This window comes from Microcebus murinus, chromosome 12 (genome assembly GCF_040939455.1).
Source record: "Microcebus murinus isolate Inina chromosome 12, M.murinus_Inina_mat1.0, whole genome shotgun sequence".
NCBI lineage: Eukaryota > Metazoa > Chordata > Mammalia > Primates > Cheirogaleidae > Microcebus > Microcebus murinus.
This window is the reverse complement of record NC_134115.1, coordinates 27,127,737-28,281,169: the sequence shown is the minus strand read 5'-3', so window position 1 is coordinate 28,281,169 and position 1,153,433 is coordinate 27,127,737. Positions and strand designations below refer to the sequence as shown.

The 1,153,433-nt window shown below is 39.6% G+C and overlaps 4 protein-coding genes, 1 long non-coding RNA gene, 1 other non-coding gene and 2 pseudogenes across 17 annotated transcripts; 5 read left to right on the top strand and 3 right to left on the bottom strand.

Annotated features, from left to right (window-relative positions):
* Positions 1-53,421: 53,421 nt before the first annotated feature.
* MAMDC2 (MAM domain containing 2) lies at positions 53,422-214,843 on the top strand. Of its 2 annotated transcripts, XM_012736779.2 has the most exons (14): positions 53,438-53,959; positions 54,314-54,427; positions 126,132-126,403; positions 127,663-127,747; positions 129,416-129,553; positions 142,277-142,533; positions 145,612-145,705; positions 152,298-152,441; positions 155,537-155,802; positions 181,187-181,280; positions 183,498-183,650; positions 205,439-205,698; positions 213,591-213,675; positions 213,819-214,843. In XM_012736779.2, exons 1-14 carry the CDS (start codon positions 53,926-53,928, stop codon positions 213,881-213,883), a joined length of 2,061 nt encoding a protein of 686 aa, XP_012592233.1. In that variant the 5' UTR covers positions 53,438-53,925; the 3' UTR covers positions 213,884-214,843. The 2 variants fall into 2 exon arrangements, with proteins under 2 accessions (XP_075864755.1, XP_012592233.1); XM_076008640.1 differs by lacking the exons at positions 213,591-213,675; positions 213,819-214,843 and having other exon boundaries at positions 53,422-53,959; positions 183,498-183,646; positions 205,439-205,657.
* LOC142874273 (etoposide-induced protein 2.4 homolog pseudogene) lies at positions 89,822-95,989 on the top strand (annotated as a pseudogene).
* A 9,203-nt stretch (positions 214,844-224,046) lies between the features above and the next one.
* On the top strand, positions 224,047-224,820 carry LOC105855685 (large ribosomal subunit protein uL30 pseudogene; annotated as a pseudogene).
* A 7,263-nt stretch (positions 224,821-232,083) lies between these two features.
* On the top strand, positions 232,084-330,253 carry SMC5 (structural maintenance of chromosomes 5). 2 transcript variants are annotated; one of them, XM_020289302.2, is made up of 25 exons: positions 232,084-232,397; positions 236,860-237,001; positions 249,884-249,936; positions 260,285-260,447; positions 261,787-261,921; positions 263,584-263,724; positions 265,465-265,626; positions 269,242-269,313; positions 271,544-271,799; positions 280,356-280,510; positions 283,491-283,604; positions 285,923-286,017; positions 286,577-286,709; positions 289,431-289,604; positions 289,706-289,875; positions 294,884-295,007; positions 295,432-295,554; positions 309,837-309,962; positions 312,212-312,256; positions 312,685-312,780; positions 313,243-313,347; positions 313,564-313,683; positions 325,086-325,265; positions 325,349-325,444; positions 327,862-330,253. In XM_020289302.2, exons 1-25 carry the CDS (start codon positions 232,213-232,215, stop codon positions 328,003-328,005), a joined length of 3,309 nt encoding a protein of 1,102 aa, XP_020144891.1. In that variant the 5' UTR covers positions 232,084-232,212; the 3' UTR covers positions 328,006-330,253. The 2 variants fall into 2 exon arrangements, with proteins under 2 accessions (XP_020144891.1, XP_020144892.1); XM_020289303.2 differs by lacking the exon at positions 312,212-312,256.
* Positions 330,254-357,353: 27,100 nt separating this feature from the next.
* Positions 357,354-383,531, bottom strand: KLF9 (KLF transcription factor 9). Its single transcript, XM_012782266.3, has 2 exons — positions 382,751-383,531; positions 357,354-360,822 (listed from the first exon to the last, which is right to left on the bottom strand). Exons 1-2 carry the CDS (start codon positions 383,253-383,255, stop codon positions 360,593-360,595), a joined length of 735 nt encoding a protein of 244 aa, XP_012637720.1. The 5' UTR covers positions 383,256-383,531; the 3' UTR covers positions 357,354-360,592.
* Positions 383,532-384,213: 682 nt separating this feature from the next.
* LOC105880902 (uncharacterized) lies at positions 384,214-399,898 on the top strand. Its single transcript, XR_001158428.3, has 3 exons — positions 384,214-384,304; positions 385,511-385,665; positions 399,234-399,898. It is a non-coding gene; the product is annotated as an uncharacterized LOC105880902 (long non-coding RNA).
* An 85,859-nt stretch (positions 399,899-485,757) lies between these two features.
* Positions 485,758-1,015,088, bottom strand: TRPM3 (transient receptor potential cation channel subfamily M member 3). Of its 10 annotated transcripts, XM_076008638.1 has the most exons (28): positions 1,007,891-1,015,088; positions 770,602-770,681; positions 769,072-769,276; positions 752,754-752,967; positions 749,650-749,774; positions 735,897-736,068; positions 719,885-719,959; positions 698,432-698,606; positions 678,476-678,599; positions 628,554-628,626; positions 597,806-597,906; positions 596,315-596,449; positions 593,615-593,665; positions 584,807-584,842; positions 584,506-584,646; positions 580,931-580,960; positions 579,866-580,155; positions 579,006-579,234; positions 576,473-576,640; positions 570,871-571,011; positions 564,020-564,148; positions 558,529-558,780; positions 551,746-551,920; positions 511,217-511,367; positions 510,885-511,084; positions 507,426-507,558; positions 494,557-494,840; positions 485,758-492,884 (listed from the first exon to the last, which is right to left on the bottom strand). In XM_076008638.1, the coding sequence occupies exons 1-28, from the start codon at positions 1,008,068-1,008,070 to the stop codon at positions 492,862-492,864; spliced, it is 4,092 nt and encodes a 1,363-aa protein (XP_075864753.1). In that variant the 5' UTR covers positions 1,008,071-1,015,088; the 3' UTR covers positions 485,758-492,861. The 10 variants fall into 10 exon arrangements, with proteins under 10 accessions (XP_075864753.1, XP_020144898.2, XP_020144912.1 ...); XM_020289309.2 differs by having other exon boundaries at positions 485,758-494,840; XM_020289323.2 differs by lacking the exon at positions 719,885-719,959.
* LOC142874750 (small nucleolar RNA U13) lies at positions 533,433-533,536 on the bottom strand. The gene has a single exon (XR_012922383.1). It is a non-coding gene; the product is annotated as a small nucleolar RNA U13 (small nucleolar RNA).
* Positions 1,015,089-1,153,433: the final 138,345 nt, after the last annotated feature.

Sequence of the window (1,153,433 nt, the reverse complement as noted above, 5' to 3'; positions counted from 1 at the left end):
GAGTTCTTGCTCTGCTAGTTCACATGAGATCTGGAGATCTGGTTGTATAAAAAAGCATGGCAGCTCCCTCCTCTTGCTCCCATTCTCACTATGTGACACACCTGCTCCCCTTCCTCCTTCTGCCATAAGCAGAAGTTCCCTGGAGCCCTCACCAGAAATAGATGCCAGTGCCATACTTCTTGTACAGTCTGCAGAACCACAAGCCAAAAAAACCCACTGGACACTCTAGCCTGGGCAACAGAGTGAGACCCTGTCTAAAAAAAAAAAAAGCGCTAAAAAAATAAATAAAAAGAAGAATCTTATGGACAAATAATCTGGGTGATTGTCCATATTGTATCCCTCTTTTTTTTTTGTATATTGGGCACTCAATCAGCATACAAAAGGTTAGAATAATTCCTGCTATAAAAATTCTGATTGACTTTGTTTAACACATTTCCTAAATTTATATGACCATGGAACTTTCTGTATATCTTTTAGTAGCAGATTTATAAATTGCCCAGCCTCAGGTGTTTCCTTTATAGCAACACAAATGGACTAAGACAGCATCTGTGTACATGTTCTGCCCCCAAAGAGTGCCCTACTTCTGCTTACAGAAGCAGGACTCTGAGACAAGCATTTAAGTACAAGTAATTTATTTGGGGAGTGATTCCAGGAAATATTCATGAAAGAGGGAGAAAGTAAAACAGGGAAGATAAGGCAGCCAATAAATGATGTGTTGTCAAGCACTTTACCATGGAGTGCAACAAGTTTATTCTCTCTGGTAGCTCTGGGAGGTAGTGTGGAATATGGACCTCTAAGTTACTCTACCAGAGTGGAGAGGGATCTTGGGGGTATTTATCCACCAGCTCCTGCCCATGAGTGGTTAAGGACTACTTATTTTAATTCCCCCAGTATACATGGGCACTTCTGGTCCATGTCCCACATGAGCAGAGCAGGCTCCAGGGGCCATCTCTGTCTTGGGCAAGTCACTCTGCCTTTCCAAGGCTCAGATAACTCATGTAGAAGATGAGGATAATTGTAACACCAACTTCACGGGGCTGTTGTGACTATTAAAGGATACAATGCACGCATAACACTTAGTATAGTCCCTGACACACATTAAATGATTAATACACATGTAGAATTAGTTTTTACTATTATTAATAAAGATAAACTAGACAGAGATGCCACACTGAAGCGGTACTCTATCAAGATAGAGAGACACGGACTGAAATATGTATAAAGCAAAATGGAAGGTGCCAAATGCTAAGAAGTAAAGAACATTCCACAGGAGTGAGAGAAGGAAATGAGAGAAGGAAGGAGAGAGTGAGAAGGGAGCCTGAGTGGGGTTTCATAGAGAGGTAGCGGTTGCCCTGGGGTGGATATGTTAGGGCTGACGTGCAGGTAGCAGAACTAAGTTGCTAATTGTATTTGTATATTTTATTTGTATAATGTGTATTTTTACATTTAATTATATACACTTCATTATATATTAATATGCCACATACATAAATATCTATACTTGACTGACCTGGAACAACATGTATTCATTATTTATTCATCCAATAGACATTTATGGGGTGCCCACCATAGGAGGGTTACTGTTCCAGATGCTAAAAGAAAATAGCAATGCACAAACAAAGTCCAGACCTTCATCAAGCTTATATTCCAGGGAGGGATGTTCACAAATATTAAGAATAAAAAAATATTCAGAAATCGTATGTGCAGTCTGATCCTATTTTTGACATGTATGGATGTAGAAATGTACATATAAAACTGAGATTGTGTATGTATAGTTATGTATAAGGAGAGCTAGAGCAACAGAAATTTGGAGAGATAGATGCAAAAGTATTAACGGTGATTATATTTCAGTGGTGGAATTATATTTTCTCTTTTTCATTTATCTGTATTTTCTAAATCTGGGGGCAATAAACTTGTGCTTTATGCATAATGTTATTAATAAAAAGTTGTGTATAATGTATGCAATCAAGCAACCAAGTGCTACAAGTTAGAACTTAACAGAAATTGCAAAAATCCCTCCCTTGCTTTCCTTATTCCCGTCTCCTAAAACAACAGTCATATCTCTAATGCTCAAGGCCTCTTGATGTTCAAGTCTTTCCCCTTCATCTGCTACCCTCCCCATTGTTTGTGGTCCATAAATCCTTTTATTTGATAAAATAAAATCTCCAGCATGAGGGGACTGCTTTCCCCAAAGAACACTGTGCTCAAAATCTGAAGCTTTGGGCTTTTAGAGGGAAACATACTCTCTAAATGCAAGTGATTACTATTCCCATTTGTTTTATAGGTCGCTTGGGGTGCAGGAGATGTTCGAGTAAAGCTCTCTACAAAGTATAACAGCTCGTGGATTTTATAATGAAAAGCAACGCCCAACAGAAGTTAGCCTCCACTTGGTGGCAAGGGTCTCCCACTAGCAAGAGGGGTTCTGATGTCAAAGTGCAGTGCTCTCTCCCGGCCCCCAAATGCACAGGGGATGGGTCCTGACTCACCAGCCCTCAGCCCCGAGCCCCAGCTGTTGGGTGCGCTGGCAAAGCCACATTCTAGGCTGAGGTTCAGGAAAAGTTTGTTGGTCGTGGCATCACTTCTGGCAAACACAAATACATCTTTTTTTTCCACCGAGGTCCCAGTTTGCTTGGCGTGACCTGGTTTGTCTGGTAAAGCTAGTTCACGGTGCTCCAGCTTTCCGGAGCTGCCTGCCTCTAGCAAATAGGCTGGGTGTGGTGATTTTAATTGGCTCACAGTTGAGAATATGACATGTTCACATTTCTGTTCGTTTGTTTACTCTTCGGTTTCCTGTCCCCATCATTTCTGTCTTTTCTTCTTCATTTGAATGCCGAAAATTTTAACTGCAGTTGTGCAGTCCAAGCATTGATTTCGTAAGTATTTTTTCATCCTGACTGGTCACTTGTGATTATGGACCTTGCTGTCATTTTGAGTAAAAACCAAGCAATTTGCCTATGTAATTTTTTTTTTTTAAGATGAAGGTCCAGTGGTGGTGGGTATAATTTAAGAAATGATTTGCATGGATTTAGGGCAAAAGAGAATGAGTTATTTAAATATTGAAATGAATATGCATAGATACGATTATGCCAATTAAAAAAACCCTCAAAATTTAAAAAAATTGATTTCTCATCAAGAAAGCCATTTATATGATTGTTTCACTTTGTTACTTAAAATTCTTTGAAGTTTTCTATTGCTCTTAGGATGAGGTTCAAGTGCATTAAACTGGCCTATAAGACCTGGCCCCTACCTGTTTGTCACCCACAACCCTCACATTCTAACCACAACGTAATCAATTTCTTTTATTTCCTCTACTCTTTCATCTCTGGATCTTCATATTGTGTTTTCTTCCTGAAACACTCTGCCCACTCCTCTTGGTCTGGGTAACTCCTACTTATTAGTAAGGTCTCAGCTCACAAGAGGCTTCCTCTGAGGAGCCTTCCCAGATCTGCTTAGTCTAGGTTAAGGGCCCGTCTTCTGTATTGTGTTATCACAGCAGGTCACTGACTGCTCACCTCTGTCTCCTCCCCCTAGTCTGTAAAATTGCTCGAAAGAGGAGGGACCATGTCTTTCTGTTATCATTTCATCCCTTGAACCTTGCACAGTGCTTAGCTGGCATATAGTAGGTGCTCAATAAATATTTTTTCCTTTTTTTTAATTTATTTTTTTTTTATTTCAGGATATTGTGAAGGTACAAACATTTTGGTTACATTTTATATCACTGCCTCTCCCTAGTGGGGGTTAGAGGCCTGCCCTTCCCTCGACAATGCACACCGTGTCCTATAGTTGTGAGTTTACCCCCCTCCTGCAAACCCACATCCTAGTGAGATTGGCCTCTATCAAAAAATCTCAATAAATATTATTTAACTGGATGGGTACAATGGAATAATTTGTTGAGATAAGGAATCAGGATTCAAGTGGTTTCATGGGTCCCATTTACTTGGGAGCCTGAATTATCCAATCAATTCAGACGGAACAAATATTATTGAACATTGGTTTGTGCCAGCTGCTTCCACCTACACTATTTCATCTGGTCTTTTCTTTACCTTTCTATTTTACAGCTGAGAACACTCAGGCTCAGTGAGGCTGAACAACTCGATCATGGCAACCCAGAAATAGAAAGAACACTGAGCTTCGAAGACCTAACTTATTGCTCTATCAGGGTGTTGCCTCTTTAAACGTTTGACTGTTACCATGCTCTGTTGTCACAACCTTCCTCTAGGCTAGCCTGTTAGAGCACAGGAACCCTTGAATTGCCTGCATAAAAGGTATAACTGAGAAAGAAATTGAAATAGAGTTTTGGAGGGGAAGAAGGGAGGAACCTCTGGTCTGGGAATCCATCTTTCCTGGGTTTTTGTCTTTCCTGTGTGACACTGGGCAAGTCACTTAGTCTCTCTGGTCCTTAGCTTTCTCATCTACACAGTGAGTGGGAATGATTGGATAATTTTTTAGGGGCTCTACAGCTTTAAATTCAATGATCCTTACAAGCCGGTATAAGGCATCAGAATTGCACAATGATCATTGCCCAGGATATCATTAAGTCTACCTGAGAGATTTCACCTCTCATGGGCTATTCTAAAATTGCATTCTGAAGATAAGAAGTGAAGAGAATAAACACAATTTCATATCATGCTCTTATTTGCTTTTTTGTGCATACACAGGTAACAAAATAATAACCATGAGTCAGGAGGGGAATTGAATGAAAAGAATGAATCACTGGCAATATGCCACTTTTTCATCTGCTGTCATTATCTGTGTTTGAATAAGCCCCAGGGAAAGTTGGTCCTCTTCTGCACACCTTCCCATAATCATAGAACAGACTCCTAATTGACACGTGTTCCGTGAAAATTGTGGTAGCTCTGCCTGTCTTGAAACTGCCTTATGTACTTAGGCAATTAGCAATCAGATTTCACATCTTATTGCTGCACAAGCAAATCTGAAATGTAGAAATGCAAATTGTAGGGAATGAAAATAGATTTTAAGTTGTTTGCATATAAATTGATTTTCATGAACAATTAAAACTTACCATATTTGTAATGACTTTTAGAGGTGCTAAAGTAAATACAATAATTATATTGCCCACATATGAACTTAGTAAAAGAAGAGGAAAATTGTCAATGTAAATAAAGGAGAGAGAGAGAGAGTGAGTGAGCACGATCCAATTTTGGCTTTAATGTAGCTGAAAACAAGAGATACTACAAAGTAAATTATAAAATATATGTAACTTTAAAATCTTAACATTATCATAGAATGTGTACTAGTGAAGACCTTAAAACTCCCTTTATAAGCTGAAGTTGTATAAAAGGCAACAAAAAAGAAATTAAAATTAACAAGATGTTTGTACTTCAGGATTAGTCTGGGTTAAAACAGAGTAGCCATCTCAAAATGACAAAAAGTGAAATAGAAAATGAGGATATTTATTTTTTACTGTTTTCTCTCTTCATGTGAATTTGAAACTACATCAAAATTCAGGAAATTCAATTTTTCCTGCCATCAACTCACTGTGTCAATTTAGCCAAATCACATCAGGTCTCTGGAGAGAATTTTTTCTGTGCATGGAATGAATATTTTATAAAAGGAGTTAAACCTTAGTAACTTTAGGAAAATGCTGGAAATGTCCTACCAGGAATGACGCTACAGAGTGCAGCCATATTCCAAGTTAAATAGATACTACTAGAAGTAGATATCTACTTTTCATGGAAAAAACGATTCCTTCTGTTTCCACATTGGATCAACTTCTTGTATTAAAAAGGGATTTTTGCTATGAAAATGGCTTGATCATTGCCACTGTGGTTTGGGCACAAGAAGACCAAACCTTGCAGAATATAGATACAAAAATTCTTGAGGACTTTAACCTGTGTGGCAAAATGTAGACCATACTCCTTTAATCAAGAGATATATTTCTAGCAGGACTTCTGAAGTATTGAGACATCTCATGGAAAATAAATCTATTTTCTTTTTTTAGGAATGCTGCACATTTTCTGAGAAGTTAATTAAGAACTGCATTGTTTCTTTGTTGACAAAAAAATCAATCATAACATTCTAGAGTTTTATAGCACCTTTCTCCAAAGAATTTAATATACTCAAGTGAGAAATCCTATTTTTCTTGTTCATAAAATTGCTAATTTGATTTGCCTCAGTGACAATGTAAAAACATGTATCACCTATGAACCATAGAGAGTATTTATTTCATCCATTAAACTCAGAAGGAAACAAGGAATGGGGGTGAGTGTCAGTGTTAAATTGTAAAGAGAAACTTCACTTTTGTTTCAAAACAATAATGTAGACTTAGGGAACAGGGTTCATTTTGATTTTGAGCTTTGCTATGGTCTGAATGTTTATGTTCTCCAAAATTCATATATTGAAATCTTAACCCCCTAGGTGATAGTGTTAGGAGGTGGGGCCTTTGGGAGGAGACTAAGTCATGAGGGTAGAGATTAGTGCCTTTATAAAAGAGGCCCCAGAGAGCTGCTTTGTCCCTTTCATCATGTGAGGACACAGTGAGAAGGAGCCATCTATGAACCGGGAAGCGGGTCCCCACCATGAATCTGCCGGTACTTGGACTTCCCAATCTCCAGAACTGTGAAAAATAAATTTCTATTGTTTATAAGCCACCCAGCCTATAGTATTTTCTTATAGCAGCCTGAACAGATAAGACAAGCTTGAACCAGATGTTCAGAGTGAACCAGGTGTTACATAATCAACTCTATGGGACTCCAGCATGAGCTACAAGAGCGAGATGAAACATGATAAGGTAAAGGAAAACTATGATGAGCAATGAGAAGATGATTCAGTTAGGGCAGAAGAAAATGGTGCTCAGCTATGAAGGTTAGAGGAAAGAATGAGATGGAAGGTATATGAGGAATTGTGAATAGCATGAAAGTTACGGTGAGAGATTGCTAATGCATAATCATAAGGCTGGAGTAGAAGGGACATAGTAAATTTGAGGGTGGTAATTATTGGGGGGGGGGTTACACTTGACTTGCTGTCAAACATGCATTCCTGAAAAGTTGTGTGGAAATCTAAATAGTTATTTAAAGGAAATTTATGCCTGTAAGGGAAAGGATACTTTTATAACACGAATACCAATCTCCTAATTTATTTCCTTTAAAATTCAAGATTTATGTCTATGTTGAATTTTCTGAAACCCATAGACAATTGAATCAGGCAGCCGAGAGAGAAATGCAAGTTGCTTTAGTTTTGGGTGTGGCATCAGGAAAAGGACAGAATGTTCCCAACTGAAAGAGGCCCTTGTGATTATCTAATTCAACTCTTCATTCTCCAGAAGAGAAAACTGAAGGGTAAATGCGAAGCTCAAGGTTAAGCAGCGGGTCACAGAGAGTTAACCAAGGGTTGAGTGATTTGTTCTAGGTCCTCAGCTGGCTGGAAAATGAGAGCTAGAACCCAACAGCCTTCCTTCCTACCGAAGGCTCATTCTCTGCGTGTCACTGAGTCTGTTGGTTTACAGAGAGAAAGCAAGCCACAGTGCAGCTGTACACCACTGTTCTGCAGGGCCCTTTCTAGCTTCAAAATTCTGTGACTCTATATCATCACTGAATCTCCTCTTTTTTTAAGACCGTTGCCTAAAAGGATTCATTGTAAGATCAGAAGGCAGCCAAAAGGAGAAGGCTCCCAAATGGCCAGGGAGTATAGTAACATATCTTATAGAGGGAGATAGATAATGTTAAAAGAAGAAATTTATCTCCCAGAAAGCAATAAAGCTTTAAAACTGAGTGTAGAAAAAAGAAAAAAAACAGCAACCCAGTTTCTCTTCAGTTCTTCCACCATCTATCAAATATGACACCTTGAATTGGTCCAAGTTTCACGGATACCAGGAAACCACAAGTGTGGTGTTTTGGAGGATGCCATACATCTCCAAAAACACGTCATTCTGTTCCAGCTTTCTCTTCTTTGCACTCCATTTAACTTAGCTTCTTGTCATTTCTTCTCAGAGATCCCACATGTATCTCTAGTTCTCCAGAAATGAGCCCTTTGTTTTCGAACTCTTGACCTTGAGCGATTCACCCGCCTTGGCCTCCCAGAGTGTTAGGATTACAGGCGTGAGCCACCGCACCCGGCCAAGCCCTTTATTTGTAAACTGCAGAAAATGCATTTTGTAAGAATTGAGGATTAAATATAATTCTCAAGCACCACTTTTTAATTCTCTGCAAAATATCATAGTGCTACCCACAGGTATGTAGCAGCCTTGCATCACCTATATCCTCATTTGATCCCCCTTCTCTCCACCCCTCCCCCACTTGCCTGGCATAAAGATTTCTTGCTAATAATGCTTTGGATCATATGCGTTAGTATGAAGTCTTTAATGTAGCAGAATTTTTAATTGGCTTACTCAAAGAAGAATCGACATGACTATTCTAAAAAAGAGATCCTAAGCTAAATTACCTTTAAAGTAAAAGTCATGCTCTAATGATGACATTATCTGCATTTTAAATTGCATGTAAAATATCAGATAAAGCATTTAAATAGCCACCCTTTTCTGCAATGTGACAAAAGCGATAGAATCAAAGAATGCTAGAGCTGGAAGAGATCTTCGAGTTCTGGGGAAAGTTTTCTTATTTTATAGATGAGAAAACTGAAGCTCATTACAGGCAGATTAGGAGGAGGGCTAGCAGGCACTGCCCCAATTGCCAATCTGTGAAGAGCATTAAAATATCCCAGGGATAAATGGGAAATCAGAGCCACATAACTTTGGTTTCCATACACAGCTCCTTATGACCTTGTGTAAAGTCAACTGAAAGTTGACCGTCCGCTAGTCTGCTAAATTATCTGGAACTAAAAAGTGCATGATGTGTTATGTTAATCAGGAGTAAGTGATTTATTTTAGTATCTGTATTTTAATTTCTTTAGTATGCATCCAAGCACACTAATGTTTAAGTTTACAAAAGAAAAGAGAAGAAGAAGTCCAGAAGAATAAATGACATTTTCTTAGATTTTTAAAAAAATACTGATCCTATTTTGGCCAGTACAAAATACATTGGTAATCAAATTTCTTTCTGAAAGGAAACATTTTAAAATTTAAATTCACTCTATTTCTACAAAATGACAGATGTGAAAGAAATGGTGGTTGACAGAATGCTAAATCATTAGCTTGCCTCAAATACCCACATGTCTTAGCTGTAAGGCTGGTGGCGGGCCCCCTCCCTTCCCTAGTTCAAAAAAGAAAAGGCTCCTGAGGTCAGACCTGCCAAGGACAAAACTGCCAGGCCCCGCTGAGAGGATCCACACCCAGATGTCCACCTGGAGAAGAATGTTTTGGCTCCTGGATTTCACAAATACCTCCAGCCCCTACTTTCCTCAATGACCACCCAAGGTCACAATGGAAAATCCCCAGCTCTTCCCACCAAAAGTTTCTACCCAGGCCCAAAGGATATAAAAGGCCTCAGCCCCTTCAAACGGGCGCGACTTCTGGGGCCCCCCTCTCTTTGGACCCCAGAACCTCGTCCACGAGTGTATAATAAAGCCACGTGGTTTGGCCCCAACTCTCTCCCTCTCTGTCTGTCTTTTCTTCTTCCTGCCGCCAAATAACCTTACATTAGCCAGGCCCTAAGCCCACGAGGAGGGGCTGACTTTATCAAGATCATGGAGCCATTGATATGTTGGTATCCATGGATTTAATTCAGCAATTACTGATGCTGTGCCCATGCTGGAGTGCTGGGGCTACACAAATAAACTAGTGACCCAGTCCCTTCCCCAGGGATCTGACATTCTAACCATGAAAAAGACATGCAGAAATCAACTATACCATAGATTAGCTCTTTCCTGAGATAGCTGGAGGTCCGTGGAGACACAGAAAATGGAAAGCTTGTGATTGCTGGTGCTTGTGATTGCTTGGGGCAGGGTAGTTGTTGTAAAGATAAGTGATGGACCAGCCAGCTCCCCTGTTGGGCTCAAGGACTTATTCCTCTAGCTGCTGAGACAGTCCTCAGCTACCAGACTTCTCCAGGAACTGCCCCATGTCACAAGAGTCTCCCTGGCTAACGTCTCACCCTCTTTCTGGGGCACATCCAATGACTGGTCAAAGTGGAGGTGTCCCAACTCGAGACAGTGCTGAAGGGCTCATTCCTGTTTCCTGCCTCCCAAAGGGATCAGCTGAGGCCATCTGCATCACAGCCTACCTTCTCCCTCTGCCCAGTCCTGCTCCCATCCCTTTCTCTCCATGACCATTGATCCTGCATGCTAATCTCCACCTCAGAGTCTTCTTCCTAGACACAGGGGGATAATTCAATAGTATAAGATGAAGAAATAGGTAAAGTATCATTTCAACAAGCAAGAGCCCACCAGACTTATACTCACCGAAGGGTGGTAAGATGGTCTGAGAAGCTAGGATTCATCACCAATTTATGACCATCCCATCTGAACCTTTCTTTCTTGCACTCTCCATTTAGAACAACTTTTGCTTTTTTTGGTCTTCTTTATGGCAACCTCCAAGCTCATTCTGCCATCCCTACCTGCAGGGGCTTTAGGAGTTTCTCAAGCTCCAGCCTCCAGATGACTTTTCTGTGAGCCTCTAGACCCTTTCTATTCCTGGGGGTCCTCCAGATGATTCCTCTAGCACACTTTGAATGTTCCGATCACTATTTCCTAAAGAGTGGTCCTCAGAAAGCCTGAATCAGATGCTTGCTTAAAATTCAAATAACAGACTGCACTCCAGTCCTACTGATTCAGGGGAGAAGCTGGGGCGGGGACTAGATGGCTGGTGTCTGCATTATAAGGAAGGTTGTCAGGGGGTCCTCATGTCCACTAAAGTTTTAGACCTAGAATCTTTTCCTAGGATTTTATGGGGAAGGTAGTAAAGAGAAACCATGGCGTTTCTGAATTGCCCATTGAATCGATTGTTATATGTAATTTAGAGAGTTCTATAATTCAGTGGCAAAAACGGTGTAGACATTTCTTTATCCTTGCTGTGATGATAGTCTAACTTAAGTTTGTTCTCAGTGGGGAGAATAGAGGCTGTCTACATCTAACTGGGCTTCAGCAATTAGACAACTCTGACTACATTTCTGGATGTTGTTTAGATCTAGGGTAGAGTGTTGTGGGATCATTTATCAGACAAAGTATGGCAGCTGGCTGGTAAAAAGAGGTGGGTGCCTGTCATGAAGTTTTCAAAGGCTTAGTTCCACTTTTCTGTTCAGCTGGAATAAGGGAGGGAGTAGGTATGTATGACTAAGGTATTTTTTTCTTTCATTTTTTATTTAAGAACGTTTAGGGGATACAAAGGGTTTTTTGTTACATGGATGAGTTGCATAGTGGAGAAGTCAAGGCTTTTCATATACCTGTCACCTGAATAGTGTACCAGAATGGCCATTACTAAAAAGTCAAAGGACTGAGTTTTAACTAGAGTGCAACAACCAAGGATTCAGTGCCAATGGGCACTGAAGTTAGTAGTGATTGTTGCAGTTCTTGATAATAATTGGTTTAAAAAATCAACTTAATTGAGATATAAATTAATTAATTAAATTTAATTAAACACTCCTCTTCTAAATGTACAGCTCAATGACTTTTCAACAAATATGAACCAGTTAAGATAAAGACAGTTTCCATCATCTTCCAAATTCTTCAGCCCCCCATTTGTGGTCAACCTCCACCCCACCATTCCTGGTGCGAGGCAACCATCAAACTACTTTCTGTCCCAAAAGATCAGCAGAGACTTTTCTAGAATTTTGTATAAATGGAACCATGCAGAACATGCTCTATATCTGGAGGATATCTTCACTAGATACAAAATTCTTGAAGACAGTTTTTTCTTTCAGCAATTTAAAGATGTTCCACTGTTGTCTTACTTGCACAGTTTCTGGTTATTTCTGTGATAGTTCTTAGCTTTGTTTTTCTCTATGTAATGCGTCTTTTTTCCTCCAGCTTCTCTTAACATCTTCTCTTTCTCTCAATGGTTTTCAGCAACTTGTGTGGTTGTGTTTTTGTATGTATTTATACAGCTTGGAATTCATTGAGCTTCTTGGATCTGTGGATTTATGATTTTCATCAAGTTTCAACATTTTTTGCCATTATATCGTCAAATATTTTTAGTGTCTCAGTGTCTTCATCTATGAGATGGAGCTAACAATAGTGTCTTTTATAAGGTTGTTAAGAAAATGCATATTATTGTCTTAGTACAGTGTTTGATACATAGAATATGCTTCAAAAAAATGTCTGCTTCAGTAGGATCTCATATAATTAATTGTCCCACATTGATCAGGTTTGAGATTGAAAGGGGTTTCTGCTAGTATTAATATTCATACTGGCTACCGACATAGACCAAGACTATTACAAGCAAACCAGCATATGTAGTCACATATGAGAATAAAAACTGACTGGTGTAGCTTCCATTTGTAACTTGGGACACAGCTTTGGTGTAGTGGAAGGTTCCTCCTCTCCCATCTTTCCCCCATTAATGAGTGGGTTTGTCCTTAAATTAGAATGAAGGCATCAGGATTGTAGACCATGACTCCAAACAGCTGTGTGGTACTGAATAACTCTCAGTGAGCCTCAGTTGTTAAAAATTTTAATTACTAGACTTTTTTTTTAAGAACAGTTTTAGGTTTATAGAAATTGAGCAGATAGTATAGATATTCCCACGTGCCCCTTTTCTCCCTCGCTCACAGTTTCCCGTAAATTGTTAATAACATCTTGCATTAGTATGGTATATTTTTATAATTCATGAACCAATATGGATCCAGGATTATTAACTAAAGTCTATAGCTTACATTAGGGTTCATTCTTTGTGTCGTGTATTCTATGGGTTTTGACAAACACGTGATGTCATGGACCCACTATTGTAGTATCATCATACAAAATGGTCTCACTGCCCCAACAATTTCCTGTGCTCCAATTTCCTGTGTCTATAGCTGAGTCATACAGTATTATAACCTCTTCTGATTGGCTTCTTTCACACAGCTATAGGCATTTAAGGTTTCTCCATAGCTTTTTCTGGCTGAGAGCTCATTTCTTCTTATTGCTGAATAATATTCTATTTATTCTAAGAATGCAATCCTTTTTTTTATTCATTCACCTTTGGAAACACATCTTGGTTGCTTCCGATTTTTGGCAATTATGAATAAAGCTGCTACGAACATTCACATGCAGGTTTTCATGTGGACATAAGTTTTCATTTCAGTTGGGAAAATACCAGGGAGCATGATTACTGGGTCATACGGTAAGAGTATGTTTAGTTTTGTAAGAAACTGCCAGACTGCCTTCCAAAGTAACTACCCTTTTACATTCCCACCGGTATTGAATAAAAGTTCCTCTTGCCTCACATTCTTGTCAGCATTTGGTTTTGTCAGTTTTCTGGATTTTAGCCAATCTAATAGGTATATAGCGGTATCACATTGTTGTTTGAATTTGGAATTCCCTAATAACATATGTTGAACATATTTTCACATGCTTACTTACCATGTATATATTTTCTTTGGTGAGGTGTCCAGATATTTTCTCCTTTTTTAATTGGGTTGTTTGCTTTCTTATTGTTGATTTTATGAGTTCTTTTTATATTTTGGATACAAGTCCGTTATTGTGTATGTGTTTACAAATACATCATATATGTGTTTTGCAAAACAAAACAAAACAAACACACAAAAACAGATGTGTGTTTTGCAAACCCAGTCCATGGCTTGTGTTTTTATTCTCTTGGTCTTGAAATATTTTTATATCCACCATCTTTCTGGGAAGCCAATTACATGAGTTTTTAACTCCTTGATATTGTCCACAGATTACTTGAGCTCTGTTCATTTTTTTCAGTCTTTTTTCTCTCTGTACTTCAGTTTAGATAGTTTCAATTGCTCCATCTTGAAGTTTACAAATCTTTTCTTCTGCCCTATCCAATTTGCTGTTAATTTCATCCAGTGAATTTTTCCCCATACATTGAATATTTTTATCTATAGAATTTCTGTATTTCTATTTTTTTGTATTTTCAGTTTCTGATTAGTTTTATGCATTCCCTTATCTATTTGAACATATTTACATAGCTATTTTAATGTCTTTTTCTGCTAATTCCATTACATCTGCCATTTCTGGATCCATTTCTAATGACTGATTTCTTCCTAATTTATGGGTCACATTTTACTACTACTTCTCATGCCTAGTAATTTTTTATTGAATGCTGGACATTTTGAATTTTAGGATATTGAATACTGGATTTTATTTTCTTTCTTTAAAGCGTGTTAGGCTTTGCTCTGGTAGATAGCAATCCTTGCCAATCAGCTTTATCCTTCCAAGGTTTACTTAAAAATCTCTGTTAGGGAAGATCTGGAGTAAACATTAATTTGAGGGTAGTTCATTCATTATTAAGACGTGACCCATCTAAGGTTCTCCTGAATACCCTGAGTACTCTCCACTTTGGCTGATCAGAACTTCAACATCTCCCAGACCCTTGTGAGCTCTGAAAATTGTTCAGTTTATGGTTTCCCAGTCATTCTTTGACTGATGTGGAGGAATTTTACTCTATGAACTCGTGGCTTAGTATTAGCAATGGGCTCAAGAGGAACCCTGATCAAATTTCTACAGCTTTTTCTCTGCCTCATAGATTCCAGCTGCCTTTGCTTCCTTGAACTTCAGTCTCTGTCTCTTCGACTCAGTGATTCTATTGTGCTCTGCTTAGGATTCCCCTCCCTACATTACTTTCCAGAAAGTTACCCAGACAGAAAGCCAGGGAAACCATAAAACTCACCTCATTTGTTTTCTTTTTCTCCAAGAGCACAGTCCTGTGCCGCCTGTTGTTCAAGGTCTAAAACCAGTTATTTAGTATATTTTGTTAAGATTACAAGTGATGGTGGGAGTGTAAGTCTAGTTCCAATTACTTCATCTTGGTTGGAAGCAGAATTTCCAATATCAAAATATTTAAAAATTATGTAATCTTTCCCCAGCTGTGGTTGAGAGCTTATTCTAGCTCTGAGTCAGCCTGTTTGATAAATGGAGAGAGACTCTAGGCAATAAGGGTCTCTCCTCTGGGCTCCACACTCTAGAGGAACACACCAACACACACGCATGCGTGCGCGCGCACACACACACACACACACACACACACACACATGAATTTATTAGGAGCTCGTGGGCAGCAGTGTCTCTGTCAGTTGAGATCTGGTGCTCAGCACTGACTCAGCAGGACTTATAACCCAAAATATTCTGATCAGGCCTCAGGGATTACTCTTTTACATCTCTTGCCCTATGTCCCTGAATCGAAATTTCAGAATGTGACCTCATCCGAATGCCACAAAGGTCTCTGGGTTGTGCCACTGATGACTTCAGAGACAGACACTGCTTTATGGTGCTGAGAGCATTTGAATGACAGAAGCTCATAGTGAGAGAAAAGACAAATTAACTTCTTAAATCCTTTCACTCAGCCTGAATACAATAAATTCTTATCGATCATTTATTTGCCAATAACGCCAAATGTTTATTTTCTTGCTTCTTGTGTTACAATTTGCTGTGTTAGAGACACATCACAAGTTACTATAGTATTTGTAACAGCTTCACATGGCAGCTGAGGAATGCTTGAAAATGTTTTAACAATTAATATTTCTGTTAAATTTGTATCAGTGTAGATGTAGACATAGCATGTGTGAAATATAATACTGATGTTTTATCTCACCAACTAGATAGATATAAATGCCTAGAATTTTGAATAGGCTAAATTTTATTAAAATGAGCAAATTTTACAATTTCTGCATTATTTAAACACTTTTAATTTAAGATTTTGATATTCATGAAGCATAATTTGTATTTTGCTTTCTAATTCTTATAGATAATTTTGAATATTTCAGTAGAAGTAAAATTTCAAAAACATGAAAATAATTTTAATTTTTAACATTTAACTTGAATTTTTGATAAGCTATATTCAAGATGTGTGTCATTTCAATAAATTATATTTTAATATTTTATATCATTGGGAAGGAGTACAAGTTAAAATCATGATAAATGTAGAAAATATAAACATGTAGCTCAGTTAAATAGCTGAAAAGGAAAAATAAGCATCATTACAAAGGTGTATATTTGTCAAGGAGGAGGATAGAATGCATTTTACTTAATTAACTTGATTTGTAACTTTTAAATATTGACACATACAACGTGAGAGGCATCCTTTGTACTCTTGCTCTGGACCCTATGAATATTAGGGGTGAGCCCGGATGAGAGGGATGGAGATGAAATCTTATCAGTTGAGAGAGTCTCACTGAGTGTGTTGTGCTCAGACTGGGCTGCTGAGGTGGGGAGTATAGAAAGACTGATTTGACAATGTTTGACCCTAGAATTGCTGGTTACGGCCCTGGTGTAGGGGTCTGCTTTCCCCAGCCAGGGATCCTGTGGGAGGGGTTGAGAGCAAGTCGGCTCAGCTATGGGGCAGGATTCTAGCCAGGGAGGAACTTAACTGCAAGGAGGGTCACTGAGACAAACATCTGCCCATACAAAAAGGTGGTGAACGTGGTGGTTGTGGTGGGAGGGGAAATAGACAGGAAATGCCTGCCCTACCTCCCCTCTGAAGGTCCCAGTGGCATGGCAGCACCCTTGGATACAAGCTCCTCCCAGTGGCCAGCTGTACCTGACTCCTGGGATGCTTCCTACACTGGCCCAGTCTCTGAGCTGGTAGAACTCACCACTGACTCTTGCTCAATGGGGAAACAGACAAAAAATAATGGGGGATATTTTTTTATCTATCCCATAGGAGTAAGAATAGCATTTGCAGCGAGGGTTTATAAACAGTTTAGTCATAAGCAACTCTCCAGGCATGTCTCCTATGACAAAATTTATGTTCTGTCTGTGATCAGCTTTTCTGGGTTACTTTGGCTGAACGAAGATCGATGGTGTGTTTGTTGTCTTTGTGCCAATGGCCATGCTGGGCACTGGGGACCTTCGGTTGGGAGAGATCAGCTCTCAGAGTTTAATGGACCGTGTCATCTGTGAGAGGAAACTGTGCCTGTGAGAAACAGCCGCTGAAACAAATCAGAGAAATTTAAAGGTGACCACGTGGGGCCATTCATCTGGCTAGCAGATAGCGCATCTTCCTTCCCGAAGTGATCGCCATCCTGAGAAACAGCGTCAGCAAAGCCCAGACTGATGATCGCCTTTCCCAAGGTGAAACGTTAGTGCCAGTTACAGATTAGCCGAAAACCACTTGGATATTCATTTCTGTGCCTCTGGTACCCAGTTCACCGGTTCTCAGCCCTGGCTGCATGTTACAAACACCAGGGAAGCTCTAAAGATATTGCTCCAAACCAATCAAATCAGAATCTCTTAGCCACTGGGTGCTGGCACCTTCCTTTGTGAAGCTTCCCAGGTGGCTGTAATGTGCAGTCAGGGCTGGTGTTTGCTAAGCCAGCTATCAAGCTATCCATTATTACATAGTATTAATAATTGCTTAATAAACCTTCCATAAACTGAACTTGGAGCACATCGCTTTTGCAGATGCCACTTTAATTGAGAGAAAGAAAAGGATGAGGAAAGGGCTACGTCCTTCCAGTGGCGAACTGCAGCACCAGGACATTTTATCTAGAAGTACAGTTTCATGGCTACTAAACAGGTGTGTGGGGTAGGGCATGGTGATGACCTTAGGTTGTTTTTGGAAGCGGCAAGATGGTAGCCTAACACTGTCTCTCTGGCCAGAAGTCCAAGGGCTATGGTGAAAGCATTAGAGTTGTCAAGTTGTACCGCATTGCTGCTTTTTGTAGAATGAATAACCTCTGTTCAGATTTGCTCCTTTGCACATCTGTCTAAGATAGATACAGCTTCTTCTGTTGCCTGTGGGAAAGTGTGGCCCGTGGGCCCCGGCAAAGGGACAAGAATGGCCATTCTCTGTGTATAAAAAATGCATAACTCCAGACCACTCAGTTCTGGGAGCCTTCCATTTGTGCCAAAGTGTGGGTCTGGGTTTAAGGAGGTCCCTACCTCATACATTTTTTAATTTTTCAAGGCCAAAGAACAATCTATGAGTTTGCAAACAAGATAAATATTAAAGCATTGAACTAACATTTCTAATGAGGGCATTAATGAATATATTGAGAGTAAAACTTCTTAATGACTTGCTCTTTTTCCTTTCCCTTCTTCCATGGGAGGGGGAATTAGTGTATACGCATGCACAGATGACTACTTTAGTGGGTATTTTAAATTATAACTGGTTCTTTTTGGGGATTCCTATCTTGATTATTGGCTCTGTATGGCTGAGTTCCAAGAGTGGGCTGAGTTTGGGTTACCAAAAGGAAAGAATATTACACCCAGTGCTGCAATATTTTTCATTGTTACCTTTTACTTTCTAATAACTTGCCTTAAAAAAAAAAAAAGACATGCTTGAACTTTTTTGGGTTGCCTAATAACTTAGATTAGATACATTAAAAAGTAGAAAAGTGAATAGATGGATAGATGGATGAATGACAAAACAATAGCAACCTTTGATACCTGTGACTGCTCCATGATATGTTCTGTGATGCAAAACTGGCCCATCCTAGTCATAGTTTCATTCAGATTTTGTGTATCTAGAAGGAGCTGTTATCTAGCCATGGATAATGAGCCCAACATTGATTTCACTCTATGTAGGGATTTTGCTCCTTTCTGGTCATCAGCCCATGATTTCAGCTATTTCTTATGTCCTTGTATCTGTAATGAATGGTGAGGGTAGACTAAAATGAAATGAAATGTTTAGGGTATCTCACAAGACTAGAAATGACTTTTTAAAAACATATAACTTTATTTTTCATTGTATTACTATTTGCTGCCTTATAACATATAATAAATAATAACAACTTTCTTTAGAAGCTTGCTGCCACTTGTAAGATCAGAAAAATATTACTAAGTCTTGGGAATTTTAGAGTTAGGGAACTGGAGTTATCTAGTCCATTTTATAGATGAGGAAACTGAGGCCCAGAGGGATTGGTTTGTCTTAGACCATGCAACAGCACAAGGACCCAGATGGGACATAACTAGTCAAACTTGGTCAGTAAGCGAAACCTCAAAGGGGGCCCCTCATCATGTGACAGGGTTGACAGAGCCCCCTTTTTTCTACTCTGAATAGAGAAAATCTATTTGTTGAGGCTAAGAGATTTGGGAGGTGGGGTGGGTAGGAATCAGAAAGTGGGGAAAGGGAGGGTGAATGTTTCTCTTGGTTAGGAGCTAGCCTCCTCCAGCTGTAGGTAATAGCATTCCGCCAGCTGTGGGCACTGTCAGCGTTTCCATAGACTAGCGCTCAAGGCTACTGGGAATGGATTGAGATCTAAAGGTAGTTGGTAGCCCCACCCTATCAGTTGTAGAATTGGCTCAGGGTGCCTCAACTGACCCCTTGGCATGACAGCACCACCCTTCTTGCCCTGGTAGCTTCTCCCATGACCTTGGGCTGCACGTGATTCCCACCGCAGTATTCCACTTGCATTGATTTAGTTTTGTAACTGTCTCTGGGACTCAACCCTCAGCCCAGGCATTTTAGGGGGAAAATAAGAGTAAATATGACAGATTAAACACTGATATCACAGCGATGAATGACAATAGCATTCCTCGGCAGTCATATTTTATGGAGTCTGCTGAGTGAATCATTCCAAACCAATTGGAATGTTACTTAGATTGACTTGAATGGGTTTCTATTGACTTGTACACATGCAGATAAACTCAGGGAAGTTAAGTCACTCACACGTGTTTTCAACTAGGAATGTGCTCCTTGCAGAAGGGTTCCTTGAAGTATACTGGAAAGTGAATTTGGGAGTCTGAAGACCTGGGCTGGGGAGGTAGTTATGCCAGTGGGGAGATGCTTTACCTTGCCCAAGTCACTTGCCCTCTTTGGGTCTCATTTTCTCATCTGCATGATGAGACGATAGTGAGACTAGCAAGCCTCTAGCTTTTCTTTACATTATAACAAGTATCTTATGATCCTAATTATTCCTTCTACTCCCTTTCCCCCGTACATGGTTCCCTGATGGCAGTATGTGGAGAAGGGGCCTTGTGAACTGGCCAGTGCTTAGGGACTAAGCACTGGTCTATTTACAACTAGTCCACCAGCTGCAGCATCCTTCACCCAGCTGCTTCCTCTCTGGGACTTGTCACCCACAGCCTCATTGATCATGCTCGTCATTCCTTTTTCCCTTGGAAAAGCCCCTCAATTCTTACAGACTCCAGAGTCTTTCTCCTGAGCCATAACCTCTCCACCCTCTAGCCAGGCAGGGTCTGGTACGAAGTCTCCCCCTTTCTGTGTGAAGCACTTAAGACTAGACCTCAGTCTTAAACTGCATAGACGAAAGAAATGGTCCATTGGAGATCTGTTAATATAGCCCCATGAGACAAGCCGTATTTTTATTTGGTGATTTTCAGATCTGAAGCACAAAAGATAACTTTTAATTTAAAAGTTATAACTTTAAAGTTTAAATAACTTTAAAAGTTATCTTTAACTTAAAAATACTTTTGAGGCTATAGGTTTCATTTCTTGTTCCCCAAAACATCTACCACATATGAATCTGTACTTTTACATGTGTGCTACATAGGATCGGCCATGCTTTCTGTTGATCTTTACCCTTCTATAGTTCTCTGTGCTTTCTTTGTAACAGAAATTAATACATGAACATTCTTTGGTCCTAGAGGAAACATTTTGCCCAGGAAATGAAAGTCTGCTGTTTTCTCTGACAACCTTTATTTTGTGTTTCTTTGGACTAGATTCCTGAGTCATGTAGCCAGTGAAAAAATGCCAAGTTCTTTTATTAAAACCTCACTGGAGTCTGCGAGACAGCAAAGAATTTTAGCATTAGAACACGATTTGACCTAAACGACCTTGAAAATTATAGAATCCAATCCTCTCTCTACAGATAAGGAAACAGGCCCAGAAAGATGAAGTAACTTGTTTGAGGTCACACAGCCTGTGAGAAACACAAAGGGAGGAATAAAAGTCTAGGTCTCCTAATTTTTAGTATTTACATTATAGGAGGAGGTAAGGTGGAGTAAATGGAACAAACATAGTCACCTTTTTGGTGACTTTACGTTCTTATATTTTAAAGTTTTGTTATAAGTTTGATATTGTGACAAAAATTTCCAACATTATAAAATAATCTTGGTACTATTACGTATTGCAAGAATATCTTCTCCGACCAGGGTAGTAAACTTGAATGCTCCAGGGGTCTGGCAGGCCATAGAGGACAAAGCCAACTAAATGGACGCTTCTGGCACACTTATGATATAAGCCTTGCCTGTAGTCCTAGCTCTCCCCCACCCTCTTCCTCCTCCTCTGACACATTCATGCAAAGCACTGGACCAATGGAAACAGGTGGCCAATTTACTCCCCCTAGTGGAAGCTGCAGGTTCTGCTACTGTAGTATGTATCAGCAAGGATTCCTTCTTGTTCCCCCTTTAGTCTCCAGCACAGAACCTGTCATATCACGGGTAGCCAATAAATACATTTTTCAGTGGGTCAGTGTTTAAATATGTATCAACACCAGGAGTTTGAATTCTGTGTGATCATCTGCTTTTGTGAAGATAAACTAGTTCAGATCTGGGGGAAAATCTTTCTAAAATTTACCATGTAGAATGTGCCCATTCTTAAACCATGAGTACCTTGGGAAGGCCATCAGTCACTCACACCTTAGTACGAATTAATCCCACTCGCTTTGCTTTCCTCCTCACCCCGAGTTGAGATCAGTCGCATTCGGAAGGAGGATGAGGTAGAGGAAAAGAAGAGGCGTGTGCCAGGGGGGTGGGGATTGGGGACGTTGGCCTCATTGCACAGGTGGATGACAGGGAGAAAGAAGGGGCTTCAGAAGGCAGAATGAGAAGCAAAGGAGTTGGGGAGAGAAGCAAACAGTGCCCATTCCACCATTTGGTTCTAGGCTGGCAATGCCGGATTCCAGTGTGAAGGAAATGGGGAAAACTTTCAGATGTAGATGACTCATCAGTGAGCTCATTATCAATTCTTTACAAGAAATTGGGCCCTGCATACAGTTTCTTCATCTGAGAATCTTTTCCCCTCTGCAATCTCAATCTCCCCCCACCCAACAAATATATAGGCTAGAAATATATTTCCTCATTTATCACCGGGGCCAGGTTTCTCCAGTTACATCACCATCCTCTCAAGCACGACACGGCCTGCGGTTCATCACACACCATCGGGGCTCCAGGCAACCTGCCCCGCAGATGTCTTTGGTTAGGGGAAATTGGGAGCAGAAGCGCTCCGAATTGCACTTTTCAAAACCTGTTGTGCACTCGTGCCAACAGAATGGGGAAAATTTCCTTCCAAAGCTGCCAGGAAGAGCCTCCAGCTGTCTTCACTGAGCTGAAGTGCACCTGCAGAGGAGGTCGCCTGGGAGGGCGGCTGCCTGGATCCCTCGGGAAACCAAGCCACGCTCAGCGCCATGAACTGGTGTCGTGGACAACTTGGAGTTAAGAAGTTTCAGGGGAAAGGGTGCTGGACTTCACAGCAGATGACCTGAGTTTCGTTTCTAGCGCTGCTCTTTCCTAGCAGGTGGTCTTGGGTAAGCCCCTCAGCCTCCCCGAGCTTTGATCTCGTTTTCTGTAAAGAGAGACTGCAACTCCTGCTCTGCCTCTAAGTTACAGCTGCCATTCCTTTAGCTCCCGCTCTGTGCTGGGCACACTGGAGCATCCATCGTGTGTTCATTCCTCATGACTGCCCTGTGTGTAATTAGATTCCGTTATTAACCTCACCTTAGAGATGGGCAAACCCCAGCTCAGAGTGTTTAAAGGAACGGCCTGAAGCAGCACAGCCAGGAAGGGGCAGCGCTGAGGTTTGGAATGAGGCCTGCTTGCAGAGTTGTTGAACAGACCAAATATTATGTTGCCTGCGGGAGGGCTTGGAAAACTATAATCTAGAGATCGCAAGCTTGAGTGACCTAACAGCACACGATCTTATAGTCAAACAGAGTTTGGCTGTGGGTATTGAACAAGTTATTCACCCTCTCCCAGCCTCATTTTCCTTGTCCGTAAAATGGAGATGATCACAGTGCCCACCTCCTGGGGTTACGGTGGGAATGAAATAAAACTGTGCTTATAAAGCCTTTAGGGCAGTGGCTGGCACCTTAGTTCCACCTAAGAGTTATCTGCTGCTTCTGCTGATGTTAGGAGAATGACTCTAAGGGACTGATTATTAATTGGAGAAAAAAAATTTTGTTCACAGGTTTTTTTGCATCTTATACATGCCATCTTTCCTTCACTTTCTATTCCCATTTAAATGCAAAAGCCAGAAGCAAAGCTGATTACTCACATCAATTTTTAACAAGAACATTTTTTAGTATGAGTAACAAATGTCCTTAAGGCTCTCTGTTCCTCAACCTGAATAAATAAACCCAACCCCCAGTACTTCAATAAATAATAGCGCCTTCTCCAGCATGTCTAGCCCTGCCAGTCTTCCACAAGGGTTCTTGGGAATCCCCTTTCATCCCAGCCTTCTTTTGCTTTTTCCAGGCGTCCTCAAACTACGGCCTGCAGGCCACATGAGGCCCGCCCAGCACATTTATCCGGCTGGCCGGGTGTTTTTGCGGCTGCTGCAGCTGCCTGTCCTGCTTAGCAGCCGACTGGTCCCCAGCCCACAGTGCGCATGTGTGGAATGTGTCCCGCACTCTCCAACGGCCCTCCAACGGTCTGAGGGACAGTGAATTGGTCCTCTGCGTAAAAAGTTTGAGGACCTATACCAAATTTTAATTATCCACTCATGAATTGACGGACACTTGGGTTGTTTCCATGAACTTGCAATAGTGAATTCAATTCTAAGAAATGACAGTGAGCTAGCACCGTTTATGCTATCCTGCATTAAGCTTAAGCCCGTTATCCAAAGTGAGGTGACACAAGATCAAGAAAACGGGCTCCACATTGACTCAACATCAAATTGGTACTGACTGATTAAAACTCTGGTGCTCAAATGGGGATAGTGCCCAGCAGGGTTTGGGGAAGGGGGAGACACACATCTTACGGTTGTGGCGAGCATTGTTGAGGGGGGAGGGAATACCTCTGACTCTTCCTAAGGAAAGGCAAAGATATACAATGTAACCCAAAGGTCCAAAAAAGAAAAAGAAAACAAACTTTTATCTGGTGGTGGGCAGATGGGAGGGGGGAGGAGGGGAAGAATTTACACTTACAAAATAGGTACGATGGGCACCACCTGGGGTTAGGACACGCTTGATATTTTGGTAAGGCTGGGGGCGGGGGGGGGGGAGGAATGGCAGGGGCAATATATGTAACCCTAACAATATTTGTACCCCCATAATATGATAAAACAAAATTAAATTTAAAAAAAAGTTTGAGGACCCCTGTTCCTGTCTGTTTTTGGGCTCTGAAGCGTCCACTCCTCCCCCACCGGCGCTCCTGTGGGTGGGTGTCCATCCTCACCCCCTCCTCACCGGGCTCCAGGGCTCCTTCATCATCTCTGCTTCACAGCACTTCCGGTTTCCACAGTCGCTTTGGTCCCCGGCCCCTGGAGGCCCCGCCCTGCTGTGATTGATGGTGGAGAGAGCTTGGGCTTCACCCCGGCTTGTGTTGCTGCGCCTTCTGCTGCTCCCTGTTTTTAGCTCTTCGTGATTCACACAGGGGCATTTACCAAGCAAAATAGCAATTGAGGCTCAGACCGTGTCTCTCAATGTTAGGCCTCCAGATGTTTCCAGAAACCCAGAAGTTTTAATCATGCAGCTAAATTCCTGTGCACTTGAGTGAATTGTTAACTCTTCCTCATGATGTGGCATCATGGAGCCGCAGCCTGTGACTCACGCAAGCTAAGAGCAGGATCTCTCGGCGCACAGACGTTGGAATTGTCTCCAATGCAAATATACCTTTTCTAACTAAGCAGCCAAAGGTCTTTTCAGGCTAGTGTCGCAACTGGACTGTGTGAAGTTTTCTTCGATATGGAAATTAGGTTTTAGTAATAGGAAAAAGAAGGCGTGGGATTCATCTCTTTCATGCCAACAAAGCTTGCTTTTTCAAATAGCTTTTTCCTCAGTGGCTTCCAAGATATCTGCAAGTCTTCCTTCTACCTACACCTCCCAACTCTCACGGGCAAGTGGAAATTGTGTCATCTACAGAAGAGTTACCCAGACCTGGGATGGAAACCTAGCTCAACCGCTGACGTTCCTGTGTGCCCAGCTAGGGAGTTAACTTCTACAGCTCCTGACAATGGAGGTGATAAGATCTAAAACTTGCTGGTTGAGAGAGTTAAAAGAGTTAATATATGCATAATGTACTAGCACAGAGTAGAACTATATGCGGGTGTTGTGTGTGTGTAGCTATGTGAATGGTGTGCATGGATGGGGTTCAGGACACGCTACCCCAAAATGTGGAACCTCTTGCATTTGAGAAAACAGCAGAAGCAGGAAGGTCACTCTCGCCTTCACCCTGAAGCAGGTCGTAAAAGTTTCATTGCAGAGGTGCCCTCCCTAGACCCACAGGAAAGGAATGTCCTTATCTCTGATGTCACAGGGACACAGAGAAGAATCTGAACAAACAGGCCTTGCTAAGTTCCCCCTAGTGTATTACCATTAGGTAACACCCCCTTGACCAATCATACTTCTCTACAACTATCCATTTCTTCATCAAGTTTAGCATAAAAATATGCAGGTTTCCCCGTTTATTTGGGTGTTCATTTCCTGTGTCACATAAAACTTATATTAAATAAATTGGTATGTTTTTCTCTTCTTAATTTGCCTTTTCTTATAGGGGCCTCAGCCACGAACCTAGTATTGGGTGAGAAATACTTTCCTCCTTGACAGTAACCCTGTGTATATAGGTCTACATAATACTGTCACTTTAGTCCTCATTTTGATGAGCCGTTTCTTATAAATACCATTCTCTGATCACAGTGACTGTTTGGAATTTTATCCTGATCCCAGCAGTAAAACTGGAGTTGTTGAGTTGGAAAAAATTCCCAAAAGTAGCCTCTTGTTCAGACCCTATAGGGTTATCGGGTTAGTTTTGATTGTGTGTGTCTCATAATCTTCCAGTTCTTTCCATTGCCACCATTTGTCTCCTGCAGGCCTCTGTGAGAAGTGGTCCTAGTGGCTGCCCAGTTGGGCTGGCTGGTGTTGCTGCTCCAACTCCCTAGCCTCAGAATTTCCATTGGCCTCTCAACCACTCTCCTTCCAGTATGTCCTTAGCTATTCTGGTACTAGATGGACTGCTTGCTCTAGCAAATACATCTGCATGATTTCTTTTGCAAGAAAAGTTTTATTAAGCTACTTCCCTCGAAAACACACACACAGAAAAACATCCCCGTGGTGTCTGATGGTTGGGAATGTTATGTTGTATTTGTCAATGAGTAAATTCTCTAGAAGTAAATAGCCCTGGTGATACCACTTTATTATTTCATCATCACTTGAGAGTTCTAAAACCATATTATTTTCCTCTCATCCAGGGGGAATTTGAGCCTGTTTCAAAAATGCATGCCATACAAATTAAACAAATATCAAAGGTGTCAGATATAGGTAAGAACTCAAAATAAGAGGAAAGAGTAGCACATTGTTCTGTATAGTTGCTATTGTCAGATAGCCAGTGGCCAAAACAGAAAGGGAAGCTCTCTCAGTTTCAAGAGCTATAGTGTCATTATATAAATGCAAACTAATTTTTCTCAAGACAAGAGGGAATTAGGTGTGACCCTTCCCCAAGGAAAACCATTGCAATAACTCCCAAAGTGCTAGTTCCACCTGAATTTCTGGACAACTCTAAACCCTAGGGATATTTTGTCCATTGACTTGGGCCTAGGGAAAGGTATAACCATTTTTATGTATGCACGGACAGAATAAAACTATAATCACTAATTTTCTATGCATGGGAGTAAGAGTAATGTGAGCATGCCCCTGGCTCTTCCAAGTAGCAGTGTTATGCAATGTGGTGTAATTGAAACAATACTAAATTCCTGGATGTGTGCGGTTTTAGATCATTCAACTGAAAAGGAAAGTTGTACTTATCCTTCAAGGGCCTGCTGAAGTATCTCTATCCTATGAAATTCTGAGGCATTTCAGGAGTCCCCAGCTAACCCCTACCAGAATAGCAGGAACCTTCTATGTCCTCTTCATTGATATGTCTTAATTAAAAGAACACAATGACTAACTTTCATGTCTGCTGCTTAGCTAGACTGTGAGGTTCCCGAGGTGAGGCTGCCATATCCATCATTGAATGTCAGTGCTTTCTCCATGTCTTCTACCATGAACTTTGAGCATACAAAGAGTAAATATGATGTCGTAGGCAGAGTTCTAAGTGCTGTACCTAGTTTTTCTCATTTGGTCCTTCTGAAAGCTATATGAGGTTGTTAGTGTTATTATCCCCATTTTACAGATGGAGAAACCATGGCCCAAAGAGTAGTTGGCCTCTTGACTGGAAGTAAATGGTAGAAGAGAAAATTTAAACTCGTTCTCTCAGGTCCTCTCAACCAATACCCTAGAAGGAAGACTGAATGTTTTCAGGAGGTAGGCCAGTCTTGGGCTTGGGAGTTGCTAACCATGTCAGTAGGTTGTATCACAGGAAAAGAGTCAAATATTGTGATTATTGAGATACTTAAGTTTGAATTTCCTTTTATTATCACAGTCCCAGGAATGAGGCCCCTCTTTGACTTTTGGCCAATAAACATTGTCTTCACAAGCCGTGGGGCATTCCTAGAGACAAGCATGGCAGGGAAGATGGAGCAGCTTTATAGATCTTCATTTCTTAAAGCATGATATCATTTTTAAATTTAGTAATAAAGCTAAACAGGTTTGCGAATGGTACTGCATTAACTTATTGGAAGCTACCAGATAGAAAAATAGAGGCAATAATCTTTGCTTCTGATTTCTCCTAAATGTTTACTCTCTCTCAAAGCAAAGTACTGTTTACAACTCTCCGTTAATTCACTCTAAACTCAGCAGATTCTTAAGTGGCCTGACATCTTTTTATAGTTTTCCAGGGGAAAGAATGAAACAGTTGCACTAATGTTGGTATTTGCTCTAACATTTGGATAAATAAACCTCAGTTTTGAAAGGGAATTATGTTCTTTAGCTATACTTCGCATATTTCTTTACCAAGTGCTTCCCAAATAGGTTGACTACAAATATTTCTACTAATAAGATGGCCTTGAAATATCACCACTGTGATTATAGGCATAAATAGTGAATTTCATTAAGTTGCTTGAATCCATTTTTGATAACATAGTAAATCTCAGAGCAATCATGCGTGGTAAATAGATGAAAATATTTTGCATATAATTAACTTATTCTAATACATCTACTAGCTATCTTAACATTGCAATTCTAACCCAATCTCAGGCTACTTTAAATACATAAAACAATTTAGAAATGTTATAGGGATTTTTCATGAGCCCAAAGAATTAATAAGTTAAAAAAAAACCCAAAACTTCACGACTTTCCAGTTTGATAGCTACATGAGGTGTTTTTTTTTTTTTTTAATTTCAGCTTATTACGGAGGTACAATGTTTAGGTTACATATATTGCCTTTGCCCCACCTGAGTCAGAGCTTCAAGTGGGATGCTGTACATCCCACAAATGGTGCACACCGCACCCATTAGGTGTAAATATACCCATCCCCTCCACCCCCCTCACTGCCTGACACCTGATGAATGTTACTGCTATATGTGCACATAAGTGTTGGTCAGTTAAGTCAGTTAATACCAATTTGTTGGTGAGTACCATGTGGTGCTTCTTTTTCCATTCTTGCGATACTTCACTTAGTAGTATTTTTCAAAATTTTCTCTTTACTTCACTAATATTCACTGTCATTTGGTTATAACCTAGGCTGTTAATACCTGGTACCTAAAATAATATCATATAGCATACGCACAATGAATTTAATTGAATCAAATCCATAATAGTTTGTCCTAAATGATATTACTGTGCTTTGACGGTTCTCGGATGATTATTCATACTGGTATATGTCCTGATGAACTCATAAGTTTTATTTGTGAATGTGCGTTGGCATTGGGGGTGGATAAAGGGGTTTTTCTAAGCTAAGAATATACATGGCCTTGGAGATACACAGTTACACCAACAGTACACAAGAACGCCAGTTTCCTCACCTCTTCACCAAGGTTGTTTGGAAGGGAACAGGCCATTTGTCTTGTAGAATGTTGCATGTTCTGACTTGGTGTGATTGTGTCTTCATGGTGGAGTTTAACTTGTTTCTCCATCACCTGCATTTCCCGTAAACTTGAAGTTAGATTTAAAGACCTGAGTAGATTGAGGTTCATTGTTCTGGGAGCTAGAACAATCCATCAGTGATGCTGTACACGTCATGTTGCCTTGCATCTGGGGTCACATCATGCCACACTGTCCCTCCACTCATAGTTCCTGGTCATGGTGCTGATGGTCAGACCCTCGGATCAGAAGGTCAGATCGGAAGGCACTTTCCTCACTTTATAATTAGAAAATAGTTGATGGGATGCATTTATTTAATTTTAATGGTGGCACATATTTGCATATGTTATTGGCCAAGGAATTAATTTCCTCTGTTGAGGAAGTCACGTTTGTATCTGTGTGTGTTTGGAGCAGTGCTGGGGCACCCGGCACCCCCCAGGGCACACCAGGCAGACTCCCACTTAGCAGGAAGTCGCAGAGAACATTCACACCAAAGGCACCCGGGACAGTTCTGTTGCTTAAATCATTTTAAAGCGTTAAGTATAGCCAAAAGCTTAAGCCAGGGAATTTTGGAGCTAATTTTAGTTTTATTTACTTTTTAAATAGGTAATACATTCATGTGGTTCAAAATTTAAAGCATATTAAGGGCAAAAAAAATAGAGTCTCTCTTTCAGTTATCTATTGCTATGTAACAAACCACCCCAATACATGGCTTAAAACAGTAATGGCATCATTATTTAGCAATGAAGCTGGGGGTGCACAGACCCAGATGGTCAGTTCTTGTTCAGGGTCTCACGCTGTTGCTGTCAGACAGCGGCTGGAGCTGGAGCCATCTCAAATGTGTCATCACTTATATGTCTGGTGCCTGAGCTGGGAGGACTCAAAACAGCTGGGGGCTGGAGTGGCTGGGGCACCTTGGGCATCCCTCTTCTCTCTTTTCCCTCTGTCTCCCACTGTGTGGTTTCTCTACTGGTGGCCCCTTGGTGGCCGGGCTTCTCTACTGGTGGCCCCTTGGTGGCCGGGCTTTTTACATGGCAGCTGATAGCTCCTGGAGTGGTTGTCACCGGGGAGCCTGCAGGCACTGCATGCCCTTTTCAAACACAGCCTCAGACTTCTTGCAGCAGGACTCCTACTCCATTCCATCCATTAGGGTGGGCACAAAGGCCCACCAGGGTTCAAGGAAAGGATCAGAGACTCCACCTCCCAATGGGAGGGGTGCCAAAGAATCTGCAGCTGGGCTTCAAAACCATCACATTCCCCCTCTTTTTCCTTTGCCTTTTCCCAGCTGCCCAGTTTACTTTTCCCAATGCAACCGATGCTAGTTTCTTGTGAGGCATTGAAGAGATCCTCTATAGACAGGATAAACATACATATTCTTCCCGCTTAGCCTAGTGTAGGCAGCGTCCTGTACCTTGATTTTTTTCTTAACAATATTTCATGGAGATTATTCAAATCGATCTGTAAAATGAACCTTCATTTTTTTATTGCCTTTGTAGTATTGCATTATATAGATATACCAGAATGTTTAACATTCCTTTGTTAATGGGTATTTTCAATCTTTTATTCATTTATTTCTTAATTCAATAGATTTAGGGAGTACATGTTTTTGTTTTTGTTTTTGTTTTTGAGACAGAGTCTCACTATGTTGCCCAGGCTAGAGTGCTGTGACATCAGCTTAGCTCGCAGCAACCTCAAACTCCTGGGCTCAAGGGATCCTCCTGCCTTAGCTTCCCAAGTAGCTGGGACTACGGGTGCTCACCACCACACCTGGCTAATTTTTTCTCTTTTTAGTAGGGATGGAGTCTCACTCTTGCTCAGGCTGGTACATGTGGTTTTTAGATACATGAATGAATAGTATAGTGGTGAAGTCGGGGCTTTTAGTGTACACGTCACCCCTATAGTGTACATTGTACCTAATAGGTAATGTTTGATTCCTCACCCTCCTCCTACCATTCCCCCTTCTATGTCTCCAAAGTCCATTTTACCACTGTGTATGATCATGTATACCCATCATTCAGCTCCCATTTATAAGTGAGTACACGCAGTATTTGTCTTTCTGTTCCTAAGATATTTCACTTAGGATATGGACTTCCAGTTCCATCCAAGTTGCTGCAAAAGACATTATTTCATTCTTTTTTATGGCTGAGTAGTGTTTCATGGTGTGTGTGTGTGTGTATATACACACTATGTTTTCTTTATCTACCCATTAGTTGATGGGCACTTAGATTGATTCCATATCTTTGAAATTGTGAATTATATTGCGATAAATATGTGAGTGTTTTTGATATAATGACTTCTTTATCCATCCCCAGTAGTAGGATTACTGGATCAAATGGTAGCTCTACTTTTGGTTCTTTGAGAAATTTCCATACTGTTTTCCATAGAGGTTGCACTAAGTTACATTGCCACCAACTATGTGTAAGTATTCCATTTTCACTACATCTGCACCAACATCTATTGTTTTTTGATTTTTTAATAATGGCCATTCTGACAGGGGTAAGATGGTATCTCACTGTAGTTCTAATTTGGATTTCCCTGATGATTAGTACTATTGAGCATTTTTTCATATGCTTGCTGGCCCTTTGTATATCTTCTTTTGGAAAAATATCTCTTCACGCCTTTTGCCTAATTTTTAATGGAGTTATTTGTCTTTTCTTGCTGATTTGTTAGATTTTGGACATTAGTCCTTTATCAGATATATAGTTTGTGAATATTTTCTCACATTCTGTCAGTTGTGTATTTACTGTGCTGCTTATTTATTTTTCTGTGCAGAAACTTTTTAGTTTCATTATTTCCATTTATTTATTTTTGTTTTTGTTATTTTTGTCTTTGGGGTCTTAGTCATAAATTATTTTCTTGGGTCAATGTCCAGAAGAGTTTTTCCTAAGTTTTCTTCTAGAATTTTTATGGTTTCAGGTCTTACATTTAAGTCTTTAATCCATCTTGAGTTAATTTTTTGTATACAGTAAGAGATAGAAATCCAGTATCATTTTCTGCATGTGGCTAAACAATTTTCCCTTCACCATTTATTTAATAGAGTTTCCTTTTCCTAGTGTATGTTTTTGTCTACTTTGTCAAAGATCAGTTGGTTGTTGGTGGATGGTTTTATTTCTGGGTTTTCTATTCTATTCCATTGATCTATGTGTATACCTTTATGCCAGTACCGTGCAGGTTTGGTCACTACAGTCTTGTAGTATAATTCAAAGTTGGGTAATGTGATACCTCCAGATTTGTTCTTTTTGTTTAGGATTGCTTTGGCTATTCGGCCACTTTTTTTTTTTATTCCATATGAAGTTTAGGATAGTGCTTTCTAATTCTGTAAAAAATGACATTGGTCCACACAATGCTAGTATGAATCTCTTTGAACATACATCATTTTGGATGTGTATAAGTATATTTGTGTTATAAATTCCTGGATATAGAATTACTGAACTAAAATGACGTAAGCATTTTAAAATTTGATAGATATTGCCACATTGATCTCCACAGAGGCTGCAGACATTTTCACTCCTGCTATGTGTGAGAGGACCCACTGCCTCACACCCTCACAAAGCAGAAAGTTCTCAATTGTCCTGATTATTGCTAAGTAAAAATATAGTGTTAAGTCTCTGTAGTTTTAATGTGCATTCTTTTTTATGCATGAGTTTGAGCATTTGTTTTTCTATGATGAGGAATCACTTGGGTTTTTTTCAATTCCTAAGAAAGTTTTGGAGGTCATTTTAATATAAAAACAAATGTTTGAGATGAGTGAAAATGTGAGATATGCCACATTTTAAAATAAACTTAAAGGTCTTTTAATAATCCAAAAAGGCCACTTTTCCTGAATCCTGCAAAAGAATGGTAGGCTGTAAGCATCCAGAGCCTTTGTGATCCTGGAGTTATGATGTCTCTCAAACCCATCCTGAGATTCTCAGGTGGGCATAAATTGCTCTGAGATATTATAATTAATTAGATGTCTACTTCTGTAGTGATATCTACTCTTTATCAGAAAAATTCTTAATTTAAGAAAGGTTTCCTCACAGTCCCTGAAAGTTTAATATAAAGTTATATTAAACTTGCTCTAACATCCAGATTTGAGATGAATAATCAGTCCTTTGGATTTTGTGCACTTTCCTCAGACTTCTTTCTTACATTCCACTTGCTGTCCCCTCCCACTCCCCAGCTAATGTTTTATTTTATAGATTTGTGGGATACATAGAAGTTTAGTCTTGCATGGCGATGTGATGTAATAAGTAACAGAGAATTGCAGCAAAATGGTGTAGGCAAGAGAGAGAACAAATTGATGTGGTTGAAAGGCACCAGTACTAGAGTGAGAAAACCTTCCATTTACTCACCTGGCCATGGGCTAGTCAGTCAACTTTCAGAGAATCAATTTTCTCATGTGGAAATGAGAAAAATACTTACAAAACTAGGTTTGTGGTGAAGATGAGGAGAAAGAATGTACTCAACTTGCATTTATTGAGCACCTGCTATGTCCAGGTGCCTTGATAAACTTGATCTCATTAGTCCTCAGAGAGGTTCACTAACTTTCCAACTTAGTTACAGTATTAGATTCTTAGAACTGCTGTAACAAATTATAGGTGGCCTCAAACAATAGAACTTTATTCTCTCACAGTTCTGGAGGCCAGAAGTCTGACATCAAGATCCTGGCAGGTTGGTTCCTTCTGGAGACTCTGAGGGACCCCCATCCATGCCTTTCTAGAGGCTGCCTGCAATTCTTGACATTCCTTGGGGTGTAGATACATCACTCCAATCTCTGCCTGCATCTTCATGTGGCCTTCTCTGTCTGTGTCTTCTTTTCTGTCTCTCATAAGGACAGGCCCACTCTAAATCTAAGATAATATTATCTTGAGATTCTTAATTTAATTATATCTGCAAAGACTCTGTCTCTAAATAAGACCACACTCACAAGTACATGGGGATTAGAAATTGGACATATCCTTTGGGGGTCACTATTTAACTCTCTATAGTGACCAAGCTGAGAACTGAATCCAAGTTCTTTCTGATTCCAAGTCTAATGCACCTTGGACTCCACCATGCTCTCTCCTTTGTGAGAACACTTTTGCCAGTGCTAAGGACTACATCATGGTTTCTTCTTATTCTGGAATTAAATTGTTTTCTTGTTCTAATTTATACCAGAAAGTAGCTAGGGTACCAAAACACTGAATTTTACTAAAAGTTTCATTTGCTTATAACAGCTTCCCCTGCCTTAATAATTTTTGAATCTCCAGACATGCTTTGGGGGTGGAAAATAATTTTTGAATAGTAAGTTGGGCTATGCATTTGGGAGCTGTTAAGTCATCCAAGCTTATAGCAAAAATAGCTAACATTTATTGGATGTTTATCGTACGTTAGGCTTGCGCTAACTGCTTTGCATGCATCATCTCCTTTCATCTTAGGAGATAGTGACTGTTACCATCTCTCATTTACAGAAGAAACTGAGGTTCAGAGGGGTTAAGGAACTTGTCTCAAGTCACAGAGCTGCCAAGTGGTGCAGCTGAGATTTGAACCCAGGCAGTCTGACACCAAACCCCACACTTCTGAAACTATAGTAGAATAAACTTTACTACTGCTACTCATGACACCTAATCAACACCCCTCTCACCAGACTGGCCTGGAGCCAGTTGTGCTTAATGAAAAAAGACCTGTTAATCATGAAAATTAACCATGTATTTCTAATAGGAACAGACTGGGCATTCAGACGTCTTTTTGTTTTCCTTCATTTCTGGAATGACACACTTGAAAGATATTTGGAACTGTTGAATGAAAAGTACTTGGAACTTAAGCTCGGTTTTTAGGAAAAAGAAAAAAAACAACAACAATCGGGTTATTTCCTTTCTGTCATTGCCATTCCAGTTCCTTTGGTCTGGAGTTTCCCTATGCATGCATTACTCAGAACAGTTACTTTGAATTCGTCAGCATATTATAATGCAATTTTGCTTAAGAAATATAGCATTTCCCCACCACCGCCACAAAGGCTGAATTTGTTTTAGTTTGTCATCAGTGTAAAACAAATTTCCCTTTAACAACGTAACATAATAAAAAGCCACATAACTACAAGAGAGGATGCAGTAAGTTAGACCTAGTCAGCACTGTAATTCTTTCTTTCTAATTAATATTTTTAAATTATCTGTAGCTGAAACTAGAAAGATAAATCATTAATATGACCCTGAAGTCTAAACAAAACTTATTGCTTTAGAGTATATTCATTTATTTTTAATGCTCATGTCAGTTTTTAAAGAATGACTTTGTAAAAATATTTTAACTACTTTAAAACATTAACCACACACAGTCCGCCATTCTATCATCTTAAGTGAAATGCTGAACTAAACTAGAATTGTTCATTGACTTCTCATGCCTGTAATGAAATTCGTTAATGATGGTGTATTTATAGCTGATATGGAAAAGGTCATCTTCTTTTGTATATTGTCCTCGTTTAATTAACTTAAGATCGTTGAGAAGGAATTTAAGCCTAAAAATCCTTCTGGTAGATTTATTATTTTTCTCTTAAAGTAACAATGTTGCTTGTATTTAAAGGATGAAATTAGCTTGCTTCAACTCCTAAGCAGTCTGTAAATCATGCATTTGAGAGGTTCTTGGAACGTGTGCTTGGATTCAGGGTTGCAATTTAATTGCATGAGGATGAGCAAGATTAAGAAACAAAAAACAGAAGTTCTGGCAAGAAAGGGACAGATTGGCCCTCTTGCCCATTCGCTGAGCAGTTACTTCCTCTCCTTAGCATTACACATTAAGTCACCAAGACAACACAGGCAAGGGACATAGGGTGGAGTTGCACTGCAACCGGGAACCAGTGTGTTTAGACTTTTGGAATCCATAACGCAGAAAACTCCAACAGTTGCATATAAAGTTTCTATTTTATTATTTGAATCATTTTGTGTGTACAAAAAGAACATTTGATGATTCTTGCTCAATATATTGTTTTATAGATTTTTCTATAAGTTTCAAAGAAACAAGATGTCTGCCCTGGGTTCCTCTATGCCGTGGATTTACTTGATAGCAGGGAATTCTGTGAATTTCCTGACACCTTGGTGGGGAAGCTATTTTTTCATGGCAGAGCTAGGGAAGCTAAGGAACAGAGAGCTTAAGCAATTTGCTCAAGGTCAATTGGAGATCAGGGAATACTTGGCTCCAAACTTCCTGTGCTAATTATTATTCAGTTGCTCTCTCCTTGATTTATGCCTCTGTTAATAGCTGGTTTTTCTTTAAAGCCGAAGAAAATGAGTCTGAAAGACCTTTTCAAAAGAAAACTAGCTTTTGATATTTTTGTCATCGGTAAGCCCATTCTGCTAGTCTTCATTCCGGATCTTTTAAATCTTTTTTCTCTACTCACCAAAATGGGGAGACTTGAAAGTAGATGAGTGTTATTCAGAGGCTCGGTTTTTCAATATTCTGCACTGACCATGGACTGCAAAGGTGTTACCATGTTATCTAAATTCTCTGGGGTTCAAGTTCCAACATTCAATTCTCATAACACCAGCATAACCTGTCCGTTGCTGAGAAGTGGGTCTCACACAAAGATATAATAGAAGTCATTCTTTATTGCTTTTTTTTCTTCTATCTTACCATCTGGGTAAATACCAAAGTATGGGGGTAATAAAATAAATTAGTCAATTTCCGTTTCATTTTGATTTACAAAACTGCTAATCAATTTTATATTTTTTATTGTGTCATACATATATATATATATGTATTTACCATTGGTCAAAATTTACCATTTTGACCATTTTTAAGTATACGATAAAGTGACATTAAGTATATTTACATTGTGTGCAGCCATCACCACTGTGCACCTCCACGAACTTTTCTTCTTCCCAAATTGAAATTTTGTTTTCCTTTTTCTTTTTTTTTGGAATGGGAATGCCAAATTGCAATTTTGTACCTGCTAAACACTAATTCCCTCCAGCCCTCAGCCCCCGGTAACCACTATTCTACTTTTGTCTCTGTGAATCTGACCATAGGTACTTCATTTAAGTGGAATCATGCCATATCCGTTCATTTGCATCTGACATTTCACTGAGAGTGTTTTCAAGGTTCATCCATTTTGTAGCATGTATCAGAATTTTATTACTTTTTGAGGCTGAAAAATATTTTATTTTATGCATATACCACATGTATTTATTTGGGTTTCTCCAGAAAAACAGAACCAATAGAATATATAGAAAGAGGGAAAAAAAGATTTATTATAAGGAATTGGCTCACACAATTAAGGAGACTGAGAAATTCCACAATCTGTAAGCTGGAGATCCAGGAAAGCTGGTGGTGTAATCCAGTCCAAGTTTGAAGGCCTGAGGACCCGGGAAGCCAATGTTTTAGATTTCAGTCTGGGTCTGAAGGCCTGAGAACCAGAAGCTCTGTGCACATGAAAAGATGAATGTTCTAGCTCCAGCACTAATGCAGGGTGGGCCAAATTCTTCCTTCTTCCACCTTTTTTGTCTTTTCAGGCACTCAATGAGTTGGCTGATGCCTGTCCATACTGGGAAGGGAAAACTGCTCTACTGAGTTTACTAATTCAAATGTTCTTTTCATCTGGGAACACCCTTGCAGACACACCCAGAAGTAATGTTTAGCCAAATATCTGGGTGCCTTGTGATCCAGTCAAGCTGGGAATTAACCGTCACAACACATAGAATTAACCATCACAACACATTCTATGTATCCATTCATCTATTAATGGATGTTTGGGTTGTTTCCATCTTTTGGCTATCAGGAGTAATGCTGCTATGAAAATTGATGTATGAATATCTGTTTGCGTCTCTACTTTCCATTCTTTTGAGTATATACCTAGAAGTGGAATTTCTGGTGCATATGGTAATTCTGTGTTTAAATTTTGAGGAACTGCCATACTGTTTTCCACAGTGGTTACACCATTTTCTGTTCATGCTAGCAATACACAAGGGTTCCAATTTCTCCACATTCTCATGAACTCTTGTTATTTTGTTTGTTTGTTGTTTTATAATAGCCATCCTAATGGGTGTGAAATGATTAATAAACTCTATGTTGAACATTGCCCATCGTGGACATGTGTCACATTAGCAGTGACCCATCATCTTTTGAATGGTTTTTCTAAGCATGGGGGAACTTCCATATTACAAGTTTTGCCTTTGCAATATAGAGCTTAAAGTTCAAATCCCCAGTTCCCTTTTGGTTAGAATAAAATTATGTGACCTAGACTCCACTAATCAGATGCACCCATGTAGATTTAAATTGCTAAGTGATGAACAAAACATGTAAGTTCTTTTCAACATTTCCATCTTGTTGGATGGTGTTGGCATGGAATCTGACTTTTGGGGGCATTAACCATTGCAATAGGTCCAGTGTAGTCAAGTTCCTGGTATCCAGGGTGACAGTGGCATTTTTTTTTCAACAAGCCATTTCTGCAGCATGATTTTGGACATTGTTCCTGGAAATTCAGCTTCAAACCTGTTTCTCCAACCAAAAAATTTCAATGTAGTCTTGTTTAAATTTCCCCATGTCAGCAGCTAGGTTTCTGCTGAGTGCCTTCGAGTGGGGAAAGGGTGTTGTCTTCACATTCACTCTTCCTTCTCTCTTTCTTCTTTAGTCTTGGTTTCTGCAGAACAGGGGCTGGGAGGATGGATGAAAAAAAGAAAGAATGTTCACCTAACTGGTGCTATTGTAGTCCCCTTTCAGATATCATTTCCCTCTGTATTTATGCACATGTCTAAATACTAACTCCTGGTGGTAGACTTCTTAATATATGGAAGTGGTCAGAAAACTGGAATCTGCAAAAGATGTCATTAGAGAAGAGCAAAGAGAGATTCAATAAAGCATGGTTGAAGGTAGTAAATGGACAAAAATCAAACCAGTTTACATTCACACCCCTCTGAGTTCAGGTTGTCTAACATGCTGGTTACTAAAGATACAGCCTTTTGAGGGCCCTATTCCTCTATGGGGGTCTTGGTTCCAGCTCTTCATAACCCCTTGATCCATCTTCTGCCCTGGGACGTCCATTCCACCTTGACCTTTGCCACTGCCCTCACCCAGCTTTGGTCTGTGCTGGAATACCCCACCACTTCCAGCTGCAGGTATTCCTTATTTGATGGGTCACCCTCTTGAGTGGGGTGCTAGCAAGACAGCTCGAGCCTGGCCACTGTGGATCCACAGGAAACGTATGCACCTTTGCCCCACCAGATAGTGTGAGCACAGACTGCTACTCATTTGCATTCTTTCTGTCCTATCATCCCCCCCCCAATTTCTGCACATATAGGTACCTGTACACATAGGTACCAGGCACAGATCAGTAAGTGCATTGTCTAAACAACCTGAACTAAGCAATAAGGTATCAGTAAGACACTCGGGATTTCTGAGGATGATATGTAGAACCCTTTTTACATTGGGGCAATTTGGAAAATGGCAGCTTCCTTTTTCCCTCCCAAGGGGAGAGGAGGGAAAAGCCACAGTACTCTCATCTTTCACCAGCAATGCTCAACTCACAGGATTCTCCTTTTTCTCTCTCATCTTCTCTTACATACCCTGGAGATGGAAGAAAGGGTGGGGCAGAGGCTGGGTGATGATTGGGGATTACCAAGCCCATTTGGCCACTTCTTAATGATCCCTAGAAGAATTGCCTGGCTCTAGTTGGTTTCACTTCTCTTCCAAATCTGGGGCGTTTCATACCACTTTTTATCTCTGGGCGAATGAGTCGTGTGAGTCGTATTCCACTCAGCATTCTATTATAGTACATCTAGTTCCTGGGTATTGGGGACGGGTGGGAAAAGGACATTATTTGCAGTCTCTTTTCAGAATTACATATCTTTGAACATCATCCAAAAGCTATTGCTGTTTCTCCGGTGATTTATTTTATGGATATAATTTTTGTGTCCAGGGGAGTTAACTAGCCCAGCATACAACTATAGTGCTATCTACACATTGATTCCTAATGAATCCTAGATGAGCCCCATCAAATCTTCCCTGGGATTATTGGAACCCCTAGAGAGACTACAGAAGACCAAAGACAAAGATCGATTATATGCAAAGGAACAACTATTAGAGTGTCAACAAACTTCTCAATAGCATCAACAAAGGCCAGTGGGTAATAGAATAATGATTTCCACATTGGAAGCTAGGGATTTGTTTGTTTGTTTGTTTGTTTCCTTCCTTTTGCATCTGCCGTGCACTTGCATACTTCCCAGACCCTCATGCTTTTAACACAGTAATAGTGTAATTTTGCTTAGACCAGTCATCAATATTTACATTATTAGAAGTGTTATTTGCTTTAGAATATATGTGACCCCTTTGCCCTCTGAAAGCTTTTAAGATCTTCCTATTGTCCTTATTCTTCTGTTATTTCACAGTGATATGCCTTGCTATGAATCTATCTTCATCCATTGTTCTCAGAATGTTGTGAGCCTTTTAGTCTGGAAATTCATGCATTTGGATTCAGGAAATTTCCTTAAATTATTTCTATGATTATTTTCTTATTCATTTTCTTTGTTCTCTCCTTCTTAAATCCCCATTATTCAGATATTGTCCTTTCCAGATAGTTTTATAAAATGTTTTATATATAAAAACATAAATATAGGCCAGGCGCTGTGGCTCACGCCTGTAATCCTAGCTCTTGGGAGGCCGAGGCGGGCGGATTGCTCAAGGTCAGGAGTTCAAAACCAGCCTGAGCAAGAGCGAGACCCCGTCTCTACTATAAAAAAAACAGAAAGAAATTAATTGGCCAACTGATATATATATATAAAAAATGAGCCGGACATGGTGGCGCATGCCTGTAGTCCCAGCTACTCGGGAGGCTGAGGCAGAAGGATCACTCGAGCCCAGGAGTTTGAGGTTGCTGTGAGCTAGGCTGACGCCACGGCACTCACTCTAGCCTGGGCAACAAAGTGAGACTCTGTCTCAAAAAATAAAAAAATAAAAAAAAAATAAAAAAAAAACATAAATATATAAAAATAAATTTATATAATATAACATATACAATTTTTTCTCGTATTTTTCTTCTCCTTGCTTTTTGCTCTACTTTCTGGGCGTTTAATTCAATCTGAACTTCCAACCTTTCTATTGCATGTTCCAGTTCTACTATCAGGTTTTAAATTTCTAAGAGCTCTTTTATGTTCTCTGAATGTTCCTTTTTAAATAGCATTCTGACCTTGTTCCTTGCATTCAGTATCATTTCTTATCTCTTTGAAGATATTAATAACAGTTTTATTTTGGAGTTTTCTCTTCCCATCATAGTTTAACCTTCCTCCAAGTTGTTCTTCTCTGTTTGTGGCTTGTGTGCTTGATCTTTATTGTGTGTTAGAGGCGTTCTTCATCTGTGTGGTATAATACTACTGGGAGTCTGGTCATGTTTAATTGTGGCTGAGTGAAAAGCTGATTGGAAGACCTAGTGAGTTTTATTGGAAGGTGGTCTGGCTGGGTCACTTGTTGGGGGAAACTCTGATATCGGTACGTGTAAGATTTTCCTATCGGGCTGGTCAGATCCCCCGCAGGTGGCTCTTCCATTCTTCCAATTCTTCTACCTTGAGAGAAAAGGTATTGTCATCACCATTCTGGAAGCTGAGTAGGTGAACAGGGCTTAAAGCAGGGGTCTCAGCCTTCGGTGTCTACATATTCATTTATTCTCCCTTGTGTCAATGTGGTATTCTTTTTTATTGTGATTATTTTTAATTTTTAGAGAGGAAGGTCTCACTATGTTGCCCAGGCTGGACTTGAACTACTGGACTCAAACACAATGCTCCCGCCTCAACCTTCTGAGCCACTGCACTCAGCTCAGTGTGGTACTGTTGATCTTAACTCAGCCTGTGCCCTTCAAGTCCAGAGGACCTCTGTTTTACCCTTTCCAGGGAGTAAAAATCCATTCTTTTGCTAGGGTGGGGTGATGTCATCCAGCAGCGTGGAGCGTAGAAGGAATCTAGAAAGCTGGTGCTTCTCAAACAGCTTTTCTAATCCTCCTTATTTTAAGCCACCCTCTTCTCTCCCACTTCCAGTATTACCTGATGTCACCATTTCCTGGACTCTTGATAATATTGCAAACAAATAAACAAAACAAAATAAAGCAAAACTGAACCAGCTTCGAATCTGACTTCCTTTGATCTGCTTGTTCAATTTTTATTTATCCATCTTCTTTCTAGCTTCTAAAAGTTTGTTTTTGTCTCCTCTTTATTCTCCATATCCTTAAAGGTTCATACATTTCTAAATAATGTCTATGTATTATAGTTTTCATATGGTTTCTGGAGAAGCAAAATTTGGATGAGTGTGTTCGATCCACCTCTTTACCCGGAATTTTAATCTAGAAGTCTACAACCATTTGAAGTACCTTTTGTGACTGATGTTTTCAAAAGCTAAAAAAAAATTGACCTCTCATAGGTCTTTGCTGAAAAAGTTATGTATTTCAAAAATAAGAAAATTAAACCTTGAAGGAAAGAGTGGAATGCAGTAAGGTACAAGAATTAATAAACCCAGGAACCTGGCCGGGCACAGTGGCTCACGCCTGTAATCCTAGCACTGGGGGAGGCCGAGGCGGGTGGATTGCTCAACATCAGGAGTTCAAGACTGGCCTGAGCAAGAGTGAGACCCTATCTCTACTATAAAAAGAAAGAAATTAATTGGCTAACTAAAAATATATATATATAAAAAATTAGTGGGGCATGGTGGCATGCCTGTAGTCCCAGCTACTGGGGAGGCTGAGGCAGGAGGATCACTTGAGCCCGGGAGATTGAGGTTGCTGTGAGTTTGAGGTTCTGGTGCCATGGCAACAGAAGTGAGACTCTGTCTTAAAAAAAAAAAAAAAAAAAAAAACCTCAGGAACCTGGTGGAGATACAATGACATAGTGACGTCATTGGCCCAGTATGGAAACTTAGGGAAATGCAGAAGGCAGCCTCCTCCTGCAAGGCATTGCCACAGCCAGAGTAAGCCATTTTCTCATTTTGGAGTGGAGCCTGCAGGTGAGGGAACCGAGCATCCCTGGCCCCCACCACCATGGGAGAAATTTTGAGTCCAATGAGTTAAATCTTCAGAAGTCTAATTTGAACTTACTGTGGCTGACTGAATTAATAAAGCTTCCGTATAATTAACTAAATAAAAAATAAGTGTGTATGTAATGTTACAAAATGGGTAATGTAAAAGCAACCTTTTCAGTTTGTGGAGGGTTTATGGGGGCTTCCAGGTGTTCATAAAACAAGATGTCCCACTTATGAGTTTCCTGATTCTCTTTTTCAGAAGACACTTTTATTAGACACAGACAGACTTGCCCCTCAGGCTATAACTAGGGCCCAAGATAATTTCCTTTAGCCCCTAGAAATATAACCTTCTAAGATGCCTCTTCATATATTCCATTCCATGTTGTTTGCTCCACCTCAAGTATCATCAAGTAAAGATTTCTATTTTAATCCTGAGACCATATTTTCCACATGACTATTTTAATGCACTAGTTGTTGGTCCTTATAATGGAATCCTCTCAATAGTTTAAATTTTTCTTCTATTCTGATAGAAGCTACGGTTTACTAATTGTCCAATTCACATTCCAAGTTTCTGCACCTCCCACTCCCAAAGGCAGGACACTATGTGAAAGACTATTTTGATGGCTAGACTATGTTGTCAATTTCAACTACAGGCCTGGACCTGTGAAAAAACTTGGATTGTTAGAAAATTAATAGTTAATATTTATGTAGTACTTAACAGCATGCCAGGCACTCTTTGGAGCACTCTAACAATATAAACTCAGTACTCATGACCATGCTGTGAAGTAGGTCCTATTTTTATTTCCATTTTATGGATGAGGAAACTTTGACACAGACAGATCAAATAATGTGCTATAGGTTCATAGATAGTCAGTGGCAGAGCTACAAGTTGAACCCAGGTAATCTGGCTCCAGAATCCATGGTCTCAATGACAAAATTATGCTCCCACTCCTGATATAACACTTTCCTATTCTCTTTATACAGCCTTTTCCCCCTTCTGTTAACAGTAACAGACTTAATTTTGTTGATGATGAATGGATTAAGTCAGTGTGCTCTTAACCCCAGCTCAGCAGAATCACCTTCCAGAACCTTAAGGAAGTACCGATGGTTTGGTTCTCCCCCAGAAATTATAATCTAGTGAGACCCAACCTTTGTATTACAAAGAAGCAACTCCACAGATGGTTCTGAGTTGTGATTTATGGGATTAGGTCATCGAGGAATCTTGCAAAGTCTGGTGATAGAGTTTCATCATTGTCACCAATTATCTGGGCCTTAGGTACTTGGAAAATCTGAAAGAACCAGTGACATTTAACATCTTTAAACCCCCAGTGTTTTAGCCCTTTGCATCCCAAGCCTCCGGATTGGTTGTGATACTATGACTCAGCTTCTCGGGGCTAATGTGTCCTTGCACACACCCCATGCACCTGTTCAGAGCTGACATTCTCTATCTGTCATCCTCTCAGCTGGCGTCTATTCTGTCTCTCAGTGCCCAGGCCTTTGTTAGGAATATCACTCCATCCCTGTTTGGTTGAGATCAAATCACACAATCTGCAGATCTCCCGTCTAACAGATTAATAATGGCAGAGATTATGAATCAGAAGCTGAGCTGGAGTTTGCCTGATCTCCTTGGAAATGTTTTTGCCTATAGAATGCTTTATTCTTCCTATTTCCATGCCAAAGCGCTCATTCAAAACCTGTAGAGGAGAAAGCATGCCACCTAGGTTTAGCCTAAGTTGCCTACATGTCTCCCCAGGCGCTGGAGTGACTGTGAGCTATAATAAGTCACCTACCAGTGTCCTCTGCCTCATTCTTAACCGCAACAGGTGACACAGAGCCTCTGGTCCTGGAATTTGGGGGGGTGTCCTGGGGTGAACATGTGTGCACATGAACATGAACCAGCTTGCACATCCTGGCACAGCCACTGTGCTGCCCATTATCACTGCAATGAACCCTGAAATGCCAAAGGGGTCGTGGTCTGCAGCAAAGCGGGGCATCACGCTGCTCACCTGCTCTCTTTTTAATACTGTCACAGGCAGTGTTAATGCAGGTCATAGACCTATTTGTGGCCCAGTGCTTTGTAGAGATTTAGGGGACTAGATTTTTCTGGCTTTTCCAATAGCCCAGGCTTTCTCCTGAACGCAGCTGTCCACAAAGCTGGACTGGAACAGACTCAGGAGGCAGGATCCAACCTGTTTCATAATCTCTCTTTCCCTCCAATGTCCAAGGCCTGGTGCCTTCTTCCAGAGGTCAGGTTCTTTCTCTGTAGCCTTCTCTGCCTCTCGTGAAAGTGGACTTCTGAGAGTTTGCCTCTTTCTCCTCCAGTTTGCCAAATGTACCGTTCTGACTCACGAAAGCCTGCTTTTGCTTCCGTTCTGACTGTTGCTCCTCTTCAGATTTGCTCTGTGCTCCCAAAGCACATCTGTGAAGTTCATTCCCATAAATATCCCCCTGGGTGACCTATAATTTAGATTTGGTTCTTTTCTTCTAATCATAGGTTGCAGCTTAGGCAGGCCCTTGCTTGGGCTGCATGTACCAATGAGGATAGGCCATTCTGTAGCATTTCCTTCAGCTAGCATTTATTGAGTAACTACAATTAGCCATGCACAGAGATAGCACAGGAGCAGACACAAAGATAAAACAGATTTGCTCTCCTTTCTTCCCTTGAAATCTCAGCTTCTATTGCAGATAACAGAGACATAGGAGGCCAAGGCAGGCAGATCGTTCAAGCTCAAGAGTTCAAGACCAGCCTGAGCAAGAGTGAGACCCCATGTCTACTACTAAAAATAGAAAGAAATTAGCTGGACGACTAAAAATACATTGAAAAACTTAGCCGGGCATGGTGGCACATGCCTGTAGTTCCAGTTACTTGGGAGGCTGAGTCAGGAGGATCACTGGAGCCCAGGAGTTTGAAGTTGCTGTGAGCTAGAGACACCACAGCACTGTAGCTCTGGCAACAGAGTGAGACTCTGTCTCAAAAAAAAAAAAAAAGAAAAAAATAACAGATATAGACAAAGTCTATTACACAGTAATACAGCATTCCAAGGCATAAATGCTTATGTCTCCCCCAAATTCATTTGCTGAAAGTCTCACTCCTAAAGTGATGGTATTAGGAAGTGGGGCCTTTGGGCAGTGGTTAGGTCATGGGGTGGAGCCCTTGTAAATGGATTAGTGCCTTTATAAAAGAGGTCTGAGAGAGACCCCTTGCCATTTCCGTTATGTGAAGACAGAGCGAGAAGATGACTATGTGGGAGGAAGCAGGCCCTCACAGACACCTAGCCTCCAGAACCATGAAATATAAATTTCTGCTGTTTATAAGCCACCCAGTCTGTGATATGTTGTTATAACAGCTTGGATGGCTTAAGACGCAACATAACACTTGCTGCTGCATAAGAAGTCAGGCATAGAAGAGGGGACATTTGAACTTGGTCTTGAGAAATGAGCAGGAGTATGTTTGCTAGGGCTGCCATAACTAAGTAGCTTACACAGCAGAAACGTATTGTCTCATGGTTCTGGAAGCCAGAAGTCTGAGATCACAGTGTCAGTGGCTTTGGATCTGTTTGTTTTTATTTTATTTTTTTTTTTGAGACAGAGTCTCACTTTGTTGCCCAGGCTAGAGTGAGTGCCCTGGCATCAGCCTAGCTCACAGCAACCTCAATCTCCTGGGCTCGAGGGATCCTACTGCCTCAGCCTCCCAAGTAGCTGGGACTACAGGCATGCACCACCATGCCCGGCTAATTTTTTGTATATATATTTTTAGTTGGTTAATTAATTTCTTTCTATTTTTAGTAGAGACGGGGGTCTCGCTCTTGCTCAGGCTGATTTCGAACTCCTGACCTCGAGCAATCCGCCCGCCTCGGCCTCCCGGAGTGCTAGGATTACGGGCGTGAACCACCGCACCCGGCCTGGATCTGTTTTTTGCTTCTCCTTGAGCTTCCAGCTTTCCTGGCCTCAGCTCTGCCTAAAGGTAGAGTAAGGAGGAAGGGTACCCAAGAGCAGGACATTTCAAAGTGTCCACTCAACTCTTCCCTGTGTCAGATGATGGCACAGAGGTTGAGAGGACCGTGGCAGGAGCTAGAGTTCGGCTCCCATCCCAGCTCTCTGCCCTGAGCATGTCGCTCCAACTCTCTGAGCCTAGTTTCTTCCTCCACGAATTGACCATGCAACTGCCTAGCACATCACAGCCACTCAACAAAACGGGGATAGTATCATCACTGTGGCGAGTCAGCCCAGAAAACTTTGATTAAAAAAAAAAAATCAAAAGGTAGCATTCAAACTATACTGAAGGATGTTTGACTCCCAGCTAGGATCCGGAGTGAGCTGATGGAGGAAAGATTAATGACAGAGAGAAAGCATCCATTTAAGTATCTGTTTCCTTTTAAATGCTTGCTCTAAAAGAACTACCCTCTTTATGGGTTCAGGTCATTTGAGTGTGGCAATTTGAACAGTGGGCTATATATTTTGCAATAAAAGGGATTTGTAAGAACTGGCTACCCTTGGGCCTTGGGCCCTCACGGCACAGGATTCAGATCCGTGGTGGGCACACGATGCCCCTTGCGGATGAGAGGCAGCCAGTGCTGGGCAGTAACCAAGGGACACCACCGGCCTTGGGGCAGAGCCCGCAGACACCTCCTGCTGGAATGCAACAACGGAGGTCACCGGCAGGACAAGCCACAGAGCCTGAAATTATTTTACCAGTTCGTTTCCACCTGATAGCCTGATAGCGGGAAATGAATGGGGGCACATTGAGTGTATGTGTAGAGAGAGAAGGAGACAACATGAAAGAGAGACAGAGCAAAACACTGAGCATAGTGTTGCAGATTGAGTCTCACTTTTGAATAAAATCCTAAAGAAGTCTGTAAAATTCATATAAAGATATGTTTAAAATGTTACCAGAAAACATAAACACTTATAACAGTGGGCCAAAATAAATATAGTAATCCTTATAAGTCAATGTACACATGTAATGTGATTCCAATAAATAAATAAATCAAACATTAAAACAACAACAACAACCACTGGGTGTAGAGTGATAGAGGCAGAAGTGAGCCCAGTCAGAGTGCATCAGAGCAAGAGAGAGAAGGGCAAAGACAAAAATGCAAAGACAATGCTATGGCACAGATTAGCGAAGACCCGGGTATTAAGAGAAGAATAAAAAAAGACATCTATTACTTTTATTCAAAAATATATGTAAGAGAATGAAACAAAGTATAATGATAAAAAGAATACTATTAATATCATTATTAATAGCCTTACATCTGCACAGGTCTTAGAGTATACGAAGTCCTTTCCATGCGCGCAAATACTGGCCAATGTGGAGGCTTCTCATCCTGTCCCTGCCACTTAGGGACATGTGGCCTTGGTTAAAAGTCACTTAGACTTTTCATGCAGTTTTCTCTTCTATAGAATGGGACTGCTCCCGTGTGCCCAGCCACCTCCTCTTGAGGGGGGTGCAGTGGGGCCCCCACTCTCTGTCTCCAGGGTTCTTTCTCAGTGCTGCCAACTCCAGCTCAAGAATTGAATTTAACCTCCCAAAAGGTGTTGTTCTACCCTCACAGGGATTTAAATACAGTGTTTTAATTCCTTGCCAGCATCTGAAAACCAGGAGCTACTACACCAATATCCAGATGTTGGGCTTCTTTTGCAAAATGGGCAGATGGAGCAGAGCTGGTCCCTGTGATGCCCTTTAGTTGGGCTTGCCTGCTCTGGCTCCCCACAGTCCCCATCACTCCCTATTGCCTGCCCCACTCCCGATCGCTTCATTCATTTGCGTGACTTCCCCGGTCCCTGGGCTTTTTATGTTTGCAGCTCTTGTTCTGTCTCATCCACGTATGTCATTGCTTGCGGGCCAGTCACAGAGGCAGAGGGTGTGTCTTGTTCACCCCTGGCTCATAGCAGGTGCTCAGGAGATGTTTGCTGAACTTATCATTAGATGACACTACAGGAGAATGATAAGGAAAGAGAACAAACTTGAGGGAAAAGCGGGCGATCAAGACAGCGGCCACCTTGGCCAGCCTCAGAGCTCGTTGGAGGATGCGATCACACACTGGCCGGTGGCTGGCTTGCTTTCTTCCCGCAGCTGAGCTTGCTGCTTCGAATGCCTCGCCCGGCTCGGAGGGGAGACACCGGCTAGAGAGGGACGGGACGTGGACATCTGTGAGGAGCAGCAGTTTCACCTTCCTCTTAAAAGCAAGAATTTGGAGCTCTCCAGGCTGAAAGTGGCGAAGCAGAGCCCCTAGTGAAGGGTACCAGAGGAGATCAGAGCAGGGGGCGACAAAGAGCAGAGAGGATGTCCCGGCTCCGTGGCATGTGCGGGCACTGACAGAGCAGGGCACTGCGCCTGTGTGTGCTGCAGGCAGCCGGGACGGGCCTGGGTAAAGAGGCTGTGTTCGGGGCATTGTCACGCACAGCCAGAAGAGTTGGGTGTCCAGGATCAAACCCTGGCTGCATGCTGGCTGGACGTGCAACTTTGAGCAGGTTAACTGACTTTCTCTGGGCCTGTTTCCTCTTCTGCAAAATGGGAACACTAAGGATTTTCTCCTTAGAGGGATGGTGCAAGGATGAAATCAGATGATGCTTGTTAAGTGCCTGGCACGTGTTTGCTTAATGCGTAACACTATCTATATTGTCATAGTTTCCTTCAGCTGCCAGAACAAATTGCCACAAACAGGTGGCTTAAAACAACAGAAAGTTATTCTCTCACAGTTCTGGAACCAGAAGTCCAAAATCATGGTGTCTGCAGAGCTACAGTGCTCTGGGCTTCTGGGGAAAAGATCTGCCTCTGCCGGCTTCCGGTGGCTCCAGGCGTTCCTTGGCTGGGAGCTACATCGCTGCAGTCTCTGCCTCCATCTTCACACGCCCTCTCCTACAGGAGTCTGTCCCTTCTCTTCTGTCTCGTATAAGGACACTGGCCATTGATTTAGGACCCACCTGGTAATCCAGGATGACGTTATCTCAAGATACCTAATTTAATTACATCAGCATAGACCTTTTTCCCAAATAAGATCATGTTCACAGGTTCCAGGATGTAGACATATCTTTTGGGGAGGCCACCATTCAACCTAAGTACCAAGTTCTTTGCATAAGCCAGAACTTTACATGCATTATTTGATCATTTGATTGAGCTAAATCTTGGAGGATAGCATTCCAGCTCCCTTGGGGCCTGATCCTGTTTTCTCAAGTGATAAAGGAGGGTGGTGGTGGGCTCCATAATTAGTGAGCAAAAGAAGTGGCTGGACACACATAATTTCTAGATTCCCTGCATTCCCTCCTTGGCCCACTCCCTGTCCCTGATTTAGTCCACAGGACTCAGTCCTTTCTCTGCAAAATGCCTGTGGTGGACACTGATGTGCTGTCCAGATCCCCTTTCAAGGAAGGAGTTGTTGTCCCAGCTGCTGGGCTTATTGTCATCAGCCTGCTGCTGGTGGCCTTTATGGATCCTCCTCAGTAGAGAGAGCTGCCCCCTGGAGATGACTTCCGTCCCAAGGTGGGCAATGTCCAGCGACTGATGGAGGCAGCAGTACAAAGGTCCAGTCATTTCAGCTGGATATGGGACAATTCAGGTGGGCCATTCTAACTCCAGAGTTCCCCATGGGGTTGGAGGAGTCTTCACAGGACTTGCGTCGCAAAGTCACTTCTCCCTCGGCTACATGCTGGCTGGACGTGACTTTAAGCAGGTCAACTCACTCTCTCTGGGCCTGTTTTCTCTTCTGTAAAATGGGAACAACAAGGATTTTATCCTTATAGGGATGTTGCACGGATGAAATGAGATGACACATGTTAAGTGCTTAACACATGTTTGCTTAATGCATAACACTATGTATGTTGTCATGGTTTCCTACAGCTGCCAGAACAAATTTGCACTTCTCCCTCTGCCCACTCTACTTCCTCTCTCTCCCTTCCACGAATGCTGATCTCAAGGGCACCCCTGATGGGCACCCTGACACTAAACCCCAATTCAGAGTCTGCTTCCCAGACACCCCAACCTGTGCCAATGTCTAAGGATCATATGTTCTTGGGATCACACAGCTATAAGCAAAATAGAAAACTTAACTCCAAGTTTATGTTTATGTATAATGATTCTGTTTCCCAGGGATGGCAATAAACCCTGTCATCTTGAAGTTTTAAATCATATTTAAAACATTTTGGAGATCTCTTCAGGGCTTTGAAGTTTTTCATTTTCCTATGACTTGTAACACACAACATGAATCTAAAAGGCGGTTCTAAAACTTTGGAATACTCCTTAGGAACCTGGAGAAAGGAACACCAGTTTGATAGTTGCGGGACACTTCATTAGCTGAAAATAGTGTTTTGAGGTTTCAACTGAATTCATATTTGTCTTTGAATTTTTAATTAAGTAATTTGATGAAATCCACCAGATATTTAGCACCATCTGTGAGCAAGAAGACAAAAAAGAATGTAAGACAAGGGGAGACAGGCTTTTGGAATAAAGCAGATCTGGGTTTGAATCTTGTCTCTCTAGTACTTGGCTGTTGTTGAGCTCTGCACCTCAGTTTCCCAATCTATTAAATGGGGATAATGAACATATCTATCCCCTAGAGTCTTGGGGAGAGTTAAATTATATTATCTATATAAAACACTTATAATAGCAAATACAATAAATGTTCATTATTATTAGCTACTACCTGAGGCAAAACATATAAAATCACACATATACCAAATAACATACACCAAATACATTTTAGATCATTTGAGTCACAGAAAACTCATGAAAATTTGTGCAAACTTTTAAAGAAGGGTCCTGGAAATTTTTTCCTTATTAGAGAGAAAGCTAGTCAGTTTCGAATACTAAAGGTGACATCTGACTGAAGACCTCACTAGGCAGCGAGTCTGTGGCTCTTTGCGGAAGAACATTTTAAGCAGAGGGAACAGCTAGTGCAAAGTTCTGAGAGGACAGCTGGACTGTGTTTGAGGATGAGCTGAGAGGAGTAGGAAGGGCAGTCAAGGTCAGAGAAACTGGCAGGGGTCGGGGGAGAGCAGGTCTTGTAGGACCTGGTAAGTCATTGTGAAGACTTGGGATTTTGCCAGATGACTTGGGAAGTTGTTGGGTCTTGAGCCAAAGAGTGACATGGCACAATTTCTGTATTCAAAGGATACCCTTGACTACTGTGTTAAGAATGGCGTTGGGGTGGGCAAGGCAGAAGAAGGAGGCCACACTTAGGAGGCCACTGCGGTATCCCAAGCTAACAGTGATGGCAGCTTGGATCAGCCATCACCGCGGACATGGAGTATGGTCAGCACCTGCTATTTTTTGAATACTGTACTGGCAGGAATGGGTAATGTCTTGAGAGGATGAGACGAGCTGAGGATGCCTGTGTTTTCTGTCCTGAGCCATTGAAGGACAATCATTCTTTTAACTGAGATGGGGAGGCTGCAGGGGGCCAGTTTTGGGAAAGAATATGGGGCATTCCTGTTGGGACCTATGAAGTGTGACATAGCTCTGAAGCATCCAATTGATGGTCAATTGTTGAGATGCCATTGAGTTCTAAGAGTCTAGCATTAATGAGCAGTCTAGGCTAGAAATATAAATTTCGGAGTTATCAGCCTATATTTGGTATTTAAAATGATGACCCTGGTTGAAATCACTGAGGGAGTGGGTAGAGACAGAAGCAGGAGATTTAAAAGGCAGAACTTGAAGACACTCCAGCGTTAAGGGGTCATAGAGAACAAACAGCAAAGGAGACCAAGGAGGAGCTGCCAGTGAAAGACAAGGAAAGCCAGGAGCTGGAAGCCACGTGAAGACGTGCAAGTAGGGCTTTGATGGATGAACAGGAGTTTGCTAGCGAGGCCAGTGATTCTCAAAGTGTCGTCCCAGACCAGCTGCATCGGTGGCAGCATCTGGAAACTTGTGGGGAGTGTGCAGAGTCTGAGGCCCCGTCCACATCCACTGGATCAGAAACTCTGACCTTGGGGACCCCCAGGGGACTCCGATTCACCCTAACGTTTTAGAATCACTGCCCTCTTCACAAAATCGCCTACACAAAATTATGAAGAAGATAAAGCAAGGGGAGGAGAGGAGGAAGAACTCTTTACTGGAAGAGAATATTGTTGGATGCCCACCTAGTGCTCAAAGCAAACTTGCAGCAAATAAATTCCTCCGGAAGTAACCCCCTGCCCAACACCCCCACCCTCGCCCTCCACATCCCAGTTTAGAGCCCTCTGCCAATCAATCTACCATGGCTCTTTGGAGAGGAGGAATGCCCCGAGTCACCGGACAGAGGGAATGGTGAGCACCAGGCATGCCAGACATTCCAACGGCTAAAAAGAGGGGTGGTATTCCGGGGTGAGCAGTACTGGGCTGAAACTCCTGAGATATAAAGCTCATTCCACCCAACTGTTTCCAAATTTTCCTCTAGGCTGTCCTAGGAGAATTCCATCCTCTTCCATTCTGGGGAGAGAAGTTAAAATTAGGGCCAGCCTGCGATGCTGCCATGCCAGATGCGGGGAGGCTGTCCCCAGAAATAAGCTGGTTCCCACCGCGGATGGGCGGGGCGGGCGCCTCCTGTCCCAACCCAGCCGAGAGGCTCCTGGAAGGCCTGCCCCTTCCAAGTGTCTGCAAGGGGTCTGGTCTCAAGCTTTAAAATCCTGAGAAGGCACTGCGCGCCGGCCTCTCCTCTCCCAGCCAGTCGTGGCCGGCCTTTCAAAAGTGTGCAGTGTCTCCTCCCTGCCCAGCCCGGCCTTGCCCGGGACCAGCTGGCGGCGGTGTGACCGGCGGCTGCAGCTCCGCGCCCCGGCGCTCTGCATTCGGGCGCCTGCAGCGCGCGGCTCGGCTCCGGGAGCCGCTCTGCAAAGTTGGGCAGCTCCAAGCGCACGCTTTGCCTCCCTCCTCAGTCCCCTGGTCCCCGGCGCCCCCCCCCCCCACGCATCCTTTCACCGGGAGCAGCCTGCCCCAGAGGGCTGGCAGCTTGCACCCCTTCCCAGCCTTCCTCCCCGAAGCGCGACCATGCTGTTAAGGGTCGTCCTCCTGGCGGTGCAAGGTAAGGCCTGGACCTGGGGACACCCCCGGGGGGCGCTGTGGCGACTCGCTCCGGCTCCTGCTGGTCCCGGGTGGCCCGCCTGGCTGGGCTGGGCTGGGCCATCCGAGGGTGCCTCGCGGTCCTCCCCGCAGCCCCTAGCCTCCCTCTGCTAGCCAAGGCGAGAGGGGTGGGCTGGGGTCGCGCAGAGTAGGCGCCGGGAGTGCGGGCTTGGGGGGGTGGTAGCGCATCCCCCTCCGGCCCCTCCCGCGCGCCTTCCCCGCGCTTTCACCGGGGCGTCCGCCGGGGTGCCCGAGTTGGTGCAAACGCTCGCGGATGGGAGCCCAAACTGAACTGAAACTCGCTTATTGCCCGCAGCCCTGCAGCTCGCCGGCGCCCTGGACCTGCCTTCTGGGTCCTGTGCCTTCGAAGAGAACACTTGTGGCTTTGACTCCGTGTTTGAGTTTCTGCCGTGGATTTTAAACGAGGAAGGTAAGGTGGCTCCGTGGGGGAGAGCCCGAGGTGCACTTTCGTCCTCGCTGGTTGGGCTTTTCTTCCCCCCAGCATGGGTAATGTTATCTTGGAGTTAATTCCCCGCGGCAGGAAAAGCGTGAGTCACGATCCTCCTCCCAACCCTCCGCTGTGCAGCTGAGGGATGGCCAAGGAAGAGACCCGAGGCCGTCTTTTGTTTACCTGGCCTGTGGGAAGAACCTCTGAGAATTTGCTGCCCACCCCAGTGCTCCTTAATGGGAGAGGGAGAAAGAGAACACCTAGTGATTGTGGCCCACCAGCTGTGTGGCCCTGCGGGTCATCAGCCTTTCTGGTCCTCAGGAGGCAATTGTGAGCTGGGAGAGTTGGATAGCACTAGTTCAGCTTTGCAGAAGTGGTTCCATAACTCTGCAACGGGACCTCAGCGCTAAGACCTCACGTTTGCCTTGTGACTGGCAGTGTTTTTGCTGCATGATTTCATCCTCACTCCTGTTTATACTGCAGCACTGGACAAAAGAGGAAACTGAGTCCACCACAGAATGCCCGAGGTCACTCAGCAGGTGGGCACTGGCCATTGGCTCACTACACCATACTGTTTGGGTTCCAGGGACAAAGTTTAAGTGTGAGGTCTTCTTAACCTTCATTTATATAAAGAGTAAGTGTTTCCCAGTACCCAAGGGCAGGCACTGGCTGTCTTCTCCTTCCCTCTCTCTCTCCCTTGTGTCACCACCATTTAGAAACCCGAAGCCCCAGACCATCTGGTCTGGAAAATAGCCTCCTTTAAAAAACACTGCACCATAAATGAAACCAGCTAAACCTCCCTCCCCACTCAGTTGACCTGGAGAAGGATGGAGCCCCCAGAGCATCTGGTTAGACGCATGAATTTGTCACCATAGCTCACTCTGCCCCCAGGCTTTTGCCTAGAGCTTTGCACACATTAGCTTCTCTGACCCTTACCAGTGGGTAATGTTAGCCCCATTCTACAGAGGGAGAAATCTCAGTCTTAGAATATTCCAATGGCTGGTTCATGTCACAGTGTCACTGAGTGGCCAACTCTGAGCTGTGTAGTTAGAAGAAACAGGAAGGAACTAGTTCAGTGGTAATCTTCATTTATCTCCAATAATTGCCCAGTCTTGCCCACTAAAGTGTACTTAAGGGTAGCTGGGAAGAGGCAATCCCTAATTTATCATCAGAGGGATTCCTACCTTGCTGATGGCTTTAGGAAAGTCTCTTTAGTGTCACCACCCCACTCTTTCCCTGTTCTGGTTGTAGGGGAAGCATTTTGGGAGATGGCCTTGCATATGCCACGATACTGGCTTTGGAGAGCATTATTCTCTAGCACCGTGGTTCTCAAATGTTAGCTGCATTGGAATTACCCGGTGGGAGTGTTAAGATACAGGTTGCCGGGCCCCACCTGCTGAGTGTCTGATTCGGTTGGTCTGAAGTGTGGCCTGAGAATTTCTAGCAAGTTCCTAGAGGCTGCTGCTGCTGCTAGTCTTGGGGGGGGGGGTGTCACATTTTGAGAGCCAGTGACTTCCACAGTGTGTGTTTACACACTAACACACACATACACCCTTCTGTACTGTGAGTCCTCGGCAGGGCCAAGGCTGGGGCGAAGGAGCCACTCGCATGACCCTGAGCGTGAACAGCTCCTGGCTTGCCTCGCTGTAGTGCTGGCCCTGAGAAGAGAAAGCTCGAAGCAGTCCCTGAGCCCCCACCCGCAGCCCTCTGCCAGGATGGGGGCCTCTGGGTCAGTGGGCATGCCACAGCCTGCTGAGCACAACCGCCTCCCGGACCCACAGGAAATGCTCTCTGCTGAGCTGGCACCTCTGCCCAGCATGGCAGTTAAACAGCCCTCCTTCAGGGAAAACAGGAAGATGCTTATAGGAAAAGGTGATTACAGTTTAATAGTATAATGAAGGCACTGTGGCTTTGCTTTTTGCTTTCTTTCTAACAGCCACTGCTTTCTGGCTCAGGATTGGCACCACTGGCTTGGCTAGGGGAAGTCAATTCATTCTCCTCTGAGCTCTCCAGGGTGGAGCAGGCAGGTTAGGCTTCCGTCGTTACAGCTCTGGTTTTTCAAAGGCCAGATCTTGGACCTAACAGTCCACTCCAGACTCCAGGGCAGTGTGCCGGTTGCCATGGTGACCTGCTGAGAAGCCACCACCAAGAATTTCCCCTATAAACCCATTTCTAGGTTGGTAAAAATTAAAGATAATAAAATTATTCCAGGCTGAAATCTGGCAAACTGTTCACAAGCCTCTCTGCGAATTTACTTCATCTTGCTGCAGAAACCCTTTGAAACTGGTCCCATCCACCTCCATGTGTTGGACCCACCAAAGAAAATTGTGGGTTTCAGAGAATTTTGCCCATAAGTGCTAGGAACACAAATGGCACTTCCTATATGTCTTTGGTCAATATGTTAATTCATGGTGGAGAGAAAGACGCTAAAGCCCAGCAAAGGGAGTTAAGTTAGAAACCAATCTGCAAATTAGAATTTCATCATAGAAGGACTAAATCTGGGGGTAGTTGGAAAAGTCATCTTGTCTCTATATATCTCCCCTCCTGCTTGAAATTCTATTTGAGATTCACTCCTTAGGTTTATTTAGAGTTATTAGGTCCCTAAGCATCTCTGATTACAGTTCCAGTGTCCCTCATTAAGGCCACTTTGAAATGTGCTTTGTTTCCTCTGGGCACAGGTCAGGTAAATGTCACCTGGACAGCGTGTTGGCTGAGTTATGTACCACAACGGAGGGCTCCCCCAGGGAAAGGCAGTCACACCGGTACAGGGGGCCACACTCTGCAGTCCAGCTTTGCCTTTCTAGTTTTGCCAGTGGTTGCCCTGCTTGCTTGATTTCCCTCTATATTTTTTTGTAGAATATTTTTATTTTCCTGACATCATGGGATGTGAGATTATATCATACTCAAATTTGAACTCACTTCTATATCTTAGATTTGAATTCAATCCAGGAAAGAAGGGATCTATTTTATCCTATAAAAATCATCTTTATTCATTCATTTTTCCTATAAAAAATCATCTCCATTCACAGTTCAGAGAATCTCGGAGCCCCTTTGACCGATAGTGCTCGGCTGAATCGAGACTGCTGCTTCCATTTTCCTGATGCCAGCTGTGGGGGCAGGAGCCCTTCGGCTGGGGATTCTTGGAGACCATGCGGTTGGGCTCGCATCCGAACAGTCACAATTTAAAAGAGCCATTGAGCGCAATTTGGCTTCACTCTCATTTTGGGGCGTTGTGGCTTAGCACCTTTAACCTGACCCTATGAGGAAGCCATTGGAGGAATTTAGGAAGGAAGGAGGGGAGGTAAAGCCAAATCCAGATACTGTGCCTTAATGAGAAGTTTGGAGCATTAAGCCACCCGGCAGGGGAAGGCAGCTGCGGACCTGCGTCAGGTTAGGAGGAGGTAAAAAGGGAAATTGAAAGCACTTGTTGTAGGGAAGACCAACATTGCTTTTCCACAGTAGGGGCTGGGGTTTGAGAAATTGCCTAATACAGGAAAAGTCTGGATGGTTTTTGTATCTCGGAGCAAGCAATAGTATCCAAGGCAGGCAGGCTTCGGGGTTGGGCGTAACCAAGGGGTGGGTGGGGCGTGGTAGAATGTCCTGAAATCACATTGTGAGTGCACGTGGGTGTCTCTTTCTGATACCCCCTTCCTTCACCCAAACTCGTCCCTTCTCTTTTAAGGACACTCTTGGCTACTTGGCAGTCTGTGTTTCAGTTCTGCACTCAGTCATGTGCCAGTTATTATTAACAGTGATAAATCCCGCCTGGTACTTCTTGAGGCCCAGCTGGAGCCACAAGTCTGGCCAGGATCCCAGGGGAAATTCCTGGGAGAGAAGGGCCAGTCTTCTCCTTCCTGCAGAATATAGCTCCTGTCCTGCCTTTGGGGGGCTGATTCAGCATCCCACCCTCACATCACAAAGTTCATAAGGCAATTCTTGTCTTCGTGGGCTGCTTGGTCCTGCATCGTCTCTGCTGGTTGTTCTCTTGGAGCCCTCTAAGCAGAAGTGCAATCCTCCATTGTGTAGAGACTAGAAACCAGCACAAGTCTGGGAGGTTCCTTGGGTGCCCCTGGGAGAGATGGTTGATGCCAAAAATTTGCCCAAGTTATCCTACAGTATCATGTGCCATTCCCTGGTGCTACCATGGCTACTACTGCTGTCCTATTGAGCATGGCTGTCATGTGCTGTGCCCAAGGACAGTTTTGCTTCTGCCTGGCTCTGCCTGGAAGCCCAGATCCTAGAGCTGGGCCTTAGGGGGTCATCCAGTGCAACCTCCTTGTACACAGAACAAGTCAGGGCAGCCCTGGGGCAGGGCTTCATCTCCTTGGCTCTCCACAGGTTCTTTCCTCCAGCAGTGCTGCCTCTCTGGGAACATCCCTGCCTCCCCTGAGGTCTGGACTCTGCAGCTAGCTTTGCTATGTTGGAAACTCTTCATCAGAGAGCTAATTATATTCCAGACATGTGGAAGAACTCAGATTCCAAAGATGCAGTGCTTTGGGCCTACCAAACGCACGAAACACTACATATTATGCCATACCGTGTAGCATTTATTCACTCTTTCAGATGTGTAGGGATCCTACCTGTCTGCGATCTTCAGCATATAGAAAAGGGCATGGCACATAATGGATGCTTACTAAATATTTGTTGAATGAACAAATTCATTGAATGAAGAAATCCAGTATTAGATCATGAAAATGTTCTTATGCATTTTCCTGCATGCTCCTGGTTCATTCTGCTTATCATAAGCAACAGCTTAAGCCTAGCAGTTAATACAAACTCTGGAGCTGGACAGCTCGGATTAGAACCCAGGCTCTCTCCTTTCAAGCTGTGTGGACTTGGGCAAGTTATTTATCCTTTCTGTGTCTCAGTTTCTTTGGCTATAAAATGGAGATAATAAAAGCACCAATCTCATAAGATTGTTGTGAACATTATATACAATAATACATTTAGGCCGGGCGCTGTGGCTCACGCCTGTAATCCTAGCTCTTGGGAGGCCAAGGCGGGCGGATTGCTCAAGGTCAGGAGTTCGAAACCAGCCTGAGCAAGAGCGAGACCCCGTCTCTACTATAAATAGAAAGAAATTAATTGGCCAACTGATATATATATAAAAAAATTAGCCGGGCATGGTGGCGCATGCCTGTAGTCCCAGCTACTCGGGAGGCTGAGGCAGAAGGATCACTCTAGCCCAGGAGTTTGAGGTTGCTGTGAGCTAGGCTGACGCCACGGCACTCACTCTAGCCTGGGCAACAAAGCGAGACTCTGTCTCAAAAAAAAAAAAATAAAATAAAATAATACATTTAACATGTAGTGAGCACATTATACACGTAACCTGATGTTATTCTTATTCTTAGTGTTACTAGATTTGTATTTTATCAGCATTATAAACATTACAAATAAACATTAATTCTTCTAATTCAGACAGCTTTCCAACACAGCTTCCAGGGAGCTAAGGAGAGTGTAATTATCTTTTGCTTACAGTTTTACCATTAGTTCTTTCCCTGGTTGCTCCCCAACCAGGGAAAGAACCTTCTTTTTCTCATCCTTTGGCTCTAATGTAAGCATGAGTGAACGTCCTCTCACTTTTGTGTGCTTGAACGAGGTGTGGATGTAAAGTAACAAGACTGAGTTTCACACGTAGTATATGCACTCCCAATGGAGTACTTTTTTTTCTTTATAAATTATTAATTATTATTAAATTATAAATTATTGGGTTTTTCCAGGAGTGCTTTGCTTTCTGCCTCATCAGTCTCCCACCCCAGCCTGCTGTTCTCCACTTCTCTGTCCCTTATAGTTAGTACCTCAGCATCAATCAGCTCCATTGTTGGTGGTGCTGGAATTCTTCTAATTCAGACAGCTTTCCAACACAGCTTCTGGGGAGCTAAGGAGAGTGTGATTTTCTTTTTCTTATAGTTTTACCATCTATGAGACCCCCCCCCCCCAGCCAAACTGATCTCTCATCCCCTAAGCTCTTGGGCAGGTCCTTAACCTTTGGTCTCCTTGTCAACCAGTCTGGGTCCTCGAGTTCCCTGGTGTGAGCCCTCCACTTGGGACTTAACCTGCCTGGGTTAGTGCTATCTGTCTGCTGCTCCCTCCTTGACTGACTTTTCTGGATGTGGACTCGGGCTGGCTAACCTCCTTTTATCAAGGCCAACACCCAGTCTGGGTTCCTCCCTACTCACAGTAGACTTGCTGAATGGGAAGTTGCTACCCAGCTTCCAGCCTGATCCCCAACAAGACATCTGGGGATTTTTAGGATGGTTCCCTTCTCATAATTGCAGAAGTCAGACAAGGTCACAATATGTTGGGAGGGAAAAATAATTTCTTGTCATAGGACTTTATGCTTTTGTTGCCATCTTCAACCCTTTTAGCCTACAGTTACCATGTTTTGTGACTTGCATCTTGGGATACAGTGTTCATACAAAGTTCTGGTTCTTAAAATAGCAGAAGCTCTTTTGGTAGGTCACCCCAGCAGCAGTCTTACTTCTCTCTCTTATTAAACAATATGTGGTTTGTAAGAGTGAAATCCATTTAGGTTAATGGAGGTGATGAGCATCTCTATAAGTAGAGCCAGCAGGCAATTGAACTTGCCTTGGGCAGCCTTGCTGGTCAATCCTGCTTTTCCCATCTGACAACTATCCCTGCACTCTCCCTCAATGTTTGTGTTTCCTAATCAACTAAATCATATAAATGTATTTATGCATTCAGGTCTAGGTTGTGTTCAATTCCGGTCTTGGAGTGTTTAATTACCTATTCAGCTACTACCTCTCTGTCTGTCTGAGAAGAAGGTAGTGCTTAACACAGAAGGATAGATTGCTAGTAATAAAGGAGGAAGTGATTTAGGAGTAAGGAACTGTCACATTATATCAGAAGTTTCTGTAATATGAACAACCCCCTGTTTCATCTCGGCAGTGGGTCTCAGTCCTGGCTGGACATTAACAACCACCCAAAAAGTTTTTTTAAAACAGTCATGTCCAGCTCCTACCCCAAGAGATAGCGTTTTATTTGACCAGAAAAGGGGCCAGATTTGGCATTGATTAAAAAAAAAAAAACACATTAACAAACTTACTCCCTAGGTATTCTAATGTGTGTCCATACCTGGGGACTGTGCATTGAGGTGGCTCCAACTCCCCCGGCCCTGCAGATGTAAGAAAGAAGAAATGCCCTCTTGTTAAGCATCCTTTGATGATTAGCAGCTGCCAACAGGATAAAGTGCAAACTGCCTAGCTTGGCATTCAAGGCCCTTCATGATTTGTACCAAACTGTAAATCTACTCATCCCTCCCATTAACCCCTAATATGCTGGTCACTCAACATACACTTTACTTTCTTGCCTCTTATTCTGTGTATACTGTCTCTACACCTATATAATCCTGATATTTTATTCCTCTGTCCCATCCTGGCCTATTTAAATGCTACCCATGCTTTGAGGTCTGGCTCTTTCTTAAAACATTCCACGATTTTCCCAGGTGAAATGAACCTCTCCTTTCTGCCCCCTGCCCATGGCTTTCACCTTCCACTCTGTAAATCTTACTAGCATCTCTCTTTTGGATACTCCACCCCACCACCTCATCAGACTATCACATCTTTGAAATCAGGGATCACATCCTTCCTACAATACCTGACAAACAGAATATGGCATAAACAAACAGTTTGGATTTAATCAATCTCTAAAGCCCTTGTTGAGATTGATTAAAAAACAAAACAAAACAAAAAAGAGAAAACCTTTGACATTTTTTCCTGTAGTGAAAGAGGTTGTGTTTAATAATCCTTCTTACTGTAGGACTTCAAAGACTTTAGAGGCTTATGTTGTAATTTCCAAATAGAGCAGTGAAGCAGTATTACAGCTGGCCTCACCAATACATGGCCTGTTTCACCCCTGACATGCCAATGGGAAAATCGCTCTTGGATTATTTACCCATCACGCTGCCTGAGTCCCTTGATCCTCTGCCATCACAAACAATCACAGTGCAACCTTGAGAGTGGAGCTGCTGCGCCTGAAAAGTATTTTTTTGGCAAAAGATTATCAGACTACTTTGAACTAGTTATTGAGAGCGGGTGTTTCTAAGGCACTGAGGTGTGAGCTGTCAATAGTACCTGCCTTGGTGGTTAAAAGCAGGTAAAGATATCTGTCTGCTCTGGGAAGAAGTTCTTGCATACAGATATAACAGATGGAGAAACCAAAGGATCAGCTTTGCGATTCAGTAAGATCTGCCAGAATATTTGCTTTCTCTACTTTGTGAGAAATTTGTGTGTGTTTTGGGGGATTCTAAGGCTAAAAATAAGATAATAAAACAAAACAAGGGGTGTTCTACTGTAACTTCATAGCTTCGTGAATAAATCATATGTCTTATAGAAAAAGCTACTAAAGAATATTCATACTATGAACAAGCACTTAAGTGCCTACTTGTCGGTAGCTGGAGGACACACACATGAGTGCACGGTCCCTGGAGCACACAGCCATGGCCCTTGCCTTTGGTGACAGTCATAGGCCAATCCAGAAGACAAAAATCTTTAATTATGGCAGAGAGTAAAAGGAGTTGTGTGCTAGTCAGGGATTTTCATTGCAAACAGCATAAGGGGGCTGCTTAAATCAAACAGAAAAGGAGTTTATTGGAAGGGTACCAGTTAGCTCTCAGAATCAGCAGGAAATCACGAGAGCTATATCTGGGCAAGAATAATAAAGAAAATGCAAGGTGAAGGCAAGATCCTTCTGGAAGAACCATTTGTGTGACTCTGCCACTGAGTGTTTGTTACTCCACTGCTGGACCTACCTGTTCAGTAGCTGGGGGTAGGGGGCAAGATTGGCCGTGGGAGGCTAGTTAGGGAGCTCCCCAGGGGCCTCAGTGAGAGATGACAAGGGCCTGAATTAGGGCAGGGGTATTAAGAATAAAAGGGAAGGGGGAAATAAAGCACCATAAAGGGGATTAAATTGGCAGGGCTTGAGGATTGGCAAGTGGGAGTGAAGAGTGAAAGGAGAGTGACTCCGGGACTTCTGGTTTTGGCAGCTGCTCGGTTGATGGTGCCAACAGTTGAGAGCATTTCAAGAGGAACTTCATGTTTAGGGTAGAAGAAGATACATGACAGGTTCTGAGCTGCCTGGGAAACACCCCAAGTGGAGGCTTCCAGCAGGTCTTTGATGCAACAATCTGAAGGCCAGGTATAATCTGGGGAGGACTGTGGCCATGAGAACCTTCAGCATAAAAATCGTGGTTACAATCTTGAGCAGACATGCTATCACCCAAGGAAAAGGTATAAAGTAATAACTTTAGGAGGCCAAGTATGAAGCTTTAAACTCACAATTAAGGCTTCAGCTTAGCAAGGGGGAAGGGACACAAGAGAAACAGAAGGAACCAGGCATGCTTGAGGAGAATTAGGAAAGTGAAGGGCCATAGAAGCCAAAGGAGTTAGGAGTCTCCAAAGTAGGATGTGATCAGCAGAGTCCTGGGCATTAGAGAGGGTGGACACAGTGGACTTGGCCATTGGAATTGACAATTAGGACGTCGTTGGTGCTTCAATGAATGCAGTTTCGGTGGAATGGTGAGGGGAGAACCAGGCTGCCCTGGGTGGAAGAATGAATGGAAAATGTAGATGGTTGATAGAGATTTCTCAGCAAAGATGTTTGGATGTGAGAAGAAAGAGAGTCAAACATACTTGCAAAGAAACTTGAGATGAGAGTTTTTGTTTTTTGGTATGTTTTGTTTTGTCTTAAGAAGGGGAGGCTTTAACTTGTTTATGGTGTGAGTGGAAGGGATCAGCCAAGAAAGAAGATTGAAAAGGTGGTGGAGGGGGGCTTCCTCACTAGCTCTGGATTAGACGCAGTTTCCACTTTGACAATTCAGAAACCTGAAAAACATATGAATTCCTATGGCCCGTGTAATCCAAGAACCCTGCACTGAGTGGCTAAGGGCACTGGAATGTCCACTTTGAAATGTGGGTGATTGTATTTCTGCTGTAAATGCAGAGGAGGTAGGAGATTGGGCTGTGGTAATTACGACGTGTCCTGGAATTTACCCACTAAAAAACACAAACAAACCTTTCTTAAGCTGCAGGAGAATGTTTTAGGTCTCAGGGAACCTGAATGCATAGCATATCCTGTTTCTGTTATAGAAGTAGCTCCCAGGGAGACGTGTGAAGTGAAACTTAATGAAATAATCACACGATAGCTTCCTATGCAGCCGGGGGCTGTGATCTACAGGTAGCATTAAGCAGTGCCTGCCACGCACATTTATTGTCATCTTGTCTAGCCTTTACAACAATGTTGAAGGTGGTCATTATCAGCATTTTATAGATGAGAAAGTGTGAGGCACGGTGAGATCAGGATGACATGCCCACAGCACTGCAGGTAGAGCTCAGGAGAGTGGGCACATCAACCTAAGCCCACTGGCTTCAGCTTCCCCTGGTCCTAGGCTGCCTCCCACGAGTGAGTAGAATGATGCCTTTGTTCTTCCAGATGTCAACACCAAGGAAGACAGGCTTGCAAGGTTTATGCTTCTCTAGACAAAGTGGGAAGCCTCTGCCCACGTCATCAATTTTGATGATATCCCAATGCTAGAACTCCTTCCCTGAGTTCTAGCCCCCGGCTACACCTAGCGTGTCTCCCATGCACTGGCAAGCCTTCAGCCTTTGGAAGGCATCAAGAGACAAGGAGATGTAATTTTTACTTCTTTTTTCCATAACAGATTATAGTTTACTCTTGGAACCATTTGAAGGATTCTCTTCTCATTCCTCAGCATAATCTTGGAAGAGAACTTCAGGAAAAATTTACAGCTTGACCTAAAATACTTTGGCAGTCTTAAGGATTATTCCTAACCTTCAAATTCATCTATTCCTACTGTGAAAGAATTAGAAGAGTGCACGGATAAATGTGTTTTTGCAAGCTGGTTGCCCTTCTGGACAAGCATTTTGGTACTTACTCATTCTATTGCTCTTAACAGAATGGCAATGTTTCTATACAGCTAGGTGATATATAACTTAGCTAGATGCTTAGAGAAATTTCCATTCCTTATTTGAAAAACTTTTGCCTCCCTGCCAGGGAGAGCTGGTGTGTTATTTGGGGCTATGCTTATAATGAGCATGACTTTAATATGCTTTTGTTTCACTCGGAAGCTGCCTCCTTTGCTTAACAATATTTTTTTTTTATTTCGGCATATTATGGGGGTACAGATTTCAAGGTTTCAATAAATGCCTATTTCCCCCCCTCCTCCCAAAAGTCTGAGTCTCCATCATGACCATCCCCTAGATGGTGCACATCTCACTCATTATGTATGTATATACCTGCCCCCCTCCCCCCTCCCACCTGCCCAATACCCTATTACTGTAGTACCTATGTGTCCACTTAGGTGCTACTCAGTTAATACCAGTTTGCTGGAGAATATATCTGGTGCTTGTTTTTCCATTCTTGGGATACTTCACTTAGTAGTATGGGTTCCAGCTCTAACCAGGAAAATATAAGATGTGCTATATTGCCATTGTTTCTTAGAGCTGAATAGTACTCCATGGTATACATATACCACATTTTATTAATCCATTCTTGGATTGATGGGCACTTGGGCTGTTTCCACAGCCTTGCAATTATGAATTGTGCTGCTATAAACATTCGAGTGCAGGTGTCTTTTTTGTAGAGTGTCATTGGATCATTTGGGTAGATGCCCAGCAATGGGATTGCTGGATCAAATGGTAGATTCACTTGTATTGCTTTAAGGTATCTCCATATTGCTTTCCACAGAGGTTGAACTAGTTTGCAGTCCCACCAGCAGTGGAGGAGTGTTCCTCTCTCTCCGCAACCACGCCAGCATTTATTGTTTGGAGATTTTTTGATAAAGGCCATTCTCACTGGGGTTAAGTGATATCTCATTGTGGTTTTGATTTGCATTTCCCTGATGATTAGAGATGTTGAGCATTTCTTCATATGTTTGTTGGCCATTCTTCTGTCTTCTTTAGAAAAATTTCTGTTCAAGTCCTTTGCCCACTTTTTAATGGGGTTATTTGATTTTTTCTTCCTGATTTTCGTGAGTTCTAAGTATATTCTAGTTATCAGTCCCTTATCGGATGCATAGGATGCAAAAATTTTCTCCCATTCTGTAGGTTGTCTGTTTACTTTCATGACTATTTCTTTGGCTGTGCAGAAGCTTTGTAGTTTGATCATGTCCCATTTATTTATTTTTGTTGCTGCTGTGATTGCCTTTGGGGACTTCTTCATAAACTCTTTGCCCAGGCCAATGTCTAGGAGAGTGTTTCCAACTTTTTCCTCTAGAGTTCTAATACTACGCTTATGCTTCGTATGGAACCAAAGAAGACCCCGAATATCAAGAGCAATTCTAGCCAACAAAAACAAAATGGGAGGCATTAATATGCCAGATATCAAACTATACTACAAAGCTGTAGTAATTAAAACAATATGGTATTGGCACAAAAATAGGAATATTGACCAGTGGAACAGATGTGAGAATCCTGATATAAAACCATCCTCATATAGCCATCGAATCTTTGACAAAGCAGAGAAAAACATACGCTGGGGAAAAGAATCCCTCTTCAATAAATGGTGCTGGGAAAACTGGATAGCCACCTGTAGAAGGCTAAAACAGGACCCACACCTTTCACCTCTCACAAAAACCAACTCACGCTGGATAACAGACTTAAACCTAAGGTATGAAACTATTAGAACTCTAGAGGAAAAAGTTGCTTAACAATATTTTATGATTAAGACCATCTCGTCTGAAAATGTAACTTAGGAAGTTTTCTTTTTAAGCATCCACAGATTTCTTCTATTTCTGTGACTTTATTAAAAATGGATAATTGGGTAGATTGGAGAATTTTCTTTTGAAGTATGTTTTGCATACTTAAAAAAAAAAGTAAAGTTTGCACTAGCCAACTTTAAAGTATAAGCTGTATGGAAAGAAACCCTTTGGTTTTCCATTACAAATCCTGAAAATCAGTGACGCATGTCTGAAATTGCACTGTTTATTGTTCCTGAAAATTTTTTCTTTTTTTCACAGATTCTGAAAAAAACTTTAGTACTTTAAAAAACAAAAAGAATCAATACTGAATATTAGCTCTCTTAGAACTCACATTTGGAAAAATGTATAGGAAAAACTGAAAAAAAATAGAATATATCCCAGGTTATATATTAGTGATTCAGATTTCTATCTTTGTTGTCAACATAAAATACTGAACAAATTACCTACACATGGTTCTGTACTGAATACTGTAGAATACAAGAGAAGTGGTGTTGGGAATAATATATCTAAAAGTGCATCGAAAGGTGCATGAGGCACAATTCATCTGTAATCCCAGGTTTTTAGACTATCCTCATTTTTAAAACCCATCAATAATTACTAACGATGTCTTCATTTCCATCGTGTTCAAGTTCGGTCCCAGGGGCCATCTTGCCTGTCAAGTGTGATATTAACCAACTTTGCAGAGAGAATGAGGGTTAACTACTTGTATAACAGCTGAAAGTGGATGGCTCAGTTGCTAAAAAAGTTTTCCCACCCCTCAGGATATTCCTTGAGCCTCTTGTCTCTCCACAAACTCAGCTACTCACAATGAAAATTGCTGGTACATGAAAAGGGTACAAAATGGTTTATATTTTTAATTAACTCCTTTCATTTTTCATTTTGGTTATTAGGAAGCCATTTGTACTTTTGTGACTCTATTCCTGTCATAAAATAAGTTTGGACACATTTATGAGTGATCTCTTGCTGGGCATAATATTAGCCTAGGAGTCTAAGAATTCTTAGAAAATTAATGGGTCTTGGAAAAATAGATAATAGTCACCATCATTCTACCCAAATGTGCAGTGAATCCCAGTCATGCACAAAAGATGCTGGGTTTTAGAATCAAATGATTTAAGAACTTTGCCTTAAAGATGATGCCAAAGGAAAAAGCCCGGAGAGCAAACAACAGGGATTCAGAGTTTCAATCTTCTTTTAGTCTCTTTCTCCAACCCCCAGGTGTGCTGCAGAATGGCCTGCCGTCAAGGTACCCTCAGCTGGGAGCTGAGGTTGAAGCCTGGCATATTTTATTTCAATATTTTGAAAGTGGACACACAGATGATTGTGTTTTACTTTTATCCTTAGATCTCATTTCAGAGTAGCTAAAAACAAACTCAGAGACCAAAGTGGACTGGCAAGCATTCACTGAGCAGTGGGTGAGCATGTTGACATTGAACCTGAAGATTCAACAGGAAAATGAATAATGACGTCATATTATTGAATATTTGTTGGGTAATTATTATATGCCAGATACTATGCTAAGTGCCTTATGTGTGTTATCTCATTGAATTCTTATAATGACCCAGTGAGGAAGATACTCTTCACAGGTGAAGAAATTGGGGTTTAGAGGGTTTTTTAAATATTCCCGAGTTAATTCAGCAAGTAAGTGATGGGGCCTGGATTTTAACCTAGGTGTGTTCAAACACCATATTGTCTCTCTGTTCCCATTCTCCCTTGACATGAGGTCTCAGAGGGTCTTTGTGATAGAAATAATAATGGTTGTTATAATATAGCTAACCCTTATAGAGTGATTTCTCTTGTGTATGTGTTGTTCTCGTGTTTTATAGTATTAACTAATTTAACCCTCCCAAGAGCCCAGTGAGGCAGGGTCCTATTTTAATCCCCATTTTAGGGTTGAGGAAAGCGAGGCAGAGAGAAACCTGAAGATCATCAAGACCCTAGGTAGCAGGGCTATATTTTATAACTGGTTTTCTGGCTCCAGACTGTGTTCTGTGACAGTTATAGCAATTATAATATTCTTCTTTTCTTTTTTTCATTTTCCACTGCACTTTGAGGCAAGAAAACTTTTCTACTTGAGTTCTGATGGGAGTGACTAACAGAACCATGTAAAAGCATTCTTCTCCCAGATTCTCCCATAGACAGGGAGAAATGAATTCTAATTCGAGGAAGTGAATTCTAACTTGAGGAAATTTTAAATCAATCTTTTCCTTTAGAAATGGCACAGGGCCCTGGGACAACAGAAGAATTTTCTGCTTGGTTCCAAGTTCTAAATGGGATTAACTTGGGAACTCCTGTGAGAGTCTCACACTCAAAGGGTCCCCACGACTGCCCTGCATTCTCTGGACACATTCCAGTCCAACTCTGTTCCTCGATAATCTTGATGGTCTTGTTTAGAAAATGAGTCAAGAATCCCTATGCAAGGAAAAATGAAAAATGTAATATTTGTCTGCTTGGGTCATGCAAAAAGGCATTGGAACTCAAATGAGGAGAAAGAAATGTAAGCAGGAAACAACATGTTAGCCCAAGAACAATGAATATCCTTCAGCCTTGGATAAAGTCAGAGGAATGAGACTGGTTTTTCTGTCATTCCACGCAGTAGTGGGCAATGTCTTTTGACCCGTGAGATAGGAACATGCATCTCTCATTTAATTCTTATAATGACCCAATGAGGAAGGTGCTCTTTATGGATGAAGAAACTAGGGTGTAGGTAGATTGTTTTAACATTTCCAAAGTTCATTCCATGGCATATCACGTGTATTTTAGGAAGCGACAGGATCATAAGTGCCCGTGGTCTATTACTCCTTCTTACTGAGCTCATCTCACGTGATCCCCTCCCCTCTCTCCTCTTCCCACTGGCTCTTGGCCCTTTAGGACTTGTTTTTCCAAGCCTGGCAAAAGGCCCTTCCTCATTCATGCAGGCAACCTAGTGCCATTATCACAAAACTGACTTTATGTCCCAATTTCCAAAGCCAGTTTAAGTCTCTTACAAGTGGAAAGAAAGCTTCTACTACTACATTCCATTCTCTCTGGACTCAGTCCTTGAAGAATAGATTTCTTCGTCATTTTTCCAGAGACCCTGCAATGTCTGATGGCTCTATTAGCATCTGTTTGAAGCCAGGGGGTCGAGATCAAAGCTTATGTTCTTGTGAAGCCTGCACTACCACACCCCAAAACCCGGTCCACATGGTCCACGAACTGGAGCTCAGCACACGCTTCATTCACCTACGAATGACACGGGTAAGGGGGTGCAATAGTGCCATTTCCTAGGTATGCCCAGAACCTTTCCCCAAATTGTCACAGGGCATTCTCTTTCTCATCACTGAAGCTTAATCCGAAATGTCACCTCCCCCCTGCACCCCATCTCAAGGCTGACCTTCCTCCCAGTTACTATCACATCCCCTGATTTTATTCCTCTCTCTGGTACATTAGCTCTCTGATTGATATCTTTCTTGGGGATTTAATTATTTGTTTACTGTCTCCCAACCCTGTTAAACCCTAAGCTTTGTGAGAGCGAAGAACCCATCTCACTCGTGTCACCACAGATTCTCCCACGCCTACCACAGTGTTTGGCGCAAGACAGGCACTCGACAGATGTTTGACAAACGGATGAAGGAATCTTAGTCCCTGTGGGGAGGCGGCCTTAGCCACCTACAGAGGCCAATGTGTTGTCAGGATCTGTTCAATGAAATGAAATCCCAGATGAGCTTAAATGTCATAGAGACTTTCTGCAAAGGGATGTGTTTCCCTCAGGGATGAGTCTAGGCAGAAGAAGTGGATAGAAAAGATGGATTTTTCAGTCATGCTTTAGTGCTGCCATTGTGGTGCCACCAACTCTCCCTCTGTCTGCTGGTTTGAGTGAGTGTTCCACTGTGGGAACAGATCGATTTCCCAGAAACAAGGTAGTATTTTCTCCTTTTGACAGATCTAGAAAGTAATTCCTGCAGCAAAGAAGGATATATAACATGTAGAAACTAGATTCTAAGACGCTGCCCAGCCATGAATAAGGAGTGTGTGTGTGTGTGTGTGTGTGTGTGTGTGTGTGTGCGTGCGTGTGTGGGGTTGGGGAGGAGGAGAAAGGCTTAGCTAGTCTGTGTTTTCAGAGTGATTTTTCAGAAAACTGGGAGGGTCCTCCCACTACCAGTTGTGTATGAATTATTCAAACAATTGTCTTAATGCTCTTCTCTTCCCCGATGAAAAAACCAAACTGATACCCCAAATCCATCATGGTAATAAAACTCCAGATCATATGGAAAACACTCCCTCGTCACAGATTTTTCTTTTAGGATCCTAAATGACACAGAACTCAGTGTGGAGCTCTGGAAGCAGTTTGAAAAGAAATCGCCAATTATTGGGTGTGAGTGGCTGGCCCTGTTTCTCACGCACCCTTATGCCAATGCACACAATGCGCTGCATTCCTACGCGTTTCTCTCCATGGAGGCCTGGGGGGATGAGTATCACATCGCAGAGTTATGGGCTATCCCCTAGGCCCACTTACATAGAATCACAGCTACGAATTGCTGCCATTTATCATCGGTCCCCGCATGCTTCGTGCACTTCACCTCGTTTCACCTTACAACCACGGTCTGAGGTGGGTGACATTCCCTCTTGGTCACAGATAAGGAAACAGAAGTCTTTGGTGGTTGAGTGGTCTGCCTGACATCACACAGCTAGCAGTAGCAGGGCTGGGGCAGGAAGGGTTGTCATGGTTTCTGTCCTGCCTTGTCACTCCTGAAACACCATCATGATTTTTGAACCTCTCTTAATGTGCTCACCACTCCTTCATTTGGTAGGCTCTCCTTCAGCACATGCCTTTTCCGTCCTGTTAAGCTATGATTCTAGAAGTTGGCATCCATGTCTCTTCCTTGCCTTAATCCTGGGACTTAGTGAAATGCCCAGCACGTGATAAAGCAGGGTCTAGACTAGGGGCAAGTCAGGCACTCACCATGGGTGGAAAATTTAAGATGCCAAAAACCTCAATAACCAAGATAACTAATATTTTAATGCACAATTACAAAAATTCAAAATTAATGCAAAAAGTTCATGATGAGCAAAATGACAAAATTTTAAATGAAGATAGGCTCCGAACTTGCACTTGGCTTCCTTTGAATTACCCTGGTCCCAGTCCTGTAAGAAGCACTTAGGACTTGTCAAATGAATGGATTGTAGAACCGGTGTTTGGCACACGTGAGCTAAATGTATGGCTGACTACCCAGTGGAATGCTACCATTCAGAACTCATTGATGAATCCGAAAGCCCTTGGACTTTCCTGCTGGCGGTCTGTCCACAGAGACGTTGATACAGCTGTGGTGGTCACTCCCAAGCCTGGACAAACTGCCAGAGTCCAGCTTCCCTACCAGCCTTGGCAGCAGTCTGCCCAGTGGGAGTAGTTTTCTTAGCAAAAGTTTAACTCTAAATAAGAAACTGTCATTGGTTGTCTAGGATTTTGAAGTTCCTACAATCACTTTTTCATTGTGTTATTTTCCCCCTTTTCTGATATTTTTATTGAAAGAAATCAGAGTAGTTGTTTTGGAAGGACAATGATATATATATATATATATATATATATATATATATATATATTAATGTACACACACACATATATCTAATCCATGCCTCCCCCACCATTCCTACCCCTCTGCCACGGCTAGGTGGACAATAGGAGCTCAGTAAATATTTGTGAGTTTGTCAATTGGAGGATTAGTAGAGGATGGACTGTAGGGAAAAAATAGTTTAATTTTGAACATATTAAATTTATATCCAAAGCCACCACTATGCTTTATAGCCAACAAAAAGCTTTAAACCAAACAAAAAGATCAGCAGGTCTAATTTGCTTTCATTTGTGTTAAGCTTGTTTTCCCGAGCTGTTTGCATTGTTTGTATTTGCAACGCTGCTTAGCCAGATTTGGGAATCGGTAAGAGGAACATAGTTGTGTTGTTGTTCACGATAACATTTAATAAAACAAAAAACAGGCTCCATTACAGAATAGATCACCACTTTCAGGGGAACTTTTGTCTCTCTCTAAAGATATGTCTTCTCAAAGTCAACAGAATTAAAATGTAGAAAACGAGTTTCAAGTGCACCAAGCGGTCAGCCTGACTAGAGACTGAAAGTTAGGGAACCGAGGAGCCCTGAGCGCTGTACAAGTAGAGATTGGGCAAGAAAATCTTTCTTCTCGTCCATAAGTGTGGCTGTCTTAACTGGAACACAGGGGTTGTAGCTCTGGACCTAGGCTGTTGAAAAGAAGGAGCAATTTCTATCGGAACAAGTCTTCTACTGCTTAGGTATAATCTACCAATGCAGGCATAATCTAGAAAAAGTTAGCCAATTTTAGCAAGACCAGATTATTCATGATTCAACAAATATCTCCCGAGGCCATTCAGTGTCCCAACCCTCGGGACCTTCTGTTACTCGTGGGAGTCAAGGGGGGGACCATGCCTGAAAGAGACGGGCGAGAGAAAGGAACGAGACCAAGCAAATGGTTGTCAAGGTCTACTTTACTTGGATTCTTTGTAGGTTTTATAAGCATACAGAAACAAGGAAGTAGAAACAGAAAAATAGAGTGGGGTGACGATGAGGCTTGGGTTTGGGGCAATCAGCCCCAACCAGCATCTTATCAGTATCGAAGCTGTTTGTGACTGATTACTCAACCCCAGCCTGGCAGGTGGTCGGGAACAATTGCAGTCAGCACACCCTGGAGCATTCCGCGGTCAGCACGCCATGGAACGCATTCTTTTCGGAGCTATAGCTGGAGGGTGGGGTGCTGTTTTTGTCCTAGGAATTTTCCAGGGCGAGGCCCGTGTGTAGGACAACTCATAGGGGTGTTGAGGGTCTTAGCTTCTAACAATTCGGATGCCAGGTGCTGCAGATTCAACGGTGAACAAATCAACAGTCCGTCTCACACGGAGCATGTGTGGGGAAACTAAGATAAATGACTAAACAAACAACGGTATGATGTGCTGGGTGGTAGAGGTTTCATGGAGAGAAATAGGACAGCGTGGAGCAAGAGAAGACTCTCTAGAGAGTAAACAGTTGACCAGAGTCCTGAATGAGGGAGGGAGTGAGTGTACCACATGATGTATTGGAGGACCAGCAAGGAGGGAGTGGACAAGTGAGAATGAGAGCAGGTCACACAGGTGCCTGGGTGCGAATCTTGTTGGCTTGGTGACAGCCACGGGAAAAGAGTGGACTTTATTCTGGGAGAAATGGGAAGGCTTCCCGGGGGCGGGGCGTGTTGAGCAAGTAATGAGCTGATGTGATTTTTGTTTTGTAAAGCTCACTCTGACTTCTGGGTGGAGGAAGAAGGGTGCTCTAGCCCTGGGAACCCAGAAGACAAGCATAACCCTGCCCTTTTGGAGCTTATAGTTGCGTGGGGAATTTTGGCAATGGGCACATAAAGAAAGATATAAAGTCAGTTCAGGTACATTATGAATAAAATTAAAGAGCATGCTAGGTAGGAGAGCAGAGGGGATGGGACGGCCTGCTTCAGTTCTTGGGTAGGTGAACTCTGGAGAGGTGGCGCTGAGCCGAGAGCAGAATAAGAAAGAAGAGCCAACCGTGCACCAATGAGGGAGGACGCGGCCACGCCAGGTGGCCAGCGAGCAGTGCAGAGGCCCTGAGGTAGAGGTGAGCTGTGTGTGACAGGACAGCAAGAGGGCTAGTGTGGCCTGAGGGAGGCAGGGCCAGACCTTGGAGGGATGTTTAGGTCATGGTCATAACTTTGGGTTTTAATCTGATTGAAATGGGTAGCCATTGGAGGGATTAAGTCTGAATTCTATTTCAAAAGGACCACCCTGTCTGCTTTGTGGAGAATCAGTGTGGAGTGAAGTGGAAACTAGGAAACTGGCCTTTGCATTGCTGTAGGCAAGAAATGAGAGGAGTTTATATTTTGGTAGAGCTTTTGCAGTCAAAGCATTGGGGATATATTCAATATTTTGGAGGTAAGCAACAGGATTTATTCATGCCATGGTTGTTGGAAGTAAGGAAAATCCAGAATGATCTCTAAGTAATTGGCTTGAGCAACTGGGCAGGTGGTAGGACCATTCATGGAGACAAAGAGGACTGGGGGCAGGGCAGATGGGGGAGGGCCATAGTGGACATAGGAAAATCCAAGAGTTCTGATTTGGACACATTACTTTCAAAGCATTTGTTAAAGCTTTAAATGCACATGTTTCATAGTTAATTCAACATGGGCATCTGGAGCTCAGAGATGAAGTCTGAGGGGAAGACATCAAGTTGAGAATTATCAGCCTGCAGATACTTTTGGATGCCCAGGACTGGATGAAATCAGTTAGGGAGATGGTGCAGATAAGGAAGAGAAAGAGGGTATAGGATCAAGCCCTGGGGTTCTCCAAGATTTAGAGTGGAGATGGAGAGAAGGTGCCAGCCAGGTGGTCTGTCTCTCTGGAAAACCTTGGCTGAGAAGGAGTGGCCAGGCAGGAAGAAGGCAAGCCAGGACAGAGGGATGTCTTAAAAACCAAAAGGAGAGAGTGTTTCCAGGGAGAGTGTCCATCTGTTATTGCAGCTGATTAGTAAAATGAAGACAAAGAGAAACCATTCGATTTGGCAACATGAGGGCATTTGGTGATCTTGGGCAAGCACAGTTTGAGGTGAACAGAAAATAGCAGTTTTGAGCAGCTTTTCTTTGGCTGAGGGAGCCAAGCTTTATGACTCCTCCATGAAGCCATTTGTGAATTTCTTTCCCTGTAGCACAGAAAGATATACCTATCCCCTGTTGCTGTCGAACAGACTGAAAATGGTTGCATTCTGTGGCATAGAATTAACCAAAGTTTTTGGTATCCTCTCTTTTGTCCAAAAACAATCCAATGAGTCCAGTTTTTTCACTTGTGCCTATTATTTTTGAAGTGTTTGGAATCATAGAATGGCCAGATGACCTTGGCGATCATGTGTATAATCCCTTTATTTTATGGATGAGGAAACAGAAGCCTGGAAAGATAGAATTATGGAGGGAGGCTAGAATCCTGGATTCTTTCAACTGCATCATACTTGGGTTTTATGATCCGTATAACTCTTCCCTTCACCTGCAAAATGCACCAAATTAAATAAGATTAGAAGCATGGTCCCTAGGTGGCTTGCATTAAAGGTATTCCACCTCCCAAGTTAATTCTGATATGAGACTCTTACCTGTAAAACAGAATCATCTCTATTGGTTAGGTAATTATTTAAGGTACCATAGATGTTGCTATTTATGAAGGTCTGAAAAACAGAGGGAAATGACTGTGTAGTAAGAATGCCCTAGCTGCATAAACATCACTTGGGTTTTCTGTTCATTCTCTTGTCTGGTTTTAATGATATGGGTGGAATTATATTACCTCCCTCCCATGAAGAGGTTGAGCCTCATGCAAAACTTGATTTCTCTGGGCCAAATGGCAGAAGGTACTGACTGTAACTGGTTCGTGCCAAGAACAAGGACACATGCCTTGGCCAAAAAGACTGGCGTCTGGATATACTCATTTCAGTATTTTTGTCTGGAAGCTCATACAGGGCCTGGTTCCCTGACTCAAACAGCACATATCTGTTTTGGCTCACGAAAGGAGTGGGTTTAAACTCTGGTTTAATACTGGCACGGGAGCCAGTTGAGATTGGATGAGTATTTAGGGGGCAAAAGGTTGAAGTCAGTGTGACAAAGTACAGGACAAAGAGGGACACCAGGTCAAACCTGGTGCCAGAGTTTAACAGAAAATGAATGCTGTCTTAGAGCTTCCCCGAGAACAAGTTTTTCTAACTGGGTCTAGGCACTGGTTGGGGTGGGAATAGGAGGGGGCCTTTTATGATCAGAACCCCAGGTTTTCTTGGAATAGATCTTGACTCTATTCCAAAAGTGTTAAGCTAAATGAATTTCAATGTTACTGAATAAGTGAATGAAAAAATATATAAGAAAGATTTTTACTACTATATTTCAGAACTAAGGATTTAAGTAGCCATCTTTTGAAAATAATGTTAATTTGCCTTATGACGTAATATCTTTTCATTCATCACTAGATCTTAAAAGAGAAAACAAGAAGATGATAATAGTATTATTAATAGTTATCACTGGAACCTACTTTGTGCCACACACTTTTTAGGTATTTTAATTATTTAAAATCTGGCCAATAGATTATTAACCTGCAATTAAGTATTGTTATTATTAGTCCCATTTTACAGATAAGAAAATGGAGGCTCACATAATCTGCCTGAAGTTCATGCTTTTAAATACTACATCTGGGAATTATACCCAAGTTGGCTTCATTCCAAAGCCTGTTCTCTTTTCAATGTATCAATGATTAAATGGAAACCACCTGAAAAAATAGAATTTTACTGAAAAAGATCTTCACCGATTTTTGTTGAATTGCAAAGGAATAAACATTATTTTAGAAAACATAAATGTCTGACAGATAAATCAAATGTGCTTCTCACATCACTATTGAAACCTTTAATTGATAAAAATGATGCATGCATATATATATAACAACAGTTTAAAAACAATATAAGGATACATAAATTAAAATTAAAAGACTCCTTTCTTTCTCCCCAAGCCTCAATCCCACTCCCTGTAAGTAATCACTACAACCAATTTCTGTGTAATATCTGCAATTATGTTTGCATTCAGAGGCAAAGAGGTGTGTGTGTTCACGTGTGTGTATATAATCCATCTTTGGGACATAGCTTTCAAAAATAATTTTCTGTTTCCATCCATGCCACTTATGTAGATAAATCCTTCAACTTCCTAAATAGCAAAAATTTTACTACATAATACATCTAAACGGGAGAATTGACTAAGAAGGAAACTGAAGTCCAGGAAAGTCAAATGACTTATATAAGGTCACATAGTCAGTACAGAGGAAGGCCAGCACTCAGCCAGTGAGAAACCTGGTTTGGTACTTTGTCTATATAACCTCATGCTACAAAATGAAACAAAATGAAATCAAGAGAATGCTGAGCTCCTGTAACTCAAGTGGAAACAACATTCCAAGAGCTTAACTGCCATGTGAATTAATATTTAGGCAAATACTTAATCATGTTTCCATCTGTCTATATGAAATATAATCAGAAGAATAAATCAATAAAACTTCCTTCTCTCAAAATCACAGAGGAAACATACTGGAGAAAAGAGTAACAATGATTACAACCTACTTATCCAAAATCCACATCTATCAGCTTTCCAAATCTTGGAGGCAAGTGTGAAATAAAGTCTTATTACTAAAAACTCATCTTTGTCTTTGAAAGGTGTTTTATGGTGAACATTCCAATACATTAGATTTATCTAGATTGATGAGATTTCCTATATATGTTGCACAAAATCTCAGGGATTAAAATCAAATGAGTTCTAGTTTAAGAATCCTAACTTCTGTCTACAAACTAAAGACTTTTGATGACTACTAATCTATCCATATATAAATATTTGGGTGCTTTAAAGTAGTATCAGAGTCTAACTTTAAATTGCTTTGCTTTAGGAGGTAGACGGTACAAAAAGCACATTTCTATTCTCATTGGAAAAATATTGTAATTTTTATCTAAGAGAATAGACTGTGTCTCATGCAAGCAGGAGTCAGAAGTCAGAATAAGGCAGGAAAGCCATGTAGGATCATGGAGTCACATTTTGGTAGAAAACATGTGCACTTTACTCCAATCCCCGGCCTGGCCATTGGGCTGAGATATCGGATGGAGTACACTATGTTTCTACCAAAATGATTTCACAATCTCATCCATTATTTTTGCAAGAATTACCAGAGCTCAGGAGTCTCACATTACATAGCCCTAACAAGCATATTCCCATCAGTTTTCCCCATCCTATTCCTCGTGTGCTTGCAGAAGGTTTGGTAGAGCAAGTTTGTTTATTCAGTCATTTTTCTCAACAGAATCTATTGAATACCTATGACATTTCAGGCAGTAATGTAGGGACTGGAATATAGCAGTGAACAAAACAAAGTTCCTATCCTCGTGGAACTTTATATTCTGGTAAGGGGAGCAGAAAATAAACAAACACATAAACAAGTATATAAGAGATCATGTGTTATAAGAAAGTAAGTCCAGGTAGGAGGATGGTAAGAAGAGGGTAGGGGCGGTCTGGGAAGACCTCTGTCACAGCTGCCCAGAGACCCGAGGGAAATGACAGGACAGCCGCATGGCACTCGGGGCTCTGAGGGTAAAGTGAGGGCAACACCCCTGAGGAACGGGTGTGCTAACGAACATGAAGATCAGCCGAGAAGTCAGTATGTCTGCAACAGAGCGAGTGGGAGCCAGGGAGAGCAGTAGAAAACGAGGCGAGAGGCTGCCGGGCCAGAGAACTCAAGGTCTGATAGGATTTATCTGCATACGTGGGAGTTGGATGATTTTGAGAAGAGAGGGGCCATGGCCTCATTTCCTTTGAAAAGGACGTGCAGGCTGATATGGGGAGTACACTGTGAGTGGGCAAGGGCGGCTAGAGGTTACAGTTCAGACAAGAGACCATGGTGGCTTAGGAAGAGCTGGCTGCAAGGCCGTAGTGTACAGTGGTACAGGTTGTTCACTGCTCAAGGGCATCTGGCTTTTCTCATCAAGCCAGGGGCTGCATCGGTCAGGAGGAAAGATGCCTTTTTCTAATTGGCATTCTGGGTGAGCGCTTTTCTACTATTCATTTGTCTTTTTCTAAATTGCAGGTTGGTGGGTAGCAGAGAGATAAGTGAGAAGTGGTCTTACTAGGCATATATTTGAAGAATAAAACCAATAGGATTTGCCAATGACTTAATGCATAAATGAATGGCTCAATTAATGAACTAATCAATTCAGTCAGTCAATATGTGGTGCCTCTTCATTGCTCCCTGTTGCAGGTGGGTTCCTTGGAAGCAGACCCCAAGGAGATTAGCGAGTTTCTGAGGGAGGGAGTGCTCCTGGAATCAACACCTGAAGTGGGGAAAGGGAGGAAGCAGTGTTGGGTAGAGGGAGAAACTGGGCTGAGATGCAACCTCAGCAAAAGCCTCAGCCTACTTCATGGCTGCTCTGGAGCTGGACTGGCCCTTTGTGTTGTTCAAAGTTGGGGCAAAGGGGGCCGTGCCTTTATGTCCCTGTGACTAGTATCCAGGAAAAAGGATGTGATCTTGGATGTCCCAGGTCTCTTTGTCAGATGCATGTTCCAAAGAGGGCTGACCAGCTGAGGGCTGCCTTCCAGCGGCAGTCCCTACATCTGGCATAATAAGCACTTCAGTCCTGAAGGTGACTGCAGCACAGCATGTCCGCATCCCTTGTCTATGGCATAGATACCATCAGGCTACTCTTTTCTGCTTGCCCAGATTTGTGGGCATATCAATCCAGTAGATTTCCAGGTATCTACTAACAATCCTTCCAAACGAATGTCCAGTGAAACATGTGCCTTAATGTGCCTTACACATTTTAGAAAAAAAGTTGCCCATGTCCCGACCCTCAGAAAGCTCAGAGTGCACAAGGGCAAAACCCGTACATAGAGCAAAAAGTAATAGATTCAGAGCTCTTCAATCTGTCAAAGAACTCAGGTGATTCTATGGGCGAGATTCTGGCTGATGTCGTGTTTATATGTGTTTACTGTCTGAGGATAGAATCTTTCAGTTTGGTGATGCAAGTGGAAAAGTGAAGTGGGAGATGCAGCTCTTTTGGGTAATTTACAAAGATCACTTTGTTTATGAGGAAAGCATCTCTTAGACCTTCTCTGTGGCCCACCAGTGCAGCGTCGCCATGGCAACAGCGCCTGATGGAGGTGCTAGACCGGAGAACCAGAGCTCAACGCTCCACCTTGTGCGGCTCCAGCCCAGGGCTGAATGTGCTGAGCCATGGGGTCTTACTCAAGGCACTTGCCCCACCTAAGTCTTATTTTCAGCATGTGTAAAATGAGGAGAATCCCTGCTCTGTATCCCATAAAGAATGTTGTGTGGCTCCAACGAACTGATTTGAGCGGGTGCAAATGATAGAGCGTGCTACAACTGTGAGCTGTTATAAGACTTACAAAGAGAATTTAGAGCCGGGTTAAGCCTGACAGTTTTGGTGTCTTAAAAATATGAGAGACTATAAAAATAGGGAAAATATTTATTTTAGTTAACTTGCAAAATAGGCAAAGGGCTATTTTATGATTATTCTGAGCATACATACTACTACTTAAAAGGCACGATGATGACTCTGCATGTGGGGCAGCCTGTGTGTAGAGGCACAGCCTGGAGCTGGGGATATCAAGTACAAGAGCACTGATGGAGCACCTCTTCCGTGGGAGCAGGGAGCACGAGGCTGGGTGGGATTCAGTGACGATGGAGGCAGGGATCCTTCCCTCAAAAGAGTAAAAGCCTAGAGAGAACAGAAAGCAATGTCTAAACCCCAGGACAGAATGTGATGTGTGCAATAGGAGAGATACAAGGGTGTCTCAATGTCCAAAGAGTGGAGGAGTTTTGTTAGGGACGGAGGACAGTAGAAAAGATGTCTTACAGAGGTAGAATTTGCAATGTGCTGTGATGGATGGGTGGAATTCTGAAAGTTAGGCAAGGTAAACCAAGTGTAAGGCAAAGGCTCAACGATAGGTAATAGGAACAGTTTATTCCAGTGAAAGAACGATTCAATGTGATTGGAGCAAAGGCCAAAGTGGAAGAATTCTAACTGACACTTATTGAGTGCTTACTGCACACTAAGCAGTGTCCTAAAAACGTTAAGGATATTTTTTTTTTTTGGTAATTATCATAGTGACCCTATGGGATGGATACTATGGCCCCATCATACAGATGAGCAAATTGGGGCACAGAGAGGTAAAGTAAATTGCCCAAAGTCATCCAGCTAGTGAGTGGTCACGGGCAAAAGGTGGAATCATACTGGAGCCATGGAAGGAGACGCAGCCACAGGTCAGGTGACATTACCTAAGGCAGAGAGGGACGGGGAAAATACCCATACTTCTTCCATCCAACTCTCCAAATTCTTCCCTCCAGCACCTCCTGCTGGCTGAGCCCTAGCTAGGAAACACAGCCCCCTGCAGTGTAGAGCCGGGGACAGGGGTGCCAGCACTGGGGCTCTAGCCCTCACCTACTTAGAAGTAATTATGGAGGGGCCAGTGAAACCAGGATGCAGAAGGTGCATTCCAGAGACATCGATAGACACAAAGGATGGGATTTGCTATTGCTTGGAAGGAGTAGAACATGGTGGAAGGATTTGTGTGTAGGTGAGAAAAAGAGAAATAAACTGCAGAAAACCCCAGATTCAGCCTTCGGTTACGAGTCCCCTGAAGAATACCTTCTCTTATTCACAGATTCTCCATCTCACATGGCATTTCGGTTGCGTGCACACCAGCAGTGTTTGTATTCTTCTTGTTCCTGTTTTGTTTTGTTTTTTCTGTTACCATAGTTGTCACTTCACTGGTCATGTTAAAGAGCTGCACAAGTATTATTAGTAATCGTATTTATTATGGCCAAGTGTCTTTTAGGCATTTTACTGATATTAGCACAACTTCCTTGTGCAACTATTACCCATGCCTGCTTTCTTGGCTAATGTATGTGAACGTAAGTCTCAGGATCTTCAATATTCCTGTGGATCGAATAGCCAGGGCTCATCACTGGAAACATTTTATAGATGGTAGGGTCAAAAGGAAACTGTGAACATTCACAGTCCTCAGATACTGTGTTTAGGATGGGATTTTTGACAAGTTTTAAAATCTAAAGCTACTTCGTTCCTTAGTGGCTAGCAGAGGCTACAAATAATCCACAGTTTTGTTTCAAAGAAGAAAATTGAGGTGTCCAATTCCTGAAATGGGGAACTTTTTGAAGATGATCGTGACTGTTTTGCGTTGGCCCTGATCCACGCTGTAGCACCCGGGAGGAAACTGCTTTGCTTTCTGGAACTTCTTGCTCCTGAAGGGTTTACAGGAAAAGTTGGAGAATTTCAGCCAGAGACCTTTGCTCTTTTGGTCTCTCTCTCCTTGTTTCCTAGGACATCATTCTGGTGTCAGCATGGCCTTGACTGAAGAAGAATTTATTCCTCTTGATGTTTTCCCCAGCTAAGAAAAACAGTCTTGATGTGCCTTTTCGCAACCCTGTTGGAGACTTCTCTGATCACCCTTTCTGGCAGAGGTGGTTGCAAAAGGGCTGAGCTGAACTTTGGAAACAGTGTAGGGTGAGCGAGGGCTGGCTGGTGGATCCTATTTTCATTGTGCATTGTTAGAAACTGGCGTGCTATTTGGGAGATCCACCAATACCTAAATCCTTCCTTGGCCAGTTACCCCTCAATTTCTTGAGTTTCCTGAGAAATATTCATGCACAAAACGAGCATGAACCTAGCTGCTCCTTGGGAGGAGAAAAAGCAAGATCTGCTTTCATCTTATGGAAGAGTGGGCCTGGGCCCTTACCACTCCAGGCATATGGAAAGAAAAAGAGAAGACTAAGTCCATATGGGCTTATAGTCTTCAAAAAGCTCTACTGCTAAGAAAAAAAAAAAGAAAAAAAAATATATATGGCCCAGTCAATTTAAGGATTTGCCCTCTTTTTTGGAGAGCAGAGTTTCCTTTACCTTAATCTTAACTCATCCTTTGGAAGAAGTAAGAAATAGGGAAGTTGAGCCATCAGCTCTAAGAAAAAACAACAACAACAGCACAAACTCCACACATTCCCATGTAGTACAAATATCTATAATATTAATATAAGTGTTAAGCAACATTCGGAGACTTGAGTCACTGAAAGTACATGGCTGAGCACATAGTAGGTGTTCAGTAACTTCCTAGCAATTGAATGTTTGATTGATTTGAGAGACAAGAAGATCCTATAATAATATATTTCATCTATGATGTGGTCTTCTGGTCCACAACTTGAGTAGTGAATTATATTCAAACTTTAGACTATTTCTGAACCTTCTTTATAAGTATTTATTTGTCAGAGATCCTTGGCTAATATATTCACTGTTTTATCCCATTTCTTCTTTTCGTATATATATTCTTATAGCAGAATACATTCCTCTGGTATTTCTACACTCAATTATCTTCTCCAGCCTTTTTAAGGTAAATATTCTCAGATTTAAATATATTATATAATGTTGCTAAAAAATATTTCAATAAATAGAGTTGCTATTTGCAAGGCTTTCAAAAAGTCATGACCAAATAAATATTTGAATATCAATGGTCATTTATATTAACCTTTTAACACCAAACATGCAATATCTGAAACTCTATAAACAGGATATAAAAAAATGACCTAATGGAATTTCTTAATAAAGAGTAATTTTTAAAAGGTCAGAAGGAAGTTATTGGTCTACCAGATGAGAGACCTTCTTGGTCCTGGTTTTGATAGAATTAACTTGGATTGTGTTGGGTTAGTAGTGCATGCTTTACCATACACATTGACTGTCTCTTCTTTGTAAAGAAGACCAACTGTGAGATGAAGGAAAACTTGAGAACAGTATTTGATTTACCTAAGATGTCATAGTTTCTTTTCAAGAACCAGAAAATTTTCCAATTGAGAAGGCCATGCTACAGCCCAGGGGTTCCAGAATTAAGAAGTTACTCTATTTTTTTTCCATTCAAGTAGAAAAAATTGACTTAGGAACCAGCATGAATTATAAATCTAGGGTTTTTGGTGAAAATGTTCTTTCTGTGATCTTCACATTTCATAAGATCAGAATGCCTGCTTAGCCAACTTCTCTGACATATGAGCTGAATTGTCATATTCCTTGTTACCTCTACCTCCTAAAACTACTGTGACATTAATGGAGACAGTCAAGATAAAAAGTGTTTTGTGAACCTTAGTGTTCTATACATACATGAGGTATTATTTTTATTCTTACTTATTAATAAGATGAAGCCAAAGAATTTGCATTGTACAGACTTTGGGTGACTTTTCACTTCAGCCCTGGGTGAAAGCATTTTCATTAGGGAGGTTGTGGATGGCGGATGGTATCAAGAGTCTTCTAGAGAGAAAGCAAAGTGACAATATTAAAGAAATGAATAAGTTGAGGGGCAGAGAGAAAGCACCTGGGCTTGGAGAAGATTAGTAATGAACAGGTGAACACAGAAGCTGAAGGAAGGGACCAGAAATGAAATTGATGCTTCCCTTTAATTTACCACAAAGTTCCTGGGACTGCATTACAAAGTGAGCTTATACAATATGAAGGAGGTACACTGGAAGGTTAAATTTAAAAACATAAATGCAAAATGTTTAAAAGAGCCCTCATTTCAACTATTTCAGGAACCACTAGGATTAAAACCTCGTAGAGTTTTTAAAGATTGGCTGCCTGTTAAGCAGATGCTGTCAATATTATGACTGATAATACTAATCTCAGATGTATTTATTGTTAAGAAATTCTCAGCACTTTGGTAATTTTGGGGAGAGTGGAAAATGCTAACCCTCATCTAGTTTGCCTTGTTTTTAATTCTTTTATAAAGAACAACGTATCATTTAGAGATATCTCAAAGAGCTAAAAATAGAAATACCATTCCATCCAGCAATAGCACTATTAGGCATCTACCCAAAAGACATTCTATAATAAAGACATCTGCATGCAAATGTTTATGGCAGCACAATTCACTATTGCAAGGATGTGGAAACAAACCAAGTGCCCGTCAATTCATGAGTAGATTATTAAAATTTGTTGTATGTATACAATAGAATACTACTCAATTATAAGAAACGACAGTGATCTAGCACCTCTTATATTTTCCTGGATTGAGCTTGAGCCTATTCTCCGAAGCGAGGTATCACAAAATTGGAGGAATAGGCTCCACATGTACTTACCATCAAATTGGCACTGACTGATCAACACTATGGTGCTCACACAGTAGTAATATTTTCCAGGGATTAGGGAGTTGTGGGAGGTAAAGGCACAACTAATGGACAGGGTGAGCATTGTAGAGGAGAAGGGCATGCCTCTAATCCTCACTTGGGTAAGGCAAAGACATAAAATGTAACCAAAATGTTTGTACACTCATAATATCCTGAAATAAAAAAAAAAAGAACAATGTATCAAGTTTTCCTGCCCACTGACGCTGTCTCAACATAAAACCCCTTTCAGAGAAATCAGGTTCACAGTGATCACTGGTCCCACCACTATGTGACTTGTCTACTCCAAGCCCAAGTTCTCAAGGAGTGAATTTTTGGTTCTAGCTGAAGCCTGCTTTCCTCCGATAAGTACTCAAGAAGCCACCCTGAATTCTCGTCTGTTTCAAAGTAGAGTATAAATTCTCTTAATTTTAGAATTGTGATACTGTATATACTAGAATAATACTGGTAGCTTCATACTTAGCAAACATTTTCTACATATCAGCCCTAACTCATTTAATCCTTACAATAAATCTAGGAGCTGGATGTTGCTATTATTATTATCCCCACTTTTAGATGAGCAAATTGAGGCATGGTGAAAAAGTTAACTAACTTGCCTAGGTTGTGTTGAGTTGGATTTGAATCTAGGCAGTATAGGTTTTTAACCACTAGACTCTATCGTCTCTCTAAGCTAAATACTTTCCCAAACTTTTGAATCATCAGCAGATTAATATATATATTTGTCTCTGTTGCTGCCAAATTAAAACAGAAAAGGCTGAGATAGAAGATGCACCAAAAATTAAAGTCAAGAAAGGCACATTCTGAGAGTTGAAAACATGTTTTTATTACTTCTATTTGAGATGCAGTAGAGATGTGTGTAAGGGCATGACAGATAGGCTGCGAAAGAGTGAAGCTCTCATTCCAAGCTTAAGTATCTGCAAGTGTGTGCATTCAAAGGGAGAAGGCTTTCAATCTGACAAGCCAAGTTTGTTTTACTTTGTGGAACTTGTACGTCTTGTACCTTAGGAGCAGGGAATATTTGTAATAAAGTGTCCCAGTTGTTTTAAAACAAAAACAAAACTAAGAGCTGGAGTAGGGGCCAATTTATTCCCAAGGGGAGACTCTCCATCCAGGAAACAGAAAATTCTTGGGAGGGGGGGACTGGCTTTATCTTTTCCAGGTTCCAGGATGGCTGTTTCAAATGTCAATATGATCTCTGCAGCTCGGACACCCCCACTTAAGCTACTAAAAGATTCATGAACGCTGGGCTTTGGCCAAAGACACTGAAAAGACTAATTGGAAAAAAACCACTATTCTGAAGTGATTTATTATAGACAGTGTGCTCGCAGCTTTCAAATAATGTGAATTATATACAGGATCTTAGCAACTTTCAAATAGGTATCAAGTGAAAATCGTTTATGGTTCTGATATAAGCCATGAATCTCATCTCACCAAGACAGTACTGGGGATAAAGGTTTTAGAATTTCTCTCCTAGCCTGGCCACAAGCCCCTTCTTTCATTATTCCAGTCTCAGTGGTGGTGTCTTTTCCATGTTGCCCTCTTCTACATCTTACATTGATCTGGCTACTGACTGTTAGTACTTCAACATGTAAACAGCCAAAGAGAGCTCTGTGTACAGTTGCTCAAAGCTCAGTCCTCATAGCTGTGTTTCTTTAACTCTTAGGATGTGGGCCCTTTTGGGAATCTGAAGAGAGCCATGCACGTTCTCCCCAGAAAATTGCTCAGATACATAATAGTTTGTCTATAGTGTCTGAAACTAATCCCTGTACCCCAGGCTAAGCACCCTGACCTTATTAGCTTTAAATAAAAGGATGCTGTTTGGCATCCAGGCTCTTTCTCACTCACACTTTGCCCTCCCTAGTTGTAGCCCTATGCTCATGGTATCAGATAGTGGCCAATTCTCCATGCTATTAAGCGCATTTCCCAAAAGTTGCATGTAAAACTTCCTTCCGCTTATATGCAAGACTGGCTCCACAGGCCTGTGACCACTGCAGTTCAACAGGTAGTTAAACCATCTTGAAATTCTCAATCAATTTATGTTTGAATCTGTGTTTTGTTAAGTGGAGTCCAATGGGACAGTGGGGCACATGCCAGGGGTTTGGAGCCTCAGCTCAGGCAGGGTCCCACCTCCTGCCTCCTGTCACCTCCTCACTGCTGAACCCTCTTCCCTTAACAACCTGGGCCTTCCCAGTCTCCCCTCTCCCTCCCCACCTAGCAATTGCAGCAGCCCACTGTCCTGTGCACATGGGCCCCAGGGGGGTGGGGAGGGTGGTATCGGGCAAGCAGAGCATGGCTCATGACATTGTGTGGCAGGGCATGGCGACAGTGGTCCCTGCCCTGAGCCGCCAGTGCTGTAGCTAGCAAAGCAGGCAACTCAGTGGGAGTGAGAGGCTTCCTACCTGGACGCCTAGCATGTCCCAGTGTGTGGAGGTTGCAACACCCTTGGGCCATTGTCCAGGTGTGTTAGGGCAACAAAACAGTAGGAAGAGGAGATGCCTGACTCGACCTCCCCCCCCCCCCACCGTGGCACCAAAAGCAGGGCTGGCATTTGGCAAGAGGGCAAACCCAGCAGCCCAGGGGCTGTGTTTCACCGAGTCACCAGAGTGAAGGGCTCCATTTGTCCGACGAGTGTCTGTGAGCTTGAGGGAGCAACATAAAACAGCAAATAAAAATCATGATAACAGGTTGAGAGATAGATCCTGGAAGAAATGTAAAAGGTTTATATTTAATACTTCTTGCAGCACCTTTTTTTCCTGCTTTTTCAACAAGGAGCCCTGATTTTCTTTTTGCACTGCACCCCACAAATTATGCAGCCTGTCTTCCTGTGTCTCAGTGGCCAGCCACAGAGGGCTGCAGAGGAGGCTGAGAACTACAGTATTCATTCTGGTGGCTGTGCCCTGTCCAAATTAGGAATTCTGTTATCCAATGGGGACAATGGATATTGGAGTAGATAACTAGCAGTTTCTATCATATAAGAAAATATTTTAAAAATAATCACCAAGCATTATTGAAAGTGTTTACAACTTTTAGCTCATTTAATCCTAGAAGCAATAGAATTATTAGACCCAGTTTCCAGCTAAATCAGTAGCACACCCAGGTGAAGTAACTTGCCCAAGAACACACATCTAGCAAGCAAGGAAGCCACGGCAACTGGATTTCAAAGTCCAGGACCCTAACCCTGCACAGCACCACCTCTGCAGCTCAGCCGGCAAAATTCACCACCTGCGGCTCGGCAGGGATGTTCTAACTCTCCAAATGTCTTATACAAACACTGGTCATAGGATCACCTGTCCCAGAATCGCTACAATTACTTGTTTATAAATGCAGCTTTCTAGGCTGTAAGCCAGACTACTGAATTGAGATATCTAAGGGTGGATCGCAAGAATCTTCATTTTAAACAAATTCCCTCTAGTGATCCTTGCAAAGTTACTCAAAACATTTAGGGTATAATAAACTTCCTGGGATGAGTATTGTGTGGGATGTTGTGAGGAAATAGGCATTCGTATTAATGCTTTGGTGGCCAAGAGAGTTAAAGAGAACAACCCAACAAAGGGGACTTTGGCAAAATCTACCAAGATCACAGATGCATTGGCCCCATAATGCAGCAATCCTGTTGCCAGAAAGCTCTCCTACAAATAGACCCACACGTGTGTGGAGTGATGCAAGTCATACAAGGTTATCCGTGGTGGCAGTATCGACATCAGCAACCCAGGCGTCCAGCAGAGGGGACACGGTTGAGTCCATCCTCACAGTGGCTCGCTGTGCTGCTGTCCAGAAGGAAGAGGGAGATCGCTAAGTATTGGCATGGGGAAATCTCCAGGACGTGTTGGGAATTGAAAAATACAAGGGATAGAACGGTGTGCATAGGGCAGGCAGGCAAAAGAATCCTCTTTCACCAGGAACAATGTGCTCCCCCAAATGCCCTGTGACTTTACAAACCGAGTGTCAGGGCTGGGAGGGTGAGGGTGAGGACAGTCAGCTCTGGCCCCTCTTCGTAAGCCAGGGTTGCTGAAGGCTCCCCGACAGCTGTCTTTAAAATTGATGGAGGTACTTAGGGGCTGTCTTCCCTAGGCTGTGGATCCTGTTCACCGATTCTGTGGCCAAGGAAAACATTTTATTACATCTCTTCGGAGATAGTGAACCTAGCTTTGGAGTGTAGAACACTTCTGAGATTGCATTAACTTTTCATCCTTTGCAATTGGAAAACTTGCTGCTGCCTCAGGCCTGGACTAGATTGTTTGGGGACGAAGTTTTTTTTTCTAAGTGCTTTTGGATGATTGGTGTTCTTCCAGCTCTGCATGGCGCCTCTCGCCTCTTGAATTCGGATCACTCGCTAGTGGAAGGGTGTTTTCTTTGGGGCTTTAGAGAATGCTTACACTCTTGAGTGGAAACACGAGCGAGTTTCAATAATAAATTGTTCTCTAAAAATAGTCCCTTCAGCCTTTCCCACTAAACTAGGTGTCAAGGCTCAGAGTTAGCAGAGCAGTTTGTTAGCACAGAAGCACCATGGAGCGTTCCCTGGGAGATTGTCTTATATGGCTGTGAGATCCTAGGAAGGCTGAATCCTTAGAATTCTTCACGAGTTAAAGGAGAGAAACCTAAGTGCTGGGACAATTTTTTCTCTTTACTTAAAAAAGACTCGGGCCTCAGGAAGCATTATAGATTAGTAGATGATCTGTTAGCACTATAAAAATTCAGTCATCTTCCTGTGTTTGGGGCCTGGATCAATTCATCCTGGGTTCTGTCACGGTTAGTAGTGGCTCCAGAGTGTGAGGTGGGGAGGGCTCGGTGCTGTATTTTCATGGTCCTTTTGTAAGATCAAAGGATGATAAATTGATCATGTCAAAGAATGAAGGAGTAGCTGATGTGTAATAGAGGTGAAACCTTCCTTCATCCCCTCCTCTTGGCGCTTTAACTGCTCTAACTTGGTGGATGATTCCCATCACAAAGGCTCAAGGTCATGTCCAAAGTTAATCTGGACCAGTGACATCTAATAGCACTTCCTGGGGTGATGGAAATATTGTGTACCTGGGCTGTCCAATAGGGTAGCTGCTGGCCCAATAGGGTGGCTACTGAGCAGTCGAAAAGTGGCTGTGTTTGACTGAGGAACTAAATGTTTAATAGTATTTCATTTTAATTAGTGTAAATGTAAATAGCCACATTTAAATGGTTGTCATCTGGACAGCATAGCTCCATGATGCTTGGAATGAGCACCAGGAATTATGATTTCTGAACTCTGTCTTTATGTCAAATTAAGATGATGGTAATGTCATGTCAGTGCTGTATGCATTTCATGTCCATCTTATGGAATAGATTTAAGTGACACTCACTTCTTTGGTTGTTCTGAGAGGTGCAGGTCATCCAGACCTCCTTATTGGGGTCCATAAACCCGAGATGCCAAGCCGTTCTTTGACTATGATTGGTCCATTTGCAAGAAACAAACCAGAGATTCAGTTCTGGAGAGGCAGGCTGGCACAAAAGCACAGCCAAGCAGCAAAAACTGTGAAATCACAACACTACACCAGATATTCACAAGTAAAAAATCTTCCTTTGTGTGCGTGTATTCCTTGAAACTCAGAACCAGCTCATTAATTTCAGAGACTTCACTTTACCCACATAAAACCCAATCTACTCATTTCTGCTTATAATTTTTATCAGGAAATAGACAAGAACTGTGCTATAGTGCACAGTTTGGGGGATGCACAGTTTGGGGGATCATGACACTTAAGGGCTCATTTGTTGTCACAGAACAGTCTTGTGTACTGGATAGACATCCAAGGTGACTTGTCAGAGCAAACACCATTTAATCTGTGCATCTTACTAACCCTAAATCAGCCTGAAAACTCTCTTCTACCCTCTTTCTCCCCTTTACAGTACTCATGTGTTACCTTAGGCCCCTTCAGTGGCATTTTTCAAAGTGTTTTATGCTGATAATTAAGAAACAGTGGAGAGTTGGCAGGGCAAAAATTTTAAATAAAAGACAGTGGGTAGTCAAGCCTTCTGTCATGCAACCTACCATGTCAGGCCAACAAAAATCCTCATCCCAGAACTTCCAGGTGGCTGAACACATGGAGAGTCCCATAGCATGGCCCACCCAGGGAGGGCATGGAAGCTCCTCCCTTCCCCCATACCTCAACCTGTGCATCTCTTCATCTGTATCTTTTATAATAAACTGGTAAACATGGTGAGAGATTTGGGGGCCTTCTGTCTCTTCTGTGTAGCTGAGAGTGTGTGCGGTGAAGACATGGGTGACAGTGTCAAAACCTCTCTCCAGGACCTTGTCAGGGGAACTGAAGACTCCACTTAGAGTATTTCCGCCATCTTAAAGCTAGATGCTCAAATCCTGCAGAAGAGAGAGGAGCAGCGTGGAAAGGCAAGTAGTGTCCTGGCATGAGGGAGAAAGAACCCAGAGTATAGAGTGAAAGCAAGAGAGTGAGTCCCGTATCGTTAGTAGAATTCTCCAGTGCTGCAGCCCGGAATGGTGGAGTATTCTGGTTCAGTCTCCTCTTATTTCATGGAGCGTTTATTCCTGCGCTTCAGTCAGTAACAGCCCAAGTTGTTGGTGATCCCTCTCTATGTGGAGATGTCTAGTCGTGGCTGGAGCTCTTCCTCACGTTAATTTCTGGTGCTTTTCGGGTGATCCCATTTGTGCTTAGCAAAGTTGTGAATGCCATTTGGTCTCGAGATACAGCTGACCTGGCATTTGAAGTAGCAGGGAGGAAACCTCACCCATTCCATGGTCTCAGCAAAATAATTGCTGACATGCTCTTCAACCTTTGGTTACGGGCTCTTTTCCACATCTAGGGAATGTCTGTGAGTCTCTTTCCCACCCATCTTGTTGGTCAGCTGCTCAGCGTCCCGTGTGTCCCTCCTCTGCTCACTACACGATTTCCAACAGCATTGGTTCAACAAGGGGATGGAAATGCACTGGGGGTTGTCAGGCACAGAAGGACCTGCCCTTACTACTTTGGGTCTGGTTTGCCTTTGCCTTCTCTGACAGCAGGGCAGTCCTCGTACATCATCGGTGGCTGCCTCTTCTCTGTCCTCTTTCCTTCATTCATTATCCACGCCAAAGCAGCAAAGCCCCCTGGCAAGGCGTACCTTTTCAGCTGCCTCTTCTCCCTGCGGCATTCTTAAGCAACAGACTCTTCCACGAGACAGTGTAGGGTAGTCTGCCCTGGGCCGCTCGCCCTCTGCAGAGAAGTTCCCCTCATTGTGTCCCTCTCCCGCCAAACGGAAGGTTGCTGCAGGCCACTGAGTCTCCTGCCACCCAGAGGGCACAGGTGGGACTGGAGGGAGGCCGTGGCAGCTCTGTGCCCTGCTCGCCTCCCCCTGCCAGGGAAGGCAGGACCCACACTGCTGAAGCCCTCTGCGTATTCCCTTTTCTATGAGGAACTGCAAGTTGTCTCTGGTGCACGCAAGGCAGAATCCTCTGACGCCAGTGTGTGGATTTTTAACGCAGCCACACGTCTCCCCGTGGCTGATTTCTAGTATGTGCCATCCCCCCTGCTTACCGTGTTTCCCTAAAAATAAGACAGGGTCTTATATTTATTTTTCCTCAAGAAGACACCCGAGGGCTTATTTTCAGGGGATGTGTTATTTTTTTTTTAAGTACGGTACAACAATCTACATTTATTCAAATGTAGTTAAGTCGTCTTCTTCTGGAAGATCATCATAACTCTCCAAAGCCCAAATTCCAGCCTGAATTTCTTGCGACTCTATTTCCTTTAGAACCGTTGGCCCCAATCTCTCATGTCGAGCAACAGAGCTCTCATGGGGCAGATGAGAAGGGCTGCTCGTCTTCTTTACTGCTCCACGACGAAATGCATGGGTTGTGCAGACACGCTGCGTAGCCACACCCATCACTAGGTCTTATTTTCGGGGTAGGGCTTATATTGCACAAATGCTTAGAAATCCTGCTAGGGCTTATTTTATGGGTAGGTCTTATTTTCGGGGAAACACGGTAGACTGCTTTGGATAGACTGCTTTGTTTTTCTCTCTGAGCCATTTACCTTGCCACCTTTCCTTCCTGCCGCCACCACCCTGGGAGGAAGGAATTTTGTAATTCTAGCTGTTGTATTTTGTGGGTTTGATATTTTTGTTGTTTTTCTGTGAAGCACATGCATTGGATGTGGGAGGTCAAGGAGTTTCTCAGTTGCTCCTGGTCACTCCCGTCACTGTCTTGTTTCGTGTAGCTCAGGCTAAGTTTTGGTCCCTCTTGCTCCACTGCAAAAAGGCACAACAGAGCCAGATGGAGAGCTGAGGGGACGGGACAGGACCAAAGACCTCCCGGCCAGATCTGCTGCATTTTGAGGAGGGAGTTTGTTTCTTCCCCTTGAAGGAGAAAAAGCTTTTTTCACTGGTATATTTAAAGTCCCCCAACTGTAGGGAGGGACAAAGTCCGGACAAGTGCCACCGCAACACAATGCTCAGAGAACCTGAATTTTCCAACCTTGAGGGGGTGGGGATTTACTGTTGGCCACTGCCAGGTCTGTCTGGTATTTCAAAGGAATACTGCGAGTTGCAAATAGGAACTGAAGGCGTAAACTTCTTAAACCCATTAAACCTGTGACTAGTTGGTATTTTCCTCCATTTGCAGAGACTAAATATAGTGGTGAGAGATGTCAAAATACTTGCACAGTTTTAAAAAATAGTGTGAAACACCTGACTTTTTAATATGTCACAATTAATGTGAGCTTCCCCCCCAAAAAAGAACAATTCTCATCCCGGGCCTCACACACTCACATCTCGGGACCTAGAGCAGCTCCAGAATTTTTAAGAGAGAGGGCTAGCCCTCCTTTCCTTAGGAATTCTACCTTCTTAGGAAGTGGGCTGGTTGGATGGCCCAGAGCAAATCCAGCCCACTTCAGATGCCCAGCTCCAGTTGGTCCTTTCTCCTGCAGTGCCATCTGGAAATCCCAGTACCTTGATGTCAGCACAGAGGGACCTTCCAGAGCACAGAGGTCTTCCAGAGTCAGTCTGATCTCCAGTGTCCCCTTAGCTGGTGTGCTTTGTGGTCAAGGTGTGGCGCTGGGTTGCCATCTCTTGGCTTCTGATGTACACCCATTGGTAATAAACCTTGCTTTACTTGGCTCATCCTCCCCCAGCCCTGAGATGCCATAGACGGATGACTATGGGCTCACCCACCCTCCATGGTCAGCAGAACTCCTAAAAGGGTGAATCCCACTTGCATAGGCTGTTGTATACAACACATGGATCTGAGATAATTTTGTGATGCTGGGACTTCTAAGCTCTCAAAGGGCTTATTCAAGGAACAAATTCATGACATTACAAGCTGCTCTGAGACTGACATTATTCTCCTCTCCTACTGAGCAAGCCACCCAGCGGAGTGCCATGAGTATAAACAGCCCTAGAAGGGCAGATGTTATTGTCTTGTTGATGAGCACACATGGTCCTTGAGCGTAAAGTGCGGGTGGTCTGTTGGGGGGGCTATGAATCAAAGCCTAGGGGATTTGTTCTCTGGTCAGCCTTTGCGTGTTATTTGTGAGCACTTCACTAATTGCTTCTGAACTGCACATTTAATGGCTACTTCTGGGTTTTTGACAGGAAAATGGCTACTGTTTACTCTCAGATGTCATAATAAATCTGCCTTTTACAAACCAGAGACCCAGCACGGCCAGGTGAATGGCTAAGTTTTAGAGGACCTCCCCGGGATCCATAGCTCACTGTGCAACCTTGCAGAAGTTATTCAACAGGTGTGCTGGCCCCAGCACAAGCAAAATACACCTGCCCTTTATCTGGCTAAGTGGGAGCGTGTGCAGCTGCAGTCGATTAAAACTCAATGAAAGTTTGTGTGCAAACAGAGCTTCTTGGTGGCTAGATGTTATGTAATTACAAGTGTTATTGCCCAATATCATTCTTACTTACTTTGTATATGTTGAAACATCTTACACTCATCATTCATTTTGTAGGGCAGAGAGTATTTCCCCAGTCTCCTGTTTTTGCTTTAATATGCTATTGGCTATTTTTTTTTTTGAAACAGAGTCTTACTCTGTTGCCCATGCTACAGTGCAATGGTGTCAGCCTAGCTCACAGCAACCTCAAACTCCTGGGATCAAGCAGTCTTTCTACCTCAGCCTCCTGAGTAGCTGGGACCACAGGCAAGCGCCACCATGCCCGGCCAATTTTTTCTATACATTTTTAGTTGTTCAGCTAGTTTCTTTCTATTTTTAGTAGAGACAGGGCCTCTTTCTTGCTCAGTCTGGCCTGGAACTGCTGATCTCAAATGATCCTCCTGCCTTGGCCTCCCAGAGTGCTAGGATTACAGGTGTGAGCCACCGCGCCCGGCCCTGCTATCGTCTATTTTAAATGACCAAAACATTCATAGCTTTTATGACAATTCAAGTAATATAGAATATGGGGTATAAATTACTAATTCCTAGTCTTCCTCTTCTTATCCCATCCCTCTTAAGTAACCAATGTAGTGCACTGCATACATCTTTCTACAATTGTTCTATGTATATGGAAACAGAAATTTTTATTTTTAAAGTTTATGTAAACGTAGATATGCTTTTATATGCTGTAGCAACATATGTATATGTATGCATATATATGTATATATACATTCACTCATACACATGACACATATACTATTTACAAGTCAATATAGAGCTACTGCATTCTTTTTTTTTTTTAAAGAGATGAAGTCTTACTATGTTGCCCAGGCTGGACACAAATTACCTTATTCTTTTTAATAGTTGCCTAACAGTTCATGATATGGACCATCTAATCTAGTTAATCATTTTCCTATTGCTGGATATTTTCTTTTTCTTTTTTTTAACCTTAAGACCCTTTATTAAGAAACAAGGAAGAAAAAAGTGCCTTGTTCTGCAGCGATGTAGCTTTCAGGGGTAGTCGGTTGGGTTGCATGAGTATTTGGGAGTATTGTTTGTTTTCTCGGGCAGTTTCCTAGGTTTCCTTGTGTCATTGCCAGTTTGTGTGAGCTGGCGGCCAACAGCTCTTCCTAAACCGTGTCTTGTGGCCAAATGCAAACTGAACATCGAGGAATGGAAAATATTGCAAGGTTTCTAAATGGTCAGGAAGGTTTTCATTCCAAAACAGGTCTAGCTCCTATTTTGTGAAAAATAGCATGGAAACACCTAATCTTTAAAAGTCCTCATAAATATTTGCATTGCACACAAGGAAGGAAAATGTTTTTTACTTGGCCTTAAATGAAGAGAGATTTGGGGTTCCTGGTCTGATTAGGGGCCCTGACTCAAGCATTCTTAGAACATAACACTTCCACAGTAGACCGTTAGCTCACTGAAACAGGCCTCGATGTGTCTTTGTTTTATGCCTGGCAGAGGCACTCAATAAATGTTTGTTGAACCAAATGGATTTACATTGAGACAAAAATTACCTTCTATTTTCTTTGAGAGTGTGGCTGAAGAGGGACTCTCAGATGTTTGTTTGATGCAAAGGAGAAAGTTTGGTGACACAGAGAAGGGGACAGGCAGGCCAGGAGTGTGATCTAATTTGGGAGTAGGAGGAGACCTGGGAAATGAGGTCATGTGGTTTGGTCTAGTGATAGATACAAAGTCAGATCTTGAGGATGTTTATCTTGGATTTGAGAGCAATGGAAAGCCACAGAACCTTTCTGGAGGGGTAGGGAACGACCAAATCAGTGAGTTGAGAACAGGCGTGGGCTTTTCCTGTGTCATTGTGATTGGTGACTGGGGAGGGACTGTCCTCTCCTGCCCCTTGCGTGGGATGAGTTTGTTACACCTTATTTTTTATACCTTCTTCCACCAGGTTTCCGTGCACCAAAGCATGTTCAGAACAATAGCCACAAACCTCCAATGTTTCATATTGTGAGTTTGTCTGTACTACAGTTTTTGTGTGTGTATACACACCATGCATTATTTCCACAGATCAACCAACCCAAACAAAATTGGGAGATAATTTAAAAACCCGTTAAAAAACCATTAAAAACCATGAAACTTCCTTACTAGTCCTCAGTCCTCCTGAGTCTCTTGCTGGCTCCAAGATTTTAACCAGTGTCCCAAAGACTATAAAATCTATGGATAGATTCAGCAAATTGAAGGCCCTGCATTCATCCTATGAGCTAGCCCCAGGCCTGATCCACCAAGAGGAAGAAGTTTCAGGAGAATCATCTTTTTTTTTGGAGGCTCCTTGAGGCCCATATTTCCTCCCAGGAATATCCAAGGAGGCTAACCAATTAAAACTGATTCACCCAGCCGGGCGCTGTGGCTCACGCCTGTAATCCTAGCTCTTGGGAGGCTGAGGCGGGCAGATTGCTCAAGGTCAGGAGTTCAAAACCAGCCTGAGCAAGAGCGAGACCCCGTCTCTACTATAAATAGAAAGAAATTAATTGGCCAACTGATATATATATAAAAAAAAAAATTAGCCGGGCATGGTGATGCATGCCTGTAGTCCCAGCTACTCGGGAGGCTGAGGCAGAAGGATCACTCAAGCCCAGGAGTGTGAGGTTGCTGTGAGCTAGGCTGATGCCACGGCACTCACTCTAGCCTGGACAACAAAGTGAGACTCTGTCTCAAAAAAAAAAAAAAAAAAAAAAAAAAAACTGATTCACCTGATACTTTTACCTATCACCTACTATGCCTGTGCCAGTTGTTCTTACCTGTGATAATCTCATTTCCAGTCAAAATAAAAGATATCTTGGCCGGGCACAGTGGCTCATGCCTGTAATCCTAGCACTCTGAGAGGCCGAGGCAGGAGGATTGCTTAAGCTCAGAAGTTTAAGACCAGACTGAGCCAGAGTGAGACCCCATCTCTACTACAAATTAAAAAATTAGACTGGCATTGTGATATGTGTTTGTCGCTCCCAGCCTCGGGAGGCTGAGGCAGGAGGATTGCTTGAACCCAGGAGTTTGAGGTTGCTGTGAGCTAGGCTGATGCCACGGCACTCTAGCGCAGGCAACAGAGTGAGACTCTGTCTTAAATAAATAAATAAATGATATCTAACCTGAACATACCAGATTTTCACAGCTCTAGTGAGGTCCATGAGATGGATATGGCTTAAACCTATGGGACAAGGAAAATGCAAAGAGAAAGAGCATGTGCTTACAGGACTTTCCATCCTGCCTCTTGATACAGACCATGAAGAGTTAAGATATAAAGAACGTGGAATAATAATAGCTACTTCAAATGATTGTTGGAAAGCTCCAATAAAATGGTGTGGGTAGCAGCTCTATGTAAACTGCAGAAAGCTCTATGAACTATATAGTTGTTAATTGTTCTGGAAAGAAAAATTCACTAGGTAAAATTTTTTCTAAAAAAAAAGGTGTCTTCAAAAGGCAAACTTCAATCTACTGTATGTAGTCTACTGTAATTTTCCCATGGAAGTAAGTCTATAAGTCAGATATTAGAATAGTGGGGCAAAAGTATGAGATCTCTTCTAATGTCATTGTTTTCGTTTTTATGTTTTTACCTCAGTTATTTCTGATTTGGAGTGTGTCTCCTAACCTCTGCAAGGATATAGGAGTATATTTTTTTTCTTTACATACATCCCCTGTCTTTTAATAGAAGAATCCAAAGGAGCAGCTGGGCTTCTTTTTATCTGAAAGGAAAGTCAAGAGCTCTTGCAGCCTTGTGTCTGGAGAGAGAGCCTGCTACAAGCAACTTAGCCCAGGTTTGGGTCTGTATCTGGCAGAATTGCTGTTGGAGGGCTGGTTAGAAAATGGTGCCAACCATGGAAGTTACTTTTCTTTCCAGAGAGGCAATCCCCTGTTCTGTCTGACCTGCAGGCTTAAGAAGCAATTTCCTCTACCTGGTTCACTCTTGGCACATGATGCAATGCCACCTGCAAACCAGAACTTTCTAATAAATGCCTCTTTTCCCCCACCACTACCCAAAAGGAATGTTAAAAATGTAAAAAATAAAATTTTAAGATATAATAGGAATACTTTTCTGTAAAACATTAACTATCAGTGCAATTTCAAAGTCTTAGCTCTTAGCATCTTCTGCTAAAGATTGAATTAGCGTAAATGAAACATAGGACATTTTATTTTGTAAGTAAAATCAGAATACAGCATAGCCAATCTGACCAACTTTTGAAAGCTGTGGAAGTGAGCCTGGCCACTATTGTCTTTTCCCAGGAATAGGAACAATTGTCACATAAGAATGGCTGTTTGTCCACTGTTGCCCTCCCCTCTCTCTTTGTATTTATGTTGTACCATTGGTGGTTTACCAGTACTGTAATAATTCAACATTTTCATTTTACAGTGTCTATGTATGGGATTCTCATTTTAGTTTTACAATGTTATATTTGTTGTGGACTGAATTTTTGGAAAATAGTTCACATTTCAGTTGGCTTTTTAAAGTATCGCTTATTCTATAACCAAAGCAATAAAGGGCTCCATAGTTCTGTGAAAATTCTTTTGCATGGATATAAAAGTCTCCTAAGGCAAAGCAAGTCCTGTCCGATCAATCGCTCGCGACAGTCTCTGCTATTTAAGAGCAGTAATGATCACATGCCAGAGGGAGTTGTAGCTGACAGCGAGGATGGTACTTCGCACTGGAAGAAGCCAGAGAGCTCCAGGTCAGGCCTGGCATTCCATTCCCTTGGCTGCTTTCCTCCTTCCTCGCTTACCTTGGTTTTCTCTTTCTTATACCCCTTGTCACAAGCCAAAGCATGGCCTATCAGTGGCCCAAGGAGAAAAGCAAAATGACTGCCCTGTAGTACCTCAAGTTTGTATTTATTAATGTGGGTTTGATTAGCTATTGTCATCAAGGAGATTCATTAGCCAGACACAATTAAAATGTGAAAGTCACACAGAGCAGCATGTTGCTTCCATCTCAGTAAAGATGGGCATGTTCTGGCCTTGCCACTGATTAGCTGGGAGATATTAGAACAGTCGAGAGAGGGCGTTGGACTCAGTGACTTCTCAAGTCTTTTCTAATGTTACTATGTTGTCATGTCAAAGAGACCATACATAGAAACCCAGCTCAGTATCACCTATATCTCCTTTAATGTATTAGCTCTTTGGCTTCAAACTACCAGTGGAACCTGCTTCCTATTTTCTGGTACTTCTCCATTTATATACCGGAAGGCTGGTTTTCATGAGATTGGGGGGGGGGGGTTCATCACCTCTAAATCTCTCACCCAGGTCTTCCATGTCCCCCAGGTCCAGGAATGACATCCCCACCTCCTAGTTAGTGACCTACTGATGTTGTGCCTTGACCATAGTCTTTCACTTGAAGAGTTGCTACCCACACAGCTCTCACTCAAGGTGACCTGACTTCCGATTGCTAGAAAAGAGTAAATGATGCCCTGAATGTCTGTTTCGTTTGCAAAGGAAACTCCAGGGCCTAGAACAGTACCTATACCAAGTAGATGCTCAACAAATATTATTGGATAAAGTCAGAGCAAGTACCACGTCCTCATGTCCTGGGCTCTACATAGTTACAGTTACACATTGGGCAAGTGGGTGTCCCCAGGGGTCCTCTTCTCTTCTCCCACCCTACCCCTTGCCCAACCTTTGTTTATAAGTTTTTTCTTCTCTTCCTTCTGCCTGATTCCTTTCCTAGGTTAATTCTATATAAATCTGCTAGTGACTTGGTTAATAATCTAAATGTCATATTTTCAATTCTGTGAATACACAATTTGGAATAAGTATGTCTTTTTTTTCAATTATTGTTATGATTCACTGACACCATAAGGCAAATATGGCCAGAGAATTTTGTCTTTGCACTCAAAAGACTTTAGGCTCTATCAGTGAGGAATCAGCTGAAGGCAATTTTTCTCCACTGGTAATAAATAGTACTTGATCAGGGGGGAAAATGTCTGGCAACAGATGTCTGCATGAAGATCAAACGCAGGGATTTTTTGTTTTATCATGGACTTTACTATATCTGCAGTTATAGTAATAGGGAAAATTAAACTTGCTTTAATATAGAATTTCATTACATTTAGTAAATACATAATTTGCTATATCACACTTCCTTTAATCTACAAATATAAGTACCCCAAATGGATAATGAGAAATCAAAGGTGAACATGAACACATTAAAACTGTACTGCAGGGATCCTGTAAGGTCAGTCTTGGGATAAACTTCTGTTCCCAAATTAGGTGGGATAAGACTTTTGGAAAACATTATCTGAAGATAATACTCGCCCCCCCAAATACCATGATCACTAAAGATCCTTTTACCAGGGACATAGACATCATCCCTAGGGCTTTAAGACAGACCCTCCAGTGGAATATTGAAACTGGTTCCCCTATGCTTCCAGGACCAAGTTCATTCCATCAAGGCGCGGTGCCAGTTGGGAAGTCTGGGGCTTAAAGGATGAAATTCTTCATTTCTTAGGGTCTTAGCTTTGTCAAAACACCTCTCGCCCAGGGAGCTATCCAAGGTGCTGTCTGAAACTCCCTGTTATCCGGTAGGTCTGAATCTTTTGTCCCAGTGTTGACATATATTTCTGCCTATCTTGAGCCTCACCCTCCTGACTGTGTCTAATTCTGAAACCATCTGTGTTTCCCAAACTGGATCCTACCAAACCTCTACTTGCTTCCAAATCCTGAGATGTGTTCAGACACATTCGTAACTTGCCCTCAGCTAACCCTTTGCCTGCCTCTTACCTTGACTCTGCCTAGTCTGACTTAACTGTTGCCTCTCCTAAGATTGATCACCCCGTTCCCCATATGGTTTTTGTGTATCTGTAGCACATGTAAGCAAAGTGATAGAAATCAGAAGTTAATAAAAAAGAGAAATTAAGCCTCAAGATATAAATGACTCTTAATTTTTGTATTAATATAAATTGCCTAAGTTATGTACTATTGAAAAAATAGTTTTCTAATGAGAAAACTCCCAGTTATACAGAAACTAGGAGGAAAACTAGAAAAATAGTTTTCATTTTCAGTTTATCTTTCAGCATGTTTTTATAAAGCAAATTAAGTATTCAGCTACTGTTGACAAGATCAATATTATTGTTTACCTGAAATAAAGCAAAGGAAATTGTTTTGACTATAATGATGGACAACTCATTCAAGAAATCGGTGCTAAAATCTATTTTTAAGACATTTTTAAGAGATATGGAACATTTAAAATTTGCATAAGTGTCAGAACTTGCCTTGAAGTTGACACATTTTTAATATAATTATAATAATTTATGTTTCCATAAAATGCCTCTGTGTACTCTCATAAAAATTATTCCTGCATCTGATTTCCACTGCAATATGTGTGTTGTCATATCTATAAGGAAAGCAAATCCGTGTTACTTTAGAATACTGTGGATACCCATCAGGTGTTGTGCAGTTGATTGTGCAACAAGTGCCTTCTGTTTTCTCAGCTTCTTCTACACAGTCTTGAGAAAGAAAAACAAAACTTTCCAGCACACTACCCTCTGTTTGCTAGCTATGAAGAGGTCGCCTGCATTGAACATTGCCGGTGGTGTTTGTATTGGCATTTAAGGCAGAGCTAATGATGAGCTAGAGTCATTCACACTCCTTTTCCCAGCCTCTTGTGTGACCAGTGACCCACATCTCTAAGACAGTTCTCAGGATTGGGGATGCAGAGAATAACCATTAACAATTTTTTATGTCTGCAGAAAGCTATTCATAATAAACCCTCCAGGGACTGAGTTCTTGACCTTGGCTTCTGACCAACTCCTAACGTAGAGCAGAAAATATGAACCAAGCACCGCATTCTTACGGGCCCCAGCTGCGCTTTGATTCACTTTGGACGTCAATATAAACAGAACTGGAAAAGTCAAAATAATCTATTTTAACAGTGGAACCCATTCTTCCAATAAAACCCTATAAGAAAGCCTGGAATATAACGTGGATAAGAGGAGAGCTAGTGCCTTGGAATGGGAGTCTGGACTGGGGACCTCGATCCATTGCATGGGCCACTGCAGGGCTTCATTGTTCTGTCTGAGAACTACTGACTGTCTATTTCCTTTCCTTTCCTTTCCAGATGGGAAACAGGCTTGGAGTGGTTAACTCACTGTTCCAGCCCTCACAGCTAAATAGGCACAAAGTTGAGTCAAGAAATTGGCCTGGCCACCTTTCTGTTCCATTCACCACCTCTGCCTCTCTATTTTTTTCTTTTTTTTTATTTCAGCATATTATAGGGGTACAAATTTTAAGGTTTCAAATAATGCCCTTTCTCCTCCTCCCCCCACAAGTCTGAGTTTCCAGCGTGACCATCCCCCAGATGGTGCACATCTCACTCATTATGTACTGTATACACCCGCCCCCTCCCCCTCCCACCTGCCCAATACCCTATTACTATAGTTCCTATGTGTCCTCTTAGGTGCTGCTCAGTTAATACCAGTTTGCTGGTGAGTATATGTGGTGCTTGTTTTTCCATTCTTGGGATACTTCACTTAGTAGTATGGGTTCCAGCTCTAACCTGAAAAATACGAGATCTGCCTCTCTATTTTCCGTGTTTCCCCGTGGTGGAAACCAGCACATCCTGCACTTACTCAGACTTCTGTATTGACGGGGTTCTTTTTGTCCTCAAGTTAAAAAAAAATGCTCTAATTCAAATTAGCTTAAATTAAAGAAGGACTTTACAACTAATGTAAAAGTTCAGGGATATCTGGTGTCAGGTGCACCTGGGAGCTCACAGGTGACATCCAGTTCAGTCTCCCTCCCTTCATATCACTCAGCTCTGCTTCCGCTGTGCAGGCATCCTTTTCAGGGAACCTTCTTCGTGGACGCCAGCAGATGGAAGCATCCAGCGTTCTTATAGATGATAGTCCTTACAAAAAGAAAATTTCTCTTTCCTAATAATGCTAAGAAAATTCTCATAATTGAGCCCCATTTACCTGAGTTAGTTCATGCACTTATCTCTGCACCAATCCCTGTGGCAAAGGGTTTGAGTGATCTGATGGGTCGAGCCTGGGTCATGGGGCCATCCCTGGAATGGGTGTGGGGAGTTGGGGTCAGCCCCACTCAAATCATGTGGACTGAAAATAAGGAAGGGCAGGTTTCCCAAAGAAAAACCAGGGTAATGAATTGTGGGAGGATTGGTTCTGGGAAAGCAAAAACAACATACATCTGCTGCAACGTCCTTAACTCTTAGTTGGCTTCCAAGGCTGATACTTAGAAACAGGGGAGACGGCTCACTGCAGAGCTGCCTGCGCTGTTGCTCCTTCTATAGTACCCTGAACTCTTCTCCAATCTTCAATTTTATTATTGCTCACTTAGGGATTATTTAGAAATTTCTTGATTTTTTTTTAAAACATAGCCTAAGTTTTTGGAGGCAGTCGGTAGAAATGTCCAGAAGGCTTGATACATTTGAGAATGTTTGGTTGGGAGAGAATAAAACAAGATCAGACAACTTCCAGAAAAGTCTCCAAACAGGATATAGTGCTGACAACTCTAAACCTCCCTGCCCTTCTCCGTCCTGTTTCATTTGCCCCTGGGCTCCTCCAGACAAGCCAAGCAGGGCTCTTAACTGGGTGTTCTCAGGTGTGCACTCTCGGGCATGTTCTGGGAGGAAAGGGCTACCTTTTAAATTTCCTAGGTGAAGAAATAATAACAACAGTGGTAGAAAGGCAAGGTTGCTTCAGGACTTCATGGTGTTAATCCTGTAGTTTTGCAGCAAGATTCTAACTTTGGCTTCAACTAGAGGTATTTTAGGAGGCTGGCTGATGGAAACATGGAACTAGGAGTCTAGATTCTTGTCTCAATTCTGCATCATCTAGTTGACTTTGATCAAGTTTCTTACCCTCTCTGAGCCTTAGTTTCTAAGTCTTGGAAAGGAAAGGTTGAAAATATAATGATAACTAACTTTCATATAAATTAGGAGAGTGTGGCATGCAGACCATGGTGGCTCATGAGATTATTTCGGGTGGTACATGGCCATATTTTTCTATTTTAATAATTATGCATGTATTTTTAAACATACTAGATTGACCGGCACAACAACTCCCACATTTTGTGGATAATATGCTAAAGAACTAGCTAAAATAAATGCTATATTTTTCCAAGATGAGTACAGTTAAAGAAAACCATTAAGTAATATCAGTACCATGGGTGCACAGATATGGCAAAACCACAAAGGTGGCATATGAATGCTAGAATTTGAGGAAACTCTGGTATACCTGACTTCAGTATAAATATTTTGATAAAATAGTGTTACAATGATTTGACAGATGTTAAATTTGAGACCATGCTGTATTGTGAACCTATGCTACCCACTGTGCATAATTCTTATGCATGATATCATTGGATTTTTCACAAATATCCTTGTGAAGTGTATATTTCTAATATTTCTAATTTCTAATTTCTAAACCCATGCTCTTTCCACCAGTCACACTGTAACCCCAGGACTCATGGCTAACAGGCAGGTAAAATCAGGACAGGAGCTTCTGACTCCACATCCTGGGTGTTTTTTCTCTAAAATTCACAGAGCTTCAAATTTCAGAGGTGCCTTCTGATATCCTTCCCAGTCTAGACAGGGCTGGACACACGTACAGGCAGAATTTGAAGCTCCCTACTTTGTCTGATTCTGCAAATACTCCCTACCCCTTATCATATCAATTATTCTAGCTCTAATTTTATACCTATTTGAATTTTTTGCATCTTCAAATTTGCTTTTGTGCTCTATAAGCTGGGGTTGCTATTGAGTTTACACCCTAGTAGGGAGTAGCTAAGAGCTGTCAGAAAAATCTAGGAAATTATAAATAGGCTCAGAGTGAATAAAGAATATGTGGGAAGAAGGGTAGGGGCCATGGGGGAAAAGGAAAAAGTGAAAAAAATGCAGTGGTGAGGAAAGAAGGTTGACTAAAAAGTTGAGAAGATACAAAATACAAACTCAATATGATTTGATAATTTTATTTCAGGCTACCTCTGGGTCCAAATAAATCTTAGGAACTGTTGGTACAATGACTCAATTGTACCTTTCTTATAGGACTCCAGTGATGACTTATAAAGATAAACATTTGGTGATTAGCACATGACTTGGCCCATAAAAAGCCCTCCTGTATATGGTAGCTATTTTATTTATAAGGATAATCATGTGTGTTGTTGAACATGATCCTTTTCCTTAGCTGAATATGTCTTATGTTCATGGAAATATAAGCTATTTTCAAAACTCATTAAGTTCTGCATTTAAAATATCATATATCAAAGGTCAATGATGAACTGGAGGACATCACAACATGTATGACAGATATCAGGTTTATTTCCTTAATACAAAAAAAAAAAACTTCTGTAAATCAACAGTGAAAGAACAGCAACTCAATAGAAAAAAAGATGGGCCAACGATATCACACAAAAGAATTATCAATGGCTTTTAAACGTGTAACAAGATGCTCAGCTTTATTTATAATGAGAGAAATTCAAATTACAATAGCAATGAGATGCTATCTTTTTATCTAGCAAATGAAGAACCATCAAAAAGTTCAGTAACACACACTGGATTGACAAGGGTGGGGAAAATGCTTTCATATATTGCTACTAGACACATAAATTGGTACAACTTCAGGAAGGAAAATTTGGCAACATTTAACAAAAGTATAAATGCACATTCCCTTTAACCCAGCAGTTCCCTTTCTTGGATATTTTCCCATGACTATACTCAGAAATGTGTACTTAGGTATAAGGAGACCTCTTACCACATTGCTTTTAATAGCTAAAGACTGGAGGAAATATTCATTACCAGAGCACCAGTTAATTCATCTGGGGTACATCTATACAATGGAAAGCTACGCAGCAGTTAAAAATGTCACACAGCTTTAGATAGATAGACAATCTCCAGGATATATTAAGAGGAAAAAAAGCATGACACAGAATAGCATATAGTATGTCAACCACCTGTATAAAAATTAAAAGGTTCTATGTAAATCTATGTTTGCATATGGATTAAAACATCTCTCAAAGGCTATCCCAGAAGCAAAGGTAAGAGAGAGGCCCACCTTCATTCTCTTGTCTCTTTGAATTATATGCCAGTCTGTATTGCTTATTTAAAATAATAATAGGCCGGGCGCGGTGGCTCACGCCTGTAATCCTAGCTCTTGGGAGGCCGAGGCGGGCGGATTGCTCAAGGTCAGGAGTTCAAAACCAGCCTGAGCAAGAGCAAGACCCCGTCTCTACTATAAATAGAAAGAAATTAATTGGCCAACTGATATATATATAAAAAATGAGCTGGGCATGGTGGCGCATGCCTGTAGTCTCAACTACTCGGGAGGCTGAGGCAGGAGGATCGCTTAAGCCCAGGAGTTTGAGGTTGCTGTGAGCTAGACTGACGCCACGGCACTCACTCTAGCCTGGACAACAAAGCGAGACTCTGTCTCAAAAAATAAAAATAAAAAAAAAAATAATAATAACTATTGAGTACACATGGAGAGTGTGGGCCTGGAGCCCAGAGAGACATCACCTGTGGCTGAATGCCACCCTTTCCCTTGCTCAGCTGGGCCCACTGCTGTGCTGGAGCCAGGCACAGATTGGCAAGAGTCAGGCATGTGCGGAACCTTCAGGAAGGCCTAATCACAGGACAGTTAGAAAGGAGAGGAAAAAGGCACCACAGGCTCAGCCCATTTAATAATCCAGGAGGGTCCACTATGACCCTCGAATCTAAAATTTTCTTTTCATAGAAAAAGAATTGGCCTGGAACCTAGGGTTGCAGGATGTCCTGTCAAATCTGAATTTCAGACAAAAAACAAATAATTTTTTTTTTAGTATGAGTATGTCCCAGGCAATATTTGGAAAATACTTAGATATTTTTAATTGCTTAATCTAGCAGTCTGAGCGGGATCCAGAACCCAGCTGCTCTTTAGGCAGCGTCCATTCTCTGAGCCAGGCTGTCCTGATCTGTGAAATGAAGGGTGATAACTGTCCGACTCTATCATGGCGTTGCTGTGAGGCTTAAACATGCCCAGTGCCCTGCGCATAGTTACATGCTCTAAAATTGTCCGAAATAAAGACGGTTGCTATCAGTGTTATTGTCATCCAAGCCCTGGTCTCCATGGCAAAAAACTCATTGAACTACTGCCTTGTTTTCTTCCAACTTCACTGTGATTTCTTGTAAGCCTTAGGCACATTGTCACACATCTTGTGACACAACTTGTCATACTTAAGGCGTGTTCCTAAGACATATCAACAAGGACTTCATTTTCAGTGTGTTTGGTTCTTGGGCTTAGATTTATGGCCTTTATTTTAAACCATCTTTACCTTAGGTGAATGACTGGCAGGATATACTGCTTGATTCACTCAGTATATCTTTATTGAACACCTATTATGTGCCAGGCATGGACCGTAAAGGGCTGAGTGAAATAGACCCGAACCCTTTCATCACTGAATGTATGGTCTGGCGGAGGTCCAGCCGTGTTAGAACCAGAGGAGGAAAGTAAACAGATAAGAAGAGTGCCTCTCCAGCCTGGCTTGACTTTAGAGTCACCTGGGGAGGTGTGTAGGCTGCAGGGCAAGCCAGGGCCTCCCTCGGTGGTTCCAGAGTGCAGCCGAGGTTGAGAACTGCTGGATTGGAAGGAGCATAGAGCATGTTGACTCTTGACTTCAATAAAGACTGTTTTGCAAGTGAGGACTTCTCAGCCAACATGAATGTGGTTACTTACATAGCCATGTACAGAAAAATTGGCGTAATAGACTAAACACCCGGCAAACTGGGCAAAACAGATGGAAGGAAGGAGCAGGAGTTGGGTTTGGAGCAGGCTGGGCGTGGTATCCAATGGCCATATTTGAGAAGACTTCAGACTGGCTAAGTCAGGAGTTCCAAGCCCTCCCTGGGTTCAGACAACTAGCTTTAGGGGCCCCTGTAAAAGAGGTTGGCTGAGAGGGAACAGACTTTGCAGGCAAAATGGCCCTGGACAACAAATGACTCCGTAGAACCATTCATCCCACCTGGCGATCACAGCCACTCTTCTTTGTTTTTGTTAATAAATGGACTTCTGTGTTCAATTATGTTTCAGGGAAAAAAAGGTTTTAAAGTCACTTCCTAATCTAGATCAGATGGCTCATTTTGCAGATATTGTGGGGTTTACTGTCATTTAAACTCTTCTTTCTGTTATTATGTTCCCACCATGTAAGTCATATCTTCTCTGTAATGTAACAAAATGAAATGTGTTTACCGCTGCAGCTATATTTTCTTTTAAAGTGGAATATTCTTATTCCTACCTGCTTTTATCTTTTATAATAGGCGTAAAATGCAGACCTTGAAGAAAGTGCAAATAAAAGTAAATATATGTACATCGATATATGTGTGTATTTATATGTATATATATATTCAGAGTTATTTATTTACCTGTATGATGATGAAATTTTCATAGGCACTCCTATTTTCTTCTGGTTTGAATGAAGCTGAAATGCATATAACTCCTTTTGTTTCACAGAATTGCCTTGCATAATGCATGAGAAAAAATATTCAGCTATGCTCTGGCAAGGTAGGGAGTTAGAGTCTCTTGTCTTATGAATGAACACATATTTCAAAGAAGAAAAATACTTTTTTCCCACCAGGTACATTTGGGGAACTCACAGAGTGAATTCAGTTACCCATTGTCCTCTGATGATGTCACCACCATCCACATTTCTTTTTAATAGAGAGACATTTCTATGTTTCTAAGGAATATCTTTTCCACCTGACAAGTAATGTAATGTCAAATGTGTTCTGAGGACTGATCTCTGATAGAACAAACACTATCAAGGTAATGCAGCCATTTCTTATATTTTCATACTTTGTTAAATAGTGTGTAAAGTGAAACTCCTTTTCCAACTATGCCGTGACCTTTCATTGTGGGTTCATCACTTGGTTTTCTGTTGGGGGTTGCTAAGGTAAACTTCTCTTCTAACACTGCCACTTGGGCCAGCAGGGTTTAAAGCTACACCCTTCCCAGACCCTATGACAAAGGGTGGAACAAACATCTGTGGTTGTGGTTTCAAATGTTGGTAGATTGTTTACACTGGAGATTGCCTCCTGGCATTTGCTTTGCTTTTGCCAGGCTTAAAAAGCTTTGTAATCTTTTAAGACTACTTTTGCAGTGTTAGCTTTGATATAAGAATAATTTCCCCGTTGTCAGGGAGAACCAAAATGGCGTTGGAGACGGCTAAGCAATGCTGACCTCATCACTTCTCAATGTATTGCTGATTTCTGCACTTTGGAACTCCTTGAAACTTGAGGCTGATAAAACTATGGCTCCCTTTAATTTAGAAATGTCACACAATGAAAGATTTTCTGAATGCTTCCCACAAACTCTGCATTCCAGAAAGGCAAAAGAATTGTGCATTTCAACAACCCCTTGTGTATCTTGACATAGTGAGAATTTATGTTTCAGAAAATACTAACAGTGGGAGCATATGTGAAAATAATAAGTGTGGTGTGAGTTGCCAATGAATTTACAGCTCTCATTAAATATCAGATTTCCTATAATAACAGTAAATTTAGTAATTAATATGAAATTCAAACTTAATAAGAAATGTCCATAATAAGAGTTTTAATGGGGCTTTATATATAAAATAATAAAACAGCCTATCATCAGGAAAGAGTTTACTCATTTATTTAAAAATATAGAGAGCACCTACTAGAAGGCAAACAGATATGGTATGTACCCTTATATGCTTAAAATCCTTGTGAGGAACACTGACAAGTAATCAGACAAAATGAAAATTAAAATTATACTGCTATCAAAAGAGCACTTGGAAGAGACATCTAACCATATTTGGAGGTGGAGGTTAGCAAAGGCTGCCTTGAAAAAGCAGTATCTAAACAGGACTACCATGTACAGTTGTATGGGTCGTGCACTGCACAGTTGTACAGGATGGCTCTGTTAAGCTAAGACTTTAATGATGTATAGAGTGAGCTAAGAAAGAAGCAAGAGGTAATGGAGTAGAATGTATGAGGGAAGGGAGATGAAGGAGTATCCCAGGTAAAAGAATAGCATGTGGGAAGACTTGAAGCAACAAAGAGTCTGGCACTTTAGCTTAGAGAAACTAAAAGAAATTCTGTGGCTGCCAGGTAGACTGCAAAAAGGGTGTGGTTATATATGACAGTCAAAACACCAGGGCCATATTAACTGAGGACAGTGGGGGTTCCATCAGGTGTTTTAGGCTAGGAAGTGATGTCATGAGGTTGGCATAACAGAAATGACACTTTTTGCTACAGTGTGGAGATCAGATTACAGTAGAGCAAGACTGAAGCAGAAAGACACATCAGGACGCTATTATAACAATCCAGAAAAAAAGCTCGTGTTCTAAACTGGATCCAGGGAAGGAACTTGGTGGGATGGAGGACTTTGAGAGAAAATTTTAAAATTAAATCATCAAGATTGATAGAATTTTGGAAAAAGAGGGAATTAGAGGAATCAATGAAGATGCTGAGATTTCTTGATTTGTCTTTGGATAGTTGGGGATTCCATTCACTCAGATTTGGAACACAAAGGAAGAACAGGACTTGGGAGAACAAGAAGGAGCTTAAGTGTTTAGGGCATGTCCAAGTGGAGATGCCCAGCAGAAAGATATATGGGTCCAGAACTGAATAAAGGATCAGGCCAGGGAGAGAGACTTGAGAATCACCTCTGTATAAATGAAGTTAGAAGGCATAGAGATAGTGAGTTGCTCAGGTAATTTGGACCCCTATAGCAGACAAACTCTAAACAATAATGGTTTAAATTAGGATTTCTTTTTTTCTTGCATAATGGAAAGTACAGAGGCATGAAGTTCAGACTGGTTAGAAGACTGTACAATGTGATCAGGAATCCTGCTCCTTCTATTTTTCCACCCTGCCTACAGCAATGACTTCCATCTTCAGGGTTGCCTGCTAGGATGACCAGCTGGGTCAGTTTGCCCAGGACTACGGAGGTTCCCAGGAAATGGAACTTTAGATTTTAAACCAAAATTACCAGGATAGTTAGGATGGGTTAGTCACCCTGTCACTCCTGGTTTTAAGATGGCCACTGTACCTCCAGCCCGTTGCATGCACACTTCAGGGGAGAAGAAGGTGGGGAAGAGAGGACAAAAGGGACCTACCAGCTGAGTCAACTCCCATCCTTGAGCTTTCTTGAAAGCCCCATCCAACGACTTTCTGCATCTATAACTTGGTCACTGGCTATCCCAGACACAAAGCCGGCACAGCAATGTGGCTAAGTACATTGGCAGTCCTGATCAAACTGGGGTTCTGTAGTGAGGAAGCAGGAGAGAATAGATATCAGGGAGGCAGTCATCAGTTACTGCCATGGGGAGGAAGCCTTATCAGAATAGAAACTAGACCCAGACCCAGCAAAATACAAACACTTAAGGGACAAACAGAGGTAGCGGATACCACGGAGAAGACTGAGGAGTAGCAGGTGGAAGGTAGGAGCAAAACATCAGAGGAGACCTCAAGAAATCCAGAGGAGAAGAACGTTTCAAGATCAAGAAGTTAATGCTGCTCCCATGTGCCTTTATAAAGCCACCTCCAAGGGGAAAAGTGCCACAAGCTTCCTGTGGATATTCCCCCCATTCCCAAAAAGCCAAATACTCCAGATGTGGGGGAAGTTGGTGAGTCACCTAGGAAGGAAGACGCTGGATATGATCTGCCCCACCAGGCCAGACGTTGCCAACTGATAGAGACACTCTATCCAGTGCGTCTGCACTGGGCTTCGCCCTTTCCTTCAATTTCAGTCCTAAGTGGCACTTGAGATAAAACTTTCCGTGCCACTATTGGACATCAAAGTTCCTTCCAGCTTTAACACATTAAAGTTCTCCAGATGTTCTGCAGTTGTAGGCAAAGCTCTGGCTCCATTTGTAAGAGGAGCAAATTCTTATTTATAAATGAATTTAGAAAGGAAGACAGTTTTCCTTTTTCATTTTGGAGATAAGCATTGTATTATAATGACAGATGAGGAATGAGTTTCCTGAGCCAATTGACATTGACCAGGAACACCAGGAACACTGAAAAGTCCATTTCCAGGTCAGGAGGGAGAGCTTACCCTGCCCACCGCCCTGTGTTAGGATAGCACGGAAGCTCGTACGCAGTAATTTTAGACTGCTCTTTTTTAAATGCCGGCTTTCCTCTTTCCTTATACAAAGCTATATTTGAAATGTTCCCCAGTGGGAGAGCCTCTTTGCTGTACTTGGGAAGGTTTCATTCTGGGTGGGATTTCTTACCACTTGGGACCAAAATAGCATGGAAATGGCCAGTCGGTCTTTCTCAATTACAGATCATTTTGCCCATCCCACTTCAGAAGCAGGACCTGCCTGTAAAATTACACTGCAAACCAACCATCCTCAATACAGTGACTTCTGTTCTCTCAAGGTATTATGTTAGAGAAATTTAAAAAAAAAAAAAAGTAAAAAAAAAAATACATTGACTTCTGGCAAGATTTAGATGAAGCTTATACCTCTTCAATCTCATTTATCTTCTCATCCTTGGAAACTAGCCAAAATCCAGGGGTTTCATGCACTTTCATTGAATGAGAATGAGAAGTTTCTTGAATCGGTGTCATTATTAGGGGCCTCATATGGCAAGGAGAAGGGAGAAGAGAAGCCATTTCCATCAAAAACATTACTGAAAAGAAATGGGCTTTGCAAAACTCCATAGAGAGACTCTTTCTAATCCAGCAGGAAGGTTGGAAGCCTGCTGGCCTTGTTTATGTTGGATGGTACGAAGCACCCTGTTGCCTGGCAGCTAGGGGTCCTAATCCTTTGTGGAAATTACCCATTAGATGTGTACATAGTGCCTTCTGTTCGCTGCAAGTTAGTAAATACTTATTAAGACGCGGGCTGAAGCCCTGGATCATGCTCTGTGCATTAGCTGGTAACTAGGGGTCTCTGCACTTCCAGCGTTGCCCCTCTGTGGAGTGGTAGTGTACCCCTTTATCTCTGGGTTTTCCCACTCCCCACCCGTCAGCTGGCTTTACAGGGGATATTTGCTGGGGTCCTCCAAGCCCAACACTGCGGGGTCTCTCTGACAACAGTCACTATCCAAAGTGCAGGTGCAAATATCTTATTTTGTATCCATAGATTCTAAGTTGCATCATTGATTTGTTAACATGCTTTTGGGGGGTTGGGAGGTGCACTACTATAGATCAAGTGTAATGCTCTAACTTTAGAAAACTTGACATGTTTAAAAACTTCTAGATTTGAGGCAATGTGGTGAAAAAGTTAATCTGGTGGTTGTGTTGTCAGTAGGGATAGTATTTGTGGAGAAGCCAGAGTGAGCTTCTATATAGATCCATTCATCCCTTCAGCATTCCAGTATATGGAAAAGGAAGAAAAGTTTGTTTTTCTGCTAGAGGAAGATAATATTATGAAAATATAAATTAATAAAGAAGACAGACAAGGAAATATTTGGAGGCAGTCTGGTGCAGGGGAAAACGCATGGACTTAGTGCCAGACTTTGGTATACTAGCTGTGACCTTAAACTGACTAATTTTTGTGAATTTCTGTTTCCTTATTGGTAAAGTGGCAATTCCTACCTCATGGGATCACTGGACAGGATTAAAAGAGAACAAATGTCAAGAATCTAGTGCCCAGAGCACAACAAAAGTTAGTTTCCTTTGATCTCTGCTTCTTAACAGATGATTTGGGCAAAAGTCTTGAAAGCTATATTCACTTTCATTTGATTAAAATTATGATTTGTATAGTCAGTGATTTATTGAATAAATAACACAAGATAATGGTAAAATTGGAAACTTCAAACAGAAGGTAAGAGTAATTTATGCAAGTCATAGATAGTTATGCTTTTTCTTAGATATTTTCAGTTCAGAACATTTTCTGCCAAAGTAATCAGGAGATTTACAAATAATTATGAACTTGATTGATTGAGAAAAAAATCAAATATTAACAATTCCAAAGATTTAAGAGGTTTTTTTTTTTACATTTGAGGTATGCTGTTTCATTTATCTTCTAATAACAAATCAACTGTTTTTGAGAACTCCATGCCTGTTGCATATTCTATACATATTAAGAAATTTGACTTTTTAATTTTTTAAAGTCTTTGATGTGCAAAGAAAGCAAGACTCCTTCAAAATGTAAGCTGATGGCTTATATATAATTGAGAATGCAGTTCCACAGAGGTATCCTCTCTCTCCGATAGGAATCTGGTTCTTTGCAGTTGGGAAATGGGATGGGACAGACTGGAAGAGGCTGGGTCCTAGCAAAAGATATGCCCATGGCAGTAGAGCAGACTCTAGGGAGAATGGATCCAGCCGCAGATGGCTGGAAGATCTACACAGTAGGCAGAAGTTTGTGTCAGAGGGTAAGGTAAGAGACAGCAGGTAGCACAATAGCAGTTGGTATCAGAGAGGTCCAATATGATGTGACCAGGTGGGCTAACCATCAGAAGAGCATGCTGATTGTATAACTTGAAATAGAAGAGCTAACATGTATTAAGAGCTTGGTACTGTACTAAGTGCCTTACTTCCATTATCTTATTTAATCTTCTTTAAAACACTACAGAGGGCCAGGAGAGGTGACTCATGCCTATCATCTAACACTTTGGGAGGCTGAGATGGGAGGATCACTTTAAGCCAGGAGTTTGAGACCAGGCTGGGCAACACACTGAAACCACATTTCCACAAAAAAGTGTTTTAAAAATTAGCTGGGTGTGGTGGCGCACACCTATAGCCCAGCTACTAGGGAGGCTAAGTAAGGCAGGAGGATTGCTCAGGCCCAGGAGTTGGAGGCTGCAGTGAGCTATGATCATACCACTGCATTCCAGCTTTGGCAACAGAGGGAGACCTGGTCTCTAAAGAAAAAAAAAATGCTGCAAAGTCGATATTTTAGCATCCCCATTTTACCAATGAAGAAAGTGAATTTCAGGTAGTATAATTAAGTTGCCCAAAGTGACATCTTTTCTAAATGCTGTGGCCAGGATTTGAACCCACGTTGGGCTGATGTGATAACCGCACTGGACCACTCCACAGCGCTGGCTTTCACAGGCAGGACCTGACCCAGGGAGGCGACAGTAAGACATTCAGAAAACTAGGTGAAAAGATCCTAGCCTGGGTTCAGGGATTGAACTTCGGCCCTGAAAAGGAAGCTGCCAAAAAGAAGGAGTGTCCTTGTCTGAGATACGCAAGGAGCTAAGAGCTGGACGAAAGAGAAACATAGGCATTGCTGTCAGACCTGGGTCACAAGATTTCAGCCAGAATCATACCAGGAGTAAACATGCTGGGTTCCACTTTAGACTATGATTAATCCTGGGGAAGAGCCAGGGAGGCTCAGCTGAGAGCAGGGGAACTGCTGAGAGTGGGCAGCCAGGAGGGGCCTGGCGCTAAAAAGGACAAAGTTGCAGATGTCAACAGCAAAAGGCCAGTTAAGGTGAAATGCATGAAGACTGTTCTCATATCAGCATTGAAAATGTGCTGCGGATCTGTTACTTGAATGAATATCTGCTCTGATCCATACTGGAAAAAAAGTAAGAAAATATAAATTCCTCACTATCTCTGGAACAACTAAAAGACTCCTTCCCCAATAATGAAAACAGATATAATTAACAATTAACATTACTGTTTACAAAGCATTTTTCTATACAGTCATGCACCCTGTAAGAAGGTTTTGGTCAACAATGGACCACATATAGGACAGTGGTCCTATAAGATTATAAGGAAGCTAAAAAATTCCAATAGCTTAATAAGGTCTTGATGATCCTGACCCTGTGTAGGTCTACGCTAATATGTTTGTGTCTTCATTTTTAACAAAAAAGTTCAAAAAGTAAAAAAAAAAAAATTAAACATTTTAAAAATAGAATAATGCTCATATACTAAGGGTATAAAGAAAGAAAATATTTTTATACAATGCTGTATAATGAGTTTGTGTTTTAAGCTAAGTGTTATTACCAAAGAGTCAAAAAGTTCTGAAAAATTTAAAGGTGTATAAAGTAAAAATGTTACAGTAAGCTAAGGTTAATTTATTATTGAAAAGAAAAATATTTTTTATGAATTTAGTGTACCCTAAGTGTACAGTGTTCATAAAGCCTATGATAGTGTACAGCAATGTCCTAGGCCCTAGACATTCACTCTCCACTCACTCACTGACTCACACGGAGCAACTTCCAGTCCTGCAGGCTCCATTCATGGTAAGTACCCTACACAGGTGTACCATTTTTAATCTTTCATACTTCTTTATTATACCTTTTATGTTTAGATACAAAAACACAATTTGTGTTCCAATTGCCTACAAGATTCAGTACAGTACCATGTCATGCAAGTTTGTGGCCTGGGAACAACAGGCTATACCATATAGCTTAGGTGTGTAGTAGGCTGTACCATCTAGGTTTGTGTAAGTACACTCTACCTCTATGATGTTCACACAGTAAGGAAACCGCCTACTGACCCATTTCTCAGAACGTATCCTTGTTGTAAAGCAACCCGTGACTGTACATCATTTCATCAAATTCTCATAGCAGCCCTATAGATATGAAGTCGTATCTCACTTGAGTCTTACATTTTAAAGTCAGCACGAAAGATGAAAATTGTATACTATCAAAATTGCTTTTGAAATTTCCTTAAATTACTCACAGACTATAGTGTACATGATTTTCAACATATTATAGCATTTTTATGTATAACACAGCCAATTTTCCTTTCTGTGTGGGAATATATACTTTGTTTGAACATTAATGAAATAGATTCCATTCAGTGGATACTCATGTGAAAAATTTATTTCATGTGTGTATGTCTGTATAGCAGTGGCTGGGGTGTTTTTAGTTGGTTTGTTTCTCTCTGAGAACATTGAGTGATTTTCTAAATATTGAATGTATAAGTCGTGGGACCCCACTCTTTTCATTATTTCCATTTTGCAAATAAAAAAACTGATGATGAAGTTAGTATATGCATGATAAGAGTTTTAAACTTAGGTTATACTTTGCGAACTTGAGTGGGGTCCACTGTACCACCCAGTCATCCCAGCATGACCATCACACCTGAACGACAGTGCATTCGCTGTTAGCCAATAGGATTCCATGGATGCCGGTAGTCTTCTGTGATTGGTGCTCTGGGGTGCCCTGGTATTTATCCCATCATGCTATGCCTTGGCTATCAGAAATCATCAATACATTGTGATGTATTGTGCAGATGTGCCCAGCAAGAGAGCATGCTCTCAAGACTCAGTTCTTTATGACTTGCCTTCTCTGAAACAGAAAAGCATTTTCTGTTGTTGTTTTCTGGTGCCTGCATGTGACGAGGAGACGGTCAGCCCCTGGGGCATGTGGGCATGTGGAGTCTGTTCTTTTTGGCAAGATGGTTTAATGATTGTTTTTGATTGCTGGCTTACTTTTTTAAAGAATCTGTTTGGAAGTTTATGGCCCTTTCCTGACCCCTTATAAAGACTTTATTATTTACAATAAATGGCTCATAAATCAGTTTGAATTGCCCAAGCAGCAGTATTTGAAGGGGACCCTTCCCTCTCCTCCTGATATCATGCCTTCAACACTGTGCTTAGTAAATCTCCCCCAGATCCTTGGCCTGAAGATCACAATCCCCACGTGATTTCTGCCTTTCTTTGCTTTTTTTCTTATTTGTTTGTGTTTATTTTAATATCTCTGAAGCATTGTTTTTTATTGTTATTGGTTAAAAAAGATAGGGAGAGAGAGTTTGTCAGCAGGGATGGTGAAGTAAGAACCTCTAAAGATACTTTCTCCATAAAACAAATGAGAAGACTAGAAAATGATAATTATCAACTTTTTAAGAACCCTGGAAATTAACCAAACATTTGCAACATTCAGGAGCTTGTATTAATGTTTAAGAAAAACAACTGAATACTGGTAAGAATAGCTTTGTGGTGTTTTAACCTATCTTATTCTTGTCCTGCTCTTTTAAATTCATCTGGAAATAGAAGGGACCCAAAATAGTCAAAACAATCTTGAAAAAGAAGAATGAGATCGGAGGGCTCATACTTCCCAATTTCAAAACTTACTAGGAAGCTACACTAGGCAAGACTGTATGGTACTGGTGTAAGGATAAACATAGGTCAACGGAATAGAATTGAGAGTCTAGAAATAAACCCTGCATCTATACTCAATTTATTGTCCACAACAGTGACAAGAAAACTCAATGCATAAAAATTAATTTGAAATAGATCAAAGACCTAAATGTAAGAGCTAAAACTAAAAAGCTCTTAGAGAAAAACATAGTTATAAATCATTATGACCTTAAATTAGAGCATGGTTTCTTAGCTATGATATCAAAAACATGTAAAAAAAGAAGAAAAAACAGAAAATTGGACTTCATCAAAATTTAAAAATTTTACACTTCTGAGGACACCATACAGAAAGTGAAAAGACAAACCACAAGAATGGGAGAAAAAATATTTACAAATCATATAGCTGATAAGATCTAGTATCCAGAATACATAAAGCCTCTTACAACTCAACAATAAAAAGACAAATAACCCAATTTTTTAAATGGATGAGAAATTTGAATAGATATGTTTCAAAGGGGATGTACAAGCGGCTAGTAAGCACATGAAAGATACTCTACATCATTAGTTATTAGAGAAATACAAAACCAAAAGCATTATTAAATACCATTTTATGTCTACTAGGAAGGCTATAATAAAAAATAGGGACAATAACAAGTGTTGGTGAGGATGTGGAGAAATTGGAACTCATACATTGCTGATAGAAATCTAAATGGTGCAGCACTTTGGAAAACAGTTTGGCAGTTCCCCAGAAAGTTAAACATAGACTTACCATGTGATCTGACAATTCCACTCCTAGGCATACACTTAAGATGATTGAAACTTAAGTCTACATAAAAACTTGCATACAAATGCTCATAGCAACATTATTTATAATAGCCAAAAAATGTAAACAACCCCAGTGTCCATCAACTGATGAATGAAGAAATAAAATGTAGTATATCCATAAAATGAAATATTATTCAGCTTCAAAAGGAATGAAGTACTGACACATGCTACAACATAGATGAGCCTTGAAAACATTAGCTAAGTGAAAGAAGTCAACCAGAAAGGGACACATATTATATAATTCCATTTATATAAATATCCACAATAGGCAAGTCCATATAGACAGATAGTAGATTAGTGATTTCCAGAGGTTGAGGGAGGGAAGAATGAGGAATGACTGCTAATGGATATGAGGTTTCCTTTGGAGTTCAAGAGGAACTCTCAAAACTATACAGTCATGGAAATTAAACAACTTGCTGCTGCTGAATGGTGTTTGGGTCAACTATGAAATTAAGATGGAAATTTTTAAATTTTCAAAATGAATAATAATAACACAAGCTATTATATCAAAATCTCGGGGATATAGCAAGGTGCTCAGAAGGAAGTTTATAACACTAAACACCTACATGAAGACAAATGATCACAAATTAACAATCTAACGTCACACCTCAAGGAACAAGAAAAATGAGAACAAAGCAAACCCAAACTTAGCAGAAGACTAGAAATGTCAAAGATCAGAGCATAACTAAATGAAATTGAGACAAAAAAAAAATTACAAAGGATCAATGAAACAAAGGGTTGGTTTTTTGAGGAGATAAAATTGGTAGACCACTACTTAGATCAACCAAAAAGAGAAGAGGGAGGATTCAAATAATCTCAATCAGAAATGAAAAAGGAGATATTACAACTGATACCACAGAGTACAAAAAATCATCTGAGACTACTTTTAAAATCCCTATGCATGCACGCTAGAAAATCTAGAGAAAATGGATAAATTCCTGGAAACATACAATCTCTCACGCTTGAATCAGGAAGAAATAGAAATACTGAATAAACCAATAATGACTAGCAACATTAAATCAGTAATAAAAAATCTCCAAGCTAAAAAAAGCCCAGGACCAAATGGATTCACATCTGAATTCTACCAGATTGACAAAAAACTGGTACCAATCCTATTGAAACTATTCCAAAAGATCAAGAAGGAGGTACTCTTCCCTAACTCATTCTATAAAGCCAGTATCATCCTGATACCAAAGACAGGAGAAGACACAACAAAAAACCCTACAGACCTATATTCTTGATGAACACAGATGGAAAAATCTTCAACAAACCAGATCCGAGTACATCAAAAAGATAAGTCACCACAATCAAGTGGGTTTCAACTCAAGGATATAAGGATGGTTCAACAGAGTAAATAGACTATGGGAGAAAATATTCACAAGCTATACATCCAACAGGGGCTAATATGAGCAAATCAGCAGATAATAATCCCATTAGAAAGTGGACCGACAACATGAACATTTTTCAAAAGAAGAGAAACAAATGACCAACAAACATATGAAAAATGGTCAACATCACCAGTCATCAGGGAAATGTATATTAAAACCACAATGAGATACCACCTTACCCCTGTCAGAATGGCCATTAACAAAAAGCCAAAAAACAATAGATACTGGTATCATAGAAGCAGTGAAGAGGGAATGTAATACATTGTTGCTGGGAATGTAAATTAGGACAACCTCTATGGAAAAAATATAGAGATTTCTCAAAGAACTAAAAGTATTTTTACCATTCGATTCAATAATCTCACTACTGGGGATCTACCTAAAGGAAAAGAAGTCATTTTATAAAAAATACACCTGCACTCATATGTTTACCACAACACAATTCACAATTACAAATATAAGGAACCAAGTGCCTATCAACTGATGAATAGATAAAGAAAATGTGATGTGTGTGCATGTGTGTGTGTGTGCACACATGCACACACACCATGGAATACTACTTAGTCATGGAAAAGAATGAAATAATGTCTTTTACAGCAATTTAAATGGAACTGGAGGCCATTAGCCTAAGTGAAGTAACCCAGGAAGAACAGAAAACCAAATATTTCATGTTCTCAATTATAAGTGGAAGCTAAGCAGTGGTATGCATGGTCATACAGAATGACATTATAGACATTGGAGACTCACAAGGGGAAGGGTGGAAGGGGGGTGCAGGATGAAAAATTACCTATTGAGCACAACATAACACTATTCAGGTGATGTTACACTAAAGCCTACTTCTCCACTATACAATTCATCCATGTAACAAAAGAACCATTTGTATTCCACAAATCTATTAAAATTTTAAAAAAAGAAAATTTTCTGGGATTAGATAGTGGTGATGGTGTACAACTTTATGAATATGCAAAAAACCACTGAATTGTATTAAAAGGGTGGATTTTATGGTATGTGAATTATGTCCAAGGTTAACTTCCAAATGACAATCACATTAGGATGAAATAAATGAAATATTCCACGCACAAAACTTCATTAACTCACTCAGTGGTAAGATGACTCCTTTTAATAAAGTAAGAGGAAACAACTCACAAATTTGTTTTAGAATAGCAATTTTATTAGTGACAGGGCAAGGAAAGTCACCATCCTTGATATCAGTATCTTCATCATTCTGTATTTATTTTCTTAAACTTCTTTGAAATATACCATATTCCCTATAGTTCAATTTAGCTATAATATGACCACAAAATATACTCTTATACTGAAGCTACAAGCAAGGAGAATAAATAGTTTCCACTTAAGTGCCAACTCAGATTGACTGGCAGTGGCTACATGCAACACTGTGTTTAGAAGGATTCTGAAGCTATACTCAGGCTAGGCATGAAAAACGTAGTGATTAATTTAGAAAATGTATCTTGAACTTGGCAGTGGTAGTGGAGGTGGGCAGTGATTGGGCTAATTATTGGATCTAGGAAAATGCATTATTCTTCTAAGTGGATGCAAAATCAGCTGGGTAGATAAATCTTTGGATGAACTGAAATGCAGCTAATAGGCACATTCACATGCATAACCTAAAAACGAATTCGAGGTCTGTAATTTAAATGCAAAATACCAATATTTTGAAATAGCTGACATTTATGGCTGAGATGTCAACATCACTCAATAAATAGCACCAACTTTCATCATACAGTATAATATGAAAGTATTTTAAGTAATACATTTTATATAGTGCATGCTCTCAAAGGTTCTTGACAAGAGAACATTAGCATATGCTTATAGTAAAATCTGATCTAGTGAGGCAGAATGTCAAGAGAGGTATTTTTTATGGCATTCACTAAAAAGTCAAAATAATCACTAGCATATGGACGCTGTGAGCCTGCTCCTACACACATTTACTTCGGTTTGAATTAAGTAGAACTGTCTCCTGCCGCATTTCCATGCTCCAGGAGCTGCTCTTTCTTTGGTAGACGAGAAGTGCCTAGAGAATGAGCCCTGTTTCTCTGTCATACGTTACAATGATCAAAGCACGGCCCACACCAGCGGCGTCAGCGTCACCTGGAATTTCCCAGGCATGCAGTTGAACTTCCCAGGCATGTGATCGGTTAGAAACGTGGTGTCACCCCAGGACCTACTGGGTCGGACACTCTAGGGATGAGCCCGGCGATCTGAACAAGCCCTACAGATGACTCTGGGCTCAGGTTTAAGAGCACTGTTTTGGGTTGTTCCCTTCAAGAATGGGAAAAGAAAGAGGGAGGGGAAGAACGGGGGAAACTGAGGAAGTGCCTGGGGAGAACTGGATCTCCTTGCGTGGCAGCTAAGTTGGCATTTGGTGTGAATGGTGATAGGTCGCAGTGCAGACTTTCTTTGTGTCTTTCATCTTTTATTCCCCATGTCCCAGCTCTCTACTCACTCAGAAAAGGTTTGCAGTGCTCACGAGATCTCCCCCAATCTTATCTTCACCCCACCCCACTACCAGCCTGCTTACAGTCCCTTAGCAAAAAGTAAGGAAAGGAGGATGGCACTAATGCATTTCCTCGTGTCACAGTGAAGTAGCACTTGTATTCAGAGTGGGTTGGTGAGCAGGCCCCGACTTCGGACTGTAAAATCCAACAGTTCCCTGGGCTGGGAACGTGTGTGCAGCACTTAGAACAGTGCCGGGGCCTGGGTAGCGAGTGCTGGCTGGACGCAGGAGGTAGTGGTGGTGGTGGCAATTGCCGCGAGGGCCAGATTTCTCCGCAAGGGTCCCTGAGTTGGCACCGAGAAGCGGTTGCTATTTGTACCCAGCGGCAGTTGCTATGTGAAGAAGATTGCCAGCTAGAGATAGATCTCAGTCTTGAAACCCGTCAGCCAGCAAGCGTGGCTCCCTGGAGACAATGTCCTAACTGCGTTCCAAATGCGAGGATGGTCATCGGCTGAGCTGCAGCTGGCCTGTCGCTACTGGCCACGGAGATAAGGATCCGGGCTGGGATGGGAATTTAGGACAACAAGTGTGGGAGGAGGGGCTGAAGAACATTGAGCAAAACAAAGAGGCGTTTGAGGGCCTTTCTAGTAACAGATTAGCTTTGGGGAGCCCAGCGTGCAAGCGGTGGGGTGGGCAGCCCCAGGCTGGAAGATAGCAGGTTAGATGCTGGCCATGAACGTGGGGACGACTGAGCAAGCATTAGAGTCTGCAGGCCAGAAAGGCCCAGGGGTCTCCCACAGACCTGTAGGTGTCCAGATCACTGATAGGACAGCAGGTGGCCAGAGCTAGGTCTAGAAGGCTCCAGTGAGGGCTCTTAGCTTCAGTGCTTCCCTTTTCTTTATAGATATGTTGTTGCACATCCTGGTGCAGCCGACAGAGCACCACTTGTCAATATTGGGAGGATATAGGGGGAGGGGAAGGAAGAGGAGGAGAAAGGGAGGAGGGGATGGAGGAGAAGGAAATGATAATTGTCAGCCCCAGAGTGTCCACGGCCTTCCCTGCCCTATGCTACGTGTTTTGCACATGTTTTTTCTCATTTAGTTATCAGAACTATGAAATCTGGTCATAGAAGAGTCTACGGAAGGGAGTCTTATACTTAAAAAAAAAAAAAAAAAAGCTTACAATGAACTTTGTCTGCCCAGCCCCCAAGATCCAATCTACTGTACACATCTGCCTACTATAGTGATGCAAGTTCAAGGTGGGCTGAATCATTAGCTACGAGGGAGCTATGAAAGGAGTGTGAGCGCGCTGAGTGATGCTCACTTCGGGCGTGGGTGTTGCCTGCTCATGCTGACCCTCTGGATTCTGATGACAAGTTCACTCGCCAAGGGCCAAGGAGGTGAAGGCAGTGTGCTCTGTGGCCGCAGACACTGGGCCCCAGCGTCAGGAGTTAAAGGGAGTGACGGGGACTATGGCAAAGGGTAGACCAAATGCCTCCCTCTGCAGAGGCAGCTCTGCTCAGCTCCAGCCTCTTGTTGGCATGTGGGAAAGTGGCCTTGGTGTGGCCAGACTTTGTAATTTTTTCACAAGAGGCCCGATACCCGGTGTTCAGGCTTCAGTGGGCTGACAAAATGCCTCTGATGTTTCTATCTGCCCACAGATTTACTGGACCCCGGTTGTGTATTTTTCCAAGTTGCAAACAAAAGGTTGACCCCTTGCCTGTGCTCCTTTCTCTTTGCAGGCCACTATGTTTACGTGGACACCTCCTTCGCCAAGCAAGGGGAGAAAGCCGTTCTGCTGAGTTCTGACTTACAGGCGGAGGAGTGGAGCTGTCTCCGCTTGGTCTACCAGATAACCACGTCTTCGGGGTCTCCAGCGGATCCCAGCCGGCTGAACCTCTACATGAGATTTGAAGACGAAAGCTTTGATCGCTTGCTTTGGTCAGCTAAGGAACCTTCGGACAGCTGGCTCATAGCCAGCTTGGATCTGCAAAACAGTTCCAAGAAATTCAAGGTAGATGGGAGCTTAGGAACAACACACAGGGCTTGTTATGTGTGCTTTATGCTGCTATTCTAAGATGTTATGAAAATTTCTGATGCTGAGGTTAGTTATCTCCGGCATTAGAATGCACTGTTTCATAGGAGATGTGGCATAGAAGAATATTAGTAATGTAAATTAACATTTTGTTTATTCCTTCAAAGAGCTTCTTCCCAGATTTCTTTCCCATCTATTTAAATGCGACTTTGATAAGAATCCTAATGGGGCTTAAATCAATCTCTTCAATGGAAATAGATTTTCTGTGGTTTTTAGGGAGTATTCTCATTTCCTATAATTTTGTTTCATCCTTCTGAATTGTGTATGGTGTATGCTTATATTATCTTGTTAATGGTTTCTTCGCTACAAATTTTGGACAAAACATTAACTATAATAAAAGGAAAAATGAAAATACTTTGAAAGAGGAAAGGCACTTTAAGGACATGTTCTGTTTCCTTTTCAAAGAGGGAAGCTGTTCCTTGAGAAGTGCAGCAAAAGAGAAGGTGGAGGATGTAAGGTGACGTTGAGTGTGGGTTGGAGGAAGGAAGTTAGCAGCATGGGACCTGGACACACTTGGCCATGAAGGATGATGTGTATTGAGACCATGTCATTGAGGACACAGTAGAGCCTTTGTGAACACATTCTCCATCCCTAATCCACTTTTCAGTTTCCTATCCCATCCCTCTCCTCCTTTGTGAAGTTTTGAAATATTTTACTCTCCTAGACCCTCTGTCTGCTTGGAGTTCCTCCCGGTCTGGTTGAGGGATGGTGCATCGGGGTCTGAGTTTCCTCTTGTGCTACATCCTCCCAACAGTTATCACACCCTAAGTCTGCTAGCATACTTGTAAAATATAGGGCTAAAACCACACAGACAAAAGCTATTGCTTCCAGAAACAGGACCACGGTGCTACCACAAGCACTGGAGAAGGTGGTGGTTGAGATAGCAATAGAAGAGAAGACTGCTGACTCAGCCTCTTTTGGACATCTGGCTCACCTCAGAGTGCTGAGAATATATGTATGTGTTTATGTACACACACACACATGCACTTGTGCATACACAAGCACATTCTTTTAGTAAAGTCCACAGTGACACTGGTATCCAATAGCAATTAACTGAAAACAACAATCCTGTTTTGCCTTGAATTGCTCAACAGCTCCTGACAAATGGCTGAAATTCTGAACCAAGGAACCATGATGCTTTGAATTCTAACTCTTTGTCTTCCCCTTGTGTTGTGCAGATTTTAATAGAAGGTGTACTAGGACAGGGAAACACAGATAGCATCGCCCTCTTTGAAATCAAGATGACAACTGGCTATTGTATTGGTAAGTGGATTTCATTTTCATTGACTCAGACTGTGAGTCTTTGTCTAAAATCTGCTGTTGCCAGAGAGAATCGAATCAATCCTAAAGATCAAGTATTGTATAGAAGACGCTGTGTCATGCATAGTAGTTGAAATCTCTTGCTATGTTCACTTAAAAGCTGGATACTGTTAGTCTTTAGAGTAGAAAGGCTCATTATAGTTTGCCTGGACTGGGTCAGATTAATGAAAGAAAAGTAGATGCAGCAACTGTAACCTCAGAGTTGCCACCTTAACTTCAACATGTTCTAATAAAAATAATTTCCGGGTTGCTGTAAATTCAGCTTTTTGTAGCATTTGTCAGAAAAGCAGGTGCTGTATTATCTCCTTCCCCCCATTTCTCTCTTGGCACACCCTTGCTGATGTAGAAACACATGGATAATTCTACCAGTGAGGATCCTGGCAGGGAGATAGGCACAGAGGGTATATTCAGCCTGAGTAATTTGAGGAAACCTCATCCTCATTAAAGTGTGAGTATAAAGGAAACCAGCAAGGGACAGTGCTGTGACCCAGGAGTAGTAACAGTGACGATTTATGAGCTGTTACCCTCTTTAGGTCTGAAAGACAAGGGAAGAGGAGGAGGAGGAACCTGGGAACAGTAGCTGTCTGGTGAGGGCTGCTTGACAAGGTTCGCCAACCCAGGGCAACCTGGCTGGGAGAGGGCTGGGGGAATAAACCCCTGAACTCACTTTCCTTCTTCCCTCCATTGGCCAAATCCAACAGGAAGCTGGAAGGCAGGGGAGCCCGTTACCGTCCAGATAGGTCAACCTCTGGAGGCCAGAGGAAGTGGAGGACAAGGTCAATCTGGAGGGGACAGTGGGGGATGACCAGTACAATCCTGCTTCACGATTTAATTGCTTGATTATTGGGGACAATGGAAGCACCAGCTTGTGAGTTTCTTGTTCCCACTAAGAGAGTTTGTTGATGGGGAATGACTTGCCCGTGCAAACATGACAATGACACTAAAGGAGATCTTTATCTTCACTCACTTCTCCACTCAGTAGCTGCAGAAGGGACCCAGAGCCTAGGAAATACTTGCCCTACTTATTTGGACTAAGTTCTTGTTTATAAGAAAAGCAGGGGATTTTAGCATCGAGAAAACATGCCCCTCAGCTCTAGGTGTCTTGTTCATCATAAGGAGAGAAGGGGATGGATGACTGGGCCACCAGGTTCAAGAAAGTGTGGTGGACAAAACTCCTGGTGCTAAGAGCATAACCCTGCTCAGTGCTTTGAAAAAGAGATGACTGATAGAAATGGCCGGCTTGTTCCAAGCACCAGGCACGTGCTTGGCGCTGTGCTGGGAGCTGTCCACACTTACAACAGCCCTAGGCAGTGGGAACATTGTCCCCATTTCACACATGATGAAACAGGGGCTAAGAGAAGTGCTGAGTCATGCTGCAAGCCACATGGCTAGTAAGTGGACTTCGATTCAAAAGGCCGATGATGAATTGGAATCTGGATTCATTACGGGACCTGTCTCTTTTCTTGGCCAATATTGTCCAGGGTCAAAGGTTCCAGTGGGCCAAGGCAGAGAGAAACATCTGAATATCTGAGAGCAAACTTTGCAGTGAGTATGGGGTGCCTAGGTGTGACTGCATGTCCGTGAAGAGTGTTTCTATTTCTCTTCTGCCAGAATGTGACTTTGAAGAAAATCATCTCTGTGGCTACGTGAACCGCTGGAACCCCAACGTGAACTGGTTTGTAGGAGGAGGAAACATTCGGAACTCCCACGCCATTCTCCCACAGGATCACACCTTCAGGAATGAACTGGGTGAGCTAGAGGCAAATGGGGGCCTTTTCCCAGGAGAAATCTTTCTGCCTTCTCCTCCCACCCTGCACTGACCTAACTGTGGCTTCTGTCAACAGGGAAGGGAGGAGGGGGAGGGGGAGGAAGAACCAGGAGGCCGGCAGAAGAGCAGGGAAGAATAAACAGCGAGGTAGAGACAAACTGCAGGTGTGAGCCCTGTGACTTAGGAGAAGGCCACCCAGTTAAAAGGTTTTCCTTTACCCGTGACCTGGTCTTGCTATTTTCACATTTCCATATTGTGCCCTACTTTCTTATCTGTTTGTTGTTTAATATTTCTTATTTCTAAAGACAAGGCTGGAATAATCCCAGGTTACTTATTAGTAAATATAGGTGGAAGGGCAGGAATGAGTCCTTAAGGACTTCCCAAGTGGCAGCAAGGTGAACCAGTGCGGATGGTTAACTGAATTTGGTGTGCAACAGGGCCCCCTAGTGGCCAAGTAGGCTGGTTCTCTGCAAGGAAGACGGGGAGGTGAGATTGCGATTTCAGAGAGAAGTGGGCTTGGAGGAGAAAGTCTCCACAGGAGGAAGACAGGGGCAAGAACTCCATCACTTGTGGGTTATCGCTGTGGGCCCGTCACTGGACCCCGGTAGACTTTGTAAAAGCCTAGGTCTCTCTTCACGATGGCAAGACATTCCAGTCCTCAACTCCAAGGTCTTCTCCAAGTAGTGAGAAGCTTCTGGTGGCTGCTTTCCAACAAGAATAGGAATTTGGGTTCTGCTGTAAATAGTAACATTTTCTCTTTTGCTCCTTTTCCATGTGGACACTGGTGTGATCTACTCAGGCTTAATAAATTGCCAATGCTGACAGCGTATCCCATGCTGGAAGATATGACGACTTTTTGTCCTTCTTTACTTTTTTCCTCATTCACTGTAATTTCTCTTCATCTGAATATTTTTAAGCATCTCTGCAATTTTTTTTCAAAAGTGCCCATCCTGCAGATTATCTTGGCTCTGGGCAGTCTTCATCCTGACTTTGCTGTTCTCTTTGCTTCTACTGTCTCGCCCTTTATGCCCAGAGTCTCAGATTGATCTTCCTGAAGGGGTCAGGCCTGCAGTATAAGCAGGTGGCATGTGGGCTGGTGAGGACTGTGGCAAACCAGACAGCAGAGACCTTGTGCAAAGACCACTCGACCGCAGTGAATGGCTGCCATGTGAGAAGGCAAGCCCAGGTTGCCCCATCTTTTGATGTTTGATGTTTTGAGATAATCAGGAAGGCGTGTGTTTATGTGAAATCAGAGTGTTTAAGTGAAGTTATCCAAATTTTTAAAAGTTGGTGAATATTTTCTAAAATCAATGCACGGGCTAACAAAACATATCTGCAGGTCAGACCAAGCTGACAAACTTCTATTTTGCAGCTTTCATTTTACAGGTTCTCTTCCCACCACCACGCCCCCCCCCAACATGTCCAGGCTTTTTAAAACAAAATGCTCACAAGCGACTACATATAAAAAGATTGGCATCTCTTTTTATTTATTTATTTATTTATTTATTTATTTATTTATTTATTTATTGAGACAGAGTCTCGCTTTGTTGTCCAGGCTAGAGTGAGTGCCATGGCGTCAGCCTAGCTCACAGCAACCTCAAACTCCTGGGCTCAAGCAATCCTCCTGCCTCAGCCTCCCGAGTAGCCGGGACTACAGGCATGCGCCGCCATGCCCGGCTAATTTTTTCTATATATATATTAGTTGGCCAATTAATTTCTATTTATAGTAGAAGATGGGGTCTTGCTCTTGCTCGCTCTTGCTGGTTTTGAACTCTTGACCTGGAGCAATCTGCCCGCCTCGGCCTCCCAGAGTACAAGGATTACAGGCATGAGCCACCGCGCCGGGCTGAGATTGGCATCTCATGGAGCTTGCCTGTTTAAGACAAACCCAACTTTGGATCTAGCACTTACATTCATTTGATCCTGTATTAAGTATGACGGGCGAAATGGCAAGTCCCCTATGGCCTCTTCCCAGCTTCAAGGAACACACATTCAAGAAAAGGAAAGAGATTTCTATCACAAATAGATGTAACAAAAGGTAGTGTGTGTCAAATGCCGTAAGAGTGGTCCCCCTTCTCCACACACACACACAAAAGAGCTGTTCATTCAGAGACAAAAGAGATCACTTGCTGCTCCTAGAAGACATGACAAAAGAAGTAACCTGCATTGAAGCCTGGGTATGATTTTGACAGAGTCAAGAGAAGGCCAGTGCACTGACACAGGGGTGGCAAAGTGAGGGGCAAGTGAGGGAGAGAGGTGGCTGAGAAAGCAGTGTCAGGGCAAATTCTAAAAGGCCTTGAATGCCAGGAAAGAGATTTTACTTTCATTTTATTGACAATGGGAAGCCATTGCAGGTGTTTAAACAGTGGAGAGATATCATCACAGCAAAGCATTTGGATGAACATCATGATGATTATCTCAGCAGAGGGAGGACAAAGAGGTAGAGCAAGAGTACAAAAGAATGCCCCAGAAACCGTTTCTTCAGATACATCTAGAGTCACTTACATGCGATGCTGAGATCAGAAAAAGGAAAAACATTTTTACATATTTCCACTTTTAAATGTAAGGTTTAGCAACTTTGACAATGACAAAAGATTGGCATTTCTCTTTCTGTATCTCATATTATGACCCTAAAGACGCACTGCCCATCTCCACTTGTGGCCATTGCGGGAACCACACTACAAATGAGTGTTCTGTGTAGAGTGAATAACAACCAGCCAACGCAGGGTAGTCCATGAATCTGCATGAGTATTGTAAAAGACAACTGGGTTAACCCAAAACAGTGAAATGTCACCACCTCTTGAGACCTTTGCTTAAATGAGTAAAGCAATTAACAATCTCTTGGGGGGTTTAGAAAAGAAAATCCAGGTGACTTTTCCTTCATGCATGAAAATAGGCTGGTTTTGAGACTGTTTTCTATAGTATCTTAAGAATCTAATGCAAGGAATGGAAAGGATCGTGAAAGGCTGATACCTTAAAATCGCAATATTGCTCCATGTCATCCTCACAGTTACACGGAGATGCAAGTTCAACTATGGAGAAGTGTTAGAGAACTTGTCCCAGATCACTTACAACTTAGTCCCAAAGTCGAATCCTCTGGGTAGCCAATGTCATGATTTAGTGATTACTTATTCAATGCATCATTTTTTGTCCTCAATGATGGCAAGTGTCAGCTGGTGGGGAGACACACATTTCTTGGGAGAGGCAGCAGAACTATGGACTAGTATCAAATCATCTATTTGACTCTGTTACCTGCGCACAATCCATCCTTTAAAGAGTGTAATACCCCTAGCCCTTCCTCACACTCACCTGTAACCATAGAACATTCTCACCATATCTGTGTCAATGAAGGATAGAGGAAGAGCATGAAGCCAGGAGTTGGAATGCTTGTGCGCCTGGCCAGTTACCAGGGGACTGTATCGCCTTGAGCAAACCCTTAACCTATCAAGATTTCCACTGGTCTGTTTGCAAATGAGGAATTTCAATTTGATGATCTCTAAGATGCCTTTGAATTCTAGTAGTTTACCCTTCTCTTTTTGCCTAATGCTATATTATCAGGGTCTCCAGATTAGTCACCCATCGAGATCTATTTCAAAAATAATGAGTCCTCCTGAGTACTTAGGCAAAAGCACAATGCATTTGATATTAGGAAGAAAAAAAATAAAGAAAGACTAACAGGATGAAGAGGGGAGCCAAAGAGGACTGGCTTTTCTAATGTCTTGATCAGAGGGCCGAGAGCTAAGCATAGCAGTGTGGTCATTCCTGAGGAGTGCTAAGGCTTGCTGGGAGGGTGCTGTCACCCCTGCCATAGGCACTTGCCTCTCTCCTCCTCTCCCACTCCTTCTGCCCCTCCCATCTTCCTCTCTCCATTTTCCCATCCTTTCCCTTCTTCCTTGGCTATTCTTAAACACCTCCCAAAGGCAGGCAGCTTGCCCACTGGCTTTGCTTGGTCCCCTGATGTCAATACTGAGAGCTAAAGAAGAAGCTGACCCTGGGGCTGAAGGGGAGAAGTCTAAGGAGAACTTCCACCTGCTTCCAGCAATGCACAGATTTATATAGTCAGTCCGGCCAGAGCCTAAACACTGAATGAGGTTTCTTCATTTAGCATTCACTCATTCATTCATTTATTTATTTAACAAATACATAATAAGCACTTTTTATATATCAGACATTCCTGTACCCTGGTGATATAAAAACAGGCACTGACCTCAAAAGATTACAGGAACCAACTTTTTCCAAAATGCTGTCCCCTAGAATACCAATTTTTGAGTATATTAATCTTTATATGGGGGCAGAAGAGCAATACGTAGTCACATATACTGGGGAAACCTTGGGTTAAAGAAAGCTAAACATATTTATTTCAGAACTTCTCATGTCCTTTAATACTGTTCTGTGTTAATATATTACAGCATTTCTCAAATAATCTGAATACCAAAATGCTACATAAATGTGCACAGTGGTGCATGACTAATAGTGGTATGAAGTAAATGATACGGGACTATAGAAAAATGAAAGATTAACCTCCGTTTTGGGGTAAGGGAAGACTTTCTAGAGGAAGTGATAGCAAAACTGGTATTTGGCAAGATGAATAAAGGAAATATAAATGCTACTTGTGCAAAAGTGCAGAGGTGTGAGAGTGAATGGTTTATTTCATGCTTGGAACATATCTGAGAATGCCAGGGTGTGTGCTGGTGGTAGAGGGGCCCTGGATCCCAGAATACGTTCCTGCTTATGGTTTGCAGGATGCCTGCATGTCTGCACTCCACTCACCTCTCCAACTCTTTTCTGCTATTTCACTCCAACTTCCCTCCAACTTTTGGACTGATGTTTTGCCCATTCGTTAGCCAACAGCCTTCTCATCCCTACTCAACACACACATACACACATGCATGCACACATAACACCCACATGCACACTCCCCATGCCTGGATTCCTATGTCAGTCTTTCCCATATATAGGATGGGGCTACAAAAGGTGAGTTCAAAGATTCTAAAATATCTTATTTGAAAAGCTCTGCCCCTAAGACTCAAAGATTTGAACGGGATCACTCTTGAATGACAACAACAAAAAACTTCAATGCTCTAAAAATGAAAGAGTTGCCTCTCTTATTACATTTGCCTTCTACTGGGTATATTGATCTTCCCTGAGCTCTATCAATTTGGGTGGCAAAGTAAAGATGAAATGGTTCAGACGCCTGCCTGCAGCAGCGGATTTTACTCTCTATGAACTCGCCTCCTATTTATTCGTATACTGGACACAGCTATTGCATTTGCTTATGGGTAAAAACTGGAGAAACAGCAGGGGGAGGGGGAGCCATGTGCCTTCTCAGGAATTTCAGAACTGCAGGGAAGGTTAAGGAAAGTCTTCCCAGGTAGGCGCTCGGCTTTGTGTTGTAGAAAAGAGAACAGCAAATGTAATAATCTGAAAAATAAAATGTGAATATGAGTTTTCCTTCATTTGCTTGTATGGTTGTTTTTTTTTTTTTTTAGCAATTTGCCCCAAACATTGAGTCAAGATTTTCAATGAGCACCATGTCCCCAAATTCTCATCTAATGGCTGCAATAATGCAGTAAGAATTGTGGTGGGACATCTTTGGAATACTGGGGGGAGGAGGGATGTGATTTTATCCTGTTTTTTCTAACTCAATTCTGATTCATCACATATGGGTTTCTTTCCCTGTTTATATTTTATAAAGTGAAACAAAGTCTTTCAGGAGCTAACCTACTGACAACTCCGATCATTACTGTTTTCTACCTACCTTAGCAAAAAGAAGATAATTGCTGGAAAAATAATGAGGGAAATTCATCTCTTTGCTGAGATTTTAAAAATCAAGCCTGTTTATGGTGCCACTCTGGAAGGAGCTGGACCAGGTTTCAAAACCTAAAATCAGGTCAGAATGATTTTATTCCATCAAAGACCATGAGATGGATGGATCCATCTCCATAACTCATGGCACTCTTCTCATTTCAGTCTGGAATGAGCCAAAGTGTCACCTTGACAGCACCTATTCATTCGTTCTCTGCATCCATCCATTTGGTGCATGGCATGAGCACTCAGCAGGGAAGCGTCTTTGTCGATTTTCTTGCCGTTGCTTTTGTGCAAGCTCTGCTGGGTCTCTTTTCCCTGTCCCTGGTTGACTTCCATAGCTTCCCATTTACTTTCAGGTATGAACAAACAGCCCTATTTTCCATTATTAAGTCCAGTCAGGTCACAGCTCCAATGCGTCATCACATTCAGAGCTTCCCGCAGACGAGGCCACAGAGCCACAGTAGAGAGGAAGGTTCGTGCTTTCATATTTCTTCACTTTTCTCTCCCCTCCTCTTCTCCCACTCACTGTGCTCCTTCTGGCTCCTTCAGGGTCGGGAGGCACGATGCAGGATGGAGCAGAAAGGAGAAGGCCAGGGACAAAAAGTTTTACTTGCCCACTGCTGCTTAATCTAGAGTTGATGTCCTTCATGCACAGGTGGCCACATTCTGGCCATTTCTCTCATGGCCAATGGGGAATCCCACTTCACTGTTCCCAGGCAGGGATGACGCAGTCTCTGGCTGACCATCTGTGAATCCCCTTAACTCTTGTAAGTAATGGTTCACCCTGCCAGTCCCTTCCTATTAGAAATACAGCGCTGGCAGGCAGCCCACTTGAGAAGAGTCCTTCCAAGGTAGCCCAGATGCCTTCTGAGTTGCCCACTTAGGTTAAGGAAAAACTCAATGTCTTTGCCCATCGAACTCGAAGTGCAGTTCACGGGCAACAAAATCCTTCCCCTCCACTCTGCCCCCACAGGTCCCTACGGTTGGCTTCTTGCCTTTAGATGTGTACAACAGTGGCCGGCACCAGTCTCTGCACCCCACAAACTCAAGTTACCACAGGTCAAGTTCTCTCGAGAACTTTGGCCACCCTCATCTCAATGCCCAAGGAAACTCCAGAGCCCAGGAATTTCTGTGCATGTGGGAGGGGAAGAGGTTAGACGTCAGTTTCCTTCCTCCATGAGTGGTTCTCTTAAGCCTCCTGTTTTGGATCAAGGGTAAAGGAACGGAGGCAACCCCCCTCCAATCTCTCTGATCCATCTCTAACCTTCTCATATACACAGGCTATAGGGGACAGAGGGACTGAAACTGGTAGAGCTAACTCAGTTGCCAGGTGCTGCCACTTAGCATGTTGATGGTCTAGCACCACTCTTCAGAAAATAGAGTTTCTTGTCCCATGCTGTCTGGAGCTTTGAGGTCTTAGCAGAGACTACAAGAATTCCCACTTAACTTTTATTTATGTTTACATCATGCTTGAAAGCTGCTGAGAAAGACTAGAGTCTGACTCTGTTACAGTAAGAGCCACCCAAACCCCTAGAACTAAAGGCTCATGATGGTAACTGTTGGATTCACGGCGTAGGAAGCAGGCCTGTTAACTTGCTGTCGCTGGGTGCTGTCTCCTCACCATGGCAGCAGACCAGTGGGTATTTCCATGTGGCATATGTTTCTTTAGACCAAATTGTCTGCCTTACCGGGGAGACAGCTTGTCCAGACGAGCAGCAACACTGAGACAGACAATGCGGCTGGAGTACAAATGTGGCCAGCAGGGCCGAGTCCCAGCTGAGTCAGAGGATGCCTTTGGCATCATGGCCAAGCCAGGGGCAATCTTTGGGGAATGCTGGTTAGCCAGACTAGGTTTGAAAATAAACATTCAGGAACTGCCTTCAAAGTTCTTCCTCTAATCCATGGTAAAATGGCTGACTCTCAGGGGCTGCTGGTTGCACATAGAAAGTTTAGCTAATGCAGAGGGCTGCAGCAAGAAAGGAAGGAGAATCCTCTTCAGAAGCAAGTGTGCCTGTATCGTCGCAGCAGGCATTATTATCCCAGAAGGGGCCTGAGTGTTGGCCAGCGTTACTGAGAATTGCGATCTTTCACCTGCATTCAAAATCGGTTTTTTTCCAAGAAAACTCAGGTTCCTTTTGCATGATCCAGACTGAGGCAATAATAGATTGGCTTCCAATCTGTGTATGGCAAAGCAGCATGGATGTCAGAGGAGTGACAATAAGCTCCTCAATGCTTAATCTTATGGGGAACCCACCCCTTCTTTCATTTGCAGTTCAAGTTTAATACTTTAAAATCTCTGTGGCCTGCGGGATCCCCGGTGATTTGGCTCATTATAGGATTCTGTCTACCTAAAGTCCATCCATGCCTAGTTTCATCCTACTCAGATCTTAAAGATCTGACAAAAATTGCTGTTCCCAGAGGTTCTGGAAGCTCTAGAACTCTGGGCCACATAGGAAGGTTGGCCTCATTGAACTAGACAGGAAAATTCTCACAATACCAGAAACTGGACACCATTGCCCAAGAACTCCAGGCTACCTTCTTCATTCTCCTTGGAAATGTACATAAAATGGCACCTGCACCCACCCAACTGTTGGCTCCTCCTCCTCAGAGGAGATTGTCCCCAGGGACACACTCAGCCTGGGTTGGTTGTCATTCCTCCAGCCTGGCCTCCTGGGGCAGACACCTGAATGACGATTTCTGAGTCATTCCTACCCCTTCAACTGCGATGATAAACTTATGATGAGCTACCTTTTGTTTCCCAGTGAGAAAGTTAATGTCAGTGAATATATCCATCTTTGGCAACAAATGCATGATGGAAGGAAAAGGGGGGAGTGAGAGTGTGGTCTGGTCTGGTGGGCCTGTGGGAGACCTAGTGTCAGCAGTCTTGGTCTGATTCCCAGCTGCCTCTCTGACTCACTTTGGGCAGGTCACATTATGTTTGTTGGTTGCTTTTCAGATCAGAAATGTGATTGTGGTTTACTTGGCCTAGCATCTTGGGCATGAGTCGTTAATGAGGTGCTTTGACTGCAAATGTGTGAATTAAAATATTGTCCACACAGCAGGTGAGTAAGCATCCTTCAAAGAAGACTCCCAGATGTCTGTCATCTGCAAGGAAGATGAGTTTAGAAGGAAGCTGGCTGTGGAAGCAGACACTACACTGGGATCAGTTGGGAGAGAGGTTTATTGAGTGGGAGAGGGGGAGAGGGAATGGCTGGGAAGGACTAAGGAGAAAGCAGCCAGAGAAGCTGGGGACAGGGCCGACAAGCTCATTGAACACAGTAGGACAGTGGGGAGCCACAACATGGTTACGGATCCAAGAGAATGTTTCAATTTTATTTATTTTAAAGTCAGAAGAAAAAAATGAGTATAATAAATATAATAATAACAAATCCAGCCTACATTATATTCATCTTTATTCCAATGGAGTCATAAACTAAAATCTGTAATGTTTTACGTGGAGGAAAGGACCACTGCAGCCAGAGTGCCAAGGGCCCACAAACATATCAAATGGCCCTGGCTGAGGGTGGGGGGGAAAACCTTCAGCGCAGGGTGCAAACCTGACCCCTGAGCTAGAGCAGAGGCTGGGCTGAAGGGAGCTGCCAAAGGGCCCCAAGTCAGGCAGAATGGCCCTGCTCTAGGGCCTCTCTCGTGCCTGGTCACTGTCTGGGAGCAGCTCAGACTGGCGTGGCCTCGGTGCAAACCCTCCTGTGGATCCAAAGGCGAGGCAGCTAGAGACTGTCAGTCGATGATGATCCCTGCAGCAGGTTCTCTTGAGGGGCATCTCAGTGGTTCACCTCCATGGCCCATCCCACGATGAGGTGTTGAGGAAATAAAGTATTATCCACACATTACAATATGGAGAATTGTAGCTCGCCTCTACTCAGTTCCCTTTGCAGCATATCTTGCAAGAAGGTTCTATTTCATTGGTAAGACATGTTACCAAGGGCAATAAATATACCAAGGACAATATCATCTCTGCCTTTGATACTCCTGTGAGTTCTTAGTGAATAGAGGCATAGAGGCATGTTACAGAGGCTGAGTGGTCATATGTGTTCTCCGTTACTAGAATGTTCTAGTTGAGGCTGGCTGGCCACCAGGCATGCCTTAGAGGGCGTTTGAGCTTGGGTCAAGAAGAAGTGGCCTTCTTTCCTTCCATATCAGGGGTTCTCTGATTCTGTCCAGTCTGACATTTCTTTTTTTTTTTTCTTTTCTTTTTCTTTTTGAGACAGAGTCTCACTCTGTCACTCAGTCTAGAGTGCCATGGCATCAGCCTAGCTCACAGCAACCTCAAACTCCTGGGCTCAAGCAATCCCTCTGCCTCAACCTCCTGAGTAGCTGGGACTACAGGCATGTGCTATCATGCCCAACTAATTTTTTCTATATATTTTTCATTGTCCAGCTAATTTCTTTCTTTCTTTTTTTTTTCTTTGTAGTAGAGGTGGGGTCTTGCTCTTGCTGAGGCTGGTCTCAAACTCCTGAGCTCAAATGATCCACCCACCTCAGCCTCCCACAGTATTAGGATTACAGGCATGAGCCACCCACTCCCGGTTGATATTTCTGACTCTTCTTTTAAAATGCCTTGCCAGGGGTGGCCAAGGGGTGGCCAAGGGGACCCTATCAGCTATGTCCAGCCTGCAGATATGCTTATTTGATACACACAAAGTTTTAAAAATTATGGTGAGGGGTGTGATGAATTGTTATCCTCCAAAGTGTGTATGTTGAAGTCCTAACCCCAGTACTTCAGAATGTGACCTTATTTGGAAATGGATCATTGCAGATGTAATTAGTTAAGACGAGGTCATGCTAGACTAGGGTAAGTTCTAGTCCAGTATAACTGGTGTCCTTGTATAAAGAGGAACTTTGGACACAGAGAGAGAGAGAAATGCATGCAGGGAGAATGCCCAGTAAAGATGAAGGCAGAGACCTACAAGCCAAGGAACGCAAAGATGGCCAGCAAACCACCAGAAGCCAGGTGTCCTTCCCTCACAGCCCTTTAGAGGAAACAAACCCTAATGACACCTTGATCTTGGACTTCTAGCCTCCAGAACTGTAAGACAACAGATTTCTGTTCTTTGAGCCACCAGTCCATGGTACATTGCTACAGATGCCCTTTCAAATGAACACAGGGATCTGTCATTTAAAAGCTGACGGATGTGCCATGAAAACCTGTAGCACCGGGCTAGATATCAGGACGTGAGCTGGGAGCAGAGCCGCCCTCTTAGGATGGAGAGCACAGCCCGAGCAAGGGTCAGGCTTCTTACCACCAGCTGGTTGTTACTGCATGAGAGTATGGGCCCAGTGCTAGCAGATTTTTTTTTTTTTATTTTTCCAGAGAAGCTTAATTTTTGTTTCTCCTTGCTATAGAAATATGGTTGCAAATGCTGGCGACTAATTTCCCACTGTTTGCTCCCAGACCCCAATCCACTTCACTCATACACTTAATCTGTCCCTCTGAGCCCCTCTGACCACTTGAGTTTGTGATCTCTGTTTATTCACAGTTGCATGGTTTGGCAAGACCATAGAGAATTATGTTTAGTAAGGGGGATTATTCAGAAGTCAGAGTGTTGACCAATTTGCCACCAGGAGACAGTAAGCTTTGATCTGTCCATCTTTCCCCTCTGCCATGTTGAGGTGAAGACTTTTATGAGACTATATTCATGCTTTGAATAACCATGTGTTGAGCCTACCACATAGCAAGCAGTGTGCTAGACACAAAGTGCATGTCCAGGGTGTGAATGTGTATATTCTTCCTAATACTCCACTGCTCTTTTGCCAAGAGGAAAAGGAATCCTTACTAATCAGGAAACATGTAATAAAAACAAAGATATTGAGTTGTAATTGTTCTGAGTTTGTAAATAGAAAGGGCATCGTATTGAAGCTACATTGCATAGCACTTCTTAGTCATTACTTAAATAAGTCCATATAAAATTGCTAGTTATGATAGCTACCCTTTGTACAAAACAGACTATAGGGCAAGCATGGTTCCAGAATGAGCAATGACATTACTCTATTTCATAATCATTGTGTTAGATGATTACAACGTGGCATCCACACGCTAAGCACCTCACATACAGAATGCTGTTTAATACTCATATCAACCCTATGAGGGAAGTATTTAATTCTCACTTTAGAGATCAGGAAATTGAGACCCAGACAAACTCAGAAACTTGCTCAAGTAAGAAACAAAGCAGGATTCAACCTCCATTCTCTTCAGTGCCAAATAAAGGCTCTCCCCATTCTGCTATATGGCTTCTCTGTTTCACGTGGTTTCTCTGAGGGAGGTCAGCCCCTCAGAGCCCTCTAAGATCACACATTCAGCCTTCCAAATCTTAGTCCTGTCTGCAGTGTTGATTGACCTACATGTTCCATTAGCGATTTACAAATTGCCCTCTACTGTGAATTTAAAATCTTAGTTTCGATCAAAAAACACATGGTGACATTTTATATAAATTATAAAGATGTGCGGGACAGTCTCTCTCTGTCCTTTTTAAGAATAGATGATTTGCTTAGTGTGCTCTTACAACTCAGAAAAGGCTTGGGGGAGATGGCTTCTGGGGTAATGATCTGTTTCTTTCCACGGGTGTGTTCAGCTTGTCAAAATTCAAGCACTTTACCGATGGCATATCTGCCTTTCTTTATGTATGTATATTTTATTTCAGTTAAAAGTAAAGAAGAAAGAATGGTCTCATCCTGTATTTAGAAGAGTACGATGAGCCCCAAGGAGCCGCCTCATGGCCACTCAGTGGCCAAACTTCTTTCACCTGTAACCCGTCCGCTTCCTCCCCACCACCCCCACTGGATTCTCTTGAAGTAAATCCCAGAATCGCATCCTTTCATCTGAAACCCCCAAACCCCCCAGCCCGTCTTACGCCGGGTTCTGTCTGTGTGACTTTCAGGCCACTACATGTACGTGGACTCGGTTTACGTCAAGCACTTCCAGGAGGTGGCGCAGCTAATCTCCCCGAGGACCAGGGCCCCCATGTCTGGCTGCCTGTCGTTTTATTACCAGCTTCAGCAGGGCAACGACAATATCTTCTCCCTTTATACTCGGGACGTGGCCGGCCTGTATGAGGAGATCTGGAGAGTGGACAACCCAGGAAATGCCGCCTGGAACCTTGCGGAGGTCGAGTTCAACGCCCCTTACCCGATGGAGGTAGGTGCAGGTGCGCCGTGTCCCAGGTGTGCCCTGGTGGCTGCTCTGCGGGGTGGCACCCAGCACAGGCGAGGAGACCAGGAAGCTCCACGGTCTCAGGTGCAGTCTGTCTTCTTTGCCGTGCCTCAACCTTAACCTTTCCTTTCCCGTCCTCTGCCCCCTCCGCTTCTCTGCCTCCTTCATCACCTACATCTTCTAGCGAGAGTGGTTTTTTTTTGTAAGGACAAATATGGGAAAAGCCAGTCAACCAGCTAGATTTCCTGGGCACACTCTTCTTCTGAACTTTGCACAGTGGTCATGCGGGGTTCAAAGGAGGAGGTCAGAACCCTCTAAGTGAAACTCTTTCTTGAACTCCCACTCCTGAGAGCAATTTTGAAGGTTTCCCTTACTTGAAGGAATAGTCTTTCTAGAAAAAAAGTGACTTATTTCTTTCTTTGCAGTACAAATAATGCCACAAGATCAGAGATAAACTTACTATTATGGCCCTAATTGGAAACAAGCCTTGGTGCCTTAGTTTTAAAAACTTTTTACAGTTACAAATGTTCAAGGCAGAAAAATTGGAAAATTCAGAAAATTCAGAGAAACAAAAGCCAACTTTATAAAGATAAGGACTATTAACATTTTGGTGTTTATCCTTGTAAACCCTTTTCTAAGCACATATATTAATACATAGCTATATCTATGTATGCATTCCAGAGCTTACAAGTACTCTCAGTATTAAAACTATCCGACAAAGTAGATAAAATTATCTCCATATTTATAGATAGGAAAGGAGAAAACAGAGTGTCTAAGTTTGGCATTTTTTTTTTCTGGGTCACACTGGTGAATGCCAAGAACTTAGTAAAGTTCCTAGACTAAAATCTGACCCAAAGCTGAGGACGGTGGCCGGGCTCTGTCTGAGGACCCCAGAGGACCTCTGGAGTCATCGGCTGCAGCGTGGCGGTTGCTAAACGTATAAGATTGCTATAAGGATTTGGAGCTCTAAGTAGAGTGTTAGTTACCATACGTTATTAATATCCTTCACTTTTCACTTTGCGCTTTTTGCAATATCTTCCCCAGTTCCCTTTAAATTGCAAAAGAAGCGGATTATTCCTCTGGACGCTTTTCAGTGGTGCCATCTGCTAGCCTGATGCAGAGCTGCAGAGGACGCTGGGGTTGGGCCTTGGCTTCTGGCGTGTTCTGTCTACCGATGGCGTGCCTGCCTCTCCCTGCACCCCTTCCTACCCCCCAAACGGCCCAGAGAGCGCACAGTGCCTTTTGCAGAATGTGAGCTATTTCCTATCCCAAAGGCGGACCAGGCCTCCAGTTGCTCTTGCAGCCCAGTGGAAAATTTTCTGTGACTTTGGATTACAAGGAGAGAAAGAAATGCATGTATTGTTTCAAAAGTTTTCCTTCTGTCAAAGTCAAATGAGTCCCACATACATACTGGCAGCGTTTTCTTCACCAACTCCTTTCATCCAGCCGTAATCTCCTCGGGCAACATTTATATGAATGAAACTTCACTGAGGTTGTTTTTTTATATCAATACTTGAAAAGTTGCAATTCTGAACACTGTTAAACCTCCATACACAGCCTTTGGGGCCACAAATGTGTGTTTTTCCTCTATTGTTCTGAACCTATTCACTGGTATTATTTGCCTCTCATTGTCAGGAAAAGAAACTTGTCCTGCAGAAATCGGTGAATTCAATGCCACCATATTCTCAAATGAATTTTAGAAAGGAAAACAAATGTTGGAGACTGTCTTTCTGAACGAGAGAGAACATATTGGCGCCAGGCGTGTGATTAGCATGTTATGATCGGAAATATCATTCTCACCCCACCTGCTCAGTATGAACCAAGTTCTGTCATTCACTTTCTGTATCAGCTAGTGCCTTGAGGGCTAAATGTCCATGGACCTGAATTGCTGAGTAACAGCTGCCCCTTCAAACAGGGCTTCCCTTCTTTGTTTCATGTGAGTCTGCACCAATACCAAGCCCAACCTCGTGTGTTTACACTACCCGCCTGGCCCTTGCAGGCATTGTGGCTTCAAACCCTGCTCCCTGCTGTGTCTTCTCGTGTTATCAATTCACACGGAGTGGACTGCATAGCTTGGTGGTTTTCCCAGCACAGGTGAAGGCTGTGCTGACCATACATGATCCATGGCCGCAGGCCGAGGTGGTAGATTGAGCTCAGAGTCATAGTGTCAGGGAAGAGAACAATGCTAAAGAGGTGGAGCTCACTAACCCATGTTCTTTCTAACCATCGGAACATATCTGGACAAGCTGAGATCAGGGCAGTCGTCCCTGAGTGCTGCATCTTTATCCAGGTCCTCACCTAGAGTTCCATGTAGCAAGAAGGACAGGGACTCAGAGGGCCCTAGCTCCCTATGGACGGCAGGGAGAAAACCTGGCCTGCTTTCTTCACTTAGCCTGTTTTTCCTTTGATCGAAGTTCACAATGCTAATGAATTCTGTAGTTCTATCAGAAATGACATAGGCACTTCAGCTGACACTCAAGGAAGAGGGAAATATCCTCCGGTAAAATGCAACTTCAGGGTTTCCGTCCTAGGCCATTTGGGATGCTGTAACAAAATACCATAGACTGAGTGGCTTATAAACAACAGAAATGTATTTCTCACGGTTCTGGAGTCTGGGAAGTTCAAGGTCAAGGTGCCAACAGGTCTGGTGTCTGGTAAGGGCCTGTTTCCTGGTTCATAGATGGTGACCCCTGTGTCCTCAGATGGTGGAAGGGACAAATGAGCTCCCTTGGGCCTCTTTTATAGGACACTAATCCCATTCCCCAAATCTAATCACCTCCCCAAAGGCCCCACCTTCTAATACCATCACCTTGGGGGTTAGAATTTCAACATATGACTTCTGAGGGCACACAAACACGCAGATCATAGCAGTTTCATTCTCCCTAAAAGAGAAGGTTGAGGAGGGTGCTGCCCAAACTCTCATATTTGGAAACATGATTCCCTAAAGTCCTTGTAACTTGGCATCAACTGGTTTGATTGACATGCCATTTTAAATCATGGTTTAGAGCCTAAGCCTAACAGAAAATATGTATACATGTGACAGCATGTCATTTTCCTCCACAGGTTATTTTTGAAGTTGCATTCAATGGACCCAAAGGAGGGTATGTTGCCTTGGATGACATTTCTTTCTCTCCTGTTCACTGCCAGAACCAGACAGGTGAGCACTCTCTTTTCCTTCTTCCTCACGTTTGGAATTTTCCTATCCCAGCAGATTTCCTGGTCAGGACTTGCTTTAATTGCTTTTGATTTCCAGACCTTTCCCCTTATCTCATCCTTAAAAAATTATTTAATTGAGGACAGATTATAGTCGCGGTGGCTCATGCCTGTAATCCAAGCTCTCTGGGAGGCCAAGGCAGGAGGATCACTCAAGGTCAGGAGTTGGAAACTAGCCTGAGCAACAGCGAGACTCTGTATCTACTAAAAGTAGAAAGAAATTAATTGGCCAACTAAAAATATGTAGAAAAAATTAGCCGGGCATGGTGGTGCATGCCTGTAGTCCCAACTACTTGGGAGGCTAAGGCAGGAAGATCACTTGAGCCCAGGAGATTGAGGTTGCTGTGAGCTAGGCTGACGCCATGGCACTCTAGACTGGGTGACAGAGTGAGACTCTGTCTCAGAAAAAAAAAATTATTTAATTGAATAGTCATTTTTCTGGACTATTATTCTTTTTTTCCCCTCACAGAGAGAATCTATCTGTTCTGACACCACAGGCCTGTTGTCATATCTTAGGGAGCTTTCATCTTCCCTACCTGCTAGGAAAAGAAAATTGAATGGTGCCAACTTATTCCCACTGCATCTTTCTCTTTCCAACCCTTTCCAACTTTATGTATCCACGATTTATCAATGTCCTCATGTTTAAAGATGTTAGCATTTGGTAGATATCTCTAGATGTTCTGGCTAAATAGTATGTGCTCTTAATTTAATTACTTTATCTTCCTAAGTGAACCCTCATATTAATTTTATCATGGCAAATTTTGTAATTTCATAAATTTGGTGTTTGGAAAGAGACATTTTTTACTTTCTGGGAAAAATAGATGAGCGAATTGATTGATTCAAAGTGAATTAGAAAACAAATTTTTTATAATAAGAATGAAGATAATATATTAATAATAACCCACATAAATGCAGGTGACCTTAGCATTTACTAAGTTTATTTCCTTGAGGGTCCCAGGGAGACACTGTGGTCACCCCATCTTATTAATGAGCCCCCATTCTGGGTTTTGAAACATAGAAAGAAATTTTTGAACTTGGCCTTTGTGGTCTGACGTTCACTTAAAGTAGAGTTGGTATCTTAATATGCTTTCACATATATTTTACAAGCAAAGGGACTAAAAATGATAATATTTTCTAGTTGAGCTAAACTGTTACACCAAAATTAGGGAGAAATCTGCAAATTTGCTGAAACCAAATATTATTTTTTACTAATTCTAATTTCTAAAGGTAGTAAAATAAATAGAACCAGACTAGATTTACATATTTTAAATGATTTAACCCAAATTAATAATCAAAGATTGAAAGAGTCTCTAAGTCTGACAGAACCCAGAAATCAAAATTGTTTTACTTCTCTAAATTCGTTTTGCTCCCTAATCCTATCAGTTAATATTTCAATTATGTTAATAGTAATTTTACAGCCTTCTTATCATTCGTTTTAGAAAGTTGCTCTTCTCTGTCACTAGGCAGTTACATTGAACTTTTGTATGTCTCAGTTATATATAATATATGGGAGAAAAGGTGTTTATTTGATATCTGCCCTGGGTAGAGGGTGGAGTGGCAAGGCAGCTGGGGGTAAGAGAATCAACTCAGTCACTTTAGAAGTGATGCTTAGAAATGCTCTTTCTTTGAAAAAGATACAGAATTTTTGTGAGGTCTTTCGTACCATACTGGTGGTCTGACTGGAGGGGAAAAGAAAACAAAAGTTCTAGCAAAATAAGGACCATCTGTTAGGAGGGCTGTTGGCCCCTCAGTCTATAAAATACAACCCACATAAAGACCGTTTCTTTGCAGGAACCTCTGCAGATAGGTATTTTTATATATTAGGCTTAGATTAACCAAGGCTCCATATTGCTCTTCAGAACTTCCCGCGATACCGACTTGGCTTTAAAATGGTTTAATTGCATCATCATGGCGTTATGCTGAAGGACCAGGAATTTGGATTCACATCCCTATCTGCCACTAACAAGCTGTGTGGCGTTGGTCATGTTATTTAACCTCTTTAAGACTCTGTTTCCACATCTATAGGGCAAGGATGGAAAAATCTGTCTCATACAATTGTCAGGAAGATCACTGAGTTAATATCTATGAAGGCCACTGCATAGAGTATGACACACAGAAAATGCTTGGTTATGAGACAACATTATGTACTTTATTTTCAAAATACACCCACTCCTTCCCAGGAGAACAGAGGGTCGTATTGCAGCTAAAGGGAGCCAGCAAGGGGCACTGCCTTGATGAATGTGTCAGCTGGTGCCTGCTTTGTGCCTTTCATTGAGTGGCTGCGGGCCAGATTGACTCTTCAGAAGCTGAGCCCTTTAGTTTTCATACTTCATCTTGCATTTCTCAAATAGTTTATGCCCTTCTGTTTCAAAACAGGTGCCAACATTTTTTCTTTATCTCAGTTAGCTCCAGACTTGTTGTCTCTGTTTTTCCCAGCTGGTTCAAGCATTTTCTTCCCTCATCTCCCTAGTAGGCTGAGACAGGAATTATTATGAAGCATATGAAGCACTGTGTTCCCACCATCTGGTTAGGCTTAGAGTTAATCCAGTCTCCCATACTTGAGACCCATTGCATAGTCACAGGTGTTCAACACTCAGTGTCATGTGGTCCCCCAGGATGCTTCCATAGGACAGTGAGACTATCCCCACTTTGAGTTATGGAACTTCCCTTTCCATCCCTTTCTGCCCACATGCTCCCCCTCCACAACCACGTTTGTCCTAATGTCTAGAGTAGGAATAAGCCCTCCTATTGGTCTGTAAATCCTTGAATGCCTAACAGGTGATCCCGTCCACTTTGCCCAACCCCAAACTGAGAGCTCCACTGCTCTGCCACATGCAGGCCCAACCTCCTCTCTGGGCTTGGGTCTACCCCACACCCAGCCCAGGGACTGAGTGGATTCTGACATCCATGGATACATCCCTCACATAGGATCACTCCCTGAATCCCAAAATTGGCCATTCACCAAAAACACACTGCCCAGACCTCTTGTCTACTTGGAAACCCAGGTCCAATTGCTGCCTAGGTTACTGCTGAAATTGCCACAGCCTTCCTCATATTAGATGCTCCCAAGAGTCTCTGCAGCCTCGCCAGTGACCTAGCCTCTGGCTTCATCATGTTCCTCAGTGTGGTGGGTCCCATTCACTCTCTTCCCCAAGCCAGCTATGAGCTATCACAGCCTGCCTTTGGGCTGGCTCATGCTAAAATAAAACTCCCCTGCAATTTTAGCCATCTAGAGAGCAGTCTGCTCCCAGTATCTCCCTTTTTAGCACCACAGGGGCTGATGAGCTTTTTGGATCTGTAGGGCTGATGCTGAGTTTGTCTCCATGAAGCCTATGAACAGGGGAAAGAATGAGAAATGCTCCCAACAATTCTCAAACTGCAACACATTGCATCTAATTAGACTCTCTTCAAAGCCTCTCATTCTTAAAAAGTTCAAATGTCAGAAAACAAGTGATTAAACTTTACATGATGATGCGTTTTGATAACTTGCTTAAAGGGGCTTTAATTCCTTTTTCTTTTTTTTCCTGATAATCAACTGATGCTCAGGGGCTTCCAACTGCTTCTGATTGCTCCCCATGCTTCAGATATGTCATTAACACTCCCCAGTGGCCCAATTCGTGATCACCACTTGACCCACGCTTCTGAAACAAGCTTGAAGCAAAGGCTTAGCATCCACCCCAGCTCCCTGGGAGCTCATTGTTGGTCACACACGAGAGGCCCATCTTCTGCAATCAGATCTTGTCTTGAGGTAGAAGCAGCATTCTAGCTGAAAAAGATTTCGCCTCTGAGTTAGGCTTTTGAGATTTTCTTTTTATCAGACCTTCTCAGGATGCCAGACAAATCCATTTCTAAACCTAGGTATTTAGCGAAAGAATATAATCACATCATCCGAAAAATTATTTCTGCATAACTCAATCTCTCATCGTGGAGAGACATGATCCTTAATTACTGTCAAGTTTTTTTTTAATAGACTTTATTTTCTAGTGCAGTTTTAGGTTCACAGCAAAATTGAGTGGAAAGTACAGAGATTTTACATATTACTCCCCCCCACACACACATCACTGTCACCACAGTCCATAGTTAACATTAAGGTTCTCCTTGGTGTTGTACATTCTATGGATTTGGACAAATGTGTCATGACATGTATCCACCATTAGAGTATCAGACACAATAGTGTCCCTACTCTAAAAATCCTCTGTGCTCTGCCTGTTCATCCTACCCCGGACCCCTGGCAACCACTCATCTTTTTACTGTCCCTGTAGTTGTGCCTTTTCCAAAATGTCATATAGTTGGAATCATACAATATGTAGACTTTTCAAATTGGTGGCCCTCACTTAGTAATGCACATTTAACTTTCCTCCATGTCTTGCCATGGCTTGATAGCTCATTCCTTTTAAATGCTGAATAATATTCCATTGTCTGGATAGACCACAGTTTTTGTATCCATTCACCTACTGAAGGGCATCTTGGCTGCTTTTAACTTTTGGCAATTATGAATAAAACTGTTGTAAACTTCCTAGTTTTAATACCACCTCCCCCCTCTTCCACTCACCTAAATTAGTTAAGATTCTCTTGCAATTGCCCAAGGGTACTGCTTTGAGATTCATTCCTGATGAGTAATTCCGCTGACCTGCTGTTTCCTTCACGCACGCATTTGGGAGTGCCACCCCATTTCCTGAGCCAGATGGCCATCTGTAGATTTTGGACTTTTTATTTGTTTTTTCATTACCAGATATCAGAGGGGTGACTAATACTAGAGACCTTAATGAAGTTTCCTGAGGTCTCCAGTCTCCATAGGAGAATGTCAAAGGACCCTTGTTTGTATGACATTGTATTAATTTTTTCAACAACTTTATCTTCAGGGCTTAAAGATACACCCTGGTGCTGACAGAATCAGGCAGAGCAGATCGTGGGCTAATCCACCGGTTCTTAGCGCCCTAAGAATTTTCTGCGTTTCCTCTTCTGGCTCATCAGGGTTTGCTCCTGGTGCACTTCCTAGGGTGTGTTGCATGAAATACAATCAGGTTCTATTTATACAGGAACATTTTCTTCCTAATCTTTTTTTATAATGTGACGTTAGTAATTTACTTTTTAAAAAACTGTTTGTTTTTATATCATTTCAAACTCAGGCAAAATTTGCAAGAATACTACAAAGAACTCCCATTTACTTTTCTCCCTGATCTGCACATAAACATTTTGCTATGTTTATTTTATCAGTCATTTAAGAGTAGGTTGCAAACATCATGCCCCTTTGCCCCTAAATATTTTAAGGTGTGTTTTATAAGGCCAAACACATTCTCCAATGTAATTAATTGTGGGATAATTATGAAGTTCAGGAAACTCAATACTGATACAATATTATCAACTAACCTGCAGTTCATGCACCAATTTCTCCAATTGCCCCGACAATGTCCTTTATAGATATTTGTTCTTCTGGACCAAGATTGAATCTTGGATCCCTGGTAGCATTTGATTGTCATGCCTCTTTCATCCCTTTTAATCTGGGTCAGTTCCTCAGCCCACTTGAATGTTTTCTTGCTTTGAAAATTGACAGATTGAGACAATAGGGAGTCTATGTCTCCAAACATCTCCCTGTTTCATCAGGTCTCTGCTCCCAGAACTCAAATATTTCTCTAGAGATGATTTTCCAGTTATTCCACCCAGTGCCCTCGCTGGTCCTAGAGTGTTAGATGCATTTGAGTGTCCGCGTGCAGACCGGAATCATACTTGGCTACATGGAAATTGTCCCAAACTGCTACAGTCACATCTCTGGACTCAGCAGGCAATCTGAACAGTGAGATGTACAACTCACATGTTAATAGGATTAAAAAGTTATTCTCAAAAAAAGCAGTCACCTTTTATGTCCCATTTCCTCTGGGCCATCCAGGCTGGCATGATATTTATAAAAACATGGTAAATGATACCAGAACTCAGCAAAGCCAGAACAATAGCAGTACCCACGGCAGAATTGTTGTGACTTTTTGGACTGCATGATTTGTACTGAGTGATGACTTTCATCAAGCAGATCAGCTCCTACTGCTAATATCAATTATAAGTAGACGGCAGCCGAGCTTGTGACACAGAGATTGGGCAACAAAGGAAAATTTATTTCTAAAAAGCACTATTTCTAAAATACATATCTTAGAGAGAATTTATGAGTCCCCTGAAATCCTTTCCTTTTCCCTTTCTTTTAAATTTTGTGTGAATGAATTTTGAACTGTGAAGAAACATGTGAATCAATGCTCACAGTCACGAAAGGAAATTTCTCCTGAAATCTAGTAACCCGTTTTTTGTAGAGAGTGTAAATAGGGCTCTTTTCTCCCCTCCCTTTAGAGAGGAAAAGCACAATTTTCCTGTCATGTTCAAATGTTGCTTTGATGCTAACCTGGCAACGTGCCATTCGGGTAAAAATATTTAGTTGTGTTTTTTCTTTGGTCTTCCCCGGCATAAATGCATATGTATCTGTCAACTGGTTGCCGTAGACTGTCGAGATCTTTGGGTTTGACTGTCGTTAACTTTGGTTCTCCTTTGCTCAGATCTTCCTTTCAGTGCCAAGGAAGCAAGCTGCAATTTTGAGGAAGACCTCTGCAACTTTTACCAAGATAAAGAAGGTCCGGGTTGGACCCGAGTGAAAGTAAAACCAAACATGTATCGGGCCGGAGACCACACCACGGGCTCAGGTAAACCGCAGGCTGGCCATGTGGGGCCCCCTCAGGTAGTCTGCATGCCTCCTTGGCCATTCCTCAACCACACCTACAATGACATCGACTTACAAAAAGTTAAAATAAAAAAGGCAGCTGTGAAGAAGGAAAGACAATAGATAATCTAGTGTTTAACAATTTTTATAAAAATTGGAATTCAATTTCCTGTGCTTGCAAATGTATTTGCCCATTAATTAAATAGCCAAATCTTTGGAAATTCTTTTGCTCTTCACTTTAGATGAAATCCTTTAAAATTACTATCGGATTCCATTTACATGAAATCTTCAGAATAGACAAATCCATAGGGATGGAAAGCAGATTAGCAGTTGCCAGGGGCTGGGGTGGGGGCAATGGGGAGTGTTTAGTGGGGATGGGGTTTCCTTTTGGGCTGATGAAAGTCGTCTGGAACCAGATAGTAGTGATACTTGCACAGCGTTGTGAATGTACGAAATGCCACAGAATTATACACTTTAAAACGGTTAAAATAGGACATTTTAGCTGTATTTTACTATAATAAAAAATCTATTGTTGAGGGAAGTTATTGGAAAATGCAGGGTGGGCACTTGATGGATGTGTCTATAAGAAGCTCTTAGAAACCTGAGCCTCAGCATTCCTTGTATAGGGACTCCCTAGTAATTTAATGACATATTTTGCAGGTCCCCACTCCAGTGGAGACGAATGGAAAGAGCTTGGTTTCAGCGGGTTTAGTGTCTCATTCATTTATTCAACAAGTATTTATATACTGGGCACAGGGGTGAATTTATCATGAAGCTGATGAAGCTTAAGTTCCAGGGCTTCTCGCTCGCACCAACACTGGGAAAGGCTCTGGAAGGGGCCCTCACGATTTTGCACTTGTCATTTTGTGTTCGTTTTTTTTAGAGGTTGCCTCGCTGGTGGGAATACAGGCCCTACAAAACTGATTCTGACCTTTACAGACTAATTGGAAAATCATCTCTCCAGAAACATTTGAGTTCTAGGAACAGTGAGCTGATGAAACAGGGAGCTGTTTAGGGACAGAAACTCACTATACTCTCACTTTATCAATTTTCAAAGCAAGATAATGATTCTAGTATCTTAACTCCTGGGCACTACAATAGTGAGCAAACCTGATGTGAATCCTGTTCTTGCCGGCCAACAATCGTTTCAACAGGCAAGAGGAACATTAGACAAATTTATGCACAAATAAACTTATAATTACAAGTGTGGTAAGTGCTATGAGGAAAGAAATCCTTTCCTCTGCCCTCTTAGGTTCTGTGGCTGGGACTGAGAATCAAACTGGCAGAAGCTAGATTAACAGGGGAAAAACATACAAGTTTTATTTACCATTTTTACACAGGAGCCTTTTAAGGAAAAATGAACACTCAAAGAAGCAGATAGGCCTGAGAGCTTATATACCATTTTTAACAAAGAATGATAAGATTATAGATAAGTGACAAGACAAAGCTTTTAGGGGCAGTACATTGTGGGAAAGTGACTGGGAAATGTATGGGAGAAACTAATAAAAGATAAGGGTTATTTTAGTAGGTTGGTTTGCACAGACCCATTTTGGTGTCAACTCCCAGGCTTCTGTTGTAAGAAGGTTCTTCCCTTCCTGGTATAGGGGGAGGACATCTGGTTCATGGGAAATTTTATGGCTCGCTTTTAGGTAGAAAATAGGAGCCCAGAGATCCCTTCTTAAATTCTCTGTTTCTCAAGTGCCTTTGGCTCAAAATAATCATTATGCCAAAGTGGCATATTTTGGGGTGGCATGTTCTGATCACCTTTAGTGCTATGAAAGAAATGAAGAATGAGCTCTGAGAGAGAATAGAGGGAAGAACCTAGTTTTGGTGGAGGATTCAGAGACAGTTTCTCCAAGGGAAGGTGCAGTTAGCTGAGAGTGTGGGAGTGATCCAGGCAGGGGGAACAGCATCTGCAAAGGTCTCAAGTTTGGGTCTCACCGTGGAGCAGGAAGGTCAGTGTGGCTGTGGCTGCACTGGGGGGAGGGAGGGTGGAGAAGATGGAGGAAAAGGAAGCTGGAAAGGGAGATGGAACATGGGCATGGCGGGTCAGAGTAAGCATTCAGGAGTTTATTATAAAGGAAATGAGAAGCCATTGAAAGGTTTTCAGCAAAGAAGTCCTTTCTTTAAGACCTCTCTTCCTGGTTTGTAGATGGCCACCTTCTTGTGGTGACCTCACATGGCTTATTTGTGTGTGGAGAGAGAGAGAGAGAGAGAGAGAGAGAGAGAGAGAGAGAGAGAGAGAGAGAGAGAGAGAGCGCTCTGGTGTTATCTTTCTTTTCTTATGAGTTAAATAATTGGATAAACTGTGTAGCAAAGACTGATGTGCCCAAAAGAAAATTGACAGGGGAGTGAGCAGAAAAGGGAAAGAAAAAAAAAAATAGGGTGTTATTTTTTTCTTTTCTGCCCAGGCTTTCTAGGATACATGGACCTGTTTTATTAAAAATTGACTATAAGGGTGGTAGGAGAGGGAGTTTCCTGATCTTATTTTTCTTCATGCTATTTAGAAATAAGGGAAGAACACAGATCTTCAGCACCTGAGAGGGACTCTCTGATTAAAAACTTGCTCTTCGGGGGCAAGTTCAACATTTGACCAAGAGAGGAGGTCTGCACATACACACCTACCCCCACAAAGACTCCCAGGCCAGACTCTGATCCCTCTGTCCTCATTGGTCACTGCACAGTTAAGAAGGAAAAATCTGCTCTGGGCTGTCCCTCCACTGTGACCCAGCACTAAATATACAACACAAGCCAGCTGGTAGCCCCAAGATGATTTCATTCTTTTTGTTTCATGAAAAGCATAAATGACTACTGGAATCCGGGCATAGGCAGTAGGAAATCTCCACTGGTTTATAAAGTTTACTTAGCACTGAAGGAGGTTTTATTTACAATAGAGGCACAGAGGTATTTTCTCTCACTGAAATTGCAGACATTGGAAAATGCTTTCCGTCATTTAAAGCCTATGGAAATAGTCTCTGCTGGCAAATGCCACTGCTTTCACCACGTCTTTTCCACCTGCTAACCTGGATTAGATTATTTTTCATTGCGGAGACACTCAATGCTTTGTCTTGTTCACAGGGTATTACTTGCTGGCCAACACAAAGTTCACATCCCAGCCTGGCTACATTGGAAGGCTCTACGGTCCCTCCCTACCAGGAAACTTGCAGTACTGTCTGCGTTTTCATTACGCCATCTATGGGTTTTTAAAAATGAGTGACACCCTCGCAGTTTATATCTTTGAAGAGAACCACGTGGTTCAAGAAAAGATCTGGTCTCTGTTGGAATCTCCAAGGGGTGTTTGGCTGCAAGCTGAAATCACCTTTAAGAAGCCCATGCCTACCAAGGTACAGTAGAACCAGTGCATACTTTGCCAATGTTCTGTTGCTGGACTAGTCTGTGAATTTCTGTTTAGTTACTGTCGTCTGTGGATATATTATTTTCCTCTGCTCGGGCTAATAGCCTCACCCTCACACTCTAACCCCAGCCATATGCAAGTTCATCTTTCAGTTCTCTTCTGTTTTCCAGGTCTCTGAATCATGGCTTTCTGTTTATCTCTTAAGATTCCCTGAGAATAGTACAAAGCCTGGGAGTACATATTAATAAATAGTCTAAATTCAACAGCTGAACTTTAGGTTGAAGCCATAATTCTCTTTCTCTTTCTCTCCCTCTCTCTCTCTCTCACACACACACACACACACACACACACACACGGATGGGAATGCTAGTATTTAAGAAAAGGTGAAATCAGTGAACCTCTAAGCTGAGGCTTTAAGGTCAACAACCTAAGGCTCTAGCATTTAGCACTAGATGAGGAAGCTCATTAAAAAATATAGAGCCAACCCAGCCCCTGCCAGAGAGAATTTACATAAGGGATCCATCAGCAGCTGATTTTGCTAGCAATGAAAATACAAAAAGAGATCTTTATTGCAAGGGGAATGCAAAACGAAAGCTGTAATCTCCCACGCTTAGCAACTAATAAACTTAAGGAAGTTTTACAGATGCAATAAATTCTGTCAGCTACAACCCAGATATGAAACTAGTGTGGGAAAATCCATTTTGTTTCAGCCTGTCAATCAGCAAGTATCTCTTGAGGATCCTTCCTGTGCAAGAAAGGGGCCCAAAGAAAGATAAAAGAGGTGCCTTCCTTCAAACGGATAACTTGCACAATGGAAGTTCAATAAACATTTCTGAATGAACGGATAAATCAATTGATCACATTTATTATCCAGGAATTACTCAAAGTCCAGGCTCCCCAGGGGAAGCTACAAACCTGGCAGAGCTGCAGAACCTGCACAAACATTCTGGACTTCTCTTAGTTAGAACTATCTGGACAGAATGATAGCTGTGTCCATCTATAACTTCCTGCTAAGGAAATTTTGTACACCGTTCCTATCACAATGTTGCTTGGTTACTTTTAATCTATTGGAACACCCACCAGGGCATGATTAAATCTTTACAGTGATTAATCAAAGATGTCTGAAAATCTTTACAAAGTTCTTTTCCATTGCTAGACAGGAATAGCATGGCAGCCTCCTTGACTTATTGATTTCCAAAAAGGTTAAACCAATTTCTAATACCTCCAATAGAGGAGAAGCATGCAAATTTTACCAGGATCTCACAGGCACTGCTTATTATTATTTTTAGGCTAATGAAATAGGTAGTGTTATTAAAGGTTTCCCCTGCCTAATTCCACCATACTGTGTTCACCTGACTAAACAGATATTTGGCTTAGCTCCCTAGGCAAGAGACGAAGCAAATTGGTATTTCTAGTGCCAAGTTTCTACTTGTAGCCTAGGCTCATGCTCTTTAAGCTTATTGCCTGGACAATTACAAATATTTTTTGAGTGAAACTTTCTTTCTACAAATGTCATCCCACACTTGCAGCATTATTAAATTTCCTTCTTAATTCATTAGTCCTGGAGAAGTCTAAGCTTCCCTGCACCTCTTAGGGATCCCAAAGGCTTAATTTGCATTCCCATTACCAATTATCTAGCTCCTGCAAGTAGTTATGGTAATACACACACACAAATACACACACACACACACACACACACACACACATGCACACATACAAGTAGACATGCACCAGTCATACAATCAGGGATGTACAAGAAAGCAATGGAATTTTTGTTATACTCCATACCCTAGTTTGCTGATGTTTAAAAAAAAGGGATGATATAATGAGCATTTTGTTTATTCATTTTGGCTTTTATTTATTCATGTATTCATTTATTCAGCCAGCATTTATTAGGCATATACTCAGTGCAAGGGATATGAAGATTCATGAGGCTCAGATCCTACCCTTGAAGAAGAGATCACAGATGACAGAACACTATAGTGCACATGGCATGTCACTGTCCCTCAGAAGGACTGCACAGAAAGATAGAGGAGTAGTTGTCATAAAAATTAATGGCAAATAGAGCCCCAACTGAGCTGGTGTTTGGAGGGTTCAGAATCAGGCTATGCTGGATTCTAACTCCTGCTCATCACTCCACTCCTCTCCTTCCCATGTCCTCTACTCACAGACAAGTGGCTTGTTAGGAATCTGCCCATTCCTTTACAGTGAATCCCTGCTCGTACCTGACTCCCATGCAGTTGGAAGGAGCCTCCCAGCAGATAAGGATGCCCTGGAGAAGTTGTTCCTTTCTCCTCCGGAGGCTGACTACCTAGCTTCCCAGTGACTGCACAGTCTCCCCTGCCCACTTCCCACAGTTCCACTTAGGGAAAAATGGATCTAGACCCAGTGGGGCCAGGGAAGTCCTTACCGCACTTGGAAGAAAATACTCATGGATTCAGCCCCATTGCGGATGAGTGGACAGTTCAGTTCAACACTTGAAAATTATGGGTACATGGACACATGTCTGAAGGTGGCCCATAGTTCTTGGCAGGTCCCTGCTGAATAGAACCAGCTCCTCAGAAAGTGAGAGAACCATTCGCTGTCCATCACAGAGGCATGCATTAAGTAAGGCAGGAAACTAAGTTCACTCACTTATATAACACATACAGATGGAAATACACATACAAAAAGTATTTAAGACAAGGGATAAAATGCAAAGTCAGAGTTTCCCTTATCACTTCCTACTCCTGAACTCAAACTCTAATTTCACTTCTTGTTTTTCTGATGGTTTTTCTTCCTGATTTTCTGAAAGTTTGCTCTATATTCTAAACATTATATTTCTACGTCCATTTCTTGATTCATTATCCTTAACAGTATTTGCTGACTCCCTGCCATGAAAGATAAGGAATTTAGTTTACCTATACTGTTCCTATTCCTTCTCTTATTCACATTTTTAGTTATTTTCTTATTTTTCATATATTTATTTTTACACTGAGTAATTAGTTATTGAGGCTCTTAGTGATGTTTTGGGAGATTCAAAGCGGTGTTACAGATGCGTAGAGACTCAGCAGCAAAAAGACAAATAGGAAACCAAAGTTAAAATTACAAGACTTTATTCATCAAATGCTTATTTCGTGAAGGACACTACAGTGTTTCCCTGAAAATAAGACAGCGTCTTATATTTATTTTTCTTCAAGAAGACACCCTAGGGCTTATTTTCAGGGGATGTGTTATTTTCCCCTCAAAGCCTCAGTTTGCAGCATGCACAGGATGGCCGGGACATGACAGGGGGAGCTGACCTTGTTGGTGGGGCTGCCCACAACTTCCAGTCACCTGTGGGATAGTAGCTGTCACGATGGGGCAGATGAGAAGGGCTGCTCATCATCTTTACCGCTCCGCGACGAAATGCATGGGTTGTGCAGATACGCTGTGTACCCACACCTATCACTAGGTCTTATTTTCAGGGTATGGCTTATATTGTGCAAATGCTTAGAAATCCTGCTATTTAATGGGTAGGTCTGATTTTCAGGGAAACATGGTATACAAGGTTGAGGATAAAATGATAGAAAAGACAAATCACTAACTCTTGAGTATCTTGGTCTGATGAAGTAGATTGACAAGGAATCTGGCCTCAAGGTGGGCCTGGTTGTGAGCAGAGATGAGTCAAGGGCTCTATTCACATTTGGGTTACTTGGGAATGAGTGCGGGTATGCACCAGGAATGAGGCCTTCAAAGCTACAATTGCTGGCTGGATCTGGTGGCTCACACGTATAATCTCAGCACTTTGGAAGGCCAAGACAGGAGAATTGCTTGAGGTCAGGAGTTTCAGAACAACCTGAGCAACATAGTGAGACTTCATCTCTACAAAAAATACTTTTAGCTAATCTGGAGGCTACGGCAGGAGGATCACTTGAGCCCAGGAGTTTGAGGTTGCATGATGATGCCACTGCACTCTAGCCCAGGTGACAGAGTGAGACTCTGTCTCAGAAAAAAAAAAAAAAAAAAAAAGCAAGAATCGCTGCTGAAACTTTGAAAGACCTCAGTGACAAATTTGGTTCAGCTTGATGATGGAACTTTTAGTGCCAGAATAGAGTCTGGATTTGAGCTGATAATGAGGACCTTTTCCAATTATGAGCAGAGGAAAAGACATTAAGAGACTGAGGACAAATTTTGACACCATGAAATCTATTAAAATACCTTCATTATGAGAATATGGGAAGTCATGTCATCAGTGACATTATTTTTCTTAAAGTTTCTTTTGATGAGAGAATTAAACTTGACAAAGGTAAAAGGCCTAAAGGTTGCCAAATGGGATTCACATCTTTGAGGTCAATCATTTGACATTCAGCGGTCAACTAACATTTCAAAGACTACTACTATGTGCCAGGCACTTTCCAGCACACAATAGGAAACAAAATAAAGGGTCTCTGCTCTCTTGGGACTCAGGAGTCTAGTAGAATTGACTACTATTATATTTATGTGCTATCCTAAGCAGGTAATAATGCATATTAATTACCATTGAGGGTAAAGTAACATTATTCCTATTTACATAAGAAATTAAGAAGTTTGCCTATGGTCTTGAAGCTAGAGACAAAGCCAGAGCTTTTGAATATTATGTTATGCTGCCTATAGCAGACCTGTGGCCTCAGAAATCTACCCGGGCAGATTTAATACCCTAGAACCAAGACATTTGTTAAGGCTATGAAAAAACAGAAAACCATTGACTAATGGCTCCTCTTGAAACAGTGACATGGGGAAGGAGGGCAGGATTTTCAAAGAAGTCTTTGAATAGGTAGTACACATATGAATGAATTTCAAAACTCTATGTCTTTGAGAGTTTGATTATAATGTGTCTTGGTGAAGATATCTTTAATGTATCTGTGGTTCTCTAGGCCTCATGGATCTAGATGTTAATTTCTCTCTTTAGATTTGGGAAGTTTTCTTTAAACCTACATCTTTCTCTGATCTTTGTGAAATACCCAAAATGTGTATATTGGTTCCCTTGACAGCATCCCATAATTCCCATAGGCATTCTTCACTCTTTTTCATTCTGTTTTCTTTTTATTCCTCTGAGTGATTTCAAATGATCTGTATTCAAGTTCAGAGATTCTTTCTTCTTAAGAGTCTATTGTTGAGGGTCTCTGGGGTATTTTATAGTTTAGATATTTTATTCTCTAGTTCTAGAATTTGGTTCTTTTTAATGATTTCTGTCTCTTCGTTAAACTTCTCATTTTGTTCATGTATTGTTTTCCTGATTTCATTTATTCTCTATCTGTATTCTCTTGTAATTCACTGAGCTTTTTTATTAAAATTATTTTGAATTCTTTTTCAGGCAGTCCATAAATCTCCATTTCTTAAGGTTGGATACTGTTGATTTACTGTTTTCCTTTCCTTATAATATTCCTGATTGTTTATGATCCTTGTGGCCATGAGTTGATTTCTGTACATCTGAAGAAGTGGGAACTTATTCTAATCTTTACAGACTGGCTTCAGCAGAGAAAACTCTTCCCCAATCATCTCATCCAGAGATTTTTGGCACACCATACGGTGTGTCCCATGGGCCAGCTACCCTGCAGCAATGGACCTAGAGCTTGTATATTGGGGCCAGCCTGAAGCCAAGATCCACAGGTACTTGGCCTGATGTGGAATCTAAGTCCTCAGATACCAGCCTGGGGTATGAAGCTGTGGAGAACTGCCTGTCACTAGGTTTTACTAAGGTGGGGCTGGTATTGGGGTCCAAAGCAAATCTGGTTTTTAATTCACTTTCCTTTCCCATGCAAAAGATATCTGAGCTGTGCTGCCTGGGGTTAGCAGAGGGAAGATGTGGGTACTGTGAAACTGTCTTTCCTACCCTCTACAATGCATGTTATCTCTATGCTATCCCTTGTAATCTCTCACTTGGTTTCCTTAGCTCTTGTGAATATATTTTTATGTATTGATAATTATCAAATTGATGTTTCTATGCGGCATTGAGCACTGGACCATCTATTCTTCCACCTTGTTGATGTCCTGAATAAACTTCAAAGAAAATACAGTGAAGTTTTCTCTAACTTCTAGTCCCAATACTTTATGTAGGTGTCACACAAGGCTGTCAGACATCTGAAATCCTGACAGAGGCAGGTTTCTCATTCAGGTGAAGGCATCTGAAAACTCCCCGTGCAGACTGTCTGCCTGCCACTATTTCCTGTCTTCACATGGATGAATTATGCCTTATTTTCAAGTTATCCTGGCATTGCACCTTCCCAAAGTTCATAGCTGGCCCCTCTACGAGTGTTTGGAGCTCCACAAGGCATGCCAGCCCAGGCAGATGCCACAGATGAAAGGGCTGTTTTTATTTTGAACTTTTCTCTTGTTTCTCTTTATAACTTTGATATACTTAACCATCATTTGGATCCATAAACTTTCAACAGTACCTCTTGATACCCACTATGTAAGATGAATAAATTTATACCCCTACCCTTCCCTCTACCTCTCGTGCCTGCTCCACTTTCCAAATTCTCACAGATATACAATTACTTTTACATTGCTATGGATTGTAACATTTATATTCCTACAGTTAAGCCTTCTGTGCTTGCGTATGGCTGGATTTCCCAGTGAGGACCCCAGTGGCATTTTGAATAGGACAGTTGTGCCTTTGTGTGGGGCCATCTCTCACATTACCAGATTTTTAACATCTGTGATTATTGTAACAACCAAAAATATTTCCACACATTTCCAAATGGCCCCAGAGGTGCCATCCTATCCTTGGATGAGAACCATTGGCCTATAAGTTGATTCTGAAAATTGAAATTAAAAACCAACCCCACCTGCCATCCATCCATTCTTGTTGCCCTGCAATCTGTCCTCTGTCTGGCAGCGGAGTTATCACGATGCAACCCTCCCCCTCAGGTACCCTTTGGCTTCCTATTGCTGTTAGAGAAAAGGCTCTGTGTGCTCTGATATCAGCCACTTCCCCAGTTTGCCTCTTGCTGTCTCGCTTCTAATCACACCAAACAATCCCTTCCTGGGACATACTATGCTCTCTCTTACCTTGAGTGGTTGCATATTCTGTTGCCTCTCCCTAGACTCCCCTTATTTAAATACCAACTAAATCTCATTCCCCAGAGAATCCTTCTCTGACCCTACCCCCCATCCTTAACCAGCATGGCTAGGTTAGGTCTCCCTGGACATCCTATGCTTCTCCTTCATCATCTTGGAGACAATAAAACACAGCAATTAGGAGCATATACACAGGAGTCCACCTAGTTTTAAATCTTAATTCTACCATTTACTAGCTTTGCAGTCATAGTCCTTGTTTTGTTTTTTGTTTTTCATTTTTTAGAGACAAGGTCTCACTCTGTCTGAGTGCCAGGCTGGAGTGCAGTGGCACAATCATAATTTACTGCAGCCTCAAACTCCTGTATTAAAGCAATCCTCACTCTTCAGCCTCCCAAAGAGCTGGAACTACAGGCATGTGCCACTGTGCTCAGCTAATTTTTTAAGTTTTTTTTGTAGAGACAGGGTCTCATCATGTTGCCCAGGCTGGTCTTGAACTCCTGGCCTCAGCTGATCCTCCCGTTTCATCCTCCCAAGTCACTGAGATTACAGGCATGAGATATAGTCAGTTTTCCTTTTTTTCTTTTTTCTTTTCTTTTTTTAATATAATTTTATTTTATTTTATTTTCTCAAATTCTGTGGGTACAAATATTGTTAGGGTTACATATCTTGCCCTTGCCGCCCCTCCCCACCCCACTCTGCCAGAGCTTCAAGCATGTCCAGTCTTCAAGTGGTGCGCCCTGCACCCACCATGAAAGTGTGTACCCTTCCCCTTCTCCCCCCTTCCACCTGTCCACCTCCCATTAACAAAATTTTTTTTTTAGACATTTTGGTTACAGTGTTTCTTTGCCTCTCCCTAAAAAGGGATAGAGGTAATCCTTTCCCCCCTACAACGCTCATCACATCCTTAAGATGTGGGTCTCCCCCCCCCCCCAGATCCCTGTTGAACACTACAATTATTTGAACACCATAGTTTTAGGCTGTCAGTACCAATTTGATGGCAAGTAGCCCATTTTCCAGGTCTTGTGTCATCTCGCTTTGTATTACAGGCTTAAACTTAATCCAAGATAGCACAAACAGTGCTAGTTCACTATCGTTTCTTAGGATTGAGTAATATTCCACTGTGAGTATATACCACATTTTAGTTATCCATTCATGAATTGAGGGGCACTTGGGTAATTCCATGACTGTGCAATAGTGAATTGTGCTGCTATAAACATTAGTCAGTTTTCTTAATCTCTTTCTTCTTTACTTTTCCAGCTAGAACCAAAAACCTAGCAGAGTACTTGGCACACAGTTGATGTTCAATAACTATCTGTTGACTGTCACATTCTGACTTTGATTAGGGGTTGTTGACCCTAATTAAAATCACCTGGAGAGCTTTAAAACGCTGACTCCCAAGTGGTACCTCAAACCATGGAAAACAGACACTAAGGTGAAGATTGGCATGCGGGAAGTTTGCGAGGGTGTGTTCTTGGGCTCATTACTGAAGGAAGAGAAAGGAAGGAAGCAGAGTTAGGCAGGGGAGCTGCCGGGCTGCAATGCATTCTCAGTGGAGGCAACTCGCCTGCACCCAGCTCTAAAGCTGGAGTGGCCTTTCAGAGTTGTCCTGAACTGAGCAATATTGTCATTATAGTCCCATATTGATCAATCACTAGAAGATGCTGGCTGTCTCAGGAAGAGGTCTTGCCTTGAACAAGGCAGCCCTCTTCAGCCAAGGCATTTCCCAGAGAGGTCTGACAATCTGAGTACTGTCTCCTGACAGCACCTTCAGCAGCTGGGGCATAAGCCCTTCATTCCTAAAGGGTTGGCTGGGCAGCGTATTATAGCATCTACTATACTGATTAGGTCAGAATCTCTTGGCACGGGGGCTGGGGATTAGTATTTTATAAAGTGCACCAAGGGATTGTAACATGCAGCATAGGGAACTATTGCTCTGAATAGCTAACCATGAAAAAGTGGAAAAGGAACAAGCAACAAGAAAGACCACGTGTTTGTCTTGTATTCAGCTCAGCTACACCGAAACCAGCCATGGTAGACCAGCAGGTTTTGTGGTGGCCAGAGGCCCAGGCAAGGGCATATCTACGTAGCCTCCATGCCCAGGTCCTCAACCCTGAAATGCTGAGAGATGTCCCTGTGACCACACAGCTGGGCAGGGACAGAGTTGGATGAGTGGTCTTCGTGCCCTTAGGCAACTTTTCCATCATGAGTGACTCAGAAAGCGAGAGTCAGATCTGCAGTCCTTGTGTGTCCCCTGTAAGCCAGGAAACCTCTGTCAAAGCTTCAGAGATGAAGAGTTTTCCAGAGATATGACACCAACCCCTGCGTGATTGTTTCCCACATGTGGTTTCTGTCCACACAGAGTATGCGTGGCTCTCCAAATATTCTTGCCATTTAGAGAAGAGTTTTATTTAAGTCACAGAGCACCCAAAATAAGCATATGGTGAACACTTGTCAGCTGTTACAGTCTGTCTAGAAGCTTCTATTGGCTGTTCTCTACAGTTTAATAACTCAGTGTTTACTTTAACTGACTCCAAACTGATGACAGCTTGAGAGATTTTTCTGAGCCTATCGGGCTTAGCATACATTTTATAACAGTTCGAATTTTTAATGACTGAGATCCTGAAATGAACTTGCTGGAACTTAGAGGTTCCCAGTTCAACCTGGGTCAGAACAAGGGACAGCTTGGCTGTTTATCAAGTACCTACTTTGTGCCAGGCAGCATATGTTCTCTTGTTCAATTCTCAAACATTATGTTACAGTAACAGACTCCAAATTTACAAGTGAATAAACTGACGTTTTATGAAATTAGAGTAGTTTAATTCTTCCTGGTTCCTTACCACTTTCCCCCAAATTCCACACAAAACCCTTCCGTGACACCGCTAACATTCATCTCAAACATATCCACCTCTCTGTTCACCCCAGCCACACCCTGGTCTCAGCCACCATCGTTTCTCACCCAAACTACTTCAGTATCTTCCTAATGGGTTTCTCTGCTTCCATCCACCTTGTGCTCTCTCCCTGCATGCAGCAGCCAGAAGTGTGAAGCCGAAATTAGATCATGGCATTCCCTTGTGTGAAACTGTTTTATGGCCTTTAGAATAAAGCTCATCCCTTACTGTGGCATTCAAGGCAGGATCTGTCCCCTGCCTACTCTGCTGACTTCATCTCCCTTCGTTCTGCTGTGATCACATAGTCACATAGTTTGCACAGTCACAGGACCCTGCTCTCTCCCGGACGCCTTTCCTTCACCAGGGCCTTGTGCTTGCAGCTGTCTCTGTAGAGGAAGCTCTTTCTGCAGCCATTCCCATGTCAGACTGGTCCTCATGGTTCTGTCCCAGGTCCAGTGCTTCCTCTTGGAAAGGAACTGTCCTGACCACACAGTTAACCATTTCTTTCCCCATCCCCAGATTATTCTCCAATGAATTGCCTAGTACATGACATTTATCTCAAACTGAAATGATCTCGTTTGTTTATTTGCTTACTCATTCTTTATCCTTCTCTCTTCTCTCATGAAAATATAACTTACATGAGGACAGGAACCTTGTCTGTCTTGTTCACCTCTGTATCCACAGCATCTACCACTGTGTCCTGGTGCAAAGCAAAATTCTGTTCAATAAATTTTTTTGGTACCTGTGTGGCCAATGAATGGATAAAAGAATGAATGAGTGGACTTTCTAAGGTTGGTAAGTGGAAGGGCTGGGGTTTGAATCATGGTCTAGCCAGCTCTGAAGGCTGCCCTTTGGTGCAGGGTGTCTTTGGGTGGTCAAGGTCTCTCTCCAGTCTTGGGGAAGGCCTGTTCTTGAGCACCTGGAGAAAGTGAGGCTCCCCTAAGCCTGTCTTGGGGCAAAGGCACCTTCTGGTACTTAATTCTCACAACACTCCTATGAAGGAAGTGAAGTATTTCCTTCTAGAGTCTTTGGCATCTTCAGATGTGCAGTCAGACTAGTCCACAGTCACCCAGGTGTTCTACTAGAAATGAACTAAACTGAGAGCCTGTCGCTGGTATGTCACTGATGTAGGGAAGAACCCCTTTGCCTATGCTTCATGTCCTCACCACCCATTCCTAAAGCCAGCCAAGTGTGATTCATCAGGGCCCGACCCAAAGACAGGACCTGCTTTCATGAACATTACTTTCATCTCTCACTGAGTTGTCGTGTGGGACCAGCGCTGAGCTGAGGGAGGGGCGTCCCAGGCAGAACTATAAAGAAGTCAAGACTTTCAGCCTCTCTCCCCTGATTTCCCTCACTCCTGAGACCTGCGTGCCACCTCCTCCACACCTTCCCAGATGGCCTTCCATTCTGGATCTTTCTTTACCTTTCTTTCCCCTGTTAGCATATGCCCAGGCTGTTTTAAGGACCATGGGTTAATTAGATTAAGAACTTCTTGCTGTCACCCCTAGATAATTTAATTTTTGGCAGAAACTATGATATCAAGTTCTAACTGAGGAATGAAGCAGTGGTAAGTGTTTCCCTTAGAGCATTCTAGCAAAGTAGCCTTAGGGACAGATTCTGTAATGTTGTCATGGCTGCCAACAAGAGGGACTTTGACTGAATACGTGCCAACACTTCATCTGATGGCACAGCTCCCTAGGAAGGAAAGCACTATAGTGCTATTTAACAGATGAGGAAAGCTCAGGCAGAAAATTAAGGATATTGTTCAAAATCACACAGCTATTAAGTGGCAGAGCTGAGAAGTAGATCTAGAAGAAGTAGAAGTTGATCTAGTAGATCTTTTTTTTTTTTTTACTTCGGAATCGATGCTGTTTATGCTTAAATGTCTAAGCCTAAGTATCTCCCTCCCCTGGCTAACCTCAGAAGTGTAGGATCAGGTGAGGAGGGGAGCCCAGTCTTAACTCCCAGGATTTCTTAAAAAGTTTAAGGCTTCATTACTAACCCTCCTTGTTCTATTTTAGAATAACTTTGGCTCCTTGGAAGGGTCAAAGTTCAAAGTGGCTTAACACAAAGGAAAGCTGTGGGTTAGAGAGAAAATACAGCATAATGCTTAAGACACTTGCCTGGGGGTTCTCTGCCACTTATGGATCTATAATTTGGGCTAGTTATATAACCTTCCCGATTCTTACTCTTCTTTCATGTTTGAAATAGGTAGACCAGTAGTATCCCCATATGCCCTTAGTATATGGTGAAGATCAGATGAGATGCACCAGGTGAAGCTGCTAACATAGCACCTGGCACACAGTTAGCATGTATTAAATTTAGTTGAACAGAGAGAAAGAGACTAAAGAATGTTTTTTCTAAGTCCCAATCCTCACAAGGTTTCATAGGCAACATCTCTTTAGTATGTGGATAATTCCATACCTTGATTTTTGCTATAAAGTATTCTTTAAACTAAGAATTAGGTCAGAGTGACATCTTTATTTTAAAAAGACTTTTAAAGCACCTAGTTGTTTATGGAATCAGAAATCACTGGGAAAAATAAATCTCATATTCTTAAAGAAATCCAATTCATAGTATACACTGAAGTATATCTACTTTCTCTATTAAACTTGACAAAAAATACATACATGCATAAAACTTCTATTTTTAGTAAGAAACACATTAATATTTTTTTTCCAATTTATACTTAGCAAAATCAACTCATGAATTGATTGTTAATTATTCAACAAAGTCAAGTACTAGACTTTCTTAAAGAAATGCCTGCTTTTACGCAATCACAACCAGGCAATCAAGAACAGCCTACAGTAATTGTTTTAACATTTAGGAAACATTTTGAAAAGTCATGAATCATGAAATGGTTTTCTGGGTCTGTTTTTCCCCTTTACTAAATAGACAGCATGTAATCAAGAGTTAGCTTGAGACTTTCCTCCACTAACGAAGATAATGAGGAGAGAGAATAATTCACCCCAAAATGGTTTTTCTAAAAGCCAAATGTCAGGAGAGCCTAGAGCATGATTATCAGAAAATGACAATGGAGTACACACATTAGCCTCGATGTGTTCAGATTCACAGCTTAACATTACATTTGGTCACCGTGGCACATATATTAGATGCTGCAATACCTTCGGGCCTGAAGATAGCATTCCCTTTAACAAAGATCTCTCAGTGCTTCGTTAATTAGAAGCACTGGGAGGAAACTCGTTATTGTGTTCATTAAATATTTTTTTTGGAGAAAAATTGTTAAACAGTCCCTAAATGAGAGAATGGCCAGGCATTCTGTTTCATCCGATCAAGCTTAATAATCAGCCTAGCAGTCATTAAAATCTTTATGGTTAAACTCTTCTAAGTCTACACACCTTTACTCTGTTATAGGACTAAAAAACAAATAAACCTCAAAAAGCATTTATGTATTTGGCCAGTTTAAAAATGTGTAAATAAATACATTTTTTACTAAGTATCTTATGTCAGCCCTTCTCGCTTAATGGCCGATGGAGCACAAATTCCTAGAGACATTCCACTGAAAAGGGATTCTGTGGTCAGATAATTCTGCACACTGGATCTCTACTTCTCCACCCACACGTGAAGATTCACAATGCACAGGAACATATTGGAAACCCTTGATAAGGTCTACGTTAAAGAATCCTGTTTTAACCTTGTCAAAGGTGGCAATTCCCTCAAAGCATGTGGCCTGGAGCCCTTGTCTTGTGTGGCTCCTGTCAGCATCATGCTGCTCTCATAGCGCTTAATGCATTGTACTGAAATTGTCTACTACCTGCCTAGCTACTTAAATCAGATGTAAGCTTCTGGAGAACAAAGATCCGTGTCTTATTTATTTTTTATTTCTAATGCCAACATTAAGTTCTGGGACAGAGTGGGTGCTCAATAAATAGTTAAGAAAGAGAACTGAATTGTCAATGAATATGTGTCGATGGCAAGGAAGAACAACGTAATTCCATCAAAGGGAGAAGGAAGAGTTGATGTTTCTGCCTTTGCGTCAGATAAACTGTCATCCCTTACGGCACAGCACCCAAAGCAAGAGTCAATGCCAGAGTCAGGCCAAGCCTTCATTTTCCTGAACTAGGGCTCTCTCATTACACAAATATCATTCCAAAAAGTAAAACACAAATCAATGACATACAAGATTCAAAGAGGAAGGGACATTGGAGATGGTCTTTGAGAGAAGTATCACATTTTTTTCAGGCACCTATAATGATTCCTACAGTAAGATCAATGAGAGTGAAAAATGGATAAAATGGATCAAATGGATCAAATGGATCTGAACATCTGGGAGTGGGGAGTGAGAAAGTCACTAAGAGATGAAATGAGTAAAATTTTCTCCCAGAAGCATGGAGGGGCTAGTGGAGATTAGTCTTATTTTCTCCAGCTGTGCGGAGAAGCCCTGAGGTAAAGATGAAAGCAGCTGCCCCGGGTTCCCCGGGATTAGGAGGACCGGGGGCGGGCAGGAAATGATGGTAGCAAGTGCACTGGTGACCACGAACACAGAATGGAGGCTGGAGAAGCTGTGTTGGAGGGCTGTGTTGCTGCAGGAATCATTTTTCACTATTTGCCCTGGAAGGAATTTCAATTTTGAGTACTTAGAAGAAGAAATACTCTGCTGGAGTGGATATAAGGACACACATGGACCACGTATATGCTGAGTCTGGTTTGAGGCTTTTTATGATGATATTTACTAACACCAAGAGCTGTGATTCTTCCCTTCGAGACAACTTCCCATTTCTACATTGTGCCATTTCCCTATTCCCAGGGACCTATATCAGGTTTTACCAGCCCCCCAATTCCCCAGATCCCTTCCCTGCCCTCCAACACAGCTTCTCCAGCCTCCATTCTGTGTTCGTGGTCATCGGTGCACTTGTTTCCATCATTTCCTCCCCGCCCCCAGTTCTCCCGGCATCTCCACCTTAGCCCTCCTAATCCCTGGGAACCCGGGGCAGCTGCTTTCATCTTTACCTCAGGCTTCTCCGCACAGCTGGAGAAAATAAGACTAATCTCCACTAGCCCCTCCATGCTTCTGGGAGAACCTTTTACTCATCTCATCTCTTAGTGACTTTCTCACTCCCCACCCCCAGATGTTCAGATCCATGTGATCCATTTTTCACTAGCAAGTTTCCAACTTGGCTCTCCCAGCCTCATTCTTAGGATGTGACCTCGTGGGTTCATATCCCAAAAGGACGAAGGCATCCAACACAAGCTCCTTCAGTTCTGTTCCTCTCTGAGTCTTTTCTGCCTCTCTTCATCCCCTGATCAATCTGACAAAGAAAGTGTTATCCTTGCCCTTAGTCAAAAACAACCCGCCCATCTTTGCATTTGGTCTCACCTTCCTGCCTTCTCTGGGACTTTATTTCATAAATTATTCCCTGTCTTGTAAATCTCCAATCTCCATCAGTCCTTTGCACACTGTCAACATGTGTTTGTCTCCTGCGTTTGACACAAATGAACAACAGACTTTTCTTTCATCCCTTTTCCCCATTTAAGCTGCCTCCCTATCGCATTCCTTTAGCCTTCAGACTTCTTGAAAGATGCATCTTCAGTTGTTGTCCTTGCTCCATGGTAGTTTCTTATTCTTCAAATCCTCACCCTTCGCCCTCTGCCTTCCTCTTCCAATGTTCCTTCAGAGTTTATCAAAGGCAAAAGCATTTCTCATTGATCTTGCTGCAGGAGTCTTTATAAGTACCTGAAAAAATGTGATACCTCTCTCAAAGACCATCTTGAATGTCCCCTCTTCTATGAATCTTTTATGTCATTGATTTGTGTTTTACCTGTTGGAACACTATTTGTGTAATGAAAGAGCCCTAGTTTAGGAAAATGAAGGCTTGGCCTGACTCTGGCATTGACTATATAAATCAGCATTTTGTGTCACCTCTCTATGAAATAAGGACATATTTTACAATGACCTCTAGGTGTCTTCCACCTCCTATTATATTTTTAGGCATCTTAAGGGCAGGAACTGTGTTTTAACATTGTGCAACACAGTTCTTGTGGATTTTTTTTTCTATTTCTTTATTTTCTCTTACAAAAGTCTTTTCCTCTTAGAAAAATAAAGCTGAAATTTAAGTCTATGATTCAGATTTCTACTTTTAAAACCTTCCTTTTAATTGTGCCCTTAAATAATGAAAATGTGACTAAATGTAAAATACCTAGTGTTCTGAAATTTTTAAAGGCAATACTTAAGAGTTCACTCAAATAGAAGAACAAGTCTAGAAAGTTTCTGTAGAGATTCATAAATAGGTAGCTATTTAACAGCAAGACACCCTGCTATAAAGAGATTAAGGAACCAGAAAACCAATGTGTGAACAAGATATATGAGAGGAGATGAATTTCCTATCACATTTCATGATATCTGGGAACATTGAGAGAGGATTGCTCCAGGATATGAATGTGCCAGCATTATTAAAGCAGGGAAGCTGAGTGCAAAGTAGAAATAGCAAGATCATTAATTACTGACAAGGTAATCAACACATTATAGCAACTACCCGTTGTGTTAGGGTGGTTCCATACACAAATAAGGAAATTATACTGTCAAGTGGAATAAGTTTTAATGTCAAATTGAATAGAGGGGCTAAGAATGGAAAAGAAGCCTGCTCTTGAGTTTTTCAAGCTAAACTCAGCACCAGCTGTCAGTCCAAGAATTCTATATTACCTTAAGTATGAGTGAGGCAGGGTTCAGATACTCTTGTTTACCTTCTGTTTCATTTCCTTTCAGGTATTTGTTAAGGACTTCTGTATTTCATGTCAACTTATGAGAAAAGTACTGGAAAGACTAATTAACACAACTGGTAGTTGCTAACACATAGCTTACATGAGCATAGTGTTTATGTCAGTGCATTCTTTCCTGAGTAATTAATTTCATGGAATACTGCTGGATTGGCAATTTGTGCTCCCGGCACCAGGGAGATGTCTGAAAAGACAGAATAGACATTTTTTTTCCCTTAGTTTTACTAATAACCTTAATTAGGCAAACATTTATTCCAAGTTTTGTTTATGAACCTGAAAATGCTACGTCTCCTCCACACTCTCAAGTTTCTGTCTTGTGAATATTTCACGGCCTTCCCATAGCTGCATTTTTAGGGAATCTTTACCCGAGCTCTGGATGATGCAATATTATTTATCAATGCTCACATTGAGATTCTCTGGACATTCTCTGGTGTTCTGAGCTCATTATCTACGTGAGTATTTGCTGGTCTCTTTAGCCACCAGCTCCATCCATACAGTTGGAATGGACAGTTCACACATTGATAGAGACTCTCTAATTTCACCAGGGGAAAAGATATCTCACTTCCTTTTGTATGAGTATCCCCAGCTTTTTCTCCCTCTCTTGTATGTCGTTCTGCAGATGTTTTCTGCTCTATCTTTTTAGTACCCACTTCTAGTAGAAGTCTCTCTCCAGCAAGTCCAAAAGCCACTCCCTATGGCGTCTCCCATCACACCACAGATGGGCCACGTGCTTCTATTTTCTGCTTAATGTCAGGTTACGTGTGTATCTACATAATTCTCAAGGACAAATTACCGTTTGTGGCCTTCCGTTTAGTCTCAGTCTTCAAACCAAGATATTTAGTTCTTCCTTTGCCTTATTCTTCAAATAAGGAATGCCTAATAAACAAATCTGAAAGGTAGATGTCAAGCCAGAAAAAAAGTTTGCAACATATATGACAAATTCTTAATACATTTAATAAAAATGTATAAATTTACTCTAATACATCAATAAGCAAAATGTAAACTAAGAAATAGGAAAGTAGATATAGGATATAAACAGGCAAATCAGAAAAAAAGAAACACAACTAGAAAATAAATGCACAACCTCATTTATAATAAAGGAAATCTTAAAAACAATAAAATAACACATATGTCTATCAAATGGATAAAATGAATCAGAAAGAAAGCACCCAAACATGCATACCTTTTGACATAATAATTCTACTTATGGGGATTTATCATAAAGGAATAATCATGGTTATGCACAAACATTTAGCTACTAGTGTTCATCCCAGTAAATGTTTGTAATATTGAGAAATTGGAAACTACCCAATTGTCTAATTTTTAAGGGCTGCTTAAATAAGTTGCGGTATAGTTAAAAGGGGGTCAGAGTTATGTAAACTTTAAAAACTGTAGCTCTTCATCAAGTCAGGGATTTACACCTTGCCTTAGGAATCAATGAAAACCAGAGTAACAATTGTCTCTACGTCTCAGACATGAGTAGGGCAAAGGCCACAGTCCTGTTTCATTAGTAGCAGGGCGATGCTAAAAGTGCCTGCTGTCTTTTTCTGACCCAAGAGCCATTCATCTAGAGCAGAGTGAGCCCTTGAGGGTCAAGAGAAAGACTTAGCTTCTTCCCTTTTTTTTTTGCTGTTTATTGATTGCATTCTGCGTGTCTTCTGGTAGGACTGACATTTTTATATCTCCATCCAAGTGAACCACAGCAATAACTCTGTATTATGATGGCCGTCCTTGGTTATGACAATTAAATTGGTTTTTACATTACATTACGTTGGTCAGCCAAGTGTTTGACCAGGGGAGCTCCCTAAGGGAGGTGAGCCAGAGAGAAACCACATTGTGTGTCCACCTCAGCATTGTTTTTTTCATGCAAAATCACACGGCAGCCTGAAGACCTATAAGAAGCCACCAAATGGCCACCTGCCTTCCAGAGGAGTATATGTTAAAAGCAGGAAGGCATTCACACCTGTTTTCCTTCAGTGATAATAAAAGGTTTATGGGATAATCTTATATAATAATGTCCTCATTGTTATGGTGTCAAATTAGACAGTGTAAAACACTAAAAATGATACCATCTTACCATTGTCTAATGTTCATTTTTTTCAGAGGCTTTTCACATCTATTTTCCACTTGCATCTTCAACATTAATTGTGTGGGGTTAGTCATCTCTGTCCCATGCTGAGAAAAATATGAACTTTGGAGTAAGACAGACTTTGCTCTCAAAATAAATTTAAAAAAGCGAAGCAAGTGAAGATGAGATTGTAGATGTGTAGGGGCGAGAGTGTGGGAGGCAGTTTTGAGGATTCTCTCCTAAGGGCCTGAATTTTCAGTGCAGAGAGAAGAGAGAAGGACATGGCCGAGGTGAGGGAAATGCTACTGTGGAGAAGAGGAGAGGTTATGGCAGGCTCAATTTCAGGCAGCTCTGAAACTCAGCCACAATCTATGTAAGATTCAGGCTCCTGTGTTAGGTTACAGGGAGCTCTCTACACATAAGGCAAAATGAGAGGAAGCTGGTCGTAAACACAGGTGAAAGATATGTTTGGTCCAGTGCTATTAATTGGTGAGTTTCAAGATCATGCCTTTCAGAATCATGTTTTAAAACACTGAAAGCAAAACAGAGAAAAATGAGCAGGGTGGTGTAAGGCAGGATGTTCTATCAGGGATCAGGAAGGAGAACGATGTTTTATGCCTAGGTCTGCAGCTGGCTGCGGTGGGAGTTTGTATAACAGGCTCTCCAGGCCTTTTCTTTTCTAAAATAGGACTGATTCTGAGGTCTCTTCTGGAACCTCCCCTCCCCTCCTCTTCGGCCAAAAGATCCAAAAATAATGCAGATTTCTGAAATCCATGAGTCGAGAGATTTGGATGTTTACCACCCAAATAGCAATGATAAAATTCGGCTGTAGACCTGTATTCTATCGCAGTGTGGCCTCTGCCCCAGACCTGAAGGCTCCTGGGAGCAGAAAGACTTTCACACTAGAAAAAGTTGGAAGCTGTTCAATCTTTGTTGCTTGTCAAAGCCAAAAGTTGAATTAAATCAGACGGGTCTTTAAAAAAAGGAAAAACAGGCCGGGCGTGGTGGCTCACGCCTGTAATCCTAGCACTTTGGGAGGCCGAGGCGGGCGGATTGCTCAAGGTCAGGAGTTCGAAACCAGCCTGAGCGAGACCCCGTCTCTACCAAAAATAGAAATAAATTAATTGACCAACTAAAAATATATATACAAAAAAAATTAGCCGGGCATGGTGGCGCATGCCTGTAGTCCCAGCTACTCGGGAGGCTGAGGCAGTAGGATCGCTGAGCCCCGGAGATTGAGGTTGCTGTGAGCCAGGCTGACGCCACGGCACTCACTCTAGCCTGGGCAACAAAGTGAGACTCTGTCTCAAAAAAAAAAAAAAAAAAAAAAAAGGAAAAACAAAGCAGATGAGTCCTTTAAGAAAAAAAGTGTTGGTCAGCGAAAGACTTATTTAAAAACACATGGTCATTCTGCCTCTTGTGGGATATGCAGACCAAATATAGTATCTGCAGGAGGCACGCTGTTACATTTTAGCAACTATTTCCCAAAACATGTCTAGATTCTAAGAATGCTGAAATCTCACACTCACTTTTCTAGATAAAGCTTCCATCGGTCTATTTTTAGGGATTTGTGAAAATTCCATCCTTTTTACCAAGTATCTCAATATTGGAATTTTTGTTTATTTGGCTTTGTGCTTTTCATATTTTTAAAATTCTATTACAGCTTATTTGTCACACAGTTTAAACGAATGCAATTACATTATATGCTGTATCTTGCAATTATACCAGTAGCATCTTTTAGAAGGGCTCTGGAATTTCATGGACTGAATTATAGTAATTTTGTGAATAACTATTCCACCAACTCTGCAGTTGCCATATCCAAATTTATCTGTGCAAATCATTTTAAAGGATTTTTAACCTCATCAGAAGAAAAGTTAAATTTAACTCAGAATCTAACCATCTGGTAAATTATTGAGGTCCACCACACATAATAAGAACTTAACTAGGTTCATTTTGTGAACATGAGTAACTTATGGTGTTGTTGGCAAAGGATTGAAATGTTTTTATCTGAACATAGAAGGCAATTTCTGGAAGCTATCATTCCCATACTAATTATAGGCCTAAATGGGGATACTCAATTGGTAAAATAGATGGTGGATTAACCCAACAACCTGGCACATTATGTCTATCAAACAAGCCATGGAAACCACTCTAAAAGGCAGTGAAAAAACAATTAATTCAACCAGTGTTCAGCTGTTTAATACAAACAACTCTTTAAAACTTCACAGCAAAGGTTTTATTTTATTATATTCCACAGCTTCCTACAAAGCTTATTTCTTCCTTCCCCTGCAAAATCCTATGTGTTGTATTTGGAAGCTCTTAAACTATGACATCTCAGAGAGTGATCATCAGTAACCCTGATTCTTTTAAACCTAACCTGATTTGGTTTGAGAAAATGATTTTCCTGACATGCCTATTTCTCTACTTTTTCTTTCCTGGCTACTTTAACCAGGAACTTTTCTGGACTTTTACAGGTCAAAGGGGCAATAACATAGCCTTGGAGCTGGGTTTCTATACAGACCCTCTCCTCAGCAACCCCCTTCCCAAAACAAAATGAAACAAAACAAAAAAAACTTTAGAAGAGAATTGAAATTATATATTGCAAGGAAAGTTTGCTGCATGTCATTATGTTATTTCTAGAGAGCAGATCATTGTTTTTCGAAAGGGAGAAAGATGAAAACAAAGAGGAGATTCTATTGCCCTCTTATAATTGCAGTTTTGTGAAGTAGGAAATTGGAATAGTAAATCCCTGATAATCTAGGGGATGGTTATTCAGTTTGAGTATTAGTCCATCTGCCTTGTGTTTCTGTTCCTTCACCTTTTGTTCCCACGACCTGAGGATTTTTCATTGCTTGTTCGAACCAACACCTGATGATATGCAGAAGAAGAGAAAACTAACTCAATCTAGTCCATTTATTAAACACTCTTGTTCTGACTGGGGAGAATAAATGGGTTGAAATCAGCAGTGAATCCAAGGAATGAGGTAACACAGGGGTCCTCAAACTTTTTAAACAGGGGGCCAGTTCACTGTCCCTCAGACTGTTGGAGAGTGCGCACCGTGGGCCCAGGACGAGTCGGCTGCTAAGCAGGACGGGCAGCAATGGCAAAAACACCCGGAGGGCCGGATAAATGTGCTAGGCAGGTGACATGTGGCCCATGGGCTGTAGTTTGAGGACGCCTGACTGCCTAGCACAGACTGTGCATAATAGGAATTTAGTAAGTGGGATTTTATAATCCACTCCACAGTTTTCCATTATTCTTGACCAGTGATTCTCAGCCAGGGAGATTTTGCCGCCCCCTCCCCCCAAAAAAATATCTGGCATGTTTGAAGACATTTTTGATTGTCACAACTTGAGGGTGACGCTGGCATCTAGTGGGTAGAGGTTAGGGTTGCTGTTAAACATCCTACAATGCACAGAGCTGTCCCCTACAACAATTATCTGGCCCAAAATATCTGTAGTGCTGAGGTTGAAATACTCTGTTGTAGATTTAAAAAAAATATACAATGTCTATTTTTAGTGTAACAAAGAATAAGTTAAGTAATATTGTTGATCTTTTCTTGACCATATTTAAAATTGTTTCTTTGCAAATATGTTTATATAGCTCTCCATTCACTGCCTATTAGTGTTTCCAAAGTTAGTCTAGGTAGGTTTCCTCAACAATGAATATTCTCCATCAAAACAAACATGTTATAAAGTATTGCTAGCACCTAAGGACTGGAACCTTTGGTACACTGAAACAGACTGATTTACACAAAGTTAATTTGCCCCAACTTTTAAGTGATTTGCATTAAATCAGGAATACCTGTCTAAGAAATATCATTTTACTTCGTCCCTCTCATCTTCTCTCCTCTTAAATAGATATTAATATAGCTGCCTAAGATTTTTTTTCTAGTCTTTAGAGATTTTTCCACTTGCTTTGAAATACTGCCTAAAATGAAATAAACACTGTTTTTTAAAAGCATCTATAAATAAACAGGAGGTTAATCCCCTCAGGAATGTAGACCATGGCTGATTCCCTTCTTGTCACATTCTTAACTGGACCCAGAGGGAGAGTTCTTAAGAACAAGCCAAGATGTTCGGGTTTTCCTTTGCCCTGTCTCCACTATGCCCCCTCATCAGCCCAGTCACCAACTCTCCTGAAATAACCTCTCCAGCTCACGTGGCCCACAAAATGTAAACTGGTGGCCCCAAAATAGGAGCTGACATTATCGGCATGATTAGTAGCTAGCGGAAAATCCAATGCGTTAAACCAAACAAGCTGATCTTGTGATGTTTGTCTTGTGTGTTGGAGTGCTGGCAGACAACTGCTCCACAAACTAGAGGCTTGAGGCCATAGTTCGAATCCAGTCAGAAGCTAACTGACTTTGGGGGTCTTTATCAGACACAACAACCTGTGGTCTGGCAAGTGCTCTAAGTGTCGAAAAGCAGTAACGTAGGAACAACCTAGTGGCCTTGCTGTTGTCCAAAACATCTTTACCGTTTCATTCAACCCACTGTGGCAGTTCACAAATTGCGTGGGATGTCCATAAGAAGCATCTATTATAGAGGCTACTAAGCTAGACAATGACAATCTAGGAAATAATAATGACCAACTCATTATCCACATTTTAATTATAGATTGCCTGATTTTTTTTAGATACAAATATATTAATAGGAAATAGGAAGAAATTCTGTTTAATACCCATAATTTCATGAATCTAACATAATTGTTATAAATTTGGTAAAATTTTCTGGCTTTTTTAAAAATATATTTTCAGATGTGTTAAATATGATTTTGTTTTACTTTATTTTATTTACCCAGCTTTTTTCACTTAACATTATAAGAGGAATGTATTTTTGTACTACTGAATAATATTCACAAGTTATCAGATCTAGTAATGATGACTTATAGTTTAGGTCATTATTCCATAATTTCTTTATTTCTTCTGTTTTTGAAATTTTGGGTATTTGCTTGCTTTCTTATTTGGTTTAATGGTCACTATAAAATAATGCTATAGTAAACACATGAAGCATGTTAATATACCCCCTCTTTAGAATATGTTACGTGCCAAATGTTGGCGTTTTATGCAGGCAGGGATTTACATAGTGAATCATTTCACTGCCACATACTCATTTTCAAAAGGTACTTTTTTGCTACACTTGTGAAAAATTGACTTTAAAGCTGCCATAAGGAAAGAAAGCCAAGACCTTTTTCTCTGCAGCACAATTAATTCAATAAATTCTGAGACAGATTAATATCTCTTTCCATGTAACAATAAAATTTGCTGCTAATATATAACTGCATTCAGAGCTGCTTTGCAAATGGGGCATACGTTCCCAGGCTCAAACCTTGCAAGTAACATATTTTACATGTTCTCTAGAATTCACAAAGATGAAAACTTAACAGAGGTAAACAAAAAAATGACAACCAAAAAACCCACCCTGTTTTGTTTTGTTCTTTGTAAATGCAGTTATGCATTGTTATAACTCTAAACTCTCCTTTTTATAATTGAAAGTAATATGAGCATAGTGCAAATAAACCTTCACGTGTCTTACAATTAGTAATTATCATGAAGATCTTGGCTTAAGGCATTTTATATTTTGCAAAGCAGTAAGCTGCCACATGATTTTAAAATGTCTTTTTAAATAAATTTGATATTCTAATGATTCAGATCATCAAAGAGCAAAGGACCCCACTGATAACACAAATAAATGTAAGACATACATTCTGCATATTAGAACCTAAAAAAATCAAATGTTCTCACCATTCATTAAGTTGGGTTTAGCTTCTGCTATATCATCTATTGTCTTTGTTTGAAATGAGATTTATAATTGAGGAATTCAACATGGACTGTTTGGGCTTGTGCTACTCAAACAAAACAAGCAAAGCAGGTTTGTAAACTTCAAGTACAGTGAAAATGTAATGTAAATGCTTTTTAAAGTGCTCTTTGTCCATCATATATATGAAAAGTAGCCTTAAAAATTATCCTAATGAGAAGAAATCCAATACTTTTCTCTCTTTCTCTGGCACAATAAATTTAATAATTTATGGTATGAATTTGTTTTTGCTTCACATACAACAATAAAAATGTTTGGACTGATTAAATAATTGTGTTTAGGGCTTTTCTCAGCGATGCCGACTGGGGACATAGATCTTTGTCTTTGGAAATGGGACATAAGTCTCCAGATGGCAAATCACTGGGACTTTGTTCACAATGTGAATGAAGCATGTTGCCAGAAGGTCATTTCCAAAATATCAATAGTGTTTGTGCTGAAAATGCTTGAAAAATGTTGGAAATCCATCAACTCTATATTCTTTGTGGATTATCTGGAGAAAATATTTAAAACTTAATAGGCTTTTCTCTGTCCCCCAGTTAACCTCAGGCTTTTCTCTCCTTTCCTGTGAATTCTTTTTACACAATGCCACTGCTTTCAGCATGACTACCACGATTTATCACTATAAGAATGACTCCACTCAAAGAAATAATATAAGTAATTCCAGGGTCATACATAAATGATAACCATTCTTCATGCCACTGTGTCCTGTTATTTATATGGACAATGAAGAAGTGTTTGTAGCTTGCTTATGCATGTCTGCTGTGCTGAGTAAATCCCAGGTTGTAAGAGTTTCCAATTTTCAGTGAACAGAATTTACAGTTTTATTTTTATGAATTGCAGGTGGTTTTCATGAGCCTATGCAAAAGTTTTTGGGACTGTGGGCTCATAGCCCTGGATGACATTACAGTGCAATTGGGAAGCTGCTGGTCTCCAGGTAAGACAGCAGTCATTTAAGCTCTTTATCTCCCCGGCCTATACTACACTTCCTGTTTCTCTAAGAACCACATACAGGGGCAACCGAGTGCAGTGGCTCACGCCTGTAATCCTAGCACTCTGGGAGGCCGAGATGGGTGGATAGCTCAAAGTCAGGAGTTCAAGACCAGCCTGAGCAAGAGCAAGACCCCATCTCTACTAAAAATAGAAAGAAATTAATTGGCCAACTAAAAATATATATATAAAAATTAGCCGGGCATGGTGGTGCATGCCTATAGTCCCAGCTACTTGGGAGGCTGAGGCAGGAGGACTGCTTGAGCCCAGGAGTTTAAGGTTGCTGTGAGCCAGGCTGACACCAGCACTCTAGCCCGGGCAACACAGTGAGACTCTGTCTCAAAAAAAAAAAAAAAGAACCACATACATGTCATCTGTGCTAGTCTGTCCTTTGCTTTTCTTGACAAAAGTGTCTTCTGCAGGGCTGTGTGGTAAGCTTTGGGATTTAGAAACGGTGACTCAAATGTAATGTATGTCATTGTACATGTGACTTAACCCCTTTATTTTCATTTGTAAGGAGGAATATGTAATATCTACCCAAATATTGAAGATCATACACATACATTATACATTCCCTGGCATAGGATCTGATGCAAAACAGTGCTTTACAAACAAATATCTTCTACTAAAATCATTGCTGTTGTTGTTGTTGTCTTACATGAATGAAGATTGTCAAGCAATAATTGATGAAATTCTTATTTCACAGCTACTAGCTAGGCATATAATTTTAAATGTTTAATAAAATAAATATTTGCTAAGTGAATCAAATGACAGTAGAACAGTAGACCAAGCATTGATGACAGTGACAAAATAAAGCCATGGTAGCTAGCTGTGTGTTGGACATTCTGTCTATTGAGAAAATGGTACATACCTCAACCCAGATCACTCCTCTGTATCTATTAGTTACCATAGATACTAAATCATGAGGTATCCATTTTATTGATGAACAGGCAAATTTTGGTGTCAATCTGGCACTGCATAAGAATCTCCATGTTTACTTAATTAAAAAACAACTTGGTCTTAGTCCTTTGATTTGCCAGACACTAAGGACAACACAGATAAAAAACTCTCTCTACACTCAAGGCATAAAAGAGAGGAGGGTTAGACAGAAAGCCCAGACTTCACCACTATGCAACGTATCTGTGTAATAAATCTGTACATGTACCCCACACAAATCAATTTAAAAAACTTTGAAAAAGAGGGAATGAGGCTTCATTAGCTAGTATGTAAAATAAAAATGAAGTAAAATAATTATCACACAAGAGACATAGAAGATGGGCTATTTATTAGAAAAATTTGCTAAGAATCTAGCTGTAAGGTGGTACAACCAAGGTCAGACAAAGATTAGGAACTAGTGCCATTCTGATAATAACAACGTTATTGTAGGTAGTATTCAAAGACATAAACATTTGATTTTGGAAAGGGAAAATAAGGCTCTAGGTGGCAAAACAAGTTCTAATATTTATTTCACTAATAATTATTGCCAACTTCATGTTTGAAATTTTCACTTTACATACACCATTTCGTTTAATCCTCACAAGCCCATGGAGTAAGTACCATTAATATTCCCACATTAAAGACAAGAATACTGAGGCACAGAGAAGAAGGAAATAAATACTGTGTCATTTGCTCCACACAGCTTTGCTTCAGGAGGTACATTTAGCTTCCTCAAATTCTCCCTTCCTGCGAAGGAACTCTAGAGTTGTCATGAGGATACTCTCCACTCAGCATGGATTTCTGGAGAAATCTCCTGCATTTTATTATTTACTTATTTCCTAATTAATTATTTCCCTATTAATTATTTATTTCCTAACTTTATTATTTGTCTGTATTTTCATAAAGGCACTATACCCCCAATTTTCAGAGCGTTGGAAGCTAATTCACCCAAATAAATTCACAATTTAGAGCAAGTTTCTTTCTCAAAGTATCCCAGTACTTTCAATCCAGATTTCTGATTGTTCTTTGCCAGTGTGGCAGGGCCGATGGTGGAGTGAGCCTCTAGCTGGAGGGAGGAGCTTCGTGCGGGTGGGCGGCCGGTGTGTAGGGGGGCTGCCTCTCCGTTGCGTGGCATATGGCCAGAAAACACTCCTGCGGAGGGGGATGCCAGCAACACACAATCGTTGAAAGTGTCTCAGCAATGGCAACAGCTGCTGTCTCCTTGCAGAGAGCCTTCCACCTACACCTGGAGAGTGTACTTTCGAACAAGACGAATGTGCCTTTACTCAGGAGAAAAGAAACCGGAGCAGCTGGCACAGGAGGAGGGGAGAAACTCCTACTTCCTACACAGGACCAAAGGGAGATCACACTACTGGGGTAGGTGAGTTATGCCACATGGTGCTGTTTCCTAAGGAAACCTCCTTAAAATAGCATCCTGGGATTGTCTGCTGCATTCTGAAATGTGCAAATTTATGTCGCGTCTAGAATGAACTGCACATGGGATTCTACACACAGATGATTCCATATGTGCGTGGAAAATCATTCTTTCTGTTTATTGCATTGCTTCTGCACATGGCTGCAGAGAGGATCTAAAAGGGCTTACAAAGATATGCACGGGAAGATTAATTTAATTAGAAATTGGTTTAAAAGTAAGAGAGAAAAGGATGAAAGTGAAAAAAAAATGTGTCTAAATTGGAGCCAGGGCTGAGGCCTACTATACAAAATGCACTGTCAGGCAGGGGGCGAGGCATACAGGTTTGACTCCAGGCTTTCTAGGAGCCGAAAAAAAGATGGAAAACTCACCTGTGACACATGATCACAGCATCCTTAGTATAAAAACAGAGAGAGCAGCCCACCTGGGGTGTAGGAAGTAGGAGGGTGCATTTTCTGTGGAAAATGTATGAACAGACTGAAAGTTGATCTGCTTCATGTTATGACCATGTGTCAGCAATTGTAAACAATGTCAGTGATAAAATACATCCCATAGAGTGCGCCTTCCTCGCTGACACCCCCATTTCACATTGCATTTGGCATTCCAATTGAATAAAAGCACATTTGGTCCTGACAAGCTAAATTACCCCTGACACTGCACTCATAGAGATGTCTCCTCAAGGATCCTGCTAAGGAAACCACAGTAAATGATATTTACCATGAAGCTGAGTTGCATTGTGCTGTTTCTTATGGCCTACCTCAAGGTAAGCCCGTGGAGCAGCACCATAGAACAATCTACGCAGGATAATCTGTCTGTCAGATTGGTTAAACGTGGTAGGATCTAATCACAAGTAGCTTTATTTTCCCTTTCCATCCCTCTTTTCAAGCATACTCTAAAGATTCTCCCCCTGCCCCACCCCTGTTGAAGTATTAGAGCAATCATATATTCAGGTATGTTACAAAGTACAGTCCAAACCAAAACTTGCGTTTCTCATTCGACCGAACCTTCTTTCTTTCCCTCAGCTGGGGCCTGACTCATTGTTTGGAGATGATAAAGGATGTGCACTTCCTCCCCATGTACACAAAATATATGAAAATCTATGAAAAACACATGCACTAGATATGAAATTGCTCACAATTCTACCCCTATACTTGCATTATTCCTGTTTTATGGGGACACATCAGCTAATTTGGTGTGACTTTCTTTAAGGAAAATGATGTGGTTATGTTTACTTTGTCTTCTTGAAAACTTAGAGGGATGTTTCAGCTGACCAGGGTGAAACTTCAGAGCAAAAATTGAATACAATAGCTTCTTGGTGTGTTCAATATTTATTTTGAGTAAATACTTGACGTATTAAATGAAATTCTCTGGTGTACAACATAGAAAATTCTGATTTTTAATGTAAATTATTTCTAGGGTCTGCCTTCTTCATTCTTTATTTCACCTGCTTCAATACCAATTGTCAAAGATTTCTCAAGACACTTTGCACTTTTCTAACTAAATAAAATCTTGTATTGGTTATATCTTTTTATTTCCATGCACAACAATGCAAATAAGAAAACAAATTTTGCTATGCTGTGCCCAGAGTACCAACAGATATAGCAATGGATTGAGGGTGTCTTGTTTTTGTCCTTAAAATCACTTTAATAGTCGGCCGGGCGCGGTGGCTCACGCCTGTAATCCTAGCTCTCTGGGAGGCCGAGGCGGGTGGATTGCTCGAGGTCGGGAGTTCGAAACCAGCCTGAGCAAGAGCGAGACCCCGTCTCTCCTATAAATAGAAAGAAACTAATTGGCCAACTAATATATATAGAAAAAATTAGCCGGGCATGGTGGCTCATGCCTGTAGTCCCAGCTACTTGGGAGGCTGAGACAGAAGGATCGCTTGAGCCCAGGAGTTTGAGGTTGCTGTGAGCTAGGCTGACGCCACGGCACTCACTCTAGCCTAGGCAACAAAGTGAGACTCCGTCTCAAAAAAAAAAAAAAAAAAAAAAATCACTTTAATAGTTGTTTTACTAGGGAAATATAATAGCTAGTGATCATTTACAGTAGTCTCCCCTTATCCATGGGGAATATGTTCCAAGACCCCCAGCAGATGCCTGAAACCATGGATAGTACTGAACCCTCTATATGCCATGTTTTTTCCTATACATATATACCTATGATAAATTTTAAGTTATAAATTAGGCACAATAAGAGAGTAACAATAATAATTAATAATAAAATAGAGCAATTACAATATACTGTTCACAATAAATACTGTTCACAATATACTGTTCACAATAAAGATCAACAATTTCATGGATAGAAGATTTGCTCTTACAGTAGATCTTAGCAACCTCAGCATATGGTTTTTTCTTTCTTGTTAAGTCACATATTCATACCTTATCACTTAAAGGAAGCACATTACAGCCTCTCTTCAGCACATCTGAATTGTCAGGATTACTACTCTTGCTCTTTGAGGCCATTATTAAGTAAAACAAGGCCTACTTGAACACGAGTGCTGGGATACCGCGACAGTCTATCTATAACTGAGACAGCTACCGAGTGACCAGCATAGACAGCACGGATACTCCGGACAAAGGGGTGACTCATGTCTGGCTGTGGACCGAGCAGGATAGTGCGAGATTTGATCATGCTAATCAGAGTAGCATGCAGTTTAAAACTTATACATTGTTTATTTCTGAATTTTGCGGTTAATATTTCTGGATTGCAGTTGACTGTGAGTAACTGAAACCATAGAAGACAAAACCTCAGATAAGGGAGGACTGCTGTATTGAACATTTACCATGTGCATGCACTGTGCTGGGAGCCTTTACCACACCTATAAAATAAGAGAAAGTTCCCATTTTTCAAAGGAGGAAACTGAAGCTCAGGGAAGTTAAGGGCCGCACAGTAGTGACTGGTAGAATGGGGACTGACTCTCAGGTGTGTCTGGCTCTAATGGCCATATTCTGTCCACACTGCCCCACTGCAGTTTCCCAGTCTACTTGGCACTAAGAGACCACCCATGACCTAGAATGGCTGTGACAGCTTATATGTAAAAAGCACAGTGTTTCACGTAACAGCAAAATCTCACCCCAACACCCTTCACACCAAAGGGAGTAACCTTGCCTTGGAAATAATCTTGCCTTGGAAAGACTATATTTAAACCAGTGAATGGTGTTTTTGAACATTCTTAGAAAGGCATCCAGCAGAAAGCATCTTAATTTCTTCTGAGCTATTCCTCATCTCTTTATAACAGTCTTGTAAGTTTAACTCCAGGGCTGCAGCCCACGAACCTATTGTGTATCCTAAACACCGCAGAAGAGTGGCTTCTTTTGGTCCTGGTCTCTGAAGCTGTGAGCTCTCCGTGCCCGATGTATTGGCCGTTAGATCACAATGTGACAAGGGTTACCGCCTCAGTCTATTTTGTGCTGCTGTAATAGAAGACTGAGGCTGAGTGATTTGTAAAGGACAGAGATTTATTTCCTCACAGTTCTGGAGGCTGGGAAGTGCAGGATTGAGGCGTCGACATCTAGTGAGGGACTTCTTGCTGCATTATCCCATGGTGGAAGGGCAAAGGGAGGGCGAGAGAGAGAGAGAGAGAGAACGAGCAAGATGGGGCCAAACCCACCCTTTAATAAGGAACCCACTCCCATGACAACAGCATTGATCCATTTGTGAGGGTGGTGCTCCCATCACCCAAACACTTCCGATCAGGCCCCGCCTCCCAACACTGCTGCATTTGGGGACCGAGTTTCCAACACATGAACTTTGGGGAACACATTCAAATCATAGCAGTTACCCATTCAAAAATTAATGCATAAGCAAATGAAGGCTCCTTCAAAGCATCCGTTTACTTGTTAAAGCCACCAGTGTCAAGAGCTACATGTATATAAAAATCAAACATCTTAGAACAGGCAGCAATCATAAATGTTATATAGTCTGTGGTCCCTAGTATCTTGATCTATTCCGTATTTCCTGCACTGTGCATCAAAGAATTGCCCCAGAATTACAGTGAGTAAGGCAATAAGGGTTAAGTTTTAGAGATGCTGGAACCACACAGAAAGAAGCAGGTAGCTCTCCTTGGAAGTGCCTTACGTGAAGAGTGTGAGTTTATCAAGAATGGTGGGGAGTGAGGAAGTATTTCAGGATGAGGAAATGGCAGGTGTGAGGTATTGAGCTATTAAGCAGTGTGGCAGCTTTTGAGAACTATAAATGATTATACTTGGCTGGCATGTATGATATTACCAGCCAGGATTTCTAAGAAAGTAGAGTCTAAAACTTAGTCTTTTTTTGTTGTATCCTTATTTTTTTACATTTCTTTACTGGTCTTATTCTTTTAATGGTTACCCTAGTGTTTGTCTTACAATTTATTTCTATATATTTTTAAATCCTAAAATATATTACTGGTTTCGTTTCCTTCTATGTTTATTCACATATTTCTTTATTTCTTTTCTTTTTTTATAGAGACAGAGGTTCACTCTGTCGCTCAGGCTGGAGTGCAGTGATACAACCATAGCTCACTATGACCTCAAACTCCTGGCCTCAAGTGATCCATCTTGGCCTCCCAGAGTGTTGGGATTACAGACTTGAGCCACTAAGCCTGGCTACCAAGCCCAGCCTTTATTCACCTATTTCCCCTTTCCATTAATCTTCATTCCCTTCTGCCTTTCCATATTTATCTCTTGAATTATTATTATTATTATTATTATTGTTTTTGAGACAGAGTCTCACTCTGTTGCGTGGGCTAAAGTGCCGTGGCATCAGCCTAGCTCACAGCAACCTCAAACTCCCGGGCTCAAGTAATCCTCCTGCTTCAGCCTCCTGAGTAGCTGGGACTTCAGACATGCAGCACCATGCCTGGCTAATTTTAATTTCTATATTTTTTTTAGTTGTCCAACTAATTTCTTTCTATTTCTAGTAGAGGTGGGGGTCTCACTCTTGCTCAGGCTGGTCTCAAACTCCTGAGCTCAAATGATCCACCCGCCTCGGCCTCCCAGAATGCTAGGATTACAGGCGTGAGCCACCACGCCCGGCCTATGATTATTATTATTATTATTATTATTACTATTATTATTATTTTGCAGGAAGTATTTTTCTTTTGCTGGAAGTATTTTCTCTTCATCTAGTTTTTTTTTTTTATTTTGTTTGTTTTGTTTTTGGTGCAAGTCAGCTGATGACTAATTTTCTGAGTCTTTGTCTGAGAATGTCTTTATTTTTCCTTTATATTTGAAGGATAGCTTGGCTGTCTATAGAATTCTAAGTTTACAATTCTTTTCTTTTTGACCATTTAAAGATGTCATTCAATTGAATTCTGGCTTCCATCATTTCTATTGAGAAGTCACATAGAAGTCCTTTAGTTGTTCCTTTGAAAGTGTACTATTTTCCTATGGAAGTTTTTAATATTGTCTTCTTACCTTTGATTTTCAGCATTTCAGTATAACATGCATGTGCGTAGTATTCTCTGCAGTTATTCTGCTTGAAGTTCATTAAATTTTCTTTATCTTTGGGTCGAGGTCTTTCATCTGTTTTCAAAACTTCTTGACCTTTATCTTGTCAAATGTTCTCCTACCCATTTTCTCTCCTATCTTTCTGAGACTCCAGTTATATGTACATTAAAAGTCCTCACCATGTACTACTGTATATCCTTTATGCTTTTTAAAAATATTTCCTTTCTTTTTACTCTCAAATCTTCTGTGTGGATATTTTCTGTTGGCTTGTTTTTTAAGTTTATGAATCCTCCTTTCAGCTGTGTCTAGTTTGCTATGAAACCCATTGATTGATATTTTTAATTTCAGTAATTCTATTTTTTAATTCTAGAATTTCCATTTGTTTATTTTTTAATAATAGCTTTATGGAGATAGAATTCACATACCTTACAATTCACTCTTTTAAAGTATATGATTCAGTGGCTTTTAATATACTTACCAAGTTATGCAATGATTACCACTATCTAATTCTAGAACATTTTTGTCACCTCAAAAGAAACCCCATACCCATTAGCGATCATTCCCATTCCCTCTCCCCATCTCTTCCCTCTCTGCCCCCATCCCTAGACATTTACTAATCTACTTTCTGTCTATATGGATAGTACTAAACCCTATATACTCTATGCTTTTCCTATACATATATACCTATGATAAAATTTAGTTTATAAATTAGGCACAATAAGAGATTAACAATAACTAATAATAAAAGAGAACAATTATAACAATATACTGTTCACAATAAATATCAACAATTTCATGGATAGAAGATTTGCTCTTACAGTAGATCTCAGCAACCTCAGCATATGGTTTTTCTTTCCCATCATGTCAAGGACTTACTTATACCTTTTCACCTAAAGGAAGCACTTTTCAGCCTCCCTTTGGCATTTCTGAATTGTCAGGATTACTACTCTTGCTCTTTGGGGCCATTATTAAGTAAAACAAGGCCTACTTGAACATGAGTGCTGGGATACCCCGACAGTCAACAGTCGATCTGATAACAGAGGCAGCTACCAAGGTTCCATATTCCTCCCCCTGTTTTGTTTTTTTGTTTGTTTGTTTGTTTGTTTGTATTTGTTTTGGGGTTTTTTTTGTTTTTTATTTTGTTTTGTTTTTCTTTTTAGATTTCAGTTCCTTGGTGAAATTCTCCATCTTATATCTGTTTTCCTGAACATATAATTAAATGCTTATATTATTAAATTTTTAATCATACTTATTTTACAGTCTTTGTGTGTTAACTCCATGTGTGGGTCACCTGTGGTTCTGTTTCTATTATTTGTTCCCCTACCTCCACCCCTTTTGTTCCTACTTCTTGAAATATCTGGTAAATGTTATTGAATGCTGGACATTATCAATAAAAATTGTAGACCCCTGGTGTGATGGTGTTTTTCTCCAGAGAGGATCCCACCTATTCTCAAACAGACAACTAGCATAGAGCAGGTCACTTCAGTCCAATCAGAACTAAGCTGACTTGAGGTCGTGTTGTAGTTCTGTTTTGATGGTCTGCCTCTGGTTCCCCCCTACACCTAGGGTATATTCTCCAAAAATATGCCTTAGTTTAATTAGGGGCTCTCCTCCTTAATAAGTCCTAAACTTCAATTTTCATCTCTTCAGCTGATGAGATTGCTGAAAACTCCACTTAGTTTTGCATTTGGCTTCTTGGCCTCTTGCTCTCTGCAAGTTAAGAATTTGTCAAATGCTTCAAAAGAAGATTGCCAAGTGATGGGCCCACTATTCTGTACCTTTCTTTTCTTTCAAAGTGTGGCCCTCAAAGCCCTGGCTGCTTTAGTAGCCCTGAAATCGAGTTACTGTCTTCCCAACCCAGTGAGATCTGTGGGCTTCTCTGCCACTTGGCAGCTGTTTTCTGCTTAGCTTCTAAACCGAACAGGCAAGTACCTCAAGATAGAAAGCAGCTTGAAGAATGTTGAACTTATTTCATTGACCTTGTTTTTTTCCTCTAGGATCTTAATCCCTCAAGTCCTTAGGAAGCTCTCAGTTAACTTCAAAATAGGTGTTTGGTTTTGTTTTGTTTTTTATCACCATTTAAAAAAAAATTCATCAGCAGAGCATAGATCTGCTACAAATTACTCAACAGAGCAAGAGGGGTGTTTTTGGCATTTTATGTTTTAGCATCATTTATTTAAGAACATGATTATTATACTAAAACTTTGAAGGCATTTTTTCTTTTCTTCTATACTACAAACCAACCAGTCATAGCGCTTTGAATGAGATCTTTGTGTCTCTAGCTTCTTCTCACAACTGTATTCTTTTGTTGATATTTCTGACCATTCTACCCAAGGTCTTGCTGTATCTGAGGCTTTTATTGCATGGTGTTCTGTTCTTAGGCAGGGGGTAATAGGAGGGGAATATTAAAATTTACATTTATGCTCCCTTTGGCTGTAAACTACCTGACAGACTATGGCATTTTCTACTTCTTTCCCTTTGTAAGTCCCCATCTGGAATAATAAATATTGGGGAAATCTAATGATGCTAAAGAAAAAATTATTCAATGATATTTGTTAAAGCACAACAAGGCAGATTTATTCATGTCCACTGCTGTAGGGATAGGAATCACTGCAATGGAATTTTGCAATAGGGGACAGAGGTTGGGCTCACCTTTGAATACAGTGTGGGCAAGGAGGAATTTATAGTCAAGAAGTTGGGTGAGGATCCAACTTTTCCATCAGTAGATGGAAAATTACTAAGAGGTAACATAAGGGGTAAGAGGGATTGCGGTTAAACCAGCCTAATGGGATTCTTGCTAAATAAAGGCCAGGGTGATCAGACATCACTTGGAGGATGGTGGAGGACAAGGAACCTGGTATTGAGGGTGATCAGATATTGGGGGTAGGGGGTTCTTGCTAAACTGACTTATAAGGGTTCTTGCTAAAACTGGATTTTATAAAGAAGTAAAAAGGCCCAGGAGAAGCTTTGGAAGCCTAACTGAAGTTCAGTCAAGCAAAGAATCTTTGTCAACTATCACAGTACTAAAGTACTGCAATTGTCTTTTTTGTTCACTTATCACAGAAACCACTTTGACAATCACCTAAAGATTGTTTTTAAAGTGATTTCTATAGTAAATCAACATTACTTAGAAGAATGTCATTGAAATTTCCCTTCAACAGAGGATATATTCTCAAATAATAAAAAAAAAAATTGTAGTTGACTGAACAAGTTAACAACCATTCATAGATTTTTCGGTATGCTGGAGGTAGACAGGATCTTATAGATCAGCTAAGACAACATACATATTTTAAATATTAAAACACTGAATGAAACCCATTTAAGGGAGTTTTAATTATTATCTGCTTGGATCCTGGGATAGCAACAAGAAGCTTGCCTGTGATTAGCTGTATAATTTAAACAATAATGAAATTCCATTCAAAAAAGAGATCTCCTATAGCCTGCATTGCTGATTTATTGTATTTAGTCCTAACAACCCTTCTATGTCTTGTTTTCAAATATAAACAATGAAGTGACGCCAGGATACAAAATGGCTGAACTTCCTATCCTATATATTAGTGGAGTAATTAGATTCAAACTCTGAGCCAGCAACACAGTATTTTTCTCCTTGAGGACTACAGGGTATTTGTTTGGTGTCGGCAGTTACAGGAGTTTTTGAATGGATGCAGCACACTCTGGGACTTTCCGAGGATATACCTGTACTTGTAGATTGAATTCTGCCTTTTCACTTCCTATTCTTCTTAAAGCCTGTCAATCTACACTTGGAAGAACACACACAGGGAGAAAAAAACAAGGGGAGAGGCATACAAAGCTGTTTTATGGACAGCTGCAATAGACAGTCAGTCAAGATAGATCCATTAAAGAAAAAAGAGCTTGGAAAACCCACACGATAAATATATAAGTTTATTGTGTGTCTATTAGAATCAATACATCATGATACGTAGCAATTACAAGGGAGCTATAGTTCCCAACTTGCTAACTGGGGATGCAATTAACCTTTATAATGCTAGGGTGTTGCGTGGTGTGGTCTAGTGGAAAGACCGACCAAGAAGCTGCCTTTGCCACTTGCTGCCTGTGTAACCCAGGCGTGGTTGTTACATAACTTCTCTGAGCCTCAGTTTCCTCATATGTAAAATAAAGATAACAATTGATGACCTGCCACTGTCATTTAAATATGTCCCCTTCAAAATTCAGGTGTTGAAACTTAATGGCCTGTGAGATAGGATTAAGAAATGGGGCCCTAAGAGCTGATTAGACAAGGAGGGCTCCTCCCTTGTGAGTGGTATTAAGGCCTTTATGCAGATGTTTCATGCAGCAATCAACTCACTTACCCTTTTGCCTTCTACCATGTGAGGACATAGCATCTCTCCCTCCTGGAGGATGCAGCCCTCACCAGACAAATGAACCTCCCAGCACCTTGATCTTGGACTTACCAGCCTCCAAAACTGTGAGATACAAATATCTGCTCTTTATAAATTACCCAGTCTCAGGCATTCTGTTATAGCAGCACAGACTAAGACATCTGCTAATCTCTTAGGGTGGCTGTGATGATGAACTGAGATTACATTTGTGAAAAGAATTGATAAATATATAAGTGCCACTGAAATGAATGGTATTATTATTTTTACAATTAGTGAATCTTTTACAAATTCTGATATTTATCCTTGGGATACTTTCCTGGACTCATTGTTTTATGTCATTTGTACTTTTATAAAATAGAAAATCATGGCCTATTACTACAAGTAAAATGACTTAGTAGAAATCAGAAGGTTTGATAGAAACCTTAATCCAATGTTTCTCGAAATGCATTACATTTATTAATAGGTAATTCAAGTGGTAAGTAACTACATTAACTTTTTTAAATTTGGTAGTTATACCCATGTATAAGAAAAATGTATAACCAGTCCATCAAAACCATCATTTCACAGACTTATAGCTAGCTGTTTTTATGCTAATATGAAGTTTTCTATTTGAATAAATATATTTAAGTAATAAAAGTCAAATCTATTTAAAGAAAAATATTAAATGAATAATGGTACAGAAAGTGTGTAGATAAGCAAAAAATATCATGAAAGTGCTATTTGTATGAATAAAGTTTGGCGAACACTTGTAGAACAAGTCATTTTAGTAGAATAACAACAAAGACAAAAAAAAAAAATCTAGCCCTGCCACTTTGCTCCTATTCAATAAGATAATAATGGCATCAGTGACAGATGGGTAGTGACTTGCATTGAGGTGGGATGGACTCTGCAGGATTTGACAATCCACTTCCTACCACCATTTACTTGAGTCACCTTATCCTGGCAGGAACAGAAAGTTTCCTGATACAGTAATACCCGCTTAAATGTGATTTCACATTTCCACAGTTTCGGTAATCCACAGTCAACCATGGTCCAAAAATATTCAATGGAAAATTTTGGAAATAAACCATTTGTAAGTTTTCAATTGTACACCATTCTGAATAGCGTGATAAAATCTCCCTTGTGTTCAAGCCACCCTTAGTTTACTTTATAACGGCCACAAAGTGCAAGAGTAAGAGATGCTGGCAATTCGAACATGCGAAAGAGAAGATGTAAAGTGCTTCCTTTAAGTGAAAAGGTTGAAAGTTCTCAACTTGCTAAGGAAAGAAAAGCAACTGTATGCTAAGCTTGCTAAGATCTACAGTAAGAACGAATCTTCCATTCCTGAAATTGTGAAGAAGGAAAAATAAAGTCATGCTAGTTTTGCTATTGCACCTCAAACTACAAAACTTATAGCCACAGTGCATGATCAGTGCTTAGTTGAACTGGAAAAGGCATTTGTGGGTGGAACACATGAACAGAACTGTGTTCTGACTGGTGGCAATGTGTTGCACCAGAAAGCAGTGAGCCTGTACAAAGACTTCAGCAGGGGAGCCCCTGAAATGAGTGAGTGACACTAACCCATTTACTGCAAATAAGGAGTGGTTGCACAGATTCAGGAATAGGTTTGGACTGAAAAATTATAAAAATTACTAGAGGGGTGTGTCTGTGGATAAAGAGGGTTCTGCCACATTTCCAGCAGGATTGAAGAAGTGATTAAAGAGAAATGATACCGTCTAAAGCAAGTTTTCAAGATTTCTGGAAGAAGATGCCCACTAGAACCTACATTTGTAAAAGTGCAAAGGAGGCATCAGGGCATAAAACATGGAAGGACAGATTAACTACAATACTATGTGACAATGCCACAAGGAGTATGATAAAGCCAGGCATAGTATACAGAACGAAGAACCCACTCACAAAAACAAAACAAAAATCACTTGCCAGTGTTCTGGCAGCATACTCAGAAAGTGTGGGTGATGGCCATCCTGTGTATGGAATGATCCCACCAATGCTTCATCCAAGAAGTGAAAAAAAAAGTACTTGGAAGAGGAAGAGTTGGAATTTAAAGTCCTATTAATAATAAACCATGCACTTGGCCATCCTGAATCTGTCTGCTGTGAAAATGAAAACGTTGAGATTGCATTTTTGCCTCCAAATACAACCTCATTGCTTCAGCCCCGCAACCAGGGCCTCATTTGGTTTGTCAAGGCCACACACGCCTGCCTGGTATTTGCTTGCATTCTATCAGCAATCGATGCAGACCCTAATCTGGACACAATGCAGTGCTGGAAATCATTCACTATTGCTCATGCAATAACAGTCATCAAAACTGCAATAGATAAATTAAAACCAGAAACTGCGACCGCCTGCTGGAAGAACTTAGGGAGTGAAGTGAATGATTTTTAAGGCTTCCCGGGGATCAATGGAGAAATTAGGAAAATCATTCACACAGCAGGACAAATTGGTGGAGGATTTGCCAGCATGCTTGATGAAGAAATGGAAGAACATATTGGAAGCTATCAAAAGTACTAACAGGCCGGGCGCGGTGGCTCAAGCCTGTAATCCTAGCACTCTGGGAGGCCAAGGCGGGCGGATTGCTCGAGGTCAGGAGTTCGAAACCAGCCTGAGCAAGAGCGAGATCCCGTCTCTACTATAAATAGAAAGAAATTAATTGGCCAACTAATATATATATATAAAAAAAATTAGCCGGGCATGGTGGTGCATGCCTGTAGTCCCAGCTACTTGGGAGGCTGAGGCAGAAGGATTGCTCGAGCCCAGGAGTTTGAGGTTGCTGTGAGCTAGGCTGACGCCACAGCACTCACTCTAGCCTGGGCAACAAGCGAGACTCTGTCTCAAAAAAAAAAAAAAAAAAAAAAGTACTAACAAATGAGGAATCAGAAGAACTTGCTATCTACAGAGGAAGAGGAAGATGAAGAAACTGAAGCAGAACCAACAATGTAGACATTACTGAGGAAGATGAAGAAACTGAAGCAGAACCAACAATGTAGACATTACTGAAATTTGCTGAACTATTTCAAATTGTACCGACACTAAAGGACAAAATTATGGAATACAATCCTTGAATGAAACGCAGCATTATAGTCACCAGTATGATCACCTCTGCGGCAACACTTTGATGAGTTAAAAAGAGAGCGACAACAACTGCCAATTACGATGTCCTTCCAAAAGCTTTTGAAAAAAAAAAAAATCCTTCAGCTATTTAGGATCGCTAACCAACATCATCTGCTCCTGATATCCAACCATCAACATTGTCATGACTCGAAGATCCAGGATCACCTGAAGCAGATGATCCTGATATAGCTTCAGAAGGTCAGGGGTAGCCTAACGCTACGTCACAGTGCCTATGTCATTCATCTCATTTCGTCTTATCGTGTAGGCATTTTATCATCTCACATCATCACGTGAAGAAGGGTGAGTGCAGTACAATAAGAAATTTTGAGAGAGAGACCACATTTACATACCTTTTATTACAGTTATTGTTATAATTTGTCCTGTTTTATTATTAGCTATTGTTGTTAATCTGTTACTGTGCCTAATTCATAAATTAAACTCAATCATAGGTATGTGTGTATAGGAAAAAACACAGTGTATATAGGGCTCAGTTCTACACATGGTTTTAGGCATCCATTGGGAGTCTTGGAACATATCCCCGACCCAGATAAGGGGGGAGTACAATATCTACAAGATAATAAAGACAAGTCTTAACAAGGTCCCCAAGGTTTTATTGGCCATTGCAATTTTATTAACATTTATACGACATAATGCTGTCAGAATTCTTTGTAAACATTTATTTGAGTTGACCTGGAGTTTATAGAGATTTTGTAGCCAAACGATAGTAAAATAAATAAATCAACTTATAACTATCCAGTTTAGTGAGAAAATGCCTTCAATTCTAACATTTCCTAGCCCACTGAGTCCCCCAATTAATAGATTAAAAGTCATTCAGTCCTCCCTCCCCCATTCTACTACATCCCAGAAAAGCAGCTCTGCACCATTCTTAACGATTTCCAGAGAAAGGATACCATCACTTTCTTTTGTGGTACAGTTCAATGTTCCAATAAATCTTCCTTATTTCTGGCAATTAGATTCTCTTCCAACATGCTGCTAAGTAAAGATAGAAGTCCTCTTCATTTCCAAGAACACCCCCTTCTTGTGTGATTAAAATATCAATAACACTGTAATACATCAAATAATGAAATTTATTTATAAAAATATGTTGTTAGACAAAGGAAAAATCAAAACTATGTATTCAATGTGTTAGTTTCAGTCTATTTCAAGTAGTTATCTTTTAAGAATTTTGGTAATTGCTATTCAGACATGCAACAATGCTACTTAACCAGTTTGTAACCATCTGAGGAATTAGCTCCAGATTATTAAAGTCTCTCCATAGTAAGACCTAGCTCTCTAAAAAAATTTTTTTTTAATTAGCCAGTGTGGTGGTACACACCTGTAGTCCCAGCTACTAGGGAGGCTGAGCCAGATCCCTTGAGTCCAGGAATTGGAGTCTGTAGTGAGCTATGATCACACCACTGCACTCCAGTCTGGGCAATAGAGGAAGACCCCATCATAAAAAAAAAAAAAAAGAAAAAGAAAGAAACTCCAATGTTCTTCAATCTCTCTATAACTTATTTTGTTATGTTACTTTCTGAAATTGTCAGATCCTACTTACACAGAAGGTAAAATATATACAACATAAAATGTTCCATGTTAGTCATTTCTAAGTGTGTAGTTCATGGCATTGAGTGCATTCACATAGTTGTGCAGCCATCACCATCTATCTCCAGAACTTTTTTCATTTCCCCAAACTGAAACTCCATACCCATTAAACAATAATGCCTTATTTATGACAGGCTTTTAGAATGACTTAAAAGTAAAGTAAAGAGCAACTTTAGGGAGACATCTTTAGCAGTTTCCCAAAGTACTTATGTCTTTTTTTCTTGGTTTTTAAGAGTCCTCTTCCAGCTTACTGAACGCAGCTAGCTGTTCATTCCACACAGCTTCTTCACACAGGCACTCGGGCTCCTTCTCTACTCTGTGAAGGAGACCACGGGACTGGAGGAACAGCTGCTGCACAGCTCAGAATCATGGATCTGTTGTGTGTCTGTGTGTCTCCACACATCACAGTTGCTGTGCCCAGAACAGATGGGGCCCTGATCTCCCAGTAGATCCATTGGAGCCCCCGTTTTGAATGTTAAACAATGACCCACAGAGAGAAAGTAATTTGTTTTCTCCAGTTAATAATCCCTTCCCCAGACTGGAATCCTTCATGCACAAGAACATGTGAGCCCGTCTGAAGCTTCAGTGCTGCGGCTTCCTGGCTTCCAGCCAGAGCTTTTGTTTGCAGAGACAGACAGTGCTTGAAGCCGGAATGTGGCAAAACTTGTCAACACACAGGGCTTTTCTCCGCTTTCTAAACACATATGAGGCAGACTGGCTCTCTGTGAACCTCTGATCTTTTCTGGGGAGAGAAAGTGTCATATGCAAGTCAAGAAGGAAAAATATTTGTAATCAAGAGAAATAATTAGTTTGTAGATTAGAGGGGTAAATTCTGACTTGTTGACAAATTTGGTAAAATTACTTTTAGGCATAGATATTGGTCTAGAAAGCTCTTAATCTATCTTGCCGTATAGAATATACATATAGTAGTCTCCTCTTTTCCACAGGTTCTCTTTCTGTGGTTTCAATTACCCTTAGTCAACGACAGCCTAAAAATATTAAATGGAAAATTCCAGAAATAAACAATTCATAAGTTTCAAATTATGCACCATTTTGAATATTGTTATAATGGTTCTATTGTATTATTAGTTATTGTTGTCAATCTCTTACTGTGCCTAATTTATAAATTCAACTTTATAATACATATGTATGTATAGGAACAAACATATATATAGGGTTCAGTACTATTCATGGTTTCAGGCATCCACGGGGGGCAGAGGGGTGTCTTGGAATGCATACCCTGAGGATAAGGGAGGACTACTGTATGTGCTCAAAATACAATCATACCCCGAAAGATATTTGCAAAAGCCAAAATTATTTAAGAAATGTAGACTATTGTCAGTGCCCCAGAAAGGCACTCACATTCCCCTGGATGTTACTCCTGTCTTCCAAAAGCAGCACAATTATAAGTCAAACAACACAGGAGATTTCTTTTCATATTTCATAGTGCTAAACGTAAAACTTTCTAGAACTGGAAACTAATAGCTAATAGTGTCAGCTTGATAACCCGAGCCCCAGAGGTGCATGAACTGAAAGCATAGTAGACTTCAGGAGTCACATCTATGGAGTGGTGTGTGGCCCAAAGAACAGAAGATGGGATGGAGGGCGCTGTGCAGGCCATCCCTGACTTAGTTAGAGCCCCACCCTCTGGGGAAGAGCTTGGCAACCAGCGTCATACGTCACCTTTTCAAGGCTAAATGAATTAGTGCGTTGGACCCATGGAAGATGGAATTGGAACCAATGATCCTGGAGGTGATTAAGAGTTTTGCTTTCTTCCAGGACCTCAGAATAATCCTGGTGGAGGTTCGTATTGTTATCACCAGGAATGCGCAGCTATCATCACTAAACCCAGGACAATTCTTGGGTCATCTCTCACTCGTGATGCATCTGTTGCTTCCTCTCTGTTCTGAAAAGATTTTATATTTCAGGGCCCTTGTAGTCTCTACTTTCCAATTCCCCAGTGATAGCATTTTTCAGAAAAGCCTTTTTTTTTCTCCCCACTTGAGAGTTTTATCTATAGCTAAGGTCCTTTACCTAAGTTTCAAGTGGGCCTTTTGAGAGATCCAAAACCAGGTGCAAAAATTTTTTCTTTGATTTTTTTTCTTGTTGCCTTAAAATAATTATTTTTGGAGGAAATGTTTTTTAAGTTAACTGTATTAAGGTATTATTTTAGTCTTTGGTGTCGCTAACTTCTGTATAGGATAGTATGGTGTATTCCTTTGTCCATAGTTACGTGATATACTATGGTCATTTTCATGGCTTGACCTTATTTTCCGTGGAATTAAATTAAACACACCTCTCTATTAGGATTGTGTATGTCCACATTTGTTTACATTGACCTAGCTTAACACATTAACTGCCAAGTGAGTTGTATTTAACTCACACTAGTTTTGAACCCGGGGCCTAGTGAAACATATGTAACTCACATGTCTCTACGTTGGTAGACATGTGAATTATTTTTCAAGTTGCATATAATTCATGCACAGAAAACAATAAAAAATTAAAAATTTTTCATTAAACTAGAAAGGATCATTTTGTTTTTGAAGTTTTTATTTTCATAAAAGAAACACTGTGGCCCCAAGGAAAATAATTATTTTTCTAGTGTGGCAGTCAATGTGTTAAACTAGAAAATGTTAAAGAAAAGAAAGTGCAATAAAGGTTCCTTTCATTGCTGAATGCACAAAAACTCCAGGGCTTCCTGTGTAGCAATTTTCTTGCCAGTAAAAGAATGAAGGTTATAAAGTCAAAGAATTATCGTATGTGTGCTCATTTTAAAAAAATGCATCAGATGGTGTGGAACTAGTTTGAGAACATTTGCTTCAATAAGATTTTAATTTTATCAAAACTTGTATCTGTTGTAGTTTTGCCTTTGAACATCCTAGTCAAGTGCATATCTCACTGGCAAGAACCTCACACATTTGGAGTGACCTTGGTGGAGCCACGTGCTCTAGAAACAAACTGGTTTGTGCTTAGAGCTGTGGAAGAAAATGCATTCGCTTACCCATTAAACATACATTTATTGAGCATCTACTATATCCCAAGCACTGTTCTAGGTCCCAGGAACATGGCAGTGAACCAAACAAGGAAAAATCTCTGCCTTTGTGAAATCTAGAGGGGTCTAGACAGACAAACATAAAAAATAAGAAATTGACATAGTATGTTAAGAGGTGATTACATGCAATTTGTTATGAAAACATAATAAATGGGGGTGTAGAGAATAAGGAGTGCCAGAGGAGGGGGAATTGCAATTTGAAATGGTATAGTCAGAACAGGTCTAATAGAAAAGGTAACATCTGAGCAAAGACTTAAAGGAGATAAAAGAGTGAGACCTGAGAATATCTGGGGGAAGAGCCAGAATTATAATATAACATGCAAAGGCCCTAAGGTAGCGGCATACCTACCAGATTACAGCAACAACACAGAGGCCAGCACAGCCAAGCAACACAGGATGAATGAGGAGAAAGGTTATAGAAATCACAAAGCTAATAAAATCTATGGGCATACCACTCTAAATGTGCCCAATCTTATCTGATCCCATGAAGCTAAGCAGGGTTTGGCGCTGATTAGTAGTAGGATGGGCGACCAGAGAGGTAAGATAATGGAATGCTGTGGGAGATTCTATAGGGCCCTAAGGCAATTGTAAGGGCTCTGGTTTTTACTCTGCAATGCTGAGACAATGGAAGTTTTAAACAGAGGAATACTAAGACTTTGCTTTTATTTTAGAAGAATTGCTATGGATACAGTATTGGGATTAGATTGCAGGGGACAAGGGTAGAAGCAGACAGACTAACTGGGAAAGCAGACAGACTAACTTGGATTAACGCCGTTGCGTGAATCCAAGTGAAAAATGATAGCAGCTCAGACCAGGGTCATAGTAGTGGAGGTGGTTGGAAGAGAAGTGACTGGATTCTGGATATATTTTTGAATGTAGAGCCAGTGGGAATTCCTGATGACCTGGATGTGGACAGTGAGAGGAGGAGAGCAGTGGCATGTGACTTCCAGGTTTAGGCCTGGACAACTGGACATTTAGTGCACTGCAAGCTGTTAGGAGTTTAGTTCTGAACATGGTCATCATGAGATGTCTATTTGACTAGAGGTGGAGGTGTCCATTAAGCAGTTTGAACAAGTGCAGATGTCAGCAAAGAGGTTGGAAATTTACATTTGAGATATAACAACATATGTGATATTTAAAGGCCTGAAATAAGATGAGATCATCAAGGGAGTGAGAATAGAGAAGTTCAAAAACTGGACCTTGGGGCACTCCAAGGTTAAGGGGTCAGGGAAGAGAGAGTGAACTGGCAAAGGAGTGACCAGTGAGGTGGGAGAAAAAGCAGGAAAATACAGTGTCCTGCCAGCCAAAGTAAGAAAGTAATTCTAGAAGTCAGGGGTCATCTGCTATGTCCCATGCTACTGATGGTACAAAAATGACTAGGACTGGAAACTGACCATTGGCTTTAGTGATGAGGATATCCTTGGTAAGCACTCCAGAACACTGACAATTTTTCTCCCTGTAGTTTAAAGCAGATCATGGGGAAATTGACAGCTATGTCACTTCCTCTAGCACGCCTCTGGACGAAACTATTGCCAAAGAAATGAAAAATTGAAATGGGATGTCAAATATCACATACCAGATCAAAGACACCACCACAATTTCAATTTCCTATGTAAACCAACTAGACTTCTAATTTAAATTTACTTTTGAGCAGGGCTTAAATGTGTGTAGTCTTTAGAGTACCCTAAGGACGTTTTGATTTCTACTTGCTCACTGTATCTGTGGATCCACAGCTAGCAGAGGTTTGTTGGCACTGTGGCTTACCTGCAGGCAACCTGAAGTGACAGACACAGAACACTGCCCTGATTCAGGTTCTCTGGGGTAGCATCATTCCTAAGCATGTGACTAGTTAATGGAGGCCACATCCCATGAGTTGGATAGCCCAGTTTTGCAAGGTGAAAACTTTACAGAGTAAAACACTGGGGGAAGGGTTTGCGCAGTGTATACAATTTAATAAGACCAATGGTGATTTCTCCCACTCCTTCAAAAAGCCTATAGAACTCCTTGGATCTGTGTTTGTGGAAATAGAAAGGAGAGGCATAGATGGGACTTCCAACCAGTTCTTGATGTGATATCTCATATTGCCATATTTTGGGAAATGATTAGAGTTCATTGATTAAACTATAAGGAAAGATACCCTTGAAAACATTTCATTTACATACATTATTTGAGATGTCTTTATTTTTCCCCTCAATTTCTGCATGAAATAATGAAACATGTTACTTTGCAACTATTATTTTTTATATCATATATGTTAAAAAAATCAATATTGCCAAATGTTTTAGTTTGCTTGGGCTCCCATAATAAAATATCATAGACCGGGTGGCTCAAACAATAGAATTTATCTCTCACAGTTCTGGAGGGTGGGGAGCCCAAAATCAAGGTGTCAGCTGTTTTGGTTCCTGGCAAGGACTCCCTTCCTGGTTTGCAAATAGCTACCATCTCACTATGTGCGCACATGGCCTTTCCTCAGTGTGTGCGCATGGAGGGAGAGAACAGATTTCTGTTGGCTCTTCTTATAACGGCATTAATCCCATCATGAGGCCCCCATCCTCATGACCTCGTCTAACTCTAATTACCTCCCAAAGGACCCATTTCAAAATACTATCACATTGGGGTTAGGGTTTCAACATATGAATATTGGGGAACACAAACACCCAGCCCAAACACAAACATAACACCAGAGAAGGCAATGAAATTGCATGCAAACATTTTTTGTGGGTTTTATTTTTCAAATAGAAGAGATCAAAACTTTTAATCAAATGATCCGAGGTTAAGAACTATTGATGTAGAGTTCAGAGCCGTTTTAAAAATGAACCTCAAGTGCACAGAATTATGTTACTGGTGCATTCCTCTAGAAAAGATCTCTTGCATTGCTATTCATGTATACCTTTATTTCAGTGACATGATGGCAATTGTTTAACACCAGCTGGCTCTCTTTGGGGAAGGGGTGCTGATTTCCATACATGTGCTATTTCTGTGGTGAAAATACTTTCCTCATGGCCCATTTCAAGCTTTCCATGTGAAGTCACTTGGAACTGTAAAGGATGCACACAACTGACTCTTGGGAGCCAGTATAAGCTGGCTCTCTCACACAGTTGCCTTATATAAATGCAGACTAATCCTCTTTCTGCCTGAAACTAGCAAATTAAAAAATAATCATAAAATAAAATTAGAAAAGGAAATTGGAAATGCAATTTAAAAATGTTATAAAATATGTTTTCAAGACTAAAAAAAGTGACACGAAAACTTTTAGGAAGTAAGCAGGACAGGAAGTTAATATTTGAATATGTATTACCTGTAGGCATATGTCGTATATCATTTAATTCTCACAATTCTAGAGCACAGGTATTATCAACTGTTATTTTAAAATGTTGAATATAGGTTCAGAGAAGATCATTCATTAGACCAGAATCACGTAGACAACAAATGTTAGAGTCAAGACTTGAATCCAGATCTTCCTGACTATAAAACACATGCTCTTTCCCCTAAACCAATGCCTGGAGGCTTCAGAATATTGTCCATGAATTAGTAACATAAATTCTGATGTGTTAATCACCATATCAGTGGCATAATTCTGGCATATTGATTATCTCCTATCTATTAAACTGAAGTATAAATCATTACATTTTAAAAATCATTTTGATGGTCTCATTTTGGTTTTTTTGTTGCTTTCTTTTTGAGAGAGAGTCTCTCTCTGTTGACCAGGCTAGAGTGCCATGGCATTAACCTAGCTCACAGCAACCTCAAACTCCTGAGCTCAAGTGATCCTTCTGCCTCAGCCTCCTGAGTAGCTGGGACCACAGGCATGCACCACCATGCCCAGCTAATTTTTATATATATATATATTTTTTTTAATTGTCCAATAATTTCTATTTTTTTAGTAGAGACGGGGGTCTTGCTCTTGCTCAGGCTGGTCTCCAACTCCTGAGCTCAAACAATCTGCCTGTCTCAGCCTCCCAGAGTGCTTGGATTACAGGTGTGAGCCATCACGCCTGCTGATGGTTTCGTTTTTGTAGCATATTTATTCTCCTTGGATTATACATACTCTCCAAAATTATAAAAGTCCTTTCTCAGTACTATAGTCAAATCAGCCATGTTTCCAGGAACACTATGAAAGAAGACAATATGATTTGTGTCCTTTTTAACAACACCTGCTCTTGAATTTCTCTCAAGGCTACTACATGTACATTGAGGCCTCCCACATGGTGTATGGACAGAAGGCTCGCCTCCGGTCTGGGCCTCTTCGAGGAGTCTCCGGAAAACACTGCTTGACCTTTTTCTACCACATGTATGGAGCGGGGACTGGTCTGCTGAGTGTTTATTTGAAAAAGGAGGAAGATAGTGAAGAGTCTCTCTTATGGAGAAGAAGAGGTGAACAGAGCATTTCCTGGCTCCGAGCACTGATTGAATACAGCTGTGAGAGGCAACACCAGGTAAGACAAAAGAGATAGGAATCAGGTGATGGAAAACAGGCATACTAAGCTTCTGATTTTCTTGCTACCAAAGAGAATATTTTGTTTTTCTTTGGGGTCATGGATAAAGGGAGGATTAAGAGTAAACATAATTAGTCTATATACCATTAAATCTAAGCAGCAAATGAGAAATTAATCAGAGAGAGAAAGCCTGGGAATTGAGGCATAAAGTGATTTTATTTTGCAATTCAATGATGAAAGTGTATCTATTTTTGTCTTGATGCATTATGGGTGTCAAATACATTTCGATGTATCCTGCAAATCTCCAGAACAAAGTCTCCCTTTCTTCTAAATATGGTATTACCTAATGAGTTGTTGCAGCTGCACCTTTCACTTGTCACTACCCACATGCATGTGAGGGCTTTGGTTTTAAGCCTATATTTAACAGTCAGTGTAAATAGTCCAGACTAAAGGTTTTTTTTGTTTGTTTTTCTTTTAAGCCTCTGCCCCATCACTGCACTGATGCAAAAGAAACTGAGAATCTTGATCCCAATCCTGGGACTCCCCACCCAGGTCCTCCCATGTGGTACAGATGAGACCACCCTAGATGATCTCTATCATAAGCAAATCTGGGCAGCAATAGGCAAGACCCTCTTAAATTCCAGGAGGTGAAGCTGAGCAGCCAATCTAGTCTGGACACCAGTAGCCACCTTCTGACAGCCACTGACTTCACTTACCTACCATGAACCAAAGCTCCAGAAAGCTCTGGGGAGATAAACTTCAGATTCCTAACTTGTTCTTGAAATTGCTGTGTAGAATTCTCAAGCGTGAGCTCCAACTAAAAGCCCAGCTTCCTCCTCATCCTTGCTTCCAGCTGATAAACCTCCTGAACCAGTGCTCTTCAGCTATTACCACTGGCTGCCTGGTCTAAGCCCAAATCTTCCTGGGAAAAGGTATCCAAAACAAGGGCTTTATTTTGCATTATCGTACAACCAAAAATCTAGAGATCTAAATGGGAAGGAATTGCAGCAGCTCAGGTGACCATCGAGGATGCAGCATTGTTAAAAACCGAATGAAAGAAGGCAGATGAGCCACTGTCTGGAAAAAGCTCATTATCTGGCCGGGCGCGGTGGCTCACGCCTGTAATCCTAGCACTCTGGGAGGCCGAGGCGGGCGGATTGCTCAAGGTCAGGAGTTCAAAACCAGCCTGAGCGAGACCCCGTCTCTACCATAAAAATAGAAAGAAATTAATTGGCCAACTAATATATATAATATAAAAATCAGCCGGGCATGGTGGCTCGTGCCTGTAGTCCCAGCTACTCGGGAGGCTGAGGCAGCAGGATCGCTTGAGCCCAGGAGTTTGAGGTTGCTGTGAGCTAGGCTGACGCCACGGCACTCACTCTAGCCTAGGCAAGAAAGCGAGACTCTGTCTCAAAAAAAAAAAAAAAAAAAAAAAAAAAAAAAAAAAAAGCTCATTATCTCAGCATGGATAAACTGTCTAGAAATTTAGTAAAAAAAATAATAGCCCCAGGAATGATTTTAATAGTGATTTAATGTTTCTTTACAAAAGCAAAGTGGACTTTGTTCAGGAACTTACTAATATAATTGATTACTATTCAGAGATAATGAATGAATTTTGTCAGGCTATTAGGGCACCCATATTACTACCTTATTCAAATGGTTCTCAAAGTGTGGTCCAGGTACCAGCAGCATCTGCAATACCTGAAATGCAAATTCACCTGAAATGCAAATTCTCAATCCCTACCTCAGAACTACTGAATCAGAAACTCCAGAGATTTCTGGGACCCCAGAAATCTGTTTTAATAAGCCTTCCAGGTGATTGTGATGCATGCTAAAGATAGAGAATCTATCTTACGCTGGACTACATGAATCTAAATCTTTGGTGGTGGCACCAGAGCATTGATATCTTTTTAAACTCCCAAGTGATGCTGGTGCACAAGGCCTCTAAGCTTTGAGTTCTGGAGATGGCAACTTCTCAGCATCTAAGTCTTGGAGATCAGGCACATGACCTTGCACATACTAGACTTCCTATGTAGCTGGTCATTTGAAGTGTTTTTGAGTATAGAGTAGGGAGGCATCTAGGGGTGTTCAATTTCAAATGGTACAAAATGGTCCTAGAGATTTATGGCTCACAGTCTGGAAAGAAGATTCCAGACTATCCATACCCTTAGCAGGAATTGAAAATATATGAATCTTCTCCTCAGGACTTAGAGATTCCCTTGGGAGTCCTAAACTGGTTCAGCAGGGAGACCAGGCTGAACCAGTTGCTCCAAACCATGCTGGTGTCTAATAAAATGCAAGTATACTTATACACACATAGATCAGCTGCCTTCTATGTGATGGCACTTACAGCTGTGCATAGTTCTCTCAATTGATCTTTTAGCTCCATTTTACAGATGAGGAAAAATAAATATCCAGCTGGTAAGTGGCCAACTGAGAACTCAAACCCAGATCTGCCTAGTTCCAAAGTGTGTATCCCTAAGCCACTGTTCTATGTTGCCTCCCACACAGAAGTTCTGAAATACCTTCAGTTCCCTATAGGTTACAAGCACTGGATGATTTTACAGAAATCTTGGACTCTCTGAGATTGTTTATACATTTTCAAAACGGGGTAATAATTCCTGCCATGCTGACATTGCCAATGTTAGAGGGTCAAATGAGATTATGTATGTGAAAGGGTTTTGTAAACTTTTTTTTTTTTTTTTTTTTGAGACAGAGTCTTGCTTTGTTGCCCAGAATAGAGTGAGTGCCATGGCGTCAGCCCAGCTCACAGCAACCTCAAACTCCTGGGCTCAACCAATCCTCCTGCCTCAGTCTCCCGAGTAGCTGGGACTACAGGCATGCGCCGCCATGCCCGGCTAATTTTTTCTATATATATTAGTTGGCCAATTAATTTCTTTCTATTTATAGTAGAGACAGGGTCTTGCTCTAGCTCAGGCTGGTTTCAAACTCCTGACCTTGAGCAATTCGCCTGCCTCGGCCTCCTAGAGTGCTAGGATTACAGGTGTGAGCCATCGCACCCGGCCGGTTTTGTAAACTTTAAAGTGCCAAAATATAAAGAGATATCACTGTTTCTAAAAATATTTCTCTTCCCAAGTCTCCTCAGTCTCTAATTTGTATCTCCATGGTAGAACTGACACTCTCAATAGCTAAATCAAGCATCCAGACTGAGCTCCTGTAGTTTGAGACCACAATGTCTCATTTTAATAAATATTTATTGATCATTTGCTATTCTAAGTGCTGAGGATACTGCAATGAATATAACATACAAAGTTTTTACTTATTTGGAGTTTACATGCCAGTGGGGGAGAGGTAGAAAATGTAAGTCAGAAATACATAATGCAACATCAGCTGAGAATAGGTGCTATGATGAAGAAAAAGTCAAGTTTAACTCATGGAAGTAGAGAGTGAAATGATAGTAATCAGAAGCTTGATGGGGGTGGGGGGACAATGGAGAGTTGTTGATCAAAGACTACAATGTTTCACATAGGAGAAATACATTTTGAGATCTATTGCACAGCAGGGTGACTATAGTCAATAATAGTGTATTGCCTATTTCAAAATAATTAAAGGAGTAAATTTCAAATGTCTCACCACAAAAAAATTATTAAATAGCTGGCCACAGTGGCTCAGGCCTATAATCCCAGCAACTCCCAAGCTAAAGTGGGAGGATCACTTGAGCCCAGAAGTTCAAGGCTGCAATGAACTATGATCATACCACTGTACTCCGGCCTGGGAGACACAGTAAGACCCCCATTTCTACAAAAAAAAAAAAAAAAAAAAAGAGAGAGAGAGAGAGAGAGAGAGAGGTAAGCAAGGTGATATTAATTAGCTTGATTTAATCATTCCACATTGTATATATATCAAAACATCACATTGTATCCCATAAAGACATGCAATTATGATTTATCAATTTAAAATAATGTTAATTTAAAAAGAAGAAGTGGTGGAGAAGGAAGAAGTCAAGCCAATTGATCAAGTGATGAGGCCAAAGAAATATTGGGATAATCATAAATGGCCGTGGAGGGCATAGTAAAGAGTTAGAAATTTACTCTAAAAGCAATCCGAAGCCATCATACAGCTTTAAGGCAATATGATCCAATGTATGTTTTTAAATTATGACTGTAGCAACTACATAGAAAGCACACTGCAGAGGGCAAGGAGCTACTGGGGGCTACTGCAGCAATACTGGCAAGAGGAGTAGTGGCTTGGGCCATGCAGCAGAGGTGAGGAGGTGTCCTCAGAAACCCACAGGACTTGTGCATAAAATGTGGAGTTTGAAGGAAAGAGAAGAGTCAAGATGGCTCAAAGTTTTTGGCCTGAGCAATTGCTAGAATGAATAAAGATGCCATTTAGTGAGGTGAGGAAGACTTTAGGCAGGGCAGATGTGGAGGAGTGAGGGCAATGTGTGCGGGAAGGATATTAATAGGTTGTTGGTTTTTTTTTTTTTTGGACATGCTAAGTTTTTGATGTTGATTAGAAATCTAAATGAGCAGGTCAAGAGTAGAATATGAGACTGGAGTTAGGGAAGTAAATGCGTACATCATCAGTGGGGGTGGGCAGGTGTAGATGGTTTTTAGAATGCAGTGGTAGTGCTGCTGCTGTTTAAGGATGATTCTACTGGGAAAATATGTGGGTAGCCTCCCAAAGACATTCCATTTGTCAGATTATCCTTGTAAGAGTAATGCATCAAATGGCAATTTTTTTTTTTTTTTTTTGAGACGGAGTCTCACTCTGTTGCCCAGGCTAGAGTGCTGTAGCGTTAGCCTAGCTCACAGCAACCTCAAACTTCTGGGCTCAAGCAATCCTTCTGCCTCAGCCTCCCTAGTAGCTGGGACTACAGGCATGTGCCACCATGCCTGGATAATTTTTTTCTATATAATTTTAGCTGTCCAAGTAATTTATTTCTATTTTTAGTAGAGACAGGGGTCTCGCTCTTGCTCAGGCTGGTCTCGAACACCTGAGCTCAAACGATCCACCCACCTCGGCCTCCCAGAGTGCTAGGATTACAGGCATGAGCCACCGCGCCCAGCCCTAAATGGCAAATTTTTAATCATGCCCCTTCCTAAGGGATTTATTAAAGTGTCGAGCAGAACCTGACTCACTGTCAACCAAAAGCACAATATCATTTTATTTCCTTTGGATTCCCTGATTACCTCTCCTCCTCTACTTTCAGGTGTTTTCTTTTTGGTTTCTTAGATGTTGATGCAATTAAAAAAAGTTTTAGACAAATTCCCAGCTCACTGAAGCATTTACATCAGTCATATGGTTAATTACACCTCTAACATTTTCTAGGAATTCCTATGTGCTTTATACTCAACTCAGACCTAGGCCTCCAAATTTTCTTGTTCATGGAGCCCTTAGTTTCAGTAACTTTTTCCTGGTGCCCCTAGACCAAAAAAAATATCTAACAGTTCCATTTATTAAGTACAGGGGTCCAAACAACTTAATGAGTATTTATGTCCAAACAATTTAGTAGCCATTTGAAAAACAAATATTTAAATTGAAATAAAAGGTAACATTTTTACCTAATTCTTAAATAACCAGAATTGTTTCCTAATGGAATGTGTATACCTGTTGGGCATTGCACAACTTCTCAAACCTTGAAATCAGGTGGGATATGCCATCCTTATTTAATGTTCTGCATTGATTTTTACTTGGTACTTGCTTTTAATTACAGCAGCTATCAAAAAACCCAGCTCTGTGAAGATATGATGTTATCAGAGGAATATAGATCAATCTAATGTTAAAACTTTGAATGATCTTGAACTAGTAGTTCACACAGTGTCTTCTAGATGTTGAGTACTGCTGTGTTTCCCTTGAAATTGCAAACTATCCCACAGCACCCATGTGAATACACTTGGGCACCCTGGGGTGCCTCAGCACACAGTTTGGGAACCAAGGACATACATTATCTTATTTAACCCTACATTTGTTGTGTTTACTCTCTAAATGAACAAGTATTCGTTCAGCAGTTACTAGATTTGGATAGATTTGGTTAGTCCTAAAGTGCAAACTAAGTCAGGTAAATCCTATCATCAATGTAGAAAATGAAGAGATGCTACTATATATCTATAATACAATGGGGAAATCATAATGCTATAAAATGGTCATCACTACAGTATTAAGGAAATTCAGAGGAGAAAGTTACATGAAATCAAGTGTTTGGCCAAGTCACAGCCTATTCAGAGTATAATTCCATCAGGTAATTGTCTATTACATTTTCCATTGCAGACTTGAAGATCAAAAAAAAAGATTTTATTTTTGTTCAGAAAGCTGAAATGTTTATTAACTGCACTCAGATGTCCTCCTATCTAGATATGTTGGGACACTTTTTCCCTCTTCTTGCCATTTATTTGGATTCTTGTTTAGGGTTGTATATTAACCAGGGTTCTCCAGAGAAACAGAGCCAATAGAAGATATAATAGATAGAGAAAGGGTTTATTATGGAAATTGACTCACATGACTATGGAGGCTCAGAAGTCCCACAATATGCTATATGCAAGCTGGAGGACACGAAAAGTTGGTAGCATAGCTCAAGCCAAGTCTCAAGGACTGAGAACTGGGGAAGCTGATGGTGTCGTTATAAGTCTGTGGTTGAAGCCCTAAGAACCTGAGGTGCCACTAGTGCACGTCCTGGAATCTGAAGGCTGAAGAACCTGGAGTTTGAGGTCCCAGGGCAGGAGAAGATGAGTGTTCCAGTTGCAGAAGAGAGCGAATTTGCCTTTCCTCTGCCTTTTTGTCTATCTGGGCCCTCAACCGATTAGATGGTGCCCACCCACAGTGAGTGAGGGTGGATCTTGTTTATGCAGTCCACTGATTCAAACACCAATCTTTGCAGAAACACCCTCCCGGACATACCCAGAAATAATGCTTTACCAGCTATCTGGATATCCCTTAACCCTGTCAAGTTGACTCCTAAAATTAACCATCACACATGTGTCCTTAGAATTTTTATTAATGATATTTTGCCACATGTATGTCATCAAAGCTTTTTTGAGTCATTCATTTCAAGGTAATTTCATAAACTTATTAATTATTCAATTTATAGTCTTTAATTGTGGGGAGGCTTTAAAAGAAATTAGTTTTAGGGCTTTCTTTTTGATTTGAATCATAAATTAATCCAAAGAGGAGTCATCTACTCATAAAATGAATAGAACAAATATATCTTCTGGACAATTTTCATTACCCATGAGCCTCCTTAGAGTATTTAGTAGTTTATTAACCGTTGTTGGGACTGCCTTAGAGTTGGTAATCTATTTTTCCTAGAACCAAAATATTTGATCAGTTATTTTCTTCTCAGAATCTACTGTTATGAAACTGTTTCACTCTTCTCCTTGGGCTCTGTCTTTGATGTCGTGGTATTTAACGTAAGCGAACCATTATCTTTGGTAAATTTAATTATTATGGCTTTCTGTTCATATATGGGTATTATCAGTCATACTATAATGAGTTTTTCTACTTAGTACTGGCATCAAGGATAGATTTGTGGAGAGCCCAAGGAAATTTAAGCTTCTGGGACCCTCATTTTCATGGGCCCTGTGTGTGCTGGGAGATGCTGGGAGTAGAGTGTTCTAGGTGGGGAAGGGAAACCAGATCACCATCAGAAAGCATTTCTCAGTAAGCATTTCTGGGAAGTGGTCTAAAGAAATCTCAGAAAAAAAGGGACCTGAATCTTCAAGACTCCATTAATTTATTGTGAGTTTCTTTAAATTCCAAATAAATATTCTCTTTAATACCTAAACTTGTATTTCTAATTTTGTACCCTTTACTTTAACAGCAACCCCAAGGGCAATCTAAGTTTTCAGATCTCAAGAGCCTGCATCTGCTTTGACCAGCATTGTTTTATCAGGATGACTCTATTTCTAAATTCAAATTTCATTATTTTTCAGATAATTTTTGAAGCCATTCGAGGAATATCAGTAAGAAGTGATACTGCCATTGATGATGTTAAATTTCAGGCAGGACCCTGTGCAGGTAATAATATTTTCCCCAATTATACAAACATGATTGATATGAATTTTACAATTCAATCTCAAACTAGAAGAATGCAAATTAAATATTTTTTTCTATAATAAAAAGTAAAAAAGCTATTATTGTGTATTTTTCTTTTCTGACAGAAATAGAAGATACAACTCAACAATCATCAGGATATTCTGAAGACTTAAATGAAATTGAGTACTAAGAAATGATCCGAATTGGATTAACTAAACAAAAACCATACCTCTCTTCAATCAAAATAAAACAAATGGATACTGGACAGTCTTAACCATTTCATAAGTTATAAAACAACTTCAGAGCACCCTTCTTCATTACTTTTGCAAAAAATACTGACTCAGGGCTTCTTTTTTTTTCTTTTTGCATATGACAACTGTAACTAGAAGTACAGGCTGCTGGTTTTGCATAGATCATTCATCTTAATTTTGGTACCAGTTAAAAATACAGACGTACTACATTGTAGTTATTTTAAAGTATGCAAATAAAAGGCACAATCAAAACGAGATGTGCTCATTTAAATCTGCATTCAGTGAATGTGTTGGGAGAAGAATAGGTGTTGTGGGTTTCCTTTTGAATTTCAAGTATCATAAATATTTTTAAAGTAAATAATATGGGATATCAGTAATATCTGCAGAATGAATGCAGTTTTTCATGGTAACAAGTTAGTCTGGGAAAATGAAGTCTTATTTTTTATGTTTTATTCATAAAAATAGAATATTAATTGTTAATATTTCCACCGTATGTGATAACAAAGGATCTTTCATGAATGTCCCAGGGTAAGTCACTATTAATTAATGCTGTATTACAAGGCAATGCTACCTTCTTTTTCCCCCTTGGAACTACCTTTGAAAGTTACTTTGAGCACATAGATAGAAATTGCACTCATTTTTGTAAAGCAAGCTTGAAAATGTTTATGTACACATACCCAGCAATTTTTATAAACTTGTTAAATAATTTTACTGATTTTTATAATAAATGTTTTAAGGTTTTGAGTAATATGAATTCAAGCAGATATCCTAAATGCTTTTTATTTACTTGTTTAGAAAATTGTATGTATATGTTTGTGTACTCAAACAGCTGTTATGAAATTATAAAATTACCTAATAAAAGGTCATTTGAAAATCTTTTCACTAGCAATTTACTCATTTCTACATTATTTTTCTTTATTAGACTATCTTCACTACGTAACTGCAGATTCTGATTTGAATCTCCACTCTGGCACAACAGAATCTTCTTAAGCCTTTTTATTAGTGATATAAGCACTGCATTCATTGATACAATAATTAATTTTTAGAGAGTGCTTTATTTCATATAAACAATCTCAGTTTTTCCCCAAATTTTATCTCATTAGGATGCAAATTCTATGAGAACAAGGATTCTTGCTGTTTTGTTTACTTTTGTATTCTCAGTACCCAGAAAATATCTGATATATAGTAGGTGCTCAAAAAAAAAGTACTTGTTGCATGAATAAATGAATTTAATCTTCCCAACATCCCCTGACATGGAAGTATTATTAGACCTTTGATAGGTAAGAAAACCAAGTCTCAGAAGAGTGAAGAAATTACTTAAGCTTCTGCAGCTGTTGATTGGAGGCACTTATGAGTCCGGCCTCTCTGACCCCAAAGCCTATAACTCTTAGCTACTTTGTGTGGCCAAAAGTCCATTGTTCTCATGGAGTTGGGAGGTGTTCCTGCCCAAGGGTGTTACAACCCATAAATTAGTCTTTTAAGAGTATTATACCTCTCTGAATGCCACATTACTCAGAAAACAAAAAATACTCAACTATATGAAATAAATATCCTAAGGTTTGTGGAGAGAATAAAATAAAATGTTACAATAAAACACAATTTTGTGAATCAAATCCTTTCTAGTCATGATGATTAATTACTGGTAGTAGAGGAAATCTCTAAACAGAGTTGAAACATTGGGGAAGGAAGATTGCAAGATGATGACCAAGTCATCTGCATATTAGGCCAAGCACCATAATTCCCTCAAAGCATCATTCTTGTCCAGAGCTATAGTTATATTTGCTGAATAAAGGAATGAAGATTGTGCCTCCAGAACCTAACATAACATCTGGTACATAGTAAGGAGTCTATAACACATGGTGAATGAATAAAGTCATTCACCACCTCCTTACTGATGACATAAATCCCAATAGTAATAATGGTAGCTAATGTTTGTTAAATACTATTTTCAGACATCATTCAAAAGCCCATGAAGTAGATACTAGTAATGTTTCCATTATATAAACAGAAAAACTAAATCTGTCCAAGGTCAGTAGATAGTGTAGGGCCTGGGTTTGAACCCAACTCTGTTTCACTGCCAAATTTGTGCTCTAATCCTTATGAGATTGCCCCCTGAACCTGCCAGCTCTCCTACTGACTCCATGCCCAATACTGATTTAAACTCCAGGCAAAGGTTCCAAGTTTCCCTCTTTCAAGAGGATTTATAAGCTACCAAAATTGTCCCTAAGGTTGCTAAACCAGGAATACTATTAATACTTCAGACACCAGCTTTGGGAATTGAAAAAAAAAAAAAAAGGTGTGAGTAGGGTACTGGGTATTGACTTGGGGCAGAAAGGAAGGAAGGAAGAAGGTAATAATTACCAAATTGTAAAGAAACAACCCAAAGTTCATCTAAGAGAAAAGAAGAGGTGGAAAGTGAGCTGATTAACTCTTCCCTTATTTGTGCTCCTTTTGCAGGATTCAGTTGTTTGTTGCTTTTCTTCCCTTTCCAGGTTGCCCTTTATATTTCACTTGGATGAAAACAGGAAGGATCATCAGCACAGTATAGTTTTCTCAGCTTTAGAAATGCCCAAGGGGAAGAAATACCAGCTGATAGATACTGCTTCACAATTAAGCCTAGTGCTTACATTTATTCCAATTCTCAGCAGCACCTAAACACACAACTGCTTTAGATAGAAGTTACTTTCTCAGATTGTCTTCTCTCCTGTAATTTGCTGTCTGGGGTGGAGAATATTTGTGTATAGAAGAGAGTGAAGGAAAAGGTAGTGAAAAAATAGTGTCTCTGCTGCAGGCCCTGGTTTAATATAGAAGAAGAAAAGGTTCAACAAAGATTTCTCGAGAAACCTAGGCTCTAGGCATTGTACCAAGCATGGATGTTACAAAGATGTTCACAGATTAATAAGGAACACAGAGATATAAACCAGTCAGCACAAATCAGAGTGCTAAGTGCAATGTGGTCATATGCCCAGGGTGCTATGGGAAGGCCTTGGAGGGGCACCCACCCCAGAAGGGCAGGGGCAGTCTTCTGGCTGCAGTCTGGGGACAGTAATGAAAACCAGGAGGGACCCTCTAACTCAGTGTCCCAGATATCTTGATGGCTTCTCTCATTCTCTAAGGGCAAAAACCTGTGCTCTTTGATATGTTTCCCTGTGTGATTTAAACAGAACGGGGGGGGGGACCCCTAAGATTTTATAACTGATAATTCTAATGATGCTGCATTTTCAACATGTGGACTGCTATGAAGAGGTAAAACAACACAGTGATTAAGTGGATGGTTTCCAATTCTAGGCTGTTTCAGTTTAAATCCTGGCTCTGCCACTTACAAACTTTGTGACTGAGGTGAGTCACTTACGCCCACGCTGATACCTTTCCCCAGTCTACAAAATGGGGCAAATACTTGTCCCTACTTCCTAGGAGAGCTGTAAAAGTTAAATGGAAATAATACATATAAGCACTTAGAACAGTCTTTGCCACAAAAAAAAAGCCATTCTATTTTATATTATTAAAGCCATTCTAGGTTTCAGTGAAATTTCAGATAAATCCTGGTTATTTTTATATACTCTTTTTTCTACAAAGGAATTGTGAGTTTATAGTGCCATCTTAAGGATAAAGCAACCATATAATCTTGTCATTTTATTGTCTTCTTTTTCTTTATTTACTAGCCGTACGAGGCTTATTTGGACCAGCGGCTGGGCAATGTCATTCCCTGTGTTCTTCTCACTCCAGCCATTGTTGATGGTTCTTTGGGGCTCCCAAGCCTGTGTACATGCCCCCAGCAAAAACGATCACGCTAAACCCAACCCCTTGTTTACTTTCTCAAGAATGGCCACTTATTCAGTTTTGTACCCCCACTGCCTAGCATACTGAACAAATATTTGTGAATTAAATAAACAAATGCCCAATAAAAGCATTTAGTTTAGTGCAAGCATACACGTGTGTTCCAAAACTCACGTGGGCTATAATGGTTCTTTCTGGTCCATTGAAATTTCATTGGTCTTTTTTGTATATTTGTTAGGACCTTACTCTCCCCAGATAATCCCATCCTCTAACATTTCATAAACCAACTTGCATATTATAAAATAGGCAGTGTATTCAAACCCAGATCTTTCTTGCTACTAAAAAATAGCAAGAAAGGGTGAGGGTGGAAGGAATGAAGCAGATACGGAAAGGCATGTGAGATTTTACAATGTATACCTAATAGATATCATGTAAATATATTGCTTATTAAAAATTAAATTTTTTTTTTTTTGAGACAGAGTCTCGCTTTGTTGTCCAGGCTAGAGTGAGTGCCGTGGCGTCAGCCTAGCTCACAGCAACCTCAAACTCCTGGGCTTGAGTGATCCTTCTGCCTCAGCCTCCCGAGTAGCTGGGACTACAGGCATGCGCCACCATGCCCGGCTAATTTTTTATATATATATCAGTTGGCCAATTAATTTCTTTCTATTTATAGTAGAGACAGGGTCTCGCTCTTGCTCAGGCTGGTTTTGAACTCCTGACCTTGAGCAATCCACCCGCCTCAGCCTCCCAAGAGCTAGGATTACAGGCGTGAGCCACAGCGCCCGGCCTAAAAAATTAAATTTTAAAATACAGCGAGAAATATATACTTAAGAACATGAAGTATTCTGTATGGCAAAATGAACATCTGAACCCTCCCCTGACACACACACACACACACATACGTGTGCACACACACGCACACACACACAGAGTAAACCTTTAGAAATGCTTGGTGTAATATGACAAGCTTTGTTGTAAATGAGTAACTAAGCTGGTAAGAAAGGAAGGCAAATGTCCAACCACCCTCCACACCATCCTCCAAGAGTGCTGAAGAGCAGAGATGTAGGAACATAAGCTGACACCATAACTACCAGGAGGGGAGTTGTCAGTCTTGGTAATGTGGAAGCTTAGGCTCTCATACCCATAAAGGGTTCATAAAAAGCCCACCAAAGGTGGGAAAGATAGAACCAAGTCTCCCCAAATAAAGTTAAGACTTTAAGGAGCCACATTATCACTACAAGGGTAAATCAGAAAAAAATAATAATAAAAATCTCGTCTCCAGCACAGGAAAACAACCAGGATGCTTACCTTTCTCCATCTAGACTGTGAAGTGGGCATAAGGATTCTTCTTTGAGAATTCCTAATTATGTTACATAAGTTTGGAGCAAAATATTACCCTGCCAACATGATCTGGAAATCCAAAAGCTCAAAATTTAATGTGAAAATATGTCCCTGGCTAGTGATAGTCTTGGGGCACCTGGTAGAAACTAATATAAACCTTCTTTAAAGGATCATTCACTTCATATAGGCTGCACAGAGTTCCCACATATAAAAGTGCACTAAAGGTCAGGCATGGTGGCTTATACCTGTAATTCTAGCACTCTGGGAGGGTGAGGTGGGAGGATTGCTTGAACTCAGGAGTTCAAGACCAGCTTGAGCAAGAGCGGGACCCCATCCCTACTAAAAATAGAAACATCAGCCCAGCGTGGTGTGCGTACCTGTAATCCCAGCTACTAGGGAGGCTGAGGCAAGAGAATCTCTTGAGCCCAGGAATTTGAGGTTGCTGTGAGCCAGGCTGATGCTGCGGCACTCTAGCCCAGGTGACAGAGTAAGACTCTGTCTCAAAAAAAAAAGAAAAGAAAAGAAAAAAGAAGTGCACTAAAGGACTCACAATCCAAATTTACAAAACATTTAATGAAGCAATCTACTAAGAGCAAAAATCCACTGTAAACAAACAGCAGAATTGGATACATAAGACTTTATAAAATGGAAATTTTTGATAGATACTTTAAAATAAGTATCTTTAAAATGATTAGGAAAAAAACACTGAAAATATAACAAAACCAATACCCTATGAAAAAGCAGGTAGATTTTAAAGGAAACCAAATAAAACTTCTATACATAAAAAATATAGTCATTAAAATTAAAAATTCAGTGGAAAAGGCAAACGACCAATTAGGCATATCTAATAGAAGAGAACTGGTGAACTGGAATATAAAGTAATAAACTAGAGTGCAGCACAGAGAGATAAAGAAATGGAAACTACGAAGAAGAAAGAGAATGAAAGTCCAATGTATTAAAATAAGAGTTCCAGAGAAAGAGAATGGGGAAGAGATAATATTCAAAGGGAGAATATTTGAGACTGTTTCAGACTGCTTATAGATAAAAATGTTCCAAATCATGAATTCCAGTAAATTGTGAGCAATATAAATAAAAATAAATCTATATCTAGACACATCATTATGAAATTATAGAATACTGACAACAAAGAGATTTTAAAGGCAACCAGAATGAACAGACAGATGAACTAGAAAGGAATGAAAATTAAACAAAATCAAACTCATCAATAATGAATGAAGTGAGAAGACAGTGGAATAAAATCTTTAAAATGTTGAGAGAAAATAGTGTCAACTGGGAATTTTCTTATCAACAGTAAGGACAAAATAAAGCCATTTTCGGGTAAACAAGGAAGAAAGTATGTATTTTTCACATATATGTATATATGTGTATATAAGTGTATGACTGTATATAAAAGAAAGTAAAAGTACCACATATCAAAAATTATGGGATATAGCTAAATTAATACATAAAGAGAATTGTATCACTTTAAATAATTAACTTAAAACAGAAAAAGACAGAAAATTATTGACGCAACCATTCAACTCAAAACATTAGGAAAAGAACAGATAAAATCTACTCAAAGTAAAAAGGAAAATATAAGGAATATAAATTCATAAAATAAAAACCAAACATCCAGTAAAGAAAGAGTCTGTACAAGCATCTCGAGAATTAGACTAACAAATTAAAAGGGAAAGATAGTAAGTAAAGAGGACCCCTACCCTGAGGGCCCGTTCTTGTTGTTTTAAACATTCCATGAACCTTTTCAAATTCTGCTGCACGTTTAGAATACCTATTTTCATATCCTGTTCTTTTTTTTCCCCCAATATATATGAAAGGTTTAAATTTTTTTTATTTCAGCATATTATGGGGGTACAAATGTTAAGGTTATGTATATTGCCCTTGCCCCCCCTCCTCCCTCGAATCAGAGTTTCAAGTGTGACCATCCCCCGGGCGGTGCACATCACATTCATTTTGTGTATACACACCCATCTCCTCTGCCCCCTCCCATCTGCCCCGACACCCAGTAAATGTTATTCCTATATGTCCACTTAGGCATTGATCAGTTAATACCAATTTGCTGGTGAGTACATGTGGTGCTTGTTTTTCCATTCTTTATTTACATCTTATATGGGAGTTAGATGGTAGGCTTGAAGGATCAAGAGAGCTGTTTCCAAACCCAGCAAGAGCTGTAGCTATGGGACAAGTGCTGTGTGGCAGAGGCTGGGCCATAGGTAGAGGAACACAGCCACAGTCACAGTGCAGCCATGCTCCGATCTCCTGCTAGGAGCCTGCCACTGGCCGATCAGGAGTCAGAGGGCAAGCAAGCCATCATGTTGCAGATGATGCAGACATTAGGCTCCCGGAGCGCAGAGCAGGTTCAAGAGGGATGAACAAACTATATAGAGGTGCAAGCAGGAAAAACCAGCACGGAATCTTTACTCTTAATGATTTCTCTCATCTTAGCACATTATCTAGAATCTCCAATAGTGAGGACTGTGACATCTTTCTTTTGTTCTTAATGAAAATGAATCTGAAGTATCCCTGTTAATTACGATGTGCACTCTAGGTTTTTGACCCGTAGCATTTATCAAGTTAAGAAACTTCAGTTTTCTAAGAATTTATTACAAATGACATTGAACTTTATTAGATGCTTCTTTGCGTGTGTTGAGATAATTATTTTTCCCTTTAATCCATTAATATGATGAATTATATAGATACATTATATATTTATAGATACATTATACATATGTATTATATATACATTATATATTTTCTCCATCTTTTTTCTCATTTAAAATGTTTTAACTTTTTATGTGAAATATAGCTGTAAAAGTGTACTTAAATGTACACTTGTACATAAATAAAATGCATTTAAATGTACTTAAATGTTGACGAGTAATATAATAATAAAATGAACACTCTTATACCATTGATACAGCGTGAGAAATAGAACAAATTATCAACAACTTAGAAGCACTCTGTGTGCTACTCTCTAATCACATATCTTTTCCTCTTTCAGAGAGGTAACCAATTTCCTAAAATTCATGTTAATCATTTTTTTACTTTTTCTTTTGTAGTCCTAACTCCCATAGGTGCCCCCTAACAACATATTGCTGGTTCTTAAAAATTATACCGATAAAATCACCATATATGTATTCATCTATAATTTGCCCTTTTTGCTCAAAATCATGTTTCTGAGATTTAGTCATGTTGAATTTCTAGCTGTAGTTAATTCATTTTCACTATGGCATGGTATTTCATCAAATGATTATGCTGCAATTTATTGATCTACCCTTCTGTTTACGAATGTTTAAACCATTTCTAGTTTTTGCTATTACAAGCCATGCTACTAAAATATTCTTTTACAGCTACTCAAGTACCCAGGTGAAAGAATTTATTTTGGTTACATATCTAGTGTGTGAATTGCTGGTTTGTAGGATATGTACAATTTACCAAATGATAAAAAACTGTTTCCCAAGTGGCTGCACTAAGCTACACCACCCTTTCCAGTATAGATGAGTGCCAAAGCTTGGTAGCATCCAACTTTTTAATTTTTATCCATACGATCATTGTGAAATTATATTTCATTGAGGTTTTAATTGCATTTCTCTGATTATTAATGAAATTCAGCATCTTTTCATATATCTCATGACCACTCATTATCACCTTGTGCAAGACACCTGTTTATTTTGCCTATTTGCTTATTGAGCTATTTGATTTTTTCTTACAGATTCATAGAAATTCTCTAATATTCCATATACCAATCTTCTGTTTGTTTTAAATGTGGCAAATTTTTTTTAGCTTGTGGCTCTCCACCTCATGCATATTATGGTGAATTTGATAATTAAGGCCTTACTTTTTAATGTATATGAATTAATAAACCTTTTTTGTTTATGGGATATATATATAAAAATACATATTTGTCTTATTTAAGAAATTGTTCTCTATCCTGTGGTTTAAAAAATATTCCCAAATGGTTTCTTCTAAAAACATTAAACTTTTGCCTATTACCTTTAAGGCTTGAGATCTAACAAGTTTGCTGAGCTCTCTATTACTTCTCAGAACAGACTCTACAAATTTATTCGTTTCTGTTACTGATGTAACAAATTATTACAATCTCTGTGGCAAAAAACAGCACATATTTATTATCTTACAGTTCTATAGGCCAGATGTCTGAAAATGAGTTTCATGGGGCTAGAATCAAAGTGTTAGCAGGGCTGTGTTTGTTCTAGAGGGGAGAATTCATTTCTTCCCTTTTCCAGCTTCTATGAGGCTGTCTGAATTCCTTGGTTCATGGTCTCCTTCCAGCTGTGGCATTGTCCTAGTTCACTTAGTGTTGCTATAACAGAATACCTGAGGCTAGGTAATTTATAAAGAAAAGAGGTTTGTTTGGCTCACAATTCTGGTGACTGGAAAGTCCAAGATCAGGCAGCTACATCTGGTGAGGGCCTCATGCTGCTTACACTCATGGCAGAAAGCAGAAGGGGAGCAGGTGTGTGCAGAGATCACGTGGTGAGAGAAGGAGCAGGAGAGAGAAACTGAGGGAACCAGATTTGTTTTAACAACTGGCTGTCTCGAGAACTAATCCATCCCCATGAGAGTGTGGACTCACTCACCCGTGCAAGAAGGCATTAATCCATTCATAAGGGATCTGTCCCATGACTCAAATACTTCCTACCAGGCCCCACCTCTCAACAATGCCACATTGGGGGTCAAACATCAACATGAGTTTTAGCAGGAACAAACCACATCCAAACCATAGCAAGCATCTCTTGTATCTGCTTTCATTGTCACATCTCCTTCTCTCTGACTGTGACCCTCCTGTCTCCCTCTTATAAGGATTCTTGCAATTACTACACTGGGCCCACCTGGATGATCCAGGATAATCATCCCATCTCAAGATCCCTAATTTAGTCATATCTGAAAATTCCCTTTTGCCACATAACGTAGTCAAAGAGTTTCAAGAATTAGAATGTAGCTCTTTTACGGCTGGAACCATGGAGGGCGCAGAAGAGAAGAAAAAGAAGGTTCCTGGTGTGCCAGAAACCCTTAAGAAAAAGCGAAGAAATTTCGAGGAGCTGAAAATCAAACACCTGAGAAAGAAGTTTGCCCAAAAGATTCTTCAAAAGGCAAGGAGGAAGCTTATCTATGAAAAAGCTAAGCATTATCACAAGGAATACAGGCAGATGTACAGAACTGAGATTCGAATGGCTAGGATGGCAAGAAAAGCAGGCAACTTTTATGTACCTGCAGAACCCAAATTGGCATTTGTCATCAGGATCCGTGGTATCAATGGTGTGAGCCCAAAGGTCCAAAAGGTGTTGCAGCTTCTTCGCCTTCCACAGATCTTCAATGGAACCTTTGTTAAGCCAACAAGGCTTCAATTAACATGCTGAGGATTGTAGAACCATATATTGCATGGGGGTACCCAAACCTAAAGTCAGTAAATGAACTAATCTACAAGCGTGGTTATGGCAAAATCAATAAGAAACGAATTGCGTTGACAGATAACGATTTGATTGCTCGATCTCTTGGTAAATATGGCATCATCTGCATGGAGGATCTGATTCATGAGATCTATACTGTTGGGAAACGCTTCAAAGAAGCAAATAATTTCCGGTGGCCCTTCAAGTTATCATTTCCACGGGGTGGAATGAAGAAAAAGACAACCCATTTTGTAGAAGGTGGAGATGCTGGCAACAGGGAGGACCAGATCAATAGGCTTATTAGAAGAATGACCTAAGGTGTCTACCATGATTATTTTTGTAATCTTGTCAGTTAATAAACAGTGACTGCTTTCAAAAAAAAAAAAAAAAAGAATTAGAATGTAGACATCTCTGGTGAAGGGGCATTAGTCTGCCTACCACAATTTTCTTTTGCTATTAGATCTGATTTCTTAATAAGGCCATTTTGGATTTTTTCCTTTTCAACTTTTCTATCTTCTCCATTTTCTTAACTTATTTTGCAGGTGAAAATATCCAATATAGTGCTCAATAAAGGTAGTGATATTGTTATCCTTCACTTGTTCCTGAACTTAAGAGAAAATTTCATCATTGAATTTGAGTTTACTGAAGGTTTCTGAAGTTGCCTTTTATTGGTTAAAGGAAATTTTCTTCAATGCACAGTTTTCTATAATTTTTAACCATAAATTTGTGTTGAAAATTATTGAATGCTTTTCCTGCTTTGATCTTTCTCCTTTAATCTTTTAATGTGATGAATCACATTGATTTGCTTTTCTAGTATTTAATCAACCTTGAATTCCTTCAATAAATTCAATTATATCATGATGTATTTCCTTTTTTGGACATTGCTAGATATTTTTATATATGTTCATGAGTAAGATTAAAAGAAAATTTTCATTTCTTTTCATTTCTTTGTCTGATTTTAGACAAGGTTAGACCTAGAAGAGGAGCTAGAGAGTGTTCCTTCTTTTTCTACACACTGAAAGAGTGAATGGAATTAGAACAGTGGTTCTCAACTGGGGGCAATTGTGCCCCTAAAGGGACATTTGGAAATATCTGGGACATTTTTGGTTGTCAAAACAAGGGAGGTGCTACTGACATCTAATGAGTAGAGGATACTGCTAATGTCCTACAATGCACAGGACAGCTGCCTTCCCTCCCCCAACAAAGAACTCTATCTCCCCCAAAATGTCAACAGTGCTGAGCTTGTGATTTCTTTTTTCTGAATAATCACTATCCTAATTTTGTATTTGTAATTTTGTATGTTTTCAGAGGAAGCTTTAGAATATAGGTTCCAGGCCCCACAGAACCTAGATCTGGCACAAAAAGAAAAGGCACTGCATAGGGGAGGGGGACATGTGCATATGTAAATATATGTGCAGGTGGATGGGTATTAGAAAGAGAAAGGGGAGAGAAAAACAAAGTCAATGCTAGAGAGAGGAAAAAAGAGGTTTTATTCTTACGTAATTTTCAAATAATCACAGTTACGCAGAAATTTGCCACAAGCAACAATATTTACAATACTAAGAACCTGAAGGAGAGTAATAAGTGTGGTATATGGTCTAGCAGTTCTAATTCTTGGTATCTATCCTAAGAAATGCCTATACATGTACATAAGGGCATATGTAGGATGTTCTTTGAAGCACTGTTTGTAAAAATGAAAAACTGGAAGCAATCCATATGTCAAATTGGCAGAGTAATGGATAATGTGAGAGGTAGTCAGACAAAAGCTCCACAGCAGTTACAAGGGAACCAGATTTATATGTATTAACATGAATACATCTCAAAAATATATTTTCAAATATAAATTAAGCTGCATAACTATTCTTACTATATTATTATGTTAATACTTTTATATATGTATGTATATAATATATTGTGTTTATGTAATGCATTCACACACAAAATATTACTATGCATTTTCCTTAGATAAAATGCATGTTTAATATAAAAATGGCCTGAGAGGACATTATACACTCAACAAGTATATAAGAGTAGTTAACCATGGGGGATAAAGGATGCAGGAACAAGATGGAGGTAGAAAAAGTCAAATGCACACTGGTTTTATCTGTGCTGTTCTCATTTTTAAGAGGACAATGTAGTCGTATATTTCATGGGTAATTTTTTAAAAAGCAAACAATAGAAAAAAAAAGACTGGAAGAAACATCGAATTGTCAACAGTGTAAATTCTTGATGGTAGAGATAAGATAAATGGTGGTTGGTTTCTGCATTGTGATTTTTGTATTTTCAAATTTCCTAAAATAATAACAAAAATGCAAATACAATCTTAATTCTAAAAATAAATTTATGGTTACCAAGGAAAGCTGTGGAAGTGAGAACTTAAGACCAACAAATTTCTGGGAGAGTTCAGCAGCATCCCAGGTTATTAGAACAATACTGGGATGAAAGTGTCACTCTAGGAGACTGATACCATAGGTCATTTTATAACTTATGTAGCTGTCTCTAAGTGTTACCACAGTTCTGACAACTACCAACTTTCTTTCCTTTGGGAAGTAATAGGGTGGGAGGGGAAACACTCACTCTCTCCACCCCCCTCCTTCCCCATCCTCCCAGGGCTCTGCTCATGCTCCAGACCTTTCCTGAGCAAGAAGGATTTTCAGTTCAATTTGTAAAGACTTGCAGAAGAGGAGATCACACAGTGCTTTAGCACCTCATTTGTGATTTTTCTGAAACTGAAGGTCAACTCTTCCGGAATAATTTAATACTGTTTTCTCATTTTGTATCCTCGAAGGAGATGAAGGCCCATTTGTCTCTAGGTTTTCTGTCATAACACATCATAAAGAACACCTTGAAACCTTATATTAATTCCTGGTGATTTTTTGAATCTTTCAGTTTGTTTTTGTATTCAAGAAATGGAAATTTTAGAATGGGGCTGGTCTGTTGAGACATTGATCCAATATTTAGAAATGAAACAAGGAAAAGTGCTGGTGTGTGGTAAATGCTGTTAGTATTAGCTATTACTACCAAGTCTGCAGCTATTACTACTACTAATTCCAATGCTAATGCAACTACAGTAAGAAGAAACAGACATTTTGATTATTTTAAACTTTTATATGATGTTGGAAATAAATGTTTAAAAATGAAAAACTTTAGAATTGAGGTATCCTATCCAGCAGAAGCCTACTATATGGGGTTTTAGCTCCCATGTGGGAAGGGCATTGGCTTTCCTCAGAATCCCTAATCCCTTCCTAGATCTTTCTCATCAGTTCTTTTACTGGATTGATTAGAAAGTATGTGGGAGGCCAGGGTGGGGGATGGGATGGGATTTGTCCCTGGGTACCAAGGACTTAGATTTTAGCATCTGGCTTCTTCTTTTCAGGCCATGAGGATTCACTTTGTTACTTTATGAACTTACCAAAAGCAAAAGTAATTTTCCCTTACTTGTGATACAAACCAGAAATGATTGTTCCTGTGAACCTGTGGGGGTTTCTGTCAGAAGAGGAATAGTAAACCGTCCCTGTCAGAGATGATCCCAATGGAGTTCTATTCTGTGCATCTTTCCTCACCTTCTTACTATTGTGGCACCAAAGCAAGGCTTTGAAATGAAGCCAAGAAAGAGAACACAGAGGATGGTTGCTGCAGTCTGAATGTCTGTGTCCCCCTAAAATTTATATGTTGAAGCCTAAGCCCCAATTAGGAGGTAGGGCCTTTGGGAGGTGATTAGGTCATGAGGATGGAGCCCTCATGAATAAGATTAGTGCCATTATAAGAGGCTAAAGAGACCAAGGAACATACAGTGGATTTTAAAATGCTTTATTTAGGGTATGAGTTAATTAATTAGTTTTCATTAGTAATACTAAATGGTTTTTAATGTTTTAACACTGATGTGCAATGAATGAAATATTATTCTGACACCAGTGTTAAACTATCTTATCCAAGACTGTAGTTAACAGATGAAAATAATGTACCATTTGGGTAACACAGTGGAATAACTTCTTTAATAATCCCTTTTCCTGAGGACCTAAACTTTCAATAATTTGGAGAATGTTCTCATAGTTACTATTTTGTGTCCTTCTCTAGTTTTCGTAACTATGGGGATGTTGATGTGGTTATAATAAAGATTACATGGGAGTATAAAAAAAAAACTAAGAGGCTAAAGAGACCAGAGTTCTTCCCTTCCACTATGTGAGGACACAGTGAGAAGGTACTGTCTGTGAGGAAGCAGGCCTCCACCAGACACCAAATCTGCTGATGCCTTGATCTTGAACTTCTCAGCCTCTAAAACTGTGAGAAATTAATTTCTGTTGTTCATAAGCTACTCAGTCTATGATATTTTCTTAGCACAGCCCAAAAAGATTGAGACAATGGTATTCTGATTATAAGGTGAAACATATTTATAAACCTTGACCCTGCCTGTTTCTACTAGTTTTTAATTTGTGTCAGTTTTTAAAGTTCCTGCAGAATTGGAAGGCTGCCACTCAAAATGGCCCTGGTCACTACTGCTTGGTCAGTAGAAAGTCAACTACAATTGTTTTGCCACACCTATTAGCCAGCAAGGAGGGAGTGATGAAGTCAGCTGCTGATAGACTTTAAACCCTGGGAAGTGTTTAGGATTAGCTGTTGTAGCTCACTTGTTCATTAGCATCAGATTCTGATTAATTGATATTCTATTTCCAAAGACCTCTCTCTGCCTTTTTAATGTCACCCCTTTCAAGACAGTTTTCACCAGTGGAATTAAAGAATCCAGATGTAGCAAGATAAATATGTATACTTTTATGGGTACATAAAACTTTTAAAGAATGTTAGAAAGAACTGAGCTAGTACAGTCTGCCAGAGTATCCTTGGTTCATGCTACTTCCAGTCATGTGGAGTACAACAAAAAAGAACTATTGAAATCAATAATGGTACATCTATGTAATAGAATACTACATAGCTACTTAAAACTACATCACAGAGAAATATTTTACAACATGGAAAGTTATTCATAATATGTTAACTGGGGAAAAGAAGGTTAAATAACAATATATATAATACAATTTGTGCAGTATCATCCTTTTTTGGAAAAAAAGGAACATGCCAATACATAACACACACAAGGAAAAAAGATGTCATATGGACACCAAAATTTTAACATTGATTAGTCTGAGGAATTATGACTAAGTTTTCCCTTTGTGTATATATTTTTTGTATGTTTTCCCCAAATTTCTGCACTTAACGTGTTGCCTTTATAATTAGAAGTAAAACCAATATTTCCCTTTTTAAAGGATGGTGTTACAGTATGACTGGCTAGCTGTTTAGAATTCATAGTGTGTCTGCATTTGTGGAGTCATCACAAGTTCAGAAGCTGGCTCATCCTCAGCTTTCAAGTTTAGAATCACAATTTCATTAGTTCACTAAAGACTGATCATGGTATAAAAATGAAAAGACTGGTTCCTTGCCCTCAACTCCCATTACTAATGCCTATATTCTTATTTGTTCATTAGAATAGATTTCCCCCAATGTAATTACTTCTTCAAAGAACTTGACTCTTCTAAGGCTCTCGAAGCAGAGTACCAAATTACATTAAAAAATTATATTAGCAATACAGAAAAGGACAGTATTGTATCCTCTTAAGCACTGAGTTTTTTCATTACTGCCTGCCACTTGAACAGTTTAAAAATTGTTCATTTTAATTTGCATTTTTAGAAAATTTCTAGTAACCATGACAAATTCACATGTTTTTACTTATTCTATTCTCTTTGATTCTAGCTTTTAGGGAGAGCAGATTGCATTTGCATGAGATGAAGAAGCAAGGACCTGGGAAAGGAGCTTTTGGTCTAAACGTCAGGAATCAGGGTTCTACTGCAATGGCTTTCTAAATGGCCTCCCATTTCCATGTATGACTCCCTCTAATTCGTTGTCTACATGGCAACCAAAACGATCATTTTAAAACTCCAATCAGATTGTGTCCCTCTCCTCCTTAAAACCATCCAATGGCTTCCCATTGCTTTAAAAATAAAATTCAGACTCTGCCATGATGGACGAGGCTCTGCTATGCAACCTTGTTCATTACTCTGCTGCCACACTGGCCTTCCCACGTTGTTACCATCTCAGAGCTTTTGTCTTTAGTGTTCCCTTTGCCTAGAAGGCTCTTTTCTCAGATCTTCACACATGTGGCTCCTTCTTGTCCTTCAGGGTTTAGCTCAGACATCACCTCCTCTGACAGGCCTTCTGTGCCTCCCTGCCATCATATGCATTCTGTTTTATTATCTCATTAACACCTGTAACAGTCTGAAATTGCCCTGATCATTTGTTGTGTCGACCTTAAATAATGAGATTCAGAAAATACGATTAAGTATAGAGCTTAATTCCAGCTCAAAGCTCGAGGATAGCCACGTGGAAAACACTGACTCCGAACGAATGGGGGCAGCCTTCCGAAGCGAAGTTAAAGTTTCATTTGCACAGGCAGAAACAGAGAAGTTTCAGCAGGATTACAAATTTTCCATATTTGGTTACAGTTGCTACATTCCAAGGAAGGTTACTTTATTTCTCTGTGAGGAGGGTTGGTGATCTGAGGGAGTCTTATTTCTGGCCCATTTAGTCTTTCTAATTATTTACAAGTGGGGGAAAAAAAAAGGCAGAAATTGCAGCCACATGCCCCTTGACTCAGGCCGCATAACCACATTCCTCTTCAGGCTCAGAATAATTTAAAGTTCCAACGGCTTTAAGTTTGACTTATTTAATTTCACAGCTGGTTCACTTGTTCTTTTCCTGTCTCCCACACTAGAAAGCTCAGAGGGAGGCCACCTTGGCAGGCTCCTAGGCTGCCTAGCCCCAGCTTCTTGTAGGTTAGACATTGGTCCCCGTTGAATGAATGAGTATCTATCTATGCAGGCCTCAGGATGCTTCCTCTTTAGACGGGGCTGACGAGATGCTCGCGAACAGCTTGAGGTGAAACCATCCTTTTAAAGAAGCCAGCCCATTCTAGCTCGGGCATCCAGAAACCTCCCCCGAGGAAGGTTTACCAGGGAATTCGGGAGCGAAGGGGAGGAGAGACAATGCAGATAATCTGTGCAGCAGCGAAGTCTTTTCACAAGTTTGAGGGCGCCTAGCGCGATGCCTTAAGGGAGACAAGGGCACAGAGCCATTTGGAAGGGCTTTTTTTTTTTTCGCTTTTTTTTAAAATTTCATTTGAGACAGGGACCTGACTTGAACCAAAGGGGAAGACGAAAAGCCAAAGACGGGGCAACCACCTGGGAGGTGTCGGAGCAAGTAGGGTCTGACGTCCCCCGCCTCGGTGGTTCTGAGGGCCCCAGGCCCCAGCCGCCACCTCTCGAGACTGAGGCGCGGAAAGTAAGCAGTAAGGTGGCTTTCAAATCACTAAAAGCAACTGACATCTTCTCCTGAGCCTAAAACAAACACAAAAACCCAAAACCAACACCTCTGAAAAAAGGCCAAAGTTACGGAGAAGAAAGTCCCGCGGACGGACGCGCAGATGTCCGCCCCCTCGCCCACCCCCTCCGCCTTACTAGCGTTTCCCGTTTCCCCCCTCAGGCTCGGGACGTTGCCGCAGGACAGGGCGGGGCGGGCGGGACCGCTGACGCCACCGCGCCGGGACTGCGCAGGCGCGGCGCGGGCTCGCGGGCTGTGTCGCGCGCCGGGCAGTTCGCGCGGGAGCCGGGCGCTGGGGCGCCGGGGCCGCGGGTCGGTGGGAACGGAAGCCGCTGTGGGGCGCGGAGGAAGCCAGGATGGCGACTCCGAGCAGGAAGACGTCGGCCGCAGCCCCCCTGGCCTCCAAGAGAGCTCTACCGAGAGACCCTTCGTCGGAGGTCCCGAGCAAGAGGAAGAATTCGGCCCCTCCGCCGCCGCCGCTGCAGTCGTCCGGGCCTTTCGTGGAAGGCTCTATCGTCCGCATCTCGATGGAGAACTTCCTGTGAGTGGCCCGGAGGCCGCGCCGCGGCCGGGGAGGCTGGCGGCCCCGCCAGCCCGGGGGCGCGGGCTGCGTGCGGGGGCGGGTGTGTGGGGAGAGGTGTGCCTGGCTGGTGGGTCTGGCGGTGAATTCGGGCCGCGGTTCCCGTGAGGATTTTTCTCCGTAGGCCCTGGAGATTGACGTGTGTTGGTGTAGTAGGTGTGTGCCTTGGGTGATGTGTTTTGTTTTAAATTTATTACGCCAGCGGTTTTTGAAGGCGTTCTTATAAGCAGGCAGTGCTAGGGGCCAGGTCTCTGCCGGTGGGAGTCTCTGTCCGTGGGGGACCTGGGCTGTAATTCACAAAAGTATTGGCCCTGGGAACTCAGGAGGAGACAACGGTTAATTCGGAGTGTCAGTGATGCTGTCGCAGATTCTTTAAAGAGTAGGCGTTTGCCAGGTGGACAGAGAGCGGTAGATACGATGGCAGAGGTTGTTCAGGATGGGGGTTAGAGTATACAAAAAAAATTACACCTTACTCTCAACTGTTGTGCCTCCCTGCAAGCCTTTTACTCCTCCAAATTCAGCTTTCTTCCCTTGTTTCTCTCTCTGTTCCTCAGACATCTGGCTATCACTTTAGAATGTAGTATGTTTTAACAAAAGTATCTTAGTGCCTTACAGTTCATTTGTTCAAGGTCTTTTATTTTTTAGCTTGTATATAGTGGCATAAAGGTAATAGTACAATACTACCATTTTTTTTCCAAGCACCTATCGTGTGCCAGGTACCGAACTCCATGTTTTCTTTACTGAGTGCTCTCGTTCTTCACGACAATTCTATTTGTCTCCATTGATTAGATAAGCTCAGAATGCTTATTTTGCCTAGGTTTCCGCAACTAATAAGTAGCTGAATTGCTTGTTTGAATCCAGATCAGGAAAGATACATGTAATCAAACGAGGTAGATGCCATAACTACATATATATTAGGATGCCATTAGGGCACAAAGGAAGAAGCGGTTAACTTCATCCACAACGGTGAAAAAGGGCTTTGTAAAGAAAACACGAAAGTCTAAAGGAGGGGAAGAACACTGCAGACAGAAGGAAGTGCCTGAAAGAAACAGTTTGGTATATTGAGAAAATGTCAAGTATTTCAGTATGGCTAGATCCTATGTCCTATGGGATACGTGAATGCTTGGACAAAGGTAGGCGACCATTGAGGTGTCTCTGTATCTACTATGCTAAAGATTTCCAGCTCCATCCTATAGGCAACCAGGATGTGTTTTAAGCAAGGAGTGACATATGACTTATGTTAATATGGAAGCAGTGTGGAGAATGATTTAGAAAGGTGCAAGGTTGGAAACGAGAAGACTTTTATAATATGAAGGCAGGAGATCAGTTTGAATTTGGTAGGAGCCTAAAGGAAAGAGATTTGACTGGATCTGGCTACAGGTTAATTGTGAGGCATGAGGGGAAGGGAGGAGTTCAGCATTTTCCCTAAGTCTGCCTTGGTTAACTAGTCAGGTACTATTCAGAAGAGGGAGCAGTTTGGGGAAAATAATAATGGGCAACTCTTAGATCCTGTGACTTGAAGTTTCCTATGGAACATCAGAGAGAGATGTTCTATAGACAGAATTTATAAGAATCTGGAGCTTAGAGGAAAATGTGAACAGATGAGAGATTTGGGAGTCATGTAGATGACTGTTGAAATTGCAGAACTGGTTCAGATTGCGCAAAAGGAATTTAAATTGAAGGAATAGAAAGCCCTGTACAGAGTCCTGGGGGCATGCCAACACTTCCAGGTGAGCAGAAGAGGAACTCACAGATTGAGAAGGTACTGTTCAGGGAAGTAAGACGAGAACCATGAGAGACTATTTTCAAAGAAGCCAGGGAAGAAGAATGTTTAAAAAATATTGTTTGCAACATTGAAGTGAGATAACAGTACTGAAAAGAGCCCATTGCATTTCGAACATTAGGAAATTTTTGACTCTTTGGTGAAGCAGTGGAAGCAGAAAACTTTGTAGGCCAAGAAGACTGAATGAGGGGTGAGTAAGTAAAGCTTTGATGTAAGGAGGAGAAAGAAAAGGTGGCTGAAAAGTGGAGAGGTAGGTGGGATTTTATTTTAATGATGAGAGGACTTTGAGTTTTAAGCGTGAAGTAGGGAAAGGTAGGTCTAGAGAATTAGCAAGGAAGTAGGAGGAGCAGGCAAATGGCCTGGAAGGGAGTAGTCAGGGAAGGAGTCCTACAAGTGAACCAAGTCAAATAGAGTTGAGAATGGAGGGAGAGATTTCTAAGCTGAAGGAATAGCACAAAGAAAGCCTGGAGAAAGGAGGAAGCAAAAGAGTCAAGAAACTGAAAGAAGTACATTATAGGTAGAATTTAGAGGTCTGAGCAGACAATAGGGAAAGGAAATAAAAAGTAGAAAAAGATGAAGCTAGGGCTAAATTGTGAAAGGTCCTCCCCCCTCCCCACTTTGTTTTTCTTTTTTAACAAGCAACATCAGATTTGCAAGTCTACCATCATGACTTGGTGATTGATTGGATGGTTGGGGGTGATTTGGGTAAAGTCGAAAGAGATGGATCAAAGATGATGCAAAACTAATGCCTAGGTTTCTGATTTAGGAAATGGGATGAATCATATCATTCACTCAGAGACTCCAAGAGTGGTTTTGGCTGGGAAAGATGGTGGGTTTAGCTTTGAATGTGTTAAGTTTAAGGTGATTGTTAATGGGCCATTCAAATAGCGTTATTGAGGTGGTAATTACATGTATTGTCCATCTGGGCTGAGTTTCTGCAGGTAGATGCTATCTGAGGCCATGGAGAATACAGGAGATACTTTGTAAAGTATGTAGAATGAGAAGAGAATGGGCTTTTTACAATAGCTCTTTCAGAACCTGCTTTGAGGAAAGGGAACTCACAGAAAGGTAATTACCAATGTACATTGTAGAGTCAGAAGAATGATTTTAAAATCATGTAGAGGTTTGGTTTTATTTTTGGCAACTTTCCCTATTTATAATTTCTATGTATACTTTTTAGGCTAGGAATTCTTATCCTTTTCCCTGTTGTTTTTACTGTTTTCTTAAATACCAGTTGCATCACTATTTTATGACATTTGTGCAGAGATTTCACAATAGGAACTCAAGCATTAAAAGAATAGGGCTTCATATGTTGAGTCTTTATCTTTCTTAAATAAAGATTAAGAAATTACATGTCAGATAACTTTCCAGATGTCTGAAGTTCCCAAACTGTTTTTTATTTTAACCATAAAAAGGGTTCTTTTAAGGCCCAGCTGTAACAGAACAAAGTATTTGAAAATACAAAGTAGATGCTGTGTTAGATGTGTGGAGTTGGCAAACCTGCCAGAAAATACTTCTCCTTTGCCACCTGTATTTATTTTTATTACCACCTGGCATTTCAAAGTCATTAATTTCTTTAAGTATTAAAGTTGAAATGTGTTTGGTTATTCAGATCTCGCAAACTTAAAAAAAAAAAAAATAAATAAAAAAAAAAAAGAAATGTGTTTGGTTAAATTGTTTATATGTTTGACAGGTTAGTAGCAGGCTAAGCTTTTATTCTTGGGCAATTAGTTGGCAGTTACCTGAGAGCTAACTGAAATGCTATGAGCAAAGGACATTAATTATGGGTCTTAATTCAGGGTATTCAAAGTCAAGTTAGAAGAATTTGTATGTCAGACTTTGTGTCATATTTTGCTGTAACTGTTCCTGGCAACTAAATAAAGATGAGATTTAGATGCTAACAGTGCAGGTAGTTAAGAGTGCTGGACAGCATGCAGCTTTTTAAAATTTTCTTTTTTTAGATACAGGGTCTCCCTCTATGTTGGCCAGGCTGGCCTCCAACTCCCAGGCTCAAGCAATCTTCCCACCTCAACCTACCAAGTAAATGGGACCATAGGCATGTGCCATTATGCCCAGCTTAAAAAATAATTTAAAAAATTAATAAAATGAAATCATTGAGTTGATAGATCTTCAGTTTTCTAATGAAAATAAAAATTTGGTTAGATTATTTCAAATATTAAAATATGAGAAGTAGCCCATTTAAGCATTTTAGTTTAAGAAAAATATAATTGTAAAATTGACAGATTTAAGGTAAGCCATGGCCTCTCCTGTAAAATTTGTTTTAAAATTATTTTATCTGTATAGTAGCTTTCATATAGTCTCCAGTGTATTGTAATTATTAAAAAAGAATATAATATATCAAACTTTGCTTTTTTTGACAGACTTAATTTCGAAAAAAGCATATGGAATCATGTACTTATTTTAAATATTCATCATTTTTTAATTTCTTCCACGGATATATTTTCTCTCTATAAGTTGTTTATTAACAGCCTATAAAAAACATTGAATTTGTAATTTTAGCTGGGTTTTAAAGGAATTAGAGGAAGGTTGTAGATAATGATAAAGCAAGAAAAAGTGCTTTTTGAAAGAAAATATTCTTATTTTCTTATCTCTTAATATTTTCACCTGTTTATAATACAGAACATATGATATTTGTGAAGTTTCTCCTGGGCCTCACTTGAATATGATTATTGGAGCTAATGGAACAGGGAAGTCAAGCATCGTGTGTGCCATTTGCCTTGGATTAGCAGGCAAACCTGCTTTCATGGGACGGGCAGATAAGGTGAGTTAACATAAGTACTTAAGAAAATTCAAAGCTGTCAATTTCTGTATCGCACTTTCTTGGGTATAGCAAACTTGTAGTGCTTGAATATAAGGAATGATTTGGCAAGTAGAGAAGCTGGAAGTGAATTTTTTTCTTGAAGTATTTTGGACTATTCGCCTAGGGAATTTTCCTGACACCTGAAATGCTAGAAATAATGTAATATATCTTTTTTTAAATGCCTTTTTGGGCTTATGGAATGGTGAAGTAAATTTACCAAGGGCAGAAATAACCAGTCATACTTTGTTTACTAATGGGGATATGTTCTGTGAAATCAGCGGTTAGGTGATTTTGTCGTGTGAACATCGTGGAGTGTACTTACACAAACAGATGGTATAGCCTACTATACACCTAGGTTGTATGTTATATAGCCTATTACTCCTATACTACAAACCTGTATAGGATGGTACTATACTGAATACTGTAGGCAGTTGTAACATATGGTAAATATTTGTGTATTTAAACTTATCTAAATATAGAAAAGGTACAGTAAAATACTCTATAAAAAGATAAAAAATGGCACACTTGTTTAGGACACTTACCGTAAGTGAAGCTTATAGGACTGAAGTTGCTCTGGATGAGTGAGTGGGTGGAGTGAATGTGAAAAGACCTAGGACATTACTACGCTATTTTAGACTTTATAAACACTGTACACATAGGCTAAACTAAATTTATAAAAATGTATTTTTCTTTCTCCAATAATAAATTAATCTTAGCTTACTATAACTTTTATTTTATAAACCTTTTTAATTTTTTAAAACTTTTTGACTCTTGTGTTATAGTAACACTTAGCTTGAAACACAAATACATTGTACAGCTGTAAAAAATTTTTTCTTTCTTTATATCTTCATTCTATAAGCTTTTTTCTATTTTCAAAATTTTTTTTTTTTACTTTTTAAACTGTTTTTTTAAAAACACAAAAGACACAAACACACACAGGCCTACACAGGGTTAGGATGTCTTGAAGGTGAGGAAGGAATAGAAGATAAAATCTAAAAGCCAAGCACTGTACATAGCGTAAAAAAAAACATACCAAAGAATGGGACTGTGGGTTATTTACTTATCTTGTTGCTCTAGCTAGAGATGAAAAAAAGTCTTCCAGAAAATTCTTAACCTCAAGCCTTAACACATGTTTAGGGCCAGAATTCACATCGCCTATGAGATCTAAATATCTTAAATTATACAATTTTAGTTTAAAGTGGTTCCAGCTATAATATCTCTGGGCACCTGCTAGAAGAAAATGTAAATCCTTTGAAGGAAAATACCTTTAGTCCAGTCCTTAAAAGAATTCTAACATAAAGTACTAAGAAATTCATGAATCTATACCTAAAAATCACAAAATATGGAAGAAGATGAATCACCTAAAATAAGAGCTAACAAGAACAACAAATGGCACAAACAAACCTACACAGTTTGTAGATATAGAATATAAACTAAGTACAGTTGTCCTTTGGTATCTCAGGGTCCCTTGGTACCTGATTGGTTCCAGAACCTCCCAAGGATATGAAGATCCATGGATGCTCAAGTTTCTTGTATAAAATGGCATCATATTTGCATATAACATACGTACATCCTTCAATATACTTTAAATCATCTGTAGATTACTTACAATACCTCATACAATATAAATGCTTTGGAAATAGTTGTTACACTGTGTTGTTTTTATTTTTTTATTTTCAATACTTGTATTATTTTTTATTGTTTTTTTCTCCCAAATATTTTTGATCTACAATCACAGAACCTGCGAATACAGAGGGCTGACTGTATATGTAATTTGGTTAAGGAAATAAAAGAAAGTTGCAAGTGTAATAGAGAAGTGACAAAAAAGATCAGGTAAATTTGAAAAAGAATCAAATAGAACCTAAAAATGAAAAATGTGTTACTTGAAGAGAGAAATTTAAAGATAAAGCAACAAATAAACACATTTGAGAAGAGAATTTATGTACTAAAAATACTTTAGAAGTTGCCTAAAATGCACTATAAAGAAAGAGAAAAGATATAAGATCAACGTTAAGGGTATGTAAAGGAAGATAATCCAGAATACATCTAATTACAGTTCTATAGAGAGATAATAGGAAGAGGCAAAATTTGAAGAAAGAATGACTAAGAATTTTCCAGAAATGTTGAAAACTTAAATCCTCAGATTCAAGAAACTTAATATATCCCAGGCAGGATAAATGAAAGCAGTCCACAAATAGACACATTATATGTGGTGCATTTCAGAACACCAAATGTAGTAATTCCTTCCTAGAATGGAAGCAGAAAAAAAATAACAAAACCAAGATCCCCTTAAAGGAACTTTGAAAGTATGTAATTTAGGAAGAGGGAAAATGATTCCAGAAGTATAGTCTGAAAAGTAAGAAGTAATGAGCAAAAAAATGGTAAATGTGTAAGGAAATTATTTACTATAAACTTTAGAAAATATTTATAATTGTGAAGTTTAAAAGAAGATAGAACTGAAATATTGGACAATAGAAAGGAAGTGATCAGAGTTAAAAGTACTCTTTGGATTCGTATTGTTGGGAGGAAGTTAATTTATTAACTTGACAGTTTCTTAAATATGCATGTTAAAATTTCTAAACCACTAGAAAATTGAAATAGAATATGTAACTGCCAAACAAGAAAGAGTTAAAGGTAGAATGGGGGTGGAGGGAGTAACCACTACCCAAACAACCCGGTGTTGAGAAAGGTGGAGGAGGAGATAAGAAACAGAAATATAGAAAATGAAATCATTAAAAATCACAAAATAAAATGGTGGTAATATGTACAAATATAATCACAGTAATTATGAATAGTCTAAACTCTTAATAAATGATAAAATGTGTTGGAATGAACAAAGTTCTGTTCTATTTTGTTTCTATTATAATAAACATATAAAAATGAAATGCTATGGAAAAGTTTAGAGAAAAAGGATGAAAAAATACATGCCAGACAAATTTTATGCAAAAGAAAGTAGATGTAGCTGAATTAATAATAGACAAAATAGACTTTAGAGCACAAAGTATTTTTAGAGATAATGATGGTCGTTAAATTTTTTTTTTTTTTTAAGAGACAAGATCTCACTCTTTCAGCCAGGCTGGAATGCAGTGGCACAGTCATAGCTCACTGCAACCTCTAACTCCTGACCTCAAGCAGTTCTTGGCTTTGGCCTCCCAAAGTTCTGGGATTACAGGTGTGAGCCACCATGCCCAGCCATTGGTCATTAAATACTGATGAAAGGTTCAGTTTATCCAGAAGATAGTTCAGTTCTCAGCTTGATATCACATAATAATCCAGCTCCAAAATATATAGGCAAAATCAGCAGAACTCTAACAAGAAACTAACAGATCCATAATCATAGTAGGAGAGCTATCAGTAATCAGTAGATCAATCAGATAAAAAATTAGATTATAGGAGATTTGAACAACCCAGTTAAGCTCGAATTAATGGACATATTATAAACATTGCACCCAACAACTGGAGTGCACACATTCTTTTCAAGCAAAAGTGGAACACTTGTAAAAATTAATCATGTACTGAGTCATGAAGCAAGTATCAAAAAATTTCATGGAATTGATACTACACAGACCATATTCTCTGATCAGGATGCTATTAAGATAGAAATAATAACAAAAAGAAGATATTTAAATTTTCCCATTTGTTCAGAATTAAAAATATACTTCTGTATTATACATAGGCTAAAGAAGAAATCTTAATAGAAATTGGACAATACGAGCAGAAATTAAAATAATGATACAATAGAAACCACAAAAATTGCTCTTCATAAAAAGTAATGAAATCAGTAACTTCTGAGAAGACAAAAGGAGAAAAAAACAAGGAATTTAAAAAGGTAATAGTTAAGGGATATTACATTGTGAACCATATAACCCCCACATCTCAGTGGTTTAACAATACAAAACGTTAATTCTTGTTCTCACTTCTTATCCATTATATAGGTGCCTTGTGGTCATTCAGGGACTTAGGCTAATGGAGGCTTCATTTCAGTACATACTTCCATCATTCCTACCTCAAGGGGAAGACAGCTGGCAGTTAAAATATTTTTTGAAAAGTGACATATATTTTTTTCCCCTCACATTTCATTGGATGAAGTAGGTCCTGTGGCCACACCTTGCTTCAGAGATAATGAGCCAGTGCAATCCTACCAAGGGCTTGAAGGAGTATTAGAATTTTCATGAATTGGCCTAATGGCTACCACAGGGACATGACCAGGATGCAGCAGAGATTTAAAAGATTATAAGAGAATATTACCAACTTTATACTAATAAAGTTTAAATTTTAAGAAAAGTTGATGAATAGATAGGTTTCTACAATTACATAAATTATTGAAACTGACTCAATAATAAGAAAATAATACATTTAGGTAAATCAGCTGTTAAATCTTCTTTCACAAAGAGAACAGATAAAGACAATTATGGATTAGTTCTAACAACAGTAGTTCCTATTTTACAGAGTCTATCAGAGAATAAAACTTCAGTTATCAAAATTAGTCAAAACTAGAATGGAAAGATTACAAAGTCTCATTCATGAATTGAGAAGAAAAATCTCAAAATATATCTTAACTTGCTGAATCTAGTAATACATAAAACATATAATATGTTATGACCTAATTGAATTTATTCAAGAGATTGAACATTAGAAAAAATAAACATGTTTGAAAGGAAAATTGCATGATCATCTCAATAGAGAAAACAATTAAATTCCATAGTAATTTATGATTAAAAACACTTAGCAAATAAGGAATAGAACTTTCTTAATTTCATAGAAGATATCTATGAAAATATGAAGCAAGCTCAGGAACAAGTTGAGGTAACCTACTATCACTACTATTAATATTGTACTGGAAATTGTACATAGAAGAATAAGGTAGACAAAAGATAGAAAAATTGGAGAGAAACAAAATTGTCATTCACAGATTATATGAGTGTCTGCATAAACCCAAAATGAATCTCCAGATAAGCCTAAAGAATTAATATGGATATTTAATAGGATTGTTAGATATAAGATTGTATGACAAAAATCAAGTGCATTTCTGTACACTAACAACGAACAGAAATATGCAATTAAAAATAGATATCATTTAAAGTGGCACAGAAGAGCAAGCTACATAGCAGTGAATTAACAAAAGACATGTAAGACCTACATGCAGAAATTATATTTTATTTTTAAAATATTAAAGATTTGAATAAATGGAGAGGTACTTTATTAATGGACAGCAGACTTATAAAAATGTTATTCACATTGATCTACATATTCAGCATTATTCTAGTCAAAATTCTAATACAGTCTATACAAATTACAACCTGGTTCTAAAATTTAGATGAGTAAGCAGAAGGCCAAGAGTAGCTAAGATACTACTCCTGAAGACATAGAACAAAGTAGGAAAACTTACTTTACCAGATATCAAGACTTAAGATGAAGTTGCAGTAATTAAGACATTGTGGTATTGGTGTAGGAATAGATGTAGACCAATGTGATGAGACAGACAGAATAAAGAGCCCAGATACAATGACATGAGTAATAGAGACTTTATTATAGAACTGGCATTGCAAGAAAAAGATGAATAAATAATAAGACAATTGGTTATCTATGTAGGAAAAATGAAATTGAGTCCTCTGCTCACACTTGAACAAAAATTAATTCAGGTTTATTGAAGATCTAAATGTGATTGACCAAAAAAGATATTAGAAGATATATGATATTAGAAGATACTGATAATATGGCTGGCTGAGCTGGCTCATACCTGTAATCCTAGTACTTTGGGAGGCTGAGGCAGAAGAATTGCTTAAGGCCAGGAATTTGAGACCAGCCTGAGCAATCTAGCAAGACCCCCATCTCTACAAAAAGTAGAAAAATTAGCTGGCCACAATGGTAGACAGTTGTAGTCCCAGCTACTCAGGAGGCTGAGGCCAGAGGATCACTCGAGCTTGGAAGATCAAGGCTGTAAGTGAGCTGTGATTGGACCTCTGTGCTCCAGCCTGGGTGACAAAGAAGGACCCCATATCTAAAAAAAAAAAAAAAAGAAAAGAAAGAAAAATTTCTTAAATGTGAGTGTACACTGAAAGGAAGGTATTGGTGAATTCAACTATAATAAAATTAAGAAGCTTTTGTTCACGAGTACACACGATAAAGAGAAAAGATGAGCTGCAAATTGGGAGAAGATATACACATATAACAAAAGATTGGTATCCAGACTATATGATAAGCAAAGCAGTAACAACTCAGAAGAAAAATAGGCAAAAGACAATGCTCATATGTCTCACAGAGGAGGCAACCCAAAATATGAAAAGGTGCTCAACTTCATTAATTATAAGGAAAATGCAAATTAACCCTAGCACAGCCTCCCTCTCAGACTCACAAAAATTCCCTTTCTGTGCAGAAGCTTTTTAGCTTGATGTGATCCTGTTTGTCCAATTTTGCTTTGATTGCCTGTGCTTTGGGGATATTACTCAAGAAGTCCTTGCTCAGACCAATGTCCTGAAGTGTTTCCCTGATGCTTTCTTTTAGTGGTCTCATGGTTTCAGGTCTTAAAGTCTGTAATCCATTTTGATTTGATTTTTATGTATGACAAGAGATAAGGGTCTAGTTTCATTCTTCTGCATGTAGATACCCAGTTTTCTCAGCACCATTTATTGAAGAGACTACTCTTTCTCCACTGTAAGTTCTTGGTACCTTTGTCAAAGATAAGTTCACTATAGATATATGGATTTATTTGGGGGTTCTCTATTCTCTTCCATTGGTCTATGTGTCTGTTTTTATACCAGTATGATGCTATTTGGTTACTACAGTTCTTTAGTATAATTTGAAGTCAGGTAATGTGATTCCTCCAGTTTTGTTCTTTTTCCTCAGGATGGCTTTGGCTATTCTGGGTCTTTTGTGGTTCCATATAGGATTATTTTTTCCATTTCTGTGAAGAATATCATTGGTATTTTGATGGGGATTGCACTGAATCTATAGATTGCTTTGGGTAGTATGGACATCTTAATGATATTGATTCTTCCAGTCCATCAGCATGGCATATCTTTCAATTTTTCTGTGTCCTCTTCAGTTTCTTTCATCAATGTGTTACAGTTTCCCATTATAGGGATCTTTCATTTTTTGATTAAGTTTATTCCTAGGTATTCTATTTTATTTGTAGCTATTGTAAATGAGATTATGTCTTGGTCTCTTTTTCTGATTATTTACTGTTGGCATATGGAAATGCTAATGATCTTTGTATATTGATTTTATATCCTGCAACTTTACTGAATTTGTTTATCAGTTCCTAATAGTTTTGGGGTAGAGTCTTTAGGTTTCTCTAGATATTAAATAAGATCATATCATCTACAAACAAAGATAATTTGACTTCTTATTTTCCAATTTGGATGCTCTTTATTTCTTTCTCATGTCTGATTGTTCTAGCTCAAACTCTCAGTATCACATTGAGTAACAGTGATGAAGTTTGATACCCTTGTCTTGTTTCAAACCATGGGGGCAAGGTTTTCAGTTTTTCCCCATTCAGTATGATACCAGGTATGGGTCTGCATATATGGCTTTTATCATGTTTAGGTAAGTTCCTTCTATACTCAGTTTTTTTTAGAGTTTTTTTATCATGAAGAGATGTTGAATTTTATCGATTTTTTTTTTTCAGCATCAATTGAAATGATCAAATGGTTTTTGTTCTTTGTTCTCTTGATATGATATATCACATTGATTGATTTGCATATGTTGAACGATGCACCCTGCCCTGGGATGAATTCCATTTGTTCATAATGAATAATCTTTTTAATGTGTTGTTAAATTCAGTTTGCTAGTATTTTATTGAGGATTTTTGCATCTGTGTTCATTAGTGATACTGGCCTATAGTTTTCTTTTTTGTGTTCTTTGTCTGGTTTGGGTATTAGGGTGATACAAGCCTTATAGATTGAGTTTGGGAATATTCCCTCCTCTTTAATTTTTTTTAATGTTAATAGTTTAAGTAGGATTGTTATTAGCTCTTCTTTGAATGCTTGATAGAATTTAGCGGTGAAGCTATCGTGACCTGGGCTTTTCTTTTTCTTTTTCTGAGACAGAGTCTCACTCTGTTGCCCAGGCTAGAGTGCCCTGGCACCAGCCTAGCTAACAGCAACCTCAAACTCCTGGTCTCAAGCAATCCTTCTGCCTCAGCCTCCCGAGTGGCTGGGACTACAGGCATGCGCCACCATGCCTGACTAATTTCTTCTCTATATTTTTAGTTGTCTGGCTAACTTCTTTCTATTTTCTAGTAGAGATGAAGTCTTGCTCTTGCTCAGGCTGGTCTTGAACTCCTGAGCTCAAACGATCCACCGGCCTCAGCCTCCCTGAGTACTAGTATTACAGGCGTGAGCCACTGCGCCTAGTCCTGGGCTTTTCTTTGATAGGAGACTTTTATTGCTTCTGTCCCTGATACTTATTAGTTTATTAGGGTTTTGTATTCTGGTTCAGTCTTGGTAGATTGTATATGTCTAGCAGTTTATCCATTTCTTCCAGGTTTTCTCATTTATTGGCATATCGTAGTCTCAAACAATTCTATGTATTTCGCATTATCAGTTGTAATGTCCCTTTTTCATCTCTGATTTTATCTATTTGGACCTTCTCTCTTTTTTACTTAGTCTAGTAAAAGTGTATCAATTTTCTTTATCTTTTTATAAAAGTAACTTTTTGTTTTGTTGATCTTTTGTATTTTTTGGTTTCAGTTTCATTTATTTCTGTTTTGATCTCTATTCTAGTAATTTGGGGTTTGGTTTGCTTTTGTTTTTCTAGTTCTTTGAGATGCATCATTAGGTTGTTTATTTGAAGCTTTTCTACTTTTTTGATGTAGGCATTTACTGCTATAAATTTTCCTCTTATTAATGCTTTTGCTGTGTCCTATAGATTTCGATATGGCATGTTTTCATTTTCATTTGTTTTGAGGAATTTTTAAATTTCCTTCTTAATCTCTTCATAGATCCACTGGTCATTCAGGAACAGTAATTTCCATGTGTTTGTATATTTTCCAGTGTTCTTCTTATTATTTATTGAGTTTTAGTTTTATTTGAATGAGGTCAGAGAAAGTACTTGATACAATTTCAATTTTAAAAAACAATTTTTAAGACTTGTTTTGTAGCCTGATGTATGGTCTATCTTTGAACATGATTCATGAATTGAGAAGAACCTGTATTCTGCAACTGTTGGATGAAACCTTCTGTAAATATCTATTAAGTCCATTTGGTCTATAGTACAAATTAAGTTCAATTTTTCTGTTTTGATTTTCTGTCTGGATGATCTGTCCGATGCTAAAAGTAGAGTGTTGGGTTCTCCAACGTTTAATGTGTTGGGATCTGTTTCTTTCTTTAGCTGTAGTAATATTTGCTTTTATATATTTGGGTACTCTAGTGTTTAATACATATTACAATTGTTTAGTGTTTAATACATAATGCAATTCTAAATACGTATTTAAAATTGTTATATCCTGTTGCTGAATTGACCCTTTATCATTATATAATGCCCTTCCTTCTCTCTTTTTCTAGTTTTTGTCTTGAAATCTATTTTATCTGATAGAAGTATAGCTACTCCTGCTGTCTTTTGGTTTCCATTTGCGTGAAATATCTCTTCACCTGTCTTCGAGCAAATTCTTCCTTTTGCTGGATCAGTTCTGCTGTTGAGATATTCATGCATTTGTCAGTTTGTCGGTTGAATTTTTTAGCTATACAATTTTTGCTTGTTCTTCTTTTTATAATTTCAGTCTCTTTGTTAAATTTCTCTGACAGGCTTCTGAAATTCTTTCTTTGTGTTTTCTTAAAGTTCACTGAACTTCTTAGGACAGCCATTTTGATTTTTTGTCTGAAAGGCTCATATTTCCATCACTCCAAGATTGGTCACTGGTACCTTATTTAGTTTGTTTCATGAAGTAATGTTTTCCTGGATGTTCTTAATCCTTGTGGATGTTTATCAATGTCTGGCCATTGAAGAGTTCAGTATTTATTTTAATCTTTGCAGTCTTGTTTGAACCTGTTCTTCTTGAAAAGACTTCCAGATATTCAAAGGGAATTGGATGTTGTGATCTAAGTCTTTGGTCACTTACAGCTGTTTTAGCACTCAAGGTGCCTCAAGCACAATTATTCTGTGACTCTTACAGATTTCTAGTATTACTGTCTTGATGGACTTGGGTAAGATATGGGAGAATTCCCTGGATTACCAGGCAAAGTCACTGACTCACTTCCCTCACTCTGCATGCCAGGCTGTTGGAGTTGCAGTAGTGATGTGCACACTCCCTCGTGGCCACTGCAGTTAGGACTGTACCAAATCACACCTGAAGCCAGCCCAGTCTCACCTAATGCCCATGGTGACTGTTGCCTGGCTATCTCTGATGTTTATTCAGAGTCCAAGGGCTGTTTAATCAGCAGGTGGTGAATCCCATCAGGACTGTGTCCTTTCCTTCAGGGGAGCATGTTTCCTTCTGACCCACGGTGGGTCTAGAAATGCTTTCCTAGAACAAAGGCCTGGACTCAGGGGCTTCAGGAGTCTGCTTGGTACTTTATTTTACTGTGGCTGAGCCAGTACCCAGGTTGCAAAACAAGTCTTCTGAACTCTTCCTTTTCCTTTCCCCAAGCAGAAGAAGATTATTCCTGAGCTGCATTGCCTGGAATTGGGAAAGGGGTGACACAGGCACTGGCATGGCTGCTGCTGCTGGTGTCTCACCGGGTCATGTGCACCCCAAGACCACTGACTCCCAGCCAGCACAGTTGCAGGAGTTGCCCAAGGACTGCATGCAACCTTTGCACCACTGCCCTGCCTTTCACATTTATTCCAGGGCTCAGGCAGCTTTTCGTCACCTTGTGGTGGGGCTAGCAGGCTGGTCTAAATATCCCCTCTGTGAGCCCAAGCAGAATTCTTCCCTGTGCTGTGTTCTTCTGTGATGGGGTGGACCTAAGTTCCAATGCAGAGCCCCACAATCAATTCCTATAATCATTGCATCCTCCTCCCCCAGGCACACAGATTCTCTCCTGGCCTGGTGGCAGCACTGCAGGGGGATGGGGGAGGGGTGGTGTAGGCAGTGCAAGAGTGTCTTTTCTGCCTTCTTCTCTGCCTCTTTCCTTGATACAATGTTAAAACCAAGTACTGTGATTGCTCACCTAATTTTTGGTTCTTCTGAAGGGGCTTCCTTGCCTGCATAGGAATTTTGATGTTCATGTTGAATTTGATCTTCATGTGGAGGAACAATCACTGGGGGTTTCTATTTGTCCGTCTTGCTCTGACCCCTCTCTGATGATAGTTTTTTAATTGTCAGATAATTAAATCCCTGTCTCTGTGTAGTGTTTTGTTGGATTGTATTCCAAAGGCTGTATGGTGGGAATGAATTGGGTTTTTTTTACCAACCTTTACGTGTTTTTTTTTTGTCATAAAGAAACACATCTCTTACCCTTGAGTGAGAGTATTTTTTTTTAAATGATGATGTTTATTCGAAGTAATTACCATTAAAAGAATTTGATGACTTGTTGAAAAAGGCAGGTTTCAAAACAAACAGTATACTTGGCATGATTTTTTTTAAGTAGAATTGTATAAATGTATCTCTGCGTATATATATATATAGAGAGAAAGGTGTCTAGAAGAGCATTCCCAAAGAGAGTATTTTTAAGGGAGGCTGTGGAGTGCAGTGTGTTTCCTAGATGACAGATTGAAGTCCTTCGGTTATACACAGATGTATTTAAGGGATGCCCAAGTTTTCAGCAAGAATATTTTAATGTTGTATTTTTGTTTAAATGCTAATATAAAAATTTAACAAAAACATTCTGCACCATCTGTATGGATATTTTATAAGAACTGCCTTCTAATTTTTTTTCTTCTCATTGTTATGAACTATTTTGATTGTTGTAAGCTCATGAGCAGATAGCACTCCTACAAAGAAGTCATTAGTTTCCTAGCTATGAGCAAACAAACAAACAAACAGAGCTTAAGTAACCTGGCTAACATCAAATAACTTGTATATGGCAGAGTTGAGATTTTTCATCTTTTTAGGACTCAGTTTCATCATCTATAAAATGGAAATAATATATATCCTTCATGTAAAGTGCTTAGCACAGCAGCAAATAGTAAATGCTTAATAAATGTTAGCTGTTGTGGTTGTAATTGTCATCGTTGTCATTACCACTATTAAAAAGATTATTATTTGCAAGGTATACTTTCTACCTTTTTTAGTATTTATTATTTATAGCCTGATTTAAGATGGAGTCTGATTTTTTTTTTTTTTTATGGCCAGGGTTTGTAGACTAATAGATATATAGAAACTAGCTTAAATATGTCCATTTTACTATGTAGATTATAATTTGCCCTTTTTTGAAAGATACTTGGTGACAGTTATATCCTAATTAACAACAGGATAGATAATATTATAGTGGTTTTATAATATTTAATCTATGTAACTGTAGAAGTCTTCAATGGTAGTAAGAAGGTTTGGTATAGCACTTTGTGGTCATACTATAGGACCTATTTTCTCATAGACTTTTGCTCTTCTCACTGAGAGTATTCAGTGTAGTCGCTAAGTACACAAGCTCTGGAGCCAGATTTCCTGGCTTCAGACCTGTTTTTTGCCACTTATTGGCTTTGTCATGGGGTTTGTTAAGAGAGTAACTACTTAGCACATGGGAATTCAATAAATTTTAACTAATATTATTGTTATTTGTGGGAAGGAAGAATGGAGGTGTTCAAATCTGGGAAGAATATCTTTTAAAAGCAGTAGGAATGGACATACAAGTAGTAGTTACTGAAAAAAATCTTAATGGACAAATATTATAATAATGACTGTTACAACTCTGATTGTTAACCTGAGAATGTCATCACACACCTCACTTTTTCTTTTTTATGTTTTAGGTTGGGTTTTTTGTGAAGAGAGGATGTTCCAAAGGCATGGTTGAAATTGAATTGTAAGTGTTAAAAGTGCTGTAACCCCCTTTTCCTGTATAATTTCTTATGTTCACATTATCCTGGTGACTCCAGAAAAGAGTATTAATATAGTATTATTACATAAATCTTAGAAATAATATTTAAAGAATGGCTTATCCAGACAGCTAAGCTTTTTTAAAATGCATTTTTTTAAAACTTAAATTGTAAGAATTTTATTCTGGAAAAATTCTCAAGGAAATTTTAAGTTTATCAGAGGTAATAGAATTATTACTATTAAATGTTCATTAATAAGTAGAGATATTTTCCACAAATTTAAAGTACCTGTTGTTTTTGCTGATTTGAAAATAATGCTTGTTTTGAAAAATGAAAATAGTTTAGAAGTGTATGAAGTTGAAAATAAAAGCCTTCTTGCCATAGTTTTTCTAGGAATAACTACTGTTAATTGTTTGGTGAACTTCATGTATGAACAGATACTTGGTACTTCTGTCATCATTTTTTATTTCATGTCTATGATACCATTAATTCATCATGGTATTCTTTAACATTGAGCATGGATATTCTCAACTGACCACTCTTGGCGGCTATTTTTGATGGACCAGAGTTGGTATTTATGATAAAACCAGTTGACCATCCTCAGTGTATATACTTGTAGTCTTTTATACATAAATATATACATTGTTTAGATGATTTTTAGAGACTGTTGTTTTTGGAGTATTTGTGGAAAATTGTGGCATTTTTTGAGGTCAAAAGCTCTTAAAGATTATTTGATTGCCCTGTCATTTTATAGGATATGAGGAAATGATCTTTCACTTAAAAATTATTAGAAAATTTTTATTTATGTAGAGATGAGAAATAAAGAAGTAAAAAGAAAATAAATAAAAAATTATACCCAACTTATTAAAATATAATGATAGAATTTTATTTAAGGATACAAAATCAAAATACAAAATCTAAATAAATGGAGAAGCATAATATGTTCCTAGAAACATAAAGTTAATTTTTTTAACGTGTCAGTCCTTTTCAAGTTAATGAATATATTTAATACAGTTTCAATGAGAGTCTCAACAGGTAAGTTTACAAGTTGATTCTAAAGTTCATCTTGAAGAATAAATGTTCCAGAAAGCCCAAGAAGATTTTGAAAAAGCAGAATTGTAAGATTTTTACTTAACCAGATGTTAAAGTATACTATAAAGCTGTTGATATAATTAGTATGGTATTGGTACAGAAGATGAGAGGATCAGGATAGAGAAACTAGGAGCAGATCTAAATGTGAGAACTTAATTTATTATAAAAGTGACAGTTTGATCAAGTGTGGAGTATTGTAAGAGATAGGAAAAACCAAACTATTTTTGCCGTTCTCAAACTCAGCACTACATAAAACACTTGTGACACCAGATGTGTGGGTTTTTCCCCCACACCTGTTCTGACACTATCTGGCATTACCGCAGAGCCCACAGATTACGGGCTCAGTCCCACATGACTCTCCCCCACTTCAGATGCCGTTTGCCAGTCTCAGGTCATAACCTGTACTTTTGACGAACTAGCTATGAATTGGGGTTCCCAGGAGACCTCTTCCTTCAGATTAAGTATTTGGTAGAGTGGCTCACAAAATGCAAAACACTTAGTTCACCCATTTATTATTAATATAAAGGATACTACAGAGGATACAGATGAATAGTCAAATACAGAGCGAGGTCTGGAAGGGGCCAGAATGCAGGAGCTTCTGTTCTCATGGAGTTGGGGTGTACCACTCTCTCGACACATGGATGTTATCCCCAACCTGGGAGCTCTCCCAACCCTGCGTAGTTCAAGGGATTTTTATGGAGGCTTCATCATGTTATAGGTATGATTGATGGGGATGAGAGCTGGGTGGGGCTGCAAGTTCCAAGCTTCTAAATCAAGGCTTTGTCTTTTTGGTGACCAGCTTCCACGCAGAAACCTACCAAGAGTTGCCTCATTAGAACAAGACATTCCTGTCACCCAGGAAATTCGAAGGGATTAGGAGTTCTGTGCCAGGAACTGGCGGCAGAAACTAAATATGTAATTTTTATTACAGGTCCAATCTCCCTTATCTGAAGTGCTTGAGACCAAAAGTATTTTGGATTTTGGAATGTTTGCATTATACTTACCAGTTCAGCTTCCCTTATCCCAAAATAAGAAATCTGAAATGCTTCAGTGAGCATTTCCTTGGAACATCATCATGTTGGTGTTCAAGAAATTTTGGAATATTTCACAGTTTTGATTTTTATATTAGGGATACTTACCCTGTATATTGCTATCACAAGTGTAAATTACTCCAACTGTGTTGAGATAATTGGCTGTTAATTTTTTTTAAAAAGATAAATTTAGAGCTTTATCTAAAACCCAACACATAAACAAAATTTAAGAGTATTGAAGTCCAGGTGAAAAAATATGTAACTTTGGAAATAGAAAAAATATGGAATGTTTTTTAAATCTTGGGAATGAGATAGGCCTTTCTAAGCAGAACAAAAGTTTCAATAAACATAAAAAATAAGATAGGAAATTTAGGCAGCATAGAAATCCAACTAAAAGTAATGATACCCTAGTTAAAAATAAGTGACAGATAAAACATTTTTAGCACAAAATATATGTTCAACTCTTAAAATTACTAAAATGCCAATTTCTCATGCAAATCAGTAAAAATTATAAACAACCTAATAGAAAAACAAGCAAGGAAATTTAATACAAAAATAAATAAATGGCAAAAAAAGTATAAAATAGAACCTTTTACCTCACTAATTATCAAGAAAGTCAAGATAATGAGGATTTTTTTTCTTTCTGTTTAAAAACATTTAAAGGTAAAATCCAATAATATGAAAATATAAGGAAATGGTAGTCATGCTTTGTTCATGGTAGTGTAATCAGTATATTCTCTTTGGCAATATCTATCAACATTTAGAATACAGATACTCTTTTGCCCATTTATTCTATTTTAACAAATATGTATTATAGAGAATGTTTACTCATTAACACAAAATTAGCTTTCCCTAATTTTCATAGTAAAAAATTATAAACAGCCCAAATATCCATCATTGATGAATGGCTAAACAAAACTTGGCATATCTGTACAATATGACATTATTTAACAATAAAAAGGAATGAAATACTGATACATGCTATGGTATGGGTGAACCTTGAAAACATTGTGCTCAGTAAAAGAAGCCAGACACAAAAAAAGACCACATGTTATATGATTCTATTTATATGAAATGTTCAAAATAGGCAAATCCATAGACACAAAGGATAGATTAGTGGGTACTAGAGTATGAGGGGAAGAGAGAATGTTAGGTGACTGCTTAATGGGTATGGTAAGGTTTTCTTTGGGGGGGGGTGATGAAAATATTCTGGAATTAGTGGTGATGGTTGCATAGCCTTGTGAATGTAATAAAAGCCACTGTTGAACTGTATGACTGAAATGGTTAAAATGGTAAACTTTGTTATGTGTATTTTACCACAATTTAAAAAAATTGAATTATACACTTTAAAATAATAGGTCATATAATATGTGAATTATATCTCATTTTTTAAAAAACAATTGCCAAAGATACTCTGGGTTGGCCTTGGTATCATTGAACAATGGCTTCTCAGATGTTGAAAACTGAAACAGATAAACTAAGCTGACTATATTTATAAAAGACAGAGGGAGTATTAGCATTTAGGTTTTAGAAGTCCAGACGGATGGCTATAGGTCTTAAGAGCTCCTGACTTTGTACTCTCAGTCACCAAGGCCCAATTGTTTTCTTAGTTATCTAAAGAGTTAAACTACTTGCTGCGTAATAGCTACTAGCTCTAATAATCTAATCATTGGCTGCTAACCAGAGCCGTTTTACCAAATCTGTTATGGGGGTGGTTTCCTTTCCCCAAACTCCAAGTGGTTACATTATAGTCACCTGTTCTGCCAGGGTCCATGTGCCCTTGAGAGTACCAGATGTAAAACAGCTCATCTCTAGTTGTTGAAATTATAATTGCTGTTACACAAATATGTTAACTGGTCATGTACTCATTGAGTGGAATGGTGGCTAGAATAATCTCGAGCATACAGTCATTTTTCAAATATTTATTGAGCACCTATATATTGGGGATATAGCACTCTGCCCTCATGGAATTTATATTTAGGGGTATGAGGGGAGACAGATAAATAAGTAAAATATATATCTTGTTAGGTAGTGCTATGTAGAAAAATAAAGCAGGAAAGGAGGATAAGAGTGCCAGAGTGGAGTTTTGTATTTTTTTAAAGAGTGTGATCAGGCAAGTTCACTGAGAAGGTAGCATTTGAACAAAGACCTGAAGAAGAGAAGGTAATAAGTATGGACCTGTTTGGGGAAAGAACATTTCCAGTAGAGGGATCTGCAAATGCCAAGGCCCTGAAGTGGAAACCAGTGTGACTGGATCACATTGAAGGAGGAAAATAGTATAATAAATGATAAGGTGTGAACATATCAGCTCATCGAGCCTATAGCCATAGAAGTATAGAGCCTATAGCCAGTGTAAGGACTTGGCAATTATTTTACATAAAATGTGAAGCCACCAGGTTTTCAGAAGAGGAATGACATTATCTAACTTAAATTTTAAACAGACTATTTGGGTTGCTATATGGAAAATAGACTTTAAGAGAGCAAAGGCAGAAGCAAGAATATCAGTTAAGTGACTAATATAATAGATGTTAGTAGCTTAAGATTCGCTCATGAATTAGATGTTGGGTGTGGGAGAAGGGGAGAGGCATCAAGGAGTACTACAAAGTATGTGGCATGCTTAAGGGTAGAGTTTCTATTAACTGAGATAGAGAAAGCTGCCACAGGACATTTGGAAAGTAAGATCAGAAATTCATTTAGAGTAGACACATTTCATTGAACTAAGATGCCACCACTTGTAAGATGCAGCTTCCAATTAAACTAAACACAGATAGTTTGAAATTTGCATCCTAATTTTAGTAATGTTAAACATAGTAAAGTTTGAGATGCTTAGCAGACATTCAGGTAGAAACGTTGAGTGGACAGTTAGATATATGAACCTGTCATTCAGGGAGAAGTCTGGGCTAAAGATAATATATTTGGGACATTGTCAGTATTATAATGGATGAAATTACCAATGAAGAGATAGATGAAGGAAAGAAGAGGTCTAAGAACTAAACCCTGCTGCAGTGCAGCTTTTAGAGATTGAACATAGGAAAGGAAACAGGGATAGGCTAGTGAGTCAGAATACAGAACCTAGAAACCATTGCTTTGAATGGCTTGAGGAGGAAAAAGTTGTTCATCATCTGTGTTTGATACTGCTGTTAGGTCAAGTATATTGAGGATAAAGAATTCATAATTAAATTTTAGTTTGTCATTGGACTTGATAGGGTTTGGGAGAGGGAGTGCTTTTTAACATTTCTATTGAGTGTTTGGGAAAGGCCTGTGAGATTATTTTTGAGCAGAGAAGTGAGTGATAAAAAAAAGTGCTAATCATAAGAAGATCTGGGAGTATAATATTCTAATCAGACCAGTTAATATAAAAGATGTAAAGTGGAATTAAGTTTTATTATTTCTGAGACATAGAAGAATGGCAGTGTGGTTGGAGTAAAATGAGATATTTGCTGTAGGACTTTAGTTGGTTGGGGATACTCCCTTCTGTTCCTGATTTGGAATGCTTTTAATTATGAATAGCTGATGAACTTCATCAGTATCTATTGAGTTGATCCTGTCATTTAAGTTGTTGAATTAATTTCCTGGTGTTTGCTCAATTTTCCACTCTTAGAATAAACACAATATTGTCGTAATTGTTTTGATGCATTCCTAGATTTGGTTTTCTACTCTTTAGGACTTTTACATCTGTATTTTGTGAAAGATATTTGTGGTTTGAATGATTGGTTAAACTTACTGGCCTTTCTAAGTACTGATTTAATTTTTTTCCCTAAATACTGATTTAAGTTATTTAATAGAAATGGAATTATTTATATTTTCTATTTCTTCTTATATCATTATTTATCCCTTTTAAAGGATTTTCCCATTTTTTCTTAGTTTTAAATTTTATTGACATGAATAATATTCTCTTATGAGTTTATTATATATGTCTATTACATATAATATATATTTATTTGTCATCTGTAGTTGTATTTCCCTCTTTCATTCATGTCCTTTTTTTCTCCTATATTTGAAAAAAACTGATCTGTCCATTTTGTTAGTCTTTTTTAATGAACTATTTTTGCATTGTTGTTTTGTCTTACATCATGTTTTCTATTTCATTAATTTCTATTCTTACCTTTACTGACTCTTTTTTAAACTTTCTTTTAGATTCTTTTCTTTATCTAATTTCTTGAAATGGATGTTTATTGTATTAATTTTCAGTCTTTTGTTTTCCCTAATGTAAATAGTAAAGGTTAAAAATTACCCTCTGCTTCATCTCACAAATTTTGGTATTTTCTTTTTTGTTTCTTTTTTGAAACAGTCTCACTCTGTCACCCTGACTAGAGTGCAGTGGTGTCATCATAGCTCACTGCAACCTCAAACTTGTGGGCTCAAGCTTTCCTCCTGCCTCAGCCTCTGGAGTAGCTGGGACTACAGGCCCGTGCCATCATGCCCAGCTAATTTTTTCTATTTTTTGTAGAGACAGGATCTTGCTCTTGCTCAGGTTGGTCTCGAACTCCTGAACTCAAGCAATCCTCCTGCCTTGGCCTCCCAGAATGCTAGGATTACAGGCATGAGCCACCTCACCCGGCCATATTTTTTTATGTTCATATTTAATTTCAGTTCTGAATATTTTCTTTATGAGAAGTTGATTCTAATTCTAATTAGTGATTTTCTTGTACATATTTTTAGTATTGATTTCTATTTTAACTGTAGAAATATAGAGATGTTTTTATGTTACTGATCCTTTGAAATTTGTTGAGGCTTACTTTTTTTTTTTTTTTCTTTTTGAGACAGAGTCTCACTCTGTTGCTCAGGCTAGAGTGAGTGCGGTGGCGTCAGCCAGGCTCACAGCAACCTCAAACTCCTGGGCTCAAGTGATCCTACTGCCTCAGCCTCCCGAGTAGCTGGGACTACAGGCATGTGCCACCATGCCCGGCTAATTTTTTCTATATAAATTAGTTGGCCAATTGATTTCTTTCTCTTTATAGTAGAGATGGGGTCTCGCTCTTGCTCAGGCTGGTTTTGAACTCCTGACCTCAAGCAATCCGCCCGCCTGGGCCTCCCAGAGTGCTGGGATTACAGGCGTGAACCACCGCACCCGGCCTGAGGCTTACTTTTTATAGTGGGCTTTTATAATTGTTCTTCATTTGGCTGTAAGAATGAGTATTCTGCTGTTGATACCTGCAGTGTTCCTTATTTGTTTGTTAGTTCAAGTTTATTAATGTTAAGTCTTCTGTATTTTTGTTGATTTCAATTGTTAGATTCCTTAATACCTGACAAATGTATTACACTATCCCTCTGTGAAGATTTGTTAGTTACCCTTGACCCTTGTCCTGTCAATTTTTGCTTTATATATTTCCAGGACATCATTAGTTACAGCTAAGTTTCAAATTATTAATCCTCCTGGTGAATTGAACTTCTTATTGTTGGTGTACTAACTTCTATCTTTTGATGTTTTTAACCTTAAAATCGACTTCATTTGCCATTAATGTAGTTAGCAGCTTTTCAAGAAGTATTTTCCTGGCCGGGCGCAGTGGCTCATGCCTGTAATCCTAGCTCTCTGGGAGGCCCAGGCGGGCGGATTGCTCGAGGTCAGGAGTTCGAAACCAGCCTGAGCAAGAGTGAGACCCCGTCTCTACTATAAATAGAAAGAAATTAATTGGCCAACTAATATATATAGAAACAATTAGCCGGGCATGGTGGCACATGCCTGTAGTCCCAGCTACTTGGGAGGCTGAGGCAGAAGGATTGTTTGAGCCCAGGAGTTTGAGGTTGCTGTGAGCTAGGCTGACGCCACGGCACTCACTCTAGCCTAGGCAACAAAGCGAGACACTGTCTCAAAAAAAAAAAAAAGTATTTTCCTGGTTATCTATTCTCATTTATTTATTTCCTATATTTTAAATCTCATATAAACTAGTATAACTGGTATTATTTTTTTCCTGTAGTCTTTTAAATACAGTGTATGGTCCACTTACAAATAATGTAATTACTTATATGTTTGAATTTACTTTTACCATCCTATTTCTCTGCTTTTTATTTTTCCCACTGTTTAGCATTTTCTTTCTTGCTTTTGTTGAGCTTTTGTGTGTTTCATTTTTTCCTTCTCTATTGTCTTGGAAAGTATGCATTCTTCTTTTGCTTTAGTGGTAACTAGAATTTTGAACAAAAATTCTTATTAGAGTCTAATTAATATCTTTATCTTCCTACTGAATAAAGATCTTAGAGTACTTTGTTCTTAATAACTTCTCCAAACTTACATGCTTTTTAAAGTCTCTTATTTTTTAAACTCATAATAAAGATATAATTATTGTTAATATAATATATTAATTATACTTTCAGTGTTTGTTTAGAATGATCCCACATATTTCTGTTTGTCTTGCTTTTCATTTCTTCCTGCATTACTGATCTTCCCTCTGGGATCGCTTTCTTTCTGCCAGAAGGACATTCTCTAACATTTCCTTAAATGAGTGTCTTCTGTTGAAACATTCAGTTTTTATCTGAAAGTGATGATATTTTGCTTTAAATTTTGAAAGATGTGTTTGCTAGATAAAAAGTTCTGTATTGTCACAGATCTTTTCTCAGCATTTTCAAAGTATAATGCTATTGTCTGCTAATGTGAATCTAATCTTAGTTTCCTTGACAGTAATTCTCTTTATCTCAGGGTGCTTTTAAAATCATGTCTTGCTGGTTGTTGTTTTATAGTTTCATATCATGTTGTTTCATTTATTTCCCTTGGTATATATTATTGAGCTTCTTAAATCTATGTTTTCTGAGTTTGGGGAAGTTTTTGTCTGATATCTCTTCAAATATTACCACTGACCCATTCTCCCTCCTGTTCTTCTAGAATTCATTTAGACATATTAGGCTTTCTTACTCAGTTATCCATGTCTCTTTCATTTTTTCATCTTTATGATTCTGCTTTCTGTTGGGTTTGTCCATGATGCTTTGTTTTCTTGTGGGGAGGGTGTGTTCACACTAAACTGCTCCTTTCTCTTTGAACTTTGTGATAAATCTTTGAGGATAAGGTAAATTCCTACAGAGGGAATTATAATTAACTTCTGTCAGAGATCATTGGATAGTTTCATTTCAGGATCAACAATATTAGTGATTCTCAGCTTGTGGTGATAGTGATGAAATATTTCTTAGTTTGTCCTTACACTGAGTATATAGCCCTTGGGTGTGGTTTTTTTATTAGACTCTCCACATTGGATACCTGTGGGCTTTGTCTGTCTTTGTTCTCTACCAGGAGATCAGGAAAATGAACCCTCAGAGTCACCAGATTGGGCAAATGCCCTCAAAGTGAAAGCCAATTTCATTTTTCCATTCTGGGTTCCCACATGCACTAGGATTTGGCCAGAATCTCCTACTTTCCTGATAACTCATAAATTCATTTATGAAGATATATTTTATCTATTATTTTTAGTTGTTGATAGCAGGAAGATCAATAAGGGTACTTTATTAGTCATTCTGCTGAAAATGAAAATTTAAAACTACTTATTTTAAAGCCCTAAAAGCTTACTATGTTTGAAGTGTTGATTACAATATAATCTATATATACAACATTTACAAATTATCATTGTTATTTAGTGATTGGATACCAATAATTTATCTTTCTACCACATGCTGCTGATTCCCAGTGATGAAGATGGATGAATAGATGGCAGGTGTGGAGCAGTAGTACTTCTAAAAGGAAGAAATGAGTAAATACCCTTCTTTCAGATTCTGTATTGCTTAATGTTTCTTTATAGCCGTGTGATGTAATCCCTTCTGAATTCAAAGCGGATGGAGTAGATGGTGAGGAAGCCATGGGCTACCTGGATTGGCTAGTTTTGATTTCTGGAAATGCTGGTACAAAAGGCAATTTTCATTTATACATTTTCTGTGTAGGGAGAGTTTCAAGGTTAAACTGCCATATGCTTTAATATACCAACCCATTTTGAATCCAGTTCCTGTAGTAGTGCTTGGGAATTAGTCTTGGTATTTATTCTAATTTTATTTTAACAGTTTAAATAATTTTGAATGTTGAGTAAGTAGTAGTTGATATGTGGTCAGTTATGGTATTGTTACTAATGAAATGTCAAGATTTCTTTATTGGGAAAAATATCATATCAAAATATCAAAAGGAATAAAAATTATAATCCTGTCTGGTACCTCTGATGCAAGAGAATTATGGAAATTTTATTTCTAAACTAATGTAAGTATTCTGAATATAAATATTTTAAAATTATTTTTTAATTAGGTTCAGGGCTTCTGGAAATCTTATAATCACCCGTGAGATTGATGTGGCAAAAAATCAGTCCTCTTGGTTCATCAACAAAAAATCTACAACCCAGAAAGTAGTGGAAGAGCAAGTTGCAGCCTTAAATATTCAAGTGGGCAATCTTTGCCAGTTTCTACCTCAGGTATGAGAGAAATAAATATAAAGATGGAAAAATTTTATATATAGTTTTTCCTTTTTATACATTGTATGAATATAAATACTTTTCAAGGGATATTATAATGGCTATTATTTAAATCGAATGTAGCACTCCTGTATTTTGTTTTGTTTTTGTTTTGAAAGGGTCTTGCTCTGTCACCCAGGCTGGAGTGCGAAGGCATGATCATAGCTCACTACAACCTTGAACTCCTGGGCTCAAGTGATCCTCCTGCCTCAGCCTCCCAAGTAGCTGGGACTACAGGCGTGCCACCATGCCTGGCTAATTTTTTTTTTTTTTTTTATTTTTATAGAGATGGGGTCTCACTATGTTACCCAGGCTGGTCTTGAACTCCTAGCTTCAAGCGATCCTCCCGCCTTGGCCTCCCAAAGTGCTGGGATTACAGGCGTGAGCCACTACACTCGGCCGTGCATTGTTAATACTTACTAACAGTTCTTTGTAAAAGGTAGCATCTCATCACTTACAGTATGTTATTAATTTGTAGTAATTTAGAAAATTTCAATTAATAAAAGTCTAAATTATAGAGTATTTTGAAAGAAATAAAGTTGTGTTATTTTTAAGTATAGAGAAGTACCTTGTGCTTCCATTGTAGACCCTTAAAATTTTGTTAATAAACAGTTTTTTAATCAATGTATTTGTATAGGTATTTGATGTACTAAAATACTTGTATCTATACAAGTGCCTTTTAAAATCTTAACATTTTAAATTTATTAGAAATAAAAAATCTTGATAATGCATGGTAAATGTTAAAGTCAAATAAATACCTTTTAAATTTGGCTTTCAGTGCTTTCTAGTGACTCAGTTATAGTTTCTTTTCTTCAGAAACATGGTGATTTGATTATGTCCAAATTAAATAAAAATTTTAAATTTTAAAGCTTTTTATATTTATCAGCTAATGTTAAGATTATCTCCAGAAGTAGATGTTTGAAATTGCCTTAAAAAAAAAAATCCTTATAATATTCCAACTGATGTGAGGTAGTGATCATTTCAATCCAGGGGACTATTTTTTCTTTTATTCCTAAACTATTTTTATTATATGTATATAAGCATTTCAACCTGGAAATATTGATGTAGAAATTTTTTAAAGGTTATCATAAAGATGACAGTTTCTACCCTGTTTGTCTCTATGATTTTAAAGAATAATGTATATGTATGTATACATAATATATGGTTTTATGAAGATTTATATCTCAAAAGTTTTTTTAAAAAATAAACTCCATCTTAACAAGTATAACCATTTAGTAAAGTACATTTTGAAGATATTTATAACTGATAGTTGTTGCTGATGTTAATTTTTGTGCTCTAGGACAAAGTTGGAGAATTTGCTAAACTCAGCAAAATTGAACTCCTTGAGGCTACTGAGAAGTCAATTGGTCCTCCAGAAATGCACAGGTATCACTGTGAACTCAAAAACTTCAGGGAGAAAGAAAAGCAACTAGAGGTATTTATAAATAGATAACTCATTTTTTTCTTACTGATTTCTATGTCTCAAAATGTGGGAGGGTGGGTAGTAGTTTTTATTCATTGAATACATTCATATTTGTGATTTTTTTTTTCCACCCAGGATTGTACTGCTAATGTCAAAGTGACAAAAAGTGAGATTGGATTTGATAATGTAAAGTTTGAAAAATTTGACTGTTTCAGCAAATACATTTAATTGAATTTTTAAGGAACTGATAATAGTATTATGAATTTTTTTTTTCTCTTAGGAAGTTACAGTATTATTCTTTCATTCATTCATTATCTATTAAACACCTGCTATATGTGACAGGCACCGTGTAAGGCTTTGGGTAATGTAACAGTTACCATATGGCATTTAATATAGATAGCATTTCTATTGACCCAGTTCTCACATGTACTTTTTCAGTTGTATGAGGGTGGGCTTTGTAAGAGAACTATGCATTTAGTTGTAGTGTTAAATTTGTTATTTTCACCTTTAATAAACAGATAAGCAAAAAAATGTCCTTTTATAGCATATTATTTGTAAAGGTATTTTTATTTCATGCGTCTTTTTCTACATCCCAGCAACCAGAATAAATATAGCAAATTTTCATAATAAGAAATCTTGTGAACAAATGCTTTTTTTTAATGTAACTGTCTATACTTGACAACATATATTTTATTGTAATTGAATGTTACTTTTATTATTATACTTACTCAGAGTGAATGACCAAAATAATTGTTCTGAGCTTTTTTTATTTTATTGAGACAGGGTCTCACTGTATTGCCTTGGCTAGGGTGCAGTGGTGTCATGATAGCTCACTGCAACCTCAAGCTCCTGGATTCAAGCGATCCTCCTGCCTCAGCCTTATGAATAGCTAGCTGGACTATATGTGTACACTACCACACCAGCTAATTTTTCTAATTTTTGTAGGGGCAGAGTCTCACTCTTGCTCAGGCTGGTCTTAAATTGCTGGCCTCAAGCTATCCTCCCACCTCAGCTTCCCAAAATGCTAGGATTACAGGTGTGAGCCACCGCACCTGGACAGTTTGTACTTTTTATAATTATTTTATCCTACTTTGAATACACCTTTGGTCCTTTTATTTTTCCCTACATCCTACAAATCTGAAATACTCACCTATGCTGCCTGCCATCCTCTGGAAAACAGAAAACAAAAAAACAAACATATATTCTACTAGGTTCTGAGTACATCTTTGTACTTGTTAATTTGCAATTTAAAGATTAAATTTTAGCTTTCTTTCATCTTGTTTCTAAGACCTTTAAGTCACAGGTGTTCATAACATATTAATCATGATAATACTACTTTTATTTGCATATCACTTTTACAGCTTTTGTTGAGTTTTCTCCTATATTAAGTGAATTGCTTCTACCCTTGAAGTGGATGGAGCAGATATTTCTCTTATCTTTAGGCAAGAAGAGTCCAGACTCAGAGATGTGGCAGGGCTTCCTCACAGTCACATGACTAATAAATTGTAGACCCTAGACCAGAACTCGGGTATGAATGTTACTTTTACACAGTTCTTAACAATCCCTGTGGAATTTTTGTGAAAATTTGCTAGCATTGTTTATTTTTCATTATTAAAAGATTTGACCTGTTGTCTTTTTCAGTTAAACTAATCATTCAACTAATATTTATTTTAGACCTCATGTAAAGAGAAAACTGAATATCTAGAGAAAATGGTTCAGAGAAATGAAAGATACAAACAAGATGTGGAGAGATTCTATGAACGTAAGCGACACTTAGATTTAATTGAGATGCTTGAAGCAAAAAGACCATGGGTGGTAAGTCTTAATTATTAGAGGCAAAAATAGGTGGTTCTTTAAGTAGCAGAGTAGTTATAAAAACCAATTTCTATGCATTCAGATTAGGTGCTGCTATTTCATTTTTTGCTTTGTATATTATAAAATTTATGTCTCTTGCTTTTTTATGTAGCTGTGTGCTAGTTATTATATAACAAATAATAATTGTCAGTGCTCTTAATTCTTCCAGATTTTGATCCTCATATAGTTCTTTGATTGTTTTTTTTAAATGTTAGTGATCTACAAATGTTCACACATGTAAAAATTAAAGCTTTGAGTATCCTCAGTTAGATCAGTGAGAATTTACTTTATCCTCAGTCAGATCACTGAGAATTTACTTGGAATGTGCCACTTATATCAGCTTCAGCCACAGATGTATCTTAGCTAGAGTTTTCTACTCATATGTAGAATTATGTTTCATAATTTCCCTGAGTTTACTATATTGTAATCTGTGTGATGTACATTTTATTTAAGACCACAGTTTGGGTAAAGATTTAATTCCCACTATGCATTACTTTATAACAGGTGAAACAAAATAGGTAAGAAAGTTTTGTAGTGTTTGTTCCAAAGTTAGAATGGAAATAATTGTTACTAGATTTAAAAAAATTTTTGGCATTCTCACCCTATGCTATTTCATGATTTGATTATTCTTAAACTTTTTAATTTCTTCACCTTTTTTTTTTTTTTTTTTTTTTTTTTTTTTGAGACAGAGTCTCGCTTTGTTGCCCAGGCTAGAGTGAGTGCCGTGGCGTCAGCCTAGCTCACAGCAACCTCAATCTCCTGGGCTCTAGCAATCCTGCTGCCTCAGCCTCCCGAGTAGCTGGGACTACAGGCATGCGCCACCATGCCCGGCTAATTTTATATATATATTAGTTGGCCAATTAATTTCTTTCTATTTATAGTAGAGACGGGGTCTCGCTCTTGCTCAGGCTGGTTTCGAACTCCTGACCTCGAGCAGTCCGCCCGCCTCAGCCTCCCAGAGTGCTAGGATTACAGGCGTGAGCCACCGCGCCCGGCTCTTCACCTTTTTTGATTGCATTTTTCCTATGTCCGTTATTACTACTTCATCCACTTTGTCTTTTGAAATCTTTTGGTTTTCCATTTTTTTCCTAAGATTGATTTCAATCTTTTTTCACTTTTCTTTTTTTTTTAAATTTATTCTTAAATTTACTTGTGTTTCTCTTTTTTTCTTCATCCCATTCATTCATGAGTTGTCTCAGTGTTCCACTTGCTTTTGTTTAGCAGATATTTATTAATTCCTGTGACATGACAAGGATCATTTTCACCTAGGTAGCTACATGCTTTTTGTTTTCCCTTTGACCCATTTTCCATTTGTTTTGTATTTTTTTTTCATTTTTGCCTTTTATAACTGAGTTGCTTATTTATACATCCTTTTATCCCCCTTTATTTGAGAGATTAAAGGCAAATCTCATTTTAATAGCATTAGAATGTAAGTTTCAATGAAACAGAAAAGGATGGAAGTCAGAGTCCAGCCTAGTGATAGAAATCAATGCTCAGTAAATATTAGGACTCTTATTAAATCCTTATATTGGTATTTACTATTTTTGAGGTTGTCTCAGAGGGCAAATTTTATATTAATACACCTGCCAAAGGGATATCAAAACAGTCTTTTCTTAGATTTGATTTCTACTTGTATCTTAATTTCAGCATATATGTTAATTTAGGCTGGTAATTCATTCTATTTCTTGAATTATTTGCAAGGAATATGAAAATGTTCGTCAGGAATATGAAGAAGTAAAACTAGCTCGTGACCGAGTGAAGGAAGAGGTCAGAAAACTTAAAGAAGGGCAGATTCCTATAACTCGTCGAATTGAGGAAATTGAAAGGCAACGTCACAATTTGGAGGCTCGAATCAAAGAAAAGGTACTTTGTGGGTTTGATTTTGGATTGTTTGAATTTTATTTTAGCAAATATAAAAAAATATTTTTCAAGTTTTCCAGGTATTTTCTAGAGTTTACTTGTAGCTTTCATTCCTTAAGTTTTTTAACCAGGAATTCTACCACCACAAGGTTTTCAGAGTCTTGTTACTGTTAGAGGATTGACACTTTACAGAAATTCTAAGATACAAAGAAAGAAAAATGAAATTGTGATTGTTTTAATTACAAGAAGATTCATAGTAGTATTTAGAAACAATGAGTTGCTTTTGTGAATTTATTATTTAATCTGCTTTGTAATTACACACCCTTTTTTTTTTTTTTTTTTTTTGAGACAGAGTCTTGCTTTGTTGCCTAGGCTAGAGTGAGTGCCGTGGCGTCAGCCTAGCTCACAGCAACCTCAAACTCCTGGGCTCAAGCGATCCTTCTGTCTCAGCCTCCCAAGTAGCTGGGACTACAGGCATGTGCCACAATGCCCGGCTAATTTTTTCTATATATATTAGTTGGCCAATTAGTTTCTTTCTATTTATAGTAGAGACGGGGTCTCGCTCTTGCTCAGGCTGGTTTCGAACTCCCAACCTCGAGCAATCCGCCCGCCTCGGCCTCCCAGAGAGCTAGGATTACAGGCGTGAGCCACCGCGCCCGGCCTACACACCCTTTTGAAGGAGGGTAATATAAAAAATATGTTTTATAGAATATTCCCTGTATTTTAAAAGTATAACTTAAAAATTTTTATGGTCATGGCTTTTAATTTGGGGGGGGATTTTGGTGTCAGAGATCATTTTGAAAATGGTTTAAATTCATGCTTCCAGAATAACTCAAAATAAGCAAATCCAAAATTTTCATAGATGCACTGAATCAAGGCATTGACCCTTACTTAAGAACCTCTGGCATAAATTGGTCACTTAGCTCAAGTAAGTAGAGTGCTTTGTAATTAGACCAGTGGAATTAATGCTATATGAAGGTTAATTTTGTGAAATCAGAAAACCATTTTTAATGTGTTTGTATTATATACCCCTGATGTTGGCCATTGTGCTCGAAGATAAGTGTCAGTGTTCATAAAAGGAAGAAAGATTTCAACCTGTAACTGCTATTATAAAAAAAATAGAGTCAAAAGTGATTTCCACTATTGAAAAATCATTTTTTATTTTTAAAATTGTATATAAGTGTGAACATACTACTCCAGGTTTTTCATTACTGATTGAAGATTGCCAATTTGATAAAGGACCATTCAATATACAAGTATGATTAATATAAGTTTTAACTTTTGTTTGTGAAAAAGCAGTTGTGTGGAGCTCTTTTCATTTAAACCCATGATTGTGCTTTCTCTTTTTTGGGGCAGCCTGTAAGAAAAATAATTTCTCAAGCTAGATGGTACCAAACATTTATTTACTATGCATGTTGAACAGTGCTTGCTGAGTGAGAAGGGCCATATCTAGGAATATAAAGTCTGTAACAGAGAAAAAGAGTCAGTGGTTTAGAATTTGCTACTATCGTGTCAGAAAAACTCCACTATGTCTTAATTCTAATATGGATTAAAATGACTTAAAATTATTATGCTCAAGTCCAGAAGATTAAACAGTTTTTCAGAACAGATAAGAATTTTAGGACTTGATTGGATCTGATTTTAAAGAGAATTACTATTGATTATTTTAAATTTTAGAGCAAGAAAGAATTATAGATATTATTCTAGATAAATCCTCCCATTTTATAGTTAAGGATACTGAATCCCGGTGGTAAGTGACTTCCTCAAAGATACAGAACTAATAGTTGGCCATCATTGTTATGTTAATGGAGTTAGTTGTAGTTAGGTTGTGGATTTGTAATTGCTTTTTTTTTTTGGTTCCTGAATTTTCTGTGGAATTACTGTTATAGTGAAAAAAATACACATAATAAATTCCAAATCTCTTAATTAAGGAAACATATTTAAAAACCCTTTGTTTTGCTTGTCTGTTCCTAACAGAAGCCCAGCTATTAAGGCATTGTCAAACATCTAAGAGCCGAATTTGTTTATTTGAAAATCTACATAGCCTAAGATATTTTAGAATATTTTTCCTAAAGAAGTGATCCAGGATTCTGGAAGTGGCACATTATACCAGTCTGGAATTTTTTTTTTTTTAAAGTATTAGCTGTGCAGCAGGAGCAAAATGATTACTTTTGTTTACTATACATGCTATTCTTATTCCTTTGCCCTCTGTTCCAGAAGAAAACTTTTTCCAACACTTACAATTTTTTTTCCCCAAGCATGCCAGGGAGGTGATAAAGTGTTATGGACACGGCATAGGGTTTAGATTCACACAGATCTGTATTTTAAATCCTCACTCTGCCATTTACTAAATGCCTGACCTTTAGCAAGTTATTTAGTCTCACTGAGCTTTACTTTTATTAGTCAAGTGAAGATAGTAATACTAATTTTTATCTTACATGATTAACATTATGAGGACTGTCCGGAAAGTATCCAGCTATGTGATAAGAAAAATAGAGACAACAATGGCTGGATACTTTCCAGACAGCTCTTGTATGATTTAAGCATAAATCGGTATTACTAGTGTCAATAAATTAGTTTTCCTCTACAGGAAGAAACTACTTTTTCCTTAGCTATGGGAATCTACTACAATTTCAGTGATAGTGGGAGGAGGACTCATAGCTAAGATTTATTACAGGGAAAAGATACAAAACAATCAGTAAAGGGAGTATGCACATAGGGCAAAGTCCTGGGGAAATCATGCACAAGCTTCCAAGGGTCCTCTCCTGGTGAAGTCCCATAAAACCTGCTTAATTCCTCCATCATCATATTGTGACAACACCTTGTAAAGGTGATGTCTACTGGGGAAGCACAGTAGAGACTCAGCACTCATTTAAAAATAAACAGAATCCAAGAAGGAAAGCAAGAGTTTAGCCTCACCCACATTGTCTGTACAAACAGGGGCAGTATACCACTCTTAACAGTTAGGAAATGGTACAAACACTCCCAAAATCCACCCAGATAGCAGCCGAGGGCCAACCTTGCAAGCAAGCCTTTCTAAGAGTAATTGTTAGGACTACAGTGTTAATTCTTTTCTGTACAGCCCTATTCTTCACTGTTTGGATTACATATTTTATGTGTTAGTGATGTGTAATATGTGTTAATATGTAGTTTACATGTTTTATTTGTTAATGAAAGATATCAAGGAGGTAACATACTTACTATGATAGGAGAACTCTATATTTGAAATAAGACCTGATTTTGGATGTTACCATTTTTTAGCTATGAGCAGAGGTTACTTGGCCTCTTTGAGGCTTACTTTCTTCATGTGTAGAAAAGCAGTAATATCTCCCCTGACTATCTTGTAGGATGTTTTTTAGGATCAGATAAAAACACCACAGGAAAATAAATGTCAAGAAATAAAGCATACACATGCACTTATTTTTTAATATCAATAGAAATAACCTTTTGTAGATTTATAAATAACTGTTAGTATTTTTGGTGATAATTATGAATTTTGTTGAAATTGTGAAAAATTTTTGTGGGTTAACTCACATAACAATATTGGAATGGACAGGGCCATATAATTGGCTTGCATGAATTTTTAATTAACTTTTCCCCCCTGGTTTAATTTTACAGGCAGCAGATATTAAGGAGACATCTCAAAAATGCAAACAAAAGCAAGATGTCATAGAAAGAAAAGATAAACATGTAAGATTTTTTTTACTGAAATTTTTATTATGTTAATTTGCCCTGACTTTTGTTTTTAGGTTTGGATTATGTGACAAATTCTTGTTTAGGAATTGAATTGTTAAGATCCTCCTCATTCTCTATTTCTTTTCTTTTTTTTTTTTTTCTTTTTTCTTTCTTTCTTTTTTTTTTTTTTTGAGACAGAGTCTCACTTTGTTGCCCACGCTAGAGTGAGTGCTGTGGCATCAGCCTAGCTCACAGCAACCTCAAACTCCTGGGCTCAAGCAATCCTTCTGCCTCAGCCTCCCGAGTAGCTGGGACTACAGGCATGCGCCACCATGCCCGGCTAATTTTTTGTATATATATTAGCTGGTCAATTAATTTCTTTCTATTTTATAATAGAGACGGGGTCTCGCTCTTGCTGAGGCTGGTTTTGAACTCCTGACCTCGAGCAATCCGCCTGCCTTGGCCTCCCAGAGTGCTAGGATTACAGGCGTGAGCCACCGTGCCCGGCTGTCATTCTCTATTTCTTAATCTGTGAGTGAAACTAAGATTTGGAAGTGTAGTAGTTGCACAGAGGACAATTAGGAAAAATTTCTCAAAACTACTCATTTATGCTTTATGATCTTTGAGCTCGAAGGCTCAAGGTTTTTTAATAGAATAATGGTGGATTTAGTTATCTTAATAGCAGAAATTAAATTCTGAGGTATATATTCTGGGTTTTGTTTTTTTTAAACACTGAATAGATCTTTCATTTCAAGAAATCAGTGATGACATTTATGTAGAAAATGCCTGTGTACCTTTATACATGATTGGAATTAATGAAATAAAGCATACTTAAACTACAGAACTTTTCATTTTGATTACATTTTTATTGTTAATTTTTTTTTTTTTTTTTTTTTTTGAGACAGAGTCTCGCTTTGTTGCCCAGGCTAGAGTGAGTGCCGTGGTGTCAGCCTAGCTCACAGCAACCTCAAACTCCTGGGCTCAAGCAATCCTCCTACCTCAGCCTCCCAAGTAGCTGGGACTACAGGCATGCACCACCATGCCCGGCTAATTTTTTTCTATATATATTATTTGGCCAATTAATTTCTTTCTATCTATAGTAGAGACGGGGTCTCGCTCTTGCTCAGGCTGGTTTGGAACTCCTGACCTTGAGCCATCCGCCCGCCTCGGCCTCCCAGAGTGCTAGGATTACAGGCGTGAGCCACCACGCCCGGCCTATTGTTAAATTTTAATGTGTTTTGATGTAATCTTGGTTTATAGCTCTAATTTCTAGAAATGAAGACAGTTAAATTGTAAAACTTTAGCTTATTGCAGGTAATTTTTTGCTAAGGAAAATCCTATTTATTTAAATTTTAGTTCATACTTAACCTAGCAAAGTTTAAAACTTAAGGGAGAGGGACTTTTCTTCTTCCAAAAAGTTGAACTTCAGAAAACATCTGTGTGATGAAACACAGTCAAGGAGATTTCATGATGGAACATGTCTTTGTGTCTGTTTCCTTTGCTATTTCCTCAGGTTTATCTTGTACCCCTGAATTGAATTTTGGCATTCAGAAATCATGTTTATTAATTTCTAAGAACATTTTTTATTATATATTGTTAATTCATAGTATCTTATTGTTTTGATATATATAATATCTTCACAAATCTTTCTGAGAATATAAACTAAAAGTTTTTTGAAGTTTTCTTCTTTTTTCTCTCTTATCTTTTTTTCTTGGTATTTGTTTTTCGTTTTCTTATTTTGGTTTCTTTCTTCCTGGAGTCTTTCCTTATTTATCTGGGGATCTTTGGTTGTTTGTTTATGGTTAAGAGCAGGACATGAAAAGGCTGATTTAAAATTCATTTTCTTGTTTGTCCTTTCATGTTTGCAAGGGTTTATTACTCTTATAATTTTTTTCAAATCATCTTTTTTATTTAAAAAATATCAACCTTATTTTTTAATTGTCTAGTAGTTTCTGCTTTACCTTTTTTAAAAAAAATTTCTGAGTATTACCGGGGTAAAAATGCTTTTGGTTACGTGGATCACTTTTGTAATCCTTGAGTCAGGGTTAAAAGTGTGCCCATCACCCATGTAGTGTGTATTGTATCCATTAGGTAGGGTTTTGCCCATCCTCTCCTCCCCTCTTTCCCCTGCTTCATTTCCATTGAGTTTTACTTCCCTCTATGCACTTTCTAAAATTAGTATATTACTATGAAAGCCTTATATACCAGGAGAACACTCTCAAGTATTAACTTTTTGTTTTATTAGATTGAGGAACTTCAGCAGGCTTTAACAGTAAAGCAAAACGAAGAGCATGACCGACAGAGGAGAATAAGTAATACCCGCAAAATGATAGAGGATTTGCAAAATGAGCTAAAGACGACAGAAAACTGTGAGAATCTTCAGCCCCAGATTGATGCCATTACACATGATCTGAGACGAGTTCAAGATGAAAAGGCATTATGTGAAGGCGAGATAATTGATAAACGAAGAGAGAGGGAGACTCTAGAGAAAGAGAAAAAGAGTAAGTTTTCTTGAAGTTAGGCTAAAATTTTTATCAAATAGAGATATATCTATGTTGATGGGCTTTCTTCGTTTTCTGATAAACATTTAATGACAATGTTTAAGTCTCCTTGCTTAGGAAGCTTAGCTCATGCCTTAATTACCTATACGTTATGCCTTAATTACCTATTTCTTTCATGTACTATGATTTGCCAGCGGCTGGCCGTTGCCTTATGTCACATGGCAGCTGATTTAATTCTCTAAAAGTGCTTAGCTTTATTTTCTTTACAAAGTCACTCACTGTTACTCAGATCAAATTTAAGTTCTTTATTCTAGCCTTCATAACCTTCCATTAGCCTAGTTTCTTGAAACCTGTCTTGAAACCTTTCTTTTTTTTTTTAATTTTTTTTCTTAACTTTATTTAATTTTTTATTCTATTTTTTTATGCTTTATTTCATTTTCTTTTCATTTTATTCTTTTCTCTTTTTTCCTTCACACTTAAAGTAAGTTGGTAAGAAACCTGTCTAGTTTCATATTTGGTTTTCTTTCTTGTAAACTTTGAATAAATCGGTAGCATTATTCCGATAGAGGAGATCTTATATTTTATCTGCTCAGTGTATATGATTAAGATTAGTAAAAAAACATACCTTTTTTTATGTTTATCAAAGAGTTAGATGAGTATGGCTGGAAAAAAAAGAACTAGAGGAGAAGATGGTGCGATCCCTTTTCCACCTACAGATTCACTCAAAAGTAAACACTTTTAACTCTTTCAGCAGTTTTTTCTAATAGTCCTTCCATATATATTTATTTATTTATTTATTTATTTTTATTTCGGCATATTATGGGGGTACAGATTTTAAGGTTTCAATAAATGCGCATTTCCCCCCCTCCCCCCAAAAGTCTGTGTCTCCATCATGACCATCCCCCAGATGGTGCACATCTCACTCATTATGTATATATGTACCCGCCCCCCTCCCCCCTCCCACCTGCCCAATACCCTATTACTGTAGTACCTATGTGTCCACTTAGATGCTACTCAGTTAATACCAGTTTGCTGGAGAATATATCTGGTGCTTGTTTTTCCATTCTTGGGATACTTCACTTAGTAGTATGGATTCCAGCTCTAACCAGGAAAATATAAGATGTGCTATATCACCATTGTTTCTTAGAGCTGAATAGTACTCCATGGTATACATATACCACATTTTATTAATCCATTCTTGGATTGATGGGCACTTGGGCTGTTTCCACAGCCTTGCAATTATGAATTGTGCTGCTATAAACATTCGAGTGCAGGTGTCTTTTTTGTAGAGTGTCACTGGATCATTTGGGTAGATGCCCAGAAATGGGATTGCTGGATCAAATGGTAGATTCACTTATATCGCTTTAAGGTATCTCCATATTGCTTTCCACAGAGGTTGAACTAGTTTGCAGTCCCACCAGCAGTGTAGGAGTGTTCCTCTCTCTCCGCAACCACGCCAGCATTGATTGTTTGGAGATTTTTTGATAAAGGCCATTCTCACTGGGGTTAAGTGATATCTCATTGTGGTTTTGATTTGCATTTCCCTGATGATTAGAGATGTTGAGCATTTTTTCATATGTTTGTTGGCCATTCTTCTGTCTTCTTTAGAAAAATTTCTGTTCAAGTCCTTTGCCCACTTTTTAATGAGGTTATTTGATTTTTTCTTCCTGATTTTCGTGAGTTCTAAGTATATTCTAGTTATCAGTCCCTTATCGGATGCATAGGATGCAAAAATTTTCTCCCATTCTGTAGGTTGTCTGTTTACTTTAATGACTATTTCTTTGGCTGTGCAGAAGCTTTTTAGTTTGATCATGTCCCATTTATTTATTTTTGTTGCTGCTGTGATTGCCTTTGGGGACTTCTTCATAAACTCTTTGCCCAGGCCAATGTCTAGGAGAGTGTTTCCAACTTTTTCCTCTAGAGTTCTAATAGTTTCATACCTTAGGTTTAAGTCTGTTATCCAGCGTGAGTTGGTTTTTGTGAGAGGTGAAAGGTGTGGGTCCTGTTTTAGCCTTCTACAGGTGGCTATCCAGTTTTCCCAGCACCATTTATTGAAGAGGGATTCTTTTCCCCAGCGTAGGTTTTTGTCTGCTTTGTCAAAGATTAGATGGCTATATGAGGATGGTTTTATATCAGGATTCTCACATCTGTTCCACTGGTCAATATTCCTATTTTTATGCCAATACCATATTGTTTTAATTACTACAGCTTTGTAGTATAGTTTGATATCTGGCATATTAATGCCTCCCATTTTGTTTTTGTTGCCCAGAATTGCTCTTGATATTCAGGGCCTTCTTTGGTTCCATACGAAGCGTAAAATTATTTTTTCTATATCTATGAAGAATGCTGATGGGATTTTAATAGGTATTGCATTGAATCTGTAGATCAGTTTGGGTAGTATAGACATTTTGATGATGTTGAGTCTGCCAATCCACGAGCATGGGATGGATTTCCATCTGTTTATATCCTCTGCTATTTCCTTCCTCAGTGTTTCATAGTTCTCCCTGTAGAGGTCTTTTACGTCCTTGGTTAAGTATATTCCTAGGTACTTTAATTTCTTTGTTGCTATTGTGAAGGGAATTGAGTCTTTGATTTGGTTCTCAATTAGATTGTTGTTGGCGTATATGAATGCCTCTGATTTCTGTGTATTCATTTTGTATCCTGAGACTTTGCTAAATTCATTAATCAGTTCCAGGAGTTTCTTGGTTGAATCCTTGGGGTTTTCTAGATACAATATCATATCATCAGCAAACAGTGAAAGTTTGATCTCTTCTGCCCCTATCTGGATACCTTTGATTCCATTTTCCTGTCTGATTGCTGTAGCCAAGACTTCCAGCACTATGTTGAACAGAAGTGGAGATAGTGGGCAGCCTTGTCAGTTTCCAGTTCTAAGTGGGAATGATTTCAATTTTTCCCCATTCAGTATGATGTTGGCTATGGGTTTGTCATATATGGCTTGTATCATTTTTAGGTACGTCCCTTCTATGCCTATTTTCTTAAGTGTTCGTATCATGAAAGGGTGTTGAATTTTGTCAAAAGCTTTTTCTGCATCTATTGAAAGAATCATGTGGTCTTTGTTTTTGCTTCTGTTTATGTGGTGAGTTGCATTTATAGATTTACGAATGTTGAACCATCCCTGCATCCCTGGGATGAAGCCCACTTGGTTGTGGTGGATTATTTTTTTGATAAGTGTCTGGATTCGGTTAGCTAAGATTTTGTTGAAAATTTTTGCATCTATATTCATTAGGGATATTGGTCTATAGTTTTCTTTTTTTGTTGCATCCTTTCCTGGTTTTGGTATCAGAGTAATATTCGCTTCATAAAAGGTGTCGGGGAGGTTTCCGTTCTTCTCGATGTTGTGGAATAGTTTCTGCAAGATAGGTACTAGTTCTTCTTTGTAAGTATGGTAAAATTCAGGTGTGAAGCCATCTGGACCGGGACTTTTCTTTTTAGGGAGATTTTTAATTGCTGTTTCTCTTTCAGCTGTTGAGATTGGTCTGTTCAGGGAATCTATTTCTTCCTGGTTGAGCCTAGGGAGGCTGTGTGTTTCTAGAAATTTGTCCATTTCCTCCACATTTTCTAGTTTGTGTGCATAAAGATTTTTGTAGTATTCATAAATTATATCTTGTATATCTTTGGGATCAGTTGTGATATCTCCTTTTTTATTCCTGATGGAGCTTATTAGAGATTTCTCTTTTCTGCTTTTCGTTAGCTTAGCCAATGGTGTGTCAATTTTGTTTATTTTTTCAAAGAACCAACTTTTTGTTTTATTAATCTCCTGAATAGCTTCCCTGTTTTCAATTTCGTTTAGTTCTGATTTGATCTTGTTGATTTCACTTCTTCTGCTGGGTTTGGGGTTGGTCTGTTCTTCTTTTTCCAGCTCTTTGAGTCGTTTCATTAGATTGTCTATTTGTGATCTTCTTGTCTTTTGGTTATAGGCATTTATGGAGATAAACTTTCCTCTCAGAACTGCTTTAGCTGTGTCCCAGAGGAGTTGATAACTTGTCTCTCCATTGTCGTTTTCTTCATAGAACTTTTTTATTTCCGTCTTGATTTCTTCATTTACGAAGTAATCATTTAGTAGGAGGTTGTTTAATTTCCACGTTTTTGTGTAGAAATGTGAGTTTCTGTTAGGGTTGATTTCTAGTTTTATTCCACTGTAATCTGAGAAGGTACATGGTATGATTTCTATTTTTTTAAATTTCTTGAGATTTTCTTTGTGTCCTAGGATATGGTCAATCTTAGAGAATGTCCCGTGAGCTGATGAGAAGAACGTATATTCAGTGGATTTTGGGTAGAATGTTCTGTAGATGTCTGTCAGACCCAATTGTTTTAGAGTTTTGTTTAAGTCCATTATTTCTTTATTACTTTTCTGTTTGGAGGATCTGTCTCGTGCTGTCAGTGGGGTGTTGAAATCTCCGGCGATTATGGAGTTGCTATTAATCCATTTGCTTAGCTCCAGTAAGGTTTGCTTTATGAATCTGGGTGCACCTAAGTTGGGTGCATATATATTTAAAATTGTTATCTCTTCTTGTTGGACTGTGCCCTTCACCATTATATAATGACCCTCTTTGTCTTTCACTACTTTTGTTGGTTTAAAAACTAAATCGTCTGAAATTAGAACTGCCACACCAGCCTTCTTTTGGCTTCTATTTGCTTGGAATATTGATCTCCACCCTTTTATTTTTAGTCTATATGCATCCTTGCAGGTTAGATGTGTTTCCTGAAGACAGCATAGACTTGGCCTGTATTTTCTTATCCATTCAGCCAGCCTATGTCTCTTGAGTGGAGAGTTTAAGCCATTCACATTTATTGAGAGAACTGATAGGTAAGGTAGATTACTGATCATTCTGTTGGGTTGGATGTTGCTATGATTTCTGTCTTGACCCATTGTAATATCTGGCCTTTAATATCTTTGGGTTTTGGTTATTTTTATATTCGTGGGTTATTATTATGATGTTCCGTGCATAACGCTGTTTTAAGTACTTCTTGTAGGGCTGGTCTTGTCTTGGTGAATTCTCTGAGCCTTTACTTGTCTGAGAATGTTTTTGTTTCTCCTTCATATACGAAGCTTAGTTTTGCAGGGAATAATATTCTAGGCTGGGCATTGTTTTGTTTCAAAAGAGTGAGAATGGGGCCCCAGTCTCTCCTTGCTTGTAAAGTCTCATTAGAGAAGTCTGATGTTATTCGAACTGGCTTTCCCTTGTATGTTACTTGCTTCTTTTGTCTTACAGCTCTTAGAAGGGCCTCTTTAGTTGATACTTTGGTCAGTCTGATGACTGCATGTCGTGACGTCTTCCTGTTTGCGTTGAATCTCCCAGGGGTCCTCTGAGCTTCTTGAACTTGTATCTCAAGATTTTGAGCAAGGCCTGGGAAATTTTCCTCTATTATATCTTCAAACAGCTTGTCCAACCCTTGAGTGTTGTCTTCTTCCCCTTCTTGTAACCCTATGACCCTCACATTAGGTTTCTTCACATAATCCCACAGCTCTTGTAGGCTTTGCTCTTTTCTCTTGTTTCTCTGCTCTATTTCTGTGACTGATTTATTTAATTGGAGGGTGTTATCTTCAAGCTCTGAGATTCTTTCTTCTGTTTGATCTACCCTGTTCTTGAGACTTTCCACTGTATTTTGTAGTTCCTTGAATTGATTCTTCATTTCCAGGAGTTCGGTTACACTTTTCTTCATTGTGTCTATTTCTTTTCCCATATCCTGGAGGCTTTTTGTGGTTTCTTTGTGTTGGTCATTGAGTTGTTGTTGCAGCTGGGTGAGTGTTCTTATGATCCACATACGAAATTCCTCTTCTGTCATATTGGTTGCCTGATTTTGGTTGGTGTCCGTTTCTAGGGGGCTGGTGCTCCTCTTTGGGGGTGTGTTTTCCGTTTGGTTCTTCATATTTCCTGAGTTCTTTCGCTGATTTCTTCCCATGTCGATCAGTTGTTGTTTCTTTCCTTAAGTTATTGTTTGGGTATTCACACACCTTGTTTAGTTTCTGAGGCGTTAGGTGGTGTCTGTGGGTGAAATTGGACCACTCCCTGTATATTGAGTCAGTGGGTGCCGTGGAAAGGCTGTGCAAGATGCGGTCCCTGTCAGTAGGTGGCGTTTCCTTGGAGGAACAGGCTATACTGGTGATTTTGAGTCCTGTTAACAGCTCTTGTTCTGGGCGGAGCTGGGTTGGGTAAGCCTGCCCTCAGGCCGTTAGCAGGGGTCAAAGTTCTGTTCTCTGCTTCCAGGGAAAGCTGTGGTGGGGGGGGGGGCTGGAATGGTCCAGCTCAGCCAGAAAGTCTGTGTGTGGGGGTGGGGCTGTCTGAGACCAGCAGTCTGGAGCAGGCCTCGCTTCTTTCCACCCTCCCCAACTCCGCAGCTACTCCTGGGCCTCTGCCAGCAGGCCAGACCACAAGCCACCAGGCCTCCCCAGACTGTGATGCCGGCGGGGAGGTTCCCTGCACACGAACGCCACCTGGGTTGGGCGCACGGCCTCCTCCTGGGAGGAGGGTTGCCCTCTAGGACGCCGATCCGTCCCTGGAGGCACACAGCCCTCAGTAGGCTGTTCACGTATAACCCTTCTGTGCCCCGGGCAATGCTAGCCCTCGGTGCAGGGGATCTGGTCTGCAGGTCCAACCTCTGGGTCCCAGAGTTCAAACTGTATCCCCACCAGGGAGAGGATTTCCGGTCCCAATTCACCCACAGGGAGCCCAAGCTGGATCTATGTCTCTCAGCCTCTGAGTCGGCACCGTTCTCCTGGGAACACGGTGCCAGCAGCACCTGGGAGGGCGGGCGGGTAGGGAGCTCACAGTCTGAGTTCCCCTGAGTCAGGTGTAGGGTCCCAAACGGGAAGGTCCCGTTCCCTGGAGGTGCCTCTGGCTGGTGGCTGTATTGTCTCTCTGGGCAGCCGGGGGTAGGGTTGGCGGAGGGGAGGAGGAGGCAAAATGGCGCCTGCTGCGCGGCTCGGGTCTGTGCACACGGAGGTGCCTGGAGGAAGTTGGGAACCTGGCGCCACGTCTCCTACAGGCTCACCGTTGGCTGGAGGCTGCAGTCTCTGGACTGGTGTCCGCAGGCCTCTCCACCCGCTGGGGAGCCCACCAGCAGTCCCGAATGCAGGGGAGGGGAAACAACAAATCCACCTACCCTTGCCGCTTGTCTCTGGGCTGCTCAGGTGGTCTCAGCCTCCAGTTCTCCTCCGCAGCCTCTTCCCGTGGAGTCTCCCGGGGTCTCAAGTACCCCTCCTTCCGGCCCTTGTCCGCTGTATGCTCGTCTTCTTGCTTCTTTCCTCTAATTTCTGCGAGAATCTGTCTTTTTTGCAGAGACACTCTGTCTGGCGGTGTTATTCGTCCGCCATCTTGCTCCGCCCCCCCACCCCATATACATTTATTATATTCTTGTTTTACTATTGCTTGATAATCAATTTTAGACATTACATTTTCATATTTAGTTACTCTAGATGTTGATTTTACCTCATAACACACTCCTCCAATCCTCAAATGGGATTATTAATGATAATGATTTTTAATATAATATACCTTTTTTTGGTCATTTAACATTGCCAATATTGCTTGAATGCACTCTTTGTAAGCTCAAATACTAGTACTCCTTTCTGTCCTTGCTTTTTACTTTCCTCCCTTCTCACATTCTAAATTCTTTCAGCTGTACTCTGGTTTTGATATTTTGAATGCTGAAAACATTTGTATTTATTGAGAACTGTAATCAAGTTTTATGTGCTCTATTTATGGGTTAATTCTAGAAGTTTAGAAATACTAAGTATTGTTAATTACAACAGTTAAACTTGTTCATAGTCAAGCCAAGTAGTACATTAAGATTAAATTTCCTATCATTGATAGCTTTTTAAAAGGTTTCAATTTATCTTTTTTTAAAAAAAAAAACACTATTTCCTTTATATAATAATTTCTCTAAATTAAGGAGAAAAAAACAAAGGTAACTTATCAGGTATTCTCTTGAGTTCTGTAGCTTTCTACTTCCATCTAATCTGATTATTCTCAAGGCCTCTTGCATGGTTGTCATCTGTGATTTCTCTCATGTTTTTTCTGTATTATAAACCTATTCATGAATTCCACGTCTTTCTTTTTCTTACATTATGCCCTTATTTTGTTAGAGTATGTCTTTGGGTAACCTCCTAGAAAGAGATATCCGGGAATTAGATATCTAATGAGAAATATCAGGTCTTTGTACCCTGAATATAAATATCTTTATTTTATTATCCCCTTTTCTTATTTTTTTTGTATGTATAATTCTGGGTTGAAAATCTTTTCTCTCTCAAAGTTTTGAAGAACTATTGCCATTGTCTTGTGATAGGAAATCTAGTGTTTTTCTCTTTTTTATAGGTAACCTGTTTTTTGTTTTTGATGGTTTCAAGATCATGTTTTATCCCAGGTGTTTGGAAATTTTTGAATGATTTGTCCAGGTCAAGTTTTTTCCACTATGAGGAGTACTTGCTAAGTGGTATTTATAACCTTTAGATCTAGGATATTCTTTTATATTAATAATAAATTATTTCATTAATTAATGTTTTCAGAGAAATAATACTTTGTTTTCCAATTTCAGGTGTGGATGATCATATTGTACGTTTTGACAATCTGATGAATCAAAAGGAAGATAAACTGAGACAGAGATACCGTGACACATATGATGCTGTTTTATGGCTGAGAAATAACAGAGACAAATTTAAGCGAAGAGTTTGTGAGCCCATAATGCTCACGGTAAAAAATTTTGTTCATCTTGGTAGCATCTGTTAGTTTTATTATTGTAATCATTGTAGATTTTTGTTTTAAGAATTTTTAGTCCTGTTAACATCTGGGTTTTCCATTATCAGACTTGCGGCATCTGACATACTGCAGAATCCCTCCCTACATGAGCTTTTTAAAGTGCCCTTAATCAGTGAGGGTAATAACTGTCATAAAACTTGTGAACTTTTTTCTAGAAAGAGGTATGGGAAACTAACAACTTACTGACAAAGGATCATGTAGAAAATTAGCTTGGTTAGCTGGTTCCTTCTGGCACTTGCTATTCTTAGGTTATAGCAGGCATTAGATTAAAACCTGCTGAAGAGATAGAAAGCTGCTGTAAATAAATTTGTTAATAAGGAACACATGACAAGATAGGCAAGAAAATCGCTTGCTACAGAAAAGGGCATTCTGAGGATTTTGAGAATGAAGCCAATAGTTCATTGACATCAGAAAGTGTTTGATAGTTCTTATTGTTGATTGTGGATCATCAAGAATAGGTGAAGCTATATTTAGTAAATCTTTTAATGAAATGTAGCCAAGGATTTACTAGGATGATTGCCATCTAAACTATTTAAAATAAGCTTGGCCATGTAAAGAGATTAAAAAATGAAAAACAACATCTTTAATAAAGATATTTTAGATATATATATATATAACATAAACTTAAAACTTACTCCAAAAATGACTTAAGGATTATTTTACTAGATAATTTTTTTCTTTAGAAAAGAACTCACTATAGATCCTTGCAGGATTCATGAAAAGTTTTATTTTCTCTAACTCATGATTGTTATACTTTATTAAAAATCATTTCATATAGTTTTTCATCTTTTATTATATCTTACATTATATTAGCAAAATATGCATAATATATTCTCTTCTTGTTTGGGTATGTATTATTAGAAAGATGAGGATTTCCATTTTGGATGAAGACATTGTTTTGATTAATCTGATAAGGATTAAAAGAAAATATCAGTAAAAATATCATGACTTTTAGTATAAGGTATAATGCAAGTATAATTGTTAACAGATTTTTATTAAAATGCCAGTCTCTTCAGTACTTTATTAGATTTGTCATCCTCTTATCATTTGATTTTCTAATAGTAGCCTGTCACTGAGTTTAGATTACTAGCTGGCATGTATTTCTACTTTATTAATACATTTGAGTCTTTGAGATAAAGAAGTATACTGTGCTTTTTTACTTTTCCTAAAATAACCTTTCACCTTTCCTACCACCTCCCTCCATCCATATCCCCTACATACTTACCTCACCCTTTAGAGTCTAATTGCAATGCTACCACTTTCATAGATGAGGTGGCAATATACAGACTTCAAATTTTAGTCATATATCTTGTCAATTAGCAATCTATTACCATGATTTATAGAAAAATTTCATTTAAAAAATTGTGTAACAGGAGGCTGCCATCAACTACCAGATTATCTTGGAGTCCTATGTCTTCTATATCTGCCTATCTGTGTCTCACTACTTTAACAGTGAAGTTGTGACTGTTAAGTTCTTTGAATCTTTGAAGAACTTTGGCAAATATTTTCTTCATCAATCTCAGGAGGAGAGGGAGCATCCTAAGAAAGCAGAAGCTGAGGAAGAACCAACAGAGTGACTAAATCTTCCTTCAGGATATCAGGAAACCTCTAAATTATAAATGCCATAGAGTATGCTTACCCTTGGAAAAAAATTACATCAATCAGTCACAACTAGAACCACACAAACTGACCAGTGCTCAAATACAGTAATACCAAAAAAATTATGAAACAGTAGACACTAAATATAGTATAGGATAATGGTGTTTTTGTGGTTTAGTTTTTTTATTTTTTATTTGCTTATGTATCTGTTTTCTTACTTTTCTACACTGATTGATAGCCTATAATTTAAAGTAGAGAGTAGTGTTGGCCAACATTTATATGATAAGCACTGTACTGTTTTTTTTTATTGTATTATCTCTTCTAATCCACATGAGGTATATACTGTTTTACTATATCCATTTTACAGATATAACTAAAACTTCTGAGATTTAAGTAGTGCTTGAGCAAGATTATACATAGGATTTGAAAGAACAGCTGTCTGACCCTAGAGCTCTACCTCTTAACTAGCATGCTTTATAATATATTATAGTACATAAATACCTCCCTTCTCATTATTTTTTCAAGAAAGCTGATTTCCATCTGCTGGAAGTAATTGATCTCTCCTCCAAAATGCCATAGATAGCACTTTTTATATACCTCTGTTAATGGGAACTTTAATCATGCTCTACTTTTCAACATACTTATTAATCTGCAATAAATAATGGATTGTATTCTCCTTGAAACAGTTTTTTTTCTAACCTAATTTAATATCTTTCATAGCATTGAACCTTACCTGAGAAGTGACTAATTAGTTAATAGTTTTAAAATAAGTCAGTAAGTTTTTATACTCTGGTGGTATAAACCTGAAGTTTCTCTTGAAGGTACTAACAGTTATAATTAAGATATAGCAAGTTTTTTTTTCTATTAGTTTTATAAAGTTTTATTCAATTCTTTGTGTTTTTTCTGCCTATCAGTTATTTCCATGTATAGTGTGAAGTTCTCTTGAAAATTAAGAAGAAAAATATTAAAAGTTTTGGGGAAGATGAAAGATGTTTATATTAAGTCTCAATCTGAGACTTTGAAATGAGTTGACCAGAAAGACATTTGTTATTTCTTAAATAGCATCAAAATTAATATGCATCAGATATTATTCACATCTTGGCTTTTGTTTAATTATGTACTGTGTTGGTTGTTTCTGTGTAATAAAATAGATTAGATTTTTTTAAATGACTCTTTGATACCAAATTGTTCTTTTGTCTTCCCTTTTCTCAAGGATTAAAATTTAATCTAATTTTTAAAAATCTAAGTTAAATATTAATGTATTTTAATAATCAGTTTGGATTTCATGAAAAAACTTGTTTTTCTTTTTGTTCAGATCAATATGAAAGATAATAAAAATGCCAAATACATTGAAAATCATATTCCATCAAATGACTTGAGAGCCTTTGTGTTTGAAAGTCAAGAAGATATGGAGGTTTTCCTCAAAGAGGCAAGTACTAACCAACATAACACATTGATTCACTTGAGCCATGTCTTTCAGTGCTTGAATTTTTAACTTCACTAGAGCAAAAGGTGATCACTAATTTTACTACCACTAATTTTTTACTACCACTAATTATTGCCACTCATTTTAACTCTTGTATAAAATCACTCAATTTTGTTAATTTTTTTCCTATCTATGCCATATAAGGCAATGAATTTGTTTTATAAAGGGAAAGCAGCGGATAATATTCTGTCTGTACCATCTTTTGAAATTATCATTTGAAATTAATATGAAGAATAATTGTCATGTTTTAAGAGAAACAAACAATGATAGACTTTTGGTCTTGAACATCCTTTTTTGGAAATGTATTGGAATGAACTTAGTTTTTCTTTGAAAGAGAAATCAATATGTTTTTGCTTATTAATAAAGAAAACTTCTTTAAAAAGAATAAGAATCCTGTATCTGGCTGTACAAAAACACCACTGACCAAGAATTTAAGCCACTGAAAGACAGCATGGCTTAGCAGTTAAGGACATATACTCTAGCTGTGTTGGAAGGATTTGCATTCTGGCCTCTTAGGAAAATTGCCAAAATGTTTTTTGCCTCAGTTTTCTCATCTGTAAAATGGGGGGTGATGGTGGTAATATTATCTATTTCAAAAGACAGTTGTATTTAAGTCAGTTAATAAAATATAAAAGTGTAACAGCAATGCATATTAGCTGTTATTATAATGTAATATACCCTCCCAAGGCGAGCCAGCCCTTGATAGGTGAACTAATGAGTTCATATATTCCTTCAGGGCAAAACCCTGCAAACTCCTGTTTCTGTCTTTAACATAGCAATATTGGGCGGTACAATAAAATAATGATCTTATGGGCCACATCTCATTAATTCTGCCATCTTATTTCCTCAACATTCTAGTTTTTCCATTCATCTTGTTTCAAATTTGGCACATTGAGTTTCTAAGGAATTTTTTCAGTTCATTTAAGTTGTTTATGTTTCCTCAACATTCTAGTTTTTCCATTCATCTTGTTTCAGATTTGGTACATTGAGTTTCTAAGGAATTTTTTCAGTTCGCTTAAGTTGTTTATGTTTTTGGCATGAAGTTTTTCATAATATTTTGTTTTCAATGTTTCCAGGATCTTTTTACCACCAAGCCCATCAAGGAATTTTGCATTTCAGATACTGCATATTTTAGCTCTAGAATTTCCATGTAATTTTCTTTCATTATTTCTTTTTGTCTGCTGAAGTTCTCTTCATTCATTATAACCATAGTTTTCTTGAATATATATATAAAATGTATATATATCATATATGTAAAAAATAGCTGCTTCAAAGTTATCTGCTAATTCTAACATCTGGGTCCTTGTGGGGTCAGTTACTCTGCTGCTTTTTCTCTTGTTTGTGATGACATTTTATTCTTCTTATGCATAGTAGTTTTTTATTGTATACTCGGATTGTGGATGATACATTGTAGAGACTGGATTCAGTTATTTTATTCTAAAGAGACTAGTAGGCAGTTAACTTAGTTGGACTCAACCTCCAAACTCTGTCTCCCAAGCAGTGGACAACAGCTAAAATCTCCATTCAGCCTTGCTTATTGCTTTCCTCCAGCCCTCTGAGTTTTTCCATGCATTCATAGTTCAGTGGGCAGCCAGGGATTAAGATGAGAGTTTAAAGGCAGATTTTGAGGCTTCTCACTTTGCAGCACTCTTCTTCCAAGAACTTACCCTCTCTCTTTACAACCATTCTAGTCACCCCAAACTCCATCCTGTGATTCCTCCAGCTAGAAAAGCTGCAGCTTTCTACCTGAATTTCATCCCCACTACTCATGTTCCAGATTGGGAAATGCTCACAAGCCACATGAATACAAATCTCTCCTGGTACTAGTCTTATCTTTCAAATGTCAGCTCCTTTCCAACTTCTATCTGCTTTTTATCCGTCTCCAGTGCCTTAAAGTAATTGTTTTTTTAAATTTTGACCCAATTGTTTTTTAAATTTTATAATCTTTTAGCATGATACCAGATAATCTGCCAGTAATGGAAGCATAACTATCCCCCTTCTATATTAGTTTGAAGCAAATCTCATACATTTTGTTTCATCTTAATATTTCAGTATGTGTCTTTTTAAAAAATGGACTCTTTTTGTAAAAATACATAAGTATAGTTTCATTTTCACAGTAAAATTTTCTTCTAGTAAAATCAAATATCCAATGTTTAAATTTCTGATCCATCTTGTGATACTAGTAGGAATGTGGTAACTTTAAAAATCATTCCAGTTAACAATATATAATTAAAATAACATTTTCTTTTCCCTGTATTCAGGTTCGTGACAATAAAAAATTAAGAGTAAATGCTGTTATTGCTCCCAAGATTTCATATGCAGACAAAGCACCTTCAAGATCTCTGAATGAACTAAAGTGAGTCTGGAAAATACTACTAGGATTAATTTGAGTATTGAGTAATTATAACATATATTATCTCTTTGTCACATAATCGTGTTTGTTATAGGCTTTATTATTTCCTTTTAGGATCTCTGCTTAAGTCCAAAATAAGGAAAAATTTAGGCCCAGCAACAGACCATGATATAGTTAGCGTGTGATGAAGATGATATTTCAAATCATTAGAACAATATTGGACTATTTAATAAAAGATACTAAAATGGTTATTTATTAGGAAAGTGATAAATCATCACTTAATACTGCAAAAATAATTTTGCATTATTTTTGCAAAAAAATGTAAAAATTGCAGTTATAAAACAATTGTAAGATGTTCTCTAGATATAAAAACAATAAAAGCTTAAATTTTTTTCTGGCAAGTAAATAGTAATATTTTAGTGATTTTAAAATGTAAAAAAAAAGACTTTTCCTATATTATCATTGTTGAAATAATTTATGTTTCGTTTATTGACAACTTATCTACTCTCAGATTTTTTTGAAAGGTGTTTTTAAAAAATCTAATCACCACTTTTCCTTTCAGACAATATGGATTTTTCTCGTATTTGAGAGAATTATTTGATGCACCTGATCCTGTAATGAGTTACCTTTGCTGTCAGTATCATATTCATGAAGTTCCTGTAGGAACTGAAAGGACCAGAGAAAGAATTGAACGAGTAAGAAATTATTGAATTATTACCCAAAATGTAGTTTTGTTAAAACTTTTTAGCTAAAAGCAAGCAAAAAGTGTCAGAAATTTGAATAAGTGTACCATTCTGTTGTTTTTAACCATGCAGAAATTATCTTTGTGTTTACTATTTTTGATATGATGACGTGAAGCAGTGACAGTTGTCTAATGCTTTGACAGGAATGATGTAGAGTTAATTAAAATAAATAAATACTTTAAACCTTTAGGGTAATTGAATAAAGTTAAAACCTAGAAAGAGACACCAGATACACTTACCTGATTCTTCCTTACTTGATAAACCTATGTTCAAACATTATATTATATTATATTTTATTAATAGTTTAGTCATTTAAATTCTTGTGTTCAAGATTATCTTTCAGACAAATTACACTTTAGAATGGTAAACTGGGATTATACTTTTTTGGATATTTTGGAATATTTTTGGAAAGCCTTCTCCTCTTAAAGCTTCTACTTAAGATTTTCTCATAATAATAATAATCACCCCTCATAGGAACTTATTTGTTTGGCTAGTATGTAGAGCCACAGAAACTCTTAGTTCCTACATTCTGCTAATACTGTTTGGAATTTTTTTTCTTACAAATAATCTCCATTACTCCAAACCATATATGCTTTTATCACAGGCAAAAGCAGAGAAGAAATTACTCCTAGAACAGGTTTTTCCAAAATACCAAGTTGCTGTGTTAATACTGTTTATGAGCATCTGTGAACCAATTACAGGCTTAAATGCTATTTATAATATTTAATATAAATAGAAAATATGTTTTAAATTCTTAACAACCAGTGTACAAGTATTCCTAAGATAATTCATTTGGGGGCTCTCTATACCTCATTAACAGAAAAAAGAAATGAAGGCATATTACCAACTCATTTTGTGGAAACATGTTACTCATAGTAAGTTTCCTGTGTCATTGATTAGAAATGACTTCCTATTATGGTAATCATTTGGGGAAACCAAAAATAGAACTCTCATTGTAGGTGTACCTTTCTTGTGCCTTAATTCACTGAGCTTTAGAAAAGAGGACAAGACCATATGTACAGACCAAACCAATTTTTGTCATAACTTCAGGGATAGGTAGGGCTATCTCTGAAAGTAAGGGGAGTAGGAATTTTTTTACTAATGCAGAAGACAACAGAAAGTTTGATAAGGCCTTTTATAGCTTCACTTTGGGACAAAAAGGAGCAGTTACTTTATTTGGAAAATGCATTTACCTTTTGATCTGTGCTTCAAGTTGAATTATTTTTATGTACTTTTACTTTTAACATTTTGTTTAAGTCACCTAGGAAGCTTTAACACTGCTATTTGTACTAGAGAAATAGATTTGGAATTCATCTAATTTACATTAAAAGTGAAATTAATTTCCTTCTCCTTTATTTTCTTTTTCAGGTATTTTTCATTAACCTTAATCTCTGTTTTATATAAATGATAAATGATTTTTAAAATTCTTGAACACATTAAATGTTTCTTCTACCATATTGTTACAATGCCCAACTCTAAGTATTCTGATAAAGCCCCTGGCATTATCTTGGCCATCTTTTAGAATATACAGACTTGTTGAGGAAATTTACTACGTTTATATCCTCAATTCTTCTGTTTATTTCATGTCTGGATAATGGCATTAATGGCTATGTTTCTTTTTTAGAATAAAAATATATTCTTTAGTGTGTGTTTTGCTTTATTATCAAGTCTTAAAATTTTAGGTTCCCTAACAGTGATTATACCCTATTGATGGAATTGTTCTCTCATTAATATCTAAGACTCCCCTTTGGTTAAATCATCTGCTGACCTTAGCTTGAGATGTCCTTTTTGCCGCAAGTGTCCTTCCCTCACTATCTCTGTCAGTTCAAATCCAGTTTAAAACTCATTTTTATGAGTTACATAGTCTAGTTGGGTAGACTAACTTCATCCAGTCTATCCCTTTATTCCAAATTATTCAGGATTTAGGATGCCTGTTTATACTCTGTTTACTAAATATAATTAAACATGTCTTATATCTTCACTTAGACTATAAACTTCTGGAGGGAAAGAAAAAAGCCACATGAGTAGTAGTTATAAACCTTTAAAGATTAGAGAAAAATGGCATTATAGCATCCTATTCTTTGTAAATATACAGAAAATATATCCAATAATAATAATATGGTATTTGGAATGTATTTTAGTTTATGACAGCTGTGTTTTGAGAGAAAAGATCTCAAAAAACAAAAATATAAAATAATATTTTGAAATCCATGAACAATGATTCACTTGAGTATTCTCTTAAATATACAGGAACTAAATATAAGATTATTTATCTTTAAACACTATAACTGAAGGGAAGGGAAAGCAACTGACTTACTTGAAGTAATGCAGTTCAATTTTTGGGATACCTGGCTCTTGTGATATCTCTTCTTTAGATATAACAAAGCTCCAAAAGTATATTGGGAAGATTGTATAGTGAAGTGTAACTGACTTTGCTAGGTGTTTCAGTTTTCTCCTAATTCTCTCTTCCTTGGTGGTGGTTTACAAACTATTGACCTGAAATGTCAAATCGGCCACCTTTTTTGAGATGTTGTTGGATAGGTGAAAAAAATGAAAATGTATCTAGTATATTTTGATCTTCCAAGTTTCACTTGGTCTGTATTTTTAATTCTTTAGTCTTTTAAAATGCATAATTATTAGTAGATGTGTGCTAATACTTGTTTTACATTATAGGTAATACAAGAAACCCGATTAAAACAAATTTATACAGCAGAAGAGAAGTATGTGGTGAAAACGTCTTTTTATTCAAACAAAGTTATTTCTAGTAACACATCTCTAAAAGTCGCCCAGTTTCTCACAGTCACTGTGGATCTAGAGCAAAGAAGACACTTAGAAGAACAGCTAAAGGTTAGTTAATTAGATTTGAATGTTAGAAAAGAACATTAACTGGATTTCTAATACTTTAGAACTGTTTTTAAAATATGTTGACAATTTTGACCATTTCATAGGAAATTAACAGAAAATTGCACGCAGTGGAATCAGGGTTGATTGCCTTACGTGAGACAAGCAGACATCTGGAATACAAAGACAATGAACTTAGACAAAAGAAGAAGGAGCTTCTTGAAAGAAAAACCAAGAAAAGACAACTGGAACAAAAAATTAGTTCCAAACTAGGAAGGTATCTTTTCGCCTGTTTGCGGGGATGGGGGCAGAGGAGCATAAAGTGCTGTGTGGGAGATTATTAATTATACCCTGTACTGACAACACAGTTCCCACAAGCATGCTTTGGTAGTAATTTTTCTCTAAAGCTTTGCTTTTACTACCCAAAACACAATTTTAGTCTACAGGGCAAAGGGAGATGAATCCTAAGTGTTGTGTGAATTTGTCTGTTCCCTGATCAGCTGTTCCAGTCTCTCGAGCCTCTTACATGCTTAAAAATTAATAAAGACCCTGAAGTTTGTTAATATGGATTGTATCTATTAATACTTACCATACCAGAAATTGAAACTGGAAATGTATAAAATATTTATCAATTCATTTAAAAATAACAAACCCATCATATGGTAACATAAAAATTTACTAAAAATAGCCATGTGTGGTAGTCTGTGCCTGCATTCTCAACTACTGAGGAGGCTGAAGCAGGGGGATCACTGGAGCCAAGAAGTTCAAGGCTGTAGGCGGCTATGATTGTGCCTATAAATTGTCACTGCACTGCAGCCTGGGCAACATAGTAGGATCCCATCTCTTTAAAAATGTATTAAAAATAACTAGTTTGCAAAAAAAATAAATTTAATGTGAAGAGTGGTATTGTTTGACATTTTTGCAAATTTCTTTAGTTGAATTTAATAGATTTTTCCTATCTACTTCTGTATTTAGTCTCTTGTGAGAGGTTTTGGTTGAGCATGAAGATAATCTGCCTTCATATCGATATGTAGTTGGTGGCCAAGGTGGGAGGATAGCTTGAGCTCAGGAGTTCGAGACCAGCCTGAGCAAGAGAGTGAGACGCCGTCTCTACAAAAAATAGAAAGATTAGCTGGGTATGGTGGTGCACGCCTGTAGTCCCAACTACTCAGGAGACTGAGACAGGAGGATTGCTTGAGCCTGGGAGTTTGAGGTTGCAGCGAGCTATGATGATGCCGCTGTATTCTAGCCAGGGCAACATAATAAGACTATGTCTTAAAAAAAAAAGAGAGATAAGTAATTGGAAAAGAGAAGAGTGTTTTAATAGATATTTAAGATAATTGTGAATATTCTTCTTTAATACTATATCAAAACTTGCCAACATGTAAAAAGTTCACTTGGAATACGGAATCTGAAATCCTGTCAGTGAACTTGCGTATCTTGTTACGTTAAAATCCGTTGTACTTTAGGTAGCTTTTTTACCCATGATTTTGTTACATCATGCATTGGTCATTTGGAAATATTGGTTCACCAAATTACATAGATCTTTTAAATGTTGATACATTTTATTACATAATATGAAAATATTCAGGAAAAATGGATGTTACATCTGTACATGTACAGATTTTTTTCTTATAATTATTCCTTAAAGAATACTGTATAACAACTATTTACACAGCATTTATATTGTATTAGGTTTTTTTTTTTGGGGGGGGGGAGACAGAGTCTCACTCTGTTGCCCAGCCTCGCTCACAGCAACCTCAGACTCCTGAGCTCAAGCAATCCTACTGCCTCAGCCTCCCAAGTAACTGGGACTACAGGCATGTGCCACCATGCCTGGCTAATTTTTTCTATATATTTTTAGTCCAGCTAATTTCTATTTGTTTAGTAGAGATGGATCTCGCTCTTGCTCAGGCTGGTCTCGAACTCCCGACCTCGAGCGATCCTCCTGCCTCGGCCTCCCAGAGTTTTAGGATTACAGGCGTGAGCCACTGCGCTTGGCCCTGTATTAAGTGTTATAAATAATCTAGAAGTGATTGAAAGTATATGGGAGGATGTGCATAGGTTATGTGCAAATACTATACCATTTTATATAAGGGACTTGAGCATCCATGGATTTTGTTATCCCTGGGGGTCCTGGAACCAATCTCCCATGGATACCAAACGATGACTATACTATGTACTTCCTATTTCATCACATAAAATATTAAAAAGGCTGGCCGGGTGTGGTGGCTCATGCCTGTAATCCTAGCACTCTGGGAGGCTGAGGCAGAGGGATCACTTGAGGTCAGGAGTTTGAAATCAGCCTGAACAAGAGCAAGACCCCGTCTCTACTAACAATAGAAAGAAATTAGCTGGGCAACTAAAAATATATGGAAAAAATTAGCCGGGCATGGTGGCGCGTGCCTGTAGTCCCAGCTACCTGGGAGGCTGAGGCAGGAAGATTGCTTGAGCCCAGGAGTTTGAGGTTGCTGTGAGCTAGGCTCACACCACAGCATTCACTCTAGCCTGGGCAACAAAGTGAGACTCTCTCAAAAAATAAAAATAAATAAAAATAAAAAATAAAAAGGCATATACTCAGGATATTAAGATTTAATAAAATTTATAATTTTGACTGCTTCAGGGACATTGTTAAGTGAATTGGTATTTTTAAAAATTTCAGTGCATAGTAGTGAAGAATATAATGACTAGTATACTTTGGTGCTTCTACCTTGATTTATTCTGAAGCATTAGCATTTTTTGCTAACCATTGCATTTATACCACCAGTGCAAATGTTCATATGGTGAGGAAGGCAAATGAAAATAGTTTTTATCTCATAGACCCCCTGAAATGGTTTTGGGGATCCCCAGGGGTCTATAGACCATATTTCAAGAATTGCTACCCAAAGGCCAGGCGTGGTAGCTCAGGCCTATTATACCAGCACTTCGAGAGGCCAAAACAGGAGGATTGTTTGGGGCCAGGAGTTCAAGACCAGCCTGAGCAAATAGTGAGACTCCATGTCTACAAAAAATAAAATAGTAAAAACTCTCCAGGCATGGCGATGTGTGCCTATAATCCCAGCTACTCAGGAAGCTGAGGCAGGAGAATCACTTGAGCCCAGGAGTTTGAGATTACAGGGAGTTATGATCATGCTGCTGTACTCCAGCCTAAGGTACAGAGCAAGTCCCTGTCTCTCCAAAAAAAAGAGGTGGGAGGTGGGAGGGGAAAGAACCACTGCCCTAGATGAATATCCAATACAATATGTCCATTGAGTTCAGAATGCCAGGAGAGCGGAAGGAAAGGTATAGGAAGAAAATTATCAAACTAGGCTGTTTTCTCACCAGTTCTGAGAGATAGTAATAGGGAGGTAAGAGGTTATGCTGCTTTTCACAGAGTAGATTGAGTGCCTGAGGGTTTATCTCAGTTGCAGTCTCCCTTCTTGCAATTAGGATTATGTCCGCTTGGTCTTAATGGTCACATATTCCACAGAATTTTATACAAAATGTGAATATTATCAAAAGTCTTTTCTAAAAGGAAAACTAGCTTCCTGTCAGTACCCAGGCAACCATTCTCAGAACTGATTATAACTTTGTTTTAAATTTAGATATTTTGTAGAAACTGGAATATATAAGATAGGATAAAAGCTTAGGATGTCAAGTCTAGGGGAAAGGAACATGGTTTCCAGTTTCAAGGTTTTTTCCATATCCTACCAGTGACACAGCCCAGACCTTTCTTTTGTTATTGCTATTTTAACTCTTACCTGTAGAATAAAGATACAGAGATTGGTAACATGATCAATCTTTAGTAATAAATAATAGCTCATTGCCTTGAGTAAGATATAAGTTTACCTTGACCTATATAGTATGTACTCCTAAACACATTCATAAATGGAGTCATATTTGAAATGCATTAGAAAAATTTGTTCATTTTTGTTCATCTTTTTTTAACATAAACAATTGCCTGTCAAGTTTTATTTTAAAAATCAATAATGTACCTTGGGTGCTTAAAGCAAGATCTGTTTAATCTAGTTTCCTAGAATTTCTCCAACTTTAAACCATTTTTTCAGCTAGAGCCCTTTACTTCATTGCTATCTTCGATCATCTACAAAATACTTAAACTTTACTTTGCAACTACCGCGTTAGACCCATTGTCTAAAACTAAACCTTCTCTTCTTAAAGTAATACTGATTTTTGCAGTGAAATGACTTTTCATACTCATTACCATCCCACTATCTCATACCTGCGTTTATTCACTTTGGACTACTGCGGTGGTGACTTGGTTGGTTAGTGGTTTCTCCCTGACTCGTCCTCTCTCCATTCAGTTCATCCAGAAGACTTGCAAAACTTATCTCCTTATCATGTTCTGTCCTCATTCAAGAGTATTTGTTGTGGCTTCCTACCATTACTACACAAAATTTAATTAAACACTGCTCTCCTTTAGACTAGCTTTTATGATTATATAAAATGTTGTTTCACTCTACCCTTTCCAGCTTAACCTCCCTCCTTTCCCCAACATACTCTTCCTTGAACCGTACAGGCCACTCTCTACATCTACTGAACTTGTTCATTCTTATTTATTATTGCTTTCATCCTTTGTTCTTTCTCCCTGGAGGCAATATGGAATAGTGGAAAGAACATGGACTTTGATGTCAATAGCATCTTACCACTTAATATCTGTGATCTTAGGTAACTTAATTGAACTTCTCTGAGCCTTAGTTTTGCCATCTTTGAAATAGCATGGTATTAACTTTTAGGATTGTTGTGTTGTCTTTTCATTTTGTTTTTTACCTATTAATCAACTGTCCTCTCAAGTTTCTTAAAGGAAAGGACTGTTTTTTATAAGCAATATTAATAACAACAGTAATAGCATATTAATTGATCAGTTGTGGGCCAGGTACTATACTAAATGTGTTACATGTATTACTTTTTTTAATCCTCACCACATCCATATGGGGGAGATATTTATTATCTTCGTTTTACAGGTGAGGAAACTGAAAAGCTCAGACAAGTAACTTGTCCAGTTATACTGCTTATTAGTGAGTGGCAAAGGTGAAGTTCAAAGCCATCTTTCTGACTCCAAATTCTACATCATTAGCACTAGCATTACTATATTATTCTGGGCACATGATATATCTCAAGAAATACTTTTTATCCTGAAAAATTGCACTAAATGATTGTTTAAGCTAGGAGCTAGTAGTTTATCTGTAAAGCATTGCTAATTATGTCTCAGAAAACTGTAGGAGACCTAAGGATTTTGGCTCATTGAGTTTAACTCTATTTTTTATGTCATTATGTGTGTCATACAGTTTAAAGCTGATGGAACAGGATACTTGCAACCTTGAAGAGGAAGAGCGAAAAGCGAGTACCAAAATCAAAGAAATAAATATCCAAAAAGCAAAACTTGTTACCGAATTAACAAGCCTAATCAAGGTAAAGCCTTTTCTTAATTTTAGTCATTTTTTTAAAATAGCAGGTAAACAAGGCAAGATAGTAAAATCTTTAGAGGGCTTTATTGGAGGAAAGATTTTTGATTAAGGTTTTTCACACATGCCTTATATAAGCAAGAGATTTTATCAGCTTGCTCAATTGCTTGACATTTTCTTTATAGGTAATAAATAGCTTAAAATTTAACTGTTCATTAAGCTAAATTATTTTATTCCAGATGACCAATAAATACATAGGAAAACACCTTTTAAAAAATTCTATTGCAAGAACTATATGGGAGGTGTCGGTCACAATAGAAAAATTATTTTTTCATGGCTTATAATTTTGTTTAAAAAAATTAAACTATTTTTCTTAGTTCTAAAACATAAGTGACATTAAAAACTAAACTATTAGAGATTTTTGTTCCTAGATTTGTACTACTTTGCATATACAAAAAGTAGATTTAATTCTTCAAAATACTACAGTAATCTCTGAGAAGAACAAATTAGAATCAGATTACATGGCTGCATCTTCACAACTACGTGTCACAGAGGTAAGACTTTTGCCTTTATTTTTTATTTTGGGTTCTAGCCTCAGACCAGTTTGAAAATATACATTATGTATCATCATTTGCAATATATAGTTTGTTGTTGTGTACTATTTAATTTACAAATTTAATGCATCTTGCTAATGAGCAAGCAGTACTTTTAAGAGTGCCTGCATAACTTCAGTAATTTAATCTTTTGTTAATACATGACTGTGAAAGGATAAAGATGGAAATAATGGGTGGAGGAAAGGAAATGTGATATACCACATTAACTTAAAACCCAAAGGAGAACTGGCAACAAGGCAGTAGTGGCATGGTGTTCGAATCTCCAGAATCCTATCTCAAAAATAGAAGAGCAACTAGGATAATGTAGCAACAAACCCATGGATAACATATACACCAAAACTAAGTTTCAAGGTATCCTTATTTGTGTACTTCAGTACTATTCTGATGCTAACCATCTGTAGTTAGTGTCAGACTGTACAACGTAAGAGCACAGTTTCCAAGAATACTGCCTTTCCTTTGGATACCAACTGCAAGTTCAGTAGTCTTCAGGCCACCTGTACTTCTGACTACAAATTCAGGGGTTCCCATGATCTTCTCAGGTTTAATAATTCGCTGGGCTGACTCAGAATTCAGGAAAACACTATATTTATGATGATAGTATTATTTAAAAGGTTACAAAGCAGGACTAGCTTACAAAGCAGGACTAGCCAAATGAAGAGACACACAGGACAAGCTCTTGGTGAGTGGGGATGTTGATCATGGAGTTTTTATACTCTTTTCCTGTGGAATCAGGGTGCATCACCCTCCTGACACATCTGTATGTTCACCAATCAGGAATCTCCACCAAGCTTCAGTACTCAGTGTTCTTATTGAGGTTTCATTACTTACGTATGATTGATTGAATCATTCCTCGTGTGGTTGAACTTGATCTCCAGTTCTCCTCTCTGGAGTTTGGGAAGTTGGGGTATTACCATGTGGTTCAAAGATCTAATCATACAGTTGGTATTTCTGGCATTTTCTACCCCCATCCTGAATCGTATCCTTAGCATAAATTCATGGATGATCCAAGGGGCTCATGACTAACAAAAACCCTCCTGTCATTCAATTCCAAGGGCTTTAGAGGAACTGGCAACAAAGACCAAATTCTTTATCATACAACACCCATGAACTCCAAAGTACAAATGGGTGAGATAAATCAGCAGCAGCATCAAGAATAGTGTGGTATCAAGGGTAGCAAGGGAAGGCTCAGAGAACCCAAAAGTCAAGTTGCCAACAGGTACTCATCTCTAAAGGGAGGAAGGCCCCATTAGGTGCAGAGAAAGCGCAGCAGATCAGTTTGAGAGCGGCTGAAACTGAGAACAACCTTATAGAATCCAGATAGGTCAGCTAGTGTTGGGGTGATCTAGCCCTGAACTCTCAGACTAAGTGAAACTCCTTCACAGAACAAAACTTACTAAGGAGAATTAGAGCTATATGATAGTTAAAGGAGATAGTAAAATATATACTATATAGTTATAAGTCTGACAGTGTAGCTAAAACAAAATTCTCTGAAAATGGAAGAGGGGAAACAATATAAGTAATGTAGGATATATTTATTGATTGTCCTATAGGTATTGCCAGGAAATAAAAAGAATATCACTTCAGGATATTACCTGGAAAAAGAATATCACTTCAGGTATTACCACGAAATAAAAAGAATATCACTTCAGATTGAAGGCCTTCAATCTGAGAGATTGAGAGGAGAAAAATGTGGGAGAATTTCAATATTATTTATAGTGAGGAACTAATAGACAGTATCCCTCCAAAAAGTTATTAAGGAGATGAGGACATTATATGTAGTATTATGTAAAGATAACCTTTAGAATAAAAATAGAAGCCTTCCTAAATACCAAAAAGATATATAAAGACAAGAGGTGGATGGTGCAATAAAACAGATCCCATAATTAAAAACTAGGTATTTTATTTATAAATATGAGACTTATAAATAAATATGACATAGAATAATGGTAGAACTCAAAGGCTAAACATCAATCATATTACCAAATGTAAATGGGTATAATTCTATTAAATGGGTATAAGTCTATTAAAGAATTTGTGGAAGTAATTCTAACACTTGCAGAATTTGAGAGAGACATCTAAAAAAAAGATTCAGAAAAGTTTAAAATAAAAGGATGATAGGTACAAGGGATTTGGGGGATGATAGAAATGTAAAATTGGACTGTGGTAATGATTACGCAGCTCTGTAAATTTACTAACAAGCATTGAAATGCACACTTAAAAAGAATAAATTTTAAAGTATATAAATTATACCTCATGAAAGCTGATAAATAAATAGATGGGCAGAGATAGACCAGGCAAATGGAAATATAAAAGAAAGCTTGACTATCTCCATGTCGGGCTATAGAGTGATACCTAATATACATTGTTAGGTGGGAAAAGGAAGGGGAGAAAAGTATGTATACTGTGTTACCATTTTACAAGAAAGGATCACGGGAAGGGATGACTATCTGCTTATTTTAAAATTATAGTGATAAACTAGAATTTTTTTTTTTTTAAATTGTTCATGGGAGTGGGAAAAGACAAGGTTAAAAGCTACGCTCATCTAAACAGATCTTATTTTTTTCCTGCTGGTTCCTGGAACCATCTGCCAACAAAACAAAATAAACACATTGCTACACTAAAAAAAAACTTTTCCTGGGGCCACAGTGTTTTATTAAAACAAAATGATCCTTTCTAATTTGCTATTTTTTTATGATTTTCTGTACATGAGTTATATGCAGCACAATCCACGTTTTTAGAATTAAATTGTCAATATTATAACAATAAGAACATCAACAAATAAGATTTTCAAGAACTAACTATAGGGTTTTGCTTCATGAGGCCCCAGGCTCAGAACTAGCCTGAATTAAATACAACTTACATGGCAATCAATGTATTAACTTTTTTTTAAAAGACAACCTTAGCAAAACCAAAAGGAAAAAAATACATCTGACTGTTTTGAGTTAACAGTATGGCCTCACAGAGAAAAATTATTGAAATGACTTTAAAACAGTAATTTGATTCTAAAGACAAAGTGTATTGTAAAAAAAAACTTTACTATTTTCAGTAATCATAGTGTAAATAGTATTTGTAATGTTATTTCCAAAATACAAGGTAAAGCAAATAAGTAATTATGTTAATGGCATTAATATTTTCATCATAAGAGAAAAGAAATCCAAATATAAAACAAAGAAGATAATAAAAACCTTGAAGTTTTCATTTGAATTGTGAATATCAGAATGAACTTTATTTTCTTTAAAAAAGAAAACATTTCCTAGCTCTGTCTCCCTAGATTATGGCCTCAATACTATTTTCTGCTAAAAAGGCCCATTGGAGAAATGGCTGATTTCAGGTCCATGGAAAGAAATGTGTATATAACCTCTATCATCTTGTCATACCAGAGAGCGAAGAAATTATCAGAGATGACTTTGTTATTAACAAGACTCAGGAACCTACATGAAGAATCTCCTCCTAGCCATAGATTAAGCGATGATAGATGGAAGCACATCAAATATACCTAAATCTATAAATTTATAATGATAATAAAATAAAATAATATTGGCTACTTTGGAGAATATTAGGGTACCAGCTCATTATTTTGAAAAATGGTATCTATAAAGAAAGAATTTCTCATTTATCCTGCCTTTCCTATGTGAACTCTTATTTAAGATAAATAAATGATGAGGGAAAGTTTCTCTTTACAGAAGTAATTTAGCTAATAAAGAAGTAATTATGTCCTTTAGAATATCACCACTTTGCAGCTGCTAATGAATCAATATAGCACATTAGCTGTTACATCACAAAAAGGCAGCCCGATATTCATGTGTACCTGATAAAAAGACACACCCACCACCTGTGGAATAATCTTGTGAAAAAATCAAATTTCAATCTGAGTAAGTCTTAAGAACATGATATCTCAACCTCAGCATTATTGACATTTTGAATTAGGTAATTTTTTTTAGTGGGAGGCTATCCTGTGCATTGTAGAATGTTTAGCAGCATCGTTGGCCTCTACTTGTTAGATGCCAATAGTGCGCGCTCGCACACACACACCCACCCACACACACACACACACACACACACCCAGTTGTTACAACCAAAAGTTTCTCCAGACGTTGCATGCCAGATGTACGCTGGAGAGCAAAATGCCCGAGTTGAGAAGCACTGCTCTAAAACTACCGGTTTACAGTAAATACAGGAAAGTAAGAAATATACTAAATGACACCCAGGAATGCAGTCAGCAAAATCTAGGACAAATGTAAGAAACTCTATAGGAAAAATAATTACTTCAGTACTGTCCAATAGAAATATAATGCAAACTATATATGTAATTGCAAACTTTATAGTGACCAAATTTTAAAAAGTAAAAAGAAATAGGTCAAATTAATTTTAATAATACATTTAACTCCAAAACATTATTTCAACTTGTAATTAATATTGAAAAAATTATTGAGCTATTTTATATCTCCTTTTCATACTAAGTCTTCAAAATACCTTATTTTACACTTAAGACATATCTGAAGTCAGATGGTAAATTTTCATCAGAAATACTTGATCGGTATTTTGATTTTATAAAACTGATAGTTGAAAAAATAGGTTCACATACCCAAGTTGTTACAAGTATTTTCCAGTAGCTTGAGCAAGTATCAATTTTTAATTTAAATTCAAATTCCAAATTCAGTTTCTCAGTCACTAGCCACATGTTAAGTGTTTTATGTCCACATGTGACTAGTGCCTATTGTATTGGACAGTGCAGTTTCTTAATTAAATTTCAAGGAAAAAAATGGAAGAAATCTCTAAGTTAGAAGGGACTTAAGAAACATAGTAACCAGGCCGGGCGAGATGGCTCATACCTATAATCCTAGCACTCTGGGAGGCCTAGGTAGGAGGATTGCTTGAGCTCAGGAGTTCGAGACTAGCCTGAGCAAAAGCGAGACCCTGTCTCTCCTATAAATAGAAAGAAATTAGCCAAACAACTAAAAATAGAAAAAATTAGCCCTGCACGGTGGCACGTGCCTGTAGTCTCAGCTACCCAGGAGGGAGGCTGAGGCAAGAAGATCACTTGAGCCCAGGAGTTTGAGGTTGCTGTGAGCTAGCCTGACTCCATGGCACTCTAGCCTGGGCATCAGAGTGAGACTCTGTCTCAAATAAAAGAAACATAGTAATCAAATATGATGTGTAGATTTTATTTTGATCCTGATTTGAACAAAGCAACTGTAAAAAAAAAATTTAGCATAAATAGATTTGAATATTTGCTCAATCTTTGCTATTATTAGAATTTATTGATATTTTTAGGTTTGATAGTAGTTTATGGTTATGGATTTCTTTAAGTCTTTTTCTTTTAGGGATACATTGTTGTAATATATCTGAAGGAAACAATATGCTGTCTGGAATGGCTTCAAAATAATCCAGAGAGGGGGCCATGTAGGGAGGGAGTGTAGTGGGACAGTATTGGTTATGAGTTGAGAATTGTTGAAGCTGGGTAATAGGTATGTGAAGGTTTATTGTACTGTTCTCTCTACTTTTGTATATGTTTGAAATTTTCCATAATAAAAAGCAAAGCTTCCATTCTTGGCCATGATAAAATAACAGGGACCATGTTTACCTTCTCATTTTAAACCACTAAAAGATGTGATAACATATATGAAATAGTGGTTTTTTTCAGACATTGAACACCAGGTGGCACAGGACAGGGCTCCCTGAAAGAAGAGGGGAAAAAACAAGGTGAGCCCTATGATTGCTTCATCTTACTGCTTGGAGAGAGTCTTAAAGACACAAAACTATCAAAGGTCACTCAAGAAGAAATAGATAACTAGAATAGCCCTATCTTTACTTTAAAAATTGAATTTGTAGTTAAAAACATTTCCACAAAGAAAACTTCAGTTTTCACTGGTGAATTCTACCCAGGATTTAAAGAATTAATACCAGTTCTATCCTAAGAAGAAGTTCTATCCTTTCAGAAGTTGAAGAAGAGGGAATACTTCTTGACTCATTGCACGAGGCAGCATTACCAGGTATCAAAACCAAAGACAAGAAAATCTCTCATGAACATAGATGCAAAAATTCTTAATAAAATACTAGCAGATCAAATCCAACAATGTATAAAAAGGATAATAATCCTAACCAAATAAATTTTATCTCAGATATACAATATTGGTTTAATGTTTAGAAATTCATCAATATAGATCATATTAACAGTAAAAAGAAAAACTAGATCATCTCAGTACATATAGAAAAAAACATTTGACAAAAAAGACAGCATCCTTTCATGATAAAAAAACTTTCTGCAACTAGGAATTGAAGGAAACTTCAATAACCCAATAAAGGACATCTATCTGAAACCAACAACTCATATCATGTTCAATGGTGAAAGACTGTAAACTTTCCCCTTATATTGGGAACAAGGAAAATGCCCACTCCTGCCACTTCTATTCCACATTGTACTTGAGGTTCTAGCTTGTGCAAAAAGGCAAGAAAATGAAATAAAAGGTATGCAGACTGAAAAAGAAGAAGAAACCTGTCTATTTCAGATAAATGATCATCTCTGTGGAAAATATTAAGGAATCTGCAAAAATGCTACTAGAACTATCAGTGAAAATGTAGCAAGATGGCAGGATATAAGTTCAATATATAGAAAGTAATTGTGGCCCCATCTAATGAACAGTTGGAAATGGAAATTTAAAAACAATACTAATTATGATAGCATCAAAAATGAAATACTTAGGAATATATTTGCAAGACCTATGTGCTGAAAATTATAAAATTTTTATGAGAGAAACTTTGCTGAGAGAAATTAGGTGCACTGATTATGTTCATGGATTGAAGATTTAGGATTTGTTAAAATGTCAATTCTTCTCTATATCTATAGGTTCAATAAAATTCCCAGCAGAGTTCCTAGTAAAAATTGACTTATCCTAAAATGTAATGGGCTTAGAAAACAAAAACAACTTTTAAAAAGATGTTGCAGGATTCACACTAATTTTAAGGCTTTTTATAAAGTTACAACAATCAAGGCGATGTATACAAATAGATATACATGTGGTTGGTTGGTTGTAAAGTCCCTTTGAGTTAAAAAGAGTTTTTGCATTTTTTAAAGAGCTGGTTAAAAACACAAAAATAAATGACAGTTTATATGGCCCTCAAAGATGAAAATATTTACTTACTAGCCTTTCATAGAAAAGTTTTCTGACCTCTAATGGATACTATGAAAAGAACTCTTACAACTATTAATACAAAGAAGATTAACAACCCAGTGAAAAAAAGTGGGCAAAAGATTTTGACATACTGAAGAAAGAATATGGATAGTAAATAAGCACATGAAAAGATGCCCAACTTTATTGGTAGAGAAGTTTGAATTAAAGCCATAATGAACTATCACTATTGACCCACTAGAATGACTAAAATTTTAAAAGACTCACCATACCAAAGTGCTAGTGAGGATTTGGAGCTGGAACTCTCATACACTGCTGGTGGGAATTTAAAGTATATAACCACTTTGGAAAATCATTTAGGAGTTTAAGTGCTAAACGTATACCTGCCATGCTATCTAGTCATTTCTCTTCGAATATTTACCCATGAGAAAAGAAGATATATGTCTGTGAAAGACCGATACACAAATGTGTAACAGCTTTGTTTGTAACAGCTAAAAATGAAATAAATGCCCAGCAACAGCTGAATTGTTAAGTAAGCGGTAGTATATCCATCCACACAGTGAAATATTACTCTGTCACAAAAAGAAATGAATTACTGATATACAACGTGAATGAATCTCAGTTATGCTGAGTGAAAGAAACATTATATACTATAATGTTTCAGGAAAGATTATATAGTATATATATAATTCCATTTATATAAAATTCTACAATATGCAGAGTGCCTGGTGACAGAAAGCAAGTCAGTAGTTGCCTGGGAAGGGTACAGTGGGGGTAGATTACAGGGAAGCACAAAGCTTTTGAGGTTGATCAATATATTTATTATCTTGCTGTTGATGGTTTTACTGGTGTATGTATGTGTCAAAGCTCATCAAGCTGTACACAAGTAAAACTAGGCTTTTATCATTTGTTTCACTGAAGTATTTTTTCCATTATTTTTAATTATGAAATTTTAAGCATATACAGGAGTATGAAGAGTAACATAATATCCATGTGTTTGCTACCCCTGTTTAACAAATGTTAATGCATTACCATGTTTGTTGCAGATTTTTAAACATCTTTGTGTATTCAAAGTCCCCTTGTACCCTTCCCCATCCTTTCTTCTACTTCCTCAGGGAGTCTACTGCTCTCTGGCACTGTCATGTACATGATTCACTGTACACTTCAGAAACATATCTGTTGCATAAAAGTGAGCTATATAGTGGTATCTTTTTGTGGAAAGCATCCTCAAAGAATAGGTTTTAGGAAATATATACATAGGACTGCACAGATGAATGGGAAGGTTAAATCAGAGTAGAGTAGCAGCTTTATTATTCTTAAGCCAGCTTCTTCAAACCCTCTAGCTTCCTAAAAAAGCTTATAGCTAGAAGAAACTGGGAAAAAAACAATTTTGCTAGCAGATAAGCAATGAGGAGCATTGCAGGCACAAACACACGTAGCCAAACAGAGCTGAAGGTTAGGTTTAATATGCTAGAATTGGTTAGCTCACTCTGAGCAAAAGACAGAAGTGTGGAAGGCAAGAAACCTCTCCCACCCCTGAAAAAAAGGAAAGAAAAAGGCAGAAGGAATAGCAATAGTCATTCTAAATAGGTAGAAGTGATCCAGCAAAAAGAAACCAAAGATAGGACCCAAATGGGAGTGGGGAGTGGAGGAGCTGGATGTGGAACTAGCTACCAGAGGAGAACTTCATCAGTGCTTATTTCATGGGCATGGGGGGGGGGTGTCATCTCCTCATCTGTTCTATTGGTAAATAATTGTAGTGCCCATGCTGAAGTTACTTCATTGATTGAGCTTATGAACATAGTTGTTCAGTATAGGAGATAATGCTATAGAAGAGGTTTCATGAAGAAGGTGACCCATTATGCAGATACTATATGGAGCTTTACTATATTTGGCTTTTAAATAGCCAGAGTTGGCTGGGTGCGATGGCTCACGCCTGTAAAATCCTAGCACTTTGAGAGGCTGAGGCGGGTGGATTGTTTGAGCTCAGGAGTTTGAGACCAGCCTGAGCAAGAGCAAGACCCCGTCTCTACTAAAAATGGAAAGAAATTAACTGGACAACTAAAAATATATAGGGAAAAAATTAGCCAGGCATGGTGGTACATGCCTGTAGTCCCAGCTACTTGGGAGGCTGAGGCAGGAGGATTGCTTGAGCCCAGGAGTTTGAGGATGCAGTGAGCTAGGCCAACGCCACGGCACTCTAGCCCAGGCAACAGAGTAAGACTCTGTTTCAATAAATAGATAGATAGATAGCCAGCCAGCCAAAGTCACATAATACAATATTTGATCCTGGTACCTCAAGTTTTATTAGTGTTAATGAGAACTTAGGAAAATGATATGTTTGTGTTATATTTATAGAAGTACAAAATCAGTGACTTTGGAATAAGTGCTCTGCTAAACTTTAACCTACTCTAGACATAGTGAGAGATACTCTTCCAACAGCCTTAGTTCAGATAGATATACTGAGATTCCTGCAAACTGACAGTGGTGTTCTCTCTGATCCATTTTGTTAGTAGTAGCAGAAGTATTTTGAGTAGAACTGACTGCTGTGTTTCAGGAGAGTAGGAATGTTTCCTAGGAAGGGGTTTTGTTTTCAATCTTTCAATTACTAATTGATTTTTTTTACAATAACAGCCATATTATACTGCCCAGAGAAATAATCTCTGATTAACTGCTTATCCCTCTAGATTTTGTTACTTGGAAATAATGCCCACTTAGTTCTCAGCTTCTTACTAACTTGATCTATATCTGAGCTAAAATATATCCTAACAAATTAAAAGTTACAATTCCTGTAGTTGAATGCTCATCATTGTTATCCAGAAAGCAAAAATAACCAAAATATTTTACTTTAATTTATAATGAAAATAATAGTCATGTATTATTTTGATCATTTTTAATAATGCATACTTTCTCAACTCATTTGCATAATTTTAAAGTTAGTTGGAGAAACTTTACTTAGCACATTTTAATTCTCTTTAGTCCTTGTTCCTTTCTTTACATGCTCTTTGCCCAATTCAGCCATTACCACATTCATAATTCACCTCTTTCTAACTTCCGTGGCCACTACCAAGTCTAGGCCCTAAGTCCTGGTAAGTGTGGCCTCACTTCTTACCAATTTTGTATTCATGTAACTGCCAGAGAAATTTGTCTCATTTTTTATATTCCACTGCTTAAAATTCTATAATTTTATAATATTATGCATGATGTGAAGCTTTACAAAAATCTCTAACATCTATTCTCAATTTGCAGTCTTTTTTTTACCTTGGTTGGCTGTCCCAGTATAGTTTTCTTAAAATTACTTGTTATTACCTCTTTTTCTTTCCCATATTGTTCTCTCACTTTTGTCAGTCTGAGTTCATTGCGACTTTTGAAACCAGAACACCCCTCCTTGACGTGCGCCTGCACACGCACACACGCATCCCTTAACAAGTTTTTCCACACTAATCTTACTTGTTATTACCCCTGCCTATTTTGGATTTCCTTAGCGATATTTTAGAACACTGTTTCCCTTGTTCATTTGTTGATCTGAAAATTATTTCTAATGCTTTTTATTTATAATTGTTTTACCAACCCTTTTTAAGGTCTTTTATTTATTCTGTTGCATACTTAATATTTGTTGCTGACCATAGTCATTAGCCACACATTTTAGAGTCACTAATGATGAGCAAAAGAAGAATATATACTAGAGTAGGTGGATGGTAGTTCTCTTTCCTTGCTCTTTTTTGTTTTCATGGTTGTTGCCATTTACCTACACACATTCTTTTCTGTTGTTCTTGCTATCCAGCTTCCTTTGAACCAAAGAGGAATCTTTTTTGTTCCCCATTTGTCCATTTCAATACATGGCAGGTTTTGTCTTTTACCCTGATCATGAAAATAAGTTCACAAAAGAAGGTTGACATAAAATTTGAGTAGGGATTTTATTCATGAGGGAACTTAAGAGTAACTAACCACCACGGAGTTTGGAAGGCAAATAGGGCAACAGGGTTCCAGACCTATAAAACATCCCCCAGAGAAAGGCAAATGATTGGAAGCCTCTATTTGGTAATATCATTAACTGCCAGACTATTTTTAGGACTAGTAAGCTGACAATGTGTGAATCCAAATATAGAGGTGGACAGACAACATATTCCTATTATTTTGGTTTTTACCATGGGAAGGTTTTCCAACCAAGCTTAATTGTTATGTGCAGCCATAGATATGATACCTGCTTAAATTGCAGGGATGTTGTGATATTCAGTTTAGTAATATATAGCAGGATGCCTGATGTGCTGCCTAGCATGAAACCAGTGTTTCCTTTAAAAGTATAGATTTACATCAGAATTAATATTAGTTATAAGAATTGAAAGTTGTTTGTTTATCCTAATACAAAATTTAAGAGTTCAGTGTTTTTCATCTTACCTTCTCTCCTCTGTCTACCTGCTTACCACTCTCCCACAAAAAACTGAATTTCAGAGGAGATATTTTTTACTTAAATGAGAGATATGTAGGAAAAAAGGAATAATTTTTTTTTTTTTTTTTTTGAGACAGAGTCTCGCTTTGTTGCCCATGCTAGAGTGAGTGCCGTGGCATCAGCCTAACTCATAGCAACCTCAATCTTCTGGACTCAAGCAATCCTACTGCTTCAGCCTCCCGAGTAGCTGGGACTACAGGCATGCGCCACCATGCCTGGCTAATTTTTTCTATATATATTAGTTGGCCAATTAATTTCTTTCTATTTATAGTAGAAACAGGGTCTCGCTCTTGCTCAGGCTGGTTTTGAACTCCGGACCTGGAGCAATCCTCCCGCCTTGGCCTCCCAGAGTGCTAGGATTACAGGCATGAGCCAACGTGCCCGGCCAGGAATAATTTTTGAAGGAAAAAAAGAAAAATAATGTTTATATTCTTATGTATTCTGACTGGTAACTAAAAAAATGGTTAACATTTGAATTTGAAAACAGTTAAATTGGAATGAAATTTCATGCTTATATTTGTATTGAGGGACAATTGAGGAAGAAATGTGTTAATTTAAAGCTAATATTTTAGTAAAGGTTGATGCTATCCAGAACTTAATTTCATTCACACAGAAAATGGTTTTCATTTTGTTTGACTCTTATTTTATTGAGCTGTTAAATAGAATGCATACTGTTTTAATAAGAAATTCTGTAAATAATTTTTATTTCTTCCACAAGAGGGCCTTCTTAGAAAAGCTTTTGCTTGTTTAATGTCAACGTATTTCTGTACAACTTCCATGACAACCAAACTTTCTCAGAAAGAATTTCAGAGAAAAGATAATACTTATTAATTTTTTCCAGAATATATACCTACAAAGTAATCTTTTCTGTCATGTTAGAGGGGATATTTTGTAAATCTTCCTCCTTTCTCCTCTTATGTCTTAAACAGATGGAGTATTTTCTGTTCTCTATTAACTGTTAAAGGTTAGACTCTAAGCAGAAATGTAAATAAAGCTAGTGAAGCTAGCCTGACTCTACATTATCTTAGATAATTTGTGTATTATCCTCTCCCCACCCCAACCAAAAAAGCTCAGTAAGAAAAATTGCAGTTAAAATAAAAAAGCAGGTGCTTTGTGAAGAGATATGTCACAAATGTGTATGTATGAAAAGAAATATTTTCTCAGATAAAGTTTTTATTAGGCATATGCCACCAAACAGAAACCATTGAATGAGATTTTGTCCATCTTAAGTATGGAGCTTCAAATAATCAACTCAGTGATATTTCTTGGACATAATGTTCTAATACTTCATTTTAGCAAAGTCTAGAGGAACAGGAAACAGGAATAGAAGAAATTAGCAGTGTTTAGTTTCTTTCCAGCTGTCCCTTATTTTGCATTTGCCTCAGTACAATGGCCCTTACAGAGCAGAATAGTAGTGACTGGGAGTCTGTAATATTTTCTTTTATTTCTCTCAGGCTGTAGAAACTGAGGAATTCATTCAAAGAAACCATAGTACTAAGTGATTAGTATAAAGGTTAGCTTGTACTTTTAGTTTGGTCCAGTGTATATTCTTTTACTTTTCATAACTTTGTCTTGATTTACTTTATTTGCTATCAAATTTTTATGCATAAAAATCACCTGAGGACCTCATTAATAATACAAATGCCCACGTCTTGGCCCCAGAGACAGTAATCAAGTAGACCTGGGCTGTGGCTAGGGCATTAATCCCCCACCCCCAGGTGTTTTTTGTGCAGACCAAAGTTTGAGGTTTAAGGGAAAGAGATAAAACTAGACCAATTTAATTTTTCAGAAACCTGCTCACCTGCTAGTTCCATAAGCTTGGACATGTTTCTTAATATCTCTGAGTCACATCTGAAAAAAAGAGATAACATATTTCTTTAAGATTGTAATAGGGATGAGATTGATTAACATATGGGATAGTGGTTATAACAATGCTTGGCCTATAGAAGATATTCATTACACATGAAACTTGCAATTTGGTCCTTGTCCACCTTGCCAACCCTGATCTTTTACACCTTTACAAATTTCTCTCTTCCAACCATATTAGATACTTGTTCCCTAAATGGGTCTTTGAAGCTTCTGTGCTTTTCATAGTCACCTGTCCTTAGAATGTCTTCTATTGCTGCTTCATTAGTAGTTTCTTATCCTTTAAGACTGTTCAGTTATCATAGCTTCTATGACCACTCGGGCCTTCCTGTGTCCCCTTTCCTCACGCACATACTCTGTCCAGTTTGCTTCCACTGAGAGGCATCATGCTGTAAGGAAAAGAGCACATGTTCTATAAACAGACATGGATCTAAGTCATGACAGCTTCTAACTAAATGTGTGAGCTTGGACAGTTCCTTTCTGTCTTTTTCTTATGTGCATTAAATGGGGATAATATTACTGTACAGTGTTGTGAGAAATAAAGGGAATAATGTGTAAGTTTAAGTTCAAATTTAACTTTTACCATAAAAGCAGTTATGATTTGAGATATGGTTTTAGATGATAATCATAATCTTCTGATTAATTTTATTGAGTAATTTATTTATTAAATTGAGTAATTTATTTACTGAGTAATTTATTTTATACAATCCAGTAGTTTAATAAAACAGCCCTCTAACAGTAATATTTAAATTTTCAATATATTTTTCTTATAATAGCAACATTTCATTGAGTTGGATGAAAATAGACAGAGATTGCTGCAGAAATGCAAGGAACTTATGAAGAGAGCTAGGCAAGTATGTAACCTGGGTGCAGAGCAGACTGTTCCTCAAGAATATCAGACAGTAAGTATAAAAAGTATATAATTTATAGTTACCATATTTAACACATTATTTTTAAGCTTAGAGGATCTTAGGCATTGTAACAGGCAATGAAAAACGTGATGTGCCATAAAAAATGTGGAAATCTTTTCCCATTTTTAAACTGAATGTATATATATTAAATAATTTTGTTTAACAGATATTCTCTACTGTATTCAAATTTGGGCACCAGTCCTATGGTTTAGTGCGAAAATTCTTAAAACATGGGTATCACTATGCAAAATTATTAGTACTGTAACATTTGTTCTTCTAATAAAAGTAGGCTTTTTCCCCTGAAACTACCTTTAAAGAGGTACAGTTAGAAATATGGGGTATAGTTTTTCCTGGAAACACTGTACCAGTAATTGGTATATAAAAAACAATAAAAGTGGGTATTTAGAAAAAGAAAGGCAAAATGGAAATGTTTTCCTGGAAATTGGGTCTTGAATTAGGGTTTAATGGGAGACAAATCTTTAGGGCTTACATCTGCTGGTAAGGAAAGGACAAAAGAGCCTTTTCCTTATTTCCATTATGTTTTATATGCTAACACACCAGTTAGTTAAATTATGAGATGCTGCTCTTTAGTCTACATTCTGCCATTAATAATGTATCCCTGTGACCCTAGGCTCTAGCTGATAAGTCGGGATGATCCCTTGTCTACGTAGATGCCTATTCAGAGTAATGCCAAAATAAAATTAGGAAATGAATTTTAAAATACATATTTGTATGCCTGTTTTGATTCTTAATTTCAAATGTTATTTCAATAGACAGTAAAATATCTAGTAAAGATAAAAACAGAAAGCAACACGGTTCTATCTTTGATAAATCATACTGTTTTTGAAAGAAACAAAATTAGAAGATAATTAATATATTCATTAAAAATGTATTGATTACCTGCTACATATCAGGCATTGAACGAAACAGACATACTTCATTCTCTACTAAAACTTATATTCTAGTCTGGAGGATGGGGCAGACAAAAACACAAAAAGAGAATAGATAATGTCAAATAGTGAGAGATGCTAAGAAGAAAAATAAAACAAGGTGAAGGAATAAAGTGACATGGATGGGAATTGTCAGGAAAGCCTTTTTTGAGAAGATACTACTTTAGATAAGTCCTGAATGAAGAGAAATCAGTCAAGTGAAGAAGTGAGAAAAAAGTATTCCAGACAGAGAAAACAGCTCAGATGAGCCCCTGAGACAGCAGTATATTTGGCATGTTTATAAATAAACATGAATAAAAAGATAAAAAGTCTCAGTAGGGCTAAAAATTGTAATCTAAACAGAGAGGAAGGCAGAAGCCAAGATTATTTGGGGCATTATAGACCATACAAGGAGTTTGGTTTATACTGTTTTTGAGATGGAATCCACTAGAGAATTTAACAGAAAAGTGATATTGCTAACTTCAGCTTATAAAAGGGCACCCTAATTTCTATATGGAGAATAAAGTAGGGATACAAGGTTGGAAGTAAGGAGACCATTTAGGTTTGAACTAGGCAAGAGGTTATAGTGGCATGGATTAGATCTGAAGAGAGAAGGAAAGAGAAGTTGACACATTTGAGATATCTTGAATGATAGAGCCAGCAGAACTTGCTGATGGATTTGACATAAAGGGTAAAAGAGAGAATCCCTGAATTTTTCACCTGAACAAATGGTGATGTCATTTACTGAGATAGAGAAGATTAAAGGAGAAACTGATTTGCTTAAAGTGTTGGAGAAGGTGAATGAAATGAAAATTCTATTTCACCATCTTAAAGTTAAGAAGCCTATTAGAGTGAAGTGAAGATAATCAAGTAGGTGTTGGGCACATGTGCTCAAAGCTCAGTGGACAAGGCAGAAGATCAGCAAATGTACATACTGAATATCTAAAGGTCTGTAGAAGTTGAACTGCTTTCTAAAAGGTTAAAAAAATAAGATTGAGATATTAGATTAGTGTCATGTGTCAAGATCTTTTTTCAGGGTTTCAAGATTAGTTTTGTACCTTGTAGTACATATATGGACTTAGCAGGTTATGCTAGGTACAACAATGTACTGCTTGCCTCCCCTCATAGGAAAGCATCTGTTCTAATTTGTCTCCATGGAATGGACTGAGAAGATAGTACTGTGGTGAAATTCTGCCAAAGTAATTGGATTCTTAGGATGCTTTTGTAGTTCTTCATAAGTACAGTATAAAGTTCTAACTTCTTGCTCTCTTTCAATGCCCCACATATTCTGGACCCATTCTACCAATTCAGCAAGTACCCACCATTCCAAATGGACACAACTCCTCACCCCCCATGGTATGCAGTGCTCATTCTTTTTTCCCAAGCTCCTATCTTCCCTCTGCCTTGATTTTTTTTCTAGCTATTTGCTTTAAGACCCAGAGATGAACTCTAGGCCTTTGAATTCTCTTAACTCTCCTGTAGCATGAACTGATAACTTCTTTCTCTAAATTCTATAGTCTATGTGATATATACTGCTTATTTTAATACTCAACATCAATACATTGCTGTAAGGTATTATCCAGTGTATACATTTTGTTTTCTTTTAGAATAAAATATAAGCTTTTTGAAGGCAAAGGACCCTGTTAATAATTCCTTTGTATCCTTGTGTGCTAGCATGCTGTTGAACAGAGAGTAGATACTTATTCAGCAGATTATTTTCCTTTTAACTATTTGAATGAATGGTTTTCATTGTATCTATAGTGATGGACAATTTTTTTCCTTAGGCTTTCCAAGATCTTCCAAACACATTGGATGAAATTGATGCTTTATTAACTGAAGAAAGATCAAGAGCTTCCTGCTTCACAGGACTGAATCCTACAGTATGCCTCTTTCTCTCTTCCCATTCTGCAACCACCACTGCTACTACCCTCCCCATACACACACGTGTGTGCATGCATGCGTGCACACACACACAGAGTTCCCTCCAGTACTTGCCTCCCACTCTGTACTAGAGCTCTTGGTAATAATAAGCTAGACAGCAGGAACAATGTGCTTTAAATGCCAGATTCTGAATCTATTAGAATTTTAAATAGATTCTTCCTAAGGAACACAGTGTTCTGTGCCTTTTCTTTATAAAAAGAATAGTTGAGCTAACCTGAAATACTGCATGTCTATTTTTCAACGATAAAAAATGCCATTTTCAGTATGTAGTTAGAACATAAATTAGTTGCATACAAACAATGCAACACAATTGACATTTTCAGCTAATGTTTTAATATATGTCAATTTTATATTTTATCCTTTTGTAGATTTATCTTAAAGAGATATTTTTTCCCTGCCAGGTTGTTGAGGAATACACAAAAAGAGAAGAAGAAATAGAGCAGTTAACTGAAGAACTAAAAGGAAAGAAAGTTGAACTAGATAAATATAGGGAAAACATTTCACAGGTAATTTTTTAATTTTTATGTTTTCTTTTTATCATGTGTTTATTATTAATGAAACCAGAACATAGAATAATGCAAAATAAGATGACATACTACTGAGAGAAGTGTGTTTCCATGATCAGGTTGATACTGATATAAAATTTGTTTTATGTAAAGTTTTGTGCCAGAACATAATCATACTGCTTTTAAATTGTGTTTTTGTATTGTCTTTATTTATAGGTAAAAGAAAGGTGGCTTAATCCTTTAAAAGAGCTAGTAGAAAAAATTAATGAAAAATTCAGCAATTTTTTTAGTTCCATGCAGTGTGCTGGTGAAGTTGATCTCCATACAGAAAATGAGGTAAAATTGCATTTGAAATATATTTCTATGAAAGTAATTTTAATTGTGTGCTAAAAATACATGTAAATTACTTATTAACTTCAGAGTTATACCTGTGAGAATTTTGTTTACTAAAAAATTTTCCAAAGAAAGGAGAAGACAACCTATGGGATTCCATAAGGGTCAATTCCCCCCCACCCCACCCCTATTGTCAAGTTTCAAAAATTTATTTTTGAAATTTTTTTTTTACTTTGATTTACCAATGCTTTTTTTTTTTTCTTTCAAAATATTAATTAAGGGGGTACAGTGTTTTGTTATAGATAACTTGTATAATTCTTAAGTCAGGGCCTTTGGTGTGCTCATCAGAATAGTGTTCATTATACCCAACAGGTAAGTTTTTATCCCACACCCCGCTGCACACACTGCCCCCTTCTTGGTTTGTCATGTCCTTTTTATCGGTTTGTTCTGGGTGTACTCATCTATTAGCTTCTACTTATTAGTGAGAACATATAGTATTTTGTTTTTATTCCTGAGATACTTCATTTAGGATAGTGGTCTCCAGTTCCATCCAGATTACTGCAGACGACAGTATTTCATTACTTTTTATGGCTAAGTAGTAAGTACCTAAGTACTCCATGGTGGGGGAAGGGGGGCTTGTGTGTGTATATATATATCACATTTTCTTTATCCACTCGTGAATCGATGGACACTTAGATTGATTCCACATCTTTGCGATTGTGAATTGTGCTGAAATAAACATTCAAGTGCAGGTGTCTTTTTTGATAAAACGACTTCATTTCCTTTGGGTAGATACTTAGCAGGGGCATTGCTGGATGGAGTGGTAGGTCTGCATTTATTTCATTGAAGAATCTCCATACTATTTTCCATAGAACTGTGTATAACCATTCCTGTCTCTCTGCATCCACACAAGCATCTGTTGGTTTTGAACTTTGTAATAATGACCATTCTGATTGGGGTAGGTAGTACCTCAGTATAGTTGTAATTTGCATTTCCCTGATGATTAGTGATATTGAGCATTTTTTCATATGTTTCCAGGCCATTTGTCTGTCTTTCAAAAAACTTATGGTTCGTGTCTTTTGCCTGATTTTTGATGGGCTGTTTGTTTTTTCCTTGCTAATTCATTCGAGTTCTTTATGGAGTCTGGATATTAATCCCTTGTTGGATGTATAGTTTGTGAATATTTTCTCCCATTCTGTAGGTTATCTGTTCACTCTGTTGATTATTTCATTTGCTGTGCAGAGGCTTTTTAATGTAATTAAATCCCATTTATTTAATATTGTTGATGCTGTATTTGCCTTTGGGATCTTAGTCATAAATTCTTTGCCTATGCAAAGAATTTTTGGTTTCGTGCCTTACATTTAAGTTTTTAATCTATCTTGAATTAATTTTTGTATATGGTGAGAGATGGTCCTGTTTTCATTATTCTGCATATGGCTATCCAATTTTCTCAGCACCATTTATTTAATAGGGGGATTCCTTTCTTCAATGTGTATTGTTGTCTGTTTTGTCAAAGGTCTGTTAGTTGTAGGTAGATGATAGTTTTATTTCTGGGTTCTCTATTCTCTTTCATTGGTCTATGTCTCTACTTTTATACGAATACCATGCTGTTTTGGTTACTAAAGCCTTGTAGTATAATTCAAAGTCAGGTAATGTGATGCTTCCAGATTTGTTCTTTTTGCTTAAGATTGCTTTGGCTGTTGAAGCTTTTTTTTTTATTCCAAGTGAAGTTTAGGATTATTTTTTCTAGATCCATGAAATATGAAGTTGGTATTTTGATGGGGATTGCTTTAAATCTGTAAATCAATTTGGGCAGTATGAACATTTTAACAGCATTGGTTCTATCATTTCATGATGGGGATTTTTATTGATTTCCTTGTGTCATCTGCAGTTTCTTTCATTAGTGTTCTTTGATTCTCCTTATAGAGATTTTCACCTCCTTGGTTAAGTATATTCCTAGGTATGTATTTTCTTTGTAGCTATTGTAAATGGTATTGAGTCCTTGATTTGACTCTCTGCTTGGCTGTTATTAGTATATTGCAATGCTACTGATTTATGTACATTGATTTTTTAACCTAAGACTTCTGCTGAATTTATCAATTCCAAGAGTCTTTTGGGTTTTCTAGATAAAAGATCATATCAGCAAATAGGGATAGTTTGACCCCCTTTTTCCCTGCTGATATGGATGCCCTTTCTTTCTTTCTCTTGCCTGATTGCTCTGGCTAGGACTTCCAGTCCTATGTTTAATACAAGTGGTGCTAGTGGGCACCTTTGTCTTGTTCTGGTTCTTAAGGGAAATGCCTTCAACTTTTCCCCATTCAGTGTGATGTTAGCTGTGGGTTAGTTATTTACAGCTTTTATAATTTTGAGTTATGATCCTTCTACACCTAGTTTGTTGAGGGTTTTTATCATGAAGGATGCTGGATTTTATTGAGTGCTTTTTCTGCATCTATTGAGATGATTATATGGTCTTTGTTTTACTTCTATTTATGTGATGAATCATATTTATTGATTTACATATGTTAAACCATCTTTGCATCCCTGGGATGAAACCCACTTGATCATGGTGAATTATCTTTTTGATGTGCTGTTAAATTCAGTTTGTTAGTATTTTGTTGAGGATTTTTGCATGTGTGTTCATAATAGATATTGGTCTGCAGATTTATTTTTTTTGTTATGTCCTTTCCTGGCTTTGGTATCAGGATAATTCTGGCATTATAGAATGAGTTAGAAAGGATTCCTTCCTTCTCCATGTTATAGAGTAGTTTCTGTGGGATAGATACAGTTCTTCTTTGTATGTCTGGTAGAATTGGGCTATAAATTTGTCTGGTCCAGAGCTTTTGTTTTGTGGGAGATTTTTTATTACTGCTTCAGTCTCATTGTTCATTATTGGTCTGTTCAGGATTTGTATTTCTTTCTGATTCATGTTTGAGAGATTGTGTGTTTCCAAGAATTCATCCATTTCCTCTAGGTTTTCTAGTTTATTTAAGTAGAGGTTTTCGTAGTATTCACAAATGATACTTTGTATTTCCATGCTGTCAGTTGTTCCTTTTTCATTTTTGATTAGGGTTATTTGAGTCCTTTCTCTTATATTTCTGGTTAATCTTGCTAGCAGTCTATTACTTTTGTTTTATCTTTTCAAAGAACCAACTTTTTGTGTTAGGGATCCTTTGTGGGACTTTTTTTTTGAGTTTTTTGGTTTTTTGTTTGTGTCCATTTTGTTTAATTCTACTCTAAGCTTTGTTATTTCTTTTCCTCTGCTGGCTTTGAGTTTGGTTTGTTCTTTTTCTTTTGCCTTGAGATGTGACATAAGGTTGTTAATTTGTGATCTTTCTGTCTTTGGGCACTTAAAACTATGAACTTTCCCCTTAGGTCTGTTTTTGCTGTATTCTATAGACTTTGAAAGCTTGTGTTCCCCTTGTCATTGAGGTCAATAAATCTTTTGATTTCCATTTTAATTTCATCATTGACCCAAGGATCATGAATCATTCAGCAGCAGGTTGTTTAATTTCCTTGACTTAGTGTAGATTTGAGTGTCTTTGGAAATTGATTTTTAGTTTTATTCTACTGTGGTCTGAGAAGATACATGGTCTGATTTCAATTTCTTTTTTTAATTTGCTAAGACTTATTTTGTGGCCTAAGAAGTGATTAGTTCTGGAAAATGTCCCATGTGCTGATGAGAAAAATGTATATTCAGTAGTTTGGGGGTAGAATGTTCTGTAAATGTCTATTATGTCCATTTGTTCTAGAGTCCTGTTTAAATCCAATATTTCTTTATTCATTTTCTGCCTCAGAGATCTGTCCAGTTCTGTCAGTGGAGTGTTAAAGTCCCTAATAGTTAAGATGCTACTCTTTATTTCTTTGCTTAGATCTGGAAGAATTTGCTTTATGAAACAGGGAGGTGTCCTGTGTTAGGTACATATATTTTTAGGATTATTGTTTTCTTTTTGAATTGTTCCTTTACCTTTATATAAAGAACGTCTTTGTCTCTTTTTTTTAAACCATTGTTGATTTAAAGTCTATTTATTTGATATGAGAATGGTTATACTTGCTTGCTTTTGGTTTCTATTTGCATGAAATATTTTTTTTCATACCATTACTTTGAGTCTGTGTGAGTCCTTGTAGTTGTGTTTTTCATTCATTCATGTAGTCTGTGTCTTTTAAGTGGGGCATTCAGACTGTTCACAGTGAGTGTATTGATATGTGGGATGCCTGTTCAACATGTTGGATCATACCTTATTGCTTTATTTTCCCTCTTATGCTATTGTTTTATAAGAGCTATGGGCTATAACTTTTGGGTGCTTTTACACTGGTTGGTATCTATTGTGCTATTGCATGTATAATGTACTTTTGAGCATTTCCTGTAGGGTAGGTCTGGTATTGACACATTCCTTTAGTATTTGCTTATCTGGTAAAGACTTTATTACTCCTTCATTTATGAATCTTAGTTTAGCAGGATACAAAATTCTTGGCTGCCAGTTATACTGTTTTAGGAGACTAAAGATAGGACCCCATTTCTTTTTGGCTTGTAAGGTTTCTCTTGAGAAATCTGCTGTTAGTCTGATAGGTTTTTCTTTGTAAAGTTACTTGATGTTTTCACCTCATGGTTCATAGGAGTCCCTCCTTTGTGTTGACTTTACCTGGTCTGATGACTTGACTGTATGCCTTGGTGATGCCATTTTTGCAGTGAATCTCCCAGCTGTTCATTGAGTTTTTTGTGTCCAGATGTCTAAATCTCTAGCAAGACCCGGGGAAGTTTTCCTCAATTATTCCCTCCAGTAGGTTTTTCAAAGCCTTTGGGGTTTTCTTTTTCATCCTCAGGGATGCCTGTGATTCTCATATTTGGCCATTTTACATAATCCCATATTTTTCATAGGCTTTTGTTCATTCTTCTTGATTCTTTGTTCTTTAATTTTGACTGAGTTAATTCTAAAGAGTTGTCTTTAAGGTCTGAAATTCTTTCTTCTGCATGGCCTAGTCTATTCTTAAAACTTTCTGCTGTGTTTTCTATTTCTTGAATTTTTCACTTCCAGAAGTTTTGTTTTTTAATATATGTATCTCTTTAGTAAATTTTTCATTCATTTCTGAATTGTCTTCCTTTGTCTTCCTTGTTTCTTTGAGTTAGTATTCTATTTTCTCTTGGATCTCATTTGGCTTCCTTACAATGCATATTTAGAATTCTTTATCTGTCATTTCAGTATTTTCATTTTGGTTGGGATCCATTATTAGAGAGCTAGTATGCTCCTTTGAGGGTGTTCTTTCACTCTGTTTTTTCATACTTCCAGAGTTCTTGCACTGATTCCTTCTCATCTGAACCAACTATCACTTCCTGTTTTTCAATTTTCTTTTGTTTTTTTTCCTCCTTACTCTTAAGGGTGAGTCTGTAGCATATGTTGGGTAAGGACCTTTGGCTTTGCTTTTGGGTGTTTTGATGAGGTGTCTAGGTTCTGGATGGGTACCTTGGTTTATAGGTATCCTTAGTGTGGTGGTTTTCTTAGTTGCTATAATAGTTATCTATAGCTGTATCAAAGCTATAGCAGTGGTGAGCTATGTGTGTGGGCCGATTCCCTGTGTCTTATTGACAGGGGAACATGGAGGTTTTTGAAACCTATTCTCTTTCCCCAGCCCTGTGGTGTCCTTAACAGTGTGAATCATATTGGGCCACCCAGTTTAATCTCTGAGACAGTAGGTGGTGCTTGTGATAAGAGTCAGACATGCCCTGTATGATGGAATCAGTAAATGCTATAATGGGCTGGACAAGTTGTCCTCCCTGCCAGAAAGAGACAGCCTCAGTGGTGTTTTTTGGGCCATGTGACCAGCTCTAGTTGATCAGGAGAAGGACTCAAATGCCCCAAGTGGTGTGCGGGGCCCTGAAGTTCCTAGGGGACTTCTTATTTTCCACGACAGCAGAGGTGGGTGGAGGAGCAAGGCTGAGTGGGGCTGGTTCAGGTGAGTCTGCGTTCAGGCTCCACAAAGGCAGGCACAAGATATGTCTCTGCCAGGCCGAGGGTCGGCTCCCAAGCTGCTGAACAAAGCCACCAGGGAGGGGCTAAAGCAGCTCCACCAAACCAGAAAGTCTTCTTTTTGGGGTAGAGCCATCTGGGATTCACAGTCTGGCTGTTGGAAGAGAGGTTTCACTCTTCTCCCTCTTCCCTGGCCCAGCAAATATCCTTCCAACATCTGGCCACAGGCAGCTGCCCAAACTAGCTGAGCTCACCAGCAGTGGTGCCACAGACTGGGAGCTTCCCTGCCCACAATCTTGCCTCAGACTGAAAACGTGGCTTTCCTGTTCAGGGAGGGCTGCTCCAGCTCCGTGAGTGCACTGCAGCTCAGACCCACACTGCACTCTCCTTTTAGTTCTGCCAACATGGGCTCCCTAGCCTGCCAAGATTAGTTCACAAATCTCCCTTCCATGTCCCTGAGCAACAAATTGAGTCCTAGGGGTATGGGATCCAGCCTGCAGGCCTGTTCCCTTGTCCTCCAGGGTCAATCCCTGACCAAGCTAGGGAGAAGCATGGTGGTCCTGAGTTCTGTTAAGCGTTAAGAAGATTTAATGTCCCCCCCACTTCAGGGCATGCCCTGCTGTGCTGGAGCAGCCAGGCAAGCAACACTGGAGAGGGCCAGCTGACAGGGAGCCCACAGTTCATTCACCCCTTGGTCCGCTGCTGCTCTTTACGAGTTAAGGCATGAGCCCCACTCTCTGTGGAAGCCTCTGAGTGGTGGGCATGCCACCAGAGGGGAAGCAGCTGCTCCTGAGAGCCCTAGCTCAATCCTCCCTTGGGGCACCCATGCCAACTCACGTGGGAACTGCCACTCAGCAGCAGTGGGCAAGGGAGGGAAGAGGAGGAGAAAAGTCTGAATAGAGGAGGGCTAGCACTCTGGTCCCCTTTGTCTCTTTCCCCAGAAGGCAGCCCACTTGGAGTGTCCAAGCTCTGGGATCACAGTTTTCCCAAGACCCACCCGCTCCTTATGGCCACCGCAGTCTGGGCAAGAGTTGGGAAATGTTTGTGTGGGGTCCAGTGACACAAAAGCTGAAGGGCTAAAGCTCCCTGGGGGAGGACAAAGGTACATAATGGGTGGAGAAGCAGTATGGCACCTGTCACCTCGGCTTGGGTCTGTGGTGAGGGGAAACTATCCCAAGGGGGCTGGCAGCCCGGTCCTTTGTTCTCAGGAAGCTCCCAGTTCACTGGAGGCAGCAGCTTTCAGGCTCACAAGGGTAGAAAAGCTCTCCAGCTGCTTGAGAGCCTGCAGTCTGCCAGAGATGTGAGGGGAAGAAAAACAAAACCTCCACCTACCCTTTCCAAGGGACTCCAAGTTTCTCAGGGGTTGATCTGTGCTGAAATCTTGCTCCTTGTTCTGTTCCATAACTTCTTCCCTGTGGAACCTTTGATAGGTTCTGGCACGTTTCCTCAGAATTACAACTGAACTATGTTTTTTTCCATCTGAAAATTTTCCTTCTTTCTGAGATAATCTGGCAACTGATGTCTCTAGTCAGCCATCCTGCCCCATCCCTCCAAAAATTTATTTCAGGGTCACTTTTTTTTTTTTTTTGGTGATGTTTCAGATAAGTAACTAATACCTTACTAACTCTTTCTATCCAAGCTGAGTGATGGTTATTCAGCTGTGTTGAATAAATGCACTGATTTGTAAATCTACCACAACCAAAGTTAGAAGAGTCATAAACAAATAGCAAATGTAATTGAAATGTACTATATATATCAATGATTTCTTTTTGATTAAGAATTTAAGAGTTCGTGAGAGTGAAAATATAGGGAAATTGCCACTAATTTCTCTCTCTCTTTTTTGTTTTGAGACAGGATCTCACTCTTTTGCCCAGGCTAGAGTACAATGGCATCATCATAGCTCACTGTAACCTCAAACTCCTGGGCTCAAGGGATCCTCTTGCCTCAGCCTTCTAAGTAGCTGGGACTACAGGCATGTGCCACCATGCCCGGTTAATTTTAGTCTTTATTTTTTTGTAGAGGTGGGGTCTCACAGTATTGCCCAGGTTGATCTCAACATCCTGGCCTCAAGCAATCCTCCTCCCTTGTCCTCCCAAAGTGCTGAGGTTATAGATGTGAGCTACCATACCTGGTCTAATTTCTTAGGCTGTAAATTTGCACATTGCAATTTGGGGTAAAATTAATTTTCCATTAAGAAACATGTAAAGAGATAAAGTGGGATTTGCTTAAAAATAATTGAGAAAGGGGAGCAGATAGGATTGATTATAGGTGAAGCAAGATTGGCCATTTATTGATCATAGTTGAGACTAGTTGATAGTACATTGAACTAATTTTAGTGTTCTCTGTAATTTTGTATATGTTAAAAATTTTGGAAAATAAAATTTTTTAATAAGCAACCCAATAATTTTGCATTTTAGCATGCACGCAGTTTTGAATATATGTTACATAAATATAAAGCATGATTGCACCATTTTCTCTCCTCTTGGGAGTTTTGCCCCATGACTCCTTCATTTGCTTGGTGTGAAGCATAAGTGTGGAACATCATTTCACTTTTAAGTTCTAGGTCTAAAGCCCTATCACAGTAATTGTCATCTACATGGTCTTTGTGCTTGTTAGAATTAAGGGACTTAGAAGTAATTTAAAATGTTCAAAAAAAAAAAAAAAGAATTAAGGGACGTAGTATAGTAACAATAATAATTTCTATTATGTTTCCTTTATCCCAGACACTGTGCCGTGCCCTCTTAAGTTTATCTTGTTTAATTCTTTTTTTTTTTTTTTTTTTTTTTTTTGAGACAGAGTCTCGCTTTGTTGCCTAGGCTAGAGTGAGTGCCGTGGCGTTAGCCTAGCTCACAGCAACCTCAAACTCCTGGGCTCAAGCAATCCTTCTGCCTCAGCCTCCCAAGTAGCTGGGACTACAGGCATGCGCCACCATGCCTGGCTCATTTTTCTATATATATTAGTTAGCCAATTAATTTCTTTCTATTTATAGTAGAGACGGGGTCTTGCTCTTGCTCAGGCTGGTTTCGAACTCCTGACCTCGAGCAATCCGCCCGCCTCGGCCTCCCAGAGAGCTAGGATTACAGGCGTGAGCCACCGCGCCCGGCCTATCTTGTTTAATTCTTAACAACCGTTATATGAAGCAGGCAGTTTTATTGCCCCCATTTTATAAGTAAATAAACTAAAACTTAAGGTAAGTTTTCTGAAAATTACATAGCTGCCAGTTGGCAAAGCAAAGAATCAAACTCCAAACCTGATCCTGGAACCTAAGCTCTCAAATAAATTTGATTACTGGAAGCTTCATCAGACTCAAAGTAGCTATGATGTCTTTATCAAACACCTTAACCAGATAAGACATAAATACAGTCAAGTAAGCATTGCCATGGCAAAGCCTATGGAACTTGACTTCTCATAGAAATCCCATTCTTTAATCTAGATCCTGTTGCATGGTACTGTAATTTTATCATATGCTATCTCTTCTGGGTAGCTCTTCTGTGTTTTGAATGATAACTGTACTACCGTAGAGAAGATTCTCCTTAACCTGTGCGTATAATTCTGTCTAGCCTTGGGCTCCTGGGAAATGGGCATTTTATCTCTTCTCAGCCTCCCTTTTGGAATGCTTGTATTCTCTCCTCCCCAGTCATGGTTCTGAAACTGCCTTCTTTAGCCAGAACCTTCTAGAAGCTAGAATGGGGCAGAAAGAACAAAGAATGGGGTGTCAGAGCCAAAAATAAAACTCTAGTAATCAAAGCTAGTATAGTTAAGAAATGACATAGTTAATAAAATTATTGTGGCCAGGTGTGGTGGCACATGCCTGTAATCCCAGTTACTCAGGAGACTGAGATGGAAGGATCACTTGAGCCCTGGAGTTCTAGACCAGCCTGGGCAACTTAGTGAGACCTTCTCCAAAAACAATTTTTGTTTTTTTTAATTTAGCCAGACATGATGGCATGTGCCTGTAGTCCTAGCTACTTGGGAGGCTAAGGTGGGAGGACCACTTGAGCCAGGAAGTTCTGGGCTGCAGTGTACATTGCTGATTGGGCATTCACACTAACTTACGGCATCAATATGGTGACCTGCTGGGAGCCGGGGATCACCAGGTTGTCTAAGGAAGGGTCAACGGCCGAGGTCAGAAATGGAGCAGGTCCAGACTCCCATGCTGATCAGTAGTGGGATTGTGCCTGTTAATAGACACTGCACTCCAGCCTGGGCAACATAGCAAGACCCCATCTTTATAAATTTTTTAAAAAAGAAGAAATGTATATTGTGAGTACATGTCAAAATGATATTTTGGATATACTGGATTAAATTAAAATCTATTACTAACACATTAACTGCCATGTGAGTTGTATTTAATGCTAGTTTTGAGCCCAGGGCCTCATGAAGCATATGTAACTCACATGCTGTGTGAGCTGTTTTTCAAGTGGCATATAAGTCATGCACAGAAAACAATAAAAAATAACAAATTTTTCTTTAAATTAGGATTGTTTTATTTTCAAAGTTTTTATTCTATTTTTGTAATAAAACACCATGGCCTCAAGGAAAATTTTTTTTCTAGTGTGGCAGTCAGTGTATTAAAATTAATTTCAGCTATTTCTTTTCACTTCTTTTTAATGTCACTACTAGAAAATTTAAAATTACCTGTGTGGCTTGTATTATATCTTTCTCTTGGCCACCACCTTAAAGCTCTATGCATTAAATAACCTTTAATTAGTAAGTTATATATCTCATTTTTAAGGTAAATCTGAACCTGACTGACCTAGAAATGACATTGGAAAGAGTAGTAAATAAACCTTAGAGCAGCCTCAGTTTTGGCAAAATTTACAAAACACTGAATGCACTCATTACAACAAATATTTATTGAATACCTATAATGTGCCAGGCTTTTTGCTGAGTAGTGTGTGTGACTTAGTAATTTTTCAAAGTATGCATATAGTTTCTGCCTATTTTTTTCCTTCTTAACCAACTGAAGAAGTGGGAAGGATTCATGGCTGCAGTGGCATGCACAGCTTCTTCTCTAGAAAATGGCATGATACTCCATTGTGTTCTAATTATTTTAATTATTTTCACTTATAGTTTGAAAACCTAGCACTTGGAACTAAAATAGTGTCTTTTCATGACAGGACTCCTCACCTACTTGTAAAGAATAATACAGAGTAGGAAAAAGTTAATGTAATATGAGTATTTCCCTTGTCTGAATAGATCCTTGGAGTTGAAGATCCTTAAACCTTTTAGATAACTGTTTGCCTAATATTCATTATTTTGCTTTTTTTTTAATTCGTCATCTCATGGTTGGTTGTCAGTGTACATGCTTTACTTTTAAGCTAGTATCACTAAATTTCAAGTTTTTTATTCGTATTTAGTTAATCAAGTCTGTTTCCAAATGTAGAATGAAATTATCAGAAGAAAATGTCATCTTTCATCAACTTTTTAAATATTTTACAGGAAGATTATGATAAATACGGAATTCGAATTAGAGTCAAATTTCGCAGTAGTACTCAGCTGCATGAATTAACTCCTCATCATCAAAGTGGAGGTGAAAGAAGTGTTTCTACCATGTTATACTTGATGGCACTTCAGGAGCTTAATAGATGTCCATTCAGAGTTGTTGATGAAATTAATCAGGTATAGTGATTACTCTTTTACTTGCGTCTTATTATATTCTGTAATAGATATAAACAATAGTCATTATTATTGTCACTGTTTAGGGAATGGACCCAATCAATGAACGGAGAGTGTTTGAAATGGTTGTAAATACTGCCTGTAAAGAAAACACATCTCAGTACTTCTTCATTACACCAAAGGTAGGTAATACTCAGAAGTCCCCTGTGGCTTAATCATATAGTAGATTTTGGTCTAGTATGTAAGTATGAACAGGAATACTCGCTAAAAGGAACCTAAAAAGATAATAGTAATATTTACATTAGTAAAAGGGACAAGTTCCAGTGACATACTTAATCAGAAACCTCATGACCAAAGGAAACAACGTAGAAGGCATATCATGTTCTAGAACCAAAACTTCCTTCCTGCTTTTGGCACTCATTCCTCTTCTAAAAAAGTTACTCTTTTAGCACTAAAAGATGACTGGGGAATGCAAACCCTAGAACTCTGGCCCTCTCCTTTTTCCAAGAAAGGCCTCTCTTGTTATATACTACCCTTCTCTTTTTACCACTACCACTGCCCTGGCTGAAAGGAAATTATAAGCTTACCAGCATCTTCTACTCATAGATTAGCTTTGATAAAAACAGAATTAAATTTATAGAGAATTTGCCATAATCTAGAACTATTGCAATGGGAAATTTTCTTTTCTTAAATCTAGTGCTATGTGTAAATTATATTAGATCATTAAATATGAAATGTCTGATTTTGAATTAAAAGTTTAGTTTATCATATCTCAAACAAAAAGCAGTACCATTAAAGTATGTGCCTAAAATATTGACACAGTTTTGCCATCTTAACAGTAGCTTGTTTATACCAGCAGCGAAGAAGCCTGGAGAACAAGTGGCATTGAAATCGCAAAAGGTGTTTTCCACAACTTGTTGAGGATTAAATATTTTTCCTGGCAAGAAGTGGTCCAAAGCCTGAAAAAAGTGGTAGTCAGTTGGTGCCATGTCTGGTGAATATGGTAGATGACAGAGAGTTTCCAAGTCCGGCCTCTGTAGTTTGAACAGAGTTGTTTATGAGACATGTGGTTGAATATTGTCTTGCAAGAGGCTTGGCCTGTCTCTATTGACCAATCTAGATTGCTTAGTCACAAGCATCCTCATCATTTCATCCAGTTGGTTGTAGTAGACATCTACTGTAATCAGTTGACCAGGTTTTATAAGTTGTAGTGGATACCACCAGTGCTGGACCACCAGACACCATTAGTTTTTTTTTGATGAATATTGAGATTTGGACTGTGTTTCAGCACTTCATCTTTATCCAGCCATTGTGCCCAATGCTTGTGATTGTCAAAAAGTATCCATTTTTCATCACACGGTATAATACAGTGTAGAAATGGTTCACCTTTTTGTCACGACAGCAAAGATAGACAAGCTTCAAGATGATTTCTCTGCTGACACTTGTTTAATTCATGCAGAACCCACCTATCCAGCTTCTTTACCTTGCTGATTTGTTTCAAATGGTCCAATATTGTTGAAATAGTAACATCAAACCTTGCTGCTCATTAACACATAGGTTGAGATGGATTCACTTCTACTACAACTTTCAGCTCATCATTATCCACCTGGTCTCAGGTCACCTACGTGGCTCATTTTCAAGATTAAAGTCACCAGAACAGAACTTTTCAAATCATTGACACGTACTGTGCATTCATTAGCCACATCCTTCTGAAATACTTCATTGATACTTTGAGCTTTCTTTGCTGCAATGGTCCCATGATGGAACTCATATTCAAAAATAACTCGAATTTTTGACTTATCCATGGTTCCATAAAAATTGCTTTAAAAATAAATTTGAAAGATAATCACAAGCCAAACCATGCGCTTAAAAGACAAAAGGATGTACTTCACAATAAAAATAAAACAAGAAAGGTCAAAGTGAAATGTCAGAGATGGTGACTGTCAAACCTAGTACTTAAGGAAATTGAACATTTCATACATAATAACCTAAAAAAATGAACATACTCAAAAAAATATGTTTTAATGTGATCAGATTTTTCCCCTTTTTCAATTATTCATGACAATGTTGGAGAGCCTGTTCTACATTAATATGTTTATTAAATCGTATCATCTGCCTTCTTTTTTTAGAAAATACTAAATAAGAAATAGCCACATGTGTTAATATCCTATTGCTTACCCAAAACTGTGGCCTATAAACCAAACCCTCCTGTTAACATACTTTTCAGGCTACCAGTCTGTCACAGTACCTGACCACAGAAGTTGCCTGAGAAGTGTTTGTGGATAAAATGTGAATGTACCCTAGGAAAATTATGGAGTACATACTCTTCTGCAGGGTCTTCCTAGGAAGTTGTATAATTCCAATTGTCCTGTGAAAATAGAGGGCTCCTAGACATTTTAATTATTTCTTAGGCCAGGATTCAAGTATGCTAATTTAGGTAAGTCTGACAAGGTTATACGGAGGTGTTTCAGACCTTCATACAAGTTTTATTTATATTATAAATAAAATAATATATTTAACTATACACACATAAGGTTGGAAAACTGTGCTTCTCAATTTATAACATTATGTGACAGTTTGTCTGTTTTAATACTTACAGCTCCTACAAAATCTTCCTTATTCTGAAAAGATGACGGTATTGTTTGTGTACAATGGTCCTCATATGCTGGAACCAAACAGATGGAATTTAAAGGCTTTCCAAAGGCGGCGGCGCCGTATTACATTCACTCAACCTTCTCAATAAAAAGTAAAGAGAGGAAACTTTGGAATTTCTCTGTTAAATTCTGTTTATAAGTATGACTCAACTGAATAAAATTAGGAGATTCATTAAAACTGAAAAATCGGTTATTTTTGGAAACCTGCTTTTAAATACAAATAAGTTGGTGAAATGGAGACCATAATGACTTCTTTCTCTGGAACATCATCTCGTAATAAAAGTTCAGTCTTCTTCATTCTTGGTTGAACGTGAGTCCTTAGCACTCTGACCGTGGGTCCTTGGATTCCCATGTTAAAGGTACTTACTATTTGCAAATCAAAGGTACAGTGGGGGAGGTATCAATTACAGGTTTACTTGACATGGTAGCTTTAATTGCAAAGTAACTAATTACTTTTAGAGCCTAAAGATAACTCTAGAGCTTCAGTCCTAGTTTTCTCCCAGTGTTATATTTAATTTTTAAAAATTGATATGGAAATATCCAGCCTAATGTATAGTAATAATTTATGACAAATGTATTCATTTCTTCCTATTAAAAAAGATTACCCTATCTCCACTAGGAAATGGAATTTTATGGGCCTTTAAAAAAAGTTTTATGAAACTTGATGATATAATTATATTGGTATTTCAAAGGCATAAAAAGCACTGGGGTTCAAAAATGGTAGCAGGACTTCTTTGAAATGCCACAAGGTGGCCATTAGATGATGCAAAATGCAACCAAGAGATTGACAGAGAATAAAATCAGGTGACAGGGGTTTTTAAAGAATAACCTTGTAAAGTGTGCGGGAGGGTGTTTTTTGTTTTTGTTTTTTAATTTAAAGTCAATTGTATTTTACATCTTAAATTTCTAGAAGCATTTTTATAATTATTTTTAGTAAGATTTTTCTTAAGATTTCATATACTGGTTTCTACAATTTATATTTGAAATTTTTCAGTGTTATGTAAAGAGTGAGGGGAAAGCATTGATTACTTTAAAAGCATAATGTTTTTAGAACTTAGCTTATAGGTCCTTCCTTATGGTGTTGATCTACCCATTATCTTAGAAAATCTAGTTTAAATTGTTTTCTTTCAGCTTGAAAGAATTAAATGAGAAAACCATTTGTTTATCTCTGGGTTACACTAATTAACAGAGCCAAACAAATTCTATTCTTTTAAAAAATAAATCTTGTAAGAAAATGGACTAGTCCAAGGACATGTCTTTGAACAGTGGATTGGAACTATGCCAGTAGTAACAAAGTTATTTTTTTGACTTGCTTGCCTGAATAAATTGAAGAATTCTATTCAGTATGGGTTTTGTATATTAAGTAGCCATTGAAATTTATATTCTTATTAGGTCAGAAAATAATGAACCGTAAGTTTATGTCCTCTCACATGGACATTTTCTCTTTAAAAAGGTATTTTTTCTTTATAAAAATTTTAAAAGAAAGATCCTTCCCCTCTTAAACTAAGTCTAATGCATGAAGTATGAAAATTATTTTAAAATAACATTTTTACTAGTATGAACAATGTTTTCATGTAAACATTGAAAAACTTGGTAACATTATTAAGCGGGTGTTACCAAATGTTTTTGTTGTTAAATACTTTGTTTCCCACCAAAATATCTTTACTAATATGTGCTTGGTGTGATCCATTTTTGTCTAAGTTAGTACCAGTCATCTAATTTCTGCAAAATGAATATCAATGTGAAAAAGAAGTGTGATGATTAAGCATGTTTGAAAATGGTCAGTTACATTTCAGTTTACATATGCCAACAATTATTCCATACCTTGTTTATAAGCATTTATGTTTTTCTACTGGATAAAGTTAATATTAGGTTTTACATTGAATTTTGAGCTATGAAGGATAAATTATGTACCATTTAACATATGAAGAATAGTAAGTCTAGCACAGTATAGTCTCAGCCACTTAAAACTTCATATATTTTCTGCAAAAGTTGATTTTTAATTACATACAAATTGTAAAATCTTCAAGTAATAGCCTGATTTGATGAATAAATATTTAAAACCTTAAGGCAACAAGTGTTTTTAATGGCTAAGTCCTCACTGATTTGCCTAAGAAAAGTCTCTGTTAAAAGGTTTCCCATATTCAAAGTAAAAGATTTCTTGCTGCTTTCTAATTGTCTTTTGGACATAAGCCTGTTTTCTTTGGAGTACAAATCTTCAGTATGTGAAAAATGTAATTTCTTCCTGCTATTGTGTGTGTGCGTATGTGTGTAATTGGAAAAAAAACTTTGTGGGAAATGCCACTTTGTTGGTAATAAATACATATTTTCATATTCTTTTGGTGTATGTTATTTTAAATGAGAACTATTTTTTTATACTTAGAACCTTCCTAAGAGTCATTTTGGTTTTTAGATTTACTAAAAAAACAAGTCTAATAAGTGCCAAACATTTACAAAATAGTGTTCAGCAGTCTGTTAGTGTTCAAAAGGATAGAAATTTAGTTCCTTGTCTGCCTGCAATGAAATTACAATCTAATAGAAGCAGTGAACACACATGAAATAGGCTTTAACCAGGCAGGCATGGTGGCTCACGCCTATAATCCTAGCACTCTGGGAGGCCAAGGCGGGAGGATTGCTTGAGCTCAGAAGTTTGGGACCAGCATGAGCCACAGCAAGAACCCATATCTACTAAAAATAGAAAATAGTAGCTGGGCTTCATGGTGTTTGCCTGTAGTACTAGCTACTCGGGAGGCTCAGGCAGGAGGATCGTTTGAGCCCAGGAGTTTGAGGTTACAGTGAGCTATGGTGACGTCACTGCACTCTAGCCTGGATGACAGAGTGAGACTCTGTCTCAAAAAAAGGTTTAAACCATCTGAAGAAACCAAGTTACAAAGCAAGTATATTTTTTAGATTGAAGCACTAAGTTTGCTAAAAACATGCCCAATAGCCAATTTTGTCTTATTTCTCACATTAAACTATGTGAAGTAATTTTTTCAAAATGTATTTTTGAGTCAGACAGACTTTATCACTTGGTTACAGACAAGTTAGTTAACTCAGTTTCATCATTGGTGAAGGGAGGATAATTAATGCCTAATTCACAGAATTGTTGAGAGGATCAAATGAGATCAGGGGCCTATTAGGGCACCTGGCATCATAGTAGATGCTTTGTAAATGTCTACATCTCTTCTCACTTTAAATCTTGACAGATACACTGTGTATTTTATACATCCAGGTCTGAGAATTCTAAGTAAAGTTAATGTAGAGATTTATATTCTTTTTTATTTATTAAATAATGTCAGTTCCTAAGTGTGTAGCTACCTACAGACTTTGTGTGAGCATTGGGCAGTACAGATAGTTATTTTCATAAATCTTGTTACCTTCATGACATTTGAATATAAGTTAGTCAAGTGACTTGCCCTAAAGATATTTATACCAGTCCATTTTATAATTTTATAGTCATATTTTGGAAAATGTATAATTAGTAGAACTTGCATATTTGGGAGGTTTGACTATTTTGACAATTTGGGCTTGTTTTTTATTCCCAGTGGGAAACTTGGATGTGAGGGGTTTTATTTATTTTTTAATGTTGCAATGTAACTACTAATATTTACTTGTTGCTCCAAACTGAGTTATTGGCAATTGGCTGGAAGATTTAGATATTTTCAAAAAAGCCAGCTTTGTTAATTCCAAAGAGAAAGAACAGGGCTGCTCTGGCTAGCTTCACTCTGAGCTGTGCTGAGAGAACTTGGTGAGGCTGAGGGCAACCTAAAAACAGCTATCTCTAGACCAGCCTTCATCAGAGAAGCTGCAACGTAGGTTGGCTATTTTTATGCAGGTCAGAAACATCTGAAAGATGTCTCCTTCCACAAATAGTACCTTACCTGTCTGACCACCCTTTAGTTAGTAAACTTCCATTTCATTTTTGCTTCTCAGGAGCATGCTTACCCACTCTTGGCATTCAGTCCCATGTGTTTAGAGTGAAGGTTGAGGGGACAGGGCTGCCAAAAGGGTCACTTAACCATTGCTGCCAAAGTTTCAATAAAGAGTGGGTTGAAAGAAATAATTCAGTGTAAGAAAAGATTAGGGGAAAGCTGCCCAGTGATGTTGTGATAGAATGATAAATTCTATATTCTTTCATATTATTTAAAATCTTAATTTAGTGCCAGTGATCTCTGTGACATGTTGCATTCTTTACCTTCACAGATTAGATGTAGACTTAGGAGGGACCTTCCAAGTGGTTTCTTGTATTCACAGTCATAAAACATGAAATTGAATTGATTAAGGATAGAACTGATAAACCTAGATGTAAGTTATTTTGTAAATATTAAAAGATGCTGTAAGAATTTGTTTTTCTAGTATATTTTGATATGTATTATTATACAGAATTCTGTGCTGTTGATGGAGAAACAGTAACTTAGCAATGTTATGACTTTTCAAGTTCTTAGTATTGATAAGTGGCAGAATGTTACTGAAAAACCAGGTCTGATTTTTTTCCCCTGAATCCATCCTCCCTTGCTATTAAGCTACCTTGTCTTTTTGAGTTACGTAGTTCCTTATGGATATGATATAGCTTCTCCAATGTGCCCCTAAATTAGGGTACAGATTTCTTCTGCTATAATGAAAACCCAAATATAACTTACACAAGATAGAAGTTTATTCTTAACAGAGCATGAGCAATCTGGGACTGATATGCCAACTCCTCACTCAAGTTAGGCTTTGTTGCTCTGTCATCCTCGGGAACCTGTGGCTTCCTTCTCATGGTCCAAGATGGCTACTTCAGCTCTTGCCAACATGTATGTATCCAAACCATGAAGGGAGAAGGAGACAAGGAAGGACATGATGACTTCTTTTCAAAGTATGATTGGGGAAGAGGCACATATTACTTCTGCTCTTATCTAGAACTTGGTCACATAGCTATAAGAGAGGCTTGAATATGTCATCTTTAGCTACATGGCTATGTGCCTACCTAAATTCTAGCCACCCTGTTACTTGATAAGGAGAGGACAAATATTGAGGGACAATCAATGTCTGCCACAAGCCCCAAGAAATGACTGATTTTGCTATGGCCTACTGATGATATTTTCAGAGAAAATACTTAATAGGTTTTCCATCACACTTAGTCTCCCCACTCTACCCCCATCTAAAGTGGCACCCTTGAACCACTCTGCTATTCTCTTACTATGTTTTCTTCATAGCCTTTATCACTTCTTATGATGATTATTTTGTTTATTGTTTGTCTTCTGCACTGAAATATAAGCCCTTTGAAGACAGAGACTGTTGTATTGATGCCTTCCCAGAGCCTAGAAAAATACTTAGCACATAGTAAACATTCAATAACTGTAGCATGAAAGAATGCTCATTCTCTCAGCCCTGACAGTGATTTGAACATAATCCGTTGTTCATTTAATCCTATTTACCTGTTCTGTAAGCAAAACACTACATTATGTAGTTTAAGGCATGAAAAGTATGGCCTGCATATAATTTCATTCTCAAGAAAATCTACAAGTGCTATAAAGTGGATCACAAAAACAAGAGGCAAATTTATGGTAAGTGACCTAGGTTGAACATCATTGGAATTGAGGGGTTGAGATCAACCTGGGACCTGGAAGCCTTCATGAAGTTGCAGAATTTGGGTATTGACAGTGGGCCCTCAGAAAGAGGGAACAGAATGTGGAGGCAGACTATCATAGGGTGTTTTGTAGGAAGTGGGAAGGTGTTCATATGGTTAAAAATACACATCCAGTTGATCAAGGACAATTTGGTCGTGGTTTTGTTAGTAAAAGACTAATGAAGTTGAATGTGGCTGAGAGCTATTTTCCCACAACCTTGTTAACAGATTACAATGAAAGTAAGTCTTAGGTCAAATTCTGCCATTCGTAGAGACATTTGTTAAACATATTACAAGCAAGCACAAAACTGTTCATATTACTTGTTTTGTAAGCATGTTTAAGTTCTAGCTTTTTGGTGATTTAATCACACTTTGCATGAAAGTTTCACTTGTATCAGATGTGATACTCCAGAAGCACACTATCCTTTAAATGAACGTGAAACAACCAGAAATCCTTAGATCCAATAGATCTCTTAGGGGTTCAAGCTTTGGAAACCCTACGGACCCAGTTCATGAAATAATGACTGTTTCTGAACATGTTAGCCAATTTAATATATATCTTGAATATCTCTAATTTCTCAGAAGCCATTTTGAACATTCATCATGCTTATTAAAAGCCATCAATTTAATAAAAACCCATTTCTCACATTCACTGTGCTAATTAACAAAGTTTCTGTGTGATATTAATGAATAAACGGATAGTAGCAGCACTTGAGATAGCCACTATTCTAGTATGGGCTTTCTGTGAACTGATGAGGGCAACTGACTACGCTAGTGATTTAACCTAGCATATTATTATATGCTGTTTATGCTGGAATATTTAAAAGAAATTATAATAATGGCTAAAGGGAGTAGTAAACACTTAGGAAGGTAGAGTGGGACTAGATAATGAAGGATAAGGTACAAAATTTCCTCTTAGCTTTATAGTTTTTGCTTTTGTTTTTTAAGTAGAAGAGCAGCACAGCTAGAACTTTAATTCAGGAAGATTCATTTGACCATCAGATCTGGGGGAGAGGGGAGGGGTGTGTGAGAAAGAAACTGAAAGCAAGTAGATGAATAATAAAGCCTGAATTGTTGCTGTGCTAAGAGGCCCAGAAGTGGAGGAAAAGTATAAGATCTATTTATATGTCAAATATATAAAAATATTGATTCTGCCTATCATTTGTATAATGGTTGGTCTTTGATATACCTTGTTTTATTTTTATAAGAGCTTTAGAAAATAGATACTCTTTCCATTGAGGAAGACAGTTCAGAGAGATTAAATTGACTTGTCCAAAGTCACAGACCTAGTAAATACTGGGGTTGGGACTTAGCTAAGCAGTGTCCTACACTGAACAGAGCATAGGGAATGGCAAAAATCAAGAAGTTGGCAAGCTTATGGTGAAAGATACACATGCATTGTGGGTGACTATAAAATTGATACATCTGTAGTGACAGAGTAAAAACTCTGTTTTTTGTTGATTTTTACAATTTGTGTTTAAAAAGAAAAATTATACAAACACATACACAGCTAGATTTTCTGTCTCTTCAAAGATATCAAGAAACTAAGAGTAGTTGCTTCTGGGAAAAGGAACTAGGTATCTAAAGAATAAGGTAGGAAGATTTATTTTCCACCATATGTGCCTTTTTGTATCTTTTGAATGATGTTCTTTATATTACCTATTCTTAAAATCTTTTTTTTTTTTTTAAGAAAAAAGCATGGGCTTTGGATTCAAAGAGAATTTGATTCTACTCTTTAGTTAAGTGACCATGGCCAAATTATTTTCTCATTTAATGTGACCACATTATAGAGCATATGGAGGTCTAGGAATCATCTCTTCTTTACTGTCAAATGCATCCATCCTGGCTAATATCATATCCCACCCTGAGAAAAAAGAAGCAACACTGTTACTACTTTAAATGCCATAGCTCTTGGGAATTTGTTTGTATTAAAACAATGTAGGTTATCTTGCCTATGCAGTTCCCTAATGCCATTTACTGAATGCAGGTTACATTGTTACTCCTGACTGTGCATCATCCAGTGACTTCCAATGACTCTGTCAAAGATTGTTAGCATGCTTCATCGATGAGGAGGATAAATGCAAGTCTTATTCAGAGTATGTGGGAAGATATGAACCCTAATTCATTTTCTAGTCATGTTAAATTTACCATTTGGAATTTTATAACATAAATGTAGAGCAACATATTTTCCAAAAGTGCCTTCTCTTGAGCTCTTTAAGCCATAATCATTGTTGACCACACCCCTGCTTTCCACATACTGCTAGGAGAGAGAAGACTGAGCCAGGAGCCCATGGGTGAAGTAAGAATAGCAACCTGGTTCACACAAGAAATGTCTGTCCCTTGTTTGCATGACCTAAGACCAGCCTGGGAGGGCATGATGTCGCCACATCCATTGGAGGCAAGATAGGACATCAATTGAAAGAGCCCATTAGCATTATAGAGCAAAAGACTCAAAAATCCTCAGAGGAGGTAGCCAAGGGGCCCCCAGAGGATTGCCTGACATGGAACACAGAGCCTGTGAAGGAGCAGAGAGCTGAGCCACAGGGCCCAGGGCAAGGCCCTAGATTGAACTGGACTGTTCATACTGGCAGTATTAAGCAGAAGAGAAATGAGCATCTCTATTAAGCCACTTTATTGTTTGGTCTCTGTTACAGTAAGTAGTACAACCTTGTTGTGATTAATATGCTCCCATATATTGGTAATTACAAATCTTTCTCATTTTCATAACTCTGATAAATAAAAAATGGTATTTTATTTTTACTTTATTGTTAACTTTGTATTGAAGTTGAGCCTACATTTATGTTTCTTGATTATTTGTATTTCTTCTTGGAATTGCTTACTAATGTTCTGTGCCCATTATTTTCTACTAAGGACTTTTTCATGTTGAATTTTAGGGTGTATGTATGATATCCCCTATAAAACGGCACTGTATCAAACACTAAAAGAAGTATATATGGGCCCACCCTATCCTTGATGAAGGAGACACAATAGGCCCTCCATATCTGCAGGCTCCACATCCACAGATTTAACCAACTGCAGTTGAAAGTATTTGGAATAAATAAGTAATAACAATACAAGCCAGGCATAGTGGCTCATGCTTGTAATCCTGGCACTTTGGGAGGCTAAGGTAGGAGGATCGCTTGAGGTCAGGAGTTTTGAGACCAGCCTAGCCAACATAGTGAGACCTTGTCTCTACAAAAAAAATTTTTAAAAATTAGCTGGATGTGGCAGCGCATGCCAATAGTCCTAGCTATTCAAGGTTGCTGTGAATAGCTTCTAGCTGGGGCAACAGAGCAAGAACCTCATCTAAATTTAATAAAAAATAATAATACGAAAATACAAATAAAAAATACAGCATAACAGCTATTTACATACCATTTACACTTTTTTAGGTATTATAAGTAATATAGAAATGATTTAAAGTATACAGGAGGATGTGAATGGGTTATATACACATATGAAGCCATTCTATATCAGGGACAAGAGCACCCGTGAATCTTGGTATCCATGGGGTCCTGGAACCAATCTCCCAAAGATACCAAAGGATGACTGTGTATACATACGCATTTTATATATATTTATACATATAGAGAATATATGTATATGTACATATACTGTATAGCTGTTAAGTTGTAAATATAAGTTGTAAATATCTGTGTCTATATATATTTTGACTTTGTTTATAGTTTTTTGTGTTTATTTTGGTTTTTTAAATTTTTGTTCTAGTCATATTTGTCCATTATATCATTTTCAGAAAGTTTTCTAACTTTCAGATGGTATGAATAACTTACTCAATTTTCTTAAGTATTCTTATAGTTTTGTTTTTACATTTAAATCTTTGTTTTGTCTGTAATTGATTTGGATGTAAGAAGGAGGCAGGGATCAGGCTTCCCCCACTCACTGCACCACCCCCAGAAAACAAGCAGTTGTGCCTATACCATATGTTGAATAATTCATCATTTCTCCACTGGTTTGAAATTCCATCGTGATCATATACTAAAACCCAATTTGTATTGGGTTACATTAGTTTATTACCACATCATTTTAATTACTATTGCTTCAGAGTACCTATTCTTACCTTGAGGTTTTCTTTGTCATATAATATGCTCTAATTTTGTGGTGGTCAATCCTGACCAAACATTAGAATCACCTAGGAAACTTTAAAAACTACCGTAGCCATGTTGGTGCAATGGCTCACACCTGTACTCCTAGCACTTCTGGAGCCACTGTGCCTGGCCTTTATTTTGCTATTTCTAATGTGCTTTTTATTTCTATAATCTCCCCTTTTTTTGGCTTAAATTTTACCAATTTTCTTTTTCATCTCTGTCACCCCCTTTAATCTTATACTATTTTTTCTTTAAGAACATAACTATGTTTTGTCTTAAATGTTCTATTTTCTGCAGTAATTTTTCTTTCAAAAATATTTTTTCTGACACTTGATGGGTTTTTTTTTTTTTTGCTTTTTACTCTCTTTTTATATTTTTATTTTACACATTATTACTCTCGCTGCATTACTTTTGTTATAGGATGTTTTATTTCCTGCTTATACTTTATATTTAAATAGAGTCAGATGTACCGTACTCATATTATTTGCCTGCAAATATTGTGAGTTCTCAACTCTCTTTACCCAGGTACTCTGTAGATGATACATAGAACTTAAGTTGAAGTCTTCTTGGTGATGCAGAGGCCCTGTTTGGTTGTTTTATAGGTATTTAGAGAGAGTTGACAGTGAGTAGAAGCAGCTGCCACTTTCAAGTAAGTTGTTTTTGAAAATATCCCTTCTACTTCACTAGTCATTTTCAGTGTGGAAACATCCCCATTTTTTCCTCTAGCCCAGCCACACCCACAGTCTTTGTCACTTCAAAGTAAGGATTTTTAGTGACATCCTTCTGAAATGGTTTGAACTGTGCACCCTGTACTGATTAGAGGAAATGAGTGCTGTTGTTAAGCTTCCTCCTTCAGGTTGGTCCAAATGTCATTGTATCTGGTTTTCATATACTTGAGTAAGGCCACAGTTATTTTCTAGTTTTATTATTAAGGGAGTTTCCTTCTGTTTTTGATTCTCTTTGTTCATATTAGTGGGTTTCAGAAAATAAACGAATTACAGAAGTGTGCCCTCAACTCTATCTTTCTGGAAGCCCCCTTATAGTATTACTTATGTTTATATTTTAAGCATGTTTGTAATCAGTTCACATAATTCGTGATGTTGTCTTTTGTGGTATATGTCCAAATTACTTAATCTTTCTGAGCCTTTTTTTTCCTCGTCACCCAAATGTGGATAATAATACTGCTTTGAAGATTGATTAAGACTAAATAAGGACTTCAGAAGTAGAAACTTGACATTTGAAAAAAAGAGGAAAATAAAAAAAAATTAAAAGAATTAAAAAGAAAAAAATTTAAAAAAAGACTAAATAAGAATGCATCTCTAGGCCGGGCGCGGTGGCTCACGCTTGTAATCCTAGCACTCTGGGAGGCCGAGGCGGGCGGATTGCTCAAGGTCAGGAGTTCAAAACCAGCCTGAGCAAGACCCCGTCTCTACTGTAAAAATAGAAAGAAATTAATTGGCCAACTAATATATATATATAAAAAATTAGCCGGGCATGGTGGCTCGTGCCTGTAGTCCCAGCAACTCAGGAGGCTGAGGCAGTAGGATTGCTTGAGCCCAGGAGTTTGAGGTTGCTGTGAGCTAGGCTGATGCCACGGCACTCACACTAGCCTAGGCAAGAAAGCGAGACTCTGTCTCAAAAAAAAAAAAAAAAAAAAAAAGAATGCATCTCTAAAGTACCTAAATTACATTACCCACATAGGGTTTGTTAATTGTTGGTTTCTCTTCCCTTCTAACTCCAAGTTCAGTGGTTTCCACAGCTGTGAGGCTGTAAAATACCAGATCTGCATCATTGAGCTCTAAGCAAGTTGTTATCTAAACTTAAATATGACCATCAGAACCAGCTACATAATTTTCAGGGCCCAGTGAAAAATGAAAATACAAAGCCCTTTGTTCAAAATTATTAATAATTTCAAGACAGTGACCACAAGAGCAATAAACCCAGCGCAGGCCCTTCTGAGCATGGGCCTTGTGTGGCTGCATGGTCGCAAATCCGTGATAGCAATGATAAATCATCATTATTGCTCTTGGAACTAAAGAAGGAAGTTGAGAGTAACCCAAAGGCGTTATATTATACAGAATATTGTTTGTTGTTAGTAGTTCCTGGGAGTCATCACAAGACCGTTTTGATAGAAACAAAAAACCATATCCAAATATCCTCTAGAAAATATCCTCTCCTTTAAAATCCAAAATGACTCATTTGTCATCATTGTAGAGGGAGAACAGTTTCTCAGCTGATTATAACCCATACTTGTTGTGAAGTTATAGCCAAAGTCTAGTCTTATAAATCGTTGCTTTCTGACTATGTAAACCAGGGTAGTAGAATGCCCAGCTCTGTGATTGAATTACCACTGTGTCTTCTGATGAAGATTAGACCTATTTCTTTTTGCCTTTTTCATTCCAACATGGAAATATAAATTATTCTATATAAGGCTGGATCCAGTTTACAAAAATAGGCCAGAAGCCTTTGGATCCCAGGGAACCCAAGTGGAGAGGTTGTGTTCATCATCTGCCCTCCTGCCTCCTCGGCTGTAGGCTCCAAATGGATAAAAGCTCTTCATGGAGAGGCTGTGTTACCGTGGAGTACAGTATCTGCCAGACTTGAGTATGAGGCGAACACAGTAGAGGAAAATAAAGAGAGGGCTGAGTTATGCTTCAGTGAGCATCAAAAAAGGCAGATGAACCAGTCAAAGGACAGAACTGGACCCAAAAGATTTCTTCAGTTCTCTTGGACTTCACTACTTGACTGCTCTTTGCATTAATCTAGAATCATGGTACCCAATTACTGTTTTCGTGTTGTGATATTCTCTTCACGTTCTCTTCCTTGCTCCTCAATGCCAAACATGTCGCATTTCAGAAACAAAACGTTCAGAAATTTAAAGTGAGAATATTGTAGCAATCTGAGAGATGCATGGAATATCATAAACTGTTGAAAAGCTGGGATTTGTATTGGTTGCTAGAGGCATAATAAATTTTGCGTTTACACCCAAAGAATAATGCCATGCTCTGAGACTTCTAACATAGTCATTTGAAGTGAAGAGACAATAAATACATAAATATATAAATGCTCACAAAAACAACAAAAAAGTGCCAGTGAAATGACTCTGTTAAGTGAAGCTGTTTGGATGAATGCCTTCTTTCCATTTATTGTACATCTCCCTCTCTCTGTCTCTTTAAAAAAAAAAAAAAAGTTAAATGATTATGGCCATAAAACTGTCTTAGTTAGAACTTTATCAGTAAGCATTTGAAGGATACCTCATATCAAATATTATCTTATTGATAAAGTACTTTTTATTTTGCCAAATCAATTTCATGTCTCTTTCTTACAGGTTTTCATTATAAAAGCAATCTTCATGTTACACACTCACATACAATTTTTCCCATCCCATAGCCAGGAAATTTTCCACAAACACTGCTTAATTTTTTAACACAATATACATATGACTATTATTTTCCCATCATTTGTTTTTTTTTTTTCTTTTTATTCTCAAATGTTTTGACTCCTACACATTTGTAGACTTCCACATTTTTATTCTTTCTTAGACTCATTCTTCTTTTCTCTCACTGTAGAAATAATATGCATTAATGAGTAACAAAGAAAAGAAGCTTGGTAAGGTTTTGGTGCCAGGCAGACTTTTGCTTAGATATTGACTTCAATGCCTACTTTGGACCAGTGACAAGCTGTGTTTCTATTTCAGTGTCCATAAAGTGGGAATAGTAACAATATTTGCCTTGCAGGGTTGTTGTGAGGGATTAAATGAGATAACGTTTGCTCCAAAAAGAACAGCACCCCACCCCTCCCTTTTTTGTTAAGTAGTCTCAAATTCTTTTTATATTAATATATTAATCCAATGTTGGATGACATGCCAGGCCTGGTGCACACTAAGTTATATATGCTATTTAATTTAATCATCATGACAACTGTGTTAAGTCCTGGCATTATCCCTATTTGGCAAGAAAATATCTGAGGCTTACAGAAGCTAAGTTGCTTACTTACTCAAAGGCACACAATCAGTAAATGGCAGATGAGATTTGAACCCTTGCTACCTTGATTCAGAGCCTGAGCCCTGGGGTACTGACTCCTTCTTGTTGAATTTCTCTGTCTGACCTCCATATCCTTCTCTTAGGTGGATCAAATTTTTTTCTTGTTCTTTTTAAAGCATATTTCCTACTTTTGACTTTATATTGGACTTATCACCTTAAATATTTTTGCCAACAAAATAGATACGAATAAAAATTTAATACTAATAGGAAGTCTTCTTTTTGTACAAAACATTTCCCATGAGCTCCCATCTTTGTCTTACAACTTTTAATCCTGTAGCTACTTTCTGGCCTTTTAGCAACCTTGCCCATAAGTCCCTTGACTCCTTAAATGATCTTTGAGGTTGCCTAGCATTTTAAATCCATTCTGTAATCTTCCTCATGCCTTTTCACACTTTACCTGTGTCTGTTAGGTTTATTTTTCTCTGTGGTGCAGTATTCCCTCTTTACCAGTCTTAGAATATAGGGCAGTGGAGTTCTGAATTTTCTCTCCAATTTCTATCTTCTTCACATGGGAATGGAATAATGCAACATGGTTTTGCATTGATTGGGTCCTGCGTAATAGAGTCTGACTCCAGTTTTTGATGTTTGACTTTGGATGTCTTTTAAGCCTCACCCCTCCCTCTTCCCCCTGTGCCCTATATCTGGACAAGCTGATAGAAAGCTGAGTCCTCCCTCCCTGGGCACCAGCAGGGATCGAATCTCCGTGCTCTCTCAAGCCATTTTAGACAAACTCAGGCAGCCTGCCATGCTGTCCTCAGAAAACTCACTGTGTAAATAACAGATTTTGTTCTATCTTCTTGGTGTACGTGTGTGGCATCATCTTGACATCTGAACCAAATTTGGGGTGGAGGGTCCATCCTATTCCTGCGAGTATCCACAATAGCCAGCATTGCCCTTGTTCTTCCAACAGTGTCTGCCTTCGAGTGTGCTGCCCTCTGATGTATGGTACCCAGCAATTGCTCAACCTGCCTCACTGCTTTTCTAATGCTGACCTCCACATTTCTCTTTAGCTCAGTACGTTTCCCAATTTTTCATTTTCCTCCTTGTTTTCTTAGTATAGACTAGAAATTCTAACCAGCCCATCCTTTATTTGCACTTCTTTGTTTTTTAATTTTTTTTTTAAGAGGGAAGAACTCACTGTCACCCAGGCTAACATGCAGGGGCGTCACCATAGATAGCTTGCTGCAGCCTCAAACTCAGAGGCTCAAGCGATCCTCATGCCTCAGCCCCCCAAAGTGCTGGGATTACAGGCGTGAGCCACCACACCCAGCCTATTTGTACTTCTTTAATATTATTAATATTATGATAGTTCCTCCTTTCTTCTGTCTTTCTTCCTTCTTTCCCATTTTGGGTTGACTCTTGGTCCCGTTTCTATGGTGTACTCTTAATTCGACAAACATTATCAAACACACATTCCATACAGAGAGATTTGATAGGAAATGAATATTTCCAGTCATGATTTTGCAACTTTCCAGCAATGACTCTTCTGCCTTAACAAACACTGCTCATCTACTTAAAGTGATGGTTGCAAATACTGCCTATAATTATCGAGATTCTACATTTTAAAGGTAATGCATTTTCAATTGAAAAGGTAATACATGCATGTGATTAAAATATTCAAACACTATACACAGGTAGACAAGGAAGTTTCTATTTTGTCTCAGAACCCCACCCCACCCCTTCCCAAAGGCAATCACTTTATCACTTTACTAGGTAAACTTCAGGAGATTTGCAAAGCAAAAATTTTATATACACATATGTAATACATATAGTATAATTTAAACACACACACAAATATATTTTAAATTATACTTTTATATATACAGGCAGTCCTGGGTTACAGATGACCCAACTTACAGCTTCCCATACTTATAAATGGGCTCTAAAGTCTCCCCATTGGGATAATTTATAATTACATGATTAAATTAAAAATTGAGGAAGTAGTTTCTTCTGAGCAAACCTACGTGGCATAAGCGGTTTGTTGGTACAGCATCTGCACCCTAGCGCTAGTCTCATAGACAGATAAGGGAAGCAGCTGATAGAAACACCAGAACACAAAGAATCAGATGGAGGCCGGGCGCGGTGGCTCACGCCTGTAATCCTAGCACTCTGGGAGGCCAAGGCGGGCAGATCGCTTGAGCTTAGGAGTTCGAAACCAGCCTGAGCAAGAACGAGACCCCGTCTCTACTAAAAATACAAAGAAATTAATTGACCAACTAAAAATATATACAAAAAATTAGCCGGGCATGGTGGTGCATGCCTGTAGTCCCAGCTACTCGGGAGGCTGAGGCAGAAGGATTGCTTGAGCACAGGAGATTGAGGTTGCTGTGAGCTAGGCTGACACCACAGCACTCACTCTAGCCTAGGCAACAAAGTGAGACTCTGTCTCAAAAAAAAAAAAAAAAAAATGGAGAGCCAAGAAAGTTTGCGATGAAAGAATTAGCTGAAGCCTCCTGTCTCCATGAAGCAGGATTTGTTAAGCTTGAGGAGCAAGATCCCAACACTGAGTGGTTTACAAAGGTTTGCTGTGCAGTTAGTGAGAACATCAGCTGCTACAAGGCCATTTATGATGAAAAAAAAAAAAAAAAGGCTGTGCAAACAACCATAGATGCCTTTTTCAAGAAACTGACTTCAGGGGTGAGCTCCCCTCCTCCAGCAACAGAATCAAATCGATTCTCCGGCACCCACTCCATCCTCTTTAGCATCATCTCCATTGTCACCTTCCGATGAACGTTAGCCTGCCTTCTTGCCCCCAAAATGCTCTTTCCAGTAAGCAAGACATGGATACAACATTAGGTAAGTGCAAATCTTTAACATACTTTAAAAAAATTTCTCCTATCTCCTTTCTAAATTTTTTGTATGAGTTTGTTGTTATGTTCTGTTTGTTTGAATTAAAAGAAAGAGCACAACAGTTAGTGTAGCATGATTACAGTATAGGGGTGTTATTATTATTATAGTATTATGCTGTTATTATTACCACATATGAGCCATTATAGTATTACTATTATTATTATCACCATATATGAGCTGTTCATCAGGGCATTACATACAAATCAGACCTAAAGACGTTCTTAGGAATGTATCTCGTTCATAACCCAGGAGCAGTACTTATGTACAAACTTTTTTAAAAGCCTCACAAATAGAAATACACTATACTAATGTAAGCATGAGAATCAGAGACGTTGCTTGCCTTAATTTCTGTGTCCCCAGTGCTTATAACAGTATCTGGCATTTCAAAGGTGCTCACTAAATAGTTGTTGAATGAATGAATAGTGCTGTTCACAAAATACATCTTGGAAATCGTTCCATATCATACATATATTCTATTTCAGTCTTTTTATTTTTTATTTTTTTATTTTATTTTTTTTTTTGAGACAGAGTCTCGCTTTGTTGCCCAGGCTAGAGTGAGTGCCATGGCGTCAGCCTAGCTCACAGCAACCTCAAACTCCTGGGCTCAAGCAATCCTCCTGCCTCAGCCTCCCAAGTAGCTGGGACTACAGGCATGCACCACCATGCCCGGCTAATTTTTTCTGTATATTTTTAGTTGGCCAATTAATTTGTTTCTATTTATAGTAGAGACGGGGTCTCGCTCTTGCTCAGGCTGGTTTCGATCTCCTGACCTTGAGCAATCCGCCCACCTCGGCCTCCCAGAGTGCTAGGATTACAGGTGTGAGCCACTGCGCCTGGCCTCAGTCTTTTTAACAGCAAATTTTATTTCCTATTTGTGATTTTCATAATTTAACTGAAAATAATTTAATTATTTCATAATTTCAAATTTTAAATTTTATAATTTGTCCTTATAATGGACAAATCTAGGTAATTTTCATTCTTTTCTCTATAAAAAATTAATGAGAAATAACCTAGGCAATGCTTTCATACTCTGATATTTACAAAAAATTTTGTTGGTTTTTTTCAGGAGTATGCTATAAAAATTGATCATCCTATTGATGATTTGGGGTTTTTCTTTTTGAAGAAAACCTATTAAAGCTGTCTAAACATAAGAGAAGTGCCTGTAATCTCAGCTACTCAGGAGGCTGAAGCAAGAAGATCGCTTGAGGCCAGAAGTTTGAGACCAGCCTGGGCAGGATAATGAAACACTGTCTCTTAAAGAGATAAATAAATAAATATATGTAAGAGAAATATCCAGAAGAAAATATAAGTCTTTATAAATAAACAATGTAGCATCTCTGACTGGGAAAAAAATTTTTGAGTAACTTAGAGAACAAAGCCGCTGATTTTTTTAAAAAATTAAATAATTTATAGATTTCTGGGTGTGAACAGATGTAATCGAAATGGGAATTAATTGTAGAATACATTGATTTTTTTTCTGATCAATTTGCTCTTAGGCAATTCAGTTGAAAACAGAGATTAAAATTTTAAACTATGAAATATTGTTTAGTTAGCAGAGTAGTTATAATTTTTTTAAGGCTCTTGCTCAGGCTGGTCTTGAACTCTTGAGCTCAAGCAATCCTCTCACCTTGGCCTCCCAGCGTGCTAGGATTACAGGCATGAGCCACCTCTCCAGGCCAAATAATTTAAAATAACTCAAATATATTAAGGGAAATAAAATAGTCTGGGGGGAATAAATTCATTAAAATAGCTACCTAAGTTCCTCGCCTCACATTTCATTCTTAAAAAATGGTCAAAAATGACTACTGGTCAATAAAACACTGCAATACTTTTTGACTTATAATAGATAAATTCTACAATAAAAAATGTGTAATTAGAAATTTGGAATAATCATTTTATTATTTTCTTATTTGGCCAAACATTTTTTCACCAACTTTGTGGTAGAAACTTATACCAGATTTGTGGCAGAATTCTTGGTTGAAAGTTATTGAGGCCCAACTTAAACTAGCTTAGGCAAAAATGGAAATTCACTTATAAAGGTAACTGGGAAGTCCAGCAATGAAGCTGGGATTCAGGCACAGCAGTATCAGGGTTACAAGTACTGTCTCCAGGCTCACTCTGATTCCATAACTGAGTTCTTCTTCCCTGTGTATGCTTCCTTTTTTCTCTCTGGCACACAGTTTCTTTCATGTAGCTAGACAAAATGGCCTTTTGCAGTTCCAGACTTACACAGTCCAACTCAGCAAATGTAGCAGACAAAAGCACTTCTCTTTCCCAACATTGACTGAGCCAATCTGAATATCTGGGGAGAGACAGTGTATGGAGCCCCCAAAGTAAGGGGAGTGGGCAAGCTACAATGAGATAAGTAAAACCATCAAGAAACTAAAAGCCTAGTGGAAAAGAAAGACAAAAGCAAACAAATTGTTATAATTTTATAATGCTGTTGACTGGAGTCCAGAAAAATGAGCGGCAACTGTGTGTTTTAAAAACTGATTAATTGCGGGTATATACATATATAATGAGTGAGATGTGCACCATCTGGGGGATGGTCATGCTGGAGACTCAGACTTGTGGGGGGAGGGGGGGAATGGGCATTTATTGAAACCTTAAAATCTGTACCCCCATAATATGCCGAAATAAAAAAAAATAAAAAAATAACCTGATTAATTGGGCCAGGTGCGGTGGCTCACGCCTGTAATCCTAGCACTCTGGGAGGCCGAGGCGGGAGGATCACCCAAGGTCAGGAGTTCAAAGCCAGCCTGAGCAAGAGTAAGACCCTGTCTCTACTAAAAATAGAAAGAAATTAATTGGTCAACTAATATATATAGAAAAAATTAGCTGGGCATGGTGGCATATGCCTGTAGTCCCAGCTACTCGGGAGGCTGAGGCAGGAGGATTGCTTTAGCCCAGGAGTTTGAGGTTGCTGTGAACTAGGCTGATGCCACGGCACTCACTCTAGTCTGGGCAACAAAGTGAGACTCTGTCTCAGGAAAAAAAAAAAAAACAACCAACTGATTAATTGATTTAGCCATTCCATAATGCATACATATTTTAAAACATCATGTTGTACACCATTAACATATACAATTTTACTTGCCTATTAAAAATAAATAATAAGCAAAAAAAAGAGAGAGAGAGAGATTCATCACATGATAGAAGGGGCAAAATAAATAAATAAATCAATGATTTTAAAAAGATTCAGTCTCCCCTAATTAACATCAATGTTTCATAGGCTGAGTAAATGCATGGAATCTTTTGACCTTTATACTTCATTTCTCTTAAGTGTAACATTTTCTTGTGAAAAGCTCTGCAATTTACTGTCTCCTACTCCCACCTCGCTCTGTCCCCTAATCTCCAGAACATGAGAAGCTTATTCCAGCTTTTTACGATGAGCAACATTATCTAGTTAGTATAGTTCCCCCAAATGTGTTGAGTTTATTTTTCCTTGTGTTCCTGTGCGCATTACCATCAAGATTGCGATTGTACTGGGGCAGGGTGGGGCTGCGGGTGGCCAAAGCACCACAGTTTCAAAAGTCAAAATTCAGGCAGTCTCATTCCACAATGCCTTTTGGAGTACATATAAAATCTCAGATGTTTACATTGGAGGATGCTTTAAAAGTAAATATTTATTCCTACTGCATAACGAACCAAAGGAAAAAAAAATAAAAAACAAAAAGTAAATATTTAAATGTTGAGACATCCCACCATGGGATTCCAAAGAGAAACGAATAACAGACGATAAATTGCAATAATAAAAATAAATACAGCTAAAACACACATAAAAGTTGATTCATTTAGGTAGATTCCTTGGAGGCCAATCGGTATTTCAATGGGCAGTGATAACAGAGAATGATTTTTTAGGACACCCTAAGCTGATTACTGACACAGAAACATAGACGGTGAATGTAGGCCTTTTAAAAGTTACTTTGATTTCTATAGAAAAATAAAACATATTTTTATAGCCATTATCCAAGGCACTTAAGGACAATAGATTGCACATCCATGGTGATCTCAAGTGAGGAAGATGGAGAAATGATTCATTTAAAAATGCACTTATCCATGGTTTCCTTAAAAATAGGGAGGGCAGCTGGAATCTTGGACAGCATAAACACGATACAGTGAAATTACTAAGTGCATTCTAGAAAATAAAAAAAAAAAGCTTGAAGAAGCTATAAACAATTTAGTACTTTCTCTATGGGGAGAGTCCTGTCTATTTTAGAATGGTTCTGGTTTGTCAGATGTGTATTTAAATATGCAAAAGAGTAAAGAGTCTGGCTCCTGGCAGGGGTATAAAAATCCGTGGGAGCAGTTAGGGAAAAGACTCCCACGGAGGTGAGGCTCCCAGACTGGAGGGACTGAGGGTGAGTTAGTAAGGATTGGAGTCCTGCTGCTTTAGGAAAGCAGGCAGATTCTGCAACATTGCATACTAGTTTGCAGCTAGTAGAAATGCAGAGAAGATAGACGACCCTAAGGCTTTGCCTAGGATTCACAGAAAGCAAGTGCCCTCTCTGATCGCTCTGACACTGGGTAAACAAGGTTGTTTAGAGCTGGCATCAGGAGAAAACCTGCTTGCTCTGAGTCCCCAGCGGGAGTGGTTTTTCTGCCTGAGACAGCCTGAAAGCAACTTTAAGGTCTGTCACTCTCATTAAATAGAATGAGCAGAATCAAGTTCGGTTTAGCGGTGATTATCATCGTGCAAACATAATAGGGAGGTGCTGCTTGTACGTCCCAGGCTCTGGCCCTTTATATCCTGTTCTCACGTGTACCGCTTTGTTTAGCGTTAGTTGCATTTAATAAAGATTTTTATTTTTGTAGAGAAAGCATTACAAAATGGATTGTGTGCTGCATCTGCCCTCTAATTACATAAGCTCAGTGTAAACCTGATCTATGCATCAAATCCGGCTGGCTTGCTGAGGGTCTCCACCAAAATACTCACTGCCATAGAGGGAAGGAGAAAAAAAAAAAAAAACAATCTTTGTACAGAGGCTCTACCCAAGGGACTTGCTGTCCCTGTTCCTGGGGTTGCCTTTTGCAGTATTAAACAGAGTACTAGCCATTAGTGTCTGGACAGCTTACCTACCTACAGATAAATGAGAAGGTGAAAATGGTCAGACTTCGCGGGACTCCTCAAGTTACACGAGAATCACAGGGTCTTTAAAGTAGCATCTTCTCAGATATTATTTATAAATCATTAAATAATAAGGAAATGACAAGTGTTCTGAACCAGTGTTAATAATAAGGAATGACAAGTGTTCTAGAATACTGCTGATGAAATATCAATTAGAACTTATAACAAGAACAAATCCGAAATGATAATTATTGTAAAATGGAGATGTACAATATAAAGACTTGACCCTAAAAGCTAATCTTGCCCAGTGACCTGGTGTCTCCCAACCAACAGGCAGGCAGATAACCTAGAAAGGCACATGCAACCTTACATGTACCGAGATTTGTGAACCCCAACCTATGACAGACTTCATCAGGGTTGCAGAAAAGTGATGGAAATGGAGATTTCAAAAATTAAGGCTTCAAAACACACTTATTTAGTTTAATTTTAAAAAATGCAATGAGCAACACCTTTCTTATTTTTAAACTGACTTTCAGGATATACTTATCTAAGAAATAAATAGGCTAGAGCTGAGGTTGATACATTTTTTTTTTTCTGTAAAGGACCAGATAGTAATTATTTTAGGCTTTGAGGGCCATACACTCCCTGTTGTGACTACTCACCTGCCTTTGTAGTGTGACCCCAATCATAGGTAATATGTAAACATATAAGAGTAGTTGCATTCTAATAAAACCTTATTTATAAGCACTGAAATTTGAATTTCACATAATCTTCAAGTTTGGTAGATCACTCTTCTTTTTATTTCTTTAACCATTTAAAAGTGTAAAAACCGGCTAGATGTGGTGGTTCACACCTATAATCCCAGCACTTTAGGATACCAAGGTGGGAGGATCTCTTGAGCCCAGGAGTTTCAGGCTTCAATGAGCCATGATTGGGCCACTGCACTCCAGCCTGGGTGACAGAGCAAGACCCTGCCTCTAAATAAATAAATAAACAAAAATAAAAAGGTAAAAAAAACATTTTTGTTTGGGCCTACAAAAAATAGGCTGTGAGCTAGATTTGACCTGGGTGGTAGTTTGCAGACATGAACCCCCTCATTTCCATAAACAAAGGCTGATGTAAGAAAACAGGACCCACCCAAGAGAGAGAGAAACGGTTGTAAGTCTTAATACTAATTGAGAATTGAGGACTGTATTCACTCTGGGAGTGAGAGATGAAAAGAACAAATAATCATTGAAAACCTAGCACTATACCAGGAACTCTGCTAGGGTTAACACAGCTTCCTGATTTCCTCTTCACAACAATGCTATGGAATATTACATACACATACAGTTTTCTTTTCATAGATGGGGAAACTGGGACTCAGAGAAATGAAATAACCTACCTAGAGCTGGTACCCAGCTAGGATTTAAGCATAGGTCAGTCTTTTCAGAAAACCCTAAATGTGGTATCTTGACCTTAGAAGAACTGAGTTCATAGTGAAAGCCAGGAGGAGGAAGAGTTACACTCAATTCTTGCACTTGAATTGAAATTCAAGAAGCAAGTGCTTCAACCCCGAGGTGAACAGAGGCTACGTGAACGAGAGAACAGATGAGAGATGGCAAGAATTCGCCTCTCTGCCAGGTCAGCAGCCACAGAGGTCTCCCCCAGTCCACCCAAACTGACTTTAGGATGTTCTCCCCCACCCCGGTCTGGTTGGTTTATCCATTGGTAGGACAGACAGCCCAGAAGTGAAGCATTAACAAACCTAATTTAATTAAGGCCAAGCCAAGTAGCATGTTAACCCTCATGCAAGCATACAAGAACTAGGGGTATTGTGTTGCTGTTCTAAGAGAAGGCATGTAGAATGACTTCTGTTTATTTTTCTTTTTTGTTTAACTCAAAAACAGAGTGGCATAAATTGACTTCTAGACAGTTCCTTTTTTTTCCCTCGCTTTTTTTTTTTTACAAATTTAATATATATTCACTTTGTAGAAATTTTAACACAATATAGATAGGAATATAATTTAAAAGTATCTATATTCTTATGTATCAAGGTAATCACAGTTAACATTCTTAGTGTAATGTCATTTAAATCCTTCTAGCCTTTTTTTCTAAGCACATATACATGTTTTAAAGTGGAAGTATGCTGTGCATATCATTTTTTATACAAATGTGTTATGAACATATTTCTATGTCATTTCCCAATGTCTGATTTGCAAAATGTCCCTAAAAGCAAACCAAAAAAGGCAAAATTGTTTCTGCAATTCTGCACACTGTATCGGCTCTTCAGATAATAATGATGCATATTAGATCATACACAAAGACTCTATAAAGAAATTCAGTAGAGAAACTGGGTTCACCTTGTCAGAGTCTCTCAAATTTATCTAATCAGGATCCTCTAATAATATAACATTTGGAAAATTAATAGTCTATGGTATATCCTTGGTGAAAAGCTGTTCTACATCATTTGTGATGAATGCATACTATACCATTATTATTTAAACAATCAGAGTTAAATATTGAGATTGTTGTCAGATTTTCACTATTTTAAAAAATACTATTATGTATATTTTTGCAGTTAAATATTTGCAAACATTTATGATAATTCCTTGGGTATGCCATTGTTTTGTCAAGTATATGAACATTTTTATAGGTTTTTAATCCTACTGGCCCAATTGTACCCTAGAAAAGTTGTGCCAATTTGTATTCCCACTAGCAATATGCCCTTCTCTCCCAATTCCTTTTTTTTAAGAGACAGCATCTCTCTCTGCTGCACAGGCTAGAGTGTGGTGGCCCAATCATAGCTCACTGTAACCTTGACCTCCTGGGCTCAAGCAATCCTCCTGCCTCAGTCTCCTGAGTAGTTGGACTACAGGCATATGCTACCAAGCCCAGCCAGTTTTATTTCTATTTATAGAGACAGGGTCTCACTATGTTGCTCAGGCTGGTCTTGAACTCCTGGACTCAACAGCTCCTCCCACCTTGGCCTCCCAAAATGCTGGTATTACAGGCATGAACCATCACACCTGGTCTCCCCAAATTCTTGACAAAAATGAGTGCTTTATGTTTTTCAGTTTTTGCCAATTGCATAGGCAAATAACTATATGTATTTCTTTGACAGCATGGCAAACATTTAAAAAGATGTTTATTGGCTGTTTTTATTTCTTATTTTATAAAGTGTCAATTTATATAATTTGCCAGATTTTTCTAAATGTGTTCATTTTTCATATCAACTTGTAAGTTATATATTAACGAGTTATATATAATAAGTTAATCCTCTTGATGTGCATTTTTCCATATCCATATCCATACTCTATAACTTTGTTTTGGCTGATTTTTCATCTGTAATAGTTCCACATTTTTTAATAGTTTCTACCTTTAGTTTTGTGCATTTGAATCCTTCCCCAAATCGTGATTTATGAATCTTCATCTGTATTTTCTTTAAGTGATTTTATCATTTTACTTACAATCTTTGGTATATAGTATGATATGATTTGAATTTTTCCTAGATAATCTTTTGGCTAAACAAAATTTATTGGATAATGTATCCATTCCCCACTGATTTGTGATGCCATTCCTATACAATATATTAAATTCTTATACATTCTTATGCCTTCAAAATAGACTGTAATTCTTGATAGGGCAAATACCCCTATATTATTTTTTCTTTGTAAAATATTCCTAGCTATTCTTGTAAATCAGGGTTAAACTAGCTTCCTACAATGAATCAAGATGTTCCACCACTTCCTTTTTTTTTTTTTCCTTTTTTTGGGGGTGTGTGTGGGGGCAAGGTCTTGTTCTGTCACCCAGGTTAGACTGTAATGGTGTCATCACAGCTCACAGCAACCTCAAACTCTCCGGCTCAAGTGATCCTCTTGCCTCAGCCTCCTGAGCAGCTCCTGGGATTATAGGCACATGCCATCACACCTGGCTAATTTTTCCATTTTTTTATAGAGATGGGGTCTTGGTCTCACTCAGGCTGGTCTCAAACTCCTGGCCTCAAACAATCCTCCCACCTCTGCCTCCCACAGTGGTGAGATTATAGATGTGAGCCACTGTGCCCAATACATTCCATCATTTTCTATGGTCTACATTCTAATAGTCTGAATTAAAGGAAATATTGGTTCCTTTAAGGTTTGAAATATTCTGCCTATAAAATTATATGAGTGCCTAAGTTTTCTGATATTTGTCAACTTTTTAAAAAATGTATAGTTTTTTAATCTATACAACTGTTCCACCCATCAAAATTGTTCTCCTAGAAGAGCCATTTTTATCAAGATGTCCAAAATTATTAGCTGATTATAGTTATATCTTTTTTTTTCTGTTGTAATGTGTATTTAGATTTTCTCTTTTTCTGGTTTGCCTTTGTCAAAATGTGTCTATTTTATTGGTCTTTTCAAAGATCCACTTACTGGATTTATATGTCAATCCCATTTTATTCTTTCATTTTTTTCCTAAATATTATTCATTTTGAGGCTTCTTGAATTGATTGCTTGGTTTACTTTTATTTTTTTATAGATGATAGATTAACAAAGCATATGAAACTCTAAATTTTCTGTTTCTAAGTAGGACTTAGGGAATATTTTGGATAGATATATGCTTTTCTCTATTTTATTATCTTAAACTCTGATTATAATTTGTATGTTCTCTTTGATTTAAAAATTATTTTAAGACAGTATTTTAATTCCTAGTATTTTTAGTTTGTAAAAGTTATCCTTTTATTATTAATTGCTCACCAGGAATGTGGTCTACAATATGTCATTTACCATTGTATTATATTCTATGTGTTTGTACAGCTTCCATGATATTTAAAAAGAATGTATATATTATTAAAATCCCCTTTCTTTTTTGGGTTTAGACTGATTTTCATCAAATTCTCCTGCTATTTTTTGCATTTTGCTTTATATATTTTGATGGAAGTTTACTAGGCATTGTTATAACTTCATATAAAATAAAAAGTAATCCACTCTTTGACCCAGTTATATTTTCCTTAAATTCTATTTTTTTCTGATATCAATGACTACTCCTGAATTATTTTATTTTTGTTGGGCTTGGCCTTGTTTTATCTTTCCCAACCACTGTGTTTAAGCATTGCCATTTCATTTTAGGTGAGTCTCCATTACATGCACACGTACACGCCTCACCCCCAAACACACATACGTGATTGTTTTTGATCCCAATTCAGAAACTAACTTTTAATAAGAAAGTTTAAGTGACAAGTGGATTCTATTTTCCTTCTTATTTTGTCTTTGTTTTTCTTGTTTTACTTTTCTTTTTCTCTTTTGTTGTGTATTGATCAAGTCTGGTTTTGTTTTCATTTTCTGCAAACTATGCAAGACTTGACTATACTTCCTATTTATAATTTTTCACCTCCCAATTACTTCTCCCCCTACCCAACCAGATGTCAGTTTCCACCATTGTAATTAAATGGCCCTAATGAGTCACCAAAGACCTCAGATTCCTAAATCCAGGGGATGCTTTTCAGCACTGGTCTTACTATTCTCCTTAGGGCCACTCCACACAATGCACAACCCCATCCCACCCCTTACCCCACCATTCTGTGATTTTCTGGGTTATGTTTGTTTGTTTGTCTTGTTGTTTACTGAGCCACCTTTCTGCCTCCTCATCCTCCTCCCCCTCTTCGGTTCTAGGCTCTAACCGATTCTCTATGTTCTTTCCCCAGGTGATCTGATCCACTTCCCTGGCTTCAATTACTATCATCTATGACTATGACCTCCAAAATCTCCAGTCCCGATCACTTCTTTGAACTCTAACATACACAATCTCACTCTCGACATGTGCAGGTGATATCTAACAGACACTTCAACCTCGACACGTCCCGGGAAGACCCCACACCAGCCCTCTCCTCCTCCCTTTTCTCCCATCCCCCACATTGCACTCCAGCCACCTGCTACTCAGGCCATAAACCCGAGGGTCATTAGTGAGCTTTTTAGTCCTTGACCCCTCACATCCCAACATCACCAAGTCCAAATGATTCTGCCTTTGACATATTTCTTAGAACTATTGACTTCTTTCCACCTCCACCGCTGACCACCTGGTCTAAAAGACCATCATCTCTTGCCTAGACAGATACAACAGTCCCCTCACTAGTCTCCCAGCTTCCACTTTTTTTTTTTTTTTTTTGAGACAAGGGTCTTGCTCTGTCACCTGGGCTAAAGTGTAGTGGTGTCATCGTAGTTCACTGCAACCTCAAACTCCTGGGCTCAGGCGATCCTCCTGTCTTAGCTTCCTGAGTAGCTAGGACTATAGGCATGCACCACCCCATCCGGCTAACTTTTCTGGTTTTTGTACAAATGGAGTCTGGCTCTTGCTCAGGCTGGTCTCAAACTTGTGGGCTCAAGCGATCCTCCTGCCTTGGCCCCCCAAGGTGCTAGGATTACAGGTGTGAGCCACCACACGTGGCCTCAGTTTCCACTCTTGCCCTTCTAAATTCCGTTTTCCACCCACCCTTGCTGAACTATACATCGGATGATAGCGCTCTTCCACTTTAAAACTTTCAACAGATTCCCCTTGCCCTTAGAATCAAAATGAAGCACCATGTTACCACCTACAATAGAAGTCCCTTGTGATCTGGGCCCTGCCAACCACCCCTCTCTCCCCTCCCTTCCCATCCTCTGTTTACATTCCAGCCACCCCAGCCTTCCCTGCAGTTCCTTCAAAACACTGGTCACTTTCCTACCAAACTCCTTCCACACTCCCTCCATGGCTTTGTGAGGCTGGCTCCCTGCCATCAGGTTTCAGCTTAACTGTTTAGGCCCCTCTGGGAGACCCTCTCTGACCACTCTCGGTCTCTAGTAACCTCTCCCCACCCCCCAGGTCACTGTCAAATCACCCTATGTTATTGTCACCATCATGCTCATCACTCTGAGATTATGTGGATAATTTGTTATTATGTGTTTTCCTCCACTAACATATAAACTCCTTGAACACAGGGACCCGGTCTGTTTTTCACTTTTGTGTCCACAAGGACAGCAGTGCGTGGCACTAACAGGTGTGTGCAACAAAATGGATCAAATGAACATCACAGTCCAGTAAGTCCCTGGGCTGCTCTGATGTAGGCACAGAAAGACAGGGTTGAATTCAGCAGATCCAGATTTAAATACTGTCTACGCCACTTATTAGATGTGCATCTTGGCCAGTTATCTGGTCCTAAACTTCCTCATCTGAAATATGTGGATAACAACAATTCTACTGTACAGAGCTGCTGTAAGGACTAAATGAGAAAAACCTAAACACTTGGCACTGTGACTAGTATACAATAAAAACTTAATAAATAATAGCTAGTATATATGTACATAAAGTACACACACACATGCTCACTTTGGTGCTCAACTTTGCTTGGCAAAATGTTTCTATTGTGCCTTTGAAACCCCAACTTGTGTGCTTTTATCAATATCATATCCTGAGAGCACAATCTGAACCTCTAACAATCACGAACCAGTTCCTAGTACACCCCTGCACAGTTGCATAGTTATGAGCTCCAAAAACCTCTTTAAGTGAGGTGCCTCAAAATATAAATATTCGCCTCCAGCATAATACAGTAATTCAAGGGACCTCTGCTCCACTGCTTCCTCAGAGGTGGTCTGTTAATAGTAAATACACACAAACCTGTACAAATATTGCCTGTGTTGAAAGGTACAGGGTAAAAATCATCTTTGCACTCATTCTAAAATGCCATGAGCACAGGTTAAAGTAGTAACTTTCATTATGGTGAAATGTACCCCTTTTATAACACATAATAGCTGGAACAATTCAATCTTTTATCATTTATTATTTTTATTTGGACAACATATATACATATGTACAAAATACCTACTGTCAGAATCCTCTTTTATAATTTCATTTGATTTACAAAAACGGGACAGCAAAATAACTTAGGTCACTAATACTGTACAAAAATAAAACTGATTAAACAGTTGTAAAGATCAGTATCTTACAGTGTTACAGATCATTCATCTGTTGTGAAAGAACATCTCAATCTATCCAGAGTGATGAGTACTGTGCTAAATCTATCTGCAAACTGACAAACTAATCGGTTTCTGTAATTATAACTACCAAATAGAATTCTCAAAAGAAGCATGATGTAGAGCTAGACCTTAAAGCCAGGGCATCATTCCACAATGGTGAAGGGCTTTCTTCTTCCCTAACCAAGGAGAGGAGATATCTTAACTCTAAAACTATTAAATTTTCCAAAATATGACAACTACTTACAATATTAGATAAAACAACTTTTCTTTCTTTTTAAACACCTGCAATAGTCTTTCAAAAATTCAGTTTGGTTAAAAAAGTAAACAAAAATTACTATCCTGCATTTGGATTTTCATAAGTTAAATCCATGGTCTTTTTAATATAAAAAGTAATTGTTTCATAGTTTTAGTGTTCAATGAACTCTAGTAGTCCTAGTTGAACCATATCTTGATAGAGTAAATCAATTAGAATGCTGGTTCCTGTTTTGTGACATTTTAAAACAGGACTTATCACAAAGAATAAAAAGCCTTGAGTTTATACGTTACATTGCTATAACATATAAGAGAATATCAAATGTGTGTTTGTCAACAACTTGAAAAGGCAAGTAGCAACTTTTTTGGGAAGTAAATTGTGCATTTTTTTTTTTCTTAAACAAGTTGCTGCATTTATATCCATCTAAGTGCTTGACGAAAGCCACATATAGATTTACTCCTGAAACTACAAAGATTGTCTTGACTGACTTTGCTTTGTTTTCCTTCGTTTCTTTCTGCGAGGGAAGGATGAGTCTTTCCAAGTTAGAAAGTTGCTAGGCAACCCAAACTCCTCACTCACTAAAAGGCAGCGTGCAGAGTATCACAAGCAGAACCATTCCATGAGCTCAGGAAGAAACAGGCAGCCTAACCTATTTCGTATGGAAGAACAGATGTCCTTAAAACTTATTTTGGACACAGAAATTAAAATTTGGTTTAAAATAAGTGTTTCAAAAATCTGAAACAGAGGTAGAAAGTGTTCTTTATTTTTCCTGACATGTTTTCTCGTGAGAAAACACTTTCCTTTTTATCCCATGGACTGCTCCCAGTCCCTAATGTTAAAAGCAGTTCTCTTGATAGAACTATTAATACAACTACGTCGGTTAAACGAAAAAAAACACCGTGCTAGTGATGGCTGTTGTCTTGGAAGTCGGAGTCAGCCGTGACCCGCGCCCGCTGCAGGAGCCCACACTCGCTCTGATTTGGAAATCGAGCATGTGTCAGGTGAAATAGGTAGGCACCCTATGTTTACACAACACATTTGAGAGCACATAGATAAACCAGAGTGCACCATAGCTCCCTGTTTTAAATATCAGATAAAATCGTCAGAAAGCGTAATTACTTCTGAAGAAAAAAAAAAATGTAAACATTTCCCCCATGATCACTGCTGACTCCCCTCATTTTGAGGTTTTTTTTTCTTTTTTTTTTTTTTCTTAACTATGAAAACTCAGTTCAGTTTCCTGGCCACTTAAAGGCCAAAATGAAGTTTTCAGATAAATGGCATATTATGGATGTAGTGGTTTCAGCCATTATAGACACCGAGATACAAGATACATAGTGGTGAGGATATTGATGTAAAAGGTACAGTGATGTGATTTCATTCATAGTATTCCAGAGTTCTCCAAAAGGGGTTATTTTGCGGAGTCCCCTCTGAAGTCATCGTGGTATTTTCCCTTGGCACTCACTACTTAAAGGGGTCTGTTTTTCTTTTCCTATTTCAGCTCCCTCTCCTTCGACATAACTTTTGCCCTTGGTAGTGGGAGTTTTGAAGGAACATGGGAGGGAGACCCACAAACCCTTTCCCCCCCCCAAAAAATAGGTGTTTCCAGATTTAGTTACTGTTATGCATCCATTCAAATAAAACCTAACAGAGTCAAAAAGTCCTCTCCCTTAGTGGCATTATGGTACAATACACGATGACGCTAACTAAAAGGATAGGAAAATTTGGAAAAGTTAATAGAGTTAAAATTCCATTGGTTCTTTTTATTATTTTTATTATTGTTATTTTAAAACACTACCCTCCTTCTCCTTCAGCATCTGTTGTGTAGATTCTGCCCTCACATCTCTGCCGTGATGTCTTAGGGAAACGTGGATATTGTAAAACAAGCAGATTATAATGTGGTGCCAGACAGAGTGTCTGCTTCTATCCTCAAAAGCATGTATTTAACTTATTCATCCTCTGCATTAGAAAATAAAAGTGCAGCTTATGTTCAACAAGGACAATTCATACAAAGCAAGTTTTAAAAGTTCTGTACTTAGTGTAACCTTCAAAGGTTTGTCTTGATTAGTATAAATTCAGACTCTGCTTACCCATTGACTATAAGTAACTTTTTTTTTGTTTTGTTTTTAAGTCTTTAGATGACAGATCATGCTGGAGTAGATGTGCTCTTGCTTGCATAAAGACAGCTGTGCTATGGCGTTTTTTTTGTTTTTTTTTTATCTCAAAAGTTAACGTGATTCAAGAGAGTGGTTTTGCTAAACAAACAGAAGCACACTCGTCATTACATTAAAAGGTAAGAAAACAATTCCGAGAGACAGCAAGCAGAAAGGGCCTAGAATCACTGCGTGAGGCCACAGGCTAACTCACCCAGTCAGACATATGTACACCAGTGTTGGATCTTTAAAATTCTACCCAGTCTTGGCCTTTTCCCTCTCCCCCCACCCCCCACCCACCCCTGGAAGAAAAAAAAAAAAAAAAAAAAAGGAGGAACAAAAAAAAAAAATAACCCAAAAGCATTTGCCTTCCCTCCAATAGTCAGAGACGGGTTCAGAGAATTGCCTCTGTAAGGGGACCAAGTGTGGACTTTGATCTTAGGCTACAATGTGCTTTTTAAAAAACAAGGCAGGGAGAGGAAAATCAGAATATTGACCAAAGAGCAGTGACTTCCTGTGCTGTCAGCATGCCTCTTCTGGGGCTTGGTTTCCATGTGTCCGTCTGGTTCCTGGGAGTGGTTTTTGTCCTTTCGGGGTCCATCCCTCCCTGGCTTCTGTGGGGAGCACCTCACAAAGGGTTGGCCAGCGCCTTTTTCGATCGCTTGATCATGCTGGGGTGGAACTCGGTGTGACGCCGGGCGTGCTTTGTGAGGTGGTCGCTCCTCATGAAGCGCTTCTCGCAGAGCGGGCAGCGGAACTGCTTTTCCCCCGTGTGGGTCCGGTAGTGGCGGGTCAGCTCGTCTGAGCGGGAGAACTTTTTAAGGCAGTCTGGCCACGTGCAGGGGAAGGGCCGTTCACCTAAGAGAAGGGAATGGAGACAGGATACAGTTTCAAGAAGACAGAAGAAAATTCTCGAGGCTGGTCAGGGTCAACCATCCCTATGACTCAAGGGATCAGTCCCTTGAATACGACCGTCATGGGCAGCACTGTGTCCTCCACCCCAAAAACCCATGTCTTGAAGCCCTAACTCCCCAGCACCTTAGAATATGACTGTATTCAGAGGTAAGGCCTTCAAAGAGGTCATGAAGGCTAAATGAGGTCATTAGGGTGGGCCTTGATCCAGTGACTGGTGTCCTTTTAAGAAGAGGAGATTACAACACAGACATGTGAAGATTAGGAAAGATGGTGTGGCCATCTCTAAGCCAAGGAGCCAAGGAGAGAGGCCTCAGGACAAAACCAACCCTCCCCACACCTTCATCTTGGACTTCTAGCCTCCAGAACACAGATTCCTGTTGTCTAAGCCGCCCAGGCTGTGGTTCTTTGCTACGGCAGCCCGAGCAGACTAACATGATGAGGAAATTGCTAAGAATCATCTTCTCTAAGCAAATGAGCTTGCTATTTTGTACCCCAGGGATCTCTTGGAAATTACTTTTTCTGGTTTTATTCTACACAGCTGACGGTTTCATGAATTCTCTCAGGAGTCCAAAGGCTGAGCCCTCTGCTAAAATTCCTGGCATCAGAGAGCTGGAACCAGCGTCCGGTCCAGCCAACCTCCCACCTGGAGCAGGTAGCGAGTGCTGGGGCATCTGTTGGCAAAAGTGTCCAGAGACAGGAGTCCCACCCCCGACAGGACAGCCTGATTGTCCTTGAGAGCCTCTGTCACAAACACTTCTTTACTGATGTGAAATCTGCCTTCCTGCAAAAGCCACATTTTAAGTCATATTGTCTTAACCCTAAAAATAAGTTTGTTCCCTCTGCCACATACTAAACCTTTAAATATCTGCAGACAGCTATCATGTCTTTCTCGAATTCTCTCTTCCCCAGACTAAACAATTCCAGTTTCTTCCATATTCCTCATGAAAGAAGAACTCACATGATAAAATAACAACGTACATGCAGGCACAGAGCTAAGAGTTTCCCGTACCCTTCTCACTGGATTCTTACAGAACACCCCACAAGGAAGCCCCATTTTACAGATGAGATAACAGAGGCCTGGAAGATCAGGTTATTTGCTCAGGGTCACACAACTGGAAAGGGAAAGCAGAGCCATGAATGGACCAGTCTACCCGACTCCCAGCCCCGTGAGGACTTGACAGCTTCCATGTCCTCTTCGTTCTGACTGCCTTCCTTGGATTCATGCTATTGTCTCTGTGTCCCACTTAAAATGCAGCTAAGCCCTGCCTGCCAGATGTGATCGAGCCAGCAAAGAGACCCTCCTGCTGCTCCCCTGGCCCCCAAGGTGATGTCGGGGTAGGGCCCGTGTCCACACTGGGGAGGGCTCACAAGCAGAAAAGTTCTTCAGCTGTTTGGGATGAGAACCCTTCTTGCTCCTCTTCTAAGTGGCGGCCACCACCCAGCTCCCAAGAACCGCCCACCTGCCTACTCTTCACATCTTTCCAATCATAGCCGAAAGCAGCTGTTCGTAGACACAGGACACACAGACCCCTGATGTCCACGGAACTCTCCAGACACTCCTTTGGTAGGTGTAAGAAGTGAATATTTTCTCACTCTTGTCCTGGCCTTCCGGGGACCCAGGGAGAAATTGCAGAGGTTGGGAGCTGTCCAGCACCGTACATCTGAATCGCCCAAAATTACTCGTTCTATTTCCCTCAGCTTCTCTTAACCTGTGCTGAAGGGATGTAGAAATGATGATAAAAACAAAACAAAGCCAAACAACTCTATCACTTTCTCCATAATCAATACATGACAAAGGTTTTATTTGCTGTTCTCTAAGCAGAGCCCTAGTCATAACGCCTTGTACAACCTACTTGTTCTTGCGGGAAATCCAATGTGGGCAAAGCAAACCTGTAGCAGCTGATTTTCTATGTGCAGGTCTAGGTAAAAATTCTCACTGAGCTCTGGGTTGAAAAGCTATGGCAGCAAAAGTCAATAGCAAGCCGGGCATGGTGGCTCATGCCAGTAATCCCAACACTTGGGAGGCTGAGGTGGGAGGATCGCTTGAGCCCAGTAGTTTGAGGCTGCAGTGGACTATGACTGGGCGACTGTACTCCAGCCTGGGTAACAGAGTGAGACTGTCTTAAAAAAGAAAAAAAGGCAATAGCAAACCAGTGAATACTGGGCCCTACCCAAGGTGGATGAGAGATTGGGGTTGCTGATGCATTTAGACACACTTGGAGGGAGGAAAAAAAGGAACCCCCCCCAAAAAAAAAACTCTACAAAGTCATGGAAGGTGAAAACTATACTTTTGCCATTTCTATTGTATAAATAGCATTTTCCCCCACTTCATCACAACCCAACAAGGCTAAGCTCTTGGGACAAGGATAATGTCACGTATGACTTTTGTCCTACTCATGCTGCCACGCATTTGGTAAATGCCCAAACGTTAAATACAGACCTCCCCACCGTCCCCTCAACACACAGAGTCTATTCATCCTCCAAGTCACTCGTATTGACCAAAACCTGCTCAGAAGTTACTGGGTTACTGGAGAAGACTTCTGGGCTACTCCAGAATTAGATTGCAGCCACGTCCACTCTAACTCCAATGAAGTGGCTATGGGGGGAATGTTCTTCTAAACCTATTATATTAAAAATATAATAATGAGGGGTCAGAACTCAAGTGATAAGTTGCAAAAAAAAAACCCCAAACCAAATCAAAAAGCCTCTCTGCTCTCTTCTTTTTGGAGCCCTCTCTCCACTGCTTTGACTTAGAGGTAAGGAAAACAATGAAAGAGAAAGGCTCGATGCCTGATAGGACAAAAACTCATCAGAAGTGGTTTTCTTGGAGGAGTGCTAATACTGTTCAGCCTGCTTGCTGGCATGTGTTACTCATTTCTTTCAAGTGAGTCGCTTGAAGAGGGGGTTCAATTAGTTGGAGGGATCTGTACCCACTGTGGGAAAAACGGACCAGAAGACGGCTCTGCTGTGGTCTAGAACTGGAAAGGAATGAGGTGCTTGCTCCCTCCGTGCTAGGAAGTTGGCTTTATAGAACTGAAAGTCAATGGAAAATCGTCACGAAGCCTGAATCAGCCGCAGGAACAGGCGAGCCGTTTTTATGCTTGCGACTCACATATATTTCAAGTGTAACCAGAGTCCACTCCGGCTGAATTCACTTTCAATCCGGCTCATAGCTACACTCCTGACTGCTCCTCTTGACGATCATGTTGTGATTGTTCTCACCACTCCCAATCCAGATGCTGCCATTGACCTCGCCGCCTCCCCCCTGAGGTGTTTCACAGAGAGAGGAGAGGGAGACCCGCCGAGCCCAAAGACCACCGAGAGCGACCGCAGCCTCTGTTGGACTCATAGAACTCGTACAATCAAGCTTACAGTTTCTAGGCATTTAAAAGGATCTGCTTGGAAGCGTGTTGCCGGGGCACTGGCCCCAGGATCATTTTGATGTATCTGAGATCCTTTGGAAAAACATTAGGAATTTTGGTCAAACATCTAGATCGGGGGGTGGGGGGGGCGGTTAGCAAAATACAGCCCACTGGCCAAATCTGGCCTGCCATGAGCTAAGAATGGCTTATACCGTTCTTATAGTTGGTTTTTACCAAATGGTTGGAAAAAAAAAATCAAAAGAAGAATATTTCATGACAGGAGAAAGTAATATGGAATTTCAATTTCCATGTCCACATCACAAGTTTTATTGGAAACAGCTACGCTCGTTGGTTTATGTATCATCTGCGGCTGTTGCTTTTCCACGAATGCAGCAGCATTGAGCACCTGCCGACAGAGACTGTGCGGCCTGCAAAGCTGACAATATTTAGTATGTGGCCCTTTACAAAAAGTGGGCTGATCCCTGATCTCAATCAGACGATCTGAACTTCTGCCTGGTGTACACCAGATTTTGTTTATTCAAATGTCTTCCAGAGCCAGACATGTTTAAAAAATAAATAAATAAACAGGTGTATGAGATCACAGGTCACAGTAGGATCCGTGCTTCCCTCACTTAGAGACATTCAAATTCAACACTATATATAAAACACAGGCTGGCCAACAGTGTGTACGCAGGCTGGATGCTGCTTGGGGACCTACAATCCGCAGCCCTTTGAAAAATCTTGCACCACTTTAGCACAGTGGAGAGTGTGCACGCCACCCACTGTAGGACACAGTCCTGCATGTTAATGATGGACACCTAGTAAGGTACCATTTAGAAAATGATATGTGTTTTTCACCTAAGAACCTATGGAATGGGGACATCACATGTAGAGAGGAACAGAATTTAAGGCTGAATGGGACCAGAGATGATTTGCAGAGGAGGAAGACAGGCCTTTCATCTCACAACCAGAGGGAAACTGAGTCAGGCCCTCTCAGCTCAGTGCTGAGGTCCAAAGGAGAAATGGTCAGCCTTCTTTACACCAGATGAATCACACCACAGTGTGATTCTCTATTAGAGAATCCTTAAGCTTGTCTTTAGCATTAACGAGTTACCATCCTCCTGGGGGGAAAAAAAACAACAGACTTGTACCAGTGCTTTATTTCTAGCCTTCCCAGGAAAACACACCCAGAGGCAGTGACACAATAAACTTGCTTTACTGGAGCAGAGCTGTTAACAGCACAAGCTTCTCATTATTTATAGGCCACTCCCCGCCCCTTTCAGCAACCAGCTAAGCACCTCTCACCGACTGACTCAGTTCAGAGCATAAAATAAACTTGATCAAAAGAGCTACTGAACACTCCACAAAATGTGTAAAGGACTTTCTCTGCAGACACAGAGGAGGCCTCCAGAATTCTCCTGGGCCTTCTGGTGGGTGCAAGAGCAGTGGCCTGGGGACTGCTGGCTAAGTACTGGAACAAAAAGATGCTCTTCGCTTTTGAGAGGGAGCTTCTGTCTGCCTGTGATTAGCTGATGATGCGAAGTGAAGCTTATTCTTCTTGGTGAAGTCCCGAAATGAATGCAGGTGAGTTCCCCTAAGAGAAGACAGAGGCCAGGGCCCCTGGCAAGTGCAGGGTTTGCTCCCTGTATGTGGCCAACCCTCCCATGGCTCCCCTGAGCTCAGATGAGCTGCCACCAAGGTCCTGCCTGGGGCCAGGGAGGCCCAGCCTCTGAATACCACCTTCTTCCTTTCTGGTTTTTCTCACCTTCCTTTTCCCAAGTCCAGGGAAAGGCCTAAAAAGGTCTAACCTTAATGGAGGCAGGAAGGTCAAAAATACAAAAATCAAAACCTTCCATTGCTTCTAGCAAAAGTAAACCAATCTGGTAAAAAAAAACAAAAAAAAACAAAAAACAAATCTAAGGGATGTAGGCTTCCTTTTCAGAACAGAACTCTAGAAGTGTCAATTAAGAATCACAGCTTCTTGTAGATGTACAACACCAAGGCTTCTTCTGGAGGGAAAATAGTTTTTTTGATCGCGGAAAAGCAACTAGGATTCCACAGATAAAAAGATAATTTGATATTTAAAAAAATCATATTGATATTTCCCATTTTAATGGGCCACTACACACATGCAGACACATACACATTTTGACTTGATGGATGCAAAATGCTATTTGGTAAAATTCAATATCCAGCCCTAATAAAAGCTTTTAGGAAAATAGGAGAACAATTACTTAACAGGATAAAAAATGTAGATCTGAAACCGTTCCCCAGCAAAGTCAATAGTAAATTAAAGGTAGCATTCCTACTAAAGTCAAGCCCAAACCATAAATGGACACCCACACCCATCATTACAATTTAACATTGATCGGGAAAAGCTAGGGAATGCAATCAGATAACAAGGTAAGAAGTAAATGGTGAGAGGGAAGAAGTTTATGAAATAAAAATTATATGCAGTTGATACAATCTTCTATTTGGAAAGTCCAAGATAAATAACTGAAAAATCTAACATAAATTAAAAATGTATGCATACATATAAATATACAAAAGAGCGATGGTTTTCTTAGACACTGATCATAAGCAGTCGGGATAAGCCTAACAATGAAAGTTCAGGACCTTCATGAACAAAGCCATAAAACCTTGATGTAAAAGAAAATAAATAGATGCTTCTCATGCTCTTAGATTATAAGACTCAATGGTGTGAATACAGCAATTCTGTATAAACTAATCTATGAAAGCAACACACACCAAAAGGAGTTCTTTTTCTTGAACTTGACAAAATTATTTCTAAAGCTCATTTGAAAGAATAAACATGCTCAACTTGCCAGGGAAATTCTGTGAAAGAACAAATAAGTGCACACTTGCAATACCAGTTATTAAAATATATTACTAAAGCTGTAATAATGAAAATAGTGAAATACCACCATAGGAAAAGACAAACCAGTGGAACAGAGTAGAGTCTGAAAATAAACCTAAGAATCTATGGGGATTTGGTATATGGTAAATGAAGAATTTCAAATCAGTGAAGCAAAAAAGGTTTGATTCAATAATTGGCATAGATATCAGGTAAAAAAAAATTAAATCTGGATCCCAACCTTACACTTTTCACTCAAATAAATTCCAAGTGGGCTATAAAAGCAAATATAAAAATAAAATCATAAAGATAAAAGAAAATATAGGTGAATGTTTTATAATCCTGAAATGGAGTGAGACTTTCTAAACATGAAACCAAGACCAAAAATCCTACTTGGAGGACAGTTTTGAATACATAAAAATGTTAAACTTCTGGATGGCAAAAATATATATATAAGTAAAAAAATTTAAGAACCAAAACAATGAACCAATGAAAGAAATTGCAGCATAAGACAAAAGGTTAAAATCTATACTATTAAAAGGACTTGCAAATATTAATTAAAAAGCCCAATTTAATAAGAGTAAACTAGACTGCAAATAAACAATTTATAAAATAAAAAAGATTAATGACCAAGAAATAAATATGGAAATGTATTCAATCTCACAAGTAATCAAAACATGCCAATGAAAACACCAAAAAGATACCTGTGAGGCTGGTGAAAATGTTAAAAAGTCTGGAGGCATGAAGGAACAGGCCCTGTGCCACACTGTTGGGACTTATAATTAACCCAGGGCCATCTGGCAATATTCTTCTGGAAATTAGTTTTGGTAACAACTAATTTGGTAATAATCAGATAGGGACATGAAAATATACAAGGTTACTAGCATTGCTTATGAGAGCTAAAAGTTGGTAACAGCTAAAATGTCCAACAATAAAGAGCTAGAGGCCGGGCGCTGTGGCTCACGCCTGTAATCCTAGCTCTTGGGAGGCCGAGGCGGGCGGATTGCTCAAGGTCAGGAGTTCAAAACCAGCCTGAGCAAGAGCGAGACCCCGTCTCTACTATAAATAGAAAGAAATTAATTGGCCAACTGATATATATATGTAAAAAAATTAGCCGGGCATGGTGGCGCATGCCTGTAGTCCCAGCTACTCGGGAGGCTGAGGCAGAAGGATCACTCAAGCCCAGGAGTTTGAGGTTGCTGTGAGCTAGGCTGACGCCACGGCACTCACTCTAGCCTGGGCAACAAAGTGAGACTCTGTCTCAAAAAAAAAAAAAAAAAAAAAAAACAAACAAAGAGCTAGTGTAACACACCGTAGCAGATCCATACAGTGGAATACTATGCAGCTGTCAAAAAGGCACCAGATTGTTATACAATGAAATGGAAAGGTGTTAGCTATACACTGCAAAGTGAAAAGGGCAGTGTATGACTACACGTCGAGAGAAAAGAATCTTAGAGGAATATATACAAAATATGAACAGTGGTTATTTACTGGGGAAAAGAGTAACTTCTACCCCTTCCTGTAATTTTCCCCTGTATCTTGTGATTTTTTTAAACAGGGAGTATAAACTTCTTTTATAATGAGAAAAATTCAGAAAACGTTATTTCAATATTTAAGTCTTACTGAAAACAATGATAAATTTGAGTTTAAATTGCTCCACAAATGGGTTGATCAAGAATATATTCCACGGGGGCGGGGTTGGTGGCTGGGGTGTGATTTACTTTCTATGGAGAAATTACTGGGACACTCCAAGTGTCCAAGACCAAAGAAAGGAGAAGATTCATTCTGTTTCCTTCTCAAAAAAAAAAAAAACTGTTAGAAAGTCAGAAACTTTCTGACCATGCTACATCTGTTGTCTCACTCCACCCCTACCTCCTCCTCTCTTTTTTCCATATGTGACAGGGAAGTGGCTCTTACAAGGACAGACAGGAACCTTCCCTCAGAGGAGGAATTACACACACAGGAACAGCAGACCAGAGTGTCCTCGATAGCAAGCAGGTGAGGCGTCAGATCATGAAGAGGTAGGTCCACAGACCAGAGAGCAATAAAGCACTCCTCGTGGACCAGGCTGGGGGGGCGTGCGTCCACACAGACCTGCCCACACCCCAGGCCTCGAGCAATCCATTGTCCGTGACCATCTGGCCTCTCTCCCCACTGGAAAGCAATGCTGACTTGCAGGTACAAAATGGGAGCAGTTGCTTTTTTTCCATTTTCCATTACCGTCGCATGCAGAACCACCAATACACACGACAGAAGAGGTGTGGGGGCCACTTCTGGGTACAGAGAATTCCACATTTCCCTGCATGAAGTTCCCTGTTAATTTCAATTAACACTGAACTCAAAAATCAAGAAACCAAAAGCCTCCTGTTTGCCAGAAATATTGCTTCCCATGTAGATGTTTTGAATGAATAAAAATGCTTGATAGGCTTTGAAAGAATAATCCTGCTTGAATGCCATCCCATCGCATTACCATTTGCTCCTGACCTCTCACTGACTCCTCCTTATGATTTGGATTCCTTTGCTATGTTATTTCTTGATACAGAGAGACACAGTAGAGCTTAGGTGTGAGAATGTACTTCCTGGGCCCTGTGTTTAGCTGTGGGAAGCAGCTTGTCCGATACTTTAGGTTCTAGAATGGGAAGCGGGTATGTGTCTGTAACATCCGTACACAGCGCTTCCTCATTTAAGCCTGTCGGTGTCCAAGATGCGAGCTTCTGTCTGAATTTTGCTCACACATCCCCAATCTCCGCTGATCTGTGAGATAGCTCGTGCAGTCCCAGCAGACCTCAAACAAAAGGCGGCGGACAACAGATTCTTAACTCCTTAGATCTTCAACTCAGCGCGAGCTATGTATGTCTCAATGCCTCAGTTATATGGCCCCCATCTCAGAAGCTCTGCAAAGAGAGCAGAGGCAAAATCTGGACTCTAAACATACATTTTTAACACAATGAAAGTCTGCTTCTTGGTATAGTTGGATAAAAGATCACATTTAAGTCGGAGGCACATAATTTAGATTTGGATGAGATCTGGGCAAGCCTCTAAAGGCCCCGGGGGGTGAAGTGACCTCCTCACACTCACACAGCTTAGTCCCTGCAAGACCAGGCCCAGCTTGGTTCATTCTCAGATTAGCAATACTCCCGCAGGCCCAGACTGTGCTGCTTCCGCCCAGTTATTTGCGGGAAAGATAAATAATAAATAAATATCTACTAGGCAGTAAACATTGGATAGGAAATAAAGGCATAATGGCAAAGCTATCCTGACAATACAAACTCTTTGAATTTTTTGCATTTTTGATGATTTTCATGACCATTGAATTCAAATCTGTCATGTTTCAAAATGAAGCCAACTCACAAGGGCAGATGACTTGCCCAAGGATACCCTGCACAGGACTGTGTGATCAGATTAAAACTGGTTTTCAAATCGCTCTTCTGTTTTGTGCACAAAATGAGATTAGACATGAAAGAAAAGCCCAGGCCCAACTGAAAGTAGAGAGAACCTGTCCCTGTGTGTGTTTCTAATTCTCTGACTCCCAGGCCCTTTCTTCTGGATGCATTGCCTCGGGGAAGTCTGACAGTTTAAGACAAGGAAGTTGCTACTGAGCTTTAATTTTCAAAATAGTATTTAAAAAATCCAAATTATGGCTGGGCGTGGTGGCTCACGCCTGTAATCCTAGTACTAAGGGAGGCCGAGGCGGGAGGATCGCTCAAGGTCAGGAGTTCAAAACCAGCCTGAGCAAGAGCAAAACCTTGTCTTTACTAAAAATAGAAAGTAATTGACCAACTAAAAATACATACAAAAGATTAGCTGGGCATGGTGGCACCTGCCTGTAGTCCCAACTACTCGGGAGGCTGAGGCAGGAGGATCACCTGAGCCCAGGAGTTTGAGGTTGCTGTGAGCTAGGCAGACGCCATGGCACTCTAGCCAGGGCAACAGAATGAGACTCTGTCTCAAGAAAAAAAAAAAAAAAAGTAAATCCTTAAACTTAAACTCTTTTGATTTGCCAGAGTTTCCCACCCAGAAATGAGGGGTACAAAAAGAGATTTGGAGGGGCTGTGTTTACAGGACAGACACGGAGGTCTCTAAGAAATGCCAAGAGCTCTTTACTCTCCTTGTAGAGACAGGCTTAGGAAGTCCCCAGGGGTAGCCACTGCTGCCAGGCTTGCCCAAGGCATGACAAGAGCCTGTGTGACCCCTATGGATGTCTCCACACATGCCATGGCACCTGAGGGTGGGTAGCCATGGCTGACAGGGGTTTCACTGCCTGCACCCCTCCAAATGCAGGTGGGGAAAAGGATCGTGTGTTCCTGAGCCCCGAACCATACTGTTAGAATGCCACTGGAAGACTGGGTCACAGTGTGAAGACATAACACCCAGAGCCACTTGCAAAAGACGTCTTCAGCAGAGGATATCAGCATGTGAGGACAGTGACACAAGCAAGTGTATGACATCCCAAAGGATGCATGCCACATGGATAGTCCTCCTGTGATGCCAGGAAAACAATAGGTGAGCCCCTTGGATACCAAACAATAGATCACTCCCAGGAGAAAAGGCAAAAGACCCCAAATCAGAGCAAGAACCCTGATTTTGCAAACATTTACCCAACAGAGAATAAAATGTAATACACTAGTGACTGAGCCCCTAAATTGCCAAGATAAAATGTTCCCCCAATAGCAGAAATGGAGAGACTGATGCCTGATTAGGAAACACCTACGGTACCTGCCAGCTAGGTTGTGGCACTCGTAAGAATTTGTAGTGACTGGTAGTGCTATTCCAGCAAGTGTTTCTAGCATTTTCCGTCTGGGATCAACCTCAGCATATTGCTGGTACCAGAGTAAGGCTTGTGACGACCATAAATCCTACTCACACATGTCACATGAGCCACCACCAAAAAGTTTCTCAAGCTTTAACCCCTCTACTCCGGGGATGGAGCGAGCCACTAACTCACATGGGTTGCTATTTGTCACCAAAGACCACAAAGAACTGCAGGTCAGAGCTGTGCAACCTTCACAAAATAGCCCCTCACAACTCCCCCCTGAGATCTCAGAGGAGGAATGCAGCCCCCTCCTCGGGCGGACATTCCTGGGTACTGTTTCAAAATTTGGGAGCAAGCAGCACTTTGAGAAGAAATGCCTCTGGCCAGGGGAGTCAGCTCAGGCTCTTTCATGCTGGGAACCCCTGGCTCAGTGGGAGAATGTTCACTGGATGAGCATTAAAACATTAATGGTATAAAACTTCTGTAGAATTATGGTGGCACAGAGATTTAAGTCACTATAAAAGTGTTTTTGTAAGTTATTTTTAACCTCTACTTTTTGTCTCTTATGATTTATTATAGTGTTTTTGTTGGGCATTGTGCACACTGAATAGACTCCTGAATCTCAATGAGAATTGCTATATAAAAGCTCATCTCTGTATAGACTAGTCCTTTATCTATTAGCACACAGGGTAATAAATGCTCGTGTAAACATGATTCATTTCCCTGGGCATTAAAATGGACAGAATGGAATTAAGACCAAGTGAATGGCTTTCAAGATCACACTGTTGCTGTTATACTTGTTCCATGTAAGGCTTCTAGATCATCTAAATGGAAGGGCCTGTGGGTAGGTGCCTGAGCACATGTTAACACATGTCGAAAGAATCTGTTTTCTGCAAAGCTCCTTCTGTATCTTCACGTTGGCCTGTCTTTTAGGTTGAACTCCAGAGACAGTTTAGAGCCCTTTCTTGTCAAGGGGAAGGAAGATATGGAGAAAAAATATTGTCATACTGCTTTATCCCTTGTTTTGTCAAATTCTGCTCTTTGGAATATCCTGTCTGTAGTTCTAAATGGGCTGAAAAAGCGAATAGGTGTTGGTTTTGCCTTTCTAGAATTTATTCTCTTTGGGGTAATAAATAGCCCACCCTGAGTCTCCTTTTGGCAACCACCCCTTCCCTACTCTGAGTCTATGTAATTCCAGAGCGGTCACCCCATGCCCCCAGACCCAGTCATACTACGGTGATTCATTTCAAGGACGGGAACACAATTGGAGCTCAGTCATGGAGCTTAAAGCCTGAGACTTTTGCTGGAATCATCAGGAATGAGAAACTGTCTTTCCATGGGGCTTGAAGGGGCAGGATGTGAGTCTGGAATCACTAGCAGCCACCTCACCACCATTCATAAAGCCCACCCATGACTGAGGCCAACAAGAAAGACAGACAGCAAAGCTGAGCCGCAGAGAGGCAGACACTGACTACCAGCATCCAGACATAACCCAAACTAGAGCTACCCCTGGGTGTGTTTGCAACTTGAACCAATAAAGTGCTATATTTTATTAAGCCTGCCCAAGTTTGGATTCTGTTGCTTGCAACCAAGAGTCCTGACTAATATAAATAGCTATGGTTCCCCAACCGGGTTCTTTTTCAATTGGAAGGAAACAGCTTTGGGATAACTCTGGAAAATACAGGGTAAGTGTGGGCAGAGTCCAAGATTTCTGCTGACACTACTCATGAAGGTTCACGAAAACCAACCACAAGCTAGAGTTAGAACAACACAAGAGTAGACAGCTAAACACCAGTGGCTTTGCGGCCAAATCCAAGAGAGCTTTGTAAAACACAAGGTCTCTTCTCACTGGCAGAAACCCCAGGGGTCTGGGTCAACAACCATTCATGCACAACGTCAGGTACCTAGAACCAGACTAGGAAAATTCCAGTGTAACCTTGGACTAGGTTAACTAATTCCAATTCTGATTGCTCCTATTAAAAGAGGATAACAGTACCTTTCTAGCTCATAGGATTGCTGTGAGTTTAAATGTGAGAATGCATGTAAACCATTTAACCTGGAACCTGGCATATAATAAATGATGTTATCCTTATTGTTACTATTACTGACAAAATCCATAGTGCCTGCTGTCAGCATTTAGTACAGCTTTTTGCATGTCACAGTCACTCAATAAATAATTTAAATGAATGAGAAATGCTGGATAAATCCAGAATTCTAAACAAAAATTCTAGGAATCTCAAGGGCTTCTAGGCCACACATAAAAAATTATTTTTAATTATGATAATACTCAGTATATGGGGACATGATGCTAAATGTTTTAAATACCTCATCTGAATTAAACCTCATAACTTCATGAATATATAATGACTGAGCTCCATTTTACAGATGAGAAAACTGAGGCTCAGAGACGTTATGTATCGCCTGAGTTTTCATATTTAGAGACTGGAGGAGGGAGGATTCAAAGCCACGTCTGAGAGACCTGAAAGCTTGTGCTCTGACTGCCCTCTACCTTCTGAGTCTGTATTGAGGGTAAAGGTCTCTCCTGGAGGCCCCTCACATTCAAATTCCTTAGAGTGGACTGGTTTCCTTGTCACAGAGTCAATAAGTGGGTCAGGCCTTATTCTTCTTTTCTGACTGTCTTATCAAAGCTGACTCCCCAGAAGGGAAAAATGGTGAAAGCTTTTCTCCTTCCTCTATGTCTTTGAGCCAAGATGGTCTATAAGATTCCTTCCAGTTCTAAAATGTCCATAACTTCCAAGTGGGACTTTGTGGTTTTTGTCTATTGTCTACCCAACTGGTTCCCACTTTGGTTCAAGTCAGGTCTTTCGGGAGACACTCCCTTTGGCAAAGATGAAGGCTCAGCTTGGAAAACTGTTGAAACTTCACTGAATACAAAACACTGCTGCCTGCATTTCAAATCCTTGTCATTAATTTTGTATGGCTTAAACTCCAGTCTCTTTATTTTAATCTATTTAAATAAATGTCCTCACTAAAAAAAAAAAAAAAAAAAAAAAAAAAAAGGGCTCAACCTAGCCAGTCAGGGATGGATTCGTTTCTCCTGTTCAAATTTGTGATCGTTCTCAATTTCATGTAAAAAATAAATAAATTCAAGGGTCCAGGGGCTCTGGGCTTAGGTGGTGAGTTAACTGGTTCTCGGAGGTCTAGAACCTTTAGATCTCAGGTCCAGATTCTCAATTCTCAGGATTCCAAAGCCAACCCTACCATGATGAACTGAGATCTAGGGGGAAGCCTGCAGGCACAGCACCATAAACAGGTGTTAGACACAAGTGGAAAAGAATGTCTTGGAATGTCCCATGTAGAAAAAAGATGCATCTCACTCTCTCAGTGGGGATTGAACTCTTATGAATAATAATGTTAGTCCTATTATTTGCTGAGGGGACTGCTTGAGGCCGGGGATAAGACAAATGTTTACTCTTGGCCTTAATGCACCAAAAAGGTATTAAAGTTTCAGGAGGATTCCAGGAAGGGAGGAGTAGGAAATCTCCCAGCAGCTCTGCCTTGGGCTGTTTCAGAGTGCACACAGCTCCCATAAAAAGGGCAGAGGCTACACCGGCCAACTCCACCTCTGCCCTTTTGCCTGGTTAATTCCACGAAGCATCTCTTTAAACCAAGGTGTAAAAAAAAAAAAAAGTTAACCACAGACTGACATCCTCGGGAGAGCATGGGGAGAAAGAATCCAAATGAAAGAACTAGAAAGAATTCAAAATGAAGGGCAAAACCCCTGAACACCCACACAGCCAAACTTCAAGGCAAGGGCTTTAACATTTTCTGCTGAAAAACCATCCAGACTGCCTGGTACTCTCATGGGCTGCTGAGGAAACTGAGGCTCTGGGAAATTAAACAATGTTCCCAGAGTCACATGCTAGTCAAGGCAGAGAGAGAGGCAGCTTTGAACTCTGGTGATCGCTTCCAAACTCTCCAAGCCCCCTAAAATGTTTAAATGGAACAATCCCCCCATTTCTCTGGGAGGGTGGGCATGTGCATCTTTACAGACAAAATGATGGATGTGATGACCTCTCAAGGTCACTTCCAACCTCCAAGTTCTATTCTTTTGGTACTAACAACGGCTGCCACCAAGTGCTCTGGGTAAGGCCTAGGCCTGTGACTAACGTCCAACAAAAAGTGGGGCGGAGAGAGCGCCAGGATTGCTCAAAGACCACTGAAAGAGGATCTCATTTCTTTCCCTTTTTAACCATCTGTGGGGTGTTTTTTCTTCTTCCTTTTGCCCCTCCTTTTTGCGTGTGTTGCATGGAAACAGAAAGTGTCTTTGTACCAATTACTAGGCACTAATTTACGCTCTTCAGTGGGCGCTGGGCTTGCTGGAGAAACATTAGGAAAGGCGGGAGGGTCGGATGTGGGGGAGGACTCTAGCAGTAGAGGGAGGCATGGAGTGCCGCAAGCTTTTCCTCCAAGCCTGAGAACAGCCCAGGGGAGAGAGAGAGGAAAGAAAAACAAAAAACCCAGAAGATTTGGAAGTCAAGACTAGCAAACATGACAAAGCTGGATTTTTTTTTTAAAAAAAATCAAGAATGGTAATGATCATAAAGCATTCATAAATTAAATCTATCAAGGCCCCAATCAGAGCATGTCAGATTGTTTTAGGGGCTTCTGAAAGAGTGAAGACTGAGAAATCATCCGCCCACTTTTCTTCTCAATGAAAAGTATTAAGGAAAACCATTGTCAGCCACTTTCCCAATATGTCATATGATGTTTCTCCCTGGGAAGTTCAATCTGGGAATTTCCCACAGATGTTGCAGAATGACTAGTACTTGGGATAAGCGTCAACAATAGAGACAGGAATGCACATCTGACCCGTATGTTTAGAATCCAAGAATTCATTTCCCCCCCAGGTTACATCTTTGTGTCTGAAGGTAACAGGGTGTCACCATTCAAAAAGCACCAGATTTACTCTGGTACCTCCCTCCCCACCAGGGCCCCACTCACACCCCTCCCCTCCCTGTTCTCGCCACCCACAGAATATTGAGAGGAAAATCAAGGGAAACAATGCGTGCACTCTGTAATTTGACTCCACTTGTATTTTCTGTTGTGAAACAGTAACCCTGCCAACAGCAGCAGCCTCTCTGAGGCAAGCCCACTTTGTGTTTGCTAGGGCAGAGAGATGGAGGATGATGAAGGACAAGCAGGAAATGAGGGAGGAACAGCCGCTGGTCCTTCCTACTCGGGGACTAGGAATAAAAACCACAGGGTCCTGACAGCCTCTACCCCAGGGTGAGACTTCAGCAGTGACCTGGGGCCTGGGAGCTGTCTGGGCCATCTTTCCCTGGATTCAAAGGCCATTTTAGCCTCTTGTCTGAAACTCAGTAGCCCTTAGAAACCTATAGCCTATAGAAACCTCTATAGCTAGAAACTACATGCATGTGGCCCTTAGCTCTCTTCTAGAATGTAGATTATCATCTTTCCCTAACAGGATACTGACACCCTTTCTAGACATTCTTACCTGGGGTGTGTGTGGGGGGAGGGGCAAGTGATACCACCCCCCCAAGGGGCAAAAACTGGCTCTTTAGTGGGTGAAAAAAGCCTTAGCTATTAAAATGGTTTGTGGCCTTCTAACGGGGCATAGTCCATAACAGCTCTACAGTGCATCTGTGGCATTAAAATGCCATGGGAGGACAATTATTTTAAAAATGTCTAAAGTCTCCTTAGAGTAGAAATAATGAGAATAAGATAGAAAAAGTTACCTGTGCAAGTTGTGGATAGATCTTGGATGAAGCATGCCAGGTTAGGAAATACCATTCCATATCACTTTCAGGGACCCTCTGGAAAGAATGGGCAGAGAGACTGTGTCCTTACGGATCAAGGCACAGGGCTTCCATTCCACTCATGAAGAGAAGAGAAAGTGGCAAGGACTGGGCAGGGGTTACCAAATGGGCTGCCCAGAGAGCTAAGGCCTCTCAGTGTAGGGCCTGCGGCCAAAGGCCTTGCTCTGTCCCCGAAGCCCTGCCTCCCAGGTGATGAGTCCCTCTCACACCTTTGATGACACTAGACTCTTTTTAACCAAACAGTTGACTCCAAAGCCTTTTGCAGTAATTAAAGGAGAAGAGCGCAAGAGGCACAGGGCAACCTGGCACCTGTATAAGCAAAATCTTCTGCCTTGAGTTAGAGTTGGCCAGTGATGGACATTCCTAGAGAAGCCAAAAAGCCCGTTTCCCATATTGGAGGAGACCTTCCATCAGATATGCTAAGGATCCCAAGGAAATGTTCAAAGAGGACAAGGAGAAACAGAAGCAGCCACTTGGGGGGTTTGATAGCTCTGGATTTGATATAAGCTTCCTTTTGTTCTGCAATTAGTTTTTTTTTTTTGAGACAGAGTCTCACTTTGTTGCCCAGGCTAGAATGAGTGCCATGGCGTCAGCCTAGCTCACAGCAACCTCAAACTCCTGGGCTCAAACGATCCTCCTGCCTCAGCCTCCTGAGTAGCTGGGACTACAGGCATGCGCCTCCATGCCCGGCTAATTTTTTCTGTATATAGTAGTTGGCCAATTAATTTCTTTCTATTTATAGTAGAGATGGGGTCTTGCTCTTGCTAAGGCTGGTTTCCAACTCCTGACCTCAAGCAATCCTCCCGCCTCGGCCTCCCAAAGTGCTAGGATTACAGGCGAGATGCAACTGGTTTTTAAAATTTTTTTCCACAGGCTGGGCACGGTGGCTCATGCCTCTAATCCTAGCACTCTGGGAGGCGGAGGAGGGAGGACTGCTTGAGCTCAGGAGTTCAAGACTAGCCTGAGCAAGAGCGAGACCGTCTCTACTATAAATAGAAAGAAATTAGCCAAAATAACTAAAAATAGAAAAAAATTAGCTGGGCATGGTGGCGCATGCCTGTAGTTCCAGCTACCCGGGAGGGTGAGGCAGGAGGATTGCTTGAGCCCAGGAGTTTGAGGTTGCTGTGAGCTAGGCTGACGCCATGGCACTCTAACTCAGGAAAGAGCGTGAGACTCTCAAAAATAAAATAAAAATTTTCCCCAGAAATGGGGCATTATACTTGGGATTTGGGAGCTTCCTGATTTTCAGAATCCTATATCCAGTGTACCATGCTGTCATACCCAGCATGACTCCATATCAGCCTGTTCTGACCCATCAGAACCAATTCTGGGCTGGAATTAGGACGTGGTTGTTTCCTTCCCCAAAGGATATACTCCCCTTACCCCACACCTATAATCTGCCTATACTATATGTGCAGGGTGTCCACAAAGTCAGGAGATACAGGATAAACTTTTATTTTTTTTGAGACAGAGTCTTGCTCTGTTGCCTAGGTTAGAGTGCAATGGTGTGATCCTAGCTCACTACAGCCTCAAACTCCTGGACTCAAGCAATCTTCCTGCCTCAGCCTCCCAAGTAGCTGGAACCACAGGCACGTGTCACCGTGCCTGGCTAATTAAAAATAAATTTGTTTGCAGAGATGAGGTCTTGCTATGTTGCCCAGGGTGGCCTCAAACTCCCAGCCTCAAGTGATCCTCCCACGTTGGCCTCCCAAAGTGCTGGGATTACAGGCGTTAGGCACCATGCCTGGCCAAGATAAACTTCTTACATGTTAATTACATTTTCAAATAATATGCCCAATATATTTTCATGTGAAGTACTCTAATAAGATTTAATTGTTATTCTGAAGCAGCACGATAAATACACGAACTATCCAAAAAGTCTGGAAATGGAAAAGATTTGTAGTATCTTTTTTTTTTTCCCTTAGGATTAACCATGGATCTACAGCTTAAACTTTAGAGGTACATTACCTGAAATGATATCTGGTCTGGAGCTTAAGAAAAACAAATTGAACATATCATTAGAAAATGGAAACTAACATACTGCTTAAAAACAAGTTTATCCTCGGTTTCCTGATTTTACGGACACCCTATATATTACACACAATCTATAGGATCTAGCATTCTCAAGGGCATACTGTATGTGGAACCCTATTAGGTGCTTTACATATGTTATCTTGGCATATGAATCTGAGTTGAGGATAGTATCCCTATTTTACAGGATTAAGAAACTGAGGCTCCAGGAGTTTGAGGTTGCTGTGAGCTAGGCTGACGCCTCGGCACTCACTCTAACCTGGGCAACAAAGCGAGACTGTCTCAAAAAAAAGAAAAGAAAAGAAAAGAAACTGAGGCTCAAAGTAGAGGTTGAAAACTTAAATGCCAACAGAGACCACTTAAGCTATTAAAATAAGGGACACTTCTCCATATAATGAATGATTGGTGCAAGCCAATTGTTGCTAGGCAGGAATTTAGGCCCAGTATTGCCAGATCTTTTGATTTTTCCAGAGAAGCCAGAAATCTGGATTCATGCCGAAATTGTCTGATTTTTAGATGTTGGTAACTAATTAAATTTTTATAAACCCTGTGTTAGCCAAGCCAAACAAATCTGCAAAGCAAATTCAATCACATTGCAAACTCTGAATTAAAGTAACTTGCGTACAGTCTCAAACTAGAATACAGTGGGGCAAATCAGAACCAAGCTCAGTGGCCCTCAACTGTGTTTCTCCTCTTAGGACACAGCAGAAGTAGCTGCATTGAATTCAATGTCAATTCGTTTAACAGATTCAACTTCTAAAGCTAGTCTAGAAGATAGTCTATCCAAGAGGCAGCTGTATGAGGCTCTATTAGGAAGTGAGCACGCAAGAGGGATTTGAGGGAATGTTAGAGCTGCAATGAGCAAGGGGGTGTGGCAGCGATTTTAGCTCTTCAAATCTTCACAGAATGCAGACACTCCAAATGCCACCTCTGTCCACCTTCTGGATTTAACGTCAGCAGAAAGAAAATCAGGAAGCTCCTTCCCCCACTTCCAAGTGAATCTAACTTGAAGCTATATTTGAAATTGCCAAACACATGAGACCTCTGACAAGTCTCTTATTTAGAGTCTCCTTACATCCCTTCTCCGGCAGGAGTATGCTTCTGACAGTATTAACAGAGGCTGAGATTTTGGTTCAGCCATGCACTAGGATTACAGAGACACCCCCCCCCCACAAACATAGACACCTGCAATCACCACATCACTAGTGTCAAAAGACTGACTGCAGTATTTAAAACTGGATGAACATCTCACTTCGTTTTCTACTCTTGACTGTGCAAAAGGTTCTCCTGAAACAGCTGAGCCGAATGCCTTGCCTTATGGAGAATTAAAGAGCAGCACGCATGCACGCACACATAAGCAGCCATTTCTATAAATGCCTGAGAAAAGCACTCAGCCGAATGGCCCAGAATGCTGGAAATCCTGTTCCTCAGTCCAGACTCAGGTGGCTCCCAGAGGCACTGCAGGCCTCCCCAGCTGCACCACCGGGCAGCTCCCTGAAGGAGAAAATGCCTTTGCTCAAGGTGGCAGTGGGTGTCGATGAGAACAACTGAACTCCGGGAACATGGCTGACACAGCCAGGCCCGCCCAACAGCTGTTGGTGAGTAACACCCTCCAGTTAATATACCCCTACTTCACCCCCAGAACCCGATAAAGGTCACATCCTCCAATGCAGGCACACGCCTTTCAACAGCCTCACAGACACAAACTTTCAAATGTGCTGTTTGGTGGCAACCCAGATGAGGACTCCAAACAGAACCTGATTTTGCATTAATACGGAGGAAATCGTTTCATCCCAGTGCCAGCAGCCACCTCCACACGCACCAGTTTCCAAAGGAAATAAAATAGGAGAGGCAGTTACGTGGCCTTTCTCTTAAAATGCAAGGCAAAACAAAACCAAAAATTCCCAACCATTTTTAAAACCACCAGCCCAGGGCCTCATCTTAAAAGTATCAGACTATTACACCAAAAAACTACAATACTTTTCCAACTAATTCCAGCAGCACCCTCTTTAAAACACGGTGTCATAACACAGAGAGAAAGGGCTTAAGTGAGAGGGCCAAGCCCCAAGCCACCTTTTCAGAATCGCATTTGTAAAAGAACCTTTCTGAAGATGATTAGACAATATGTCCAAATGTGAATGCTTTCCAACTTTTTCTGTGCATATTAAACAGAAGCGACATAACTGGCTGACCAAGGTCCCTGGAAGCCTCCGAAGCCCATTTCATAAGAAAGATGTCTTCTAGCCACATTCACTAGTCCAGCCCTGCCTCCTGTCCTCCCAAGGAGGGACTCTTCCCCTAGACCTCCAGAACCGCCCAACATTCATCTCTGAGCCTTGACCTCGGGCAAGGACCACACCTCCCTGCTAATCGCCTGATTCAGGGGTGGAGGGTGAGAGACCTTAGTCACATGGCAAAAAAAAAAAAAAAAAAAAAAAATCAGCTCTGAAATCTAGCTCTTTGGGAAGGCTAACCAGTCGTGAAGTTAGCCCACCACTACTTACTCAAACTCCCCTGCTGCCTGAAGCAGTGTTATTTTAAACCTCTCAGGGGACTCTTGGCCAAATTTAAAACCACCTTGGCAAGCCCTGAAAAGTAGCAGACATCCAGCTAAATGAGTCCTTAGTCATCCCTAAAAGGCTCGAAGTAAAGTGCGCCGCTTCCCCCCTAGGTTGCAGCCACTTCTCTGCAACCCGACGAGGGAATTAAATAAAAGATACGCCATCTGACTCCCCCAGCCAGCGTCTTCCCAGGTGGGGTGGCCCCACCGCCGCCGGGTGCGGGAGTCCCGGGGGCGGGGCGGGACGGGGAGGGGCGGGCCCCGCTCCCCGCGAGCCACGCACAGCTCTGGCTCTGCTCGCCGGTTTAGGGCTCTCCGCGGCTCTGGGGACAATTAAGCAGAGTGAGCTTCCCGCTTCTGCAGAGTTAAATTATTTAAAGAGTTAAACCGCATCTCGTCCAAAACGTTTGCACCCTTTCGGCGGAGCGCGGGGTCCCTAACGCCCAGGAAGGCTGCCCGGCCAAAGGTTAACTAACCCCAGAGCTCGGGGGAGAGGGCGACGCCGCTAACCTGTATGCACTCTGTAATGGGCTTTAAGATGGGAGGATTTTCCATAGACTTTCCCACAGCCACTGTAGGGGCACTTGTGCCTCTTTTCGGAGGCGTGTTTCCCCTTCGCAGCCACTCCAGGGTGGAGGAGGGAGAGCGGGCTGGGCGCGCTGCCAGGATCCTGTCTCTCCTCCGGGCTGTGGGAAGGACTCGACCCAGATTCGGTGGTCACGTCGCTGTCGGATCCCATATCCTCATCCGGACTCTCCAGACTGTCGCTGCACACCGAGGGGGTCTGGATGGGTCGGTACTTGTTCAGGTCCAACAAGCTCTTGGCGATGGTGACCAGCGTGCAGTAATCCTTCCAGGTGTCCCCCGGGTCACCGTGCTCCTTGGTCACCTCGCGCTCAGGTAGTCGCAGCCGCTCGGCGTCCGGAGCGCCCCCATGCTCCGGCACCGCAGCGCGGTTCGAAATGGAAACCAGACACTGGGCGGCCACGAAGTCCATGTAGGCGGCCGCGGACATGGTGCGGGCGACAGCAGCCCCGGCGGCGCGGCCAAACTTGGCGGTGGCTCCGGCGGCTCGGCGAGCTAGCCCTGCCCCGGCCTCGGACGACGAGCGCGGCGCGGCGCGGCGCGGCGGCCAAGGGGGCGGGGGCGCGGGGCGCTTCCTACTCGCGGGAGCGCCGAGGCGACCTCAGCCCCTCATCTTTACGTAACCGGCAGCGCCTCCGCACGCAGCATCCACGGCCCCGGGCTCCGCCGCGCCGCCGCCGCTCGCCGCCGCCCCTGCCCCGCGCCGGCCGCGATCCCCCGACGGGCGCGCCGGCCCCTCCGCGCCGGCTCCCTTGGAAAGACGCCACACGTGGCGGCCGCAAGTTTATTCGACTGAAAACGCCCCCGAGGCGCTGGCTGAGGAAACTGCAGGAGAGGAACACGCCCTCGGCCGCCTCTCTCGTCGAGCCGCAGCGCTAGGACGTTCACCCAAGCACCCCGACGCGGGTGGCTCGGGCCGCGCCGCGCGCCGCCTCTAGGACGCACTTTCCCCCGAGTCCGCGCACGGCTTCCGAGCCCCAGCTCCGGCCGGCCCGCGCCGTTCCGGCATTCTCTCGCTCAGTAACAATTTCGCAGAATCCCATCACGTCACAAACCAAACCCCCTGCAATTGGCCAGCGGGGAGGGTGATTCAACTCTGTTTACTTTCTCCCCCTGCCAGTCAGCACGGCCCTTCGGTGGAGAGGTGCGTCCAGGAGCGAGGCGAGCGGCCAATCCGACTGTTCCGTCTCGCTGCCTCGTGCTACCCCCACGGCCCCGGGCGCGGGCAGTTAAAAGGGTAACCGCGCGGAGGCAGGGCAGGGGCCGCCGCTCCTCTTCGCGAGCGCCTCTCCGTCCCCCCCAGCCGGCCGGGGCCCCCCGCTCACGTCCCGGCTCGAGGGGCGTTGGGACACATCTCCCTAGTCAGTTGCGCTCGTTCCTCTGACGGAAAAGAACTTCAGCCTTGGTTTTCCAGCTCGCAAACAGTTAAGTGACTTCCTGCAAACGCTACAGTCCCAGCAACCAGCCTTCCAATCAAAAGTAAGTCGGTTGATGTCACTGGCATCGGCTCGGCCAATCAGAAGGGCGTTCCGAAAGCAAGCTCTCGACACTTGCGAACGCAAAGAGCTGTGTAGTGAAACTGGACACATCTTTGTATTTTGTGTTGCTGGTAGTAAAATCGAGATATGGATGGGGGGACAGGGGTGATGAATAAATGCAGTGTGAATTTATAATTTTGTAGAAAGCCCTCAATATGTCAGGACAAGTTGTCCAAAAATAAACACAGATGAGAAAGCATCAATTCGTTTTGCTGTTGGTGTTGTTTTTGGATGCAGCATACTTTGAGAGCAGACGTTTAAAAATTCCTCCATCCAATACATTAACTGTGACCAATTCATCTTCATTAAAAATTCAGATCTAAGGAAAGTTCTGGTTTTAAAGTATAGTCTTTGTACTGTCCCCTATTCTTACGTTGAAGCACCCCATCTTTGCTTTTGTCATGCCTCTTAATTCCTCTGCTTCCCTGCTGCAATGTAGCCTCAGTAACTTATTTTAGTTTTGTTTTGAAGCTGTTTTAATCCGCCTTCAGATGAATGGAAACAAAAACTGTTCATTTGTATGACTTCTGAAAAACCCCACCATTCTTAGCTTGTTTTCTTTCCAGAGCATGGTTGTTAGGGAACATTTTTCTTCCCTCACTTTACAAATGTGGAGACTGAGACACAGAGAAGTGACAGATAATGACAGGACTCAATAGAAACCACAAATCTCCTGATGTCTAGCTCTTTGTAATTTATAACAACTGGACCCTTTGGTTTTGTGAAATATTAACTATGCTAAACAGATTCTTAAGAGCTGGAACCAGCCAGGGATCCTTAATTGAATATTGTGGCATTACTTGATCAACAATTAGTATGGGTCTTGGAGTCTGATTAACTCAGTTTGTCTCTCCCTCTGAATGAATGATGGGGTTGTTTTCCATCTGGTAGCTGAGGAAAGAATCTAGGGCTAGTGTCTCTTGCAGGAAGCATACTGTCAGCAGGATTAATTAAAAATACATTCACTTTCCTGAGTGTGAGGGATACCTGCTTCTATGTGATTCAGTGAGAGCCAACCCTGACTCCCACTGGCTGTTTAACCTTTAAGAGAAAGTGACACCAGGTTCCTGTTTTCCAAGGGAGGGGGCCCAAATTAACTCTCCCTATTTGAAGTCTAAGGTAATTTATTTTTACTTTACTTTTAAAGGATATAGGGAAGATCTTGCTGTAGGTGACTGCATGGGGAAGAAAGAATATCATCACCATTAGCATCATTATCTCTGCCCTCTTTTGTGGAGGGCTTACTCTGTGCCAGGCCCTATACTTAACACCCTGCAAGCATCTTTACAACATGCCTGTAAGGTAAGTATATCATAGCATGTAAAAAATGAAGCCATCTTGGAGTTCTTGCAGTCTAATCCCCTTAATTTTAGAAAAGAATTCACTGAAGCCCAAGGGAGTTTGCCTACTTCATGATTTTTCTGGGACAAATTCTGTCCCCAAGGATACATGATCACTTAGAAATTGCACCTTTGCTTGCCTCTTGAAGGTCCAGCACAAATACTAGTGGGATCTCTCCAGGATGCCTATGATCATGGCCTGTACAGCCTCTCACACTTGCATTTTAACTGGCATTGCAAGAGTAAAACAGACTACTCAGGGCTGGGCATCTATAGATAGCCCTAGGGTTAACATCAGGATTGTTTCAGAAAAGAAGAAAAGTCTGTATCTTTCCTTGAAGATTATGTAATCCAGGAATTTGAATACATCAATCACCTTAGGTTTTTAAAATGTATAAACTTTTCCTTCCCTTACTCCTTGCCCTTTTTTTCCCTTTAATTTCACTTTGATTGGACTGGACATAAACCCTGAACTCTTCCAATTCATTTCAGAATTGTAAAAGAAAGTAATAAGAAAAAAACAGATTTCATCCACATGAATTTCTCTTATACATTTACAAACATAACTGCTGCTCGAGTTAATTTAGAATATCTTTTGGAATGGTACAATGTTCTCTCCTTTTCCACTTATTCATTCTCCAGATATTCATGTTCCTGGCAAAGAGCCAGGCACGAGGGAATGCAGAAATGAAAAGGGAGTCTGTCCTCCATGCTATGGAGTCTGGCCTATATGCTAAAAATCAAATGTATATAGAAAAACATATATCATGACACAATAATAATTCCTACATCAGGATTTTTTTTCTTGTATTTTCAACAATGAAATCTTGCTGTGTTGGGACACGTATTATAATAGTTTTATGATTTAAAAATCCCAGCTTACACTGTTTTGCCAGCATGTGGTTGTATCAATTATATTTTGGCAAAATAAATTATCCCAAATTAATATGAATCATTCCTAATTAAAATAATTTACCACTGAAGTATATATTATGCCACATAAATATAAGAGGCCTATTTCCCCCAGGTTAGTCTTTGTAAATACACATTTTGAATCCATACAAACCAACTGGAAGGAGCAATGAAAATGTAGACAACCGTGCTTCTAGTTTATGTGTTTTCTGCTCTAAATTCTACCCAAAAGCCTTTGCTTTATTATCCAAGTTCTCAAAACAATGGCTTATGGGCCTGTAGTTAGAACAGATAAACCTTGTATTCTGTGTAGCCTAAACTGAACACTGGTATCACGATCTCCTCTGGTAAGACTAGTTAGTGCCTACCCTGAGCTGTTTCCTACAGCAGGTTGTAGGCCAGGGTGGGGAACTGGCCTCTGGGTCTGAGATGAGCTATGTGACCTCAGGCAACCTCTGAGAGCTATTTCCTTATCTGCAAATAGATGGGATTAGATTAATATGTCTCCATAGTCTCCAAACTCCAAACACTAAAAGGATCTAAAAAAAAAAAAAAATCCAAGAGAAAAAACGGGGGCAAGACTTGGGTTTTTTACATACCACCTCACTGCCCTTTTATGGCATTGACGGTCAGAATACCTTAAACCAATACTTAATGGGATAGTAGGCACAAATATAAATTTGTTCCAAATCTCTTCTTCCTTAATTTCATGGTCTCGCTTTTTCTTTCTTCAAGCTGGTTTGTGGGAAGTGGCCTGTAGGCTCAAAGCATCTATTCTTTTTCCAAGGTAAATGTTCCACCCTAGCCCGAAATATGGTGTTTGCTGGCGAAGGCAGCGCAGAGTCCGAGGCTCCTCCCCGGGAGATGTTTATTCGGACTGAGCCCCAGGCAGGGCTTCCCCACCACCTTGCCGGGTGCAGCTGATCACCTGGCGCTCAGTTTAAAATACAGATTGCCGGGTGGCGTCCCTGCCCAAGGCCCAGGGAAGTTCAGGCTAAAATCACAGTCTGTAGGTACTGGGATCTGCCAGTTCTGGCTTTTCTCACTCTTTCCTGCTGGGAGGCGTGGACCGTGCGGGGCAGAACTGCCAGCCTCCAGGCGGGAAGGAAGGAGGAGAACAGATGGCCCGCTGGGGGTAGGCGATCACGTGTCGGACCTCGTTCTGGGCTGCATCCAGCCCTCCCCCTTTCAGGGCCCGGGCCCTCCGGGTTCAGCGACCCCATCTAGGCACAGGGGACACATTCGGTGGAAATCCGTGTTCGTTTTAATGACAGCAGGGGAATTAGGGGAGGTGGCAAGCGTGAGGAAGGGAGAAGCGGAGCTAAAGGGATCGGGCTTCCAACAATGGCGTTGTTCCTGGATTTGAAATGCAAGCAGGTGAAGCCAGCGCTGGAGGAACGCCCCGAGGCCATCATGGCAGTTAGCACCCAGGGGCTGGAGGGGAGGGGAGCTCAGGAAGGCGCGAAAACTTGCCCGACGCCCTACTTTGCTCCCGCCCCACTTAGCAGCCTTCCGCAGAACTCCAGCCCTCTCCTTAGCAGAGCAGAAAGGCCACCCGTTCATGCATATGCAGGAGGATAAGTTTAGCTCGCAGCCCCCCGCGCTCGGAGCGGCCCCGCGCGGCGCTCGGTGAATCACCCGCGCCCGGGGGCGGGCGCTCGGCCCCGGCCGCAGACTGGCGGGCGACTCAGCCACTCGCGGGCCGCGCGCGCGGGCCTGGCATCGCCCTTTTAAAAAGTCTTCCGCAGGCGGCCGCCGCCGCAGCAGCAGCCTGAGGAGGCGAGTTCATCTGAGGACAGTCCCAGTTCTCAGAAATCCCTTCCCTGCTGGAACATCCAGCTCCCTTTACTGCAGTTGAACAAACTGCCCTAGATTGGGGGATGCGGAACCCGCCCCAAACTCGTGCAAGGAGCTCCGGGCGCCCGCGCCCACGTGAGCTAACCTTGAAATTAGCCCCCGCTCCCCGGCGGGAGGGGGCGGCGGGGCGGGGGCCGGCTGTTAGCCCCGCACGGCCCCAGCCCTCGGTGCGCGCCCTCCGCGCGCACGCACCGCCCCCACAACTCTGTTTCACAACTCCAGCGGCGTTGCATTTTTTTTTTTTTAATTTCCCGGGTAAGATGGGTGTGGGGCGTGTGTGTTGAGGAGAGAGGACAGGCCACCTTCCACCCCCACGCCCGCGAGTAAGAGAAAAACCTGCCCTGCGGTCCCCCTGGGAACACTGCGGAGTAGGGTGTCGAGATGACATCAGCTTCTAAACATAGTCAGCACCGCACCCCAACTCTGAGCGCCGCGAGCAGGGCACGCGGGTGGGGAGACGGTGGGGGAGGCGGGTGCCGCTGTCCCCAGGCGGGGCGGGGCGGGGCGGGGCGGGCGGGCCGGCCGGGCTGTGCTGGAGGAGATGACTTTGCAGGAATTGTGCTCTCCTAGTTTGCAGGCTGCGATGGCCCGGCCACCGGGTTAGGAAACATTCCTGCCATTCCGCAATCCCCTACCCCAGGAGAGATACACAGACGCACACACGCACGCTTGGATCGAATGTGACTTTATGTGTAGATCAACCCATCCCCGGCGTAGCGCCCAGGTCCGGTCCGGTCCTGGGAGCACCCGCGCCCTCCAGCCCCGCGCCGGCCTCCCGGCTAAGGGTCGGTGCGGCCCTCCCGGTGAGTCAGATGGGCAGTGTTTCCTGTGCTTGTTGTGGAACAGTTTGTCCTTTTTACTCCCCCCGCCCCGCGCCCCGTCTCCACCCCCTTGGTAAATATAGCGCTCACGTTTCATCATCTCTTTGTCCAACGAGTGCCAGACACCCCGGCCCGCGGCCCCCGCCGCCTCCCTCCTCCTCCCGGCTCGCGGTTACCTCGCATAACCCCGCGCGGGCAGGCGCCGGGCTGCAGCCTACCCGCGGCCCGCGCCGGCCCTGCACCCCCGCGCCTCGCCGCAGTGCCCTCCCGCCCCTCTCGCGGCCCCCCCGCCGCCTGCAAGCCCCCTGCGGTCGTGCCTGCGTGCCCTTGTCCCACCCCTCTACCCGGTGTCAGGGGAACGGGGCAGACGTGTGTGCAGGTGTGGGAGGTGGACACCCCTTTTCCCCTGGCCTAGGCCCACCCCGCGCTGGATCTTCCACCTCCCCAGCCTCCCCCGTCCCAAGTTCCAAGGTTGCCCTCTGTTCCCCTCCCGAGCGCAGGTGACAAGCTGCTGAGACAGTGTCTGATTCACCGACAGCTGAACCAGCTACTCGTGCTTGGGGGAGGGCGCCCGGTGAGCCGTCTCCCTCCCACCTTCCCCCCGCCCCCTACCCGGGAGGGGAGTGGGCTGGAGGGTCGGGAAAGGCAAGGTGGATGACAGCCGAGAAGTGCGTGCTCGCTCTTCCCCCTCTCTCTCCTCCTCCCAGTTTCATTTCCACACATACAGCCACCCACCGGGGACCGGAGGCGGCTAGTGTTCTCTCTACGCGGGGAACTGGCTCTCTCTGTGGTCTCGTGTTTACTTCCCTCCTCCTCTTCCCGGTCCCTCCTCCCCGCCCCCACCGCCCTGCGCGGAGAGCTGGGAAACCTGCAGCTAAACACTGCAGTCATGGGACTTCCCTGGACCCGAGCTGTGCCCCGGGTTTGCCCTGTCCTGTCCTGCCCTCCGTTGCCCTGTGTCCACTTGGGGCACTTTGTTCTGGAAGGGTTCTTGGGGCTCCCCACTCAGGAATGTGGAAGAGGTGACAGCCTCCCTCGCTCCTCTTCCTCTCCTCCCTGCTCCCCTCTGCCAGATACCTTCCTGTGGGGGCCCTGCCTGGCTGCCTCGTTGGCCAGGATTCTGGGCCACCCTCAGGAGTGGCCACCTGTCCAGGGAGGACCGGTGAGGCAGCTGACAGTGTGTAAGAACTCCGCATCCAGGATGCTGCAGAGCTGGCTGGTTTGTCACCACAGACTGTCCTGTTCACGGCAGGGTGCCCCAAGTTCCCTGCTGACCAAGGTTTTCAGGCAACCCCCCCAAAACCTGCTCCCAGGGACACACCCTCTCCTTATGGAGTCTGGCACAAGCTTCCCTTTCAAAGGCTGCTTCCCAGCAGGGAGGAATGCGCCTCCCAGCCTAAGTAAGCTGAAGGAACAAAGGACTCCTAGGAGGCCTTCAGGGTTCCGGGGCTGGGTGCCGCCTGCCTGAAGTTCACCCCATTTAAAACTCACCTCTTCACCACCACCCTCTGCTCCACTGCCATGGTTACCAGCTCCCTGTCCTTCAGCAGCACAATGTTGCACAGAGGCACAAACAAACAAGGGAATTTTAAATGTTCTTTTAAATACCCAAAACACTGCCTTGGTATTTTGGTAGCACAGAAAGAGGGAATAAAAGTCCGGCCTGTTCCCTGGTTTCCTTCTGACCCCTCGACCCTGAAAAAAATCCCTTACCCTGGATAGCCTCTCAGCTGCCGAAAGAGGGCAGGAAGCTTATTGAGATACTAGAGGGCAGAATTCAGGACAAACCTTTGGCAGGAGAATTATCCCCCCAGTTAGACTCTTTTTTTGTTTCCTCTCCCCTTCATCGGGTGACCCCCGCCTCCCAGCTGCTTGGAAGTACCTGCCATCAGACTATACCACCCCTCCCTGCAGCTGTCATCTGCAGGCTCTCATGCACTCCCCCTCATTCCCAGAAGATTCTAGCACTTGACTCACAGTCCCCCCCCCACCCCATTCCAATTAACATTTTTTGATGCATTTAGCATCTCAGTAGATTAATGACCTATCTGAAACCCTAGTACCTGCAGTGCAACCATTTTTCTCCACCCTACTGTCATGTGGGTACCCTAGACCTTTTCATCACCAAATAAAAGCACCACCTCTGAACTCTTCAAGCATCCTACTTCCTGAACACCTTTCTCTTCCAGCTTATTTGCTCTAATAACCACATTTGAACAATTCTTTGACCCTATTTTGACCTCCAGTCTACTTTTGCACTGTTTGTCATTGTCCTTTTATTCTTACATCTCTCCTACCCAGCTGAGATTTCATAGTCTGTCGCTCTATCATTTCTTTAAATACACCCTTCATTCTCTAGTTCCTGGGACCATCTGGCAAAACTCTGATTCTGTCCAGCTTAATATGCTGGCCCAAAATGACAGGGCTTACTGTCGTCACTCTAAATTTATGACCATAAATCTCAAGTGGACTTTCAACACTGTCCTTCTGCATTTTTCCCTAGTCAGTTTACTTTCCCACACTCAGAAATGACTGTATTACACCTTCTCTCCCCAAATTTCCAACACCCCTCCCCTTCCTCACTCTAAGCTGAGAAGCTTGCTGCTTACTTCACAGAGAAAATGAAAGCAATTTGACAAGAACTACCTCATTCCCCTACCCCCCCACACACCATATCTTCCATCCCAGCTGCCTTTCCACCCAGACTCTGCCTTCCTGTCATGTCACCTGGAAATACTGTCCCTGCTCCTATTTAAGGAAAATCCTTCCACTTGGCACCAGGGTCCATTCCCCTGTAGACTATTTGATTGCTCCTAAAATTACCCTGCCCCCATCTGCTGCTCAACAATGGTCCCTCTCTTCTAGATCATTCCCTTCAGTTGATCATGTTTATCAAACACGGCGTCCTCTCTGCTATCTCTGTGTGTATACTTGTGCATGTGTGTACCCCTTGTGCCCAGATTCTCCTGCAGTATTACTCTAGTTGCCATTTTTCCTTGTCTGAAAACATCTCAAAGTTGTCTGCACTCACTGTCACCCATCTCCCTTGCCACCTTCAGTTCTCCTGGCTTTCTTAAAATTGGGTTGCCCTAGAACCCTGTCCTAGGTTCTCTTCCACATCTACACTCACTCTCTTGGTGATTTCGTGCGGCCTCAAGGCTTTAATACCTTCTATATGCCAGTGAATCCCCATTTTTATCTTCAGTCCATACCTCTCTCTTGAACTTCACACTTGATCATCCAACTATCTAGTCATCATCTGCACTAGAATATATAATGGACATCTCAGACTTAAGATATTAAAACTGAACTGCTGATCATTCCCTTCCAAAATGACTTTATCCACAGTCTTTCTCATGTTAGATAAAGACATTTTTGTGCTTTTCATTGCTCAGGCCAGAAGCCATGAGTTATTGTTGATCCTTCTCTTTAATTTCTACTCCACAGCTAATTAATCCATGAGGAATTCCTGTTGGTTGTAGTTTCCAAACATCCCCGTAGCCTGGCCCTTCTCATCACCTTCACTGCCGTGCTGTGCCTCCTTCATCTCTTGCCTTGATAACTGCAGGAGCCGTCTAGCTGCTGTCTCGGCTTCCACCCTTGACCTTGCTTCTCTTCTCAACATAACTGCTAAGAGCTAAGTGCTCTTCTTAAAATACATGTCAGGTCACTGCACTCCTCTGCTGAAAACACAGCAGTGATTCCCATCTTACTCAGAGGAACTGCTGAAGTCCTCACAATGGAGACAAACCCCTCCACCACGCAGCCCAAAGGGAGACTTCCTGATCTCGCCTCCTGCACCTGATTCCTCGCTCCCCACCAGTCACACTACCCACCTTGCCCATGTGGGAGCTAACCAGCTGCACTCCTGCCCTATAAGCATTTTCAATGGCTCTTCCTTGTACCTGGAACACTCTTTTCCAAGATCTCAGCATGGCCTCCCTCCCCCACTTTCTCTAAGCCTTTGCTCAATGTCTGCTTCTGAAAGAGGTCTGCCCTGGCTGTCCTATTTGTAGTTGCAACTCCTGAAGTTTCCCCAACTCCTCTTTCCCTGTTCTACATTTTCTTTTTCCATAACATTAGATTCCAACATATTATATAGTTCACTTATTTATCATATTTGTTGTTGATTGTCGGTCTCCCCCTTCTAGAATAAAAGCTGTTGTTCACTGATGTATTCTTAGTGCCTTGAACAGTGCCTGGCAGTTAATAAACTCTCAGTAGATTTTCTCAAATGTTGTAAATAGGAGATAAACAGCTGTAATTTTTTTGACCCCTTACTCTTTGCTGAGCACCCCCAAATACACTTTGTGTGGTCTTGGCACTCTTGGTTTATTCATAAGGAAATTAAAGTACTGAGAGGGTAAGTGACAAATCCAAGCTCATGCAATGGCAAAGTTAGAGTTTGAGCTCAGGCAGGCCTCTCCAGCCAGAGCTTGTGTTTGCAAGCATGCCATTACACCGCCCCTGCAAATGAACAGGCTGCAAGGCCAAAAGTGAGTTCTTTCTGCTGTGGCTGCAGTCAGCTTATGGAGAAGCACATTGTGGCATCTCCGAGTGTCACCTGCGTATGTATGTGGGAGCAGCTCGGGTCACACAGTGAACCTCCCCGGCTCTAGACACTGGTGCGAAGAAAGGAGGAGGGTGGTGGTGACGGACGTGGAGTGTATTTGGCTGGCCCTAGAGGATTTTGGCTACTTACAAAGATGCTGAGCATACTTGTATAGTAGAGGCAGCATGGTGCAGTAGGAAAAGCTCCCGATGACAAGGGCTGCAGACATCTGTGATAGTAGGATGGCGTTCTTTTAGTCCTTCCACGCTGCTATTCTTAGCATCAACTGCATCCTCCTTCTTTCTGTCTTTCCACTTTGTAATTCTCAGCCTCAATTTCATCCTAGGGCTAGGTTCCTCTCCGGATTGAAAATGCCTGCCCAGGGCGATTGGTGCTATCTGCTTCTTTGTTCATATCCATCAAGACAAAGAGCAAGATGCCCATGTCAGCCCAGTTGGACTAACTTAGGCCGCATCTCCCGATCAGTAACAGTAGCCGGGGGATACTTTGTGAAGATTGGCTTGGAGTTCTAGTGGTACTCCTTAGGGGGCTTTGAAAAATGTATGAGGAAGTTTTTGTCGTCACAGCGCTTAGGAAAGTGACTGGCCTAGGTGGGCTGGGGATTGTGTGGCATGTAGAGATGCTTAACCTCGTGCAGTGTTCAGGACAGTCCCACAAAATGAGGAATTGTTCTGCTGAAAATGCCATTAGCGCCCTATTGAGAAGTATTAGGAGTGGTTGGATTGTCTGTCTGGATCTGGCAGTAGATCTCCTTCCCCTAAGTCACATGGGGAAGGTATGGCAGCTCGGATTTTGGTAGGATGACTTCTTCCCACCCATCCTCTGCAGCCTGCTCTATCCTGCTTTATTTACTCTCTCTTTTCTCTAGACTTAGGCATCATCACCAAGATGATGCCTGAGTCTAGTCTTCAATGGTACTGGGAACTTGTGGTCCATTTCTCCTTCTAGTCTGCCAGCAGTCTAGAGAATGAAAGGATTTATTCTTTTGAGATTTAATCTGGAAAATACTGTACACATGTAAGCCATGATGTATTCTCACCGGGAAGGCAATGTAGTATACTAAGTACACAGCCTGGGCTCAAGCTGCCTGGACTCTAGCAATCCAGTTCTGCTATTCATTAGTTCTAGGAAGTTGGGCAAATTACTTAACCTCTTTTAAAGTTTCTTCATCTGAAAGGGGGTAAAAATAGTTTAAAAATACAGTGCTGTGAGTATAAAATGAGATAAGTCATATAAAATTCATGGTAGAGTGGCTGGAATTTAATAAGTACTGCCTTGATTGCAATTGTCCTGGAAACCAAGCTAAAGACAAGGACTTGGGGGCAAGTGGGTTATTTGGGAGGTGATCCCAGGAATCAGGAGTGAGGGAGAAGGAAGAGTGACACAGGAAAGGAAGAAAAGCCAATATTTGGGAGCATTATTGAGATCCCTGCTGTAGAAATGCCTCTTAGAATCATCCATCCCCAGACTGGGAGGCAGAAGGACTCGTCCACCAGCACTAGATCATCATTGGTGAAGGGTTGCCCAAGGAGTATTAGTCCCTGTACTTGTGGGCTCCCTCACCTTTGGAGAAGTCCCTGGGCAGAAAGTACACACTGGATGGAGTCAGCCAGGAATCTGCACTCTTACAGAAATGTTTAATGCAGCTGTGGTTGAAATTAGAGGTGTGTCAGAGCATGTAAAATGAAGGCATGAAAAACATCTGTTACAAGTGCTGGATACATTTTAGCTACTGTTATTTTGATTATTAGATCATTTAATCCCATACTTCTCATGTACTGTGCATAAGAATCACCTGGGGGTCTTGTTAAAATGCAAGTTTTGATTCAGTAGGTTTGGGGTAGACCAGAGTTCTACATTTTAACAAGCTCCCATGTGATGCTAATACTAATGGTCATCAGACCACAATTTTAGCAAAGATTTATTTAATTAATGCACATTTATCAAATGCCTCCTATGTATCTCGGTTACTTTGGTAAATACTAGTGATAAATGTTGTGGTAGGCTCAATAATAGCTTCCCAAAGATATCCACATCCCAGTCCCCAATATGTGAATACGTTACCTTACATCATAAAAGGAACATTTCAGATATGACTATAAGTAAGCATCTTGAGATGGAAAGATTATTTGGGTTTATTAGAGTAGAATTGATGTAATCACAAGGATCTTGTAAGGAGGCAGGAGGCTGGAGAGAGAGAGAAGATGCCACACTGCTAGCTTTGCAATGGAGGAGGGGCCATGAGACAAGGAATGTAGGCAGCCCCCATACTCTTAAAAGGCAAAGAAGTATTCTGCCCCAGAGCCTGCAGAAGAAAGGCAGCCCCACAGACACATTTTAGACTTCTGGCTTCCAGGACTGTAAGGCAATACATTTATGTGATTTGTTTTTATTTTTAATTATTAGGGGCACTTAATAGCTGTGTATCTTTATAGGGTACATGTGACGTTTTGATACAGGCATATAATGTGAATTAATCGAATCAGGGTAATTGGGGTATCCGTCACGTCAGGCATTTATCATTTCTTTGTGTTAGGAACATTCCAATTCCACTCTTTTAGTTATTTTAAAGTATACCCTAACTTCTTGTTGATTCTAGTCACTTTGTTGTGCTATCAAATATTGTTCATTATATCTAATTATCTAATCATATTTCTACACCCATTACCCATTCCCACTTTATCCCTGCTCCTTGCTACCCTTTGTAGCCTCGGGTAACCACCGTTCTATCTCTGTGTTCATATGATCAATTGTTTTTAATATTCAGCTGCCTCATATGAATGAGAACATTCGAGATTTGTTGTCCTGTTGTCCTGTGCTTGGCTTATTTCACTTAACATGATGTTCTCTACTTCCATCCATGTTGCTGCAATTGGCAGGATTTCATTCTTTTTTATGGCTATACAATACTTCATTGTGTAGATGTACTACAATTTCTTTTCTTTTTTTTTTTTTTTTTTTGAGACAGAGTCTCACTTTGTTGCCCAGGCTAGAGTGAGTGCCATGGCATCAGTCTAGCTCACAGCAACCTCAATCTCCTGGGCTCAAGCGATCCTCCTGCCTCAGCCTTCCGAGTAGCTGGGACTACAGGCATGCACCACTATGCCCGGCTAATTTTTTCTATATATATTAGTAGTTGGCCAATTAATTTGTTTCTATTTATAGTGGAGACGGGGGTCTCGCTCTTGCTCAGGCTGGTTTCGAACTCCTTACCTGGAGCAATCCGCCAGCCTCGGCCTCCCAGAGTGCTAGGATTACAGGCGTGAGCCACCACGCCTGGCCTATTTCTTTACCCATTTATTTGTTGATGGACACGTAGGTTGATTCCATATCGTGGCTATTGTGAATAGTGCTGTGATAAATATGGCAATACAGATATCTTCTTGATATGCTGATTTCCCCTCATTTGGATATATATCCAGCAGTGAGATTGCTGGATCAAATGTTAGTTCTATTTTTAGTTTTTTGGAGAAACTCCATACTGTTCTCCATAGTGGTTGCACTAATTTACATTCCCACCAACAATATATGAGAGTTCCCCTTTCTCCACTTCCTCACCAGCATTCATTGTTGTCTGTCTTTTTGATAAAAGCCATTTTAACTGGTGTGAGATGATGTCTCGTTGTAGTGTTTTTTTTTTCCATCCAGTAATCCAAAGCCAGCAGAGCTCATTGTAGTTTTGATTTGCATTTCTCTGATGACTAATGATGTTGAGCATTATTCATATACCTCTTGGCCATTTGTATGTCTTCTTTTGAGAAATGTCTATTCAGATCATTTGCCCATTTTTAAAACTGGATTTTTTTCTACTTTTGAGTTGTTTGAGTTCCTTATATATTCTAGTTATTACTCTCTTTTCAGATAGTTTGTAAATATTTTCTCCCATTCTGTAGGTTGTCTCTTTACTCTGTTGATTGTTTCCTTTGCTGTATAGAAGCTATTTAGGTTGATGTGATCCCATTTTTCTATTTTTACTTTTGTTGCCTATGCTTTTGAGGTCTTACCCAAAAAGTCTTTGCCCATACCAGTGTCTTGAAGTGTTTTCCCAATGTTTTCTTCTAGAGGTTTCATAGTTTCAGGTCTTACATTTAAGTCTTTAATCCATTTTGATTTTATTTTTGTATATGGCAAGAGATAAAGGTCTAGTTTCATTTTTCTGCATGCGGATATCTAGTTTTCCCACCACCATTTATTGAAGAGACTGTCCGTTCCCCACTGAATGTTCTTGGCACTTTTGTCAAAAATCAGTTGGCTGTAAATATGTGGATTTATTTCTGGGTTCTCTGTTCTGTTTCACTGGTCCATGTGTTTGTTTTTGTGCTGTTTTGATTACTATAGCTTAAAGGCAGGTAGTGGGATGGCTCTAGATTTTTTTTTTTTTTTGCTTAGGATTGCTTTGGCTATTTGGAGTCTTCTGTATTCCATATGAATTTTAAGATTGTTTTTTCTATTTCTGTGAAGAATTTTTTATTGGTATTTTCATAGGGATTGCACATTCTTAAAAAATAAAATTAAAATTAGGCTTTTTTTTTAAATCTCTTTTTTAACTAACAATTTTCTATGAATGTTTTCTACATTATTTTACTTTCTTCTATCTTATTATTTAAAAATTAATTTATCTTTTAGATAAGCAAACATTCACATGGCTCAAAATTTGAAATGGGTAAAAGGTAAAAGGTACTTTTGAAAAGGGTAAAAGGTAAAATTTGAAACGGGTAAAAGGTAAAAAGGAAGATTTTCTTCCCAGCCTTCTCTCTCAGCTATCAAGACACTTTTCCCACAAGCAACCAAATATTAATTTTTTGTAAATACTTCCCAAGACAAAGCCCACTTGTTCATGATTTATTTTCCTTTTTATACATTGTTTGATTCTATTTACTGTAATAATATTTTGTTAAGGATTTTTATGTTACGTTCATGAGAGACACTGGTCTGTGATTTTTTTTTTCTTGTAAAGTCCTTGCCATGCATTGATGTGAGATACCACTTTCATCATATACTAAATTCTCATATATATTTGGGTCCATTTCTGGATTTTATATTATATTCTTTTCCATCGATACCTGTCTTTCCTATCTCATTATTATGAATAGATACATTGTTGAATATTTAGGAATTACGTTGCTTCCAGTGCCCTGCTCTTCCACACAATGCTGTAATAAATGGAATTTTGGCTATATCTTTTCCCCCTTCATGAGTATTTCCTTAGTAAAAATCCTTCAAAGTTGAAAAGCTGGATCAATGGATAAACCTTATTTTAAGGATTTAGTTCAGGGGTCCTCAAACTATAGCCCAAGGGCCACATGTTTTGGGAGACTTCACCGGAAACAGAGAAGGGTAAATGACTTCTTCCTTCCTGCCTTCTAGGTGGCCCCTCCCACCAGTGCCTCTCCTGGCTGAACCTGACCGGAAGCAAGGTGTCAGAGAGTCTGGAAGAGACTGTTGGGGCCCATCTACCTATGATGCCGAGCAGCAGGCTGGCTTTGTGGGCATTCTCTCTGTACAGTCACACAGGGCCCCATCCTTAGAAGAGCCCGGCGCTTGGTTTGATGTTCTGCTGTCACTGTCAAGAAATTCTGAATCCTTTTTGAACAAGGAGTCTTGTGCTTTTATTTTGCTCCGCAAATGATGTAGCTGGTTCTGTAGAGCAGAGCATGGAAAGGCAGGGATGGAACTAAGAGCAAATAGAGCAATCCCAGGGTTGCTCTCCACCAATTTGAACTACTCAGCAATGTAAGAAGTTGCCCTGGAAACCATAAATTAGTCATGGTGCTGATAGACAAGCTCCTAAGATTTCCCCTAAGCAGCCACTAACAGTTCCAAAAGCAAGAATGGGGAAGTCAACGAACTGGTTCTCTGATCTCCCAATTGAGAGAGGCAGGTTATAAACTGTAATGCCCCTACTTCACTGCTTTAAAGAGGGAGCAGATCTGCCTGGGAGTATGTCAAGTATCATAAAACCAAAATACTCCTGCTTTGTCTTTGTACCTGGTGGTATTTAAATATCCGTCATTAAAGTTATCTTTCATTGTGCTTCCTTCTGTATCTTGTTGGTATGGAGACCTGTTGGGTCACTCAGCAGCTCTTGGGGTTTTATGAGGTTCAGCAGGTCGATTTCCAGGTTCCAGCTCCTGGACATGCTCCTGGAGGTGGACACCAGTCCCCATGCTGGCTCTGAGTAACCCAGCAGCCCCAAGGGAAGGCTTTACGATTCTAGGGGGGTGGTTAAGTTCTAGCAAGATCCAGAGAGTGGTCAGGTCATGGAAGCAGGTGGGGAGGTGATGTGGGGAGGAAGCAGAGGAACCCCACAGGGAACTGGGAACTAGTGCCCCAGCCCTTTAAGAACCAAGAAGAGCCCACACTGGGGGATGGCACTTTCAGATATACCTCCTCCATACCTGCTGCAGTTATCTAAAATATACTTCTTAATAATCCATTTCTTTGAGTTAAAGACAATTTTCTACAATTACTTGCAAAGGAAGCAACTCATTCATTCATGCATTCTTCAACAGATTGCCCCCCTCCCCCCATACCAGCGTTGGGCTCTGCACTGGGGCCGTAATGGTGAGCAGGACACACACAGCCCCTGCCTTCCCAGGTCCTGCCGTCTAAAAAAGGAGGAAAATAACCAATTGCATACAGCGTGATTAGTGCTGTGACAGGAGAATTAAAGGGTGCTGGGAAGAAAACATAACACAGTGTCAGAACATCAAGGAGTGGCTGGGGCCCATGCTGAGTAGGAGGTAGCCAAGCAAGAATGGGAAATGGGCAGGACATGGATGTTCCAGGAAGAGGGAATAACAAGTGCAAAGTTCCTGGTGTAAGAGATGGTGCCCCATGAAAGGATGGAAAGAAGGAAGGCACATGAAGGCAGCAGAGGAGCCCAGGAGTGCTGGAAGGAAGGCACAGGGCAAATCTTAAAGGGCCTTGAATATCCACATTCATGACCTTGATCCAAGGACAATGGGAGGTCTTTTGTCGGGAAAGAGACATAAGATTTATATTTTAGGGCTGGGCGCGGTGGCTCACACCTATAATCCTAGCACTCTGGGAGGCGGGCGGATTGCTCAAGGTCAGGAGTTCGAAACCAGCCTGAGCAAGAGTGAGATTCCCATCTCCACTTAAAAAATAGAAAGAAATCAATTGGCCAACTAAAAATATATAGAAAAAATTAGCCAGGCATGGTGGCACATGCCTGTAGTCCCAGCTACTTGGGAGGCTGAGGCAGGATTGCTTGAGCCCAGGATTTTGAGGTTGCTATGAGCTAGGCTGATGCCACAGCACTCTAGCCAAGGCAACAAAGTGAGACTCTGTCTCAAAAAAAAAAAAAGATTTATATTTTAGAAGTACGACTCTCAAAGGTGGTATTTCTAAAATGAATTGAAGGGAACCGAGGAAGGGAGATAAGAGTCCCGGGCAGAGATGGAAGTAGCTTGGGGCAGGAGAGTGGTAACGGGATGGAGAGAAGTAGTCAGATTCCAGATAAATTTAGGAAGAAAAATTGACAAGTGTTGGAAATCAGATTTGGTGAGTAATGGCAAGGGAGAGGATGAGGATGTCTCCTGGTTTGTTGACTTGGACAACTGTGGAAATCACCAATTTGTAGGCGAGAATGAAGAATTGAGTTTTGGATGAGTTGAGTTTGAGGTCTTTGTGGGACAATCAAGTGGAGTTGCCTAGGAGACAGTTGGCTAATTATTGACCACTAATGCCTCACATTATATTACTTTGTTACAGATTAGCAGTCTAGTTAATTTGCAAAATCCTAAAGGAATAAGATACAAATTCTTTTGTTTTGCTGAAGGAGAGATTATCTCCCCCTACCCCAAATCCACATATCCACTTAAAGTTCATCCTCTTTCTGATTGCACAAAACTTTTCTCCCTGCATCTTTTAGTATGGCATTACTTTCTAAGTTGTCTGTCTACCCATCAGTTTCTCTTATTAGATTATGAGCTCCAAGCAGGATCTGCGTTCAATTTGTCTTTGGATCTCCATTGCCTCATAGGGTGCCCTGAACATAGTATACCCATTTCCCACAAAATGACTTTAATTTGTTTCTTAAAATTCTGCTACTAAGTCAAAAGCTGTTACATGAAAATAAAAATAATTCTATTTATTTTAATGGAAAACATTATGCTGTATCCCACCCCAAGATACCAAACAATTTTCACAGATAGAAAAATATATCATAGACTGTCAAGAATCTATCAAAAAAAAAAAAAAAAAGAGGCCGGGCGCTGTGGCTCACGCCTGTAATCCTAGCTCTTGGGAGGCCGAGGCGGGCGGATTGCTCAAGGTCAGGAGTTCAAAACCAGCCTGAGCAAGAGCGAGACCCCGTCTCTACTATAAATAGAAAGAAATTAATTGGCCGACTGATATATATATAAAAAAATTAGCCGGGCATGGTGGCGCATGCCTGTAGTCCCAGCTACTCAGGAGGCTGAGGCAGAAGGATCACTCAAGCCCAGGAGTTTGAGGTTGCTGTGAGCTAGGCTGACGCCACGGCACTCACTCTAGCCTGGACAACAAAGTGAGACTCTGTCTCAAAAAAAAAAAAAAAAAAAAGGAAAATATATCAATTGAACAATAAAAAAAGAATTTAAGTAATAAACAACAGTTTGAAAGTTAAATATAGTTTATACATAAAAGATAACATTATAGGTTTGCTGTACTCAGTCTTTTTTCTTCTTTCTTTTTCAATTTCTCAACCTTTTGGTGACTTTTGCACTCATGCTGAACTAAAAATAAAATTATAGCACAGAAAAATACCTCTAGGGCAACATAAAAGCTAAACATGTGAGTGCTTTGAAATACATGGAAACAGTGCACGTGCACAGCAGATCAAAGGTCCATGGATGATACTGCCTCTTGGTCCTCTCATTTGGCGTATGTACATAAAACAAAATGTCTTGGGTTTAACCCAACATGGCTCACAATTTAAATTTGTTCCAAATAATATTCCCCACAATAAACTGTTGTGCCAAGGAAAATGGTGAGTGGGTCTTAGCTTAAAATCCCAAGGAAGAAATATTTCTTCTTGTTCATTACTTATTTAGTGAGTTTTTGAGTGAAAAGCTTGTTGCACTCAAAAAAAAAAAAAAAAAAGAAAGAAAGAAAGAAAAGAAAGAAACAAAGAACAAAAGATCACAAATAAAGTGGCATCACTTTTCTAGAGCTGTTATGGTGAAAGTTGCTAACATGGAAGAGAGAATATAAAGGAAAGATGAATGACTGACTAGGTGAAGGAATGAATGATCAGTAGGGCCCTCTGTCAGTAGGAGCCCTTGTTATATGAGAGAGGACTGAGAGCTCTGGAAAACATACAATGGTGGAAGAGATGGTAGAACACCAAAAGAGAAGCCTGGTGCACACAACAGAGTATGGGAGCATTCTAGCTACCCTTTATTAATCATTCAGTAATGCCAGGTGTTGTGATAAGATTAGCTCATTTGAGACTTCCTTCTCCTGCTTTGCCATTTTGCAGAAGGCTATATACTGTTTCTACTCTTCAACCACCTTTTTCAGTGGCACGATTCCAATACACATACATCAAGTGTTTTCTGGGACAGTCTTAATGTCAAAGACTGTTGCACTTTTCCCATCATGGGTTTCATGCTTTCCATTTGGAGGTATGGTGATCACGGGAAGGCTACAAAGACTTGGGACAGGGCAAATACTTTTTTTTAGTGTGAATGAAAGGAAAGGAAGGGAACAATTTTCTGTTGGTATGCTTTTGGGTAGAATATTAAACTATGAGGGTGTACTTCCTGCTTTGCTCAGTTTTTCAGATAATGTAAAAATGTTTGGGGTGAAGACCACTAAACTCTAGTCTTTAAACAGAATATCACAACCACTGACTTCTACCTTGGGACCTGACACCCTTGGTTATGAAGTAGGGAAATAGAAACTGAACCCAGTGAATGAGCAGGGAATGGACATTTTCATTCCACGTTTTAGTCGTGCTTTTCCTTCACTTGTGATGATTCCTCTCTAACTTTTCCACCAAAATATCTTAATAGTCCAGAAGAATGAACTTTGGAGATTCTAAGTGAAGGACTCAAAGATAGCAATTTCTTCTCATTTCTTTGAAGACTGGTATTTTGTTATAAAAGCTCACATAAATTTAGTATTAGTGCTCTGTATCTGCATTTGTTTTAATGTAAAAATAATTTTTTTCACCCAAATTTAATGGTAAAATCATCCCCCCAGGAAGACTTGGTGTGTGGTAGTTATTTGCTGGCTTTCCATGTAGCTCCCCTATGCCCCATCACTGCCACGTTACAACAAACTCCTAGTTTGGGTTACACGTCCTTATGAGTTCAAAGGTAAATCAATCTCTGAAGCTTTGCTTTAACATTTTAAACATGTGTTTACTTCCCAACAGTTCTCTCCCACTTTCTTTAACCAGAAACCTCAGGGAAGGGTGATTCTACCAGACAAAGGGATCATTAAGTATTGGGTCACCTGGGGTCAGCTCTGTGATGGTCACTGGCCACTACTACTTCCAATGGCCAGGCACATAATTAGTGGCAACATTGAACAAAATGTCCTTAGGGATGGCATGTGGGCCAACGTCGAACATTGCAGCCCTACAAAACACAGATTTTGAATCAACATCTGGCATGTCCCTGCCCCATCCTTGAATGTTAAATTTTTCCACGTAGACAAAGACTTTTGCATCTTGAGGCCTGGCTTAGTAATTAGCAGGAGAATTCTGTCGAGGCCACATTATAAGTTTATGCTCCAATCACTATCTTTGCTTCAATGATACCAATGATAAACAAAATATAAAATGAGAAAACAGAACGACATAGCTGTACTCAAAAATAAGATAAAAATTTCACAATAAGAAATGGGGCAGAAAGATAAATCATGAGTAGGGCTGAAGCAGGAGGTCTGTCGGGCCTTGGGTCCAAAATGAGGCAGAAGCACCTAAGAAATCAACTCTTGCTTGAAATGGGACCTCAGTGCCCACTGAGGCAGAGGATCAAAACCAGGTTCATTGCTTAAAACCAGGCTCTGGGGAGGGCCACTCTTTGCTCCTCCACATCTTTGAGGGGAGAGTGTAAAAAGAAATGAGACTGACCACTTCCTAGGCTACATAAAGCAGAATAGTTGAGGAGAAGGAAAAGGCAGACAGACCCTCTTGGCCGGAATCTAAACCAAGCCACCTAGTGTAATATCACAGATATTATCCTAGGACATCTGTCCTGAGCTGTCAGTTATAAAATCCAGTTGTAATTTGGTGATCCTGCAGGTCTAGGTTGAGGTAATTGCAAGATTGTTAGACCAAGAATGCTGAGGAGAGAGACAGAGAGCAACAAAAACTCCCATGCAAGATGAGCTTGCAAACCAAAAATTTGAACATATGAGGAAAACAAAAACTAAAAAGGAGTAAACACAATCAATAGTGGGGAGATTAATTCATTCCAGATGAAATAAATATAGTAAAGCAATCTGAAAATGACCTTTAAATAAGTATGTTTAAAATACTTAAATGGATAAAGGAAGCCTTAAATCTTTTTTAAAAAGTATGAAACAGAAGTAAGTATGAAACAAGAAAAATTAGATAAGAAACTAGAACAGCTGGTTATGATAAAGAATCAGTTTAAAACCCTGGAAATAAAACAAATACAGTTCTTGGGGAAAAAACTCAATAGTTTGATAAACGTTTTTTAAAAAAATTTTTTATAGAGATAAGATCTTGCTATATTGTCCAGAATGGTCTTGAACTGACCTCAAACGATCTTCCCACCTCAGCCTCCTAAAGTGCAGGGATTACAGACAAGAGCCACACTGCACCCACCCTGGTTGACCAGATATGATTGAAGAGACAATCAGTGGACTAAAAGATAGTTTTGTGTAATTCTTCCAGAATGCAGCAGAGTGAGATTAAAAAAAAAAAGTAAAACATACCAAATTAAAGTTATGAGCCATAGAATAGACTGAGAGGATCCAACATACATATAGTAGGATTTCTAGAATTTAATAGTGGGAAAGCCAGAGAAGCAATAGTTGAAAATATAATGACTGATATTACAGATTTGCAGAAAGATATGAATCTTTAGTTGAAAATATATACAGTGTGAAAATGAAGTAAGGATAAAATAGGATATATTCGTACATATAAAGATTAAGAAAGCTTACCATCCACAGACCCTAGTTGAAGGATGACCTTCAGAAAAAGCAAGTTTAAGGCAAAGTGGAATGAGAAACATGTAATAAGTAATACTGAGCACTAACATATTCATAATATAGTGGAAGATTTTAACAGTTATCTCTTAGAATCAGATAGATTGTGCAGATAAAAGTAAAAGTATACTCTGCACTGAACAAATAAGATTCTATATTCTTTTCAGGTACACATTGAAATTAAATAAAAAAGATTGTTATAGATCACAAAAGAACTCTGAACTTTTAAATAATCATATAGACTATGTTTTCTAATTGTGATACATTTATATCAGACATTAGTAATATTAAGAAAAATATTTTAAACTCCAAATGTTTGGAAACTAAAAAGACAGAAAACCTAACTTCAATAATTCTTATGCTAAAGAGGATGTCACAATCGAAATTATAGACTATTTAGAATTGAATAGCAATAAAAGCACTGGAGCATCAAAACTTGTGGAATACAGCTAATATAAAACTTAAGATGAAATTTATAGCACTCGATGCATTTATTAGATATCAAGAAAGTGAAAACAAAATAGTTAAGTACTGTACTTGAGAAGGTAAAAGGAGAATAAAAGGGTAAATCTAAAAGACGTAGAAGAAAATAGTAATGATAAAATTAAAATGAAATAAAATAGAAAACTAAGAAATAATAGAGAGTCCCAGCAAAGCAAAAGCTGATTTTTTTGAAAAGTTTAATAAAACTATCAAATTTCTGGCAACATTAACCCAGAGATCAAAGAGAAAAGCATAAATAAATAATATTAAGATCATTACTACAGATAGTTACAGATGTAAAAAATGCACAAGTGATGAATGTGAACCAGTTTATGATGCTAAAATTAAAAACTTTGACAGAATGGGCAATAGTCTAGAAAAATAAAACACACCAAAAGTCAATTAAGAATAATTATCAGTAACTATTTAAGACAGTGCCTTGGTAATTAAAAAAAAAATCATCACTTTATTGACACTTGACCTGGATAATTTTATAGGCCAGTTTTGCTAAATCTTAAGAAATAGATAATTTATTTTGTACAAACTGTTCACAGAACCACAAAATACAGAAAACTAATTCACTTCATAAGCCAAGAAAAGTCTTTTTAAACCTAATCTCAGAAATGACATACTACGACTTCTGCCACATTATCAATAGAAGTGAGTCACGGGGTCCACCCCACACTAGTGGGTTGGAGGGATTACAGAAAGGTGTGGAGATCAGGAGGCAGGGATTATTGGGGGTGTATCAGAGGCTAGCTACCAACAATCCACATAGAGGAGAAAAAGTACATAATTATTCTAATAGAGGAAGAGAAAACATTAGGTAGAATTTAAAATTTATTCATAAGAAAAGACTTAAATTAGGAATAGAAGTAAAAAAGTTTTACACTAATACATAGTTTCCAAAAACCTATAAAAAACATGACACTTAATGGTGAAATTCTAGAAGCTTTTTCATTAAGTCAGAAACAAGACAAAAATGGCCCTTTTACCACTACTAATCAAGATTGTAGAAGAAATTCTACCTAATGCAGTAAGACAAGGAAAACAAACAAAATGTATAGGATTGGGAGGAAAGAGGTAAAATCTTCAACATTGCAAATGATAGAATTTTCTAAATGGAAAAATCCAAGCACACAAACAATTAAGGACTAGTAATAGTTCAGAATAGTAGAAGGTACACTTTCAACAGACTTACCAAAATCAAAACTTTTGCTATAAATGATTAACAATTCATTAGAATATGTAATTGCTATGGTTTTGATGTGGTTTCTCCCTGCCAAAACTCAGGTTGGAATTTGATTCCCAGTGTGCCAGTATTGGGAGATGGGGCCTAGTGGGAGGTGTTTGGGTCATGGATGTGGATACCTCATAGATAGATTAAAGCCATCTTTCTGGACTGGATTAGTTACCAGAGAGCCAGAGCAAGAGCAGGTGGTTTCCTTTCATTTTGGTCTTTGCACATGCCCATTTCTTCTCCCAGTCTCCACCATGAGTCAAAGCAGCATGAGACCCTCACCAGGTGGGCTACCCAATCCTAGACTTCCCAGCCTCCAGAATCATTAGCCAAATAAATAATTGTTCTTTATATATTGCCCACCTGCATGTTTTTTGTTATAGCAACACAAAATAGACTAAGACAGCAATTTGAAAAGATCCCATTCAAAATATCAAGCAAATATTGTTGGGTACCTAATTATTAAAATATGTGCAAGACTGTTTTGGAAAAATGTATAAAACATTTCAAGTATCCTAAAGAAAGAGCTGAATAAAAGAAGAGATAAACTGGTTTTGTAGACAGAATGATTCACTATTTTAAAGATGCAAATTAGTCTAAATTAATCCATTCTAAATAAAATCCCTGAGATAGCTTTGGACAGTGTCAACTTAGCTATGCAGGAACTTTGTTACCCAGATGTCCCTTTATTGAATGGTCATGGTTAGGGTGAGCCATAAGAAAAAATTGTGCAGGGAGTACAAGGTGGAAGTGAGACAATAGCCATTTTTTTATGCTCTGAAGGTCGGAATCTCTTGCAGCCAGCCTCTGTTGCAGCTCATGCAATAGCAGCTGGACCAGCGGTGTAGCAGCTCTGTGATGAAGGGGGCCAGTGTGTCCTGCCGGTCAGCCGTATCACCGAGGTTGGAGGAACTGAGAGATAGACATGGGCTTGCCCTTGTGGGTTCCTAATCATTCCTGCTGTTTACCATTCACCTTCTTTCCCTACTGCTGGCCCTGCTGACTTCGGGTCTGACACCAGACTCAGAATCAACAGCCTTGCATAAGATGCTTAACTACCTCCCACAATTGTATGAGGTCCTAGCGCTATAATAAATCCTCTATTCTATGTCGCTCACAGTGGCTCTGTGCTTCTGATAAACCCCTAACTAATGCAATCCCAAACAGGCATTTCATAGACATTTGCAAGCTAATCCAAAAATTAATGTGGAATATGAAGAGGCCAAGAATAAACCAAAAGAATTCTGAAAAAAATAGAAGAAAAGGGGAGGAGACGGGAAGAGATTTGCCCTGGCAGATATCAAGACTCATTATACAGCTATTTAATCAAAAACAGTATGACACTTGAGAAGGGATAAAGCAAAAAGACTTATAGAAAACAATAGAGAACCCAAAAAGACACCCAAACTTACATGAAAGCATGATATATAATAGAAGAGGCATTACAAATCAGCAGGGAAAATGATGGGCTATTCAATAAATGTGGTTGTGGCAACAGGATATCTACTATATGAATAAAAATTAAATTATATGTCTATAGTCTATCATATTTAAAAATACATTCTAGAATAATTAAAGCTCTAAATATGAAAAGCAAAACTCTAAAATGAATTATAGGAGAATATCATTCAGGGTAGGGAAGAATTTCTATATAAAACACAAAAACTACAACCATAAAGGAAAAGTTGATACATTTGACTATATTAAAAAAAACAAAAACAAAAACAAAATTTTTGCATGATAAAAGACACCCAAAACAGAGTTAAAATACAAATTACATTTGGGAGAATACCGTGCGTTTATACACAACCAACAAAGAACACAAAGAACTCCCACAAATAATTGAGAAACAACCTACTGACCAAAAAAAGGAAAAACAGGAAAAGATTACAAAGAGGATATTCCCAGAAGAGCCTGATCTGAAGAGGAAAAAATGTGCAAAGATGGTCAGTCTTACCAGTAATCATGAAAATGCAAATTAAAATAAAAATGTTAGCCATGTGCTGTGGCTCATGCCTATAATTACAGCAGTTCAGGAAGCTGAGGTGGAAGGACAGCTTCAGACCAGGAATTTGAGACCAGTTGGGCAACATAGCAAGACTCCATCTCTAAAAAAATGAAAAAAAATTAGATGGATGGCAGTGCTCGCCTGTAGTCCCAGCTACTCAAGAGGCTGAGGCTGGTGGATCGTGGGAGCTCAGGACTTTTAGGTTACAATGAGCTATGATTATGCCACTGCATTCCAGCTGGGTGACAGAGTGAGACTCTGTCCCCCACCACCACAGAAAAAGAGAAAGAGATGCTATCTTACACACATCAGATTAATGACAATTAAAAGTCAACAATGTTAGTGAGAATGTGGGAAAAAAGCAAACTTCACGCATTGCTGGGGAGCAGATATTGGGAGAGCCATTATGGGGACAGTTTGGTAATATCCGTGGAAGTTGAAGATATATATACCCTATCACCAGGAATATACCCTAGAGAGACTCTCACAAGGATTTCATTACAGTGTTGTAACAGCAAAAAATGAAAACCGAAAGTCTGTCAAAAGAAGAATGAATAAATAACTCGTGGGCTAGTCAGATAAAGGGAGAGCATAAAACAATTAAATGAGTGAGTTAGATCTACATGTAGCAATATGGATGAATCTCAAAAACAGAATGTTTGAATTTAAAAAAGAAAGTTTCAGGATCATATGTACTACCTTTCATGCAAATTTAAAAAAACACCTCCAAACAGGCTGGTCTGGAGATACTGAGTTATCTCCATTGATTGTTCCCTGTCAGGTACAGATAGAACTGCTTGTTCTCCTCTTTCCCCCTTCTCACTACTGCACTTGACTAGTACTAAAAAAAAAAAAGAAAAAAAATCCAAACAATGGCAAATATTGTTCATGGATACATATAGGTAGTAAAAATTTTAAATGGATTTTAAAGGATAAACACCAATTTCATGATTGCAGTTACTTCTCAGGAAACAGGATCAGGGAAGGGCCAGATAAGGTTCAAATGTAGCGTTAACATTTAGAATAAAGATGCAAAGCTGATCTGGCAACATATCATTTATTACATCTGCAAGGTGGAAACTCTGGTTCATGTTGTACTTTTCTGTAGGTTGACATTTTTTCACAATTAAAAAAGTAAGAGAAAAACAAATACTAGTGGTGCTATGAACAGAATGTTTGTGTCTACCCCCTCCACTGTCCACATATTAAAACCCTAATCCCCAATGTGATGATATTTGGAGGTAAGGCCTCTGGGAGGTGATTTGGTCATGACGGTGGAGGCCTCACAAATGGGATTAGTGCCCTTATAAGAAGAGACAAGAGACAGCTATCTCTCTCAGCTATGGGAAGATATGGCTATCTGCACACCAGGAACAGAATCAGCCAGTGCCTTGATCTTGAACCTCCAGACTCCAGAACGGTGAGCAATAAACTTCGATTGCCTAACACATTAACTGCCATGTGAGCTGTATTTAACTCATGCTAGTTTTGAGTCTGGGGCCTCACGAAGCATATGTAACTCACATGTCTCTTTACCTTGAGCCATGTGAATTATTGTCCAAGTTACATATAACTCACTCATGGAAAATAAGGAAAAATACAAATTTTTCATTAAATTAGAAGGAATGGTTTCATTTTTGAAGTTTTAATTCTATTTTCGTAATAAAACACCATGGCCCCAAGGAAACAAAATTTTTTTCCTAGTGTGGCAATGAGTTAACTACACAGTCTATGTCATTGGTTATAGCAGCCGAAGCTAAGCGGGAACTTGTGGCTTCCCCCAGCCTCAACTTCCTCCCAGAGACTCTGAGGCTCTCCAGGAAGCACAGGCACGTGGGCTGGTTTTACCACTCTGAGAAACTTGCTCTGCACGCCAGTCCCAGAAGACTTTCATTTGGGGTGCATACAGTAGGTTGGGCAGAATTGGGATCCCCTCAAGTTTCCAGTCCACTCGGTGGGAGGGAACTCATTTCTTTGACCCACTGGGAATTCTCTGTCCTCCCCCAAGACTGAGGTGGGACAGGCTTTGGCCCCGCGCTCCCTGTGGACTTGGAAACCGGAATGTCAGGTACCTCCTGCACAGCCACACTGCCATGTGATTTCAGTCTATCCGGTTTGCCTGACCTCACTTGGGCCTGGGCTGCCGCAGCTTCCTTGTCCCAGTGCTGCCTTGGTGCAGCCAGCACATGGGACAACATGACTTTCCTCTTTTTTGCAGTCAACAAACCCATCACCCCTTAGCACTATTCTTGCTGCCTCAACTCAGAACAATCTGGAACTGAGAACTCTTTCTTTCATTTACCATCTATCTTTAAAGTCAGTACATTATTCCTTTTTCCCTTTTCCTCTTTTCCCCTTTTCTGCTTTTTCTTTTTCTTTTTGAGACTGGGTCTCACTCTGTTGCTCAGATTGGAGTGCAGTGGTGCAATCATAGCTCACTACCACCTCAAACTCCTGGGCTCAAGTGATCCTCCTGCCTGAGCCTCCCAAGTAGCTGGGACAATAGGTGCGGTATAGCACACCTGGCTAATTTTATTAATTTTTTTTTTTTTTTGTAGAGACAAGGTCTTGCTATGTTGCCCAGGCTGGTCTCAAACTCCTGGCCTCAAGTGATCCTCCTGCCTCAGCCTCCCAATGTGTTGCGTTTACAAGCATGAGCCACTGTGCTCAACCTCCATTCTCTATTTTTGCATTTGCTTCTCTGGTTTCTGCACATGAGTTTGTTCAACTTGTGTGTCCACTTCTTCCTCTGGTCTGTCCTAGTGTTCCATTTTTTCTGATGTTTCTCTTTTCCCCTTATATTGCTCTCTCTCCCCCACTGCATGTGTGTGAAAAAATCGGTGAGAGCTTCCCATCCTGAAGACTTATGGGGAAACCATAGGGAACTCTGAGTATGAGCATAACATGGGTGGAGGTGGAAGAACATAATCCATTGCAAAACAATCTTAGCAGTACAGGATCTGCAATCCCAGGAGATGGTAGCCATTGAAATCCCACACATCTCAGTGGAATTTTATTCAAGGCTTTCTTGAGCTCTCAGTGTTATCTAAGGCATTCCACTGAACAGAACTGTTTCCCACTAGCTCATAGATTAGTGGGAGTTGGGACAAGATGGTGTAAGAGTTAGTTGACATAGAGGTTTTCTCAGGGGTCTGTGATGATTCCAGGAACATTCTTTGGGTCACTAAGCAAGGTTCTTCAGCCAGATCTTCAGCTTCCAGGCCCTAGAGTCCAATGTTTGCAGCTAAAAAAGTTTATGACTTTTCCCATGGAGGCACCCTCCTTATTCCAAAGTCTATAAATTGGGTTTCGGGTTTGCTGGAGACTAAGAGAATCTAGTGACCTGACAAAGTTGTATCTTGGTGTTAGGCTGATTCTAATAAATTATAAATTAAAGTAGCCACACTGAGTGAAGTTACCCACCCAGCCCAAGTTATATGAACAGGGGTTTAAGATATCAGTGCTCTCATATTTCATATGACCATGCTGGATCTAAATGGAAATTTTATTCAATGTGGCCACTTAAGAGGGAATATCATGTCTGAGTTATTTTAAAAAGGCAGTTCTGTCTTCCCATAAAACTTTTATCCTTTCGGGGTTTTATAAGCATCCCTGTCGCCTGAAATGGAGGCAGGCATTATCACTGTCATGTCATGGATGGAGAGATGGTGCACAGACATTAATCGACTTTCACCTTGCAGGGCAATGGCTGAGTCATTCAGGGTCACAGTTCTCCTTTTGCAGCTTATTCCACAGGACAGCATCAGCTCGTGGTATTTGAGTTAAAACTCCTGGGCTCTATTGCTGATGGAGGCAGTCCTGGTGACCTTGAGCAACTTTCACATTCTCTCTGAATGCCTGTTTCCTTAGGTTTGGATAGCAAAACTTATCCTTTTTATTTTTTTTTAAATCAGGAATGATGGAATGCCAGTGAATCAGAGATGAGGGATTCCATGTTATATCGGAGCACAGAATCTGTAGGGCAGAAAGAAGGCAGCTGGCCTAGTGATCCTGAAATTTTGCCTTACAGGGGAATTAGTGAAGGAATTTAAAAAAAAATTACAGATTCTTGAGCCCATCCTGGATCTACTGAAATGGAAAATACCAATCTGAGGACCAGGATTCTGTATTTTTAAAAATCATTCCAGGCCAGGCACAGTGGCTCACGTCTGTAATCTTTGTACTCAGGAAGGCCAAGGCGGGAGGATGGTTTGAGCTCAGGAGTTTGAGACCAGCCTTGGCAAAAATGAGACCCTGGCCGGGCGCGGTGGCTCAAGCCTGTAATCCTAGCACTCTGGGAGGCCGAGGCGGGCAGATTACTCGAGGTCAGGAGTTCGAAACCAGCCTGAGCAAGAGCAAGACCCCGTCTCTACTATAAATAGAAAGAAATTAATTGGCCAACTAATATATATATATAAAAAAAATTAGCCGGGCATGGTGGTACATGCCTATAGTCCCAGCTACTCGGGAGGCTGAGGCAGAAGGATTGCTTGAGCCCAGGAGTTTGAGATTGCTGTGAGCTAGGCTGACGCCACGGCACTCACTCTAGCCCAGGCAACAAGCGAGACTCTGTCTCAAAAAAAAAAAAAAAAAAAAAAAAAAAATGAGACCCTGTCTCTAATAAAATTGGAAAGAAATCAGTTGGTAACTAAAATAGAAAAAATTAGCCGGGTGTGATGGTGCATGCCTGTAGTCCCAGTCAGACAGGAGGCTGAAGCAGAAGGATTGCTTGAGCCCAGCAGTCTGAGGTTGCTGTGAGCTAGGTTAATGCCATGGCACTCTAGCCCAGGCAACAGAGAGAGAAACTCTGTCTCAAAAAAAAAAAAAAAAAAAAAAGTCATTCCAGCTGGTGTAGTGCAGGTTTAGAAGCCATGGCTTCAGTGGAATGACTCCAAGTGGGAGAGGGGACATCTGGATGTGCAGTTTAAATAAATAGGCCACAGGGCCAGAAATACAACCCCCTTAAAGACAATGGACTGGGCAGGAGTGTTGGGAAACCCTGGACTTGTTTTTGCCAGTAGGTCCTTGAGTTTAAGTCTGGAAGCTGGAAAGAGTCTTGCATGGAGCAAGTGCTCAATGTCAACCAGCTTGTGATCTTGGGCAAACCACCCTCCCTGTCTGGGCCTCAGTTTCCTCATATATTAAATGAAGGTGCAGACTTGTTGATCTCTAAGTTGTTCTGTGACACTTGACATGTACCAAACATCCTTTTCTATGTGAGCATACCATAAGTCAAAAGGCTGCTCATTATCTTAATTTTCTACAGTGCTTTCTATGACTCAGTGCTTGTCCCACTGGACCTTCAGTCCCAGGCCACCTCGAGCATCATAAATGCTGGGCCCATCATAAATACCGTGCCCAGCTCTATGTGCGATGGCCCATAGAACTCAAACCATTCCAAGATGATCCTCTGCATTTCAGGCTGGAAAAGCAACCTCCAACAAGGTGAGGTTTGGAAGAAAAAGTGGTTTGGTTTGGAGGGAGTTAAGTATCCTATAAGACATCTCTGCTGTGGGTGAGGGTAATTCTATCTGCTGTCTGCGGCTTCAGAAAGTGGCAAAAGATGGCTCCAGCAACTGGCAAAGAGAAAACATTTTCCAGTTACCATGCTCACCTTGCTCCTGAGTCATGGCCACTGCTGGCAGAAGCATGTAATCTTATAGTTCCTGGCACCTGTGTTGGTTGCTCAGGTCCAAGCCAAGAGAGGAGACTAAGCAAAGAAAGGCTGCATCTGCAGCCTCACTTCTGTAGGCCAGAAATGACCAAGTGTGCACCATGACTGGACGGGAACCAAAAGGGAACAGTTTAGGTAAGAGAGCCCAAGGCCAAGGAGCCAAGTAATAATAGATTTTATTGGTTTTGTTGTTGTTGTTGTTGTTGGAGTTGATTAAATTCAACGGAGGAAACATTTATTGAGCACCCAATATGCATCAGGAAATATATAAGGTTGGCCCGGCGCCGTGGCTCACACCTGTAATCCTAGCACTCTGGGAGGCTGAGGCGGGCAGATCGTTTGAGCTCAGGAGTTCGAGACCAGCCTGAGCAAGAGTGAGACCCCATCTCTACTAAAAAAAAGAAAGAAATTATCTGGACAACTTAAAATATATAGAAAAAATTAGCCGGGCATGGTGGCACATGCCTGTAGTCCCAGCTACTTGGAAGGTTGAGGCAGGAGGATCACCTGAGCCCAGGAATTTGAAGTTGCTGTGAGCTAGGCTGATGCCACGGCACTCTAGCTCAGGCAACAGAGTGAGACTTTGTCTCAAAAATAAAATAAAATAAAATAAAATAAAATAAAATAAAATAAAATATGTATGTCTTTATGAATTCATAGAGAAAAAGGCATAGTCCCTTTCTTTACAAGTTGATCACCTAGCAGGGAAGTTCTCCATTAAAACAGACAAAACATATCCATTCTATATTGGTGGTGACAGATAGCAAGGAAAGGAGCTTCCTGCAGGTAAAGCAGATGAAGTGATGTTTGATGTGGGCTTGGCCACAGAGAAGGGAGTGGATGGGCCTTCTAGGCAGAGAAGACAAAATTAGCAAAGGCAAGAAGGTGCAGAAAAGCATGGTGTGTTCAGGAACAAGAAGGCAGGTTGGAGATGTGAGGGTGACGGGTGCGCTCAGGAGAGTGGAGGGTGGCAGGGTAAGGAACTGGGCTTACTAGTGTGTGTGCTGGGCAGAGGTGGGGATAGACAGTGGGCTCTTATTAAACAGTCACATTTGTGCTTTGGAAATACTGTCCTGGAAGCAGTGTGAAGGCCAAGCGGGCAGGGAGAACAGGTCTGGGACACATATTAGGAGATCAAGGAAGAAAGGCAGTGGCCAAAGGCTGGGTGGGTCCTATTTTGTTCTGAGTCACAGAATGGCTTTGATGGCATCTGGAGTGGGCAGTGCATGCAAGGAAACCACAAAGGATCATTCCCGGTTGTCTGGTTCAGATGAGCTCCAGAGATACCACTTTCCTCTCTTTCCTTTCTTCTCCCAAGTATGCCTTAGTTGGGGTGAGGTGGAATACGGTTATTTGCTTTTATAATGCTCATGTGAGATAAGTCTGACGCAGATGGTCTAGCAACATACTTTAAGAAACAGTGAGATGGTCAGGTGGGGTGGCTCCCGCCTGTGATCCTAGCACTCTGGGAGGGCGAGGCAGGAGGATTGCTTGAGCTCAGGAGTTTGAGACCAGCCTGTGCAAGAGTGAGACTCCATCTCTACTAAAAATAGAAAACTTAGCTGAGCATCGTGGCACACACCTGTAGTCCCAGCCTCCTTCCTGGGAGGCTGAGGCAGGAGCATGGCTTGAGCCCAGGAGTTTGAGGTTGCAGTCAGCTATGATGGTGCCATTTTACTGCGGTGACAGAGCAAGAATCCGTCTCAAAAAAAAAAAAAAAAAGAGTGTGTTCTTAGAAGCCCCATAAGAAATACTTAAAAATAAACGTTTGCAATATAAATGTATTTATTGTTCACTAAACTGTACACTTAAAAATGGTAATGATGGTAAATTATATATATTGTATATATAATTAACCACAATAAAAGATAAATACAAACATTAAAAACTGTTCTATTAAAAAAAAGAAGAAGAACATCACCCTAAATGTAGTATATATGCTTTTAATAACTGCTGTATTAAGACACAGATGAGAGGGGAAATGCATATTATGATTTATCAAGCACAAAGAATGATGTGCTTCTTCCATTTTGATCTACATATCTACTTTTTTAACCATTAAAAGCAAATATAAATCTGAAAAAAATAAACTTTTGCAAAACTTGTTTAGGAACTGTGTATTATTTAGGGACTGGCTATTAACCTTGGAGGGAATATATATATATATAATTGTGAAATACCAGTTCAGAAACAGGGAACATTGCCAGCACCCCAGGAATCCCCTTTTATGGGCCCTGTTGGCCACTACCCTCTTGTCCTGTCCCCTGCTGACCCCACCCCCACTAGCCTGTTGAAAAAAATTTGCAAATGAATAAGAAATAAAAGCACATCTTCCTCTATTTTTCCCTTTCCAACTTAGTGTACTTTTTCTTCACCTTCCCAGTCTGGTCAAGTTTTTCGGCACCCTGAAGCAGTCTTTAGTTCAATATATACAGTAGTAACAAAATTGTAATCTGGGCTGTCTTTAGCTTGAATTGTGTCTATATAAGCTAAGCTATGGTGGCTTATCAATTAATCACCTCTGTAACTTTTTGCAGCTTACACAGCTGGGAGCTTACAAAAAGTCCATTTATCTTAAGAGAAGTATTTGGCTTTGTGTAAACAGTGGTGAGTACACCCTGAACCATTTAATGGGAGGGAAGAGTAAAAAAAAGGATGAATTGTTGAGCCTGGAATCTTAACATTGACTTATTTAGGTTCTTGGCCTCTTTAGAAGCTTAAAGAGCTATTTAGTGGTCTTCTTCCTAAAGCTACGGGTTTTTTTTAACAGGCTGCTAGAATCGCTGACTCCAGCCCCCTCTGATAGATACATTCAACACTTTCATTCATGGAAGAAGGGAGTTGTGTAGAGAGAGGGTCTGCTTAGACCAGAGTGGATGACCCAGATGTTAGATGCGGTAGAGGGAACCACACGGGAGAGTTTGGTTGGACAACAGAGCAGGCGTTAAGGAGATTTGGAAAGATGGGAAAATTGGCAAGAAGGCAGCAGCCTCCCACCTCTGCCATCCTGAAGGCAGCTGGGACCCACCTCTCCAAGTTCATGTCAAGGTTTACGAGGGTCAGTGTGTTTGTGCTGGCATTTTCGCAAATGGCTCTGCTGTTGTTTTTATTCCAGCTGTTGCTCCAGGGCCTTTCTGGCAGTCCGGACTTCCAGGCCAGCTCGGAATCCCTTGTTAATTGACTCAAGTCATGAAAAGGTGCCATCGAGGCTGCTTTGAACTCTTGCCTATTCCAAAGCTGGACAAATCTCAGGCATGCACAGTAGGAACAGCAGTAATGAGACTCACACCTCCGAGTTTACAGCGCAGGATTTTGCCCGTTCAGGTGGTAAGTGCAGGGAGGAGGTGCAAGCCCAGGGGAACCAGGTTTGAAGAGTAAATAGACCTTGAGAATGTGCTTCCTCCTGGGTCCTAAGCGAGGAAGCCAGGTTGGGAGGAGGGTTCACAGCATTCCCGTCAAAGCCCTGCTGTTAAGAGCATCATGATGACCCAAATAAATTCACAGATATCTGTTACTCCCTGTGTTTTCACTTCACACCAACTGTCCGCAGATGCGACTCAGCTTGGGAGAAACTTGCCAAGAGGTCTCAGTGAGATTTTGCCTGTGAAGCTATTAGTTTTACCCCACTTCATAGAGAGAGGAATATGAAAACAACCTCACGGAGGTCTAGGGAGAAGGGCCACCGCAGTCATCAGGATGTAACTGCTGTGTGTTGCTTTTGAAACACTTTCCTATCTCCTATTTAAAAGCTATGGCAAAGGCTTCGTCAATGGAGCAAAATATTTATTTGACTTTTGCGAAACATCCTCAGATAGTAGAGTTGTTAAAAAGTGTTACAGCAACTGTTGTGTGAAATTGACTCCTGTCTCCTCCAGTAGGAGGTATAATTAGACTGTCTTTCATTGATAAATTTTAACATTTTGAAATGAATCTACGGGCAAGCATACCTCTTAAAGTTGTGTCTTAAAGAAGAGGGTCCAGTACGTTGTTGTTTGTTTGGCAAGAGAGATGAGTCACTAGTAGAAATCAGAAAACAGCGTGTTCACAGGGCTTGGAAAGATTGTCTCAAAATGTAACCCTGGTGCAGGGCGTGGTGGGGGGGGAGTGGTGCCAGATGGAGGCAGAAGCCATAAATTAAAACAGATTTAAGAGTCATATCAACTAAATGCAAGCATAGACCTTATTTGCATCCTGATTTGAACAAATCACTATAAAACAAACAAACAAACAAACAAACAAACAAACTGTGAGACCATTAGGGAAATAAGAACACTGCCTAGATATTTGATGACATTAAAGGATTTTTTTTTTCAATTTAGGTATTGTGGTTATGTTTTTTAAAAAAGTTATCCTTTAGAAATACATTTTATAGGTGAAGTATTTACAGATGAAATGACATGATGTCTGAAATTTGTTTCCAAATAACCCAAAGGGTGAGGGTTAAGTGTATGGGGAGTAGGGTGGGATGGAGGAGAGGGAGGTTAAGAGATGAAATAAAATTGGCCTTGAGCCTGATGCTTGTTGAAGATGGGTGGTGGATACGAGAGTGACGAGTTCATTATGTTATTCTCTCTACTTCTCTATGTCGAAAATTTCCATCACGCAAAGTTAAAAAGGAAAGACCTCCATGGGCTAGTACCTCTGACAGCTTTCTTTGGTAGGGGAGGGAAAAGGTACTAAGGATTTCCTCTCAAGTTGGGTATGCAATTTTTACCTTTATTAAATTTGTAATCAGAGAAATCTCATTGGGCTCTTTCTAACCTGATGATTCTTTGATTATATGATTCTGTGAAACTGTGGTCAATTGATATACTGCTCACAATAATCATCAGCACTAGTTCCACATTGGGGCTGGAGCGAGGCAGGAAAGGAAGGGATGATTTCCTGAGCTTTTACTTCTACAAAAGCAGAGATGTGGTCAGAATAGTTGTAATGGGGTGGGGAGCTGCTGGACAATAGGATGTTATGCTTCCGGGCACTTATATTAACGTGGGTGGGAGGGTAGTTATGATTTGTATGGCAAAGCTTGTTTTAAAGAAACTCTAATTTCAAAAATAGTTCATGTCTTCTAATCTATCACAACTGTATTATCATAGTTAGTTATGCATGCTGTGTAACTAATTACCCACAAACAAACATTTATTACAGTCTCTAGGGATCAATCTGGGTGTGGTTTTGCAGGGTGGTTCTGGCTAAAGAGTCTTGCAAGGTTGCCATCAAGGTGTTGTCTGGGGCCGTAGTCATCTGAAAGCTCGACTGAGGGAGGGCCTGCTTCCAAGTTCATTCACGTGGCTACAGGCAAATCTGCTTCCAAGTCCACACGTGTGGGTCTCGCCACAGGGCTGCCTCATGACATGGCGGCTGGCTTCCCCGGAGCAAGTGAGCTCAGAGAGAGCATGAGGGGAAGCATCCCATGGAAGCCACACTCTTTTTATAACATAATCTTGGAAGTGACAACTCATCTCTTCTGCTGTATTACGTTGTGTAGAAGTGAGTCATTAGATCTAGCTAGGGTGACCAACTCATCCTCATTTTTCCAAGACTTTCCTGCTTTTACCTCTGAAAGTTTCATATTTGGGGACCTCCCTCAGGCCTTCCTGGGTACACCAGGACGGTTGGTCAGCCTCAATCCAGTCTATACTCGAAGGCAAGGAGTTACACAAAAGCATGAATACCAAGAAGTGGGGATTGTTAGGGGCCACCTTGGAGGCTGCCTACCACAACCGTCTTTCTAAGATTTTGTTTTCTTCATTCTTGAAAAAGAAGCCCTGGAAGCCATTTCGTGGTTCATAGATACGCCTCTGTTTTTTAATGGTATGATAAATCATGTTAAAGTGAATCAAATAAATTAATAAATCATTTATCAATGATATTTATTTATTATTTATATATTATATATTTATTTATATGTATGATATTGATAGTATTTATCAATTATTTAATTAATAATTAAATAAATACATAAACCAACTTTAGAAACAATTCCCTGAGGCGCGGGGGAGGGATTGAGATTTATTACATACATGTATTTTTTTTTCTATGTGGTCATTATTTCAAAGCAGATATTAATATTGGTATATCAGTTCTATCTTTTATTTTGATTTCTAGAATTCCTGGCCAGATTTATGACCTATATCCCTTAAACCAAAAGCTGTATTATACTGTAGATGACTTAGAATCCACAAAAGGGTAAAATGAAGTAACAAGAAAAACAGCTCAAGATTTTTGCTTATTTTCAGACATATTTTGGTGCTTTGTGTTTAACATGACAGTATTTCTACTGTACATATAATATTGAATCCTACTTTTCCCCATTGATATTATTAACATTTTTTATCTTATTACAAATTCTTCATTGATGTGTGCTTTTTTTTTATGGCTACATATTTTTTTCAAGTAAGAGGATGTACCATGATTTTCTTTATATTTCTCCTGTGGCTGGGTATTTTAATTATTTTGAATTTTAGAATATATGTAAAAATTTTAAACCCAGATTTTGATTCTGACTCAGAAAGTACAAATATTCATTCATTCATTCACTTATTCATTCAAGCAATGAATATTTCTAATGCAATCTAACCTGAGCTGTGCACTATGTCCAGCGCTGAGGACATAGAAGGGAGACAGAAGGACTTGTTTACTTTTTGAACTTCATGTAACTTAGAGGCTATTGGATCAGTAAAACAAAGTGTCATTTCTTTCATCCACCACTGTGGGCTTTGTGCTCTGTTAGTGCCTTCTACTTATGGCTATCTGACCTCTGACACCTCTTGAAAATTATCTGTTTATATACAAGCTTCTTCCACTATACTATGAGCTCCTTGAGGGCAAGGATCATGTCTTTGTTCACTCTTGAAGAAAATAAAGTCAGTATTGATGGCTTGCACTGTGCTAGGCCCTCTGCTATGTCCTGGTGGAGAAAGCTGAGATGATCTCTGCTTTCTTGGAGCTTCCAGTCTGGTGGGGAGACACAGAGCTTAGACAAGAAAACACACAAACAGGGTTACAAATTGTGGTAAGTGTCATGAAGGAGATAAAGGGTGAGGATAACATGAAAACCCAGTTAAGATGAGTTATGAAGGAAGGCCTGTCTGAGGAAGGGCATTTGAGCTGGGACTTGGAGGAAGAGGGCCAGGCATGCATGTGAGGTTATGCCTGGACCTGGAGCTGAGGGTGATCCAGGCCAAGGGGACAGAGTGTGCAAAGGCCCTGAGGTAGCAAAGGGATTAGAATATTCAAGGAACTGAAAGGGGGCAATGTGATGCCAGTGGTGTGGGGAAGGAGAGCATGATGGGAGGTGAAAACTGAGAGGTATGTAGGAGAATTATGTGGGAATTTCTAGGAAAAATTAAGGATTTTGAATTTTATCCTAAAGGCAGTGGTATGCCATAGTAAGGATTGCAGGCAAGGATGAGACATTGCCTTAGTCTGGTTTTTTCCAGAAGAATACTAAGTCAAAGTAGTCTCTTTGGAGGTGATATAGGAAGCGTCAGTAGAGGAGTGGGGGATTGAGGCAGTGAAGGATGTGTGATAAATCAAGTTATCACTGTGGACAACCAAAGCTTAGTCCCTCTGGGAGCTCTGGGAGCCAGTATAGACTGTGCCCCTTAAGTTATCCCACTTGAGGAGTAAGAGAACTGGGGTATTTACATACCCAATCCTGTCAGGCATTGTTTGAGGTCTGCTGGGGGACAAGGGGCACAAGCAGGCATTTCTAGCCTGCTTCAAGGGTGGCCAAAGCAGCTTCAAGACCAGAGAAAACCTTCTGGCAAAGAAATACGGGTTGTGGCATTTGGAAGTCCGGTTAGTGAGCACTGAAGTGGTAAGGGTGAGGGTGTGTACATATGGCAGGTAGACATGCTGCAAACACGATCCACTTTAGGAGCTAATAGTTCACTTTCGTTCTTTCAGTGAATAAACCAGCAGATCAGAATGAAAATGGGAGACCAATTCAGAGACAATCTCAGTGGTGCATTTGGGAGGTGACAGAGACCTAGACAAGGCGGTGGCAGATGAAGATGAACAGAAGAGGTGGACTTCAGATTCCTACTGGACACCATATGAATACCTTGGTGACAGTTTGAATGTGGGGTGTGAGGTAAAAGGGAATTTCAAGAGTTATTTCTGGCTTGAGTACCCAGGTGGGCCGTGGTGCCATTTACTGAAATCGGATTACTGGGAGAGGGATGGGTTTCAGTCATGTATTATAAGTGACATCAGTTGGCACAGTCGTGTGGCTTTCTCCTGCAGTGCTGAGCTGGCACAGAGGAGAGGGGTGTTAGGTTTCATTCACAAGTGAAGGTTTGCCAAAGTGTGCAACAGGGGAGAGAGGGAGTGGGAGTTGAAGGCATTGCAAAGGAGTGATTAGCATCATGTTTGACTAGGAACTCTAAATTCATAGATAGGAAAACGAAGGTGGAATGAGCCATTGGTCAGAGACAAGATGGTGGGACATGAGCTGGAAGAATAGGAGAGTGTGGTCTTACTCACTTTGGTAGCCATAGCTACTGGCACATAGTAAAAGCTCAATTAATTTTTGTAATTAAACTGGGGTAATTATTATTATTATTTTTTTAAGAAACAGGATCTCTCTCTACTGCCAAGGTTGGCCTCGAATTCCGGGGCTAATGTGGTCCTCCCACCTCGGCCTCACAAGTAGGTGGGTCTACAGGCACGCACCACTGCTCCCAGCTTAACTGAGATAATTATGGAGCTGGAGGTGGGTTTAGAGGGATTGAGTTGCACATTTCTCCACTTCTCTGTTTCTTGGGTTCAGCAGTGTTTTGGAACGAGTTCATTCTATTTCTCTATTCAATTTCTTCCCCTTAAGAGGTCAGCACACAAGAACTTCTCTGCTTCCGGTCTCTGGTGGCGAGTAAACAAGATAGTGTCTGCAGAAGTCACTCTGTGCTCATGGTAAGTTGGATGGACTGTGGACTGATAGCTGGATATTTCATCCATCCATCCATCCATCCATCCATCCATCCATCCATCCATCCATTCAATAAGCCCTCACTGAGCACCTACTATGTGCCTACCCTTAGGTTTTTGAGGTTTTGATATAACAAAAATGAATGGGTGAGTAGATGGCCAAAAAAGTTTTGCTTATTAGGGAGCTGCAAATAGTCCCTGAGCTTCTGAACATGAACTTTTTGCTCTCCGCCCTTTATACACAGTTATATTGAGACTAAAGGAGGGGAAAAAAGCCTTTATTCTTTTGCCTGCTGTGTTGTTTTAAAATTTTGTCAAAATGTAAAATGCTCTGAAGAAGCCCAGGCAGAAAGAAATCTTTCTATGGTGTCTAAAAATGTACAGATCCATCTCTCTTAGAGCCAGGGTAGGGTCAGCAGTCATGCCCCCATAAAGGGCAGGATGCAGACTCTCACCCTTTTCACGTTTTTAAAGCCACTGCATTTTATTTTATTTTATTTTATTTTTTTGAGACAGAGTCTCACTCTGTTGCCTGGGCTAGAGTGCCTCGGCATCAGCCTAGCTCACAGCAACCTCAAACTCCTGGGCTCAAGCGATCCTCCTGCCTCAGCCTCCCCAGTAGCTGGGACTACAGGCATGCGCCACCATGCCTGGCTAATTTTTTCTAATTTTGGTAGAGATGGGGTCTTGCTCTTGCTCAGGCTGGTCTCAAACTCCTAAGCTCAAATGATCCTCCTGCTTCGGCCTCTCAGAGTGCTAGGATTACAGGCGTGAGCCACCGCACTCGGCCTATATTTTATTTTTTAGAATGGTTTTGCCTACTTAAGGATGCACACACCAACACTTCTTCAGAATTTGTGCAGTCTTCCATGAGAGACATGTCATTTTAGTTATCGAATCAGCCCGTTTATTTTGTTTTCCTAAACTGTCTTCCACCCCCAGGCAATCTGTGAAGTAGGAATCTCTCCTCAAAGCAAAGGGAATCAGGCTTTTCTCCTAGGTGGTTCAATATCAGTCCTTTCACTGTTGCATTTGGCAGGCTGGAGGGGCAAGTCTCAGGTGTTTCCTGAGCACCTGGCACAAGGGGGTGCATGATAGATGCTCAGCAGGTTCCTGCTTGACTCACAGATTCATGTAAATCTCATTAGAGTTAGGGAGTGTGCCTTGTGTCCCCAGCACCTAGGACATGGCCTTCTACTTCGTAGGCGCTCAACGAATGAAGATTACTGGGGAAAGTTGAGCTTTGTAAATCCAAAAGTGTACTCTAGCGTTGGCTCATTTGATTCCTCTGAGGGAAAACCAAAGTTTTTTCTCTCTACTTACACTCAACAGAGGATACTTCTATAACGGATGGTGGTTTCTTCAAGCACCAAGCAATTCTCCAGCAGAGCCCAGGTGGATGTCTTCTAATTCAGTTCAATCCTGACACTATCTACCTGGAGATAACATCATGTCCCACACATTAAGGGCTCAGCCCCAGAGCCCCCATTTCAGATGCCAGTCCCAAGTTGTCATTTATAGTAATGACCAACTGACTATAAATCGCAGTTCTTACTACCCCTCCAAGTGTCTGATTATTTTGCTAGGATGGCGCACAAAACTCAAGAAAAAAATGCTTATCGGTTTATCATAAAGGATATCACAACGGTTACAGACAAAAAGACGGAAGGGACACATAGGGCAAGGTATGTGGGAAGGGGCGTGGTGGAGCTTCCATGCCCTCTTGGGGTGCCACCCTCCTGGCACCTCCACTGTGCTCAGCGATCCCAAAGCTCATCAGATCTTACTGTGCAAGAGTTTTGTAGAACTTCATCTCCAGCTCCCCCTCCCACCCTTCCCAGAGGTCAGTGGGCGGAGCTGAAGGTTCCAACCCGCCAATCAGCTGGTCCCTCTGGGAACAGCCCCATCCTGGAGCTATCTGGGAGCCCCACCCTAAGTCACAAATTAGCATAAACTCAGGTGTGTCCCAAAGTGGGTTATTAAGAACAGCTAACGACACTCCCATCTCTCAGGAAAGGTTTTAGGAGCTCTGTGACAGGAACCAAGGACAAATATATTTCATAGTATACCACAATTCCCCTCTAGCTCTGAACAGTGAGCGATGTGGGACATGACCATGATTTAGGATACTTTTGCCTGTGACCTGCACCCCTTTTGGGGAGACGAGGAAGAGCTTAGGAGGCAGCCATCCTTCACCAACACACCAGTCCGATGTGCCCCTCCTTCTTCATCTTCTTCTACCGTGTGGAAAGTGCCGCTTCCCCCAAGGCCTTGGAGTAAAAACCCTGGGTTTAGTCATGGCTCCTTCCCCTCACGCGAGAGCAGTGCCAAGACCGGAAGTCCAGAGGGGCGTGCACAGAGTGAGCACAGGAAGTGGGAGCGCTGTCTGCGGGAGGAGTAGGGAGCCTAGGGAGGAAGGGCGTCCTTTCCCACAGCCACTGGGAGAGCCTCCACCGTCGCACTCAGCGTGGTTTGTGACTTGACTCACGTTGGGGGAATGCTTGCTCGCCACTCGCGACATTCCCTTCTTGGGGAAGGCCTTCCATTACAGCGACATTGCTGGCCTTTCCGTCCCCTTCGACTCACCCATCCCGGGGGAAAATGGGTGACTTCAGAGAACGCCGAGTTTGGAGAGGGGGGTTTGCCTCAGTTTCTCCCTCTCTTGGGCCTGAGCTGCCAGCAGAGCGCCCCCATTTCGCTCCTCCGAGTCTGTGTCTCTCCACTGGCGGCCTCAGGCGGGCAGGCGTGAGTGCAGCGCGCCCTGCCTCCCGGGCCCGGGCTTCGGAAAGCTCCTCCTCGCCGCCCATCTAAGATCCATCTTCCCACCCAGTCTTTATGAGTAGTGAGGATGGAGTTGTCGTCCTCGTCTGCCTGACGCCTGCGGCTCTCTCCGTTGGTTCCAGACTTGAGTGGAAAAAGGGACTCCCTCAGAGCCCAACAGCTGGGGTCTAGAGCTTGGGTAGGGGGTCGGTCTGGCCGAAAGGGCGAGGGACAAGCAGATGGCGATTCCCTGGCTCTGCTCTTACCCGGTTGCACTGAAGAAATGCCATTTGCTTTCTTCTCGTGCCTGCGTCCAGGGCCGCCACAGTGCCCCCTACAGCGGCAGCTCCCTTCCCTCCCTGAGGTCGCTGCAGGCCTTTCCCCAGCGTCCTCGGCCTGCTGACACCATGGGTCAGAGAGGGGACTTTGGGAACAGAGCAGGAAGCGCAGGCAGAAGCACTGAGCAGCAGCCCTCCAGGCAGCACCCAGTGCTGTCCTTTAATGTAGCCCTACTCTTCTGCAACCAAGCGGGTGCTCTGCACACTCACGTCTTAATTAGGATGCAATCATCCGGTGGAGCGTTTTGGTTCTCCATGCAAATAAAACTTTTCATCAGCCAAACCCAGTAACTGACCAGGCGTGTGTGTGTGTGTGTGTGTGTGTGTGTGTATATAAAATATACATATGTTAGGCAAGGAGAAGAGTCGCCAAAAAGAATTAAAAAAATAAAATATACGTATGCATACACACATATGTGTATGTATATAGATGTTACTTATACATACACACATATCTATACAACATACATGCTATATACATATATATGATAATGCTAAATGTATAATATATAAGATATACAATGCGATATACACACACATAAGATTTAACGCTACAGATGGACACATATATGCACAAAGAAGTGTGCGTATGTATGTATACTCACCGCATACAATAGAACAACTTTCCCCCAACAGACTTTAAAATTCAATGTCAATCTCAATACTTGAAGAAACCAGAAAAAAAATTCAATTTCAAAAGAGACAAGGAAAGGACTTTTTTTCATATTTCTACTGTCCTCAAGGTTAGTTCTTTGAATTATGCCTCTCTTCAGCTAGAGATTTAATTTCCTTGGAAAGAGCGTATATGGAGAGAAGCAAGAAGTTAAGGACCAGGGTCCTTTTTCTGACTCTCATACTAGTCATATGGCCTGGAGCACCACCCTCCTTCTTCCTCTGCCTGAGTGTCACTGAACATTAAGTAGGGGTGGAGGATGTGCTGTGTTGGTTCCTCTTAGTTCCTGTAGATGTGCACTCTGATCAAAATGCACTATATGTATACACACACACACACAAACACACACACGCAGACACACACACACACACATATATATGTATATATATAGAGAGAGAATATACACTCTGCACTTGACACTCTGTTGGGTGCTGTGAGAAACACAGTAGTGGACAAGCCATGGGTCCTTCTCAACTCCTTGACATCTCTGGCAAAAGCAGTCAGCTGTAGGCTCAGGAGAGAGGAGAGACTGCTCCCTAAGAGTGGGGCAGGTAAAGTGCTATGGAATTTTGATAAACTAGAACTGATCTCTGAACCTTTCTATTTAAGTCACCAAGCATATACCAGACAAATTTCTTCAGAGATTTTCTTATCTTGCGCATCTCACGAAAGGCAAAAAGGCACAATAAAATTTATTGGCTATACTGGCACCTATTATTTACAACACACTGTGCTTGACTTGTGGTCAGGCCGTGAAGTATTTAGAGAAGCTTTTGTGATCATCATAACTGTGTGCTAGAAAGATCTGACTTGAGGTTTCTTCAGTTGTGTTTCTTGAGTATTTACCTTAGATTTTTGTTTTCTTTTTCTTTTTTTTTTTTTCCAATTCCTACTCAGGTGAGCTCCTCTTCCCCCAAAACCAGTCGAATGGTTTAATCTAACAGGCCTGTCATTCTCTTACCAGAGACACAGCACTTTGGAAAGCTTGAGTTGTCTAAGAGTCCCTTCAATGTCTACACATGGCACTGGAACAGAAGGGAAGTGACTTCCACACAAGGCCCTAAAGTTAGAAAGACTGTTCTTCAAGTGGAAAGTGCCAAGGGAACAGCTGGATGCTCTGCCCGACTGTTGCCAGCAGTGGATGAACATTCCCAAAGGAGAAGGCAAGATGGCTCTAGGTCCTTGGTGCACATATTAGCCTCTGAGCAATAGTTGTTACTACTATTATTATTAATAATTAAAATGACTTATTTAGTGTTCATGCCAAATCTCCAAGGTAGGAATTATTATGACCTGCAATTTACCAAGGAAGGGACATGCAATTTGACTAAGGTTATATTCCTAGTAAAATGCAGAGCCAGGATTCAAACCAGACTCCAGAGTTCTTTCCCTTTTGTGGAATGAATGATTTAATGAATGAATGACTGGTGATATTGCTGCAGTGGGCACAAGCTGAACTTTCACCAGGAGTTGACCTAGTTGTCGATGTTCTGAAATTTTTATGCATACCCCAAGTATTGGCATGATTTGTTGTCTAAATTCAAGGTAAGTTATGTGACAGGTATAGGCCATAGGAATCCTTTAAATTCATGAGATCAGCCAGGTTGTGGCTCATGCCTATAATCCCAGCGCTTTGGGAGGCCAGGAGTTCAACACCAGTCTGGGCAACATAGTGAGTCCCTGTATCTATAAAAAAAAATGAAAAAAATTAGCTGGGTATGGTGGCACATGCCTACCAGTCCCAGCTACTCTGGAAGCTGAGTCAGGAGCCCAGCAGTTCAAGGATGCAGTGAGCTATGATTGAGCCACTGCACTCCAACCTGGGGGATAGAGCGAGAACCTGTCTCAAAAAAAAAAAAAAAAAAAAAAAGGCAAAAAATTCATGAGGTCACTTCTTAACTGGGCATTTTAATGAAAGAAGTAGGTACCATCAACGAATTAACAAATGTTTGGTCCTTGAATATTGATTTTTCAATTCAAGGGCTGACAATTTGTAGTAACACAGAGTGAACTTAAACTCTGTGTTTTCCCCTCACTCACTGTGGAGTAAATGGGCCAAAAGGTGAGCACCCAGCAGGCCATGGAAAGAAAGGAAGGGTTGAGGTGAACCAGATCTTGGAAGCCAGTGTTTGAATGATGAGGAGTAACTTAGGGTTATTGTTCAGAATTCCCTTGTTCTTCTTCTTCCTCTTGTTCTGGCTGCTTTAACATCCCAGTGTATCTTTCTTATTCCTGTGTCTGATAACTACGCAGCTGAAATTTACATCACCATTAAGGACTTACAGATGGTACTGTGAGATGTGAGAAGGTATTAGTATCATCACTGACAGAGGCTCTGAGAGTCTAGGCCTCCAAACCTGGCCTTGACTCCAAACTCAGTGTCCTGCTAGAAGCACAGGGAGTTAAGGTAACAAGGAGCATCTCTACCCTCACTTGGAGGCTGTCACCTGCCTTGGAGGGCAGTTCCTAAAGCCTTAGATCTTCCAGACTGTTCCACAGCCACTTGGCAATCAGCTCACAAGAGTTTGCGTTGAAACACAGTGATTTCTGTGTTAGATACTTACTTTTTGGTATTTCCTGCTGGAGTTCTGCTTGGGTGGAGTTCCTGTTGGAAGCGCCAGAGTTTTCCTGTTTGTGCAGTTGATTTTCAAAACCTTAAATAAACTCTGTTATGTGTTCAGAAGAATAACAACTCAACTACTATTTATTAAGCACCTACTATGGGCCTGGCACTGTTCTCAGCAGCTGGGGAGACAACAGTGACCTCAGCAGACCCTGCTCTCAGTCTGGGGCAGGACACAGATTAGTAAACAAGCATTTGCCTTCCACGTGGTAAGTGCCACGAAGGACAAAGTACGGGGTGTTGGGGACAGGAGGTGGGGTGCAAATAGCGGGCAGCGAACCCAAGCTCGGGAGTGGCAGGGCTTGAAGGGGGTGGGGTGGGTGCGGTAAGCCAGGAGAGATTTCCAAACTTCACGCTTGATATAAAAAACTCATTTTTGTGGAATCTGTTCTCAATTATCTACAAGTGGATTATTCCAGTAATTTGCAAGAAACTTTTTTCAAGCCTTTTTTGCAATGGCTGGAGCATCTCAACTCTATTTACACTGCATGTTATGCGGAAGCATCAGCAGGCAGAGCCTGCTTAAGGAAGGTTTGGGACTGGGCGGATCGTTGCATTTCCTGCCTGAAATAGGGAGAAGGGAGCAGTGGAGTCAGACAGAGTGATGTGCCTCCCAGCTCCCAGCAATGCAGATCTTTATGGGGAACTTCATTATTTCATCTGAAGTGTATTTTTGGGATGTCAAGCAGGCCCCTCTCTGTTCAAATTCCATAAGGCAACAAAACACATTCCAGAGCCACCAGCTGTAAGTGACTTGTGGATTATTCTCTGTTTAGATTCTCCTTGCTATTGTTCCCATCCATGATAAAGACCAACTTCTTGCCAAAAGAAAAAATAGGGCGCGGGGATAGGGAATGTTACAAAGGCTTCTGTGTGTCTGGCCAGGTGGAGTTTCCTATGATTAGACTTGGATCTACTTTCAATCTCTTGGTCAGGCAATAAAATGCCTATTTATTTCATTTTAAAATCAACTTTATTGAGGTATACTTTACATACAATAAGCACACCCATTTTAAGTATACAGTTCTAAGAGTTTTGACAAATGTGGACACCATTGCAAATACCTGCACAATGAAGACACGAACATTTTCAACTTCCAAAAGTTCCCTTATGCCTTTTACAGTTGTCCCCCAAACCTTCGGCCTCAGGCAACTACAGATCTGCTTTCTGTCACCACAGTTTAATTTTGCCTGTTCTAGAATTTCTAATACATGGAATCATACCATGTGCCTTCTTTTGTGTCTAGCTTTTTTGCTCAGAATAATATTTTTTTTGAGATCCATCCTTCTTGTTGTATCGTAGTTCATTCCTTTTTATTTAAAATGTTGATTTTTGAAGGAGCAAACAATTGTTCCATTGCTCAGCAAGACAAGCAGATCCAGGAACTCCCTGTGGTCTGAAAATTCTATCAACCTGCCCAGGAAATGAAGGCCTGAGAATTTCATCAGGTTAGTGCAGATCACATTGAAGAAGCAGCCGAGCACATGAATTTCTGAGCTCCGGGAGCCCAGGAGGACAGGCAGAGATGAAGGGCTGGTGAATGATGGAATATATTACAGAGGATGACAGGGCTATTTGTTCAGTTCTGTTATGAGCTCAGCAAAATGTGACAATCCTGGGAAATATAAATATATATTGCTATATTTATATGTGTGTTTGGCTCTGGAGGCCCGGTGGGGAGTGGTGGGTGGAAGAGTGGGTTTCCTGAAGGATTTGGCAGAGATAACTGGGCAAAGCAGCATCTGTCCCAGGCCACGTCGATGCACAGCTGATAAATAAAAATTACAATGAGAGTTAATATTATCCAGCACTTACTATGCGCCATGTGCTGTGCTCTGTTTCTTACGTGCATTGTTTCCTTTAACCTGTACCTGTGCCCCATGTCGCCACACCTCACTGCTTTGGCCACATCCATCCCCTTGCATATTCCTGCACACCCTGCGACCTTATACTATGCTCCCAGCAGCCAGAACTGAGACTGAGACTGTGTTGGAGGATGGTCCTTGAGCTACTGGAACCACTTTGCTTCTCAACCCAAAGAGCAGAAGTGCCTGGGACTTTACCTGTGACTAACAGATGCAGGGGACAGATGCTCCCAGCTCCCTGTGTGACCTCACTTGTCTCCCATGTCTCCCACATGCTTCTCCATGGGACTTTGCTTGATCTTAACCCTGCTTGGCCTCCCTTCTTCCCATCCCAGCCCCACTCCCCACCATCTCTACCAGCTTTCCCAGTTTTCTTTGGGGACATTTCTTTATAAATCACCTTCCCTTGAGTCCTCATCTCAGGGTCTGCCTCTGGGGACCCCACACTTAGACAAGGCACTGTTAGTACAGTCATTTATGAAGGAGGAAACTGAAGCTCTTCCACACATCTCACACACAGACACACACACACACACTCACACACACACTCACACACCTACCTAAGTCCTGCTCATCCTTCAGATGAACTTTCTCAGGCAGCCTTCCCTGACCCCTCAGGGTAGGTCAGGCTCCCTGCTTATGTTCTTGAAATCATCCTTGGTCACCCTTATCTTGGTACTAAGTTTACAATGATCTGTGTGATTATTTCACCAATGACCATCTATCCTACTAGGCTGCTGGCTCCAGGAAGCCAGGGGCCATGTCTCTATTGCTCTTAGCTGTGTCTCTAGCGGCCTGGCATAGTTTCCAAAACATAGTAATTTAGTAATTTCTCAGCAAATATTTGCTGAATGAATGAATGAATGATTTGAAGTTGCTTCAGTTTTTTCGCAGGTGTTCACTGGACTCCTGGATAGATACTTTCCAGCCACCGCTGAGAAATGGGCCAGAAATGCATAATGTCTCACTTCCTAGAGTGACCCGAGGTCACCTGCCCACTGCCATTTTTCTTTTTAGGGAAAAGCAGTGACCAGGGCAAGGTGACAGTATTTTGCTCTCAGGGACCAAGATTTGCTGTCAACTAAAGCTGATTCTAGAGGTAGGTCTTGAAAGCTGTGTAGAATTTGAACAGATGATTAGAAGGAAATCTGAATAATATTGTAATGAAATACTATGTTGTTTAGATACACACACATTCTGAATTAAATACACATTCTTGGATCGCTGTATTTCTCAACAAAAGTACATTTAGTCCCAGGTTATCATTAGGAAGCTGATAAGTATCTATTTCCTTCTATTTCTGCCTTGGTAATTCCCCAGCTATATAAAATTTACAAACTGCTTTGGAAGCATTTGCAGAGAAAGGTGCCAGAGCAACGTATGAGATTATTGAAATAAATGCTGATTGAGAGATTTCCCAGGTGGATAGTTAAAACAGACACGAGCACACACATACACTCACACCCCACACTCGGGATACTTTTGGCTCTGATCAGTGGAGATAAATTTTTCCACCTGACAGTTGACCGTAAATCAATAAGTATGTTTTAATAGTCACCAGATTTCTGTTCCTGTTTACTGCTGCCTCAGGCGATCTTTCACCTGCTGGAACACAGGACCTGGAGGATCTTGGCCCATTCTCGCCACTGCCCACGGAGACGTGGTGCTTAGCAGCGAGGTAAATATTGGCATATTATATGTGAGAGGTGAATATAAAATAAGTCAGGACATCCTTAGGCTAATAGGAAATCAGGAATTTCCCAGATTTTTCACAAATCAAAACAAAAGATTTTTTGTAATAGTGAAAAAGCTGGAAAGTATTTGAGGGTCAGTAAATGCTAAATGAATAATTTTTAAGGTGAATACCTGCTGTTATTTCCACAAATACTGGTTATTGGGTTAGATTCTTGAATGTGCCCTTCCTGACTTTACCCCTGAATCCTGTCTATCAGAGTTTACTTGGAGTTGCCTGAACAAGCCAGACTGTTCTCCTCAGAATCTTAGGGTGTGCTGTTCTTGGTGCCTGGACTGAAATGCATTCCATTCATCCAAGTGGGCTGGGGACATTGTCTGATCTTTCAGCACCTGGTACCGGGATCCTCTTTTATCTCCTTAATGAAGCTTTTCTTGACTAACTCTCCCAGTCCCAGAATGAGCCACTTTATCCTGTACAAATTTGATTGCACATATCTGTTTAACAAAACATGACTAGGCTCTCTTGGGAAGTCCCCGTTCACACCCTGTACCCACTCTGAGGCCATAATCAACACTTCATTGCAACCCACTTGTCCCCTTGTGACCTCTCAAGCCACCTCCCAAAGCATTTCAGTAATGTAGATTTTACTGAAATGCTCACAAGGGAGAGAAGTGGAGGGCTCGCACTGAGCACCATATGGCCAAACTTCATAAAAATCCCCATTACAAGTCTCCATTCATTCCAAAAGCCTTTCTCCCATTGCCAGCTGCCTTGTCTCCCAGATCTCCAAGCCTCCACTCTCCTCCAGCTGCACTGGCTCCAGCCTCCTCCCACCGAATTCCTCACCACCACCCCAATCCCATCTGGCAATTTAGTCAGCTCAACCCTTTCTCCTTCATAATCTTTCATCCTTAAAGCTTTAGGTTCTATTCATCAAAGGATATCTTTGAGATCAATCCATCTTAAAAGGCAAGGGTGGCTGGGTGTGGTGGTGCACACCTGTAATCCCAGCTACTCTGGAGGCCCAGCCAGGAGGATGGTACAAGCCTAGACCAGTCTGGGCAACATAGCAAGACTCTGTCACACACATACAAAAAAAAAACAACAAAAGGCAAGAGTAATTTGTAACAACACATTTGTTCTTCTGCTAGAGTCTGGAGCAACCTGAGGGTAAGAATCAAGGCTCAAACATCTTTGCATCTCCAATGCAAAATATTTAAAATATTTATGAAATGAAGGAAGAAATAAATGAAAGAATGTAGCCACTGATTACAATCCCTCAAATCATGATTTTCTCCTGTTTGAAGATTTTCTATACCTTCTCAACTAATGTCTTGGCCAACTGTCATTTCTCCTTAACTCTGGTATTCTGCCCAACTATGATGGGCCTGCTTCCTCACAAGCCCACGGTGCATATTCTTGCCTTCAGGTGTTCATTCAGGTTGTCTCTCTAGACCGGGAATAATGTATGTCATTCATGAGGGTGATTGGGGGTGGGTTACTATCACTCTATTGAAAGTCAAGGTGGATGTAACTGGTTTGGTCTTGTAGGTCTGGCCAAGTCCTACCCAGTCTTCAAGGCTCAGAGTAGGTCTTTACTTCCCCAGGATACCTCAGTTAGGTCTCCAGCCAGGTGTGGTTCTCTCATATTTGAATCCTTAGGACATAAGCCTTGAAACCATCCGCTCAGAGAGCACGCAATCATTCGTCCTTTCACTGTTGTAGAAATGTGGGGTACGAGGCTTTGAGGTCGTTCTTCTTCCCAGACTGTAGTCACTATTAGGGTTATTCACCAATATTTTCCCACTTCCAGACTTGTGGTAGGTTTGTATATAATTTGGCATCGTGTGGCTGATTTGCTTTGGCCAATGAAATATGAGCAGAATGGCATGAGCCCTTTTGGAAGAGAAGTTTTCAGAGGAAGACGTGTTAAAAGCTGGTGAGTGATCGATCACACTTTCTTTTCCCTGACATGGTGACTGGCTATGCTTGAGGTATCTGGCAGATTACATGTTAGCCTGAGTGCTCGAGTGAGGACCCAGCTGATTCACAATGGGCACGTGGTGTGAGCAGGAAATAAATCTTTGCTGTGTTAAGTCATTAAGAGTCAGAGGTTGTTTGTTACTGCACCATAGCCTACCCTATCCAGACAGAACGTATGTTCCCTGGGCAGCATGCATGCTTAACTTCCTTTCTATTTCCTATGGAACAGCACAAGGCCTTGTGGATGTTCAGTAACTATTGCTGATTGATTATAGATACTGAGATAGTGTATATGAGACTGGAGAGTGGGACTTGGTATCAGACCCTCAACTTGGGACTTCAGTCTCTGAAAAAAATCAAAATAAATGTACAAGATGATTCCAATTGCATTCTAATAAGACTCTTGTATACAAGGAGGCAGAATAGTGTAATGAAAGGAACCTGGATTTTCAAACTGGCTAGACCTGGGTTCAAGTGTCAACTGTGCCAGGTATGTGGCTACATGACCTTGGGCAAGCTCTTTGAGTCTTGATTTCCTTTCTACAACAGGGATGATATAACCACCTACCCCATTGAATTATCGTGGGGATTAAATGAGAACATAATGAATAGTCAACAAATGTCACTCTCTTAGGTCTCTCCTCCCATCAGGTGTGTTTGGGTTAGTGCAAACTCTTGCTTAATTCTCTGGGAACTCCTTCCCTTCATTTACTCCCTTTGAGATCTTGGCTACTTGCCGAGTCACTGGATTCATTTAGCTTTGTCCATCTCAGATCATTAAGGTTTTGCTTTTCCTGCCCCATGCATGCTCTAGCTTGAGAAATTCCATCTGCAACTGACTAAAGTTGGCACTAGCCCTTGGCAAAGGACTCCAATTGGGGGGACAGTGTTTTTGAGACAGGTTCTCGGCTGCCAAAATTTTAAGCAGTACCCTCAGCCAGGGGGGTATAGTCAGGGAAGTGAAGGGAGGTGATCTCCACAGGGAAGAATTTAAGATGTCCAGGTGACCAGTTCCAAGAAAGCCCCACTTTGGCCTGGGTCCTGGCTCTAATGGCAGGTGACTCCTCAGTTGAACTCTGGGATCCTGTTGGTAATGGTAGCAGGGAAGGCTGTGAATGATCTTCAGTGGCTAACTTTTTGGGCCACAGGTTGGGTCATGGCATGGTGGTCCAAGGGTTTGTGTTTTATCGGACTTCTGGCCCAGGGAGCTTTGTGTTTATAGGATGTATTGTCCCTGAGTCCTTGAGGCCAGCTCCCTCTTCCCTCCCCCCTGTAGCAGCAGCTGTGATGTGGCATGTCCAACCACCCCAAAGGTGCTTGTGTAACTTGTTTTTCAAAGTCTTGGCAGGAGCTCTGGTCCTGAAGTGACAAAGGGTGTTTACATTCTGGAAGAGCAGTCCTGAGAAGTGTCTGGCATCAGGGCTGTTCTCAACCAGTCCCTCCTCCCCAGCACTCCCAGCAGCTTCTTTTTCTCTGGGATGGCTTGTCACAGCCACACAAAGGGAGTCCTGGCCTAGGAGAATGGAGCAGGAGCATGAGAGCAGGTAGGCTGCGAGGAAGCATTTGTCAACCGTCCAGGATTTGCTGCCCTCCCTGGAGAGCTTCCCCAGGACAAGGCTGCTCTTGCCCCAGTGCCTCGTGCTGTGCCTGGCACAGAGCACGGTGCTGGGAGCAGGTGCTCAGCACACATTCACCAAGTAAATAAATTGTGAAAATACTCGGGCAAGAAAACATTTCGGAGGACATATGGTGGAAATTCGTAAGTGACACCCTGGTCAACAGCTTTCTCTGAATGGTACTTACATTAATAATAACAGTGGCTACTATTTATTAAACAAGTCTAGTCTCTGCCAAGCTAGTCTCTGCCAAGCTAAGGCATATATTATTTCTGTAAATCCTCCAATAGTCAATCATTTTCCAAGAGGTAGCCTCCCCACGGTTAATAGCTGAGAGCCCAGAGATCCAAGGGCACAAAATCTGGGAGACTTGCCTGAAGTCACACGGGCAGCAAACCAGGATTCAAAGCACCTTGTGCTCCAGCTCCTGATTTTCCAGGTTCTATCTCTTCTCGCTGCCCCTCCCCCGCTGGTCTCTGCCCCCTGCAGCAGCGGCAGCAGCAGGAAAGGGCAACCTTTGCAGGAGGCTGAGTCGCACTTGCACTTGAGCCCCCCTGCTGAGGGCCCTTGCGCATTCTTTTTGTCATTTCTTCCTCCTGCAGATAGGCTTGCACTCAACGCAGAAAGAGCAGAGGGAAGCAGCCTGGGTCCAGATGTCTGCTTTGTCATACTTAAAAGCACCCAACTGGTGTTCAGGCCCTTCCATCCCTCATTCTAGCAACTCTCCCCTCCCCATGCCCCACCACGTGTCCCCACGAATACAATTTTCCTCTTTCTTTCCTTCCTCTTCTGACTGGCTTCAAGGCCAGATTTTCACTTCGCTGGGGAAACCTTGCTGTCGGTATTATTCTATGGACAGGCCCTGGCACAAAATAAGCACTCGACAAATATGTGTGGAATCACCCCAGCAGCACGCTACATTCTAGATAAAGAAAGAGAAGGCTTTGGGTCCACAAGGCAACAGAAAAGCTGGGCGTGGGGGCAACAGCCAAGTGGATTCTCTGTCCCCCTCCTTCCTCTTTCCCTGTCTCCCCTCCCTTAGCCCGGGCAGGCCAGCGGCCGCACTTAGTGTTATTGCTGCTGTCATCTGATTACAGTAACATCCAAACAGATTGGAAAGCTCCAATCAATGCCAGCGCCGAAGTGCACACGCAGGGGGACAGTTTCCTTGGAAATGTTTCAGCTGTAATTACTCTCCAAAGAGAAAAAGCCAAACAACTTCCTTGACCCTCTGGGGAGAAGAAGTAACAATGGAACTGCCAGGGACAGAAAGTCATTTCTGCCGGGGCCGTGGGCGTGCGCGTGTCCCCTCCGTGCAGAGGTGGCCTTTGACGGCCCGTGTGTCCGACCGCCCGCCCGGGCTGCGGGCTGGCAGCGCGGTGCCTGCTGCTGCCGCTGTGGCGGCTGAGATCACGCTGTTGATCTTGTTTTACAGAGAGCCGCCCGGCCTGCGGTGCCGAGTACAGAATGTTCTCTTCTGTGAACTGAGCTTGAACTCTCCCAGCCCACTGTGTTTGAGGAACCACACAGACACAGAGCGAAAAGGCAGGGGAGATAACCCCCAAACCGTTGACATCGGTTGTGTTCTCTCCCAAGTTGGCCCAGACCGTTTGTTTTTTTGTGTGTGTGCACTGCTCGAAATTAAAAATCCTAAGCATTGCACTTCTTGGAAGAACAAAATGCCTGTTGGTGTCCTTTTTTCTAACACAGGACTTGGCATCAACTTTGGAAATTAACAAGTCTGTCACTGTCTCTGTTCAATTTCTTTTTTTTTTTTTTTCTTCCCCTCTGAGGCATTCAAGGAACAACAACAATAGAAGCTATTTCCCTATAAAGGAAAGATAAGGCCCCCAGTGTCTGTGACTTGTCTCCCAGTTTTTCGGGCTATCACAGTATTACAAATAGTGTTCCTCAGTTTGCTGTTATGACGGGAGAGAGATTGATAGTGAGGGCTTAGAGTCATTGGCCTCCACATAAATAACCAACGAGAGAAGCTGCTAAGCTGCTGCTAACACTTGGTAAAGTGGTTTGAAATTTCTCTTCGAAAAACGATCTTCACCTATCAAAAAAAAAAACAAAAAAAAACTAAATTCAAAAACTAAGCTGGACATGGTGGCATGCACCTGTAGTCCCAGCTACTTGGGAAGATTGCTTGATCCTAGGAATTTGAGGTTGTAGTGAGTTGCGATTGAGCCATTGTACTCCAGCCTGGGTGACAATGAGACCTGTCTCAAAAAAAAAAAAAAATCTTCACCTTGTCTCCAGTTGAGTCTTCAGTTTGGGGACACTGATAAATGGCTTAGTTTGGGGACACTGATAAATGGCTTAGGGGCAGCTGAGAGGATCTGGGGGTGAGACCTTTATAGAATAGACAGTGCAGTGCAGAGCAGTGGTTTCTCAATTTATTATTATTATTTTTAATAGCAGTGGATTCCTTTTCTTGTACTAAAATTTACTAAAAACTCACTGGTGAAGCAGGAATAACACAACTTTGAGCTGTGGATTTGAAGTGTGAGGCGTAGGTTCCAGTCTCCTTCTACTTAAGGGAGCTCATATAATATGGGTTAAGTCACGTCTTTTGAGACTTAATTGGTGAAATGGGTACAGGCTTGTCTTGTGTGCTTACAGTCATTTGTCAGAGTCAGATGTTATGCCACTGTACCAGTGAAAGAGATTCTTCTCTTGGATTTGCAGTTCTACTACCTACCTGACAGTTTAGGGCTGCTGTCTTGTAGATTTTGCTCCCTGCTGGCAACACGGAGATCTCTATAAGAGTGTCTTTACTTCTGGGTTGGTTTCAGTTCCCAGAGATTCCCCTGTGCCTTCTTTTTTTTTTTTTTTTTTTTTTTTTTTTGAGACAGAGTCTCACTTTGTTGCTCAGGCTAGAGTGAGTGCCGTGGCGTCAGCCTGGCTCACAGCAACCTCACACTCCTGGGCTCAGCAATCCTACTGCCTCAGCCTCCCAAGTAGCTGGGACTACAGGCATGCGCCACCATGCCCGGCTAATTTTTTGTATATATATATTTTTAGTTGACCAATTAATTTCTTTCTATTTTTGGTAGAGACGGGGTCTCGCTCAGGCTGGTTTCGAACTCCTGACCTTGAGCAATCCGCCCGTCTCGGCCTCCCAAAGTGCTAGGATTACAGGCGTGAGCCACCGCACCCGGCCTGTGACTTCTTTTTTTAAAAGCCACCTATCAACATGCCATTAGAATATTGGTTAAATAGTTTATTCGTTCTATAAACGTCCATTGAAAGTTTGCTATGTTAAAGTTAGTGGCTGGGAACTAGGGGTTGTTGATGAGTGAGATATATTCCCTGCCTTTAAAGAGTTTATTGTCTGGTGGGAGAGGCAGACATGCACATAGGTGTATACAATAAGATATACATATGTAATATTTACAGTACAGAAGAGGGTCGATACATGCCGAGCAGAGGTACACATAAACTGTGAAGGGAGAGCACTGCAGGATCAAGACAAGGTAGGAAGTTGAGGCAAGAGTAGGCTAGACAGTTAAAGAAAGGCATCATTAAAATAAATGGTCTTTGTAGTGAATAGAGTTGCATAGTATATTTGGGTGATAAAAAGTAGTTGTTGTGGCTGAGTGGTTGGTGTTAGAATATGCAGGAAGAAGCCAAAAAAAAAAAAATAGATTGAGCCTAGATCAGAGACAGCTGCCTCCTCCTGTTGCGCCCACTGTTAACCTTTCTTGCTGAGTTTGCATGAACCCTCAGGATCCTTCTCAACACAGTTCTCCAAGAAGCTACCACTGATCACTTGGCATTGGCACTTGAGATAGAATCATTTTGTCATTCCTGGCTTAGGTCTTAAATCCCATGCTTACGTACTTTTATTTTAGTTAGTTGTTCTTGGGGAGTTATTGCGTGTTTTTAAGATGAGAATGGTGTGAGTGAATGGCATGATTGGACCTGTGTTTTGGTAAGGATGCTGACGGCCATGGGAAGGATCCATGGGAAAGACGAGAGACTGGACACAGGGAGACCAGGAGGAAGACGACAGAAACCATCTAGAATAATGAGTGTAAGGAAAAAGCAGGCTGGGGTGGTAGAAATGATATGAGCTGGCAGTGATGGAGAGAGAAAGAGACTTGGCCATGCTGACTTTCTTATTGGTGATTGAGAGTAGAGGGGGACCAAGAGAAGGAACACAGGGTTCTTAACCTTTCTTTTTGTTCTGGGAAGGAAGTAAGTAGAGTTTCAGACAGGTTGAATCTGAGGCGTGTACGTGACATCCACAGAGAGCGTTCCAGCCATCGTTTGGAAATACATATCTGGAGTTAAAAGCCAAAGAGGTAGTTCAAGATTCAGCCACACAGAGTGACCAGCGAAGGCCTTGGGAGTGACTGCCATTGCCTAGGGCGAGAGCCATGCAGGGTATTTACAGGCCTAGAGTAAGAGGGCCCGGTCGGATCTTGATAGGTTCCGATGTTTAATGAATACCAGAGGAAGGAAATCTGAGAAACAACATAAATTCCTAACACGATGGGGTGTCATGAGTTAAATCTAGTCCTCCACTCCTATGTCTCATTCTTCTTTAATACAGAATAATGACTCTCCTGGATGTGACCTGCTGCTGTTTGTCTGAGAATTAAAGAAAATAGGTAGTTTCCTCCTGCACATCCTTGCAGCAGGAGTTTCTCAAACTCTTCTGATAGCTACCATGACAGTGAGAAATACATTTTATATTGGGATCCAGGAGGGATATGTGTATATAACTGTGTAACTAAAACAAATGCTTCATGAAACAGTATCAACCTGTATCTTCTGTCATTAATGCTGATATTTTCTATTCTATTCTATTTCATTAAAAAAAAAAAAAAAATTGCTGGCCGGGCGCGGTGGCTCACGCCTGTAATCCTAGCTCTCTGGGAGGCCGAGGCGGGCAGATTGCTCGAGGTCAGGAGTTCGAAACCAGCCTGAGCAAGAACGAGACCCCGTCTCTACTATAAAATAGAAAGAAATTAATTGGCCAACTAATATATATACAAAAAATTAGCCGGGCATGGTGGCGAATGCCTGTAGTCCCAGCTACTCGGGAGGCTGAGGCAGGAGGATTGCTTGAGCCAGGAGTTTGAGGTTGCTATGAGCTAGGCTGACGCCATGGCACTCACTCTAGCCTGGGCAACAAAGCGAGACTCTGTCTCAAAAAAAAAAAAAAAAAAACAAAAAAACAAAACAAAACAAAAAAAATTGCTAGGCTGGGCATGGTGGCTCAAGCCTATAATCCTAGCACTCTGGGAGGCCGAGGTGGGCGCATCCTTTGAGCTCAGGAGTTTGAGACCAGCCTGACTAAAAGCAAGACACTCTCTCTACTAAAGCAATAGAAAGAAATTAGCTGGGCAACTAAATAATATATATACAAAAAAAAAAAAAAAATTAGCCGGGCATGGTGGCACATGCCTGTAGTCCCAGCTACTCTGGAGGCTGAGGCAGGAGGATCCCTTAAGCTCAGGAGTTTGAGGTTGCTGTGAGCTAGGAGCTGAAGCCACAGCACTCTAGCTGGGGCAACATGGTGAGACTCTGTCTCAAAGAAAAAAAATGCTACGTGGGTCCCACGAAGTTGGTATCACAACTACTAATGTGTTTCAAACCTGCACTTTGGAAGACATTAGGTTAAGGGATTTGGGTTTCTGGAAATCCATTCTCCCTCTAGTGGTCAGTGCCTTTCAGGAGCTCCTAGAGCTTGTAGTCTCAGCTGAGCAGCCAAGATCAGTGGAGAGAAGAGCTTAACCCCATCTCCAAAGGCCTCTCCTGGTGTGTAGGAATTTTTAGCTTTGGGAGGAAGTCTAGGTGAGTCCTACAGCACGGTTGCTTGTGATTTTCCCAGATACAAATAATAATAATAGTAATAGACATTTATTGAGTCAGGCACATTATATACATTATTAACGCAATTAATTTCCATAATAAGCCTCTGAGGGAAGTTCAATTATTACCTCCACTTTACAGAGAAGAAATACTTGCCCGTGATCACACAGCCAGTGTATGGTGAAGCCGAGGTTCAGTCAGTCAGTTTGCAGAATCCAGGTGCTAATGCTACTTGGAAAACATTTTTAAGAGTTGAACTGGTGAGCTGTATCTCCAGTAGACCTTCTCCCAGTGGAGCCTGGGTTAAAGTTTCTTGGCTATAATAAAATACCCGACATGATTTCCGAGAGTAGAGGCAGGAAACGCAGGGAAGAGAAAGAGGCATGGGGAGGGCGGAGGCATGGGGAGGGCGGATGCATGGGGAGGGCGGATGCATGGGCTCCTGAGGCTGGGCTGGAAAAGGCTGTTCTGCAGAGTAGTGTCCAGCCCCTGTCACCTTCACCTGGCAACGGCTTCTGGCTAACTCTCTGCTTCCATCCTTACCCCTTTCCGTCCACCCGCTCCATATCTCCACCTCACTTATCTTTTCAAAGCAGCATGTCATCATCACTCTCTTGCTTCCTGCTGACACTGCAGGCCCATCCTGTCCCAAACTGAACTCTTCCCTCTCCCTTCCAGGCCATCTCCCCCTTCTCACCCCAGTCTTGTGTCTACAGGACACAGTCCTAGCTCCTCAGATGGCCATTCCAGTCTCTCAGTTGGTCTCACCCTACCTTCCCCACTCCTCTCCTACTATTTCACCATATGAAGCTCTGCCTGGCAAGTTTTCTCTCTGTTCCTGGATGCCTGGGACTTGTCTGACCTCAGTGCCCATGTTGTGCCCTGTCTGGAATTCACCCTCCTCCTTCCCCTGCCCCGCACCTGCTCATCCTTCAAGATCCAGTTAAGGTCTTGCTTCTTCCCTATGGTATCCCCTGATCTCTTCCTTGATTTTTGCATCTTTGCTTTTATATTAGCCATTGAGTAATTCACCAAATACTATAGAATATTTAAAGGATTCATACTCTATGTCCTGAATCATAGCCACTCATTCATTCATTCATTTTACAACTGTTTATTGAATTGTCTATTAGGTTTCAGACACACACGAAATTCAATGACGATGAGGATCAGAATAGATGTCATAACTCCAGGAGACACGAACAGGGTCAGCACAGTTGTTTCTGACACCTATTTCCATTCACCTTCTAGAAAAATACCCCAATTTTCTTTTGTGCACTCACCCAAGTCTTAGTCCACGTGATTTGAGTAGGGCTGATCTCCTCTTCTCGAATGAGAAGTGGGCATGGACAGAGGCCTGGCTGGTGAGAGGACTGTTCTCCTGGTCACAGATGTCGGTTCAGTGCTGGGGATAGGACTGCAGCTAGGCCAGTGAATTAGCCCCAGGTTCTTGCTAGAACTATCTGGGGCTGCCAAGCTGGTGGAATGTGAGCCTGGAGCTTCCGGCAATTATTATCACCACCACTTGGAGAGGGCCTGTCTGAAAAGGGAGCCGACATGGAAGAAATCAGAATTGAGGGATGGAAAGCAACTGATTCTGGGTAACATCTTTTGAGCACTTAGATCCAGCTATACCTTGAAACTCATGAATTCCCTTTTGGTTTAGGTCAATTTCCGTTGAGTGTCTATAACCCACAACTAAAAGACTTCTATCACATCGCATCCTTCATGTGCCAGGACTACCTGCAAGTCAATAACAGCTCAAAAAAACGCCCTTCTGGCATCTGGCCTGAAACTGTCACCTGACCCCAACTAGCTTAGATTGATGCCCTCAACTCAGGTCGGGTTGAGGGTCAAGATCCAAGTGAATCTGAAGCCCGGATATATAAAGAGTAGTTGGTTAATGGATGCAAACATATACTTAGATAGAAGGAGTAAGTTATAGTGTTCAAAAGCACAGCAGGGCAGTAGGGTGACGATAATTAAAAACATAACAATAATTTATGTGTATGTCAAAATAGCTAGAAGAGAAGATTTGAAGTGTTCTCAATACAAAGAACTGATAATATTTGAGGGGACAGATATCCTAAATGCCCTGATTTGTTCATTACACATTGTATGTGTGTATCAAAATATCACATGTACCCCATAAATATGTATAATCATTATGTATCAATAAAAATAATTTAAGAAAAGATTAAAGTGAGTCAACAGGTTTGGCATGGCTCTGGGCACAGATGAGCACTGTCTTTTTCCCTTGCATTGAATCCTTTCCACAGGGCCTGGCCTGGTGCTGATATCCTCCAAGTGTTCAGGATGCTTTGCATCTCGGCTTGCAAAGAGATAGGACCTCACATTGAGCGAGTTTTATGGTGATGTGCTTATAAGCCCATAGTGGGCTTATAAACTGTCAGTGGTGGTGATTATGTGACAACGGAGAAAGGAGAACTTACTGTAGTCTTCATTTTAGTAATGCCTGTGCATGGGTGGTGGCTGCTGAGTGTGTATTTTATCTGTTCTCTGATGAATTCTTGTAAATCAATCCATCAGTCAATTGGCATATATTTAATAAGCACCAGCTAGAAATTAGAGACCAAACCTTTTTAGTCATCTTGCATAGCCCCCGAGCCTAATTTTTGGTAATTAATAATGCTTTGCAGACCTCAAGTTATTTAGAGAGATGATTGAGTAGAGAGAGAACAAATGCTTGGTTCCTAATATAGTACTCATCTTCACCCCTGGTTCAAGGAATAACCACATATTCCTAAGCCAGTGGTAAGAACATTTTCTTTTCCTCCAGCATGTAGCCTCAGATTCTTGGAATATTGTCAGTTCCAAAAGTCATAGGTTGGGGAACATTTTAAAACGCTGTTAACAGAACAGGTTATGCCTTGAACTAAAGCACTGCCTCACCTTAAATGTCCCTTGGCTGCCCGAGATGACTTCCTGTGCCTGCATTTAGTCTCTGGCTCAGGCCACATGTAGACATAGCTTTGGAGCAGCCCCAAGTTGGAGCTCGTCCAGCTGAAGGTGTCCCTCTTGCTTAAGTGCTTCTGCCTGGTGAATATTTGAAACATTTCAGGTGCCCCCTTTGGCCCCTTTTTAGTTAAATCTTTCTGTGGAAAAATCATAATAAAATAATTTCGGTGACCTTCTGCTAAGGAGCCCTATAAACAGCTCTGGCTAGAGGCGCTTCCAGCAGTAAGACTAGCCGCTGGCCACGTGTGAGAAGAGTAGGTAATGGCCGTCTTACAGAAGGGAATGATTTAATTAGAACCTCTTAGAAGTAAGACTTCCCATTCTGGCTAGTTCCTGCTACTAAAGCTCTGAATCCTTTTTTGAGACAGAACAACACTTCTCCCCTATATAGCTCAGGAATCATTAGACCTTAAGGATCCAGGCAACAATTGTATTTTTCCTACAGTCAGGAGTAGAGAAATGTTGCACTCACCTCCCTTTTTCCACTGGGTTGAGGAGCCATTGGTTAGGAAGATTCTGAGGCAGTATTCTCAGTCTTGGGAGCACACTAGAGTAACCTGTGGGGTTAAGATCCTCACGCATTCTGTGTGTGTAACCAAATATCACAGGTACCCCATAAACACATATATATATTATGTATCAATAAAAAATTTTAAAAATAAATTAAAAAAAAAACCCCAAAATTATTGATGACTGGTGTTCACCTCTAGCGATTCTGAATTATGTGGTCTGGTGTGTAACCTGGCATCAGTATTTCAAAATCTTCTTAGTGATTTATAACATGCTATAGTTGTATGATCTAATCACATCAAAAAAAAATAGAAAAACTGAATCCAGCCTCTGTTTAACATCATTGTTTAATAAACTTTGTATATGCTGCAGAATAGGACTTCATAATAAAGAAATTTGGAGAAATCCTTTGCTTGTGTTTGATTGTAACTGGGGAGAGTAGAAGTCTTTCCCCTGCCTGCTCTGCAGGGCTGCTGTGATCTGCAGCAGTGGTCGGGATGTGGGGACGGGGAGAGCTTTGGAGACCAGGATTTGCAACCTCACATGTCTGCGAGGGGGTCAGGCAAGTGCTGGAGGAGACGGGCAGGACAACAGGACAACAAGCAGTAGGGCCTGGAGTCATAGGTCAAGGAGGTAGCAGTGACCCAGCTCTGGCTGATTGTTGCCAAATGAATCTGGACCCAGTGTTGCCAGACTTTACTTTCTTTTCTCTTCTGTGTTTTCTTTTCTTTCTCTTCTCTCCTTCTTTCCCCTTCTCTCTGTTCTCTTTCTTTTCTTCCTTTATTTTTTTGTTAGGAGAGGCACACATTAGGATTTGTATTCAGAATCGCTCAATAGTAAGAACTCTGAATGCTTAAAAGCATATTTGGGGATTAGATCTACAGACCATCATTTTATTAACTCTAAAGTTGGGTAGAAGTGGGAATCTATTTAAAATCAAGATTTTTTAATTTTTTTTTTTTTTAGTAAACCAGTCTATTTCCACAACTTATTTTTATCAATGTTTTATGGATTGACTGTCCCTTGTGGCTGCTTTGCTGGGGGAAGTAGACTCTCTGTCCTTGGAAGCACCGGAGATCGTGGCAGTCTATTCTTCTAGAGTTTCCTGAGCTTCAGGGAGTTAACATAACAGGTGGGGAAGATGTCCTGGGAAAAAGTCCTGAGCTTGAAGGAACATTACCTGCTCTACTATGTATTTTTGAGTTGGCAAAACGTCTTTTTAAATTTTAATTTTATTCCTGTAATCCTGGCACTCTGGGAGTCCGAGGTGGGAGGATCGCTTGAGGTCCGGAGTTTGAGACCAGCCTGAGCAAGAGCGAGAGCCTGTCTCTACTAAAAATAGAAAAATTAGCTGGTCATTGTGGCATGTGCCTGTAGTACCAGCTACTTGGGAGACTGAGGCAGGAGGATCTCCTGAGCCCAGGAGTTTGAGGTTGCAGTGATCTATGAAGACTCCACTGCATTCTCCGTGGGGCAAGAGAGTGATACTCTGTCTCAAAAAATAGATAAATAAACTTTATTTAATATAATTAATAAAAATAAATTAATAAAATCAATAAATTAATAAAAATAAACAAATGGATTTTATTTAATTTTATTACTTTTATTTTTTGATACAGAGTCTCATTCTGTTGCCCAGGCTGGTGTGCAATGGTATCATCATAGCTCACTGTAGCCTTGAACTCCTGGGCTCAAGCGATCCTCCTGTCTCGGCCTCCTGAGTAGCAAGGACTATAGGTACAAGCCACCACTTCTGGCTAATTTTTTGATTTTCATTTTTATTTATTGTAGAGATTGTGTCTTGCTATGCTGTCCAGGCTGGGGTCTTGAACTTCTGGGCTCAAGCAATCCTCCTGCCTCAGCCTCCCAAAGTGCTGGGATTCCAGGCACGAGCCACCACGCCTGGCCTTGAGTCTGGCAAAACTTCTGAACCAAGCTGGAAAGCAAGCTTCAGCATCCATGGGATCTGTCTGAAGCCAGGACAGAGGAGGGAGTAGCATGGAGGCATACACCTGCTGACAGAGTTCCTGGCAAGTATGGTCCTGCTTATGTATAGCCAGGGTTGTCAAAGAAGGCACATGGGAGAGTGTTTAAGGTGAGAGGTAGCAGGGCAATTGAGAGGAGTCTGGAAATTGTCATGGGAGAAGGAGGTGCTGAATGTCAGCTTGGACTAAAGACTGCTTCGTCCTCAAGCTCTTAGAAGCTGCTAAGCTTTGATATCAAATTTTGGCTGTAGAAACAGAAGATATACCTGCTATGCTGCTTGCTCATATATTTTTTTTTTGACTTCAGCATATGCCAAAGTAGTAGCACAAATATCAGAGAGAAAGGAGAAAGCTGTTGTTTGGACACAAATGTCCTTAATAAAGGCCAGGAGTGATAAGGGAAGCTATTAAAGCACACAGGATGCTAAATTGATTTATGTTGAACGCTGTCGCACCATGTTAAGTTTGTTTTCCCACACTTTCTTGGAAAGTCTTTTTAGTTCCTTCCTGTCGTCATTGCACAAAATAGCTTATACTGCCCTCTCAAATGTAAAGAACAGCAGAATTCCTCAAACAAAAAACAAAACAAAACAGAAAAATCAAAAGATTGCAATTTCTTCAAACTGAAGACATTACAGTATTTTTTTTTTGTATTTTTTTTGAGACAGAGTCTTGCTCTGTTCCCTGGGCTAGAGTGCCTTGGCATCAGCCTGGCTCAGAGCAACCTAAGACTCCTGGGCTCAAATGATCCTCCTGCCTCAGCCTCCAGAGTAGGTGGGACTGACTATAGGTGTGAGCCACCAATCCAGGCTAATTTTTTAAAATTTTTAGTTGCCCAGCTAATTTCTTTTTATTTTTAGTAGAGACAGGGTCTCATCCTTGCTGAGGCTGGTCTTGAATTCCTGAGCTCAAGCTACCCTCCTGCCTTGGCCTCCCAGTGTGCTAGGATTATAGGCGTGAGCCACCACGCCTGGTCTTAAGACATCACAGCATCTTAATATCTAAAAATATAGGAAACAGAAAAGAGAACTGTGGTAAATCCCTTTGTAAAGCAAATGTATGTAGTCCCATCTAAGTTTACGTGTTTTATGGGTCTGATTTTTGGATTTTCCTAAACACACCTTTGTCCTATCAAAACCTCTCCCCCAAAATGAAGCAAGTATGAAATGTATGAACATGAGCGATTACCACCATCACTAATTTTCCCTACCATGCCACCTCCTTGGCATTCCTCTTTTGGGTTAGGAGTTAACACAGTCATAGCATATTAGAGTAGGAAGGGAGTGTGGATTGATTGATTCTGCCCTCTTCAATTTGCAGATAAGAAGTTACAGGGATATGCTCAGGTTCACATGGTTAAGTAGTGGTTATAATGACATTTTTTTTTTTTTTTTTTTTTTGGAGAGACTGGAGGTCTTGCTATTTTGCTGAGGCTGGGCTTGAACTCCTGGCTTCAAGCAATCCTCCCTTGCCAGCCTCCCAAACTGCTGGCCTTACAGGCATGAGCCACCACGCCCAGCCTCGGATGACATTCATGATCTTACCCAACATCTAGTCTCTACTTCTTCCTCCTCAATAGAATACCAGTTTGGGGCTCCGTCCCTACCCATTATGACTCAGGAGCAGCTGACACCATTTCCAGCTCCAGGGTGGATCCTGATTAGTGTAAGCCAATCAACACATGTCATTCTCCTGGCAACTGCTGTTGATCCAATGGTGACCTAAGATGGCCCAGTCAGACTGTAGGGGAGGACTTATTTCCCACACTTGAAGGAGAAGATTCTCTTTCCCTCTTGCATATAACTTCTACATTACCATTGGGAACCACCTTTTCACTGTCGGGGGGCTATCTGATGCAGGTGTCCAGGCACAATTAGAACACAGCTCAATTTCTACTAAGTGTAATTCTTATTACACCACACAATTGCCTTACAATGTCCAGCAGGCCAGGCATCCACTGGGCATCTGGGCAAAGGGAACTTTTTTTTTTTTGAGACAGAGTCTCACTTTGTTGCCCAGGCTAGAGTGAGTGCCATGGCGTCAGCCTAGCTCACAGCAACCTCAAACTCCTGGGCTCAAGCAATCCTACTGCCTCAGCCTCCCGAGTAGCTGGAACTACATGCGCCACCATGCCCGGCTAATTTTTTCTATGTATATTAGTTGGCCAATTAATTTCTTTCTATTTATAGTAGAGACTAGGGTCTCCCTCTTGCTCAGGCTGGTTTCGAACTCCTGATCTCAAGCAATCCACCCGCCTCGGTCTCCCAGAGTGCTAGGATTACAGGTGTGAGCCACCTTGCCCAGCCGGGAACTTTTTAAAAAAAATTTTTCCAGGCTACTGAGTAGAGTTGGTGGTTAGAGATGGAATGGTCCTGAGGCAATTTCTGTGGCTCAGTTTTTGTTGATTCAACCTTATGCTGCTCGCCCCCGGTGCTGTGAATGGCACTGCCTGCATCTGCACATGGCTAATGAGATACAAGAGGAAGAAACTACCTGAACCAGCCAAGTGACAGGTGATGCAATCATAGTTGCCTAGTGACGCCTTTAGTTGTAAGTGACAGAAGATACAGTTCGAGCCTAAATAATAAAAGAACTACATTGGGTCAAGTAAATACTAAGTACTTGGGTATGTGACTCAATCCAGAGGTTCAAATGATGTCGCCAGGGTGCTGCCTCTTGGCCTCCCTTGCATCACATTGGCTTTCTCATATTCCACATGAGGGCAAGCTGGCAGCCGATAACTCCAGACTAAGCTTCCATGATCAAGATCAATGGAAAAGAGGTAGAAGTGGCCTCCCTCCCATCTCAGATGCTGCAAACGTCTCCTTGCCCCTCCTTGGCTCTGGTTAGATCACATGCTCATTCCTGAAGCAGCCACCAAAGCAGCTCCGAGTTGCCTGTCCCTCCCAGGGCTGAAGACTGTAGACTGAGATTGGCAGCAGGTCCCAGGGGAAAATCACTGCTCTGTTACCCAGGAGACAGGCAAACAGGTGCCGGCTGTCCAACTCGATACCTGGAAGCTTTTCTAAATGTGTAGATTCTTTTTTGATTTATATTGTGCAAAGAGCAGAGAATCTGAAATCAGAAAACTAAGGTTTCAGTCCCGACTCTTTGAGTCCCAGCTCCACGATTGTTACACGTGAAAGGACACCTTTACCCAGTTTGAACCTGGTGTTGCTCTGAGGCTTGAATGAGATCCTGGATAGGAAAGTACTTTTTAAAGCAGTAAGGGCTAAAAAAAAAAAAAAAAAAATGAGGGACTGTTATTGTTATTAGTATTATTACTATTATCATCTTTTCTGAATTTCTCCCGCTCCTGCTGGGACTGTGGTGCAAGGTTCTTTCTGGCAAGACAAGAAGAGTAAGTGCATCATTAGCAACTAGAAAGTCTCTGGGCGGGGTTGCTGTAAGCATAGATAACATCTTTGTTAGAATCAGAAATAGACCGCTCCTTCTACCTCTGGGCAGTGCAGTCCCTAGAGAACTTGGCTTGACAAGTGGATAACATCTTTGTGCAAAGAAAAAAAAAAAAACCTTTTCTTCTAGGCAGACACACCTGCACGCTAGGTTGCACAGCATGGGGAATGGAATACATGCTGGATTTCAACGGTCGCTACCCCTTAGCAGAGAGGGGTGCAGTTTGAGGGGAGAGCGGGAGGTCTATGCAGTGCACAACCTGCACAGCTGTACTCTGGGCCCTGACTTTGGCGATGAATCATTGAGCAGGTTGAACTGTGGAAGAAGGCTTACTCCTCATTTTCCTGGCAAAGTCCAGCTAACCCTCTAAGCCTGCCCACTGCTTTCCCGTTTTCTGAACTGTTTCAATTCGTGCTGATTGCAGCGGCCTGTGCTGTCTTTCTTAGTTAACTACCCACCAGGGAGCCGGATTCTGCTAGCTTTCTCAGATGCTCACCTGCACGCCATTCCAACAGCAAGGAAGAGAGTCTTCCTTTTTAACTATCCTGAGGAGTGATTTTGCAGAGGGTGGCTCACCCTTCAAAAACAAACGCGGTTTGCATTGGTTGCCTACAGTTGGCTGTTGTTGGAAAGTCAAATGCCGATTTCTCCAGAATGCACAGGAAGAAGGGATGAAAAACACAGGCAGCTTCACCTAGACTGACCACCACTGTTTGCTATTCTAAATCCTCCTGGCAACAGTAGCTCCGGAAAGAAATTATTTGAACTTGATCCAGCCAGCCTTCAGGGAGCCAGAGCTGTGATACAGTAGCCTTTATGTTACTACCACTGAAAGTCTTCCTTTTCTTAAAAGATTATCCTGCTCTTTTTTTTTTTTTTTTTGTGAAAGATGGATAGTTAGTGTCAACAGCCACTTGCAGCGTTGCGTTAGGACTGAGTTGCCCCTTGCACTTTGTCCTTGGAATCTTTTGGATCACCTGAGATGCATAGTTCTGACAGAAACTTTCCAACACAATTTTAGCCAGGATTAAATTTTAGCCGGGTCACAATGACCTCAGTGGTGTGGCTGAGGTGAACCGGGTCTTACTTTAAAGCAGGCTTTGGTCTCTTTTACTGAGAAAGCCCTTCTGCTAGACACTGTTACTGTCATCGGATACGTTTTCTGTTTTACACACAAACAATTCTGCCTTAGCTTCTGTTTCTTCACTGTCTACTTGTTTTTACTTCCTCCAAGTTGGTGAGTTTTTCTGTTTGTCGTCTTCCCCCCACAGATCATTCTCCGCCCTTCTCTGGGCCCCTTGCCCTTGAGTTTCTGGTTTGTTCTCCCAGTGGGAGGCACAGCGGGAGATCACAAGGCGAGAGGGCGGGGAGATGAGGCGTTTGCTGCCTCTGACCCTCCATCTCGGCCTCAGGAAGGGTCTGGCAGAGGCCATGTCCCCCCACCGCACCACGCCTGGTGGAGGGCCTCCTCTGTGGCTCTAGAGTCGCCGCACCCTCTCCTGCCCCTTCAGGCACAGAGATGGAAACAGCCTGATGGTGGATATCAGGGTGCGCCATTATCTCTTGTTGGTCCTCTTTGTCCCCGTCTATACCCTGTATCAGGGGTCCTCAAACTTTTTAAACAAGGGGCCAGTTCACTGTCCCTCAGACCCTTGGAGGCCACTGGAGAGTGCGGTCGCACATTCCACGCATGCGCACTGTGGGCCCGGGACAAGTTGGCTGCTAAGTAGGACAGGCAGCAGTGGCAAGAACACCTGGTGGGCAGGATAAATGTCCTCGGCGGGTGGGCTGCATGTGGCCCGAGGGCCGTAGTTTGAGGACTCCTGCCCTATATGATCCTTTTATTATATTCTGTACAGTTCAAGCCTTTTGAGTGTCCATCCGTTTCCTGCCAGGATGCTAACCTATGCGGTGTTCTTCCTCACCGCACTGCTGAAATAGCTCCCTGGAGGGTCATCGGACACGTCCAAGACGGGTACCCAAGAAAACTTCCCAGCCCTTTTTCTCCTTAGTCACTTGTGCTCAGATTACTTCTTCCTCTGTGTCCTCACCTTTCCCTGTGTCCTCCTCCTTTCCTTCTCGCCCATTCTCTGACAAGAGCTATTTTTTTTTCTTTTTTTTTATATATAAAACTGAACTGTAATGACAAGAGCTATTATACTTACTAGCGCTCCTCTTGTTTCCACTCTATCCCGCCCTATCTGGAACATCACCCATAAACAAAAATAATCTTCCTAAAACACCCGCAACCAGTTTACAGAGCAGTCTTGGCTTGGGAGAGGTAGGTTCTGGATAGTGTCCATTTGCACCTCTTGATAAACTCTCTGCTCTTCCCCCGTGCTCTGAGCCTGGGAGATAGACCTTCCTGGGTGCATCAAAGGGCTCCTGCCCTCTAGCTACCTGCTGGGTTCAGCCAGTTAGGAAGCACCGGCTGGAGGCTGGCGGGGAGGAGAAGATGAGGTTAGATGTTACCCACACCAACGGGTAGATGGGTTGGCAGTGGCCACATTTCTCTTCCATAGACCATGGGCCTTCCCGGTGGCCACAGCTACTTTCTTGCTTTCCCTACTGCTGCTAGACCTGCTGGCTCCCCTTAACTTACCCACCACTTTGTAAATAGCCATGCGCCGTCTGCTTCCTGCTGGCATCCTGACTGGGGATCCGATCCCCGTGTCCAGACAAGATCTGTGGATGCTCACTTTCCTATCATGTAGGGAGCTCCCATTGCTTTCTGGTCATTCCTATTATTACCACTTAGTCCAGTTGTGTTGAAAATTTAATCTCTCACCTGACTTAATTCCCCTTTCCTCCTCTCCGCTCAACGATAGGGCCCCGAGCAGGCGTGCATGGTGCACTCTCCCATTCCCTGCTCCCTCTGCCAGTGTCTTTTGTGCACTGGGGGAGGGAGGAGAAGGGAAAGGGACACATCTCTGTTTTCATAGCTAGTTACTGACATAGTTTTTTCTAATTAGTTTTTGCTAATGTCTTTGGCCAACAGTGAGGGCACATCAAGACTGTCTAGGAGGCAACGTTTCAAATGCTGATTCTTCTAGGACGCGTTAGGTGATGCTGCGGTAACAAATTTGGATATCTTAGAGCAACAAGTGATTGCTTCTCTTTCATGCTACCTGACCACTGCAGACCAGCAGAAGCTCTGCTTACCACATCACTCACAGACTCAGCCTCATGGGGCAGCCACCATATCCAAAGAGGGAACGAGAGCTCCCCAAACATCTTGCACCAGGACTTAAATGTTGGTGCCCAAGTGACTTGTACTTGCATTTCATTGGCTAGAACTAGTCACATGGCCCCACTCACCCAGAAATGGACCAGGAAGTACAATGCTATGATGTGCCATGTGCCCAGAGGGGTGCTCTGGAAATATTTGGGAACAGTGCTTCTGTCTAACCCAGGGCACATGTGTGACCTCTTCAGAAAGCCAACATGGTCTAGTGCTCTGGCAAGAGATCTCTATCACTGCCAGAAGACCCTGTCCCACCCCTTACATTACTGGAAGTCCATCCTTCCATCCATCTTGCTGCTGGATCTCCATTCCCATGAGCAGCCCTTGAGCAGGAACTGACCTGGGGCTCAGCTACTTTTTATTTTACTTTTTTTATTTTTTTGAGGCAGTCTCACTCTGTTGCCCAGGCTAGAGTGCCGTGGCATCAGCCTAGCTCATAGCAACCTCAAACTCCTGGGCTCAAGCAATCCTTCTGCCTCAGCCTCCCAAGTAGCTGGGACTACAGGCATGCGCCACCATGCCCAGCTAATTTTTTTTCTACGTATTAGTTGTCCAGCTAATCTTTTCTATTTTTAGTAGAGATGGGGTCTCGCTCTTGCCCAGGCTGGTCTCAAACTCCTGAGCTCAAATGGTCTGCCCGCCTTGGCCTCCTATTGTGCTAGGATTACAGGTGTGAGCCGCCGTGCCCGGTCTATTTATTGTTTTTAAGAAAATTATTGTGGTCAAATACACATAACATGATATTTGCTAATTTGATCATTTTAAAGTGTACAACTCAGTGGCATTTAGGGCAATCATGGTGTTGTGCGACCATCACCATTATCTGGATCCAGATCATTTTCATCACCCTAAAAGGAAACTCCATACCCATTAAGCACTTACTCTCCATCCTTCCCCTCCTTTCAGCCCCTGGCAACCACTAATCTGCTGTCTGTCTCTATGAATTGACCTGTTGTGTACATTTTTTTTTATATGGGGTCGAGCTCTGTCGCCCTGGCTAGAATGCAGTGGCATTATCATAGTTCACAGCAACCTCAAACTCCTGGGCTTAAGCTGTTTGCTTGCTTCAGCCTCCCAAGTGCCTGGGACTATAGGCACATGCCACAATGCCCAGGTAATTTTTCTATTTTTAGTAGAGATGGGGTCTTGCCCTTTTTCAGGCTGGTCTCCAACTCCTGAGCTCAACCGATCCTCATGTCTTGGCCTCCCAGAGTGCTAGGCCTGAATTTATTTTTTATTTTTTTAGAGACAGGGTCTTTGCTCTGTCACCCAGGCTGGAGTACAGTGGTATAATTGCAGCCCACTGCAGCCTTGAACACTTGGACTCAAGAAATCCTCAGCCTCCCAGAGTGCTGGGATCACAGGCATGCGCCACTGCATCCACCCCTGTTCTGTACATTTCATAGAAACAGAATCACATAATATGTGGCCTTTTGTGTCTTTAAACCCAGCTACTTTTCAAGGTGTCCTTGTGGCCTGTGGGAAGTGACACAATATTGTACCAAATGGTGGCAGCGTAGGTGCTCCCCAGGTGCCTTCTCTCTCCACCTGCTGTCCTCCTATTTCCTTTTTCCTGGCTCGGAAGGAGATCAGCGCCCTGCTGCCTAAGCAGGGACTGGATTGCCTGCCTCCTCTTTCAAGTTCCTGCCTCTCCAAGGGTGCAGCTCTTGGAGTCCCTGCGCAGCACAGAGGAGGAAAAGCCACTGCACTCCCCGGGTCCATCTCCCCCGGCTGCCGGCTCCCTCTCCAGCAGCTCAAATAGCTTGAGGTGGTGGCATTTTAGTGGGACCCCAGTCAATAAGCCCCAGGGGTACGTGGCATTGGCAGCACTTGCCCTCCCCGAGTTCTTGTTTTTTTTTTTTTAAGGCAAGCACAAAAATGAGGTTTATTGAGGAGAGATGGAAGGGATTATAGGGCAAGAGCAAGATGTAGGTTTACGGAGCTTGATAGGTATGCCACAGATGACAACCGGACCCATTATCTTGCCAAGGGAGAGCCAAAGGAAGGATAGGCTCAAAAGGCGCATGCCTGTGTTCTGTAGAGGCTGGTTTTTTCCACCTTGGCAAGTGCCTATTAAGCTGCAACAAGAAAGGTCCTTTGATATTTTCTTACACATCATTTTGATAATGTTCCTCTCCTGCTTAACAACTTTCCATGTCTCTCTATTATGAATGGGATAAATTCTAAACTCTCCTTTTGGCATTCAAGGCCCTCTATAAAAAACTAGCTTTATTTTGAGCTTTTTAGGTTTTTCTCTTACCACCCCGAGCACAAACTCTCTGTTCCTTTCAGGCTGGCCTGCACACGCGCTGCCCCTGAAGTGGCCTTGCTCAATTTTGGTTGGGGTTCTTTTCTCATCCACCTGGAGCACCCCTTCTCTCTTCCCACCTCTCCTCCCAGCCTCCCCTGCCCTGGGAACTCTGCAGCCTGGGCCTGTGCCCACTAGGCCAGCGGTCCCCAACCTTTTTGGCACCAGGGACCGGTTTCATGGAAGACAATTTTTCCACTAATGGGAAGCAGGAGCAGGGAGGTGGAGCTCTGCAGCCCGGTCCCTAACACACTGCAGACCGGTACCAGTCCGTGGCCTGGGGGGTGGGGACTGCAACACTGGGCAGCCCCATATGGGGGGCGACCTCCTACATGTCAGTGCTCTATGCTAAGGCAGGGTGAGTTGTCGAATGACCCACTGATTGCAGCCGGCACGAAGGTTCACTGTCACCCCTCACCCCATCTGTCCTCAGTAGGCAATGCTGGCAGAGCCGGGCAGGAGCGGGCTTAGCCTACAGAATCCAAATCTTTTGCTGATGGGTGATGGGGTGTTAGGAACGTGTTTAGAAAGGGACTCTGGATATCTCAGTCATCTGCCAGGGGTGCCTGCCTGGCTCGTGCTGGGGTTGGGGACCTGGAAGAGACAGGCACGACTTGTCTGCTAGAGGTTCTTTCAGGCTGACCCAGAAGTACAATCTGTCGTCGCTGTGTTTTCTGTTGTCACTGTGTTTGGGTGGAGGGATGAGAAAAAAGGCAGGTGGGGGGCGGGGAACAGGAAAGGCAGATTGGGGAGGGAAGATGAGATAGAAATAAAAAGAAAAAGGCAAGTCAATGAGAGGAGGAGGAAGGGGAGGAGAGGAATTTGGGGGCCCCAAACCTTGGGTGGGAAGAAGCAGGCTTCTAGCTGCCTTTCTAAAGGGAGGACACCCTGCTGGGTGGCTTCCACTATGTCTGTGCTTTTGCTCCACCCCCAGGCTGGATACATAGCACACATACCCCTCCTATGTTGCCTGCCTCAATGGATCAAAAAGCAGCCCCAGGCCTGAGTATGTTTTTCCTTGGTAATCTCATCTCTGTGCTGTGCCTGCCTTTGTTTTTGAGTTTCTGGTTTAGTTTGTTTCAGTGGGAGGGGCTGACTTGCTCCTGGAGGACTTATCCCCAGCCCTGGAGACAGTGGACAGGGACAGAGCCAGTGCCACACCCAGTGCTGACCTCTCTCAGGGGTCAGCATCCTTTGTACCAGGAGCTCCCCTTGGCCACGCGGGCACCTGGAAGTGGGCATGTCTCCTTTTAAGACCCCCCAGGAAGGCCTCCCTGAATCAGGCCAGCCCGGCAGCATTCTGTGCCAAGGCATCCTGACTTGGCAAGTTCTTTGTTCCCCTAAAAGTGAAGGCAGAGGCTACAGGCACGAGGCGTTGTCGGGAGAAGTGGAGACATTTGTGCTTGCGCAAGGCCTGTGGCTTGGCTTGCTTTCAGGAGAGGGGGCCCGCTGTCCTCGTGTCTGCACGCATCCCATTCGCGAGCACGTCTCACCTGAGCGACGGCAGCCCATTTCCAAGAAGGATCCTTGCCTCCAAACTCTCCCCTTCGATCCGTTCTGTCTGCAGCTGCTGGATTAATTTGGTTAAAGGCCCTCTCTTACCCTGTCATTCCTCCACTTAAAAACCATCAGCGCTTCCTACTGCCCACGGAATAAATAACTGATTTATGTAATCAAAGTTGCTGTGCTTACTCCAGAAGATACACACCCCACGGACTCTCCCCGCCTTTGCTGAAGGCAGGCCTGCGAGCTGGGCAGAAGGGAGGGATGGCATCTGGGGACCCTAGAGCCTGCCCCGTCCCATTCCAGTTCCAGAGGGTGCCACTTGGGGTGCCGCTCCTGGAATGATTCCGTCTCTTAGCACGCTGTGCACTCAGGGTTCCCACCTTGTCGGCTTTCTAACAAGCCCTCTCACAATATTGACTTACATGATCTGGAAAAGGGAGGTTCCAGAAGAATCTCCAAGTTTGCTGGTAGCAGTAAGCCAGTGTCAGCATGGTGTTGGCCCACATGTCATCGCCTCTCTCCTCTCGTACCACGGTGAATGTCACTAAGTCATTTTTGCCCACTGAGCCCAGCTGAGGCCTCAGGAAAACCTTTTCAACACCACTCCAGGCAGCCACTACCAATCGATGCAGTTTGGTCCAGTGAGATGAAATCTATCTGTCACTCCTACACCCGACCTTTCAGGGAGTGAAACGTTAAACCCTGTCAAGATTGGACACGAGATGTGGATGGGCCATTAAAGTGGACCTAAATCATATTTCGAGATTTCCTCCTCATTTCCTTCTACCCTCGGCCTGTCTCTGAATCCAGGCTTAGGACACTCGGCTTTTTTTTTTTTACTTAGTGAATGAATGACTCAGCAAAAGGGCAGAGAGAAAGCTAAGAGTCTAAACAGACTTTTGAAATTGCTGGTAGAGCTGGTAATTTGAGAAAAAAAGAAAAGCTTTTGAGGTTCAAAAGCTTAAGTTTTGGAGTTTCAAAAGCTTGGCTCCTAAGGGGATTCAGGGCATGGAGAATATATGATGAGCAGAACAAAGAACAAAACAGGCAAACAGGGAATAGCTGCCCTGGAGCGGAAGCTGGAGGCGGAGGGGGTAAAATGTTGGTCTCTGTGCATAGCCTGTCCCGGGGCCAGGTGTGGTGACGAATAATGGAGCCCTGGGTAGGTTTGGGAAACTGAGGGCAGAGGGGGCCTGACAGCGGTGTGGATGAAGTACAGATGGAGTGTGGACACGAAGAAGAACCAGGACAACGTGGCAGAAGACCTGCCTGGAGGTGACACAGGGGACCTGGTGCCCCCTTCCCCTGGACATCTACGGGGATCCTGAATTTACTGAGATTAAATTTCTGCCATTGAGCAGAATGGGAGCTGCAAAGAGAACGTCCATGTAATCCCCCAAAGTAAAGAAAGTTACATATGAGACACACTGCAGCTGACAGTTGTATGCATGACCCACAGAAAGCCATCGCCCCAGCTGTAATTATGAGGTGACATTTTTTAGCTCTTTATTGTGGCTTGGGAGCCATACTGGTGGTTTTCCCTTAGGAAGCATCCAGCTCATTGCGAGGGGCCCTTGTCTCTGGAATTCTGGGTGTAGACTTGGCCATTGCCCTTTTAACCATTTCGGTACGAGCGGCGACTATAGTCGACAGCCACAGATGAACGCGTGTAGCGACTTTAGCTGACAGCCGTGATATGACTTTTCTAATTTTTCATTTATCAAAATAAAATTGTGAACATTTAAAAATAACATAATGAAAACATATATGTGTATGTTACCTATTCTGGTTTACATGACAAGTAAAGCTGCCTGTGAAGTAAAACAAGCTTTCAGTGCTTTCAAGCTATCTTCATCGCACAAGAGCAAAACGGATCCGTCGTCAACGCACAGCACAAACTACCGTGCAGACTGTGAGTGCCGGCTGTGGGCAAGGTTTCGCGGCCGGTAAGTGCCGTGCTGAAGTGGTTAAAAAGGACCTGCTGCCTCTGGAGAAATTTCAGAGCAGCACTGAGAGAAGCAGGGACGCTGGCCGGGAGGTGCTGACGCACAGTAGGGCCGCGAGAGTGTGCCTGTGGTCGAGCATGCACAAAGCAGGCAAGGGATTTAGTCCAACTTGGCAAGGTTGAGGGCCGGGCCCTGTGGATTGTTGGTGAAGTCCTGGAGCTCTGCAAATATGTAAACTAGGCCCCTGCTGAATGGGGTTGGAGGCAAGAAAAGATATTAATATACCTCTGGGACTGTTAACCCTCTAGGAACATGTAGGCTGGAAATATAAATATTTTAAAGGAGGGGTTACTTTAGGGTTTCTTAACTCTGAGATTGTTGGCTTTTGGGGTCAGATAATTCTTGGTTGTGGGGTGCTGTCTTGAGCATTGTCAGATGGCTTCTCCCCAGTGGATGATGCTAGCATCTCATCCCCTGCCCTGACCCCAGTCGTGATAACGAAATATGTATTCAGGCAGTGTCGTGAGTTTCCTGAGGGTCAGAAATCACCCCCACTTGAGAACCACTGGGTTAATATAATGTTCCCAAAGGACGGGTCACAGAATAAGGTCATGCAAATTGAAAGTAAAGTCTGTAGTCAAATAAGTCTGGAAATGGTGAATTAAAACAAGCTAAACAGAGCATTTTAGTTTTAGGACTTCTCAGGTCTATAATATGCCAGTGCTATGGACTGAATATTTGTGTCCCTTCAAAATTCCTATGTTGAAATTCTAATCCCCTAACCAGTGGTATTAGGAGGTAGGGGCCTTCGGAAGGTGATTAGGGCATGAGGGCAGAGCCCTCACAATTGGGATTAGTGCCCTTATAAAAGATGCCACAAAGAGCTGATTTGTTCCTTCCACCATGTGAGCATGAATCAAAAAGACAGTTGACTGCGAATCAGAAAGCTAGTCCTCACCAGACACCTAATCTGCCGGTGCCTTGCTCTTGGACTTCTTAGCCTGCAGAACTGTGAGAAATAATTTCTGTTGCTTACAAGCCTGTGCAGTCTATGGTATTTTGTTATATCAGCCCGAAGGGACTAAAACAGCCAATGTACACTTTAAATCCTTAAGAGAGAACATATGGGATTAGCATGCATTGAATATACTTGGGGCATTGCTACATTAGATACATTCACAGACTGTAAAACATTAGGGTTAATAATAATGAACATGTCATTTGTACTTTACAGATGGAATGTCTGCCAAATAGACTTGTTTTTTCCTTATTACAATTCTCCAAGGTACGGATAATTATTCCCTCTTATAGATGAGAGAACCAGGACTCAGAGAATTAAAAAATTTGCCCATGGCCACATAGCCAGCCGATGGGGGGATTGGGACTTGAACTGGTTTTAAATTCTCAGTTCCATGTTCTTTATAGGGTTCTGTGCTGCCCGTTGGGCATAGCTCTAAGAATTTGAAATTGATGTTGTGCCAGAATCAAAGTATATCCTCATTCTGGGTGATACGAACTCTTTAATATTTAGAAGTCTCTGGAGAGACGTCAGCTGGGTCCACATTTACATGGTCAAATAGAAGGCTTGATGGTAAAATATTGACTGTCTTTAGTCAATATTTTGACTAAAGATACCTTGACTATCTTTAGTCAAGGTTTAATTTTGAAGTAAACTTTTTGTCTCCTTTCTAAAAAAAAAAAAAAAGAATTATATAACTGTATTGCTTTATTTTTTTCCTTGGTTGCCAGGAAGCTCAGATCCAAAATTTCCATCCTGTCTGACAGTTTTGTGCCCCTTTCCTTTGGTTCTATTGTTTATTGTCTGTGATTTTTTTTTTAATGTGCTCCTTCTACCATGTGATATTGTCTGTAGTTTTATAGGATTTGTATATTGCCTCAAACTCTTGGTAGATAAAAGGGATGTATTAATACATATAATTAATAAATAGAAACTTTCCAAAATAGTCACCTCTTAAAAGCAAAAACACAACACCACCATCACAATGCTGAAAAACGGTTCCATCTGGTTTTATTTCCTAATCACGTTGGAGTGTTCATGTCTGGGTGGCAGCCAGGGGTTCAGGGGTTCTACTTAGGTGAAAGACAAGTAGCCAACTATATGGAATAATTTATTATTTTTTAATTAAATCAAACTGATATTCCTATAGTGCATAGGGTTTACAAAGCCCTTGCCTAAATATTATCTTGGTCTTGTCAACATCCTTCTCTGAGTGCTGGAGAGCAGGTATTTCTGATTAACTATTTTCATTTGACTGCTGATGAGTAAATCCAGGCTCAAATATTTTGAGTGACTGATTTTTTCTTTCTAATGTTACTGGCACTGACTAGCTCGTGAAAAGTTCAGAAATAGATCTGAGTCTTTTTCCTCTGGATGTGATGTTGGACACGAGTTGGGTGGCAAACCGTGGTACATGGATTGATGGGTCCTGTCCCTGCCACTCCAGGGTTCAAGAGGTGGCAGAGGCAGCCCTAATTGGTACCAGCTCTCTGTTCCCATTGAGCCTAGCCGTAGCAAGAGTCAACACAGTGCCTCAGACATACGGCCCCAATGACATGACAAAAGATATTGCAGGACCAGATATATATATTTTTTTATTCCATTAAACTAAAAAATTCTTAAATTGTATGACTGTACTAGATTAGAAACCTGAGATTGTTGAACATGATGAATCTTGTCTGTAGCATCTGCGTGGCAATTTAAAAAGTAGCAGATGGGTCATTTGGGGATAATCTTCTTTCTCAAAATTCATTCTAGCTGGGCATGGTGGTGTGTTGTGCCTATAGTCCCAACTACTTGGAAGGCTGAGGCAGGAAGATCACTTGAGCCCAGGAGTTTGAGGCTGTAGTGTGCTATTATTGCACCTGCGAATAGCCACTGCACGTTAGCCTTGGCAATGTATCGAGATCCTGTCTCCAAAAAAAAAAATTAATTCCAGTTTGCATTGCACTTTAATTTAATTTAAATTTATTTATTTATTTTTGACAGGGTCTTGCTCTGTTGCCTGGGCTAGAGTGCAGTAGTGTCATCATAGCTCACTGCAACCTCAAACTCCTGGGCTGGAGAGATCCTTCTGTCTCAGCCTAGTCCAAGTAGCTGAGACTATAGGGACATACCCATGCCTGGCTAATTTTTCTGTTTTTTGTAGAGACAGGGTCTCACTCTAGCTCAGGCTGGTCTTAAACTTTTGGCCTTAAGCCATCCTCTCGCCTCATCCTCCCAAAGTGTTGGGATTACAGGCATGAGCCAGTGTGCCCATCCTGTACTAACTTTTAAATCAGCCGTTACTAATAGACACTAAAAACAGAACACACAAAAGATCAAGTTGAGCAAATAATACACCTTTGAAAAAAATCTTGTTGCTTTAGCTATACTACACTAAATTCATTTCTTAGCTGATATTTCGAGTCCTGCACTCATAGTTAGTAAATGAAAATCTTGCTCTAGAGCCCAGATTTTAACATGGATCAAGACTATAAGATCTTAGATATAACTATTTGGGAAAAGAGAAAAATGTCTCCTTTTAGCTTAGAGAATGGCTCAAGCAGAGCCTAGCTTTCTGCCTTCACAGACACCATGATCTCAGGATTTTTTTTTAAATCATTACTTTTTCCAAAGTTTTGCCTTTTCTCTGGCTTGAAGTATAAATTAAGAGCAATTAAAATCAATGTCCTGCTCTCTGCATAATATTGTTTATCATAAATTTGCTTCCTTTGATGTTTGGTTGTAGATGATACAAGAACTCCCTCTATCAACACTGATGTATAAGATGGTGAAATCACAGCTTAGTATGTTTTGTCTAAAGATTGTTATTTTAGGCTACGCTCCCATTCTTTTTGATCCCATTTCTTAATTTCATGTGAATGTGCTAGAAAATGGCCAAATGATAAATGAATTCTTGGACTATTGATTGACAGTCATGTTTCCAATCTCTCTTTTCCAAGTTTAAGGGATTTTTGAGTATTGCATGATAAAGCCACAAATGGAACTAAATTATGCTGAGCAAAAATAAATTCTTTTACAAGAATTTCCCAGGAGTTTTGATATTTTTGACTCTGCTCACTAAATATGGAAAAGATTGAGACACTATGAAGCAGGGGAGCTGTTCTGCCTTTTTTAGACCTTCTTGTAAGAAATTGTTTCATCCTTTTAATGCTATGTGAACAATATATTAGAGATCCCTTCCCTGTTGAAAAGTCACAGCTCTCTGAATGATAACAGTTTTGGGAGATGTTCTCTAAGCTTCCATTTTTATATAAAAAATAAAGCTCTGTGAATTATAATTTGTATTTTATAGTGGTCTGAATGTTTTCCAACATATGGAAATGATGGAAATGGACATTCCACAGCATCTTTCTTCTTGAAGGAGTCAAAATCCCTTTAGACTTAATTTTCTCCTTAGTCCCATTGAATACAGGTTCACAGGATTATCCAAATCCAGTACCATGTCAGTGGAACTCTGGTGGAAAGGACTTGTGTACAAAGGCTAGGGAGAAAATTTAGTACTACCTTACAAATGTGTAGGATGCTTTTTTATGAAGGAATAGATACGATCAGGAACTTCATTTAATGGGGTTCATTTTAAGGATACAGTGGTAGAAGGTAAGAAGAGGTGGAACAATTTGAGCAGTTAGACGGCTCAGCTTCGGTGAAAATGACTGCATTGTTCAATGGTGTTTAGTATTCCTTAAGGCTTTCATAGTTTGACAGCAAGTTGTATTGATCCAAGAACAATTTGGTAACCTGTAATACTACTGACTGTTCCACGAATCACCCTGGTACTATGCAACATGATTCTCTACCCCTTGTGATACATGCAAATTGGTGCAAATTGGTAGTTAGACCTAGAGGTTTGATCAGATTTTTTTTTTTTTTTTTTTGCTGAGACTTCTGAGTTGGTGTGTTGTCTGTCCAGTTGTTTCTCTCTTAGGGTTGAAAGCAGAAATTCACTGTCTAGATACATTAATACATGTGAGTTGCAAAATGATGGCATTCTAATTTTATCATGTTTTATTTGCTGGAATACAGCTATAAAGAGCAACTTTCCCATGTAAACTATTTGGTTGCCTTGACATACAGTCCCTTTGGAAAGCCCAAATAAACGCTTCCATTTTTTCTTCTGTTTATTACTTTTCAAGTTGGTTCTCTCATGAGTTAGTTAGCAAAAGTAACCAATGATGGTGTCTAAAAAAATCACCATGAACATACAGATAGAAATATGTGATTTTAATTTACTGCAGTTTTTAACCTTTATTGATGGCCAAACTCTCCCATCTTTGAGTCATGGGTTGGTTCCTAAGTCTTTGGTATGATCCTAGTAATCTTTAGTAGCTTCCTTGTTTTCAGGTGTGACAAGATGTTCTATGCTCATTGTGTACATTTTTGGTTTCAGACTTGGAATCAGCCATCTCTCCAAGGAGATTCACTTCTTTATAATGAAAAATGGTATTTAGAAATCATGATTAGGATGCCAGAAGAGTTCATTGATACTAGGTTGGTCATTGTTTCTAAGATTTTTTAGGAAACAGAGCTAGGAAATTTTTATTTGCTTTTAAAAGATGAAATATACCAGGTATTCAAGGTAAAATTTCTAATTCAAATTCAGTTCTATGAGGTTTTTATTTAAGTTTATCAGTTTTACATCTTTATTTCCTCATGTTGAAAATTGGAATTGTCAACAATACAACTACTAAATTTCTTTAGTTCACAACGCATACATCACAGTCTCAGAATAACAATATTGATACCACAACCAATAATATAATTACCAAATATAGCTTTTTTACAGTTATATAACTGTAAAAAATATATACACATATATATTTTATATGTATAAAAATATATAAAAAATATATATGTATATATATTTTAGATATGAGATCTTGCTATGTTGCCCCAGCTGGTCTCAAATCTTGGCCTCAAGTGATCTTCCCGTCTTGGTCTCCTAAAGTGCTGGGATTATAGATGTGAGCCACTGCACCTGGCCCTACAGTTCTATATTTAAAAAGATACGAAACAGTTCATCTCTGTGTGGTTATACCACCAACTAGACACATGATTAGGTTTATTTGCTTTATTTTGCTACTGACTTTTAGGGTTCTTTTGTGTTAAATTAACTTGGTATGGTTATGCGAACTATTAAGTATTTCCAAAATTGAATCTATAAAACAAGGCATATTGAAAGAAGTCTAGCTCTTTTCCTATTCCATCTACCTATTTCTTTTTCTATATATAAGTACTTTAAAACATTATGGTTTACTATTCCATTTTAAAAATATAAGCAAACGTACATATCTACACATATCCCTCTCCTTAGATAAATGATAGCATATCATATACACTTTTTTCCCTCCTGTTTTTTTGTACTTAGTGATCTATCTTGAAGATCACTCCTTAGTAGCATATAGAGATATTCCTCCTTCCTAAAAGTGCATATTTTCCACTGTGTTCATGTTAGGATCATACAGAGAGAAAAACAAGACTCATTTAGAAGGATCTCTCACACACTATTGGTGGATGTGTCTATTGTTGCAACCACTTTGAGGGGAAATTTGGCAAAATCTCAAAAAAATAAAAGTATGTACTTGCTACAACTCAACAAGAGTTTCTAAAGAAACTCTTAATGTTGAAGGCATATGACTATTATAAATAATGTCTTATGCCTTCAACATTAAGAGTTTCTTTAGAAGCTCCTGAATGTTCATCAAAAGAAGAATGGATAAATTCAACTGTGGTACATTTTAATGATGAAATACTATACAGCAATTAAAATAACGAATTAGATAAATATATAGCAACATAGATTTTAAAATCATTAAATTAAGAACAGGTTGTATAATGAATATGGGAACATATTATTCATGTAAAATAAACACTTATAAAACATTGCTGTATATTGTTTATGGTTACATAAATAGATAGCAATGGTATTAAAAACTGAATAGGATGGCTATCCACTGAAGGTCTTCTATGAGCTCACTCTCTGGAGCAATGCTTTGTAAATTCAAGTGCTTTTATAGTGTTCTTTTCCCTGTCTCTCTACTCACTGTTCTGCCTTGCCTTTTGGTTTTCTTTTGGGATTGATTGATTGATTTCTATCCATTCTGACTCACCCTTATCAAGGGGTACCAAGAAATAAGCATTGAACATGATTGGCAGCTGTGCACCCTTGAGACACAGAGCGGAGGCAGCCATGGTGGCTGAGGCAAGAGAGAAATAGTTGAAGGAAGGTAGCATTATTTGATTTCTGCAAACGTCCAGAAGGAAGACTATTGTGTAAACATGTCAGATCTGTTAAAAGCACACGAAATCAACTCCTGAAATGGAGAAATAGTCATGGTTATATGCGTCCCGTGACAGGGTAATGTGCAAATTTCCATCACATAAAAACAAAGAAAAGTTGAGGCCTTGGCAATACAGGGCAAAACAACCACAGTGTTTTGGGTTGAGAGACATAGTTCTGTACTATGAGAAATGAGATTTTGGGCTAAAGGATACAAACTGGTAGCCCATGGACATTTTTGGGAAAATTTTTTGTTGAATTTTTACTGTAAGTATGTATCATTAAAAATATGTAAACATTTAAATATTGGGAGATCTCACATTTTAAAAATCCAGATTTCTGGGTTCTCTTGACGAATCAGAAGCTTTGGCAACGGTGCCCCTGTGCAGCCTGGTAACAGTCACCTGGAGGTGCTGCCCCCTTGAGATGGAGTTTGCTGTCCTGCTATCCACAGTTTCCACCTGATAGTGTACCTGCCTGCCCATCAGGTTGAGAATGCCTAGTTTAGGGCAGCAGATGATGGCATTTGTATTTCTTGCCTCTAACAGTCTTTCCTTTCAATCGTGTGTCTCCAACTACACTCAAATCAAATGTCAGAAGACTTACTAGTCAGAGCTGCTTGGGCCCTACATCCTCCCTCAGGTCTTTGTTTTATTTGACGGTTGGGTAGGGTAGTATGATTCAGTTAAAATTATGGTCAGAAGTTCCTGGAAACCCTGCTGCCTCAGTGGCAGGAATATGTCCTCAGTGCTTGTTCTTGGTCCTCCACGACCAGGAAAGATGGCTAAGTAGGAACAGCAGAGCGTATCACTTAGCCAAAATTCATTTTTATAATTCTGAATGCAGACCACACTCTATTATTCATAACATCCACAGCAATAATTCCCCAAGAAGGAAGTCTAATTAAGAATTTCTGCTCATTAGCTAGTGAGGAAATAGACTGGGAAGAGTCCCAGATCCCACCAATGCCTACGGTGTGGGGAGGGTGTGGGAGGGTGAGGACTGCCCAGGTGATCTCTGTCAGGTATGAATAGGGCACTCAATCAAAAGGACTCATTTATGCGGGGCAGCCTCTCGGAAGTCTTCCTCTTCAATGCTGTAGGCAGAGGAGGGTTGGTGAGGAATGAAAGGCTCCCATGCAAAAGGATATTTCTGGACTAAGTGGAACACATGAAGTCACAGCTAGAATTTTTCCATCAAGTGGGCGCATGCATGATGTGAACCAAGGGTGCTGGGAAAGGGTGACCCAAGGGACACCTCACCACCGTCAAAGGTTTTTGAAATTCCCTTTCCATCTCTGCTTCCGAGCCTGCCTGATATCCCATCGTTAGTCATTCCTTTGTATCCCTAAGCATTATCTCTTTTTACATAAATATCTTTGGGAAGAGCTTTATGAAAGCTTTTTAAAAAACATTTACTGTGTGTGCCGGGCTCTTCCTTATGCATGACTTCATGCCCAAGGTCAGTCACCAGGATTGGAGCTCCTCTAGCTCCAAGTTCATTGCTCTATAGCAACGGCTTTCAATGTATGATCCTGGGACACTGCAGGGGCAGGAGTGTGTGTGTGTGTGTGTGTGTCCCAGAGACCCTTTCAGTGTGTCCCTGAGGTGAGAACTATTTGCAGAGTAACACTAAAACGGTATTTTCCTTTTTCATTCTAACTCTGTACAGAAGAGTTTTCCAGTGGCTACACGACATGTGATATCACAACAGAGCAGATGCAGAAGCAGATCTGAGAATCCAGCTGTCTTATATATATATATATATTTTTTTTTTTTTTTTTTGAGACAGAGTCTCGCTTTGTTGTCCAGGCTAGAGTGAGTGCCGTGGCGTCAGCCTAGCTCACAGCAACCTCAAACTCCTGGGCTCAAGCGATCCTTCTGCCTCAGCCTCCCGAGTAGCTGGGACTACAGGCATGTGCCACCATGCCCGGCTAATTTTTTATATATATATCAGTTGGCCAATTAATTTCTTTCTATTTATAGTAGAGACGGGGTCTCACTCTTGCTCAGGCTGGTTTTGAACTCCTGACCTTGAGCAATCCGCCCGCCTCAGCCTCCCAGAGAGCTAGGATTACAGGCGTGAGCCACCGCGCCCGGCCGCCAGCTGTCTTATATTAAGCCAGACACTAATGAGGTTGCAAACATATAAAACAATGCTCTTCTTCTCATTTACTTTTTGTTTGTTTGGTTTGGAGCTTCTTTAGGGTTCTCGATAATTTTGGAGAGCGTAAAACATCCTGAGACCAAAGTGTTCTGGGGTGCAGCTAGCTGTGCTGCTTAGCCATCTTCATCTGAGTGTCAACTGAATTCTGTTTTTGCTGAGAGAGCTGGTGAAGAGAGACTCTGGGTCTGGGAGCAGAATGGGGAGAAAGGTGGTCTCTGCCCGGGGAGAATGCAGACTTGGGACATGAGAAGGTAGCACGAAGATCCTCAGGAGAAGGAGAGGGGAGTCCGTGAAGCACCAGCAGCAAGACTTTCTCCTTGCCCAGGACCGGTAATTGGACACAGTTGGCTATTATGGTGTAGTGTCAGGAACCAAGACCATGATTGAGAAGACTCACTTTAGCGAAACCACTTAGAAGTGGTGTGACCTGGGCAAATTGCTCACCCTTGCTGGGCTTGACTAAAAGATTGGGCTAAGTCAGGATTTTTAACCCAATATTGTGATAAATAATTGACAATACATATAGCAGTAAAGATAAAATAATAGATAAGATGGCAAAGTTTGGAAATATTTACTTAATAAAAAAAATTAAGGTGCATTTAGCATTGTCTCCTATCCTAATGCCACTCTGGCTACTTGAGTTTGATGTGCTTTCTTGACCGGGAGTCCCGCTAGCACAGAGTGAGTCACTGCGGCCGAAAAGAGAGGTAAAGAGCCACTGGAAGAAGATGACTTTGTAAGGTTTTGTTCCCAGCTCAAAATCTCTAGTGGTTTCAAACAGCGTTTGGTTCCCAGCCTGTTGACACGTGCCCTCAAATAACAGAGAGACCTACTTAGAAGGAAGGGTCAAGAGTTATCAGACTTTCCAGCCACATAGTCCTGGGATTATTTCTCAACTCTGCCACCTGATGTTTGTGTGTCCTTGAGCACGAGATACAATCTCTCTGTGAAAAAGGGGATAACAGCGCCCACCTCACAGGGCTGCTGTAGCTGTTTAAGGTGAAAACATGTGTTAAACTAGCTGGCTCCTAGCCAACACTGGAGAAACCGTGGTTGCCTTCTCTTTTCTCAGAGTGGGCCCGTAGAGAACTGAAAGACGTGTGTAAAAGGCTTGTCTTTTTGTGGGTGTCTCGGGATGAATGGGAGGACTGCCTCACAGGGGTGAGGTGCGAGCGCTTAGATGCTCAACAGAAGGGAAGGCAGTCTGGCAATTCTTTAGTCTGCGGCTGAGTAGGTCTGGAGAAGCCATTTTGGTGGCCTGTTCCTGACTGTATCCTCACTCATCTCTGCTCCCCTGACTCCCACTTCCTGGGAGACATGAGGGATGAGCCACAGCCAGCAAAGAGTTTGTTCCCCATTTATCATCTTCTGGCTTGTTTAGTGGAGTCATTTGCTTTCCAACAGGTGAGTCGGATGAGATGGATTACGTGTTGTCAAAACGGTAACTAATGAGATGTTGTGGTCATTTCTTTGTGATGCAGAAGTGGGACATAGTTAAGCATTTCAACTTAGCTTAACAGCAAGCTCAGGAGATAGACATTCATGATTCCCAGTCTGCCTTCCCCTACCTCTCTTACTTATTAAACTTAAAATTACCACAAAAGTACCTTATTTAGGTTGATTTTGTTTTACTATTTTCTTGGCATAAAAGTATTTGGAGAAGATAAAGTAAAAACTAACTAAAATCAAACATTCCTTTACAACACTCTGTATAAAAAAATATGGTACACAGAGATATGAGAAGAATTGTTGGGATTTGCTGGTTAAATCCTCTAAATGAGCTCCAATTGAAGAAGAGCCCAGAGTTTAAAGAATTACAGAATCTCAAGCCCAGGCTTGGCATATATTCTGAGAGGCAAAGGAGTGAAAAAAAGCATGGGTTTTGGAGTTCAAGAGATCTGGGTTTGAATTTGGGGTCCAGTCCATACTAGTTGTGTGACCTTGGAAATACCTTTTATCCATGCTAAGCCTTAGTTTCCTCCTTAAGTGAGAGATAATAATGCCTACCCTTGCAGAACTGTTTTGAAATCAGACATAACAGATGTAAAGTGTCTTGCAGTTACAGATACAAAATAAATGATAGTTCTGATGATGATAATGATGTCTGTAGTCTGTGCAGATAAATTCAGTATGTCTAGTTTAATCAGAGCTATTTACTCTGTAGAGTTGTCTCAAAATACTGCTAGGTATACCTACCACATGCTTTTGACTTCTGTCTTCTAGTCTAGTTTAACATTATCAGATTTTTGGAGAAGTAAACAAATTAATTGAATGGCTTAACATATATAGTCATAAGCTGCACAAATGACCTTATGAAGAAAGTACATTAATGTATATTAATAGATATAAAAATATGTGAACATATGCACATTGTGTAAGCATAAGATCAATTGCAGGTAGCTTATGATGGAGAGTATATAGGAAGGGCCACCAGAGAGTCAATCTGTGCATGTAATTTTCTCTGTCTAGAGGTACCAGCAATAACTTTGGATCACTGAAGGTAGCACCTGTAGAAGGGGCTGGGGTAAGGATACCTTAGAATCACATGAGGAGACACTCTTGGAAGGGCACATAATCTTGAAGCATGGCTTCCTTTAGAAGGGTACGTGGGGTCACTGCTACCTAAGTTAGGTCACCTTTTCTCCAATCTCCAGTAGCAATTTCTAGCTTCCACTCTGAATGTTTTCTGTTTTCATTGGGAATAGATTTTTTAAAAGAAACACAAAAGGCCTCAATCATAAAATGAAAGTTAAGAATATATATTTATGAAAAGATAAGAGCATTTAAAAAGTCAAGCCATAAAGAGAGAGAAGACAATGGTAATTCATATAAATGGCGAAGGGCTCATATCTGGGTTATATGAAAATACCTCCTACAAACCAGTAAGTAAAAAGACAACTCAGTAGAAACGCAGAAGAGAGGAACAAGCAATTCAAATGTGGAGGAAGTCTGAGTGGTCAAAAAACAAGAAAATATGCTAATGAGTAATTTGAAAAATGGGCTTTAAAACACAATGAAATACATTATACACTCTTTACAAAGTCTAATATTAAATAGACTGACCAGGCTGAGCATGGTGGTTCATGCTTGTAATCCTAGCTCTTTGGGAGGTCAAGGTGGGAGGATTGCTTGAGCCCAGGAATTTGAGACCAGCCTGGGCAACATAGCCAGACCCTATCTCTACAAAATAAGGAAAAAGAAAATTATCTAGGCAGCTAGGCTTCATGGTACACACTTGTAGTTTTAGCTACTCAGGAGGCTGAGGCAGGAGGAGAATTGCTTGAGCCCAGGAGTTTGACGCTGCTGTACTCTATCTATCTAGCCTGGATGGTAGAGTGAAACCCTGTCTCAAAAAAAAAAAAAAAATGATTGACCATAACAACTGACAACATGAAGTGACATAAACTGTCACACAGCATGGGAGGGAATATAATTTGGTAAACCATACTAGAAAATTTTGCTTAATCCACTAAAGTTGAAGATAGACTTACCCTACTACCCAGAGATTCCAATCAGAAGTATAGACCCAGCAGAATGTCCATTATTATTTTTAATAGCCTCAACTGGAAACAACCCAAATGTCCAAGTGAACTGTGGTATAATGATGCATGGATACCCTACATATCCATGAAAATTATCCCACTATAGTTACTTTAAAAAACATCGATGAAATTCACACCCATAGTATTGAGCAAAAAGAAAAAAAAAAAAGCTCAATGTTATTCCAATTACATAAGGAGAGGAGGCTCAATTAGGTTTCAGGTTTTCGGGGATGCATATATAAGCAGGAAAGGCCTGAAGGAAAGAAAGGAGGTGATCGCGTAGACGGGGCAGCCTGCTGGAGCCCAGCTGTGCTGTGTTAGGACAGCTGACTGCGGCATCTCAACCCGAATCTCTGATGGTGGCTTGGAATGAGCCACAGTCATAATATTTATGCAAATCAGCAGAAGCTGCAATCTGAGGTTTTGTTTCCCCCTAGAGAAAGAGTTGTTAAACGCTTACCAACATACCAGTACCTGAAAGTCATGATAAATAATAGTTGCCTTTAGCCAAGGGGATAGTTACTGAAGACAGGCACATTTGGGTCTTCTCAGATGCTGGAACTCACTGGGCTTATTAGCCAGAGCTTTAGTTACGTAGATTTCCCCCAACGTGTTACATATCACAATAATCAGTTTTTTTTTTCCAAAGACTTAAAGTGAATGCGATAAGTCAAGAAAAATAAATAAATTAAAAAAGAAGTGTGTGCGGGGGAAAAGGGAGTATCATCAGACACTCTACTTGGTTGTAAGGGAAAACCTACCTGCCTGCCTGCCTCCTGGTGTGGTTCTTTGGGAAAAGACTGGAGTCAGTTTCATCCTGGGGTCCATGATGTGGAAGATGCGGGAACTCATCATGGATTAGCACTCCTCGGGGTAGGCTAATGGGCCCAGTAAGTCAACAAGTATGTGAATCAGAGAAGTGAACTAGGAATATGGGAGAGGGGCATTCCCAGCTCCACTTGGCACTGATGGGCTGGGGTTGGCCTCCTTTGTGGGTCACAGCAGCGTGTTCAGGGATCTGAATCGCGGTGGCATCATCTCAAGGAGGACCAGAACCGTTAGGGCTGTGTAGGGACAGCCTTTGACAGCAATGCTGAGTGACAACAAGAAGCAAAGGCAGTGGCGACTGCTCAAACCTAACGCTCACCTCACTCGTATGTGAACGTAGAACTGACCCTTTTAAATTAAATCCACAAGGGAAGGGGGTGCATTTTGCAATCCCCGGTGTAATAATTGTTTCAGTCAAGGGTTGTATCAATGGATATGAAAATCATTAGGTGCAAAGTTCTTGGGGGAAACAGTATATTCATGTGACCTAAGTATCACCCCGTAGATTACTTATGAATTGTAAAAAGTAAAATGTAACTTTACATCGGAGAGATCCTGTGGTCTTCACCTTAAACAAGTAGTCAAACTTAGCATCCCACATTAGTAATGGAAACACCTGCCTCCTGCTTACAGCGTTATGGTTCATACAGCTGTCAGACTGATTTCTTCTGCAGACAGATGTTCCAAAATAACTGTATGTGCTTTCTACATTGACAGCCTGGATATATCTTCTGGTGTGATACAAAAATATGTAAGATACTTGTGAAGTATTTTTGCCAAATATGTTTAACCTGAGTCTGATAAAGGCTTTAGACCACAATTTCAGTTTATAGGGAAGACAGGGAGCAGAGGTGCATGAAAAAGACTAGGAAATAATCACACAAATAATCACACAAATCACACAGAATGTAGACATTCAATAAGATGGTCGGCCTGGACTCTTTAAAAAATCACTGTTGGCTGGGTGTTGGTGGCTCACACCTATAAGCCCAGCATTTTGGGAGACCAAAGCAAGAGGATTGCCTGAGGCCAGGAGTTTGAGACCAGACTGGACAACAACATAGTGAGACCCTGTCTCTATAAGATATTTTAAAAAAAAGAGTCAATGTCATGAAAAGTAAAGTGTGTGCCAGGGGGTTGCTCTATACTAAAAAGTTAAAGAACTGTGTCAGCCAAATGTGATGTTGTGGAAAACGTAAAATAGTACATTTGGAAACAATTGTGGAAAATTGAATATGGACCAAACATTAGATGACTTTAAGAATTATTGTTAATTTTCTTATGCATAATAATGGTATTGTGATTATGGGGGTGAATTTCATTATTCTTAAGAGACAAATTTTATTTTATTTAATTAATTAATTAATTTTTTGGAGACAGAGTCTTGTTTTGTTGCCCAGGCTAGAGTGAGTGCCGTGGCATCAGCCTAGCTCACAGCAACCTCAAATTCCTGGGCTCAAGTAATCCTGCTGCCTCAGCCTCCCGAGTAGCTGGGACTACAGGCATGCGCCACCATGCCAGGCTAATTTTTTCTATATATATTAGGTGGCCAATTAATTTCTTTCTATTTATAGTAGAGACGGGGTCTTGCTCTTGCTCAGGCTGGTTTTGAACTCCTGACCTCGGGCAATCCGCCTGCCTCGGCCTCCCAGAGTGCTAGGATTACAGGCATGAGCCACTGGCACCTGGCCAAGAGACAAGTTTTAAAGTGTATAGAAGTGGAGTGCTTCAATTATTGCAATTTATACTCTTGTATAGTTTGGGAAAACAAAATTATATATACAGAGAGAGTGAGAAAGCAAATAGAGCAAAATGTCAATAATTGTTGAGTACAGATTGAGTACAGGCATTCGTTTTTCTGTTCTTTCAATGTTTCTGTATGTGTGAAAATTCCCTAATTAAGAAAGAGGGAACAGGGAGACTCAAGAAGAGATAGTTGACTTCTAGCTAACAGGACACAAGGATTCCAAGAATTCACTGGAAAAACTAAGAGATGTGACAATAGTTGTAGTGTGAGTTTGTGGAACAGCAGCTCATGATTCAAAAATAGCGAATGAAGCCTGTTCATTTAGCCTATCCAGTGTGACAGAGAGTCATGTGTCAATTCTATAATGTCATGATGAGAAAGGCCACTTGCTATAATAAGTGTGGCTTTCTCATCAACAGACAGACCTTCACGAGGTGGAGGCAGGGAGTCTGAACTCGAGACAAAGTGAGATAACTGACAAGACTCTTGGTTGATCTTGGTTCATTTGCAGGCAGAGCTTACCATTGGAGGGCTGTAGAATCTGGTTTTCCAGAGACTTGGAAATGTGCACACGCTGTTCACATTGTCTTTGTGGGGAATAATTTGACTTGCTTAATTTAGGATCTTACTGTCGCGACCTCAGTGCATTTGTTCAACAGCTGTGGAGGAGGACAGGTGAGTGCCTGCTGCTTACATCATGGTTCATACAGCTGTCAGCCTGATTTCCTCCACAGACAGTGGTTCCAAAATGACTGCTTGTACTTTCTATTTTGACAGCCTGCATGGAGGGCTTTAGAAGTGGAGGGACAATTGATTCTTAACCTGGGGTTCATAGATTCTTTCCTTGGCAACTGTGGAAAAGTTTCACAGATTCCATGAACCCCTTTAAGCACTCTTCCAAATAAATTTTATTATTTTATTTAATTTTAATTTTTTTTTTTTTTTTTTTGAGACAGAGTCTAACTCTGTTGCCCAGGCTAGAGTGCCGTGGCATTAGATTAGCTCACAGCAACCTCAAACTCCTGGGCTCAAGCAATCCTTCTGCCTCAGCCTCCCTAGTAGCTGGGACTACAGGCATGCACCACCATGCCTGGCTAATTTTTTTCTATATATTTTTAGCTGTCCAAGTAATTTATTTCTATTTTTAGTGGAGACAGGGTCTCGCTCTTGCTCAGGCTGGTTTCGAACTCCTGACCTCGAACGATCCTCCTGCCTCGGCCTCCCAGAGTGCTAGGATTATAGGCGTGAGCCACCATGCCTGGCCTATTTTAATTTTTTAAATCAACAAAGGAGGTAGAGTCTTCCAAATAAATTTTAGTCCTTTCTTTCCCCCCCCTAGGAAGTGTTTCTAGCTTTTAGCCGATTCCATAAGTGGTTACAATGAGAAAAAATTTAGGAGGCACTGATCTGGTCCAACCTCTAAGCCTCATTTAACAGACAGAGAAACTGAGAGAACAAATTAGGAAAAAAATCAGTTATTAAAATTTTCGGAATATCCGTGTATTTTATAGAACTGACCTGGTTTTCTGCCACTGCAGACTGAGCTAATGGCCCAGTAAAATTGGCTGAATGAAATAGAGCCACTAGGGAGCTTTTGCTGTCAGCATAGAAACCCCAAATAGCAGAGACAAGTCTGGTTGAAATCCCTAAGAAGGGAAACAAATTTAGGAGCAGTCCCTGCAGTCTTTAAAAGCCAGCGACATGGGTGAGACAAGTTGGGTTCTTTTGCCTGGATTACATTTGAGCTCTGAGAAAAAATAAAAAATTATTAAGAAATACCTATGCCAACAAATTCCATCCTTCCACCCACTCTCCTCCACACCTAGCCCTTCCACCCACTGTTTCAAAAAACAAAACAATAAAAAATGGATCCCTTGGCAGAACTGACACAAAAGAGATAGTGAGATAGCTCAGTTTATTTTTTCTGAAACAGAGAAAGCACTCTATTTGATGAAGCATGGCTGTACTTACCAAATAAGATAAGACAGGACAGAGTCTTTAAATTAAACATTGAGGCCTGGGCACAATGGCTCATGTCTATAATACCAGCACCTTGAGAGGCTGAGGAGGGGACAGGATCGTTTGAGACTAGGAGTTTGAGACCAGCCTGAACAACATAGTGAGACCTTGTCTCTACAAAAAATAAAGGAAAGAAATTAGCTAGGCATGGTGGCTTGTATCTGTGTGTGTGTATGTATATATATATATATATATATATATATATATATGTGTGTGTGTGTGTGTGTATATGTGTGTGTGTGTGTGTATGTGTGTGTATGTGTGTGTGTGTGTGTATATATATATATATATATATATATATATATATATATATGTATATATTAGTTTTCCAGCTAATTTCTTTCTGTTCTTTTTGGTAGAGACGGGGTTTTGCTCTTGCTCAGGCTGGTCTTGAACTCCTGAGCTCAAATGATCCTCCCATCTCGGCCTTCCAGAGTGCTAGGATTACAGGTGTGAGGCTCACACCTGGCCAGTTGGATTTTATATATACCTGTTGCTACTAGATTGGGAACTTCCTAAAGGCATGTTTAAACACATGACAGTAAAGAAAAATACCCTGGTGGACAAAGCATTTGTGGCCATGATCCCCAAATACTTTTCAGTCCAGATCCAATTTCGGGTAAAGAGTCCCATGTATTTTCCACCTCAACCTCGTGTCTACCTGCCACTGTTTGGGCAAAGAGCCATCATTCACTTGTTCACGCATTCAATTCACCACTTGTGTGCTTCATAATTCATTTATGTGTCCATTCATCCATTGGCCCATTCAGTAAATATTTATTGGGTTACAATTGCAGTATATAATTGCACCCCCACCAGATTATTTCTGGGACCCATATTTGAGACTAGAGATTTCATGGTTATCTTCAACTCTTCCCTTTCCGTTGGTTTGTGTCTACTCTCACCCTATTGGTTCTGCCTCATTGATTCTTCCTGCACCTGCTCCATGGCCCTATTACCCCACGGACAAGTCTCTTCTATTTCCTATTTTGGCTTTGAGGGGAAAAAGACACAAACCATTTTTCCTCTGCTCTCACACCACCAAAACAATCAACACGGAAGACTTCTGTGACCAAATGTGTGTTTTCTTTTCCCCCCACACCCACCCAAGCAGACAATAAATTCTGCCTGAACACCAGCTGAGTGTCCTCTTATCCAATTCAGTTCTGACACTATATATCTGCAGATGGTGTCAGATCACATAGGCTGAGGGCTCAGTCCCACAAGACTGTCCCTCACTGCTGATGCCAATCAAAAGCCCCAGGTTGTTTTCCCCATGCTTCACACTAACTGGCTATAAATTGGGGTTCCCACAGCTGCCTCCTTGGGTCCCACTGATTTGTTAGAGTGACTCACAGAACTCAGGGAAACACTTTACTTACATTTACTGGTTTATTATATTACAAAGGATACAGATGAAGAGATGCATAGCACAAGGTATGGGAAGGGGCACAGAGCTTCCATGTCTTCCATGGGGGCACCAGCCACCAGGAACTTCCATGTGTTCAGTTACCTGGAAGCTCTCTGAACCATGTTCTTTTGGATTTTTATGGGAGCTTCATTACATAGGCATGCTTGACTAAATCATTGGCCACTAGTGATCCACTTACCTTCCCACTTCCCTCCCCAGAGTTCACGGTGAAGGTGGGGTGGGCTGGAAGCGCTAACCCTCTAATCCTGCCTTGGTTTTCCAGTGACCAGCCCCCATCCTGAAGTTACCTAGGGGCTTCCAGCCATCAATCAATTTATTAGCATACAAAAGACATCACTTTGGAGATCCTAAGGGCTTTAGTAGTTGTAGTCAAGATCAAATACATGTTTTACAATATTATAGGCTTCCTCCATCATTTCTCCTTTCAGGTCATCGTCAGCTCTCACCAAGATCAAATTTTCTTTTTTTTTTTTTTTTTACAGCCATGGGATAGGATGCACAAGATCAAATTTTCTGGACTCATCTCTTTCCACTTATGACACATGCTCCAGCCTCAATGAATCATTCACCTGTTTTCCAGCACTCTGCTGTTCTATCTTCATGCCATCGTGACATTTCTTGGTCATGCTACACTTCTTTTCCTGGAATCCTCCCCATCTCTTTCTTTTGTGCCTCTTGAAATTCCACGCATTCTTCAAGGCCAAGATATTTGAGCTCAAGTATCACCTCTTCTGAGAAGCCCTTTCAAATTTTCCTTCAACTCTGCTTTTCAGTTGTTGCAAATTTGAATGTACATCATTAAAAGCACCCTCTGTATGCTAGAGCTGTAGTCCCTAACTCCCAGGCTGCAGATGTGTACTGGTCCCTGACCTGTTAGGAAATGGGCCTCACAGCAGGAGGTGAGTGGCAGTGGGCAAATGAAGCTTCATAGATATTTACAGCCTCTCCCGTCCTCACTCGAAGCACCACATAAGCTCCACCTCCTGCGGCATTAGATTGTCAAAGGAGCGCGGACCCTACTGTAAACCGCACATGCGAGGGATCTAGGTTGCACACTCCTTATGAGAATCTAATGCCTGATGACCTGAGATGGAGCTGAGGTGGTGATGCTAGTGCTGGTGCTTGGGAAAGTCTGATTTGTATGGTGACATATGTGTTCCTACTAGATTGGGAGTTCGTTGAGGGCAGGAACTCTCTATTCATTCATTTCTTCATTCACTTGATGTGCAAGCACCAAGTTAGGGACCAGGAACTGTGCCAAAGTGCTCACAGTCTGGCTAGGGCGATAAACAGGCACGCTTACCAGTATCGTGTAGAGTGTCGGTTGCTAGGATAGATGCAAGGCTTCATGCCTGGTCAAGAAAGGAGGGTTCATTGTGGTGGGTTAGAGACATCTTCGCAGAGGCAGAGATGGTTGAGTTGTGACTTGAAGGATACATTGCCTAATTTTATTAATTCTAAGTACACCTTTTTTTTTTTCCCACATCCTGAAGCCCGAATGTATTTTATTTTTTGGTTAACGTATACATTTAATGTGACAATGTTTCTCTCCCACCCCAGATTCGGTATTAATTGGCAGTGTGTCTTACAGTCTGTGTCAGGATATGGTACATTGACTCTTATGGTTGCACAGAATAGAAAACTTGATTTTTTTTGAAGGTTGGTGGTGGTGGTGGGGGAGGAGTGTATTAATTCCCTATGGCTGCTATAATAAATCACCACAAATTTATTCTCTTACAATTCTAGAAAACAGAAATTCAATATGAGTCTTACGGAGCTAAAATCAAGATGTCAGTAGGCCTGGTTCCTCCTAATGACTCTAGGGAAGGAGTCTGTTCCTTCTCTTTTTCAGCTTCTAGAAGCCTCCTGCATGCTTTGGCTCATGGCCCCATCCTCCATCTTTAAAATGTATTGCTTCAATCTCTGTTCTGTTGTCACATAGCCTGTTCTATGGCTCTGACTCCTCCTGCCTCCCTCTTAATAAGGCTACCTGTGATTACATTAGACCCACCAGGATGATCCAGAATAATCTGCCCATCTCCAGATTCTTAATTTAATCACATCTGCAAACTCCCTTTGCCATATAAGGTAACATTTATAGGTTCTGAGGATTAGGGCATAGACATCTTTGGGGGCCATTACTCAGCCTGTCACAGGGGGAATTCATTTTAAGGATACTAATAGGTCTTTAGATCCCAAAGATCCACGTCCCAGGAAGAGTCTAGAATCTCTGTTTCCTATATCTGCTCCTACTTCTGCGTCTATATATTTTTTTCTTTCATTCTTTGCAGACTGAGTCCCTTTACAACTCAGCCAGCATATTGAAACATGATTGCTGACAATTCCTGAATCTATAAGTTATGGTTTCATTATCTAGAGATTTCCCCCTCTCTCTCATCTCTGTTCCAAATTCCCAAGAAAAAATTCTGATTGGTGCTGTTGGGTCAATGCCTCCTCTGCCAAGCATGTAGCCAAAGGTGTAGCTGTAGCCAGAGGGTAGAGCTCTTCCACACTGTACAAAATGACTGCCACCAAGCAGGCATTCAATGGATGTGCATACACTAAAAAATAGTCCTCTCTGAAGGATGACAGTTGCTCACTAGGAAATGAGTAAGAGGGTGGCATTTCAGATAGAATGTACTAGCACTTAGTCAAGTATTTTTCAAATAGTAGGTATCCAAGAAATATTTCTTGAATTGAATTGAGTTGGGAAATTTCTTCAAAGTGTCTTCTCATCCATGAAGTCTTATCACCTTGTGCCTGGAATTCTGCAGCCAGTTCCACTGCACCAACCCCCTCCTCTGCCACGTCTCTGTTACATCCCACATTTTTGCCAAGAATTCTTTAGTCACTTTCTTCTTAGCACAGCATAAAGTCTGAAGGCTTACCTTGCATTGATGCATAAAATAATGAACCCCCTTTTCCATCTCTGGCACAGGAGAATAACAATGCCAATCTCATAAGTGTGTTGAAAAGATCAAGCAAATATAAGGGATTTTTATACTTTCTGGAAAAAATCTCTAGTGTGAGCTCTCTTCTCTGGTCAGATTGGTTTCCTACTATTGCCCAAGCATTTGTCTCAGTTATTCTTGTGGTCACACCTGGGACCTTGGCTGGAAATGCCTGACTCTACCTCCCGCCTTCTTAGTCCTGCCTACTCCTTTGGGCCTTTCCAGGCTACAAATATTCATTCTTTCCTATCAATTCTAAGAGCATTTCTAGTCTGTTCTACACAGAGTCTCAGAGTGATTATATAGTCCAGTTTGCTACCCAAATGTGAGGAGCCATCCATACATTCCCTTCCCGAGGGCCATTTTGCTTCTACTTGAATAGTTTAAGTGTTGATGAGCTAAACTTAGGCTGCTCAACCCCATTTTTTCAACAGCTCTAATTAAATAACTAAAACATGCAATTATCTTTTTAGTCATGACTGTCTTGCTTTTTTAATAAAATTTCCAGTTCTTCTAGAGGAACAAAGTAGCTGTTCAAAAGGCGTTGATTATATTTATGCCTAAAATTATAATTCCATGACATTAATAGTTAAACCATTGCTACCATTTTTATTTTCTTTTATTCCAGTTTTACCATATCTTGGAGAAGATGCCTTGCCACTACAAGGCTTATGATTATTGTCACAATACCTACAACAGGTTTCTGAACAGAAAGAAAGCAAAGAAAACTTTTCTGGTTGATGTTTAGGGATACCTGAACCAACTTTACTTAGGTCACTTTAGGTTAGTCTTGCACAGCATTTGAATTTTTTGGAAAAAAAAGTTCTATTGCAAAACTTTTACTCCCTTTTGTGATATCCCTTAGTCTTTTTACTATTCATATAGTACATCCATGTCTATATGCCTGGTTTAGTTTTTGCAAAAATGGGGATTAGAACATGCTATTTGTCTGAATGTTGGAGTCCCTCCAATATTCATATATTGGGCACTAATACCACATGTGATAGTGTTGAGAAGTAGTGCCTTTGGGAAGTGATTAGGTCAGGAGGGCAGAGGCCTTAGGATGGGATTGGTGGCCTTATACAAGAAACTCAGGGGAGTTCCCTTCCCCCTTCTGCCATGTGAGGACATAGCACCAAGGCGCCATCTATGAAGCAGTGGGCGAGTCCTTACCTGACACCAAATCTGCTGGTGTCTTGATCTTGATCGAACTGTTCAGCCTCCAAAACTGTGAGCAATACATTTGCAATGTTTATAAATTACCCAGTCTAAGATATTTTGTTATAGCAGCCTGGATGGACTAAAATAGACCATATATGCTGCTCTGTATTTTCTTTTTTTTAAATTTATTTTTACTTTTATTTTTTTAGAGACAAGGTCTCGCTCTGTTGCCCAGTCTGAAGTATAGTGGTGCAATCATGGCTCACTGCAGTCACCAACTCCTGAGCTCTAATGATCCTCCTGTCTCAGCCTCCCAAGTATCTATCTAGGACTACAGGTGTGTGCCACAATGCCCAGATAATTTTTTTATTTATATTTTTTGTAGACACAGGGTCTTGCTATGTTGCCCAGACTGGTCTTGAACTCCTGGCCTCAAGTGATCCTCCCCATCTCTCCTCCCAAAGTGTGTATTTCCTTTTAAGAAGATCTGATAGGCTGAGCATGGTGGCTTACACCTGTAATCCTAGCACTCTGGGTGGCCTAGGTGGGAGGATTGCTTGAGCCCAAGAATCGGAGATCAACCTGAGCAAGAGCAAGACCCTGTCTCTACTAAAAATAGGAAAAATTAGCTGGGTGTGGTGGTGCGTGCCTGTAGTCACAGCTACTGGGGAGACTGAGGCAGGTGGATCACTTGAGCCCAGAAGTCCGAGGTTGCTGTGAGCTAGGCTGACACCACAGCACTCTAGCCCAGGCGACAGAGTGAGATTCTGTCTCAAAAAAAAAAAAAAAAAAAAAGACTTAATAATATACCAATGACATCTTTTCATGTCAAAACACAAAGATTTAATTATTTTTTGTTTTTACATTTATTATTTTTTTATTAAACATATGATGAAGACACGTTATATGTGTTTCACTATAATATTTCCATACTTCTATCGCATTCAACATGAAATTATTTTTAATGGCTTCATGGTGTGTTACAACTGATTTTGTTTATTTCTCCTATTGATCAACACATATATTGTTTCCAACTGATTCTTGAATTCTGATTCCTTTACCTTGAAAGATATTACAATGATAAAAGACCACTACACCCCTGCTCATATATTCACCTATTGTTACAGGTTGAATTTTGTCCCCCACCCCGTGCATATAGGGGCCTTTCGGGTAATGTTAATGGGTGAAGGGAACCAGATATAAGAGACAGCAGGGAGTGGCGAGGACTGTGGTGTATTGCAGAATGCTTGCTCCTTCTAAGTGGGTACTCGAGAGGTTGTGATTCAGTGGATTATTGTCATGTGGAAATTACAGGTCTCATATAACCAGATCTTTAGGTTGTTTAAAAGAGGCCAGGAATCTGGAATTAGATGTGAAATCTACCAATTTTTAAATGTTTCAAATTAAAAAAAATTTTTTGTGTGCTGGCCAATAATACTCCTTCTCTGCTGGCTAGATATGGCCCATAGGCTGCCAGTTTGTAACCTCTGCTCTACCAAAACAGGTAATTTTGGATCCCTAGGTAGTTATCTCTATGTACACCAAATGTTCTCAGCATGGGTGGTGGAGATGGGATGGCAGCAAAGAAATGCACAAGGAAGTCCAAGTCATGTTTTAAACTACTGAGTTTTTTTTTTTTATTGCAAAACATTTGTTACAGAAATTTCAGAAAGTTTTCCCATGGTATCTGCCAACTTCTGCTTTGAATTATCTATCTAAACAAACAAGCTCAAAGTGCATTGTGAATCCAATAATAGACCTTTAAAAAAGAACAATTCCTCTAAGGATTTATATATATTTATAGTGTTGATAGATATGCAAACCGCTGTCTATCCATACACAAAGAAGGAAAAGATGTATATAGAGTTAGCAAACCCAATTTCAAAATCATTGTATTTGTAGGAATTCATTTAAAAAGGCTATGTGAATAATTTCCCCCATTATAAACTATAGTTAGAATGTTTACAAATGAGAGTCTAAGTCCTATATTATGAACCGGCTATGAGTACAGTATACTGCAGGTATACTGTTTTGCACAGCGGTAGCAGCAATATAAACTCAGGTCAGATGCTGTAGTGACGGGTAGCAGGTAAGTCTTCATACCATGCTATGGCACTCTTTTGAAACTCCCTCACAAAGATCCTGCGTTTGGGTCTGGAATGATGTGCTAACAAATATAACATGCAGATATCACTCAGAAGAACAAGAGTAACCCCGAATAGGGTGAGTTCCTTTCCTCCCCCAGTTCTCAGTGTATTTTGTGAGTACACTAAGTCGCCATCAAGAATCTGATCCTGGCTGGCTCAAAGTCAGAGGTCCCAAACTGTGGCCTTGGGGACTGACTAGTGCTGGCAGCACGTTTGTTTGGCTAGCACGGTGTTTGGAAATCTGAATTTAAATGTCTCTGTGGTGGTCCATATATTCTCTCATGCCCTACAAACCCTACTTCTTCTGTTGGCTTTCTCTGGTCCAATTCACACATTTTGTGTTCTGGATCCGGCCCCTCCATGTATTTGAGTTTGCAGCTCCTCAATCTAGGTGCAGATGGCTGGTTCTGATGATGTGTGGGAAGATGTGAGGGACTCTTTTCGGGATACAGATGGGCAAAGGATTGGATGAGGCGGATACAAACACCAGCCAAGTTCGGAGCAGGGGATAGAGTCAAGAGCAGGGTAAGTTAGTGGGAAGATTGGGGCTGGGAGAAAGTCTGAATATTTTGGCTTTTCCCAAGTAGCTGCTGTTTCAGCTTATTGTGCTAGGCCCACAAAGTATTGAGGTAATTATGGGAGCAAGGGTCTGTTGGTCTGGCAAAAAAAAAGCAGCTACTATTGGACTAAGAGAAAAGAAGAAAGTAGAGGAAATAAGAAAGCCACAGGTCCAGGCATGAGGCTGACTTTTTCTCTGTGTCCCTTCGTCCTGAGCAGCCTGCCTCCTCCAGGGGAGGGCCTGGGTCATGATTGGCATTGGCGCTCTCCAGAAAGCCTGTGGAATTCTAGCCACACACGTGTCTTTTCACTTTCCAGCATACAACATTGTGCAAACGCGCAATGGCCTGCAGGTTTAATTAAGGTGGCTGGTAGACCAGGTAAATTGGGGAAGGGAAAATTCACCTTACTCTTACTGCCATCTAGATTATCTGGTCACTGAAATCCTCTCTCAGATGACACACAGAAAAGGTCACATCTTGTTTTCATTAGCAGTGATAAGTGCAAGGAAATCATGAGAGAAAAGGTAACACCACTACCTTCTGAAATGAATTAAAGAAAAGAAAAAAAAAATCTTGTTTTTCTCAAGTCAGAACCAACTCTTCCTCTGGTTGACTCCAATCTGAGAAGCAGAATGTTTGACTTGTACGAAGAAGAGAAAGCTTAGGTTAGTGCAGGATGAGAGAAAAGTTTTCTCTCCTCATTTCAGGAGCAGTAATTTACAAGACTGCAAATCGGCTCTTCTCTTTTCTAGATGTTGAATGGCTTCTAATGATGAAATGGTGATTTCTTTAAAGACTAAACTCTACAGAGTCACGCTGTGCTCAATTAGACACCCAATCACCCGCCTCCCACCGCTGGGCCAGGCTCACCCCCAAGGTGAGAAAGCCACAAGACAAGCAGGGAGGTGTCCTGTTGTATCATTGGACCACTCATTCACAGTGACACGTGCACTTCTGCACTCTCACCAATGGACTTCGCACTCTCATCTCTGGTTTAGCAATTTGCACCCAGTAGCCCTAAGTAATCAGAAATGTGTCTTGCATATATCACAGATGCACCACACCTAGACCTTGGCAAACCCAAGCGGTGCTGGCTCGCCACCTCTGGGTCCCACAGCTATACAAACTTCGGTTAATACTTCATTTCATATTGTTTGTTCAGAGCTTAAAAAAGAAAGATTTAAAAAAACCCTTGGTTATTTTTTTGTTTTTAATTTAAAAAAACTTGAACATAATCCCCAGTATAAGAAGCCCAACCTTTTGAGTGAGTTCCTAACTGGTTTAAGCGTCACAGCAGGCAATAGTAAAGTATTAAGTGCCTTAGAAAAGTCAAAAGAAATGCATAAAGCAGTGCATGCATTTTGTTGACACAAAATTAAGCCTGGGTTTGGAGAGGGATTACTTCATTTCAGTCACATCGTTATTGTTAAAGGATAGTGAGTTATTATATAATGCAATATCTAGGCCAAGTATATAACCACCTACACACTAGCATCACTTAATCTAGAAACGACATAGTGTTACTGAATGAACATATTTATAAAATACTGTACACTGCTTCCACATTAGGTCGGCAGATGTAAACAAACAGCTAATTCCATTGGAGTTTAAAATATTATTTTAAGTTCATTTGTCATATAGTCTTTTGCATAACATGCCAGTTTCATCTTTCACTAAATCACAACTTGCCTACCACAGCTCGCGGGACTCATTGGGGGATATACATCAGCTTATACAAATATTTTACAGTGGTCTACAGGAATGTGAAAAGCATAAGCAGATCAGGAACAAAAATGCCCATTTCACAAGGATGCTCAATAACGTGGAATTGGGAACATAATTAATCCTTGCAACATGTGCTTCTTTATTGAATGTTACAGATTTATAAACGATTATAAAGCTGTCCTGTAACGTTCATTAATACAACCACATGCTACAACTATGCTGGGTTAAACACGGGTTACATATATGTTTACATGTGTTTTATAATACAGCATTGCCCAACATATGGAATGGCATAGCCTATAGATATAGCATGATGGATGACTGGATAATATTGATTATCTTTAAAGAAATTAAACAGCCCAAACATTCAGGAAGATTAGACTGTACAGCCTCAGAAAGTAAAAAAAAAAATGTACTATCCAGTTATCTACCATAATATTACCTATAGAAACCATATTTTAGAATACATTTGAAACATTCAGAAGAAACACATTTTGTGTTTTTACAAGTACATTTTTCCCATTTGATTATTCTTATATATATATTTTAAAAGGGGAACTTTCAAAGTGCTAAATAATATACTAGACCTGGAAGCTTAGACTTTAGAAAAAATCCAGTTCTGTAAAGTGCTGCATTCTGACTGCTAATACACCTTTTGGCTTGCAGAAATAACACAAACTAGCCATGACAATTGTCCCCAAGCTTTCCAGCTCCTCGTTCAAATCTAGCAAGGAGGGAGTCTCTCTAACTATAAATATAAAGTATTAGTTAATCAGGAGACCGCCATGGTCATTTTCATAAAACATCCTTAATTTTTTTCAAAAGGAACAAGCAATTTAGAACAAATCATTACATATGGTAGTATATAAAAATGGCACCTTTGAAGCAGATGATTAAACCGAAGCTATTAGTTCCTTGACTCTCTATGACTTTATTTACAGTCCTCAATAACTTGCAGATCATGAGCTGCTTAATTCACAGAGACAGGTAATTAACATCCCGTCCGTCAGGGACGTGGTGGGATCAATGGGCTGGGCATGAGCTGACTGAACAAGGCCACAGAATCAATGCCACATCAGTGCGCAGACAGCCCGGAAATGGAAAGAAATGGGTTGAAAAATAACACGCATGTATGTACACAGGAAAGAAATGGCTCATGGACGTTACACAGTTTGTGTCTAATTTGGCTATATGTTTCACACACATCACAAAAGACGTCAGAGCTTAGTCTGCACGCACGAAAAGAGAACCAGGTGATCACAAGATCAGGACTGATACGTATTTAGTTTCTCGGGTCCTGTTCCTTTCTCTCCAAAATCACGACGAATGGAAACACTCGTGTTGGTAATTTCTTTTCTCACTTCCGATCTGGTCCAGAATGAGGCCCTGGAGGTGCTTGATGTCAAAGAATAATGGTTTCACCTCCTTCCTGGATCCCTCTATAGGCTCTCTCAGAGAGCCTTAGGCTTTGTGAGTGTGCTTGCTATTAAAATCATCAAAACGTTAGGATGTATGTACATGGAACTAGCAACACCTAATCTAAGAAACGAAAATGACGAAATCTTGGTTCAAACTCTGGTGCTGAGACTTGACCTTCCTGAGAATCACAGAGAAATGGTCTCAAAATGTAAAGTGCCTATTACAATCGTATTGATTATTAACAAACATGGTTCTTTTCCCTCTTTATCAATCAATATGGAGCCACGGGCTCATGAACCCTTTAAAGTTATATTGCAACTTCGTGTGTATGTACATTTTTTTCCCCCTAGGGAGAGGGCCTGGAGTTTTCATCAGATCCTCACAGGGGTTCATGATCAGGGAAGTTTAAGGACAAATGATTTATTCTTAGATCGATGTGTGTGCACCGAGAGGAAAACAGCCAGTGTGGGGTCCAATGAAATCTTAAACGTTTTTAGAACAATTATAAATGAGGGGGTCTGAAGTTTTATTACCAATTCACCTAAATACCAAGGAGTGAAAAAGGAATTGCTTAATTCTTTACATATGTAACCTCATCACCATCACCTTTTCTATACCTGAAAACTTGTTAAGGTTTTTTTTATTGTTCATTTGTTTGCTCTTGTTTTTATATTTAAAGGCTAGAGGTGTTGTCCCTATATCTACTTGATCTCACAAAATGAAATAAAAATTGATGTTTTCAACTATAACTAAATAAAAGAACCAGGTAGTATCTTGGGTCAGGAATATTATGTAATTTTCCTTAAAGGCTTTATTTTCTTTTAATCTTCAGTGATCCAAGCAGGAATTTGATTTAGAGTCAAGATTTCTTTACCTTACTTCAAATCCAGATTCTGATCTAGAAACCCATGTCTATATTCCAGAGTCTATAATACTAACTGGTATAGAATTGCATGTCTATTCAGATTTGTACTTGGTGTAAAAGCTTTACGTGGGAAAACCCAGAATAAATGGGTTGTCCTGATTTCAGACAAAATGTGGCAGAGGGCAGGTAGTGTGAGTTGTTTGGACAACTCTAATTTGGTACGAGGAAAATTTAAGGTTATAGGAATTTTTTCAAAATTATAATTTCAACGTTTGGTCTAATAGTTTAATGAACTCTTTCAAAGGAACTTCTTGGATATTAAAAAATCTTGGTTATACTTCAAGGTGATAGAAAAGTCCAAGCCTCTTAAGAAAGCTCTATATGTCTGTTCATATATTATATATAAACATGTGTCTCTGTGTAAATGCATATATATGTCTATAGGCGGCTTATAGTATAGAACTCTCTATATGGTTTATTTGCTTTCTATTTTGGTTTACCATATCTTTTTTAATAGCTCTGTCTATAAGAAAAATATTCATGGTATGCCTGCAACTGATGGCTTTGGGTGGATACCAAACTTCCAGTCAATTCTAAGGTTATTTATAGCTTTGAAACTTCCTTAAAAAGTACTTTGGAACATTTCCATAGAAAAGATACCAGCCCTTGAAAAACTCCAATTAAATTTATGCTGAGCTCAGATTAGATGGCAAAACTCTAGGTATGAAAATATCCACATATATACCATATATTCATATACAAAATGGTCATGTGATGGGTAGTGTGAAAATTGGCAGTTACATCTTGGAGGTGTTCAGAGGACACGGTGGACTCATGCAAATGAGGAAGGCTAGACAGCGGCATAACACATGATATGAATGGTGAGACTATAACACTATCCCACGTGGCAATTTTAGGTTAGTTCTGCTCACTGTTTTTTTTTTTTTCCCGGAAGTTCAATATTACATATTCAGGGAGTGAATTCATTGATGACAGGTACGGTATGAAATAAATTAAAAAATAGAAAATTATTTAATTACATTCATCCTGAGCTTGCTCGACTATATTTGCTCCGTACATAATAAATCACTTGACTTTTGTTTTTAACATCAACTCTTCTTTCATTCTGATTGCAATACAAAAAAAGGCATTTCTGTTCCCTTATTTTCTTCCAAAAAGATAAACAGTTGTGGCACCAGAAGTGAATAGATAAGAGACAGGTGAACTATGACTGTTACCTTGTTTTTTCTTTATAATGATCAATTACAGAGGTGTTGGCATGAGAAGGATGTGGGACGTTAGGTAGAACTGCTTGCTGCCGGCTTATACTGAATAAAAAGGATGCTCTTCATCAGTCACCAGTGATGAGCCAATGTGAAAAGAAAACAGAATGGAAGTTTAGAATATCTCATTTTGTATGCTGGCCATTTTATTTTATTTTGCAATTTAGCCCTGCATTCTAAGACTCTTGATAATGGTCAGAAATCAACAGATGCCTCCTGGCATGGAGAGTTCTTGAAGCCCCTTGGTTCCCCAGCTCTCATGGCTTTTTGCAGGGACTGGTGACACTCTTTCAGCTCTAACCCTTCTTCTTCCCCTCGTTCCCCCTCCCTACCCAGCAAGTGTGAACATGCCTTAAATCCCCTGTTTTTGGCACTGGGTCAGATCAAATGCTTTCTTGATCTGTGGCCCAGAAGTCACCTTTGAGTTAACACCTCCCAAAGCATTGCTCGTTTTTGCTCAGCTAGGAATAAAGCAGATAGGATTAAAGGAAAGGGGGAAAAGGTGGAGTGGGGGAGAATTTTAGGGCTGGATTCTTGAGCCTCCTGCAACAGACGTTAAGGAAGGTTTAGTTGTGCTTGCTTTCAAAGCTTTGGAAAGCCGACATTCTGGACAGTCTCCTCATGGACAGGCTGTCCCCTCGGCCCTCCGGCTTGGAGGGCTTACTCCTCTGGAAAGGATTGCGCAGGCTTGCCGTGTTCCGCTGCCTGTCGAGTTTGTCACTGATGGAAAAGCTCTTCCTGGTGTGTGCATATGGCGCGCTTGGCTCCTCTGCCGAGTAGCTGTTGGCGCGCTCTATCTTGGGAACCGTGATGTTGTTGGACAGGGTTCTGTCTGAGTTATCACCCTCTTGGGAGGAGAGTGCGACGGTGGCTCTCCGGCCTCTGGCCTCGTTCTCCTCGCTGTCAGAGCCGGGGTGACTCAGTTCCGCTTCTCGCTCAGGATGGCAGCAAGATAAGTCCTCCGCTTTGTCCCCAAGACCTCCAGGGAAAATGGCTCTGTCTGCAATAGCTTGAGGGGCGTTGACACACCTTGTGTCAATACAGTCCGTAATACTTGTGTATTCTGCCGTTTTCATAGGCACCCCGAAGTTGGCGTAATAGCTCCTCGAAGGAGAAAACATAAAGCTGTGGGATTTCACGATGGGGGCCTCTTCCAGAAGAAAGGGCGTGGTGGCCAGGTAGCGGCTGCTTTTGGAACGCTCAATGGTGTGGTACGTTGGAGGGTCTGAGTCCCAGGGGTTTTGGCACTCGGGGAGGTGGGTATAGTCTGAAGAAAAAGACCTAGTGTCCATAGTGGTGACGTCCTCGAAGTCAATGCTCCGGCTTGGAGGTCTGTCTGTGGGTGCAAGAGTTGCATAGGCGCTGCTTGAAGGGGCTGTGGAAGGTACTGGAGCTGAGAAGCTTGGTTCACCCAGCCCAAGGATGTTCATGGAGTTGTCCAGAGGGTCTATATCACAGTGGAGCTCATCCATGGCAGAGACGTAGATGTCGATACACGACGATGGTCTTCTGGAATCAGGAACAATGGCCAAGGTGTTTGCAGGGGCTGCAGGAGCTTTGGATTCTTTTGCTACAGAGTGGGAACTAGTAGCCCGGTGTAGGCTCAGGGACCTTTCTTTAAAAATACTTTCCAACTTTTCTATACCACCTTTGTCTTTCACATTGACCGAATAGAAAGAATGGCTTCGCATACGGGGCATTAAGGTTGGAGAAGTTGGGGACATGGTCTCCTCACCTGCAGGGTCTATACTCTCTTGGAGCTTGAAGGTGTTCCCCTCCTGGCTGTTGAAGCTGCTCTGGCGGACGATGTAGGCTGCATCTGTGCAGTCTGAGGAGGTCCTCGAGCGGATCTTGTTGGACTCGGCCCGCTCCAGACCTGTCAGGCGCTCTAGGGCCGTGGCCATGCGCCCGATGAGGTCCTCTAGCTGCGCCAGCCGGATGTCCACCGTCTGGAGTGAAGCCTTCATGGAGTGCTCTCTCTCGTTGACTTCCTCCAGCCGCATGGACATGTTCTCCACCCTGTGCGAGGAAGAGAGAAGGAGAGTCACGTGGGCCCGGGTCCTCTGCCAGGGTTTAGAGAGCAAGAATCAGGTATAGAGGGGGGATCAGAGCCATGCCTGGGCTTGAAGCCTTCAATGCTGTCCTCCCACAGGGAAACCGAGGGGTCAGAGGTCATCAAGGGGCTAGGCGGGGAGGGAATGGCACTGACACAGTCACTGAGAATCACAGAATCCAAATCTTTTTGAGCTGGGAGAGGCTTTAGAGATTGCCTGTCCCAGTGGTTTTTAGCTGCCAATCTCCCTTTCCCTCAATGAAATGTAATGCTCAATGCTCGTAACTGAGCCCCACAATGGAGCAGTTCTTACTGCAGTGGCGTGGGGCCAAGTCCCACCCCTGTCCCACTCCTGTGGCCTGGTTGTGACTCTGGGCAGGATTTAATGACCTTAGCAAGTATTCAGGTGTTGGTTTATCAGGGTCACCCACAAAAGGAGAATGTTGCATTTTGAAGGTTTTACGCATCAGTTTTGCAATAGACTTCTAGAATGTAGCTATTTTTATTGCAGCATACATGTAAGTTTTATATTCCATGGATGGAAATTATTTTTATTTTGCATTGACACAATGATCTTTGTTGTTATTCATGATCACCTTTTGAGAATTTAGTGTCTCCAAAGGAATTAAGATGGCCCTATGACTGAGGCATTCAAGGTTGATCTAATTTAACCCAATCCTTTCATTAATAAAGGGACAGCAAAAATCAAGAAATGTAACCAAGATTACATAAAGTAATTTGTGGTAAACTCTGGGGTATCTGTCAGTAAGTAAACCATCCTACTCCTCTCTCTGTCCCTCCTTCTCAGGGTAGCTGATCACGGATGCCTATATTACAGTTACTTCTAGATGTCTCCACCCTCCCCACTGGGCGTGGTCCCTCTCATATTTCTGTTCCCATCTCCGAGCTGCCAGCGCAACACCTGCCAGGTGTCAGTAAATGTTCACTGAGTCAGTGACAGTTATGAACTTGATTTCAGTTGTCACCCAGTCTGCCTGGCCACTTATTGACAAAGATGGAGGCCACCTATTAAAAATAAAACTGTACCTTATATTTTACCTGCTCAAATTATTAATCACTGGAAAAGGGCAAACCAAAGCCAAGTCACAGGTTGAGCTCAAACTTTCACTTTTAAATGCCCAAAGGTAATTCTTTTGGCTACTCTAAAGGAGACCCAGTCACAACTTTTATGGGGAGGAATAAAGATTTTTTTTTTCCAATCCTCCCAATATGCAAAGTAAATCACTTGACTGCTGACCCTAAAAATGCACGTGAGGCTGGTAGACCCCGGCTACAGAATATGCTGTACAAGGAATGAGGGAATTAGAGCAGGTGTCCTCGAGCCTGCAGTGATGGTGCTGGTGTGACAGGAACACCTCTGTTAGGGAGGAGTATATACGCTTCTGTGCCAGAAGGAGGTATAGTGTAAGAGGCTGTGGAGTTCCTCTCTTAGGAACCTGTAGGCTTTTTTTTTTTTTTTTGAGACAGAGTCTCACTTTGTTGCCCAGGCTAGAGTGAGTGCTGTGGCGTCAGCCTAGCTCACAGCAACCTCAAACTCCTGGCTGGGCTCAAGCAATCCTCCTGCCTTGGCCTCCCGAGTAGCTGGGACTACAGGTATGTGCCATCATGCCCGGCTAATTTTTTCTATATATTTTTAGTTGGCCAATGAATTTCTTTCTATTTTTAGTAGAGATGGGGTCTCGCTCTTGCTCAGGCCGGTTTTGAACTCCTGACCGAGGCTAGCGATCCACCTGCCCTGGCTTCCAAGTGTGCTAGGATTATAGGCGTGAGCCACCACGCCCAGCCTTCTGTAGGCTTTTTAAAAAAATCTCACCGGGGCATGGGGTGTGATTTCCCTGCTTTGGGGCACATTTCTGCCTCTCTTGGCAACCTCCCACCTGCTCCATCCTCCAGCTTCCCCTGACTCAGCCTATGTCCCTAGACTGGTCTCAAGAGCCCTGCATCTGAGACATTTTCTCTTTTGCTCCCTCTGGCTATCCCATGACAAACCCAGTGCCTGTCAGGAGCCCAGCCCACACTGCCAACCATGCCCCAGTGTATTCCTAAAAGACTTGAACATTGAGCTATTCTGTATCTGGCAAACCCAATGCCATTTGCTCAGCTAATTCAGGAGGAAAATACAACTTCTTCCTCTTTCACTTCGTTTTATCATATAAGCACAGCCCAAGAAACAAATTATTTACAATAACAAGTTTGTGTCTCTTAGAGATTTGCAATTACCTTTTACCATTTAGTCTATGGAGTTTGATTTTGCAGGAACTGCAATTTCATTTTTGCAATGCAGTGAGCTTTTTCTGTTTTTTTTTTTTTTTTTTGAGACAGAGCCTCACTCTGTTGCCCTAGCTAGAGTGCCGTGGTGTCAGCCTAGCTCACAGCAACCTCAAACTCCTAGGCTCAAGCAATCCTCCTGCCTCAGCCTCCCGAGTAGCTGTGACTACAGGCACGTGCCACCATGCCCGGCTAATGTTTTCTATACATATATATTAGTTGGCCAATTAATTTTTTTCTATTTTTAGTAGAGACACGGTCTTGCTCTTGCTCAGGCTGGTTTCGAACTCCTGACCTTGAGTGATACTCCCGCCTCGGCCTCCCAGAGTGCTAGGATTACAGGTGTGAGCCACCGCCGAGCTTTGTTAAATGGATAAAATGCCTGTTCATGAAAGCGAGGAGGAGGATAGACCATACATTTCTGTAACACAAGACTTTTTGTGTAATGTACTTTAGGTACTGGATCTCACTAGCTTTTTATTGGTGGAAGAGTAACAAAAGGTGGGATAGCTTTATTCTTCCTTCTTCTTTACTTTCTGGTGCCCAGTATACATAAGTTTGGTATTCAACAGAGATATAGTTGCTTTTTTGACATACTTGCAAGTGGTCACAGGTCTGAGCGCTGTGAAATAGCTCTCCACCACGGCCTGTGCTGGGGGGGCCTCGCTCCCCACATGCCACCCCCCTTCAGCCCCAGGGGAGCGCCTGTAGTCCCAGCTACTTGGGAAGGTGAGGTAGGAGGATCACTTGAGCCCAGGAGTTTGAGGCTGTCCTGGGCTATGATTGTGCCCGTGAATAGCCATTGCACTCCAGCCTGGGTGACATTATGAGGCCCTGTGGCTTAAAAAAAAGAAGAAGAAGAAGAAGAGTCAGGACCTGGTTGTCTGCTCCTAGGCAATAAACAGGACACAGAGACTGAGAAGACCAAGGAAGATGAAAGAAGACAGGGGAGGTAGAGGAGGAAAAGGCTCTCTGGGGAAAGAGAGAAGGTGTCGGGGGAAGCCCCAAGTAGCACAGCCCCAGGGAACAGAACTAGGGGAGGGGAGTCTGCTAGAACAGGTCCGAGGAAGTATTCTTAACCAAATTGTAACTCTCCTGTGGGTTCTGGGATGGATTGGAAGGTAAGACTTGACTAAGACAATAATGGACTATTTTATTCATTTTCTTCCAGAATTGTTATGTTGAACTAACTGTCTAACTGTATCATCATTTTAGACATGGGCCTAACTGATGGGAATTTGATGTAGGGGGTTACAAAAGAATAAAAAGTCCTAGATTCAAATTTACATACATTTCCCCCATACAAGGATGCTTCCTTTAATCTTTAAACACGTGTCCCTGAGAAGCTCAGTGTAAATAGGCACGCATCGTAGATAACAGGCCTCAGGGGCAGATGGAGAGTTTGGGGTCAGGATTGTAGTCACGGGGAGCTGACTCTGATCAAATAACTCAGGAGACAACGTGGGGATGTGGATGATAAGAATTTATGGATGGATAGGAATTCTCAAGGAGATAGATACCGAAAGTGCCTCAGGAAGAAAAAGAGGCACTGTGGAAAGGAAGACATTCCATGGGAGGAACTCTCCATTTAACTTTCTCTCTTTCACATCTCCAGACCCCGAGTGGCTTGTTTCAGAAAAAACTCAGGAGGAAGCGATCACAACAGAAACACGATGGGGTTCCGGGAAGCTGTGAGTTGGCCAAAGAAAGGGGCTTCCATAGGTTGGTGCAAAAACCCCAGCGACAGACAGACTCAGCTACAACTAAACTCTTTGGCCAGCGAGATGAAGAAAAGAGCATTCGAAAGAAGAAGAAGAAAAAAAAAGGTTGGCAGGCCATGTCTGTAAATTTCCTACATTCCCTGAGTGCTAGTAGTGGGGTGCTTGCAGGATGAAGGGAAGGGCAATCCCGTGTTGCATGGCTCAACCCTGGGGCTCTTGTTGGGAGAAAAGGTCACCCAGGTTTCAAAGGAAGGCAATGATGCAGAACAGCTAAAGCCGACTCTTGCTTGTCCACAGGCTGATATCTAATTTGTGAATTATTAAGTCCTTTAGAGTCACCAGCCGTTCCTGTTGGGTTAATTATCCTTCTCACTAACTCTGAGAAGAAAAAGGGAAAAAAACTTTAAACTCAACTCAATGGAGAGACCAAAGATCAGCTCTGGGGAAAGATATGGTGGGAAGTGGGGAAGCTCACATTTTTTGGCTTATACGGCTTTTTAAAATTATTATTATTTATGAATTTTCTCTATCCTAAGTTATTGCTCTCTGTCACTGTTAAGAATACTTACAAGTTAGGTATACTATTAATAGTCATGTTTTATCACCTCTTGGATTTAGATGAAATGAAAAGGGCAAAAAGCCCACTGGCTTGGGAAAGAATGTTAGATTAAAAGATGACACCAGAAATAATGCTAAATCCTAGTTTGCTTAAATTGTAGAAAATTCAAACCGCAACTTCTCCTGACAAGTGGAGCCTGACAGGTGGGTGATGGTGAGGATGATCTGGATGCTTTAATTAAGAGTCTGAGAAGCAAATGCCTCTGGGCAGGCAGATCAAGAATGCAGGTAAAGCAGGCAGGGTGTCAGCTGGCCCTGGCAGAGGCTCACTCTGTGGCAGTAGAGAGCATGCCCAGTCCAGAAACATATTTGGGATTAATTTTAACAATCACTGTGAATCCCACAAAACGGCCCTCTTTGGACAGATGCTGCCCACGAGCCACCAGCCTTCGAATTCTGCTTTCAATAGGTTAAAAGAACCATAAAAGAAGTTCCAACTATGACCACCAGAAAATGTAGGTAACTCTTAAGAACTCATGGGAAATAAAAAGAAATGGCAGAAAAACTGGAGATAGGAAAAGCTCTTTCTGATATTTATAATTCCTGGATTCTAGAAATTGTGTAAATTTGACATAAATTCTGGGCAGCATTATAAAATGGCTTAGTGGTAGGTAATTAAACAGATGATATTTTTTGAGTACTTTAAAAAGATAAGATTAGTTAGCAGGAGACTGTATGAAACCAATATTAATCTTGCCACTTTTTTCCTAATCTAGACTGACAGGTTAACATAGAGGTACATTATTTGTGATGAAATGTATTGTGGAAGTAGCAAGGAGACTGGCACTCTGGGCTGCCTGAAAGAGGTGATACCTGGTTGGCTGATGAACCAGAGGAGAGGTGGCAGAACAATGGGCTGATGTCATCATGAAAGGTATATTTTGGAGTTGTACAATGGGCCTCTGTCTTGGCTCACATGATCTGTGCTCATGAGCATTTTGGTGAACTATGTTAAAGACATAGTAGATATTCAATAGATGGTGCTGGGAAAATTGCAGAAGAATGAAACTGGATCCCTATCTCTCACTATATACAAAAACTGACTCAAGATGGATTAAAGACTTAAATGTAAGACCTGAAATCATAAGAATTCTAGAAGAAAACGTAGGAAAAACCCTTCTGGACATTTGCCTAGGCAAAGAATTTATGACTATGACCCCAAAAGCAAATATAGCAACAACAAAAATAAATAAATAAGACTATTAAACTAAAATATTTCTTCACAGTAAAAGAAATAATCAACAGAGTAAATAGACAACCTACAGAATGGGAGAAAATATCCACAAACTATACATCTGACAAAGGAGTAATATCCAGAATCTATAAAGAACTCACACAACTCAGCAAAAATAAAACAAATAAACGCATCAAAAAGTGGGCAAAAGGCATGAACAGATTTTTTTTTTGAAAGAAGATAGACAAATGGCCAAAAAGCATATGAAAATATGCTCAACATCACTAATCAGCAGAGAAAGGTAAATCAAAACCACAATGAGATACCACCTTACCCCTCTCAGAATGGCCATCACTAAAAAGTCAAAAAACAATAGATGTTGTTGTGGATGTGGTGAAAAGGGAACTCCTATACACTGTTGGTCAGAATTTAGTACAACCTGTATGGAAAACAGTATGGAGATTCCTCAAAGAACTAAAAGTAGGGCTACTATTGGATTCAGCAATTACAGTACTAGGTATCTACCCAAAGAAAAAGAAGTCATTTTGCAAAAAGAACATCTGCACCCAAATGTTTATCACAGCACAATTCACAATTGCAAAGATATGGAATTAACCTAAGTGCCCATTATCTGAGGAGTGGATAAAGAAAATGTGGTATATATGTACACATCATGGAATACTATTCAGCCAGAAAAAGGAATGAAATAATGTCATTTGCAGCAACTTGGATGGGACTGGAGAATGTTATCCTAAGTGAATCATCTCAGAAATGGAAAAGCAAATACTGCATGTTCTCACCTACAAGTGGGAGCTAAACAAGGGGTATATATGGTCATGAAGTGGTGTTATGGACATTGAAAATTAAGAAGACGGGAGGCATAAAAATCTACCTGTTGGGTACAATGTACACTATTCTGGTGATGGCTACACCAAGAGCCCTGACTTCACTTTTTTTGGGCAATTTATCCAAGTAACAAAAAACACTTGTACCCCCTAAATCTATTGAAATAAAAAATATTAAAAAAGAAAAAAAGATATAGTTGAGTATGACTATCAAACAATAGCTTAAAATGAATGAGATAAAAAATTAATACACTAAATGATAAAAATGAGGATTCCAAAATCCTTGAGGTGTGGAAACAATGAGCTGAAGGGGGAAAAAATTTAAGAAAAATTTCATAGCAATGAATGTTAAGTCCTGATTTTAGGTTAAAACAAATTCTTTCACAAGAAGAGGTTTGAAAGCATTCGAATCAGCTCGTGTGAAAAAGCCCTGGTTTTTGTTCATTGCAAGCTCACTCTGAACCGAAGACTTGACTTGGTTGCTAAGAATTGTAATGCCATCTTAGGGCACATAAAATGTGTAGATCCAATAACCATAATTTATCAAAAGCATAATATCTCATGTATATAGCTCAATAACTTTTAATAATCTACAGTTAGGTGTTAATACTCCATTTCACAGATGGGGACCCAGGTGTAGAGTAGTTAAGTAAGTTGCTTGAGGTCATGCAGCTAGTTACTGCAGAATTAGTATTAAAATTTCATTGTACTGTGTTATACACATTATATTTTCCATTATACTGTGTTCTTTCCCTTATACTATGGAAGGGACCACTTGTCCTTCTGTACACATACTAGCCTGGTACATAGTAGTGCTCAAAAAAGAAAATGAATGAATAAAGGAATTAAATGTAGGCTCTAATTACAACACAGTGAATTGAGTTTAATGTAGGCACCACATTCGAAGGGTGATGCTGACAATTTAAAGTGCATCCTGAGAAAGTGAGCAGGGTAGTGGACAATCTGCTGGAAAGCACGTTAAGCAGTTAAAGGATCTTGGGATATTTGGTTTGGAAAAGACACAGCACAGTGGGAGAGATGATGGTGATCTTCTCATATGTGAAGTATTTTCTCAGAAAATAATTTAGTGTTTTTTTGTATTCATTCCTAAGACTGGTATCCTAGGCAGTTTTCTCCTCTTTTCTAGGAGGTGCTCAAACTGAAGCTGGGTAGGTAGATGGTGCATTCTTTCAAAGCAGAGCCTATCCCCTCCTCCTAACCCAGGCCCTGTTCATACCAGTTGCTCAGGACATATTCTTAAGTCACCATTGGTCAGGTGTGCAGAGGAAACAACTGCTTTGGGTACAAACAATCTGTACTCAATGACCTCTAGAACCTTTTCCAAATTTAAGATGCCAAGATTTTATAGGCTCCACAGTGAATAATTCTGCACCATCCTCTCCCAGCTTTAGATTTTAAGCTTGTCCCATGGCTTCCATCAGCGGTTTTCAAAGTATGGTCCCTGGACCAGCAGGGGCAGCATCTGTATCAGCGTCACCTGAAATTGTGTTAGAAATGCAAACTTTTCAGGCCCCAACCAGGACCAAGTGAATCAGAAACTCTGGGGATAAGAAGGGCGGTGCCCGGCAACCTGTGTTGTAGCAAGGCCTCCAGATGATTTTGAGACCTGCTAAAGTTTGAGAACCACTGGATTAGATATTTCTGCTCAGCTGCCTGGGATGTATATGGGAACTCAATCCCCCTGCATGTTCCCTGAGGACTGAGCCTTGCCTTGTGGGTCCTTGGCGTGTGGCGTATCACCTGCACACGGTGAAAGTTAGGCATTCAGATATTGAAACAGAACCGAACTTATAAAAGGACAATATGAACAGAATTTGATGGAACAGACTCAAGAATTAGTTATCTTCAGCCAAGAGTCCAAATATCCTCAGGAAAAAAAATCTAGTTGCCAATGTCTTCATATGATGTGATGAGACATACATGTGTATATGCATAATCAACATAGTGTATGTGCAACTATATTAAAAATCCATTTATTTCTATCTAAATCACTTAGAAAGAGAGTATTACTCACAAAAATTGGGGATTAAAAGGGCAGTGACAATTTGTATAATAGGCAGCAACATGCTGTAGAATTTTGTAAACAAGATGTACTTAGCAAATTTTTTAACTCCTACTAGCTTTTGTTAACCTCCTATTTTTTTACATACCTTGAAATGAAAAAAAATTCATGTAGTCATTCTTGATTTTAGAAACATCTCAGAAAGAAAGAAAGAATGAGTACATGAACACAAAATACGTGATAATTTGCTTACAGTGTATAGTAAGAAAGTCATCAGTCATTTCACATTTTGTTCTGGGGATTATTTTTGGTTGTCCATCCCCCCAGTTTCAAAATTAAATAGTGTTTTATCAGCATCTTTAAAAAAATACCATAAATTTTCATCCATTTTCTTAATAGATGAGAAGTTTGGTTATTTTAGTATTCTAATCATTAGTTAGATATTGGCCCAAATAAACTGGAGGGCATTGGTTACTCTCCCTGCTTATTATATTCTGGAATTGTATTGCTTTAGATGAATCAAGGTCATTGCTCTATGAAAAATTGCTAAGACAGGGATTTTTCAGAATCAACTTCTTATGAGGTGTTAATGGTCCCCTGAATATTGTATTTAGCTCTTTACATACCATTTCAGTGCAAAAGTGTGATTTAATAATGATCTAGGCTGGGTGTGGTGGCTCACGTCTGTAATCCTAGCACTCTGGAAGGCCAAGGCTGGAGGATTGCTCAAGGTTAGGAGTTCGAAATCAGCCTGAGCAAGAGCGAGACCCTGTCTCTAAAAATAGAAAGAAATTAACTGGCTAACTAAAAATATATAGAAAAAATTAGCTGGACATGGTGGTACATGCCTGTAGTCCCAGCTACTTGGGAGGCTGAGGCAGGATGATTGCTTGAACCCAGGAGTTTGAAGTTGCTGTGAGCTAGGCTGATGCCACGTCACTCCAGGCCGGGCAACAGAGTGAGACTCAAAATAATAATAATAATAATAATAATAATAATAATAATAATCTGTTTCAATTGATAGATTATGGAAGTGTCTTTGTACTTCTGAGAAGATTCATGCAGATATAATTTGTATAAATAACCTGAATTTTAAAGGCAGTGGCAGGACGAGTATGGAGCTCACCCTGTAAAGCTACCCCTTTCCCAAGTCTTTTAGCAGATCAAAGAGCCAGCTCTTAATGTTGCTGGTTTCAAATCTTTGTATTGTGGTTGTTTATTTTTATTTATTTATTTATTTTTTTGAGACAGAGTCTCACTTTGTTGCTCAGGCTAGAGTTGCTCAGGCTAGAGTGAGTGCTGTGGCGTCAGCCTAGCTCACAGCAACCTCAAACTCCTGGGCTCAAGCAGTTCTCTTGCCTCAGCCTCCCGAGTAGCTGGAACTACAGGCATGCGCCACCATGCCTGGCTAATTTTTTCTATATATATATTAGTTGGCCAATTAATTTCTTTCTATTTATAGTAGAGACGGGGTCTTGCTCTTGCTCAGGCTGGTTTCGAACTTCTGACCTTGAGCAATCCGCCCACCTCGGCCTCCCAGAGTGCTAGGATTACAGGCATGAGCCACTGCACCCAGCCTGTATTATGGTTGTTTAAAATGAGGGTACAATTATATAATATTTTGTGTACTATATGGAATATTCATGGTTAACTTAGGTATATTCAAAAATACGTCCCTATCCAAATGTGTGTATATATATACATGCACATGAGTATGTATCTCTAACCCTATCTCTCTATAGCTATCGATTTATCTATCTCGATTGAATATAAATGGGTGCTTTCATCTGCTACTCAGAAAGGGCATGTCCTAGCAGATGTGTGAGATGGGTAGATGGGTCCACTCTTCCCTTGGTTGATCTCTGTTCTTTGATGCACCCCATGGCGTGTCTGTTGTGATGCGTACAATTCCAGTGTTGGGGGATGTTACTTTTTGCTATACTTACAAGTGCAATCCCCATCCCCCCCAAAAAAACCCAACAACAACAACACCTCAGAACAAACACAGACCGAAGCAACATAAGCAGGAGGAGGCCTGGGCTTAGGTTTACTTCCCTGGCACCTGCACTTGGTCATTGGGTCAACTTGGTCCTCCAGGCCCCCGTTAGTTGAGAAGGTCAGTCTAATGCCCAGGACACAGGGAGGGTGGCTCTACACTGTGTTCTGGATTTCTGGGAATGGCTTACCTGGGTCACCCTCTCTGAGGGTGAGAGTCTGTAACCACCCAGAGAAGAACAGGGCCTTGAGGAAGGAGGGGTCTTGAAGGGTTTGCAGGCATGGGGTCAGGGGCTCAGGTGGAGGTGCTAGATAGTTCCTTTATTTCTCTCCAGAAGGCACTGGTGAAATGGTCACAGAATGTTCCCATGTGCCAGTGTCTGCACCTCCTCATTCTAGTTCCCCAGGGGGGCAAAACCTTCCTTACATAATAACACTCCTTCCTCCTTACCTTTCTTTCTTCCCAGGACTATGGCTTTTCTGAATTTAAAAAGAGTTTCAAAGGCCTGTAGACATATGCTCTAGAAATATGTCTGAGCAATGGGTAATGTGTCCACATGGCATAATTTTCTGGGAACCACATGGCGAAATGTCCATTGATAAATAGCTTTTTCAAGGCCTCAGAATGAGAGAAATCTTTGGATTTCCAGTTCCTTCCTCTGTTTGCCGGAAAATTGCTTTACATTATATCATCATAAAATGCCCTATTCTGCAGTGACAGATGTGTATAAAATCTGGGCATGGCTTTAAACTTTATTAATATTGGCTGGATACCTATGGATACAATCACTCAATGGCCTATGTATATGCCTATTTATCTACACTGCATTCTTTCAAGAAATAAAGGGCCAGGGACCAAAAAAAGTGTCATTTATGTAATTTCTACACAGTTACTAGAGAATGTCTGCAGTGGATAAGCAGACAAAACATCATTCCACAAAAACTAGAGGTGACTGACTTGAATCTTAGAAGTCTGAGTCATATCGACTAAAGCTATCAGTATGCTATACCTTTCTACACTATTTATTATTTGCTGCTGCCATCTGTATATTGCAAATGCTTAAAATTTAAAGGTACACCAATGTTTTTGTAATATTCTGGGTGTCCTTCAGAACAGTGGTTTCCAAATGCCTAGTTTCGAATATAATAGCCTGGGATGAAGTGTTTCTTAGTCAAGGTATTGAATAAGAAATAAGAAAATGTAAGTACATTTGCATAAAGCTAGAGTTATTAAATTTAAATAATTCTTTTCTCTTTATTTGGAGATTTTTTTTTTATAGCCCTACTGGCTAAACTACCATGGTCAGTAAGATCTAAAATTATATAACCACTGGGTAGGAAAATCCACTTTTATTTCTTTGCTTTCATCTGTTCTATAAAAAGAAAAAAAACCAAAACAATTCTTGGGGATGGGGAAGCTCCAATCATTATTCTAACTAATTCAAAAGTTTCTATCCATCCTTTGTTGGGAAGGTGTTGAACACCTGTGTAAGCCAGGCAGTACGACTGTTCTGTTCCTCTGCAGGGGACACTCAAAGATCTACACAAAATATAAACCTGTTGCTAGAGTTGGGCTGAGTCTCTCTTTGTGTCTGGGTCAGAACTTTACAATTTCTGGTCTGAGTCTGCAACCCCAGTCCTGTCCTGGACTCAGCAGTCTTTACGGTCCGAGATGGCAACTGCCGGCTAGAAACATCTAGGACATGCAAGTTTGGAATTTGGTCTGTAGACACTTTTGGCAATGTCCTGTTCTCTCCTAAGCTCCATAATCTCTTGGGTGATAAAAACAAACACAAAAGATCTCTGTTCTGTAACTGTGAACAAATTCAGTTGGTGAAGCATGCCTTGGCATAAAACATCTGGAGGGGCATGAAAAGGTCACACACCTTTCTGAGGTCACCCGTATCCTCTCGTCATTGGAGGAGTTGAATCGATCATCTTTTTCTCTAAAATATTCTTCTATGCACTGCTCTTCGAAATCATGTACTTTCTTAAGCTCATCATCGGTGATGAAGAGTTCTGCAGAAAAAAAAAAAGAAGAGCCATGAGGGAGAGAAGTAAAGGCTATGGCATCTGATTTGTGGGCTGCACCACACCTAACACAAATCAAGGTTGGGAAAAGTGGCCTGGATTCCTTACTAAGTTTCAAACGAGATCCAAATCTGATCAGGCAACTTGTATTACTGTCTTCTTTCTGAACGCTAGATTCAGCATGGGTTTCTGAAGTTCACTGGAGTATATACTTGGTTTACTGCAAGGGCTGGTTCGAATTAGGCAAGTTGTAAGACCAAGAACATAGCTAAATCAAGGGAAGGGAAGCTACTCAGAGTGTGGAATTTTCTTAAAAGCTCAAAAATGTCTGGGCTGGAGTGTGGCAGACATTGTTGATTGGCCTTACTAAAAACCCTTTTGCAACCCCCTTCTCCTTTTCCCCCTTCCTACTACTGAGCCCTGAAAAGCCAAACACACATTTCCAGTCTCCCTTGGAGCTAGCAGCAACCATGGGACACAGTCTGGGTTAAGAAACAAGAAAAGTCTGCTGCAGGGAGGGGTGGTGTGTTAGGAAGAGTTTTTGCCTTTCTGATAAAATACAGAGATGTGGTTGCTTCTTTTTACCTTTACATTTTTTCACCTTCCCCTCTTTTTCTTGCTTTGAACATAAATGTGATGACTGGAGGTGCAGCAGTTATTTTGTGACCATGAAACAAGACTGTACAATAAGGAATAGCTAAGCTTTAAAATAGAAGGACTCTAGGTCTTTGACTTCAGTGAGGCATTGCTGAGCTCTGGGCTATCATTTCTTCACTTTTGTTATATGAGAAAAATAAAACCTTATTTATTTGTGTTATTATTAGCCTGGTTTTCTGTTAATAGATGGTAAACTAATTCATAACTGATACAGCAGTAGAAAGAGCCCAGTTGAAAGTTGGATCTTTAAATGGTTTATAAATCAGGGTTAGGGTGAGAGAGCTGCTTCACGAAATCATAAATGGGACAGGTCCCTCTTTTAATTCTATACCCTTGAGATGCCATAGGGATTGTCCCAAATGTTTGGAGCTGTGGATTTTAGACCCTCAGGGATTTAGTTTCCTGAGACTGCTCTTGCTTGTTTTGAGACTTTGGTCTGAGTTTGCCTGGGGCATGGAAGACAGGAATGTAAAATCAGGTGAGAGAAAAGAAAATTATAGAAGTCAGACCACTCTTCTCCAATGTGGCAGGCTTCCTGAGGTGGGGAACAGCATTACCACTGGGGACTCTTGAGATTCAGTCATGAAATTACACAGAGCATTAACTTGGAGGGAAGAGAGTGAAGAAAGGCAGTTTATAGAGGCCCCCGAAGCACAGAATCCTTCCTGCTACTGCTATATTTGAGACCAAAAGGAGTATATTTGATACTTACTCTGCTGGCACCTTAATTAGTGCCTCATTTAACTTCTTTGGCTATATGTAATGCTTTTTTTTTTTTTTAAATAATATACTATTTTAAATAACTCCATCAACATGTCAAATTTCGCAATAAAAATTAAATTTTGCATTTCAAAGTGCTTTTATCTGAGGTTCTGCCAGAACTTGGCAGTGCCCTGGCTCTTCTTCCAATTAAGGCTACAGATAGATAGTGAAAAGTTCACTTTCCCCGATTAATTAATACAGCGCAGGGCCCTTGTCTCTGCCTTTCACTCTTTCTGACCCAGCTCCAGCTCTGCAATATTTTCCTGAGAAAGCTGACACTTTGTTCCTGCCTTCCACAGGGCCAGAGATCTGGCAATGCTTTTGTTGTTACTGCTGGTGATAACAACAAGAAAACCACGAACTAGAACTCTACAGAGTGGGCTCCCCGCTGGCCTGGTGTCTGGTTTGCTCGGGTTCTCGTGCCTTCTGCGAGGGCGTGGGCACCGGTGCAGACGTGGATCTCTGGACCACCCCACTCTCTGCGATGTATTTCCAGATACTCCCGTCCTAAGCTCTCTGGATAAGTGAGCTAAACGAGTCATGCTTTATTGTAAATTCCTTTGGGGTCTGGAGTTAACCCTCAGCACTGTATCCCCTGCAGGGCATCACTCAGTGTAGTGTCCCCCTGCCCCGACTAGGCAGCCCATGCTCCTCCACATGGGCCAACCTTCCAAGTTGAGAAGCTCAGGGTTTATCTCAAAGCTCATCCTGCCCCCCACCCCAAGCTTTCTATTTGCCTAAATTTGTGTTTCATATGGAAACAGTGAATTTTGGAACTTCCAGCTGTCTCCAACTCTCCAATTTTAATGTCTAAAAACAAGCTGGGCATTGCTACGGTGGGGGGGGGGGGTTAAGAGCTGCAAACTTCAAGAAACAGTTGACTAAATGGGTTTGGTTTCAAACGTTAGGTGTACTAGTGATCACATGGAGGGAGGTAGATTCCTGGGCCACCATTTCAGAGGCTTGGTGAATTTAATGTAGGTGGTTTATTTGACATGTTTTGAGAAACTACAGTAGCTTGCTGGTGTGGGGCTGGGTTCCCATTGGTTTCCATTGCTGGTTCCCTAGGGGCATTTAGGAATCTGCAGGAGCTATTGGTATTTAATGTGTGGAAGTTGGATTTGTTAAATCTCCTGCCATGTGTGAGACAACCCTACACAGCGAGGAACTGTTCTACCCCAATGCCAGCAGAACCTCATTTTGGAAACCCTGGGCTAGAAGGTGGATGGTGGAGGGTCTTCTGTTTTGTCCTTTGAATAATGGAAAGCAGGGCTGGTTTCCCCATGAGGCCACACAGGCACAACTCCTAAGGCATGGGAAAATGTTTAAAAGACCTGAAAAAATGATAGATCCAGAAATGATAATGGAAAATCAACTTAGTCACCTACAACTCAACGCATGCAACAATGTTTGAGTTATGCATCGGGTATCCCAAAAGGAAAAAGTTTGTAAAACTTTGTAATGAATATTTTGTAAATAAAGGTACATTTAGCTACAATTTCCCATTTTCCCTATGTATGGCAACTTTTGGGACACCCTGTATGGCACAGCATTGGGTACACATTAATATGGTTGATATATTTTGGGGGCCTCTGAAAAGTAAGACACTTAGAACCTATGAAGGTGCTAAAACAGCCCCGCTAGAGACTGGCTTTATCTTCCTAAGAGAGATGAGGCTAGGAATGCTCGGTTTCAGGCTCTGTTGTCTTTTCCCCAACACTGTTTCTCACGCAGGCAGACCCTGCCACCTCCCAACCCTACATCTTCAGAGCCACGTGCACTCTGCAGGAGGCAGGAGGGACTCGGTGGGCATGTCATCCTCTCCTGCGTGACTGCCTAGAGGAAGGGGTAGGGCTTTCCGATTTGCAGGGGCCGGGCTGTCGCCCGAAGCTTACTCAGGCCGTAGTCCCTTTCGTCGGGGTCGCTCTCGTGTTTCCTCCACCGGCAGCACAGGTGCTGGAAGATCATGGTCATGTGGCTGAAGATGATGAGCGGCGGGGGCAGGACCGGCCTTTCATGGAAGGTCATGATGAGCTGATACCTCTGGAACTTCCACACTTGGTTGGATATCGATTTCACCTCGAAGAACGTGTTGCTGAAGTAGAGACCAGGGAGAGCATCAAGTGAGGACACCCACTGTTTCCTGAAGCATCAACGCCCACCCCTCCCTTTACCCCCAGCCTCTCCATCCGTCCAACCCACTCGCTCCGAAGAAGGGTCCACTCACTTGAAGACGGCGATGAGGAGGTTGACGAGCAGGATGTTAGCCACCAAGAGGTAGCAGGCCATGATGGCGGGCACGATCCACGCTCCTGTCTTGCAGGGGGGCAGCTGGATGATCTTGCCATCCTCCCGGGTCTCATTCTGTCCACAGGGGGCTGCAGGAAGCAACACAGGCACGCAATGAGAAACCGTGGCTAGTCGCTTTGGGGAAAAAAAGAAAAGACCGATTTGAATGAGGGTTTTAGATGGAAGAAAAATACAGCCATCTCCAAACAAACAGAAAAAAAGTTCTAAAGAAGCCAAGATTGAAAAATGAAAGCTTCATGAATATACCTCAAGGGGCCAGAGGGGCCTGGGTTCTGCCTGTCTCTCCATGGTGTCACCCGACTGGAAGAGGTGGTGGGGCTGCCTGCTCACCCGCCCTGTCCCCTGGCCCCTACACTGGGTGAGGGGCGCTCGGTGTCCTTCGGAAGCCTGGTGAGGGCTTTCCTGGCAGCGCCCAAGTGGCAGAGAGGCTCACCACCCCACAAGTTACTTTCAAAATGTGCTGTGGAGGCCGACAGCTGTAAGAGCAGCGCATGGCAGGGCTATTGATTGGGAATTAACACCAGGGCAGCTGTTAATTGCTGCAAGAAACAACCTGGGAGCTCCGAGCTAACGATTTGCTGTCTCAGTGCAGAAGGAACAACACGGGGCAGCGCCTCGGGAAGCATTTAGAGGGCTTGTCGCTCCGTGGGCCTGATGGATGGGATTTCACCAGGAGGGCAATGGGGGGTGATGGAGCGGGACCACGGAGCCTGCAGCCACCCGCTTCCCGCCAGCAGCATTTCCATTCCAGAAATGTGCAAAATCCAACTGCAGTGGATAAAATGGGCAAACGGGGGAAAGAAGTCTGGAGGTGGGGGTGAGGAGCAGGGCGATGTGTGGGACTCGGGGAGCGTGAGTAATGTGCTAATGAGGGCTGCTTGGAGTTTCCGGGTAAATGCAGGGGGAAAAACCCTTGCCAAAGCTTCTCAGCACTGCGCAGACAGTGTGGCCCCAGCAGCCAGGTGTGCCCTGAGGTGCCAAGCGGAGGTGGGGGAGCCACCCTTCTCCAGTCCCCCATGTTGGCTTTAGAACAGGGTCCTTTGTGTCTACCTGTCACAGGAGGTGGTGGGGAGTGGCGAGGAGCGCCAAGAGGTGTCAGCAGTTGTCGCAGGCTGCTTTTGATGATCTGCCAGGAAGGTTTGAAAAGTTGACCCAGAATCTACTCAGCTGGAGTACCTGGCAAGGGGAGTCCATTCCCTGCCCACGAGCTGGGTTTCCGTTGCTAGGCTGCACGCTCCACAGCGGTTCTCAGCCCCGGCTGCCCAGGAGGATCACCTGGGGAGCTTTAAAAAAATCCCAATGCCCAGCTCGGCTCCAGACAAATGAATCAGAGTCTCTGAGGGTGCCCCAGGCACTGGCATTTCTTTTAAAACTTCTCAGGTAATCCTCAGTTGCCATGAAGGTGGAGCCCACTGAGCTAGAGTTAGGCTGGAAAAATTATGTAATTTTTGACATGCATCTGCAGTCTATGAGGGTTTTAATAATATCGGGACACCAAGCCCCTGTTTTTATGGCTAGGAAAAGATGGCCAAAGCGCTTCCTTTGGTTCTGACTGCAAGATGACCTGATGTGGGAATCAGGTGTCTTTGAGGAGCAGGGATCTTTTTTATTATTGGTAGTTGTGGCACTAAAACCCAAGGTAGCACTTTAAGAGGTCCTGGTCATTTCCTTCCTTGGAAGGAACACCCAGTGATGGAGGCCCCTGACTCTGAGGGTGGCTGACCCAGTGCCATGTCTTGCCACTTCCCATCTCTTTCTGAGCACAAACCGGACTGAGTTCCTTGCAGTTCCTAGAAATGCCATGTTCTCTCTTACTTCCTGATTTTGAACCATTCTTCTTTTGCTTCCAAAAGATCCCTCTGATACCTTGCTCCCCCCTGCATGTGTTGCCTGAGTAGGTGAATCCTGGCTTTGTGATTTCTAACCCCTTCCAGCCAAGACTGTGGTAGATATCTTCCTTACAATCCCAGAGCACCTCTGCTTGCCCCTTTGGGGGTCTCTCGCACTATATTGCCATTGCTGATCTACTCATCTGCATCCCATACAAGATTCCTCAGTGGGGAAATTGCTCTTCAGGATTTGCCATAACCTGGCTCAGTACGCACACATTGCGCCTCCCCGTGCACCCATACATGGCTAATGTTGAATAGATACAGGAGGTTATGGGGACACAGTCTTGCTGTTGAACCCTAACAGACATTTCCCACATCTGCACAGGCATGATAGCCCTAGCTCAGAGGGGTCGTCATCTCCTTCCTTAGGTCCTTTCCAGAAATTCTGCCCTTGGCTCAACCAGACCTCAGGGTCTGTGCTACCCGCTTGGCTGCAGTCCTCCTGGAAGCATTGCTGTGCTTTCCTCTCGTCTGCGAAGCTTCCCCACCTACTCCACCCCTTTCTTTCTGGCCTGACTATCTGGGGGGCTGGTCACTCCTCTGGTCTGCCCTTTCCTCTGGCTTCTGCTCAGATCTCTATGGGGAAGCCAACAGAAGCAGCAGACATAACTGCTCGGGGTAAATTACAAAGCTTATACAATTTCTACAAATGTGGTCCCTGATCTGCATTTCTCGACTCCCTTCTGAGAAAATGTAAAATAAACTTGTGAGAGGCAGAACTCATCCATCTTGCCCTTTCTGATCCCATATTGAGTGAGGGCCATGCAGACACTTCCTCCATTTTGGCCCCTATTCCCAGCAGAGAGAGGAAACCAGGAAGAATAGTAGGTGCTTGCTGGTTTCAAGTGGTCCATGCCCACGTGCATGGACTTTCACAGTGTGCTGTCACCATATCGCTGGGTCTCTGCTCAGTTCCTCCAAGGCCCCCACTAGCTGAAGAGTTGGACCAGCTTAATACCTTTATTGAAGATTTGATTTGATGTTGGCAGAATTGCCGCTGGGAACCACCTGCCAATTTTGGGGATATTAATTTATTCCAGCTTTCTCCACCTTTTAGTCATCCTGCCTTTATAAAGGTAGTATTAATTCAGTGGTTAGGAACATGCTTTATAATCAGGCAGACCTGGATTCAAACCCTGACCCTACCATTTTCAAATGATCTGACTTCAGCTTTGTTTGTGAACTTCAGCTTCCTCATCTGTAAAATGGGGTTAGTGATCCTATATACCATGGGCCTGTCAAGTTCATTACATGAGCGAATGCAGGTAGAGCATATAGTTCAGTATCTAGCACCCAGCACTCAATTAGCATTAGCTGATGTCATTGTTAGTATTGTTATTTTCATAATTAATAGACTTGAAGCTTCTCAGGGTTAGGGACTATGTCTTATTCCCCTTTGTTTTGGAGTCACTAAGCATAGCACTTATTCTACAAACATTTATTGAGTGGTTACAATATGTTGAGTACAGGGCATATTGGGAATCCGAGACGTGTCCTTTTGTTAAGGAACTCACAATTCAGGAGTGGGGACAGAAAGGGAACAGAACATTGCATTGTTGTGTGACGTGAGTTGGGAAGGGGTTCTGAGGAAGCACTGCTGTTTGAACTGCTGCAGTCTCTCCAGCCTGGCCACACAACAGCCGAGTGGTCAGGACTAGCCTGAGGAACATCATCCAGGTTCTAGAGCAACAAGTACAGTATGAATAAATTAGATAATCCCTGAGACAGAGATAACGGCAATAAAAGTGAATCCTTAAGAAACAGCCTTCATTTGGTAGTATCAGCAAAGAAGCAGTGAACATTATATGCAGCAGCTAGTGCAAAACATTGCTCTATAGTGGCTGTTAATGGCATCCTTGTTCTGGGTAGTTATTTGCACTAGAAAGTGCTATGACTCAAACTTACAGATGTCTACCTTTGATGAAGATGACCTGGTGCCTTAAAGCCCTGACAAGCAGCAGATTTGAGGATGGGGACAGACTTATCTGGATTACCATATGACACCAGTATCTGGGGGCTCATGTTCCCACGGAAATGCCCCAGGGACAGGCACCCAAGATGGCACATGGATGGATGTTTAGAGGCATGTGGGCTGGTGGTTTGTACTATGCCTTCTCCTTCCCTGCCTTTGGGACCGGACATTTGGGTGGTTTTTCTCCCAGCCTTCTTGCAAGAGGTGTGAGGTCTGTCCGGAAAGTATCCAGCCATGCAACCATTCTCATCATGTCAACAATGGCTGGATACTTTCTGGACAGACCTCATAAATGCATAGTCACTACCACCTCATACCAAGTGGTATGTTGTCATCTTTCTCTTTACCAGTGACAGTCAGTGCAGAGTCCCTCTAGTGGATATTGGCTGGTTCCACCTGCCTCGTATTTATTTCCCCATCCTGGTTTTCCTTTGTGAAACCACCCCTCTTCCATTCTTAGTCCACGAAGGTTGGGTCAAATGAACTCCAATTCCATATCTAAGAGAAGATTGATCAGTGTGTTTTATCCCAACCGCAGTGATTGGCTTAGGGATAGATGCGTGAGCTAAGCCTGACCAATCGGGGTCATTGAGCACCAGTCTTGGGATGTTTGCTGGAACTAATACCGGTATAGAAGAGAAGCTCTCAAATTAGTGGTATGTGCCTGTAATCCCAGCTACTTGACAGGCTGAGGCATGAGGATCACTTGAGCCCAGGAGTTTGAGGTTGCAGTGAGCTATGATGATGCCACTGCACTATGGCCTGGGCAACAGACCAAGACCCTGCCTCAAAAAAAAAAAAAAAAAAAAAAAAAAAAAAAAAAAAAGAAGAGAGAGAGAGAGAGAGAAACTCTATTTTTACAATGCAATGTAAGGTTGCCAAGTGGAGAGGGCCGACCCAAGACTGACTCGATCACAGAGAAGAGAAGAGAAATTTGCTTCCTGAACCAGCCATGCCTAAAACCAGTCCTCTTCAGTTATAGTATACAAACCATAAAACTCCTTTTTACCTTAAGTTAATTTGAGTTGTGTTTCTGTCCCTTGCAATTAGTCCTGACTAATACAGTCACACCCCCACCCCCCTACCTCTAGCCCCTGTCCACAGGCCAGTAATAACAGACGTTCATGTTTTGGGTACCTCACTCCTGAGAGACTGCATTTGGAGTCTTGGAATAGCATAGAACAATTGGAAGGAGGAACCTGCGACGTTTAATGTGACCTGAAACCAAGGTCGAAGGAGTGCCAGAGTTTCAGGAGCCAGAGGACACTGTTGCTCCCCTTCTTCCCCATATATCATAAAATCACTGAAGAGCTCTATACTGATACAGCTCAGTTTTGTCCAACTGGGGTCTCTGACTCAGAAACAATTGCTTCAGATTTGACCTATTGCCTAATCAGTAGGGTACATACAGTTGGGAAACTTTGGTCAGGCATCCAGACACAGCCAGCTATCCCTAAAGTAAAGAAAACTCATTCTAGAAGCTAGTCAAAGATAGATTAAGCCATGGGAGCCTCAAGGTGGGGTGCAGGTACAGAGTGGGAGCCCTACATTTATGCTGTTGCAGCCAAATTAGAAAGGATCAAACATTTGGAGGTTCAGATTCTCTGTGCTTTATTGATGGGGGTCACAGTGACACATTGCAGGAAGCTGGAAGTACTGTTTCTGCTAATTATGCATTCAGAAGTAGAAATGGATGATTGGGCTCTGGAACAAACTGACAGGCTGTGCAGGCACAATCTGGCCAGATGACGTGGATGATGGTAAGAAAGCCCTCCCTGTACACGTTGTGCAGGTTTTGGAGTGCAGCCTTCCCAGGGTTGAAATTTGTTTCATAAATAATCTTTCATAATAACAATAGCATAATAAACAGCATCCTTTACTAGAGTATAAGCCTCATGAAGCAGGATTTTTGTCTCTTTTGTTCACTAAACAAAACAGTCTCCAGAACATGCCTGGCACATAGTAGGTGCTCAATAAATATTTGCTTCATGGATGCAGGCAGGAGCTCCCTGCCCTATACACTGTCAGGCATTTCTGTGAGAGTTACACCTGCTCCATTTTACCAGGTCAAGGTCTATGTTCTTGTTGACTTCAAGACCTCATCAAGTGCCACTACAACTTGCCAACATAGGATGCCCCTGTGACAGAAAATACTCACAGAGGGAAAAATTAGACTTTGTTCGTTTTTGCTTTTTGGCAATTGCCAAGGTTAAAGCAATATGCCTGGTCTTTGGCAAAGGCGTAAGACATAGACAATCTCCCTCTGGGTGCTGCCGTGTGAATCTCCATGGAAAACCAGCCACAACACCCCACCTTGCATCCGTGCCAGACACTGCCTGTTAATGCTGATATTTTTTCCCTTTTTGAGCCAAGAAGTGACATCAGAATCTTTCTGACCAGGGACTGTCCTGAGAGCACTGTGGTATCTCTTAAATACACCCTGGGCCCCAGGACCCTGCCCACTGCCTATACTAATAGAGACACTAAAAATGGTGCTTCTCCAGAAAATCGTGGATCCTAGTTTTTCCTTTATCTGGGATCATCCAAAGTGAAGAAGAGTGGAGATTTGGATTAAACAGCCGAGGAACGCATGTTAAGTGCTGACCTTCATGCTGGGCACTTTGCCGTCATATTTGAGCTTCCCACCAAGTCCGTAAGAAATGTATTGTCTTTGTTTCACGATTGAAGAGACATGCACCGAGGGGAGGAACGCCTTACCCAACATCACACAGCTACTAAGGGATAGTACCAGAATCATTCCATTTGTCCAAAAAATACTGAGTTCTCGCTACATGCCAGTGGCAATTGGCATTGGAGATGCAATTATGAATGAAGCAGAAACAGCACTGCCCTCTCTCTGACCTGCCAGCCTGTGTGCCTTCCCCTCTATCTCACATGGCCTTGCCAGTGTAACGACACGAGTGACCCCCGACTACATACTTCAGTGCAAATCCCTGTGCTAGGAGCTTTGCTTTATATCACTTATTATTTCAATCTTTACAATATCTTGACATGATAGGTATTGTTATCCCCACTTCACAGATGAAGAGCTGAGGGCCCTAGTATCTCTGTATCTAGTATAGTATCAGAAGGCCCTAGTATCTCTGTCACTACGTCAGAGGCGGGAAGGACAGAATCAGGATGTCACACAAGCCTGCTGAACCGCTAAGTCCCTTTTCTCTGCACCCCTGAAGAAAGAGCCAACACGGGGTTGAGAGGAACCTCTCAATTATGGACACATGTAGGAACAGTTCGCGAGACACCTGATTTTTTTCTTGTTCCCATCAACACAAACGACTTGGCCAGAGCGGTTCTGAAGAAGTAAACACGTGTATGGAACACTTTAAAGTTCAGAGTGTGAAGAAAGAAATTAGGTTCATGTAACAGGTATTAGGTGCGGGGACCTCTGCCCCAAAGAACGAGATGCTTGCCCTTTCCATTGCGTCCTACGATACGCTGAGAAAAGAAATGTCTATTTACTTAATGTGCACAGCACTTTGTTTTCGAGAAGTTTAGAATGAACACCAGCCGATGTTTGATACAATCAGCGTCACCCTTAGAAATATGACGAACAAGTATTTTTCTTGAAGATGGCCCCTGGTCTGTCTGAAGAAATGTCTCAAAAGCTTATTCAAAAACCACAGGCAATGGAATAAAGATCTTAGTTGAATAGCTGACAACATTTATCCTATTTTTTTTTTTTTTTTAAGGAGAGGATTTTCAACTAAAAATCCATCTTGAAAAGATAATGAGACAAAGAGGATTTCTCCACCTCCTTTTGATAATCCAGACAGGTTGCCACGGAGGATTTAGACTGTCATGGGCACAGCCACTGTGGCTTACTTCGAGGGGGAATTCCATTTAGATAACTCTGCTCTTTGGCCTTTTCCTGATGCAATGACGCTTTCCTTGGCAAGACAACTGGGGATGCCTCCTACAGAGGCTACAGATGGCTACATCTTTCTAGAAGTTTCTTTAGCTGAGGGTTGTAGATTGTGGCGAATCCGGGCAGAAGTTTTCTCTGTGAAAGCATGAGGCCTTCTCTATTTCTTTCTGTAGGTGACTACTGATGTCCCCTAGTAATGGACAGGAAGAGCAGAGGTAACTGAAAACCAGGCAAGCACCATGCACCAGCTCCCTCCTTTACTTCTTTCCTTTGCCTAATGCAAATGCTGGGTACGATGCTAGCTGGTAGTGACACAGCACAAGGGCAGCCACTAGAAATTGGTAGGAGGCCTTGGTTCCTCCATCTGTGGATCATGGCAGCTGCCATATTGATGTTCCCTGCAGTGCAACACACACACACACAGCTCAGGAAGTCCAGGACGAGTTTAGGATGCAGAAACAGGGCATTACGTAACATTGAACTAGGTAGTAAGAAAATAATGACCTTGTCAAGCCTCTTTCAATCTTCCTGTCTCCGTCAGGGAAAAAGGGTCAGTTTGCACATACTGTCTCTTTGACACTTTCTTCATATTTTCTCAACTCCCTTTTTAGGAAAGTAAGGGCAGGCTGAAGGTTCAAGCACCGGCTGGTATTTCATACTAATATAGTGTTTTCATTCTGTTTATTTTATGGTTATCTCCTTTTTATGTCAAATGATACTGATTTGCAACTTATGGCCATAATATAAATTTTTTTAATAAACTGAGTTTTTAAAAAATGAGAGTCAATTTTAGATCTCTGGCAGCCTAAGCAATAATTTTAAAAAATAAAAGAAAAAGAAAATGATTTAATTTAAAAAAAAATTTTTTTTAAATGAGTCAATTTAACTGAAAATATTAAAGAATAGAACAGAGGTAACAAAACAGTGAATGGGGGTATGTGACTGACTAAAGGTTGGGAAATGCTGGATTAGATGATCTCTAAACTCCACCTATTCCTGATATTCCAAGAAGAGGATCAAAAGACTTGAATAATCCTCAAAGCGAATCATCTATCCCAGGAACTAACTGTAGGCCATTTGTAGAAGCCTTTCTCTTTCCACACCTGCAAGAGAAGCAAGCAAATAACTCGGCCCCACTGCATGAAACAGAACCCAGACATAACAACCTGGGGAGCAGAGGAGACCAAGGATGTAGCCTCTAACTCTTCAGGGCTACCTTAGCTTGTGGCCCACGCACTGTATACATGGAGTTTCAGCTTTGAGCTATTCAGAACACACTGTTAGGCTGAATGTCTCATTTTTAAATCCAGTTAATTAGAAAGCAGTATGTCACAAGCCTGCTGTATGTTGGCAGGGTGCGGTGGGGTGGTGTGGTGTGTTCTAGAACAGAAGGAGAGAGAATTTGATTCCCTCTGTTACCTTGGTTCTCTGTTCTTGTTACCCTAGATATCTAGTTTTACCTTGAGACAAAATTGTCATTTATTTGAAGAGGGCTCCTAAATTCCAATCTTGGTAGTTCATTATTTTGTATCAGGAGTTAGTATCAGAAAGATTTTGTGCAAAATCTTGCTGGGGAAGAATATATATCTATCCTGTCTGTTGTACATGTCAGTGAGTTTGTTGCCATGATGCAGCAGATCGACTGCATTAATAGCCACAATTTCTCTCCCCTCCCTGTATCCAAGCTCCTTTGCTGTGTAATTTTAGAGTTTCTCTCACTTAACAAGTGGGATCTATTTCCTTGACTCTTCATTCTGAGTTTGGCCATGTGGGTTGCTTTGGGCAATGGGATGTTAGCAAATGTGACCCATACAGAACTTTGGAAAAACCCTTGAGTGTCTCTGTTTCTGCTTTTCCACCTCGGCCGTCACCGTGCGAGACATGCCTGGGCTAGCCTGCTGGGGCCACGAAACACATGCACCCTCGGCTCCCAGTTGCTTGTGTTGTCTGAGAGGAGGCTGTCGTGGAACAGCTGATGGCCAGTTGACCCCTGGCATGGGATCGAGCCCAGCCAAGGCCAGAAGAACCACCCAGACAACCCACAGCCCTGTGAGCTCAGTACATGCTTATAGCTTTAAGCCACTGCGTTCTGGAGTGGTTTGTCCTACAGCAGGATTGTGTCAGTAGATGCCTCATACCCATGCTCCGTTCCCCTCACTCTCACAGCTGGACGAGAGGCAGCCCTACGTCCTTCTGGTGGACAAAGCCCTTTTTTGTCATTTCTTGACCTCCCCTTCCACCCAACTGGGGCCACAGCTGATGGGAGCAGATCCCATCATTGCCCGAGGAGGAGTGAGTTCATTGAATGACTCTGTCTTTAGTGATAAAACTAAAGTGCAGAGTCTTTAGTTAGATGATGGCAGGTACTTGATTTAAAGATCATATAAAGCCAGACCACAGTGCTCATATAAAGATAAAGGAAGCTGTCTGGGGGGGGGGGGGAGGGAGAGCTGGCAAGAGAGGACAAGAGAGAGACGATTGCTTGGCCGAGGCTGGAGTGTGAGCTAGAGAGGAAAGCAGGTGAGCATGGCTGAGCCTGGAGATTCTGACTTCCCAAAACCACTTCCGGTTTCGTTCCCAGTCAGCTCACGTCATGCTTTGTTTTCTGTCTTTGAATGCCTCTGCGGTTTCCTTTTGGATGCTTACAGTCTTTCTCTAACCTCATCTGAGTGGCTTTGTTTTCTTGCAATCAACATTCTTCTCTAGTGAGTACACTGTTATTAACACCTTAGAAAGAGCTTCTTTGCCGAGTGGTTTCATCAGAGGGGGCAGAGACCCAGAGCTCTGGGAATGCTGGGGGCGGGGGCGGGGGTGCCGAGAAGGGAGGAGGCGGCTCAGGGAAGGCTTGAGAGGTTGGGAATAAAAACTGTTTAACTCACAAGTTTATTGTGGGTTTGCCTCCTCATCTTCATTACACATTCCTTTTGATATCTGCCTAAACTGAATAGGATGAGATGAGCTATTTTCTTCTTCAAACCACAAACAACAAAGAAATTTGCAGAGAAAATGTCAAATAAATCATGTACTCTTCCAGATTTTTGTGCTGCTGTCCACCTCCTTGGAATTCTTGACTGTGGTGTTCTCATCACAGCTCCTCAAGTGACAACAATGCACCTGTCAGAGCTGGGAGGGCAGGAGGAGGTGGCCCTTCTGTCACAAGTGGCACAAACTCAATTCCATTCTCATTGTCTTGACGGAGGAAGATTTTCCCTGTGGCCCACCTTAGTCACCTTAGCCTCATGCTACACACTAAGGAATATGCCTGTTGTTTCTGTTTAAGATGGGATTTATGATTTTTCAGAAACCCATGCATAGCTAAGGTATTCAGGGTATTTGCAGAGGGAAGAGCCAGGGGGGCTGTCTAATAAAAAGAAACCAGCAATCTCACATCAGGGCTCTCTGTGCCTGGAAGGATCAGTTCAGCGAGCCAGACTGCTTATCTATGTGTGGACAAACACCAAGGGACACAAAGCTATACCACCTCCCAATCATTAATCCATAACTCCCATTGGATTGTACCCAAGGGGTTACACGGCTTCTACAGAAACCATGAATGTGGCCCCTAACATTCAGGAACGCAAATATAAGCAAACACAAGTTCCCACTGACATGATTCCAAATCCCCTTGTAGGTGACAATGCAAGAAACCCATTTGTGCTCGCCGCTCACATGCCGAGCTCTGATCTATCTTATCTGCGGACGCTTCCCTCTCTGTGCCCCTCTTCCCTCACTGCCCTGCAGATCCCAAGCTCTGTTCTCCCGGCCCACTCTTCTCTGTTTACTGTTAAAACTCTTCTCCGTTTACTGTTAAAACTCGAGCTTTTCTCACTTCGACTGATGCTCCTCCAGCAGCAAAGAATCCAGATAATATGCAGTGCATGTTCTGCCTGGAACCTAAGAGGCTGTCAGCCTTAGTGTTGTGAATATGAGTCCACCTGTATGCTGAATATGAACACCGCTATTATGGTGACATAGTTGGGTGACAGTACACCCTGTACAGTGGACTAACAATTTTTTCTTTCCCAGACCAACTGTGACATCCGTCAATGAAAATAAAACAAATAAACATTTTCATCTTGACAGATTTATCTGTTAAAAAATAATAAACTCAGATGCCAATCAGGTGGAGAAGTGGGGTGGGGGGGCGCAGAAAGAGGGAAAGGATGGGAAGGGCACTTGGCTGTTCACCATGGCTTGAATATTTTAAATAATTACATGCTCGTACGTTTCCTGTTTTGGTAGCTACCTGCAACTGATCCGTCTTGTTATTTCTTGAAGTCACTAGACACAGACACTAACCTTGGATAGGTTCAGTTTGAGACTGGATCTGGCATTTTGCCATCTATGTGCTATTGGTTAAGTCCACTGATGGGTCTTGAGTCCCAGTGTCCTTACCTCTAAGCCTGATGTAACAATGGTAACAGAAACGATGTTCCTAGTGACGCTGATATATGCCCAGCTCCCCCCATGGCTCAGGCAGCAAGTATTTATGGAGCCCCTGCCACGTGCCGGGCGCTGTTCTAAGTGCTCAGGACACAGCAGTGGGCAAAGCATCAGAGCTCCCTGCCCTTAGACGGTGGACGCTGGGGAAGGGATGGTGGCGATGACGGCGGCATAAGATGACAGCGTACTAAATAAATAAGATAAGGGAGCTGTCAGGAAGTGATAAGTGCCATGGGAGCAAATAAAGAGTAGAGCACAGGGTAAGAAGGATCAGGGGCAGGCAGGGGGGTGCTGGAGGTCGCACTGAGAAGGCAAGAGGTGGACAAAGATTCCAGTCTCAGATGAGGGAGTTGGCCAAGAGGCTCTCTGGGGAAAGGGTGCTCTAGGCAGTAGGCCCCGCCGGGGCAGAGGCCCAGAGGCGGAAGGGTGCCTGTTGTGTCCTGTGAACGCCAGCAGGTCCCCTCTGAAGCAATACCAGGGAGGGGTTGGAGAGGAAAAGGCACGGAGGAGTGGGCAGGGAGAGCTTGGGAAGGACCTCGGAGCAGCCGATCAGGCTCTGCAGAGATAAGCTTACACCCATAAGGCATTATTATTTCTTGTAATCCTTTACTGGGTTTATTAAAGAAATGGAGTAATTCCTCTTCGTTCAGTCCTGCCTGGTGGTTTCTCATGTACTAAGAAAGCCCTTGCTTCATTACTTCTATTTTTCCCGATAGATCGGCAATGCCCTTAAATAGAATGGGGCACAGCCCCTGTCCCCAGGTGGGAGAACTGAAGGCAGCTGACTCTTGGTCCCGTGCAGACTCCTTTTCATGTCCCTGTCCCCCGAGGAAATGGAGTGCTAATGACAGTGGGTGCCCAAGCGCAGGTTTTCTTTCAATCCCGCCCCCGCACACCGCTGTCCTGCCTTTATTGGCCACACGACAGTCTGCTGAGGGAAAGCTGATTTCTAATCTGATTTGAGCAAAATCAACTTTTACAGGTAGATGAAAACCTCACAGTATGAGGCTTGGGAGAGGGAGCCAGCTTCTTATCCATGACATCAGAGCGCAAGCCCAGCTTTTCTCACTGCAGCTAAACTCCTTAGCGGTGGCTGCTCAGCACGAACAGTTCACTGCACCTGCTGTGTCCAGGAACAATAAGCTTAGGTGCAGGCCAAATCCTCCATTCCTTAAGCACCTTAACCTTTTTCAAGGCAGGAAACCCAACCCCAAGCCATAGCCAGCAGTTAGTCTGAGTGTTTTCTGGGCACTTCTACTCAACAGTGTGCGTATTCATCATAGAGTACGTGAAGTGAAAGGATAGATTTAAATTCTCATTTGCCTTCTTCATAAAGACAGGAAGGTTGCTACTTTTTTTTTTTTTAAGTAAAATACATGGCTTGCAGAAAATCTGAATTTTTCTTTTTGGTCTGGACACACACACACACACACACACACACACACATACACACACACAGATCAACTCAGTTGATCATATTTATTAGAATATTTGAAAATAAGATGGCTTCCCTTTGTCATTGCACAAATACTCCAGAGTACAAACTGGTGACATGTGAAAACTGACCTACATTTTTCTTTTTAAAATATGGCTGTCACATTTTTAATAAGCTAATGCTTCATGTAGTGCCACTCTGAACAATGCTGTGAGTGGCATTTCCTTTGGCCAAGCCGGTCTGAATAGACCTGTGGGAAAATCCTAAAATGAAACCGCAAGCAGTATAAAAATTGGCTAGTTTCTGAGTCCTGCATAGAAAGAAAACAAGTTGGGCCTTTTCACTGATATCCCTTGCCTAATTGTGAAACAAAAGCTGTTTGCTTGGCTCTGATAGATCAGTATTCGTGCAAACTTGGGGAGCAAGCTTGGGGAGATTATAAAAGAATATTCTGTCTTCTATGTCTTGTGTAATTAGTAAACGTGGGACAGCCAATGTGCAGGCTCTGTGCTACACTCTCAAGGTCATGCAAATACATGCAAGAACACACATACTAGACACGTGCGCGCGCACACACACACACACAGGAAAGAGAGCGAACAGAGAGAAGAGCAAAGAGCTAAAAGAAAGTGATGGGGTCAGGTCCATTTTTAAGTTAACTAACAAGACACAGGGGAGTAACCTCACGCATGCATTGCACATGTGAACTGACTACAATCAAATCTATGGGTAAGACGCAGTTCTACTTAAGGCGTCCAGTGGAATGAGAGCATTAATTGTCCACTGGGGCCACAATAGGACATGCCAGCATGCACAAACATGAGGAAGATGGCCAGGTTTTTCTCTTTCAAAGAACAGGGTTGATGTGGATCTGATGAGAGAAATTCTGAGGTCAAGCACAGCAAGTATTTATAATTATCTAGAAAACACTTTTGGTTATAACCACCCTAGAGATGGACACATCAGTTTTGATGCCAGGTGCTTTCACAGATGTAATATCTCATTGGATCATCATAACAACAAACACATTTTAGAATGAGTATTAAGGTTCTAGAGGCTGCTCTTTAAGACAAAATGGCATAAATCCTACAGAAAACACTTTAGAGTTTCTGACCCATTCATTTTGCTTTTCAAAAATTTTGTTTCAGGAACACATATTAAACACTTGGTATATTCTAGGGGCATTATTTTGCATACTTTGTAAATTTCAACTCATAAAAAATATGAGGTGGGTACTATAATGTCCATTTTACAGATGAGTAAACTGAGGCACAAACAGGCAAGTACCTTGCCCAAGGATACACAGCTAGTCAGAGGCAGAGCCTGGATTATCATGGTGAGGAGTTTGAGGTTATTTTAAAGGCAGAAAGTTTATTTATTTATTTATGTATGTATTTATTTAGATGTGAAGTCTTGCTCTGTTGCCCAGGCTGGAGTGTGCAGTATACGATCATAGCTCACTACAACCTCAAATTCCTGGGCTCAAGCAATTCTCTTGCCTCAGCCTTCCCAGTAGTTAGAACTATAAGCATGTGCCAATACACCTGGTTGATTTTACATTTTTTTGTAGAGTTGAGTCTCACCTCCCAAAGTGCTGGGATCACAAACATGAGCCATAGCACTCAGCTGGCATAAGGGTTTGGATGTCCAGATCCCTGCATTTAGACTTTCTTTATGTTCTATTCTTTTGTTTGGGTCAGTCATTCTCAAATAGTGATGTTTATAAGTAATACTCTTTCCATATTTTATTTTTTAATATTTTTTGAGACAGAGTTTCACTTTGTTGCCCAGGCTAGAGTGCAGTGGCATCAGCCTAGCTCACAGCAACCTCAAACTCCTGGGCTCGAGCGATCCTTCTGCCTCAGCCTCCCTGGTAGCTGGGACTACAGGCATGTGCCACCATGCCCGGCTAATTTTTTATATATATATCAGTTGGCCAATTAATTTCTTTCTATTTATAGTAGAGATGGGGTCTTGCTCTTGCTCAGGCTGGTTTCGAACTCCTAATCTTGAGCGATCCACATGCCTCGGCCACCCAGAGTGCTAGGATTATAGGTGTGAGCCACTGCGCTGGCCTCTTTCCATGTTTTAAAGGCTTTTGAGGGTGAGTTTGACCGTAAGTGATTTTGGCCAACATGCTTACTTTGGGAATACCTGTATGTTGACAATATAGTCTATTTAAATGGAAAACTTATCACCACGAACATAATGAAAGAAACTAAAAAACCCAGTCTTCATTTTAACTATTGTCCAATAATTCCTTTGGAAATGAGTAAAGTGATACTCTTTGGAAGGGGCATAAACAATTTCAGGCTGGGAAGTACCATTTATAGTGTGTTGGACAAGGTGATTCATGCCATAGCCTCAAAGCTCAGTATAAGTCCTCTTCAGGTCTTGTTTGTCCGGAGTCTGTTTTTAATCCATGGAAACGGAGACCTTTCCATTTCACTAGACAGTGTACATGGGCCCAAGAGTAAGCAGCCTGCTTAATCATAGCTATTTGCACATACCCTGGCCGGCAGTGTCATTTAGCATAGTAGGGTTGGGTTTGCAGTAGGATCCCTGTTAAGAAGAGGTTAAGGACAAGCATAAAATAAAGCTTATACAAGCAATGAACAAAACAAAATCTTGTTTTGCTGTGTGTCACAAAGAATGGCCTATTATTTCATGTTACTAGGTGATTGAAAGAACCAGTTATATCAACGGTTGCCATGGATATGCACTGCTCCAACTGGTCCCAGATTATAACAGGAACCAGACGTTGAGTTTAGGAATATCAAGCAAAGGGATTTGGCTTTATCAATTGGTAGAATCTATGTGTCAGCATCTGAGATCAATCAAGATGTTCCCATGTGTCCAGTTCAGACTTAGTAAAAAAAAAATGGATGTTCACAATCATGTTTATGGCTTTCAAAATCCAAGAGAAGATGGATTTGCTGTCATAGAATTCTAATAACAACAGCAGGTATACAGGGCCAGGTGGGCAGAGCAGTGCCAATATTATCTTCACTGCAGGATTCTTTTCATGTAATTGATTAATTGATGTATTTTTGCTTCTGCTTTGTTTAGGTCTATCTCTAGTCTAAGGTATGTTTCCATGGAACTGACCCAGAATGTTGGTGCACGAGCAATTTATTTGCTCTATTTTGAGATGTAAAGAGATAAATTTAAGGTTACTTCCATCTTTGTGTGCCTATGTTAGTCTGAAATACTTTGTGCTCAAGAGTGGAGTTACTTTAGACTCTGGGACTCTGTATTTTTGTAGAATCTTCTTGTTGGGCAATCCATAGCTAGTCTAGCTTAAGATATTGTACACATGTAAAAATAATGGAATTGCATTTTTAAATTTATAATTCAGATTTATTAATACTTGGTACTTTAGTAAAATTTGGGTTCTTTTTATTAGATGATATTTTTAAAAGTAGATTTGCTGAGAGAGCAACAGTCACTATTTTTTTCTCTCTACCTAAGAGAATCTTGGGCTAAATTAAGTAGATTGAATATTGGGCCATTATGACATGACCCCTTAACTACCGGAGAAAACAGATCCAGGTACTGAATGTCCATTGAATGGTCAGCAAATCATTTGAGAGTAGGGAAAAACTATTTTAATTGTAAATAAAATACAATACTGATTCCAAATATCTCCAGGACGGGAACACTTGAAATACCTTTGATAGCCTATCTTCCAATCTTTCCCATTCCTTTTCTTTCCTTTTACTTTATTGTCTTTCTTTCTCTCTTTCATTTCCTTGCTCATTTTTTTTTTATTTTTTCACCCTTATTTTTGAAGCGATTATGAAGTAAATGTTCTATTCCACCTGAATAACAGTATCAGTCATTTTCGACTGGCCAGAAAATGTCTCCCCCATGTGTCCTACCAAATGGAAAGCCCAGAGCGTCTGTTTGAAGGTTTGGCAGAAAAGTCTCTCCTCTCCAGACTGTTGGTCTCCAGCAAAAGCTTGTCTCAGCCCACATTCTGCCAGACCTATCAACACACAAGAGACAGAGAACACGGGTCCCAGGCTCTGGAACCAGTGGAGGTAGGTTCAAACCTCAGCTCTGCCATTTATAGTAGCTCTGTAAGCCTTAGTCTTTCCAAGTATAAATTAGGTGATAATCACACGGCCACTTTAAGAGTGCTGCTATGAAGATAAATGAATTGTTGATGATATACGTAAGGCTTTAGCACGGTGCCTGCCGTGCAGGGAGCACTCAGTAAGTCCTGGACATTTCTGTGGGAGGCCCCATAGCTTAAAGGCTCAGACCCCAGGCTTCTGAGCCAGCTGCCAGGGTTCAGAGTCCAGCTCTGCCTCTCAAATAACTGTGTACCTTAGGCAAGTTTCTGATCAGGTTAAATATGAACTATATGAACTTTCCGAGAATAGACCACTGTTGACTTACAAAAATGGCAATTTCAGAGGGTTCCATATAATGCATAGGTCATATTCTTTCTCTGTGCTTCAGTTTCCTTACCCATTAAACGCAGGGCAATAATCCTATCTGATTGGATTATTGTGGGGATTAAATGAGTTAGCAGCCGTAAAACATACAGGACAGTGCTTGATATGTAGAAAGTGCTATTTAGCTATTTGCTATTGTTATTTTTATTACCCTCACATCTCATCGCTGCCTGACAAACTTTTCCCAAGAATAGCTTGTTTATTAATCCCTTTTTGCTTCTGTCAATCAGCCTTTCTGTGTTGCCTGCAATGTCCCTCTGCTCCTCATAGCCTGGCTCAGCTCTTCTGATTGGCCGCCCACTCTGTGTCCGCCACATCCCTTGGCATTTGTGTGCTCCCTGGGGACCTGACGCCTTGGGTTAGCTGGCAGCAGTTGTGTGTTGTCCTTGTCTTCTTTGTATATTGACCCTGGAGCCTGAGAGCTCAGGAAAGATACAACATTTCTTTCACCTTCATTGTCTTTTCATGTGATAGTGATTTTATATCTTTAGAAAAATTTCTTAAGTTATGTTCAAAGGTGGGATTCCTACTGTTTTCCCATGCTTTTTTTTTTTTAAACCAGACTTTAAGAAAACTTAAATAATTTTAGATAGAAAAGTTGCAGAGATAGTACAGAGAATGCCTTCTGTTCTGTATAACCCTTACTTAGCCAGTGTCAATGTCAAAGCCTTCATGACAATTGTACATTTGCCAAAACAAAGAATTTACATTTGGCCGGGCGCGGTGGCTCACGCCTGTAATCCTAGTACTCTGGGAGGCCGAGGCGGGCAGATCGTTTGAGCTCAGGAGTTCGAGACCAGCCTGAGCAAGATTGAGACCTCATCTCTACTAAAAAAATAGAAAGAAATTATCTGGACAACTTAAAATATATAGAAAAAATTAGCCGGGCATGGTGGGGCATGCCTGTAGTCCCAGCTACTTGGGAGGCTGAGGCAGGAGGATTGCCTGAGCCCAGGAGTTTGAGGTTGCTGTGAGCTCGGCTGATGCCATGGCATTCTAGCCTGGGCCACAGAGTGAGACTCTGTCAAATAAAAAAAAAAAAGAAGAATTTACATTTGTGCATTACTATTCTTACGTGACTATTAACTAAACTCCAGACTAGCTTAAAATTTCATTAGTTTTCCACTAAAATCCTTCCTGTCTTCCCAGATCCCACACTGCATTTTATTATCATGTCTCCTTAGTCTCCTCTGGTTTGTGACAATGTCTCAGGCTCCCCTTGTTTTTTATGACATTGATGGTCTTGAGGAGTACTGGTCAGATATTTTGCAGAATGTCACTCATTTTGAGTTAGTTTGATTATTTTTTTTTCTTCTTGTGATTAGACTGGGATAATGGGTTTTGGGGAAGAACATCACAAAGTTGAAATGCCTTTCTCATTGTGTCATAGCAGCCTGTAAATTATACCAAGATGACTCCTCACTGGTAATATTAGTCTTGATAACTTTCTGCATTATTTAACAAATAGAAAATTTTGCACAGAATTCTCATATGTTAAAGTTACCAAGAGACTATCCAAAGATAATAAGTAGCTAGATTCCTAAAATTGCAGCACTTGGAAGCATTAAACAGGCTTGTTCAGTTGTTTTCAATCTTATCAGACCCAACACATCTTTCTCATAATAAATATTTTCTACTGCCTCCTTCCCTCTTCTGAAATGAAATTTGTAGATGGTATAATTTACCTGTACACATAATCACAGAAAAAAATCAATATGATGTCCTAGTTTTAATATACAGGAGAAATAAAAGGAATATGATTTATAATAAAATATCTATTTCAATATACAGAATCTCAGGCACGACTATTCCACAAGCCCTAGTGAAGTGGTCAGATGCCTACACTTAAATGAAGAGTTCCCATGGATAAGACAGACACAAATGCAGTAGGACACAAGGCTCCAATACAAGGAGGAGCATTGTCATTGGTGAGTTGATTTTCTGAGATGGCAAACAACCCGTGGGAAAGCCCCAAAGCAAACAAAATACCTTCTCCCTCAATTTTCATGGTGGTTTCATCCCTGGAAAAATTCACGGCTTATTAAAAACATGCAAAAATATTGTGCATCTTAAAAGTAAAGTGGAGTTAGGCTCAGATAATTATAACCAGGTTTTTCACCTACATGAATCTCTGCTGGGACTCTGTAAAGCTGTGTGGACGGAGAACAGCGCTTCACTGTGGGAGTGTCCCCTGCACTGCAGGACACACACAACGACTTGGGCCCTGGCGACTCAATGCCAGTGGCGCCCCACCCCCAGTCAGGGAGGGCAAGCAAAAACACCCCTCGAATTTCCAAGATAAAATTTCCCAAATCAGGAGGCCGTGCTGTGCCCCAGTTAAGACTACCACTGGTATAACTTAAATCTAATCACTTTATCTCATAGCCAGAAGCTGGGCTCAGGCCCATGTTCGCCATTAGGGCGAACTGAACTGCCAGCTCCTAATCTACAGTATCTGGTGTGTGTCGAACCCTCAAAAGTCCCTACTGGTAACCCTTGGATTGATGCTGAAATGTAGGTAAAACCATGCGATTCATGTCACATGCACACATTTACACAAGCACGCACACACACGCACCATCACCACCACCAACACAACCACCAACTCAATTCCTGCACAAAATCCTTCCCAGGCTTCCCATGGAATGTAGGAGATCATTTAAATCCTTTCAAGGCCTTGCGCACCCTGGCCCTCATCTGCCTCTCCAGCTTTATTCCATACCATTTTCTCCCTCGCACATTATGCGTCCACCCTGCTGGTCTTCACTCAGTTACTGGCAGGAGGAATTACCCTCCCTACTGCCTCAGGGCCTTGGCACGGACTGTTTTCCCTCCCTGAGCTATTCTCTTACCTTTTGCCTGGCAAACTCCTGCTTATTCTGCATTGCTTGGCTTAAAAGTCACTTGCTTAGAGAGCCTGTCTCTGAGTCCCCAGTATGTCTCTCCTTGCTAGATGTTCTCGTAGCACTCTGTATTTCTTGATCACACACTCATCAGAGCTTATGATTAAGTATTTGGATGTGTGATTCTAGGTTTGATATCCGATGCCTCCACTACGCTGTGAGCTCCCAAGGAGCCAGGAGCTTCGTCAGTTATACTCATCACTAAACCCCCTGTACACAGCAATGGTGCCTGCACAGAGTAGGTTCCAAATATTTGCTGAATCCATGAATGGATGAATGATTGGGTTAGCTGCCCGGAATGACTTTCAGGCTGGCTGGAAGGCTGACACAGTGGGGGAAACACAGTAATGACTTTTCATAAGGAGCAGCAGCATAATACCTCGCTTCTATTTTGCTATGGAGAGAGAGAAGCATGCTATTTGAGACTGCTTGTTTTGGCTTAGTTGTTTCAATGGTCTTGGCTTTGAACTATGGAGTAGGGGCACCTAGAAGGCACCTCACTATGTGGACTCGTGAAGGCTCCTGCATCTCTCTGGAGCTGGCTTCCCTGCTGGAATGGTCTGGAAGAAACAATAGCATTGCAAATTTCAATTTTACTGGGCTCAACCCTACAGATGCCTCCACTTCATCCTTCCACTGTTACCACCAATATCACCTGATCTCTGAGTAGCCCTTGACATTGTGCCTTTTGTTTCACTCTTTCCCAAACTTTGGTCTATTGGGTATCACTTTCATTAATTTGGCACATCTGCATATCACCAGGGCTGTTATATTTATTAATGTTTTGCTTTGAATACATCACAACCTGACAATAATGCAGATTTTAGCTTCATCACAAATAATAATATGCATGATCTCCTGTATTTCTTGGGCTTATCATACTCATTCGGGAAGGAATTGCTCTTTTTCTTAGCAGTGTTCCTGCGTGGGAGGCGCACCAAGGCAGACCTCCTTACTGTCCCCAATCTGTTAAGAATACTGAAGAACAGAGAGTACCAGCAACTTCCACAAGGTCACTCGGGTAACAGAGATGACAGAACTGGGATTCGGTGCCTGACTCTTGGCTCTGTCGTGGGCTGTCCCTGTCACACTAACTCAAACCATTCTTTGTTTTGTTTTTTGTTTTCCTTTTTATTCCACGTCAGACAGGAAATGTGCTGACGTGGTAACAAGGCCTGGGGGAGGCACATCTCACGCAGACATGCGAAATCCCAATCACCACGCTTATGAACTACAAAAGAATCTCAAACCATTTTTAACTGAGTTCTCTACCCACACCAGGCACGCCACAACTATGAACTGCTATTGGATTAGCGATGCCTTCCAAAAGCAAACTCTTCTGCAAGATTTTTTCCCCCTGAGTATGTTATATGCTGTGCAGTGCTGCTGACATCTTGGGGCTAACACTTTTTAGCTGCCTCTTCCCAATTTGTAATTTTCTGACCCACCAATGGGCCATATCTCATCTGCAAATGCTACATTCTTGTTTGCATTACCAAGATGCTCACAGTTTTTGTGATGGATGCCATTTCGACGTACTTGTAGAGACAGATGAATCTCCTCCTGGGAGGTACGGTGTATTTTTCATGCTATAGTGTCTAATTCATCCATGCTGGGTGCTTCTGAGACTATCCAAGGTGTCACTATCTCAATGCCATAAAAACCTCCTGGGGGGCCGCTGGAAGGCTCCAGCAGTGGAGCCAACTCCCTTCCTGGTACTGGAAACTGCTGGCTTCCGGGTGGTTCTCTACCCTCCCTCTACCCTACTACGGTGGTGTGCTCTTTCCTTAATAGTTGCAGAGTTGCTAATTCTGTCCTTAAATCCAGTCCTAATTTAAAATTAAACCACATATTTGAACATATGACATGTTATACCAACTTTAGCTGCTGTAGATCTTAAATACCAGACACACTGGCATTCTTTTTGATCCTAGTCAAACACTTCTAGATCATTCTTACCACGAGGCTTTTGCCCTTGCTGTTCTCTCTGTCTGGAATGCTCTTTCCCCAGCTCTTGTCACACCTGTTTTCATTTTTTAACTCAATGTTAAACATTTTTTCAACTCAATGTTATCTCCTCAAGGCCTTTCATTGACCATAAAATTGTACCCTTAACTCCTCATTCCGTGAACTCCCTATTCTACTAGTCTGATTTATTTTCTTCATGGAAGTTTTTACCACCCCAAAATGTATTGTTTATTTATTTACTTATTGTCTATCTCCTTCCTGCGCCCACCCCCTGCACCCCCAGTAGACGGTAACCACTGTGAATGGAATGCCAAGGCATTTCTTGTTATGGCCTTCTCACTAGAGACCAGTGGGGCACTTGATAAGGGGTTGCTGAGTAAATAAATGCATGATATGGTCCAGGTACCTCAGGGAGGTGCAGAGAAGAGAGCAAGTCTCTGGAGTCAGATGGAAGCAGCCCTCTGTTATACAACCCAGGAATTAAGAGCACGGGCCCAGGAGTTAGATGGCCTGGGTTCTAGTGCAGCCTCTGCTGCTTTGTGGCTGTGTGCTGCTGTGAGCAAGTTCTTTCGCCTCTGCTCTTTATGTACATCAACAGCAAATTGGAACTGATGAGTCACAGTGTGTCATGTGCCTGGCCTGGTGCCAGCCACTGTAATAGGATCTTAACAAATGTTAATTGACTTCTTTTTCCTAGAAATGTCAGAAGAAACTCAAGAAACCCAAGATGAGGCCTTTGTAACACACTAGATAATGGAGAACTCGGGCCTCCCTATATTCAATACGAGGTGCTTAAGTACAACTGCTGTACGTTTTGCAAAAAGCAGTGACATTTCCAGCACTTGGCTACCTTCTGTAGACTCCTGATAGGGTTTATAATCTTAAATCCACTGAAAATAATCCAGTCTTTTAGCGCCTGACCTGTTTGATAGAGGTGTCCCCCGCCCTGTATATTCAATTACTTGCTGTAGAGAATAGAACCGCATGCACCATATACAGTTCCTTCGGTGGCTGAACATTATGTTCCTCAGGTGGCCTCAGTGACTTTGAAGTACTTGTCAGCAACTGGCTTTCCTGTAACAGTACTGTAACCATTCAGTTCACAGTGACATTTTACTTCTGAAGTCCTTGTTCAGAATATTAAAAAGGGCATGCAACAGACTTCATCCCTTTGCCTCAGGGACTGGGATTTTGCAAAGCTAGCCAACGGTCTACTCAGGGGAGACATACTGGCTCCAGTGAATGTTTAAAAACCGTTTTGAAATTTGGCCCAGTGGCATTAAGTTGGTCAGTAAATATAACTATTGAGTCTGTTTCACTCCAATTGATGAGCTGGATTGACTGGACCGATTCACTAGGATGTCTGAAATCACTCCCACCACTTTCTTTGTCAATGAATGATGATGCTTTTCTATAAAAAAAAAAAAAAAATAAAGAAAGAAAGAAAAAAAAAAGGAAAAAGAAAAGTCTATACAAACTTGGAAGGGAAGTTTTGTAGTTTGCTAGATTCCACTTGGATCAGCAAAATACTTGTGAATTCCGAATGGATGAGGGCCTCTGGGTCCTTCTCATTCTTCACAGTAATGACAGCTGGATTTATTCTATCAAAACTGTGCCCAAGAGCATGTGACAGGACCTATTGGTATTTGCCACATTGACCATTCAGATGCCATCACTGCACGATGCCCTAACTTGGTCTTTGGTCCGAAGAGAGAGTGAGCAGAGCAGAGGGAGGTGCTGGGGGACTTGGACAGGGATGCTAAATGGGGACGTGTGGCCACTCTGTGTGCCTGGATTTAGTTTGTGAGGAGTTGAAGCCTTTTCTTGTCTGTCCTTTACGACTTTTTACATGTTGAGGCCACTGCATCGTGACATTTTTCTTTGAGAAGCAACAATAAGGAGTTGAATTTTGAATTCCGATGGGCCAGGTTTCCTCGCTCTCCGCGCACTGACACTTAGGGTTGGCGATGTCACTGTTTGCAGAGGCTGTCCTGTGTCTCCACCACGAGATGCCATTAGCATCCCCTGAGCTGTGGCAACCAAAATACTTCCTAGCGATGTCAAATGTCTCCTTGCTGGGTAGAAGTTGGGGATGAGCCCCTAGGTGAGAGCCAGTGAGGGAGACCTTAATTGCAAGAGATTATTTTGTGGTCACAAGAAAGCCTCTTTGAGAACACTCCAGCTTCTCTTGTCTGTCCTGGGGGCATTTCAGACCCTTGAATTTCCTACAGAATAGCATTTTGATGTGGATGAGCCAACGATAAAAATGGAAAAGGTAAGAGAAGGTGGGACATGGATGTGTTAACGCCTCTCCTCTGTCTTCCTTTCTCTCCTCTGCACCTCTGTGAGTCTTCCAGAAAGGGGGAGACGGCACGTAGAGGAGGGGAAACCTGGCTGCAGTCAGGAAGCTGTGTGTTGTAGATCGAACCAAGGGAGCCTGGGGCCTCTGGAACTTCAAGTCATCCTGATATTTAAGTCCAGGCATCAGAGCTTATTGCAGGCAGCGTAGAAGGTGGTGTTTGGAGGCCAGCTGGCCATCTGCCAGGACCCTTGGCAAAAGTGCAATGTAGGCAAAGTCGTTTCTGCCACCACGTCTATTTCTCAAGCCTCCCCACTCGCTGTCTCCCTTTCCCTGCCCTCCAGACACTCGGTGGCCTCCTGTGGCCTCCGGCTGCTCAAAGTCCACTCCCCCAGCCTGCGCCACCAGCTTCCACAGTACCTGTGCACAGGTCAAAGCTCCTTCCTTGGGTGCTGATTTCAGCTATTTGGGGGGTTGAGAGGAAAGATTATAATATTTCACTAAGGGGAGAAGAGTCAGCAGGTTTAACCTGTTCAGGGGATGTTTTGACTCTTAAAAGTGAAGCTTGCTACTCCTCTTCTATAAAACATTTTGGAACAAAAGGCTTTTCTATGGCTTATGTGGTTTCCCTGAAATGAGCATCACACTGCATATTTTCCAGCCACAGTTTCTGCAGTCCTCGGTCACACTCGTGAATTCCATAAACTAGAGCCTTCGCTGAGAAAGGGGCTCCACATGAGGTGAGCTGTGAATTTCCCATAAGAAAAGATCCAAATCCCTTAGCCTGGCGTATAAAGCCCTTTGTGAGAATCTGCCTTTCAAACCTCTTCTCCATTCATCCACTCAAATAATGGTGGAAAAGATGGGCACAGACCCTGACCCCAACCCGCTGACAGTGCATATAGTCCAGTGGGGGGTTGCACATAAGAAATCAGACAAAGACAATATGGTGACACATGTCACATGTTAACCTGGGATAGGTATGGAAGGCTCAGGAGTACCTTGTACGTGAAACTAACCTGGAGGCTCACTCCTGGCTGGCCCAGGGAGGAAGTCTCACGTGTGTGGTCTATTTGGCCTCACGTGCCCACACCGGGCGTGTTTTATCACGCCTTTCAGGCTCTGAACGTAACAGTCTCTGTTTAGAATGCCCTCTCATTATCTATCTGAAAACCTCTTAATACCCTTTATGATCCGGCTTACCTGTTACCTCCAGGAGACTTTCTATGACCACACTTTGCCCTCCCTCACTTTTCTCTGCTTTGCCCCGTACCCCCTGCCCTACCGCCAAATTAAAGTGTGTTCCTTCCTTTGAGCTAAGTCCTTTATACATCACCTCTATGGAGATATGCATCACACTGATTTGTCACGATGTGTTTACTCATCAGTCTTCTCCAGTAACTTTCTGCAAAGCCCAGGCAATAAAGTATGTGTCTTTTTAACCCCAGCTCCTAGCACAGTGCCTGGCACACAGAAGTGCTTGGCAAATGTCATCGAATGAATGAACCCATTCAAACTGGAATCTAGAAAATGTGATAGCACGATGTCTCCTTTATTCCTTTTTGTGTTAGGTTGTGAGATATATCATATATACAGAAGAGTTCATGAGACCTATATGTCTAGTGTAAAATGAAAACCTATGTAACCACAGCCTGAGTCAAGAAATAGTCTCCTCTATTCTTAACTCATCAGTGGATGTCATGTCCTTGAATTGAGTTCATCACTAAGATGAGGACTCAACATTCTTCATCTGACCTGAAGTTATTGGGGTCTTCTTCCAAGCAAGCAGTCATCTTGAACCTTAGGCCTGACATTCTGGATGCCAAATATTTGGCCAAACGCCAAGCAATTCAGTCGAACATCAGTTGGCAGACATGGTCTGAAATCTAGCTGCAGGAAGCTATTCGCTCTACTGGACAGTATCTTGCAGAACATCTTCAGCACCTTCCTTCCTCCTACATATTGAGGTTGCAGGCTTATTTGGACTCTGTCACGTAGTAGGAAAAACAATTAATGTGTGAGCTTTGCTGGGATTATCCATGTAATACTCATAGTTAACCTGTGTGGAGACCAGTCTATTTGTTGGTTGCTGTTAATACAGATCAGTTAAAGTCTTGCCAGGATATTCAGAAGGGGTGTACTGTAGTCTGCTCTGCTTTGAGTGGAAATCAACCATCTGTCTCGTTGCATTTGGTCAGAACACTGTGCCTTTGGAAAGGCTGTGGTTACAGGATGCATGGCAACCACCTCCAGCGTGGTACGGCTCGGAGCTGGCAGGGCTCTCTGCATGGGCTTTATCTATCGCCACTACCGGGCTCACACAGCTCTCCTTGCCTTCCTCTGCTGTCCTTAACAACCAAGGGCGGGTGGCCAGCCTGCCTGCCTGCCCTCCTTCCTTCCTTCTTTTCTACCCTTCCCCTTCCTTTTTCCTTCTCTCCCACGTTTCCTCCTTCTCTTCCTTCTGGCTGCCTAATCGCTACACATATACTAGAATAATGACTTGTTTGATGGATATTTCTTGAACCCCGCTGTAATTTTCTTCTTGAATACAAATTAAGCCCATTTCAAGAACTTATCAACTCCAGGATCCTGTCTGATTTCACTTCTCTCTCTTCCTCCTCCTCCCACCTCGTGCATGTATGTGTATCATGAATCTATAATCACTCCATTTAATCGAATCCAAATTTTAAACTCCCTTTATAAAAAACTTAACTCCTTTTCATCATTTTCACTGACATTTCAGACACTTTGGTTTTCCTAGTTTTTTAATATGCAGTTCCTGAAGTCTTTTTGTTTGTTTGATTGATTGTTTAAAGCGGATAACATCATTCTCTATCCTTTGCTTCCAGGAGTTTAATTCATTTTATGAGCACCTACACTGCGCCAGACACAGTTTGAGACGCTGGGGAGACAGCAGTGAACACAGGTAGATGTATGTGGTCCCTGTTCTCATGGAGTTGGCATTCTAAATCAATTTTATATTCTAAAACTGAGCTGTCCAATACAGTAGCCACTAGAGACATGCAGCTATTTAAATTAAAATCTCAATTAGTTAAAATGAGACAAAATTAAAAATTCAGTTTTTCATTCACACCGGCCACATCTCAAGCACTCAGTAGCCACATGTGACTAACAGTTATAGTACAGGACAACGTAGATCTGGACCAGTTCCATCACAGTAGATTCTATTGTACAAGGCTGTTCTGGAGTAATTTGCCAGACCTACCACCATTCTGGGAGTTTAAGAAACTCCTGTAACCATACTGCGAGATGATTATGATGAGATCAGGTCATAATTACTTCATATATAATCATCCCTTTGAAACATGTAAATTATGTCTAGCGGGCTTAGAGCCTATCGATTTATTTTTATTTGGAGCATCCTGTTTTTACTTATGAGATGGTTAAATTAGTGTGGTGGGATAACATTTTAAAATACTCACTCATCTTCCCTTCCTGTCTTTTAAGCAGGTACTGGCTCTATCCACCATCCCAGGGGAAGGAAGGTCGTAGGGCAGAACACAAGTTCTGAGTCTCTCTGGCTGTTTTTGTGGTCCAAGTGTCCAAGCTTTCAGGGGTTCCTGAGTATTTGTAGAAGGGGCAATAGACAGGAGGATCTGGGGACTAGATAAAAATGTCTTGGCAGAAGCAGGGCTGGAGGAGAAAAGAGAGTCTGGACACATATGTGAGGGTGTGTGGCAATCATGCCAGCTTGCACATGCGCTGTGGGCTCGGGCTGCGTGGTGTTCCTGGAAGTTCTGCTGGCGGGAGCCGGGTCCCAGAGAGAGACAGTGTCCAGGATTTGGGACTGTGGTGACGTCTCCTCCACTGGATCTGAGGGGTCACACTGACTGGCATAATGGATATTTCAGCAGTAAACAGATGATTCACCAACCATGTCCTGCCCTTCCCCCAATCTTAATCTACCCTTAAGGAAGATAGAAAGGGTGTGTCTGAGATGGAGATTTTCCCCCAGCTCAGGGGGATGAGTGCCCAAAATGGAAATAAATGGAATTATAATAAAAAATAAAGTTGATTTTCTAGCAACCTCTGTATTTTTGTGGTCTGTGAGCCATACCCATTTCACAAGCAGCGTGGTTTCATTCTATATATGACAACTCAACCACAGACATCATCTTTTCCTTGGCTCTATTTTATTTATGTCTACATTATTCTATCAGCATAATAACATTTTTCCTGGGAAGTAGTGCACCAAGCAGTCTCTTCCTATATATTTGGAGAAAACTTCAAATAGTTTGGAAATTGATTCCATCCTGGAGCTCTGGTTTCACACGTTCCTCAACTGAACTCAGTGGGAAGGAAGCCAATGCAATTTCATGACTGGATGATTTAGACCAGGGCTAAGAGAACTAGAGTCCATGGGCCACGTCTGGCCTGCCTCCTGCTTTTGTAAATAAAGTTTTATTGAAACACAACCACACCCATTAGTTTACTTGTTGTCTATGGCTGTTTTTTTTTTTATTTTTTTTATTTTTTTTATTTTTTTTTTATAATTTTTTTTTTTTGAGACAGAGTCTCGCTTTCTTGCCTAGGCCAGAGTGAGTGCCGTGGCGTCAGCCTAGCTCACAGCAACCTCAAACTCCTGGGCTCAAGCAATCCTCCTGCCTCAGCCTCCCGAGTAGCTGGGACTACAGGCACGAGCCACCATGCCCGGCTGATTTTTATATTATATATATTAGTTGGCCAATTAATTTCTTTCTATTTTTATGGTAGAGACGGGGTCTCGCTCAGGCTGGTTTTGAACTCCTGACCTTGAGCAATCCGCCCGCCTCGGCCTCCCAGAGTGCTAGGATTACAGGCGTGAGCCACCGCGCCCGGCCTATGGCTGTTTTTGTGGTACAATGGGAACACTACATGGCTACAACAGAGCCTTGCAGTACCATCTCACCCTTTATAGAAAAAGTTTACTCATACCTGGCCTAGATTATAAACTTCTTAAAGACAAGGATGGTGGCTAAACATCTTTCTATTTCCTTTCAGGTCCTGCTCCATGCAGAGCAGAGATTTGAGAAATGTGGTGTAATAAAAGATCCTAAGGCTGGAACGAACTTTTGAGCTTCAAGGGTGACTCCTTTCAGTGATGCTTAGGAACATAATGCCTTGAGTTATAGCCATTAACCTCAAGTATTAAAGAAGTACAAGGGGCAGTGAAATCTCCAGCAGCTGGAATAAGAGAGAGAATCTTATCTCCTCATCTCGCTAATATAGATGACTAGATCAGCCATCTGCTGTATATATAATTGGGGGCTCCCCATGGCTTCCTGCTCTGCACTACAAGGAAGGGTCTTGAGCAGGGGTCCTCAAACTTTTTAAATAAGGGGCCAGTTCACTGTCCCTCAGACTGTTGGAGAGTGCCCACTGTGGGCCCGGGACGAGTTGGCTACTAAGCAGGACAGGCAGCAGTTGCAAAAACACCCGGAGGGCCGGATAACTGTGCTAAACAGACTGCATGTAGCCCGCGGGCCATAGTTTGAGGATGCCCGGTCTTGAGCCTCCATTACAAATGGTGTCAGTTTGGATCTAAGGAGACATGGAGCTTGAGTGCTTATCTCAGGCTGGTTTCTTCCAGAAGTGACCCTAAGCAAAAGCTTCAAGTGAAAGTGATTAGTTAAGGAAGAGCTCCAAAGAGAAACTGGATAGTATAAGCAGAGGAAGCTAATAGGAAAGAGAAAAAAGCCAAGAAAGGTGCAATTTCAGTTGAAGTCTTAAGCCTTAGCCTGATCCCACGGGGATTTCCAGACTATGAATCACACATCACATTTAGGAAGGTATTTTGCAGTCCTGAAGGTAGTAGTTTTTTCCATTTAAATGGGAGCCAAGGGAACAAGGCTTTTATACTCCTCCATATCCTTCCCTTCCCAACAGGTAGTGACAGAGGACAAAACACCTTGGACAGACAAAAAAAAAAAAAGCCCCCAAAACAGTAAGCTCTCTGGGTGGTGAAGAGGCTCCAATAGCTCAAGAGCAATGATCAGAAGTCCACGGTGGGAGTCCCAGCATTTAATCACACAGAAACTGGAGGTGAGTAAAAGGGGGATGGGAAGGTATCTGGGCAGAGAACTAATGGTATCTGCCACAGCATCAGACTGGAGTCTGCTCCACCAGTGTTTATTACATGTCATTTGACATTATATGCCATTTTGAATTATCCATGTCATTTCCATAAAATGGGTCCTCTATTGCATGGAAACTTCTTCTTCCTCTTTTTCCTCATCCTCTTACATTTCTTTCAAAAGTAAATTATTTTCGGGGGGGCAGGGACAAAAAGCCAACTACTTTGTTTGGGGGTGGGGGTGGGTCTCCTTTTTTATGATTGAAAACATAAAAAATTCAAAATTCTCTTTGAGACTCTATTATTTCTCCTATAACATCTCTTTGGAGGAAATATATGCCAGAGGTTCTCTGCCCACTCTGTAGAAGGGTATTTCTTTTATTTGACATAAGTCTACCACTTTCATACTTCAAGGGATTGCTGGCTGAAATATACTCAGATTTGGGACTCACGTCATGCTCACTGTATCCACAGAGAAATTCACTTTCAGGCACATTCAGTTTTATCTTTCTGAAGTAAAGAGCCCTAATCTTTCTGATTTGTCCTCGATTTGCAGCTTTGTATTTATTCCTTGATTGGCTTGGTTGCTCTTTGTTGGCTCAATGTATTTATGTCTTCCTTGGGGCACAGTGACCAAAATTGTACCTACTGTCCCAGGCACACCCCAGACACACCCAGCTTTGGATTAGGTAAAGATAGCTGCTTGTATTTTGTTTTTAATACTATTCTAGATGACATTTAACATCATTTTGGGTTGAGTTTCACATCATGCCGGTGTCTCTAGTTTTCAACCTTTTCTTACCTTTCCTTACCCATAGCCAATTGCATTACAGTATAGAGTATTACTGTTTCTTGATGACCAATTTTATCCTATTTTATTTTAAAATTATTAATTTAATAATTTAAATAAGTTTTATTTAAACTTTTATTTTTAAATGTTATTTCATCATGTTCTTAGTAAACCTTATCTGCTATTTTTCTACTGGCACACAACATAAATTTTTTCTAAAACCCTTCACTGTGGGCTTAGTAGCACTACCATAGATAGATTCTTCTCTAAATCTTGTGGCCTCCCATTTTTAGATCACTTTTGCACATGCTGAAGAGGACAAGTTTCAACATAGTTTTAAGGAAACTCTATTGATCTGTCTCTATGCAAAGGAACAAACTTTTTAATAACTTTTCTCCCCAGTAATAAGTTAACCCCTGATAGGTGACAAAAGAGTCCTAAGAACTAGATAAGATGTCAACTTTTCTCCTCCAAGCACACATTTTTGGGAAGTGGTCTGAAGCTTTATTGAGAAGGTTTAAAGGATTTTAAATATATCACATCTACTGATGCTTTATTTTCCACAGGATTACCTAGGACTGACTTAGGGTATTCATGGTAAGGTAGAGAAAGCATGGGTTTTGGAGTCATACAAACATCAGGTGAACTAAAAGCACTCTGTTAAAGGCTGAGTTACAACAGAGGCTGAAAATGGTCAAGATGGGCCAAGCCCTAAGTTTAGTTAGAAGCAAGGTATTAGCAAGTGTCGAACAGGTTCAAAAAATGGAATATTTGGAGGTAATATCAAGAATTCATTTTTGTGAAAGGTGATGAATGGTGCTTCTCTGGCATCACCGGCCACTGCTAGTTTCAAAACAGACAGCCTCCTTCGAGAAGGAGACTTCTCCAGCCATCTGGGGAGGTTCCTTTTCAGGATTTGGTTACTCTTCTCCATTACACGAAGTCTCCAGTTCCATCCTTTTAGGGCTTGGTATCATTAGCCTCATCTGACCTCTTATACTACTAGGGTTCTAGACTCTTGGTGCCTCAAGGCTGTGGCCAAGATACTCCTACATACTTCTCCCCACTGTCATCCTTCACTCCTGCAATGCGAGCTCCTCCAGCCACCCACCCTCCCCTGTGCTACTGTCCTCACAGGAGGATAGGCTTTCTGCCCCCTGAATTGTCTCATCCGTGTTCCCTTTTTCTCCCTTTTCCCTGAACCTTCTGGAACCCCCTTATCAAACACAAACTCCTCCGTTTTCTCACACTTTTAGGAGCCCATTTCCCCATTTTCTTGCCTTAATTTAAACCTGCTTTGCAGCAAGATACCATTTCTTTGTAACCTTCTCCAGTGGAAGATGAAAGTCTCTTACATCCACCCCGGAAGTAATGTCTACCTTCTCACTGATGCTCCTGGCCTTTTCTGAACCACTGTTTTTAATTCTTGTGCAAAAGGTCCTCTCTCCTTTGAGTTTCAGGTCATCCTGATCAAAGTCTTACTGTTCACACCTTCTCCTTTTATTGTTAGAAAAAACTTCAACATCTATTGACAAACACAGAAGAATCTAGCTTCACGATGCTTGACCTCCATTCTAGCATATTCTAGAACTTACTCTCATAGCTATACCAGACCTTATCATTATTCTAAATTGCTGCATCTCTTAATGCCAGTTCACCATTCTCTCACCGCAATATCTTATCACCACAACTATCCGGGTCTTTAGTTAATGCATTTTCTGCTCAGGCTAGAAATCTAGTCCCTGTATTATTCTTACTGATATTATAAGTTTACTTTCTTCTCCCTCCTTCTTAGATCTCATAATGTGTGATTTTAAGAACCCTTGCAAGCATCTCTAAAAGCCCTAGTCCTCTTTCTCATTGCCATACAGACACAGCAAAGCCTCAATCTTGGATTAATCCAACTGTTTGTCTTTCCTCATACGTTATCTGGGCTGCTGAGTCATGACTGGGAAAACACACAGCCTAATTATGCAAATAAGGGGCCGTAGGCAATCCTGTGATGTATACCAAGTCAGTGACATCTCTCATTTTCCCTAGTGGTGATTACAAGACATCACTCTTCTTCTCAAAGCTCTGCTTCATGGACACTTTCTCTGCCCCTCCTCCACTGCTGATACACATAACAACACTTCTCTCCCTCTTCCCCAGTAAATGCTTTGCCTTGCTGCTTATTTACTCTTAAATCACTGTACCTGGTTTGTGCATTCACCACTGAAATAAAAATTCTCTGACAAAAGACACCAGTGACTTCCTAAAGGACTAATTGAATGGACTCTTATAAATGTTCACTTAGTTAGACTTTTCCCTTGCATTTGAAACTGTTGACCATTCCAGTCTCAGTATTCTACTCTGGCCTTCTCTTCTCTCTTTACCTTGTACATCCTGGCAAGCTCACCCATCATGGCTTTAACTGGTAGTTATATATGTGATCTCTAAATCTATAGCTCCTGTCGAGCTCTTGCTACTGAGCTCCAGAATTCTAGCTACAAAAGAGCCTTCTTCCTGGTTTTCCTGGAGTCCCCATGGAAACGGCAAAATCAGCTTAACCCAAAATGAACAAATCCTCCCTCTTTCCCTCTACAATTCTCCTCCTAGGTTCTCTAGCTCACCCTTTAGACTCAGCCAGAAATTTTGGCATGATCTCCAGCTCCTCTCTTTTAAATCCTCATCCACTTTCCCCACTGTCACCCTCTGTACCATCTGATTTCTTTCCAGGTCCTTTAGATTTGACCTTTCTAAAATCGCACACTGCCTGTCTGCTCATCCTAGCTGCTACTGCATTAGCAATGACCTCTCTCCTCCCACCTCAACCCTTCTTATGGACACTCCATACTTTTTCCCAGGAGCTCTGATTAAAACGTGTATCTGGGCCGGGCGCTGTGGCTCACGCCTGTAATCCTAGCTCTTGGGAGGCCGAGGCGGGCGGATTGCTCAAGGTCAGGAGTTCAAAACCAGCCTGAGCAAGAGCGAGACCCCGTCTCTACTATTAAAAAAAAAAATAAATAAATAAATAAAACGTGTATCTGGTCATGGTATCACCTTGAGCATGGAGTAGAAGTCCTCCACCATCTGTACCCAGGTTCCTCTCTTCAGACCTGTCTGTTCTACTTCCTGCCTCTTGCCTCTAACTCTACAGTTAGCTATACTCAACTACCTGCTGCTCCTGGAAATTTTCATACTAATTCTCAGTTTGGAATGCCATTCTTCTCTCTTCACACCTCTTGCTTCCATCTGCCTAGCAAACATCTGCTGATATTTCAGGGCTTGGCTCAACTCTCCCTTTCTTTGCAAGGCCTCATCCATTGTACTCCTGCCTCACCCCAGGTAGAACTCACTACCTTCTTCTTTGGGTTCCATCTCTACACATACATTGTCAATGTCAGTTTGCCTCTCCTACACTGTAAGCTCTTTGAAAACAATGTCTCTGTCATGGGCATCTCTGTGCCTCAGTTTCCATCTCAGAAAAACAACAAAATACACATCCGCTGAATGAAGCAAGAAAGAATTCAAAATGAAGTCCAGCCTGTGAGAAATGCTAAATAAATGTCATGACAGTGGCACAAATGTTGATCACAACATCATACCACATGGACGCAAAGGCATCTGCACATAGCTCTGTTATTCCCAACTCCATTAAGCCTCAGTTTGCATTAGTAAACAAGTCAGGTGGGTATTCTCCATGATGCGAGCTGACTTTTAGGGACAGAAAATGGGGATGGCGCCTCTTATTGGCTTGCTTCCTTAGCAATTTGTGAAAACAAAACCCGACTAAACAATTCCCCCTTTCCCAAAAGTTGGCACCGGCTCAAGTTTTTCTTTTCCGGAGTACTTTGGTCAGGCAGCACTCCCTGTGCTGTATAGCTGGTAGGCATTCGTGTGCTCTGAATCTATTAGGGAAGGTCAGTCCAGAATACTAAACAGATGCACAGGCCTGAGTTTTGGGAACTGGGGTCTAACGAGTGAAATGCATAACAAACAATAGCCATCTTCTCTGTGCATGCTGGTCTAAAGAGTGCGTGCTGAAATAAGCAGGCATATTCCAGAGACTGGCTCCTTACGCTGGCCTGACTGCCACACCTGAAGGGAGGAACAATTAATTCGAGGCAGAAAAGTAATTCAGGAGACTATTTTTGCTTCACATGCATATACTTGCTTCCTGACAAACACACCACTTTAAATCCAGTCAATATCACAGAGACAACATGGACACAAAAGAGCCAGGATTTTTTTTCCCACACCAAACCTTTGTGCTATATATATACATAAATAAATAAATGAAGCAAAAACAAAACAAAAAACCCCTCTTAGCCCAGACTACCTATTAATTCCAGATGGAAAAGCCCTGGGCAATAAGAAAAAAAAAAAGAAAACCTGACCCATGTACTAAGTAGATTGGATAGTTAATTTGGAGTGACTGGAAGAGCCAGATAATACTAAGTTGTCACGGTAGAAAGTAAGTTTTGGACATTCTGCTTTCACATTACTATCCAAACTTGTAAAAATACTCAGAGAGGCAGAAAGAAGAGCTAAATTTAGACCCTTATTTAATGCATTCAAGAGTATGATTCATTTTCCCCCTGCCCTGGTGCAGCCTGGGGAGTCTGAATATACACCAGGCAACACATGGATGCCCTGTAAATAAATGAAATTGCATTCATTCAGGGGCCAGAGAAAGTCAGAGACACCCCATTTTCTCTGCCAACAAAGGTGCACTTCTTAGGCACCTCACACACACACCAGGACGTAGAACCAGATTTCTAAGCTGGCAAGAGGCCACCTCATTTTAGTTTTGCTCAGCCTTGGCATGAACACTGCTGGGCTGGAAATGTATTATGTGGCTCTTCTCCTCTCAGTGGCTTTTCCCCCTCAAGCTCCCGTGGGACCCTGACCAGCTCTCAGAAGCCATACAACATGGAGCACCCGAATGAGACTGCCCAAAAGGATGACATCATTTGGTAGCAATGCATTTAACAGCCTGGAGCCCAAGTCACTTCATGGCAGCCCTTAGGTGGGTCTTACAGAGCTAGTATTATAGATAACAAACTCCTGAAGACACGTTTTGGCTATTTGAAAACACAAAACCAAACCAAAAGAAGCCAACCAAACAAGAACAGCAAGTTCAATTCTCAGGAATGACATCAGGGTGGCTGGTAGGCAAAGTTTCCAGGGTAGAGCAGAAAGCATCACTGTCCCTTCCCCCCAATCCCAATTTCATCATCTTCTGCTGCCAATCACGTTCTTGCCTCGGCTTCCAACCCCAAGGCAAATATTCTAGCTTCCACAGGTAATTTAGATTAAGGCTGAACTATCATTTGTGTCAGTCCAACACAGCTTAGAGGTGAAAAGCATCCAAGTTATTTTGTGATTTCACAGTGATTCCACTTTTTTCCTTTTGATTTTAGTTTTTAAGCACATTTGGAAAGTAACCTTACCGGGCTCATTCTAGTGTCTTAGGCTTTATTGATCTTACTGATCTTCGGTCTCTGTGCTTAGGACAAAGGACAGGAAGAAAGATGGAACGTATATAAAACATCTGTAGTTGGGTAACATCGCCTCCCAGAAGTGAGGGCATTAAAGCTGTCCTCCCTTCTGAGCTGTAAGATTGACGTTAATAACCCACTCCGAGCGCCCTATTGTGCATTCACATACATCCATCCCAATCAAGAAAGAGATTATTTCCCCAAACATGAAATGAGTTCAGCGATTTTGGAGTAAAAAACAAAAAGGGTCGGAGATGGAGCGCGTGCATTACGTTAGAAATGAGTTGCGCTGAGAAAGTGTTTGAATGAGCAGCGCTTGGGAAGGTCAGTGTGGGCCACATGGACAGGATGGGACTGGCGGGCCCCGCACGGGGCTGTGGGCCCAGGCAGTTGTGAGCAATCCGATCAGCCTGAATACATGCTGCACAAACCAACCTGGTCACGGCACAGGAAAGAGGCAAGACATCATAGGGCAGCAGAAATGATCTGTACCTTTCTCAAAGGGCTTGAAACTTGGGTCTTCAGGGCATTTCTGAACCATCAGGTAGGGCAGTGGCCCGATCCTCACTGGGCCCAGCCAGTGCCATAACTTGAATATCAAATCATTGAGAGGGCAGGGGTGTTCAATGGCACTGGCCAAATGGAATGACAGATGTGGGGGCAGCCTTCTATGCCCATTTGAGAAAGGACAAATACTCATTAGCACTCTACACAGAAAACTGGCTGATTTAGCTTAGAACAGTGGCTACCACTGCAGCCAATTTCAGAATATCGAAAAGGAAGGTAAGTGGTTGGGGAAAGGGCACCGGGAAGGTTGCGTCTATCCAAGGCTGGGTCAGTTATATACTGGGACTTGGAGTAGAAATTTATTCTCACACACGTAGAGCACCACAGATCTAATTAACAATGTGGGGAATCTATTTCCATATTTCATTCACACAATACACCTCTCTTCCATCTCCAGGGGGTTTTCAAGTTCTAAACTACAATCAGCCCTTCTTTTAAAATAACAATAATAAATCCTCTTGTTCAGCCAGATGGTGGTGTTTGTTGCACTAGGCTGGGTTCGTAGTACAACATCAATAAATGGCCACTTGTAGAGGGACAGACAGAATCCCACTTAATGAAGCACAGCTACACCTCCCTCCTTCTCCCATCCCCAAATGTTGCATTGTCAAAACACCCATGGGGACTTCATCTCATTTTGGGGAAGAAAGGAAAACTAGAAAAGGCAAAACAATGTAACTAAGTGTCAAAACAATTTCTTGGGGGGGGGTGGGACAGCACATGGACTCTCTGAGGAGAATGATCACAGGTAGGCTTTTCAGGTGTTGTTTTGCCTCTGGGGACTGTTTGAAAGGACGCTCTCAAGAGGACTTCCCTGAGTCCCTGCAGAGCTGTCTTGGGGAAGGCTGCACATTGTTAACCAAAGACATCACAACCGGGAGACAGAGTTAAAATTCTTTCTCAGTGAGTTGGCTAAGTCTCATGAAACAAATATTTTGTTCCAATTAGGTGTTCCAAAACGTCTTGCTTGCCTGAGATAACGCATTTTGAGAAGGAAAGGGTATTTGTTCAAAATCCATCATGGAAGAAAAGACTATGTACTGGTGTGTTCTGCTGCCAGTGTGTACACATGCTCTTCCTAGACTCGGAGGACTCAGAGTCTTGGGTGCCTTGTCCTTCTCTTCTTGGTCTCAGTCCCACCTGGGGTGGGAGGGGCTGGGGGTGGCGAAGCTGCCAGTCTAGTCTCTGCTCCTGTTCTTTGTGGCTATTTACCTGGTTATGTAACCCTAATCCAGGCCCACAGTCCGGGGCTCAGATGGCTGGCCTGTCAGCGAAAAAAATGTCTCAAAAATGTTAATTCAACAATGTTGGAGGGATGTTATTTCCAGAGATAAACTCCTCAGGGAAAACGAGCAGGAGTTGCTGCTGCTGGGATTCAACTCCTCCACACTGGAAGATGTTTCTTTAAAGATGCTTTCTTCCCCCCTAAATTTCCCAATGTCTGGTGCGTCCTGACATTTGGTCCAAATAAAATCCTGGAACAGACTCCTAGGATATAACTATCTTCAAACTCCATGCAAGAGGAGTTTTTATTACAGAGAATCAGCATCTATTAGGGCATGAAACACTGGGGGCCTGCTGGCGCTCACTCCCCACATGGAATCACTGCATAATATAGATATTATTTTTTTTTCTGGCATGTATAGCAAGCAACTCAGTTTGTGACCTAAGGCATTTTCCATACTTCCAGGCAGTGAATACTGGCTTCTTATGAGTCTCAATGGCACATAATTTAAGACAGTGGGAAAGGGAGTTAGAGAATAGTTTCCAGTGCAAGGAAAACACCATGCAGATGTTTGCCCTTACTCTTGAATTCTGATGGCAAAATTGAGAATTGTTTATTTGTTCCAAAGTCAAACTCGAGAAATTTATTTTCTAAAGGCTGGTGGTTGGTGGAGGGGGCGAACAGTGACATACCCTGATACTGAAATATTCAACACATGGCCCTGGGACTTCGAATCACAAAAGAATTTAGATCTTTTTAAATGGTTCATTTTTTTGATCCAATTTGGCATGCCAGATGTTGATTTGTATCACAGAACACTATGTACCTAAAGAAACACCCGAGGACTGCTTTGCTAAAATTGTATATTCACCTTCTGTAATTGTTGTTTTTAGTTTTTTGTGTTTTTTTCCTCCAAAATAGGAAGCTAGGAATTGGTCCTCTATCTTGAGCCATTTATTGAGAACAAACAAATGAACTCAGAAAAGACACAACCCAATTGAATTTAAATACCTGACTTTGGTGTATGAGAATCATAAACTTGCTTACGGTCTATCTGGTCTGCAAACACTTCCCCATAAATCATCCAATAGGGCATATAGAAGATGTTCTTGGCCAGTTTCCATGATGGCTCCTCGTTGGGAAAAAGGATGGCTTGCCTGGCGACCCCAAAGCTCATCAGCACCACCAGCATAATGATGACAAAGTACATCATGTCTATCATCTGGAAGGGTGGGGAAGCAGAGAGAGAAACAGAAGAAAACCTGTATGAGTGAGTGTACTTATGAACGCCAACATTGATGGAAACCTTTGGAGGAGATCCACTTTCTGCTAATAAGGGATGTTTAGACAGGGAGTCATGTCCAAATAAGAGGACGCTTAAGTCTACTGAAGCCAACGTCCACAAAATCTTATCAGTAACTAAAAAAAATATATTTTTTTTAAACAAGTGCATGCACAATGGAGCCTCTTCATTTTCTTTGCTGTCTGTGGGACCTAGTCCATTCTAGGTATGGGAGTCCTATAACACAGAGGCTTGGAGAACCCAGTACTAACTTTTTCTATGCTCCTGGGGGAGGCAAAGTGCCCTCTTTGGGTCTCTTTCTTCTTAGTGAAATTGGAATTGGGATAGTTGAACTATTCCAAGAATGACTGCAATGTTGTAGTTCTGGAAGGCTAATGAAAAGTTGGAAAGCTCAAGAAAATAACTGCTTGTAAACAAAGCTAGGACAAACCAAATATCCATCACATTCTGTCTTATTCCTGTAGCCCCACCCCACCCCATGATGTTCTACCATCAACCAGTCTCTCAGAGAAGTGCTCTTTCTCCTGCAGGGTCTCCTATTGGCTATGGAGGGTGTTTTTCTGGGCATTAGTGACATGTAGCCTAATGACCCATACCTGTACCTGCTGCTGAAATGATGGATTTACATCTTGACATGTTTATAAGATCCTCCAGGCTGCACTCTAATACAATGTTATCTCTTCTTCCTCTTTATTCCTTTCTTCCTTGTTTGTTTCCATGATATATATTATTTGGGATCTGTTTCTCATATGCCAAATTGCCCTCCTTTTATCATCCAAAATAGATGAGGATGCAGTACCTATTGATTTTTGCCTGGCCAGAACCTATTACCTCTCTCTTTTAGAAACAGTTTCTACCTATTTTGGCCACAAGGTAGGTGTGTTTCCCAGGCTAGGTTAATCATGGTTCTCTGCCTCCTGGCAGGAGAGATGGGGAGGTAGGCAGATGACACAAGACAGGCCAACCAGTGTCCTGTTTTCTTTTGGTTTTTATTTAAGCTGGGAGAGAGAAGTTTTCTTTTCCTCTCTTTAATGATAAAAATTCAGGTTGTCTGAGGCTGAGTCCTCCACTATTGAAACTGCTCAGAGTAAATGAAGCAGATATGCAAGACAAAGAGAGCAAATCCTGACAGTGGTTGGTTCCCTGCTTGGAGCAGGCCCCAAGTCCAGTTCCATCAGGCCTTCCTACAAGTCAGTACATCCCCCTAGGCTTAAGCTAGTTGGAGACTGGTTTCTATCTTGCATCAAAATATCTACTACAAAAGACTTTCTCTTGGATGTCACACTTCCTGAAGGGATGTCCATCCACAAGGAAAGTCGCGTTAATTTTACCAATGACAATGAAGACTTCAAATTAACTTTAACATTTTATTTTAAAAGAGGACATTATATGGTTCTTGTTATTGGTATTCAAACGTTATAGTCTTCCTGTATGCCTTAGGGCACTGGGGGTCTCAATATACTTTAGGCCAATTAATCAAGTTTTAAGGCAACTTTAACATTCATCACAGAAGTACTATATGACTTTGAAACTAAATAGAAATATCTCAAAATTTGACATTCATTCATATTTTTAAACTGTCCTTAAAATTATATGCTAGTTAATTAGTTATTCCTTCCACAGTTTAGTGGTCTCAGAACTCCCTTAAAGTGAGCAAGCCAGCTGTGTCGAAACAGTTTTATAGAAAATGTGGGTCTCTTTCTCATCCTCTTTCTTTCTTTTTTATTTTGTAAAATTCTTTCTTCATTAATTTACAAAAAGTTCTAACAATGAGAAAGCACACACGGGCCCTTCATTTTATGTTTATTTACATTGATTGAAAGATGGATGGGGAGAGGAAAGTGTGTACTCATGAGATTTGGAAGCTGGTTTGACCTAAGGAAACTCAGCCAGCAAATAGAGAAACTATTCTAATTAAATTTCTCGGGATTGTTTTTGTTCAGATTGATCATGATATCAATGCAAAGGGTCAAAACAATCAAAGAGAAGAAACATTCTTCCCAAACACTCAGCTTCATATATTCCAAAGAGGTCTCAGTTTTTATACAAATACCGAAATATAATAGAGTGGAATACAGAAACAGAGCATTATTAGTGAGAACTGGGGCTGGCTTCCTCTGTTTTTAAAGCTAAATTGTCCAGTTGGTTTACTATTAAGAGAGCTGATTGTGTTCTATTTTGTAAATATCTTTCAGTTGTGTTCTAGACAGGAAAGTATATACTGCAGTGGTTAGGCATGTGTTCTCAGGGGTCAGACGACATGGCTTTTTATCTTGATTTTGCTAGTAAAAATAGCTACATGGTAAAAAAAAAAAAAAAACCACACACGCACAAAAAGTAAAAATAATTACAAAAAATAAAATAACAGCTTTCCTGACCATTTAAAAAAAAAAAAAGGCAAAGAAAGATAGCTAAGTGGCCTTGGGAGAGTTCTTAATCTTGTTTGTTATTTGTAAAATGGGGATAATAATCACAATAATAATGCATATTATCTTTGTAAGGATTAAATGAGATAACATGTGAAACACTTAACATGGCAAGTTCTCAGTCAATGCTGACATATCATTATTGGAATTGGGAGGAAATCAGGCTGTAGAGTCAGATAGACAGAAGTTTGAATCCTGTCATTGTCTCTTGCTTTGTCTCTTATTCGCTTGTTCATTCAATTGTTAAATGAGGACCCTAAGACCTATTTCATGGGGGCCATAATGATGGTGACATGTCTGACATGGTATCTAGCACACAGCAAGTGATAGCTGTTAGTAGTATTCTTATCATTCTGCACTAAACAGGTGAGCTCAGTACCAGGCTGAGAGAATTCCGTTAAGAAGTGGAACATGAAGGAAAGGGATCAGGATTTCATTAAGTGATCCTGGACCTACGGATCAATTGGAATCACACTGTCGAAGCAGGTTTTCCACGCTGGGGCATGTGTTGTGTTGGTTTCTTATGCAACGCAAAGGCTCACAGCACCGGCTTCAAAATGGACTCCCCATCACTGTGTGCTGGGGAATCTTATCAGCTATCTGTCCCTAGACTACAGGGCAGTGAGTTACTTGGCTGTTTACTTCTGAACAGGGACTCCCTAATGTTGAGAGGCTTTCAGTATAAACACATCTGGGCACATTTTGTTAAGCTTCCAGCCTGGCAGTCCATCTGGCTCCCTGATAAATTCTATAGGCATATTTTATCTACCTTCTGGATCAGTGACTCAATTATTGAGCTAATTATCTTAAAAGCCTCATGAAAGAGAAGCAAAGTCCCCAAATATGCTCATTTTCTACTTCTTCTTGACTGACAAATGAAGTCATTCATAAGTTAAAAGGCAGAGAAAATGCAGTACTTCCGTTTTGCTCACTCCTTAGTAAGGTTTCATTCTAGTCAAAACCGGGGATAATTATGCCATTATTAACATGATAGACGTGGATTTTAAAATAATCTTGCTGCCTTCGTGTGACGTTAGTTATTTCAGGTATATAAATGTCACCCAGACTTTAATAAGTTATATATTTGGTTTGTTTGGGGTCTTTTCAGATTTTACTTGTTAAAATAGAATAAGGTAACAGTCAGAAAAACAACCAATCAGGTTATGCAATCACCTAACGTAGTGGTTCTCAATAGAGGGCCATTTTTCCCCCCACGGGACATGTGGCAATGTTTGGAGACTTTTTTGTTGTCATAACTGTGTGTGTGTATGCGTGTGCACGCTCACCGACATGCCTGATACTGACAGCTAGTGGGCAGAGGCCAGGGATACTGCTAAACATCCTATTATGCACAGAACAGCCCCTAAAACAAAGAATTATCCAGCCCACAATAGCAATCAATAGTGTCAAGGTGGAGAAAACTTGGCCTAATTTTATAGCTGTTATAGTTCTTCGCTTTCACCGAGTCCATTGGAGAAAATACATTTGAGAATCTCATGTAAGCTTGTCCTCTTTGTCCAGAAAATTTCATACACCCACACATTTTTATATATAAATTGGGGGGAGGGTCCACAGATTCTATCTTCTAAGCCTCATCCATAGACTCTAAATAGAGGCTTTCTGTTTTTAGTTGTAGCAATTTTCACCACAATCTCAAATTTATTGTTAAAGTACAAAGAAGATGATATAACAGGCAGTATAATAGAGAAAGATACGCATTTTTTTTTCCATTGTCAAAATTTTGCAGGAATTGGAGATTTTTGGAGTAGGAAAAAATGTGTATCTTACTCTATAACTCACTGGAAATCAAACAGGTGGGAGAGAGACGGAGGGGATGGGTAAATTCACACCTAACGGGTACCATGCACGCTATCTGGGTGATGGGCACACTTATAACTTTGACTCAAACTGTACAAAAGCAATTTATGTAACCAAAACATTTGTATTCCCATAATACTCTGAAATTCAATTCAATTTTTTAAAAAATCTCTAATTGAACTGAGGTTCAGTTTTGGGTAAGTATCTTAAGCTTGTGAATTCAAGTTTTTCCTCTTTAGAATGGGTTTGGTGACATTTGCCCTAAACTATGCTGTTGTTATAAATATCAAACTTTTGTGCAAAAGGGTTAGGAATACAGCAAAATAACTATGTTCATCAATTTTTTCTTTTTTCATTGTACTTTAAAAAATATAATATGAACATAATGATAACAGATACAACTTATCAACTACCGAACAATGAGCCAGACACTGTTGGTCATTTTAACATGTATTATTTCTACTCATTACAACAATCCTACAAGATATGCATTTATTATTCATTACTACCTTGGAAATGAGAAAACTGAGTCTCAAAGAGTTTAAATAAATTGCTCAAGGTCTCATACCATTCATTTTAAATTCAAATTCTTCCTCTCTTTGCATGAGTTTGTCAGTGCTTTTGTAGGAAGAGTCTTGGTTATTTAAGTTCATTTCAGTAGAATGATACATACACACAGATGTTTAATAAATAATGGGTTAGCAATGATATATGTAGTAAAGTGAGTGATAATGATAAGGAATATCTATTGACTAATTGTTGATTTCAATAGCTCGTACAATGGAAGCAAAGTGAAGGTTATTAGCAAAGAGGTTTTTCAGTAAGGTGTTTGCCACAGTAGGATGGATGTACTCAGCTTTCCCACATATGTCTTGTAAAGGTGAAGTAGGGGGCACATTTGTGAACCTGGGGGAATGGATAAAAAGTATCCAGTTCTGACTTCAGTCTCTGCTTCTTAATCTAGTGAGTTACGAGAGGGAGCTGATTTATTGCTGCACTCCCAGATCCACACGATGCTGCCCTAGTCTTTATGGAAAACATCTAGAAGCCGGTGTGTGCTCAGGGAGTATCAGAACAAGCCCCCAGCAAACGGGAAGCATACCAGCTTACCACTTAGGATTCTTTTTCAAGGAATTAGATAAGTAGGAGCATTATTCTGGAACCTCGTTCTTAACAGACATCATTTTCCAGTAGTGCAAGGAAACACATGATGTGTGATAGAATTTAATATTCAATTCAAACTCAACCAAAGTCAGCTCCACTCAGCTCAGCTCAAATAAACTGTTTGCCTTCCCTTTGTGGAGGGAAAGACATTTTTCTAGCACTTCGTTTAAAAACACAGGATCTTTAAAAAATTTTAAAGGTCTGTTAAAAATTTGTAGGGGAGACCCCATTGGTCTTCCAAGACCTATCTAAAACATAACTTTCATGTGAACCTGACCTATATTCTCTTTTCTGTGCCCCTGTTGTTCTTTATACACGTCTACTATAGCATTCTTACACGGTATGGCAACTACCGTGTTTCCCTGAAAATAAGACAGGGTCTTATATTTATTCCTCAAGAAGACACCCTAGGGCTTATTTTCAGGGGATGTGTTATTTTTTTAAGTATGGTACAACAATCTACATTTATTCAAATATAGTTAAGTCGTCTTCTTCTGGAACATCATCCTAACTCTCCAAACCCCAAATTCCATCCTGAATTTCTTGTGACTCTATTTCCTTTAGAACCATTGTCCCCAGTCTCTCATGTTGAGCAATAGAGTTCTCGAAGGGCTGCTTGCCTTCTTTACCGCTCCTCAAAGAAATGCATGGGTTGTGCAGATACGCTGCGTAGCCACGCCCATCACTAGGTCTTATTTTCAGGGTAGGGCTTATATTGCACAAATGCTTAGAAATCCTGCTAGGGCTTATTTTAGGGGTCTTATTTTCAGGGAAACATGTTACTTCTCTTTCTCTTTCTCTGTCTTTCAACTTCAATCTCACGGAAAGAACGTCTTTGTACACCCAACTCCTAGTCCAGTAAGGAAGCCTGGCACAAAATAGATGATCTTTCTATTTTTTTCAGTAAGTGAGTGCAGGTGAACGATGATTACATTCTCCAGTTTTGTAAATAGATGTAGTCAAATGGCCAAATGATCAAAAGGAACTTGGAAAATAAAACGCCCCTAGGGCCATCTCATTCAGCCCTTGATGGCAAGCCCGCATGAATTTTTCCTCTCTTCCTATTATCACCACTTCTCCTCTGAGAACATACAACAAGGAATCAGAAGCCCTGCTTACCATTTTCCCAATCATCATTACATACGGGCCCAAATACTTGTTCACGCCGAAGATGTCCAGCAGGCGGATGTACCAATAAATGATGTTCACGCAGTAGATGACCCTCCCGTCACTCCTGAAGGGCTGGTCTTGGAGGCGAAGGATCATGCCGACAGAGAACAGAAGGATGGCTATGAGATCCGTGACGTTCCAGTACTCTTGCAGCCACACCTTCACTTTCTGCAGCAGTTTTCCTGGCTCTGACATCAGAATCTACAAGGCAGGAAGGGGAGTGGGGTTAGGTCTGGTTTCTGTCTACATTTTCAGCCCAGTTGGAAAGTGCTTGGTCTGTTAGCTGACATAAGTCTCTTGCTTTGTCTACCCGTGTCTACTTTCATGCTATGAAATGTCCCACAGCGCTAAGCTTAGGCAATCCAGATGCAAATATTACAGAGACGGATATAAGGAATCATTTTGATTCTTTGAGTTGTCTTAAAATTTTAAGACATACATTAGGGTTTTGCTGTAAAATTATTGAATCCCAGTGGGCTGCAAATCTTCTCCAAAGTCTTGTTCCCTCTCAGTAAACAGTGCCACTCACTGTGTTGAGTTACTCAGACCACCCGCCGGGGAAGATGCTTTCATTCCTCTCTTTTACACCCCCATCCTCTGCGTCAATGAGTCCTATCGCCTCTATTTCTAAATGCAACCTAACCAACCACTTCTCACCCCGCCCCACTGCTGCCTCCCTATTCTAAGCTCCATCACATCTCACAGATGATCGCAGAAGCCTTCTAACTGGTGTCCCTGTGCCGTTATTGTCCCCCCAGCCTCCACTGTCATCCTATTCTCTGGGCAGCACACGGAACGATCTTTAAAAACCTAAGCCATGATCTGGATGGTGATTATACAGTTGTATGAACAGGTAAAAACTCATCAAGCTGTACCTTTAGGAGCTGTTCATTTTGTTACAGGTAAATTATATGTCTATTAAAAAAAAAAAAGGAGAGACTTGAGGGACAAATGAACAATACCAGAAACTAAAGGAAATTATGATAATTGCATATTTAAACTTTCTGATGGCTTACATTACAAACAGAGAAAAACCTGAGTCCCAGCTACTCGGGAGGCTGAGGAAGGAGGATCACTTGAGCCCAGGAGTTCAAGGCTACTGTGAGCTATGAGTGCATCACTGCACTTCAGCCTGGGCAACAAAGCAAGACCCCATCTCTAAAACAAACAAACAAACAAACAAACAAACAAGCAAACAAAAAACCAAAAATAGAAACAGAGAAAACTCCAAACTCCTTATGGAGGCCTCATTTCACATCTCACCATAATCTCCCTCATTCTCTACCCTGCTGCCACAGTCACTTGCTCTTAAGCATAACAAGTTTATTCTATGCTCAGGACATCTGCACTTGTTCCTTCTGTTGGGAACTTTCTTCTCCCAGATTTATATTTGACTTCTTTTCATCCTCAAGGTCTCTGATCAAATAAGCTGCAGTCACCTCCATGTCACCAGGTCACTCTCTAATACATTACTACCCTGTTTAACTTTTTGATGTCTTTATCACTGTATGAAAATATCTTTGTATGCATGTATATGTATATGTGTAGGAGTATGTGTGCCCACCTATCCATCCATCCATCCTTCTCTCTTCCCTGGATTGTAAACTCCAAGGGAAGACCCTTTGTACATCATAGACACTCAATACACATTTGTCAACTGTCTGAGTGTTGCATAGGCACCTGACAGCAATTCTCTACCAGGAGTCCTCAAAATACAGCCCGAGGGCCACATACGGGCCACCTAGCTCATTTATCTGGCCCTCCAGGTGTTTTTGCTGCCACTGCCTGTCCTGCTTAGCAGCCGACTCGTCCGGGGCCCACAGTGCACACTCTTCAACTGTCTGAGGGACAGTGAACTGGCCCCCTGTTTAAAAAGTTTGAGGACCCCTGCATCTTGCATATCCTAATTGCTGGGTGAGACTCTCAATTTGCCTTTGAGGGGCTGCCATGCCTGGGCCTACGCAATACGCAGCTCGACAGCAGGAATGGCACCCATCCTGCACCACAGTCTGCTCCAGGGTGTGAGGAGCCAGGGAACCCGGTTTTGTGCAGCTGTGCACCAGGGCCACCTACCTGCATCGCCTGTGTTTGCCCCTGAAGTTTCCATCTCTTCGAACATGAGCACCCTTTCCCTCACTCAGGACTCCTTCTCAAAGGAGGGGAGAGAACAGATTGGGGACAGGTCTATTTGCAACTGTTTGTTTGAACCCTTATTTTCACTATAATGGTTTACCTTGGTCTGACATGCTCAGGAAGGCAAGTTTTAGTAAGTCAGGGCTGGGGCTTCAAAGGATGAGCAAGACACCAGGAGCCACTGGGTAGCTTTACTTTTCATCCTCTGTGATGTCCCCATCCCAAGCCCTAGCCAAGAGTTTCTTAAACTTTAGTGTGCACCAGCGTCACCTGGAGTTTGTCCAGGCTGCAGCCCCGGAATTTCTGCTCCAGCAGGCCTGGGGGGTGGGGGCTGCAGGATTTATGTTTGGATTTATGTTTTGATCAGGGTCCCAGGTCATGCTGGAGGCCACAGTTTGAGAACCACTGTCCTACCCACCAGCAACTCCTGCAGTTGCTGTCGTCCTGATGGTTTCTCACCCCCAGCTCCATGTTAACTGAGCAAAAATCTAAGTGTGTGTATTGGGGGGCTCGGGATACGGACAATGCCTTAGAGCTTTGCTAACCCTTTGCTCACATTTTCCTAGCACTGCTAAACGTACAGGTTGGTAGTATAATTTTTAAATAGTGAAAAAAAGTTTTTTCTGAAGTCCCAACATGAACAAAAGCGATGCAAGCAGAGCAGTCTGGGGTGAAGCAGAGGGGAGAGTCCAGGTTTCCCCCACCTGGCACCCTTCCTCTCCGGAGCCAGCCCTTAGGCGCCTGGCTTATAACCCAGGACCTTGAGCAGCGTCGCAGGGAGCGGAAAGAGCTGCGAGTGTGGACATGGACCCTTCGCTGTCCTTTCTAGCCGTGGGACACAGAAAATTGCTTAATCCCTCTGAGTCTTACTTCCCAGACGTGTAAGGAGGGGATGCCATCGCAGCAGCCGCGGACTTCAGAGCTGGGGGAGGCGGATGCAGATGAGGTCGTGTCTGCTGACGCATTGTAAACAGTGCGTGCTATTAAGGGATTAGCGCTGTGCGCTTTGGTGACTCGGGGCAGAAGTATGCAGAGCTGGGAATGGGGGCAGCAGGGAAACCACAAAGCCCTCCTGGTGTGTCGCCGGGAAGGCACGGAAGCACGCAGACTTTTCCACGTTTCCAGGATCTTGCGTCCGAGCCCGTGCGCTGACGCGGCCTGGGGGGGCCTCGGCCCTGGGTAGCCGAGTGTCCCTTTAGTGAGTGCAGGGCGGGGGCGCGGGGGGGCAGGGAGCCACCTCGCTGGGCCACAGAGGGAAAGGCCAGACCCGAAGGTGGTCACCTCCTCACTCCCCACTGCTACCTTGGAAGCAAGGACGGCAAGCACCTCTGCGTCCTGAGAACCTAGCAGCGGGTACACTAGGCCCACTTTATAAAGGACAGGATTAAAAAAAAATAATAGTAACAACATGAAGTGTCTCGCCCTGTTCCAACCGGTTGTCTACGCTGCTGTCTTCCTGTCCATGGTGTCTTTTCTTCTTGACCCGTGCTGTGGCCGGCTGACCCCCCGCTGACCTGCCCGCCCTGCTACCCTGCGCCGCCGCCTCAGGAGAAACCCGGGCCTGGAGGCTCCTGGCCGCCCGCCTGCCTGGCGGCCCCTGCCAGAACAGTCCGCGGAGTACAGACCGCTCCCTGTCTCCTCCCGCCTCGTCCCTGGAGAGACTCCAGCCTCCCTGCTGCAGTCTTTCCCTGCTCTGCTCATCATGGGGAGGGAATACGCATCTGGGCGTTAAGTCACAACAACTCCAGCTGGCACCGAGCGCCCGGCCGCAGGGCCCCGCGATAGCAGGCCTCATAGAGCTGCACAGAGACCAGAGCAGCGTATTGCTGCTTCTCAGTTTACAAGTGGGAAATCCACAGCACGGGTCAAGAAGAAAAGGCACTCACTGTGCACGGGAAGCCCACGGTGTAGACAACTAGCTGGAACCAGGCAAAGCATGTCATGTTTTGGGTTTTTTTTTTTTTTTTTTTTGATCCTGTTTTTTATAAAGTGGGCCTAGTATACCACTCCTAAGTTCTCGGGATGGGGAGATGCTTGTTAGAATGAAAATATTCCCCAGATAGTTTAAAAACTCAAGAGAAGGGATCAAAATATAGGTTATGTATATATATATTTATTTATATATTTAATAGAGACCCTGTCTTAAAACAAAATAAAAACAAAACAAAAAGCCAAAACAAAGATTTTTCCCTATTCCAATACAGTTGCATCAAATAGCTACTGCATCTTTTCTCTGCAGGAAAACATTCTAGAGCCGAAACCCTTGCCAGGATTTAAGCTGTCTTAGTAACAAAGGCGAATTTGTAGCACGTTTGTGGATCTGTGGGAATCGTTTTCTTTGGTGCCCAGTATATTTTCCCACCCACTGTACTACAGCAAGTAGGGTTGTTCCTGAGCTCTTAAAGGTAGAGTGGACTTGACCTGGAGCATTTCTTCCAGAAAGGGCCTGTCCTGCTGACCGCAGTTCCAGGGAAAATGCAGAGGAATGCACTGTCTCCTAAGCCTGCCTTCCCCAGTGGTTTTCTCTAGTGAAATAGGAGTTTGTGGAGAGCTTTGAGCAGGGTTGCAGCGCCCTCTTGTGGACTTTCACCTGATCACATTTATTCTAATGGCTCTTTGAATCTGGTGGGCCCCCTGAGGTTAGCTGGGATTGCCACTAAATCCTTTGGGGGTGGTGTTCTGATGGCTCCTTGCAGGCCACACGGAGGGGGCAGAAAATAGGGACTCTGAAACCTCAACCTGAAGGACAAGCACCGCGTCCGGTTCACCTTGGTGACACCTAGGGCTGCTGGAGTGGCTGGTGCCCGGCAGGTGCATGCTAAATGTTGAGAAGGAAGAAACCATGGAATAAATGACATAAATGAATGAAAGTGGAGTTGCTCCTGGAGCTGCTGAAACGCATCTGGAGATTCACAGGCAGGCTGTGTCCAAAGAGAGCCAGCGTAAGGGATCGAAATGGGAGTTAAAATTGGCAAAATTTAGAAAGCCCTGTTTGTGGGGCCGAGTACAGAGAAGTGTAAACGGCATCAAAGACAACTGAAGGGTTTCTTGGGGGGGGGCAGCAAAAGCTCCATTGGCAGAAAATAGAATAAAAATCCTAAGCACTCGTGGGGTGACAGCCCCGTGGACACCACACTGCGAATCCTCCCCAGGTTCGTCAAAGGAGGAAAGCAGCAGCCCCGTGGCAGCATGGGACAAAACAGTTTCTGGCTTAATTTGGATCCCAGGTGACCCCCCCGGCCCCCCCATCCACAAACAGAAGGAACCATTGTCTTTCTCCTGTGTTTCCTTTTACGAAAGCAATTACCTCTCTCATCTTTTCTATTCCCAGCGTGAAAATGTAGGAGATGACGATCCATTCCTGGGTGGAAGGCCAGCGTTCCATCTTCACGAGCACGATGTAGTTGAAGAGCATGAGGTACCCGATGTAGGCCAGCTGTGAGGAGACACAGACAGAGCTCTGGCTGCAGAGGCGCCCCGGACCCTGGCCTCGGGCAAGGCCACCGCCCGGCAGCAGCACAGAACGAGGTCAGCTAGCGGGACACAGAATCCACGACAAAATGAACCCACAAGCTCCAAACCACCCAAAGGATTGGAAAAGACTGTACTATTTGCGATATTAAATTCTTGCAATTACTTGCAAGAAGTAAGATTGAATATGCAATCTTTCCTTTGACCCTTCCATGTGTGTCTGGCATCCTGGTAATTTGTTCATGCCTGTGTGGCATGATGCGTCATTTTGTTTTGTAGTTAATTGCCCGGTTTTTTTGAGTCTTTCTGGCTAAAAGGGGAACCTCATCTGTCAGGGGCTGCTCTTGCTCATGCGTGGACCGTAGGTTCTTAAACTAGGACAGCACAGTGGATTTCTGCCTCATGAATGCCAGGCAGAATAAATGTCTGTGAGAAGGAGAGGAAGACACGTGTAATAATACCCGTACATTGGTCAGAGCAACATAAAAATAGCCCATGCTTTTTATCCTGAGGCCCCACTTTAGTTCTCTTCTGAGTTAATGTCATCTTTCCCCCTCCTACCTTAAAGTGCTTGGCATGTCAGTGCCCTGGGAGGGTGTTACCTGGTTTTCACTGCGCCACCTCCCTGCCCTAGCCAAGTCGCAGTATTTCTTTCTGGCTTATGCTTCTTTGAAACAAAACAAGGGAAGACAATGCAATTTATAGGAAGGAATGAGTCTTTGTGGCCTGTTGTGATCGGAGTGGGGTTTAATCGTCATGTGGCTCTAGCACATTGAGGCTGAGTCCTGATGTGAGCGGCGAATTGCGGGATGTCCGGAAACACTCCTCGGGGTTCAGGTTTGGGGACTGTCATGGAGGACTCAACTGTGTCAAGGTGAGAGGAGTGTAGGAAAACTGGTGAGGCTCTTGCCTGAGAGGCTGAGGAGCCTGCAGAGAAAGTCACCCTGAGGGAAAAGGGCAGAGAAGCTAAACCTTCCCTAGGCAACGCTTCGAGTGGAATAAGGCACTTATTGGCCTTAGGGGCCGGGAGTTGTAACTCAGAGTGAGTTTATTCAAATTTTCTGCACCCTTCAGAGTGGTATTGCAAAGAATAGGACACTGTGTGGGTGACAAGATTGAGGTCTTGAGAGTTCTGGAGGTATTGTGTGACTTTGGAGCCATGGGGACAGCTTAGAAGGTGGTGGAAGCTGCAGCTGGCTGGGGATACACAGCCACTGATACTGGAGAAAAATGCTGCTTTCTCTACTAACAGGGTTCCTTCCCTCCCTCCCTTTCTTCCCTCCCTCCCTTCCTTCCCTCCCTTCCTCCTTCCTCCCTTCCTCCCTCCCTTCCTCCTCCCTCCCTCCCCCCTGCCTCCCTTCCTCTCTTCCTCACTTTCTCCCCTCCCCCTCCCTCCCTCCCTCCCTCCCTCCCTCCCTCCCTCCCTCCCTCCCTTCCTTCCTTCCTTCCTTCCTTCCTTCCTTCCTTCCTTCCTTCCTTCCTTCCTTCCTTCCTTCCTTCCTTCCTTCCCTCCTTCTTTCCTTCCTTCCTGTTCTTTTTCTTTTCCCTTTTTGTTTTTGTAAGAGAATAAATGGATTCTTAATAGGAGTCAGAGGTATTTCTAAGACCCTATGACATTGTCACATTTGCAGACACAGCTGTTGCATATAATTTCCTCATCTCTTAAAGGATGAGAATATGTGGGAACTAAATGAGATCACGTGTGAAAGCGGGGCTCGCTCTCCATCCAAGCTCTTCTCCCCCCCAGCACTGTCACTGTAATCGTGCCCAGTTCCTCCCCTTCCCTATCTTCAGAATCATTAGCAACTCCTGAAAACCTCTCATGAAAGAGTTTAGTTAAAATCATGTAGGACACTGTTTAAAAATCAGCTCAAAATGGAACTTGGTTCATATGGTTCTGTTTGTCATTATAATATACTGGCATTCATTCTGTAGTTCCTGAATACAGAATGCAAAAAAAAAAAAAAAAAGGACTTTGCATTTAACAAAATGCAAAAGAAGGACTTCAATGATTAAAACTCTAAAATATACTCTCAGCTTCCTTCTGACTTGAAATCCTCCGCTCACTCTGGTTGCTTCCTTTTCTTTGTTGGAACAACTTCCATTGTTTCTAGGTGAAATGAATCCTGTTAACTGCCCTGGTTTTTCTCATTTTACCCAATTCACTGCAAAACATTCCAAAGCATTATCTTCTCTTGTCACAGGTAGGCCCAGTGACACACACACAATTCTTCTAGAACCTCTGCGTTTCAGTACTCAAGTAACTCCTCTCACTCGCACCTGTCCTCTGAACACAGACCTAACGTGTTTGGTGGGGGGAAGGTAGGTACAGATTTTAATCCTGGCTCACACACTTCCCAGCTGTATCATCTTTGCAAGTCATTTAACTTGCCTGGGCCTCCATTCTGTCAAATGGAGGCCATTGCTACTTACCTTCTAGAGCCCTTTGGAAGGACTGAGGATCCATCTATCTGTCTCTCAACACATCGTAGAGGCCCCAAGGAATGGTGAATATTCACCTCTTTTTTCAAGATGCTTCTGCTGTTCCTCTTATCTCAGCCCTTGCTTCCCTTCAATCCCCTGTGAACTATTCTCTCTCTCTTTTTTTAATTGTCTCCTCTTTTTTTTTCTTTTTAAAATTGTCCTCATTATTGTTTATGCTTCCTCCACTTTCATCCTTTTTAGCTCCTGCCCATTCCTTAAATCACGGTTACTCTATAATGAACTTTTCCCATACTTAAGCTACCATATAATATTTTGGGATAACTCCCTAAATATAGACTTCTGAAAATAGGGTCTTAAACATGTTTAGATGGCACAACACAGCACTGGCTGCTGCACTGGAAGCAACCTATCTCAGAACTCACCAACATTCATGCCGCCTTGATCATCTTAACACGGCATGCTGTAATGCTGTAATTGTGTGTGTGTGTGTGTGTATTCTGTAAGTTTTAACAACCTGTGTGCAGAATGTCAAAGATTTTGAACAAAAATATAATCTTATGATTCTTATTTGTCAGTGGTAGTCCTATCAAAATTTGTATTCTATTTGCTTATATATATATATATATTTTTTTTCCTTACATTTTCCATTAAGCAAGATGCATGCTTCCTAAGCCATCAACCACAAACACCAAAGCCTGCTGCAGTTTGCTGTGGATCCGTGGTGGGGTTTTTCCTGGGCCTCACTTTTTCCTGGGCCTTTTCTAATGTCTCTAGAGAGCAGACGGGGCACCTGGCCTTGCAGAGGAAAGAGTTTGTCACTGCTAGAGAAACGCCAGGTGCATGCCTTATCCTCTGACCTGCGGCCACTTTGCACCTTGAACTTGAATCTTCTCCAGCTGGACACACGAACAGGGTCTGGGAGCCAGCTGGATCCCTGCCTTCTTTTCTCTTGGAACAGAAGAGGGCCCAACCTGCTCCTCGGGAAACTTGCTAAGATGGAGAAGCGAGGTTATATGGAAATGAGCGGTGCCCGACCTTTCAGAACCCTGGCAGAGTAGAAGGGGACACTTCTGGAAATCAGAGTGAGAAACACTCTTCCAGAGAAGAACACAACCCAAAGCAAACGGGCCCTTCAATCTGAAAACGAATTTTATTGGTAAGCATCCCTGGCGATTGGAAAGGCTGGCGTACCTCGTCTCCAGTTCACTTCCTTGAAGCCTGGGCTTTGTCAGAACATAAGTATGGATTTCTGGGAATCGTTGTGTAAACACAACTGGATACATCTGGGGGATCCACTCAGAAGAGAGTTGGACACATAGGCCCGCACCCCTCAACGAGGCAGCTTCCCAAAGTGCTGCAAATGATGCAAACAAAGCAGTGTACCCCAAGCTTCTTTTACTTTTTTGAGACAGTGTCTCACTTTGTTGCCCAGGCTAGAGTGAGTGCCGTGGCGTCAGCCTAGCTCACAGCAACCTCACACTCCTGGGCTCAAGCAATCCTTCTGCCTCAGCCTCCCGAGTGGCTGGGACTACAGGCATGTGCCACTATGCCCGGCTAATTTTTTCTATATATATGTTAGTTAGCCAATGAATCTCTTTCTATTTATAGTAGAGACGGGGTCTCGCTCATGCTCAGGCTGGTTTTGAACTCCTGACCACGAGCAATCCGCCCGCCTTGGCCTCCCAGAGTGCTAGGATTACAGGTGTGGGCCACCGCGCTCAGCCCCAAGCTTCTTTGATCATTGGATTTGCTCAGGAGGCTTGTTAAACACACAGCCTCTCAAACTCCTTCCTGAAGATTTGACTTACCTGGATCTATGATGGGGCCAGGAATTTGCATTCCCAACAAAACTTTCAGAAATACTGATACTATTACTTCTGTTTTCTTTTCTGCTCTCAGGAGTCTGCAAACGGCCAGATAGTTACCTTTTAAGGTTTTGTGGATCCAGCCATCTCTATGGCTACAAATCAACTCTACTGTGGTTAGCACAAAAGCAGCCGGACTATGGGTAAGTACAAGAGTTGGGCCGTGTTCCAATAAAACTTTATTTATGGACACGGAAATTTTGAATTTCATATAATTTTCGTGTGTCATGAAATATTCTTTTAAAAACTTTAGTTCAACCCTTTAAAATCCCAGGCCTTAGGCTGGATTCGGCCTGAGGGCTGTCATTTGCCAAGCCCTGAACTGGGTTGAAGCAGTTGAGGCAGCACAGGGTCAGAGGGAGGGCAGACCTGGCTGTAGAATGGCAGTAAAAATATCATCTTGGTAACATTTGCCTTTAGGATAATGGGGTGTACTTATATAGCACCTAGCACATTGCCTCGAATGTAGTAGGCGCTCAATAAATGACATTATTATGGTTGAGTGGATGGATGAACACAACACTGATTACCTATTGCTGTGCAACATGACTAGCCTAGGACAAATGACGGTTACAGTGACACTGTGCTTACATGTCCAGGCACTGTTCTAAGTGCTTTATACATTTTAACACATTTACTGTTTACTAAATCCTACAAAATAGGCACTATTATTATCCCCATCTTCAGGAAACTGTGGACAGCATGGGAAAGTATCTTGCTTGAGGGCACACGGCCCTAAGAGGCACAGATGGGATTTCCACCCAGTCTGTTGGATTTCAAAGTCCATGCTTGTCACCACTAAGCTGTTTTCCGCAAGGTTAAAAATAATATAGATCTGTATAAAATATATAAATAGGAATGATTTCTGCATGCCTCCGTTATTTTTTGGGGGGGAGAGGAGGAGAATTTTTCTGTCTTTTTAATATGGATACATTTGGATTTTTACTTTACTTAAAAAATTCTAATACTTTTATTTTCATAATATCCCATCCTCTTTTAAGACCATACTTTACGGTAGTAGTTTTCAACTGGTGGCAATTTGATCCCACCGGGGGACATCTGGCAATGTCTGGAGACATTCTGGTTGTCGTACTTGGGGGATGGAGGATGCTCCTGTGTAGAGCCAGGGGTGCTGCTGAACATGCTATGTGGGGGGGGACAGCCCCCCCCAATGAAGAATTATCCTGCCCCAAATACCAACAGTGCTGAGGTAGAGAAACTCTGCTTCAAAGCCCAGGCTCAGTGTTAGCACACAGGACGACACGAAGAGCACCTCGCCTGGTCATTTGAGTCATCTTGGGCTCAGACTCAGATGATCCTGTTGCTGACTCAAATGACTGCTGTGCAGCTGGTTGTGGCAAAGGCTAAAAATACAGATGCACTATCCTTCATCTGGCCCCGTGCCGCTGAGGCTGGAGAGAATCGCAGATGACCTGAGCTGGGAGCTCACCTTAAACTTAACATAGCAGTGAAAAGTAGAAGTGGAAAACCAACAGTGCAGCCATTTTCACCCCACCCGGAGGCCATTGCAGGGACAGCCCATTGTTTAGTAGGCAGGAAATGTTTGTAGGGTGTGCATCCCAAATAATATTTGCTTGTAGGTTTTATTGAGTAGTTTTTTGCTGCTATGGTTTATATGTTAATTGTGTCAGAGCAGCCTGAACAACATAGCAAGACCCTGTCTCTACAGAAAATAAAATATAAAAAGTTAGCCGGGCATGGTGGTGCATGCCTGTAGTCCCAGCTACCAGGGAGGCTGAGCCAGGAAGATACCTTGAACCCAGGAGTTTAAGGTTGCAGGGAGCTATGATAGGGCCCCTGCATTGTAGCCCAGGTGACAGAGTGAGACCTTACTCTGTCAAAAAAAAAAAAAAAAAAAAATTGTGTCAGAGCAAGAAAGGTTGTTTGATGACACCACCAGATTGGGAGCAGTTACACACACATGCTACCCTTCCTTAGTGGTGTTACTTCTATACTGTCTTTAGCCCTTACCCACCAAAAGTCCCCCTAAACCTGGGATTGGCATCTAAAACAGAGGCACTCATCCATCGAGGACAAGGAAGTGTTTTGAAAAAGGACATCTACTGTCCTGCTAACTAGACTCATATTCATTTCACCTCTATTTCTGTTAGTTCTCTTTTGCCATTTCCTCTATTTCATGAGAGGTGGAGAAATGTAGCCCATGGAAGCTTCCTAACCTAGCTTCCTAACTCCACACATCTTGCAAAGCTATTGAAAAAGCAAGATCTCAGAGCCTTCGTTCCTGCTTGTGGGCACTCATGTTATGACTTGCAGAGAAAACCACACTGGCGCATGAGAAATGGATGTGGGCTCCTGGTGGCCATCCTTTAGGAAGGGGAAAAGGAAAGATGCTTACAGTGTAGAACCAGAACTTCACGATGGGTGCATTGTAGAATTCATAGATTTTTCTGCCCAGGGGGATTAATCGATGCCTGCTCTGAGCTTCCTCTTCATCCTTCTTCCTGGAGGACTCTCCATTGTTTCGTCCCAGCATTGCCTACGGTGGAAGAGAATTGAAACCATCACAGCAGGGCTCTGGAGGGTGCACAGTTCAATGTGCTCATTCTACAGATCAGGAAAGGATGCCCATAGAACCTAAGAAACCAAGGCCCCAGAGATTTAGAGGTTGTGCCCGCCGTAAGTGTGCATTTGCATTATACGTATAATCTGTGTTTACCCTTTGTCTGAGATGGAAGATCTTGAGAATATTTCTTTCTCTTTTTTTCTTTTATTTTGAGACAGAGTCTCGCTGTGTTGCCCAGCTACAGTACAGTGGCATCATCATTGCTCACTGCAACCTCCAACTCCTGGGCTCAGGCAACACTCCTGCCTCAGCCTCCCTAGTAGCTGGGACTACAGGCATGCGCTACCATGCCCGGCTAATTTTTCTATTTTTACCTAAGGCGGGTCTCCCTCTTGCTTAGGCTTGTCTCCAACTCCTGAGCTCAAGCGAACCTCACGGCTCAGCCTCCCAGAGTGCTAGGATTACAGGCGTGAGCCACCGTGCCTGGCAGAGGATATTTCTTTTTTTTTTTTTTTTGAGACAGAGTCTCACTTTGTTGCCCAGGCTAGAGTGAGTGCCGTGGCGTTAGCCTAGCTCACAGCAACCTCAAACTCCTGGGCTCGAGCGATCCTTCTGCCTCAGCCTCCCGAGTAGCTGGGACTACAGGCATGCGCCACCATGCCCGGCTAATTTTTTATATATATATCAGTTGGCCAATTAATTTCTTTCTATTTATAGTAGAGACGGGGTCTTGCTCTTGCTCAGGCTGGTTTTGAACTCCTGACCTTGAGCAATCTGCCCGTCTCGGCCTCCCAAGAGCTAGGATTACAGGCGTGAGCCACCGCGCCCGGCCGATATTTCTTGACTATTCTCTTCTCCTCCATCCTGAGACCTCTGGAAGGTGCGGGTGATAGAAGACACCAGAGTTCCAAGGGGAAGACAGAGTGCAGCCTGGAAAGACTGGGCTTCAGCAATCTGTCCCTCTCCACCCCCTCTCTCCGTCCCTATCATGAAATAGGCTAGATATGGATTCAAATTCTGTCTCCATCCATGCTAAACGACTCTTAAGTCAAAGGTTAATTGAACCAGAATACCTAAGTTACCCAAGGGTTGTGAGTATTGAAGAGGTGAATTATCTGTAGTGCCTGGAGCTTAGTTAGGTTAAGGAGATCCTCTAATTCTTAGGCACATGCTCTTAGGCTCCCAGATTTCAAACCCTGTAAAACCTGAATTATTGCTGGTGTCAGTTTCTTGGTGACTCCTGGGCACACTACCTTCCCCTGCAACCAGGTGAGACTAGGAGAAGGACCCCAGGCAGGCCTGACCCAGAGAAGTCCTCATCTCCAAGCTGTTGGAGATTTTCTTGAGAATAGTAGCAGTGATCACAATAATGATTTAACATCTCAAAAAAGGCAGGACTTGAAAAAAAGGCAGACACCTGCCTATCTGGGTAGCAAGTGACAGGATGCCTCGAAGATAGCTGAAGACCTTGGTGGAGAAGTGTTCCAGCCTTGTGTCACTCAGATGGGAGACTTGAGTCCAAACTTGGACACTTAGAAACGGTGGCACCATGCACAAAGTTTAAACCTCTTTGAGTCTTAGATTTTTTAACTGTAAAAATGGGGTAATAAAGCACCTGAAATAGGACTGGCCCGCAAATCAATTAGCATCTGACACTTAATAAGTGCTCAGTAAATATTAGCTAGTCATTAAAGCAAACTGAGACGTTGGATACTCTTGACTGAAATTATCTAGTTGAGGCCTCTTGCTAGGAAAAAAGTTCTGTTACAATCTGTAACAGCATAATTCCTTGGCTTTAATTTTTCAATATTGTTCTAAGACAAGATTAGTTCTGCAGAGTTGGGAGATTTTTATTAAATGTGAGAAGAGGGTAAAACTTTGTAACTTCTCAGGACTATGGAAGTCCTGATAAATGGAGACATGTATCTGGCAATGTGAACGAAACAAAAACAACCACTTGTTTGCCTCTGTTATTCAGATATATTCCAACATGAGTGCATTTGTAAAAGGCTTGTCTTTCGTGGGTTTGAATAAAGCATTTTTGTTATTTCACTGATTGCAGCCTAAGCAGCTTAACTTGAGATTTTGCTGACAAGGATTTGGGACAAGACAGAGTACTGGGAATATGAGTTTAAAGTTGAGAGATCTAATTATAGGGACAATTTGTTTGCTTTGAAGTTGAGAATAAAGATAACCACTAGATGATTCTGGTTTCAAATCAATTATTGAAAATATACAAATATTAGTTTCAACAGCTGCTTGGATCATTGCCTCTAATAACCACATTACTCAAAAACATAACAATTACAACTGATTTCCTTGTAACTAGTAGGGTTTCTGGAGAAGGTAACATCCATGCCTTTGTGGACCTCTGGCTAGCAAAGTGTGTTGAGTTAATGGGTAGGTAAGATTTCACACTAACGCCTATCTAAGTGTCTATTTTGATCAGTGAGCTGAGTCAACCTTCATGACAGATATAGCACACTAGACAGCAGTAAAGTTCTATAAATATTGGTTGTTGACCTCAAGAAACTTTGAGGTTACATGATATTTGCCCTTCTAAAATTTATATAACATTATTATCCTGCTTCTGTTCTGTTTATTTACATGCTTGGCAAATACAGTGCCATTTGGTGACACAATGAGATGAGAGTAAAGACAGCTTTTTAGGCATTTTGGAGAGTGGCATCTTGTGAGTATTGAAGAAGTGAATTATCTGAAGTGCCTGGAGCTTAGTTTGGTTAAGGAGATCCTCTAATTCTTAGGCACATGCTCTTAGTCATTCTTAGCCACTGGGAACAGTGGCTTTCCCAACAGAGCTATAGCCATGTCCTCGGTCTGCGGACCTGTTGGAACTTTATTAGGCAAAGTGCTAGGTGGAGACATTTATCTGGCAAGTCAAGCAAAAAAAAAAAACAACCACCACTACCACCTGTTTGCTTTTATAATTCAGATATATTCCAACATGAATGCATTTGTAAAAGGCATGTCTTTCATGGGTTTGAATAGAGCATTTTTGATATTTTATTAATTCCAGCCTAAGCAGCTTAACTTGTGGTTTTGCTGATTTCTTTTCCCTGTCTTCAAACATTTCCTTTGACATTCCTTAAAGCAGAATTTAACAGGGTTGAATACAGATGAAACCACACAGTATGATTTGAGACTCTTTGCTGGCTGGACACAGATATCAAAGCTGAGAAAGAACTTTGAGGTGAACTAAGCTACCAATGGGTACAAAATGGAGTGAACTGAGGTTGATATTTTTGTGTACAATTTTGGAAGAGCCAAAGGAGAATGTCCCATTCTAAGAGAGGATATATTAGTTTAACACAGAGGCTCAAATATCAGTCCTGTGCACTCTCTAATTCTGTCCACGGTGAGCCCACTGACCAGTGCCCAAGCAGTGACAGAATTTGCCATTGAAGTCAAAGGGGGCTCCACTGGATTTAAAGACAACTGCTGTACACTCTGGAGTTTGCCAGCCCACACGTCCCTTCCTTCCTTTCCCTTTCTCCCTACCATTTCTGCCTGTGGACAACAAGCTTAGGCAGTAATGCTACTGCAGTGCCTTCTACTTGGGTTCTCAATAAATACTACCAGGGTCTATTCTCTCCTAAGCAGACTTTGTTCTTTGTCTAGAGATGCATCTTATTGTGGCTTCTTGAAGGATCAGGTCCTCAAAGCTCTGGGCTGAGCAGGCAAAGCCACCTCCCTTTGCTTTCTTTCTTGAAACCCAACCAGAGAGAATGCTGATTCAGCCTCTGGCTGTCTTTCTAGGTTGTCTGCCCAAGTCAAGGCTCTGCCACACTTGACTTAGGAGTCCTGTCTATCACTCTTGGATTCTTTTTGCTACATGGTGGACCAAACCAGCTGAGAGTATGGAGAAATTCACTCTCTCCCTTAACCTATTGGCCAAAAGTGTGGCCGATGGTGTCCGTATGCTTGGGTTCTAATCCCAGCTTTGCAACCTATTAGCTGGGTAAACTTGGGCAATTTAACCTCTCTGAAGCCCAACTTCCTCATCTGTAAAATGGGTATAATAATAGTGCCTACTGTGTGGGACTGTTGTGAGGATTCCATGAGTAAGTGTATGTAAATGGCTTAGCACTGTTATAACAATATTAAAGAACATTTATCAGTGTTTATGGTGTGGCATTTGCCAACCTAAATAGTTTACCTGCACACTTTTTAAACCACAACTACCTGTGAGGTAGACAATGTTATTATTCTTATGTTAGAGGTTATAAAATTGTGCCCACTGGTGGGGGGAGGGGCAGGATTCTGGCTCTAGACCACACACTCTGCAGAAATATTCAATAAAGATTGGGTATTACTACTACCAATGATTCTGCTAATGATTAAAATATCCTCTCCTACCCAGAGCCAAAATTAGGGTGAGATTGTTAGGGAAGACAGTCATCTGATCCTGTCACAGAGGTGAGCAGACTCCTCTACAGATTTTTATAAGGATCCTGAAACCGAAACAAAAGTTGGCTTTTGATTCAGTGAGTCAGGGATTGGGCTGCAAATAGATCTTTAGGAAGGGCCTACTGGAAAGAAATATTGTTTATCTGGAGGAAAAACAATTCATGCAGTGGTCCCAGTAGGATAATAATGCAAAAGGCCTTTTGTCACCTGAGCAAAATCATTTTTGTTTTATTTCCCTTATAGCTTCTTCTGGATCACTACAGGCAATGGTCATTGGGAGGGTGGTGGTGGTGGTGAAGGGGTGAAGCCTATCAAGAATGTCCTTATGGAGTTGTCGCTTGATGGCTCCCAAGCTATGAAGCCTTGCATGTCCCTTTAATGGCTAGTGATATTTTTAGCCTTTGGAAAGGTGCCAGCGGCAGTCACGCTGCTCAGGCGGGAGTTGTGGGAAGCTGTCCCATGCCCAGCTGCCCCCTTCTTTCTGCAGAACAAAGCATCCATGCTCTATAATTATACCAGGAAGAGCTAATAAAAGCTTTCCGTACAAACCTCAAAATTCAATTAGTGCTGTAATTGTGAGCCTGACCCTGAAGACAGACACAGACCCAGCCTCTGATCAGCCGAACAGTCCCAGCTCGGGGAAGCCGGCTGCTCCCAAATCATGGATTCCCTCTCCTTTGTGTGCTAAGACAGACACAGCACCCGGCTGTTCGGAATGCTTTGCTTGTTTGGAAAATTTAGGGTGTCCTGCTTTTGAATTTTATTGGTTTGTCCTGCACCAAGTGGCTGGCGGAAAGATGTCACATACAGTTGGATCCTATAATCATGTTATTTACACAGAAAGAACACACATTTATTATACCCTGGTCTCGATACCTAAATGAAAGCACCCCATGATTAAACACGGGGGGAGGCTAGGGAACAGCTGTCTGACTTCAAGCATGTCAGCGGGACCGGTGGATTAGGGATTCTCCCCACGGACAGTGACTGCCGAGTGTTTTCTTACTGTCAGTTCCATGTCCTCTTCGTCTTTTTCCTTCGTGGGCTTCTCTGGTTCTTCTGGCTCCTTCTCTTGGAGATGGATTTCCTGGGCCTGAGTCATATAGGGCATGTCGTCTTTGTTCTTGAACTCCAAGCTGAGAATTGAAGGAGGAAGTAGAATTCCCAGAATTACCTAAAGTAATAATAATGATAATAATAATAATCACATTTAAAGGATTAAGATTAGGGTGGTTGCTTAGAATCAGAGGGCGTGTGTTCAAGTGTTAGCGTGTGTGCACATGTGCACGTGGGTGTTGTATGCCCGGGGGGGGGGGTGTCCTGCACATTTGAATAACTGAACACATTAATGCTAAGAGGGTCACTTTGTCCCTTCTGGGAAATCATTTTGCACAGTAGCTCACTTTCATTTTTGAAGGAAAAAAAGCATTTTACCCAACTACATCTTACCCAATTAACACTCACTTTGCATGGGGGAAACTGAGGAAAAAAAGAGACTCTATTCGAGCCAAAAGTGGTAGAGAATCCGGATTCCAATTTTGCCATTAGACAACCCTTGATTTTGATTGTGAAATCAATTCATACATACATCCATTGGTATTTATTTGCTAATGTTTCAAGTGGAATTGATTATGCATTATCTGATTATCTCCGTAAAAGATGTTGTTATAAGTTGATCCTGAGTACATGGTAGTAAAGCATTTTGTTTATTTCAGAGCAATCTCCACTATACAACAGAAACACAGGTACACATCCCAGCAGGCTCTGTGTGCAGCAAGAGGCTGCCCTTGGCCAAGTGCCCCAGGAGGGGCCAGCGCCATATGGCAATGTCATTCTCCACTGTGGGGAGCGAGTGAACTTCCGAATGATGATACTGACATCTGACTTGGGTTCCCCAAGTCTTCTCCCACCACTGCTCTCAACCCCAACACGACTCCGGGGCACAAGGCTTCCGAAGATGAACCTCCTTGAAGAAACTGCTCCGAGGTGAGGGGCTAAGACAGATCGCGAAGGGTCAGTAAAAATGATCTCCAAGTAGTGAGGCAGGGACAGCCGGTGCTCGACTGACCACAGGGACTCAAGAGCAGTTCAGGGGAGAGGGACAGCGATGACCCTGAATTCTGGGTGCCTGGCAGGCCTGGGGAGGCTCAGGTTGCGTGCTGGCAGCCTTCAGGGGACATTACACCGTCTCAGAGCTGAGCGCCAGCTTGGCTCCCTGTCTGAGGCTAGGCTCCGCGGTCACTAGCAGTGTGGCTGTAGGACATCCACGACCCGCTGCACAGAGCCCTTCTGTGACCCTGGGCCAAGAGACCATGGGAAGAGTGGTGTGGGGGAAGGGGCACTGGTCCAGTAAAATGGTGGCCACCAGGGTGGGAAGAGGGGCGGGGGAGGGGAAGAAATGGGAGATATAGGTCAAAGGGCACAAAGTTGCAGATATGTAGGATGAATAAGTACAATAGAGATGTATAACTATACAGTACTATGGGTATAATATTGTATACTGGAAATTTACCAGGAGCATAGATTTTAGGTGCTATTACCACACACACACAAAAAAAGGGTAACTATGCAAGATGACAGATATGTTAATTTGCTTGACTACAGGAACCATTTCACTGTATATGTCAAAACCTCATGGACACCTTAAATATATACAGTCAAAAAATGAAAAGAAACTGGTATCACAAAAACTAAAACAAAAAACAAACAAAACCCCCCCACATTCTTTCAATCTTTCACTTTCTATTTTTGTCTTTCTTTTGCTTCTTTCAGTTTAATGATATCTTTGAAAAACATTGAAAAAAAAGCCACTAAAAAAGCAAAAGCTGCACTCCATCCTACTTCTCTTAAAAACAGTAAAGTCCCTGACATTATCCTTTCAATGTCAGAAGTAACCTCTACACACAATTTACTATGTGTCCTTCCTGTTTTTTTAAAAAAATTAATTTATACAGACATAGCAATACATACACACACTGGATAAAAATGGACTCAGGTTATATAGACTGGTCTGCAACTTGTTTTTCCTCATTGAAGAATAGATCAGGATTTTCTAGCAATGTCTTTGCATATAAATCTGTTTCATTTTTATTTCAGTTTAAAAACTAGCTCAAGCACATCTGGTAAGAGCCAATGTCTCTGAGACATGATGCTGAAGAGGGTTGGGGGTTCACACCCAGGCACACCCAGAAGTGACAGGTTGCCTAGGTGGGGACTTCTGTGCAGCTGGCTGTGCCCATACGAATGGCTCTCCCTATGGCACCCGTGTGTTACCACCACCTTTGGATCTTCTGAAATATATTAATGTCTAGGCGCCCTCCTTGGGGATTTTGGTTCAGGACTTGGGGGACGTCCTAGCCTCTGCATGGAAAGCAAAACAAAACAGAACAACGCTCTGCAGGAGATTTGATCCACAGTCCAGGTTTAGAACCACCCTCCTAACACAAGAGGATACCTAATCCCACCGCGGATTTGGCTTGGGAAACTTGAACCAACCCTCTGCCCCGAATAGCCCAGAGGGCCTTCTTGGGCGCGCTGACCTTGAGGCCTGAGTTCTTGCGCATGCGCAGCCGGCCCATCCACATGTCGGTGAGCAGCATCTGGCTGCACGTGTGCGCGATGAAGTCGCGGTGCTTGGCCGCCACCGCGAGCTGCAGGCATGTGGCGTTGCTCCAGTTCTTCAGCTCGTAAGTCAGCAGTTTCATGGCCAGCTGCTCGTCCTGCTTGTAGGACTGGTCCAAGAGCTCCACAGCCAGCTGGCCAAAGTCCCTGAAAGACAGAATGGGCGGAGGAGTCCTTCAGACCAGCTTGGAGGCATATGACAAAAGTGGGGACCCGTTGGCCAGCCACAAAAAGTGGCTGCTGTGTGGGGTAGTTGTTTCATATGACATCTAGTCTGCTCATACATTCATCCAGCTAACACCCATTGGGCATCACTGTGCATCAGATACCATGTTTCAAACTGGGGGTAAAAGTCAAACAAGGCATGATCGCCACACTCAAGGCCTCAGACTCAAGGGATATAGATGGGGGAGGCAGACCAATCAATCAATAATGCGAGTGCAGTATGTCTTCTTAATTGCGACAAACCTCAGTTCAAATTCCAGCCTTGCCAACCACAAATGTGCCATCTTGGACAAGCTGCTTAAATTCTCTGAGCCTCATTTTCCTCAGAAATGCAAAATAACAGGGCCTCCCTATTGGGATAGTTGAGAAGATGAAATAAAAATTTCTGTGTATCCGTATGTACACGGTGCATAATGCTCATGCCCACCTCTGTGTACACCACTGGGGTGATACTGTCTCCTCTTAAAGGTTTGGGTGGTTCAGCCCCTCCAGTGTTTGAAGCCCACCTTCCCCTCTCTCCCCCGAGACCACCCCATTTGCTGGGCTGGCCAACCTGGAGTTGTGATTCAGCTCCTGGGAAATGTCGTCGACCATGTCGTTCTCAGAGGCCTCGTGAGCCATGGCTTTGCAGAGCTTACAGGCCACCAAGGCCTTGGCCATGGCCTCCTCGCCATGCTGCCAGAAAAACAGGGCCATCTTCTGCCGCTTCATGAGGACAGCCCACACCATCAGCTCGTGGAAAGGGAAGGGGAAGTGGTTGATCTCAGGGTCATCCAGGTCAATGTCCACCTCCTCTTCACGCTTCTTGGTTGTCTTTCTTCCTCGCCGCAAGGGAATGTCATCCTGTAATTTCCGGGAAAACATGCAGGCTGAGTTAGAAATGAATCAGCTCCTTTCCCTAAGTAGCTGTTGTATGTCTTCTACTGGCCCAGCTCTGGGATCAATACTGGAATGAACTGGGCCAGCTTCTGTCCTAAAAGAACTCACATGCTCATCCCTGCCTAGCTTTAAAGCAAGTTATAATAATAAATTCATAAACACAGTCTTATGGGAATATGGCATTGCTATACTCTAATTAAAAAGTTATTTTTTAGTGGACTATTTTCTTTACATTTATCCTTTCTTTTTCTTCTACAGGTAGGTTTGTTTGTATCTCCTGATGGACAGGACTACTCTTTTTGCTGAAAGGACAGGGCATCCTACACTTTTATTTGCATATATGACAATAACCACAGGAACATAAGATAGGAATCATAGTCTATCTTGAGCTTCTGCACACCTGTTAGACACAGTTGTGAAGTAGCTCTGGTCCGTTGCCATTTGCACACACCTATGAATAGATTTCTCTCACTGCAATTTATGTGCTTCCTCAGTCTTCAAGTTAGTATTTCAAATAAGATTTGTTTTTTTGTTCGAAAAGCTGACATAACCTCATGGTGGAATTTTCAAAGCTACTGTGAGATGCCCCCATGACACCTGAAAATTTTTAATTTTTTCATTCTAAAACCATATACTAAGTTAGCCCTACCACTGAAATGAACTTATAGACATAAGTTTTTTTAAGATGTGAAATAAAGGGAATAAATAATTGACACTAATAATTTGAGCAAACACTTACTTCCATTCCCAGCAGTTTCAAGGCTTTGGGCTGTTAAAAAAAAATGTTATGAACAAGGTTAGATCTTTCTTTCATAGAGGTAAGAAAAGAGTCCTACTGTATCTTAAACAGGTACTGTAAGAACTCTATTGTACCATATAGCACTTATTTTTATTTTGCTAAATAAAACACCACAAGAAGAAAACCTATTTATAGAAGTCCTAAGAGAATTATGTATTTAGTGATTTTGGTGAATCACAGAAAATTGGGAAACTGGAGAGGCATAGTGAGATGGCCCGAGGGTAGAGCCTGCAGGTTTAGAATGTCTTTTGTGGATCAAGATTTCTTTCACCTTCCTGTAACCATCCTGCTTGGCTGCCACCTGCAGAGCACTGCCCCCTCTCCACATTCATGTGTTGAAATTCTAACCCCCAAGGTTATGGTATTAGGAGGTAGATCTTTTGGGAGGTGATTAGGTCAAGAGGGGAGAGCCCTCATGAATGGGATGGGCCCCTATCAGATGCTGAATCTGCTGGCCCCTGGATCTTACACTCCTCAGACTCCAGAACTGTGAGAAATAAATTTCGGTTGTTATAAGCAACACAGTTCATGGTATTTTGTTATAGCAGCTGCACAGATTAAGAGAGATGAGCAATGAAACATCCAATCCAACAAATTAAGTCACATATTTCTGAAACTCCTGGAAAACCTGTGTTTCCTAGAGACTTGGGATATAAGTCAGAAATGTATGTTTGGATGCTTCCTGCTGGCCATCTCCCCGTGCTGCCGGACAGTGGGGCAAGGGTGAGTGGGGCCAGAGGGCATGTGCTGATGGTAGCAGAAGGCTCTCAGGCATGGAAAGTGTCAGCGCACAAGGTGTCATCATCAGCCATGCTGGGAATGTGCAAAACTGGCACAGACAGAGACAGAGAGAGAAGGCAACTCAGCAGATTACAAACCCTGATTTATATTTAACAAGGGAGATCAAAATTACATCTCAAGGGTCAGGAATACCAATTTTAAGCTTTTAAGCATTACAGAGTGCCATCTTGAAAGTTCTTTGAGTAAATGATAAGGTTATAGCATTCATAGTTCCTCCAAATTTTATTTGACTATTCAAGTTGGAACAGCTTGAACCTGGTCTTTCTCCCTTTCTTTTCCTTTCACCTTCTAAAGTGACCACCAGGCTAAAAATCTGTGTTATATTTTTCTTCTTCATACAGTTTTGTTTGTTTTCAAAGTTCTCTACCAGTCCTACAAAATACCTTCATAATCAGAAGAAAGCTTTGTTAAAAATAAAAATCATGCCCACTACCAGCTAGAGCAGCAGTTCTCAGAATGTGGTCCATGGATTGTGAGGCTCCCTGAAACACTTTCAGAGAGTGTGTGAAGTCAAAGCTATTTGCATAATAATACGAAGATGATATTGGGTTTTGACACTGTTAACATTTGCACTGATGGTGAATAAAAACTGCTGGGTGTCTTCTTAGCAAGAATAAAGGCAGTGGTACCAAACTTTACCAATTGTCATTAGATCCCACTGTTATGCACTTGCAGAAAAACAAAACAAAAATTTCACTTAAGAATGTCCTTGCTGAGCCCTAAAAATGATTAACCTTATTAAATCTCTCCCCTTGACTATGTGTCCTTTTGCTGTTCTGTGGGATGAAATGGGAAGCATGCTCTGAAAGTATTTCTGCTGCACACTGACCTATGTATGATGGGCTCTCCTGGGGAAATGCACTTCTATGATTGTTTGGATCGAATTATAGCCATCTTTTTTTTTTAATATATATAAGATATCATTTTTACTTGCAGGAATGGCTGGCAGACATACTCTGGTTCTTTAGACTTGGACATTTGGCAGACATTTTTGGAATGACCCAAGTGAGATTATTATTTCAAGAAAAACAACTGACAGGATCTGTTGCCAGTGAAAAAATTCACACTTTCAAAAAAAAAAAAAAAATTGGAATTTTGGAAAACTTGCATTTCTCCCTCACCATGACCTTGACAATTTTTCAGTATGTAAAGACTTTTCTGATGAGATTAGAGATAATATTAATGAATGCGATTTTTTGGAAATTATATAATGAAATGTGTCAATATTTGGAAGATCTGTATAACTCAACAAACCGATATTTTCCAATGACCAATCTATGATAAGATCCATAAACTATGCAAGAAAGACCAGTGGATTTTATTTCATTTTACTATTTTAATTTTATTTTTCTAAAGGCAGGATCTTACTATGTTGCCCAGGCTGGAGTGCAGTGGCTATTCACAGGCACTCTACTTTTTTTTTTTTTTTGAGACAGTCTCACTTTATTGCCCAGGCTAGAGTGAGTGCCATGGCGTCAGTGTAGCTCACAGCAACCTCAAACTCCTGGGCTCAAGCAATCCTGCTGCCTCAGCCTCCCGAGTAGCTGGGACTACAGGTGTGCACCACCATGCCCGGCTAATTTTTTCTCTATATATTAGTTGGCCAATTAATTTCTTTCTATTTATAGTAGAGACGGGGTCTCGCTCTTGCTCAAGCTGTTTCAAACTCCTGACCTCGAGCAATCCGCCCGCCTCGGCCTTCCAGAGTGCTAGGATTACAGGCACTCTAATAAGCACACTAAGGCCTGGAACTCCTGGCCTCAAGCCATCCTTCTGCCTCAGTCTGCTGAGTGGCTGGGAACCACTCCCAGATAAACCAGTGGATTTTAATGTGATAAGAGTCTGAAATTCACTTACATGGTGTTAGATTTCACATTGCAACTCATTTTTAAGAAACTGTTACTTGTTAAATTTTTGTGTAGTACAAAAAATATATCTGTAATTGTATGTAAAGATTGCTAAAATACTCCTTCCTTTTTCTGATATATGTATAATATTTGTCACATATTTGTGTGAGGTCAGATTTTCTTCATATACTTCAAAACATCTTGTAATAGACTGCCCAATTAGGAGAATCTAGCTGTCTTCTATCAAGCCAGACATTACAGAAACTTGTAAAAAAAAAAAAGTGAAACAACACTACTCTTATCATTAATTTTTTGTTTTTGAAAATATAGTTTTCATAAACATGTTATTTATTTTCACATTTAATGGGATTCTTATGGTTACCTTAAAATGAATAAATATTTTTAGAATCTCAATTTAAATTTCTTACATGGTAAACACTGATAGAATTCTCAGAGATAAACACTCTTTGGGTTTCTCAACAATTTTTAAAGGTATAAATAGATTCCCAAGACCCAAAACCTGGAAAACTGCTGAGTTTAATAATCTTAACAATACGATTAATTTGAATTTCATTAATACTCTCTGATTATTTAAGCTCACTCTCAGTGCAATTTTCTGATTTGAATCGGACCTAGTGAAAAAAAACAAAGAAACCCACCAAAAACAGTTTCCTCTTTTCCCCATACACTCTGTTTTTGTTTTTCTAATTAAAAAAAAAAATTTTTTTTTTAACAGATTTGACGGAAGAGGCAAGAAGAGGAGGGGAGGGTATCTATGTCCTTCTCAACTGGTCTCCCTCTCGCAGACAAAGAAACCGCACCCCCAGCCCCCCTAGGGAGCGCCCAGGAATTTGCAGCAAGCCTCACCCTCTTGGGGCCGAAGAGGTTGTGGTAGAGCGTCCGGAAGCGCTTGCGCGTGTAGTTGCAGCGATAAGCCCCGCCCATCAGGTACTCGATCACCAGGCCGATGTCAATCAAGCTGATCCTGTAGTCTGGGGGCAGGTTGCCCTATCCGGGAAGAATGAAACAAACAAACAAACAAATCCAAAAGACAACGCGGTTTACTAGGGGTTCTATTTCATGTGTTCTGTAACTATTTTAGAGAAAAAAAAAATGATGAAAAAAAAGAAACATATGAATGTATTATTATGCTGGTTAATTAATTCACCTTAAAATAGATCCAACCGAAACCTGGATATTCTCGCTTGGAAAGAAGACATAAGTTAAATAAGAAGGTGCAGTAATCGTCGGCAATAACAGAAAATCAAAATACTTATTCAAGTCTTCAGCTGGGGAGAAAAAAACACCAGTGTAGCAGAAAGAAACACAGAGCTAGACATAACAAATGCTGTCACTCCCCGCCACTAGAAACTAGGGTCCCCAGATGTTCCCCGAGCCCCCTTTTCTGCTTCTGACTCAGTCCTGTTGCTGTTCTCTTGACAGTCATTTAGTTCTTCCCGCTCACTAACGGAAGACTCTTTCAGAAGATGAGTGTTATTACCAGGGCCTGCATCAGCTGGGACCTGCTTAGGGCTCAAGTCTCCTTTAATGCAAATCCTCCATTAATAATTTTTTAAAAATGGAACCTTTTTCCTAAAAAAAAAAAAAAAAAAAAAAAGAGCAGTACCTAGGGAGGGGATTTTGGGTGTGAGGATGAAGTGGTATATGAACATCCCCTGTGTTTAAAGACAGGTGGGAGAGGAGCAGAAGAAGACTTTTGTCAATAGAAAATTCATTTTTTCTAGAATTAAGGAGATGTTTCATTTATTTCTTCCAAAGAGGATAGTGTTTCTTAAAGACCTATAGTTATGGCATATCTTTTAGCTGCTTGCCACATATAGATGCAAAAACAATAAAGTTTTTATTATTATTTACTCATTACTTCTTTCTACTTCAAAAAGGAGCTCTGAAAGTTTTGCTCTATGAGGTCGAGGAAGAATCAGTTCCGTTTGTGGGAACTTCTGACTATGCAGTGAATTCCAAAGGGAACGATTAATCAACTCTCCTGGTCTGGTTTAGTTCCTTCTTGCAGGAGAGTGCTCTATACCATGAATGACTGGGGCGTCACACTGTGTAGGAAGCCTGGTGTCCTTAGATATATTTTGGAGAGGCATGAGGGACTTCACCCAGTTTTGTCCCTAATGGAGGACCCACTCAGGATGCTGTGTGAGATTTCTGCCACTCCACAGAAGAGACTCATAATCTATAGTGGCGGTTTTCCAATTTTGGTGGCATCAGAATCACTTGGGGAACTTGGTGACAGTACCAAGGCCTGGACCTTGTCGTACCTATTCCCATGTATCAGTCTCTATGTTCTTTATTAGCTCCTCCAGGTGGTTCGGGTGTACACCCACAGTCTGTCAGACCGCTTGTCTGCTAAATAAGGTTCTGGTGGCAATGGTTAAGTTACATAGCAGAACTGGGACATATATAGTGTAAAAAGATCATCACTGTCAGTTGGAAATTAAGTTCTTTTGCTAACCTGAGGGTAGGTTTTCAGTTATCCTTACTCAGCTCTTCTGCGGTCAGCCAAATCCATTGAAAAGTATTGAGGTTTGGGGTTAGAGGCAGCCTACCGTATTCTATCATTAAACCGATTGCTTTATATTTTTCTTAATTGTTTTTGTTTCTCTTTATATTCTCAGTGCCTTTTGTAGGGCCATGGGTATGGTAGGCATTCAGAATGTTTTTGTTGAAAATGTGAACCAATAAAACAGTGAAATTAATTGACTTCATTGGGAGTTAGTATTATATTCTCAATAACAAACTAGTCACTATCTATTAGTCGCCCCTGGTTGGCACAGCCTGAGCTCACTGTGGAAATTCAACTTGAAATACATGTTTTGCGGTATGTGGAATTCAGATGTTCTCAGTGGGGTAAAGGGAGGAAAAGCAATTGAAGCACTAGCCTCAAGCATGTGAGATTCCACTGCTGCTCTTTAGACTTCCTTGCTGTCCTTAGAATTAACTCCTACCCTAACCTGTGGGGTTCCACCTCTCCCTTGGCTTGGGGTGCATGGCAGGCTCAGGGGTCTAATTTGAGCCAGCCAGGCACAATGGGACTGTGTGAAGGGTACCACAGATGAGGTGGGAACACTTTGAGACACAGAACCCCTCCCCTCTTTGACCTGAGCCCAACCCTACCCAATCTGACATCCTGATTGTTCCTTTTGTCCCTTCACAAAAATGATCTCTACCCTCCTCAGTCAACATTTGAAAATATCCTTTGTTGAAGATCTTTCTTTCATTCTTTTTGAGACAGGGTCTTGCTCTATCACCCAGGATGGAGTGCAGTGGCCAGATCATGGATCATTATAATCTCAAACTCTAGGGCTCAAGCCATCTTTCCACCTTAGCCTCCTGAGTAAACCACTAGCTATTTTCTAAATTTTTTTCGTACAGACAGTGGGTTTCCCTATATTGCCTAGGTTGGTCTTGAGCTCCTAGCTTCAAGCAATCCTCCCACCTTGGCTTCCCAAAGCACTGGGACTACAGGTGTGAGCCACTGCACCCCTGCAGGTTCCTTTGCCAATCTAACTGAATCAGCAAGTTAAGCTTCCCTGAGGCTATAGAGACAGACCAATTGTCTGACTTCTTTATGCAAAAGCTGGCATAAAATATTTAAAAAGGGAGCTCAGGCAAAGTTTTAAGATAGTAACTTTTCATGTATTGCCATTTCCAAAAAAATTAAACTGAGTTTAAAAATAGTACCCATGCAACTACTTTTCTCCATTATTTTGGGGCAGGTTAACAAGGCCACAGTTTCTGTGTCCTCCGGCTCTACTGGATTGGTAGGCAAGGCTGTTATTTAATGAGAAGAGCCCAAGAGACTGGACTGGCCTGGGTTGACCTCAAGTCATAGATGTCTGGATCTCGTAAGGATGACCTCCAGAGCGTGCTCAGCCCTCTGTGTTATTTTCCTGGGCATGCTGAGGCAGGCAGGAAGAAGAGCACCAGCTTCTAGTCAGCTGCCCTGAGCTTCTGTCTGTCCTACACGGATCAGCCATGTCCCTCAGGGCCACACTTTTCTTTCCAGTGAAAGGAGGTTGAACTCCATGGCCTTTATGGTCTATAATGCTCATATACCAGGCTTCAGAAAAATCCCTGAAAGATTGATTGTGATGCTATGGAAAGGCAATCAGAGCAAGTCTATGAATTTGTGCCTATTTTAATCTTGTAAGAATAAAATTTAAAATGTGCGTAATAGTGAACCTAATGCCTATGCATTTTGTTTTGAGAAACTTAGGGATGAGCATCAGTTTGAATTCTAAGAACAAGACATCAATATTGCCTGAAGACCAGTATAAAATGGCAATATTTATGCTTTTGAGGTGTCTTTAGGAGTGGGAATCGTCAAGAAAGTAATAATAGCAGTAAAATTCAAAATAAAAATTGAAGGGGCAAATAAAACATGTTTAGCAAGTGCTTTATTCATAAAGGACTTTTAGGGGTATCTACTGCAAAAGAAGGCTCTGGAATCTCATATAAAGCTTTATTATTTCAGAATGACTTATGTATGGTTGGGTCTGAAGCAGGAGGAAGGTTTTGGTGACCATTTGGGTGCTACAGAACTTTGAGCCAAGGCCTGCCAGGAAGTGGGCTGCGTTCTGTGTGACCACAAAGGGCTCACCCAACGGAAGCCAGTGAGAATTCCTCCCTCACCAGCGTTTACTTGCCTGCTCTGCTTTATATATCTGTGTAATCAGGCCATATAAATGAATCCAGGGTAAACTGAAGGATTGGAGGATAAGGAGAGAGTCAGAGGCTCTTGCTGAAGCAATATCTGGAGGAGGGAATGTTTAACAAGTAATGTGTTTGAACTCAGCCTGCAAGGCCGATTGTGTCTGTTTCTCTGCAGGAACTTTTGAGTGCAGAGAAGTTAAGGAAAATTAGTTTTATTTCTTACTAGGAAGGATGGAAAGCTTTGGGGAAAGAAGAAATAGTTTTTTCCATACAATGAATAAAATTGGGTATAATTTAGACCTCTTGGAATAACTGTCCTGGGTGGGCTCTGGAGGGGATGGCAGCCTCGGTGCATGGGCCAGTGCTGGGCCAGTGGCCTTGACCTCTGCCCGTGACCTGCAGATGTCACAGATGGTGCATTTGCATTGCTTCTCCTAGGATGGGCATTGCTGGGCAGAGGGGACCTTACAGATACTCATGTAGAGAATAGCCAGTGACGTGACCCCACAGTGGAAACAGCGCTGGGCTATACTGTGGTTCTGGCTCTGCCCCATGTGACCCTGGACAGATCATTTCCTTTCTCTGGACCTCAGTTTATGCTCTGAAAATAGGCGGTTTGGACAGAGTAACTTCCAAAGTCTTACTGATTTCTAAAGGTCCAATTGGATGACCAGTAACTGGCAGGCTGCTCTTATTTTTATACTGCCAGACTGCTGGCCAAAGACCCCATCTAGAGCTTCCGAGGTTCATGTAGCTTCCAGTTATCCCCTGGAGTTCGGTTAGTGGGACCAGTTCTCAGAGATGAGGGATGGTAAAGGAATAGATGGGGATGGGGTTGTTGTGCTCATTGCATCCTCCTCCTCTGGGAAAAGCAGAGAAGGTGAACAGGACCTCACATACCAACAGGTAATGTTCACAAACCTTCTGGAGGAGTCTTCCTTTGCTTGGGCCCTTTTCAAATTGGAAGTCAAAACGGTACTGGAGAGATACTCATTCTGCCCGCTGTTTCTGTTACAGTTCCTCCCACCCCTCCCCAGCCCACCCCTCAATGACTTTGGTAATTAGTAAAACCTGAACTAGTATTTCCCTTTTCATGCCTTAACAACACATGGTAGGCCACATGATTCAAATAATTTGCTAGAAAGACTTGGATCTATGGGAAGATACAATTTGACAACTTGAAAATGTCTCCTTTTTTTTTCATGCTATGAACTACTAATCTGAAGCTAAGGTTTAATCGTGCCATGCTTTTTGATTCTTTTAATTAAAAGAATAGTTTAAATTCACTTATTAGATCTGCTCTTCCAAATGAACTCTGTTTTTCAGATGTCAGTTCATGATATCACTATTGGATTTCAACTATTTAGGAATATTTGTTTTTTTCTTGGAAACTTACAACAAGCCTTCAAAACAAGATTGTTTCCTTCTGACATAGGCAAGGTGTCAAATGATTGCTGGCTATTAGGTTTCCCAAGAGAGAGAGTGAAAAATAGAGGACCCCAGGGGCAGCTTTTTTCACTAAGGGAGAGTGGCCTGCAGGTGCTATGAGTAATCACCAGGTGGGGGCTTCATCTGGTGAAAGCTCAGGGGAAAAGAGGGCCTCATCCCAGAGTTTGGCCCATTAGCATGGTAATAGACCAGGCAACCAATCTTTTAAAAAATAAGAATGCTTTTTGCAAATTTGCATGAATTTAGCAGATGGGATTATGAAAATGTCCTTTTCTTAGCCAAAGTGTGTCTGAAATGCCCTTTTTTTTTCTTTTTTGCATTCTGCAAAGCTCTGGATCTTAAGTCCCATATAAATGAAATTTAAATTATCATCATTTCACCACTACTTCTGTATAATACTCAAATATCCTCCTTTGGTTAGGGGGTGGAGAGTATAGATAATCTGAGGTATTAGCACATTTAATTTAAGAAAGAAAAAACTACTACTTTAGAACATACAGAGGCACAAGTTGAGCAGACAGCTACTAAAATGGCAGGTTATATTTCACAGAAAAGCAGACAGACTTGAGCCACTTTGGTTTAATATAAGAGCATTGGTACATTCAATGGATTTATGCATGAAAATATGTCCAGGAACTGGGTTGGCTTATATCAATTTAAATCTCTGATTGATGCTGAATAGCCACTCTTTTACCTCGTTGCTCTTAGATTGTTCCCTTGATATTAATAATTTGAGATTTTGAAAGTGGCTTGGGAGCAATTCTCCACATTCAGTTCTGTTGGTCTCAAAAAAGAGTTGAACTTGGAGATGTCATGCTGGTTGACTTACGATGGTCTGATAAATTCCTAAATGCATTCTTTGGATTCTTAAGAGTTATTTGCATTTCATTATACAGACATATTATCAAACACTATATTTAAGGTCTAGGACTGTGTTCCTAACTCATGAACAGCATTTTGTATCAGGGTTTATAAGTCACTGGTTAATTTTTGTCATAGATGAAATGTACATATACACATATATTTTTCCCACTATGATTATAGAAAAGAAAGCACATGTTAATTATTATTATGTTCCTTAATTTTGAAAATTGCTTAAACTTCCCAAGATTTTCTGAGCATTTTAGCCCTAGTTTTTGTAGTCTTTAGTATCTTATTTTCCTAAATTCCTGGAATCATCTGAGAAAGTTGTGCGCCAATGACAATTTCTCCCTTATGCACTTAAAAAAATATAACAGAAGACTTCATTTTCAGCTCCCATCATTCATGTAACATAAAATGTAGACACTTGCGCTCCTTTGACTACCATTGTTATTCTCTCTCTCTCTCTCCAACAGTCAGACCCTCACCTTGACCATGGAAATACATGGAATCTGCATTTCTTGCTCCTACTTCTCCCCAGGGGAAGAAACTAAACATTGGTTCTCTGCTTTTCCCTGTCTTATTGGCAGTCTCTTTTCTCAGGTAAAAGGATAAATCATTCCTAGGCTAGTTCAGTACTATGCTTGGTGATTTATTATCATTTTTCCAGTTACTAAATTGGAGAGTAAGTACATACTCATATAATTATTTTCTTCCTTCAATATTTGGATCATACTTACAAGAAAAAAAATAAAGCTGTTCTTCATTAATCCTTCTCCCTCCCAAATTCTTACCATCCTATTTTTTCTTGTTAGTCTATATTATTTTTGATGTACATCTTTAGCTAAGAAGCTAAGAAAACCCCTACCCTAAGGACACTTTACATGCCTTCCAATAATACAAGTGATGTGAGCAAATGCAAGAGGCAGCCCAAGAGATTTCCAAAAAGAGAAAATAATATTGCAAAGCAGAGTCCTATGGGGAAAAGAGTGTAATAAGAGGGATTTTGATTACTTATGCTCAGCAAAATCTAACTGCAAAAATCCCATTGAAAATCCAGCAAGACATTATTGCTGGGAGACTAAGTGGTGGGTTGGATGAATGACTTTGTTTAAAGATTTGGATTGGCTGATAGCTGGGGTTGATGGACAAAGGCATAGCTATTTCTTCAGAAAGCCTCACAATTCCTTTAGGGACACATATTGGCTTAAGGTGAGGGGGATAGTACCTTATTTGATATTTTAGAGAAACTCAAATCATTTTGAACATGAGTAACATGTTCAAATGATTCATGTTCAATGATTATTGAACATGAGTAACAAATATCTTGGCAAAGATATTTGAAGAATACACATTGGATGTGTCTACGGCTAACCTTCTGAGTTTAGCCTCCAGGCAATTTTAAGCCAGGATGAATTCAACAAAACTGGAAGACCTGAAGGGAAGAGAAATGAGTTTGTGGAGGGCAGATCTAGTACTATGGCTTGGGAGGGGTAGACCAGTGAAAGACATGGTCTTAGTAAAATGGTTGTTGAATTGGGAGTACAGACTGCACAGTGCCTGTTTCCCTTGCTTTGAAAGAACTATAGGTGTCACTTACAGATGAAAAATCCTTCATTAGGGCTGTGTGGAGATGGGAGGAAAATTGCAAGGGCCAAAGGAGGGAGATTTTGGGGGCTTTTTTGTTTTTATTTTTATATCCTTTATTCATTCTTAGCAAAAGTCCAGCAGGTTAATAGGTACATTATTAGCAGCCCCAGGGCCTTTGCTTGGCCTTTTGAAGGAAAAATAAAAACACAGCTAGCCACAGGACACCTAAAGGTGAATTCTAGCCAATGACTGCCTATGAGATGAAAAAATTATGCTCTATTTTTGACCTCACTTTGTAGATTTCACTTTGTGAGTATGTTCTGTGGATTTTGGTGAAGAATTGCTACAAATAGGCGATAGTGGTATATATGTGCATGTGAGTGCAGGCACATACTTATGGGGTAGAGTAAATGCCATCATTTATTTTATCCTTTGGTGTTAAAACATCACTTTTTGGGATGGATTGAAGAGTTCGGAACCCAAGCTACCTCTGAAGGAGATTATATGGGGCAAAGGAACAATCACTTGGCTAAGATTGAACATAATCTCTCTGTGCCTCATTCTTCTCATCTTTAAATGGGAATAATACTATGTAATGATAATAAACTAATTCGACTTCATAGAATTATTGTGGGGATTAAATGAGTTAAGATGCATCTAAAGCTTCTATCAATGCTATGCATGCACCTCGTCATCACTAACTCATAGCTATTATTTTATTATTATTAATCAAAGAAACTGAGCTCTAATCCTAGCTCCTCACTAACCACCTAATATAGTTCTCACTTCCTTGTATTTCAGCCTCCTCATCTGCAAAGGAGAATAATTCTACCTGATCCATCCCTACCAGTTTTTTTCCCCCACATTAGATGAGATGATGAGTGTGAAAAAATATTGTGGAAAAAATAGAGTGTTAGAAAAGTGGAATGCATGTATGTGTTTTAGTTCTCTGTTTTCTGAAACTTTGGGAGCTATGCTTACTACACTCTACGTAATGCTAGATGTGACCTTGTATCAAGAGCTAGCAAATGGAGATACCTTTTATGGTCAGCCAGGCAGCATGGAAACCAGCTCCCCAAGCAGTGAGGGGCATATGGAAAAATACAGGTAATGGCATAAATCCACCAGGCACGGAGGAAAGCCTAGGGTTCCACGACCCAAAAGCATTATGTCCAACGAAAGCGTCTAAAACCACGGCGACCGGAGATAGCACCACAGCTGCATCATAAGCGGAGGTGTCAGAGTTAAAAGACACACGCACACACTGTTCTGAAATGACGGGCGTCTGGCAGGGACAGGAATACTCTGGCAGCTCATGCAAAACAGAAGCATTTTCTAATCACAGGAAGCAATGAAGACGTGGCCTCTGACCTGCGGTCGAGAGGGTTCTTACCTTTTTGACATCCCTGACCAAGTGGTACAATGTGTTTGAGGGCCCATGTCTCTGAAAACAATAGAGAAGAATCAAACGGTTTTGCTAGTCAGGGGCTCTAACTGGCAAGGCAAGAAGGATCTGGAAGGAAGGGTTCTGGCTGGAGGAGGGCAGATCATTAAGATGGACCTTGTTCTAGTTGCTCAGTTGTACCTGTCTTTTCTAAACGCACACACCGGCGGATTTTGGGATTGTGTTTCTCCAAGAAAATGCATTTGCGGTTCTAGGTTTAAACTTTGCAAGGGAGGTTGTCAATCTTGTTGACAGCTGGGCCCAAACATGCCTACCCGAGCTAGTTTTGCAGTGGGGGGAAACAAAGGGGCCCATTTACTGCATTGGAGATACACTTTGGCACTTTGCCATTGCTACTTGTTTGTTACCCATAATGAATGAGCAATTGTCTAAAAAGGGCTGGCCAACATTTTCTATGAAAAGGCCGGATACTAAATATTTTAGACTTTGTGGGTCAGACAGTCTTTATTGAAACTGTTCAACCCTGTTGTTGTCATGTGAAAGCAGCCATAGGTGATCTGTAAACAAATGAGCTTGGCTATGACTCAACATAACTTTGTTTATGGGCATAGAAAGTCAAATTCCATACAATTTTAATATGTCATAGAATATTATTCTTATTTTCATTGTTGCAACCATTAAAATATGTGAAAATAACAAAAAAAAGCAAACATTCTTAGCTTGTAGGCTATACAGAAACAGGCAGTGGGCTGGATTTGGGTGACAGTTTGCTGAAACTTGATTTGAAGAAAAAGCCACAGGCTGTTTGGGAAAAAAGAGAGACTTGGAGAAAAGATGTATGCTTGCTTGAGGGAGGAATAAAGTGAAATAAGTTGCCATTCTATCGTCTTTCAGGGATAGGAATGCTAGACAAACCTCGCTCTGCTGCTGACAAGCTCTGAATATGGGCAAGCTGCATAACTGTGACTCAGTTTTCATCATCTCTAAAATGGGAATAATGATACCACTTTATCTGATGGGGTGGTTGTGGCTGTTAGATGATACAATGTTTATAAATCTATTAAAACAGTACTTAGCACTCAATAATGTTAGGTATTATTATTATTACATATGATATATAAAACATATAATAATATATAATATTACTGAGGCCACTCACTGTCCTGTAACCCTTGTCTACAGAGTATTTCAAGTGCCACCACCAGTTGATTGGAGTGATGAAATCTACCAGCCTTTCTCAGTCTAGAACTTTCCTACTTCTTTCCTTTCTTTTCAAATCTTTGGAATTTTGGAAGAAATCACTCTACTCCCTTGATTCTCTAATTGATGTGCCACTCGACTCTGCCTTATTTTATTTTTAAATGAAAACCCTATTATTCTTACTGAAGGTCTCAATATGCTGAACCAAGAAAAAACTGCAGAGAAAACAGAAACCTGGAGCCACTCTGATAACCTGTTTTCTACTTCCTGCAGTGGGAATGAGCTAGAGCCAGGGTGGCACCATCTAAAACTTGCACTGTCTGGGGACAGGTAATAAGCTCCATCCCAGTTTGTGCTGTGCATGGTGGGACAGGCATTGTGGCAAATGGGAAAAATCACCTCTGAGACAGGAGTCTATGTTCAGTATTGGCTTTTTTCTTAGGATTTTTTTGACCTTGAACAAACTAACTCACCTTGGCCTCTCCTATGGTTTGCATGTTTGTGTCCCCTACAAAAAAGTCACATTGAAACTTAATCTTCAATGCAATCGTGCTAAGAGGTGGGGCCTTTAAGAGGTGGGGCCCTTTTGTCCTTCCATCCCTTCTGCTACGTGAGGACACAGCATTTGTCCCCTCTGGCAGATGCAAATACAAGGTTTCATTTTGGAAGCAAAAGGCAGCCTTTACCAGACACTGAACCTGCTGGTACATTGATCTTAGACTTCCCAGCCTCCAGAACTGTGAGAAATAAATTTTGGTTGTCTGTAAATTTGCCAGACTCAGATATTTTGTCATGGTAGCACAAATGGACTAAGACAGCCTCAATTTGTCTGTTAAATGAGGAAAACAATGTCTGCTCTTCAAACTTCATTGGATTTTAGTGTCAGCTCAGAGCCAATTCGCTTAACTTATTGAATCCTCTCAGCAACTTCATAAACAGTAGTTTCACCTATGATTACTTGTTGGTATCCCTTATAAGTACATTAGCGAATCATTACAAAACTAAAAAGAAAAAAGTTTTTGAGTGATTCCAAACAAGAAGATATTTTATATTTTATTCCATTATTGTGGAAAAAGGATAAACTTCATAGCTGTGAGGGTAACAAAATGGTGCAGGGTACTTAATTGGCCTTTTTGATGCTTGGACTTAAATCAATCCTCCTCTGCTAATTGCCTCAAACACCCTCTGGGTTTACAGAATAAACCATGTTCTAATTTCCAGAGCCTTTGTGGTTTTATGTAAGAATATGAGGACAGTACCCTTAAGTTTTCACATAACTTTTTGCCTTAGATGCTGACAACTGAGCAGCTAAAACAAGCGGAATCTTGGTGACTTGGTGTTTGTCGTCTACGTACGTCTAAGGGAGTATTTGTGAAGAATGATCCATGCATTTGGAAGGGATCAGGGAAGACACTCACAGGCATGTGGGGGCAGGAGAAGGCAAAACAAAAAACAGAGAAAATAAAAAGTGCCTTAGTTTGGCCCTACCGTATTGTACAATTCCTCTAGTCTGGAGATGGTGAGAAAACGGTGCATGCTTACTCCATTTTCTATGAGTAATTTCACAAAATCCACTCTGTCCAGAACTAAGGCATCCAACATGGCTTGCTCCAGAGACCCCACCTGCAAATCAAGTTACTGAGTTAGTCTGCCCTGGGGTCTTGGGATGCAGTTCTTTGGCATTCACCTGAACAGCTTAGGAAGGGATGCCTTTGACATCTGGTAAGCCTTCAGCACGTCCAAGAACATGCTAGCAAGACTGTTCACAGCTCTGCTTTTGGGACAGCCACAGCCTTTCCTGTATTTTGGGGCCTGTCTTTGCAAATAGAAGTGAAAGATTTCTAGTTCCAAAAGCTATTTCTTCCCTGGGTCTCTTTCTTATACTAGATCCTGAGAAAGTGCAAGGGTTTAGAAGGTTTTCCCCTCAAAATTCTCTGACCAAACTTCTGCAACACCAGGGAATTTGCTGTCTTCATTTTCAGCATGCTTAGGCTCTGAATGAGACCCTTGGCTGACTTGAGAAGAGGGATCTAAGTTGATGCTGGGTCTCTGTGCGGACGTGGGCAAGAGCACGCGACAAGATGGTGTCACTTAACTAAGAAAAGAACAGCCTACTTTCTGGAATTGCCACCGGCTAGGATTTCTGTTTAATTCCTTTCACAAAAACTTCATAGTGTCTAGACTCTGACAAATTTTTCCATGCTAACAATCCACTCGCACTAAATGAAGACAGGTGCTCAATGCCAAGCTCTGTGGGAAAAGAAGGGTTAAAAAAGACCTGCCCATGTGTGGTGTGATTCCAGGCACAGAAATCAAATTTCAGGCTGCCTCCTGTGGATGCGTGCATACACCGCCCACTGGCTGATTCCCCAAGTTTTTGTTTTTTCTAGGGGCAATTGAGGGAAACGAACCCAGAACAGTTATATAAAGCATTGGTTCCCTTGTGTTGTTCTTTGCGAACAGGGAGGACCTGTGCTCAGCCACCAGGACATATGGCACTTGCAGAGGGAAGCCTGCTAATTCTGCATCCTGAGGTGCGACACAGCCATAAACCAGCAGGGGGTGCCACCACTTGGGCAGCGAACGCTTCCTTTTGTCCCCGTTTTAAAGACAATCAGAAACAAACCGCAAATTCCACTCCTTCCTTAATTTTAATCAATACAACTTGGCCTTTTTTTTTTTCAGATGTATTAAAAAGAAACAGCATCATTTGCAACTGAAAATTGCTATTAAGGGCCCCACTCATAGAGATGGAAATGTTCGCAATGTTTGGAGCTGTGATTAGTTGTAACTTCCACTAGGTGGCAGTGTTTTCCTAACGATGAGAAAGGGAGCCCAGGTGAGGGGCCGTGCTGCAAAGAAACATTTTCCATCCTAAAGAAAAGGTAGTAGTTTCCCCTGAGCCAATCTCAGATGCTTCTTAAACAAATACCCTTGCCCAAGCCAGAGGGCTTTCAGGGGTGACAACGTATACTCTACCGGCCACTGTTGCCCATAAATAAAGATCTGGCTGCGAGCGATGTCGACTCTGTTCCAGGCTAAAGCTAGGCTCAGTTGGTCTGGGGCCGAGGCATTGGCTCCTGTGTGCAGACAAATGGGAGACAAGAACGGAAGAGAGAAAACAATGGTCAGTTATTATACCCAGAAGACTCACTCCATCACTCTGCCCCTGACCTCCTCTTCCTGCAGAGCGGACTCGGCTAGACAGGAGAGTCTCTCAGACTTGGCACTATTGACATTTTGGGGCAAGATAATTGTCTTGGGGGCTCTCCTGTACATTTTAGATAATAATTACTATTATTACTATGTTTTAGAATTTTTTAAAAAGAAGATCTTTGAAACCCCATGCTTTTTTAATACATGATTGTACATATTTATGGGGTGCATGTGATATTTTGACACACTCATACAAGTACATTGTAGATTATTACTAGGGTACCTGGACTCAACCCAGTAGATGCCAGTAGCCCCTGCCACCCCCATCCTCGTGGACATGACAATTAAAAATGTCTCCAGACATTGCCAAATGCCCCCAGGATGAAGGGAGGCGAAATCAGCCTGTTGAGAACCACTGCTCTACAGCCTGGTTGGTTCAGGTGGGGTCCACAGGGCAGCAGCGCCCCCTGGGCACCTGTTAGAAATGCAGACCTCAGGCCCCGTCCTGGACCTGCTAAACCAGAGTCTGTATTTTAACAAGCTAGATCCCAGTTGATCTGTGCACACTAACGTTCGAGAAGCACTGCTGTATAAGGCAGCCTGCTTCTGCTGGCCGATCGATGTTGTCAAGGCATCATTCAAATCGCGTTTTGCATGGGCGTGGTGCTGTCATCAACTAGTGGGCCAACTGGTCCCTCTACTACAAAAGAGCTCAGAAGATCTCTGAAGAAAAAGGCAGGCAAGTGGCTTAGCTTTGCTTTGATTTGTGAGTAGAAACCATTGGAACGATCTCCCGGTTTCCCATTATTCTCCAGCCTGTCTCTAGATCTGTGCTGTTCGCATGTGGGTATTTAAATTAACATTAAATCAAATTATAACTTGAATTCCTCAGTCACACTAGCTGCATTTCAAGTGCTCAGTCGTCACATGTGGCTAGTGGCTGTCGAAGTGGAGAGCAGAGATAGAGCACATCTCCATCATCGCGGGAAGTTCTGCCGGGACAGAGCTGGTCTAGATGCAAGCGTCCTGTCCGTAGATGCCACCTTCCAGGTGGCTGGACGTGAAGCTGAACGTGGAGGCAGCACAGTGGGTCGGGAGAACACTGGGTGACAGTCAGGGGATCTGAGTCTGCCACTTTGTGACTGTGTCAGACTTGGAATCCTCTACGCCACTGTTTTATTGTCTGTGAAATGGGGACACCAAGATTATCCCATTTGCATGGCCGAAGTGTTGTGAGACTGCGATGAGATCATATGAGTGAATTCACACATAAATAGGTTTTTCACAATTCGCCAACACCCTTTGTGCACGGAGGAAGAGACAATTTTGCCAAACATAATGGACGTGCCACCAGCAGGGGAGAAGGGCAGAGAGACAGCACTCTTCCTTGCACAGAGTTTCTCAGCACCTAACTTGCCAAAGTACCGGGCACTTCCGGTGTTGTCTTATGCAATGTCCCAAATAGTCCGGGGCATTGGGTCTTACTGTCTCCCTCGGACAGATGAAGAGACCTGAGAGGTTGGAGTGAACACAGGTCAAACAGCTCCTAACAGAAGATAGAAGGGAACAAGTGTTCTTCATGGCAGAGGGGAGATGCAGCCCCAGTGAGCCCCTCCCTCCTTCCATCGCTGCTGCTCCTGATGTTCGGGAAGGAAGGAGGGATAGCAAACACGTCCAGCAGCAGAGGAGGCCGGGGGCGATGTGGTGGGGGCAGGGTTCCTGGTGATTAAGCGGTATCAGTGACTCAAACTTTCATGCATGTTGGAATCCCCTGGGGAGCACTGCTCAGGTGCTCCCCATACTAATGAAATCATCCTGCTTGGGCTGGGATCCAGGCACCGGCAATTTTAAAGCTCTCCAGGTGTTTCCAGTGTGCAGCTGGGAGCCACTGCGCTGTATACCTCCTTTCCCGCTTACCTTCGCCTCTTCCCTCTGGGCTCTGAGGTACCGACATTAAGAATCAGGCACAGCGTTCGCTAGATGAGCACTTCTCAAATTTGAGCATGCGTAAGTATAACCTGGGGAACTTTTAAAAGCACACATTCTTGGCTTCTAACTCCAGATGTTCTGAGTCAGCAGCTCTGGGGTGGGGCCTGAGGCTCCGCAGTTCCAACGAGCTCCCGGGTGAGGCGGCCGCTGCAGATCTGGGACCACGCTTTGAATGACAAGGCCTTAGAGAGCTGTGGTGCGGTGTTCCCTTCACAGGGCGAAGAGCATTTCTGATTCTGGTGTCTACACCGGAATCAACGGGTTCAGTACTAACCACATACTTGGGGTCAATTGATGAGTGTTTGGAATGATGAATTTTAATTCAGTTTTCACAGGGAATTTTCCATTAAGAAAATTATTATCTCCCCAGATAACAATAGGGACTGTACACTCGCACCAGGGTAACTGGCATACACAGTGATAAATAGAAATGTGTCACAATGGACTGTCATCAATTTGGAGAGAAAAAGAGGTGAAGGCTCCTGGAAATGGCACCTGGAAAGGTAGCACTTTAGACTTTCTTCTGCTGCTTTAGCAGGTCCATTGCACGGGCACTGACTTGCTGGAATGGTTTAATCACTCCCTTTGCCATTTGTGTGTCACAAATATGTATGTCACCCAAGTCAATAACAGCAGCGCGCACCTGAACGGGAACACATAGCAGGAAGCAGGCGCTGAGGGCAAGGCGAGCTGCAGGCCGGGATGTAATTAGCGAAGTGTCAAGTGAAAGCACGAAGCCAATGAGTCTTGACTTTTCAGAAATTGAAAATACATCACTCAGAATGGCCCTGAGCGACAGTTTGGATCAGTGGCTCTCAACCAGGGTGACAAACCGTCTTGGTTTTCCTAGTACAGTGGTGGTTTCAGCACTGAAATTCCTGCATTCTGGAAGATGCCTCAATCCCGAATAAACCCAGGTAGCTGGTCACACTATTCTGCACTGTGGTTGTGCAATGGAATTGCCTAAAGAGCTTTAGTTATACTCATGCCTGGGACGCACCCCCAGAGATTCTGGTTCAATTGGTCTTGGGTGTTGAAGTTTTTATTTATTTATTATTATTATTTTTTTTTTTTTTGAGACAGAGTCTCACTTTGTTGCCCAGGCTAGAACGAGTGCCGTGGCGTCAGCCTAGCTCACAGCAACCTCAAGCTCCTGGGCTCAAGAGATCCTACTGCCTCAGCCTCCCAAGTAGCTGGGACTACAGGCATGCGCCACCATGCCCAGCTAATTTTTTCCTATATATATTAGTTGGCCAATTAATTTCTTTCTATTTATAGTAGAGACAGGGGTCTCACTCTTGCTCAGGCTGGTTTCGAACTCCTGACCTTGAGCGATCCGCCCACCTCGGCCTCTCAGAGTGCTAGGATTACAAGCGTGAGCCACCGCGCCCGGCCATGGGGCATTGCAGTTTTTAAAAGGTCCCCAGGTTATTCTTTTTTTTTTTTTTTTTTTGAGAGTATTCAGAAACAGGAACCCCAGGTTATTCTAATGTGAATGTAAGAGTAAAAACTTCTAGCATAGATAACATATGTTCATTCATTTATTTATGCATTCCAAGATATTGATTTCAATGCCTTCTTCTATGGCAAGCACTACACCAGTATGAAGACCTGGATGAATAAGTCAGAATCCTTTGTCCTGAGAGCTTACAGCCTAGAGGAAGAGAGAGGCCTGTAATCAAATCTACCACCTCATACAATAATTCATCTGATCAACAGATGTTATATTTGAGATTCACAGGGCCGCAGGACAGAGAGACATAGTCACCGAGGCTGTAATTATCAAAAAGAGTTTTATTGTCTACCTCGAGCTAGGGTCTGAGCCCCCAGAGTGCCAGCGCAGTGGCCTCTTCTCTGGGCAGGGACCCTCCTTCGTGTGTTAGCCCCCTTTTTATAACTCAGTTGTTTACACACTGGTCATGCACCTGCCCCTACAGTGATTCTTACTTCATCCTACCCCTGATAGGCTCTAACCTGTTCTGGGTCCTAGCTGAGAGACTCCGGTTTCCCTGTTCTTTGCCTTTTTCCTCTGCATCCCATTATGTACTCATAATGCCTTGCGGTTAGCAAACAAGCAGTAAACAGAAGCTGGAATGTGTCCATTGTCCTTATAGCCCGGTATCTTACACAGATATGAATACCTTCTGTTCCAGGAACTGTTTTGGCATTGAATATCCAATGGTGAACAAGTTAGCGAGGGGCACCCTCTTTACAGAGCTTATATTCTACTGGTGGTGGGTGGGGCAGCGCTCAGAAAATAAACAAATGAACTAATAAGCAGTGTCTTTTCAGACTGTGTAAGTGCTATGAAGGGGCAGTGCTACCCCCAGGGTGTGTGGGACCTGAGTTTATACTAACAAATCAATGTGGCGGCACCATTCTGGCTGCCCAATCTTGCGTGTTCCTGTGACAGAAGTATTGTCCTAGCCAGCTGGAGCCATCTGCTGGCCAGACTGCCCTCCTGAAGTGAGGGCTGGACATGGAGTCATTGGGTAAGCTCAGAGGTACAAGTGTGAAAGTTCTTTGGGACATCCTGGCTGATTCCATGTGGGAAGAGGAGGGTTGGAAAATGCCCTGAAAGTATTGAAATGGATCTGGAGTCCATGCAGGTCCTGTTTTTGGCTTGGGGGCCGTTGTCCTTCAAAGCAGCAGTCTAGAAGTGGTAAGGATAGTGACCAGGGTGGGGGAGGACTGCTCTGTTAGAATAAGGAGACAGGAGGCCTTCCTGGGGGTAACATTTGAACTGAGACCTAAGCGATGAGAAAAAGCCAATATGTGAAGAACTGTGGGAAGAGCATTCCAGGAAGAGGAAACGTCAAGTTGCAAAGACCCTGATGTGGACATGAATACAAGTTGGTGTAAGACATACATATTATAGTTTTATTATTTTCTCTTTCTGCAGGACGACAGGGAAGGTTTAAGTGCATAAATAATAACCACACGGGTTTTAAGGGATTAATTAGTTCAGTAGACAAATGAGATGCAGAAATGTATTCTGGCAAAGGGAAAAGTTGTATGCAAGGATTGAGGGAGTGAAATAGTGCAGTGTATTTGAGAAATTCATGGGAAGACCTTGGACCTATATGCTTGTGGTGCAGTGTGGGTTAGAAGCAGAGAGAGGTGAAGCTAACATGGAAGGATTTATAAACGATGTGGAAGAGTCTCCTCTTTATCCTGAGGGCACAGGAAACTGCTTGTCTTTGAAACAATGCAGTCAGATTTGTGTCTTAGAAAAATCCCGTTGGCAGCCCGTGTGTAGGATGTATTGGAGGCACGTTGCACTGGGGTGAGGAAGAGTACTTAGGAAAGTTTTGCAATATTCTAGGAAAGGGATAACGAGGACCTGAAAGAGAAGCTGGCATAAAGGGATATTTAGAAAGCAAAATTGATAGCTTCGGGTGATATATTTGAAGTCAGGAGCAAAGCAGAAAGAGAAGTCAAAAGTAAACTCCTCATCTCTAGCTTGGAAGCCCGAGTATTATATAAGAACCAACTGAGATTGGCAATGGAAGATAAAAATAAGCTTTTTTTTTTGAGCAGCAAATTTTTATTCCTGAATGTATTGGGCTTGATGTGTCAATCCAGAGGCCATTGGTATTGAGGTCTGGAGCACAGAACAGTCAGAGTTGAGGATAGAGATTTGGGAAACGTTAGCATGAAGGTGACAAGAAGAAGAGGGCAAAGAACGGACAATTGAATAAAATGAATATTTAAAAGGGATGAAAATAAAACAAATCATTAGAAAGGGACCACCAAAAACAGTCAAAGAGATAGGAAGAGAACCTAGAGGTCATGGTCCCTTAAACTATGGGAAGAGAGATTTTCAAGAAGGAGGGAGTGATTAGTAGAGCAAAGGCTGCCAAAAAGCCTCACCTTTCTAGTGAAGGCCCCTCTTTCTGGTTCATAGATGGCGCCATCTTGCTGTGTCTTCACATGGTCGAAGGGGCAAGAGGTGTAACTTGGACTTCTTGTATAAGGGCACTGATCCCATTCACGAGGGCTGTCCCCATGACCTAATCATGCCCCAAAGGCCCCATCTCCTACTATATCACCTTAGGGGCTAAGATCTCAACATAGCAGCAGAGAGAGGTGAAGCTAACTTGGAAGGATTTGTAAATGATGTGGAAGAGTCTCAATATATAAATTTTGGGGTGACACAAACATTTGGACCATAGCAAGGTGTTCAATAAATATTTGTTGAATAGATAATCAAACCTAGAAGTATGGTTTGCATCTAGCGATTAAGAAGTCTTGGATGATATTAGTGTGTGTACCTTTAGTAGACTATGGGATTAGAAGCATGTCTGCAACCTCTTCCTTCAAGTAAAGTGTGGGTGGGATGGGATAAAGGGAAAGGTATGGCAAGTATATAGTCACTAAATCACAAAGATCCGAGTGGTAAGTGCCATAGATGCTGTAACAATAGGAAGTCCAGAGCATCTCCTGTGACTGAAATCAAGGCAGCTCAAAGGAGGAAGTAGAATTTGGCCAGAGTAGGGAAGGAATGTGGAGACTTGCACAAGTGGAGTTTGTAGTAGGCTAAACGATGGAACCCTGAAGATTCCCAACCTTTTATGGCAAAGGGACTTTGCTGTGTGATTAAGTTAAGGAATTTGCGATGGACAGTTTATCCTGGATTATCCAGTGGGCCCAGTGAAACGTGATCACAAAGATCCTTATGAGAAGGAGGAGGCCATCAAAGCAGTAGCAGATGTGACAGTGAAAGCAAGAGGTCGGATTGATGCAAGGAAGGAGCCACGAGCCAAGGGATGGAGGCAGCATCTGGCAGCTGACAAAGGCAAGGGAATGATTCTCCCCGAAGCCTCCAAGAGGAAGACAACCCTGCCCACACCTTGGTTGTAAACTTCTGATCCCTGGAACTATAAGAGTATAAACTTTCATTGTTCTAAGCCACTGAATTTGTGGTAATTTGTCACAGCAGCAAGAGGAAACTAATATAGAGCTATTAAAAATACTACTGTAGGCAGACAGACCAGGAAAAAGAGGGAGATAGAAATGAGAAAGCAAGTATTTCTTTTACAATTTGGCTGTGGGGTAGAGCAGAACTCTCAAAGTTTAATGTGCATGTGATCCACCTGATCTTGTTTCAACGGTCGTTCTCACTCAGCTGGTCTGGGGTGGTGCCCCTAATTCTGTTTCTTTAGACAGCATTCATTAGTTTTCTAATGACACAGCTACATAAAAACCTCTAGATTTTCCTCTGACCCTGGCTTCCCTCCCTGCACCTCTTTTCTGATTGCCTACTGGAAAACTCCCTTGGGTGTCACTAGGTACCTCACATTCAATCAAATTAACTGTCTTAAAAGACAAATAATAAAAATAAAAACAAATGAATTGTTTTTCCTCCAAAAAAGGGAACAATTATTTCTACCTGATTTCCCCATTCCTGTTCATGTAGCCACTATCTCTTCACTTATCCAGGCTCAAAGCCTCCATCAGATTCTTCCTCCCTTTGTTCAAAGAAGCTCTTGCTAATTCTGAGCATTTTTTCCACCACAGTATCTGTCATGTCTATCCCTTCTTTTCCTTCCTTGCTTAGCACCATCAGACCATTGCAATAAATCAAATCAAAACTGTCATAATAATTAGTATATATGCCCTTCCTCCCTTTCCTCTCTTCAACACTCAATTTTAGATTATAAGATTATTATGTTGTTAGTGTTTTTCTTTGTGCCATTAAATACTATATTTCTATGACTAGTGCTTAAATTGCCAGTCATAAATTATAATCTTGATTATAGAAAATGAAAAGTGCAATAATGAGGCATTATGCTTCATTATAATATTTGTACATTTTATTTTCTATCTTTCTTTCCTCATCCTCTCACATTTTTTTTAAAATAATTTTTATGTTATGTGGCAAGTAACAATTACATTTATTTCTGTTAGTCAAATTTCTATTTTTGTTTTATCTTAGTTCTATTAGATTCTAGTATCAATGGTCATAATTAGGGTTTTTTTTTTTTCCAACAGAGTGTAGTACCTAAGCATTTCTTGGTTGGTAGGTTGATTGTTCTCTACTAGGTTTTTCAAGAAGAATGTATGGGAATAATATTGCCAAAGTTCTAGAATGTTTCAAACTGTTTTTCAGTAGTCTTTATATTTGAATGATTTTATATTGGTTCAATATAATTGCTCTATTGTCTCCTGGCATTTAATGTTATTTTATAAAGACCCAAGGCCAGCTTTATTTTCCCTGTCATAAGAGACTTGATCATTTTGTCAAAGTATTCTTTATTTTTCTTTCAAGTCTAGTAACTTTATTAGGATATATCTGGCATTGACGATTTTGGATCATTGATGATTTCCTGGCATAAGATGGCTCTTTCCATATCTAGGTCAAGTTTAAATTTTTTAAAAATGAAAACATTCCTAAATTATATTTTTTAATTATGTAATTATATTTTATAATATTTGCTCTGATCCATTATTTTGGTTTTCTTCTTTGCAGACACCAGTTATGCTTATGTTGGATCTCTGTTTTCTATCATATAATTTCTCCTTAATTCTAATTAACTGATTATCTCAATTTCATTTCATTTTTTTTTATATTTCTATTTTCTGTGTCCTGAACCGAGTTTTCCACACTGTTTGATCTTGGATCATTTCTCATTTCATCTGCAATTCTGTGATGATCTTATTTTTTTCACCTGTATGTCATTCCTGAGTGCTGCTCACATTTTATCTCCTCTTGCTGCCTCATCTGCTCTTACCTGAATTTTAGTATTCCAACTTTGAAGTATTTCTTCATAGACGAACACTTCACTAAGATTTAACAATTTAAAATTTTATGTTATAATATTTATTCATAATGTTCATCTGTTTCCTATAAACATTTTAATAAAGAGTATTCTTCTGTTAATACATTTGGCTCTTTTGTTATTTTTTTCTTACAGCATCTCTGTATGTAGTCTATGCTAATCCCTTTTCATTATTTATCATTTAATGAGTGTTCCAGCCTAGTTATTATCACAACTGGAAGGCTTTCTTCTAAGCTACTACAAAGTCAAACTCCCTCCTGCAAGCAAGGCTTATCTGCATACTTCAGTACGTAACCCACCTCCTCTATTTCTATGTACTAAGCAGGGCCAGGAGGGACCCCTGCCACCATCTGACTCACTCTTGTTCTTGCACACACTGTTCTGAACAATGGAGAAAACTTTGCATCTTAGGGTGTTATTCACATCCGGGCATGACATTTTTGATGGTGCTTTCTGAGGACTGCCACTGCTGACTCCTCTCTCCTCAGCTTGCACCCCTTCCTCCCACACAGTTCCTGCATATACAAATATTTGGAATTTACCTCCTACTTTCACCAAAAAATGCAGTTTACTTTTCTTTATTCCCCCCTCCCTTTTCCCTATTAGTTCTCAAAGCTCTGTAGGATAAGAAGAAAAGGATGGTGAGTTTATATAGTTATGCCTATATTGGCAGTCCTGAAGGATTTTGGAAGCAGAAGAGTGTCTTGATCAGAGCTTTGCATTGGGTATAGTCCTCTGATTGAAGTGTGGAAGATAGATAGGATACAAAGCAGGGAAATCCCTGAAGAGGCCATTGCAATAAATCAAATCAAAACTCCTGAAGGTCTGATGGTGCTAAGCAAGGAAGGAAAAGAAGGGATAGACATGACAGATACTGTGGTGGCAAAAAATGCTCAGAATTAGCAAGAGCTTCCTTGAACAAAGGGAGGAAGAATCTGATGGAGGCTTTGAGCCTGGATAAGTGAAGAGGTAGTGGCTACATGAACAGGAATGAGTAAATCAGGTAGAAATAATTGTTCCTTTTTTTTGGAGGAAAAACAATTCATTTGTTTTTATTTTTATTATTTGTTTTTTAAGACAGTTAATTTGATTGAATGTGAGGTACCTAGTGAGTTTTCCAGTAGGCAATCAGAAAAGGGGTGCAGGGAGGGAAGCCAGGGTCAGAGGAAAATCTAGAAGTTTTTATGTAGATGTGTCATTTGAAGTCAGGGTACTACATATGTTTGGCAGAAGGCAAAAGCAAGACAAAAGAAGGTCTAATGAAGGAGACAAAAGAGTTGTCAGAAAGGCAGAATACTCAGTATCTCTGACACCAAGAAAGGTAAAAATAAATATAACTATCATCACACAGTGAGAGCCAAGGACATGCTAGGCACGTTACATGTATTACCTCATTTAATGCTCACGAAAAATATATACAGGGTATCTTTACCCCCACTTTGCTGATTGGAAAATAGGCTCTGAGAGGTGAAGTAACTCATAGCACCAGGCTTAAAACTGAGGTCTTGTCTTAAAGTAGGAAAGAGTTGCAGTAAGAAGTAGATAAAGTCAATACTGTCAAAGTTGCTGAGAGGTTCATGAAAGTGGTCATTGAGATTAGAAGACCATTTAGAGTCTTCAGGAGTCGGGAAAACTGTGAGTAAACTGGGTGGGGTAGAATATAGATGGTAAGAGTTTGCAGAGTGAGTGAATGAGTCAAGAATTTAGGGTGGGAGGAGATGAGGAAGGTTGTTGGAAGGCAGACAAAGACTATCTTTCAGAGTTTGATAGTTAAGAGGAGAAAAGTTAGACGCTACCTTGAGAGGCTTGAAAGAGAAGAGCCAGGATCTTCCTAGTTGACAGCAGCTGAAGGTATTTGTTGTAGCAGAAAGGAAAAGAAAAAGAAACACTGGAAAGGGGGCAGTAAAACGAATGTAAAAAGCAAGAACAAGTCTATGATGGGCCGGACCCTAGAGTAGGGAGGCCAGGAAGCAGTTAGTTTTAGCCCAGAAGGGAGGTCTTCAGAGGGAGGAGGAAAAGCAAGGAGAGTGAGTGAGAAATTAATATTCACCAGTAGAAAAGGATGCTAGGAAGGGAGCTTGGCTGAACCTGAATATTGTAGGTGACAAGAGAAGGTGCCATCTGCTGAGGGTGACAGAGACCAGTGACTTGGAGGGAATGGAGGAATCTGGGGAATTGTTAGAGGATAAGGCTTAAAGAATGAGGAGGTTGCAAGCTAGAGTTAGGTCCCGCTTGAGAAAACACATCAGAAAGGTGTCATGGCACCACTGCATACGTGTTGCAGAAAATAGGTATTTGAGGACTTGAGCATCAGTGTTTGGGGGAACTTTTTAAAAAAAACACCTTGAAGCTTGCTAAATGCTTCAATGAGTTGTAAATGGAGGCTGTGGACCCACTTTAGGAGAGTTGCTAAAGAAAAAGGTCAGGCATGTCATCTAACTCGGATAGGTTAAGTCTGGTCCCGCTTGAAGGTGAGAATGGGGGAGGGGAAGGACTTGTCAGCCTTGAAGTTTTCATTGTCATGCCACGATTCTGTGATATGTAGAATATATAGAATAATGCCACCCATCCTAGAACAAGCATTTCTTCTTGTTGGGGTCTTTGGACTTTTTTTGTTTGTTTGTTTCATGTAAAGAAACCTGTCTGGATTAAATGTTCTTCCTACAGATTCATTTCCATTAATTTACTTTATTTATAGATGTTGCAATTAAATATGATAGAGCCTAAGGCAGTTAAAATCCATCCTTTTATTAAAAGACATCAGATTCTCTACCTATATGAAGATCACCAAGGTGGAAGGAAACTAGTCCCATCACATGACCTGGGTTGCTAGGAGACACTGCCTGCCCTGGGTGAGCCTCTCTTAGGAATGTGGCAGCTACTTGGAAGCAAACCATATTAAAGGCCTGAAACATACACATAAAAAAGTAGATGAGGTCTGTGTATAATTTATTCTTTGTTCTATTTTCTTCCCCTGAATGATAACTATCTTCCCTTGGTAAAAATAACTTTAGTTGAATCCCCAGAGAAAGTTAAAAGGAATCAGGAAAATTTGAATTAATGTTAGCTGAAGAAATTCCTATTTGGCTTATAGGAGACAAACAAAACAGTCAGCTTAGTGAAATGAACCTCTCTGTGGGAAGACAAGGTTTTCTTTCTTGGTTTATCTTTAATAAATGAAAAAGATAATAACTAACATTTCTTTCACGATTGGCTTGTGCCAGGCACTGTTTCTAAGTGTTAATGAGTTGAATTCTCACAACAGCCTAGAAGGTGCCATTATCCCCATTTTATGTATGAGGAAACCAAGACATAAAAAGTTGTCCAAATTCAAGTAGCTAGGAAGGCCCGGAGATGAGATTCAAACCCAGGCAGTCTAGTTTCAGAGCTGAAATTCTTGATGTCTTCATTTTACTGCCTTTGGCATTAGGAAAGGGGACATCTTGTCAGAATTTTGGGAAGACAGCTGGATTCCCAGAGAGGCTCATTTCCTTGGCACATTTCATCCAACTCCAGTTCTTTCCCAGCCTTTATTGCAGGCACTGGGGAAACAGGGTTGGTTGGACCAGTCTCCATCCTCAGGGGAAAAAAAAGTGTATACACACACACACACATATATATGTATGTCCAGAGAGAGATGGAGGGAGGGAGGGAGAGAGAGAGAGAAAGAGAAACAGGGAGGAGCTTTTTTTCCCCTCCTGAGTTCTACTTTGGGTTCTATTAGTGAATCTCTCTTTTGGATAGAGTACTTTCAAGACTACCTAAACGTCTATCCCAGTTTCAGAAGTGACTCAAAATGAATTTGGTGTTCTTCATTTCCTCTGGAAGAGCAAATACAGATTCTAAATTGGACTTCACCCACACATGCCAGCCCCATTGGCCCCAATCACTCCAAATCTTTTTTTTTTTTTTTTTTTTTTGAGACAGAGTCTCGCTTTGTTGTCCAGGCTAGAGTGAGTGCCGTGGTGTCAGCCTAGCTCACAGCAACCTCAATCTCCTGGGCTCAAGCGATCCTCCTGCCTCAGCCTCCGAGTAGCTGGGACTACAGGCATGCGCCACCATGCCCGGCTAATTTTTTATATATATATCAGTTGGCCAATTAATTTCTTTCTATTTATAGTAGAGATGGGGTCTCGCTCTTGTTCAGGCTGGTTTTGAACTCCTGACCTTGAGCAATCCGCCCGCCTTGGCCTCCCAAGAGCTAGGATTACAGGCGTGAGCCACAGCGCCCGGCCCACTCCAAATCTTGATTGAAACCCCTCCCTGATAATCATATATAAAACAGTCATGCTGTAAAAATGAATACCTACAAAACAGGTGATATTTATTTTATAATCGCCTACTTAGGTGATACTTATTTTATAAAGAGATTCTCTCTTTCACAAAGGTATTTGAATTTGTATGAGCATGTAAAGATGATGCTGTTCAAAAGACACAGTTTACAAATACACTTGAAGGAAGTTATTGATTAGATAAAAATGATGTTTACCCATAAGGGCAGAATGAACCCCGTTTGGATGTTGTTATATCCTGTTTATTTGGAGGTTCTGGCTTTCAGTATTAATAAGATTTTTTAAAAGTAAATTCTAAAAAATTTACTTTTTTAGTAAATTAATTCTTCTAAATTCTTCTAAAAAATTAATGGGAGTACTATTTATTTTGTAATTCTCCAGGCTATTTATTAGATATAATAGGCTTGGATTTGTATGTGGACTGCTAAAGGCATTCTGAGCTGTAGCAGTGCATTTCAAATGCTACCTCTGAAACAGTATGTCCCTTTTCAGGAGTCTCATTTGAGACTTTTTAGTATTTTGTTTACACTTTATATTGTGGTCCATACTTCTACCATATTTTCAGATTGTTTTACAGATCTTTAAGGACTTTACAGCACTTAAAATAATGCCCGTACCCAGTAGATGTGCAAGGTTGTAGGCCAATTATCCCTGATGTTAGGACCAATCACACTGGCTTCTTGGAGAACTAAAGAGATATCAGCCAAAAGGCAGCTGCCTAATTCAGTTCTGATCTGATTCGTGTCAGGTTACCCTTGACTGGAAAGCAGGAGAGTATAAATATAGGCCACAACAACTTCTTTGGGGAAAGGAGGAAGTGCACTGATTTTGTTTATTACCAGTGGGGGCTTGGGGAAGTTACTTAACCTCTCCAAAGCTTCATGTTAAAACATGTCTAAAACAATGTCGGCTGAGCGCGGTGGCTCACGTCCGTAATCCTAGCACTCTGGGAGGCCAAGGTGGGTGGATTGTTTGAGGTCAGGAGTTCAAAACCAGCCTGAGCAAGAGCAAGACCCCGTCTCTACTATAAATAGAAAGAAATTAATTAGCCAACTAATATATATAGAAACAACAACAACAACAACAAAAAACCCCCCAAAAAACCCCAATGTCAATAATATCTCCCTGGCCGGGCGTGGTGGCTCATGCTTATAATCCTAGCATTCTGGGAGGCCAAGGCGTGTGGATTGTTTGGGCTCAGGAGTTCGAGACCAGCCTGAGCAAGAGCAAGACCCTGTCTCTACTAAAAATAGAAGAAATTAGCTGGACAACTAAAAATATATAGAAAAAATTAGCCAGGCATGGTGGCGCATGCCTATATATAGTCCCAGCTACTCAGGAGGCTGAGGCAGTAGGATTGCTTGAGCCCCGGACATTTGAGGTTGCTGTGAGCTAGGCTGATGTCATGGCACTCTACCCGGGGCAACACAGTGAGACTCTGTCTCAAAAAAAAAAAAAAATCTTCCTGAAAAAAATCACTTCGAAGATCAAATAGGATAATAAATAGGAAAAGATGCTTTATTTAAAAAAATTAAAGTACTGTGCATTTATTTTTACTGTCTTACAAATGCCTGACAATAAATTTATCAGGTTAATAATCATAATTTAATACATTTATCAGGTTAATAATGCCATTGCCATGCAGACACTTGTGAACGGAGAATAGTTACCAGCTAGATTATTATTTCTGTTCTACTGTGGTCGATGTGAATGACTAGGTGTCATTGAATTTTCATAGAAAGATGCTTACTGTATAGGGAAGCAGTGATTTTCAGAATTAAGTACAGATAGTCTCTAAATCACCCAGGGCACACACACAAATAAGAATTGCTGATGAGTATTAGGAGTGGTTCTCTGACAGAGTTTAGGGAGTCAATCAAATGCTACCTTCTATTGAGGCTTTCTCTGCAGACACTCCCCTGGGTGAGTTGAAACTTGCAGGGGCTAAGACATAAACAAGATGAAGTAAATCTGTTACAATGCAAGTGTCTGAATTTAGATACAGAGGCTATGTTCCGATTGCAAGAATGTAATTATTTTGTAGGAACTTCATTCCAGAGGATTGGTTGTGTATTTTTGCCTGGGCAAAATATACAAAATTTTGCACCTGTTCTGACTGGTCAGGGCTGGCTGGTGGCTCCCCAGGGATGATCAAAAGCCACTTCTCCTCTCAGGATTGCTCCCTACCCAGAGTGAGAGCTGGACTCTTCCCCCCTGGGTTCCTTCCCTTCCTTGCCACTGGATCTAGGGACGGCAGTAGGTGGTAATTAAGCTTTGCTTGGTTTTTCCTTTTATTTATCGAGTTTGCATTTTCTGTGTAAGGTCTCACCCACGTTGAAGAAATGTTCCTGGTTTCATTTTCAGAGCTAGGGTATTAGACTTTTACTGACCAAAGCTATATAAACACCTCACAAAGTCAGCTATTTAAATAGGTACCCTGTGTCTCTGGGGAGGTTTGCCAGGAGTTTCTGCAGTAAATATTGCCACTATTTCCTCATGTCCTAACAACATATGCAAGCAGAAAGGACGGATGAAATTACATGGCTTATGATTAATAACATTGTAAAGTACCATGCTGTTTCCTTCTTTTTTCCAATCTACCTAAATGGATGTGTTTTCTTTATGGTACCCTTTCTACAATTAAATAAGCCAATACTTCACAAGTCTCCCATTGACACGTTAACAAAGAACTTTACAAAAGCGTTCCTGTTTCATGTTCAGTATGCAAAGCTGAGAAACATGTTATTAATGTAAGATTGAGGGATTAAAAGAGAAAAACATTCTATGGGGTTATTCTGCTTACTTGTGATACGACAAAAAGAAGTTCATTTACATAGCAGGGTAAGTAAAATATCTGCATCTTTTATGTTGTTATTATTTTTTTTTTTTAGCAGGATTCCATAGAAACCTATGACCTGGAGTTCTGAGGAATTATTACATTGATGATTTCCTACCTTCTGTTCTCTTTTTTTTTTTGTATGTTTATTCTTTCTGTCTCTTTTTATACTTTCTAGAGGAACTTTTCAATTTTATCTTTTAAATATTTCAGTAATTTTTCTCTTTAGTGCTATTCTATTTTTAATTCCCAATAACTCTTTTTAGTTCTTAAATGAACTAGATGTTTTATAGGATTCTGTTCTTTTTTATTTTTTATTAGTTTTTAAAAATTTTATTATTATTTTATTTTTATTTTTATTTATTTTTTTTTTTTGAGACAGAGTCTCGCTTTGTTGCCCAGGCTAGAGTGAGTGCCGTGGCATCAGCCTAGCTCACAGCAACCTCAAACTCCTGGGCTCAAGCAATCCTTCTGCCTCAGCCTCCCGAGTAGCTGGGACTACAGGCATGCGCCACCACGCCCGGCTAATTATATATATATATATTAGTTGGCCAATTAATTTCTTTCTATTTATAGTAGAGACGGGGTCTTGCTCTTGCTCAGGCTGGTTTTGAACTCCTGACCTTGAGCAATCTGCCCGCCTCGGCCTCCCAGAGTGCTAGGATTACAGGCTTGAGCCACCGCGCCCGGCCTAAAAATTTTATTATTTATTTACTTTTGAGACAGCATCTTGCTCTTATCACCTGGTTTAGAGTGCAGTGGCATCCTCATAGCTCACTGAAGCCTCAAACTCCTGGGCTCAAGCAATCCTCTTGCTTCAGCCTCCCAAGCAGTTGGAACTACAGGAGGTCGCCACTGCATCCTGCTAATTCTTCTATTTTTAGTAGAGACGAGGGTCTCACTTTTGCTCAGGCTGGTCTTGAACTCCTGAGCTCAAGTGATCCTGTTGCCTTGGCCTCCCAGAGTGCTAGGATTACAGGCATGAGCCACTGCACATGGCCTGTTTTTTCTTTAATGGTTGAAATATTTTCTTTGATTTCTCTGAAGCTACTCATAATAGTTTGGTAGAGTTTTCTTCCCCACTACCAAAGGCTGGGATATTTAGTCTTCCAGTATGTAAGAAGAGAAATCAGTTTGGTGAGCACAAAATATAGTTTCTGCCACAATGCTTTTAGTAAAGAACTCTTACTTTCGTTTTATAGGGGTTTGGAGAATAATAGTAGATTATTGTGTTCAGTGGGCTCTATTATCTGAGTCTGTACTTCTTCCTATACCAAGAAAAGTTTAGTCATCATGGACTGTAGCAAACATGTCAAAAATGGGGGCAAGTCCTTAATAGTCAGTCAGGGCCATAGATGCAGAGAAAGTGTATTTCTCTGTATTTTTTTTTTTTTTTTTTTTTTTTTGAGACAGAGTCTCGCTTTGTTGCCCAGGCTAGAGTGAGTGCCGTGGCGTCAGCCTAGCTCACAGCAACCTCAAACTCCTGGGCTCGAGTGATCCTTCTGCCTCAGCCTCCCGGGTAGCTGGGACTACAGGCATGCGCCACCATGCCCGGCTAATTTTTTATATATATATCAGTTGGCCAATTAATTTCTTTCTATTTATAGTAGAGACGGGGTCTCACTCTTGCTCAGGCTGGTTTTGAACTCCTGACCTTGAGCAATCCGCCCGCCTCGGCCTCCCAAGAGTTAGGATTACAGGCGTGAGCCACAGCGCCCGGCCTTCTCTGTATTTCTCAGAATACAGAGAAAGTGTTCTGGACTCAGACAACCCAGGTTCAGGTTCAGACTCCATCAACTTCTAGCTGTGTGACCTTGGCCAGGTTACTTAGCCTCTCTGTGCCTCTGTTTCCTCATCTATAAAATAGATGATACTGATAGTACCTGCCCCATTATGGTACTGTAAGGATTAAATTAGGTAATACTCACAAAACATAGTGAGTTCTATATTAGTTGTGATTGTTTTTGTGTTAGTTTTACTATTGTAACTGCCATTATTTTTATTATTAATATAAGCTACTCATTTCAGAATTGTGCTGTTGCCAATCTGCATGATTATGTAATTCCGACTAGGCAATGGGTCATTTAATGAAAGAAGCTGATTCATTACTTCCAAGCAAGTCAATAAGGAAAAAGTGTGCCTCCATAGCCCTGCTGGGCAATCAGTGGTGATGAGTTCTTCACAGGCTGAGAGTTGCTCAGAAGCTTTGGGTTCACAATTAGTTTGATGTATAGTTCACTAAGCGCAGAGAGCGCTGTTTCCGTGCCAGTTCTGAGCTTGGGCAAGTCACAGAGTGGGAGAATGTTTAGCTTCTGTGTAACTAGGGGCCAGGGATGACCACTTCTGTCATCAGAAATGGCTGCCTGGTGTAGGGGAAGAATAATGGACCTGGATATCTGTAGACCTGGGTTCTAGCTCTTCCTCCAAACACCAGCAGAGGCCTCTCCATTTCCTAGATCTTTGTGGTTCTAACCAGCTTCAAAATTCCACAGTGAGACAATCTCAAGGATATAGTCATAACCTTGAACATCTGCTAGGAGTAGCCTGTCCAAGACCTCGGACTTGGAGGCCCTGCTGTTCTTGGTCCTTGCAAGCACTTGAGTCTACCTGTCGCACCTTTTCTGCGGGTGGTTATGGCCCCAGAGCAAAGAACAGGGTACTCTCATCTTCTCAGGAGAGAGACATGAACCCAGGCCCCACTCTCTCACTTACCACCTACATGGAAGGAGCTGATGAAATCACTCTCTCCTATGAATTGGCACCAGAACTCTGCTTGGGAAGGGCACCGTCTTTGTTTGCAAAAATACCTTGCAAAGGTGCTTAGGGTAGAAGAACCTTGAGGGCAGGGGCCAAAGTACCAGAGAACAGGAATGAACTGCTCTGTCTGAAAGGAGGAGAGGAGTTTGTTTCACATTTAAAGGGCAGCAAATCATGGGAAGAGCGGTGGGGGTGGTGTGGCCGTGAGATAGCACAACGCTGGGGAAGTCATGGGTGAGACATCGATGAAAAGTCCCCTGTGTGAAGTAGCTGCAGGGTGTCCACACTGGAGTTGCCTGCTGTTCTGTTAGACATTTGCATTATTAACAAATAAAACTCTTTTCTATCCTTCTCTACATTTAATAAAGAAAGGAAGAAAGAAAGAAAGAAAGAAAGAAAGAAAGAAAGAAAGAAAGAAAGAAAGAAAGAAAGAAAGAAAAATTTACTATGTGTATTAAATGATTTGTATACAAATATTTTGGTTTTTCTTTCTGAAACTGTAAGAGGGCTAAGTTTTACATTTTGGTTTCTGTGATGAGCAAAAGAAATGACACATATGGGCTCAGGGACCTGAAGGCAAGGGCGATCAAGAGAATCTGAGTGTTCCGGGAACTTGTGGACATCCCAATGTGGGTGTAGGATCTACATTTCTGTGGGTCATTGACTGAAGAGGTTGGAGCTCACCTGAATGACATTTCAAGGAGTGAGGAGGCCCCGGCTTGCGTCTGGGTTGTTTGTACAACTTTGGCTAGTGGTTGATTGGATCTGGATCCAAATTCACTTCTATTAATCAGTGGTATTTATTGAATTTCTACCATTTGTCAGATGTTTTGCTGGTTGCTGGGATACAAAGGTAAAGAAGACATAACACTTTCCCTTCAAAAACTTCCCAGTTGGAAGGTAGGGTTTGTAACCAGGGTGATCATGCCTCCTACTTTGCTGGGCCATTCTTGGTTTATTCCAGGTGTTCTGGCATAATTATTAATACTGCCTGCTTTCATGCCAAGAAAGTGCCAGTTTGGAGATAAATTATCTGGTAACCATTCCACAGAGCTGTTGTGAAAATTAGATGATAAAACTTATTTTTACGTTAAAAAATGCTTTATGAATTGTAAAGCATTCTACAAACAAAAGGGATTAAAGAGATTTAAATTCTTTTATTGCATTCTTCTGTTAGAGACAAACAAAAGTGTCTGACATTGCTATCCACTTTGGTCTCTGTTATTGGTCTGAGATCTATTTGGATTTGCATGAGAATAAACTTGCCAGAAAATTAATTTCATTTTAAGGCAGCTTAGCATGTGCTCAACCATTTTCTAGATTAAACTCCTTTCTGTGGTCTGCTTTTGAACCTCACATATATGTTAGAGCTTTTCTGTCTTTCTTTTTTCTTTTTAATTCAAATTTATGGGTCCTTTCAAATTTAACATTTTATAATTCTGATGAGTTTTGGACATGGCCTAGTGGCGTAGGAATTTCTAAAACCTGTTTTAGAAGGGAAAGGGTATGAGACTATTATGTGTTAAGTATTTACTATAAAGAAGGCAGAGTGTCTGCCCTTAAAGAGCTTCTGTTATAACCATGTCATGTGTCCCTTAAGTCACCCTACATGAGAGAGGATTCCCCTTCCACAGAGAAGAGACTTGAGGCACACAGAGGTTAAATAATTTGGTTAACTGGCCACAGCCAGTTAAGAATTACGATTTAAGCACATATCTAATCTGATCCCAAAGCCTGTCGTTCATTCATTCATAAGTTCATCATGTATGTATTGAGTTCTGACTATGCGCCAGGCACTGTGTACATGTGCATATTGTGACGAAAAAACCGGATGAGGTCCCTCTTATCTGGTTTGACATCATCGTCATTATCAGTCAGGCCGCCATTTATGAAATAGATTTTTCCAGGTGCTTTAAGTACTTTACTCCCATTATTGACTAAAATTGTTATGACTATGTATTATTATTTCTATATTATAGATTAGGAGACTGAGGCTCAGTGAAATCAGTCAGTTTGTCCAACCAGGGAGAAGAGACGCTTTGAACATGGCCACCATCCCCCTGTGATGAGGCCGTCTGGCTGTGTGGCCTCACTGGGGTGAGCAAGTACCATGCTGAGGGGCTGGGGTGGTAGTGGCTGCTGGGGTGGGAGAGACCAGGTGGGGAAAGCCTAGGATGATTTGACTTTTATAAATTTTTAAATAAGAAACAGAGTTTGGTCTTAAGAAAAAAGTGGAACAGTGGAAAGCAATATGGAGATACCTCAAAGCGATACAAGTAGATCTACCATTTGATCCAGCAATTCCACTACTGGGCATCTACCCAAAAGATCAAAAGTCACTTTATGAAAAAGACACATGTACTTGAATGTTTATAGCAGCACAATTCATAATTGCTGAGCTGTGGAAACAACCCAAGTGCCCATCAATTCATAAGTGGGTTAATAAAATGTGGTATATGTATACCATGGAATACTACTCAGCTTTAAGAAACAATGGTGATATAGCACCTCTTGTATATTCCTGGATACAGCTGGAACCCATTCTACTAAGTGAAGTATCTCAAGAATGGAAAACCCAGCACCACATGTACTCACCAGCAAATTGGTATTAATGGATCAACACCTAAGTGGACATATAGGAGTAACATTTATCGGGTGTCAGGAGGGCGGGAGGGGGGAGGAAAGGATGGATATATATATATATATAACCACAACGAGTAAGATGTGCAACGTTTGGGGGATGGACACGCTTGAAGCTCTTACTCGAGGAGGGAGGGGGGCATGGGCAATATATGTAACCTTAACACTTGTACCCCCATAATATGCTAAAATAAAAAAGTGGAACAAAAAATGTAATCTCCTTTAAAATTTTTGCAGAAATAATTATGTAAGGATCCATAAAACTGGAAAAGGTAATAGTGATTATAATAATAAATAACCATTACGTAGTAAATAATGGTAATTAGTGATATGTTTAGGTCTGCCTGGTGTAAACTTTGAGTATGACGTGGGTGAATGTCTGACCCCTGATCAGTAGTCATTTGCCCTAGTTCCTGCTTCTGGCCTATGGAATGAAGAATTTATTCCTGGAACATGGATTTTTGAGAAGCTTGCATGTGAGGCAAATCTGACACACTTTGACCCTCATTACTTCTTTCAGTACAACCATAGAAATGTGTATTTCTCTTAGTTGCTTCTGGTCTGACGAGCATCGTTTCTTTCCCCCCTTTTCTGCCTGTAGAGCCTCTGTTTTTGTTGGGAACCCATCACTCTGACATGGATGGAACTGACTGCATCTCTCATTTCATAGTTACAGAGATTCTTCCACGTCCCTCCCCGCAGTGGTAGATTCAGGAATGGGCACTGATCCAAGGCGAGCAAACCCAAGTCTTCCCTGAGACCTTGCTGTTGTCATTACCAGGAAAGATAGTTCTTTTTAATTGGGGTTTTCTCAACTGGTTAAACATGAGCCTAATACTGCTGATGGTTGCTTTGCCCAACCCATATACAGATAATGTCAGGAGACGGAGGACGGAGCCTGATGACATCATTTGAGCCCTGGATCCGACTTGCCTGGATTCAGTTTACCCTTCGACTTTCTGGTCATGTGCACCTACAAACCCATTTTATTTATTTTACATTGAGCTTGTTTAAATTGCATTTCTGTCACCTGTGCCTTACAAAAATTCCCAGTTGCAGCAATACTCCACTGATGGTCTAAAATTTGAAAAATAAAACAAGTGTCAGATCACACTTATTTTTGTCACTACATTAGGTAAAACTGTGGGCATCCTAGTTTCCACACTAAAATATTAGGTGTTTTTTCCCCCCCATGTCTCCCCTAAGTTCTGGGGAATTCACGGTGGTATTCTTGTCTTTGAATAGTTGTTAGTTGTACTTTTGTGGGGAGAGTGATGCCGGATGATCTTCTATTCCACAATCTTGCTGATGTCACTCTCCCTATTAAAATACTGTGTGTGCAACTCAGGTCATCTGCCAGCAGAGGGCAACTGGTCAGTGCTTTAGGGGAGAGGACATACAGATCTTTTTATTACTCCAGACGTTCCTCTGGAGCCACGGGTGCAGATGCCTGACACCTCTATGGCAACGAGAAGCCAGGGAATCTTGGATCCCCCAAGGCCTTATAAAGAACATTCAATAGAAGTGAAGAGACCTGAATTTCAGCTTTGGCTCTACCACTGATTTGCCAAATAATCTTTAACATCTTTTAGACTCTTGCCTAGTCTGTAAAATGCTTGGGGGTGGCAAGGCGGAAGTGAGTATCATAGATTCTAGGTGGCTTTGGGATGACGTAGTAACAAGGGGTAGGTGGCAGACATGGGTTTTGGGGGATGCATGCTTGGACTCCAACTTCTGATGACTGATTTGCTCTGTGACATCTAAGTTAATAACTTGAGTAAAGGGGTAAAATGGACCACCAAATAAACAACTGCATTTGGGGAGGCCCGATCAACCATTCAAAGGATACAAAGAAGACAAAAGGGGCCTGAAGCAGAGAAAGGCTTAATAAATGCTTCCGGAAAGACTCTACATTTGAAACCTTACCTGGTAAGGTTTGTCCCTAACTGGAATACTTCACTATTTGCCTACAGTTTACCTCACAGAGTAAGGTCCCCGGGTCCCTTCATGCCTAAGATAGATGGAAAATGTCACATATTTTGATTTTTGTAGGTCTCTTTAGGACAAAATTCCATTGACTTCCCCTTATATATTATTTAAGATGTATGATAACTTTGTATCTCTTGTAAATGACAAAGATGTCAACAAGGACCTCTCATATTTTTGCCTTATTAAGGATATTGAAACAATACCAGGTTAAGAAAACAACAACATTAAAAAGAAAGCATGTGATATATCAAACTGCCTACTCACAGGAAAGAGAGGCTGCAAAGATTGTACATATAATTAGAAATAAGTTTTTATTTTCAAAGCAAGGCATAATAAATTCCCATAAAACCCATTAATGAATCATCAGAGTTTAAGCAAGGCAGCTTCTCAGAAAACACTCTAGGATGAGTTAATTGCTTATGAGATCTATCTGATGCATAGAATTAATTGGACATAAACTATGTCAGAACATATGCCAAAAGTTTTGTTTTACTAGGGGTTGATTAAGTTATTTTTAAAAATAAGATGAGTTATGTAGCAAAACCAATTGCCTATTGATGTCAGAGCTAGTTTGTGATAATAACTCTCTATTTTCTAGTTAACAGAGCTGGGGGACATGCATTCAAAAGTAGTTTCAAAACTTCAAAATATATTATTTTTTTTTAAAAAAGATTTTATCTACCTTTATTTGGCATTCAGTTTCCCCCCCCTAAAGTTACAATTTTAAAGAAAGATGACTCTGAACATGATGATTTTCATTGTTTTGTGTTATCTAATCTAATCAACAGTATGCTTTCTTAAAACTTTTCTAGTGTCATATAGAACGTATTGGCTATTCTTTTTGCATTTCAAGTTTTATTTCAAACTTTCTGTCTACACTTTGAACAAATTTACAAATGCATATCTTAGAAGTTGTCTCTTTGTAAGTATCTAGAAGTAAGTAATTAATTAATTATTGATAGCATTAATTATGTCTGAGGAACAGAAACACATAAAATGATAGGAGCTAGATAATTCTTTATGAAATAATTGTAAAAGTCCATAGGGGAAATTTGATTCCATATAATTTTTTTTCTTAGTTCCACATTCATTTATCTCTTGCTTTGATTCCCCAGTGGTATTTATAGTCATTTCTTAGATCAACAGTGATAAGCTATTATTCATACCTATATGATTTATGCAGATACTTTATATAGATATTGCCTGTGCCTGTCAAGTCCTTTGAATATATATGTACTTGACCTTTACAATGAATTCCATAAATTGCTATCTCCTTTCATGTCTTTTTAACATGAAAGAATTGTGGGGGTTTTTGATTCTAATATGTCTCCCGCTCAGATTCATAATATATGATAACATGGCTTTCCTATTTTTTCTTAACTTTTTTTTTTTAAAGACTGAAGTCCTTACTTTATTCAGATTTTCTTAGTTTTTAACCTAATACCCCCTGCCCCATAACCTTTTTTTTTTTTTTTTCTGCTCCAGGATCCTGTTCAGGAAACCACATTACATTTAGTCATCGTGTCTCCTTAGGCTCCTCTAGGCTGTGACAGTTTCTCAGACTTCCCTTGTTTTTGATGCCCTTCATAGTTTTGAGAAGGAGCATATTGTTTTTGAGCTCTCTTTTAGCTCTCTTAAGATGCTTTCCAGAAAATGAAGTAAGCAATAAAGGTTACTTTCTCCTCGTGCACTGGATGGACTCCAATGAAGATTAAACGCAAAGGAAAAGAATTTCTCAATTACGGTGGATGCAAACAATTGGGGGTCATTTTATTCACAGCGAGAGGGTCCAGGGACCACCTATAATAACTTCATTTGCTGTGAGTGGATGTTTTCTGGCTTTATGGAGCTTGGAGCAAGAGGTCGGTGCTGTGGTGTGCATGATGCAGATAGGATGAGGCTCCTGAGAAAGCAGGTTTGTAAGCACCAAACGGTTTATTAAAATAAATCTGGGGTCTTTTCCAGTGGAAGTCTTCCTTGGCTGCTATGATTAACCACTTCGGTACGGCGCCCACCGGCCACGAAACCTTGCACACAACCCGCACTCATAAGTTTGTGCTGTGCATTGACGACGAGTCCGTTTTGCTCTCGTGTGATGAGGAAAGCTTGAAAGCACGTTTTACTTTACAGGCAGCTTTACTTGTAATGTAAATCAGAATAGGTAACACAGACATATATGTTTTCGTTACGTTATTTTTAAATGTTCATGATTTTATTTTAATATATGAAAAATTAGAAAAGTCATATCACGGCTGTCGGCTAAAGTCACCGTGCTCGTTCATCTCTGGCTGTTGACTGTAGTCGACGCTCGTACCGAAGTGGTTAAGGCAGGGCTGGCTGAGAGCTGGAGGCGGATAGAAGGAATCGGGAACTTCCCTAGATTCTTGAATTACTCTTCCCACAGGCCCTCTTGAGGTGTCTGAGGTCTAGAAGAATTGATGGTGTTGGGGCTCAGAAAATGATACCCCAAACTGAAGGCCTCAGAAGCAAAGTTTCTTTCTGGCTTCTCCTGCCCTCCGGCCTCTTGTGCCTCACTCTTTCCCAAGGAAAGCCAGGGAAACTGGAATCTCTCTTCCCCAAAGGGGCATCATAGAAACCAGAACCCCTTTTCCCCAAAGCCAGCCATAAAACCTAAAAATATGACTCTAACCTTCCTTCTCTCCTTCCCCCACCTTTTTGTTTAACAGCTGGTCATAAAGAAGCTAAGACTCTCATTCTAGAGGGCCCTTACCTCACACCCAGAAGGAAGGAATGCTACACAGAGAGGCCAAGAAGAATCTTAACAAACAGGCCTCTCCGAGTTTCCCCACGGAGCCTATCAGCATTAATTAGATCAGACATTTTTTTGTCCAATCATATTTCTACACAGCTGTCCATGTGTCATTGAAGCTAAGCATAAAAACGGATAGTTTTCCCTGCATCTTTGGATCTTCATTCTGAAGGCTCCAGTGTCAGGGAAAACTACGATCAAGTACATTTGTTATGCTTTTCTCTTGAACCTGTCTTTGTTACAGGGGTGTTGGCTGTGACCCTTATGATGGGGAGGAAAGGGATCACCCCCTTTCTGCCCCTGCATTGGTGACAGATCTCCTCTGAGTAGGGTAGCCTGCTTTAGCGAATAAAGATACAGGGTTCCCAGTTTAGTTTAAATTTCAGGCAAATAATGAGCAAATTTTTTTTTTTTGTATATGTTATATTTGGGATATACTTATGCTAAAAAATTATTTGGTCTGTGTCTGAAACTTCCAGAAATAACTGGACATCCCGTATTTGGGGCTTCCGGGTTGTGTGTGGCAGGGGCGGGAGAGGGCTGATGGAGGAGGAGGATGCATAGTCTCTGGTGTCAGACCCCCACCCTCGTCAAGCAGTCACCTTAGTGTGAGGGACAAATATGACATTGATTATTCTCCAATGCCACCCCAGGTCACCATTTGAAGGAACTATGGGTCTTTTACATCTCTGAAACAACATTCTTTTTTTTGAGACAGTCTCAGTCTGTTGCCCGGGCTAGAGTGCCGTGGCATCAGCCTAGCTCACAGCAACCTCAAACTCCTGGGCTCAAGCCTCCTGCCGCAGTTTCCCAAGTAGCTGGGACCACAGACATGCCCGGCTAATATTTTCTATATGTTTTTAGTTGTCCAGCAAATTTCTTTGTATTTTTAGTAGAGACGGGGTCCCACTCTTGCTCAGGCTGGTCTTGACTCCTGACTTCAAGTGATCCTCCTGCCTTGGCCTCCCAGCGTGTCAGGATTACAGGCGTGAGCCACTGTGCCCAGCCTGAAACAACATTCTTTTTGTCTCCTTTCTTTCTTCAGTTCTGAACAGACGCTTAATAAGTCTGTCTCATATAAACAGTATCCTCTAATGCATAATATGAGGCTCCCAAAGAAGATCAAAGCCAATGGAATTAGAAGCAAGGAGCAGAAAAGATGCATTTTTCTCACAGCCTCCTGATTTCCTGCCTTTGGCCTTTGGATGTATGGACCAGTGGGTAGCTCTCTCCTCCTCCTGGCCTCTGGTTTTTCTCAGACATTTCTCAGATTTCTCGGAATAAAAAATGAACTGTACAAAGATTCTCCATGCATTAGATAATTGAAAACTAAATATAATTATAAAACTTAAATATTAAGCCATGTTACGTGCACAAGCATAATTTTAAAAAAACACATAGGGAGAATAATTTAACACATTGCAGAGTTTGAAACTGATATAAGTATGCTCTTGGCCTCCAAAGAAGTCAGCAAATGCATTATGCTTGATACCCTTCACATATCAACTGGGTCAACATTTGAGAACATTTAAAAGCCTTCACAAAATAGAATCGACACATTATAATCTTTTAATGGCATAAATTCCCATTAGCATCAATTGCTGCATAAATATAATATTCATTATAGTGATTAGAAATGTTAATTTCTTAGAGCAATCATGATTTTCTTTAATCTTCTATGGCAGTGTTTTTTAAACTGCAGGTTATGACCCATCAGTGGATTGTGAAATCAATTTAGTGGGATACAATCAGCATTAAAAAGAACAGAATAGATTAGAATAGAAAATATCCAATTTCATCACATATTGTCAATGTAAATATTATTTAATGTACTTCATATGTATTTCACGTGGGGTGTCATGCTCAAAAAAGTTGGAAAACAACTATTCTATAATAACAACAAATAAATTCTGAGACGGATTCAAAGAGGAAACACAATTTAAAGTCTCACAAATTGGTGAAAGAGGAAGAAAATATTTTCAACAGAAGATATTATGATGAACAATATATTTTTCCCAACAATTGAATCACCTGTCCATTTGCCATGAGTTTCACCAGAGTCATAAAAGTGGTGTTTCATTTCTTATTATCAATGAGACAGAGACACCTGAGTGTTGTACCTAAGTGAGGACTATGCAGTCAGACCGTTCCTACCATTTACTGGCCAACTTATCTCAGGCACGTTACTGAATTGCTTTGTACCTTAAGTTCTTCATCTATAAAATGGGGCTTGTAAAAACTGAACAATTTTTTTAACAATTGAACTATTGCAAAGAACAAACAAATTTATACATGGAATGCATGCTATTTGGCACATAGCAAGTCCTTAATAAATGTTAGTTACCAACATAATTACTTTTTAAAATCTTTATATAAGAAGAGCAACTATCATAGAGTTACTTGCCTCAAATTTTTATTTTTGTCTCTGATGAGGGGAGAGTGGAGCCCATAGTAGGCTTTGTGGTTCAGCCCATGCATAGTCCTGGTCCCAAATGCGAACAGTGTTTGTATTTTTTTTGTTCACGGGAAGGAAATGCTTTACAGAAGAGGTTCTCAACCTGGGGCACATGATACACTTCATGGGATTGTGAACCTCTTGAAAAGCAATGAGGATTTTTCTTTTCTATTTTTTTTTTTTTAGACAGAGTCTCACTGTGTTGCCCGGGCTAGAGTGCCATGACATCAGCCTAGCTCACAGTAACCTCAAACAATCCTGGGCTCAAGGGATCCTTCTGCCTCAGCCTCCTGAGTAGCTGGGACTACAGGCATGCGCCACTATGCCCAGCTAATTTTTTCTATATAGTTTTAGTTGGCCAATTAATTTCTTTCTATTTATAGTAGAGATGGGTCTCACTCTTGCTCAGGCTGGTCTCAAACTCCTCACCTTGAGCTATCCGCCCACCTCGGCCTCCCAGAATGCTAGGATTACAGGTGTGAGCCACCCCGCCTGGCTGTAATGAGGATTTTGAATGAACGTGCACATATGTATTTGGGGAGTGGGTGGAGAGGACAGACGACTACTATTGTCAAAGGGTGGTATAGTGAATGTGGTATAGTGAAAAGTTAGACATACTTGGACTTACATCCAGGTTTACTACCTAGCACTGTAACCTCTACCAAGTTACCACCTCTTGTAGCTCCACTTACCCCATCCATAAAATAGAGGTTAAAAATAGCTCCTACACTACATAGTTGTTGCAGTAATCAATGTTTACAGTATTTGCAAAGAGCTTAGCACAGTGGCTGCCACATCATGAGGCCTGAAGAAAATATTAATAGTGGAGGAAGAGTATGCAGACTAGAAAATAGAATGAAAGAGTTAACTATTCTGAATTTTAATTTTGGAATACTGAATCTGTCCCTGAATCACTGAAAAATCATTAATCTCTTCATTTACTAAAAAAGATGATGGTATTCTATCAGTGCTAAGCTTGTGCAAAATGCTGAGGATGTAGTCATGAACAAGATACATTCTTTGCCCTCATAGAGTTTATAATCTAGGGAGACGACACACAGGTAGTGACCAACCAGGTGCTAACACTGCAGCAGACAGACTATGGGGCCAAGGGACAACGTAAGAGATGTTTGTAACCCAGAACCACATTCAGTGAGATTTGTGGATTTGTTTTGTTTTATACTTCCATTTGAATTTTAGTGCTGCAGGGCAACTTCCTCTTGTTTATTTGAATACTGAAAATTGTTAGTTGAGTGTAATATACTCATTAGGGCACATTAAAGATGGGATTTGATCTGTGGAACCTACAGGAAACTGCTGTTGGATATGGCTCCAAGGATGAGACATGTAGTGAGACACCTTTGTAATACTGGGACTGGAGAATAGGAAAACACTCACCTTATAAATCAAAATCCTACAACTCAGAGTATTTCCATTTTATTTTTCACTCCCAGGAAGCTGAAAGTTAAATTTAATGCTCAACTATAACAAAGACTACTGTCTTTATATATATATATATTTTTTGATTTATTTATATATATAAATATATATATTTTTTGGTATATATATATATATATATTTTTTTTTTTTTTTTGGTTTATTTCTTTCTCCCTTCCTCTCTATGGTGTTTGATTTTCCATTTTTAATGTACTGTTTGTGTGAGTGTGTATATACACATATATACACATACACACACACACACACACACATATGCCATGTCAAATGGTTTTTGAAAGTAGATAGGATAATAATTTTATTAAATAACCTCAGGTAATCTTGTGCTTTACATATTATGTCAGCCTTTTTCTTTATATATGTTTATAATTCAGTGGAACATGAATTGTAGTATATTTAAATCTTGTAAAAGTCACAGTATAAAAGATCTATTCTAGGAGAATTTAATAGCAGTAACAGTGTCTTAGAGGCAAGGTACCTTATGTTATCAGTAACTTAATGTGCCATAGTATCATTTGGGATTATATCCACTATTAAAAGACATACATTGCTGTGTTAATCCATTTAAATTCTTTTTGCATTCTCTGGACAGAGAAACTCTTTTACCTTTGAGTAAAGCTGTCAGGATAGCTAAATCAATGTCTTGGTGTCCTTCTGATCCCATCCGAAATACCGTAATCTGCAATTTGAGACAAGGTGACCATTAGCAATGCATTTTTCCCCTGAAAGAAGTTAAGTCAATGAGACCACATCTGAACAGAGACCATGTTACTATCTATAAAGTAGATTCCTAACCACAAGGCAAGCACATAGAACAAGAATCTAATGAGAAGGCTCTGTAATTCTTTAAGAGGAAGATACTTCATTAACTTCCAAACAGAGACCTCTTATTATTGCATTGGTCATGATTATAATAATATAATCCCCACTATGGTCTGAATAACTGTGTCCCCCAGAAATTCATATGTTGAAACTGAAGGACCAATGTGATGGCTTTAGGAGGTGGGGCCTTTGAGAGATGATTAGGTCATGATTAGTGATCATTATAAAATTAGTGCCATTATAAAAGAGGCCTCAGAGACCTGATTTTTCCCTTTTCCCATGTGAGGACATAGCTAGAAGCTGCTCTTTATGGACCCTAAACATAAATATATTAGCCCAGGAATCTGTGGAGCCTTGATCTTGGATGTCCCAGCCTCCAGGACTGTGAGAAATAAATTTCTGTTGTTTGTAAGCCACCCAGTTTCTGATATTTTGTTATAGCAGTCTGAATGGACTAAGACAGCCTTCTCCCCAATGAAAAAAAATAAAACTATGATTTTGGGGCCTTTCTATGTGTCAAGCATAGTGATGTATATTTTCAAATACGTTACCTTCCACTCTTGCTAATCTTATGTAAATACACAAAATAAATATATGAATATACATAAAGATAGATATATATAAGTATGTAATCAACTCACCATTGATTTGAACATTTAGATTATAGACAGATGGAGAAATTAATAAGACTAAGCTATCCAGGTCCAGAAGTCCTACATAGCACAGTACAGCTGCTCATAGACCCATGTAATAGAGCAGAAGATAACTTCAACCAAAGCAAATGGGTAAAAGTACATGGTAGTGTTGGCAGAGTACGGCTGACTGTGTATTTTCATTGAAAAGCGTGATTGTCACAAAGTCCGTGGATTGACTGATACAGATAGAGGGTGGCTGACAAAATGACATTTTAATATACAGACAACATAACTATGTGGCGCCTCAGGCATAAATTTCAACTTCTGGGATAGTAACAACTAATGGTAGAGAAAAAGGCGGAGGAAAAAGTCCCAAATAATGCTTAAAAATAACAAAGATTTTATTTTCCAAGTCAGAGGAAGCTTTGTAGGGAAGCCAACATGTTGTTTGATTATCCATCCTGAGTTACTATTGCACTTAACTGTTTCATGTGTCAGGTTTCTCCATCTGTAAAATGGAATCATAATAGTGCTTGTCTATTTTGAACTACATAGGAAGTAGTCATAATAGGATTTCCTAATATATAATTCTAAGTTTTGTCACTATGGTGGAGAGAAAAGAGCACAAAGAATCATAGGCTGTTAAACTATTAGTTGCCTGAGAAATCCTCTAGTGTCTCTCATAGAGATAATGTAACTTGTTTAAGGTCACACACTGAGCTATAAGGACAGTTGTGATTGGAATTCAATAGCTCTCACCTTTTTGTCTGTGCCTTAAATATTGGGAAAAGAAATGATGTGGCAGGGAAGATAAAACAAGCACCTGACTTGTGAGCTACCTGACTCTGTTGTACTTGTTTATGTCCCAAGGTCAGAGCCTAGAATGAGTAGTGTTAAGGCAGATGTTGCAAGTTGAAACACCTCCATAGACATTTGAACTCAAAAAGTTAAAAAATATAGAGAGACAAACAAAATGCATCTATGCACTATGTTTGGGTCATGGGCCACAGTTGTGATCTCTGGTAAGGATTGTAAGGAGGGGGTGTGTTCCAACTCAAATTTGCACAGAAATCTGCTTCAGTTTAACAATGGGTTTGGCCAAGGTGCCTTGTGGACATTGTCCCAAACCACTATTGATACTCCTAGAGACTCCTTTGGGAGTTGAGAGGCAGCTATTTAATACTCTGAACTCAGGAAGGGATGCCTGAATTGAGAAGAAAATTTGGGATCCACTGGAGAAAGAACCAGGAGGCTAAGGTGGAACTCTGGCTAACTCTTTAAGTTATTAGAACTCTTTAAGCCAAGGCTGGTTTTGGTCTGAAAGGTATTACCATGTATCTTGTAGTTAGCTGGTAGCAAGCTGAGGAGAATCAGGATAACATCTGAGCTCATTGTTTAAGAGAATTAAGAAATTAGGCATCAAATGGAGTTCTTTAAACATCTGACCTACTTGTTCTGCTGATGCCTAAATTTCACTGCGTAATTAGAGATAACATTTCAGATGGAAATTCTTCTGAGGCAGCAAATAGACACATTAAATTTACCCTGAAATACAAGATTATCAGGCTTCTCTAGCAACAGATTAAGATTTGAGGTTGGTGAAAGAAAGATAGATAAATGTAGAGTTTCTGAAGGATTTCTGGGGAAAGGTCTATGAACATATGTACTGTTGTTTGTCAAGGAACTTGCAATGTTATGGCACAACAAGGCTTTAAAGTTTTTCTGGAAAGCTGATGTGGGAGCAATGGTTGCCCATCTGTTCATGCCCAGTCCTGATATGCTTGGGTTGAAGAACCCAAGGACCTGGGGGTGAAACTGCGAGGGAGAAGGGTGTCTTAAAAAGAGGAAAAGGGAGCACCAAAGGGAGACTGGAGGCTCCATAAAAAAAAGTTATTTTATAATTTTGCCTTGGCTGACCTGAGATATTACATCTTCATCATGACTCAAAAACTTTGTTATTTGAAATTAAAATGCTTAAAAATATTAATTGCATAATTTATATCCCTGCTTCAGAATTAAAGAAGTCAAACAAGAAAAACCAGTCTTCATCTCCTACCAAAGCCCCTGTGTTGGCAAAGATGCAAAAAAATCAGGTGATATTAAATGTTCTTGGTTGGGCAATGAATCAAAATAGTAGCTTTGGAGTATGATATGTAGGTAAAAATTCCTTGGTTTGTGCAGCATTTTGTAAACATGGTACTTTGAAAAGAGTGTGCATTCTCTATTTGCTAGATACAGAGTTCAATATATATAAAATAGTTTAGACTTACTATTTTTAAATTCAAATCCTCTGTGCATTTACTTATTTCTTATCTGTCTTCTTTGTTGACTTCTGAGGGCATGTTAAAATCTCTTATTATGATTATACACTTCATAATTATCCCTTGAAAATAAACAGTCTTTGAAAACAAAGTATGTTTTGAAGCTTTTTATAAATGTGTAAATATTCATGATAATCTATGTTCTTTGTGGATTACACTTCTTATCAACATATGATATCATCCCTTCCTATTTAATGCTGTTGCTTTGTATTATATTTTGTTTTATAATATTATAATTGCCACATATACTTTTGAGGGATTAGGATTTGTCTGGTATATTATTCCATCTGGTTATTTGTCACTTTTCTGTGTCATTGCATTTGAGGTATGTATTAATATCTTGTAAACAGCAAGGCTAGATTTTTCTCCTAAAACCAATTATCTCTCTTAATTACAGGAAAAACTCTAGATACACTTAATATGATTTCTGATTTTTTTTGTCTTATTTCTCCCAAATTATTTTATGTTTTCTATTTTCTCGACTTTATCATTTCTCTTCCACACTATTTCTTGCCTTTAAAAATATGATATATTTGAACAGGTAATATAAACACAAATGGTGAAAATTAAGTGTATCACTCCTGTCCTCAGTATTCTGGTTCTCCTCAACAAAGCAAACCAGTATTTCCAGTTTTAGAGATGTTCTATACACATACAAACAGGTTTCCATTTCACATAAGTGGCAGCAAGCTTTATGTACTTTTCTACGCTTTGCTTTTTCCACTTGACAGTTTATCCTGGAGACCATTCCATTCAACCACAGGGAGATGGGTACCATTATTTGTTGCCTGCATAATGTTTCATTATATGCATGTACCATGATTTATTTAACCAGCCTTCTGCTAATGAACATTTGGATCATTCTCCATCTTTTGCCGAACACAGTTGCAGTGAATATCTGTGTATGCACATGGGTGAGTATGTCTGTTGCCTAAAATTTGTAGATATGGAATTTCTGGGCCTAGTTATTCTAAGGGGAGTCCTTTAATTCATTACTTTTAGTTTGCTCCCAGGACCCTCTCCTGTTCCCTGCCTTGGTTTATTTTGATCCTGAATGGTAACCGGAATAACTTTTAACTTCATAGTACATACTTTTCTCCTATAATAATTTGAACACTCTAGTTTCTATACCTGCTTGAAAATTTCATAAATCACTCAAAATTTCTTGTTTCCTAATATGGTATCCTTTTCCCTCTCTCTTCAAGCTGAACACAGAGATCTGTTTAGGAAATACATATGTTTGTCATTTTGTCTTTTTTGTGTCATTTGAACATGAGTGGCAGGAAGGGAAATAGGCACATATGCTCACTCTAGCAATCTCACCAATGTAAGTTTTAATAGAAAAAGTTTTGGATCAGATAGACGTTACTCATATAACTATTTCACAGGTGATTGAGTAAGGCCTGATTTTTTGTTTACTATAAAATTGGTATTTTTAACATGTACCCAAAAAGTAACTCTCAGAATTGTTTGACATAGTTGGTGATCTTGTGGAAGCATGGTGGAATACGGGGAGATTAAAGTGTTTTTTGAGACCCAAAAGAATAAGCATCAAAACATTTTGTTAAAAAAGTACTTTCCCCCAAAATTCATTTTGATAGCTTATGTTTTCTGCTCTCTTGTGGAGAAATTACCTTATCGTAGATGGGATTTTGATTCTCATGTTGAAGGGTAGCAAAATCTTTCAAAATGACACAGTCCCCCTATTTTCTGCCCCTCTGACCTGCCTGCCAATCAGCTTCTCTGCTTGTGTTCTTGCTCTCGTTGTGCACCCCTAAAAGTCAGGAATCTGGGCATCACACTTGTCATCCTCACCTCACCCTGCATGGAATTGATTCATTGAACACATTTATTGAGTATCTCTTCTGTGCCAGGCACTGTTAAGTTGCTGGGAATACAGTAGTGAACTAAAACTGACAAAAAAAATCCCTGCTTCCATGGAACCTACATTCCAGAAAGGGAAGACAGAGGGAAAGTAAGTAAAATATATTATGTGCCAGATTGTGAAAAGTTCTCTACAGCATGATTTCTTCCTCCTGTTTACTTCTTTCTTTCTATCCTCACTTTCACAGCCTTTGTTCAGCATCTTAACAATTGCAGTAGCTTCTTTACCGGTCTTCCAAACTCTGGTCCTGTCCCTCCCCACTTCCATTCTAGTCTCAATGCAGCTATTCAAGCAATCTTCCATGCCGGATCATATCACCCTCCTTGTTATAATTTTTTAGTGGCCATCCCTATGAAATAAAGCTAAATATTCTTAGCAGGGCTTCCAATGTCACACTCCCAGCTCTTTCTTCAGTTTTATCTCTTGCTGACTGCATTCTTGCTGTCACCACCACACACACCATACCACCACACCACCACACCACCACAGTCACGACCTGATGTCCCAGTTGTGCTGAGAGCATCTTGCTGCTTTCAGGGCCCCTAATGTTGTTTCTGGCCTTTCTGCCTTTGTTCATTCAGTTCCTTCTTCCTGAAATACACTTCCCCCTGCTTGGTGAACAGACTACAGGCTTTTTGCTTGATACGTGCCATTTAAGAAGCCTTCCATATAATTAAGATCAAACCTTTACTTTCTCTTTGTGCCTCTGTTATTCTCTACGGCTTTCTAGGATATTGCTTTCAACCCCTTCTTTTCTTGCATTTGCACATGTCTCTTTGCATTATAGAGAAGTTTATTTGCAGGCAGGAGTCCTAGTCCTTGCTCAGCAAGCATTTGTTGAGTGGATGAATTATTACCAAATGGTTGTGTTTGGGAGACTGGTTTGAAGAAAATAAAAATTAAAAAATAGAATATTTCACACAAGAATGAAAACATAGCTAAAGCAAATGGGTGTATTAGTCCATAGACCAAGAGTTTGTCATAAGTGCTAAGAGTCAATTTTAACGCAAGACACATGGCACTATATTATCATTCAGGAATTAAACATTTAGTCAAGCATTATGTGATAGAAAGTGGGCTGCCTGAGTTTTAGACATTATATGTTGAGACTTATTATGAATGTGACAGTTTTGAGATATAGGCAGCCCCAATTAACCCAAAAGTAACATTTTCACCAAAATGTTTAAACTTTGGTTCCATGTAGATTATGCCATACTATAGAGAAAGACTCAAAGTAGGAATATATTACAGAAAAATGAAACAGAAATGTGGAAATAAGGGACTTCCAGTTTTGCAATGGTGGCAAAAAAGCAAGCTGGCTCCATTCCCTCCCTCTGCCTCCCCACAGAAAACCAAAACCAAACATGCACTGCCTAGATTTCATGGGCAACAATCCAGAACTCAAATATGAGGATGAGACAGATTCTGGGGCCAGAGAGAAGTGAAAAAACTCTGAGCAGATGACAGGAGAACTGGACTTCCACATCTGTGATGCCCTCCTCTTCATTCTGTATCAAGCACACAGAAAATCTTCCCCCAACTCATGGTTTCTACACTGGAAAAAGTGAGATTGAGGAGGTCAACCAGCTTTCCTACCATCTTGGGTTCCCTGGCGGGAGACTTGTCCTTGCCTTAACCCATAGGAAGCATCATGAATGCTTGCAAGTAGAAAAGTGCCTGAGGACAGGCAGAGACAACAATCATCCCCTAGATTTGGAAACCCTGTTCGATAACTCAGCCAAAGGAGACACAAAATCAGAGTGGCTATTCAGCAGCACCACACTGTAGGAGGTATGCTCCACAGGTCCCTTGGGCACAAATCGCTAGCCAGTCTCTCCATACTGCTGAGATAATCACTTTGGGACCTCCCCCAATCATGACAGGCTGTGCTCTGCTTATTTACTAGAGCTGAGGCAAACCTGGGCTTAAGGCATCACCTAGGGCTGAAAAGGAGGCAGTGACCTAGAGATAAAGATTTGCTAAGCAAATGTATCCAATAAAAAACAAAGCAAGCTGGACAGAGAAAACTGGAATAAATAACCAATCCTTTAATGCACAGACATAGGCATATATACCCACAAGAAACAAAAGCAAAAAGGGAACCATGACTTCCCCAAAAGGACAAAGCAAAAATCCAATAACTGGCCCCAACAAGACAATGATTTGTGAGCTCTCTGACCAAGAATTTAAAGTAGCAGTTTTAAGAAAAAGCTCAGTGATCTCCAAGATAACACAAAAACACAATTCAGAAATTTATCAAGGAAATTTAACAAAGTGATTGAAATAACAATAAAAACCAAACAGAAATCTTGGAACTGAGAAATACATCTGCTGAACTGAAGAATTCATTAGAGGCTCTCAGCAGCAGAATGAATCAAGAGAAGAAAAAAAATCAGTGAACTTGAAAACTGGTGATGTGAAAATATACAGTCTGATGAGAAAAAAGAAAAAAGAATGAAAAGGAATAAAGACCACCTAAAAGACATATAAAATTACCTCAAAAGACTAAATCTAAGAATTACTGGTGTTCAAGAGGGAGTTGAGCAAGAGGAAGGAGGAGAAAGCTTATTTAAAGAAATAATAAGAGAAAAATTTCAAAACTTGAGAAAGATATAAATATCTAGGTGTCACAAGGTCTGAGACCACCAAACAGATTCAACTCAAATAAGGCTATGTCAAGGCACACAATAATCAAACTCACAAAGGTCAAGGACAAAGAGAAGATCCTAAAAGTAGCAAGAGAGAAGAAGCATATAACATATAAAGGAGCTCATATAAAGGGAAAGGTATACTTCAATAACAGTAGGGGACTTTAACAACCCAATCTCAGTAAAAACCAGATCATCCAGACAGAAAATCAACAAAGAAACAATGGAGTTAAACTACACACTAGACTTACTAGGTCTAACCAACATTTACAGAACATTCACTCAATTGCTGCAGAATACACATTTTTTTCATCAGCACATAGAACATTCTTCAGAATAGACCATACTTTAGGCCAAAAACAAGTAGGGAACACATTCCAAAAAAAAAAAAAAAAAAGTCATATCAAGTATCTTTTCTGATCACAATGGAATAAAACTGGAAATTAAAAACAAGAAGAACCTCAGAAACTTCACAAATACATGGAAATTAAACAACATGCTCCTGAATGACCAATAAGTCAATGAAAAAATTAAGAAGAAAATTTGAAAAATTCTTGAAATGAATGAAAATGAAAATACAACATACCAAAAATCTATGGGATATGGCAAAAGCAACACTAAGAAGGAAATTTATAGCAATAAATACCAATATCAAAAAAGTAAAAAGACTTCAAATAAACAACCTAATGATGCATCTTGAGAAACTAGAAAAGCCAGAATAAACAAACCCATAATTAGTAAAAGGAAAGAAATAATAAAGATCAGAGAAAAAATAAATGAAATTGAGAACAAAAAACAATACAAAAGATCAATGAAATAAAAAGGTCTTTTTTGAAAAGAAACAAAATCAACGAACCTTACTAGTCTGGGCAAAGATTTCTTGTACAAGACCTCAAAACAAAAATAGAGAAATAAGATTACATCAACCTTGTGCAATGTTTGGGGGATGGTCATGCTTGAGGCTCCGACTCGAGGGGGCAGGTGAGGCATGGGCAACATAGGTAAGCTTAACACATGTACCCCCATAATATGCTAAAATAAAAGAAAAAAGATTACATCGAGCTATAAAGCTCTTGCACAGCAAAGGAAACAATCAACAAAATGAAGAGACAAGCCATATGTGAAAATATATACAAATCATCCATCTGACATGGAATTAATAGGTAGAACATATAAGGAGCTCAAACAACTCAATAGCGAAAACCCGAATAATGTGATTTAAAACTGGGCAAAAGATTTGGACAGATAATTCTCAAAAAAAAAAAAAAGACATACATATGGCCAACAGGTATATAAAAAATGCTCAACATCACTAATCATCAGAGAAATACAAATCAAAACCATAGTGAAATATCATCTCACCCCAGTTAAAATGGCTTATATCAAATAGACAGGCAATAACAGAAGCTGGCAAGCAGTGTGGAGAAAGGGGAACTCTCATATACTGCTGGTGTGAATATAAATTAGTACAGCCATTATGGAGAACAGTATGGAGGTTCCTCAAAAAACTAAAAATAGAACTACCATATGACCTAGCAATTCCACTACTGGGTATATATCCAAAAGAAAGAAAATCAATGTATTGAAGCAATATCTGCACTCTCACATTTTTGGTAGCACTATTCGCCATAGCCAAAATATGGAATCAACCTAAGGGCCCATCAATAGATGGGTAGATAAAGAAAATTTGGTATATATACACAATGTATTATTTAGCCATACAAAGAATGAAATCCTTCCACTTTCAGCACCATGGATGGTAGTGGAGGCCATTATGTTAAGTGAAATAAGCCAAGCACAGAAAGACAAATATTGCATGGTCTTATTCATATGGGGAAGCTAAAAAAAGTGGATCTCAAAAAAAAAGAAAAAAAAAAAAGAAATAGAAAAAAAAAAGTGGATCTCATGAAGATAGAGAGTAGACTGGTGGCTACCACAGGCTGGGAAGGGTAGGTAAGAAGGAGGGATGAAGGGGAAAAAACAATATAAATATAGTTATTACCACTTAACTGTACACTTAAAAATGGTAAAGATTTTAAATTTTATATGTATATTTTACTTCAACAAAAAGTTTTTTAAAAAAGAAATGCAGAAATAATTTGGGGAAAGTAATTTTATGTTTGAAGACAGTTTAGCTCAGTTTCTGGGAAACAAATAAGTATACTCGCTACCTAAATAACAAAACAGAGTATATGTGCTTGAATTAATCATGGACTTTCTGTTTCTTAAACCCAGCAGGTCTTACCGTTAAACAAGATGAGGGTACGAGAAAATATATTGGGAAAATTAAACTGACTCACTGTCAATGTATCTATTAATTAGCTTAATTTGTGATTTATATTTATGTCACAGTGAGCAATGAATCTGTGAAAATAGACAAGGAGATTGAAAAGAGCTTTAGAAAATGAAAACAACCATGATATTGGACTGAAAAACATCTATAAGTTGCAAGGACACTTTAGCTCTATCTATCAAAAATAAAAAGAAACACTCCACAATCATTTCATGCTGTGTTAGATATGTAAGAGATGCTATTTGAGTCTGACAAATGGTGTGTAACATGCCTGAGCATTTTAGAAAAATACCATAGCTACACAATAGGTAATCAACAAAGAAAGTTCTTATGATGTTCTAAGAATTTGTAAAACCTACCTACGATAATGTTAACAGGCTTAAGGACAATAAAAATGCTACCTCTGGAACTTTCATTAAAAGAGACACCCATGAAATGTTTTCTATTTGCCTATTTAATTTCTTAATAGAATTTGGCAATGTGTTTCCTGAGGATAGGAGCAGGAGGAGAGGGAGAGAATTAGACCCAATAAGTAATTCAATCACTACAATGCAATGACTTTTAAAAATCACCAGTTTAAGATAATATTTCCCTGATGAATCATTAATATTCAAAATAGTTTGAAGTAATTGAGTGATTAATAGAAAATGCAAAAGTTCATCTTCATCAAGATATGGAATGATTCAAGATCCTTGATAGGGATCCAAACAGGAATCCCAATTGGAGATAAAAGGCCTTAAGCAGATACTAGCTTTAGTTTTCTCTTTCGCATAATCAAAGTTGACTTGGTGCAGGGAAGAGAACAATGCACCTTGATAAAAAGAATACTTTGCACCTAAAACATGTTCATATTTTATTTTCAGTTTTTGGGAAAATAAACTTTCTTTGGTTGACAAAATTCTTAAAGTTAACATTTTGCCAAAGGGACTGACTTCTAGAAATGGATGTGCTGATTTATATGAAGGAGCGAAGGAAATCAGAGAAAATCAAAGGAATTTCAAATACACCTGAACATTAGCAACAAAAGATTAGTGGAGAGTGAGATGCAAAATTTTTATTAGAAAATTAATATCAAATAAGTTCAATTACTTTCACTGAGTTCCATATAAACTATAGACTTTCCATGGAGTATTTTTGAACAAGTTTCACAGTTTTATGTTGAAGTGGGCAACTAAAAAGTGATGCTGGGGAGATAGAAATTCGGTGAAATTAATATAACTCCAGTATGTCCTATAGGCTTTCATGTATGAATTTATAGATTAGATAAAATAGGTGATAATTTGAATTTCAAAAGGCTATTTTATCATACAATGGATTTCCCAGTTTATTTTAAAGGTGTATTCCATTAATACACAATTTGATTTTAGTAGCAGATTGTTTTATAGATCAAGTCATGCTCACATCACCACTCAACTCCACACTCTCTCCAGAGACTGTCATGGATGAACAACTGGCAATTAACAAAGAGTGCCGGGTTTTGCTTTTGACTCTAATCTTTGACTCCTTTTCCCCTTTTTTCTCCCACCATAATTTAAGAACACTAGAGTTTATTTCTCTAGAAATGCAATTCAGAGGCCAAATGTCCATTGGTTCCCACACAGAAAAAAATTTTTTTCTTATTATAATAGTAATATATTCTTGTCATTAAAAATTATAGAAAGTTTAGAAAAATTTTAATGAAAAATAATATCCCAAACCTCAAGTCCTACTCAGAGACACTACTGATGATATTTTGGTATATATCCTTCAAGGTTCTCTATCTTTTTCTTTAATTTTTTCCCCCCATAGGCGCAGTCTGTGTGTGGAGAGGAGGGGGCTCATTTGTGAAATACTAGTTTGTAGTCTTATTTTCTTTTCTATTAACATTAGAACCAAGCACCTTCCTGTATTCTTGGAAACTCTTCAAAAGCATAATTTTTAATGGTTGCAGAATATTTTGTCCAATAGCATGTTATATATAGTTCACTTAGTCAATATCCCCATTGTTGGACACTTACATTGTTTCTACATGTTTGATATAAATAACAGTGTGATGAACATCTTTATGTATGAATTCTGTTCTGTATTTAGCATTCGGCTCTTGGGATGATTCCCAGAAGTCTTTTGTCACAATTTGCCTCACAGCTAGAAACGAGTATTTTAGCACATAAAAGTGAGTTAAAGGAAGCTTGTGTTGTCCTTGAACCAGATTTGCTGTGATGGCACTCCACCCCCACTAATGAAAGTCCTAGGGAAAGCTGACTGCTCCAAAACGGCACAGGAAAACACAGACACGTGTATGTTGAGAACGCAGCCTTCACACGTGGAGGCGGAGGAGCTAGTTGCGGGATCCACTCTCGGCCCTCTATTGGCACTACCACCAGGCACCAGGACGAGTTTAAGCGCTTGCTTCTTGGAGAAGGGATCTTGAAAAAACAGACTGACCACATCACTTTCTGCCAGTCTCACTTTCCTGATTTTTCCTTTAGCCTTTTCAATGCTGCACAGGTCCCAGGGCTGTGCTGGCTTGTATAAGTTGAGGGTGCAAATGGAACCTTTCAGTCGTAATGAGGTTTGGGGACTTTTTTGGTAAAGCACATACATCATAAGGAAATTTTTAGATGTGGGTCAGTAACTCTACCAAGGCTCGCTGGACCTGTGATTGACATATCCTTTGTCATTGAAAGAGCACTTTATGATTCTAAGTTGACATATAGGGAGGCCAGGAAAAAGCAACCTGTTGATTTTGTGATGAGGGCAAAAAATGGGAACAGGCTAAAACTCCTCATCCACTAATTTTGTGGGGAGATTTCACTGGGGCTTTCTCGGGGACTGGAACCTGGTGACAACCCATCATCTACCATCTCTTGCTTTCACTTCTTTTCCTGACAGTTGGTGTTGCCTCTTTCATTTGTTACATAACTGTGCAAGGTACCTCACTGGATGCCAATGTGACAGGGTGCCACAGGTCCAGCAATAATATTTCCAGAAGCTTCTTTATATATTTCATGGCCCTGGCTAGCAGAATCAAGAATATTTGCCTCCTACCATCATGTCAGGCAACCAGATGGTTGAAAGTTTAATTTGACTTAAGATAATATTTTTCATCTTGGGAAGGACATTACTAGGTTCATATGCATCCTTTCATATATTTTAAAAAATAAATAGACATCCTTCTCAGGAGAAACACCCAGAACCACTGACAATTCTTTTGGGCCAATAATACCATATGGGCTTCTTATCGAATTGTAAAAATTTTTGGCTTTTATTGGGTAGTTTTATTTTTTCATCATTATAGGGAGAAACCACATTTTTATTGACTTGCCTGTCATTTTTATCAGGACATCACCTACTTTGGCAGCCCAGGCACTTCTTTGAGAAACTATCACCATGGGAGAGGTTGTCAGGAAGCCATCATAAAGTGCTACAGACAGAGAAGTTGCTCACCTCCTGACTCAAGCTGGTCTGGTTCCCCTAGTGACAATCTTATTGACACTTTCCAAAGCTGGCAGACCAGGCACATTTGGTTTACCTCTCCGGGAACCTGCCCACCAGGCAGGTGGTCACACCACCTGTTACTGGGCCGATCTCGGGCAATTGGGCAGCTTGGAGTCGGAGCAAGTGAAAGAAACCTTTGAGGGTAAGGAGAATAACTATTTGAATTTCCTTATCACCTTAGGAAAAAATACATTTTACCTCTTTTTACCTTCCTGCTCAACTATGAAGAGCACCAGAGGCAAATATCTTGAAGGCAGGGCATATAAGCTCACTGAGGACAGGGCATCTGCCTTCTTCCAGGCTGGCTTTCTGCACCTTGCCTGGTGGAGCAGTAGAAGCTGCTTAAATAACACTCCCTTTGGAGCCTGGGGGTGATTCTGCTACGGGGGTCAGGGGAAACTTTTTGGAAGAAAACACCCATTTCAGTCCTGACACTGCCTTCAGCTTCCTGGGTTTTCTTTGCAAGGCTGACAGGAGGAGGTCAGTTTAGCATGGAGGATGTCCCATGTTGAAAGGATAGTGTCCTAATCACCTCAATTCTCTGTATCTTGGTTTTACTGTCTGCAAAAAAACATATAAGTTTGACTAGGTGGTCATTGGGTCTCTTTTTAGCTTTAAAGGCCACAGATTTTCTTCCTTCATGCTCAGAATGGCAGAACATCAGCATTAGGCATCTAATCGTTCTGGCCTCCTACCTGATATGTTAGTTCCTCAACAGCATCATAAGAAGGGACCTTGATTTTTGTGGATGGCATCATATGAAAACCTTATTTCCATTTGTTGTCTTAAGTATTTTGTTCATTAGATTAGGACAAATTACCACTTAAAACGTATTCCCTTTTTATGGTGCTAGACCATGGCGCCATAATCTCTATTACTGATGTGAAGCCTCCTATATACCCAGCTCTTATGCCTGTGAAATTGATTAAGTTATGCAAGACAACCCTTCCCCTATTCAGGAAAACCTGCCACAGGTTTATAATCCCGCCAGCGCCCACGGCCCAGGGCAACACTCAAACCCCTTACTGTAAGTTCTTCTCTTCCACAGCCCCCATGCCCCTCCTAACAGAAACACACATTTTAAGCTCTGGCTTGGAGAGGACAGACTGTATACAGAGCATTGGCTTTGAAATCAAATAGACTCGGAAGCGAATCATGCCATTTATTAGATGTGTAACTTTAGGCCATCTACCTGTCTGAGCTTTGGTTTCTTCCTTTGTGAAATAAGGATAACTCTTGGTCTCAGCATTGTTGCAAAGCTTTGTGTGAGAGCATCTTTTTAGATCACACAGCACAGTTTCCAGTGTCTAGCATGGGCTCAGTCATTGTTCACTCCCTTTCTGTTTGCTGTCCTTGGCAAATGTCCTGGGCATGTTTTCTCCCACTGTGGTGGCTTTGTCCTGTCTGTTCTCTCTGCTGGTTTGTCTATTTTCCTACAGTTCTGGCTGGCTATGTGCTCCTTATTCTCTGAGGCACGGTTCAAGTGCCATCTCCTGCATGCTCATCCTGGTTCTAACCATTCTTTGCCTGGGTTAGGTGCCTGGCCTCTGTGCCTTCTCTGAACTATGTGAATATACCTCTATCACAGCATAAACAACGCCAACATTGGTGACAATAATGTTGCTAATGGTCATTTAGTGTATACTTACAATGTGCCCCAAATACTGTGTCAGCACTTTGCAAACATGACAATCCCACAAAAATCTTTTTCCCAGTTATTGTTATTATTCCCATTTCATAGCTGATGACCTTGAGGCCAGAGAGCTTAGATACCTCACGGAAACCACACAGTTAGGAAAGCCTGCGGTGCATTTGAGCCCATACGACCTGGCTCGAGGGCCTGTTATCCTATTCTTGTCTGCATCCCTTACTAGCCTCTGATCTCTTGGGGGGCTAGGGCACCTCCTGCATTTCCACATCCCCGTTGCACAGTAGTGTGGTTGGCACGTCGTGGGTGCTCAATGAATGTTTGTGGAATGAATCCTCCATTCTCAGTCCAAATCTGGACAGCACTTTTCAGATAGGTAATGTATTTGGTACTTGAACAGTCCCGATTAGGTTCAGGTAGGGCAGGGCAGGAGTCTCAGTTGCCCAATGTCTGAATTCTGGTGCCTGTGCATCTCTCGGTTATTTTCCATCCAGAGACTAGTCAGGTTTGCTCCTAATATCCACCCCTAGGGTTATTAGCAAACACAGGACAGACTCAGTGCTGTCTTGGGGCAGTCACCTCCCAAAGGGTTAGGACTCACTTTGCTTGCAGCTTTTCAGGCTAATCACAAGCAAAACATATATTGCCATTTGGTTAAGAACATCCCCATGTGGTCATAAGAGCCAGCAGTAAAATAAATTCCTAGCCTGAGAGAGGAGAGGGAAAGAATAGCTTCTGGGCTGTTTGGTGGATGTGTGCACAAACCCGCTTTTGAAGAACATGCTGGACCAATGGCAGGACATTCTAGAGTTTGTGCCTGACCCAAGATAATCCTAAATTTTGTTTGAGTTAATGTACTTGAAAGCATTTGTAAACAAAGATGCATGATTACATTTTAAATCTGATGCTTATTGTCTTAAACAATGGCAAATAAAGGAGAAAAATCACAAAGACCATTTCCTAGAAATCAAATCCACCCAGACCCTCCCCTGCCTTACAGTTGGCATGGCTGCCAGAGGCTTCTCTTTTGTCCTTGCTCCTGTGTGCCTGGCCCTCCGTCCCACGGGCAGAGAAAATCCCTTGTTTATGTACACAATGCCAAGCCTGGAGATGCTGCCTTTTTTCCCTTTCTTTTTGCAGTTTTCGATTTCAATTTGTGCTCTCTCCATGGCTTTTTTCTAGGGCCACTAGAGAAGAATAAGAAACAAGCAGCGTCCTTTGTCATATGACAAGAATGGAAATACAAAAGGAAACAAAAAGCAGCCCTGGTAGGTTTGCCCCATAAATCGGCTTGACAAAATAAAACTAAAACTGGTAGGAGAATACAAGTCTTCACAAGAAACTGCATTTTCTGACCTGACAATGGAAGAACATGACATTGTTAAATGGCAAAAGGGACTATTCTTCTAGGGCCTACAGACTGTCATATTATCCTAACCTACAATGAACCTTATTTTGAAAAGTTTTCTATTCTTTCAAGCTCAGATGGAATTGATTCAAAGAAAGAACAGTTCAGTTTATCAGCTCTGTTGTTTCTCTCTAAACCCAGGTAATCCCTCTCTCTTCCTTGGGCCAATACAGACGCACATAGCCCTGTACTCTACCACTGAATAGTTGAGTTTATTCTCATTGTTGCCCATTGCACAAGTCATAATTGCTGACTTCTCCAGGGTCAAAACTCTTTTGCATAAAAATTACAGGCTAAGATTTTAGGATTATTAACTTTTTATTGAGAATGACTGTTTAGGAGTGACAGGTTTTCTCCCCAGAGGAACCAACTTTTGTCTCTGTCTCTTCTAGGTTTGCCTTTACTGTTCCATGTCACAGGGAAGAAGTTAAGTGGACCTCTCTGGCAACTTGTTAGGAAGTTTCAAGAAGAATATTTGTCAGTATAACTATCATTATCAATAGTTAATATCAGTAACGGTACAGGGTCCTTCAGCAAATTCTGTTGGCTTCTCTCCAGAACTTGACCACTGGTCACCATCCCCAGGTCTAAGCCACCATCCTCTCTCCTAGATTACTACAGTAGCCCCAGTAAGCAGCTGGCTAGCTCCTATCCTTGACTCTTCTTCAAGTCTGATTCTCCGCAAAACAGCGGAGTTCTGAAGCAGGCAGCGTCTGGAGTCAGGCTGCTGGTGTGGGAGGCTCTGTTCTTCCTCTTAGCAGCTCTACTTGCCCTTGGGTAAGTTCTTTTTCCATCTCAAAACCTCTATTTCTTCATCTGGAAATGGGAGCAATAATAGTTCCCATTCTAATTGTTTTCTGTTGAAAGTTGTGAGTTAATGCACATTAAGTACTTGGCTTAGCCCCAACACGTGTGCTAGCATTATTATCGTTACTGAATAACAGGGTAAAAGGGGGTGAGTTTTGATTTGACACAAAGTCTGCAGCAAGATGCACAAAGAGAAAGTATAGAACTTATATATAGAAAACATACGGCGCTAGGAGCAACACTCATTGGTTCAAAGAGCTTCGGTGATCACAGAAAGACTAGGAGTTGAGTACTTGAAAGGGAAGAGGGAAGCGATGTAGTTCGTTTTGTTTCTTTCTCACCATTAAAACCCTTCTAAATGACAAGTGGTCCCTGTAAGTGTCCCTGTGTATTCAGCAGTGGCCAAACACACGGCCTCTACTCTTAAGCAGCCTGAAAACTGATTTGGGGGAGAAATAGAGATTCAAATATCGTTGAAATCAGGAAGCTGTGACAAAAGTCACAGTCAAATTCTAGCTAAAAAATAATCTAAGGTCTAAGGAGATAAAAGTCATTTGTGGCTGGGGTGACATAGAAGAAGACTTCATGGAGAAGACCAAGGTTGGCTCTGGACTTTGGGGACTGTGTCAGAATTTCCATCAGGAAGCTGGTGGTGGGGAAGAGCAGGATGAAGAAAACGATAAGAGAAAATAAGAGAAAAGTGAACACTAAAAAAAATTATGTGCAAATACTCGTTTGCTGGAGGGTTGCGTAAAGGAAGAGCGACTTACAAAGTAAGGCAAGAAAGTAAGGCTGGGACAAGCTGTAGATGACCGTCCACGTTAAGGAATTTGGACATGATCCATCACATGCCAGGCCTTGTGCCAAGCACTTTACATGTGTTACCTTGTTAATCTTCACATCAACTCCATGAGGCCCAGAGATTGGGTTATTAAACAGTTACCTAAGATCAATGGCAGAGTCAAGGTCTGATCTTGGCTTGGTCTGACCAGTGACTCTCTAGGCTATCTTGCTAAAGTCACATGCTGCTAGTGGCAACTTAATCTTGGAGTGGGGATTGGAGGTGGGGCCCAGCTTCAAGCTGTTGCACTAGGCTTGGGATGAGATGATAAGGGCCCGGATTATGGGCTGGTGTGTGATGGACAGGCAGGTGCTGTGTGAGGGCCTGCAAGAAGAATCACAAGGGGGGTTGACTTACAAGGTTGAAAGGCAGGGAGGAACCAAAAAGGATGCCAAGTTCTTGGGCCACAGTGCTGGAAGCGTGGGGTTGCTCTCAGAAACAGGGAAGCCCGGATGATTTGGGGAGAAGTGAGGAGTTTATCTAGAATTTCCATCCTATTTGACTCAAAGGTTGAGTGTAAAGGACCCTCGAAGATAACAGGGTGACTCAGGCAGTGCTCTACCCTGCAGTGGAACCAAAATGAGTAGAGTCATTACTGCCCACATGTCCTAGAAATCTTGCTTTTGCACTGGTGATCAAAAAGAATGTGCTCTTTGTTAAAATGTCTTTGAATAAGAGCTTACGCTGCAGCCTGGGGGAGATTCTTTTTTTTATTTCAATAGGTTTAAGGGGTACAAAGGTTTTTTTGTTACATGGATTAATTGTATAATGCTGAAGTCAGGGCTTTCAGTGTACCCACTATTAGAATAGTGTACATCGTATCCAATAGGTAGATATTTATCCCTCACCCCTTCACACCCGCCCCTCCTCTTAGTTTTCATGTCCGTTATGCCACTTTATGACCATATATATCCCTAGTATAGCTTCCACTTATAAGTGAGAACATGTGGCATTTGTTTTTCCATTCCTGAGATACTTCACTTAGGATAATGATCTCCAGTTCCATCCTGGTTGCTGTGAAAGATATTATTTCATTCCTTTTTATGGCTGACTAGTACTCCATAATATACATGTGCCACATTTTCTTTATCTACTCCTCAGTTGATCCCATATCTTTGCAATTGTGTATTTTGCTGCGATAAACATTTAGGTGCTGGTGTCTTTTTTTTGTAAAATGACTTTTTTTTTCTTTGCGGTAGATACCCAGCAGTGGGATTGCTGGATTGAATGGTAGGTCTACTTTTAGTTCTTTGAGGAATCTCCATACTGTTTTCCATAGAGGTTATACCAGTGTACATTGCCACCAATGGTGTATAAGCGCTTTTTCTCATGCATTCGTACCAACATCTATTGTTTTTGACTTTTTAATAATAACCATTCTGATAGAGGTGAGGTGGTATCTGCCTGGGGTTTTGATATCATGTATGATTAGTGATGTTAAGCATACTTTCATATGTTTCTTGGCCATTTGTCTATCTTCTTTTGAAAAAACTCTATTTATGTATTTCACCCACTTTTTGATGGGGTTATTTTATTCTTACTGATTTGTTTGAGTTCATTGTGGATTCTGGATATTAGCCTTTTGTCAGATGTATAGTTTTGTGAATATTTTCTCTCATTATCTAGGTTGTCTATTTACTGTGTTGATTATTTCCTTTTCTGTGCAGGAACTTTTTAGTTTAATTAAGTCCCATTTACTTATATTTGTTGTTACAGTATTTGCTTTTGGGGTCTCAAGTTACAAAACTAACGTAGACAAATCAGTAACATTTCTATATAGTAATAACAGTTAAGCTAAAGGTCAAATTAAGAACTCAATACCATGTGCAGTAGCTGTAAAGAAAATAAAATACCTAGGGATATACTTAAAGAAGGAGGTGAAATATCTCTGTAAGGAGAATTACAAAACACTGATGAGAGAAATCACATATGACACAAACAAATGGAAAAACCTCCCACACTCACGGATTGGAAGAATCAACATTGTTAAAATGTCCATACTGCCCAAAGTGATTTAAAGATTCAATGCAATTCCCATCAAAATCCCAATGTAATTTTTCAAAGATCTAGAAAAAGCAATCCTAAAAGCAAACCAAAAAAGATTCCGAATAGTCAAGCAATCCTAAGCAAAAAAGAGCAAATTTAGAGGCATCACATTACTTGACTCCAAATTGTACTACAAGGCTGTAGTAACCAAAGCATGGTACTGGTACAAAGGTAGACATATAGACCAATGGAACAGAATAGAGAAGCCAGAAATAAAGCCATCTACTTACAACCAACTGATCTTTGATAAAACAGACAAAAACAGACACTGCAGAAAGGATGTCCTAGTCCATAAATGGTGCTGAGAAAATTGGTTAGCCACATGCAGAAGAATGAAACTGGATCCCTCTCTCTCACAATATATAAAATTTAACTCAAGATGAATGAAAGACTGAAACCCTAAAACTTCTAGGAAAAAATAAAGGGAAAACTCTTCTGGCTATTGGCTTAGGGTAAAGAATTTATGAATAAGATCCCAAAAGCAGCCTGGGGGAAATTCTGAAAAGTGAGGAAAGGGACAGATTCGACAAAACTCTGAGTCTGTCAACAGCTTTTTAGATTATAAGTGCCGCCAAGCCATGTGTGTGCAGAGAAGATGAAGAAAACAGAACCTGTCTCCTAATCGCCCACTTTGGAGAGCAAAACCCAAGGGAAGTTTTACACACATCCATTTCCATATCCCAGCAATAAAGAGACCTGTGGGGGTGCACACATGTATGTGCTTACAGTGGTTTCATGAGTCACATGACTGGGTAATGTTAAACATGCTAAATATACTGAACATTGTTCCAGAAAGCAACTCTGCTACAATCTTCATGTGGTCCTCTCAGATGGCAGGTTTTCATTTCAACCAGCGATGCCTTTCCCACCAAGAACCCTCAGGAAAATGTCCAACTCATTTCCCACTTCAGTGAAATGCTGGCATTTTTTGTCCACATTTCCCCACCGTAGTGATTGTAGTTATACAATGATGCCTATTTTATTTAGAGATATTAAAGAATAAAGTGTTCCATGGAAGTAAATTTTCTAGTTAAGTATGGATTATCCCTTCATGCCAAATAAAAACAAGTTAATCCTCTGGGATGGAAACTTTTCTTAAATGGAATAGACACATCTGTCTTCTTAGATAACATTAAATAGAATGAAAACCCATTATTTTCTCTTGGCGTGACTTAGTGATGTTCTTTCTCACTGACTGTTGGAGACAGGAGGCTATCTGGGCCTGTTCAGAGACTGCTCACATTGAGAGTTCACGTATCTAACTGCTCTTGCAACTCTCATTTATTGCACCTCCACGATTTCTAGCTGTAGTAGGCAGGACGATCAGACCAAAAGTGAGCAGGGAATTCCCTCACTGGTTTCTGGGGCATTTAGTGCCTATAACTATGTGGGATTTAGTGTATGGATTGTCTGATATGGATGTCAGGCTTTAAATTTATTTATTTATTTTTTATTTCCTGGTTCTTATATGTATTCTGGGTAATTACAGAGTTCTGTGTAAGGAAGGGACCATTAGATAAATTCGGTATTGCCATATCCTTAGCAGGAAAATTTTCTAATTAATTTTATTTGAACTCTTTCTGCTCAGCTCTTCTAGGGAGTTAAGGAGTGAACATATATAAACTCTTAAGGAGAACGGTTGTAAGTGAAATAAATATATCTGCCTAAGGCAGGAATAGAAGTGAGCTATTAACAATAATAATAGCAGCTGTGGTGTGCCAGCACTCCACTAAGCACTGTATATGTAAAAACCTCACCTACTCTTCCCAACCACCCTCAGTATTATCATTCTTATTTTCCAGTAGAGATAACAGAGAGACTTAAAAAGGGAGAGTAACTATTGAAAGTGACATACTGGAATTCCCATACTGTGCACACAAACACCATGTGGTTGCAGGCCTCCCCCCTCATTGGGACTCTATGGAGGGACAGGAGAATGAATGGGAGCCTCGAGGAGGTCAGAGGTCATGTTCCATATTCTATGTTGCTAGTCACTGCTTTCAAGCAATGAAGAACCTGTTCCTCTACTCAATGGACTTTTGGGGAAAAAAAAGCTCACTAGCTATGGGAAGAAAAGAATCTTGACCATTAGTCATTCTTCTCTTTGCTCTCTGAAGTACAGAATTCAATCTTTTCTTATTTCCTGGAAAACCATCACTTTATAGGAAAGAGTAAGAGGAATCTTGATTATAAAGAAAGAGATAGGGTTACTCTCTATTGTCTTTTTTTTTTTTTTTTTTTTTTTTTTTTTGAGACAGAGCCTCGCTCTGTTGCCCAGGCTAGAGTGCAATGGTGTCATCATAGCTCACTGCAGCCTCAAACTCCTGGGCTCAAGCAATCCTTCTGCCTCAGCCTCCTGAGTAGCTGGGATTACAGGTGTGCACCATCACACCTAGCTAATTTTTTTCTATTTTTAGTAGAGATGGGGTGTCTCGCTCTTGCTCGGGCTTGTCTGGAACTCCTGAGCTCAAGCAGTCCTCCTGCCTCAGTCTCCCACAGTGCTAGGAATATACGCATGAGCCACTGCACCTGGCCTACTCTACAGTCTTGAACTTCTTCTCTACTGCTTTGGCAAGAGCACCAACTGACTGGTCAAATGATCCAAATGCATTTTATCATTGATGGTCAGCTCCTTTAAACATTGCTCTTTAAATAGGGAATCCTCTAGATGCCCACAAGTAAAACATGAAATAAAGCAAGCTGCTAAGGAAAGTCAAATTCTAAAATATTGGCATGTTAAAATGGCATGAAAAGGTATATATTTTTAGCTAGCAATTATAAATCTTCTGAATTTAATTGGGGTAACAGTTGCACAAGGTAGAATATAATTATTTTCTGTCCAGCACCTGTCTTTGAGTCTGTCACTTTGCTATTCATTTGTGGACATCAGTGAGAGACGTTTCCTTCCTTGTTAACCTCTTATCAGTCCATTGCAGGAAAACACCTCTTAGCTTGAAAGTTCTGTACGGATAGATGCATGGGAACATTCAAGAACTTCTCAAATGCTTAGTCCCTGTCTCATAGAAAACCTGCCTTTCATTTGGTTATGCATTCAGCCTCTGCTTCTCTCTTCTCCCTCATTTCTTTCCTCCCTTTCAAAAATATAACTGGAGCCTTTAAAGTGCTAGGCACTTATGAAGACCTGGGGAGATCCTATGTGTGTGTTTGTGTGTGTGCACATGGACGCACATGTATGTACGCTGGGCCTGCCTTTAGTATCACTTGTGCCCTTTATCTCACATTTTGAGTAATTGGGTAGATATTGGGTAGATAACATTTAATCAGCCATTTTTTACTAAACTTTAAGGACATGGTGATTCTTTGTTTCTAAACAATAGGATCTAGAGGTAGGTGAATCTCAATCAAAGTTTATAACCTCAAAAATTTCATCATTAGAGCAATTTTATTATCTCAAAGAGTAAATATAATTTTGGGGCTATGAGTAAAATGTGTCTAATAATAGAGACTTTCTTTTTTGGCCATAGATGTCTAAAATAAGAAACAATGGAATACATTAGTAGCTAAATGAAACTGAATTTAGTAGTGAGAGAAATTACAAAATTATGTACTACTCAGTGGGACCCTGAAATTCTGAAGGAAAAGAAAATTAGTGGGTTTATACCAGGTCGAGTGGACAATTCTAACTCTTTGAAAAGAAACCAGGTTTTATTTTTATTCACTTTTTAAAAGAGAAAAACCTAGTTTTTATTAGGCCGTAGAGTCTATTGGAGAAAATGACACCTTCAGTAGCTCTTCATAATTAGGGTGTCAATCAGAAAGAGTAGCTAGGCCGGGCGCTGTGGCTCACGCCTGTAATCCTAGCTCTTGGGAGGCCGAGGCGGGCGGATTGCTCAAGGTCAGGAGTTCAAAACCAGCCTGAGCAAGAGTGAGACCCCGTCTCTACTATAAATACAAAGAAATTAATTGGCCAACTGATATATATATAAAAAAATTAGCCGGGCATGGTGGCGCATGCCTGTAGTCCCAGCTACCCGGGAGGCTGAGGCAGAAGGATCGCTCGAGCCCAGGAGTTTGAGGTTGCTGTGAGCTAGGCTGACGCCACGGCACTCACTCTAGCCTGGGCAACAAAGTGAGACTCTGTCTCAAAAAAAAAAAAAAAAAAAAAAAAAAAAAAAAAAAAAAGAAAGAGTAGCTAAGGCCAAGTTCAAGCCACACATGGATATCATAACTCCATGGGCTTAAGGCTCGAGAGAAGTAAAGCAGTCCCAAAAATAAACTGGGAAACTGGAATAATTTTTTTTTTCCCAAAAAGAGAAATAAGTGAATGATCAGTCCTATAATTATTTAAGACATTAACTTGTCAAGTAGCTCATCATCTGTTTAAAAAATGCCACCCAAAACCTAACCACCATGCTCCCAGGAGCTGATAACAAAGACAACCTACAGCCACCAGTATCTCTCATGCTACGAGGGAGGGGAAGATTCAGGAATATTTTCCAGGTTACTTGTTTTTTTAACCTGTCGGCCTAGTTCAATTCCTCCAAGAATTCCCAGATGTGACAGGCAGTCAACAGCTTTGCTGGGCATGACAGGTTTCATTTCAAGGAGTCCAGTTTGTAATTTCAAGTAGACTGACTGCTGCCACAGGCCCAATCAACTCCAAGTTTCAATTACTTTTCAAGCCCTGCTTCGTTGAATACACTCAGCAATCACAAAACTACCCAGGCCAACACGGCGCAGACTGGGAAAGAACTCACCCGGCACTTACAGGAAAAGCATATGTTAGCAGTTTTCTGAAATGATAGTTTTAAATTTATTTTTGTATAGTGACTGATCCTATACTTTTTGATATGGACTTAGAAAAAAGACATTTCTAGGCCGGGCGTGGTGGCTCACGCCTGTAATCCTAGCACTCTGGGAGGCTGAGGCAGGCGGATTGCTCGAGGTCAGGAGTTCAAGACCAGCCTGAGCAAGAGTGAGACCCGTCTCTACTATAAATAGAAAGAAATTAATTGGCCAACTAATATATATAGGAAAAAAAATTAGCCGAGCATGGTGGCACATGCCTGTAGTTCCAGTTACTCGGGAGGCTGAGGCAGGAGGATCGCTTGAGCCCAGGAGTTTGAGGTTGCTGTGAGCTAAGCTGATGCCATGGCACTCACTCTAGCCTGGGCAACAAAGCGAGACTCTGTCAAAAAAAAAAAAAAAAAAAGAAAGAAAGAAAGAAAGAAAGAAAGAAAGAAGAAAGAAAGAAAGAAAGAAAGAAAGAAAGAAAGAAAGAAAGAAAGAAAGAAAGAAAGAAAGAAAGAAAGAAAGAGAGAGAGAAAGAAAGAAGACATTTCTGGAACTGGTATGAAATCCAGGGAAGAGCTGGTCATGTACTTATGCTGCCTTAAGAGAGAATATTGGATGCTCCTTCTCTCACTCTGACTCCAAATTTTTATTGGACTTTAGCTACAGTTTCAAAAATGATTAGGCTTTAAAATGTTACAAATGTTTGACTTGGTATCAAATAGATAGAATTTTAAAAATTTCATTCTCATTTCACATTCATACACACCCATACTCAAATACACACATTACATACACACATTAGACACACATACACTGACTATACAAATGGAATTTTCCAAAATGGTCCCTGTTTCAAATATTTTGTCCAATTGTTAGCTCATGTCCAATGCCATTTAACCTAGATTTTAGCTTCCAAAATATGGTTACTGGACCCAGATGAGCCACTATTTTGACTATAAGAATGAAATTCAGATTTTGATTCAATAGATATTTTTTTTAACATCTTGTTCAGATGCAGGATTGATGTTCCAATTCAGTATCTTGTGAAAGCAGAGGACTTTTATTATGTGAAATGTGGCATATTTTCCCCTGATTTTCCTTGCTAACACATAATGGACTTAATGCAACACTCTTGAATGAAGTAGTAAATAAATAGAACCTTTTAGAAAAATGGATTTTCATAAAAATAAAAAAAATTATATGTTGAAATGCATGTTTTCACATATAATATAAATAAATAATTATTCATTACTATATACTATAATTTCATTATAATATAATATGTTATATATTATAATATAAATAACATCATAGATAATATAATACTATATAATCCTCAAAAGTTGTGAGAAAAGTAAATTAACATATGTAAAACAGTCAGAGAAGATCCTGGAATATTCTTGGAGAAACTGGACTAGCTTGACAGATGGGCTCAAAAAGTAACCTGGATAAGGAAAGTGTTCAGTAAGTGCTTTGCAATTATTGTTATTACTTAAAGTCCCAGTTTCCTCATCTGTAAACTGAAGGGGTAGATTTAATCTTGGTGATCTCTATGGTTTCTTTCCTTTGGTGGTGCTCTGTTGCTTGTCCTTTAACTTTCTATGGGGTGACCAACATCACAGACGAGTTAGGTTAACACTTGCTATAAATGAAAAGAGCTGATAGTCGCAAATAGAAGCATAAGAATAACTGTTTTGTCTTGCTGCATGCAAATAACTTCCCTGTGTTTGCTTTTTTATGATGCCAGAAGGATGAAATGGAAATAAGTAGGTAATTTCTCCAGGGGACTTAAAAACTTGGGGCTAAGTTTGAATGCTTTGAGATCCAGAAGGAGAGAAACCCTGCTCATCCTTAACAGGGAGAGAAACAGCTTGTCAATTGGTTGCTTTAGCTCCCTGGAGGCTCATTCTGATATGGTAATTTTATGTTATAAATCTGGGAGAATGTTTGGACAGGCTGAGGGCCAATTGTTCTAACAACTGCTACTGTAAATCCTTCATTCCCCAAATAGTTGCTTGCTTTCTCGAATATCTTCCTGTGCAGAGTAAATGCTAGTCACTGGGGCTATAAACTGCTTAAAATTAGGCTTTGGGCTAGAGACTCTATCCTTTCCTGAAACAGAATTTTTTTTTTTTTTATATTTCCCAGTATTTTGGGTCCACCAAAATCCAAGGACTACATTTCCCATTCCCAAATGGATAGAAAAAGTATTTTAAAGTTTTTAAAAATATTTAAATACTGGTGAGCAGCAAAGCAGTCAAGAGGATACAGTTTTTCTAGGCACCAAACAGTTCAGACAAGAAAAAGATGCTTACTATATTCATCAATAGTGTGATTTTAATGGCATTTTACAAAATGAACCACTTCTCATCAGCCATGGATTTATTGGTAACACTGCTTGCAAAACAATTCAAAAGGAAAAGAAAGACAAAAAGAGAAATAGAGCTTGCATGAGAGAGAGAATGAAAGGAGATTCCCCTTGGTAATTCTAATTGGTTTCTAACATTGTCCTTGACATAGCTTTTGTTGCATGAAAAGAATACACTGTACAGTGACCCAAGACCTCTTCAATAATAGTTCACTGTTTTGTTAGTCAACAGCTGGTATGTAAGCAACTTTGCTGGTTGTATTATACCCAGGAAATAGGAGACTTACAATGGGACCTTTTACCAGGGCCAGCATCATAACCACATTAACAGAGAATGCAAATTCAAACAGAGGTGGGACTGGCAGGAGTTCATCAGTGAAAGGTTGCATTCATCACAGATGTCAAGTGCAGGCTGGGTCTTCATATTTCTTTTTGTCATGCAATTACTTCTTATCCCTTGTTTCCTTCACATGGATTATGTATTTGAGGGACACAAAGCCTCTGTAGTAGGCTTTGAGCAAGGTCAAACTCCCTAATGCCTAAGAAAGAGTCCATGATACTCACCAACTCAGGAAATTGCCCAGTAAAATTTTTGGACATTAAATTAACTGTATTATATGAAATTCATGAGTAGGAAGGGTAAGTAGTAAGGGTCATCTCAGCATTATAATATTCAACAATTACCTCCATTCAAATGCTACAATATTAGGCGGTCTTTAGTAGATGTTCATAAACAGCATTCACATTCAATTTTAATGGTTAGGAAGGGCTTTGTTAGGCAGATGTGGGATTGGCATGCTAATAAATCCAAAGTTTTTTCAAGTGTTCTCTATAGGGTCATAGCATTACTGCCAGGATGATCCCGAAGTTTATACTTGCCAAGGCAAATCCCTTGCAAAGAAGCTTTGAGTAGAAATGGAAGAAAATGATGCTAATAGCACAGAGTTGGGTACCTTTATAATTTGACACCTGCTCTTTTCTAAAATCATGGCTAGAAGTATTTAGACGCTATTGGTACTTCTTCCCTATTCTAAAACTCAGCCTCATGTTTTCAGTGGAGTGGGAGATCTCACTCTATGAAATAGCCTTAAAAAACTATTTATGAATCACATGAAAAAATGCAAATATTTTATTGCTAAATGAAAGCTCTCACTAAAGTATATATAACATGATTACAACCGTGTTTAAAATAAAACAATCCTAAAAACTTGTGTATATATATATATATATATATATATATATATATATTTGATCTTTAGCCAAAAGGCCAAGAAGTGATGAAAACATATATATATATATATATAATGCCTTAGAAGAAGGTTCAACAAATGTCATTGGTGCTTTTGGCCTGTGGATATTTTCCTTCTTTTTATAATTTTGATAGTTTTAACATTTTCTGCAATAAACATATTTTTAATCAGCATATATTACTTTCACAATGAAAAAAATGAACTGGATCAGAGCTATACTCAATTTCAAGATGACTGTTCACTGAGAAATGTGAAATTAATTTGAAATATGAAGGAAAACTCTTACTATGTAAATGAATCACTGAATTCAAGAAAGGCAGTGCCAGATGGGACCTAGAATTCAACTAGACTGCATTCTGTCTAATCAGATCACTTGAAGGTGAGCTATCTGGGCTGGGGAGCTGAAGTCTGTCCTCACGCTAGGAGAGGGAAGTGGAAAGAGCACACGCTTTTTATTCAAACAAGTCTTGATTTAGATTTTGATGCTGTTCCTTAACTCTCTGTGCCTTTTGGGCAAATGACTTAACCTCTCTAAGCTTTAGAGAAGACAGATGGCAAAGATTCCTATTTCTTAAAATGATTTTTTGATTTAAATGAGAGAGTATCAAATAGGTACCCAATAAATGCAGCTTTTTTTTTTAGCATTATTGTTATTATTACTTGAGTCTCTTTGATTCCTCAGTAGCCCACAGGCCAGAAGTATTTTGATGCCATTTCTTTTTAGTTTTGAAGAGAAGAAAGATAACTACTGAAGTCTCTGTCTTTTTTTTTTTTTTTCAATTGTGACAAGCACACTTAACATGAGATCTATCTACTCTTTCAAGAGATTTTAAGTGTGCAATACAAGTAATGTTAACTATAGGCACCATGTTGTACGGTGGATCTCTAGAACTTATGCATCTTGCTTAACTGAAACTTTTTACCTGTTGACTATGGACTCTGCATTTGCCCTCCTCCACAGCCCCGGCAACCACCACTCTACTCTCTGCTTCTACGGATTTGACTATTTTAGATCCCTCAGAGTCCTATCTCTTCCGATATCGGATAGGGTAAGTAGTTAAGCACATGGTATATTTTTTATGGACAAGAGTTTTGATGTCGTCTCTTCATCTCTATTCTCTTCCAGTTCCTTCCCTTTTGCTTTTCTGCTATTGCAAAATCCCTCAAAATCATTTTCTATCCTCACTGTCTTCACTTTCTTCAGTCTCATTCTCTCCTGCATGGGCTCTATTCAGTCTTTTCTCTGACCTGCACTGCCCAAGGTCAACAATGAGCTCCATCTTGCTAAATCTGATGGCAAATTTTTAACACTTATAGTGCTTGCTATACTAACACAAGACCGGCCAGGCGCGGTGGCTCAAGCCTGTAGTCCTAGCTCTCTGGGAGGCCAAGGCGGGTGGATTGCTCCAGGTCAGGAGTTCAAAACCAGCCTGAGCAAGAGCGAGACCCCGTCTCTACTATAAATAGAAAGAAATTAATTGGCCAACTAAAAATATATACAAAAAATTAGCCGGGCACAGTGGCACATGCCTGCGGTCCCACCTACTCGGGAGGCTGAGGCAAGAGGATCGCTTGAGCCCAGGAGTTTAAGGTTGCTGTGAGCTAGGCTGACGCCATGGCACTCACTCTAGCCTGGGCAACAAATCGAGACTCTGTCTAAAACAAAAACAAAAACAAAAACAAAACAAAAAACACAAGACCACTCCCTCCTCCTGGAAGTTCTTTCTTCACTTGGCTTACAGGACATCACACTTTCCTGGTTTTCCTTCCATCTCACTGGCTGTTTCTTCTCAGTTCTTTGCTGGGCCCTCCTTCTCTTCCTGATGTTGCAGTGCCTGGGGTTTCAGCCCGGGTTCTCCTCCCCATCTGCATTCCCCTCTCTGTTCCATGGTGGGAACGCAATCTACATGCTAGATTCATATCACTAATTCATATCTACCACTTTAATTGCTCCCTGAAGTCCAGGTTCATAAATCCAACTGCCTCCTTGCTATGACCACTTGGCTGTCCAATAGGCATCTAAAAATGGTCATGTCTAAAATGAAATTGTTGTTTTCACTGCCTCGAAGACCAACCCCTTCCCCATTCTTCCCCATCTTCTTCTATAGTAACTTCATTCTTCCAATTGCTCTAGAAGTAACCCTAGACTTATCTCTTTCCCTCGTACCCTTCATCCAATCCATCAGCAAGCCCTGCTGCCTTTACCTGCCAATGCTGTTCCCCATCCAAACTTCTCCCCATCTCTCACTCCAATACTTGCACCACCACCTTTTGCCTGGATTGCTTGGTAGGTTCTGAAATGATCTCCTGGCTTCCATAGATGACAGGGCCAGAATGATCCTTTAAAAACCTAAATTAGATCACGTTACTACCCTGCTCAAAACCATTTAATGGTTTCCCACTCAGAAATGTAAACTCCTGGCCATGTTCTGTCAATCCTGTACTCTCTGGCCCCAGCCTGCTTCTCCAACATCATCTCCTATCACCTCTTCCCTTACTTCCTTTTCTCCAACCACTTCAGCCTTTTGACTATATCTCTGACCCTACAGGCATGCACTTGCCTCAGGGCCTTTGCACCTACTCTTTCTTCTTACTGGAGTGTTCTGCCTCAGGTCTTCGGCAGCTGGCTCTCTCACCTCACTAAGTTCTCCTCTTAAGTGCCCCATTTTCATGGGGGCCTTCTCCAATTCTCATTTGCATACACTCACTAACTCTGGGCCAGGCACTGTTCTAGGTGCTGGGGGGGTGGGGATGGCAGTGAGCAAAAACCCCTTCCCCAAGCAGTTTATGCCACCTCATCCTATCTTATCCCACCTCATTGCTCTCTACTTATCCTGCTTTTTAGTTTATTTTCATTGTACACAACACTACCTGGTACTTTTCCATATATTTATTTTCTTATTTCTTTACTATCTCTTCGCTATGAGAATGTGGGCTGAATGAGGACAGGTCCTGTTGTAGCCCTACCCCCTAGAGTAGTGCTTGGCAAGTGGCAGGCACTCTGTAAATGTCCCTGCAGTGAATGACTGCCAGAGTAGTTTGGTGAACAGAAGACTGTTGCAGGCAATAGGCAGGGACTTTATCTTGCTATGTATGACTTAAAAGGGGACCATAACAGGAACAGAAATAAATGTTCCAAGCTAAAGCCTACCTCATGGATGCCACCAGCAGTACTTGAATCCATCCCGGACTTCCGCTCTGTGTTTTATGATCTGTTGCATCGTGTGATGGTTTGGCTTTCAGAAGAGATACGGTCCCTACTTGGATTTTTCCGCAGTGAGCTTTGGTTGCATATGCCCGTGTTTATTTGTGTACAATATGTGCTGTGCCGTGCATCTGCTCTGCTTCCCGCCCCTCCGTGTGCCTGTGCCCACGAGGCGTCTGAGACTTTGGAAGGTTATAAGGTAATTTGGTAAATCCTCCTCTCTGAGCCCTCTGGCTTATCCTATCTGGGCTGAGAAAGCTATCAAGTGTTGCTAAACTGGCGGAGAGACAAAATCAACCCACACAAGGAGATAAAACAGCTGCAGGAGGGATGGAGAGCTTCCGAGGACCAATGGCAGAGGAAGACAAAGAGGCTATGGCTCATAGATGGCAGATGGTTGAGGTCTGGTTAGAAATTGGGTTGTCCAGAAACATTTTGTCTTAGCCAAAGCTGGAACGTTGGCATTTGGAGCTGATCAGTCCTGGCAGTCGCCAGGTCTATCTGTGTCAGGATTGGGGTTCTCTCCTCCATCATTCTGTCCTCGTGTTTTTTTTTCCAAATGAAAGTTGCACGTTGGTCCTTGTGAGCCCTGAGTTTTGGGAATGCTGGTGGGAGTGTTATCTGGGCATGGCACCTTTCCTCCCGGGCTCTTAGCCAGTGCAGAGGCATTTGTCTGATGATGCGGGGCTGGGTACGGTATGCCATAGCCTGCTGCAGCGAGGTGCTGGAAACACAGGTATAGAAAGAGGAGATTTCTGGGAGAGCCATGGAAAAGAAGCTAGCCAGCCAAAGCGACTCTGAAAAGACCTTAGGATTTCCAGAAAGTGGTATCTCCGATGGGGATAATTTCCCTGTGTTTTCTCCAGTGAACGTGCATGTTTTTGGCAATGTGAAATGGGGTGTGGGGAGGAGAAATGAACAAATAAAAGGAGAAGAAAGATACATGAAAAGCATGATCTATTCACTTTTTCAGAAAGATTATCCATCCTCCTTAGAGATCATCACAAAGTAAAAAGAGCAAAATCTTTGGGATTAGATGCATTTGTGCTTAAATCTTGGCTGTTTGAGTTATGGTGTTGGCTTAGGCCAGAAACCTAATTGCTCAAGCCTTATTTTCTTAATCTGTAAAATCAAAGAATTAATAGCCATGTATGTAGGATTGTTTTGAGTCTTAAATGAGGTATCTGCAAAGTGCCTGGCATAAGGCCTGAAATAGAGTCCTTTGTAAATGGTAGAAATGCCTCTATACCGGCTAAGAGCTCCAGGGGGGAAAGGTGCCATGCCCAGATAACACACCCACCAGCATCACAAAAACTCAGGGCTCACAAGGACCAATGTACAACTTTTGTTTGGAAAAAAAAATGATGTCAGAATGATGTCTCTTGTTATGGAATGGCTCGTCTTTGGTGTGTACAGAGCCCGTGGTGTGGTGGGAAACCCAAACAGGCACTCTCACTACTTGTTATTTCATGGCCAACTGCTTGGGGAAGGATGTGATCACAATACTGAAAATGTGTCATTTGGAGTCAATTTCACTTAATTATGTGCTCTCTCTGCTCCAGGCCCCACCAGGCCTGCTCTCCATGTAAAATGATGCTTCTTTTGGTGGTATCCTTGAAAAATGAGGGGTTTCATATAAGTGAACTTTTAATTTTTTTCCAGAGTAATTAAGCCTTTTTCTTTGTGATGACTTATGGTAGGACTTCTCTAGGCCCGAAGGCACAGTAGGAAACAGAACGTATAAGTGGTAATGTTGCCTATGTATGAATTTCCTTGTATCAGAAGGCCCTACCTGGGGAACTTTTAACATCTTTCACGCCCAGACCAATCACATCAGAATGTCTGGGGGTGGGATCCAGGCATCAGTAGTTTTTAAAGCTCCCCTGGTGATTCTACTCTGGAGCCAAGACTAAGAACCACTGCTGCATGGTTTCCTAACACCCCAGACCTCTGGATGTGTCTGTGTTTTTATGAATTAAAGGAAAAGAAGAAGAAGACTGCAGCCACAAGGCTGCTGCTTTGGCCCACAGGGATGGGGCAAATGAAATGTTAGCCAAAGGCAGGTACGGGATTATGGGAATGAACGTGAGAGGCTGCCTCAGGATCCAGGCACGAGCATCAGCCACCAAAGGTGACAGCCACGGGCCTATAACACACAGTGGAATTGTGCAGGAGAATAAAGAAAATACAAAGATAGAAAAGGCCAGATGAAAAGACAAAAATAAGGAAAATACTGTTTAATCTAAAGAAGATTAGCAGGTAAATCATTTAAATGGAAAAGATGGCTGAGTAAAGATAAAGGATAGAGAGGTAATAGTAGCAGCATTAATCTTTAGCAATGTGTGTTTGCCCTCCCTGATTAGGTTAATTTTCTCACGTCAAGGTTTGCATTCAACGAAGGCAGACAATAAATTGGGAGAATGATATATTGAACACCATGTGTTCGACATCAGGCCAATAGCCCTGGCTGAGGCCTTGGAATTTGATGAATGTATTCATTTACTGAGCATCACCTCTAACAAGCAGCAGCATAAATACTGACATAGAAGGCAGTGTGGGTGAATGAGTTCAAATGATAGGGTGTATTTTATACACATTGATTAGCAAGGAAGACGAAGCAGAAACAACCAGCCCACGCACACAGAAAGCTTCTCTCTAGCTCCTTCCTGTCTGTTTGCCTCTCAACCCTCCACTCCCTCAAAGCACTATGGGTCAGAAACACAACAAAACTTACAGGTTTGAGCAAATGCAGAATCAGAAGTCGAGAAAGGGAATAAGCTGGGAAATACCTGTCTATTTTTGATCAGTGATTTAAAAACCGTAATCTTGTGACCTTTAGTCAAATGAGTGTTACTGGGGAGGGTTAGAGAACTAAAATAAATTTAAAACAGAGATAGGGTGGCTCAGAATCTTTTATGTTCAGCATTCATTTTTCTCCTTGCCATTTCCCACCACGAAGATGGCTGCAGGAAGCAGAGTTTGGATCTGAATATGAGAGTTGACATCTGGAGATTTCTAAGAAAACTCAACAATCTATTTGCCATCCGCACCCCTTCCCTAACCCTTCCCACCTGTATTTCCTCCTTCATTTTGTCATACTGCCTTGAACCTCAATCAATAATTCCTCTGGATCAGTGTGTGACCTCTGTTGAAAGCAGTTACAGAAGTCAAAGAGTTGTCAGTCCCACAGACATGAATGTGAACTCAATGATATCACTGGCTCTACATTCCCAGGGGAGTTCCTTTGGAGTGAGGAAATGGAATTGTAGGAGGCGGGAGATGGGTAATTCTGGAGGAGGAAGGTGGGGAAGTTCTATTCAGGTGTCTGTAGGGGATTTTTGCGGGGGGAGGCACTGGGAGCAATGCTGCAGAGCAGGGAGCAAGTAATAAAAACAAACACTACCCATTAAAATTTTTTGTCTGGGTCAATCTTGTCCCAAGGAAGGGGGTGGCAAGCTCTTTCTTCTTTCCTGCTGCATTTTTTTTTGGTTTCTTGTTCCCAGTGTCTTAATAGCAAATGATTACTTACATTGTTTTATGAGAAAATGAATTCTGATTTGTAAATAGATCCTTGGATCAGAGCCCACTTCAAAGGTGATGACTTCCTGAAATGCACAATTGACTGTTCGGTATGGAAGCGATTTCCTTTACAAAAGCAGTTGATGAGCAATGTGGAGGTTCACACGCTTAAAAATTGCTCAGAGAATGTTAAATTTTTATCCTGATGTGGCATCTCTGAGGACTATGAGGAGTTTAAGGCAACATTAATGTTTCTGTGATTCTAACTTAGTTGCTGCCCTGGAGAGGATCCTAATGCAGTGATTCTTAACTCTTTGGAGTTCTTGATACCTTGAGGAGTCTGAGATTTGTATGCATTCTTCCCATGATAAGCAAACACACTCAAAATCTTACATATATTTTCAGAGGATTCATAGAGCTCCCTAAAGACTTTGAGTTGTTCATGGACTGTAGGCTTAGAACTTTTGCTTTACTGACTGCAGGCAAAACACTGGCCCATATTTAAGAGAAAAATTCCTATTTGGGAGTAGGCTGTGGGGTAGGGGTAGAGAACCTATCCTGACACTTGTAGGGCCTACTACATTTAATATACAAAGGAAAATTCAAGGGCTTGCATATCTGCTATATGATGCAAATAAAGATGTTCTGCTCTTGCATACCTAGGAAATTCATCAAAGATCTACAAGGCTGTAAAGATTAGTCAGTGGATACTCCTAATGGAGGATTTAGGAAACACCTCTTAATTCTCATTCGTTCTTACCACATTTATTGAACAGTAACTATGTGGAAAGGCATTGTGATAAATGTTACAATGGAACACACAGATGTATAAGGCCTGGCCTTTTTCTTTAAGTTGCATACCATTTTGTAGAAGGCATAAACTTTGTATCCTAATAATATAAGGCTCAAGAAAGCATGGTCTGGAACTTATTCTGCTTAGTTTCAAATCCATACTTGTCCTTCTCAGCTGTGTAACCCTGGGGACATTGCCGTGCCTTGGTTTCCTCATCTATAAAATACACGGAATACTCAGGGTGACGATATAATTTATAGATAGCCCAGATCAGGATGCTTTTGAAAGTGGAAGGGGTGCAATTAATAATCATGGTGGGCTGCAAGCATAAACTAAACTATCACAGGCAAATGAGGCACATGGTCATCCCAGTATGGAAAGATTATTGCAAGGCTTAGATGAGGCAATGCATGACACATTATCATATCGTGTCTGGCCTGGGTGGATGTTATCTGCTGTGATTACTATTATGGGTGCTCATAGGAGAAAACGTGGCATTTGAATTAAGAAGAAGGAGGATGATTATTTCTTAAAATTCAACATTTGGTATGTTTCCTTTATAAGCTATTGGCTCAAACTAGTGAAAGAAAACAATAAAATTACAACTACTTCTGCAAAACAGCCCTTTCGTGCCCAGGTGCCATGTGTCTCTGTCCTGGTCCTGCCTTCCTGTGCAGTCCAGTCCCAGCCCTTGAACCGCCCACCGAAAGTTTTCTGGGTCTCCTCATGTTAATCTCCAACCCAACATATTTGACTCAAGCCTGTACTGACTTTCCTTTGTTTTTAAAGTTCTAGTGCTTTTTTTATTTTTTTGAAATGAATACATTTCTGAAAAGTTAGGACATATTACTTATTCCTTAAAACCACATTTTTAATGAGACAGGGAAATCATTATATATATATTAAGTGAAAAAGTCCTGAATATAGAAATATGTGTAAACAATTACCTCAATTCTGTAAAAATTATGCATAGGAAAAATGGAAAATGTGCCAAAATTATAACAGTGGTTTTTTAAGTTTCTCATATATTCCTTTATTTATTTTCTATGTTTCTACAATTAACATATTTTATTTTTATTTTTTAATTGACACATTCTACATATTTATGGAGTGTGTAGTGATGTTTCAATATATATAATGTATAGTGATCAGCTCAGGAAAATAGTATGGCGATTTCTCAAAAAACGAAAAATAGAATTAACATTCAATCTTGCAATCCCACTACTGGTTATTTACCCAAAGGAACAAAAAAGTCAGTGTATCAAAAGGATACCTGCACTTGCATGTTTATTGCAACACTATTCACAATTGCAAAGATATGGAATCAACCTAAATTTCAATGAATGAATGAACAGATAAAGAAAATGTGCTATATATACACAATGGAACACTATTCCACCATAAAAAAGAATGAAATAATATCATTTGCAGCAACATGGATGGAACTGGAGATCATTATCTTAAGTAAAATAAACCAGGCACAAAAAGACAAATATCGCATGTTCTTTCTTATCTGTGGGAGTTAAAAAACTTGAGAGTGTAAAGACAGATAACGGAGTAAGAAGGGTGAGTCAGGGGGTAGGGGAAGGATGAAGAAACTGGGTCAAAGGGTACAAACATACAGTAAGATAGAAGGAATAAATTCAATATTTGATAGCATAGTAGGGTGACTATACTTAAAAAAAGGTATTGTACTTGGGTGATGGACTCCCTAAATTCCCTGACTTGATCACTATGCATTTTATACATGTGACAAAATTTCACACACCTCATAAATTTGTACAAATGAAAAAATAGATCTCTCCTTATTCCTTCCTTAAAATTTTTTTATAATTAGAAAATCATGCAATGGTTATTATTATTAACATTATTAGTTTGAGGAAGCCCAGTGGTTGTATCCTAGCTTTGCTGCTTGAAGCTGTGTAGACAAATCTCTCAGCATTATTGAGTCTGAGGTCACCATGAATAACATACACATAACAACAGCTGTCCCACCTACCGTGAGAGGTTGTTTTGATGATAAAATCTGTGCAATAATAAACATGAAGGGGCTTTCTCAGTTGTAGTCAATCCACACAGGTATTAATCTTCCTAAATCAGGTTCCATTTCTGTGTTTCTCTGTATTGCTCAGAGGAACCATGATTCTCTACCATTATCTTTCTTTAGCCACCACACTCAATCAATCCTCAATTCCCTTGAAATTCCCTATTTATTCTGTGGGCTTCTGAGCAGAAACCGTGAAAGAGGCAGCTTTTACTCTGGGTCTGGAGGATGGATAGACATAGGGGGTTACAGAGGGAGGACATTTTGACACAACGAACACTGTGAGAAAAGTCACAGAGGTGGGTTATTCTTGGATTCTTTGAATACTAGATTTGGTTAGACTAGAGTACAAAAGACAGGAGAGGCAGTACTCATGGTCCTATTGAGCTCATTTGCCCATTGGTGTTAAACAGGGGAGACACTGGCTTGCTGCTTTCCCACCATCTGAGAGGTCACATATATGTTTCCTTGTGACCATACTCTCTGTTCATTAAAGTGAGGAAGAAGGGAAGATGGAACTGAAGATGGAATGGCAGGTCACTGAAGCCAAAGTATGCCTCATTGACAATTTTAACTAAGACTGGAGAAAATACAAGGGAAAGAGGAGACATCTGGGCTTAAATACGAATCAGTCCCTGTAGTTACGATAGAATAACTGTGATTACAGTTTACAATTACTGAGTGCTGCCTAGGAGCCATAAGCTGTGCCAACATTCTTTACACAAGCTAATACTTAACTCCCAGCAACCCAGGATGGGCGGGGTGGGGGTGCTGCTGACAGTTCTCAGGAATGTCTTCTGTATGGTGCTGAGACCCTGATCTGACAGATAACACTAACCCTGGCATTAAGCACCTATTTTTCTAAGCAAGAAACATCTTGGACTTTGTGATCCTTTCCCAGATATTGGATGTCTATCTGCGAAAAGAGATGAAACTTCTTTATTTAGAAATCACGCTGGCTTCATTTTTATAAATCTGTGAAAAGATAGGTAGAGAGTTGGTCCTCAGTTTCCTAAATGTGGTAGGAGAGTTGTGATTGGATGGAAGCATAGCCTTCATCCTATTGTATGCCCTCATAAAAATAATAAATCTCCCTGCATTGGCTGGTAGTGGAGCTGGGCCTCCAGAGAGTCATCAGCAAGGCACAGACAATAGCTCTCTTGTCTTCTGCAGTGTTTAAGGGACATTCATAAGCTTTGGAGCCTGGAACCCTTATACGGAAGACAGGAAGCCATGTAATATCTGGATACTACTTGGTCTTGCATTTGGTAGGGGACACAGGGCATGTGAAACCCTCAGACTAGTCTTAATCTTTTGGCATATTGATATTTGTCTCACTGGGGTGAAACAAAAATCAAAACATGGTCCAGACCAGAAAGGAGGAAGCTCCAAGTATGGCAGATCCTTGCACACATAGGGATTATTACCACTCTCTTTTAAAGCTGAGGATCCTGGGGTGTAATGCAAGCTAAGCCACTTGAGTGATGAAGCCAGAATTGGGATCTGGGGGTGCCTGCTTCTAGAGCTTGCCCCTCACAATCACCACGTTAGCTTGCCTCCTTGGGTCCTGCAACTTTAGTGGATGGGTCTGAATCAAATCTAAGTCCATAAATCAAATCTGTAATTCCCTAAGGGGATGTGTCACTGTGCTAGTAGAGATGTTAGGTAGATAGCTAGGATCTCCAGCTCTTCTAGGGACAAGTGTGCCCTGCTTTGGTGCTGGGTCCAGCAATTGCCCCACTTGGGAAGAAGGATAAGGGTGGGCACTCAGTTTTGGTGCTGCCCCACCCTTAATCCTGTCCCAAGTAACTGCTATACTTGGGGAAGGAGAGAATGCTTTACCAATCTGGGAATTGCACAGCCTAAGCATAATAGGATTTGGAAAGTGACCTAGAGTAACCTAAGGCTAATTATTATGTCATTAGCTTAAATCTACGTTGTGGTTCATCACCGCACCCCCACCCCAGGTAGGGCTTTTAGAGAAGGAGCTCACATAGGCAGATACAACCTTGAGAACACCTGCTAATCATTTGATAACATCCCAAAGCTGCTGAAAGCCCCTCCCCAGAATAGGCCAATAAAAAACAACAACTCGAGAATTCCTAGAGAGGGAATCAGTTAGTCAGTAAGTCAGTAAGTCAGTGAGTCAGTGAGTCAGTCTGTCTCTCTCTCCACTCACAGAGACAGACCTGTTTCATTTTATAATATAAAGCTACTCTCGTGAAATTGTTTCCTCCTTGTGATCACTCCATCACACTGGCCCTGCTTGTGATTTTTTCAAAGCAAGGAGCCAAAGAACTAGGATAACACTCCACCAAGAGGCTGGACCTGACACTCTGATGTGTCTGGTCCTTCTTATGCCAAGAGCACACTGAGAACCGAGAACAGACTGCTACCCTGACAGAAATTTTAATAAAATTTATAGAAACTGAATATTCATCATATCACTAATATATAGTCATCTGGATTCATTAATTCACTTTCTTATCTATTAAACAAAGATTTATTGAACGTCTTCTGGGTACACACTATGGTACTAAGCACAACTAGGCATGAGTAAGTGCAAAGAAAACATAGAATAATGAAACAGACAGATTCTGCTCTTAAAAGCATACATAAAGTTAGAGATGTACATAAATTTCTTAAAGTATTATTGACAAACACCACAACAAAGTTACAAATAAAGAAATTAAGTGGATTCCAGCTGTGTGTGTGTACGCCCACATGCATATATGTGCATGTGTTTGGTAGTTGGATATGACTAAATAGAGTGCTCTAAGCTTGAACAAAAATGTAGGGAAATAAAAAATTTAAAAATAACTGTAAGAAGATCAGTTTGGTTAGTGTGAAGGGTTCATAAAAAAGCAATGGAATTTAAAACTGGAACTAGAGGCAAAACATTATACTTTACATTCAAAGGAATGATGTGATTGACTCTAGCTTCAGTAAGAAATATCAGGCATTACTGCAGCAAGGAGCCAGCAAACCACTGCCTGTGGGTCAAATTTGGTTCATGGTCTATTTTTCTATAACCAGTTAACTGAAAGTGGTTTTTATATCTTAAAGTATTGTTTAAAAATAAGTAAGCAAATGAAGAAACAAAAGTATTTGACAGAGAATACATGTGGTATGCAAAACCTAAAATATTTACTATTCGCCTCTTTACAGAAAAGTGTGCTAAGCCTTGCAGTATACAGGATGAATTGTTGGGAAGGGGATAGAATATTGTACTAGGGGAACCAAGTTCATAGGAAATAGCAATAGTCTAGGCAAGGAAGAATGAGGGTGTGAGCAAGAGTGTGGAATTTGGAAATGCAAGAGCTTGGAGGATGGCAAGGCTAGGTATTTGTGCATTTGGGAGTTGTCTCAATTAAAATGGTAATGGAAGTCATAATAGTGAACAAAAGGGAAAAGAACCAAGAATTGATCTTTGATAAACACTTATGTATAGAGTGGGGAGAACGAAGAGAAACTAACAATGGAAATAGAAAATGAATTACAAGACAAGTGACAAAGAAAGTGACAAAGATTTCAAAAATTGAGAGAGTCTGACATGGACTCCATGGGAAGGCAACTTTAAGAAGGAAGAGGAGGTTGACAGTGTCAGATGCTACAGAGAAATTATTGAAAAGGATACAGAAGTGATGACCTAATTAATATCTTTGCTAATGTCCATTAGCACATTTTGTATGTTCTTGGCTTTTCTTTACTTTAAGGTGTCCTATCTATATGAGAATGTGATGATAATGGGGTTATATGGTTTTAGCTGCTAGAGTATAACAGTGAAGTTTAAGTTTAGCTTCTTAAGTTGTATGTCCATTATGTTTCAAACAAAGGTAGACACCAAGTTCCCTCTCACTGCCCCCAAATTACCTCTTCTCCATGTCTTCTGGTAGATGTATATATGATTGCTATGTATGGTCTGGATATTTGTGTCCCCGTCAAATTCATATCTTGAATCTTAATCACCAAGGTGGTGGTATTAGAAGGTGGGGCCTTTGAGGGGTGACTAGGTTATGAGGGCTCTGCCCTGATGAATGGGATTAGTGCCCTTAGAAAAGAGGCTTGAGGGAGCTTGCTTGCCCCTCCACCAGATGAAGATGCACCAAGAAGGTGCCATCTATGAGGAAGTGTCACCAGACACCGAATCTACCATAGCCTTGATCTTGGACTTCCCAGCCTCCAGAACTGTGAGCAATTAATGCCTGTTGTTTATAAGCCACTCAATATGGCATTTTATTATAGCAGCCTGAACAGACTAAGGCAATGGTCGTTGAAACTTCTTGACTGATGATGTTTAAGGAAAAATCAATTTATTTTAATTCCTATGCATCCTGAATTGATGAACTGAATAAACAGACTTACTACTCTAGTAGCAATATTTGCTTCTTGATTTTAGAATCATTACTGCCAATGAGAACCAGCTGTAAAAAAGTAAGTAGGAAGCTCATGTTATCTTACCATAAAAGCTATGAAGTACATTACAAAAGCTTCCGAGAAATAGTCAGGAGATTAAGATGTTAAGTTAATTTTACCACACAAATTATGATTAGAAAGCAATTTCTTTCTTTTTGCGTTCATGCCATGAATGCTCCAATAAACAATGTATAACAGAAAATAAGCCATTGGATTGCTCCCTTATTTTGGAAACTACAAGGTGGGGTTAAGAAATTATAAATAACACCTTAGTTATTAAGATTGTTGAAGTAATTTGCCAAACACCATATAATAATAGGGTAGGAAAATGCCAGTGTTCTAGGTTCTGAGGTAAGAAGAATAAAATTCAGATTATTCCTTATATTTTATAACCAACTGTTACTAAATGAAGTGATCATGGAGAAGGCAACAAATTAGGACAAAATTGCTGGTGTTTAATTTTTATCTTCTAACATAATTAAATATGAGCTCACATTTCACCTTTATGGGAAAAGAAGTCTGGCATATGAATATTTCATTTGTGTAAGAGAAGCATAGTGGATAAAGTCCATTTGACCCAGATGTAGATTTAATGGTGGTTATTGAAATCTCATCCTCTTTCTCTCTTTCTCTCTCTCCCTATATCCATCTCTCCCTTTCCCCTCTTTCTCCCTTCTCTTTTTCTCACCAGCCACTGCAGGTATCTCATTTAAAACGATTACCATTTAATCCAGGTTATGATAACCACTAATCCAACAGTGGTTACACACATAATAACTCATGCCAGGGACCCCGGGGGAGCCATGATGTGTAACAGCTTCCACCAGTGAGCAGTGTAGACGTAGGCCACAAGGGAACCTGAAAGATTATACCATGCACTTTTCTACTGAAAATCATAGGAAGCAATTGTGAGATGTCACAGTTGGATGTTTGCAGTCGCATATGATTTAAGCAAGTAGAAATGGCAGCAGAGAGAATGGTTTTCCTGGTGAAGGGAACTATGGGAGTTTGGAAAGCCTGGCTTATTTGGCTGGGGAACAGGGTGGTAGAGGGAGGTAATGGAGATTGTGAGGACGAAATTCCACACCATGTTTAGACTGTGGGGGCCTCAAAATCCACAACAAATACTATGGACTTTAGTCAGTAGCAAAAGGAAGTCCCTGAAACCATCTGAGCAAGAGTTACAAAATCAGAAGGGGGCCTCGAGAAGACCAAGCCTGGAGCAGTGCGTAGAGTAGGAGAACAAGGTTTCCCTCTCAAGACCAGGTAGGAACCCATCGCAGTGACCCTGGGATGAGAAACAAGGATCTGAACCAGGATGGGAGTGCCGAAATCAAGGTGGAGGAGGCAAGTGTGAACGATACCGCCAAAAGAAAATCCGAGTAACTGGGCAATGATTGGTTGGTTGGAGTGCAGTGAGAAAAAGAGAAGAGCTGAAGCTTTTGAGATTGAGGAAATGAAACAAGAGTTGGAAGGGGAAGCCTTGTGGAGGTGAAGGTTTGGGGGCACTTGAGGATATTGGAGAGGTTGATTTTGTTCCTGGACAGGTTAAACTTGAAGTAACAATGGGACAACCAGGTGAGACATCCAACTCTAAGTTGCAATTATGGTTGTGGAGATTGGGAGAGAAAGGTTAGGGCCAGGCATAGAGTTTTGTGAATTATTGTTGAAGCCAATAGATGTATATTATTACCAAGAAAAAAAGAGTATTATAGTGAAATACTTAAATGAGACTCAGCAGTTGAGACTATCTTATTGAATGAATGAATGAAAAAGTTGAAAAAAGTTATTCAGGGTAAACAGTATAAAATACATGCAAAGAGACTAAACTTACCATTTAAAAAACAGAGCTTCTAATATGACGTTAAAAACAAAAGCTTTATACCATTTTCAAGAAACTAACGTAACACACAGGATACAGTAAAGTTGAAAATAGAAAATAGAAAAAGTATAGAAATTTTCTATAGTGGGAAATTATGAACTAAAAGAAGCTGGTGTGAGTGTATTATGATCAGACAAACTGAAATATAAGGAAAAGGCATTGTCAGAAATAAATAAGGTCACTGAATAATGATAGAAAAATAACTCGCCAGGCATGGTGGCTCATGCCTGTAATCCCAACACTTTGGAAGGCCACAGTAGGAGGATTGCTTGAGGCCAGGAGTTCAAGACCAACCTGAGCAACATGGTGAGATTCTGTCTCTACAAAAAATAGAAAAACTAGCTGGGTCTTAGGGTGCATGCCTATGGTCCCAGCTACTCAGGAGGCTGAGGCAGGAGGATCACTTGAACCCAGTAGTTGGAGGCTACAGTGAGCTATGATGATGCCACTGCACTCTAGCCCAGGCAACAGAACAAGACCTTGTCTCAAAAAAAAAAAAAAAATTCTGAGCCTAATAACACAATCTCAAAATACATAAAGCAAAAATTTGACAAAATTTCATGGAGAAATTAATACGATCCCCAATGGTAGGAGATTTTAAATTACTTCTCTAAAAATATGACACAAATGAAAAAAGGACCAAGAATAAAGCTTTAGGTAATGTTTGCATTTATGGACAAAGTCAATAAGAAGGGCAAGGAAAAGAGGAAGAGAAACAGAAAAGTTGAAGGACTAGCAGAAAAACGCAGTGTCACTGAAGCTTTAGGAAGGTGGAAAAGATGAAAGTAGAGCCCACTGCAGAGGGAGTAAGGAAGAGGGTTACTGTTCAAGAAATGTACATTTTCTAGGGCAAGATCACAGAGGAAGTGCAAAGTGATGAGAGGTGTTCTTTAAGTCTAGAGACTGATCTTAGAGGAGAAGAGGGGTGCTACTTCCTCTGCTACCAGATAGAAGAAAAAAAGCATTGACCAAGATACAGTCACATGGGGGTAGAGGGGAAGAAGGTGGGGGAGCTTAAATAAGTTTTCTGTTGAGCATGAGGAGATTGAATCTCTAAGTTCAATGTAATTTCAATCGACATCCCAACAGAGTATGTGTGTGTGTGTGTGTGTGTGTGTGTGTGTGCGTGTGTGCAATTTGACAAGCCCGACTTTAACATTTATAAATAAGAGCAAAGGGCTAAAGCAGTTGGCAATCCTGGACAATAACAAGGAGTGTGACTTGCCCTGTCATACATCAGGGTTTACTGTAAAGCTATTATGTGCCAATTAGAAAAGTAGGGCACTGGGGCAGGACTAGACAAGTAGAGAAGGCAGAAAGACTCATGCATGTGTGGGGAGTTGACTGAGGACAGAGCTGGCATGATGCAACATAAGGATGCACCATTCAGTAAGTGGTGCAAGGTCAGTTAGGCAAACATATGGATTCCTAGTTCATACCATATACAAAAAAAAATCAATTTTTGGGTTACAGATTTAATGTGACAGGTTTGAAACCAAATACATTTTAGAAGAAAATATAGAAGAATATCTTTTTGACAGTTGGATAGGGAAGGGTTTATTAAACAAGAGGCAAGAAGAACAAAACATTGAAAAGGCTGACAAACTTTAACTACAGACATGTACTGCATAACAATGTTTTGTTCCACAGTTCACTGCATATATAATGGTGGTCCCATGAGATTATAACACTGCCTTTTTTCTGTACCTTTTCTATGTTTAGATACACAAATACTGTGGTGTTCCAATTTCCTACAGTATTCAGTACAGTAACATGTTCTAAAGGTTTGTAGCCTAGGAGCAATAGGCTATACCACATAGCCTAGGTGTGCACTAGGCTGTACCACCTGGGTTTGTGTAAATACACTCTATAATGTTTTCACAACAATGAAATCACCCAACCACTCAATTCTCAGAATGTATTCCTGTCCTTAAGCCATGCCTGACTGCACATTACATTTGAGAATTTCTGTTTATCAAAGGACGCCATTAATATAGTGAAGAAACAAGCCCCAAACTGAGAAAAGATATCTAATAACACACGCAGCAACCGAGGATTAGCATTTAAAATGTTAATCTATAAAAAGAATAAGGGGAAGTGGATGTGGTTTGAAACTTGAAAAGCATATGAAAGGTTTAGAGCGAGGATTGCAGGGAATGGGATGGCTATCCACCAGAGACGAGTACAGGGATTGCTCAGCATTATCGAAAGCCTAGTTGAATTAGAACCACATGACTCAGTTCTGGGAATGATACAGAGAAGCATTCGGTACATAGAATAGAGGAGTAAACAGGTAAGCAAACTCAGATGTGGGGGGAGTGGAAATACATAGCACGGACTCTCAAGAAGGCACAGGGAAAAGAAAACTACAGTTTTAAACATCTTTCCATGTAGATTACCTGAAGCGTCTGATCTCAGGCTAGTGAGTTACAGGGAAGCCCGGCATCCAAGTTCAGGTTCAGTGCGAATGAAGTGATGGGAGCAGGGGAGAGCGGGCAGCTGTGTTTGGAGCAGGGAGTGAATTTAAATGTCTTAGATTTTGGAGCAGCATCAGCTTTGAGTGGAGACATGACTCCCAGGTGTGACCGGGAAGTGATAGAAAGATGAATCGCACAGGACGCTGAGAGGCCCAGCAGCTGGCAGGGGAGGACAGTGAACTAGAGGAGTCACCAGTGTGGAAGTGGGAGGTGGTGAGGAAGGAGCAGGCCTGGTGGTGTCACCCACCACGACTTGTTCGGGACACACATACCGTGGGGCTTACAATGCTGAGTCTGCCCCTCCCCCTTCACTCTAGGGTATCAAGGGCCAATGGATTGCCCCAGCATGGGGTTGCCATGGTGATGGGACAACCCTTGGCAGGAGCTCAGAGGGCCAACAGGAGCTCTGGGAGGCAACGGGAGAGAAGGGGGTGGCACTACTCTCTGGAACGAAAAGGTTCTGTGGTTTCTACACACATGGTCAGCCTTATCGTGGGTCCTCTTTTCAGGACCCAGGGTCCTCTTTTCCTTGATGTTCCTTATGCACAGATCCCTCTACAGAAGGACGAGTGTGGAGGGGCGCTAAGTCCTGATCCCTTACATCTGCTTCCAAATTAACATGCTGTGGACAGTTTTTATCTCTTTAATTTTAATTTTTTTTTTAGTGTGAAACCATTGATGTGAACTTAGCTCATGGGTTGGATTTTACGGGGACATATCTTCTCAGAGGGTGCAAAACAGGTTTTGCGCAAGCAGAGAAATGAGTGAATTTCTTCAAGCACTACATGAAATGTGTAGAAAGCATGGCAGTATCTCTGTATGGTGACATGAGGGACTGAGCCACCTACCAGGACACCATGCAGGGCCCATATTTTCCACGAGGCCACACCACCCAGAGGCCCAGGTTTCACAAGCTATTAATCAATATGCATCCACAGTGCAGGTCTCTATTCTGTAAGCTCATTAGGTGCTTGGATGAAAAATATATCTCATCAGCTCTAGAACCAAATCCCTTAGCTGAACTTGGCAGTGGTTTGATTGGGCTCATAATATTATGCACCATATAGTTTGTAAAGGGAATAAAAAAACTTTGAAGGATATAAAAGAGGAACTCCACTGTGCAATGCTTTCTTGTTTTGTGTGCTGCCTGATGCGTGAGTAATATTCTACAGCAAGGCAGTCCTAGCTCGGCTCTTCCTAGCTGTGTGCCACCTCCTCATCTCTCCTACTCTCAGTGCCGGCCCCTGCCCTGCAAATGGAGAAAAGCAATACCTGCCTCACGTCTGCCTCATTTGTAGGGCATCTAGTACTCTCTGTGCTCATAAACAGTCCCTCCGAAATGAAAACTATTGCAATTATATTGTAATTATAATTTTAAAAATTTCTCATTTGTTTTAGCTCAGATGTGGAGATAAGATAATGTACTGCTTGTTAAGAACACAGTTCCTTAACCTGGAGCCCAGAATACCTCACATTGCTTATAATGCATAACTTGCATTGCTATGCAGTTGACTTTTTCAGCAGGGGCCATGATTCAATGACATGATGATTAGGCCGAATCCCACAGAGCAGTTCCATGAAATGCTCAGAGGAATTCATTCAGCTTCATTTGGTTTTATGACTTCCAGCTGGTTCTTTGAATTTTGCTCCTCGCTGCCTTTCTAGGAAATTGGTAGCACTGTGGAAATGTATAGCTCTGGTAAGGTTTCTCAGGCAGCATTGGAAAACCATCAGCACGCAGAAGAAAAACTCCACTGTCACATGTGGAAGATCAGAGTTTCAGCACCTCCTTGGGTGGAGAAGCACGTGAGCTGTAAGGCCATGAGCTAACCACATCCAAGATTGGGGGATATCACACACGGGTGGCACTTTCAGGGTTGGGAGAGGCTTTCCTGAGACGACAGCAGTCGTGACTGTGTGCCCCATGTGCTTGCTGGCTTCTTGATTTGGGGTGGCCAGACTGCGTCCCTCATCTCCACTCCTCTCATCCCAAACTTGGAAGCTGCTGGAAGGCTTCCCACAGAGGCTGTGTGGATGCCTTCCAGAAATGAGTCTTGTCTACTCTAACCAGTTCCTCCTCTTTTTCTAAATGTTTTGACATCCCTGTGAGCAGCTGGGCTCACCTGATCTTTGAGAACATTCTCTCTTGGCCTGATGAGAACTTACCCCGAGTGGAAGATTCACTACGTTGACTTCAAGGAGACAATCTCAAAGTAAAAATATTTCCCACAGAGATTAAACATCACTAGTTTTGAGTCCTAGTTCCTCATTTATTAGGCAAGTGAGTCTGAGTTTCCTCATCTGTACAGTGAGGATAATAATTATGCCACTTTTATCAGGACAGCTGCAAAGATCACACAATATGTATAAAGGTTTTGCTCCCTGCCTGGCATATCACAAGTGCTTGTTAAATGTTAGCTCCTGTAATTTCTGTTCACCTTAACAGAGGGTTTCTGATTATACCACATTTGTAAGACATTTTGCTCTGATGGAAGCAATGCTTTAGTAGCAACTAAAGAACATGTCAGACACTACAGACCTTTCCAGCATTCCTTGAGTACATTTCTCCCTTTTCTGCCTGCACACATGATCAGATTTGCCTGGAACCTGTGTCACTAAAGACATTCTACACAAAGCACATCAGTGATTCATTTCTCATAAGTGAAATGAAACCCCAAATCTAAGAGGATCAGCTGAAGCATTTTCCAGGAGGAAACCTATTTCTTCTCTTCAACTCATTTGGTTGGTGCAGTCAGAGCATTTGGACGAGCTCCAAAAGGAAATGATGCTAAAACCCTGCTGCACACACTTCATTAAATCTAGAGCAGAAAAAGAGCTCCTGTCTTAGTTATTTAGAGGAGGAAATTTCGGGAGCCAATGGAGCCTGAGGAGGGTTCGAAGCTTAGCCAGAAAGAGAAAATGGTGTGTGATTCATGAAAATGTTTGGGAATGTGGAGAGGACCCGGCCACGCATGAGGAATTACGTACCAATTCCTTCTTCTTCATGCACTCCATGAGAATGATGAACAGATGCTGAGCTTGGGTTCGAGTGTATGTGAAAGTCTTTTGGATAGTCACCAATAGCTGGTCCCTCAAAGATTCATTTATGAGTCTGCAATTAAAAACAATGAAAAACCAGGTCAATTAACTTCTATTTAGTACATATGTCTGAGAAATATTATAGAACCCAAGAAAGCATTATGAGGGTTTACTTTAGATTGCAGTTACTTCTTCCCCAATTTTTCTTACAATGGTTATTTCAAATGTGATAATTTAAATTGCTATGCTTTTATAAATTAAACTGCTGTGTTATTACAAATAAATCCGTTTTCATGTCTAACCTAATAAAATAGTAAGATTGATTTAGTTCTTTTTTCTCTCTCTTTCTTTTTCTCATATAACATGTGTCTAATGCTCTCTTCTTCAAGTTCTTTTATAAAGATGTCTTCAATTAGTCAACTGCATCTTGGTAAGAATTTATCATATTATTTTCCTAAGGGAGATTGAGATTGCAATACCATCTCTAATGGTGAAAATAAACATTGTATCTCATTAGTGGATTTTCCAACATCAGCAAGCAGATAGGAGTTATGTTTCCTCTAAAATCATTTCATGTAGATGGTAGCCTGTTTGGCCTAGGATTCAGTTCATCATTTTTATGTCAAGCTTTTGCTCTGTTACAGCAAAAAACAGTCTGAATAAGGTGGTATCATATTGGCTATCTTATTAAAAGATAGTTTTTATACTATAGAAGAATGAATGAAAACAGGGGAGGTACATCATATCCAATCAATGCTCAATTATGTCTTGACTATATATTAATCACAACTAATTTTAACTTCTCTCTCACTAGCCTGTTGAGAAGGTGGCTCCTTCTCTCTACCAGCTATCAAATAGCAGGGAAGGAAAAGTCATTTTATTAACAACAGAGACTACTCAATATAAAGATGATAAAACTGCTCAAAGGATCAGTAGCTAAGTTACCATATTTTTCCTAGTATTTTACTCTTTACAAATTGCTTTCATCACTGAAGTATCAGCAACTCCCAGATAAAATAGAAAAATAAATTATTTTGTCACTTGCTGCTTACAGGAACCCTACAGACAAGAGATTTATCCTACTTCGTAGGCAGGACATTTTAGCCAGAAAGAACCAAATTCTTAAGCCCATGCAGCAAATACATGGCAGAGCCAGAACCAGAACCCAGTTCTTCTGACTTCTGGTCCAGTGCTCTTTATACTATACCATGGTGATGCTTTTTACACCAAGTGCACCATACCACTGCCTCTCACCATCACTGTGGCTACTTGAGCAAGCAGTTGTGAAATTTTTATCAACATGAAAGCAAGACAAATGTTATTGCTTAAAAAAGGGCAAGATGGGAGGTTTAAGAATGTCTTCATATCAGTGGTCTTCTATGCCCTGGGTTGTGTGAGGTTCCCCTGAATGCATTAGATTGGACATTATGGTATCCCTACTTTGAGGACATGGCATTCCCCATGACAGAACTATACCAAGGATCCTCCGAGGTCACTCAGCAGGGAGGAGGATTGGGTCACCCTGTCCTCTGTCCCATTCTATGAGGAAGACCTATATCAAGAATATACACATTTAGAAAAAGAGGATGATCCAAATGAGGTTGGAAAAAAAAATACCAGGTCCTCTCTCAAAATTAAGTTGTTCCAGATGACTTTGTGGCCTTAACTATGGATCAGCCTGAAACTATTCATTCATTCAAAAAATGCATAGTGAATATCTACTTACTGCCAGACTTTGGGATATGCCAGGGATTTATGGGATAGATGAGATATATACACTCCCAGCCTTCAATGAGCTATGCGCCAGTGGAGTAGAAAGGCATAAATGAGCAATTCACCTGTGATTGTCAGCAAAGAAGTAGAGAAGTTTGTGACAGATGAACCTAATCTAATCTAGGAGTTTCAGGGAAAATTCCTCTGAGGAAGTTTTATCTGAGACTTGAATGAATGAGCATTGGCAGGTTGGGCATGGGGTGGGGCTGGGTAAGAGCATTCCACAGACAAAACGGCACAGACAGGCCTAGTTTGGAGAAAATAAATGGTCAGTATGGCTGGAACACAGAGAGCAAATTAAAGAGTGGAACAAGATGAGGCTGCAGAGGGGTGAGCAGGGAAAAGGTCATGGTGGACTCTGGAGGTCATGGTAGAGATTTTGGGTTTATCCTTCAGGCAATGAGAGGCCATTGAAGGATTTAAGCAGAGAGTGACATGATAACGTTTGTGTTGCCAGTTAATTTTCTTGAAGAGTGAAGACATGAGCATTCATACCTGGGCATGTGTCTACTTGACAGGTAACCCAAGTGGATGGGTCTGGAGAGTTCTGCAATATCAAGAGTACGTGAATGTTGTACATGATTATCAGCAGCAGGGATTCTCCTGATTAGTCATTTGATAGATCCAATCATTCATCTGCAGGTGTTCAATTTGATAACAACTCAAAATTTGTTTTCCATGGCCAACCATCTGTAATGAAATCCCAGTTCCCTGAGATCATTATCTATTTGAGGGATCTGTCTGTCACTTGTAGCCAGTCTGTCACTTTGTAAAAATTGAGGATTGATGTGCTGTGTAGCTGATTGTGGCTTTCAGTGGTTAGGAGAGCTGAAAGACATTTAACAATCCTTTACTTTTGAGCACAATTTCACAACTGACTGAAGTGAGGTGTTGGCTAAATCATTTTAGCCAAAGAACAACAAGAACTGTAGAATGCTAGAAGTAGAATTCTCTGGGTTGGTGTTTTCCAAAGTGTGGGGTGCCTATCACTGATGGAACAGAGATGATTTTAGGTGGAACAAAGGTCATTTGGTCCTTCCAAAGGGTTAGGTTACACTCATTAAACATTAAATAACTGCTATTCTTTGTTCAGTTCTTTTCCCATCTTTTGATTGCATCAAGAAAAAAATCTCATTTTTGGTGCTTCTCTGCCTTTAACAGTTCCTCAACATTTGCAGATCTCTCCTTTTAACAAAGAAATAATAGCAGATATTAGGTCTCGTGCCTTTGGCAGAAGGAGTTTAATAACATTTTAAATAAAATCCCACATAACATTTGGTGTGTCTGTAGCACGTCGTGGTTTACCATGCACAATGGGCCACAAGATAATCTCATAACAATCTGTGAGGCAAGCAGGTATTAATTCTATTTTGCAGAAGAGAAAACAGTGGCCTAAGGAGGTTAAATGATTCATGACAAGTCACATGGATGGATGATCTCCATGTTTGAGTTGAGCCTATCGACTTCAGTTTGTCCCATGCTGTTGCTTTTCCTTTTTCTAATCATCTGCATTGGAGGTAAAAATCCAAGCTCATTTGTCACAGAAAAATGCTTTTCCTTTTTGTATATATAGAGAACATCAGAAGGAAATTAGATAGGTTTAGAGAGGATAAGGGAAAACTGGTAAACGAAGACGAAGGCAAAGTGCATTTAGTAGTTTGCTTATAATTTTTCACAAGTATTTGCTCTGCTAAACTAGATATTTTCTATTTGGTACAAAGGCTTACTCTGTCTTCTCCAAGAACCCTTTCTTATTTTGTGACCATGTTCCTTAGGATATTGGAAAGCCTATTCTCTTGAAATTACTGTTTTCCCCATTTTTTTTTTTTTCTGCAGGACATTGGAGTGATTTAAAAATTTTGACTATGATATTTAATCATCAGAAAAATTAGAGATATGCTCATTTTACATTTCTTTTATGGCACTAGAATATTGATAGAAAGTTCCTTGACATCAAAACATGGACATGGTATTATGTGACATTTTAGTTTTGGAATTGAGTCTTTGATAAAGTGGTCCTATTTCTGGAAACTGTTAATTTATGGCTCCATATGGGCCATGTTATTTTTGGCACACCTCAAATTAGAGGGCTTTGTGATAGGAAGCAGAGTCACTGAAGTGAGGGAAATCTCTACTACGGCATTTGTGTCTCTATTTAAATGCTGTACTTATGATCTGGAGCTTTGTGGATGAGTCACTGAGCAATTTAAAATAGGTCAATGTTTATCCAGTGCTCAAGGTAACCAACAAAAAAGGCCCCACAGTTTGCTATTAATATTCTGTTCAAATGCTAGCAAAACAACCCACACATACGAATACTTTTCTCAGAATGAATTTAATTACCTGCAATATTAGAATTTTGTTCCTAGATTTAAAAATTAGAAAATGCATTTAGAATTCAATGGGGCTCTAAGGGCCATTCTTAGGTTAATGGCTTTCATGAAGAGGAGCCCTTCCTGTGACCCTCCTAGATGCTATTAGTTTATTCAGACACAATATGAGAAAATTTCACTTATATAAGAAAATTGTTAATAATACCACAATTTGGTACTTAAAAGACATCATTTCCTACAGAATATCTAATTCTCTAAAGAAGAATGAAATTTGGTCATTTGCTTGAAGCCAAAGCAAATTGCTAAATGTTCTATTAGGGGCATATAAAGGTACATGTCTTGCCTGAAGTCACAGAGAATGGAATTTATTCTTTTTTTTTTTTTTTCATACAAGTCATCACTTTATCCCAAATGTCATGACTCTGGAGCTTACAAATAACAGCATGGTTCTTCCCAGAGAGGCAGGACAGCATTGTTAGTAAAGCATGATGACCACCAGGGCCAGGCTGTCTGGATTTAAGCTGTTGGCTGTGCAATCTTGTGCAAGTTTAGTCTTTATGTTGTATTTTACATATATATAAAATAGGAATTATGGTAGTACTTATGTCATAGACTTGTGAATGAGTTAAGCATTATAAAGGCTTAGAAATGTGCCTGACAAACAGCAAGTCCTACGCGAGCATATGCTATTATTCAAACATGGTCCTACAATACTTTTTAGGAAAGAGGCATGGATATATTCCTTCTCGTTAAGTAGCGCGAACAGTGGTTGGGGCCTCTACATACAATACAGAGCTCTCTCCTGGGGCTAACAGTGCTCTGCACACCTGGTGAACCTCATGGTACAAGGCTGGAAAAGTAACTTTCCCACTTTGGAGAGCTTAGAGACCACCAGTCCTTTCTATAAATGTTTGGACAATGGAGATACGTAGCAGATTTAGGGGGCTGAATTATAGTGGAGTCTTGTAAATATTTCGTGCAGACATCTACTTGTTTTTTTCACTCATTCAACAAACAATATTGATGCCTACTTCTGTGTGCCAGGCACTGTGCTAGGGATAGACAGATGAATAATATTCAGTTCTAGTCTCAAGAAACTTATAGGGTTTATGCCATATATTCTATAATCTATTAACAGATAACACATCCCAAAACATAGTTATGTAAAACAGCATTTATTTGTTGTCATGATGATTTTGTGGGTCGGGAATTCAGGCAGGCACAGTGGAGACAACTTGTCTCTGTTCCATGATGTCTGAATGGCCTCATCTGGAATGGCTAGAATGGCCAAAGAAGGCCACCATGGCTCGACGGGGTCCATATGTCTAGGGCCTCAGTTATGTTCCGTGCGGCACCTTTTGGGGCTAGAATGTCCAAAATGGCTTTCTTACTCCAAAGTCTGGTACCTGGCTGGGATGGCTCAAAATGCTGAGGGTTGGCTCACATTGCTATCTTCTGGGTGGGTATAGGGTAGATGGATTTCTTATATGGAACCTGACTTCTCCTAAAGTGAGGATTTCAAGAGAGAATGTTCAAAAGAGGCTCAGGCAGAAATGCAAGGCTTCTTATAACAGCCTCAGAAGTCCTACAATGTCATTTCCTTGCATTTGATTAATCAGGCAAGTTACTAAGAGCAGCCTAGATCAGAAGGAAGGAAAGAATAGACTCCGTGTTTTGATGAGAGGAAGGCGTGAATATACAGAGAAAGAATATATTGATGGTGACCATCTTGGAGACAAGCACCTCCACCAAATGATTCTGTTCAGATGTGACATTGTAAAGCAGTGATCTTTCTCACAGCTCAGTGATAAACAGTCTTAACTGCCTTACTTTGAATTCTCTCTTTTAACAGATGATTATGGAAAACACCATTTTCCTTAGAAGTAGTAATCTAACCACTCATAAATATTTTCAAAATATTGTTACTGATTTGTGCATAGGACCTACAAATATTTTCTCCTTTTGATCCAGTTGCCTATTTACATTTATTTAGCACCTACTATGTACCAGGTATTTCATTTAGGCCTTGGCACCTGGCCAGAGCCTGTTTTCCATGGACACCATCATCATATCTTGTCCCTGTTAAATGCTATATATAAGGGACATCGTCAGTAAAACATGTGCCTGCATGAGTCAGCCTTTAAGGTCCTGGTTAAGTCACCACCAAAAACAGGTTTTGTTTTTTTTTCTTGGTTCCTTAATTTCACTTTGGGGTCCATTTGGAGAAATGAAGCAACAGCAGGACCTGGTGGCTTTGGCAACTCCTGCTAGAAACTAGATAGCACAGAAATTCCTAAAATACTGTTCCAGTTTATCTCATTCTCTATCTACTTTGGATTGGGTCCTCATACTATCTTACTCAGGTGGTACCAACAGATGGGTTATTGGTTTCTTCTCTACTCTTCTCCAGTCCATTTCCCATGGTGTTGATTGAATGGTTCTTCTACAAAGCATCTTTCTTAAACCACTGCAGTAGCTTCCTATCACTAGCAAGATAACACTTCAAATTGCATATGGCCTTTAAGGTTTCTCCATGGTCTCTCTCTCCAGCCAGGCTTGTCTCCTGCCATACATTACCCAAGAATACTATATCTCCTGAGTCTGCCAGACTCTTGCATGCCTCTGTGCCCTTGAACTCGCTGTATATACCACTCGGAATACTCTTTACTCTTGAACTCATCACTCAAAATGCATCATTTAAAACTCAGCTCAAATTCTACCACCTATGTGAAAGTCTCTGATTACCACTCCCTTAGGGCACTGAAAGCACTTGATATGTATTCCTGTAATTATTATATTGCATGGAAATGACTTGTTTACATGTTTGCCTTCTTTCAGTAGATTATAAACTTTTTGAAGGAGTGATTGCTTCTTTTTTTTTTTTTAGACAGAGTCTCACTCTGTTGCCTGCGCTAGAGTGCTGTTGCATCAGCCTAGCTCACAGTAACATCACACTCCTGGGCTCAAGCAATCCTCCTGCCTCAGCCTCCTGAGTAGCTGGGACTACAGGCATCTGCCACCATGCCCAGCTAATTTTTTTCTATATATTTTTAGTTGTTTGTCTAATTTGTTTCTATTTTTAGTAGAGACGGGGCCTTGCTCTTGTTCAGGCTGGTTTCGAACTCCTGACCTTGAACGATCCTCCTGCTTCGGCCTCCCACCCTGCTAGGATTACAGGCCTGAGCTACCTCGCCTAGCCAGTGATTGCTTCTTTATTCTGCCTGTATCTTAAGTTCTAGAAGAGTGCTTGGTTCACTGTTAACTCGAAAAGAATGTGTGCGGATTGATTGATTGATGAGTAGCTGTCTGTTTTGTGGTGAGTAACCAGGTGGTCTTCCCCATGCCTCTTTGTCCTCATAGTGGGATGGACTTCGAGCCTATTTGGGAGAATGAGAAAACTGGCATAGGGATTTACCCTCAAATAATTTTACTTTCTTGATCCTTTTAATTAGATTCATCCTAAGAAATATTCTTGGTCTCTGACTATCTTTTTTCAAATCACAAGGGTGTTGGTGTTTAGAAATGAACTGGCCACCAACACAAAAGAGTGTATTTGATTCTATTTCTGGGCACTGCTTTATCTGCTCCGTATCCCCTCCCCCCTACTTGCTCTGTAGCTCTTGTCAGTAGTTTCTTACTCACTTGTGTCCTCCCACCCCCACCCCATCATGCTTAGGACAATGTATGGAAGTGCTCAATAACTTTGAAAACTTTAAAAATACGAATTTCAATGATATCAAGATAATTTCTCTCACATAAATCTTGGTGTTTTTGACAACTGGAAGTAATTATATCACATAAAAATCAACACAATATACATCTACATTTTTTAAAACTAATTCCATGACAAACATGGAAGGAATGAGTTCAGTTTCAAAATCTACTTTACAAGATAGAATGATATAATCAAGGCACTATAATAATATGGTGCCTTGGCTGGAATATAACTCCTTTATTTACTAGTGAGGGACCTGAGACAGGTTATTTAATGTCTTTAAGCCTTCATCTCCTCATCTGTTAAATGGAGGTAAACATGTTTTTTAAGGTTGATAAATTTGGGAAAAAAGAGATTGTGTATGGGAAGCACCTGGCACTGTTCCTGACACAGAGCAGTGTTGAATAATCCCTTCCTTCCCCCACTCTCGATTTTCTCACTTTTTTTCCTTTCCTTTTTCCTTTTTTTTTTTTTCTTTTTTCACAAAACCCATTTCATGCCAGACCACATTTTTCCACTTTAGAATCCTGAGCTAGCTATGGTAAAACAGAAGGCACAGATACACAAAGAAGAGGAAACAGAAGGGGGATTTAAGAGTGATAAGAAAGGTGCTTACTACTTACTAGAAGATAAGTTTTGAGCTGTGCATTTTACATATGGCATTTCATTAGCCGGATTAACCTAAGAAAATCCTCAGTAGGCTGTGAAGTCTTTGGATGCATGGACTGTGCATTATACTAATTAGGTATTCTCTTCATCCCTTCCCTCAGTGCTAAGCAAGGTGCTGAGGATGTAAGGCTTTCCCACCACTCCTTATCTTGATCCCCCTTACAGTATGTGCTTTCCTCCACAGCATACACCTTCTAAAATATTATACAATGTATGTATGTATTATGTTTATTATTTACTGTCTATATAACCCTGATAAAATATAAGGTCCACTGAGACAGGGACTTTTGTCTATTTTTTTATTGGTGTGTTTTCATCAGTGCCTAGAATAGTGCCTAGAATATAGTAGGTGTCCAAAAAATATTTGTTGAATGACTGAATGCATAATACTAGTTGGAGGAAAAATATAACTAAAATATTTAGAGAAAAAATGTCAACTAACATTGGAAATTCATCAGACACTCAAGGCTTCATTCAAGTTGGGTGGAAACCAATTGCAGAGATGCTAGAGCCGTGCTATCCAATATGGCGGCCATTACCCACATGTGGCTATTTAAATTCAAATTAATTACAATGAAATAAAATTTAAAATTCAGTTCCTTAGTCACACTAGCCACAATTCAAGTGCCTGGTGACTGTCTGATTGGACAGCACAGAACATTTCCATCAACACAGAAGGTTCTGCAGAGCAGTGCTGCTCCTACGGCAGGCAGAGCTGTCAAACTCTCCATCTCAGGGACAAGCAGGGCGTTTAGGTGAAAAATCCTGAACAGTGTTGGCTGTGTCTCTAATTTCTCTCCTTTTCTTTGCCTTTGGCTATGGATGTGCGCAGGAGTAGAAAGTGAAGTGTTGCCAGTAGATACAGGGACTTCCACGTGGTTAAGTAGACTCTCTCGGCTGCCAACATAGTAAGGAAAGCACATCCTCTGAGTTTGTTCCAAGTGCAATCCCTCCAGTGAATATTGCCCTAGCCAGGCAAGAGGAATAAGTCAAAAATTTTTATTGTTTTAGGGTCCCGTATAAAAGACAGACTCAGAGCTGGACCGAGATGTGTGGACTCTTTGAGCAGGCTACAATACTGGCACTCCTTCAACTAACACACTTTACAAGTTGGTCTAGCATTTATTCAGAAGAGAAGCTAACCAGCATGTGAGAAAAGAGAGATGATGGAATCTGGGTGTAGCTTCCTCTGTTGTCCAGAAAAACTCAGCTCTGGGGCAAGCAAAAATAAACCTCTTGCAGTTCCCGGATCCCATATTCCTAGAAAGCAACATGGTGGAGCTGCTAAGGGCATCAGTTGCAGCCCCAATCAGCCTGGGCAGACCACTGTCTAGCTGGGAGATGTTTAACAAATCACCGTACCTTTCTGTCCTCAATTTCCTCACTTATATAAGGGCGTTAATAATGTAATGGAGTTTATGAAATAAAATGTTTAGAACAGGCTGTTGCATGTAGAAGCTTTAAAAAAATAGTAATTTCAAAATTTCAGGCATATTGTTGGGGAGAGGGTCAGCAGGATGGAGAGAGAAGAGGGGTAAGTCTAAATTTTCTTTCCAAGTAATTTATCAAAGGATTCCTTTTAACCCTATATTCCACTCTAGGGGATGTTGGGGGCAAATATAATTTTCTCAGTTTTTGCTAGATATTCTGTGATGGATTTGTTCTAGGTGGTTTATTTGTTTTAAATTATTTCTTATGAATTATATCCATAGGCAGTTATTCAGTTAGCTTATCCCTTAGCCCAAATCCAAACAGTGTTTTACAATAAAGAGTTCCTTGTCCTTCATCTCCTATGCATTATGCCTGTGTCGAAAGGCTCATATCATCAGGTAACTTCAACATGCATATGCTTCACTGTGTTGACAAAAGATTGACTATTTCCTTTGTTCTGAGTATCTTTCAGTCAGCTAGGTTTCTTATTTTCCCTCACTGGTTTCATGATTCATTGCATGACTGTATGAATGCCTGAAAATCTTATAGGTATGAGGGTATCTGTAAGATTTTGGCTTTATTTCAGTAGATATTCTTGGCATATTGACTGTAAATTCTTTTCTTTGCCTCAGCAAACATTGTTAATCTATCACCGTACTCTTTTCTCTGAGCCCAGATGTGGCTTCAGAATTGTGTTCAAGACATCATTTCAGGAAGCCACTACCAAATGATTAGGGTTTACAATTAAAATGAAACTATAGTTGATCCTTGAACAACCCAGGTTTGTACTACTCGGATCCATTTATATTCTGATTTTCCTGAGCCTCTGCCATCCCTGAGACAGCAAGGCCAACCCCTCCTCTTCCTCAGCCTACTCAATGTAAAGATGAAGATGAAGACATTTATGATGATCCACTTCCACTTAATAAATAGTAAATATATTTTTTCTTCCTTATGGGTTTCTTAATAGCATTTTCTTTTCTCTAGCTTACCTTATTATAATAATATAGCATATGATACATATAACGTACAAAATATGTACTAATTGACTATCATATTGGTAAGGCTTCTGGTCAACAGCTGCTTATTAGCAGTTAAGTTTTGAGGGAGTCAACAGTTATATGTAGGTTTTCAACTACACGGGGAGTTGGCACCCCTAACTCCCATGTTATTCAAGGGTCAACTGTATTTGTCATCTCTGCACTAGAGATAACAAAATCTCAAAAATACTATCAAATGGTAAAAACCAAGGAGATCATAAGGTTAAACAACTCCAAATTTTAGGTTTGTTTCCAAGACACTGAACCATGGCTTCCATGGATTTAGAGAAATGGATTCTTTACTGCTTACTCAAGATTTTTAGAGGTTTATGCTCATGGATGGACATTTGCTTTGCATTGAATATCCCCAGAAAACATAATAAACATGTATATCCACTCTAAAACAGCTTAGAACAAGTAAAAAAAGACTTTATTGAAACTGGAGACTTCTCTGGGCAACAATAGACTTGAGTTAATCTTGAAATCCTACTTTAATGCATTTTTTAGTTTCTTTGGTTGAAGAAGCTTTTATATCAGGTGGTCACTGCTATATATAATTTTCATAAATCCTGTGTTCCATGATCAACATCTGAGAATTGCATGGGGAATCTGGGGGAAATCCATTAAGAACATCCCAAACATTATTTATTATTAATGATACCATTGGGTGAGATGTTAATCCATTATATTCCTAGCAGCTATAGATTTTAATGTCAGCCACGTTGATTCAGAATTCATTTCCTCTAAAGGAGAGGGATTAAATACCAAGACATTTTATTATCTGCACCTTACTTGGAGAAGTCTGTGGCTTTTAAAGCCCTCACATCTTTTCATGAGAGAGAGGCAAGATTGTAGAACTTCAGAGAAAAATATACTAAAATTAGGTGGGTAAGAGATGTACTTGTACATCTCATGGTAAGGGAGACAACATGATGTGCTTAAGGAACAGGGGTAAGCACAGTTCAGTTGGGTTGTAGGGTGAATAGAAAATTCACTGGGCGAGGGAGGGTTTTAGAGAGAAGCTGGGGCCAGAATTCAGAGGGTCTTGAGTTCAAGCAAAGGAATGTTGACTTGACCTGTAGATTAGGGGTCTTCAATTGGGTTTTATAAAGAAGCTTCTGGAATTTTGAGGAGGAGCTCCAGAACTGCCTCAGAGCTGCCTTTGTAGGAGTAGCCAGGCAAAGAGAAGGAGGCTCTAGGAAAGTATTTCTCAAAGTAGGGTCCCTCAGCCAACAGCATCTGCATCTCCTGGATACTTCTTTGACATGCAAATGATCTGACCTCAGATTTATTGAATTAGAAAATTTAGGAGCGAAGCCGGCAATTGTGTTTTGTTATTGTTTCCTCTTATTTTTTAAAATTTATATTTAATTGATGAATAAAAATTATATTTATGGTGTACAGCATGATGTTTTGATATGTGTATACATCATGGAATGGCTAAATCAAGCTAATTAACATATATATTAACTTATGCACTTATCATTTTTTTGTGGTGAGAACACTTAAAATCTACTGTCTTAGCAATTTTCAAGTATACAATATATTGTTATTAATTATAGTCCCCAGGATGTATTAATACAACAGATCTCTTAAACTTACTCCTCCTGTGCAGCAGTTTGCTTTAGCAAGCCCTCTGAGTGATTCTGATGCAAGGTCAAGTTTAAGAACCGTTGCTCTAGAAGTACCCCAAGGGTAGAAGTACCCCAGCCTCGACAGAGGAAACCTGTGTCTTGTGTGTGTTTTTCTACCTGAGATTTCATCTGAAAAAGAGTTCAGGAGCTTAAAAAAGTGGAAATCAATCAAGGAAAGTGGTAGGTGGGGACTGTTTAATGGTTGTCCATTTCAGTTGTAAAGTCAAAGAGGTAGCACCCTGTTGATGCTGAACTTTCATTGTTGGCCCTAAGGATCTTGCCTCCCCTACAGCTGAGAGAATCTCCATTCACAACCAAAGAGCACCATTTCACTTTTAAATGCCTTTGCTTTTCTCATTCTCTTTTATTTCTCTTTCTAAATTGGTCATATATTTTGAAATAGTCAGAAAACAATTTGCAAAAGAAGTAAGGAAATAAGTGAACTGAATGCTTTTAAGAAATCCATGTAAATAAAAATACTAACAGATTAAGTCTGTCAGTCCTGTCAAAATGAGTATTTTTATGGCATAGCTTGCTTTTCAGAGAAGAATTTTCAAATCTGACAGATGTTTGGAGGCAAGCGCAGCTGTGGTAAAGAAATAAATGAGGTGACTGATGCTCAATACACTTCTCAAGTCAACTGGATTTCAAAGACGAAATTTGGCAGAGGGTGCCAAGTGCTTGTGGCAACAGTACAGTGACATACGAGGAGAACATACGTGAAGCACAGAAACTAGAGAAACTATTTTTGAAAGAATCAGGGAAGTATAAAGAGAAAACTAATTTTTATAAATTTTAAAACAGAGTTTCTGAAAGTGTGGTCCATGGATGACTCCCATTGGAATCTCCTGCGGTTTTGGTTATAAATAGTTTCTTGGGTCCCACCCCAGACACAGTGAAATCAGGGTAATTGGAGGTCTTTGTCTCCCAGAGCTCTCCAGGAAATATTCAGGCACGTTGAAGTTTGATAACCACATGCTCATTTAGAATTTTTTTTTTGTAAAACAACTAGCCAAGAGGAATGTAATTAATAGATACCTTTGAAATCTTCCCTTGGTGTTGATGGGCTTTCTGAAAGTTGAGGATGATGGGTCTTTAAAAAAGGATTTCTCTATCATAGTTGATGACTCAGCTATGTTTTTCCTGATGTTTGCTATTCATGTTCAAGGGCAGTCTTTCCCAAAGAGCTTGGAGTTGAGCAATTCTAATGCAAATTTAATCAATGTGGGGGACTGATGGGCCAAATTAGATCAATGAAACTTCTCCCCTCCATAGTACTTTCTTCTCTAAAGTCTAGATAATTTTTTTAAGTCAATGCCTCTTTCTTTCATATTGACACAATATTCAGATCAAATAGCAAACTGTAAGACAAAAATATGTATTTCATTTTGCACTTTCCTAAACAAATGGAGCTACTCTAGCACTGTGGAGCTTGAATACAGTGACACAGGAAGCTATATATCTATATTTTTATATATTCCACAAAGGCAAAAATTGTAGTAATTCTCTCTACATGAAACTTTCTCCATTCACTCCAACCTATGCCCCTTTCTGCCTTCTCAGAACTCAGTGACTAACATCTAGTCGAAAATTATGTTATTATACTAGTTCAAATGTGATTATATGCATGTCTCTCGAAGAAAGTTATACTTCTTTTTATATACCCATGGTGTCTAAAACAAGCATTCAGAAAATACCTAGTGATTGATTGACTTGAAAAGTCATGTTATCAGTTCTATCTTTAAGTTTTCACTTAAATTTAAACATATATATATATATACACACACACAGACAGACATAATTACAGGCACTAATATATACTTAATTACCGGTAATTAAATCAACCTTATTAGATTAAATTAATTTGATCAACTAATTTTATTAAATTGAATTAGAATATATATAAATTTAACTTAATAACACACACACACACAACACCACCATGCTATCTCAATGAATTTGTCCTATTTATCAATTTCCTTCAATCCTATTCAGATTGATTCTTTTTTTCTAAGTTGAGTTACATGAGAGGGGATCAAATATTATTTTTTTGTTAGTCATGTAGGCTGTCCCTCAGTTTGGATCCAGTTTTTGATGGAAAGGGTTAAGGGGAGAAATAGATTTATAATATTGTCATTTTGTGGGTAATTAATATATACTGTTCCATCAAAAGGGTTCTCCTGAGGAATGCCCCACTCTCTGTGCTCCTGTGACACTTCGTGCCTTTATCAAAGCACACGTGACCCTCGAGTTATCTGTATTAGTGTCTATGTTTTAATCTCCACTATAAAGTCCGTGACAGCTAGGGTCATGTTTTATTTATCTTCTGTTTCATGCATACAGTAGGTACTCAGTAAACATTAACTTGGAAAAGTTTACAAAAATGACACTTTTTATAAACAAAGCTGCCAGTATTCTTTGTCCATAGAAGATGTTCCCAGGGTTTCTTACTTCCTTTCTGAGAAAGTTACAAAAAAAAAATCAAGTTTTGACACGATTTCTTATAGGAAATCTTAGGCAAGAGACAAGGTAAGATGGAATTAACAAAAACTATAATGGACACTAGAAGTCAGCATGCTTGACGTGTTTCCTTCTTTTTCACTTGACATTCCAACTATGCCTAAATCATGCTGGAACACAAATCATCGAGATCAATTACTTTCTTACAGCAGATCTCATAGAGACAAATGATAAGGCTTTGACATCCTTCAGCTTTAGATGGAAATTTCTAGAGCAGCAGGAAAAAACATTAGTGACCATTGCACAGAATGATATGACAACATGAAACTTGGAGAATACAGACAACACTTGGGTTTCTAAAATGTCTACTTTTTTAGGGACTTTTCCCTTTCTTTGGTCATTTTGATGTGTATTTGCAGGAAACAAACTTTTGCCCCATCTATGCTAGTAATACATAGTTAGATAATTTGATGCCATATAACATATTTTTCCTTTTTCCTCTCCAGTTGATATTCTATTTATGCCTTTGCCTCTGCTAATCTAAAAATGTAAGGACTTTTATTAAGTTTCCTTTAAACAGGAAAGTCAACTTTTTATTGGAATGTATTATCTATTCTCCTGCTACCAAGAGCAAGTCATTGTTCATTTATTCTTCACAATATCTAATACAAATTCCACTGGCACAAAAGACTGTGACCTGTCTCTTGGTGTTTGCCTCATTGGTAATTTTCCAAAAGTAATGAACAGAAAACTAAAAAACTTTAAGGCTTTCTGCTAACTAGCAAGTTCTGCTTCTTGTCCTAGGGTGGCTAAAAATGGTAAATCCAGATGATTATTTCTGGGACAAAGATACCAAAATAATGTTAGCATTGATAACAAAATTTAGATGAATATGGGCATGCATTCAAATGCCTTTTCCACACTGACATTTTTCATGGGTGAAGTACTTGCTCACTGACTGATAAATGAGGGGCTAGACAACATTTCTCTGCAATCTGACATACAGGTTAACAATTAGCTGGCAAAGTAATCTCTGATTTCAGGAGCCTAATGCTTGAAAGGTGTTCTCAACTATGGGTATTGTTGTTCATCTTAGACACAGCAAAAAGTATAATCCTCCTATTTAATCACTTAAGTAATTCAATCTACTGCTATTTGGGTAGTATTAATCTCTTTATGTTTATAGTGGTTAGTCATTCAGAAATAAATTCAGAAATAAAATTTGAAAATATTTCTAAAGCAATGAAATTAATTAGGGAAAATGACTAGTGACTCATTTTAAACTACAACAGAGAAAATCCATTATGACAATAAAGAAAAAATGGAGTTTGATCATTTCTTTCAGGTAGTATATGCCACAGTGCAGAGATGGAGAGAAAAAGACCAAAATTATAATTTAATTGCAATTGTTTCTTAGTTTTTCCAAACCCATTTGCACTGTGATAGATACAGTCTGTCTTTTTCTATATCATACTCTACATCATCTACAAAAGCTAATCATTTTTGACAATTATAATTTGCTTCCAAAGTGATTCTCTTTCGAATTCACATTCTTAGAAGAGAATTCAGACAAAATATAAAGTTTACAAAGGTTAAAATATCAGATGTAAATTTTTTTACCCCTTTAAGAGTATAAAATGAAAAGCTATATAGCTGAGCATATGTATTTATAGTCCAAGGACCTGTATTCTTTATGAACCTACAAATGAAGTTAAAAAAAATTTTTTAATCATGTTTAAGCTACTAGAGTAATTGAAAAGACACCGATTCAGCCCTGAAATAAAGGTTTCATGAACAGGGTGTATATGCCCCCTATATTCAATTTTATATGTACAATGAACACACTTAATAGGTTTATTTATATGAACATAAAGTTATGGATTTACATTTATTTGTAGTGAGACATGTCCAACTCTGTTGGACTTTGTTGGAAATCAAAGAAGAAATCCTTCCTGATGAATAAAGCCTGGGTGGGCCAATCCTTTTTTTTTTTTTTTTTTTTAACATAAAGAAAGCACACTACTGCAAAATGATGTTCTTTGGAAATGATTTTTTAAATTGGCTGCACATGTGTGGCTAGACAATTTCTTATCAAGCCAAATAAATATGATTAATTCTTGCAGCTATTCAGATGGCACACAGAAATGTTCTGACTTTATTCTATCATGATAAATTTATAATCACTTTCCTGGAGAAAGAGTACGCTTTCATCATAACATACATATGTATGTGTATGTGTGCGTGTGTGTGTGTGTGTGTGTATAAAATACAAAGCTTCTCTTTAGACTTCTATTTTCTTCCATTTCTAAATGTTTCTTAAATTTTTATTTTTCTGGAGACAGAGTCTCCCTCTGTCACCCAGGATAGAGTGCAGTGGAATCAGCCTAGCTCACAGCAACCTCAAACTCCTGGGCTTAAGCGATACTACTGTCTCAGCCTCCCGAGTAGCTGGGACTACGGACGCGGGCCACCATGCTCACCTAATTTTTTCTATTTTTAGTAGAGACAAGGTCTCACTCTTGGTCAGCCTGGTGTTTCTTAAAATGTTAAAAGTTTTAATTTTAAAAATTCCCATGATATAAAATTATACTTAATTCTTCATCTCCTCACTAGTTGTTTGCATAACTTCATATTCCATGATAATGAGCCACGGTTCATAGTTTGTATAGATCCCATATAGATTATGCTTTTGCATATTCAGACCATTAAAATAATTAGAACTAAAACTGCCAATTAAAGTTAAGAGGTTATGGCATTTTTGACTCAGTTTGGAGGCTGGGGTATAATTGTCTGGGTAGGGGAAGGAAAAGAATCTATGTGACATAGGGTTGATCAGCTTGGACATTGGTTTACAACCAAGAATGCTTTGGTTTTACCTTTTTGGAATATACAGAATTATAAAATTAAATTATAATGTAAAGAGGAATCTGAAGGTAACTTAAGTGCACTTAGATATTTAAAGACAGTGTCATGGAAGTACTATATAAGAAACACTAAAAACACATACCACAGAACATATTTTAGTGAATTTTTCAAGGTAGATAATCCAAGATCATGATAAACAATAGGCACTAAGTCCTGACTTCCATTATATATAGAATTAGAAAACCTGAAATACTGAGCTAAGTAGCCTACTTTTTCCATGAGTTTCTGAAATAGAAACATGCAGTCTGCAGGCAAGTGCTCTGCCACTGAGCTATACACCCAAAACACACATTCTGAATGCAAATTTCTATCTACTTTGTAGGATTACAATAAAATAATTTGCAAACACCAGGAAGCAAGAAATAAGCTAAAAGCTTTATAAATTCTTTGGTTTATTTCTGAAAAATGAACAAATTGCTATATTTAAAGAAATGAGAACTATGGCTAAATTTTTAATAAAAACTAAACACAGGGATCTTGAACTCTGGTTGGTAGTAGATATGGAGTACTTTGGAAAAATGTTCTCTTTTTAGATCCTTAGCTATAAAAGGATCAATATGTATTATCAAAGAAGAAAATAATAGTAATTTAATTAAATTGGCCAGTGACCAAACTCCAACTTTGAACTTATAAAAATTCACATTTTGAGGGGAGAGTATCGAAGCTTTAACTAGCTCTAAAATCACTGTCAAGGTCTGTATCTCAAAGGCTGGATGCCCAATGCCTTTCATTATTCCTCATTTCACATACCTACGTCCATCTACTAACCAGGTAAATGTGTTATTTTAATGGCTCACCTAGAGTGCCGAGCTACTGGCAAAGACAAGGATGAGGATGGAAGATAAGAAAGGGTATTGAACTGCCATGGGGACTGTCTTTCTTAAGGCAGGACAGGTAAGAGAGAGGTGGAAGGGTAAGTGTCCTGCAGTAGGTGAGCTCACCTGTCATTTTTATTATTATAACACTTCTCTACTTATTAGAGCTTCTTGAGGTTGGCGATTAATTTTATGTGATTCTTTTTTACATCTCAGTGTTTGGCATAGCATGGCACCCAGTAGACACTTACTAGTATATTTATAACAAGCATGAATAAAAGACCCCCATCTCCTTTGGGAGTTTTTTTCCCACCACTGATTGTATGTGTTAGGAGAACTGATTGGGTTAAGAAGTTCCTTATTTCAAACTTCAATGGTTCCCTTGAGTTGTGCTCCTTACACTCACACCTTGGGATGAATTACTTTGATCCAACAATCTGTTAGAGTGCCTGGATTGCACTATTCCCTGAGTGGGAAGTCAGGTTGGAGGGAGAGCTATGATGGGGCATCTTCCCCAGAGTTGGGGGCTTTGGATGATTGAAAGTAGCATTAGGAGGCTGATAGCTGAAGGGAAGTGCATGAGGGGTTCAAGAGGAGTTTTCAGAGGACCAGAGATTTTACTTCCCAAGCCCATCTAGAAGGACCTGAAGGCACAGTCCACCACGTGTCTGTACAGTAGCTCAGCAATGTTGGTATTTGGAGGCCAAGCCTGGAAGTTGCACATCCCAGCTTCTATGTACTATGTGGTCCAGATTAGCTGTGACCCATGTGTGACAGCTCAATTCCTGCTTCTCCTTATTGGGAGGAATGAAGAGAAGAGAAGGAAGACCGTGTACTACGACCTCCTTGCTTCCCTTCATCCTCTTTATGTCAGGGTGGTCTTGCACGGTTTTCATGTAATTTCCTACTACATAGGACATTTAGAATAGGTTCCTTTGTTCTCCACCACCCTCCATGACAGATGTCTTTGACACAACTTGCTCATAGCTGGTGCTGATGTGAGGTCTTGCTTGAGCTACTAAACACACAGGTAACTAATACCCTCTCATCCAAGCTTTGAACACAGGCTTTGCACCAAGGATCTACCATGGGTCCTGGCAAATTACCTACCCGCCTTCTTCTGAATATTTATGCCCAAATGCCAGGATGTCGGACGCTCGTCCACTGCCATCACAGACAACAACCGGCACGGGAGGGGTGTCTCGGAGGTATTCCAACACGATCGAGATCACATTGGGTCCTCCTTCCACAATGAGCGCCACCACCGGAACGCCTTGACCGATTCCTGCATTAAAAAAGGAAAAGAAAAGGAAAAAAAGAGAAAAGAACACAAAGCCAGCAAACCAAAGAAACAAAAAGAGAAACAAAAAGCACAAACTAAAATTACTGAGCACGGGGGGAGGTAACAGCATATGACGGGATAAAATACTGAGCAAAACTTTACGGAAAGCCCTCTAGCAGAATTTGCCCACCAGTCTGACTTTGCTCTCTCCCCACAACGCCCAGGGTGCTGGGGTCAGGGAAGGCCATGCCTTCCATACTTCTTTCATGGGGACGTTAGGGTGAGGAGGGAGAGAAAGGAATTGGACAACAGCTAAAACACTGCCCCAGCAGCCAAAAGACTGGAAGCCAAACGTAACCTGAAGCAAGTCTCTTATTTATCTAATGGTTCAGTTTCCTGTATGAAAAGTGAGAAGTTAAAAAAAAAATGCCGCCACCCTGAAATTATCACAGTGGCAAGAAAAATGCCTAAATGGCTCTTTTTATTAAAGACTATCAAAATCAGCTGGGGGCATATTTTAACTTGTTGAAGCAACTGCTGGCTGAATTATGGGCTTATTTTTGACTATAGATGATCAACTTGATTGTTGACTCTCACCAGCACAATAGGCTTGATCAATTACCCAGGAGCCCTGGCATCCACTACCTGTCATTACTGTATCCTTCACTGCTGAGCAGGGTGTTAGGCTCGTGGTGGGTGTCCAGTAAACCTTTATTGAATTCAGTTGAATTAAGGGGTTTCACAGATCTTTCTTAAAGTATTTAAGCTATTTATGCTGAACCATAAGACACTGCTGTTTTGAGGTAAAATTTGCTCTAATATTAGCAGTGTATGTATGGTTCAACCTAACATTAAAGACAAGGATTAAAATCAAGTGTCCCTGAGAAGCATGATAAGAAGAAATTAAATTCATTATCAAGGGACCTTCCAAGCATCCCTGTTCATTGAATAACTTCCTTTTGTTCAATTTTGTATCACACTGCATTTCCTCTCCCTACCTCCTCAGAATGGTTAAGGAATCAAGCAGTACTATAAAGATGAACCGGTCTTAGAGGGTACACAAAGCAGTTATCTTAAAAAGGAAAGAATCAAAATTCCACGCCATTTCTGTAAATATGAACCAAAAAAAAAAAAAAAAACCCACTCTTGGACATCCAAATTCTCCCCTTTAAACCTTTTGTTATGGTTTTTGTTTTACATCGAGAAACTACTTCCCAGTGACAAATAATGGTTTAGGATTTGGTTTCTTGCTCTATTAGTAAGAGATATTTCTGCCTTAGGTGACCTGTTTTACTTCTAATGTATAAATACCTCAGTCTCCTAAGGCCCTATCTCTTCTAAGTCAGTGTTTCTCATTGTTGATTTTCATCTTAAAGGAATGGTTCAAAATGCCAGTTACACAAAAAGGATGCCATTTTAAATCTGCACTTAAGAAATGTAAAAGAAAATGATGATTATTGATCAAGGCAATAAGCCAGGATTTCTTTTTGTTCCCCAGAGGGAACGGGAAGAGAGAAGTGACCTGAGACCCCATTAGTTTTCAGTGGATGGGGAGGTTTTGAGAATAATTTCTTCAAATCTGGGGAAAAAGAAATGAAAGGCCTTGCTATTCTGCTTTGACCCAGGAGTCCTTGGTTACTCAGACAATAGGTGACTTTAAAGCTCTGTTTGGGTGTCTACAAAGAGAGACAGAGACGCTTTCCCCATTGCTGCTCATTATGAAGATTAAGCAAATTCCTACTGAAAGGCACTTGAAAGAGTAAGGGTTAACTTGCAATATTAATATAGCATACCTCTTTTGGAGGAGAATTTGCTGTCATAAAAAATTTCCACCCCATAGGGATTTGTATTTTAATATGCCTTGGAAAAGATAGCCTCTTCTCCCCTGGTTAAAGGTTATTTTATGAAGAACTTCACAAAGTACTATGCTACTTAATTTTCCCATTTGCTTTGCTTTAGCACGCGTTCCTATAATTACTGACTTTATATTAAGGAACAATCCTCTCTATACATGCAGTTTTAAATCAAATGATATATTTAGACTCATTCCAGGATTAAGAGATCCTAGAATTTACCAAATTCTGACTCTTGAGCATGGATTCCATTAGTGGGATCTTTACTCCAACTCGCAGACTCCTAGTGTGATGCACTCAGTGTTCTCATGGAGGGAGAAGCCCTAGAATGGACCTACTAGAATGCCAGTGATCTAGGGTCTGCAGGACAGCAGGCACGATGGCCGAAAACCTCCTCTCCCTTTGAGCGCACACCCAGGTGAAAGGATCAATTCTCAAAGGCTGTTGTTTGAGAGTTGAGTGTGTGTATATAGTATATATACACACATATATACATATTTAGTCAAATTCAGTGCTAAAAATTAGATGGAGCAAAGTATTACCTTTTACATAAATATTAACTATATCTTTGCCTCCAAATTATCTCCTATTTCCTTCAGTGATATACGTGGAAATTTGTTTCATGGATGATAAAAGCCTTTGTAGCCTAAAAGTAAAGTATTTTTGAGTTTCTTAGTTATGAGAGGTAGAGAATCAGTCTATGCCTAAAAATATCATGCTTAGGGTAAATTACACTTGTCAAGATATGGTAACATTAAGCCTTTCTGTCAGGTAACACACATGGACACACACACACACACACACACACATTGCCTTTGTTTCTGGGAAAAGAAAATCACATCAAATAATTAGTAAGGACCTAAAGCACTGGCTCATAGCTTATTTTCTTGAGGTAAGTATCTTAGAATCCTTTTGTGAATTTGACGAAAGCTAGTGGCTCTTTCTGCAGAAAAGTAAATGTATGGATGGATATGAACAATGTTTCTGTGTAATTTCAAGAGGTTCAGGAATCCCTGAAGCCTGTCCTACCTACGCATAAGTCTATGAATACCTTGTTAATAGACCCTTACGAAGCCCCACCCTAAAGTAAGCCCATTGATGTGTCTGTGAAGAACATCAGAATGTGTCATTTTTTGAAGTTCACTGAGGTCTCTGAGAAAAGTTCTAGTATGGGTTTTCAAACAAAATTCTATGCTGGGGGGAAATATAAAACATGATTACTGCCCACTTACATTGATTGGCTAAACCTGCCGAGTGAAACACGGCCTATGGCCATCTCCCTTCTTCCCTCTAGTCTTCTCTCTCTTTCTTAATTTTCTTTATATTTTTCTGTTCACACTTTCTTTTCTAAATTACATTTTGGACATAGGATATTAAAAAAAACTCTAGAAAAATTCACAGACTTACAAATCAGACTTGAGGGACATTAGCAATTACTGTAGTGATGGGGAGAGAGCAGTCAAGTTATTTACTCCATTTGAATAGGCACCAATTTACCGCTTACCAAGAAATAATGGCTGAAGTTTGCACAATACCATAGCTTTTTACAAATAATTTCAGAATTAGATTCTTGATGCCCTTAACTCTTTAGTGCATCTCTTCTATGGTCTGGAAAGTGTGAGATGGATTTGTGAAAACTATGTGAAGTCCTAGTTATGAAAACTATGCTAGTCCTTATCAGTTGTGCCTAACTGACAACATTCAAAACGATTTTTCTTCCTTAATATGTTTAAGGTGTTACTTACAATTAGGAACATTCCCAGTTGTGAATACATGAATATTCAACTGTGGAAATGTTATTTATAAAAAGAGAATATTTGAGTATACTATATTTTTGCAAAAGGCAATGTGATTAGAAATCTTCGAGCTATTTATGAACAGAGTGAGCCCAGGAAAATGTCTAGGGACAACATATGAAAAAATGCATCTCATTTCAACTAGAATGTCTCTTAGGTCTTTGATGAAAACAGATGTTTTAGATATTACCTTCCTGTTTTGAAGGTAGGATACATTATCTATTCAAGACAACATAACTATAGCTGGAATATATCTGACCTTACTTGGAAATATGCAATAAACTCAGGTATCTTTTAGTGAATCTTTGTGATGTACCCAATTGGTGAATGCCAAACCCAATGCAAACCCATCCCATGGGCCATTGTAACTACACTTTTTTTTGCCACTACAATTCTGTACCTAAATTGATGCTTAGGAAAGCATTTGAAAATATGAAGTACCACACAAACTATTATTAAGCAGTCAAAATAAAACCACATGCAACCAGATATTTCACTTCTAGAGACTTGTGGTTCTCTAGTGGGGAAAAAATTTCTTGAAAGATGGCTGGGATTTTTTCCCTGAAGTTGGGACTCCTCAAAGCATATATTTCCAACCCACTTTGGCACTAGGCATGAGTAAAAATAACATGAATTTCTTCAATGTCTTTTTCTGTTATTACCAGTTTCTATGGCAACTCCCTTATTGATATTTACCTTAATGGACCCCTCTCCATATACAATCTTTACATATTTAAAGCTAACATCAATATTCCAGAATAAACATGTTTATATATTTTATCTTGGCATGTGAAATTTTAGCAAATTTGGCTGGAAACATGGGGATGTCAAGATACTGAAAATACAGAGTTTGGATTAATGGGAATGTCTTCTTTAGTGATAAAAAATTGAAAACTGATGGTGCGTAGCATTTCTTATGCTAGGGACCAAGAATATTTACCTATTGAATTAATATGGCAAACCTTATATTTTTTGTTTCTAATACTGTTGAACTAATCTGTTTTGTGCATTATCAATGCTCCAGGCATTTTCATAGGAATCCTTTGCTAGTCCTTACCAGCTGGCTTTTATTTTGGGCATTGCCTTCTTGCTTTGCTTTTCTGTCTAGCAATCAGAGGCCAAAGGACAGAAGTGGGCCAGTGGATCTAATGGGAAATCTTGTAAACTCACTAAAGAGGTTACTTCGTGGGTACTGAAAACATCCATCATGTCCTTCCTGTCCACACTCCCCCAGCAGAGAACTGACCCACCCACGGCAGAGAAGGGGCAACCTTTCTGGGCTTTCTTCAGAGCTGGTTGGACTAGAGGTGAATACCAGACCTGCAGTGGGCCAGATTTTCCCTCCTAGAATTGGAGTAGACATCCTGAGCCCCGGCTGAGTAACTGGGAGGTGGCTTTGAGGGCATGTGCATTTGGGAGGTGAAGCCTCTGTTAGTGGGAACTGCATACACAAAAAGTCCATATGCAGGAAGAAAACAAGGGAGCAGCAGGTACCATGGAGAAGAAAGATTGCCATGTGGACTGAGCAAAAGAAGAGGGAAAGAAGGTTGTGTGTGTGTGTGTGTGTGTGTGAGAGAGAGAGAGAGAGAGAGAGAGAGAGAGAGAGAGAGAGAGAGAGAGAAAGAGAAAGAGAAAGAAAAAGAGAAAGAGAGAAAAGAATGAAAGAAGTGGGATGTGTGTGTGTATGTTTATGTGTAAGAATATGAGAGACAAGGAGAGAGAAAAAGGGAATGAGAGAGAGAATAAAAGAAAGAAAATAAAAGAAAGGGAAGAGGGAGGGGAGAGATAGATAGATAGATAGATAGATAGATATAGATAGATAGATAGATAGATAGATAGATAGATAGATAGACACACTAATATAGCCTAGATTATTGGAGACTTTTCAATTCCAGTTACAGTTACTTGGCCATAGTTCCTGTAGAGAGTCTTCTATAGGCTAGGGGTAGGCAAACTTTTTCTATAAAGAGGGCAAAATAGTAAATATTTTAGGAATTGCAGGTCAAAGGGCAAAATGGAGACTATTGTGCTTATTGTACTTATATAATAAAAAAAGAAAAAAATTCTACAATATGTTCAGGGATGACTTTCAAAATACAGATGAATACTTTTTTTTTGTAAGATGGGTCTACTAATAATGAATTTTTGAATTTCATTTAGTTTTCTTATGTCACAAAATAGTATTATTCTTTTTATTTTCAAACATTTAAAAATGTAAAAATATACAGTCAGCCCTCTGTGTCCATGGGTCATACGTCTGTGGATTCAATCAACCATGGTTAAAAAATATTTTTTAAAAAGCATTTGTACTAAACATGTACAGACTTTTTTTCCTGTCATTATTCCCTAAACAATACAGTGTAACTATTTATCTAACATTTACATTGTATTAGGTACTATAAGTAATCGAGGGATGATTTAAAGGATGTAGGAGGATGTGTGTAGGCTATATGCAAATACCATTTCATATGAGGGACTTGAGCATCTGCAGATTTTGGTACCCATGGGAGGTCTTGAAACCAATCCCCCATGGATACCAAGGGATGACTGTATTTTGGTATTTTACATAGTAACTAACACACAGGGTACATATGTGATTCATAGGGCTGTTCTGAGTAATAAATGAGTTATTATATATAAAGCGCTTAGAACAGAATCTGGCATGTAACACGCACTTTATGGTTAAACAAACACAAATAGAAACATGCTTCTTTATATTTATTAAGCCTATAAAAGTTTCTATTTTAAATATATAAATGATTCTTGAAGATGAAAGAAAAATGAATGAATTTTATATGTTTAAACCAAAAGGATGCTCTGACAAACAAATAATTTGGAATATGCTTTTCCAAAGTTTGACTACTCTCTTGCAGACCAATAATATGTTGAGAAAGCCAAATGCTTTTATCTTGTATACAAAAGTCTAAAACTTTCTGCTTTGGGTAGGTGACCTTTTATATCACTCCCCAAATGCCTTCTACCAGGGGCTTCTACTCCCTGCTTCAATCAGCTTGTTAAGTCTTTTGAGTGGGTTGGAAAGAGATGTAAATGCCAAATAACCAAACCCATAATCCAACTCCAAGTGTATTATGTGCTTATAAACTAACTTAGCTTTTGACTTAATCAATGGGAACAGTTATTCTCCTATGGCCAGATGGCTCTGATTGAAATATTCTGCTAATAATGCCAATGTATTGTCAGGACATCCAAGAAGCATTCCTGTGAATAATTTCAATAGAAAGGAGCTGGCCAATCCCATGGGCTATAAGGCAAGTATTACTTTCATAAAAGGAAAAAGCAGCATTATTTTCTTTGGAGCCATTGTTTGCAGGCTGAATGTTTTAATGTAATTGATCTAAGTCTACAGTCCCAAACAAAGCTATAGTCTTAGTTGCTGCTCTGTTCAAAATCCACATCAAAAGGCAGACCTTGCCTTCTCAAATATAAGGTAATCAGAGTGGTTCTAACTCATTTTACTTTATAATCCTTTGCCCACATTCCCCTGCAAATGTGCCAGGATCTAAGTCCAAAGCTCATATATGCTCCTTGGCGTGGCAAAATTAGCATGGAGAAAAGCAGTCAGGAGAATTATGGAGTGAAAAAACACAGAAAGACCTAGCCCATCATTCAGGGAAGAGCTGGACAGAAGTGACCAGTAGGAGTGAGAGAGAGCTTGCAGGTGGTATGTATATTAATTTGCCTTTCCCAAATCATAAAAAAAAATTTTTTCTTTGCATCTGTTGAGGGAGACAGCAATTACTTCTCCCTGCCCCAAATGCAAAAAGTTCTGTTTTCTTTTTATAGAATGCTCTTTTAGATGTTTTCTATACACATCCTTCAGTTCCGAGGTTCAAAGACATGTCTTCCTCAGGCTCCTCCCTTTCGACCTCACTAGGCAAAATGAACCATTCTCACCGTGTGCCCACATGCCATTTACTTTTTTTTAAAAAGGTAAAGCCAATGAATATTCTTTATAAATTTGTCAATCACCTATGATAGTATAAAAAATTCTCCTAGTAGCTTACATATCTCTTTTGAAGTTTTATCTCTTTAATTACATATCTGGGCATCTCTTTTCTCTATTAGGTAGGTTTATCTTTGTATTCCCAGCATAGCACACAATGTTCTACATGTAGTAGTTGCTCATGAAAATTTGGGTACAAAAGGAAGGCAGGAAGGCAGGATACTGAATTATCATCAAGTATAATTTGATCTCTCCTAGGTTAGATGACAATGTAATTATTTCCAGATACATTTTTAAGGTTTTATGAACACAAGTAATTTTCCCTCAGTCAACTGACCAGAGACCCAGGGTACTCAGCTGTGATTTGAATTCTCATGAAATCAGGAATTATGCCAAATGCCAGGATCTGTGCTCATTGCCTTTCCTGTGGACTACTGAAATTGCTTCCTGATTTCCTGCCTCCACAATGGTCTTCACTTAACTGATAGTTATCACTCACAGATGCAGTTTTCTGTAAACGTACAGTGGCTTCCCATTGTTTTTAGAAAGGAGCCTGATCCTTTCATGTGATAGACAAAGCCCCCCTTGCTCTCCACCAACTTTCACCTGCATCCTCTTCTCCCCACAGAGCTCCCTCTTCGCCCTGATCCTGGTATCCTTAGACTATCTTCACCATCTGCCATGTAGGATTATTTTTGCCCTTTCCCTGAGCCATTCTAACTTTCAGATAGGAGTATTTTCCCTAGACTTGTTTTTAAGATGAGGAATTTTTCCTAGGCACAACCTTAGGTTTCTCTGCCTCTTTACTCACTTGGCCCCTCAGTAAATTTGAAAAAAACAAAGAAGCATACAAACAATTGCGTTTGCTCAGCTCAGCCTGGCTCTGCTTCCTTTTGGCATCTTGCTGCCTGCAGAGAACATAAAATCTCTCAGCTCCTCCAGGGACCCTGCCCCTGAAGATGCATGGTGAGGTGAGGAGGTGAAGGCTCACTGTGGGATTCTGCCTAATTTGGGGTGTCACTAAGCCCATTGGCCAATGGATCTAAAACCACATCTGCTCACTTGTCTCCCATAAGCAATAAAAATGATATTTGGGGTTCCACCAAATAGTTCTTTTATTTCTCAGATTGGTCAGAACTTGGATGAAGAAGAAGGGTGTTATTTATTTTAGCCCCTTAGAGACTCCAACTCAATCTTCAAAGTCTAGTTCAAATGTTACCAGTTCCTGAGCCCTTCCTAACTCCCTCAGGCAGTATTAATTATTCATTCCTTTATGGTTCCATTGTTCTTTTTTTAAAACAAGAATGTCTTTTGGCAGTTATTTTATTCTGTTTGCTTTAATGAAAGTGTCATCCACTAAATTGTAAGCTGCTCCTTCTGACAGGTTCCCCTGCACTCTTAGGTGACATTCTGGTTCCACAGTGCCTCACACTCAGAAGGTAGTTCAATAAATGCTTGTGAAATAAAACTAAAATAAAATGTGCAATGCTTACGATCCATACCTTGGAACTGGTGCAGCTGAAGGGATGGGAACAAATGGGTAATTATAAAGTGACTAACTGTCATACCTCAACACTGTTGATGGACCCTGCTAACAGTGGAGATGACAGCCACTTGAGTGTCCTCATGGCATGAGCCACTGGGCTTTAGCAGTGGTCAGAGACCTAGAGAAGGACATGCCCAGTGACCTGAGTGGGTGCTGTCCATCTGGATTATGTCGGAAAGAGCCCGAATGCTTAGGGACTCGAATGGTCAATTTCCGTTCAGCCATCCTGGACTTTTAAATTAAAGCTTTGCTATTTCTCAGAATTGAACCCAGCTAGAGCGGCAAAGTATCTCAGCCACCAGGGAGAAACACAGAAGCAAAAGTTTACATTCTTCCCTTGCCGGAAGGATGTCCGTGAAGCTATTAGTTCCTCCAGGTGAAATGAATAGAAACTATATGATTGACACGCTTGAAGCTGTGCCGCTGGTGGGGCAAAAGTAATATATGTAACCTAAACATTTGTACCCCTGTAATATGCTGAAATAAAAAAATAAATAAGCTATATGATTGAAATGGAGACCTAATTCTGTTCCTACTGATCCGATTGGTATGTTTTAGCAGCTAACAGTGCTATAGGCTAGGGATGATCTTCATTCACTTCTAAGGTTATTAAAATAACTGACTGTCATTATCACATATGAAATAAAGAAAAGGCATTGATTATTTTAGCTCTAGTAATGGTATTTAATCCAATTTGTGATCCACAGGTGGGAAAAGTGATGCGTGGTTTTTATTTGATTACCTGGACATCTTTTCTGAAAGATAACTTGTCAAGTTTAATCTGATCAAATCTTTACTGTGACTAAATCCTCAGTAAAAAAATATGGGTGACAATGTTGTGGGGAACCTTCTTTCCTCTGGTTTCATGTTTCCATGTGGAGGGAGCTCTGTTAGAGTGACACAGCTAGCCTCTTGTCCTTCCTTTACTCCTCACTGCATATAGAATTGAATAACCTGATTGGTGGTGACTATTGTTTGCTTCATGATTGGATAGTATAAAGTAAAAAATAAAATCCTAAGCCCTCTGCCAACTAAACAGCCCCCCTTTTGGCCCAGGGGACTCCAGAAAAACCTTAAAAATGAGTATCCAGCTGTGACAGAAAGGGAAGTCAGGTACACATCTTTATGCCCATTCCCTTTTGGAGTCTAGACACTACAACTGACCAGCATTAAGGTTAAAGCAGAGAGTATAAGACTGGCAAAACAGACTGTGGCAGTGAGACACTAAATTACAAACAGGATCTAAGGCTATGCAAGGCAGAGGTTAAGTCAGATCTATAAGCTATCAATTTGCTTAACAGATAGATCACTGGAGTTTGAGTCTTATTAATATATCGTGTTTTGCTCTGTGATCAGCAGATTTCCGTATCTAAACTTAAAACATTGCTTTCCACTGATTCTAAGCCTTTAGACAAAGCTTTATTTCTTTAACCAATTACAAATCAAGAATCTCTGATTTAACTTTAACCTGTAAGCTGATTTAACTTTAACCTGTAAGCTCCCACTTTGAGATGTCCTGCCTTTTCAGACCAAACCAACATGTACTTTCCATATACTGAGTTGTGATTTTACCTGCAATTCCTGCCTCCCTAAAACGTATACAACCAAACTGTATACGTTACAGGTTACTGTATACAACCAAACTGTAACCCAGTCACGTTGGGCACACGTTCTCAGGAACTCTTGAGATTGTGTAGCTCTGGGCTGCAGTCACTCATATTTGGCTTTGGAGAAACCTTTTTACTTTATTTTATGGAGATTGTGGTTTATTTTTTATGTTAATAATAGAGCTAATCTATTAAAAGTCCTTTAGTATGGGGCATTTAGTTTCTTTCTTTTTTCTTTTCCTCCAGGGACCAATGCCAGTCAGTGATCTTGGTAAAGGTGTTGGTTGTAGACACAAATTTCTTCTCTGGTGGAGTGTCTAGAAGCTGAAGAGGGCAGGGAAACTCACTAAGTCATTATCTTCAACAACTTCATCATTAATAAAAATGATATTTTGATCTCCATCTGTCTGACTCTGGTGACAAGCTCTCAGTCAATTTGAATGCTGTCCTGTCCAGAGTGAGCTGAAATTTACTAACTCCCACCCCCAAGCTCCGACACCATGAATGGCAATGCCGTCGTTTCTGCTTCTGGCACTCACTTTGCAGCAGCATCTAACACACTTTAGCCTTTGGCACAACTTTAAGAACATGAACTTATTTTTTAAGTGCAAATATGGCTTTCTCTGAAAGGCAATTTTTTCTTGATGTCCTTATAGCTTCTTAAAAGGAAAGGATGATTACAACTTGTTTAAAAAGCTAATTATAAACAGAACTAAAATGAAGTTGCTTATGAATTTCTGGGTTGTAGTGAATGACAATGTAGTGGAATCCACCCGGCCAGTTGACTGCAGGCAGTTTCTTTCTCCCTAAGGGGAAGTCGTAGTTGCTGGGCACATAACAGGTGTCCAGCACTTGGCCAGGTGGGTCGCATATCTTACTCAATGTGCTCAACAACCCTATGACAGAGATACAGTTGGCCCTGAACAACATGAGTTTGAACTGCACGGGTGCACTTGTATGTGCATTTTCTTCTGGCTGTGCCATCTCTCAGATGGCAAAACCGACTCCTCCTGTTTCTCAGCCTACTCAATGTGAAAACAATGAGGATGAAGACCTTTATGGTGATCCACTTCCACTTAGTGAACAGTAAACATATTTTTTTTTCTTATGACTTTCTTAATAACATTTTCTTTTTTCCAGCTTACTTTATTGTAAGAATACCTTATATAATATATATAATGTACATATGTACATTATATATAACATTGTACATAACACATATATACAATGTATATATGTGTTAATCGAATATTCATGTTATCAGTAAGGCTTCCCGTCAATAGCAGGCTATTATAGATAAGTTTTGAAGGATTCAAAAGTTATTTGCAGATTTTTGACTAACCCCCTAACTTCAGCATTGTTCAAGAGTCAACTGTATTATTGTCCCCATTTTACAGTTAAGGAAACAGGCATTTTACAGTAAACTGTAAAATTCATACAACTAATAAACGTCTGAATTGGATTTCAGACCTGTTAAGAAATCTAAAGTCTGTATTCTTTGTTCTCTACTGAGTTGTCTTTCACTAAGGGGACCACATAATTTATCATACAATCAGGACACATTTACAAGTGAAAGATCATTGTTAACAATTACTCTGGAATGCCAGATATAAACTAGAGCTATTTAATCCTGAACAAACCAGTATTATGGTAACTCTACCTCATTCATATCTTAGCATCTCAAACTGGTGTCTAGTAGCTTTTAAACATAGATGCCAATCTCAGACATTTAAAAAGGAGCCCAGGTTTGTTTGTTGTTCCTTTGTTGCTTCTCTTCCTGGCTGAAAAAGGCCAGGACTCACTGTTGCCTCTTCCAGTTTCCTGGTTCAGATTTCTTTCTACATCTAAACCACAGCTGCTCATTATCGGGGAAATTTCTTTCTCTAGATACATGAGGCAATGAAACTCCAGGAAAGGATTAGATCATTAAGCAAAGGAAAACAGCAACAATATAGCAGCACCTGCATAAATCCAACAAAGGGAAAAAAATCAATTAAAATTTTTTCTCATGTTCTAGCATACCTTTGATGGTGCTGAAAATAAATCCCTTCTACTTTTCTCTCTTATAAATAAGTGCTCCATTACATTCGATCATGTAAACACATCCAGAAATGTGATGATGAGGAATCAGTAGACAGTTATGGCCCAGAGGCATGAAATGGGTACTTTGGGTCGTTAATCACTGGGTATTTAACCAGTTATCCTACTTGGGCATGTCTATGTGAAACAGCTACTTGGCCTCTTTCCATTGCTGACATCAAGAATCTATTTGACTACAATAATAAGTGCTAATACCATTATTCCAGAAAGTGGGCTATCTTAATGTTATAAATAAGAAAGTGGAACCTTAAGGACTGCTCTTAAAACCCTAGATCTAATGTCCAAAAACTAGTTTGTCCATTGCACATTATCACAAGAAAGGGGGTGTAAAAATCCCCATTTCAAGTTATAAGAACTTCTTACCAGTGTTTGCTCTAGAAGAATGGCTCTCAATGTTAATATGCATCAGAATCACTAGGAGAAGCTTTTAAAACACACACACACTCTTGGGCCCCACCCCCAGAGCTTCTGATCAGCAAGTCTAGCAGGAGACCTGAGAATCTACATTTCAAAGGAGTTCCCAGAGGCCAAGGCGGGCGGATTGCTCAAGGTCAGGAGTTCAAAACCAGCCTGAGCAAGAGCGAGACCCTGTCTCTACTATAAATAGAAAGAAATTAATTGGCCAACTGATATATATATATAAAATTAACCGGGCAAGGTGGTGCATGCCTGTAGTCCCAGCTACTCGGGAGGCTGAGGCAGAAGGATGGCTTGAGCCTAGGAGATTGAGGTTGCTGTCAGCTAGGCTGACGCCACGGCACTCACTCTAGCCTGAACAACAAAGCGAGACTCTGTCTCAAAAAAAAAAAAAAAAAAAGGAGTTCCCAGATGGCGCTTTCTTGCTGGTCCCAGGACTACACTTTGAGAACCAAAGTCCTAGGCTAAAGCTGAAGGAAAAGGGGATGAAACAAAGGGAAATTTAAGATATGCCCCCCTAGAGCAGATTAATGCAAACGTGCATGGAATGAGACTGAAACACCCATGAACAATATTTTTCCAGAAGTCGATTTTAAAGTCTAAACCAGGCATCAGCAAACTTTTTCTATAAAAGAGCAGATAGTAAATATTTTCTGCTTTGTTGGCTAGATGGACTCAGTTGCATCTGCTCGGTTCTGGGATTAGAGCACGAAAACAGCCAGAGATGCTACATAAAGGAAGAGTGTGGATCCACTGCAATAAAGCTTTATTTACAAAAACAGATGATGCTCTGGATTTGGCCCACAGGCCATAGTTTGTTGACCCCTGAGTCTAACTAATTTGGTTAAAATGATTCATATGAAACAACATCTGTCAGTTTGTTAAACCTGAGTGCATCTGTGATCAATGAGAAACTAATCAAGTTGGAAACCTGTGTAAGCCAAGCATTGACACCTGTTTTAGTTGTTATAATGGCACCCTCATTAGAGAGGCAAAGCTTGGGAGATACACACTCTTTTAAATTCAGCCCCTAAAAATAGCTATTTGGGTCTATTTAAACACAAACTTCACCCATTTCCATAGGAGTTTCACTAGTGAAAATCACCTACCTATATATTTAGTACATTTACTATTTGGCGCTTTGCCTAAATTTAAGTAAAGAATACCTTTTCTGTGTAGCAGGATAATTTATTGAGTTATTAATTAATTTAGATTTTATTTTCCATTTTTCTTTCCTTCTCTTCATTTCAAAAAGGCCAGTTGGGTGTCTATTCTCAGGGGACATTTGTGTTGCTGGCCAAAGCTACTAGAAAACAGAAATTGGCTGGAGGTAAGCTCTCTGGATGGCTTTTGTAAAAAACAACAACAACAACAACAAAAAAAAACCTAAGTTCACTAATGTCCTGAAGGGGAAGAAGAAAATGGCAAGTGTCTTTGATGGTGGAGAAGTGAGGACAGATGAGATACGGAAGAAATCATCCAAGCCTAGGACAAGGAAAAGAAGGAACTCGCCTACTCAATGTGAAAACGATGAGGATGAAGACATTTAGGATTATCCACTTCTACTTAGTGAACAGTAAACATATTTTTTCTTTCTTATGACTTTCTTAATAACATTTGCTTTTCTCTAGCTTACGTTATTATAAGAGTATGTTATATGAGATATATATATATGTATAAAATGTACAAAATATGTGTTAATCAACTATTCATGTTATTAGTAAGTCTTCCTTGGTGGTCAGTTCCCAGGTCTCTTCTGACTCGGTTGTCAGTTGCATTCGACACACTGAGCCATGTCTTGGACATATCCTTCACCCGTCTTCAGACTGTGCCCGAGGAAACCAGAACATTTCACTCCAAAATATGCCTCTTTGACATAAGTATTTTTAAGCTTGAGGCCATTGGGAAGCAGCGGTTCCAGAAAGGGCCATGTGAGCTGCCTTTTCTTACCTGTGGTGGCCCTAAAAATTCCTGTGAGAAGGTGCCGGGGAGCTTCTGTCTTTCCTCCAGTTTGCCTAAAGCAGACCAGAGAACTGCAACGACAAAAGGTCTTTCTACCCTCATCCTTTGACTCTTTCCCACCTGAAGATAAGATACAAATTCTCTCTGAACAGACCTTTATCAGCTCAGAAAGGAGCCAGAGGCCTCCAGGAGCAGACTTTACTCCCAGTAAATTTACCTTCCTACATTTCCCTGCCTTTAGAGGCTAGGACTGCTTTCAGCTTTGTCCTTCCTGTCCCTTCTCTAACTGTCCTGTTCTTTGTTGGGTATTCTATGTAAGCAGACACCTAGACCACTGCTTTTGAGCACTTTCCCCCATGGGATGGGCAGTGCATGCTTGTTTTTCTCTTGTTAATCTGCCTTTCCTTACAGAGCCTTGTCCCAAGCACAAACTTCTAAGGGTTAAAGGACATTCCGTTTTCTTCTCTCCTTTAGTTCTGTCTCCTGGTTTCCCTCTTACCTAACCACCTGCTCCTTCCTCATCTCCTTTGCTGGTTCCTTCATCCAACACTAGGACTGTCCCAAGACTCAGTTCTTGGTTCCTTTTTCTCCTTGTTTTCCCACCACTCTCTGTGAAATTTCAGCCTAATATCCCCTTTCTGCCACCTCTGCTTTGGTTCTCTCCTTAGCGCTTCTCACTATCCAATGCACTCTATATCTTAGTTGTTTGTCGTATTTTCTATAGCTGCCCCTCCAATTGTAAGCTCCACAAGGGTGGGCATTACCTCAGGCACCCCGTCTGAGGGGCTGCTGCGCAGTGCACCATGGGATGCCGGACCGTAGGCTGCGGAACCTCGCGGCCAGGGATGCCAGCCGCAGCCGAGGCCCCACTGGCTGTGCTTGGTGTGGGAGCACCAGAGCCGCCCACCTTGGAGAGGTCCGGCATGCTTGGGCAATTACTGTTATCAGTCATAACTTTGCCTGACAAACGTTAAGAGGCCCTTTCCCAATTTCCCAGGTACTTTGTGAACATGAGAGAATTAGTGTGAGCATGAAGGAGAAAAGAGGGAAAGAAAGGAGGAGGGAGGGAGACACACACCTAGTAAAGATTTAAGATTGAATTTACCAAAAACTAAATGGAAGGGGGCTTGGAACTGGATTTATTTGAATAAAGGGGAAATTTTTTTATTCTGTGACATTTCCTACTTACCTATGTTTATGAGCAATAATTCATGCTCACTACAGTACTTATTACTTGAGTAATGAAAACAAAGTAACCAACAGAAGCAAAACCAATCCTGCCCCATGCATGCCTCCGCAAAAACCAGAATCTAAATATGGAAATAAGAAGGTGAAGTGAACTTTCTACTCCTCTTCAAACTCTTCGCATGGGCACATCATGTTTAATTGCTGCTCGCTTCACAATCTCTCCCAGGATTTCATAATAAATTCTAATGTGCACCAGAGTCAGCGCGCACTTCCTCTGTTCTCCCCCTGGGTGGAAGAAATGCTGCTAATGAGGAAGGCTCAGCTCAGATTTGTGTGATGACCAGAAAAGCTGCCTCTTCAGTCTTCTTCCTCTCTGTTTTAGCAAAGGCGTACCTGTTTTTTCGCCCTGCCTCGTTCCAGCAGGAATCGCCCACAGAAGCCCATGTGGACCCAGAGATGCCAACGTTCCTTATCCAGCAAAAGCCGTTGATTTCTCTGCCTGTGATTTAGGACTCGAATGTTCGCCTGCTGGGTTGCGGCACATGAAACTCCTTATGTAGCTTAGGAAACCTGGCCTCCAACATAGAACAGGGGCAGCCTGCTCAGTGTGGAGGGCTGCTTATTTGTTTCAGCCTTGGGTGCCCGCCCCGCTCCCCACAAAAAAGAAAAAGAAAAGAAAAAAAGAAGAAAAAACCACCACCTGTTTCCTTATTGGGCCATTAATAGGGCATAACATCTCTATTTTCTTCATTTGTCTCAAGGGTTAATAATCTTGAACTGAGGGTTCAAGGTTAAAAAATTTTATTCTGTTAAAACCTATGATAACTTTATTAGTGACAATCTGGGAGCGCTATCTACAGTCATTTCTCAAGACTATATGGATTATACTTCCCTTTTACATCCATTAGTTTCAATGGCTTGAAATAATCCAAATAATATTTTTCAGGGATAGACAAATTACTATAAATCCTAGGAAGGGACTTTGAAGGGTCCTATGATAAATTCCCCGGCCTTAAAATGGTTATCTTAAGCAAATTAAAACCTCAGCTCACTTTTCTTTAAAAGAGAATGAGATACCTTATCTTCTCTAAATAGATCTCCCCATAAAATTGTTGATTATGGCAGAAAAGTGCTCATTCAGCACAAGTTTTCCCATTTATTTTATGTGTATCTAACTTTCTAAAGTTAGCGATGCATTTCTACTGAATGGATTGATCCTAATCTAGACTGAAAAGCAGCCCTGGGCAATTATCACTTTGAATAAGTAGGAGAAAATCAATAGTTATTTCTTTCTTCATGTAAATGGAAATACGGAAGCCATGGTGGCCTTGGCTGCTACAAAATACATATTCTTAGACTCTCTAAATTCATAAGATGGAAATGATTTAACAATCATGATGCAACATGTCAAATTTCCCAGACTAAATGCTTTCCTGCCCATGGGTAGGAAGTGTACATGATGGTCTTTGCTTGTTCATGCTTGTATTTATTTATCCTTCCTGAGGCTTCCTATGCCATTATTGTTTCATTATTTGTCCTTCCTTTAATATATAATCCCTTCTGTTACATCTTTATGTCAGGCTAGAAACCAGAGCTAAAAATAAGGCCAGGGAAACCAAATATTGATATTTACAGTAACAATTTATTGAGCACCTACTTGCATGTGCCAGGCACTGTGCTAGGATTTCAGGATGACAAACATGAATGAGACGCAGGCTCTACCCTGTAGGAGCTGACAAGCTACAGATGATGGGGAACAGGCAGGCAGATGCACAGATCATTACTCTACCGAAAGAAGCGGTGCCCTGGCAGAGGTTTATACAGAGTGCTCTGAGGATGTGGAGGAGACGAGTTGGGGGGGGGGGATCCTATGGATGGAGGTTCCCATAACATTTCAGAGAGGAGAAGGTTTTTGATCTGAGACTTAGAATGAGTGTAGGTTTGGGCCAGATAGATAGGGTGATGGAGAAGACAAAGTTTCAGCTAATGTCAAAAAAGAACAAAAACACATCTGAGATGAGGATATGTCATTTAAAGGAAATTGCAAGTAATTTGGAATGGGTGGGACATAAGGTTCACCTGGAGTTATGGTAGGAGAAGAAGCTAGAAAAATAACAGTGGAAAAATATGGAAGCTCTTTCAGTTAGCAATGAAACAAGGGAAACTGGGTCCCATCAAGAAAGCCTATGTTACGGTGAGAGGAACCTATCATATCTGACCAGCCACAGTGAACTTTGCTAACAATGAGATGACAAAACATCAGTCAAACACTTGCAACCCAAATTTTTCTAATCCGAAAAGAGATCTCAAAAGTACTTTTCTGCCCGTGAAAATGTCTAAGGGATCTTAGAATGGCAGGCAACACTCCTGTTCAGAACTACTTATTTACAAGAACTGTCCCAGTCCCTGAGCAAGTAATTCCAATGTGGAGAAGTCTCTTTGCCGGAAAATAGAAATCTCCTAGCCTGAATAGGAAAATGGGTCAGATAAACAAGACAGGCAAACACCAAGAAATCAGTTTCACTAAAATTTGTTCTGCTCCCTGAAGTTATTCTTTCGACTTCATTATTATCTTGATTGACAAAGTGACTTTTCATTAACAAGCGTGAAAAACGTTTCAGTTACACAGCCAACTTGTGTCTAGTCATTTCCTAAAACGAAGAGAAGGTAGGGTATGTATAGATTGTAATGTTTCCTTTGCACAAATTATTCTTTAGAGGGAAGACTCTAAAAGGCATGGAAAACTTTGGACAACATGTTTAGTTGAGAATATCTGAAAAATGGCAAGTTATTACAGTCTAAAGTGAACTGATCATGCATTTGGAATTTGTATTTTGGAAGGCCTTTCCCTTGATTGGTTGGGGCAGTAGAAGGTCTGCACGATTGGGCTGAACAGATTAGAGCATCCACAGAAGGCAGTAGGATGTTCCTGATACACAGCTGTGTGCTGCCTAATGACATTTTAGGTCAACGACAGACTGCAAATATGATGATGGTCCCATAAGATTATAATAGAGCTGAAAAATTCTTATTGCCTCGTGACATCTTGGGGATCCTGACCCTGTGTAAGCCTAGCCTACTTAGTGTGTTCGTGTCTTAGTTTTTAACAAAAAAATTTGAAAAGTAAAAAAAATAAAGAAATTTAAAAATGGAAAAAAGCTTGTAGAATAGGGACATAAGGAAAATATCAATGTGTATTTTATTCTAAGTATCATTACAGAAGAGTAAAAAAAATTTTTAAAAGCTTACTTAGTAGTTATAATAAGCAAAGGTTAATTTATTCTTGAAGGATTTTTAAAAATAATTCAGGGTAAGCCTAAGTGCACAGTGTTTACAAAGTCTTCACTAGTGTACAGTAGTGTCCTAGGACCTAGGCCTTCACATTCACTCACCACTCACTCACCCTGAGCAACTTCCAGTCCTGTAAGCTCCATTCATGCTAAGTGCTCTATGCAAGTGTACCATTTTTTATCCTTTATACCATATTTTTACTGTATCTTTTCTATATTTAGGTATGTTTGGATATACAAATACTTACCATAGTGTTACAATTGTCTACAGTATTTAGTACCGTAACATGCTGTACAGGTGTATAACCTAGGAGCAATAGGTTATATCATAAAGCCTAGTGTGCAATAGGCTACATAATCTAGGTTTGAGTAAATACACTCTATTATGTTCTCACAGTGACAAAATCGCCTATCAACACATTTCTCACAATATATCTCCATTGTTAAGCAATGCATGACTGCACATGTAACCTGGGCAGAGGAAGCTTAACTTCCTTTTCAAGCCACATGGTTTGAACACAGGTCTATTCGATCTTCCCACCTCCAGAGCTCCCTAGATGAAGTTCTACTATGACATTTGACATACAGAGTTTTTATCTCTCTTGGGGGACAATTATGGGCCCTGTGATGGAAAATTTCGTGGCATGGTTATCCCAATGCATTTGATGATGGTGCAATGATCAAAAAAGATGCCAGTGATGACAATTGAACGTCCCTTTGCCTTCCCAGCCTCCTTCATATATTCTCAGGCATAGGATGACAAAGGGAAGTCCACGAGTCACATGAAGGAAGACTGTAGCCATGGATACACGGTCAGGAGCTCCTCTACCTGCCCCCACCTCACCCTGCACTCCATCACCCTGTCCTATTTCCTCCTGATATTGCCCCTCCACCATCTCACCACTAGCCACCATCCTCTTTCCAAAGTCCTGCTTGATGACTCATTCCAACCGAACCAACACTCAACTTGTGTCTGGCACAGAGCTGGTGCTCAAATAATTGTCAAATGAAATAATGACCCCCAAGCTCTCCAGGGTAACAAAATTTTGGGGAAACTTCTTTTTGAATGAGATAATGCTTCCAAGTGTGGGATGGAAGGAGAAAGGGTTTTGGAATCAGATCAGTCAAAGTTTGCACCCTGCTGTCCCATTAACTGGATTTAAGACAAGGACTCAACCTCTTGGAGCTGCCATTTCATCAACTATAAAAGAGGAAGATAATAATCCCCAATTTGAAAGGTTTATGGGAGTATCTAAAAAGATAGTATATATGAAAATGCTCAGTATAGTGCTTGGAACCTAAATAAATGCTTATTTCATTCTAGTAGTGCCCTAGTAGTGATGCCAAACTGTCCTAGGTGGTCTCTTCAGGATGACAAATCATAAGGAGTAACTCATCTCTGATGTGGTTGAATGTCTTAGAAGAGAGAGAGAGATAAACAGCAGCTATAGGGAGTGACATTGTTAGGAATTTTTAGAGGAAATGAAGGCTTCTGTGGTTAATTTTCTTGATTGGAGTTTAAGAGGAAATTCAAGTTGTCCATTAATTATATACTTACCAATTGGGTCTAATTGGCAACTACCCCAAAATGAATAAAACAAGCGGGAGTCAAGAGAGAAAAACGGCAGGCCTCCTGTCAAAAAATAAAATCTTTGAAATTTCTACAACCCAATGGTTGGATACACATTATATTAAAGCAGACGGATTAGCCAATTCATATAAATTTATACATGTGACAGCAACCCAAGTTGCACACTCAGACTTATGCAGAGCACCACACAGCCTTTCTGTACTGCCTATATCTTGTCTCATCTTTTCTTCAATTAAACAGGTCCTTAAAATCAACATCCGCTTTGCTGGAGGACGTATTCTTCATTACTCTTTTTCAGCCTAGATAGCTGCTGTGGTGGTAAAAGGTTAAATGAGTTAATTCCTAAGTCTTTGTACAGATGCTTAGCATTTAGCACATTCTCTGGACATGTTAGTTATTGTTTTGTTAATTATAATGATAATTAGGAATGCTTCGATTCCGTGACAGGGCAGGAACTGGATTCTTTCCTCCTTTAAAAACATTTTTCTGATTTCTGGAGAAATAAGTGTTCTATTCTCAAGTGATCAGCTCATTTTGACTTAGAAGAACTGTCCTTTCAGAGGCTGATCTACTTCATTTCTTTTCTTTTGAAAGAGGAATTGAAACGAATATCAAAGTGTCACTCAACATACCTATTATTATTTACTGGACCGATTCCCATATTCTCCTCTCTTCTCTTTCTTTCATTGGCCAAGATATAGACAAATGTACCTCTATATCTGTGACTATCTATCTATCTACAAAAAAAAGTCACCAAAGCCATTTAAGTATAATTGGTAGGTTTCCCACCAATTTTGCTATTCTATCCAAAACTGGGAGATGAATTCAATGGCAATGTCATGTTTCTGGGGTTGCTAACTCACTAAACAAGTTAGCCTTTGGCCAGGTGGCTCAGGCAGCATCTCATTTCACATGTAGGCCTCACAGGAGAATCCCATGTGCATGAGTAGCTCTTCTCTGAGCCCAGTTTATCCCTTCCCTAGAAACAGCATTTAGGGAGAACCCCAGATCCTCAAGTTAGGTGTTTTGACCCTAACTTCTTAGGATTAAGCTAGACTTCTAGCAACCTCAACTTGTGGCAATTGTTGGGAGGCAAGTTCTTGGCAGGGGGCAGCTGGTTGCTGAGGGGTGCGGCAGGGCCTCCCCCACTTTTCATGGAGCCTCACGTGGTCATTTCTCAGTGCCCACAACCTGGCAAATCTGCATTCTCATAAGAATGTACTCACTGGGGAAGACAAAGCAATATCCCTCAAAGCACAGTATGTAAGGGTTGGTTCCTTTGGATTCTCAATAGTTTGTAAAATAACAAACCAAGAGTGACTACTGTACATTTTCCAGAAAGTTCCTAGTTGGTATGTTTCTGGGAACATAAATTGAGCTTTCAAGCACACACCCAAGGTTGTTCTACTGCTGTGTATGGCAATTAGACCACTGGCTAAATACTATCAGCAAAGCTTCACATACACAACAACAATACAAACCCTCCTGGAAATTTAGCACAAGCATTTGTTGATGGAACCAAGCACAAAATTGGCTTAGCTATGTCTCTCCTGCACAGTGAATAGCACACTGGTAATTTCAGTTTGTTTTCCCCCCTGTTATCCAACCCTAATGAACAAAAATTTTGAATGACACTTTAGTGAAGATCAACTAGGGTAATATTAGTGGCATGGTTAATAATGGAAATGTCTGGATAGCAGGTGTGTATTGATTATGTCCCCAATTGTCTAAGTATTTCCTTAATTACCCTTCAGGACACAATAGAGAAAACGGTCTTAAGAGGGATAAACGAGAACATAAAGGGCTAAGGGTTTTGTACTGCAATAAGGTTGATGCCCTAAGTACCCTGCTTCTGTTTGTTGCTCAGATGCATGGAGAGCTTATTCTTATTTGAGTTCTAGGGTGTTGTACCCAACAGAGTAAGAAAAGTAGCTCCCAAACTAAAGTAGAGTCACAATGCTGAGCAAAGAATAGGAGACTAGGAGTTTGGAGTTCAGGTTCAGGTAAAAGCTCTGCCAAGTTAATTCATGTGATGAATCTAGGCAAAACACATGACATTTTCCCAGTTGGTTTTCCTATCTACAAAACAAAAGCAGTGAACTAGATGATGCTCCCTGTCTGGATTCCTGTTGCACGTTGTATCACTAAAGGGCATTTAACACTTGCTGCTTTATAATGCAGCTCTTTGCATAGAGAGCAGATGTAGAACACAGTGGTGCAGGAGTGGGATCAGATGCAGACTTCTTGGGTCTGCCACTTATGAGCAGTCTGACTTTGAGCCTATTACTTGAACTTTTGGGGCCTCAGTTTTCTTATTGGCAGATGGGAATAATAATGGTACCCACTTCAGGGTATTGTAAGGATAAAATCAGTTATTTCTTGTGGATTATTTAGAACAGTGCTCAACAAACACTAGTTATTGCTGACTTATTTGTAAGACTAAGTTCTTTAAGTAAACAACTATGCTTTATTTATCTTGCCACCCCTACCGTGCTTTGTATATTATAGACACACAAGCAGATATGATAGAGCAAGAGGCTAATAGAAGTACTGTCAAAGGAAAATATAACAGAGAGAACAGACACAATTTATTTTAAATGACAGATATTTGAGTTCTCATTTTTGTCACATTTGGAAAAGCTGAAGAAATTTGACATGCATTTTGCCTTCATATGAAGCATCATAAAAGCATCGTGGTGTAGAAAGTATAGAGGAGCCACTTTTCCCACAGTGAGCCTATGGGCGATATTCCAGGTGAAACAGCCATTGAATGAGCTGCACTGTAATGGGGAGTGGGGCACCGGAGAAGGGAGCTGGACTTTGGGGTGCCCAGGAGCATGTCGAAGAGGAAATGAACCATTCCAGCTCTACTAGACTGTACTCATGGTGGGGCTATAGATGTAAGACACTTTCAGTATACCCATTCTGATAGGATATCTGGTTGTGGCTAGGGATTGGGAATCCATTTAGGCTTTTTGTCATTCACCAAGTTTAAAGAGAGAAGATACCTTTGGTTCAGATTTCAGTCATTATCAAATGTGAGCATTAAATCTGTTATGTTGGTCTCAAAAGGTTATATACATCCTTTCTATGTGATTTGAAAATGTTACTTTGTATAATGTGTCCTTAACCAGCCTTTCTTCCATTAGGCTTTTCCTGAGTTGAGTCTTCCCTTCTGTTTTAGGAGTGAGGATTGCCAGAAGAATGGGCGAGCAAGAGAAAAGAAGGTATGTCAAACATAGCTGTGCTGGCTCCTCACGCACAGATTAACTCCCATGCCACATGAATGGCTGACTACTAGGGTTCCTGTTTCCTTCCTTCCTTCCTTCCTTCCTTCCTTCCTTCCTTCCTTCCTTCCTTCCTTCCTTCCTTCCTTCCTTCCTTCCTTCCTTCCTTCCTTCCTCCCTCCCTCCCTCCCTCCCTCCTTCCCTCCCTCCCTTCCTTCCTTCCATCCATCAAAGCAATATCTTCTTATTGCAAAAAACACTTAGCAGTTTTTGAAGGTTCAAAGTGAAAAGTGTCACTTCCTATATTCCCTCCCTCACCTCGAGTCTCTTAGAAACTGTCACTAATAATTGTTCACCTGTGTCTCTTCAGCTATTTTATAAACATATATATATGTGTAATTTTTAAGAAACATAAATGTGATTATACTAAACATACAGTTGCATTATTGTGGAACTTCTGAATTAAAAAAAGAAAAGAAATACTCTTGAATATCTTTCCATGTGAGTCCAACAGAGCTATTTGCATTACTTATAATGCTTTCACAGTATTTCACTGCATGTCTACATATAATTTGTTTAATGAGTTGCTTACTGAAGAATCTTTAGGTTATTTCCACTTTATTACCATAAGCAATATTGTAGTAAATATGTGTAGAATGAATTCCTACAAGTAAAATTACAAGGGTAAAGCATATGTACATTTAATATTTAATAGGGGTAGCCAAATTATCTTACAAATAAGATTGCCCTATTTATACAGCCACCAAAAATGTATAAGTGTATATTTCCATATATATTTTTTGACATTAAATATATTTAACCTTTAGTTTTTGCCAATTTGGTAAGTTTAAAATATTTCATTATCTTAATTTTCATTTTCTTAAATCTGAAAGAAGTTGATCATTTGTATTTTCTTCTCTATGATCTTCCTATTGATATATTTTTCCCAGTTTCCTGTAAGGCTTTCCACATTTTTCTTTTTGATTTATATATACTCTTTATATATTATGGAAATTAGCCCTTTGTCATAGCAGCAAATATTTTCTTTGCATTGCCATTTGTCTTTTGAATTTGTTCATTGTATTTTCTAAAGGGGTATTTAAACATTTAATTTATTTTCCACTGAAAGCTAGCTTGTATGAATAGAAAAATCACAGTATCTATGAGTTTGTTATTATAAATCAATGAAAGAAAAAGATACTAAGGCAAAAATAGAGCAAAGAAATTGCTTTACATATAGAGTATCCAGAGAGGAAAGGTAAGGTTTATTTTCCAAGTTCTTGCTTGTGGTTTCATTAAATCTGTACAGCAATAGATACTCCTAGGTTTTGTTCACTTACTAAGGTAGAAGGGAAATCTTAACTGTCTGTAGATCTACCATCTAGGTTTGACTGAATAATGCAAGCTAAAACAAAAGAAAAACTAACTAAAGTTGGACCACGTGTATCTCAACCTCTAAAACAAAATGACCCAATACACTATTTATTGAGGAAGTCTAGTAATTATCTTTTTGTATTTGTCATCAGCAATTACACACAATTATATATTTACTGGCATTCTGAAGGCTTCAAGAGCTCTTCAGCACCAACTGTAACTTGCCGAATCATTAGTTATCACTTAGGAGTTATTGAGGTATAAGAATGCAAATTGAGTAATTGGTATAAGAAAGTTTTAAATTCCTCACATAATTTTCTGCTCATCAGAGTCAACAGAGTCAAAGGGTTGGCTGCTCTTATCCTCTAAGAAAGGAGAATAAGAGTAGCCCGCCTTTTCTTTTCTTCTAGGAGAGCCAAGGCCCAGTTATAACCTTTTCTTTCCAGGATGGATGGGATTGGCCAACAACCTCCATTCTACTGCCCATTGCCAAGATTACAGTAATGTGTAGGCCACATAAAAGTTATTTTCCAGGATTGATCTTTGAAGCATTAACATCAAGAGAATAGTGTCATAGAAACACAGAATCTGTTCTTCTATTTATTTTTAATATTTTGGGACTTAAAATGTTACCGAATGATGTGTAAGAAAGTATGCGGTAAAGGATCCATGAAGGAATGCTCATGAATTGTGCATGCCAGTGCATATATAATTGTTTTGAGCCTTAGGGGATCTGTTTGGGTTAGTTAACTTAAAAGGTTAATAAAACCAAGATGATCTAAAATAATCTATATCATTTTAGACAGCTTGTCTCAACTGGATTTCCGGAGCTAGTGCAAAGCTCATCAGCCATATATCACTAAAGCTCACAGGTGAAGAGTGGAAGGGCCAGATATGAATCGCTGAATCGCAGCTGCAGGAGCTATTTATGGGCAGGGTTCTCCAATGAGCACATTCAGCATACAGGAATATCTTATTTATGAATGGCAGATACATTTTATCTCATGTGCCAACTCCACCCAATTCTTAATGACCACCTGGAATGCTATGTTGAAAAGGTGTGGCAAAAACTATTAGTCCCCTCCCCCCAATACCTAGTCTTCCCTTCATTCATAGTAATAGTATTTAGCTAGCTATGTGTTTGCCTAGGATAAAGACTGTGTTTTCTAATCCCCTTTTAGCCAAATGTTAACATGTGACAAAATACTGACACATAGGATGCAAGCCAAAGTGGTGTGTGTGACTTCCTCCTCGTGCCTTTAAAGGGAAGGGTTATGCCTTCTCTTGTTCTTTTTTCCTGACTGCTTCTGGCTGGAATGTAGAAATGACGGTGAGCTTCCACGGACCATGCAAGCAAGAACAGCAGAGCGAAAGAAAGGAGGAGTCTGAGCCCTCACAACTGTGAGCCTACCACGTCAGATCTGAACTCACCTTCGGAATAACATAGGAATAGGGGATAAAGCCCTTTCTCATTTAAGTATCTGTTATTCTGAGTCATTGTTACTGAGGCAGGACTTGTGTCCTAAGGTCAAAAGGTTCTGAGCTGCATGAAAGCTCAGTAGGAAAAGTGTCTTGCTAGGTTGGCAATGTTGGCCTTGGGCAAGGGACCCAAAGACCTGTTGCCACCTCTGATCTCTTATTATATGAATATATAATACAAGTTACTCTAAAATGGAAAACTCTCTAGAAGAAAACTTTCATTAGTATCATACCCCCCTTTTATCATCTTCTCCTCTCTCTCTTTCTCTGTGTTACTGCTGACCAACCCAAGGTTGGTCTCTTTGTATTTGGTAAAAATGCAAAGAAATGAGACTGGCTGAACAACCATAATAAGAATAAAAATAAATGATGTATGTAGTATTTATGATATATTGTTTATTTATATATAAATGACTATAGTCTTTAAAGAGAGGTTCTCAGGAAACTAGATATTTATTTCAGTGATGCTGCCGTTGCTAAAACATTTTTGGAATTTTTTGAAACTGTTATATTTCTTATAATAACTTGACTGGGTCAAATCACTTAAAGTCTTTATCAAACATTTATTATACACAACATAAATGTCAGTGTGGGCGTCAGAGACATTGGTAAATTTGTTGAGGCTGCCAGCAGTGCTCTTTAGATAATCTCTGTCAAATTTCCATGATAAGTTGGCTTCATAATTTAACAGTGCAACACTAATGCATATAAGGGATTTACTATGGTCCACAGAAGTGAAAGCCATACACCAGAAATGGAATGTGAATTTTTGAAAAGCACTGCTTCATGAATTTACTCATTCACTCAAGATTTATCTTACTACCCTGCCCCTTATTTCCAAAATACTTCTCAGTAATTTATAGATTAAAAATTAGAGTTCTCTTTACATTTGATTTTGAACTCTTTATTCTGCTAGAACCTTGAATTATTAAACGACCCCCCAGGCAATGCCTTTTAGGCTCTCCCGGGCCCATGGGCAAAGCAACCCCGTTTCTGAGCCCTTGTTTCTACCCCCAAGTCAGCTAATAACTGTGGACTGTAGGACTTCTCTGAGCATCAGGGACTCTGACAGGAAAGCTCCCAGCACTGAGCACATTTCTGGAGTCACTGAGCCTGAAATACATAAAGCAGCGGAGCTGAGAGTGGGTGCTGTCGGATTGGAAATTCCGATCTGATTTACTTCTTGAGTTAGTTCTGCCTGTTAAGCAGGCCGGTTTGTCTCTTCAAATGAAGAACAGCTTCCTTACAGCCATTATGGCAGAAAGGTCGATTCATGTCCATTTACAGTTTTCAAACATGCTGAGAGCTCTAATACAGACAATGACTTTGGTCCTTACCCAGGAGGGAACAGGTTTAGGATTCAGCACAAATGAAGTTAGCTGTGAGGAAGAACTCTCCAACAGCAAGTGATATTAAGATCTAAAGGAGGTACCGGGGCTGACACCCAGCCTTCACTGTGGATTTAGGGCCCCAAAGTCTTCACAGGTTGTTAAATATGTATTTTGAATCTCACTGCCATTCACTAGTGATGTTTTTTCTACCTATGTCTTTAAACTTGGATGGACTGTCTTGGAAAAGTGTGATCTTGACAAATGAAGAGTGTGTTATTGGAATGATTTAGTTTAAAAAAAAAAAAGAAAGAAAACTCAAAAGAACATTCTCAGAGTACCTTGGAGATACTATTGGTGCTTGGGCCAGGCAACGATTCACGAGAAACTGTCCTGCATATCGCAGGATGTTAGCATTCCTGCTCCCTCTCCCATGCCATTAATAAGCACCAGAAATTGTGACAACCCCAAATTCCCTCTCACATTTTTAAATGACTCTTCAAGGAGGCAGTGTCACAGTAGCTGAAAACTCCTCCGGAATTATCACCAAAAATGATGGTGAAGGAAACAGGATATAAATGATGCAGTCATGAGTACTTACTTCTGATTATGGAAATATCACATGCAACAACATGCTTTAATTTGGTGGGTGTCACCTCACAGACATGAGGCTTTTAAAGCAAAATCTCCTGTAACCAGTTGGATTTGACCCTCTTTGACTCACCTGTGCACTTGCATGTTCGTGGTGTTCCTATATCATGCAACTCAGTGGAAAGGGGAAATATTTATTTCTCACTAGAAAGCACAGCTTATTAGGGATGACATTCTGTCCTACTGGGAGACGTTATTATCATTGTTGTTATTTTATGTGAGTAAGCACACTATCATACATAGATAGGTGTGTTGGCTTAGGAACTTCATATTTTTTCCAGACACTTCTAAATACCAATATCCTCAAATACTAGATTTGATTATATTTTATGAATTCTGCAATCATTTCTGCTACTTGTTTACTTAGAAATGCCAAGCCCGTTTTAATCTGCTGCCTTAGAGAAAAGTGCTCCAGGTGGCTTCGTGAGATGAGGCCATGTTCAAATGTCAGACGTTACTCTTGGGCAAGGAAAGAGCAAAGCATCACATTCTCTTAAAAGCAAACCTTGAAAATAGCAAAAGCACTGGTTACGGAAATCTAAAAGTACCCAGACATCCCTATCAATGAATATTGCAAAATTGGTATCTCTATAACGTCTGCCATGGAGAAATAATCCCATAGATTGGATTTAGTCTGACATAGATTTCACTTTCAAGTAGGGAGATAATAAGGTCAGAAAATTTTAGTCTCATAATGAAATTTCCTACACCCAAGTCTGATGTTCACAACATAATTAGATGTGCAATCCAAATACAACTTCCATATAGCCAAATCTCAAATAACATTCAAATACAAAAGAATAAAGCCTTAATCAAATGGAGCTCAAAAATAAATAGATTACTGTCCTCTCCCTCTTCTTTTTGAATAAAATGGAAAATTACAAGAGGAAAATCTGATATTGGCCCAAATCTAAGTTTTTAAGATATAGTCTGGGCCAATTCACATTCGGCCTGAGTTCCAGTGCCCCCCACAATCCTAATTGGCATTTATGATTACTCGGATACACGGATGCCTCTTGAATCTCTAAAGAAAGCTGGGATTTTCTCTATTATAGACTGTTTACTAAGGCAGGAGGGACAACTGTGGTTTAAAATATATTATAAACAGTATAGAAAAAATAAAAGGGTTTTCTAGTGATTGTTGCAGTGACCAAGAAATTAAGTCAATTGCTCTTTAACAAGCAAGATGAATAGAGGCTTGATGACATGTGGCAAAATATAATTTTAAGCCTTTCTTTTCCCTGACCTCTTTCTGTAACTAAAAGGTGTACGTGGCTTCTCTTTAACAAGGAAAGGCAGGTCCTGATTTGTGATAAAGATATTTGGATGAACGCCATGGTCTCTGATGGGCTTTGAGGGGAAGGTCTGAATCTCAGGTGGGAACCTACTGCAGTGAGGCTATGTAGACGCGGTACACGGTTTCCCACGGGGAGACCACCATGCCTCGGAGGAGGCAAGAAGGGAACCAAAGTTTCTGAACTTCCACGTTCCAGAATCCTTTCATTTAATCACAACACTGAGGAATTATTATCCCTGGTCCACAAGTGCAGAAACAAAGTCTGAGAGAAATACAATAACTTGCCTAAGGTCACAGAGCCATGATGACGTGAACTCCCAGGTCTACCTGCCACTGTCAGCTTGTACCACTGGCAACAGGCACAGACTTCCTCTTCTCCCAAAAGTTATATTCTTCCCTTCAAACCCTTAAAAAGGAAATCACAATTTCTGGGGACTTTTCTAATTTCATTTCCAAGAATTGCAATGTTACATGTGTTTTACATAGATTTTGGCTAGCTGAGAGTAGAACTTGTGACTAGAAAAGATGATTATCAGATGTTTGAGATAAATGTTAGCATGCAATATTGTATTTCTTAATTTTTATTTTTTGAAAGAATTGTTGAAAAATTCTTGAATCAATATATGCCATGATGTTGCTATGGAGTTAAGGAGATATTTTTAAAATCTAGCCTAGGTATGGCCAACAGTTTTTTAAAAAAATAATTATGAATGAAATGATATGCTGTCTTGATCTTCTTCATAATTTTCCAAGGGAGAAAGTAGATGGTTATATGGATAGAGGAAATAAGATCGATCATGGGCTGATAAATGGGTGATAGTTACAGGGTAGTTGTAATAATATTCTCTCTTATATTTGTTTGAAATTTTTTACTCATAAAAATGTTTGTAAAATATATGCTTAGGATTTTAAATTCTCATCAGGATACATAGATACTACTTTCTGGAATAGTGCCTTGGTACTCATTCTTTCAGCTAACACAAGATTATTGAACAGCTGTTCAAACTATATATACTCAAACTATGAATATATTTCTAGCAGTATGCTAAGTTGACTTAACTTATGTGAATATGTGAACAGCAATAAGATAAATATTAAAAATTATTTATTATGGACCTTTGTTTACTTAAACACTTCAAAGGTGTGGGTCATTTTTGATATTTCACTTAGCCATCTCTCTGCATCTCGGTGTGATCTTTTAGATTAATGATTTTATGTTCTTTTAAATGCCAGACGTAACATTTCTTTCATCCATAGACATGAATAGTACTCTAGGGACATGGTATATAGAGAACAGCTTAGGCCTCCCTCCCTCACCACTCTCTCCCTCTTTCTTACTTGCCAGGCAGAATCCCAAATTGATGCCTATTCTACCACTGCAGCAGAAGATGGCTGAAACGAACCCAACACGGTGCTGATGATTTACTCTAAGTTTGTGACCACAAATATCAAGTGCGCTGCAAGGCCACCCCACATTTTCCTAGTCTGTTTACTCTCTTTTTTTTTTTTGAGACAGAGTCTTGCTTTGTTGTCCAGGCTAGAGTGAGTGCCGTGGCGTCAGCCTAGCTCACAGCAACCTCAAACTCCTGGGCTCGAGTGATCCTTCTGCCTCAGCCTCCCAAGTAGCTGGGACTACAGGCATGCGCCACCATGCCCGGCTAATTTTTTTATATATATATCAGTTGGCCAATTAATTTCTTTCTATTTATAGTAGAGACGGGGTCTCGCTCTTGCTCAGGCTGGTTTTGAACTCCTGACCTTGAGCAATCCGCCCGCCTCGGCCTCCCAAGAGCTAGGATTACAGGCGTGAGCCACAGCGCCCGGCCTTGTTTACTCTCTTAGTCTCTAAACTGAATGTAGTTCTTTTCTGTCTCTAAATCTCCAATACCACCTTGTCTTTCACACTCTCAGCCAATGGCCTCCTATATTATTTTATTTAGATATAGAGGCTATCTATAAAGAACCATCTGATCTTCCCACCAGACAATGTTCTATCCTACTCATATCCGTGTCCACATACTCTGCCTTCCCTCCTGTTCTTCATTTGTGCATGGAATTTCGCCCCTTCCATCTTCTCAAGGACTTTGTTCAAATTCCTTAGAGATTGGTCCCCAATCCCCCTTACTTTTCTATCAAAGCTTACTCGGTGGGTGCTGTCATCTAGTGTCATTGTTTTAAGGATACATTGGTGTCTCTAAGGATGACTATGCAGCATCCTTGATGTATCTGTTCCCTCCCCTGAATGCTCAATTCATTACCAACCCTTCTTGGGCTCTATCTTCAAAATATATCATAGGAAAAATATTGCATAATACCATTTATATGAGGTACCTAGAATAGGCAGATGCGTAATGACAGAAAGCAGAATAGTGGTTACCAGGAGCTGGGGTAGGGACTGAAAGGGAGGTGGTTATTTAATGGGTACAGAGTATCAGTTTGGGATGATGAAAAAGTTCCGGAGATGGATGATGGTTATGGTTGCACAACAACACGAATGTCCTTAATGCCACCAAAGTGTACACTTAAAAATAGTTAAAATGGTAAATTTTAGGTTAGGTATATTTTACTGCAACTTGTTTTTACTAGCTCTACTGCTGCCATCCTTACTCAAACCATTGTCACCTCTTACCTGTATTATTGCTGTTGCCTCCTGAAAGCATCTCCTTGCTTTTAATCCTGTCCCTAACCTCAGTCTAATCTCTACACACAACAGCAGAGTGATGTCTTAAAGCATAAGAAAGATCTAAGCTAACTATTTATTTGCTAAAGGAGTGATGAGAATTGTTCCTTGCATATTAAGTTTGGGGTTTAGAAAATTGCAGACGGGAGAGCATTGTGAAGCAGGTAACGGATCATGTCCGGAAAGGCTTCCCTTTTATCATGGAAGCTCATCAATAAGCGATGAAAATGCTTCAGTCCTGACTGTTGGCAGCAGGGATGCATGGGGGTAGGGGGTTGGGCGGGCTGCAATGAAATGTCTAAAGCCAGAGTGTGGAGAAGAAGGTCAAACTCAAACACTGGTGCTTGTCATGTTATCAGTGATCACTGTCATGTTGATGAGAACAGGATTTATGGGCCCTCTGAGCAGTATTCACTTAATATTTAAGGGGAGTATTTTTCAGACTCGTATGCCATTTATGGAAGGAAACAGGCTTGTTGATAGGTTGCTACAGTACCAAGGTCACCTGTAGGTGATGAGGAAAGGGGATGGCATTTCAGTGAGGAAAGCACTGAGTACGTTCAGACATCCTTGGGACCATCCCGAGCTTAAGAGGTGGTAGACAGTGTTATTGTGCTATAGTGTCTCATTTTTGGGAAATTGAGTTCCATACTTGTAATTTAGATTTCCTAAACTTTTGAAGCAGGAAATTAAGAAGTAAATGGAATTTTTAGGATGAACTTATAGAATAAAATTTTATTTTTAGAAAGAAGAATCACATAGTTTCTGGATTAGAAAGTAGATTTGCTGTTCTAAAATATTGCCTGGGGATGGCATGAAAAGTTTGTATTCGTACTCTTGCTATTTCACGTGATGGCCAGGTCAACTCTTTACCTGTCCTTCTCAGCTCTGTTCTGGGGGCCTCTGTGTTCTCAGTGGGCACTTTGCTTTGCTGCTAACTGATCAGAGACCTTGAGGTCCTGCTCTATGTACTTCAAAGAGCCTGGGTCACTTTTTACCCTCTGAGGAGCTTGCTGCTCCCTCCCTGCTTTGGAGGTGAACGTAGTTAGAAGGAGGTGAGCTAATGACTTATGAGTCACTCACTTGAAGGGCAAGACACGATCTAAGTTTGCCTGGGCCCAGGAGGCCCGAGGACATGGGACTTTCAGTGCTGAATCTGAGAAAGGCCCAGGCAAACTGGTACAAGTTGGTTACTCAACAAACACTATTAAGTCCAGGGGTGAAACTGGAGCTAACTCCTGACATCATCCACTACAGCTCACAGGCAAATTCCTAACCCTGTTCCTCTTAACTTCCTGTGACCCCAGGGATCTCCCTTCCCATTTAATTATATTCACTGAACGGGAGTCTGTGAGTTTCTATGAAACCACAAATACAGTCCTCAAAATAAGTTCTCTGGGAGCCGGGTCCATGCCTCTCCTTTACTTTGTACCCTAGATCCCTACTTTGTCCCCACTTGTCAATGTGCCCCTGTGCTGCTACCTGCTTTGATAAGCTAGCACGGGGCTGATGTCTCCATGAATAGGATGTGATGTGTCCCTGGTGATCTACCCAACGACTAGCATTTGGTGGTGGCTCCTCCAGCTTCACTGACCTCCTGACCATCTGTGGTGGCCTGCTTTTCAGCTCCACACAGCTGGGCTCTGCTCCCTGGGCCTGCCCTGCATGGCCACCCACATATATAGCACCTCTGCGAGCTTAGGAGAAAGGCACCTCTCCAGGCACATAAATTACAAAAGGACACTCCCTCTGGTATAACCAATTAGAAGAAGGTACCATTTTCTCTGGGCAGCCAGGAAAGCACAAAGCTTGACTAACAGAACCCTGGCTGGGTTTTAACCCCAGCTCCCAACCCCTTTGCTGTGTGCATAACTTACATAACCACACATCCAGCTCTGCTCTCACACTACCGACTAGCCAGCTCAGCTGCCAGGCCAGGGACAATGCCATGCTTTGCCCATCTAGGCAGATTCTGTCTCACTACCATAGAGTACTGAACTTGACCGTGAATTTATTCCTGGTCTCCCTTCTCCCAATTCCTTCAGCTTCCAGCTTACTCCTATTTAAGCTCTCATTTTTAACCTGATGGTATAACAAAAACAACGCTGTAGCCTATAAAAAAACCTAAGTAGATAACAATGATTACATAACATCTTCCTTCTCCATCAACTATTGTAATGAAATTCAGTTTTAATAGTTACAGAAAACCCTACCACCCATTGATAAAAGTGCTTTGTTACATTTGATCTCTGCTGGTCTCTGGATCAGTTTTCTAGTCTTTTCTACTCTTTATTTTTATCCCCCAGAAGATGTTCACCAAGGGACAATGCTGTGTTTCTTCTTTCCAAAGACAGATGGGAAGGGAGGTTCCTAATACAATTTTTATTTCAAACCAAGGCCAACATTTATTATCCCAGACTTCACTGTGAAAAAATATGAAAGTACGAAAATTGACTGCTTAAACAGTAATAGTCTTTAAAAGGTGGAACCGGCCGGGCGCTGTGGCTCACGCCTGTAATCCTAGCTCTTGGGAGGCCGAGGCGGGCGGATTGCTCAAGGTCAGGAGTTCAAAACCAGCCTGAGCAAGAGCGAGACCCCGTCTCTACTATAAATAGAAAGAATTTAATTGGCCAACTGATATATATATAAAAAATTAGCCGGGCATGGTGGCGCATGCCTGTAGTCCCAGCTACTCGGGAGGCTGAGGCAGAAGGATCACTCAAGCCCAGGAGTTTGAGGTTGCTGTGAGCTAGGCTGACGCCACGGCACTCACTCTAGCCTGGACAACAAAGTGAGACTCTGTCTCAAAAAAAAAAAAAAAAAAAAGGTGGAACCACAAAAGAGGGTATAGGATGAGAAGGTGTGGTCTGATAGGTCTCACATACCAGTTCTGGGATGAAGTGTCTATAGCAAGGAAGACCCATTTGGGGTAGTTGCAGAGAAAAGTTCAGAGAAGAGAAAAGGGATTTGGACAAGTTGAATCACATTACACTGAACTTTTGAAAAGTAATCTAGCCAAAGAGTATCTTTTGTTCTCTGGAATGGCAGGCTTTGGAATTTCAATTAATTAGATCAAAGTTTCCCTGATGGGATATGTAATTACTACAAAGTTCGAGTTTGCTATGAAGCCTCACCTGTTACTTTATGAAAACAAATGACTTTTGTTTTGTAGGGAAAGACAGTAGATTGTTTTCATACCTCAATCACATTTAAATGCAAGCTACTTAGTGATCTGGGGAGCATTACTGTTTTTATGATGCTACCTTTTCACAGTTAAAACAAATGTTTACGCACCATGGAGCACATACGTACTTAAGAGGTGATGTTAGTGTAACCATTTGATATGTACTCCGTGGTTTGCATGCATATACACATATATCTAAACACACATGTATCTAGAGGCAATGAATGAAGACATATATAAAATTAAGAGACAGAATTAAAATTTCATCAAGATAATTTTACATGATGCTTTAGCTTAGAGAATGTTCAGTTCCCTTGAAATGCCTTCCTATAGCCAGAGATATACTAAGATCAAAATTTGATTTTTTTTTTCTTTTTTTTGGCCACCAAAAAGAAAAGTTTAGTAAATAAAAACAATTTTTCTTGGGTGCCTTTCCTCCTTAGAGTACCATATAAAAGAAGTAGGAAAAGTTTAGAAAGAAAGTTTATCTGCCTTCACAAACCTCAGATGGGATTGAATTTTTTACCCATGATAGATGAGCTTGCATTCACTAATTGGGTAATCAGTTCCTACACTTCCACTTGTCCACCTCTGGATGTCTTCCTCTCATTCTAACCACTAGCCCAGTAGAAATAATGGCCCGTGTTTAAAACTTGCTCAAGTTTTTATGATATTGCTGCATGGTGTACTTAAAGTTATTCACTTTAGACATACTTCCCATGAGGCATGACAGTGGGAACAGCAGCCCAGCCTACTTACTTGTGTTTATCTTCTGGAGTGAAATATGCTTTTCCAGTTGTCTCCGGAGTTTCACCTCTGCCCCATATTTTCCAGTGGTCCCATTGTCGGCCAGAATGAAATGGGAATGCATGCTGTTGAGAACCGTGAGCTTGCTCATGGGATTGGACATGGTCTGGTATGGCCGGACAACCTGCAAGGTATCAAAAGGAAGAGGCAGAAGTCAGAGAAAAGAGAATAAGATATGAAAAGGAGACTCAGACAGAGGAAAGAGAGAAAGAACATGATTTTTTTGGTACAGTGCAAGTGTAGTCTACATCCTCTTCCTAGTATTGCTTTGGGATAGAAGCAAGATTTATGGTAAAAGTTTCATTTGAAGCAAGACTATGATTAAAGGAGTATTTATTTATTCAGAAAATAGAGTTCGTGCTTTCATTGTACTCAAAAACTGGCATACCAATGATTGTTTCACACTGAAGTTAATCTTTTATTTGCTAATTAACCCCAAATAATTTTTAAATCTAGTTATTTTGTTTCTTTCCTTTCTCTACCATGTTTATACTGTAATAGGCACAGCAGAACACTCATGATTCTAGAGAACAGTGCAGGTAATGTGATCTTTTCTCTCAAACCCATTCAGTAATCTGAAGGTCCATTATTCAAAATCAACATTGTTCTTATTAGATATCTTATTTAAATGGAAATCTTGATTGTAAAATAATCATCTCATGAGACAAATATGAATCAGGCCGAAAATGTTCACCTCTTATTCTACCTTTTTTGTTGTGTAATTCATGGTGAATTACACTACCTAAAATAGAACAATTGCAGTGTGGTTTTTCAGAGTTTTGGTATAAAAAGAAAAGCAATACCTATTGTGAGCTAGTTGCTTTATACACATTATCTATATTCTTTGCAAGAATCCTACAGAGTTTATGGTGTAATGTTCATTTTATAGATGAAGAAACTGAGAAATGTAGAGGTAAAGTAAATTTTCCAAGAGTTTACTACACACAACCAGAATTGACACCCAGGTCTGGCTGATTCCCAAATGTATGTTTAGTTCCCTTTCTCACACTGCTTAGACCCAGAAACATAAGATGATGTGTTGGAAATCTATTCCTAAAATATTCAGTAGGAACTTCACTGAAGACTATGAAAAGGGAACATTCAGTAGGCTCATTGTTGTATGGTCTCAGTATAGCTATCACTGTACTGAATCATCAAAATTGACAGGACAGAAATGCTACTGGGTTTTTATTTCTGTGCCATTGCGCAGTGTGTACATTAATTATAGAGTTGAGATGCTCTTGTTCTTTTTCAGTTATGTAATAACTCACTATGAAAAGCTGTGGTAAGATTGAATAGTTTGTTAAAGGAATTACAAAGTGATTTAGTAAGGGCATTCTTCAATAGTTAAGATCTCATATAAGTCATTTTTTAGACTTTGATGCTGATTCAAAACTCTGACATTGCTATGTGCCTGGCAAATAAAACGTGCTCAATAAATAGTGAATGAATGAATAGGCATATTTGAGATAGACATGCTTTTGTTCAAAACTGAAAAAAAAAAATCCTCTTTTCTGAATTGTCAGGGAATTGACCTAATTAAATTATAAAATGTGTCTATAATTCTGAGCTTTTGAAATAGTCTTCAGTCCCATTAATATGTGCCCCATTTGTTAATGTGGCATTACTATGACGTTAATTCATAGCTTTATTTTAGTTGGCTCTTATTGATAAAGGAAGCCCATAACTTTTTTGATTATTGCCTCTAGTAATCGCATGGAACAGTCATCAATTACTCCTTTGTCTAGATAAGTGGATGAGATTCCCCTAAAATACAGAGACAGTAGTTTGCTAACCCCATACTGAGTTCTCTATCACTGGTTTCTTGTGGTTGAATTTCCCATTTTGTTGCTACTCATTTTTGATCATAAAACATTCATTCTACAGCAGAGTGCAAGTTAATAAATATTAATGCTTTATTGAAAAAGGCCTAGCAGAAAGACTTTCTCCTATTCTTAAAGTGCTTCTGCATTGTGATTTTGGACAAAAGAAAACACTTTAGTTACTGTTCTCTCTTTTTTAATGGCAGTTCCCACAAGACTCCACGTGAAGGAGGAGGAAGACCGAAAGCAGTCTGTGAAAGGCAGAGAACAGCAGATTTTTCTAGAGGATAAAAAGTGTGTGTGATGGTGAACCCCAGACATTTGTGCTGGCTAAGACACGAGTACATGTTTTTTAATTCCTAGGAACCTACCTAAAGACTACCAGTGAAAGTGAAATTTTTAAACAAATAAAGGAATGAAAAGGATTCTGGGCCAAGCTGATGTATTCTCAACAATCTGTGAATAAAAGAAGATCGTTAAATCATCTTTGTTCTATATACAGTATCTGTTTCCTCCATGACTGAATTCCAAGGACATTGGTGCTTCCGTCTTCTGACTTTGACCTTCTTTTCTTGTGAAACATAGCTCAGCCGCTCTTTGGGAACACTGCACATCTGAGTCAGTCGTGGCAGGGAGGTCAAATTTACAGTATGATTCATGAATTTTAATTTCTTCACCTCAATGATCCTCATTTCTTTCGATTGTATGTGAAGTCAAGTTAAAGGTGGTCGTATATTGGCAGAGAGTTTGTCTACTGAATAATAGGGGATATAACCCTGAAAAATAGATAAAATATCCCATTTTATTTTTCAGTTATTATTGGAGGAAGATGTGCTGAACACTGGGACAATGCTGAACACGTGAATCTTAGAAACTTGCTTGAATCCCAGTTCTTTTAATGGCTGTGTGAATCTCTCAGTTTTTTAATCTGTAAAAGGCAAATGATAAAACCGCTTACCTAATGGGGATTAGTTGGGATTATATGTGCAAAGTACCTGGCACCATGCCTGGCTTCTAGTAGGCACTTTATAAATATTAATATTAATTCCTTCTCTAGCTCTGTGCTATTTTTACCAACTCCAAGCTTATTTTCCAGTTGTTAACTAGTGATCAAAATGAAATGATAATGAGAAAAATCAGTGACTTTTGTTTTACTCAAGAGATTTAAATCAATGTAAGTAAAGATAAAAAATCAGCAATCTGTTGGCCAAATATACAAAGTGTTTTTTCTTTGCCATGTCCTCCAAAGCATCTAAGAGGGTTATGGTCTGGAACTATTTGTGGATTAACTGCAAAGTTAGAAATAACTCCCCAAATACTTCAGAGGAATGCAATTTGGTCTAACTTGCCTGCAAAATCCATTTAGTATTCTCCATCACAAATACACCAGCATTCTATTTTTGTTTGAATTATATTTGCATATCTACAAAAGATTTGCTGATCTTCCTGTTATGTTTCCCAAATAGAAAAAAATAATGTCTTCCTATAACATGAATACAGATGAATTTTTTCCTTTCTTTGAAGAAATTTTGGAGGTAATGCAACAATTTTCATTGCTAAGAGCTCATAAAAAGAGGGCAACTTTTTTGGAAGAGTTTCTGTGTGTGTGTGTGTGTGTGTGTGTGTGTGTGTGTGTATGGGGGGGATGAGTAAGAACAGGTGTGATGTATTCACAATTTGTAGGTATATTGGATTACTGTAGCATGTTTCTCAGACAGGGTTTCCTGAGAAAATTAAGTCCTAATGCCCCTAGAGCATCCATTGCATGTAATAGATCACTTTCTCTCCTAAGAATATAGGACAGTCACTCAAATAATTTTCTATGTTTTGTAGTTCAGATAAGGAACCTGAGTTGAGAAAGGGTGAATGATGTCTGAAAGGCCTTTATCAGGTGAGTTTTCATGATTTGTAAATATAGTAGTATCTATACTTAGAAGAGAAATTTGCTTAGAAATTCTAGGCTCTTAGTACTCTTTGATTATCATGGGTCAGAACACCTCTAAGTAATGACATTGTGCCTCTCTTTCTTGTTCCTAAAGAGTAAATGAGAGAATTCTTCATTTAGTAATCCATTGTACACCACTTAGTACTGGCTGACCAACAAAATTCTGGTTCTAAGGCCTCTGTATCCCTAGACTTTGAAACACAGAGGCCCTACAAAGTGAAGTCAGGGCTATTTAAAGGGTTAATGGAGGTAAAGCCCCTTTTATATAAGGCATTAGTAGGACATCACCATTGCAAGGGAAGGGATTGACTCAGAGACACTGAATTATGGAAAACTGAACATCCTTCATGCGCTGGTGCCAGGGGGTTGTTTGCATTTATGCTTCCTGGGTGGGCTTAGCTCAGTGATTAGGAAGCAGATCTAAGACACCTGCTTGAATTTTCCTAGCTATTTTCATGCATGTTCTGGGCTCACCCAGGAGTACTAAGCAGGAAGTCAGGAGATGGGGAGGGGAGGCTGTAGTTCTAGTTCCTCTAGTTACTAATTCGTGACCTTGGGCAAGTTTCTGAATTCATTCTTTTACTCACTCATTAAAAACCTCTTGAGGAAATACAGTATGCGGTAAATATCGGGTTGGATTGAGGAGATAAGTAATTGCACATCTAGGTAATATCTCACAATAAATGTTCAAAATATATTCATTGAAAGAAACTTTTTGGACAATAGTTTTCTCATCCATAAAATAGATGACTGTAATTTCTGATGGCTTCCTACCACTAAAATTAAGCATGGACAGCTTGTGTTAAAAAGCACATTTGCTCTTTTTAAGTTCCTGCATTACAATGACTTTCCATGTGCTTCCATGTGTGCTAGCTACAAAAAAAAAAAAAAGTACTACTCTGTTATCCCAGGTCTCTTCGATTTTATGGTGATTTCTACAATGAAAAGCCAGGTTGGTCATTTAGCACTCCTTTTCTGAACAGAATTGGACTAAATCAGGTTTCTATGCCATTAATCACAGGCCTTCTGCAATACCACTACCTAATGAGTTGTACATCAACATGCCTCAGGCAAGTAGCCCAAAGAGTTATTTTTTTCTCTCCGAATAGCACCGTGATTTTAATTTAGGCTGGAAGAAAATTAGCATTTATTGACCACTTATTGCATGCTAGGCATTGTGATAGACAGTTTCCCATGGATTAATCCATTTCATGCTTATTTTGTAGGAGGAGCCATAGGGGCTCAGAAAGGTGAGGTGTCTTGGCTATTTGCCCCACCAACCACATTCTTTCCTCTAAACCACATGTAGATCTTAAATTCCTTCACGGGCCAGGGGACATTTAGAGGGAAGACAGAGGACCTAGTCTGATTTTAAATTTACAGAGGATATTATGGTTGGTTTTGCTGTTGGACATTTTTTGCCGGTGGCTCAGCTGGGCATTAAAATCCTTCTGACAGCCAATCAGATTATTTGCAGAGGAGTCATCTAGAACTGTATGTATGCAGAGGTCAGGGAAGGCACCAGCGGGCAGCCAAATGGGGTTGTGCTTTGGGGAAAGAGAAACAACAGGAATGGCGAGGTTCTCTGAGGATCAGGCATCTGTTTCTGAGAGGGAAAAGGGATACCACTGAGAAGAGGGAAGCAACCTCTGTGTCTGAGATAAAGGAACATGGGGACAGAGAGAATGGAATGAAGAAAAGAAAAGCTCTGTGTGTCTTCATAATCATACAGAGGCCTGAGCCAGCAGGGGTGCTGGCTGGTTATTTCCTATTCAGGCAGCTCAGCTGTAAGTGTGGGTACAAAGCAGGCTCATGTGGAAACCCAGAGGCCGCCTCTCAGCTCCGCAATTCAAACAAGAAACCAGCAAACCCAGGTATCCATTTCCAAAGAGCGCCCAGATACTTTAGCTGTGGGACTCCCACTAAAATCCACGGGAGACACCGTTACATCTTTCCACAGCACTTGGAAAACATGTCCCTCAGTTTGTGCACGGCAGAGAGCAGCACAGTCCTTATTTCATACTTGCCACTTGCATGGACTCACTCCCTGTGCCCCGTCCTGAGTGGAACCCTGGCCCATTCAGCTCCGAGCCCCACTGACAGTGGAAAGAGGCTCTTGAGTTCTGAAAACAGGCTACTCTTCCTCTAGAAATTACCATGTAGCGATGTCCAGAAATTCTTTGAAACTCTTCCCTTAGTCTAAGTTGGATTCAGTGACTCACTTCTAAGTGATAGAATAAATCAGAAGTGCTGGTAGATGACTTCTAAAACTAGGTCATAACATAGGTTCCTCTTAGTGCTCTCTCAGATCTCTTACTCGGGGTGGGGGTGGGGGGAGCTGGCATGTTGTGAAGACAATCAAGCAGCCCTATGAAGAGGTCCACACTGTGAGGAACTCCTACCAACAACTGTGCGTGAGGCATCTCAGAGGAGGGTACTGTATCCCCATTCGGTCCTTCAGATGATGCTGCCCTCACTGCCATCTTGATTGTAACCTTGAGGAAGACCCCAAGCCAGAACCACCCAGATAAGCCACTCACACATCCCTGACCTCAGAAATCGTGTGAGATAATCAATGTTTGTTGTTTAAGTCATTAAGTTTGAGGTAACTGTTTTTTACATAGCAATAGATAACTATCACAATGGTGTATTATTATCTTCTTTCCTCTTTAAGGCCTCCTTTCTCTTTTATTTGGGACAGGTCAATGCATCATAATTTCATGGTCCCCAGTCTCCTTACCCTGCCCTGCCTGAGTTTTCTTTGCTGCCTGTCATTCCTTCCCCAGGCTCTAATCAGTTCCAGTTTCTGTTCCATTGTGGTGGCGACTAACTCTCCTCACACCTGAACACCATCCCTTCTCCCTTTGGCATGTGATCTGACCCCTGCCCCTACACACTAGCCAGTCGGGTGACCCTAAGAAAGTTATTTATCCTCCGTGTCTCAGTATCTTCATATGTAGATAATAATAATAATATTATTATTCATATGTAGAGAATAATAATAATTACAATCACCTCAGTAACTATTGGAAGGATTAAGTGAGAGATATAACTCACAGAACAATGAAGAGTGAACCCAAATAAATGAGAGCTGTTATTATTATAAAGAAGCAGTCTTGTTAATAGATAAGGATATGGTCTTTGGAGCTAGGTGGCCAAGTTTAAATCCCAGTAACATCCTCTACTCGTCATGGAACATTGGGCGGGTTACTTAATCTCTTAGTGTTTAGTTTTTAAAATGGGGAGGATAATAGTAAAACTAGAAAAATGACAATCTATGAGTGCTATTGTGAGAATTTAATGAGTTTGCCTATGCAAAAGTGCTTAGAAGGATGCTGACATTAGTAAGATATACAAACGTGTTGATATTGTTGTTGGTTATTGATATTGTTATTGATATTATTGTTATTGTTATTATTTTAGTGATAAACAATAAACTTCCAGGATAAAGCTCCTTCAACATCCTGACACCAACCCTCTGCATGTGTATTCTTTCCTCTTCTCTTTCAGTTACAAATGTACCTGGGGTCAACCTCGTCTTCTTGGCTCTGGACTCATCACCTCACAGCCCTTCCAGGACTTATGTCATCAGTGGCCTCCTTTTTATCACCATGTCCCTCTCTACCATCAACACATCAACAAACTCAAGAGACTCCTCATCTTAAAGAAAAAAAAAATGCCTCAAATGATGGCTCCCTTTGGCTACCCTTATCTCCTCTCTCCATCACAACCAAATCTCTAAAAATTTTATCTCTGCTTCTCCACGTCTCCTCCCTCCTCATCTTACAGAAACACGCATGCTTCCTTGTCATTGTTCTGACACAGCTCTGATCAATAGTGTGATGATGTCCATCTTGATAGGATGGATGGATGGTTCTAGGTCATTGCCTTTCTTAGCCTCTCAATAGTCCTTGGCATTACTCTTCTCAGTCCTTCTGAAGAACACCCTTCCCTTGGCTTTCCTGCCTCCCTCTGGCTTTGCTCCTACTCCTCAGACGTTTCTTTGGTCTCCTTTGCAGGCTGCTTGTCCTCTGCTCGTCCACTAAAGGTTGGGGATCATCAGGAACAGGTGTAGGACCTTCTTTTTCTCACTCTGCATACTCTCCTGTGGTGATTCCATCCACCGTGAGGGCTTGAATTGCCATCTATATGAGGTACCTTCCACATTTACGTGCACGGCCAGATCTTGCTTCTAAGCTTCTACCTTACTCACTGACCTAATATACTCACTGGCCTGCCAGACATTTTTCATGCAGATATCTCAAAAGAAATTCAAAGTCAACATTCCCAAATCCAAACTCATCATTGTCTTCGCCAAAACCGCATTCCCCATGTAAGTGAATGTAACTGCTGCCACGGCAATTAGCCTGGAACAAGAGTGTGGTCTAGGCTCAGCAGGCGTTGGCTCTCTCCTGCATAACCATGACAGATTTGGGAAGGTCTCCTTGTCTCTGGCCTTTTTCTCTTACACCTCCAGATACATCTAATCTAATCTAATCATAAAAATCCAATAAATCCCATGCCAGTGCCACTATTGGGAAGTTTTCTGAGCTTACAATATGAAGTCATCTTTGGCTTGACTCAGAAATAAGTGACAAATGTATTTACTTGATAACTACATCCAAATTAGCAATCAGTCATGTTATTGAACTTGATGTTTCTTGGCTTGAAACATAAAGAGGGAATCAAAAGAGCACTTCCCAATTAAACATAAGGACTCTTAAAGGTTATGAAAGTTGAAGAAATAAATCTATAGTTTAGAGAAAGTCAAAGATATCACCGAATGTGAAAATAATTTAATAACCACATAAGATGATGTGTTGAAAATCTACCCAAACACAATTTCCATCCTCAAGTTAAAATGAAAAGTGCTTTTTCTTGGGATTGTGTCTGGGTGCTTACATTGGTATGTGTCTTGTTAGTCTAGATTTCGGAAAAGACAAATGATAAAGGCTTTAGAAACTGTTCAATTACCTGACACAAATCTGATCAGATTGTTTTCTAAAGTAGGAGATCTAAATTTAAAATGTGTCCCATGAAAGTTATATTTCATTGGAAGTTCTTTCTTGACTTTACACTGTTGATACTTTCATAATCATTTATCCAGGTCAAGATTATCTAGGGACAAAGAAAAGGGCTCTGACCATTTATTGAGTCTATTTTTGAGTCCAATTTACAGATGTAAGATATTTGCCAATATCTCAACCCATAATAAAAACATAATATTGTTGAATATTTTCTTATATCTTACTTGACATACTAATATTTGAGAGAATAGGCTTTGGAGACAGTTGGATCTTGGGTCTCTTTCTTGTTCAGTTTACTCAACTATAAAAGGGGTGTAATAACACCGTATAAGGCTAATATGTGTAAACATACAGCATACTCAAATAAGAGTTCAATAAATTATAATTATTATTATTATTATGCTCATAGAAGTTGCATGAAGGCAGAGCAAGTGTTTTTATATCCAGCGATGAAGAAACCTAATTTCATCGACTTTGAGGGGCATGTCAGTGTGTCATATTTATACAAACTATTACAATAGGGGTCAATTAAGAAACAAAATAAACAATTCTATCTCTGTTTTAGGGGGAGCTTTTAATTAAATTGGTGCAATGTACTGAATATTTATACATGCTCCCCCCAAATTCATATGTTGAAACCCTAACCTCCCAGGTGACAGTGTTAGGAGGTAGCACTTTTGGGAGGTGATTAGGTCATGAGGGTGGAGCCCTCATAAATGGGATTAGTATGCTTATGAAAGGAATCCCAGAAGGATCCCTTGCCCTTTCTGCCATGTAAGGACAGAGCAAGAAGGTGCTGTCTAGCCCCCAGAACTGTGAAAATTAAATTTCTGTGGTTTATAAGCCCTGTAGTCTGTGGTGTTTTGTTATGGCGGCCTGAACAAGTGGAGATGTTGAGGAAGAAGACAGTTGTGGGAGAATTACAATAGGGGACAGGAGATTATGGGTGAAGTTAATCAAGGAAGACATCTTGGTAGAAGCAAGCCTTGAGCTAAATTTGATCGAAGTGTAGGACTATGGATAGTAATAGAGGTAAAGGACCATAGAGAAAATATGGAGAAATCACACAGGTGGTGTTAACCTTAATAACTAAAACAGTATATGATTTCAAGTCTAAGTGGCAGAAAAAAAAATTACCATGTCAATATTCATAGCATTATTCCTTACCAAAGTCTGTTGTTTTGATTTATTAATTGAGAAAAGAGGGTTTGGTTAAACAGAGTGGAAAATATTTAAATGTAAAGCATCAGGGCTAGTTCTAATACTCAGCGGGATAGATAATACATCTGCCAAAGGCTTTAGAGAAAGGCCTGTTCCCATTCCACCTGCTTTGCCTCCACACCCAACAGGCTGATACCTCAGCATACGCCTCCCTTCTTGAGTTGCCACATAAGAAAATAATTTTACATCCAGATGCTTAGTTTAAAAATGGCCCCACTATTGTCACAATAGTATAATGTAACTTGGGAATATGATGTTGTGATATGAAGGTGAAGGGAAATGAAGTTGTGATAAGTTGTGAACTAGGTAAGATTATTATTTCTGTAATGTTTATTTTCCTTAGAGCCTGGGTTTCATCATTTTATATCTATCTTCATCAATCGTTACTGAGCCCCTAGTAAGTGTGAGGTTCTGAGAATCCAAAGATATGTGTTCTGCCCTCAAGTAACTTGAAGTCCAGCTATGAGATAATATTCAAAGGGAGGAGAATGCCTAAGAATAACAAGAAGCAGATCTGAGGGCAAGTAAGTTCTCTTTTTAATGTTTAGGACTAGTATTCTCCTCTCTAGGGCCATGCTAAAGGGATTAAGATGAATAGCAATTGCTATAGCTACTAATTTTATCAATAAATAAAAGAATTCTAGTAGTACTTGAATGTAAAGCTTCTAAAAGTGCTCATTCAAGAGCCAACTCCAAAGAAATAAAATAATTTATATTTTCCGTCAGCTAGGAAATAAACCTACTGTGACAAAAATCAGGCATAAGAAATGGAGCCTTTCTTATATCCTTGTATTTATATTTATTTCAAATACATTTCCTAGATTTCTTTTGACATTTGTTTTGTATCTCTTCAAGATTATTCTGGAGTACAAACATAGACTTGACCAAGAATTCAACTATTCTGTTTTTTCAAATAATTGCATTTTGATAGAATTCTGAAGTGGTAAAGATTTTTAATAATACATTTGTTTTTTTTCTCTCCTACCTGATAAATGATGCTAAAAGGTTTCTTTTTTGATGTTTATTATACATGAGTTTGATTATACAAAATGAAAGAGAAAAGATTGAAGGTAGAACATTAAGCTAGCTATGAAAATTGTTGCCGCTACATTAAGAAACTCACGAGATGATAATTCTAATTTGATGATTTAGGGGAATTTTTGCCAGTAACCACCAACATGTTATTTAAATACCTCTTTTTATGGCAACCTAGCATCATGTAACTTTATAACTATCACATTAGAAGAGGGAACACATATAAAAACTTACCTCAAATGGCATCATAAATCCTATAATACCTAAAACAGTACTTTCGCTCCAAATAATTTATAACTTGCAAAACAAACTTTTACACACAAGAACCTGAGAAATCCTATTCTAGTTCCCCAAATTTGGGAGAAGAAAGTACCTGAATAGTCAAAAGTCAACAGATCTTGGCCAAAGATTTACTGAAAAACTAAAATACAACTGTTTTTTTCTGTGCTCTCTACAACCTGCCACGTTCATTTCCTTTTTGTGATGGTCTCTCTGATGGCTCACCTGGTTCTTTGTGAGCCAGGGTTTGCCTTTATTAGACCCCCAGGAACAAGGATGATGAATGCACACATTTACTGAACTGCCCTCTGTGCTAGGATTTAATTGGGAAGTCAGAAAATGTCACTAAGACCCATGGGCATGCAAGAACTTCCATTGGCATACAACTGGGAAGAAATAAATAGGAGAAAGAAAAGGAGAGGAAAAAAAGAAAGAGCATGAATTCAAACAAAAAGTTGGAACTGGAGGAAAAGAATCATCATTCTTTCAATTCAGCAAAGTAAGTGAATATAACAGAAGCCTGTCTTTCTGCAATCATATAAGATGTACAAATGAACAAACAAAATAACACAAAAGGCCAGCATTCTTTGCAAATGCTTACACACCTAAGGTAATTATTTGGTTACTCTTATCTTGATTAAAGAAATTATCAACTATCATTAATTCATAGATCATCTGACTGAGAAGGTTCCAAAACAGCCTCCCTCCTCTAAATTAAGTAATAACAATTCAGGTTTACAACAGAGATCCTGAAGCTGTGAACATTTCAAAAGGACTTCTGAATCATCATAACGTTTTAAATAATTAACTTAATGTGTTAATAAAATACACTATTAAATGATTTTTAGGTGTTGCAGGCATTTTAGCATATTCTAATTCTTTAAGAAATATTAATATATTTGTTCTCATTCAAAATTAACTTGAAAGCCAATTTGGAATCTAAGGCAAGTATTACCCCAAGTATATTCTGTGAAAGACTAGTAGTCTCAGATACTTTGAAAAAATTAGAAACACTTACTTTCCCAGTCAGGTCTGCCTACATAATAACACTTTAGAACTTGCTGCTTAGACATTCAATTTGTGTGTAATATAAAACAGCCAGTAAATTTTGATTAAGAGAATATTACACCAATAAAACTTTTATTTCATTCCTTACCCTATATAGTCAAGATAAATTAGTGTTTCTACCTGTAATTTGGTATCATTGATGTGGACACTTCTTATCACTTAAACTGGGATTTAAAGTGTTTGTCTACTGCGTGCGTTTCATGACATTTTTTTTAAATCCAAAGTATTTTGTATTGTATTTTTAAAAACTGCATCTATTGTGTTAGATTGAAATAAGATGGTTACATTGTATTTCATCATAATAGAAGTAGTTTAAAACCAGTTAATTCTTAGCCTTTTCTTTCTTTCTTTTCTTTCTTTCTTTCTTTCTTTCTTTCTTTCTTTCTTTCTTTCTTTCTTTCTTTCTTTCTTTCTTTCTTTCTTTCTTTCTTTTGACTTTTTGGCTCAGAGAGGAAGAAACTTGAAAAAACTACTTAACACATTGGATAAAATTTTGAGAAATGTTATATAGAAGAAAAAGTCTGATGGTTAATAGGAGAGAAAAAGTCTTTAAGGGAAGTTGGTAATAACCTGTTTTTGTTTTTTTTGTTTGTTTGTTTTTTAAAGAGAGACCCCTGTAAGAACAGAAATGAGATGATGCCTCAGATAAAATAGGATCAAGTTCTCTTGGTTTCTGGCAAAGTTGTTGATTGATTGACTATGTGGCTATGTACATCAGGGCAGGAAATAGAGTCTAGCACTTTGCTAACTTTGGCCAAGGGCTTTTGAGGAGCTCAAGAGTGGGAAATAAAGAACTCAACTGTGCCCACTCCTCACCCAAGCATTTAGCAGAAGAAAGGCCTACCAGGGAAGCCAAGATTGTGAATGGGAAGAATCCCTCTCTGCAGCTCTCCTGAGCTAGGCGAACAGTAAATAAAGCAACTGGAGCCCTGGGGTGAGGAGAGGCCTTATTGAGTTAATGTTGCCATGTATTATATGGTATCAATCAATCTTAATATAACCATATCAAGAGTGCAAGTGCAGGATTTGATGGGTGAAGAAAGAACTATGTGATTCAAGAAGAGAGGAAGTGATTGGTAAGTTTTACTTTGAATCTTTCTCGATCTAAAAATTGACATGGAGCTTGCATAGACAAATTTGGGAAAATAAGTAGTTTCCCAATAAACCATTCCTAACATAAGTTTCATTTTGGGAGGTAGGAACTAAAAGAGCATCGTAATATGTGCATTTTGAATGCTACTTTTATTCTGCTCTTCCAATAACCCACGTAGGAGAAGTCATGGAAAGGGATAGCTCCCAGGACTTACATCTCTTCCAATCAGGTCCTCCTGGTTTTCCACAATTCCCCAGGGGGCAATACCTATGGTGCATATCTTCCCCCGAGACTTGGATGCGTGGTCCTTCAAGGCATCTCCAACATGACGAATAACACCTAAGAAGAAAGAGAGAAGGATTAATTTTATCTTTTAAAACAAGTACCTTTCCATAGTTCTAAAAGAAATCGTGATAACTATTTCTCCCAAGGTTAAATAAATTGAACATAAAATTTTGACACATTTCTATACAGACTACATATATTTAGGAGAGAATGCAAACCTGTGGCGATAATGCCAGATGCATTTGCCAGACTTGTATATGAATATGCATTGCATATTCTGATTTATATGAAAAAATAAAAAGCATTCAATGTCTATAAAAAAACCCAAATACAATTCTTTAGAGAATATTTTTCTTATATAATAAGTATAATGATTCATTAGTATAAGAACCAATACCTTGACTGTATCATGTAAAAAGCACCACATATAATATTAAATTTACACCATAGTTTGTGTATCAGTTAGGGTCATTCAAATAATCCAGTTACTTAGCTCAGATCTTGTTAATCTTTTTTTCATCTTCCTATTTATGGACACATAATGTGAAAACCTACTGATAAAGAAAATATTGGCCTATTCTGTGGATAATTTATGTTAAAAATATATAGCTGTCCCTTTTAATCTTCACCTTTCTAATTGTTTTCCTCTTCTGTCAATACGGCTTTCCCCATCATAGTTAAAAGTGAGAAAATTCAGTTTACAAGATGGTAGGCAACCTACTTCTTACCTTTCTATAGGCCATTTAAAAAAGATACAATTTCTAATCTCTAACCTTCTTCTTAAATGGTCATTTTTATAGGAGACTTAAAAGATATTTGCTAAGAAAAGATGTTTCTGCTTATCAAAATTCCACCCTGTTTCTCAAGGAAAAATTCATACCCAGTGCCATCTCTTATATGAATATTGAGTTGGATTTGATTTTTTTCTCCATTTGAACATGTTACAGTTTGCATATTTTGCATAGCTCAATGTGTCACCTAACATATTCTGCAGTGATTCATCTGCATGTGAAGATGTCTCTTCTATAGTAAAACTCCTTAAGGGGAGGATCGGAGGGTCAGTATCTGCCTCATTTTCCTGTGTCTTCAGGGGCTATCCCAGAGAAAAAGCTCAGACACCATGCTCTGAACTAACCAACCACACAAAACACACCAGGCAATGTAATCATAGGAACAGACATACATATTTAAATAACTCAGTTCTGAAATATTCATAACATCCAACAGAAAGAACCTCCTTTTAAAAAATCAAATAACAAAATAGTGTAAATAGCCACTAATTCATGTTGAGCTATGCTAGGAATGCTGGGAAGAATATCATTTTCACTTATTAGCTTATCCATGAATCTTCTAAGTGAGAGTCCTGGTAAAAACAAAAAACAACAAACAAACAAAAAACACCTAAATAACATAAAAACAAAACCCTGAGAGAGTAAAGCTGTGAAAATTATGTTAGATTGATTCCTGTTGATATACAGAACTCTTCTGAGGGCCAGCCCTGGGCAAGAAGTTGAACTTCATGGTATGTCCCTCTATCTGCACAATTCTATCATTATCTCTTACCTAACCTCAGCGTCCTATCATAAGAACCTCACTTTGAATACTCATGACTGAACACTAAGCCTGGAGTGAGGCAAAGGTGAACTCTCTGGTTTACAGTATTTAGGCTATACTATACTTCCCTCTTTTGATATTGAACTCATTTCCTAAAAGAAGGAAAAATAATAATCAATGTTTCAAGTTCCGAGAAATAGAAGACTGGTAAGAATTTCTTTTGAACCCATAGACTCTTTTCAGCTGGTCTCTATATGACAGGAAAGCAAAAGACAATAATCACAGGCAAGTGATGCCCACTTAGCTGAGAGTAAAGCATGGAGCCCAATACTTGAACAGTGATTGAAAGAAAATTGCTCTGTAGATATTTGATTACTACCGGACAAACAGTAAAGAGCTGAGAGGCCATTCTAAGATCATGTCAGTTTACAGACTGAGTCAGGATTTCACCTAACAATGTTGAGCACGACTAGTCTGCAGACTTCACTGCTGAAAGGTGCCTATGTAGACGTGTGTTGAATGTTCACCAATTCTAGGCATTTAGAATTCTCAGTGCAGGTCTTACTTAAACATCACCCTGACTATGAACAAGAAAATAAACCACATTGAGATCACATGTTATTTAGAACTAGTTGGTGCAGAATTATGTTCAGAATATCCCACTAACTCCAGTATGTCTACATGTAGAGACTTCGAGCCCTATAACAAGTTTGCCTTAACATTACTTTTACACAACATTACTTTTACACATCCAATTGGCACTTTGAACTAAGGCTGGGGAAATATGGCAAAAATATTTACAGGCATGCCTTACATTATCTGTTGCACATTAATAATATTCTGCAGATAAGCACTTAAGTCTAAGTGAGTTTGTAGGAATTGATTTGACACTATGCCTATATCACAATACAGAAACTCATTTAGCAGATAAGAAAAACTCTTTGGAATTCAAAGTGATGTGTGTCTTCTATTAGTGCAGAAATGATGCAATTAAATATTTTAGATAATAAATACATAATACCCCAGACTTTGCCATCACAGTTTATGTCCCAGATGGAAACAGCATTTTACAAAAATTAAAGCTATTTGGCACCAAACTTGAAATTGCCTAAAGAACAGAGGCAGGGCTTCCAATTTAAAGCAACAGTCATATCTTAAAGAATTATTGAATGTTTATATGGTAACTTGGGCTACTGAAAATATCTTATAAAATTTTATTAGTTATGTTTGCAAATTCTGTGTAGTTAACTATTTAATATCCCTACCTGTTTCTTCTGTGTAAGTAATTCTTCTTGGTTGAGAGATAACTGCACAATTATCATTTAGGTAAAGGATGGAGAGAGAACCAGCCATCGTGGACAGACATGGGTAGCAGATGAGGTGGAAAAATATAAATACATTTAACCTTTGCAGAAAATTATCTTAGGCACAATGTTCTCATGGCCTTATGTTGCCTTTCTGTGTCCTATTTCCAGTTACCTGTGTTTACCCCTCCAGTGAATATCCATGCTCCAGTTGTCATGGCTGCTTTGATGAGCCCTTTCCCAAAGACTTGCTTGAGTTTTGGCTGGAGTTCAAAGTTCTGCAGGCCCCCGTGGACAGAGATGAGAAGCTTGGGAAGCTCCAATTGCCATTCCTTGGTCATCAGGTGTAGGAGGAGATCAGGTTTTGTATCAAAAGATACTCGCACATACTAGAAGAAGAAAGGCCATGTATTAGAGAAATGAGGCAGGGCTGGCTGAGCCTGGTTGTCTTTACTGATTGCAGTTCTATGTGTAGTTACTTGACAAAAATGTCTCATATAAAATCAGATTTTTTTTTAAAAGGGGTGATCATTTGCTTCACCAAAAGAGCCTTTATGAGACAAAGGCATTCACCATTTTTAAAGGCTTTCTTGAAATTGTGACAATTCACTTTAAAATTATTTGATTTTCTAAAATGTGGTACAAGCATAACTTTTCCCAGATAGAGTTCTTTGCTCAAAGGAAATCATATTTATATTTTACCACTCTTTACATTTGTGTAAGAGTTTAAATGTTTCTAATATTCTTAATATCCCCTTTTATCAACTGGATGCAGACATAATTGTTTCTGTGACCCTATTATTTTGAGAGGATTTGAAAAATTCTACAACTCTATATAATGTAAGGACAATTTTAAAATAGGTAACAGTGAATTATATTTATTCATATCTTAATAACTGCATACCAAATATTTTCTTTTATCTCTTTTTAAAAAGACAAGCGGCAAAAGGCAGGGCCAAAATTCTTGTAGCATAGTTGAAAAATTGAAGTGTATAGTAGTCAGCAAAGTGTTACCAGATGCAACTGGAAATTAAGTTATGATATGCCTATATAAGTGAAATACTATAAATACATACAATAATAAGCATTTATATAACCATATACGTAGATACTCATTTAGGTCTCTATATAAATTCTTCAATTTCAAGTTGGAAACAACTAAAATACTGGACAAATATAGCAATCCTTTTGAAATAGGTTGCTGAGCTGATATCAAAAGAGGGAATATTCAGATTTCTAAACAAAGTAGAAGCTTAGAAGTTCAGGAGGCAACATCTGAGGGTCTCTCATAAATCCTGGAAGACCTCAAGCATCTGATTTAATGGCTTTATGCAGCATGGGGAAGCTTAATAAGGGATCCCACATAAAGGTGGGATACTTCTAAGGGTGCCACCCTGAAGCGTAAGGAAGAGAAATAAGTAAGTCTGATGTACAGTAAGGAAATTTGCCTACCTCAACCTTGGCTCTGGGTGGATGGGGAAAACAATTCCCCTCTGATTATTTTTAAACACAAGCAGGCCCTCAGATAAGTTTTGGTTCACATTTACGCCATCAGTGTGGTTTGAGAAATGCCAAGCAGAATGTTTAATGTAAAATGATCCTGGCTGGGTAATGGCTCCGGATAACTGGCAGAAGCCAATGTAAATCCTCTGTGGAAGAAGGTGTCACCAATTCAGATCTAAAATAATGTCCATGGGGAAATAATCATTGCATAGTAAAAAAATAAAATAAAATAAAACAACAAATTACATAAGGAAATAAAGCAGCATGAATGAGAACAAACAGAAACAATAGGCAGCAGAATAAGATCCTCAAAGATACTGAAATGATCAGTTACAGAATATAAAATGGCTATGTTTAATATGTTAAAACAGCATAAATGAGATGATTGAATATACGAGTCAGGAACAAGAAACTATAAGGAATGACAGTACACATTTGAAAAAGAACCAAACAGAATTTCTAGAAATTAAAATGTAACAATTTAAACAAAAATTACAAGGATAAAGTAGACTAAAAGAGCAGACACACTGACAATAAATCCAGAAGATAAACAAAATGTAACCTAGAAAAACCAAGGAGTTAAAAACATAAAAGAAAGATGCAGAATCTTAGAGGAGATAATCGGAATTCTAGATATAAATAAAAGAGATAATGGGAAAAAGGCCATCTTTGAAGTGATATTGGCCAAATATTTCTCAGAATTATTGAAAGATACCAATTCTCAGATCCTGGAAATTCGATAAATCCCAAGCAGGATAAATAAAAAGAAACCCTGCTCACCAGCACATTATAGATAACACCAAAGGGGGAAAACCCCTCCAAAGTAACTAGAAAACAAGACAGTGATTAGATTGAAGCAAGAGTGAATGCCAGAAACAGGATCTTCAATATGTCAGGAGAAATTATCTGTCAGTCTAGAATTCTATATTCACCAAAAATATCTTTCAAAAATGAAAGCAAATTATAGACATTTTCAGACTGCCAAAACTGAGAGGGTTTACCTCTAGCAGATTTCACTGAAGGAAGATTTAAAGTATTTATATAGCAGGCAGAACTTACAAGACCCAAAAGGGATGATCTGGGATATAAGGTAAGATAGAAAACTAAGATATTAGTAAATACATGGAAAATCTAGAAAAGCATTGGTTGTATAATCCAAAATGATAACAATAACATCTAATTTATTGTAGAAAGTGATAGAATTAAAACACTGGACAATACAGCATATAAATTGGACAGTTCCATTCAAAATTATAGCATTTTTAAGTCTATATGTTGTGTGTGAAACAAAAGAAAGGTATTGATTAACTCTGGAATTCGTAAGTATTAATTTTGAAGTAGCATAACCACAGAAGGAATGACTTGCACATAATCATACAAAAATGATTCTGCATGTATAAATAAATAACATTATCCAGGAGATGACAATTTATTGCAATATTTTTGGGTCTGGCAGACCCCATTGTTGCAAAGCCTCAAAAATTTTTTGTCTAGTCTTTTGTTAAAATATATCTGCAACATATTTAGCTGAAACATGAGGCAAGAAAACAAATAAAACATGAAAGCAGCTTAATCAAATAAACTGCATAATCAAAAGACTTCCAAGAGCTAAAGTTTCCTATATGCATATACCAGGAACTCAAAGTGTTGGAATGCAATACAACAGGTTCTATATTGATTTATCCTGCAAACAATGGTTCCAGAATGGAAAGAGTAAATGTTGACAGTTTTAGCTAAGTGCATTATTGATAATTCTATTGATAATAGAATTTAACTAGCTTTTACAGTATGAAAAATGGCATATTTTGTGCACAAACTCTCATGCAGAAGGCAAGAATTTTCAGATATCTATCAACAGAAATTCTCAACAATGAGTATTTCTGTGCCATGCAAGGAGCCTTGGGTCTGGAGAGAGAATATGATAGTATTGGAGGCAAACACCGTGTTTCTCAAATAAAAGCTTGTTTTTTTTTTTTACTCTTCATTGAGTGGCTCTTTGTAAGACGAATATCTAGATAAACAAAGCTATAAGACAAAGGAATAAATAAAGAAAAAAATAATTAATTAATTAAAGGGGTAATAGAAAACGTTTGGAGGTGATGGATAGATACATTTATGGCCTTGATTGTGGCGATGATTTCACAGGTGTGTACTTAACGCCGAATTTATCAAGTTGCATAGGTCAATTATGAATAGCTTTTGTAAGTCAATCAAACCTCAATAAAGTGATTCAAGAAGAAGATGAAAAGAATAAGATTTTTTCTGTGCACACACTACTACTTGAGTAGTGTAGTTTAGCTACTTGAGTAGTTAAAATTTGGGTGCTCTGCTGAATTTAATTTATATCATTTGACTCATTCAAGAAAGGGATATTTAATGAAATAAAGTAGAACTGGGACTCACAGGTTTCCAAACTGTACAAAGCAGGATACTTAGTGTGAGAAATGTTAAGAAATTGCAAGTCAAGTTACTGTTCTCTTACTCACCAACTTTAATGCATCACTTAAAAAACCCTAATTAATAAGGACCTATATCTTCTAAGGTGAGCTATAAATTACACTTTTCTTAAATATAGGAAAGCATCTAAAGTATAAATTATTTGCCCCTTGCAAGACTACAGAGCAATTTTTACCATTTCTGAAGGATTGTATAGAGGTAGTTTCAATGATTAGAGAATGCAAATGTAGAACAGTATAATATTTTGAAAAAGAAGAAAAGTAGTGATGATTGTGGCTTCTGGAACCTCCAAATCCCCCAATTAGCATCCCCATCTGTACATCTCATTTAGCTGGGTAAATAATGTGTGAGATTCAGAGCCATGGTTAGTACCTGGAACAGACATGCAAACATTATTAACTCACATAGTGTGAAGGGAGATTACAATTCATACTAAATGACTACAGATACTGTGTAATAATTCCAGCAGGCTTAACTAGCTAAGTGACATATTACAGACTTCAATTATTCATACTAATTGATATTAATAATAATAATGTAAATGCATTTTTAGAAATAATCCTCCTTTGATAAATAATTTACTTTGGGGCTTCTAAAGGTATGCCTATAACGTGAAGTAAGTGAACAAAGGGGGTTTATTTATTGGTCATGTGAGCAGTTCACTTGAAAATGACTAACAGATTACTGAATACGTGGAAATTCCTTTTGCAGTAGCCCACCTTCTGAAAAGCCATGTTCATTATCAAAGCATGCTTAGTATTCAACTAATAAGTGATCCAGGGAGTGAATGAATGAATGACCTCTGAGATCCAATGAGCCCAGCTTCCTGACTCACAGATGAAGAAAGGGAGGCACTCAGTGTCTGGCCCTGGTAGGGTCCTACTGCTCGTGGGCTCATTTCACATATTTCTCTCTGCTCGCAATTCCTTAACTCTACTGAGAAAAAAACCCCAAAACAACAAAAACAAAATAACCAAAAACCTTGTGTATCCACTGTGCTCCAGGCACGTACACACCATGTGCTTTACACACACCATTTCATGTATTCCTCCCAATGGCAAGGAGCTTGGCACCATCCATGTTTTACTGATGGGAACAGAAAGGCTCCCTCATGTTCTCAAGTTCACTCAGCTAGCAAGGGTGATGGTGACGACAGTATTCATACCCTAGGTCTGTCTGACTCCACAGCCCTGTCTCTGGACCTCAGAGATGTAAAAGCCTCTCTCCTTGTGTACTTCGTCTTTTCTTCCTTCACCTCTGACTAGTCAGTCTCCAAGTCCTAATGATCCAACTTCTCAAAATGGTGCTTTCAATCAGCCCCTTCCCTATGTCCCTTCAGTTGTTGTCATGTCAAGGATACACTCTCCTTCCTAAAATGTCAGTTTGAATTGCCATAATGGCCTTCTACTAACTTCTGTATAGAAGCCAATAGGCAGACTCCTTTCTCCAATCCCTTATTGATCATATTATTTCTCAACTCAAATCCTTCCATCAGATGTGAACTCCCCATGATGGTCATCAGGCTCTCCTACAATTTGGCATTAGCTGACCCACTCACAGGTTTTTCCCCACATCACTCTGCATTTGGCCAGTGCTTCCCCAAGTCCTAGATAACCCAGTCTCTCCCCTTTCATCTACAGAAATCATGCTTGTCTTTCAAAAGTTCTTGTTTCATCTGACATGACTTCTTAGAAGTTATATTGCTGATGCAATATAACTCTTCATCAAGCCCAGGATGGTAGTTTTTTTTCTGATTGTTTCTCCCACAGGTCAGTACAATCTCCCCATGTTGCAAAATCTTCAAGGGGAGGGACTGTGGTTGACTTGACCACGTCTTTTGGTAAGCCTTCAGCACCGGCTATGAAGTAGTTACAATCTTGGAAATAAAAGGGAGCTTAGAGATATCTCAGCAATCACAGGACTCTAGAGATCACCTAATTCCATTCTTGGGCTTTATAGAAGAGGACACAGAGACCCAGGTAAGGCGAGTGAAATATAATAATATTTTGTGATTTGAAATGTCTCAAAATATTAATATGACAAGTGACTCATCCCGCAGTGAAACTACTCATTCCCCAAAGTGATAAATACATGTATAATGGACTGAGGTGATACGCTGACACCTGACCTGCTGTGTGTGGCCAGGCACCTGAGACCCAGCGGGCAAGTGAAGCCAAAAGGTGGCCGAGGTAATGACTATGGACACTCCTGTGGAGGGCCTTCACCAGAGCAAAGAAGTTGACCGTGGCCAAGACACATGCAGAAGTTCCGCCCACGAGAACTGACGCCTCCTTCCCGTTGGCAGCCTGCCAGTTCATCACCAGTTCATCAGGCTGCGTGCTGGTCTCCTGAGCTACTCCTGTGGGTCTGACCCCTCTCTCTTACTTCTGCCTGGGTATGTTGAATATATGCGCATGACTATTGGTGTGTGGAAGCCTTGCGATAAACCATAAATTCAAAAGCATTTACTTTGCCACTGGGTCATTGTGAAACCTCCTGCCCCTGCAGTTGGAGTTAGCACAACTAGGCTGATTTGAACCTGGCACGATAGTGTGGGACTGGGATCTCAGAGCTAGTTATCCAATAATTATTTAATCCAGAAAGCTATATTGGTAAAATTCCTGTTAGCTCTGGAAGCTCTAGATTGCGCTGTGCTTCTCAAACTTGAATGTGCACAGAACTCATCTGGGGACCTTGTCAAAAAATGCAGGTTCTAATCCAATAGGTCTTAGGTGGGGCTTGAGGTTCTGCATTTCTAAGGAGCTTCCCAGGGACCACATGAGCAGAGAGAATTGTAACTCTTCCCCAGACCAAACATCCCAAGTGGTGTGTCTTGTGTTTGCTACTGAGTCAAAGGAAGAATGATCCATATTTTACATGAAAATCGAAAGGAAGATTGAGGAAATAATGGAAGAATTACCCAGGCCCTATAAATGTCAAAGTGCGGCAATTGACAAGCTACTCAAGGTATCTCCTATAACTCACCCCTTTTGATCAGGACTAATTAGTACAGAAAGGAACGTTTGATTACCTATAGGCCACATCTAATTACCCAGAAGCTGGCAAATAACACAAACATGGGTGGCTCTGGTCCCTGGATGTCGCCCATTATTTGTGATTTATTGTGTTCTTCTCTTAGAGAATAAAAGGCAAGATAAAGTATTTAAATGAATCCATATGCTACTTTTTTCTTTTTTGGTTGTTATTGTTCAGCAACTTAAATAAATGGTTTTGGAGATAAGAGAATAATTACCAAGGGATAAAGCAACACTTTGAGATTATCTGAAGAATTCAATTTTAAAGTATATTTTATACCCATAAAAATCAGGCGGTTTTAGTAAGCTCTTCAGGTACTTTAATACAGCAGTTAACTCATGTGCTGAATCAGCAACTCCACACTCATAAATGGTTGTGCCCAGAGCAATTAATAAATTCCTGCTAAGCAAGACCATGTGATTGCACATTAGGAGCTACTTTGGTTGTCAAAATAAGCAATTTTGACTGTCACTTGTGACTCTATTAATTGCTAAGGGATCACCTTACAAATAACAACTCTTCCTAACAGGCATACTAAATTTTGTCACGTAGGCATGACTCTGATGTAGTGCTTTTATTTAGAGATTTTCCAGCCATGTGCAGCATCACACTCTAGCATCAGATAGTGGCGTTGTAAGCCATTTGGCCAATTTGAGCAGCTTCTCTTGTCACATGGGGGTGATCCAGACCACCCCATAGGACACTGTAGAATATACCAGCTATGGCAGAAAAAACAATAAATGCAAATTGGATGAAGGTTACATTCACATTTTATATGACTCCTGTGTACAATGGTCCAAGTAAATTGCCTTTAGCTCTTTAAGTGGTATGCTTTTCAAAATAGCCCTTTGTTTCTGAATTCGGAGTATCTGGGGAGTGACTAGTGTAGGTGTTTTTCATTATAAAAGTACCTGCCTTGGGCTACCTAATCCTTTCTTCACCCATAGGCCTTTAGTTCCCCAATTTATCATTTCAAGAGATAAATTGAGTTCAAATAAGTCACCTATGCCTGGAATTATCTACTTTCTTCCCTTTCTATCATTAGAGCCTGTGCTTGGCAGCAGGAAGCCCCTGGGATGTGCTAATGACATTTGGATTAGCATCTTAAGAATGTTCTGTATAAAACAGAGACTAGCTCTCATTGAAACTGTACTATTTGATCTATCCTTAGCTGCTTTGCAGGCCAATGCATCAGCATGGTTTTCATGAGAAAACGTACTTTGAGTTCCAAACAACAAACTTAGAAATGAAATTCTGTGAGACTAATAATAGCAAATAGATTTTCTTTCATTAGAATGGCAGAGGGCTTCAGTAACTAAAACTCTGGCATTTTCGCTCTGCCTAGTGTCAAAGGTCTTTCTGCTTAACAGGTGACTTACTGCATTTTTTACTAAAGCCAAGCTTACTGCTTCATTGTTAGAAATGTTGCTGCTCACCTATCAAAGCAGAATTCAACTGTATTATGGCCTCACTCTGCACTAAACTTGGAGCTCACAGAGGAGTCACAAGCCAGGCAGTATCCTTTCCTCTTTACCAAACCCCCAGTGGGCAAAGGCTGGAGGGTGAACAGCCATTACTACTTGGAACAGATGGGGGCTGTTTCATTGAGAAAAAAAAATAATCTTCCTGAGGCATTCTGAACTTGAATTTTTCTAGAGCAATTTAGCTTTGTTAATTCATCAGCCATCTCTTTAGCCCTAAATTTTAAACCCTGTAATTTTATCCAGCTTTTTTAAACCAAAATATCTTCATGAAAATGTTTTAATGAAAATGTAAAAGAACTGCAGAACAATAAATATGGCTATACTCTTGGAAATGGTAAAGGACAAGTCCTCTTCCTTATACTGCAAAGCCATCTTTAATTCTTGGAAATGGTCACTTGGTATTTGCTAAGTAGTGTTCTAAGTAATGGAACTACCATTGCTAAATCTACTTTAAAGGTAATTTTAATGCCTTTCTCCAAAGCCTATAGTGGGAAATTTGTCTCATTTTCCTTTTTGTTGAGAAAATGGTGACAAGCACCATTTCATTTTCTAGTTCTTTATAGCCACATTTAAAATGAGCACTTGTAATTAAAGCAGTGGCCAAGAAGAATATGTCACATCAGACTGCTAAGACAATTTTGCTTATATCAGCTTTTTAAGCCTATGAAACCTTTTGTTTTGCAGTGAGAGTTTAATGCTTATGATGATTTGATAGATATGAAATCTCTCCAGAAAGAAAATATTTGGAATTACATTCACTGTTATTAAATTCCTAGTTTGATGACCCACAAAACTTTGGAAGCAAAAATGCTATTGTAGTTTACTCTGCATTGTTTTTGCAATTTCTCAAGGTTAGATATCAGGTACTCACAGGGGATGCTGACAAGCCAAAACTGGAGGTTTAGAAATAATATAAAACTTCAGTGAACATATGAACAGGTCGTAGGGTTTACTTTATGAATTTTTTACCAGAATTATTTAGCATAAAATATTCTAAAGGCAAAGAAATGGGATAGTTTCTTGGAAGAGAATTGGTTCTTCCTTCTTTAGAAATCTATGATTAGGATCAGAAATATAAGTGATAAATTTCAGTTTTATTTTCAGTTTCAGAAAGGCCTTCCAAAGATACTGCCAATTCAGTGGTCTTGAGAATTCAAGGTGAAAACTGGAAACCAAGGGAGCAATTACAAAACCTCCCAAAAACCTTATGTGCATATGTAAAGCCGTTTGGTTAGCTTTAGTTTCCTGATCAGCTATTTTGGTTTGCGATTGGGATTCACTTAATTTCCTATTTGGTGTGCAGTCAGTCAATGAGGATTCTCAGATCAAATCTGCATAATGCAAAGATAGACAATTTTTAAAATTTCAAATTCAATCCCAGAGCATTATAAGAGTATAAGGCTAGATGCCATGCTGCTGACAGCCTGCCTCTCCCTGCCTGGTGTCCCCACTTAGCTTCTGCCACCACCCCTGGCCCCACACCCACAGTGCTCCGAGAATAAGGCTTTCATCCTGGCAGACTCAATAGTTAGAGCTTTAAGTGCAAAAATGAGGGCTAGGAGTAATTATGTAAATCATATGAAAACTATAATAAGACACTCAACCTGATCTAATAAGCAGAGTAAATAGCAAGGGAAAACTGGAAGAGAATTATGTGAGTGACTTGAGAGGTTTAAATACGAGTCCTTAATTATGTTATACTTACCTGGCCTACAAGTCAGCTTAGCGTTAATTGGAAGAGATGATTAGTAAGCAAATAAGTTTCTGTCTATAATCAAGCCCAGTACTGCTTCCAGTTCTAAATAATCTACGACCTCAGCCCCAGATAAAGAAGTGTCTTTGAGAAATAACACAGTGTCTTCTGATGGGGCCATCTTATTGTTGCTCTTTAAGGTGGTTCTGAAAAGTTACCTGGATTCTATTCTAGTAAAATAACACCTAAAGCAGAGTTTTAGTATCTTAGTAGCTTCTTCCTTTGACCCTCTGTTCTGACAGTTAGGGGGCATCTGATTGAACTTGCCAAATCCTCTGATAGTCCAAAAGTGGCTTTTTGGGGCTTGCAATTTGGTAGGATGTGGCTTGGTACTGAGAAGGAAGTCAGAACCCTTTGTTTACTGTCAGCTTTGAATGTCTTTTTCCTGTATCACCATCTTTCTTTGTCAAGTCCTGGTTTCATTGTTATTTCACTGGCTTGTTAAGTCTGGGAATTGAGAACCCAAAACACCACAAAGTACTCAGAAGAGTCAGAAAATGGTTCTATTAAGCTAAGATAGACGTTTACAAAGACCTCTTCTTTCTCGCAACTTTAGAGTTTAACCTCATCAAACAATAGTGATTTTATAATTCTACTATAAAGTTTTCAAAACCCCTATAAAAGAGCTAGAAATGTAGTAGTAATGATCTTCCTTTCAATTATCTACACATATATTTCCCAAGAAAACATCTACTATAGCCTGCACTGGGCATCCACGATAGAGAAGAAATCGAGCTAAGAGAGAGTCCTGAGAAGACAGGGGTTCAAGAACTGTGTTGGTTCTGTAACCTAAAAATTTGTACCCCCATAATATGCAGAAATTATAAAAAAAAAAGAAGGAAATAAAAATCAGGCCCACAAACAAGTCCTATGACATTAGAATATGAATAAAGATTATCAGTAACTTAAGTAAACTGTTAAAAAAAAACTATGTTGTTAAATAATTGTGTGACTCAGGGAAAATAATTTAACTTCTCTGGGCTCCAGTTGCCTCATCTATAAAATAGGTACACGGATTGGGATTGATCAGTGATTTTTAAGCCTGGCTGAACAGTACAATAACCTGGGTAACTTTCGAGAAATTTCCGATGCTGGGGTTCTATCTCAGACTAATGAGATAGAACGAGACCCTCATTAATGGTAACGAGACCCTCATTAATGGTAACAAGACCCTCTGGAAGTGAGTCTTGGAGTCGGGTGCGCCAGTCCAAAGGTTTCCAAGCTAAGAACAACTGCATCTGGTCCCTCAAGTGCTTTCAGTGGCTAAAGTTCTGTGACATATTCCTGTACCGACCACGTGGTAGAAGAGAAACACAGTGTTCCGAGCAGAGACATACATGGCGCTTATGTGGCCAACAACATTTTAATAATGACTGTCGTGTCGTTTTTCTCCAACTATATCCTCTCCCAAAACTCCTGCAGACTGCCTCACATTACATCCAGACCACACTGGCATTTTGAAGATACAAGGGCTTTATCTTAGTCTGCTTTGAAGGAAAGAAAACGAATGCTACATGTTATTTTTTAAAAAATTGATAGAAGCCAATTTGCCACGAGAGTTTTTTTGGCCACTTTGCTAAAAAATGATTTAAACTTTCAAGAATTCTTGTCCCAAGCAGAGGCCCAAAGGTGTATTAAGTTTGGCCTGGCTGACAAACCTTGGTGAATGATTAACCACTCCTTCCCTGTGGAAAGGCTGGGACTATTTAACAGACTGGTTGCTGACTTTCCCTCATCCCAAATGCCTGATGGTTTGTTTGAGAAGACGAGAGGTAAAGAAGGCCCAGGCGAGCACAAAACGACACCCTGCCTGGTAAAATGAGACCGCCGCGACCCATGGACAACTCCACCCCTTTGTCTAGACAGGAGACACAGAATCATTCAAGGGCAAGTTTTCAAAGTAGACGAAATGCTCATTTGTTTCTGGATAAATAGCTGGGACTTCCACTTGTTCGATATTTGGCTGTAATAAAAGGAAAAATGGTTCTCATTTGCCTGTTTAGACTCGGAAAGAAAGGCTTGCCCTCCTCGTGGTGACTGGTCTGAGACCAGCTGAAGCAGCCTTATCCTCTGAGACCCAACCTCAGAGCCGGCTTCATGGGTGTGTGACTTGTGAGGAGCCACACTACTCCGAAGGCCAGTGCCTGGGGTTCATTGCTGCGCACTTGCTGTCTTAACATTCTTCAGATATTTATCCTTGAACTTGGTAAAGGAAGTCTTATGGGACAGTGGAGCACGTGGAAGGGGCGGAACCTCGGCTCACATGTAGTTCCCAGTCCCGCTTCCTTGCTGGCTCCCCAGGACGGCCAGGGCCAGGGTCGGGCACCTGGCCTGCAGCATTTCAGGGCCAAGAAGGAAGCAGCTATCTCCGCCTTGGGTGTGTTTCATGGGCAACCTAGCAGGAAGTTCAGCCCCCTCAGATGCTGAGCACCTTAGAATGGAGGTGATAATCCTTTGATGGGGGTTAGGCCACCCATCCACTGAGAGTTGGGGCTGCCAGCCGTGGGAAAGGGGAATTGATTTTCCTGTCCCTGCCAGGGGTCCTACATTCTCATTTTGCACTGGGCTCCACAAAGTTTGTAGTCGACATTACCTAAGCTGATCACCAACAAACAGCTCTGGGTTCCATAGAGCCTTCTTGGGCCTGAGGGCAGCTGTCAACATTCAGTAGCCATATGTGTCCCTGTCTGGAGCAGAGTGAAAGATCCATCTGCCTCTTAGGGTCTTTCCCTCCACTGTAAAATAGCATAATATACATATAGCAGGTATTTGCTGTGTGACATGGTATAAATTACTTCACTTTTCTGGGCCTCAATATGTTGCTCTGTCATGTAAGAATAATGCTACTACTATCACAAACATAAAATGAGATAATGCCAGTAAGTACTTGCCATAGTGTCAGGGACATAGTAGATGTTCGGTGAATTTTAGTTGCTATTATTATTGTGATTATCATTTGCTACAGATTCTGAAAGCAATTGCAAAAGTATTTTGATTAATACTTTGAGGGACACACATTCTAATAAATTCATTTGAGGTTTCAGTCTCTAGTGTCCTTAGTGTCTTGCAAATTCACAAGACATTTTCGAGATGAGAGCGGAAAGAAGTTCAGATAGAGAAAAATTATATAATGAGAAGGGATGTTGGCCTTGCCCACCATAATGGCACACCCTGAGCAGCTGTTTAACTGTCGAGGTGTACACAGGTAACAGTACCTCACTTTCTGTTTTAGCGGAATGAATAGGTGCAGGAGGTTGACTCATGGGGAAGTCAAAGTATATGATGTGATTCACAGACCACCTGTCTCCAGCAGTGATGGGCTGGTGTTCTCAGCACCATCCTTCTGTGAGTGACTGTCACCAATGCCATTGTTCAATAAAACAGAGCAGTAGCTTGCTAACTTAACGCAGCCTGGTACTCCTGTGGAAATATTCTAATGTGCCGTTGGACTCCCAGGAAGTGAAGAAAAAAGCTGTTTCACTGCTCCATCTCTATTATTTTCATAAGTAGTTATTATTTTCATAAATATCTTGAGCACTGGCTTCCTACCAGGTGCTTTTTATTTTCTCTCTAATCTTTATAAATATCAAATAAAGCAACTATGCCTGCTTTCTAGATAAGAAAATTTGAAGCTTAGCCAAGTTAAATGGTTTAACCAAGACTTTCTAGTTAGATATTGAGAGAGTCAGGGTTTAGATCCAGTTGTGTCTGACATCAAGATTATGCATTCTCTTTTAATTGATCACAAAGCCTCTCTCTTAGCTATAGCAAGTTAACTCTTAGTAGAAGTAATAACAATAGCAAACACTTATTTAGCTTTAACAGGTGCTGTTCTAAGTGCTTAACATATATTGACTTATTTAATCCTTGAGACAGTTCTATGCAGTAGGAGTTACTTTGCCCATTTTACTAGGGAAGAAACTGAGGCTCTGGGAAGCTAAGCAAGCTTGACAAAATCACACAGCCAGTAAGTGACAGAGCCAGGCTATAAATAAAATGTGATGTGGCTTTAGATTCTGTGGTCAACCAGTAGGCTAAGGGGTCAGAGCTTCTGGAATTATTTAAAAGTGTTAACTGAAAAAGTTTAATTTGACTTTCTAAAATAATATACCAAGACATATACATACAAATGAGTGTCTTTCAAGGTACTAGCCAAAATGTTTTTGCAATTTCTTTCACAGCCAGAAGCAAATAGTAATAATGATAGTAATATAAATAGCAGCTAAATTAATTTTACATTTATTATGTGCCCAGTACTCTGCCATATTTTTTAAATATGTCATCTCATTTAATGTTTATGATAGTAGTATCAACACTCTATAGGACAGAATACATTATGAAACTCAGAAAATTTAAGTAACTTTCTCCATGTCACAGCATTTATACCATGGCTAAACGTGAACTATCTGAATCCATAATTCATACTCTTCACTACTAAACTAATGCTTCATTTTAAAAGATATTTTCAATGATGGAAAACTTTATCATTAGAGAATAGACTGGACTTGTAAAAACCAGCAGAAGTTATTTGTGGCTAAGCTCTAAGTTTTGTGAATTTCAGGTGCTTGAGATTAATTTTCCATTAAAACTATCATTTAAGGAAAATATAGACCGATTTTCTCTTGTGATCTATAAATTATCTGAAATCAGTCCCCCAAAGACAGACCAATGCACGTTTGGACAATGGCAGCATCGTGGTAATTAGTCTTTCAAGGTAATGACTTTGGAGAGATGTTCTTACTTACAAGCTTATTCATGCTCTGTATTTGACACTAAGTATTAACAGTGAAAGTGAGAACCATGTGCTTATCATGTGCCTACGGGGCTTATGGCTGCATGCTTGCAGACACTATTTAAACATCGGGGGAGGCACTGAGGGTACCACTCTGTCATTCCTATTGCCAGGAAGTTTTTTCCTCGTTGGCAACACTTTTCTTATAGGGACAATTTGCATGACTTTTAATGCATAGTTCCAGAGAATCTAATTGTATGGGCTTCAATCCCATACTGTGAATAGTGACTGTGTGAGTTGGGGACACTTATTGAACTTGTGTAGGCAAACAGACCCCCTAAGTGAGTGAGGAACTTGACAAATCTCCATTTCCTTTGGTTCTATACAGGCCAAGATTAACTAATCCATTCTTTGTTTTTCTAAGACTTGTTGTAGATTGCAAATAGCATTTTCCCCCTAAATATAGCTCAAAATTGCTTTTAACTTGATATATATCTCAAAATTAATTTACTTAAGAGCTATGAGAATAACTCAGTCAGCCATTCTTGGTAAAGGAATTACTGCAGTAGGGAAGAGGGGTAAGAGGAGAGAGGAAGAAGGGAGGAGAGAGGTGAGAAAAGAGAAGAGAGAGGTGGCTTTAGTGCACATTTTTAGACTGCAACTTGTGAGAGATGACTCCCCTTGTATTTTGCAGTATGCTTCTCTAAGCAAAATTTCCTCTCCAAACTCAGAAAGAAAACTCCATGGCATGCATAAGAAACAGCCACCTCCTACTGCTCCGCCCTTAGCTAACTCACTCTTTTCTAACAGTTACAAGCAAGTTTGTTGGACTACAGCATTTCTAGAACATCCAAAACACATGCTATACTTTTCTCCTGGCAAAATCTGCCAGCCAAATAGGTAACAGTCCACGACGAAAGTTGAAATTTGGAAGTGACAACAATTAGAAGTAAAACTTGTATATTTCCTAAAACTCACTTTCTTCCCCCAAAATACTTTTCATATAAAACCCTTCTATTGAGAACACAGCTGCTTGGAGAAAAAGCACTCAATTTGGATGGCAAGACCTCTCTTAGAACAGGGAAGAAAATAGGCAGAGATGATCATTTCTACCTTGAAATGAGAGAAATGCCAGTTACTATAGAGCAAACATGAAAACCTAAAGGTAACATATTTTTCACCAAAGGAAAAATGAAAGGACTTAGGAAAATATGTCATAATGATTGAGACTCAGAAAATAACAAAATAAACAGTGGGTAACTATAGAAAGCTATTTCTTTTATAAGTAATAATAATATTCACTGTGTCTGATATCATACTAACTATTTAAGAAATTATAGGAGGAAAAAATTCCCTGTTTTATAGAAGAAGAGCTGAGACCCACAGGAGCAAGGTACTCAGAGTAGTGCACCCCATATCAAAGTGGCAGAGCTGAGATTAGGCCCCAAGACCAAATCCTGGGCTCTTCACCACTCCTTTGTAGGACTTGCAAGAGCATCTGGGAATGGCCGGATGGCTTTCTGATTACCATGGCTTTGTTGGAATGGCCACCTCCTTGGAACTCAATGGTCCCAAAAGCATCTGTCGGGCTGAGTTGAGTGTGTTTGCTGATGGACCACTTCTCGGACTGGATGTCATTTCTGGAGAGGCGACTTTCATTTTTCTCATTCTGAAGCACAGAGATACTGGGAGTGAGGCCAACATGCTGGCCTATCAGACGCCCACAGCAGCACCTGTAACAGAAGAGGCAAAAGTGAACTCCTGGTATTAGCCACAGCTGGAATTGAAGACAACCTGCTGGAGAAATCTATAGAAATCTGAGCCATTTCAGTCAACTCTTAGGTGAAATTCCCTCATGTGGCTGTTTAACAGGCAAATGGTAAACTCAGCCTCTCTGTGACATATGTATCCTTCCTTTTCTCCTCCCTCCCCATTTTCCTTTAGCCGTCTAAGCTGGGACATGCATCCTGCCCTTCCCCACCCACTCCTTTTGCACCTGGCATGTTGTTCAGGATTGGATACCTGCAAACAAAAGGTCTCTGGATTTTTCTACTTCTTACTCCTCCTGTCTATCAAATATTGCACAAAGGACACTGAAGAGCTTCAAGGGAAGAACTTTAACATGCACATTTAAATGAGGAATCTCACTTATATGTGAGTCACCACCAAACTTGTCTCTTCCCAATTGACATTTGCTGTCAAACATCCAATTCTGAGAATAAAAATCTGCAGGCTTAAGGGTTCTTGAAGAAACAATGAAAAAAAATATTCACAAGATATGAAAACTCAAACTTTGCTCCTTCTATCATGAAAATGTCCTTCATACATTACTACTACCACTATTATGACTGTTAGTAATAATAGTTATAATATACAGCTACAATTTATTAAACACTAACAATTTGGCATCCATTTTATGGATGAAATATTGTGATTTTTATTGAAGGTTAGGTAATTTGCTCAAGGTTACACAGCTAGTTTCAAAAGCTCTATAGTTTGTATGTTAAACTGCTTCATTAAATTGCCTGTTCATAAAGGCAATGCCAGACATACATATACAACTATATCATAAATGCTTCCCATCTTATATCTTGTTGATCTTCAGGAAGGTAAAGAATGAACTAGAAATGTGCTTGAATGGGCATCTTAAAGTCTATAGTCTAGTTAATAATCTGCTAGAGGTCTTTTATTTAAAATTCTCTTTTTGCCTACAGAGGATGTTGGTACAAATTAAGCATTTGGATGAAATGCTTAGAAGAGTAAACCAGCGACCATAACAAAAAAATATAACACACCATTATATACGGTGATTAATTCCTTCTGCAATGGTGTATGTGCTATGGGCTCTTAGACTAAGCCTTAACTGTAGGCATGGCATACATATTACATACTGTGTATATATAAGATTACTTCAAAGATGCTCAGCAACAATAAAAAAAAGATCTTTAATTTGAGTGTTTCAAGTTAAAGTGTTTCCCTCGCAACAGGACTTACTCTTGCAGTTTATTCCTATAATCACTGCTTCATGTTCTCAATACATTAGAGACAGCAAGATTACCTATGGGGGTCTTTGGTGCTGGGTATGATGTGAACACATTCTCTTTTATAAAATGCTCTTTCTATCCAGGATTTCTGAGCCTGAAAAAAAAAATAAAAGAGGAAAGGTGAACATACCTCTAAATGTTTTTGATTAGAAAGCAAAATTTCATAATCATATAATGACCTAGTATATCATAAACTGAATTGAAATTGTGATTATTTCACACATAAACACTGCATATAATGAAATTGATTATTCCCAGAATCTGCTGATTAGGTTATTTAACATTCTAATATTGAAAGTTAAAGGAAATGACCATAATAAAAAAAAATGTCAGTGATGGAATCATACACAAATTCATAATGATTTTTGAAGGACAGAAAGACAATGCTATTTGCAGAGAAAATAAATTTGGAAGGATAGAATAGTATGTTTATAACCTTAGAGAAAGCAAATATTCAGTAGTGGGAAGAAATACATCTAAATAAGTACAAGGTTTCATGGTTGACACGTCCATTCGATTTTCCTTGTAGAAGGAAAGAAAAATTGCAGGAGAATTGCGTAACTCAAAAGCCCTAATATATCACCATGATTTTTCTAAAATCCAAATTAGCAGTGCTCAGGTACAGAGGGAAAAGAAGGAAATGGAAACATAAGGAAGATAAATGTCTTTTTCATAGTCCAAAATTTCACAGGTAATGTCTTTAGAAGGAAGAAAGATAGCACATTTTTTTCTGTTTGCATCTCGCATGCCTTTAAGCAAAGCATATACAACTCCCTAGAATGGGCATTGCTGGGACTATCCTCCCAGAAGCGCCGCCACTGAGATTAGATTCCCACACGGACAAAGGATGTTCCAGCAAACTGTTTGCTCATTGTTCCAAAGCAGTGTCCATCTTGCACCCCTCGCCCCTTCCTTTACCACACCTGAAATAGCGGAGGAGTCTCCCATGAAATCCAATAAACTGCTCAAAAGATTCCTTCTCTGAACACTTGAGATGGAAATTGCTAGAGCAACCTGTAATGTTATTTCTATGTGGTATCATCTCTGTAAGCCAGCATCAGTACTAAATTTGTATTCTCAAAATCTACGTAGGGCTACAGCACAGTGGAACTGTTTCTTTGGTCTGTCCCGATGGCCGGTGTTAACTGTTACAAGCCCCCATTTGTTGGCCATAAGTGGTCTTGACTCTGCCAATGACTCAAATATCTACAAAAGCTGTGCTCAGCTCCCTCATCTCTTCCCTCCCTCCTCTCTCACAATGGATGTCTATGCAAGTGTTTGGCCCTGAAGGTCGCAGTTGTTTAACAGTCATGGCAATGCACGTATCACAGGTAGCACCATGAGGGATGGTCGAGGGGCACCCTGTTTCAGTTGTGGTCGCAATCGGGTCCATAATTTCTGAATGTTCATGGATTGTCCCCAAGAAAAGGAGCACTCAGTCTGCCTTGGAGATCCTCAGGTCCAAGTGGGTCTCTGCATTTCATACCACAAAGGTAACATTTGCAGTTTTATTTGTCATGAAAAAAAAAATCCCAACGTCTATTCGCAAAGATTTTTCTTTTCAAACCTAGAAAAAACTAGTGGCTATATCTTTGCAACAGAAATGAGCTTAGCAGCATAGATAACCAATCTTTATCTTTGTAAAAATCCTGTAAGCTAAACTATTCATAGGCTGTGATTTTCTCTAGACACTGAATACTTTCATTGATAATATCTCTTGGCAGAAAGACGGCAAAATGTTCCTCACTGGACATCTGAAACCAACTTTTCCTACACCTTGGGGAGTGAAAAAGGGAGAATGTGCTTTTCTTTCTGTGTCCCAGTTTGGCCAGTATTCAGAAAGATCTTTTGAGGGAGCACCTGGGAATTTTAGGGAGCGCTGACCCATACTCCCTGAGAGAAAGCGGGAAACACTGTATCATGGATACAGTATGAGGTTTGCAGTTAGAAAAAGTGGTGTGAATGGTACTCTGTGGCTTGCAGAAAGTCACATCACTTCTTGGATCCTCAGTTTTCCTCATCTCTAAAATGGGCACAGCAGTAGTACCTAACACATAGTGTTGTTATTGTTTTGGCAGCTCCACACTTACACTCCAAGAAGAGGGACCCTTCCTGCGTCGATTCTGGTACTAAAAGTTTGGATGAACAGTCAGACGAGGGAACTATGAAATTGATGTAGCAAACCTGAACTAAACTGATCTTCCTTTGTGTTGGAGATAACAGGTGCCCAGAAGGCCTGGTTGGCCACTCACAAGGAATATAGAAAAGTTGTTTAATTTCTCTGAACCTCTTCTCTCACATGTGGATAATCATAGTTACTTTGAAGAGTTGTTGTGATGATCACACCAGACCATTCAGATAAAGTACCTGGCCCATAGCAGGAGCTCAGCAGGTGACAACAATGGTTAACATTGAGTAAGGGCACACCCTGTGCTTGGAGTTGTGCCATACGTGTATTAGCTGCATGCATCCTCGTAGGAACTCTGTGGGGGAAGCACTGTTATTGTATCCATTTTATGATGGATAAATGAAGAAATGAAGGCAGAGAGATGCAGCAAGTAAGTTTTAAAGCCAAGGTTGGAAGTTGAGCGGTCTGACACCAGAGTGCACACTCTTAACGACTCTGCTAAACTGCCCCTCCACGTTAGGTGTTATTGATATGAAATACTTTTGGTAAGCTCAATGCTATCCGAGCATGCCTGTGAACACCTTGGCATTTGGACAGAGTTGGACTTGTCTTAGAACTAGTTCACACTTGCATCTTTCTCCTCATTCATTCCCCATTTCCAGTCCTCAATCGTGCATTAATGAACACTCTGTCATCGGTTCTTCCTCTCTCCCTGGGGTAAAGGATGAGGCTGGGACCTCAGGAAGACATCAGACTAGGACAAAGAATTAAAGCCATTTTGATGGCTACAGCAAAGAAATGTAATCACAGGACTCCTAATTTTAGGAGTCATGGGAGGCCATGACAAATGGATTAAACTTTTCAAGGACACCTTCCTTATTTATCTTGCTCATGGATCCCAGCGTCCACTTGGAAGGCCCTGGAAGTTTTAGTCAAATGGTGTATGGTAAGAATTACTACACATGGATTGCCAACTTGTTTGTTAGCCTTTAAATATAAAGTAATTTGACTTGTGTACAGTTAGGCAACTTAATTACCTTCTCAAAGGGGAAAAGCTACCTCATTGTTAGCAAAAAGATTGAGGATCCAGTTTCTATTTCTTCTTATTAGCAGATTAACCATTTCCCTTGCTAAGGCACAGGAAATTGGGAGGGGAAAAAAAAAGAGAAACATAACATTAAAAAATCTTTCCATCAGTTATAATTAAATTGGATTCCTTTTTTGAGAAGGAAAGTATAATATATAATAGAAAGAATGCACGTATAGCATGTGAATTAGGAATTCTACGAAATAGCATGTGTAATTTTACTATGCTCTGTTGTGGTCTTTGCTTTAGTGTGCTTTTATTGAGATCTTTAATCTGTGGGAACAGATAATAGATTTTTTAAATTACCTTCTTCGAGAGGACATATCTGATGCATAATCATGGTTTAACTTGTTCCCTTACCTGATTTCCTTTTCTTTTGTTCAAAGACTTTGAACTACTCTGCATGAAGTGTTATACTTTGCTTCAACATCCAACCAAGTGAGTCCAGAATGGTTATCCTCATTATTAGAAGGCATGAAATAGTTTTGACATGCTGTGTTTCTAGCTGACCCTTTCATTCTCTCCAAATACAAAACTTTAACAGACACTGTGTCCTCAAATCTTTTCTTTTAAAATATGCTTAGAAAGTCTCATGTACTCTTAGAAAAGACAGCTTCTACAGCTCCTAGAAAATCACTTTTGCATGTTCTTTTCTAAAGGTAGAATAACCACGATGGAGTTTGTGAAGAACTGCTTTCTTTCCTGTCTGTCTGCATTATCGGTCAAGTGTGATGTGTAATAGGGAAATGTTTTTCAAAGGCTAATAATTAAAAGACATCATATTCAAAACAAAAATGAGGACACTCACATTGAACAAAGTATAATGATTACCCTTGAGGAATAAAGCAACCACTAATTTTGAAAGTTAAATATACAGTCAATAAAAGATGAAAATGATAGAAACAAAAAAAATCTATAAATAATGCTTTAAAAAGAAAAACAAGTCAATTCATTTAAACAGATTTCAACTCTTTTTTTACAAAGTTTCTGCCACCAATGCTAGTCCCCAAACTACTTTGAACCTTCTTACTATGCAGTCCCCACCAGCTACAGAATCAAGAACTTCTCTAGGTAGGAAGGGTTTACAAGTACATACACAGAGCGTGTGTTAAACCTGTCTCCGAAAAGCCTTGGAAAGTGCTACTGCAATCCCCTCTTTAGCAGGGCAAGTTAACAGAAGGAGAACAAACCAGACTAGTAATCGCAAGGTTAGAAAACAGAGTCCACTAACTTTACAGGAACAAATTACAAGAAACATTTCACCATGCTTCTCATTGCCACACTCTCTTGCTTCAAACGTATACCCTGTCTTCATCAGAACAAAACACCAAAGACCCAAAGGTACTGAATGCATATGTTCATTTTGCCCTTTCCCCCAACACCTCGGTTGGTGTTGGTCTTTGGTCTTTCTCTGGGCCCCCAGATCCAACAATGAGAAGTCGAACAAGAGAAAAGTTAGCTGAAATCATTTTACCTGACCACTGACTCTGGGTGCTGGCAAAGGCAGTCCCGGGAGCAGCTCCTGTTGCTTTCATTTTGCTGCGGCTGGGCTGGCCATCCCGTTAATAATGCTCTTATGACCGCCCACTGGAAAAAAAGTCACTTGCCAGGCTCTTCCCCCAAGAGACGTTTCAAGTAAGCAATGAACTTGGGCAGATTAGCCCCTTGGAATGTGCTGCTTCGGGATTAGCCTCACTAAGAATCCCATGGACATTCCCTCCCAGCCCTCAAACACTGCTTGATTTGAACATCTAATCTGACGCCAGAAGAAAAACAAATCCCCGGAGAGATCGGATTTAACTGGCACAAGTCCTAACAGGCTCCCCCCTCCCTTTTTCTCTTTCCATTTTCAGAGAGAAAGCTTGTGAAAGTGTGATAAGGTGTTCTGAGTTCTGAAAGTTCAACTTTCGAAAGCAAATCCTTCTAAAGTAACAGTGTATTAATGCTCTGAGTGGTTTGAGCACACAAGCGGCATTGTTCCACTGTCCCCAAAGAATGGAATGATAGCATTTCTTTAAAGAGGAACTGCTAAAAACTCGGAGTGTCTCAAAAGAATATTTTGGTCTCTGAACATGAGCCCAAGAAGAATAAAGCTGGAGTTTGCCAGGGACCTTCCATGATTTCTAAAATATCAGTAATAAAACTTGCCTGATCTAACTTCTCATCCTTGACAATTGCAAATGTATGATTAGAAACCTACATTCCCTGCTTTTTTTTTAATTACAGAAAGATGAGCTGTGACCACTATAGCACATGGATGCAGATTGAAAGTAGTATGTTTATCCAGGGTGGCCCAACTGAGAGATTCAGCTGGTATTCAGTCATGGGAAAGACTCTTTCAAACACCATCCAGGAGTGAATTTTTTAGATAATAGTTGTTCTTAACAAAATCGGTGAACAAACTGAGAAAGAAAATGGCTCAAATTTCAACAAGGGAAAAATACTTTAAAAAAAATGAATATATGAGCACTTCATCTCCAAAGGATTTATATTGTCCCACAGACAGAAGTTAGAGCTAAGAAGTGATATTCTTCCTTACAGCGAGTCTTGTGGACTGAAAATCTGTGAGGGCCACGGGGCTTGGATTTTTATTTTTTCATAACCTTCTGTCAAAGTGCCTAGCATGTGTCACGTGGACCCTCATAGTGGAAACTGAACTAGTTATTTCAGGCTCAAATTAGGTCGTGAGCCACCTCTTTGCCTTTCTGCTCCTTCCAGGATTGATCTCCTTCAAACTCCCAGGTTTTCTTTGCTCTCATTTACCAAGGTTTCCCCGGAGACAAGGGACGAACTACCTAGTCACTTTCAACTGAGGAAACATTACCATAAGCAACCCCCAAATGTGACGTCAGACTGAGCTTGCGCAGTAAACATGCAATGGAGGGAGACTCTTTGCCTGTCTTTGTGAGCTGGCTGCAGAACGTGTGCTATACATAACACACGTGCCCTTCCTTCTGTGCATCTTTAACACTCCTAACCATGTATTCCAAAGGGATCATCAGAAATGTAAGCCCACAAAGATGTTCGCAGCAGCATTATTTATAATACCTAAAAATTGGAAACAAATGAAAAGTGCATCAATAGGAGACTAAATAAACTGTTTAGTGCCATTTTGTGATCTCAATCAGGTTTCAGAAGACTACTTAGTCACACAGAGAAATAAACATTTTCATGTTGTTATATGAAACAAAGCAAGCCACAAAACAGTTAAGTGCAGAAAAAATTCAAATTTTAAATAGATCCAGAGATGATAGGGAGGAAATATACTAAGGTGGTAACTGTGGCTAATTTTTATTTTGTTCCTTTTGCTTTTCCATATTTTCCAGGGTTTTCTACTGTAACCGTATATTTGTAGTCAGAAAAAACTTTTTTCCAACTGTCAAGCTCTACCTTATGATACTAGGAGGTGATCAGGAACCAGAAGTTTAGGAAGTGATTAAGGAAGGAGAATTCAGTGAAAAGACAGAGGGCTCAGTGGAAAAGATTTGGAAAAGAAAGTTTTATAATGTGCGGGGTGAGTTTTCTGGAGAGGGAGGAGGGGGGCAGGGAGAGAAGAGCTAGGAAGCAAACACCTAAAAGACACACCGAGCTAGGAGGCTGTAGCGTGTCCTGAGACTAAACTAATTGGTTGTAGATAATCTTCCCAATGCACAATACATTTTAAAAATCCGGTTCTCTCAACTTCCTTCTTCACTAGATACTACTCCAACCCTTCATCTGAATTACTTTAAATCTTGAGTTCAATTACATACATACTGAGTCTTTAGATATTGCCCATGTATTATTTTTACCCGATTCTTTCTAGTCTTATTTGTGTTTTCTTTTTGTTTTTGCTTATTTTTCCATTCTAAAGAGAAATGAATACTCAGTAGGGAATAGAATATGAGGCACCCTCCATGAACGTTACACCAAGGACAAAAATATTGCTACCAGAACCCTGGGTATTTTGTTTAAGTGAAAACGGAAGCCCAAGGTGAAGTCAATGCAGCAATTTTTTCATAGGAGGTTGCAGATGATCTTCAGGACTCTTTGATTTAAGACAGTAATTAGCTCCAAAGAGACTTGTAGCTCTGGGCCACACTGTCCATGTGGATCTTTTTAAAATCTTGTGCATCACCCAACAGTGCAACTCCCTCCCGACAGGGAACATTACTAGTCTGTTTCAGATGTAGTTTAGAGAGAGTATAATTTGAATACTAATAAGAGGAAACCATAACTGTGGTTGTTTTCACTCCTATTTTAATGCAACGGCAGATACCTTATTCTCTTAATTCATCATTAAAGAATAATTACAGCTGAAAAGAATATACTAAAATGTTTCTATTGATATACAACTTAATTTTTAAAAAGTAAAATCAATTTTTTTTTACCAGTAGAAACCAGACTTTTGGCAAGCAAATGTATATTTCATTATTATAAAGATGTCCAAAGCATTTTTTTCTGTGATGTCCACATTTGATAACAATAACAATAACAAGAAGGGGCATGATATAAAGTAGGGGTTGGCAAACATTTTCTGCAAAGGGCCAGATGGAGACTATTTTAGGCTCTTTGTGGTCCATACAGTCTCTGCATTGATACTCAACTCTGCCATAAACAACGTGTAAACAAACGAGCATGGCTGTATTTTAATAAAAGAGGTGGTAAGCCGGAATTGGTGTGTGCTGGTCAATCCCTCATATAGAAAAAAGAGATGTGAATGATGGGATGTCAAGGGACTGGGTGATAATGGTCTTAAAATACAGCCTTTCATGGTATCGCCATGAACATGTCTTTGCTCTTCCTCAAGCATTTAGGGCAAGTTCTCCTTTAGGGGCCTTTGATCCCATTGTTCTTGGATCTAGACAGCTCCATACTCAGCTACCCCACAACTCACTCCAACACATCTGGACTACTCAGATGTCTTTCTAGACCATGCAATCTAAAGGTGCTGTATATCATTCTTTATTCCTTTATTTCCTTCTATTTTCCTCATAGCCCTTCACCTTCCCTGGCATTATGCCATGTCTTTTTTTATTTTATTTCAGCATATTATGGGGGTACAAATGTTAAGGTTACGTTTATTGGCCATGCCATGTTTTTGTGTGCTTTGTTTGTTTGTGTCTCCCACAAGCATGCAAGTTCCCGAGGACAGTGATTTTGTTCTGTTACAGATGTTGTCCCAGGACCTAGAACTGTGACACATGGCAGGCACACAGAGGACTCAGGCAAATCATCTGATCTCCCTGCACATCAGTTCTTCACCTGGAAAATGATGGCATCTGGTCAACTAGTGTTTCCCAAAAGGGGGGGGTTTAGGGTGGAAACCAGATGGGCATTTTTCTTTTAATAGTTGGGTTTATATTAACATATAATGGACAAGGGCTAGATAAACCTGCAATTTAACAAATACTATTGCTCGAGGACATAATTTTTCCTTTCTGGAGTTGTGAAAAAATGAGCCCCTCAATATTTAACAGATTTGAGTAAAAATGATTTGTAGATAAGAGAAGATCATGATGGTGTCACAAAAGTGACTGAAGGTTGGGAAACACAGGACCAGTCCCTCTTAAATGTCTCTTGGGGTTGTTGCTTTTATTCTAGTGCATGAAAATGAATGTATTGTGTTCTCTAATATTTAGAGTGGCCACTGACCTATAAACTTAAACAATGCTAGAGGACCATGACAAAGCCAGCTGCCTCCAGAGCACACTGCCATCAGCATGTTTTTTCTAAAACAATCAATTGTGCCATCTCCTGATCTATACCCTTCGGTGTCTCCACCCTCTGATCCCCAGCATGGTCAGCTCAGCATTTAAAGCCTTCAGGACCTGATTCTGGAAGTATCTTTATTCAAATCTCTTCATTTCTCTACGAACCTTCACACACTTATGCTCCAGCAAACCAAATTATTGATTGTTCCCTTAATGGACCATGTCGTTCTACACTTGTCAACCTTCAAATATGTTGTCCCTTCATCTGGAACACTAAGTTCTTCCTCTGCACTTTGGTGCATGCCTCTCTGTTGTTCCAAACCCTGCATAAAGCATTGTGTTCTTTGAGGGGCTTGGCTGACCTCTCATTATATTCATATTTCAATATTTCTAATCATACATTGCCACTTTCCATGGCAAATGTACAAAACTCTACATCTACAGAATTATGGTATAACTAGTGTTCTGTAGCCTCGCCAAGGACACTCCCCTTCTTCCTTCTTCTATTTTTAACATTGCTTCTAGGGGAATATCAATTCCTCCTGCCTAAAATTCACCCTTAGGTGAATAATATTTCTGTGGACTGAAATTGTTTGTACTACAATTTATTTTATAGCCTCTTAAACTTAAATTATATATACCTTAACATAAAGTTAAATTTTATTTTTATCACCTGGTTGGGAAAAGATTCTATAAATTATGCTTTACAATTATAAATGAAACTTATCTTTGATCAATAGGTCATGCTGTGTAAATTATACTTAAATACATTCAGAATTTTTATGTAGAATTCTACATAGACATTTTCATAAATAATTTAAAAATATGTCTTTGTGTTTCTTTGGAAATTTATTTCTTCCTTATGACATAATTAATCATCACTTGGCAATAATACATTATGTTTATAAAGTATTCTACAGTTCACAGAATGCTTTTTTATATAGAATTTTGTGCAATCTTCATGATAACTCTGTAAAGTAGATAATAATAAATTTCGAGTATACAAATAAGAAACTGGGGCTTATACAGGTTGAACATCATGCCAAAGTTATACATCAACCTTAGTCTTAGCCTGATGAACCCAAAGTTCTTTTGCTTCCATTAGGATATCAAGAGCCCTGCATCCCTTGTACTCTGGTTTTAGGAGTGCTGAATGATGTTTCTTCTTTGTGGTAGAATAAGTGCATGTTAGTCATTCTATTCTTAATAAAAATATACACACTTCATCAAGTTTAAAAGACTATGAGGAAAAACTGAAATAAGGATGTAGGTTTTTATTTCAAAAGTGTGCTATTTTATGGTCAGGCATTAGCCATCTGTTTCAGTACAATAGCTGTGTCTACACACAGTGACTTAAAAACTTAAAAGTCACACAAACACACTTAGAGACTTTACTGCCTTTGTCAGCCAAAAACATAACAGTAGTGTTGGCCCTATGAAACTGGTATACTTCTTAAAAGAATAAGAATAGGATAAATTTTACTTGAAGATGGAGGAAATGAAAGAAAAGATGATGACCAAAAAATACTATAAGATTGAGGCTTCATGTTGTCCTCATGAGCCACAAGTTTCATAGAAACAGTGCCACTGTGATAATGTCAGTGAACAGAGGCTTTTCTATATTCATGGAGGCCATGCTCGTGGAAAATAGAACTTTGTTTTCTGTAAAGTAAATTCAGAGCTAGAGCAACATGATGATGTCATCCTTTAAGTCCTCGATTCTGTTTACCTTCCACAACTCATTCTGACCTTGTTAGGAGCCAAAGAAATCTGCTGAGTCATAAAATTGGCACAATTTTGTTATGTAGAAATGTGGAATTTATGTGACAGGCAATGTTGTGGATTCACAGGCTGATTTTAATGCTGTTTACCTCTTTTTCCCTGGAAGGACAAAGATGCTGAGAAAAGCAGAAGGTGAGAATGGATAAATAGCTGCAATAGTACTTGTAGTAGAGTTGTCACATCTGGACTAACTACAAAGAAATCATAGTCTCTCTCAGCCTCTCTCTCTCTAGATATATTTTTAATTTTTATTATTTTTATTTTCTTTGTCATCATTCCTAACTATCTTAAGGTATTCTGGGTAAAAATACTGATTTATTTTATTCAATAGGTGATTTCAATTCCAAGGTCAAATTCTTTATTCTCACCAGGTACAGACTGAAATTGAGGATTTTATTTCTGAAATCCTGATTTTCTTTATCCATTGAAAGCAGTAGGAAGGCAGAACCTGGTGGAAGCACGACTGAGGAGTCTAAAGGTATATATCCTAGCCATGAGTTGTTGACAACTAGGCGTGTGACCCTAGAGAAGTGACTTAATCTTAGTGATCTTCAAGGTCAGCCCCAGTCCCGACAGTCAGGGTTCTGGGCATCAGAACCACATAGCTTTGTTGTCAGTCCCTCATTGCTGTGTACAAAGTTAGGCACAGAAGCTTTTTGAAAATAAGAGATTTTTAAATTTAAATTTTTGCAAATTCATAGAACTATTATTCTTTTGATAACTAAACAAACAAAAATGTACAGCACAAAGTTTTGTGTCTATTAAACACAAAGTTTTGTGTCTACTAAGCACAAAGTACATAAGGAGATTTGAATTAGTAAATAATCCCTGAAAGAATTCTCACCAGACTCCAGTCATTTTTAAGAATGCCCCTGGTTGAGCAATTCTGCACATGTGCAAAATTCTATTTCAATAAGACTTCAAATATTAAGACATTATTACAATTCATTATTAGCAACTCGGCATTTCCAGCTCTACCACTGAGAGAGTTTTCAAGAGCAGAACTTGGTATTCACTTGCCTTCATCCCCTACCAAATGATAAATCAAATCTTGATCAGCATTCAAGTCAGAATATGCAGAGACTCCCTATGATTTGTAAATTGGTTTTTTTTTTTTTAACTAATCATCAAGAATTATTTAACTGGAGGGACTGAAAACAAATCAATCCCATTTGTATCATCAGAAGTAACTTACAAGCAGACAGCCCCAACAATATAAATATAACACTATTCCTATTACTCTTTGGAAATGAAAAATTATTAGGTATTAAGTTAATGCAGCATAAATGCATTTCTGTCTGATAATCATATTTCTCTGTCAAGTTACTAGATTGTTAGGTAGAAAATAAAGCCACCCGAATAAATGCAGCCTCTGGTTATATTGCTCTAATATTACAGTTTTAAGGTTGTTCAAGGTTATTAGGCTTAGCTTCAAAATATTGTCAATGTCTTTCCCTACAACTCACTACCAAAGCCTGTTTCATATTGATTCATTCTTACCTTAGTATGTTAATTTAAAATATCTCTGGAAGATTTTAGGTCCTAGAAGGTACTAATACATATATTAACTTTCTCTAAATACATTAACTTAAATTTAATGTATATAGAAATGAATATAAATTCAAAAGTAAGTGTGAAGAATTTTAGTAGGATCACTATACATTATGTATATCACATCACTGTATACCTCATAAATATGTATGATTATGCATCAATTAAAAATCTTTTAAAGCGTAAAAATTAAAAAAAATTTCAATATAAAAATATTTGATGCAAAAATGAATTTCTGGTAGCAAGATTATTCTGAGAGAAGCCATGCTAATTTTTAAAAGAATACTGTTCTCGTTTCTTAACTTGGCTCCCCAAATCCATTCTTTGACCAGCAACAAGTTACCTTTTTTCCCCCCTTTAATTAATAGACTTTATTTTTTAGAGCAGTTTTAGATTTACAAAAATTGAATAGAAAGTACAGTCTCATATACTCCTTCCCTCCATCCCTCCCCACAATTTCCCTTATTATTTAACATCTTGCCTTAGTGTGGTATAATTGTTACAATTATTGTTACACTGATATATTATTAATATTATTAACTAAAAATTCATAATTTACATTAAGATTCACTCTTTGTATACTACAGTTCTATAAGTTTTGCCAAGTACATACTGTCAGCTATCCATCATTGCCATACAGAATAGTTTTACTAATTATCTTTTAAAATGATGAATTAGCTCATGGCATTCCATTTCCCCAACCACAAAAATCATTCAGTGATTTCCTATTACTTCTAGAACAGAATCCAGATTCCATCATGGGTCTCAGAGTCCTTTCATAGTTACATCCCAGCTCCCATCTCCAAAACTCTCTCTCTGTCAAGTTGACCCAACTCACTACCTCCAGCCCCACCAAACTTCTTTCAGATCCTCAACTGCTCCAAATAAAAAGATAGAAGAGTAAAAAATGTCATGTTATAAGTTAATTTTTAATTTGAAAGCTATTTGTTGAAGCAAATAATAGTCATAACCTAGGGTGGGGGGTAGAGGGGATTCATAGGCAACTTGATATTTCAGATGTAAATTTTTCTAAGTAGCAATATCAGAACACCTCTTTCCCAGGAACTGAAAGTTCCCTCCACATTTATTTTATTTGATAATGTGATTTATCCTAAAGATTCCTATTTTACACACAAGGGATGAGTGTGATATTATTTTGGAAGTAAGTTAATTATAAAATCATTAATCACTGAGAAATCATGGGATATTTCTCCATAATTTCCATAAGGACCAAGTATCCTTATTTGTCTGTCAATTTAAACCTCAAACCCTAAGTTTGCAAGATCTCTTAGGTTCCTTCAATATTTAGTAGATAATTAAATTCTTCCTAGAAAATGATACTTTGTTTCTACCTGGTGATATAACTGCCAAAGAAAAATGATAACGCACATACACACACACACACACACACACACACACACACACACACACACATGCACCCATGACATTCCTGACTCTAGGTTCTGTCTAAACTAGAACACTATTTGTGACTCTTAAAACTGTCTCCATTGATGAAGGCATATGATAGAATACTGGTTGACCCCCTAAATAACATATTTCTTTTGTATGAACAATTATTCCTTTTCCCTTTTATTTTTTTTCTTTGAGTACCACATGGAACACTGCTGTGTACATTATTGTTAAATACTGACTCTGCTTGAGGCCATCATAGATTAAGAACAACGATGAAATATGGGACTCATATTCACCCACATACATGTATGTGCCTTATCTTACTTCAGATCCCAATGTTAATTGTTTGAAAGTGAATTATTATGAAAATGGGCATGCATTTTTACAAATGTACAAATCTAATATCTCACAGGAGAACACCAGGTAGAGGAAACACTTCACTGTGCTTCCAGTTCTAATGCAGAATTCTTTAAACAATCATTATGAATGAAAAGGCAAACAGAAGCTTAGCTGTGGAGTTGCTAATTGTAAATCATTAAGGTTGATCAACCTGGAGCTCCAACCTTAGTCATTACATGGAGAATTTGAAAATGAGCAATCAGAGCTGTATTCACTTATTTTTTAATTAATCCACTCACGCATTTAAAAAATATCTGTTGAAAACCAAACTGTGCAAAGCTCTTTCAGTTTCCAAGGAGACACAAATGTTTACAAAGTCCTCTTCTCTGCTTTTAAGTTTATGCTGAATTCTAGAACAATATTTCTCAAATGATTTGTGGTAAACAATCTTTTTTGTTGTTGTTGTTGTTTTTAATTTTCAATCCGTTACAAACTGGTAATTTTGTAAAATGCCATAAAGTGATCAAGCACTTGGATTCTGTGGCAATGGAAAATTGCTGTATAAGTTTCTAAATGGTTATTCTTAATTTTTATACTCTTGTCATTCACAAATGGTTTGTGGGCCAGTACCAGTTCATGAACCACAAGGTGCTAATCAGTGTATAGTGCACGGTACGGCAGCATCAGCAGTGTCTGGGAACTTGCTAGAAATGTAGATTCTGAGGCCCCACCCCAGACCAGCTGAATCTGCCCTGCATTTTATAAGATCCCTAGATGATTTCTTTACATCGAAGTTGGAAAAACACTGTTCTGGAGGGAAATCAACCAGATGCAGTAAAGGCTACAATAATATTTAATAATTATAGCCGTTGCAATATGCCCTGCATTGGCCTACTTATTTTCATGTATTAACTAATTTGGACTTCATCACAAACTTGTGAAGTAGTGCTTTTATTATGCTCATGTCGCAGGTAAGGACACTGAAGCCTTAGAGGTTAAGCTACTGGTTCAATATCACAGAGCTTAAAAGCAGAACACATTGGATGTAGTGACACAGAGAAGTAGAGACACAGGCCAGGGGTGCTCAGAAGAAGGAAGACCCGTTTTGGCCAGAAGAGGTATTTGAGTTGGGCCTGGGACATAGTTGGTTCTCTTAACATAGAGTGATTTTTGTTGCATTTCATTGAATTCAATAACTTTTGTCTTGCCCTATTTCCATAACTTCGGGGAGGTGTTTTCAATTTAATTACCTGTTCTCGTACTTTCTGCTTTTTAAGATTTAGCTTAAATTTTTCCTTTCTCACCCTGTTTTTCCTAAATCTTTACAATGAAAAGTGTTTGTTGCCTACCCTGAGCTTCCAAGCACTTTGTTCTTTCTCCCACCCATTAACACTTTCTATCCCAATTAATAGTATGCAGTTATCCTATATCCTCCTGCTATCCTCTAAGCTCATTTAGGGCAGGGACCATATTTATTATTTTTAGCCTTCTCCCCTAACGCAAGTGCCTGGCATCTGGTAAAACCCCAATAAGCATTCATTAAAAAAATGGGTAGTATTGTACAGTTATCAAGAAAACAGATCATTCAACTGTGGATGGAGCATTCTTTAAGATGTTCATGAATGGAACACCTTGCTCCATTAGAATATTTTCCTAATATGATCTGCATCTGTGAAACTGTCAAGCCTTAAAATACTGGGCAAAATGCAACTGTCAGTGTTAAAGTATTGCCACTCAACTGAGAGATTACATTGAATCATATGTGCAATGCATGCTCCATGTGCACACACACAGACATGTGCTTTTTATTTTAGAATCTGGTAGACACACTCCAAGTTTTGAATTTATAAATTCTATATTACAGTAATGTGCTCTAAAACACATAAAAATGTATTAAATCTCTGCTCTTCCTTCTGTGGGCATTATAGCCTATTAACTCGTTTGAACGATAATGGGATCCACACTATCATTCTCGAATGTCTTCAGATTACTATTTCATGGTCTAAGAAAAAAATCTTAGGGAAGCTGTGGATTTTCAAATGCTATTTTTGGGATATACAAAATCTTTTCTTAATATCAGTGGATGTCATTTAAAGTCAGCCATTTGTTAAATAGTATAATTGCTCATCAATTATGTTTTCTCACTGAATTTAAATCACATGTTATACCTTCCCTTTGCTCAAGATTTCCCAAGCCTTAGAAAATACAGGTTGATGCAGAGTATCTAAAAAATAAGTTAAGCCAACACAATTCAAGATAACAGAGACGATTGGATTTTATCGCCTAGATAGCTCTTAAATGATGGTCCTTGTTAGCTTTTGTCTTATCCAAAGAGAAAATTCTGCATTTTCTACATCAAAACAATAAAAATTGTGCCAACAGAAAACTAAATGGGTTGATTTCAGTTGGCATTTGCATGAGTGTATAGTCGCATGCACCTTGGACAGGTTTAAATGATTAATTAGTCCATAAATTTGAGGATGAAATCCTGAAATGCTTTGTTCAGCTTAATTTTATGGCTCCCTGTCTGTGTGTTCTTAGATGCACATCTGAACTGCTCTGCTCTTTAGCTAACATTTAAGACCTCATTGGTGAGTTCCTCATGACATTGTTACTATCAACTTGGGCTTTTGTGTCACGTATCAATACAAGTAATGTGGAGAATATCTATGAGATATTCTCAATCACTCAATTAGTGGTTCTGTTCTTTCAATCCTCTCTTCCCTGGACTTGAATAGAGCAGAGAGATGAAGTGGTAGCCTGCTTGTGTTCTCAACTGTGTATGCCTGGGGACAAATTGTTCCATTGTCTCAGTTTCTTCTTTTGTCAACAAAAAATGCTGCCCATCTCTGGTTACCTCACAAGGGACTGTGGTCAGCATTGACGAATATGATGACAACCCTGCATTCTTTTCTTTAATGACCTACAAGTGTTTTTAATCTGTTTTTTTTAATTTATTGATACATATTAGATGTACATATTTTCTGGGCACATGTGATAATCTGATACATTCATCTAATCAAGTCTAACCCTGGATTCTTTAAGAGTGTCATATGAGGACTCATTAGCATAAGGGAACTGGCTTGACATATAGAGTCGAAAACATTCTTCTAAGCTTTCTTTTCATCATAATAGGTGGTTGAATTTATTTAAGCAGTTTTAAATTAAATTCTTGCATGACTTATACCTAAATGTCAATTTTCTTCAGATTACAAAAGCACTATATGAATTAATGTGCCCTCCCTCCCCCTCAAAAAAACCTATTAGGAATTTTCCGAGATGTAAGTAACATGGAATTTGATTACACAGTGCATTCTGGGGCTCAGCCACAGCAGGCTGTAGGTACCAGGCAGACCGATTATGACTTAGGCATTGTTTCAATGTGATTTTGCAAAGGATTTCATTTAATGCAGATTAGTAAGTTTATTAAGCTGTTGATAATTGAAGCCTCTTAGGTTTGGTAAGTACCATCCAGTGAGGTAGATTAGTGGGGTTTAATTTGTTGCTCTCAAATAGCAAATGAAGAGTTAGCAGAATAATTACATCTCTTCTGTGGGCTAATAAAAGGCGACATTGCAATGGTGCTTTTGGCCATTTCTGCATTATTCTTTAGAGTACTGCCTTTAGAAATTTCCCATCTCTCTCAAGTGATACCAAAACCTGCGGACTTTTCTACTGTTTCCTGAGATCTTTCTGTCTACTCCCTTGTCCAGATTATAACTAACTACATTGAGGGTGGAAATTGTATCTCTCATGTGATTCCTAAACAATTAGTACAGTATCTGGCATATAGAGGCACTCAGTATGTTTGCTTAGCAGATGAAGGACTTATCTTAAATAGTCATAAAGTATGCTGTGAAAATAACATTATCACCAAGTTTGAAAGTTCTAGGGAGTTGTTCTTAGAGAATAAGGTAGCTGTGTCAGTCCAAAGACTTAAGAGTGAACATATTAAACAGATTGTATCAATGAGTAAATGATGATTTATCTCTTCGATCCTTGGCCACACAGAATGCTCAGTCCAAGCCAGTGGACTAAACACATCAACTTAGTCTCTTGGCATGACGCAATGGTCACTTTAGCTAATTTGGTTACATATCTTTGGTGTTATTGCAAGATAAAGAGCCCTTATTCTCCTGGAAATCCTAAGTCTGCCATATTTCTAGCAGAGTTACAAATCAGACAGTGAAAAATGCTATACTGGGAAGAGCTGATATAAATAATGTCTCTGAATAGGAAATGTCAAAGCTATTTGGCATGGCTGGAAATGAATTTCTAAAGCTATATTGGTTCTCTTTCCTTTCCATCCCTGGATGTTAGAACACCAATACAACTGCAGGTCTGGAGGCTTAGGCCTCAGATAAGGTCACTGGTTTCTACTTGCTCAACTGGCTATTTGGGTGCCTTATTTTTTCAGAATGACACTCAAACTTCAAACTTACTAAGAAGTTTTGAGTATTTTAAAACACATTGCTTGCTTCCTGAAAGTTAGTTTTAAACTTAATCCCACTCCTGGTGTCTCCTCGCTTTATACTGTTGATCATATGAGCTCTACATTAAATTATTGATATGGTTATCACTTAAAGAGTCCACCAAATGACTTTGAAAGTATGCTTGGGGGCAAGTTGTAACAACTATTCTCAGTGACTTCACAATACCATAAAGAACAAAAGATAAAGAAGGTTGACTCCTGCATTTCAGGGGGTGATGATTTTGTTTGCAACTGGGCACCACTGAAACCATGGATCACATTTCCTAAGACAATATGCTGGACATATGTGTTTCCTATAACATACTAATAATAATGAGATAGTATCAAACGTTAAAATGATATATATGTAAGAGTGCTAAAGCCAGGAGTTATACCAATGTTCTTCCTAGAGATCTGTTGGTGCCTGTCTGACCACGTGTGGCCATTTTTATTATGATACCACACCCACGCCCATGCCCATGGTCATAGCTGAATAGACTAGTGGACCGGTGGTGGTGCCTGACTCAGGAGCAAAAATTCCACATGTTGGCCACTATCTTTGACCTTTGTACTCCCCCCAAAGAGCTGATCAATTATATTCCTTTCCTTGGAAATCTGAACTTAGAAAACAATGAACCAGGAAGCATGGGGAAACTAATGTAGAGAGGTCCTGAAGTAGAGAAAGTTTTAAATAGGCAACAATGTTTAGATATTAACAGAATCCGAGAGAGAAAAACACATGCATTGTCAGAGTACTTTACAGCAACTGTGCAGTTAAAAGCAACGATCTGTGTATATGAGAGAAATCAAGTGGCCTATGAAAGACAGAGCTGGAGAGAATAGTTTCCGATGCTTTTCCCATTCCAATTCTAGTCCATTTCCAGGCTCACAACAATTTCCCCTCCCCTAAAGTTACTTGAGTGATTCTCATCAACATAGGTAGGTAAACTCATATGAGCCAAAGACATCAGAAAATTTATTTCCTCACAATTCACAGATTCAGTTCTCAAGTGCAGCATCTCATTTATCCACCTGAGCCCTATGGTAGAAGAAACTGACATTCAAAGAGGAGATGTGATTTGCTCAAGGTCACACCACTGGCAAATAGCAAAGTTAGTACTTAAAGCAAGCTCTTCTTGCCCAAAAGCCTGTGCACTCCAATCACATTACACTTACTCCTCCTCTGCGTAGAAGACAAGTTCTGTTGGCTCCTAAGATAAGGTATTTTCATCTCTGGAAAGGGTCTAAATTTGCAGGACAAGTACAGAGAGGCTGGAACATTCTGTGTATATCAGGGGCAAGAGCCTAGGATATTTTTGCATTTGGAAATGACTGCAATTTTAGCCCTGACATCCATGGGTCTTGGATGTCCCAGTGTTTTACCGAATGTAAAGAAACTTGATTTTCAGCATTTGGGTAGCTGTTTTCTGGGCTGTATTTAAAAACATATATTAGGGATCTCGACAAATGTAGGGACATGTATTTACACTGAGATTTATTTCCTTTAGGTCTCCTTCCTTTGCCATTCTATAATGCAGGGCTTCCTAGGGAGTCTGTCTGTGTTAGCGTGTGGTTTATGAGAATCCCTTGCAGGGATAGCGCCCAAAGGCAAACTCTTCAAGTTGCTTTTTTACGACTTATCTTGTATGTCCTTTCTGTATTACAAAAATTGTGCCAATTCATTGAGGGCCTTTTGGGAATCACAAAGGCCCTCAATGGGGCCTTTACACACAAAGAAGAAAATAAATATCACCTCTAGCCCCTGACTCCCACTCAGAGAGAACTCTGATAACATGTTGGCATCTCTAAGGCCAATGTCTGATTTCTCCCTGGGATGCAGTGACCTGGTGAAAGCATGCAGAACTGAATTAACCATTCATCTGAGAATGTGCTGACCAGGCAAGTGGGGGCAAAACTGGCGATGGTCCCAGCATGGGGCGAAGCATGCATGTGGCATGTGGCAAAGGTACTCCTTATTATAGGAGAGACATTGCCTTTTATATAAATACCCCAAATAGTTCCTACATACAGATGGCATAACTCTGCCTTTGGTTTTTGCAACATCCTAAATGTGTTTGGTTTATGTCCCTACTTCACAGAGCTGGGACGTGTATCCTTCTAATATAAGAGATTAAAAATAAATTAATCCTAGAGATAATTATAAGCAGCCCAACATATTAGAAAACAAGTTTAGGAATCAATGACTTGTGGCAAAACTCCTGCTAAAAATCATTCCAGATATTTGTGAAAAATGCACATTATGGTCCCTTGCTCAAAGATTCGGAATACGTAGGGCAAGGTGAGTCTCCAGCTTCCCAACTTTTAAATAACAACCAGAAATAATTCCATGAGCTACTCTCTGAGCCACACTGCTACCATTGCCTCTTCTTTAGAGTTTCTCAGAGTAGGCCTACTTATGTCTACTTGCAACATGCAAATCCACTGCTGCCGTTTCATTGAGGTCCTCCTCATTTCACTCCAACTCTGCCTGCAGTTTTCTAATAGGCCTCTGTGCCTCACTCTCCTCGCCCCATTCCATCCTTCATGGTGCCATAAGAAAGATCTTCTTAAACCAGAGGTTTCTCAACTTCGGTTCTATTGACATTTGGGTATCATTGACTATTGAATAATTCTTTGTTGTGGGTATTTGTCCTGTGCCTTGTAGAATGTTTAGCAATATCTCTGGCCCGAACCCACTAGATACCAGTCACATCCCTTCCCCCATTTGTGACGACCAAAATTGTCTCTGGTCATTGCCAAATGTCCCTTGGGAGCAAAATCTCCCCTGGTTAAAAACCACTGTTTTTAAACCTTAGGGAAGATTGAGCTAGTCTCTCACTCCATTGTCCAATGTTTTACCATGGCATTCAAATATCTGTGTGATTTGCCTCCAAATCATATTTTGTGGCATGTCTACTATTAAACTTCTCAATGACCCTTACTTTTCACCAAACTAGGTCATTCCTCCAACCAGCCACCAGCATTGATACCTCTATGCATTTGCTTCTGCTTTTGCTCAGGCCTGAGTATCCTTCTTCTCTCACTTACTTTCCCAGGAAAACCTCAGCTAGCCTTCAAAACTTAGCTCAAAATCCATCTTCTCCAAAGTTTTCCTTGACTTTTCTAATTATCTCAACTCCTTTGAGATAATTCCTGTGTGTACTGTGTGTTTACTTCCACCTCTACCTTGAGTTTATTCATTTATACTTGTTTTGCAACCAATTTTTTCCCCATCTCTTTCTCCCTTTTTTTTTCATTTTAGCGTATTATGGGGGTACAAGTGTTAAGGTTACGTACATTGCCCATGCCCTTCTCGCCCCTCTTTCTCCCTTTATAGCAAGGTACCTGGCGTTATTTCTGCCCAAGTTTCTGGCACTTAGCATAGGAACAGCAGAAGCTGCCCTTAATAGTATCTGTGCAAATGAATAAAAATTTGGCATTGAGAGCATAACACAGACAGTCAGAGAGTAAACATTTTTTTTAAATCCATATGTTGTCAGCGAATCATGAAGAATAATAAAAATAAAATTAAATGTGTATACTATAGACTTACAGCATTACACTTATAGTCAGGATATTAACTACCAACATTTTAGAAAATTGTATTTGCATTAGGCATTAAGTCCCTAGGTAGAGTTAAGCTAAAATCAGTAACAAGCGACTATTTACCAGCAGCCCAAATTAAACAAAATTATCCTCAAAACAAACCCATGAGCCATGTCCACTTCAGTGGTTTTCCTTTAATAGATATAAATTATACCTCCAGTTATCTTTGAAAAGCACTGATTCAGTAGGTACTACATGTGAGCATCTTTGGTGGAATTGTTACAAATGGAACTTCCAAGGAGTTCTAAGTTTTAGGAATTACTCTATTATTGCCTTAATAATTGCAGTAATTTAAAGAAATTAACTTGTCTCCATTTTCCCCCCATTGCCTGCGCCCTTACTTTATGTTGTATAACAAATGCATACAGTGCATCTTCACCTTCCAATTTCAATTCCAGGTCTGTAGCACTTATTTCTGCCACCTCTGCTACCCTAGACTCAGAAGAAAGAGATGAAGTCAAGGGTTTGAGGGTGAAGTGAGGACTGCTGAGGAGGAAATGGTGGTGGTGATGGAAGTCCTTTGGAAGTGGCTCTTTTTATTTTATAAGGAGTCAACATTTATAACTGATAATTGGGAGAAAATGAAACCAAAACAAACATTGAGTTGGAAGGAGGGCATTCTTCAACATTGAAATCTGTAACAGAATTCTGCCTAGAGTTTACCAATATTAACTACCTAACCCCTATGTCATTTAGCTTTCTTTAAACAGGTCACCTGTGTCTAGCTGGTTACACTACTACTTAGAAAGGGGGCTGAGGATTTGAGTTCTAGTGATTTAGTTTGGTTCCAGGTTTTATGAAGTTCAAACATGTCATATTTACGTGTAGTCTCTTCCTAACTTCAGTGCTCATGTTACAGAAGGAAAACCCAAGATTATTTACTTAAATTTTGAAAATATCTTTGAAGAGCTAATTGTTCATTGCTAAAATGATTCCTCACCATATCGTTACGATCTAAGGTGCTAATGAAACTTAGTAGGAAGTAATATGCACAATGTAAACACAAAAATGCTTTTATCTTCTTCTTTTTAAAAAGCTTATTGGAAAATATATGTGATGTAAACACAATTGGCAAACATAAGCAAACTTTTATGCTATGATATTTATGCTTTCTTTTTATGAATTATAACAAGAGACTTTCCCTGGATATCTGGAATTATAAGAATAGACCTCTGGCAGGCAACTATAAGTTTCTTATTCCAGTAGTTATAATTCTTCTCATTTATATTACAGTTGATGGAATGGGGCAGCCCATACAAATCTATTTTCTCAGTATCTAGGTATCTGTGGTTTTGAACATATGTTTTTTAAGTATCAACCCATTTCTTCTTTACCACCAAGGAATGGTTTGCTCTTTTTCACCCATGTACATAAACACATATTCTCATAAGCATGAAGGCTTTAATTTGGGCAGAAGCAGAGATATTTTAATCACCTATAAAGTACTGTGTATCTTTCCCATAACCATCATATGATGAAAAATAATGTCAACAATTGTGCAACTGCAGTATGACAAGTGTGAATGCCCTAATTGGTCAATTGGACCAGAATGATGAGTTGTTGTTTTTATTTTAAACCAATGTCACTTCTAATCTATTACCACGGTAATGAACAGCCAAGCAGCCTATTTCCCACGGATATCTTCAAAGCTCTACAGATTGCCATTTGAACCATTCTTTAATTGCATCTGGCACAGATTGTAGCATGCACCATAGAACCAAGAAGGCGTATTAACTAGATTTGGCTATCCCCAAGTCACTATAATGATGAGGCTTTATATGACTAAAGGGGGTTTAGCTTTAGTCTTTACTATGAACCATTATCACCACCCAGCACATAGTAGGTGCATGAAAACTGGAATTTTTATGGCACTATGTTCATTTTTTAAAATTTCTTATTGGGTTAATGAGAAGAGTATTTTTTGCTCTTGTTTTTATTTTGGGGTGTGTGTGTGTCTAGAAGTGAGTATATGTTTTATCCAACCTTGTATGTAAAATTTTCTGGATAATTAAGATAAAATTGGAGATTAACAGACAGTATATATTCTCCAAGATTTTTATCAGAAAAATCTTTTCTATTGGGGGGATTTTACCCTTTAATTTATTTTGGCATTGACAGGTTTTGCTTTCAACTTTTGCTTGTTTTACCTCCATAGTTAGTGTATACTGCATACCATTTTTAAAAATTTCAGTGGTAATTGGAAGGATGGCTGTATCATACCCTCTTTCTGAGCCAATGACTAACTGTTCCCTTGTGGCTACTTGGGCTCAGCAGAGACACTAACTTGACTCCTGGGCTTGGGATGAGAAGGGGTGGTGGTTCCCCTCAGCTTGACCTATGCCAAAGTTAAGATGTGATCATATCCAGTTTGGAATGAGAAGGGTCCTGATTCAGTGGCACTTCTGATCGACCACGGAAGACTGAACATATGCATTTATCCTGGTTCCTCTCAAATATTCTCCTAAAATAACAGTAAAAGAACAACAACAAAAAGGCATGATCTACAAAGATGAGAGCATGGAGGAGGCGATAGGAATACATGAGGGACATCAACAACATTTTTGGAAAGTTCAAAGTGAAGCAATGAGTGGGAATGAGTATGGCCAAGTGGAGAATGTCCAGCGCTTGTAGACCATAAGGGTTGAATAGGCCACCAATAAACAGGCTGGCTCAATCTGCCGAGGCTCAGACAGGCTTAGGAATAGAGGCAGCAGGTATATTTGAAGGCTGGAGAAAATGGATGGGGTCATAGGGTCAAGCCCAGATGAAACAATTGGTTAAAAGTCTTTAAAGGGATCAGTACAATTTCCCCTTTCACTGCACACAGCCAGAAAACTGCCTTTCTCCCACCCAGAGGGAAGACCAGAAATTTATTATTTTGCGAAGTTGAACCTTAGATTGGGTCCAGAGGCACAGCTGAAAGTAGGCAGAGGGCACCAGAGTGAAAACAAAAAGATGAAATAAAAGTCTCCACCTTGACTAGTGAGGTCCCCAGCCTCCTCACCTCTTTCAGCTGCCAGACCATGGGCAGTTTGGCCGAACATCCTCCTCACAACCCCCTGCCCACCTCTACCCGCCCCTGCACCTCTGCACACACACCTTCAGGCAGGACACCTGAGGACATTTCTTTGGAAATATTGAATAACACCAAGCAGAGACCTACTGATCTTGACTTTCAGGGCTCTCCTGACAAAATGCTGGGTATTCAGAGAAAAAGACCCCTAGTTAATAAATCCCACCTGAGGACAAAGAAGTTCCAATTTGCATTTTAGTGCTTTACTTTTTAGTAACAGCCAATGGTCACCAGGACTTGAGAAGAGCCTTTACTGTGAAAGACAGAAACCATGAAAATCAACAATAAAATAGTGCAGGGAAGTAGGGGGATAGTATATTCAGTAGCTTCAGAGAGCTAAAGAAGACCCAAGCATGGAAGAAGACAGAGCATAGCAAAGGGCATTTCAAAAACAAGAAGGGGGTATTAGAAAGTTAAGAGATATGACAGGCAAAACAAAACAAAACAAAAATGAAAATAGAAACAACAACAGCAACAACAACAACAAAAAACCCTAAAGAGAAAGTACTGAAAGATAAAAATGAAGCTATTAATATCTCTTGGAAAATAGAACAAAGAGGAAATAAGAGAAAAAAATACATGAAAATTAAAGAACCAATAGTAAAGGTTTGCAGAAAAAGAGAACAGAGAACACCAAGAGAAATTATCAAAAAATAAGAAAAATTTTCAGAATTGCAGAACATAAATCTCCAAATTGAAGGGACCACTGAGGGCTCAATGCAATGGATGAAGACAGAACTATATCAGAGTGTAAAACTGTAGAGTTTCCAAAGACAGAGACGAAGAAAAGATTCTACAGCCTTCCAGATAGGGCAAAATAGATTTTGTAAAAAAGATCGAGTTAGTGAAATCTAGAAAGGAATGAAGATATTTTAAAATTATGAGGGAAAGATTTTTAATCAAGAATGAGAACAGAATAAATAAATTTTAAGACCTAAAATACCTCAACATGTAACCTTGTATGCACCAGTGCATAAAAAGCTATTGGAAAATATGTTCCACAAACACAAGAAAACATGGTATCTAAGGCAAAGGGAACCAAGCACAGGACAGAGGTAGAGGGAATTTATACAAGTATGGGAAACCAAAGTGTCAGATGACAAGACAGCTCAGCAGCAGAGCTGGGGACAACCATTCCAGGCTGAAGCAAGGCAGAGGGAAAAACTGGATCCAGACACATTTTATGGAGCTGCTGAGGCTATGGGAAAACCCGGCTAGAGATAGAAAGAAAGCCACACACATGAAGACAGCAAAAGCAACAAACACGCACCAATAGCCTAAAATATTGTTCAGGAAAAGAGATTTAACAGTCACATTATTGGGCTCAACGGTCAAAAAAAATGTGCATAGTGATAAAAAAATGACAACAGTGAGTAATGATTGAAAAAATTTGCTAACTCTATATTGGGAGTAAGTAGAAAGAGGAAATATGTATTGGGGAAGGAGAATAAAATAGCTAAATCCCATTTTTCACAGTAAAAATATCTAATATGAAAAAAAGCTTTAAAGTAAATGATAAGCATGCTGTTTACAAACATAGAGCTCAGTGCCAGGAAAAGATGCTAAAAGAGTTGAAAGCGCATCAGAAGCAGGAATGTGGGGTGAGGAGAGGTGGGCAAGGCACTCTGTTTTTGGTATTAAAGGCCTTGTAGTACTATTTGACTTTTTATGTTATTCAATAAAACTATGTAATAAGAATTAAATTAACAATACTGAAATTTGAGTATGAAGCTGGATCATTAATTATTGTTCCAGCTCCTCCTGGGTAGTTATATAAAATGGACATGTATTATGTACCATGAGGCATACTGTGTTAGGAGGTTTCTTATGCACCATCTCATTTAATCCTAATGACAACCATATGAGGCAGGATTTTTTGTCCCCACATTCCAGATAAGAGAACTCAAGCTCAGAGATCTGAAGCTTTGTCCAGGGTCACAGCACTAGCAAAGCAAGACCTGACCGTAAGCCTTTCTCACCCTAAGTCTCATGTTCTTACCATATTCCAAAGTTTCATTTCATTGTATAAGAAAGTTTGATTTCAAAACATAGGGACCATCATGTCTGTCCTAGCACTCCTATAGATCCATAACAAGGTGGACACCTAGATGATAACTTTAATCCTTAGGTGGGGCAGTGGGGAGGGATTTACAAGGAAAAAGAAGAAAAAAAAATGGAAATCAAGATCTGAGAAGATTTTTTATTCTCAGAATGAATTACCCACAAAATTTCAACATCTTGGAAGATCATATATGAAAATTAATTATTCATGAAGTTAGAGAATTTACTTTTTTTAGCCACAAAGGTATTATACACTCCCAAAAGTGGAATGAATTAACAATATTTAATATCTTTCAGAGAAAGAAGCCTTTCTTGTAGTCAGAACATGAAAGTAGGCATCTGTGAATTAGTGGAAATACCTAGAAATAAGGTAATTCCCCTAGATCAGCATTTCACTGCCTGTTTACATTCACAGGGTCAGACCCTGAATTTTGAGATTACATATAAAGTCAATTTCTGGCATTTGATTATTTCCTGGGGAATAATTTTAGCTGACTATTGCTAAGCCTGTGCCACTTTCTATTTTTTAAAGAATTTTCTTGAAAGGATAACTCTGGGGCAACTCAATTCAATTTTGGTTATTTCAATCTTTCATGGTTTTGGAATAAAAACAAAATCTCAAATTAATACATTGTTCCTTCTCCTTTAGACTCAAACTTCATAATTGTCTGTTTGACGTCAAAAAAATTAACAAATTTATCATGTTTATGGGTGGTAAAGACCAGTTCTAAGGGAATCTATATTTCTGCAAATGGGTTAAGAGTTTTCAATTAAAGAGTCTATTCTTATTCTCAATACTGGAATGTAACTGGTTAAAATCAGTAATTGTTATTCCAACCATAGTGCAGGGTGCAATAGAAAAATCACTTGAACAATAACAAAATATGGATACTATAGGATTTTTGTTTGGTTGTTATTTACCTTCATGTGTCTAGGAAAGTCACTTAATTTCTATGTGACCAGATATACCCACAAATAAAATTGAGAAATTACCACCCACTCTAACTTTACAAGGTTGTTATGAAGAATATGCTACAACATGAGATAACACTTTAAGTAAGCATAAAGCACCATAATCTACAACATATTCTGAAAAAGAGGCAACATTGATGATCTATTTCCACAAAGGAGAGTCTTGTGCACCGGATTGCTATTATAATAACTAGGTGCAGAGATATTGTCTAAGATAGCAGTAATGCATTTGCTGATGAAACTACTCCACACAGATCCTCCAAAATTGGAAGAGCTGCATAACCATGCTAGGGAGGTTGGCTTGGTGAAATCACATGGACCAAGCCAACGGCTTGGGTTAGGGAACTGGCTTTGTCACAAGGAACCTTGGGCGATTCGTTTAAATACTCTTAGCCCAAGTTTTGTCATCCATAAAAAGGAAGCCCTGTTTGCTTTTCAGGGTTTTCATTAGGTTCAAGTGAATAAAGAATATAAATGGCTAGTGCATAGCTAGTGTAAAGCTCTTTTATAAATGATAAAGCACTAGAGAAATGTAAGTTATAATGATATTACCACTAATAGAAATAATAGTATAACATTAAAAATATCAAAATGTCCCATGATGACTACCAAGGGCTTATGGTATACCACATATATTTTTAGTAGCATCCTGATGACTTTGGGATTGAAAGTATATCCCCTAGACCTGGAAAATTTATTTATTGGAAAAGCAAAACTGTAATTCATGGAACCAGAGTCACATTGCCATGGAAGCAAATCACCCCCCTCTGTAAATCCCACACGTGGCCAGATTAAAGTGCTAATGGTAATTAAAGATTGACACAGAGTGAATAAGATTAATATTAGAAAAGGATTACATCAAAAAAGATTTACATCAAAGGATTCTTTCTCTTTTCTCCCATAGAAGGCCTGGGACACAAAAGGAGTCTTATGCAAAACATTCTAAGCCTCTCAGTTATTTTAGAAGAAGCTGAAAAATATGACGAGGTAAGCACAAATGTATTCTACTGGAAAATACCAAACGTTTTAATATGCTTAAGGTTTTATTCCACATATAGGAAACGGCACTTATATTGGAGAACAAATTGGGCAATGGATGTCTAGAAACTTGGAAAAGTGTTTGGAATGTTGCCAGAGGAAAGCAAGCATAATACAATGAAAAGATGCCCATACACAATCCCAGCAAGTTTCAACACAACATGTGCTCCTTATCCAGTTACAAGTTTTCTTTATGGTGTTATGTACAAGTGCAGTGGCTACATAGCTATGAAATGAACATATGTAACATTTCATAATAAATAAAAAGGAACATTTTTAGTGGGGTTGCCCAGTGATGCTACCAGTTAGGAGGAAAGTTGGGCTTAGGACCCAGCAGAGGTTTGCTCTGGGCTATGGGGTCAATGGATATGCGGACCGTGGGACATCTTTTGGGCTTCCTGGGACTACATTACTCTGGTTTGCTATATTCAGCATTTGTATCTCATAGAAAATCTCTTTAAAAATAAAGATCCATGCATTTGGTAGGTACAAAGGCCAGGGATATTTTTCATTCATTCATCTAGTCAACAAACATTCCTTGAGTATCTATTATTTGTTGGGCACTGCTTCAAGGCACTTGTGAGCACATTATTGACTAAGAGATTATTGAACGTAAGGATGAAATATTAATAAAAGGTTACGTGCACTTGAGAATTCTATAATGAATAGAAAATTCAGTAGTGGGCCTCTCCAGGGCTCAGATCTGTACCTGTTTGGGTGTCCTACAAAATTGTCATAATATTTTCATCATTTATATAGCACTTGAGAGATTGCTACATAAGTGTTAGTAGTACCACAATAGTACTATTTCTTACAATAGACCTTCTTAAGGATCTGTGTCTACAAGAAGCTGCCATTCTTTAGTACTTCACTGATTCCAATAGGCCCCACTATAGTGACAGGCCCTGCTGCTAAGTTTTTGAATACAAAATGAGAAAAAGAGCACAGGTTTTGCGGTCAGGTAACATTGGTTTGAGTGCTGACTGTCCTAGGTGTTTGCACCCCGACTTGGGAAGATCCCTTATCTTTTTAGAGCCTCTATTTCTTTATCAGCCCAAGGAAGATAAATAACAGTTCTTATCTCCCAGGTGAACATCAAATGAGATATTTTACATGAAGGCACTTTGCAGTGGGCCAAGCACTGTATACATGTTAGTAGCAGTATGACAATTCTATATGCCAATCCAAACAGATCTGGATCTGGGATTTGAAGAGACCCAATGCTGCATTTCCTGTTCTTTACACAATTCTCATGCTCACACAACTCTTGTATTTTATTCTTTAGTTTAATGTTTGTTAGCTTTTCAGAAAGTTCTTTAAATTTTTAATATTTTCTATAACTGGACAGGACTCCCTGGGACTCCATTCTGAACAGGCACATTTATCTGCAAAATCACTTACACTCCATTATGTACTGACTTCTGGAGGGATGTGGTAATTGCCCAGGCTATTTGAGATAAAACTACATAATTAGTATCCAGATGAAATCTCTAATTTTTCTTTTCCTTCACATCTGATATTTTAATTAGAAATAGGTAATACAAAGAACCAATCAATTACAGATGACCTGTGATATACTCCCATGCCCTATGATAAGATAAATGGATTATGGAAAAGTTCCAGTACTTATAAGCAAACAGAATTCCATTATACAATTACCTGCTTCATATTGTATAAAAACACCATTTTCAATGAATTTGCCGCATCATAGACTATGTGGGGGAAAGGTGCATTGAGGACATATTTTACAGGTAGAGAAGAGAAGGACCTCAGGAAGTTATATGATCTTTATAACCTACAAAAAAGAGACAGAGCACAGACTAGCCGTCATAGCAACTCAGAAACTCCAGAGTTAATCTCATAAGGGACACACCTGGAAGAGACAGCAAATTTGACTAGAAATGGGAAAAGTCTTAGATAACCCTAAATTAGGAAGAAGGAAGAGTGATTAACCAAAGGTGACTTCAATGAAATCTCATCACATAGGGAAAATATCCCCTGTTACAAAATACATTAGTAGTCAAATGGCCCAGACAATAGGTGGCCTAAAGGATCTAAAAAAGAACTAAAAATATAGAATTGATGGGTCACAAGAAAGATCCCTAGAGATTAGGAATACTTTTAGGAAGAAACATAAGATGAAGGCCAATCCCTAGAAAAAGAAATAGAAACAAGAGCAGTAACATTCATAAAAATATTTTTTTTTGGTACAGGATATTGTTAATGTTTTTGCTATATACTCTATCTACACAGGGGCAGGACAGCTAAATAATTTTGGAGATGTTCACTTTTGACTGCCTGTGAAGCCTTTCTGGAGTCGGTTCTATAGCATGGTTGGTTCTATAGTCTCGTGTGAAGTGGTGCTTTAATCTTACAGACTTACTTAGTTAAATCAATCACTGAAAGGTTAAAACACTGGAAAGTATATTGGGATCTGGATGACTTTTCTACCTCAGCTACACATATTGATTACAGCAAGTAGATAACTGCCACATCTTCAATTTCTTTTATGAGATAGAGTCACAGAAAATAAAGAACCAGATGCTGCTGGAAGACAAAAGAATTCAAAAGTGAATGTGCATGAATTATTATACAAAGAAAAGTGCAAATCGATTTGTGAACAGACAAGAGACAATGAATACTTTCAGTAACACAAGAAACAAAAAATATGGAGCTATTTAATCACGACTGATGTTCATTGTGCAGTTAAGATATTTTAACATTTATTAATAAAAGCCCAACACATTTATTGTACATCACTCTTGAATTGAATTAGGCAGATTTTAATTAAAAGATTACAACTAACAAATAACAATGGTGAGATTTGTAGGGACTAATGCTTAACCCGGGAGATTTATGCCTTATTAAAATGAATTCCTCTAGTTTACAATAGTTTTCTATGTGTCAAAGCAGCATAAAGAACAGCCTAACATCACAGAGCATTTTGGAGTTAAGAAGACCGTATGATTATTATTTTTTTTGATATGTAATAGTTGTATACATTTATAGGGTACATGTGGTATTTTGATACATCTATACAATGTGTAATCATCAATTCAAGGTAATTGGGATATCTGTCATCTCAAACATTTATCATTTCTTTGTATTGGGAACATTTCAAATCTATTTTAGCTATTTTAAATTTACAATAAATTCTTGTTAACTGTAGTCACCCTACTCTGCTATTGAATGCTAGAATTTATTCCTTCTAACTGTATTTTTGTACCCATGAATCAACGTTGCTTTCTCCTCTCTCCCCCTTTCCCTTTCCAGCCTCTGGTAACCACTATGCTACTCACTACCTTCATGACATCAGCTTTTTATTATTCAATCATAAAAAGAAAAAAAGAAGAAAGAAATCTTGTTGTTTGCAGCAACATGGCTGGAACTGGAGGACAGTTCAGTAAAATAAGCCAGGCACAGAAAGATAGATATTGTATATTCTCACTCATATGATCAGTCTTTTTGATAGGTGAGAAAACCGAAGTGCATAATGGATAATGAGTATCAGGGTTGGAACTAGACCCTGATTTCCAGACAACTCCATTTGCCAATCCCTGGTTTTAAGAGCTCCATAAAGTGTAGGCTGAGTTTTTGAAGAGAAAATTGTTTTCTCGTAAGCGAATTTCTAGAAAAATGATACAATCTGTAGTAGATGTCTCCAACTGGGAGAAGGAACTGATTGCATCTAGTGGGAGGAAGAAACAGTATGCCAATGGCTTGAAAGATTAAAGAAATAATGACTTCAATGTTATGCTGATAACCTGAGGAAAATCATCTTTACTGCTGTGCACAAGGTCATTAACAGTGTTTGTAGTGAAGTTCAAGGAGGGTCAGACTGGTATAGCAAGACTCCAGTTGTGTAGGCAGTTGTCATTAAACAACAGATAATTTACAGCTCAAGAAAAAAATAAAGCATTAACTCCAATTTCTGGAGCTTGCCCAGCTCTGGGGAGCCCCTACCTTGACTAAGATCTCTGACAAATGCTACAGACAGAGTGACTCATTAGAAAAATCTTTATGTTGGTATTTCAGGAATCTAAATTCTCACTAAGGAACTCACAATAAGTTTAAAAGTAAATGTTGTGAAAAAGTTACTTGGTTTTCCTCTACTTCAACCAGTTTGAAAGCAGTCTGAAGATAGCAGCAGTTGCTGATAAAACATGGACTGACGAGTTTCTTGAATTTGAATTATTACTGGAAATGACAGTGGTTCAAATGGCAACCGTTTGGGGAAACCTTTGCCCAGCTGGCAAGTTGGTTACTAATATGAAGCTTGGACAACAGAAATAATGTACTATTAATTAGAAATCATCAGTGAAAGGAACTGAAGCCAACGCCAGCGCCTGCGTAAAGTGTTCAGAGAATCTGAAATTTATGTTGCTAGAGAGAGAAAGAAGCAGGACATGAAAGGCTGGAGGTATCTTTGGAATTGAAATGGAAAAATGTTAATAGGGCAAACCAAAATTTAAAGTGGGAAAAAAACATTTCACTTTAGAGAATAACACGGTTGCAAACTCCCATCCCTGATTGCAAACCTGTCACTACATTTTGTTGTAGCCTTAAATGATAACTTGTCATTCCTAGAGATGATCTTACAGTTACTGTTTATTTTATTGAAACAGGATCTTTCTAGTAAATCTGCTCATATCCTTCAGCTGCTCCATATGGCCTAAGAATTTGTGTCCAAACTTTTTATGGCATCCTGAATGCTTTTCCACCTCTTTACCTATCTCCCTCTCCATCCCTCCTTCACACCCCACACTTGAGCTGAAGAACCACTTGTCAGTCTCCAAACGACTCATATTGGTCTATGTTCATGGTTTTTCTTTTTTTTTGTTGTTGTTGTTGTTTTTTTGGTGCTGTTCTCTGTGCCTAAACTTTTTGTCCCTTCCTTTGGTCCCTTATGAATCGACTGTCTTGCAAAACTCAACTGAATCATCATCTCATCTATGAAGCTTTTTCTAACCTACACCTCGGGGAGAATTGACCACCCATTTTTTTGTGCTCCTGTGCACCCCATAGATGCTTAGATCATAGTAACGATCCTACATTATGGCATTTGCTTCTGGGTTAGGAACTGCTCTGTTTTATCACTGTAAATACAGTTCTTAGCATTGTGCTCACATAGAGAAGTGAATTTTTGGAGAATGAACCAATAAATGGATCAATCAACCAATCATGGGATAAATGTATACTTTGAGACTGGTCTTAAATTATAACTGCAGCGTTATCCTTGCTTTAACATATCTGTAAAGAATATAAGAGCAAGCACTGCATAAACTCTCATTACCTTTTTCTTGCTTGGACAGAAGAAACATTTAAGAGAATCTCAGGGTTGAAAGGGCCCTTTAAAATAAATTCATTGAAAAAGAAAAATCAAGTTCTAAGCATGGGACTCATAACTTTGATGACGTAGATACAAATCAACTTATTAGAGGCCAAGAAATAAATCTCTAGAAAACTCAAGCTAACAAGGTACAAACAGAGGTCATGGTATAAAGACTTTTACAGAAATGAAGGAAGTTAATAAAAAAGAAATATAATAATGAAATTTGGAATTCAAGGCACAAGCAAGGAATAACAAGAGAAAATAAATAGACTAGAGCATTAGAGAAATATATTATTAAAATTAACAGATAATCAAATAATTAAATACTTTAGCTCAAAAGGCATATTCTGTAAGCTATAGCACCAAACTGGGAAGTGTTTACAAACTTCTTTTAATAAGAATTTTCCCACTATAAGACGCTGATTCATTGGATCAATCCTTTCACATACACTCTTCTTACTTTTGTCCTAGCCAAAGTTACTATACAACCTGACTATAGGGAAAGACTTCAGATTCTGCTTCAAATCAGGGTGATGGTCCAGCCCAATCTTTGGTTTCAGGTTCATAAGACTGATAATGAGATGAGAAGGGTCCCTCACCTAGGCAGGCAGTTACGACATTATTATAAGAGCAATATTTTACTTCTGGGCCAAAGACACTATGGAAGACATAATGTCTTTGAGGTTCATAAAGAGCTTTCAAAACTCCTTTCTGTGAGATCCCCAGTGGGATGGAGAGGGCAACATTTTCCCCCTATTTGTTTTCAACAGAAATCAATGATTAGCTTTCCTTAACACTATCCTTTGCTTCAGTGTCCATTATATACTTCCTTGTTCCAGGAGGAATAGGATAGCCTAAAATGAAAGTGGCATGAAAAAAGAAAGAAAAATAAGGGTGGAGAACTAAAATATGGCCAGGAATTAGGTAAAAATGCATGCAATAATGACCCACACAATTGTTATTGGGTGTGGCAATGATAATGTGAATTAGCACCGGACATCCTTGATCATTGAGTTCACTAGGGCACAGTAGATTAATGATCCTTTAAATATTTCCAGATAATATAGGGCCAGTGCTTGGACAGAAAGCTCCTTTAAGGCAGATTTAAATACTGCCAATAGAAAGGTAGCACATTCTAAGGGCACATTTCTAATCCACTGTTTTATCTTGTGTGAGTAAAATTATTAAGATGTAACATTCAACTTCCTTTTTATTTTAACAGAGTAGGTTTAATGTGACAGTTGTTAGCAACATGATACACTTTGTGTTCATGATGGCAAAACATTTTATGAAATTTGAAATTTACCATGGGAAAAATACACTCAGGAGTTTTATATCCGGAAATACATTCTTTTAAAAATAAATCACAAATAAAATTTAATCATTCAAAAATCAAAAATCCAGTTTTTTATAATGAAAGAGATGCAGCAATATGTGAATTGATATGAATGATCATTTGACTTTGAAAATTTAAAGCATTTGAAGCATTAAAGTTTCAATGTTACCTAGTGGTACAAAAGAATAGAAAGACAGGTCTGGTTTATTTCCAAGTTATTAATGATTGATGAATGACCCCAGAGTATGTCTAATGATATGAGAGTGCATGACAGCACACATGCAAACAAGCTTTGTATACTTCAGCCAGCTGATGAGGTTCATTGTCATCATTAGGCTTCTATTACATGTCACATATTGTGCTTGTTGCTGCAATTAGGGTAAGATGACATGGGCAGACACCTGTAGCTACACAAGGCAAGCTTTATGAACTGACATTCTCGTTCTTTGGTGGTTGGGGGTAAGGTCATATAGAATGTGAGGGTCAATACTGAATGTCTAGTCAGTAACACACAGCAATTTTAGTATACTGTAATTCTCCTTTCTCAAACCTGCTTCTCTCTAACACGTCTGGCTGATAAGGAACCAATTTACCCTACCTGCAAGGAAATGACATCTAGCAAGGGCAGTATCTGAGAAGTTCAAGTTGCAAATAGTATAATCTTGCAAGGTCAGTCGTGGTTCCAGCTCCAGTAGGGGCATGCACCTTTGTTTGTTCACCCTCCATATTCAGCAAAGCCATGGTTATGCTTGACCTTGTTGTACTCCAGATGGGATGCCTCATTTCCTTTTTGCCTGACATAGTATATATTAAATAAATGCTGATGACTGAATGGGAACTGGTTAAGTTTATTTTATTACTCTGAAGGCAACTTATTTTCATCTGGAGGATAAGGAAGCAACATAGACTTTGGGTTTTGCACAAGAGACATAAGTTTATTGCATTTGTATGTCACAAGTTAGAGTCAGTTCAGTTTTCCTTTGAATCTTTCACCTCTTGTTTGAATAAGAATCATATCAACTGCTTTTCCCTCCCCCCTTCGTCTAGAGAAGCTACAGTGAACAAAACACAGGCCATTCATTCATTGATGCCATTCTTATGGGCATATTCTATGCCAGGTTCTGCAGTTGGTACTGGAGATCCCTTATGAATAAGTCACAGTTCCTGGCATTGGATACATCCTTGATGAATGAATGGATGGATGAATGAATGAATGACCTGTGTGACTCACACATAGTAATATTTCAGGGAAAGAGAAAGTTATCGGCTTGAATCTCATTAGAATAAGTCACAGAATCTATTGAAAGAGCTCACAGTGTTGTCATAAATAGCAGAGCAGATGACCCTTGCACCTGCCTCCAGTTCACAGTCTGGTGCAGGGGTTGCCACAGGTACATAAGGTTCCATAATACAAGGCAGCAGGTGTTTTCCTGTAAATGCAAAAGAGGAGCTGAAGCGGATGGGGGGTGTAAAGATGTTATCCACTAAGCTGGCAAGGGAAAAATGACAGCCGGAACCCTTTCCCAGGAAGGAATTCAGAAACCAAATCCAGTACAAAGGAAAGATGACCCCGTGTTGGTTTGTACCTTACTGTCCTTTCCTGTGTTGAAACGTTAACATTTTCAGATATAATGGGTCTTTTTTTCCAATTCACTCAGCGCAGACAATGTGCTAGAGGCCTGGACAAAGTTGGCCCATCAGCAGGGCTTTGCACTTAAAACAAAGATCTGTGCTTTCCTGGCTGTTTAAATGAGAGTTGGGACATTAATACCCAGAGAAATGACTGACACATTTGGTTGTGGGGATTAGCACCATTGTATGGAAATGCCACGTTGGCACCCCTACTCTCACATTCTAGACCTCTTACAGGGTGAATGGAACTTCCAGCCACCTCCCTAAAAAGAAATTTCCCTTAAAGTAGTACTGCCTAGAAAGTGTTTTGGGGGTACTATTAAAAAAAGTCTGGTAAAAAGAAAGGAATTACAATCAGGAATCGACATACTTTTTTCTCAACATGGGAACTAAAAAGGAAGAAATGTAGTTGTTTTTTTTTTTTGAGTTTATTTACCATAAAGGAATGTAAAAGCAAAATGCTGAATATGAAATATTAAATAGAGTAATTCAAGTTAAACAGTATCTATAGTATGTTATTTAATTTTATTAGCTAGACCCAATAGACAATAAGGCAGGGGTTTAGTTTAGTGTAGTTTTTAGCTGTATTGCTTGTGTATAGCAGGGTTCCTCACAGACAAGAGAGATGCACAATGAACGAATTTATTTAAATGTTCAGTTAACAATCCATTGTGTGTATTCAAGAATACAAAGGAGAAAATCTTGTTTTCTCTGAAATGTAGAATTGTATAGGATTTGAAGCTGTCAGGTATTTTCTTTTTTTGAAATTATCATAATTAATAAAAATTAAAAGATATCTCACCATTCTGGCAAAACCTGACTACCCCAAGAGCAGCCCCAAACCATGGTAGCATTTGTTAATTGAATACTTGCCTGAGAAGGAAGGACTAAGAAAGTCTTCTGAGAAGTTACTTATTGCTAATCAAAGAAGCTCAACTCAGGTGCTCATTCTGGGTCCAGTTTCTCTAATTCTCTACGTATACCAACAAGTATATTAATGTGGTTCTCAAGAGCCCAGCACATTAGACACAGCTTGGGGAAGAGTGTGAAGGAGGAGGAGAGATAAGAAGCAGGGACCTCGGAGGCAGATAAGAAGTAGGAAGTAAATTCAGGAAGCAGAGCATGCTGGGATCAATGCATATTAATGAGCTTTGAACAACCCGACTTTCAGCCAACATACAGTCCCTGATGGCCGCAAAATGACACAGAGTCCTCAAGAGCTGAATTGTGTTTGGTGTATTCGGTTTAAGAAGACAGTAATCACTTAGAATATTCTCCTCTCCAAGGTGTTGAAATGAAGATTTGCTCATTTAAAGACATTTTAAAAGAGGATTTAAAGGACAGTCTCTTCACCGAACAATGGTTTCTTTTGATATTAACAAAATCTGAAAGAAGCTTTTCTAAAAATTTTGTTTATATTCCAGAGCTTAAATTTTCTTTATGGCTGGGGAAGCTTTCCTTATAATGACCCCTGTATCCCATAATATCTGCTTTATTCATAGTGCTGTTTAATGAAGTAGGTAAGCAAAAACTCAGCTGTGTTGGCAGGTTTCAAGACCTCCTAGAGAGATGCCAGTAATCCTGAAAGCCACCTCAAGTGCATCAATGTAATTATCCATTTTTTCCACTTTAATTTCTAAGCCTACAAATGTAACATGAGTCATATTCTAGAGATTTCCCAAATCTATGCCTTTTATAATACTATTCCTGTAAGATGGTGCTTAAAAGCATTCTGAAGTTAAGTATGTTTGAGATTACAGCACATTGTAATCTTCTGGAAATACCCAATACACATTAACATATAAAAGACCACAAGTGTGGCAGTAAAGAAAGCTGATTAATTTTGTTTAAACATTCCCTGAACTAATTTAATTAAAAGTCTGTCTACCCCTTGTTTAGAGACCAGCAGCAACTGTTAACATCTTGCAGAAATACCAAAGTGCCTATGTTAGAATTTTCGCAAACCAACTGAGAGTAATAGCCTCTGTTTAGTTGTAATTATACCATTATAGTAGTTTCTCTCAGTAAAGTGTGTTTAATGACTCTGAAGAGTAACATACCACTGTATAGACAGGCAACAAGATTTATAGCCATGAGAAGAAACAACATTACAGAAATACCTGGAAATTAAAAATGCAGTCAATAACCTTTTGCCATCTCTATAGCTAATAAATATGGTCGGGAGATGATCAATACAAACACATAACCATCTTCCATTTCTAGGACCTGGAAGAAATGGTAAGAAAACAATAAGGAATTCATTTCTTGTTTGAGAATCCTTTGACTTCTCTGTTCTCAAAGAACAGCAGCTGACAACAAGACAAGACAAAATAAAATTTTGAATTTGTTCTTCCTTGACAACTTAATACATTTTGTTTTGCTGAATTTTTATTTCTGTAATAATATTTAGGAAGAAAAATTTTGTGAAATATCAAGGATTTCAGGTATTAGCAGCCAGGAAGTTTAGAGTTTACATCTGTTACAGAAAAGAAATGGAGAGATATGAAAGAAGAAAATTTTAAAATGAGGATAACACATAGGTTTAATTTTCAGCAATAAGCCCATGAGAGAGGTGCCAGCTGAAAAGATCCTTTACTCTGTCTGGGCTCTGAGATAGATGGCCGAAATCCAAGGCAGAGAGGGCTGCTGACATCTGGCAGGTTAAATTAGTGCCATTCCTTTGTTGTCTAGACCTGATTGGTAGTTACATGGGTGTGTGCACTTTGTGTCAATTTATTGAGCAATATTCTTGCGATTTATGTACTTTTCTATTTGTTGTATTTTAAGTTTATGAAAAATAAAAGGAATAAAACGGTAAACATATAAGATAAATAGAAAGATATGCTATCGAAGCTGAATCTTTGATTATTGTGTTATCACTTTCTATACTCTTCAGCCTGTAAAAATCAAAGTTCTACTACCACATGCAACTGAAATTGTCAAGCTATGAATAACAGTTACCAAATGATAGCTAAGAGCACTTACTATGGGTCTGGTACTTCTCTAAGCAGTTTGCATGTAGTTACAATTTTTATCCTGCTAGAAGCCCCAGGAGGTAATTACTATTATTGTCTGAGCTCTTTACCATTACTCAGCACTGCCAAATGCAATGGATGGCTTTCAGCCCTAATCTGTGCTTGACTTCGGGGCAACATTAAAAGTGAAGACAATCCTCCTCCTTGAAGTTCTCATACCTTGACTTCTATTACACTAGCTCTTTGTTAAAATATGTTTCAGGAATAGTAATCTTATTGGATGTTAATGAAGTTTAAAAAGTGTTTTTTGGCTCAACATTTTAGGAAATCCCTAGATTATATAACTTAAACAATTCTCATTAATAGGGAACTTTTCAGATGGGGGATAGTCAAGAAAAAAATATAATGTACAGCATTTCTCAAACTTACTAGACCAATGAACTCCACTGAGAGAATCAAATCATAGGAATAATGTCCTATGGATCACACTTTGGGAAGGGTTTTATTAATACATCAATCATTCCTGGCTGTTCCTTCTTGGTCTCCATTGGAAAGGCCTGTTTTGTTGACCACCTATTAAACACTGGTGTTTCCCGAGGCTTCATTTAGGTACTCTTGTCATTTATCTCATTGTATACTCCTTTCTTGGGAAACTTCATATAAAATCATGCCTCAACTACCATCTAAAGCTTGGTGACATCAAAATGAACTTACATCTTGCTTCTGAATTCTCTAGCTATATTTTCAACCCTCTACTAGTTGACTCCAATTTAGATGCTTCAAAGGCATCTTTAATTTCATATGTCCAAACAAGAACTCATGGGATTCTCCTAAAACCTGCCTCATCCACATGCTCTAACAGTGAACATCATTGTCATGGGTCTACTAGTGATTATACCAGATACCTGCATGTCAGTAGTCTCCTCTCTGTCCCTCACCTTCCCACTCACTGTCTAAAGTCACCTAATCCTGTTGATTCTAGTTTCTAAATATGTCTTGATTCTGTTCTCTCCTCTTAGTTCCCATGGCCAACAAGTTTGTTTTAGTTCATGTCTCCATGTCTTCTTGTTGTATTATAGCAACGCCCTCCTAATAAGCCTCATTATATCCTGTCACGTCTTGCCCTCATTTGCTTCCCTAGGATTTATGTAAACCTCCTTCATACCATTGTCCTTCTCTCCTTCTGGCCATTGGCTCAACCTCACCTGGCTGGGCAGTGGCTCAGTATCCAGGACTGGAGATGGCTTCTGCCTTAGGCAACAGGATGATGCCTAACCAAGGAGAAGAGTAAGTGTGGGGTCAGAAAGATCAAAGTGGGTTCCTTCATGACTGTCTCAATCAGTGACTGATATCGAGGCCAGTTTTGTGGCCAGTATAGGCAGGAAAAGTCAAAGAAACAAAAGAGGGGGAAAACAAACATTTAGAAGGATTAATGTAATCTTCTCTGAGAATCATTATATTGATTTTTGGTGTTTCAGACACTTTGTAATTCTCACTTAGTGGTTTTTTTTTTTTTTTTTTGCCCCGCTCAAAGATATGAAGTTAAGAATATTTTCTAGACGTTAGACAATTTCTCAAGTTAAAATTGGAAAACAAAACAAACTTTTCATGAATCAAATATTATGTTGGGAAAAAAAGCCATTTTAACACTGATAAAAAATTAAAACAAGCTCTCCTAAGATGTTCTGGGTAGTTGCCTCACAGGCTTGATAAAGTCAGGTAAACTGAACCAGTTAAAACAAAGTGGGATTTCTTAGTTTAGCTTAGGTTAGCTTCTCAGATAGTGTAGAGAGTAGGTAAGAAGAATGAGGATAGAGTAGAATGGCCCTGTGAATAAATGGAAAAACATGTTTGGGTGGCTTGCCTTAAAATCAATAAACGCGTTTAGAAAGCACAGCTCAGTGAGAGAAGTGGCCTGTGGGAAGCCAAAACAAATGTGGACATTGCTCCCAGCAAGTGTTTGAGGAAACAGACTTCGAGAGAAAGCCTGGAAAAAACAACGAGTGATGGGAGGGAGAAGCAAACTAAAATATATTGGAAACCAGTGCTGTGGCAGGCACAGGGCATGGTATTTTAAATTTGCCTCTCTCTCTCCCCCCACCCCAGTTACAATGTTATTAAGATACAATTGATCACACACATTTGAAATGTATAATTTGGTGAGTCTTAATGTATATATATATATAAAAGCATGAAATCATCACTACAGTTATGATAATGTACATTTATTTATATCATTCCCTAAAGTTTTTTTCTCCTACTTTGCAATCCATCCTTTCCAAGGAAACCACTTGGATACATAGGTATCCAACCTATGAGATGGATTATTGAAAAATGAAATCTAACCTATAAATGTAGAATAGAGCCTGTATGTATCCTCTCTAGTGGTGAAATTGCCACAGTCAATTCTACCCAAAATGGTAGAAACAGCATTTTTTTTTTCTTTTCCAAATTTGTTGATGAGTCGTCTTCTACAGTATCGGATTGTGTTTTCCAGAGCTCTATTCCTCTGACATGATTCAGAGGGATGAACTCTGAATTCCACCTGTACATAGGAGGATCTCAATGGTCTTACTCAGTTTACCCAGAAATGATTTACTTCATTCTCGCAATCTCTAGGGATCAAAAGTCAGTGCTCTGATCAGTGTAGTGTGTGTAGTGACCTTGTTTGAATTGTATTGGCCAGGATCATTGTTACCTGCATTTCATACTTTTCACATTACTACCACAATTGAGAGTGCTTTAGAGAGAGATATTAAGCAGAAAAAGGTCATTAAGTTCGCATACATTTGTTTACAATGTCCAAGTTCAAAGCTAGTAGAGGGAAAACAGATGCTGCTAAAATTTGCAGGATTTTTCTATAGCAGGGAAAGACAAAAATGATCTATAATGATTTAAATGAATGAATAAGCTTAGTGTTACCAAGTGCTAATTGTTCTAGGGGAGATTGGTGATGTCTAGTACTGCCAGCATAAAGGCAGCAGGCTGTGCTAGACCAATTAAGTTCTTTTAGTATTAAAACTAAATATTTTAGTCTCTGTAATACTCTGAGCAACTCATTTGTCTTTCTCTGTAAATTCTCCCAAGAGTAAAACATTGACTTGTTAATCAGTCTTGAAAACATTCAAATTGTTAAGCATAGAGGTTCACGTTTTCTTCGATGTCAGGGCTACAGACCACACCTAGGACACCAAGATGTTCTATTGGTCATGGGAAGACCAGGTCAAAAATGACCAGGTGCCATCTTGCAAACAGATATCCCTCAGTACACACTGAGTTCTCTGGCATCATGACCATGGACTTACCAGCCTCCAGAACCGTGGGAAATAAATTGTTTATAAATTACCCATTCCAAGGCATTTTGTTCTAGCAGCAGGGACAGATGAAGACATATCATAATCTGTATCCCTTAGTCATCGGAAGCATAAGGAGAAATAAAGTGATATGTCAAAATAATCTCCCTGTAGTAAGGGATGCAGAAGCAGAACAGAAATGCGTAGTGGGATTTCAAAAGGGCATGGGTTAAGAGTAATTACTATTAAAACATGACAATGCTCTTAAAAGTCTATAATAATGATTTAAAATATTTCTTTGTAACATTCAAACATTTAGACTCTCAGGAAAGGAAGTGTCATTAGAATGAATATATTACTTTAATGATTTCTAGTCTTATAGGAAATGGTCTATCTACAACAACATCAGTATTTCAAGATACACGGGCTTGCTTTTGTTTTGAAATCTTCATGGCATTGTGTTGGGATTGATCATCCATCCAGTCATGGATTTCAGTGGCTGTCACTTGCTGTTCTCTAGGAGTTAGATATGGACGAGTCTGTGATTCTTCCTTCTCGTATAGATTTCCTTCCTTCCCTCATCCCCCAGAGCCAAATGGAAACACGTTATTTTCAAAACAAAGAGTAGGGCATAGCACCTCTTGTATTTTCCTGGATAGAGCTGGAACCCATTCTACTAAGTGAAGTACCTCAAGAATGGAAAAACAAGCACCACATGTACTCACCAGCAAATTGGTATTAATGGATCAACACCTAAGTGGACATATAGGAAAAAAATTTATCCGGGGGGAGGAGGGGATGGGTATATACAAACATAATGAGTGAGATGTGCAACGTTTGGAGGATAGTCACGCTTGAAGCTCTGACTCAAGCGGGGAGGGGGGCATGGGCAATATACGTAACCTAAACATTTGTACCTCCATAATATGCTGAAATAAAAAAATTATTTAAAAAAGGAGTAGTGCAGTAAAACCATTTGTCTTGAGCTAATAGAGGGGAGCACTGGGTTGTGCATCTTTCAGATGCAAAATGCAGCCATCTGGGGTGATGCTCAGAGAGGAGCACTCACCGGACAAAGAGAAAATGAAATGTTTGAACATAGAAGTAAGCTTTGGGAGTGAAGAGTATTCATTTTGGAGTTTTGAGTCAAAAAATAAATTTCCTGGATCCCTATATAAAAATAATGGGGACATATATGTAATGCCAGGGTAGCATTTTTACAGGAAGATGATGTTCGCATGGTTTTCATATGAAGCAGGTAGGTCTTGGTTTTCCCAAAGGAACATAGCATGTTCTACATGTATTAGAGATTCAACACACAATCCATTCATTCACTTTATTCCTCTCTATTGCCATTGCTACTGATCAAGTGTGAGGTCTCAGTATTTCTTTTTGGGGCAGTAACAATAGTCCAATGGAGGTTTCTGTAACCTCCCTCTCTGTTTCTCCCCTTTCTAATTCATTCTATCCCCTGTCCTGCTGAAAAAATAGTTATCGCTCTCAGTGAAAAATCCTTTGATAGCTGCTCATTTGCTAAGAAGCAGAGTCCACACTGCCCAGCATGGAAATCAAAGCTCTCTGTCGTCTGGCCAGAATCTCCTTGTCCAGCACTGACTTTGCACTTCTCATGTTCAGGCACCTGATGCTGCAGTCAAACCAAGCCCTGTTCTAGAAATGTGCCCTGCCTCAGCAAGCAGCTGTGCCAATGGGGATATTCTGCCCCAGCCTGGAAGGGTCCCCCTCTCAACCCCAACCTCTTAATGTATGTTTGTTAGCTTCTGGAAGTTTAGCTCAAATATATTTTCATCGTTTTCTTCAGCCAGAATTAATCTTGCACCCTATGTACTCCCATGATATCCTGTTGATTGTTTATTATAGTCTATCTTATCTTTTATTTATGTATGTCCATGATTGATATTTGTGAAGGGCTAACTTGGTGTTTATCTGTCCATGAACCAAAGCAGGTATTCTTATGTAAATGGGGTCAAAAGCAGGGACTGGGCCCTGCTGGGGTTTTACTAAGTTGGCCTTCAAGAATATAGTTAGCTTTCTCTTAGTTCAAGGGGAAACCAAGGTGTAGAAGCCTAACATAACAGATAAAGACATTTACTGTGGATAATTAATCATCCCAAGTCCAGCTTTTTGTGATTATTCCAAAAGGGTAAGGACCATATGCCTTTTCTATTACTTCATCCCTACTACTTGATACGTAGTAGAAATTCAATAAAGCATTTTTGGAATAAAAGACTTTCTTCTGCAGTTGTGTAATCAACTTCTTGAAGGCAACAACTGTGCCCTGCTCATATCCATTCTCCTCACCATGCCTGTGGGCCCTGCACATGGGAGGTGTCTGATAAACTTTTGTTTCATCACTTAGCGAGGGGTTGGTAACTTGAAAAGTTTATTAGGTTTCTGCTGTGGTGATAAAATAGAAATAGTAGAAGCAATGATATGTGGTAATAAAATAGACACAGAAGAAATTGTGGAAAATGAGAGAGCATTTTAATTTCACATTTTAAAGTCTCCTCTACCAAACTTCTAGCCAGAACTCTTTCACATGGTGCTAAAATAACTGATTTTGGTCTCTATATATTTTCCTAAAACTACATACTCTATATTATTAAAAAATGATGGAATGTACCATCAAAAAAAATCCTTGAAGATTAAGAGAAAAACACATGAAACTTCATCAAAGAAGAAATGGTGCTTCCCTACACAGGTTGTTCAGTTCTCTCCCTTCCAGTTTCACCACAGTTCTCATTTTTACTTCTGTTTTCCACAGTGCCTCTAAATGAAATTTTATAATCTGCTTCTCTGTTCTGTACTGCCTTTAGATGACACGGTAACAGAACATTAAAACCGAGTACTTTCTGCCTCAGCTTTGCTGAGGCCTAAAAGCTGAACTGTAACGAATTGCTGACTCCCTCCACATTGTATAGCCAAATGCTAGCTCATCCATGTCAGCCTCACAAAGAGGAAAGCCCCGAACTGGTGCTGTCAGCATTAGCCAGGGCTTCCACTCCCACACCCTTGAATAATCCAGGAGACAGGATGTTTTGGGAGAAGGTGTTGAGGTGCTATGACATTTCTCCACCGGGGAGAGGAGGTTACGTCTCCCTGAGTGATGTTTTAGACCCAAGTGGGTTTCTAAGTGGCCCATTTAGAGAGTTTGCTATGTATTTCTCAGAGGGAAGTTTGCACAGAGAGTGACAGCACATCTACAACTAGCAGATCAAAGATCCATGTCTTTGTCCTGCTTGCACACACACTCTTTCTTTCTTTCTCTCTCTCTGGTTCTTTTCTCTTGCCCACTCTGATGAAGCAAGCTGCCATGTTGTGAGTTGCCATATGGAGGAGCCCACGTGGCAGGGAACTGAGAGTGGCCCCTTCCCAACCATCATTAAAGAACAGAATCCTGCCATTAACCCCATGAATGAGTTTAGAAGAGGATCTTTTTCCAATAGAGCTTTAAAATGAGTTGGCAGCCCCAGCTAACACTTGATTGCGTCTTCTAAGAGACACTGACCCAGAGGATCCTGCTAAGTCATAAACAGATTTCTGAACCCCAGAAGCTGAGAGATAATAAATGTTTTAAATAATCCAGTTTTGGGGAATTAATTTCACAGCCATAGATAACAACTACACCTGGAGACCAACTGTGGACCCCATGAATGGGAGTTAGTCTGAGGATATCTTAAAAGGGCTTTCCTGGCAGAAGAACAGCTGGAGTGGTAGGTGAAAGCTCGTTAAGACAAGGATGGCCACTGGAAGGACAAGGTTTCAAAGAAGGAGTCAGAGGAGGAAAGACATTGCCCAAATCAAAGCACTTGGAGAAGGTCTTGGGCAGTAGAGGTGGAGAGTAGGTAAGAGACTCTCTGAGGAAACAGCAAAAGTATCCCATGAATGAAAAAGTCTGTACAGTCCATGCATTATACCCACCGTATTCATACCCAATTACAACCTTACCAGCCATGCAATTCCCTGGCTTCCTGGGCTGGATCTTAAAGAGCTTGGACATAGCAGCTCAGGTGCCAGAGAACAGAGCAAGATAGGAAGGAAGGAATAACTCACCATGCCCTTTCTTGTCACAGGTTTTCAGTGGGCCCGGGCTAAGTCGGGGGGATAAATAGTCCCTCTGAATGAGCTTATAGTTTTATTATTTGACTAGATAAGACGGGAATTATTTGATTATTTTCTCAAAGTAGACCCTTAACTGCTTGAAAGTGACCACAGGCCTTTTTATTATCTTGGAATGACTGGAGAAGACACGGATCCCGCCTGACTTTGCCCATGGTGGGGACTTGCAGAAGCAAATTCGAAGTGAGGTATTTCAACCTTAGCACTGTTGACATTTTGGGCTGGAAAAGTCTTCGTTGTGTGCATGTATGGGGGTATCCTGTGCATTGGCGGATCTTTAATAGCATCCCTGGTTTCTATGCATTAGATACTACTAGCATCTCCCTCCCCCCAGCTCTCACAACCAAAATATCTCTAGAAATTGCCAAATGTTCCCTGGGGTGGGGCAATTGCTCTTGGCTGAGAACTACCAGTTCAAAGAAAAATAGTAAAAAAAAAAAAAAAAAATATTTCTTTGCTTATATTTTACTAAGCCAGACTAAATCAATAAGCTGGTTGCAGGAATCAAATGGAGAACTTTAAGAACTACTCTCTGGCTCTCCAGGGTCTTGTCTGAAGGAAATCGGGAAGTTTGACACCTGGCAAGAATAACTCATAGGAGATACAAATCTATGCACATATGGAACAACAATTTTCTGACTTACGACCTTTTGGAACTTAAGCATCTTCCCCTTTGTACTAACTGTATTCCTTTTTGATTATTTCTTGGCCAAAGAAATTTAATTATGAATAAATACAATCTCCCGAAATCCTGTCCTCAACCATATGCATATACACCCCTATGTTCTGTCATTAAAATTTGACTTGGACAATCAAATATTTTAGGCATCGAAAAGAAGTCCAATTGTCATGCTGATGGCATATTCTGTAAATTTCCTAAATATTATTGAATTGTATACTTAAAATGAACTAATTTAATGTTACATAAATTAAATCTGCATAAAGCTATTAAAAATGGAGTTTAAATGGCAGAAAGTCAGCCTTGACATTTCATACCTCTGCAGGTCTTCTGCCATTATTTTTTCTGCTATCATTGGAAGATGCATAATACTTTCCTTTGATTATCAATATCCTGCTTAATCGTTTCTTTCAGAATTTATTACAGTTCCTTTAACTTAGGTTGTGGCTAAACCCTCACACACTCGTACTCCACTGGTGAGAAAATTTCATTTTGAAAAATTGGAGAGGGAAAGGGCTCACTCATTTTTATTTGATTTTAGTTATTGTAGTGCAGCTAAGTGGTCTCGGGTCCATTTCCTCTCCATATATTGAGCTCGGATCTCAAAAGAGGTTATTTTTCAAAAGTGGACTTCGCAGGTAACCAGCATGTTATATAGAACATAATATTTGGGGCCTGAGGAAAGAGAATAGAACTCTGTAAACATGTTCCACAAAAGTTCATCTGCTATGAGCTCATCTGAAACAGTGCTATTGATCCACCTATCAAAATAATGGCCACTGAGAGAAAAAGCGATTGATCTTTCTGACTTTGGCTTTTCTATTGGGCCTATTATAAAATATAGTTCCTATCCAGGGACAATGAAGTGGAACCCATAAGTTGCTTGGTTTATACCTTTTTAAAAACAATTTGGATAAACTAGTTAATTTTAAAAATGCCTGGAAAACCCGAAGATAAATATTACTTAAGATAACTATGTGTTTTCATTTTCATGGCATTTTATGCTTTTAATACACATTTACATTTACCATTGCAATTATGCAGGTTTTGTTCCACTTCAAGATGATGGGAAGGATATAGAGAAGATAAAATTCATCAGGATTGTATCAGGAAAACATAGACAGGATTACAGCATTTGCTTCCTAGCCTGCCTCCTCCATGGTTTCTTAAAATGCATTTAATTTTTTTACAATGAATTAATTCATATTAATTGCAGAAAAATATGAAGAATGCAGAAAGTACAAAGAAGGAAAAAAAGTCACCCGTCTCTTTGGCCAAGTAATGGCTATAAAGAAACGTCGTTAGCGCAAAGGGAAAAGTGCTTAGATTCCTAACGATCATATGCCAGAAAATCTTTGTATCTCCCAAGAATTTGCTTGCTAGATATCAAATCTGCTTCCCCAAAACTTCCTTCAGGCAAGACCCTGGTGAGCCAGTGAGTTATTCTCAAAGTTCTCCATTGGAGAATCAGTTTATTGACCCAGCTTGGTTTAGTAACGTAGAAGTACACATACACACACACACACACACACATACACAATTTATATATATATTTTTACTACTTTCCTTTAAGCCAGTGGTTCTGAACTGAGGGCGATTTCATCTTCTCCCCTTCAGGTCATTTAATAATGTCTGGAGACATTTTTGGTTGTCATGTCCGGGTGTTGGGAAACTGTACTACTGGCATTCAGTGGCTCGAGGCTGCTAAACATCACCCAGTGCACGGGCAAACCTCCAGATACATAACAGAGAATTATATGGCCCCCAAATACTGATTGTGCTGACAGTGTTAACAGACATAACTGCTGCTAGCATTTTGTTGTGTATCCATCAATATCCTTTTCCCTTCCTTGATTTCTCTTTCCTTCCAAAATTATAATCACACTGCTCATCTGCTTTCATAGCCTATTTTTTAACATTCAATTATATTGTGAATATTTCCCCAGATAGTTATTCTTCAAAACTTGACATTTACTACAGTGCTATAGTCTACCAGGTGAGTTATTTGATCCTTACTGAGCATCATCAGTTCCATTTCCAGTATTTCAACATCATAAATAATGTTGATATGAACATTCTTGACCATGAATCTATTTTCATTCCTCTAATGATGTCTTTGGATGGCTTCCTAGAAGTACAATTACTGAGTCAAACTAAATGAATGTTTTGAAAGCTCTTCTTTTTGTTGCCAAATTACTTTCCCGATTAACAGTTTCTCTGGTAGTGTATTAGAGGACTCATCAGGCTGGCTTTGTTTCTACCACAGCTTGCTGAGTTAAAATTTGACACAGTTACAGTAATACTTATACCTGTTGGCTCTAATATGATTTCCTAAGTACTTTAACAGCCGTTCTCTCAGCTGACTAGTAGGAGGCGGGAAGTTCAGGCACTATACCTCACACTTTGCCATTTATATAAGGAACATTCTTATTTTAAAGAAGTGATTTTTTTTATAAGATGACACAGATTTCAAGAAAGAGGAGAAGAAGGAATAGACGACAATGGCAACCACTAAACCAGGACCAGAATCCAACTTTCATTTTATGGTCTTTCCATTGAACCACATGGCCTCATTATCATTGAAATAACATAATTGCCATTTTTTTTTTTTTTTTTTGTAACATGAATCACATGAACATGGAAGGATACGCATGGCCTCGCCTGAGCCAGCCAGCCAAGAGTTTTGGCCTTCAGATTCTCCAAGACTTGGCTAATATGCACGTCCCTACATGTCCCTTTCCAGCAGATGGTGCTGTTTTTCCAACATTGAAATTTGCTACACAGCAAATGATAAACTTTTGATTGATTTGAGCAGGGGTTGCTTAAGGGTGTTCAATGAAGTCTACTTTGCACATTGGTATTATTGAAATTGCTCACAGACCCAAAATAAAATCTGAGAATGAGACAGCATACCTCTAACATAAAACCAGCCTTTGCTCAGTGTTGATGAAAACAATGTGTTTTTGAGAGTACCGAGAGCAAATAAATGATGAATCACCACCTTACAGCAGTGATGTATTAAACTAGATTTTTTTTCCTAGAGACATAGCAGCTAATGTTTTTGAGAGGTGGTGGGAGTCAGAGGTGGGTCTTAAACAAGATAGTTATCAAAGATGATGAGTCATGATGCAGTTCCTATATTGCCTCTCTGGTAGATATCATGGAACACATGTTGGTGGAATATGGATTAGATGGCTAGGGTAACAGCAGTGACTCATTTTCCGAAATAATTTAATGTTAAGGATGGAAGACGAAGCACAATAACTCTTTTTATCCCTCCCAGTGGAGATAAATTTCTCACCCTCAGTACAGGTTAGATGTCCGTCCCCTCAAACACAATTAGGACTTGGGTGAGAATAGCTTCTTTTCTGGGTTAAGACAATGTTTACAATGAGGAAACAAGGCCAATCCAAGTTTTCTGAAAACGGTGTCAGCCCCAGTGAGGACTCAGTTTCAGTAAGGTACATTGTGGTCCATTCATGAGTAGGAAAGAAAAAGTTCTGCTTGGAAAAATAAAAAACAGACAGCCACTTTTAAAATCGATCCACAATCTGCATATCTCAAACAATTGTCACTAATCCACATAGAAGAGTCATCTGTGTTTCAACTAGATCATAAATGAAACATAGGCTGCTGGTAAAGAGATTGATGATATTGGAAATTAGATGACCTACAGTGGTTTACTTTCCAAATTTGTAATTTGATAACAAATGGAAATAAATTACAAATCTTGGCTTGGGGGGTTTGTATGATCTTCAGAGTAAGATGTCCCTAAGACCAAAGTTAGACAAAGTGGCATTTGTAAAACAATTCAGGTCCAGCCTAAACTAATATATTTATATAGTTATAAGAATTTATTTGTAAAAATTTGTGCTTATGTAACTCAGAGATACCAATGCATGAACCCCTTTGTAAAATCACATGAGTACATGTGAAGTCATAGACTTACAAAAAAATGAAAAGTAGGCTTTTCCAAAAGGAAATGTTGGATATTTGAAAAAGATGCAGATAGATAACCAAGGCTTAACTATTTCTTTAGATCTTAAAACATCTCAGAAAAGATTATAATTTCACAAATTTTTCTTCACATAGTACTGCTACAAAAAACATAGAGGCACTTTCTAACTCAACTCACATTCCAGTCTGGGCCTTCAATAATAGGAGTTAACAAACAGAACCATTTCTCTTTAATCCATAGTTTTTAAGCAGCTTTTGAAATTTTTTATAATTACGTAGTCTTCTGCTTATATGTTCCATCTGATGGTCTTGGCTGTTTTGCTTCTAAACATGTTATAACTGGTGGGCAATCTCAGTCTTAAGTGTGCTTAAGGAAGACATTTTAAAAACTAAATTTTCAAAGGTGTCAGCAACCTTACAGATTTGAGATTATAAATATCCACACTGCAGAACATATCAGCTACATTTTCCAATCAGAGAGGACCCATGTTGACAACTCTCCCCATGGCAGGTGTTGGATTTAATCGGAAAATTTCCACCTTAAAGGCTGAGTGCTAACCTGAAAATGAACCACATCTAGTGAAATTCCATTTCAAATAACATGAGAATTTATTCTAGAAGCCTTCATGACTGTCATAGTTGAAGGGCTCAGCCTTATTTATCAAGGTTTTATACTGTATTTTATTATCAACATATTAAAATATTTTCCTGTATGTCATCACTTTGTACCTGAATTTATTGTACTCTGGTTCTCTTTTCATGGGCAGCTTATGGGGCTAGAGAGAAGTTATCTCATATGGAAGCTTGAGAGAGTATGTCTCCTTATATTTTTATGGAAATTCAAATTACTTTCATACTATCATGCTCTGCACATCAGAGGTGAAATACAGTAAGCCATGGATAAGACACAATTGAATGCTACTTGAATGATACTTGTAAATACTACCCACAAAGCAACTGTCAGTTACAAATGAAGTTTCAGGAAATTCACAGCATAAGAAAAGGTAAAGGAAGTTCAATGTCACTAGCAAAGACTTAAAGACATCCAAATCTTCCAATTTAATGTTATAAATTAGAAAAATATATTATTTTTATAATATTTCTCACACAGAGAGAAAAAAATACATGTTCTATACATTTTTTAGATTGTCACTTTCCAGCAGTTGGTATTCTTTGATATTTGCAAGGACTTTCCAAATACTTTTTTTGGGTATTCTTCCTGCAAGTATGTCTCAAGGGGAAGGCACAATTGCCACGGGTCTCTCTTTATCCTTTTAGATATTGTTCATTCCCCCCTACATTTAGGCTGCTTCCTGTCAATTTTTAGCTCCAGTGCAGCTTTCTCACTTCCCACCAGTTCAGTTTCTCATAACACCTATCGGCAATCTTTATTTTTTATTAAGAGCTTTCCTGAGACATGTCTTATTTCCAAGACGATGAATACGCTGCTTGGAAGCATAGAGGATATTTTGTAGACTTTACTTCTTTCTGAGTTCCTGTGACTTCTAACTGTCCCCACCTTTGCAGGCTGCAGGCCGGTCGTGGGGCAAAATGGCAAGAGCATACGCTTAGGGTTAGGGAGAGAGATATGGGATCAAATGCCATTTCTGTGATGTATGAGCTATGTGACATTGGGTGGGAGCTTTTAATATCTTGGATCCTCAAGTTCCTCACCTGGGAAATGCAGACAACGCTATCTAGCTTATATACTGTAGGGTTACAGGCTATAAAAGTCTATTAGAGACACTTCGACTTGTCTTAACAGACCATGTCCCTTCACACCTTTATAAAAACTGCCTTCTCTCTGCAGAGTGATCCTAGGGACAGTCAAATTTTATGCAGATGATCTTGAGCCTCTGGCTACAGTGACAGATGAATGTAGAAACCTGGTCCCAAGAGAACCTATCTAGAGATTGAGTACAACCAATTATGGTGTCTTTCTTGAAAATTTAATATAAAAGACACACACAATATAGTTGAGACAATATGGAGCACCAGAACTCCTGTGACATTGACTGTCAGCGTGGGATTGCCTCTCCGTTGACTTCACTGTGGCTGGCAGCTGAACATTTTCAACTGGATTCAAAGGAAACCTCAGAACATATCTGAGCCACTGATGGCATGCAGGAGTGGAAATCAGGAGGCCCTGAGAAACTGATCTGCAGCAAGGTGTGGGAGAACAAAGCAGATGTGTGGACAGAAGACAGAATGGGCTCACGCAGTCTCATGAGAGACCTGGCTGCACTTTGCTCCTTGCACTTGGTTGTCTGAGAGGTTGCTGTGACAATCAGCCACTTCCCACAGAATCTAGTTTGAATGGGTTTCTGTAGCTTATGACTAAACTGGCACTATGAAAGGCCCTTCTTTCCTGTTCTGACACAGTGCAAAGTTCGACGTGTGATGAGAATCACTGCGATTCCCAGTCAGCCAGCCAACCATGGCTTCCTCCGCTGCCCGGGGAAGACCCAGAACATATTCAAGGGACAACGGAGTCTACATTCTCATGGTTTTTCTAGCCATCCTCACAAATGGTGGAAAGCAGCCTCTTGGTTTATTTAGTTGCTGGCTAATTTCCAACAGTCTTTAAACATTTGCCTTCTTTTTTTTGCTTCATCTCTTATATATAACTTTTCCTTGTATTTTTTTCATGTCTCTGGGGCCTATACCACATAATTAGTTGTGTTTTCCAAAGCCACAGGTTCTGGACAGTCCTTGAGCATGGTGATATCGGAAATCACACGTCCCACTGGGTCCTGGTTGAGCCCCTCTCTTCATGGCCAACATGGACACCTGGAAAATCTTCCTTAGCATGGTCAGGGAAAAATGGCTTCTCTCACACTTCTGGCACAAGACTCTGGTCTCAACCAAGAGTTCACTAGGTGTTTGAATGTATTTAAAGAGCCTTTTTTTTTTTAAAGGACACTTTACTTGTCCTCCTTCTCCCCCTTGCCTTTCTTCCTGTTATAGAATTAGAATTAGGCATCAAAATTTCAGCTCTTCAGCCTGTCTGTTAAAAGAGAGAGAAATTGGAGAATCTTATGTATCAACCACTGGATGTACGTAACATGATTGGTTGTTCACAACAATTTTTAGGATATAGATATTTTTATTCCCATTTTACCTATGCAGCAACCGAGGTTCAGAGAATGAAAAAAGAGAAAGCACAAATCCAACACGTAGTGAGTTGGGATGCCCTGTCTTGGGCTTCCCACTCTTTCACTTTCTACGCCCATCTGTGTGGGGTTGATGAGAGAAATGAAGAGCTCCACAGGAGACAGCGGAGGGAGGGGGTCAGGTGGGAAAAAAACAGTTTAGGAGTTAGAAATAGAGTCACATTTGTAAAGTGGCCAGCATGATGCCTCACCCCGAGAGCATGTAGTAAATGGTGGCTATTTCTGTATTTTTATTTGTCTTAAGATTATAGTTTGAAAAGTTGTCTATCTTGTCATTTAATGGAGATTATATAATGTTCTATGTGAACGACTTTTGGTAAGATTCAGCAGTACTATAAAAATTGTTTCCCTGGTGAATTTTTTACTTCCTTTCATCATCTTTCATTATCTTTTTCTTAAAATTGGCTTTTGATCATAAAAAAATGTAATATGCATTATTGACCTACTTTATTTTACTTATATAAAATATTAACATTTAAGCCACAGTATTTTAATACTTGAGCCTCTAATAAATAAAATGTTAAGGATAAAGCAGAGCACTACATCAACACATTGTTGTTTTTTGTTTTGTTTTTTTAAGAGACTGGGTCTTGCTATGTTGCTCAGCCTGGGCTGCAACTCCCGGTCTCCAGAGATGTTCCCGCTGAAGCTTCCCAAGTGGCTAGGACTATAGGCAAGTGCCACTGCACCCAGCTTGCATAGTCTCAGTGTCACATCAGGAGGTATTATGGCATGAGATATAGGGTTATCAAGGAGCAATGAATGTCTTGAAATATGATTGCATGGCTGTTTTCTTGTAATGAAATATGATTCAAATTCAATTTATCTTCAATATCCAAAGTGATGTTCTTAAGTACTTTTGGCAAAGGCAAGAATATTGTTTACTTTAAATGTCCATTAAACACAAGACAAAACCTTGCCAGCATATTTAAGTTGCAATGTGGGGCTTGAGAGAACAGGAGAAGCAGGGCAAAGGAAAGTAACCGAGGGATACCAAATGCAATCATAAAGGCTGACAAAATGCAGACAAATCAGAACATGCAAGCTCCAATAACTGTAGCCTCCAAACTCTGGATTAGTTAAAAGAGCATAATATTTCCTTTCTTCCAAAGAGTGATTTTTTTTTGTTTTGTTTTGAAAGTAAGAGGATTTTTCCTATCTCTTATGAGTTATATAAGGATAGCAGTAAGTAATGCAACTTTGGGTAGACAATGTTCAGACTCTGTACACATTTATGTTTGGTAGTGTTTCTGAAATAATGGTAATTATCCTTATAGTAAATTCACTTACATGCATATGTAAGTAATACATTTTGAGAATAATTTGGAATGTATAATTTGCATTTAGAGAAAATATAAGAGTGAATTTGAAAACTTCTATTTTCTGAGTGCATTTGAGAACCAAGAATAAAAATTGCAAAGGCTATGCAGTTTCAAGAGAAGCATATTCGGAATACATATCAAGGAAAATACCTCCAAAATTAAGAAATAAGAATGGCTTCATAAATGTGAGCTCTTGATGGTTTAAATTGATTAAAGACAGAACCCAAAAAATATTCAAAGATGTACACCCACCAGCTTCCAAATAATAACAATAAAATGAAGTTTGAAGAACACATTTCATTTCAAGAAGTAAAAGGTAGGATTGATCACCCATTTCAATCTTTTTGTTTTTTGCACTATAATTCTTTTGTAGCATAGAAGAATGATCAGGAAAAAAATGGAAAAATGAGCTCTCTGGAGAAAGATGGTATTTTATAAGAATGACAAACCTTTTAATATTTTACCCATGCTTCTTTGATTGGTGCAAAACTTTACAAACATCAAAGTTTGTAATCAATCTCAAAATTTGCCTATCACAGATGTTTGGGTGTTTCTAGAGTAATGAGCACATACTCAAACATCCTGCTTGGTATATAAACTCTTTTTCTAAACTCAGTCCCTGAAGTTAAGGAAGTCACATAGCTTCATTCCCCCAGACTATGTTGCTTTACCAACATGTTGAATGCTAAAGAATTTTCTCTTGGCTGTCCAAATATATATTTTTCAAATTATTTTCATGAGCATACCAACATACTTAAAATGCACAGGATAGCATCACTGTGTGCTGAGTCCCAGGTAGGCTCAGGAATAACAAAGAAGGGGACAGAGGAGAAGTCTACAGTATGGAAAGATAATGGGAGGACTTGGCAGCAAAAGCATAATATTTTATGATTATAAGGTTAGGCTTGGGAAAAACTGAGAGCATTTCAGGTTTGCTTTAGATGCCTCTCTACCCCTATTTTATCATTACATTATTGCCAACCTTTCTATTGAATCTACTGTGTTTTCTTTGGACTCACGATGGCAGTAAGGAGAGGGACTGAGGAAGAGGGGATGCCTGTGCCTGCTCTAATTCCCTCCTGTCCACCTGCTTGCCTGCTTGTCTGCCTACCTGCATGCCTCCCTCAAGTTTCTATTGAGCATTTCTGTGTTCTAGGCATTGTACTAGTTGCTGGAAATACAATGATGAGCAAAACCAGCCACATTTCCTGTTTGCATGGGGCTTAAAGACTCATGATGGAGACAAACATTATGTATTATCTAATAAATATTCATACTTTTGAATGTGTAATAAAAGCCTGGGGTAAAATTCTTTGAATAAAGGGAATAAGGCTTCAGAGAGTTCAAACAATGCCTCCAGACCTAGACTATCTCAGACTATCTCAGAAGAGTTATACAAGAGGGGAAGTAAGAGATTGACAGATTGAGGGGAAGAGCATGTGCAGAGGTCCTGTAGCAGGTGGAAGCAAGATCCTGAAAGAGGCCAAGTTGACTTGACAGAGGTAGAAAGCCAGAAATGCCAACCATTGTTAATGTCTGGGATCTCCATTCTGATGGAACTATGGAATATCTCTGAAGGTTTTATTTTTGTTTTTTGGTAGAAGAACATGGAGGTGTCATACTATGGCTGCTGAGTAGAACATCCTGGACAAAACTATGGTGAATGTAAGAAGGCCATTTAAAAGATTATTGTTATGCTTTAGGCGAGAGGCACTTTGGCTAAGGTTGGTGGCAGGAATAAACAGTGAGAAGTGGGTGGATTTGAGATGTATTTCAGAAGTGAGATCTATAAAATTTGGTGATGTATTGATATATGAGGTACAAAACAGAGGATGGATTCAAAAAGGACTCTGATTCTGGTTTCCACATCAAAATGAATGATGACACCGTCCAATGAGACAGATAAAATTCGAAGAGGTCAAGATTTAGTTGAGAATATCATGCATTCATTCTGGGCTTGCTAAGTTTGAGGTCCCTTTGAGATATTAAGGTGGAGATATCTAGTAGACATTTGTATGACAAGTGTATAATATGGACCTAGAAAATGGGTCCAGGGTGGCGATAGAAAGTTTGGAAATCATTGGTTTATAAATAAGAACTAAATTGGCTAATATAAGTAAAATTGCCTAGGGAGAGAGTGAAGGGTAAGAGAAGACAGTCTGACTGAGATGTAAGGAACTCTAACATTTAAGGATTAGCCTTCAAAAGTGTTTAGGTGGCCAGAGAAGTAGGAAGAATATAGGAAATAGAAGCCAAAAAAAAAAAAGCGAGAATTCCAAAAATGTGAGGGCTGAGAATAAGCAACAAGTTCCATGACATGGAGATTTGGACAAAGAGCTGTCTGTGGAGTGGATGGGAAATATATATTACACATGCATAGTACCTGAAATACATTAAGTATAACTTGTAAAATTATTACGATGGCAAATTTGGGTGAGTTAACTACTCTTTCTAAATTAACATTTTACTCAACTCCTCATCTTAAAAATGTGAATTTTAGAATTCCTACTGGGCTTATTGAAAAAATTAAACAGGACCATGTATGCAAAATACCTACTACAATTACATTTCCTTTTCCCTTAGAATAAAAGTTGAATCTCTTTGTTTCTGCTGCTTGTGTGTGTTTTCAATGAGAAGGTGTGCCGTTGGGGCACAGCTAGGGGAAATTTAACAGCGGAAAATGTCAAATTTTGCTCTCGGGACCTGTGATTTGATGAATTGTGCCTTGGAATGACCAGAAAAAAACAAGACCAAAAAAGATTAAATGACTGGGTATTCCTGTTCTGTTATAGAATCTGTAGGTGAGGCATTTGTAGTCCAGAAGGCCTTTTTCCATGGCAGCAAATGAAGTGGAAATTCCTACAAAACCCTTCATGGTGGAATTCCAACCTTCTCAGCCTCATCTTCCATCACTTCCCTGTGCCTTACTTTGCAACTATACCATGACCCCCACCTTCTCTTGCTGTGCTCACCCACCGAGGGCTTCTCTTTTCACCTCATGCAATATAGGCACCCAGTGGAGGTAGGCTTTTCTCTGAAGACTTCCCCATTTCTCTGGGCAGTTTTTTTGTTTGTTTCTTCTCTAGGCTTACAGCTCTCTGAAATTTTAAGCATACCTCCAATGTAACACACACTGGGTTGTGTTTAATTAGTATGTTCATCAGCTTTCTTCCCCCACCAGACTTTAAGCACCTCAGGGTCAAAGGACTCAACTTGATTTGGGAACCATGTCAGTATCTACCTATCACGGTGTTTAGTAAGTGGTGTTGTTGGATGAAGTAAAGAATGAATGCTGGGGATATTTTACATAACGAAGCTGGCTTGCATAATTACCTAACATGTTAATCTGTTTGAAAATAATACCATCTAAACAGGAAGCTGGTCACACATTATGGATTGCCTGCAAATATACCTAACTTTTAGCCTATACATATAAAAATTATATTCTATTATCTATTACCTTTTGGCGTTATTACCTATTACCTTGCTCCCTTCACTCAATGATGTGTGCCCTATATTTGTCTGGGTCACTGGGTACCAGGAATTCTGACAAATTAGCCATATTTAAGAATTAGTCTGATTCCAAGAATAGGTAAGCACTTAAATATGTTTTCTGGATAAGACTTAAACATAATCTTGTTAATTTTTGTGAGCCTTTTAAAAAGAAGTGACAGATTTTCCCCAAAACATGATCAATGCTCCATATCATAATATCCTTTGGTATGCTGTTCTCTAAAATCAGTTCCCAATTCTCAAATTTGCTGTAGTGTGCTTTAAAGCTGCAAGGCTTAGGAAGAGGAGTATTAGTAGTCTAGTTACTGACAGAACAAAGAGGCCCGTGAATATGGTGCATTTATACACTTTTTCTTCCTTCAAACACTTTCTGATAATGCCAAAGACCACTGGCATTGCCTTTGCAATGGGATTAACTTTGGCTGCAAAACACAGGCAAGAGAGCCTTCTTAGGGATGATTGCTCCATGAAAGTCGCTTTCTAATTTGCAGTCCTCAGCTTCCAAGGTTTTGAAACTTGATTGCATGGCATAAATGTACTGTAAGTTCAATAAATTCAGTAAATGAATAAGCAAATAGATGATTAAGTGTACCAGTCTTTAGATATGAAAAATAGTATTGCTTTGCCTTGATTTCATTTTCAAAGATTTCTAAAACAAAACAAAACAAGAACTTCTTTCAACTCCATTCATTAAATTCTCTATGAAGACCTGGCAGCCACAGAATTTTCCTTTAAGGGGGGAATTATTTCCATCCTCTGCAAAACTTTGGTTAATGATGGAGTTCTGTACTCTACAGCTTTTGACAGAATATTTCATTATTAACTCTTTGGAATCAGAGAAGAAAATTCAGGTTGAATGGGTAGAAATGGAAAACTTCAGCCAGAAGGCAATTGATTTGTTCAGAGACCACTAGTGAATTAGCAGAGGAGTGGACATCAGAACTGATAAAGATTTCATCACTACCAGTTTGCTGGATGTTTGGGATAATGGCTCAGATAAACTGAAATCTACAATCTTTATCCCTCAGGTGTTCCAAAGGCTTTTATTTCACACCAGCCTCCTATGCCTAGAATTCTCTTGACCCAGGAAACAGATTTTTGTGATAATTCAATGGAACATACTCGCTTTGCCCAAGAGGAGAGCTGTACCTATAGGTGAAGTAAACTAAAATCAAACTGATTTGAATACAGCTTTTAGCTCAGCTGACTCCAAGGTTTGGCATCAAAGAAGAAATTCAAATAACATTTATCTGCTATAACTTATGTCTGTCAAGATCTTCCAGACTCTCAGCCCCTCACACCATACAAAAGATACATGACTTATTACCCATTTTCAATCTCAGCTAGCTCAAAAGCCTTCCAAAGCAAACTCAGCCTACTGTATAAATTATCTTAGACTTTTGTTCAACATTAACACAAAGAGGAAATGTGCCATGAGCTGAAAATAGTTTTAAAGGAATTAATATCCTTGTTTTGTTACACATTTTGACACAACTTCACCACATGGTAATAATGGATAAGATAACCTTTTATCATATACGTACATTTCAAAATGAAATAAGTTTTTAAATGTAGCTAGCTTAAAAGTAGATAGGCAGGTAGCATAGAAACAGGCACTGAGTTTGGAATTAGATTTAGGTTCTATTCTAGTCTCTAGCTTCCTTTCACAGCTGGGCACAAACTAGCATCTTTGGGCAAATATTTCATTTATCCATCTGTTAGTATACCATCCATTAGTGAGAAGATTTATTTATGATTCTAAAAGCAATGCTTTCGGAATCTAAATTGTTAGTTGCTACACTGGAAACCAGTAAATGCAACAGTTTTTTAGAACATTTAATTTCATTCTTGTTAAAATAACTTTATAAGATATTACAGATAAGAGTGTCCCAAATTACTGAGCCAATACAAATTTTCCTATGGACAAAAGAAAAAACATTTTAATTGACTGCTATTCTTGAGTTAAAATACATTAAAGATATTAATAAATAGCATATATTTAATTGACCCTTTGTGTAGAAACCTTACCAGAAAAGCAGCTTCAAAATGTGGCTAACTGAAATTGTGGCCCTCACGAAGCAGAGAAATGGATGTTGACTGGGTAGACCGTGAACTTCTCTTCCAAAGTTCCTGGGATAGGAGAGCTCTAGCAATTATATCCATGATCCTGCAGAAATCAGCTGAGACCATGACTAGATTCTCAGACTAAGAGCTAGCATTTTGTAGGGGAGAGGGAGGGAACATAGTTTCTGAAGAACACTTCGTAATTTAATAAAATTCTGAATTTTGACTTCTGTTTTTATTTCTGAAAACTCATTCTCTAATTTGCTGCTGCTCATCTCCTATTACAGTGTGTCAGTACAGTCTGCCCAATAGGTAAGCAGAAGTTGGAGGACCATTTTCAGGACTTCTAAATTTGCTGGGATGTCGAATAGGCTACGGGTCTGTATCACTGTCATGATGCAAAGGAGTGCTATGCCCTCAGGGCTGGGGCAGAAGGAGCTAGAGTGTTCAGTAATTTTGTCCTGAGTTTTGGGTTGTTGGATGAAGTTCCTTCAAGTGCCAGACATCTGTATAGGTTCCAAAGAACAAGTTCAAACCATGTGGAAACCATGTCATCTCTACTTCCTATGGCCATATTCCCATCTCAGTTCCCTGAGTCCCGAGCCTGCGCTCTTTATGGTCACCAGTGACTCACTGTTGCCAACTCCACTGGTGACTTTATGGTTGTCACCTTCTCGGAGCCCTTTGCATATCTGCCAATGCTGAGCCCACCTTCCTTCTTGATGCTTTCTTTCTATTTGGTGAACATGTCTATTTAATCCCGGTTTGTTTGTTTGTTTGTTTGTTTGTTTTCCTATCTCTCTGCTGATTCTTTCTCAGCTTTCTTTGCATATTTCTTGTCCTGTAAACATTCTTTGAATGGCCATATCCATTTTCAGCCCCTTCTCAGCACAAAATGTTACCAATTATTACTACACATTTTTCCCTCCCTCTACCAAGGTGTCTCAGCAGTTGAAACTGTATCATTAGACATTCATTTCTTTACAGTTCACTTTATCTAATGCAATGTCCTGTGCAAGGGATACCTTACTAAAATACTAATGTTCTGAAATAGATCTGCTTTTCAGAGCCACTGTCCTTTGTATTTTTTATTTTATTTTATTTTTTTATTTTCTCCCCTCCCCTGAGGGGAGTTTCCAAGCAACTCCCCTGAGTTTCCAAGCAACTAGGGAAGGAGGGGAGGACAGCACTGAATGAGTATCAAGGAACACCAAGAATGAGCATTGTTTCTTTCACAGTTTCCCTTAAGGTTGTTTCTTTTCACCAAAATTCTTACCAAAGTTATTGTCTTTATTTATGACAGAACTTTCCAAAGTACGCAAGAGGTTCTACCCACTATTGCTGCTCATTACCTGACAGTTTCTGAAACTTCTGTCAGGTGTCGAGAGTACTTCCTCCCTTTTCTCATATATGTTAATTATTCAACAGGATTAATGACTTATCACTTTGATTGCAGCAGTAGGGCCGGTATTAGTCAGCCTGGCTGCCTAGAGCAATACAGGATCTGAATAGCAACAGAGAGATTTTTTTTTTTTTTTTTTTTTGAGACAGAGCTTCTAGAAAAGGTTTCTTGAGATAAATCAACAAATCCCTAATTGGGTTACAGTGATCAGATGTACCCACAAGGGTTGATTTTGCAAGTGAAAGATTGAAAAGAGAAATTTCCTAAGATAAATCCAATTAAAATTTATGTTGAGAGATAGAACAGGAAATCTAAAGGAGAGACAGCTCAATCCTTTGAATTGCGTGCTGAATTATGAAATAGGGTTGTTACAGTCTTTTCCAAGCATCTTTATTCACTCATTCTCTGGCCCTGGGGAAGTCAGTCTCTTCTACTCAGAATACTCATATATGGGTGAAATTAATTAATCCTGTTAATGACACAAGATGTTGCTTCTTGAGGTTTGAGGATGGCATGGAAATAAATTGCTTAAAGTCCTTTGGAATTCCACTTGATGAGATAGATTCTCCATAATTACAGTAAGCTACTTGCCAGCTAAAGTTAAGAAGCTAACGTGAGAAATCCAGATGATGTTTCCATATTTAAAAGAAACAACTCTGACTCGTGAGCCTAGGGTTCCTACAGGTACTGGAGCCCTGTCTGGAGTTTTTGATACTGTTTCCTGGGCAGTCATGGCCAGAAGTTATGTGCCAGCCTTTTGCTTAAAGCACATAACATGTTAGATTATTTAGTCTCATTAAAATCTTTTAAAGTAGGTACAATTATTATCTCCAATTTATAGAGGACAAAACTTAGACACAAAAAGGTAAAGCATTTTGTCTAAGTTCACTAAGCTACAAAGTGGCAAGGCTGGGATTTGAGTTTATGTTCTTCAACATCTGAAAGTTAGCAAAGATTTCATTGGAATATAATGACAGCATGAACAAAAAGTAACAGGGGAGACGAGAAAGTGGCTCAATATTAATCCCTTGCTCTTGCTGGTTCATCGATTCAAATATTTCCTGAGCATCTACTATGTGCTAAGTGCTATGCTAGGTGATGGGGTGTTCCTTGCCCTTATGGAGCTTAGTATGGTGGGGAAATAGACAAAAAGGAAGTGACCATAGAACTATATAAGTATATAATGGTGGACAATATAAATGATGTGAAAGAAATAATCATGAAGCAGATTAAATACCTAGCCACAGACGTGTTTTTATAAGGTGGTGAGGAAAGGTTTCTCTGAGGCCATGTCATTGGAGCTAACACTGAAGGATGAGGAGTCAGCAATGGGAAGTTTGGGGTCTTGGGTGGAGAGTGGAGGGAAGGAGCAGGTTTTATGCTGAAGGAGCAACTGGAGGAGAGGCTTAAAGAGAGAAAGAACCTGTTCATATTTGAATAACTGAAGCAAAGCCAGAATGGTTGTGTTTTAATGAGGGACAAAACTGGCTTTCTTTTTAAATATCATTGCAGCTAAAGTATTTACTTAAGATTCCTCTTTAAAATGAAGAACATTTTATGCTTTCTAATAGTTTGCATACAAAGAATGTAAGAATGGGATTTGAAAATCACTGTGTAGTGTGGAGGGAAATTGGAAGGGGTATCAGTGCGTTATCTGCCCTGGGCTGGGGGTGTTCCCACGGCTGGTAGATTTTGTTTGGCATAGGCTTATGTAGAAAGGCTAAGGACATTCTATTAAAGGTGGCAAACTTTCAGCTTTCTATTGACACTGCAAAAGACGCACAGGGGTGAGATCATACCAAATGAGCATCTGGATCAGATTTTGTTTTCCTGAATCTCAGGTACCTTCAGAGAGCTCACTGGACTCAGGAGAACAGACATAATTAAACTGTGCGGCTTGACTCCTCGCTTCAGCAAGTAGTTTCCATCCTCAAATCTGCTACTTGAAAGAAACAATGAACCTATCTCTATCTGTTCCAAAAAGAACCAAACAAAGGCCCTTGGGTATGTTACATTTTGCTCTAAACCTGTAGGTTTTTTTTTCCTCTAAAATCTTACTACATACTCTTTTCAACTTCTTTTTGGATGCCATTTGATTTTTTATCTGTAAGACAAATGGATCACACAGTTCAAGTTAGCAAGAACTAGCAGGAACAATGGGCTACTCTTCAACTGAGATATTTTGCAGAAGCAGAGCTTTAAAAAAGAAAAAAAAAGTAGAGCTTTCTTCTCAAAAGCTTACTCCAGGACCATTTTCTCTAATATTCTTTTTAGAGCTAACCTTGGGGCTCTCAAACAAACTGTTACATATAAACACACACATACACATGCACACACACAATTTAATTATTCATTCACATGCAACAAGGAGTCTCGGACAAAGGAGAGACTGATAAATATACACTAAGCCAAAATGCATGCAGGCTAAGAAAGGAAGCAAGAGCAAAGAATGGCAAGATTCAGAACAAAGAGAAGAATATTTTGACCATCAAAAAACCATAATGGCACATGGCACGAGTTATTTACAAATCAACTCTGGCCCTTGATAAATCAGAACTTTGTTTGGGGTTTTCACTGTGTGGGCCTTCTTTTCTTCCTTATCAGTCAGTGGTCATACTCACACTGGTTTTTCCATCTTCTTCAGTGATGAAGATGAGTCCTGTGTAGCCTGTGCTTTTCATGCCTTTTACGTCCCTGAGCATGGCAGGGCACCTTCAGAGACAAAGACTTTGGGATCAGATTAGGTTGAATTCTGGCTCCATAATTTATTAGCATTGTGCTTTCAGCAAGATATTAGCCTCCGTATATCATCTGTCATATGGATGGTTTTGATCAGCATTCTCAAATCTTGGTGGAGAGCTAATAAAGAGCACAAAGGACAAACTCATGGAATGAGGACAGACCTGTATATTTTCACCAAGTTCCCCAGGTGATTCTGATACCCACCACATTTTGGAAACCACTGGTTTTGAAGATTAAAGATGACCTTATGGAACAAGTTGCCTGGCCATCAATAAATGTTCCCTAACTGGGAAATGGAGAGGGGCTTTGTCTTTGGCATCCAAGACCTGAATTCCTGTATAGATTCCACTGCTTACTAACTGTGGCAGTTTAGCTAAGTCATTTAATTTGTATGCCCCATGGTGTCCCAATTTGTTAAATAAGGATAATAATAATGTCTACATCTCGGGGTCATGGGTTTAATGGATAAGGTGACTCACAGAGGTGACTGATGGGCATTGGCTGAAGTTGAATCCCTTGCTACGTTTGGATTTGTGTTACTTACACAGAACCTTCTAAACCCAGAACTGTGAATTTGACTCCATGAAAACTCTTTTAAGGCTTTTCTGATAGCTTACATATTTCTTGAACATAGGAATTGAATGTATGACTGCCATTGCATTTACCCATGGCACTCATAAAAATTTTGATACAAAATTTTTGATTTTGTATCAAATTTTGATACAAAATTCTTTGATTTCATAGCATATAGTTCCTTATGCCAAGGGTCCTCAAACTTTTTAAACAGGGGCCAGTTCACTGTCCCTCAGACTGTTGGAGGGCCATTGGAGAGTACGGCACACATTCCACACATGTGCACTGTGGGCCCGGGACGAGTCGGCTGCTAAGCAGGACAGGCAGCGGTGGCAAAAACACCCAGCGGGCCGGATAAATGTCCTCAGTGGGCCTCATGTGGCCCGTGGGCTGTAGCTTGAGGACACCTGCTGTATGCTATCACTTTTAAGCCCTCCACCCAGTTTCTCACATTCATTCAATAACCTGTGTTGACTTTTCCTAAAGGACTGAGGAAATACTTTGCTGTACTGGGCTAGAAATAATTTTTATGAACAAGATGCACATGCTCTTAACTTATGACCAATATTACAGCAAACCTCAAACATAGGTCACAGTTGCTAAACTATGCTTCCAAGTTTAGCCATTCTCTTACTTTTTAAAACTCAATAAAAAAAATCCATCTTGCTAAAAGATTTTGTATAGACCTCAAAGTCTTCCAACTATCTGATCCTGTATAGCAATTTTATTATGTATTAGTCATTATGATGATGGGTTTAAAATAATTTCTTGCAACAAGAAGATTCCATAGGGTTATACAAGTAACAGAGAAGCAAGTTCAGTCTGGCTCTGGTCTCACTGGCAGCACAAAGAAGGAAGTAGTTGTAGGGCTGGAGGTGGATGAATGAAAACCAGAGAAGAGAAAAGGAGCAGCAGCCTCCTTAATGACCACCCTGCTTGAACAATCCCGCCTCCAGTAAGCAAAAAGAAAGCCACAAGCTTAACTCAGAAACAGCCTTGGAGCAAGGCATGAGTGTCTCTTGTTTTCCTTTATTTTGTGCCCTGGCTTCTGAGTGGGTTAAACTGCTTCAGACCACAGAGCCCACATCCTTCTCTTTCATTTCCACATCCCCAATTTTCTCTTATTTTCTCATTCCTTTCCTTTCTGTCTTGTCGCTGCCCCCTTTTCTCTGATCTCTCTTTTCCTCAAATGAATAAGGTCGTGAATGAAGAGTTATTTTACATTCTCCCTTTAAAGATTTCCTCTTTCCTACTCAAAAAACCCCCCTCTAGCCTTAATGGGCAAAGTGTGGACTATAATATCATTTGACGTCAATTCAGATCCTCCATGCTGACAGCTTACACCGGCAGGAGAGACTTGATTAAGGGACACTTAGTAGAAAAATACATAATTGAACCACATATTTCCCTTCAGTCTTTCCAAGATTTCCTGATTAAAATGGCCAGAAGGACGACATTTATACCATGACTTTAAATTTTAACAGTGATCTCTTGTGGCTTGCAAGGAGATGTTTATGCTCATTTATGTTCTGAAGGTTTTATCTTCTCTCATTGCAAAGAGACAGATTACTCTGCTCGCAGGGAAAAAAACCCACATAAAAGCCTCAATAAAACTAGGTGAGTGATCAGAGATCAATGTAAGTTTGTTCGTGCTTTACATTAAACAAGGCATCACCTGAAGCAAGTGCTCTTATTCTTTGGGCCACATTCAATTTGTTTTTGCCTTTAAAGTTATCATGCTTAATTAAAAAGTCCCTCTGGGGGTGGAGCCTGGGCGTAGGTATGTTTTTAAAGCTCCCCAGCTGATTCTAATGGACAGCCAACATGGAGAAATGCTGTTTGTGAGGAAGGGAGAAGACACAGGAGATTCCACCTTGAATTTCTCAGGACAAAGTAGAGCTCTGTCCCTGCCTTCCCCGTCTCTTTCTATCTTGTCTTATTACACTTTTCATAACACCAACTACCTTTATATATTTTTGTGTGTTATTTCTGTACAGCCAGTCTCTTCTCTTGGGAATGTAAGCTCTAGTGAAGCCAGATAAGTATTTAGTATAGGGTTTTTGGTCTATTATATATGGCAAATAAATGAATTTAAACCTGTTAAACATCAGCTTTCTCATCTGTACAATCAGCAAAATATACTACTACCTACCTTGCTAGATTCTGGTGATGCTTCAATGAAATCATGTCCAGGTAAAGTAGTGGATAAGGTGAAATCATAGGAAATATTATCCTTATTATTATAAGACATTATCTGACCCAAAATGTTTCCCCCAATAGTTCATGGCTTGAAATTGCCAACAATAAATTATCTTATTTGTTTTTTTTTTTTTTTTTGAGACAGAGTCTTACTCTGTTGCCCCAGCTAGAGTGCCATGGTGGCAACTCACAGCAAGCTCAAACTCCTGGGCTCAAGCGATCCTCCTGCCTAAGCCTCCCAAGTAACTGGGACTACAGGCATGCACCACCATGCTCTGCTAATTTTTCTATGTATTTTTAGTTGTCCAGATAATTTCTTTCTATTTTTAGTAGAGACGGGGTCTCGCTCTTGCTCAGGCTGGTCTTGAACTCCTGAGCTCAAACGATCCTCCCAGAGTGCTAGGATTACAGGCGTGAGCCATGGCTCCCGGCTGCCTTATTTGGTTTTCAGCTGACTATTTTTAAAATGTAAATTGCTTACCTTAGTAGAATAATATTAATTAGATGAGTTCTTATTACTTAGCAACCTTAACATATAGAACAAGTTAATTTTGAATAAAATCCAAAATGTAAGGAAGTTCTGTACTATCCATGCAGGGCAGCCCCAGTTAATAGGAAGAATTGGCTGGAGGTGGAGCAAGGGAGGAGAACAGAAATTTGGCAGCATGTTGAGGACACTGGGTCTCAATGAGACCCGAAAAGGGAGAATAAAATAGAGTATGTGAATGACAAATTTTGTTGAGCCTGAACAAGGGAGATCTAAGGTCAGCTTTGGTCAGAAAAGTGAAGCAGTCATGCTTTTACTCCAGTGTACCCCAGCATTTCTGGCCCCAGGGTCCAGTTTCATGGAAGACAATTTTTGCACGGACTGGGGGGTGGGGGAGGCAGAGCTCGGCAGTGATGTGAGCGATGGGGAGTGGCCGTAAATCTGTAAATATAGATGAAGCTTCGGTTGCTAGCCTGCTGCTCACCTCCTGTGCAGTCCTGTTCTTAACAGGGCCTGGGGGTCAAGGACCTCAATTTTAGTCAACGATAGTTAAGTATCTTATGGATGGGCTAAAAAGATCAATTATATCTTTTGATCCTATGGCGATTCATGATGTATTATTACTGGGACTTTATAAAAGGGGAAATGGTCAAAAATGTTCAGTTTCTAAGGAGGCGGCAGCACAGTACAGTGGTTAAGGACACTGAATCCTTACACAGGCTGAGTTAGAAACCCAGCTCCAACCTGTACCAGCTATGGGATCTGGGGGAATTTACTTACATCTCTATCAGTTTCCTTCTCTGTATAATGGGAATAATTATGTTAGGGTTGCTATGATGATTAAATGCATTAATATGTATAAAGCACTCAGAATATTGGTACAGAGTGGGCACTGTATAATCATACATAGGATATATACAGCTAGTGGGAACCAGTATTTTTAAAAGCTTTTAAAATGTATATATATCTTGATGAATTGTCACACACTGAACATATTCATGTAACCAGCATCCAGAGTATGAAACAAAATATTACCAGCACCCAAAAGCTACCCTCATCCTTGCTTCCAGTTATATAACCTCCCCACCCCCACCCTAAGTGAACAACTAAGACATAGAATAGTCTTGCCTGTTTTTGTACTTTGTGTAAAGGAGATGGATCCTATAACGTGTAACCTTTTATGTTTGGCCTCTTCAACTCCACATCATATTTATGAGATTCATTTATGTTGCTGTGTGCAGATAAAAATCATTCACTCTTACTGCTGTGTGGTATTCCACTTGCAAATGTCTACAATTTGTATATCCATCCTATTGTTGATATACATTTGAATAATTCCTAGATTTAAGCTATTACAAATAGTACTGCTATAAACATTCTACTAATACTTTTGGTGAACATGTGTACATATTTCATTTGGTATAAACCTATGAGTGGAATTTCTGGCTCATGATATATGAATGTAATCAGCTTTAGAATAGACTATAAAACTGAAAGTGGTTATACAACAAATACTCCCGTCAGTGGTGAGTGAGAATTCTACTACTTTGTTTCATTGTAGATATTGTGGTAGGTGCAGTGGCATCTCATTGTGGTTTTACTTTGCATTTCTTTGATGACTAATGAAACTGAGCACCTGTTTAATGGGTATTTGGATATCTTTTATGAAGTAACACCAAGATTTGAACTTGGGGTTTTCAAGGTCAAAAGCCTGTGCTCTCTTAATAGCTCCACTTTTTGTGTTGTTTTTTAATAACAGTCTTTCCCTGAAGCTTTTCAGAGAAATATAAGTTTTAATTTAGAAACCTAGGGTATTGACTATTTTTATTTTGTATTCCCCTTTTTTCTTTTGAAATTTAGAGAGAATTATCCTCTGGTAATAGAGGAGAGAAAGGGGTTTTTCCATAAAACATGTTCTTGCTCTTCCTTTTGTTGCTATTCAAAGTGGAATTAAAAAATTATCTCAGCTCTGCAGGTCAGCTCAGAGCTCAGCAGAGAGGGAAAGGGAAGACAATAACGGAAGCTGACCTACTTCTGGAGGCTCCTGGCACCATTTTTAGTGACTGCAAGGTGCTTTCAAGAGCCAGGTATGTGCGGGCGGCAGGAGGGTGCATGGGAGGAGGGAAGGTTGGGTGTACATGTGAGAATAGTGACAATAAGAAAGCCTATGGGTATTCTGTAATGAAATTCATGACTGTAGCTTTGAGTTTTAAGTTTTACTTTGACAGTTAATACATGCATAGTTATACCTAAGTTTCTTGCATTCCTTCAAATCTTTCTGCAGGGAAACTAATAAGTAGAGAAAAGTTACTATTATAAGATTTATCATTTGTTAAACACCTCAGGTGTTCCTGCTTTTCTTCACATTCATGAGAGTGCACAGGAATACCACCTGATTCCTTAACCTAATTTGATTTTCTAAACACTATCCTGAGTATTATCCAAGATTCAGCTTCTACATTTTTATGCTCACCCTCAAAAGCCGTTATTTGGCCTTTCAGATAGAACACTAAACTGTTCTTCATTTTCATAAAAACGTTCTAGCTCATAAATATATTTTCTTGGCGTATGTTCAAATCACACAGTTTTTCTTCTCCTGGACTTGAAAGAAACTTCTTTCTCAAGCACTCCTTCCCAAATATAAATTATTTAAAATAATTATTTATTTTTAGCTTGGGGAAGTTGGGTGGGGAGGTACATTCGGAGTCACCTGTGTCAATTCGAACATTGCTGAGAACAAAATATACTTTAATAGCTCCAACTGTATCCGTTCAGCCCTATTCTGACCTTTCCTTGTCTTTCAGTCTAATGAAACACTAATCTTGAAAAACAAAGAGCCCTTTGATGACTGTAATCCATTTTTTGTAGGGTGACATGCCCTCTGGCTTGGGGGATATCTATAAAGAATTGAATCTGTTACCAGCAGACTTGGCTGTAGGTTAAAGATCTACTGACAACTGGAGAGACTGTCTTCAAAAGCATAGCTGGGCCGGGCGTGGTGGCTCACGCCTGTAATCCTAGCACTCTGGGAGGCTGAGGCGGGCAGATTGCTCGAGGTCAGGAGTTCGAAACCAGCCTGAGCAAGAGCGAGACCCCGTCTCTACTATAAATAGAAAGAAATTAATTGGCCAACTAATATATATATAAAATTAGCCAGGCATGGTGGCGCATGCCTGTAGTCCCAGCTACTCGGGAGGCTGAGGCAGCAGGATTGCTTGAGCCCAGGAGTTTGAGGTTGTTGTGAGCTAGGCTGACGCCACGGCACTCACTCTAGCCTGAGCAACAAGCGAGACTCTGTCTCAAAAAAAAAGCATAGCTGGAGTCACTGAAGACTATTAAACAAACATCACCCTCATTAGGCATTTAGAAGCAGCAAACATAGTTTCCGGTGTTGGAGCAGTTGGTATTCCAGCCACTAGCCATGCTGGCGTGGAACCTCTCTCACTGGCAAGCCTCAAAGGTAGTCCCCTGCTTTGTAGGAACTCAGAACATGGCATTGGACCTGGACTCACTTTGGACCTGGATTTGTCTGAACTACTTAAACCATTTGTCTATTGCCAAGACTAGTAATTGATGCAGAAAGACGCTGGATTTTTACTGCAAAGGTTTCATCATATTGTATCCTTTCTACAGACAGGCCTGCTATTTAGCTGATTCTGGCATTTTTCTTGACATTGTGTTTTCAGGGAGAGAAAGTCAATGCCTTCATCTTACTTTCTCATGACATCTCCTTGACTCAGCAATTATACTTAAATTTAATTTGTTCATTCAATTAGTATTAATATTTAAATACCTATTATAGGCTGTGCATGGAAATATCTCTGGGCAAATAATTGGTGTTCTAGAAAATAGACATAATCCGTATATTTCTGGAGCTCAGAGGACACTGGGAGTTAGGGAGGTGAGGAAATAAAGAGGTAGACTATCAGATATATGTTTTATTCAAACTATCGTGCTTTGAAGGAAATGAATTTCATCAATGACATTGAATAACAAAAGTGGGTATTTAGGTAAATCGTATGGTCTGGGAACAGCTTTCTGAGGAGGCGCTATTTAAACTCAGACTGGAAGGATGAGTAGAGTCAGCTATGGGAATAGATGGAGGAAGAATATTCTAGGAATGGGCTTGGGGAGTGCATAGAACTGACAAGAGGCAAATGTAGAGGGAGCATGGCATCCAAAGGGAGGAGAAAAACAAGTTGAAAATGAGGATTTATCGTGACAAGATAACTGGGCATTCGTGCAAACATGATTGCACAAAGCTATTCATCATAGCATTATTTATCGTACTATAAAACTGGAAACAGCCTAAATGTCTAATAATATAGGCATTGTTAAATAAATTAAGATTTATGCTTATACTTTAAAATTGGGCATCCATTGCAAATAAGATTAAAGACGGATGATAGCGTCATCTATGCTTTTGAATGTAGATTCTGGAGCAAAACTGCTCAGGTTCAAACAGAGGAGGTTTGGCCACTTAGCAGCTGTGTGGTCACAGGCAAGTTATATAACCTCTTTGTGCTTTAGTTTTTTTATCTGTAAAATGAAGATAATAACAATCCAAGATAAGCCTGTTTTGAAATTTATACAAAAAAAGTGTCTTTTGCATATTATTATTGTTGTCATCATTATCCAGATGATGAGACAGAGAAAGCTGACCACCGTGAATTCTAAAAAGTAGGTTACACAATTATCAAACAGTATGTCTAACATATGCTTTTTAAACAATGCCTTTGCATAAAAAAGGTAGAATGTAATAGAGAATATTAACTGTGGTTATCTCTGCATGATGATTTTAATTTTCTTCTTCATCTTTATATCTTGCTTATATTGTACTTTTATAATTAGCCTCTATTACTTTTATAATCAGATAAAATAATAGAACTAATTCCCTTTTATGGAAATACATTGTGTGATATGCTTCTCCCATTTCCAAAGTCTTCCAGTACAGTGATTTCAGAAGCCTAGGTTACAGGAACTATGAATGAAGTGGTAGCAGTATGGTCATCTCTTTTACCACATGCGCCCTTCATTCAATATCTAAAAAGCGTTTTCTAATGTGCTCAGCCCCATACTGGGCACTGGGGCTACAAATATGATTTCTCCTTTTCCACAGCTTTCAATCTAGCTGAGATAATATATAAGTAATTGGTGTATAAAGTCCTACAATGTCAAAAGAGTGATCTAATATGTGTGAAAGCCTTCATGGAGGAGGTGACTCATCAGGTGAGTTTTGAAAAAAACTTGGTTGAGACAAATGAAGTGGCTTGGCTTGGGTGGTGTAGGATTCTAAGCAGATACAGCTGTGTTTGGACAGCGTGGAGGCAGGACACATGGCATGGCAAGTATGAAGAACCACAGAACTTTCATACGGCTGCACCTTTGGGTAAAGAGAAGTGAGATTGAAGAGATTGGCAGGGGCAAGATCCTGGAGGGAATTCTCCCTATTCCAGGGAGTTTGTATGTACTCCTTTTCTTTTCTTTTTTTTCATTCCATACTATCTTACATCCCACCTGGCCCCTGGGCTCTGTCCTCGGCTTCCCTACAATATATATTCTCTTTCTCTCTCTCTTTATTGAGACAGAGTCTTGCTGTGTTGCCCAGGCTGGAGTGCAGTGGTGCCATCATAGCTCACTGCAGCCTTGAACTTACTGGGCTCAAGTGATCCTCTTGCCTCAGCCTCCCAAGTAGCTAGGACTACAGGCATGTACCACCAGGCCTGGCTAATTTTTTAATTTTTTTGTAGAGATGGGTCTTCCCATATTGTTCAGGCTGGTCTCGAACTCCTAGCCTCAATCAGTCCTCCCACCTTGGCCTCTCGAAGTGCTGGGATTACAGGAGTGAGCCACTGCACCTGGCCTGGGCCTGTATGTAATCTTAAATGCAATGAAGAATTTTAAAGAAATATGATAGGATGAGGATCAGATGTGCGTTCACATCTGATGAGTGAGTTATTAAATACAATGAAGCAGGTTTCAGGAAGAAACTCAACATTGTTTCATTTCTAGTGGTAAAAATCTGAGACATGGGAGTCACTTCCTGGACAAGCTAGATCTGCATTTCTTTCCCATGCCTAAGCTACAAGCTTGGAAGCTCCCGAATGCCAATTTGGTATCACAGTCTGGAAGAATGCCAATGCAATTCATTTTGGCATGACTCATGAGATGCTCATACCTTGTTTACTAAGATTTGGGGGGAAATGATCTGTAGGCTTCCTGCACAGTCATGATATTTCCCTCAAATCGAGATGGCACAATCTGTATAGTATTGCAATTTCTAGCAAAATCTTCTCAAGCTACCTTGTTTAAACAGCTTAGAAAATATTTAAGGAGAGAAAGGACCTTCTTTTAAAGTAACACCACAGTACAGATGCATTTAAACTCACAACAGAACATGACTTGTGGCCTCCAAAAACCTTTTTCAGAAATCTCTATTTGTTCTTAATAAAGAGCTGTGGCAAGCTCACGATGATGTTATTTTTCAAGTGGCTATAGTGCGTTTTGACTTTAACCATTGAAAGTACATGGACAAACCTCCACAATGTTTTCATGGAGTAGGGTGATATGCTAGTTGTATCACAGAAGGGAAAATAGGTGGTCGAGAACAAACGAAAATTGAAAAAACCTATTTATTACATGTATTTAATGGGAATTTTTGTCAATCTTTAGAAAATGCATCCCTATTGAGGAACAGTATTCTTTGATTTGAGGCTCTGGGAGTGGGGTTCACTCCATAGTGAATGGGCAGACAGGTTCTGAGGCTAATGGGATTAACCAAAATGAAGGGAAGGGGAGAAAGCCAACATCGTGACCTATGAACTCATTGAAATTAAGAATCCAATTAAAGCTCTTTAAATCTTATCCAACTTCTCCAGCTTGCATCGAGGCCTCTCTTCTTATAGTACATCTACCTCGCTGTTTTCTTTAATTTGTTTTTCAATTTATTTAGCCTTCAAGGTTTCCTAATCTTTTATAGGAGAATATTCTGAATTTAATCAACTTAGCTTGTGGGAAACAATTGATAGTTTTTGCATTTCAGCATTCATCCTTGGGAGATGCTTTAATAAATAATTATGTTTGAATGAGTGGATATATAGAAATGTCAAGAAATAATGAAGATAAATATCTTAAATATTTTTCAGTTCAACATAAGTAACTCTAAATTTGTAAACCATGTGACCAAGGTAATTAAAAAAATAGGATAGTGACAGCATTCTGCTATCCCACAAGTAATCAAATTATGGATTAGAGAAGTTTAGTATAAATTCATATTTAAAATATGAATTAAGCATGTAAAAGGTCAAGGAAAACATAGGTATAACATTAAGAGATAAACTAAATCTTTTAACAATTATAGCATTCTATTCAATTTTATTCTATTATATTGCTAGCTCTTCCTCACTCACCATACTCCGTAAATCAGGTATACTATACAACTATGATTCTTTCATAATTTGAGAAACAAGGTAGAACTTAAGTATTGTTGCTTACATAACCCAGGGGGAGTAAAGCTCATTGCTAATATTAATATCTCTGTTATAGTCTGTACTTGAGTCTCTATTAGTAGCTTCCAGGGAAATTCAGATCTTGCAGAGCTAAAGGAATGCCTTAACTAGCAAACATTCAAACAAGGAAGCCGTAATTTATATCACTGCATTTCAGCTCTCTAGAATTTCTGAGAACTGAAATCAGTTGAACAGAGCTTCATGGTAAACCTCAAGGCTGAATTTGGGCTGAAAATGGCTGCTCTGGGGCATACCAAAATGTAGACGAAATTGGTTTGGGGAAGACCAAGGTCAGGATGCTCCCTGGGATCCATAATCCAAAAAGCCTTGATTCTATCTCTAAAAACAAATGCAGGCCGCCCGCGGTGGCTCACACCTGTAATCCTAGCACTCTTGGAGGCTGAGGCGGGCGGATCGCTCAAGGTCAGGAGTTCGAAACCAGCCTGAGCAAGAGGGAGACCCCATCTCTACTAAAAAAATAGAAAGAAATTAATTGGCCAACTAAAAATATATAGAAAAAATTAGCCGGGCATGGTGGCACATCCCTGTAGTCCCAGCTACTCGGGAGGCTGAGGCAGGAGGATTGCTTGAGCCCAGGAGTTTGAGCTTGCTGTGAGCTAGGCATGACTACATGGCACTCTAGCCCAGGCAACAGAGGGACACTCTGTCTCAAAAAAAAAAAAAAAAGTGCAATGCCCTAATTTGAAAAGCATCATTTTTCTGACCATAAATGAGCACAAATTTCTTCCTTAGAAGATCTGTTCACTGTCTTTCAACTAAGACTCTAATATTTGATGAACCCATGGCACTAATGAAAGCATATTTTTCTTTAGCAGCAAATTTTTATTGCTCATTTTACAGCCTGAATCCACAGCCTGGGAATGGTCTTGCTACTACAGCTGCAATTATGTTGAATTCTTAAATGGCATGTTTTAGGGCATGCTTTTATATGTGGAATTCATAATACAGCTCTTACTAGTGGCTTTGGTAATGGCCAAAAAGACCCTTGCTAGTGAGATGTTGCAGAAATTAAATGAGCAATTTCTAATAATTGTTCATATTACATAAGCAGAAGACTCTTGATATTGGGCTAAAAATAATATAGAAAGTACACAATTTATGTAGCTCGTTTCAGGCATGATGATTTGTTTTGCATCATCAAAATTTGATGTAGACCATGTGGGGTGGCATGATTATAATCCTAGCACTCTAGAAGGCCAAGGCAGGAGGATTGCTTGAGCTCTAGAGACTGAGACCAGCCTGAGTAAGAGCAAGACCCCCATCTCTACTAAACATAGGAAAATTAGGTGGGCATTGTGACATGCCCCTATAGTCCTAGCTACTTGGGAGACTGAGGCAGGACGATTGCTTGAGTCCAGGAGTTTGAGGTTGCTGTGAGCTACGATCATGCCACTGCACTCTACCCAGGGTAACCGAGCAAAGCTCTGTTTCAAAAAAAAAAAGAAAAAGAAAAGAAAAGACAGAGAAAAACAAACAAAGAAACAACAAAACAAAACTCAATGTAGCAGCCTTTCTGATAGGCGCCAGGAATTTGGAGATCAATAAGACATGGCCAATTTTTGGAGGAGCTTAAGGTCTAGTCTTCTGAAAGTTAAGTAAAAATTCATCTAGAAGGTTGAATAAAAGGATGAGAGAAAGCATGAAAGATGGAGAGTTAGCCTGGAGGGTTAGCAGCTGAGCATGAGTGCTGGAGGAAAGGAGAAGAGTTCATGGGGACTGTAGTGATAAAAGCCTGTGGAGGATCACTGGGACATGAGTCTGGGCAGGCAATTAGGAACTAGTTGCTAAAAAGTCTAATAAAGCCATGGGAAAGATTTGGGATTTAATCCAGAACATAAGGGAGAGCCACTAAAGGAATATTTAAGCAGGGAAGTGACAAAATTGAATTTGACTCATCAAAGAAATGGTAAAACATTCAAACCATTTTTCTGCAACTATGCCAAATGCTGAGGAAATGGTTTCTTTACTGACCCAAATAACATAGAAATGGTCTCAGAAAGTAAGCATTTCTTTTCTGGTTAGAAATTAGAAAGGCCTATTGATGAAAATTGGATGGTGATGTATGCTGGTGGACCCAACAAACTTCATGCTTCATGGCTACTCAGTGGAATTTCTATGGCACAAGTCAAAGACAAGGTCCAGGACATATCCCAAATCTTCTTATTTCTTTTCCCATAGTGGAGAGTTTTGCCCGAGAATGATTCATGAAATGCTCAACCAGTATCAAAGTGCTTTCGATTTTCAAGTGCATTTGAGGCTTTGATGATAAGAGTTGTGTTAGCATTTAGGATTGGGGATTGTGTGCATAAATGTCCTTTCAGAGTGAAACCTAGTTCAGAATGAACCGATCAGCCCAAGGGTGGATTATTTTGACTAACAGTTTTTTTCTTTTTGGAGATTTCCAACAAGCAAAAAAAAAAAAAGTTAAAGTTAGGACATAACATCATTTCCTGAGAAGTAGGTGACATTGTCAAGCATTTTAAAAGGTTTTATCACATACATACACTTTTCAGAAACCAAGAAATATATTTTTTGAGATTCTTGATTATAAGTTAAAATTCTTTGAAATTATTTTGTAGACCATAAAGATGGTATTATTCATTACTCGGTGAGATTGCTACGGAATTTGGTTAAGAACCCAAGAATCCGGCCCATAAACTGTCCATCCCTTCCCACCAGATGCCAAAGGAAATGTATGTACAAATAACCCCCAAACTCCAGTGCAGAACTCTCCAGTGAGCTGGGAGGGGCTCCGTGTAAAACTACTATGGCCTAAACAAGGTAGTCTGGAAAGGTCGAGAGCCAAGGCAGGCTGAGGGTGCCATTCTGCCCTTGTACCTCTTAGCCAAGCCCAAATCTCAGACCTCACCACACCACTACAAAATCTGTGATCTGGAGCCAGCCACTGAGAACTCAAAGAGGCAGACGGAGGAAACATTTTCTGTAATCCCTATTGCAGACTTGGTTAAGGGAAACTTCGGTAGGTCTTCTTAAGCTGAGGCATCAGGAACATCCCTGAAGAAACTACATCCCCAAAGGAAATATGGAGAGAAGCTCAAGCTTTCCTCAGGAACAAACAGGGCTCCTCCACTCTGGTCACATGGGCACAAAGGTCAGATACGAGTAGAGGGAAGTCAAAGAGGAGAGAGAACTAGCTACTTCTCTCTAGTGTACTATAAGAACATCCCCATAGATCAGTGGTCACCAACCTTTTTGGCTCCAAGAACCGGTTTCATGGAAGACAATTTTTCCACAGATGGGGAGGGGGGTAGGTGGAGCTCAGATGGTGATGTGCAGCCTGGTTCCTAACAGGCCATGGACCAGTACTGGGGTGGCGCCCAGGAGTTGGGGACCACAGACAATGGTCCTTCACTCCTCCTTCTTGCTCAGGACAGAGGAACAGTCTCTCCATTACTGCTCCAGCCCAGTGGCTGGTAAAATATCCTTCAGCAGGTCCACCAGGCCTTTTTGGTGGCAGAGTGAAATACTTTGATCCTGACTCAACTGATTAAGTGTGTAGAGATATCTGAGAAGGAACTTCTCAGATGAGAAGTTGAGAAGGAACTTCCCAACTTCCTTCTACTATTGCACCCCCTCAAATTCCAGCCACATCCTATTTCTTTGTCTCTAAGTCTCATTTTCATACTATTAACAGGAGCAATTTGGGGGCATAGCTCATATATTTGATGTGTACCTTTTAGGTTGCTTAATTTTTTCCTTTGAAAAGCTCTTATAAAATTAATGGCACCACCTCTCATCGTTGGAGTGTTAGCATTGTCATAGTGTGACATATGAGAGTATAAGAATAAAGTCTGGTTTCACACTTTCCAAAAACTCTGATTTAATATTTGAAATCTGTTGTTATAACTTTAGTCTTTTCATGCAAGTGTTATTATGGAAATTGCTTCGAAGAGCAATACGGCGCCAACTTGTCTGCTGTCAACTGCACGTCACTGCCCGTCCTTGGGGAGAAGCCTGGGCCCCACATTCCCTGGGAGCCCTTGCCAGCTAGGCAGCAGTAGGAACTGTGCCAAGGGGAGTCGCCTGCAGGAGATCTGGATTGCAGGAGAGGAGCAGCCTCCAGCAGCAGCCAGGTGAACAGTGACAGATGCCTCCTAAGGTTTTGCCAGGGGCTTTCTAGGTGAGCATCTGTGAGTCACTTAACTTGGGTGTTGCAGGCAATTAAGATTGTTCTGATTGTTCCCTGCACTTCCAAAGTTCCTGAAAACCGGCAGCATTTCTGCCCCCCCACCTTTGTTTCTACAGCCCTTCCAACAGTTATATCAGCCTCTAATTGCATGCATTAGTCTTTTATGCTAGAAGTGCTTTGAGTGACTAGAAACAAGTGGCAATCACTTTCTTTTTCCTATATGACACCGCTTTGCCTATAGCTGACAAGGTCTTAAACAGCTAAGGGGTCCTCTTTTTGGAGTCTGTTTCTGTGTTAAAGAAGAGGTTACAGGAAGACTGAACACTATTCTTTGACCTTATTTAGTGGCCCTTGTCACATCCAATTATTTTTATTTTCATGTATACTTCACGTTCCTGTCTTTAGATATTCTCCCCTACCCCACATGACTGCATAACAGTAACATCAGTAGAAGTTAACATGTTTTGGCCAGGTGCGGTGGCTCACGCCTGTATCCTAACACTCTGGGAGGCCAAGGTGGGAGGATCACTTGAGCCTAGGAGTTCGAGACCAGCTTGAGCAAGAGTGAGATCCCATCTCTACTAAAAATATTAATAGAAAACTTGGCCAGGCATGGTGGCGCATGCCTATATTCCCAGCTACTTGGGAGGCTCAGGCAAGAGGATCACTTGAGCCCAGTAGTTTGAGGTTGCAGTGAGCTACAATGATGCCACTGTATTCTAGCCTGGGCAGCAGAAAGAGACCCTGTCTCAAAAAAGAAAGAAGTTAAAATGTCTCCAGTTCTTAGTACTTTAAAATTCTTGTTTATATATATATTATCTCACTTGATCTTCACAGCAATTTTATAACTGAAGTGGAATTGCATCATTGTTTTCTATTTTATAGGTAGAGAATTTGAGACCCAAATAGTTAAGTGATTTATTCAAAGTCACGGAAAATCAAGGAAGGTGCTAGGAGTAGAACTCAAAATTTTTGACCACTATTTTAGTTGTCTGATTGTATTCTATTACCTCTCCCAGTAAGATGACAACTCTTTGCATATAACTTTCTTGACCTGGAAAAATTACCTATCATATAAGTGCCCTGAACTCTAGGTTATCATTTCTCTTTTCCTGTTGAATAGAATCCAAGTCTTTGTCAATGTTTGGCACTTCACTCTTCAAATTAATATAATAAACTCAATGGTAACTGCAAGATCATTGAGGGCAGCTCTGTGATGTTATTTGGCACCTAATAAACTTGATATGCTGAAAAGTATAATAATAATGAGAATGACAAGATATCATTATCTCTGACAACCTTTCAGTGGCCAGTACCAACCAGTCAGTGATCTAATATCTATCGCATGAGTTTTCATATCAGAGGAACTCCCAAGATTCTAACTGGACTATTTGGCAATGTTACCCAGTTGAGGATCACAGGGACTTAAATGTTTGTTTACTCAAAGATAAGGTTTTCGGAATAAGAATTGAAAAATTGGGCAATGGTGGAGTAACAGACCACAGGCTATACTTACTATATGCATAAATAAATGGAGAACTCAGTTCTTAGGATTAATCTTTTTTAAAAAAAATCATACAAATAAATATAGCTAAGCCCTTACCAGGAGAAATATACATTTTTCACTTCAGAAAGCACTGGCTTCTATTAATTAACTCAAAATTTTCACCCAAGGATGGTAACTTTTAAATAGAAAATAATAAGGTAAAACACATAATCTACAATAACTCAGCAAGGCAAACAGAATAGGCATAGCAAGCTCTTAAAGCAAAGATAAGGATGTTGAAAATCTATTAAGAACTTACTGTTGACTAAACTAGGAATCTGTGGATATATGTGCATGTATCTATATGCATAACATACCTAAATAAATGAAAGTTGTAATGGTTTACTTCTTACATTGAAACAATTCTTCTAAATTTTGGCATTTTATTTTTAAAGCAAATGCTTTTTCATTAGACTTGTGTATAATTGGTGAACTTTAGGCCTATTAAGCACTTATGAAGCACCGACTGTGTGTAACCCACTGCTCCAGGCATTATTACTATGGTGGTGAGGGTTGTGCTTTGGGGTCAAAGGACTGAATTGCAACTTGAGCTTTGCCACTTAGTGGTTGTGAAACAATAACAGATCTGGATAATTTCTTGCAAATCCCTAGTTTTCACACCTATACCTCATATTTTGTTTCGAAGACGACATCAAATAAAATAGGTATATCAATTATTTAGCAGAATAAGTAAATACTCATTCCTTTCAGTTTTTCTAAAGTTTCACAATAATTCAAGTATTTGGCCCAAACTTCTCAAACACAGCAGCTGCCCTGCTCCCCTTCCTCCAGCTTCTTCAAACTTCATCTGCTCTGTGGTGTCTACTATAGATAATCAGGCAGAACCTTCCACCGTTAGGAAACAGACTTTCCTCTATTATACTGTGAACGTCCTGTTCTAGTTCTTTAATGTTCTTTCCAAGCTTTGGCCTACATAAAAGGAGTTGTTATGTAGAAAAGACGGTGCTTTGCTTTCAGAACCCACTTCCCTGAAGGTTTTCTCTCTGGGTACAAAAGGAAGAGAGTTTACCAACTAGGAAATCAGGACTAGCATGTATGATAACTAGACATGGAGCCTTGCAACTTCCAGATAAGCACAGAGAGGAACATGGGGTGGCAAGAGATAGATGACCTAAGGTCACCCTCCTCCTGGGGGCTCTCTCTGACTACCACTGTGGCTACTATGTGACATCAGTGACCCCAGGGCAGTGGCCCCCTTTGTATCCTACACCCCAAGCATAGGAAGCAGGTCCAAAAAGGGTAGGCTACTCTTGCTGGTGTGGTTTGTTTGGTTGGTTCTGCTCTGTATAGATACATGTACATGAATTCACTAGAGATCCCATCCTCTGAGGATGATGACGGTAGTAATAATAATAACATGCTCATACAAATTTTTAAGTACAAATGTCTTCTTATTATATTGTATGGTAACTATTTGCATATATATATAATGTTTCTCTCAGTCTAGTGTATCCCTAATGCCTAATACCTTGAGTCTTAATGGCTGCTTATTAAAATTTAGTGCAATAATATAACAATAAAGGTGATAATAATAATAAACACAGCCTTTGACATGTCCTCTTTGGACCTCCAACATTCTAAAGTCTGAGGACTGGGTGATGGCTGAAGGGCAAGATGTTCTCGAATGAAAGAAATGAGAAGTATCACTTTTTTTTTTAAAGGAAAAAGAACCGAGTAAGAAAGAAAGGCATGTTTGTTCCACAGTCAAGGAACACATTCTCTTTAAAAAGCAACCCTCTGCCAAGTATTTGGCTTCTGTTTGTTGTTGTTTTAAGGTAAACACAATTAAGAAAGAAAATAGCAACTCGTTAAAAGCACAGCTGAATATTTATGTTTTCCCTCTGAGACTTCTGGGCTTATTTCTGAGGATCTTTCTTCGCGACTGAACATCATAACTGTTAAACACCACCGAAATAACTCTACTGCACCATTCTGCCTTGGAAAGTGGGGAAAGTTTTTGTTTCATAACATCCATCCGTTTTAGATTGTGCTCTAATTCCTCAAAGTCTGAACACCAACATTATAATTTTCTCTTCCGTTTCTGAAAACACACACTTTTGTGTTCTGAAAAATTCCATGTTATTAAGTTTTACCAGGCAGTAGGGGTCGAGCTAACTGATCCCATTTTAATTGCTTTACCCTAGATAAGTAACTGTACTGATGATAGAACCCCCAATTGAGTTAATAACCATTTGGGCCTATACTTTTCTGAACTCTTTGAATTTGTTTTGTCAAAGAGGCAACTTCAGCTCTTGCCTGTATGTGAATGAAAACCTCCCTCACAATCTCCTGGTTCATTGCAAGTCTGCTAATTCATTTGATTATTTTTTTTTCTAGTTTCGCACCTGTGCGGAGCCAGAGCGACAGCTAATTCCAATGAAGTAAATGTTTGAATCAAAACTCACTGTGTATGACAACTCATTTCAAATTGCAGACTATATGATGGAAAAAGGAAAGCAACAGAGAAGAGAGTTAATGGATGGCATTAATCTCAGCTCTGCTATGAACACCATTCAGGCTTCCCTGTTATTAATCAAATCATTCCTCCTTGCTGTCCCCATGTGATCTGTGGTTCAATCCAAGAAGCTAGATGCCAAAAAATGCATAAAATTTGATTCCATATGTATAAAATTTTTAAAAAGAGGGTGCAACACAGAATTGTAATGTTAGAAGTCAAGAGAGTAGCAACTCGGGAGAGGATAGAGGTCAAGAGATTGCAGGGAGCCCACAAAGAGATTTTTTGGGGGGGTTAATAATGGTCCATGTCTTAGCATGGGTGGTGGCTACACAGATTTGTTCTGGTGATAATCCACTGAGCTATACGTTGACACTTTGGCATTTTTTGTATGTGTGCTGTATTTTGACTAAAATGTTTACAAAATGAGACTTGGAAGCGTTAAATAACCTATGTTCACATTGGAAAGCTCCAACAGAGGAAGCATCATATTCATGTTTCTCAGACTGGACACCAAAATCTATAGTCTTCACCAAACTCTGCTGCCTTTAAAGTGGGTGAATTAAAAAAAAAATGAGTCCTCTGCATTAGTAGTAGCCCAAGCTTTGGTCTAGAAAACTTCTGTCTGGGGTCAGAAAGAAATGTTTGAAAACAAGATTTTTAAAAATTAAAACTAATGAAGACCAATTATGAAGTCCCCCCTTATCCAAGGTTTCTCTTTGCACACTTTCAGTGATCCATGGTAGAGTACAATAAGATATTTTGAGAGAGAGAGAAGGAGAGAGAGCTCATGTGTACACACACACATAACTTTTATCAGAGTATATTGTTATAATTGTTCTATTTATTATTAGTTATTGTTATTAATCTCTTATTGTACCTAATTTATAAATTAAACAGATGCTATCACCTTTTTATTTTCTCCCTGCAAAATGTGTTTTCCCTGGTGGTGTCTTATTTTGGTTAGGGAGTTTTCTAATATTAATTTTAAATTTCATACTGCTTTCTTGGCAAATCAGTGAACACAAATCAATTTAATGAGTAATTTCTCAAAGGAAAAGAGTAATTTCTCAAAGGAAAAGTGAAATTTCACCTGGAACTGCTATTCTGAAGTAGTACAACCTGCATGGGTATTTATCGTCATTAATTTTTATTCTTATTTATCCTAATTATGATTGGATACATTTTTCTACTTGTTTATTGTCTGTCTTTCCTACTAGATCATAAACTGTAGGAGAGCGGGGACCAAGCGGTCCCCAAGCGGGGACCATACACATTTCTCAGTGTATACCCAATGCCTAACACATAGGATAAGCTCAAAAAAGAGCTTTTGAGTGAATGAATGAATGCTTAAGTTAATGAGTTAATTAAGTGGCAGAAGTGTGTGCTAAAGTTAAGGCAACAATCTCATTATCATTGATATATTTTCCTTGTGGTTTCCAGGTGACTAGTCTGGACAACAAACATTCACTGAGCAGTAACTAATTTCCAGGCCCTGCGGCCGGGGCCAAGAAGAATCTACAAACCCCTGCATCAAGAACTCACAGAAAAATTTCCAGTTGTATTCTGAGCTGATGTGAATTATTATAAATAACAAGTTTCAATCACAGCCTCAGGTATGACTCCTGTCCTTGGCTAATAATTTTCATAAATAACAATTTATGTTTGAGTAATGGATATTTTACTTAACCACAGGGTTTCAAATAAATCACCTTTTGCTCTTCAAAGATTCTGTTTAGGTGTCTAGTTCCATTTTAGTAATCATGAGACTTTCCAAAAGTCTAACCTTCTCTGACTCTTTTGTGTTATATGAAGCCATAACAATTTGCCTCGATCTGTATTTCTCTGCCTCATTTTAATTCTGTTTCTATAATATAATGAGCACCACATTTAGCTTGTGGTTGTTTTGAATTTTTTGTAGTAAACTAGTATCTGGCAGAGTCTGTTTGTATCTGTACCCTGCTGTTGCTATTCCTATTACTGCCTGTTCTCTAACTCACTCATTCTCCCCCAACTATTATGGCTTATAGCTTCTCCCACCATAGCTACAGTGTTGCCTTCTCAAATTATCCTTTATTTTTTTGAAATTCACAGTAAATGTGGCTCGTAGGCACTTTCCATTAGCACATGTAATATTTCCATTGGTGCATTAGTCAGAAGGCCTTTAAAGGAAGCCTCACTTGTGAGGGAGGCACCAAACATATTACTGGCATTTTATTTCTTTTATTATCATTTTTTTTAAACCATAACCAAAGCTTCTAATACTGGCACTTTAAACTGAGTCAATATTGTACTTTGATTTTACAACTTCAAAACACAGAGCCCCAGTAATAAATAAGGTGCAAAATTTCAATTAGGAATGTTTCATTTCATCACTTTTTATTAAAAAATGATTTTTAAATACAAATTCACAGATTTCAATGTAGCCAAGGAATATTAAAAATTGAGAACAATCAAGAAATCACACAGAGAAAAGAGTCATTAGTTTTACAGTATTTTAAAAAGAAGATATATGAGAAATTTAAATGTAAATCCATGTCCAAGTTTAGAAAACTTAATATATGTTTTGAGTAAATGAAATGTTTGTAATTGTGAACTGGGAATTGGATCACAAAGCAAACAAGATGAAGCAAAACAAAGAAAGAAATGAAGCAGTTTCTCCCGCCCCTTGTGAAATTCTCCTGGAACTTCTGGAACCCTAAGGAGGAAATGCTGTCTTTCCTTTTAAAACTGTGGTTTTCTCACAAATTTCACTTTAATGCTATTCAATATTGTCAAATGTGGAACATTTTAATTCTGCATAATTCCAGTTTCTTAGAGACGACTACAACGACGTCCCAGTTCCTTGGGGACAGTCAGTGCTGAGACAGATCAGAGAACAGAGGAGTGGGCAGGAGGGGAGGGAAGGTTGGGAAGATTTTGTGAAAGAGAGAAATCTTGACCAGGGTTTGAGTGGGCTGAATTTGGATGGCAAGACATAAACTCTAAATATATTTTTATATTTTTTAAAAATCCAAGTTGGAAAAGCCCATGAGTAGAGCGAAAGATAAAGTTAGATATATTTTCTGATCCAAAGAAATTTTATGTTTACTTTGTGAACTTACAATATAGTTGCACAAAATAACATGAGTCATTATGCCACTTTATGCAAGTACGCACAGAATGTTCATGTATAGTAGCATTTCTCAGATGGTGTTCCACGGAATCTGCAAGAAGTTAGTAGAAGACTATGAGTAAAGGGTTATGTGATCAAAATATTTGGGAACCCCCCAAGTAAAACAGGGTTCAACAATTTCTTTTTAGCCTTACATACTTTTTAACATCATTATGATGTGAATGTGCATTGAGAAACTCTAAGATGGTGGTCTCTGTAGGGTTTTGCAAATTTATTTTATCATAAAACAAATTCCTTGGGACATTTCAAATATCTAGCTGTCCTTCTAATGCACTATGGATAAAACTGATTCATGCTATCTCATGTGAACTCCACGTAAATTAAGCTGGTGTTATTATCCCCATTCTATAGATGAGAACAATGAGACAGATAAGTTAAGTCCTCTGGAACCCTACTCAAGTCTCATCTCTCTTGTGGACTTTCTCCAGTCCATCCAGGTCCTGGGTCCTTGGTTTTTCATTGTAATAATGGTAGCATTTACTCTTCCTCCCCTTTTGTACATGACATTGCATTGCTAATCATCTCCCCTAAATAGCCTGTCTTCTCTCTGCACTGACGTGATCTTTACGAGCTGAAACTGTGTGTTTCACCTTGCACCTTGCTTCTCCCATAGAGACGTATGATAGGTATTCAATATGCTTATGTTGATGGATCAAGAGCTTATTTCTTTATAGAAAGCAAAAATACTTAAAGAACGATAACTGTGAGTCCACATCTGTCCCTACAATAGGCAAGGCTGTGTACTGGTCTTCCCTTTCATTTCAACAGTGAATAGGTATTAAAGATTCTCCTGGACTAGGGTATGTCAAATTGTGATTGTTACATGCTCAGACGATTCCTTCCTTCCTTTACCATGCAGTCAGTGTGATTTCTTGGTTCACATCTGGCCCTGAAGTCTTAGTTCCATCAGGTTGTATAAATGTCATAGGCTCTTTTATGTTGTGATTCAGGTCTATTTCAGTTGCATATTGCCCGTTGGATTGCTCCAGATCACTCTGACTCTTAAAAGTGGTCCAGATCACCAGTGTAGCAAATATCAAATAGCAAACACCAGCTGTGAAACTGTTGTGTTGATTTCAGAGCAAAGGGGTGGAAAGTTAACATTGTTGAGTGCTTGTTATCTGTTAGGGACTGTGAGAAGTTCTCTGTGTATATTTTCTCATTTGATCCTTATAACAATTATATGAAGTAGACAGTATCATTTCATTTTATGAAGAAGAAAATGGGGTCTCAAAGTGTTTAACTTCTTAGGCTTTATAGTGAAATGGATGAAATCATGGATTCTGCAGATAGACCATTATGCTGAAATCTCCTTCTACCTCTTATAAATTGAGTGACATACCTTTTGTGTGCCTCAGTTTCCTCATCTGTAAATAGCTTAATAGTCCTACATACCTGAAGGATTGTTGTGAAGATTAAATGACTACTTTAAATATAAGAAATTATATATGTGTGTGTGTGTGTGTGTGTGTGTGTGTGTGTTGGAATAGTGCTTGATACATAGTGAATAACTATTATTACTACTACTATCATTACTACTCTAAGGTCATACAGTTAGTACCTGGCAAAGCTCAGAATTGAAGCCAGGTCTGTGGGGCTCTATACTGCACAGCAAAATCAACATTCACATGGACCATGACAAAACCAGGGTACCAATTAAAACGGCATCCTGAGCAGCAGAAAGAGCAAGAGCTTTACTATCAAACAGAGCTGCATCTGAAGCCCAGTGGAACACATTATTAACTGTACAACTTGGGTAAATTAGCTAACCTCTCTAAACCTCAATTTCCTTGTCAATTATGTGGGAATGTTAGAATCTGTATTTCAAGGCCATTATGAATTTTAGAGCTAATGTATGTAAAATACCCCCACCAGAGTGACTCAAAACACAACAGTGACCTTCATAATGAAAACAAATGATGCCTATTAGGGTCATATGGAGTAGGAGGTTGGGTTAGATACCTCATTTCCTGAATCTAAATCCTGAGCATTTTCTACTCCACCAAAGCTGCACCAGAATCCCTTTAAAGTGGTTCAAAAACAAAAGGCAAATTAAGCCTAATTCCTCAATTAAGTCTATAAAGGCTGGCAGTCACTCCTTCTAGATCCTGGCACTCATTTAATTGTCATTGAAGCTATTCCAAGGAGAGAGTTGGTATAGTGACGGGGCCTTTTGCGTGGAATAGCTATTTTCCCAGCAATATTTTGGTCTACTCTGTTCTTTCCTGCTACTCTCCTCTCTGTGGCAATTGCTTTTTATTTTTTTAACTTCACATTATTGTCCTGAGTAGTATTTGCACAATCATTTTATGTTCGAATTAGATTCACTGCAATAAACTGTAAGAGACTAAAGTTAAAAAGAAAGTTTGAAGGAAATGAGGATAAAGTGAATGTTTCTAAGCAGCAAAACTTGTGTGTGTGGCAAATCTTTGACCTGATATTACCATGTTTCCCCGAAAATAAGACAAGGTCTTATATTTATTTTTCGTCAAGAAGACACCCTAGGGCTTGTTTTCAGGGGATGTGTTATTTTTCCCTCAAAGCCTCAGCTTGCAGCAGGCACAGGATGGCTGGGACCTGACAGGGGGAGCTGACCTTGTTGGTGGGGCTGCCCGCACCTTCTGGTCACCTCTGGGATAATAGTTGTCACCATGGGGCAGATGAGAAGCGCTTCTCATCTTCTTTATCGCCCTGCGAGGAAATGCGTGAGTTGTGCACACACGCGGCATAGCCACGCCCATCACTAGGTCTTATTTTGGGGGTAGGGCTTTATATTGCGCAAATGCTTAGAAATCCTGCTAGGGCTTATTTTATGGGTAGGTCTTATTTTCGGGGAAACATGGTACATACCAGTTGCAAAGGAGATTGGCACTGGGGGAATATCATCCTCATCCTCATCCTCACTAATCTTTCTGAGATGTACCCCAAAAGAGAATATTGTAAGAACAGTTTATCATCTACAAATCTTGTATTTGAAAGAGCCAGGTCCCTGACATGACACTCAGAATTTAAAAATGAAAAAAACAAAACGGAAAATAGAACGTTTTTTTCCTAACTCAACCAAACCCGACCTAAAATGATATAAAGCTATTATACATTTAGAGCTTTTATCCCACTTAGTGTTGTGTTTGATGCTGTGTTTGATTATGAAAAGCTGCCTCAGATTCTATATGATATTAAACGATAGATGGCATGTCTCCTGCATCACTTTTCTAAAATCTAAAAAATACCAAATCATAAAGTGCTGGGTCTAAGGATTTTGGGATCTATATAATCTTAACAACCACATAAAATTGTATATTTAAAAGTTGGTTTCTTTCTCCCTTCCACTGAGTAATCTCTGCACACCTGCTCCCAACCCCCATATCCGGCTGACTTATAAGACATTTTCTGCTTCCTCAACTGTGGCAGCATATTGAAATAGCTGAAACTCATCATCAGAAGTGATTTCTGTCTCCCTTTTTTATGCCTTTTGTTTATTCCTGTGGTGATCCTTGTTTTGCCACTACTGGGGTACCTAGGCTATCTCTTCCCTGCTAGAACCACTCTTCACCCACTACCCTATCAAAACCTGCTTGGAATAATGGTGTGAAAAAAAAGCCATCAGAATTCCTATCAGGGAGGAAACCAGATTTTGGGGGGAAAATGCATTGTTGTGGAGAATAAAGTGGGAAGCCCTAAGGGTATGAGTGTCAGCAGGAACTCAGGAAAGAAAATGAGAAACTTAATCTGTGCTACAAGAGAAAATGAGATAAATTTGTGTTTTGCTTTTCAAGAGGGCCTGGAGGGAAGAATGGGGGGGGGGGAGGCAGAGAGAGAAGGACCCAGCAGAGAATAAGAACAATTTAAGAAATGGATTATATTGGTGAAAATTACAGTGGAATATCTGGTGGCCAAAAGAATACTAAAGGTCAGAGAAGTCTAGAAATTGGTTTTAAGCTATTTGTTTTGATTATGATGTGACTGACTACTAAAATTTTAGTAAAGTCTACTCTCTCCCAGCTGTTTTATGGAAGAAGAGTTTGGGTGCATGTGTGTGTATCTGTGTGTGTAGAAAGTGCTTGGTTTCCCTGTGTGTCAATGTGAGAACAGAACCATGTACAGATGTAGAAACCCAAAGGTAGAGGTGACCATAAAGGTATCTGTGTCACAGCATATGAAATAAAATTAACTCAAAAAGGATTAAGGATCTAAGTGTAAGAGCTACCACTATAAAACTCTTAGGAAAAAAACATAGAAGTCTTTTGACCTTGGATTAAGCAATGGTTTTTTAGATACCTACAGAATGAGAAAAGAATATTTGCACATCAAGCATTCGATAAGAAACTTGTATCCATAATATATGAAGAACTGTCAGAACTCAATAATAAAAAGCCAACCCTACTAAAAAGTTGGAAAAGGATTTGGATAGATATTTCTCCAAAGAAGATACACAAATGACCAATAAGCACATGAAATGATGCTCAACATCATCAGTCATAGGGAAATGCAAATCTAAGCCACAATGAGATATCACTTCATACCCACTAGGATGGCTATAATGAAAAAGGCAGACAACAACAATTGATGGCAAAGATGTGGAAAAATTGGAACCATCATACATTGTTGGTGGGAATGTAAATGGTACAGCTGCTTTGGAGAACAGTCTAGCAGTTCTTCAAAATGTTAAACAGTGTTATCATATCACCTGGCAATTCTTTTCCTAGGTATATATCCAAAAGCATTGAAAACATGCATTCATGTATACTTGTACATAGATATTCACAGCATCATTATTCATAATAAAAAACGGAAATAATCCAAATGTCTATCATTTGATGTGATATACCCTACAAAGGAATATTATCCAGCTATAAAAAAAATGAAGTTATGATTCATGCTACAATATGGATGGATCTTGAAAACATTATGCTGAGTGAAAGAGGCCATATACAAAAAGCCCCTTAGTGTATGATTACATTTATATGAAATATTCAGAATAGGCAAATCTGTAGAGACAGAGGTAGATTAGTATTTGCCAGGGGCTGGGTTGAGAAAAAATGGGGAGAGACTGCTGATTGGTAAGGAGTATTTGTTTGGGAGAATGAAAATGTTCTAGAATTAGATAGGGGTGATGAATGCACAACTCTGGGAATATACTAAAATCCACTACATTGTACACTTTAAAAACCTTCTGGTATGTGAATGATATCTCAACAAAGCTGTTCTTTTATTTAAAGAAAATAGCATAGGTACTGCAGAAATTTTTTAGGATCTCGAATGAGGTTTTGGACTTGAATCAGTGCAGATTTTTTTTTTAACATCTCAGGGGTCAAAGAGATCCCAGGCTGATAATACTTGTAAGGTTTCATTCAGTAAGCATTATTCAGCTGGGTGCCCAGTTTGACCCCCCAATATTAATTATTTTCTGGGGAAGCTAGGATATCTGCAGGATCAGAAGCATGGACTGAGGTTACACATGACTTCTGCCTTGTTACATCCTGATTTTGGAAACTAATCCCTATCTAATATGCAACCATAGTGTTAATACTTTGTTATTCAGATATAATATTTATATAATGCCTTTGACTTTTAAAGCATTGTGACATTTATGTTCTCAATAACTGTTATTTCCAATATAAAGATGAAATGGCTGGGGCCAAATAAAATTTTAAATGCCATAGATAGAAGAAATCCTGGAATGTGGGTCTGCTGAATTGGAGTCTAGTCCTGTTTAACTCTTAACCATGTACAACCATTTAAATCACTGACTTTCTTATCCCACTAATGACAGGTTGTGGGTGGTTAATATTAGCAGGGCTGTCTTTTTCTCAATCTTAATTTTCATACTGACAAGGCCATGCTTATTCTCCTTACTTTAGCTGAGTTACCCCAATTATAAGAAGGTCTCCTTCATTTGTGACTGAATTTAATTTCTAGTAAAAGTGATTTATGCAAGTATACTCATTCTTTTTTTTTTATTTCAGCATATTATGGGGGTACAGATTTTAAGGTTTCAATAAATGCCCATTTCCCCCTGCACCCCACAAGTCTGAGTCTCCAGCATGACCATCCCCCAGATGGTGCACATCTCACTCATTATATATGTATATACCCGCCCCCCTCCCACCTGCCCAATACCCTATTACTGTAGTACCTATGTGACCACTTAGGTGCTGTTCAGTTAATACTCATTCTTATGTAGGACTCCTATTGATTTGTATTTATATGAGATTGTAAACCTTATCAACTATACCTACATAGGAAAGTAGTGACTGTTAGGCTACTAATATCCTACACATCGTGAGACACTTATATTTTCTAAGCTTATCTAGGTCATTCTCATTAAACTCAAATTTATATCATCTTAAGATAAATAAAAAGATGACACTCATGGGAGTTGATTGTTAGCATCTCTTTCCAACTCCACATGGTTGACATCATGATATAGCACCAAATTAGGTATGGTGGAAGTATTTATACAATAGAAATTGGCAAATGTTACAAATCATGGTCTTCATCACCTCCCCTGACTTGGTTATTAAACATCACCCATTTGGCTATTAAGCATTTACCAGCACACCACTGGATGCAAATTATTATTCAATGGAAAGAAAAAAAAAATTCAGACTAAAGTCATTGGAAAGAGGACAACTAATTGTAACAAAGATTACACTGAATACAACATTTAAAATAAAGTTCTGTATATCACATAGCATAGAATTGGTCAGTTTCAAAGATATGATAAAATTCTTCACTAATGGACAGAAACGTTTATAAAGCAATTGATGCCTCAAAGGACAATCTTCCCAATAAAATAAATGAGTAGCTCTTTATAAAATGCCCACACCCAGTAATTGCAGTATATGTATACACTAAATAAATAAAAAAGAATGATACTTACAAATGTTATTAATTACCTACTAACTAAAGAAACCAGCAGGCTAATCTTTAAAAGTAATTCAGTCATTATAATGTGAAATTCTTTCTTTTTGTGTAGCATGATAAATTTACTGAAACATTTTCACATGCATTATTTGTTTTTGATTGCTACAATAGTTTCCAGATATAAGTGAGGAAGATTTTTTGTTTGTTTTTAAACAGGGGAGAAATACAAAATTCAGAGAAGCTTAAGTAATTTACAGAAAGACAAAAATCAAAATCGACTGCAGTTCCACAAGAATGACAGAACATCAGTTTCTTTGGGAAGATAAAGATAACGTCAGTGAAGGAATTGTTAGGTGGAGACATTGTATCATATCATGTTACTACTATCTCTTCAAATTGTGTTTTTAAGAGTAAGAAATAAAGACATTAGTTTAGGATTCTTGAAAGAAAATACTTTTTGGAATCAAATAGGCCGGAGTTAAATTCCAAGTCTGTCATCTATTAGCTGTGCAAGCTTGGGCATGTCACCTAAATTCTCTAAGCCCAGGGTCCTCATCTGTAAGAATGTGAATAACACGGTCCTTAAATGGCTGCTGTGAGAATTCAATCTGATAGTTTACCTAAAGCACAGTGCCTAAAATACATATTTTAATTCCTCTTCTTTTTATCCCTCCTCTCCCAACCATGATCTCCATTCCCAGCCTGAGACAGAATTCGTGGATAATTTCATTTAATTATTTCCAGCACATATTTTCAGTGCCATTATTTAGTGAGAAAGAGTCTCCTCCCAGTGTAGGGAAGACTGTCCATGGTGACATTCCCCGGATGATAACAGGAACAAGGTCACAGATATTCTGTCGTCGCTGGTGCAGAACAACTCAGCCTGAGACAAGGATCAAGGAGGAGCAAGGTGAGTTGGCATTATCTTGCGAGCTCAAACCTCAGGACATGAAGGATCTGTCCATTGTGAAAGAAAAAAAACAAGAGGGAAGCTGAATTCTCCTACCAGATGGTCACCTAGCTACTGATTTTTACTTGATCCAACAACATCCACACATGCAAAGAGAGTGTTCTCTTGACACCAGGGTACTAGACAGAATGTTTAAAGTATGTGCTGAAATCAAGAGATTCAAAAGAATCCTAGCCCATCTAAGATATCACACAGCTAGACAGCAGAGGTGCTCTCAAAAGGTGGAGCCCAGCCACAGACACCTGAATCCACTGAGAATCTTTGGACCCCAGCTGGTTCCCGGAGATTTTCACCAACACTACAATTTGAGAACATCTTAAAAAGAAGCTCATTTCTTTGAAAGTGTTTATGTCTTTAAAATTGCAGAGTAGTAAAGTGGTTAAGGGCATGAATCTGAAAGCCAGGCTGCCTTCATTTAATGCCTGGCTGCTCACGTTAGTAGCTGTGCAACCTCTCTCTGCCTTAGTGGCCTCAGCTGTAAAAATGTGCAAAATAGAAGTCCCTAAATACTCCAGTCTTACTGGATTAACTGAGATAATGCACCACTAATCTGGCATCTAGTGAATGTTTCATAAATAATAGTTATTAATAATAGAGTCCTTGCCTGATAATGAAGGAACCAGGTGCTGCTACTGTTGGACAGTGGACAAGTCCTGGAATGATCCATTCGAGTCTCCATTCATTGCCTCATTTGTGAATCACCACAAGGTGCTTCTCCTCTAATTCTGGGGATTTCTTTTTTTTTTTTTTTGTAGAAGAGAAAGTCACAGCAGAACTTTATGAAGGTCAAAAATATTTATATGTGATGTAAAGACTTTAAAATGTGTTTTTGCTGTGTGTTGTGGGGGGAGGAGTGTCTCAGTCTGAATTATGTTTTACTCACACCACTTCTGACGCCGAATGGGTGGGATTTCTCCCACACCAACTAATTCTCCAGCTCTCTGGACACCAACTGGATGGTTGTATAATTCATTCCAGTTCTGACACTAACTATGTGGAGCTAGCACAGACCCACAGGTTCAGGGCTCAGTCCCACACCACCACCCCTGTTTCAGATGCCAACTGCAAGGCTTGCTCAGCTGCATCTCTGAGTGACCAACTACAAAGTTGGGGGTTCCCACAACCCTTTCCTTAAGTTCCATAATTTGCTGAAATAAATCACAGAACTCAGGAAAGCACCTTACTTCATATTACTGGTTTATTATAAGGGATACAACTCAGGAACAGCCTGATGGAAGAGATGAACAGGACGAGGTATTTGGGAAGGGGCTCAGAGCCTCCATGCCACTCTCCCAGCACTTCTTTGTGTCCACCAACCCAGAAGCTCTCTGAACCCCATTGTTAAGACCTTTTATGGGGATTCCATTCTGTAGACATGATTGGTTAAATTATTGGCTATTGATGATTAATTTAATCTCTAGCCCCTCCCCCCTCCCTGAAAGTAAGGGGTTGAGGTTGAAATTCCCAACCATCTAATCATGCCTTGGTCTTCCTGGCAACCAGCCCCCCATCCCAAAGCTATCTAGGGGTCCACCAACAGTGCCTTCATTAGAACAAAAGATGCTCTTGTTGTCCAGGAGATTCCGAGGGTTTTAGAAGCTCTGTGTCAGGAACCAGGGACAAAGACCAACTATATCTATTTCTTATAATCACAGTCAGCCACTGCTAGCTAGAGTGCAGCTATGACTAATCTGCACATATGAAATAAAAAATGTCTCGGATGCTTCTCAGGGCTACTGCCTGCTTACATATTTATGTCTAGTGAGCAAAGCAAATGCAGTTCAGCCCCTGCCTACTCCACTCTCCTTTAATATATTTTAAGTGTATTTGACTCTTTTCCAGTTAGCCAACATTACTCAGAAAAGCCCTTAGGGTTTTCCCCTCTTCAAAACTTGTGTTCTTTCCCTTCCAGCAACAATCCTAATTATTTTAGTGCATCTACAACAGAGATGCTTTTAGTACTTGGGAGATATCAGCCAATGAAGTTATTTCCAATGACTCTGTTTGCAACATAAATTCCTGAAACACTGCTTCCATGAGCAAATGTACTGCAGCTCCTGTCATGGGGTAGGACATTGCACCCAGTGTTAATTTGCCATCAGCATAATTTAAATTGTTTCGTAAAACACAAATGGCATGAAATGGAAATGCTTTTGTTTTGGTGGCAAAGGGCTCTGTTTTATGGAGGGAAATTTGTCCCATGGCTACATGCTCATGGGTGCCCTGCCAGTCTCTTCCACACAAAACTTCGAGGTTGGACACCACCTATATTACAGGCAAATGAACACAATCGTTTCAAAATGTCACACTGATACCTTTACCACAAATGCTAGAGAGAAGCCTGCTCAAAAGAGAGTTGATTTTTTTCCCCAGGGAAGAAAGAAAATCAGAAAATTGTTATTGCCCTAAAAGATATCTTGAAAGGAGTCATCTCAAAGGAATACTTTTCTAGAGAAGAAAAGGATTTCCAACGAATACAACTCTTTCTAGGGTTAGGTTGTGTACTGCTTCTTTATAACTGTGTATACAAGGTCCACTTGGGCCAAAATGATTTGTCTTTTCCAGCCGATGCCTTTTGATCGGTTCTCCTTATCTCTTGTTACACCTCCCCATTTGGCATTCTATTGTCCCTTAATACCTACAGACTTGGGGAGACATGGGAGGTAATTTCATTTATTATCAAATATTTATTATTTGCTTGTATATGTCCCAGATTTTTCTGTTCATGCTGAATACAAAGATGAATATAATGTACTGTTAGATTTCTAACTTTTTCAGTTATTCCACTGCATGCTGAGGCATCTCTATGAAACATGTACTATTAAGGAAAATCACAGCCTTTTGTCTAAAGAATTGTCCCAGGTCTCTTTTACATCTAACTTAATTGCACAATGAGGGAAACGAGGCTGTGCCCACATGTGGGATTCTCCACCTCCTTTACTTTTGATGTCTAAATAATTCCAACACTTCAGTCTCAGCTGCCTTTTTTGAGAAGCTTTCTCTCACCTCTCACAATGTATCTGAACTCCTGATCTTCCCTCTAAACCTGTTCTGTTTAGAGCTGCCTTCATCACCATTGAGGGCCACTCCACTTTTCCCTTCCTTGGGCCAAAAACCTTTAAGTGGTTCCTGACTTTTCTCTTTCCCTTATATCTCACCTCCAGTCTCTCAGGAAATCTTGCTTGTCTCCACCTTCCAATTGCATCTAGAATCCGATCACTGCTCCCCACCTCTCTGCTACCTTCCTGGCCCATATGACCATCTTGTGCCCAGATTATGACAGTGGCTTCCTATAAGGTCTTCCTCCTACTACCTTTGCCCTTCTAGTCAGAGCAATTTTGTTGAAGATGTAAAGTTAGATCATGCCATTCCTCTTCCCAAATGCCTGTAAGAGATCACTACCATGGCATTCAGAGTCAAAGTCAAAGTCCTTACCAAGACTGGGGTCAGCCCCTTTACCTCTCCAGTCTCATTTCCAAGTACTCCCCCATCATTCATTCCACTCTGTCAGGCCAGCAGCCTCTTTGCTGGCCCTGAACATGCCACATATGTTCCAACCTAAAGGCATTTGCACTTGCGTTTGCCATCCCTCTGAGCATTTATCTAGAATGCTCTTCCCCTTGATATACCCATGGCTAATTCCTTCTTTTCCTTTAAGTCTTTGCTTAAAAGTCACTTTCTCCCTGAGGTGTACCCTGACCCCCTGTCTCAAATTGCAGCCTTCCTCTCTTTCTCATCCATGCCAGCATACCCAATCCTCCTCACCTGCTCTATTTTCCCTTTCCCCGTGGCATTTATCACTTTCTTACACACTCCATGATTTGTTTCTTGTGCCTTTTGTTTAATATCTGATGCCCCATGGGTTGCACCATGTCACCAGTTCTTTTATTGAATTGTGAGCAGAAGCGAAATGTGTCCCTTCCAGTTTATATCATTTAATTGCTGATATAAGGCACCCGAGGTCTTTCTTCTCCTCTGTCAGAACATCAGCAATGTTAGTAGGTGGTGACTTTGGTCTATGAGTGGCTCTAATGAGCAGGACTCTTCCATTTCCTACTTTATCAAACTGTAATAGACAGAAAGCATGAACAGGATATAAGCCTTTGTTGTCTTAAGCCACTGAGATTTGGGGGCTATTTGAAAGCCCAGCATAACCTCACCTACTCTGATTGACATATAGAAGATGGAGAGTTACTTGCCCAATGTCACAATGCTGGGAAGTCTAAGTATTCCTCTATCACACATATTTCTGAAAATGTGTTGGAAATACAATGGTCTGAAAGTCAGAGTGTTTGCATGCTTTAAATTGAGGTCCATTCTGAAGGAATTAAAGCATTCATAAGACCCTACGTGTGTCCTGCACAGATGCTGCCTTCTTCAGAATCAGGCAGCTAGCCAACACGTGAAGAGGTTGACAGACCTCTAGGTTCAGATGGAAGTGACAGTCAGCAGGAATATCAGTTATCCTCAGAGGATGATTAGGTCCATCCAGGCATTTTCCTTTTTCACTGGAGAGGAAACCACACCAAACTATTAATAATTCCTAGTGAATCTCCTAACAAGCTGCCTTCGGAGCTGGACTGATTAGCCCAATGGTTCTCAAACTCTAGCGTATATCAGAATCACCTGGAGGGCTTGTTAAACTACACCTTCTGGGCCCCACCGCCAGTTGGTATGGGGTAGACCTGTGAATATTTATTTCCTACATGTTCCCAAATGATTCTGATGCTGCCGGTCCAAAGACTATAGTTTTAGAGCCATTGGATTTAACAATAAGTAGACCAAGTATCATTCCCTTCAAAGAAAAAAAAATGATATTTATAGTAGAGATTTCTTTGCAAGAGTCTGATATTTCCAAAAGACTATCAGATTAGTCATTATGGAAGAAGAATTCCTAATATCTCTTTCATGGTTTGGGGTTGGGGGAATCCTATATCCTATTTTTCCAGGACATTCCTGGTTCATGTCTGTCATCCTGACCTATGTCAATAGCTCCTTCTTTTGTTCTCACAAGCGTCCGGGTTTGGATGATATATTATATGGCCATTCCACTTAGACTTGTTTATGTTTTCACTCCTATATGAGAAATGATTACATAATAGTTTCAGCATTTAGGGTCTTATAGGTCTTAGGACTTCAAAAGTCTTACTCCTGCCCTGGTTGCAGCTTTGAAGAGGACAAGGCATAGAGGAGGATCAGTGGCCCTTGTTCCCGATCTCAAGGCCCCTGGTTTTCGTGGAAGTGAGGGGTAGGTAGAGGTAGGCATAGAAATGGGAAGAGTGAGGGTTGAACCTGGGCTCCCCCATCCTCCCCTAACTGGTCAGCACCCTGCAAGATTTGGGTATCGGCCATGCTCGGTTGTTAGATGCAGCACAAAATCCGGTACCAAAAAGGCTCTTGGGGTGCTGATGTATAATGTTGGAAAACACTGGTTGTAAGAAGACTGAAGATCTCAATCTGGTAACCCCTTATAGTGGGCACAGAACCAGAACTAATCTTCCTGACCATGGGGGCTGTTGCCATCTTATTCCCCAAGCTGGCCCTGAAGCCATACAGAGGGCACCTACATGTTTTTTTTTCCAACCTTGCTAATAATACTCCTTTCTGAGGTCCATGTGGCTAGTTTGTAGTATCTGATGGTTAAAGAAGGTAAGTCTGTAGGGACATAAGTATTCCCCACATGAGAAAGCCCAACAGGGCAGTGGTCCCCAACCTTTTTGGCACTAGAGACCAATTTCGCGGAAGACAATTTTTCCACAGACCAGGGGTAGGGAGGGTGGGGTGTCCCGGTTAGGGGCTGTGTGGTGTGGAGCTCAGGTGGTGATGCACATCCCATTTCCTAACAGGCCACAGACTGGTACCCAGCTATAGCCAGGGGGTTGGGGACTGCAGATAGGGGAAGGCTGTCTTTCTGAGCCAGGGAGAAGGATTCTTTGATGTAAAATGGGGAATGTGGGTGTGCTATCCCAGGGTGGAGGATGAGCCAGTTTCCTTCACCCCCTTTTTAACAGCATCTAATTACGTCCAGACTTCTAGAGTATCACATGAATTAAGGTAGCGGGAAAGGTGCTTTTTCTGCTAGGCTGTTGTATACTACCTGCTTCTTAACTGCAGGTATCCTTACTAGATACAATTTATCTGATGATTCTACACCCAAAAGTGCACACAGTTGGCTACAGCTTTAGTATAACAGAAATGCTAGACAGTGCCGAAGATCCATGCTTAATCGGCATAACCTTTCAACTCTTCAAGTTATTGGATAACTTTACCCCAATCTTGTCTTGAGTAATCCAGAGTTTTGCTACATCTGGATCCCTGGTTTCAGGTAATGGAAGTTTAGGGGAGGAAGAGGGGAACAGAAGGGGAGAGCCAACTGGGTGGATAAAAGCAAAATAGGCAGAAGCCATTTGTCACCTTAAAATTAAAAGCAGCAGCAGAATTTATTGGTATTTAGTAGGCACTTGGTTTGCATAAATATTGTGCTCCTTGGTGTAAATAAAGTGAGTTACACCGACAATCCTTGCCTTGTGGGAACTGTACTCTAACATGGGTGACCTAAATTCAACCAACACTTTTCAAAACTGCTACCAACCACTACCCACACAAACTGTTGTAGTCTGCTCAGGCTCTCGTAATACAATACTGTAGACTGGGTGGCTTAAACAACAGAAATTTATTTTCTCACAGTTCTGGAAGTTGAATAGTCCAAGATCAAGGTTCTGGCAGGGTTTGGTTTCTGGTAAGGGCTTTTTCCCGTGGCTTGTGGATGGGCCACCTTCTGGCTGTGTCTTCACATGGTGGGGAAGGGGCAGGGGAGGGCCACATTGACTATCAGATCAGGACCCCACCTTTATGACCTCATTAGCCTTAATAACTTCTCGAAGACCTTACCTCCAGGTACAGTTACATTGGAGGTTAGGGCTTCAACATATGAATTTTGGAAGGAACAGTTCAGTCTGTAGCACGTGCACGCACACACACTCACACACAGGTGTGCACACACACACAGAGTACACTAAGCCAAGAGCTAATGCTGTGGTGACAGCCCTGGTTATGAAATATTTATGCTGAGGATAACCTGTGTGAGTCAGGCGTGGTGGTGTGCGCTGGGAGGCATGCCAACAGTCTGCTAGGAGGAGGAGGAGAAATCAGCATCATCTCTTTTCATTTAGCCAGGAAAAGCTTTCTGCAGGAACTGGGCTCTAGAGATCTTTGCAGGGCAAAAAAGAGAGATTTGAGTGACAGCAGAGAGAATGGGGAGAGCAGAGGGAGCAGCAGCAAGAGACCGTCAGAGTTGGAGTGAGAGAGAGATGAAGGAGGCAGGGCGGGAGAGTTCATATTCCCTGTGCTTTTCTAAGGTGATTTTAGAAAGTGGTTTTCTCTTGTGTTCCTGATATGGAGAGCTGATCGATGCCAGCTGTGTGTAGGTGTTCATTTTCCTTACTCCTCCTGCTCGCTTCTAGCGGCTGCTCCTGGGGGTTTCGAGGCATCTGCTCTTTGTTCTTATTCTGCTGCAGTTTCTGTCCAATCTGACTGATTTACTCATCCCTGTGCAAATCGTTTCCATCTCCTTTACTGCCCACCCCCAATGCATTTGTTCAGTAGCATCTTGGCCCCTGCCAACACATACTACCTTCAACTGATTTACCTTGGACTTCTCTCCAAAAGGCGGACAGAGATGGTTAAAAATCAACTAAGCTATGTTTTTGTAGTTTTTAAAATTTTTTTATTTCGGCATATTATAGGGGTACAAATGTTTAGGTTACAAATATTGCCTTGCCCCACCCAAGTCAGAGCTTCAAGTGTGTCCATCCACCAGACAGTGCGCACTGCACCCATTAAGTGTGTATATACCCATCCTCTACTCCCCCCTCCCATCTGCTTGACACCCGATGAATGTTATTGCTATATGTGCACTTAAGTGTTGATCGGTTAATGCCAATTTGATGGTGAGTTACATGTGGTGCTTGTGGTTCCACTTTTGGGATACTTCACTTAGTAGAATGGGTTCCAGTTCTATCCAAGATAACACAAGAGGTGCTAGATCATCATAGTTTTTGTAGCTGAGTATAACTCCATGGTATACATATACTACATTTTATTAATCCACTTATGTATTGATGGGCACTTGGTTTGTTTCCACATCTTTGCAGTTGTGAATTGTGCTGCTATAAACATTCTAGTGCAGATGTCTTTTTTACAGAATGTTTTTTGCTCTTTTGGGCAGATGCCCAGTAATGGGATTGCTGGATCAAATGGTAGTTCTACTTGTAGCTCTTTGAAGTATCTCCATATTGCTTTCCACAGAGATTGTACTGGTTTGCAGTCCCACCAGCAGTATAGGAGTGTTCCTCTGTCTCCACATCCATGCCAACATTTATTGTTTTGGGGGTTTTTTGATAATGGCCATATTCACTGGAGACAGGTGATATCTCATTGTGGTTTTGATTTGCATTTCCCTGACGATTAGAGATGTTGAGCATTTTTTCATATGTTTGTTGACCATTAGTTTACTTCTTTTGAAAAGTTTCTGTTCATGTCCTTTGGTCATTTTTTGATAGGGTATGGAACCAGAGAAGACCCCATATAGCAATAGTGATCTTAAGCAAAAAGAACAAATTGGGAGGCATCAAAGTCTGACATTTACCAGACATCAAGCCATATTACAAATCTATAGTAACTAAAACAGCAGGTTACTGGATGTTACTTGCACAAAAACAGAGACATAAACCAATGGAACAGAGAAACCAGATATAAAACCATACTCAAATAGCCATCTAATCTTTGACAAAGCTGACAAAAACATGCCCTGGGGAAAAGAATCCCTATTCAATAAATGATGCTGGGAAAACTGGATAGCCACATGTAGAAGACTGAAACAGGATCTGCACCTTTCACCTCTCACAAAAATCAACTCAAGGTGGGTAACAGACTTAAACCTAAGGCATGAACTGTAAGAATTCTAGAAGAAAATGTTAGAAAAACTCTTATAGACATTGGCCTAGGTGAAGAATTTATAAAGACAACTTCAAAGGCAATCACAGCAACAACAAAAATAAATATATGGGATCTGATCAAATTAAAAAGCTTCTTCACCGCCCAGGAAATTATCATGAGAGCAAAGATACTACCTACAGAATAGGAGAAACTATTCGCATGTTACACATCCAATAAAAGGCTGATAATTAGAATCTATATAGGAAAGTCAGCAAGTAAATTAAACTATTTTTTAAAAGGTGGAAACCCGATCCTTGTGTTTTGTGTTATTTTTACTTGAGCTTCCAAGCTAAATGTTGTTTTGCCGTAGATATAGGCATACTGCCATAGACTCTGCTCTCACTTTTCCGTCCTCTCCTAGGTTTTAGGACCCAGAAAGTGCATTATATTTATTTATTTATTTTGAGAAATTAAAAGCAATTTCAAATAACATGCATGTGAGTATACATATACTCATGCACACAGATACACAAGAATGTGTTTTCTTCTGACTGGGAGGCTGGAGACACCTGAGAGTGGTTGATCCCCAATTAGCATGAGCTTTGATGAACTTAGAGTCTGTAGCAATTCTCTGTTCCTCCGTCCCCACAGACCTGCTCCCTTCTATTGGGAGAGATGACAATGTGATTTGGTCCAGAGCTTCAGAAGGCTTGATTTTAGAGCCATAATATATGAAAACTGTATTGTTTACTTCTTCTGCAGTTTTATAGTGCAGAATAGCTTGAAAATGGGAGAGTAAAAGCACCATTAGAGCTATCCCTTTGATTTAGGCCACGACCTCCAGAAAGTTTCCTAATAAATTATGAATACGATGTCTGGGAGTACATGATTAACCCATTAGCAGAGATTATTTTATTTCCCCAGTTGGAAAGGAGACAGAAGATGTGTCATCTAGGAGAGGCTGAGTGTCGAGCAAGGTCTGAGCATAAAGGGAGACAGGGGAAGATAGAGTTGGATAGCCCTGAAGATCACTTTTGATAGTCCTGATATCACAGTGTTGCCTGAGAAGGTCTTGGATTCTAGTCCTGCTCCCTTACTTCCTGGCAGAGGCTCCTTCAAGCAAGTCGCCCAGCCTCTATGCATCTTGCTTTCCTTGACTGTAATATGGGGATGAAAATGGTACCCTGATTACATGGGTATTGGGAGGATGAAATGAGGTAATGTAGGCAAACATTTGGCACAGAGTCTGGTTCACTGTAAGTACTCAATTAATGCTAATAATTATTATCATGCAGGGATAATAACACCTTTTCCCTCATTACATTTTGAAGCTCATACTTCTAAGACACTCATGATGCAACTTTCAAGATAGCAGTAGAAAAACATAGATGCATACTAATCTTAGAAAATAGTATCTTTATAGTGTCCCCAAACAAATTGGACTCCATTCAATAAAGCACTAAAATTGTTACTAGGAGGTTTATAAAATGTTCCCGAACAGATGTCTTGATATACTGGTGTAACTCAAGCAAGCGTTGCAATGCTTGCTGCTCTTTCTCTATCCTTGGAGGCCTGGGCCTATTTCTGCCTAACTCTCACCATACTTTGGCCCTGGGTTATACCCTGCCCATCCACTCTCCACAAACAATTTCACCTCATCACGAATGTTTTCTTTTCCCCCTCTGTCTCAGGTGAATTATTTCTCCAAGGCAGTTACGATGTACAACCTCACATTCTTGGGTCAATTTACTGATCTCTTATTATAATAAATTCAAGATTATAGACCTCACAATGGGCCTTCAATTCTGGTAGTCTTTCAACACTTCCCTGGTACACAAACTCTCCTAATTTCCATAGTGACCATTTGAAACATTTCCAGTCTTACTTCATATCATTCAGAAAACCAACGGCTTCCAGAGGAACCCTCTTGAAAATGATAAATCTACTGACCTAGTTAATACTCCTCTCCTATTAGATGGAAAGAGCTGTCTCTTCCATTTAAGCTTTAGGTCCCTCCCTTCCAGTTTCCTCAAAAACCTGAGATGTGGTTACTCACTTTCCCATGTAATCAACCAGTCCTTTCAAATGGATCCTTTCAGTCAACATTTAAACATGTGCACACCTTAGTCATCTCTTAATAAGACTCTCTTGTCCTCACCTCCTACTCTGTCTCCCAGCATGTTTTCATACCCCCTCTTCAGAGCCAAACTTGTTGAAAGTTCTGTAAATTTTATGTCTTCCTTTTCCTCATCGCTTTCCCTGCTCAACCTCCATGAGCCTGGAACGCACGCCATCACAGTAGCCTGGGTTTAGGTCGCCACTGACCTCCACATTGCTGGACCCACTGAACTCTCCTCTGGCTCAGACACTGTGGATCACTGCCTCCCTCTGCAGCCTCTCCTCCCTTTGACATGCCCGACCCTACTGCTCTAGTGTTTCTCCTAGCCCCTACATGTCTTCAGGCTGATGCTGCTCTGCGGAGCCATGAAATGTAGGAGTTCCTCCAGGATCAGTTCTAATACCTCGTAACTACTCACTTTGTACTCTCCCCAGGCAACTCCATCCACATTTCACAGCTTTGACTCTTCAGACCCATGTATCTAAGTGCCTACTTGATATGTGTACTGGAACACCTCAAAGGCAACAAACTCATCCTAGCCAAGATCCATTTTTCTCTCATTCCAGTATATTCTCTGTAACTACCAGATACTACTGTGGAAATAAACATAGACCACACAAACAAGAATAAGCAAAGGCTATTAAATTGGCACTTACTAAAGAAAGGGAGTCAACCACTATTGCTTACGTTTGGCAGAGACTGCAGACAGAGGAACGAGAAAGCTTTATAGTTAAAAAAAAAAGAGAGAGAGAGAAAGGCTTCAGGCATACCTGATTGGGGTTGTTGGCATGGGGAAGCTATAGACAGGCTAACTAAAAGAGGGTGTCCTATGTTATTGGTTAGGGGTATATATTTGGCTTTTTCTCATTGGTCCCATGTTGGACATGGGGGGAAAAATTAGAGAAGCTTCCAGTTATTAATCAAATCATGGCTGTTTGGGGCCTGTTGTTACAACGTTATTGTTTGGCTTCCTGGAGTGGGTGCTAGAGAGTAGTTTGACTTCTTAGACTGGTTACTATGCGTAACAGGTTGGCTTCCTGGCCTGGTTACTGCAGATGATTGGTCAGAGTTCTGCTTTTATATATAGTCCGGCTATTGTTCATTTGTATATTCAGTCTCTCACCTCCATCAGTTCAGGTGTGTAAGCCAGAAAGTAAGGAGGCAATATAGCACGCTAATAAGTATGTGAGTTCCGGAATCCCAGTGCTGATTTAACAGGTCCACCACATATTTTCTGTGTAACTTTAAATGAGCTACTTAAATTTTGTTTCAACTTTGGTTTACTTGCAATAAACTTGAGGAGAATGAGAGATTTACCTGAGGCAGATACAGTCACTGCCCCTTACACTACTTACACTTCCTTTTTGAGAGTGTTAAAAGCACTACCAGTTTGAAAGGTCTTTCTGCCAATAGCATCAAATTTAAATTAACAAAGTGTCCTACCATTTGAGGCCTTGTACTGTTAGAATAATGGAATTTTTTCCTTAAATTTGTATAAACACACACACACACATATATGTATATATATATATATATATGTATATATATATATACATATATATATATATATATATATATATAGAGAGAGAGAGAGAGAGAGAGAGAGAGAAATAAAAGAAAGGCAGGAGATTCAGCTGAAAAAACAAGGAGGCCCTTGGCATCTTCTAAGCACTCTTCTTAATCATTCTCTGCTTGACAAAGTTTAAAGGAAGTCTTCCCATACCAGTGAAGATACAATTTTATAGTAGTTCTAACTGGACCCATTAAAATCTAAGCTATTGGGATTAGGAGGGAAAATGGGCCAGTGACTAGAAGACAGGTATTCTCGAGGATTATGTATAACAGGGGAGGAAGTTATGTGAGAACAGAAGAAGAAACTGGAGTGATAAGGTCTGGAGACAAGGAATGCTGGCCCACGCTGAAGGTAGCAGGAGCAAGGAACAGGGTCTCCTCTGGAGCCTCCAGAAGGAACCAGCTTTGCTGACACCTTGATTTTAGCCACTTAAGACTCCTTTTGGATTTCTGACTTCCAGAATTGGAAGAGAACAAATTTTTGTTAAGTGATTAAGTTTGTGGTAATTTGTCACAGCAGCAACAGAAAACTATCGTGCCATTCACATCTTGTTTCCCTCACAGATGAGTCAGTCAGAGATTCCTGAATCTCTGTCTCAAATTCTAGCTTTCTGCTGTTGGGTTCTTTATCTCAAATTAAGCACACTTTAAGATGCAGATGTAAACAATACCCAGCAGATGGCATGGAGTAGCAAAGAAACAGAATGGAAAAAAGAAAGAAAAAGTAAAAGGACACAAGCTCACAAAGAAAGCCTGGTTATGCCACTAATATCTATAGGGGTTAGGGACCACTGGACTGCAGCACAGGCTGTTGGAGCCAATATCAGACATCCCCTAGGCTAAATATGTCAAGGGTAATCCTGAGACCTAGTGTTGATAAATTTAAGGAGACCTCATCTGAAGGATGTCTGGGAAAGAATTTTTTTCTTAAAGAGAGATGGTTAAAGAGAAGACTTTTTCTTCCCTCTCTTCCTGCTAGGTATGTTTGATGTGATCGTATGCTGTATGGAACTACTGCAGCTATTTTGAGACCATGAGGAAGAAGTCAAGAGAATTCTAGAGAAGGCAATCCAGTGCTCTGGCAGCACTGAGACTCCAAACCAGCCCTGGGGAGGCACATTTTCAAACTTCTTGTATATAACAATGAAGGCAATGAAATCTCTGTATTGACCAAGACATTTTTAATTAGGAATTTATTCTATTACTTGTAGCCAAAAGCAGTATAATTAAACACCACTTTTTAAAAAAAATAAAATGTGTCTTCTAAATCCATCTAAAGTTGTGGTTCCCAACCCTTGGGCTGTGGCCTGGTACCAGTCAGTGGCCTGTTAGGAACTGGGCCACACAGCAGGAGGTGAGCGGTGGGCAGGTAAATGAAGCTTCACCTGTATTTACAGCTGCTCTCCATCACTTACCTCACTGTCTGAGTTCTGCCTCCTGTCAGATCAGTGGCGGCATTAGAGTCTCATGGGAGCACGAACCCTACTGTAACCAGCGTGTGCGTATGTGAGCAATCTAGGTTGTGCACTCCTTATAAGAATCTAATGCCCGATGATCTGAGTTGGAGCTGAGGCAGTGATACTAGCACTGGGGAGTGGCTGCAAAATCATCCCCAAACCAGCCCTCCTCCCCCTCAGTTCATGGAAAAAGTATTGTCTTTCATGAAACCGATGCCTTGTGCCAAAAAGGTTGAGGACCACTGATAAAGTACTTGTTGCCAGTTTCAGCTCAACAGACAAGTGTTTTTTGAGAAGTGACTTTGCAAAACTCTGTGCTGGGCCCTTTTAGGAAGTATAAAAGTGGACTAGTTATAATCCTGTACTCAAGGAATTTGTAGTCTAACAAAGAGAAACATACTATATTTATAATATGGCAGAAAGAGTATAATAAATCTTAAAAAAAAAAAAAAAACTCAAAGAGCCATGCATTTGGAGAAAGAATGAGCCACTGAAACAGGTACACTGAATATCCAGGTATACCAATGGCAGTATGAGGGAGAGAATTTAGAACAATAATAAAGCCGATACCAGTTCAGTCTGCTTTTTATTATTATTAGACTCTGGCAATTCTAAACAATGACAGTGATAAGATACTCTTCCCTGAATAAAAAAAGCATAAAAGCATACACACATTAGTTTTTGTGTTCTACAAACAATGAAAACTCTTTGGGAATAGAACCTATGAAAACAAGATCAAAAAGGTTCATTCTGTCATTCTTATCATTCTGAGAATATAGTAATACATATAATGTGTTATCTTGTGATCTGTTGACTGAAATTTTCCATTAATTAGTACTTTCTGCAGATCAATAGAGCAAAGATTAATATGTTGGATTCTGGAATACCTTTGGAGTTTTCACAAATTTTAACACTATAGTAAAATACTCATATATTTAAAAGTATATTAAACTCTTATTTTATGGACAATTGATAAATCATGCATGTTATATAAATAATTAAACATTCCAACCATAATATAGAACAGTGGTTCAAAAGTGCCAGATCTGACATTAGTGCACTCCATACAAATTTTTCATCATTTGATGGAGAAATGAGAGAAATGACATAAAAAATAATCTGTTATTCTAATTTGGGGGGTGTTTAAATATCTGTTTTCAAAGTACACATAAGGTAGCTTATGTGTACCACTGAGATTCTTTGGAATTTCTGGTAAAGATTGCTATTGAGCAAGATTTCTTAAATAGAGATTCCCAGATCATGACTTACTGAATCAGAATAATTTTGGAGGATAGCCTAAAAGTTAATATGTTTAACAAATGCTACACCAATACATATATACATCCTCATGTTTGAGAACCACTGGTATGGAGCAAAGTACACAGGCTTTGAATCCAGCTTTACGTTTGAAATCTTGCTTTGTTGTTTCTTAACTATGTGACCTAAGATATCTTACTTAAAGTCTCTCAGCCTTCAATGTCTCGCCTGCAAAATAGAAGGGCTGTTAGGAGCATGGAAATACTAATCAATGTGAAGTTTCTAATAGCAACTACTCCAGAATAGAAACTCAAGACAATTAGTTCTCAACCATCCCCCTTTCCCTGAATATGCTGGTTAAGCACACCCTGTATACCTGTCATATGTATATTTTGGCAGGCAGAATTTTAACATGGTCCCCTAAGATTCCAGACCACTGATTATTCTATTAAACACAAATCTAGGTACTGTTGTGAAGAAATTTTGCCTACGTCATTAAAGTCCTAAGTCGGTTGATTTTAAGATAGGAAGATTATTCTGGTGGGCCTGGCCTAATCATGTGAACCCCGTAGAAACAGTTTTTTCTTGCTGGTTGCACAAGAGGAGGGCAGAGAGATACACTCGGGCAAGCCTGGAAGAAAGCCAACATCCATGTTGTGAACTGTCCCTGGGGGCTCCATGGCAACGACCTGAGAGTGGCCTCTAGTTGCTGAGATCAATCTCTGACACCCAGCAATACAAAGGGACTTCATTTCTGTAACTACACACAAATGAATACTGTGTAGCATTCATTGAATAGAGCTTAGAGAGAGATCTTTCCCTAGTTGAGCCTCCAGTTGAGTATGCAGCTGGCTGAATCTTTTTTTTTTTTTTTTTGAGACAGAGTCTGGCTCTTTTTCCTGGGCTAGAGTGCCATGGCGTCTGCCTAGCTCTCAACAACCTCACACTCCTGGGCTCAAGCAATCCTCGTGCCTCAGCCTCCTGAGTAGCTGGGACTACAAGCATACACCACCATGCCCAGCTAATTTTTTCTATATATTTTTAGTTTTCCAGTTAATTTCTTTCCATTTTTAGTAGAGATGGGGTCTCACTCTTGCTTAGGCTGGTCTCGAACTCCTGACCGCAAGCAATCCTCCTGCCTTGGCCTCCCAGAGTGCTAGGATTACAGGCGTGAGCCACCGTGCCCCGCCCTGGCTGACATCTTGATTTCAATTCTGCAATACCCTGAGTCACGTTGTGCCAGACTTCTGACCACAGAACCGTGAGTTAATAAATGGGCATTATTTTAAGTAATTTAAGTTTTAAATAACAAATTATCTAAGTTTGTGATAATTTGTTATGTGGCAATAGGACACATATACCATATATATATATATATATATATATGATATGTTTATACTTTTAAAAGGTAATATTATTTTTAAAAATTCTCTTCTTGCCGTTTTCACAACACACCTAAGCTTATATCTATAACAAAAATAAGAAGTGACAGTACTTGTCTTCCAAGGGACGAATGGAAGGAAAAATAGCACATCCACTATTTTGACAATCACCAAGGACCACAGAAATGCATGCCTCTTTCACTCCATCTCCTTTAGTTTGTAATAAATGCTCTACAGTGAAACAGCCTTCCCATCTTGCCCACAGGCTTAGCTGAAAATCTAGAAGAAACAGCGAGTGAACTTTTAACTTGGCAAAACAGCAGTCCCCCAAGGTTTAAACTGTGAAGAGCTTTCTCTCTTCTTACTGTTGTTGACTTTTCATTTTTTAGTCCTTTTATATGGTTTGGGGTGGAGAGCGAAGCAGGGTAAGGATGTTGGCACTTTCTGCCCTTCTGACTTGAACCAAGATCAAGATTTTCTTTGAAAAAGGAACAGCAAGCTTTATATGTTGTTTGAAATACATCCCGATTGTTGTGGACTATTTAGGAACTTGGACATTCACCTAAACTTTATCTTCTAATGTATTTCAAATAAAAATAAATCATATCTCTAGGCTCAATGAAGTTAAATCTTTTTTAAATTTTTTTATTTCAGCGTATTACAGGGGTACAAATATTTAGGTTCCATATATTGCCATTGTCCCACCCAAGTCAGAGCATCCATCCCTGACAGTGTGCACCATACCTGTTAGGTGTCTATATACCCAGGCCCTCCTCCCCCTCCCATCTGCCCAACATCTGATGAATGTCATTGCTGTATGTGCACCTAAGTGTTAATTAGTTAATACCAATTTGATGGTGAGTTACATGTGGTGCTTGTGTTTTCATTCTTGCGGTACTTCACTTAGTAGAATGGGCTCCAGCTCTATCCAGGATAGTACAAGCGGTGCTATATCACCATTGTTTTTTGTGGCTGAGTAGAACTCCATGGTATACATATACTACATTTTATTAATCTACTCATGTATTAATGGGCACTTGGCTTGTTTCTACATCGTTGCAATTGTGCTGCTATAAACATTCTTGTGCAGATGTCTTTTTTGTAGACTGACTTTTGTTCTTTTGGGTAGATGCCCAGTAATGGGATTGCTGGATCAAATGGTAGTTCACTTGTAGATTTTAGAGGTATCACCATATTTCTTTCCACAGAGGTTGTACTAGTTTGCAGTCCCACCAGCAGTGTAGGTGTGTTCCTATCTCTCCACATCCACGCCAACATTTATTGTTTGGGGACTTTTTTATAATGGCCATTCTCACTGGAGATAAGTAATATCTCATTGTGGTTTCGGTTTGCATTTCCCTGATGAGATGTTAAGCATTTTTTTATATGTTTGTTGGCCATTAGTCTATCTTCTTTTGAAAAGTTTCTAGGCTCAATGAAGTTAAATCTAATAGAAGCATGATGATCTCTTTTTATAACTTAAAGCAAATATGTATAGGAATCTTTATTTGTGTGGAAGCATGTAAACATTTTCCAGCAAAAGCAATAACAATACTTAACATTTGTTGAGCACTTACTTCTATGGCAGACCCCGTTGTGGGCGCTGTATGTGTATTAATATGTTTAACTGTCATAACATTTCTCTGGAAAAGGTACCATAAGTTCTATTTATGTCTTTTGTACAATGAAGGAACTAGAGAGTATTTAAATAACTTGCTCCAAATCACATAGCTAATAAGCGAAAGAGTTCAGAACCCAGAAATTCTGGTTTTCAAGTTGTGTTTTATTCTATTCTAAGATGAGATGCATTATTTCTCTGAGTCCAAAAATCTGCTGCATGCAAAATGCAGTGTTCAGCAGATGCAGGACCCTCATGTCCAAGAATGTTGTCTCTGCTACAAGAAAGAAATGCAGGGGCATGAAACAACAAAACACCTAAAGACTAGTCACTGAGTCCAAACATTACCCTGTCCAAGTATTCCCTCTCCCTCACCACTGCTATTGGCAATAAAATTGAAGAACGAGAGAGCCCACTTTACAACTTCTGCCTAGAGCCTCGAAAATTCAATAAGGGACCATAAAACAGACAGTACAGTTTAAGAGTTTATAGCAAGATAGAAGCTTTCAGTTCAAGTTATGAGATAAATAGGTCTTGAAAGGTGATTCCCTGGATCCCTGTTCCTTTATAATATGTGCTTGGATCCAAAACACCCTGTGCTTTAAATGTTTGTGTTGAAATGGAAGAAGGCAAAATTCACTCCTCTCAGTCCTGGGCTATTTGTTTCTGCCACTGATGTCATGATTTTAAACAATGTGCACGTGTGTGTGTGTGTGTGTGCGCGTGCACACACACGTGGGCACATGGTTAAAAAATAATAATAAAGGCATAAAATGGACAAAAGGGATTTTTTTCCCCCTGGCAGAACAGATTTTAGAACTGCTCAGTTTTCTTCTTGCCATGTTCCAAATGAGCTTTGAAACTATAACGGCACAACTGGATCTCTCCTGACATACTGTGTTTCTGAAGCTTGCACATCTCAAAGTTCTAGAAATTAAGTTATATTTTAATTAAAGTTAAGGGAGTACCTATTTATAGGACACTGCAATGAATCCTTTCTAATACCAATGAGTATTCTTTGAAAGACCTATTCTGGGAGCTAATATTTGCTACGTTGGGCTTATAGGAAATGCTCCCTTACAGCCTCCTCGTCTCTCACCTGAACCACGGCGTTATCTTTCTAACTGCTTCCTTGATCTTCAGCCTCACAACACCCACCACTATTCTTCCCCATCCCCAACTTCATTCTCCATATTGCCTAGCGGAGGGGCTCTTAATCTAGATCCACAAGTAGAAATCAGTGGTCCATAAACTTGAATGAAAAAAGTTTACTTCTATCATGAACGGACACAACAAACCTCAGCATTAGTAGCAGTAACTGTGACCTTGTCACCAAACAAAATCACAGATGTTTTCATTTTTTATTACATTTGTAGCAAATATTCCCAAATATCATTTATATTCACCACCATTCAAGATTACCATAGTTATTAGGCCTGCTACTAGATCTTATTATTTAATGTATTCTACTATTTGATCCAGCAATCCCATTACTGGGCATCTACCCAAAAGAACAAAAGATACTCTATAAAAAAGACATCTGCACTTGAGTGTTTATAGCAGCACAATGCACAATTGCAAAGATGTGGAAACAAGCCAAGTGCCCATCAATACATGAGTGGATTAATAAAATGTGGTATATGTATACCGTGGAGTACTATTCAGCTATAAGAAACAATGGTGATATAGCACCTCTTGTATTTTCGTGGATAGAGCTGGAACCCATTCTACTAAGTGAATTATCCCAAGAATGGAAAAATAAGCATTACATGTACTCACCAGCAAATTGGTATTAACTGATCAACACCTAAGTGGACATATAGGAATAACATTTATCAGGTGTCGGGCAGATGGGAGGGGGGACGAGGGGACGGGTATATACATACATAATGAGTGTGATGTAGGAGTGCGATATAGACATGCTTGAAACTCTGACTCTGGGGGGAAGGCAACACATGTAACCTAAACATTTGTACCCCCATAATATGCTGAAATAAGAAAAGAAGAAGCACATATGTTGCTGAATCATACACTTTTTTTCTGAATCTGATAACCGGGTGTCAATGTAACTGGTCTCCTTCAAAATTGTATGTGTCTATTTTTTAAAAATCCTGAAGAGGGATCCATAGGCTTTCCCAGACTGCTTAAGAGGTCCTTGGCACACACACACACAAAATAAGAACCCCTGCTTTAGAAGGACCTTTCTAAAATAAAATTCTCATTATGCTACTCCCTTAACTTGAACTTCCTCAGTGGCTCCAAGTCACCCTCCCATTAGCATCCAAATCCTCTGTGGCCCATAGAAGGCTTTCTGTGATCTCCCTGTCTCCCTGGACTGCCTCATCCTTGTACTTGGCATTCCATCTGTTTCATGTTCTGGATACCCAGAGCCATCTCAGCTTTCTGCTGTTCTGGGCTCATTGTTCTCTCTGATAAAAATGTCTTTTCTTGATTTACTGCTGGTAACTCCTACTCATCCTTTGAGACCTACTGAAGGTCACATCCCTGGGAAACCCTGTCTGACATATTGATTCTCTGTCTTTTACAGACTCAGGACAATCATTCATTTCTTTGCCCCACTCCTGTACACTGTGTCTGGGCACAGTGCATCATGGTTTTTATTTATAAGTCTCTTTCTCTTAGGGGTTGTGAGTCTGGGAGCCCCTTGTACCATCTGTGCTACAATGGTGCCCAGCACACTGTGGACCTTTTGTGCATATGGGCTCGGCTATAGTCCACAAGTGTTACATAAAGAAGAAAATTTTGAGTTGACCCAAAAGCTGGTTTTGTAGTCAGTGTAAGATTCCCAATTGTGTAGGAAGTAGGGCTAATTTGCTTTGCTGACAGCTTCTTTGTGAAGCAGGGCTTCTACATTCCAAATATCAGTGCTGACTTCTGATCCCTCTGGATAGATTAATTTACATCTTCAGAGCGATCCTCAGCAGAGCCATTGTAAGTCAACAGCTTATGTTTTTGTGATATCTCCAAGTGGTGTCTACTTCTGAAAAATTATCCTCCCCTTTATACATGCTATTTGCTCATCATTCATTCAGCAAATATTTCTGAGAGTCTACTATGTGCCAGGAGCTGTCTGGGGACTCAAAAGTGAATGAACCCTGTCCCTGCTCTTGTGAAACTTACCATGTAGAGTGGCACTGTCCAATAGAACTTTCTATGATGATGGAAATGATCTATATCTGCATTGTCCAATACAGTAGCTGCTAGCCGTATGTGGGTATTGAGCATTTGAAACGTGACTAGTATGTCAGAGAAACTGAATTTTTAATTTTATCTAATTCTAATTAGTTCAATTTAAACAGCCATGTGTCAATAGTGGATACCATATTGACAATGTGGATCTCGAGGTTGTGTGTTAGAACTGAGTAAGCGAATAAACATGTGAATTAATAAATAAGGAAACAACCAAGCAAATAAAGAAGAAAAACCTCAGATATTTACAAATGCCAATGCAAAGAGTTAAGCACACTGATATAGAGTCAGTGAGGTTTCAGAGAATATTCCTTTGAGGAAGTGATAATTGAGCTGAGACTTGAATATCAAGAAAGATCCTGCTATGGGAAGAAATAAGGGTAGGAGAGTTCGAGGCAAAGGGAACATAAACAAGTACAAGCCCACAAAAGAATTATGTACCAGGCTTATCTGAGGGATGGAAAGGCCAGTATACCTGGAGTGCAGTAGATAAGGGGTTGTAACAGGACATGCAGGCAGAGGAGAGCTGGTGCTCTATTGCAGGGCTCTATAAACCAATGTAAGGAGTTCACATTTTTTCCAAGTGCAATGGGAAGTCGTTTGAGGGTTTTGAACAAGGGGATAGCATGATTTTATCTATATTTAACAAAGCTCATGCTGATGACTGTGTGAATATTGGATTGCAGAGTGGAAACCAGAGTCCAGTAAGCACCAATACAGTAGGAGTCCAGGTGTGAGGTGATGGCAGTTCTGTGTTAGGGTCATGGTAATAGAAGTGGGTGGAATTGATAATATATTATAGAGGTAAAGTCAACAAAATCTGCTAATGAACTGATTGGGTGGGGGTAAGAAGAGAGAGAGGAGTTATGAACAACTTGTGGATTTGGGGCCTCAGCATTGGATGATCATACCATGTAGAAAGATGATGATTGGAGGAGGAGCAGGATTGGGGTGTAAAACCAAGAGTTCTGTTTTGGATATGCCAAGCGTAAAACACCTATGCGACATGCAAATGGAGATGTCAATTCTGGAGTTCTGAAGAAAGGTCAGTATGGGGAAGGTGGACTTGAGAGTTACCAGTGTAGAGATGGTCTTTGAAGCCAAGAGACTGGATGACATTCCCTGTAGAATGAGCACAGGCAGAAGGAAGAAAGGGGCTCCAGGAGGCTGAAGATGCTGACCAGTGCCAGCATGGGGTAGTTATTCTCTTCAGATTAAAGCCACTCTCTCCTTTGGGCAAAATGGACAAATTCCAAGAACCCAACCATCAAAGACCCAATGATGTGCACATCATAGAGGCGTATTCTGACTGTTGCACCAACCAAATGGGTATAGTCAGGGAGAGAGAAAAACAACCATTATTAATTGCCACTACATTCACCCACAAACCCTGGGAGATTAGTGATAGCGTCTCTACTTCACATGATTGGAATGCAAATAAATAGTCATACAGATGTGACAGTTAAAATCCTAACTTCATTCTTACTGGCTGTGTCACCTGGACAAGGTACTTAATCTCGAACTGCATTGATAAAATAAGGTTGTAAAGAGAAGTAAAACAATGCATAAAATCCTAATGCTTAATGCATAAGAAATGCCCCAAATGCATTAGCTATTGATACAAAAGAGCTTGGCCAGTGTTAGTAATTCCATTTACAATGTGACAGGCCTAGGAAATTTACCCAGGTGTTTGTATCTCCAAAGCCTGGGATCTTTCCACCACTCTATGACTCCTGGGCTTCAAAACTATCTAACTTTGGCTCTATTCCTTATTTCTCTTGTATGCTTCTTCTCTGAAGCTCCTTACAAATAAGTTTTAAATTTAATTCATTTTTTAAAAATTGGAAGTGGATCTACATTGCTTCCTGAAGTTGGCTGCGCCTTCTGCTCTCTGGCAGGCAAGTGCCTGTGTTTACATGTTTCCTTTTAAACATATGCCCAGAGGAATTTCTCCCCTTCATTATTTTCCCCTTTTCTCCTCCCAGCCCACCTTCCTCTCCAGGGGAACCTCACCAGCTTACTCAGCACCTAGGGCTCCCAGGCAAGACAAAAAGCACTGCTCTTTTTGCAACCTGCCGTTACACACGTGCATCAGCTAAATTCCTGCTGACTCTGCTTTTGCTGTGTGTTCTATTTAATAAACCTCCAGCCACTTTGGATGTTAGAAACGAAGAATTGACAGACAATTTATTTATCCCTGCTGATCAATTGGAAACATGGAGGCAGCTCGGTGTGGTCATCTCTAAAACTCTTTTCCTTGTTTCCCATAGAGCAAGTTTTCCATCTTTGTTTTGTATGTGCACAGGTCGTTCACTGTATCCGTGGGGATACTCCTAATAAACCACAATCACCAAGGCACATAGGCAACTTTTGCAAAAATCAGATCATGTTGGTTTCCACTATTCCTGCTCTCTCCTGTGTGTGTGTACCTGTGTGTGTGTGTGTGTGTAATCTCATCAGCATTTTCTTGCTGTACACTCGGCTGAAAATTAGTCAACAAGTCTTTATTGTACAACACTTTTTTTTTAAGAAGTCAGCTTTTCCTAAGGTTCTAGAAGATCTAATTAACTCTCTTTGAACTGTCCTCATCTGGGTTACCTAAAGGGCTTTATTTAAGAATACATTTAAATCAGCAGTTCAGTACATTTTCTCTAGATCAGGGGAGATGAAATGTGGACAAGAGATGCATTATTTGCTACTTTTAACTCTTATCTTTCCTAAAAGTGTGCATGTTAGGTGATTAGTTTTTAATAAGAAAAATTCTCATCAATTTAATCTCCAAATCCTACACACTGAATCCATTTTTTTAACTGCCTTACGTTTTGGCATTTGTTGTCCCTGCACATCTAGTGTCCTTGTAACAATTAGGGAACATATCTATCTGGAAGGATTTTTTGATATTTTTCTCCCATTAGGCTGTGGCAAAATCTAGTAAAGAAGAGGGAGATGTTGCTCACTTCCCATTTATCATGATAGAACAAGAGGCATTTGTTCTAATTAGCTATGTCAGAAGTTCTTAGCATCTTTCTACATGTGTGGGCAAGATAACAAATAAACTCAGCATGCCAGGCTCTTATAAACTAATTGCTCAAAATAAAGCCCTGCAAAACCCAGTAACTGCCTGCCCCTATACATGTGGACTCATACACATGCATATTTACTTAATCCTTGACTTATTTACTTAACTATCCTGTCTTGGTGTCCTACCTTTGGTCCCTTATTGCCATTTCTAACAATTTCAGGAAGAAATTTTAATCTTGTCACTTTCCTCTCTTTAATTCCCTGGAGTCATAGTTCTATGTGTCTCTTTATACTGTAATACCAAACGCATTTTTGAATTGGTTTAGGTTTATTTTTCCCTGTGGACTGAGAACTGCTTAAGGGAATTACTGTCTTATTCACTTTTGTAATCACAAAAGCTACTGTTCATATATTGCAGTTACTACATTGTTAAATCAACGAGAGGTCTCTCTTAACCTCTTCGTGCCAATGTGAATGTGAATGACTGATAATAACATCTCCTCCGAAAAAATGAACACATATTTATGGAACCAAAAATTTCCATATTATTTTAAGGAGTTAAGTACTTTTGATCTTCAGACAGGAGCTCACCTTGCTCAGTCTTTCTAGAGGGCGAAGGCATTGGTGGCGAAATGCATAAAGAAATGCTCTCTACTTGTTCTCTTGCTCTATAACCACACCAAAGGACTTGGTACCTCTATGTCCACTGCCAGCAAATCCCAGTAGTCAAACCAAATGAAGGAGACACACAGGAGTATTTTTGTGTTGTTGGTTCATGAAGGATTAAGTAAACTAGGATCATAAATGTACAGAGGGTTCCACTTCACACTTAAATCCCATAGCCATGGCACTTAGATTATATCCAAGGCCAAGAGTCAAGAACTGGCAAAATCATAATGTTCAATCACACTGATTTCTCACCTTTAAGTCAGCTCACTGGGTTATTTCAATTATACTGAACAGTCTCCAGTTTGATAGTTTATTTTAATTTTTTTTTTCTTTTCACTTTGAACAGTAGTAGCTTCAGGTTTTCTTTTGTTGGGTTGCTAACTATCTGGTTAAACTGCTCCTAAAGCTTTAACATTTACGATCTAGGATTTCAAAGTAACTAGAGATGTGGATTAAAATTTCTTCTGATGTTTTCAGCGCTATGAACAGGTGGATCTGGGGAATGCTTTTTGGATCTCAGGAGTTTGGGGAAGGTTTGCCATTCCTTTTCATAAGTGAGAGCAAACTTCTAATCAAACATGAATATATTCTTAACATGAATATTCTTGTATGACTCCTATTTCTCCTGTGGATAGCGTTAGGGCTTGTTTGGCTGCCAGTGTAAGTATATTATCTTCAATGCTCTATGGAGTGTGGTTCATTGTTTGCATCTTGATAAGGACTAGAGAGACAACATGCTTTCCAATGACACAGCTAAAACTGATTTATAACTTCAGCTAGGTATTCCTTTTTAAAAATCCCTCTCTCCCTGTTCCTGTTGTCACATTTTAATACTAAATAGCCTTAAGGTTTTCCTTGATTTCCCTCCACATTTCAAAATCTGACTTTTCCACATTCTTTCCTGGGCCTTTCATTTCTACTTTTTTTTTTTTTTTTCAATCTAGTAAATCAAAGTAGAGGCACACCAAAACCCTTTCTCCTTCCCCTAATAAGGGAGATTGGCATGTTTAGGGGCATCTGGGACTAGACATCACCTAATTGATGTCTAGTCCCAGATGATTTTCACAGGACACACCCTGTCGTTAATTTGACCTGTTCCTCAGGGTGCAAGGTTCCTGGGTATCACTGTTAATTATAATTCACTGTGGATTCCTACTAGAAATTTCATCATTTTATGCATTTCTTGAGTGAGCCATTCTACCCTTCCTGATCTGCTTGAGTGCCTACCTCCTCTGAATGGACAGTAATAGACAGAGTTTCATTATTCCTCTGATGCCCACTTTCATAGCACCCAAGAAGATCACTCTAAGCCTCACAATAGAAAGTCCCACTTCCCACACAGCACACGGCCCACGCGGTAACAAGAAATACCTTGTCCATATGCTGTCAAGCCTGTTCCTATTGTTCTTGGGTTATGGTTGTTGCTAAAAAATTTCTGGTTTTAATTTTATTCTTTATTTATATACATCATCTATAATACTTTAATTGTATTTCTTATTTTTTCCTTACCTGATGTAACCTCTTTTATTAAATTTTTTTTGATATCACTATCACTATGTTTTAAGTAAACATTTTGTGTTTTAGAGGAATTTCATGTTCACAGCAAAATTGAGAGGGAGGTCCAGAGATTTCCCACGTATGCCCTGCCCCTACACATGCAATAGAACATCCCCCACCAGAGAAGTGCATCTGTTACAATTGATGAACCTACATTGCATATCGCTATCACCCAGGGTCCACAGTTTGTGTTGTGTTCACTTTTGGTATTGTACATTCCATGGGTTTAGACAAACTTAGAATGATGTGTATCAACCATTGTAGTATCATATACAGTAGTTTTGCTGCCCTAAAAATCCTCTTTGCTCCATCTACTCATCTGCCCTCCCATCCCAACTTTTTAGTTATTTTTTAGTCCCTTCTTCCTCTTCTGCTTGTTCCTCCTCTCCCTCCTGCTGTTTACATCATTCCCAGGAGAAGGATACATTATCTACTCTTGAAACTCAGATAACAGCCCTGCGAAATGCACAATTTCACTATTGTGTTTTGGAAGTACCAGAACTGCATTTACATTTATTTTACAATAATGGTCTCTACGTCCTCTTTCAAGTTTTGCGTTCTCTCCTCTTAGCCCCTGCAAGTCCACACAGTGCACTCATCATTTTCATACTTTCCACAATTTTTGTTGCATCCGTGCTACATCCATGTGAGGCGCTGTGGGGGAGGCTAGACAAATTTACCAGGCATGGTTCTAGCAAATCCCCTACTTTTGCCTAACTGACGAGCACGCCTCCTTTAAGATCCTCGATCCCTTTCTGTTTTACCAAAAGACAAGTTTTCTATTTCTCTTCAATTCCAGGTGCTTTTCAGGGAAAGGAGCATACTGAGATGAAAGCTTCCAGCAAAGATGAGTCAGAGTATCTGGCCTGTCCCCCACAGGGCCTCACTAGAAAGAAAGAATTATGAAGGCATTGATCTAGTAACATGCTGCCCATCCCACCGGAAGTAGTTTGCAGGTGTGCTTTCAACCGAATTGATTTTTCCAGTCTGGTGATTGAGAGGAGTCTTTGGACGTCCAAGTTTTCTCGTTAGCTCATGCTAGAATTCAACATTCTACTTAGAATTTACCAGGACAGGGCACAGTTGTTTCTGGATCTGAAAGGGATCCAAAATAACAAGCAGAAGTAGTGTAGTATTACCCTGGATGAATCCAGAGGAGGGAAACAAAGAAACCTTCACAACTTTTCACATACGAAAGGGTAAAGAGTTCAGCAGGTAACATCAGGGGAAATAAAAGACTGGCAACTCCAATGTAATTATTTCTCTGTAGTGATGCTCCTTGAGAACGTTTGGCTACCATGCATAGTATCATGGACTCGGCATACTTTAATTGCTGGCTATTTTCAGCAAGGTGGCATTTTAAGTTTTTGTTCCCTAACTGCAGACGGGATAAATACAGCATTTGACTCATATGTTGATCCAGGATTATTTTTATTCTCCAGCACCTTTCAATGTCACGCCAGAAAAAGGTGCAACTCATTCTGGGCAGTCCTCCTACAGACCATCTGAAATATCCACACAGGGATCATTCCTATGGCTTTTAGGAGCATCCGAAACAAGCCACAGTGTGGTTCAGCAGGAGTCACTTGGGGGGGGGAATGTGTTCTTTTACTGTGCCTTCAGCATTCAGGCTGTTTTAAAAGTCAGAGCCCTCTGCAAAGGGAGGGACAATGCTAAGCCTTTAGTTTCATATATTGCGACAGCCCAGTGTTTTTCGGATCTCACTTATCCCAAGAAAGCTGTCAGGGATGGCCCCTGCAGAGACATCTGACCCAAATTATGACTTCTTTCAGGGAAGGGAAACCCCTTTAGGACAAACAGGAAGCGATCTCTCAGCATAATGTATTCCCATTGGGAACAAGTAAACAGTTTACTTTTCAGTTCAAAGCAGTGAATTCAAGACACATAAGTTGGTTTTGGCTCAATGTGACCCTAAAATCAAGTCAAATAGAATGAGTTTACAATTCAGAGCCTTAAGATTCTGTTTGGCTGAACACTGAGTTTGAACTGTTGAATTCCACCTCATTTTAGTTATTATTGTTTCTTTAGCCATTTCCAAAGTACTGCTAAGTTTTGGAAATAAAATAAAGTGCTAAATTGGTTTTTAGGTCCATGATCAGGCTTCCCTGGTGCAAAATAATCCCCTGAGGTATGGTGTTAAATGAAAAATAAATTTTCAAGTGTATATAAACAAGAGAAAGACATTTTTCTTAATCTTGTTGGAATCTAGAGAAATTTAGATTTTCTGTTTTAATTTATTTGCCTTTTCTCTGGCAGTTAATAATCAAACTTTTCTATTTAACAGTTTAATCATCTTTAGAGCTGATTAAACACTGTTTGCTAGTTAAATAACATAATTGTCTGCCAACATAAAAGAGGAGTGATCTTCCCCTTTACTTCATTAACCAAGCAAGACCCTTCACATACTTAACAAGCTGCTGACAATAAAATGTACATCTGCTATTTAATCCGTAGGGTTGACACACTCTGAAAAATGAAATGGGATTTTCTAATTGTTTCATTAGAATGCATAGAATAAAAATCTTCACAGAATTGAGATATATTGCAACCCACTCCATCTTCCAATCTATTAGTCCTGCCATTCCTGTAGAAAGAACTGAGTTGAGCCTGACAAGTTTTGTTCCAATAAACATAATGCCAGCTAGAGAACCAAAACATCTTTTTTTTTTTTTAATTAGAAGGTCTCAACAAATTAAATGCAGAATATAAAATGATAGCGTGGCCTACTAGATGTCCTCAGTATTACCTAATTGTCTCCCATTCTAGTAGGTGAAAGTTTGGTGCAGAACTTATTTGAGTGGTGGTTGATGGATGGGAGATTGAGTGAATTCTGATTATTAATGGTTTTGGGACCCAAGGCTAGAACTTAAAGTCCAGCCTGGAGTAGGCTGTATGGTCTGAGAACCCTTGGGTCTGTGGAACAATAAGCCCCATGTGGGGTTATGTCTATAACCAATTCAGTAGTCATTGTGCATTCTAATTCAATTTATAAACCCGGGAATAACTAACAAATATACAGATGTAAAAAGAGACACACACATATGTCATTTTCCCCACAGGTCTTTACATGTTTGTCCTTTCTATTAAGGTCATTTAAAAAATTTTAATGTGTCCCAGCAAACTTAAGACTTCTGGTAGCTCATAGTTCTAGTACCAGAAGTCACAGTGTTCCTACTGAACTAAAAGCATCCTGCACAAGCATGCTGTATTAACACCTTGGTACCACACACAGTCCATTAAGGCGTAAGCCAGGAACAACTGAGGCATTGTAAAAAATAAAACCAAACACTCTCTTTTCTTTTTCTCTTATAAAAACAGTAAATCCCTAGCCTTGAAAAATGAGCCTTCCTGATGTCGAATCCAAAGAAAAAGTCATTTTGACTGAAGAAAGATGGTATTGTTGATTCACCTGTGTCTAGGCAGTGATTTTGATTTCTAACCCAAAAGGGAGCATGAAACACATATGGCAGCTATTGTGTGGTGATAGCAACTTGGACCTTAGTCACTTCAGTTTTACTTTTCTTGCTTAGTTGGCGGGAGGCGTATGTGAAAGAGATAGGGGCTACACAAAGTACTTTTGTATAGCCCCAAAGAAAAAAGGAATTGGTTTGGGGATGGTCGGAATGTCACAGACCAGGTATTGGGTCTTGGGTGCCCCCTTGTGGTTGATGTGCCACTACAGATGGAGGTGTAGTACACTGAGCCAGTAAGTAAATGATAAATTTCCTGCCTACCTCTCTAGCCTTGTTTCTTGCTATTCATCTTTTCCCTTTCTGTGTTCTGGCCATACTGGCCTCCTTTTAGTTCTCAAATATGCCATGTTCCTTTTTTGGTTTTGTTATTTCGTATGCTCCCATGTCTTGAGAATACTCTCTCATCTACCCTGTTTGCCTGGTTAACTCTTACTCATCTTTCAGAGTTCATCTTTGACATCACTTCATTCTGGAAGCGTTCCCTGACTCCAGGTACTAGGTCACTGTTATGTAATGTATGCCATATGCAATCATCAGTTGCTAGAAATGCTTCTCTAGATTGAAACTGGAGCCAGTGGTTTTAGCTTTTGAAACTTGAAAAGGACGCCAGTCTCCAGGAAACCATCTAATACAATTGACCACCTTTCTTTTTAATGAGAGTTCTCAGAATAAATGAAAGACCAGCTTTTTAGATACAAAACACAAGAACATTGACGTTGTTCTTAAAACTTCATCCAGCGTATTGATTATTATTCTTCTTTGACTCTTTTTCTTTCTATTATATATATCTATTCTCTAGTAAACTCATGAGATTCATTTTTTTCCTATCACATCTGTAGTATAACAGGCATTCCATGAACATCTATGTGGTTAGGATGATCAATTTATTACTTTTTAATACTATTAAAATATAAACCTAAATTCTGATGAATTATAAAATAAATAAAAGGCATAGCCCTAATTAAAATTATCTTTTATCTTGGATATTCCATTTGTCCCCTAACTTTTTATATTAATAATTTCAATCTCAAAAAAAATTGAATAGTAACATGAGAACCTGTGTACCTTTAGTTAGATCCTTTATCTACATATATTTCTTATTTCCTGAACTATTTGAATGCAAATTATAGGTATTATGATACTTCATTCCTAAATATTTAAACATATACCTTTTAAGAATAGGAACATTGTCCTATAAAAACACAATACTAACATCACAATTAAGAAATATAACATTGATAAATATGATCTAATATTCAGTCCATATTCATGTTTTCCCTAAAGGTCTTTAATAATTGTTGCTGTTATCATTTGGTTCAGAACCCAGTTGAGGACTCCTTACTGCATTTGGTTGGCAAGTCTCTATAAATCTATAGCAAGTCCATTGCCTTTTATATTTCTCTTGTTCTGCTCATTCATTACATTGACAACTTAAAGAGTTTTGGGGTCAAGTATCTTCTGTAGCTTCCACGGTTTTCCACAATCTGATTTGTCTTATTGTTATTCCAAGACTAGATTCAGTTTGAACATTTTGACTCTTTTGAGACTTGCTTTTCTTTACTTAACAGTATATACTGAAATAACTTCATAGCAATTCAAAGATATTTTCCTCATTCTTTATGTGCCTTTGTGCTCATAGTACATTAGTGCAAATTTCATTGAAACATTCTCTATGATTGGGAGTTTGGGTTGTTTCCAGTATTTTGTTATTACAAATAATGGTGCAATAAATAATTCTGTGCATGTGTTATTTGGTATTTGTTGAGATGTATTTCCAGGACAAGTAACTAAAATTGGGACTGTTGTGTCAAAGAGCAAATTAATATGTATTTTATTAGATATTGATAAACCCACCTCTACAGGGTGGAACTATTGTGCATTTCCACCAGCAATGTAAGAGAGTGGCTCTTTCTCCACAGCCTTGCTACCAGAATGTGTTGCCCATCTTTTTAATTTTTAACACTCTGATATATGAGAAATATATCTTAGTGTAGTTTAATTGACATTATACTTATCAATAAAATTTGATGTCTTTTTTTAAGGTCAGCAAGATGGTAGAATAGAAGACCCTGACATCACTGTCCCCACAAAAGTACAACAAAAATTATTCAAAGAAAAGAATACCACCATGTATTCATCAGAACTCAAAGGAGAAGGAGAAAAACGCTTGGGTCCAAAAAATTGAGAGAAGCTGCAGCCTGTAATAGGAATGGCCATTTTAGATATAGTATCCCTTACCCAAGCCAGCATAACATCATTCATAGAGAATTTCCCTAGATTCATGGTTTCCAAGATGGGAGGAAAGAATTGGAGATGAATGTTTGATTTTCTCATCAATCTGGAATCTTCAGGAGACGGCTACTCTGGTCCTGTGTCAGAGGAACCACTGGGGAGTGCTAAGAGGGCTGAATCACCTGGGGTCAACTGGGGACAAAATGTGTAGGCACTTTTAGCAGCAAATGGCATGCAGGGTGGCTTCTCTGTGCTCTAATCAGTGGAGATATCATGTTGAGGAGATATCATGATATCATGTCGAGGAGACTGCACAGTGCCATAGTACTGTGGGGCATGGCAGGGGACATAAACTGCTAAATGACCCAAATCTCTGACCAGATTTCCCACAAAGCCCAAGTGCTCACTGGAACCTTCCGTGACCTGGAAACAACTAAAATTTGGTGATTAAGTTGTGGCACTCACATCCTACCCAGACTGGGAAACAATGGCAGGGCAGCAATTTAGTTTTGGTGCAGCATTTAAATTCCAATGTTCATTATAAGTCTTCCTCAGACTAGGAAGCTGGAGCAGAATAGCATTAATCTCCGATAATAAGTGGCAAAGGTCTAACACTACCAAAGAACACCTGTACACCCACAAATGCTTAAAGAGGTGGAGGTCTCCTCAAATGTGCAGGCATCAATATAAAATTGCAAGGATTGTGAAAACTCTAGGAAATATGATACCATCAGAAGAAATCAACAAAGTTCCAGTAGTAAAACCAGAAGAATTTAAAGACATATGAACTGTCTGGCAAAGAATTTAGAATAATCCTCTTAAAGAAGTTCAGGGAATTACAAGAAAATATGGATAGAAAACTAAATGAAATTTGAAAAATAATCCAGAAAAAAAGATATTTTACAAAGAAGTTTAAACAATTAAAAAATAGAAATCCTAGAAATGAAAGTTATAATAACTGAACTGAAAAACTCATAGAAAGCTTTAACAACAGACTTGATCAAACACAGGAAGGAATAAGAAAGTTTGAAACCAGAACACAAGAAATTACCCAATCAAAGGAGCAAAAAGAAAAATGAATAAAAAAGAGTAAGAAGGCCTACAAGAATTATGAGACAGCATCAAGTGAATCAACCTCCACATAATAGAAGTTCCCAAAGGAGACAAGAGAGAAAAATGCCTAGAAAGCATATTTAAGGAAATGATGGCTGAAAATTTCCCAAATCTGGATAAAGGGAACAGCATTCAGGTATAGGAAGCTCAGAGGTCACCAATCAAATTCAACCCAAACAGGAATTTTTAAAAATACATCATAATCAAATTATCAAAAATCAAATAAAAAAATAAAAAAGAATACTCAAAGAGCAGTGAGATAAAAGAAACATATTATATACAATGGAGCCTCAACAAGGGTTTCAACAAATTTCTCAGCGGAAACCCAATAAGCCAAGAGAGAGTGAAATGATATATTCAAATTGCTGAAAGAAAAAACAAATCTGTTAGCCAAGAACACTTAACCCAGTAAAGCGGTTCCTCAAACATGAAGGAGAGATAATTTCCCAGACAGACAAAAGCTGAGGAAATTCATCAATACCAGATCTGTCTCACCAAAAAATGCTAAAGAAAGTTCTTCAGTCTGATGCAAAAAAAGTGCAACAAGAAAATGTCTTAAAGTATAAACTCATTGGTATTAGAAAAGTGAAAATACAGGCAAGGTCAGAGTACTCTAATACTATAATTGTGGTATGTAAACCACTTGTATCTTAAGTATGTAGACTAAAATACAAAATTATTAAAGACAGTAATAACTACAACAGTTGGTTAAAAGATAGGCAATATAAAAAATGTAAATTGAAACATCAAAAAGTCAGTGTGTGGGGAAATAATTTAAAAATGTAGAGTTTGTTTTTGTTATATTTCTTTTCTTTGTGACCAAAGTTAAGTTGTTATTAGCTTAAATTAACCTGCTATAACTGTGAGATGTATGCTTCATGGTAACCCCAAAGCAAAAACCTACAATAGATATACTAAAAATAACCAACACAAAATCAAAACATACTACTAGAGAAAAACACATAACTACAAAGGAAAACAAAAAGAGAGGAAAAAAAGAAGAAAGGATCTACAAAACAACTAGGAACCAAGAAACAAATGGCAGTAGCAAACCCTTACCTATCAATAATAATCTTGAATGTAAATGGACTAAATTCTTCAATTAAAAGGCAAAGAGTGGCTGAATGGATTTTTTACAAAAGATCAAGCTATATGCTATCAAGAAGAAACTCACTTCACCCATAAAGACAATCACAGACTGAAAGAGAAGGGATGGAAAAAAATATTTCATGCAAATGGAAACCAAAAACTAGCAGAAGTAGCTACACTTGTATAAGATGAAATAGGCTTTAAGTCAAGAACAATAAAAAACAACAACAACAACAACAAAACCCAGAGGGACAAGCACTGTGGCTCACACCTGTAATTCTGGCACTTTGGGAGGCCGAGGTGGGAGGATTGCTTGGGGCTAGGAGTTCCAGACCAGCTTAAGCAAGAGGGAGACCACATCGCTACCAAAAAGTAGAAAAATTAGCTGGGTGTGGTGGTTCACACCTGTAGTCCCAGCTACTTGTAAGGCTGAGGAAGGAGGATCACTTAAGCCTAAGAGTTTGAGGTTGCAGTGAGCTGTGATGGTGCCATTGCACTCTAGCCTGGGCAATAGAGAGAGAACTTGTCTGAAAAAAAAAGACAGAGGGAAACCATTATATATGATAAAGGTGTCAATACAGCAAGGGAATACACAATTGTAAATAAATATGCACCTAATACCAGGGCACCAAAATGTATAAAGCAAGCAAATATTAATAGAACTAAAGGGAAAGATTGACAATAATACAGTAACAGTAGGGGACTTCAACATTCTGCTTTCAGCAACAGATAGATCATCCAGACAGAAAAGCAACAAAGAAACATCAACATTAAACTGTACTGCAGAGCAAATGGACCTAACAGACATCTATAGAACATTCCAGCCAATGCTGGAGGATACACATTTTTCTCAACAACATATGGAACACTCTCCAGGATAGACCATATGTTAGGTCACGAGTATTAACAAACTTAAAAAAATCAAAATTATATTAAGAATATTTTCTGACCAAAATGAAATAAAACTAGAAATGAATAACAGAAGGAATGTTTAAACTGTACAAACCCATGAAAATTAAACAACATGCTCTTGAGCAATGAATGGGTTAATAAAGATAAAACCAAAATTTAAAAATTCTTTGAGACAAACTAAAATGGACACAGCAGACCAAAACCTATGGGAAGCAGAAGCAGTTCTAAGAAAGCGGTGTTGATCAGTTAATACTAATTTGATTGTGAAGATGTGGAAACAACCCAAGTGCTCATCAATACATGAGCAGATTAATAAAATGTGGTGTATGTATACCATGGAGTTCTACTCAGCCACAAAAATCAGTGGTGATATAGCACCTCTTGTATTATCCTGGATAGAGCTAGAACCCATTCTACTAAGAGAAGTATCCCAAGAATGGAAAAACAAGCACCACATGTCCTCACCATCAAATTGGTATTAACTGATCAACACTTAAGTGCACACATAGTAATAACATTCATCGGGTGTCAGGCAGGTGTAAGGGGGGCGGGAGGGATGGGTATATTCACACCTAATGGGTGCGGTATGCACTGTCTGGGGGATGGACATGCTTGAAGCTCTGACTCGGGTGGGGCAAAGGCAATATATGTTACCTAAACATTTGTACCCCCATAATATGCTGAAATAAAAAAAGATACATCTTTCTTGAAATTAATATAATAAGTGGGAAAAATATCACCAAGGATATAGAAAATAACTAACAGACTTAAATACTGATATATATATATATATATATATATACATATATAGAACTCTACACCCAACAGCTGTTGAACATACATTCTTTGCCAAAAATTTTCACATTCTGGGCCATAAATTAAGTCTAAACAGATTTTAAAAAATTAAATCATGTAAAATTTTTCTGATCACAGTGTAATTAGCAGGTTTCAATAACCAAAAGATAGCTGGAAAATCCCCTGATGTTTGAAAGCTAAGGCATGTATTTCTGAATAACCCATGGTTCAAATATAAAATCAAAATAGAAATTAGAAAATGTTTTCAGAACAAATTATAATGAAAATATGATATAATTTGAAGGATATATATAAAGCTGTACTTAAAGAGAAAATTTATAGCTTTGGCTGAATATATCAGAAAAGATGAAATTCCTGGAAATCAATGCTCCAAGCGTCTATCTCTAGAAGCTGGAAAAAAAAAAAAAAGTAAATGAAAATAAAGAAGCATAGAGGAAATAATGAAAATAAGACCAGAGATTAATGAGATAAGAAAACAAATAAAGTCGAACCAAAAAGCCAAAAGGTAGTTTTTAGAAAAGACTAATGAAACTGATGAAATCTTAGCAGAAGTGATTAAAAAGAGAGAGAAGGCCCAAAACACCAATATTATAAATGCAAAATTGATTATCACTATATAGCCAGCAAACATTAAACATTAAAAAAAAAAGATTTTGTAATTGCTTGTATACCAATGAACTTGAAAATTCAGATGCAAAGGGCAAATCCTTAAAAAAACAAACAAACCTAAACACACAAAAAAATAGCAAGATATGAAAATTTTATATCTTTTTATAAATTAAAGCCATAATTTAAAACAGTAAAGAAAACTCCAGGCCTAGATAAAATTTCTTGCACATACTTAAGGAAAATTTAATACCAATCTTAACCATATACTTCTGGAGGACAGAAAGAGAGAACATTTACCAAGTCATTATGAGGCCAACAAAACCTTCATACTGAATACTGACAAGAACTTTATGAGCAAGATAATTTATAAGCAAATGTCTCAAAATCTTAGATAAAATATCCCACACAAAATGTAAGTAAATTTAAGTAAATCAAACTCAGTGATATATAAAAAGAATAGCATATTATAACTAAGATTTATTTCAGGAATGTAAAGACGGTTTGACATTCAAAGTTCTACTAAGTCACTACATTAACTAAAATAAAAAGATGGGGATGATAATATTCACATGATAATGTAAAAAATGCATATAAAGAACCAGGAATAAATGAGAATTTCTTTTAAATGATAAAGTTTGTCTATAAAGCAAACAAATACACAGACCCTACAGCTAGTATTATTCTTAATAATACTTAATGAATATGCATAGTCTTAAGAGTCAATATTGAAAGCTTTCCTCTGGGAACCTGAAACAAGACGGATGTGCCTGTTATCACCATTTGTGTTCAACATTTTATTGGAGATCCTAGTTATTGCAATCAAGTAAGAAAATAGAATAAAAAAAATAAATATTCTAAATAAATAAAGGAACACAGAAAGTTGTCAGATGGCTAAAAATACAAAAGAATTATAGCAAATGCAAAAGAATCTACAAATAAACTATTAGAACTAATAACTAATTTATTAAGGTCATTATCTAAAAGGTCTATACACAAAAATCAATTTATTTCTATATATCATCAACAGTTACTAAATAAAATTTTTAAAAGTTCCTGTTTGCATCAAAATTCTTCATATATCTAGTAATAATTCTAACAAAAAGCATGCAAGTACCCAAAAAATTACAAAGATACTGAAAGAAAGTTTATAAAGAATTAAAGGATTGGGAATATATACCAGATTCATGGATTGAAAGATTGCTATTATCAAGATGTCCAATTTATGCAAATCTATCTATAGATTCAATTCAGTCTGAATCTCAGTCCCAGGAGGATTTTTATAAATTGGCCATCTGATCCTAGAACTTAAATGGAAATTTAAAGGACCAAGAATAGCCAAAACAATTATAAACTGGAAGGCTTACACAAGCATATTTTAAGTTTTCATATAAAACTAGAATGTGTGCTCATGCAAGGATAGACAAATAGAATAACACAACAAAAGAGAGGGTGTAGAAACAGAACCACACATGTATGGATACTTTCTTTGTGACTGAGGTTTCACTGCAAAACTTTGGGGAAGGGCTAGTCTTTTTTTTTTTTTTTTTTTTTTGAGACAGAGTCTCACTTTGTTGCCCAGGCTAGAGTGAGTGCCGTGGCGTCAGCCTAGCTCACAGCAACCTCAAACTCCTGGGCTCAAGCAATTCTCCTGCCTCAGCCTCCCGAGTAGCTGGGACTACAGGCATGCGCCACCATGCCCGGCTAATTTTTTCTATATATATTAGTTGGCCAATTAATTTCTTTTTATTTATAGTAGAGACGAGGTCTTGCTCTTGCTCAGGCTGGTTTCGAACTCCTGACCTCGAGCAATCCGCCCGCCTCGGCCTCCTAGAGTGCTAGGATTACAGGCGTGAGTCACTGCGCCCGGCCAGGGCTAGTCTTTTTTTTTTTTTTTTTTTTTTTTTTTTTGAGACAGAGTCTCGCTTTGTTGCCCAGGCTAGTGTGAGTGCCGTGGCGTCAGCCTAGCTCACAGCAACCTCAAACTCCTGGGCTCGAGCGATCCTTCTGTCTCAGCCTCCCGAGTAGCTGGGACTACAGGCATGCGCCACCATGCCCGGCTAATTTTTTATATATATATCAGTTGGCCAATTAGTTTCTTTCTATTTATAGTAGAGACGGGGTCTCGCTCTTGCTCAGGCTGGTTTTGAACTCCTGACCTTGAGCAATCCGCCCGCCTCGGCCTCCCAGAGAGCTAGGATTACAGGCGTGAGCCACCGCGCCTGGCCAGGGCTAGTCTTTTAAAGAAATTGAACCAAACTGGTTGGATACTCATATATGAAAAATGTGTTTGACTCCTACTTCATACTATACATGATAATTAAGTTCAGGGAGACTTTCAATCTAAATGTGAAAGGCAAAACAGTTAAGCTTCTAGATGAAAATGTTAGACAGTGTTTCTATAGCATTGGGATAGGCAAATACATTTTAAATGTAGAACAAAACCACTAACCAAAAAATAAAAGAATGATATATAGTGCAACATTAAGAATTTCTGCTCATCTAATTTTAAGAAAATGAAAACAAAACTCATAGAATGGGATAATTTATTTGTAATACACATAAACAGAAATGGGTTTACATCCAGAATATACAAAGATCTAGGTGAAAAACATATAAAAATGTATTCAACCTTGCTAGTCATCAGGAAAATGCAAATTAAAACTACAAGATAATAACATCTATTCACCAAACTGGCTAATGTGAAAATAGTTGTCAAACCAAGTGTAGGTGGGTTAGTTGATAAAGCAGAATTATACATGTTGGTGAGACTATAAAAGAGCAAAACTTAGGAATACTGTTCAACAGCATTCATTAAACTTGAAAATACTTACATTCTGTAACACACTAATTGCACTCCTAGCATAGGCCCAATGGAAAATTTATATGTGTGTATTCAAATAGAGGTATAAGAATGTTTATAGGAACATAGTCACAATAATAAAACTAGGGGGGGAAATCCAAAAGTCTATCAGAGCTGGAATAAACACATAATACAAAAGGGTACCTTACAACAGTAACAATAAAAGAATTATCGATGAATGTGACTGCATGAATGTCTCTCACAAACCTGATGTTAGTCAAAAGAAGCCAAAAGACTAATATTGTATTTCTCAATTTACATAAATGTCAAAATCAGATAAAACAAATGTATAGAGTTTGAAGTCAGAATAATGGCTACCTGTGGGGAAGGATAAGTAGAGATTAAGGCAGTGCATGCAAAATTTTGGCAGGTGTTGTTAATGTTCCATTTATTGTGAACATTTATCAAGCTATACAGTTATAATCTGTGATTTTTATGTTTGCATATGCTTCAATAAGAAAGTTTATTCCAAAAAGATTGACAATTTACAACTCAAGGAATAAGAAGTGCATATTTCAAGTGTGAAGTAATCTAAAATGTGACATAATTTTGAGCAATTGGTGGGAATAATCTATTTCAACTCGGTATTACGAACATTTGCATTGGAATAGTCCAGGTGTTGTTATTTGGCACACTAATGTGTAATTAAATATTTTCAATTTTAAAAATCTAGTAATGTCTACTAATTTTCAACTTATCAAAACAAACTATAAACAAATAAGAAAACTATCATTACGAAACAGAATGTAAATGTTGAAAAGTTTGACAGAGTGTAAGACAAAATATTTGAGGCGAAAGAGTTGGGGGAGGAGTATGTCATCGTACAAAGTAGAGAGTCAGTGATGAAGGTTCCAGTATGTCTTTTGAAGTTGCACAGATGACCAGCAAATAAAAACTGAAAATAGTAGTTTAACTACAAGGGAAGGAAGGAAGAAAAAAGAATGGGGATGGATTGATTTAAGTGAGCAAAAAGCCTATATATCATAGCAGAAAATAAATGCATAACATCCAAAGTTGATAAACCAAGAGGTAGCAATATAAGTATATTATTTAGAGATAAAGAGGCAACAACCAAAAAATAAACCCTAAAATGCAAACAGGTGACAAGTTTTGTTTCCAGAAGTTGGAATGAAGATCATGACTGGAGCAGGAGCTATGGCTTTTCATTATTTTCATTCATTTTCAACAGGTGAATTGTTAAAGCACTGTGGAACACTACTCAGCAATAAAAAAAAAAAAAAATCTGATACAGGCAACAACATGCAACTCCCGGAAAAGTCTCCGGGAAATAATGCTGAGTGAAAAAAGCCAATCTGGAAGGATTACATTCTGTGTGACTCCATTTATATTAAACATTTGGAAAGACAAAATTTTAGAAATGGAGAATAGATTAATGGCTGCCAGGAGTTAGGGGCACGGATGGGGAGGTGCAGGTGGGAGAAGGGGTGGTTATACAAAGGGCATCGCAAAGGATTCTCATAGTGATGGAATTCTTCTGTATCTTGACTACGGTGTGAATACATGAACATACTCATGTGATACACACCCATCCACACACAAATGAGTACTAGTAAAAACTTGGGAAATCTGAATAAGGATGGTGGATGGGTACAATGTCAATATCCTGGTTGTGATATTATATTAATACTATGGTTTTGCAAGAGGCTATCATTGGGGGAAACTAAGTAAAGGATACCTGGGATCTCTTTGTATCATTTCTTACAACTGTATGTAAATTTAGAATTAGCTTAAAATAAAAATGATTAGATAAATAAAATAAACAGAAAAAAATACTTTTATCCTTCAAAAGTAGAGGAAAAAAAGAAAAAAAGGAAAAGAAAAAAATACTTCCTTAATAAACTCAAAGAAAGAATATATACATGTGTATGTGTACATATATATGCATATGTGTACACACATACACACACACATTGGGACAGAGAAGCAAAGTGTCAAGAACAGAGTCATTATCAGGTTCTGGAAAAGAAGGAATAAGGTAGACACAGTAATGTCAGAGAGGTAGAAGTATTGGATAGACAAGCAGAGATTTAAATGAGATGGAAAGCTTCTGCTTAACGAGGGATGACAAATCAAAGAAGGTATATAGTGGTGCCTTCTTGAGCAGAACACATCATTACTCAGTACATGCAGTAGAGTGTAATTGTTATGAGTGTGAGCTCTAAAATTGACTTCCTAAGATTCAATATCAACTCTGTCCATTATTAGCATAACAATGACTGTGGGCAAGTTACTGAAACTTCTCTATGCCTCAAGTTCCTCATAATATATGAGTCACATACAGTTGTTATGAAGACTAAGTAAATTGATGTATATAAAATGCTTAGAAAAGTGTGTGGCATTCAGTCAGGCTTAGCTAACTGTATTATCTCACAGCAGGGCATTGATCATAGATGACAGCATAAGCTATAATTTTCTACTCTTTCCTTATTATTTATTGCATTTTGTTGCTTTAGGACTATCTGAACTTATTCCACAGTATCTAGGGGACCTGATGTGCCTGCATCTCTGATATCTAAAGCCATTCAAATATAGGTCAAAGCAGCACAGAATTGTGTAGGTGACAGCTTACCCACCCAGGTACACACAACAACGTCGCTTGGAGAGAGAAACTAGTTCATCAATACATCTCACTGAAACCTGTCTCCCTTTTTCTGGCTTTGATTTCCAACATATCTTTGTAATGTGAGTCCGGCACAAGTTAGAGATAATTCCGTAGTTTCTTCAACTTCTTGGAAATGTGTTTATTCCTTACCAAAGCACTAATGCACCTTAGGCAATGCACACTCATTCTCCAAATAGAAGCTGTAATAATCATTTCCCAGCCCCCTTAATTTTTTTTTTATTTTGCAACCCTCTTTCCTGATGAAGACAGACAGTGATGATGCGGACCGGTGCTGTCAGCTCTAAATCCCCTACAGATAGACTTGTTCTGCTTGTCAGAGTGGTGCAGAAGGAGCTGTTGAAGTAGCCCTGAAGTCCGCATAATGACAGCCTTGAGAATTCCACTGTGGGAGAGCCCGAGCTTCACTGGCAAGGGATACATGATTCATGGAAAAGAAATAAATATTTCTCAAACTTACGGGTGTGAGATATATGAGCCTCATATTTTGTGATGAACCGTAATGTGACCTCTCCTAGGGAAAATACCATTTTGGCACCTTTTTTCTTTAATAAGGACGAGCAGTGACTTAGCAGCAACCACCGTTGACACAGTGTACACAATGTGCAGCCCATAGAAACAAAGAGCTAGGTGGGAGAAGCACCAGAATCCAGTTCGTTGTGTGGCTCCTGTCAAGGCCACTGAAGGACATTTTGTCAAAGGCAGTGGTTGTCCTCTTTGGACAGTACCTTTGGGAGTTTAGGTATGTAGGTTTACCATTTTTACTTTCTCTTAATGAAATCCCCTTAGGAGACCACCAGCCATACACTTATCTCTCCTGAGCCCCCCCCTTTTTTTGTTGTTTATATTGACAAATGTCACCTTTGGAGATCATCAGTTCCATATGGTTATTATTTGTGGTGTATGGTGATTCTACCATTTATTTTTACTTAATTTCTTATATTGAACCCATTTTAAAAGAAGTTCTATGTCCCAGAATTTAATTATTTATTTATTTATTGAGACAAGAGTCTCACTTTGTTGCCCGGGCTAGAGTGCCAGGGCATCAGCCTAGCTCACAGCAACCTCAAACTCCTGGGCTCAAGCAATCCCTCTGTCTCAGCCTCCCGAGTAGCTGGGACTACAGGCATGCACCACCATGCCCGGCTAATTTTTTCTGTCCAATTTCTAGCTGTCCAATGAACAGCTAAATTTTTAGCTGTCCAATTAACTTCTTTCTATTTTTGGTAGAGACGGGGTCTTGCTCTTGCTAAGGCTGGTCTCGAATTCCAGAATTTGATTAATAGATCTGTATCCATCTTTACATACTCTTCAGAGTTGTATAGGGGTTGGGATTTTTCAGTCCTCTCCTTTTTATATCAAGGCTTGCATCTGTCTCCTGATCATTTTAGTCACCACTCACTGAACTTCCTCCATATTCTTCATTCTTTTTATGGAAGAACAGAAACCACAAATATACTTCTGACATGGTCTTATAATGATTGGGTATATAATCAGAACAGGATTTTAAGCTTTTTCTTTTTGGGACTTTTCCTGAATATAATCAGGTCTGCAAGGGTGGGGATGGGTGAATTTTTGGCTGCAGAACCCTACACTTTGGGAAACAGCCAATAATGGCTCCTATACTCAAAGTCCTATTTCTAAAATCATTTTTTGAAAAATTACTATCTTTCCTTATGAAAGCTCATCTGCCATGTCTTATTAGGTCTTTTTGAAATGATCTGCATCAATCTGGCAACTCATCCCCAAGATGAGATAAGCATCATCTATAAACCAAACAGATTGCATACTTTCTCATCTAGATCATTTGGGCTCACTCTTGTTTACTGTTCTCTATCCATTTTTAATCTTTCCCTTCTGTTTGTTTTGAAGTTTATTTTCTATTCAGTTCTTCTGAGTTCTTACAGTCATTTTTTTAAACAAAGTATACAAACTAGTAAGAAGATTTTTTTTTAAATCTTAGTATCAAGAGAGACTGGCTCTGAATGGTACATCTATACAATGGAATATTATGTAGCCATTAAGATAATGTATAAAAATATTTAATGATAAAGCAGGATTTTTCCAGTATATTGTTAACAGAAAAAAGCAGATTATAAAACCTTATGCATATTATTATTCCCTTCCCTCCCCTCCCCTCCCTTCCCCTCCCCTCCCTTCCCCTCCCCTCCCTTCCCCTCCCCTTCTTTCCCCTCACCTTCCCTTCCCTTTCCTTTCTTCCTTTCTTTTTTTTTTTTGACACAGTCTCACTCTGTTGTCCTATCTAGAGTACACTGGAGTCATCAAAGCTCACTGCAGCCTCAAACTTCTGGGCTCAAGCAATCTTCCTGCCTCAGTCTTCTGAGTATCTAGGACCCGGGTTCACATGCCACCATGCCCAGCTAATTTCTTTATCTTTTGTAGAGAGGGGGCCTCAATATGTTGCTCTGGCTGGTCTCCAACTCCTGGCCTCAAGCAATCCTCATGTCTTGGCCTCCACAGTGTTAGGATGCCAAGTGTGAGCCACTGTGGCCTGGCCCATTTTTTAAAATATAGTATAATTAAGTGCCTAATAACAAGACTGGAAAAATATATATCAACTAATTACTAGTTACAGTATTTCTGAATGGGAAATATAGCCAATATCTAGAAGTCAAAGAAAAATAGGTTGAAATTAGTATGGCATAAAGTATGCATTTTTAAATAATGTGCCTTAAATATAAAAATCTATTGGATTAGATCTTAAAGGTTATTTACTTTTATTCATAGAAAGTCATTAATGTTTACATCTGTGACATCATTAATGTTATATTTTGGTATATTATCCTAATCTTTGGGAGACTCAAATAAATAGATGGATGGTAATCTTATTTTAAAGGCAGCTTTTATGCATAAAATAAACTATATCTGTTTATAAAGGAAACCAATTATATTGAAATACAGTTGCTGAACTATGAAAACCAGAAATTGGTGATAGAATAAAATATTCAAGCCTTTATTAATACATTAAATACCAATATCTAGCAGTAGGTCTAATAATTGCCATAAATTCAAAGTAGAGATGAATATAAATGATATTTTAAGATACCTATAACAACTATAGGGTGATATAAAAACACTTGTGAATTTTATTAGTGATGAAGTCATAGATATTGCTAATACTATTGTGGTTTGTGGTCTACGTTTATAATCAAAGAAACTGCTAAATTTCAGGTAGAAGCTAGTGAATATAGGATGTATTTTTTTTTCCTATCCAAATTCATAGACTTTCTGAATTCAATCCTTGGACTCTTGGGTATCTGATGATTTCAGATAAAGAACTCCTGACCTATAATAAGATCAAAGTTCTTACATCAAGAGAGATAAAAAGATAAAATACTATATAGAAATCAACTTAACAACAGCAATTGTTTAATATGCTCTGTGCATGCATAGATTTGTAATGCCAAAGTTGAACAAAATTCAGCATAGGGTATACTGCATCTTGAAAGATGACCAAAATATAAAATGACACCAAATTAAGATGTAAATATTTTCTCCTTAAAATGTTCAAGATTTATTCACTCCAAATTTAAATACTATGTGAAGATATGATAAAGAAAGAGAAATATCATGAGAAAATTTCAATGATCTAAGCTTATGATAGAAAGAAGAAAATCAATAGGAATTTCAATACACTGTGTTCTTGAGAACAGTCCTTCTGGCATTATAAAATGTGAATCAAAATATATAATGATGTATGATGAAATACTTTCAGCAAGAAACCATATTAAGTCATTCTAGTCCTCATATATTAATAGAAATGGGTTCAAGTGCCAGTATTATAGATATTAATAACAATAATCAGATAACTAGAATTCAGGAAAGAATATTTAGCAGGAAAATTATAGTTGAATTAGGGCAATGACATTTTCTTGGTGGGTTATTTGAGTCATGTACCAGGGTATAGACTGACCACTTAGCTAAAAGGAACTACACCAGGTGTCCAAGTACCTAAAATGATATATTGAGGATTTCTATAAAGACAAGAATGTCAGATTCACATTCTCTTTCCGTTGACTCACATATCTATAAATAAAGTATAAGATGTCTAAGCATACACAAACAAATGTTAATAAGTGTATACTGTGGTTATCTTAGGCTCAAGGCTCAAGTGATATATTTAATTTCTTATTTTTGATTACATTTTCTAAAGTTTGTTCAATGACCATATGCTACTTTTATAGTGGGGCATGTTTAAATTATTTAAAAATAATTTGCTATTGTTTTGCTTTTAGAGATGACAAGACATCTTATTTGGTAAGATGAGTTCTATTTTTCTTTTATGACAGAATCCTAAATTTTAAAGAAGCTTTAAGGTTGCTAAAATGACATTCAGGTTTTCCTTGACTAATCAGGCTAAATGACATTTTAAGAACATAAAACATTATTTTATAAGACAAGATTATCCATTTTGGAATTTAGTGTAGCAAGGCTAGCTTGGACATAATAAATACATGCATTAATTTGTAATAGCAAATTCAAGAATTTAATACCCAGGATGTAGTCAATGCTATTTGGCAGTTTTACCTGGGCTACAAAGACAGACTGAATTTAAAGCTTCCTCCTTTTTTCTGTCTCTCTCTTTTTTTGCAAAAAGCTTTATTTCCATTCGGTCCAATCCTTGGGAGAGGCATCCAGGGTGATTAAAAAGCTGCCCAATGGCTGGAGGGAGAGTCTCAGGCAGAAGCCTAGATACTTTGAGAGGGACCCCTTGGAGGTTGCCATCCGGCAGAATCCTCATCTGCTAGTGGGTGACCCTTTGGGAGAGATGTTCGCCAGGCCCACGCTGGGCCCACCATCCTGGGGAGGTTGGTCATGTGGCCTCCTCATCTTCTTGATGAGTTTCACCTCCTCATCTAGGAAGTGGCTCTCCAGGAAGTCAGAGAGATGGAGGTCTGTTTGGACAGAACCCAGGCCACGAAGATCCAAAACGGCCTGGTTCAGGCTCTTCTCCAGGGCCATGGCACCTTCCATTGCATCCAGGGTTTCACCCCACTCATCTTGAGATGGCTTCTGCCACGCTTGTTTTGCATCTTCAAGACACTCTTGGAGCCTTCACTCCTCTCCTCAGCTAATTCATAAAGAAGTGGTCCACACTTTCCAGAGCCACATCATGGAGGTAGAAATAGAAGCCCAGAGAGAGAGGTCGGTGTAGGAAGCAGGTGCAAATTGACCAGGCGGTTGGCAACTGCCTCCATCTTGGTGGGATAATTCTAGGAGATCATGGTTGGTCGGCAGTAAGGAGCTAACCACAAAAATGGTGTTGGCTGGTCCCAGAAGCGGGAGATGGCTGAGAAAATGGTCTTGTAGGTTGCAAGTTGGAGAATATTGGAGGGCGGTCCAAGGCTGGTGGACAGGGAATCCCAAGTCTGTTCCATGCAAACTCTGCTGAGGCAAGAGACAGATCCACCGGACTGTTGAATGTGCTGCCCAGAGCTTTTCATTTTAATTCTTGCATTTATTATGCTGATATTGACATGAAACATTTGAAAAGAAATTACATAGGCAAAGAGTATCTATTGGTCACCCGTAAAATTATGTGAGTCAGATGTCGATTGTTGAACTCATGGGATTTAGGAGCTGATTTCAAAATCTCTGTATATTTTAGCCTTTCCTAGATTATATCTTGGGCTCCTGTTGCTCCTCACTGCTTCATACTGAGCAATTAAACTGCTGCAAACACATTAAGTCATATGGTCTCATTAGATGTCTGAAAATTTAACAAAACATTTTAACATTATAATTCTCACTTTACAGATAAAAATAAAAAACCAAGACAGCTAACAAGAATGGGAAAGATGTTCATTTATTCTTTCAACTCACACATATACATTAAATGCCAAGCAAATTATTAGGTGCTAGAAATAGAAAGATGAGCAAGACCAACATGGTTTCTGCTCTTTCAGAGCTTAAAACCAGATTGCCATAGTAGTTAGGAAAACAGAATTATTTATGGCTAGCCTGATTTGAGTTTGAATATTGGTTCTACCTCTTATTTCTCTCTGAGCTTTCTAAGCTTCAACTTCTTCATTTTTTCAAAATAGGATAATGATAACTCTTTTGTCAAGTCACTATCAAGAATGGATGCAATGTAGATGAAATACCTGGCATGGTATTCACACATAGTGGGCAGTTAAGAAAGCCAGATACCTGGCATAAAGTAGATACTTAAGAAAACATGCCCACTATTATTATTTTTGTGTTTGTTGTGTTTGTGCCAATTTATATTGCACTAGAGCTACAGAATTCTCCATTTCTGAGATTATGGGAGATTTATACATTGCCTTTTCACATGTAAAGATCTCAACTTCAGGGTCAAGGCTGGAGCCATTGGGCTAATCCCTGCCTAAATGTGTTTGGCCACTAATTATTTCACAAAATATATTTCATAAACCACAATTTGAAAATCATTAAAATTTGACACTTCCTACTTTTTGACCTAGAGGGAAGATAGTGGGACCCATCCTCCATGTATTTACCAATCTCTGGTTATATTTATAAATATCAGGTTGTAAAACCTCCATCAAGCTCAATGTATTACTAAAATACAGGCTGAATGGTGCAGAAGTGAAACAAGCTAATAGGACAAGAGAAAGAAGAGGAAAGATCGCAGAAGTGAAGGACAGGATAAGAAGATAGTCATTCTAAGTCTACATACATGTAATAACATTTTATTAATAGAGATGATATAAGAGTACATGTGATGAAAAGATCTAGAGTCCTAGAAAAAATGATTTCCTGTGTCCAATTAATCTCAAGCCCAAAAATGTAGGCATTTTTTTCCTACCAAACACTGAGGACATGTGTATGTTTGTTTGAAATCTGCTTTACAGCAGTTTTTCAATGATGATCCTTATTATTACTTTTAGCATTTTGCCAGCAGATTTTGAAGTAACAAGGTAATTCATTTCTTTATAAGAAAAGACATGTTAGATTACTTAGTCATTGAGTTTGCATTATTAAATTCCATCAGGAATAAATGTACATCTAAGTTTTTAATTGGCTTCAATAAAGGCTTAATTGGGTAGATTTTGGAGTGTATTTTTTGATTAGAGATAGGCAATTTCTGGTATGTCAGAATATTGCATTTTGGTATGTTATTTTGTATAGTACTATGCATATCATTATGGGTTCTCAATAAATATTCATTAACTGAATTTCCAGAATCTGCAAAGTAGTAACCTTCATTCCTGTTAGATGCTTTTTATATATTTTAATTAAATGTCACCTTTGTTTTTGAATTATACTCTATTATTTCCTGGACTCCATTTAGCTGCTTACCTATTCATCATAGTTCCATTTACCTTGATTAAAACTCCTTGCTTTACTTAATGCTAATTATTGATTATAAGCAAAGTTAAACAATCAGATCCCATTTCCATATTACTCTTCTGGCACCTATCTTATAGTTCATTGACAAGTTGTCTCACCATCTTAAGCAGGCTGAGAAACATAGGAAATAAAGAGAAGGAGTCCTAAACCATTGGAAGCCAAAAAGCCAGAATGAGATGAAAGATGCCAGTTGTATTGAGAACAAGGTCCCTGGGACACAGTTATCTTTAATATATACAAGCCAGTACAGTAAGTCTTCACTTCATGTCATAGATAGGTTCTTGGAAACTACAACTTAAAGCAAAATAACATGTAATGAAATCAATTTTACCATAGGTTAATTGACACAAACAAGAGTTAAGTTCCTATTGCTTATATATTTCTGGTCACAAAAACATCACTAAACTTCTAAATAAAGATCCAAAACACTTCTAATATTAAGCATTTAAATAAATATGAACTATATATACATTAAGAAAGATTAACAGAAGCAGAGTTATTTACCCAAGTTTTGGTGAATCAGTGAGTGATGATGGTCATCGTGGTAGTAGGTTAAATCAAGAAATAAATGTTTGCTACCTAAGTGGACATATAGGAATAACATTTATGGGGCATAGGGCAGATGGGAGGGGGGAGGAGGGGATGTATATATACATCCATAATGAGTGCAATGCTCACCATCTGGGGGATGGACATGCTTGAAGCTCTGACTCTGGGGAGGGGGAGAAGGGGGAAAAGGCAACATATGTAACCTAAACATTTCTACCCCCATAATATGCTGAAATAAAAAAAAAAGAAAGAAATATTTGCAAAGCCAAAATTGTCAAGAACACTTCTTACCTCCATGCAGTTCAAAAATAAAACAAAAACCAATATTGCTGAGTGTTTTAGACTTGCATAGTTTATTGTGTGTATTTTTATGATTATCATATACTTGATGAGTTTTTACTTGGTAACAATTTATATTCATTCATTTATTCATTTTCCAACCCACTTATTGCAGATCAGGGTGGTGGGTGGCCAGTGACTATCCCAGCAGCTCAGGGCACAAGGTGGGAAGTGAGCCTGGCTAAGGCCCTTTCTATAACAAGGCACACTCACACTCACACTGTGAAAATATTTCAAATTGAAGTCTTTGGAATTTAAAATTATTTTGAGCCTTGAAGGAAATGTGATTGTGAGACCTGAGTCGCATAGCAAGCTGCTGCAACTTTTGCTTCTCTGATTATAGATTAACCCTCTTTCTTATTTTTCTTGCCCTGTAAAATGTTGAGAAAGAGTAAATGGCACTGGAGATAAGACCCCCTTCCCTCTTAGTTACTGACCCTTTGTTGCAGATAAACTTCCTTCCTTTTTCTTGTACCTGACCCAGACCAGATGGTAAAAGATCCTGTGACTATCGAATTGCTCAAAATGGAATGTTAAATATACTTTTTCTCAAAAAGAACAAGCTGTAACCAATCAAATTGGCATAAGTCATAAAACAGCACTGTGTAGAAAATGTTGCAATTCTGATAAATTTCTTTGCTTCTGCCTATATAAGTGAAGCCTTAGCTTCCCCACTTCAGGGCACTGACCCCATTCCTTTGGAGTTTGTGTTACCTGCGTGGCTATCCTCACCTTTGTGCTTGAATAAATTCTTTTAAAAAATGAGATTCAGATCCTTTCAATTATTTCAGGTTGATGACACCCACACTCACTCACATTAGGACCATTTAGACACATCAATTTACCTAACATGCACATCTTTGGGATATGAGAGAAACCATAGCACCCAGAGAACACCCTCACAGACGTAGGGAGAATGGTGCAAACTCCACGTAGACAGTGGTTCCAGTGGGGAATTGATTATTTTTTTCTCATAATGAAACAACATGGAAAAAAACAACATTATTTGAAGACCTGCTGTACCAATGAAGCTGCGACCTCTGGTTGTCATGATGACCATGCCCCAAATCTGCTTGGAATAGTAGAGAGACAGACAGCAACCAACTTGGTCAGGTAAGTCTGGGTCATTGGCAAAATGATAGAAGGATTGGAGGGGAGGTTTATGTTTATAGGTAACATTTATCAACTGAATGGGCTTCACTGAATTGAGCTTATTCCCAAGAGGAAGTAAATCTCATTGTTCTACTGAGTTGGCTGCAATGCAAGACAAACAGAGGTGAATATTTCACACATACAAGCTTAGATAATTTTATACTGGGTTTGGGTCACCTCTTTCCAACTCTGTGCTCAGTAACATTACCTTGGTAGCTCAAAATCAGTCATAGTGGGAGCAATTACATCATAGAAATCAATAATACTACAAATTAGGGGTTTTTACTGTTCTTACTATTTTTTTCAGACAACTGTTATGGGTTGCTGGACATTTAGCAGCATATCACTCAGTGTGGGTCTGTATATGTGTGTGCATGTATACATTCCAGAAATGTGATTTCTGGAAAATGAATTACAAATAACTTCAAATCTTATTCTATCTTACTCACACATTGAAAAAATGGTCAAGATACATAATATAGCTGCTACAAAATCTCTTACTACTGTTTCCTCAATCTTATTCTTTATTTACAGTGGTAGTTGGTCAGAGTAGATTAATCCCAATCTGTTGGCAATTCCAGCCCAATTTTTTCCTTTAGTAGGCCAAACCCTTTGTTGTAGCTAATCAGCATTATTCCAAAAGCTTTCCCCCTTAAGTTCATTGCTTTTTCTTGGTCAGTAAAATGTTGGTTAACAATCATTCAGCTAACTGTACTTATCAAGTAACCAGCAATTTATAGAGTTCAGATTGTTCAAGAAGAGGAATATAAGACTACCAAGAAGACCAAAGAAGGTAAACATTGCAATCCTCCCAGAAAGTCATCTAATATAATAACTAGAAGATATTTTTAGAGACTTAACATATCTTAAGAAAAGGCACAAGAAGACATAAAATTATTCATTCATATGTTATATAAAAACATAATATAAAAATTTACTCATTCATCAAACTTTTATCAGGGACCTGCAATAATTAGGATCTTTCTAAGAAAAATCTCACGGTAACTACCTTTGAAGAGCTTATCATCTAGTGAGGGTCATAAAATATGTGGTAGCATTTATTAAATAGAGACAAGTGGAAGATGCTATATAAATCTATTCTAATTAAATTTTTGTATATCATATTAAAACTCAACTTGGTGATGCAAACATAGACTTTTCTTTATTTATAATTTTAGGATTTTTTTTCAATTTTAGTAAGAAACAAAACAAAAATTACCAACAACCTTATCTTTATTGTCTGGAAATGGAAGATTTCATGTTGGAATTTTAAAGTCTCTATTTTCTAAGCACTTAAGAGATTTCCCCCATTGTCATATTACATTTATAGAATTTTGGACATTAATTTATTAACTCTCAGTTGATTAGAAGAGTCAACTAAATATTAATATAAAACCTTATTCACGAACAAAACCAACAACCTGGAGTATAACTGTAATTGCTCCTTATCCAGATGACAGAAAGTAATTTCAGTGACAGCTCTACTTAATTAGGATGCATGAAGCAAGGAACTCCAGGTCACCTATGTCCGTAAATTGTGACTCTTCAATTTCTTGAGAAAGCACTTGTGTCACAGACACATGGACATGGTTTTTAGTAAGTCCATATAAGCTCAGTGCAACCAAATTTCACTTACTTGTGGATATATTATCTACACTGTCTTCTAGTTTTTCCACAGATCCCAGTTCATTTAATATTTATTTTCACTTGCTTGGCATTATCTAAAAAGTTTATAGTGAAAAAGCTTCACCACCCATTTGTTGGCACAATATTTTTGAAGAAATAGGTAAATACATGAAGGTACTCCCTCAATTTAATGTGCATGAAGAGAACTCTTCAAAAGAGAAACATTTGCCCCCCTGCCCAGATTAAGGGAAGTTTTGAAACAAGGATAAGTTTGCATTAGTCTGAAGAAAAGTAGCTATCTACCATCATGAGGCAATTTGCAAGACAGAGTTGTGCAAAATGACAGCATGGGAAACTGGACCACTCTTTTGTACCTTGGGGATGTCACTAGGTGGTTCAATGGGAGTTGCAGACCAATGGACAACACACTCAAATCTGAGTCAAAAAACCCGTTTCAAACATAAACACAAATTGGTAGTTTTAAAATTATGAAACATTCAGGACAACCTACTACAAGGTGATTATAAGCATTTATTAAACATCTGTGATGAGAGGAAGCTATGATTGAGACAAGATGGATGAGACACAGTTACCACACTCAAACAGCTCAGGGCCAAGAACAGTAGTGACAATAGAAGTTATTGAATAACACAAAGTGATAACATGGCCTCCCATATAAAATGTATACTATGCTATGTAGAAACTCTATATTTATTTCTTTTCCTTCTAAGGTTATTGATTGAGAATTAATCCAGTATTGATTTATTCTTATTATGATTATTTCCATCTTAGGACATGGAGGAGAGTTTCAACATTTGGATACCTAGATGTGTAAGGCTAATCTACTTTAACCAATTAGTAGATACCCCCACACACACTTCAAAATAAGTCTGGGTACCCTGAGAAATACCACATTTAATGTTTGAATATATAACACAAATCCCATGTTTTGAATGGATTTAAGTTTACTGGGTATAATCCAAGAGTTTCCTAAAACTCAATGGGTTTATGCGTGCTCCTTGAATATTTGTATGTAAATATGTGATATGTGTGCATGTAATGTATGGCTTCCGATGGGAGAGGCTCATACAAACATATGTAAAGTATGTGTGTATACAAAAAAGAGGTCTCAGTCCAATCTCTTGCCCATCTACTCAGCACAATTGTTCCAAAATGGAATTACAAGACTGCATTTCTTGCTTACTCCAGTCTTAGTCATTGTAGCTGACTGTGTGGTTCACTTCACTTCTTGGCCAACAGCCTACAGAACACTGGTATGAAGCAGCAGACACACGCAGAAGCCACTCCGTGAAATGTATCACACCAGATGTAATCAGAAATGCACCAGAGCCCAGGAGCTGTATAATACAAGCCAGTCCACCATTCTTTCCTCCTGTCGACTCACAGTTCTATCAAGTGTGGATGCCACAGGAGAGTCCTAATCAAGAGAAACCTGGATAACAACATCAGTCCTTCTAGAAAATGACATTTATGTACTCAAAGAAATGGCGCAGCCTATCACTCCTGCTGCTAAGGCTTTTTTATATGCTTTTATTGTCTTCTTCAGCCAGAATATAGAAGTGCTTGCTGATTACAAGGGAACAGAGGTCTAAGAATTGATTGTAATGATCCTGCAGCATTTTCAACAGTCTTAGTTTAGTTGAGGTAAAAGCTGGAGTGACAGAGTAAAAAGTGTTTTCAAACAGATTTGCATCGTTTAAGGCCATGGGTTGTTTTGCACTTTGGGGAGCTGGAGGACCAGCGGAGAAGAGCATATTAGGCATTTGAGAACACTTATCCACTCATGGTTACAGATCCAAAGAATGATAGAATTTGAAGAGATATGAGATGCCTCTTGTCTTCAAGTTCAAACCTTAATTCTACTGATAAGAAAACACAGCTCCAGAGAGGGAAACTAATTTATTCAAGGCCATAGAACAGGTAAATGCAAAGGCTAAAATCATTTCTACTGGCCTTAGGTCCAATAATATTTTTCATTACCATGCGCTTGCTATATAACCTGGCTGAGAGTTTTTCATTCCTTTTTCCCCCTCCCTTCCTTTCTCCCTCTCTCCATCCCTCTCCTCTTCTCTCTCTTTCTGCCTAACAATATCTCTCCTTAATTCCCTTCATCTCCTTCTCTCTCTCCTTGTCTTCTTTCCTTTCTCCTTTCATTTTCTGCTTTCTCCTTCATCTACCTATTCATATATTTAAACAATTATTTATTGAGCATTTATTATGTGCCAAGTATAGTGTTATGGATGGGGGATTCAGATGGGTCCCTGGCCTCAGGGAGCTTATAGTCTAATGGGGCACATGGGCATATTTATACTGAACCCTGAGGATGAGTAGGAAATAGGCTGTTACAGGACGGGGGAACAGGAATAACATTCCAGGTAGAGGAAATAGTATGTGCTGATGTCCCATGGCAGAAAGCTGCTCAGGCAGCAATAAGACTAGAACAGTCCATTAGAGAGATCTTGGCAGAACCGATACGCCATGTGTAAAACAGTATTATCATTTGATCCTGTCTTCGCTGCCATAGCCCCAATCCTCAACCCTAAATTCCCTCTAAAATATTTTTACCCCTGTAAAATCTTTAAACTTTGTATTAATAAAGAAGAAAGAACCATTTTGAAGTAAACTTAAAAAAAATAGAGGAAAATATATCATGTGTCTGGGCTAAGATGTGGACCCCATAACCGTGCCTGTTGATCTCCTTCTTACCCACAGTTCCTTGCAACCTCCTGAAAGCCAGCAAGGTCAGCATGGTGTATGGATTGCAGACTCTGAAATCAGACAAACCGTGGAACTTAATCATCACTCTATACTTTCTGGTGCTTCAGTTCTGAGCACATCTTCCAGCGTTTAAGCTTCAGCTTACTCACGTGCAGAATCAGAATTCAAAACTACTATCTAGAAGGTTCCAAAGAGCATATGTAAAGAGCCCATAAAGGTGCCCAGCACATTTAGTACTCAACAAACACTCAATAAGTGGGTAGAAAGGTATATGACATTGTAAAAGTAAAAGTTTTTAAGTCATACTCTCAGTAGATGCTCTTTAATAGTAGCACTGGATTTACAGAAATTTAAAATCTATACTCTCTACTTAGATCTGCCAGGGATGAAAAAAATGTACATTTTCATGTCAAATGTCAAAATGCCCTATGTGGCCACAGAAGTAGGGGAGGTTAATGAGCCCCTTGGGCCATGGACATCGTCAACCCAACCTCAAGATGATTATTCTCACTAAGGCAGACAAACAAAAGCAGCTTCCATCTCTTAGCTTTAATGGATGGAGCAGTGTTTACTTTCAAAGGCTGAAACTGCAATGAAGAGCACTTAACTCTTCCCTGTCTCAGTTTTGTCTTCTGTAAACGGGAATAACACTTCACATTACAGTAATTATAATCTTTATCATACCCTCTATCACTATTATAATGCATTGTTATACACTGCAATTATTTTATTATGCCCCATGTCTGGGACATAGTAAGTGCTCAGTAGATGTTATTCTTTTGAATGCATGCAGTGTGACGTTCATATTCTATAACGCAGGTTTGAAATGATAATTCTTGATAATTTGATTATAAGAGCAATAATAAAAACAGTGACTAAGCTTATTTCTTTGTTTAATACATCTCATAGGTGTTATGAAAATTGATTTTTTTTTTTGCCATAGTTTTCAAATAAGAGGAAAAGAGAGTAAGAGTCCCTATGCAGGGAAGAGAAAGTCTACGGCTCTTTCAGACAAAGCTTTAAAGGCTCTAAGGCTACTTTCAATCTTATACTAACAAGTTTATTGCTTGAGTAAAATCAAAAACAAAATTTCTCAGGTCTATAATCAGAAAGAATTCCTGGTGGCTAGAGCTGGAATTCTTCATAAAAATAGTTTATTGCTAAGCACATAATATTTCTCAATATGGTTTAAAAGTAAACATTAGTGGACGAAGCTTTGTCTGTAACAGAAGTTTTGAAATGCTTGCTGTTCATCAACCTGATATTGCTTTCCATACCTTCTCAGCAGTGTTTTCCCCACAACGTTAACAGTCACAGCTGGGTGTTAGAGATATGTTTTCACGCTGTATATAAAACATTTTACTTTCAGGATGGCATTTTGTAAACTACAGTAACTCACTTTCCGAATACGCTCATTTTTAAAAATTGCCTTTGACTTGGAATTTTAAAAAATCATCATTTGGCAACCGTCATGGTTATAATTGATTCAGAAAGAAACATCAATGGATGTTAAAACAAGTGGTAATAAACTTTGATTAGTAACAAGATATTTACATAGCTGCAAAACGAAGCAGAGGAAAATAGAGGAGAAACCTAGCAGGCACCACCTCAAGCTGGTGATGGAAATTGATACCACCAGACATGAGAAACGGACAAGAGGTACCTCCGGGTATGATGCTCTAGGAAGCACACAATGCAACTTCTGGGACAAAAATGCAAAACCTGAATATTATCATGAGAAGATATCAGGTAGTGAGAGAGCTGCCAAAATAACTATCCTATACTCTTTAAAAGTATCAAGGTCATGAAAGACAAGAGAAGACTGAGGCCCTTTCCCAGACTGAGGGAAACTGAAGAGACACAGCAACTGGAAGCGACATGGGACCCAGGATTTTCTTTTGCTATAAAGACATTGTGGGACAACTAGCAAAATCTGAATAATGTATTAAGTTTAGATAATATTGTATTTGTGTTAGTTTTCTCAATTTGATCATTGTACCATGTTAGGAAAGACCTTGTTTTGGAAAAACACATTGAAGTATTTAAGGGTAGAGACTGTCTGAAACTTACTCTTAAACAGCACAGAAGGAATTGTGTGTTTGTATGAGTGTGTGGAGAGAAAGAGAGAGGAAGGAAGGGAAAGTGGGGGAAAGGAGGAGAGAAAGAGAGAGCAACAGATAGACAGTTAAACAAGTGTTTTGCCTTTAAACCACAATAACCCTCTCTGATGTGACAGGTTTCCTTCTGATATTTTGTTTGTTATTGGGTTTGACTATGAACAGGTTGGTGGAGAGGTACAGCATATCAGTGATGGTGGAGGAGTCTACTTATGCCTAATATATATGCACAAGTATGTTCTTCTGCCTAACTCCATGTGATGGTTTCTCGACAATGTCCAAATCATTGCATTGCAAAAGACTGTTACTATCCACCTCAACCCAGCTCAGAGATGAGACCAGATTCAGGTACTAGCTATTCACAAAGTCAGTGGCCTTATGTTGGATGGGAGTCAATTGCTACTGACTTTGATATCTATACTCCCAGGCAGTCTTTATTTTTCCAGTTTATTCTTTGACCTGGATCTTCCCCTCTCCACTGTTTTAAGTCCCACCCTATTTGATCAACCCAAAATGTAGCCAATCTAAAATTCCCTCTATATTCAAAACAGAACACTTTCCCCTACACAGGTCAATCTCCCCTTTGTCCCCAAATCATACTCATTGCTGCCTCAATAACTTCTCTTACATCTCCCTCTATGTAAAATATAAATAATTAAAATAACAATATTAATAGCACCTACTTATTACTCAATATCAATTTTATGAAAGGTATTGTCCCAGATACTAATACACACACACAGAGAATCTAATTTAATACTTTCATCTTCTATGGGATAGACATTATTATTCCCATTATTATTAGAGCTCAGGAAAGTGAGGACCAAAAATTTAGACAGGGTAAGTATAATAGTTCATATCTGTAATCCTAACACTTTGGGAAGCCGAAGCAGGAGGATTGCTTGTGGCCAGGAGTTCAAGACCAGCCTGGGCAACACAGTGAGATCTCATCTCTACAAAAAATTAGCCAGGTGTGGTGGTGCGTATATGTAGTCCTGGCTACTCCAGAGACTGAGGTGGAAGGGAGGATCTTTTGGGTCCAGGGAATTAAAGGCTGCAGTGAGCTATGATGAAGCTACTGCTCTCTAGCCTGGGCCCACAGGGTGAGATTGTCTCCAAAAAAAAAAAAAAAAAAAAAGAAAAAGAAAAAAGTTTAGATAATTTTTTACTTATCTAGCTTTGTTCTTCTATACCCTTTCCCTAAAGTATGTACCTTAGAATATTAAAGTTGTTATTTGAAAAAAGTCAAGGAAGGAGGCAATGGTCAAATACGTTTGGGAAATCCTGCATTTAATGAACTTAATTAATCAGCTTAGACTCTACTGTGCTAACTTGTGTTGCTATTCGTCAATGTTCATGAATTATGCGGCATTCCCTGCTTAGTGTGTACCATGCCATTCAACGGCCAGTTGGAAAAAGTTATTTGTTGCTATTTTATTTAATTTTGTCTTGTCATCCAAATAGGTGGTATTCACATAAAGAATAGGATGTGCCTTATATTTCAGTTTCCTGCACATGTTAAACACATAGTAGGTGTTCAATAACTATTCCATGATAACTGGCAGGGACATGCTAAGCTCTCTGCACCATCTTTATTCTTCTTATAATATGCCTTAGTAGTTCTCCTTGAATTTTCATTCCTTCAATTTTCTGTATTCAAGCTGGTATTTACATGTAAACGAAGTGACCTTTGGGTGCCCAGAAGCTGACTTCTAATCACTGATAGAAGCTTCAGCTTTCTGACAGCCTTTGATTACATTTCTGTAACTCTTCATTCTCTTCTTACCCAGGTGAGAGTCAATTTTTCAAAGAGCAGAGTCCTTCAAAGGTTTTGAATAAGAAAGGAAAAATTTAATTTAAATAAGCATTACCTACCTGGCAGTTGGGAAAAATGAAAGGGCCATAAACAGTTCATCAGGAAGTACCACAGTGTGTTAAATTATAGGTAATAAAATCATAGTGTCACGAAGAAAACCACTACAGAGACTTTGAAATGACTTTTCTAAACTGCAAGAGTTGCGTTAATTCCTATTTCCTAGGATTACACAAGAGCATGACTGCATCTGAAGGAAAGCAAGTACATGCTTTTTGCCAAGCCCTTGCAGTTTTATAAGAAACACTGAAATTTTGATATCTTTGCAAAACAGATCTTGAGCTTTTAAGCACATAAATGTAAGAATGCACACATTGCCGCATTTTCAAGGCTAAAATGATGTCTGACATATTTTCCCCTGATTTCTTAGTACCAATACTCTTTGCAAAGAGCTTCAAACCTTGCTATATCCCAACTTTGGTAGGTGAGGGTTGACAGCCACATAGCTAGTATATTCTGGATATGAGGTGGAATTTCAGTGTAGTTTCTGCAGAGAAAAGGTGGAGGAGTTTTGAACGGTTGTTTACAATTAAAGCTATATTTGAGAAGTCTTGGCTGCCAGAGCAAATATTAGGTTGGTGCAAAAGTAATTGTGGTTTTAGCATTGTTGAAATTTGCTGTTTGATATTGGAATGCATTCTTAAATAAATGTGGTTATGTTATACATCATTTTAATGCACATTCCTCACTTTTGTTTTTTTGCTAATGACTTCTTACTTTCTGTTTATTTTATGTTTATTTTAGACTCTGGAAATGATGTTAGACAAAAAGCAAATTCGAGCGATTTTGTTACTCAAGTTCAAAAGGGGTGGTAAAGCAGCAGAGACAACTCACAACATCAACAACGCATTTGGCCCAGGAACTGCTAACCAATGTACAAGGCAGTGGTGCTTCAAGAAGTTTTGCAAAGGAGATGAGAGCTTTGGAGGTGAGGAGCGCAGTGCTCAGTCGTCAGAAGTTGACAATGACCAATTGAGAGCAATCACTGAAGATGATTCTCTTAGAACTACATAAGAAGTTGCCTAAGAACTCAAGGTAGAGCATTCTATGGTCATTTGGCATTTGAAGCTAACCAAAAATCAAAACAATTGTCGTTTTGAAGTGTCATCTTCTCTTCTCGTACACAACAACAAATCATTTCTCGATTTGGATTGTGATGTGCGATGAAAAGTGGATTTTATACGACAACTGACAACCAGTGACCCAGCTCAGTGGTTGGACCAAGAAGCACCAAAGCACCTCCCAGTGCCAAAGTTGCACCAAAAAAGTCATGGTCACTGTTTGGTAGTCTGCTGCTGGTGTGATCCACTACAGCTTTCTGAATCCCTGGGAAACCATTCCATCTGAGAAGTATGCTCAGCTCGATGAGATGTACCGAAAACTGCAACTGCTACTGCCAGCACTGGTCAACAGAGGGGCCCAATTCTTCTCCACAACAAGGCCCGACTGCACATAGCACAACCAACACTTCAGAAGGTGAACGAATTGGGCCACAAAGTTCTGCTTCGTCCGCCATGTTCACCTGACCTCTCGCCAACCGACTACCACTTCTTCGACAACTTTTTGCAGGGAAAATGCTTCCACAATCAGCAGGATGCAGAAAATAACTTCCAAGAGTTTATGAAATCCAGAAGCATGGATTGTTTACACTACAAGAATAAATAAACTTATTTATCATTGGCAGCGATGTGTTGATTGTAATGGTTCCTATTTTGATTAATAAAGATGTGTTTGAGCCTAGTTCTAATGATTTAAAATTCAAGGTCCGAAACTACGATTACTTTTGCACCAACCTAATAGAAAGAAATGGCAATTGGTTACCTTCAATGTACCCATAATATGTGAGTACCTATTAATAATATATATAAGATCCAGTGCTGGTTTCTATATGAAGGAAAACTAGTCCCCAGAACTGCAGCCTTTTCCCATTCTTCTCATTGACAAATAAATATTTTGAGCTTGCCTCCATTTGCTGCATAGACTTCCTGAGTATCACATACTCCTGTATCCTCTTGCATTATATTACAATTGAAGTTGTTTTCAAACTGTGGTCCTTGACTAGCCTTATCAGCATCAGCTGGGAATCTGTTAGAAATGGAAATTTTCTGGCCTCTCTGCAGATCTATGAAGTCAGAATCTGGAGGTGAGAGGATGGGACCCACCAGTGATCTGCGTTTTAACAGGCCCTCTGAGGAATTCGAATACACACTACAGTCCAAGCACCATTGCCCTCTTGGAATCACTCTCTCGAAGTTCCATTATCACCTCTGATTCACCAAATCTAAGGATCTTTCCTCAGACCCGAACCTCCACTGTCTCTGTATCACGTCACATCACTCTTTGAGATTTTTCTCCTCCCTTATTTTCTGTGGCTTTGTACTGCCCTGACACATTCTCTTTTTATCTCACATTATTTCTTCATCTCTTTCACTGACTTGTTTCCCATTATCTGGAGTTTTCCATGATGAAATCTCACCTCCTTTCACTTTGTACTTCGTCTCACAAGGATCTGATGCATCTCTATGATCTCTATTATTAATTTTAGTCACAGGACTTTTAAGATTTTGTTTGTCTCAGCTCTCTATTAATCTCCAAGTTTACATTTCCAGCTGCTTGCACTGAAATGCCATCTCTATGTTCTGTGGCCTCTTCAAAGGAATTCATCAAAACCCAAACACCCAGTCCTCACCACCCCCAAAGCAGCTGCTCCTGTTTCTCTCACCAGACTCTCAGACAAGAAAACTCAAAAGACTCAGGATCATCTCTGTGTTTTATTCACTCCATGACTGACGACTTGCCAAGTCTCATTGAGTCTGTTTATAGCCTTTGCATTTCCACCAATTTTCTGGTAGGCCCAGCTTCCAGTCATTTTTAGTTTTTTCTAGTAATTACTGCTAAATTAATTTTCTTAACGTCTTATTCCAATGTTTTTACCATATCATTAGGATGACATTCAATGATTCTCTGATACCTGCCTCCACCTGCCACATAAGGTCCTCATTCATTAACTTGACATTCATGATTATCTATTATATAACTCCCAACTTCCTTCCCAGGCTTAGCTGACACTGCCCCCTATTATATTCTTGTCAATCCAGGAGATTCTCTATTGAAAAGTCTCTGGAATTTATTAATATTCTTGATATTCCTATAATTTTATGGTTGTTGTTTTTTTTTTTTTTTTTTTGAGACAGAGTCTTGCTTTGTTGCCCAGGCTAGAGTGAGTGCCATGGCGTCAGCCTAGCTCACAGCAACCTCACACTCCTGGGCTCAAGCAATCCTGCTGCCTCAGCCTCCCAAGTAGCTGGGACTACAGGCATGCGCCACCATGCCCAGCTAATTTTTTCTATATATATTAGTTGGCCAATTAATTTCTTTCTATTTATAGTAGAGACAGGGTCTCACTCTTGCTTAGGCTGGTTTTGAACTCCTGACCTTGAGCAATCCGCCCGCCTCAGCCTCCCAGAGTGCTAGGATTACAGGCGTGAGCCACCGCGCCTGGCCTTAATTTTATGTTTTATGCTTTGTTTGACTCAACCTGGAATACCAGCTCAATCCTCCTCCATGTCACTTTCTTAGGTTGTCCTCACCTGGACATTATCTTTTCCATATGTGCACCTCCTTTATACCTTGTTATGGCGGGTGACACATCTGTAAGTTATTATAGTAATGTGTAAAATGGCTTCTCTTTTTGGCTAGATTGTAAACTCCTGCAAGACAGATACTGAGCTGACCGCTAAGTTTTTCTTTCTCACCTAAGCACCCAGCATGCAATTTGTCATAGCATAGATACTTAACAGGTATTTGTGTGTTGAATAAATTCTGCCTGCAGGTTGCTTGTGAGATGATTGATGGGTCTCATTACAGAAGCAGCCAATGAGAAGGAGTAGGGGGAGGGACAGATGGGGCATAAAGGATGCAGACAAGAGATTTTTCACTTAGAGAAAGAAAGTCTAGAGTTTTTCTAAAGGGGACAATTAGGAAAGTAATGTGGGTTTGTTTTCAATTGTGAAGAGTTCTAAGTACTGGTTAAGGGACTCTTATGGAAGACTACCCCATGGGCTGCTTCTTACAGAGTTAGTGTACTATGAAACATTAGTTCTGAGAAAAATGAATAGATGCTAGCCCATAAAATTGGGGGTTCTATGGCCAAATAATTTGGGAAGATCTGTCAAAGATGAATAGGATTATTTATTGTGACACCTCCTAGACCTTTCCATTTGCTAATATGTGGCTTTCCAGGAAAGTCTATGGCCAGTGGTATTTCCTATAGTTCTATGACCACTAAACTCTTTCATTACAAGCATTCTGTAGGAACAGCATTTCTGAGGAACTCAGGCAGGGACACACTGGATGAATAACTCTTTGCAACTCAGTATTTTGTGAGCTTTGAAATAAGAAATTAAAGGCAATTTTAATATTCAGTACCTCCTTAGATGTGGAAGAAATAAAGCTCATAATAGCAAGCTCATAATAGCAAGCTCATAATTGTCAAGGAAAACTTCTATTTCAAGTAGCCAAATATTATCTTTTCCACAGTCTCCTCTCCCAAGAGGATTTCCCAAATTATCAGTTATTTGGTGCCTGTTTTCAGATTTATCTTCCACCACCAATCACCCTCCTTCCCTACTCTCACTAAATGAGACACTTTTTTTTCTGGAGGAATCTTCTTAGCAATTCAAGGAAGATGGAATAAAAAAAAGGAAATTAACTACACACACAACCCTTAGGCTCTTATAGTTTAAAATGGATTTAGCATGATTTGAAAGTGTTGCTGTATTTGTGTGGGAGTACAGAATAAAAGACTGATTCGGAAGGGAATGGAGTCAATATTTTACCTGGTCTTTGGTATTCCATAGTTGTGGCCCATTATTTTTCTAAATGCCATGAGGTTTTACTTAAGAAATGGTCAAAATAATAATTTAAAGTAATATAAAAACCAAATACTACGTATACCAGTCCTAGAGTTTCACACATATGCCAAAATAGTCTTACCCTTATAATCCTTAAGAACTTGCCTTTTTGAGATATCTTGAAGGCAAAATACAAGCTGCTTCTGCAATATTTTATGAACATGAATTGCTCAGGACTATTAGGGAAAGAAGAGGGGGGTGTGTGCCTCTGTGTGTGTGTGTGGGTGTCTGTGTGTATATGTAAAATTTACTTAATGACATGTTTCTCCGGTAGATGAAGAGGTTCCCAGATTAATTAGAGAAAGCACTTCACATGTGAATATCCTCCCGGCCAAATTGGAATCAAGACCACTAGAGATTAGAAGGAATTACTATACTCTAATTATGTAGGTATATAAATGTAGTCTTTAATCTTTTATAGATCTTTAATTTTTTCATATTATGCCGAGTTGTATTGGTTTTCTTCCAACCACTTAAATCCTCTAGCCTGAACTGACCATCAGGTGAGAAAATTTAAATAATTTTTTTCCTGAAATTCTTATGAAGTATTTTACTTGAATATCCCAGAATCAGAATCCATTGTTAAGAATCTGGGCATGTCACAAATAGGGTTGGAAGGAACTCAATCAATAGGTTGGTTTTGCATTCATGGGGATTAAAATCTGGCTGAAGGGAGGCTGTTGACAGCCCCTGCAATTCAGGCCATCCTCTAGATAAGGTGAACGCGTTGCTTATTTTATTATGCCCTAGAGAAGACATGACCAGATCTACTTGGTCACCACATGCAAGAGCTCATTCCTTCATGATCGGTGAAAGGTAGCCATGGCTAAAAACCTACAAGTTGATATCTATGCAGTTGCCACAGAAAATCATTGCTTTCAAGATGCAAGCCTACTGGCTGCATCCCATGATAAAAAAAAAAAAAGAAGAAGAAAGAAGGAAAGAAAAAAAAGAAAAAGTGTGGTAAGAGCAGAATCTTTGATTCTTTCATTCATCAATGATTTACCAATTCTTCCTGGAGTGCCTGACACATTTTAGATGCTTAATAACTAGCTGTTGAATAAATGAACAAATGCAAGAATGAATGTTACATTTTCTACTCTGGTCATATCATGATTCTACTTTGTATGTTTAATTTAGTATGTTATCGACACTTGTTAAAAGCAGGGAGTATGTATTTTCATCACCCCCATTGCCCACACAGCCTACATTGGTGTTCTAGGGTGGCTAAAACTACCTTTTAACTTTTTAAGAGTACTTAGGTATTTGATTACCTACCTCATTTTATGACCAAGAACTAGGTAAATGCTCTAGTCTACACCGTCCAGTCAGTAAACCTTCCCTTAGATACAGGCTAACTGGCCTCAAATCCTTAGGTCTTTGTAAGCACTTCAGTCACTGGCCACCCATGAATTGTCCCCATCCATCTTCCTCAAGCAAGCCTGCTGGGTGGGATGCGCATTCAACAACACTGCAGTTCTCAGTTCCCATCTAAATCAGAATTCCCAACTGGTTCCGTTTCCCCTCTAGGCACTTTGTTTATTGCTTCGCCAGGGGGTCAAACCTTGTCCAGCTCACCGCATTTGATCCCACTGTGATCAAAGTGATTTTGAATCTACCGTGTTTGTTGTGTGGGCTAGAATGTGAGCCTTTCACTGGAAAGGAGATGAAAAATCGCAGACAATCACAATCAAACCTAGAAACCACTGGTGACTGACAAGCACTGTCCAATTTTTGAGACTGCCTCAGACAGCAACAACCTCACTTGGATGCTGATGTGAGAGGAATGTCACTATGGATTTCTGTGAGGTATTAAATAAGCAAAGTTACCGAAATCACTCACTCCTAATGTAAAGGGGACACATGATTTTTTTTTTATCGGGAGCTTGAGCTATGGCTCCCTTCTGGACCACATTAGCCATGATGAGATGAAAGTGGATGGAGATCATTCATTCCTTTCAAACTCACATTCTTAAATGCCATCTTATAAAATAGCTTTAACATAATCTTTCTCTCCCAGGGGGATATGACAAATGAGTCCTCCCCAGAGCAGGCTGGGGAACCTTTCCTTCTTCAGTACATCTTTGCTGCACTATCACTTTTGGTATCATTCTTGCCCAAGAGTAGACAAGGCATTATAGTGACTCTATCTCACTTACCTTTATTATCACGAGACACACCCCGACTCCACCACTCCAGGGCCGCCCTGACGTGGCTTAGCAATATGATCCTCCTCCATCCACACAGCTCCTGTCTCCCACCCAGTGACAGCCATGTCAGCCAAAACACTCAGAGTCAGGTTCATAGAGTTAAATGCTCATCTCTCAGGGTGTAGGAAAAAGTCCCCAAAATATATGCTATGCATATATACTCCAAAATATATAGTATGCATACTAACATATGGCATATGGTAGATACACTCTCCAAAACATATATTGTATTAACACTGCTCTGACATCAAGCAAATTTGAAAAGTGAGTTTTAGGTCCTGAAACATTATTTTATAATTGTAAATAAACCAAATTAGCCAAGTTTCTTCTGAGAAGAAAAGGGAAAGGATGGCCCCCCAGTTGTTCATACCAGTAAGGAGGTATGTGTGTTGCCTGGGTTTGGGGGAGGAAGAGAAGAAGTGGCCAGAAGAGAAGGTCTTTGGGAGCAATTGACATTTAGCCATCTCTACCTTGCCTGGTTGTTAGGGTTCCAGGGGTAGAGGGGAGATGACTGGGCTGGGCGCTGGGTCTCTTCTTTTTTTCTTTCTTTCTTTATTATTATTTTTTTATTTCAGATTATTGTGGGGGTACAAATGTTTAGGTTGCACATATTGCCCTTGTCACCCCCACCCCTCCCCCGAGTAAGGTCTCCTCTTTAACCTCCAAAATCTTTTTAAAGTCTGTTTTAATTATTGGCTTTCCATAGTAAGATTTTCTTTGAACAAAGTATTGTGCTATAAAGAATCTACTAGGATGGTAGTCTCAGCCTGTACTATTTAGCAGCTTGCATTCATTCACTGTGTTTTTTGAGCACCTCTTTTAGGACTCCAAAATGTGTTTAAGTACTTTTCAGCTTAGTGAATTTAGTAATTTCATTACTATAATGCACTAAATCACATTAATTATCTCATTTCAACATTGCCGTGAGGTCAATACATCATTGCCCTCCATTTTAAAGATAAGGAAGATGAGATTCACAGAGGTAGCCATGGACCCAAAGATATGCGGGTTGTCAGTTACAGAGCTGACACATGAGCACGTGGGTTCCTATCTCAAGCCCAGTGGTCTTCCCCCATACCACACTGCCTCACCCACACAAGGGGCTGCAGGCTACACTGTGCAAAAGACAGAAAGAGAAAATGGGGGGCTAGACAGTCATATTACACATTTCAAATGTGCTCTGAATATTCAGGCCTATATATTATTTGGCTGTTTCTCTTTTCTCTCCCCACAGTTTATTGCAGAACATAGTTTGGGCGTTCATTTCAGTCTCATCATCTAGTGGAATATGAGGGAAAATTAACTACCATTAACTACCATTTAATTTCATTCCAGTTAGTGTTCAAGTCTGGCATGCCCTACCTACTCTGTACTACATCTCTTGATCAAATATACACCTGCCATCAGAATAGCCAGGTCAGAAGGAGAAGGAAGCTGGCCAGGGTGAAGAAAGGGCAAAAGCAGCACTAGGTTATCACTGGTGGTTGGTTCTGTAGGAGGGAGACAGAAAATATAGGGCACAAATTGGCTTCATGTTAAGAAGATCATTGTATGTATTTATCTTCATTTCACACTAGCAGAATCTGAAGTTCAGGTAAGTTAAGGAATTTGGCCAAGGTCACACAGCTAGTTAATAGCAGATCAAAGATTCATACCCTAGTGTCTCCAAAAGAGTTTTTCATTTGCTTGCTTAATGATATAAACCTGGAGTGGTTTAATATCCCTTTACCAAAGCACAGAATGTACATTAAACTAAAACGTTATGTGACATTAAATATTCATGAAATTCAAGAAAAAATAATAAAATTAAAAAGAAGTTGATAAGAAGTTATAGCCACTCCACTTTGTATGATATATAAGAATGTTTATTTTTTCACTTAGAGTTCAATTTGCTACTGATATTTCCTTTTTTTTTTTTCCAGCATGTTACTGAGGTACAAATGTTTTGGTTACATAAATTGCTTTTGTATCATTTGGGTCAAAATTACAAGTGTGCCCATCACCCAGATTGTGTGCATTGCACCTATTATGTGAATTTACCCATCCCTTTCTCCCTCCTCCCATCTGCTTGATTTCCAATGAATATTATTTCCATACGTGCACATAAGCATTGACCGATTAGTTTCGATTTAATGTGAGTACATGTGGTGTTTGTTTTTCCATTCTTGTGATACTTCCCTTAGAAGAATGGGCTCCAGTTCCATACAGGTTAATACAAGAGGTGTTAGTTCACCATTTTTTATGGCTGAGTAGTACTCCATGGTATACACATACCACATTTTATTAATCCACTCATGTATTCATGGGCACTTGCATTGTTTCCACATCTTTGCAATTGTGAATTGGGCTGCTATAAACATTCAAGTGTAGGTGTCTTTTTTACAGAATGTCTTTTATTTTTTTCCTTTGGGTAAATACCCAGTAGGGGGATTGCTGGATCAAACAGTAGTTCTACTTTTAGTTCTTTGAGGTATCTCCATACTGCTTTCCATAGAGGTTGTACTAGTTTGCACTCTTACCAGCAGTGTATGAGGGTTCCTATCTCTCTGCAAACACACCAGCAATTGTTGTTTTGGGAGTGATTCAAAATAGTTTTTAAAGATGCAGTTAAAATTAAGCTACAGTAAAGAGATATGAGCTTATGAAGCCAAATAAAGCAAAATAAATTTCTTGTACTTGGAACCCACACATGTCCCAGAGTAAATACGTGTCAAAGCATATTATAAAAAGCCTGGGCCCTGATTGAATTCTAGAGCTTGGTGAAAAGAGTCTGCGAGACAGCTTTATCTTGAATGCCCACAGGGAAATGTCGGATAGCAGTTGGATTTAGGGTACCAATTCTCATTAGCTGGCTGTAGCTTCCTGAATTGCTATGTTGAGAAAGTGCTCTGAGACCTGACCTATTTCAGTAGTAAAGAGTGCCGTGTTCGCTGATCTATGTTTGTAAGGGGCACGGGACAGGAAGTGATGGCATGAGTGCTGCTCATTTCGTGATCTTTATCTATTGAAATGAGAAAATAACTTGTACTCATTGCAAATTCTTTACAGTAATTTTTAACAATGGGAGTCATCCTAAGAGCTTGTTGCCGCTTCCCTTCACTAGCTGGACCAAAGACCATGTTCAAAAATCTCCACAGCTCTAGGCATGTAGGAGTTTGCTGCAAATGGCCCAGTTGCTATTATTCACTATCTTTAGTACACAAGCAAAGCTCACCTCAATTTCACCAGATAAAGTGAACCTCCCCTAAGTCAAGGAACAGAATCTGTGAGAGAAAATTAATTATTCCTCTTATTGACTGAAATGGCCACCAGAAGCTATATTTTCATGGGAAATAAAATATTATACTACTATTACAGAAAATATAATAACGAAAAATACTTCTATAACTACCCAAAGTGGATCTCAGTAACTCTTTTGGTACTAAGGGTGCATATGGAGTTTCATAACTAGTAAAGAGATATATTTCTTTTTTAGAACCATGCTATTAAAAAAAAGTGAGCAGAGATAGAAGAAAGAATTTGTCTCCCAAGCTAGTCTTGCAATTAATGACCTGGAAGGGACCTCAGGATCGTGTATTTCATCTCCCTGCTGAAGAAGAGCATGGCTGAAGCCTGAGCTAGGCTGACCTGTGCAGATGACAGTGCCCTGCCAGGCTTTCCATGCTAACTCACCTTGCCTCATTATCCTCACCTGTACAGCGCTAGCCACATTGCCCAACACCTTTTAAGTGCCTCTTATGTGATTCCAGCTTCATGTGGATTTTGAAAGGAAAATATCCCAGAAGTGAAAATATTTAGCATTAAACAGAGTTTGTGGTCGTGAGAAGCTAAAGTCTTCTCCCAAGGTCACCCAGAAAAGCCGTCACAGAGGATGAGTGTCAACCTGCTCGTCGTGTATGAGACACAAGGTAATGAAAGAGGTACAGAAGCCCCCTAAAATTCCACTGTCCAATTTTGAAAATCGTATGTTATTTTTCAGCTCTGTTGGAGGTTAGAGAAGTTTTCTGAAAATTTAAAACATATTTTAAAATTTCTATTTAAAGATTAAATTGCCTGTCAGTGACATAGATTTGGCAACAGAAGCTTCTTTCTGGTCCCTGGTCTGCCTCCTCAGACTCCTTGGCCAGCACACTCTCAGCAGGTATGAGCCAGAACAGCCTATGCAATGGCTGAGATTTCTCCAGCCAGTACTCTAAGGGCTAGAAGTACAAAAATCATTACTACTTATTATTAATCAACTATCACAAAACAGGGTGAGGCTCCTTCAGACACTGGAGTGCAAAAGTCTCTGGCCAAACAGGTGTTTCAAGGTACAAAAGAACCTGCGAGTTCTGAAGTATTGGAGCTTAAAGCGGAAGGAGCTTTAAGTGGTAGAGTTAGGCTTTTAATTCAGTTAGACTGTGCAGGACTAAGTCCTGTGCTATCCACCATTGACACATGTGTGCCTTTAGCATAGTATGTGGCACATGAGAAATGGTTGCTAGGATTGGGGCAGAAAGATGACTTTTCAGCCTCTTCACATTAGAGAGGAGGAACTTGGTCCAGAGAGGTGAAGTAGCTTACCCAAGAAGACCTGGCAAGTTGTATACATGCTAAGTAAAAAAAATGGTCCCAGGGAGCCTGATTTTGTTGACTGGCTTGAGATGTTTCCCACATGCCAGGTTCTGCATCTTTGGTTATCATTCAGGATGCCTGCTGTGAAACTCTGTTCCCCTTGCAGGAGGCCACACATCAGCAATGTTCCATCAGAGGTATGAACTCATAAGGTTCATAGAATTTGTTTATTCTGCCCTTGAGGCAGACTCCTGAGGTAGATACGAAGTGAAATAAAATTTAATTTAGCTCAGCTTTTGTTTATGTAAGTCCATCCAGTAGCAGTAGGTGCCACTTTGCTTTTTACTTTCATTTTCTGGATTATCTGAAATCGTCTGTTTCACCTATTCAGACATCAAACATTTATTGAATGCCTACTAAGGGCTAAAACTATGCTAGATCTTATGAGTAGTAAAAAATATATAATTGGCATCTCCATCGTTCCAATAACAAAGAAGCTCACAATTGCACTAGAGGAGATGCCTCAGATGAACCACAGAGGACTGACGGGTAGATCTGAAGAGGAGAGATTGGGAAGGTGACTTTTTTCAAAAAGGTGACTTTTTGAACCCAGCTTCATCACTGCTATTTTGATGATCTTGGGAAGCCCCGAAACCCCTCAGTCCCCATTTCCAGTCTATAAACCAGAGATAATCACAGTATGCATGTAAAGCCCTCTGCACAATGCCTGGTCCCCAGACAGCACTCAATAAATGTTAGCTATGTTTGTATCTTAAGCAGCCAGTTCAGAGTAGATTTGGAGATTCTGGTTCATTTGAAACAAGTGAAGAGGAAAGACCTTATTAATTTATGTTAAGGCCAGAGCTTAGGTTGTATTTAAACCATCTGGGAGGCAGCTTGCTGACTGAATATTTGTGATTTCAGGTGGTGGTTTGAACAGTTACATTTTAAGAAACTTAATCAGGCCAGTGAGATGAATTGGATAGGAGAGACAATGAAGTCAGGGAGACTGGTTATAAAAATAATAATCTGGGCAAGAGTTAGTGGAAACTAAAGGCTAGTCAGTGCAATAGACTGCAGAAAGAGTAAAGAGGCAGTCTGAAGATAATTAGACACCACTGGAGACAGAGAATAAAATGGAGAAAATTACAGGTGTCCTCGAGATTTCAAAGAGTGCCTGGCAAAGTAGAGAATTCAGGATGAGTAATAATCAAGAGGGCAAAGAGACGGTGTCCAGCTTCTTAGTTTTCAGCACATATTTTTACAGCTAGGGCTTGTGAGTGGCTGGAAAATGTTCAATATATACCATTTCTTATATTCAATGGAAATATTTTCCAAGAAGAGAAGCTTCAGCTCTCAAATACATGCATGTCTGGGCAATGTCACTTACTGCCTTTTGCTTCTTGGTCTGACACCAATTATAGCATCTCCAGCCTCACTGCATGCCCTCTTAAAGGAATTGATGATGTATGTAGGTAGATGTCATAAGAGTTGAGATCTTCATGTCAATTCCTTAAAGATAATATCACATGTGCTAGGGCTGCTTGAGTTCAATGTTGATGTGTTCTTCTGAGTTCAAAAATGAATGCTGACCTGAATCAATGATTTGGGAGTCAACCAAAGTAGTTTCCACTTTTGACAGAGAATATGGGTTGAAAGGGACTATCCCTTCTTCTTTATTGCTTCCCCAACCCAAAACCTGGAAATCCAGCCTCTTTCCCATATATTCTGTATACAAATAACCTTACAGTTTTACCTATCATGTATGCAGCACCTGCTATAGGCCAGGCATTGTGCAAAGCATTTTAGAGCCATTATCTCCTCTTATTCTCTTCTAAGCAGCCCCATCAGGTAATTATCATCATCCCAGCTTACACACAAATAGCCTGAGACCTAGGGCAAGCTTGTCCAAGGCCATACCAGTACCTGATGGCAGAGCATGATTCAAAACAAGTTTGAAGGAGTATTAAAGTAACATCTTTGAGGGTGGAACTGGGACTACAAAAACTGAGGAAGAATATATTATATTCTAGTGTTTACAAAGCACTCATTAGCTGTGAATAGAAATTAACACACTAATCACAGTGTGCTGCCTCTCATTCTAATCTGTTCATAATACGTTCAAAGGAAATCTAATTCTATTAATTTTGAAACTTCAGAGAGAAATGATTATTTGGCTCTGATCCTTAGGATTCATTGCAAAGATATGAATAATTAGAGACTCTTTATGAAGATGAAGATGAGGCTTCTGCTCTAGTCAGCCGGTCAATTCTTCCTTTGTGATTTCTTCGTTTCCAGGAGTGGTTAATATGCTGAGTTGTATCTACCGAAATTCACATGTTGAAGTCTTAACTCCTTCCCACACCACAGAATGTGACTGTATTTGGAGACATGGTCTTACAAAAGTAATGAGGTTCAAATTAAGTCTTTAGAGTGGGCCCCAAGCCAATATGACTGGTATCCTTATAAAAAGAATAAATTTGGATGCAGACAGAAATAGAGGGAAGACTATCTGGACACATAGGGAAAAGATCATCATCTACAAGCCAACGTGAGAGACCTCAGAAGAAACCAACCTTGTTGACACCTTGATCTCAGAATTTTAGCCTCCAGAACCACGAGAAAATAAATGTTTGCAGTTTAGACCAGCCGGTCGGTGACACTCTGTTATGGCAGCCCTAGCAAACTAATACAGCATGCTTGGACTCACGCACACTCTAGGACTCGGTTTGCCTCCTGAGGAAAAGCATGTCAAGGCATTGACTAAGATGGAAAAAACAGTGAGAAGACATGCTTTGGAAGCTCCTGAAGGTTAGTGATAAGCATGGGTTTTCTCTTTTAGATTTCAACTAAACAGAGGAAAGCATCAAAGACTCCATTTGTAGCATTGCTTTCATTTTGTTAAGTCTCCAGACACCCATGCAATCTGCTCATGACACCCTTGCCACAGAGTTAGGTTTTCATGCCCTTTTGGGTGTTTCTCTAATTGACTACATCCTGTGGTCATTTTCTCCCTTTCCTCTAAAGGACCAGGGGGCAGTCCTTCCTCTCTGCACATTTAAATGATACTCTCATGATCCTTTATGGACCATTGAGTCTACTTTTGCATAGCGTCTAGTCTGAGCTTGTCTTGGTTGTGGTCTTCGCATTCTGCTTTTGTATTTGAAGCTAGTGTCAGACAATGAAGTGCTCTCAACAGGGTTAACTAGACTGCTGCTTAGTTACATTGATGCAGCTTCATGGATTTAAACAGTTTTTTGTTTTTATTTCTTGATGCTAGATCTCTACCCTTCATTCTGTTCTTTTTTTTTTTCCAAGTTAAGTCTAGAGATGTACATTCTCATCATTTTTATAAGTGTGACATTTTCTTCTAACAGATCTAAAGCACTAAAAGCAATAATTTCTATTTAGGCACTTTATATTGTTAGCTTTAATCCTCAGTCTATCTTAAAGGTTAAGTATAATCATTTCCCTTTCATAGATGAGAAAGGTAAGACCTTAAGGAGCCCATAATGACAATGAAATTTGAACTGAGTTCTGATGGTGAAGCACAGGATTTTCCCATTGTGTTTTCCAATTTTAGTCATTCTCATTCACTGTCCCAACTTTTACCATATCTTTATACTGTCTTTATTATTATGTATTAAAATTTCATTTCAAATAGACTCATAGTTTTACCTTTACGTTGTCTTAAGCAATATGTAATTATGTTTGATGCAATAATTATACATTTAAAATATGCAATACAATGAAAACAGCTTTATATCACATTTTATAAGAATATGCATTAAAATAAATAAACATACAAGTCTAGAGTAAAAATGACTATCCAGGGACCATCTAATATTATTTTGGGTGTCACCAATGTCAATTCAACAGCAGAATGAACCCAGGGCATAGCCCAACACAAACCTTGATGTTTTCCCAAATAATACCAGATACGTGCTTCAAGCAAGTTGTGCAGCCACCTGGCAATAGCTCGAAATCTATAGCTTTGACTAGTGGATATCACAGTGTCCTACTATTTTGCAGTGGCCTGCTCCATTCTCTTGTTTTCTCCTGCTGGTACTTCAGGCCCTCTGTACTGCTCAGGCCCTCTTGATATTAATATGGGAATTAGAAAACCAAACTGGGCAAAGGCTACCCAGCTGCACAGATGCAGGAGTGCTGGTCCTGGAGGCTAATCAAGTGGATGCCGTACCTGGTGAGGTGAGCCTTTTGACGGAGACAGAGGACAGATTTCAGAAATGGAGAGTAGGACACAGCTGGTCCACCTGATGACTCCTGTGCCAGTTTCCAAAAATATCTCCCTCCCTGCCTGTCTGTGGAGTCGGAAGTTCTGCTGCAATAAATGCATTCCTAGGGAATGTTTTTCAAATTTCTAGAGTTGCATTAGACTGTAAATAATCCATAGGAGACATAACACCCTAAGTCATGTTAAATTAACTTAAATTTGGGTTGAGGCTGCCTTCATACCTTGAGTCCTTATGTAGAAAACTACAACATAGTAACTTAGTATATAAACAAACCAAAGCCTCATTTAGGAGTTTAACAAACAGCCAAGTGTCAGGCGATCACAGGCAGCCAGCCCACCACCATGTCCGAATAAGACAGACGCCCAGCTGTGGCCAATCAGGTGACTTCTCCACTTGGCCTCTATGTCCGGACTGTAGAAGCTTCCTGCTCACACTGCCGGGTGGAGCTCTCTGCACCTCCACCCGTTCAGGGTATTGCTTCATTCACAAATCATTCTTTGCTCAAATAAACTCTATAAATTTAATTTGTCTAAAGTTTTTTCTTTTACCAGTCACCATTAGTTAGTACTATGCTAGTGGCTCTAGGTGGCACTTAGGGACCTTTGAAGAGAAGGGCTGGAGGGGAAAAGCTATGTTTTAAGGCTACTGAAAACAAAGAAGGAATGTGTCAAAGACAACAGTCTCCTCTCCCTCCAGGCTTCTCAAGAGCATCCGTCCCTTTTCCCACCCTCCCTCCAATCTGGAGTTTTCCCTTGTTGCCAGGCACCCTTCCGCCTGGGCTTCTCTAGCAGGTTCCAGGCCCCCTGCTTAAGAGGGTAGTATATATGCTCAATTCATGTAAGTTGGTGTGGTCTGGCTATTTTTAAAAAGTTAGTAAAACCTCAGCCATATTCATACTAAAGTAGTTTCCAGATCAAAGGAGCTAACAGTCTACCTGGGTTGGATCCTGGTCAGAGCAAATGTTTCATGTTTAGTTCTGAACACCATAATGACAGTGCCTGTGACAGTTAATATTATGTCAGCTTGGCTGAGCCATAGAACCCAGTTATTTAAACCATGTTAATTTTGCACTTGCTATGTAGGTATTTTGCAAATTTTAATTATAGATTAACATCTATAATTAATTGACTTTAAGTAAAGGAGTTTACCCTTGATAATGTGGGTGGGCCTTAGCCGATCAAGAGAAGGCCTTAAGAACAAAACTGAGAAGAAACTCTGCCCCAAGGCTGCAGCATCAACTCCTGCTCGAGTTCCCAGCCTGTCAACCTGCTCCACACATTCTTGACATGCCAACCCCATATAAGCCAATCCCTTGCAATAAATAATGTGATTCAATCCTTTCCAATAAATCTCTTATGCATCACACACACACACACACACACACACACACACACACACACCCAGTTGGTTGTGTATCTCTGATGAAATCTGACTGACACACTGCCCAACTGGAGCAACCAAGACCATGAGGGGTCTGGGAACCAGGAGGGTTTGGAAACTATGGTATGTGAGGAGGAGTTGAAGGTGTTACAGATACTTAGTCTGGAGGAGGGAGGTCTAAGTGTGACCTGATAGCCGTCTTCATATATTTGAAGGTCAGAAATGTAGAAAAGAAATCAGACTTGTTCTGTGTTGCCCAAGAAAAGAGGATGGTGGGCCAAGGTTAGAAGTTATAGAGGCAGATGTGGCATGAGTGAAAACAAGAGCTTGCTAACTATTCAAGCTGAATCCCCTTTCTCTTGAAGCCAAGAGCTCCCTGGAACCAGAATTGTGCTATGTGAAGGGAAGTCAAAAAAGGGACTTCCTGATAGGGTGGGAAGAAAGACAGTGTAGCCTCGAAGCTGTGATCCAGGTTGACAGTTCCAAGACCACAGCTATCATTAACTGAGCTTTTCCTATGTGCCAGGCACTGTGTGCATCCTTCCAACTCCTGAGATGAGAGTTAGTATCCTCACTTCACAGAGAGGGACAATAAGGCTCTTGGAAGTTCAGTAACTGGTCCAACATCATTCAGTAAATAGAAACACTTGGTTTCAAATCCAGGCCTATCTGACTCCCAGTGCTGCCCTGTAACTATTGGGGGGCAACTATATGCAGAAACACTCTACTTACCATGTAATAGTAAGATTCAATATTACAAGCATGAGCACCAATTGTTGTCTCTCTTTGGTCCTTAGCATATGCATCCTAATCATATGTTTTCTTGTCTGTTTTCAGTCCAATGTGGTAAATTCATTAGGAACAGGGCAAGACCTTAATTGCCAAAGCATTGAAAGTGCAAGAAATGTATTCTTTCATTAAACAAATACTGGTTGACCACAGGCACTAATTATCTAGGAATGCAGCTGCTAACAAGAGAGGCATGGTCTTTGCCTCAGTAAGAAACTTACACTGAGCCATGAGGACAAATATTAAATTGAAATGTATTAATACGTATTTAATTACAGTTGTCATCAATGCTGAGAATGAGTACTCTGAGAGAGAGTAACAAGTGGATGCTTATTTCCTCTGGAGGATCAGGGAAGACAACCCTCAGAAGTGATTGCCAGACTCAGAGCTGAAAGACACACAGTACTCAGTCAGGTGCAGTGCAGCAGGTCCCTGAAATCAGAGGCCACCTGCAGCACTGAAGGGACTGATGGGAGGCCAACGTGCCTGACTTAATATGAACAAAGAGGGCAATGGCACACGATATGGCTGGAGGGGTGGGCAGAGGCCACTTGCTGCAAGACCACTGAAAATATGTACTCTTTTAAGTGAATAAATGAATGAATAAAGAATAGAAATAACTTGGCAGCTTGGGACATCCTAATCACATAGCCCTCAAACACAGTTGCACATGGGACTGGGTCAGTGTGGAAGAGTCAACATAGCATGCCCAAGACTGCTATACCCAGAAAGTCCTGTGTGCAAGGTTGACCCTTGGCTGGCACGGGAAACTTGGACATTGGGAAGGTTCCCACCACTTCCAGAACACATCACCATGGCTCACTGTGCCTAACCTGTTTGTGAAAACAATATGGTTTATGCTGAGCACCTACGTTCCTTTTGAGAGTTTGGAACTTCAGTGTGTGCTGGGCAGAAAGTGACTATGTGACCAATCACCAATAAAAATTGGGGTACTGAGTCTCCAGCGAGCTTCCCTGATAAGACAACATTCCACACATGTTGTCACTACTCGTTGCTGGAGGAATGAAGCACAGGCTGCAGGACTCCATGGGGAGGACTTTTAGCAGCCTGGGCTTGGTTTCCTTGGACTTCACCACATGCATCTTTTCCCTTTGCTGATTTTGCTTTGTATCTTTTCTTTGTAATAAATCTTAGCCATGAATATGACTATGTGAGTCTTGTGGGTCCTCCTAGTGAGTGAATCATCGAACCTGGGGGAGAGGGGTTTTGGGGACCCCCAACACAGGTCATGTGACCCTGCTGACCTAAAATCCCATAGGGACTGTGGAACCAAATCTTTCCCTTTGACCACAAAAGAACTTAGAAAGGTGGGTCAGAATGGCCTTGCTATTCCTAGAGAACTCTAGCCAGCGCAGTTTCTATACTATTGCCCTAGGGTCTAGAAATGTCTGCAGTGAGCCACAGATGGGTAATAAAAATTTAAAGACATACAGCGACTTTCAATGAAGATTCATAATAAATATTCAACAACCAGCTGCAATCCCCAATGCCACTGCCCTGGATTTGCTAGGAACATGCCATCTTACCTTCAAGAGTTCAGAAAGCCAATTTTTTAGTGCTCTAGAGTTTTAAACTATCTGCCCTTTATTAAAATTCAGGATGTGCTTATGAGTCTAATAAGATGTTCTTAAGGGCATTTCAGTTTTATGTCTTTGTATTAAACTAACCAGTGTGATGGTCTAAATGTCCTCTTTTATATGCCTTCAATTTATTATTCAAGACCAAGAAAAATTAGTCTTATCTTTGCACTTTATATTCTGCTAATTGCAAGAACATCAATACAAACAAAGCATAAAATCACACAAAAGCAAATTTTATGTTTTATATGCCAACTTCACTACAGCCAGTGAAGCAATCCTTAAAACTGCTAATTTTGTTCATTGAATACTTTTCTGTGAGTAAATAGAAATTCAATATATTTACTGTCATGAATTTAATGCATTCCTCAAAGTTTATGTGTTAGAAACTGAATCCTCAATGCCACAGTGTTGGGAGGTGAGATTTTTAAGAGGTGATTAGGTCATGAGGGCTCTGCCCTCAGGAATGAATTAATGCCATTACTGCAGAACTAGATTAGTTATCTCAGGTGTGAGTTCCTGATAAAAGGATAAATCCAATCCTCCTCCCCTCCCATCTCACCCTCTATTGCCCTCCACCCTTTGCGATAGACGAGGTAGCAAGAGGGCCCTCACCAGATATGGGCTGCTTGACCTTGGACTTCCAGCCTCTAGAACTGCAAGAAATAAATTCCTTTTCTTTATAAATTACCCAGTCTGTGGTATTCTGTGATAGCAACACAAAATGGACTAAGATACTCTTACATTCTCAAGAGAGAAAAACGGCAATGAAATATTGATGAGACAAGCGCTGGCATGGAAGGCAAATCTTGCTTTTTGAAGTAACAACCAAACAACACTACAGTGTTTTCTGTCTATAGAATCCAGTCATCCTGGTTACATTATCAAAGCAGGTCTAAATTCCTGTCACAGCACTCACCTTCGTCCCATGAGCTGCCACTTGGGAAAACCACAAAGCCCTCAAACCTGGTGTCTCTGAGGAGCTCACCATGTTATTCCTAAGGAAGTGCTCCTTGATGAGGATTACTAAAATGTCTCCTCCTTTTGCTGAATACAATTAGAATTCTTTTATGAAATCAATAAATATTTACTGGGCAGCGACTTTATTCAAGGCATAAGCTGCATGCTGAGAGTGCCATAGTCCTTGACGTTTAGAAACTGTCAGGCCTAGGTGTGTAGTCACATGTTGCAATACAATGAAACGACAGGACTATGTTGTTAAGTAACAAATGCAAATTAATATTACAAGGTCAGAAAAGGCAGAACCCTCTGTCGACTGTACACGTCTTCACAGGAGGGATTTATACTGAAATATGAAGATTGGTGGGGATTCGATGGTCAGAGGTGGGAAAGCACATCTGACGGTGTTGAGAATGAGCATAAATGAACATTCAGGAGACACTGAGTAGACTAAGATGGCTGAGGGAAGGGTGGGTTTAGGGAAATAATGAATGATAAGGTTGGAAAGGTAGACTGAGGATAGCCTAGGATGCAGTGTAAGAAGATTGGCGTTACTCTTGCTGATGGTGAAACAACACCACCAGTGTCTGCAGAGCAGGGGACTTTTGCTTTCAAGGCAACATTTCTGGAGAGGGAGGTATAGGAAGAAAGGTGTGGAAGAGGCCAAAAGTCATTGAAATAGAGATCTGAGAAGCATCTGCTACTAAAAGGAATCTACAGCATGCTTATTGAGATAAGTCAAATTATATTGGGAATATAGGAAAGGGAAAGATAAAAAATGTGCATGAAAGACAACATGTGGGAACACCCAATAAGCATCAGAAATTCTTAAGCTATGGAGTTCTCATAAAAGAAGTTCTTAAAAAATTAGTTTTGCTACTATACTTTGATCAAGTGCTGAGCTTCTAATTCATAGGCCTCCTCATAATTGTAATAAAGTAATTATTAGTGTACTTATTGGTTTATTGTTATTCTCTTCTTAGCCTACAAATGCTTGCAGTCTGGGATTATGTCTTAAGTGCCTGGGGTAGGTCATGACACAGTGCAATTATTCAAAAAGTTAGAATTAATATGTAGCCATCTTAGGAGGCATAATAGGAGAAGTTAGTTTTAAACACAGTAAATTAGAGGTGAATGTCAAGCAAGAGTTACTTATTTATAACACACTTTACTGTAGTTATGTGATGGAGCATGTAAGAAATTGGTATAACCAGGTTTCATGATATTTCATGAGTAAAATTAATCCAAATCCCTGTATAATTAACTATAGCCATAAAATTGAAGTTTTTGTAGAAGGTGATAGTCACTTAAGAATCTCAAAGCTAATGGATGAAGAAAACATTTTCAAGTAGGACTGTCAAATGAAGATAACTCTTCATGCTAAATTACTGAAATGTCTCTAACTGGTTTAAAGTTCTTTCAGCATATATTTCTGTTAAAACTTGTTCCCTCTTAAAATTGAAATCATTATGCATAAAAGAACAAAATTATTCCTTCTTAAATAACATTTTCAAGAGTGAATCAATGAATTAGCATCCTGAACACTGGAAGATTTAAGGAACCATCTGTGCTGTTACTGATTGGCTTAATGTGGTCACATCACAATCATAGAATTCTGTGGCTCAGTCACTCATCCTACATTTCCAAACAATGGGGCCAAAACATGTTTTAAATATTTTGAGAACATATTAAGTAAACTCATTAAAAACATCTATTGGTGTTCATAGCACAATATTATTTATCTAACAACATTCATTTAATCATTTCAATTAATTAAAACAATTGCGGAACACAGGAGATTAAAAAAAATAACCAAAATTTGTATCACTTTTCAGTGCACTGAAACTCATGCATTTTATTCACAAGAAAAAACTCCAATCTTCATAAAGAGCCTAATTTGTAACATTTGCTTATCACTCTAAGTCTACAATAGGAGCAAAGCAACACAATATGCATGACTTTGGGCATTTCTAGAGACTGGTACACTGGAAAAACAAGCAATGACATATGGAAGTGGGATACTAGGAGAAGAGATCAAAAATCCGACAAAATCCAACAAACTGAACCAGCACAGCCATCTGGAACCTAAGTGTAGAGGAAAACTGCTATCTATGCATCAATACTTCTCAAGAATAATCAATCGTACACATAAGGGTGACCCATAGCCATCTATGGTGCTTTGTTTCAAAAGGGACAGAAATGTATCACACATGAGAAATGCTCCTACTCATTATTTTGACGTTAGAGAGAATAAACTTAAACACCTTACAGTTATAAATTCAGTCTTCTGAAAAAAAATTCACTAAATGCTTTATATCTTGATGATAATAGTATCTAAACAAGCCTTGACTTATTGACCTTTATTATTAAAACATTGGCAAACTTACCTATGTCATATTTTGACACGAGAAATGCTAAGAAGTTTCCTGAGAAACTTAGAGGTCTGGTCTGATGTTCATACCAAGAGATAAAATCGTAAGGAATGGATTTTGTGCAGACTTTCCAAGAAATTACTCACTAACTTGAGACTTGAAATTATAAAAACAGCATGACACAGGCCTTCCCAGTCATAAATAGTAGATTCTAAAATTGTTTGTAAATGGGGTCTTTGCAGATGGGGTACAGTCTTTAAATTGTGCTAATACTTTTTTATGACAGCATAGATGGCCTTCGGTGCAGAGTGGAGTTAGGTTTCACGACGCTGTCTCATTAACAGCGCTGAGTTTTGGCCTACCGAGACGTATACTGAAAAATCATTGTTGACTAGCAATGGAGGCTGTTGAATGTTAAATTACTCTTTTCTTTTCTCCTGCAGAAATCATGGCTGAACACAATACATTCTTTAGACCACCCTTTTCTATTTGGTCTATTCCAAAGGTTTTCCAAGTGCCTCTTTTGGCTGCTGTTTCTTCGTTTCATCTAAGTTCACCACAGTGTCCACTCTTTGTTCACTTCTCTGTACTTCGAATTTAATGCCTATAATCTGCCCATTCATAGCCCATACCAGTTCATCATTTTCCTGTTCCACAGATAAAGGCTCGCAGAAAATCTGTTTCTTTCCGTTGATTTCAGGGGTCAGTGCACTGGTGCCGTATTTCAACCCATGAAAGCATTAGAGAAGTTCTGTCAGCCCTTGAAACTCCCACTTGTAAAAAAACCACTCTAAAGATAGACAAGACTATACCCCAGAGGTCTGAAACCTGACAGTGAATGTCTACAGAGGTTCAATGGCTTCAGACCAAAAAGGAGGCAATGAAGTTCTGGGTTTCCTGCACTGTGTACCTCATTTTAAAATAACATTTATCTTTGTTTTGACTACCAAAGTAGTGGATATACTTTGTAGGAAATTTAGAAAAAAGGAAAGCATCAAACAAAAATTAAATTCCGCTATTGTGTGACCCAGAGATAACCACTAGAATCTACTATCTAGTCTTATCATTGAAATCATGTCAATGTTGTTTCCTCATGTGAGGACTCATGCGGAAATGCAGAAGTTAGCAGCAGGGGTTGGGAAGAGCCAAGGTTACCTTCACCCATGTGTTCCTAAAACTTAGATCTGTAAAAGCTTTGTCATTCTCCTCCTTGACATTAGTCATTAGTCCATAGAAAGAAATGGCATAGCATAGCAAAGAAGAATATGGGTTGTGGAGCCAGACTGCTGGAATTTGAATCCTGGCATACAATCTCCTTGTACTTTGTTATGAGGATAAAGACAACACTAATAACAACAATAATAATAATACCACTTAATTCATGAGATGATTATAAAAATCAAATGAGTTAATATATAAAGCACTTATAATAGTGGCTATTACAAATTAAGTGCTCAGTTAATATTTCCTATTTTGAAGATCACAGGTTCTGTCAACTGCATGTTCATTGCCAAGAGCTCTTACTGGGCCACCTTCATGTTATTATTTTTAAAGTCCTTGGAGATATCGATGACCAGATATTAAGATCCCCATGTTTTGGTTCTATCAGTGCCAGTAATTACTGTGTAATCTTGATAAGTCATTAGATCATTGCTTCATCATTGGTAAAATCAGGTTGCTATGCCATGTTTGGTGATTCTTAATGGTTTTGAGGAGATGAGAAACTCTTCAGACATAGCACTTTGTTCATGATTTCAGGGCTTCACTGGCCCCTCAGAGCTCTTGTAGGGCCCCCAGGTTAAGAATCCCCATGTTACATGATCTCTGATGGTTCTTCTAGCTCTGATTTTTCTATGGTGCTCAGTTTCATGGAAATGGTCCCATTCTTATGATTCGTGACCTGGCTATTCAGGAAGTTCAGGAAACAACTCTTCTTCATGGAAGATTTCCCTGCTTTCCATCTTATTGGAGACTGAGTTTCCTAATTAAATTTCTTGCACATACTTTCAATTCTTGGTGCACTCAGGATTTGGGAATCCAACAGCACTTATTTATATGCTAATTTGCTACAGAGATCTGTACTCTTTCTCAATCCCAAAGGAACAAGAGGTATTCAGCCTAATGCTCTGACGCATCCCCTGGAGTCTAAAGCAGCCTGTACACAGCCAGGATGCAAAGTGCCCTGAAAACAAAGCCTGGCCCAGAGTACACTTAACCAGGTGGCAATGGGATCAGGAAGGCTGCTGACTACCAAGCATGATGTCTGACACAATACTATGTGCCTCTAGGGACTATCTACAGCTGTGTGTCTTATGGTGCAGCCCAGGAATTACTGCCCCCCAAATCATCTGGGTGTACATTAAAAATGAAGATGGCCAAAGTGCACATATAGTAATAACATCCATCGGGCGTCAGGCAGGTGGGGGGGGGAAGGGGATGGATATACACACACCTAATGTGTGTGGTGTGCACTGTCTAGGGGATGGACAGCTTGAAGCTCTGACACAGGTGGGATAAGGGCAATACAGGTAACCTAAACATTTGTACCCCGCATAATATGCTAAAAGAAAAAAGAAAAAAAAATGAAGATGGCCAAATAGGACCTCTATGTTACATTCTATGTGAATGACCATATGCCATTCACATGTGAATGGACTTGGGCGATCTGGTATTACGGCGTTGCGATGACTCATCCCAAACATACTGATGAGAATGTTTGAGAGCGGAACCTAGCAATCTGCATTTTCAAAGGCATCAAATGAGTCTCATGTATTGTGAAATTTAGAACCTCTAGCATATAAAAAACTTACTTGTGCACACATGGAGAAAGGAGATGCTATTAAGAATATCCAAAATTTAAGAACTTATACCATTACTTCCATTATAGTGGTAAAATATGAGCCAGTCTACAAGACCCCAGAAGACAGAGATTACCATGGAAGCACTGTAGAAGTTCCCAGAGCTTTGGTTTTTCTCTACAAATTCAGGATAATAATGCCTATCTTATAGGGTAGCTGAGGATTTAATTCAACAGTACACTTTAGACTGGTTAAATAATTTTGCCACATTTGCACAAGAAAAAAATATGCAGCTCTATAAAAGAATGAGGAAGCTGTCTGTGTACTCATATCAAAAGCTCTCCAGGGTATATTATGTAAGAAAAACAAAGTGGGTAGCAGTATATATATTATATACTACCTGTTATATAAGAAAGGTAAGGTGATAAGAATATGTATTTGTGCTTGCATGTAAGTGCAAAAAAATGCTTTAAAAAATGGTTACTATAGAGTGGCATGGGGAGGAGAGACAGGATGGGTAGAAACTGTGTGAATCAAATTTTTTTAAAGACACTTTAGTCCCTTCCCCTAACACCAATCTATTCTAAGCAAAGAAAAATGGATCAAAAGCCACCAGCCTAATAATTTAATGTGCTAAATTATCGTTCTTTTGCCACGTTTTGATTTTAACGAGTGTTGACCATGAAATTATTATATATCACTCTAAGGGTTGCCAAAACTCTCATCACCCAAGTCAGCTTACAGATCAAGGGGGAAATATCTGGGCGAAGAGTCTTTATCGAAATGTGTCAGTAATTTGTTTCTGAAATGGGAGAAGAAAATATCCTTGATCAGCAGAAAACAAAATCGAAGAAGCCTGTAACCTAGGGATGAACTTTTCCATGCGGCAGGATTTTTGCATCGATTGTTGTACAGTCTGTCTACCCGCATCGGGTCATGAATGATGCATGGTACCACAAGAAATTCAGCTATACAGCTATGTGCTGCTGACTGAACAGCACTGTTTGAGAGCAGAGAAACATGTCTTTGCTTTGCTTTTAGCTTTACACCAGCTTGTGGAACAAATCCATTGCAATTTCTATAAGCTTTGTTCTCTAAATTCTCTTGGGCCAGATTTCTTATCAGATGCATTTTCTTTTTTTTTTTCTTTTTCTTTTTTTTTTTTTTAATATCAAAACACCACAAAACCGGAGCAAAAAATTTTGGAAAAACAACATTTGCAAAACTCTGGGTTGCTGAATATTCACTGTTAACTGATACCCATGCAAATAACAACAAATTTACTTTTCTTTAAATGATGAAGTTTAGAAAATAAAAAGGATAAAAAGAGATATTCAACTTCTGAAATTATCTTTTTAGTGTAGTGATTTATTTTTTATTTATTTATTTATTTTTTGAGACAGAGTCTCGCTTTGTTGCACAGGCTAGAGTGAGTGCTGTAGCATCAGCCTAGCTCACAGCAACCTCAAACTCCTGGGCTCAAGCAATCCTCCTGCCTCAGCCTCCCGAGTAGCTGGGACTACAGGCATGCGCCACCATGCCCGGCTAATTTTTTTTTCTATATGTATTAGTTGGCCAATTAATTTCTTTCTATATTTATAGTAGAGACGGGATCTCACTCTTGCTCAGGCTGGTTTCGAACTCCTGACCTCAAGCAACCCGCCCGCCCCGGCCTCCCAGAGTGCTAGGATTACAGGTGTGAGCCACCGCGCCCGGCCCATGATTTATTTTTTACAATGTGAATATAAATCTTTGTCTCAATAGCTAGTATGAGCAGAAATTTAATTTTTCTCATCATATCTGAAGCATTCTCCATCCTGGAGACTTTTCTAACTCAACTAATGGTCTTGAAATATACGGACTGTTGGACAGTATATGCCAAGACCATAACTGTTGCCTTAAAGGATTTTCGCAAGCCCTGAACTGTTATTCAAAAGAGAAATAAACTGCTCTCTTCTTTCAGCCATTGTATTTTGGGTCTTTGATTATAAAAGTATGCAGCCTCTGCAAAGCAAAGGAAATAATCAACAGAGTGAATAGACAACCTATGGTATGGGAGTGGATATTCTCAAATTACACATCTGACGAAAGACTGATATCCAAAATCTGCAAAGAACTCAGACAAATCAGCAAGAAAATAACAACCCCATCAAACAGTGAGCAAAAGGCATGGACAGAAGTTTGTCAAAAGAAGACAGACAAATGGCCAAGAAACATATGAAAAAATGCTCAACGTCCCTAATCATCAGGGAAATACAAATTAAAACCACAGTGAGATACCGTTGGAGGGACTGCAAATTAGTACAACCTCTATGGAAAACAGTATGGAGATTCCGCAAAGAAATAAATGTATAGCTACCATTCGATCCAGCAATCCCACTACTGGGTATCTCCCCAGAAGAAAAGAAGTCATTTTATCAAAAAGACACCTGTACTCGAATGTTTATTGCAGAACAATTCACAATTGCAAAGATGTGCCATCAATCTAAGTGCCCTTCAATTCATGAGTGGATAAAGAAAATGTGATATACATATATATATATATATATATAAATAAATATATATATATAATGGAGTACTACTCGGCCATAAAAAAGAATGAAATAATGTCACTTGCAGCAACTTGGATGGAACTGGAGTGAAGTTTCCCAGAAATGGAAAATCATGTTCTCATAAGTGAGAACAAATAGATGGTTATACATGGGCACAAAGTGATAAAAAGGACATGAGAAACTAAGAAGGATTGGAAGGGCTGTGGGATAAAAATTTACCTATTGGGTATAATGAACACTATTCTGGTGATGGGCACACAGAAAGCCCTGAGTTAAGCATTATATAAGATATCACGTAACAAAAACACTTGTACTCCCTTAATTAATATTTTGAAATTTTAAAAAGTATAGCTTGTACCTTAACTAATAAAGATTTCTTGCTATAAGAGAGTGTTTTAAGAAATTAGCTTAGCTGTGAACAATCAAGAATGGAGAGGGCCCCAAAGAGTAAAGGATGAGAGACTGTTAGAAGGCTATAGCCACGAGACTACAATCTTGACCATGAAATGAATAATATTAAACTATCCAGCAAAACTTCTCTTTGGAAATATACAACATGGAATTGTAACTCAGACCCTACTACATCCATTGTTATAGATTCCTAATTAAGCAAGAGTGAATGAATGCATTGTAGCTCTATCTTCATCCATAAACTTTGCAGTAGAGCGATTGGAGAGATATAGAACAGGAAGAGAGGGGACTGTAGTCCACTTTAGTGCCATATAAAGCTAGGCTAGAATCCAACTCTTTCACTTACTAACTAAAGGGTGCTGGGAGGTTCATTTAACTCCCCTGAACCTGGAATGTAAGTAGAGATACTAACACCTGCCTGTGGCATGAGGGTGCAGGTAGAGCTTCTAGAACAGGACCTGGTTCATACAGAGGGAATCCACAAATTTCACGTGTATGTATCTTTCCTCTACTCCTTCGAGGAGCCATCACAGATGTCTTAGTGCTAGGAAAGTACAAATGAAGGAGGTCAGAGAAAAGATTAGAAAATGAAATTCATAATTTTTTTTTTTGGTACGGATCTCTTGATTAGGTATTAGGTGGTAGAATGAGCAGGCCTAGACCTGTAATGAAGTTTCAGAGAGGAGCTAATTGAGACTAAAGTCATAGAACACATACCCATCTGATTTCTTCATAAAGGGAGACTCAAACATCTCAGATCTAGTTGCCAGCAGTCTATGCCCTCACTGATGGCACTTCTACATGTGTGAGATTTCTCTACTTGCTATTACAGCTGATCAGTATCAGAACCACATTTTGGTATCAGGGTGGTTATCAAGTCAATTTTTTAAAAAGTTAAGATAGTTACATCGATTGTTATTTCTACAAAGCATTTTCTCTTAGATTTGCCTATTTATATTTCCCTCTGAGCATGTCTGCTCATCCATCTCTTTATTAAATAATATTTATTGAGCACTTAACATGTGCCAGGCCCACTTCTAAAGCATTTAATATGTACAGTATTACTTTATTTAATCCCCACAATAACCCAGGAGACCGGCGCCATCATTTCCCCTTTCTATAGGCGAGGAAAAATGAATGACAGATGGATTCAGTTGTTGGTCCAAGATCACACAGGTCTTGAGCTTCAGAATTGAAAGTTGGACCCAGCAGTTTGACTCCAGAGCCTATACAGTTATAGAGACCCTTCAAGGACCCAAAACACTTTGTAAAACTAAAACAATGCACAGTATGATGCATGGAAACAAGAAAACAAAACAAAACTATGAACAGAAGACTAAAAGAGGGAAAGTCAAGTAATAAGGATGAGGAAGAAGGGGCTGGAGGGGAGGTGAGACTTAACAGAGGAAAATACAGGTTTCATGCAAAATCCTGAATTTGAGCCAAAATCTTAACTTTTGGACTTCTTGGCAGTCAAGACAAAAAGGAAAATAGGGTATGTGACCTGATTCTTACTATATAGCAGAAGGAAGACAACAGGTCTTCAGAGAAAAACATTGTATCTTTCTCAACCCTTCATTTAATTTCCCAGTTCTGAGCTTGAAAAAGTCTAGGAGTCTCATCAGTGATTAGCTTCTGACACTATCTAATTGCTTTAATTTTGCTGGCCAGAGATATAGCTTCAGCCACTGCTCATGTTCCAAATTATCCATTGGTATTTTCTTAAATTATTTAAAGCAATCTGTAATGTTTTTCCCTGTTCCACCCCACAGATTATCAATGAACAATAAACTTATTTGGTTAGAAAATGTTATTTTTTGTGTTGCATAATATTACAGCACAGACCATTGCTTTTTAAACTGCAAGCTTATATATGGAAGGAACTCCATGATGCACAAATTAAATATTATTTAATAAAAAATAAACCAGAAAAATATTGCTGAGATCATTCTGAAAAAAGAATGTTGAATTTTACAGTTGTACAAAGGCATTTATGATCATTTTGATTTTATTTCCCTAGGTAGCTATAAAAAAACTAGAAAAAGCACTAATCTAAGGAAAAGAATATGCTTCTACCCTACAAAATTGTTCTAATTTAAACTTTCATTGCTGGACCATTTTTTTCTATGTAAAGAATATATCTTTTCATCCTATTTAATTGGAGCTTTTAGATAGTAATAAATAACTTCAAGAGCTATAACATGCTTTTTTCTTCATCTAACAGAAACCAAGAGCACCATGATTATTGTTAACAACATTACTCAACAGCCTGCAATTACTTCTATTTTAGTAGCTACCAGAACAGGTAAGGTGTATATGGTTAGGTCTTACTTAAATTATTGTCCAAATATTGTACAATATTTTTCTTTGCATGAGGCAAGCAGTCTGTGCAGAAGTTTCTTGCAGTGTCTTTTACTCTGGTATGTGAATAAGCCAGTCACTAGGGAAAAAATTCCCAGGTGTAGATATATATTTATTCTTGTTTATATAATACTTATTCTGTACTTTAAAGGAGAAAAGAATATAACTTGTAGGCCCTTCACCACCAGATTTTGAGGAGTTGAGAGTTTAGGTATTTTTTGGCTATGTTATGTCAGTGGGCAACATGGGCAGTAGACTCCAATGTCCCTGTGTCCACATTCTGCTTCCCTCCTTAGCAAGGTACTTAACACCATTCTGCTTCAGTTGCTTCATATCTAAAATGACAGTAATAGAAGTTTCTACCTCACAGGATTTTTATAGGATTAAAAAAGAAGATACCTGTAGAGTACTTAGAACCATGCACAGTCATGGTGGATTAGTACACAGTGAATTTTTAATAATCACTGTTGTTGTCAATATTACCAAAAAGGTAGAGACCTGGCAATTCTGGATGGAAACAGAATTCATGGCTAGGTCATTGTGGTCATTTAAGGATAATCGTTACCAGGAAAAGACTAACTTGACCTTATTTAATGCAGGAAAAAATATTTTATCATAAACAGTGGGAGTGAAGAGTTTGAATGGGAGTTTATCCAAGAATAAAGAAATCTGAATTATAAAAATAACTTATTTTGTATTATATGTCAAGAAATTAAATTATTAATATAATTGCATCTATGTGCTGATTCTTAGAATTAGCCTATTGTTTTTAAGAACAATGACTCTACTGCATTGGTTTTGTTTTCTGGTTTTGTTTTTGTTTTTGCTGGGTGGAACCAAAATTATGTGATACTTGGTAGCGCCATTATTAAGATGGCCATTTTGGCAAAAGTATCTATCCATTTTTGCAAAGGTTTCTCTTAACGTGTATTAATATTTTCATAATCAAATAATGTATCTTTGGAAAACCTATCCTTAGATTTCTTTTCTTCTTCAATTCTTGACTCAGCTAACAACCAGATCATCATCTGTTTATGACTTTGCGTAAGATTCCAGCCTTTCACCAACATTGCCTTCAATGAAATTCCACCTATTGAAGGATTTTCAACTTCACTCTGAAATTCATTTGCCTTGAATTTTGTTCAGTGTTTAAATAGACAAGATGTCAAGTGGAGAGGGCTGTTCCAGTGAGTAGTAATATTAGAAGTAGTCAGTTCATTTGTGAATATTTGCAAGTATCTTTGCCTCTCTATGCAACCTCATTCCCATAGGGATTTGGATAATTGCTCAGAAAACCACCTCTCCATCTCCTGTAGCTATTTGGTAGATTTAATTTAAATACACATCTGTTGTGCCTTTAAAAACCTATAAAAATTTGCACATCATGAGTCAAGCTTTTCTTCACAAAGCTATCAAATTAGTGGCTTGTGGGTCACAAATAAACCAGAAATAACAGATATCTGGGCCATTTATCTAGATTTTGAACAAAGGCAAATATTAAAACAAAATGATTTTTTTCCAATTTAGGGAAAACTGTAACTCTATTAGTATAAGTTGTCTTTTGGGGAGCATTTTTTAAATTTCAAAATATTAAGGAGTACAAACATTTTTGTTACATGGATACCTTGCATGAGGCCAAGGCAGGGCTTTTAGTGTACTATTATCAGAATAGTGTTCACTGCACCCAATAGATAAGTTTTTATCACACTCCCCTCTCAGATGACCCCCTTCTTGGTTTTCAATGTCCTTTACCTCTGTTTGTGACCATGTATACCCATTGCTTAGCTCCCAATTATTAGTGAGAACATGTGGTGTTTTTCCATTCCTGAGATACTTCACTTGAGTTAATGGTTTCCAGTTCCATCGAAGTTGCTGCAAAAGACATTATTTCATTCCTTTTTATATCTGAGTAGTACTCCATGGGGTGTGTGTGTGTGTGTGTGTGTGTGTGTGTGTGTGTGTGTGTGTGTGTCACATTTTCTTTATCCACCCACGAATTGAAGGGCACTTAGGTTGATTCCATATCTTTGCAATTGTGAATTGTGCTGCAATAAGCATTTGAGGGCAGCTGCGTTTTTGATAAAATGACTTCTTTTCTTTTGGGGAGATACCCAATAGTGGGATTGCTAGATCGAATGGTAGCTCTACATTTATTTCTTTGCAGAATCTCCATACTGTTTTCCATAGAGGTTGTACTAATTTGCAGTCCCACCGACAGTATATAAGTGTTCCTTTCTCTCTGCATCCATGCCAGCATCTATTGTTTTTTGACTTTTTACTAATGGCCATTCTGACAAGGGTAAGCTGGTTATCTCACTGTGGTTTTAATTTGTATTTCCCTGATGATTAGTGGTGTTGAGCATTTTTTTATATGCTTCTTGGCCATTTGTCTATCTATTTTTGACAAACTTCTGTTCATATCTTTTGCCCACTTTTTAATGGGGTTGTTTTATTTATTTTTTTCTTGCTGATTTGTTTGAGTTCTTTGTAGATCCTGGATATTAGCTCTTTGTTGAATGTATAGTATGCAAATATTTTCTCCCATTCTATAAGTTGTCTACTTATCCTTTTGGCTATTTCCTTTGCTGTGCAGAAGCTTTTAAATTAAATTAAGTCTCATTTATTTATTTTTGTTGTTGCTGTATTTGTTTTGGGGGTTTTAGTAAGAAATTCTCCTGGGCCAATGTCTAGAAGAGTTTTTCCTACATTTTCTTCTAGAATGTTTATGGTTTCATGCCTTATATTTAAGTCTTTTATCCATCTTAAATTAATTTTTATGTATGGCAAGAGATAGGGGTCCTTTTCATTCTTCTGCATGTGACTCTCCAGGTCTCTCAGCACCATTTATCGAATAGGGTTCCTTTCTCCAGTGTATGTTGTTGTCTGCATTGTTGAAGATCAGTTGGTTGTAGGTAGATGGTTTTATTTCTGGGTTCTCTATTCTGTTCCATTGATCTATGTCTCTACTTTTATACCAATACCATGCTGTTTTGGTTTCTATAGCCTAATAGTATAATTTGAAGTCAGGTAATGTGATGCCTCTAGATTTGTTCTTTTTGCTTAAGATTGCTTTGGCAATGGCCGGGCACAGTGGCTCACGTCTGTAATCCTAGCACTCTGGGAGACTGAGGTGGGCAGATTGCTTGAAGTCAGGAGTTCAAAACCAGCCTGAGCAAGAGTGAGACAATGTCTCTACTATAAATAGAAAGAAATTAATTGGCCAACTAATATATATACAAAAATTTAGCCAGGCATGGTGGTGCATGCCTGTAGTCCCAGCTACTCGGGAGGCTGAGGCAGGAGGATTGCTTGAGCCCAGAAGTTTGAGGTTGCTGTGAGCTAGGCTGACACTACAGCACTCACTCTAGCCTGGGCAACAAAGCAAGACTCTGTCTAAAAAAAAAAAAAAGATTGCTTTGGCAATTTGAGCTCTTTTTTGGTTCCAAATGAAGCTTAGAATTATTTTTTTCTAGATCTGTGAAATATTTTGGTATTTTGATGGGGATAGTGTTATATCTGTAAATCACTTTGGGCAACATGGACATTTTAACGATGTTGATTCTATCAATCCATGAGTATGGGGTGTTTTTCCATTTGTTTGTGCCATCTATGATTTCTTTCATCAGTGTTTTGTCAATCTCCTGGTAGAGATCTTTCACCTCCTTGGTTAAGTATATTCCTAGATCTTGGCAGCTACTGTAAATGGTATTGAGTCCTTGATTTGACTCTCAGCCTGATTGTTATTAGTATATAGAAACGCAACTGACTTGCGTACATTGATTTTGTAAACTGAGACTTTGCTGAGTTTATTTATCAATTCTAGGAGTCTTTTCTAGTAGGACCTTGATGAACAGAAATATGGTATGCTATTTTCAGTTATGATGCTCATGTCAATGGAGAGCATTAACTGCATATTAATTAGCAACAAGTTGTCCCTGTACATGAAATACAAACAGAACAGAGATGAAAATCATTGTCACGGTAAAAAGGATAAAACTTTAGCCCCAGTCTTCTTTTCGTTTTCGTTGTTTAATTGAGATATAACTTATATACAATAAAGTGCCAACTGTATGTTTATGAGAAAGAAAATACTGAACATAAAAAATGATTGGAATGTGGGGGAAACAAAAAGATAGATAGTGGTTTACTGGAACTGACTCATGCCAGCTCACGAGAGCTGATGGTTCGGTTTTCAAAGCTGATTGTCTATTAAACTGCCATCAGCTTGAAATCAGTCATAGAAGATTATACATACCATGAAATTGGAAAATGTTACCAATCAGAGATTTTGTTTTTTTCCAGAGCTGGAAGTTAAACATTTGCTAGGACATCGACTAAATCTTACAATAAAAAGAATGGGCTAATTTGCTGCTGGATGAAGCAGCCATCCTTAGAGAGAAACAATTTCCTCTGCTCTCCAATTCCGGGATTGAGTGGAGAGTTCTCTATAGTAGCCATCATCCGGGAAAGAGAAGGATGCTACACACACAGGAAAAAGCCCTTGTGAGTCACTGATGACAAGAGTTCTGTTGCTCTTAGCATTCTTCACTTCTTAGCATGATGAACAACACATTCTCTCTCTCCATCTCAACACTTTTTGACAATACTATGTCTTTCCCTACACCAGAAATCAAGAGGAGAAGGGGAGCTGAGTTGAAAACCTGGAGAGAGGCTATTGTTACTTCTTCAACCCCATGCAAAACTAGACAGTGTTCTCAATACTGCAGCTTTTGAGCTTTAGAAAAATACCAATGAATGAGGCCCATCCCGGAACAAGTGATTATATCTGTGGTACAGTGCAATGACAATCACTCTGTAAGATTGTTGCACAGAGCAAAGACTAGAGTCTAAACTAAAGGCATCGGGGAGGGACCTACCTTGTTTACCATCCTGCTCCTAAGAACAGAGGCTCCAGGTCACATACTTTTCCAAAAACAAGAGAATGAATTTCCCTGAAATTCAAATAAGCATTTTCTACATTATAAATACTTGGCCTAAACATGTATTTCTTACACCATGAACAGGTATTCAACCCAAGGCTATAGGGTCCTTTCTTGTAGTGGTTCTCAATCCTGGCTTTGCATCAGAATCACCTAGATAGCTTCATACTCCTGGACAGAAAAATACAGGTTCCTGGAATCCACCCCTAACTTCCTGAATCAACTCTCCTGTATTAGTGCCCAGGAATCTACAATTCCAAAATTTCCAAATGACATGGAAGTATTTCCAAGTTTGGAAACTAGTGGTTTAAAGCAAGCATTACCAAAGCTCACCCTCCCTTCCAAAGACTAGTGACAGGGTTGGGGACAAACATTATTACCTGTTGGTCAGTTGCAGAACTGTCTGACTCTAAGCTTCATCATTACTCATTAGACATTTCTCAATTCCATGTCAGGTCACCTCTTTCTCACATAGATATACACACCCTAAGTGAACTTACTTTTCTTTCTACTCTACCTTTTTCTTTTCACCTCAGGAAAACCTTTTTCTTTTCACCTCAGGAAAACCTCTCCCTCTGACCCATTTCCATGAAGTACAAAAGAAAGGCAGTATGAGGACAAAAAGTAGAAATGGTAGAGTGGTTGACTGCTAGTGCATCTTCAGAGAACCAGTCAGTACCCTTAGAATCTCCAAAGATCTTTTCATCTTCCTCTAACTAAACCAGGTATTTTTCAAGTGCAGGCTTTGATGGTGAGCTACTTATTCAAATTTAAATGTATTGTTTTTATCTTTTGCTTAATTATCTGTTTTTACCACAACATTGCCTCCTTCTTTCTCTACAGAAGCACAGCTTTCATTATGGGTAAATATGTTTTTATGCGATGCTTTAGGAATCAAAACAATTTATGGTAAAGTTTTTGTGGAGAAAAATACTCCTAACTCAAAATGTACTTAACCAAGTTTTAGAATTCAACCCACAGTTAATAGGGAATGGCTTGTATATCACTTTGTCCTGAATCCTACATAAATTTTATAGACTAAAGCAGAAAGATGTTTGAGGTACAAAATGTACTATAAACACAAGTTCCTCTCTATCAACATCACACCTAATTGAAAGCTTCTCATCTGTGCTCCTGTAACACCTGTTTTTACCCATACTCTGCCTGTACTAGTGAACTGTGGAGCCCTTGAGGATAGAGACAAGCATGCAGCCATGTTCACCTATGCACACCTGCCTCCTCGCCTCATCCATCTTACACTGCTCTGCACACAATAGGTACTATATAAGTGTTTGATAAACTGAATTAAAAGACTTATTATTTCTAGATTCCATTTAAATTACTGTTTCCTTTTACTTTCAATATGTTGTAACATATTAATTCATTGCATCATCATTTGTTTTGCTTTTTGTCTTTCGTTTATATTTCCACACAGTTTTATAAATGCTAGCCAAACACACAAGCTCCTTGGAGTGTGGCTGGGATATACTGATACAAATTTTAAATGCAGATATCTTTTGAGCTGGTAACTTCACCTCTAGAAAATCATCTTATACATGTATGTGCACATGTGGGCAAAAACATACTCAGGAGGTTATTTTTATTTTTGTTTTTTTGTAGATTATTTTTTTGCAATATTATATGCAAAAGAGCATAGATAAATTGCAAAAATCTAGAAGCCATCTTCTTTGGGTGGAGTGTTACATAAATTAATGAACATTTTTGAAATGAAAATTTATAGAGATGATAAAAAATGAGACATATCTATTTGTGCTGGTATGGAACTATCTCTTACATATAATTTTATGTGGAAAGAAAAGCAAGATGCAGAATAATATGTAAAATATCTCTCCATATGTATAAGCACACACTTTTGTTTACATATACTAAATTTCTAGAATGATGCAAAAAAAATTTTATCAGTAATGCCTCTCAAGAGGGAAATTTAGAATTATTAGTGATGAGATATTAATATTAAATATCAATAATATGAATATTATTATTAAAATAAAAGTATTTTTCATGGAATACTTTCTTGTACTCTTTAAAATTTTTGCCATAGCCTATATTAGTTCTTCAATTAATAATGTGAAACAAATTTGGAACTCACTAGAATTAAAAACAAAGAGTTTTAAACAATTAAAGACAATTTAGTCTTGTATGCACAGATGATGGTATAACATTTTGATAAATAAGGATTTGCAACATTTAAGAGATAAACAAAAGCATCTTCCCCTAATCATCTTGCTTCTTTAAATAGTATCATGAGAGTACGTCTGCCAGCAGGGCCTAATAGGGGAGCCCATTATGAAATTTAGCCCATGAGTCAGAATTTCAACTAAAATATTTTCCAATATCATTTCAATCTACAGCATAATAAATGCAGGAAGAAATCCAGAGCAAGCACCTAAGCTGATACAAAGTAAACAGGGAAGTTACTTCTGATGGTCATAGCTTGCTTTCCCTCTGGGCCTGGATGCAACTTCAGAATTTTTCTGAAGGAACTCACTGCTGGTTGAATAGAATAAGAATCAATTTTTCCATATTGGACCTAAACTCTGTACCTTCCCACCTGCCTTGAACTCCTGGAAAGAGGGGGGAGGAGACACCACTATGCTTGGGTGAGAGTCCTGTTTGCACAGTCTGAACAACTCGATGGAGAGGAGATCTGTGACAGTGTCCACCAGAGTCAGTGGCTGGAACTTGGGTAAACCACTAGAGTAATGCACAAGATGGAAAAGAAGTGCTCCCTGGGGGAACAAAAGGATATCTGCTTGGTCTATGGGCCAAACTGGCAAATTGCAATTTGGATTGGATTAGCATTCTGCAGTATTCCTTCAGGTCAGCTTCTGTCCCAAGAAACGTGTGCCAATCTTTAAGGAAAGGTGTGCTATATAATAAAGTCCAGGCCAAATGAAAACTGCATCTCTGGAGGTGTGTGTGCATCTCTGAAAGGCTGCACATTCAGAGCAGTAGCCTTTGGCGATAAGCTGGAGAATAAATAGTTCTTTACTCATAATGCATGTGAGTCTTCCCATTGGAATGTAGTTCTTGCTTATGCAAATTGCATCCATCTGCTCCCCTCTAGCTAGCTTAGTAGTCCATGCATTGCTCAGTGAGTCCACTGGATAGGCTCACTAAGTGGTGCAAGTCTTCCATCTAGGGTTGGGATTGGGTTGGAAAGGCTAGCATGTCCTATAATGGACTTTCCACACTGCCCACATTATCCCCAGTGGTCTCTGGTCACCTTGGGAGAGTTCACTAGACATAAAGAGATTCCTTCCTCTCTAGGATTCCCAGTTTAGTCATTGGAGTGAGACAAGAACACAACACCTTAAAGGATGCCAGTACCCTCATAGTGGCAGGATCCAGGGATAACTTCAAGAGGCTTTGGCTATACTTTCCATCAGCTCCCCCACCCCCAAGTCAAATCAAATAAATACGTACAAAAGGCCAGTTTCGTGAGCGTGCCACTAGTGCAGTTGCAAAGACCCCCATACTCAGAAAAGAGAGTCTTTTCTTGGGGTTGAATACTGTGCAGCTGCCATCTTGAAATTCTTAGTAATTTTATTTTGGGGTGTGTATTCCATAAGTGAGGTATGATAAGAAGATGGGGTAAATGCCAGGGCCTTGGAGCCTAGGCTCAATGGTAATCCCATCTCTTACTGCTTCCCTGAGATAAGTTCTTGGTCATCCCCAAGCCTAAATCCACCTAGCAATTGCCTTCTGCCCAGCTCCCTCTTTCCCTCCCTCCCTCCAATGGACCTAGGCGGATTCACCTAGTGAGTCTCCCCATGCTCAAACAAGAGCAACATTAAATACCAAATATAAAACATGATGATGGGTTGAAAGAGACATTGTAGAAAAAGGAACATTTTTTTTGCATTTGGAATATTTGTGCTTTTGAAAAATTTCAGAATCTTATGTGGGTACAAATGTTTTGGTTTTATGAAATGCTTTTGTACAGACTGACTCAAAGTTATAAATGTGTCCATCACCCATACAGTGTGCATTGTACCCATTAGGTGTGAACTCACCCATTCTCTGCTCCCTACAACCACCAGTTTGATTTATGTTGAATTTTACTGTTATATATACACATGAGTGTTGATCTATTAGTTCCGATTTAGTAATGAATTCATGTGGTTTTGTTTTTCCATTCTTATGATACTTCACTTAAAAAGATGGTCTCCAGTTCCATCCAGGTTGTTACAAAAAGCATTAGTTCACCATTTCTTTTTATGCCTGAGTAATACTCCATGGTATACACATGCCATATTTGATTAATCTACTCATGTATAGATGAGCACTTGGGTTGTTTCCACATCTTTGCAATTGTATATTGTGCTGCAATAAATACTCTAGTGAAACCCTTTTTTTAATAATATGTCTTTTTTTCCTTTGGGCAAATACCCAGTGGTGGGATTGCTGGATGAAATGGTAGGTCTACTTTCAGTTCTTTTCAGGTATCTCCATACTAATTTCCATAGAGGTTGCACTAATATGCAGTCTCACCAACAGTGTATAGGTGGTCCTTTCTCTCCACGTCCATGCTACCATCTGTTGTTTGGGACTTTTTGATAAAAGCCATTCTCACTGGAGTTAGATGATATCTCATGGTTTTGATTTGCATTTCTCTGATGATTACAGATGATAAGTATTTTTTCATGTGCTTATTGGCCATTAGTTTATCTTCTTTTGAAAAGCTTCTGTTCATGTATTTTGCCAACTTTTTAATGGGGCTGTTTAATGTTTTCTTGCTGATTTGCTGAGTTCTTTGTAGAGCCTACTTGTTAGCCATTTATCAAATATATAGCATGCAAACATTTTCTCCCATTCTGTAGATTGTCTATTTCCTCTGTTGATTGTCTCCTTGTCTGTGCAGAAGTTTTAAATTTAATTAGGTCCCATTTATTTATTTTTGTTGTTGCTGTGATTGCCCTTAGGGCCTTATTAATAAATTCTTTGCCAAGGCCGGTATATATAAGAGTTTTTCCAATCTTTTCTTCTAGAATTCTTATAGTTTCATGCTTTAGGTTTAAGTCTGTTATCCATCATGAATTAATTTTTGTGAGTGGTAAGAGGTGTTTCAGTCTTCTACATGTGACTATCCAATTTTCCCAACACCATTTATTGAACAGGGATTCTTTTCCCCAGTGTATGTTTTTGTCTGCTTTGTCAAAGATCAGATGGCAATATGAGGATGGTTTTGTATCTGGGTTCTCTGTTCTGACCAATTAGTCTAGGTCTCTGTTCTTGTGTCAATACAATTCTGTTTTGGTTACTATAGCACTGTAGTATATCTTGAAATCTGATAGAGTGATGCCTCCTGGTTTGTTCAACATATGCAAATCCATAAATATGATTCACCCCATAAATAGAAGCAGAAACAAAGATTATATGATCCTCTCAATAGATGCAGAAGAAGCATTTGACAAAATTCAGTACCCTTTTATGCAAGAACTCTTTAAAAAATAGGCACAGATGGAACATACCTCAAAATTATATAAGCCATACATAACAAACTCACAGCCAATGTCATACTGAATGGGGAGTAATTGAAAGCATTCCTGCTTAGATCTGGAACCAAAAAAGATTGCCCACTATTACTACTTTCTGTTCAACATATTGCTGGAAGTCCTAGCCAGAGCAATCAGCCAAGAGAAAGAAATCAAGGGTATCTAAATGGAAGAAGAGGTCAAACTATTGTTCTTTGCTGTCGATATGATCTTATATCTAAGAAACTCCAAAGACTCTGCCAAAAGATTTCTGGAATTGTTAAATAAATTCAGCAAACTCTCAGGCTACAAAATCAATGTACACAAATCAGTAGCATTCCTATACACCAACAACAGCCAAGCTGAGAATCAAATCAAAAACTCAATACCTTTCACAATAGCAATAAAGAAAATAAAATACTTAGGGATATATTTAACCAAGGAGGTGAAAGACCTCTACAAGCAGAACTGTGAAACATTGAGGAAGGAAATCACAGAGGATGTAAACAAATGTAAAAACATACCATGTTCATGGATCAGTAAAATCCACATTGTTAAAATGTCTGTATTACCCAAAGTGATTTATAGATTCATTGCCGTCCCCATTAAGGTAATAATGTCATTTTTTCACAGATATAGAAAAAATAATTCTATGCTTTGTATGAAACCAGAAAGACCCTACATAGACAAAGCAACCCTAATCAGAATGGAATAAGTTTTTCCTGCTTTTTAAATAAGAGGTCCTTCATTTTTATCTTGCACTAGGCCTGGCAAATTATATAGCTGGTCTTATATGTACACAGTAAACATGAAAGTCCCTAAAATCCCTCCTCCCACTGGATGGCTAGTACTAAACCCTTCTATATATACATTCTGGAGTCAACTCTGCGCCTGACAGTACCAAAAAGCAGAAAAAAGTGAGGGGAAAGAATGGAAATACAGGCTTGTCCAAGACAGGACTACCCTTCCCAGCTCTGACCTTGCCAAGTCCAGGACACCCTCACTTATCTCAGCTTTCTGGACATAACACTAAGCTGATCTTTATCAAACCAAAATTTACTCTGTCTCTAATAGCATAAAGAGGAACAAAGGCTATAATATATTTAAAAACTCCCTGGAAAGATAGGATAATAGTCATACAGAATGGTAAGTAATAGCAAACATGTGAGGTAATCTATGGGAGTAATTAGGAAGGTGGGCTCTCAAAGAAGACTGCCTGGATTCCACTCCTGGCTCATCTCTCACTAGCTATGTGGCATTGCACAAGGTGACCTCTGTTTTTCACTGGGCTCATCTTTAAAAATGGGATAATAAGAGCAGCTCCCTTGGTAATTGTTGAGAGGATTAAATGCTTAGGATGGTGCCTAGTACATAAAAATGCTTAACCAATGTTAGACATAAGAGTTCAAAGAAGGGAAATTTTTGAGAGACTTAGGATGGTCAAAGAAAGATTAGGGAGATGCCAAGACAAGAGTCCTTTATGAAATTTTGTGAATTTAATTTTGGTAGAATATTGATATAAAAATGCTCTATGTCATCATTTGAACATATACACACAAATACACACATAAAATAAGGAGCTCTTAGAAATAAGAGACTTAGTTTAACTATAATACATGCTTTGTGCACTATTTCTGAAATGATTAAATACCAATGATAGCATTGGTTTTTTCCCAATCTCACAGAGTCTTGTCTTAGTATAAAGTACTCCTAATGAAAGTATACAAACATCTGTCTTACATTCTGGCTTTTTCCTTAGCTACACTGCCACACAAATTCATTGGCGTTGCAATTTAGGATGATTCCAAATAAGATAAAAGCCCCATCTGCCTACCCACCAATCTTTTAATTTTTACTAGCAGAACTATATGTCCTTGTACAGATGTAACAACCTCAATTGAATTTTTTAAAGAAATACATATTGGAATGAATGCAGAAAAAGAATCTTTGTGGCTATGAATGTTTACATGTAGCAGGCAGAGTTTGTAAAACACCAATTTAGTTACCTGTGTGTTCAGTTACCAGTTAAATACTCTCAACTGACCCAGTTCCAATCTCAAAGATCATGGAAATGTATCAAATGTATTAAGGGCATTTTCCTTGGTGTTTACTGATAATCACTTGTTTGCTTTGTATTTAATTATTAGTGGTCATTCCCAAGAATATATGCACAGATGGCCAAATAGCTGATGTTGAAAATAAACAAAAGCTGGGAAACCATTCTAATGATGCCAATTTTCCTGACACCCATGGAATGTTACCTTCTTAACAAGACTGTAATTTTACTGTTCTGCAATGTTTGTCAGGTAATACCTACTAATATAAGGAGTAAAGAAAGGATGTCCATAAAGTAAATTATAGCTGTGCACTAATTTCATTCTAGATAAATAAAGGGAATCTATGTTTTGTATTGACATAAGTCACAGACACTGTAAATGATAGTTCCCAAGGCACCTTAACTTCTTAGAACTTCCATTATCTCCTGTGTTTAAAAAAAAATAAGTGAACTAGATACTCTATAAAATGCCTTCCAGTTCCAACAGATTATGATTCTATCATTAGTGGATTAAATGATCTCACACCACCTGATCTCCTGTCAAATCAAGGTTGTTATTGGGGTTAAAGTGATCTATTTTAGGAAAAAGAAAAGAAATGATTAATAATGTAACCAGTGATAGTGGCTTTACCAGGAACAGAACAGTGCCTCCATAGTGGTGGAGGCAAGAAGAATCATATAAAAACACAATAGGTACTAAACTTTACTTCAATTCTAAGAGACTGTAGGATAGTAAGAAGGAATTGAACAGGCAGGAATAGAACAGGTAAAATATTAGAAGATAATTTTTAAAAGTCTTTACATGGAGATTTAATATGGAGACTTCTAGCTTGCCCCAAATAGGGAGGTCTTCCAAATATCTCTATGTGCATGTTCCAAGGAACAGCTTTCATTTAAATGATACAATATAATAGGTAATGCATTCCATAGAATCCACTGAGCACTCAAAGAGGTATGAGTCTGAGAGTCCAAGTGAATTTCCTAGAATATATGGGGATTGAAATGGCAGAGTGATTGCATGAGATGGAAATAATTTCATAAAATGTAATCATTGCCAATTAGATGATGATAATTCTCATTTATTGAGTGCCTAGCACGGATTAGGAACTACACTGGATCATTTACATACATCAACTCATGGAATCTTACAACATCATAGTGGGAAAATTTAATATCTGAAACAAATGTTCAGAAAGGCAAGTTTCTTGTCCAAGGTTATAGGGTTGGCAAATGGGGAATTGAAACCCATGTCTGACTGATCCAAATCCACAGCTCTTTCATATCCTCCATCCTGCCTCTCTCTGCATTTTATGGATGAGCCAATCTAAAGAGCCACTTATTCTAAAACTGCAAACTCCACAATGCTCTTACTGAACACTGAAATGTTTTGTATGGAAAGAAAAGCATGAAGAAAAAGAGGTGAATGTAGTTTTTATTTTGTTTTTTTTTTTTTTTTTTTTTTTTTTAGAGACAGAGTCTCACTCTGTTGCCCAAGCTAGAGTGCAGTGGCACAATTACAGCTCACTGCAGCCTTGAACTCCTTGGCTCAGTGATCGTCCACCTCAGCCTCCAGAGTAGCTAGGACTATAGTCATTATCCATTGAGACCAGTTATTCCTTATTTTTGATGACTATTACTTTATATATTAATTATTTTGTTGTAATTAGTAGGCATGTACATTGAACAACATTTGTTTATAACCAATGTTCCATACAATTCCCCAACATGTATTACTACACACACACACATTATATTTATATAGTATGTGTATATATGTATGTATATATAAAAAGAGATATAATATGTAACCAATTTTTTCTTCCAAGTGGTAGTGAAATATATTAAAATCAATAAATTGCCTGGCATAGGATATCCAGACAATACTTCGGAAGAATTATCCTAGCACTGAAATCTTGAAGTGAAGTGATATGGACCAAGTCTATGGAGGAGACAGGAATTCAATAGAGAAAGGAGATATCTGAAGGAAGGAAAGAAAGCAAACCAGTCTTTGATTCTGAGGACGTACCGTGTTGTGCTAGTTACTTTCTGAATATCTCCTTTGATACTCATGGCAACCTTGAGAAATAGGCTTGCTGACTGTAGTTGAACAGATATTCGGTCCAACAGTCACATATAGTGTACACTAATTTTAACAATGATTCACACAGTATATTATAAAATAAAAACTGCTCTAGGAATCTGTGATTGTACATGGTGTCACATAGGCAATTAAGAATGACTTAGCAATAGCCTGAAGTGATGTTGGCCATGAATGAGCAAAAGTTCTGTGACACCTACTTTTTGGTTTTAAAAAAATGAGATTCGTTCTAATTTTTTCCCCTCTTTTCAGAAACCTTAAAACTGAGGGGTAAATCTGTATAATCACAATGGACGCATAACACAAATGTTAGATGTTTATTGCCAACCAGTTGATCATGCCCTTATTTTTATTTAGACTAAATATCTAACTTAAAAAAATCAAAGTGACAAAGACCTGGGAGTCATTATGCATATCCTATCAGGAGAAGTGGGGGCTTCAGGATGGTGGAGAGTAAAGTCTTCTTTTTCTAATAGGTCTGGTTTCCTGTTGTAGCTCATTGCAGCTCAAACTTTCCATGCAAATCAGTAATTCCCATCCCCTTATAGAAACGAAAATGGTGGTTCTGCCTAAAAAAAAAAAAAAAATCCTACTTACCACTTTACTACTCATAGGAAAAGAGATGGGAAATATGATGAATATCTTTCAAGATTATACTAATTTAATATTATAGGCAAGGTTAGCAGTAGTTAAAATGAAGAAGGCACCATTTCATGCATTTGCACTGCCCTGAGAATGAGTGCCTCCTGAAATTTACACCCTAGGCACTTCACATGCCTTTCCAAGTTCCAGCCCTCATTCAAAAAGATAAAGATTATGTCTGAGCACTTCATTTCCTTATGAAACTACCAAATATCCTGCTACTTATGATCCCAATGTCTATTGACTCTGAAGTCTCTGATTCTTAAAAACCTTTGAGCATCATGGGTTGTCTTTTCCTTGCCTCAAAAACTTTCATATCTCTCTGGTACCTGAAAAATTAAAGCCAGATACTTAGGCCTCACCAAGAACTTTTGACCCAAATCTTACTTTCCAGCATTATCTCATACTTTATTACTATGCCTGCATCTCATCTGTGCCATGGAATAGTCTTTAACCTTGCTGCTTCCAGCCTGTGTCCAAGATGGGATTTCCTCTTATAAATTTCCTTCTTTTTATTGCTTATACTGTATAATGCTTATATAGTATAATTCAAAGCTCAATTCAAATCCCACTTTCTAGAAAAGGACTTTTCAGATCACAACAATTTTTTTAAAGTTTTTGTTTTGTCACTGCCTTTTGTTTATGACAATGAGAGAGCACAAACCTTACTTTGCCTTTTATATTTAATATAAAAATGTTATTTCCATTTATATCTATTCTATAACTGTCCTTTGGACTCCTGGAAGAAAGAATCTATTTTATTTGTCTTGGTATCCTTGATACCTAGCAGTGAAATTATACATGGTGTGCCCTCAATATATTTATACCTCACTGTGTGACTGGGTACATTATTTATTAATATAAAGTGTATTTGGATTAATAAGCTTTTGAGGAAAGAGAGAGGATAAGTGCAAGCTCATTTCCTTCTTTCAATCAGCAAAGTAGATTTTAAACACAGGCTGTTGCATGCTTAGGCCAACTCTACTGGGTATAAAGACTACGAAAACACTTATAACTAATAAATGACTTCAGCATCAGTACACAGTATTTTGAAAATTACAATCTGTATGAGTACAAAGCAAATAAGTATTAGAAGCTCAAATATTTGAAAGGCTCAGGAGGATTCCTTCCTTCTCAATGTTATGAAATAATTTCTACAGTATGGGTAGCAATTCTTCTATGTAGGTCTGATAAAATTTGGCTATGAAACTATCTGGAATCCTCCCCAACTCATTCTTTGAATTCAGTATCACTTTAATACCAAAGCCAGGAAAGGACACAATAAAAAAAGAAAACTATAGACCAATATACTTTATGAATATATGTGCAAAAATCCTCAATTAAATTCTAGCAAACTGAATTCAGCAGCACATCAAAAAAATAATCCACCACAACAAAGTGGGCTTCATCCCAGGGATACAAGGATGATTCAACATACATATGATACAACATACATATGTTTATGTACATAAACATATATAAATCATAAATATGATTCACCAAATAAACAGAAGTAAAAACAAAGAACGTATGATCATCTCCATAGATGCATAAAAAGCATTTGACAAAATTCACCTTTTATGATAAACCGTCTTAACAAAATAGGCATAGATGGAACCTACCTCAATATTATAAAAGTCATAGATGACAAACCCACAGCCAAAATCATACTGAATGGGGATAAATTGAAAGCATTTCAATTCAGAACTGGAACAAGATAAGGATTCCCACTGTTACCGCTTCTATTCAACATAGTGCTGGTAGTCCTAACCAGAGCAATCAGACAAGAAAAGGAAATTAACAGTAGCCAAATAGGGAAAGAGAAGGTCAAACTATCTCTTTTTGCTGATGATATGATCTTATATCTAGAAAACCCTAAAGATTCCACCGATAGACTCCTGGAATTTATAAATAAATTCAACAAAGTCTCAGACTACAAAATCAACCTATGCAAATCAGTAGCATTCTTATACACCAACAACAGTAAAGGTGATAATCAAATAAAAGACTCAATACCTTTCACAATAGCTACAAAGAAAAAAAATATCCAGGACTCTACAAAGAGAACTATGAAGCACTGAGGAAGGAAATTGCAGATAATGTAAACAAATGGAAAAACATATCATGCTCATGGATCAGAAGAATCAACACTATTAAAATGTTTATACTACTCAAAGTGATTTATAGATTCAATGAAATCCCCATCAAAATATCAAAGTTATTTTTGCAGATACAAGAAAAATAATTCTGTGCTTCATATGGAACCATAAAAGAGCCTGGATAGCCAAAGGAACCATAAGCAAAAGGAACAAATCTGGAGGCATCACTTCACCAGACTTTAAGCTATACTACAAGGCTAAGTAACCAAAGCAGCATGGTACTGGCACAAAAACAGAGCCATAGACCAATAGAACAGGATTCAGAACCCAAATATGAAACCTTTCACATATTGCCATCTGATCCTGGACAAAGTAGACAGCAATATACATTGGGGAAAAGAATCCCTATTCAATAAATGTTGCTGGGAAAATTGGATCGCCGCATGCAGAAGATTGAAACAGGATCAATATCTCCCGTCACTCACAAAAATTAATTCAAGATGAATAACAGACTTAAATCCAAAACGTGAAACCATAAGAATTCTAGAAGAAAATGTTGGAAAAACTCTTCTGGATATCAGCCTTGGCAAAGAATTTATCAAGAAGACCCCAAGGGCAATTACAGCAACAGCAAAAATAAATAAATGAGACTTGAAAAAATTAAAAAGCTTCTGCACAGATAAAGAAACAATCAACAGAGCAAATAGACAACCTATAGAATGGGAGAAAATATTTGCATACTATCCATTTGATAAAGGGCTAATAACCAGAATCTACAAAGAACTCAAGTGAATCAGCAAGAAAAAAATCAAATAACCCCATGAAAAAGTGGTAAAAAGACATAAACAGAAGCTTTTCAAAAGGAGATAGGTTAATGGCCAATAAACATATGAGAAATACTCAATGTCACTAATCATCAGATAAATGCAAATCAAAACCACAATGAGATATCACCTAACCCCAGTGAGAATGGCTTTTATTAAAAAGTCCTAAAACAACAGATGCTGGTGTGGACACAGAGAGAAAGGAACACTTATACATTTGGTGAGACTGCAAATTAGTGCAACCTCTATGGAAATAGTATGGAAAGTCCTCAAAGATCTAAAAGTAGACCAACCATTTGATCCAGCAATCCCACCATTGGGTATTTACCCAGAGGAAAAAAAGTCATTTTATCAAAAGGACACTTGTGCTAGAATGTTTATTGCAGCATAATTCACAATTGCAAAGATGTGGAATCAACCCAAGTGTTCATCAATTCATGAGTGGATTGAGAAAATGCATTATATGTACACTCTAGAGTACTACTCAGCCATAAAAAGAATTAATATCTTTCACAATAATCTGGCTGGATCTTAAGACCATTCTTCTAAGTGAAGTAACTCAAGAATGGAAAAACAAACACCACATGTACTCACTATTAAATTGAAACTAACAGATCAGCACTCGCATGCACAGATGGAAATAAAACTCAACACAAATCATTCAGGTGGCAGGGAAAAGGAGGAGATGGTGAAATCATACCTCATAGGCACAGTGTACACTGTCTGGGTGTGGGAACGCTTATAACTTTGACTCAAGCAGTACAAAAGCAACCCATGTAATCAAAACATTTGTATCCCTGTAATATTCTGAAATAAATAAAAAATTAGATTAAATTAAAAAAAGAAAAGCTCAAAAAATGTGGACATGATGTTCTTTGGATTCAAATATTGACAAAGAGAAACTACATCTATGGGTCATTCATCAGCCTCAATCCTTAGATTGTTATTCATTAATAAAGTGTTTATTATGTGTCTCAACTGTGCTATATATTAGGCTAGGTGCTAGAAATAAAAAGAAGACAATAAATCTATTTTTTCATGAGTTCTTGTCAACAATGAGTTACAGTAACACATGTCAGGTTACAGTGATTCAGTAGCCAGCTGTGGAAGAAGAAACACTTGAGACAAGCACTGGGAGAGTGAAGTCTTTATAAATTCATGTTACACAGAGGACAGACCATTTGGTTATACCAGACAAAAAAAGTGGACACTGCTTAAACAGATTTTCAAGTTTGAGTGGGACTTCCAGATGGCAAGGGAGGAACTGCATTCTATGAAGTGGGAACAGCATGGAGAAATATACAAAAGTCTGAATCAGCTTGATACAACCTCATATTGATATAAAATACCTTTGAGAAGCAAAATAATCTATAGATATAATCTAATGATTGTTTTATACAAAATAAACTACTTGGTTACCAAACTGTTTCCAGATACATCAATACTGCTTCTCTCTGGCTCTAGACTCAACCTAAGTAACATTACTTAATTTTAGAAAATCCAAAATTGTCTGTGCTAACCAAGAAGCCAGCCAACATTTCTACGTATAAGCAACAGAATTTCAAAAGCATAATGGGGTTCTTCATTCTTAACTAGCCCAAAGTAACATAATTAGTATGTGGATATAGGCAAGGTCATTTTCAGCTCTAATATTTTATAACACTACTTCACCCAATTTTCCTTTGTTTGAAAGATTCTTCATGTTCCATTGATTCTGGAAGTCACTCCATTCAAACTTTTAATTCACACTTGGATATTGAGATCAGATGATATATATATATATATATAAGCAGAGGGGGAAAGAGAGTGGAAAACAGATCATAGAAACTTGAGGTTGTGGGAGAGAGGAGACAGTTTCTAGTAGATTGTTCTTCTTCTTCTCCAGTTCATTCTCTCTGAAAATAGTCATGGCACTATCTTAGTTGCTCTTCAGGGAAAAAGGAAACCTCAAACAGCCAGCCTAATTTGTAAATCACATATATGCATTATACACACACACACGTATGGTTGAGTGTATTATATTATATATACACATATACTTGCTTATATGCATATAGTCTGTAAATCACCATAATAGAAAATGATGTTTTCAAAAGTGCTTTATAAACTCTAAAGTTACCATATAAGGATACAGACTACATGATATAAAATATATATATATACAATATCTATTTTTCTTTAAATAGTATTTCTATCTCCCTATAGCTTATATAGATAGTCTAGCTAAGGAGAGATAAAAAAAAAAGTAATAGACTGTGTCTATATTATCTCCATCTTCTTTTATATCACCTGACAGTATTTCTCTGAGCTAGAGACATGTAGATACTTCAGAGCCATTAATTCATTTAGACTTTTTTATGTATGCTTGTTTTATTCGTAATTTGTAATGTTCTGGGATACCAAAAGTAATTCTAATGTTGGTTAAATTTAACAAAAATTTTTAACCTCATCTTAAAACGGTTTCATAAGGAAATGAAATGCTCAGACTTGATCCTCCATCCCCTTTGCCTCACTGCTTTTGTACTGGCCAAGGCAAATATGAATCTTTTTGTGTCCGGTGCATAAAGTGATATTTGAATAATATCTCAGTCAATTTTGCATTGCTATCAAGGAACAAGTGAGACTAGAAAGAGGTTTATTTGGCTCAGAGTTCTGCAGGCTGTACAAGAAGCACTGCTCCAGCATCTGCTTCTGGGGAGAGCCTCAGAATGCTCCTGCTCACGTTAGAAGGCAATGGGGAGCAAGACATAGCATGGGGAGAGGAAGGAAGGAAGGGAGGATGCCCAGCTCTTTTAACAATCAGATCTTGTGGTAACAAATACAGCAAGAACTCACTCACTACTATGAGGACAGTATCAAGCCATTTATGAGGGATCTGCCCCCATGAGCCAAACACCTCCTATCAGGTCCCACTTCCAAAATTGGTGATCAAATTTCAAAATGAGATTTTGAAGACAAATACCCAAACCATATAAAAAACGATGATGTGAAAAAATACAAAATAGTCACAAAATCATTCTATACAGATCATAGAACCTTAGCATGAAATGGGATCTTGGAAATCGTGTAATACTCCACTTTATGCAAGAGTTAACCCCCATAACCATGGTATTCCATTCTCTGTTGAAGATGCCCAGAAACAGGAGGAGCTCAGTGTCTCACCAGGTAGGTATTCGTGGCAAGTGTCCTGAGTGTTCTGGTGCTCATATTTTTGAGATGTCTTCAAATAACTTACAGGCTTGTGTCAGAGATAAGAGCTCTCCATTAATAAAGGACAGCATTGGGCAGTGGTGGGGAGTATCTCAGTGCTCTGGGAGTTACTGGAAGGAGATACCTGGTATGATAGTGAAGAAAATCAAGCAGAGCCTCATGGAGTAAGAGGCATTTCAAGTTTTCAAAGACAGGTTGAATTTAGACATGTAAAGAGAGCAGAGAAGGATTGGCAAATGCCAAAGAACAATGGCTAGGAAGGTTTTCCTTAACTGCAAATCATCTCACATAAAACATCCAGCAGCCATTCTCCCAGGACAAATATAAGTCCAATATCCACAAGCTGGTTCTCACAAATAGGCGAAGTCATCGTGTCCCTTTTCCTTGAGATAAATCTTCTCATCCAACAACTTCTACACCCATCACCATTTGGCCATCCTCCACACCATGCCCTCATGTATAACAAAGTTGCCCCTAAAATGCACTTCCCATACCTGCACTGCTCTTACTGTTTGCCTTGACCAGTACAAAAGCAGTGAGACAAATGCTTTTCTTGCTTTGGGTTATTTCTGTTGATGGAGGAAGTATAGTAAAAAGATGAAGTGAGAGAAACCCCGTAACTTAGCAACATTGTCTACCTGAAGCTAAACAAATCCTGGGTTTTTCCAATTACAGGACCCAATAAATTTCTTCTGTGCTTTAAATTGGTTGGGATTGAATTTGCAGTTGTTTTCAGTTTGTGAAGAGCCATAGCTGATACAAATGAAGTCACCAGTTACATGTATTGCTGAAGACAATTGAGGATATAAACCCTAGAAAAGACTAGTTTCTAAGGATCATCTAGTATTCAAAAGCTCAAGGAAAGAGGGAGTTATGGCTACTGTGAATGGTAAGGGTATATATGAGAATTTTGTCTGGATGCTCCAAATTTAAAATACCATAATAACCTTGGTTTCTTGCTATCCAAGCACAAGTATTATTTATTATATTATCTATATTATATATGTATCTGTTTCCCTAGATCATCAATCACATCAATCTGTAGATAAAGATGCATTCATGTCAGTTTAGTATCTTTCATTCTGGTGGGTGGTGAGTCTCTTTGTGGGGTCATATCTTACTTATTTATAAGCTTTGAGCCCAGAATCTGACATAGGTACTCGGTAAATGCTAAAATGAAACAAATCATCACACTAATACGAAAAGTAATTTCCTAGGTACACTGGTTATTTATTTATTTACTTATTTATGCAAATAAGAATCTGTTTCTTTTGTCTGAATATTGTATAAAGAGAAGGAAAGCAGGGCTGTCCATGGCTGTGAAAAGCACCCCCTAATCCCAGGGCTCTATTCATATAGAATCATTACGTTATGAATGGTGCCCTCTAGAACTGTACAGTAGAGCAACCTGAACAAAGTTTTTAAACTATTAAAAAGAAAACAACACTGATCATCTATTTTCATGGTGAGTATGAGAAGGCATGGATTTACTGAAATGTAAGCATGATTTCTTACAAATTTGTTTCTTCAAATTTGTTTTTGTTTAATAAGAAAAAGACTAGCTCAGTTTGCCAAGTATAGGTTTTTCTTCTTTCCCTTAATACTTTATAAGTTATAACATGTACTCAATTTGAAATTTCAGGACCTGATGAGGAAGGTATTTACCAATGATATCAATTAGATTTCTTAGGATGGTTAAAAATATCAAAGACCAAATATATCAGGTATTTCTTTCTACTGTTTCTAAATTTCTGAATCTTTAAGACCAAGATGGCAGCATTCATTTGAAGTGACAAAATTGAAGTCCTCTACTTCTGGTTTTTATCAATGTAGATCTTACATTAAACGTTGTGATACCTTTATGAATGGTACAACATAGACATTCATTTGTCTTAAAAATATTTGGTTGCCTCCATTTGCCAACCATGGTGCTAGGTGGCAGAGATGCAAGAATGAACCAAATAGACAAGGTCCTTCCTCTTGTAGAAATTATTTCTGACAGGTATTTAGGACTGGAAAATCGAATATCCTGCCAGTCCTGCATATTCTTATATTATTAGCTTGACTGCTTCTCCATTTTTTTTTTCTATTTCCATGTTCTGAGCTTTGTTTTAGAGAATCCCTATTATTCCATGAGAGATAGAAGAGCTTAGCCAGATGAATGTAAGAGGAGGAAATCAGTGGTTAAGGGCACAGACCAGGTTCAAACCTTAGCTCTACTATTCACCAATAGTGTAGCATCTCACTCTCTAAGCTTGGTTTTCTTGTAGGTAGAAAGGGCAATCGTATGTCATAGGACTATTGGAAGCATTGAATGCATTCAACGTACGAAAGGTATGTGAAGTGCATGCCTGGCACAGAGTGACTACTCTGTGATATGTTAGACATTATTATAAGGGTAGGTACTAAAAATCAAACTTCGCCTCTGGTTTAATCACTTACATCATTAAAGAAAAAAATCCATCCTCAGAATAAAATATAGACATTGAACTTGGCAAAATAACCTTGATCTCACGGGAAATAGTCAGAGTTTACAGCAAGGGACAGAAAAAAAAGACAGCCATAAAGCTTTCCATAATAGTTTTGGAAGCACACAGCTCTGGGAAGGTCTTAGGGCCTCTCAGCACACTCCATCCAAAACAACTACTTTGTATTCAGAAGAGGAAACATATCATCCCCGCAGATGACTATCTATAAAATGGACTGTAATCCAAGCCCTGGGAAATGCCTCGGTTTTTATCTTGAGTAGGGCTCAAAGGACATATAACAGTTTCCCTTCTTGCTGCTTGGACTTCTGAGTTTCTGATTACATTTGGCTGTTAAAATTCATGTGAACAAAAACTCTCCTGTTTTCACTAACAAAAGATTTGCTTATGAAATGAGTACAAAAGGGGTGAAACTGACTCCATTGTCATGTATAAGAGATGAAACCGATTTCCAGATTCCCTTCATTTTCTTCTCTCATGAAAGAACATGGGATTGAGGGGTAAGGTGGGGCAGGGAGAGAGACCCATTTATCTAAGCTCTTGGACAGTTTCTTATGAAATCGTAACCATGAGGCTCAAGCAGGTAGAAGACGAAATTACCTCTTCCAACCCCAAATTTGGGAATTTTCCATGTAAGTGCATTATCTTCTAGTAATTCTGGAAATTTTTTCCATTTCTCACCCAGATAGCTACCAGAGATATGGAGTGGACACCTAAAATTTTCATCAGAGTAATTCTCATGGAATTACAATTTTGCTTTTCCATGATCAGATAGATCAATTATAAAAATTGAAATGGGTTTGTGGTTTTCTTTTCTGGAGACCCCCATGGTGAAGGGTTAAACAAAGGTATTTATTCAAGCAGGACAACTTTCTAAAATTAGCGTTCTTATTTCTGGAGGACCAAATTTGATTTGATGTTAAGTGAAGTTAACGTTTCAAAAATAAGTTCATTTGATCCCATTTAAAAATAGACCAGTGATAAAAAAAAATATAAATTCAGAGCAATGTTGCAAATGCTATGTTTCTACCCCAAATCAAAAGAGCATAGAATGTGGTTCCCTCTTATTGCAACTGATTTTTACATCTAGTTGCCTTTCTCTTTCTTTAACTACTAGAAATTATTGAAACTAACCTGCTGAAGGAAGGTAATCATGTCCATGGTTAAATTTTTAATTGAAAGTCATTAGGAGAATGAGAGTCAGGAAGCCTGAACATGAAAACCACATACTTCATTGCCTCTGAGTGCTATGGAACTCTTCCAGAGGTTGAGAGGGAAAATGAAACCCAGTAGGTGAGAAGCTTATAGGATCTCCTAGTGATTGTGAGAGCCCCATCCTCTGTGTGTGAGTGCAGGTACACACACACACACACATGCACACACATTATACATGTGCACATAGACTCAATTAAATAAAATGGTGCAGGAGGTATAAGAACCCAGGATGGCAGTGGTGGATTTTATTTACCTGGGGTGCTGCAATCATTACGTGTAAACAAACAGTCTTTCAAAATTAAACATTAACTTGCAGATGAGCTGGTGGTCAACTCAGTTTGTATTTCTACAATTTCTGTGAGTGAATGGGAAGATAATATCCAGCCCTATTTGAGAGAACGTAAAAATTCAGAATTCAAACATAATCACATTTTGCCGCTAGAACAGTTGCTACAGTCTGTCTGGTCAGACCACAGCAGTCATTTCATTGATCACATAGATCATTCTGGCACAAAATAGCTGGCGCTTCAGAGAAGAAGGTAGGGGGAGAAACCGATTCCTGTGACCTATTTGGCCAGTGCCCAGGCAACACTAGCAATTTCCTGTGTCCTTTCTGACTCTGGCAGCTTTCATGTTTTGTTTTTTTTTTTTTTTTGTCAAAAAGACTCAAGAATGGGTTGCTTTACAATGTTTGTTTGTTCCTTTCTATAAAAATATTCTATGCTCACTGAACAACAACAACAACAAAAAAAAAACACTCAGAAAATGGAGAATATCTGTAATTCTGTCTTGTAGTACTAATCATTAACACTTTGGGATATGCATATGCTATTATCTACATATGTTAGCAGTATGTTTACTTTATAGGTTTTGATGGTGTTTATTTACACTTAATATTTTACATTTAAAATGTACTTATGTGTGATTTTTTGTTGTTTTTAGTTTAGGGGTTCTTACAAACTTCTCTGAAGCTTAAAACTTACCAACACAGAAATTTCTAATGCTTCCAACTCTGTATTCTCCTTCTCACTGGCATCACTGAATTTCTCCTAGAACCAAGTATACACCCCACAGGAAAAAAAAATATGTCCCACTATTCAAACTTATATGTCTCTGCATTTGGAGGCCTAAAAATAGCTGTGAATGGCAGTCCAAGCATCCAACAGTGCCATATAGAAGGGAAATTATTATCTTACCATCATAGGTGACAAAATAACCAATGAATGGTTTTGAAAGACACTGCCAACAGATGAAATATTTCCAGTTCATCTAAATCAATAAATGTTGGGGCCAAGGGGGACACTGGATGTAACTAGCAGCTGCCAAATATCACAGATGGCACAAAGCTGGAGACATGCGGAAAGGACGGGATCTATGATTAAATCTGTCCAGCAAGGGAAAGATGCAGATAGGAAAGCTCCTAAAACCACCCAGGACTCTCAACTGCATCTTGCCATAAAGAAGAGAAGAAGCAATGCAAAAACCCACCCAGTATCAGCATCTGGACTCTTTGATATATGATACATGTGACCAGAGAGTCTCACTGTGTCACAGTGGCTCTGTAGTCAACACCGGTACATACATGCGCCAACATGTTACTTATCTCCTGTGAGCCCCTTTATTAGGGCCGTGGATGATTTTCGATGTCCTCGCTCTACTGACACAACTCCCAAATGAAAGTGATGAAAAGAAAATAAAAGCAACAACTGAAAACAAGCAGTAAAAATCTTCTATTCTCGGTGTAAACCTAGTGCCACCTCAACATTAATTTATTTCGGGTATAGCAATCGAGGAAGCCCATTTTTACATTATTAGTTAAGCCAGAGACCTAACTTAAAAGGAGAGGAATATATATCTATATATGGATATAACTGGAGCATAATTCTCTGTCTATAACCTCAATGAGAAGATTACCAACCCTCCTCAAGTGTTGTCCAAAGATTTCGTGGAGTCTCCTGGCAATTTCAGTGGCCAATGAAACCTATGACAGCATTTCTCAAGGGTCACGACCATTCAGGGACTGATACTCGTGCCTCCCTGGGGATCTGCACTTCCTTCTTTCCCAGGGCCATCAGCATGGTGCTGGCGCTGGTTCTGGTGCTGGTGCTGGTGCCAGCGCCAGGCTGAGCTGCTCAGGTGAGGAAGAGGTGCTTGTTCCCCACTCCTCAAGCCTCATACCATGACACTGAAGCCAAAGCAGCATTAGCTGACCTGTTAGTCCATTTGGGGCTGCTACGACAAAATGCTGTAACGTGGGTGGCTTACAAACAAGAGAAATGGAGGCTCACAGCTCTGGAGGCTGGGAAGGCCATGGCCAAGGCACTGGCAGATTAGGCATCTGGGGAGGGCCACCTTCTCAGTCCTCCATGGTGCCGTCTCACTGCCTTTGCATGGCGGAAGGAGCAGGCAGCTCTCTGGGGCCTCTTTTATATAAGGGCACTAATCTCACTCCCAAGGGCTCTGTCCTCATGACCTAATCACCTCTGCAAAGGTCCCACCTTCTAATACCATCACTTTAGGGGTTAGAATGTCAACATATCAAGTTGAGGGGGACACAAACATTCAGACCACAGCATTTGGTACTTTCAATATCTCAGATATTTTATAGGAAAAGAGCTCCTTCACCTCTCCCTACTATATTTAGCTCATGGTCCCTGCCTCCTTGAAGTGCACAGGGTGAGTACAATATTATATACCATATTGCCCCTTCTCTCTGTTATGAGGCCTTTTTAATGGTCCGATGGCTTTTTTGTGATTTTCCCTGTAGATGAGTTTTTTTCCCCAAGAAGCCTGAGGCAAGCCCACTATCCCAGCCATCCACACACCAGGATAGAAAATGCAATTTAGGCTCAACCTCAGATCCATGCTACATTTGTGATATGATTCTGAGCTCCCTTTTATTCATTCAAAGTTAAGCTCTTAATGTGTGTTACTTTATAACAACCCTACAAAGAGTTGTTTACAGATGAGGAAACTAAGGTCCAAAGAGACAAAATAATTTACCCAAAGTTACCAATTATTGAGATGAGATTTGAATATGCAATCTGATCCCAATGTCAATGACATCCTGCCTCCCTATTGATGCATGCTGATTGTTTCATGTGTCTGACAGTGTGATGTAGTCTCTCCCATTATTTTTATACTGGAAGACGTTGCATATGCCTTTATTCTAGAAGTTTTAAGTGACATAGAAAGGCTTCAGATCTTGTTGGCCACACCACCTCAAGGAATAGATAGATTTCTGTTTCATTGTGTTTTATAAAAGTTAATTCTTTTCTGATTTTTTATTTCTAATTTTCATATCCCAAATTTTAACTCCTTTGATTAATGAATCACTTAATAAACAAATATTCAAATGACTAGTTGTTCAGATGATAACCTGGGGGAAATTTTGTTAGTCACTGAGGGAGATTCAAAGATACCAAGTCATAGCCTTCACTTGCAATGAGTATATAATCCACATAGCTATAGGAACATAAGTGCGAGAAGACAAGAAACTATCAGCAAACTAAGAGTAAAGGATACTCAAACCTCCAGCCTCACTCCTTCCTTCACTATCAGGGAGTGACAGCCTCTGGAGTCAGAGTCTCTAAGTTTAAATCCTAGCTCAGCCACAGTAGTTCCCTGAGTCTAATTAACTCTAAGAATAAGTCTAGTTCCCTTAACTATAAATGATAAGAATATTAACCCCCACTTACCTCATGGCTATATATGAAATAATATAAGTAAAGTATAATATAAGTAAAGTATATATAAGTAAATATAAGTAAAATATAAGTAAAGTATATAACAAACTACTTGGTATACGAAGATCATTTCCTAAATCTTAAGAACAATTATCTTAGATGATTAAAAGAGGCTCTAACTTCCCTTTCTTCCTTACCAAAATCTTTGTACCTTTAGCTGTTCTTACTTTTCTCTTCAAAGATGAAGTGTCTTTCTCTGTCCATTGACTTATTCAACAGATATTTATCTTGTGCCCACCATTAGACTTCTCCTTTCCAAGAGAAAACCCTCACACATAGTAAATGTTCAATAAATGGTAGCTATTATTATTTGATATTGAATGGATGAAATGAGTTTAGAATCACAACATAAATGTAGCCTGGATCTTAAGTGTAGCCTATGTTACATTTTCTATCCTGGCATGAGGAATAGCTCATTCTTTCCTCTTCCCAAATCATGCTTGAATTTTAAATCTCCCTTTCTCTACTTGCTTTTTCTTATGTGCCTAAAACCTAAACATACCTTTCCTCTAGACTATGCAACCCGCTGAAGCACACCTGCCACATTTTCTCTCCTTCACTGCTTACTCTCTTGAAATTCTACTTCCTGCTTACTCCTTTACTCATGCATTCAGGAAACAAATGAGCGTTTGTGATTTCAGTATAGGTGTTATGGAATGAACTACAAATAACACATAATCCCTGCTCTTGAGATGGTTGTGGGAGTTTTTTTTCCCTTGAACACCCATTATACTTCCACAATCAGTTACCCTGGATCAACCAAATCACTTCACCTGAGTCTTCTGTTAGTCCTCACTGATTTCCTCCTTCTGTGGCACTAATATAGAAAAATCCGCTGAAGCAGTCTAAGATAATTATTAAGACTGTTTCTAATGACAGAAGGAAAGGCTGGCTTCTATGTGTACATGCAATTGAAGACAGGGCTAGGAGAGAAAAGTGGGGAGTACAGGTAGGGTCAAATGAGTAATTCCCAAGGGATTAATTCAAACTCGGTTAAGGAACTCTAAAAATTGGCAAACAGCTATGTTGTCAAAGCTATATCATATCATAAAACACATATTTCATTGAAAGCAATTTGCACAGGAAACATAATTAACTTCTTCATGGTAATAAACACCCAAGACATCACTTTCCATGAGGAAGGGAATGCTATAAATGCGCTCTTTGTAGGCCTTCTGACCCAGTTAAGTGGCTAGTTTAATATTCAAAGGCAGATGTGTCCTCTTCACTTTAGAAAGTTTGATGTTTGAAGACAATTTAGGTCATTGGCTCCTGTGACAGCATTTCCCCTGTGAGAAAGCTACATTTAAGCATCCATTTCTTGTATTATTGATAACAAAACTGGTAAAGGCCGGTGAAGCCCGACAGCTTTCTCTCTGGGACGTTCAGAAGCAGCAAGTAAATCAAAACTCTATTCCAGCTTTCCCTTTAGGGAAATATGTCTATGCTCCGAACACCAAATCTGTGAGCGTGGAGTTCCAGCATGAATTTTCATTTTTAAATATATATATCAAGCATCCTTTCCATACCAAAGCAAAATCAGAAATGACATTACAGATACACTAATTTTTGGATGGAAACATAACTGCTTTTACCTTGGTAGTAAATGAAACGTGTTCTTTCAAAGGCAAAGCAAACCAAGCCCCCCTTTATGCTTCTAATTCCCATGGCAGTAAGTTTCCTGAAGTGCCATTGTTTCTAGCTCACTTGAGATGTCTGAGATCTGGGAATGAATTTTTATTTATCATTGTGTTTCTAGTGCCTAGTTCAGACTCTGCCACACGGCTCATTCCTGTAAATATTTGTTGAACACATTTTCCCATAAGCACATTTCGGAATGTTCTTAAAAATGTCAAGTCCAAACTACTGAGCACTGAATGTGAGACCCTTCCCATTTCCTGTCCTGGCTTCTGCCACTCTGCCACTTTTTCCTCAAGCCTCCTTTGCTCAGCCACTACTCAGACTGCTCAGCTCGTTCACACCACAGGCATCTGCACCTACTCCTCCCTCCACATAGAATGGCTTTTTTCTCCTCTTTCTTTGAAATACTAATCATCTTTTAAGATTCGCCCAACTCAAATATAGTAATCACTTATATAGTAACTTTTTTCCTCAAGCAAACTTTAGCTGTTTTTACACACTGCTTTCTTATAATACCTGGTGCATTCTTCTATTATATTTTTATTAGAACACATTAGGATTAATTATTCATGTTGATTTCTACTATCAGTTGGTCAGATCCTATAATACAAAGATCATGTCATTTTCATCTTTGTATTACTAATAGAACACATCAAGCATGGAACATGGGAGATGCTCAAAAATATTTATTGAATGAAATTGATTTCTACTTCTGAGAAATCCAATACATATGCTTTGCTCTTTCCTGATAAACCATATTTATCCCCCTCAATATTTGTGTTTTAACAGAATTTGGAGGTATAGTAAAAAAAAATAATTAATAAAAGAAGTTGCTTCTTAGTTTTAAGTAAAAACATTGTTACCTCCAATCCTCTTTGGCATCAGATGAGTGTAAATAAATAAAGTGGATAATAGCTTTGGCCATTGAAAAATCCCCATCCCTAATAAATCATGTGCTGAATTACTGTGCCTAAAATTTTCTTAAACTCTTGTATTATTTTTCTCCATCGAATCCTGATTGTGACCAAAGTAAACACCCCTCTTACATTTTCTTATTGATAAAAATGAAAGTTATTAAAAATAAAAAGGAAAAAGTGAAAGAAGAACCTTAGAACAAAGTGATGAATGTCTATTCTCTTATTATCTGAATATCTGTAAAAACTAGTCTTTCAACCTGCTGAGGTCAAAATATGACTATTTATTTGAGAAGCCTGCCAAATAAAGTCTGAGATTTTAGAAGCTAAAGTTAGGGAAAAAAAATTATCAAATACTGGCACAGTAATCTGTGTCAGTGTGATATTTAAAATGTATTTATAAGATAATTAAAAAATATCTTGCTGACTACAGAGAGTGGGAACATACATGGTAGAATAAAGACCCAGAAAGTCTTCAAAAGCCCTCTAAGTGGTCTAAGTATAACTGGTTAAGGAAGTCATTGTGATGGGGGTGGGGAGGTAGAGTATCATCCCAAAGATTATCTTTTCTTCACTTAGCTCCATGAAGGGTAATCACAATTACAAGTTTTTATTTCCAGCATGCAGCATGGCATCTCACGCATAGCATGCACCTTGGAAGTTTGGTGGAAGGCATAAATTCATCAGTCAATTAATGGCAGACTATGCCCTCTTTCTTGAAATATGGACACTTTCTACCAAAACCAAGCTCCATGAAATAACTAACTACAGCTGAGAATAATCAGATTTAGCAACTCTGCAAGGGTGACCATTACTACTAATACAGACACATCCCTTGTGGCACAGCCAACATTTTGTGAAATTTCATGATGCTAACTTCAGATGGATAAATTTATAGCCTGCTATAGGCTTGTTTTCCTTAAAATACACAAGCAAACTTGCTTTTATTTACAATTTATAGCATTATGGTTCAGAACAGCTAAAACATTTTGAATGCTTCTCATGTTCCAGGCACTATTCTCAGAACTTTTTTGTGTATTAACTCATTTATTTCTCCCAAACACAGTACAAATTAATATTATTGCTATCCCTACTTCATTTAACCTTTTTCAATCACAAATTTCTCATGTGAAAACTGGAGATAATAAGACCTCATTAATGAAGATTAAATGACAAAGTATAAATCACATATCTTGGTTTCCAGCCACAAAGGTAACTCAATAAAAGTTCATTTTCTTCCTCTCTCTCCTCAACTTTATCCATAAATTTGTTTTGTTATTGTTATTATTTTTAAAAATATATTTGCATGTGAAATGTAATATCACACTACTTACTAGGGAAATGCAAATTATAAATACAATGAGATACAAAATGGCTCATTTTTTTTAGAAAAAAAGACAATGCCAATATTGGTAACAATGTGCAGCAACTGAAACTCTAACATGTTATGTTAAAAGGAGTATAAAATGTTATGATCATTTTGGAAAACTCTTTGGTAGTATCTACTAAGGTCAAATGTATGCCTACCCTATAACCCGGCAGTTCCATTCCTAGATATATGCTAAGACAAATGAGTACTTTGTTTAAAAGAATATTCATATCTGTTTTATTCATAAGAGCCCAAAATGGGAAATAACCCAAACGTCCATTAATGGGAAAAAAGATAAACCAGTTTTGGTATAGTCATACAATATATACACAGAATGATAGACCAAAAAAATGGATGCATCTCAGAAATATTATGTTGAGTGGAAGAAGTCAAACAGAAGAGTACATACTGTATGATTCAACTTATGCAAAATTCTAGATCAGTCAAAACTAATATAGACTATGTCTCGTATACTTCTATGTGGTCAGTCAGGTGTAGTCAGAAGAGGAGAGGCTCAGGAAGACAAAGTTTATTATTCTCCCAGGTCCCAGAGACAGGAAGCGTGGTATGCCATGCAGGGTCACATGAGAAAGACACGTGGTGATGAGGAGTCAGGAGACAGGAGCAAGGGGAGAGTCTAGACCAGGGGTCCTCAAACTTTTTAAACAGGGGGCCAGTTCTCTGTCCCTCAGACCATTGGAGAGTGTGCACTGTGGGCCTGGGACAAGTTGGCTGCTAAGCAGGACAAGCAGCGGCGGCAGAAACACCGGCAAGCCAGATAAATGTCCACGGCAGGCAGCATGTGGCCCGCGGGCCATAGTTTGAGGACGCCTGGTAGACCATAGCCCTTATCGGGGTTTCCTCAAGAAAGGCAAAGCAGGACAGGGTCATTATATTAGGGTGGGTTACTTTGAATAATTTCACTGAGCTCTATGCTACAGGGATGGTCGTTAGTTGCCCAATCGATATCTAGTCATGGGATAATTAATGCAAAGGAATACTGTCTCCCCGGGTGTGAGGGCCAGAGAGAGCAGGTGGCTCTGGACTGTTAGCTTGTATATCAAAGCAATGCTCCTGGCTGAGTCCTTGGTGTCTCTAAGAATTGGCTATCCCTGAGAGGGGCAGTCTGTTCCCCGCTGTGAAAACATCATAATATAGGCCGGGCGCTGTGGCTCACGCCTGTAATACTAGCACTCCTAGCACTCTGGGAGGCTGAGGCGGGTGCATTGCTCAAGGTCAGGAGTTCGAGACCAGCCTGAGCAAGAGGGAGACCCCGTCTCTACTATAAATAGAAAGAAATTAATTCTTCCATGAAGTGGGAAGTGTGAAACAAAAAAAAGAAAAAATGTAAAAGAAAGAAATTAATTGGCCAACTAATATATATAGAAAAAATTAGCTGGGCATGCATGCTTGTAGTCCCAGCTACTTGGGAGGCTGAGGCAGGAGGATTGCTTGAGCCCAGGAGTTTGAGGTTGCTGTGAGCTAGGCTGACGCCGCAGCACTCACTCTAGCCTGGGCAACAAAGCTGAGACTCTGTCTCAAAAAAAAAAAAAAAAAAAAGTCATAATATAGAGAACACTGTATGTGTACACATACACACACAATATAGTGATAGAAGTCTGGTGGTGGTTACCTTGGGTGGTCATGGTGGTTGTGGTATTAGCTGGGGAAGGTCACCAGGGAACTCTCTAGGGTGATGTAAATGAATATGTCTTGATGCTAGTGGTGGTCACATAGGTAATTTCATTTATAAAAAATTGTTGAGCTTATAGTTAAAAATCCATAAAGTTTACTGTATGTAGCTTAAACCTCAATTCAAGAAAGATTTCTTGATGTTGTTTCACTGTTCACTTAAGCAGAGTACCTGTTAGAGGCTTTTACAGGATGGTGGAGGATGATCACCTTAGAGAAGTCAGTTTACATCGAAAGAATCTTGAAGTCTGGGGTTTCATCTGCTTGTTCATTAGGAACACATCTGAATATTCCTATTCCTTGTGCTCAGTGACACACCATTACTGACAACTGCAAAGGAAGCTCATTTTCCCCTTTGCCTAACATTTTATAGCTGTCCAGGGCAAAAGAAAAACATTCTTGAGACAGTTCGTGTTTACTATAATTCTCTTAAGGCCTTTATCACCCTGGATGAGGACATTGCAAAATGTATAAAACACAATGTTTCTCCATGGTGAGGCACTTTGCAAAGTTGTTTGGATATGGAAAATGAGTTTGCCGGGGGGCACCCCCCCTAAAAAAAAAAGGAAAGAAAGAAAAGTGAATATCCCTCCTACAGTGTCATGCTCTTAATAGATCTAGATCATACTGAGGCTGCCGCACAGTTCCTACATTTAGTGACTAATGAATTTGGGTTCGCCTCTGCATTTGGGCAGCTGGGGGCAGCGGAGCTATCTACGGAGCTGTTTGGAGGCAGAGGGTGAGGAGGTGGCAACACTGCACTTCAACTTGAGCACCCTAAATGAGGCAGACTGTTAAACGAGTACGAACTGTGCACCAGAGCAATACAAACATACAAATACACCCGCCCCCCACAGAAACAGCCCCTGCATTTCATGCCACTCTCTTCAGCTCACTCCTCCCACCACATTCCCCTACACTCTCTATATTTCAATTCCCCTCAAGGGAGTTCCCACCGGGAGCTATAATCTCTAGAATACCTCCTTGCCTTTCTTTGTACACGACACAACACTCTATCCAGAATATTCTTTCTACCCCATCTTCTCATCAGTGTCTCCTTCAATACTCAGTTCAGGACTGACCTTATCTAGGAAACTTGGCCCACCCTCCCAGCCGGTCTCTGGTGCCCCTCATCTGTGCTCACAAATATCAGAACATACATCAAGCCATATCGCCATTTCCAACTTCCTTGCCTGTCACTCCAGCTCCATTATTAGCTTCTTTTGATCAAAGGTATACTATTTTTCATCTTTGAATTGCTAATATCTAGCACAGTTTCTGACGCATAGCAATAGGTGATTGTAGGATCAATTAAGTCTGTGAAGGATACATAAAAATTGGGGCAGAAATGCTAATTTTATATTCCTGTTTTGATATATGAATTGCCATTCACTTAAAGACAAAAACAGTGCTCATTTAACTGTATTAAATTTGGATGAACTTTTGCCCTTCAAAAGAACTTCTATGAAAACAAGAATATTCTGATTCAAACATTACATTACTAATTTCCCATACTGAACTCCTTTAAATATGGTTAATTTTTAAAAATCATAAAAATTTTCTTACCCATATTCAGTTTACTATCACATTATTTTTAAACAATGTGCTATTTTGCTTTCTTTTTTCAGGGATATACATTTGGGAATGGTGCAATTTCAGCCACCCAGAGGAATTAGCAAAGCCCATTAAGAGCTTAGTGGGACCTTTCAGCAGTGCTGAAACCATGAATAATGGAAGTGAGTAAAGGAGGCATTTAAGGGGACATTGGAACCCAATGTCCTCTCAGGGTGGGATTCTGAAAGCATTTCTTCATAGTTTCAATGTGTTCCTCCCATGGAGGAGAGTCTACTACTTTTCCCAGGCTCTTCAATCCTCTTGATCACACGTAGTGTCTCTACGATACACCTAAAAGCAAGTTCTGTAGTTGGAGTCCATTTCCTACTGTTCTATATTAGCAAAAGGTATAGGATAATTGTTTATCTTCACTTGCAGAATGGAATCGTAGTTTTGGATTCCTTGCAGTGCCTTCTGGTTCTGGGTGGATTGCAGAACCATTAAGCTATTTGTTATGTGTACAGGGAATTCACGCTAATTAAGTTAATGAAGCACTGTGCCTATGTTCTTGCTAAGAGAATGTGCTCTTGCCCACATGACCTGCTAGGTGAATGGGATCTAGAAGGCCATTTTAATACCTGGTGATTCAATTTCCTTGACCAGAGCTAAGTAAATAAGGGTGGACATCTTACCAAACCAGGGTTAATGAGATTTCTTAGGAGAAGGGAAATGTAAGGGATGCAACTGCAAGATTATAAATAACTGGGCTCTACACCAGTGTTAACAGAATACAATGTAACAGGGGAAGCTGGTCTACAGAGAAAAGTATAGAGTAGATGGGCCAAAAGAAGCAGAAATGAGACTCTAGGGCCCCACAGCAGAGAATTTTGGGTTTGTCTGGCTACACGTCCATCCATTTATTGTATAATCTAGAGATTAATTTTAGAGGAAAATTTTTATTTAAGTTAGCATGAGTTGATTACCAATGACCCATCTGATGGTTAATTTCATAAGTCAAGTTATCTGGGCCATGGTGCCCCAATATTTGGTCAAACATTCTAGATGTTTCTGTGAGGGTTTTGCTTTGGATGAAGTTTACATTTAAATCAGCAGACTTTCAGTAAAGTTGATCGCTTGCCATAAATGTGGGTGGGCCTCATCTAATCAGTTGATGGCATGACTAGAACCAAAGGCTGACCTCCCCTAAGGAAGAAGGAATTTTCCAGCAGACTGCCTTCAGACTTCATTTGCAACATCAGCTCTTCCAGGTTCTTCAGACTTGAGCTGCAACTCTTTCCTAAGTCTCCAACCTGTTGGCGTCCCTATCGGTTTTTGGAGTTATCAAGTCTCCTCAACTGCATAAGCCAATTCCTTAAAATAAATCTCTTTCAATATGCACATATATCCTATTGATTTTGTTTTCTAGAGAACCCTAACTCATACAACTACGGTAAACTCCAAAGTGAAAGCAGCTGTACATAACATGCATTATCTAAGTCCAAATTATTACGAGAGACATCTTGAATTCTGTTACTTTACATTGTATCATTTATGTTTTATTACACTGAAAGGAAAGTAATGCATATTTACTGAATACTGACTATAGTCTATGCCAACACCAGACATAGTAATTTCTGAATAATATAAAGCAGCATTTTTAATATTTCAAATCATAACTAAGACTCAGAGAAGTTTTGAATCTTGTCAATGATCATTTTGAAAATATACCTTTAATTCTTTTTGCAGTCAAGTATCCAAACAGAATATACCTGTTTCTATTATCAAAGCATGAGATAACTCTATATAGCTGGGTCTCAGATGAAAAGAGAGAGAGAGTATTGGAGGCAGATCCAAGATGCAGAGGAGTGCAGGGAAGGCATTCTGAGTTTGAATTCAGAAAAGGCCTCTTATCTGTGGCTTAACCTATTGGGGCCACAACTTTTTCAGTTAAAAATAAAAGTAACTGTACCTACCACACTTATTCACAGGATTGCTATGAAGTTCATTTCATTTGATGTAAAGCAAAGTACCCTTTAAATTGAAAAGGACTTTTCAAATGTTAAGTTTTTAATATTTCACTTTCAGTCCCTGTACATTTCAATATATTTTATGAATAATGACATCTTTTTAAGAAGTGAGACTACATTCAATTTTTTAGAGAGACAGAACAAGTATTCTCCTACCCATCATAAGATAGCAGGCCCAGCCCATACTCTCTACAAGGAACATATGACATCATTAAAATTAACAATTGATTTACTTTCAGCTTCCTTCAGATATTGAAGCAGTTTTCAGATAAAGTGGGGCACACAATAGCTTTTCCATCATTCCTATGTAAATTCAAGAATGTTAGAATGTAAATTCAAGAATGTTAAGGTCCCCTGGAAGGGACCTTAGCAATCTTCTCAGGGTTAGCAAAATGTGGTTCACAGGCCAAGTACCACTTTGCCCTCTGTCATGTACAACTGTTTAGCTAAAAATAGTTTTTAAATTTAAAATGGTTGAAAACAATGAAACTAAGAATATTTTATGACATGACAATCATATGAAATTCAAATTTCAGTGTTCTAAATAGGTTTTATTAGAACACAGCTATTCTTATGTGTTATGTATTGACTATGACTGCTTCCATGCTACCATATAATGCATATTAACCATTGCAATAGGGACTGCATGACCCAGAAAGCATAAAATATTTATGATCTGCCCTTTTATAGAAAAAGTTTGCCTACTCTGATCTGACTTAATCCTCTCATTTTGCAAATAAGAAAACTGAAACATTGAAAGATAAAATTATTTATTCTAGGTAACTCAAATGGGATATTAATTGATGCAGAATTAAGTAAGGGCTAAAATCTAGTTTTTCTACTCATCTGAGCATGCTGAAATTAATGATTAGCTTTAGTTATATTCACCTTTAAAGTATATAGCCTCCTTGTACAAATTACCGGAGTCATCTCAAAATCTTTGGTTGGTCATGTAAGCTAATGTCATACCAAAAAATCCATCTTGATTAAGTTAAATATTTCCTTCATTTATTCATTGAAATGAATTTTATATTGATTTTTCTTAAGCAGTTCTAAGTAGAAGCTATTGTAGAACAAAATGGTAAAAATTAAATATTTCACTTGATACCATCAATCAGACTAAAAAATATGCTCTACTTTTAATTCACAAAGCAACATATATGGAACATTCAAACACTTTCAGGCAAATTAGCCACATTTAACTTTCTTATAAGAGATGATTGACAATAAGATGAGAAAATAATTCTTTAGTCTTTCTATGTTTAGTGAATAGAGCTCGACCAGCTAATTTCCCAAATGTAAGCTAAATTTCAATATTTTGTAAAATGAAAAAGAACATGTCTAAAATTAAAGCATTCCTTTCATATCTCTGGTAAGTATGTCTTGGGATTCCAGCAAAATCAATTACCTATTTACCCTTTAAAATATCTATCTTCAAGGGAGATGTTTAAAGCAGTGGTTGTCAACTGGGGGTGATTTTGCTTCCACTCCAAAGGATATTTGGCAATGTCTGGAGACATTTTTGGTTGTCACAATGAGAGATGGGTGAGTGCTCCTGGTGTCTGGTGGATAGAAACCAAAGATATTCCTAAATGTGTTATGATGCACAGGACACACAGCCCTTACAACAGAGATTTATCTAGACCCAAATGTCAGTAGTGCTGAGGATGAGAAACCCTGTTTTGATGGAATTTCATTAGGCTAGCCAAAAGCATTCGACAACTCTGTAAATTAATCTGCCAGACCTTAAATATTCTAGCCATCATTTAGATGTGGACTAGCAATTCAGAGCAAATATTTCTTATGGAAGCCTCATTCTTTGTAAAATTTTCTTCTAGCAAGGAGATGGATAATCACAGATATGATGTCAACAAATAATTATTTACCCTCTTTCCAGCCACATGTATTATTGACCTTAACCAACAAGCAGTAGGATAATTTTCTAATGATTCGTCCACAAGAAAGTCATTTTGACTTTGATCTGTTTATTTCCCTGTAGGAACCTGATAAACTAAGAATTCTATGTGACTTTGATCCATTAGTAAAATAATCGAATGCTAACAGAAAATAAATCCTAAGTCACATTTACCTTTAAATAGAAACACCGAAACATGTCAATCGGATGGTGTCTACATAGTGAACTCTAGAAATTTGCCAAAGGTAAATTTAAACAATAAAACAAGGATGGCCCAAACAAGTTTAACAATGTAGTTTTTCTTCTAATGGTATTTTCTCTATTTCACAGTGTAACCTAGCCAACAATATTATTAAAGAAAATATATTAAAGACTATTAGATCACCAAATTAAGAAATACCTTTTCTCCAACACAATCAGTAGGTGAAGTAATTTTCATCTCTTTCTCTTTCAGTGAATATTATCAAAGCAGACATTTAGTTCTACCTACTTAGTTTCTTCCTTGAGTATATATTTTATTCTGTATCACTTTCACTGAGTACTAATTATTGGTTCAACTCCCTAATTAATCCTCCAATTTGGGGAACATATGAAGGGAATCACCTCAAACTTAAGGTATTCTTTAATTATACAAGAATGCCAAGACCCTGTAATACCATTTGTTTCTAAGTAGCAACTTCACAACACTGAATCAAGAGCATAATTACTCATTTCTCCAACGTTTACCTATACAAGTATAATCCATTTAGCACCAGGATATCCTAGGCTCTCTGTTATATGCTGCATACACCAAAGTGAATAAGATATGATTCCTAACTACAGAAAGGTCTTCAAAATGAGTTGGAAGAGCTAATAATACCACAATATGCTAAAAGCAAAGATAGAAATACTCACTGATTTTTATGGACATGCAGAAGAAAAGAGCCTCAGATGGCTTTGAGGATTCAGGGACATTTTTCCTGAACTCATCCTACTCACCTGAGCTGAGTATGAAAAGACAGGCAGGAGTTAGATAGGAGAAGGTGTGATTCATGTTCTCCAGGAAGTGGAAATCATTTGTGCAAAAAGCCCAGCCATAAGGAATTCCACAATTTGAGGAAGAGAAAAATGGGCTTTGAAGGCAGAGAAGTAGTCAGAGGCAGGACATTGACAGTCTCATTCCATGCCCAAGAGCTTAGATTTTATTCCGCAGAAGACGGGAACCACGGATGAATGTAGAACGCGCAGCATCCTGGCCTTACTTGCATTTTAAATGGACCATTCTGGTGGCTGTGGGAAGGATTGATTTGAAGTAGACAAGACTGGAGGCAGCTGTAGTATTTTGGGCCCAAGAAAAAGAGAGACTGATTTTGGGAACTAGGAATAGACAGAAGGGGGTGGATCAAAGATATATTTATGAGCAAATCTGGCACTGATTGGCTAATTATGTAAGAATGAGAGAAAACAAGGCAAAAGGCAAAAACCCAGGTTTTCCAGTTTGGGCAATTTGGTGAATGGGTAATTCTAGCAGTTGGAAGAAAGTTTAAAGGAAAAGGAGCAGATTTGAGGGGAGATTGCTTAGGCCATATGATTAAAGCAGAAGTTAGACTTAGGATTTTTTTTTCTTTGTCTCAAAGTTTTTCTGCCTCTGACCATGAAAGTGTATAGTCTCCTAAAGTAAACAAAAATGAGGTTCATATGCCATCTTGTAGTCTAGGATACTACCTTCAGACTACACACTTCTGGCATCTAAATTAGATTTCCTGCATAATCCCTTAAGAAACAATTGTAAAAGTCATTCAATGCTCTGAGAGCATGACAACTTTCAAGATGAGGATACATTATGAGCCTATATAAATTTATAGAGAGATGCTAGGTGCTCAATTTTTAACAATAAAAATCAGATACTGAAGTGTGGTCATGCCAGAGGCAAAACTTTAATGCACCAATTCACTTTACTAAAGTGTCACACGTTAGAAGGGGAGATTCTCAAATGTTGCTGGGTATAAGAGTCATCTGAGTTGTTTGTTAAATTTAGATTTGCAAGGTCCTCCCAAGGGTTTAACTTAGTAGCTCTGGGTCAAATCCCCAGAATCTAATTCTATCACAAGCAGCCTTGGACTACATTTTGAGAAACACTCCTCCAAAGGCTCGTTGTGTTGGGTAAATCTCCCTTCGTGTAAGGCAATTCAATATATAAAAAGGTGCTATTAATGGATTTATACACAATAAGTTCCTTCCTTCCTTCTTTTCTTCTTTCTCACTGATCTATCTATCTATCTATGTATTATTTGGGGGAAAAGAAACACAACTGATCAATGCTATCCCTAAACTGCAATTCCTATGCATGTGCCTCTGAAAATGAAGTAGAGCAGAGACAATTGGTTGGGACAGAATTCCTAAAGGCTGGTCAACACAAATTTTATGTGTGATGAGTGTCCCCCTCCTAGAGATTTTGTTAGACCCTACCCATCCCACCCCAGCAGTTGTAGTGCTGTATCTTTGCCATATACTCAAGAGCTGAGAAAACTTTGTCCACTCTGTTCTTCCATATCTAATATTTAATACTAAACATCAATTTTTGAAATTTAAAAGTATAAAAGTAAAAATATGCTTTTCCAAATGAAAGCCCTAGATGTTCTTTTCTTCCTCCTCTCTGTCCAGACTCTCTGGTGAGTTTCTGAAGGCTGCAGGGTGGAGGGGATGTGGGGAGGGTGGCATCATGCCCATGAATTATAGCTGCTTCAGCCGTAATTCCAAGTGAACTGGCCACGTCCACTTGGTGTTATCACATGCCACTGGAATCTAAGGGACAAGTGCCTGAGTGACCACTGCAATCCCAAGGGCCATGCTAGGGGAACACAGGGGCTTATGCATGATATTCCAGAACCTTAACCATGGATACTACATTTATTTGGAAGCTCTAGTTCACCACCATTTCCCCATATAAGCTCAATGGAGTAAAAAAGCTCTGAAATTTGACATAGGACTGAAAAATTTCATGATGTAAATTACACAGAATGATCATATCAATAAACAGAAAATAAAGAGAATAGGGAGAAACATTTCTTCAGATTATATTTTTATATCCTCTACAACCCAAAGCCAGGCAGCTGAACTCAATTTACTGCTCTCTGTAAATGATCTTTCCTGATTGAATTTTGAAAACCTGTGAACTGTTTACTTAAAACCTTTTGCTCCCACTGTCGACTCACACAAAATCTGTTCTGCCCAGATGCCGGTGTAACAGAGGCCACTGCATCCAGTTTCCCTCCAGCTCTTCTCAATATGGGGTCCTTCCAAGAGCTCTGGGCATCAGAATGGCTGGCAGAGCTTGTGAAAATGCAAATTCTTGGGGCCACCGCCCACCTCCTGGATCAACAACTCCAGGAAGGGGGCTGCAATTCTTGCTTTTCTCACAAGCTTCCGGAGTGCTTCCTAAGCATTCTCATGTATCAGCTCATTCATTTGTTGGTTCAATAAACATTTATTGAATGTGTTTTGTTGGTCACAGTCTTTAAAACTTTTTTTCATGCTAGGTAATGGAAAGGGAGAAAAAAGTATGATCTAGCTGTCTGAAAATTGGCTTTGAGGCAGTTGAGTTTACAACAACAGATGAGTAGAGAGAGGGAAGGAAGAGAAGCCACTGCTGGGGAGGTCGTGTCCTCTCTCCCTGTCCCTCCAGACAGACCTTGCCACAGCTGTCACTGTGCCTCCGGGCATCCCAGAGTAAGGTGGCTCCAGGACTTGGGCATCCCAGCCATTCCCTCCCGCATTCCCCAGAGACCACACATTTCCATTCTCGCCTCCACAATAGAGGGCATTAGGAGACAGAACTCTCCAGAGAGACAGGAGGGTTTCTGGTCGCCTCAGGAATGTCCCTCAGGCTGCCTGAGGAACATTTCACAAAAAGACAAGTCACATGGTTCCCTGTTCAGCAGCCTGAGTTGAAGCCACCCTTTAATACACACCAGACAAATTTCCCTGTCTCCTGGGTTTGAGTTTGGTCACATTTTCTTTTCTTTTATTCTCTTCTTTCTCACTTTTTTCTTAAGGGAATCTGAGGCTGGCATGCTGAGATGAAAAGAGGGAAGTCTCTTTACTTGCAGCCCTTAAAATTCTGCCTAACAATACACCATGTTTTCCTAAAAGCAATTTACTCTTCAAGTTTCCCATCTTCAAGGCACTTCGTGGAATAGGTCCATAACAAGTTCCCCGACCTTGCCTGACACAAAGCTCCAACATAGTCACCTAGATATAATAGGTGTGTGTTTCCTCTTGCTGTGGAAACTTCACTGCTGCTCATAGCGTGTGGCTCAGAGGTGCCCTTTCATGGCTAAGCAAAAAGTCTGATTTATTAATATTGTTCTACCTCCCTTGTAAAGATTCAGAATTTCCGATGTGAATGGGAGATGTTGGAGGTGATACATTTAAAACACAAATTGAAACAAATTTCAGTGTGATTGTTTCTGGAGGAGTTTGAGAACCCCAAAGGGAAATCAGTTCCTGGAAAGTCTAGCATCAACTACAGCAGACAGACTGAATGCATTTGGTCACTAGGATTTTGCTGTGCTTGGGGGACAATATAATGAACTTTGGTTACCATTTTATGGAATTATAAAAGTATAAACCATTACACTTAGGTAGATGTGTGCTAATCCGATAGCCTAACTTGATCATGGCTCTTTCAATTAATTCCCTTGTGTTACCCAGTTTGCATTCATTAATCCTTCCATACTGAAGAGAGAAAAGGGAAAAAAAATAAAGCAAAAGTCTGAGCTTTTTGACAGATTCCAAAAAAAAAGGGGAGGAAGATTTTCTATGAAAAACTATGCCTAGTTTTACATGAAAGCAGGGCATAAAACAAAAATATAGTATAAGAAAAATTAGAAGTGCTATTACTGATTGAATATTATTTACTTTAAGGAATTCTGCTATTGGGCTTTCAGTGGGGCTCATACTCATTAATGGGACAAGTAAGATAAGGAACAATATCCTTCATGTTTTACTCAGTCCCACTAGGGTCAGTAATTGACATACTTTTTCTAGCCCTCCACAGAGGAACCACCAAATGGGAATCTTTGTACTGCCTCTCAGGACATTTATTCTCAGACACTGGGACCATCATCAACCATACAGCAAAGACAGAAACTCAGAAGTTATCCTAGAATCTTCTCTCCACCACAATTCACCCACTTAACAAGACCCTGTTTATTTTACCTCCTTTACTTTTGCCTTCATCAGATTCTCATCAATTCTCCAGGCCTCTAATCTAATCTCTCAGCTTTCAGTTGCACCGTCTCACACAATCTAGAGTGAATGAATATCTAATACCTTAATCTGGCAGTTACCTGGCTGCAAACATTCCTTTAATTGGACCCCCTAGTTTCAGGATAATGATCAAATGCCTTAACTTAGCAGAGAAGAGCTTCTGTGATTTCAACCCTGCTCTGTTTCCTTCTTCCATTTTCATATTCAATTCTTTCAGCCCGAATGTATTATTCTCTGTCTTCCACACAGATGGAGACTGGCAGGCTTCACCACAGGGAATCAGAGCACTGGGTCTAAATTGAGTCAAGACCCACACTCTTCACTTTAAAGAAGACACCGAGTTACAGGGAGATCAAGTAATTTACCCAACATCACACAGCCAGTTAAGAACACAGTGGAATTAGGACCCAGTGTTTAGGTCTACCTTTCCAGAAATAGGATTTCTTTATTCTATTTCTGACATTGTTCAAAGTGAGCAAAGTCATACAATTTCTCAATATAATACTTTGAACATCTTAAAAGGATACTACTCATTTGGTCTTCATTAACACACTGACTTGAATGTCTTTCCAAAATCTGTTACAAATATAGATCCTCCCTTTTCTCCAATGCAACCCATTTTTCAGAAGCCTCCCTTTCAGCATGTTCTCCAAGACTTCAATGCAAAGAAGTCTCTCTGCCCTAAAAATAATCTTCAAATTCAACATGTTACCAAAATAAAATCTTCCAAATAAAACAATGGCAAAGATAGACCTGATAATGAATATGAAATATGCTAAGAACATTCTGTCACTGAAATAAACTTGACTTTTTTTGTGATTAATAGTAAGATGAAATCTTGAAACACATAAGAATAAAGCAAATGACAACAGAAGAGAAATGGTTTGGAAAGGATCCCATTTGAAATGTATCCGTTTGAAAACAGGCTCTGTCTTTTGGCCATCATCATCCTGTGCCTGTCCAAAAATTCATTTCCAAGTGTTATTTCCAAATGCAACCCCAAATTCAAAATGTGAGTTGGTCGGCATGTTCAGAATTTGCTCTGAGATGGACAAAATAACAAATGAAATGTTTTCAGGAGGAATAATATATATATTCCAATGCTCATTGGGTTTAATTCAGACTTCAGATGCTGGCCTTGCCCTTCTAATTCTTTAGTATCCTGTTTCTATTTGGAAATGGGAAATGCAAGAAACAGGATTATGAAGCCATTTCTAAGGATTAACATGGTACCAAAGTAAGTTAGCAAAGAAACACACATTTTCAAGGAAAGGGATAGGAAGGGAAATTGGCTTGAGCTCAGTCTGTCAGAAATGGTGAGTGATCTGAGTTGAGCTCAATCATGCCCTACACAGTATTTGCTGACAATTGAGACCACTGAGAGAGGGCATGTCACATCTGAGCAATACTTGGAAGAGGAACACAAATTACCTGTTGAATAGGAGAATTGGGTTTGTTAGCTCAAGATTCCAATAGACTACTGGATACCCAGAGAATCCATCCACCAAATTAACATGGTGGTGGGGGTGCGGGGGAGGTGCCATAAGAGAGGGAGAGAGAGGAAGGCACTGAGCAGAGAATAAGGAAGGGACGTGAGAATTACTGTTATTCAATATTTATAGACCAACTCAGGAAGAACATTTACTAAAAGATACAGATTATTATTCACGAACTTCCATTTTACTGGAAAGATAAAAGCAGGGCAAGAATACATAGGAACTAGCAAAGCAAAGAGAGGAAAGCCACAATCCACAGGTAAAAAAAAAAAACAAAAAACACAGCATTCATATTCAGAGAGTGCATAATACAATTGCTTATAAAAGCAGCTTTCATTTATTTCTAAGTATTGCTGAAAGAATTTGCTAACACTTAATTTTTTTCAAGAGTTTGAAATGTACTCAGCATCTGAAGTCTAATAGGGTAGCTATGATCTTTCAAAAATACAGATATCATTTGGAAAAAAGTTCTCTAGTAAAAGCCTGTCTTTCAGATATTAAAGGAATTGGAAGGATATTCACTAATATACTTTATTACATGAATTGTTATAAAGCATCACGTGAATAAAGGATGATAGGATTGAGCTGTGTGCCAATGAAAGTATTAGTGTAGTATTGACAATTATCTCCTGGTATCTGATATGGACAGTATTTTTGGTTAAAAAAGAGATGACTTTTATTTTACTCTTCTAAAAATAAGTAATCCACCCCAGAGAGATAGATACTTCTCTGCTGGTTTTATGACTAGTAAAAAGTAACATTTTCCATAAAAAAAAAACTAGGATATTAGTCAATAAAATTGACAGTGATAGTCACATATCTGTTAATCAGAATTAAAAAGCATTATTTTGGGGTAAAGCTGATGAATGACTTTAACTGAAAAATATATTTCTGATAGCACATGGAATTACTGGAGTCGATATTCTCAGTCAGACTTAGATTTGCCAAAACATTCTTTGCCTCAGACCCTTGATTCAGCAGTGATTATGGAGGAAAATCTATATTCATTTGCTAATTCTGTGGCCGCATTCTTTTTCTTGCCCTATCACACATGTTGTTCCAATACAGCAAAAACATACATATCCAAAGAAGCTTCTCTTCCTTTGGCTCTTCCTGCCCAAACCTGACCTTCCTTCTCAATATTCCTTAAGGGAAAGCAAGCTGTCACCATGACAACCATATGATGGGGGTTTGAACAGCACTTGGGGGCAGCCTTTGTGAAAGTTAAAACCATTTTGTGTTTAACAGGATAAGGAAAATGCAGAGGATGAGGAACACTGTTGCAAGGAGCCACTTAGCAGTATGGAACCAACTGTCCACATCAAACTTGACCTGACCAGAACCCAGCCTCAGACAAATTTCTACAAGCATAATTTATCTGGGGATAATCCATTAATCCTCCATTGTAGCCCACTGGACTCAGCGCCCAGTGGTAATTAAATCAAAAGATCATATATAATATGGAAAAGAGAATTAAGAACTTTGCCTTGCCTTTTTAACTTCAAATGGCTACAGAACAACCACAGATATTCACTGTTCCTGAATAAGTGTGAGCATATTCTCTTTTCTAGGCAAAAATACTTTTCACCCCCAGAACCTTTAAATTTTATTTGTATTTCCTTCCCTACAAGGCAGATGATGAAGGCAGATTACTATGAAGTTGTGTGGACTTTTTCAGTATCTTTAATGTATTTGCTTCTAGAAAGAAGAGCAGCACAGACACGAGGTGGCAATTCCAGCTCAGGTGTAGTACCGTTCTTTTGTGTGACTCACTGCTAGAGAGAGAGAGCTTACGTTCAATGTATGTTTAACAATACTTTCCCACTACTGACTTCACTCGGGAGACTAAAATTATCATGCCTTTTTATAAAAACAAGGACACCAAGAAAAGTCACTATCAGATGGGGTTCATTCTTTGTCTTTACCTGACTGACCACCTAACTACACAGTGCTTTTAAAATAATGAGGAGAGTCCTTTGTTCTCTCAGGTTCCATTTAAAGGGAAAGTGGGTCGAAGGGCTTCCCCAGGGAGGGAAAAGAAAAACCGGAAAGGAAACACAGGGGAGTAAGAGATTTCACTCCCACTCCTGTTCCCACCCTCCCAAAGAAGTTAATTAATTCTGTTTTAGGGATGGTTAAGAGGGGTGGGGGTGGCACTTAGGCTCTGAGACCATTCTCTGAGACCGAAACCTCCTTCTCAAGTGTGGCTCATACCAGCCTCTCCTCCCTGACACCACAGGGTAGGGGTGGGGTGTGGGGGAGGTGAGGAGCGCGGAGAACCTCTCTTCAGCCACTAGCCACAGAGCCAGCACCGCACACATTTGTGCTCCCCCAAAGGTGTGTCCCAGCCCAAGTGCCCAAGTTGGGTATTCAGACCTGAAAAGCATAATTAGAGCCATTCAAAGCGGCAAGTTACAGTACCTTAAGAAGTCTGACAGATGGAAGAAAGGCTGCGTGGCACAGCTTCCGGATGGTCCAGTTTAGGGGTCGAGGAGCATCAGTTTGATTCATGACCCCTTCCAAATTCCACCGGGAAAACAAGAAACTGCAAACCTGAGCAACAACGCCTAGAAAACAAACGGTCCCCCACGGCTCTGGCATCCCATGGTCATCTCCACACCTGCAAATTCCATTAGGGCAGAGGCTTCCTGGAACTTGGGAGACTAGTCAAGCGGCGGTGCCTGAGCCCCTGAACCTTCTTAAGAAAGCCACCTCCCCTCTCCCTGCAGCCGTGCTCATGCATACCAAATGTGGCTGAATGGAGGCACACTGCCTGCTGCTTCGGGGAGGGGATGCACGGTTTTGAAGGAGAGGGACAGCCTGCACAAAACAGCCTGTGGTCGGAGTCAGAGCAGCCTGCTCCGGAATGCGCGCTCCCTCTCCCGCTCTCCTCCCAGTAAACGCAGGTCAGGCGTTGGGGGGGAACCCGGGCCATTTGCTTTGCTGGCTTGGTTTTGGGGGGGAGCCAGGACGAGAGCAAAAGGGAACAAAAATAAAGCCAGAACGGGCAACTTGCACTTTCTTGCACAAAGCATCTTTGAGGGACTGGAAACTGGCACGGGGGGAGGGGCTAGGACACAGAGGGAGAAGGGGTGCCCGTGAATGATAAGATAAATGCCTCCCTTCCGATTTCTGTGGCATCGCAAATTGAGAGCTATCATAAAATGGACCTATAGTAAAAGGGATCTCTGTCGTGTTCTGGGGCTTTTATTCACTGTGATTGACCGTCCTCACCCTGATACATGCGTTATAGAGGTGACAGGCACCAAAAGAACTCACACATGCTGAGTTGTTCCTTTCATAGAAAGCCGTGGCAACTAATGTATATTTGGCTTACCTTTTTAGAAACAGGCAGTTTCTAAATTGGAGGTTATCCCCTCCTGGAAAGCCACTTGATACCCTTTCTCTGCAACAAAAGTTTAACCCTTAAGGTGCCACGTGGGATGCTGCCTGTAAAAGATGGAGTTTCCTCAAGCGGAGGTTCCCACCCCATCATTCTCTAAGGAAGCTTTGAGAAAGAGTTGCTGCGTGGGAGAGTATAGTCTTTAGGACTCCTGCGGTGAGAGAGAATAAAGAACTTTTCAATTTGAAGGTGGAAATTGGATAATTTCACTTAGAGAAGGGAAGTTAGGAGGAGAAGGAAATTCCTGTCACAACCCCCACTGGGACTCCCACGTGCCCCCCTCCCCATCCCAGACATTGGATCTCAGTGGCAGCAGTTTGACTGGATGACTCCTACCCAGGAGAATCCCACGTTAGAGCATTGCCAGCTTACTTATTTTTTCCTCTTTATGACCCTCCCTTATCACTACACTGATTTGCCATTTCTAATTAACTCCAAGAGATTGGTAAACCCCAGCTCCATGGCTATTATGCGTTTTGAAGCAGAACCAGGAGCAGCGAAAGCAGATGTGATACACCGCTGTGATTCAGAAAGTGGGGCAACGTGGACCCTCCCTGAAGCCAAATAAATACCTGACACACTGTGCTGCAACACCTGTCCCTCACAACGATCCTGTGTCACACACATGTCTAAGAATATTGCAGAAAAGTGAGGCCATGGGTAGAACACAGACCACTGACTTGCCTCGTATAATAAAACTCACGTGTCTGATTCTTTTCTATTAAACAATATCACTTTAATCAACCTCACACCCAGTCAATTCATTGTCTGCCACTATTCTATTTCCACGAAGGACTGACGGCAGTTTTCAAATAATAACTGCTGACATGTATGTGTCAGGCATTGTGCTAAGCACTTGAAATGTATCACTAAAGTTCGTAATCAACAACAATCATATCCCTATTTCACAGATTAAGCAAGTGAGGTCCAGAGAAATTGGCAGCAAGTCTAACACACTAATAAAACCAGAGTGTGGATTGAAACCAGTCTACTAGGCTGTAAAGACAAACTTTCACTTTTCTTTTATTTCTTTCATAATTAAGGGGACCGCAGCAGTAAAGTCACTGCCTTAAGCTTTCTGTGTGTGTGTGTGTAATTTAATCTTGTGTAAGAGTTAAGCTAAAAGACTTTAGAGGAGAAATGCTCAGCCTTTCTTTCAGATTATTACTTGGTATGACGTTGATGTAGTAGTTAATAGCTTGGATTCTGGCATCAGGCTGCATAGTGCAAATCCCAACTCTGACCCTGACCTTGGACAATTGACCCACTTCCTCTGTGCCTTGGAGCCCTTATCTGTCAAGTGGAGACAAAAATAAACCCACACACCTAGGACTATGGTGAGGACTAAATGAGCTAATATTGGTGAAGCACTTAGAACAGCGCTGGGCATGTACTAAATCCCTATACTGTGATTCATCTTCTAGGCAGCATGTGCTGATTTTGAGCTGGAAACCCACTGACAATTTTCATTAAGTATGCACAAGTGTGCATACGTATAGTACTAGGTAATGAACTCAAGCAAGACAAATTAAACCTGAATGCTTCCTGTGAGTTCTCATGAGTTTAATAAATGGGGTAACGAGGAAGGCAGGAGACTCCAAGGGCGGCATGGGTTTCCTCACGCTCCATTGCAGGCAGAGTGGTGCTCATCACATCCATCCCACGACCTTGCCTCTAGTGAGGCTGCAAGGCTCCAGCCTTTCTAAGCTATTAAATGCCCTTAAGTGTTTCTGTTGAGGGTGTGAGAAGTCTGCTGAAACACTATAATTGGCTACCCTCCGCCCTGCGCTGTCCCAAAATGTTAAGGACCCCACAGAAATGACAGCATCATTCTGAAAACACACAGTCTTTGATTCTCCTGCCCCCTTTAATTTTAACTGAACAACTTTGGTCAAAGGGAATAGTTAGGAATTATGAAGAAGTAGGAGGATTCACAGCCCTCTCTAATGCCAATTAGAGGAGAGAAGCACAAAACCTCCAAGGAACTGATCTGTATAAGACACCACAAAAGAATATCAAAGAAGGATGACAGTGCATGAGAGGAGGTTTTTCTTCCATCATTGGGGTAGTTTGTGCCAGAATTGTTGGCTATTGAAACATCTAAAGTAGGGTTTTCAGGACACCCCTCCCCACTTTCAAGAAATTGTATTTTCACATGGAAGGATGCCTTTCCCCGGCTTTAGAGAGGAATCTACCAAGGAAAAAGCAAGGAGGACAAAGCCCAACCCCCAGGTGTTAATTAGTATATCAAAAACCCAAAATGCTTCTTTATAAATTTTATGCATGTGGATGTTTATAAATCTGGGAAACAAATTCTAGCAGTCTGAAAACTCTGACATGATCATATTAGCTTAGTACCCTAAAAATATAGCAAACTGGGCACATTGAATTTCTATATTCCAAAACCTGCCTTTGAACCTCTACTTCTCTCCCATATTGTACAAGACCACTTCCCACTACTGATCATCTTCCCCTTTTGATTTCCTGTGTAAATGATGCTAAATTGAAGAATCATAAGATCTGAGCTCATTCTCAATGCTAACAGTAAATCACAGTATAAATATTCTACATTTCTTCCTTTTGGAGACCATGTTCCCTCTCTTAACAAAAAATCATGACACCTTCAATATAGCATTGTATATCTTATGCACACTGTTTCTTTATAATAACCCCTAAGATATAACAGGGGCTGACCCATGAAAACCTATAAAAATGGAAATAAAATGACACAGTGACCAGGTAATACAAAGAACTCAAAAGCCTCCTGTGTTTTCTGCAAACACCACTCAATAAAAGATGCTCCAATATAATTTTTCAGAGTTTATTATTATAACATTGAAATTCATAGGGATCTGAACACTAATTGAACATACACGGCTCTAGTATATGAACATAATGCACACAGTGCAGAAGGATGATGTTCAAACATTCAAGGGAAACACCAGGAACCAACTCAATGGGAAGCCTTTGTAGATACCTTCATTTGCCTCAATGTTTTATAATCTTAATAGTAACATCCTGCTTGCTTTATGATTGGCTTCAGTTATAGTTTTGTTGTGTTTCCTTATTTTTAACATAAAATCATTGTGTTTTGAACATTATAGCAATTTATCATTTTTGTCAAAAAAAAAGATTTTTTTCTGTTTTTTTTCCCCCTTTAAGTTCACTTATAAACTTTTTGGGAATTTGTTGGTGCTTCTATGATGTTTTTCAAAATATTAAATCTCTTTATAGAGTCCATTGACTTACAGTTCTTATTTCCAAATACATGTTCTTCAAACAGATTAAATAAGTTTTTCTTTTACTTAAGGTATTTTTCCTCTTTTGACATCTTTTATAGATAATAGACTCTAAAATACATTAAAATCTATTAAAATAGATGGCTTCCTTTGTTAAGTAGCTTACGTAGCATTTATTCCATGTAAAATTTTTTAAAAATCTCAGAATTGGGATAGTTGTTTATTGCATTTTCCCCTTCATTATTTGGGTCTTTCACCTCGGCTTCCCTGAAATCCATCCACCTCTTCATAAATGCCTATGGTGACAGGCAGTGGGTAAGTTTCTGAGGCAGCCCATTCCATGGTTGGAAAGTTCCAGTTGACAGAGAGTTCTTCCTAAGACTGAGGTAAAATGTGCTTCCCTATAACTTCCAAGGTGAGTGTTTCTTTCAGAGAATAGCTCTCCAAATGTGTGAAGATAGGTAAGGAGCTCCACTCAAAACTCTTCTTTATGCTGCATATCTGAGACCATTAATCCTTCACATGGCTGTGTATAGTTTTCAGTAAAAACTGTAGTAAGGGTTATATTCAGTATTATGTTACAGGGGTACTTTCAATACAGTAGTCTCTTAATCCTCTTAAATCCCTAGAATTACTTATTTTAAAGGTTTTTTTTTAGGAAGCTTTGAGGAGAAAGTCACTAATAATTTAGTTTCTTTTATGCATTTCTTTCATAAATTAATAAAAACATATTTTAATAGCTGACCACACACACACACACACACACACACACACACACAGAGCAGTAAATTTTCTCTTTTTCACTCTGACTTGTAATGGAGATGGGGATGGGTGGGGATGGGTTAAAGCTCACACTGATTCAAGACATGAGCAGAGATTGGGTGGTTTATGCTTCATCCTCCCTACCTTTATCTGCTAGCTCTGACATTAAACAGACTCAGCTCAAACCCAAGTCCCACCTCTTACCCAGAGTGTGGTCCTGGGCTAGTTCCTCAACTTCTCAGAGCCTTAGTTTCCACGTTGTAAACACAGGGTCTACAGCAGTTTCCATCTTGAGGTTTTGGTGAAGATTAAAAGCAATTAGCACAGCACTGACACAATGAAAACACATTTAAAAGTAACTTTATTATTGGCGTTATTAGTATTATTGCTACCTTATTCACTGACAGTGCAGCACAGAGCTTATAAGCACAGACCATAGACCAAAGGGCCTGGATTTAAACCCCACATTTACAGTGTACGCATAGCTTTGGGGAAGTTACTTAATCTCACTTTGGTTTAATTTCTTCATCTGCAAATTGGGGATAATAATATTACCTGTGTCAGAGGATAATGTGAAATTAATATGACCAATACCTACAGAGCCCTTAGAAGACCCCACACATGGTAAGACCTCAGAAAATATTAGTAATGAATTATTATCGATATTGAAGTCCCGTGTGCTGTGTCCTTCCTGCAGCTCCTGCTCCGGGAAGAGCAAAACAAAACAAAACACCTTCATTTCCTCCTTTGCTTCTTCCAGTAAGAGGAGTAGCTGCAGAGAACACAGGAGAAGAGAATCACCGCTGACTTCCCTTACTGCTTTCCTCTCTACCCTGAGAGGGGGTTCTATATTCCAATTATAAAGTGAAAAACTTTAATATATAAAACAGTTTACTTTGGAAAACACAAAGATATATAAGCAGCCTCTGTCTCACCAAAACCAGAAATCCTACATACACACACTCACAAAATGCGTAACAAATATTCAAAGGCCAAGAGCTAAAATACATCCTTACTCAGCTTTGAAACCCTAAAACTTCCATTTATACAAGGGATGATTTTTTGGCATAATTCTAAAATTTTAATGAATTCATGGAGGCTTGTTGAAAATATAAGAATTTGAGATGTGCATTTTTAATCACTTGATATTCATATTTCTCTAATATTTGCAATGCTATTCATTATTGTAAACGAATTCTTTCTATTCTAAGCTTTGACATCTACAACATATACACACTATGTGCATAAACGCACACACACACAGAATATAGGTATTTTAGATTAATTGCCATTATGAATGACATAAATCTGACCAACTTGGTAAAGAACTCATGAATACCTTTTGGAAGGGGAGACTTAGACAGTGAATCTCCAATTACCACTTGAATAAATTGCATGAATTAGAGGGAAGCTCAGCATTTCATTGTTAACAGTGCAGCTTAAGTGAGATCTATTGGCCAATGGATGCCTAAATCAGACACAAGTTCAAACTCAAGACATATACTTTCTCAAACACCCTCTGACTCTCACCATTGAAAGCTGAGAACCCATCCTGGTCACACACCCTGTGCCTTGTGCATCTGGGCTTCTGACACTAATGGCTAGTGCTGGGTTGGACCATAAGATCTGTTTACCTGGGAAACAGAGACATACTGTGATCCGGAAAATCCTCAAAGCAGTAACTCTCCTTGGTAGAGGATTTTAATGAAGCAAGCTAATGGAAACCATACCTGCTATCCATGTTTGTCATCCTTTAGAAAATGTATCACTATTGATGTTTATTCTGGTATATTTTTAACAACCATGAGCCTTTCATTTTTATTTTTAATAACTATAGTGGCAGGGATTATATGATTCTAGTTTTTGAAAGAATTGGTCTAGTTTTTTGTTTTGTTTTGTGAGCAGGCATAAAATCAGTATGAACTACATGAATTTTAAAATCAGGGAGAACTGGGTTTGAATCTACATTAAGTCATTGGGCAACTCTTATAACTTTTATGAGTTCTCTTTAAAATAGATAATGGCTAACTATGATTATGTTAAAATGATAACTTTCTTTGAGCACTTACTGTGTGTTAAACAGTGTACTAGGTTTCCAAGCACGTAGCGCATTTAGTTCTCATAACAAACCTATTAAGTTTGCAGCTTTACTACTCAATATTATAGATGAGAAAATAGTGTCAAAGATATTAAGAGAATTGCATAAGGTCACATAGCTGGGAAGTGGACTTGAATCCAGGTCTACCTTATTCCATAACCTGTGCTCTTACCAACCATAATATGCTGCTGACAATTAAAAAAATAATAATAATAAAAAAGATTTGTACAGGGTTCCTGTGGCTTTCTAAAAAGAAGCCAGTATCTAATCTGACAAACCTGAAAAGAGGAAAAGCAACTCAGAGAACATAACTTAACCTAACCTAACTTTACACCAGAATCCTGCAAAGCACAGAAGGACCAACAGTTCTTCCAATAGCTCTGGGTTTCTTTTGTTTTCACTAGCAACTTCCACATTCCTTTCCTGTTTCCTAGTTCCACCTGGCTGGCCTCTCTGGAGAGACAAGAATTGTCCACACTCGTTTGGTATGGCCAATATGTAACACAATGCTGCAAACACAGTATTTAGTATGTGAAAAAAAAAATGAATGTTTCTAAAAGGATCATATGATTTTTGCAAATGTGGGGTAAGTTTCTATATATATAAAATCTGTTTATTCTCACTACTTCCCAACTTTTATTCTCACCTGCATTTTTAAGTAAAAGAAACTGAAATACAGAAAGGCTAAATACTTACCCAAGTTCAACAGTAAGTTTCAGGCATTCATTGGCCAATAGATCTCACTTACGCTGCAATGTACAAATCTTTTTTATTATTATTATTAGTTGTCAGCAGCATATTATGGTTGGTAAGAGCACAGGTTATGGAATAAGGTAGACCTGGATTCAAGTCCACTTCCCAGCTATGTGACCTTATGCAATTCTCTTAACCTCTTCAACACTATTTTCTCATCTATAATATTGAGTAGTAAAGCTGCAAACTTCATAGGTTTGAATTCAAATATAAATTCTTGATATAGTGTATAAACCTTTATAATGTATAAATGAAAACTAAAATCTATTTTTAAGGCAACTGAATTAGTTTCAGATACTCTAGTTAAGTATATCATAAAACTGTGATTTACCATTATTTAAAACTATAAAACAATATTTTAGATACTTATTACAAGAGGTTTCAATCACACAAAAGATGTCCTTAGACAGAAACTTGATGCCTATGATAGTAAGTAGAAACCAAAGGTATCTGTGTAATCATATAATGAAATTATGATGATTATTCAAGTTTACATGAACTTCATATGAAATGTACAAAGCATTTGGAGAGGAAATAAAATAAAACATTATCGCAACTCTGCTACTAACCTGAAGCTAGTAAGTTTAAAAATGAAGGTACCAAAGAATTTGATTTATTATATAATAGCTTCCAAATTGGTTAATAAATCAGCTTCTGACTGCCCTTATTCTAGATCTAGCCAAAGCCAGCCACAGGGGCCTAAACAGTACATGCATTGGTACAGGGTATCTGGTTGACTGCATGGAACCCCCAGCTGTCTCTGGGAAGCCTTCCTCAATAAGGAAGTAGAAAGATGACAACAGAGAAAGAATTATAATGTTCTGTAGTACTTGATACTATCCCAAGGAAAAAACCTTGAATAATTATTGTTTTAGCAAAGAATAGATAAATAAGACTTTAATGTATATATTTTTCCTTATACCTTAATTAAATTCTTTACAAGTAAACTGTTGGCTACAGATCAGTTGAGAGAATGATCAATTTTATGAAGACACTCAGGATTAAAGCAGATCTAGTCACTCACATAAGTAAAACCATCCAGTTCTCTCCATGAAATTAGGACAAACGCCAAACTACTCATTTTGGCTTTCAGTGTTGTGACAAATTTGATCCTGCCTCTCTCTCCAGTCTCAACTCTGGATCTTCCCCCCTACCCATCCTGCCTCAACCACATTCATTCCTTTCAGTTTCTATGTTTCTTGTCACAGGACATTTACATACGCCATCGCTCTTCTAATGCTCCTTCCTCCAGCTCTTCACAAGATTAGCTCCTTCTCAGCTCACCGGTGATCTCCCCAGGGTCCTTTCTTGAGTTCTCTAATCCTCCTTCATCACTCACTGTAGCTCTTTGTTTGAATTCTTTTTACAGTCTTTGGAATTTGTAACTATTTCATTTGTTAGTTTACTTATTTTCAGTCTCATCTCCTACTGGAATGTAATTTCTATAGGCCAATTGTCAACTGTATCCCAAGTCCTTGCAGAATGTCTGGAACATGATGGAAACTCAATCAAAATGTGTTGACTATAGAATGAATAAATGAAGAATGAATGAACTAGGCATGCTTGTTATAATCATTTCTTTCCAGCCATTTAGAGTTATTTCATGGTGTCTAGTGCTTGTCTACAAACTGATTTAAGAGCTTATTGATTCTTCAGTGCCTTTTTGTCTCCCCAAACCTTAACTCCACAGCCTTAAAATGTCTAAGAATTGCTTATTTAGCTATCAAAAATTAATAAAAGGAGGAAGTTCTCAGAATCTAACCTTGTAAGTAGGGACTAAGATCTAAACACAGAGAGATTTAGAAAACAAAAGCGAAAGAAGAAACGAAAAAAAAAGTATGGATATCAGAAATTGAATCTGAAAATAACTCATGCTAGGGTATTCGATCATTTACCACTCATTAAAGTCTGGCCCTTTCTCAAACATTTCTTATAATGACAATTCATTAAGGGCTTGGTTTAATGTCAGAATATGCCTTTATGGAGGCAATTCTCTATTTTATATAGGAGGCGATTCTCTATTTTATATAAAGACAAATTTCATTTTGAAGGGGACAGGAACACTGACTTACACATCAGAATATTAATCAGATTCACGGTCACAATAAACATAGAAGCTGATATTGGTGCCTCACGCAGTGGTTTAAACAAGCATATTTTGATTCCTTGCTCATAATGACACTGAGCTGTGGGTGAGAAAGATGTTGTTATTATCCTCATTTTACAGATGAGCAAACTGAGAGCCAGAGAATGTGGGTGACTTGTCCAATATTCAGCCTCAGTATCTCTTGTGCTATCTATTTATGCTCCATCTCCTCTTCCCTCCAAGGTTAATCCTTGGAGTGAACCACATACTGAATACTCTTTCGAAACTTAATTTTTAGAAGAAACTATTGGCACACATCACAACATGGATAAATCTTAAAACTCATATATGAAATTCTAGAAAAGACAAAATAAGAGTGACAGAAATAGCAATGGTTGCCAGGGATTGTTCAAGGGATAGAATTGACTACAAAGGGGCATGAGGAACGTTTTGGGGGTGATGAAAATGTTCTGCATCTTGAACGCAGCACGCTTAATTGCATATAATCACTGGAATTCACAGAACTGTAAACTCAAAATTCATGAATATTAAGTACACAATAAAGTTGGGAAAATATATTAATTATTTCCCCCAATTATAAAAGTATAATTTTTCAATATAGAAAAGTTTAAAAATTCATAAAATTATAAAAAATTAAAACTACCTATTCTCTTACCTATCAACAACTATTGGTGTGATTTTGGGAAATTTCATAAGTATTTTAAGAATCATAGACACACACTTCATATATAGTTTAATATTATTATTATTATATCATGAATTGATCTCTACATTATTGAACATTCTTGGAAAATTAAATGGTTAAAAAATATTAAATGGTTGTATAGTATTGTATTCTGTTACTCAATGGAAGATAATCAGCTTGCTGGGACTATTAATGTTATAAACCATGCTATTATGAATACATAGTACTCAATCATACATTTTTGTGCACATCTCTGATTATTTCTTTAAGATACAATTCAGGATGAAAGATGATTAGTTCATAAATCATGATTATTTTTTCAGGCTCTTGATAGTTATCTCCAAATTGCTATCTAAAGGTGCTTGCCTCTCAGCAAAGTATAAGAATGTCCTTATTAGTGAATCTTGACAAAAATGGGCATATCATTAGTTTAAATTACATTTTGGCCATGTTGATCACAGAAAAGAAAGGTATGATACATGTATTTTATAACTTATAAGCTCCATTTTTCCTGTGGTCCTTTGTAATTCTTCTAGTAAATTTCTTCTTTCCATGAGAGTTTTATTTTTTTTTTACTAATTTCTAAGAGCTTATTTTATTATACTAAGGACATTAATTCATTGTCCTTTGAGTTGCTAGCATTTTTGTAGTTTTCTGCTCATTTTTTAATTTTGTTTATGTTATTTTTGTTATTCAGAAGAAAATTTTAACATTTATACATTCAATCTAGAGGTTATTATTTTTTATAGCACCCACCATGGATGTTATGCTAAAGAAAAGCCATCCCCAACTCAAACTCAGATAAATAATCATTTATATATTCTCATGACTGTTCTATGGTTATTCAGCTGCTTTTAACACCATCTCTGCTCCATTCTCCTTCCTTACTGACCTCATTATTTTGTCTACTATCTATAAAAGTCTATGTGTTTGTGTGTCTGCATGTGTATCTCAATCTCTCTCTCTCTTTGCATTTTAAATATTGAATAAAACTTCCTTGCTGATATTTGGCTAAACCACAATGTTACATTCTTCTTCTTCTTTATTATAGGCCCATCAAAATGTTGTGATAAAATTTCTTAAATAGTAATTATGAATACAGGGATCCTCGGTTCCATAATATAATTCATAATCTTTTCTAAATGAGGCCTATTTCTTCATACTTTCAAATATTATAAGGGGTTCTTCTTTCTACAAATACCATCTCCATAAATTAAAGATTCCAAATGCCTTGAAATCTCTGTCATCTCCATCTCTGATTCAATTCTGAATTATTGAACGTGACAATGATCTCTGCCACACATTGGCAAAAGCAATGAGTGAATTTTGTGCTATCATAGTGGACTGTTACTGAATAAATATAACATAGATTTCTGAGTTTGCGAGAATCTAAGCCACTAGATACTTTGAAGCTCTGAGTCAATACCTCGAACTAAGCTCTGTGGACTGGTAGCCAGAAAATAGAGAATGTCTGTTTCTAGAGCTGTCCACCTGGCATCAAACCAGCTGGGGAAAAATCCAATTTGAAAACTCACTAACCCTTCACAATAGGAAAGATGGCAAGAGACAGAGAAAGAAGAAAGTCAACAAAAGGAACTCTTATCATAAACACAACCTCATAGGACCATATCTACCTAAATTCAAAACCCCTGCAATTATCAATTACAACAATGTTCAGCATGTTTAAACCATGCTTGTGATTTCCTCAAGCATGACCCCGGAGCCAAAACTTATTTGGGTCTTAGGTAGGAACTCTTGTAATGTCATCTTCCATTGCCATCTTGCACATACACTGGACCGTGAATTCTCAATCACCTTCTACTCCCCTTTATTTTCTTTCTCTTTATATAAATCTTGACATCTGTCACTTCCAGTTCTGTTGTAGGGACAGAGAGGAAGGTGAAAAGCCAAAGCCATAGAGACATGATTACATAGAATGGGAATAGTATGGAAGCCAAAGCAACTGAATTCTTGTCCAGGCTGTACCAGTAAGTAGCACTGTGAACTCTGTGAGGACACCTTGCTCCTCTGGGTTTCAGGGTAATATGTAAAACAAGAGTGATGCTAATGCTCTGTTGAGTTCTTTCCAGAGCTAATATTTTAGATTTTAAGACCAGTTCCACTGAGTCTTAGATTGTTTCCATCCAAATCCAGTGTGCCAAAAATAAGACATTTTTAGCATTACCTATTTGAATAGAAAGTGACTATTGCCCAAATCTAGAGTCTGAGCAACAGGAAATCCTAAGAAGCTAAACTTATCTAGAGCACTGTGAAATTACAGATGTAAGTGGAGTGTGTTGAGTGTATGCTACAGGAATTTATGCTGTGGAACATCTGGGCCAGAAACACCTGAGCATATGCTTATCTTCAGGCAAAAGGAAAACATCAGCAAATCATAGATCTGCTTTATTCTCTTTATTAATTTGGAAATAGAGTCATATTTCCAGCATCATTAATATATAATGCAAACAATATTTATTATTTGCTGAGGAATTACACATATAATTCTTTAGTTGTAGAATTTATTTGGTGCCACACTTATAGCATGATCATGAATTAAAGATTTTAGCAAATTTATGAAGACGCCATTAAATATGATTTAATTAACCTTGACTGAACTAGCCGGACACATATGTTAATTCAACTGACTCCTTCCACACGTCTGCTGTATTTCCAGCACTATGCCAGGTGCTGAGGATATGAGATTAATTACATAGTCCTCCCAAGCAAGGAATACCCAGGCAAACCACCAGAGAAGATAGGAAGTTTGCATAGCATGTCAAGTGCTACAGACAAGATTAGACTGGACACTCAACTTCCTAGATAAGCTGAAAACACAAATTCTTTAGCTAGTTGCTCAAGAAAGTTTAATCCTTTAAGCCTTACTTTGGAGGAGGGACTGAGTGACACATGGAAAATGAGGGAAGATTACGAGGCCCAGCCTGTCCTTTATTGCCCCAAATCACACAGCTCTGACGTCAAACATGGACACTCTACCCAGTAGAGCACAAGCTCCACAGGTAACCAGACTTATCCACCCAACAACACAGTTCAGGGCCAGGAGCATCTTGTGACTGGAACCTAAGTCCTGGGGATTCTCACTTGTCAAGCACAGTTCTTCCCAATGGTGCACCTTAGTCTCCTGGACAGGAGTTCTAACAAATTTAATATTCTCCTCCTGAAGGCATTTCCAGAGGTATTACGTCTTAAGGAAACCCAAATGCTTACTACAGAACAGGAACCAGAGAGCTGCTCCCACTTGTGCTCACAAATCCCAGTCTAGACGGAGAGAGGCACTGTATGCAGCAGAGGGCACAGGACAATACGCAGTTTCTGAGCTGCTTCTGGAGCACAGAAATTTAGCAAATTCAGCCATAGACGTGGGAGAAAGGCAGTCTAGATAGTGAGAACATCTCTGGTAAAGGCAAGAGGCCACAGTACAATTTGAAGACAAGAAGTGGTTTCGTGTCTCAGGAGAATAGGTTGGGCAGGTGATAACAGTGGGTGATATATTTGAGCTGTAGCATAAAGTAGATGAATTCGGGGATAGGGAGTCACTGAGGTTTTTAAGTGTGGAGTCAATGCGATCAGAACTGCATTTTTAAAGAACGCTAGTATCTGTATAGAAAATGGACTGGAGTGGGGCAAGATTAGAGGGAGGAAAGCAAACCTGGTCAGTTGCAGAAAACAAATATTAATTCTACATTTTTTTAGTCATTGAAACCAGACTTTTCTTTAACCTCTACATCCAGAGATAGAATTTTCTCTTAGAGTTGAAGTCCAGATAACACTCCAAGCACTTGTTTAACATTGCAAAACTTATTTTCTATGTTATGGATTTTTCTTAAAACTAATTTATAAGAATATTAAAATTCACACAAAAAAGACAAAGAACAAAAAAGATACAACTTCAAAAAAATAAATAAATAAAAGATTAAGTGCCACCATTTTCATGACCTTACACTGAGGCAAAAATCTATTCCTTTTGATATAGCTTCTCCCCTTGTAGAAAGAACATTAAATAAAAATCTTATTGTCTAATTAATAAGTAAACAGGTTAAGTACTTGAGTAAATACTTAAGACAAGCTCATCTGAGCATAACACAGTAACATGGAGCAATGAGGCCTAAAAACATGGAGTTTTGAAGATCCATTAATGGGGTTATAGACAACATATTTGGCAACTGTGTCAACATAAACTCGGGTAAATTGGCTGAATAATTCCAATTATCTTAAACTTTTTCCTTGAAAAAAAAAAGATGGCTCTTTTCTTATTTCTCTTTAATTTTCCAGATGGAAAAGGATACGACTTTGATCACTAATCTTCATCGGTTTCTTATTTTGATATGTTACTGAAGGACTCAAATGAAAAAAAACTCAAGAGTTCTATGAATGTTCAAAAGGAAGCTTCAGGCTTAGATGACACATTTCAGGAATTATTTTTAGAAACTAACATTTTTATATTTATTTAAACAGTTTGCAATATATGTTGGAGGAAGTTTTACAATTAAAAGTAGACAATGATACTTTGGGGAGAGGAAATATTAGAAATCAAGAAAATATGAAAATGAAGCATAACAGTAAAGCCTGCTTTCTCAAACTCACACACCTGGGTCCATATCAAAAGTCTCCTTGCATCTTCCTCCACTCAACTTTCCCTCTTGGCCTTTGCTTATATTTGCTCCAAGGCATTTCAGGAGAAAAGCTGTAGCCTTTCCACTCCCAGGTAGAGGTGAGTGTACATATACTTACGGATGCCTCAACTCAGGACACAGAGAACAATGCAGTATATAAAATTACTTTTTAATTGCTTTTGGGTTTTAAATGAAAAATTTGTCCTCCAGTGGATTGTTCTGTATTTACAAGTTTCTAGTGGGAAACCAGTAGTTTCCAAGCATTCCTCCTTTATTTTTACTTTTCTTCCCCCTCAAGTTTGTTGGGTTTGCTTATAAATAGTAGGTCCAATCACTGAACTATGCACTTTAAATGGATAAATTTTATGGCATGTACATTATATTTCAATACAACTGTTTTAAAAACAAAACAGATCAACATACATTCAGTAATAGGTCTGGATTATAATCCCATTTTCCTAATATTTCAACTATTTATTAGACAGAAATCATCTCTGGCTTCTTGGGGAGAGTCTCTGTCTCTCATTACCTCTTTGATCTCCTCGGTATATTTATGACATACATTTGAAATAGTCATGTACATTTCTCCCGGCTCTAATGCATACATTGATTTTTTAAAAGGTGATTATTTGTTTTGCCATTTACAGACATGAAAAATACTATTGCTCAGGGCTATTGACTTTGCAAGTTCTGCTAATATATAACTTGTATGATATAAAGTCTTGTGATTAGTATATTCAAAGGGGTTTCTTAATTTGCTAGCATAACAAACTTGGCTGTAGATTTTATTACTTTCATCCTTGTCTCCTCCAGAGGCTACTTTTCATTTTGTTTGTTTTGTTTACCTCTTTGGTATTCTTACTTGATTCCCTGAAAACATGCTATTTTATCTTTCCAAATTGCTGTCCTCTCTCACCACAGTTCATGTTGTAACTGAAATACGCAGTGTTCTCAAAGATTAAATTGATGGGAACAGCATAGTAGATGAATTTTCCCGTTAGCTAAATAGCCCACATGGAAATGGCTGGCTGTGTGGTCAGGTACTCTCTCAAGAGCTTTTCTGCTATGAAAATTTTATAAGCTGTGAAGCTCTGAGGTAAAATTTAACCTTAATTCCTGAACATATATATTCAATATAATTAAAATAAAAATTTCCATTCATCTTAATTGACATTTTAGAAAAACCACCGTTTACATTTCAGTCTTAAAAACAGCAACAAACTGCCCATATTGGATAATATACACAAAAACAGACTGGGGATGGGATAAAGAAAGGATGGGGTAGAAATAATAGTGAAAGGATAATAATAGCAATGTCTGAGTCTGTAAATAATTTGTAAAATATTATAGGTGGTAGGAACTAGTTTATTTCGCCATAGATAACTTTAATTTGTACTAGAATTATTTTGTTCACTGCAGTCCAGAGTAGTTAATAATAAAAGTAGTAATACTTAACGAATTCTTACTCTGTAGCCAGGCACAGAGTAGCTAAGCAGTAACAATCCTTCTAACAACAGTGACATATATTCTTGGCTGCCTACCCAACTGCCATTCTCAACCTCTTTCTCACATGTCTTTCTCCTGCCAACAAAGCTAAAAAATAAGATGCTTATTTCCAAGCCTCCTTTATAGTTAGTTCTGGTCAATAAGGGAAAGAAATGATGCAAGGATTTGGGGAAAATCCTCCCTTCCTGAAAAATGGAAAATGCATTCTTGCAGCTCATGCTATGCTACTATTATTGTTCTGCTCAGTCCATAACTTTAAGGTGGATGTTGTCATTGGAGGAGGTGGGCTATCGCCATCATCCTGAAGACATGAGGGAGAAGCTAAGAGAAAGAGATGGCCCAGCAGCCTGACATTTGGAAATGTTGAACCAACCCAGAGTCAACTGCCTCCAAGACTTCTGGTTATACAAATCATCAACTGCCCTTATTATTTAGATAACTAATGTGTTTTCTTGTACTTGCAGCTCAATGCTTCAGTATGAACAGCTCTATGAAACAAATGCCAAAGGAAGAGACTGAAGGACAAAAAAGGTACAGTCACACCGCTAAGAAGTGGCAGAGAAAGGATTTCAACCCAGGCACCAATGTGTTTCCAGTATTTGAAATGAAATCCCTACTCTACATTGTCTTTCATTTTCATAAGAAGTGGCATAGGATTAGACAGTAGAGTTACCTCCCTTCCTTTCTTCATTCTCCTAATCTATTCCAATTCTACCTCCTCTAATCTCCTGCCCTTCCTCTATGTGACATTCTGACATCTCCCTAAGTTTGGTCACTTATCTCATCCTAGAATAATGTTTGAAAATATTTTAACGCCACAGTATCTTTCAAGCCAACAGGCATATGACTTTTCTCAATGACTGCCCTAAACCAACAGGTATCTTCATTCATCCATGCATTTAAACATTTATACTGAGCATCTGCTATGTGTCAGGCACTGAGATAAGTAGCAAGGTAAAGATGAACAAGACCAGTGTCTAACAGTTGAGATACACATGTACTTATACAGGAAAATACTATATGTTAATATACTGTATAAATACATTATAGTGAAAAGCAAAATAATACAAACATAAGCAAGCTATGATTTTAGCAGTGAGGACTAAAGCAACCAGCTCTGTCTGGGAGTATCTAGGGGTTCCCAAAGAGGATTCCTGAACTGGACTCTATCATATTGAAACGTAATTAGTTTCTATACTCAAAAGTAGCCAGATAAGGCATTTGATGTTCATCTTATTTGTCATGTGTTCATTCATGTTGAAATATAAAAAGATTATGAATATCACATATTTATCTTTTTATGCTTGCAAGAACCCAAATCAAATATATTGATGAGGATGTATCTAACTTTGACATGTAAAATAACAATTTTCAAAAAAAAAAAAAAACTGAAAAAGCTAGACTCAGAATGTTTTTACATTTTGATTCTTATTCTGATAATTTAATTGGGTAAAGGCATTACAACTTAATTTTTGTACAATAATCAAATGTACTCAGTTTCAGAGATCTTTATAAATACCATCTAGTTGGGTTCAGTGCTAATATCCTCATGTGATTTACAAACATTTTGAGCATTTAAGATAAATACAAAAAATACTGAAATTCTGACATAAGCTGGATTTTAATGTTTATACACCACATCTAGAGTTCAAAATGATTGTAAACACAATGAACATTTAGTTTTTAACTTGGGGATAGATATAACTCTGTCCCCTGATCACTGGCTTTGATTCTATATTTTCATGATAATTTTAATGTACTATAGATCTTTTTTAGCTAACTCTTAGCTCCCAAATATTTTCCCCATGTATTATTTATTAAGTTAAAGGGGTTTTTCAGACACATACCTGGAATATTTTGAGCTACTGTGATTTACGTTTACACATTGAGTTCTATCAATCTGCAACAAAACATGACAGTGTGAAGCAGATCTCTGAGGACTTGAACAATGGCGTTAATAATATGACTACCACTTGCAATAGATTTTTATTACATTTCATAGGTTGACTACATATTTCTCATACCACTTCACTCATGTCTGTAGTTCTGTTAGTTGCTGTCTTGTAAAACCTCAATTATTAATACTTCATGACCTTTTCATTTCCCATAAAATAGAGCTTCTTCTTCCACAAGAATATCTTCAATATTTTGTTACTGTACTTGTTATGTTTTGATTATTTCTGAAATTCTATTCACTGAGCATGCAATATATCTAAGTTCTTTGTCTCTGAAGGACAACATCCCAAACACTGGTATATAACATCAATGATTTCACAGCTAAGTAGAAAGGGTTTTGTCAAAACTGCAGTGTTTCTATCCTAATCTTTATCTTTGTTATATAAAAAAATTTTGAAATGTTGAACTGTTGTAGGGTCAAGAACACTAACTTCATAGTCAAGAGGGTAGAATCTTTATCTCACCTCCTCTATTTGTAACACTGGACTATACATGTATCTCTCAGGATCTCCAGTTTCCTATTTCTCAAGAGAGTGGCCTGAGCTGGTCGATTTCTTGACAGAGCATCTCCAAACCCTTTTCTTACATGGTGACCACTCTTTCTGCAATGGCTTCCTTCCACCTGTCTTGGGTTGGTTATTGTCCAAAACAAACCCTGAAACAAGGGTTTGAATGCAAGTAGCTCATTTGGTAGTTATCTCAGGAGACACAGAGGGCAAATGGGGAATTGAGACTGGGAAGGGGAAAGAGACAATGAGAGAGGTATTGCCCATAAGTGATCACAGGGGGCCTCTGGGGCTCCATGTCACCATGATGCTTCGGGACAGATGTGGAACCTGCTCCTGGGAGTTATCCCATCCAGAGTCTCAAGGAGCCTGAGAATTTGTACATCAATGCCTGTTGCCTGTCAGTCATTGGTTCAGGGCTACTATGAGGAGAGGACACTAATTCACCTACACTTCCAGTTCTGCCATGCTTGGCTCTAGCAGCCAGAGGACATTCTCAAGCAAACAGATGCAAATGTAAAGAAATTGTAATGCAAAGGTGTTGTAAGTTGGGCCTGAGGCACTGAAATGCAAGCTGAAAGGATATGGGTGGGACACCAACTGAGAAACTGAGAGTGAAGATATTACTGTAGTGTTTATGCCAAATCACCATCCCTATTCATGGCTCTAAGCTACACCACCTCTTCCCATTCCCCTCTCCCAGTCTGTCTAGCAGACTCCTGATCCTCCTCCAGAGCAGCTCAAGTGTCACATCCTTTGTGCAGCTTCCCTTGACTCCCAGGCTCTGTCATATCACACCCTTCCACTATAGTGACAGTCACAGTGCTCATCTATCTCTCCATTCATTAACTCTAAGTTCTTTCTATCTCCAGATTACCCCATCCCTACATCTATTTGATCGATGTTGGATAAGCTTGTGGTTCTTTTGTAAAAATTCAGTGTTATCCAAACTGTCTCTTACTTCATTTTTCTAAGGAAACAGAGTGCAGAAATGACTGTAGTGTTTATGCCAAATCACCATCCCTATTCATGACTCTTAAACTATTTAGACATCTAAAATAGTGGAGTAGCTTCTGCTGACATTTTAATGTTGCTATCAAATTCATAACCCCAAAAACTTAGTGAGCCATGATGTTTGAAAATTCATGCAGCAGCACTCCAACGAGCATATATTGGATGCCTAATATCTTTAAGGCAATGTGCTGTTAAGACCCTTTTCCAGTATTCTTTATATTTTCCTACATATATGTGAAAATAAATATATGTTCATGTATATGAAAATAAATATGCATTTTATTTTAACCTGAGATCATACCTAATGTTTAAATTTCAATATTGAAACCAGATTATCAAAAAAAATCAACCAAGCTAATTTGAACACATCAACTTTAACAAAGATAACATCTTCAGAATTACTTTACACAGTAATTTAAGGAAGCTTGTCTGACAATATATACTGAAGTTATCTTTTCTGCTTATGTGAAGATGCATTTTCATGCACTAGCAGCTTCTGTTACTGTACGTAAATGGTACACAAGTCTTCAAAGTAGTTTTGTATTTTTCCACCGGTAGAACTTTGTCCCATTCATTATTACTTTAGTCAATGGGGCTGCCTTTTAAAAAGATATACACCAAACAACATCATTTCTTTTCATATCGGTCAGTTCTCAAGTCCAGCTTTTTCTTGGTTGTATTTTAAGAAAATGACCTCCCCACACCATAATATCCCTTACTTTATGGGCCAATCCTTTGGATAAGAAAAAATGAGTGGGAGCTCCAAATTTCATAAGCTACATGGTCTTAAAACTTGTTAGTCAGGTTTGACCTGTACACCTAGCAGCACTATGTCTATCCAAGCAAGTTACTTAAAAAGACCCATCCACTCACTTAAATTGACTCTTACCCCATCTTGATCAACTCAGAAAAACCTTTTCTAATTCCTTTTATCCCACTATTTACTCATTGACAATCTGACCTGTATCTGGTTCCATCACTCACCCATTCCATTCTGTTTCCCCTTCCTTCTTGGATATCAGTCAATCATTTCTTTGTTTCCAGTCTTTTCTTAATAATAGCTATTGTACCCTTAAAATAGAGCACAGTGAGATTTGGGGACTTTGCTTAGGGGGAGCTAAAGTTTTACTTTTTTTCCCCACCTGGGTTAATTAGATTTCTCTGAGTTCCCTGGTGGGTTGGTCCAACACATTATAATGAGCATTAATCTAATGGTTATATATAAACCTTACTTGACATATCAGCAGGGGAAAGGAATACTAGCAAAAGTCAACCCAGACTGCTGATCAGTCATTTTGACACAGTTTAAACTGTGCCCTTTGGCGATAAAATGTCTTTCAGAGAAAATACTAAAAGGAAAGAAATTAAGCAGCAATGTGCTTAATAAAATAAACTTAGTGGAAAAAACCCCACACCATCAGTGTTTTGATTAAACTATATTACATACTAAAAATAAATAGTAAGTTTTGTAATAAATTGATGAAGCTAGCTTCTGAATGTATGTATCCATGACAACCCAGGTGTATATTTCTGAGCTCCAAATAACTATGCCCCCAGAAATATGTAAATTATCTTAAAATTTATAATAAGATAAAGTAATTTGTTTCCATAAATATCTGTTGGCTAGTAGTCCAACCAAAACTTGACAACAAATCACAAATTATTTTGTTTTGAATATTATTATATAGAAACTAGAAAAGTTGTTTATCATCATAATTATAACGAAGAGCAAAGAGTAAATGGTCACATGCCCTTCAATCTATTGTGAAGTCAAAAAGGATATAAAAATAAGAGAAAATGTACATGCTACCTTGAATACCAGATGGAACTCCATTTGGAAGTCAAATAGGGTAACTTCCCTGGAGCTGACACACACCAGAGGTTAAATGACAATGGAAGAAAGAGTGAATGTGGGCATTCAGCCAAGGGCTTCTGCTGTCCTTTCCTTTATCCAGGAAGAATTGTGAATTCCTTTAGATATGAGACTTCAAGAATGGATTCTGGAATACTTTGTGAGAAAGCAGCAAATACCACACCACTGGATTACATTTACTCAGAGTGCCCTAGTAAACTGCTATACAAGCTGGAGTTGTCCTCCAGAAATAATTTGAAAAGAAAACATGGATAATATAAAGAATGGACAAAACAGGCATTTCTAATGTCTATTTTCTCATGTAAAATTCTAATTTTTCTTCCATACATTAAAAATGAAAAGTATACTATTGCTAATATACTATTCTAATAAAAAGTAACGCACAGAAAAGAAATTAAAGGAAATGTGTCTCCAAAGGTGAAATTTAAATTCCAGATTAAAGTTTTCCAGCACTTAAAATTGTCTTTTAACAAAAGAAACTCTTGTAAAGTAATTAGAATCAAGGAGGGAATCCCGAAATATAAAATTAAACATTATAATTGCCCCCCATTACTAAACTATATTTTTCAGCTCATTAATTTTGGTGAAAAATTCTGAACTAAGAAAAAAATTTGCCTAATAACATGGCTCTTTATTAAGTCATATGAAGACAGAGGGTGAAGTACTCTGTAATTTTATGTTAGGTATAGATTTGCTCTTTTAGACATATTTCTGCTATTTAGATCAATTCTCCACTTACAGATAAAATGAATTAACAAACACTTCTTATCTTTGTGTATTTGGGAGAATGGGAGAAAATGTTACCAAACCAGTATCTTCTAGATACTTCCTCAGATGTTCCATCATTTTCAAATGTCCCTACACAGTGTCACTGTGGTATAATCAGCTTTCACAAGCCTGCAGGTAAGGAAAGCAATGATACTTCAGAATCATCGTGGTGCCACTTGCAGTTCTGGCCAAATCCTCAGCTTGCCAGGCTGTAGTAACACATTCCAGGAGCTCCCTCTGGACTCAGCATAGTAAACAATCCACCAGAAGTCAAAGACAAAATTTTGAAACCTCAAGAAGCAACTTGTTCCAATCTGTTAGCCATTAACAGGAGTGTATGTTTTCCTAATATTTTTCTGCCATATTGTCTTAAAAGGGTAAATGTCTCTTCTGTCACATCAATCTCTTGAAATCTAGCAGGTTCCTCTTAGAGCTCAATTGATGTTCCAGGATGCACCTTAAAGAACAGATGTAGAGATTGGTTGTATTGTCCTTACCTTTACCCTTCTTCCCCATTCTTGTGTATATACAACCATCTGCCCTAGGGCAATCAACTGCAGGTGTTTCCTGTCCCTGAGTTGGTCTTGCTCAGGACCTGACTTAGATGTGCCAAGAGGGCATTGCTGGTTGTAGGAAAGGAGGTGCACCCATGTCGTTGGCACCTTGAGAAACATGCTGCCTCCTGAAGATCTCTGAGCTGGTAGCCTTCTGCAATTTATTAATATGGCCTGCCTGAGTGCTCCAGAACCTGCCACCGTGATTGGCTTGGGAATGAGTATGTGACCCAAACTCAGCCAACCGGAACCCTCCTTGAACTTGTCTTGTAGGAAAAGACTACCACTATTTGCTACGTAAACTGATAAGATGTGTATCTGGAGCTGCTGGATGTCACCTTGTTACCCCAAAAAGAAACTTGTCTGAGAATGAAGCTATGTAGGAGCAGGTAGAACTGGGAGCCTTGTCCACATTGCTTGAGCCCCTGAATCTAACCTTGCCCCAAACCAGTAATACCAACCTGGACTTCCTAGTCTGGAATTCACCAAATGTTCCCTTTTTTGTTTAAGTTAGTGTGAGTAGGGTTTTTGTCACTTGCAACCTAAGGATAAAGGATACAATATTTTCATCAAGGAAGTTGCTCCATGAATTTCTTGTTTAGTTTCCAATGTAGTTTAGAGACCAGAAATCCCTTTCTTATAAAATATTGTAATATTACAGATACAGCAAAAGTTTCCCTTGGTCACTCAGCACCCTCCATATCCATTTATCAGCTTAGTTTGTATCCCCAATACCACTTTTTCTTCAAGTTTGCAAGAGAAGGTGTGCTGGGGAGGGGGGTGTAAATGTACAGATGTATGTTTGAATGGGTAGATAGCCTAATCTATAGAATGAGGTATAAAAATTATAGATGAGTTGGGTGTGTAGATAAATGAATAGAGTTATTTGATATATGATTTAAAAATAAGTGAATCAGTTTACATGTGGTTGTATGTTTTTTCCTCCTGCTCTGTTTGCTTATCAATATGTTATAGTGCTCCTTAAAATGTCAGCATATATTGGTCCATCTCTTTTTAAATGCTAAATAGCTTCATTGGGTGGCTATGTCAATATTTGTCTGTCCATTTCCCTATTGATAGACATTTCAGTTGGTTTCTTTTCTTACAAACGATTCTACACAATGATACAATAAACATCCAACTCCATGTCTTTCAAACTCAGCTCCTGACTTGTATGTGCCTGGGACAGTATTGCTGGTTGTAGGAAATGAGGCAACACTTATGTCCTTGACACCTTTTAAAAACAAACTTTGTCCTGAAAATCTCAACAGCTGGTCACCTTTCATAATTTACTAATATTCTCTCATTGAACAAATATTTGTCAAAATACTATGAAAAGCACTCTCCCTAATCTGCAGATAGAAAAAATTGAATGAACTTACTTCTTGTCTTTAAGGAGTTCACAATTTATTTACTGACACACACCTGTCATTAAACATCTGCCCCCCCACCTAAACACACACACACACACACACACACACACACACACACACACGCACGGACACATGTAGCCAAGGCAATAGAATTTGTGCTGACTGAGAAAAGGTTAATAGAAATCAAACTCAACTGTTCTTCCTCATAAGGGAACTTTGGCCTAAAGCTTCTCAAAGTCCTATGCAGACCACTTGACAGAAACCCTCAAAAGATCTGTGCTGGGCACTGAGCAATTCTTTTAAACCAGTCCCCAGTCTGAATGGAAATCAGGTTAAGATAGCATTTTGAAATTCTGCCTGTTTCAAGTGCTCTAATCACATAACAGACTGAAGAAATAATTTTATATGCTGCCAACTCTGCTGATTCAAGGCCTCACAAATAGAAAATGCTGCCTCTGGACAAAGGCATGACTCATCTCAGACCTGCAGGAAGGAGCATCTATACTGTCAACAGGGGCCTCCGAAGGTGTACTGATTATGTGGCACTTTCCAACCAACATTTCGTTTTCTAGGATCTGGAAATATCCTCCCCTTCTCTGTACCTTGACAAAAATCTACCCAGCTCAAGAGCCGCCTCACCAAGAGAAATCCAGCCAGCAAGGCTCTCTCCTTCCTCTTTTGGTAATATATCTAGTTTGATATTTAATTACAGTTTCTCAAATGGGGTTTACACAGAGTGGTAAGACAGAATTTTCTGAAGTTAAAATAAAAATCTTCTCATATTATTATGACACACTTTTTGTCCCACTTGAGCAAAACTACCTTCTTTTTCTTGAGTCCTGAGGAAATAAAAAATTCCACAGAACAAAATTTTCAAATCAGCTAAAGTTATCAGATGATAGTTAAAATATTAGAACATGTGAATAGTTCTCTAATTACTAGAAGAATATTTCTTAAAAAATTATAAATTTGCCTAAATTTTTATAAATATCATTGAAAATAATTTACATTTTTCTTAACACCCTGGGATATATAATGGATACCATTACTATGAGATATGGTGTGATAATGTTTTCAGATACATCTGAGGTATATTGGATGTTGTTTTGAAATACTTTGCTTTTTGAGATTGTATTTCAGAGTTTTGTGTTTTTTTAATCTCCCCTCTTGTCTTCAGCCAACTGTTCACAGAATTCTCCAGAGTAGAATGCACAGTTGGCACATGGTACAGTAGGGCCGAGGAAGGTATTAGGAAAAGTGTGAATCAAGAATTTTATACCCAGTCAACCAATCACTTGAGAGTAAAGGCCACAGAATAATGTTTCTAGAAAGCTTTCTTGAAGGAGTTTGAAATTTCTCAAAAGCCACAGGAAGAATTTCAGCAGAGGGAGAGAAAAATAAAGTAAGAAGAGCAAATAGAGGTGCCTATTGAAGCCATCTAATTCTAGGACAAGGAAAAAAAATAAATAAACCAATGGCCATTATAGTAATAGAATCATAAAATGGAGAAATAGTATAATTACCAAAATTTAAATGAGGGAGAAAATGATGGTAGTGGACGCATACTGTTATCCTCTCATTTAGAGATACGGATTCAAAAGGCATCATATATAGCTGATCAAATAACAGAAATAGAGATATATTCAAAGATATAAATGAAAATATCAGAACTAATAAAATATAAGCAACCAAAATTGTGAAGGGAAAGATGGGGGAAAGGGAAGTGTGAGAGGAAGTGAAAATATAATTAAAACACCACATAGAAAGGAGAGTCAATACATTTTGTCCAAATAAATAGGAGAATAATACATGCCACAAAATGTAATAACAGAATTAGGCCAAACAAATTGGCCTTATAGATGATTGTAAAAGGATACTTTATCCATTGGGGGAAAAAAAAGATATTTTTTGAGAGAAAAACATAACTATATGTGGTGCACTAGGATCATGATTACAAGTTCAACCCATTGCAAATTTAACAATTATGATATCTGTGAATATAATTTAGTATTAAAATTCATAAAGCAAAGACTACACGAAATATAAGTAGATATAGATAGAATCACATCAGTCACATCTGGGTATTTTATTTCTTCTTTCCCAGCCAATGATAATGCAAGTAGAGTAGAAATAATCAAGGCCATCTTGTACCTAAAGAACAAAATTAACAGGGTAATTGATACAAATATCTATCACCTACAAACCAAGACAATAAGTTGTTTTGAAGTAATGATGGAATATCTACAAAAAAAATTAACCATGTATTAGACTATATAGAAAATCTCAATAAATCAATCCCCAAAATATAATTAGTAGAGATCCGTGTGGGTTACAGAAGAGATAAAGATAAAATTACAGAATACTTAGAAAATAAAATAATGAAAATACTCTTAGAAACAGTAAGAAATAGCTAATGCCAAGCTTAAGAGAAAATACATACTTTTAAATATTTCTATTGATAACAAAAAGAAAAATACTGAATGATAACTATCTAGACTTACACAAGAAAGAAAAAGAGCAAAATGAAACTAAGCAACACAAAATTAAAGAACTGGTAAGAAGAAATGAAAAAAATCAAATAATTAGAATGTAGAAATGTTGTAGAATTAAGTTTTAAAAATACCAGAGATGGCTCTTTTTAGAAAATATAAAAAATAAATAACAAATACAACCAAGAAAGAATGAAAGGCACGCATACACAGGCACATATACACAAGGAGAAAGAGGAAATAACCTCAAGAACAGAGGAAATGAAAAGAAATGAGTGCTATTATTCTGTTAATTTGCAAATAAATTTGCAAATCTGTATGAAACGTATGGCTTACTAAGAAACTACAACTTACAAGAACTGGTCCAGATGAGCAGAGTATATTAATATCTTAACTGGTGAAAATAAAATTGAGGAAATAGCAGAGTCATTCCCCCCAGCCCCTCTTATGCCTTTGAAAAACCACCAGTCTTAGGTAATTCCCTGGTGAAATAAAACTATAAGGAATACATAGCTGTAATACTATGTAAAATTTGAAAGTACAGATATCTCTAATACTGTTGAAACAGATCCAAAGCATAGAAAAAGAGGAAAACCTTTCAAATTATTTATATGAAGTTAGCATAACATGGATGCCAAAAATCCAATGAAATAGTCTCTCCCTAAAATCACAAAGGAATAACACTTGAAAAAAATTGATGCACAAATCTTAAATACGATTGCAACATTTTTTTTTTGCCTATATCAAGATGTTTGTTTAATTTACATGAAAAAATAAATGTGCACAAACAGGAAATTTTTAGAAAAGAATTCCAATGGCAAAGAGAGAATGAAGACTAGTTTTATTATAAGTCTACTGCAATTAAAATATTGTGGTTCTGTTGTATAAAGAGATCAATGGAAAAGAAGAGTCTAGACACAAATTCAAAGATACATAGGACTGTAGTTTATGATATAAGTGGCATGTTGATCAGCAAAAGATAAACCAAATGGTGTTGCGACAACTGGGAAACCATCTGGTAAAAATTAAGATTAGATCCCTATCTCATGTTAAAATAAATTCCAGCTAAAAACACTGAAAACAAATAAGAGAATGTGTATAAGTATATTGGCTATGAGAAGCCATAAAATAAAATATTCATAAATTGAATAGGCAAAAAAATCTAAATTTCCTTCTTCATATCACTAATATGCTCCAAGATGAACAACAAATGAGTAGAAATAATATTAATATTTGCAAATTCTATCACAAAGGGATAGATTTTCCAATATGGAAAGAGTACCAACAATCAGAAGATGACCAACAATCCAAGAGAAAAATGAACAGAAAACACAAGGAGAGTTCATAGAAAATGAAACATAAAAACTCCTATTGGTAACCAAAGCTATGTAAATTAAAAGGGTACAGATACCATTTTTTTATCTATCAGATAGGTATATATACATATGAAGAATTGTGCATCTCTTTATATTTCCAGTGGGAATATAAATTAATACAACTTCTATGAAGGGCAATTTTTCCATCTTGATCAAAATGAAAGATGTACAGGCCCCAAGACCTAGCAATTTTACTGCTAGGAGTTTATGCTACAGAGTATTCACCCATGAGCTCAATGACACCTGCACCCAGAGAGTCTTTGCATCATTGTTTATATCAGCAAAAGTTTAGAAACAACATAAATTTCCATCCATAGGAGAATGGTTTACTGCATTGTATAAATCCAAATAAAGGGATATTAAGTAGCCAGTAAAAAATGAATGAGGCGATTCTATACCTACTAATACTGAATGAGCTCCAGTGGAAAAAAGCAAGATGAATAACAGTGAATATTTCATGTTTCTATCTTTGCAAAAACATTTGCTGAGCTCTCATGTGAAGGTTTTGAGTTTTTCACTTCAACTATCTGCCATCGACAAATGAAAAATGTATGTTATAAAAACCAAGGAATAATATATCTGCCTTTCCATTTCAGAAGAGGTATAAAAACTATGGCATGTTTTTCAATCAATTTATATGTCATAGCTGATTTTATGATAATGAGAGTTTTTAAAAATCTGGACACATGTTATAAATAACCAGAAGTACATGTCCTTAATCACATATAAAACTATAAACTCCTTGTTGATAAGAATTTTATCACCTTCAACTTGTTGTGCTATAAACTCCTAGATAAATGATTTTGAGATTTACTGCATAGTAACTTGGATATTTATTTTTCAAGTCAAGGCCACAACTAAAAACCAAGTCACTTGAGAGGTACATGTTATGTATTCTCAAGAAAGGCTCTGAATGTTGATTGCCTTGTACCTTGCTTCTAAGGACTTAATAACATGACAAATTTCTTTATAATTATTATTATACTTATATGAGTAAATCCCCATTAATAAAAGGCTTTAACCTCAAACAAATACAGCTCAGAATCTTTTTTTTTCAAAAAGGGTTCTATTCAACTGGATCATTAATGTCCAATGAAAATAACATAAATATGGAGGAGTTTTATTTTGATTTATGAATTTCAACCCACTATATTTCACATGAACTGAAATACAGAGGGGAAATGCAGTTGGTTGGAAGTAATACATAGATATAGTCTGACTTCATATTGAAATAATCACCACTGGCTCTTACTGGCCTTATCACTGCCCAAGAAAAGGTCATTGGGTTGAGACTAAGGTCTCCCAAGGTTGACACCATCAAGGGGGTAGAATAGCTACTTAGCCCTTTTGTATTAGCTCATCTTTCCTAGTAGGGCAGAGATTTAGCTCTCAAAATTATAACACGATTCCCAATTAAGAAACATCTGGATGACTGGGTACATTCCTTTAAACTCTTCAAAGAGGACCTATTCCAAATCAGGCACTGCACTTGGTAGACATAAAGCATAAAACAACAGCGGCCTTGCCCTGCTGAAAGCCTAGGAGAAAAGATAGTGAGTTGATAAGTAAAGCCAGCACAATGTCAAACCTGGAGAGCCAAGAGGGCGCCCCTGTCCTGATGACTGTTAACTACCATTTATATAGCCATTGCAGCATAACACACCCATGAAGTTGGCATCATCAGAGTGACCACTGGCAAAACTGAAGCCAGGGAAAGCAGCAGCATCAGATAATCTTGATAATATATCTCATGAGGAGGTATTACTAACAGTGCTTGTCACATGGCAACTTCCCATTTTAATTACTCTTTCTTGCTAATTAGATGCTAAGCTCAGTGCTTATGCTGTCAACATGTAAATATCACATTATTTTAAATGGCACTGCTAAAATTTTATTTTTTTTAAATGCCTGTACGCCCATAATGTCGGTGCCTTGGGACACATTCCTGTTTACTCCACTCTACCTTTATCTCAAGGTAATTTTGCAGCTAAGTCAAAGAAGGGCCAAGGATGTTCTGTCACTTGTCCTAGGTCCTTGGCTCATAAGCAGCAGAGTGAATTTGACACCCTTATGGACCGTACCCAGAAGTCCATGCTTTTTTTTATGGCAACATCTCCCAATAGGGAAACGAAATTCTGTACCCCTAAAGTGTGACCCAGCAAGTGCAGTGAATGCCTTCATTTCCTCCTGTAGCTTAGCAACCTCACTGACTTACACATAGTCTAATTTAGGATATTTCTTTTCAAACTCCTTTAGTGCTTTGCAACTTGAGGTGCATATAGCCATCTTCATATAAGGCCAATGTCGAAACACTGGGATTAAATTCCTTTTAGCACTGTGAGAATGAACCATTGGGAGCCGCAGTGGCAAGGCTCAAGACTTAAACAGCAAAGACCTTTGGAGTTTATGATCTTGGAATTCTTGAAATAAAAGTAATTTTATGTTAGATATGCACACATAAAACCTTTAGCTTCAAATTGTTACTTCAGATAAACACTTATGCTTTACATCGCTTACCTAGGGACCTTTTCCATTTATAATACCCATATGCACTTTATATTATTATATTTAAAACATGCAGTTTCAAGCTTCATAAGTACAAAGCAAAACACTTCTAGAATAAATACCAAAATATACAGAGTAACCCATCAATTGATACTAGCAAGGAAGGCAAAGCACGTGGCTGTACTGCAATTGCCAACAGAGGTCAGAGTTCCAGATTCACTTCTTCTTTCTGGGCCTCAGTTTCTCAGTTTCCTCTGATATAAAATAAAATGATTGAACTCAGTGATCTGTCAGGCCCTACCATCCTTGACTCTACTGTTTTTTTTCCCCACTAGCAAACTTCACTGGGCAGCAGGTCAAAATACATTTGGATAGAATAAAACACAACTGCCCTCTCCCTCCTTTAAAATAAACTCTAACGACTGAAGAAACCTTCTCCAACCCACAATAAACACTAAGCGGATTTTACTCCAGGTAGGCTCTCTTTTATTGTATTTCAGGAATTTGTACCTGACTTTGGTGGTTTTAAGCAGACAAAGGCTGAGAACCCTTCCTATGAGATATCCTAAACATGCCCTATTGTCCAACTTCCCATCTCTACCAAAGGACAGTTTCCCAATCGATTTTATTTTATCCAAAGAATGGAACGTCAGGGTTGAAAATCACTGGCACCAGAAAAAAGAATGATACAGTCTAAAATTTGAAACCCAAGATCCGTGTTAGAATTATATAAACCACAGGTATATATCTAGCTTTACTAATGATACACATCTATGCAACACGCATTGTCTTGGCCTTTTGATTGATGGATAGTCTACAAAGTTTGTCTTGCTACAATGTTAAAGATGTATTAACATTGTCACTGTACTGGAAAACTAATATTTTTCAGAAATAGTTTTTTATCCTCAAATAAGAGTCACCATCCCAGCTAAGAATGAAGGCTTTGTCAAATAAAATTAACTTTAAACTGAACCCAGCTGTACCTCTATCTGTACAACAGCTGTATTTGTCTCCCAATTACCCAGGAAACAATGACACACATAGGACTTTGTATCTACAGTCGTGAGAGCTATCATAGTTTATAAGCAGGTGGACCAACCAAAAACATACCCTACATTTGATGTTCGTTCAGTCATTAAACGGACATTTTTCGAGTACTTACTATGTGTTAAAGTGTATATCTTGTGCCAGAGAAATAGACATGCTATGAGACAGACAAGATCTCGGTCCACATGTTGTTTATATTCTAGTGAAAAGAAACCAATAAGACATAATCGAAAAAAGACAATTTCAGAAAATTAAGAGCGTTATAAAGAAAAATTTTAAGAGGAATGTGATCAAAAGTTTTTAGGGGAGTTACTTTGGGAGACGCTTGTAGAATGTTCCTTCGAAGGGCAAGGGAACGGAAATCTGAATGAAGGAAAGAAATCATCCTGACAAAGCATCAAATTACAGGCCAGTTGCAAAGACCCCGAGTGACCCTGAAGTGAGCTTGGCTTATCATTTATTAAAATTTTGTAACTGAATGTAATTTTTATTATAATTATTTTTAAAATGCCCCCAGATAATTCTGATACACAATGAGAGTTGAAAGCCATCAGTCTACATTAATCTCTAAATTGTCATATTCTAGCACCCGAACTGTGTATTGGGTCCTTTACCCTAACAGGTAGACTTTTGTTAGTTCAGGTACATTGGGGGTTTCAGAAAGGCCATGGAGTGTGGCGCTTGAGGATACGAATTCTGATCAGATCATTCCTGGTTTGAATACTAATTCTCATCAGCTGTATAGACTTGGGCAAGTCATTAAATTATTCATGCCTTTTCTTCTTTATATAAAAAATTAAGATGACACTAACATCTACCCTATTGTTCATTGGCTCTGCACTCTCTCTCTTTCTCTCCCCCCCCACACAGTTTATCAGTGCATCTAGTACATAGTAACTGATCAGTAAATGCCAACTATGATTGCTAATATTTAAGTGACTATTCTGGTCTTTTTACCTACTTTTTAAAAACACATCGAATTTCTTGCTCTCAAGATTAACTTTTAATGATGGAAAGAACTGATTGTGATTAGGCTGCTACCAATATAATTCCATATAATTATTAATATTTTATTATTTTTCAACTGATGAGCAAGAAAAAAAATGTACTTTTAATTCTAAATTATTCACCACCATACTTAGGAAAACTTGCTATTAACATTTTTTCAGGATTCTAAGAAACTTGTAGACTTATTTTTAATATATAATAGGGAACAATTTTACCCTCTTGAAAATTTGCAAACTCTTATAGAATAATGCTCAATGTCACTGCGAATGCAATCCAAATTGGTTTGTAAAGGAAAATGATGGTAGCTTGATGTGGTAAGGAGCATCTTCATGACAACCATCCTCCAAGACCAAATCACTTGAAAGTGCTTTAAGTCATAACCCTTGTTACAATGGGGCTTCCATAGGAATTGTGCCTAAGAATACCAGAGTCCCAGTATAATTTCAATAAAGTATACTTTATCAAATATTTAAATATTCCACTTCTGCCTCCTTCCCACACACATGGATGAGTAAGGGCTTCCCTGACTCTAATAGCCTACATTGAACACATACTGACTTTTTTTAGACTCTAAGTTTATTTTCCAAACATTAATAGAAAATGAATAACAGTACATTATCAACAGAAAGCATAACACCTACACAGTATTGAGGGAACATTCTGGTTTGCTGAGCTAACAAATGTTACAGTTCTGAAGACAAAGAATATTTTTGCTAAACAAATACCAAAGTCTCACAACTTAAAAAAAAAGTCACAAGCAAATTACCATGAATGTATCTATAATGTTATCTCCACATATTTTTGAACTATCACTTTTTATTTCAAAAAATCAAAGGGCTACAGCTATCAATTTCAAAAAATGGTAGTTTCAAAAATTTTTTATCTTACAGTCACTGGAACATACAGGTAGTATTTTTTGTCCAACTCTTGCCTCTTTCACAGTAAGAATAAAATGAAATTAAACCAATGGCACTCCGAGGAATTCTATTACCCTACTAAGGCAATATCAATTTAATCTACTAATCAAAGCAAAGTCATTCTGTTTTTTCATTAATATATATATTTTAGAAATTCAAAACTCTGATCAAAATTTAGTTATTAGCCACCCTATTAGCCATTAATCCTTTGCTACTTCAATATTGCTGTTAAGCATTACAGGGAAACAAAAACTAGAGCTCTGATGGCCTAACATTTAACCGACACTTAATATTTGACTACAGATGGAAGCTAAGGAATAAAAGAAATTGGGTTAAAGATATGCTATTTTTAGTTATTCTTTTGGAGGTAGGAGGAATCAAGTAGCTTAGTAAGAGAAGATATAAGCTGAAGAGCACAGAGACAGATTGTTGAAACTGAAATAATTAAATTATGCAAAGACTAAGAGGACAGATTGTCAAAAAATGTCTGCATTTGGCACTACAGAACACTTGACTGGGTTAAATGAGGTTAATACAACTTGTCATGCAAGACTGGTAATGAACTTTTCTTATTGAAAACCTAATTATAATATTCTACAGCAAGACACATTACATGCAATCTTAAAGTTGTGACATAACTTAGACTATTAATCTTTGATATAGAAACATGCTTTGCCAAGCAACACAAGAAAAAGATCCTACTATATTTAACTAACAAAAACTGAAGGCTTAGTCTAAAATATGCCCCAATTTGATTCTCCCAACAACTCTGCAAGGTAAATATGATTCTATCTTCATTTTATAGATTAAAAAAATGAAAGCTCAAAATTATAAAAATGACTTGACCACAGTTGTACCATTCATGACAGGCTAAGCTAACATTTGAATCCAGGACTTTTAAATCCATACTACCTAAGTTAGTCTATGATGTCATATTCAGTAAAGATGCACACCTAGTAGCTATTAACCTATTAACAATTTATTCCTTCTACTAGGCTCTAGTTAAATATTGATTAAAGAAAGTTAAAGAGAAGATGACAATTCATTTAAGTGGAAATTGAGACAGAACAATATAAGCTAATATTGCAGCTTCACAATGAATAAGCAGTACAACGTGGGCAAAATTATTAAATCTCTATAAATTTCGGGTAACTCTTCTTTTAAATTCAAAGTATAGTGCAAACAATACTGAACACAATGGGCCATAAACACGCTCAGGCACACACATGCATATGTTTTTGTGTATCCCTGCTATAGATAGAATCATGTGGAATAATCAGGCTTGGCTATACCATCTGTGTTAATTAGAAGAGGAAACTCAAATGCCAATATGTTGAATCAAATATATCAAACATACATACTCCAATGTTTGGCCAAAGAAGATGCACATATGTTAAAAAAAATCCTAACAAACATAAAAACCTACAAACAGATCATTTTATCTCTTCATCTTTTGTTTTTAAGAAAGTTATTATATAATTGCCTGCCTTTTTTTCTAAAAAATTTATTTTGAGTATCTTTGGGGTAAAAATCCTTTCCAGTGAAAAATAACTCATACCCGTCGTGTCTAATGCAACATGGGTGTGTTTCAATAGAGGGAACATTTAACAACTTGAAATATTGCTTCCTTACTTCCTTGAAGTCTACTAAAATCATCTCCATTTCAGAGATTTATGAGGTTGAATAAAAAATTTGAAATCATATGGAGATTATGTTGCTTCTGCCTGCTGGGATATGAATAAATGAGTCACCACATCCCTTCTGGGGGAAGCTGTGGCAAAACATTTACTCTATGTTTTCTATGAGATAGCAAAATGGGGGAACTATTGAGTGTTTGGAAAAAGTGTTGGCAGAGGGACCAGACAGTCCTAAGCCTTCCATGAGACGCTATAGAACCCACCTCCCCCAACTTCCACACACACTAGTTTGTCCTTCTGCCTGTACCTTTCAATCCTCTCCTATTTGGTTCCCATGATACTGGCCTTAATGTTATTCTTTGAACACACCAGGCACACTTTGGCCTTGTAACTCATTTTCTGGAACATTCTCCCCTAAGATATCTGAATTGTTCTCTCCCTCACTCCCTTCAAAGTCCTTGCTCAAATGTCACTTTCTCAGTGAATTATGCTTGATCCACCCAATTTAAATGTTAGCTTACGTCCTACAGGGCACTCACAGTCACAATCCCCCTTATATACTTTATTTTTCTTTCATTTTTATAGCATGTGATCACCTTCTAAAATCATTTCTAATTTTTCTATTATGTTTCTATTTCTATTCTACTATGTTTATCATTTGTTTCGCTCCACTTCCATAAAGTAAGTGCTCAATATTTGTTGGCTGTTGAATGCAGAGCAAGTTATGCCACGTAAGACATTTCCTTACCCCATATCATGCTATCTCTGCCCCAGCCAAGAACACTACTCATCATCTTCCTTGCTCTTTCTAACCTCCACGTTTTTGCTCAGAACATATTTTTATCTAAAATAGTCACTCCCTCTCACTTCCACAAAATCCAACCTGTCTTCAAAGCCTGCTCAAGTTCTACCTCCTCTTTAAGGGCTTCCTAGATTCCACCAGGTAGGATCAAATCTTCTTTTCATCTTTCTCATCATAACCAGACCATACTTATAGCATATACCACAGTTATTTGTGTCTCTCTTTCTCCAGCTTATTCCTCTTAGAGCCTGGCAAAGTGCCTGACATTTTCAGGCAGGCAATTATACTTATGAGATTGAACTGGCCATAACTTTGTGTTTTTGTAGTGTTGGTAGATGAAATATTAGAAATAAGTGAGTCTATACTTTGTAGAGAATGGTATTTCACGCCTCCCAATTCAATGTAAATCTATTCAGCTTGATTAAATGTGCGGTTTCCTACTTAGTGCCATTTCACTGAGCACAGAGGTGACTCAGGAAACTCAATATTCCCCCTGATGCTTAGGCAAAATTATATCAAGCTTTCACATCGAATAGATTTAAAATTTTCCTTTCTGATGTATTAGTCTCACTTTTGTAAATATCCTCTAATTTAGTTATCACTGGTTGTATTAATCCACTTTGCACTGCTAAAAAGGAGGGCCAGAGGCTGGGTAATTTATAAAGAAAAGAGGTTTCTTCGGCTCACAGTTCTGCAGAGCATCAGAGCATCATCAGCTCCTGGTGAGGGCTTCAGGGAACTTCCAGTCAAGGCAGAAGGTGAAGGAGGAGCAGGTGAGAGGGAGGGGCAAAGAGAGGGAGGAGGTGGTGCCAGGCTTCTTTAAACAATGAGCTCTTACATGAGCTAATGAAGTGAGAACTCACTCATCTTGGGGAGGGCACCAAGCCATCCATGAAGGATCTGCCGCCCATCACCTAAAACACCTCCCACCAGGCCCCACCTCCAACCCTGGGGATCAACTATCTAACATGAGATTTGGAGGGGCTGAACATCCAATTATATCACAGATTTTAAATGTTTCATTAGGGGGAAATCCCAATTGCTTTCATGAACTCCAAGCCCTTCTCCATCTCTTGGTTACCTCTGGTTTGGCTTCATCTTCTGTCATGTCCCAACACAATATCCTTCACTGTAGTGATAACCAAACCTGACTCCACAGCTAACCTGAGCTCCATGGACCCTAGAAGGCCAATGAAACACTCTTAGGGAATCTATGACTCCTTGAACTGGCAGGCAACATCAGCAAGTGCATGAGTATGTGCATTGTCCTTGCGAGATGACCTGTATCAGATTCTCCAGGGATCCCCAATCCCAAGAAGATTAAGAAACACTCACTTGACTTCCTATTTTCTATTGTATTATATCCTTGAGTATACCCTCAGCTTTGCAGAGAATATATTAGTGGCTTTGTTAGGTTAAAATTCCTCCAAATGTGGCATAATCAAAAAGAATAGCTTAAAAAATATAGACTCAAGATAGTTACCATGTACCTGCTGAGTCCCTGGTAGCATGCTAAGGAAGCAGTGAATAGAAAAACCTCTGATCACTCAAATTCTAGAAAAAAGTGGGGTTATTTTAGGAAAAACGTTTAGACTTTAAGAAAGATTATGTATTCCAGGAAAATTATGTCAAAAGAAGATGGTTAATAATTTAAAACACTGTGCAGAGATGAGTGAAATAACTAAAAGTTTAATATATTCATATTATTGAGTTACTGCAGATACCAGAGGTTCTTTTAAACAATACCATTAAAAGTAAATAGCTGAATTAAGGTTTAGAGAAAAAAGAGGTCATAATAAAATACAATACTTCTGGCTTTCTAGTAACCTTCAGTTCTCATTTCTGTCATGTAATAATAACTGATTGTCATGATGATGGACCAGGCATGACAATAGACAAAGATGAGAAAAACACTATAGTTTCAGTCATTTAGACCACAGTTTTTTGTACTATGTGTTTTATTATATTTCTTCTCAATAACATGGGTATATTTATATGGCATATATAGCTTCATGCAATATTAATTGAAATATGTAATTAGGAAGATTGTAACTGTCCTCAAAACATTCAAAAAGAGGATATGAAGATGGAACTTAAATTATGTAAATGGAATTATTCAGAGAAATTATTTGAATATTTAATTGAGAAAAACTCTACTAATGTTTCAATTTTCTTATTTACTATGATATTTCATTTATTCATTTATATATTAATCATTCCTTCAGTAGACATTTATTGATTACTATGTACTGAGCTAGGTTCTGGGGAGATAAAGTGAATACAATTTGGACTTTAGTGTAAGAGACAGAAAAGTAAACAGATTATTCTAGAAGGGTATGATAAACTTTCAGGTAGAGGGGTGTGTGTGTACAAGATGATATAGGAACACAAAAGAGAAACACTATGTGAGGTTGGGTGAACAGAGGTTTCCCCGTGGGAGGTGATGCTTCTCACAGGCCTTACAGGACAGGTGCAAAGGCTTGGGGGCATTAATCTACACAGTGCATGCAGGATATGTTATTGCTGGAGTGACAGATACATCTCAGAAAGTGAAAGAATCAATGTTAGAGAGCTAAGCAGGAGCCAGCTTATAAGAGCCCTCTATTCATACTCATAAGATGACTCCTTGTTCTGAAAGGAGTGGACATATAAGGGCAACTTTTACCCAAAGAGGTGACATGGCCAAAATTGCACCTTAGAACCTCCCTTGAAGGCCACAGTGAGAAAGACAGGCTGGAAGGAGATTGGAAAGAAAATAGTCAGGAGCAGCTGTGGTGATTTGGATGAGAATAGATGCAGACTTGCTCTGGGGCAGGAACAATAGTGATGAGGAGACAAAGTAGACAGACAGACAGATCATGGAGACTGATGTTTGTTAGTGGGGTGGGGAACCTGCAGTCTTGGGGCCACATGTGGCTTTCTGGACCCCTGAGAGTGGCCTTTGACTGCATCCAAATTTTATAGAACAAATCCTTTTAATACAGGGATTTGTTCTGTGAAGTTTGGATTCGGTCAAGGGGCCGCACTTGGGGTATCTGGAGGCCACATGTGGCGTTGAGGCCGCAAGTGTACTGGGTGAACAGTGGTGCTATTTGCCAGGATAGGCAATGTTGCAGAGGAAGATTTGGAAAGGGATGATGATGAGTTTGAAGTGCTTGTAAGATAACCAAATTGGCCTAAAAAGCAGAGAGCTAAACATGTGTCTGGAGGTCACTAGAAAGACCAAAATGAGAGACACAAATTTGGGGATGAGTAGAACCTTGTGGCTATGGATAATCACATCTAAGAATGTAAAGTAAGACAACCTGAGGGTCAAGAGCTGAGTCCTCAAGAAAGACCCTATTAGAGGAAGTGCATGGCTGAAGAAAGACTTATAAAGGTGACAGAAGTAACAGCAAGAGAAGCCACAGATCCTGGAAAGAAGGATTCAAAAAACCAAATAAAGAGATTTTAAGTACCAGAGATTGGTCATCAAGGAAAAAAAGGCAATAGAATTATCAAGAAATATAAGAATAGAAATGTAGCCACTGGATTTGGCCATATGGAAGTCAGTGGTCACTGTGGCCTGAGACGTTTCAATGGAGAATCCCAAATCCAGTAGGTTCAGAAGTATTAGTTGGGACTCTTTCTATCAAGTGACAGATGCTAATCAGTTTAAGCACAAAGGATGCTGAGAGAGCTCTTGGCATCGCAGGGGGAACTGCACAGTCAAGAAGGCAGGAGCCAGGGCAGCCTCAAGGCCAATGTCCCAAAAGATAATTCATCATGTCACTAGCTGGCTGGACAACCACTTCATTTACAGCCAGTTTGCCGAAAGCTAATTCACCCACCAGTTCACTGAATTTACTTGTTTGTTTTAACTATTTGAAATGGTTTACAGAAATTTGTATTGAACGGGCAAGGTTTAAAAGCTTGTGAAAATTCACGCTGTGTTTGAGTTGACCAGTTTTCGTTCTTCTCCATAATAGCAGTGTCACGAGAGTTCAGTTTGCCCCAGATAGTCACTGTGACAGCCCACGGGAGCGCCACGGCTCTGAGACAGGCACAGAGAGCTGGCACAGCCCACAGCCTGTGCTGTCACTCCCAGAGAGCAGACACCGGAGGGAAAATGGGTGGGCAGAGAATGAGGGGCAGAGGTGGAGACGGAGGGTAGAGAGAAGGGGCATGTAAGGGAGGGGGGATATGGCCCGGAAAGTCTCTATTTAAAGCTAGGAAGAGATCAGTGATTTTAAGGAGAAGCACAGTGAGAATACGCAGAGTGAGAAGCAGAGTGTCATTGTTCTCACTTGGAACAATTGGAAATTTGACTACATCTTATTTTACCATCAGTAAAAGCAGAGATACCAGCTAGTATCCAAGGCTTTTAAAACTTACCTTTATAAATACATTTTTTTTTTTTTGAGACAGAGTCTCGCTTTGTTGCCCAGGCTAGAGTGAGTGTCGTGGCGTCAGCCTCGCTCACAGAAACCTCAAACTCCTGGGCTCAAGGGATCCTCCTGCCTCAGCCTCCCCAGTAGCTGGGACTACAGTCATGCGCCACCATGCCCGGCTAGTTTTTTCTATATATATTATTTGGCCAATTAATTTCTTTCTATTTATAGTAGAGACAGGGTCTCCCTCTTGCTCAGGCTGGTCTCGAACTCCTGACCTCGAGCAATCCGCCAGCCTCAGCCTCCCAGAGTGCTAGGATTACAGGCGTGAGCCACCGCGCCCGGCCTATAAATACATTTTATATATTCAGGGATAGTTACTAAAAATCTGCTCTCTTAGCTTTGGAAGGGATCGTTGTAATGTACTCAATTCCTTCATAAGCAATCTTTTTGCTTATATTTAATCCACAAAGTTTTATAGTCACTGAGTTCAACAACAATTGATAAAATTTCATGCATAAATAATAATGTGATTTTTCTCGTAAGTAAAAAAATTCATTTAAAGTTTGATGTATTCTTTCACATACTACATATGACTGATCAAATTATCCTTGTAATAATGGTCTTTAACAACAGTACCTGGTTACAGTGATGCTATATGTTTATGATAAAGACAATCAGTATAGACCAGCCCCAGAGCAAGGCTTCCTGGGTTCAAATCCCAGATTTATCTCTTATCAGTGGTGTGACCTTTGGCAAGTTACTTAATCACTCTATACCTGTTTTTACAAGTTGGCACATCATAGCAATAGTACCGCCTCATAGGGTTTGTGAGTGTGAGGATTAAATGTATATATATCTATATATATACACACACACACACACACATATACATAAAGCTTTTAGAACAATGCCTGGCCTATATATTGTAAGCATCATTTAAGTGTTTGCTATTATTATTGTTGTTTTTGTGATCATTTCTGTTGTTATAGGGTAGTCAGTAGGGATGAAAAAAGCTGTAAGACGTTGTTTCTGCCTTGAAAAATCTCTTAAAGTCTATGGAGGGTATTGCACATGTACATACACACACAAACACACACACACGTGTGCACACAGATCTAACAGCATGTTGAGTGGGACCTTTTATATTGCAGCCAGGGTCCAAAATTGTACTACCAACATGCAACCAGGTGTGCTCCTCTTCTCAAGGGATCTATTAAGAGATGGTAGAACCAGTCCCCCATTCGCCAACCTTTCCCCCTGCTCTCTTTTCCCTCAGTCCTTAGAATAAGGAGCCTACAGGAAAGCTTCAGACTTCCTGGGTGTGTGCTCTTTGTGGTGAGAAGTTGCTCATCACTGACCCAGTGAGAAGTGAGACTCGAGAATAGTTTGTTTCTAAAGACAAGCATTTCAGAGGTGGAGGAGATGCATTTTTATAGCCTTTAGTGAGAAAGCCTGGCTGGTTGATTCTTGAGCCAGAGTTGGGCATGGTGAGATAGTTCTTAGGTGTGGTGAACACCTATCTCCTAGAATGTGGGACAAACTATAGAACCTGGTACGCGTTTGGGGGCTAGAGTTGTCTGACAGCAGGAAGGCCTTCAGCTTAGTCTGTGTCAGCAGGTCTTAAATGGATTAAAGTTCAATACATTTGTGAAAAAATCAGTGGGGCAGCCCCTTCCAAGTTCCCAGAGGGTGTCAGGGGACCCAGAAGAGAACTCCTGTCATATCTGTGGCCCCATATGAAAGAGCAAGGAGGACAGAGCAAGGGCAGAGCCAAGTGAGGAAGTATTGCACCATGAGAAGGGATGGGGAGCACGGGCTTCTGGAAAGGACTCCAGGGAAACCAGCTGTCCCTCTCTGCAGGAGTCGGCAGCAACAGGAGTCACCAAAAGGAGGATGAACAAATCCATCGTTCTCCTTCCTCAGATGTAAAGCATTTACTCAGAGACCATTCTCTTAGTAGAGCATAAGATGAAACCAGAAGAAACCAGAGGAGGCTAGTTATATAACAGGTTCTCCTTCCACTACTTCTCTCTGTCCTCGGAACCTAGGCCCAATCTCTCTAAGGGACTAGTCCTTGAAAAGGAAGAGGGAATGAGGATCTAGAAACCAGATCCCCTTCCTGTCACCAAAGACCAAGTGGCCAAGATCATAGCTTACTCATGGGGGAAGGGAAGAAAACTTCAACTCAGCTACGACACTGGAGTTTAAGCAGGAGTGACCAGAAGGTTATGGTGTTTTGCCAAAATAGACCAAATCCTTCCTTCAACACAGTAGTTTTAAAGCTGTGGCTGAAGAAATAAAAATATAATGTTTTCATGTCTATATATTCTTTAAAACAGTGTTTTTAAAGAAAGAGTTAAACTAATGGACTATCAGAAGCTTAAAAGTGAAACTCAAATAAATTATATCTTTGATTATGTAAAAGTAAATTTAGCCATCTTATCAAGCATAAAATGTTTGGAAATTGACTATTTAGGAGAGTGACAAAGTAAAACAATTGATTGCATAGATTGAAATTTCATGTACATGACCTGGAATGATTCACTAGGAATTGATTAAAGGCATTATGACAAGTAACATGGTACTGTCAACAGCATTTCACTTTCTTCTTATCATCTTGTTTGAAAAAAATGAGAAGGGATTCAAGATCTTCATTGAGTGTTTCATTTTCATACAAAGAAATAACAGAAAATGAGTTGCAAAACAAAAAAAAAAAGAAAGAAAAAATTCACGATAGCCAATATTTTAAAAACTTAAATCATGTAAAATATGTGATATATTATGATTTAAAAGACTATCTGGGCTAGTCAATGGTTGGTTTAAAACCAGTAGAACAACATCCAGATCATTCTAAAAAATAAGTATTCATTTTAGCCAGAACTACCTAGATGATTTCCTCATTTATTTATCTTATTTCCCTTGTGTGGTTATTCTCAAGACCACCAGAAGTGGTATGAAGACATTATTATCTGTTAAAATTCATTGCTATTTTCTTCTGGTATCCCAAAATTGCCTTCTAAAGACTTTAAGAACAGACAGTCATCTTACACCGGAATAATACCTGCTTTGTCCATAAAACCAACTAAACAATCAAATATCACCCCTCTCCCTACCAAAACTAAATCATTTCTTTCTTCCATGACACATTTCATTTTGGATTCTTTGTGGATATCATTCTTCCATGTAGTAACAACATGCCTAAATTCAACAGTCTTCTACTCCATGCCAAGATTAATTTAGAACCTAATTAGCAACTTCCAGGATTCTGAGAACCATAGGCTCATGGGGGAGGTTGCACTGAAAACTTCAGCCCTTGCACAAGTTGATTACAGCTCTTATTATTTTTTTTTCATTATGTTTTCCCTACTAAGCTAGGTGAGATTTACCCAGACTTTCCTAATAAACCAATTAGGGAGGGAATTATGATAGCATAATTTTAAAAAAAATCTAACAGCATTCTAGTTGCATTCTGCAGAAGAAAAATTTTTAAAAATCACCCTGTGTAAGTGGAGGGCACAATGTTGGAGAATAAAGGAAATAAAACTGCAATTTTCATTAGGTACACAGTTATCTTACCAATAGCTGTGTAATGTTATGACAAACCACTGAAGAATTGTTTTTGCTGAAGCTAAAAATAAATGCACTATGACATACCTCATTTAGAGGAAGAACTGTTATTATCTTTATATAGAGGATACAAAAATGGCTTGCCAAAAATGTTACTTTAATGGGCAAAGCAAGTCAAAGTAAAAACTATTCACCCATTGTCATATCATTATATATTTAGTGGTATTGTTTGCATGGCTTTGAAGCCAGCAGACACTTCTGTTTCAAAGTGGCATACACACAACAATGATTTTCTGAATATGTAGCTTATCTGCTATCTTCCTTTGTGGTCTAGTTTTCACTCTTTTGTACTTCTTAGTATCAAACAGTAAATTAGGACAGATCCTATACCATCTGTTCTCTCTGAATCCAGTCCCTACATTCCACTAGGGTGGAAAGGCTAAGACAGCAGTGGGTATTGAATGGAGATTTAGAGATGCTGGAAGTTTAAACCAAAGCCTCTCTTCATCATTCTTTGCAACACCACTGATACTGATACCCTTCTTCAGCCCTGACATTTTTCCTACCTGGATTATGCTTTTTACTGGCAACAATTACTTCCTGGGGGTGTTGCTATAATGTTAATGATAGCAGGAAGAGATTAAAGGTGGTGGAGTTTTGAAAAGATTCTCTAACATTTTTTCTCTAAAAAGAATGAGTCGGGGGATAAGGCAATAACATGATTTTTATATTTTGCAAAGTCACAAACTTAAATGCCTGCAAAAATAAGAAAGTAACTTAAATGAGTGAGGATGCCTGAGTGAAGTTTCAGGCAAAATTTTTTTATTGTATTTGATATGCATGAATATAGTTCACTGACACAAAGAAATAAGCTAGCTTCCAGATTTTCTTGAAATAAACTGCCCTGTCCAGCTATGTTTCATTTTCCCATAACTAAAAAAGCCATGGGTACAAGGAAGTATTTCTCTACAGTAAGACAATACAGTGTAAGCAAGAGATGAATGGCAGCTTGCACTGCACATCCATATCAGATAGAAAACAGGGAGTGGTAGGGACTGTGGTCTACTAGGGAGTGAATACCTGTATAAATAAAGTCATTATTACTGAGCCCCATCTGATTTTTGCAATGTCATAAATTGCTGAGTTTTGTGCGTGTAAAATCTTCTAACTTTCATATGTTGACTATGAAATAATTTTTTCCAAGTAGTGTACTTTCCAAATAAAGCACATTTGCAAGGTCAAACCCTCAGGCCTCCAATTTGCAAAGTGTACTCTTTATAGTCACCAGTCACCAATGGCTGGAGACAGGACCTCTCAAATTCATTCTCTAGAAGTGGAGATTGGTAAATGCATCATTGAAAGGGAGAGTATGTAGGTAAATGTTTTTTATATGTAACAAGTGATGTGCAGAACGTAGGCATGCATACAGATCAAAGGTGGACCAGGAAAGCCAATTGAAAACTGTGTCTTGACAGGATGAAAAAAAAAATCTATATAGAGGCAAGTGCTCTAATCAGTTATTTTCTTTCATTTAGACAAACAGATTTGATTCTTTATTGATATGACTAAATCTGTGGATTTTTTTTTTCCATTACGAAGGAAGGTAGGGAAGAAAAGTACACAGTGATATAAAAATCCAAATCCATCCTCTACAACAGGATGATGAGAAATACACAATAGGAGATAAAAGGAAAGAAATCCAGGAGAAGTTAGAGGTGGTGGAGTTTTGAAAAGCTTCTCTCGTACTCTTTCTCTAAAGTGAATGAGTCAGAGGATAAGGTAACAGTGGCCAATGAACAAGGTTACAGCAGGCTAGAGAACACAAAGATAAAGGAACAGGGAATGAAGTGGGTCAGAAGTGAAGTGTATTAAGACTGTCACAAACTGGAAGCCGAAGCCCCAGTATTTTGGATCAGGAGTCAGAATCAGGGAGAAAGTCTAGACTGTTAACCTGTGATTCAGGAAAGGTGGTGGCATGGATTAAGCCTAGGTCTTTAGAGCTGTCATCAACGTGTGAATTTTCCAAAGAGATTCCATTCAGCTTCAATTTTTAAAATTAATAAAACAAACCTTTACCATATACTTACTATGGGTCAGGAATTGAGTCACAATTGTATAAATAAAGTCATTTATTTATACAGGAATAAATTGTATTCCTGTATACAGGAATACAATTCCTGTATACAGGAATACAATACAGGAATTGACTCACAATTCCTGTCTCTAAAATACTTAAAATATTCACCCCTACTGGGTGCGGTGTGCACTGTCTGGGGGAGGGACAGGCTTGAAGCTCTGACTTCGGTGGAGCAAAGGCAATATATGTAATCTGAATATCTGTACCCCCGTAATATGCTGAAATAAAAAATAAAAATAAAGAGAAAAAAAGAAAATACTTACAATGTGTTAAGGGACATGATATAAATAGAAAGAAGCAATACTGTAACGGAGGACAGCATAAGGTACCATAGGAGCTCATCGGAAGCCACCCACGCCTGCTGTATACTCTTGCTCAGGCTGTGAAGTGCATACATCCAGGACATGCCATTTGCATAGATTGGGAGTAAATGGTGGCCCCTGGAGCTGTGTCATGTGGCTGCTTCAAGCATCTGACTGAGACTAGATTAGCATACCAGAAGGCTTTTTGGAGGAAGTAGCTCTTGGACTGAGTCTTAAAAGTGTCAGTAGAATTTAGCCAGATGGAGATTGGTTGAGAGAGGAAAGATCTCATTTCTGACAGAGGAATTTATAAAAAAAAAAAAAAAGCAAAGAATAAATATCCTTCATAGTTTTATCACTGTCATGCTTAAAGGACATTTATGGCCAAATAACATGTCACAATTTTTAATTGTGAGGTCTCAGAGAGGAACAATCAAAGCTCTCTCATTGCCGCCCAGATTTACTGAATGTGATGTGCATAAAAGAATTCTCCAAACACGATATCTAAATAGATTCTCCCCATTGAAGAGAAAAATACTGAATCAGAGTGGAGTGTAAAAAATACAAAAATTAAAGATTATGTAAAATATAGCAAGGGCATCACACATGGAAAACAGGTATGAGAGGGCAAATGCATCTTATAACTGGTGAAGTAAATGGGCACATCGGGAAAAGCCACAGATATGGAAAAGAAGGATAGCTAGAAGGGATTCTTCCTCTGAACACTTTGAACCACCCACTTGTCAACAGTGCCTTATCTACCTTTCTAATTTTTTGTCCTTCCTTCACAAACAAACTTTAAGTGCCTTATCTCATAACTCTGCATTTCCCACAGTGCCTTGACTATCCTGTGCTATGAATGTATGTTGATAATAAATAGGAACAGAAAATAGAAAACCACTGTATCAACAACTGCTTTATGATATGTGAACTGTAACATTACTGTCTGCAACTGCCACTATGTAAGCAATATTCATGAAAGCCATCAATATGCAGGCTTTTTTTGCATAGCACAGGACCCACTTACACTGAAAAGGACTAGTGAGCAAAGTAGAGAGAAACAAAGAATCCAAGTGGTAAACTGTGAAAAATATGGAAAGGCAGTATATTTACCTTTTTTGTCTTGTATTTGGTGGTGATGCAAGAAATAAATTGTACTTTGCAAAATCACTCTTCCTTAAAATATAGTTGCAAGTGCTGCCTCTGCCTTTGGTCGAAGAATGATCTATGGCTAGGTATGGATGGTGGTGCATGCGTTTCTCCTGGAAATTTTCATTGGGGGCCACAGGGAGAGGCAAATTGCTAATTGCCAATAAAGCAGCTTTGGAGACAAGCACAGCAGAAACTGCCTAAATTTCTTTTCTACATTCATCTAAGGTAAAAATTATATTGAATTGGCCTCAGGACAGCTTGACTTAAAATTTAATTTGTTTTTAGATTTATTGCCTAGGAAGACCAATTTATTTCTTGAAATAACTGTTCTTATTTGTGAGCTTTTACTTGTTAAAGGACAATGAATTTGATTAGCAAATAATTGACATGATCTGAGCATTGCTTTGCATTAAAAATTTCTAAAAATAAAACCATTCTCCATTCACTGCACTCAAAGATAAACCAGATTGCAATAATCGTCTGCAATATAATGTACTTTCTAAGAAGAAAATATTTCAAAGCTGAAGCGATAGCCTAGTCTGCATATGATTATTTTAGCACCAAGCCAAAGGAGTATGTCTCGACTAGTACTTATATTTTTCCCTCAAAAATTAAGATAAAATAAATTCAGAAATGAAAAATCATTTGGGGAAGGAATGTCAAAGGGGAAATGTTTTGAAGAAAGATAACTGATTACATTTTAGACAAGCTAAAATGAAAGACATCATAGGAAAATTAAGTTGAAATGCCCAGTAGGCCTTTGCAAATGGAGTTATAATTTTGGAGAGAGATCTGTGTAGTAGGCATATTTAGGGGCATCATGAAAATATAGCTGATAGTTGAAAGTGGGGAACGCCAAGCAAAAAAGAAGCAATGAAAACTATCCAAAATACACTTTTAAAAATATTCATATTTAGAGTCTAAGGGTAAAAAAAGAAGCCATTAGGTAACTGAAGGAGAATCAGAAGTGTGGGTTCAGCAGGGTTTGAAGCCAGAGTCCAAAGACATAGGGAGTGCTGATGATGAAGATACAGCAGTCACATGAGGACCCTACACTACAGAAGGGTCAGAGCTCAACAGAAGGGACAGAGCTGAGTATGAGTGCACTAAGAAATGACAGCGTGCTCAACCAAAAGTTGCTCGGTCATTTTGTCTTCAGATGGTGAGAGTTAATCCTGTTTAAAAGTAGAAGGGGAAGAGCTTGGGCTACTGGAAATGAATGAGAGAAAAGGGGCCTTCCTGCAGTGATAAGGATGGTAGGCAGATGGAAGTCCATGGAGGAACGAGGTGTTGAGAGAGGATGGCTGGGAGGAAGGAAATGATGGATGGGGGTGAATGTAACCAAAGATGCAGAGCAGTTCCTGCCAAACTGCAGTGATCTTTACTATGATATAATTTGGCAGTGAGGGAAGGCAAGGTGGAGAGCCAAAGAAGAAAAAACAGGTCACAAGTGGCCTCTGTGAGAGTGAGTTTAGAGTTGCACAGAAGAGAAGTAAATGGCTCGTGGAGCTACATTAATGGCCAGGCTGCATTTGTGTGGCCCCGTAATAGGCCTGTCTAACTCTACACTTTCCTCCTGTCAAGCCTAGCAATTGAAGAGCAGAACAGGAAAGAACATGAGCTGGGACAGTTCTAAGGGTTATCAATGCATATGGGAGACTGTGAGGCAGGTCAAGGCACAAGAGAACTGTGAGTAGGAAAAATAAATCTCTAATATCATAAAGACTGGAGGCCAAAGGCAGGGAAGTGTGCGATAAGTGGGAAGGAGCCAGTGATGTCCTTGTGGAGGCAGGCGGGAGTGATGACTGGTGTCGGTGGTGGCAGGCAGTGAAGATGGCATAAGTGGGGAAAAAGAGGACCCAGGAGAGATCTCTGAAGCAAAGCAACACCCATTGATCAGGTCTAGTGTCCAGGCTGCTGGTGAATGGCTGTGCCATCAAGGAAGGCAGAAAGCCAGGTGATGGAGGGGTCAGGTGGGTTTTCAATATAGTACAGGACATGGATAGACCAAGTATTAAAAAGTATAAGCCAGGAGTGCAAATATTGGATGGCGTATGATGTAATTGGTGATTTTATGCCATGCAATGAGAATTGTTTCTCTAATACTGTCACGTGCCACATACTGACGTTTTAGTTAATAACAGACCACATACCACAGTGGAGGTTCCATAAGATTATAATGGAGCTGAAAACTTCCTGTCACCTAAAGACATTGTAGCCGTCTTAACGCCATAATATAATACGTTACTCGCCTGTTTGTGGAGATGCTGGTGTCAACAAACCTACAGAGCTGCCAGTCATATAAGAGTATAGCACATACAATTACGTACAGTACATAATACTTGCTAATGACAATAAATGTTACTGGCTTATGTATTTACTATATTATGATTTTTATCATTATTTTAAAAGTCTAGTCTTTCTACTGAAAAAAAAATAACTATAAAAGGGCCTCAGGCAGGTCCTTCAAGAGGGATTCCAGAAGAAGACATTGTTATCACAGGCAGGAGATGACAGCTCCATGCATGTCATTGCCCCTAAAGACCTTCCAGTGGGACAAGATGTAGAGGTGGAAGGCTTTGATATTGATGATCTTGACTGTGTGTAGGCCCAGGCTAACGTATGCTTGTGTCTCGGTTATCAATAAAAAAGTTTAAAAAGAAAAAATTTAAAACTAATAAAAGCTTATAGAATAAAGATATAAAGAAAGAAAATATTTTTGTACAGCTGTATAATGCGTTAGTGTTTTAAGCTAAGTGTTATCACAAAAGAGTCAAAAAGCTAAACAAAACTCAAAAGTTTATAAAGTAAAAAAGTTATCATAAGCTAAGGTTAATTTATTATTAAAGAAGGAAAAATTATTTTATAAATTTAGTGTAGGCAAGTGTACACTGTTGATAAAGTCTATGGTAGTGTACAGTAACGCCCTAGGCCTTCACATGCATTTTCCACTTGCTCAATGACTCACCCAGAGAAACTTCCAGTCTTGCAAGTTCCATTCATGATCAGTGCCCTCTACAGGTATTCCGTTTTTCATCTTTTATGCAGTATTCTTACTGTACCTTTTCTGTGTTCAGATACATACAGAGATACAAACGCATTGTGCTGCAATTGCCTACAGTATTCAGTACGATAACATGCTTTACAAGTTTGTAGGCTAGGAGCAATAGGCTATGCCATAGAGCCTGGCTGTGTGGTAGGCTATACCATCTAAGTTTGTGTAAGTACACTCCATAATGTTCTCACATTGATGAAATCACCTAGCAATGTATTCCCCAGAACATGTCCCCATCATTAAGCAACCCATGACCACACAACGAATAACTAAGTTTTCACACACATAGACAGGATCGTGTGTCATTCTTGCATTAGGAAAACCTACTTTTTCCCACACTTAAATAATCAACTTAAAGACCCAAATAGTATTCTAAATATTCTAAAAGATACTCAGCGCAGGCCCAAAACTTCATTTGGATTTTAAATTTTTAGTTTTTTTTGTTTCCCCTGACTTTAGGACTAGCAGACTAAAGTGAAGTCTTTAGTCTCCTGGGAGTGCCAGAAGGGTTATCACACATTGACTTTTACAAGGTTTTCATTTTTTGTTTACCTTACTTTTCTTAAGATACAGGGAGATTGTATTTTTGTGTCACATAGAAAGGTTAGTTTAAAGTAAAAAAAAAATGCTTCTAACAAACATTCCTTTGCTGACAGAAGATGGTTTATATTAAACTGAGATATGATCTTGAACTCAGTACAACTATAAGCATTATTCAGCTTGGTAAGTTTGGGAATTTCTTTTCTTCTAGATAAGATTTATGTCATATAGTCCACTGTACAAACAGTATAGTAAACCAATAAACCTTCAATGACAAGTGTAGCAATGTGTAATGTATGATTTACAAGGTACCATTGTAATTATATTGCCAAGATCACACTTCAAGGAAGAATTCTTATGCATATGTCATATGTATTTCGCAATTTAAAATACATGGAACATATTAGAGAAAGTGGGTGTATAACTCAATATGTTTTGTTTTAGGTAGCATATTAGTAGTTTAACATAAAAGTTTCTGAATAGAGTAGGTTATATACCCGAGAAATTTAAAATGAAAGAGGGAGTAAAACTAAAATAGGTTTTCTCACTTTTATAAGATCTCAGTCAATTTAATTTTTTAATCAAACTAATCACTGTTTATTATCACCTTTTAAGATCCCTTTCAAATAAGATTTGAAACTTGTCCACATCAAAGACTTTTAAGATTCAACAAATCTATGATTGACATATGAAATTTGCAAATAATTATTTTTAAAGCATCATGTATCTTTTATTGTGGAAATATCTAGAGCTGTATTTTTTTTTTAGGATAGTATCTTTATGGCACTGGTAATTAGAAGATATTATTTAAATAAGTCATCAAAAAAGGGCAGGAAAACTTAGGTAAGATAAATAATATACCTGAGAGAAAATAGCAATTTTATAAGACTCATTCCATTCTGAGTATTTTCTAACTAAATTCAAGGCACAAATGTTATAGTATCCATATCTATTTCACAGTCATGATCTCCTTATCCTTCCCATTCTAATTTGATGTTAAAAGTGCCTATCTGAGAAGCAGGGACACTTCTCTTACTTCAGAGGACTTTCTTTTATTAAGTCAAGGTAATTAATCTATTTTATTCCCCCAGAGACACTCCAGCCACTATGGAACCTAGATTCTAAAAATTAACTTTTATTTTAAAACATTCATAACATTTTAGAGGACAAGTTAAACTTTTATTAAGTTAAAATTTCATGCATTAGAATGATGAAACTTGATTGAAAGGAAATTTTCAAAAGATATTGAACCCTTGGTTCAGTCTCTTGAACCTTGATTTTCCTTGGTTCTTACATTTCAGTGATTTCCCCTGTCTTCAAGGAATCACCAGTTTGGCTTAGGAGAAAAAGGAAACACACTTGAAACAGAACATTTTGGTATGAAATGCACTGGGCCAGCTAAAAATGCAGTTTGTTCCAATGTGAGAGACTGGGCAGAACTGGTCAGACTGGGCCTGAAAGAATCGCTAGAACAAGCCAATCGTTAAAGGGGGCAGGGAAAGGCAAGGGACCTCACCACTCACAATCCTGAAGGCGAGTTCGCAGTCACCAAGCAGTTATCCATTTGTCCGGCTGAACAGCCAAATGTACAGCACCTCCAAGGTTCAGACAGAGAGTTCCAGTGCTTCACTTTGCTTTGTTTTATTAGAGACCAAATCCAAATGCAAACTATGTAAAATAAAATGAAAGATTCACTATTGTCTAGATTTGGGCAGTTTAGATTAATATCAAATGAAATTGGACTGTAAAGCTAGAAAACAAAATGGTCCTGAACAGGAATGAGGAAATAAGCAAATCACAGACTCCACGCTTTTTCTGAAGGGGCAGGATGCAACTTAGAGATTCCTGTGATTTATAGTGGTCTAGAAGCCCTTTACTTATCATACCAATTAAACATAATCTACATATATTCCCATTTGGAAAATTTTCCATTTGGGGAATATTTTTCCATAAACATCCTGTCTAAACAACATTTTAAAACCATTATGAGACTTCCCTAATCAAGTCTGCCTCCCAAAATAGGAAGCGAATTTTAGAGGTTCACCCGCCAGCAGGACCCACCCTACAGGCATTAATATGTCTGTGACTCTGGCATTCACCAATGGAGGAAATTGCTTAGCTGGAATTACCATGCTGGAAATCATCTATCTATCAGTAGAATATAATAGGCTTTACCTTACACAATAAAAGAGGAGAGCCTTATCATACGTCTTTCTTAGAAAGGGAGGTCACTCCAAAGATATGGCAAATTCAGTTCATCTGAAAAGGAATTTAACCTGGACATAATTCTCTAAGGTGTGGGTCATGGCCTGACCCCATTTTTAGAAAGACACCCATGATTTGTAAGTCCTGTATTTGAAAGAAATGTGTGTTGTGATACTTCACAAACAATACAAACACGCCAAGGTCAAATTAATTTCTGAAAATGTGTCTTATTAAATATGAGAGAAGGAGGCACAGTGGATATACAGTTGCTGCTGAATCTAGCAGCTGGTAGCTGTGACGATGTGTGGATTATGCCCGGCCACATTCTCTCTCTGTTGTCAAAATTATTCTTAGTATTTTTACCAAAAAGAAGAAAGCTTGTATCATAAGGGATTTCTCTTCGTATAAAACTTTTAAGATTTGAAACTTTCTGACCCCAGTTAAAACTTCTAAATCCCAAGATTAAGTGGTTAGAGTAAACAAACGGCGAATAGTTATTGAAAAGAGGCTCCTCACATCCCTGCAATATTCTAGCATATTAGATCTTCTATTTAAAGAATAAAAGTACTATTTAAAAGTTTGGCTTTTTAGTCTTGTGAGAAGTAAGTTGCTAGAATAAAAGCATATGGTTCATGAAGGCTCTAGAGAATTTATTTTCTTTATGCTAATTTAGTCACCAGGGATTGACAAGACTGCCCTTATCTGAGGATCCAGATACTGCCAAAGCTAGAATCACTTCCATTAAAATTAATTTAACTGTGCCTTTGAAAAATACTCTTATTTTATACAGCAAGGAAAATCCACGCTCTTCCTGAGAACAAAGGAATCATCCCAGTCACCATTCAGACTATCCATGTCATCTTTTAAATTGTATGGAAATTGACCTATTATCACAGCCACTACAACTTTGAGCCCTATAAGGAAAAGTATGTGTCTTTTGAAACTCTACTTCTGTGTTAACCAAAATATTTATTTTTAAAAAGAATAATAGAGTGGGAAACTACTATTTTCTTTCGATTAGGAGAAAACTTAGTTCTTTAAACAAGATGATAAGCAAGATGATAATCCAAGCCCTTAGGTCAGCTTACACTATTAAAGATAAAGCGATAAATAGGAAATACATAGCTTAAATAATAACAGATGATAAGAATTAAGAATGCATGGTGTTTACTAAACATCTTATTACCACACACTGCGGAATACTATGTGAAACTACAATCGCTATTTAATTCTCACAGCGAGATCAATACTACAATCATATTTCTACAGATGAGGTTTTCCTTTTGAAACTTACAAAAGACACATTGAATTTACCAATCTTTTAGCAACAAAGAGGTCACCTTCCATTTTTATTGTATCTGCCATACACACTCCCTGACACGGGATATTATGACTGGCTGACGAACAACCCTCAAATATCATCTTTGCTCAAATGTTTGTTCCCAAGTAGTACCACAGTCAGCATAAGATTATCTTCTCAGTGTTTCCTACATTATCTTTTTCATAATCACCTGGTGTGTTTGTTAAAACACAAATTCCTGGACCATTCCATAAATACCAAATCAGAATCACTAGGAGGGCTTGGGAATACACATGTTTAACAAGCTCACAGGCTGACATTAGGCACATTGAATGATGGAAACTACAGGGTTTGATTCATGCCCCAAACTCTTTTTTGCATGCCATACTCAGAAGTTTTGTTTATTTTTTATATGAACTATATTTTTACCACACCCACACAAGCATATTAAAAAGCGCTTCAAGTATGTGTTGAATAGATGGTTCATTAATTTATTTCTTTACTCCTAAATATGTATTTGGCACTAGAATTTTAGAGATGTTCCTCAAATTGAAGTCCTGGCACAGAATAAGAAAGAGAACAATTGTTGGGCGGTGGGGGAGAGACAAGATTGTTAATCCGCCAGCCCACACACATCAATAGAGGTACACACAGACACCACCCCATGGAATGTCACTCCCCAAATGGTAGCTTCAGAAGGAAGAGGGCCCTTCCAAACTTAAAAAAGCAACCTAGGTTTCTCTAAGATCTTAAATGAGTCTACATGGCCAAGCAAAATATGATTAAGTTCCTTTCTTTCCCCCTTCATTTCACATCAAAGAAGAAAATGGTCCAAATTTCATATGTATCTATCAAAGACATAAAAGAGCCAATTTATCCTAAGAAACATTTTTAGCATTTTTGAATCTTATTTGGTCAAATTCAACATAATAAAATAAAAAAAATAGTACGATGGCTTACTCATGCTAGCAAAAACGCTCATTATTGAAAATGTTTAAAGCATATCAAGAAACAGAATAATCTAACTCATTTCCCAAGGGGGTAAAAAAAAGAAATTAAATAATCTACTGGTATATAGTGAAAGATACTGATAGTCAACAGTCAGGGATTTTTGTATATAGAAAAAATGTACTGAATGAAGTTATCCAACATCCACAACTTAGATGAGACCCAAAATTGAATAAATGGGATGCAGAACTCATGTGCACCGTATAACATCAGTACAGTCAAATTCATCAAGGTCAAGGCCATAGCATTTACTGCGGGTCTGGTTCTCCTCACCACCTGTTCATACTCTGCCAGATTCTCTAAGGAAAATGAAAGTAGAAGAACAGAGAAGAAAAACATCTCACTTGAATCAGATCTTTTTCTTGGATGTCCTCCTCAGTGTGGAGATGCTGGAGGCATTTCTCCCCCTAGCCATCCAGCCTCTTTGAAAATGTCTTTCCTCCTCTGCTTTTTAATTTCCTGTCTTATTACAATTACTGGCTCCTTCTCCAGAAAATCTCCCTGACAATAGTCTTAGCCAAGCACAATTGCATTGCATAATATTTTTTATTATTACATACCAACCTATTCTTTTCCAAACCTTGCTTATTAATTTCATGCTAATTCCACAATTTGTATGAAAGATGATTTATGTAAACCATTTTTACATCCAAATACACACAGCTGGGAAAATCTTCCCCTCTTGAATTTCTATCATATTCTTGTAGCTGATAACGCTACTCTCTAGACACACTAAAAACATGAACAATATAGGTGGAATTATTTTCTCATTGTCCTCAGTTCTTTAGCAAGTATATCTATCACATTTTGATCTATGGGGGCATTTGAAATAATGGCAACAGGAGTTTTTTTTCTGTGGGAAGATAGGCAAAAGAGTAGAATTAGTAAGCACAGTTAAACCTTTCAGGCATCACTCATTTGCCCATTACTATATGCAGTATGGAAAATCCAGCAGCAATTCATTCTGAACCCCACTAGATGAGTGGTGACCACCAGCACTGCAGCTTTGCCTGGTCTTCTCATTTCACATCCTTGTCAGAAAATGTCAAGACCCATCATCATATCAGCCAAAATCCAGACAGGTAGCAAGCTTTCCAAGAAAAATCTCCAGATGCAGCTTGTGGGGGCACTGTTCCAGATGTCACCAGTGCATGGGTATAAGAGAAGAAGGGATGAATACCTTCTGCAATGAGGTATTGCTGTTGCATAAGAATAATGGATCTCGAACATACCACATGGAAATGGGCCAAAGGACAACTAACAGTATTAACCGGTGCCACGGCCTGGGGTGGGGGCATCAAGAGCACCACTTGGCCCAATGCTCCTTCTTAGTAAGAGCCTCAAATCTAGACTTCTGACTTTCTATTAGAAAGAAGTGTTACCTTGTTGAATGTAAACATGTAAACCATACAATGGTTTTTGTGACCTGGTTTTGACTTTTTTTTTTCTTCCTCTTCTATTCTCTATCGTTTTCCTTTTCAATATTATCAAAGCCCTGAAAACGGAAGTGATCTGGGCCTCTCTCAATATCTGCCAGTCCTTGATTCCTTCCATAATTGTTCCCTGCAATAATACTATTTGGGCAGATTGCATGTCTCCATAGAGCAGGCAGACTCTCTTCTTGCTGTGAAGTCTTAACTTAGAACTAGCCTTGGGCAACACTATGGAGGGAAAACATTCTCATGAGCTGTCTCTCTTTGCCTTTCTTCTGTCCTGCTGTCCCATTCTTTCTCCATACACTCACTTCCCTCTCTGACCCATTGAAACCTGCTTTCAGCCAAGGGTCTGACATCAGCTTTGCATGCTCATCTGCATTTAATTCCTTGCTCTGCTTAGTCCAGAAGAATGTGCATCTAAGTCATATTTGTAACTGATGAAGAGATTTGTTTCACTCTTATAAAAAGAAGAGGGGGTGGAAGAGTGGGGAAGAGTAAGAAATAGGCTGTCAACACACACGCAAATTAGAATAGCAGAGGGCAAGATTCAGATGCCTGGCCTAAGATTGATCAGTCTTCTATACTATACCAAGCAGATACAAACGTATATGCGTTGATGAGCTAAGTGCACGCTCAGGGAACCCAGTGTCTTTTCAAAGATTGGGCTCTCCAGTGAACTGGAGGGAACTCTTTTGAGTAGAAAAGTTGCTGTAGGAGAAACCACAAACTCTAAAGTAAAAATCCCAGAGTGCAACTGATGTTGCATGAAAGGAGGGAGGAGACATTAGGGGAGAAAAATCAATTCAGAGCAATCCTGGTTCATTTCCACCCTTGTCTTCCCTGATTTTCACCACTGAAAGCATAATCCCACCCCTTGATCTAAAGTAAAGATATCAGCTTGCAGAAATTCCACACATAGCTGAATTTTCATGTAGAGTGGCTAAAAAACAAAATATAAAACAGAAACCACAAACACAAAAACAAAAAAGCTTATTTTGGAAGTAGGTAGATCTTCTTTGTTACCTGTTGGGATATCTGGGCTGGGTAGGAAGTACGCTCAGTCTCTGCCATAGACCTGGCTTTTCTTACTCAGGGACTAATCAGGACGGACTTTGGAAAAAGCTTCCCCTGAAGCAATCTGCTGCCTTGTACGCTTACCGAGGTAGTGTGAGAAAACTCACGTTTATTTATTACACATCTATTATGAGCCAGGTTCTGTGCTGTGTTTTATGTGTGGTCTCATTGCATATAGCATTGCTAATGGGTAGTAGTCTAAATATTTTACATATCAGGAAACTGAGACTAAGGTAAGACTCATCCTTAAGCTCAATGACCATTCTGAATTTCTAGAGCACCTTGCAGAGAATGGACTTGTGCAAAGCACCATAATCTCATATTCATGGAGTATTAGTTTGCTACGGCTGCAGTAACAAAGTACCACACATTGGATGGCTTAAAATGTCAGAAATTTATTGTCTCACAGTTCTGAAAGCTAAAAGTTCAGGTGTTGTCAGTAAGGCCATGCTCCCTCTAAAATCAGTAGGGGAATGCTTCCTTGCCTCTTGCTAGCTTCGGTGGTTTGCTGGCAATCTTTTATGCTCCTTGGCTTGCAGCTCCGTAACTCTAATCTCTCCCTTCATCATCACATCGTATTCTACCTGCATGTCTCTGTCTTCACAGGGCTGTCTTTTTATTAATATACAGATCCCAATTATATTATTAATATAATTAATCGATTAGGAGCCCACCCTGCTCCAGTATGACTTCATCTCACCTAATTATTAGCACATTTGCAATGATCCTATTTCCAAATCAAGTCACATTCTAGGGTACTGGGGGTTATCACTTCAACATACTTTTTTTTGGTAAAGGAGGATATAATTTAACTGATAACACATGGGAAAATCATTCTAATTAAATGTTTTAGTTCCTGGATTACTTACTATATTAAAAATATTTTAGAGACTAACTAACCAATGCATTTAAACCATTTACAAACTATAAAATTTGAAAAATCTAAGTAATTATATTATAAAGGCTATGCAACCCACCTATTTCTTCTTAAATTCATATGAACTCTACTTTGTTCTTATACCATATGTTTTTTAAGGGCAAATTCTATGTCTACCTTAACTTTCTTTCTCTAAGGGCATTTAGTTTGTGAATTAGCCTCTAGAAAGGAAACTGATTAATGTCCAAAGATGAACTGGATCTAAGAAAACACATAAATGAATCATGGCAATATATGGTTAGCACAAACCAAGATTAGGGATTAAATCTGTTAGGATTTTACAAAAATATTCCTAATTAAAATATTAGGATATTCCTATATTAGTGATATTCCTAATTAAAAATATATTAGAAGCAGAATTTATAGAAATTATTAGAAATATATCATAAGCTATTAATTGTTATATTTGGTGCCTTTAAAAAAGAATAGATTTAACTGTCTATAAAATCTTTAAACTTTCTTACATGTATTGGATGTTGGACTGATGCTTTATATATGAAAATCAGCTAGCAAAAATATGTCTCATTATCTGTCAACTCATCCACAAACAAATATAAGAATGCCATGGAGTTGTAAATAGCATCGTATAAACATATTTCCTCCTATTAGTTAAAAACTCTTCTTAAAAATAATTTATAATAGTGCATAATACTTTATCATGTGGGCATACATAATTCTGGGCCAGTTTTATTTAAAAGATAGCCTGATTTGTAACTACTAGCATATTTATATGCCAACAATGAGCTCAATAAATCTTGAATAGCAGTTCTACAGAGGAGATTAAACGAGCCTTTGGATATCTTTTATAACAGGACTACTGTGCCTGGAAAATCTCTTCTAGAGATGGGATCAAAAATCTCTTCTATAGATGAGATCAAATTAAACCTCAGTTCAATTTAGATTAAATTATCCCCTAATTTCTAATTGGCTGATCTACATTCAAGAGGTGGTAGGTATGTTGGCATTACAATCCTTGTTTCTACATTGTTTGCTCCAATTGAATTATCTTTCAACCCATAATTTGAAGTTTTCTTTTCCCTCCAGCAAATTCCTAGTCACCGTGTCCAGCCAGAGTCTGCCCACCTCTTATGCTGTCGCATATTCCTGGAGGCCCAAAACTCTAAGCAAAAAACCTACAGGCTGGAAGAAGAGATGAGGGAGTAGAAAAAGGACATGCTCCCAGGGTCCTCTTACCAGGCATATGAACACCATACCATTCATTCCATCAAGAAAGTTCTGGGGAAACTAGGATGGGGTGAAACTGGGATACACAGAGTCATCCTTGCAATAAAACTGTCACAAAATCAAGTGATTTTTTTTTAAAACCCAAGGTTTATTTTTATTTAAAAAAAAAACCCATATGTACTCTTTCTAAAATAAAAAACTCAATACAAAAGACTGTTAAGCAAAATTTAAAGCCCCTCCCTACTTTCTCATTATCCAAAGCTGGCCACTCCTAATTTTGTTGTTATTTCTTCAAAGTCTAAGAATATATGCTAAGATATAGGCACATACTTTTCACAACAAAGAAGAGAATACATTCTCCATGTTATTCTACAACACTCTTCTCTCTGAATATATTTTCTCTTCTTTTTACTTCAAGATGATTGATAGATTGATCTCACATTTTTTTAAAAAAGTTAATCAGTGATCAATTGTATAGGCATATCAAAATGTATTTAAATTTCTCTCTTGATGAAGATTTAGGTTGTTTCCATTTTTTCTATTATTACACAAACAACTGTCATAAACACCCTTGCAAGCCTTCCTTTGGGCACCAGTCTACTTATACAACAGCTTTATAGAAATGCTAAATGAAAATTTTGCTTATTTGAATTTTAGTGGGAAATATCAAATTTCTCTCCTGAAAGACTGTCCCAGTTTACACTCCCAGCAGCACTGTGTGAGAGCGCATGCTTCCTGGCATCCCTGAAAACACCAGATCTTGATCTTTCGCAATCTGATTAGGAAAATTTTTTAAGTAAAAATATCATATCAACATGACAGCATGCTCATTCATAACGGTGCTATCCATAGGCTCACCATGTATCTCTATAGGTTTAAATCACTGTAATCACAGGGTATAAGCAATTTTATATTTTCCCTTCTTGTTTAATCTTCTGAATGTTACTTCTGATACTATCATGTGGCATTTATTATTATAATGCTGCATCATAGAAATACTGTAGTTTTAGAAGAGCCCTGGGAAACAGGGCTCCTATAGTAGTCTAGGAGTGGGGGAGAGAGTTCATGTCTCTCAAAAACCCACGGAACTGCCCGAAGGCAGACCTCTGAGCACTGCCTCCCAGACACCCCAGCCATATTCTACCATGCTCCAGAAGCCACCGTGCCTCCTCACCTGCACATGAGTCAATACAGCTACTCACTAGCCTTGTGACAGTGAGCAAGTTACTCAACATCTCTTAAGTTTTGCTTTTTTTCCCTTCTGTAAAATGAAGATAAGAAATAAGACCTATTTCTTAAAATTAAAATAAGGATTAAATAAGATGATGTATATGAAAGAATAAGCACAGTGTCTGGCATACAGTAAATGTGTAAAATCAATATTTTAATATTCATGTGATGTTTTGTGCACATATTCATTGAGGAATAAAAGGGCCTATTTTACAAACTCAAGAAAGAAAGACACTGACTGTTCTCATCCCCAAGGCTTGAACACACAACCCCCAGAAGTGGTAATCAATATGTGCCAATAGCACTTCAGTAAGGATACTCCTGAAAGTCAATCCATCAGCAATAGCCTCTCTCTTGTGTCCAGGATTTCTGAGATAAAGAGCAGCCCATCCCTAAACACTCCCACTTCTAAAAGTCCTTTAAACTCTCGCTCCAGACTTCCCAAAATCCTTTACAAGATCATCCGTTTACTTTGTTCACTGTGCTTTTAGATGTATAGTTTTCCCTTGATTAATAAGCAATGCATTCAGCTTTTTGTTTCAGTTATTGAGTGGTGGGCTCTTCCTTGAACAGCATATGCGAACATTTGCATAAAAACAATAAGGCTAACATACTCCTTTTATTTGCTACATAGTAAAATTCACTTCCTTCCCCTTTCGTCATTAAATTTTCAATCTCCACCATAAGCTAGTTATAATCAAAGGACAGTGTTTTGAGAGATGAGAAATAAAAGCTTATTGGTTTTTCAAATCTTATCATGCCCCCAAAAGAGAAAAGAAAAAACTTTATTTTTCAGTGGAGGATCAATGTAAGTCAGTTCATATGAAAAAATCTATTTTTCTTGATGCTCAAATCAACTAAGATAAGAATGTAAATTTGATTTTGGTCTACATGAACGTATGCTACTTTAAACAAAATTATCTATATGTTAACAACACTGGGTACTAATACCCATGCATTCGCATGCATCCTCAAACTGCTGTCTGTGTTATCCATTTATGGGATGTATAAATTCCTTATCCCCAAAGATAAGATTCTTTGCATGCTGGAACTATTTCAGGTTTCATGTTTTAATCCCATTACTTGCACCCCAAGCTCCACTGTACCTGGCCCTTCATGTCTTCCTGACAGCTAGCCCCTTTTCATGTCTTTATACTTGTGACCAAGTTATTCCTTCTGTCTAGAACTATTTCATTATCGTCACACAGCTACTCACTTGTCAAACTCCTACTCATCCTTCAAGACCCAACTCAAAAGTGTCTTCTAGCCTTTTGCCCTTATTCCTCCTTCTCTTCTTCCACAATGCTTTACATATGTCTCAAGTCAGCTCTTATCATGTATATCTTATTTGTATATCTTTCCCCCTCCACTGAGATAGATTATATATCTCTTGAGAACATATATCTATGATGTGCTTTTAAAATCTTTTATCTCCAAGACTTTGCATATCAACAACCATATAGTGTTTCTACTCACATGCACTATTATAAAAATTCATCTGTGGCCCACAGTAACTAGAAAAGAATTTGCAAGATCAGCAAAGGATGCGTTTTTTTTTTTTTTTTTTTTAAATCTTGATTGATTTTGGTGTCATTTTTATAGATTTCAAGTTACAAATTGATTTCCCCAATGGTAAGAGAGATTTGATGGTTTGAAAGAGCAAACCCAATAACTTGCCTTTTGACTTGACTTTAATATTAAAAGTATACGGGCTCAGCTGTGTTGACAGTTTAATATATAAGGCATGAGTAGTCTCAGACCCACGTCATTTCACACAGCTGTGCAATGTAGACAAGACTGCAGTCATGCAGGAATCCCTGTTTGAGTTGGGGTCCACAAGTACCTAATATGAGTGAACAAAGCAGGTCAATCCATTTGTCCCTAAAGAACTTGTATAAATACTTAAGTGAATCATAAGCATTCAACTAATATTTGCTGGGTGAATGCCTGCCCTTTGTAAACCATCAATTAAAGTACTCCCATTAATATCCAAGTATCATGTCGAAACTTTTGCCATAGAGTCTTGGTGCAATTAGCTCAAAGAAAACAATCTTTTTTTCCACACTTGATAATTTTATTTAATTGATGAAAAATCTGAAAACATACAAGTCTTCCAGGTATCTGAGGCCTCTCTATAAGGAAGGATGGGCGGAGATAGTGAAGAGTGGGGTGAAGGAAATGCTTAAATTTGTATAGACACTTTATAAATCCCTGGGGCTCATGTCATAATTTCCATAAGTTCATGACATACGTTTATTTATTAAATAGGGTCTTTACATCTACCTACATACAGAAAACCACAACATGACCTATTCCGGGATGTCAAGCTTTAACAGTTACCCAGTTGGCTGCCTTGTCTTTTGCTCTAGTCTGTTACACAATCAATTTCATCATGATACTCATCTGGGCAGGAACCTGAAAGGACTCTCTGTGACCTGTAGATTATGTCCAAATTCCTAGGCCAGAACTGAGAACCATTTATAGGCTGTCTCCCAACCAAGCACTCTGGTGAAATCGCCTTCCATTTCACCAGACAAAAGCTCCAATCCAAGCAAAAGCAGCATTCATTTTCTGAGCATTTACGATTTATGCAACAGGCATTGTGTTTAATAGTTTAGATATATTTTCCTATATACTCCTTACCATAGCCCTATCAGAAAGCCATTGTCTTAAATTTAGAGAAGAGGAAATTGAAGCCTAAAATGATAGTGTAACTTTCCTAAGGCCACACACCTTGAAAATAATGTAGCCAGAATTTGAATACTGATTCTAAGCCCTCTTATTTAAAGCTGCATTGAATGGGTCTGTAATTTCTGACTTCATCCCATGTCTACCCTCAGTGGTCAGCCTGGTGAGTGGTGCATAGTAGACATGTCACAAACTTTTTTTTTTTTTTTTTAGAGACAGAGTCTTACTCTGTCACCCAAGCTAGCGTGCAGTGGCGCAATCATAGCTCACTGCAGCCTCGAACTTCTGGGCTGAAGGGGTTCTCCTACCTCAGTTTTCTGAGTAGCTGGCACTACAGGTGCAGGCCACCATGTCCAGCTAATATTTTCTTATTTTTTGTAGAGATGAGGTCTCACTATGTCCCCCAGCCTAGTCTTGAACCCCTGGCCTCAAGCAATCCTCCCACCTCAGCCTCCCAAAGTGCTAGGAATATAGGCCTGAGCGCCTGCGCTGGGTTGACACTTGATAAACTTTTGTTGAATAAATAGGGCCCTGTGTTTTTGTTTGCTTTTTGTTTATATTGGCAAAGTCTGCACACCTCTCCCTTCAAAACCCTTTTCGAGGTCATGTTCTTTCACATGCTTTCCAGGACTAACCTGTCCTGCCCACTCTACTCACAGTCTACGCTTGAAACTTACAGATAACGTTCTACTTCTCTGCAACACTTATGTATTTGCTGTCCTTTTTCATTTATTTTTGCTCATATGGTCTCATTCATTCTTAAACTTTGAATTCTTTCTACCACCTAGCTAAAATGTTTGGCCCCCAGTGACAGCTGAGTTAGGCATTTTCTGTGCTGGATTGCACTCCTACCCCCATGCAAGGCTGTGAGATGAATCCTATTTTTAAGCATTGCTGTTTTATTAATTTGGAGCAGTTCTTTTTCAAACATAAACACTGTGTCTTGTGTTATGGAATAAATTATTATTTTAACTTTAATCTGTATACACTTCCTTAAGAAATGACAGAACAGTGATTTTTAGAACCCTCCATGTTACCAAGCACCAGAAAACTGAAGTGTGACTTACAGCCACTAAGAGCCTCTGCCTTAGGCTACTGTAATATCTGAGAGGGAAATTACCCTTCCCTTTCCTGACCTGGGGACTGATGAGGAAGGGACTATGTGCTTTACTCCCTCACATGGAAATGAATCAAACATCCTAATAGACACATTCTTTTTTCTGCTCTGCCTTTTCAGTCTTGGAATAAAAAAAGAAAAATGTTTCTCATTTACAGTAACCTTTATTTCTGACCTTAAGAAGGCAGAGTTTTAAATCTTTATGTAAATATAGCAAAAGCACACATACTATTGAACAAAAAGCCCTAAGGGTATTCCTGCAATACTCTACATTATATAGTATTTGTAGGGTTCTGTTCTTCCAAATCTGGGCTTCTAAGGAAAGAAAGAAAGAAAGAAAGAAAGAAAGAAAGAAAGAAAGAAAGAAAGAAAGAAAGAAAGAAAGAAAGAAAGAAAGAAAGAAAGAAAGAAAGAAAGAAAGAAAGAAAGAAAGAAAGAAAGAAAGAAAGAAAGAAAGAAAGAAAGAAAGAAAGAAAGAAAGAAAGAAAGAAAGAAAGAAAGAAAGAAAGAAAGAAGAAAGCCAGCCGGGAAGTTTTGCTCTCTGAAAGCAATTTGGCAATTTAAGGGCCAAGCTTAAGGCCACTAATAAATGAATGCAAATTCCTTTAAAGAAATTTTTAACAGAATTATGTGTTATCTTTTGACTTTTTGATGATAGCTATCCTATTATCAAAACGATGTGAACTGATATCTCATTGTGGTTTTGATTTGCATTTTCTCAATGATTAGTGACACTGAGCACCTTTTCACATACCCGTTGGCCATTTCTTTGGAAAAGTGTCTATTCATATTCTTTGCCCATTTGGAATTGAGTTATTTTACTTTGCTGTTGAGTTGAGTCATATATTTTGGATGTTAACCCCTTATCAGATATATGGTTTGCAAATATTTTCTCCCATTCTGTAGGCTGCCTTTTCATTTTGTTGATTGTTTCCTTTGCTGTGCAGAAATTTTTAAGTTGATGAGTCTTATTACTTTATTGTTGCTTTCATTGCCTGTGCTTTTGGTGTCATATCCAAAAGTCATTTCCAAGACCAATATCATGAGCTTTTCTTCTATATTTTCTTCTAGTAGTTTTAGATGGATGTGTTAATTAGAATGTGGTAATTTCACAATATATATCAAAACATCATGTTGTGCCCCTTAAATATATATAATTTTGTCAATTATATCTCAGTAATACTGGGGAAAAATGAATTGTGTGTGTGTATGTAACTTTAGCTTTAAATTATCTTTAAGGAGATAATATTAATGGCTATTTAAAAACCATTTATGGCAGTAGAGACATCTCCCCAAAGGTAAGAGAAAATTATTTTGAATTTTATCATGAATCTACTCCATTCCCCAAAGTCCTCCCTCCATTGCATTTTTACTGTAATGATGTAGAATCATTTTCCTCTCTCATTTCTCATGTGAGCATCACTTTCCTTCACTCCCTGCTCTGTTTCTCAATCCATTTTAAAGTCTTCCGTCTCCTTGATTCGCTTGAAAATATCTGAAAAATGGTGCCCTTCTTGAACTCCACTTAATAGTTGATGCTGTTGGCAATCCTCGTTTTATAATTCTCATGACTTTACTCTCTCCTATTCATTCAAACTCTCTTTCGAGCTTAGTTTCTTTAATGGATGGATTTAAATTTTGAAATCTCCCCCTCATTTTTCATCCTCCTTTTCCTCTACCAGTGCTTCCTAAAACAACCATTTCCCTCGATTAAATCCAAATGACACTATTATGCTAGTTATTCCCTTTATATCTTCAATCATTAACTTTCTCTTAATCTCCCAAGTTGGAATTTAAATTATCTATGAAATCTGTTCACAAAACATCTCACCATCACCTCAAACTATAAGTCCAAAAAAAAAAAATTACAAAATTGTCTTTTTTATTCTTCAAATTTCTTTTTTATTCTCTTATATTCCCTGAGTCATGGATGATGTTGCCATCCTTGGGCTAACCCAAGGAAAAAATCTAAAATGCAGAGAGAAAGTGTAAACTATGGAATATATGCTACTAATGAATGGTTTGATACTGAGAAGTCAATTGTTCTAAGCGGAGTTCAATTTCCTTATTTTACAGTTCTGTGTTTCTCACATTTTCAGCATTAATTAAAACAGCAACTAATGAGCACTCATTGTATGTGTAAACCACTAAATTTAGGTAAAGTTAAAATAAATAAATGCACACACAAAATTTTAAAAATAATCCCTTTACAAGTAAGTACAGGAGATGTTGAAATTGTTTCATATTGTTGAGAGGGATAACATTATTTACAATGTTCGTAATGTGTTGCTATGCTAGATAGGTAGCTTGAATCAAGCTCCCCTTTCTTTGTTTTTACTAAGTTAGAACATCCAATTTACAATATAGATCACTGGAATTTTTATTAAGTACTTGTTGGCTCTTTCTAATAGTTTAGGGTTTCCCTTGAGAAGAAGTGAGAATGTTCGTGTGTGAAAAGAAGAGTGAAATAGGTATATGGTGACCAAGAAGGTTGATTGTGACAGAAAATACACTCACTATAAACCCTGTCTCCTCTTCTTCTTTGATACATAGCTGTGCTATGTTTCCTAACCTCCCTTTAAGTTAGATGTGGCCTTGTTGTTGGATTCTAACCAACAGAATCGGGCAAAGGAACACATTCTACTCTGGATCCAGTTGATTCATGAATCTTCCCACCAGTGATCTGTCCAGCTAGAGTGAATATGGCCACCAAGTAGAGCCTGGGCAACATAAACCAATGATGGTGAAATCAGGGAATGGAAAGAGCCTGGGTCCCTGAATTACTGCCTGGAAAAGAGCTGCCCAGTCAGGCACATTATCACTGAACTCTGAATGGAATAAGAAATACATTCTTATTGTGTTAAATCTCTGGATTTATCTTCCACAGCAGCAAACTTTACCTTAACTTATGCACATCCATTAGAAAACATTTTCTGTCTATATACAACTAGTTCCCCTACAATATTAGAAGCATACTTTATAATTGAGCATATGCAAAAGTTATTTGGAATAAAAATAACTTTTGATTAGATCAAAGAACTCAGCTAGACGTGAGAAAGGAATCAGATATTACCAAAATATATACAACACAAAACAACTCCAAGAATAATCACCCTCAACCAATTTCTAAGTAAGTAAGTCATTAAGGATTATACCATATATACTACACTAAGAAACACTGACAACCCTCATTCCCCTAACTTAACTATAAAGAAGCAATTTTAAAAAGGCACCATCACGTTAAAGAATATTGTTTTATATATGTATAGTATTTTGCACCTAATTGCTCCACTGATATTTATTTGATTACCCAGATTCTTGGTCTTAAGTATTTGTTTTTCTACTTTAATATTTATTTCAGATATTATTGAAATAACAGAAAACAAACAAAAAAACCCCACACTCATATTCACACCCCCAAATGCATATTTTTCTTTATTTTTGTCATCTTCTGGTCCTTTTCCACATGCATATTCAGTATTTGCAACTGTCCCCCAACATCATGGAGTCTTACAGTCTACATTTCCCATTAACATCATGTCCTGTGTATTTGGCCACATGTCCTCCTCCTTCCCTCTGTATTGACCTGTCCTGCTGTTGTCCCCCTCCCTCACCTCCACCCTCAATCACCCACCAATGTTTCGTTTCTTGATTGACACCTGGCAAGTTAAATTCCTGCTAAACTAAATTCAGATCTAACAAGAGAGAACTTCTTTTTCTTTCCTTTAAATCTTATTTAGCAACACTTGTAGGACTTCTATGGATATCCAAAGAAAACTAAGACATGAACAGGATTCTGAGTCCTCGAGCACAGGTGGAACTACATGACACTGTTTGCTATAAAGCAGAATAGATTATAAGTTAGGTCTTTCTGTACACTTTACAAGAGGACTTAATTACAAGTGCTTTAATAGGACTTTGTTATGAGGTTCTCTGGGCATGGACTTTATAGACAGAATTAGAAAGAGAGGAGTAACAGGTACAAACCTCATGTGAAAAATTAATTGACCCAGGTACTCAGTTGGACAATACAGGATTGTGTGTAAACTTCAGTCTTTTTAATTATAACATTTTAGTGAGCCATAATTTTTAAGAGCTCAGCCTATGGAATTCAGGTTTGAATGCACAACTGTGCCACTTACAATACCCCTTATCCCTTTGTCCCCTCATCAGTAAGATGAACTTAATGGTACAGCTTACCTCATAGAAGTGTTGGAAGGAGTAAATGAGAACATTGACATAAATACCTTAAAATAATATCTGGACATAGTAGATATTTAAAAATCCTCTAAACAAGAACATTATAAATATTGCATAGTGTATTTCTTTTATTAAAAGAGAAGCTCCATTTTGGCGAGTAATGCTATACAGGATGCCTACTGCATTGACTATGAAAACAACATTGACTACTTAAAGCCAGGTTGAAAATTGGTGGCCTACAGTTGGTCCCCAGAAGCATGTGGTTTGGCCAGCAGACCTAACACATAGCTGGTTCTGCTTCTCTGGTTTATAATGACTGATACACTCTTAAGAAGGTCCAGTTCCAGAAAAACAGAGAACCTTTGGAGCAGGACAGATCTGTTTAGAATGTCACCTTCACCACTTGTAATGTCACCTTAGGCATATTTAGTAGCCTTTTTGTGCATAGTCTCTCATATCTACAAATCTGGAAAATATCCCTTTGAGAGGACCATTATGCCTGGCTCAAAACACATATTCAATATTATTGGTGCCCCTCTTTTCCTTTTAACTCTTCTCAGTAAATTGTGGTCAAATCTATTGTGCTTAATTTTGCACCATAACACAATAGGCATACACTCCAGTATATTTTAAACTTTTATTTGCTCATTTAATCAGCCAAAAATATGTCTTGAAGGCACAATAAGAGATGGGTAAAACTAAATAATGACACTAGAAAGACAGACTAGCCCTGGAGACAGATTGTGTGTGTTGAAATTCCAGCTCCACTATTGACTGGCTGGGTGACCTTGTGCATGTTACTTGACCTCTCTGTGCCTCAGTTTCCTCATCTGTAAAATGGTGATTATAGTTGTATCTACCTCTTAGGGTTGTTGTGAGGATTAAATGAGTTAATACACACATGGTACTTTGGACAGGGCCTGGCAAAGGCTGACGGGCTTTACAGGAGTATTGCCTATCATCATCCTTCCTCTTCCTCCTCCTCCCTCATCTTCATCATCATCACCGTCTTCCAATTCAGTGTCACATACAGCAGTACAAGTGTTAGTAATCTCATTTCAAAGACTGAGTGTTAAAAGAGGAAAAAGAAAAATCGCTGCTGTGGAAATAAGCACTATTTTTACTCTCAAAGCTTCAAAAAAAAAAAAAACAGCTTTTTGTTCAACCTAAAATGAATTTAACATGCTCTACTCTGACCTTTCTTGGGTTTTAAGCAGCCTCATGCCTAGGAGTGCTTCTTTCAGCTAGTGGGGCAGAGCAGTTGGGGAAGAATGGAGCTGCTGGGTGTGGGGAGGACAAAAGAGATGGAATAGCAATATTGTTGGCCAAATACTTTTTGAATAAAATTATATGCAATACTGTGTGAAGTGTTAAAACACATTAGGGGTTAGTTGAGGACACAGGCAAAATGAAAGCTATACTCAGGCTGCACTTTCCTAAAAACATATGCTGATACACTTTGAAGTATATACTATGTAGTCAGAAAGATATCACCTCAAGAAGTAATTACTCATTCTTCTCAAGTTTACATTTTGTGTAGTGGTAAAAGTGATTCATTCACACAGATTAATAAGTGTCTCCCGCCTAAGACTAGAATGAACAAATTGAACTGTCTACTGGTAGTTTCCATGAGAAATGACATAAATCCCTGTGTTTGCACGCTGTAATTTCAGTACAAATGAAAATTTGAAAGAGTCGCCTCAGGGGAAGAAAACAAGCAAATGAAGTCTCGGCTCCCATTCCAAGAACACTCTTCAGGAATTTGAGAGGAAAGTGGAGCTTAAGACGAGGAAATATTAGATGGCTTGGGTAAAGGGAAAGCTTACCAAGTAAAAAAATATGTAGGTTTGCAAAACACTTTGCAGAAGAAAAATGCCTTATAACATGCCAAACAGTTTCTCTAACTTACCTCAAGTACTGATTCAGGACCCAAGGCTACCTCAGACAACTCTCATAAGATGTTCTCTTTTGCAGCAGTTGACTTGGGTACAGAAGCTAAGCAAGGAGACTGAAGAAGTAGCTTCCAGTATAAAATAAAGTGTTGATGTTTTAAATCTAACTCTTTAACACAATCTATACACCTGGAAACTCTGATTATGAATGAGACCTGTTTTCCTTGAAATTTTGTAGAAAAAATAGCCAGTTTCTACAAAAATTCCTTTTTTCTCAAACAAAAGGATCATGACACAATAAAAAAAATATCCAACATGCAGGACTAATTGTAGACCTAATTCCTGGAATAAATAATACATCTCTTACATACCTTTTTAAAATAAGAAAATGTGTTTAATGTAAAAATAATTATGTTTAATCTTTCATAAAAATTATTTCTCACTATAATTCCCAGTCATATTTAAATGAATCATTTAAAACTACGAAAGATATGACACTTTAAATGTCATTGATTATCACTTTACAATAAGGTGATAGCCAAGATCACATATCAAAATTAAAGAATATATTGAGAACTTTGATGGTGTGTCCCATTAAGTCAAATTGATCATTATCTCCTAAAGTGATTTTTGGCACAAGAGATAGAGAGATAAATGTGAGATATCTACAATATATCTCATAATAGATATTGTAAATCAGTTGGTTAATTCTTCACCAATCGGGAGTTTGGCACTTTCTGGTGTGATACTATAAATGTTCTTGTAATGGATCATGTAATCACAGAAACTCTATGAATCAGATATTGTTCAACATGAGGAAGAACTTTAAGGTGTTTCTGAATGTCATATAAAACCAGTTGGTCTTTTTAATGCTTTTCAACAGATCTTCACTACCCTTTTAAAAAATCAATATAAAAGAACATAGAGTTGATTGATATATTTTAAGCTTTTTCATTTTTTCAAGGGGTGGGGAACCTGTGGCCTTCTGATTTCAAGATTGTTCTTTTTTAAGCACCAAAGGAGGCAAGAAAAGCTTCATCTTTCTCTGCTGCACCCCTCTTAATAAAAGGATTTTTTTTAACATTTATTATAACTCATTTTGATATCATTAATACACTTCTTGTTTTAAGCCTTTGTTGGTTTCTATCTACATAGTGGTCCACATTTTATAAAGTTAGTTTGTTTGTTTGATGTTTTTAAAATTTCAGAATATTACCAGGGTACAAACATTTTGGTTACATATAATGCCTTTGCCTCGCCCAAGCCAGATCTCCAAGCGTGCCCCTCCTCCATACAGCCCCCCATTAGTTGTGAGTTTACCCATCCCCACAACTCCCCCACCTGCTTGGCACCTGATGAATATTACTTCCATGTGAGCACCTAAGGGTTGGTCACTTAGTACCAATTTGATGGCGAGTACATGTGATGATTGTTTTTTCATTCTTGTGATACCTTACTTCGAAGGATGGGCTCCAGCTCCACCCAGAATAAGAGGTGCTAGTTCACCATTGTTTTTTACAGCTGAGCAGGATTCCATGGTGTATATATATATATATATATATATATATATATATATATATATCACATTTTATTAATCCACTCATATATGATGGACACTTGGGTTGTTTCTACATCGTTGAAATTGTGAATTATGCTGCCATAAACATGTCTTTATTGTACAGATGTCTTTATTGTAAAATATCCTTTTTTCCTTTGGGTAGATGCCTAGTAGTAGGATTGCTGGATCAAATGGTATTTCTATTTTTAGTTCTTTGAGATATCTCCAAATTTCTTTACACAGGGGCTGTGCTAATTTGCAGTCCCACCACCAGTATACGAGTGTTCCTACCTCTCTACATCCACTCCAGCATTTGTTGTTTTGGGACTTTTTGATGAAAGCCATTCTCACTGGAGTTAGGTGATATCTCATTGCAGTTTTGATTTGCATTTCCCTGATGATCAGAGATGCTGAGCAATTTTTTATATGTTTGCTGGCCATTATTCTGTCTTCTTTTGTTCTGTAAAATTTGGATTCAGTCAAAAGGCTGCAGTCAAAGATACAGAAGGCCACACGTGGGCCCCAAGGCCCCAGGTTCCCCACCTCCAACAGGATCGAGCAAAAGGAAAGACAGATGACAAAATAGGGAGTGGACAGGATTACCTCAGCTTTGTTTTTTCCTCTCTGGCCCTACAAAGGAAGAGTGAAGAGATCCGGAAAAGAGAATTAACTTTATTCAAATGTTTTTCCAGTGAACATCAGGGCAGACAGAAGACTGTTAGCATTTAAGCCAATTATTATTATCTGGCATGCCTGCCTGACCAATAATTGACATTCACCTTAGCTGGAACTGATCACTGAATAATAGTACAAAATGATGCTGCTAGGCTATGGGGAACAGCAAGAATATAACTTGCTGCAGTTTAAAATTTTCATTTTGAGCAAAACATTCACAAAAAAATATCAATAATTTAGGTATTGAAAAGTTTTCAAACACTGACTGAAATGCTAGACTGTTACCCAAAAAGCAAGAATAGAAGTCAGTGGAAATTTTTCCTGCAGTGGAAGATACAAATGGTTGTTGGTGTTGGTACTGTTAAGAATAAATAGTTCAAATTGCTTTATAAAGGCCGAATTTGGTTTGCATTAATTAACATTGACATTTGTGAGGTCGACTTCCAAGAAAGAACCAAGAGTTTACCTAGGTCTTTGAAGTCAATCGAGATAAAATATCCTATTTATATTAACCTTATCAATATTTAGAAAAAAGAAGAGAATATGAAATTTTCCTAAATTGTCTTAATAAAAATGCATACTATGAATATTACAAAAGTAGTTCTCATGGCCAAACCAATATCTCTAAATATTTTTATGATATACTCTAAAATATACCCTATACTTCTCCCTTTCGTTGTCCAATTTTCCAAGGTAAAAATTGAGATATTCAGCAACATATAAGCATAAATGCAACCCCTTGTGATTTAAAAATTATTATGAAGTTCCATCACATATCTTGAAAACCCTGGTAAACCTACAATATCTCCAGTTGTACAAATCTCAAGATTTTAACAGCAGTCCATGAAACTATTTACTTGTGAGGACCTTGAGTGAATGGAGAAGTGTTAGCCCTTCCAGATACAATGTAAATGATGAAACTCGATCCTTTTAATTATTCATATGCCACAGCTAGAAATTGAATTCTGGCGGATGTGAGAGTGGGAAAGAGTAATTAGCAAACCGATGCCACATTTCCATTTCTGCATCATCATTGCTAAAACTCATTGCTTGTTTTTTAAGGAATAAGCTTGTCGTTTCTACATAAATATTAGGAAGTGAATGTGTGTCTGCATTTCTGTAAAGCAAAATTATATTTCTTAGATCTTAACTCTCCAACGAGGAACCAATTCCCAAAAATGATTTTAGGAGTTAAAACATATATCGAAGGAGAGGAGCTTTACATTAAAGATGGAACGGAGAGTGGGAGGAGGAAAGGGAGGGAGAGAGACTTGTTTACTTCTTTAACAGTTAATATCAAATCAGTTGGGCCAAAAGGAAACAAAAAATTCAAAACAGTCCAAAACAAAACAATACCAGGTATTGGAGCCCATCTTATTTGCTTTGTAACATCTGCCAAATATTGTTGGCACACAAAGAACAGCAATAAGCTTGGCGAAATTTAAGGGAGAGGCCAAAGGCACCTGCTGATAGAGAGAGATGGGAACTTCTCATCGTTGGGGCTGCAAACTATTGCCCACAGGCCAAATCTAGCCTGCTGCCTCTTTTTTTCTGATCCATGAACTAAAAATGGCTTTACATTATTAAACAGTTTACAAAAATTAAAGGAAAGCTATTTCATGGTACATGAAAATTATATGAAATTTAAATGTCAATATCCATCAATGAAGCTTTATTGGACTATAGCCATACTCATTCATTTCTATTTTGTCTGTGGCTCCTTTTACATTATAGTGGCAGAATTGAGAAATGGTGACAGAGACCATGCAGCACACAAAGCTTAAAATACTTCCTAGCAGAGCTGGTTCCTTACAGAAAAAGTTTGCCAACCTCTGCCTTAGAGAATCCCAAGAATAAATCCCGTAGGGTGTTTCCTGGTCCCTGACTGACTCCCTCTGCTACCCTTCCTTACTTCCAAGAGACCCCAGCATTTCAGCCCACTTCTGTTTCTTTGTAAGAAGGTCTCTTTCCTATCAAGCTGCTTCAAGAGTAGGATATGGTTGCCCAAGAATTGGATATCGTCACTCTCTATATGTAGTTAGCACATGGATCTGTCTTAGCCTGCTCTGACTGCTGTCACAAAATACCACAGACGGGATGGCTTAAACAGCAGAAATCTATTTCTCACAGTTCTGGAAGCTGGGAAGTGCAGATCAACGTGCCAACCAATTTAGTTTCCGGTGAGGGCTCTCTTCCTAGCTTGTAGATGGCCATCTTCTTGCTGTGTCCTCACATGGCAGAGAGAGAGAGAGCTAGAGAGAACATACTCTGGGGTCTCTTCCTCTTACAAGGGCACCACCCCAATTGGATTAAGACTCCACCCTCGTGACCTCATTTAAGCCTTATCACCTCCTTACAAGCCCTATCTCCAAAAACAGTCACAACTGGGCTTAAGGTATGAGCATATTAATTTGGGGGAAGACACAAATCATTCTGTGGCAGACCTCTTTTTAGGAGTGTTGCTTCTATTTATGATGAGAAATCAAACAAATAGGAAACAGTAAACTCAAGCTAGTCATGGTTTCCCAAAACCTTACAGGAATCTCACAGACATTAAACCTGATCTCTAAGCCTTAATTCTTTTTAAATGGTATGTAGAAGGTTCACTGACCTCCTACTTTCCTCTTCTATTCCAGAAGGTAGAACCCTTTGAAAACCCTTCTTTTGTCATTGCTACAGTTCTCTTATATACTTGTTCCTTTTTAATAGGAAGAATAGTACCGTTGTGCATGGGACTTGTACTAACTAACACTGTAATGCCAGTTGAAAGTTTCACATGCCCTGTGTATTAGTCTCCTAGGGCTGCCTTAACAACATAAGACAAATTGGGCGGCTTAAAATAATATAACTTTATTGTTTCACAGCTTGGGAGGCTATTAGTTCACAGTCAAGGCGATGGGAGGGTTAGTTCCTTCTGAAGGCTGTGAGAGAGAATCTATTCCATGACTCTCTTCTGGCTTCTGGTGGCATGCTGGCAATCTTTGGCATGTCTTGTCTTGTATAATAGAAGCCTCATCTTGCTCTCTGCCCTCACCTTCAGAGGGCAGTCTCCCTGTGTGTCTCTGTGTCCAAATTTACCCTCTTTATAAGGACACCAGTTATCCTGGATTAAGGGCTCATCCCACTTCAGTGTGACCTCATCTTTACTTAACTAATGACATCTGCAATGATTCTATATCCAAATAAGGTCACATTCTGAGGTACTGGAGGTTAGGACTTCAACATATCTTTTTGGGAGACACAATCGAACCCATACACCCTTTGTACAGAATACATCTTGAAAGCCCATTTTATAAACTCACTTTTGTAAATCATAGACCCTTAATTACAGTGGATTCACAAGGCCTCCAGAGATTGGGGTAGGAGGGCTTCGCTGGAAAGACAGAGAAGTGGGGCTCAACCCCACCCCACACTTTAGCCTGAACAGAACTGATTTCATGTTTCTTATACAGGAGTTTCTGTGTAATGTTTGGTTTCTCATTTAGTTCTGATAAATAAATAAGATTTAAAGATTCAGTGTGCTGTTATTGGTTCTTTGACTCTGTTACTAATAAGTATTATGTGAAAAAAAAGCATCCCAGGGAAAATACTGAGTCAAACAACTTGAAGTAATTTCTTTACCATAAGAATTCTCAGAGCTTTCAGTACATAAGTGTGCATTATGCATTGAGAACAGGCATGTTGCTCCCCAAATGTCTTAGATTGCTAAACTCATCAAGGAGGTACATGGCTTGAAACTAGCATTCCCCAATAAATGCTCCTTTTAGAAGAAAGACACTTTCACAATAAAACTTTAGAAGTCCGTTGGAAAAAAACATGAATGTATCTGAGGTTAGTGGTAATTATGAGCAGAAGATTTTTCTGAAAGGAAAATGGCTAGGAGCAAAACCCTATTTTAGTATTATGATTTGCATTTTAAGCATTTAAAATGATCCCCTTATAATGTGGGGATTTTACAATATGCTAAGAATGATCACAGCCGGCTTTCGTGTGTGTGTGTGTGTGTGTGTGTGTGTGTGTGTGTGTGTGTGTGTACATATTGTAACAGTTCACAGAAAGGATTGATGAAACATTTAAAGTTTACAGGCCAGGAGCAGTGGCTCACGCCTGTAATCCTAGAACTCTGGGAGACCGAAGCGGGAGGATTGCTTGAGCTCAGGAATTCGAGACCAGCTCTGAGCAAGAGCGAGACCCCGTCTCTACTATAAATAGAAAGAAATAAGCCAAACAACTAAAAATAGAAAAAATGAGCCAGGCACAGTGGCATGTGCCTATAGTCCCAGCTACTCGGGAGGCTGAGGCAGAAGGATGGCTCGAGCCCAGGAGTTTGAGGTTGCTGTGAGCTAGGCTGATGCCACAGCACTCTAGCCTGGGCAACAGAGTGAGAATCTGTCTCAAAAAAATAAAAATTAAAAATAAAGTTTACAGGCACACATTCTGGGAGGGGAAGAACAAATGCAATGATAAAAGCAAACACAAACCAAGAAACCGAACTCCCCAAAATTACATATTTATTTTTAATCAGATAAATAGACCAGAATGAGTACTAAGGTTGGATATGTACATCAGGTGTCCACAAAAATTTACTGTAAAGGACCAGCTCAGAAATATTTCAAGTTGTACGGACCATGCAATGTCTGTTGTAACTGTTCCACCATGGCACTGTAAGTGAGTGCAGCCATAGACGATATGCATAGGAATGAGTGTGGCCATGTCCCAACACATATTTTTTTGAGGATACTGAAATTTAAATTTCATATTATTTTCATGTGTCACAAAATATTATTCTCCTTTCGATTTTTTTCAATCATTAAAAAAATGTGAAATACCACTCTTCCCTGTGGGCTATACAAAAACAGTCAGCTGGCTGGATTTCTTTGAACTAGATATTTGGCTTTACTCTTTCCTTGGTTTATGATATGTAGGCTTAGAATAAATAGGTTTTAAAAATACTTTAAAGCCTTAGGATTACATTAATATCATAAACTGCAGTTCTATTGTTTTGTCATTTTGACTTCATCTTTTAAAGGAAGAGAGATGTCAGAAATGGAAAACATCAGTTCTTCAGTGCTTTCAACAGATTATTACAAATATCCTCAACTTTTAAATTCTGACCAGAAGGCTAAGACATGACTCCTATATTCCATTAGGTCTATAACTACTTTTTAGATAAATAAATTAACCCATCCACTAACTTTTTAAAAAAGTCAAGAATAGCTTATTTTTTTTTTCTGGTACAAAATTATATAATAGAACCTGTTCAACACATCAGAGCTTGGTGTAGATTTATATTTACTTTGAAAACTTAAGTCTAAAGCTTTTTATGTTGTGATCTTTTTTTTTTATCTCTCCTCTAAATGCTTTATCTTCTGCCTCCAAATTTCATAGCAAGGTCATTTTACTTAAGGTATAAGATGCTTTCTCTTAACCACTGTTTCAAAACTCGTAATTTCTTAAAAGGTGCAGAAATGAGTAATTATATAATAGTCTTTATTGGTGAAAAATGCCTCCAACTCATTTCACTTTTTATAAACAAGGTCTAAGGCAAACAGCCAGCATGCCCAGGATGAGGAGACTAAGAGGATAGGAAGAAAGAGTTTGTTTGAAAAAGAGCCACAGTTGTAAGAATGGAATACAAATCATAGCATAATATATCAGATATATCAGAATGTCCAGGCATTCCAAAAAAATTGTTAGTAGAATGAAGGAAAACAGTTTGAAACTTTCTCAAAAAGTTATATATATATATACATCTCATACAACCCAACACATCTACCCTTGGGTATCTATCCCAAGAGTAATGAAAACATACTTTGACACAAAGACTTGCATGCAAATATTTATAGCAGCAGTATTGCTAAGAGCCATGAAAGGAGAAAAAGCCCAAATGCCTACCAATTGCTCTAGACACTCTAACTATACCTATCAAATTATCCAATTTTTTCTCTATGGTGGCTCTATTCATCATTCTCACATTTTTATCATATCATGTCATTTCTCTTTGAAACCTTTGATGGCTCCCTGGTACTGGCAGGATGGAGCTCAAACTGTGGAGCATAGTATACCACCAAACATTTTCTTATTAGTCATTTCAAAATATTAAGGGGGTACAAATGTTTTAGGTTACGTGGATAACTTTTGTAATGTTTGAGTCATGGCTATAGGTGTGCCCATCACCCAAATAGTGTTCAGTGTACTTATTTAGTAGGTTTTTGTCCCTCCCCTCCACCTCCCTTCTCTCTGCTTGATTTCCACTAAGTTTTACTTCCCTCTGTGCACAATGCCCTCATTGGTTAGTTCCAATTTAATAGTGAGTACCCATGGTATTTGTTTTTCTATTCTTGAGATACTTCACTTAGGAGAATGGTCTCCAGTTCCATCCAGATTGTTGCAAAAGGTATTAATTCATCTTTTCTTTATAGCAGAGTAGTACTCCATGGTATACCTATACTTCATTTTATTCACCTTGTTTATAGGTACTTTCCTCAGCTAGCATGGACTCTGCATTCCAGCCACATGGGTCTAATAAGCTACCCCTGAATATTCCAATAAGTTGCATAATTCCATACCTCTGTTTCTGTTGATTCTTCTGCTGGTAACCTCCTCCGCATCTTGTTAACCAGTAAACTCACATGCCAAGGTCAGATGAAATAGTTTGCTCTCATGCTTCCCTGAATCCTTCCACATTCCCAGGTAAATTCTCCTATCATTTTGTACCCGGAAGCCTATTCAGTACTGTCATAATTAAATCATTTTTGTTTCTTACTTTGCAGTAGATATTTGTCCACTCTCCTCCACCAAAACACAACCCCAAACTGTAAGATCCACGAGGACAGGGCAAATGTCTTACTCATGCTTAACACAAATGCTTGACAAAAAGTAATGGTTCATAAATTTGTTAAATGCTGAACAGTCCTCAACACTACTGCCATTTTCACTAGAAACCAGCTTTGTTTTCATAAATTTCCTTCTTAATATATGTTAGTAAGGCATTCGATTGGGCTTGCACATGGGGGGATGTTGAAGGACACTCATTTTGCAGCATGCAAATAAGCCAACAGTGAAGACAAAGAGCATTGTTTCACAGCACATCTGTACGATTATAACAGGCATTCCCTGTATCTCTATCAGCAAAAGCCTATGAAGTTAAGTTACACTTGGGGCCCTGTTTTGCAATTCACTGTTGCTCAAGATCACAAATTCAATTAATCCACAGGATCACAGAACTTCCTAAACTCCCTTATTTTGTAATGTAAGAGATTCCTTCCAGAAGCGATCAAAATTCAATAAAACTTGCTTTGAATTTGTCCTAACTAAACGCATTCTTGGACCACTGCCAATGAATGCACTAAAATTTTTTTGACTTCCTTGGGAATGCAAAGTAAGACCACTATTAAGAAGTGGGCAAATTTAGGAGGCAGATTCACTTAAGTGTAAAATAAAATTGAATGAAATCTCTGGAGAACTCAATTCCACTTTGGGGAGGAACTGAAGATTTTCTTTGCTGGTGGTTTTAATTATAAAAGGCACTTGCTCATTTAGTGTTTTAAAGAATTTTCTATGGCTTTTTTGGTTTGTTTTTAAGGCCAGGAAAAACAGGCATTTCAGTGCAGAAGAGAGGGAGGAAGTTAATATCTCTGAGTAGCAGGGAGACCCTCAAAATCACTTACAACACATGGGAATGTCTACCCCTAGTGGGCTCACAGCATGGGCACATGTCGTAGCTAGGGAGGGATCAGAAGCTAATGGCCTGGAACCTGCAGAGTTTTATGAGAAAAGATCCAGTGTATGTCTATTGTGAAAGCGAAGCATTTGATGGCTTAAGTGAGAACCTACACCATGATCATAATTGAAGAATGAAATTGCTGACACAATTTTGCTCCCAACCAAAGGGACCTGTACAAATTCTTTGCTGTTTATGAACAGATGTGAGTTTATTAAAAGCAAGAGAGTTAGTTCAATTAAATTGTAAATAGGTTTCTAATTGACGGGAATACTAATCATTTTTCTACTAATTTGTGCATATTTTAGAATGAGTTGATCTCAAAGGTAACTGTCAAGCGAATAAAATAGATTCAGAAACCTTTATGCTTATTTCTCTCTCATATTTGTCTAGTTCTTGGTGAGAGGTAAAGGAATCTAAGATTACAAATCACTTTCACATTGCAATTGCCTAAAGGGCTGATACATTATATTTTAATCCCTATAAAATAATAAAGTATAGCTTCTTTTGTAGAATGTTATAAATTTTACTTTGGGCCTCTGTGTTCACTTATCAGTATGTATGTCCACAATGACTTTTAGACACACACACAGGGAGAGAAAGGCAGCCAATTGTTCATTATTCCATAGGGCTGAATGGAAAGTGAAGAGCTAAACAAAGAGTACATTTGCATTGAACTAGGTACATTTCCTAGCATATTTATATTTAGTTAGATCCTCTTCCCTGTAAGTTCCTTTAGAGAGAGGATCAATTTCCATCCTACTCATCTCTGTACCTTAACAGCACTGGACGCATACTAGGTGCTTGATATATGTTTGTAGCATTGAATTGAGTATCAGCGTACTAGCTTCATCCCTTGTGAAAGAGCAAATACTTTCCTACTGATCTCCTTCATGAAAATACCCAATGAAAATACCATAACAGTAATATGTGATATCAGCTTTGCACAAGCACACTCAGTGACCCTCTCTTAGGACATTCTCTCTCTTACAGACTCTAGACAGTGTAATGTAGTTTATGGTCATGTTTAGCCAAGACACGCTATGCAGTGGTCCTCTTGTTAGGCTTTCACAGGTATTAAATACGTGTCCTCTATGCTCAAGTGAAGGATGAAGCATAGAAGGTCTGCCCAGCCACTACCATCACTTCTCTGTGAAGTCAGTATTTGCGTCCATGGTATTTAGTGAAGTATCATGCTTATAATGTACACAATAAAAATGCATCTATTTATAAATTCCACTTAATAAAACATTGGGCCAAGGATAAATAAAAAAACTTTGACATCTAAAGGTTTAAAGTAATGGTTTTTAAGTCTGGAATGAAATCTTGCTGCCCTGATTAAATCCAATGTTCTTTCAGACAGATCATTCTGCTTTGGAGAAAGCAAGGCAGCCCACTGGGAAACCAAATAGCAAACTTGCCATCATGTGCATGAAGCTTTAAACAACAGTGCATCCTGGCCACAGAGTCCCTGCACCCTCAGGGCCCTTCTGCCAGACAGTACTTAACAGTGGCCTGAGAGTCTAGAAGAATTCAAGGGCTTCTACCACTCAATTCACCATCCTGAAATGATGGGGCCTAGAAAAGAAGGAATCACTGTTTCCACTCAAATCTCTCCTTGCCAAACTTCAAATTAATTCACTTGAATAACAGACTGTTGGAATTATTTATAAATAGATTTTTTTCCAATAAGAAGAAGATGGTTTTGCTTAACTGATTTTCATTATGTATTTGAACAACAAGATTTGATTAAAGGCAAAAGAAGGGGAAAGACATGTGACTATTTAAATTTTAACTTACAGAAGTCTGAGACTTGTTCTAAATTTCCTCATCCACATGAACCCAGTGTGTCTGTCCTGCACGTGGAATTTGGGGAAGCAGGCCCAGGATTTCTCTGTTTATCTCTCTTTATCACAGATATACAGAGACCCAAAACAAAAATAACAACACACTCTTACCTAAGACTCATTACATGTTAGGTGCTCTACACATATTCATTTAATCATAATAGTAACATCATCAACATAATGTATCAGGTAGATATATTTTATAACCATTTTTGGATGGGTAAATTAAAGCACAGTATGGTTATATAACTTGCCCAAGTTCACACAGCTAGTTAACAGGAGTGCCAGAATTTGAACCCAGGCAGTGTAACTATTAATATCCACTAACCTGTGCTGATAAAGCTCTTTATCATCTATGAAATTTGCCAAGGAATATTGCCAAGAGTGAATTTAATTTTCTATTGCAAAGATAGCAGTCCTTTATTTGGCTGCTTGATGTGAACATTCTCTTTTGATCCTTCTTCTAGACATTCATCCCTCATTCTCCAACACACATTTATTGAACACCTACTATGCACAAGTCACCATGCTTGGAGTTGGGGATACAGAGATGCATAAGACCAAGGTATCAGTCCACTGGGAAAGGCAGGTCCATATTCCAATGAATGCTATGTAATCTGTTCAAAGTTATAAAGAAGCACAAAAGACTGTGTGGCTAACCTCATGCCAGGCAAGGGTGAATGATAATTTAACCAAGTTTAAAAGGATAAGAAACGTATTGACTGGTAGTTTCATATCTATATTATGATTGTGCTCAAAATTTTTCAGTGAGAAAAAGCTGTGGGTCTATTTAGAATAACCAAGCTTTCTTGAAAGGTTAGGGAAAAAGAGCTTTCTTTTTTCATGGATCTCAATTGCTGTTAAACACTTTCCAAAACTTTTAGTGCATGCCTACAGCATCACAGACCTGACACATTAGCACACCTCAGTGTGTTCTTTAATCTCTCAAATAAATATACACGCTCCTGAAGCTCTAAATGATTAGCTGCAGGGTGGTCTGGGTGACACTCTGTGATATTTATATCAGCATCTCTAGTTTTTAAGCAACAAGATTGGCCAGCCTAGTCACTGGTAAAACATTCAGACCATTGACAGAAAAAAATTAGCTGCCATGCAAGAAACCAATAACATCATCCTGAATTCCAAACAATGAGCTTCATAAAGGTTACATCTTAGTAAGAGAGGCAGACAATAAAGACTTAAAAAAAGGAAAAAAGCAGCAAGTAATGCCAAAATGAAATAAACAAATTGATTAAATGACAATAAATAAAGATGAAATAACATGCTATGACAACACTGTGTATTCAGAAAGACATCCTCTCAGATGGTAACAGCTGAACAATTGAACTGAGAGTGGCTGGAAGAAACCTCCACCCGAAGGCTAGCGCACGAGATCTCCAGGTAGCTAGAACAGCAGGTGCGAAGGCTCTGGAGCACCCATGAGTTCAGTGAGATTGGGGGCAGTGACAGCCAGTGCACAGTGGGCAGTGGTTCCACTTCACCCCAGCTCCACTGTTTGGTATCAAACTGGACCAACTGGGGCAAGATTGCTTACATTTAACAGGATAAGCAGCTTGCATGTTACTTTTAGAGGCAATGGGGGGTTTACTTTGATTCATCAGAGGGTTTTAAGCAAGGGAATGATATTACCTAATTCATACTTTTTAAAGCTTGATTTGGTTGCAGTATGGAGAAGGGATAATAAAAAGTGATGAAGACAATAACGGACCATGAAAAGGCAAGAGTAAAAGTAAGGAGATTAGTGAAAAGGCTCTGGTGGAAAGCCCAGCCAAGATGTGACAGTGGCAATGAGGACAGCAAGGGTCACAGTAATAGGAGCAGTACTAATAATAACTATAAAAGTAATATCAATATTAATATCAGGAATAATAGCAATACTAGAAATAGTCATAAATAGACTTCTCTTTCTTTGCCAGACTCTGAATTGAATACTGTAGAAACCACATTTTAGATAGCCAAACCTAAGCTGAATTTTTGCATCAAAATCTAAATTCCCCCATTGGCATTTCATTCTGTTAACAAAAGTCAAGCCCAAATAAATAGATTGTTTTCACGATTTAATCTGGTAATGACTGAGACTTTTCAGAGCGGTACCATGCAGTATGCAGAGTGTTTAGCTGTGGGGAATCGCATATTTCCGCAGTGAACTGACCATGTCATAGACTCAGCCCCTGTAGATCCTGCATCATTTACTGGTGAAGAAACATCATTTGCTGGTGACTCCATCTGTGGAGTTAGTGACCTAAGCTGGAGGTAAGTCAATTTCACCATGGCTTCTTGTCAGTACCACAGTCATGCACTGGGTATAGCCCAGTACCTTGTACTACTGAAAGACAATGGAAGCTTATGCCTAAAATACTGCTTTTCACATCTGTCTGCTACAAACAAATTAAAGCTGTTAAAAGGCAGTGATTTCCCAAGTTGACACATATGCAAATGTAACTGATGTTTTGTCTTAAAATCTTCCAAAACTAATAATATATCTGAGTCATTCTGATTTTCTGTGCTCACTGGCACAATGAGCATTGCTGTAGGATAGCTGATAAAATGAATGCCCTGAATAAAGTCACATGAGCTAGATTTTTCCTAGGAATGTTTAAAATCAGTATTAATTTGCACAAAGTCCAAATTAGTCTCTCTCTTAAATCTTTAACTTTAAAGTGAGTCTGCATATATCACTCAGTGTATTTCTACGATCTCTGCTCTTTTGCAAGATGAGTTTAGATTTCATAGCATGTCGAATCACTAAGCTTAAGAAGCATTAATTAATATCTTACATAATAGAATTCCAGCCTATTTGGAGGAAATTTTATAAGGATCCAGATTTTTATTCAGAATTATTTTTAAAATGTTGAACCAATTGAATTTTGGCTAGATACTGTTAAGAAAATGCCACCAGGACTATAGTGAAAGGAGTTACTGAGAGCATAAGCCAGAAAAACTCTGGCAGCTTTAGCAGTCTCTATCACTGGAGACGATTTTAAATATAAAGGTGTGAAACAGAACTGGTGAGTGTGCGATTACCTGAGGTTCAAGGTCTACGTGAAGGACGTTGTACTTAGATGAACCAATGTATTGTGCTATTGGCTTTAAATCCTACAAAGAAGTGATAATTCTGAGGTATTTTTCTCTATTTGCATTTCTCATGGAAGCCAAGTAACTCAGAACATTTTAAAAGCTTTTTATGTCTCTGGAAAGAGAAAAATAGTTTTAAAAAGGACACAGTGTTTGTAAAAGTTATAATGATCAACTAATAATATAAAGCACAATCTACACTGCAGGACATTTTCAACATAGAAAATTTGGTATCCTAGTAGGAGCCAACAGAGTTCAATTAAAATTTTATCCCTGGCATGACCCAGATACTACTCTATGAATTCTTTCTAGAAGACTAATCCTAGGATGAGTAGACTATGAACTCTTCCATTTGCTTGTGTTTGAGTTCTTCCTCAAAAGATTGGTATTCTTCTCTCTCTCTCTCTCAATCTCTCTCCCCAAACCTAATCTACCACTAAAAATATTTTTGTGAAAGTCTTAAACAAAAGAAATTATTTTTTTCAAATTTCTATCTTTGTTCCAAACAAGAGATGATACATTTGTTGCTTTAAAAAAAAATTCTGGATGTTTAATGCAAACATTTAAAGTTGTATTGACACTTCCATAAACTATCTTTGTTATAGTCAATGTGGACTCAGATAAAAGATGTTAACCTAATAAGTAAAGCTATATAGAAAGAATAACATATCCTGTTGGCCAACAGTCATGGCTAGAGTTATAATATGTTTATTCTTTCACTTATTGAAGACAATGCTTGTTTAATGCTAACTCTAGAAAATGGGACATCAGGGATAAAAAGGATACCACGTAGTTCCCATCCTCCAGGAATTTATAATCCAGCCAATCTCTCTTCTAATGGTCACTTTGAAGATTATAACAATTTAAAATTTCCTTAACAGAATCACAATAATCACTCAATGTAGAAATAAAAAATTCCTTTTAAATTTACAAAATATACTTTCAATGAAGAGTCTGGCACAAGTGTAAAAAGTGGTACATATAAGTCTCATCCAGTTCCAGAGGAAAAGACATTTTACATTCATGTAGTAAATTTCAAGATGCACTAAATTATCCCTCTGAGCTATATTTAGATGCCATAAGGTCTCTTTAGTTAATCCTTGACAAAAGAATGAAATCTTTCAAGTGAATAAATTCTTATGTAGCAGATGTTGTAAATAAATTCCATAGGCTGCCCTAATTAATTCTATTTTCTAAATACAATGAAATTGCTTTTTAAACAAAGACCTAAATAAGCAAAGCAATCTTTGAAAATTCCAATTCATGAGGCTCTGTGGTGGTGATATAAATTAGTTTCAATGCCCAGTTTTTATACTTGGCATACTTAAGGATGTGCAGTCAACAAATTAACATGAAAATATGTTTTCTCATGCCTATTTAACTAAAAGAAAGGCTATCAATAAATTATTCATTCTAAGAAATGCATAGTATTTTTACCATTCTAGGGAATGAATAGTGTATTGCATTTCCTATCGAGTTATATACTGAGTTTATATCAAATGAAACAAGCAAATACTTCCTGGACCAATGTACTGTTTTGACTCATGACTTGTGATGCAGAAATTTGGTTTTGCTTTAAATTTCTGCTAATATTTTTAGTGAAGCCTATTGTTTTCAAAATAGTCATTTGATGATTTTTGAATGATAAATTCACAAATCAATGTGGTTGTATATTTTCCTATGGAATGTTGGACCAGAGGGACTGAAATTTAATATTTTCAAGGATTCAGAAGTACCCTAAAATATTTATATTGTAAGAACTATGCGTGTTGAGGTGTTTATCTATGAGAAACATTATCTATGTTTATCTATGAGAAACTTTTCAAAAAATACCAATAATTTTGGTAGTAAACCTGTTCTGCATTCTGGTATGAGAAATTCTACCAATAAATTTAATTGCATAAAATGTTAAATATTCTACATTGGATCTGTAAAAACCACATTTCTAAAATGCAGTTATTTTTTTCTTCTTCAAGGGAGGGAGGTAAGGAAGGTAATCTTAAGAAGAGAGGTGTATTTAACCTGACACATGTGAATCTTTGGTATAGTCTAGTCTGAGATATTTTTGTGTCACAGTGTATTTTGTTCACCACAGGTACAGTTGGTAAAGTGCTGTGTTAAAGAAAATATTAATACCTTTTAGAACGAGGGCTGGAAAATTTTCAAGAGTATTATCCAAAAGTAACATTCATACTCTTAGGGTGTACTAAAGAGAGAGAAAGCCCAAATATCCCTCCACAGATGAAGAATAGATGGTTGCTTGTGTGATATGATTTAAGTAGCACCAAGAAGATCTCTCTTACCCTTGAATGCATTCCTAACTTTTCTAGACAACCTTCACAAGGTCTGATTGCCTAAAGTTCTATCAATTACAGATGCATTAAAAAGAAATGACCCTTGATATATAAAGATGAATCATATAAAGTTTTATATTGATGATATTTAATCATAATTCCATAAAGGAGGCTACCTTAGTTAGTAGATACTGGATAAAGAAAAGAAAGTTCATTTTGGAGCAGTGGGAACTTAAGAAGAACCAAGAACTGAGACGTAAGGGAAAGAGATGGCCCAAATTATCTGAGGTCTCTACAACATAAAGTAGGAAGGTACCATAGCCTGGCTTCACTCTGGAACTTTTTTCCTGGGGTTGAGTTGATAATTTATCTTTCACCATTGTGTATTCCTTAGAGGGGGAAGAGAGAGTTATAATCTCACTCAAGGTAGAGAATGATGTGTACAGAAGGAAGCCAGAATTTTTCCCTAAAAAAATCCAGCATCATCTCTGGTGGACATTATTTGTGATCCAGGTGAAATAGAATAAAATTAGATTTACTAAGGAGAAAATTAATGTCCTGATAATTTAATGCTACTACTGCTTTTTTTTATCTTTATAGAAATGCATTGGAATATATTCTAGAAATGCAAAAAAGGTATTACTTTGAAAAACATGTTGAATTTCTGCAAATTCTTCATTGCAGTGAGCAAGTAGAGGTTTGACAGGTATTTCACACACCGTTTGCTATGGTTTGAATGTATCACCTCCAAAATTCAGGTGGGGCCAATGTGATGGTATTAAGAAGTAGGACATCTAAGAGGTGATTAGACCATGAAAGCTCCTTCCTAATTAAAGGAATTAAGTCTCTTATAAGAGAGGCTTCTTGCAGTATTCGGGTAGCTTATGAACTTGCCTTTCTGTCTTCTGTCATGTGGGCTGTAGCAACAAGGCCCTCACCAGATAAAATGCCAGTGCCTTGATCTTGGACTTTCCAGCCTCCAGAACTATGAGAAATAAATTTCTATTCTTTATAAATTACCCAATTTGGGTATTCTGTTATAGCCACACAAAACAGACCAAGACATTTTCCAAGGGGAAAAATGAAGGTGAAAATTCTGCCAACACTTTTTTGAAAGTGTTCTGTTCTTTTTACTTGGGTGATTCGTGTTTATATTGAAAATGGTGCTGAAATGTAAAAAAATAAATAAATAAATTCTATCAGAAATGCCTAGAACTTTAAAAATGGAATTTATTTTCCAGATCACCTCATAACCAAAAATATAAAATTTGGGCTTTCTGTTGAGATCTATACCACCTTTCCTCAGGTACATTGTAAGAAAATGGAGCAGGTTTGTGAAACAATGTGCCTGGATAAAGAAACTCCCAAGAAAGAAAATATTTCTGAAGGATATGATCTAGGAAAACGTTGAGGTCCTATATCATAGGACCTCATGATCCTATGATCATGAGGATCATAGGATCATGATGATGATCCTATGTGTGTTCTCTAGATTGGATAAGCTTTAGAACTATGTTCATACTATCATCACCTCATTCAGACAAAAGCAACAAATGTTTGATTCAAGATCTTCTTAAGTATACTTTGAATTGGTCAAGAATTTGAATTGAGAAGTGTCAAAACCACACACAGCCTAAGTATACACACCAGCACCAAATTATTTCAACATATAACTGCCTTTATCTTAGCAGATATCTTTATTTTGCATACAGTTGCATATGTTATGTGTAGGTATTGAAGCACATACCTGCATTGATCTTAGCAGATGTATTTATTTAGCAGAGTGGTGCCTAATTTCATGCAGTTTGGATGCTAAACAGAGGTGTCTCTCGTGACCTCTTATGACCTGAAATGTGACACTTTCATTCATCCCAGAGGATTCACTGGAGGTTGGGGAGTAGCAATTGAGGAAGTGTGGATAGTAAAGTACCTTTCTTTTAATTCCTATTGAGTGAAATAAGTACCTATTTATTTACCACTGCTCTTCCTAAACTTTTTCCATTATTTCTTATTTCCTTTTGCAAATGTGGGGAAGAAGGAAAGAAGAGGGAAGAAAAGGAGAAGCAAATGATAGGACTTTAGAATTAAAAGAAACAGGATAAATTGAATGATACACCTCAATTTATGAAGAAAACTAATGTCCACGTAATTATTAAATCAATGACTTACCACAACCTATACACAGGGATAGTTGTGATTCTTACACTAGAAATTGGGAGCTCTAAGCCTCAGCTAAAAGGCATTTCCACAACACAATAAACAACACATTTGAGAATGCGGACAGATAATTTGTATATCTCTGGAAGTACTTTTTGTAGGTTATGTCTATTAATTTATTACATGGCATCTGTAGATGATAGAAAGTTGCTGAGCTATTTAAACTTTTGTCACCACCACGGGTACAAATTATTTTACAGGTCCCAAATTTGCTTTTCAGGTAAGAAACTAGTGTGCAACAAAAAAGGAAGTCATGAAGCACTTTGTAAACTTGGTCCTAGGTCTCTGTAATATCTTACTATAATTGAATAAAGAATTATTCTCTACCTTCATGGATTAGTTTGGGAGGATGTACAGAAGTATGCATCAATGGAGAGCACTTTGCAAATCTAGGAACCTGAGTTTTTCAATATTGAGTATTTCTGGGAAACATCCAGATCAGCACCCATTTGTGTGTTTGTTCAACATTGCAGATGTAATATCTGAATCTCAGAGTCCCTCATCTAAGGAAAACAAACACTTACTGGCAATTTCCAATGTAATTAAAGCAATTTACTGAAATTATATCACCAAAGCAAAAAACGTGTCCTATTAGTAATCAGAAAACCTTGAAGATGTAGATTATAAAGCACAGGCACCACCTTAATTCATCTTTCTCTGACTGCCTGGACTAACCTAATTGATATAGTCATTCATTCACTCATTCAATAAATAAATCTATTGATTGTAAATACTAAATACTGGGCCCTGGGGATACACAGTGAACAGGATAAAGCCCTCAGGATCATGGAACTCATAGTCTAGTATGGGAGACAGACAATAAGGAGTTAAAAATATAACATAAAATATAATTTCAAGTAGTGATAGGTTTGACGATGACAAATCAAGGTGAAGCTTTGGAGAATAAGTGTGGGGAGGAGGAGAAAGATGATAATAGAATGGGTGGTCTGGGGAGGTCTCTCTGAAGAGGAGCCACTTATGGAGCAGAGGCCTGGATGAGTGAGTGAATCAACCATGCTGCCATGTAGCCGAAGAACATTCCAGAGAGAGAATAGCTCGGGCAAAGCCCTGCAGGGCAGCCAGCCTGGCGTATTAGAGGCACCTCAGGGAGGCAGGAGTGGAGTGAACAGGTGGAGGGGTATGGAGTTAGGTTGGAGCTGTCAGCAGGGGCCAGATCACATAGGGGGAACTGCAGTTCGTAAGAAGGAATTTGCAGTTAGTCCTCACCTTCCCGGAGTTTTCACTTTGATGTTTGCACATGTATGTAGACAGATATGGAAGACAGATACTTACACGCTCTTTGTGAAAGGGTACACAAACTTTCTGAGTAAGTCGTTTGAATACTTGCTTTTACAAGTCCCCACACAAGGACATGTGTTGTGAAGAAGGTGGATAACAGGGGTTTAGGGCTGAATTGTTTTCCTCCACAAATTCATATGTTGAAGTCTTAACCTTCAGCACCTCAGAAGATGACTGTATTTCAAGACAGAATCTTTAAAAAGGTGATTAAGTTAAAACGAGGACATTGGGGTGGGCCGAAATCTGAAATCCAGTATGACTGGTGTTCTTATGAGAAGCGGAGGTTAGGACACAGACACAGAGAGAGGGAAGACCTCGTGAAGACACAGGCAGATGACAACCATCTGCAAGGCAGGGAGAGAGACTTCAGAAGAAACCAACACAGCCAGCACCTCCATCTCAGACTTCCAGCCTCCAGAATTGTGAGGAAAAAAATATTCTGTTGTTTGAGCCAGCCAACCCATGGTACTTTGTTATCGCAGCCAAAGCAAACTAATACACATAGGTCATCAGAATTTTATAGTCATGGTAGTCAGGCCCTAAGCTGCCAGCAATGACCCCTGCCTCCTGGCACTCCCACCCTTGGGTGGTTCCCTTCCACATTGATTGGCGCTGATCCGTGTAACAAATAGAAAACCATGGTGCTTTGCTTTCTCATGGATAACTTGTTCCCGGAAAAGCCGAGTGCCATATTGTCAGGACACGTAAGCAGCCTTGTAAAGAGGTCACATGGCAAGGAACTGAGACCTCCCGCTCACAGTCAGGTCTGTGAGTGGGTAACCTTGGAAGCAGACACCGTAGCACTACTGATGTCTTTGACTGCAACTTCATCGGCGATCTCGAGCCAGAACCACACAGCAGACTGCTTGCAAATTTCTGACCCACAGGGACTGTTAAATAATAATTGTGTATGGTTGTTGCAAATCAATAAGTCTGGGGGCAATTCGTTACATAGAAATAGATAAGTCATATAATAATTAAAGAGAAACGGACCTCAGCAGTATAGCTACATTTCTCTTGGTGAATCTGAAAGTAGGTCAACAGGATTTGATTCAGTCTGAATTAAAGGAAAAGACTTCTGAGCTTCACTGCAAAGAGAAACCCCAAGCCTGGAATGACATTTGAAAGCCCTAACTGGATTTTTGGCTAGAGGGTCTTTGAAAATGTGGCCTCTTGCAAACTCTAGAAGTCTTTCTAATGCTAATAATAACACCTACACTTTATTTAACTGTAACTTCCAAACACATTGTCACAGAAATGTCCTCGTTTAATTTAATGTGGAAAATGGCAATTTTTCCTGCAGTTTCCCAGAATTTGCATAGTTATTTTTCTAAAATTATCAAGGCTGTTCCCCACGGAATGATGTATAAGATAATACTTTTTGTCTTTATGGTGCGGCTGATACCTTTGCAAAGTGAAATAAGATTCCTTCCGATCTTAATATGCCTCTTAATTTTGCACATACTATTTATACCAGGAATTGAACAATTGAAGACATCCACATATAATTAAAGTAAATATTGATTGGAATATGAATATTTGGTACTGAAGCTTTACCTTAATTATCAAATTGTAATCTGGTGACAAATGAGATGTCTGTTGACTATACATGATTATTGTAGCTTCTACAAAATAAAAATGAAGCATAGAATCTTTAACATAACATAGATCTGTCATTCTCCTTTTGAATTTTATAGGAGGAAAATAAGATTCATTTTATTTGAAAAGGGCATTATTTATCTTTGCTAGGCTCATCCTTTCAGTTGTCCCATGCTATTTCAGGTAATGACAATGTTGACTGCCAGACATTAGGGCAGGACAGTCAAATGAAGACACTGGATTGCCTCTTCCTAGCTATGTGTGGTAAATCCAAATGCAAATTGCAAATGTAACCCTAGAAGGAGTCTGGGGCTTGCAGTAGGTCACTCCTGGATTGAGGCCAAGGACAAAGAGCAGATACAAACATGTTCATGAAAGAAAGGTGACCACTGCATTCCCACAATGCCATGGTGTGGTAGTCGGGGCTCATCATAGCTTCAGTGCAGAAGAGGACAGGGTATGTGGAGAAGAGATACAAAATTACATGTGGACCAGGAAGGGAGAAGGGTACAAGTTAAGGAAAGGGTGCCTCAACACTGAATCCTATTTATAAATGCATTAGAATATGCATCAGAGAGCGAGCGTGGTAAATAAATGAACACACAATATTCCTGTAGTGAATATAAGAAGCTGGATGGTAGAACATTGATAGTATGTGCATTGCAGCCATATCTGCTTCAGTGTAATTTCTGATTCTACCATTTACTAATTAATAATGTGACCTCCTCAGCTTATGAAGATGGTGCATACTGAGCACAGACCAGAGTGATGGGAAACAGGTACAAACAGTGCTGGTGCCAGTCCATTGCTAGATTGGAAGCTCAGATTCCCTCTAGTTGCTATAGCCTTTTCCTTCTTAGAATCTGCTTCATTTGGCATTATATATCAACATCTGCTAGAAATGCTGCTGTCGCAAGCTAGCCTTCATTTTTAATTTGTAGAAGATGATAGCTTAGAGCTAGCAGGCATCTTTTAGGTCCCCAAAGAAACATAAGGCCTTTGGAATACTTGGAGTTCAACTCCTTGAAGGGACTAATAGAAATGTGACATTTAAGTAAACTGACTTTTAAATTTAGTCTTCAAACAGAAATGTCTTTGTATATGTCATATATGTGTATTAGCTTCCTATTTCTGCTGTAACAAATGGCCACCAACTTAGTGGCTCAAAAAAGCACAAATGTATTTGCTTGCAATTCTGGAGGTCAAAAGTCTCATAATGGATGGGCAGAGCTACATTCCTTTGAAGGCTGTAGGGATCAATCTGTGTACTTTTATTTTCTAGCTTTAAGAAGTCACCTGTAATTTCTTGGTTCTGGAAGATAAAAGGTAATTCCATCTTCAAAGCCAGCAAAGTAGCATCTTGCAATCTCCCTCTCTCTCTCTTACCTTCTGCCTTGGTTGTCACATCTCCTTGCCTGACTCTAACATTTCTACCTCTCTGCTCATAAGGACTCTTGTGATTACACCGGGCCACCCAGATAATTCAGGATAATCTTCCCATCTCAAGATTCTTAATCTACACACATCTGTGAATTCCCTTTTGTCATGTAGAGTGACATACAGGCTCTGGGGGTTAGGATCTAAATATCTTTGAGGGGTCCATTATTCAGCCTACTTCAGTGTGTATGTCCTGTGTATATGTCAAGTAGCTTGTGGTATTCCATAGAAGAACACTACTTCTATGTTTCACTGTTGAGAAATTTAGCAAGGTGATACTGGTTAAATTGTGGTTCTGAAACCTAGTAAAAATTGAGAGTAACAAATAGATATTTTCTTTCTGTCTTGCCACAGATACTCTCCTGTGATATGAGCAATTTGAAGTCTGCCTTTCAGATGTAGACAACCAAAAGCCAAAACAGAAATTCGTGCTCAGAGACATGGGGCTGGGGAAACAGCAGACCAACATTTGCAATCCTGAAGTCGTGTTAGCTCGCCTACAGCCTTAGGTGCTCTTCGGTTCATGTCCAATTGAGAATCACACTCCCTTGAAATATATGCAGATCAGGGTCCGAACTTAATGTAAAACATGAGCAGTCTGGATCCAGTCCACTTTGCAGGCACAGAATTTGAGACAAAAATGGTTCTGCTGTGGAGTTGGACTGCAAGCACTTTTGTATTCGTTGGCTTTGTTCAAATCCCAGTCTTCATTATCAGAAAGCATGTGCATGGTTGACTTATGGTCAGGAGCCCTCACTCTGCCTCCTTCCAAAACAAACTACCAAATGAACAAAGAATCACCTCTTCAATGAATAGAATGGTGCTTGGTGTTTGTCAGTAGATCTTAATTTCTTTCAACTTTCAGACTCTGATCCTTACTAAATCCCAAGCATACTGAGGAAACTGTTATCAGGCACTGAAAAATGGGTTTAGTATTATATTTTTAATTATTTGCTAAGTCAATCATTTGTTCATTATCCATTTATCAGCACTGTCCTGCTTAGTTTCAGCCTTGATTAATATATTTTAAGCATATCCTAAGGGCCAAAACCATGGTAGGTACCTTGATCACATATGAAAATGAATTAAACATAGTTCTTGCTTTTTAAGAGCTAATGATTCTTTAAAGACATATAACAAATGTAAGAATTATCCCAAATCTAGATGGTAGGTAAATTAATATTTATTTTCTTAAATTTCAAGCAACTGGGAAACTAGGCATGCACACTCACTCACTGCAGCTCTGGGTGGCTTCCTCTTCTGCAGCTGACATTTCCCTTCATTCTTCTCCCTCAGGCATGTTCTAACTTTCTTGCTCTTTATCTTACCTGCTTTTTATTCCCCAGTTTGCCTCATGTAGGCTCCAGAGTTTGCATTGTCTGATGGGGCTCCCAGAGATGATTGGCCTGTGTTTAGTCCAGCGACCTAGCCAACACCTGATCTCACTGCCACTTCTATCTTCAAGATGCTGCAGCCACATGTGTGCCTCTGGACAGGCCTGTGCAACATGCCAGCCACCAGCCACATGCAGCTACTGGGCACTGCGACTGTGACTGGAACAAACTGACATGTGCTGTAAGTGCAAAATGCATACCAGATTTCCATGACTTAAAATGGAGACTCGATCAATAATAAATTATACATATTTATGTAATCCATATATTACATAATATTTAGCATTTCAAATCACACTATATTTTATTGCATACTTCTGCTGTAGGGTGGAGGGGTCAGTAAACTTTTCTAGTAAATGGCCAGAGAGTAAATGTTTTCGGCTTGGTGTTGCAGACAATACGTAGCGAATGGCTGCAACTGCTTTTGAGAGTAGAACAGAACAAGAGAGGAGTCAGCATGCAGACCAAGACCATAGTTTACAGACACCTGACCTAGAACCTAAAGCAATTGGTGACTATTTCCCTCAGAGATGGTTTTAGCTGAGTTTTGGGCAATTCTTACTCTTTCTACTTGAGTTTTTTCCCACTAACTCACAAACACATGCCCACATTTCCCGGTGATGCCAATAATGCCCTTGATTGGCTTTTCTCGCATTTTGCAACTATCTTAGAATAAAGGCTATGTGAGAGGCTCCCAAAAGAGAGTCATGAAAACAACTAATTTGCATACAAGATGGTGCATGATCAATGTCAAAGCAAAGTGCTGTGAGAGCACAGAAGGCCGCGGGATGGTGCCAACAAGTGTGTTAGCTTTTCCCACCCTCTTTGATTGGAGGGTGGTCATATATTTTTGCGTGCAGATCCCGTGTCAGACACACATGTCCTCTCATTTTTTCTTCAAAATCTGTGACATGTTATTTAATCCATTTTCAAAGGATTAAATTAGTTAGTTAGAAAAGACAAGTGATGTGTTCAAAAGAACATAACTTGTAAGGGTCAGGGCTGGGATCAGGACTGGGGCCCATCTGAGACCAAAGCTTTTTGCTGAGATGTGCTGCTTCTCATGGTGGGTCGAGATTGTCTGAGGGTGTAAATTGAAATCTCAGAACAGGACAGAAACTAATAAAATTTCAGTGGACCCTTGAATTAGTTAATAAAGGCTACTGGGATTACATGGTCTGGGATTAGCTTTTCTCCCCTAACTCTCCTATTTAGATCAATTGGTAAACTGATCACAAAAAATCAGATTTTCAACATGATAAAGCACTATGTATTGATATTAAGTACAGAGAACAAAGAAGGAAGAATGGTATCTATTAACTTATTCTCCTAATGTCCTAAGGCAGGATTTTCTAACATCTAATAGTCTAAACATGACAGAGAGAGGCTGGTGTCAAATGTGGGATTAATGATTCCTCTTAAAGTATGGTTGACTCTTTTGAGTCCACTTATTTAAAAACCAAGACTGGAAGAGCTTTTATTCAGGGAACTTTATGTCAACATTTTATTATACAATTCATCAACTAGAAATACATACAATAAATAATGAATTCTAAAACAATGGGGACCTGATATTAACTTCTTTCTCACTAGTGAAAACTCTTAGTCTGATGGTTTTAAACCTTTTCATTTTGGGGGGGGAGGCAGTCTGAGGGCAGAGAAGAGGAATACAAACCATTTTGAGATTATGATAAAAAATCAACCCCAGAAAATTTTAGCTTTGAGCACACTCAGTTTTGCCGCACATCTTGTGTTGATCCTCTTCTATAATCTTTCCTGGGCAATCTGATTTGCCCAATTACCATCCAGGTTTCCTTGGTTCCCAACTCCCAGACCAACATTATTCACACTGTGTCAGTATCTAGGGTACAGTTTCTGAGACTCGGGAAAAATGCCTGTAATATCCTTTGGCACATGCACATGTGTCCAGAAGCATGGTAGATAATAAGTCAAAAAACAATAGATGTTGGTGCAGATACGGTGAAGAGGGAAGGCTTATACACTGCCGGTGGGAATGTAAATTAGTAACACCTGTATAGAAAACAGCATAGAGAGTCCTCCAAGTACTAAAAGTAGTCCTGCCATTTGATCCAGAAATCCCACTACCAGGTATCTACCCAAAGGAAAGGAAGGCATTATATCAAAAAGACGGTTGCACTCAAATGTTTATTGTAGCACAATTCACAATTACAAAGATATAAAAGCAACCTAAGTGCCCATTAACTAATGAGTAGATAAAGAAAATTGGGTGTGTGTGTGTATGTGTGTATGTGTGTGTATGCATCTACACGCACACATACTATATAGTACTACTCAGTCATAAAAAAGGCTGAATAAATGTCTTTTGCAGCAATTTGGATGGAGCTGGAGGCCATTGTCCTAAATGAAGTATCTCTAGAATGGAAAAACAAATGCCACATGTTCTCACCTATAAGTGGGAGCTAAACGAAGGGTATATATGATCAAAAAGTGGTATAAGGGACATTGAAAACTAAGAAGGGGGAAGGAGGAGGAAATGAGAAATAAAAATCTACTTACTGGGGACAATGTCCACTACTCTTATGGTGACAGGTACACTAAAAGTTCTGACTTCACCATCATACAATTCATCCATGTAACAAAAACAATTGTACCCCCTAAACCTATTGAAGTAATAATAATAATAAAAAGAAATCCAAAAATGAAAAGATGCATGGTAGAAAGTTAAGTGTATGAGAGTGTGCAATATTTAATTATCTCAACCTAGCAGCAAATGACAGAAAGACAACTAATCTTGTCTGTCTTTTCATATAAAATCATGTTTGATGTATTGCAAGTACTCGATAAATATATTTTGAACAAATGAATAGGGAAATAAATTATTATTAGTGAGAGCTTATATTTATTGATCACTTACTACAAACCAGATATTGTGGTATGTCCACATTAGTAAAAATAATCTACATTATCAATCTGTAAGGCAGAAAAGTATTAATTATCTCAGTGTTAGAGCCTATAACAGATGCAAGGCCTAGGAAAGAACACAAATGGAGACACACACACACCCCTTAAATTTAAATACTCAAAAGTTATACGCCTAGCTGATATACTGTTATGTAAAACATGTACTCCACTCTTGTGTTGCCAGTATCTCTCCATAAAAACATGTTAAGATCAGGTTTGGATCTGAGTTCTTGAATTTCTGAGAATTCCTCTTTAAATCCTCACTGAGTCCCACACTGCAGGGGACACCAGATGCACAGGCCGTGGACCTATGGCTCACATGACTTAGCTCAAGTCACACTGCCTCAGACAGCTAACCCGAGACAGCACTTTGTGCATGTGGTCTGCCCACTGGAGCATGGGCTGAGAAAAGAGGCCTGTGCAGATCTTGGGAGTAGGTTCAAGGTCATTTGGGCAGAAGGTCCCAGGAATCCAGAGCTTGTCCTTTAAGGAGAGATATAGGCACCAAGTAAGCACATACTCATAGTAGCATAACCTCCTCATCTTGCAAGGAATGACCTGGCCACAGGCAAGCCAGAGCAGAGCTTTCTAAAACGTGGGGCCTGGGCCAGGCCTGGGTTCCTTTTACTTGAGTCTAAAAGTAAACTAAGTAAACTAAGACTCCATAGACTAAGGCTGAAGAATTTTAGCCTAAAAAGAGTGAATGACAGAGTCAAATTTCCAACCCAGCCACTCTGATTCCAGCACTCACACTCTTGCCACTCTGCTAACCTTGTGCACGACACAGGCAACACAGAACATGCTAATATTTGTGATGCACATTGGGGCAAATCCTCTAAGTCACCGAAGCCCTAGCGTGCTGCCTTGAGGGCTAAAAGAATCAGTATCTACACACATCAAAAATCCACTTGGGTCGGGTGTTGGGCAGGTGGAAGCGGGGAGGAAGGGATGGGTATATTCACACCTAATGAGTGCCGTGGATGGGTATATTCACACTTAATGAGTGCCGTGTGCACCGTCTGGGGGATGGACATGCTTAAAGCTCTGACTTGGGTGGGGCAAAGGCAATATGTGTAACCTAAACATTTGTACCCCTGCAATGTGCTGAAATAAAAAAAATTGAAAAAACTGAAAAATTAAAAAAAAAATTCACTTGGGGCCAACCAGTGAACACTAGCATTGAACACTAGAAAGCTGTGCACTAAACTTTACCTTTTTATTATAAATTTCATAAAATTATAAAGATCACATCAAAACATAAGCCAGACTATTTGAATAACACTAATTTCACTGCAGCAAACATTATTGAGTTCCTGCTATGCTATGTGTAAAGCACTTTGCTAAGTGCTTGGGGCAGCAAAGAGAGAAGGGTGTATCTAATGGGAAAAATGTAAAAAAAAAACCCCACACATATACACACTAGATACATTAAAAAGCAAGATAAATGAAGTGATTTGACAACACTATAAGGCACTTAGTTTAGCAGTACAGGGAATGTTTGGTTCATTCTTACTGACAGATTAAGAAAAAAGGTTTGCGAGAATCCAGATAGCATTCACACTGCACCTTGAAAGATGAGGAGGACTTTAACAGTTCAGGCTGGTGGAGAGGACAGCCTGGGTCACTATAACAACATGAGAGGACGTGTGACAATCAAGGCAAAGTCCGTGCTTGGCACAGCATTGGCAAATCCAGGGTAGCTGGATTGAGGAACATTCTGGGAGAAGCATTTGGAAAGTATTTTGGTGTCTTGTGTCAGACCAAGGAGGACTATGAATAAAATGTGAAGACATCTAAATTTTATTCTTTAGACCACAGGGAGAAACTGAATGAATGTTCTTGAGGCAAAGAGCAACAAAATTCCAATTGTTTTAAGAACACTGCTGAGGAAATTTATAAGAATAAGTTAGTATTGAGAATGACATACAAGAGAAGTCGTCTTTAACCAGGGCAGTCATGGTGGGCATGGAAAGAACTGTGGAGAAGTTGAGAGAACAGGAATGAGTAATCATGACGTGCTAGTCCAGGAAAGGACTGACAATATGACTGGAAAGTGTCTAGCCTAGATAATGACAGGGTGGTGGCCAAAAGGCTCAGGAGACAGGAACAGATGTCAAATACACAAAGTTTGGAGCTAATGTTGGACTCAACTGCCCCAGAGAGGGGAGGAACAAAGGAGAGATTCACACAAGAGAAGACTAGGTAAGGACATTTGATGAAGTTCATGAGGAATGCTTTTCTGTTTTCTCAGTGAAGCAGAATCCAAGATCATCAGTTGAGAAAGAAGGGATTGGAGCATGATTGGGATTTTAAATAATCTTTTACAACTTTTAAGATTACATAATGGGACATGGACTGGGGTTTGGGAAATGGATCACTGGATAATTTGGGTCCCTATTTGGTTGTCTAACGTTCCCTTTATGTGATCCAATGATGAATAGAAAAACAATTCAATGAAAAACTAGTCCTAGTGACATCACAGTTTACAAGAATGCTTTATGTTCTTCCCCAGGGCTTGTTCGATTTGTAATTATTATTTTTTTTAATTTTCAAAGTATTATAGTTTATAAAACAATCAGAAAAGAAAAGGCATGCTTGCCAAATCAGCAAATAAGATTGATCACGTTTTAGATTTGTGAATGGACAGAATCGATGACAAGAGTGAAATAGTCGATAGACCCTTGTACACAAACTAAATAAAATTGCTTAAGGTGCTTCCCCTTCACACATTTCGGCACACGGTTCTGCAAAATGAGATGTTTCACCAAGCTCTTCAGTTCTGGCCATTAGGTAAAATGGATTAGATGAGTTGTTTTTTTTTTTTTTAACTAAAAGAACAAAAAAAAAGGAAAAGAAAAGAAAACAATGGCTTTAACAAATAATACCCAGAATTGAATTGGCCCTATTTAATAGCCATTTATATAAATAACTGGTTTCACAAAATTAACTGACATTCGCCTACAATTTTACCAACCTACTTTCACGGTAAGAATAATAATGGGATTTATTTTGCCATCTCAAATTTGGCCTCAGTAAATTCACACAGTTCTAACTTATCCACCCTAACATCAGGAGGATTTAGTTATGAGACACTTTAATTAGTGCTCTCTCTGTACTTAGTAGTTAGTTATTACCATTTTAGCCTCTTCAGGTTTTATGTGCACCACGTAATTCTAGTGTACTGCAAAGAAAATATAGATTAGCAAAAGGTTACCTCTCAGAATATTTAATAAAGCTAAAAAATAGCAAAATAGAAACTCTATTTCAAATGCCAGACTGTTGAAGTGCTAAATTCAGGGAACATAGTCTACCGAGCTCCAAGAATCTAAAATTACTTTTAGCAAAGGACAACAGTGGCAGCAGAGAGGGGTAAAATAATACCCGAGAGGAATAATTAATAGGAATTGGCAACTCATTGTGGGTAGAGGTTAAGAAAGGAGTCAAATATAAATCCCAAGTGTCCAGCCAAGGTGACTTGGGAAAAGAACCTGGACTGTAATGAGCAAAGGGTCAGGAGAGAAAGGAATCAAAAACCCTGGGGAAGGAATTAGCATGGGAAGGGAGGAGTGGAATTCCATCCTCACACAGAGGGAAGAAGGAGACTCAGAGATGATAAAGGGAAGATCAGTTGATGGAATTCGTGGGAGTTGACCACTGTTTTCTCAGTGATGCTAGTAATCAGCTCAGAGTGAGGAAAGGACTCCTGTGGGAAGTGGGAAACTAGAACATCAGCATGGGTTCCTTTCTGCTGCTTAGTCTTTGACGATGGCCTGGAATCACCATCCCTGGCAGAAATATGGTAGCCAACAATTACAAACTAGGGTTTACAACAAGAAGGCTCAGAACTTTGAATTTTTATTTTATAACAAGTGATATATTTTACTAGCTAGAGTGCAGGTCTTAACGTGGGTTTAGGGGACCAAAAAAAAAAAAAACAGCCTTCCCTGGGCTGAGAGCACAATCTCAAAGGCCAATGGACCATCCTCCCCAGAGTCCACCACCCAAGAATATTAAAACTACTGACATTTTAAGCACACTCTCACTCTTATCTGATGACTGAATTTCTTCAAGCTCTACCCAACCTCCAATAATTGAGAGAAAGGGAAGGCATCAGAAATTATTGGTTGTCAACCAGAAGCCCATTCACCTTTCTTGGGTGTCTTCCATTGGAAAATCCTCCCCTCCACTATGCGACTCTGTGGTGAATTGAATAGCAGTGTAAACAGTCATGTAAGTGAAACTGCTTTGCATGGTTTGGTTTAGAAAGGAGCATTCAACCAGCTCTACTCAATGAGACCCGAAGAAGTTGGCTGCAGGGCCTCTGGGTATGGCTAAGTGGTTTCTTCTTCCTCTGGACATAATGGTATTTGAATGTGACTCCTGAGAACATATAGTCATCTAGCAACCATGGGGGTGGCGAGGGGTGGGGTGGGGGTAGGGGGAGCAGGCAAGCCAGAGGACAAAGCTGACAGACTGGGATTGGCAGAAGGGAAAGACAGAGGATATCTTTAAGCCCCTGTTTTATCCAACTTGGAACCATCACACCTCAGTCCTGGTGGCAGAACATATTTTCCTCATATTTTAATTTAGCTGAGGTTTGTTTGTTTTGTTACTTGTTGCAAATCTCATCTTATCTGGTTTAAGGGGGCCATAGGAGAGATAAAGTCCCTCTTCCCAGCTAATCACAACTTTATCTTACTGTCTGCTTAAATTTCCCATTCAGCCAAGACACCTCTAACAGAGCCCTGGTGTGAGTGCTATAATGTAGCACGTGTTACATTGTTACACGTGTACATAGCTACTTGCAGTTGTCAACCTCCCTGAGCATCAAGATCATAAATATAAATTTTGTGTATTATGGAAATAGGAGTTTGAAAGAAGAGAGCCTTATTGTGCAAAGTACAAAGATAAGCCACTTGAGGATACACAGATAAAAATCTTCGTGAGAGAAGAATAAGAAAACAGATTTATTTCAAAACAAATTAATGAGCTCTAAGATGTCTATGATTTGCTTTTAAATAGTGGGCAATGAATAACAATGTTTCAGGTGAAATATACTCTCTGACTTAAAAACAGTACTTGCAAAACTTTCTCATTTCATTTGCAGACTCTTAATAGCAAAACCAATCTGGAGCATCTTCAAAATGCTGTGAAAAGTGCCCCCTGAAAGTGTGATCACCCAAAGCATCGCTTATAAAATGCCGATCAAAAATTCTATATAAGGCCAAATCAAATAAGTTAATGAGGATATAATAAAAAATTAAAAAGAAAAGTTACCAGTCCTTAAGAAAAATATACAAATATTCTAAAATGATCATTTCCCTGCAAACGCTATAAAATCAAAGTCTAAATTACATTGGACCTTTAATGTGGTCATACATATTTACCCTAAATACTAAAAAAAAAAAATCAGAGGAGGTTGTAGCAAGGAAAAAAAAACGTATATTCTGTATTTTACTATGAAGAGTACAGCTTGAAGTTCCCCATATGGAATCATAATATAATTCAGCAACATGATGCTACTGTGTAGGCTGATCATAAAACCCTAATACAAAAAAAATCACACACACACACACACACACACACACACACACATATTCTAACCAACATTTTGATTATTGATACTTATGTGTATGTGTATATATATATGTGTGTAATTTTCTCACTAATTCTAAAGAATCCTATAGTTTTTCATTTCCTTTAAGTATAGAAGAAAAATTTTCTTCTGCTGCAAAGTGCTGTTTAAACAATTACAAGGAAAAATTTTCGCAATGAATATTCTTCAAAGGAATGTCCCAAAGACCTTCTGCTTAGTAAACCTTACACAGGACTGGTACTGCATGCGGGAGTCTATGTGAAAGGTAAGAACTGCAGAACAGAAGGCAATGCAGACAAGAAACAAAAAAGAATCCAGATAAGCAGGTCAGGAGCTCCTGAAAACAATGGAGAGGTGCCATCAAGTGGCTGAAGAAAGAATTCAAGTGGGGAATGGTTTCCCAGACAGCGCCACCTCGTGGCTAATATTGAGAATCATGTTAGACTGGTAAAACTACAATGTGACTACTGGTCTTTCAAGTGCTCCTTAATTTAAGGTTTGATAGCTTCCCGTTTCCATTAAGAGAATAAACCCCATTAACAATTCTTATAATACAATATGAAATAATGACATAATCATAATAAATATTAATAATAAAATATCAGTTACGCTTTTATAGGGGAGGAGAAGTATGTTAAACTTATTACACCTGCCTTAATAAGTGATTTTAGGAAATTTTTTCTGCAATAAATTCAAACTCAGTAGATATTGACAGGCATATTTAACCATGGAGCTATATGTTTTTTAATTAGGTCACCACATTTTTACTTTTCCTTCCCATATCTACTGGCAGTCTAATGGTAGGATCAAAGGTTTTTGTTATTGTTGTCATTTTGCTTTTTTACCTGAAATAAATCTTGTAAATCATCTTATTGATTAATTCATTTATTATATGTTCAAAAATACTTCCAGACTATCTTGATGGGATGGGGAATCAGTCTAGGCATCAGTTATATAACAGTGAGCAAGATGGACATATCTTTATCCTTAAGAAGCTTATAATCTAGTGTAGGTGATAAATAGTCAAAGAAATGTATTGGTTTAATTAATTCAAAATCTATGTACTGAACACACACTTTCTTATGCTGTGTACAGGGATACATCAGTGAACAAAACAGATAAGGACTTCTACCTTCGAGGAGTGCTTTGAACTATGAAGGAAGACGTGAACAAAGGTTGAGATAGGAACCTTCTCTAGGGAAATTACATTTAAACTTTGATGTGAAACATGAAAAGGAGACAACAGGCAGAAGGGTTGGAGCCCAGAGGAGAGGGGACAGAACTGCAGGTGCATATGCAAAGGTCTAAGATGGAGGGAAAGGCTGAGTAGCTGGAGGACAAGGAACGAAGGGAGAGTGATGTGACCTAGGGTCAGAGAGCTGGGACATTGGCAGGTCGTTGCAGCATCTTGAAGGTCATGGAAAGGAGTTTGACTTTTAGTTTAAGAGCAATGGGCTGGAACCCATTCTACTCAGTGAAGTATCTCAAGAATGGAAAAACAAGCACCACATGTGCTCACCAGCAAATTGATATTAATAGATCAACACCTAAGTGGACACATAGGAATAACATTTATCGGGTGTCGGGCAGGTGGGAGGGGGAAGGAGGGGATGGGTATATACAAACACAATGAGTGAGATGTGCAACGTTTGGGGGATGGACACGCTTAAAGCTCTGACTCAAGAGGGGAGGGGGGCATAGGCAATATACATAACCTTAACACTTGTAGCCCCGTAATACGCTAAAATAAAAAAGAAAGAGCAATGGGAAGTAATTGAATGGATACAATCTTACAGGAGTTATAAGTGATTTGCTTTGTTTCAAAAACATCAGGACAACTGTTGTTTGGAAGATGGATAGAGAAATGGATGGATGGATGTGTGGATGGGAGGACAACAAAGAGTATTTTTTTTTTTTTACTTTTAGAGAAAGTTTCCTTTTTTTGTTTTTCTAAGAGAAAAATGAGTTTGATATCAATCTACCAAAGCCATACTCCAGCTTCCTATCAGCTACATTAATACTGGTGAATGACACTTTTTGATCTGCAAATATTCCTGATATACATTCTTGTGCTCAGGAAATCAGAAAGAGCAAAGATTGATGTGCATATTGCCTCATCCACCTGTTATCATTCTTCGCTCCCTCATCTGAACTCCCCCAATATAGTACTAATCTCCCCCCACCCCATGAATTAACTTGGTTCTTTTGTGTTCATCTTCTCCACAAGACTAAATGCTTAAACTGTCCTCATTTTTTGCAATCCCACAAAACTGTCTTTTATACTTGGGAGCTTTATCTTAAATGCTTACTTAACAAAATAAAAAATTGAAGTTTAATATTAATCTATTCTACCATAGAATTTAAATTTTTAAAATTAGAATCCTCACTTCCCCCAAAGGAAAATTTAGATCCAAGGTAATTTATTCTGAGTCTATTTCATTTTTCAGTTTTTCTAATTATGGCCAATTGAGGTAGACTATATGATTCCTCATAAGTCTATATGATTCTGCTGCTGGGCTCTTGAGACAAGGTGAACATGGCATATTAGTGTGACAAAATGATTTTTCTTTGACTTTCATCTGACTTTCTAGGTTCTGTTCATTTCCTTTAAAGCTATGACACTGTTTACCTGAAGTTGGCTTCTTTTTCTTCACATTTCTGAAAATGATAATTTATAATATCAACCACCTGCATCCCACTGAGTCTCCACATCGACAGAGAATAGTGTTGTGAAAGTCACTCTCCAAGACTGGCTTATTTTTGCATAAAATTGTACAATTTTTATTAAGAGAAAGTTTTAGAAACTAAAACTCCCTGCATCCATGGAGCCATACCTCCCAGGAAGTAGATGCAGAGATCCTTTTCATTATAAAACTTTCCTGGGATCTTCCCTCCAGATTTGATTCTCCATGCTTTGGGCTCCATAGCATCACGGACTTACCTTTACAGAATTACACTTGAATCCTATAGAGTAATGGTTTATTCTGTATGCCTGTCTTCTATATTAAAATGCAAGTCTGTGAGGGCAGTTTCTCATTTATTTTTGCATCTCTCACATATGATTCATTATAAGATGTTCAAAACATGTTTGATGGATAAAGAAAAGGGGATTTCAGCACTAGTTGAAAAGTCCTGCTGACTCAAAGACAAATGTTTACTTTATAATGAGCAAGAAACCACACATTCTGCTTTAGGTCAGTAATTATCAACCAGGTACAATTTTGCTTTTCTGGGGACATTTGGCAAAATCTGAAGACATTTTTGGTTGTCACAGCTAGGGGGGTGGGGATGTATTACTATCATCCAGTTGGTAGAGGCTGGAAATGCTGCTAGCTGCCATACAACACACAGGACAGCCACTTATAACCAAGATAACCAAGCATTATATGGCCAAAAATGTCAATAGTGCCAAGATTGGGACATCTGGGCTTTAGGTTAAAGTTTCACTTGCTTTTCACACACATTAAAATGGAACCGCTGCTCCCTAATTTATTCTACTAGAAACTGCTTTGGTATATTCACTATGGAAAATAGTATGCAGATTCTTAAAAAAAATTAAAAATAGAACTACCATATGATCCAGCAATCTCACTACTGGGCATATATCCGAAAGAAATAAAATCAGTATGTCAAGGAGATGCCTGCGCTCCTGTATTTATTGCAGCATTATTCACAACAGCCAAGATATGGAATCAGCTTAAGTGTCCATCAGTGGATCAATGGGTAAAGCAAATGTTTCATATATATACAATGGAATACTATTCGATGTCAAAAAAGAAGGAAATTCTGTCATTTATGATAACATAGTTGAAATTGGAGGACATTATGTTAAATGAGATAAGCCAAGCATATAAAGACAAATACTACATGATCTCACCTGTACGTAGAATCATAAAAACATTGAACTCATACAGGCAAAAAGTAGAATGTTGGTTACGTGGGGTTAGGGAGGCTGGTGTGCTAGGGAGATGTTGGTCAAAGAATACAAAATTTCAGTTAGACAGGAGAAATAAGTTCAGGAAACCTCTTGTACAACATGGTGATGATAGTTAATAACAATGTATTATAGGCCAGGTGTGGTGGCTCACGCCTGTAATCCTAGCTCTCTGGGAGGCCAAGGCGGGTGCATTGCTCGAGGTCAGGAGTTCAAAACCAGCCTGAGCAAGAGCGAGACCCTGTCTCTACTATAAAAATAGAAATAAATTAATTGGCCAACTGATATATATATATAAAAAATTAGCCGGGCATGGTGGCACATGCCTGTAGTCCCAGCTACTCGGGAGGCTGAGGCAGGAGGATTGCTTGAGCCCAGGAGTTTGAGGTTGCTGTGAGCTAGGCTAATGCCACCGGACTCACTCTAGCCTGGGCAACAAAGCAAGACTCTGTCTCAAAAAAATCCAAAACAAAACAATGTATTAAATACTTGGAAATGGCTAACAGAGATTTTAAGTATTCCCACCACAAAAAAGATAAGTGAGTTAATACGTATGTTAATTAGCTCCATTTAGCCATTCCATAATGTATGCATATTTTAAAACATTTAAAACAGATTTTAAAATCTTGTTGTGCATAAGTAGATGTAGTTTTTACTTGCCAATTAAAAATTAATTTAAAAAATGCTTTGGTTTTATCCAAAATAGTACGATCTACAAAACTGTATTTTTTCAAAGACTGAATGCAAAAGCACGTTAACAATCTGGTTACATATTTAAATAGTCTGTAGAAGCTTTATGTGTACATGATAAGATCAAATGCTGTGCAGAGGAGATAAAGGCCAGGAGAGAAAAGAAAGAGCCCGGAACAAAAATGAAGATGAGAGGAATGAGGACAAATTTTTCCTTCTTATCTTTCATGCAGATAAGGATGGCTGAAGTTTCCCAACTATCAAAAGAAAGCCCCCATCTCTTTCATAGATAGCCCTCATTCCAGCAAAGCCACACACAATTTTGGATTCTGCTAATTTCTGTATCCTTCCCTTGACCAGCCCAACTTAGCCATCAAAGGGTCGTTTTGAAGTCCCTGTAGCCACCACCAATCCACTACAGGCTCTTCCCTGTAACGCGAACATGGCCAGACCCAACTGCTGTGGCCATCTCTGTTCATGTTAGCATTCCCATTGTCCCATGCCTAAACTGTCTAAATTATCTTCCTTCCATAAATGGTAATTTTTTTTACTAAGTTTTTTTAATACTCACTTAAAAAAAATGTTGAAATGGCTTGTCAAGAACTGGAATCTCTTATACTAGGAAACAAAAGGAAGTGAAAATGGTAAAAGAGTGCTTTAGATCTACCGTGCAAAAACTTTTACAAGATAGTGATTCTCCATAACACCCCTTGGCTGGTCAAGCATCCAACATCCTGCCTGCATCTGTAAACACCTACCATGTCTTCCTAAATCATTCCTTCATCTATCCTCTCCACATACCTCTGCCAAAACAACCCATCAACATGAAACATCAGTTAGTATACCAGACACGTGCTCTACACAAACAGAAGGCAAAACGAACAGGCAAAACCTTGACAATATTACTTTGCCTGATGATCTTCAAGTCTACTCCTGTTTATCTCTTGAGTCTTTTTTGAACTGTGTTTTTAAACATGGGTAAAAACATACCATGGCCACCTACAAAATATAAACCTCTCATTCTTGTAACCTTCGGCAAGTCTTTTATCCTGTGCCAGCATCCATTTTTCTGTGTGTAAAATGATGGGTTTCTATTTGTCCATTTCAGTTGTAAAAGCCCTATACGGTTATTTTTCCAAATAAATTCATAATCTGAATCTCCTTTCTCCTGGAACAGAGCCAACTCTGCTGCTTGCTTCTTACAGACAGCTGTTGCCACAATTACCTTGTTTTCAAAAATGAATGATCTACAGCCAACCAAGAGCGAATGGTTGAATCAAAAGAAAAAAACCTATTTATTGCTTTTCCTTTGATCTCCTTCCAGGATCTGAGATGTGCCATATTCAATAAGGATTTCAGCCCCTCTGAAGGCCACGCTGTCTCTTTTCTCTTTCATTCAGAAGTATGGTGACCATGAATGCAGAAAAGAGAGAAAGCAGGAAGGAACCTCCAAAGTTACAAATGCCCAACATTTGATTTGAAGACATCTGTTTTAGTAGGAAATGGACTTGGAATTCAGAGGCTGTTTGTACTGATGTTTTCACAGCTGAAGTCACATGTATTCATTAAACATAGTCCTGTTTATGATTTCATTATAGTCCTAACTCTCTTGCACTGCAGCTCTCTCCTCTGACAGCAGTGTGTCCATTTATCCCTCCTGGAGCACTGTTCCTTTTCTTTCTGAGCACCAACTGTGTGACAGGTGCCAGGCAACTGTGTGACAGGTGCCAGGCACACAGGATTGAAGACCACTAACCATCACGGACCCCCCATTCTGGTACAGAAGGGGGACTATATGCAAATAATTTTAATAAAATATGATGAGAACTACAAAAGAGATAAGTACCAGGGAGTATGAAGGAGAAAGAGATGGACCCCTTGGGTGGGTCAGGGGAAGTTTTACAAAGGAGGTGATATTTTCACCCCAACTTGAAGGATAGAGAAAGCTTATCATATACAAAAGGTAAAGGAAAACATTTCAGTTAGATAAAACAGTGAATGCAAGGCAGAACAATATGGGTGACATGGCATGTAGACATAGTTTGATGAGGCCAAAACAAAAGGTGTGTGCAAGGACAGACACTGACTGTCGCCCAGGCAAGGGTGATAGCAGGGGGCTAGCCACAGAGGCCCTCGTAATGCATATTAAGGAATTTGTGCTTTATCTTATAGGGTAATGTGAATTTTTTGAGGGTTTGGAGGGGCAAATAAAATAATATTTTACAAAGTATATTCCACAAAACACCACTTCTGTCTGTATTCTTAAAAAATAAATAGAAGTGAATCAGTTAAATTAAGAAAAAGGTATGTATTATAACATCTTTTTGGACATTTCATAATGTACAAATCCTAAAAACTCTGAGAAATCTTACAATGAAGAGTCCTGTTTAACGTGGCTCTACCCAGCATTTCTCAAACGCACCACCTTTAACGTGGTGCAGAACAAGTGTCTACAGAGTACTCTGGGACATGCCTAGTGATCTCAGATTTGCATGGGTAGGACAGTTGCCTTAAAGTTATCACTCTGAAGCAATGCAGCACGTGGAGTAGAGGGGAAAACAGTTGGGAAAGAGCTGTAATCTTGCAGATAAGGATGAGGCGTCAACTTGATAGGAAAACAAAGGAGATGGGCTTTTAAGTAAAGGATATTTGGAAGAGAGACTTGCAAGACCGTGGTAAATGACGGGATTGGATGGGGGCACAGTGTAAGGAAGAGGGAGGAGAAAATGAACTCTATGTTGTCAAACAGTGTAACTTAGTGGATGGTGGGCTTATTTGTCAGAAGAGGGAACACAGGAAGAAGAGTGGTTGGGAGAAAAATGATGATTTTAGTGCTGGTGGGATGAAAGTCTTCATACCACAGGATCAATGGCTAGTCAATAAAAACCATGTGATAGTGATGATGAAAACATTATATAGAAAACATTTTTCAATATGATAGCAAAGGTATGGGCCTGATTGAGCTATTTAAGACATAGTTTCTTTAAACATTTATATATACAACTTATATAAAGTGAACTGATTTATACCAAGAGAAATTGTATATTTATAGCACTCCTAAGAAAAATGCCATCATAAAACCAGTAATCATAGATCAATGTATCTTTGTATTAAGTCTGCACTTCCATGTATACTGATTTTTAAAGATAAGCTGAGTGTTCATGGGTGTTTTGATAATGCCATCAGTCAGTATCCCTCCATTATAGCTGATAACTTGGTAATTTTTCATTTTCATCCAGGGTCTAACTGCTTCACAACCTAAGAATGAAGTGACATTTCTTTTTATATGATACAAAAAATGGGGGCATGAAGGTATTTGGTCACTATGTGTTAAATTCCTCTGTGAGACAATTTGCTTGTATTCATTGAAAAAGCATTTATAGCTCAAGAACCCACATCTGAAGACTTTTACCATCTAGAAAGTATAAGGACCTACATTTTCCAAAACTGTATTTTATTTTATTAATACCATAAATGACGTTGCTCAGCACATCAAAAGTGGATAAAAGGCTAAAATTAGAAAATGAAAATCTTTGAAGGCATAAAACTTCATAGACACATTTTCTAGTAAATTATAAAACATGGCACTGCTCTCTGTGTACATACTGACTCGTTTAATGCTTACAATAATACTATGAAGTGAATACTGTTATTAATCCCACTTTACAGATGGGGAAACTGAGGTTAAGTAAGGTGTTCAAGTTCATGCTGCCAGTGGCAAAGCTGAGACTTGAACCCAGGCAGCCTGGCTCCAGAGCCTGAGCCCTTGACTTGCTGACCACACCTCCTTTATACTGGCTCAGCAGTGGCTTTTCAAGCTAGTGTCCCACTGTCTCCATTAATTTATGATAGGGAATACAACACATCATCGGGATTTTGTACATTATTGAGAATAAATGTCCTCTTATCTCATTTTTCTATTCAGAAACAAATAACTGACTTATATGATAATAAATACTTGGTAGTTACTTTGTGGAATTTTCATTTTGAATTTCCACCTCCCAAAGTAATGCTCTTATTTTTTTCCCAGGCACTTGCATGAATTATTTTATTTAATATTCACAATGATCTCCTGAAGAGTATTGTAGGAGATACCATGAATTGGCTTGGTCAACCTTTGTGCTAAAAAGCTGAAAATTGTGTTTCCCAGATTCCTTTAGGGCCTAGGTTTTTGCAGGTAAATCAGGTTTCACTGGTTATAAGTATTTACATGAGTTTGGGCAAGTGGAAATGAGACAGAGGCTTCTACCTGAAGTTTGGAAGTTTTATTCTGGTAAGCTCTGATTTTTAATGAACATATCAATACTTCAAAATATACTAATACATTAAATTAGTATCTTCCTGTGTGACCACTGACTTCCAGGCACTGCAGTACTTGCTTTGCATGCATTATTATATTTCATCCTCCCAACATCCACAGAATATTTTACAGATAAGGCATCTGAGATCCAAAGGGGTAATGAAGTTTTCCTTGTGCTCAATATTCTGAAAAGTTGTCCTTTTAAAAATTACAGACTATTTACCCTGTGGGGGGATCATGACAGACTTGTAAACTTTATTTCTCGCTGGTAATAATCGTAGTTAAATATTTAACCTCCTCTTCATAAATTCTTTGCCTAGGCCAATGTCTAGGAGAGTGTTTCCAACATTTGCCTCTAGAATTCTAATAGTTTCATTAGAATTCACTTAGGTTTAAGTCTGTTACCCAGCGTGAGTTGATTTTTGTGAGAGGTGAAAGGTATGGATCCTGCTTCAGCCTTCCTCAGTAGGCTATCCAGTGTTCCCAGCACCATTTATTGGATAGGGATTCTTTTCCCCAGTGGATGTTTTTGTCTCTTTTGTTGAAGATTAGATGGCTATATGAGGATAGTTGTATATCAGGGTTCTTAGTTCTGTTCCGCTGGTCAATATTCCTATTTTTGTGCCAATACCAAATTGATTTAATTACTACAGCTTTGTAGTATAGTTTGAAATCTGGCATATTGATACTTCCCATTTTGTTTTTATTGCCTAGAATTGATTTTGATTTGCGGGGTCTTCTCTAGTTCCAAACGAAGCGTAAAATTATTTTTTCTATATCTGTGAAAAATGATGTTGGGATTTTAATAGGGATTGCATTGAATCCATAGATCAGTTTGGGTAGTATAGACATTTTAACAATGTTGAATCTGCCAACCCATGAGCATGGTATGGATTGCCATCTGTTTATATCCTCTGCTATTTCTTTCCTCACTGTTTCATAGTTCTCCCTGTAGAGGTCTTTTACCTCCTTAGTTAAGTATATTCCTAAGTATTTTATTTTCTTTGTTGCTATTGCGAAGGGTATTGAGTCTTTGGTTCTCAATTTGATTGTTGTTGGCGTATATGAATGCCTCTGATTTCTGTTTATGAAGAAGACCCCAAAGGCTATCACAGCAGCAACAAATATAAATAAATGAGATCTGATCAAACTAAAAACCTTCTGCACAGCCAAAGAAACAGTCATGAAAGCAAACAGACAACCTAAAGAATGGGAGAAAATTTTCGCATCCTACACATCTGATAAAAGACTCATAACTAGAATCTACTTAGAACTCATGAAAATCAGCAAGAAAAAAACAAACAACCCTATCAAACAATGGGCAAAGGACATTAACAGAAACTTTTCAAAGAAGACAGAATAATGGCTAAGAAACATATGAAAAAAATGCTCAACATCTCTAATCATCAGGGAAATGCAAATCAAAACCACAATGAGATGTCACTTATCTCCACTAAGATGGCCTTTATCAAAAAGTCCCAAAACAATAGATGTTGGCATGGATACGGAGAGATAGGAACACTCCTACACTGCTGGTGGGACTGCAAACTAGTTCACCTCTGTGGAAAGCAATATGGAGATACCTTAAAGCGATAGAAGTAGATCTACCATCTGATCCAGCAGTCCCACTACTGGGCATCTACCCAAAAGAACAAAGGACAATCTACAAAAAAAGACACCTGCACTGGAATGTTTATAGCAGCATAATTCATAATTGCAAAGATGTGGAAACAACCCAAGTGCCCATCAATACATGAGTAGATTAATAAAATGTGGTATACGTATACCATGGAGTACTATTCAGCTCTAAGAAATGATGGTGACATAGTACATCTTGTATTTTCCTGGATAGAGCTGGAACCCATACTACTAAGTGAAATATCCCAAGAATGGAAAAACAAGCACCACATATACTCACCAGCAAATTGGTATTAACTGATCAGCACCTAAGTGGACACATAGGAATTACATTTATTGGGTATTGGGCAGGTGGGAGGGGAGAGAAGGGGGCAGGTATATACATACATAATGAGTGAGATGTGCACCATCTTGGGGATGGTCACTCTTGAAGCTCAGACTTGTGGGGGAAGGGGGAGCAAGAGCATTATTCAAAACCTTAAAATTTGTACCCCCATAATATGCTAAAATAAAAAAATTATCTAACCTCTTAAATTTTATTTTAAAGCCACATTTATAAATACTGTGATGGCTTTAATGAAAATTGGAAAAACTAAAAATCACTAATAATCCCACAATTTCCACTGACTACCATTATTTTAAAGTCTTTTTTGTCTTCTACTTAAAACTATTATAATCCTGATTTTCATTTAACATCATACATGCTTTCATAATTACCATTTAATAACTTCATCTTATTTCACTGAACGGACATAAGTTAGTTAACTTTCCTCCAAGTTTGTTTACATTTAAAAAATATTTTAAGTGTAAATATTTTTTAAATGTTACAGTGACGGAATCCGTACAAATATTTTTCCCTTCCTTTGAGTTAATTCTACAAGATTAAATTTCAAAAGTGAGACGACAGTGCAAAGACTGTTTGTTTTACTTGAAATTGACTTCCAAGACTGTGAGAAAGAAAAACCCCAGAAGATGAGTCTCATGAAGACTTCTGAGTCTACAACAGTATCTTTCATCTTCCAATTCTGTGAGCAGCAGTTCTCAAGGCATTTATCACAGATCTCCATGGAGGTGTCAGTGAATGTTGTATATGTTTGCAAGGACACATTCCTTAGTCATGAGGGATCTCCTCCTCTTATTTATTTGCATATCCTCTATAACTGCGGTCTCCAATGCCCAGGCAGAAGACCCACACCAGAGCACTGCCTATTAGGGACTGGACTACAGAGCTGGGTGTCCGTCTATGGAAAAATTGTCTTCTATGAAACTTAGGAAGGGGGAGGCGCACAGCAGGAGGTGAGTGGTGGGTGAGGGGACAAAGCTTCATCTGTATTTACAGCTGCTCCTCATCACTTGCATCACTGTGTAAGCTCCATGACTCCCCTCCACTCGCCCTTGCTGGAAAAATTGTCTTCCATGAAACAGGTCCCTGGTGCCAAAAAGGTTGGAGACTACTGGTGTACAAAACTTAGATTGTTCTGCATAGAGAAGAGAAGCAAAGCTATGGCATCATTCTGGCATAATCACAGCAAGTCCAGGTACGAGGTGTCCAAGAATTAGCTCAAGGGCCATGGAATCAACTGAGGAAACAATCACCCCAGATCTCACATACCCAACACTCTCACCTGTTTCCATTTCAGTAACACTTAACGTCATGTCTAGGCCACAGTAATTTAGTGTGAGTTACCTTTGACCCAAGTGTTACGATTCTGAAGCACAAGATGAAGAGAAAGGAAAAGAGACAAAGAGCCAAGAGTAGAGGTAGAAAAACACATTCTGGAATGCTGTGTCCTGTCTCAGAAGCCAGAAAGGAGAATTCATATTAAAAAAAGCAGATTGCCCCTCTCTTACCATCTCTACCGTCGGACACAACCAGGTAAAAAAAGTGAGTGATGAGAACACTCAAATATATATAGTTTTTATTTGTCAATTATACCTCCACAAAGCTGGGGGAAAAATGAATGATGTTTCATTCATATTAAGTGACCCACGGAAAAGTTTCTGCATCAGCATAGAAATTTCCTCCTTTTAAAATAAAATAATAGATTCAACTTAATAGATGAGGCTGTACCCTGTGTAATCTCTCTTCTATGAGCTTTACACATATTCACTTATTTGATCCTATAAAAATAAAACCACCCTATGTATTATGCACCACCATCATCCATTTTTCAGAAAAGGAGACCAGGGCTGGGAAAGTCTAGGTAACTTGCTCAAGATCACCTTCGAACAAGCCTGAGCAAGAATTCAACAGGCATACTTGAAAGCTGCACATGGATCTACTACACCACTCTGCCTTCCTTTCTTCCCACCTAGTAAAACCAGTTCATCGTCCATCCTCTATATCCTAAAGCAGAGTATTTCCATCATAAGATATATTTTGAAAATCTGCTTAATGTTAAATTAAAGAAAAAATTCTTAGAAGTATGCTGGTCGTGTGTGGGTGTATCATTTCTCATTAATACTAGAGAAAGAATGTTTAAATCTTACCATGAGGTGTTTTAACAAAGAAATATATTTAATTTGGATGATAGCAAAGAAAGATATTTTTATTCTTATAAGTATAAAACACCTACTCAGTTCTCTTAAATCCAAATGTGGGATCTTTAATATTTTAATAGGAATTAAGAGAAAAAATTAGTTAGAACTTTCATGATTCAAAAAAAAAAAAACCCATAAAGGTTAATAAAGCCATTCTCATATATTACTTACAAAATATGTTATACATTTTTAAATGTCAAAATTATTTTATAATTTTAAGTTTTCTTTGAGCATAATAATATCTAGATGTCCTGTAGTAATCCAGATAGACTATCTGAATATGAGTTACTTTTCTGACATTAACTTAAATTCCTTACGTAGCTTAATAAACTTGTCTCTCACATCCTTTGGAAGATGAAATCATTTGGATAAGAGGTGGAATGATAAAGTAATAAGACTGATTTTCAACAAACTTCTTTGAAAAGGGTGACCCTTTGGCACATGTAAGTGAATGTGTGCACTAAATAGAGATTTCTTATTGTCCCATCTGCTTGCATACACCAAGTTAACCAAGATTCAAGATGCTCCTGATTGCAGTTTCAATAACTTTATTTCGAATGCTTCCTTACCCCATCATTGGTTTTCAAACATCTGTTCTCAAAAGTTGCTCAAGCCTCTTTTAATGGCTTTGACTCCTCCATGATGTATAGCTTAGAACCATTCATAAGTCTATTAGGAATGTGCAGCATTGTGGGAAAATACTCTTGGAATTAACAGCAATAGCTATTGTGTGTTCACATTTTCCTTTCTAATGTCCCACAGTTGGATGTGTTATTTGACTACTGTTGTCACTTCACTTAACTAGTGACTATTCTCTCTCTCTCCCCCCTACCCCCTTTTATCTCATATTTTAAATTCAATTGACCTACTCAACAGAAATCCACAACTGTCACTGTTATTATCAAGTGATGTCACCCCTGATATCCCTTTGAGGATGAATAATCTGTCTTACCACTGACTGTCAACCAGCTTGTTTTGCTTGTCCCCTCTCTGGCTAAAGAAAGCACATTGGTGCCTGTTACCAGTTCCCACACCATGGGCAGTTGAAGGCTGTCAGAACTCTCAGACTTAAGGAGTCCACTGCAACCAAAACCAGAATCCTAAGACGCTTCTGCTATTCCCTGGCTATGATGGTGTTCTAGCTCTCCACTTTGCATTCCACTGCACAGGACCAGTGAGCTGAAGCTTGTCTGAGCTCTTCCCTTCATTTTCCCCAGCCCTCACGATTACATGATTCTGGGCACTGAAACCTGGAGAATAATTTATTTGAAGATAACAAAATTTTAAAAAATTGAGGGCTGCGAACAAAGACTAACCTAGTAATTTTTATACATGAGGGAATGATACAAAATCATTGCTGAATCTTGATGCTCCAGCAAGAAAGAACAAAACCAATTTTATCAGAGTTGGTGCATACAGTTCATCACTTTGCTTACATTCTATTTGTTCTATTTTTTTTGTGTGCCTTTGCCCCTCCACTAATTCCTTCCAGAAATCCTCTCTCTCCTTTTTTCCCTTGGTCTGTATTTTTCTGCCTTCCTACTCTCTCCACAAGTAGCAAAATGAGCACAGAAGTATAAATATAAATAATGTTAGTGTGTTCTTTATTTCCATCGCATTCCTATTTTTAATTCATTTGTCATTTTATTGTGGTAAGAATGCTTAACATGAGATCTACTTTCTTAACAAATTTTTTAAGTGTGTAATAAATTATTGTTGACTGTAAGCATAATGTTTTACAGCAGATACAAAGAGTTTGTTTGCCTTGCTTAACTGAAACTTTATGCCCATTGATTAGCAAATCCCGAATTCCTCCTACCTAGCCAATGGTAATCACCATTCCACTGTGAGTCTATGAATTTGAATATTTTAGATACACATGCATAGACTAATGCAGTATTTGTCTTTCTGGCTTATTTCACTTAGCATGATGTTCTGTTTCTACTAATGAACACAGTTTTAATCCTTTGAATGTTATATCCTTCTCTAGCAAATAAAAAAGTCATGCCAAATGGCAAAAGTTAAGTTTAATGCCACATGATTCAAATTAAAAAAAAAAAAAAAGCAAGAAAGCTAGTCCTGTTGGTCAATGGCAAATGTCATGGACAGATAAGTATATCCACCAAGACAGAGCATTTGGTCGCCCCCCCCTTCCTGCCCTCTCGCTCACCCCCCTGTGTCCTGTCCTCTTTGCCTGCCTGCCTTATCCTTCAAGACTCACCTTAAATGTCACCTCTTCAGAAAAACCCTCTCTGTGAACACCTACCTCCATCATGATATGCTCTTATAACACTCCAGAATATTACTTGATGGCACTTATCAAAAATGTGGCAAATAAATTAACCATGTAATCACGTTTGCCCTTCCTTCTAGACTGGAAGCACCACGAGGGCACAACCTGTTTCATCCCTGTGACTCTGACTCCCAGCAAGTGGCTGCCCAAAAAGAGTGCTCAGCTCAGCGAATGAATAAACAAAAACATGAAGAAACAAGTAGATGCTATTTCCCTATGCACTTCAGATTGCAGCGTCTTCTTTTCACTGCCCCATACCACAAAGAGATGTGGAAGGCATGGGAGGCTCTTTACTCAGATTCTACCCGTCATCTCTGCCACAGCCTGCCTCTGATTTCAAATGCCTAGACTCACTCTTTGTGTGATTATTAATCATATTTACTTTTTTCAATGCCCTGAGACATGAACAGACATTTGTTTAAGGTCGCATAATCTAAATGGACATGACAGAAGGTGAACTGGTGTGTATCATTTTTGTTGATATTCCAGTGGGTGATAATAAGAACAATCATCACACAAATAAAATTTACCTCAGACCTTCCAATCATTGTTACTGTAGCTTCCAGGGTATATGAGAAAAGATAGGGATTACTTTCCATCTCAATCCATGTAAAATCTCTGGACATCAGCCACCCTGAAGTTGTCTCTAGTATTTGAAGCTGTTACAGGATTCTGATGAGCAAATGACACAGGAACAAATAGGCTGGGAAACTTTGAAATACTTTACATTGATTATTTTAAATGGTTTGGAATTATTGGTTAAAATAATAAACTTGTACTGAGCCTCTGATAGGTCAGGGGCTGTGCATTGAGTGATCAAATTAAGCAAGTATAGTACTTAGAACTAAATACCCAAATGTAGCCTGAATGTCCCAGCGTGGGCTGTGGGAATAGAAGCTAGATCTGATTATAAGGATCAGAGAAGCTTCTCAGGGAAGGTGGTATTTGCACTGAGCTTTGAAAGAGAAATAAAAGTTCATGAAAGAAGTAAGGTCAGAGGACTTCTCAGCAGAGCAAACCACAGGTACAAAGCAGTAAAGACATGAAAGCACATGGTCTACTTAATGGTGAATAACAGCATAGGGTGGACAAGAGGGCTGGATAGGTGGAAGGTGAACCAAGATAAAGGTTTTGAATTCTTCATGGAGTTATATTCCAACTCCATATTAGAAATGTTTCAATTAATAAAGATATGACAATGTTTAGTACATTCATATTTGAAGAACTGCTACATTATATGCAAGGCTCTAAAAAGCACAGGTTTCTTGTTCTCAGATAAAAATAAAGAAATGTAGGTAAACAGTGAAGAGATAAGAATGTCACTTCAAACCAGTAGATATGGAGAAAAGGTTAATTTTGTGTACATGATTGGGATCAGAGATGATGAACATTTTTATCTGGTACATTCCATTACCATTGAAATGTTTTGCAGGGCACAGCAGGTACATGGCAAGTATGTCTGGTTTAAGAGAAAAACTGAACATATGCCTCCTCCAAGGCAGTGAACCATGGCCAGAATCTCAGCACCTGCACGGAGCAACAGAGCAGAATAATCACATTTGAAATTAAAGTTGGCATTTTCTCTGGAGGTTGAAACCACTTTATAAAGAGTAAGACTCATCATTGTCCAGTGAGCTAGCTGGGAGGGTGAGCTAATGGGATCAAAAGAATAAAGAGCTATTCTTTTATGTCTGAAGTGAATTTTTAAAAATGAGTCAAAATCTGCCTTCTAACAGCATGGAGGAATTGGAAAAACTGGAGTGAATGATGTTCTACCTGACAAATAATAGGGAGACTACACAGCTACTTGAGCAGAAATGCAACTTGGCCCTTGAAATATTTATAAAATATCTCATAGGTATATTCTTGCCTGAAATTCCCTGTGACTTTTGGCTCCTATAAATGGTCAGGATCAACAGTAGAACCTTTTTTATAATGGCAGAACATGTCAGGTCCTGTTCAGAGGTGCACACACTTCACATTTAAATCCTTGGATCAGCAGAATCAAGATTGTTTATTGCAGCACAATTCACAATTGCAAAGATGTGGAATCAACCCAAGTGCCCATCAATTCATGAGTGAATTATGAAAATGTGGTATATGCGTACCATGGAGTACTACTCAGCCATAAAATGGATGAATTAATGCCTTTTGCAACAATTTGGATGAAACTGGAGACCATTCTCCTAAGTGAAGTACCTCAAGATGGGAAAAACAAACACCATGTGTACTCATTATTAACCAATAAGCCCAGAGATGCACAGAGGGAAATAAAACTCAGTGGAAGTAAAGCAGGAGGAGGGAGAGGAGGAGAGAAGCAAAAAACTATCTAATGGGTACAATGAACACTATTTGGGTGATGGGCATCCCTATAGCTGGGACTCAAGCATTGCAAAAATGATCCATGTAACCAGAAATATTTGTACCCCTTCAATATCTTGAAATTTAAAAAATTCCTTGCATCGCTTTTATTCTATTACTCGACAGTGTAGAATAAATATTTGTGTCTCATCTTTATATGAGTTTGCAGAGTATGATCGTCAAGGGTAAAAGTCAAGAGTCTTAGTCTATCTCATTCTGTTTAGTACTGCAATTCTTCAGGTCCATTCTAGTTCTTTTCTCAGAATTGTACTTTTTTTTCAACTTGTAGTCATGCAGTTAATGTCACTCCTCTGCTTAAAACTTTCCAACAGTTTTATGCCGCACTTGGAATATATCTCAAGTCCCTCTATGCAATCTGGCTGCTGCTCACTGGACTCATTCCATGCAACTCTCCTGCTTGTTCAAGCTAGCTTTATGTCTATTCCTTGACAATACCAACCTTCCCCTGCCTCAGCATCATAGGAGCTGCTGCTTCCTTTAACTGGAATGCACTTCTCCCTAGGTATTCACTTAACTGATTCTTTGTAATTATTCTTGCCTCTGTTCAACCATCCTTTCCCATGGTAGCCAGATGTGGCCCAATGATCCTTACCCCCTGGTACTCATACCCTGTAATAATTCCTCCAGCCCCTACATGGCATCTGCAACAATCTGTATGACCAATAAGATACAGTAGAGTTATAGCATGTGACTTCCAAGGCTAAAGCATAAAATATGTTGTGGTTCTTCCTTGCTCTTTTAGACCATATGCTTTGGGGAAAACCAGTCAACATGTCATGAAGATACTCAAATGGCTCTTATGGAAAGACCCATGAGGGAAGACCCATGAGGCCTCCTGCCAACAATCATGTGAGTTAGTCACCTTGGAAGCAGATTATCCTGTCCAGTCAAGCCTTTGATGACAGCAGCCTCTCAAGAGGCCCTGAGAGAGAACTACCCAGCTAAGTCATTACTGAATTCTTATCTGACAAAAACCATGCAGAAAAATAAATGTTTGTCTTTTCAAGCTGCTAGTTTTGGAAATAATTTGGTACACAGGAATAATAACTATTACATTTTCTCATATAGCTCTTCCCTGATACTCAATCTATGAAGAAGCTACCCCTGTCATATTTTATAAAATTCTCATTTTCCCCTCACTCTTTTGCATAGCTTGTTTTATTTATTTAGCTAATTAGTTAGTTATTGCCTGTCTTTGAAATTTGAAAGAATAACGTCTTTCAAATAACTTACAACTCTGTGAAAATTCTATTTCACTTATTTCTCCAAAGCATATAGGAGCTTGGATAGTTAATTCTTTCTCCTAGCAGCATGGTGGCTCATCTGCCTCAGATTTTATGCAAGATCAAGGAAGCATTTGTACCCAGAAAAAAGTAGAGCCAAGGCTCTCAGTTATTCCTTGGGCAAAACTTCATGCTCTGAACTAAAGAAAGAAAAACACTCTTGAATAATAACTGTCATTTAGGAAAGATTTTAGGGCAGAGATTAAGGAGATATTGTAGAAATGTACATGATGTAGAAAAGATAATTTTTAGAACTAGTAACAAATTGGGGAAAATTTTAGGAGATAAAGAGTTAAGGCAGAAGAGATACTCACTGGAAGAAAAAAAGGATAAAGAAAATATTTACTTTAAAGAAGTGAAAAAAAAAAACAATTCAAATGTTTGAAGAGATAGAGAAAATATTCTGTTTAACTGCAAATTATCTAAAAGATTTGCACCTGACTATCCAAAGCAGTTTTAAGAGCCTAAGGCAGGAAAAACCACTCTATATTCCAGATAATTTTTTGTTCAATAAATCATACATCTTCTAAAATTCTACATAGGTACATGGTTTCAGACTTCCCAAGCCTATAGTAGGTGTAGCATGCATTACTCCATGAGCAAAAATAGAGGTAAAAAATCTACACATACACAGCATGCATAGCTCCTATTTGCACAGTGCATATCTTCATGTGGTTTCTTTCAAAGATTTAGTGGGGAAAAATGGATCTACTTCTTGACTTCATTTCAGAAAACCATTTCACCCCCTCTGGCTTGGGTCCTTCCATCTGCATAAAGTCACAGCTGCAGAAAGTGCTTGTTTAATCACAGTAGTCAATAATGAAACAATGTCATACCCCTATACACCCTCGAATACCTGCATTTCTGCATAGTATGACTTTTCAATCTTGTTGCATTGGGAATAATATTAGTATTCGTGCACCTATACACAAACCATTTAATGTGCCAAATTCCAATCAAAATTTTAAAAGAAAAGAAAATACACCTCTCCTAAATTTGAAGTGAGGGATATTTTCCAAGCAGTTAAAAGATAAATTTTGCAGTGAGTTGTATTATAGGAGGTTTGAATAAGCATGCTAGCCTTATAATTTTCAACAAGTGTTATGAGTCCCAGCTGACAAACATGAAAAAGAGTGGGTGTGTTTTTCCCTTTTCTTACCCTAAAATCCAAAGTCACAGTGACAAATAATTTCTCTATATTCAAAATCATTACTCATATTTCAGTTCCAAAACTTTACTACTGCATTCACAGAATTACATTTGGAAAGGGTCCCATATTTTTTGACTTAGCACATTTTCTGAATTTCTCCACTGGGGGTGCAAACTTAGCACCAGCTCTTTGGGTCTAGGAATAAAGGAAATGTAGACCATTTTTACAATAAGGAGAGATGAGTGTGCTTCTGAGAGCCTACACTAAGTGAATGAGTTTCTCTTATGGAACAGAGGAGTATCTGGCTGGATTAAAAAAAAAAAAAATCAAAGAGCCATGAAGGGCTCACAGCTGGCCCTGGTTTGATTTGGGAAATGGCTAGACAGGCAAACACACCTCCATGGAATCCTCTGTAGGAGGTGACACTATCATCCCTGGCAGGCCAAGGCACAAAGTTCCAAGCTCATGGAACTGAGCCGTTTTTCCACTTGACGAACAGTAACAGAAGCTGTCTCCTTGAATCAAAAGACATGAAAGAAAGGGGTGTATGGAGGAGTGATGAGAAAAGAAAGGGATAAAGATCTATTCATTCTCCGTCCCTGGGGGGCCAAACTAGTGCCTCTTGTCCTACCTCTTGTGAAGAGCTGGTTCAGTACCACTTATCCCATCCTTATGTGTCAGCTGGATAGTCTGAGATGTAATTTTGGGTAACAGAGGGAATACCTTTTAATTTAAAACTTAGAAAAGAGAGAGTCATGCTTGAAAGGAATCTTGGCAAATGAACTCTGCAGGTAGTAAACATAAATAGAAATGAGAAAGCATCATATTCACACACTGCCTGGGTATGAAAGGAAAGTGTGGTATTTTTTTTTTGTATCTTTTAAAAAATTTTTCAACGATGATGACATCAACATAATAGAAGTGGCATTAAGAGAAACTGACACTATTTTAAAGGTGACTATAATTTCACATAGCTCAACTCTAAACAGTGACAAAAAATTTTTTTAAAAGGTTAAAATTCAAAAACTTATCAATCAACATAAAGGGTATAAAAAAGTGAAAGTCTATTTGGCAATATACTGTACAAAGTTCAAATAAGCCAATATGTACTAACTGCTTTTCCTAGAGAAATGCCAGGTATTGATGTATTCATTAGCTCATTTATAAATTTATCCACTCTTTCATGTATTTTTTTTATTCAATAAGTACTTAAGGAACTTGGGAGATACAAAGATGAAACAGAATCAGAGGTTTATAATCTATAATAAAAAGATTAAACCCAGCTGTATCCACAAAAACAGGCTCACATGTCTGGCTTATTTCTGGAGCACGATGGTGTGAAATTCATTCATTTCTAATAGGAGCCACAGAAATAGGAACCCTATAAATTATTCATATATTTTCATATTATATATTTTATTTTATGTAATCATAAATTTATTAAAGTGTTATATTGTTTATTCAAACTGATGCACTATGTAAAGGGAATTCTGATGAATGGTTCAGGAGCCAGGACCTAAAAATGAGTGTGGATTTGGAATATGGAAATTAGGTTAAAGCATTTTTAACCTCTAACAACAATTTTACATGACCAGACTCCTGAAGGTGAAAGGAGAAATCAAAATTTGACTTGTTCTATGTTCCTGTCTTTATCAGATATATGTTCGGTTCCATCAATATAGTTTTTCAACAGTGTTTCTACAGCAAGGCCATAATTACTGCATGAGATATTGACAAGAAATATGACAGTGTCAGATGAAAGAAAAAGATGTCCCTACCACTGGACCTCTCGATATGAATTCTGTTTTCCTGTCCTCCTTTCTCTTTTATCTCTTGGCATAGGACCATGGAGACAGCACTGGCAGGCCAAGTTGAAATCCGTAAGTGATGACTTGACAAGGTATAATTATGGCCTGTATTTTTCCCTGTTAAGGATGCCATTAAGGATGTCAGGAAGGTTATGTATTCAGGTTTGTAACATCCAAAAGAAGGCTTTATGTGACTCTTGGGACTTCACCATGTTTACTATTAATCTACTTTTCAAAGCATCAATTAAGCATGCTGTGCCCATAATGGATTTGGGACTATTGGAGGAGACAATGAATCGCTAAAAATGATGTCAAATTTCTGCGCCTTTTAAATGTTTGTGCCCGAGCGAAAGCCCAGGTTACTCTGCCATCGAGGCATGTCTGCTGGGCATTATAAAATGTGTTTTCTAGGCTAACCTCCACATATCACTAACTTTATAGTTTCTCAGTTACATTCTACACGCAGCTCCCCAAGACCCTCCTTCCTGAGTAATCCTGTGTCTCTAACATTCACTTGGCTATGATAAAGGATATGCCGTGTCTTGTCTTTGGGCAGTTACTATATGTATGAATAACATGTGTCTATGGATAAAATTCCACGTTTGCATGTCCTCATTTGTTACCAATGGTTTCTGTATAATGCTCATTCCCTCCTCCCCCGGGATTGTGAGTCATCCATCTCCTCCTGTCCATTAGTTTACTCACACTCCAGGCTGCTCCCCCGGGCTCAGCTCACTTCTATTGGGACAGGTGTGTGCTGAAGGTGTGTGCCCACGGCGGTCCTTGATTTATTATGTCTTGGGGCTGACTTCTAAAGTCTCCAAGTGGATTTCAGGAGGAAGAATGTCTACCACACCTGCAGTCCCCAACTCCTGGGCAGTGCACCGGTACCAGTCTGTGGCCTATTAGGAACTGGGCCACACAGCAGGAGGTTAGCAGCAGGTGAGTGAATGTTCATCTGTATTTAGAGCCGCTCACATCACTGCCTGAGCTCTGCCCCCTGTCAGATCAGTGGTGGCATTAGATTCTCACAAGAGCGTGAACCCTACTGTAAACTGTGCATGCCAGGGATCTAGGTTGCACGCTCCTTATGAGAATCTAATGCCTGATGATCTGAGATAGAGCTGAGGCAGTGATACTAGTCCTGAGGAGCAGCTGCAAATACAGATTATCATTATCAAAGAGGTTTGACTGCACAGAGACCATAATAAATCAATTGCTTGAGACTCATATCAAAACCCTATCAGTAAGTGGCAAGTGACAATTAAGCTGCACCTGGTGATAGGCTTTATGCTGGCAAGTTGATGTGCTTCAGTTGAACAGCTGCATCTGGTGGCAGGCTCTAAGTCGGAATGGGACACTTAGTTTAGCCTGCACGTGGCTGCCCATTGCTTTATTTACCACTTCCGTCCATGCCTCTTCCCTGCACCACGTACTTGTCTCGGTTACAGTTTTGATAAGCCCATGAGCTAACCCTAGCAAAAATGAGTAAAAACCAACTGTCACTGGAGAGCTTCTTTGAAAAGGGGGGAGAAAGACCAAATGATGAGACAGCTGAAGACTCTAAGACTGCCAACAAAATGAAAACTGCATTTAAAAGAAAATACCAAGAGTCCTACTTCAATTACGGGTTCATTGCAACAGGTGATTCACATTCTCCAAGCCTCCTTTGTATAATATGTGGCAACCGGATATCCAACGAAGCCATGAAAACTTCAAATCGGCTTCGCCACATGGAGGCCAAGCACCCTGTTATTAAAAGACAAGTCTTTGGAGTTTTTCAAAAGGAAAAAATGTGAACATGAATAACAGAAGCAATGATTGAAGGCCACCACTTCATCAAATGTGTCTGCACTTAGAGTATCATTCTTAGCGGCTAACCTCATTGCTAAGCTAAGAAACAGTTTACTATTGAAGAATTGATTCTGCCTGCAGCTAAGGACATTTGCCATGAGAGGCTGCAGTTCAAAAGGTGGCATGTATTCCTCTTTTGGCTAGCACCATAATTAGATAAATTGATGAAATAGCAGAGGATACTGAGGCACAGTTGTTAGAGAGGATTAGTGAGTCATCGTGGTATGCAATCCAGGTTGACGAGTCTACTGGTATTGACAACAAGGCAATGATGCTTGTTTTTGTGCGCTGTATTTTTCAGGAGGATGTGCATGATGATATGTTATGTGCACTGTTGTTGCCAACCAGCTGCAGATCTATTCAAATCTTTGAATGGTTACTTACCAGGAAAACTGAATTGGTCATTTTGTATTGGTATATGCATGGGACAGCTTTCTGGTTTCATTACTTGGGTCAAGGAGGTTGCTTCTGAATCTAAGTCTACGCACTGTGTCACCCACGGAGAAATGCTGGCTAGCTGAAAAATGTCACCTGAACTAAACAATGTTTTGTAGGATGTGATTAAAATTATCAACCACATTAAAGTACATGCCCTTAACTCATGTCTGTTCACACAGCTCTGTGAGGAGATGAGGCATAGTGCACACGTCTTCTCTAATGCATAGAAGTGAGATGACTTTCTAAATAAAGGTAGATCACTGGCCAGAGTTTTTGAGGTACAAGAGCCACTCCAGAGATTTCCTTTGCAAAAACAGTCCCCACTGGCAGCACATTTCAATGACTCTGAATGGATCACAAAACTTGCTTACTTGTGTAACATGTTCAACCTGCTCAACACACTCAATCTATCACTTCAGGGGAGAACAACCATGTTCAAGTCAGTAGATAAAGTGGCTGCATTCAAAGCCAAACCAGAATTTTGGGGGCAATGAGTGAACATTGGGATTTTTGACATTTGCAACGTCAGTAGAGATTTTGAAAGAAACAGAGCCAGGGCCTTCTTTCTCCCAGCTGGTGCATGATCACCTATCTCAGCTTTCAAAAGAGTTTGGGCATTACTTCCCAACCACAGAAGACTGCTGAACAGGGAAGGAATGGATCCGCAACCCTTTTGTGAATAAGCCAGGTGATTCAACTTTGTCTGTCCTAGAAGAGGATCAACTGGTTGAGCTCACAAATGACAGTGGCCTTAAAAGTATGTTTGAGACAACTTCAAATCTCCATATGTTCTGGGTTGAAGTCGAGGTGGAATATCCTGAGATTGCCACAAAAGCACTGAGAAGCCTATATCCATTTCCAACATCCTATCTTTGTGAAGCAAGGTTTTCTGCAGTGACAGCAAACAAAACCAGATTACAGAGTAGATGGCACATAAGCAACACACTTCAGGTGTCACTGTCTCTCATCAGATGGGACTGTCTATTTGCAGGAAAACAAGCTCAGGCCTCTCACTGATTTTGCATTATGATGAGTTGTGTAATTATTTCATTGTGTATTACAATGCAACAATAATAGAAATAAAGTACACAATAAATGTAATGCACTTGAATCATCCTGAATCCATACCCTGCCCCCACACTGGTCTGTGAGAAAATTGTCTTCCATGAAACCAGTCCCTGGTGCCAAAAAGGTTAGGGACCACTGTACTACACGGAAAGCCTTCCTTATTCCAGGACCAGCACTGAAAATTCTGGTGTTTTTTTTTCATAGAACTTAGTGGTTTTACTGAGTGGGACTTATCAGGCTCTGATTTCCTTTAGAGTGAGATAGTTGGACAGTATGATTGTCCTATTTTCTTTCCCTCACTTATATATACCTAGTAAAGTATTAGTGAAAGAGCACACAAGGTTCCTCATTCACTTACAGGGACAGTTAAAGGGCTCTGCAAACACCCTGCCGTCTTCACTTCCTCCAGGAAATGCTGCAAAGACTAATCTGTCAGTTACTGCATTGCTCTCAAATAAGGGAGAATTTTTACAAGGGAATTTCTTAAGCTACTGAGGGAGCCAGAAAATGCTCACATGAAACTCTGATAATGCTTTTTGCACTGGAATAAGTGCCATTTTCTTGAATCTATTCCCTGTGTAATGGGCATGTGTTCAGTCTACAAACTTAGGTATGCAAGGTATATCACTTTATTTTTCCATAATAAAAATTAATTTTTACTTTAAGCTCCTAGTATGCTTTGTGGCAGAAACATAACCTTAGGTTGGCATCCTCTCCTTGACCTCCAGTGATTTACCTAATTTCCTAGGGGCTTACAGGATGTTAAGGCCTAGAGCAGATAGTGGAAGCCCATCTGATTCTCAATGTTGAAATACTGAAAGCATTTCCTTTGAGTTTGCAAAGAAAGGTAAAGATGCCTGTTATTTACTTTTTGTTTTGTTTTATATTTATATATCAAAATAGTAAGAGGGTACAAGTGATTTTGCTACATGATGAATTGCATAATGCTGAAGTCAGAGAAGATGCCTGTTATTACCATTTCTATTCACCCTTGCTTTGGAGTTCCTAGCCAATACAGTAAGGCAAGGAATAAATAAATAAATAAAAGTATAAGGATTTGAGAAGAAGCAGCAAAATAATCTTTATTTACCATGATATGATTATGTTTGTACATAATAAAAAAGATTCTTCCAATAAATTATGACTAACACTATTAGCAAGATTGTTGGACATAAAATAAGTGCATAAAAATCATTTGAATTTCCATTCATTGGCAACAAAGTTTAGAAAATAAATTTTTTAAAAAGTACCATTTATAGTATAAAAAAATCATATGTGTGATCTCTGTGGTGAAAATTATAACATTTTATTGGAAGACATGAATGGTTTACTGAGTAGAAACACTATATTATTAATGGATCAGACTATTCGATATTGCAAAAATGTTATTTGATCACAAATTGATCTATAAATTCAATTTCAATCAAAATCCAACTCAGTGTGTGTGTGTGTGTGTGTGCGTGTATGTGTGTGTGTGCGTGTGTGTGTGTGTGTATGTGTGTGTGTGTATGTGTGTGTGTGTGTTGTATCAGAAGCCTAAGAAACTGATTCTAAAATATGTGGAGGCCAGGCTCAGTGGCTTATGCCTGTAATCCTAGCACTCTGGGAGGCCGAGATGGGCGGATCACTCAAGGTCAGGAGTTTGAAACCAGCCTGAGCAAGAGTGAGACCCATCTCTACTAAAAAATATAAAGAAATTAATTGGCCAACTAAAAAAATATAGAAAAAATTAGCTGGGCATGGTGCTATATGCCTGTAGTCCCAGCTACTTGGGAGGCTGAGGCAGAAGCATGGCTTCAGCCCAGGAATTTGAGGTTGCTGTGAGCTAGGCTAATGCCACGGCACTCTAGCCTAGGCAACAGAATGAGACTCTGTCTCAAAAATAGATAAATAAATAAAATTTTAAAAATAAAATATATGGAGCACTGCAAAGTTTCAGTAATTATACATACTAATTAAGAAGAGGAATAATGTCATGGGACTTGACTACCAGATATCAAACTTTATTATAAAATCATATTAATAAAGATAGGTGTTCGAGCAGTGATTGACAAATAGAACAACTAAACAAATTGAGGGCCCAGAGATAAAATGACGAATTCATAGACATATGAATGAGTTTATAATGCAGATCAATGGGGAAAGAATAAACTTTTAAAAATAAATTGTACTGGAGCAACTGACACACATGTGGAAAAAACATTCCTTCCTCAACAATACATGCAAATCGATTCCTGATGAATTAAGCACACAAATGGGAAAGGAAAACTTTAGAAGCAATTCAGGGCCATATTTTTATGATGAGGGTATAAAGTTATTTCATAAACAAGGCACAAAGTGAGCAGATTATAAAGGGAAAGATTGGTAAGTGCAATTATATAAAGAATAAGATTTTCTATCCTTAAAGATAACATGGAGTAAGATTATAAGCTATGGATTTGGATCAGATATAACACAAAGAATCAAAGATTACTATGCAGCATATACAAAAAAAGCAGTGAAGTGAATCAATAAGACAAAACCTAAAACACTATTGAGAAATGGAAATAATAAATGAACACGAATTTTACAAAACAGAATAAATGATCCATAGCATATTAAAAATATTAACTTTTTAGTAATCAGGGGAGTATAAATTAAAATCATAATGAGATACAGTTCATGACTACAAGGTTGATAAAAATGTAAATATAGAATAATATCAAGTGTTTGCCATCAATAGAGAACAAAGAGGATTTTCATCTATTGAAAATAGATATATAAATGGATAAAAATTTTTGGAAAACCATATAGGAAATCTGAACATGTGCTAGCTAGCCTGATTCAGGAATTTCACTACCCGGTATTTATATTGGAAAAATTTTTGCCCATGTGCATAAGGAGATATGCATAAGAATATTTACAATTATACTGTTTAGAATAGCAGTAACACTGGAAAACCCCTATGTATACCTCATAAGTAAGATGAAAAAAATAAGTTATAATATATCCATACCATGGAATGCCATATTGCCATGAAAAAGTATGAATTTAGGTTATAATCATTGAAATAGGCAAATCTCAAAAATATAATGCTGAATGATAGTTACTTAAGAATTCATACAGAATTATTTCATTATCATTACATAAATCTCAAAAATAGATAAAACAATATAATATTTAGGAATTCCTAGCGAAGTTGCTTTAAAAAATAGCTATTAAAAAAAGCAAGGGAATAACTAGCATAACATTCACGATAGTAACCACCTCTGAGGTATACACAGGAAGCAAGATGAGATTGAAATGAGAATGGAAAATGTATTTCTTCCTCTGGGTAAGGTATACACAGATGTTCATTCTTTATTGTTCCTAAACTGCATGTTTTACTGTGCTTTTTCATATAAGGGCTATATTTCTCAATAAAAATGGTTTTATGGGGGTTTTTGTTTTTTAAAAAGAGTCATGTTGAGCCATTTATATTTGATGTATTTAAAAATAAAAGACAACAGATGTCAGCGGAAAGTTTTGGAAAAATCAATATGACGAATCAAAGAAGCATGACTGGATTTGATGATTTTTAACACTCATTTCAAAAAAAGAATATGTGGACAAAAGAGAATATCACCAGGTGGAAAATACTGAAGTCTACACATGATGGCTAATGGCCTACAAAATGTTCACATGATCAGATAAAATGCAAAACATCTCTCCAAATAGAAAATTGTGCCTGTGGCCCTATCTGAATATAATGATATGACTCTTCTAATAACATTTTTCAACAGATATCAAACCTGTATTGAAGTAAAATGAAGAATAAAATATTCAAACGGGAAAAACACTTTGTCAATGCGTCATCCATATACACAAGCAATAGTTAAGCATCACACCCCACAGATGGGTTTCAGGAAAGAGGATAGAAAGACAAGGTCAGAGACTAGAACTTTAAAGCAGAAAGGAAAGAGGAAGGGAGATAAGTGAATGAATGAATGAATGAATGTATGAGAAAGAAAAGGAGACCTAATTATAAAGAGTGTGGGATACCAATGCAATGCAATCAACACATTATGTTCTGGGGGTGCTATTATTTCTGTCAGTGCTGCTGCTGGGGAAGCTGCCTGGATGAATCTTACACAGCATTAAGCAGTAGAAATATCAATAACTGCTTTACTTTTTGCTCCATGGGAAGCTCCTGCTCAATTAGTTCAATTCAAGTAAAAGGAACAATAACTGGGGGTCTATTATGAGGCAGCCACTGTCCTAAATCCTAGGACTTAGAAGTCAATACAACGTGGTCCCAGATTAAAAGTGGGGAAGTCAACAATCTCTGCAGAGACGGTAAATTCCATGGGAGAAATAGACACAGGGTCCCACGGAAGAGCAGAAGATGAGCACCTGACCACGCCAAAGGAGTCAAAGAGGATTTCCGGAGGGGACGATTCTTGAATGGAACCTAAAAGGAGTCAGGAAAGGGTAGGAACACCACACTGTTGGAATCAGAACAAAAGCAAAACGTACCAAATCATAAAAAAACAGACCATGTTAGAGAAGAGTCTAACACTATAAGGAGGAATAAAATGCTAATTTTCAAAGAAGCACAACACTTAAACAAGGAAATAAATATTATAGGTTACTAGGCACAAGAAAAATAGTACACGTGAAACTTTATATAATCTGGAATGAGTACAAACTCTCTAGGTTTGGTATCACAGGCACAAACTGCTTAGGTTGAATCACACAATTGCTGGGTTGTTTTGTCCTGTTTGTTGGACAGAAACAACTACATATGGTTCGACCTGATATTTAAAAAATGATGGATAGCCTTGATCAGAAATAACAACCTGGACACACATAACAGAGGGTTATGTTAACATATCCATATAACACACACACACACACATATATATATGGAGAGAGAGATATCCTACCTAGCAATAGGAAAAGTCAAACCCAAGATAGGAAATACCAATGGCCAATAAGTATAAGCAGGACTAATTCATTACAATGGTTATCAAAGAAATGCCGGTTAAAGCAATAATAAGATACTACTTTTTGATCATTAGGTTGGCAAAAGTCATGTTTATTTCTCAAGTTCTCTCTTCACCAAACTCATCTTCCTGCGGCACACACACAAAAAATTCCAATGACCATTTATGTTCATTATTTTCTTCCAGTCAAATTGCTGAAGAATACCCCATCGTGAAAATGAAAGAAAGTAACTTGGTTTCTTTAGTAGATTGGACTTTGCTACAAATATTTCCTTTGGCCCAGCTACTAAGCCCAAAATGCGCACACAGGCAGAGGAGGGCAATCGCTTCCTGTGAAAGTATCAACAGTTAGACTGATATCTACTGGGGGAAAAATACACCATGAAAAAAAAATCTCCAAACATGGACAGTTACACAATGGAGCTCGAAGGTGTGTTGGCTTACTGTTCTCCAAGGCAATGGAGGGTGCAGCTAAATATTTGTCCATCTGGCACTTTTGAAAAATAAAGTATTTTTAAAAGAGAAACTAAATCTAGACTTAAAAGGAAAACTTTTTTTATCAAACTAAAAAAAAAAAAAATGGAAATTGTATGTTTTTACCAAGCACAGGTGTAAGGTTCCTGAAAGGATTGTAAGCAAGCCTTTAAGGAGGTTTGGCGTGGAGAGGAAGCCTATTAGGGAGCCCATGGCATCATTGAAACAGCAGAGGTAGGGACACTTGGAAGTATTATTTCCTGCCCCCACTCCACACTTGGGCGTGCTCAGAGAACCATCTGAGGAAGGAGAGTCTCGGAGGTAGGACTCTGGGTAGACAAGCAGAGATGACTTGAGGAGCAAGGCCAATTCATACTTTCTCAAAGGTACCAACACCCAGCATGGACAGAAATAATTCCTAGGTTCTTGAAAGACGATTTGTGGGGGTTGGGAGGAATTATATAATGGAGTCAAATACTGTTGGCTTGATGAATCCAGGTCTTAGCAGAATACCAAAATCCTACTTTTGGGTTGTTCTAAGTGTTTTTATATGCTTCTTAATAACAAATAAATTTGGAGGCACTGATGAGAGAGTTTTTAAAGTTCTCAGGTACTGTTTAGTTATTTAATGTTAAGCTTGATACCAAGATGTAACAGTGTTCAAAATGTCAAAATGCCTTTTATTGTACAGAATATTGTATTATCTTTGTAATATCTTTGTATACAGTGATTTTTTTCTTGGTAATACAATAAATGGAAAAAATTCTAAAAAAAAAAAAAGAGAAAATCAAACAAACAAACAAAAAAACTAAAAACAACTAAAAGAAACAAAAAAAGAAAGAAAAAAACAGATTCAGGCCACCCTGTATTCCAACCCTGACTCAACGCCACAAAAGCCCTTGTGCAGGTACTTAAAAGTGCTGAGTTCTGTTCTCCTTAGCTAAGGTTTTTGCACATGGCATTTTCATGGCCTTCACTCACACAAACACATACACACATACGAAAAAAAAAAAAAAAAACATAAATAAAAGGTCTTATTCCTTCCTTTCTCCAGATCTTACCCTAGATAGCATACTTTCGAGGAGGGACTCCCTGATCACTAATATCTAAGATCATTCCCTTCTATGATTCTCTCATTTCGGCATCCTGTTTGCTTCCTTTATAGCATTCGTCACACTTGCTTGACTGTTTACGTGGCTTAGTGTTGATTTTCCCTAGCTAGCCAGTAAGCTCCACTCGGACAAGGACCACGTCTGTCTTCTTCGTCACTGTGTCCCCAGCACCAAGCACGGTGCCTGACATATAAGACAGTCTCAATAAATATTTGCTTCAATGATTAGTGAATACACTGGAGGAAGGACACTATCACAAACAAAATCAGGAGCCCAAAGTGAAGGGAGGGGGTATGTCCATGTGATAGCGACTGATCCTGGCTTGTCAAGGTCAGCCTACATCACAGAAGAAACAGAGAAGGCAGCAGCTATTCAGGACACAGGGACAAAGGAGAGGCAAACTTGAGCAGGGGCAGTCACATAACTTGAATGACCATTAAAGAAGAGTATACAGGCACCTTGACCTGTGTAAGGGGTAAGGTTTGACCTCAGGCTACCTTACTTCCAAAACACTTGCCTCTATCTACTACTATCTATTTTAATTATCTATTTTGTTCATTTTCTAGAAAAAGGCTCCATGAGAAAGAATTTTGTCCACTGCTGTCTTCCCAGATATAATACCTGGTATGTAGTACCCACTCAATAAATATTTTACAATTGAATTAATTCAGATGGTGGGGGTTTAAAACCAAGTCTCTCTTTATTGTCTCTTTTATTGCTATCTACATCTCTTTAATTGTACTCTTCCTGAACTAGAAAGGCATGCTTTCCATGTGACTTTAGAATTTGTTGGATTCCTAAGCCATCACATTAAATTTCTTATCAAAGGCATAAAATGACATTAAAAAGCCAGCTTCAAATGTACATTAACATCCTCAACAATGGTAAGGTAGATGTAGATGTGAAAATTGTAACTAAACAGAAGTTCGATCACCCCAGGTGGTTGAGAGTGTGGTACTATCTTTAAAAACAAGAAGTATGCCAAAGCACTACAAAGTCTGTGCATATGCATGTTCGAAACTTCAAGTAGACTTGTGATTTTTAGAAGTCAGTTGTTTGAAAACACCTGTTAGCACCATCTGCACAGGAATTCCAAGTCAAAATTAACAGGATGCTCTTTCTGGTTTGAGGCTCATCAGCATGAGAACTTAAAACCATTGGATCAGGGTTATTATTTGAGGGCTACGACTGTCCTTGCTAACTGCCCCCTCCCAATGTGAAGTACCTTATCTCCTAATGTTTTAGGATAATAGACTCTACACGTGGCTGATGTGACAGATACCTTCAGGTGCATAGGAGGTGTTCTTATCTAAGGAGGCAGTGTGTGCATGTGTGTACTAACAGCTTTGCCAACTACCTTGAACTTGTAAGGCTGTCTGTCCCCACTCCTTGGGGTACTGCCAGATGGCAGCTGTTCCACTTCACTGACCATTCTTTCTCAGTGTCACTTTTAAGCCAACTTTCCTCTTTGTTGGTGTTCCCCAAGGCTTTGCGTTTTGATACCTCTTCTTTTACCTATAATTCCTTTCTTGGACTCTTACCTACTTCTATACTTTTAAAAAAATTGTGGTAAAATAACATTTACCATTTTAACCATGCTTTTAAGTACAGTTCGGTAGTGTTAAGAACATTCACATTAACGTGCAACCGATCTCTAGAATTTTTTTATCTTGCAAAACTGAAACTCTATACCTATTAAATAATTCCCTGTTATCCCCTCCCCCAAGCCCCTGGAAAACCACCATTTTACTTCCCATTTCCATGAATTTGACTACTATAGATACCTTATGTAAGTGGAATCATGCTGTATAAGTCTTTTTGTGACTGCCTTGTTTCACTTAGCATGATGTCCTTGAGGTTCATCTGGTAGCGTGGGTCGGCATTTTCTTCCCTTTTAAAAGTTAAATAATATTCCATTGTATTTGTGGACCACATTTTGTTTATCCATTCATCTGTTGATGGATACTTGGGTGGCTGCCCTCTCTTGGCTATTGTGAATAGTTCTGCTGTGAACATAAGTGTGTAAATATCTCTTTGAGACCCTGCTTTCAATTCTTTTCTCATACTTTTAACTACTACCACCATTCAGGAGTTTAAGATTTCAAGTCAAGTGTGCTTCTTAATTTGCCAACATCTATGTGAGTTTAGATATTGTCTTCTGATAGCTGTATGTTATAATTGTGTCTATTTGCTTCTTTTTTAATGCACTAATCTGTCATGCACCCCATCACCAGTGGGTTTCCACGGGGCCTGCTGATAGGGAGGCAATATCTCAGGGAGCCAGACTGCTTGGGGATGAGCCCTGGCCCTGCCCCTTGGTAGCTAAATGACCCTTGGCAACTTACTTAGCTCTTGTAATTCTTAGTGTTCTCACCTGTAGTACCAGCCTCAATGGGCTATAGTAAGGATAATAACACATGGGAGGTATATGCTCTGTGGTGATACATGAACCATTGCCTAATACCTTATAAAAGTAAACCAAAAAGCTAGCTATTATTATCTGAGATTTGAAATTGAAATAAATTATACTCGCAAACATAAAATTAACCTATATTTCTATATAAAAGACAGCTAGTGATTCAGGATAATAGTTCAGTGCTTTTAATACTTCAGATAGTTTGCCTCAACCTTGGTAAAGATCCAGAAGTTCAATTTAAGTTCTTCTTTATTTTATTTTACTTTTTTTTTTGAGACAGAGTCTCGCTCTGTTGCCTGGGCTAGTGTGCCGTGGCGTCAGCCTAGCTCACAGCAACCTCAAACTCCTGGGCTCAAGCGATCCTCCTGCCTCAGCCTCCCAAGTAGCTGGGACTACAGGCATGCACCACTATGCCCGGCTAATTTTTTCTATATTATATTTTTAGTTGGCCAATTAATTTCTCTCTATTTTTACTAGAGACGGGGTCTTGCTCTTGCTCAGGCTGGTTTCGAACTCCTGACCTGGATCAATCCACCCGGCTCGACCTCCCAGAGTGCTAGGATTACAGGCGTAAGCCACCGTGCCCGGCCTACTTCAATTTAAGTTCTTCTTTAAAATCAGCCATCCTTATATGTGAAGAAAATATGAAGAACACAATTCTTGACCTAATGGCAGAGGAAACTAGACCACATGGCCTTACAAGCTGTCTTTTGTCCTCTTTCTCAGAATTTGAGTCTAATAAATTCTGTCTATGCATCACTATCTAGGTGAAACTTATCTATATACTAATATTTAGAAGCTTATTTAGTACAGGAAATGCTTAAGTAACTCCACTTATAGCTTTTATTTTTAAGAAAAAGCTTGCAATGGAGCACAAAACTTCAAAACTCTACCCATTTAATTCAAGGAAATAGTTAAAAATCGATTGCCTCTTTTGTTTCAAAAAATTGACTTTTTAATGCCCTGGTTTTGGGGAGAAAGTGTCTTTCAGTCAATGATTTTGCACTTCACAACTGAATCAACCTTTCCTCTGTACTTTGCAGGTCTGTCTGCCTCTTTGCAGATCTGTAGACCTATTTGCAAATTCAAACATTTCTAATTATGAGACTCATTTGTTTCTATGGTTAATCCATAAATTAGCAGAATTGAATGTGCTGATCACTAAAATACTCTCTTTAGGTTAGTGAGGGTGATTTTATTTACTATAATAACTTTTATTAACTTTGCACTTTGCCATTACTCAATTAAGATTTTATAGTCTGAAGACTAATAATGTACTACGCATTACTTAGTAGATACAGTTTTAAACTCAGCTGGGAAATAGAAGAATATTCACTCTGGGAAATGCTGTAAAAGCTAGATTAACTATTCCCAAGAAAGAAAGAATTATGAATTAAGTCTGAATTTTATATTGTACTTACAAAGTATATTAAAACTTCTGTCCAAAATAACCTTTATAGATTAAAAAGCAAAAATTCTCAAACCTTTTTAAAGATATATTCTCCAAAATTTCTACTTTATTTAAAATCAGCAAATATAGAATAGGCAGATTTACCAGGAAGTTCATGAGGCTTAGAAGAAGTGGGAGGAGCCTCAGTAATGTGTTGACACATTTGCATGTTTTGGTAAAACTTACATAAACAAGATATTTTACACTACTTTTTTCTAAATTCACTTCTCCAAAAATGTATAAGCTTTAGGCCCCACTAAACCCATATTCAATCCTGCCTGAATATGCATCATGTATCTGAGAGCCCAAAATAATCCCATCTTTCCCAAAATTTGCTTTTCAAATTATCTGCATTCTTACTGTCATCCACTAGAGGGCGCTAGCTGCATTGTCTAAAGAGATGCTCTTTGTCTCTTTCCGTTCTGTTTTGTGTACCCAGATAAGCCAGGAAACACTGAGCAAACAGGATAGCTCTCAGGGTTGAAAAGCTGCCTATTAAGCTGGAACTGCTGCCATCGGGAGACTGATGTGACAGAAATATCTTGCGCTGTTCCGCGGCTGCCAATCCTTTCACTTGGCAAACTCAGAGTGAAACAAGGCCCAGCATGCCCCAGTTCACAAAGTTGCATAAAAGGCCATTTCATCTCAGGGCTGCTTAGTCCAAATCAAATAATGCCTAAGCTGTTTGGTCCAAGCCAGCTCAAGTGCTCAGACATCATGTAAAGCTTTCTTTGCTGAGAACAAGCACCAGCACTACCACTTTCTACACACATTTAGCTTGCTCCTGCTGATTTCTCTAGCCTAACTTCCCAGCTGGAGTTGGTACCAAATTTCTAAATCGAGCTTCACTGAGTACTGTCACCTAGACTTCCCTGGGCACTCACTCTGCAGGTGCAAATTAACCTATTATGCTCTGTAATCTCCAAACAGAGACATAGCCACTTTACAAAAGCAGAAGATTGATAATGCCACAGCACAAAATCATTCATATTTGCCTCCAGCTTTTCTCCAAATCCTTACTTCCTCTGATTTTTATTTCATCTAATGCAAAAGCCATGTGACTTTCAGAAAAGAGTGGTTCATTTCTGGAGACCTATAGCCACAAGATCAAGGGCTTAACACCTGTTTATGAAAAGGCTCGACAATGTCCCCTAAGATATGAGAATTCCCTTCCATAGCGTCTGGCAAGGGGGAGGGATGTGTAGTGATCACTGCATTTTTGTAATATGTCATCCAATCAGGATAGTAGTTTTACAGCTTCCCAATCAACTTGTTGATAAATCATGATTAACAGTTTAGGAAACTCATATTAGGCAATAGTAATTCAAATTAAGCTAAACCAAGGGAGGGCGCGTAATTTATTCAGATTTGCAATCTGTTTATTGCAAGAAGCCAGAATCTTGCTGTGATCTGCCCTTCATGTGCAAAGCTCACTTTGCAGAATCCATCTTCCATAGAGAGGGAAAACCTTTACCCAGAGAATCTAACCCATTAACACATTTATTCTTTAATATATCACTTATTAAACTAGCCCTGTTGGTCATTTGTGCCCAAAGGAGTTACGGTGAGTGTGGAAGACTTGGGTGGGAAAAGAGGGATTTGCTGGAATCTATAGCTTAGGCACAGGAAATAGCAACAAGTTTACAGGGGGAAGAGACAAATGAAATAGAAGTGAATATGGTAACTTCTATTCAATTCCACCTGGAATCGTATCAATTACCCTAGCCATTGTTTGCTTCTCAGATTTTATCTACCACTGCTCTATCCCTTGTTGTGCTCCAGCTACATTGGCTTTCTTCCTGTTTTTCAAAATGTCAACCTCTTACGCCTGCTTGGATTTTTCTATCACGCCCTCAGATGCCTCACATCATTTAATTCAAATCTCAAATGTCACTTCTCACCGAAGCCTTCCCTGACCACTATTTACAATCTTTGTTCATTTATTTACTTGTTTATTTTCCCGTCTGCCTCTAAGCCAATGTAAATTCCCTGACAGCAGAGCTTTGTATATTTTGTTCACTGAAAAATACCCCAGAGCCTAGAAACTTTTCTTTGTAGGTGTCTTTTACTAGGTGCTCAATAAATACTTGTTGAATGAATGAGGGATAAGATTACACTCAACAACTTAATATATATTGAATAATTAATATAAGAAAACTGTATCAGGACACCCATCCTCTGGGGATTTTCCACCTAATTTGAGATGTATTGTGTAAGAGAAACAACACCCAAATGTATTGCACAAATACCAAAAAGAGGCAGAATTATAAGAGTTCTGAAAAGAAGCAAGGACTTCCCTCTCCTTCCTGAGTCTCAGAACCTCAGAATATACACCAAAGAGTTTTCATGGCTGCATATCAGATTATTTTTATGCTGGCAATGACTATGAGGTGGGCACACAAATTCCATCTATTTGGGGCACTAAAAAAGCATTAATTGGGTACAAAATCTTATATATGCTCATGGTAATAGATAAGGTGTTGCATGAATGCTGAGCAACTTCAGAAAAGTGGAAAGATGACAAGTACAGGTTCTCTGATTGGAGGGTAAAGAGAAAGGCCTGCAAAATTCACCTGCTGGACTCCAATATACAAAAAGGCCTAAAACTTCAGAATCGCAGAACATGTTTACTCAGAAAAATAAGACCCAGCCTATTAACACTTTCACACTATCAACTTAAACTCTTATTTCTCACAACAACATGAGACGTGTATATTTATTATTTTCATTAACCCATTTAATAAACGAGGAAACGATGAAGACATTAAGTGATGCTCCCAATGCCATATAAGGAATGAGAGCTGGGATTTGAACTTTGAAAGTAGCCACTCTATAAGCAAGGTTGCAATTCTGATAAATCCTAGGCCAGTTTGCTCAGATATTTACAAGTACTGTCAAATACAGGTACCAGTAAATGAAACTGCCCTTTATAAAATTAATAAAAAGTGATAAGGTGAGAACTACGGTAGGGGCCTGAACTCTACAAAAATATAGGCACAGCTAAAATATGTAGATAACCAGCCATTGTTCCCGAGCTGGCTTTCCTATAATTGCTTACGACTCAGGAGTCACATAGCTGATGGTCATGAGATTCTTAGCTTTCTTCATTGCTCCCATAGGTAACATCACCCTTGTGAAACCTAAGGCTGGTCTTTCAGATACATCTTCCACAGGAAGATACCAAGGAACCAACTCAACTGCGACCTGAAAACTGACGGAGCACAAGAAGACAATTCTGCTTCCTGATCCTATGAATTCATCCCTGGCCAATCAGCAAACACAATTCCCCAGCCCTCTGACTGCCAAACTATCTTTAAAAACCCTGGACCAAAAATTCTCAGGGACAGACATTTGAGAAATTTCTCCTATTTCCTCTCATGGCACCTGCGATATTAACCCTTTCTCCACTGTAACACTTGCTGTCTCTACATTCTGGCTTCCTCTTGGGCAGCAGGCAATGAACCTGGCTGGGTGGTAACATAAACCTGAACCTAAACTCCCTAAGAGAGAGCAGACCTATGCTAACTGTCTCTCTTCTGTGACCCAGTCCAATCCTAAGTGTTTGTTACAGTAGCTCATACTTTGTTGGCTGGATGGGAATTTTACATTTGCTGCTTTCTTAAACTGAGAGTTTTTCCCCACTGTTCCTTGATCTAACTAAACCACTGATTTTTTCTAATTGCAATTTTTAAAAGTTAACTTGGGGATAGAATAAAAAGCTATGCTAGCATAGGAATAATTTCTAACCCTATAATGTGGCCTACAATATATGCTCTTTTCAGTATTCAGAGCTAAAATTGTTTGAATATTAACAAAATTAAAATGCATTGATGCTATGTATACATGGCATTATTTTCATATGTGTGTACCTGCACATACACATATATACATATATAAGTACACATATACATATACAAAGAGACAAATGCACAGACATTAAAAATAAGGTTCATTTGAGTATAACAGAAAACTATGCACATTTTGCTTCCAGCATTATAGCAGACTAGTTTTACACACACACACACACACACACACACACACACACACACACACACTAATATAGAAGAACTAAAAAATGATG

Coding starts and splice junctions, on each gene's coding strand:
- MAMDC2 (XM_012736779.2), top strand. CDS start 53,926: ATGCTGTTAAGGGTCGTCCTCCTGGCGGTGCAAG. Junction 129,554..142,276: donor CACCTTCAGGAATGAACTGG/GTGAGCTAGAGG, acceptor TGTGACTTTCAG/GCCACTACATGTACGTGGAC. Junction 145,706..152,297: donor TCACTGCCAGAACCAGACAG/GTGAGCACTCTC, acceptor TCCTTTGCTCAG/ATCTTCCTTTCAGTGCCAAG.
- SMC5 (XM_020289302.2), top strand. CDS start 232,213: ATGGCGACTCCGAGCAGGAAGACGTCGGCCGCAGCCCCCCTGGCCTCC. Junction 232,398..236,859: donor ATCTCGATGGAGAACTTCCT/GTGAGTGGCCCG, acceptor TTTATAATACAG/AACATATGATATTTGTGAAG. Junction 265,627..269,241: donor AGGCTCGAATCAAAGAAAAG/GTACTTTGTGGG, acceptor TTAATTTTACAG/GCAGCAGATATTAAGGAGAC.
- KLF9 (XM_012782266.3), bottom strand. CDS start 383,255: ATGTCCGCGGCCGCCTACATGGACTTCGTGGCCGCCCAGTGTCTGGTT. Junction 360,823..382,750: donor CCATTACAGAGTGCATACAG/GTTAGCGGCGTC, acceptor CCCTTCTCTTAG/GTGAACGGCCCTTCCCCTGC.
- TRPM3 (XM_020289309.2), bottom strand. CDS start 1,008,070: ATGCCAGAGCCGTGGGGGACCGTTTGTTTTCTAGGCGTTGTTGCTCAG. Junction 628,627..678,475: donor GCATGAAGAAGAAGGAATTG/GTACGTAATTCC, acceptor CTCAAATTGCAG/ATTACGGTATTTCGGATGGG. Junction 551,921..558,528: donor TAATGATGATTGGGAAAATG/GTAAGCAGGGCT, acceptor CCACCCTTCCAG/ATGATAGACATGATGTACTT.